Here is a 1,153,433-nt window from a genome sequence, read left to right on the forward strand (position 1 = left end):
TCAGGATAACATTTTTAAAAAGTTGGATCGCCTACAGTATTTTTTAAATTACTTTAAAATGAGTAAAATTTTTTTAATGCTTGGAATTGAAACAGTCCTTATGATTATGACACGAGCATAAATATTTACTCAAGGTATACATTATCTCAACACACAATTTTAATTTTTTTTGTCTAAATATCCTCCAAATATTATTGCTTCCCAAATACGAAAACATTGCATTTGGAGTTCCCCAAACCACAATTGTTAATATTTTTCCACGTATTTCTTATCATAGATAATATTTTGAAACCTTAAACTGCGACCAAAGTAACCAAGACCTAAACAAACCCTTTTCATAAACAATAATAAATTGTCACCAATTTAGCAAAAGTTTTTTGCCCCAAACCATGGGAAAGATTTGTCCACTCGTCGTGGCACGAGCCAACCGTCTAAAGATCACCAAACTGTGGCAAATCTTCCAACACTGCGCACCGATAAGCCCACAATAATTATTCCACCAAGTGATAGAATAAAAATCATCGATAAATCTGTCTGGCGCACGCGGAATTTATTATATAATTAGTCAGCGAGTCTCAAGGCCTAGCGCGGAAAGCTTCACCATATACCCAGTGTCCCAAAAAAAATCACTCGGTATCGAAATCTCGAGCCAAAGTCCGGCATTATTCCCATTATGTTTATTATGATTATTATCAGATGCAGATGTTACCAGTTTTCGAAATTCCGGATTCACCCAATTAGAGCACAGTCGTGCGCTTATCGGGGGTCAGGGGTCCCAGCCATCGCGGGCAAAAAAGGGGTTTTCGTAATGACACTCCCCCGCAGTGAGGCCGCGATCACGGACTTGCCAAATGCTTATCATTCGAGAAAAAATGGCCGACAGTTGGGGGGCTATAAGAAGGGGCGATGGCGACGGAACAGTCACTCTTGTCAGTTTGGTGACACAGTGATCTTACTTATTTACTCAACCAGTCTGACACATAGTCAAAAAAGTGAGTGCCCTTCTATTTTTTCACATTTTCATCTCATTTTTGCGCATCTTCAAGTAAGTCAATAGTGGTTTATTTCAAAATTTTGCAACATTTTGTGTGACTTTTACAATTCTTTTTTTACAATTTTTTTTACAATTTACAATTTTTTGTTTTGTGTCTAATCTTAAATTTTTGTTAAGTTAAACTCGCATTAGTCACCTAGTCTTGCATTGTTTTTTGGCTTTTATCCCCTTATTTTTTTTTAATGGAAATTCAAAATACTTACATTTTTTTGTGCCAGTGTTAGTATTTGTTTAGTTTTTTTAATGTTTTGTTTGGTTTTTGTATTGAAATTGAAATTCAAAATATTATATACATTTTTTGGCAAATTTTAATAACTTTTGATTTTTTTAATTTAAACTTGAAATTCTTTATTTATTTAGAATTTGAAAAGTCATCTTTGCGTGTTTACCACCTGGGAACAAGTTCTCACCTACTTACCATTTCCTCATGGCCATCTCAGTTCATTAAATGACCGGTTAAAAATCTTCCATTTTGTCGTGACTTATGATAAGAAATTTCAAAATGGTTACCCCATTCTTATCACTAATACAAAATTCTGAATTGCAAAACTTCTAATCATCAAATTTTTTTAATCGAATAGTTCCATTTAATTTTTACATTCAGATAAAAGAAATTCTTTAAAATTATTGTTGCTAATACAAGTATTAATTTTATCTTACCGTCTGCTGGAAAAATTGTATCAAGACATGTGTGCGAGATAAGTTCCTATTTAAACAGAGATTGCAAAGGTTTTTCTTAGTAGTTCGAACAGAATTGAGACAAACGGTTCAAATCAATGGAAAAATAGTGCCGGTTTTTCGAATTTTAAAGTGAGTTCTATTTAAAAAAAAAACAATTGTAAAAAATTACACTTGCTGTTTATAAACGTTTTTTCTGGTTTATTTTTGGTTTCAAAAAAATTAAATAAACATTTTTAATAAAAACACAAATTTGAGCAAAATAGAAAAAAATGCATTCATGCAAAAAATTAGCAAATTTCGCCAACTAAAAATATTTTCCCTTACAGCCACCATCGCAATGGCCACTTTGGGACTTTTGGTTAAAACCGAGTTGAAAAAACCCTCAATTTCCGCAATCGCACTCAACCGCAGCAACTACCACACTTTGAAGAAGTACCAAAAATGCTACAAACTCCTGGGAATCTACAAAGACGACAAGGAGCTCAGAACCTCGCAAATTGCAACCGTTGGCCACCGGGAAGCCGCTCCAGAGCCCCGTAACGAATTCTCCGAGATCGCAGGCGCTTTGAAACTTTTCATCAACGCTAACAAGAAATCTCGCCGCGAGGAGAAAGAAAATTACAAGGTTTGTAACCACTTCAAAAAATTTGGACAAAGTCTAACAATTTGTTTGTTTAGAACCCTCTCCAGATCAAAAAGAAGCAATTCCCCAAGATCCGCGCAACTCAGGCCGCCGAGAACGTGGTGAAGCACCGCGTGTCCAAAATCTCAGCCGAGAAGAACGAGCAGAACGACAACAGCATGTTCTTGCCGTTTTCGAAGAAGAAGTTTGGCTTGGAACGCACTGTTGAAGAGATGATCCAGGAGTCGATTTCCAAGGGCGAGTTCAAGAACCTGCCCGGCTTCGGGAAGCCGCTGCCTGACAACGACATCAGGAACCCCTACGTGGACTTTGTGACCCATCGCTTGAACGAGGTTTTGATCGATAACGGGTGCACGCCCAAGTGGATCACGCTCCAGAAGGAGATCCGGGAGGAGATCCAGACCCTGAAGGAGTCGCTGGCGAAGGCCAGGGCCAGGTTCGGGCCCTACCCTCTGGACAAGCAGGAGAGCGCGCAGTGGGAGCAGGCTGTGCTCGACTTCCAGAAGACCACCGAGCAAGTCAACAAGAAAATCCGCAACTTCAATCTGTTGGTGCCCATTATTGAGAAGCAGATGTTCCAAGTGGATTTGAAGAGGCAGGCCGAGAAGGTGCTGCTCAATGGCAAGTTCAGGAAGCCGGTGGTGGAGCCGGTGCAGAGGCAGAGATCTGACATTTTCGATTTTCTCGACGTTTTGTTTAAGTAAGCTAGTTTAGTGTGTTTCGAAGGGTACTTAATGGAATTATTTGGTATCAATTGATTTTCGATTTAATTGGTACCATTTAATTCCATTTCGGAATTTTCGAAATGTTCATGTGATAATACTTGTGTATTATTAGTTAATTTTCTCTTAGAAAAATTGTTTTTGTTTCGACAAAATTGTATAAAACGTTTCAAGACTTGGCATTTTTTTACAAAAAGTGCACAAGCTTTCGGTCTGGTTTTTTAAATATTTATTTTTGTATTATTTTTTAAAGTTATTTATGCTGTGGTATGTAAGATATCCGCGATGATTCTTTCGTTCTCACGAAACTCTTGCCTGTATTTTATCAAATACACTTTATTTGTAACGTTCTTGCCTTGGAAAAATAAAGAAAAAGTAAATTAACACTGCTTTCTATTCTCTACCCGAAACCCCAACACGACTTAAAGCAACACGAAAAAATAAAAAAAAACACGAAAAAATAATAAAAAGAAACACAAAGAAAAAATAAATAAAGACTCTACTAAAGTGTAAGCGATAAATTTTCAAAATTAAAAAAAACATCAATTTTTAATCTAGTAGTGTTTAATTTATTGTGTTTAATGCTCAAGTTTCTTCATGGAATAGTTAGTTATACTAATGAAGTTCACTCCAAATCTTTTTTTTTATATTAAAGTTATTAAAAGAGCCAAATATGCAATTAAACTCAAAAAATTTGTAATAACATCAACTCAACTCAACTAAAACCTCTATCTTAAAATGTAAAACTGAAAACTTTTAAAGTCAAGTTCCGCAAAAATTATGGCATTTTTTTCATTAAATCTGTTAAAAACTTAAAAAAAAATAAAACGAGTACAATTTAAAATTTCAAAAGCCATTTTATTATTGCAGTTCTACAAAAACTATAATAAGAATCTCAAAAAATTAATGTTTAAACCCAGATCCTTTTTCATTTATTAACTTTTGTCATAACCAAAAAAAAAAAAACAATTTTCTCCTCACCCCACAACCGCAATACCATAATAAGTAAGAGTAAAAAAATAACACTCGATATTAAAAAAACATATAAAAATCGACTGCAGCGTAAGCAGTTATAGTTTTATAAATTTTTTGTAAAAAATAATCTTCAATTTTTAATCCTAGTGTGGTTATTTTGTGTTTAAAACTCAAGTTTTTTTTGCGAAAAAGTTTTACAAAAATAGAGTAACACTTTAACTAATCAATTTTGCAATAATTTTGTTTTATATAATTCTTGTATTCGTTTTCTCTAGTACTTTAGTTGGAAAGTCAATTTCAAAATTTGAAATTAAATATAAACTTAAAACAGTAACAACTTAGTCTTTAATTGAAAATAAGATCTCTCTCTCTTAAAATACAAAATCGAAATTTTTTAATCTCAAATCCCACAAGATTGTGTAATTTTTTTTATTAAATCTGTCAAAAACTTAAAAAAAACGAGTAAATTGAAACTTGAAACATAGTTGCACTTTTTCTAAAACTACAATACGCAGTAACAGCCATAAATTTAGAATATAATCATTCTAATCTCAAAAAATTAATGTTCAAACCCGAATCCTTTTTCATTTATTAACTTTTGTCATAACCAAAAAAAAAACAATTCTCTCCTCATTCCACAACCCCAAGACCATAATAAGTAAGAGCAAAAAACTAACAATCAATATTAAAAAAACATATAAAAATCGACTACAGCGTAAGCCATTATAGTTTAATATATTTTTTGCAAAAAATAATCTTCATTTTTTAATCCATGTGTGGTTATTTTGTGTTTAAAACTCAAGTTTTTTTATGAAAAAGTTTTACAAAAATAGAGTATCACTTTAACTAATCAATTTTTCAATCAATTTGTACTCGTTTTTGTATTATTTTGTTTTATATAATTCTTGTATTCGTTTTTTTGAAGTACTTCAAAAAGTCAATTAAAATATTTACAGTAACAACTTAGTCTTTAATTAAAAGTAAGATCTCTCTCTTAAAATACGAAATTAAAAATTTTTAATATCAAATCCCACAAGATTGTGGCATTTTTTTTAAATCTGTCAAAAACTTAAAAAAAACGGGGAAATTGAAACTTGAAACATAGTTGCACTTTTTCTAAAACTACAATATGCAGTAAAAGCCATTAATTTAGAACCTAATCATTCAAATCTCAAAAAATTGATGTCCAAACCCGAATCAATTATTTATTCATTAACTTTTGTCATAAACAATTTTCTCCTTACTCTACAACCCCAACATAACTAAGAGCATAACAAAAAAAATTAAACAAAAAACACAACAATCAGTAAAAGAAATAAATACAAAAATCGACTACAGAGTAACCGATAACTTTTCTACATTTTTCGAAAAAAGTAATCAACCTAATAGTGGTTATTTTGTGTTTAGTATTCAAGTTTTTTAATAAAAAAAGTTATACATAAATTGTGTATCAGTTTAACTAATTATTTTTTTTTTAATCTTTGTACTCCTTTTTGGAGTTTTGTAATTAAAATTAAATCAAAACATTACACATCATTAAACAGAGTAATAGTTACTAATTTATACTCTTTTATTAAAATAAGATGTCTCTCTTCAAATACAACATTGATTAAAAAAAACTAAAATACGCAGTACTAACAGCAATTAATTCGATACTTAATAATCAATACCTAATCACAAAAATCTTAAAAAAACTGATATTAAAACCCAAATCTAATTATATTTTTTCCATTAAATTTTCTCATAAACAACGAAATTAAACGAAAATTAGGAACAATAAACCTTAACAAACCCAAAAAACTTAAATCTGTTACTCTTGACTGCATTTTTTCTTATTTAAATAAATAATAAGTTTCAGTAGCTAGGCTATTAATACTGTCAATAAAATAAAGATTAATTGCAAGAATTTTCATGAATACAATTCATTTTTTTTGTAAAATTTTATGTTTATCTTCACTTTTAGATTTCCGAATGACCTGACATTTCCTGGGTTTAGTACGTACAAAAAAGTATGTCTATGTTTTCATTAAATTTTGACACTAGTCCAAAATATTCCGAATTTTAAATATTTAAATTTGCAATTTTTATTTATTTTTGTAAGCTGCTTTAACCTTAAAATAAATCTGTTATTATTGTTACGCATAAAATTTATAGAATTTCACCCCATTTTGCTTGAAATTAATTTATTGGTTCATTAGATTAATTATTTTCCTCAACAAATATTTTTGTTTTTGTGTTTTCCTGTGTATTTCCGCAGAGCAATAACAATTTTCAATTAGATACCTAAATTCCCATTGCCAGGTCAGTGTCTTATCACACAAATCGGAAATAAATTCCGTAGTAAACAACAATTAATTAAAACTTTATGTAAAAAAAATCTCATAATGTTTCCACAAAAGAAATGTTTCCATCACGGGAAATTCATTAATAACAATTAACTGCGAGATTACGGGGCTAAAGTCTCCAGACTGCATCGTAGTGTTATTGTTAATTAAATAAATAAACAATTTTTAAATATTTTAACAAACTTTAAACCGGTGGTGTGAATATTCGCATTATCAAATTTCCGCTAAAATTGGGTACAAATTTTGTCCTCCTGAAACGCAATATATTACGAGATAGCCACTAATTAGTAGTTTAACAATGATTTTTGACCCCGGCATTACTCAATTAATTAAAAAATTGCAATAGTTTCTAACATTCTAGAACTCGTATCTTTTGCGATGATTTTTTATAAGAAATCGTTGATTCCATTTCATCATCACAAGTCCAAAGTTTGGCATGATTTACATGTTATAAAACAGATGACAAATCGTTATCACTGTCTAGCTGATAACAGCGAGACAAAAGTTTCCGATCTCTCCAGACGACGTGGCACCAAAAATAAACCACTTAAACTCACCTTTATTGTCTACCATTCTCTGTACATTCGTCATAAAATACAGCGATTTTTACATTTATTTTTTTATTCTACAGTAATTATACGGAAAGTAAGCACGAAGATTTACCATCAGACTTCCAAATCCAGTCTTAAAGAGTGCAAATAAATTAGAAATTATCGTGGTCAATGTACGAGATATTCATTCTGTTGAGAAGATTCTCAGCTGCGTTTTTTATTTTCTCGTCCTGAGCCCCGATTAGAAGAACGGCGCCTTGTTTCAAAACGGTGGCCAAAGGCGAGAGCTTTTCAGACGATAGACTACTCAAAAGCTCGAGACATGCCTCCATTGTCTCGATCCGAGTCGTCTTGTACGCCTCAGAGTCCTAAAAAATCGAAATTCATTCCAAAGCGCCAACTCAAAAAACTGAGGTTCAAACCCGGGTCAGGCCAACTTTTTTCAGGTCAAAATTTATATAAATGTAATCTAGTGTTTATTTTTAAATGATGTGAGTGCTAAAATACGATTGCTACTCAATTTCAAATAAAGAAATAGCTTAAAAAAACAAAAAATTACATAATACATAAAACCTTAATTTAATATTAAAGTAAATAAGATTTAAACATTTTCTCTTGATTACACATAATAATATTGTAAATAACGAAACTGAAACAAAAAATTAAAGATTAATTCTACAGTAAACACTCAAAAAATTAAGGTTTAAACTCGAGTCTGGTTATTTTTTTTACAATTTCTACAAGAAATGTTAAAATAGATAGTAAAAAACTTGAACACTTATAATGACATTCAATTTCAAACAAAAATATATAATTTCAAATAAGATCTTAATTTAGTGTTAAAGTGAGTAAGATTTCGATATTTTACTATACCTAATACAGTGGAACCTCTATAAGTCGAAGTATAAAAGTCATAAAAAAATCAGGATATCGAGGTTTCAAGATATAGAATATTGCTTTTTATATCCCTGTAATGTGTTATTTACAAAATACATACAATGTAAGTACATAAAAAACCATAAAAGTTATTAAAGATTTATCACAAAGCGACAATGAAAAAAATTAACAGTTGTTGTTCTCTCTAATAATGAGGGACGCCATTTTTAATTGTGAAATATAATCAAACAATAAATTAGTCTTTGCAGTTTACTTTAGACACTTTTTTTTATATAATTTTCGCTTCTTATACTCCAGATGGAGCAATCAATTCTTCTTTTAATACCAATTTGGCAATTTCCATAATTCCCATTAATCACAACGAAGACGCTTCGCTTCAGAAAGCATTTCTCTTTACCTTGTTCATAATTTTATAATGTAATTTTCACAATTTTAACATCCGCAGTGTTTGTGAGTTTTTTCAAGTTTACTGTTTTAATTTGTTCTTCAATATAAATTTATATAATCTAATCAGGTAAGATAACCTTCCCTATAATTTTTTCGTAACTAATTTAACTTTTATTAACTTTAAACGTAACACTGAGGATGAAACTGGTTTTGCAATAAACATTTTAACATTAAAAAATCGTGGCTCCTCTTGACAATATCAATATTTCACAATTCACAATTCAAAAAAATTGACGTTAGAACGCGGATCGGGTTATTTTTTTTAATTTCTTACCCAATTTCAGACAAAAAAATATTTTCCAAAAGTAAATAACTAAAAAGTACATAATATTGTAAATAACGAAATTAAAGATTTATTCAAAAACAACATCTCAAAAAACTGGGGTTCAAACCCCTGTCCGGCCAACTTTTTTTTTAAGTTTTGACCTACCTTAAAGATACTCATGGCCCTCTGTTGCTGAATTTCTGGCGGTATCGGTTGCGGCGGTGGCACATTAGCCACCATAAAAGGATTAATCCTCGGACTTGGCGTCTTTTTCTCAAAACTGTCACAACTCGTGATATTATCACTCGAAATGGTCGATTTACGCATTTGCAGCAACGTATTAGTGTCGTATTTAATTGAATTAAGCTCTACTTTATACTTGTCGTGGATCTGTTTCGTATATTTGGCCGCCATGTCATTCGTTTCGTCATCAGTCGATGAGACTTCCTTTGTCTTTTTCAAAATTGTCTCGTCAAGACTACAACTTTGACGCAGTTTCGGTTTTTCCGCCTCCTCTTCAGTTTTCACATTTGGCAAAATTTCCTTCTCCAAATAACCTTCCGAATCAGTGCTTGAACTCAAAGTGTCTTCTTCTTGCTTGAAATCTGCTAATTTGAAAGGTCGGGGTTTGTCGGCAATTTGGTCAAGATTATCACTAGAACTCTTCAATTCGTCTTCACTGTCTTGCACTGGGATGTTTATCGTTAGGTTGATGTAAGACTCGCATAAAAACTCCCACTTGTTTTGCAACCGTCGCAAAAATTGCTCAACGTAATCCAAATCACTAGAACACCTAACTTTACCATCCTTCCCCAACAATTCTTTCAAGTCTTTGGGTTTAATCGAATATTTTTCAATGCCATCAAGACACAACTCGATTAAAACAATCATTTGGACCACCTCCGAAGTGTTTGCCTGCGTGTACAAATTCGCCGCCTTGCTCAAATTCCCAACCTTCTGAGTCAAAAACTTCAAGCCGGGCCTGACATCAAACTGCTTCGCTCTGGCATTACTCACATCCAAACACTTCAACAGAATATCGACATGTTTGGCGTTAACATGCGTCAAAATCCCCCTCAAACTACACGAATTGATTTGCAAAATGTTCAAAATCGGCGTGATATGGTTCAAATTTTGCAAAAGCGCGCTGGAAATCGTCTGAACGAGCATTTGATGCGCCAAAATCCCAACCACCAAATTGCGAAATGGAACCCTCACTGTATACAAATCTGGGTTTAAAATCGAAGACATGTCAAGCGGATAGAGGAGAAAAACATAACTGCGATCATCAATCGTCATACTGGCATCACACTCGCACAACTTGTCGCACTTGAGACAGTTGCGTTGGCATTGCATGAGGAAAACTTGCTGGGCAAGCTCGTACAACCTCTCGTTTTCGGACACTGTGCTGTCTTTACGCGCTGCGACTTTAACTGTCGCCAAGTCGCCGTAAAAACTATCCGAGTTCTCTTTAAATGCGAGGGTTAGTTGGTGGAGAGGGTTAAGCGAGATGGTGCAAGCCCTGTGCAGGGCCACGACCAGAATTTCCCATTGCCCTCCAGTCAAAATCTTACCAGCACTTAAAATAACGTGACGGATGCAGGAAGTCCCTAACCGGGCTATGTTTTCGCTAGGTTGTGTTATACACTCGATTAGGATCAAGAGGAGTTGTTTGAGGGCCAAAGTAGCGGCTGGGTTTTCAACAAAAGGGCCGAAACCTTGCAAATGGTGCAAATAATCGACCACAAGCTCACTAGCTAAGCCACAACAGTGCTTGAAGTTTTGCCAGATTTCGCCCGGTTTTTGGATCTTGCTGTTCTGGCGCATCCAGTTTTGAACCATCGGGAGTAGCAAGTGATTTATGGAATATAACCCAAAGTTAACGCCCGGGTTATCGATCAAATCCCTCAAAAGTTTGAAGAGGGTTTCAACAACAAATGGTTGGTTTTTATGAGCTGACATGATAGAAGCTGAGGAGAGTCCTTCAAGGAGGATGTACCAAATTTTTAAAACGTTACTTTGCCGATCCATTTTGGCTAAAGTAATACCACTTGATTCGCACAATTCCAAATCGTGTCTGGTCCCCAAAATCGAGTAACTAATCGGGTCGTAAAGGTCTTGGTTGAAGTTAACAACTCTTCAATATTCTGGATGATTGGATCAACAACTTGCGGATCGGTGTCAATATTCATGCGATGTGTGACGTTAAAGGAGGGACATTTCGGCATGTTGTACATCATTGATAAGATGGCGACGCAATTTTGGAGGAGTTTGAGGCTTTCGATGCATAGATCAACCGGTCCGATGACCAGTTTTGAAGCAAAATCATCTCTATCCAAAAACGCCCCTTTCTTACTCTCTTGCTGTTTAACTTGCGACATTATTAGTCGAGAGAAAAATTCGAAAAATGTCCAAAAGTGCTTAATCGGGCTATGTTTTCACTAAATTGCGTTATGCACTCGATTAGTATTACAGGGAGTTATTTGAAGGCCAAAGTAGTAGCAGATGACGTATCTTTATCTCTAATAACAACAAGAGGAAAGTTTCCGATCTCTCGAGACAACGTGGTACCAAAATTAAACCACTTAAACTCACCTTTATTGTCTACCATTCTCTGTACATTCGTCATAAAATACAGCGATTTTTACATTTATTTTTTATTCTACAGTAATTATACGGAAAGTAAGCACGAAGATTTACCATCAGACTTCCAAATCCAGTCTTAAAGAGTGCAAATAAATTAGAAATTATCGTGGTCAATGTACGAGATATTCATTCTGTTGAGAAGATTCTCAGCTGCGTTTTTTATTTTCTCGTCCTGAGCCCCGATTAGAAGAACGGCGCCTTGTTTCAAAACGGTGGCCAAAGGCGAGAGCTTTTCAGACGATAGACTACTCAAAAGCTCGAGACATGCCTCCATTGTCTCGATCCGAGTCGTCTTGTACGCCTCAGAGTCCTAAAAAATCGAAATTCATTCCAAAGCGCCAACTCAAAAAACTGAGGTTCAAACCCGGGTCAGGCCAACTTTTTTCAGGTCAAAATTTATATAAATGTGATCGTGTTTATTTTTAAATGGCGTGAGTGCTATAATACGATTGCTACTTAATTTTTAATATAGAAATAGCTTAAAAAACAAAAAATTACATAATACATAAAACCTTAATTTAATATAGTAAATAATATTTGGACATTTTCTGTTAAGTACACATAATCATAACAAAACTGAAACAAAAAATTGAAGATTACTTCTAAAGCAAACACTCAAAAAAGGTTTAAACTCGAGTTTGGTCAACTTTTTTTACAATTTCTACAAGAATATCTTAAAATAGGTAGTAAAAAACTTGAAAACATGAATGCTATTCAGTTTCAAACAAAAATATATAATTTCAAATAAGTTCTTAATTTAGTGTTAAAAGTGAATAAGATTTCGATATTTTACTATACATAATACAGTGGAACCTCTATAAGTCGAAGTACCTGTTGTCATAAAAAAATCTGTATATAATATATCAAAGTTTCGAGATATTGAATATTACTTTTTATACCCATATGTTGTGTTATTTATAAAATACATACAATGTAAGTTCATAAATAAACATAAAAGTCATTAAAGATTTACCACAAAGAGACAAATAAAAAAAATTACAGTTGGTGTTTTCTGATAAAGATCGCCATTTTTAATTGTGAAATATAGTCACACCATAAATTAGTCCTTGCAGTTTACTCGAAACACTTTTTATTTAAATAATTTTCATTTCTTAAACGTCAGATGGAGCAATTAAATCTTCTTTCTTCTTTTAATACCAATTTCCATAATTCCCATTAATCACAATGAGAACGTCTCGCTTCACGAGACATTTCTCTTTAACTTGTTCATAATTTTATGATGTAACTTTCTTAGTTTTAACATCCGCAGTGTTTGTGAATTTTTGACAGTTCACTCTTTTAATTTGTTTTACAATAATAATTTATGCAAGCAGGTAAGATAATCTTTCTTTAAAATTTCTTTCGTAACTAATTTAGCTTTTATTCACTTTAAATGTAACACTGAGGATGAAGCTGGTTTTGCAATAAACATTTTAACATTTGAAAACCGTGGGTCTTATTGACATTATCAATATTTCACAATTCAAAAAATTGACGTACCAACGCGAATCGAGTTCTTTTTTTTAATTTCTTACCCAATTCCAGATAAAAAATATTTTCCAAAAATAAAAAACTCAAAAGTACCTGATACCGAAACTAAAGATTTATTCAAAAACAACATCTCAAAAAACTAGGGTTCAAACCCCTGTCTGGCCAACTTTTTTTTTAAGTTTTGACCTACCTTAAAGATACTCATGGCCCTCTGTTGCTGTATTTCGGGCGGTATCGGCTGTGGCGGTGGCACATTAGCCACCATAAAAGGATTAATCCTCGGACTTGGCGTCTTTTTCTCAAAACTGTCACAACTCGTAATATTATCACTCGAAATGGTCGATTTACGCATTTGAAGCAACGTATTAGTGTCGTATTTAATCGAATTAAGCTCAACTTTATACTTGTCGTGGATCTGTTTCGTATATTTGGCCGCCATGTCATTCGTTTCGTCATCAGTCGATGAGACTTCCTTTGTCTTTTTCAAAATTGTCTCGTCAAGACTACAACTTTGACGTAGTTTGGGTTTTTCTGCCTCATCTTCAGTTTTCACATTTGGCAAAACTTCCTTCTCCAAGTAACCTTCGGAATCAGTGCTTGAACTCAAAGTGTCTTCTTCTTGCTTGAAATCTGCTAATTTGAAAGGTCGGGGTTTGTCGGCAATTTGGTCAAGATTATCACTAGAACTCTTCAATTCGTCTTCACTGTCTTGCACTGGGATGTTTATCGTTAGGTTGATGTAAGATTCGCACAAAAACTCCCACTTGTTTTGCAACCGTCGCAAAAATTGCTCCACGTAGTCCAAATCACTAGAACACCTAACTTTACCATCCTTCCCCAACAATTCTTTCAAGTCTTTGGGTTTGATTGAATATTTCTCAATGCCATCAAGACACAACTCGATTAAAACAATGATTTGGACCACCTCTGAAGTGTTTGCCTGTGTGTACAAATTCGCCGCCTTGCTCAAATTCCCAACCTTCTGAGTCAAAAATTTCAAACCGGGCCTGACATCAAACTGCTTCGCTCTGGCATTACTCACATCCAAACACTTCAACAGAATATCGACATGTTTGGCGTTAACATGCGTCAAAATCCCCCTTAAACTGCACGAATTGATTTGCAAAATGTTCAAAATCGGCGTGATATGATTCAAATTTTGCAAAAGCGCGCTGGAAATCGTCTGAACGAGCATTTGATGCGCCAAAATCCCAACAACCAAATTGCGAAATGGAACCCGCACTGTATACAAATCGGGGTTCAAAATCGAAGACATGTCAAGCGGATAGAGGAGGAAAACATAACTGCGATCATCAATCGTCATACTGGCATCACACTCGCACAACTTGTCGCACTTGAGACAGTTGCGTTGGCATTGCATGAGGAAAACTTGCTGGGCAAGCTCGTACAACCTCTCGTTTTCGGACACTGTGCTGTCTTTACGCGCTGCGACTTTAACTGTCGCCAAGTCGCCGTAAAAACTATCCGAGTTCTCTTTAAATGCGAGAGTTAGTTGGTGGAGAGGGTTAAGCGAGATGGTGCAAGCCCTGTGTAGGGCCACGACCAGAATTTCCCATTGCCCTCCAGTCAAAATCTTACCAGCACTTAAAATAACGTGACGGATGCAGGAAGTCCCTAACCGGGCTATGTTTTCGCTAGGTTGTGTTATACACTCGATTAGGATCAAGAGGAGTTGTTTGAGGGCCAAAGTAGCGGCTGGGTTTTCAACAAAAGGGCCAAAACCTTGCAAATGGTGCAAATAATCGACCACAAGCTCGCTAGCTAAGCCACAACAGTGCTTGAAGTTTTGCCAGATTTCGCCCGGTTTTTGGATCTTGCTGTTCTGGCGCATCCAGTTTTGAACCATCGGGAGTAGCAAGTGATTTATGGAATATAACCCAAAGTTAACGCCCGGGTTATCAATCAAATCCCTTAAAAGTTTGAAGAGGGTTTCAACAACAAATGGTTGGTTTTTATGAGCTGACATGATAGAAGCTGAGGAGAGTCCTTCAAGGAGAATGTACCAGATTTTCAAAACGTTACTTTGCCGATCCATTTTGGCTAAAGTAATACCACTTGATTCGCACAATTCTAAGTCGTGTCTGGTCCCCAAAATCGAGTAACTAATCGGGTCGTAATGGTCTTGGTTGAAGTTAACAACTTCAATATTCTGGATGATTGGATCAACAACTTGCGGATCGGTGTCAATGTTCATGCGATGTGTGACGTTAAAGGAGGGACATTTCGGCATGTTGTACATCATTGATAAGATGGCGGCGCAATTTTGGAGGAGTTTGAGGCTTTCGATGCATAGATCAACCGGTCCGATGACCAGTTTTGAGGCAAAATCATCTTTATCCAAAAACGCCCCTTTCTTACTCTCTTGTTGTTTAACTTGCGGCTCGTTTTCCTCAAAATTGGCGTTTTTGATGTGTGACAAAAGACACAAAATGTAGTCCAAAGCCGCGTTCGCAAACACCAGCGTATTATCAGTCGAGAGGAAAATCCGGAACACGTCCAAAATCGCAGCTGCGTTATTTTTCGCATTGGTAACTCGTAAAGTCCCGAAAAGTGGCCTCCAACCCGAGCAGATCTCTGTCCTGTTGGCTTCCACGAACTCGCAAAGGCAGGACACGATTTGGTCTTGGACGTCCAAGTCGCACAGTTCCAGACAGAGGAGGTTTTCGAATGGTTTGATTAGGGCTTCGTTGAAGTGGAAGTGTGGCAGTTCGGCTTGTTCGTTTAATAGGGCGGTGACTGCGTCATGGATGCATTGGACTGCTTTTTTGGAGATTGTGCGGTCTTTGTGACACGCTGCTTGCATGAAATGGGGGCCGACGATCGACCAGACTTTCATGGTGTGGATTAAAGGGCGGCCGGAACGGATGCACTTGAGGGTTACTTCACCGATTCGGTGGAGGAGGAGAGTGGCTGGGGGTTTTTGCTGGGATTCGAGCTCTTTTTTCCACCATTTTTTCTGCTGGCGAGGGGTGTCCTCATAACGGGTAAAGAGCTGTGTAATAAAAAATATTTTTTCTGTGACCCAAGAACTAATATTTACACATTAAAACTAAAATTTAATCAGCATATGCTATTAAATTTCTTCAGAACCTCTCTACAAGTACTCTTTACAATCACAATTATTCAATTAATTAATTGTTTAAATCGCTGCACAAAAAATTGGTACTGTTATTGTTTGACGCTTATGTTTACTTTAAAAACACGTAAATAATCCAAAGTTACGAGTAAAATGTTTTTGTTTTTTCTTTTAAGACAAAAATTATACCAGTGGTTCATAGCTTTTTACCTGTGCTGACTTGACAGCTCTTTCTTAAGGATGCTTATAATAATAATAATAAAAGTTCAAACAACATTTACCAAACATTTACTAATTTTTTGTTATTCAAAATGCTAGTTCTTGCAATTTTAGACTTACAACAAAACAAATACTCTAAAATAAAATGTAAAAAACCAGGTTATACGAAAACAGCTAACAACTCATTTATTTATAAATAAATTAAACAATTTTTTGTGTCTTGTGTGTAGTGACGAAGTATAAAAACAAATTTAAAAAACAAGTAATTTGACGTTGTATTGTTGTACTACTTTTTTTTAATTTGAATTTATGCGTCCAATCACTACTTCGTTCTATTACAAGTACAGTAACGTGTGAAGAAATAATAGAATGTAAATATTAATTAGAAGAATAAACAAGACTTTTAGAAACTTCACCCTGTTCTCTTGTATGTTTGTGTATATCACATCTACGTGTGATTATCTGTTGCAATAAAGAATTTTTGTAATAAGAATTTTTTTCTATCTTGCGATATCTGGCACTAATTAAATTGGAATTGCCATATCATTAGAAAAACATACTTCTTAACAAGAGAGAATTTTATTTAAAAATGAGCTAAAGGCCGGTTTATATAAAGCTCAATTAAAATTTAATGCGTTGTGAAAAGCTAATTACGTAAATGTGAATATCTGATTGGTTCAATTTGGTCACCCGATTAGTTAATCACGTATTTAATATTGAATTTTAGAATAAATTAATGACGGTTGTATAAATAGACCCTGAATAGAACAAAATAAGGTGAAAAATTTGTTACAACTTTCTGCATCGATAAGAAAATTTTCAATAATCAATCCTGGGATTTCTGGAATATATCTGGAAAAAATAATAATTCTCTAAAAGAGCAAAAATAACTCAATGCAAACTATATTTTTTACACAAATTTAACAATTTACGTTAAAATAGTATAAGTTTAATTGATCGAAATATGCCGTAAAACTTAGAATTTAATTAAGAATTTGTTTTGTGATTTTCTGTATCGTTAAAAAAAATATGAAGTAAAATTTTATTTTGAAACAAATATCTGATACCACTTCAACCGAAAAAGGCAAATCATTTAAAAAGTCAGATAGTTGCGCAAAAACGGCAGTTACATGTAAAATTTAAATAATGTTTGATAATAATAAATTATTAATTGCTAATGACTTGTAAATGTGGTCTTTGAATTGTATTTTTTAGTCTTGATAAAGTGATCAATAAATAAAACCAAGAAACTAGTAGACAACACAGAGAGGAAATTCGTTACTGGTCCTCAATCCTCAATCCCAATTAGGAAACAATAAATAAAAACGAATTCTTTTTTAAAAAATCATTTAAATCGGTTACAAAAATAAGTTAAAAAATAAAACTTACAACTTTCATTAAAGAAAAAAAATCTCATTTTCCATAAAAAAATTCGGCAATTTCTAGCATGTATTCAACCTAAGAGATTCGAACGAAATATACCCCAAATATTAAACTTTTTTTTTGTTACGAAATAAAGTTAGTTAGCTGAAAAATACAGATTTTGAACTGTGTCGACAAGAAAATAAAAGTTTCTTTTAAATTAGACAAATTTTTATTTAACAAATCAATCGATACGTGGAACAAATTCAGAATAGAGTGATCAGTAATTTAAGTTCATTCGCAAAAAGCTCACGAATCACAGCATATAATTGGTCCAATTAGGTCACATGAGCAGTTAATCTGACATTTAATAGCAATGAACTTATTAATGTCGCTTTTGCAAACGGTGCTAAAGTCTATTAAAAAACCTCAGATTTTTTTGCAAAAATTAGAAAATATTTATTTTTTAATTTCGAAATAAAAAACAGGCAAAGAATGTAAATTTTAAAATCTCCTTTGTGCTTTTCTTGACCGATATAAGAAAATGCTCTTACAATCAACGTCTTTTCTTTAAAAGAATAATACAAATGTGTGATTTTTGCTTTTAACTCATTAAAGTAATGGCTTTACTTTTAAGGAGGTTTTTAAAACACGCGCGATTTTTCGAGCACGACGACGTAGTCGGAGTGCTCGAAATAAAGCAAGTGCTTTGAAGACTAGTTATGCACGAATAATTTACGTTATTTTTTTGTTGGTACACTTTGATATAATAAATACTATCATTATAATCATTAAAAAGTTGCCACTTATACTTCACGTTTCTTGGGTTACTAATGTTGCCATGGACACTTTATTTATACACGCTGCTGCGTGCTTTAAATAAGCAAAATAGATTACCAATAAAAAAATTACGCTAAAAAACGATTTCTCCTTATAATAATAATAATAATAATAATAATAATAATAATAATAATAATAATAATAATAATAATAATAATAATAATAATAATAATAATAATAATAATAATTCGTACAGCCATTGATCTCTTCCGAGATATCGGCACCGTCGTATCGAGCATGTTAACTTTGTTAGTTAACAAAATCATCAAGTTTATAATAGCAATGCTCTAATAAATATGATTTTAACTTAGATTTAAATTGTGTCAGCGAATTTAGCAAACGAATGTCCTGCGGCAAATTTCTGAAAATCTGAACAGACTTATAATAAACACCATTTTTAAAAAAAGAGGAGTTATTTTCTGGAATTCGGATGTCTTTACAGAACCTTGTAACTTTATTGAAACTTACATCATATTTGTCTTTATTTTTTTCAAAGAGATGCTCATTCTCTTTCACAAATACTGCGAGACTGTAGATATACATTGATGTTAGAGGTAGAATTTCAAGTGATTTAAAAAAGGGCTTACAACTCTCATGTGGTTTTTTGAAAAGCATGCATCGTATGATTCTTTTTTGCAACACAAAGGCTTCTTTTGAACTGGTAGAAGAGCCCCAAAATATTAATCCATACGAGAGAGTAGAGTGTACATACGCAAAATAAAACATTTTTAAAGTATCTATACTTACACTAGTGCGCAAGTTACGAATAATGTATGAATATTTGGCTAGTTTGCGACATACATAATTACTATGTGCGTTAAATTTTAAAGCTGTATCGATGTATAAGCCTAAAAACTTTACTTCATCGGCCAACGGAACAGATTTTGTACCAAGCTTAATATAGATACTGGATGACATTGGGCCATTTCTATATTGTACCACAAGAGTTTTGTTCATATTTAAGTCTAAAAACTGAGCCTCACAATATTTATACATTTTAGAAATTGCGTCCGAAGCTTCCGCAGAAGTAGTGTGTAGGTCTTTACCTATTGCTATACAAGATGTATCATCAGCAAATTGACAGGGTGAGTATTTATTTAAAGATTCTTTAAGATTGTTTACATAAAGAACGAATAGCAGCGGCCCCAATATGGATCCTTGAGGAACACCTTTTGAAATGGTTATTGGCTCAGACAACACATTCAAGATAGCGCCATTACTGTTATAAGTGAAACGAACTCTTTGAGACCTGTCGGATAAATAAGATCGGAAAAGTTCTAATGCAATGCCTCTGACACCAATATTGAACAACTTGGTTAATAATATTTCATGATCAAGTGTGTCAAATGCTTTAGTAAGGTCAAAATAAATACCGATGACTGATTCCCCACGATCTAAACAGTTTACAATATAATTTAATGTTTCAAAAATTGCAGAATTTGTAGAACGATCTTTAAGAAACCCATGCTGACAATTGGAGAGAAAGTTGTTGAATACGAGATAGTTGTAAAGACGATTGTACAATAACCTTTCAAACACCTTAGAAAACGCTGGTAAAAGAGATATAGGACGGTAGTTGTTGATATCTGCTCTGGATCCTTTACCTTTATAAACAGGAACCACAATAGCTTCCTTTAAAGATTGCGGAAATACGCCTGAACTAAAAGAGTTATTAATAAAATTTGCCAAAATCTCAGAAATGTTTTGATTAACATCTGCCAAAATATTATCAGATCCAGAAGCTTTCTTTTTTGATACACTTTTTATAATGGCTTCAACCTCTAGTTTGTTAGTTGAAAGAAGAAAAAAATTGGAAGAGCAAGATGTACTAAAAGTATTATTAAATTTATTCTTCAGTAAACTATCATCACTGACAATAAAGTGTCTATTAAACATATTTGCCAAAATTGTAGGATCTTTTGTTAAGACGCCAGAACTATTATGTAATTCTATATTACGAGTTTGTGTTGATGAAGAACTAGAAGATCTGATAATGTCCCAAGCCACTCTACTTTTATTGTTACCAGCCTCAATAATCCTTTTATCGTTATAATCAATCTTTGCCTTATTTATCAGTTGTCTATATTCTTAATTAATTAATTAATTGATAATCAAAAAACAATGTTTTTTATTGTTGAATATTTGTCGATAAAATGGGTGTAATTTAGATTTGCACGAACCTGTGTATGCGACGCCTTGCACAACTCCGTCAAGAAACTGCAAAGCCCTGGCAGAGACAACCTCAACGCAGCTGAATGAAACAACTCATCTGCTTTCTGCGACAAAACGCAGCAAACTTTCGCTGCATGAACTCCTCTCAAAATGCCCTGACTTTGGGCATTATGTGCCCCACTGCGTTCCACAATTTCGGCAATCGAGGCATCAGACGAATTCGTGGCGGCATACGAGGCATTATGCAGAAAACTGTAAACGTCCACGCTACAACCCAAACCTATTAAACAGAACCAAAATTAATTTGACAACGGCTTATACCAAGTCTCTTCGTCGTTACTGATATTGAAAGTCATGTTAAGTCTCTCACTGTTGGTGTAAGTGCTCGATGTCACGGTATTGTTTTGCGTGTTTTGGGCAACCATCAAGAGTTGAGTTGAGCCAGTTTTGCTAAAAAGGGCATGTTCGAGGTTGGCTACGGCCACGCAAGCGGAGAAGACATGTGGCCAACAGGCGGCACTGTGCGAGCCAAGGGCTAGCCCTTTGGATAAAAGGACGTCCAAAGAAAGGGCGTGGGAAGCAGGGAGTTTGGCGCCTTGTGGCTTACAGGAAGAAGCCGAAAGTAGCGATAAAATACTGCAGCTCCGGGATTGGAGTTTCAAAGTGTTACTCAAGCTTGCTGCCTGAAAAAAAGTCACTTGAAAAGTCTAAAAGCTTGATCGAGGGGTAAACCGCAGAGGAAATCGCTTACAAACTTTTAAAATCTATTAAAACCGGAGGAAATAAATAAAGATAAACCTACACATAGATTTAAAATTTTCTTCTAATTTCCTCTGGAAAACTGTAACTCGAATTAAGAGAAATCTGTAAGAAATAGTTAAATCACAAAAATCATTTTAAAAAATTAGTATAACTTTTGATGAACGCAAGAAAAAAAAATTAAAGAAATTCCGAAAAAATCAGTAAAAATAAAAAAAAATTCTTCATAGATATAGATAAATCTTTAAGAATACATAAAAATTAATCTGTTCATGGAGGCAGTTTTTACAATAGGCATTTATAAAAAAACAAATAAATACTGAAAACCAGTAAAGAGGAAAAGACTAAGGGTCAGTATCATAATTGACCATGATTTTTTTTAACACTGTCTTTCAGGACTTGCCAAATTTGTAGTTACTAAAAATTATCAAGTTGGTGATTTTATCCAAACTAAAAAAGTACCTAAGGGCCTTTTCAGTCAGTCAGGAGCACTAATAAAACTAATAAAAAAATTTCCTAGTATATCCAAGACTTGTAGTTGAGCTTGTAGTTAATCGACATTTTGAATAATAGTTATTTGTTTTTTTTTTTGTAAAATAACACTAATTAAATTTAACCATATTTTCTACATATTAAAATTTTCTTATCCCGGCGCATCCACCATTTGTCTCTATATATTTGTCTCTAACACATGAAATAATGAATTATTATAAACTTAATAATAATATATCTCCTTTTTTCTTTGTTTTAAATCGCACAAATTCAGTGATGTTCTTTTATTATTTGTATTTGTGCTCTTTTTTTCAGTAAAACAATTTCGCTTATTTACCCATCCTTTTAGAAAAACAATCTCATACTCATACTAATGTAGCTTATTTATCAAATAAATTGTATTATACTATAAACATGATGGATGCGATATCATATATTCTCTGGAAATCTCAAACTTTAGTAAAGAAAAATGATGAAACTATTAGGAAATTCAAGGAACCATAAAAAAAATAAAGTCAAGAAAAATCTGCAAAAACCAAAAGAAATCGAAATAAAGCTTTATAGATAAATCTTGACTGATGAATAAATAATTAATCTATAACCAGATATACCTCTAAAAATCTTTGTCAACTCTAATTAAAAAAAATCAGCAGTGATAATTTAAACAACGAAAATCATTTTAATTGTCCCATAACATACTGTATGCGTCTGTATAATTGTATATGTATTGTAACAAATTCGATATATTTTTTGCTAATTTACTAATCCGTCGGTCAAGCAACAGTTATTGTCTCAGCTTTGCCAATAAATTTAATGTTAAATATTCATCTTTTCTTGTTACTTATTTTTGTATTATCTATGTATTTTATATTGTTATTTAAAATTATTCTGTTTGTGTTAAAATTATATTTTGTAATTATCCAATATAAACATTTTTGTCTGTTGGAAAATAAAATTACTTTTATTTAAACAATTAATGGAGCTCCTGAGAAAATCAGGAACAAATAAAAAAAATTAAAACAAGTCAAAAAAAATAAGTTAAAAGTAGACGAAATTAAAAAAATTTTTTTTAGATAAGTCTTTAAAGTAAAGATAAATTTATAGATAGATTTAAGGTTTCTCTAGCTTTATTTATGAGAAATTTGAAGTAAATATTTTAAATCACATTAGGAATCATTTGGAAAAAAGTTAGTGTAACTTTTAAGAAAGTCAGAGAAAAAAATTTATTAAATTTTAAAATTAAATTTTAGAATGCAACGTGTTTTTAACAATACCCCTATTGTGTAGTTGAGATAAGTATAAATGTCTAGAAAGATATACATAAATATTTCTTCTGAAAATCTCTAACACTAAGCGAAATCTGGAGTGAATTCACGAAAATCTTTTTGAACAATAGGTGCAATTTTTGTGAAAAGCAAAAGAAAATCATTAAGAAATACAAAGAGTGAAACAAGGCAAAACAAAACCAAAGGAAATCAAAAGAAATTTTTACAGATAAACCTTTATGATAGATAAAGACTAGTCTTATATACTAGTCTAGTTCTGACTTCCTCAAGACATCTGTAACTTTAATTAAAAGAAATATGTATGTAGGTAACATTTTGAATATTTAGTGCAACTGTATTGTAGAAATCGAGAGAAAAACATGAAGAAAACCAAAAAATAAAACAAGAAAAATCAATAAAAGATATTTTTTCTGAAAACTTCTAGCTCTAATGAAAAGAAATCTGCAAATAATTTTGAAGTCATCAAAATTATTTTGAAATGTTAGTGTGATCTTGAAAACATTAAGAAAAAATCTTGAGAAAATCCAACAAAATCAAAAATAATTTGTTAAAACCAAAAAAATCAAAAAAAAAACAAAATGTCTAAAAATAGATAAATAAAAACAAATCTATAGATGAATTTAAATATTTCTTCTGAATATCTTTAGAAAATTCTAATTCAAATTAGAAGAAATCTGCAGTGAATACATAAATCAAGGAAATCATTTTGAAAACAAAAGTAATATGAACTTCTCTTCAAACTGGTAGACGTTATGTTTTTTCAACCCTTTGGCTAAAAATTTAAAATGCAAGCAAACAAGTTTAAATATTTTGTTACAAAAAAAAGTACAGCGTTGGGCAAAAATATAGAACCAAGCGTTTTGTGCCTAAACTATGTGCCTTACGAAAAAAACAATTAGTACATCATCAAGTACTCTAAAAATGTAATCATTTTTCAGAAATAATTTTTTTCGAAATTCCTTAAGTCTTCGAGTTATTAATTTTTTTTTAAATGGCACCCCACATCGGCGATTTTTTTGGTTAAAGACCATGCTCTAGAAATTACTTCTAATTCAATAATATTGTATTTAAACCAGTGGTTCTCTGAAAATAAATTATTAAAGTTGCATTCCGAGCCCGTTACGAAGGTTTTTCGAACTTGGTCGAAGTGGTGGTATTCAGAAAACCGTCGTAATAAGCTCGGAATGCGGCTTTAATAATCTATAAAAAAAACACAAAAACAAAATTATTGAATTAGAAGTAATTTTTAGAGCATAAACTTTTAACAAAATAATCGCCGTGGTAAAGTTACATTAAAAAAAATTTTTTTGAATAACAAAAAAGAATTTCGAAAAAATTTATTCTTGAAAAATGTTCACATTTTTGAAGGAGTTGATGATGTACTATTTATTTTTTTTGTAAGGAACATAGTTTAGCCACAAAACGCTTGGTTCCATACTTTTGTCTAACACAGTATATCCATATTTTTACAATGACATTTTTGAACATTTTTTCAAAAAAAAAACTCAAAAAAAAATCGCGGAAATCAAAAAAATAGAACCAAAAAATCAGGTACTGCGGTTTTCCCCCCGATTTTATAAATAAATACCTTATGGAGGCCCTCAAGACACGCCGTAATGATATCATCCCTTATCCTTTGCCGATGCTTCTGCCGCGCCCTTCTCGCCACCAACCGACTCAGAGCCGAAGTCCCCGAAAAAGTGCTTTTCTCGCCCAATGGCGCCCCTAAAACCGAAACCACGGAAGCCCAACAACACGTCAAAACCCTCCGTGAGAGCTTAACTCCTGCCTCAACTTCAGGACTACTCTCCGGGCTTCCATGGACTTTTTGCAACTTCTGCCAATCGGAAAGTAACTGTGACGGACATAAACCACCAACATCTGTCAATAAATTGACCAAAGCTGGCTGTTGGGGCGCTTTGGGGTCATACCCAGCCGTCAGAAGCAACGATTTGGCCAAAACATTTTGGTAAAGTTCGCATAACCAAGTCGCCGAAACGTAGACCAAAACCCCACTGCCATGAATCTCCTCCACAAACTGGGCCTCCGTGATGGGGACGTTGTTGCCCCCATCATGGTTGCCCCCTTGTATCAGCTTCAAGTCGAGCAAAAGGGCCGAATACGTGGCTAAATAAACACCATCGGCGTTCATAATCGTTGAAATTTCGTAGCTTTGGGCCGAGTTGTGTTGGCAACACTTGGAGGCGAATTCTTGCAAAACTTCGTCGACTTGAATGGACGATCTTAGTGATAAAAGGTTTGGGAGAAGTATGTTTTGTAAGGTTTTGACGAAATGGCGGGCGTTGTGACGTTCCACGTCGGTATTGCACTCTTCTAGACCACTTCGGCCCAAGTTGAGCGATTTTGGAAGTTTGTGCAATTTTTGGAGTTGATGGTTGGTTAAAAAACTGTCATCGTCCATTATACTGTCCTCTGATTGGCTCCCGTATTCTTCGGGGCCTTCGGTTGCGCCGGAACAATCCGATTCAGAGCCCCCTTCAATGTCGGGGACGTTGCCCTCAATCCCGCTACTGTCGGAGTCGCTTTGGCATTTCAAATTTGCAACCACGTCCCTGATAATAATAATAATGATAACAACGTAATAAATGCAATTAAAGGCGCAACCACAACACCTAGAAAAACTACGTCCCGTAATAAAAATTCAATAAATGATTAAAGTTTTCTAAAAATTCGACGTTTACTTCCTTGCTTTAATTAAAAAAGTGAAACAATAGTATATTACAAAACAAGTTTCATTATACCATTCTTGAAGCACGGATTCAAGTTTCAGTAACGAGTACCGTAGTTACAAGTTATTTTAAAGAATGAGTGCTTCAAGCTCATTTAAAAATAATTTTTTAATACTATTTTTGTAATTTCCCCTTTTTTTAACGTTTTAAAATTAAAACTCTGTTACACATACAAGTAAAGAAAAGTTGTTCGTTATCTTTGAGTCATGTATTAGTTAAATGAGTGCGTAGCACAAATTTTAAGTAGGAATCACATTCATTTATATTTTATTATTGCCAGAAATAAGGTAACAAAAATATCGTTTTACATTTATAACATTTATTTACTCTCATCCATCATGTTTTAAAAATGTTGTTCGTTATCAAAATTGGTGGATGCGCCGGGATATTTGATAAAATAATACATAAATTAAATTTTCTTTTTTTATCTCCAATTCGTTTCGTACATGAAAACAGCAATTTTTTGCAATACTTTTGATTCAGCTTGTATTTATTAGAAGTATAAAAAATTGTAGACAACTTCTGAAAAAAATTACATGCAGAGAAAAAAATAGAATTTTTAATAACAAACGCTGATAATAATTTATGTGTAATTATTATGCATTTATTTATAACATTATATCTAAGGTGTAGTCTGTGATTAAGCTTTAAAACTCAAAATTTTAGTAAAAATTAAAATTTTTAAAAGCGTTTTCTTTTTGTCATTTCCACCAAAAAATCCCTATTCTATACTTTATCTAAATTCCATTTACATATTTATAAGAAAATATTTATTTCAAACAATTAATAATAATTATAATTAATTTATAATTAAAATAAATTAATTATAAAATTTTAACATTATTTCGATTTATATAATTATTTACTAGTACGTTGTATACCAATTATATTGCAATATGAAATTAAATTGATTCATGAACGTTTGATTTAGTCTGTAGACAAATTCTTAAAAAATTACATGCAGAGACAAAAAAAAATAACAAGCGCTGATAATAACTTATGTGTAATTATTATACATTTTAATTATACTTTTAGTTAGATGTTTAGTGTTTATACCACGTGTTTTACAAGCTTTAAAACTCAAAATTTTAGTAAAAATTAAAATATTTAATAGCGTTTTTTTTAACCACTTGTTATTTTCATCAACAAATCCATATACTATTCTTTATCCATATTTCATTTACATATTTATAAGAAAATATAAATTCTAAACCATAACAATTACATTCTGTAACAAGTTTGGAATAAAGCATATTTCACACGAGTGTAAGTTAAAGTGTGAGTAAAAGTGTTGCACACTATACTTTCTTTACACCTGTAGATAAATTAATTCTGAATTTTTAACATTATTTCGATTTACTTTATTCTTTACTAGTACATAGAATACTAATAATATTGCAATATGAAACTAAGTATAACCTTTTTTATTAATTTTTATTAAGTAACATTTGAAAAACTTGAAAATCACGTCATAAATGTCAGTGTGATGTCACAATATAACACTTACTTACTGTCATCCATCATTTTTTAAAATGTTGTGCGTTATCAAAATTGGTGGATGCGCCGGGATATTAGTTTTAAATTAATAATAAATTAATTTATTTTATTTTCATCTCTAATTCGTTTTGTAAATAAAAACATCTACCACCTTAAGGATTTTTTTAGAAAATAATTCAAAAAATTTTTGCAATACTTTTGAATCATTCTGTATTTATTTATTAAGAATGTAAAAAATTGTAGACAAATTTAAAAAAAAACATGCAGAGAAAGAAGAAAAAAGAGATTTTAATAACAAAAGTTGATAATAATATACATGTAATTATTATACGTTTAAATTACACTTTTAGCTAGATTTTTAGCAGACTTACCCCGTATTTATAACATGATTTATAAGCTTTAAAACTTAAATTAGTAGTAAAAATTAAGATTTTTAAAGGCACACTTGCCACCAAAAAATTCTTATTCCATACTTTACCATATTTCATGTACATATTTATAAAAAAATATTTATTTCAAACGATACCTAGCAGCAGTATATTCTGTAACAAATTTGAAATGAGACATATGTTTAAACACTATACTGTTTCTACACCTGTAGAGAAATTAATTATAAATTTTTAACATAATTTCGATTTATTTTATTCTTCACTAGAACATTGTATACTAATAATATTGCAATATGAAACTAAGTATAACCTTTTTTATTAATTTTTATTAAGTTTTACATTTAAAAAACTAAAAAATCACGTCATAAATGTTGGTATGATGTCAAAATACAACACTTACTTATTGTCATTTATCATTTTTTAAAATGTTCGTAATCAAAATTGGTGGATGCGCCGGGATATTTGTTTTGAATAATAAAAAAATTTAATTTTGTTTTCATCTCCAATTTGTTTTGTACATAAAATCTACTGCTCTGAGGATGTTTTTTTTATAAAATAATCCATACATTTTTTTGCAATACATATTTCTAATTCAGTCTATATTTATTACGAGTTTAAAAAATTAGACAAATTCTGAAAAAAATTGCAAGCAGAAAAAAAAGAGTTTTTAAGAACAAACGCTGATAATAATTTATGTGTAATTATTACGCAATTTAATTACGCTTTAAGCTAGATTTTTAGCAGACTTACCCCGTATTAAAATTTTTTTAAGGCGTTTTCTTTTTAAACACTTGCCATTTTCTTTTTTTGTTAATTTTTATTAAGTTTTACATTTAAAAACTTAAAAATCTCGTCATAAATGTCGGTATGATGTAAAAATATAACACTTATTTACTATTATACATCATTTTTTAAAGTGTCGTTCGATATCAAAATTGGTGGATGCGCCGAGATATTCGTTTTAAATAACACGTAAATATATTTAATTTATTTTTATCTCCAATTCGTTTCGTACATAAAATCTACCACTCTGGGGATTTTTTTGCAAAATGAATTTTTTGCAATACTTTTGAACTTTTGAACAAAAAAATTTATTTCGTATCTAAAACCACCATTGGACGTAAAATGATCGAAAAATTGTTAAAAAAATGTCTTCTAGAAGACTATCTATTTTCTACTTATTTTCCGAAAAACTATTATTAATTAATGTGTTTTTAATAATTGCTCCAGAAAAATGCATGCCGCACAATTTTTTTAAAAAGACCTATACAATTGAAATCGGGAAAATTGGAGGAAATCAAGGAAAAAACGTACATGTAAAAAAATCAAAACAAAAAAATTTCGAGTGCGGTTATTTTCAAAGCACTTTTTCTAGGTGACGCGTTTTGAATTGCACTTAGTAATAATAATAACACTACCGGTAGGGCTTCGGAAGCCTTGCCAACGACTGATACGTCAAAGGTCCAGTATAGTCAGCCTGTTCCAAAGTCACATATCTCGAATTTGCAATTTCTGCACCCTCTTGATTGAGCCCCTCGCCCCTACAAAGCGCCTCAAGTGACCCTAAAAGCGCCCCCACACACTCAACACTCGCCAAAAGTACATTCGTGTCGCTACATTGTGACGACTCCTCAATCGAATCCATAATTCTAAAAAAAAAATTTCATCTTTGTTTTACCTCACAAAAATTGAAGTAATTACAGTCGGATTATAGCCATATCGTCCCCCGCATGTCTATGAATAGCCCCACTAAGTAGCAAAAGATCAGCGAGACGCCCTGGCGACCTTAACAGTTCACGGGCGGCCCTTAAAGGTTCAAGTCTTTTGAGTGGACTCGGGAGAAGGAGCATACGATGGAAAAGGGCTTCAAGGACAGGACGAAGGGCACGTTCACGACCAACAAGACGCACGACTTGGATACCGATACTGTAGATGATTTTGCTCTGATTGGTGGTGAGGGAATGCCCAGTTGGGTCACCCGGAGCACCCAGAAGGGACAAAAGGGCGGGACAAAAGCGTTGCCAAAGGAAAGTGGTGAAGTGGATGTTAGAATGAACGGTGTGTGGAAGGGTGTTGACAAGGGTTAGGAGACACTCAAGGAGAAAAATCGTAAGATCGGCCGATTTTGGTTGCCTGAAATCGCAACTAGAAAAAAAACAAAACAAAATTTCCCCAACTCCTTACGTTTTGGCCTCTTCTAGTCTGCTGCACAAGTATTGCATAACAGGAATTGCTTCGTTAAAACACGCAACTGCCGACGTTTTCGTGTACACCATCTCGGCACTGCTGCCTGAATTTTTGTGCTTTTGCTGCTGTTGTAAGATTTCTTGGCACTCTTCGTCCAAGAAGGTGCAAAAGGCGGTCAGAGTTTGGCTCGCTGCGGCTTGAGCAGCTGCTCGGACAGGTTGTGTACCGTTTTCGTAGGCCTCTCCACATCGTGTTATCAGAAGCATGACCAAACGGCCGTTCAAGGCCCAGCTTGCTGAACATGCCAGGTTTAGGACTACGCGCAAGATGTGGACTTGTGTGTCCTCGCATTGTGTTAGCATAGAAGATGTAGCGAGGAGTAACTGCGCGGGGAGCCAGAGAGAATCATCTTCTGGTTCAGTGCCCGATTGGAAGCGCTCGTCCCTCACTATTTTCTACAAAATACCCAACATAGAGACTTTTGTCAGTTCAAACGTTCAAACGTGATTGTACGTTTTGAAAGATTTTAAAAAAAAATTAAGTATATTGAGTTTCTAATCTAATGATAAGACTGATGTAACAAAAAAAATATTTTTATCTTTTTTGGTCTGTACTAGCTTTATGTAAAATAAGTGAGTTTGTGTCATTTCTGCTCTTCATTGGTAACTTTTCGGTCCGTTTAAGTAAATTAGAATCCCTTTATTCTATTGACTGGTCTTTTTTAATTAATTATAATGATATCGAAAAAGCATGTTCCCTGTTTTATGACACACTAAACAACATCTTTGCATTACATGTGCCGAAGTACTCATCTCAAAAAAACGGCAAATATCACTATCCTCCATGGTTTAATGGTGAGATTATCAACTGTCTCCGTAAGAAGAAAACTAAAAGGGATGATATTCTTAACCTCTTCAAACACTATCGTTCTTGCTCCAAATCACTAATATCCTCTGCCCACAAAACGTATATCCGTGTAACTCAAGAATCTTTAACAAACAACCCTAAAAATTTCTGGAAATTTGTTCAACAAAAGAAAAGTGCAACCAGGATCCCAGGTCTTATGAAGTACAATAATCAAGAATTACATGACCCGCTCTCCATAGTCAATGCTTTCAGTAACTATTTCAGTAGTGTGTATATTCAGTCCCAGCAGACTGTAAACAAAAACGATGCTTCCTCACTGATTAATAACATCACGGTCTCTATAGATAACATTACTGAAGAAGAAATTTTCCAAGCGTTAGTACGGTCAAAAGATTCGTTTACCTCTGGTGTTGATGGCATTCCAAGTTTCCTCGTCAAAGACTGTGCTCATATTTTTGTCAAACCTCTTTTTTATTTATTCAATCTTATTGTTAAAACCTCTACTTTTCCTGCAGTTTGGAAAAAATCTATTATTTGCCCGGTATTTAAAAAAGGTGATATTTCTGATGTTCATAACTATAGACCCATCGCACTGCTATCTAACTTTGCCAAAATTTTTGAGACTGTATTATACAGAAGAATTTACCCAAACATCAAACACATTATAACGCCTACTCAGCATGGTTTTATGGAGAAACGGTCTACCGTGACAAATTTGTTACATTTCACTCAAGGTGTCGCTGTTGAGCTAGATGTAAATGGGCAAGTCGACGTAGTGTACACGGACTTTCAGAAGGCGTTTGACCAAATGGATTATTTTATACTTCTCGATAAATTACGGCACATAGGTTTCAGTAGCTTCCTACTTGATCTCTTAACTTCCTATCTTGTTAATCGTGAACACTTTGTTAGATACAGGAACTGTTTATCTTCTAGCTTCGTACCAACTTCCGGAGTGCCGCAAGGCTCAAATTTAGGTCCTTTACTTTTTCTATTATTTATAAACGATATTACTGCAGCAGTAACTTGTAACAGTCTTCTATTTGCTGATGACCTTAAGCTTTATAATATCATAAAAACCGGTAATGATTGTCAAGTCTTGCAGAATAACATCAACAATCTCCTCCAGTGGTGCGAAGCTAATAGGCTAAACCTAAATATATAACAAACTTTTATTTGTGAATCATATTACAAATATTGTTAATAGCGCGTATAAAACTTTAGGATTTATTTATCGCAACTGTAGAGAGTTTACTAATTTAAGAGCCATAAAAGTCTTATTTTTTGCCCTTGTACGCTCCAAGTTAAATTATTGTGCAATTATTTGGTCACCTATATATGCCACACACATAAATAGTATTGAATCAGTCCAAAGAAAATTTTTGAAACTGCTATGGTATATTTCTTTTAAAAATTACCCCGATAGGGGATGTGACCAACTAGTGCTTTTAAGGACATTTAATATCAATTCTCTAGAAATTAGGAGAATTATCTCAAGTATTGCATTTTTACATAAATTACTAAACAACAAGATTGACTGTATTGCTCTTGTTAATAAGATAATTTTTCTGGTTCCTAGAATTAACTCACGTCATCCCATGACTTTTTACAGTTGCAGTTGTAATACGAATGTTCTATTAAAATCACCTTTATATGTAATGTGTAGTAATTTTAACAAAATTAGCAGTATTTGTGATATTCATTTTCATTCATTTAATTACATTAAAAATCATATAATTAGTTACTTTAGTGGCTAGGTAAAATTTAATTTTAGTTCTTGTTTCTTAATTTAATATTATAGTATTATTATTAGTTTGTTTTAGTTTATTTAAATTATTAGTTCTTGCATGCAGCACGATCATTAAGTTTAAGTTTATTTTCTGTAATTGGGTGTTTCACCTGTTGAAAATAAATATTATTAAAAAAAAAAAATTAGGTGAGAAACGCGTTTTCACGAAGAAATACAAATTATACCAAAAGGTTTTTAAAAATTTTGATCTAGTCATCCATGACAGTTACGCTAGCAGTGAAACATATTGCGTAACTAACTTCAGCATCGCCTTATCTGTTCAAATTGTTCACCGAAGAACATAACATTTTTTCTCTTATAGGTTTAATAATGTTATTCCATAGATACGAGTAGAGGTAGTCTACCTTTTTTGTTGGTAATATTTTAAGCCTTCTTTTTAATATCTGAACCCTGTATTATAAACACTATTTTAAAACACGCTTTCCCTAGCAACGTATTTTAAATTCAAATGTTGCAACAAAAAAAAACTATAATAACACTCATACGAAAATGCTTAAAGTTCTTAGGTGTATAATGATGCAACTCGCATACGCTCGTTGCATAACAACAGCCCTCGAACTTTAAGCTTGTGTTTTAGCACTCGAATTATTAATAACTACATATATCTTAATCTGTAGAATAAAGTGAGCATCACTCATAGATAATGTACAACTTTTCTTTACTTGTATAATAAACTAATAAAGTTAGAATCTTAATTCCGAGTTAAAATAACTGTCATGGATAACTAGATCAAAATTTTAGAAAATCCCACGGTACTTTTAGTGTTCTTTATTGACTATGGATAAGTTATTACACTTTCTGAAGAAAGAAACTGACTTGAATGACTTTTCCAAAATTGTTATTTTTTCATTATTTATTACCAATTGTTTTACATTATAACTTATTTACATTAAATTTTAATATAAAATTTCATTAAACGCGCCACTGTCCTGATGTCATCTCACTACATACTTACACAGTGTGATTTTTAAAAAGAGCAGACGCTGTAGAATTTTTATTAATAGTTCGATTTCCAAAATTAATAATATTGAAAAAAAATAGTCAAAGTTAATAAAACTTAGTTGCTGTATGGATAATAAAATAATAAGACTATAAAACCTATTCTCCAATAAAATTATTAAAATTTAATAACCGTTAAGTGTAGTGTCGTTACTATTTCAATAACCCATAAAAAATTTAGATTTGGGATTTTAACAATTGTTAAATTTTTGCAGCTCTTTAAACAAGTTACAGAATTTTTAATAAAAACTGGCAATAATAATTGCCTGAAATAAATTAGAATCTAATTTACAGTACGCTAATGCTTTTTTTGTTGATGGTTGAATAGAATAGAACAATTACATTTTTTAGCAACTTTTCGAAAATTAATTGTTTCTTCTTCAGGCCTCAAATTCTTTATTCTTATTCTTAAAAAAGTAAGTTTGCCTTTGCTCGTCGCATTTCTAATCTCAGCTGTGCCTTAACTAGAAACATCGATACTTTTTAACTCATAAGAAAAATCGAATATCCCAAACAAATTTAACCAAACTTTTGATGCGCTTTTTAAAAAAAATGCCTTTATTTAAACAATAATTTTAGAAAATATGTTGTCCTACGCTTAAAACAGATTCTACAATTATCAAAATTTTACATTCTTATTTTTTTTCTACTTTATTTTTGGCTTTATATAGATTTAAAAGAATTATAGTAGCCGCACTTTCTCACTCTTTTCTAGGTATTGTATCTCATTTTCATTTAGCTCTATCCGAAGAGGTATAGTTACCTGCTTATATAAACTAAATACGCTAAACTAAATACTCATTTTTTTAAAATTAAATTCTAAAAGAATACAAAAAATATAACTGTTTAATAGAAATCCACAAATAATGAACTTGAAAGATCACAGTTTTAGCTACTGTTTACAGTTCTGCATTACAGAATTATATTAATTTATAACAATTATTTTTTAATATCAAAAAAATCTAAATTAACAGTTGTTCTACATGTACTCGTACATGAAAAAGCATGACTTTATTTTTCCGTGTCGAGAGTATTCAAGAAAGGGACGGAAAAAAGATAGCAAAGTACTCTTCAAATCAATAAAAATTCAGCTGAAAATATAAACTTTTACGGGATAAAAACGTTTTTTATTTTTATGTTCTACTCAAAATAGCCGGAGCTGAAGATGCAGTGACATCTTAACAGCTAACAACAGACAACGTACTTTTTTTCGATTTATGCGATTCAAAAACTTCCAACAAAACAGAAAATCAGTGAGCGAATGTGTGTACACTATTTTTATAAAATCCTCAAGAATAAAGTTGAATATATAGGGTGTTTTACACAGCTGCACCTAATGTGCGCAGCCAAATATACAAAAGTCACAAAATACTAGATTCAAATAATACACATTAAATTATTTATTTTTGGAAACCCATACAGGTTTTTAGAAACAATTCTTGTGTTCTATCAAGAGTCACAATGAACATGATTCTAATCTATTTATTTTACTCTCTATCTAACTAAAAATGTTGTAATTTTTTGAAGAGGTGAACAAAGAAGAGATGACTATCTGTGTGACTATCTAATTTTTCACAATTTGTAATCGAGTTCGAATCGGAATACAAATATATGAAATGTATAATTGTGCCAAGAATAAAAGGAGAAGACACAAAAAATACAAAAAAAATTTTTACGTCATTTACGATGGTGCCGAACATTTTACACTAGTTCCAACAGTCAAAAAGTTATTTTACATTTATTTGAATGGTTAAAGCTCTGAAGCTTCTATGAGTTATACTCCCAATTTAAAATCAGAATGTTTAGACCAAAAATACACCATGACATTCACGAAGGGTAAACCGCAGAAGAAATCAAAAAAAAATCTTGAGCAATCAATCAAATCACAGAAAATCATTTAAAAAAATTGGCAAAAATCTTAGAAATCAGACCAAATCCCGTAGAAATTTTAAAAAATCTGGTATACAAAATTTAGGATACGGTTTACTCCTCAGACATTTAGAACATTTCTAAAATCGTCATCTTACACTAAATTTGAGGCCTAGAACCTTAATTTTGGCTCAAACAACTTCGATTAGCGATTATTTTGGCGACTTGTTGCGCCAGTGTCATCACTTACATTGAGTCCTGTCAGGGCCAGCGACACAAGTTTGCTCTTTTTGCTTTCGAGGGCCAATTTCAGAGGAATAAAGCAGGCGGTTCGTAGCTCGTGGCTGGGGCTGCGGAGGAGGTTGTTCTGGTTGCATAGCAGATCTGAAATGGTTTGGTGGAAGTTTGTGGTGCGTTTGATTCGGGGACTTACCGTGGGCTTCTTGTGCGCTCTGTTTTAAATTCGACAATTTCGTTCCCGTCGATTCTTTAACAATATTGAGGAGTAAATCTTCCATTGTGTGGTGATTAAGCGGCTAACATATTGCGGATTGATGACTGGTTGTTGTGACTGAGCATGTCTGGGCAAAATCAATACTTGCCTGAGTTGGGGATCAACAAGTGGATTTAACGAAATGTTTAGAACGGAATGGAAATACGTGATAGTGAATGACGCAGTTTTCATATCCTGTGATAAGGCAAACAGAAATTTTTATTTGGTTTGTACTTTGCAGGCGATTCAGTCTCAGTAGACTGAAAACCATTGGATATGAAATAAAAAAACTAAAAAAATTTTTTTTTCGAAAAAAGATTTCATTTAAAAGATGCACTAAAAAGCAAAAAATAATATTTTTCTATAAAAGGAGAATGTTTTTGCTTGCGAATTAGGATTTTAAAATTTATAAAAGTTTTGGTAACTGTGCTCAGTTTAAAAAAGTAATTCTGTAATGCCGTATTGTTATAACTTATGACCGTCCCCAAAACTTTTATAAATTTAAAAATCCTAATTTATAAGCAAAAATCTTTTCCTCTGATAGAAAAACATTATTTTTTGCTTTTTAGTGCATCTTTTAAATAAAAGATTTTTTCTAAAAAAACATTTTTTTTATTTATTGCTTTTTAGACTCCACTTATTCTAAACGTCATTTTCTCTAGAATTTAGTTTCATCGTATTATTTAACACCATTATTTTGCTGATTTGTGCAAACTTGTTTAGTGGTATGTGATAGAAGAATATATTTCACAATGACCAACATACCGTTAATGTTGGTATAAGTTACGATATGTACACATCGAAAACCCATTTGTAAAGATAACCTAAAACTCTTAAACCCCATTTAACCCCTCTAGGGGGTATTTAACTAAATAGTTTTGCATTGTCACGCAGATTAAGTAAGAATGCAAAATTTAAATTTTTTGGAACAACGGGAACCCTTTCAAATTTGGCTCCGGAAATATGAAAACAGACATACAGACCACAGAGTAAGTTAAATAAAAGCTTTTAATATTAACGATAAAATTTTAAGAGAGTGGCCATAACTATCAAGTAGCCAAAATTTGGAATATTCTTTCTTCTTATGAAAAGTTCTGAAAGTCAACTAAGAAAGTAAAACCATTTCTTCTTTTGCTATTATCATGTAACTTTGGCATTCTTTGCAAGAGGATTGTATGAGGTAATAGGAAAATAAAACAAGTCGCAAAAAATTATTAGCTATTTATTTTGAATCCACGAAATAAGCCCACATGCAAAATGTGCAGAAGAAAAGTGCTCACACGGAAAAAAGCTCACACCGAAAATACTCACACGGAAAAAACCCACACAGAAATAAGCCCACGTAGAGATAAACGCACATAGAAAAAATTTTACATGGAAACAACTCCACATTGGAAAAAGCCCACACAGAATAAAACCCAAAAAAAAACTCATATGAAAAATACCCACAAGTAGAAAACTCACGGAAAAATTAACTCACTAAAAAAAAAACAATCTCTGTGATCCTGGAGAGATTTATAAAATTATAATTATTCGGATAAAAATAAAAATATTTTAGTATTTTAGAATCAGTTTTTGCTATAATCCTATACAAAAATGAGCTTTTTAAATTAAGATAACCAATAATTTTTTTTTAGACAAAGACAACTCAATTTTATTTGCTGTATTTTTTTGTTTTACTTACAAATTTAAAGTTATATAAATTTATCTTAAACCTAGACTGAGTGATCTCTCCGCATTTGTCATTCCTTTTTACAATAATTTTTTGTATTGTTATTCTCGCAAATTATGAATATCAAATTATCCCCTATGTTAAGGAATAATTTAGCAAAAATTTGAAGTTGGGTAGGGAATAGCAAAACGCATCGTAAAGTAAAATTCTTGTATATCGAAAAATCAAAGTTTTCACAAAAAATTGTTTTGGTCCCAAATTTTAAGAACCGCTAAAGCGGAATGATAAAAATTAGCTTCTTATTTCGCTCAAAAAATATAGACTTTAAGATGGAGGCACCTTGAGAACGTTAAATGATAAAATGTCAGCTGCATCACCCCGAAAATATTACAATCGACTCATTTGAAACGTTTTTGTTTTTTTTTTTCAAAATATTTAAGTTTTTGAGAAAATTGCTGCGATATTCGAGTTGCTATACCCGGCTGTAGTAAACACAGGTACTGTTCTAACAATGATCATTTTAACAGAATTTAGATAATTGATGCAATCTCTATACGAAAGCGAAAACAAAACAAAATGATGCCGACAAGACAAGATTATCCCTCTTTTTTACGATTCTGTAGGTCCTAGAATGTTGAATTTATAGTGTATCATTTAAGTAAACAAAAAAAGTAGAGTGAATTTGAAAAATATGGCATAAAATATTTTTTACTACTTTGATTTCACAAAGTGTTCATTGTGAAATTGAAAATAGTTTCACAAAGCGAACTTTTGTGCAACTCCTAAGAGTTGTATTGGCAGTGGGGGTCATCAGTCATCAGTCGTTTATTGATAAAGCCCGAATAATTAACAAAATTAAGAGGAAATAGTTTGAACAGATTGTAATAAATTAAATTAAACAAAAACAAACAAAATAGTATATTACATTCGTTTTATAAGACTTAATTGTGGCACTCATTCTATTGAAGTACTGCTTCGTCATGCCTTACAAACAATATACTATTTTTTAGTGAGTTATAATAGTAGAATAAGACAAAAAAGAGTTTATTAATGAATAGGAGCTAGTGGGGAAACGTAATAACTTATTCTTTCTATGTGTTTTTCTACGTGAGTTTTTATCCGTTTAGGCCTTTTACCATGTGAGATTTTTTTCGACGTGAGTTTTTTTTGTGGGCATTTTTCCGTATAAGCTTTTTTTCTCTGTGGGTGTTTATATTTTCCTGTGCGCATTTTTCGTCTGGTTTTTTCTAGTCAGGTCAGGTCAGGTCATATACAATTTTTTTTACTAGTCAATATACTATTTTTTAGTGAGTTATGACAGTAGAATAGGACAAAAAAGAGGTTATTAATGAATAGGAGCTAGTGGGGAAACGTAATAACTTATTCTTTCTATGCGGTTTTTTTTGATACGTAGGTATTTTAAGGGTGAGCTTTTTTTTCTATGTGAGTTTTTATCCGTTTGGGCTTTTTTGGGTGTGGGTTTTTTTTCATGTGGAGTTTTTTCTTTGTGGGCATTATTCTGTGTGGGCTTTTTTCCATGTGTGATTTTTTTTGAAGTGAGTTTTTTTCGTCTGGTTTTTTCTAGTCAGGTCAGGTCAGGTCATATACATTTATTTTACTAGTCAATATACTATTTTTTAGTCAGTTATGATAGTAGAATAAAACAAAAAAGAGGTTATTAATGAATAGGAGCTAGTGGGGAAACGTAATAACTTATTCTTTCTGTGTTTTTTTTTTGATATTTGGATATAACTGTGAGCTTTTTTTTTCTACATGAGTTTTTATCCGTTTAGGTTTTTTACCATGTGACATTTTTTTCGACGTGAGTTTTTTTTGTGGGCATTTTTCCGTGTAAGCTTTTTTTCTCTGTGGGTGTTTATATTTTCCTGTGCGCATTTTTCGTCTGGTTTTTTTTAGTCAGGTCAGGTCAGGTCATATACAATTTTTTTTTACTAGTCAATATACTATTTTTTAGTGAGTTATGACAGTAAAATAGGACAAAAAAGAGGTTATTAATGAATAGGAGCTAGTGGGGAAACGTAATAACTTATTCTTTCTATGCGGTTTTTTTTGATACGTAGGTATTTTAAGGGTGAGCTTTTTTTTCTACGTGAGTTTTTATCCGTTTGGGCTTTTTTGGGTGTGGGTTTTTTTCATGTGGAGTTTTTTCTTTGTGGGCATTATTCTCTGTGGGCTTTTTTCCATGTGTGATTTTTTTTGACGTGAGTTTTTTTTCATCTGGTTTTTTCTAGTCAGGTCAGGTCAGGTCAGGTCATATACATTTATTTTACTAGTCAATATACTATTTTTTAGTCAGTTATGACAGTAGAATAAAACAAAAAAGAGGTTATTAATGAGTAGGAGCTAGTGGGGAAACGTAATAACTTATTCTTTCTATGCGGTTTTTTTGATACGTAGGTATTTTAAGTGTGAGCTTTTTTTTTCTACGTGAGTTTTTATCCGTTTGGGCTTTTTTCGGTGTGGGTTTCTTTTCATGTGTGATTTTTTTTGACCTGAGTTTTTTTGTGGGGTAAGCTTTTTTCTCTGTGGGTGTTTATATTTTCCTGTGTGTGTTTTTTCTCAAGAACCACATTCAAAATGGTATTCCTGGTTGCCTGCCATCGGGCGCTTGTCGCGCTAGCTCTCCACCTGTCCGTGGCGTCGCCACTGTCGCACTTTCATTTCACGTGACAGACAGTTCTATTTGTGTTTCACCAACTTCAGTCTGGCACAACATACGATCCGAAGGTTGCATTGTAAATTCGCCAAGTTCTCCCTCAAACCCTCAAAAATTCACAAAACAGCCGTCCCTCAACCCTCCTCTCGAGTGTGCAGTGCTAGTGAGTGCGCTTCAACCATGTTTCCCCCGCTGGAACCCCTCAAACAGGCAGTTGTTATGTGATTTCGGTAGGCAAACACTTCATTGTCCCATGTTTACGCAATTAATCGCGAGCATTTGATGAATTTTCGCACCTGAACGACAGTTCGCCCACTGTCATTCTGTGGTATGCCAAACGTCAAGAGTGACGTCAAAATCACCGCCCCCGCTCCTCACACTTTGAAAAAAATAATGTAAATCTCTGTAAATATCTCGCTCGCGAGCTTAAAAACAACACGAAGAGGATTTTGACCAATTGGTGACACTTGGAAGTGGAGAAAGGTGTTTCGAACTGACGCACTTTCGGTGCTAGGGACCGACGGCCTATTTTTGGATTATCCTACTGTTTTTCTGCTTTAACTCAATCAAAAGCCTTGACCCCGAGGGCGATTTCCTGTAGTGACGCTACAGTCGTACCAACCCATCAGTCGGTGGTGGCAGCAATGGGAAAAATTTGTTTACCCAGTTGGACCTGACAAGTGGTGCCTATGGCCACTCTGATGGAATATTTACGAAGAGGTCGATGACTGTAACATGACTCCGGGCTGCCAAAATTCCGCTTTAATTGTTTTGAAGAAGTTTTGAGTAATTGGAACGTTGGCAGTGATTTTGCGGTAACTGGACCGAAATGGTGCATCTGTTTGGAAAAAAATCAAAAGAGGTGTCAACACCTAAGTGATTAGAGGTGTGAATGTCACCCAGACGGTGGCATATTTGAAATTCCGTCCGTTTCTAATAATATATTTCGGCTTCTTCGGAAAAACCGATCGATCGAATAGGTGGCTTGGCCAGTGTTGGCAATTAGCAAAAACAAAAATAGAATGTACCTACATTATTTTCGTGTTTACCGATTAAAAATACACATTTTACGTAACAGCCAGTGATTGATTCGACGAGCTAAACCACCAAAACGTAAAATATTGTTTTTTTTTTTTGGGAAATTATCGATAAGTTCATTGACCATAAGGAAAAATTGCGCAACGATATTTTGAATGGCTCACTTTTCTTAATAATAGGATATTTTTGGATTAATCACAAGGTGGCGAGTGCTTGCCAATATCACACCACCTGTTTGCACTTGAAGGTATTGCCAACAATACAACATTAATTTTTTATTGGCTTTCGGTGGCAAAAAGTTTTGCGAAAACCACAAGACTTTGTAAACAAGTCTGACGGAGGTAGAGGCGATTTTGTTTTAAATACATACATGTTGTCTACCACAGAAATTCACAAAATTTTGACATTACAGGTAGCTGTGACAATGATTTTTGACTGTTTTTTTGGCACAATATTTTATAGTTACCCAGTACATACATATTTTTAAACTGCCATTTCATACCTCTTAGGTATAGTAGAAATCACACAAAATTAAAAAAATATTTCAATGCATTACTGGAATCTTTAGATTTTCTATGTTCTATGTTGAAGATTTTATTTATTTAGTGTTCAGTTTTAAAAAATCCATGTCCATAAGCAGTTCCATGGAAATACCAATGTTCAACAAAATAAAATCTTCATAGAGCTACCTACTACATATTTGTAAAATAGATTCGCTTTAAACAATTAAAAAAATACGTATTTTTTATCAACATCACTTTGTCGTAAATTATTTCAATAGTCAACAAAAGTCGATAAAACCTGGTTTACAACATAATTATATCGCTTTGCTTAATCACCTTTTAAAAACAAACTTTATTTTCTAAAATTATTTAAAAATAAAATAAAGTAGACTTGTTTTCCAAATCTGTGCATATGTAGCTGTTTTAAAAATACTTATATGCTGAAAGAGTTTCATAAAGTTCTAGTGCTAATAACAGATATTTATACTACCACACGGCACACAGTACGCATTTGGGAGTAGAAAAAAACGATGAAATCTTATTTTTTCACTATTTTTTATAATTTGCCCCTTTTTGTAATTTTTTAACAAAAATTGTTATTTTAATTGATTTAGAGATTTTTGTGACAATTGCTAATGTCTTAATTTTGAAAGTGAAAAATTGATTAAAATTTTTGTTTTATCCAAATTCTGTTAAAAAGAATGAAGGTAAACTTTCATCACCGCCCTCTGAAATTTGTGAAATTAGCTAAAATACGATCCCAAATTTGCTTCTTGCCAACCTAAAAATTTTCGTATAATGTTACATCAAATAATGACCATCATCGAACTTGATGACGTTACGTACTTTAATAAGCATATTGAAGTATCAAAATGGCGGCAAATTACAAAGAATCTGTTTTGAATTGCTCCACATACTCAGGGTTTTCAAAAAACGGTTAAAAGAAATACTTATAATTATTTATGAAATAAGGAAGAAAGTAGTTTTTTGTCTAAGAGGAAAAATGTTTTACATAATGTTTGATCACTGCACCGTTCGGATTTTAATGAACTCTAAACAACTGAAATATGTACAGCAGTTTCATTTCCTTTGTGTCCACTTCCTAGGATAATTTAAGTGTAATTCACTACAGTAAGTCGCTCTATTGTATCCGTTTAAAGAGCGACTTCACCGGCGAAATTTTAGTAATTTACACTGGGGAGTGGACGTTAAGTAATTGCACAGCTTTTATATGTATTATTTTGAATTGAAGACATATTATAGGTTTAGTAAAATGCACAGTGTACGTCTGTTCAGCTGATTATTTTTGACATTTCTAAAACTTACAAAATTGGCGCGGGAATACTTTGTTTAATTTTTGATTACCGAGGAGCCGCTAACTCTGGAATTAGTTGTACAAATTTTTGGAATTTAATCGCAATGCTTGGAATTACTTAAATTATCTTTGGAATTTATTGAGTTACTGGAATTATTTGGTAACTACTGGAATTCTTTTGGGAATTAGTATGAAATTACGTTGAATTATTTGGTAGAACTATTGGAATTAATTTGAATTTGCAGGAGTAATTTTGGAATTTCGACGGAATTTTTAGAATTAGAATTAATTGAAGGTAGACTCTTTTTCCAAGTTAACGGCCTCTTGGTTTGTATTGTTTGTATTGTATTTCAGCGTATTTTTTGATCTGATTTCTGAAACGTGAAACGTGAAACGTCAAGAGAAATAACCCATTAAACACAACACGAACTATTTCTAATAAGCAGCTAAATAAAAAAAATATTTAATTAAAGATTACTTAAGTAATTATACAACGACTTTTGAACATTGATCGTTTACACGGGATTACTGTTAAAGATTGTGTGTTGGCAACACTAAGTTATTGACATTCCTGCCAGTTTGTTATTCGGAAGTAAAATTACCGTTGGGGGCGCCACTGAGCCAGGTCGAAAACAGTAGCCATAAATGGCGGGAAAATGTTTATTCGGATATTTTGAGCGTTATACGAATTTTGGGGCTTCACAATTATTACATTGCCTATGCGGAATGATTATTGCATCTTTGATGCCAGAAACCTATGTTGGCAAATGAGAGATGACGAGGAAAACACGAATAACGAATGACGGTTTGGTTCACTTTCTTTATTGGAAAATTATTACAAAGACATTGAAAAGCCTACCTTTTGGCATAATTTAGGTTTAAATGTATCAGCAGTTGTTAATCTTTATTGTAGTTTTGTAGATTTACCGCAGCATTTCATGATTTTTTCAGTGGAAAATTCTAACCTAAAATTCATAACACTTCACTAATTTATTGGTTTCTTGAGCCAAACTTTGTGTTCGCTGTGATCCATTACTTATAATCTTTAATTAGACAACTGTTTGATAATACTTTGTAATCAAAATTTAAATATTTTTCACTTTTTATCCACTTTCAAGTTCCAACAATAAACACTTTATACCACGAAAAACTACAGAACCAAAGTCAACGCTAGTATTTACCACCACGTACTTTTAAAGTAATTCTTTCTATTGTAAGTAATTAACACTATACACGCAAAATTGTTGAACAATTCATTAAATGTCAGTTAAATGTGGCATTACGAAAATTTCTTTACTGTTTTCGACATAGTTCAAAAGTCATCACCAGAGGGCGTCTAGTTAATTTTATTTCCGAATACAGAATGAGTTTAAAATAACATTCATAAAAATGTGAATAAAATTCATATCTTTGTTACGACTTATTTTTCAAAATAATAAAAAAATTCCGAACAGGCCGATTTTGTTTTTATAAATACTATACTACACTTTGACATTATTTCAAACTAGTTTAATTTAATTTCATTTAAAATATGTTTAAATTCAAAATTAATTAAAAAAAATAATGAATTTTTTTCTAACAAAAAATTTTTGAATAACACTCATGCGAAAACGCTTAAAGTTCTCGGGTGTCTATACCGACAGCCCTCCAACTTAAAGCTTGTATTTTCGCACTCGCATTATTAATAACTACAATTGGCAAGCGACATTTTTGTTTACTGTTTTTGTAGTACCCTTCTTTATCTTACAAGTAAGTATAAAAAAATCAAAAAAGAGTAAAATAAAATAAAAAGGTTACAAGTAATTTTACCCAAGGTGCTTTATTTTTCTATTCTGGCTTTATTTTATGGGAAATGTTGATTTCATTTATTGTTTTTTTTTGTTTAGGTTTCGTAATAAGGGTTTTCATGCTAATTATATATTATAAATTATAAAAGAAAGCGATAACAAAAAGATAAAGATGATGAGCATAACTCTAATTGTTAATGGTCAGGTGTTTTTGTTTAAGTTCATTAATAATGTTATTAACTGTTCTTTCTTACTCTCGTGTTTGTGTTTTCATATCCAACGTGTCAATAGGAAAAATTCTGTATGCTTCAAAGATCCTTTATCGAAATCAAGACAACATAAGTATTCTTTCGTAATGTTAATGTACTCAAATTATAATTTGTTACACAAACATTTCGATATATTCAATATGCCATTAAGTAGTTTTATTAATAAAATTAAGTCCATATTATGTAGACTGCTATAATAATTTCAATTTGCGTTTTGTATTGTTAATTTTTGTAATGAGTGATGTACTTTGTAAATCTTTATATTCATTATACGGGGTGAGTCTAAATTCCATCGTAATCGTGAACTGGAGTATCTTCAATATGTGTATAAACCAAAACTGTAGTTCAAAATTGCAAACACGTAAAGTAAAATTTTCCTTAATTCCATCCCTAACGCGACGCTTGTGAAGGTTCTGATGACCGCAAAAACACTTTAAAAAGAGAGGTACTACTGTCCTTCTTGAATGGAATAACGCAAAACCGCTTTAAATGAATAAAAACGAGTGAAACGCCAAGTTAAGCAAAAACTCCAAATAAACAATATTCTTTGCATTTACGTTTACAAAAATTGTTCACACAGTCCGGCTTGATTTCTTATAAGCGACTTAGTGCAACGTTGCAACCCTTGCTCTGAAAGACCTGAAGCTGATGAGTTAATTGCCGGGTACTTGTTGACGGAATTTTTCCACAGCCTCAAGAAGACGACGTTCGAGGCCCTTATTCACATTTCACGCTTATTCCACACAAAACAAACCGAAACAAAACAGGTCGCGCCGGACATTTTTCGCGGAACAATGTGTGAATCCTTAAAACAACACCATCTGCAATTCCGTAACACTGGACCATATCGGTCATTTCAGGATTTGTGTGATTTTTCATGATCATGAACCGCGGACTCACAAATCAAAGCCGAACTAACAACAAAATAATCTGCACCGCAGTAGGGGCGCACCGGCGATAACACAAGTTTTTGCATCTTTTTTGCGTTGCACGCGATAAGTTTTTCATTTCTCGATTCTTTTACATGTAGTTACCAGTGGCGTACTCATCTTTTGTGCTTAAACTTTACATAACATTTTTGCTCTCATGTGGAAAATGGAATTTACGTGATGTTGCGAAATAGTCTGAAGATTCTCCAGTTTACAGAGTATGAAGGAATTTAGACTCACCCTGTATTCATTATGATCCTCTAATTCGGAAATAAAATTAACTAGACGCCCTCTGGTGATGACTTTTGAACTATGTCGAAAACAGTAACGAATTATAAGTAATTCCACATTTAATTGACATCTAATAAATTGTTTAACAATTTTGCGTGTATAGTGTTAATTACTTACATTAGAAAGAATCACTTTAAAAGTACGTGGTGGTAAATACTAGCGTTGACTTTGGTTCTGTAGTTTTTCTAGTATAAAGTGTTTACTGTTGGAACTTGAAAGTGGATAAAAAGTGAAAAAGATTTAAATTTTCATTACAAAGTGTTACCAAACAGTTGTCTAATTAAAGAATGTAAGTAATGGATCACAGCGAATACAAAGTTGGGCTCAAGAAACCAATAAATTAGTGAAGTTTGTAAATTTTAGGTTAGAATTTTTCCACTGATAAAATCATGAAATACTTCGATAAGTCAACAAAACTACAATTAAGATTAACAACTGCTAATACACTTAAACGTAAATTATGCCAAAAGGTAGGCTTTTCAATGTCTTTGTAATAATTTTTCAATAATGAAAGTGATCCAAAAAGTCATCGTTATTCGTGTTTTCCTCGTCATCTCTAATTTCTCAACATTCGTTTCTTCCACCAAAGATACAATAGTCATTCCGCATTGGCAATGTAATAATTGTGAAGTCTCAAAATTCGTGCAACGCTCAAAATATCCGAATAAACATTTTCTCGCCATTTATGGTTACTGTTTTCGACCTAGCTCAGTGGCGCCCCCAACGGTAACTTTACTTCCGAATTGGAATACTGGAATTTTGTTGGATCAAAAAACCTATTATTATTCTTAAAAGAAATTACCAAATTTTTAATTTAATTTAATCCCAGATATGCCAAATTATGATTTCAAATTTGGTACCAACCTGACGACAAAAAGCATCCTTTAGTAGTTACCCGGTAGTAATTTAAAACGCGTATTTATTGTTGAGAGTTTAGAAAATTGAGGTGTGTTATTTCTTGCAGCTACCCCATAATGGCCGGCCATGTTTGGCAGAAGGAGACGCAGGTCGTCCACCATCCGTGTGATGCAGCTATTCCATGAACTAAAACAGCAATTTCCCACCGTTCCCGACCACGTCGTAAACGCCTGTATCGCCTCCTACACCCACTCAAACTCCCCTCACAAAGACGCCACCATCCGGGAGTTGCTGGAAGCTGCCGCCCAAAACCAAGAGCCGATGGGCCGTTCTCCTCCAACATCTCAACCCTCACCAACTCCCTCCCAGCACCCTCCACCAGCAACCAGCGAACGAACCGAAATGAACGCGAGTGCAGGTGACATAAATCAAAATGTAGTCAAATACGTTAAAAAGCACGAATCGGTGAGTGTGTGCCCGGAATCGAAAAGTCAATTCTTCGTCAAAAGACCGGACACTTTGGAACTCCAACCGTCGGGAAAATGCAAAGACGTTCACAAACTCTTAAACTCGGAACATGTGAGTGATAATAAGCCGCCACGGTCCCCAAAAAGGGGCACCCGGAGGACTCCTGAGGCGAAAAGACTGCAAGATGAAGGCAAGAAGGAAACAGCGTCGACTCCAACCCAAACCACCGACACTCTCCTTGGAGGGAACAGTGTCAACCTCTCCCTCAACGTTAACGTGGACGTCCTCCCGAGCCCCACCCGTCGCAAATCCGTCCTCCAAGTCACCCCACAACAGCCCTGGTTAGAGGAGCCCCTCAGTCCAAGGAGTTACACAAGTGTTAATCTAACTCTGCGGCCACCTTCGTCCGAACCCCAAGCCCCCATAGACATAACCTCTCAAAACTCGAGTCTGACTTACTCCACCCGTAGTTATGACTCGCAAAAGGGGCTCCAGAGCCGGCTTCAGATCACTGTAGGGCCTGGGGGTGGGAGCGTTTCTTCAACAAGGGCGAGGCCGAGGAGTAGTTACCACCCAGAGCAAGCTGTGGAGGAGGTGGTACCGTACAGGGCCGGCTCTTTGACTAATCTTGCGGCAAGCAGTGAACGTAAGTACTCAATGAGCTAAAGTTTGTTCTTTTATGAAACAATTGCAATATGGCAAAATTTTGCCAAAACTTTTAGTTTTGTTTGGAGTTGTATTTGAGGTTGCGTAAGCAAAATTTATAACAAAAGGCAAGAAATAGCCATGTAAAAATACAACAACAGGGAAATGGGATTTTATTTATTCGTTTTACGTTGCCAACTTGATAACCTAATAGAATCACCATATTAAAGACAAACAGCTGATACATTCATTTATTGCTTAAAACACTAATAACAAAAACCACTTTGCATCAAGTTGTGTTTAGAATTTTATTGTTCTAGATTATTCTTCTCTGATTCTTTTCTAGATCTCAAAGCTGGATTCTTGTTATGATTATTTTAGAAATCCATCTTTAAATTCGTTCTTTTGTAGATTTGGTAAACTGTATACAAAATTATTTTACATTCTCCAAATTTTCTTTTAGATCCCATACAAAGACTTTTTCCAGATTATTTTTATTGTTTCTATAGATTTTTTTACTTTTCTAAAGCCATTTCTAAAATTTGGACTCTTTAGATTATTATATAAATCTGTCTTTAGATTGTTTTTTTTCTAGATTCTTTCAAATTATTTTGTAGATTGTGGTCAAAATTCTTTTACATTCTTCAAATTCTCTTTTATTTCCACTTTGCGTATTCTCAAAAATCAGTAGTTTTGTTTAGAATTTTTCCAAAGTGTTTTTTAGCATCATAGTTCTTTTACTCTTCAAAAAACTTGAATGAAAATTATCGTAAAAACTTGTTTAATTTAGTTGAAACAAAAGATTTCACAATGATTTTTATTTAAGTTTAATTATGGATCAACTTTAATAGAACAGCTGAAATTTATCAATGAAACGCCTCTTTAGATGTTTCTTTATTTGTGTTCTAAAGTTCTTCCTAGTTCTGATTCCTGATTCATAATTCATAAACTATTTACAAGTGATTTTCTTGTCACTTATGTACTTTTGTATAGTAAAATAATGTAAATAATAAACTTGTAATTTTTATTAAACTAGTCCCCGATGATGGTTCTTTATAATTATTTTCGAGACTCTACTCAAAATTATTATTTAAACTTTTTTTCTTAATTTTTCCAGTCTCAAAATTTTCTTTTAGATCTTAGATATTTTCAAAATTTTTCCCAAGAGTTTTTCTTCTTTTCTCTACATTTTTCATAAGATTCTTCGCTGAATCTTCTTTAAAACCGTCAGTAGATCAGAAATCTGGGCTCTTTAAAATATCATATGAATTCACCTTTACTTTTATAAAAAAATTCTAGATTCTGTTTTAGAATAATTTTGTAGATTGTATTCAATATTATTTTAAAACACTTTTTCTACATTCTCGAAATTCTCTTTTAGATTCCATTCTGCACTTTTTTTAATTCTTTCGATAAGTTCGGTTATAATTTTTCCAGATTATTTTTTGCATTATTTTTGTACTCTCTAGATTTTTCTTACGATTCTTCTCTGATATTTTCCTAAAGCCCTTTCTTAATCTGAAGTCTAGATTATTCTTTGGATTATGTTATGTTATAAACCTTTAGATTCTTTTAAATACTTCTCTAGGTGCTTCTTTACATTTATAATTATGTAAACTCAAATAAAAATTCTCCTATAAACACTTCTTCTTCATTTTCCAAATTTTCTTTTTGCATAATTTCCAAATACTTTCAATAACCTCGTCGAAAAATTGTCTAGAATATTTTTTCCTCTATATTTTTTCTTGGGATTCTTCTCTGACCCTTTTCTAAAGCCTTTTTTAGATTTCAAATGTGGATTCTTCTTCAGATTGTTTTATAAATCCACTTTTGTTTTTTAGATTCTTCTTTAGAATAATTTTCTAGATTGTAGTCAAAGACTTTTTTACATTCTCCAAGTTCTCTTTATGATTTCACTTTACGTATCCTCAAAAATTTTCGAGAGTTTCATTTTGAATTTATACATAGTGTTCTTTAGCAAAGTTTCTTTACTCTTCACTAGATTTTTCTTAAGATGCTTCTCTGCTTTTGTTCTAAAGTCGTTTCTAGTTCTGAAATCTGGACTCTTCTTTCCATTTCTTTCGATTATTTTATAAATCCATCTCCAGGTTCTTGGGTAAATTCTTCTCCACATGGTTTTTTCAGTTATTTTTGAGACAACTCGAAATTATTAGATACTATATTTTTTCTACATTCTCCAAATTCCCTTTCTTTATTATTTTCAATTATGTCTTAGATTGTTTCCGTACTTTTCTTCATTTTTGATAAAATTCTTCTCTGATTCTTTTCTAAACCCGTTCTCATTTTTAGATTTAGATTAGATTATTTTGTAGACTGCACTCAAAATTATTATATAAACACTTATACAATTCTCTTTTAGATCCTAGTCTGTCCTTTTCCACAATTTTCAAAATTTTTTGAATAGTTTGGAATTTTTCTACATTATTCTTAGCATTGTTTTTTACCAAACTTAACATTCTAAAAACAAAGTTGACTAATTATTTACTTAATTTTAGCAAAATAATTGGATTAACAATTCTTTACATGATTGTAGAATTCACCACATTTTCAAATAACCCCAAACTGATTTAAACGTTTTTAAAATAGCATTCTTAGAATCCACCAGAATTCCGAAAAATTCACCATGTTGGCAACATAACAACACTTTGACAATTGTTTCAAAAAAAGAATGAACTTTATCTGCCTACAGACTTGAAATCGGATTTAATTTTGCGTTTTTAATAATCGTAATTATTTAGTTAACAACACCGGTCCTCAGCTGACGCGCGATCAGTCATAAATTTTGGCTAGAAGTTGAAGGAAATGCTGAACGCGTTATTAATGTAACAAATCGCAGTAAACATGATTCATGGAGAAACGGTACTTCACAGGTATCTCTGCGGTTTACAAATCAGGTGTTTGCAAAGTGGCAACTATAAATAGGACGCCCACGGGAATAGAGAGGGCGTTATTTTGGACGAAACAAGGACGAAATTTCACTAATTATAGCACGGGTTTATTACGCGGAAATAAATGGAAATTGACGCTTAATTACAAGAAAGATGCGAAATTTATTTTTGTATCTAGTTATAACCGGTTTTCTTATTTTCCATTATCACTTATCAAAACACCTGTGCTCTCAACAAATCTATGCTAACCACGTGATCGGAATATGGCCGTTCGATTTATCAACATGACCTTGACTTCTCTTATCATTTTTTCTTGATTTTTGTTTCGTGTTTTTGCAAAATTATTTAACTATTGTTACAATGCAATTAAACAAACGAAGGTTTGTCGCGTCATACACGGAAAAAATGCCAAATGCTTTGATAAGATGATTCTATATTTAGGCACATTTCGGCAAATTCAGTGATGGCACTCGAAGAGATAAAGCAAATACTTGCTTGTTCGTTAAATAAATATATTTTTTAATCTAAAGGGCCATGGTTTAACAAACCATCTTAAGACAAATAAATTTAATATAAAAAAAAATCGACAATCCATAGTTGACGTTATCAATGCTAACGAAATAGGAAAAACATAACCAAAATATTAAATTTGACATTTTGAAGTGTCAAAATTTGACATATTTGACAAATATTTCAAATAATAGAAGACTGAAAAATAAGGAAAATTTATAATTAATCAAAATTAATTTGTAATTAATCAAAGACTGATTATTTACTATTTACAAAATTTCACTGCTAATTGTCAAATGTGACAATACAAGGTATGAAATATTACAAATTATTATTCAAACCAATACCGAAATTGCTTAGAACAATTCAAAATATTCTTGCATCAAGATCAAAGTAACAAACAACCTTTTGACAAATCCTGAAAAAATCCACAAACCAGTGGCGTTACATTTTGGTAAAATTGGTGATGATTTTTTTGGAAAAAAAATCCCTAGACATTGACGCCAACCCTGATGCGTATTTTTGCACCGACCCGTTACAGTCGACCTTTTTGTTGATAAAAACACAATCGTCGAAATTTTTTCGCTTGAAATAAAATGTTTTCTGTCGTCATATTTTTTAATCTAAAGGGCCATGGTTTAACAAGCCATCTTAAGACAAATTAATTTAATATGAAAAAAAAACGACAATCTATAATTGACATTACCAATGCTAACGAAATAGGAAAAAACATAACCAAAATTTTAAATTTGACATTTTTGATGTGTCAAGATTTGACGTATTTGACAAATATTTCAAATAATGCAAGACTGAAAAATAACGAAAATTTATAATCAATCAAAATTAATTTGTAATGAATCAAAAACTGATTATTTACTATTTACAAAATTTCATTGCTATTTGTCAAATGTGACAATATAAGGTATGAAATATTACAAATTATTATTCAAACCAATACCGAAGAAGCATTTTTTAAATAAAATTGCTTAGAACAGTTCAAAATATTCTTTCATCAAGATCAAAGTAACAAACAACGATTTAACGAATCTTAAAAAAATCCACAAGCCAGTGACGTTACATTTTGGGAAAATTGGTGATGATTTTTTTGGAAAAAAAATCCCTAGACATTGACGCCAACCGTGATGCGTATTTTTGCACCGAACTGTAAAAGTCGACCTTTTCATTGATAAAAACACAATCGTCGAAATTTTTTCGCTCGAAATAAACAGTTTTCGGTCGTCATAATTTTTAATCTAAAGGGCCATGGTTTAACAAACAATCTTAAGACAAATAAATTTAGTAAGAAAAAAAATCGACAATCCATAGTTGACATTACCAACGCTAACGAAATAGGAAAAACATAATCAAAAATTTAAATTTGACATTTTGAAGTGTCAAAATTTGACATATTTGACAAATATTTCAAATAATGAAAGACTGTAAAATAATGGAAATTTATAATTAATCAAAAACTGATTATTTACTAATTACAAAATTTCACTGCTAATTGTCAAATATGACAATATAAGGTATGAAATATTAAAAAATATTATTCAAACCAATACCGAAGAAGCATTTTTTTAAATCAAATTGCTTAGAACAATTCAAAATATTCTTGCAACAAGATCAAAGTAACAAACAACGATTTGACAAATCCTGAAAAAATCCACCAGCCAGTGGCGTTACATTTTGGGAAAGTTGGTGATGATTTTTTTGGAAAAAAATATACCTAGACATTGACGCCAACTGTGATGCGTATTTTTGCACCGACCCGTAACAGTCGACCTTTTCGTTGAAAAAACACAATCGTCGAAATTTTTTCGCTTGAAATAAACAGTTCTCTGTCATATTTTGTAATCTAAAGGGCCATGGTTTAACAAACCATCTTAAGAAAAATAAATTTAATAAGAAAAAAAACGACAATCCATAGTTAATATTACCAATGCTAACGAAATAGAAAAAGTATAACCAAAATTTTAAATTTGACATTTTGAAGTGTCATAATTTGACATATTTGACAAATATTTCAAATAATGAAAAACTGAAAAATAACGAAAGTTTATAATTAATCAAAATTAATTTGTAATTAATCAAAAACTGATTATTTGCTATTAACAAAATTTCACTGCTAATTGTCAAATGTGACAATATAAGGTATGAAATATTAAAAATTATTATTCAAACCAATACCGAAGAAGCATTTTTTAAATCAAATTGCTTAGAACAATCCAAAATATTCTTGCAACAAGATCAAAGTAATAAACAACGCTTTGACAAATCCTGAAAAAATCCACAAGCCAGTGGCGTTACATTTTGGAAAAGTTGATGATTTTTTTGGAAAAAACAATATCCCTAGACACTGACGCCAACCGTGATGCGTATTTTTGCACCGACCCGTAACAGTCGACCTTTTCGTTGATAAAAACACAATCGTCGAAATTTTTTCGCTCGAAATAAACAGTTTTCTGTCGTCATTAAATGTATCAATGTCACGTTGAATACGTCGTCGATTTTTTTACCACCTGTTGATTTTTTTGGCATAGTGTCGACAAGGTCGATAAGGACGGGAATTAAGGTTGAATTTTTTTTTAGATTTTTGAGAAATTTTTTCACCAGTTGTAGTTCCGGAAAATCGAAAAGAAAATATTTGGAAATGCGTCACTTTGTCGCCTTGAAAATCGGTAGCTTTCGACACTAAGTGACCAATAGATATATTAAATAACAGTATGAATCATTGGCTAATGTTTTATTCATGTGTTTAGGTTCACCAAAGGTTCATTGGAATTACTTTCAAATGACAAGACTGGCGCAAATCATGTTAATTAAGTCACAGATTTTATTTTGTTTACGTTTTAATTGTTTTGATTGGTTAGTTTGAGTCAATTGAGACTTTCACTTTCTTGCACGAAAATTCTATGAAATTCTATTGTCAATGATATACTGGCGCTCTTGCGATAACATGAATTCTTAAATTATTTTTCAATAATAATTATTAGTAATTAAAGACAGAAAACAGAATATGTATAATTGGTTGCATAACATGTTGCCTTCCTTTTTAGCTGTTTTTAAGTGTTTAAAAATTAATTTTGCGGTAAATAAAGCTTAACACAGATTATACAAAAAGTAAATTCGTCGTTTAAGTACCCTAGTGGCCTTCTAAACGTCACAAATAATCTTACCTTGGCTGTAAGTCGTAAACATCCAACAATAATAGAACGAGTTGAAATTTTATATAAAAAAATGATTTTTTTCTTTTATCAGACACATTCTTATCAACTTCCGAATTGTACAAATTAAACGTCGCGAAATCATAAAATTACGACCGTAAACAAAAATTACTCACTGTATTTTCTAAACAGATTTTCCTCAGTTTCACGATGGGTGTGTTACTCTGTTTAAGATTGCGCTTAATTATTTGAATTGTTTTAGCCCCCGTGATATTAAAACAACAGGCCCGAATCGATCGTCTCAAAATCGAGTTAAGAACCGAAAAAGCCAAGCTCGAAGTGATGCAAAAAGAAGTGATCGATTTGGAGGGCCGTAACCGCCCCCTTGCCATCCAGCCCACTGATGCAGAGGTGGAGAAACAACTGCGACGGGAAATCAAGCATTTGCAGTATCAGTGCGAGCAGCTAGCTCTCGAAGTGGACAAAAGTACGTTTTTTTATTATTTATTTAATAAACTAATTTGGTAATCGATCCTGTTTGGAGCACGAACGAGCAATAGCGAATGAGTGCCTTTAACGAATATAACGAATTACATCTTTACTGTGAATTAAATGCAATAAAAACGATGGGAATTCGGTAATAGGGAGCAGTTTATGTATACTTGATGACTTTGAAGAGGTATTAGCTGTTTCAAAACTATAAAAACGCCAAAGTCGCATTTTACCGAATTATTTTTTTAATAAGATTGATAAAAATATAAAATAGTTATTAATGATTAGATCTCTCATTAAAACTATAAATTACATTAGCTATTATTTTCTTAATTTTGAGACGAAATGCGAGGTGGCGTTTTTATAGTTTTGAAACAGCTACTAGTTGACAAATTTTTATAATAGTTTTTGAGACAGAACCCCATGTGGAACGAATTAAATTTTTACGTCAAAATAACAAAAAAAAAGTTAAAAAAAAAGAATGTATTAATGACGTGCATAAATGCTTGCTTTTTTAGACATAATCATTCGTTAGAATTTAAATACAGGGTGATGAACCAAAGTTATATTTTTTTAATGGAATACCCTACATATTTTCTCATAATTAGATTCTACGCAAAAAATAATGTAACTTTATATAAATTATTATGAGTCTATCTTTTTTCGTTTCGGAATTATTCAACTTTTCGTTATAAAAAAAAAACAATTTTTGAAAAATTATTGAAGTCGACTATGAATATTTTTCAGCAAATTTGCAAAAGAAAAAAATCAAAATTCCTTGTAGTTTTAGCAAAATAATCGACTTTTAGTTAAAGCACTCAGATAATGTACAGAGTGTGCCAAAACGCAATAAGTTGAATAACTCATTTTTTTTTTCAAATGGAACACCATGTATTTTTTTTCATGTATCAATAGCATTTTTAATAAGCTTTCTAACGGTATGGGCTTTGCATTGCAACAAAAAATAATTTTTTAAAGTTTTAAAAAAAATATTTTATTACAAGAAAAATTGTTATTCTAGAATCTGATAAGTCGAATGGTAATTTATTTTTTGATATGTACTAATGTGACTAATTACTTTAGTAATTTAATTATTACTGGATACATAAATGAATTTTACTCATCAAGAATTAATGATACAATTACTAAAAATTGAAAAAAAAACACTTTAAGGAAATTTTTAATTTACTGTACAAACTGCATATCGTTAAAAAGCTTAGAAACAATGCCATCGATACGTGTAAAAAATACTTGATGTTCCATTTGAAAAAAATGAGTTATTCAACTATTTACGTTTTGGCACACCCTGTATATTATCTGCGTGTTTCAAGTACAAGTCGACTATTTGCTAAAACTACAAGATATTCTGAATTTTTCTGTTGCAAATTTGCCGGAAAATATTCGTAGGCGACTTCGCAGTGATTTTTTAAAAATACGCCTTTTTTATAATTAAATTTGAATAATTCCGAAACGAAAAGAGATAGACCCATAATAGTTTATATAAAGTTACATTATTTTTTTGCGTAGAATCCAATTATGCAAAAATATGTAAGGTGTTCTATTTAAAAAAATGTAACTTTGGTTCACCACCCTGTACACAACACCCTGTGTATAATAAAAATATTTTTATTTTGTGGACTTTAAGTCGGTCTATCGGATAATAAAAACGGCATGGCAATATTTTAAATAATAAAAAAGTTATAGACCGATTACGCACCCCTGAGTCACCCTGTATAATTAGTTTATTTTACGATATTTCTAAAAACTATGTAATAATCTAATAATCGCAGAGAACTCAGCGTTTGCTACTAAATACTTTGTATTTGATAAAAAAAATCAAGAATACAGGGTGATTATTTTAGAGCCTGCATTATAAACTTTTTAACTTCTAATGTAGCTATTAGCTAGGACAAGTAAGTACCAACAACTAAATTTTACTCAGTTTGAGAAGATAAATACAAAAATGTGTGGTGACTATTAAAATTTTCAACGTTGGCGCCAATTTCTCATCGTTCCGGAAGTTCAGCCATTTTGAAAATAATTTAGTTGAACTCAGGGATCGTATACAAAATTTTAACGCTCTAGCTATGTTAGAAGTTAATGTTGTATATAAAGGAATTGATTTATTTGTTTTTGTTGTTGCAGATAGTGATTTGCAGGAGGATTTCTACCATAACATTTACACGGGTCAGAGGGGCCCTCTGAACGTAGAAGGGCGCCGCTTCACCCAACCAAATGCGTTTCAAGACAACGAAGGTCCGAAATGGAATTGTCACTTGTGTACATTCCTTAATCATCCAGACTTGGATAAATGTGAACAGTGCGAAATGCCGAGGATATTACATGGTAAAAGTCCCTCAAATCCGAATATTAATTACCAAAATCCTACTAATTACAATCTTGTGCCTTCCTATAGTCTTCCGAATTTTCACGAAATGAGTAGAGGACCGGTTGTGGTCAACAGACCAATCGGTTTTCTCCTCAATGAAAATAATGATATCACAAGGCCTAATTGACTGGCTGTGATTGTACTTTTTCAACTGTGATAGTTTGAAAAATTGTTATTTTAGTACCTTATGTATGTTTGTTGAAGCAATAAAGTTATTGTATTGTTCTAATTTTTCGTGTTTTTTATTTATAGTTTCTGCAGCTCCAGGTGATAATATTCACATTCATGTAACTCCAAGACTATCTAGACGTAAGATATTTCTTGTTGTGTGATTTTTTACTAGAGCTTTAACATGCATGTGCACTGTGCGGTGTGTGCATAAACTAATCGCAAGGTAAGTGTGGTTTCTATTTTAGCGCCTTTTGCTAACTACAATTTTTTTACATAAAGTTTGACGTTTTGTGAGTGTTTTCGCGCCTAATACGCCATTGGAGTACATACTTGTATTTCAGTATTAAAACGAAATTATGTGAATGACCTGTAATAGTTATCGTTCCTTATTGCATGTAGTAAAAAAAAATAAAATTTTAAACTACTGTTATGCAATGCTTTCTTTTATCAAAAATCAAAAACTTTCTAAATCAAGGTTTAAAGAAAGAATGCAAAATTATTTTTTTTTTAATTAACAATACGGATACATAAAGATTAGGATATGAAACGACGTACAAGTAAAACGTTCCCATCTTTAATAGCTCCTTTAATATCGCCAGAGAGCGTGCTTGTTCCAAGAAAAAAAAAGGGTAAAACATGGCAAACAAAAAAATATCAACACAGGCAGATAGAGCATTAAATTCTCAATAGTTAGACATTTAGACATAAACATAGTTCAAAAATTTTACCATAAACTACAGGGTGTCAATTGTGAGTTTTCTCTGTTTTTTTTTAAATATGCAACCAATAATACTGAGTCCAGCTGAATCCTTAAAAAATTCAAAATTAATCCACGATTACATTGTTCTGAGTATTTTCAAATCTATCTTGACACTTTGCTAAAATTTCATTAGGGACTATTATTATTTAAAAGATAAAAAAACAGTGTTTATTCAATTAATGTTTTTAAACATCAAACATAATTTCCAAATGAGAAGTGCAATTAGTATTTTTGGTTGCATCTTAGGACATGTTAGAAATAACCCACTATTGACTCACTCTGTATATTTAAATATATTTCAAACTTTTACCAATTTGCACTCTGCTCATGTTTTTCAAAATGCTGCGAATACGCTTACAGACACAAAAAAATGTTAGGAAAAAAGTTGTAGAGAATTAAATTTTCTATAAAAAAAATTTCCAGTTTAGGTATAAATTAACTTTCTGTTACTTTGAAACTCTTTGGAGCCTAAACCGTTGACGACAGATATATTAACATATTTCTTGTATCTTTAATTCTAAGTCTTAACTTCCTTTATTAACAATAAAAAAATATTTATGGGCTTATTTAAAATTCTTAAGTAATTGGAGGAAATAGTTCAAAAAATGTTTATTATATTGGTGTGAATGTTTTTAATCGTGACTGTACGTAGAATTTCGGTAAAATACTAAAAGAAAATTACGAGGAAAATTATTATGTAACAGTATGCACGTCATTAAATTTACATTTCCAACTTTCCAACATAAACACCAACTTTTAGGGTGCCAATTTTATTTTTACGCTTAATAAACGTGGAAATGTTTTTCCGTCAGGTCTGGTCAAAGTCTGTTTCTTGTTTGTGTTACCACAGAAACGAAAACAAAGTCACTAAACTGTTGTATTTTTTGCAGGTGTTGTACACTCTTGGGTTTTATAATAGGATCAGGTAATTAAGAGAATGACGAACTGCTATTTTTTTATTTTCTTTACAAATTTGTTGTCAAACAAATAATTGCTCATTTAAATACACAATGTGTAAATGATTAGGCAACCTTTTGTTAAGTTTGTGAATGTACATATATTTTATTGTAAATTAAGACAAAAAAGTGCTTATTTTGATAGAACTGAATTTATTAAACCGCAGTCCCTCTCTCCAGGTTCTGTTTAATTTCAGCCGTGTGTTCCCCGTAAAACCGATCCAACTTCTTGTTAAACTTGGCGTTTCTCTCGTTGATATAATCAATATCAGCATCGTCATTATGAGTCCTCCTCCTCGAATATTTGTTCCTCTTTGCGATTTGATTTTCGAGATTCTTCACCATGTTGTCAATAGCCTCAGGCCTGTCCTGATGCAGCCCGTGGATAATGACATGGGGGCCCCCATAGAACGCCTCCCCGTACTTCTCCTTCTCCTCCTGGTACTTCTCCATGTCCTTGGGCCCCATGCTCCTCACCAGGCGGTTGTACTGCCGGAACGTCGCCGCCTCAAAATCTGAGAAGCCTTGGTCTGGATTCTTCTTTTTCTTCTTCTTTTCGATCTTCTCAGCGTCCACTGCTGAAATATCAAGAAGCTTGTTCCTGTCATAGTCTTCGCCATTCTGTGCGGCCTCTTCTCGCGCTTTCTGATCGTTTAAAATCCATTCTGCGCGTTTCTTACGCGACTCCCAATTGGCAGGCAGCTTATTACGGGCGTCTTCAGCAACGACTTCCTGGTGGTTGTGCGTTCGCGCTTCGTTACGTAAAGTGTGCAAGTTGCGGAGGCGCTTCATACGCTCACGCTGCCGTTCGGCAAAACTGAGGGGCTTGTCTTCGGTGGTGCTCATCGTGAACGACACAAAAACAAATTGGGGCACTTTTAGGTTAGCTGTCACTGTGACAGCTGGATGTTGGAGGCGGAGTGTTCATTAGATCGAATTGTATTACTGGTTGTCTACAGTTAAAATAAAATTGAACCATTAATTAACATTGTCCACACTCTACAGTATCTATTGTCCACGTTATCACAAGCCATAATTACTGGTACACCAAATAAAAAACCAGGCAAACTTTTCCCAATTCAAAGTGACTGCCGAACAGTATTTTTTTTAATATTTTTGCAATTTTTTTACTTCAGGAACTTTTAGTTTTGTATTTGAAGTACTATTTGCAATACTTTTTATCAGTTTTCACTTTTATTTTTCTGCTTAACACTCATTTTATGAGTATGTTTCTCTTAAGTAGCAGATAAAATGAGTGTTAAGTAGACTAATAAATTGTAAGATTTTTTGGCTTTTATGGTAATTAAAGAAAACACAAAGCTGGTTTAATTAATTGTAGGTCAAAAAATTTGAAATTACGATCTTTTCCAACTAAATTTCTGTCTCAATGTTGGTGAAGGTGATACATCTGCTGAACTAATATTTGGTTGTGCCAAAAAACACGGTTCAGTGGTTACTTTCACGCGCAGTTTTTAAAATACCAGGTCCGACCATCTTATCGGCCATCTAAGAAAATGGCGATTTCTTAATTAAATAATTAAATTAAATAAACGGCGCCCATATCAGCTGGTGGTGATGATTTTTTTTAGATCAGTTGCTGGCGAATTTTTAGATTTTGCCTTCCTTCAAAAGTTTTAAATAAAAAGACGAGTTGTAGCGATTTGTTTATGTAATAAACATCATCAGAAAAAAAAAACATACATATAAAAATGCTTTATAACCACGATCGATTAGGTACTAACCTTTTTACTCGTCCAAGTTTTTAGAAGTGAACATTAAAAGAGATGAAATTAACCTAAATTAATTCTGCATAAATTTAAAATATCAACAAAATTGGGACTTACAATAACTTAACAACAACAATACATGCATACACCACCGAGTCTCTACACCAAATGAAAAGGTCTTAGTTCAAAAAATATACGTGGTGATGAGTGGAACATATCTTTGTGCAAAATGAACAAATTAAAAAGTGAAAAAACATTATTCTAAATTTTTACCATTGCATTTTTAACAATTTTCAAAATAATGTATACAATAATGCAAATTAATACTTTATTTAGATATGATTAAAGTTAAAAAAGTTATAATGAGGTAATATTCAAGTTACAATATAATTTAAAAACATGACAAAGCATGTTAAAAATATAATGATCATAATGTTACTCGAATTACTTTTTCGTAATAAGAAATTTGTGAATTTTACTAAGTCAGTCACTAAGTCAGTTTCTGATTTGAAATTTACAGCAATAATTTTATTTTTTTGGATATGAATCATTTCGGAAGTAAAATTTTTTTGTAATGTATTTCTTTATCAAGAGTTTTAATTCCATCAAAGTCAAATTCGTGTTTTGTTTTTTTAACATGTTTAGCGAAGACTGTGAGGTTAGTTCTACATTGTAACTTATACTCTCTTCAATCATATTGTTTTTTTTTATTATATTTTTTAATTTTTGTTTAGTTTTTTTAATACAAATTAAATCACACGATTTACAACAAATTGGGTAAATCACGTTATTTTTTAGAAGTTTTGGGATTTTAGGGATTCATGAATTAAACAATTTATTTTATTTATTTCTGACCAATGGGTTATTAATTAATTTACATTATTTAAAGGATAGTGAATTTGTTATTGAAGTTGTGGAATCAGAATTATTATAATTTAACAAATATGTGTGTTAATTTTACCACGTAATAAAACTGTACAGAAACAAGAACTTTTATATATAACATTTTGAAAAAGTGTTATTTATTATTTTTACTGGTTTTTGTGTAAACGAACCAGTCAGTGATTAATAATTAGTTTGTATTCATAGCAACAATTTTCATTGTTATTTTAAAATGTTCAACTTGTCCGTTACAATATGTTATCTTTTCAAAAATTTAAGTAACTTGGTGAAACTTTTATTTGCTGAGCTATGTTACCATAAAACATGTATTTCTGGTACACCCTCTATAAAATTTTGTTGACTAAATTAAGTGGATAATTATTACTTTTTGCAATATATTTGAAATTTTCTGGAAGAAATTAATATTCTAAGTCACTTAAATTATTAACTTTAATTTTTCGAGTTTCTAGAAGTCTCATTTTTTGCTGAGGCGGGTGATTCGAACTAAAATTTAAAATACATAAAGAAGATGTTGGTTTTAATGTGCCAATTAGTTTTAATATTGTATTTATTTAATATAAAAAATGTAATATAAATGGTTTGATTTAATTTTTGAAATAAGAAATAAGTAAAAATTACTGATATGTGGATTTTTTTGGAAAACCTGATATTATACAGAAAACACCAAATTAGTAAAAGATGACAAAAATATTGTAAACACCAAAAATCAAGTCGGCCTGTGTTATTTAACCCACCGAATAAAAATTTATAATTCTGATACCAAAGTTCATAAAATCACAAAACTACTAATAAAAATCGAAAATGTTTCTTATTAATGTTTGGTAAGGTGTGTAAAATTTCAAGAATTTTATTTCATTAAAAATTTCCACGGATGTGCGATATGGTTGCCGGACCCGGTACATTAAAATTTGACATTAGTACATGAATACTTTTTGTTTATGTTAAATTTTACTCTATTAGCTAAGTTTATAATAATTTTACATTAGAAAAAAATTAAAAATTTACCCCAAAAAAAGAATTTTTATAGTTAAAAAATACGATCTCATCACATTTTTTGCCAATTATTGTTATCTAATTTCTAATCATTTCCACTCCACGTAATCCAATAAAGTAGATAACATCCCCGAAATTGCTATAAATAGTGAACTCATCACAAGCTCTTTCAGTATTAAATAACTGTGATTGCAAAATGCAAAAAATAATCATTTTGTGTGCTTTACTGCCATTATCATGGTCAAATCCCAACGTTACGCTTCTTATCAATCAAATTAATTCCCAACAATCATCATGGACTGCCAGGATTAACCCTTTTGACGACATCGAGTCCCGCTTGGGATTTTTGGGGATTCACCCAGATCCAAATTTCCAACTAGAAGTTTTAGAGTGGGAAGAGCCCCGAACCGTAATCCCTGCAACTTTCGATGCTCGTGAATATTGGCCCCAATGTAAAGACGTAATCGGGAATATTCGCAATCAGGGAAAATGTGGCTCATGTTGGGTAAGTCCCCGAATTTTTTTTTCGAAAAAAAAAATGTATATGATTCAGGCGTTTGCTGCGGCCGAAGTCATGTCAGACCGACTGTGCGTAGCAACGAACGGTTCAGTCAAATTTGAATTTTCGCCCGAAGATCTTATCAATTGTTGCGAAACTTGTGGAAAGAAATGTAAAGGGGGTTACTCATACTACGCTTGGAAGTATTATACATCGACAGGACTCGTATCTGGGGGTGACTACAACACGTCAAGGGTGAGTTGTCTATTGGCAATTGGGGGAATCACCCTAAAATTTAATTCAGGGATGCCAACCCTACTCGAAGTCGAATTTCAACGACGGTGTTTCACCTGAGTGTAGCAAAACTTGTCAAAACACCAAATACCCCACATCGTACCTCAATGACAGACATTTTGGTGATGGCACTTATTATATTCTCAAAAATGTGACAACTATCCAACAGGAAATTTTACTGAGAGGGGGCCCAGTCATGGCCGGCTTCGATGTCTATGAAGATTTCAAATTATACCGAGAAGGTGACTTGATCATAATATATTTTTTATTTCTTGAAATTTCTCTTTTCAGGTGTTTATGTTCACACGTCTGGCGCTTTGCTTGGTAGCCATGCGGTCAAAATAATTGGGTGGGGGACGGAGAATGGATGGGCCTATTGGTTGGTTGCAAATTCGTGGGGGAAAGACTGGGGCGCGTTAGGGGGTGTTTTCAAAATCCGAAGAGGGACGAATGAATGTAAGATTGAACAGTCGATCATAACCGGACATGTGCGGAAAGATGAGAAAAGCAGCACAAGCACTACTCCAGTGCCAGGTTCTGGAGTAAGGGTTGTAGGGTCCGGAGTTGGGGCTGTTCTCGCCATGGTGCTGTTTTATTTGTTGAAATTTTAATAAAAGTGAAGTGACCACATTCGATGAACCACTATTTGGTCGTGTAGAATTTTTTTATTTTATTTTGTAATTATGTTATTCTACTTTTTTTATAAATAAATTATTATTTTTACAAAGCGTTTATTTAATTTCTGTAACAACAAACATACGGGTATCAAATTTCAAATACCTAATTATTTATCAATGACACTTGACACTTATCTGTATCTGGAGAAACAATTAAAATGATCTCACTTGAAAATGATATTCTGATCAGTGAATGATCATATAAAGCAAGTTTTATTAAGTCAGATTGGATGCATCAAAATTACAGTTTATTTCATCATATTTCATAAAGTTCTAACAACGGAAGACTATAAATTGAATCACACGTTTTACAACAAATTGGGTAAATCACATTATTTTTTTCTAACTTAGAAGTTTTGATTTTAATTTGCTAAAGATTTGACTTCATGTTTTTTTGTTATTCATAGAAGATTTAGGGATCCATAGATTTAGGGATTCAAGAATTAAACAATTTCTTTTATTTATTTCTGACCAATGGGTTATTAATTAATTTACATTATTTAAAAGATAGTGAATTTGTTTTGAAGTTGTAGAATCAAAATTATTATAATTTAACAAATATGTGTGTTAATTTTACCACGTAATAAAACTGTGCAGGTACAAGAACTTTTTTATATAACATTTTGAAAAAGTCTTATTTATTATTTTTATTGTTTTTTTCCTTTTTTGTGTAAACGAACCAGTCAGTGATTAATAATTAGTTTGTATTCATAGCAACAATTTTCATTGTTATTTTAAAATGTTCAAATTGTCCGTTACAATATGTTATCTTTTCTAAAATTTAAGTAACTTGGTGAAACTTTTATTTGTTGAGCTACGTTACCATAACACATGTATTTCTGGTACACCCTCTATAAAATTTTGTTGACTAAGTTAAGTGAATGATTATTACTGTTTGCAATATATTTTAAATTTTCTGGAAGAAATTAATATTCTAAGTCACTTAACTTATTAACTATAATTTTTCGAAATTCTAGAAGTCTCATTTTTTGCTGAGGCTAGTGATTCGAACAAAAATAAAACAAAGGAAGACTATAAAAAATAGTACGGTAAAGTAAAAATGAGGGCGCTTCGAGCGTTATACCGTATTGGCGCCAAATCGTTTTAAATTAATTTAAATCCAAACAACTTACTAATTACCTGGAAAAAAATGCAGAAATGTTGAATTTTGCACTCTTAACAGACTGAGAAAATCAGACGACTAAAATTTTCACAAAAAATATGGGAAAAAAATTATTTAAATTTTAAAAATTGCGCTTTGTCCCATATTTGTCAAAACACTGCAAATACAGTTAATGATGCAAGAAAAGTGTTAGGAAGAAATTTGTCTCTATCATCAACGGTGCTTAAGTAAAGAAAAGTTAATTTATACTTAACCTGTAAACGATAGAAATATGGTCTCGCCCACTTTTTTGTAAAAATTTAAAACATTATTCTTGCATCTGTAATCGTATTCTCAGCGTTTTGAAAAATATGAGACTGAGTACAAATTTGTAAAAGTTTGTTTTTTTAAGTATAGTTTACGATAAAATTTTTGCACTATGTTTATATCTTTCTATTGGAAACCAATAGTAACCAAATGTATTTTTTTGCCCTGTGGTAACTGTTTTACAACTAGAACCATAGAACTACATCAACGGAACTATCTAGAACAGGAACATTTTATTTGTATGTCGTTTTACATCCTAACCTTTAGCTGTCCGTAGTTAAAACCAATTACTTTTAACAAAAACTAAGTTGCCGTCATTATACACAGTGGGGCAAAAGTAATCTCATAGTTTGATTGTGCGATAATTTTTACAAATGGGGTCAAATCTCATTGTGCTTTAATACTTATGTTATCAAAAAGTAGAGAATCTGTTGTCAATAAGCAATAGGTACACACCTGAAGAACGCTATTTTCAATTTTGCAACCTTGCAAGTATTGAAAGGCAACATTGAGATTGAAAAAAAAATCACCAATTTGAAGTCAGATATTTAGCGAGAAACATTTCAAAATGCTGTAAAACGAGTTCATATGTGCTCGAACTGTGGAGGTGGTCATCGTTTTTTCAACATAACGCCATCAATTGTACACCTTTTTATAATCTTTCTGAGAAAACAGAACCCATTTATTTTTATTTTTAACAAAATTGTAGCCAATTTATATTGTGACATTAGTTTTTGGCAAAAAGTAATTACAGTTTTAACGTTTTTATCTCCTCTTGCAAGCCGTTTTGTTAGTTTTGTTTCTGGACCACAATAATTAGGACCAGGAATTTGAAGTTCAATGGATAGCTTGTTTATCACTGAATTTAGAACAACTCGGCCACTATGTATATCTCTTTATAATTGTGCTTATTCCACAGCAAAACCTAAGGATTTAGAAAATATGAAACTAGATAATTTTATTGAAAATTCAGTTAAAGAAAGTAAAAAAAATATTTCAAGTTTGCTTGGAACAGATTTGTATATTGAATATTTAGAAATTTTTGATGAAGAAACGAGAATCTGATCATAGGACTGGCATAAGACACGACAGCATTGCAGAGAAATTTTGGATTGGTTCATCTCGTGTAATATGTTGCATAAAAAAATTCTCCATAGAATTTGTGCAAAATGTTTTCTTGAAGAATAAAAAGTCTCATTATGAAGACATCTAATTTGTACTTATCACAGTAATAATTGATAATCTATGTTAAAGTAAAATTAAGTTAAATAAACTATTTTTGCAAAGCCACTGAATTATTGTTGTTTATCAGTAGGTTGTAGGTAAATTTAAGAGCTTTCCATATTCAAACAATTCTCAACGTTTGATAATGTAGATTTATGTAGTTCCAAGGACTGGATAAATAAAACAGGATCAGGATCGCGACTGAAAGACAGGGCAATAAAATTACAAAATTATTTGTTGTAAGTACTAAAATTATTAATTGTCCATTTTTTCCTGATCCTGATGATGTTCAATAAGAAAAAAAAACAAATCCACTAATCGATTGAATCAACTGTTTTATTTATGCTGTCCCTGGAATTGGATTAATCTACATAATAATTATTTCAAGCTAGTAATAACTTTTCAATAATAAGTATTTTATATTTATGTTGCTTATGTACTTATTAGAAACGTTTCATATTTCTTCAAATTGTTACGTTTGTTAATTAAAAAACTTAATAATGCACAAAAGTTCTAAATACTACAAGAATTTTTGCATAATCCAAATCACCTGGTTTTTTATTTCGAGTTATGGCTCTAGACCCTCTGGGAGCTGGCGCATACGTTTTACGTGTAAACTGTTTTCACTGTTTTTAGCCGCAAATTTAGACTTGAAGAGTTTCTTGACATTTGCAGTGTTTCTTTATGAGTAAATGTAGGTCGAAGAGTCATTTTTGATTGAAATAAATGCCTAGATATTTTTTTATTAAATAAAATGTCTGTTAATGAAGTTGATACGAATTTTTGATAACGGTGCATTGTATTGAGAATTTAAAAAAACCATTTTATAGGAAATTTAAAAATACAGACTTGAGATATTTTAGATTTTTGTTAACTGTTCTTAATTGTTAGATATAAAGCAAAAATTAAATTGTAAGTAGGCAACTTTTAATGCATCCTTCTTCGAATGCGTAGCTAGCTGGAAGAAGATTTATGACGGGTTTAGGACGCACCGCTGGAGGTAACCACCATTGGGGTGACCCACAAGATAATAATTTTATTGCATTTGTTCAAGACAGAGAAATGTATCGGCACAAATAGGAATTTTAGCGATTTCTCTAATAGTGGTATAAAATTAAAGCACATGATTTCGGAATTAATTTTTTTTAACAAAATAATTAGGTACCTATAGATTTGCATTACGTTTTTTTTGTAGACACTGCTATCAACGTATCTTATGAGATTTTGAAATACGAGTAATCACGCTCGCTATTTTTTTGAATACTTTTAACAATAAAATTATTCCTGTTTTAAAAAAATATAAAAAAAGATGATTAAAACTTTGGTTGTGCTTAGCTTCGTTCTGCACAGGTTTTGTAATAGAACACTGAGCTCCCTCACCACGACAAGGTGTCAACCCACTGAGGAAGTTTTTTTTTACTTTTATTGTTCAAATTAAAAATTATAATTATTATTAAAATGCTTATCATCATATTATGTATTTATGTAAAAATCTCTAAAACTAAACTTGAAATATTATTTACAAATCCTTTTTTATTATGCTGCGTAATGGTAAATTGCGACTATGTCTTGAATCAATTATTTCTGGTAACATGGCATTCATATAAAAATTTTCAAGACAATCTATCATTCTTCCGTTCCAATATTTACTATCGTCTTTCTCAATAATACAATATTTTAAATCTGTAGAGGTGTACACTATAAAATAACAAGTTTGGCGATTAGTAATGTGGAGCTGACCTTGTACTTGATACATGTAATTATCTTTTTCTTTTAAAACTATTTTACTATCATCTTGAGAATCTATTTCTAAGTATTTAATCAATTTTTGTTCTATGGCAGTTTTAATATTTGTGTTTCTTGCGCTAAATGGACATTTAATTTCAACAATAGCATTTGAACCCATTAACCCATCTGGTGTTGCACCTAAAAATTTTTTTTCTTTATCAACAAAAAAGCCGCATGAATCTACCTTTATACCTGTGATCTGTTCAAACTTCTCCTTTGCTTTCTCTTCATTATCAATTCCCCACTGTAGTGGTTCGGGTAATTTTTTAAATTTAGATAATCCCACACGATACAAGATATCTTTTACAGCATTCGCTGTATTGGTCGTACATTTCATATTAATAATTCTTCCGAAATTACTAGCCGTTAATCTATTCTTTCTTTCTTTATCCCACTGCTCATTATTACGTTGACCAATTGTTAACAAAGGAATTTTTAAAATATCGCAAGCAGTCAAATCAGGTATTACTGTACCTTGATCGTAGAGGAAGAAACTAGTGGAAAGAGCATAAGCAAGAAGCCGTTTTTACACACAAACACCTTTTATGGCCCTTTTGAAAATGGGTGCAGAAGCTTTCTCTTCAGTGCAAATTTTGAACCAGTGGCGTAGTTCATAAAATATTATATTTTTGGAAGGAACACAGAATATTTCTGTGATTCTATTGACATTTGGTTTTAGTACTACGATTTTAACATTTTTTAAAAGAAAAAAAAACTTAACGGCATAAAAAAATTAAACCAGTGTTTAACAACTTGTCGTAATATGAGGTAACTTTTTATTATCATTAGAATTTTTTTAACTTCTGATGTAGCTAGCAATGGCTTTGCAATTTTGAATGTCTTATTTCAACTAGAATTATGAAAAAATTATTGTTTTAGTTAAATCTTAATCTGAAATGGAATTCATAAGATAAACAAGATGCTTTCAATGCTCCCAAAAATCTGCGCTCTCATCACATTATGCCATGACTTGTTATCTGATTTCCAATAATTTTCGCACCACGTAATCCATTAAGCTAGATAACAGTACCGAAATTGCTATAAATATAGTGCAATCAGTGCCAGCCTCCTCAGAATTAAATAAATGTGATTACACCATGCAAAAATTACTTCTTTTATGTGCTTTATTACCATTATCATGGACAAAACCCAACGCTTCTCTTATCAATCAGATTAATTCCCAACAATCAGCATGGACAGCCGGGATTAACCCTTTTGACGACATCGAGTCCCGCTTGGGATTTCTGGGGATTCACCCAGATCCAAATTTCAAACCAGAAATTAAAGAACCACAAGCGACCCAAAACGTAATACCTGAAACCTTCGACGCTCGGGAATACTGGCCCGAATGTGCAGACATAATCGGCAATATTCGTAATCAGGGAAAATGTAGCTCGTCTTGGGTAAGTCCCCTATTTTTTTATGGAAAAAATTATGTATGCTATTCAGGCGTTTGCTGCTGCCGAAGTCATGTCAGACCGATTGTGCATAGCAACGAACGGTAAAGTCAAAATTCAGCTGTCGCCCGAAGATCTTATCGACTGTTGTCATTATTGTGGCAATCAATGTAAAGGGGGTTACACATATTACGCTTGGAACTATTTCATGTTAACAGGCCTCGTGTCTGGGGGTGATTACAACACATCGACGGTGAGTTGTCTATTGTTAGTTTAGTTGAGGGAATCACCCTAAAATTTAATTCAGGGATGCCAACCTTATTCGGAGTTGAATTACTACAGAATCACTCCTCCGTGCAACACAACTTGTCAAAACGACAAATACCCCATACCATACGTCAGTGATAAACATTTCGGTGACAGCATTTACTATATTCCCCAAAATGAGACTGCTATCCAAAACGAAATTTTATCCGGGGGTGGTCCAGTCGTAGCCGCCTTCGATGTCTATGGAGATTTTAAGATATACCGAGACGGTGAGCAGCATGACACAATTTTGGAGGGTGATTTTGAGACGCGTTTTTCTTTTTAGGTGTTTATATTTACACATCTGGTGCTCTATTTGGTCGCACTGCTGTTAAAATCATTGGGTGGGGGACGGAGAATGGGTGGGCCTATTGGTTGGCGGCGAATTCGTGGGGGAAAGACTGGGGCGCGTTGGGGGGATTTTTCAAAATCCGAAGAGGGACGAATGAATGCGGGTTTGAAGAGTCGATCATAGCCGGACAAGTGAGGGAAGGTGGTAGTACAAGTCCTACACCTGTTACTTTTACAGCAACTGTCACACCGCCTACTACGCCAGGTTCAGGGGTTAGGGTGGCAGGGTGCGGAATCGGGCTTGTTCTGTCCATGATGCTGTTTTATTTGTTAAAGTTTTAATGATAGTGAAGTGACCACATTCATAAAACTTCTATTATTTAGTTATGTAGATAATCGAATTTTTTACGGTGCCTAACTATTGTGTATTTTGTAACAATTTTTTATATAAATAAAATATTATTTCTACGAAGAACTTAATTAATTTTTGTTAACTATTTTGAACCTATATTCTATAATAAAAGACACGTGTCAAGTACCTAATTATCTCTCAATTAGTACTTGATTTTTATCTTTATCTCCAAATAGCAGTTGCCCACGGCTTCGCACGCATGTTCACAACCATTTTGAAACACAGAAAAACAATGCAAAACTTAGTATAATAAAAAGTAGAATCACATAATTTTATTGTGAACTTTAAAACCGTGACCCAATGCGAACACTAGTAAATTTTGCAAACAAACTCACTTCCTGTTGTGGGTGTAATTTTCAAAAATCCCGAAAAACATTTTCTTTCTTTTCAACCGCAAGTCCATATGCCAATTTTCTTGGATATAACTTCAAAAATGAAGGATTTTTGCGTTTAACTACAATGGGGGTGGAATTCATAAAAATGCTGAAATATACGTCTCTTCTTTTTTAATCGACTAAGATTTTAATTGATATGTATAACTTCAACAATAAAGAATTTTTTATATGAATAACTTCAACAATGAGCAATTTTTTTGTTTAACCTCCATGGAGTGAAATTTTTAACAAACATGAAACAAGGGTTTTTTATTTTTAGACAAACGCTCAAATACTAATGTTCTTGGTTATAACTTCGAAAATGACAGTTTTTTGTTTTCAACCCTCTTGGGGATGAAACTTCTTAAATCCAAAAACACGTCTTCTTTCATTTTTAATCGAAAGATCAAATACCATTTTTATGAATATATATAGCTTCAAAATAATAACGATTTTTTATGTTTAACTCTCTTTGAGAATGAAATTTCTAAAAATAATAAAATACTTGTTTCTTTATTTTTCACCGAATGCCCAAATTCTAATTTTTATAGATATCAGTTAAAAAATTACGGATTTTGATATTTAACCCCTTTAGGGGGTAGAAATTCTAAATATTCTTAAACACAAATTTTTCATCATTAACCGAAAACTCAAGTACTAATTGTATAAAATTACGGATTTTTATACAAATTCCAACCCCTGTTCAACCCTTTTGGGGTTAGTATTTCCAACTAAAACAGTGTTTCTGAAAGCCCAAATACCAACTCTAATTAATGTAAATTCAAAAGTTACGAATTTTTATACAAATTTTATTATGCCATTTAATCCATTTAGGGGTTGATTTTTCAAAAAATTTGAAACACGTTTTTTTTGTAACCGAAAGCCCAATTACTAATTTTCAAGAATATAACATTAATAAACGACGGATTTTAACACTCCATTTAACGATCTTAGGAGGTGATTTTCCAAAAATCCTTTCTTAGTACATGCCCACGTTATAAAAGCTACCTATTGTAAAAATTTTAGGTTCCTATACTTAGTCATTTAGGCTGTGCGTTGTCAGTCAGGACAAGCAATTTTATACATATACAGGATCGTTAAAAAGGATGGATACAGTTAAATATTATAAAAACTATTCATAAAAACTATGCTCAAAAGTATATTAAATTTATCGTTTCAGATGTTTATTAAATTTCTATCTCCATTTGTCCATCAGATACAAGGCTAACTTGATTTTTTATAAATTGCAACAAGAGTCAAATTAACTATTTTTGAAACGAATATTTTTTCTGAGGTCCATGATATAACACATGCATACCTCAAAATTATTTATTTATATTAACCAAAAAATAAGTAAAAGTTTATAATAATTGTTAAAATAACACTTTTAACAGAAAAAGAACACGTCTTAATTAAAAAAATTTAAACACGAAATACTACAAAAGACATAAACTTAGTTTTACTATTCCAGAAAATTTTTGAATTTTAATTTTTTTAATTTTTAATAAAAGTAAAAGTGAGTATTATGTTACACCACTGAATAAAAAAAATGCTCTTTTCGAAAAGGTTAAATTTGACTCATTGTGCCATTAAAAAATTCAAGTTAGCCTTGTATTTTCAAAATAATTGACGATAAAAATTTGAAAAAGCTCTCAGATGATAGAATTTAAACACTTTTAACTGTTTCCCAAATTTTAAGGTTCTCTGTTAAAGAGTTCTGAAAATATTTAACTGTATCCCTACTTTTTAGCGACCTGTATATATAGATATCGATATTAAATAAGTGTTTATGTTAATACAGGGTGTCTCTCACATCTTTATGAGGCCAATGCCTAACGTACGAACCCAGCCATATAAAAATCACAAAACACTAGATACAAAAAATACACATTTAATTATTATTTCATGTTTGGAAACCCATGACAGTAGTATTGTCACACAAATCACTCAGCCTTGCAGCAAAAACACAGTAACCAACATTTTTTTAATGAGTTTTTTACATATTTTGCCTAATTTGTAAGTTTAGATTCATTTAAAAACACATTAGCAATTATTATTTGTCTTATTTAACAAACAAAATTGTTTTTTCCAATTGTTTTCTAATTGTTTAAGTAAAAATACTTCATATGGGTGTAAAAAACTATATTTTCTAATTTGATTCTCACAAAAATACACTCACTAAGTAATATAACTTTTAATCGAACTTTTAGTTGTTATAGTTAGTTAGATTTGTCATTATATCTCTGTCTTGGATTACTGCATAAATTTATCTCGTAAATAATAATATTTGTACTATTGTAATTAATTAATTGCTTTTGTACTGAAAATGGCTTGAAATTGTAGGTATTTAGTTTAGTTTAAGTAGTAGCATTTAGCATTTAAGTAGTAGTATTGAGCAATATTTGTAAAAATTGAACCAATGAAAAAGACAGCATATGACAATTTTTTCACGTTTTTCACGTTGTTTTAGATACACGTACGTAATATACATGACATAAATTGCCCATAAAAACCGTTATTTTTAAGTTAAGCAATATGGGTAAAAAATAAGTCATTCCAAGAGGCTGTTTAAATAGTAAGTTATATTTGGGTCCAGTAAAAAAATTACTAAAAATTAAATACTGCGTTTTAGCTTGAGACAGTCGATATTAATCTTTAATTAACCATAAAAACGTTGCAATTTTTTGAAAGAGTGAACAAATTACGGATATCTAAAGGTTGGGATATGAAACGAAGTAGGAACAAATAAACTGTTCCCGTCCCCGATAGTTCCGTTAATGTCGCCAGAGAGCGTAGTTGTTCCATTAGTGTCTTAAGTTTTCAAAGCAATGAATTAAAAAAAATGTTTTTGTTATAACGGCACATAACAAACAACACATAACAAACAAGAAAATAAAGGCAGATAGGATATTAAATTCTCAACAGCCAGACAAAAACATAATGCAAAAATTTTATCGAAAACTATATTAAAAAAACATTCAAACATTTACCAATTCGCACACTGCCTCAGATTTCTCAAAACGCTGCGAATACGGTTATAGATACAAGAAAACTGTTAGGAAAAAAGTTTTAGAGAATTAAATTTGCTACAAAAAAGTCCGCGAAACCGTATCCCTATCTTAAACTATTTAAGCCTTAAAGTTGTTCAAAGACGTTCAAGCAACAGATTTGCCTCAGTATTGGAAAAGTAATTTATACTTAAATTGTGTCGCAGACGTTTTGTTGCATCTTTAGCCGTACTCACAGTCATAAAAACGAACGAAGCGCAAATTTTAAATTTTAAATAATTTTTTTCTCAAATTTCTTATGAAAATTTTATTAGTCGTGACTTTTTATCAGTTTGTTAAGAGTGCAAAGTTCAACATTTCCAAATTTTTTTCAAGTAGTTACTACCCAATATTTCAAAATCTGTAATCGAGTATGGAAATAATTATGTTTCATTTTAAAGTTTTATTATGCTTATCAGCCATAATCTGCAATCACTTGTATTACACCAGTGGATAAATTGTTCCAGGAATAGCAGTGGTCTAACAAAAAATTACATTTAATTTCACCACGTTTCAAAAATTTCCAATAAAAACAATTAAAAAAAAACAAAGAAGTGGCCACATTCCCAAAACTTTTATCTCATCATGTCATAACTCATAATATTGTGCAAAAGACAAAAATGTCTTATTACGTAAAAGTTTTGAGAAAATCGTGGTCGAAGTAACATCTGCAGTGAACTCATTTTTCTGATTTAGTTAGGTCATATTTTTACTAAGTAAATTATTTTTGCAAAATCTTTTCGAACGTTTTGGTGTGAAAATCATCTTACTTAATTTTTTCGGTAAACCTTCTTAACTTTTATCAAGTAGGTATGACATTGGCATCACCCTCCAAAAAATATCTTCACATGAGATTAAACTTCAAAAACCTATATTTTTATCTAACTTCCTTAGTTCCTCGAAATAAAAAGTCGCAATAACACCTCTCAGACGTACTGATAACGACTCAAACATCTCTATAAAACTAGAATCATTCCAAAATCTGTTAGTAATCTTCTGATAACAAAATGCGTAAAATAATAATTCTCTTTGCTTTAACACTACCATTTTCATGGTCAAAACCCAGCACTCCCTCCCTCCAACCCCAACTCATCCAAGAGATAAACTCGCGCCAAACATCCTGGAAAGCTGGTACTAACTCCCTTGACATCAAATCCCGACTGGGTTTTCTGGGACTTCACCCAGATCCCGACTACAAAATTCAAACCAAACACCACAAAATCGCCAAATCAATTCCTGAAAGCTTCGATGCTCGTGAAAAATGGCCCGAGTGTAAGGACGTCATCGGGAAGATTCGGGATCAGGGAACCTGTGGTTCGTGTTGGGTAAGTCCCCGAAAAATGGTAGAAAAAAATAATGAGTGAAATACATCAGGCGTTTGCTTCCACTGAGGTCATGACCGACCGGTTATGTATCGGGACTAAAGGTGAAACAAAATTTGTGTTTTCCCCCGAAAATCTTCTCACTTGTTGTGAAGATTGTCGGCTTGAGTGTGTTGGGGGTTATACAGCAAAAGCATGGGATTATTACATCAATGAAGGGATTGTATCTGGCGGAGATTACAACTCAAGTGAGGTAAGCTATTTTACAACCATTGGGGGAATTACATGCCAGGGTTCAGGGTTGCCAACCATACTCCAAAGCATCTTTCCAATACGCAGTCGCGTCCAAATGTGTCAAGGCTTGTCAAAATGACAAATATGACGTGAAATACGACGATGATAAGCATTACGGTGACAGTTTTTACACACTTGAGACAAATGTCACCCAAATTCAGACGGAGATTTTGACAAATGGGCCAGTTATGGCCACGTTTAACGTTTTTGAAGATATTATATACTACAAAAGCGGTATACAACTGTCAAATGTGTCTATTCTTAGCTGATTATTTTTTTCCAATTCCAGGCGTTTATTATCACGTGAGCGGTGATTGCACGACATGTTGTTAAAGTTATAGGGTGGGGGACAGAAGAAGGCGTTCCCTATTGGCTGATTGCTAATTCGTGGGGTACGTGGTGGGGGGACTTAGGGGGATTTATTAAAATAAAGAGGGGGACCAATGAATGCGCGATTGAACAGGAGATGGCAGCTGGGAACGTCCACATTGGAGGTAGAGAAACGACAACTAAAGCTCCCAGTTCGGGGGGCAGGATTAAAGGGGCGGAGTTTGGGGTTGTTCTAATAGCGACTATTTTATTTCGTCATATTGCAATAAAACCTTGGTAGATTTAAGGTTTTGTGTCAAACAGTTCAATAAAAATAAGGAATAAAAATAGCCAAAATGTTTTTACGAGTTTCATTTTGTACTATTGAGAAAAATTGTTATCAAGTAATTGACTAGAGCACCATGTAACCTCATAAAAAATTATTAACTCAAAAAACTCAACGATTTTTGGTTAGAATACTTAGCTTTTGTTTAAGGTATCACAAAAAATTTTAATGTGTTTGTTTGAATTACGAAGATGGTTGATGCTACAACTTTTAAAAGTTCCACTCAAAGATGTCCCCCTGATAATAAAAACTGATCTGTCTTGGACTTTTCAAATTTTTTCTTTTTTTTTCTGAGATATTCCAGGTGGATCGTTTTTAAAAAAAACACTTTGTATGTACAACAATATTATGTCTCTTTTCAAAGTTGTGCTTATCAATAATTTATTACATGGAATTATTTTATTACATCAAAGTGAATAAATCGTTCTAAGAGTAGGAATGGTCACGTAAAACAATTACCCTTTATATCACAACATTTCCTAGATTTATAATACAACCAATTTCAACTAAAAGCAAAGAAGTGGCCACATTTATGGAACTTTGATTTCGTCGTAACATTGTGCAAGTGATAAAGGTCTCATTACGTAAAAGACGAGGTACAAGTTTTGAAGAAATCGTAGTAGAAATGATACATCCGCTGAGCTTGTTTTTGTGATTTGTTTAGGTTAAATTGTTACCAAGTAAATTATTTTTGCAAAGCTCAATTGAACATTATTTTACCCACTTAATTTTTTCGGTTAAAATTCTAGACTTTTGTCAAGTGTGACAAATACGTGGGATTAAAATGATTTATTTTAATGCAACTTCTTTATTTACTCAACATTAATCCAATAACTAATCTCAAACGTGTGACGTATGTTTGTGCGGATCATGTTAGTAGATTTAAGCCATAATTTTTTGAGTTTTTTTTTCAATTTATGATTTTATCAGTGGAAGCCATTTATGCCATGAGACCGAAAATATTCTGAATTAGAGCAAGCTGTGCCTGCGGATCTTTAGGCACATTTTGGCTTTTGATTTTACACAGCATAAGATGTGGCTAAAGTTACACTTCACTTTCAAAATTTGCTCTAATTCAATATATTTTCGATCTCACGATATTAACCAGTATAGGTATTAGGTGTTTCAAAACTATAAAATCGCCAACGTCGCATATTACGAAATTATTTTTTTATAAAATTGATAAAAATGTAAAATCGTTGTTAATGATTAGATCTCTCATTAAAACTATAAATTACATTAGCTAGTATTTTTTTAAAGTGTCTGAATAATTAATTATACAGGGTGTATTAGAAATACGTATCTTAATTTTAACAGGTTACAGAATTCAACAAATAAAACATCTTTTCTATTTGTAATTTTTCAAAAAAAATTGCAAATTTATTTAAAATTTAGGAAAAAGAAAAACGTGTACGCCTATGGGTACAAAAAGAAAAAAGACGAACAATTTTCGTTGTGATAGAAACGAACAATTTAAACAATTTAAAACAACAATGAAAATTGTTGCTATGAACACAAACAAATTATTAAACACTGACCCGCTCGTTTGCACTAAAAAAAGGAGGAAAACAGTGAAAATAATAATTAAAAATTTTGCAAAGTGTTATATAGAAAAGTTGTTGTACTTGATGAGTTTTCTTTAGAATTAACACGCGTATTTCTGATACACCATGTATATTCCATTTCAGTTCATGGGTGATTAGAAGAATGTTGCAACAGCGCATTAGAATTTCTTGGAGTGAAATTGAGCACAAATTGAGAGTTTCTGGTGGCTTTTCTTACCTCAAAACGTGTCGCTGGACATTAGAATAAATCTTTTTTTACAGAAACTCTCAATTTGTGCTTTATTTTTCACTCCGGAAAATTAAAATGCGCTGTTGCAATTCTACTATGAACTGAGATGGGATATAACAGCTTATTTTGATAGAAAATGCGACGTTGGTGTTTTGATAGTTTTGAAACAGCTTGCTTATATGTTATGAAAAGATTCTCGTACTATATTTTATGGGAGGTTGTGTTTGAAAGAGCTCTTTGGGACTGTTAGAAAGTAACCAATTTCATGTATAGACTTTATGACTTATCATAAATTTTCCATTACAGAACGGGTTAAAACTATATATAAAAAAACAAATAGTGATAACAACTCATCTCTATAAAACTGCATTCATTCCAAAATCTGCTAGTAATCATCTTTTGATAACAAAATGCATAAGATAACATTTCTCTGTGCTTTAACACTACCATTATCATGGTCAAAACCCAACACTTCATCCCTCCAAGTCATCCAGGAGATAAACTCGGAACAAATATCCTGGAAAGCTGAGACTAACTGCCTTGACATCAAATCCCGACTCGGTTTTCTGGGACTTCACCCAGATCCCAACTACAAGATTCAAACCAAACAACACAAAATCAGCAGAATTATTTCAATTCCTGAAAGTTTCGATGCTCGTGAAAAATGGCCCGAGTGTAAGGATGTCATAGGGAAGATTCGGAATCAGGGAAATTGCGGCTCGTGTTGGGTAAGTTCCCAAAAAATGCTAGGAAAAAATGATGAGTGTAATTCAGGCGTTTGCTTCGACCGAGGTCATGACCGACCGGTTATGTATCTCAAGTAAAGGTAAAATAAAATTTGTGTTTTCTCCTGAAAATCTGCTCACTTGTTGTAAAGATTGTGGTTGTGGGTGTAAAGGGGGTTATATAAAAAATGCATGGGATTATTACATCAATGAAGGGATTGCATCTGGTGGTGATTACAACTCAAGTGAGGTGAGCTAGTGAACAGTTGGATGCAATAAAAATGAAAAATGTCATAGCATGAAAATGTCAGTTTTTATATTTTTCCATAGTTTGAACATATGACTTTTTCTAACAACATATCACTTTTATAAAAACCATTGTGGTGCAAATTAGAGTTCCTGTTTTGGAGTAATAAAGGAACTCCAGAACAAATGACTTATCTGTTACCATGGCAACTCATATAAAACTCAATGCAAAGGGTACGCAATTTGCACCACAATGGTTTTTATGAAAGTGAACCGAATATAAAAGATTAAATTATAACTGACAATTAATCAGAACTTAACAAATTTAACGCAGTCATCAAATTACCTGAGACGGTAATTTTCATCAGGATCTTAAAATAACAGCATTCCAGCTTAATCCAGTGCACTTCACTGTGCCATTAGAGCAAAAATTGTTTGAATGCGACAGTTGTCAATTTGATAAGTAAGATCTGCGCCGATCTAAAGAAAATTCAATTTTCCGTTTTTATTGCATCCAACTGTATGTACTTTCATAAACTGGGGGAATTACATGCCAGGGTTTAGGGTTGCCAACCATACTCCGAATCATCTTTCCAATACGCAGAAGCGTCCGAATGTGTCAAAGCATGTCAAAATGACAAATATGACGTGAATTACGACGATGATAAGCATTACGGTGACAGTTTTTACACACTTGAGACAAATGTCGCTCAAATTCAGATGGAGATTTTGACAAATGGGCCAGTTATGGCTTACTATAACGTTTTTGAAGATTTTGCTTGCCACAAAAGCGGTATATAACTGTCAATGTGGTCCATTCTTGGTTGATTTTTTATTTCCAGGCGTTTATTATTACAAAAGCGGCAAATTCGTAGGAAGACATAGTGTTAAAGTTATAGGGTGGGGAACAGAAGAAGGGATTCCCTATTGGCTGATTGCTAATTCGTGGGGGTCGGAGTGGGGGGAGCTAGGGGGATTTTTTAAAATGCGGAGAGGGACCAATGAATGTTGGATTGAACAGGAGATGACCGCGGGGAAGGTCCACATTGAAGGTAACGAGAGGACTGAGGAAATGACAACCAATGCGACAAGTAAAGCTCCCAGTTCAGGGTTCAGGACAAAAGGGCCAGAGTTTAGGGGTGTCCTAATAGCGACTATTTTACTTTGTCAGATTTCAATAAAATGTTGCTTGTTTTGATGTTTTGTGTCAAGTCAAACAGTTCAATGAAATTAAGTACTAATTAAAATATCCAGGATATTTTTACGTGTTTCATGTTGCACTTTTATCACTATAATATTGAATAATAAAAAAACAGGTAATACAAACATTTTAATTGCAATCAAATTTTAATCGCGATTAACTTAACATTAATCAATGCATTTTAAATAGCAACTAATAGCACCGGTTTACAAAAGCGTCATTAATTTAACTCGTAATTAAATGCGTGATTAACTGATCAAGTGACTGAAAGTCAGGTTCAAAGCGAATAAAAATTTAATTTTGGATAAAACTCAATTAAGTTACCATTTAGTTTGCATTGACTACGCGGAATTAATCCCGAATAAAAATTTAATTGCAATTAAACGCGTTCTAAAAACGGCACTAGATATTTAAAATAAACAGATGTTAAAAATGAATGCAAATGCATTTTTATTACTTTCCCCCACGGCCCCACGGATGATTTACAAGTGTGGTTAGGTAGGAGCACTCGAATGAGGGCGGTTTATGGAGACAAAATTTTTAACTATTCTGAGTGTAATTTATAATTACAAACTCTCTTTGAAAATCCAGAAAACCCCACAACTTATCTGCTTATCGCTTAGCAGAAGGTACTTGCTTATACATAGATTATTTGTACACTTCCACTACTTTCTGATAGGGCCTTCGATTGTAAAAAAATCATGTTCGGACAAACATCCCTTGGGACCTTAACGAATTTTTAAAGATTCTTTAAAATTTCCCGATTTCGCAAACATTATCTTTAAAAATTTATTACAGTATTCAGAATCACCCTCGAAAGGCGAATCAGTTATTACAGAAAAGGAGGAAAATAGTAAAAATAATGTATAAGAATTTTGCAAAATGTTTTTATAGAAAAGTTGTTGTACTTTATGTTTTATTATGTGGTAAACTTTATTTTGTGGTAAACACGCCTTTTATAAACGATTAAACACCGTTTTTCATAAAAATGTTTGACACAAGTTCATTTTTACCCTATATACATTTCAAAAAATCTCACTGAAGTTTATGTCGTTGACTCAAGGAATATTTGTCTGCCTTTAAACATATTCAATAATAATTAATAACGCTCTAAAAGATCAGAAACGGCCACAAAATCCATAAATGTGAAAATTTTGGCGTTTCCAGATGATAACATAACCCTACTTTTAAAACCGAATTTTCTGGAGACTTACAACTAACACAATTTGTGGCCATACTACTAATTTTCGCACCAAAATATCACATCACCGGCTCGTTTGCACAAATGAAAGGAGGAAAATAGTGAAAATAATGAATAAAAATTTTGCATAATGCTTTTATAGAAAAGTTGTTGTACTTTTGTTTTATTATGTGCTAAACTTAACACACCTCTACATGCCCTATATAAAAGATTAGACACCCTTTTTCATCAAAACATTTAACACAAGAAGTTCATTTTTGCCCTTTATACATTTCAATAAATCACACTAAAGTTTATGTGGTTGACTCAAAGGTAGATTTATCTGCCCATAACATATACAATAATAATTAATAACGCTCTAAAAGAGCAGAAAAGCACACGAAATCCATTAAAGTTAAAATTTAACACTTTAGAAGAGCATAACCCTACTTTCCGAACTTTTGTCTCTATGTGGTAATAGCACATAAATTTTTGATGCAAGGTAGATATTTCTGCTTTAAATATCCTATCATAACGTTCAGAAAGAGCAGAAATGGAGACAAAATTCATAAAAGTGTAAATTTTGACATTTCCAGGTAACAACATAACCCTAATTTTCAAACCTAGCGAATTTTCAACAAAACAAAACAAACAAACAATTTGTGACTATACGCATTGCGATACCACTAATTTTTGCACCAAAATTTTACATTGCCAGTTTCTGTTTAAATAAAAACATGCATTTTTATTTTTCCATTAACTGCATGCGATATTTTTATAATTTTAGACGATTATAGACAAATACATTTGTCATAATTAATTTTTCTAGATCAATACTGTTCTATTTTGAATAATTCTGTGTGTGAATGTTTATAAATTTGACGGATTGTGCCAGTGAATATTTCTGTTGATGACCTGTTTTAGACTTGTGTGACGTCACATCCATGACGTGTACCGAGGTTAGGTGTGCGTCGCAGTAGGCGAGAGCGCCGCAGTCGACAGCGAGCAGTGGTACGGGTCAGATGGGGAGCGCGAAGCGGTTTATTTAAATTATTGTGCCGTTTCGTTTAATTTATTCAGTTTGTTACTTGCCGCTGTCGCGAACGGACGTGTGCTCAAGCAAATTTAAATTTTCTGTTTTGAATTTTAAATTCGGTGTTCGCGGATAGTGTGTGTGTGTGTGTTAGTGCCAATGGAATGGTCTTTAAGGAGGAAACAGTCCCGATTAAAGGGTAAGTTTGCTGTTAATTTATTTTCATTGTCTTGCTACAAACGGTAGCAGACGTGCGTTTTAATTTTTTAAATGCGGTGTTAAAAAGTCATAGTTTGAGTGGCACGTTTTAAATACAGTAACTATAAATAAAATAAAACACTCAAACAGTTTATTGCCACGTACTGATTTTGACTTTAATTTCAATCGATGAAAGTGGTTTGCTCAAAATTTAATGCAAATAAAGCTTTTTTTTGGTTTCATTTTTATTATATTTTTTTATGCTACAAACGGTAGCCAACGTGGAAGCGATACGCAGGTACGTCCATTTTATTTTTGTGTCGTATTTATTTATTTCACAAACCAATAATTCCTTAAAATTTAATTGCAATCATAATGTTGTGTACACCGGCTCTAAATGCGGTGTTGAAAAGTCATAGTTTGAGTGACAAGTTTTAAATACAGTAACTATAAATAAAATAAAACACTCAAATAATTTATTGCCACGTATTAATTTTGTCTTTAATTTCAATGAATGAAAGTGGCTTGCTCAAAATTTAATGCAAATAAAGCTTTTTTTTTGGTTTCATTTTTATAAAATTTTCTTTTATGCTACAAACGGTAGCCAACGTGGAAGCGATACGGAGGTAGGTCCATTTTATTTTGTGTCGTATTTTTTTATTTCACAATTTCCTTAAAATTTAATTGCAATTACAATGTTGTGTAGACCGGCTCTAAATGCAGTGTTGAAAAGTAATAGTTTGAGTGACAAGTTTTAAATACAGTAACTATAAATAAAATAAAACACTCAAACAATTTATTGCCACGTACTGATTTTGTTTTTAATTTCAATCGATGAAAGTGGCTTTCTCAAAATTTAATGCAAATAAAGCTTTTTTTTTTTGGTTTCATTTTTATAAAATTTTCTTTTATGCTACAAACGGTAGCCAACGTGGAAGCGATACGAAGGTAGGTCCATTTTATTTTGTGTCGTATTTTTTTATTTCACAATTTCCTTAAAATTTAATTGCAATCATAATGTTGTGTACACCGGCTCTAAATGCGGTGTTGAAAAGTCATAGTTTGAGTGACAAGTTTTAAATACAGTAACTATAAATAAAATAAAACACTCAAATAATTTATTGCCACGTATTAATTTTGTCTTTAATTTCAATCGATGAAAGTGGCTTGCTCAAAATTTAATGCAAATAAAGCTTTTTTTTTGGTTTCATTTTTATAAAATTGTCTTTTATGCTACAAACGGTAGCCAACGTGGAAGCGATACGGAGGTAGGTCCATTTTATTTTGTGTCGTATTTTTTTATTTCACAATTTCCTTAAAATTTAATTGCAATTACAATGTTGTGTACACCGGCTCTAAATGCGTTGTTGAAAAGTCATAGTTTGAGTGACTACATTTTAAATACAGTAACTATAAATAAAATAAAACACTCAAATAATTTATTGCCACGTATTAATTTTGTCTTTAATTTCAATCGATGAAAGTGGCTTGCTCAAAATTTAATGCAAATAAAGCTTTTTTTTTGGTTTCATTTTTATAAAATTTTCTTTTATGCTACAAACGGTAGCCAACGTGGAAGCGATACGGAGGTAGGTCCATTTTATTTTGTGTCGTATTTTTTTATTTCACAATTTCCTTAAAATTTAATTGCAATCATAATGTTGTGTACACCGGCTCTAAATGCGGTGTTGAAAAGTCATAGTTTGAGTGACAAGTTTTAAATACAGTAACTATAAATAAAATAAAACACTCAAATAATTTATTGCCACGTATTAATTTTGTCTTTAATTTCAATCGATGAAAGTGGCTTGCTCAAAATTTAATGCAAATAAAGCTTTTTTTTTGGTTTCATTTTTATAAAATTTTCTTTTATGCTACAAACGGTAGCCAACGTGGAAGCGATACGGAGGTAGGTCCATTTTATTTTGTGTCGTATTTTTTTATTTCACAATTTCCTTAAAATTTAATTGCAATCATAATGTTGTGTACACCGGCTCTAAATGCGGTGTTGAAAAGTCATAGTTTGAGTGACAAGTTTTAAATACAGTAACTATAAATAAAATAAAACACTCAAATAATTTATTGCCACGTATTAATTTTGTCTTTAATTTCAATCGATGAAAGTGGCTTGCTCAAAATTTAATGCAAATAAAGCTTTTTTTTTTGGTTTCATTTTTATAAAATTTTCTTTTATGCTACAAACGGTAGCCAACGTGGAAGCGATACGGAGGTAGGTCCATTTTATTTTGTGTCGTATTTTTTTATTTCACAATTTCCTTAAAATTTAATTGCAATTACAATGTTGTGTACACCGGCTCTAAATGCGTTGTTGAAAAGTCATAGTTTGAGTGACTACATTTTAAATACAGTAACTATAAATAAAATAAAACACTCAAATAATTTATTGCCACGTATTAATTTTGTCTTTAATTTCAATCGATGAAAGTGGCTTGCTCAAAATTTAATGCAAATAAAGCTTTTTTTTTGGTTTCATTTTTATAAAATTTTCTTTTATGCTACAAACGGTAGCCAACGTGGAAGCGATACGGAGGTAGGTCCATTTTATTTTGTGTCGTATTTTTTTATTTCACAATTTCCTTAAAATTTAATTGCAATTACAATGTTGTGTACACCGGCTCTAAATGCGTTGTTGAAAAGTCATAGTTTGAGTGACTACATTTTAAATACAGTAACTATAAATAAAATAAAACACTCAAATAATTTATTGCCACGTATTAATTTTGTCTTTAATTTCAATCGATGAAAGTGGCTTGCTCAAAATTTAATGCAAATAAAGCTTTTTTTTTGGTTTCATTTTTATAAAATTTTCTTTTATGCTACAAACGGTAGCCAACGTGGAAGCGATACGGAGGTAGGTCCATTTTATTTTGTGTCGTATTTTTTTATTTCACAATTTCCTTAAAATTTAATTGCAATCATAATGTTGTGTACACCGGCTCTAAATGCGGTGTTGAAAAGTCATAGTTTGAGTGACAAGTTTTAAATACAGTAACTATAAATAAAATAAAACACTCAAATAATTTATTGCCACGTATTAATTTTGTCTTTAATTTCAATCGATGAAAGTGGCTTGCTCAAAATTTAATGCAAATAAAGCTTTTTTTTTTGGTTTCATTTTTATAAAATTTTCTTTTATGCTACAAACGGTAGCCAACGTGGAAGCGATACGGAGGTAGGTCCATTTTATTTTGTGTCGTATTTTTTTATTTCACAATTTCCTTAAAATTTAATTGCAATCATAATGTTGTGTACACCGGCTCTAAATGCGGTGTTGAAAAGTCATAGTTTGAGTGACAAGTTTTAAATACAGTAACTATAAATAAAATAAAACACTCAAATAATTTATTGCCACGTATTAATTTTGTCTTTAATTTCAATGAATGATTGTGGCTTGCTCAAAATTTAATGCAAATAAAGCTTTTTTTTTGGTTTCATTTTTATAAAATTTTCTTTTATGCTACAAACGGTAGCCAACGTGGAAGCGATACGGAGGTAGGTCCATTTTATTTTGTGTCGTATTTTTTTATTTCACAATTTCCTTAAAATTTAATTGCAATTACAATGTTGTGTACACCGGCTCTAAATGCGGTGTTGAAAAGTCATAGTTTGAGTGACAAGTTTTAAATACAGTAACTATAAATAAAATAAAACACTCAAATAATTTATTGCCACGTATTAATTTTGTCTTTAATTTCAATGAATGATTGTGGCTTGCTCAAAATTTAATGCAAATAAAGCTTTTTTTTTGGTTTCATTTTTATAAAATTTTCTTTTATGCTACAAACGGTAGCCAACGTGGAAGCGATACGGAGGTAGGTCCATTTTATTTTGTGTCGTATTTTTTTATTTCACAATTTCCTTAAAATTTAATTGCAATCATAATGTTGTGTACACCGGCTCTAAATGCGGTGTTGAAAAGTCATAGTTTGAGTGACAAGTTTTAAATACAGTAACTATAAATAAAATAAAACACTCAAATAATTTATTGCCACGTATTAATTTTGTCTTTAATTTCAATCGATGAAAGTGGCTTGCTCAAAATTTAATGCAAATAAAGCTTTTTTTTTGGTTTCATTTTTATAAAATTTTCTTTTATGCTACAAACGGTAGCCAACGTGGAAGCGATACGGAGGTAGGTCCATTTTATTTTGTGTCGTATTTTTTTATTTCACAATTTCCTTAAAATTTAATTGCAATTACAATGTTGTGTACACCGGCTCTAAATGCGTTGTTGAAAAGTCATAGTTTGAGTGACTACATTTTAAATACAGTAACTATAAATAAAATAAAACACTCAAATAATTTATTGCCACGTATTAATTTTGTCTTTAATTTCAATCGATGAAAGTGGCTTGCTCAAAATTTAATGCAAATAAAGCTTTTTTTTTGGTTTCATTTTTATAAAATTTTCTTTTATGCTACAAACGGTAGCCAACGTGGAAGCGATACGGAGGTAGGTCCATTTTATTTTGTGTCGTATTTTTTTATTTCACAATTTCCTTAAAATTTAATTGCAATCATAATGTTGTGTACACCGGCTCTAAATGCGGTGTTGAAAAGTCATAGTTTGAGTGACTACATTTTAAATACAGTAACTATAAATAAAATAAAACACTCAAATAATTTATTGCCACGTATTAATTTTGTCTTTAATTTCAATCGATGAAAGTGGCTTGCTCAAAATTTAATGCAAATAAAGCTTTTTTTTTGGTTTCATTTTTATAAAATTTTCTTTTATGCTACAAACGGTAGCCAACGTGGAAGCGATACGGAGGTAGGTCCATTTTATTTTGTGTCGTATTTTTTTATTTCACAATTTCCTTAAAATTTAATTGCAATCATAATGTTGTGTACACCGGCTCTAAATGCGGTGTTGAAAAGTCATAGTTTGAGTGACTACATTTTAAATACAGTAACTATAAATAAAATAAAACACTCAAACAATTTATTGCCACGTACTGATTTTGTCTTTAATTTCAATCGATGAAAGTGGCTTCCTCAAAATTTAATGCAAATAAAGCTTTTTTTTTTGGTTTCATTTTTATAAAATTTTCTTTTATGCTACAAACGGTAGCCAACGTGGAAGCGATACGGAGGTAGGTCCATTTTATTTTGTGTCGTATTTTTTTATTTCACAATTTCCTTAAAATTTAATTGCAATTACAATGTTGTGTACACCGGCTCTAAATGCGGTGTTGAAAAGTCATAGTTTGAGTGACAAGTTTTAAATACAGTAACTATAAATAAAATAAAACACTCAAATAATTTATTGCCACGTATTAATTTTGTCTTTAATTTCAATGAATGATTGTGGCTTGCTCAAAATTTAATGCAAATAAAGCTTTTTTTTTGGTTTCATTTTTATAAAATTTTCTTTTATGCTACAAACGGTAGCCAACGTGGAAGCGATACGGAGGTAGGTCCATTTTATTTTGTGTCGTATTTTTTTATTTCACAATTTCCTTAAAATTTAATTGCAATTACAATGTTGTGTACACCGGCTCTAAATGCGGTGTTGAAAAGTCATAGTTTGAGTGACAAGTTTTAAATACAGTAACTATAAATAAAATAAAACACTCAAATAATTTATTGCCACGTATTAATTTTGTCTTTAATTTCAATGAATGATTGTGGCTTGCTCAAAATTTAATGCAAATAAAGCTTTTTTTTTGGTTTCATTTTTATAAAATTTTCTTTTATGCTACAAACGGTAGCCAACGTGGAAGCGATACGGAGGTAGGTCCATTTTATTTTGTGTCGTATTTTTTTATTTCACAATTTCCTTAAAATTTAATTGCAATCATAATGTTGTGTACACCGGCTCTAAATGCGGTGTTGAAAAGTCATAGTTTGAGTGACTACATTTTAAATACAGTAACTATAAATAAAATAAAACACTCAAATAATTTATTGCCACGTATTAATTTTGTCTTTAATTTCACTGAATGAAAGTGGCTTGCTCAAAATTTAATGCAAATAAAGCTTTTTTTTTGGTTTCATTTTTATAAAATTTTCTTTTATGCTACAAACGGTAGCCAACGTGGAAGCGATACGGAGGTAGGTCCATTTTATTTTGTGTCGTATTTTTTTATTTCACAATTTCCTTAAAATTTAATTGCAATCATAATGTTGTGTACACCGGCTCTAAATGCGTTGTTGAAAAGTCATAGTTTGAGTGACTACATTTTAAATACAGTAACTATAAATAAAATAAAACACTCAAATAATTTATTGCCACGTATTAATTTTGTCTTTAATTTCAATCGATGAAAGTGGCTTGCTCAAAATTTAATGCAAATAAAGCTTTTTTTTTGGTTTCATTTTTATAAAATTTTCTTTTATGCTACAAACGGTAGCCAACGTGGAAGCGATACGGAGGTAGGTCCATTTTATTTTGTGTCGTATTTTTTTATTTCACAATTTCCTTAAAATTTAATTGCAATTACAATGTTGTGTACACCGGCTCTAAATGCGGTGTTGAAAAGTCATAGTTTGAGTGACTACATTTTAAATACAGTAACTATAAATAAAATAAAACACTCAAATAATTTATTGCCACGTATTAATTTTGTCTTTAATTTCAATCGATGAAAGTGGCTTGCTCAAAATTTAATGCAAATAAAGCTTTTTTTTTGGTTTCATTTTTATAAAATTTTCTTTTATGCTACAAACGGTAGCCAACGTGGAAGCGATACGGAGGTAGGTCCATTTTATTTTGTGTCGTATTTTTTTATTTCACAATTTCCTTAAAATTTAATTGCAATCATAATGTTGTGTACACCGGCTCTAAATGCGGTGTTGAAAAGTCATAGTTTGAGTGACAAGTTTTAAATACAGTAACTATAAATAAAATAAAACACTCAAATAATTTATTGCCACGTATTAATTTTGTCTTTAATTTCAATGAATGAAAGTGGCTTGCTCAAAATTTAATGCAAATAAAGCTTTTTTTTTGGTTTCATTTTTATAAAATTTTCTTTTATGCTACAAACGGTAGCCAACGTGGAAGCGATACGGAGGTAGGTCCATTTTATTTTGTGTCGTATTTTTTTATTTCACAATTTCCTTAAAATTTAATTGCAATTACAATGTTGTGTACACCGGCTCTAAATGCGGTGTTGAAAAGTCATAGTTTGAGTGACAAGTTTTAAATACAGTAACTATAAATAAAATAAAACACTCAAATAATTTATTGCCACGTATTAATTTTGTCTTTAATTTCAATGAATGATTGTGGCTTGCTCAAAATTTAATGCAAATAAAGCTTTTTTTTTGGTTTCATTTTTATAAAATTTTCTTTTATGCTACAAACGGTAGCCAACGTGGAAGCGATACGGAGGTAGGTCCATTTTATTTTGTGTCGTATTTTTTTATTTCACAATTTCCTTAAAATTTAATTGCAATTACAATGTTGTGTACACCGGCTCTAAATGCGGTGTTGAAAAGTCATAGTTTGAGTGACAAGTTTTAAATACAGTAACTATAAATAAAATAAAACACTCAAATAATTTATTGCCACGTATTAATTTTGTCTTTAATTTCAATGAATGAAAGTGGCTTGCTCAAAATTTAATGCAAATAAAGCTTTTTTTTTGGTTTCATTTTTATAAAATTTTCTTTTATGCTACAAACGGTAGCCAACGTGGAAGCGATACGGAGGTAGGTCCATTTTATTTTGTGTCGTATTTTTTTATTTCACAATTTCCTTAAAATTTAATTGCAATCATAATGTTGTGTACACCGGCTCTAAATGCGGTGTTGAAAAGTCATAGTTTGAGTGACTACATTTTAAATACAGTAACTATAAATAAAATAAAACACTCAAATAATTTATTGCCACGTATTAATTTTGTCTTTAATTTCAATCGATGAAAGTGGCTTGCTCAAAATTTAATGCAAATAAAGCTTTTTTTTTGGTTTCATTTTTATAAAATTTTCTTTTATGCTACAAACGGTAGCCAACGTGGAAGCGATACGGAGGTAGGTCCATTTTATTTTGTGTCGTATTTTTTTATTTCACAATTTCCTTAAAATTTAATTGCAATTACAATGTTGTGTACACCGGCTCTAAATGCGGTGTTGAAAAGTCATAGTTTGAGTGACTACATTTTAAATACAGTAACTATAAATAAAATAAAACACTCAAATAATTTATTGCCACGTATTAATTTTGTCTTTAATTTCAATCGATGAAAGTGGCTTGCTCAAAATTTAATGCAAATAAAGCTTTTTTTTTGGTTTCATTTTTATAAAATTTTCTTTTATGCTACAAACGGTAGCCAACGTGGAAGCGATACGGAGGTAGGTCCATTTTATTTTGTGTCGTATTTTTTTATTTCACAATTTCCTTAAAATTTAATTGCAATTACAATGTTGTGTACACCGGCTCTAAATGCGGTGTTGAAAAGTCATAGTTTGAGTGACTACATTTTAAATACAGTAACTATAAATAAAATAAAACACTCAAATAATTTATTGCCACGTATTAATTTTGTCTTTAATTTCACTGAATGAAAGTGGCTTGCTCAAAATTTAATGCAAATAAAGCTTTTTTTTTGGTTTCATTTTTATAAAATTTTCTTTTATGCTACAAACGGTAGCCAACGTGGAAGCGATACGGAGGTAGGTCCATTTTATTTTGTGTCGTATTTTTTTATTTCACAATTTCCTTAAAATTTAATTGCAATCATAATGTTGTGTACACCGGCTCTAAATGCGGTGTTGAAAAGTCATAGTTTGAGTGACTACATTTTAAATACAGTAACTATAAATAAAATAAAACACTCAAATAATTTATTGCCACGTATTAATTTTGTCTTTAATTTCAATCGATGAAAGTGGCTTGCTCAAAATTTAATGCAAATAAAGCTTTTTTTTTGGTTTCATTTTTATAAAATTTTCTTTTATGCTACAAACGGTAGCCAACGTGGAAGCGATACGGAGGTAGGTCCATTTTATTTTGTGTCGTATTTTTTTATTTCACAATTTCCTTAAAATTTAATTGCAATCATAATGTTGTGTACACCGGCTCTAAATGCGGTGTTGAAAAGTCATAGTTTGAGTGACAAGTTTTAAATACAGTAACTATAAATAAAATAAAACACTCAAATAATTTATTGCCACGTATTAATTTTGTCTTTAATTTCAATGAATGAAAGTGGCTTGCTCAAAATTTAATGCAAATAAAGCTTTTTTTTTGGTTTCATTTTTATAAAATTTTCTTTTATGCTACAAACGGTAGCCAACGTGGAAGCGATACGGAGGTAGGTCCATTTTATTTTGTGTCGTATTTTTTTATTTCACAATTTCCTTAAAATTTAATTGCAATCATAATGTTGTGTACACCGGCTCTAAATGCGGTGTTGAAAAGTCATAGTTTGAGTGACTACATTTTAAATACAGTAACTATAAATAAAATAAAACACTCAAATAATTTATTGCCACGTATTAATTTTGTCTTTAATTTCAATCGATGAAAGTGGCTTGCTCAAAATTTAATGCAAATAAAGCTTTTTTTTTGGTTTCATTTTTATAAAATTTTCTTTTATGCTACAAACGGTAGCCAACGTGGAAGCGATACGGAGGTAGGTCCATTTTGTTTTGTGTCGTATTTTTTTATTTCACAATTTCCTTAAAATTTAATTGCAATCATAATGTTGTGTACACCGGCTCTAAATGCGGTGTTGAAAAGTCATAGTTTGAGTGACAAGTTTTAAATACAGTAACTATAAATAAAATAAAACACTCAAATAATTTATTGCCACGTATTAATTTTGTCTTTAATTTCAATGAATGATTGTGGCTTGCTCAAAATTTAATGCAAATAAAGCTTTTTTTTTGGTTTCATTTTTATAAAATTTTCTTTTATGCTACAAACGGTAGCCAACGTGGAAGCGATACGGAGGTAGGTCCATTTTATTTTGTGTCGTATTTTTTTATTTCACAATTTCCTTAAAATTTAATTGCAATCATAATGTTGTGTACACCGGCTCTAAATGCGGTGTTGAAAAGTCATAGTTTGAGTGACTACATTTTAAATACAGTAACTATAAATAAAATAAAACACTCAAATAATTTATTGCCACGTATTAATTTTGTCTTTAATTTCAATCGATGAAAGTGGCTTGCTCAAAATTTAATGCAAATAAAGCTTTTTTTTTGGTTTCATTTTTATAAAATTTTCTTTTATGCTACAAACGGTAGCCAACGTGGAAGCGATACGGAGGTAGGTCCATTTTATTTTGTGTCGTATTTTTTTATTTCACAATTTCCTTAAAATTTAATTGCAATCATAATGTTGTGTACACCGGCTCTAAATGCGGTGTTGAAAAGTCATAGTTTGAGTGACAAGTTTTAAATACAGTAACTATAAATAAAATAAAACACTCAAATAATTTATTGCCACGTATTAATTTTGTCTTTAATTTCAATGAATGAAAGTGGCTTGCTCAAAATTTAATGCAAATAAAGCTTTTTTTTTGGTTTCATTTTTATAAAATTTTCTTTTATGCTACAAACGGTAGCCAACGTGGAAGCGATACGGAGGTAGGTCCATTTTATTTTGTGTCGTATTTTTTTATTTCACAATTTCCTTAAAATTTAATTGCAATTACAATGTTGTGTAGACCGGCTCTAAATGCAGTGTTGAAAAGTAATAGTTTGAGTGACAAGTTTTAAATACAGTAACTATAAATAAAATAAAACACTCAAACAATTTATTGCCACGTACTGATTTTGTTTTTAATTTCAATCGATGAAAGTGGCTTTCTCAAAATTTAATGCAAATAAACCTTTTTTTTTTTGGTTTCATTTTTATAAAATTTTCTTTTATGCTACAAACGGTAGCCAACGTGGAAGCGATACGGAGGTAGGTCCATTTTATTTTGTGTCGTATTTTTTTATTTCACAATTTCCTTAAAATTTAATTGCAATTACAATGTTGTGTACACCGGCTCTAAATGCGGTGTTGAAAAGTCATAGTTTGAGTGACTACATTTTAAATACAGTAACTATAAATAAAATAAAACACTCAAATAATTTATTGCCACGTATTAATTTTGTCTTTAATTTCAATCGATGAAAGTGGCTTGCTCAAAATTTAATGCAAATAAAGCTTTTTTTTTGGTTTCATTTTTATAAAATTTTCTTTTATGCTACAAACGGTAGCCAACGTGGAAGCGATACGGAGGTAGGTCCATTTTATTTTGTGTCGTATTTTTTTATTTCACAATTTCCTTAAAATTTAATTGCAATCATAATGTTGTGTACACCGGCTCTAAATGCGTTGTTGAAAAGTCATAGTTTGAGTGACTACATTTTAAATACAGTAACTATAAATAAAATAAAACACTCAAATAATTTATTGCCACGTATTAATTTTGTCTTTAATTTCAATCGATGAAAGTGGCTTGCTCAAAATTTAATGCAAATAAAGCTTTTTTTTTGGTTTCATTTTTATAAAATTTTCTTTTATGCTACAAACGGTAGCCAACGTGGAAGCGATACGGAGGTAGGTCCATTTTATTTTGTGTCGTATTTTTTTATTTCACAATTTCCTTAAAATTTAATTGCAATTACAATGTTGTGTACACCGGCTCTAAATGCGGTGTTGAAAAGTCATAGTTTGAGTGACTACATTTTAAATACAGTAACTATAAATAAAATAAAACACTCAAATAATTTATTGCCACGTATTAATTTTGTCTTTAATTTCAATCGATGAAAGTGGCTTGCTCAAAATTTAATGCAAATAAAGCTTTTTTTTTGGTTTCATTTTTATAAAATTTTCTTTTATGCTACAAACGGTAGCCAACGTGGAAGCGATACGGAGGTAGGTCCATTTTATTTTGTGTCGTATTTTTTTATTTCACAATTTCCTTAAAATTTAATTGCAATTACAATGTTGTGTACACCGGCTCTAAATGCGTTGTTGAAAAGTCATAGTTTGAGTGACTACATTTTAAATACAGTAACTATAAATAAAATAAAACACTCAAATAATTTATTGCCACGTATTAATTTTGTCTTTAATTTCAATCGATGAAAGTGGCTTGCTCAAAATTTAATGCAAATAAAGCTTTTTTTTTGGTTTCATTTTTATAAAATTTTCTTTTATGCTACAAACGGTAGCCAACGTGGAAGCGATACGGAGGTAGGTCCATTTTATTTTGTGTCGTATTTTTTTATTTCACAATTTCCTTAAAATTTAATTGCAATCATAATGTTGTGTACACCGGCTCTAAATGCGGTGTTGAAAAGTCATAGTTTGAGTGACAAGTTTTAAATACAGTAACTATAAATAAAATAAAACACTCAAATAATTTATTGCCACGTATTAATTTTGTCTTTAATTTCAATCGATGAAAGTGGCTTGCTCAAAATTTAATGCAAATAAAGCTTTTTTTTTGGTTTCATTTTTATAAAATTTTCTTTTATGCTACAAACGGTAGCCAACGTGGAAGCGATACGGAGGTAGGTCCATTTTATTTTGTGTCGTATTTTTTTATTTCACAATTTCCTTAAAATTTAATTGCAATTACAATGTTGTGTACACCGGCTCTAAATGCGTTGTTGAAAAGTCATAGTTTGAGTGACAAGTTTTAAATACAGTAACTATAAATAAAATAAAACACTCAAATAATTTATTGCCACGTATTAATTTTGTCTTTAATTTCAATCGATGAAAGTGGCTTGCTCAAAATTTAATGCAAATAAAGCTTTTTTTTTGGTTTCATTTTTATAAAATCTTCTTTTATGCTACAAACGGTAGCCAACGTGGAAGCGATACGGAGGTAGGTCCATTTTATTTTGTGTCGTATTTTTTTATTTCACAATTTCCTTAAAATTTAATTGCAATCATAATGTTGTGTACACCGGCTCTAAATGCGGTGTTGAAAAGTCATAGTTTGAGTGACTACATTTTAAATACAGTAACTATAAATAAAATAAAACACTCAAATAATTTATTGCCACGTATTAATTTTGTCTTTAATTTCAATCGATGAAAGTGGCTTGCTCAAAATTTAATGCAAATAAAGCTTTTTTTTTTGGTTTCATTTTTATAAAATTTTCTTTTATGCTACAAACGGTAGCCAACGTGGAAGCGATACGGAGGTAGGTCCATTTTATTTTGTGTCGTATTTTTTTATTTCACAATTTCCTTAAAATTTAATTGCAATTACAATGTTGTGTACACCGGCTCTAAATGCGTTGTTGAAAAGTCATAGTTTGAGTGACTACATTTTAAATACAGTAACTATAAATAAAATAAAACACTCAAATAATTTATTGCCACGTATTAATTTTGTCTTTAATTTCAATGAATGATTGTGGCTTGCTCAAAATTTAATGCAAATAAAGCTTTTTTTTTGGTTTCATTTTTATAAAATTTTCTTTTATGCTACAAACGGTAGCCAACGTGGAAGCGATACGGAGGTAGGTCCATTTTATTTTGTGTCGTATTTTTTTATTTCACAATTTCCTTAAAATTTAATTGCAATCATAATGTTGTGTACACCGGCTCTAAATGCGGTGTTGAAAAGTCATAGTTTGAGTGACTACATTTTAAATACAGTAACTATAAATAAAATAAAACACTCAAATAATTTATTGCCACGTATTAATTTTGTCTTTAATTTCAATGAATGAAAGTGGCTTGCTCAAAATTTAATGCAAATAAAGCTTTTTTTTTTGTTTCATTTTTATAAAATTTTCTTTTATGCTACAAACGGTAGCCAACGTGGAAGCGATACGGAGGTAGGTCCATTTTATTTTGTGTCGTATTTTTTTATTTCACAATTTCCTTAAAATTTAATTGCAATCATAATGTTGTGTACACCGGCTCTAAATGCGTTGTTGAAAAGTCATAGTTTGAGTGACTACATTTTAAATACAGTAACTATAAATAAAATAAAACACTCAAATAATTTATTGCCACGTATTAATTTTGTCTTTAATTTCAATCGATGAAAGTGGCTTGCTCAAAATTTAATGCAAATAAAGCTTTTTTTTTGGTTTCATTTTTATAAAATTTTCTTTTATGCTACAAACGGTAGCCAACGTGGAAGCGATACGGAGGTAGGTCCATTTTATTTTGTGTCGTATTTTTTTATTTCACAATTTCCTTAAAATTTAATTGCAATCATAATGTTGTGTACACCGGCTCTAAATGCGTTGTTGAAAAGTCATAGTTTGAGTGACTACATTTTAAATACAGTAACTATAAATAAAATAAAACACTCAAATAATTTATTGCCACGTATTAATTTTGTCTTTAATTTCAATCGATGAAAGTGGCTTGCTCAAAATTTAATGCAAATAAAGCTTTTTTTTTGGTTTCATTTTTATAAAATTTTCTTTTATGCTACAAACGGTAGCCAACGTGGAAGCGATACGGAGGTAGGTCCATTTTATTTTGTGTCGTATTTTTTTATTTCACAATTTCCTTAAAATTTAATTGCAATCATAATGTTGTGTACACCGGCTCTAAATGCGTTGTTGAAAAGTCATAGTTTGAGTGACTACATTTTAAATACAGTAACTATAAATAAAATAAAACACTCAAATAATTTATTGCCACGTATTAATTTTGTCTTTAATTTCAATCGATGAAAGTGGCTTGCTCAAAATTTAATGCAAATAAAGCTTTTTTTTTGGTTTCATTTTTATAAAATTTTCTTTTATGCTACAAACGGTAGCCAACGTGGAAGCGATACGGAGGTAGGTCCATTTTATTTTGTGTCGTATTTTTTTATTTCACAATTTCCTTAAAATTTAATTGCAATCATAATGTTGTGTACACCGGCTCTAAATGCGTTGTTGAAAAGTCATAGTTTGAGTGACTACATTTTAAATACAGTAACTATAAATAAAATAAAACACTCAAATAATTTATTGCCACGTATTAATTTTGTCTTTAATTTCAATCGATGAAAGTGGCTTGCTCAAAATTTAATGCAAATAAAGCTTTTTTTTTTGGTTTCATTTTTATAAAATTTTCTTTTATGCTACAAACGGTAGCCAACGTGGAAGCGATACGGAGGTAGGTCCATTTTATTTTGTGTCGTATTTTTTTATTTCACAATTTCCTTAAAATTTAATTGCAATTACAATGTTGTGTACACCGGCTCTAAATGCGGTGTTGAAAAGTCATAGTTTGAGTGACAAGTTTTAAATACAGTAACTATAAATAAAATAAAACACTCAAATAATTTATTGCCACGTATTAATTTTGTCTTTAATTTCAATGAATGATTGTGGCTTGCTCAAAATTTAATGCAAATAAAGCTTTTTTTTTGGTTTCATTTTTATAAAATTTTCTTTTATGCTACAAACGGTAGCCAACGTGGAAGCGATACGGAGGTAGGTCCATTTTATTTTGTGTCGTATTTTTTTATTTCACAATTTCCTTAAAATTTAATTGCAATCATAATGTTGTGTACACCGGCTCTAAATGCGGTGTTGAAAAGTCATAGTTTGAGTGACTACATTTTAAATACAGTAACTATAAATAAAATAAAACACTCAAATAATTTATTGCCACGTATTAATTTTGTCTTTAATTTCAATGAATGAAAGTGGCTTGCTCAAAATTTAATGCAAATAAAGCTTTTTTTTTTGTTTCATTTTTATAAAATTTTCTTTTATGCTACAAACGGTAGCCAACGTGGAAGCGATACGGAGGTAGGTCCATTTTATTTTGTGTCGTATTTTTTTATTTCACAATTTCCTTAAAATTTAATTGCAATCATAATGTTGTGTACACCGGCTCTAAATGCGTTGTTGAAAAGTCATAGTTTGAGTGACTACATTTTAAATACAGTAACTATAAATAAAATAAAACACTCAAATAATTTATTGCCACGTATTAATTTTGTCTTTAATTTCAATCGATGAAAGTGGCTTGCTCAAAATTTAATGCAAATAAAGCTTTTTTTTTGGTTTCATTTTTATAAAATTTTCTTTTATGCTACAAACGGTAGCCAACGTGGAAGCGATACGGAGGTAGGTCCATTTTATTTTGTGTCGTATTTTTTTATTTCACAATTTCCTTAAAATTTAATTGCAATCATAATGTTGTGTACACCGGCTCTAAATGCGTTGTTGAAAAGTCATAGTTTGAGTGACTACATTTTAAATACAGTAACTATAAATAAAATAAAACACTCAAATAATTTATTGCCACGTATTAATTTTGTCTTTAATTTCAATCGATGAAAGTGGCTTGCTCAAAATTTAATGCAAATAAAGCTTTTTTTTTGGTTTCATTTTTATAAAATTTTCTTTTATGCTACAAACGGTAGCCAACGTGGAAGCGATACGGAGGTAGGTCCATTTTATTTTGTGTCGTATTTTTTTATTTCACAATTTCCTTAAAATTTAATTGCAATTACAATGTTGTGTACACCGGCTCTAAATGCGGTGTTGAAAAGTCATAGTTTGAGTGACTACATTTTAAATACAGTAACTATAAATAAAATAAAACACTCAAATAATTTATTGCCACGTATTAATTTTGTCTTTAATTTCAATCGATGAAAGTGGCTTGCTCAAAATTTAATGCAAATAAAGCTTTTTTTTTGGTTTCATTTTTATAAAATTTTCTTTTATGCTACAAACGGTAGCCAACGTGGAAGCGATACGGAGGTAGGTCCATTTTATTTTGTGTCGTATTTTTTTATTTCACAATTTCCTTAAAATTTAATTGCAATCATAATGTTGTGTACACCGGCTCTAAATGCGGTGTTGAAAAGTCATAGTTTGAGTGACTACATTTTAAATACAGTAACTATAAATAAAATAAAACACTCAAATAATTTATTGCCACGTATTAATTTTGTCTTTAATTTCAATGAATGATTGTGGCTTGCTCAAAATTTAATGCAAATAAAGCTTTTTTTTTGGTTTCATTTTTATAAAATTTTCTTTTATGCTACAAACGGTAGCCAACGTGGAAGCGATACGGAGGTAGGTCCATTTTATTTTGTGTCGTATTTTTTTATTTCACAATTTCCTTAAAATTTAATTGCAATCATAATGTTGTGTACACCGGCTCTAAATGCGGTGTTGAAAAGTCATAGTTTGAGTGACTACATTTTAAATACAGTAACTATAAATAAAATAAAACACTCAAATAATTTATTGCCACGTATTAATTTTGTCTTTAATTTCAATGAATGAAAGTGGCTTGCTCAAAATTTAATGCAAATAAAGCTTTTTTTTTGGTTTCATTTTTATAAAATTTTCTTTTATGCTACAAACGGTAGCCAACGTGGAAGCGATACGGAGGTAGGTCCATTTTATTTTGTGTCGTATTTTTTTATTTCACAATTTCCTTAAAATTTAATTGCAATCATAATGTTGTGTACACCGGCTCTAAATGCGTTGTTGAAAAGTCATAGTTTGAGTGACTACATTTTAAATACAGTAACTATAAATAAAATAAAACACTCAAATAATTTATTGCCACGTATTAATTTTGTCTTTAATTTCAATCGATGAAAGTGGCTTGCTCAAAATTTAATGCAAATAAAGCTTTTTTTTTGGTTTCATTTTTATAAAATTTTCTTTTATGCTACAAACGGTAGCCAACGTGGAAGCGATACGGAGGTAGGTCCATTTTATTTTGTGTCGTATTTTTTTATTTCACAATTTCCTTAAAATTTAATTGCAATCATAATGTTGTGTACACCGGCTCTAAATGCGGTGTTGAAAAGTCATAGTTTGAGTGACTACATTTTAAATACAGTAACTATAAATAAAATAAAACACTCAAACAATTTATTGCCACGTATTAATTTTGTCTTTAATTTCAATGAATGAAAGTGGCTTGCTCAAAATTTAATGCAAATAAAGCTTTTTTTTTGGTTTCATTTTTATAAAATTTTCTTTTATGCTACAAACGGTAGCCAACGTGGAAGCGATACGGAGGTAGGTCCATTTTATTTTGTGTCGTATTTTTTTATTTCACAATTTCCTTAAAATTTAATTGCAATTACAATGTTGTGTAGACCGGCTCTAAATGCGGTGTTGAAAAGTCATAGTTTGAGTGACTACATTTTAAATACAGTAACTATAAATAAAATAAAACACTCAAACAATTTATTGCCACGTACTGATTTTGTCTTTAATTTCAATCGATGAAAGTGGCTTTCTCAAAATTTAATGCAAATAAAGCTTTTTTTTTTGGTTTCATTTTTATAAAATTTTCTTTTATGCTACAAACGGTAGCCAACGTGGAAGCGATACGGAGGTAGGTCCATTTTATTTTGTGTCGTATTTTTTTATTTCACAATTTCCTTAAAATTTAATTGCAATCATAATGTTGTGTACACCGGCTCTAAATGCGGTGTTGACAAGTCATAGTTTGAGTGACTACATTTTAAATACAGTAACTATAAATAAAATAAAACACTCAAACAATTTATTGCCACGTACTGATTTTGTCTTTAATTTCAATCGATGAAAGTGGCTTGCTCAAAATTTAACGCAAATAAAGCTTTTTTTTTGGTTTCATTTTTATTATATTTTTTTTATGCTACAAACGGTAGCCAACGTGGAAGCGATATGGAGGTAGGTCCATTTTATTTTGTGTCGTATTTTTTTATTTCACAAATCAATAATTCCTTAAAATTTAATTGCAATCATAATGTGTACACCGGCTCTAAATGCGGTGTTGAAAGGTGAAATTTTAAGTGACACATTCTAAATACAATAACTATAAATAAAATCAAACACTCAAATAATTTATTGCCACGTATTAATTTTGTCTTTAATTTCATTTGATTATTTAATGCAAATAAAGCTTTTTTATTGGTGTTGTTTTTAATTTTTTTTAATGCTACAAACAGTAGCCAACGCAGAAGCCATATGAAGAAAGGTAGGTGCATTTATCTACTGAGGTATTGAAATTAATATTTTGAGTGCCACATATTGAAACGTATTGTGTATTCGTTATTTTGTACAATATTGATAAACGTCGCTTGTTGTAACTTTCATGCAAATAAAGATTTTTTATTGGTGTTGTTTTTAATTTATTTTTGTTGTTTTGCTACAAACAGTAGCCAACGCAGAAGCTATACGAAGGTAGGTGTATTGTATTTTTGTGTTGTATTTTTTTTATTTCACAAACCAATAATTCCTAATATTCCCTTCATTTTCCAATAATCATTGTTTACCTCATCCTTATATACTATTTTCCTGGCAAGAATGCTCTAAACCTACACGTGGTTCTTGCTGGACAAATTAGTTAATAATATATTAAGTATTGCTGATTGTTTTTTACAGCCGTAAAATTGTGTCGCTTGTTGTAATATTCATGCAAATAAAAATTTTTTTTATGATGTTTTTAATTTTTTTTGAATGTTTTGCTACAAACAGTAGCCAACGCAGAAGCCATATGAAGGTAGATGCATATTTTTTCTATTTAACTTGTGAGGTGTTGAATTTAATTGTTTGAGTGCCATATATTGTAACGTATTGTGTATTCTTTAATTTGTATAACATTGATAATAATCGCTTGTTGTAACTTTCATGCAAATAAAGATTTTTTATAGGTTGTTTTATTAATTTATTTCTAACATCTTGCTACAAACAGTAGCCAACGTAGAAGCCATGAAGGTAAGTGCATTTTATTTAACGCCAAGTGAAAAATATTTGATTTATGTGTCGTATTTTTTTATTTCACAAACCAATAGTTCCTTTATTCCCTTTTATTTTCTAATAATCTTTGTTTACCTCATCCTCATCCTTATTTCCTTTTTTCCTGGCAAGAATGCTCTAAACCTCCACGTGGTTCTTGCTGGACAAATTAGTAATTAATTTGACCAATTAGAGCAATCCTTAAATACGAATTTTTTAACGCAGTTTGCAAAATTTTATAAAAATAAAAAAATTCGTTAAGGTCCCAAAGGGTGTTTGTCCGGCCATGATTTTTTGTACAGTCGAAGGCCCTATCGGAGGGCTTAATCTCCTGCAAAAATAAAGAAAATTGCAGGATATAGAAGGGGTGAAAAAAAATAAAGTTTGCGAAATCAGGAAATCTTAAAGAATCTTTAAAAATTCATTAAGGTCCCAAGGGGTGTTTGCCCAAACATGATTGTTTTACAGTCGAAAGCCCTATCAAAGGGCTTAATCTCCTGCAAAAATAAAGAAAATTGCAGAATACAAAGGGGGTGAAAAAAACAGCTTATTGATGTTTTCATGAACTTGGCTGTAGAAGACGCAGCGATTGTCTGGTCGACTGTAATATTCATTTTTGGTTCTGTCTTCACCGACATAAAAATTCGACTGAACCGTCATTCGATTCCTGGTGCACCCATTTTTAAGGTTATGTTCAACATTCAAACAAACAACAATTTAACTGCTTGGCCCTTTGATGTAACAAAAAATGAGTGCAAATTGTGACCGCCAAACGGCGGCCAAGAAACTACTGCAAGGTAAAGGCAGAGACACCACCGAACAGCGAATAAATCGTCGCCAAGTAAGTCTAGTTTTTAGCCCCCAAACACTAAACAAAAATTCCAGCGTCTTGTTCAACACTTTAAATCGCTACGAATTGAAACCATTGACCGGTTCAGAAAAATGAGTCACGACGACCTAACATACGAGATTCTAAACGAAATGAAAAAGTGTATTTTATCAACTTTAGACACGAAAGAATTGCTTGATGCGGAAGAAATGACGCAGATTATGGACGATTTACATAAGGAAATGATTGTGCTCGAGATTGAACAACACGAGAAAGACACTAGTGATGAAATTGATTCGATTACTAATAGCTTAATGTCAAAGTGTTGCCTTTGTGGCGATCTTGTTGTGCAAAGTAACATTTGTGATGCGTGTGTGGAGGAACTCAACTCATAGAAAAAAGCTTTATTTTCTTAATTAATAATAAGTACAAGTTAATTTAAGACCGCCTCATTGTCAACATTGTGTTAATTTCCCAAATAATCCTCCTCAAGTGATCAATCACATCCTTTAATTGTTTGTTTTTCAAAATCACTTGCTCCATGACCTCCTTGCACTCCTCACAAGCCAAGCGATAGGCCTCCGAATTCTTCTTCTCATCGTGTTTGGGGTCGTGCTCATCTTTGAAAGGAATCAAACTTTCGATATGTGTATATTCCATGCCTTGAAGTTGGCAATTTTCGTTACACTTCTCGTAAATGAGTCGCAATCGCTTGAAAAGCACTCGAATCGTGCGGAGCTGCTCCTGGACTTTGGCTTTCTTCTCATTACTTGCGTTCGACGACTGCGGGGTTCCGTTAGGGGGCTGTATTGTCTTCAAAGTCTGGAACACCTCCTGGGTCCTGCTCACAATATCCTGGACTGTCTCCTGCCCGATCCGGCACAAGGAGGCTGTGTTAAATTCCTTTGATTGCTGCTGTTGTTGCTGTTGGGCTTGGATTTGGGGCGCTGGGGCCACGGCGCCCCCTTGTTGCACCATTTGCGCTTGGTTGGCTTGCATGGCGTGATGTTGCAAATTATTTGAAAATTCTGAAACACTGGGCTAAGATTTGGTTTGAATTTTGGTTTTTGTACCCATGGAGCCCTGCTGCATCTGCATGTTGCCCCCTTGGTGTTGGGCTATTTGATTCGCCGGATTCATGGCGTATTGTTGGTTGAGTTGGCCCATAATTTGGCTGTTTGGCATTGTTGGGTTGTTTAAGGTTGAGGCCATTTGGGACATCATGGGGTTGTTCATCTGGTTGCCCATATGGACGGGTAATTGGTTTTGCATGGTAGTGCCCATCTGACTTTGCATTGTCGACGCGAATTGGTTCCTGAGAGCGGTTTGTTGCGAGTTGTTCAAGCCTTGCATGAAGTGGTGCTGCGGTGCCGACATTTTACACGAATTTAAAGCCTTTTCGGGTCACTGACACAATCACATAACCTCAAAGTTGAAGAAATTTAACACCAAACGATTAAAGCACGAATAGCCGTTCAAATTTATTTTGATGGAAATAAAAGGGCGATTGAAGGAATTGTGGATAGAAAAACGAGTGAATTAAGTGCATTCAACTACACAATTGACTAATTTTTGCACAATTTATTTGTTTACGTGTCAACAGTTCTAGAAATCCGATAACGTCGAAGTCGTGACTTCTTAAAGTGTTTCGTTGAATCATTTTGAACTTAATCATGGAATTCAGGCAACGAAGATTATTGTTAACAACTTATTAAGAACCAATTTTCATTCGAGAGTACTTTCTTCATGTTGCAAAAAAATTGTCGACAACAAACCGAACATTTGCCTTAGTTTTTGGTGATAATACAGCAACTTATCACTAAATGTATAACAGTTAAAGTGTTTTTGATCCGTTTCGAACAGTATTTTGTGTTTATTTGATAGAACTTGATACTAAACGCAAAATTAACTAACCTTAGCGTCCTGTCGGTTTCCTAGCGGTTTTCAGCAGTTTTAGAAGTTCGTTTATGATGTCATCTCGTCACATTTTCAATAAAACTTTGATTTCAGTCATTATGGCACTAAACTACGCGAAAACACCGTTTTTACAACCCGCAAAACCGAAAAACTAAAGGACGCTTCAAAATAAGCCGAACACAAACGCATTATGTCAAGTCAAAGCATCTCATTGGTTGGGTTGTCGGTCATGTTTCAAATTAACCCAATCAAAAGTCGAGCGTCCGGAACTACTAAATGCGGGCGATTTGAATTTGATATCAATATTTCACGGTTTTAGCTCGTAATTTAGGCGAATTTCAAGTCCGATGAATGAAGATAGAAAATTAATAAAGGAATTGCCATTTTCCTGTTTAACTATGTATATTTTCAGTTGCATTATCGTCTTATTTTTTAACTTTACTTAACATCTGCTGTTGAAACTAATATTTAAAAACAGGGTGTAACGAAAAGATGGGAACAACAGGGATTCAGAGATTCCCCAGCTCAAAATAAAGCGATTTAGCGTAACTTACCTCTAAACCAAGTTGCGCCGTTTAAAAGTTAGAGGGCGTCAAAGTTCAAAAATTATTTTCGATTTCCTTTAATAACTTTTTAATTGAATAATCGATTTCAATGAAATTTGATACAAGCAATTTGTCGTTAAAACCACATGTTTTGATGCTTTTGCTTTTGTTTTTCTTGATTGTAAAGTACTTACCAATCAACTATATCCCATTTCATTTGATAGTAGAATTTTTTGACCGCACATTTGAATTTTTTGGAGTGAAATAAACCACAAATTGCGAGTTTCTGTATAAACAAAAAAGTCTGTATTAAGCTGAATCCCAGCGACAAATTTTGAGCCAAGAAAACCTACCAGAAACTCCAAAAAATTCAAATGTGTTAACACCCCTACGCTTATACAGCCCCACTCCTTCACTCCCTTCTCGAGTGGGGTGTAGTTTTGGGTAGTTTTAAGTTAAACTTAAGTTTTAAGTTTTTGGGTAGTTTTTAACAATTTTTGCAACTTATAAAATTTTTGTATCGGCCTTGGTTTTGGAGCAAAAAAATAATTTATGTTGACGTATTAAAATTTCAGACGTTCGGCCATTTATTATTATTGGTTTTTAAATTATTATTTTTTATTTTTATTTTAGTTCCTTTATGTACATATACGTTACGCAACAATAGTATAATTGGTTATTAATTTAAACCAAAAAAGGCATTTTTTCACAAAAATGTGAATTCATAAAAATCGTAGGATTTTTTTCCCCAACACAACTAATTAAAATGTTCACTATGGTTATGAAAAAATTAATAACGACAATTGTAATAGGTGAAATAATAATTAAATAATTAAATCCATTTTTAAAACCAAAAATAATAATTGACGAACGTCCGAAATGTTGACATTTCTAGATAAATATTTTTTTATTCCAAAATCAAGGTCGATACAAAAATTGTTAAAAATAAAGGGTCTTTCGAATAAAAAAAGAATTAGACCACTCAGATAACGTATAACAAAAATATGTCCCAAAATGTGTTCAACTGATCCAGAAATACTGAGTCTGTTGGCAACAGATTTGAAAGTATTTGTGCAACTGAATTTGATTTTTCTTGACAATTATTTGACGTACAACCCCACAAGAATGTTAAATTGTTGTTAAATGGAAGCGTACTCCATTGTTATCCTTAAAAATTTAAGACCAGTGTTGCCAACAGACTCACTATTTCTGAATCAGTCTGTACTTTACAGTAATAAAAAACCAAAAGAAATAGCACCAAAACATGTGGTTTTGATGACAAATTGCTTTCATCAAAATCGATTATTCCGTTTAAAGTTTACTAAAAAAAAATAAATTAAAAAAACTTTTCTACCCTCTAACTTTTAGAGGTATATAACTTTGTATAGAGGTAAGTTGGGCTAAATTGCTCTATTTTGAGCTGAGGAGTCTCTTGTTCCCTGTTATCCCCATCTTTTTGTTGCACCGTATAAAAGTTAGAGGGCGCCAAAGTTCAAAAATTCAAAAAAATATTTTCAATTTTCTTTAACAACTTGTTAATGGAATAACCTATCAATGAAATTTGATACCATTTTCCATCAAAATCACATGTTTTGGTGCTATTTTTTTGTTTTTCTGTTATTGTAAAGCCGCTCCCTATCAACTCTTGGACACATTTTTAGACAAATTTTTGTTATAAGTGATCCGACTTCTTAATTTATTTGAAAAACCCATTTTTTTGGATCAAATATTATAACTTGTATCGGCCTCGGTATTGGACTAAAATACGAGGAGTATATTAAAAAACATATTTGAAGCACGAATTTTTATACTATTTTTTTAAATTATTCTAAAATTTTGCGACGGTTATATGATATATGAATTAGCCTGTACACTAATTAAACAAATACTTTCATTTATTAAACTTAGTAGTTTTTAAGTAGGTACTACTATTTTAGTCAGAGTAGGGGGCGCAGTATTTGGGACCTGCACATGGGCGGCCAGTTGGCTTTGCTCGGCCCTGTGTGAAGTCCCCAATTAAAAGCAGTTATTTCAATTAAATTATCGAAAATTGTATCTCACATTTTAGAATTAATTACAATAACTCCAAAAACACAACGTAGTCGACAAGGTCATTCTTATGTCATCATCGTAATTACTGGGGCGGAAGCTCAAAATTGGAATAAATTTTCTCTTTTGTTTGTGCGAAGGTTTGGCGAAGGTCACACGCACCCAACGCACCAATTCCGGGTTCAGATGTAACCCGTAGGTCGAACATTTGTAATAAAATAATACCAAAAAATAATATATGTTTAATAATATTTTTACAAGTTTTTGTACATCAAATGTGCAAGTCTAATAAATCGGGGAAACCTTTAATGTCACAGTGGCGCCCGCGTGTCCAGTCCGGAGGCCAAGTTTCCGGAAAAACAGTTTTGAGCGTTTGCACCAAATCAATACTCATCTCGATTTTTGTGCATCTGTCTTACAATAACATACTTTTAAATGGTTGAAAATAAATATTTCATGGCAAGTTGTGGATCGATTATTTCAAACTAGCCGTGCGATAGTTACTAGCAAAACTGCGACGCTTGCCAGAACTTTGGGTTTTTCCCCCGAATTGCAACCACTTTGGCCACACTCGTAACACGTCACACTTTTCACTGGAACTGCATCAGGTCCAGCTGTGGCCGCATGTGCCTCAAAGTTTGTTTTCAAGTCGGTGCAGCCATTTTTAGGCACACAACCTTTCATTTCGATGGGTAGTTTCCCTAATTTCATTGTAAAGTTACTCAGATCGTGACCAAAAAATACAACCTGTGTCCACAACTAGTTTATAACAAGCGAATTCGAAATCCCTTTTGTGAACTATGCGACGATTTGACTCTGGATTTCCGTAAAGTATGTCCAAATTCTCGTCACAATCTTCGAGTTTGTATTTGAAAAAACCGGGGACTTTTGGGCCATTTTCGTCATTGGACCAACACTCGAAACCAAAACCTGTGGGAAAGTTGGGGAAAAGTGCGATTGTAATAACAAGGAGTGAAACAGAGAGCTTCATGTTAGATCAATCACTATAGAGAGACTGAAGTAGGACAAATATAAATAGGTAGGGATTTAATATTGGATGAGGATGAAAAAGTGGGGGTTAATTAACATATTTTTATTTAAACTACTGAAACAAGCAACGTCGAAATTAAAATAAAAACGCAAAACGCCTCTTTTGGCGCACCCACATTACACCTATCTTCATAACATTCGTAGCAATTAAAATCGTCATAATTACCCAACCTGTAATTGTTTTCCCTCATATAATTTACAGCATTTTTCGCCAAATTGCACCCACCACGGGGAACACACCCTCTAATTGCAGTTCGTTTGCTTCCTAGAAAAATAATATTATTACCGCCACGTAATATTTTTCCGGATTACATCGTCACTAAAGTGACCGAAATAGACCACAAGCTATGGGCGCGCATATTGTTGGTTGCATATCGTTTCAATTTAGCTTAAAATACGCTGCCTAGATGATTTTCTTATGGAAAAATTTAAAATCGACAGTATTTTATCGAATGTCTCCAAAACTCCAAAACAGATTTGGGATCCCCAGACAATTTCACGTAGAATGAGCATACTTTTGACCTTAAATTTTGGTTATTGTAATCTTGATGTTTTTTTATTGGTAGATAAGTAAATAAAATTTTTCTAAGTTGCTTTATTTGAATTATTTGCACAATTTTCACTCCATTGTGATAAAATTTGTTCAGAACTAGATAACTAACTATAGTTAAAAGTGTTAGAAGTTGTTTTAGATAAATCATTTTCTATTTTTTTTTTTTTGGTAGAATAAAAAAATAGGTTGACCGTATTTCGTCTAAATATTTCGAAAACTACAAATCGTAGAACAAAATGGATACAGATATGGGAATTACAGACAATTTTATACCAGATAGACATACTTTGAACTAAATTTTTGGGTATTGTAATTTTGATGATTTTTTATTAGCAGATATGTCAGTAAATAATTGTTTTTTTAAAGTTTTTTATTTGAATTACATATTTTCACCCTTTGATTGGATTGCCATGAATTTTGGTTTAAAAATAAATAATTAAATTTAATCAAAAGCGCTAAGAGTCATTTTAGATATATCAATTTCTATTTTTATGTTACTTGTTATGTAGACTGGAAAAATTTAAAACGACTGTATTTACCGATTAATTTCTTCAAAACTATGAATCTTGCAACAAAAGTGTGGACAGATTCGTATTCCACACACAATTTTACGTCATATAGGCTTATTTTTGACCTAAGTTTTTGATTATTATAATCTTGATCATTTTTTTTGTTGGCAGATAATTACCTAAATAAAAATTTTGACCAAGTTGTTTTATTTGGTTTATTTGCATAATTTTTACCCAATTACGACAAAAATTATTTGTTGTAGAATGAAAAAATTTAAATCAAATTCTTACAGTTTAATTGTTTCAAAACTGCAAATCCTAAATTAAATATGAGAACAGTTTTTTTATTGGTATATAAGTAAACACAAATTTTGACTAAGTTATTTTATTTGGATTGTTTGTACAATTTTGATCCCATTGACAAACTTTTGCTCAGAATTAGATAACTAATAATTATAGTTAAAAGTACTGCAAGTTATTTTAATCAGTTTATATTTTTTTTTAATTTCTAGTAGAATGAAAAATTTTAAATAGGCCGTATTTTATCTAAAATCACCAAAATTACAAATCGTAGAACAAAAATAGTTAATCAAAATTAATTTAATCAATTTTTGTTTTGTTTTATTTTTGTTATAGAATGGAAAAATTTAAATCAACCGTGTATTCATTGTCTAGTTTTTCCAAAACTACGTAACTCTCAGACAGTTTCACGTCAATTAGGCATACTTTCAGGCACAATTTTTGATAAAATTGTAATCATGTAATCTTGATTTTTTGTTCAGAATTAAATAACTAACTATAGTTAAAAGTGCTAGAAGTCATTCTAGATAGATCAATTTCTTTTTTTTATCTTTGGTAGAATTAAAAAATCTAAATTGGTAGTATTTCGTCAAATTTTTTTGCGAATTCTTAGACAATTTTAGGTCAAACAGGCATAACCTTGATTTAAATTTTTGGGTACTGTAAACTTGATAATTTTTATTAGCACATAAATAAATAAATAAATAGAAATTTGAAACAAGTTTTTTTTCGGATTACACCTTTTCGCCCTGTGCCATAAACTTTTGAATTCAAATAAATAACTAAATTTAATTAAAAGTGCTACATGTCGTTTATATACAGATTAATTTGTATTTTTTTTATTTATAGTAATTGAAATTATCGTTTAATTTCTCGAAAACTACGTACCCTATTTCAAAAATGGGGTCAGATTTAAATTCCTCAGAAAATTTCACGTCAAATACACACACTTTTCACTTAAATTTTTGGTTATTGTAATTTTGATAACTTTTTTTATTGGTAGATATTAGCTGTTTCAAAACTATAAAAACGCCAACGTTGCATTTTCTCTCAAAACTACCAAAAATAATTTGGTAAAATGCGACGTTGGCGTTTTTATAGTTTTGAAATAGCCACTAAGTAAGTAAAATTTTTGCCCAATCTTTATTTTTATTTTATTCGCATTATTTGCACAATTTTTACTCGATTACCACAAAACTAAATAAAGTAATGCTACAATTTGTTTTAAGTAAATTAATAGTTATGTTTTTTTTATCTTTGGTAGAGCGGAAAAACTGAAATCTATACTGTTCGGAAACAGATAATTTTAAGTTAAATTACGACTTTTAATTTTTCTTTGATAAAGGTCGAAAATAACGTTATTGTGATTTCGTTTCTATATTTAGCTCGTTTTATAAGTGAGAAACAATATTTTTTCGCGAAATTTCCTCAAACAACCATAAAATCAAAAACGAATTCATTTTTGTCTTTTTCGACGACCCAGTAACTTAAATATTTTTCACATTTTCCTTCGATTTTAGCGCAAACACGAATAACTATTTCATAAATTAATTAACTCACCTGAAGGTGTAACAATTTTATAACAACTGTATTCAAGATTTTGCGCAAGTTTTAAAGTTGACTTGCCCCTCCATTGCATTATTAAAAGTCTCTTAAAATTGGTATCACAATTTTGTACATTTGTCCTGAACTGGCCCCCTCTTAATCCCACGAGATTGGTTGAGTAGCAAACGAGACAAAAACCTGTATTAAAAATTTGAGAAAAATCGTTACTTTGGGCGATTTTTACCGGTTTGAGTTTGAAGTGCCAAAAGGAGCAAAAGAAAGAGTTTCATTTCTGATCTAACTACGAAACTGTTTGATTTCACTCTAAAACAGACGTTAAATGCTTTGGGTTTATAAATTCCCAACGCAAAATATTTAGATTGCGATTGTGGTATTTTTAGGATCTTAAAATAGCGCTTAAAATTGAATTTACCGCCAATAACACAAATTTACAAAAAAATTTTTTTCTTTTACCACGAGGTAATTTATACTACTGATTTTGTTTTCCGCTTACTCACTGATAACTAAAATATATGTCACATTGGCAATCACGTCTATTTTCTTAATATATTCACTAAAAGTTTTGAAAATTTAATTCTGGTGTCTACTTTTCGTTATTTTCGTTATTTCTGTGATAAGCTACTTATTGTTAGTTTTTTTTGTTGGTAAAACTGTAAGCCTTCTTTTTAATATCAGAACCCTAGATTATAAACACTATTTTAAAACACGTTTCCCATAGCAACGTGTTTTCACTATTTTAAAACACGCTTCCCGTAGCAACGTGTTTTAAATTATAATGTTCCAACAAAACTAATTTTGAATAACACTCATACGAAGACGCTTAAAGTTTTTGGGTGTCTATAGGTATGAAACTCGCCTACGCTCGTTGCATAACGTCAGTCCTCGAACTTTAAGCTTGTGTTTTCGCTCTCGTATTATGAATAACAATAACATATCATCAAGTGAATTTAGATTAAGCCCAAACAATTTTTGTTTTATTTGTGGTACAATTATTCTAATAAAATCTGGGAAACTTAAGCGATCAAGTGGCAAATTTAAAGTCTTATGAAAAGAGGTATATCAAGGTTTTTGGGATAAAAATATGTCAGCCAATTACTGCTGGTTACAATAAGAGAAACTGACACTAATCAGTACAAAAAATGAAACAATCTATGTCATTTTTAATTAAAAGTTTTAAATCAATCTTTTTTGTGGTGTCTGGCATTCGTTACTGACGTGATTAATATTTTGTTAAATATTTTATTTGCCTTAAAAAATCATCAGATGAATGTAAATTAAGCCCAAACAACTTCTTTTATGTTTGTGTTTAAATTATTCTAACGAAACCTAGGAAGCGATGATTATGGTGAATGTTTCCATCAAAATTTAAAGTCTTCTGAAGAGAGTTATTAAGGTTTTTGGGTTAAAAAGGTGTTTTTCGTTCAATATTAGTTTCAGGGCCCCGCCACTCCGAGTGTCAGGGGTGTCCCGGCAAGTCAGAAGGGCAGCAAAAAAAATTCTCAAAAATTTATTTTGATTATTTGTGTTTATGATACGGAAACGTGCCAAAAAGTTGAAAAAAATTTACCTATTTAATGATTTCACTTTATCAAAAAAACCGAGTAATTACTCCAAATGCGTGTTTAAAAGCGCTCCAAAAAATCATACAAAATTTTTAATCTATTTCAACGAAATTTTTAATATTTTTTAAGGAAATTTCCTAAAATAATCTGAATTATTGCATTATTGCTTTAAACATAATACTATAAATATTTTTGACTCAATTAGGTGATTTTTTGGTTTATTTTTATGAAAATTTCGCAAAAAATTGTGTTTACGGGTAAAAAACTTTCAAAATATAAAATTTCCGTTAAAACTGAGTTTTTAAGCTTAAAACGTGAAAACGTGTTCAAGCCACCAATAAGGCAAAAATAACACCACTTTCAGTCCAATTCTATCATTGTTTGACGAAATTTTTCGCGTTTTAAATAAAAAACGTGCTAATATAACAGAAAACATCTAAAATCAAATAATTTTCGATCCAGTAATATAATGATTTTACCACTTTATTTAGCGAAATTTTGCAACGATTTTACCACGATAAACGGTCGAACTAATTGCTTAATTTTAACAATTTTTGGTTATTTTTTTGTGATTTATTTGGCTGATTTTTGAAAAATTTTGCAAAATAATTGCTTGAGATAGCAAAATATTTTGTAAAATTTAGTGAGGAATTATGTAACTTTTCAATATTTACTGAGTATGCAAAAAAGCAAAATTTTTAACTGGAATACGAAAACTTGCACTTTTCCACACTTACATTAATTATTGATTTTGACAATTCGAAATTTCTTAACCGATTTTGCAAAATCTTCTGTTTATCTCATCAGGAAAACTGATTTTTACTATTGATGACGTGTTTTTTTATCTCGGTTTTCTCTCACCAATAAAATAAAAAACATTTACGGTTCATATTTTGCTACACAAGAAGCTATGCTCCTCTATGTTCATTTTTATCAAAATTCCTCAAAATAGTCGCGTTTTTTGTTAAACAACGGTTAAAAAAGCAAAAATATTGAAATTTTTAACTCATACTTAAAAAACTTTTCGTTCTGTTTTAACAAAACCTCGCTAAAGAGGTCCAAGAAAGCAAAAATAACACCATTTGCGACATTATTCTGCGATTTGTCGGCGTATTTTTAATTAAATTTGGCAAAATATGTGCGTTTAATTCTGATTATTTCTGGCTTAAAAATAAGGAAAAGTCATATAATTTTTAGCAAATTTAGTGCCTTTCCGCTCTGTTCTAACAAAGTTTCGCCAAAAAAAAAAGAGTTTCAATGGTCGAAAAAGACACAAATAGCACCATTTTTGACCCAACTCTAGAGTTTTAAGCAATTTTGACTCAATTCAATTGGGTAAAAAGTGAAGTTGGCGTTTTTATTGTTTTGGAACAGCTAGTATAGCTAGGTTTCAAAAAATGGCGGCAAAATGTACCGGGTGCTCAAAATAGTAAAAAAATCATTGTATTAAAGTTATTAATAAATAACTAATAAAAAAAAAAGTTATATGGCAACGTTGTCTAAAAGTCGTGATCGCAACAGAACTTGATCAACAATAAAAATAAATTATTTTTGAAACGTTTCCTAGGAAATAATTGCCAGTGTTGGCACATCTACAAACTGTGATTATTTTGATAAATTTTAATTTTTTTGAATTAAAAAAACTGCCAAAGTCTGTTAGTAAATTTAAAATAATTATTCATCGTGTAGTTAGGGAACGATTACTTAGTGCAAAACATAAAAATCTTAAAAAATAATGAAAACTGAAGAAGTTAACAAAATAAATTTGCAGCTCCAGATTTTTTTAAATATGGCTTTAAGATTTTTCCCGTGATCTACATACACATGCTTCTCCAACAACGTACCACTGAGTTGGTGCGCCAGTTTTTGAGCACCCTGTATAATGCACCCGGGCGCTGTCCTGACTAGTCTATATTAAGATAAGTGAAAGAAAAAGCTCTGTAACAATTTTTATGTTGCAAAAAGTGTCAAACACTTTATAATGAATATTTAAATATTTTGACGTCCTATTTTTTTTTTAAATTATTCTACCAATACACATCTACTGGTGAAAAACGTTGTAAACTAGTGTAATCGATTGACGTCTTTAAATAATTTTTTTGGTTTTATCAGGTTTTGTTAGGAGGCAGGTGCCAAAATTTTTCACAAATGGGGTTAAAGTTTGCAATTGTCATTCTCCTTCTGCTGCCTATTTTTGCAATCGGTAGTAAAAAAATGTAGCCTTTCGTAATTTTGGCCGAGTTTCTTGTAGTTTCCTCCCTTGTTTGCATGGAATCGGGGACAATAACGGGAAAAGTCCAAGCCAAAGAATGCGATGTGTCCAATCTCCACACTTTAGATGTTAACATTACGATTGATATCCAAGACGAATCAAACATCACCATGTCTTACTACGACAATCTTGACACAAAAAATGAAGCAGCCGCAAAAAAGGTGGAATTTCGGTGTTTCATAACCTCGGCCTCAAGAGGTTGTGGTGAATTTGTTGCAAAAAGGTGATTTTCTCGCAATTTTTTAGAGAAAAGACTGAGCGAAATGCGGGGTTGCACCAAGAAAGGCGGCTGCGAAACGATAAAAAGGCGGCTAATGCGAGCGCACTTAGAGAACATCATGTGTAAGGAGTGCAGTATGAACATGTGTAATTCGGCGAAAAAGCTGCTTATTTTCGCCCCTTTACTGTGTATCGCTGGACGCTTATTTTAAATAAACACGAAACATCGAACAACTAATATTTATTCACACCAACGATTTATTACAACAGTTTGAACAGTGAAACTGACGGCAACAAAAGCGAAACGAAAGCGAGAAGTTGCAACTTTGGGGCGGAATTGCACAGACTGCCCTCGCATTCGTAGCATTTCGCCTCCCCGGTGAAGGGCAGCATGGTCTTGAGGGCCCCCTCCATGAGGCCGCAGCCCCCTTTCGGGAGACATCCCTTCACAATGGCCGTTTTGTCTACCGGAAGTTAGTTAAATTTAAGGGAATGAGAAAAAGCACAAATTACCTTCGCCTTGGACCACAAACTTGAAGCAGGTCACGTCAAGTTTGGACAAATCGAATCTGCGTTCGAATTTTTTCAAACTTTGGGTGCAGTCCTGTGGGGAATGTTCCGAGACGCCTCGAGCCAAAGCTTCCAAATTTGTGGAGTAGCATTCCATGCAAATTGCTGTGTTTTTTTTTTTGGGAAAAATTAATAAAACACTTGTTCAACCAGTTGTTCACTTACAATTTTCGATGGAAATGAGTGCGATGAGTGAGAAAATGAAAAATTTCATTTTGCGTGCTTTGTGACGAGCGGTCCGGAGGCGACTGAGTCTGTTATGGAATTGTCTACTCGCCCATGTTGTTCTAGTGCGCAATATACATAATTAAAGCAATTTAAGATGAATGAAATTCGTCTAATTTTAATCACCACATCAGCGCTTTCGAATGTTGCCAAAGGCCTCGAGTTTGGTAGAAAAAAAATTTGATGTGTTTATTACAATCAGTGAGATCTCAAACGTTTGTTTTCGGAAACTAATCGCTAATAATTAATCGGATTGGCCAAGGTTAAGCCAAATGTTATTGATGCAGTTTTGCAAACAACAACACATCGTGTCAGAAACTTCGGAAATGCGTTGTACAACTGCCAAAAATCGGAAAAAACGCCGTGACGGTCTTAAATTTGGAAAAGGTTCAATTTTAAAATAGAGCTTACGGAATGGAAATCGATTTATCAATTTTTGTGGACTTGATTGTAAATTCCGGATGAAAACCGGAAAATTCCGGTTTTGGAGATATTGATGGCAATCGCTGCATTCTCGGCGACTATGCGCTTTGCAGATGCGAGCTTTTCATCAGATCAAGAGCTTTCTTGCTAAGTTGGACTTCTCAATGTTATAAAAATTTGGAAAGGTGTAGATGTTAAAAAAAACTGAAACTTTTTTACAACAATTAAAAAAACATCGATGATTGGTTGGATTAAAATTCATTTCTGTTCTCATTTTTTGTGTTTGTTGTGAGACCAAAATAAATACGTAGGAGCTCTATTTCATGTAACATTATCACATACCGTAGCTCTGGGAAACGTGCTGATATGTGTTTCTTAGACGATAAGCACTAGGTCAGAAAAGCGCTGAATTCAATAAATAAATGAAAAACGCAAATAACAAAAATTAAAAGAAAGAAAGACAGAAAGATAAAGCCCCTTGTGTAGTCAGCGACAATTTTCTTGTTTTCTTTTATTTTGTTTGAATTTTATTTCAGTTTTCAGTTCGCTGAAAGTTTGTATTTTTACAATATCTTAAAAACCAATAATCACACAGACTTTTTTGTTTACTATCAAGTACTTTATTCAGTCAGAACCAAAAGTAACGCACGAAATTCATGTCTTTATTGTTATGTAATTTTTCAAAAAAATCCTCCAACAAATTGATTTTATTTTTTTTAATTGTACATCTTGACATATTAATGAAGTCATTCATTTTGAGTAATCAGTCATTTTTAATTTTTTGCTAATTTTTAATTACCGTTTAAGGTCGTACGCATGGTGATCTTACCAGCAAGAATAAAAAAATTTAAAAACGAAAAAATAATAAAATAAAAAAGTTAAATGTTTCTTTTGAAATGTTATACTTACAAAAAGTCTTTTCTTCTTGTTCTTACTTTATTTTATGAGGTAATTGTTTTTTTGTGTTTAGGTTTCATATTAAATATTTTCATGTTTATTATTTACAAATACCTACAAATATTATACAGGGTATTTCACGTAATTTTACGACCTGTAATATGCAATCAACAATACGAAGTCGATTACAAATTTAAAAAAAATGGATAGTTTTCTCTAGCTTGTTCACCCCTTCAAAAAATTGCAACATTTTTAGTTATTTGGTGATTAAATTAGAAAGACTAAAATCATATTCACTCCGTTTCTTGTTAGAACAGTGGAACACATAAAAATTGTTTCAGAAAAAAATAACAATATATGAATATTAATAAAGCAGTGATTAGTTTGATAACGACTGTCATGAGTTTCCAAAAACAAAATAATTAAATGTGTATTTTTCGTATCAAGTATTTGGTGACTCTTGCATAATTATACATTTAGCTGAGTACATTAGACGCAGGCCTCGTAAAGTTGTGTGAAACACCCTGTACCTATAAGACAATAGCCCCTTATAAAATAAAACAAGAAAAAAAAGGTAAAGTTTTTCGTGTTTAGTTATTAATAATTAATTAATAATTAATGTCAATGTTAATTAATTAATAATTTTGTTAAATTAATTATTTTTATTTTTTAAATTTTTATTTTTTTTTATTAAGAAAAAAATAAAGATGTGTACTATTTAAAGCTGTAAACAAAAACCTAAGTTGGCTTTTGAAAAAAATTAAAAATTTTACTATAACGTCAAAATGTAGCGTTTAAAAAATTTAAATCGACCTGTTCAAAAATTTTTTAAAAAATAAATAAAGATGTTACTTAATAAAGATAATAAAGGTGTGTTACTTTTGATTCAGTCTGTATTTTTCACTATGCAAAAGTTTTTTCATAATTTTTATACAAATCGTTTTATAAGTATAACTAAAATAAATTATTTCTTATGTCTTTTTTTCTAAAACATGATTCTTAAATTTTATTTTATGCAAAAAAACACTCAAAAAAGTGTTGCTATCTACAGAAATAATTCAATATCCTTGTAAAGATTAAAAATTTAAATAAACATAATTTTTTAAAATAAAATGGTATTGAAACTACACAGGGTGAGTCTATTAAAAATAATATTTTTACTTTACAAAGGTATCTCAAAAACTATTAATTGCACAGAATTCAGTGTTTGTTACTCGTATTTATGTTTCCTCTATACAAATTTTTTCAGAAATTTTCTATAATTCCTGATAATTAAAGATTAATTAATTTTGCATTTCTTATTTCTTTATTTCTTATCCCATCTTTGAAAATGCGATGCTTAAATGTTTTGCGATAAGAATCCGTAAAAAAATAACAATATTCCCAAAAAATAGCTGATTAACTAAACATTAAAAATTCAAATAATTATAATTTTGGTGCTAGCAAAATACTTGAAGGAAAACGTTGACTTTTTGAAAAATATCTTTAGCAGACTCGGCTCGTACATGTAATTACGAGTATTTCACCAAAGAAGTGAGATCTTTTAGGGAATAACAGGGAATTTTTTACTCAAAGCTTAGGGACATTTAATAACATGGCAACGCTGATTTGAATAATAAAAATGAGACTCACACTGTTAAAAGTTTTAACTTTTAATTTATCAACACAATCAATCAATCAACACGATTGCTATCATTTATTCAAATGAATGTTCATATCAAGTCACCTATGAAATGTAAATATCATGTTTACATTGTGAATACTGTCAAAAGTCATATATTTGTCAAAATAAGGCTAAAAGGCTTGAAACCTAAAAACGACAGAAAACGCAATTAAAAAAAATTACGAAAATATAAGACTAACCCTAGACTTTGAAAGAACTTTGGGTGAACACTGCAAAAAAATGAGAAGAAAGCTTAAAATGTGACACATGTTTTTCCAAAATTTTGGAACTGTACTAAAATTTCTGTTGTATTTTGTACTTTATTTTACATTAACATTTAAAAATTTTCATGCTTTCATTCTAAGGTTTGCCAAGGCAGTGCATATGTCAGTTGAATAGGTAATAGTCACAATGAATTTTAATTCCATAGTCGACTTGATGATTGATGAACAACCATTCTTGAACAGTCTGTATAAGTTCCACAATAAAGTTACACAACTTAGTGACGTCACGGTCAATTAAACTCGCCAAATATATCGGATCGAATGCGTAAATATTGACAGTTTTTTTCCCGAAATAACCACAGAAAAATCGGAAATAGTTTATTTTTTCGAAATATTCAAGCAATACGTATTACATAAGTATTTATAAAAAATAAAAGAGCGATGATATATCCAGACGAACTAATTTTAGCAACTTTGTTGCAGTTGTTTCCTTCACACTCGAAACATTTCGTGTCTTCGGCCAAGTGAATTATTCGATTTTCCATCATTTTGAAGCCGTTGATTAAAGATTGTTTCAAAATGTCGCAATGTCCACTCGGAATACAACCTTTAATGTCCACTGAATTGCCATGAGGGTCTTAAATTAAAAAAAATGTAAACACAATACATGTCTAAAAAATCGAAAAAACCTGTGCCAACTATTTTGAAACAACTGATTTCCTGATCCTCCGGTAGGGGAATCCCAACTGGCAATATTCCCCTCCCTTGTTCGCGACAGTTTTTTATCTGATGTGTCCGATTGAAAACCTCACTAATTGGACTGATGTAAATCTCCGAAATGTAACAATAAGTTGCCGACGCTAAAAGCAATAAAATTCGATTTTTTTGTGGAAATAGCAATAATTATTACCTCGCTCGATTGAAACAAAAACGAGAAAATAGAGCAAAACCCCGTTCCGCATTCTTGTGGGTGTTTGAGTCGACAGTTTACGCACAACTGAGATTCCGAGAGCGAATTTTCATTTTGTGTCAACATTTTCTCAAACTTGGGCTTAATTAGGACGACCAACAATGATGGGTATTGATCGTGTCAATGGGCAAGGCTTTATAAACACAGCTTTAAAAATACATTTGATGGAATTCAGGGAGGAGACGTGGGATTGATTTATTGTAATCTGTTCCACTCATGGGTGCGTTAATAGGCAATTTTCATATTTCGACTTAAAAAAAACATCAATTATTTATTTGTTAATTTATCAGAAATTGTTTATAGAAAAAGTGTATAACTGGTTATCTACATTACTTTAAAATTTTGTCATGTTTTCAAATTAAGTTGGCAAGATTTGTGAAATTCGAACGTCACACCTTTAGGCAGTGCTGCCAACCTAGTCATAGTTTCTCAATTTTTAGTGCTTTTTACTCAAACACAACTATTAGCTGTTTCAAAACTATAAAAACGCCGACGTCGCACTTATTCATGCACTTAAAAAAATAATAGCTAATGTAATTTATACTTTCATTGAGAGATCTAATAATATTTATTTTACAAATTATCAATATTCTTTTAAAAAAAATCAGAAAAATTTTGAATTATTTTGACTAAATTCCTCAAACAAAAAGCATTTCGCTCTGTAAAATGTGCTAAAATACTCAACTTACTTATTTTAATTAATTTCGATTCAGCGAAAGCTTGCAAAAAGACTGAATATTTAAAATAGTGTTTATACACTTGACAAAAGCAAAAGTAATACCTCTTTCAAAATAATTTAGTAATTATTTAGCTTATTTTTGTCGAAATTTAAAAAAAAATAATTGCTCATGTAGGTAAATAAACGGCCAGCTGAAAAAAAAACGATTTATTTTGTTTTTTTATCTGGTTCAGGATTTTTTTGTTCCGTTCAAAAACTGACCTAATCGCTCAAAGATGCCAAAAACAATATCATGTTCAAACTAATTTAGCGATTTTTCGGTTTACTTTTAAGGAAATTAGGTACACATAACTAAACTGACAAATTTTATAATTTAAAAAAATTGCAAAGTAACATTATTAGAATTTAATTTTCGTGTATGACAGCATCTCGTTGGTTTAATTAATTCACGTGATCTGTTAGTCACGCAATGAATTGCATATTAAATAAATTATGAGCGCCTCTATAAACGTACGTTTAGGTCAAAAAATTACTTATTGCACAAAAATGGGAACAATAAGTATTAGCTGTTTTAAAAATATAAAAACGTCAACGTCGCATTTTACCAAATTATTTTTGTAAATAAGGTTGATATAAAAAAAAACATTAATGATTAAATCTCTTATCGAAAATATTGATTACATTAGCTATTATTTTCTTGAAGTGCATACATAATTTATAAGAGCTAATTTTGAGAGAAAATGCGACGTTGGCGTTTTTATAGTTTTGAAACAGCTAATACATCATTTTTAAATTACTTTGGTGGTTTCTTGTCTTTTTTCTTGAACAAAATTTTCTAAAACATCAGTTTTTTGTACTAAATCGTACTAAAACCCTCAGAATATAAAAAGGGAAAGTCATATTGATCTAATTACTAATTTTTTGTCGGTTTTTACAAATTAAACTATATTTTCGACAAAGTTAAGTTTTGTTTTCGATATATGTATTTTGGACATGTTATGTTTTGTAAAATATTTTCGAGTCGAACTGTAAAAAACGTTCTGAAATGCTTCAAGAAAAACCTAATTCTTAGTTTTTTGATAAAATAACATAGTTTTTAATTTTGAAAAATGTTTAAATATTCGAAATTCCGTTATTTTTTGACTAACTTGGCAATTTCTTTGCATTATTTTTGACAAAACTTTGGAAAATTGTGTTTCTCGCTCCAAAACATGTTAATAAAGCAATAAAAAAATAACATAACGATTTTGTGGTCCAACTTTAACGCAAACACCCACTGAGATTCGGAAAAAAATTGTGGAAAATGTAGAAAAAATTGAATCTTATTTAGTTCAAAAGAGTAATAAGACTACAATAACGATCTAAAGAAGAAAAAAAACTAAATTTTCCACCAAATTTAATTTTGGTTTTTCGGAAAATACATAAACTAATTTATAAATTATATGTTATTTATATTTATATTTTTATACATTTTATATTTATAAATTTTAATTTTGCATCTGACTATAAAAAACTTGCAGAAACGCTCCAAAAGGAAAAAAATCAAATAATAAAAAAAAAATTAAAAATGGCCAAAATTACATTATTTTCAGATTAACTTTCTCACTCCAAAATATGTATAAATAAATAATAAATTTCGTAAAGAATTCGGCTTTAACGCTATAGCTCTAAAAAAGTCGAAAAAAACTAAACCTTCTATTAAATTAAATTAAGCTCTAAGTGCTACGACAACAATCGAAAAGAAAAGAAACAACCTACATTTTCGACATGCTTTAGTTATTTTTGGTATGTTTTGAATGAAGTTTCGTAAAATAAATTCGCGTCTGACTGAAAAAATATGTCGAAATGCTCCAGAAAAAAGAAAAAAATCACGTAATTCTTGATAATTGTGTTTCTGGCTCTAGAAACGTTAAAATAAAACTAACTTAGCAAATTTTTTTGCAATAATTTGGAGTTTTAAGAGTCGAAAAATTAAAGGAAAAAATCGATAATTCGATAATACAAGCAGTAATTGAGCCAAGAATTTTTCAGATGGCACCACTGTTCATAATTGTCATACGTAGGACCCAGTTCGGTACTGCCAACTTAATTTCAAAGTCACACGTAATTATGATCAGAATACAAAACTGTGGTTAAAAATCAAACTTAGGATTACAAAAATGCCCCCAAATGTTTCCCTCGACGCTCCATTGCAGTTATTTCCCTCACATTCGACACACTTGACCGGAAATTGCGACAATTTCGCGTATTTAGACTTCAACACAACACATCCATTTCTCAAAAAGCAACCTTTAAGCACCACTTCGCCAAAATCTAGCAAAAAACAATAAAGAACAACCAAACAATTGAGAGAATTACCACCTTTGTGCACAAATAAGCTGAAACAATGCAAATCATTTTCAGGGATTTGTTCAGTCGGTGCTGAATTATTTTGACTCCTTTGAACTTGATTGATGTATTCGAGGCAGTCTAATTCGAGTTGAATGTTCGGTGTTTGGCCCAAAAGTGCGGATTTTAGGTTTGTTATGTTAGACGAGTAACATGTTAAAGCCAGGACTGAAAGCTTCACATTATTTTATTGTTAGATAAGTGTGAAAAATTACCGTTTTTGGTGAGCGTGAGATAGATAAGTGCCACGATTAGAGCCATCATTTTCACTGAGGTAAAATCATGTCATCTGTTCGGTTTATTTCAAACAATAATTGATTTAATTAATTAGACGCGATAAAGATTATCGCGCGAGATTGCCCGAGTTAATAATGGTTATGAGCTATGAGTTTATATTAAAGGTGGCTAATTTACACGTCGGGTATTAATAGAAATCGCCGTTTTATAAAAAGAAACTTTATTTTAAAAACAATGAAAAAACTACAACGTAAAGCTCTAGCCTACTCTTCGTAACATCAAAAGCCTCCGCTACAAAATATATAGTGTATAGAGAAGTATACATTATTAACATGTCTAAAAGAACCTCAAGTACTTCATAGAAAAATAGTCCACTTATGAGCAACTTAGTTTTATAGTATAATTTGTAGTAACATACATTTTTAATATATAGTTTTGGTAACTAAATTACATCCACAACATTGATTTACAACATGAAAAGCACAGCAGCAAGGACAACCCCCACGAGGCTATATCCAGAGAATTTCGCTGCAGAATTACACTTGTCGCTGTTACAAGTGAAGCAGTCCATATCTTCAATGTCTCCCTCAATGTTCGAAAAGAAGCTCAACGTTTTGGCGACTGCTCTGCAAGCGCCCCCTAGGTTTGGCATACATCCACGAGCAACGTACTCACTGCCGTCTTTGGCTGGAAAAGGTTTGGGTCTTAGCTACAGTTGGCAGAAATTAAATATCCCCACCTTTTGCAACAAGCTTGACACACTCCTTGGGGATCCACCCGGAGAGGATGCCAGACTCGTCGTCACAGTTTACGGAGTTGTAGGTGAAGCTGGCGAGACCGTAGTTGCAGAATTTGCTCTCGCTGGAGTCGCATTTGTAGCAAGTCAAAGCCAAAGCTAGAACATAATTATTTTCAAAATTAGATTTTTGCGCTACCTGGTGGTCAATTCTGAAATCGCTCTTTTGCGATTAAGAGAGAATTTTAAATGTTATGTAACGTTGATATTCTGTGCACTATTCATTGTTCTATTAAATTAATGTTTGAAAAATTTCGAAAAATCAAGATAATCGCTACACATTTTGAAAATGTTTTTTTAGTCATAGACAATTCTGAAAAAGCTTTTATTACTACGAAAATCAAGAAAATTGTTTCACAGGATGGTACTAGAGTTCCTTTATTGGAACTCTAGATGATACAAGAACAAAAAAAAATTTGTGTTGCCAAAGAATTTTAAGAAAAAAAAAATAAGGCCTTAAGGTGTGACTGTTAGTTTACTGTTTTTCAGTTGAAAGAAGACCTTCTGAAAAGGTTTGTTTCCTGAAAAAAATCAAAACAATCCCTACACAGGATAACAAAAAAATAAGATATTATTATTACTCATTTTATTATCTTATTAAAGAATTTTGAGAGAAATCAAAAAAATCATAAAGGCTCTAAGAAGTGATTGTCGGTTCTCTTTTTTTTACAGTCAAAAGTATTTCTGATAAGCTTGATTTTCTGCAAAAATCAAGAAAATTCCTACCAGGATAACACAAAAAAATAAGTTTGTGTTATCAATGTATTTTGAGAAGACCAGAAAATTCATTAAGGCCGTAAGGAGTGATTGTAGGTTTACAATTTTTCTGCATCAAAAGTCCTGATAAGTTTCGTGTTCTGCAACAATCAAGAAAATTGCTACACAGGATAACAAATAAAAAAATAAGTTTGTGTAACCAATTATTCTGAAAAAACAAGAAAATTAAATTAGTTAATTAAGGCCCTAAAGAGCGATTGTTGGTTCACATTTTTATACAGTCAAAAAAAAAGTTAACAAAAAAAAATAAGTTTGTGTTATGAAAGAATTTTGAAAAAACAAGAAAATTCCTTAAAGTCCTAGGGAGTGATTTTCAGTTCACTACTTTTTTACGGTCAAAAGTCCTTTTGATAAGCTTGGTTTTCTGCAAAAATAAAAAAAATTCCTACACAGGATAACACAAAAAAAAATAAGATTGTGTTATCAATGTATTTTAAGAAGTCAAGAAAATTCATTAAGGCCCTAAGAAGTGATTGTAGGTTTACAATTTTTTTGCAGTCAAAAGTCTTGGAAAGCTTTGTGTTCTGCAAAAATCAAGAAAATTGCTACGCAGGATACAAATAAAAAAAATAAGTTTGTGTAATCAATTATTTTGAAAAAACAAGAAAATTAAATTAGTTAATTAAGGCCCTAAAGAGTGATTGTTGGTTCACATTTTTTATACAGTCGAAAGGCTTTTGTTTTCTGCAAAAAACATGTAAATCACTACATACATGATGAAACAAAAAAAAATAAGTTTGTGTTATGAAAGAATTTTGAGAAAACAAGAAAATTCCTTAAAGTCCTAGGGAGTGATTTTCAGTTCACTACTTTTTTACGGTCAAAAGTCCTTTTGATAAGCTTGGTTTTCTGCAAAAATAAAAAAAATTCCTACACAGGATAACACAAAAAAAAATAAGTTTGTGTTATGAAAGAATTTTGAGAAAACAAGAAAATTCCTTAAAGTCCTAGGGAGTGATTATCAACTTCACTACTTTTTTACAGTCGAAAGTCCTTCTGATAAGCTTGATTTTCTGCAAAAAATCAAAAAAACTCCTACACAGGATAACACAAAAAAATAAGTTTGTGTTATTAATGTATTTTGAGAAGACAAGAAAATTCATTAAGGCCCCCAAAGAGTAATTGTGGGTTTATTATTTTTTTACAGTCGAAAGACCTTTTGATAAGCTTTATTTTTTGCAAAAATCAAGAAATTGCTCCATAGGATGACATAAAAAAATAAGTTTGTGTTATCAAAATATTTTGAGAAAACAGAACAATTTATTAAGGCTCTAAGGAGTGATTGTCGGATCGTTATTTTTTTTTACAGTCAAAAGTCCTTTTGATAAGCACTGTTTTTTGTAAAAATAAAAAAACTCGCTACACAGGATGACACACAGAAAAAGTTATTATTATTATGTTATTATTATTAAAGGATTTTGAGAAAATAAAAACAAAATATTAACGCCCTAAGGAGTCATTGTTAGTTCACTATTTTTTACAGTCGAAAGTCTTTCTGGCCAAGCTTTGCTTTCCGCAAAAAGCAAGAAAATCGCTACACAGGATGACACATAAAAAACTAATTTTGTATTATTGAAGTATTTTGAGAAAACAAAAAAATATTTAGGCCCTAAGAAGTGATTGTTGGTTCACTATTTTTTACAGTCAAAAGTCATTTTCACAAACTTTATTTTGTGTAAAAATCAAGAAAATCGTTACACAGGATAATACACAAAAAAGTGAGTTTTTATTTTTAAAGTATTTTGAGAAAACAAAAAAATTCATTGAGAACCCTAAAGAGTGATTGTGGGCCTACTATTTTTTTTACAGTCGAAAGTCCTTTTGATAAGCTTTGTTTTCTACAAAAATCAAGAAATCGCTACATAGGATAACATAAAAAATAAGTTTGTGTTATCAAAGTATTTTGAGAAAATAGAACAATTTATTAAGGCTCGGAAGAGTGATTGTCGGACCGTTATTTTTTTACAGTCGGAAGTCCTTCTGATATACATTGTTTTCGAAAAAAATCAAAAAAATTGCGACACAGGATAACACACAAACATTAAGGGCCAGTTTATAAAAGCATCATTAATTTAATCTGCAATTAAATGCGTGATTAACTGATCACGTGACCAAATTAAACCGATTTGTTTAGTCCATTTGCGATGTTAACTTCTAACAGCGCAATTAACTTTAATTGAGCTTTCGATACAGTCCTAAAAGTTTATTATCAATGTTGTTATCAAAGTATTTAAAAAAAATAAAAAAATGTACATATTAAAGAGTGATTGTGTTCACTATTTTTGTGCATTCAAAAGATAAGCTTTGTTTTCTGAAAAAAATCAAAAAAATCGCTATACAGAATAACACACAAAAATAATATGTTTGTGTAGGGAAAGTATTTTGGGAAAACAAAAAAATTAATTAAAAACCTAAAGAGTGATTGTCGCTTCACTGTTCTTTTACAGTCGAAAGCCCTTTTGAAAAACTTTGTTTTTTGGGAATATCAGGCAAATCGCAACACGAAATCACACTTGAAAAAATAAAGAAAATATGCCCAAATATGCTAATGTAAAAAAAATTGAATGACTGACATTACGTTGGCAGCAATAACAAATAAGTGTCAAAATTGCCACCTCACAGTGTCGCCAATTCAGTTTGAGTCACAGCTCACTTTGACGGGAACGAAAGCATAATACGCGCTATCAGTCGTGACGTCACCTCCCCACTCTTATTACGGTAGGTCAGTTGCTCAAAGCTAAACAACCAGTCTTTTACATGTGGTGTAATACGTTTTTCGGTTTTTTGGTTGTGTTTGTGCGTTAATAACGTGTCAAATAGCTGCAGCGGGTGTAATTTGTGCCACTAGAGACTTTAATTTAATTTAGAAGTGACTTTTTGTGAAAATACGAACTTTATAAAAGAATACAGGGAACCACGTTGTCGGTGAGAAAGTGAGTAAGCTTTAATTATACTTTGAGAAACTATTATATTTATGCATTTTAGTGGCAGAAAAGCACATTGTTAAGTTTCACTTTATTGCGAAATTTTTTGGGGACGGTAATCGCTTTTTAGTTCGGGGAGAAAATGCTTTTACCAGCGGTCACGTCACCAAATTTAGGTTTGATGGCACAGTACAACCGATGAGAATTTCTGCAGAAGTTCTACCGAGCATGAAAAAGCTAAATTATACTGTGGAGGTTTGTATTTATTTAACTGTTAGACATTTCTTCTACAAAGTGTGTTTTAGATTTCATATGACCTAGAAGAAGGGGTTAAGACGGCACATTGTACCTGCCCAAGGGGCAACGTGGCTTGCCATCATATGGCTGCAGCATTATATTATGCTCATTATAATGTAAGTGCTACTGACATTGAGTGTCAGTGGAGTGCCCCATCAAAAACAACACCACAAACAGAAGTCATTAAGTTAGCTGATGTTTACAAGCCGAAATTATCAAACTATACGGCACTGTCTAGGTCCTCTACTGAGGACGAAATTATTCAGTTCCGTGCCGAAATAGGCGTCACGAATGTGGTGGGCTTCACTTGGCTCCTAAGACCAGAAGCAAGTGAAGAAGCCAGAAAAATTATTGCAGATATCGAAGAAATTCTACAAAGCTTAGAATACGTGCAGGCCATAGACAAACAAAAGTTTCTTTTGGAGAAGTGCAGAATAGATGAGGCACGCATTAAACTGGTTGAGGCGTGCACTCGGGGCCAACATGTTAACGAAAATTGGCATGTAGCAAGGAAACATCGTTTAACGGCCAGCAGGTTTGGCATGGTACTATCTGCTTGCAGTAGACGAAGATTCCCACCCTCTTTATTTAAAAATTTGGCGGAAGGCTATTCGCTTGACAGGGTTGCTGCTGTGCAGTGGGGTAAGACCCACGAGAAGACAGCGCTCAGAGAATTTGAAGAAGCGACGAATCTTAAAGTCCAAGAGACGGGATTTTGGTAGGTCGAAAATAATTAACACGTATAACTTAGATGAATAATGTAATATTACTTTTTTTTGTAGGTTGGAAGAATCAGGCTTTTTGGGAGCAAGTCCTGATGGATTAGTGGAAGAAGATGGGATTCTCGAAATTAAATGCCCATATAAATATAGGGACACTGACAGTTTGTCTGAAGCCCTGAAGGATAAAAAATATTTTTATTGGAGGGATGAAAATGAGGACATTAATCTTAACAGCAATCACAATTATTACCACCAAGTACAGGGGCAAATGCACATCACTGGTCGAAGTATCTGCTACTTTGTCGTGTGGACACCAAAGTGCACAGAGATATTTCAAATTGAAAAAGATCCGGGGTGGTCAGAAAATATCAATATTTTAAAAGAATTTTATCTTGACCAATATATTTCCTTTATTTCACAATAATAAACTGTATATAAATAGATGGTTTTTATTTTACATTATTTTAATCATCACAATCCTGAAACAATTCTGCTACCTCTTTAATTAATGGAAATTGGAGGTTTGTTAAAGCGGCAGTCGCTTTAAAAACAATATCTCCATAGTGGCACAAAGACTCTGGCAAAAAATTTAAAATATGATAACATTTTAATCGGCGTATTGCCCTTTCGACGTGTATTCTTGCACGTGCAATATTTTCGGTACACTTAACTTGCTCTGGTGTAAATTGGACATTTGATAAAAAAGGTGGAATATTCAAAGTGACCCCTGGTGGCAGAATATTTTGGATCAAAAATCCCTTATCGGCTAAAATCATATCTCCAGTTTTTAACATGTCGATTATTCCACAATTTAAAACAACTTTTTGATCAGAAGTTGATCCCACGTATAAATCACTTACAAATGTGATGACACCATTGGGTGCAACTCCAATTAGCCCTTTGAAAGTATTATGATGTTTGTAAGTACTATATGTTAATTTCTGTGTTGACATAGACTTACGTGATACCACAGTGAAAATTTCGGTACAATCTAGAACTGCTCTACAATTAGTAAAATTGCTAAAACATGTTGGCAAGCAAGATTTATTTTTTTCGCGCGAAGGCATTGTCGTCATAAACTGTTTATATAAAATTTCATATATTACATGGACAAATGTTAAAATAATATTAGAAACTGTGCTTTGGGCAACCCCAAAGCGTTGCGCCAAATCAAGTTGAGGGAAATTGAGTCGTAATTTTACTAGGGTTAAAAAGAGTTGGTCAATTCTAGTTAACTTTTGGACTGTCCATTTGTGGTAATATTTTATGTCCAACTTTTCGATTAAGTGAAACAATGCTTCGAAAATCTGGCTATTGGGAAGACCGGTATATAAAACAATGAGTTTGTCATTTCCTTGAACATTTTCATAGCAAAATCGTACTGTCAGATATTGTATTTTTGCTTTAAGTTCAGCATTTTCCTTTTTGAGAAAATACATTTCTGCTTCAAGAGCCGCATGTGACACCAAGGGTGCTTGCACACCCATAGATTCTAACGGAGCATCTTGAATTATATCTGCTGGTGCTGCAACTACGGCTGTAGACGTCGATGGCACTTCCTCTAAATTCATTGTCGATGGTACTGTTTCTTCCGGTATATCAACACTATTCAAATGATCAAATTGTAAATCAATTTAAAACTAGGATTCACTTTTTACCTTAATGATTCAGCGGAACTAGAACAAGAAGGGAGTCCTTGTTTTTTCATCTTTTTTTTTTCTGGAGATTCCACTTGAAAATAGGCTCTTTTTGCGATATTGTGCAAAAATAATTCAGGACCATTTTCCTTTCTTCCATCCCGAAAATGGCAGCTGCAAACGTAGGCTCCTGGTCCGGGTTCTACATCTCTTCTACATTTAACAATGAAACAAGCAATTAAAAATTAATATCAAAACATCTATTAAAAATTACCTCAACAATTTTTTCCATAGTGCTCGTTCTTTTCCCGACTTAGGAAAACTAAAAAAATGGCATTTATCGCGAGTACTATAGTGTTTGCAATCTGGAGCCCAACACATTCCCATAGTTGTGATGTAAAAACCTACTACACATGAACTATCAAAGTATCGCAACAAAATATTATTCACAAATCATACCTAATGATGTACCACAAAAATGAGATAATGTCTTGGAAAAACAGAATTTTAAAAATTCAAGAACACGAAGATATGGAGAACGATCGGAAAAAACACGATAACAAAAGACACTCACGAAAGAAGCACAGAACTCACAACCCGTACTACTTTCAACCATGTATGTGCCTGAACCCTCTACCCTCGTATACCTGCTATTCATCCCTCGTGATGGGGGAGGGGGACAGAAAACAACCCGTTTATTGGGGTTGCGCCGGTTGCACCCCATGAATTCGTCATTCAGAAGAAATCCAATGTCATTAGTGTGGCAAACCATTTTTCCCTCAGTTTTAAAAGGCCACATAATAATTTACATCAATATGATGTCCAAATTAAGAAAAACTGAATTTTGAAGTTTGAAAAAAGTTAGGTTAGAAAAGGATTTATGTGTTCAACTTACAGAAATATTAGCTCAGTTGCTAAAATCTTTAAGAAACGACATTGCATTTTTCATAGCTATCATTTCTCTGTAAAAGTAATGTTCCTACACTTCTAGCATTAAAGAAATACGAAAAACTTTTAAATGCCCATAAGAAAAGCATTGAAAATGGCGATTGTTTAGCTTTAAGGTGCTGACCTACCTCAAATGTCTACGTCACACTGATAGCGCGTATATTCAATGTGAATAAACTTCTTTTTTATAAAGACACTATTATTAGGTTATCGATTTGATAAGTTGAGTGAACCGGAGAATCGATAAGTTATTGTCCGATGTGGTCACTTTTATTTATTTACGAACACCTAATTCAGGAGGTGTTGCGGTAATGCGTGACTAATGAGGTAATGAAATTGAGTCAGGGATTTGGTTACATTTGACCTCGACTTCTCCTGGAAATTCTTTTTATTACTGCTGATAAATTATAACTAATAAATGTTGACCACTTGCAAATGTTTAGTCTGCGATTAAAAATTACCGACTCTTTGCAGAGGAGTATCACATGCACCGGCAACTTTTTTCAAATCCCTACATAAAAAAATCCAGTTTTATTTCTTAGTAAATGAGGTAAAATTAGACAAAAACCCTTGTTTCGAAAATATTCAAGGTCAGATTAAAATGCAAACGTTTCTTATCCGACAATGGCTACCATATAAAACCTAGTTTATACTTACTTAGACCATGTACAAAGTCTACATAGAGCGGGAAAATCGAACAAATTTTTATATATACAATGCTAATGTAAAATGTAAAAATAAGTCGTGTCAAGGTTGCATTAAATCACGAATTTCGCGAGTCCCACAATTTAATTCGTTTTATTGTTGCAAGACCAAGCAAAAGAATTTAACAAGTTTTTTATTGTTTACATCCCCTCAATACGCGCTATCAGTGTGACGTAGACATTTGAGGTAGGTCAGCACCTTAAAGCTAAACAATCGCCATTTTCAATGCTTTTCTTATGGGCATTTAAAAGTTTTTCGTATTTCTTTAATGCTAGAAGTGTAGGAACATTACTTTTACAGAGAAATGATAGCTATGAAAAATGCAATGTCGTTTCTTAAAGATTTTAGCAACTGAGCTAATATTTCTGTAAGTTGAACACATAAATCCTTTTCTAACCTAACTTTTTTCAAACTTCAAAATTCAGTTTTTCTTAATTTGGACATCATATTGATGTAAATTATTATGTGGCCTTTTAAAACTGAGGGAAAAATGGTTTGCCACACTAATGACATTGGATTTCTTCTGAATGACGAATTCATGGGGTGCAACCGGCGCAACCCCAATAAACGGGTTGTTTTCTGTCCCCCTCCCCCATCACGAGGGATGAATAGCAGGTATACGAGGGTAGAGGGTTCAGGCACATACATGGTTGAAAGTAGTACGGGTTGTGAGTTCTGTGCTTCTTTCGTGAGTGTCTTTTGTTATCGTGTTTTTTCCGATCGTTCTCCATATCTTCGTGTTCTTGAATTTTTAAAATTCTGTTTTTCCAAGACATTATCTCATTTTTGTGGTACATCATTAGGTATGATTTGTGAATAATATTTTGTTGCGATACTTTGATAGTTCATGTGTAGTAGGTTTTTACATCACAACTATGGGAATGTGTTGGGCTCCAGATTGCAAACACTATAGTACTCGCGATAAATGCCATTTTTTTAGTTTTCCTAAGTCGGGAAAAGAACGAGCACTATGGAAAAAATTGTTGAGGTAATTTTTAATAGATGTTTTGATATTAATTTTTAATTGCTTGTTTCATTGTTAAATGTAGAAGAGATGTAGAACCCGGACCAGGAGCCTACGTTTGCAGCTGCCATTTTCGGGATGGAAGAAAGGAAAATGGTCCTGAATTATTTTTGCACAATATCGCAAAAAGAGCCTATTTTCAAGTGGAATCTCCAGAAAAAAAAAAGATGAAAAAACAAGGACTCCCTTCTTGTTCTAGTTCCGCTGAATCATTAAGGTAAAAAGTGAATCCTAGTTTTAAATTGATTTACAATTTGATCATTTGAATAGTGTTGATATACCGGAAGAAACAGTACCATCGACAATGAATTTAGAGGAAGTGCCATCGACGTCTACAGCCGTAGTTGCAGCACCAGCAGATATAATTCAAGATGCTCCGTTAGAATCTATGGGTGTGCAAGCACCCTTGGTGTCACATGCGGCTCTTGAAGCAGAAATGTATTTTCTCAAAAAGGAAAATGCTGAACTTAAAGCAAAAATACAATATCTGACAGTACGATTTTGCTATGAAAATGTTCAAGGAAATGACAAACTCATTGTTTTATATACCGGTCTTCCCAATAGCCAGATTTTCGAAGCATTGTTTCACTTAATCGAAAAGTTGGACATAAAATATTACCACAAATGGACAGTCCAAAAGTTAACTAGAATTGACCAACTCTTTTTAACCCTAGTAAAATTACGACTCAATTTCCCTCAACTTGATTTGGCGCAACGCTTTGGGGTTGCCCAAAGCACAGTTTCTAATATTATTTTAACATTTGTCCATGTAATATATGAAATTTTATATAAACAGTTTATGACGACAATGCCTTCGCGCGAAAAAAATAAATCTTGCTTGCCAACATGTTTTAGCAATTTTACTAATTGTAGAGCAGTTCTAGATTGTACCGAAATTTTCACTGTGGTATCACGTAAGTCTATGTCAACACAGAAATTAACATATAGTACTTACAAACATCATAATACTTTCAAAGGGCTAATTGGAGTTGCACCCAATGGTGTCATCACATTTGTAAGTGATTTATACGTGGGATCAACTTCTGATCAAAAAGTTGTTTTAAATTGTGGAATAATCGACATGTTAAAAACTGGAGATATGATTTTAGCCGATAAGGGATTTTTGATCCAAAATATTCTGCCACCAGGGGTCACTTTGAATATTCCACCTTTTTTATCAAATGTCCAATTTACACCAGAGCAAGTTAAGTGTACCGAAAATATTGCACGTGCAAGAATACACGTCGAAAGGGCAATACGCCGATTAAAATGTTATCATATTTTAAATTTTTTGCCAGAGTCTTTGTGCCACTATGGAGATATTGTTTTTAAAGCGACTGCCGCTTTAACAAACCTCCAATTTCCATTAATTAAAGAGGTAGCAGAATTGTTTCAGGATTGTGATGATTAAAATAATGTAAAATAAAAACCATCTATTTATATACAGTTTATTATTGTGAAATAAAGGAAATATATTGGTCAAGATAAAATTCTTTTAAAATATTGATATTTTCTGACCACCCCGGATCTTTTTCAATTTGAAATATCTCTGTGCACTTTGGTGTCCACACGACAAAGTAGCAGATACTTCGACCAGTGATGTGCATTTGCCCCTGTACTTGGTGGTAATAATTGTGATTGCTGTTAAGATTAATGTCCTCATTTTCATCCCTCCAATAAAAATATTTTTTATCCTTCAGGGCTTCAGACAAACTGTCAGTGTCCCTATATTTATATGGGCATTTAATTTCGAGAATCCCATCTTCTTCCACTAATCCATCAGGACTTGCTCCCAAAAAGCCTGATTCTTCCAACCTACAAAAAAAAGTAATATTACATTATTCATCTAAGTTATACGTGTTAATTATTTTCGACCTACCAAAATCCCGTCTCTTGGACTTTAAGATTCGTCGCTTCTTCAAATTCTCTGAGCGCTGTCTTCTCGTGGGTCTTACCCCACTGCACAGCAGCAACCCTGTCAAGCGAATAGCCTTCCGCCAAATTTTTAAATAAAGAGGGTGGGAATCTTCGTCTACTGCAAGCAGATAGTACCATGCCAAACCTGCTGGCCGTTAAACGATGTTTCCTTGCTACATGCCAATTTTCGTTAACATGTTGGCCCCGAGTGCACGCCTCAACCAGTTTAATGCGTGCCTCATCTATTCTGCACTTCTCCAAAAGAAACTTTTGTTTGTCTATGGCCTGCACGTATTCTAAGCTTTGTAGAATTTCTTCGATATCTGCAATAATTTTTCTGGCTTCTTCACTTGCTTCTGGTCTTAGGAGCCAAGTGAAGCCCACCACATTCGTGACGCCTATTTCGGCACGGAACTGAATAATTTCGTCCTCAGTAGAGGACCTAGACAGTGCCGTATAGTTTGATAATTTCGGCTTGTAAACATCAGCTAACTTAATGACTTCTGTTTGTGGTGTTGTTTTTGATGGGGCACTCCACTGACACTCAATGTCAGTAGCACTTACATTATAATGAGCATAATATAATGCTGCAGCCATATGATGGCAAGCCACGTTGCCCCTTGGGCAGGTACAATGTGCCGTCTTAACCCCTTCTTCTAGGTCATATGAAATCTAAAACACACTTTGTAGAAGAAATGTCTAACAGTTAAATAAATACAAACCTCCACAGTATAATTTAGCTTTTTCATGCTCGGTAGAACTTCTGCAGAAATTCTCATCGGTTGTACTGTGCCATCAAACCTAAATTTGGTGACGTGACCGCTGGTAAAAGCATTTTCTCCCCGAACTAAAAAGCGATTACCGTCCCCAAAAAATTTCGCAATAAAGTGAAACTTAACAATGTGCTTTTCTGCCACTAAAATGCATAAATATAATAGTTTCTCAAAGTATAATTAAAGCTTACTCACTTTCTCACCGACAACGTGGTTCCCTGTATTCTTTTATAAAGTTCGTATTTTCACAAAAAGTCACTTCTAAATTAAATTAAAGTCTCTAGTGGCACAAATTACACCCGCTGCAGCTATTTGACACGTTATTAACGCACAAACACAACCAAAAAACCGAAAAACGTATTACACCACATGTAAAAGACTGGTTGTTTAGCTTTGAGCAACTGACCTACCGTAATAAGAGTGGGGAGGTGACGTCACGACTGATAGCGCGTATTGACTCGGTGCAATGTTTGTTAAATATAAACATGAGTCACTGAGCCAGCCATTTTATAGCTTTAGTAAATAAAACGGCATTAGCAATATTTTTTATCAATTTTCCCAGAATATGAAAATTCAGTTAGCACGGATACACCCACTAACAAGATTACATAATAATCGGGCCCCAATTGACTACAATAAAAATCTGAATAAATGTTTTTAGCGGTGTTTTTGCGGTCAATTGATTAATTAATGACAAAAAATTCACCTGAGCTGATGATTAGCAGGAAAGCAAACGCTTGCAAGGTTCTAGCTCCCATGATGGTCCTAAAAACGAAAATATCGGCCAAGCAAACCACTACACTAGAGAATACACCAGTTGAATGGCAAAATACGACGAAGAATGAAGAGACTAGGGCACCCCACCAAAAGCGAGAGTGTTAAAGGAGGCCATTGGTTAAGAGGCAAATGTGTGAGGGGAGCTATTCGTGCTGTTGACTCATTGAGACTGACAGCATTTTTGCCAACTATTTCGTATAAATAAAGTCAAGTTTAATTTAAAAAATTGAGCGACCACACAATTTTTGGCATTTTTTTTTGGAGGAAACGGACGACAAATGCAGGGTGTGTGGTCGCTTTAGGTGCTGCGAATCAATATCTGGGGCTGTTGATGGAGCCAGAAGGGCGTCAGTGAGACTGGAGGGTTGGGGGATGAAGGGAATTGCACATGACCTAAATAATTTAATCGCACCTATATTTACTAAAGCGAATTTTTTGAGGTCATCTGGTGGCAAAAAAAACACTCAGATTCGTCCGGAGATTACGAAATTGTAACTAATTGTTTCCTTTGTCTACGTCAAACCTGTTTTGCCCATTTTTTTCTGGTTTTTAGAAGATCAACAATAAACAATAAAGTATTGTTTTTTATTTTGGACATATTTCATCACCCCGCCACTGACACCCAAAAATTTTGAGTTTTATAAACGTTTTACGAAGGTAGTTCTAATTTGTAGATTATTTGCTGTCTGAAATAGTCATGTCTACAGTCATATGCTCATAAAGTTTTAATAGATCATCTTATGTATTTCTTAAAAATAAATAATAAAACTATTTTTAAGTTACACAGCTTCAAATGTATCACATTTGTTTAAATTTTGTCTTTTAAAACTTTTTAGTTTTATCATATTATGTATTGACAGCCAATTCTTCTCATCAAAATCATAAATTCTAAAGATAGTTTTATATTAGGTACAATTATAGTTGGCAGCCATCTTTAAAACTTTTTGCTACGCATAACTAAAAGTTAGGATACGAAACGACGTACAAATGAAACGTTCCCGTCTTCGATAGTTCCGTTAATGTCGCTAGAGAGCGCAGTTGTCACATTATCGTCTAAGTTTTCAGAAAAAATGATTGTAATTGTATAACGGTTAACGTATAGCACATAAATAAAATAAAGGCAGATAAAGCATTAAATTCTCAATAGTAAGACATAAACATAATGCAAAAATTTTACCGTAAACTATTATTTCAAAAAAATTCAAACTTGTACCAACTTGCACACTGTCCTATATTTTTCAAAACCCTGTAAATACGGTTACGGATACAAGAAAAATGTTGAAAAGAAAGTTGTAGAGAACTAAAAGTCCTACAAAAAAGTTCAGGACACAATCTTCCTATCTTCTACCGTTTAGGCCTCAAAGTGGCTCAAGCTACAGATTTGCTTAATTTTACCGGTGGTCAAGTGTTGGAGAGTTAATTTATACCTAAACCCTTGGAGATAAAAATACGCTGTTGCGGACTTTTTTGTAGAATATTTAATCCTCTACAACTTTTTTCCTTACCCTTGTTTCATATCTTCAACTGTGTTTGCAGAATTTGTAAAAATATAAGTCGCATATTTACTAAAACGATGTGAATACGGGTGAAGATACATAAAAAAGTGTAAGGAACAAAGTTGTAGAGAATTAACTTTCCTGTAAAAAAGTCAGTGACACTATCATTCTATCATCAAAGGTTTAAGTATTAATTAACTCTCCGTTAGTTACCACCGGTAAATTGAACCGAAAACTTTGCTTGAGCGTTTTTCACCGTCTTTGGGACCTAAACCATTGAAGATAAATATATGGTATCTCCGATTTTAAAGAAAATTAATTCTCTAGAACTTCCTTCTTAACATTTTTGTTGAATCATTAACCGTGTTCGCCGCGATTTAAAAAAGACGAGACGAAGTACAAATTTTAAATAATCTTTTTCTCATGTTTCTCATAAATTTTTTCGCATTTTTTTCAAGTAATTAATGAATTGGTTGTATTTAATTAAATATTAATTAAAACGATTTGGCGCCGAGAAGGTATAACACTCGAAGCGCCCTCATTTTTGCTTCAGCGTACTATTTTTTGAGTTCAGAAAATCTTGCCATTTTGTATCTTGTCTCCTCTCCTAACTTATAATCCTCCGTACTTTTCACTCTCAGACAATCTTGTCTGGTCAGTAAATATTATAAAACTATTAGTACTTTTTTAGTTATTAATAAAATTTATTTATTGTAAAAAACACATATTTTCATCACCAAAACTCATTATGCAGTTATATATTTTTCACTTTCACTGATGAATAAAAACGATTATTCTAAGCCATTTACTTACTTAAACAATAAACCAACTCCGTTTTGAACACGAAGCTAATTGTTAGATTGTAAAGTTATAATTTTTGGCGGAAAACGTTTAGGTAAATGGAAAGCTTATATAATATAAAACTATGTCTAAAAACTAAATGGTTTTAAAAAGGTTCTGTATAGTTTATCTAAATACTTATAGTTTTTATTAAGTTAAAGTGAGCTCAGTTTTGACCTAGCTGGATCAGTCTAGCAGCTAATTCATATGAATTTTATACCTTACCTTAAAACTAATGAAAATTAAAAAATTTTTTGTGTTTGCTTCATCCACACTCAAAATAATTAGCAGCGTTGTAGAGCTCTATTAATAAGGCTTCTAATTATAAAAGAAAAATCATATCATTCCATTCAACAAATTCCTGATGACGTCATAGCGCCACCATATTGGACGCCATAACTGATTCAGTTACGTCAAATTTGAACTCAATTGAAATGCTAAGTTATCCGTTTAAACATTTTTTTATTTTTGAAAAATAAAAGAAATATGAATTTAATACGTCACTTTTTGATGATTTAAAAAAATACGTGTTTGATTCATCCGTATTCAAAATAGGTAGCACAATTGTAAAGACCTATAAGTAGGGCTTCCACTCATACAAGAAAAATGATGCCGTTCCGTTTAAAAAATTCTGTGATGGCGTCATAACGCAGCCATATTGGCCGCCATGACTAACCCCGTCACGTCAAATTTGAACTAAGTTACATGTTTTTTACTTTTGAAAAATTAAAGAACTGTGTTTTTATGCGTTACCTGCTTTAAATTCACTCTGTATGTATGAATATGTAAGAATGCTTATTCGGAAATAAAATTAACTAGACGCCCTCTGGTGATGACTTTTGAACTATGTCGAAAACAGTAAAGAAATTTTCGTAATGCCACATTTAACTGACATTTAATGAATTGTTCAACAATTTTGCGTGTATAGTGTTAATTACTTACAATAGAAAGAATTACTTTAAAAGTACGTGGTGGTAAATACTAGCGTTGACTTTGGTTTTGTAGTTTTTCGTGGTATAAAGTGTTTATTGTAGGAACTTGAAAGTGGATAAAATGTGAAAAATATTTAAATTTTGATTACAAAGTGTTATCAAACAGTTGTCTAATTAAAGATTATAAGTAATGGATCACAGCGAACACAAAGTTTGGCTCAAGAAACCAATAAATTAGTGAAGTGTTATGAATTTTAGGTTAGAATTTTCCACTGAAAAAATCATGAAATGCTGCGGTAAATCTACAAAACTACAATAAAGATTAACAACTGCTGATACATTTAAACGTAAATTATACCAAAAGGTAGGCTATTCAATGTCTTTGTAATAATTTTCCAATAAAGAAAGTGAACCAAACAGTCATTCGTTATTCGTCTTTTCCTCGTCATCTCTCATTTGTCAACATAAGTTTCTTGCATCAAAGATGCAATAATCATTCCGCATAGGCAATGTAATAATTGTGAAGTCCCAAAATTCGTACAACGCTCAAAATATCCGAATAAACATTTTCCCGCCATTTATGGTTACTGTTTTCGACCTAGCTCAGTGGCGCCCCCAACGGTAATTTTACTTCCGAATAGTATTATGCTTCGAGAAATATACCTACATTTCTTATAACAGTATTTAAAATTTAAACGTATACTTTATAACATTATAACGAAATTATACATTTATCTTTATTACAACTCTCATAAAATCTTTTCCAATCCCGATGCTCTAACATCAGATTTTATAAGACTTTTTGAGCATGTCTTAAAACAATTTTAAAATCAGCTTAGTTCCTAGAGTAGGGTTGACAAACTCCTGAAGAATGGGCCTTTTTTGGTCTCAAGTTTCAAGACACTCTTGTAATTTCTAAAGAGTTTAAAGAACTATTCTTATACCATTCTTCCAATAAAACCATAAAACTTAACTTGTTACGTGGGCAGTCACTGGAGTATAAACAAAATCCGTGACGTCAGGTGTAATTAAAAGATTTGTAAGACCTTTGTTATTTGTATCTTTTCAAAATATTTGTTTTTATGTTTTTGTAAAGTGGGTACAGCGATGACATCATCGTTAAAAATTTATTAGTCCCTCGCTACTAAGTACACAAAAATGAGACACACTAAACCAAGATCCCAGCTAAATCCCGTTCTACTCTGGCCGTTGCATTCGTGCCTTCTGCAAGTTTGGCAGTGGTAAAAGTCGAAAAGCGATACATTTTTAATTTTCCTGCCCATCCGTTGTTGAAAGTAGTCACAGGCATTTTTATAGTACGCAAACCTTTCGAACATACACGACTGGAACGTCAAATTTCTCAGTTCCTGATCTGCAATTAATAAGCAATAGCCATAAAATACCCATTAACACGCTGTAAATACATGATACGAAATTCTTCCCATCGTCGTAAATCCCATTATGGTCCTTGTAGCCGTAAACCACTTTAATGCAAAGTTTTTTGACGTTCCGCTCGGAAAGGGCTGGACCGAACAGGTGGTAAATGTCGTAATTGGTGAGAAAATTGGGCTCTCGGAAGTATTCGAGCATTGATTGCTCGCGGTTTACCTTAAATGTGTCACAATTCATTTTTTTCGGAGTGTCCGATCTGTCGTTTGCATCGCAATTTTCGAAAAAGTCCGCACAGAAGTAACAAGTGCGCACCGAATTTACTGCAAAAGTGGGTCAAAATGGGGGCCAAAAAGTTTGCAAATCACCTGAAATGCGAAATATAACCAAAACCAAAAAAAGTAGTTGAGGGATCATGTTTCACGTGTCATTTTTGATTAATTAATCAATCAAAATTCAAACCAGATTATTTATTGAATTACATAAAGCAAAAATATAAAGCTAAAAAAGCCAAACATCATTTGTACATTTGTTCCAGAATTGCATAAATCTTCCTTGCAAGTAAAACAGTCATCTACGATGAATCCATATAATTCACGGTTTTCTTTATAGGCAGTACAATAGTCATATTGACTTCTCATAATACATTGACGGCCGACGAAAGCTTGGCCCGTCTCATTATCTAAAAAAAAATATTTAATTTCGAATTTTGGCCCAAGTCTATTGAATTACGATGCTCCTTATAGGCAACACATTCATACGTTGTGTTTTCCTGGTAGCCTATCCCAGTACAATTTGTGATTGGAATTGATGTCTTGTTGATGGGGCTGTAGCAGTCGATGTTTTTTAATGCGGAGCATTCGTAACACTGCAAGGCCCCAGCTAGACAAAAAAAAGTAAAATTGTGTTAATCCATGTTTAACACATTAACAATTATTTCAAATTTGAATACAATTTCCGCGAAAATTAAAACTACTTTTTGTCATGAATACGGATATCTAAAGGTTAGGATACGAAAAAACGTACAAATAAAACCTTCCCATCCTTAATAGTTCTGTTAATGTCGTCAGAGGGAGCAGTTGTTTTATTACCGTTTAAGTTTTGAGAGCAATGAATTTGGAAAAATGGTTGTGTTTGTATAACATAGCAAACAAAAAAGTACTGACAGATAGAGCATTAAATTCACAATAGTAAAATATAAACGTAATGCACTTGTCAATTTGCACTTGTCCCATATTTTCAAAACGCTGCGAATACGGTTACAGATGCAAGAAAAATGTTCGAAAGAATGTTGTAGAGAATTAAACTTCCTACAAAAAAGTCTACGAGGCCATGTGCCTATCTTCAACCACTTGGAACCCAAAATCGTTTAAATATGTTCAAGCGACGAATTTGCTTCATTTTCCCGGTCGTCAAGTATTTTAAAGTTAATTTATACTTAAACCGTTTAAGATAGAAGTATGGTGTCGTAGACTTTTTTGTAAAAAATTTAATTCTCTACAGATTTGTTCCTTAAACTTTTTTTATATCTTCAACCATATTTCTAAAGTTTGTAAAAATATAAGGTGGAACGCAAATTGATAACTAATAGCGATAATTCCTTGTGCACCGTCGCATATTTATCAAAACGCTGGGAATACGGTTAAAGATATAGAAAAAGTGTAAGAACAAAGTTGTAGAGAATAAAATTTCCTATAAAAAAGTTTGCGACACCATATTTCTGTCTTCCACACTTTAGGTATAAATTAACTTTCCGTTGCTTGACCATCAGTAAAATAAAACAAATCCGTCGCTTCAACGCTTTTGAACTTTTTGAGGCCTAAACTTTTAACGATAGAGATACGGTCTCGCAGACTTTAAAAAAAAATAATTTTCTACAAATTTTTTCCTAACATTTTTCTTGTGTCTTTAACCGCATTCACAGCGGCTTAAAAAATATGGAACGAAGCGCAAATTTTAAACAATATTTTTTCTCATGTTTCCTATGAAAATTTTTGTCGTCAGATTTTGTCAGTCTGTTAAACGTGCAAACTGCAAAGCTCGACATTTCTGCATCTTTTTACACACAGCTCAAAGCGCCCTCATTTTTACTCCGCCGAACTATTTTTTTTTTTTGGGGTTCAGAAAATGTGATTTTGTATCTTGTTTCGTCTCCTAACTTATAGTTCTCTGTAGTCATGAAATAAAAAAACAGTGTTAACTCTTTGTTAGTAATGAAATAAAAAAACAGTATTAACCCTTCGTTAGTGCGGTGGGTTATAGCACCCTAAAAACTTTATGTGATGTTCACTACCTTCGGCAGAGTTTGGGTTCCAATCTGAAAATGTAGCGGTTAACTATAGAATGTGAAAGTTGTTCCCGATCACAGAGTTGCGATTTTTTGGTTGTGATTATGTTTTTATAGAGTTTTTCAATTTGATGGCTTCATCTTTATACTCCCATGACATTTTGTTTGTAATTTTTTATCAAAAACAGAATTTTTTTATTATTTTTTTTTGAACGAAAGAATAGATACTCGTAAAAAGAGGTTTTTATGAAGTATCTGTAGCATTTGATCTTTACAACTTATTTTTAATGTTTTGGAGGTAATAAGTAAATTCATTGACCTATACAAATAATAAAATCTTTAAACAATCATATGTCATACCCCACCTCACTCAACTCGTCACAATTTCCCAGCATACTAGAATAAAAAAATAAAAAAGAAACTTACTCAAGGAAATAACTGAGCACAGAAGTACCACAACACCTGTTTTAAGCATTTTGCAGCTGATATCTGAACTATTTTTTGGAGTTCTTCTTTTATTATAGGAATAATCAGTAATCAGTAATGAGTAAACATGAATCATTTATTTTCGTCATTTGGGCCATAAACCGATTGCAATATTGATCTAATGAGGTCAGGAAATGAGTGAAATGGGTGTGCAATACACTGCTCAACAATTGAAGTGGATATTGAGAGAAATTCTAAATTTTGGTAATTCATTGTATATTAAATAACAAAAAACAGTCACAATAAATAAATTAATACTCATTCACACACATAATTAAAAACTGAAAAAAACTGTCCGTGAAAAACCAGAACTAGAAGTAAAACAAAAAAAGGATAAAACCTAACGAAACTTAAAAGTCCTCAAAGTCAACTTTTACACCGTCCCTACAAAAACCAAGTACCGTGTAGGTCCTCCCCTGACCTTAGCAGGGCTCTTACTCGATTGGAGAGACTCATTATTAAATTATTAATAAAATTTTGAGGTATCGCCCCCCAAATTTCTTGCAATCCATTAGCCAGTTCTTGTAACGTTTCAGGAGACTGCTGGAGCTGGTTTAAACACCTAGACATTTCGGCCCAACCATGTTCAATGCAGTTCATGTCAGGCGAACAGGGTGGCCACTCCATTCGTGTAATGCAATGCGCTTATTCAAAATTCTGGCGCGATGAGGGCGGGCATAATAATAATAATAATAATAATTCGTACAGCCATTGATCTCTTCCGAGATATCGGCACCGTCATATCGAGCATGTTAACTTTGTTAGTTAACAAAATCATCAAGTTTATAATAACAATGCTCTAATAAATATGATTTCAACTTAGATTTAAATTGTGTCAGCGAATTTAGCAAACGAATGTCCTGCGGCAAATTTCTGAAAATCTGAACAGACTTATAATAAACACCATTTTTAAAAAAAGAGGAGTTATGTTCTGGAATTCGGATGTCTTTACAGAACCTTGTAACTTTATTAAAACTTACATCATATTTGTCTTTATTTTTTTCAAAGAGATGCTCATTCTCTTTCATAAATACTGCGAGACTGTAGATATACATTGATGTTAGAGGTAGAATTCCAAGTGATTTAAAAAAGGGCTTACAACTCTCATGTGGTTTTTTGAAAAGCATGCATCGTATGATTCTTTTTTGCAACACAAAGGCTTCTTTTGAACTGGTAGAAGAGCCCCAAAATATTAATCCATACGAGAGAGTAGAGTGTACATACGCAAAATAAAACATTTTTAAAGTATCTATACTTACACTAGTGCGCAAGTTACGAATAATGTATGAATATTTGGCTAGTTTGCGACATACATAATTACTATGTGCGTTAAATTTTAAAGCTTTATCGATGTATAAGCCTAAAAACTTTACTTCATCGGCCAACGGAACAGATTTTGTACCAAGCTTAATATAGATACTGGATGACATTGGGCCATTTCTATATTGTACCACAAGAGTTTTGTTCATATTTAATTCTAAAAACTGAGCCTCACAATATTTATACATTTTAGAAATTGCGTCCGAAGCTTCCGCAGAAGTAGTGTGTAGGTCTTTACCTATTGTTATACAAGATGTATCATCAGCAAATTGACAAGGTGAGTATTTATTTAAAAATTCTTTAAGATTGTTTACCTAAAGAATGAATAGCAGCGGCCCCAATATGGATCCTTGAGGAACACCTTTTGAAATGGTTTTTGGCTCGGACAACACATTCAAGATAGCGCCATTACTGTTATAAGTGAAACGAACTCTTTGAGACCTGTCGGATAAATAAGATCGGAAAAGTTCTAATGCAATGCCTCTGACACCAATATTGATCAACTTGCTTAATAATATTTCATGATCAAGTGTGTCAAATGCTTTCGTAAGGTCAAAATAAATACCGATGACTGATTCCCATGATCTAAACAGTTTACAATATAATTTAATGTTTCAAAAATTGTAGAATTTGTAGAACGATTATCATCAATAAACACGAATCTTTCGCCTATTGCACCAAAAAATGGCACAATTATCGGCTCTATCACTCTGTCTCGATAGCGGACAGCAGTCATTGTTTTATTAATTAAGACCAATTGGTCTGTGCGGAAATTAAAACATATGCCTCCCCATACGCAAAGTGACCCGCCACCAAAAAGAGTGGTTGGAGCCATCACATTTGCATTGCACCGTTGTCCTCTTTCCCTCCACACTTTTTAGCATTTTGGCTAAGAGGACAACGATATAATGAAAATGTGATGGCTCCAACCACTCTTTTTGGTGGCGGGTCACTTTGCGTATGGGGAGGCATATGTTTTAATGGCCGCACAGACCAATTGGTCTTAATTAATTAATTATTCTCTTAATTCTAAGCATAAACTGCATCGAACATGTTTGGGCCGAAATGCTAGGTGTTTAAACCAGCCCCAGCAGCCTCCTGAAACGTTACAAGAACTGGCTAATGGATTGCAAGAAATTTGGGGGGCGATACCTCTAGATTTTACTAATAATTTAATAATGAGTCATAGACTACATAGACTGCCCAATTTAAAAATTGGCGCCTTTCACCCACTCCCCAACCAATGTTACGTCACTGTGCTGTCACAACCAGTCATAGCCGTAGATGTTTACCCTTTGTTGAAAAAAGCATTCCAAAATGGGTGACAACAGTGTTGTTTACTGGTACTCCAGCCTTGAGAAACACTTGTGTGGTTATTGCAAAAATCCGAAAGGAAATGTGTCTCACGGTATTCACATTAATTTTGCAAATAAATCACAGTTTTTGGTATTTAATTGCGTAATTTGCAGGAATGTGGGCAAAAATCCTCTCAGTTGAAGACTACCAAAATTTGATCGATCGGGGGTGGAGACGGTCGGGAAGTTACTGCTACAAGCCTCTAATGAACGAGATATGTTGCCCCATGTACACCATTAAGTGTGTTAATTATTAATTTGCAAAACAGATTTTTTGTAAAATTGTGAGGTTATGTCACTTGCCAAATTTCAGATGCGATGCTTTGAATTTCCAATTATCCAAATCCCAGAAGAAAGTGATTAAAAAGTTCAATAAATTCCTCAAGGACGGAGTTTTGAACAAAAATACGAACCCGCAAGAGTGTCAGGACAATATTTCTGAATTTGTGCATAGAGAGGTCCCCACTCATGTATTAGATAAAGAAGTTGTGATAAATAGTGACTTAAATTGTGAGAAAGATGAACAAGATTCTAGTCAAGTTGCAGCCCCCAGTGTGTCTCAGGTCCAAGAAGCTGTGCCCAGTACCAGTTCTATGCCTAAAAGTGGGCTGGGGGCGGACCCTACTAAACCCCCTTGCAAAAAAGCAAAAATACTTCGATTGGAAAGGAAGAAGGAAAAGTTGCAGAAAAAGGGAATTGTCTTTGAGAAGAAACCAGCCACAAATGAGCAAAAAACCCTCGAAGAATTTTTAAATGACACGGCCCCTGACAGCAAACACAAAATCAAGGTAGGCTAGCCCATTTTGACCAACCCCTAACAATGAAATTTACCATGCTTTCAAATAAATTTCGGATTTAAGTTGGCTGCATTGACTAAGAAATTTAAATGTCACACTTAAATTTGATATAAAACCTATATCACTAGAAAGCTCATCAAAAATGCGAAAATAAATATATACTGTTCCATTTAAAACTTTGTGCTAAAAGCGAGTTGGTTAGTTTGTAAACTACATTTTGCGTTACGAAAAATTTTGTATAATTTCTTTTTTGATGTTGAAAATCTACAGCGTATCCATGCTGCATTTTATTCACAATTCGAAAAAAAAATAAAAATATTATTTGTAATTAAACATTTTATTCTATCGAATAAAATCCATACATCTATTTTTATGTTTATAAACCATGTTCCCAAATCCAGATTAATTTTTTTTAAATTTTACAGATTTAAATATGTCTAACAATGCTGCACATGCTGCTATTTCACTTATATCCTTGATCTTTTTATTTTCTTTTAAAAACACCTTTTTTATGATAAATTTGAATTATCATTAGATTTTTTTCTTTCTCTTCGTACCATATCAATTGGTGCAGCTAAATGTTTTAGTTTTTCTTCTAATGTTCTATCGTAGTACGTTTTTTCTTTTTCCACACATGGTGTTATTCCAATTCCCTGAACCACTTTTGTTAAAAATTCTGCTGATCTTAGACCCAACGTCTTTCTTCAATAATGCAATAGTAATTTATTTTTACTGTAAGTTTAAACTGAGAATCTCTTTATATTTATTGATTTCTTATTGAAGCCACATTCCTGTTTGAAAAGAACATAAACCCGTTTATAAAATTTTTATAAAAAACTATTTTTGATCTTTTAAAATTAGTTCTAGTTTAATATCTACCACAATCACGTAATCATCAAGTAAAAAAATTATAGATGAGACTGTAAGAAGTCTCAGGATTAAAAAATATGTGCTATGTATTTAAAGATTTAATTATGTATTATGAAAAAATAAAATACTTGTGTTAAAAGGGGACAGTATCATAAAAAATGTACACAAAAAATGAATGGAAATTTAATTGTCAACCCTGGTTCAAGGAAAAAGACAGCAATTATTTTAGATTATAATGATATAGATAAAGCAAATAGACTAAAAATTAAGTAATACCTTAAATGAACACGTAAATACTGATCTTAAAACAAAAAGCTATTAACGGTACTAAACCCTTAAATTAAAATACAAACAGAATTAACAATTTAGTACATTTTTACAGAACGTTTAAACGAAACACGAGCAATTTATAAAAAAATATATACTTACATTAATAAAGAACATTGTTAAATAATTTTATCTTTTATTTTACTTTTATTATGACAGAATGCATGGCCTGGACTAAATAATTTACTACACACTTGTAGCAAAACAGAGCTATAGGAAATGTTATTCAATTTAAAATTTAAGTAAAAATCGTAAAAATTGTACAATAGCGAGCAAAAAATTTCGGACACTTTTGTCATTTCAATGTCAAAAAGGATAGGGAACAACACACGTTTATGTCAGTGAGATTTCAAAGGTGTCCGAAATTTTTTGCTCGCCACTGTACTTCTAAGAAACGCAGCAGTATTAGAAGACGGGTAACTCAGTTAAAACCTTCTGAGTTATGGTCACACGTAGGTGTAGGGATCTGTAAAAGTTATTTGCTGATGATTAAGTTTCAGGCCCGACCTTTTTCATACAGAGTTTCGTTATTTGTAATATTGTTAACGTATTTGTTATTTATAATGTATGCAATCCATAAAACACACTAAATGCAAACGTAGCGCTAGCGCCATCTTCCGGCAAATAGTGACAAGAGAACGCGTCGATGCCATTTGACTTCAGTTTAAAACAAATAGAGTGCCTGCACCATCCTATTACCATCACGCTCTAGACTATAAAACTCCGTTTTACCATGAATTAATTAATCAGTTGATAAAATGCCATTTTACGATGGAATAATAGTTTATTTTCACAAATTCTCCAAAACAAAAAATTACAACAATTGCGACATTTATTTGAAAACTTGGTATTCCCTAACTTGCTTAGAATAGTTATTCTTTTCTCAGCTTGTGTTGATAAATACGAGCCGCCGTAGCGCCGAGTGGGAAAATTTGAAAAAGCTCGAATTCGAGTTGTACAAAAAGTACCAAACATGCGTTCATAACGACCCCCCTGGCAAGTGCACAATGGAGGGTTTCCAAAGATTTTTGATAAATTCGCCTCTTCAGGTACCACAAAACATGCGTATTACAAAAGCAGAGTAAAAGAATAACTGTTAAGTGTGCCCCCAAAATAAACATAATTTGCAAATTAATCACAGATAACACTCGAGCAAATCCACGAAAAGCACAAATATTTTCACCTGACTGCCAGTTTGTTTGCAAAGTATCAAATGGCGGTGCATAATGAGCCTCCCGGCGATTGCGACGAGGATCAGTATCTGAATTTTTTAATTGATACACCTTTACAGGTATGTTTTACTCTGTTTTTGGGGCTGGAAGGTGGACGTTGGGCTGATTTTTGGGTTTCAGAATGTCAGGTTTTCGAGGGACTCAGAGCTGGGCTTTGGGTCGTTTCATCAACTTTATTGGTTGGATGATAAATTGATAGCAGTGGGGGTTATTGATATTTTACCGAAATGTATCAGTGCTGTGTATTTTTTTTACGACCCGGATTACAGGGACTTGACTTTGGGGACGTATGGATCATTACGGTAAATAATTAACAGTTAATTTAGCTTTGTAAAAAAATTATTTCAGTGAGGTTGAGTTTGCGAGAACTCTGCATCGCATAATCCCGTCGATTGACTCGTATTATATGGGTTTTTATATTCACTCCTGTCCCAAAATGAGATATAAAGGGAAACTGAGTCCTTCCTATCTACTTTGTCCCGAAACTTATCGCTGGATATCTATCGAGAAAAGTGTAGCAAAACTCGAAGCTAGTAAATATTCAAGGTTAGATAATAACGAGGCTGTGGATGAAAATTCGTGTACGTCAAGGGATGTCGATGAAATTAAGATTTTGTGCAACAGAAAGCTCGTCCAATTTAAACAATACAAGAGGAAGTTTGGAGGTCACGATATGTTTGACACAATCGGGCGTCTAATTGGGAAGAAATGTGCAAAGTCGATCATTTTTATCGCTGATAATTGAGCGAAAAGTGTTTATTTTTTAATAAATGTGCTTAAGAACAATGTGTTGTGTAATTTCATGAAATTATCATTATCATGATACCCAATCGAATTTTAATTTAAACAAAATTGAGCAATTGGTTAAATTGCTCTGAGATCGCCTACATGTCTTTTGTTGATTTTATCTAAAAAAAAATAAAACAATTAAATGTTCTTTCTAACCGATCGATTTTTGTTTTTTATTATTTAAATATGAAATTATAGCCAGTTTTTTCGTCGAAGTTGTAATTTTTAAGAAAAACGCGTTAAATGTTGAGAAATAGGATTTTGTTTTTTTTTGCAAATGACTAATTATTACGACGAAATTTTGAATAAGATTCAACTGAAGAAGATAAAAACGTAATCAGCGTCCAAAAATTAACAAATGGATTTTAAGCGAAAATATTTTTTCGAAAAATCTTGCACTTTGACTAGAGACCTGTTTCATAAAAATGACAACATGATCACTAAATGTGACAAGTTTCTATTTACATTATACAGGGTGAGTCAATAGTGGGTTATTTCTGACATGTCCTAAGATGCAACTAAAAATACTAATTGCACTTAACATTTGGATACTTGGTTTAATTTTTAAAACATTAATTGAATCAATATTGGGTTTTTATCTTTTTAATAATAATAGACCTTAAAGAAAGTTTAGCCAAACTGTCAAGGCAAACTTGATAATACTCAGAACATTGTAATCTTAATTTTTTTAATGGTTATCGATCCGGTCAGCTGCATATTCAAAGAAATTTATTAATAACCTACTATTGACTCACCCTGTATTACTATACAAAAGTATATTATACAAAAAGTCAACTTTTTAATTTTCAGTATCAAAGCCATTGGTAACTTATTTTACCTTAACAGAAATTGAAAATATCGTTCGTTCTATACCACTAGGGGCACTAGGTTCTTGTTAAAATCTTCTGCGATGAAAAGAACGCAAAGAAAATGAAACTGTTTAATTTCTTTACCGAGATTTTATGCTTTTTAGTGTTATTCTAAAACGATGTTTTGAAAAAAAATTCGTAACAAAACTGTTACTATATTCAAAATTACATTTATTAAAATTTGTAATTTTTACTTAATCATTTTTTGGGGCTAGTGATATCTTTGTATGCATATTTTGTACAAAATAACATGTATTAGTGACATTTTATGCAGCTAGTTTGTAATAATTAATTACTTAATTATAAAGTGGAGTGTTTAGTCGTAGATTAATTATAATTAATTATAACGTGTTTAATAGGAAACGCCGAATCCTGTGTGATTAGTTATTTACCGATTACTTGTTAGTCATATATTACACTGATCTACAAAAATAACTTTTTTCTCATTATTACGGGTGATTATTATTGGCAATAACAAAAATTATGTATTACATAAACTTTTTTCTAATAGATTTTTTATAATAAATCGTTGATCTTACTAAAACTATAACCTTCAATGTAATGATTGCGACAATAATTTACTGCAAATGTTTAATTCAAACACTAAAAATCAAAACAAAAATCTCACTACCTACTTGCATATTAATAATACCATTTTTCTTTGTAATCTTCTTCCGAGTCTTCTTCTTTTCATATTTTCTATTGAAATTTCAACCAAAAAAAAAAATGCTATCATGCTTCTGACGATCTTACTTATTCTCAGTTACTTCCTGTTGTATCCTCTCTAATCTACGTGTAATTTTTAAATTATACCTTGAAACTTTTCTTCATGTTCACCGATACTCGCTAAAATTTTCAGTAAAGAAATCTAAGTGAAAGTAAAAAAGTAAGTTCTCAGTTCTTTTATCTTATATCTATCCATGAGCTGAAATCGTTTTTATAGTACATAGTTTTATAGCATATTTTATAGTTTTATAGTATAGTACTAGGTACAGATGCGATTCAAATAGATTAAAGTAGAGTAAATTAGTGACGAAACGCAAGAAATATTGAGTTTTGGGGAAAAACATAAAAAGTCTTTTTTATTTAAATCTTTTATTTGAGGATTTCGCTGCAGACTACTATTATTAGTTTTTGACATATATTAGCTAGTTTCAAAACTATGTAAACGCCAACGTCGCATTTTCTCTTAAAATTAGTTGTTATAAATTATTTATGCACTTCGAAAGATTAATAGCTAATGTAATTTTAACTTTTAATGAGAGATCTATTCTACATTTTTAACAACCTTATTTAAAACAAAAATTTGCTAAAATGCGACGTTGCCGTTAACATAGTTTTGAAACAGCTAATAGTAAAAATGTACCTATTTCTAGCAAACTCACCCCGTATTACACTTGTTCTTTAATTTATTATTTAAAGGTAGCATCTAATGATAAGTACAATTATTAGTATTTTAGAAAATTTCAAAATTAAGTGTACACCACAATTGTTTCAACTTTAAAGCCCTAGGGACTCAAAAAATTGATCGAGATGGAAAAATCGATTTGTTTTAAAATTTAATCAGAGAGGAATCAGGTCTAGTCTTTTTTTATTTTGGGTCGAAGTTTTAGTTTCCAAAAAAACGTATTTTAAATGTAAAGTTTGAGATGTGGATACAGAAAACCATTACATATTTAACAATTGCCTGCGAAATAAACTATACTGTATTTTTTTTCACTGCATAGAAATGAGATGCGCCATAGATGGGTGTTTAGCCAACAATTTAAATATTTAAACCGATCATTGATGCAGAAATGACAAAATGGGTGACCTATACTTATACTGCATTGTCAAGGTTATTGGAATAACTTAGTTACCCTATCAAAATCTTTAAACATAATTAATTAACAAAACGAGTCATGGTGTTACATAACAAAAATAAATTTTAAAATTTCAAATTTCCGCACTTTTTGCACTCTAATAATTCAAGTTGAAGGTGAGTTACGTAAGAAAACATCGCATGTGGGAAAATTTGGGTAACAATTACGTGATTTAATCCATTTATAAAGTCGTGAAAAAATATCTTTATTATTAGATAAAATACTGTCACAACTCACTTAAATAAATAAAATTAAACTTTGGTATTTTCATCAGCCTCGCCAACTTTGACTGTAATCTCACTTGCGTTGTCGAAAGCCGGATTTTGGATCCCCATTTTTTGGTTTTCTTTGGGCGTGTTCCAAGTCTGAATTTCCGCACTTCCAAAAACGCAAAACACTAGACCACAAACTATGTAAACCAAGGCACCGATGCAGAAAATAATGTGCCACTCGCTCATTCCGTTCTAGAATAAACAAAAAATCAATTGTGTTTTTCTGAAAATTGGATCATACATTTTTAGCGGTAAGTTGGCCCACAATTATCGGTGAGATAAATCCGGTGGTGCTCCCAACGCAGTTTGCGATTCCATACAGGGTTCCGGCGTAATTCGGCGCCAGATCTTGCGAATTTTGCAAATTTGTTAACGTCGAAGCCCCGTTGGAACCCAGCGATAGGGTGAGGAGCACTATTGACCAGGTGATGTCACAGCCGGTCAGGTTTAGCACCAGGAGGAGCCCCCCGGGGATGATGTGTGCTATTTTTTAACACTGTTTTACCCCAAAGTCTTTATAATGGGAGGTTGGCTGGTAACGCTTAGCCAATAGCAGCATAATGGCCGCGAACTACGTCATCCAGTATGCTGGTTAAAAGCTTTCAAGACACAAGAACTAAATTGTTCATTAACGCTTATTTATTTTTTGTGATTACAAATTAATGAATAAATAAATACAGACATATTTTATTGGTCGAAAACGAAAAAAATAGATAAATCAAAATTTCACAAATACCTACAGTCACGATCAAAAAGAATGACACCCCCAAAACCGCATCCACTAATCTTTTCGATGTGATACAGTTAATGGAAACGTTTGGCTATTTTATAAACTAAAAGATTTTAGTCGAACTTTAATTATCAAGCCTGTTTGTACGGATCATTCTTTTTGATCGCGACTGTACCTACATTTGTTCCTTTGTAAAATTTTTGCATTTTCTTGTTCTGTTTTCTGTCGGCACCACTTTCCGAAACTTTATAAACTTGATGACAGCATTTTTTTAGTATATTAGTGGATATTGAGGTCTTTAAAACATGCGCGATTTTTCGAGCACGACGGCGTAATTAGAGTAATTAGAGTTTTTACCTTGTATGAATACGCCAATTTATAGTAATTAATCAAGTTGAAGAATCAAATTTCGAACTTTTAGATACATTTAAAATTTAGAATACATTTTTCCTCTAAGTTTGCACTAATTCATCAAATCAATCACGAAGAAAAAAACCGCCTACTCTAAGTATATAAATTCAAATGATCGTACGGTATTTAATTTACTTCTCTGTACACATAATTATTTTTGGTAGAATTTTTCTAAAATTCCTTACAAAAAGTGTTAATTGATTTTGTTTTATTTTAAAACAAATGCCTAAATGTTTGGGTTTTGGAGGCTAGCGACAATTTTTTACGTATCTTTTGAACAAAACAACATTTAAACAATGTTTTAAAAGGAGGAAGAAATATTTTTGTAGCAACTTGATTACTTAACTAATTATTGAATTTATAATTATTCGAAGGAAATGTAGATTATTTTTGAAAAAATTCACATGCATCAAGAGAATAGAGTATTTAACAGCAACCGCTGCGCTGTTTTCTGTGCCCGCTGCGCTGTTTTCTGTGCAACTTATTATTAATTTTTAGCTGGTTCATTATTATCGAGTAAGCAGTAAAACAATAATATTTAATTATGTTTTATTGTAATTTAGTAAATTATGTAAAGTAACTCAGTCAGTCGGCCATCGAATTTTGAATTTTTTTACTTGAATTTTATCCTTTTTTTTCTTCAAAAGTTTAGTCGATTAAAAATGAAAATAACGAACTATAATTCCGTTTTTTGCGATTTCTTAAAAAATTCTAAGATAGATCTTGACAAGAGACTCTATAAAAATCAATGTTCTTTTGATTGCCACTGAAAATACAGAAAAATTATTCCATTTGAAAAATCTGCTACAACTATTTTTTGAACATTATTTTCAAAAAATCATAGTACCCTTGCAATTTTACAATTGACAATCCTAAAGATTTCAGAAGACCCCTTGAATCTTTGGTTATCAAATGAAAAAAGAATTGTTCACTTATTCCAAATGGTTCAAGAGCTGTGATAGTATTTTGAATGAACTCATGCAAATGAAAATTTGTACAAAAGATTGCCATTCGTCAAAAAGTGTGACAGATAAGAACTAACAACCCTCTAACAACTAACGTGCATTTTATTCAGTTGAAAAATAGGTAGTAACTATTTAAAAAATTTTACATCCTACAAAATTTAAGTTGTTTTTTGCGTAAATAGATTTGAAAAATAAAATATTTATATCTTTTTCTCATTTTCGTTTTGTAACTGGACCCAGACTCAATAATATTAATAATCAACCAATTAGCTATTATGGATTACTACTAAAATTATCAGTACGTCTTAGCCGCTTGTTTATAAATTATTTATATTTTTGTACAAAAATTAATACACAACTGAAATCTGAGAATAGTAACTCCGTTAAAGTCATCACCGTCCCAGCATACTGGGTGACGTCACACTGGTAGCGCTCTGTAATACCGATACTGTTACCAAGTAACCTCCCATTAAAGATTTTGGTTTTCCTACGGAAAACTATAAGTTAGGCGACGAAACGAGATACAAAATCGCAGGATTTTGTGAAAAAAAATAGTACGGTAGCGTAAAAATGAGAGTGCTTCGAGCGTTATACCGTCTCGGCGTGTTCCTTACTTTTTTTATCTTCAACCGTATTCCCAGCGTTTTGTAAATATGCGACGATGCGCAAAGAATTATCGCTTAGAATTATCAATTTGTGTTCCAACTTATATTTTTGCAAATACTTTTGAAGATACAAAAAAAGTATAAGGAACGAAGTTGTAGAGAATTAAATTTTCTACAAAAAACTCCGCGACACTATATTTCTATCTTCAACGGGTTTTTGTAGAAAATTTTATTCTCTACAACTTTCTTCCTAGCATTTTTCTTGCATCTGTAACTGTATTCGCAGCGTTTTGAAAAATATGGGGCAGAGTGCAAATTGGTAAAAGTTTGAATTTTTTTAATATAGTTTCCGACAAAGTTTTTACTCTTTTTATCTCTTACTATTGGGAAGTTAATGCCCTATCTGCTTGTATTTTTTTGTTTGCTATGTGTTAACCGTTAAACAAATACAACCATTTTTTCAAATTCATAACTCTGAATATTTAGACGGTAATGAAACAGCGCTCTCTAGCGACATTAACGGAACTATCGAGGCCGGGGACGTTTTATTTGTATATCGTTTCATGTCCTAACCTTTAGATCTCCGTAGTTTTACCTAAATTTTTAACTTACAAAATAGGATAAATCCTTTCCGGACTATTATAGTCGATAGGAGTTTCCTCTGTCTGATAAAATCGCCAATAAGTCCAAAAATAAAACCAAAAATGAGTCGTGCCAAATAGGGCAGTGCTGCCAAAATCCCGGTATGCCCCAAATTGAACCCCAGGACGGTTGAGAGAAATTTCGGGCCGGCAGTCATCAAAAAATACAGCCCCCATAAATTACCAAAGTGTAGCACAATCAAAGACCAGACTGGTATTGACAGGAAAATGTTACGATAAGGGGGCAAACTCTTAGTTCGCTTAACAGAATCGCCTAAACTTTTCACTATATAAATTTTCTCCTCTTCACTTATCCTTGGATGCCCCTCCGGCCGATCGGCCACCAAAACAATCCACAAAATGCACCACAGTAGCACCAACCCTCCGTTAATAAAAAACGACCACGACCACCCCAAAGCCTCGATAATGGCCCCCAGAAGGGGCCACGTGGCCACTGTACCGAAAGTCCCACCCAGCAGGGCCCCAATAAACTTGCCTTTTTCCTCCGGAGGGGCCCACCGAGACACCAGGCAATGCAAGCACGGGTAAACAACCCCCTGGAAGGAATCTCTCCAATTTTTTTGTCGTAATTTTTTGTGGACTAACCCCACACAATCCGGTCAAAAAGCGGGACAAAATCAACGAAATGTAGCTCCAGGAGGCCATCAAAGGGCCCAAAAGAGTCAAAAAACCGCTGGCTAAAGTTGCGATCATGACAGTTCGAGTCGGGCCGAATTTTTCGGCCAGGACTCCGCCAGGGATGCATGTGATGGTGTAGCCCCAGAAGTAGGAGCCTAGGATGAGGCTTTGCACGTTTGAGTCCCAATCGTAGCGAGTGCCGTACTAAAAGTTTGATTTATTGAACACCGGTATAGTACAGTCACGATAAAAAAATGACACTCTTTAAGCTGATGGTACAAATCTTACATACTACGGAACAAATTCGTCAAATTACTCAAATCGATAAAAAAGTTTATGAAGTAAAAAATTCTTCAACTTATTTTTAAAACTTTTCTGTCCAACTGTCCATACTCAGATGTGTAATTTGGCAAAGCATTGTAGGCTTTTATAGCTCTACAGGATGTTCCGTCTAAACCCCACATTAGAAGTATTGGTAGTTCTAATAATGATAATCATTTGAAAATTTGTATACAGTCATAATTTAGCGATTTTAATTTTTTTGGATTTGCATCTTCAAGTTCAAAAATCGATAAATCTGTCATTTTTTAAAATTTGGAAATATTTTTTAGCTCACTTGAAAGAAAAAGCCTAGATCTTTCCTTTGGTATTTTCAAATTTCTAAAAAAGAATAACAAACCCCAATTGTTTAAAGTTAAGTTTTCAGAACATTAAGCACTCTTAACTCAATTTTTTCAAATGAAATGCCACAAGTTTTATTTCAATAAATAGTAGAGGATTTAATTCTGCATCGATCTGTATACTTATGTTTAATATATCTGTATACTACGAGTATGTAAAAATAGCTATGGTTAGTAAGAAATTTTCTACCATGTCAAAAAAAAAACAACATAACTTGAAAATTATCACAAATAGGTATAGGGAATGCTAATACAGATCGATGCAGAAAAAAATTCTCCTTCATCTAGTAAAATAAAAATTGAGACATCCCATTTGAAAAAATTAAGTTATGTGTACTTGAAGTTGTCCAAACTTAACTTTAAAATTTTTGGGTTTGTTAACTTCTTTTCCAATTCTGAACACACTGGAGAACTGATATAGGCTTTTTCTTTTAATTCTCCAAATATACTTTCGAAATCTGTTAAACTGAGAAAGTTACCGATTTTTTAAGTGACAGGTGCAAATCCAAAAATTAAAAAAAAAAAATTATTATCTCGAAAACTGTTGAACTTAGGTATAGGAAAAGCTGATAAAAACTTCATTAAAATAACTCAACTAATCCAAAAGCGCTGTGAAAAACAGCTTTTCATTTAAAAGAAAAAAGTTGATAGCAACTTCCGGTATAACCGGAAGTGCCGCCATCTTAAAAATATTTTCATTGAGCAGAATACAACGGATTATGGCTGACTACCAACTTTCAAATAAATACTTTAAGTACTTTCAGTATTTCTAATGTGGGGTTTAGACGGCACAGGCTGTATACACGTATTAGCTGTTTCAAAACTATACAAATGCCAACGTCCGATTTTACTGAATTATTTTTTACATAGAGATAAAAACGTTAATGATCTTTCATTGAAACTATATATTACATTACCTATTATTTTTTAAGAGCATGATTAATTTATAACAACTAACTTTTAGAGAAAATGCGGCATTTCTATAGTTTTGAAACAGCTAATACTTGCCCCCTTTTCAATTTGTGACGATGAACAGGAGGGTATTTGGAGTTTATACGCAAATCGGGCGACAAAATCGCTATTATTAAAACTATCGCAGTTTCTTTCAAAAAGCTCTTTATTTTTATGAACAAACAAGCAAAGATGGTTTTGAAACCTAACGTACTGTAGTTTACAACAAAAACTGTTCTATAATTGTTCTTGAACCTTACGTGAAAATTGCTTAAAAAATCGTTGAGTGGAGTCAAAAATTGTGTTATTTGTGATTTTCTCGACTACTGAAACACTTCAAAACACCGTTTTTGGTCGAAATTGTATATTATTTCTTCTTATTTTCAAGCGTTTTAGCATGTGTTTAACTATTTCGCCAAATTTAGTCAAAAATACGCCGAAAATAGCAGAATTATGTTAAAAATAGTGTTATTTTTTCTTTCTCCAATCACATAAACGAGATTTTGTTAAAAGGGAATGGATAAGTTACCAATTTTTGAGCTTAAAATTTCAATATTTTTCTCTTTTTCAAACGTTGTTTAATCAGAAACGCGACTATTTTGGGCAATTTCGTTCAAATAACCGCAGAAGTCAATATAGCTTTTTGTGCCAGCCTTCTAAATGTGAGAATTTTTTTATCGAGGCTAAGACATGATAAAAAACACGTTATGAACAGGAAAAATCTATTTTCCTGACGAGTTAAACACAAGATTTTTCAAAAGTCTGTGAGAAATTTTACATTACTTCAGTTAGGAAAATTTGCTTTTTTCCAGACGCAAATAAAAATGAAAAGTTAAAAAATTCCCCACCAAATTTTATAAAATGCTTTGCTACCTCAAGGGTTTTACCTCGGTTTATAGAAACGCAATTATTATTTTGCAAAATTTCTCTAAAATTAACCAAAAAAATAACTAAATTAATTGAATCGAAAAGTAAATTATTTTGATTTTTGGGATATCTTGGCCCATGCTCATTCAAAAACGCAGGTGTTTTCATAAACAACCAAAAATTTTAAAATTATTCAAAAATAAAGCAACTTTTACATTTTAGACCGTTTATCTATTAGATACATTTATTTGCACAATTTTGCTGAAAAAAAAACAATAAATTGTTGGATCGGAAATACATTTTGTAATTTTCCATTAACATATTTTCCATATTAACAGTTTTTCATACAAAACGCAATTATATAATTATTTATAAAGCAAAATTTCGTCAAAAATTATTTAAAAAATCAGAACTGGATAGAAAATGGTTTATTTTTGCCTTTTGTACATTAAAGTTTTTGTAAAAGTGTAAAAAATCACAGAACTGTATCGAAAATGGCATTGTATATTTTAAAAGTATTTTTATCCGAAGACGCATTTTTTGCAAAATGTCCATAAAAATAGACCAAAAAATCGCCTAGCTGGTTCGAAAATATTGTTACTTTTCTATTTAAGAGCGATAATTCTCAGACAATAATCGATTATTTTACAAAATTTTCTAAAAAATTATTAAAAATTTCGTTGTAACGGATTGAAAATTTTTGCCTTTTTCGATATTTTCTCTTGCCAAAACACTGTTACAGGTAGCTCAGGCTCACACATTGTGCTTTTTCAGTTATGCTTTTTTAGGAATTTGAATAGACGATTATGAAACAATTTTTCAATTATCTTAAAAACAAATGGAAAGAGGGAAACAAATCTTATAGTTGCACGCATCTGTTTTACTTCCTTTATTTATACATTGGAACAACTTTTGCATGTTTAAGTTGATCCGGAAAGCACCCAGAAGCAAAAATGCATTTGCAGATTCTGCTAAAGATGTTGAAATTTGCTTATTAGCGGCAAAAATTAAAAAAACTTCATCTTCGGATCGGTAATTTCCAAATAAAATGAGAGAATTTGTTCCGTAGTATCAGAGAGTGACAAAAATTAATTATTGAAAATTTCAAATGAATCGTGTAAGAAAAACTGGGGACAAGAAAGACAGTTTATTTGTTTATAAAGATAATACTTTGTTGCTGCAGTATCTTTGTTTTTGTGTTACAACTAATTTGTTGTATTCTAAATTTTTTTACTTGTGTTGCTGTCTTTAGCAAAGTATTATCCTTTTTTGTGTGTGCGAATTTCCACGATTTGGACTTACATCAGGTGCGGATGTTTGGGCTTGGTATGTTTCATTTCCGGAGTTTTCGCGGTTGATTCGGGCACATTCCGGTTCCGAAGTGTTTGAATTTGCACTGGTGGGCTCCACCATGGCTATGAGGTTTATCGAAATGTTGACTCGCATCGTGTAAGATACAAAACACGCCGTGAATAGCATTATGCCAATCACGAAGCGTGTTGAGAGTAAACCTACAGTTTAAAGTTTTTTCCATTTATTTCTCAAGTTAAAATACGCACCTTTTGGACAAGTGATGGTCATCTTGATCGCATAATTTAACGGGAAGAATTTCTTGTAAGTTTGCTTAACGAGGTGCGAATTGTTTTTCTAAATATTGCTTTGGCGAAATTCAGGACAATTTTGTCACGGCTGAAATTGCGAAAATCGATTTTTTGAACTGTGTCCTCGAAGTCATTAAAAATGTATAAGTATTACTTTGTAATCAGCATAATTACCTATACTTAACGACATCCTCGCCAAAACATTCATTCAAAGCGGCAAACTTTACATAAATCAAAATCACAAAACCGATTTATGATTGCGATAACAAATATTGCATTTTATTCGCGCAAAGTTTTTTGGCCAATTTTTTGTTTGAATAATCCGCTTACCTTGAATTGATACTGTTTAAATAAAGTCAACCGTCGTGGATCTTTCTGGATGATTTTCGCACACAAATTCAACTTTCACAGTCGCGAAAACTGAGTGAAGTACTTACCTACCGTTAGTAGCTATGCCACCTCTACTACCTTACCGATAAAAATAATAGGAAGCACATGCAAGTAATTTTGTTATTTTATTGTTGATTCCGAATAGTTTTTATCTTTGTTGTTGGCAAAAGAATTATAACTGGATTTACATTTAAATGCGCGTCATTCCTGCCTAATTAATTTATTTTATTGTCCGTCATTAGCGTTAGTAAGCCAAAAACGAAAAAGTGGCTTTCAGTTGATAAAAATAAAGTTATTAAATATTTGTGCCAGTGCAGTAATGCCAGCACTTTTCGCCCTATTTTTGTTTAATTGTTAATGTAAATTATCTGCAAAATATCCATACCATAATACCGTATTAATCATCTTATCCGATGAAATTACAGCAAACTTTTCCTTTTGCAAAGTTGTTCAAATTTTGTACGAAATCAGTATTTTCGGAGACAGTTTGCAAAAAATCAATCTATGGTCTTGGTTTGATATTGTTTACAAATCCATAAATATTCTTATCGTTTTATGACAATAATTTGAGCAGGGTATGAAACATAATTTCGATGATTTCTAATCCCAACGATCAATAATTTTTATTTTGCGCTGTGTTTGCAATTTTTCTTATAATCAAATTGTTGGACGTGGAATTTTCCACAATAGAAAAGCGAAAGTCATTAAAATAATTGCATTCCTTTCTGTTTATCGAACGGTCCAGAATTTGTAACTATCATTAATTCGAGTGCATCATCCTTGTGAAATTTTAGGCATTCTGTTGTATTTAATTATCTTATTAACTGATTAATAAGAAAAGTGGCCCCAAAGTAAGTCAGACCAATAAATGGTATTTTGTTTTTTGCTTGGCCGGACAAATTCGCGCAATATTTCTGATTCAGTTTCAAAATTTGTAAACAATAATTGGTAATAATTTTGAAACAATGAGTTGTAAATTCCAACACCGTGTAGTAATAAGCATGTACCTAATAATTAATTGACATTATCATTGATTAGCAATCAGGCCAGAAAATATTGCATATAAGATTAAAATATAAGATAAAGTATATCCAAACAGAAAAACATCTTTTATATTTAGTTCTTAGTTTTTGAAATAATTGCAAAAAACGGATTTTAGCTCATTATTTTCATTTTTAATCGAATATACTTTTGAAAAATACGATAAAGTTGTGCTATTAATTAAAAGAAATGTTCGAATTGTCCACCATTTTCATTCAAGAAGTTCAAAAATTCAATGACAGACTGAAATACTTTACATAATATACTAAGCTATAATAAACCATAATTAAATATTATTGTTTTAGTGCGCTTATTTGGCAATAAACCAGCGAAAAACTTAATAAAATGTTGAAGTTTGTCGATTGTTTACCATTGTGCTAGGCCTACTTGATCAACGATGAAAATTACAAAGTAAAATCTTTTTTTTGTAATTAATTCAAAAACTATTAGAGATAGGTATAGAAGGATGTATTCTAATTTAGGTCCCAAAAGAATCACTCTGTAGTTATTTTACATACCTTTTTTTAGTACGTGAAATAATTTGATTTTTCTACAGAAGTCGTTTTTGGAAAATGAAAGTTTTCTAATAAATCGACATTTATTTGTAATTTTCTCTAAAGGAAAGCACGTCTATAAAATTTCTTTGGAACATAAATATGCAACTTTTTTTGTAATTTAACAATCAGATCGATTATGTGAATTATGTAAGGAATTTCATACAATAATCATACTTCCACTTCTGTGAAACTGATTTTTTCTTTGAACTTTGGTAATTTTTTTAAATCAATTGTAGGAGTAAGTGGTGAACTATTAGACACATTTGATCTAATTAATTTAACTGATTTTTTCCATGACATTTGTGTCAAAAAAGAAATTAATCTTTTAAAATCGTTTTTTGTAGTAAACTTGAGGATAAAATCAACTCTTCAAATAACGAAGTGCAATTGATAAAAATTACACCAGAAGCGCCATTTACCCCATTTTTCTTTAAAAAAGGAGTTGAAAAGGAGATGTAAGGAGTCGGAAAGAAACAAAGTACTTATGAAATAATATGTTTATTTAAAAATGCTTTACCTATACATGACACCCTAACTATCTTATTAAAAAAGATCAAGTGAACATAAATAACTTTAATCGGATGTTGGGAAGATATGATGAAACAATACACATGAGAAATTGCTGCGATAACTCTACCACTCTTGTTGACTCATAGCTCTGGCTTGAGCTCTCACTCTTTTCTCATATTCCAAACGGTTTTGACTAAAAAATGCTTATTAATATCGCGAGTTTAATAAAACGTAGTCAGAGTGCTCTGCAAATTTTTAGTACCATCAACCATACTACGCAATTTTCTTATTTTAAATTGGGACCCATATTTTTCTTTTCATAATATGGTGTAACATGTTAACAATTTGCGTTGCATCTTATATTTTGCGAACGTGAATACGGCTGAAGATACAAAACGTAAAGAACAAAGATGTAGAAAATTAATTTTTTTTTACAAAAAAGTCTACGACACCATATTTCTATCTTCAACGGTTTAGATATAAATTAACTTTCCGGTACTTGACCACTGGTAAAATAAAACAAATTCGTTGCTTGAGCGTCTTTGGAGCCTAAATGGTTGGAGATAGGAATATGCTCTTCCAGACTTTTTTGTAGAAAATTTAATCCTCTACAACTTTCTTCGTAACATTTTTCGTGGTAATTTTTTACTTTAACTACTTCTGGATTTTCAAGCTGAAACTTACGCCAAACGATTCCTCTGAGTGCCCTGATGACCGTACACTATGAATTTTCTTGTGCAAATTGAAAATAACATTAGAAAAACAATTTTTATTTTCACTCACTTTTCACTTGAATCGCCATTTTTGTTGACTTTGAGGGTTACAACGTTTGCCACCAGGGTGTGCATGCGTTGCGTGTGCTTGTTTCTGATTGGTTATTATTGTTTGGCTTCAACAGGTAAGAATCGCACCTGCGTGTTTGTTATGATTGTAACACCTTCGGGTATTCCCAGAATGAATTTAAATGACGTATTATACCTTTTTCATTAAAAAGTAGGTGTATTTTTTCATATTTTGCAATTTGAATTTATGTCTCTGTGCTCTGATTCGCTGATTGACGGAAGTGGGAGATGCGTAGTTGCATTTCCGCATGTCCCTTCATGCATTTCACCATCACTATTTTACTTGCTGATGGTGAAGAAGGTAGTTTTTGTGCCAGTGCAATTGTTTTTCTTTGTTATTCAAGAAATTACAATTTTCAGTTTTCAATTCGAAAAAAATGGATCCAGAGGCAGCGGCTTGTGAGTATGCGTATGCGAATCATTGTACAACTTGTTCTTTAAAAGTTGATACATTTTTTAACATCATGGCGGACCAACAACGCCTTTTGAATTTTTTCATTCGTCATCATGTTTTTCCTTGCCACATTCAGTGCCCCAAGTGCAACTCACGTTTGGAAATGCACGATTTCGTTTTCAGGTGCCAAAAATTCAACAAAAAAAACAAACGGAAATGCAATTTTTTTTCTTCGGTTTTCAAGGACACCTTTTTCGAACATTCCCATTTAACTTTACCACAAGTAGCAAAATTGGTGCACTTGTATTTGTTTCAAAACAATCCAAGGTGTCGTTTCATTTCAAATGAAATGGAAATTAGTTCTCGAACACTGGTTGACTGGTTTTCTTTTATTAGGGAAGTTTTCATTTTCTGGTCTGTTCAACATTCTGAGGTTCTTGGTGGTGAAGGCAAAACTGTTGAGATTGACGAAACCAAAATTGGCAAGCGGAAATACAACAGGGGCCGATACCTGGAGGGCCAATGGGTGTTTGGCGGAATTGAGCGTGAAACGAAACGCTCTTTCTTTGTGGCAATTCCAGATCGCACATCAGAAACTCTCCTTTCCATCATCAAGGAAAGAATTCTCCCTGGGACGACAATTATGAGTGATTGTTGGAGAGCTTATGATTGTCTGTCTCAAGAACATTATCACCACCTCACAGTCAACCATTCCCTCAATTTCGTTGACCCAAACACCGGTGCACACACTCAAAACATCGAAAGATGTTGGGTGGAAGTGCGAAGAAAAATGCCGCGGGCAGGCCGTAGCAAAGATCATTACGAAGGCTACTTGGCCGAAGCACTTTTCCTGTGGACCTACTCAGATCATCGAGAGCGTCTACATCATTTCTGGACCGCGGCATCACAGCTTTACCCCGGAATTCCCCATTGTTAATTTTTTCATTTTTTTTTACCACATTTTGCACTTGGGGCTAGCCATTTGTACCGATTATTTTCAGCTTTTGAGGCTGTATTTCATTCTGGTATTTTGCATATCTTTCATTATACTTTTTTGGTACTAACATACCTACCAATAATAACACACCTAGACCTTTCCCTCCCGGTGAGAGCGTTGCCGCCTCTTCGTGGTCTCACTAGACATACATTTCATGGGGTCGTGAAGAAATTCATAGTGCACATTTAATAAAGATTCAATAAAAACCATTATTCCACGTTTCGAGTTCTACATTTTCGAGTTCAATCGTTCGTGGGGTATGTTTATTTTTAGTTCGCTGGGGCGAAGCCCCAGCCTACGGGTTATCATCTGTAGGCGCCGTGCTTGATTTGTAGTTGCATTTACGGTTAATATCATTTATTAGCGAGTGTTAACAAAATTTGAGTGTAACATTTTTTTAACTATCAGGTGTATAATTCGACCCCATGTTATGTATGACCAAATGGCAACACAATTAAAATTCTCTCAAGGTCATATTTTCAATCGGCACAATTTTAAAGGAAAAATTTTAAAAAAATTTTTAGGTCAAGGTCATTCAAGGTCGAATTTTTCAAAAACGGGGCATTTGCACAAACTTTCAAGGTCATATCTTTGATCTAGAGGCTTTTTAAAGCAAAATGCAAAAAAAAAATTTTCAAAAATCCAGAAGTAGCTAAAGTAAAAATTTACCAACAATTTTTTTAAATTCATTGCTCTGAAAACCTGATGCTAATCAAAGCCAGTAGATATACTAAAGTAGCGACACGGACCTTGACAGGGCAACAATAACGATTATACACTCTACAGATGGCTCCACCATCAAAATTCAAAAACGTACGTCAAAAATGTCAAGATTTTTTCACGTTTGAAAAATTGGTGAATCAGAACAATGAATTCGGTGATCGTCTTTAATTTCACCCTGGTTATTACAGTTTATGTGTACAGATACCATGAAACCTTCAAACTTGTGCTTCACTCACGTAAAAGTAAATCAGATCGTCCCTAAATTCAACTGAACATTGCAATGAGAAAGGCTTTTAGAATGCGCAGAATACAGCAACTCTTATGGACATTTCGAAGAAGGTGCTGGCGCTTCAACAGTGAATTCATTCCTTAAAAGAATTTGAACTTTGTATTTAACGAAAAAGCCAAAAACACGTTTCAAAATAATAGTTGTTTGATTTAAAAAAATTGTGATACTTACATTTCTAATTTTAATAAACTCCTCTCTAAGTGTTTTTACAGTTTATCGTATGTAATTACTCCAAGATTTTAAATTGGTCGATTTATTTTTTTTTAATTAAATTTAATTTTTTCCCTCAACACTATTAACAACTGCTATGAAACCAAGACATTTTTCGCAATAAGAATAGAAAATGTTTTCAATATTACCCGAGAGGTAAACCGCAGAGGAAATCAGTGTACAAAATTGAGTAAATCAAGAAATTTTAAGGAAATCACTTTAAAAATTTAGGGAAAAATCAGAAGGAATCATGATTAAATTACAGGTGTACAAAATTTGGGGTACGGTTTACACCTCGATATTACCTAAGAAATAGAAATAATACAACCTGAATTTCTCTTTATTATTTAAATGTTGCATACCATAGTTGCTGTAAATAAGTGGCTATAAAAAGTCCACCAAACTTCGATGCGCTACAATTCCCAGATTTAGATGCATTAAATTTTGTGAAACGAAGGTCAGTGTAAGCAGAGCGGTCTTAAATTCTTTCCCATTAGGACAGAATCTAATAATTTAGAAGAATTTTCAAGGAAGTATTGTTTAAATCTACCTGAAATACTTATTGAAAATTTGGTATCTTAGAAATTTCTCTTTCAAGTTGGTACCTAACACTTTATGTTTCTGAAACAATTTTTGTTTGAATGAGTTTCCAGTATTCTCACACAGACGTGCTTCGTAATGTGGACGACTTTGAACAGTCTGGAGGCCCTTTTGTTTAATGTTTTTGGTGTCGATTTATTATTTACGTGATTTAAGCACAGGTTTGAAAGTTCCATGAAATCTGTTCATAACCAATAACCACAGTAAAACTACAGATGAACGCCAGAATCACTGTGCTCTTTACCAATTTTTCAAAAGTGAGAGAATCTTGACAGTTTTGACGTATGTTCAAAATTACTGACAATTTGGCGAACCTTTAAAATTACAGCGTTATTACAAAAAATGTCGAGCCTTGGAAAACTAAACTGCCTGTTTAAATACATTCTCGATTTAAATCTATCATCTAATGTGACCTTTAACGAATATCTCTTTAGAGCATCCCCTTTAGCAATTTCATTTAGTGAAGATTAAACGTAGAAACAGAGACAAAACGCACTTACTAAGGCTTTTCAAGGCTACGCATTTTATGTAAATAATGCGGTATATGTCGAATTTCGATAGTTGCGCCCTCTCTAGAGTATATAATCGTTATTGTTGCCCTGTCAAGGTCCGTGTCGCTACTTTAGTATATCTACTGGCTTTGATGCTAATGGATCAACTGCGCCCTCTGGTGACATTAACGGAACTATCGAGGACAATAACGCTTTATTTGTACTAATTTGTATTTCGTATCCTAACCTTTAGATGTCCGTAGTGTAACCTTGTCCATTTATTGTCTTAGTGCCTTTTCTTTACGAAACTAAGTTTTCATTTTCATGGATTACTAGATACGAAATTTCCTTGATCACGTGATCACAATATCCACAGCACTCTTGACTACGTCAAATGTAAACACCCCGTAAAAAAACCACTTACCAGTAGATTGTGTAGGCCTCTGCTTGTGCTGGATCTTTAACATTGGGTTCATTCAACAAGTCCTGAATTCCGAGTAAAATCTGCTTAATAGTAATCGCCGGTCTCCAATCTTTCTCCTCGTCTAACAACGACAAACACACCGTACCTGACGGATACACATTTGGATGGAACAACGGTGGTTCAAATTTACATTTTGGGGGAATGCTTGGGTACTCATCTTTGAACAACATGCGTAATTTGTAATTTCCACCCTCCCATGGCGTCTACACAACAATGCGATAACCCAACAATTACTAAACAATGCAACAAACTTACCCCTTTTTTACCAGGAATTGAGCACTCCCAGTTCATTAGATTTAGAGAGCCATCTGGGTTTTTCGACGGTCGGGCCACAAATCCCTGCGGAGAAATGGATTACATGAGGGCAATTTTGTAAGGAATTACTCACAAAAGGATGTTCTTTGCGCCAAGCTTTGCGTTCTTCGGCGAGACGAGCGGGAGCAATTCCAGACATCCTAGAACTAAAAATCAGGCTCTACCTCAAAATTATCGCACGAAATGACCAAAACGTACTCTAAAAGTGGGCACTGGGGTATTTAATGGGGCCTTATTCAAACTCTAAAGGAAAATTTAACGGGCTTCGGTGCTTTCTTGACAGTTGACAGACAAAAACTGGGAAAACAGGTAGGGGAATTCGCGCAGACGCGACTTGTGTTGGCCACCCTGTCGCCGATTATTTGTTCCAGAACAATTTATTTATTCAAACTTTTCGTGTATGATTTTAAACAAATTTAACGAATACAAAAACCCGGATTTGTGTAATAATTATTTGGCGGCAAAAACATTGGCGCGAATTTGATTAGTTCGACGTCACTTGCTGCAAATCAACTTTTGCCTGGATCTTGGCATTTTCTTGGTCAAAATCCTCCTGAATGAGTTTCAAGGCTGCAAAAAATTAATAATTAGGTTCAATAAACCGTAAAATACAAGGTGGCTCAAAATTGACGATTTCGGAGTTCAGAACACTAAAGAGAAATTAATTCAGTAGTTCAAATACAGAAAAAAATAAAGATTCGGGGCTTTCCCATAAAGATACATTGGTTTGAGGGTGCACTTTAAATTGCGTTTTCTTCAAATACAGGCTAAAGGTTTCAGTGCTTATTGTTATTTATGGTAAACTACAGGCTGTTCCGTCTAAACCTTACTTTAGAAGTATTGAAAGCTCTAATAAAGAAATTTTTTAAAAGTTGGTAGTCAATCATAATCCGTTAAGTTCTGCCAATGAAAATATTTTCAAGATGGCAGCATTTCCGGTTATACCGGAAGTCGCTGTTAACTTTCTTATTTTAAATGAAAAGCTATGTTTTTCACTGCGTTTTTGGATTAGTTGAGTTATTTTAAGAGTTTTCCCTATACCTAAAATTTACCGTTTTTAGGATATTTAAGATTTTTTGAAAATTTTTGGATTTGCACCTGTCACTTAAAAAATTGGTAACTCGGTTAGTTTAGCGATTTGGAAATCATATTAGGAGAATTAAAAAAGAAGGCCTTTATCTGTTCTTTGGTGTGTTTAAAATTGAAAATGAAGTTAATAAACCCAAAAATTTTAAGGTTAAGTTTGGACAATTTCAGGTACCTATAACTTAATTATTTGTTATTCTTTTTTAGAAATTTGAAAACGCCAAAGGAAAGTTCTAGGCTTCCTCTTTTAAATAAGCTGAAAAAGATTTAAAATCTTTTAAAAGTGGTAGAGTTATCAGTTTTTGAACTGGAAGGTGCAAATCCAAAAAAAAATTAAAAACATTTTGTAATATTTTGTAAACGAATAAATTTAGGTTTAGTGAGAGCTTATGAAAAGAACCTTAAAATAACTCTAGTAATTCAAAAACGCATTAAAAAATATAGCTTTCCGTTTAAAATGAGGAACATGATAGTGACTTCTGATATAACCGGAAGTGCTACCATTTTGAAAATATTTTTATTAAGCAGGACCTAAAAGGTTATGGTTGTACACAAATTTTCAGATAACTATCATTAGAACTCCCAATACTTCTAATGTAGGGTTTAGACGGAACAACCTGTGTAATAGTTTATTTACACTTACATTATTTTTCACATTGAATCGAATTATCCAAAAATATATAGGATGTCCTATTTAAAAAAACATAACTTTGGTTCACAACTATGTATACAACACACCGTGTATAATAAAAATATTTTTAGTTTGTCGATCTATCTCATAATAAAAATGGCATGGTAATATTTCAAGTAATAAAACAGTTATACACCAAATACGCACCCCTAGGTCACGCTGTATTTGTAGAAAATGTATTTTTTGGGGAAGCCCCGAACCTTTATTTTTTCCCAGATTGTGTTTCTTCACAATGCTCTAAACTCGCCAATTTTGAGACTCCCTGTATACCTACCTTGTTGCAAGTCCAAAATGTCCATGTCTTGTTTCTGGATCAAGCGGAGTCGCTCTTGGAACTTTTCGGCCAATTTTTTTCGCTTGTAATCGCCCTCGATCTCTAGTTTCGTTCGAGGTACTCTGAATTTGACGCAGCAACAAATCAGGATCACTGCAATTAATAATTATAGGGTTTGAGTGATTCGGTAATTTTTACTTACTGATAGCAGTGAGGCCTGAGAAGCAAAAAAACATAACGTGCCAATTTCGGAAACCGTTAAAAGCCGCTTTTTCGATCCAGGGATCGTTGGTATCGTTCGGATTGGCATAAAACGTGGCCATGATTGGGGTAATTGAAACGAGGGGTGGTTTGAGCCGCTCCTTAACACGCCTAGTTGTGAGATTAATTAACACTTGGAATAATCGAACGCGAGTTGGTTTTTTCGAGAAAAATTGGGCAAAAACGCCCCACCCGCACCCAGTGTTGGGCAAAATCGAATTAATAATTGCAATTAACTATGTAATTCGAAATTATAACTACAAAACTTTGTAACAGTAGGCTATTACAGTAGGTAATCGCAATTTCTCAATGTAATCGATTAATGTGTAATTAATGACAGGATATTCTAATTTCATAGTAATCTGCTAAGTTATCTTCAAAAATTGTAGACGTTTAAGCTGTTATTCAATTTTGTCTTTTTTTTACTTTGTTACAATTATTAAAAAAAGATTAAATACGAAAAATAGGTCTAACGTAGTATTAACGACCGATTTAGACTTAATTTCTTTGTTGTTCACTGTCTGATTTTTATTGGCGTCGATCACAACACTACAGTATGTACAATTAAGTATATTATATTAAGTATATATTAATATACAATTATGTATATTAAGTATGATGTACATTAAGTATCAAGAACGGTAAGGACATTTTACCGATCGAAGACAATTGTTTGGAGGAGGTGCGTAGCAACTTAAATACAAACATGTTTTTTAAATTGAACACTCAAAATTTTATTGTATTTCGGGACATATTTTTTTACAAAAACACGCTTTAAAAAATGTGATGTAATGTACATTACACATTTACATATGGGCTATTGCCCAGGGCGGCAAAATTTTAAGGGCCGCAAAAATATTACATATAATCAAAATAAATAAATGGCTAGTAACTAAACGGTTTAAAATTTTTAGATGAATTTATTACATTTTTAGTTTTCGTCGTAGGTAATATTTTCTTAATTCACAAGTTTTTAATTGTTTGGTTAATCAGTTTTTAGTCGTAGCCTGAGTAGTACAGAATACAGAAAAATATCTTTGAAAAAAGTCAACAATAATGCTGTAATTACCTATGAAAAAAAGTTGTAAAACTGGCTACGTTTGTTGAAAAACAAAATAGTACAATGTGTTTTGAAATGATTATCATCTAGTCGTCTGTGAATTTCTCATGTAAAATCTGAAAATGCCGCTTCATAGAACTAATGATAGGCATTTAGATATCGAAATTAACATTCTCCATTTATTAAGTCTCGAATTCGAAAATAAGCTTCAATAATAAAAATGTTTTCTTGCACAGTGTAATAATTTAGTTGCATTTTAATGAAATTTTTTAAAGAAATTAATTGAATTTCACAGCTGACAGATTTGACTTTTATTGACAGCGGATTTAATTGAGTAGAGCGGCACATTTTTTTATATGTAAGTACACCAATTTCAAAGTTAACTAGATGAGAATCATTTAAAAACACATTTTATGTTAGAAAACAAATTTCCAAAGTACGGCAGGGGTGGCAATGGACCTAAATACGCCACTGTGCCTACAGGTACCATTAAAGTTATTATTTTCTGAAAATTTTACTTTTCGACCACTGAAAAAACAATCTTCAATAATTTTTTTCATGTGTACAGTTAAATTTTTTTTGAGTAATCAGAAGAGACAGTGAGACATTTAAGTGTTACTTAGAAAGTCAATTTAATAAAGTCTTTAACTGAATGAAAAATAAAAAAATACGGTGTTTCATTTTAAATTTTGAAGTTTTTTATCTTGCAACAAACCTCTTTATTTTATTACCTTCATGATTGCAGTGAGCTAAAAAAATCGGTGCAAATTAAATGCACAGTATTTTATTTAAACGATAAGTATTTTTGATCAGTAAAAATAATAAATGCACAGTAAATAATAGCGTATATTAAATTAAATTTTAAATACTGATCATTTATTATTTTTTAATGATCAAAATCGAATTTATTATTGATCGCTTTATTACTACCCAAAAAAATATAACTTTTCTTTTTAAACTGGTTCTATTTTCTAAGATAGTTTTTATGTAATATGTAATAATTTTCTAAAAAGCGTATTTTCATCAAAAAAATTCAGAAACTGAACAGTATTGACCAATAACAATTTAGAATTAAAATTTAAAAACATCATTCTTAAAGGATACATCAAAAAATGCAGTAAAATATTGGGTGTTGCATTTAAAAACATAATGTTTTTTTAAACGCCACACTACATTTTTTAGTATTGTAGATTGTATACTTGAAAATAATTTTAGGTGAGGTAGGGAATTAGGGTTTTTGTAAAAGAATATTCATTTTTCAATTATTTTAAGGTCAATAATGGATTTCTCCAACTCGCTGTGACATTCTGTATTACAGATTACAGCTAATCAAAAATGATTACAAATTGTAATTGAATACCAAGTAATTAGATTGCTTTTATATTAATCTGTAATTAGATTATAACTTTGCCCGCCCTGGAATAGTGTTAGTTTTTGCGGCCAGCTGTGTGTTGTTGCGTGTTTTGAATTTGGCGGTTTGGGGTCGCGCCCGGTCGAACATAGCCGAATGTTTCCGAAGTGTCAGAAACGAACCGCTCACACTGCGGCAAGTCTCCTGTAACCTTTTTAATTTTCTTCTGGAACTGTAATAAACCAATGTCCGCGATGTTTTGCTCATGATAATAATGAATCTAGCCATACCAAGAAGTGTTTTAGTGGTGTTTGATCGTCTAGATTGTTTGTGAGTGTTGTTAAAATAAACGTTCAAACTGGCGACCGACAGTGATAGCAAGTCAAACATGGCTTCTTCGGCGAGAATTATCCAAAGTAATTCCGCCTGGTTTCAGAAGAAAATCAATTTGAGGCCGCAGCACAGGGGCGTACATCTGGTCACTGAGGAGATCCTCAGGCAGGTGCCCGAACTGTCGCAGTTCGCCATGGGCCTCTGTCATGTACAGAGTAAGTGGCAATGTCAAACTGTCAAATTCGATGGTAAGGTTATTTCGTATTTTGGTTGCAGTCTTGCATACCAGCGCCAGTCTGGCCCTCAACGAGAGTTGGGACCCGGACGTCAGAGACGACATGGAGATGATGTTGAACAAGATTGTGCCTGAGGGGCTGCCCTATAGGCATTCGTGCGAGGGCCCCGATGACATGGTGAGTGCCAAGGGAAAACCTGACCACAAGGGCCCCCCAAACGTCCTCCACTTTGTCAAGCTATTACTCAAAAGTGTTATTGCTCATCACAGGTTGCCCGAATTCTTAATGGAAAGAGTAAAACCTTGACCCAATTTCCTAACTTTTCGAAGATAATAATTAATGTGAAAACAATAAATGCAATTTTAACATAGTTGCCAACTTGGCAAATAAACAAACTTATTAACAAGGTTTTACCAAATAAAAAAGGACGTTACAGTTTATGTATTCTGAATTAAAATAATAAGAAAATTGTTATCTAATCTATAAAAATAACACTTTTAGAAGAAAAAAATAATGCTGAAAGTGCTAAAAACATTACCTTAACTCACTTTTGTTACTTTACAAATCTCATATGTGTTCATTTACTGATTTTGTTTTCTTATTAATAAACAATGATTATAAACTTTACTCTTATGAGTCAATACTACACATTAAATCACTCTTTGAGAAAAGAACGAAACTTTGTTTGTTAAATTAATTGCGTTAAAAAATCGATGATTTTGAAAATTCCAGACAGGTTTTTATTAATGCTGACATTTTTTGCAGTTTTATAAAAAATTAATGACGTTGAATTAATAGTTTAACAAGGTTTGTTTCTTTTAAGTAAAGTATACCTGTAATTTATTAATTAGTTATTACATGATTTACTCGTAACGGGAGAAATAATTTTGCTTGATTTTTTTCTTTATTTATACGTAATTGCAATAATTTCTCACCTGTTTAATTATCTTTAATTTTTTTATTATAATAGTATATTATACAAGATTTATAAGACGTTCTATTGTGGTACGAATGGTTTTGGAGCACGACGAATGAGTGCCACAATTAAGTGTTATGAAACGAGTGTAATATACTATTTTTTATACTTTCTATTTTTGTTGTCTGTTTTTGTTTAGTTTAACGTACCTATATCTGTTCAAACAATTTCTTATTCATTGTGTTAATTATTCAGGCTTTATCAATAAACGACTTGACGCTGTTGACAGATCACACACTAGATTATAGTGATGACTGATGACGCCCAGGTCAGCACTGCTAATACAACTCCTAAAAATTTACTAAAAGGAGTTGCACAAAAGTTCTCTTTGTGAAATTACTTTCATTTTCACAATTTGTAAGACCAAAGTAGAAAAAGATATGTTTCGGAGTTCAGCATTGAGAAGTTTTTGAATGCTTGTGAAAAATTTGAAATTATTTAATATGTTCGATTATTCGTTTATTTTACAACAAACATACTACATATTTATTAGTTAAGGAATAAATTTGTGTTTTAAAGATTAAATAAATTACAAAAACCGTGTATTTTTGGAATTAATTAAATAATTAATAATAACTAACACAAATATTTAGCGATTTTTTTTGTAATTTGGAATTTCGGAGTACTTTTTATAAAACTCGCCGGATTTATGTTGAAAAATCACTAGATCGGATGCAAGATTTATAATTTTTTTGTCAAACAAATTTTTTAATGGAAACATATTTATTTAACCTTAAAATATGTCGAAAAATCACCAAATTAATTTAAAAATCAAACAATTGTGGCATTTTTTAGTGTTTAAGCACGATATGAAGTGAAAATGCTGTGATTTTAACGATAAAACATAGATTTTAATAAAAAATTCTGTCTTTTTTTTAACATAATTTTTAACTGAGAAGAACTTTCTAACGAGATTTTATTGAAAATAAATTGAAAAATTAGCAAATTCGTTCAAAAATTAAACAGTTTTAACGTTAGCTGAGTGATTAAGCACGTTTTTGAGATAAAAATTCAGTTTAAAACTAAATTATTATGCTTTTTGAGCTTATTATTAGCACATGTTTCAGTCTAAATGTAATTATTTAGCGCAATTTTGTTAAAAGTAAATCGAAAGAATTTTAAATTAGTTCAAAAATGAAAGTAATTTAAAAAAAACACTAAATTGAGCTGACAGTTGTTATTCTGCTTTTTCAAGCATATCATTACCACATATTTCAGCCACACCGCAATTATTTAACGAAATATTTTCAAAAATAAATTAAAAAATTACCAAATTAGTTTAAAAATAAAGCAATTTTTGCGTTCTTTGATGGATTTAGTATATTTTTGAGATGAAAATGCAGTAATTTTTCAAAAAGTAACTACATTGGTTTAGAAATTACATTATTCTGATTGATTCGAGAACATTGACACATTTTTGAGCTGAAAAATTACCAAATGAATTTAAAAATAATTTGCAGTTTTTGCGTTTTTTGAACGTTTGAGATTAAAATGTAGTATTAAAACAAAACCCTATAAGTTCGATGAAAGTATTTTTTTTTTCGAGCATATTTTCGAAAAATCACTACATTAGCATTTTGCATTTTCAAAGTGTTTTAATTTTAATTTAAAAAAAATACTAAATACAATTATTTCGCAAAATGTCGACATAATTATGCATATTTGCCGAATTGGGTCGAAAGTGCTTTTTTCGAGCACTTGATCAAGTTTTGGAACCAAAAACGGTGATGAGAAATCACTAAAATAGTGAAAAATAACATTATGTTTCCAATTTTCTAGCATGTGCAGATAGAATGGTAATTTTCAGAAATTTCGTCAAAGACTCGACCAAATATAGAATTATTTTGGCTGACGTAAAACATGTTCTCTTACAGTTATAAATTGATTTAATTCGTATTTTCAAAATAAACTGTTTTATTTTGATTGGACATCACGTTACTAATAAATTATTTGTTGAAGTTTGTTTTTTAATTTTGTAGTTGTCTTTATTCTTACTCTTCATCAATCAAGATACTTGCTCACCGTCGATTCAGCTAAATACTAAACATCACAGATTTTTATACATCTAATTTAAATAGTTAAAAAAATTGTATTGTTTATTATAATTATGTGTACGTATTTTGCAATTTTTTCTGTAAATTTTTTTCGTTATGGAGTTATGGCTAATGATAATTTTGTAGTACCTACTACTAATTGAAAAAAAACTGCAATATTTATTCTTATTGATTTTGTAAAGTTTTACAGTTATTCTCACTTTTTTGGAATGAATTTCATTGACCTTCTTATATTGAAATAAATCGCGTTAAATCGCCTGCAAAATTCGCAGCGAATCGTATAAACACGTCTATAACTTTGCACTGATTTTAACTGGATTCTAAGTTTCTCAAGCTGTAATTTTTTTGCAGCCGGCACACGTGAAGGCATGCTTCCTGGGCTCATCGTTGACCATTCCGATAACCGAGGGCAAATTGAATTTAGGGACGTGGCAAGGCGTCTGGCTGTGCGAACACAGGGACCACGCGGGCTCACGTAAACTGCTCATTACCTTGAACGGGTGTCTGCGCGACGCCACCTGCACTCCTCTGTCTCCCGTCAGCCCAATGGCCAGCACGAGCAGTTAGGGAAAACACTCGGGTCATTCATTGTCCAAACATTGAATGACTCGAGTGCCTCACAAACTCAACAAACTATTACCAACAAATATTAATTGAAAAATCACCAAAAAAATAACAAACAAACAAACAAATAACTAAACTTCAAGCTACGAGCTAGTGTCACGCACAGACTTAAAAAATATTAAAATTAAACGACAATATGTACATAGTTGTACATTGTATATTACGGTATGTCCTCTCGGTTTTTAATAGGCGGTTGCGTAATTGTTTTAGGTGCTGTGCGTTCAGTTTTTTTATATATATATTTTTAACAAAGTTGATTTGTGCAAACCGATTTGGGAGTGTCGTTGGTGAGTCTCCATTGTTCCTTCTGTTTTTTATTGTAATAAGAAAAAACGAGTTTGTTGACCGTCAAGGTGGCGACGATTCGTACCGGAAGCGCCGCACAATGGACGCAACACACGGCAGAAACAACCCGCCTTAAACCCTAAAACGAAACTACCGCCACAACCCTTCTACCGCCATGGCCCACTCACTACGATTTCCGCTTCGTTATACAGGGTGTCTCAGCTAAGACTTTCGAACCTGATATCTCAGATATTTGTCAACGGATTTTTATGAAATTTAAAATGCACATATTTTAGAAGACAAAGTTTAAAATCCAATTAATGCAACAACGCAATCTTTAAAACGTAATTTTACATGCCTTTTTAAAATGTTAAGTCTTTTAAGACTTATATTAAAAAAATTATCGTCAGTGAAAAATGCTATAAGAAAAAAATCGTTCGTGGAAGACGTCTGTTTCGCGAGAAAAATGAGCAACAAATTGTTAAACGTGGGTACAGATGCAGAAGTGTAGATCTCTGTGAGACAAATGAGCACTACCATTGAATTTTGGTCAATCCTACTCGCAGAAACGTAACTGTCACGCAAGGGACATTTCACAATTATCTCTCACCCATACAAAGTTAAAAAACAATATTTGTGACTTACTTTTGGTACTGGATGCTTTAATTCTTTCAAAAACGACTAAAAAACTGAACAACAACTGAAAAATTCTAGACACTTAAACATTCAGGACTTTGGAAATGTTTCGTACACTGCTGATTGGATTCTCTTCAAAAGCTTGAATTACAGCCCCAACTATTGCTTCATTTCCAGTGACGTGTTTTGTCCTTATTGACGATTCTTTGAACTTTAAATTTCGTAAATAACATTTCTCAAAAAGTCCAACGACACATTCCATAGACGAATATTGATTCTTTTTTCAACAATACAGAAATTTCAGCCACTGTTGTTGGTTTTTAAAGTAATTTCACCAAATTAAAACAATTTTACTTTTCTGAAAGCGCGCACACTTTTGAGAGTTTTTTTCAGTGGTACACAAAATGCCGCATAGAAATGCTTCATCACTTGTTTCAAAAGGTGACTGCCCAAATTACTATCAAAATTTGGATTAAGTTTTTAACAACAAAATTTAATTTTTTTTTTGGATCAGCCGAGCAATTTGGTTAATTTTTTGTGGCCATTTATTTTTCGGGGTTTAATGATCCAACGGTAATTTGGCTTAATTTTAAATAAAAGAAATGTGTTTTAAAATCTCATTTTTTAACTTGAGGTCAATTGAAAGACCACCTCCTAAAATATGTGCATTCTAAATTACATACCAATCCGTTGACAAATAACTGAGATATTAAGCTCGAAACTTTTAGGTGAGACACCCTGTATTACCTACCAAAATTTTATTAAAGCTCTCAGCTTCGCTTGGGCTTCACGCTGCAAAATTATACTTACCGCACGTATAATGTATGCCTCGACCATTTTAATTTTTTTATTAAATAACAGTACATAATTTTTTTAAGTTTAAAAAAAAATAAATAAATGAAGCAGAATTCGGGGTGGGTGGCCGTGGTACCGTTCTGTGACAATAAAAGAAACCGTCGTTTGTTTCCGGTACGAATCGACGTCGTTCCTTCGTCTAAGTGTACATAATAACATTACGGGTTGTAAATAATGTGTGTTGTTACGGACTGATGCTGTCTGTCTTCCTCCCTTTAGCAATATCCATTTAGTCTTCTCCCTCGTCCCCATCCTCTCACTTTAATTTTTCGTTGATTATAATACAACAATCGGCATACAACGACAGTTTTTTTTGGTTTTGCGTTCGCTACTGTGACATAACAGGGTACGTAAATTGATAGTTCCGCGACAAACGCGCCCTCTGGATGGTCGTCCGTTCACTTTCAATGTGGCACGTTGTTATTTACACGATTTTTTCTCGGCTGAGGCGAAATTCAACAAATCGTGGCTTACATTATTAAAAATCACATTCCTTTAGGCATTGAGTGCATCCTATGACAGCATTCGTTTTGTTTTTTAGATTTTATTTTGATACGCTGGGCTATTTACACGCGAAATTGCGTATAAGCACAAAACGGCGTGTGGTTGCGTGTAAGTGGCCACGTCATTTTGAATATATTGTTTTTATGATTATTGTTTTTTTTTCGATCCTTTCATTCCTGCAACTAGTCAACCAAATGTCTCACTAGTGTAGATAGAAGAACACTAAAGAAAAATAACAAGAAAATGCAAATTGTTGAGATATTGTTTAAAAGAGAAACTTTTTGAATTTAGCTAGATTTTTAGGGATGTAATAAGGGGAGAACGTGCGCCGGGGACGCAATTTTCGTTTGGTAGATTCGACATATCAACAGAAACGTCCATGCAATAATGTTTGTTTTTCGGTAACACAGTGTATTTTCCGGCCAGTTTGTTTGGAGCGTCCCCCTCGTCGATTTTCCTCGATTGTTACCGAGATTTCGGCAAAAATACGGCTCGATTTGCGCAATAAAACCGCTTCGAAACTCCAGGATTTTGCTTTTTGTTGTATAAAAAGAGTTGAGTTGTACCCATCCGTCCTAATCGTGTAAGTATTAAATTGTGAACGTGTGGCAGAGTGAATTAACGCCTATACGATAACATAGCTGTATTTTTGCCTTTTCGTCTATTTAAAAAGCTCGACTCTGATCGAATTATAAAATTGAAAAAAGTTGGGTTTATAAATAGTTCACTGCCACTATATGCAACTTGTAAATAATTTCGTTCGTTTGTTTTCAAATTATTTGATTAGTGTTTTACTTTGCTCACAGATTTGATAAACTAAAACGACCTAAATTCCTAAAATTGTAAATAAAATTTAATAGAGTTAAGGATATACAGAGAATTTAATAAAGATAATTGCATATCACGATATGAAAATGCCCCATTTTCCCACTCCTTTGTTCCCGCCGACCCGACCCTTGTATAAACTCTTATACGAGATATATTTTCATAATGTGTGCAATTAAATGACTAATATTTTGAAAAATATACGAAAATCTGTGAGTAAATCAAAATATACTGATCTGATGTACGTACTGAGTACCAATTTGAAGGTGTGGAAGATTTTAAATCTGTAGGGTTGGCTGCATTGCAGCCGATCTCGCATTCTATATTGTACCTAGGCGCATAATTTGCATAAATGAAATAAATATAAATATTCACAAAGTGCCAACGGACTCATTTCACCCACACTTTTTTACAGCCATTTCAGGAATAATGCAATAATGTGACACCGAATTTTTTTGTTGGAGAGGATAATCATTTAAGTTGAAAATTTACATACATTGCCTTGTAGGCGATAACATAAACACTGTTAACAACTGATCCTACAACTGTTAAATAATTTTCCAAGTGTTTTTCTAGTTTCAGGATGTTTAGAAAATGGAAATCGGTGAGTAAATTGCTTAGTAATACTACTTTTTTGTTTTCGTAATTTTTGCTGTCCCGTCCGTTATCTTATTTCTTAAAACATGAAGCAAGAATTTTTAATTTCCAGTGTCTTATTTTTATATTTTAAAGTCTACAGGGTGTTCTATCTAAACTCCACATAAGGGTAGTTCCAATAATGATAGTCATCTGAAAATTTGTATAAAACCATAATTTCTTAGGTCCTGCTTAATAAAAATATTTTCAAGATGGTGACACTTCCGGTTATACCGGAAGTCGCTATGAACTTCCTTATTTTAAATAGAAAGCTATATTTTTTAATGCGTTTTTGGATTACTAGTTACTTTAAGTTAGTTTTCATAAGTTTTTCCTGTACCTAAATTTAGCCGTTTACAAAATATTTAGGGTTTTTTAAAATTTTGATAATCTTTTTGAGCTCATCTGAAAGAGGAAGCTTAAATCTTTCTTTGGGTGCTTTTAAATTTCTAAAGAAAGATAACAAGCCCCAAATTTTTAAAGTTAAGTTTACAGAGTTTAAGCACCCATAGCTTAATTTTTTAAAATGAAATGCTACAAGTTTTATTTCATTAAATCGTTGAGAATTTAATTCTGCATCGATCTGTATTAGCATTCCCTATACTTATGTTTAATAATTTTCAAGTTACAATAACTTTTTGTTAGGATTGAGAAATTAATTATATCATAGGCCTTTTCTCATAGGTTGCCATGAAAACGAGAGAAAAAATGTGAGAAATTAAAGTTTTTCAAACCGCCATTCAATGAATTTATTTTGTTTTCAAAGGACGGATAACATAATTTTGAACAGAGTTTGTCGTTTGTTTAATCAGAAATATTTTTATGGCAAATTATGCAAAAATAGCTGTGGAAATTTTTTACAATGTCAAAAAAACCAAAATAGCTTGCAAATTATCACAGATAGATATAGGGAATGCTAATACAGATCAGAAAAAATTCTACTCCATCTTGTAAAATAAAAATTGGGTCATCTCATTAAAAAAAAATGAAGTTGTGGGTACTTGAAGTTGTTCAAACTTAACCTTAAAATTTTTTGGGTTTATTAATTTCTTTTCCGGTTTTGAGCACACTGGAGACCAGATATAGGCTTTCTCTTTTAATTCTCCAAATACGATTTCGAAATCTCTAACCGGAAGCGCCGCCATCTTGAAAATATTTTCATTAAGCAGAACTCAACGGATTATGACTGAGTACCAACTTTCAAATAAATATCTTTATTAGAACTCTCCATACTCTTAATGTAACATCCCCTGTATAATAATTAAAACCTATCTGTATAATTTTTTTGTCCCGTCCGTCATGTGACAACAAAATGTAAATTAATCAGAAGTCGTTACACATTGCCTTATTCTTCGGTTTCGTGGTTTCAAAACTTTCAATTGTTGGAATTAGTGCCTTTTAAATGAACAGAATTTTAACGATTATTCAACGATAAAAATGTGTCCCGTCCGTCATCAATTTGTATTTTTTTTCCTGCTCATGTTTCAAATTTTACAAATGTAGCTCCAATTGCTTCTAAAGATACTGTTCGTAAAAACTGAAAGTAAAATTTAAAAATTTGTGCAGTGTCCCGTCCGTTAAAATTAAATGGCTGTTTACCAAAAAATTACTCCAATTTTTATTAGTAGCTGTTACACACAAAACTAAGCCTAAACGACGTAACACAAGTGTTAATCAATTTGTATCAGGTTCGTCGATTTTATGAGGACCTGGACCTTCGTTCACCTTCTCTCTCACTGTCTTGTACGTGGCTCGCATCTCGTCAAGAGCCTTGCCAAGGCCTGTCTTGATCTGGTTGAATTCTTGAGATACTAAGGATAATTTACCGAGAAGGAAGTTCAGGTTCTCATCGACTTCGGTGATGCGGCTTGTGATTGTACCCACCTAAGAAAATTACTAATTGAAAAAAAAACGTAACTAATAACAAAAATAATTAGTCGTTAATTAGCACTGCAGCTGAGTAATGCACATTTATGTCTGAAATCCTATCTATTAGATAATTACACTGGTCGCGAGCCGCATTTTAATTAAATTCGCATTCTTCAAGTTCCCTGTTTTTGTTGTTCATTACGAGGAAATGCGATAAAAGACAATACTAAACACAGAAAAGTACTTTAAAAAAAATTGCAAACTTGTCGTTTTCACATAGCCTTGACCTTGCCTGTTATCGCCCGAATTGATGAACGTTTGAAATAAGGAAAGACGATTTGTTTACATTAAGGGGGCGATAAGATGTGTTGCACTTTCATTCAAATCAAAATATTTTTATTTGTGGAAAAAATTATCAGCACGTGTGGTCAATGAATTAACACAAACATGTGGGTGCTGTATCAAGGATTAATCATGATGAAAATTAATGTTTTAGTAATTAACACAAGAATTTGAGAAAAGATGTGTTTATGCCAATAATAACAAATTTCGTGGCGATAACCTAATAAATTTGTTCTTTTAGTTGTTTGTAAATATTTTTTATTTATGTCTGAAACTACTATAAATCACAGCAAATTTAAAAATTTATTGCTGATTGAAACATTTGCGCAATGTCGGAATAAATAAGTGTCATCCGTGAAAATAGATCGTTTATTATCGTAAAATAATGAATTTTATTTTTCATAAACACTTATGGCACGAGCTGGAGTTGAAATAATGGTACTATAGATTATGTTATTAGGTGTAAAAGTGACACTTTATATGGCGAAACTGAACAAATAGTTCACGTGAGACACAAGGTATCATTTTCTCTTCGAATAACATAATCTATTACCTGTTATTTCAACTACAGTACGTGTCATAAGTTCATAAGACTCATAAGTGTCTTTGAAATAAAAGAAAAAGATGTGGTGATAACCCACTTAATTTGTTTTTTTAGTTATCTGTAATATTTTTATTTATGTCCCAAATTAAATTAAGTTTGCATTGTAACATTTTTTGATTAAAAAATTTTTTGGGTTCAAATTTTGTACAAATTTATTCAATAATTTTCAAATTTTTTTAATTTTATTTTCTTTTTTGACTTTCTTTGTTTTATTTTTTTTTTAATTTTTTATGGTATATTTTTGTTCTTGATTCATATTATAAGCGGCAATTGTTTTTTATATTTTTTTGTGAAATTAGCACGAAAACATTTGATATGACAGCAATGGCGGATTAGGGGTGGTTCCAGGGAGCCAGGACCCCCTCCAAACTTCACTTTTAATTTTTCAATAAATGATATAGAAACCTAATGACAAAATGTGTTTTACATAACATTTTTTAGTTGCACATTTATTAATAAGTTATTACTTTAATAAAATGTTGTAGGAATAAATTGTATTTTATATTCAGAAGTTCTTTTTACGTCCAGAAATTTTTAATACTTGAACTTATACAGGGTCGCTAAAAAGTATGGATACAGCGAAATATTTTCAGAACGGTTTAACACAGCACCTTGAAATTTAGGGAAAAGTTAAAAAGTGTTCAAATTCTACCATATGACATCTTTTTCAATTTTCTACTATCATTTATTCTGAAAATACAAGGCTAACTTGATTTTTTTTTCAAAGACACAAATGGTCAAATTTAATAATTTTTAAAAGAGCATTTTTTTCAGTTCTGTTATGTAACACCACCTTTATTTTTATTAGAAGGTAAAAAATAAAAATTAAAAAATTTAATTCTGAATTTCTGGAAAAGTAAAACTAAGTTAGATTTAAAAATGCTGTGATGTACATTAGCCAAAAATTAAACTTGTGTACAATAATTAGTTTAACAGTGCTACATTTAAGTCAAAGTGAGCTCATAGAAAGCCAAGAAATCAATGGAAATCATTTTGAACTTCTTTTGTAGCATAAAAATCATGTTTTTCGTGTTTAACATATTTTATTATTAAAACGTGTTTTTTTAGTTAAAACTGTTATTGTAACAATTTTTATTAAGTTTTACTTATTTTTTGGACAAAGTTCAAGCGGCAAAGAGCTAACGAGAGATAAAGACAAGATTTCCAAGACTAACGGAATTTTACATTTTTCAAATTTTTTTTAGTTCGATAATATTTTTTAAAGTTTATATTAAATTAAGGTATGCATGTGTTACACTATAGAACTCAGAAAAAATGCTCATCTTAAAAATATTAAATTTGACCCTTCTTGCCATTAAAAAAAATCAAGTTAGCCTTGTATCCTAAGAAAAAAAAAGAGATAGAAAGCATATACCAAATTTCAATAAGTTTTGATAAACAGTTTTTTTAATGTATTTAACTGTATCTATACTTTTAGCAAATCTGTATTCCTGTATACTTAAAAAACTGTAAGTGTTATTGTCAATGCATAAGATCCAATTATTTTAAAAACTTAGCAAAATCTACTAGTAAAAAAACATAATTAACTATTAGCTGTTTCAAAATTATGCAAACGCCGTCACATTTTCTATCAATTAGGTGTTATAAATTATTTATACACTTCAAAAAATTAATAGCTTATGTAATTAATAGTTTCACTGAAAGAAATAATTATTAAAATAAATAACTATTTTACATTTTTATCAACCTTCTCTAAAAAAATATTTTGGAAAAATGCAACGTTGGCGTTTACATAGTTTTGAAACAGCTAATATGTATACCCAAAAATGCAGAAAATATAGAGTGATTTATTAAAATATATATATATATATATATATATATATATATATATATATATATATATATATATATATAAATCACTCTATATTTTCTGCATTTTTGGGTATACATATTAGCTGTTTCATATATATATATATACCTAAACATGCATGGTAACGTTATTTGGGCTTAAATTTTGCACAAATTTATTTAAATATTTTAATATACCGACAGTAAAAGTTTCAGGCCCGGTTTATAGAAAGCTTTGTTAAAATTTAATTCGTTGTTAAAAGTTAACAACACGAATGGTCCAATCAAATTTGTTCAATTTGGTCACGTGATCAGTTAATTACTCATTTAGTTCAAGATTAACTTAATGACGCTTCTATAAACCGACTCTCAGTCAATAGCTTAACCTTCACCATTTTAAAAAAAATTAGGAAGGGCCCCCTCCAAAATTAATTTATGGATCCACCCCTGAATTGGCACGTGCTAGAGTTGAAGTAATTAATATTAGATTATAAAATTAGGAGTAAAACCGACACGTTTTTTCAAATACTTCATGTATTATTTTTACTCTGATGAATAACATATTACTATTTTATTCCCAAAAGAGATTTCCACATCGCTATTACAGCCATTCCTGGAATAATACAACCTGACATCGTAATTTTCAAAATAATTTTACTATGTAAAGTTGCGGTTTATAATTAACGTACTTTCCGACAAACAAAAAAGAAATTAATCAGAAGTTGTTACATATTGCCTTTTTCTTCGGTTTCGTTTCGTGGTTTCAAAACTTTCAATAAGTTCCACCTTTTACTTCAAAAGTAATTGTTGGAATTAGTGCATTTTAAATAATTATATAAAGATTGTTATAAAAACAAAAAATAAAATCCAAAAATTTGTGCAAAGTGTCCGCTAAAACAGAATGGCTGGTAACGACTTTAACTCACTTTTACAATTTTTTCTATTCGGTATTTCAGCAAAAAACGACGATTTTTAAAACTCTTACAAGTCTTAAACATACATAACGTCAGATGTCTTTAACACTATAATTTGTAAAGTTTTTCTCTAAAATCTAGTAAATAGTAAACGACCGCTTCTTATTTGTGTGAGATATTATTGGTAAAATATTAAAAATGGATAATTGCTCGGTAAATTGGTAAAAAATGCGTAGACATAAAAGTAGAACCTTTAATAAAACTGCCACGTTTCCCAACGATTTTTCGTTGTATGACATTATTTTGTTAACTTTGGCAAAATGTATTGTTTGATCTAATTAGGGCTCAACGACCTGTGTGTATAATTTTTCATCTTGAAAATGATTGTTTGTTATTTCTCGTGGCTATAATTAGAGAATTAAACAGTGCGATTTGAGTGCATCCCGTTGGTTGAAACTTAAAAAAACTTACTTTTCCCTTCATGTTGTCCATGACATTGAGCGATCCGTTCACATACTGATCCGTCTGGTTCTGCAGCCTGTTGAGGGTGTCCGTGCTCGCACTCATCTGCTGGTGCATGATCCCAATCTGCCTCCACACTTGGTCAATCTCATGCCCGATTTTCGCCGTCAGATTGGCCAAAGCGCCCGTTTCCTCGTCCAAAACGGACATTTCAAACGTGTCAAACCTCTCACTAATCGCATCGTTCACATCCTTCGAACTCGCTTTGATCAGCTGTTGCATCTCTGCAATGATCTGGTGAACCCCATACTCCACCCTTCGTTTCGTGTCCAAAACACTGTCAGCCGTCTGCATCATCACCGCCTCCACCTTCCCCAAATTCTCGATTTCCGAGCGAAGATTCTGCGAGCTGGAGGCGAACTTCTGCGAGAGTTTGTCCATGTTTCCGGTGATGGTGTCCATGGACTTGGCGATATCCTGGTGGTTGGTGGCGATGTCGTCACGGAGGGTTTGTCCGTCCTTGAGGGTGGTGTTCTGGAGGGTTTCCAGGTCGGTCAGTTTGGGCAAATGGTCGAGTTTGGAGAGAATCTGCTCAACTGATGATTTCTGCACCTCGAGGGCTGAAATTCAGTTAATACACATTTCAATGTTAGGGTTTTCCAATCACCTTGGAGGAAATTCGAATGCCAGTCGCTCTGGTCCTTGAAGTTGCCCGGAACGGCAGGGATCCGGTTGTTGTACTCCGCCAGTTTGTTCTCGTATTTTTCCAGAAGTTGCTCGCTTGAGTTTAACTGGCGTTTGACTTTTTCGAGGTTTTCCGATGATTTGGTGTTCAGGTCTCGCGTATTTTTGTTTTCTTCTTTCATTTTGTTCAAGTCTTTTTCCATCGATTTGATGGTTTCGGTGACTTCGTCGATTTTTCTGCCGAGGTCTTTTTGGAGCTTGTCTAGGTCGGCTTTGGTGATGGTGCCCAGGGGGTCCGATTTGGTTTGTAAGTTGGTCAACTGCAATTTATTAATTACTGGGTGGCTTATTTATTTTTTGTTTGAAATGGAAATTTCATAATTTATACAGATTTGGAACAGTTATAAACAGAGGATTATTTATGGCAAAATGTTTTGATTAAAGTTTATGAACTTCATGAACAGACGGCAATAACCTTGTTTTTGTGTTTTGTATGTTTTTGCGTCTCTCAGAATCAATATTTTTTACGATGTGCTCATATTTGAAAAATCTACTAATTTTTTATGATTCATTTGAACGCGAATTTGTAGTTTACAAGTCGTAATTTTTATAGACTTCCTTTTTTTTTACTGTTTTTACAAGAGTTAGATGTACCGCCAGCAAAAAAATGGGTAAATCGTTGGACTTTACTTGAACAATTATCGACTTCCAGACTTTATAAAAATTTAAAATATAAAAATAAACGTCTGAAAATTACAAGTAAATTAACTAGGAAAACGGATTGTAATTTCGTAAGTCATTTGATTGAATTAGATTATTTAACAGTAAACACTTTTAGCAATAATTATTTACAACCGCACAATCACAATAAGAAAATGTGAACAAGACCATTCAGTGAAAAAGTTTTTTCCGAAACTAAAGAGTTTTCTTTCGAATGCAAATGGGGATTTTTTTCTTTATGCATGTGAATTTTTTCAAAATTTTTCTATAATTCCTTTTAATAAATTGAAATTATACTAATTAATACTCAATCTTTGAAATACAATACATTTTTGAAATATTTCTAATAATGAAACAAACTATGTTTAAATGCTATTTTGAGTAAAATAATCATTTACTATTAAGAAGTAATAAGAATAAAAGTAAATTAACTTTTATTTTTTAGGTTTGGTTTACTTTTTTGCAAAATAAATAAAAGAGACATGTATTAAAGTCTTGAAAGAATTTTTTTATTTTATTAAAAAAGCAGTTTATTTAATGAATGTTTTTTTGCATTTTCGCCTTTTTCGTGTGATTTTGATGAGTCTTTTTTCTTTGCTACCTCGTATCGGAGATCAAAAGTTTCTTGCTTACATGCAAAATTTTATAAATCCGCTAGAAAAATGTTATAATTTGCATAAAATTATTTATAAAATCTCTTAATTTATACTTTTAATCCGTTATTTCTTTCAGAAACCAATTAAGTAAATGCTTGAAAATTTTCATAAATGTAGTCAATTGTATAGACTCTTCAAAAATGCAACTATTTAAACTGTGAAAGAATTTTTTTAAAATTTTTGAAGGTTTCCAAAAAAAGTTGTCAAAAGCTGCCCCACCCTACCCTACATTTTGACGTAACTGTGACATTTGTGGGGTCATTTTTATTATTTTTTAAATTACAACCGTTCTTGTTGTTCACTGTTTCAGATGTTTATCTGAACACATCTTTATTTATATGGTAATAAGAAAAAAAACATTAGAACTAAAATAAAAATTTTAAATGTAAATTTAATAGAATCAAAAAAAATGGTGACACTAAATATGATATATGATAATAAGAAAAAAAACATTAAAACTAAAATAAATTTAAATATAAATTTAATAAAATCAAAAAAATGTTGACAAATAAACACAATAGACTTTTTCTATTTATTCATATCTTATTTTATAATGGGAAATTGTTTTTTATATGTTTTTTAATAATAATTTAATTTTAATAAAAACACTTAGGGCCGGTTTACAGAAAGCAAAATTAAGATTTAATTCAGAATTAAACTCATTCGGATTAAGTAGCCATTAAAATACATTGCCAAGTGCTAAGTTAATCTCAAATAAAAATTTTGATTGCAATTAAATAAAATTGCAATTAAACACGAAAAAATTAAAACTTTTTAACTTTTTCTATTTTATTTTCTGTTTTTTTGTATTTGTTTTTTGATGTATTTTTTCCAGTTTTTTATTTTTACCCGAAAAATATCGGTTGACATTTAAAAAATTTAAAATGTCATTACTCAATAACGAATGACGTCATAAAATGTAGCATTTTAAAAAATTAGATCGATTTTTTTGAAAAATTCTTCATTACAGTGATATGAATTTTAGGCATTACTTTTGGTTCAGTGTGTGTTGTAATATTTTACAACATACAAAAATTGAATAATTGTATACTAACAAAAACAATATTTAATAGTTAAAAAAATAATTTAACTATTTTGTAACTCAACTCATAATGTTATTTTGTTTATTAAGACGATTACCAATTTAACAAAATTTGCTATAGAGATTATTTGGTTACTTAGTGATTTTTATAAGTTTGGAAGTCGGTAAAAGAACTCGTTTGTTATTGGTCCTGGATTTACAGTCACGATCAAAAAGAATGACACCCCTAAAACCGTAGTTTGGCTAGTTTATAAACGAGCTGAATATTGTGTAAACTATCTGGACAGTTTGTAAACTAACCCATTTGTTGAAATTAATGAGCTAAAAGATTTTTGGCGGAATTTTGCTGTCCAGCCCGGTTGGTATTGGTATCATTCTTTTTGATGGTGACTGTACTTATTATCTACTTTAAATAAATAACAAGGAAGATGGTTTTTGCACTTTTTGTTTTGTTTAGAATCACCGCAACCGCAGCTTTGTTCAGATATTATGCTCGATTACAAAACAATCTTCGTAAACCATTGGAATTCGATTATGAGTTGATATTACAGCAAATGCAAATAATAATTACGCATGTGGGAGAATTTTAATTAGATATAAAAAGTGACACTTTTAGTAGTGCAAACGGGTCGTCTTAAAAGATGAATTTTGTAAGAATCGTATTCGGAAATAAAATTACCGTTGGGGGCGCCACTGAGCTAGGTCGAAAACAGTAACCATAAATGGCGGGAAAATGTTTATTCGGATATTTTGAGCGTTGTACGAATTTTGAGGCTTCACAATTATTACATTGCCTATGCGGAATGATTATTGCATCTTTGATGCAAGAAACTTATGTTGACTAATGAGAGATGACGAGGAAAACACGAATAACGAATGACTGTTTGGTTCACTTTCTTTATTGGAAAATTATTACAAAGACATTGAAAAGCCTACCTTTTGGCATAATTTACGTTTAAATGTATCAGCAATTGTTAATCTTTATTGTAGTTTTGTAGATTTACCGCAGCATTTCATGATTTTTTCAGTGGAAAATTCTAACCTAAAATTCATAACACTTCACTAATTTATTGGTTTCTTGAGCCAAACTTTGTGTTCGCTGTGATCCATTACTTATAATCTTTAATTAGACAACTGTTTGATAACACTTTGTAATCAAAATTTAAATATTTTTCACTTTTTATCCACTTTCAAGTTCCAACAATAAACACTTTATACCACGAAAAACTACAGAACCAAAGTCAACGCTAGTATTTACCACCACGTACTTTTAAAGTAATTCTTTCTATTGTAAGTAATTAACACTATACACGCAAAATTGTTGAACAATTCATTAAATGTCAGTTAAATGTGGCATTACGAAAATTTCTTTACTGTTTTCGACATAGTTCAAAAGTCATCACCAGAGGGCGTCTAGTTAATTTTATTTCCGAATTAAATTGCTAATTGTTGTTTTTTTTATTGAACCTGTGATATGCAATAATATCATACTGGTGTCGCATCTAATGATCCAAAATTGGCATTTTGATAAAAATTACAAATTTTTTAGCAGTTTGGCAAAAACAGTGAATTTGATGTTCTTTGTTGTTTTCCAAAATAAATAAATTTTCGATTTATGTCCTACCTTGTCGATGATATCGCTCTTTAGCTTCTCCACAATGATGGGTAGATTCTTTTGAATGTCCTCCACAGTGTCGAAGGTCTTCTGCAGCTGAATCCTCTCCCGATCATCCTTCATCAAAATCGTCTCGACAGCCGCCAGTCTCTGATCTAATCTATTAATCGTCCCTTTAAAGGGCTCCAAAAGCTTGATTCTTTTATCAATTGAGATCAACCCTTTTTTCAATTGTTCCCCGAGCACCCGTTCCCGGTACTCATGCCTTTCCAATTTGTCCTCCGTAGCCCGCACAACATTAACCACTTGAAGGATGGCATCACGGATGTCTTCGTTCCTAAAAAAAAGCATAAAATCTCGGCTTTATCGCCCCATAAACCCACATAAATCATCAAAGTGCATCTTGTGTGCAGTCCAGATGCGAATGGAATATATAAATAAACCCAAGTTCGTTTACCCCCCAAGTGGCGACACTCTTTCGAGTGAAAATTAAGTGATTACGAGCCGACTTATTACAATTTTCCCCATCAAAACCTATTTTTGATACTCACGTGACTGTGCTCCTTCCAGCAGCTGCCGCTGGCCCGGAAGTGGCGGCAAAAATACCGAAAATTAATAGAACAAACGGACGCATCGTCCTAAAAACACAAACACCACAAATCAATTAATGCGAGAACAAATTTAATTATTTCGCGATAAGTTCTGTATCTATGACCCGACCATTCGACCTTTCCACCAAGGCTGATTTACTCTTTCTTCCTAGAAGCGAGATGAGGGTTGGGGTCCGCTCTTTCGGACCCAACTATTAACACTAACAGCCAGATGGCTGCAAATTATGGTGGCGCCCGGGATTTTTTACAAAATTAATTAGTTTGTTTCAAGCGGCGACTTGAAGGAGCGGTTTTTTCCACAGTAATTGAAACTGATGAGCTTTTATAAATCGTTTTTTTTTTTCGTTTCGAAGATTGGGATTGAGTGCAAATTGACTCACCTGTGGATCGGGCCACTCGCGGAAGAAGTGTGTTCTTCTTGTTGCCTTGTCGAAGGGCACAAGAAGACTGATCGGTGCAATTATTCAAAAATAGTACAAAACCACCCTTCAATCACCGCGCTTTGGCCATCTATACGCCAGCATTAGCGAGGTCGAGATTTGTTACAGTTTTCTATAATAAATTGTAAACTGCGTTTAAAAAAAGAACCCGGAATTATTTCTGTGCTTTTAATTAAAATTGTCAAAGTCCGTCTTTCTTATTCTGGAAATGATAAATTTTTGTAGATAGCAATTTGTGAACTTTTTATCTTTTCTACTGCTTCTATTTGGAGTCAAGTTTTCCTTACAGGTTCCTACGCAGGCTACAGTTTTCTTTTTTTTTTGAGCAGTTTTATTTGTTAAAGAATAGTAATAAAGCGATCAGTAATGAAAATAAATTCGATTTTGGTCAGTAGTACAAAATAATAAATAATGAGTATTCAATTAATTTTTGTACAATAAAATCTAGAAGTGATTGGTATATTATTTTGCTCGGTAAAAAAAAATAAACTTAAGTAAAGCACGCTCAGAATATTTTATTAAAATTTGTTCAGTATAAAGTGTCCAGTAAAAAAATCGACTATTCACAGTAGGGGTATTTCACGCGAAGCGGCCAACAATAAAAATTTGACGTCTTGAAATTCGGTCATATTCGGGATAATTGTTCACCTAGAAAGCATGATTGTAAATACATAATGATTTTTTGTATGACACTTGTTTGTGAAAATATTGACTTCTAAAAATTTGACAAAATATGAGACACAGAGTTTTTGGAAGATTTTATTTAAAAAACTAATGCATACCAAAATATTTAAAATAGTGTACTATATACAAAATTCTCTGTTCTTTTTTATTCTGAAATCAGATTTGGAATTTAAAATTTTTTTCGTGTAGAAAACCGAAAGTGAAGTTTTAAAACCAAATTTTAGTAACTAAGACCATTTTTTTAAATTTAGACTCAATACAATCAGCTTATTATAACATTTATTGAAACCATCTATTTTAAATCATCTTTTTATTAATATTTTACTGAACAAGACAGTAATTCAGTTTTCAATGTTTGAGACGAAGACGAAAATGCAGCATCTAAAGACGACTCTGAAGACTTCTGTGACCCCCATGTCTCCCCCTTTCTCCTCTAATGAAGTGTCAGACCCAATAAATTCAGTTTATTGTCAGTTTTTTAAAACACAAGACATTCTCTTTTGAAGCACATTTTTTTAACTGATTATTTCTTTCCACCCTATAACTCGCTTATGGTTAGTCCTCCAAGAAAAATGCATGTAACCGTTTCGTAGGAAATTTTATCAGCTTTAATTTTGGTAGGAAGAGAAAAATTGATAGGAGTAACAATTTCTGAAATATAAGCAAAAATCCAAAAAAGAGTGCTTTAACCTCCTCCCTTTCTTCGAGCTCGCCCCCCATGATTGAGGACTTTTGATATATGTCTATCCAAGTCTAAAGGAAGCTTTTAAAAAAAAAACTCCAACTCTCTAAGAATTTTTTCTACCAATTTGTCTAATTTGACTCGGCTAGAAGGCAAAAAACCGACGTAAAATTTAAGCACAAAAGATGAGTTCGCCACTGGTAACTACATTTAAAAGCATCGAGAAATTAAAAACTTATCGCGTCCAACGCAAAAAAGGCGCAAAAACTTGTGTTATCGCCGGTGAGCCGTATTACGTGCAGTGCAGATTAGTGTGTTCTTGGTTCGGCTTTCATGTGTGTGTCAGTGGATCATTATCATGAAAAGCCAAACAAATCCTGCAATAACCGATATGATTCTGTGTTACGGAAGTGCAGATGGACTTTGTGAACAATTTTTAGAATTGTAAGTAGAAAGAGTATTTTTTATTTTGTTTTTGTATTTTATTTTTTGCTTAACTTGTCGTTTCACTTGTTTTTAGCCATTTAAACCATTTTTGCGATATTTTTGAGAGTAGTAACTCTCTTTTTAAAGCGTTTTGCGGCTATTCATGATCTGATTATCACAAGCGTCGCGTTAGGGATGGAATTAAGGGAAATTTGATTTTATGCGTTAGCAATTTTAAATTAAGTTTCTGGTTTCTACACATGTTGGAGACTCCAGTTCACAGAGTATGATGGAATTTTTCGGCAAAGTTGTTTTAAGTGGAGGGTTTGTCTTGATTTATGTCGTAAATTTCCGTGATTTTTGTATATTTTTTCGTTTTTAATAATAAATAAAATCTTAGTTTTAACTAACAGTTAAACTAATCACAATATCTTTATTCATTTCACATTTGTGCGTAGTTTATCAGAAACAGTACAGAGAAATTATATTACTGTTGTAATTAACAACAATTAAAATATAAAAGAGAGTCTGAGGTATTGAGACACAAATTTACTTATTAACTTCAAGTTTTAAGTTCTACTGTTCATAATTCCAGTTCATCCCAACTGAGTTTCGTTAAATTTATATTAAATAAATTAAATTTATAATTTGATATAATTATAACTTAAATAAAATAATTTATATTATATTAATAATAATTAATAAGTAAGTAATAATAATTAATTTTAATTTAACAACTATTAACAACGAAAATCTTTATTATCGTTGATCACAAAAAAATTTCGCATAAAGGAAAATTTGCCACCTTTTAGTTTATTATTTTTTTTCTGTTCTCGTCCCTTTTACCTATTTGAAAACGAAAGTAAATGCGCAGATTGACAACAGAAGAAAATTTCGTAGAAAACTGGTCATAATAAAATATTAACCGTCTAATTTTTTAGGATTTCTAGTTTTTGCTAGTAAAATTATACTGATAACACAACTAATTACTCTTTCTTTTTTGAAACAGACATTGTTAGTTCCAGTAGCTCATACATTTGTCGATTTTCAGTAATAATATTAATGTATTTACTGTGCATTTAAACAACAAAACGTTTGTTTAGTTATCACATTACACACGAGGTGTCATTAAAATTAAGAAAACAAAAAAAGAAACAAAACAATTCGAATTAACAAAAATCACTTTATTAACTTAAAGTTAACTAAAGAAGTACACAGATTTTAAAACTTGTGTTATATCAAAATCGCCCGTCTTTGGTAACTTCCTTAGCACCTTATTTAGCTTCGTTTTGGTCAAATCTGATATAGATCCATCTCCGATAAGATCGCTGAAATAACAACAAAAAATTAAACTCTAGAAACCATGACAAAAACTTGACTTACTCATTTCGAAAACTGTACTTTTCGGTCAAAAACATCGAGAGATTCTCTAAAATTGGCAATGAATGAAGTGCGACAAATTGTTCCCTACATATCTGTAAAAAACAACACTTTATAAAAATTCTAACTAAATAAAAAAAACTCACTTTATTCATAATATCTACAGTCGAAGGATGCGTCCAGTAACAATCATGAACCGAAACAAACGTAATCCCCGCTCGTTCGCAAAACAGCGACGTGAGCATCATATGACTAGAATCGAGCGAATGTATAAAATTGGGCGGAAAGGCATTTTTTTGTTTCATCACATTTGGTTTCCTACAACCGATCTACAACCAACTGTTCACCCCACCTCACACTTAAACTTACTCAAACTCGTCCATATGGTACGGCTTGTAGACCAAAGACGTCCCTAGATTTTTATACCTAATGTATGGCTGCACAATGGGCAACCCCATGGGAGTCACCCATTCGACGTGCTGCCCACTCATAGAAATCAAGCGGGCACAGTCCGTAAACCAGTCTTGAATCTCCCTCGTCGACGTAAACATCGACCTCAACGAGTCAAAAGTCCGTCCAGTGAGGTAGGAAGAAGCCGCCCAGACCAAATCCTTCGGGAAATCGTCAATATCCTTCAACTGCCTCGCGATTTGCAACCTGGCCCCGTACTTCGTCACCCCATAAACCGTGGTCATTATGGTCTGCTTGATCACTTTGCGCTTAACGAACCCATGGAGCGCCTTCGCGACTTCCACCCCATTGGCCGCGTCCACGAGCCGCTGCTGCTCCACCAGCGCCACCACGGCGCTGTACACGTCCTGGGGCACCTCCGACGGGCACAAATTCACGCTGTACGCCCCTGCGCTGTCCCGCCCCAAGGCCGCGTAGTGTTGCAGGCCGTTGCAGCTGCCGTCTTGGTGCACCGGGAAGTGGGAGCGGTACGTCTCGGGGTTCCCCGAACGCGTCGCTTTGGCGATTTCGATGCAGCAGGCGAGGGTTTGCCACGGCTCCTCTGATTCCGCCCACCATTGGCGGCCAGTGAGGGGGCTGTCGGCGGAATCGAGGATGTCGTCCATGATGGTGTCAGCGTATGCTAACCGATCGGTTATCGAGTCGCGTTTTTTTAAACCGGTGAGGTTGATTAAGTGGAGTTTGAGCCAGTTGAGGCCGTCGGGGCCTAGAGGGCGTGATTCGGCGAAAACTAGCATTGAACGTGCCAAGTCCGAACCGAGGTGGTTCAAGTGAGGGGGGACGGGGTAGACGCGGCCCCGGAAGTCCATGTTGTGGGGGAGCCAGAATATGTCCGACCGGAACTGGAAAACAAAAAGTTTTATTAAAAATTTGCCACTTTTTACCCCCAATGCAAAATTTAGTGTAATGTTCGAATATGGGATTTTTGAAAAGGAGTGAAATTAAAAAATAATTGTGTTCTGGAACAGGTTCTTTTTTGAGTTTTTACCTCGGTTTTTACTGAAGGTAATAAGAAAAGACCGTGAGTGTCGATCGGTTATAGCTTATAACTTATAACAATTCAAGTCATTTGACAAACACAAATAACATAATACATCATAGTCAAACTGCTTGACCAAATGAAACAAAGGAAAACATGAAAATTGTTAAACGCTTAATTGATATGATAATTTATTTGTGACCTAGGAGCCATTTCATCAAACTTTTTTCACTTTTCAGATTCTAAAGTGTGAAAAATCTTTATTTATTTTTCGAGCACGACGGCGTAGCCGGAGTGCTCCAAATAGAGCAAGTGTTTTAAAGACCAGCTATCCACGAATACTTTACGTAATTTTTTTTGTAACTTTAAAATCATAAACACTGATATTAATATTACAAAAATTTGAAATAATGTAATGTGGGATCAGTATACCTTTCGTTGTGATGGAATTAATGGAGTGTTATACTCAAAAGTAAAAGTTTTTGGAAATTGCAGATTCTGAAAGTAGACACAAAATGATGTCTAGTACAATCGGTCTGAGTTATTTTAAATCGGTACTTTTTTAGTATTAATAGAAAATTTGCGCTGTGACGTAAGGAATGTCTCGACTAATGATTCGTCAGTTTTTCGCTGCATCCAATTAACGCTACGGCCTACGTTTGGGCTGGTAAACGTCAAATACAAATGTCTAAACCGTGCGTTGTCGATTGTGTGTTGTGTGCTAATATTTTGCAGGAGTTTGTTTTGGTAAAATGACTGTTCCTGCAGCACATCTGAAGTCGTATGTAAAACAACAGAGGCAGAAATAAACAAAAGACGTACGTCTTTGAAGCTATCTTTGTTGGCAAATTTTCTATCTCAAGTTCTGTGACTGGCTGATTTAAAAAGGAACATTGCTGACGTCAGGCTAGGAATTTTCACCTTTTCAATTATTTACCTCAAAAACGGTTAAGCTTTGGTTAAAATAAAAAAATATGGGTCGCCTATTTTGTTGTTGGCTATCCATATAAAAATTTTCATTTTTTAGTATAACACTCCATTGGCTTTATAATAAAAAATAATTAAAAAATTGCCATTTATCTTCACTTTTCTTGGGTTACTGATGTTACCAAGGGCTCTTTAAAAAGACGTGTTTTTGAAAGTTGGATTTATACACGCTGCTGCGTGCTTTTATAAATAAGCAAAATATATTACCAATAAAAAAACATTTTTTCTATTTTTCAGGTTAGTGAATGGCTTAGTTTTTTATTAAACCATGTACAGTATACCTTTAGCTTGGGAATTTTTCACATTCTATCATTTTTCCCAATGTTTTGCTGTATAAAATAACGGAATCCTATTTGCTCAAAATATGCCAGAAGAGTACAATTGTAACAGAGATTCTACCTTTTAAGGGTTTGAATTATTTCACTACATTTTCAAACAAGCTTTCTATTTCGAAACAAAAATGACTGTAGTATAATAGTACAGGAAGGATCCGAATTAAGGTCATCCGGGACCGATTTTCTTACCGGATGAAACTTATTTTTTATTTAATATAATATCCAGAGGAATGTATCGCTAATGGTTTGCCTAAAGAAATATGCCCAAGACTATGATTAAGGGGGATAAAAAGTCAAATTTTAGCCTTTTTTCGCAGGGATTTACAGCCGTTTCAAGTAACATTTTTTAAACTGACTTACAGGATACCTTCTTCTACTCAGGCTGTAGGACAGAAAGTCGTTTAAAATGCGGGAACTCCTTTATTTAATTCAGAAAAAAAATCAGAAAATTGAAAAAAAATAAAATAAAAAAATCTAGTACTTTTTTTTCACATTAACAGTAAGAATTATTTTCTATTCCTAAGTGTCCCCAACATGGCCAAAAGTATTTTGTTTTCCCTTTAACACTTATAGTTGATGGAAAATAATTTTCAAAGAGTACTGGATGATTTTAGTTTTTTTCAATTTTCGAAATTATTTTCTGAATTAAATTAAGCAGTTGCCGCGTTTTAAAAAACTTTCTCCCCTACAGCCCGAGTAGAAAAATGTATCCTGTAAGTCAGTTTAAAAAATATTACTTAAAACGGCTGTAAATCACTGCGAAAAATGGCTAAAATTTGACTCTTTTTATCCCCCTTAATCATAGTCTTGGCTATAAACCCATTCGCGATACATTCCTTTGGATATTATATTTGATAAAAAATAAGTTTCATCCGGTAAGCAGATCGGTAAAAATTGTAAAGAAAAAATTGCAAAGTTGTGACATAGGCAGCAAGAATTTTTATTTAGAGGTCACAGAACTCAAAATTATGTAAATCAAGTTTTATCCAATATCAAAGAATAATTATGAATGACAAAAAATAAATAACAGGTTTAAACGAAAAATTTTAATACGTACAAAAATGGCAGAGCGCTTTCGAGAAACATGTCTTATATCAGTGCCAAAGTATGAATTCATTAGACGTATTACATTTTTTTATTCGTCTTTCGTCATACATATAAAAAAATTCAAAGAACTGCTTGCTGTTTCAAAATTAAAGAAAAAAAAAGGGTAACACCGCACTTAGATTTTTTGGAGTCAAATAGGTCACAAATTAAGACTTTCTTTCTTTCCGTGTTAAATAGGAATCCAGTGACAAATTTAGTGTCAAAAAAACCCACTAATTAAAAGAGAAAACCATTTGTAAAAAGTGACAGTTGTTTCTGAAGTTTTGAAACAGATTATAGTAAAAATTCCTAAGGCCCGGTTTTTGCAAGAAGCATTAGATTTCAATGGTCTAGCAAAAACTAAGCAACATGGTTAATTAATAGAATGTTTTAATATTGCAAAATTGGAGAACGTAGATTTTTTTAACACTTATTCGGGTTATCACCATTTTTTATTAAAGCGACAAAAAGAAGAATTTAAGATAGACTGTAACTCTAATCTTCAATAGAAACTTTATACAACAGATAACACGAACGCTGTTTTAAATTTTAGAGATGAATAACTGGTAGAACGAGAATCTAAAAATCCTGCGCTAAGCTTTAGGTTTGAATGTTAAATAATTGAATGTTTTAATTTTTTACTAGAACGAACAACAAAGTGTTTCGATATATTGTATCGCAAACAAAGAATTAGATAAATCGTTTATAATCATTTTCTTTGACTTATTATTCGGCTGAACAAACTTTACTTCATAATGTACTAACATATGTTTATACCAAATATGATAAGCTAGAAACTGAATTAAAAGCTTTAATTTCAACATTTCACAAACAAAAATAAAACTTAAAAGATATGATGTTGTTTATATTTTCTAATTCACTACAAACCAATGTAGCAGAAATTTACAAGCAGTTATAATTTTTTTTTTCATTACTTTACAACTACGGAAAAATGTTTTTCTGAACTTAAACAATAAACACTAGTCGTATTGTAAGCAATTTCACAAGTCATAACACTGAAATAATTTATCCATGGTTTCAACAGAAAAAGTCTTTGTGAACAAAATCGAAGATTTTATTAACTTTTTATTAACTTTACGTCACAAAAAAGAGAGAAAAATTGATAACTTGTATAAATAAATTTAAATTTAATGCTTGTATGATTTTTTTAAATTAGAATAACGTTACATTTTACTTTTAGCTTTGTTCTTTTGTTATTCAATTTATCGAATATTTGTATTTTATTTATTTTACTCGCATTATTTTATTTTTAAACCACAAACAATTTTATCAAAAATTGCCCAACAAGAGTGAATAACCTTCAACCAAACGCTGGTAATTATCCGAATACTCACATGATTGGCCAGTGATAACCTGTACAAACAATCGCACCACAGCGAATACATCTCCGCCTTCTTCCTCCTATACTGCAACTTCTGCCTAAACAACTTAAACTTCTGAGCCTTATCCATATCATTCGTGATCGCCTGTGGCCTAGCCAACGCCGTTGGCGGTTCCGGCACATCCAACTTCGCCGAGCCCCCATTATTAAAAACCTCCAAAATCACATCCAAAACATCGGTATTAACCTTCCATGCCACTGCCGCCAGCTGATTCAGTGCATCCAAAGGCGGATACAACTGCTGAACCTCACTCTGATACAAGCGTTGCTTCTGCGACGTGGCCTGCGGCGGCAACCGCACAACCTCACACGGAACAATCAAATACCCGCCGTTGTCCACACACGTCCAGGGAACAGGCGGGCAAAACATCGGCAGCTCATTCGCCGGAAACGTCAACGTCTCCGGCATCGACGCCCGGAACAGCCGCGCCAACACCGGATGCGGCTTCACCTCCTCCTTCAGGACGCGCCCCTGCGTCCGGAACACGGTGTAAAACGCCGGGTGGTTGTTCTTATGCTTGATGTTGGCCTTCATGGCGTTGACGTCCACTTTCAAGTCGTGCATCACGATCTTGTACAGGAATTTGCCGATGGTTTGGAGGGTGGAGGGCGACCAAGTGCGGTGGTCCATGGTTAGGGTGGCCCCAGTGCCCTTCATGCTGTACTCGAACCACTGCCACTGCTGCCGGGGGTTCACGTGGTGGACTGTCTCGGGTAAAACCCCCAGTTCTTCGTGCTGGTGGGCGTAACTTTGGCAATACCGCGAGTGAATTGACTGGACCTTGTCCAAGACACCGGTCTTCTGCTTACGCAAGATCTTGTACCTTGCGTACACCTTGCTCCCCAAATCGCGGTACAACTGGTTCACTGTCGGACTGTAGGTTTCGGAACCCTCGGCAATTTGCTTCGCTTCGTTCACCAGGATCGTGACAAAGTCCTTAAGGGGGATGCTCCGCATGTAGATTTCGGGGTTCAGGGGGCTCTTCTGGGCCGCCAAGGCGCTCAAGTCGCGGTTGAAAGCCTTGGCAGCGGTCTCCTCCCAGTCTCTGATGTGCTGGTTCATTATCTCGCGATACTTTGTCACTTCGTCTGAGACTTTGCCACGATTTTCGATACTTTTGACGACGATTTGACCGGTTTTTTCCAACTCGAGTTGTTTGGCAACCGCTGATTGCATAAAACCGGGGGTGAAGAGCCCAGTTTCGTCAATCAAACGGCCCTCCTCAGGCAATTCCAGTTGACTATCGTGGTTCAAGCTATTGACCAGTTCATTGTCATACTGAACAATTGGTTCCGCATATTTTGGACGATAAGACGGGTCAAATTTTTGCATCGTTGCCAAAACAACGGCCCGCTCGTCGTTGAGAAAAGTCCCTTCGTTCAGCATCCGATCGAAGGTGAAACCGTTAGTCACGGCCTCCTTTGCATAAATCCGAATTTGTTTGAGGTAGTGGTCGTGGAAATTGGCCCGTCCGTAACACTCCAATATTGCAATATAACTCTGCAAGTTCAGCTTGACGTTCTCTTTGCGTACCATCGCTAGCACTTCCTCGAGTCGCGACGTTTCGCCCTTGGCGGCGAACCCCTTCAGTACCGCGTTGTAAACCTTGATGCTTTTCATTGTGGCGAAAGTCAAATCCTTGCCTCTGGTGGCCCTCTGATTGTGGAAGATGAGGGCGTTTAGGCCCCGATTGGGCGTTTGCAAGGTGGAGCACATCTCCAAGTACGAGCCTAGTGTTTTGACTGATATTTCGTAACGCGCTTTTTTGCTCAAATTTATTTTGGGTGCGGGGTCGCTGACCTCGCTTATCTCTGGCGGTTCGTCGATGATTTCGGGTTGGAGGAAGTCGATTTTGGGGATTGTGTCGAGTAATTCCTCGACTGGGGGTTGGGGTTGTTCCGGGGGCTGGGGGATGTCGGTGATTGTGACAACGCGTTCCTTCTCATTGGGGGTTTCCTCGGCGGCGATGGGGTCGATCACCGCCAGGTTGTTGTAGGTGTGTTCCTGGACGTGTTGGTTGTCTTTGGTCAGGTCTTTGAGTTTGTGGAGCTCGCTGAGGTTGAGGTTGGTCGAGGCGAGGAGTTTGAGGTCGTTCCAGGTTAATTTCTTGATTGAGGTTTTTTGTTGTTTGGCGTTTGTCTCAGTCACTGTGAATTGGACGTGTTGGGAAATTGCGTAGTTAATTCACCCAACTTACCAACAAGTAGGTCATAATACGATTTCTTCGACTTCGATCTTTTGCGTATCTTTTTAGGCGCTAAGTTCGGGTTAGTGTTAGTCGATTGATTACGAGCACATGCTGGAACGATATTTTGTACAAAACTGTGGCATTATTTAATTAAAGCATACCAATACAGTAGTTATTTAGCTGTGTGTTGAGGAGGCCACCCCCGTCCCTAACCTTAAAATTTACATTTTCACTGTTAAAACCCGATGACAAATTTGTCAGCTTTCGGAAAGATGAAATTCGCGTGTTGAATAATCGATACATGTTTGACGAGTCGTTATTTCATGTTAAAATCGGTAGAAAAGTGTAAAAAACGTTCGAATTTGACATTCACGTGCTTATAAGAACCGCAACCATCACAATTACATAAGTTTAGTAGCGAAGATGGCTGCGAGAGGACGCGTTTACAGGAAACTGTATTTCAAAAATTAATCAAATTCGAAAAAAAGACGTTAAATGTTGTGATTTGTTTTATAAATTTTTAATTATTTATTATCACATATAATTTGACCCTTTTTTAACAAATTAATATTAAAATTTAACAAGACACTTAATACGCGCTATCAGTCGTGACGTCACCTCCCCACTCTTATTACGGTAGGTCAGTTGCTCAAAGCTAAACAACCAGTCTTTTACATGTGGTGTAATACGTTTTTCGGTTTTTTGGTTGTGTTTGTGCGTTAATAACGTGTCAAATAGCTGCAGCGGGTGTAATTTGTGCCACTAGAGACTTTAATTTAATTTAGAAGTGACTTTTTGTGAAAATACGAACTTTATAAAAGAATACAGGGAACCACGTTGTCGGTGAGAAAGTGAGTAAGCTTTAATTATACTTTGAGAAACTATTATATTTATGCATTTTAGTGGCAGAAAAGCACATTGTTAAGTTTCACTTTATTGCGAAATTTTTTGGGGACGGTAATCGCTTTTTAGTTCGGGGAGAAAATGCTTTTACCAGCGGTCACGTCACCAAATTTAGGTTTGATGGCACAGTACAACCGATGAGAATTTCTGCAGAAGTTCTACCGAGCATGAAAAAGCTAAATTATACTGTGGAGGTTTGTATTTATTTAACTGTTAGACATTTCTTCTACAAAGTGTGTTTTAGATTTCATATGACCTAGAAGAAGGGGTTAAGACGGCACATTGTACCTGCCCAAGGGGCAACGTGGCTTGCCATCATATGGCTGCAGCATTATATTATGCTCATTATAATGTAAGTGCTACTGACATTGAGTGTCAGTGGAGTGCCCCATCAAAAACAACACCACAAACAGAAGTCATTAAGTTAGCTGATGTTTACAAGCCGAAATTATCAAACTATACGGCACTGTCTAGGTCCTCTACTGAGGACGAAATTATTCAGTTCCGTGCCGAAATAGGCGTCACGAATGTGGTGGGCTTCACTTGGCTCCTAAGACCAGAAGCAAGTGAAGAAGCCAGAAAAATTATTGCAGATATCGAAGAAATTCTACAAAGCTTAGAATACGTGCAGGCCATAGACAAACAAAAGTTTCTTTTGGAGAAGTGCAGAATAGATGAGGCACGCATTAAACTGGTTGAGGCGTGCACTCGGGGCCAACATGTTAACGAAAATTGGCATGTAGCAAGGAAACATCGTTTAACGGCCAGCAGGTTTGGCATGGTACTATCTGCTTGCAGTAGACGAAGATTCCCACCCTCTTTATTTAAAAATTTGGCGGAAGGCTATTCGCTTGACAGGGTTGCTGCTGTGCAGTGGGGTAAGACGCGCTATCAGTGTGACGTAGACATTTGAGGTAGGTCAGCACCTTAAAGCTAAACAATCGCCATTTTCAATGCTTTTCTTATGGGCATTTAAAAGTTTTTCGTATTTCTTTAATGCTAGAAGTGTAGGAACATTACTTTTACAGAGAAATGATAGCTATGAAAAATGCAATGTCGTTTCTTAAAGATTTTAGCAACTGAGCTAATATTTCTGTAAGTTGAACACATAAATCCTTTTCTAACCTAACTTTTTTCAAACTTCAAAATTCAGTTTTTCTTAATTTGGACATCATATTGATGTAAATTATTATGTGGCCTTTTAAAACTGAGGGAAAAATGGTTTGCCACACTAATGACATTGGATTTCTTCTGAATGACGAATTCATGGGGTGCAACCGGCGCAACCCCAATAAACGGGTTGTTTTCTGTCCCCCTCCCCCATCACGAGGGATGAATAGCAGGTATACGAGGGTAGAGGGTTCAGGCACATACATGGTTGAAAGTAGTACGGGTTGTGAGTTCTGTGCTTCTTTCGTGAGTGTCTTTTGTTATCGTGTTTTTTCCGATCGTTCTCCATATCTTCGTGTTCTTGAATTTTTAAAATTCTGTTTTTCCAAGACATTATCTCATTTTTGTGGTACATCATTAGGTATGATTTGTGAATAATATTTTGTTGCGATACTTTGATAGTTCATGTGTAGTAGGTTTTTACATCACAACTATGGGAATGTGTTGGGCTCCAGATTGCAAACACTATAGTACTCGCGATAAATGCCATTTTTTTAGTTTTCCTAAGTCGGGAAAAGAACGAGCACTATGGAAAAAATTGTTGAGGTAATTTTTAATAGATGTTTTGATATTAATTTTTAATTGCTTGTTTCATTGTTAAATGTAGAAGAGATGTAGAACCCGGACCAGGAGCCTACGTTTGCAGCTGCCATTTTCGGGATGGAAGAAAGGAAAATGGTCCTGAATTATTTTTGCACAATATCGCAAAAAGAGCCTATTTTCAAGTGGAATCTCCAGAAAAAAAAAAGATGAAAAAACAAGGACTCCCTTCTTGTTCTAGTTCCGCTGAATCATTAAGGTAAAAAGTGAATCCTAGTTTTAAATTGATTTACAATTTGATCATTTGAATAGTGTTGATATACCGGAAGAAACAGTACCATCGACAATGAATTTAGAGGAAGTGCCATCGACGTCTACAGCCGTAGTTGCAGCACCAGCAGATATAATTCAAGATGCTCCGTTAGAATCTATGGGTGTGCAAGCACCCTTGGTGTCACATGCGGCTCTTGAAGCAGAAATGTATTTTCTCAAAAAGGAAAATGCTGAACTTAAAGCAAAAATACAATATCTGACAGTACGATTTTGCTATGAAAATGTTCAAGGAAATGACAAACTCATTGTTTTATATACCGGTCTTCCCAATAGCCAGATTTTCGAAGCATTGTTTCACTTAATCGAAAAGTTGGACATAAAATATTACCACAAATGGACAGTCCAAAAGTTAACTAGAATTGACCAACTCTTTTTAACCCTAGTAAAATTACGACTCAATTTCCCTCAACTTGATTTGGCGCAACGCTTTGGGGTTGCCCAAAGCACAGTTTCTAATATTATTTTAACATTTGTCCATGTAATATATGAAATTTTATATAAACAGTTTATGACGACAATGCCTTCGCGCGAAAAAAATAAATCTTGCTTGCCAACATGTTTTAGCAATTTTACTAATTGTAGAGCAGTTCTAGATTGTACCGAAATTTTCACTGTGGTATCACGTAAGTCTATGTCAACACAGAAATTAACATATAGTACTTACAAACATCATAATACTTTCAAAGGGCTAATTGGAGTTGCACCCAATGGTGTCATCACATTTGTAAGTGATTTATACGTGGGATCAACTTCTGATCAAAAAGTTGTTTTAAATTGTGGAATAATCGACATGTTAAAAACTGGAGATATGATTTTAGCCGATAAGGGATTTTTGATCCAAAATATTCTGCCACCAGGGGTCACTTTGAATATTCCACCTTTTTTATCAAATGTCCAATTTACACCAGAGCAAGTTAAGTGTACCGAAAATATTGCACGTGCAAGAATACACGTCGAAAGGGCAATACGCCGATTAAAATGTTATCATATTTTAAATTTTTTGCCAGAGTCTTTGTGCCACTATGGAGATATTGTTTTTAAAGCGACTGCCGCTTTAACAAACCTCCAATTTCCATTAATTAAAGAGGTAGCAGAATTGTTTCAGGATTGTGATGATTAAAATAATGTAAAATAAAAACCATCTATTTATATACAGTTTATTATTGTGAAATAAAGGAAATATATTGGTCAAGATAAAATTCTTTTAAAATATTGATATTTTCTGACCACCCCGGATCTTTTTCAATTTGAAATATCTCTGTGCACTTTGGTGTCCACACGACAAAGTAGCAGATACTTCGACCAGTGATGTGCATTTGCCCCTGTACTTGGTGGTAATAATTGTGATTGCTGTTAAGATTAATGTCCTCATTTTCATCCCTCCAATAAAAATATTTTTTATCCTTCAGGGCTTCAGACAAACTGTCAGTGTCCCTATATTTATATGGGCATTTAATTTCGAGAATCCCATCTTCTTCCACTAATCCATCAGGACTTGCTCCCAAAAAGCCTGATTCTTCCAACCTACAAAAAAAAGTAATATTACATTATTCATCTAAGTTATACGTGTTAATTATTTTCGACCTACCAAAATCCCGTCTCTTGGACTTTAAGATTCGTCGCTTCTTCAAATTCTCTGAGCGCTGTCTTCTCGTGGGTCTTACCCCACTGCACAGCAGCAACCCTGTCAAGCGAATAGCCTTCCGCCAAATTTTTAAATAAAGAGGGTGGGAATCTTCGTCTACTGCAAGCAGATAGTACCATGCCAAACCTGCTGGCCGTTAAACGATGTTTCCTTGCTACATGCCAATTTTCGTTAACATGTTGGCCCCGAGTGCACGCCTCAACCAGTTTAATGCGTGCCTCATCTATTCTGCACTTCTCCAAAAGAAACTTTTGTTTGTCTATGGCCTGCACGTATTCTAAGCTTTGTAGAATTTCTTCGATATCTGCAATAATTTTTCTGGCTTCTTCACTTGCTTCTGGTCTTAGGAGCCAAGTGAAGCCCACCACATTCGTGACGCCTATTTCGGCACGGAACTGAATAATTTCGTCCTCAGTAGAGGACCTAGACAGTGCCGTATAGTTTGATAATTTCGGCTTGTAAACATCAGCTAACTTAATGACTTCTGTTTGTGGTGTTGTTTTTGATGGGGCACTCCACTGACACTCAATGTCAGTAGCACTTACATTATAATGAGCATAATATAATGCTGCAGCCATATGATGGCAAGCCACGTTGCCCCTTGGGCAGGTACAATGTGCCGTCTTAACCCCTTCTTCTAGGTCATATGAAATCTAAAACACACTTTGTAGAAGAAATGTCTAACAGTTAAATAAATACAAACCTCCACAGTATAATTTAGCTTTTTCATGCTCGGTAGAACTTCTGCAGAAATTCTCATCGGTTGTACTGTGCCATCAAACCTAAATTTGGTGACGTGACCGCTGGTAAAAGCATTTTCTCCCCGAACTAAAAAGCGATTACCGTCCCCAAAAAATTTCGCAATAAAGTGAAACTTAACAATGTGCTTTTCTGCCACTAAAATGCATAAATATAATAGTTTCTCAAAGTATAATTAAAGCTTACTCACTTTCTCACCGACAACGTGGTTCCCTGTATTCTTTTATAAAGTTCGTATTTTCACAAAAAGTCACTTCTAAATTAAATTAAAGTCTCTAGTGGCACAAATTACACCCGCTGCAGCTATTTGACACGTTATTAACGCACAAACACAACCAAAAAACCGAAAAACGTATTACACCACATGTAAAAGACTGGTTGTTTAGCTTTGAGCAACTGACCTACCGTAATAAGAGTGGGGAGGTGACGTCACGACTGATAGCGCGTATAAAGGTTTTATTTGAGTTTTACGTAATTATTTTGATTTTTGGTTCATATTTTGATGTAGTAACATATTGGGAAACGTGTGGTAAGTATTAAATTAATAGAGGTTTCTATAATTTTATATAAGTAATTATTTTTTTATAAGTATATTTTTATTTATTTTACAAAATATTATCACTTATTAGCTATAACAGAATAGCAATTGCGCAATAGCTCTACATAAAAACAAATCCAGCTATTATATCAAATTTATAACAAATTTGATATTGTTATATTTTTTAAAAATTCAAGACGATAGTCCAACTGATGTAAAGGTCATAAATTATGTTTTTTATTTGAAATTCTAAAATTTATTTAGTGTTTCCACTACGCCATATCACGCCATATTCGTTGTTATTTATCAAATACTATAACATATCCAAAGTTTATAGGTATAAGTTACGTCTCACCCTGTAAATATTTTTACGTTTCTTTAAACTTTAGTTTTATTCAATTATATGCATTTTTTTATTTTACACTGGCTGCTCAAATACCGGCACATTAACTCAGTGAAGTATGTGTAGATTACGGGAAAAATCTTGAAAAAATTCTAATCATATTTTAAAAGATCTTAAGCTACAAGCTTACTTTGTTAACTTTTTCAGTTTTTACATACTTGGATTAATGGTTCATCTGTGGTTTTTATTATTTTTTAATATAATCATTCACTGACACAATGCTGATAAATAATTATTATTAAATTTACTCAAACTGTTACTGTTTTTTGAGTTTAAAAAAATAAAAATTCAATAAAAAATTTCCTAGGAAATTGTTTCAAAAATAGTTTATTTTTATTGTTCATCAAATTCTATTGCGATCACTATAGTTAAACAATGTTGCCACATATCATTGAATTAAAAAATCATAACTATCATACATAGATTTTTTTTATTATTTTTACCTTTCTATGTAAGAAATTTTCTGCCACATACCACTGAGATGGTGTGCCAGTTTTTGTTATTTCCAAATACATTTTATTTTATTTTGTTGAACTTTTTGTTGTTAATTTGTAATATTCGTTGCTATTTTTGCCGCATAATACATATTTATATCGAGGAAAGTGTTTTCCTGCCCTGCGATAACCACATTTGTCATGCATTTTGTCGCTAGTTTATCATTTTCTGAAGAGCTAATAAAACACACCTAAGATTAATTAAATTTAAACCTTTTCCTTGGATTTTTGCGCATTATTCAGCGGTTGTTCACTCAATTAATTCTTATAAACTGGCAACTTATTTCTAACTATGTGCTTATTTATTAATTTTTTTTTCTATTTTTTTCTACAATCACAAAATTCTGTTTCGTTTAGAAGTCTACCAGATAATTATTTCTATAGCATTATTTTTGTGTACTCTTCTTTAGATCATTTTATTAAAAATTTGTAATAAATTCTTTTCTAGCCGCTTGTTTAAAATAGTTTTCTAAACTTATCTATTCAAGATTATTTTCTAAACACTTCTTCAACAATTTTTCTACAATTTCCAAATTCTCCTTTGGTAGGTAAAGTAACCATTTGGTTTCATCCTTTATATTTATACAAATGTCATTAAAATTTGTAGATATTTATACCATGGATATACACGTTCCAGATTTTTAAACAGAATAAATACCATGTGATCATTCGAATTTGTAATTAGAGTAGGCTTTATCAGCTTTTAAATTTTGATGAAAAGGCCGATTGTATTAAATTAATCAAGTTAAAAGAACAAATAACTATGTTTTGAACGGTAATATCAATATATATTTTTCCCTCAGTTTGTACTGGTATTAATTAGTTATTGATGTTATCGGCAATAAATTTTTTAAATATTTGAAAGGTGTTCCGGTATTTAATCTAGTTTGGTAAATTTATTATCACATAAACGATTGCCTCAACAGGATATAAACTGACTTTTGTCATTTTATTAGGCTTTTTTATAATAATTATGTTCTTTAACTGTATCAATAATATTTAAGCAGACTTTTATGATTTTTTATGATCGGATGTCACAGATTAAAGTTTTACTTTTCAGCCACAGAGTAAAAGTTCTATTTTTGTGCTTAACATTTTTGCTTTTACCAGAAGCAAAAAAACGGTCGTGTTCTTTTATGGGAAAAGAACATTTTAATAATTGTATAGAAATATAAAAATGTGTATTTTATGTGATAGTTCTGCAAAATAAACGTCCAGCTTCGTCCCTAAAGTATTAGTTTTACTCCTACTCCTAATTATAATGTCACTACTAATGAAGTCTCAATTTTTAATAACTCATTTTTGAATTAAAATTTTTTATTTTTATCATTTTTTTATCAGCACTTTCTGAAAAAAGTAGTCTAATATGTATTGCAAAAAGTATTTTTGATCCATTTACAGCAGAAAAAAATTAATAAATTTGTTTTGAAATGCAGTTTGTTGAAATGTTGCTTTATTTCCATCGTTTTTGTGCTTTTATCCTCGTTCTTCGGCTTGAGGCTAAAGAAAGTCTCGCATTAGTCACCCAATAGCCATCAATTAATTGCATTGCATCTGTTCCAAGTCGAAGGTCAAACTGTTTTTCTGCCAATAATATTTCACAAGGAGAGACAATAGGTTTCCGAAAAGGATAAACAAGGTTAGGAATGTTTGCTCCGATTTTTTCAAGGCGGAGAAACTCTGCATAATCTCCCGCAAAACGTTTGATTAGAGCCAAGGTCGTCGAGATTTCTCGCCTGAAGGTCGCAGGCAGCGACCATAAACTTAAAGTAAAAATGGAGTGCTTCATTAAAAATTTTAATTCATGATAATAAGCTCGTATTTACAAATTATTTTGGCACATTCTATACCTCTAGGATTATTCTTTCCATTTATTATTACGTTAGAAACAACATATGATACAAAAGTTTAGGGAATTTTAGCACCTAATCTACCATCCTAACAATGCCAAAACCCTTTTTAACGACAAAACAATCACAATTAGTAATAACAATTATAAATAATGACAGTTTATATGGCAGTATCTTCGAGTTAATCATTTCCTATAGTTGCTATTTCGGACTTCGATGACTACGGGGCTTCCCCCGCTGTATCTCCGCTCGGTCTCGTAGAACTTCACGCTGGGATCCCCCCGATAGTGGCTTTTGGTGACCGACTTCGTCTCGCTTGACTCGATCGTCTCCATGCTTCGCCCGTTTTTCGCCGGGATTGTCTTCTTGCTGTAGCTCTTCACCGTGTTGGTGACGCTGGGTCTGAGGGGGTCGTCGTTTCGGGTGGTGGTGTGGTACGTTTCGGAGTAGTCGGTGCTGGAGTTGCTCCCTCTCCTGAGGATGGACTGGGGCTCCCTCAGGCGCGTCGGGGGCTCGTAGATGTCCCCATTGTACTTGTTCTTGTGGTGGTTTTTGATTGGGGTGCTGTAGATCACAGAGTCTGGCTCGTCCTCGTGCAAAGTTTTAAACAATTCCGGCGCTCGATCCTTGAGACTTTTCATGAACACTCGTTTATTATCACTGGTGTTGTCACTGGTGCCGTTTCTTACAAAACGGTTCGTGTACACACTGTCTTCCTGGAGGTCCTTCTGGCTGCGACTAAGGCTGGAAACAAAGGACCGGTGAAATTATTATAATTTAACCAAATAATAAAAAAATGGAAAAAAATATCTAACATGCAATTCATTCTACTCTTTTAAGGAATCCCTTTAGTTATTACTTAAGGATTGGCATATGTTGAGGTTTTATTTTATGTTTTTCTATTTTCCCCTATCAAGCATTACGCTGTATTATTGTATATTTTCAACAAAAGCTCTAATAAACAAATATTATTATTATTATCCGATTCTTAAAAAAATCAGGAAAACACTTGACAGATATCTTTTCACAGAAGAATATCAAATGTATTTCAAAAAAGGTAGGTATATTTATCAGCACAAAGCATAATAATAACAATTACAAATAAAGCTTACTGATTTTCTAAGGATTTTTTTTAAATACGTTTGATGCGTTCTGAAATACAATTGGAAAAGCAGGTGTAGTCTAGTCATAATTATCTGGCACATAATTTTCACAACTTTTACACTCCACTCCAGGCAAGAATTCATCATTACTGACATGGTTGTCAACTAATGATGTTGAAAAAAACTCGTCCGCCAACAAAGTAAATTCTTTAGTGAATTATTATTTATTGTATTGTTACTACAATATTAAAATAAGTTTCGTTATTAGTGAAACATTTCCTAACAATATTTACATATTTTTAAAAGAACTGATTTCTGAATTTCGACATTAAAATTTGAATTATTTTAAAAGTTCAAGATCTAGCCTGGAGATCTACTTTTAAATTTTTTGGTTCATTGGCATTCCATTTGCAGAAGTAATGATTGTTGATAAGATAATATAATAATAACTATTTTATAATATTAAGTGTGCAAAGCAAGGGTTTTTAAAGCTTGAAAAAGTTAATTTTTTTATCTTGACCGTAATGTCAAAATAAAAACTACATTCGAAAGCTCAGAAAAACAGTTTTGCGAACGTATTATAAACAAGGTTTTTTCTACAATTGCAGTGTTTTAAACTGCAAACTAATTATTAATAGATATTACGACATTTCGAAATTTTGATATTACAGTGCGCAAAGTAAAATAAAAATACAAAAAAACTTTGTGAACTGGGATTAGTGGGTAAATACGTGTTTGTCGGTCAATAATTGAAGAAAAAATTAAATACCACACAGCTGTTACAATTTAAATACAAATTTTTTATAAAACTTTATAATCAAAATTAATTAATTAAAAAATCTATTAAAATAATGTCGCTCGCCTCAAAAAAATTAAAAAACAAAAAATTGAAAGAAACGTTATTTTAGGACTAGCAGTAATTTTTTCAAATATTTTTTTTGCAACAACATTTTACTTTTGCTAAAAATTGACGGTTTTGCGCAACAGACGTCTAACAAAATAATAGCTGTCACCTAAAAGAAAAAAATGGCAGAGTGATGTAATAGCCAAAAAATTGATTTAATTGGTTAAATGTGAACCACGTGGTTTAAAACTGAAAGTGTTTATTGATTTTTAGAAACAAAAAAAATATTCACTAGGATTTAAAAAAAAACAATTTTTTCTGGTATAATTCAGCAGATTCAGAAAACATTGACCCTCCTTTTCCCGAGATAAAGAAAGCTTCTCAAAAAATAATTTTGGGAATGTTTACAAGAACGAACAAATAATGTTAATAAATTAACATATTAATTAATATTAATTTGTCCATTTAAGAAACCCAAATCAGGAACAACAAAACTACAAAGTGTTCTAGAATGATTGTTTCTATTAGTTTACCTTAATTTTATTTTTAAATGATACTTCTGGTTCCTGATACTGACAGGTGATATTTTTTAAATTCCAAATTTGAAAATTTCCAGTTTATGTTATTTGCCTCAGGAACTTCAAACTTTATTCAGTTGCAATGTTGCAAACCCTTGAAAAGGTAAGAAAAAAAAAGAAAAAAAACGCTTTCAATTCTGTTGCCAACAGTCACAGGCATTCTGGATCACATTGTATTAAAATCTTCACAAGATTTTTCAAATTTAATTGTGTTTACATTTCATTATAAAACTATTAACTAATTTAGCTTCAAACCTAAATGTCTGAAGCCTAAGTATGTATACACTATTACTGAAGGTTTCAATATTTCCTTCATCTTTAGTCAAAAAAATTAAATTTTTGAAATTTATCGTTTGTCTACTTCAAATGACATACCATAATATCTAAACAATAAATTAAAATGTAATAAATTTTGTTGTTTTTCTCTTGCAAATGAAATTTCATACACTAGTTTACATCTTATCAGTGGCCTCAAATTTTTTTGGTATTGTTAACAATTTTTTTTATCACCTCTAGTAACCCATATTAGCATTTTTAAGTCGTTTACTTCTGTGTTGTTGAGGAACTGTTAGAGGCTTTCAAAATTTCCAAAAGATTTTTTCTAGCAGCCTAATTTTTGCGATCTAGGGAACTCATCTTAGCATTTTAAGCACTTTTTATGAATTCAAAAAAGGAAACACGAGGTGATGGCCAACTTCGCAAGTTTTCAACAGTATACAGGGTCAAAAATTAGCACACCAACTTAGTGGGATATGATAGAGAAATGCTTAATCAACAAAAAAAAATTTTGAAACAGTTTCGTAGAAAATAAAAGGTACCCACTGCTGGCACATCTACAAATTTTGGTTTTTTGATTATTTTTAATTTTTTTAAATTTAAAAATTGCTAGGGACTGATAGTAAATTCAAAAATAATTCATCATTGTGTTAGCAACGATTGTTTATTATTGGTTCACATTCATAAAAATGACTTTCTAGCGTAAATAAATTAAGTCGGTCTTTAAATGAGCTAATGTTTCTAGTAATTTATAGTGAGAAATTTGTCAGAATTGACATTATCTACAAAAATAGGTAAGAAGCGCCGAAAGTTTTTAAAATCTGTCAATTATTCACTTAATTCAAAGGTGTGAAGTTGTGAATCTGGTCCAAAATCAAGGTATCAAGACTAATACCTTGTTTTCATAAAAAAATAACCAGTTCATTTCAGTTCTTTACTGCGCTTGTGCCAGCTGTCACATTTTGAAAGCGAATTAGTACTGCCAATCGGTACACTAAAAAACTGTTGGCATGGCGTACCAACCTAACAACTCTACAGGTGGTTGTTATCCATGTGAAAATACAGTAGTGTGAAACATAAAAACATAAAAAATAGTGAAAAATTAAGAAGTTAACAAACTAAAATTTGTAGCTCCAGATTTTTTTAAATATGACTTTAATCTTTTAATCTTTTCCTGTAATCTACATTTGCTTCTAAACAACGTACCACTGACTTGGGGCGCCAATTTTTAAACAGCCTGTGTAGAATAAACTGTTAAATCTGCAGACCAAAAAATGAAATTTTTTAAACCCCTGATAATTCAATTAACTTATAACTCTTCTATTATTATTAATTATATAGAAAACCACAAAGAATTGAATGAAACAACCTTAAAATCCCAGTTTCATTTGAATTTATTTAAGGGAGAGCCGAAAAGAGTTTCAATTTTGTACAAAGGAAAAATCTCCAAACTATTTACGTCCAAAATAAAATGAGTAGCTACCTATTAATATTTTTGCCCACCGTAAAAATATCCAGTTTTAAGTGTTTTTTTTTGTACCAAAAGGATAAAAAAATATCCAAGTGTCTATATTAAGTAAAATTTAAGCTTTAAAAGTAATACACTGCTAACTGTACCATTATATTTTGACCACAAATATAATGGACATTCAGCACTTTTTTACACAGCTATCTATTACATCCACCCCTCCGCAGATACTGTCGATACTCAGACATGTTCCTAGACCTAGATGAATATCTTTAGGGTTGCCAGTTTTTACTTTGCGTTATTTTACTTTCTGTAGGCATATATTTTTAACTTTTATTTTTTATTTTTGTTGTTATTATTTAATTTAATGAGGGTGTAAAGTTAACTAACCTGGAAATCAATCCAGGACTTTTGAGCCCGACTGGGTTCTCCTCCAGCCGATTGAGATGGGGGTTGCTGGTGTACATCCCCGGCTTGCGGTAATCGTTGGCGTGGACGTTCAAACTTTTGCTGCGTGAGAGATTCGATTTGTATGTCCTGGCTGGCTTGGCGGGGCCCAGAGGTGGGCCAAGGGTGCGCGACACAGTGTTGATGATGGAGACGTTGATCGTGCTGTTGGACTTGTTGTTCTTCTCCAGACGGGTCGGGGGCTCGTGGTGGCGGGACAGGTGACGCGGGAGCGTCTGCGAGTTGCGCTCGTGGGGGGCTGGCGCGTTCAGAAGGCGACTGGTGGATTTACTGAAGCGGCCCAGGGTACTCTGGGACCTGGAATGGTTGGGACAGTTTAGACATCGGCTTATATGGGGCATGCCCACGCCGCGGACACGGCATTGCCTTAAAAAACGGGCGTGGGAGAGTGGCGTACGGCATGGGATGAAAGGACATTCGAGCGAAAACAAACACGGAGCTTCCTTATTTGCACCAGGAATTTTAAATGTCAAGTCTGGTCGTTTCATTAACCCAAATGTGTGGAACTCGATGAATATTTATTTCTTTTTTCTTCTCGTTAAGAACAATTGTTACGAACAAGGAAAACTAGGAAATTTACAATCTACATTCTTGAAAACACGACATGTTTTATTTTCTGCGAACGTAAATTGAGTAGAAATTGCTTGGTTTCATACTTTTGCCAAACTTACGAGTATATTACAATTTTTTTTGATGTATTATTTACGGAATGAGTCTGCTAAAAATATTTTTCACCACATTACATAATGCGTACTTAACTGGTCACGTGACCAAATTGAACTAATTTGATTGGTCCATTCGCGTTGTTAACTTTTAACAACGAATTAAATTTTAACAAAGCATTTTATAAACCGGCCCTGAGTCTCAGAATGTAATAGTCAAACAGAAATCAGCGTTTGTCACTGAGTTTGTACATTTGTTTGCAATAAAAACGAAAAATATTCCAGCTTGAAAATAGTGTCAGAGTTTTATATTTTTCCATGGTTTGAACATGCTTTTTTCTAAAAGGTTAAGTTAGAACCTGTGTTCGAACTGATAATGAATCAGAACTTGGCAAATTTAATGTAGTCATCAAATTACCTGAGCCAGTAGTTTTTATCAGTGTCCTAAGATTCCAGCCTAATCCAGTGCATATCACTGTTCCCTTACAGCAAAAATTATGTGCCAGTTGTCAAACTGTTTCAATCTACTTTATATTTTTCTCGATGTATATGAATTTTTTTAGAAGTTTTCTCGCCTTCTTTATAATTAATTAAGAATATTAATATGAAAGTATTAATTAATGGAAATTTTATTATTTCAAGTGTTATTCTAAATCAACAAAACTTAATTGATGTTATGAGCAAAAAATTCTTGATTAAATTGTTGCTATGGTCAAAATAACATTTCTTTGAATTTTTATTTTTTAATTAACTATGTTTGAGACTAGAAAAATTTTTTACGGATTTTTTGCACCAAACAACATTTAAGCATCGTTTAAGAAATAATAAATCTAAAAAAAACCACATGCAGAGTGACAAATATAAAAAAGTGTCAGAAAATTGTTGCTAGGGACAAAATTACATTTATTTGAATTTTTATTTTTTAATCAACTATGTTTGAAACAAAAAAAAAATTTACGGATTTTTTGCACTAAACAACATTTGAGCATCGCTTTTTAAAATAATAATTCTGAGAAAAATCACATGCAGAGTGAAAATATAAAAAAGTATCAGAAAATTGTTGTTAGGGACAAAATTACATTTATTTGAGTTTTTATTTTTAATTAACTATGTTTGAGACTAGAATTTTTTTTTTGGATTTTTTGCACTAAACAACATTTAAGCATCGCTTAAAAATTAATAATTCTGAAAAAAATCACATGCAGAGTGACAAATATAAAAAAGTGTCAGAAAATTGTTGCTAGGGACAAAATTACATTTATTTGAATTTTTATTTTTTAATTAACTATGTTTGAGACTAGAAACATTTTTTACGGATTTTTTGCACTAAACAACATTTAAGCATCGTTTAAGAAATAATAAATCTTAAAAAAAATCACATGCAGAGTGACAAATATAAAAAAGTATCAGAAAATTATTGCTAGGGTCAAAATTACATTTATTTGAATTTTTATTTTTTAATTAACTATGTTTGAAACAAAAAATTTTTTTACGGATTTTTTGCACTAAACAACATCTGAGCATCGCTTTTTAAAATAATAATTCTGAAAAAAATCACATGCAGAGTGAAATATAAAAAAGTATCAGAAAATTGTTGCTAGGGACAAAATTACATTTATTTGAGTTTTTATTTTTAATTAACTATGTTTGAGACTAGAATTTTTTTACGGATTTTTTGCACTAAACAACATTTAAGCATCGCTTAAGAAATAATAATTCTGAAAAAAATCACATGCAGAGAGACAAATATAAAAAAGTATCAGAAAATTGTTGCTAGAGACAAAATTACATTTATTTGAATTTTTATTTTTTAATTAACTATGTTTGAGACTAGAAATTTTTCTTACGGATTTTTTGCACTAAACAACGTTTAAGCATCGCTTAAGAAAAGATAATTCTAACAATTCTAAAAAGTATTAGAAAGTACAAGGTGTATTAAAATGGTTCTCATTTAGCTAACTTTAATTCAATTGCTTACATGTAAAAAAATGTGCCACTCTGCTCAATTGAATCCGCTGTCAATAAATGTCAAAATTGTCAGTTGTGACACTCACATATTGTCAATTACATAATTACATTTCACAAATTAGTAAAAAGCAACTATTCCGAATTAGAGACTCAATAAATGAAAGAATGGCAATATTCGATGTCTGAATGCCTGTCGTTAGTTCTATAAAGCGGCATTTCTGAATTCAGATTAGAAAATCATTCTCACACACCTTGTATTTAGTAGCCAACACGATATTCTGTGCAATTATTAGTTTTTAAGAATGGACAAACTATACTTTTAGTAGACTCACCCTGTAAATAATTAAATAACGTGTCTGCTTGAGTGAGAACGTTTTTTTTTGAAAATCATGTTTTGCGTTAATTTTTTGACATAAAAGACAAAGGGGTACCAAAAGTCATTAAATTGTTCGTTTCAAGCGTTTTGGCACATTTTTCATGAAATAACGCGAGTAATTTTACATTAAAAATAATCGTAAAAAATAGGTAATAGGTGGTACTAGTAAATTTACAGAAGGTAATCTACGATGAAATCGTTAATATCAGTTCAATTAACCTCGATTCAAACTAATAAAATACCACAAAAATAAATTTTTATTCGGAAATTCGGAAGTTATTGCGCCTATAAATATTAAACATTCAGTTTGTATTAAATGAGTTTCTTATCAGTAAAACTTAAACTCACAAACCTTAGAGAAAGAGTTCAAGATTGACAGAAATTCTTGATCGTTGTTCCTTGAGTAGGGAAATTGTCAATTCAACTCTTGTCTTAGTATTACAAGACCGTTTCTTCATTATCGTGAAACACTACCAGAAAGCATAATGTTCCTTTGCTTTGTAATGAAACCTAGGAGATATTCGCAGATTTTATTAAAACGATGCAAAATAGTTTGACAAAAAATGCTATAAACCACATTTTTCGGCTTATTTTTGAGCAAGAAACGCTCTTATTTTAATTAGGTTATGTAAAGAATTCTAAAAAAATTACTTTAACGAGTTTTTTTTAAATGATTTTCTTAAACTGAGTTTTTATTGATATAAAAATCCCGAAAGCGACATCGAATTTTTGGGCGTATTTCGTTCAGCTGAACTTATTTTTCAACGAGAGTTGCTCTTATTAAAAAAATATGTTTAAACAAAAATATTCGTTCAAATGACTCTGTTGGCTTTGTTTGCTAAACCTAGCTTTTTTTAATATATCGTTTAAAATTTTATTGAATACATAAAAGAAATCATTATTTTTTATTATTCATTTTCGCTTTATTGAATTTACTTTTTATGTATACAGGAGGTAATTCAAAAGTAGAGATAAAAACATCCAACTAAGTTGAAAGTTCATATGACAAAAAATTACTCAGCTTTTTTCACAATTTGTTACAGATTTTTAAGTTAAAATTTTTTGACACTTCAGATCACTTTTTAGTTAGCGAACAAGTAATGGAATAAATTTGACAATGTTGGAAACAAAAGAGCAACAGTTAAAACGGTTGCTAAGGAAATAAGAATAATTAAAGACTAAGTTGCTTGAAAAAGAATCACTGACACTTTTGAATCACTCATACAGTGTGTGTATGTATAATGTTTTATTTTTTCGATTATTAAGTAAGGTACAATTAGACGTAATGACATTTTTCTCTTATTAAAATATCCGAAATCCCAATGGAAGCACTTTTCCAAGCTCATTTGCTCAAGTTTTAGGAAGAGAAATCACACTCGTAAGCTTTCAGTGGAATTTTTTATTAGATACTTTATAATGATTCCCTACGACAAGAAAATATCTTTTATTGCCATATCTTGTGGTTGTTGATTTGGTGGGTGTTGGTGAGCTAAGGTGTAGGTATCTCTAATTATAATTTAAAAAATGTGTAGATAAAAAATAAAACTGTGCCAAGTGACAAATACACAGTCATCGTTTACATATTAGGCATGACCACATGCATAAAAACCAGGCCAGTCCTCAGGTTTGCAAATAATACCGTATTTCCGTAGGTTTTGTCAAGAAACGAATTTTCAACTTAACGGGTTTAAGCTGCACCTCGAGAAATTATTCCTTCGTTTTTGCTTCGTCAGTTTATTTAATAAAAAGGAAAAGTGAAGCCTGGGATTTTATTTTCTCAATAAAAAAATCTACAATGAAATTGATATTTTATGTGAAAAAGTATTTAGAACAATGATTAGAACAGTGAGAAAAGCTACTGACGATTTTCCCAAGTTGAAATCAGCCGCAGTTTCTCTCCGCCAGGAAATCAACGTCATGATTTTAAAACTCTTAGCGATAAACATCGTAAATGTTGTTAATTTACAGAGGATGAGACGTCTGTAGAAATAATAATTTTGTAATAGTCTGGACAAAATTGGCCAATTACATGTTATTAAGATGGACCAGTCTTCCGCCCACTGCAAAATTGACCATTCATTATTTCAAAACACGTAACAGAACATTTTTAATAAATCTTAAACGACGTTATGAGCCAGTGGTATGACCTCCAAAAAATATTTTCAGCAACCACGATGATCAAGAGCGGCTTTTCAAGTCGGCGAAGGCAATATTAGCATATCGCATATTTTTCTAATGCTTTTCTCGGTATATTATGCTGTTTTTACGTGACTCATAGATTATTCATTCCATCGGTAAACTTGAATCGTGAGGTGGGAGACGATCTTCTTGAAATTCTGACAAATACAAGTTCGCGGCCGTGTCATTCATATCAAGCGAAAATTGGCGGCCTTTTATGGTATTCGAACAATTCGCCATAAAATGTTTTCCCACCATAATTAGCAATTTAAAAACAACTTTGTGTCAAATGATAGCGCTGATTACAATAAAGAAAACCGTTTTTCCATAGCTGCTCTCTAACTCAAGTTAATTCGATTTAAAGTTGGGTTTAGCGAGCTTTTAGTTCAATTTTAAGATCAAATAGTTTTCGACACTAATAACAATTCATCCAATGTGACACATTCAGTGAAATTCGAGACAAAATAAAAAAAATGTCGACTTGATTTCGATTATTATTGATAATTTAATTGATTATGACGTCATATTCCTAATTTTTCATTGCAGGAAATTTTGAAAAGGATCTATGACACAAAATGAATTAATATTCTTAATTTTATAGTTAAAACCAAGGCTTGTCATACTTTTTGTCGTGATGTTACCGATTGAACAATTTCCGGTACCTTGAGCTTTTATCGGGCAATAACTCCGGGATTATTAATCATAACTCCATTAAGTTCGTTAACGTTTGAAACGTTTTTCAGTTATCTATCTTTTAAAAACAAGGTCATTATTTTGCGAAAATTGCTAATATAAGCAAAATAGATAAATATTTTATGTGTTGATAACTCGAAAACTCCCAAGAATTTGACGGTTTTTTCGACGTCAATCCATCCCCGGGATCATTTTACAAAGGTTTGTATCCAAAAATAGTTCCACTTTTTCGGAGAGATTTTTCACAATAAAAAAAATCAAAAAATCAATTTAAATCTATCCTATCTCATAGATTTTGTGCTTTTTACGACAGAATATTTTTTTTGTCCTATATGGCTTTTTAGTTTTACCGTAATCAGGTTTTGAAATTTTTTTTTAAGATATCACCTTAAAACTGAAAAGTTTTTTTCCAATAGATTCACCGTAATCAATGTTTAAAAAATGAAAAATAGTCAAAATTTCAAGTCGTTTTTTGCATTTTTCTTGAAATAGGCTTAAAGCAAAAAATGCATCACAACACGCTTTAAATTATCTATACCTCCTAATGAAACCCAGAGCCGCTCCGGAGGCATTTTTATATTTTCATTAAAAAAATACAAAACTTAAAAAAAAAACAAAAACTCTTAAGAGCAAGACGGTTTGTTCGATAGTTCATTTTCCGTACTATAAGTACTAGTTTTTTACAAAAATTCAAAAATCATTTTTTTTAAACTTTAAAAATATGCACTTTTCTTATGTCTATACAAAAAGTGCAAAAAAATCAATTGGGTGATTTTCAAATGTTGGTTTAAACGTAAAATACGTAAATTCATCTTTGAATTTTTGTTTTAATTTCTTATTTTTAGGAAACTATAGAATGATCTTTTGGATAATCAGATGTATCTAAATAGTCGGAATTGTTTTTCAAAAATTTATAAAATTTAAAATAAATTTTAATCTCATACTTTTATGAAACTATCTGTATCTTCATAAAAAAGTGTCGTGTTTTCATTAAATTCTTTTTTAATTACATTGTTGTACGTTCACAGTTTCGGTAAATCTAATACATTTTGCCCCATCTAAAATAGTTTATTATCCAATACTTTTTAATTTTTAATTTTTTAATTTTTCCAAAAAATGCATGATTTTTGAAAAAAAAATTAACTTACTTGTTGAGAGCTACTGTGTGGCTTATGGTAGTTTATCAGCAGTTAATTTTTTCGTTAAACAAATTGGACATAGTGGCGCATGAATATGTTTTCAAAATCTTTCAAAATTTTGCATGTTCATTTGTAACCTATTTTGGGCCAATTTTTTTCGTCTTATTTGTAAAATTTAATAACAAAACACAAATTGAAATAAAATAATTACAGAGTGGACCAAGAAGGCAATTTACCTTTGCCGTTTTGTCAATGATATTTTAAAGTGCATGCTAATTTTTATCATTCTAGTTCAGTGGTTCTCAAAATTTGGGACCATTACATCCCAGAAATATTTTTCCAAATCCTTTTTTGTCTTTTGTTGTTGTGAATTAAATTTTACATGCATGCTATTATGAAATTTGACTGTGTAAATTTTCATAAAAACAAACAAATATACAAAAAGATTTCATGAATAGAAAAGTCACCGATACTTAAAAAACAAAATAACTATACCAAATTTTCGAAAAAAATTAAAATTTGGCTAATCATGTAATATAATTATTTAATTGGGTCGAAAATTTAGTGAGAGCTAGAAACTTAATATAGTTATTTTGGAAAATTTCGTCAAAAATAATCCAATAAAAGAGTTATCTTTATAAAAGCCCTAAAATCGTAAAAATCTTGATGCCTTCAAGATTTGATACTTTTTTGTGATTGTGTCAACGGTCATTTTCTCTAGCAGTTGTGTGACAAGACAATGTTCATGAAAGAGTTATAAATAAACTCAATGCCGCCAAGTTGTTTTTTTGAAACAATGTTTAAAACTTTCTTTTTATTGATTTTCCAGCTTTGACAAAAACAACAAATTTTGATAGTACTGTGCAATTTCTTCCAAAATAAATACTTAATAGGAAAAAATTTACTTATGAAACTGTCATGACGATATCCCCTCCAGTGACCAAAATTTTTGGAAACACTGTCTGTGTTCTTGTATAATGTTTGAAGTATTATCGGGGTCACCCTGTACAATGTGATAAATTCGAGAGCAGCTAAAGAGCTCTATTAGCTATTGCATCAGCGTTAATTTATGTCATGTTACGTATGTTTTCAACTGCTTCTCATTATATAACTCTCGATCGATAAAATCAATGTAAGCACTCCAACTTTGGCCAAAACAACATCACTGCTGCATCACTTGAAACTTTTCAGAGCGGCCGATTTGGTAACCGTTTTCGTAATTCGCTCGCGTCCACATAGAATCGGTACCACCTGTGTCTTTTACCATCTTGTCCGCGTAATAAAATATCACTTTCACACCTCAAATTGTGCGCTTTTCAGCATCAATGTTGTTTGCACTAACCGCCTTTCACGTGATCAATCGCACAAACACGCCTACTTATTGATGCAAATTCAATAGAATTTATGGTCGTTTTCCTTAATGAAACCACCTTGCGACGCAATACTTAATTACTCCTCACCTGTGCTCCTCTTCTTTCCTCTTGGAGCTGCCTCTGGCCGGCTTCACCCCGTCGTACTTGTTCTCCCTGCCGTAGATGCTGCCCCCGAAGGGGTCCTCCCCCAGGTAGTACCTCTGCACCGGCTGCTTGCTCTCGACGCCGTTGTGGTGGATGTTGTTGTCGATCACGTGGCCCTTTTGGTACGAGGGGCTGGGGGACCTCTTCGTCCTGTGCCTGGTCTTGCGTTCGGTGCTCGCCGATCGAATTTTCCCGACTAGTTTCCGGATGGACTGGCCTATGATGTTGCCGCTTTTGGCCTTGGGGGGGTCCGGGGCGAAGCGCGTTTTCTGCATGGCCTTCTTCTCGTTGACCGGCGGCGAGTAGTCCGGTGGAGGCTCCATCGCGTTCGCGTATCGACTGTCTTGCTGGTGTCGACGCTCGGAAACCCGTTTGCGCTGTGGGGGCGTCGGAGTGATCTCCCGGATGGGGGAGACGCGGACTGGAGGAGGCACCAGCATGGGCGAGCTGCTGCTGCGGTAGTCGGGGATGGGGGACCGGCGTGGGGGCGTGTACGTCACGGGCTCGTGCACGTAGATCGGGGTGTCCTGGTGGTGGTAGGAGGGCATGGGATGGCGCTCCGACCACTGACTGATACCTTTACATACGTTTTGTTAAGGTTGAACGCCACTGGCATGGTTTAGGAACCATATTCGGAAATAAAATTAACTAATCGCCCTCTGGTGATGACTTTTGAACTACATGTATGTCGAAAACAGTAAAGAAATTTTGGTAATGCCACATTTAACTGACATTTAATGAATTGTTCAACAATTTTGCGTGTATAGTGTTAATTACTTACAATAGAAAGAATTACTTTAAAAGTACGTGGTGGTAAATACTAGCGTTGACTTTGGTTCTGTAGTTTTTCGTGGTATAAAGTGTTTATTGTTGGAACTTGAAAGTGGATAAAAAGTGAAAAATATTTAAATTTTGATTACAAAGTGTTATCAAGCAGTTGTCTAATTAAAGATTATAAGTAATGGATCACAGCGAACACAAAGTTTAGCTCAAGAAACCAATAAATTAGTGAAGTGTTATGAATTTTAGGTTAGAATTTTCCACTGAAAAAATCATGAAATGCTGCGGTAAATCTACAAAACTACAATAAAGATTAACAACTGCTGATACATTTAAACGTAAATTATGCCAAAAGGTAGGCTTTTCAATGTCTTTGTAATAATTTTCCAATAAAAAAAGTGAACCAAACAGTCATTCGTTATTCGTGTTTTCCTCGTCATCTCTCATTTGTCAACATAAGTTTCTTGCATCAAAGATGCAATAACCATTCCGCATAGGCAATGTAATAATTGTGAAGCCCCAAAATTTGTACAACGTTCAAAATATCCGAATAAACATTTTCCCGTCATTTATGGTTACTGTTTTCAACCCAGCTCAGTGGCGCCCCCAACGGTAATTTTACTTCCGAATAAGGCCCGTTATTTCAATAGCGAGTTAGATACAGGTTGCTCAAAAACTGGCGCACCAACTCAGTGGTACGTTATTGAGAAGCAAGTGCAAATTACGGGAAAAATGTTGAAAAAATTCCTAAAGTTATATTTTAAAAAATGTGGAGCTACAAACTTATTGTGTTAACTTCTTTAGTTTTCATTATTTTTTAATGTTTTTATGTTTCATACCAGGTAATCGTTCCGTAACAAAACGATGAATAATTATTTTTAAATTTACTCTCAGATTTTAGCATTTTTTTTAGTTTAAAAAAATTAAAATTCATCCAAAAAATCACAATCTGTAGATGTGCCAACACTGGAAATTATTTCCTAGGAAACCGTTTCAAAAATAATTTATTGTTATTGTTGCTCAAATTCTATTGCGATCATGACTGTTAGACAACGTTAATACAAAGAATTTTTTTACTATTTTTACCATTATATGTAACCACTTCTCTACCACACACCATTGAGTTGGTGCGCCAGTGAGCACGCTGTATAAAGTCAAAAAAAATATTTCCAACTTGGAAATGACCTGACTCGTGAGTTAACTTAGATTTTTTTCTAAATCAGACCTAAAATACGAATTAAGATAGAGTTAAACTAAATTATGTCAAGTGTCAAAAGCGGTAGAAGAATTCTAATTCAGAATATGGGCTTGGATGATGTGAATGCCTATAGTGACCATGACGACATTTCTAGTTGGAAATATGTTTAATACGAGAACGTGTGAAGCACTTTGGAAAGTGGGATCTTTTCTCAATATTTCTTATACCGTTAAATCTATATCAGTAGATCTTTGGATTTTGAAAGAACCTCTATCAGTTCGCTCTGTATTTTTTGTTATCGATTACACAAGCCGACATGAAACTTTTGTTTTAATTTTATTTTTGTACTATATTTTATGTGTCCTGAATTCAGTAGTTTACAATTTCTCTCTACTAGTTTTTCAACACAAATAAAAAAAGTTTATTTTTCGACACTGTCAAAATTTACGGTTTTTCTCTTGTGTAAGGAAGTTTTGACAACTGTTTGGCATTTCTCAGTACAAAACGTCAAATTATTTTTAACAAATTTAAAGCAATTTTAAGCCTTGCTGAGTCTATTTCGAAGAATAAAATGTTGTATTCAACTCGTTTTTGTGTAAATCGATTCATTTATTTCGCCTCGTTTTCACTCGTGGTTTAAAAATCCACTCGTGAAATAAAGCGTCCGATTTACACTCAAACTCATTAAATAAATAACTATTATTATAAATTTTTTAAATTATTATTATTTTAAACTGTTCCAAACATTTTGGCGTATTTAGGTCCATTGTCGCCCAAAGCTACTTGATTTTGGTCGCCCCTGCCTATGATAACATTTTCTTCAAAAGAAAAAAAAATGGTTAATACAGAAAATAAGAAAAAAATTACAAACCCCGAAAATGGACAATTTGTATTGACAGAGTGACATTTTTTGTGGTACTTTGAGAATTTTTAGCACTTAATCCTTTTGAACCTCATATAAACACCCTTCAAAATTTTAAATGTTAGGAATATTGGCGTTTTAATATACACTGTCCCACAACAAATAAATTCTATAGATTTTCAAGAATAATAAAAACAAAATCAGTAGATAAATGTGGATCTGCTTTTATCTTAATTTTTTTTTGTCAACTGTTTCTCTCTAATAAAATTCTGTAATACCCTTAATTTTTTTTAATCAATTTATTTGAGAAATAGCTATGGAGAGTTCTCTAAAATATTCTCAAGTTCTCTAAAAAGTTGAAAAAGTTCTTTGTAATGTCACCCAATATGCACCAAGTTTTTCTTCGTCTCCTTAAGGTATCTAGTAAAAAATCACCCAGTATTATTTAAAAAGTTTGTGTTTTTTAAAAAACGTAGCAATTTTTTCAACTTTTTTCAAGCGCAATTTCCTGTATTGTGTATTATTGTGTACCTATTACTCAGCGAGTTGGTAAAGTCCATTAGTCACCTCTAATATCTTCTAAGTAATCAGCGAAAGACGCTTAACTGTTACTGTTTTTAAATAGACAATAGGTCTTTTAGATGCAAAAATAAAAAATAGAGTGTTCCATTTAAAATTTTTAAGTTATTTAATTTTTAACAATCCTCCTAATTTTTTTATTTTCTTGATCGAGGTGAGCTAAAAAAATACATTCTCAAAGTTTGAATATTCTACTTTAAAATGGTAAAGATCCCACTTTTCTAGAAGTCTTAGTTTTTGAGTAATAAATTTTTAAAGTAAAAAATGCAAAAATATGGGTGTTCCATTAAAAAAAACATAAGTTTTGATTGAGTAAATTTTAACAAAAATAAATAAATAAACAAAAAGATTTTATGAATGGAGAAGTCACCGCTAATTAAAAGACACATAATAAATATACGTAATTTCGTCTTCGAAAAAATCATTAGTTTTAAAAGCTGCATAAAAAATGCAAAAAATATAGGTGTTACCATTTAAAAAAACATAAGTTTGTATTATAGCTTATTTCAGAAACAGCCTGTATATTTGAAAATAATTTTTAAGTGAGTATCTGCGGCTTAGGAAAATAAAATTATTATTTTTTCAACGTTTAGAAGTGGGACACCTTGTATAAATATGCCACTGCAATCAGCCATCATATGCACATTTCACAGACAAGTTGTAACTAACAAGAGATGGTAAAATTAATAGAAAAAGCGCAGACTGGTTTTATTTAATTTTTCGAAATCAGTAAAAATTACTAAGTTGATTTTTTCGAAAACCTGATGTAATACAGAAAAACGAGTGGTAGTTTTGTAAAAAATTAGTAAATTAGTAAAAAAATACAATAATATTGTAGACACCAAAAATCATGTCGGTCTGTGTTTATTACTAGTCATCAGGTAGCACTTGCTTCTCAACTTCTCAAAGTTTGCTTCCGCCACTTTTGACATTAACTTCTTATGTTGTTCTGACATAATATTAATATTTGGATACTGTGTAACAATTTGTCTAATCGTAACACGCGCTATTTGAAACATTTTTAGTACCAAACTGCTAACAGGTGCGAACGTAACAGCATTTGTCGTTAACTTGAAATTAATTAAAAGTTAGGAAATCCGAAAAAAGTAATTGAAAGAGCCCTAATTATTTAACTACAAGTTAATATTAAGTTTAAGTTGACTCAGAGTTATTTGACCTTAAAGTTAACTCACTATTGAAATAGCAGGCCTTAGTAACATTTAAAAATGCAAATGAAAAATCTCAAAAAAAGTCCTGAGGTAATTTTAAAGTTTCCACTTTAAAATTCAGAGGTCAGTTTGCATCTCATTTATTTTTCTATAAAAAAATATGTTGAAATCTCTTGAAAAAAATATCGTAACTTCCTGAAGGTCTTAGCGGATTGAAAAATTCCATTATTGTCCTTTAAAGAGTGTTAAAAAGTTAAAAAGTTTTCACTTTAAAATTCAGAGGTCAGTTTGCATCTCATTTATTTTGCTATAAAAAAAAATATGTTGAAATCTCTTGAAAAAAATATCGTAACTTCCTGAAGGTCTTAGCGGATTGAAAAATTCCATTATTGTCCTTTAAAGAGTGTTAAAAAGTTAAAAAGTTTTCACTTTAAAATTAAGAGGTCAGTTTGCATCTCATTTATTTTGCTATAAAAAAAAATATGTTGAAATCTCTTGAAAAAAATATCTTCCTGAAGGTCTTAGCGGTTTGAAAAATTCCATTATTGTCCTTTTAAGAGTGTTTTAAAAATAAAATAATTAAGCTGTTTAACGCGTTAAAACTTGGTTACAAATATTTAAAAGGAGGTAAGAACTGGTCCTTGATTGAGGCAATGTTTTAATCTAAAACCAGCACCCAATTGAAGCTAAAAAAATATTTTGTTAATTATTTTTCTTAAAAATTGTGCATTCGTACGGGCGCTTGGACAGGATGCCCATTATAGTTAGTTCTATATTAAATAATGATGATGGGTGCGGTGCTTACCTTTGTAGTAGTCGGAGTGATGTGTGGGGCGGTCGCGCTCGGGCTCCACCGGACTGTACACTCGCGGAGTGTTGTTTATCGTTGTGATGTATTTCTGAGGTGGTGGTTCGGCTCGACTCGGCTGCGATTTGATTGTGACATTAAAGAAACTTGTTTTCGGTGGCTGTTCTTCGTCGTCTATGACGGAATTCGAAGACCTTGATTCGCTCCCGAAATGGTGCTCTAACCATTTCGATGTTTCCACTTTTCGCGTTTCTTCCTCTTGGTCGAAATCGAGCGGTTTTCGGGTCAGGGCGTCTTTGCGGTCCAATGGGGAAACACCGTTCTCCAGACCTGTAATCGGGACTAGTGGTTCTTTAAACCAAACCCATTTATTTCCGATCTCTGGTTGGGATTTTAAAATTTAGTTGGGAGCAGGACATATCACCCCTACTGACTGCGCCAATTAAAAGCAAACATTTTCAGAGTGCAATTTGATTAGCTACTATATTTTGCCTACTCAGAGAGAGGCATCGCCATTAATTTATCTTCAGGCGAATTAATTTTTTTAATGTTTTCTTCAGAAAATAACATAACGTTTTTTCCTTTCGAGGGAAGAATAACGGGATATTTGTAAGTTAGAAAATCATATTTTCTGATGGGGTCAGCGAAAAAAACTTTGATATACTGAGCATGCACCCACAGGAATAATAGTGGGTGTAGAAATGTAGAACATTGAAATCATAACTTTTTTATAAAAATTTGCAAATAACAGAGTCCGGTTATAACAAACCGATTTGTAACGAATTCTAACTACAACTACATTTTAAGCATGGAATTTTTGGAGAATATGATGGTGATACAGCAGCAACAAAAGTGTTAACTGATGAACACTTGAATCAGTGACTGAACGAAAATGTTTACCTATACAGGATGATTTAAAAGTGTTGGACAATTTTTAGGGAAGTTATAAAGAACATCAAACTGAACTAAAAGTTCCTATAATAAAAAATTCATTGAATCTTCTTTCACGAGATATAGATCTTTTTGTTTTTTTTTGGTACTTCAGATCATATTTTTTTGACTTTAATTAGCGGAAACGACAACTCTTGCAACATTAAACAGATAATTGTTGAAAAAAAACACCAATTAGTGTCTTATGATGTACAAAATATTTTAAAAACTCACAAGTAAATTAAATTCGACATCATAGAAAACAAAAGAGCAACCATTATTAAGATTTAAATTGAAATTTAAAAATAAAGTAGCCTAAAAAAATCTAACTTCATTTTGTGCGTAAGTGAACGTCTTTTATCACCATTCGAAAGTCAATTTGTCCGTTATTTTTGTATTCCTTCTGTACTGCACCTTCTGTACTGAATAGCTCCAAAAAATGACCGGATTAAGTTGAATAGTACAGTTCCAGAGGATATTTGGAGCAGTTTTTATGTTTTTAAAAGTTATGTAAACTTTTACTTTTCTAACAAATATATTCAAACCAAAATGCCTAACCGATCTGACTGCGTAGATCTCTGTTCTGAAGCATAAGTTAGTGTATCTACTCGTAACTATTAATCTTTCGCAAAGAATTTATATTATTTTTTACAACACTTTGTTATTTCATCTTATTGCACATGTAAATTACAAAAAAAAACTCAAAGGGATTGAGTAAAAAAAAGGAAGAATTGCAACGTTTCGTTTATTTAATAAACATCATCAGACTTTTTACTTGTATGATGACGCTTATTATATAAAATAAACGAAACGTTGCAACACTTCTTCTCCTACTAAATCTCTTCATCAAATCTTATTACAATCAATTAGCCTATGGACATCAAAAACATTCTCAACCTGAAAAATAACTACTGAAACCACACTTTGTTCTTCGGATATAGCGAACTTATTTTGCTACATTTTCTGGGTTAGTTATAACCTGACACAACTTCCTTATTTCTTCGACGTTGTTTACTTTAAAATTACTTTATTACGAATAACGTGCTTTTTAAACATAATGTTTGTTGTGACGTTTTTTATTTTGATGACGACTTTTTTATATAAGTTTAATTTCTGTTTTTCTTTGTAATAAGCTTTAATATAAGCTTTCTCGATTTTTTTCACTTCTTATTTGCGCTATTTTTACTGAACCTGACCTGACCTGACACGTAAGTCTTTATCTTATACACTAATATCATTTATTTTTCTAAATGCAAATTTAGCTATTTTCAGTTTACAAAGATAAAAAAATGAATTCTTAAAAAAAACAGCTGGAACAAATCAAACCACGTATTTCTAAGATTACTGTTAATTAAATTGATTTTATGTATTTAGGACGGGTCGCAATTTTCGTTAAAAAAGTAAGATAAGTGGAATGAACTATTGTCAAAAAATCAAAACTTCAAAAAAACAAATTGTTCTGCAAATTCCTATATCGACAAAGAATCTTTGAAATAAGATCAATTTTTTTAACTTTGCTTATTTTTGATATCGGCACTATTTCAACAAAAAACGACAGCTTATTTTTTAATAATTCCTTGTTGTACAAAAACTGAATCTAAATAAATTAAAATAAAGACAATAAGCTGAAATTAGTTAAATTTAGGTGGAACATTTTTGCAAATCTTTGTATACCGGGTGCTCAAAAACCGGCGCACCAACTCAATGGTGTGTGGCAGAGAATTGCTTGAATATAAAGGTAAAACTAAATAAATAAATAAAAAAATTCCTAGGAAATAATTCCCAGTGTTGGCATATCTATAAATGATTTTTCTGATAAATTTTAATTTTTCAAATTCAAAAAACTGCTAAAATCTAATAGTAAATTTAAAAATAATGTTAGAGAACGATTACTTAGTGCGAAACAAAAAACATTAAAAAATATTGAACACTGAAGAAGTTAACAAAATATGTATTAGGAATTTTTTCAAGATTTTCCCTGTAATCTACAGATGCTTCTCAACAACGTACCACTAAGTTAGTACAAACCTTGTAGTACGAAAAGTGTTTGTTAAACAATTCTGCAATAATAAATAACTTTATTCAAAGGAAATATGCCGAAAATCACAAGCTTATAACTTACAACTTATAAATCGTCCAATATGTAACAATAATTTAACACAAAAAAGTCACATAAAAATAATTAATTAATTAAATCAAAAATTTACAAGCTTTTCCACAAATTATGTTTTTTATAAAAAATCGATTCATACTTGAGAATACAGAAAAAATGTAAATTTTAAAATCGAGGTACTTTTGTGATACAGTAAAACCTCTCAATAACGGACATCGATGGGGAATTTTTAATTGTCCGTTGTGGAGAGATGTCCACTAATGGGAGGTAGGTTTTGTTACGTTCCTACAAAAATGTCCGCTGTGAAGAGATGTCCCTTATTCGGAGGTGTCCATTAAGGGAGATTTCTCGGTACTATCTATTCTGCCGTGCTAAGCAAGAACGTCGTAACTGACTTTTTTGTCAAATTTGAGATAACACAAAATCTGAGATCAATAGTGCAATAACTTTGATTCTAAATAACTTTAATAGATATTATCCAAAAATTAATAAGACGAAATACGTAAATAAAATTGACGTATGTGGGGTTTGTGCAATATTACTTAGCAAGAAAGTCGTAACTATAAAATGTATATGAAACCCACTCATTAATGAATCAAAAATTGTATATTTTCTAAAATTAATCAAAAACATTAGGTACCACCAAGTTTGGTTGATTACCAAGTCGAATTACAATTAAAAAAACAAAAAAAAGTGTATGACTTTGACGATTTTGTCAATTCGGTTGGAAGGACGGGTACAAGAACTAAAATTAAACAAATGAAAATTGAAAACTTTTTCAAATGGCAAGACTACAGTTCACAGTACAAATTGACCAAAATTATTAATCGACCTTACCTAAGCGACATGGTTAACGTTACGTTTGAACGAGGAAAAAAAACATGAAATATAAATGCAGTTTTGATAGTGACTTTATAGAGTTAAATTTCCTAACATCAATAACATCATATTCAAAAAACCCACTCAAAAACACACAACAAATGGCATAGATACAGAAAGAAAACAGGAACTCTTAAAAAAATTTAAAAATATTCTATCAGAAAACCGATTGATTTTTTGGCAAAATTTGCTTTTATTTCAAAAGTATCGTACGCTAGGTGTAATTTCTTGGGTACATTTTTTTATAAATTTCCTGTTGTTACGTATTATTTCATTTGTTTAAAGCCGTTAATAAATATTTTTGTAGTTACGACTTTTTTACTTAGTTACTTTTACTTAATTAAAAAAATAAATAAAAAAATTAAACGTCGTATGTGGAATAACAGCGATTTGGCAAAATAATGGATACAATTGCATACATATTTCCTTTTTACAAATAAATTGTTAGGTTGACTTCAATATTCCATGTTACTAGCATTTAAAATAACAGTGCACTCTGAAAATGTAGAAAACAAGACATAACTCAAGATTCATATAAAATCAGTTACGACGTTCTTGCTTAGCACGGCAGTATTGATAGCTAAGCAACTATTTTATGAAGACAATACGCCAAAATCAGCCAAACTTTCGAAAGATCCGAGGAACATAAAATTAAGAAGTGATAGTCGTCTAAACTATTTTTTATTGTCTTTATTTGCTTTTTTCGGTTTGTTTAAAAGTGCCTTCCAAATTTATTTATTTATTTTTCCCTAGGCCCTCCCTTGCCTTAAAAATTTTTCCTTTGTCGAATTTCGCTTTGACTACCTGGGTGTCTCATTTGCCTTATTTTTATCTGTTTTAAATAAGTAGATGTGATCAAATAAAGCTCTTCCAAGGAGATAAAGTTTCCTAAAAATATAAAAAAGTGCTCTTACCCCTGTATCTGTGCGGTTGTCGGTTGTTGGCCCTCCTCCTCGCCCTGGCACTCAACGAATCGAAATCGGGCTCATCGTCATCATCTCCATGCCTTTCAACCTCCATGGTCTCGGTCCGGAAGCGCATTTCGTGCCCGATTTTAACACCGTCAGCTAGGTAATCCACATCTTCCTGATCGCGTGTTTTCAGATACCTTTGCGAATTCTCCTTGTAGAAATCTTGTTCGGGCGCGTCTTCGGGCAATTCGTCGTCTTTGATCTCTTCGTGTTCGGTGGTTCTTTGCGTCTCGGTCACGATTTTACCGTCAGGTAGTACCGAGCTCAGTTCACGCGTGTTTTCCGTATCTGTCACTTTGTTGCTCTTTGACGACTCGTGGACGATTCGAGGGCCGGTAGAAACCACCGAAACGCCGTTTTTCGTCGTACGGAGGACGTCGCGGAGATCCTTTTTTCCGGTTTTTACAGCTGAGAGGAAATCCTGTCGACAATGTAGGAAAATGCATCAGGAAATGACGGACGTTGGCAAGGTTGGTTGGGACGCGACCTTGCAATCGCTTATAAAGAGTTTTCCGGACGCGTTTTTCTGGGTCAGCGGTGAAAATGCAACGGAGAAAGTACCAGTGATGGATGGAAACAAGATATCGGGGCCTTTGAAGTTTCGAAAAACCGGGTTTTGGCGTTTTTTGCACTATGACGAGTAAATAAATCTCGTAGCGAATACAATGCGATCGGTTAAAATGCACTACGACAAGCTGTTTTCGAGATGTAATTAGAATTATTGGGAAATCGACCCGGAACTGGCGGTACTTCATGTAAAATAAATTTCGCAAAACGTTTTAACTTAGAACGTTATTTTTTTATTTTTTGGAAACAAAACATAACAACATTTTGGGCTATTTTGGTATACGTAAGTAATATGCTCCGATAAATTGGTTTTGACGTCGAAAAATTAAAATAACTTGCCAAAAAAATTCTGGATCATTAGAAAGATCCAACAAGTTCAAAAAACCTTTTTTATTTTTTTAATCTATTGGTGATTTTTTTATTCTATCTGTGAAAAAATGAAAATTTACCACTGGACGTCATTAAATAAAACTCAATCTGAACTCTATTTATTTAGAATCATTTCATTTATTTGTATGAAAAATGTTGATATTGCAAAATAGATATTTAATAATGTATTTTTTTATTATGTTGATTTCAGGGAATGGCGGTTCGCGACAAAATTTTTATTTTCATTTATTTTACTTTGATTTCTTTGCCAAAAATCCGATAAATTATAAACAAATTATATTACTTTAAACAATTTCAAACGATTCAGATTGTTTCTGAGCTAGAAACTCTCACTTATTTTGAAATTTTGTCGAAAGAAGCAAAAAAAAAACACTAACTTATGTGATGACGACGTTATTTTATCCAATTTGGCGTGCTTTAGTTTTTTTTTTGATCCAGAACTCACTTATTTCTTCAGCACAATCCGAAAAGTTAAAAATGCTACCTGAATTTATTATTTGTAAATATATACCAACAATGTTTTGTGATACAAAAGATGAGGTATTTTCTAGGTGAGAGGAACTCTTGCAGAAAAACATATTAATTTTACAGCGGCAAAACTACAATATGTATTTAGTTTCATCTAAAATTTGTAAAAGATAATTAACTCGTTTATAGCCTTTCTCTTTGCGTGTCGTAAATTTTTTTTAGTTTTTTACAATACCTATTATTTGTTTTTTTGCTTTGTTTGTTTTTGCACTGGAATTTATTACAATGTACCTCCATATGAAGTAATGTCGGAACGAATAAAAAAATTCACTCGTATCTTAACTTCCCAGATTTCATTACCTAATTTTTTTACAATAATTTTTGACAACAATTAAAATTTTCAACTTCCTAAAAATCCAGTCTCTGATAATAAGAAATTAACAGTGCTTTTGGACAATAGGTGTCCAATATAAGGGATTACGTACGAAAATTTGAAAACTAAAGAGAGAAAAATGCATGTTTTTGAGGGGTTTGAAAAATAAAACACGATTTTTTCCATTTTTTTTCAAAAAACTTTGGATCAACAAAAATATTTCCACATTTTATACTCGCGTGTTGTTATTTAAAATGTTACGATAAGTTATATCTCTTAAAAATAATGTATTTCAAGGGAGATTTCAACGGTGGGTCAAGCTGCAGACTTTGATCCAAGAAATTTTTGTGATACTAAGATAAGAAATTAAATAAAAGTGATTTCCAACAATACCACACAAAGGAGGATACGTAAAAAAAATCGGAGTAGTAGAGAGAAAAGTGCATAAAAAATGAAAAAAATTTCAGTCGAGTCTGAAAAAAACGTTTTTTCCACTGTTTTTTTTAAACTTTAAAGCTCCACATCTCACGTGTTGTTATTTAAAACATTATGTCAAGTTTTATCAATTTAATAGAAAACATTTCAACGGAGACTTCAATAGTGGGTCAAGCCACAAACTTTGATCCATAAAATTTATTAAGACACTAACTGATATACTACGATAAGAAAAAATTAAAAGTGCTTTCGAACAATACTCAACATCAGGGGTTACGTACGAAAATTTCGGAGTTATAGAAAAAACTGTGCATGAAAGATTTTTTGACCGAGTTTCAAAAAAAAAAACCGATTTTTTCCACTTTTTTTCGAAAAAAATTGGATCAGTAAAAATTTCTCTACATTCTGCAATCACGTGTTGTTATTTAAAGTATAATGTCAAGTTTTATCAATTAAAAAGTAAGCATTTTAACGGAGACTTCAATAGTGGGTCAAGTCACAAACTTTGATCCATGAAATTTATTAAGATACCAAATGATAAACTAAGATAAGAAATTAATATTCAACACACGGAGTTACGTACGTACGAAAATTTCGGAGTTAAAGAGAGACAAGTACATGAATGATTTATTTTTGGTCGAGTTTGAAAAAACCGATTTTTTCCACTTTTTTTTCTAGGAATTTGGATCAGCAAAAATTTCTCCACATTTGACACTCGCGTGTTGTTATTTAAAATATATCAAGTTCTATCAATTAAAAAGAAAGCATTTGAACGGAGATTTCAACGCTGGGTCAAGCCACAGACTTTGCCCCATGAAATTTACTTTAAACAAACGATTAAAATCACAATCATTTCTCGTTTTTGCGTGTTACATAACACCGTTTTTTCCCCAAATCTCATCAAACTGCATAGTCACCTGGCACCTACCTTCACGAAAATTTATCACCGATCATCTCTCTCATTAAGGTTTCACTGAATTTAGGCCAATTACGTAACCGAAAACATATGTAGGATATCGATATATTGGCGCACTTTCTCCCCTATGGGACTTGGAGCGGCTTCCTGGCGGAAACTTATGCAAAAACCCACAAAACGACGTGCACCGCAAGGCTCTCCCAACGGCCCGATTCTAAGCGCAGGGAGTGACGCAAAGGCGCGCTCGGGGCCCGATTCTGTTCGACGTCCTTGACGGACAAGTGTGCGATTTCGTCACAGTCGACGCGGATCACGTTTAATAAAAGCGACTTTTGCCGTTTTCCAAGCTACTAACCGAATAATGACAATAATGCCAGTTCTCTTTCGTTTGATAACAACACTTGACGTAATAATCCAATTCAAACAACTTCGTGAAAGTAATAGTAATTCTAACAATGCGACGACCCGGAGTTTGCTGTTAAATGTCAAAGTTTGAAATGAGGCGATTAGGCCCGATTTTGGCCCTTTTAGCGGCACAAAGGACGTACTTTCACAAATACCACGGCACTTATCACTCGATTAGCACTTGGTGTCTTTGTTGCTGGTTTCAAGTCTTCGGCGGTGAACGGTTGTCTGACTGGTCGTGGAGGCCCCGTCTTCTCTCTGCCCCCCTCGAGCACAGGGACGAACTCGATGGCCATCGCTCTTAACCGCCGCGCGCAAGAAGGGCACTTGGAGGTAGCGAATTTTTCAATTTTTTGGCCCAAGACCGAAATTATTTATTTTTTAAATCAGCGATAATATTGGTATTGGTACGAAAAAATCGCAAGGTAGTACGTCCTGGACCAGTAACCTATCACGCCTTGACATTTCTTACCTCATCGGTGATGTCTCCGAAGTGCTGAACGTCTTCCGTTTCCTTAACCTCTTCGGTTTCCTCGCGTGAGATGACTCGCTTCTCCTTAACCTCGCGGACGACCCCTTCGGGGTTGGGCACCGCCACCCATTTGGACCCATCGCTGGGCACCTCGGGGGTGCCCTCCACGGCCTTGGAGGGGCCATCGGGTTCGTCGTCGCCCAGTTTGCGTAACTAAATTTCAATTAATTAAATTGTAAAATAATAAAAATGAGGGCTTACTTCAGTCTGGTGGTGTTCTTGCGTTTCGGTGTCTTCAGTGGTGTTGGTGGTGACCATGGGTCCGGAGTCTTCGACGACTTCGCCATCTTCGAGGACCACTTGGCGTTTGACTCGCGTCTCGATTTGTTTGGTGTTGATTACTTCCGTTTTCTTTTTGCTCACCCATTCCTCTGTTTTGGAGTTAGTCAGTGGAAAGTTGCGTACGGCAAGGCCGTGATCAAGGATTTGAGAGACTAATGCATTTACTTTTCCGAGTTTGTTTCAGTTAAAACCGTTTTTGCACGTTTTATAAAAAGACGTTTCCGTTTGGAGAAACCAGGTCAAGGTTACAGTACATACGTTGTCAGCAACTATACTATAAAGTATATAAAGTTTCATGTCTTTTATGTCTATAAAGTATACAAAGTTTATAAATATTGTCCAAATACTTAATTCTTTTTGGATAGATTGTTAAATTACGAGCAAATTTGATTTTTTTTGAGACAGAAACTGACCTATTTTGCTAGATTTTGTAGAAATAATTAGGTACTTTAGATATTTCAACCTTTCTTGGGCCAGAGACTCACTTATGTAAACTATCAAGGGGTTACGTTGAAACAAGCCGAAAAGTTAAAAAACATTGAAACGTTTTGATTTTTTTTGCCGAATTTGTTGAATTATGAAGAAATTGTACGTATTATTTTATACGATTTCGAAAAATTTAGTGTTTCTAACACATCCTTTTTGACAAAATTTGTCGAAAGTAGCGAAAAACACACCAACCTATCTGTTAGTGGCTATACAGGGTGTATCAGAAATACGTGTCTTAATTTCAACAGGTAACAGAGTTCAACAAATAGAACATTTTTCTATTTGTAATTTTCCAATAAAAAATTCGAAATTTTTTTTGAAAGGATAAAGATAACATACTGAAACGTGTACCCGCCAATGGGAATAAAAATAAAAGAGCCGAATTATTTTCGTTGTGAGAGAAACGGACAATTTAAACAATTTAAAACAGCAATGACAATTGTTACTATGAATACAAACTAATTAATAAACACTGACCGGCTCGTTTGCACAAAAGAAAGGAGGAAAACAATGAAAATTATAAATAGGAATCTTGCAAAATGTTATATTGAAAAGTTGTTGTATTTGAGGAGTTTTATTACGTGTTAAAATTACCACACGTGTTTCTGATACACCCTGTATTTCAGGTAATTCTAAGTAATTTGTTAGCCTTTCTTGGGCCAGAAACTCACTTATCTAAAATTAAACTGCTACAAAAAAATTCAGAAAATCTAACTAAATACTTTAACATCACACAATAAAGAAATACAAGATTAATTACTGATTTGATTTAATTAAGTTCCAATGCTCGAAAAGTGATGGCATTTGTTTGATGTTAAAGCAATTAGACTTTCTTAACTTTTGTGAAGCAAAAGATAAGCATACAGAGTACTCAAAAACAGGCTCAGCAAGTCAATGGCACATTGTTGAGAAGCATGTAAGATTACGGAAAAAATCTTAAAAAATTCCTAAAAACTCAAAAAAAATTCACACTAAATAAATAATAATTAATCGTTCCCTAATATAATGATGACTATTATTTTTTAATTTCCCCTCTGCAGTTTTTTTTTAATAAAAACAAAATTCATCAAAAAATCAAAATTTGTAGATATACTAACACTGGATATTTTTTTCTAGAAAACGGTTTCAAAAATAATTCATTTTTATTGTTGATCAAATTCTATTCCGATCACGATTGTTAGACAATGTTAGATATTTTTATCAGTAACTTTAATATACAGGAGGAGTTTAAAGTAACGCATAAAATTGATATTTTTGTGATAGATAATATTTCAAAAAAATCGTCAGACAGGTCGATTTTATTTTTGTCTCGTACATATTGACACCAAGGTAACAATTCTGACGCCATTGATTTTTGAGTAATAACGCCATTTTCAATTTTTTTGATGATGGCGACCTTTTTGTTTCCTGTTTTAGATAGCCTACTCCTGTATCTTTCTCGTAAGCATAAAAAATGATAAAATGAATTTTTTAAAATCAAAAAAGAAGACAATAAAGTAAGAATGTTAAAAAAGTTATTGATAATTATACATAAAAGGCAATGGTTTTTTTGCTTTTATTGAAAAATTCTCCACATTCAAAGTTATTTTTAAAAAACGAGGCCTCCTTGAATATCTTAGAAAATCAAATAAAAATAAAAAATCCCAGGATAGGGCATCAATTTTTATTTTGAGGGGGACACCTTCTAGTGTACTTTTGTGTACTTGTGTACGTTTTCAAAATTGTAAATTGCAAGACACTTTTTTGATACCCCCAAATAAAAGGTATTTGACCAGAAATTCGGCTGTGTTTTTTGTAAATTTCGGTAATTTTTTGTAAAGTTATATGGTGCTTAATTAATTGACAATTTACTGTTCAAAAATAGTTTTTCATCAATAAGGCGACTATGGAATAATATAAGTAAAACCAAAAATTCAAAATAAAATCGATAATATCGATAACAATGAAATGCACACAAAATGATTTATCTTTCTGTCTTACTTTGTGAGGAATGAAGAGTGTTGTTTTTATATTTTTTTAATAATTGACATGATAATAATTATATCAAAATGAGCATCAGCATGAATCCTAAATAACTACAAAAAAAATATCTCGGGTGACTATAAATGATTCTGTCAGATATTGACACTACTGAGTTATTGGCATTCCTGCTAGTTTATTACATGATGCCGTTTATTTTTTACAGAAGACGACAAGAATAAAAAGATAACGGTAATTCTGTGTAATTATCGTATATTTTACCTATATATTTTTGTGTTTGGTAGAAAAATATACCTGTTTGTGAAGTTTTTCAGAAAATAACCGCTAACAAAGTTTGCGTTGCTTCAAACTCATCCTGTATAAAAATATCATTCGGAAATATAACACTTAGGACCAGTTTATAGAAGCGTCATTAATTTAATTCGCAATTAAACGTGACCAAATTTAACAAATGTGGTTGGTCCATTTGTTTAATTTTAACTTTTAACAACGCATTAAATTTTAACAAAACTTTCTATAAACTTAACTAACGTGATTTCAACTAAGTCACTGTCGTCAAATGCAGACCAACAAATAAAACTAATTTTAATTTCGAACGAGTGGATTGTTTTTGAATCAGAAACTGATTTATTGCAAACTACACAGGTGAAAATTATACAGAAATATAAAAATTTCAAAATAAAATAATAAAATTTACATTCTACATCCAAATCATATTAATTTTTATGCATTTATTTGTTTATTATCTACATTATTTCTAAATTACATTACTTCAACCAATTTTAAGTGATTGGGCTTTTATGAAAAAAAATTACCCAATATTAACTGATTATGTTGATATTTAGTCAGAGAGTGCTGATTTAAAAAATTAATATCTTTACTACAGTAAGTGACAACGTATATTTTGTAACCTTGTCCTACTTTATGTCCTATTTTTTTTGTGAGGATGATTCTAGGTATTCTATTTCTGATACTACAGTGCAAAAGAGCAAATCTTTTAAAAATGTGTTGTTTCCAATGTTATTCCAACGTTCTAGTGAATGGACAATTTTGACTCATTATTGTTATACAATTTTTACTCAATTTCTACTCCCTATAATTTAGACCACTTTTTTGTATTTTGTTTATTTCCTAATTTGTATAAAAAAGATTCTTTGATCGTTAAACCTATATCAAGTTTAATGTTCTTACAATTTAAGCAAAATATAGATACAGGTTGTCAAAAGTATGAGCTAGACAAGAAAATATTTTTGAGTTACTAGTTATTAAACTACTAAGTTATTAAACTTACTAGTTATTAAAAAATGCTAATGAACTTAAACTATTGACGAAATTGTCAAACGAGGTCAATTTTTTTTTGAGAAATAAATTAGCAAACAATACCAAATTGTTTTTGTCCACTTTTTTCATGAATTTATCTTCAATGGGAACCGTTTGTGGATTTTTAAGAAAAACAAAAGTAATAACAAAATTGTGAGAGAAAAATAGGTGATAGAATCATTGAAGAAAGCACTTCAGAAACACCTTACTCTAATCGCTCAAAAATATCAATGAAAAGGATATATAATCGATTTTTTATAATCAACTGTCAAAGACCCGTCAGGTTGGCATTATCACAAATAGTAATTTTTTTAATTAAGGTTGGTGTAATTTTTTACTTGGCCAATTCAATTTCTAAATTTTTCAAGTTGTCTCCAATTTAAAATACGTACAACATTTAGTTATTTTAGACCACCTTTAGACTTACATTAGCGATTAACATTAACGTCTAGTTTTCAAAAATGTCAAATACAGAGTACAGCCAGTTTCAAAAGTGGTTGGACATGAACTTTTAGGGTGATATAGTCTGGTCTTTATCAGAATTTTGACACTGACAGTTGATTATATAAAAAAATGAACTATAGGTAATGATCCTACAGGAGGCGGTCAATACGAAATTTAAGAAAAAAAAGTGAAACAAGCCGATTTTTTGCACAAATCACCCGATCACGGCCTTCTTGGCGACTTACCTTCTTTGGTGGTGGCATAGGTCTCCCCCGGCTCAACCTGCGCGTAAAAAATCCCCGGTTCAATAAAAATCCTCGAGCAATAAGTGACTTTTTTATGTGATGGAATTTGTGAACGACCACTCGGGTCGTCAACAAAAACTATAACCACCATTCATAGCACTGGACAATCTTGAAGTGTTTAACGCTCCCGTTGCTCGAAAACCAATAAAAGGTGGCGCTGCTGCTCTCCAACCTTCAGCCGATTAAAATTGTAAACATCCGGCGATTGAATCGATTCGAAAGCGTTTATCGAACATAAATTAAACCTCCGTTTCGGTTTTATTCCTGGCGTGTTTATGAACAATTACGACTCGGGCGGTCGCAGGTGATTAAACACTAGCCAATTGCGTAACGATTCGCACCACACGCACCCATCTCGAGCCCGCAAACAAAATAATGAAAATTTTTCGATTTTGCACACAGTCCGAGGCGACTCGATTAGCCAACGGTGGGAAGGCTAAAATAATCCCAAAACCTTCGAATTAATTGCAATTAAAGTCGGCTTTGCGGCACGGTTGCCGAACGCGGACGCCACTGCACTAAACAAACCATTGAGAATTAAATTGCAACCTGTGTACTATTACCACCACGTTCCAACTTTACGGAATATTCACTCTCACACATTATTACATCATGGTATTGTTCCACCTGCAGTGCTTTAATCCCGTCCCAGTTGACCGCACCTCCACTGTTTACATGCCCTCGGATTTATTTTCCGAAAATATCAATTAAAAGGGTTGACATTTGGTGGTGGGTGCGGTTGGAATGCACTTTCAGTTCGCTCTATCCTGAATTTTGAAAGCAGCTAGCGTGAGAACAATGAAGATAGGAATCGGAGGAGGCAGTGACGTTCGTTGTGCACTTCCAAAATTAATTAACCAATTCAATTAATTGAATTAGGCCCATAAATGGTGAGGAAACGGAGCTAAGTGGCCGCCGACTTTCATTAAGTAATTTATTTGTTGTGTAATTCATTTACTTATCAAAGTACGAGGTTAACTCACGTTCTACACAGTGCAATAATTTATTTTTACGTGAATGGAAATAATCAAAATGTGGGTTAGTGATTTACCATTTTTTCGAAAATTTATTAAACCCGCCTCTAGCGTAATTGCATTGCCCAAGTTGGTGGTAATCAACACCGATAATGATGAAGATGTAACAGCATTTAGCGGCTTACATTCTAATTCAATTATGGGAGTCATTTTACGCGAAAATTAATCATTGATGAACTCTAACCCAAATAAAAAACAAAGTATACAACACGTAACGTAATATTCCGGCGCATTATTCTAAATAACGCGTTCATGATGAGCTTGTTAGAAAATATCATAACTTGTGGGTTTACCAGTGCTGACATTTAACTATTTGCTTGTTCAGGGCTTGTTTATTTATTTGCTTGGAAATGGGAAAAATTGTTAGAAAATTTCTCAAAGTGTTGTTATTATTAGGTACTACGAGAAAATAGTAATGTGATGCCATTACGTATGCACCTACTTTCAATAATAATAGCAAAGTTATTATTGAGAATATTATGTATGCATTTGTTTTGCGTTTCCGGTCTGCATTTCTCCGCACATAACTGTGTTTTCGTTACGTTCTATTCCAGTTTTCCTTAATAAAGCTATAAAGATAATTAGCAAGGTTGCGAAGTGGCATTAAACGACGTTTTACTTTCGTATACAGTATGGTCCAAAAATACAAGCATAATCGTTTGAAAATAGTTGATTTTTAACGGTTTATTCCTTCTTAGAAACTATTCTATTCTATTCTATTGATGAGAGACTTTTTTTTAATTATTTTCAGAGCATTTTCAGAAGTAATCCTGAACTAGTTTTCAGTTTAAAAAATTTAACAAATTATAAATCAAAAGCCTGATAAAGTAAGAAATTTTGAAACTGAAATGCTGAATTACGTATACAAGGTATATCATGAAAAACTAGGAAATCAATGAACTGAAGAACGAAGATTCTAAGAAACTAGAGAACTGAAACATTGAGAAACTAACCGACTGAAATAGTGAGTAACTAAATGACTGAAAAGCGGTGACAAGAAAAATGTACTAAACTGAAAAGCTGAAGTACTGATGAAAAAAAACGGAAATCTAAAAAATGAAACACAGAAATTGAAAAGCTATAAAATTTAAATGTATGGAAATTAATATAACTGTTTCATAGCTGATATTACAATTAATTAGGACACTGAGAAACTAAGGGGTAGAAAGTCTGCGTTATTAAGACATTGAGAAATTAATAACAGAAAAAAAAAGATTTGGCATACGTTTTTTGGTAGATTCAGATGATTTAATCCAAAACATTTGTAACCCAAGTCAAATTAGATTACATGAAGAAAAATCTGCTGTTAAAATACAAACGAGCACGCAAATGTGACTGCTACTTAAGTTAATTTTGAGAGATTACTGCAACGCTGATCAAAAGACTAACAGTTTTTTTTTAATGTTAAAAATGTTTCATGTTGGCCCCAAAACTGTTTTAAAACTTTCAATAATACGTTTGTTGCATTTTGATGATAGAAATCGGACAAAATTCGAGTCTTTTTTGAATGACTTCAATGCAAAATTAGACGCGAAACTGTGGGTTCACTTTTTGTGTGTTTTTGAGAAAAACTAGAGCTGATATAGGTAAACACTTTCTTTACCTTGATCTAAGTAGCTTTTTGAATTTTTGTCACCCAAAATTGGCACAATTGTACGAATTCGTCCAAAAATTTAGTTTATTTGAGAGACCTTAATGCAAAACTAGACGCGAAACTTTTATTTAATTTTGTGGAATTTTGAAAAAAATTAAGTTGAGATGAACAGACCATTGCTCTAAACGTAAAATAGAGAAAAAAGGACAAAACTCGAACAAAAATCGAGGTTTTTTTAAAAGATTTTATTGCAAAACTAAACTCGTAGGCGTTAGTTAGATTTTTTTGCGATTTTGAAGGAAAATGATGCTGAAGTAAACAGTTTCATGATCTAATTGTCTTCTTAGGACGTTATCTAGAATTTTCAAGACACTAAAAACCAGTACAATTCCCAGAATTTGTCAAAAAAATCTGGTTTCTTTGAGAGACTTTAATGCAAAACAAGACGCGAAACAAATTTTTGTGTAATTTTGAAAAAAAAAATAAGTTGAAGTGTACAGATTCTTGCTTAAAGCATTACGTCAGTTATTTTGTCTTGTATTTTCGTTAAAAAATTGGCAAAAACTAGGATAAAATACGAATTGCTTTGAGAGATTTTAATGCAAAACTAGACTTGGAGCCGTTAGTTAGTTCTTTGGGCATTGTATTCAATTTTCGAAACTAAAAATCGGCACAATTGCAAGAATTCGCCAAACAATGTAGTTTTTTTGAAAGACTTGAATGCAAAACTAGACGCGAAACTGTTATTTAATGTTTTTGTAGAATTTAGAAAAAAAATGAAATTGAAGTGAAAAAATGGTTGCTCTGATCCTTTGCGTCAGTAATTATCTTAAATTTTCATAAATAAAAGTAGGCAAACTTGAAAAAAATCGGACAAAAATCGACTTACTTTGAGAGAATTCAATGGAGAACTAAACTAACTACGGTTTTGAGAAAAATTGAAGCGGAAGTAAACATTTTCTTGCTCTAAACGTTTTCCTTAGTCACTTTTTTGAATTTTCGTCACGTAAAATTGGCACAATTGCAAGAATAAGTTCAGCAGTCTAGTTTCTTTGAAAGACTTTAATGCAAAATCAGACGCGTAACTTAATGCATTTTTTGTACAATTTTGAAAAAAGTAAAGTTGAAGTGAATAATTTGTTGCTCTAATTGTCTACATCAGTCATTGGCTTGAATTTAATAAAAGCGTGCAAACTTCCAAAAAATTATGTTACTTTCAGCGATTTTAATGAAAAACTAAAGTCGAAGCCGTTCAGCGATTTTGAGTAAATTTAAAGCATTGTCCTTGAAATTAGTCATTGTCTTAAATTTTCGTCCAAAAATCTTCATTCTTGGAGAGACTTTAACGCAAAACCAGACACGAAAGTGTTATTTAATTTTTTGTACACTTTTGGAAGAGATAAAGTTAAAGTAAACAAATTTTTGCTCTCATTCATTGTCTTGAATTTTTGTTAATAACAATGGGTAAACTTTCAAAAAATCAGGCAAAAAAAAGTTACTTTAGAAGATTTCAATGCAACATAAAACTCAAAACTGTTAGTTATTGTATTGATTTTATTGATGGTTAAATTTAAAAAAATACTTTGAATTATGAGAATTAATTTAAAACTACAAAAATTAATTTAAAATTACGACGGATTAGAATTACAATCTACAATGTGTTCAAAAATGGTTGTTCATCAAGTCGACTATGGAATTTAAATTCAATATGCCGCTTCCTCCAAATGTCCACTGTAGTTTCTGAGTATTGTCATCTCTCTTAAATCTTTTGAATTAGCATTTATTTCCTAGGTGACTTGATAAACAACAATTTCGGAACAGTATGTATATAAGATACTTGGTAGATAAATATTTTTCAGTTAAGGAAGTTATTTGAAAGCGTTTAAAATTTTTCATTTTAGTCTGTTTATTAATTATTATTCAGTAAAGTCAAACGCTTGAAAAGACATCAACGCGCAATCAAGACAGAAACCAACTCAAGTTTACAAATTGCTTTGACATTCATGTTTTATTGTAATACTAAAATTAACGTATCGTAAAATAATTGTCTTTTGCACTCATTAGTGTGAAAGTAACCAAACACAAAAATATTTGTCCAGATTTTTTTTAATAAAAAACCAACTTAACACTTTAATTTATGGTCAGTGCGACGTTTCCCAGGCAAAAAATCCCAACACATAAATTCAGAACTCGAATTTTATTCCAAAAATAACTCAGGTAAACGCGCCTCTACCTCGTGAAGAAATTTTTGAACAGTTTTAAAAACATTAAGGGCGTTTGTTGACCCCGCCACCCAAGGCCCGAATGATTTAGTGCCATAACCGCCAAATCGATTCAATTCGCTTATGATCGTGCAAAATTGCGTTACGCTATTGACGTTCCAAGATGATAAAGGTCACAAAGGTGCGCCGATGAAAGTTAACCGGTGTATAATTGGTTGTCTACCAACACTCAACATTGCCCGGACTTACCAGCTCCAGGCCTTCCGGTGGTCCGGCCTCATACCGCCGGACCGTGGTCAGTCTATGGTCCGTTGGCAGGAGACTTGCAACTTCCGTCATCTCCTGCAACAAGACAATGGCGATTAAATCATATCGAACAAGTGTAAAGTCGATGAAAGCCATCACAATGCGCTATTGTTACATATTCTCCAGTTGTGGCGTAACGGTGTTGTGCGGCTTCCCACGGTGTAACACAATTTTGGGAAAACAAGGATTTCCTAACTGCCAGCACGTTTGAATGTCAAGTTTTGCAACCGAAGGAATGTGCTTTCGCAAAAACAATAGATTGGCAAAATGTGTGACAGGTGGCTTGGGCCTTGACCCGCTATTTTGAGACGCAGATTAATTAAAAATTAAATATGGCACGCGCCTTAAACGAACCGATTGTTTGTTTTCTTCGCGGAAATGGGTGTTCACGTCATTTGTTGGCTGTTTTGTCACAAAGACTTCCGAGAACTGTTAGCAATCGGAATTATATGCTAATTTGTTTTGTCTCAATTTTCGTAATATTTTTTGCGATTTTCTTACGATTGATGGAAAGTTTTCCACTGGTTTTGCTTTCAGCACACTTCCGTTCATACCGAAAACGAAATTAATTAATTATGATAATTGTAAACGGTTGATAAAAATGGCCTGGATGTTTGAAAGCTGAATCACCTGGTTGGTGTATTATTTATATTGAATTTATTAATGCTAATGGTGGACTATTTTGGCGGTGTTTTTTTCCACATTGTATTAAATAACTTAAATAACTATTAATCAGCTGTTACCAAATAAGTAATTTATTTACATCTAAAAAAAAAAACAACGGAAAGCATCAGAAAATGTGTTAAACATTGGAGACTTCAACGGTGCATCAAGACACAAACTCTGGTACATTTTAAGACAATAAATTAGGGTAAACCTGGGCGAAATGAACTTTGGAACTTAAAATAAGATGACCAGCGATCCTAATTTAGCCAAGACAGGTTTAGGTTTTTACCGTTTCGTCTTGTTTGTTTTACGTTTATGTCTTAATTTGTCTCCATTTTAAGATTCTAAATTAACTTTACCCAAATGGACAATCTGATTTGCCTGGAATTTTACAAAGACTTTGTAGAGAACAACGGTAATTCAAAAATATGCATTTCTATTGCAAATACATATAGTCCACTGAAATTCTATAATTTTCTAGGTAGTACACGATCCTTTATAATTTGGTTCGACAACGTGCTAAACAGCTCAGAAGAAAGTGGTATATTTAACTTAGTTTGCTGATTTTTCACTCTTGGTTAACAAAATCTCACCAAAAAACTTAGTTTTTACTGTAAATGTTTATTTAAGAGCTTGTAGTATATAAGGCACTTTTTTATCCAGTTCAACGAAAATTTTGGTATTTTTTAATAATCATTAATTTAATACCTAACTGAAAAATATGTATATGATCACTAGCTCCGATTATAGGTACTCTTAAAAAGTAAAACTTACAATATTTTCGTTCCAATTCGACGACTTTTCACTCTATTTTATTTTATTTTTATTATGCATAATGTCATTTTCAGTTCGGCTTTTCCGCAAAAACCGAGTTTTTTAGCTCAAAAATATGTTAAAGCGCCATTAAAAGGCAAAAATACCACCATTTTCGAACCAATTTAATGATTTTTTTGATACATAATGTTTGATAAAATTTTATTGAATATTTGCGTTTTCGGATGAAAAACGTGCTACATAATAATAATGCGGGAATTCTAAAATCATATTATTTGCAATCCAGTTTATTGATATTTCACACCCTAGTCTAGCAAAATTTTGCAAAAATGCTTTGTTTTTGAAATAATTTTGAAATTGTGTGGTTAATTTTTGGAAAAATATTACTAAACATCAATAATTGTATGTGTTTTCAAAATATCCGAAAAGGCTAATTACAAAATATTTTTCTGTTCAAGTGAGTGATTTTTCGGCTGAGAAATTCCTCAAAATAATCGTTCTTCTGGTTAAACTACCCTCTAAAAAGCAAACATATTTTTCAAGCAGTCCAAAAAAGCAAAAATAACACCATTATGGACACACTTCTCCGTTTTTTCGGCAGTTTTTGAAGAAATAATTGCGTTTCTGATTTTTGGCTAATTTTTTGCCTGATTCAATGATTTTTCATTACATTGTAACAATATTTTGCCAAAAAAGTTTTGACATAGGGATCTTTAAGTGCTCAAGAAGAGCAAAAATAACACCATTTCGACTCAAACCGGTGGCTTTTTGGGTAATGACTAATATTTGACGAAATGTTACTGAATAATTGCTTTCTTGGATGAAAATAATGGTAATAATATAACAGAATCCAAAAATGGTAAAATAATACTATTTTCAATCCAAATTATTGATTTTTCAGTCCGGTTTAGCAAAATTTCACTAGCGTTTTAGCTTAATAACGTGTTCAAAAAGTACAAAACTGCTTTATTTTTTAACTAATTTCAAAATTTTTCGGTTAATTTTTGACGAAATTGTATAAATCACCTTTTCGATTGAACATTGAAACGTTTGCGCTTGTAACGTTTTGAGTTTTCGGCTTATTTTAGACGGAGATTTCTTAAAATAATCGCCTTTTTGGTTAAACTAAGGTCGAAGAAGGAAAAAAATACTGAAATATTCGACTTATATAAATTTTCTAAGTATCTAACAAGTTTTCGTTATATTTTAACTAAATCTAAGGGCCTCTATAGGTTGACTAAGAGGTCAAAAAAGCAAAAATAACTCCATCTTCGATACAATTCTGCGATTAATTGGCCATTTTTGACGAAAAAATGATTGCGTGTCTGATTTCTGGCTTAAACGCACTTTGACATGTTAAAGAGCTCAAAAAAGGCAAAAAACACCATTTTGACACAATTCGGTGGTATTTTGGATAATTTTTGATAAAATTCTGCTGAATAATTGCGATTTTAGACAAAAAAACGTGCAAATATAATGCAAAAAATGTTAAAATCATATCATTTTCGACCTACTTTATTGATTTTTCAGCCTGCCTTATTGACAAAATTTCACTAAACAACTACATTTCCGATTCAAAGTGTGCTAAAAACTCCGAAAAATCCGAAAAGACAATTTATTTGAGTGAATTTTTGATCTTTCAGAAATTTTTCGAAATAATAATTGTCTACGCTCAAAATATTTTGAGTTTTCGGACTATTTTGGACAAAATTCGTCAACAAATCGCTTTTCTGGTTGAAGTATGGTTGAAAAAGGAAAAAATTATTGAAATTTTTGTTCTGTAATTTAGTATACAGTAACTTTTTTAGTATTCTAACAAAATCTAAGATCCTGTAAATGCCTCAAGAAAATATTGCTTAAGCCGTTAAAAAAGCCAAAACAGCACCATTTTTAACACAATCCAGCCATTTTTCGGCGTATTTTTTTACTAAATTTGATAATTGTGTTTCAGATTTTTGACTGAACAACACATGCTAAAGTGCCAGAAACCAATGGAACTAATAGAATGTATTAACAAACTTAATTATCGTAATTTTCGTTCCGTTCTAACAAAATTTCGACAAAAAAACTGTTTTTTGCCATGTGTAAGAGCTCGAAAAAGGAAAAAATAACATCATTTGACTATTTTCGACGATTTTTTGGACAATTTTGACATAAATTGCAAATAAAAAATCCAGTACAAATCTACTGCTACAATACAGTAAAAAACAAAGTTTTTGGCTATTTCTGTAAATAAGTATATGAGCAAAATGTCTTTATTCCTTGAATTATAGAGCACATGAGAAAAATTAGATGTATAGTTTCGTGTCAAAATTAATAGTAGACAGCTTATACCTTGCGGTATGTGATTACTGCCCCTAGATTCGCTTCACTTGCCGAAGAAAATGATATATACTTCTGTTTGACTGATATCTAGGTAGATTACGAATATAACTGTTTAATATATTTTTTTATTATTGCATACTTAGTGTTTATGGATACACGGTGAACTGAATTATTAAAAAGCTTCATCTAAACTATTAAAAATATACGCGTGATTTTTTTTTAAATACTTTATAGTTTATTTTATTAAATTAAAGGTTTTATTGATCTAAAGACAGGTTTTTATTTTTTACTGTATCTTAAAGTTACGTTCTGAATGTACAACTAAACACGAGAGTTTTTTGAACTTAACCGGAATTGATTGGAATTATTAAAATTATCTTTAGAATTTATGGAATTACAGGAATTTTTTTTCGATTTTTTTTGTACAAAAAACCCAAGTCCAAATAAAAAGACGACTTTATTTGCCTTCATTACCTTTATTTACATCATCTATCATTACTGTTTTTCTTGCCATTTAGTTAAAGTTGGGGATGACACTTTGCCTTAAGTGTCGATATTTTTTTAATAAAAGCTTAATGGTTTCAAAATCTGAAAAGACATTCAAAAAGTAGATTTTATAAAAAATAATACAATCACTTGCAAACTTAATGTAGGTAACACGGTTTGTTCGTAAATAGTTGCCAACTACTTTTTTGGGAAAAAAACTAGCAGTTTGTTTAAAGTCACGTAGGTACAATTTCTTTTATTCATTATTAATAATTTTAGTTTTAATTATTAATTATTATAATTTTATACCATTTTAAACTAAATAAGCAGCAAGTTATGCAGACTGACGACTCAGATGATTGTAATTGCAGGTAGTTGAAAAAGGCAAGTACGTATAATTTATTCGTCTAGTCATCCGTGTAGCTATGTGACGAGTAATATTTAATATTAGTATTTATTGCAAATAAACGTGGACAAAAACTCGAAGCAAAATAATTAAGTGATTAAAGCACCACGCGATCAAAATGCCCTGCGACTGAAATTAAGTTGGCAACATTGTCACAGGCCACCTTGATCGAATTATAGAACGAACGTGTTAAATTATCATAACAAGATCTTAATTTCCTAATGATTTTTAAAACCAGCCACAATATGTAATTGGGTGTTAGCACAAGCACATAATTCACTGATTTATAATTTCGATATGTGCAAATGTATGCCCGCTTTTAATTTCTATCTCGGTTTCAAAACAATGTGGTATGTGTTGCGTTATTACACCAGCAGGAAATTTTTTCGACACTGTGTGAGCTATAACAATTTGTTACGTCCTACAAAGTTGCTAAAAAATTAGCGGGATTATTTACGACCCAAATATTTCGCAAAGGTACAAAAACGCGAATTCGCATTCAGTGCTTTATTTGCCTCATTGGTATTGGCGACGTTGCTCAAGCAGTCGTGTGAGATAAAGAATCACACTTTATGTCATTACGTGATGATTTGATCACAGCTCAAAATTTTCATACTGCATATATTAAGCGGAATGTCACTGTTGCTTTATTCATTGCTGCTTGCGCAACTTCTATTTCGAAAATGATGTGTTATGGTTTATTTCTGGGAAGTCATCACTTCATTTTCGAAATAAAGTTCATTGACCACCAAAACTAAAAATACTTAACTTTAACATCCTGCTCAAGGTCAAGCCCCGAAGAAGTCAATAAAACAAATTTTGACGAAACTAAGTTTTAGTCAATGAAACAAAAAAATAAACAAGTTTATTATCACATGCATGAGAATCACTAAACCAGTCTGTACTTTAAGAATTAATTTATTTTGTCGTTCCTATTATACTACTTTAATTCAGTCGTTATTAAATAATCCTCATTTGTTGCTAATTATTGTTATTAAACAAAAATGATTGATATATTTTTGAGTGAACTGGCAGAGGAGAGGTCAAATTTCATTTTCAGGGTCACTTATTAAAACCCAACGTGAGAAAGTAATTTTCTTAATGAAATTATTCTTAAATAAGCAGTTGCCAAACATGTCTAAAAACGGACATTTTTGATCATTGTTTTTGATTATGATTGCCGAAACTGAGTCATTATGTAATTGATCGTGCGATCAGGGCCGGACTGGACGCGGGCCCAAAAATGTTTTCAACTAGTTTGTATGTTGATTAAATTTAAATTTCGGTTTGTTTGGCACGAAAAAGGAAAAACCGATGTCGTAAACTTGGTTTTCAGCTCAAAAACGTGCTCCAAAGGTTAAGAAAGACAGTTTTTTCAAGGTAATTACGGGAGTTCTCGTCGATTTTTGGCGAAATTTGACGAAATGATTGCGATTTGGACTTCAAAACGTACAAAAACAATCAAAAAAAGTAAACTAATTAGTGTTTTTGTGATTTATCTAATTGAGAATTTATTATACGATAGACCATGTGACGAAATCCATGAATAATTCGACAAGAATCTCGCAATACAAAAGAGATAAGATTTAAAGATGTACGATGTACGATTGGCTTAAGGTAATCCTAGTTAAAATTTTTAATAAAAGCCTAAATGTTTGAAAATATGAAAACCTGAAAAAGTGACTCGAAATGGGCACAAAATTAAAATTTGCACATACATATTTTTGACCATAATAGAATACAGATAGGTATTGTAGTAACGATTTCTTTGTACACCATAAAGTTTTACAACAGATAATGGTGTTAAGATAAGAAACCCTTGCAATAAGACAAGGGTGACCCAAAAATATTTACGGTACCGATCGGTTCGTCTGAAAGACTACAGCCTGTCTGCAATAAATCACATAATAAGCTTGCCTTAGTGATAAGCTTGATGGGGTAATCATAATAAAAATTTAATAGTGTACAAAGAAACGTTGCTACAATAATTTTAAATGATCAAAATTCCGTATTTTGAAAAAAATTGATCTGAAAACCAGAAAATTGGAATAAACTGGAACTAAAACATCCAGGAAATTGCCATTTACCTATTTGTAGTGTTAAATCTAAAAAAAATATATAGGTTAATAGTTACGTTCTGAATGCACAACTAAACACGAGAGTTCGTTTAGCTCTGGAACTAGTAGTACAAATTTTTAGAATTCAATCGGAATTTCTTGGAATTATTAAAATTATCTTTAGAATTTATGGAATTACGGAAATTCTTTTTCGTTTTTTTTTGTAGAAAAAAAAACAAGTAAAAAAATTGATCAGAAAACTGGAAAATTTAAGTAAACTGGAATTAAAACATCGGGGAAATTGACATTTATCTATTTGTAGTGTTAAATCCGAATAAAATATACAGGAAAATAGTTAAAATTTTTATTAAAAGCCTGAATATTTGGAAATATAAAAAATTGAAAAAGAGACTCCAAATGGTCTAAATTCGCAACATTAACTTGTACATACATATTGTGGACAATTGAATACAGATAGCCATTTTTAAATTATAAAAATTCCGCATTTTGAAAAAAATATTGATCTGAAAACCGGAAAAATTAAATAAACTGGAATTAAAACATCAGAGAGATTAACATTTATCTATTTGTAGTGTTAAATCTGAAAAAAATATACAAGTAAATAGTTAAATTTTTTATTAAAAGCCTGAATATTTGAAAATTTAAAAAACTGAAAAAAAGACTCCAAATGGTTTAAATTTGCAAAATTAACTTGTACATACATATTGTTGACAATAGAATACATATAACCACTTTTAAATTACAAAAATTCCGTATTTTAAAAAAATATTGATCTGAAAACCGAAAAAATTGGAATAAACTGGGATTAAAACATCAGAGAGATTGACATTTAACTATTTGTAATGTTAAATCTGAAAGATATATTAGGGTGAATACTTAGATTTTTATTAAAAGCCTGAACCTGAAAAAATGACTTGAAATCGTCCAAATTTGAAAAATGAAAACGTGTACACACATATTTTGACTATTGAATATACCAACACAGATATGTACTTTTAAATTACCAAAATTTCGTATTTTGAAAAGAATTTGAACTGAAAACCGGAAAAAATAGAATAAACTAGATGAAAAACATCAGAGAGATTGACATTTAACTATTTGTAATATTAAATTTGAATGATATAATAAGGTGAATAGTTAAAATTTTTATTAGAAGCCTGAATATTTGAAAATATAAAAACCTGAAAAAATGACTCCAAATGGTCCAAATTTGCAAAATTAAAACTAATTTAACTTAAAACTTGCATACTATTTTTAACAATAGAATACAGATAGCCACTTTTAAATTACAAAAATATCGTATTTTGAAAAAAAAAAGATCTAAAAACTGGAAAAGTTAGAATAAACTGGAACTAAAACATCAGAGAGATTGGCATTTATCTATTTGTAGTGTTCAATCTGATAAATATACACAAATGATGTTATAGAAAACTGAAATTTTAAAATATTAAAAAATAAGTAGCATTTTTTGGAATTTTTGATCAAAAGTAAGTTTAAAACCTGAAAGCATCATAATCAAAAAACTGCAACATACTTGTAATTTAAAATCACATGTAAATATTTTCGAATTCCTGAAAATTATGTTTGGTAACTTTTAAAACTTAGCTGAACGCTGAAAACCTGAAAAATCCGAATATACTGACTAAAATTAATAAATCAACAAAAATGTCAACAACTGTAGATAGCTTGAAATATAGAAAACCTGCAATGTTTGGAAACTGTTTGTAAGAAATCCTGAAAACTTTATTGAGCAAATATTTTGACAACACAATATTTATTAAATCCAAATAAAAACTGTGTTTTTAATTACCAAAAAATTGTCAAAATCAGGACATTATTAATAACAAAACTACAGTGTACATATAATAATATATTGACTTAAAAACCGATAAACAACTTGTTAGTATTTTCATAATTGCTAAATATCTACCTGAAATACTCAATTTTCTAAATGAATTGCACTGTTTTCTGCACAAATATTATTGTAAAAATAGATGCAAGCTAAACTAAAATTAAATTTTCCAACGGACTAAAGCAGCTATTATAGTTAAAAGAATTAAATAGTAAGTTACATTTCGTTTTTGGGTCAGAATCTTACAATTATGAATTTAAAACAAAACAAAAAAGCAAAAATCTAAACCTGTTCTGAGAGTTTGGCACTTTACATTATTATTATGTATTATGCGTGGGACATTTCTTTTTTAAATTTTAAGTCTAAAGTCTTCCTTTGTAAATATTTTTTATCTTATTTTGTCTTGATACCAAGCTTGATATATTCTTGTGAGAAATAGTTTTCTAGTGAAAAGAAAACAAATTGGACGTTTTCTCGTAAATTTTTATTAAAACATTAAAATTAAAATTAAAATAATTATTTGGCTATCTTCAGTCTTAAGTAGCAAGCAACACTTTTTGTATTAACTACCATTGGGTTTTTTTCACAATTTTGCAAAACGAGGCAAAGAATCTTCGTTTCATTAGCATTTTTTTGAAGATTAAATGCCGGTTTCCGGTTTTAACGATCAATTTCGCCTGAATTTTTAAGCGCGCGTCTGGTTGCTGCTAGATCTAATCGCTTTGGGGCCCAGTTTTACTTTTTTCTCTTTCAACTAATTTACTGTCGTCTAGACGAACCCTCGCTCTTAAATTATGCAACTGAGCTATCAATAGTAAAAACCGTAATAGTTCCCAGAGGCTTTAATTGGATGTTTAAGTATGATAAGTGTCCGATATTAAATCGCAGACAAACTAGGCATACTCGTTTCTCTCGTGGTATCCTTTTATAGACAGTCAAGGAGTCAAGCGAGGACCTTAACAGATCAACTCTCGCATGACTCATCGACTACCATCATTTTTATCATCAGGTTGCAATAAAACGTACTCATTCAAAAATTTGGCCGATTTTCGCACCCTGATGTTGGCATAACTGAACTGCCGGTTATGCAAATTGGTCAACGAACTGCTAATTGAATCCATCAACACTTTTGGGCATTGAACTGACCTTCGATTCGAAAAAATCGGACCTTGTGTTGGCATTGTTTACCCAAAAGGGACACTTGACCGAAATTGTTACAATGTCGCATTGTTGTTACCACGGACGTGCTCAGAAAACAAACGCGATCCTGTGAGAAATCTTGCCTTGAGCAGGGCCGGATTACGCCGTGGGAGCCCCTCATCTGCACAGGTGTCCCAGCGATTTAAAAAAAACACTAGTGACCTCTAAATGTAAAAAACTTAATCTTTTGTGTTACAAGTAAATTATATGCAAGTATACACTAAATATTGTTTCCATTTGTACATAATGTTTTTAAGAATTAAATTGTTATTGGTCCATTTTGTTTATAGAAACAATAAAAAAATAATTATTATATAAAAACTAATAATCCTAGAAAAATAAGACTTTCACCGCTTTAAAGAAGAAAGTTTAAACTTTAGGGATGTATCTTTCTAAGACACTACATTCAAGGACATAAAAATATCAAGAAGTTTGTGACAAGTTGAACAACTTAAAAATTTTAAATACAACCCTCAATTTTTTATTTTCGTATCTAATAGTTATTTTTGTAATTTGGCGCAATTTTAATGCTTTAATAGGCATCCTAAAGCACTCAACGTCATAAAGTGCGATGTCATAATAGTCATTATTTAACAAAATATTTTACGAAAATTTTTAGGTTGGCAATAAGCAAATTCGGAATTGTATTTTTGCGAATTCCATAAATTTCTGGGGGCGTTCATGCAAGAGTAGCTTCATTGTCACACAAACTCTTGTTTTTTGACAAAACTTTAATAAAACAAAAATTTTAAATTAATTTTTCACTTTCAAAATTGAGATATTACCATTACTGTCACAAAAATCCTTAAATCGACTAAAATAACAATTTAAAAAACGGCAAAAAAGGGCAAATTACAAAAAATAGTATAAAAAACTCGTTTCAAAGCACTAATTATTTCATTTCATTATGAATTTGTGCTTTAAGACTGGTCTTATGAAACTTGTTTTTTAATATACTATTATTTGACGAGTTTGTGTAAATCGGACGTTTCATTTTACGATTGGATCATCATCCTCGGGGTGAAATAAATAAACCGATTTATACGAAAACGAGTTGAATACAACATTTTATTCTTTGAATTCAAGACTCAACAAGGCCTAAAATTGCTTTAAATCTGTAAAAATTAATCTGACGTTTCCTATTGAAAAAACCAAACATTTGTCAAAACTGTTTGACACAGGAAAAAAACAGAAATTTTGACAGTGTCGAAGAAAAAAAGTCTTTTAAATTATCTCTCTAAAAACATTATAACAGTTAAGTGTCTCTTTTGATTACTCAAAAGATATTTAACTTGAAATATAAAAAAAATTAACTATTGTTTCACTAGACTAATAAAAGTGAAATATTCAGCTAATAATAGTAATATATCTTTTTAGTTATAGTAAAACCTCTCAACAACGGACATCAATGGGAAATTGTCCGTTGTGAAGAGATGTCCGTTATTCGGAGGTGTCCATTAAGGGAGGTTTCACTGTATTATCTTTAGGCATTTGAAACTTTATGTTTTTATGTAGACACTTTTATAGTCTTTGAAAAGCACAAGTAGGTAGGTGTTAACTGGTTATTCTGTTTGACTTTTTCAAGTAAGTCAAGTTTTAACAAACTTCCTGATTTTTTAACGTTGCTAATTGCAATGCGCTAAACAATTGGTAAAGATTTAAGTTTCAACTTTAGCCTTTAAAATCGTGGAAGTCCCACTTCTCTAGGATGTTTTGTTTTTGTGAAATACGTTTTTTAAAATAGCGTGTTTTCGTCAAAATAATTATTTCAAAAACTATCGACTAATACAAATTTAGAGCTAGATCATCAGTATTAAAAACTACGTCCAAAAATGCAATAAAATTTAGGGTGCTTCCAGGGTCGGATCCAGAAATTAATTTTAGGGAAGGGGTCAAAAATTTTAAAATGATGAAGCTTTTAAATGAAACTTTTATAGTCAGTATGTTAAAATACTCAAATAAATTTGTAGAAAAATTAAGCCCAAAAAAACTTTTTATCAAAAAAATGTTACAAACGCAAATTTATATTTTTTTAATAAAACACCGTATATCTATATACCTACTTGTTAATCGTAGTGTTTTTTTAATAGTAGTAAATTTTCCTAAGTTTTTGAAATATTGAGATGACAAATATGACCGCAAGAAATTTTTGGTTATTTAGGGCAGGGAGTAATTAAAATTTATATTTTTCGCGACGTTTCGATTTTTTATTTTACCCTGATGAAGATTTAATATAAAATCGAAAAGTCGCCAAAAATATAAACTTTAATTACTCCCCGTCTTAAATAACTAAAAATCTTTTCCGTTTTTTTGTTATTAGTTAGTTCTCATTGGCAAAAACAACATACTCTTCTCAATAATTAAAAAAAACTACAACATAAATTACACTAAAACATAATTAGGTACAATAAAAAAATTTGGACGTAAAAAGAACTCCTTAGCAACTTGTTTTACTTTTCGAGAGTCTTCGTATAACATTTTATTAAAAGGTAATAATTTATTTTCAATAAACCTATTACTTAAAAAATACTATTTTCTGGCAACGTTTCTATTTTAATTTAATTTTCTTCAGGCCGTCAATTGTTTTTTATAAACAGATTGAAGACGAAAGACCAAATAGGTACCATTAAACATAAATGAACACAAACACACTACAAATGAATAACGTATTTATTAATTTATTAATAAATGTGCATTAAAAAGACTTATAATAATTTTACTTAAAAAATCTTTGTTCATTAAGCTTTTATATTATTTATATTAAAATTGACTGTGGAAAAGGGGGAGGGAAGGCATGTACCACCTACCTAATTAATACCGACAGAAAGTAGTTTGACAGTGTACTAAAATTCAAAGCTCTAGCTAAAAGTTTCATTGTATTATCAATAAAAGCATAACTTTTGAACTTGAAATATAAGTTTGCTTTAATTTTTTGTAAAGGTTTTCGCGCTGTTATTTCAAATAATGTAGTACATCATGATCTATCAGTTACAATACTTTAGGGTTCTTCTTTCTACCAATACAAAATCATTTTTAACTTTACGCTTTGTTCTGTAATCGCATTTTTGTTTCGTTTCAAGTTATTTAATTTTTTATTGTTATATTACTTCTTCTTTTTATTTTTAATGATCGCTTAGTACTAATTTTAAGTTGTAAGTCACATAGTATGTAGAGAGATTTAGTGTTATTTTTTAGTTTTTAATATTAATATTTTTAATATTCAAAAGTATTGACTTAAGACTATTTGCAATAACTGCATACCTTATTAATTTGCAATCATTGTGACAAAATATCTTCAGTTAAAAGTTATAGTGGATGTTTTACACATTTTATTGGATGGTACACAACCAAAATTCCGGCATATAATTTTTCTATTGATTTAAAATTAACGAAAAAAATAATTAAGGTGTCAAAAATATCACACTAGCACAGCATATTTTTTTCTTAATCAAGTACTCTCTTCCAAATTTGCCAAAAAACAAAAAGTTGTACTATATAAGCTACTTTCCCACCTACGGCTTTTGCAAAGAAAAAATTAATTTTCCAACATTTAAAGGTCAATAATGGACTTTTTCGAATCGCTGTTACACCCTTGTATTTTTTCATGTCTTCCTTCCTCAAGGTCGCGCGACATATGTGCGTCATGCAGCTTCAAGATCCCGAAAATTGATCATTTTACATTCCTGCGCTAGCATTCAAGTCACCGCGCCCGCCCTTGACCGACATTTTCCACACCGCCCTTTTCCACCATCAAAAACCCTACTTACGTTTAATATTCCCGCTTTTTGGGTAAAACCACCATGACTGTCACTGCACACGAATCACAGCGCGACTATCGTTCCTGCAAGAGCAGAGATACGTTTCCTGCGAGTGTCGCAGCGTGTTTGAGCCTCGCCTTGTGCCTACAGATCACCTTGCGAGGCGCGTAGGAGTCGCAGATTGCGGCTATCAATGGTACAAACACGCTGCTTAGCAGGAACTAATTTTGGCGGAATTTCGCATCGGCCGCAGGAAAAGGATGTGCCGTATTAAACCCGGAAATTATGAACATTATGCAACCAGTTTTGCACAATTACGGCCCAAATATTCGAAAGCCTTGACAGTGCCTTTCCTGGCGTCTGTCCCAATAAGTCCAATCCGCCTCTACGGTCAGAATTCTTGAGCGGTTGCGTCAATTGTGTGGGTTTCAATACACGGCAAGTGTTATTGTAGGAATATCAAACCAGAGCATTAAACAACGGTTAATTCATACTCGCTTTTTTATTATACGAACATCAAAAATAACAATTATATCATACACAGTCTTGGCTGAGACATGGTCACTGATGGCGCCCTCTACTTTGTTTTCCGAATTGAATCAATTTGTTCAGCTGTGGCCGTCGTCAATTTGCGCAGTTTGAAATTCGTCAAAATCAAACACAGAATATTAACAACATAGGTGGAAACGCAAACAATACAAAAGTCATACAGTTTGAAATAGAGGATGTAGGCGAAATAAAGTGACGTAAGATTTGCTAAAAAAATTGACCAATACGAAAGTCGGGTGATGATTGGGGAATTTGATTGAGCTAGAAAAAGAAAAGTAGGCGTTAATTATTGGTTTCGACATTTGCGCATAAATAATCACCTAGCGTCGCCGTTAGGCTGTAAAATAAAATTCCTAACAGGCTGTTAGGTTTGTAAAATATCGAGTCCTTGGAGACGAGGCCCAGTCCTTTGCCATACCTGAAAACAGAGGGTTTTAATGAAAATTTCTTATGTGCCAGGATGACCATATCATAACACTTTTAAATTTCCTGCTATATCACAGGAAAGTGATTTTGGAATTGGCCACCAGAGAGCGCAAAAGCTTAGTCGCGAATTATAGTCATTTTGAAAATATGGACAAACACAATTTTTTTTCTTGAAAATGAATGAAATATTAGTAAAGTCGAAATCATTTGAATTTGAATAAGGGTATAGGGTATATGATAAATGTATGCAGACTGAACCAAAAGTAACGCATACAATTAATCTTTGTTATTCGTCATTTTCAAAAAAAACTCGAACAGGTAGGTCGATGATTTTTTGCAACGTCATTAGTTTTTGCACTACGATGTCATGATATTTTTAATTATAATTATTGTTTCTAATAGTATACTTCTTTATCTTTTTGGTAAATACTATAAAAAATTCAATAAAAAAGAAGAAAATAAAATAATAAAACAATAGCCCAGGATAAAATAAGAAAAGAACAAAAATATAACTATAGTCTTTTGTGTTTATTTGTTATTATGTTTTTTTACTTTAAGAAGTTTATTTTTCTTAATTTTAAACTTTATCTCTTCAATTTTTTCTTATTACCTACCAGAAAAATAAAAATGTAAAAATGTGTGCTATCTAAAACATTGAACAAAAATGTCGATTGTCATTTAAAAAAATTACAAAGGACGTCTCATAGCATTTTAAAAAACAAAATCGATTAGTTCAATTATTTTTAATGATGAGAACAAAAATATACATTTGCGCTATTTTTGGTTCCGTCTATATGCAGGCTGATTCTTTTAGACATTAGAAACTTTTTAGCCTCTAACATGTTATAGATCTTTAAAATTTTGTGTACGATCCAAATCGACCATTTTGACTTCAACTAAATTATTTTCAAAATGGCTGAACTTCTGGAACCTTGAGAAATTATGGTGTCAGCTTTAAAATTTTAAAAAGTAACCACCTATTTATAAAAAAAACTTTTGAATGCCTTTTAAAACTGAAAAAAATGTACCCTAGTTGTTAGTACTTATCTAGTTTTTAACGTATGTCTTTTTTTATGAACATTTTCATTTGCAGGGGTTCGTTCAAAATATAGCTCTTGAACTTTTGCAATTAATGAATATTTTTTTTTGCATTTGATAACCAAAAGTTCGAAGGCTACTATTAGGAAGGCTAAAATTGCAAGGCTACTATGATTTTTTGAAAATAATAAGCCAAAATTGATTTTAACATAGTTTTTTCCTAAGGAATGACCCTGTTTTTTCAAAGTTAATCAAAAGAACATCGATTTTTATGGAAATTTTTTAAATAATCGTATAAAACGAAATTTTAGCTCATTATTTTTCATTTTAAATCGAGTAATCTTAAAAAAATACAACAAAATTGTGCTATTAATTAAAAAAAAATCGATTTGTCCACCATTTTCATCTTCGCAACGGGTTCAGATGCTGTGATACTTTAGATAAACCACTGCAAAAAAAAATTAACGAAAAAAATTGTTATACGTCAAAAACTATGACAACTAGATAACTAAAATATTCCTAGGATTAAAAAGGTGAATTAATTAAAAAATGCAATAAAAATGTATGGTCACTAATAAAAATTTCAAAGTTGACACCAATTTCTCATAATTCCGGAAGCTGAGCCATTTTGAAAATAAATTAGTTAAACTCAAAATGATCGATTTGAATTTAAAAAGAAAAAGCAGAAAAAAGGCTCTTCTTAAGGACTTGACTCTTCTTGTCATTAAAAAAAATCAAGTTAGCCTTGTATCCTAGAACAAGTGGAGAACAAATTTGTTAAACAATATATTTTAATTTTGTCATTGTGTGACCAAAAGTCAGTGTTCGTGCCATGTCATCTTCAAGCAAGACCTATCAATATTTCAGCCTGATGATGATTTAATTAAAATCGAAACGTCGCTAAAAATATAAAGTTTAATTACATCCCTGCCCTAAACAACCAAAAGCAATTTCTTACGTCCTAATTTAACAGAATATTCCAAATTTCAATAAGTTTTGACGAATAGTTTTTATTTTATACTATTATTTAACTGTTTAGCGAGCCTGTATATTAAATGTAACTATGTATTCAGTTTATTATTATTATTATTATTATTATTATTATTATTATTAATATTAGATGTGTCTGTAGTATGTACTATCTATTATTTTAATAATCACGTTTAATACTATTGTTAATTAAAATTGTAAAACTACGCCATAATGGTGTAGATGGAGTACAAATTAATTTGGTCAACCCTGCCTGAAAAACAAGTGAGTGCGCCATGGCGCGCCATCTGCCGGCCTGGGGCGCAACTACTTATCAATCCCTGTAAATTATTGTGGTGTCATCTTTGTAAATAAACAACTTGACTCATTAATTATTAAAAAACAAACTTACTCAGACTTGAACGCTTTGGAACAACTCATGTGTTCACTAATATCGCACATGGCCACATATTTGCTGTCATTCTCGACTTGCAATTCCACAATGTAGGCATAAATCGATAAACCTAAACCGAGAATGCAGAAAAAACTAATCGCATAATTGTAGAACGGAGTGGAAACCATCGCGAAAAACACAAATTGCAAAGTTTGTGCGCCGGCTTGAAATTAATGGTCGAAGCGGTGGTTGGGGTTACAGCTGATTGGCTGCAGGGGTGCCACTTGACGGATTCGGTTTTTCCTTTGTAGAATTTCCTACAAGGGTTACTGACATTTTTTCGGTCGCCCGTATTTGTGAATGAGCTCGAGCAGATGGTTGCCGCGGGGGGCGGTGCACCCCAGCCAGTGTGACAAAAGGCCATTGTCCGTGCTGGTGGTTTCGGCGCCGTTGCGTTGGCAGCGCCGCTGGTTCGGTGGTGGTCCGCGAGGGCGCGCTGGTGCGTCGCGACATTTTACATTGTATTGACTGGCCGTGTCGTGTCCGTTGTAAATATTGTTTATTGTTGACAAATCGGTGTTTGTGTGATTCCCGGTGTATGGTGTTGTTGGTGTGTGGTGTTGGTGAGGGCGCGCGATGTGCCTGGGGCCGCCCCGGTGATGGGCTAAGCCGCCAGTCCGCCATAGCTCCAGGTGGTGCTGCTGCTGGTAGTCAATGGTCGCTATGTGGGCGAATCGCCGCCGCCACCGTCGGAACGGCAGCAATGTCTGAGTCATGGATGTGGAGGTGAAGCAGCGAAACAGACGCAGAAGACGCGCCCAGCGCATGCAGGCCCAAAGGGAGGGCAAGGCCGACCGTCGCGATGGACCAGACAGTGGAGACGACGACGAGAACGTCGTCAGAGAGAAGCCCCAACGGCCGCACAACCGGCGCAAGAAGAACAAAGAGCCGCTCGTCGAGGAGGACATCGTCGAGGGGTTCTCCATCCTGCAGTTCCGCTCCTACGAGGACCTGGAAGTAAGTCACAAAATGGCTCGATGCGGCTTATCTCCACGGTTTCTTGCATAATTTACCTGTCAGCAGAAATGTTAATCACCGGCTATTGTGTGGATATCAAGTTTGGTTTTAAAAGCAAATTGAATCGAACTGACAAGCCAACAACTTGGTCTACGATCAATGCGGGATAGCCGTTTCAAATATCTATCACAAAGAACGTTTCAATCATTTAGGTTTCCTCATCAAATGTCAGGAGTTTACGGGGACTCGAGTTTTCTTCAGTTTCTTACGCAATTGGGGTTATCGGTGTTAAAAATGAGGAAGTATGGGACAGTTTTATTTTCAAACGTACCTACACTCAACTGTGTCAAATGAAAGTCTGCTTTATTAGAGTTATTCATGTGTTTCACCTGTTCCCATCATGTGTTTTAAAATCTACTATCTTCAATTAAACCACAAATACAGGGTCATTATAAGAAATGAAGCATCCTAGTTGCTTCTGATTTGAACCATTATCTGTCTAATGTTTCAGGTCATGGAGGTTATAATTTTGTCAAGGAACTTTCGATTTAGTTATGTCGAAAACCAAATTATTGCATTCCAAGTCACAGTTATGAATTACTTTACGTAATACACTGTTTGCTACAGTGGGCTGTACCTATTTTTTGTTTTGTCTTTGTTAGATCAAATTAAATTCTGTTTCACACTTTTGGAAGAAATGACAATAGCGCCCATTAAAAGAGAAAATAATTATGAAAAGTGACAGTTTATGCTAAAGGTTTGAAACATAAAATACCCACTTAATGTTAAAACAACTTATTGTTGATTTAAGAAATGTTGATAATTATTTTGAAACTAATTGTAAAGAGTAGGGTTTATTTTTACTTGAGAAACATAACCCGTTTACAACAAACGTAATCAGTAGCTTACACTAATTTGTTACAGTTTATCTAAAGAAAACCTTGAGGAGCTTTCATTCCTTATTAACTCAGAAAGGTACAACTTTGATTTTACACAATGTTAACTGAATAGGTAAAACTTTTATCAAATCATGACATACAATAAACAGACCACAAAGAGGAAAACTATAAAGCTAAAATAGTCTGTCGGGAAATAAAGAGAAAAAAGAAACAGACTTTTTAGTTCAAATTTTTCTTGATAAAACTTTTTAGTACTAAGTTAGTAATTATTAATTTGATTTAATTAAAATAAACTGAATGGATCAAACGGTTTCTGAATGTCTGGGTGGCGTACAAATAAAGGTACCTATAATTTTTTTTCGCAATTTTGATAGAGAGTGTTAACTAAAGTATTTTGCCATTCTTAAGAGGCATTTTATGCGGTTTTGAAACGCTTAAAATAATCAAAGCAGTAAAATTCTTTCAAGGAAAGACAGTGCTTTCTTTATCTTACAGACATGAATCCAAAATGTTTCGGTTTTGTCGATTTACAATTTTAATCCTTTATGCGGACAGTATGCCATGCGCGCGAGAAAAACATATTTTCTGGACCAAAACAAACCGAGTGTACGAAATTTACAAAGAAATGGGAAATAAGAAGATTTAATAAACAGCAAATATTGTTAAAAATAAAGGTGAATTGGTGTAGAAATGGCATGGATGTTTAAACGTTTGTGAAAAGCTAAGTTTTTTCAAAGAGTGATGATAGTTAAGGAGTTTGCTGAAACATTAAAAAATTAAATTTTGAAAGCACCTGAAATGGGGTGGCTAGGAAATTTTAAATTCGTCATTATATAAATTTTGAGTACATTTTTGCGATTGTTATATGCGATTGTTGATAAATAAACAAATTTTTTTTAAGAAAAAAAAAGTATCATACTACCAATTATTTAATAATTTAATTTAGTTTGCGTCTATTAGTTCTCTTAAGAGGACACCTCCATTAAGCGGACAAAAAATGTGTCACCGTCGGTGTCCTCTTATTGAAGATTTCTCTGTAATTAACAATGAGAATAGTTTGTTTTGAGTGATTGGACTTGAAACGAAATTATGAGTGAAAACGGTTTTTTTTTCAATGTTGAACTTGGCAGTTTTTTTGCCAGACATTCCTTACTTTTACACCTTTTCCTTACACCTTTTTCGCAGAAAAGGTGTATCAATTTTTATTTTTTATTTGGAATTAGGAAATTTTTGTTGAAATAAAGGAAAGAGCGTAACCGGCGCCTCATATGCATTTTCATAAAATTTGAAATCTATTTTTAGAGTCTCTAAACAAACTGGGAACAGCATATTTGCTAATTAAAAATTTGAACTAGAAAATACCTTTTTAATGCTAAATTAACTCTTGTTGATTTAAGACATGTTGATAAATATTTTGAAGCTAATTGTAAAGAGAAGGATTTATTTTTATTTACTTTGAGGAAAAACTTTTATAACCCGTTTACAACGTATGTCATCAGTAGCTTACATTAATTTGTTAAAGTTTAACTAAATAGAACCTTGAGGAATTTTCCTTTCTTGTGAACTCAAAAAGTAGCATTTGATGTTGTTTGAGACAGTAAAAATGATTAGTAAAGAAGACAGTGCCAAAATGTTGAATTAATTGTTATTGGTTTACCCTATTTACTGTCCAGGCACGAAACCAACAGAAAACCTTTGAGAAATATCAATTTAATTTGGTGGTGGTATAGTTTAAAACAAAAAAACTGTTTCTTATTAATACCAGTAGCTAAATTTTGCTCTGTAATTTATCAATGAAAACGGTTTGTTTTGAGTATTGAACTTGAAAGTTTTTGTAGCGAAATCATGAATGAAAACGATTTCTTTTCAATGCTGAACTTTTTTTGACAAAAACACAGCGATTACTTACTTTTTCGCAAGAAAGGTGTTTACCCGATAATGGCCATTGATTCATTCCAAGTATTTTGTTTTAATTTCGAAACACCGTTTATTTCATGGTTAAAAGGAAACAATCTCGCTAAATTAAGGATGAATTTGCGCCGGTTAATTTCCAAGTTGAGTTAATTAAATGTTTATGAAGCATTTGTTGACCATAATTAATGAAACCTTTTACGATTTATGCTCAACCCCCAAGTGTGTAAATAAATTTGTAACTAAAGCTTCAACGTCTTAAATTTAAAATATTAAATCCTTAGTTAAGTGGCACCCATAAATTTTACCTCGTAGTCGCAATAAAAGTCTGTTAGGTCGTAAATAAAGGTACTATTCACGAAATTACCGCAAATAATTATTTTACAGTTGTATTACATTTGGAAATCAATTGCTGGTTGTAAGTGGGGTCTGTAAATTACATTGGGGTTTTAAAACGTCGACCATTTTATGATGCCTCAGGTAGGTGCCCGGTTTTTCCCGCTTTTATCTAGGTTTTGCAACGGCGATAAAAACGGAAAGTGGAGTGGTATACAATAGTTGGATTAAATTTTTACCGCTGCGGATAAAATTACTATTAATAAAACAATGAGATTGTTTGTAATAATATTTTGAAAGTTGAGCTGTTTGACGATGCTAATCGTTTTACTATGTTTCAAATTAAAACATTGTACATTTTTCTATTTTTGTAGAAACAGTTCGTGTCTCGCTTTTATCAGATCGTGGAGAACAAATTTCACCCTAACCGAATTAATTGCCAGCAAATAACTCAACGGTGTAGTTTGAAACAAACATGTTGACAGTATTTCCGAGTTTGTCGTCCCGGATTATGAATTTTCACGAAATCCGGTGACAGGAATAGGAAAATTTCAAGCACGAATTCCCCAAACCTTTACATCACTATTAAAGCTACACCGTAATTTGTGTAGGGGAAATTCGATTTTTGACGAGACAGCACAACCCCAATCGATCCCCAGCCAACTCAGGGCTCTTTCCCAGATGGGGTGTTGAAATCGTGTTTATGTTACGGAGATTTCTTGAAAAACTTAGAACCTCTGGCGTATTTACGACCACTTTGCCTCATGTATTGTTTTTTTGCGGTCGTTAAAGCGTGCATAATGGCTTTTGTGCGATTGTTGGTTTTGGATTTGTTGCGGCACAATCAATTTGTTCGTTACGTAACCGGTTTACACGAATCCTCCGGCCTTTTAAATATTGCAAATAACGTTATTTTGACATAAATCGAATCGGGAGTTATTTATAGTGCGAGCGGTACACGCGACTGAAATTTTCGAACGATAATTGTCACGCGAAAAACGAAAATTTCACTGAAGAACGGTGCGCGTCTTTGGACATTGAACTCTCCTTTCACTCTTCTTATGGTGGCCGGTTTAGTGATGATGACGACCAGCGACTACTTCAGCAGCAGAGCACGCGATGTCTTTTTTCCACAGCAACTGACATAACCGGAAAAGGGGTTGCATTAAGCGCTGACACTTGTGCAAACGGACAGGTCTCGAGGGGCGAATGTCGGTCACAAAGTTCTGGTGTGGTTTTTTGGTCAATTGTTTGCCAAAATCGATACCCAATCGGTTCGCTTTGCCAAACGTTCCATTAGAGAAATTTATTTGCGAAATTATCGGTTATGTAATGAAAATCTGTGAGCGTCATTAATTTTCTTTGACTTATCTTTTATTTAGATCATGAAATTGTAATTCTCGCGAGTCATAAATTCATATTCGCTTAATCCGATTATAAGTCGGTGATTCCATAAACATAATTAAATTTACAATAAATTTGAATTCTTATATGGCTTTTCGAAAAGCTTTTAGTCTTTAATTAATTTCGGTTTTTTGTGTTGGAACTCGTGTAAATATATGTGTTTTAGCTCATTAAAAATGCGATCCGAATAATTTGCGAAAACGCGAATTTTAATTTTATGGCGAATTTAAATTCGCACATTATGCAAAATTTTGCCATTATGAAGACATTTTGCTGCTTTTGACATTGGATGACTAATAATGTAACAAAACTTGTTGGAATCAATTGGCTTGATTTCTTTTTACCAGGCAGTGGTCTGTTAAATTCGTCGTTAATGAATTCGCGTTGTTATCGACATTTCGATCGGTGATTATCTCATAATTGGATGATTGATCGTGACGATAAACAATCAGAGTTAGGTAAACATTACATCCAAATCAAATATTTTGATTGAACATCATCGTTCGCGTTCCCATTGAGCGAACGAGTGATTTTATCTGTCGATAAGAGGGTTATATTTTTAATTCCGGCCGGTTTTTTTTATTATTTTGGCGGATACAGCGACATGCACTCGTAGCGACTATTTCTATCAATAAATCATTCGGCGTTTTCCAGTCTCGATACGTATCGATTCGGCTCGTGTTTAATTGAATGTTTCACGGTAATATTTAACTTGTCCCCGGGTGATTTAGATAGGCGTTATATTAGCATATGTATAAATTCCGAGATAAAATTGGAAATAATTATAGATTTTATTTGCTTAATAAATGTAAATACTATGTTGTTATGCCACGTTGTCAGGTAATGAATATTTTTAATGTGTGTAATTAAGTTTTTCCTTCTTTCGGTATTGCAGCTTGCATTTTGCTCTTGTTGTTGCATCGGTGAACACATTTATTCCAAAGGATAAGAAACGTCGCCAGGCTCTCAAGTTGCGTTCTCACGTTGTGATAATTTTATGCTTCCTATTCACTGATTGTAAACGTCATTGTCCATGTTTACGGCTTTTTCAAACGTTTTAATCGTACGCTTGTTTAATTAACTGTATATTAGGGAGCGGAAATGCGGTGCAATTTTTAATAGATTCTTTTATTTGCATGAAATTAGTTTCCAAGTGGTTGGCCGTGACAAACGAAAGGCGATTCTTTTTCAAATCAAATTAATATTAATCGTCAATAAGCAGGTCATGTGCTTGATAGGAATCAATTTTTCATATCTTATTACAGATGAATCATTATAATAATTTCAGTGTTGCAAAAGCAGTTACACTTGGAAGAACATAACACAAACAAGTAGTAGTTTCATTGTGACATGTAGCATTAATGGTGTCGTGGGTATTCCTTAACTTCTGATACGAGTCGAGTGTTTGAATAATAACTTCACTCTAAGTGTTTAGTAGCACTTGGGTTTGTTGTGCATCTACCCAAATGCTGTTAAAAGTTTCAAACAAAATGATCGATCGAAGCCAAGATGGCTGGCCTTTTTAAGCCATTTTGTCACTTTTACGTCTGTCCCCTTCATCAAATCCGAAAACGAAAAGTCATTATTCTAGAATACACTACATACAGGATGCTCAAAAACTGGTGCACCAACTCAGTGGTACGTTGTTGAGAAGCATGTGTAGATCACGGGAAAAATCTTGAAAAAATTCCTAAAGTCATACAGTGCGACCTCAATAATCCGAACTAATTAAAACCAGGATGATCCGAATTAATAAATAATACGGATTACAGAAGCGGAACAATTTTATAATAAAAAAAACAAAATACATGTTTTTTAACTCAAAAAATATCTAAGAAAAGAAAATTGAATTATTTTCTAAAGAAATTACTAATTTTCATTTGCTTAATTAATTTTTGATTAATTATGAAAGCAGTTTCTTTTAGTGTTTGGAGCACTAGAACATCGTGTAATGCAATGTTAAGGTGGTATGTCTTCTTTTTGGAGGCATTTTCAATGAACCTAAAAGCAGTTCTTGCTTCTGGTAGCGAAAACATCTCACACTGGACGAATGTATGTGCGCTTTTAGAAGTTCGGGGAACCACTTGTTTTGATTTTAATGTTTTTTACCAAGAATTTTTTACAAAACAAGACATCTGATTCATTCTAAACGCAGGTCCGAATTATCAAGTACTCTGAAATCCGGATTACAAAGTACACAATGCAATTAAAATGCTTGTCCGGTTTACTGAAGAATCCGATTTATTAAAGGTACGGATTATCGAGGTCGCACTGTATTTTGAAAAATCTGGAGCTATAAATTTATTTTGTTAACTTCTTCAGTTTTTATTATTTTTTAATGTTTTTATGTTTCACACTAAGTAATCGTTCCCTAACACAACGATGAATAATTATTTTTACATTTCCCATCAGACTTTAGCAGTTTTTTTAAATTAAAAAAAATAAATTCATCAAAAAAATTACAGTTTGTAGATGTGCCAACACTGGGAATTATTTCCTAGGAAACCGTTTAAAAAATAATTTATTTTTATTGTTGATCCAATTCTATTACATTCACGACTGTTAGACAACGTTGCCACATATCATTTATTTAAAATTCGCCGTTTATCAATAACTTGAATACAAAGAATTTTTTTACTATTTTTACCTTTATGTGTAACCAGTTCTCTACCACACACCATTGAGTTGGTGCGCCAATTTTTGAGCACGCTGTATAATAAGTACAGTTGAACCTTGAAGAGTCGAGCTTTCGATAACTCGAATTTTTTGTTAACACAAATAACTGAATTTTGTAGCAGAAAAAATGTCGATTTGTTGAATTTTCGAACCCTTTTGATGATCTTTACATCTTAGAAGATGCCTTTACAGGTCGAATTTTTTCCCCACCATTCATACTTTAAGTTTAGCTATAATTTTTTCACGTATTTTTTGCATCAGATTACATTTAGGCAACTCAGAAATTATAAATATTTTTTGAAGCCTGTTATGTAATGTCAAATTGCTTTTTAGCTTATTAAACATACTCCTATTCGAGTTAATGAAGTTTGACTGTAATAACAATTTTTATCTAGGATTATATGTAATAATAATGTACACCTTATATAATATTTGCACTTTAGAACTCTAATGATACCCTTTATTCCCAGAGGGAATAATGAATGTTGAGGGAATAATTTCCGCGTGTAGGCCAACAAGGAAATACTACTTGAATCATAGTTTTTGTATCAATAATCACAAATAAAATGACTATTTAAGCAAAAATTTGTAAAAAAAAGTTAATTGTATCTATTTTTTGTGATGAAAATTAATCAAGAATAAGTTTTCTTACACAGCGTAAAGTTTTATAGTTTTGTGTAATCAAAATCAGGCAAATGTATTCTCGGAAGATGTATTGTTGGTTTATTTAAACGTTTTATTAAAATAAAATTGTAACAAAATTGTGTTTTTTTAAACTTACATTGTGGTCATGGATAAAGTATAGTATACAACTCGGGCTATTATTCTCACAGATGCTTACATCACTCGCCCGCTTTGAACGCTCGTATTGCAAACTTCCTCTTTCAGAATAATAGATAATAATCATTATGGCTTCGATATAATAATATATAATATACATTTTTTTATATAAGGTTGATATTAGTTAAACAAGCTCATTCTTAAAAATATAAATTTTACAAAAAAGTACGGTGATCACTTTGTTTTCCAGTTATTATAACAAATTGAGAAAATGTAACCAAATCACTTTGTTATATCAGAGGTTTGCTATAGTAGTAAGAGGTAAAATAATAGTTATTTATTTAACGAGTTTGTAAATCGGACGTTTTATTTCACAAGTGGATTATCAAACCACGAGTGAAAACGAGTTAAATACACAGTGTTATTCTTCAAAGTACACTCAACAAAGCTTAAACAGTTGTCAAAACTATCTTACACAAGAAAAATACGGAAATTTTCAGTGTCGAAAAATAAAAAAGTTTTTTTTTAGCAGTTATTTTTACTTTACATATGACGAAATAAATTAGAATTATAAAAAAAAACATGAATCTTTAACGAAATACTAATGCATAATAAACTGTGTCAGTGTGATAGTTGTGTGATAGTGATAGCAAATACAGGGTGTCTTACGTAATTTTAGGAGGCCTGTGCCTGTAAAAAGCAATCAACAATACATATTCCGATGCAAACTCGATTACAAATTTTGAAAAAAATTGGATGACTTGCTTTAATTTGTTCACCCTTTTAAAAAATTGCAACGTTTTTAGTTAGTTAGTGATTCAAACAGATTATTACATTATTAGAATCATATTCTATTCCGTCTCTTGATATAATACGACATGATAATTGTTTCTACCAAAAAAGCAATTTCTGACTATTAATGAAACAGTGATTAGTTTGACTACTGTCATGGTTTTCCAAAAATTAAATAGTTTTTTGTACCTAGTTTTTTGTTACTTTTGTATGGTATTTAGATGCGTAGACTCCGTAAAGATGAGTGAAACATCCTGTATTTTAAAGAGTGATAGTGGACATCAATAGAATATGTACTCGTATTTATAATTTTTTTAATATGCTTTGAGTTTTGTTCTGTGCATAAATATAAATATGCTTTGCTTTAAACTTTACAAAATTTTGAACAAATAAGATAAAATTTTTCAAAAACAGTCACAAAATAACGAGTTTTTGTATATAGAAATTATAAAAATGTAAAAATTTGCATCGATTTTTTTTGGCGAAGACCTTATTGAATTTCATTCCTTCAAATGTCACTGAGTATTAGTAGCCATGTAAACTTTGAAATAAAGTACTCAAAAGACGCAAACCTTTTTGATATTGCTTTTTTTGACGATTTTTTATATCAAAAAATAGCTAAAAACATTTGGAGATGGTAAGTCCATTTGCTTTGACCTCAATTCGGAAGTAAAATTACCGTTGTAAAATCCCCTGTGAATAAATGACAAATCTGTCGGTTGTGAAATTCAATTAATTTCTTAATTCGGAAATAAAATTACCGTTGGGGGCGCCACTGAGCTAGGTCGAAAACAGTAACCATAAATGGCGGGAAAATGTTTATTCGGATATTTTGAGCGTTGTACGAATTTTGGGGCTTCACAATTATTACATTGCCTATGCGGAATGATTATTGCATCTTTGATGCAAGAAACTTATGTTGCCAAATGAGAGATGACGAGGAAAACACGAATAACGAATGACTGTTTGGTTCACTTTCTTTATTGGAAAATTATTACAAAGACATTGAAAAGCCTACCTTTTGGCATAATTTACGTTTAAATGTATCAGCAGTTGTTAATCTTGTAGTTTTGTAGATTTACCGCAGCATTTCATGATTTTTTCAGTGGAAAATTCTAACCTAAAATTCATAACACTTTCACTAATTTATTGGTTTCTTGAGCCAAACTTTGTGTTCGCTGTGATCCATTACTTATAATCTTTAATTAGACAACTGTTTGATAACACTTTGTAATCAAAATTTAAATATTTTTCACTTTTTATCCACTTTCAAGTTCCAACAATAAACACTTTATACCACGAAAAACTACAGAACCAAAGTCAACGCTAGTATTTACCACCACGTACTTTTAAAGTAATTCTTTCTATTGTAAGTAATTAACACTATACACGCAAAATTGTTGAACAATTCATTAAATGTCAGTTAAATGTGGCATTACGAAAATTTCTTTACTGTTTTCGACATAGTTCAAAAGTCATCACCAGAGGGCGTCTAGTTAATTTTATTTCCGAATACAATGAGTTTGTTTGTATCTCATTTTAAGTCAAATCTAGTTTATTAGATAGAAAAGTTTATATTAGTGGGTTCGCTGTAATCGGACTCTACTGTACGTTATTTGATAATCTTTTACAATAATTATTGCGAATTTTACTGTATTTGTTTTCTTGATAATTTTTCAACTTTAGTAATGTTTAAACCGAATTTATTTTTCTCATTGTTTTGCGCTGGGCCGTCACTCCTGTGACAGCACAACAGGAAAAAAACTCTCTTGTTCATGCTATTACACAGCCGTTAAGCGGCAGCTTACGTGTTGTTTTGCGTGCGTTTTTTATTGTTTTCTTTGGTATCGGAACGTTTGGGTTTGTTTTACCTGTTTCCGGATACCTACACAAGTCCGGTATGTGTTCAATCCGCCGTCGTTTGTGGGAACGGTCCCGGAGTACTCTGCGTGTCATGTTACATATTTCGCGACGGTGGGCCGGTTCCATAGGCCGTGCACCTCACTGGAAGCTCGGCAGGAATCCGGCTCCGTCGTATAGAGAGTAGCCTCACTGACCTTGGTAGACGTGGTACCGGCAGAAGCGGTACCTTTGCCGGGCTATTGACCGCACTACAGCCCAGCTGACTATTAAGGGTACTAAAGACATTCCGAATTTTGCTCCAAACTAGAATCACCAAACACCGAAATAATAATATTGCTAAACCTTCTTTTAAAAATTTTATGAAAACAGAATTTTCCACTTGGGTTGCGCTCGATAACATTCTATTTTCTCGTCTTATAAAAAAGACCATTTATTTCTCGGTAAAACTTTGTCGTTTGAAGGTTTATTAACACGAATCGATAGCAGCCACACAGTCGTGAATAAATTATTATGTGCTCATGTAATTTTAAATGAAAGGTTAGGCTGAAGAATAATTTTCTAATGGATTTGTGTATTTGCTATTAATGGCATGCGACGTAATGCTTTAACAAATGGATAACAATTTGCGTTGAAGACTACTTTTTGATTGTGAGTGATTAACACATGGCAGGCTACACGTCCTCTAACAACATAATATTACAGCTAAACCACTGGTCTTTATTACATTCATTTTCTGTACCGTTCTATTAAAAAGACATAAACCGACATACAGTAGTCTAAACTGCTACACAAAAATATTTTATCGTTTATAAGTTATTCGAACGCAACAGCACTATATTTGCAGATTGTTGTTATCGATGTCATTAGCAGTGAGTGCTCACTGCTCATCGAGTAAGTGAAACGACACAGAAGTTAATCTATGCAAATAGCGAGCGTCACTGGCAGATCGTTGACTTATTTTTATAGTCACAGTTATAGGAATTGCAGTATGTTATTTTCGATGGCGTAAGGCCAAATGTAATGAAAATGTCTAGGTCCGGTAGTGTTTTTGAAATAGTATTAATATCCCGGCGCATCCGCCATTTTTCGTCTAACACGAACTTTTCATTTTCGTTTCAGCTCGTCCTGAAAATAAGCAGCAAAGAGAACATAAAGCGTTTGTCGGACATCGAAAGGCCACGTCTCGAACCTAAGACGCACATAACACATCACATCTCGGCACACAACAACCACGTAAGTATTTTCCTGTTCCGTTCGTTCGATAATACCTGGCATGGAAAAAGCTTTTCAAAACATACCGACTGCGAAAGAAAATCCACCACTCTTCGTTCACTTACTTAACGTCGTTCCGAGTTTCCGACAGATGTCAGTGCCTCACAATCCGTTACAAATCTCACCGACGACCTAGGACATAAAGAGACGGAAGGATAACGTCATGAATAAACTACGACGCCTAATAAAAATGTTCAAACTTGGGATAAAATATCCTCGTGCTAATTAACAACGAGCAGTGTCACGTTTTACGAATTATTGAATGAGAGGGGTTTTTTGTAGCCTATTACACGCTTTAAATCGCCGATCAATGCGGGAATAATTATCCAATTCGTCGACAAATTTGTAATTTATTTTTAGAACGCATCAATCACTTTAATTATTTCATTTTCTCGCTCGCTGTTTTTTCGTCGTGTTTTTTTTACAATCAAAGACTTCATTAGCACGCCATTTGATCGCCGTAATGACCCTTCGTCTGTTATTACAGCCAAGATTGCGTAAGTAATTCAAGTCTTTTCGTTGTTAATGACGAAATAATCGCCTCAAATTGCCGAGACAAACTTCGATTCGGTCGTTTTTTACGTCGGAGACAACGTCGACAGTATGTTCGTATCCATAATTAGTATTTTTTGGATTTTGGAGCAAAATACAGGTTGGGAACGTGCACGACTTTAGGGCTCGTTCTTTATTATGTCGTCGGAAAGGTGGCAATTTGTGTTTTGAGTCCAAGTATTACGGCGATTGAGTTTCTCCTTGTGACAATAAATTTCGAGTAATTGATGACAACTGTCCACTATTGCAGTTTATGGCTCAATGAGAGCTTAACTCGAGTAACTTTTTTTCACGATTCTGCATTTATTTACGAAATTCTTCTTTTTCAGCATCTGCTCGATTATCTTTGTCGTTTTTATCATCAACATCCTCTTTTTAATGGTTTCTAAAAAAGGAAATCGCCGTTTAATGACGGAATTAATTGACTTGTGTATACCACGTTCACGATATATTATTATTTTCTCGTGTCATGTCAACATTAAATAATACAGATACCATTAGAGTTATTAGGGAAATTAAAATAATAAGAGGGCGTGTCTGAGGTCTGTGTAATTTACTCTTTGGATAATGCATCTCCCTGTTTTATGTGTGTGTATGTATGTGTTTGTTCAGCACGGTAATTGAGTAATTAGCCTTAATTAGCTTGACACTGCCACTTTTCTGTTACATTATTCGAGTGGTTTTTGCCACATCCTGTATCAATTGGAAAATTGGAACAAAATTGATAATTTTTGAGGGTGTCCTAGTAAGTGAAAATATTTTTTTGCCGATCTCGTCAAGAAATATCCCACGAAAGTAGGTCATTTCTTTCCTCATTTTCCTCCTTTGGGTGAAAAACGATATTTTGTGATAAAGCTGTCGAGAAAATTATATGTACAGGGTGCTCAAGTTTTGTGGCCCAGGCAAAAATAAATTAATAGTCTAAACCAGTAGTTCCTTTTTCACCTTGCGAACCCTTTCTAACCTTCGACAGAAATTAGCGAACCTTTGTGCAGCTTTAAAAAGCTAACAAAATTTGATAGGACATTTATTTTTTTTCTTGCTCATTTTGAACTGAATGAATGTTAATGAATACATATTTAAAAGAAAAACGAATAATTTAATACTTACTTTTTAGATTTTTTTTATTTTAAAATTAGGAACAAATTACAGTAAATACTTTTACATGGGACGTTTTTTAAATAGCCATGTTAAATTGTTTTAACGTTGGCTCCTATAGCTAATTCATTCGGAGGAATTTTAGTAAAAGAAATTTAGTCCAGTGTTATTTTTAATTGAAATGTAAATGTAAAAAATTCTATATAAAAATATAGATAGGAAATCACAGAAATAGGGACAAAATCGGTATTAGATAACAGTTTTTGTTGTAAATGTTAAGACAAAAAGTGCAGTTAACACTGCAATTTTCTGTTTTTAACAAGAAAGTAACGAAAATGCAAAATAATTATGTGAGACAGAAAACAATTAAACGAAAGAATAATAAAGTGCCAATTTTATTTTTAAACCAAGTCTAAAGAAGAATTTAAAACTTGCTCTAACTTCAAGCCAATTTCAGTTTAAATAAACTATTGAAAACTGATATAACATATTATTATTGTTTCCTTCGACAAATAAGTTTTATTTGCAGTAAAAGCGTTTTTTTTTCATTAAAATTTTTGTACCAAAAGCTAATTTTTGTTTATAATATTATAATACAATATTGTCTGTTCCTATAAACATTGAGTTCAATAAACATTGAGTTCTGTTTTCATAGACACAAAGCGGTAATAAGTATAATTAATTTTTTAAAGAAATTTTTTGGGACAAAAACATTAAACAAAATAATTTATGGACCACAGAGAGAATGATCTACTGCTAATTTTGTCTGTTAAATTTAATATTTTTTAATTTTTTACGTTAGTCATTTATAAAATTCTGCCATTACAATACTTTTTTTGGCGAACCCTCTTTACACACATCGCGAACCACCGTTTGGGAAACACTGGTCTAAACGATAGGGAATTAATTACGCTATCATTTGCTACTTTGGTATTGTTTGAAATTTTTAAGGTTTTGCTGTGAGACAAGTTATTGGCGGATGATATGTGGTAAAATTTCTTTAATTTTAATATTTTAATTGTTAAAATTAAATTATGCGAAAGTTGATAACTTTTGAGTAATTAGCGTTTAATACTGAAGAATTAAAAGCTCCAATAATTTATGGCAGGCTTTGTAGTAATTGGTGATCAGGTCAGAATTTTTTAACAATAGAAAAAGCTTCGCAATGATGATTACAACCTTTCTGTGTTAAAGCGGTCGATTGTCAAGGATTTCCGACCTCATCACCAAATATCACAAAGCCTATTATAAATTATTAGAGCTTTAAGATCTCTTATATTAAAATATTAATTAGTACTCAAAAGCTATCAACTTTTACATACTTCTATTTTAGCAATTACTGCTCTAAAAATTAGAGGATGAATTTTACCAAATTGAAAATGCGAAAATAACTTTAAAAAATGTCTTACAGCAATACTTTAAAAATTTTGAACAAAAACAAAGTATCATATAGTAGCGTAATTAATTTCCTACTGTTTAGACTTTAGAGTATTCATGTATTTTTTTTGCTTGACTCAAAATATTTTTTATTGGTAATTTATTATTTAAAGCACACATCAGCGTGTTTAAATCTAACTTAAAAAAACGCGCGTTTTTTAAAGTGTCCATAGCAACATCAATAACCCAAGAAACGTAAAGATAAATGGCAACTTTTTGATGATTTTTTATTATAATGACAATCAATATCATGACAACGAAAGGTATACTGATCTCACATTACATTATTTCCAATTTTTGTAATATTAATATCTGTATTTATGATTTTAATAAAAAAGTATTCATGAAAACTGGTCTTTAGAACACTTGCTCTATTTCGTGCACTCCGGCTACGCCGTAGTGCTCGAAAAATCGCGCGTGTTTTAAAGTCTTCAATATCTACTTATATTTTATAGTAGTTTAGTATACTATATTTTTGCCTCGGATATAAAACTTTGAACAGCCTGTATAGCACTGGAGAAAAGCGTCTTTTTTTCCTCTTCCGCTTCGCGTCGGACATTAATTCTTCTTGGGGAAAGAATGTGTTTCCCTCTTTGGTATACAAATAGCTTTTTTTCCAGGGGTTGTCTTTGACCCAAGACCCGGCCACAAGCGACGACAGTGGACGGGCATCTGAACGTTTGACGGGTTCTTCAGTGGCGCCACGTGATGCGGACAGTTCTAGGGACCGTCTCAGTGACGTAGGTTTTCACAAAGTGATCAAATTCCTAGTTTAACGATTTTTTTCTTTTTCCAACAGGCCAGCAGTCGATGCAGTTCAGGAAAAGGATATATCGTAAGTATTTTTGCTAAGTGGTGGTGGTTTTTTCTCTCGACTGAAACGAAAAGAACCGATTGACTTTTTGTTTCGTTTCTGACGCATCTTTGTATACCCTTTGCCCGGTTGTTATACTAATGGATTTCTTTTTCTGTTTTTGCAGTGTGATAGCGAAGGCGAAGACGATAAGGTGAGTCTTTTTCCCTCCAGAGTAATGTTCAATTTGTTTTACCGAAAAAAAGATAGAAAAAATGACAAAGTGGTAGTTGAGCGTTTCGCCGGCTCGGCTAGGAAAACTCTCTCGGGCATATAAATAAATCTATTGATTTATAGTCGGCGTACGCTAGTCTGTCTGAAATATTTATGAATTTTTTCGTTGTTGTTGTGAACACGTCGCCGATAAGTTGGCCTGTAATTTTTTCGATTCCGGTGCAAGTGCGAATTACGAATTCCGCATTGGTCGTTGTATTTTCGGAGTCCGGTCGCGTCCGGAATGGCCGCCCGGAGTCGTATAATCGAATTCGTTACAATGTGTGGTGGATTTTGCTGAGGAGACGACGACCGCAGCAGAGAGAGGATGAAGAGACACGAAGGGAAAAAAAGAAAGGCATTAAAACGTTCAGCTCAGTCGATATCCACGTAATTCCAATAAATTTTATTGGTACGAAAACGTGGCTGGAAATTTACTTTTACGACGCGAGAAGGATGTGAAATGAGGATGTGAGGGAGAGTCGTTTCGAGGACGACCCTAAACGACTACACGAACAACACTGATCGGAGGGCGCGTCTTGAATTTTCAGGACGACAGCGACCATAAAAACGAAACGAAAGCAGGGCTCGCAGGGGCTGCGAGGGTGGCGAGCGGCCCACCGACGGATTTTTACACATGCGGCTGTTTTAAACAAATTCGTGATGATTTTTATGATAATCGTTTCCTCAAATCAGTGGCGGGCACGTCGTAAAAGCGTCGCCGATGGCATTCTCCATTTTTATTCCTTTTTATGTGTGTCTTGGAGAAGCAGTCTAATAAAGATTAAAACTTGTCATTACATCGGTTTTATCGTCTGTTTATGGTTCGAAGTTATTTTTGCGAGCGTCGACTTATAAGGGAAACAAATTTGCGGCTGTGATAAATTTTTCGGAGTCTTTGCCTGTTTCCAATTATTTGCATGTTTGGTTAAATAAGCGGTTTTATTAACTATTGATTTTTGAGTGATTTCAATTTGTGTTACACGCTGTTATTATTTTAATGTTCGCTTTGATTGGCTGTCTGACCGCTTTTATTCCCCTGAAACATGTGTTTGCGGTTAAGTAACATATTGGAAAGCTGCTTTGTGATGATGATTCAAACTGTTACTTAATCGCTTGCATTTTGTTGGAATTTCTATTGAATTTGAGAAAAAACCGGTCGAGTGTCGAAATAAATTTTGCTTATCTGTGCCGCATTTCGTTTTTTGTTCTTCGTTCTCTGAAAATTCACACGACCGCGCTAAACGTTCGGCGCGTATTAATTATCATAAATATTTGTGAAAGTGTTAATTATACGTGTAGATAAATGCCAACGTTTTATTAACATGTGATAAACGGATATTTGTCGTTATTAGCATCTGATAAATTATTATCTGTTACGCAAACACTTGGCATAAATAGATTCCGTACATTGTTCAGATTGTGTACCTCTCTCCCACGTTTTGTAACGCTAATTTGTCTATTTGTCTTTCTGTGTGATCATTTTTTCAGCGCCGAGTGGCACTTTAAATAAACACCGCCAGAACGGAAGAAATTTATTTTTAACGCACATCCTGTGTCACATTTTTTAAGTTTGCTGAAATAGGGAACGCCGGGGATTACATGACGTAATTCTCTTAAATGTTTTCATTTTTTTGAATTCGTTTTTATGGTCGTGATTAAATTTTTTCTCTCTGTCTGTCTCCTGGCATTAAAATCCGCCCTTGCCGCATCGATATGCAAAATAGTCTTGAGGGGGCTCCCGATTTGCATTAATACGCCTGAATTATACATTTAAGTGAATGTTTTCTGGCGTGTTCGCGAATGGAACACGCTCAATCCCCATTATGCAAAACGAGAAATGCTCAAGAACGAGTCGAGAAATCGCGTTTTTCCTCCCTCGTTAATTTATTTCAGATTCCCGTGGATTTTACGACTCCATTCATACGTCAATGGACGGCTAATTGCCCTTTCTTTTCGGTCACGACGGAACGCATGCACGTATGTAGCGTATTTTTTTCTCGAGATAAAGTTTATTAAGGGGTTTACGACTAGCCCGCGGTCATTTATTGAATAAGTCCCTGGGCCGTAAAGACGCATAACGAGCGTCGTTCATTACCTCTGTGCGTATTATATTTACGACGGTCGGCGTATAAATCCGGCGTTTAGGCCGGATTGTCGTAAAAAAGCTCGCAAACTCCCGGAATTTGTGAAAAGCGCCGCGAAAAATATTTATAACGCTGCTGGTGGTACACAAAGGGCTGGCCTAATTGAAAATTGATGAGTGGGCAGAGATAGCTAGGGCTTCGGACTTCGTTTGCATATTAAAGAGGGCTTTTAAATATTTAAGGGAGGCTTCTATAGTCGCAACAAGACGAATTAAATACGCCCACACCAGAGGGACACCTTATCGATGTTGTTCATCTAGTTGGGAGTCGAGTGTACCAAGCCTAATGGCCATGTTACATAATTTGTTACAACAAAAGACCATTATTTGCATACAATGGTCGCTTTTATTTATCTATTTATTTTCATTCGTGTAAACGTGCAGCCGATGAGTGCGCGCGGTAGTCGTCACAATGAGAATAAATTATTAGTGGAAAAACGAAGCGTTTACGCCACTGACTAAATCGACCACTGTCAATCGACTTGTCATTTATAAGCCAGATGTGCCGATTTATATATTTTGTGAGTGGATTTTCGTGTCGGATTGAATTAAAACGAGGAGATATCGATAATAATATGTCAATTGAATCGGTATAATCATTTTGTTAATGATCTGTGAATCATTCATTGTCAAATTTAATTTAATGCAATTATCTTCAGTTATTGCGTTGTCACGCTTGTTGCTTTTTCAGATTACCACGTATAAAATATTGCCAATTTATGGTTGTTTTTCAACTGTCACTTTAAAGATTACGGCAAATCGGCACACTCTATTCACTAATTATTGTGTAGAACTAAAGCAAAAAAAAACGATTTGAGAAATGAGTTAATAATAATGTTAAGCTTTTTCATTTGATTTCACACTTGACTGAACAAACGCAAGTCATCGCGCGGTTTCTACCAAAATTGTCACAGAATAGGTTAAAAAATCCATTTTAAATTTTGGAAAAATAACAGATTTTTATTGTTTTCAGTTATGCTTCATAATTCGCGAGATTAGATTTCTAAATGTCTAGACAGGGCTAATTTTTGCTTACTCCTAAATAAAAAAGGAGTATTTTATTATACGAGCTTTATTTAATTGTCACACGAAAGAGTTTAGGGCACGACGAGTCCGCGCGGAGTGCTTTAAAGGATTAAGTGCGTTAATAAGTCTTATAAAATACAATAAAGTCCTATTTCATTTTTTTTAACGATAAAATTGAAAAAAATGGTATTTAGGAAGGTTTGTTAGTACATTATAGTTAATAGCATTTCCATTGATTATTATTTATTAAAACGATTGAAAATGATAACTATGCCACTTTTTAATCGTCAGATAATTGGAAATCAAAAATTAAAGTAGAGGGCGAATGGAAATGAAATAACTGACAAAATGCCATCTCCAAACTTATACAAAGTGTAATATTAGAACTAATAAATGTTTGCCACTGAATACTGAATTTTAAAAAATGAAGACTTTGTACAAATTTTTAGATTTTATATTCAATTTTTATGAACAGTAGGGACTTTATAGGGACTTATTACCAATCACAATTTTTACAACCGACGGTTGAGACCACATTTGTAAAATTTAAAATACGACCAGAAAAAAGAAATACAAATTGATGACGGACGGGACACAAAAAAGACCTCACATTTTTATTGTTGAACAATCGTTAAAAAATTGTTAATTTGAAAAACTCTAATTCCAACAACTATTTTTAAAATAAAAGGTGGAAAACGCGAAACCGAAGAACAAGGCAATGTGTAACAACGTCTGATTAATTTTTCTTTTAATATTCACATGACGGACGGGACAACAAATCTTGTGTATGAAAATTACTCCCAAAAAATTATTCATACTGGGTTTATTTATTAAAGACTTTAACAATATCAAAATTAGACAATGGAAATTAAAAATTCTGGACTTGTTTCACAACGTAAGAAATAAGAACAACTTTTATATGTATGTTTGCAATAACGGACGGGACAGTAAAAAAGTAATATTACTAATTAATTTACTTACCAATTTTCATTTTCTAAACTACTAGAAACTATAAAAATACTTTAAAAATTATTCAACAGTTGTAGTACGTCAGCTGTCAACAATATTTTATGTTACGCCTACAAGGCAATGTATGTAAATTTTAGAACCCAATGAATTACTTCAATTTAAATGATTATCCTCTCCCATTTTAAATTCACAACAAAAAAACTCTTTTGTGTTCTTATTAGAAGCGCAAAATTTAAAAAATTTAATAGTCAAATTTGTATTACAAAATGGAAAATGTCAGAATTCGCACTGATGAGAATGAAGTCAATAGTTAGTTTGTCTGACTTTTTCTCTTGTTTGCAATTTATTGTGTGTGTTTGATTTGATAATAAATTTTCAATTTGAGTGTTGAAAATCTGTTAAATGACAGTGATGAAATAGTGTTTTATTGTGTCAAATAAGCTATTTTAAGAGGTTTTGCAACATTTGCTTTCCTCGTTCATAGACGCTAGTTGATGTTAATTCGAACTTTTAGAACTTCGTATATTAAAAAAAATGTGTTTGTCGTGTGTTAATTTTTGACAATGAATATGGTAACCGGTTGAGTTATTTTTGTCACTTTAATCATTTACCAATTGATTTGAGAGCTTTCGCGTAATTTAATCGGAAAGCTATTGCAAAATAATGTAGATGGAACGGAAGAGGTGGTTCTAACATCGTCGACCTCCAAGTCGGAATCCGTTCCGGAAGCGAGCCAATTATTGTCGGATGGGAGGTCCTCGTTGGAATTCCACGTAAAGCAGGATAAACATGGAGCTTTGGTTTTTTCAGCCACTGACCTGAAAGCTCAATTCTGAAAAAAACCCAAACACGCGAGTGGCCTTGTTCCTTTGTTAAAACGGCGTTGGTTTTATTTATGGCCGATTTTTCCTGTCAGGAACGTCCCGATTCGATTTTTTCCCTTGAATTGTGTTTCCTGAAAAATGGTAATGGATGTCTTCTCGTCCGGGTGAAAATTGTGAGCGCAAGCGCCGCCGCTTTCCAACCCAGTCCGACATGGTTCTCGCTCAGTGTGAGGTGAAATCTCCTGCAGAGAGTACCGCGTTCCTGCTGCACGACGACCCAATTCGCTCTCTCTCCCATCAAGTCCCAAAAAAGACCCAAACGCGGCCTGGAATCCTGCTTTTTGCGGTGGTGACTCCGACTAGGATTTTTCCGGGTGTTTTGTGCGTGTGTGTGGTGGACGTTATAAGGGGGTTTAGTGGTACGGAAATAATTTAATAGATCGTAAATGTCGATAGTGTTATGGCTACTTTACGGTGGAGGCTATAAATCGGCCGGATTTGAATGTGTGCAATAAAAGCCCCGTTTGGAAAATTGTGAATTTGGGGTGGGGCGTGATGACGTTGATTTTTTTGGCGGGATGCCCGGATCTTTTTGCTCTTGTCGTGTTGTTTTACAAGGGAACACGCGATATGTCATAAGCTATTTCTAACGTTGCTCGTAAATAAGTGTATACTGCATATTTTAGCCGGGGACGGGTTTTTGCTGCCCCATTATCTATTTAAGTTTTATGCATCCGGCTCTAATTATTATTCAGCAGCGCCGTTTTCCGTAAAATTTATTGGATGTTTGTTGACTAGAAAAACCCATGAATATTTATCAACCCAACATAAATATATATTATTATCAGATTCCATTTGCATGTTTATTTTACATTTAATTCTAGTATGAAGAAATTATAATTAATCATATGCGATCATTAGGCGGTAATATATTTGTCGGGATTTAATTGGTAGTTAATTTCAGTTTTTTTGAACATCGTGTTTTCTTCCAGCAAATGTCAATTCCATTCTATTATAGATGCTTTGACTTCATTAATCTAAATTGATCTGTCACGGGAAGAATCAATCACCGACTTTGCTATTATACTCAAGATCTTTGCTTTGATTAGTTGACGTTTGAAATACTCGAGATGGCAGTACGTCAACTTTCGAGAGACTATCTCAAGTTTGCTCAAACGATAACAGCGATTTAAACGGCATCTATTACCCTACAGTTTTCAGTGATGAGGATCATTCTTTAAAAAAAATATTTGGATTGATTTTTGATTGTTGAAAAAAGGATTTGTTTGAACTAAAACCAGAAGTCAGCTCGTAATGAGCATCAGCTGTCACCAGTTGTCGGATTAACATGTTAACAAATCTGTTACATATTTACATATTATCTTGTCGAGTCGTTTTTCCACCAGATTTGATAAATGTTGTTGTTTTTTCCTAGTGATAGTACAATTTGTTCGACTTTCATTTTCACAGCGCCACATACCAAAATACAAGTTTTTTTTCACAGTTCTTACATAATAAATCACAGTCTAATTTTATAACTAGTCAGTGTTTTTTTCGCTCATTTTCGGTCGTTCACAATCCATCATTTTTAACGTGTTACTGTCATTCCTGGTAATTGCACCTGTCAATAGCTATCGCTCATTGATTTCAGCAAACTTTGGTGGCACATATCGATAATAAACGAGACATCAGTATTGTTAAATTGACAGACCGCCAACCAACATCCATTTCAACACTGTCAATTACTTAATTCGGGACGACGTTCGTGTATGATTTATACGCGACACGGTCGATTGTCTGGTAAATTTTTCATTTTGGTGGTTGGTACGTGATCACGTACTTCCCCGGCCGGCCGTCGTAAAATTAATCAAATCCCACAAAGAAAGGCAAAATAATTCGGATTTCACCAAGACTACAGAAGCTGAATTATAGAATGGCAACGTGCGGTTTGTAACCGTCAATTTGTACCCCACAATTCGCTGCGATAAACCTGTGTTTAGCGAAAATTACGAAAACATCATAAAAGCCGGCACAATACGTCCAAACTGGAATTAGCATTTTGGAAAGTACAAGTTTTCGAAACACTCGATGACTATATTCGATGTAATTACGTCGTTAAGACGAAACTTGGCCCACAATCACGATCGGAGAATAAAACTAAAAGCCGCAATTACTCGCGGAATTCGCCATTGTTAATAATTAATAATCGACTTAATGACCACTCGTAAATTTTCAAAAGGAGATTTGTTTATAAACACGCAGACGGCGCAAATTAATTTGTTGCCGAAATTATTGCCCGATAACGATTCGTAAAAAGGGAACATAAATAAATAACAAAATTTATGCGAAAAAGCGGAAAGAACAATAGCTATAAAGTGTGGAATAATTGGAGTAAATGAAGGCAAAATTATGAACAATAAAACTGCACATGCACACACACATTTTTAGCTTTATCGTCGGGGTTATTTCCAACCAAGTTAATTTGATTTTGATTGTTATTACAGGATAAAATGCGGCTATTTATAATTATCATCCGTCGACAGAGCAGATTTAAATCATCTGGAGGCGGGCTGTGGAGATATTTTATTGTTTTACAGCGTCTGTGAAGTTTAGTTGAGACTATAAACTCTCAAATTTAGAAGTCTGAAGTGGAACATTTGGCAAATTAAAGGGGGGGCAGCATTTTGATAATTTTTAGTACCTTAACAAGTCGCGAATCTGACAGGATTTGCTCACGTCCACTATTTTTAAAAACTTTTATTTAACTTGCTTTGTTGTCTGTCTCGTGGGTTTCATATTTTCCGAGCCAAATTTGAGAGGGTTCCTGTTGTCCGAACGAACTGAAATCTTGCATACTTACGTAATCTGGTGACAATTCAATTTTATGTAGTTAATTATCCCCTAAAGGGGTTAAATGTAGTGTTAAAGTTTTAGGTTGTGTTAAAAAGGAATGTTCGATTCGTACATAGCGCATATTATGTCAACATATACGGTATGTTGGACATTACAACGTCACGTTATGTGTGTAAAAAGCTCACTGTTCACTCATAGAACTGTATTAATATCTAATCACTTTCATTACGTTTTGTTAAAAAGAAATGTTGCTATTTTTTTTAATTCATTTTGAATGACAGACACTTAACACAGGTCAGAATGTGCTGTCAAATGCTAACAGCTGTTTTCTACCACTTAGTGCTAAACAAGTGCACAAATCAGTAAATCAGTAAAATAATGGTGTTACAACGCAGTGAAGCTGCAACATAGAGTAAAAGACGATTAGAATAAGTAAATACTTAAAAGCAAAAAATATAAAGTATGTAAAAATTGCTTTTTAAAAAAAGCTTTCATTCAAAAAATGAAAAATACTTAAAAGCAAAAAATACAGGGGTGCTCAAAAAGTGGCGCACCAACTGAGTGGTACGTTATTGAAAAGCAACAGCAGATTACGGGAAAAATGTTGAAAAAATTCCTAAAGTCATATTTTAAGAAATCTGGAGCTACAAACTTATTGTGTTAACTTCTTTAGTTTATATTATTTTTTTATGTTTTTATGTTTCATACGAGGTAATCGTTCCGTAACAAAACGATGAATAATTATTTTTAAATTTACTCTGAGACTTTAACAGTTTTTTTAATTTAAAAAAATTAAAATTCATCCAAAAAATCACAATTCGTGGATGTGCCAACACTGGGAATTATTTCCTGGGAAACCTCTTCAAAAATAATTTATTTTTATTGTTGCTCAAATTCTATTGCGATCATGACTGTTAGACAACGTTGCCACATATCATTTATCTAAAATCCGTTATTTATCATTAACTTTAATACAAAGAATTTTTTTACTATTTTTACCTTTATATGTAACGAGTTTTCTACCACACACCATTGAGTTGGTGCGCCAGTTTTTGAGCACGCTGTATAAAGTATATAAAAATTGCTTTTTAAAAAAAGCTGTCATTCAAAAAATGCACTTAAAAAAGAAAAAATAAGGTTTTTGAGAGGGTTCCTGTTTGAATGAACTGAAATCTTGCATACTTACGTAATCTGCGAGACAATGCAATTCTATGTAGTCAATTATCCAGTAAAGGGGTTAAATTGAGTGTTAATGTTTTAGGTTGGGTTAAAAAGGGATATACGATTTGTACATACCGCATCTTATACCAACATACACGGTCAGTTGGACATTGTAACGTCACGGTATGTGTGTAAAAATCGCACTGTTCATCATAGAAATTTTTAATATCTAATTATTTTCATTACGTTTTGTTACAAAAAAATTTTGCTAATTCTTTCTAAATAAAAAATAAAACAATTAAAATTATAAAAAAATAAAAATAAAATAATGGTCTTACAACGCAGTGAAACTGCAACTCGGAAAAAAGACGATTAAAATAAGTAAATACTTGAAAGGAAAAAAATGCACTAAAAAAGAAAAAAATAGGGTTTTTGAGAGGGTTACTGTTGTCCGAATGAACTGAAATCTTGCATACTTACGTAATCTAAATGGAGTGTAAAGTTTTAGGTTTGGTTAAAAAAATAGGTTTTTCTATCAGAGGAGAATATTTTTGTTTACAGGTTAGGATTTTAAAATTTATAAAAGCTGTGGGAATAGTTATAAATTACTTTGTTTAGGTGACCAGTTCTAAAGCTTTTATAAATTTTTGAAAACCTAAATTGTAAGCAAAAAAAATCTTTTTCGCATATTTTTTTTGCTAAAGCTTGTTCTTGAGTTTTTGTGAATTCCACATTCGCCGTGTTGTAAGTTCTCATTACCGGGTCTTGTGAACAACCCCGCAGCTTAATAAAATTTTACGGCATGCCATGATCTTGAGCACTTGGCAATTACCGCGATTTTCGAACGTGAATGCTCCGTTTGCCGTTAAATTGAATGTTTACGGTGTTGCTCGTTTCACAATAAAAAGGGTGGTTGGTGGTCACTCTCATAATAAAAGCGTGAAAATGGTCGCGAGTGTGACGCGTGGGCCCCCTGTCGAGGAGGACAATCTCTCTATACACTACCAGTTCTTATTATCATAATAATGATGGGCACGGTCGAGTAGGTGAATACTTCTCACAATGGCCAGTGATGTTTACTCATCTCCTCGAATGCTCGCCGAGCACAAAGAAAAACGTGCCGTGCCTATCATGTCGTGGTTTGTTAAACACCGGTCGTACACGGTATTAAATAAATAACAGTTCGTATACCGACAGAGCCGAGTAAATAATGGCTTTTTATAAGGGGATTAAGTCGTAAGTGTCGTCGAGATTAGCGTGGGACTGAGAAATTATTCCGGTGAATCTATAGCCTCCATCGTGATGCCAAAGCACATACTTCGTTGACAAACACATGGGTTGTTCCAATAAAAGAAACGCAGGTATTGGGGATAAAAACTGGGTTTGGATAGCTGTAGGGACTTCCCAGCGAAACAATCAAACTAAGTTTTTTAATTGCTATTTATTTTACTTGTTAGCTTTTTTGCTCGTTTCCTCATCATTTTCACTTCTTGTTGGCGGCAAATTAACAGTTCTTAAGCTGTTACTAATTATTAAATATAAAATTAGTTGACTTTTGAGCTATAAAATCGTCATTTTCTCACTTGTGGAGATGTTGATTTTTTTCATTATTGTGAGCGTAAAAATCAGTCACTAATTGACTACAATTGAATGAGCCAAAACGTTTTAGATTTTTATGTGTTTATTCAGTGGTTATTTTTACATGTTATTGTCTAGTTGTTTAACGGCGGTTGACTTTGGTTAAGTAAAAACACGACAAATAAAAAATACCTATTTACACTTCCATTTGTGTGGTAATTATAGTGATTAATTTTTCGTAATTTTAACTTTTCACACCTCTTGTCGTATTAAGCGCGAAACGTATAATCATGTCGAAAGTCGGAAAGTACTCGACTAAGTAAAGGTTAGGATGTGAATCGATTTACAAATAAAACGTTCCCGTTCTCGATAGTTTCTTTAATGTCGCCAGAGAGCGCTGTTGTTCCATTAGTGTCAAGTTTTCAGAGCAATGAGTTTGAAGAAATGATTGTATTTGTATCACGGATAACTCATAGTAAACAAAAAAATACAGGCTCATAGAGCATTAAATTCTCAATAGTCTGACATAAACATAATGGAAAAATTTTATCGTAAACTATGTTTTAAAAAATTTGAAACTGTTACCAATTTGCACTCTGCCCCATATTTTTCAAAACGCTGCGAATACGGTCACAGATGCATGGAAAACGTAAGGAAAAAAGTTGTAGAGAATTAAATTTCCTACAAAAAAGTCCGCGAGACCATATTCTTATCCTCAACCATTTAGGCCCCAAAGTAGTTCAAAAGACGCTGAAGCGACGGATTTGCCTCATTTTGACGGTGGTCAAGTATTGGAAAGTAAGTTTATACCTAAACTGTTGAAGATGGAAATATGGTGTCGCGGACTTTTTTGTAGAAAATTTAATTCTCTACAACCTTATATATTTACGCTTTTTTATATCTTCAACCGTATTCGCAACGTTCGCAAAAATATAAGGTGGAAAGCAAATTAATAATTCTATGTGGTAATTCTTTGCGCACGTCGCATATTTATCAAAACGCTGGGAATACGGTTGAAGATACAAAAAAAGTGTAAGGAACAAAGTTGCAGAGAATTAAATTTTCTATAAAAATTCTGCGACACCATATTCCTATCTTTTAGAGTTTAGGTATAAATGACCTTCCCCATTACTTGACCGCCGTCTTTGTCTCCATCTTTGAACGTCTTTGGGGCCTAAACCGTCTACGACAGAGATATGTTTGTCTCACAGACTTTTTTAAGGGAAATTAATTTTCTAAAAAACATTTTTTTGTATCTTTTTTTAAATTTTAAATATTTCTTTTCCTCATGTTTTTTATGAAAATGTTAGTTATAATCCTCCGTATACTTGACGTAGCTGTTCGCATAATGTGAATTAAATATTTATTGGAATGACCCATAAGTCTTGATGAGTTTTGATTTTGAACGCAACGGAACCATTTCAGAGAATAAAAAAACTCTATCGCGTTGATTTAAATCGAGTGTTGCTTATGGGCCGGTGAGGTCCTCCAACCCGCCGCCATAGCTATCATAGTGAGGCTCCAGGAGGAGGAAGAGCATCAGGACGATGTGGTCAAAGAAACGACCGAGAGCAAGGAGAAAGAGGGTCATCAGGAGACAGTCGACACACCTCTAACTTCACCCTCTGACGACATACCAGTACAGGTATGCCGAAACGGCCTCAATGCTTGTAAATGTAAACATTTTAAAAGGTTTAATTAACGATCACATAAATTACAAGACGGTCATAAAATCGCCTTTGATGACGCTTTTCACCTTGGATCTGTGTTTGTGATGTGTGCGTGCGGTGTACGAGTATGTCGAATTTTACACCTGTTATACACCGTTATAACGAGGTGAAAGTGTCTTTTATCGACGATTATAATGAGAGATCCGTATCTAAAACGAGCAGCTGGCGGGTAATTAACGCTTAATTAGCGAAGGACCGGGCCTCCAGGGGTTCGATTCGGACCGAGGCGAGGGCTCGAGCCAAAAGACGAGGTTCATAACATTTCAGAATTCACTCTTTATGATTAAAAAATGCGCATTGAGTTCGTCTTTGCAAATTTCACCTTCATCATTATCTACGTGTTGAATAATTAAATTATACAATCTGAGTTATTTTGTTTTGAAGGGGCGACCCAGGCTTTCAGTTTTCATAATTGGAACTAATTAGTTGCTTGAGAAATAATTAGTTACTTTTTATTTTTATAGATGGCGCGATAGGTAGAAATCGAAATAAAATATTTCACTTTTTAGAAAATTTGGCTTGGCAAATTTCTGATAATTGTTCGTGACATTTCGTTTTCTTTCCAATAATATTGTTGTCAAACATTGTCATATTTGACATTTTATCAATAAACGCAACCTGAATGCAATTCGAGCTGTTTTGAAGCTCCATTTGGGTTGGAAATGGGAAAATGACAACTTTATTTCCAAAGATAGAAAAATAAAAGTTATAACAGGAGAAAAACTTTTTAATGAAAAGGTACCTATTCTTCTAAAAATACATGTAGACCGTGCCTACAAAAATAAAGTGGAAGTGAGCGATGAGATGAAATGTAATCGCAAACTATAGTAAAATGCTATAGTGTTTTGTGTAGTGGTTTTTTCGGAATAATATTTTTTATGCTGTTTGAATAAGAAAATCAGATTTCAAAATGTGTGCGGTATAAATTAAAATAATTGCCAAATAAGCATTCGTTTATATCATCGAGAATTCAAGAAAACAATGTTCATCGATTTTAATTTTTACAGAAAATTATTTATGTTTGCTAATAGTAATAGACGACATGGCAGTAGAAGAGGCTCTAATTACTTTTCTATATTTGCGGATAACATACTTGGCTTACATTATAAAGGAAACACAAAGTGATTCAAAAATTGCAAATCACTTACTTTATTTTGTTATCCAAGATTTATCTACCAAGTACATAATACACGTTAGTTATCATTTTCAAGGACAGTTAAATAACCAAAGACTTCTGCAGGCTATCAATGAGTATTGTGGCTTATTTTATTGTTATAAGAACTGTTGGGATAGTCAACGAAGCAACACACCACTTTTTAAAAGTATTGGTAATGGAATTGTTTAAAATATAATTTTTCTTATACGTTTCTTCCGAATTTAAATTATTCTTCAGTTTTGACCATTGACATTTAGTACAAAACACTAGTAATATTTTTTTTTACGTGACATGGTACCTTCAGAAACGTTTACGATTTACGAAAAAATTTAATTTTGACTAAAAAGCATTCCTATCCATCGAATTTTGAAAAAATTGCGGCGTATTTACACAGAGCAAATATTTTCTCCAGCCGTTGCATCTGTTCTAAAATACCCAAACATATATGACGGTATATAATAGGATATTTTTAGTATCTAAATTTGTCAAATACATGGAACTATATGTAATAAAAAGAAACAGCAGGCAGAGGGATAAACCGCACCCCAAATTTTGTACACCAGATTTCCTTTAATTTATTCATGATTTCCTTTGATTTTCCCTGATTTCCACGAGATTCCCCCTATTTTAATTAATTTTTTCCCATGATGTCTTCAAAATTTTCTCTGGTTTCTTCAGTTTTGTTAAATCGAACTTCAAGTTTTATACAGTTGGTTACAATAGAAACGGCAAATGACATATTAATTTATATTTTTTATATTTATATTTATATTTTTTCTACTTCGGTTTCACAAATTGTTCATTGGGCTGGAAGTCGTCACTGTAATTTAGTGTGTGATCCGTCAACAGCGTCAAGTCGTTTATTCATTAAGCCCGAATAAATAACAAAATTAAGAGGAGACAGTTTGAACAGATTTTAATAAGTTAACTTAACAAAAACAAACGAAAAAAATTGTAAGTAGAAAAAATAGTATATTAAAGACAATTAAACACTTAATTGTGGCACTCATTCTATTGGAGCACTCCGACTTCTTCGTCGTGCTCCAAAACCATTCGAATCACAATAGAACGTCTTATATTGTTTTTTTCTCAAAGGTTAAGCTAGACATTCTGACAATCAGAACTTGAGAAAGGACTCATCTGGATCAAATTATTTATTGTAAAGATAATTTGTCAGTTATGTAATAAAATAATTTTCCAACAACTAATGTGATAAGTTGACAAGAATTCTCAACCGGAAACCATTGTAGCGTTGTCAGTGCCACTTGTGCCACTTAAATTTTGGACGCGGTATATTTGAAAGCTACTGTCATATCAGTTTTTCTAAGTATTATTTTTTCTTTGTTATTGCGAAGATCGTGCCCATTTTGTGCATGCATATTTACAATGACGTTTTGCATAAATCTTGTATTTTATCTCCCGATCCGTGAAGTATCTTGCGTTTTGTTTGTTGTTGATGACTATTTTTTGAAATTTCTATGAAAGTATGAACACATGTTATGACAACCACCAAGAGCCTCCTCAAGTAAAAATAAACATGTAATTCATACAATAGATTTGTTGTACATTTATTTTTGCTTTGTTTGATGAGTATAAACATCCTTGAATCCTGTTTAGTGACACTTTTGTGTAAGCAAGCTGCGCCAACACCTTGTGAATCTGCAATGTTCATACCCCACTCTAAACCTTTTTATAAATTCATTATTCCAGGAAGAATATGTATGATGCGGCGTCCGTATTTTGCTGGTGTGTAGGCTGCATCTTCCGGTGGATTATCGATTGCGGCGCGTTTTTAATTGCGCGCTTGGCTCTTGCACCAGCAGCAGCATCACAGTCGCTTCTTCTCTATATCCTCTTGATTAGCAAATAATTTTTTGCGTTTATGAAAATAGCCAGCGCTTGCGGCCACCAATTTCCTCCAAATCAATTTGGAAATCAATCAATTTTTTCAGTTATTTTTAAAAATGTGGTGTGTTACTTTTATTGTTATTACTTGGCGTTTAAATGGTGTAGCTATTATTTAACGTCATAATCGAATCCGGGTGCTGTTTAACCGCGACCGACAGGCGATCATCCATCATGATCGCAGGGATTCCGCCGCAACATCAAAAGAGATTCTCCCGTTGCCGCCACACGAGCGAAAGACGGCCGTTTCGTATTGATTTGCTCCCCTACCCCATCCACGGTCTTTGTGTGGCGGCGGCGGTGGCGGCGGCCGCGACGGTGCAGTTATTTCCGATCAACAAAAAAAACGCTATCGGGAAATTAATTGGCACAAATAAACATTTCTTGTCCTCGCGTGTGGAGGAAGAACGCAAGCCGAAGGGTTTATTATTGTAAACGACACGACATAAAAACTAAGCTATATGGTTACGGGCCTTCTGTTTTATTCATGAGACCGCTGGAAGGAATGATAGTGCGCACGGGGGTTGCAAATATGTTGCTTCACGTAAAAAATACACATTATTGAACTGTCAAACAACATGGTTTTTATGAGCTGTAAATTTGTAATAACAGTAGTTTGGCGGATGTTGGAAAATAAACTGTGGATTGGTTGAAAAAAACGTTTAGTGCGATAAATGTAACATTCCGTGGCTGTGATTGAAACTTTCGGAGGTTGGTCTTCGAGCACCACTTTGGTACGTTTCAGGATTAGTCGCTTCCGTTGGTCTTCCGGTCTTGGCATTCTCATCGATTTCCGACTTTGGTGAAATTGTTTAGATCAAAATTTTACGCTGGAATAAAGATGAGGAAATATCCTGCAATCATTCTTTCATGAATCGTCTTGGGAATTTTCATGAATTGTTTAGCGAATATTTTTCGTTTCTTTTGCGCGGAAGTTTATGACATTTTTATGTTTAAAGTTTTTATTTAGTTGTTTTCGGTAAAGAAAGCAACACGAACCGGCAGCGGAACGAAACAAAGGATGATAGTCTTTGAGATATGAAAAACTGTCAGCGAAACACATGAAGTTTTAACGCAACAATAAAGCGCCGTTTTTTGCAACAATAAAGTTTCATTATTGGGATGAATCCACTTGTGCACGAGAGGTGTTAATGAAGAGTCGTGATAAAGTGCGTGAGCTGTGCTGATGGTGGCACGCATATAGGTGCGAAACGTCGCCTTGGGTGGATTCTCCGGGGTGCAATTACCGAGCTTGTTAAAGCGTTTGCAACCGAGTTTGCAATTAATACGCCACCATCCGCACCTTAATGATTCATTAAAACACAATTAAGTACGAGTCGGGGCATCTCCACTGCAATGGAGGGTGGAAGGATTGGGGATGATTAGGGTTATCGGGTGCGCGGTTAAGGAAATCTCCTTAACGGACCAAAGCGGCTTCGTTCCATCACTTGCCGTAATTAGCGACCTGATTAAGACGAGTGTATGGGGTTGGACGGCGTCTTTTATTGTTAATCCGAATCCATTTATTATTATTAATGGAGACGGGCGTCAACTCGGAAGGATAATTAAAGTTAATGCTGTTGCCGGATTGACGATACAATCAAAACGAACGGAGATTTAATTGCAGAGGTAATTTCGGGAGACCGGAGCAAATAAGTTTGTTACACGAGTTGGAGGATAACATGGAAATTGTCAGGGTTAGGGATAAGTGGAAGAGTGGATTTAGTGTGTCGCTATTTGCTGATTTAATAAGAACTGAAGGTAGAGGAATACTAGACGCCGAAATAATCATTGCTTCACTTCATGCTACACAGTTCACATTCTCGATAGGTTTCACAAAAGAGCGCAGTTGTACCGAACAAAATGTAAGAAGGAAAGTTGTAGCGAATTTTTTTATATCCATAGATGCTCAAGTGACGAATACGTTTTATTTTTACCATTATTCAAGAATCTGAAAATTGATTTAACCTTTTTACCTAAACCATTGTGGATATAAAGTGATATCGTGGACATTCTTGTCCGAAATTTAATTTTATGCAACTTTGTTTGTATCTTCAACTGTATCTGTATTTCAAAAGTATTACACGCAAATTGTTTATGTTTTTTTTAGATATTGGAACTAATGCAGACGAAACTAAAGCAACCGTAATTTTCTGTGTGGTACATACTTTCAAATATTTTTTATATTCCCAAATTATTTTGAAATAATAAATACAAACTGAATGTGTTATTCTGATTGCTTGTTTTTAGGGATTTATTAAATATTGAAGTTATATAATTGTCCAAAATTTGTAAATTCCAATGAGTAGACAAGTAAAATTAATATTTAATTAATTTAATAACACAATATTGTAATGGCAATTTTACCTACCGATATGTCAATTTTACATAGTAATTTATCAAATCTACAGATTAATTAGTCGCTTTGACATGAACTTGATGATTTTTTTTCTTTTAAATCTACAGAATCCGATAAAATTTTAAACAAACCGCGGATGTAAGTATGTTATCTCAGCCTAAGATGTCTTAAAATCGTCGTACACAAGCTTACGGAATTCAAGCTGACATCTGCGGCTGTAATAACATTTCTTATATCCTTGAGTATGTTAATAGCTATTGTAGGCAAAGATTGAGTTCGAGTTTTTTATTCAGTTAACTTAATTTTTTATTTAAATTTTTATTTGGCAAATATTTATTGTAATTACGGAAAATACGATCATACGAAGGTAGGGGAATTTTTAAAGCAGGCGATATTGTAGCAACGTTTTCTTTGAACACCATCAGATTTTTATTATGATTACCCCAAACCGCATGGATCTTTCAAGCTAATCACTCAGGCAAGCTTATTGTGTGATTTATTGCAGACAGGCTGTAGTCTTTCAGACAAACCGGTCGATATCATAAATATTTTCGGGGCGCTTATCTTAAACCTCATTATCTGTTGTAAAACTTTATGGTGTACAAAGAAAACGTTGCTACAATACCTACTTTAGTTTTTTATATTGGAGCTGAAACGGCAAAGTAACAGTTTTAAATTAAAAACTTAACAGTACATCATTTTCAAACATAAATATGAAGAAAGGTGAATTTAAAATAATAAGAATTATGACCAACTACCATTTGCTTACCGCCTGATATTTATCAACTGCTGCGAATACGGTTGAAGATAAAAAAGTTAAAGAGAATTAAATTTTCTCCAAAAATGTTTTCTTCAAAGATATCGACGGGTAAAATGCGTCTTAAATTTTGTACACCAGATTTCTTCACAATTTCTTTTGACGTTCTTAAGATTCCTGAATTCATCAGGATTTACTCCGATTTTTTAAAATGATTTCCCGTAATGTACTTATTTCAATTGATTTCCTTAATTTTATACACCGATTTCCTCTGCGGTTTGCCCCTCGGTTTAAATTAATTTCCAGATACTTGATCAAGTATTCATCATTTGAGCGTCTTTAAACTTCTTTGGAGCCTTGAGATATGGGGTGTACAAGTTTGAAAAAAATGCTAGAATAGTCAATTTTAGTTTAAATTTTTTAAGTTTTAAAATTTTTTAGTTTAAAAATTTTATCTTAGTTTCAAAGTTATTTTGCTCTTGAGCCCAGAGTGACCCATTATTTTGAAGCTGCTTTCATTGTCTATGCAACCATATACTTTTTTTCAATTTTGAAAGATTTGTTGTTGAGAATTTTTAAGTTTTAAGTCTCATTAAAATTTTCAAAATTGTCAGTCTAAAATGCTCTCGCTTACATTTATGTAAGGTATGAATAGACTCAGAAATGCTATCTTATCTGATTGTACCATTTTTTGGAAATTGGGGGTGGACATTTTACCAATACATTAGTTAAAATTATTTGTTTTTTCATAACTACTTTTATTCCTCTCACAGCAATGTAGTCAATGTTCTCTAAAAGAAATCGTTTAAAACTGAAAAAAAAACATAGTATTTGCTATTTAAATTTTTTAAAGGGGTGTGTTTGTTACTTTAAAGTAACAACATTGGTGCAATTATTATTACTGAATTCTTTCATGGCAAAAAACGTTTAAAATTTGAACGAGAGGCTTTAAGATTAATAATTTTCAAAATATCAATGATCATAAATCAATTTCGTGATTCTCGACAATAAATCGGTCAAAATTGAAAAAGTACATGGTTGCGTAAACAATGAAACTAGCTTCAAAAAGATGTCACTCGACCCATTTTGCCATTTAAATTTTTTGAATGGGTAGGTCTGGGCGTCAGAGGGATACATAAAAAACTTTGAAACTAAGATAAAATTTGGTCCTCTTTTAAACAAAAAATTAAACCATTTTTTCCAAACTTGGACGAGATTAGAGATTCCAGGAAGTGCAAATTTTAGACACTCTGTATGGTCTCGCGGACATTTTTAAAGGAAATTTATTGTCTTCAACTATGTTCCAAACATTATGGTATTCGCAGGATTTGGAAAATATGGAACAGAGCCCAAATTTTTTATTTTAAATTTTTTTTTGTCGTGAAAATTCTAGTTTTTTTCAGCCCAACATTTCTTATTTTTTTCAAAGCAGTTGGTAAATTGATTGAATTTAAATTAATTTAAAGACATTTAGAATGCATTACATTATAATACATAGTTAGTAACTCTCGAAGCGTTTTTATTTTTACATTGTTGGAACTGTTGGAAGTACTGTATTTTTTTATAGACGATTTCGCCATATTTACATCTCGTTGTGCCACGAAAAATATTTTTAACGAAAAGAAGTTGATAAGATTTTGTTCGAAATTTACTTCGCTACTCGCTACTTGGCGAAATAACAAAATTGTTTTTTTATTAGTAGGTACTAATGAGTTAGCGCATCACAAACGTTAAAATTTTGTTACATTATAAGCTTCTTACTCGATTTCGTACTGGCTAGATTAATTGACATCGATGACGTTAGTACTTAAAAACCAAAAACTTAAAAAATCAAATTCAGTTGAAGGGGGCAATTTAAAAATAAAAATTTACTTGTTTGAGTACTTTTGTCAATATCCAATATTTTCGGTTTTAATCAGATTATTCCATAATTTTGCCGCTCATAAAAGTTTTGGATTTGATCCTGATTTGATATTTATTTTATATTTATATTTGATATTTGTTTGATATTTATTTTATAAATGTTGTGGTATGTTTTATTAAAAAAAAGCCAAAATTAGACTAGTGGGAGGTGCGCACTCTAAAGAAATCATTAAAAATCCCTAAAGTGTGTGTCACTAGGGAAATATCGACTTATAAGGGAAGCAGACCTCCATCTGCTCAGATTCAGTTGAATTTCCTTCCGAACATCTTAAGGGCTTAACATCTGGGACCTCTTCCAGGTGATGAAAAAGTCGACGAAACTTCTTTCGCGACTTCACCTGTTAATATTGTTATCTAATAAATTTTTCTTTCTAATCACACCTTTGTTTAATTTAACAAACCTCATTTATCCGCTGTCTAAAACTCGTCGGAAAGGCACTCTTATGTGATGTAGATACGGATAACACATCCGGACAGTTTTTTTTCCAACTTTTAGGCAAAAAAGTTGATGTCGCCTAGTCTAAGAAAGTTGAAAGTAAAATAAAGCAAGTAAAGAAAAAACACATTACAACATAATAACTTGTACAATGAATGAAATCAAAAATGTGGTAATTGTGTTTCAGGGCTCCGACGCCAGCTCGGTGATATTCGCCTCGACGCCGGCGTCCAGGAAGCGGGAGTTCCCCGGCGCGCTACCGCCTAGTTTACCATTGAGCAATGGCACGAGTAATTCCCCAGTCCCCGCTCCCACTCCCCCAAACCTTCCCGTACCGTCTCCGGCCCCCGCCCAGCAACCGCCGTTGCATCCAGCGAGCAGTACCGCCGCTCCTGGAGGCAACGCCACCAAGCAGCCGCCGCTCGGTGATGTCCCCGCGCCACCACCAGCTAGTGTTCCAGTCAGCGTGCCGCCGGTGACGATGCCGCAGCCGGCGGCCGCCCCCATCGCCCATCATCCCGATTCGACGACCGGCGCCGCCACGCATGCAATGAGGACGGACAGTCCGGCGGTGGCAACTTCTGCCAATGTTCCGGTGGCGCCCGGAGCCGGCCAGTACCACCATCCGTCGTATCAGCCGTTGTATGCCCCCTATGCGGTGCACACGCCGGTGCCGCCGCCGAGTAGTACCACCACGACGACGGTGCCGGCGACGACGGCCACCACGGCGGCGGTTAAAGCGCCGTCGCCGCGAGGGCATAGCCCCAACAGGGAACGGGAGAGTTACAGGTGAGGAAAATTGGTTTAGTGCATACCAAGGTCAATCAGCTGTCATGGAAAGGAGTAGCAAATGGAGGCCTTGATGAGTGGCTTTGAGGCTGCATTTAGCCTGTAATTTGCTACTTTGTGAACGACAAGGTGTTATCAAGTTTTAATAGAGATTCATTTCCACGATTCTCGGTAACACATCGAGATTGCAGATTTCTTCGAAGAAATTGTACAGTAATTATTATGTGCCACATTTAAATAAAATACACCTAGCTGATGATTAAAGATAAAACAAATATAAATTTAATGTTTGTAAACACACAAGTTTGTGTTACTCATGCTAAAGTGCGTGAGTTGTGCTTAAAACTGTTGATCTGATAAAACAAGTCGTCCATCATCAGAGTTGAAATTTTGGTTATTTTGTTTGTTTATATGGAGGAAACATGCGAAAAATAAAAGTCGTCCACATTTTATTCCTTAAAGAATTTGTAATCTCCATAAAGATTAATACACTTTTGAATTCTCTGTATTAAACGACCAGTTTTTGAGCAATTTTTGAAATTATTCGAACAAATTTTTCGTTGCACACACAGCATCAAGGTTTTCGGGAACATCATTCGATTTTTCCCTCATGAAGTTGGTCATTAAGCAAATTTGGGTCACACTTGAATTTAATTTACCACCGATATACAGTCGTTTTTGATGGTAGTTCGTCGCCAAAAGTCGCATCAAGTTCATTGTAGCGAAACGAAGATTTTCCGGGTTTTGAGTTAGTAAATGATAACTTTGAAATAAATTAAAACAGTTTGTTCTAGTTAATTATGTACTACACGTTTTGAGTTATAAATTATGAAATTAAAAAAGTGATAGTGTAACGATGATGATAAATATAAAAAAGAAAAAAAATTAAAGAAAATTAAAAAAAAATCCCAAATAAAAATTAAATCAAATACATTTGCACTTTTTAAGATAATCAGATGGTTCATTTTTACAAAAAAAATTAAATATTTATGTGGGACGTAAATGGACGCAACTACTATTTAATTTAAATTAATACTAATAACACGCTCTACAACATACCTAAAAATGAAGTGAGTCATTTTTGGTCATTTTGAGAAATTTTGGATTTGAAGTGTATTGTACGAGTTTGTAATTGGTTTTCTGAAATAGAACCTACAGAAAGAACTAAAGGCTAATATAATTTTTTTTGTCAATTAAGTGTCTGAAGAATACATATTTATTAATAACATTATCATTATTCATTACCTTAGTAGAAACAGAACGCTTTATGTTACAACTGTGTGAAGAAGTGAATCATAATTTTAGTAGTACTAGTAATTTTTAGCACTCAATTTTTTACCTAAAATGAGAGTTTGTGACAGCAATTTGTACACTAAACATTCGATTTGCTAAATTTTATTTTATTTTATTATGGTATGTGCGAGAATTTGTACACTGAAATTAAATTATATTAAAATAATTAAATGAAACTGTGTTAAAAATTATTGATTTCAAGTTAAAATAATTCCCCTCGGAAAATTGGAAAAAATCATCGCTCAAAACTGTTACGAGTTAACTGAATTTTTGACCGAATTAAATTTTTGAAATCATTGAAAATCACATCTTAAGGACAAAACATTCTGAATAAGTTTATTTACTTAGTTTATTTATAAAAAAAATTAATTTTATGATACAGACGTTGGTTTTCAGATAGAAGCAACAGGAACGACCATTCTCGAAATATAAAAGACAACCTACATAAAAACAATAAAAAATTTTATTTTTTTTTATTTCTTATTTGTTGCATTTTCCAGTTCTTGAATTTTTTGATGTTAAAAATTGCAAATTTAAAGTTGTTTTCAAAGTAAAATACTACTAGTTATAATGGGTCACAGAAAATTGTAATACAACTTTATTTTTTAGTTGTATACAAAATTAGTAACATTTCTGAAAAAATCTACAATGGTTCTCCGAATTCAGTATTTTTTTTTTGAATTCTTATTCTTAAGTAAACAATTGCTTTTATAAGAGTTGGTTTTTTTGTTATCATTTTACATTAGTGTTATCTAAATACATTGAAAATCTTTGCTTGATGGCGTTTTCAAGACGAAATCAGGAGGGTATTTGAACTCATGATAACCCAAATCCCTTTTCTATGTTTATAATAATAAAAGTATTTGACTTTTGTTGTAATCTGGACCGAGTGTCTACAATAATAAGAAAAGCTGTTCTTGATTTACATCTAGGAGGTTTTCCAGTAAAAGCTTCATAAAGTTATAAATGTGAGTTAATGACCAATTATTTTAAAACGTTATGTTCCTACATTTTCTGTAAGTCTTCCAATCATCTCTAGCAAACAGCTTTTAGACTGTATACTTTTCGTAAATACACGTAATTGGTAAAAAATGCCAGTTTCCGAAGTAAATTCTTCTTAACGATACGTACACATCAAAATAGTCTAGGACACGATTATTTTTTGATAATAAAATCTGCTAAAAGTTTTGTTTTTTAATAAAGCACTTGCAGAACATACACTATGATTAAATTCGTATTCTGATCAAAAAATTGTCTTTAAACAGTTTCCAACAAAAAATCATTTCTATTCTTAGTAACATTTTTTTTCTCAACAAAATTATATGCAGTAGTTTCGAACTAAACATTTTAAAAATGTGATCATTTTTCAAGACTAACTTTTTTCAAAATTCCATTAAGTTTTCAAGTTATTGAGAAAAAAATTTTTTTTCAAATGGCACCCTAATACGGCGATTTTTTTGGTAAAAGGTTATGCTCTAAAAATAACTTTTACTTCAATAAAATTTATTTTAAGCCAGTGGTTTTTTTTAAAGAAATTTTTAAATTACGAAGATTTTTCTAATTTAGCCGAAGTGTCTGTATCCATGGATGTTTTTAATTCATTAATTTGATTCGTCAAATTTTTCGCAAATATAAACATCCCTGAATGCGACGACTTCGACCAAGTTCGAAAAACCTTCGTAACAAACTTGGACCGCAACTTTAATAATTTATTTAAGAAAAATCACTGGCTTAAAATTAATTTTATTAAAGTAGAAAATTTTTTTTCCAAAAAAATCGATGTAGTAGGGTGCCATTTCAATAAAAAAAATTTTTGAATAACTCGAAAACTAAAAGAAATTTCGAAAAATGTTATTGTTGCAAAATGTTCGCATTTTTAAAGTAATTGATGATGTACTAATTAGTTTTTTTGTAAGGTACATAGTTTATTAGGCACAAGGCTTGGTTCCATACTTGCCCAACGCTGTATGTATCGTTTTTTCGCAATCCCTTACAACTTGTAACGATTTCTTATAACTTTATAACAGTTTTGTTATTTTTGATGTGGCTTTAAATTATTGTGCTAATGAAACATAAAAAAGCTTCTTAATGAAAAATTGTATTATGTACTCATGCAAAAGCGCGTGAGTTGAATGTGGAATTGTCGGAGTGATAAAAATCAGCTCATAATCAGGAAAGATAAAAAAAATTGAAAAATTACCACGACACCTTTTGACGAATTTTAATATTTCTTTGAAAGTATGTTAAATAATTCGCTTTGTGTATTACATTTGATCATTTTTTTTCTTCTTCAGTAGCAACGTCAGCAGTCTCAGTAGAGGCAGCGTGACGCCTCTGAGCTGCCCGCCCCCCACCACAGTGTCTTCTAGTCTAGCCATGAGCAAACCTTGGACGGGACCTACCCCGCAACTGAGTCCGGCCCCTCCTCGGCCGACGCCGCCTCTACATTCGTCTTTCCCGCCTCCGATGTTTACGGCACCTTTACCACCGGTGTCGAGGGCAAGTCCGTTAACGTCGGCGGTACAACCACCAAATCCAAATCCATTTTCGGCAGAAAGTTTGTTCCAAACAAGTCAGTTCCACTTTCATTTTACCGCAAAAAATACAAAAATATTTTTCCAGACCAAGCCGATATGCTCCGGAGAGAGCTGGATAACAGATTCCTGGCGTCGCAGGATCGCAGCTTGGGGGTGGCGCCCCCACCGTACTTAAGAACCGAAATGCACCAGCATCAGCACCACCACACACATGTGCATCAGCACACGACGTCGCTGTTGCCGCCCCCGGCCGCCTCCTCGCTGTTCCCGTCGCCGCTGGTAAGTTTCGAAGAAAAAAGTTACCGATTTGGTCTATTGTCAGTTTTTTAATATTAAATAAAAGTTGCACAAAAATATAGACCGAATCGGTATTTTCGAAGTTGTACCAAACTACCAGCAAATTTTTTCGAGAAATTGCGATTTATTTTAAAAATCTGTTTTCGATTAGACCGTGTCACCAATGGAACGCCTAGCGAGACGAACCGGCAGCAGTGTGAGTATAAGTTTTTGAACTGAGTTTCTTGTGTATAATGTGACGTTTGCCGGCAATTTTGCAAAAAATTTGCAGGTTAAACAAGTTATATTATTACATTTTGGTTGTAATGTTTTTATTTGATTTTTGTTGGTTTTTAGTTCAAAGATATACCGAAAATCGGCGGAGTCGAGTCACCGTTTTACCGACAAAACATCGGTATGCCGAATTATCCTGGATACACCCCTGGATTAATTCATCCGGGCCTGACGGCGGGTCCGACGCCGTTTGTGCCCCCGAATCACCTGCCAACGTTTCAACCAAAGGTATTTTCAGGCACTGTCTCCGTATGCCATCATGCATAATTGTGCTAAACGACACATTTCGAAAGTTGAAATTGGAAATAAAGTCAACAAACTACAGTACAATCTCTATAATCCGTATTGTAACGGGGTTTCCGGATTAGCGATTTGTTTTTTAATTGAAACGAAGGACCAACCAATTAAAAAGTACGGAAAAAAATTAAATCATCTTTTTTCCCCAATTGGAAAATAGTTTAACTTTTGTCTGTTTCGAGCTTTTAGCACAATGTTTTCATATTTTTCAGCTACATACGTCCAGAATAAGCCGAAAAAACACTAAATTAGTTCGAAGTTGAACTGAAAACTTTCGCGAGATTTCGCTAAATAAGGTCTAAATTTGCTCAAAATTGTGCATAAAATTTGCCTTTTTTGAGCAATTTAGCATTAATTTATCAGAAACGCAACTATTTTTGAGGAATTTAATCGAAAATGCTACTATTTTTGCCTATTTAAATACAGTTGCGTTGGTAATGTTTCTTCGAGCAATTAAAACAGAAACGTAATTTCGAGGAATTCCGTAAAAATAATAACAATAACAATTGCTTGATTGTTTAAAAAAATTGTGTTTTTGTTTTTCAGCAAGTCATAGGTCCGCGAGATTTTGTTAAACTCGGTCAAAAATGTCTGTTTAATTCTTTTTTTACTCATTCGAAAATTTTAGGAATAATGCTGAAGAACAAACACTAAATAAATTCAAAATTCAACTGAATACTCAGTTTTTGGGCGAAACCTTGCTTAATTGTGCCTAAATCACATCAGTTTTATTTTATTTTTGAGAGTTTTAGTACATTTTACTGCTAATAACAGAATTATTTCGAAAAACTGTGTCAAAAATAAGCCGAAAGTCAAAAAATGATGTTCGCTTATTATAAACTTTGCTAAAAATTATCTTATTTTGAGGGTTTTAGTTACAATTTCGAAGAAGTTTGTCTAAAATTAACCCAAAAATTTGGAAAAAAGGGCGTTATATTTACTTTTTTGAAAACGTAACACATTTGAAAAATCACATAATCCTTCATTTTGTATAGGATCTAGAATATTTTGCAATAAAAAATCGACTATTTTCAGGAATTTTGTGAAAGATGAGTCGAAAAATTACTTCATTATGCCAAAAGTGGTGTAATTTATTGCTTTTTTGAGATTCTGGGCTAAACTCTATTAGGTTAAATATTATATTACTTATTGTTGTCCTTTTTTCAACTGTATTCGTTGAAAATAAGCCGACACATCGTTAAATTAAGTGTAAAAATTTCTAGAACATAAATCTAGTCGAAAGATTACTAAATTTGGTCGAAAATTAAAGCATTTTTGGCGTTTTTTTTTAACACTTAAGCAACATTTTTTAGTTAATCACTCAATTTTTTTGTAAATTTCTTGCAAAATAAGCTAATTATTTCAAATTGAACTTAAAACCAGGCTAAATTATTTTTAAAATGCCTCATATTTATCGTTTTTGAACGTTTTAGTGCATTTTTCAATCAGAAGTTCAATTATTGGGCGGAATCTCGTCGAAAATGATGTTATTTTTGTCTGTCTGCTTTAATATTTTTACCTTTTTCGAGAATTTAAGTAAGCCTGGAATGTAACATACAGGAATTTCGTTATAAATAAAACCGAACAATGGAGCTTGAGTATGTGAAAAATAGTTGTGTTTTTTTTTGCAAATATCAACATGTTTTTGTCTAAAATGTTAGGTTTTTGATAAGATTCCCCTTAAACAGACCAAAAAAATGAATTGTGTTGAAAATAATATTATCTTTACTTTCCTCAAGCGTTGTAGCACGTTTTTCAATTACAGGTTCAGTTAAACATTTATGAAATTTCCTCTAAAATATGCCGAAATTGATTCGAACTTGAACTCTAAAATAAATTTCTAAATACAGTCAAAAATGTCAAAATTTTTGTAATTTTTTGGAAGTTTCTAGTACGTTTTCCAGCTAAAAACCCAGTTATTTTGCCAATTTCGTCTGAAATAAGTTGAAAATTATTTTAATTATTTCCAAAATGTTGTAATTTATTGCCTTTTTTAACCTTTTTAAGTACGGTTTTAAACAGAAAAACTTTTTTTTTATAAAAAAATCTCTGATTTAGTTAAAAAATACTACCGTGTTTTTTCCATTTTGAATATACAAAAATTTGGAGTACTAAAATTGTAACTGTTGGAAGTGAGCAATTAAGCTTAACACTTCTGCGACATTTCTGATTTCCCAAAAAAGTTTGAAATTGCGAGTAGGTTGATAATACACAATTTTTGAGCGTTTTTTTCATTTTTCGATCAGAAACGCGATTATTTTGAGTAATTTTCACAAAAAAACTTAAAGTTACGAATTGGGTTTGAAATGGTGTTTTATTTATTTGGGGGCTGTTATTTTAGTAAATACGTTTTATTTGGGCATTTCGTACTTTGTTCAGCTAAAAAAAAATAAGTTTGAATTGAAGAGATTGCACTGTAATACATTAAAATAATGCTTAATGTTAAATGTACTAACGCAAATGTAATAAAAAATGTTTTGGTGTTTGTTATGCTTACCCTTTACAGTTTTGTGGGATTCCCAAGTAAATGTAAATAGTAAAAAATGTAAAAAGTAAAACGATATAAAAAAGTGTGTCGTAGAGCGCTGTCATCATGCTTGCGGCATGCCAATGTGCACTAACAGGGCATGCCTTGCCACCCCTAACGCTTTTCTTTGTCCACAGTCGATGCCCACAGACCCGACCAAACCAAAACCAATGGTACGTACGCTTTAAAACGCGCTTTTATGCCCCTCATTATCATTTCGCCCTTCCACAGTTTACGATTTGTTTCATTATGAAACGGTCAATTTTTTTCAGAAAACCGGCAAATGGAATGCAATGCACGTCAGAGTGGCCTGGGAAATTTACCACCACCAGCAGAAAAGCGGCGAGGCGAAGGGTGGCGGTGCCGCCGCCAAATCCGAGCTTTTAAGGCCTCCATCACATCTTTTTTCACCGAGTGTTCACGCGGGCCGCCCCCACGATATCCCGTTCCCGCCGTCGCTGGCGTCGCATCGGCCCCCAGGCTTCGAGCAGCCGCATCCCAGCTCTCTGTTTACGCCGCCTCCAAGTCATTTAGGGAAGTCGCCGTTTGCCGGCAGCACCATGTCGCCCTTCACGAGGTATTTTTTTTCGACTTTTTTTATGAATACCGAAAAATACTCACTCGGAAAAAACCCTGATAGAAATAAGCCCACTTAGAAAACAACGCACTGAAAAAACCTCACATGTAAACAACCCCACATAGAAAAAAAACACAATAAAAAAACTCACATGAATAAAAGCCCAACTGTCAATGAGTCCATAAGAAAAAAAACACACAGAAAAATTAACTCACTAGAAAAAAAAATACGCAATGGTGTATACGGCTTCGCACGCATGTCCACAAGTATTTTGAAACATAAAAAAACAATGCAAAACTTAGTATAACAAAAAGTAGAAACACATAATTTTATTGTGAACTTTAAAACCGTGACCTAATGCGAGCCCGAGTAATTTTGCTTTTTTTTCATAATTGCAAAGAAACCCTCTTGTGGATGTAATTTTCAAAAATTTTGAAACACATTTTCTTTCTTTTTACCCGTAAGTCCATATGCCAATTCTCTTGAATATAACTTCAAAAATGAAGGAATTTTGCGTTTAACTCATTTGGGGGTGGGATTTCTAAAAATGCTGAAATATACGCCTCTTCCTTTTTAGCGGCATGTCTAAGATATTATTAATTGAATGTACAATTTCAACAAAAATAAAGATTTTTTTATTTTATTTTTTGTATAACTTAACAATAAAGGATTTTTTTGTACCATTTTTTATGAATATAGCTTCAAAATAATGACGATTTGTTATGTTTAACCGTCTTTGGGGATGGAATTTCTAAAAATAATAAAATACATGTTTATTTATTTTTCACCGAATATCAGTTAAAAAATTACGGATTTTGATATTTAACCCTTTTGGGGGTGGAATTTAAAAAATAATCATAAAACACATATTTTTTTTACCGACTGCCCAAATACCAATTTTCATAAATATAAGTTCAAAAATGATAGATTTTTATATTTAACCCCCTCAGGGGTAGAAATTCCAAAAAACACAAGTTTTTCATCTTTAACCGAAAGCTCATATACCATGGATACAAGTTAAAAATTACACGGATTTTTATACAAATTCCAACCCTTGTTAACCCCCTTGGGGTTAGTATTTTTAACTAATACAGTAACTGAAAGCCCAAATACCAACTTTAATTAATGTAAATTCAAAAATTACGAATCCTTATACAAATTTTAACCGTATTAGGGGTTCATTTTTCGAAAATTTTGAATCACGTTTTTTTTTCTTTTTTAACCGAAAGCCCAAATACTAATTTTCACTTTAAAAATGACAGATTTTTATTGAAATTTTAACACCCCACAGGGGGTGATTTTCCAAAAATCTTGAAACACATCTTTTTTAACTAAAAGCCTAAATACTAATTTTCAAGGATGTAAGTTTAAAAATGACGGATTTTCTAAATTTTAATTCTAAATTCAACTCTCCATTTAACCTCTTTAGGGGTTGATTTTCAAAAAATCCTGAAACAGGTTTTCTTTTTTTTTAACCGAAAGCCCAAATTCTAATTTTCAAGAATATAACTTTAAAAAATGACGGTGTTTTAGTCAAATTTTAACACTTCATTTAACCCCCTTAGGGAGAGATTTTCCAAAAATCCTACGTTACATGCCTACGTTATAAAAGCTACCTATTGTGAAAATTTCAGGTCTCTATACTTAGCAGTTTAAGCTGTGCCTTGATAGGTCATCAGCCAGGACAAGCAATTTTATAGTACATAAGATAATTATTTGGATAAGAATAAAAAAAAACAATTTTACTTCTGATTTTTTGTATTTTCTGCTCAAAAATTATGTGGGCTTTTTCGGTGTGATATGTGGGATTTTTTTATTATCTGCTTCTTTACTTGTGAGCTTTTGTCCTTGTGGTTTGTTTTCCATGTGAGTTTTTTTTTGACGTGGGCTTTTTTCTTTTTTTTATTATAAACACTTACATAAAAAAATTGGTGCTGTAGATATGGAAGTGGGTTTGGATCGACATCGACGACGTCTCCGTTTGGTGTTTCACCGTTTAGTAGTACAAGAGATTTGGCTTTAGGTCCGTTGCATGATCCATGGCGGGGATTGCAAAGGACTGTTCCGAATTTCCCACCGAGTGTTAATGCTTTACCGCCAACTTTGCCGGGTTTACCGCCGCCAACACCGTGGAATATTAAGCCTGATCCAATACTTGAACAACGCGAAAGGGAGGCGAGAGAACGAGAGGAAAGAGAACGGGAGAGATTGAGGAGGGAACGAGAAGAAAGGGAGAGGAGGGAGAGAGAAGAGAAGCAGAGACGGCTTGAGCAACAGGTATTTTGACACAGCGCTATCTGTAATTCCCCCAAAATGTAAACTATTATAATTTTGTATACGAAAGTTAATTTTCAACGCAGTTATTCGAGTCAAACTTTAGCTGAAAAATAAAAAAATTGGGACAATTTTTAACTCAAAACCCATTTTTTTTTCCTTAAATTTAGGCCAAAATGTTTTGGCACGTGTTCCAATTTTTTCGGGAAACTGTGGTCAAAATCATCACATTAGTTCAAGGAATTATATTTACCTCTTTCGAGTATTTTTCAGTCAGAAGCTCAATTTTTTTTTTATTTTTTCAAAAATAAAATTGCATTTACTTTTCTCAAGTATCTTTTTTTATCCTCTAGCGATAATAAAACTAAATTGAGTCTAAGTTAGGAAAATGTCTTTGATTTTACCATTATTTTTCAGCTGAATGCGCAATTATTTTGTGAACTTTTGTCCAAAATACATAATAACAAATCACCAAATTAGTATAAAAATTGCAAAACTTGACGAAACCGCTAAATTGGGTAAAAAGGGCACTACGCTTACTTGTTTTTTTCAGGTGTTTTAGTACCTTTTTCAATCAGAAACGCAATTATTTCGAGCTGTTTGGTTAAAAGTAAGCCGAAAAGTCAGTGAATTTGAACTTTTTGTGAGAAAGTTTAGAAAATTTTTAAAACCGGACATAATAATCTCTATTTGAGGAGAAAATGACAGTATGTCTTTATTTATCGAACGTTTTAGTACGTTTTACAGCCAGTAACGAGATTATTTACAGGAATTTTATCAAAATTAAGTCAAAATTGTAAACTAAAAAATATATCGAAAATTCTAGAATTGTTCGTCCAGGGGCCCGTTTCATAAAAATTACAAGTTGATTTTTACAAGTAGTGACAAATTTACTAGTTACATAAGATTACTTACTAAACAAAAAGTATACAAGTGACAAGTAAATCACTTGTAAAAAGTTCTATGAAATATGCCCCAGGACTCAAACATAACAATTTTTAAAATAAAGTTCTGAATACTAAACGTATAAATGTGGTAGTAATAAAAAAACAATGAATAAGAAACAAAAATAAAAAATTAAAAATCTGAAATTGGTAAGGTCAGGTCAGGTCAGGTCAATGTGACAGTAACTCACTGAAATAGGAAAAAAAATTACAATTTCTTTTATTGTTTTAGCACTTTTATGACCCTTCGTTTCTCATTTGCGACAAAGACAAAAAATCTTTCAAATAATTCTAAAATGTGCGCTAGTGGAGCCTCTAAATAGTCTACAAGTAAAGTGTTTGTGTGTTTTCTATTCACAAAATCATAAAATTTAATTGAATTTAATATAAAGCGACATCAAATTTTTGTGAAAATCCAGATAATTTTCCCTGGTTCTACACAACTACTAATAGTAATTTTTAAAGTAAAGTTGTGACTTATGAGTACTGTTTATGTAAATATAAAAACTAAATAAATATAAAGGTCGGTTTTTAGAAGTATCATTAATTCGCCGTTAAATGAGTATTTAATCACGTGACCAAATTGAACCAATCAGATGCTCGCATTCTTGAAATTATTTAAAAAATGTGAATTGAAATTTCGACTTCAAAAAGAGAAGAAATTATGTAAAGCAACTGAAATTTAAAAAAAATAATTAAAAGATAAGAAAAATAATTTAAAGTGGCAAGTATCATTAGAAGAATTAATTTAAGGTTTGTTTTTGTAATGTTATCAAAAATTCGAAAATAAAAGCTTCCATAACCTACAGTATACTTGAGTGTAGAGAGACTCAAGAACTCACTTTTTGATATTGAAATTGATTATTTCAAATATGGATTGTCCGTATAGGTATAGTATTTCCAGCGAGACATTAGATTTTTTAAATATCTTGGAAACATTAAAATCACTAATCACTATATCTACTAGCAAGGTGTTTAGTGTGGGCTGTTACGTTGGTAACATTGTTTTTGTTTAACTCCGATTTTAAAGTGATAATAATCATTTGTAGTTTAGTGTTCTAGTAAAAATTATTTGTTAGTAGTGAATTTATTTTTGATTATTTGAAGACATTAATAGGAGGAGCCTTTTAAGATTTACAGTTCTTTTAAACTAAATGCAAATATTTTAGTAGATTATTAAATACGTGCTTAATCCTAAACATTTTGGCCCTTAAAAACGTAAAATAAAGAATTTTAAAGGAAAAATTAAAATTTGGCCAAGTGCTACAAGTGCGGAGTGTAACTTGTTTTTCATTAATTTCTGGCTGGAAATACTATCCCTCCATAGTAGGTACACATAGTAAAACATTAAAGAATAAAAGTTACAAAGGATTAATACAAAACTATATCATGATTTAAAAAAAAAACCAAGAAATACAATAGAACAGAAATTAAATTGTCCTTGTTATATTTTTGATCGTGGAAGAAGTAGAAACCATTACTATTTATTTATTTGTTTGTTTATTTCTATTACATTTTTCGTTTCTGTTGTTAATAAAAATGCACTGCGAGCTTAAAAATTCCTGGATTGCATTTGAAATTATTTAAAAAAAGTAATTGGTCACAATTTAAAAAGTTTTAAATGCATTTCGCTAAAACAAAAAGAAAAAAACCTGAATAGGAAACAAAAATAAAAAATTAATTTGAAATTTTTGTTTAATTTTTGCAGCAGCAGCAGGAGCGTGAGCGTCGAGAAAAAGAACGTCGCGAGCTCGAACGCCGCGAGATGGAGCGAGAGCGCGAACGTGAGCGTGAACGCGAGCGTGAGCGCCTCCTCCACCAACAACGATTGGCCGAATCTGCAAAACTGGCACCTCCTGTCATCCGTGACCGCTCCCCCCTCCGAAACGGCCAACCAGACCCCGATATCCGCGTGAAGGAGGAGCCTCGATCGAAAGAAGAGGAACTATTGGCCCGCACCGACCACCGCTACCACCCCTTCCTACGCCACCCGCCTCTCCAACCACCACGGATGCTCCCACACGGCCTATCTCACTACGCACCGCCTCCACCGCCCCCGCCCTCCAGCCACTGGCCGCCAACGACCGACCCCTTCTATCGGTACGATTCCCTACGGTACAACCCCCTAGTAGTGGATGCGATGAGGGCCGAGGAAGAAAGGGCCAAGTTGTTCGGGGCGTATGGCGCGCAGTTACGGAAAGACCCGAGTTTAATGCATTTGAGACCACCCCCGCCGCCGCCCCCGACGGCACAACATCATAAAATTAGTGTGACGCCCCCGACGGACTTGCATAAGAAGGAGGAGACGCGATAGCAAATGCCGTGTGATACGAGTAGTTAAGAGACTTGAAGGATGGATCATTTTCTAAAAACGATCGCTTTGGTGATATTATAGTATTGTTTGTGTCTTGGTTTACTTTTAGAAAGTGGTCCATTGTTACGATTTTTTTTTATTTATTTATTTCGACAATTGTACTATATTTAAAATGTTTTGGAGAAATTATATCGTAGGGATCCTTCATGACCAGACCGACACATTGAGTAGTAATTCGAGGGATGGCGGCGAGGAACAGTTTTTTCCAGTTGGCAACGGTGAATAACTACAAGTTTAAATTGGCAACAATGACTGAAAGGCAACTGTTTAATTTAACAATTTAATAGTCATTTGTTATTTATTCGGGCGGACGCTGGTTAGCTTATGCCACTATCATTGTTACCAATTATATCGGGTGACTATTAATGATTGTGATTTTTGTGGTCAAGTTGGTTACAAATTTGATAACTAAATTTGACAACCTTGACTATCTAATTTATTTGTCAAAATTTTATACTCAATTGTCATCCACTTCCAACCTACGATCATTGACATGGCCGTCAGATGAAACAGCTCCTCCATTCAACAAGCTAACAGGGAGGCCAATAACTCAATGCTGCCAATAGATTTTTTTTGCCTAAATCACCCGGTAGTAAAATATGTTTGTTTTTAACGGAAATTATGTATGGGTGACATCGTTTTTAGTTTTTTTTGTGTTCGAAAGTTATATTTTTGTTGGTCTTTACCAGGTAACTAGTACTGGGAAACCATTGAAGAGTGTGACAGGTTGGTAACAAAATTGAAATCATAGTTTAACAATGTTGACTATCAATTTTAAATCTCAAAGTGTTATCACAGACAAAGAATATAACAAACTATTGTCTCTTTTTAATCTTTGGGAACAAGTGTCAATTATCATAATTATTTTTTTCTTCAAATTGGTGCGTTTTTATTGGCTCTAACTTTGTTGTTGGGAGTCAGTTTAACACAGAATTAACTCTTGATTTGTGATCTACCGGGTGCTCAAAAACTGGCGTACCAACTCAATGGTACGTCCTAGAAAAGTGCTTACCCATAAAAGTAAAAATAGTTACTAGTAATACAAGGGCGAAAATACCCGAGAACTTTTAGCGTTTTTGTTTGAGAGTTATTCAAATTTTTTTTATTAGAACATTTTAATTTAAAACACGTTACTATGGAAAGCGTGTTTTAAAATAATGAAAACATTAATTTAAAATTTAAACGTGTTTTAAAATAGTGTATAATTTAGGATTCAGATATTAAAAAGAAGGCTTAAAATGTTACCAACAAAAAAAATATTTGTGTTATAGTAATTGATAAACAACGAATTTTAAAATGATTACAATCGTGATCGCAGTAGAATTTGAGGAAAAATAGGTTTCCTAGTTTTCTAGGAAATAGTATCCATTGTTGGCACTTTTACAAATTATGATTTTTTTATGAATTTTAATCCTTTTAAATCCAAAAGCTACTAAAGTCTAAAATAAATTAAAAAATAATTATTGATCAGGAAACAATTACTTAGTGTGAAATATACATAAAAAAATAATGAAAACTGAAGTAGTTAACAAAATAAGTTTGTAGCTCTAGGTTTTTTAATATATGGTTTTAGGAATTCTTTCAAGATTTTTTTCTGTACTCTACACAAACATCTCAATATCGTACTACTGAGTTGGTACGCCAATTTTTGAGCACTCTGTATTGCCCAATGTTTCCAGCTGTCTTGAGAACTGAAATAAAACATAACATCTGTTTCAAAACTATAAAAACAACTATCACTTTCAAAAATTGGCTTCCTCTTTTAATTAGTGGGTTTTCTTGCCACCAAATTTATCACTAGAGTCAATTAAACACAAAAACACAGAAAGTTTTAATATGTAACCTATTTGACCCAAAAACGTAAGTGCGCTCTTGTCAATATTTTTTTTTAAATTGAAACAGCAAATAGCTTGATCTCTTGCTGTCAATAACACAATTTTTATAGTCACCCGGTGGAAAAAATACAAAAAACTTATCAGAATTAACGTTACAGTGGTAAAATTGATGATCTGGTGAATTAGTGTTTTTAAAGTTAGTTATGAATTAGATTTAATGTTCCATCAAAAGATGGGTCAGTAGAAAGCATTTATTTTTCAATCATCTGCAATGTTTGCAACGTTGGTAATTCTTCTTATTATCACAGTTACTACTACAATTCACATCTACCAACTGTACCACCAACTCAACAAAAGTAAAGACTGAAGGTTAGCAAACATTTATTTCATGCATAGTTCTTTGTTTTTTGCGAAGGTAAAAATTTGTTATTTTTGGTAAAAAACTTAGTTATTGTGTGCTTATAACTGGTGATTTTTTTCGATTAGTGGACCATAAAGTCTTAGTTTGGCAACATTTCACAAGGCAAGCTAATCAATCGTAAGTCTGTGTTCCATCTTTTCACTATCCATGTTGCCAACTTAATTTCAAAATCATAGGCCACTTACCAAGCACAAAAATGGGATATTTTCCGCACTTGACTCAATTATATTAGGTGTCTCAGTTATTTATCAGCACCTATTACACATCTATTTACAATTATTAGCTGTTTCAAAACTATAAAAACTCCAACATTGCATTTTACCGAATTATTTTTTTAAATATGGTTGATAAAATTGTAAAATAATTATTAGTGATTAGAGCTCTCATTGAAAGTATAAATTACATAAGCTACAATTTTTTGGAAGTGCATGAATAATAATTTATAACGTTTTTATAGCGTTTTTTATAGTTTAGAAACAGCTAATGTAGTAAAATATGACGTTTTTATTTAACCTTACAAAGGAAAAAAATTGAAATAAAAAAAAAGAATTTTTGCGATTTAAAAAATTATAGTTCGTTCCTGAAATAACAACAATACGGGGATCGGATCAACCCTATTTAAAAAAATAATTTGGTCAAATGCGACGTTGGCGTTTAAATAATTTTGAAACAGCTAATATATTTCCTAGAAATTTATTTTGAAATCTCAATACTATGAAATTGATGAAAATATAAATAAACATAATATTGTATAAACAAACTATCTGTAAACAATTAAACTGACCAGAAATCACGTACGAATTTTCTACAATTATCAGGGTGTGGTTAAAACTTGATTCACCGATTAATTAAGTAATTGGCTTTTATAGTTATAAATAATATGAGTGTGAAAACACAAGTTTAAACTTCGAGGGCTGTCGTTATGCTTCGAGCGTATGCGAGTGCATACCTAGACCCGAGAACTTTTAAGTGTTATTCAAAAATTTTGTTGTAACATTTTAATTTAAAACACTTGCTACCGGGAACGTGTTTTAAAATAATGTTTATAATCTAGGATTCAGATAAAAAGAAGGCTTAAAATGTTACTAACAAAAAAGACTTTAACTCAGGGAATGTGAATTGATTCCTGTTGTGTTAGTGTCCCGGACTTGGAGACAATTGTTCCTCGCCGAGATCCCTCTCCATTCATGATCTCATTATAATAGCATAATCAAAAAATTAATACGGGGGCTATCGTTCCTAGAAATATTTTTGCAGTGGTTTTGTATGTATAATGTGTAGGTTTTATGCATATAAACAGCCGTCAGCATCCCTAAATGCACTCATTCTTTGTGAGTGAAACCGCCTGAAGCTTGGCTTTTTTGGTGGATAAGCAACTTTATCCATTGAAAAGGCCGTGGCCTGAAATATTGTAAATAAAATTTTAAGAGGAAGAGAGTAACAGCTTGTGGACGTAAGCCAAGATGTTTGTTTTGATTATTTATTTGTGTACATTGTTAAGTAATTTATTTAAGACTGATGACTTTTCATCGTTTTGCATAGCTCATTTTATTTATACATAATTAATTTGTAAGATCAAGCAGTTATTTATTTTTCGTTTCGTGTTTGATGGGGGCTGATGATTTTATTGACGCAATAAGAAAATTTTGACACTTGAGGGCCCCCATTGTGCGTGCCACTGTACTCGGTAGCTTTCGATTTGTTTTAATCTGTTAATACTCAGTGCCAAAATTCGTTTTGTTTTTGTATATAGAGTATCATGTGGACCAATTTTGCGTTTTCAAGCCGGTACTTTGGCACGTAATGATCGGTTTTATTAAACAGGGGTGGCGTGATTGACCCCGCATTCGTGACGAGGTAGCTTGTAACATAATTAAGTCATAATCGCGTGTAGATACCCGCCTTGTCATTTCGATATAATGTAGATAAATCACTGTGCTCTATTTAATGTTTGTTAGGAGAAAAAACAATTTTTTATGTGTACGATTCTGAAAGAATCGAGTGATGTAATATATAATAAATATTGTTTCTATGATATTAGAAACATTAGTCATAAAAAAATCATTCTATATTGCCCCTTAAGCCCCGTCTCTCGATAATTTTATAGTTTTCCGGAAAAATGCAAACAAAGCAAAGATTGAAAAAAAAATTCATAACGTGAAATGCTTTAAAAATCTCAACGCTAATCGATTTCCTACATCATTTTGCATAGGATTACATCAAAATAGTTCCACTTTTTCAAGTAGTTCTGCCGAAATGGACGTTTAAAAAGAAAGTGTGCGAATATTTCAACATATTTTTGATATTCATCGGGCAATAACTCCGAAACTGTTGGACGTGACCCCATTAAGTTTATTATCGTCAGAAAACCCTATTAGGACTTTATTTTTCTCAAAAAAAATCCTTGTTCTCTGATTAATATTTTACGAGGAAACAAGTGCAAAAATTGAAACAAAATATAACTTAAAAATTATTGAGAATTTTGCGATTTTCTCAACGCCAATCGATTTCCTAAATCATTTTACATAGGTTTACATAAAAATAGTTTCACTTTTTTAGTTTTAACATAATCGACGTTTGAAAAGTTAGTATGAATATTTCAGCATGTTTTTGATATTCATTGGGCAATAACTCCAGAACTATTCGAAGTAACGCTATTAAGTTAATTATCATTAAAGCCTTTTTTGCACTTTATGTTTCTCAAAAAAATCATTGTTCTCTGATTAATAGTTTTCGAGAAAATATCGAATAAAAACAGAATTTCAAAAAAATTATAACTTAAAAACTATTGAGAATGTGACAATTTTCACGACGCCAATCGATTTCCCGAAGTGTTTTACACAGGCTTATATTAAAATAGTTCCACTTTTTAAAATAGTTTTGCTGTAATCGACGTTTGAAAAGTGAGCGTGTGAATATTTCAACATGTTTTTGACATTCATTGGGCAATAACTTCAAAACTATTGCACTTAACGATATGAAGTTAATTATCATTAGAAAGCCCTTTTTGCACTTTATTTTTCTCAAAAAATCATTGTTTCCCTATTAATAGTTTTTGAGAAAATTTCGAATAAAAACAAAAATTGAAAAAAATATAACTTAAGAACTTTTGAGAATTTGGCAATTTCCTCGACTCCAATCGATTTCCCAAAGTATTTTATACAGGTTTACATTAAAATAGTTCCACTTTTTTAAATAGTTTTGTCGTAATCGACGTTTGAAAAGTGAGTGTGTAAATATTTCAATATGTTTTTGACATTTATTGAGCAATAACTTCAAAACTATTGCACGTAACGCTATGAAGTTAATTATCATTAGAAAGCCCTTTTTGCACTTTATTTTTCTCAAAAAAGATCATTGTTCTCTGATTAACAGTTTTCGAGAAAATTTCAAATAAAAACAAAAATTGAAAAAAATTATAACTTAAAAACTATTGAGAATTTGACAATTTTCTCGACGCCAATCGATTTCCCAGATAATTTTACATAGGTTTGCATTAAAATAGTTCCACTTTTGAAAATAGTTTTGTCGTAATCGACGTTTGAAAAGTCAGTGTGTAAATATTTCAACATGATTTTGACATTCATTGGGCAATAACTTCAAAACTATTGCACGTAACGCTATGAAGTTAATTATCATTAGAAAGCCCTTTTTGCACTTTATTTTTCTCAAAAAAAAATCATTGTTCCCCTATTAATATTTTACTAAACATTTCAACCAAAACAAAATAAAATAAAATGAGTAACTTAAAAGCTATTGTGAATTTAGCAATTTTCTCGACGCCAGTCGATTTCTGGAAGTATTTTACACAGGTTTACATTAAAATAGTTCCACTTTTATAAATAGTTTCAATATTTCAACATGTTTTTCATCCTCTGTCAAAAATATGGGATTATTAGACGTAACTCTATTAAGTTTATTATTGTTAGAAAGCTCTATTAGTACTTTATTCTTCTGAAAAAAGATCATTGTTCCCCTATTAAAATTTTACAAGAAAGTTGCAAACATCGAAAAAACAAATAACTTAAAAATTATTGAGTATTTGGCGATTTTCTGACTTCCCAGATCATTTTACATAAGTTTACATTAAAATAGTTCCACTTTTTCGAATAGTTTTGCCGTGATCGACGTTTGAAAGGTGTGTGAATATTTCAGCATGTTTTTGACATTCATTGGGCAATAACTCCAGAACTATTGGACGGAACGCTATTAAGTTAATTACCATTAAAAAGCCCTTTTTTGCACTTTATTTTTCTCAAAAAGATCATTGTTCTCTGATTAAGTTTTCTAGAAATTTTCGAACAAAAACAAAAATTGAAAAAAAATATAACTTAAAAGCTATTGAGAATTTGGCAATTTTCTCAACGCCAATCGATTTCCCGAAGTATTTTACACAGATTTACATTTAAATAGTTTTGCCGTAATCGACGTTTGAAAAGCGAGTGTGAATATTTCAACGTGTTTTTGGACATTCATTCATAACTCCACTTTATTTTTCTCTATATTTGTTCTCCGATTATTTTTCGGTGAAATATAATTACAAACATGTCACTGCGTTTTTAAAATCGCATAATTCCGATGAAATAAGACATTTATGGAAGAAAAATACAATATCCCCCTTAAGTCACTTGATCCCCTGCCTCTCGTGCCTTAACATTTCGAAAACTTGGAAAAACAAAACAAATCGAGTCGACGTGTATATTTTAAACCTTATTTACAGTTTTATTCTTACAATTATTTTCTACTTCCTGTACCACATTTGTAGGGCATTGTACCGTTTGACTTTCTTCTGAAGCTGCAAAACCCCATAAAGGAGGGCCTCAGCAGTTGGGGGGCACCCTGGCACGTAAATATCGACGGGAATAATCCTGTCACAGCCCCTGAAACAACCCTTCAAAACCAATCCACCTCTAGCCCCCTTACCCACCTAACCACCGAATACGAGTAATGGTAATAGCCCCCACCATTTGCACAACTGCCCATTGAAATCACCCATCTGGGTTCGGGCATTTGGTCGTAGACTTTTCGCAAAGCTGGGGCCATTTTATTCGTTAAAGTTCCTGCAATAATAATAACGTCTGCTTGTCGTGGGGAGGCTCTGAAAACGACTCCGTATCTGTCCATGTCGTATCTGGGGGCTGCGATGTGCATCATTTCGACGGCACAACACGCTAAACCGAACGTCAAAGGCCACATTGAGCTTTTGCGGCCCCAATTCAGGAGGTCGTCGAGACGGGCTAAGGAATATTCGGCCAAGTTGCTAGTTTTCTGAAAGGGGGAGTAGGGTCGGGGGGCTACTTCTGTGGATTGGTTTCGGACGGGTTGTGCGAAGGTGCCAAGGATGCGGAGGTTAGGGGCGAGGGTGTCTTTAATGGGGGTTAATGCTGAACGCAACATCTGAAAAGTTTGAGGTTAGGGTGTTCTTTGCTGATTTGTAATGCCAGAAATTTGACTGGGCCTTACAGTTAATGGTAAAAAGTGGTTTTTACCTTGGTTTAGTCAAGTACGAGCAATGTTTTTGTTAAATTTGACTGTTTTACGTAACACGGAAATTTTGACGTTTGTGGTGGTTGACAAAATGTCAATGTGACAGTTGTCTCATTTTAATAAAATAATGACGATTTGCCTCCGTTTTTGTTAAAGAAGGCGAAACCATTGTAAAGATCGTGATAAGTTGCTTCGCTTTGTAAAAAATGTATTTTCTCCAGTCATTTACAATAGTCGCGTTAGTGTATTCTGTGTTGCCTAAATCGGGAGTATTGCGCTATCTAGTGGAGAATTTAGAAACAATCTTTTCCCAAATCGGAATTTAAAATTAAGACCCTACTATGTGACCCAAGTTCAAATCCGGGTCAGGGGTACAGTTTTTTTTTCATTTTTTGAATCAATTCAAGGTCTAACGGGTACAGTCTTATGTATTTGGACAATTTGATCGAGACTGTACATACAAACATAACTTCTAAAGTCAGTGCAATTTAATTTCATGACCAGCAAATGCTATCAACTGCCACAAAATTTCTAATTTTTTTTATAAAAAAGAGATTTTCCATGTCGCTAAAAGTTAAGGAAATAAGTGTGACTGTCTTCAGAAATAAAAACAGCTAATGCTGAATACACACATTCATTTGCTAAATTTTAGTTATTTATTATTTCAAGAAATTAAATTTAAATAATTTATTTAATAAGCTCATTAATTTATATTAATACAATGTGTGTTAAAATGATTCTCATCTAGTCATCAGGCATTTAGACATCGAATATTACTAGTCCCCATTTATAAATAAATTTATAATAAAAGTGTTTTCTTTGCACAGTGTAACAATTTAGTTGCATTTTATCGAAATTAAAAAAATATATTTGAATTGAATTGAATTGAACTGACAGATTTGACATTTATTGATTCAATTGAGCAGAGCGGCACATTTTTTTACATGTAACCAATTTCAAAGTTAACTAGATGAGAATAAAATCACATTGTATAATCAGTTAATTTCATTGTACTTTTATATAGGAAATCAATATTATATGTAGAAAAGCTAGTAACTCAACCAATACTATAATGAGTTCAAATGATGTAACTTCAAAAATGTAATAATTTGAGCACTTGGTCACTTTTTGTGCATTCAACAGCAACAATTAATCATTTAAAATTTTACGGTTTGGATTAGTTTAGCAATCGTCTGATCGTCAATTTCTGCCTAATTCAGAAAAAAAAAGTGCGACTTCAATCAATAAACTTTTATTACTGTGAAAGGTACAAAAGTAAAATACTTTCATTATCACAATTAACAAAATTATGTTCCGTCCGTGTACAGCCCATCAGAATGATTTGAACCATCATATCAAGGAAAACATCCAATAAACATCAACATTTTAAGCAACCAGGACAGGATATGTTCAAATTAAACTGAAGGAAACAACAACACAAAACAAAAAAATTAATGCCCGCCATTCTGAATTTTAATCTTCTTTTTATGTGGCTCGTTACTAACTTCATCTTTCATTAAAAACGGCACTTTGTGCTCAAGCAACATATTGGAATCAGGTGGCAAACCCAGACACGCTTTCATCACGTTCTCAATACATGCCCTCTGTCTGAAAAGAGCATTGACGATAGGAGTGTTGTGAGGCACCAAAGGTGCCTTGCATAAGTAACTCAAAAGCGAGAGAACACTGTGGAAACCCACAAACTCTCGGTCGCCTTGTCCTTGTTTCTTGAGATGAATCCTCGAGCACAACTCGGCCAAAATTATCAGATCTAGGATAATAGGGGTGGCCAAAAGCGAATCCTCGCAAGTGTTGTGCACCACAATGGTGTTGAGACCTCCCATCATTATTTCAGAAGTGTACTCGTCCATCGCACGCTTAGAGTCGCCTAAAAATTATAACATACAAATATATATTGCATATTATATATTCTACAGGGTTATTCACATAAGACTCCCAAACTGAGTAAGTAAAAAAAAGAAAGACAAAATATAGATTATATAGCTAATAGGATTCCAATTTTCAAATTTAGAATCTGTTTTGTAAAATGTATTTCGTGATACATTGTTACAATTTTGTGAATAACCCTGTATACAATATGTTTATACAGGCTGATTCCTTTAGGGCCTACATTAGAAACTTTTTAACCTCTAATATAGCTACAGATTTAAAATTTTGTATACGATCCAAATCTACCATTCTGATTTCAACTAAATTATTTTCTAAATTCCGGAAGAAATTGGCGCCAACTTTAAAATTTAAAATAGTAACCACCTATTTTTATTACATTTTTGAATTCGCCTCTTGAAATTGAGTAAAATATATTCTAGTTGTTAGTACTTATCTGCCATAGTTTTTGACATATGTCAATTTTTTTATACAAATTTTTATTTGCAGGGGTTTATTTAAAATATCACAGCTCGTGAATTGTTTACATTAGGTGAAATTTTTTTTTGCATTTGATAACCAAAGACTCGAAAAGTCCTCTGAAATCTTTAGGATTGTCAACTGTCAAATTGCAAGGCTACCATGATTTTTTGAAAATGATGATTAAAAAATTCTTATAAAACAGTTTTTATAATGGAATGACCTTGTTTTTTCAATGGCAATCAAAACAACATCAATTTCTGTGCAAACATTTATTAACATCATTTATATCTATCTCTTACAGTTTTTGAAATAATCACACAAAACTGACTTTGGCTCGTTACTTTCATTCTTAATTAAGTAAACTTTCAAAAACATATGATAAAATTATGCCATTAATTAAAAGAAATGTTCAATTTGTTCAGAATTTTCATTCAAGAAGTTCAAAATTCGATGTTGGACTGACTGAGTTACTTTACATAATTCACTAAGTTATAATAAACCATAATTAAATATTATTGTTCTACTGCTTATTCGATAATGAACGAGTTAAAAATTAAAAAAAAATTGTAGTTTTACAATTGTTGACCATTTTGCAAGGTCTACTTGATTAACTACGAAAATTACGAAATAAAATCCGTTTTTTGTGATTTTTTTCAAAAACTGTAAGAGATAGGTATACAATGTATTGATAAAAGTCACCTTAAATATCGATTGCCGTTAAGAAAATAGGGTCGTTTCATTTGAAAAAACTGAGTTATAGCAGTTTTTTTAACACCATATTGAAAAAATCATACTAGCCATGAATTTTGAAAATTGATTATTTTGAAAATTTTATACAACCCTTGAAACCTTCGGTTATCGAACGCAAAAAAAAGATTCGCTTACCGTAAAGGGCTCAAGGGCTGTGATATTTTAGATAAACCCTTACAAATAAAAATTTTAACAAAAAAATTGACATAATTATGTCAAAAAAAATAACAGATAAGTACCAACACCTTGGGTAAATTTTACTCAGCTTGAGAAGGGGAATTCAAATATGGAATAAAAATGTGTGGTTACTATTTAAAATTTCAAACTTGGCGCCATTTTTTTGTAGTTTCGTAAGCTCAGCCATTTTGAAAATAATTTAGTTGAGATCAGAATAGTCGATTTGGATCGTATACAAAATTTTAAAGCTGTAGCTATATTAGAAGTTGGAAAGTTTCTAATGTAGGCCCTAAAAGAATCACCCTGTATATCATAAACTTACCGACATATGGGACGTACTTAATGACAACCACATGATCGGGTTTTTCCCCCGGTTTGTACAGAATGTCGTTAGAATCGACCATATCGTCAACAACGTTACTTTTCGATATCTGTTTAAAAAATTGTTGACGCAATTAAACAAAACAAGTAACAATAATTTACCTCCTTGGAGCGGAATTGTTTGGGCGCGGACAAATTCTTCCCATCATTATTCCCTAAATGATTATAGCTTACAATACTGGTCGGTTTAATCCCTGCACTGACCAAAAAGTCGACCAAAACGCTCTTAATTTTGGTCTGTCCTGATTTGAAATCATCTCCAGCGATAAAAACGTTATTTTTTTCTGCCATTTCGATGATTCCCGGTACGAAGGTGTTTTGTGGGGAGCCGTTGATGTAAGTACATTTCATGGAAATGGCAGCGTAAGCAAATAGTGTTGATGGAGAGATTTCTGGATGGTTTGAGGAAATTGCCAATTTGAGATTAGCGTAAGTATCGTTTATTCCGTCTACGATTTCAGTGAAACGTTCAGTGTTTGCTGTCCATAGGATTATGACTTTGTCAACGTTTGTTTTCTTTTTGAAATTCTCGATGTCTTGGCAGATTTTCTGCACTTGTTCGAGTTTGGTTCCTTTGATGATGTTGTCGGCGCGAGATGCCTGCAAATTAATATCGCTTATTCACAAATACTTATTTGTACAATAAACGATCAGTTTAGTGAATTTAATACAAGGCATGACGCGATAATACAAAGTTGGACGAATACCTACTAAGCTAATTAGTCCTCTTTTAGAAAATCAATAGAAGGTAAATTAGGTTTCAAAATTATTTAAATGTCTGTAACTAGAGGGGGAATAATATCGACCAGAGAATTAAATAATTATTTCTAGACATTTATAATGAAAATCAGTTATTTCATTCCACAATTTTCGCGATGTATCTAAACTGCGCAAATATAAGTAAATATACAGGATGACCCAGGGGTGCGTAATCGGTCTATAACATTTTTTTTATTTGAAATATTGCCATGCTGTTTTTATTATCTGATAGATCGACTTAAAGTCCACAAAATAAGAATATTTTTATTATACACAGGGTGTTGTATACAGGTGGTGTATATTTTCTTAATGGCAGACCCTTATACAGGGTGCTCAAAAAATGGCGCACCAACTCAATGGAGTGTGGTAAAGAATTGCTTACATATAAAGGTAAAAATAGTAAAAAAATTCTTTGCATTAAAGTTATTGATAAACAACGAATTTTAAATATATGATATGTGGCAACATTGTCTAACAGTCGTGATCGCAATAAAATTTGAGCAACAATAAAAATAAATTATTTTTCAAACGGTTTCCTAGGAAATAGTTCCCAGCGTTGCCACATCTACAAACTGTGATTTTTTTGATGAATTTTAATTTTTTAAATTAAAAAAACTGCTAAAGTCTTATGGGAAATTTAAAAATAGTTATTCATCGTTATGTTAGGGAACGATTACTTAGTGTGAAACATAGAAACATTAAAAAATAATGAAAACTGAAGAAGTTAACAAAATAAGTTTGTAGCTCCAGATTTTTTTAAATATGACTTTAGGAATTTTTTCGAGATTTTTCCCGTGATCTACACATGCTTCTCAACAACGTACCACTGAGTTGGTGCGCCATTTTTTGAGCATCCTGTATATTTCTGCATAATTAGACTTTACGCAAAAAATAATGTAATTTTATATAAGCTATTATTAATTATTTAAATTTTCGATAAAAAAGACCAATATTTAAAAAATCACTGCGAAGTCGCCTATGAATATTTTCCGAAAAATTTACAGCAGAAAAACTCTGAATACGCTGTAGTTTTAGCAATAGTCGACTTTTACTTGAAACACGCAGATAATGTACAGGTGTGCCCAAATCACAAAAAGTTGAATAATTCATTTTTTTCAAGTGGAACACCATGTATTTCTTTACACGTATAGACACCACTGTTCTATATTGCCAATACTTCATTATGAAACCGTTTATCAACTATTTCAACAGCGAGAGGTTAGTGCTGGAAATCAGTTAATTGTGCCATAAATTTCTGTGCGCCGGTCGCTAAAATTTTTATAGCACTCGTCGTACAAGTGAATAGAATGTTGAAAAATAATAACGAGATAGTGTTCATTGTTATTAACATAGAGCTAACATTATGTAGTTTTTATTTATCATGCTTTTTGTTCGATATATTTTGTACTTGTTACATTAATCCAAAAATCTAAAAAATTTCTACAAGTCCTAACATGAGTCACTTGAAAAATGGATGAAAAATGGGCACAGATGTGCAGACGCAATGATAGGACATAAAATCAAAAATGTTTTTCTGTATCCTTTGTTGTGCATATAAAACCTAAAAGGACTTTGAAATTTGTTTTCAGAGTTATTTTTAATTTGATAGAAAATGTTATTTTTATACGAAAAAAACTGTTATGTTGTTTTAGGAAGTTTCTTATGTTTATTTTTTATTTTATATTATTATTATATTATTCACTTGGTATGCTAATATGAGAAGTCTTATAAAGCATAATGTCTCATATTGGGAAATCTTTTCTTAAACATGCAAATTTCACATATTCGACAAAATCAGACTTATAAACTAAACTAATATTTCTACTATTAATAAATTTGTCAACAACAAAAATTTTTAAATAAAAATAAAATGTTCTTGATTGTGGAAAATTATCAATCTACTTGCGTTATAAAAATAAAAATAAAAAATATTTTAACACATTGCAATTAAACGTTAAGGTTGAACTTAACCAAAGATTGTTGCTTCATCACTACTTTAATTTTTTTTTGAAATGGAAATGAATATTTTCGATTGGTAAAAGTCGTTCGTGGCATGTGAAAAGACAGTCGCGATTCTTGTAATACAAATAGTGTTTTAAATCTCGGTGTTATTAAACTTTTTGGGTGCCCTTTAGACATTTTTTTGACTCAAAATCAAAGTGCAAATACCCACCACTACTTCTTTCTTAAATTAACGCTTAAAACACTTTTGCAAGTATAAAGGTAAGAATTTTAATCCGTAAAATAAAAAATAAATAATTGCTATTGTATTCAATTTTTTTCTTTCTGTTTGTCCTTCTTTTTTCGGAGTTTTTGCAACCACCCTTATTTTTTCCTCAATTTTATGGGACTGCTGTAATCACTTGTCGAATTTTTTGTTCCTCTCAGTTAATTTCTGGTATATATCTATTTTTTGGACAATTTTTTGTATAACTTATGTAATATTTTTTTCGCTTTGTTGACGAATTTTCTTCATCCCTCCAAGGGAAGCAATAATAAAGTTTAATTACCGACCAACAGATGCAACATACTTTCTCCGACTTCTTAAAAAGTTAGGAATATGTTTATGAAAAAAAGCATTAAAATCGAACATTGATAATTCGAACCATCGATAACTCGCGAATCCCGTAGCACAAAAGCCGCAAAATTCTGATATTTATTATTCGATAACTCAAACAGTTGACCTTCAGTAAGTCAAATTTTTTGATATATTTTATTTTGACGATCCCTAGATTGCAATTTGCCTTTCTAATAAGTCGGACTTTATCCTCTATGACTTTGAGTCCAACGACAACTTTGTACGTGCCTATTTTTATTTACTTACAACTTACAAATATGTATAGGTACCTAATAAAATAAATTATGTAATAAAAAATAATACGAGTATCAAATTAATTTTTCTGTTGAAGAATATGTATTTTTGGTATTTTGCTTATTAAGAAATATTAGAAAAATTACTCATCAAAACTTAATGAAATTTGGTGAATGGTTAAAAGTATTTAAATTATGTTCAAATGTTTATCAAATTTCTATCTCCATTTGTTCTGAGGATACAAGGTTAACTTGATTTTTTTGTGATGTACTCGTAACACATGCATAATTCCTTATTTAAAAAAATTGAACTGATGAAATTTTGTTAGCTTCGGAAACGTTGTCTGTATCTAACGTCAGCTCTTCTCTGCCAGAACTTTTACTAAAAAACTAATGAAAGTCAACAACAATTGTTGAAATAGCACTTTTTAACTAAAAAAACACATTTTGATAAAAAAATATTTTACCCATACTCCAAAGGAATACCAAGGGAATTATAGATTACAGCGGACAATTTTATTCAAGGTTATTAACACCTAACAATTCCCGTGATAGATAAATATTTTTTTCAACCGTACCCTAATGAACATTTTACTTTCATAATATTCATGCGGGAAAGTACCATTTTACCGGACTAGTCCGCTCGGTAATTTTTCCCGGACTAGTCCGGTAAAAACGGGACAATGAAGTTGGAAATTTAGGAATTTATTTATTATAAATATTAGATGTACGATTTGTACCGAAATGTTACATAAAGAATGAGGTATTGCAACTGCAGTCGTGTTTTTAACATTATTAATAAAGTTAGACGCTCCTTCGAGATGAATAAATCCTCATCAAGGTTACAAAAAAAATGTTGTACGCATTACGTCCGGAATGTGATCTACTGCTACTCGCTCTGGTATTACTTACTCGTCCAGTAAAATCTCACTTTCCGGACTCGATACGTAAAATTCTACTATTTCTTAGTAAAATAAATTTCTACAAAAATTAAATTTATGACATTTTTAACATTTTTTATAAAAAAAAACTGAAAAAATACGTTTAGTTTTAGTTCTGGTAAAGTCTGAACAATGCAGAAGAAGGAATAAGAGACAATATTTGACTACAATTCGGAAGTAAAATTACCGTTGGGGGCGCCACTAAGCTAGGTCGAAAACAGTAACCATAAATGGCGGGAAAATGTTTATTCGGATATTTTGAGCGTTGTACGAATTTTGGGGCTTCACAATTATTACATTGCCTATGCGGAATGATTATGGCATCTTTGATGCAAGAAACTTATGTTGACAAATGAGAGATGACGAGGAAAACACGAATAACGAATGACTGTTTGGTTCACTTTCTTTATTGGAAAATTATTACAAAGACATTGAAAAGCCTACCTTTTGGCATAATTTACGTTTAAATGTATCAGCAGTTGTTAATCTTTATTGTAGTTTTGTAGATTTACCGCAGCATTTCATGATTTTTTCAGTGGAAAATTCTAACCTAAAATTCATAACACTTCACTAATTTATTGGTTTCTTGAGCCAAACTTTGTGTTCGCTGTGATCCATTACTTATAATCTTTAATTAGACAACTGTTTGATAACACTTTGTAATCAAAATTTAAATATTTTTCACTTTTTATCCACTTTCAAGTTCCAACAATAAACACTTTATACCATGAAAAACTACAGAACCAAAGTCAACGCTAGTATTTACCACCACGTACTTTTAAAGTAATTCTTTCTATTGTAAGTAATTAACACTATACACGCAAAATTGTTGAACAATTCATTAAATGTCAGTTAAATGTGGCATTACCAAAAATTTCTTTACTGTTTTCGACATAGTTCAAAAGTCATTACCAGAGGGCGTCTAGTTAATTTTATTTCCGAATAGATATGAAGAAATAAACTCTATTACCTTACTACATATTTGCATTCGAATCTTTTTTTCAGGTAATTTTTAATACACGAATTTTCAGTTATTTCAGTATTCTAGTTTTCGAAGTTTGACTGAATATAAATATTTCTACTCATTCTTGCGTAGTTTAATACGAGTATAGATCTTTTTTTATAATCCATACAAAGTATTTTTTAGCCTGTGACATAATAACGATTCTATGCCACGTAATAAAGGTCAAGTTCACTATTTAAATATTTGTCAATATAAATTATTCATTAATTTCAATGATACAAAAAGCACACTCATTTAATATATTTTGCGGAAACATTTCAAACATTTTCCGACTGGAAAAAGGCTATAATATCGCCCGCAACCATTTATTGAAAAAATACCCAAAAATCTTAAAATAATACTCTGACGCAATATTTATGTTTCTAATAATAATAAAGATAGTCTAGTTTATTTACTAAAAAAAGCCAGAGTCGGCACACTTTGAACTATGTATAAAAACCAGCGAAAACCTACCATGCTAACAAATTGGTCAATAAAACTAATTAATATTTTACGATAATATAAAGCCAAACCTGATTTGCTGCAATGAAATCCTGGTCGTAGATCGACGGCCGCGGCTTCAAAGCTGCCATTTTCGCCTTGAGCTGCTGCTGCAGCCCTGGCTCCAAAACCTGCGCCCTTTCCATCGCTTCGGCCAAATTGGCCGAACTGATATCCCACCCATCAATCACCAAATCGTCGGGATGTACCGTTGGCAACAACTTGCCCAATGGTACGTAGACATCGCCACCCAATCTAACCGTGCTAGCCTGGGTAACAGACCCATACCAATTCGCCTTCTGGACTCCCTTCTTCGTCTGCCAAGACAAACCCTCCTTGTTGGCCAAAACGGCCGCAGTAAAAGTACTCCCGTTGTTCCCGCCCCAGCCCACTAGCATCACCCCCACACGGGGGACTTTGCTCTCGGTCCGTATCACCAGATGTTCGGTGACGGGGGTGACCTAGAAACCACGTGCTTTACCGTCACATTTGCCCACCATCTGATGAGCGAAATATTCTGGAAAATTGTTCCAGAATATCAGCTGTTGAAGGGGGTATTGATTTTCCAGCCAAGCCGGTCGGAAAATTCCACCGACTTGACGCGCTTACGCCGATTTTTTCTTATCACAAACTTTGGGCTCTATACCTACCTCAATTTTGTTCCCCCTTTTTTCCGCTTTGGTGTATAAATAGTCATAATTCGTTTCGATGTAATTGTCACAGTATTTCACTTTGGGGCTGTTGACAACAATTTCCATTTTTTTGACTTTTTATTTGCGCTTAGCCAACGAAAATTTCAACTGGAACAGAAAAGACGCAAATTTGTAGCGCACAACTTCCACAAACGGAAACAACGTTGTTTGAACGACTACTGAACTTGAACGCGAGCTTGATATCACACAGCGCTTCATGGAATATGTTCCCGGGAACGGCGGCGCAGTTATTTTCGAAATTATCGACTCATTTTTGGTCAATAATATCGAAAACTTAGCTTTAAGCGACTCATTCAGTTTATTTTGTTGTTGGCCGTTTTTAAATGCCGAATTAAAAATATAAAAAAATACAATGTGTGCCGCGGTTTTACTTTACCGTACAAGTGCAAAAAATACCACTTTACGATACTCATTTGACCATTATATCTAGTTAACTTTGAAACTGGTTTACATGTAAAACAATTTTTGCCGCTCTGCTCAATTGAGTTCTCTGTCAGTAAATGTCAAAACTGTCAGTTGTGAAATTTACAAATTAATTAAATTCTTTTAAGAATTTTGTTAAAATGCAACTAAATTGTTACACTTTATAAAAAGACACTTTTATTGTCGAAGCTTAATAAATGTAGAATGGTAATATTCAGTGTCTAAATGCCTGTCACTAATTCTATAAAGCGGCATTTCTGATGGAAATGAAATGAGGAAGTTTCCAATTTTTCAAAATGTTATTATTTATTTTCAACATAATAGTACTCAAATCAAGAAATTGAATGCAAAAAAAATTAATTCGATCGCTTTAAAAATAACAAAAATATACGCTTTTTTGTCTGCCGGTTTGACAGCAGTCCCTCTTTGAGCCTGATGACGTCACATGGCATAAACTATTCATTTACTCACTACTGTTCCTTTCGGCATTGTATTAAGATCTCTGGATAATTTTATTGACTTAAAAAAATAAATTTTGAAAGAAAATGTTATTTGTGATGATTGAAGTAAATTGTTTAAGTAGATACTGTAATAAATTACTAATAACTAATAATAATCCAAATTACTAATCACACAAAAATCAGCGTTTGCGATTTTTTTTGCTTTATTTCTTTCTGTATGCCTTAATAATAAATATTAATTAATGAGAAATATTTTCATTAATAAAATATTATTTTATTTATATTATAAATAATAAATATAATAAATAATAAAAATAATAAATAATATATATTAAAATTAAAAATATTAACGAATGGAATTTTTTATGATTTCTAGAACAAGCGATGCTTGCAAAATGTTTTGTGCAAAAAATATGTAAAAAAATAAGTGTTCTACAAATGACTTCTTACTAAAGATATCAGCTCTTGCATAAACAGAAATACAATTTCTTTATTTGTCAATGCTTTTGAAGATACGTTCGATGAATAAGTAGATGTGGTTTATAATTATAAACCTATAGTTTTCAAAGATATGAAATTACGATTTTCTTGTTTTTTAAAGTTGTAATGTTCTCATTTTTTGAAATCAAACGTTTTTATAACGTGAGATCTCTAAATTTTATTTATTTTATTTGGGCTAATAGTTAAACATTCATAAAAGATATAGGAGTGCAATAGCTAAATGGAAAAAATTGATGAACAGCGAAGTAATTTTTGAAACATGTAAATTTTAACCAGATACAGCCCCTCAAAGAATCGAATTTTCCACAGACGGCAGAGGGCAGCTGAGTCAATTGTGCCGCGTGACGTCACACCTAGCGCGATCTGTCAAAATTCGAACTTTAAGGTCTCATAACTTTTTATTTTTGCGAATATAAAAAAATGAAAAGTACAATTATGAAGACTAATAATGGTAATAATTAAAAAAAAATGGAAACTTCCTCATTCACAGACGACTAGACGAGAATCATTTAAAAACACATTGTATGGTAGCGCTCAGCTCCGTTTGCGTGTGCGTCATCTGACATTTCTGTCACTACGTTTACATAGCAGGGGCATAGCGGTGACGAACTATCAAATATTTTTTGAGGTTACGAAGTGTTTAAATTATGAGTTGTTACAAAAAGTACAGTTTCACAAAACAAGAACTAATAAACGCAGAATCAAAAACCTAACGAAACGCAAATCACAAAACAATAAACGAACAGAAAACACTTGCGATTAACACCGATAACACTTTCGACAACCATGCGACGACGTCTATAATTTACTGTCAATGTCAGTTTGACAAATTCGTGACACTTGACGGTGTTGTCGAAGTGCACATGTAAATTAATGTTCAAGGTTACCACCCTTAGATAGCCCTTAGCTGTTTAAATTTGCATTGTTTTTGATAATTTTTTATAGCTTTGTGTTGGTAATGAAAAAAATGAATTGATGACGCACACGCAAATCGAGCTGACCGCCACTATATATTTATAGTAGATAAAAAGCAAAACTGGGAAAATACCAGTATACGTATTTTCATGTTTTCTGTAAACTAAATATGCATGAATGTGCTGATCACTTGTAAATCGGTAACCGTAAACTGTATCAGTCTATGCAAGGTGTAATTTCAAAGTTTATTTGTTGAAAAACAAATAGTTATAAGAAAATTTACCTTATTCATTCAATGTTGCTTGTTCAGCGAGCAGATTACGTAAAAAAATCTAATGAACTATAAACACCCTCAATACATTTAAATAATAAAATTTTATTAAAAGAAAAAATAATAAAATAAATAGGACGAGGGCGGGCACCTATATCCCGTCCAGAATAAATAATGAATTCGCAAGGGTTTTCTGAAAGAGGGGGACAGCGGGCATAAATCAATACTCTGCCCCCCTTTTGTAGAAAGGGCGCAGTCACAAGTTAAAAGCTGTGTGGGTAACACGCTACTAAACCGAAAAGAAAATTCATCGGAAAATTGCATCAAACGACTTATCTGCCAAGGTAAAAATAAAAAACAAATTCTTTTTATTTAAATTTAAATTTTTATCAACATTGGAACGATTCAAACATTTCTAAACTTATTGCTTGGTTGACAGTTAAATGCAACAGCGTCACCTGGGTTTTTTCGTTTTAGTTATTATTGTTTAATTATTTTAAACAATAACTTAGTCATTTTCCGATAACGGTTGCCTCGACTAAAACCCAGGCCAGAGTTACGTAATAAAGCAGCCCATTTTCTAAAGTATGGTGTTTAGTTTATGTTTTTACGTTAAAACAAGCGTTATCACCACAGCTGATGCGTTGAAAATGCTCAAAAATTGCACTCAACGCACTTCAAGGACGCGTCGATAAAGTCCAAGTTCCCCTGTTCCGGGTGTAAGCTCCCACGTCGATTAGGACAGGGCTGGCCTTTGCACAGGGCCGTCTCATGGCAATTTTGTATTCGATTAAATTTCACCCACAAAAATATTTTTGTTGCAGATGAAGTCGAGCGTCCAGTTTGCGCCAAACAAGCACTTGGAGAACATCAGTAAAATGTTTAGGAAATTATACAATGATGAACAACTCGCCGACGTGACATTGTGTTGTAAAGACGGCACAATCAAAGCCCACAAACTTATTCTCGCTACGAGTAGTCCGTATTTCCATCGAATTTTCACGGAAAATCAGCGAGAGCATCCAATTCTCATAATGCACGGTATCTCTTATCAGAACCTACACGATCTCATTGAATTAATTTACAAAGGCAATGTCGATGTTCTTCCTGAAGCGTTAAATCCATTGTATGAACTAGCGGGAGAGTTTCAATTGGCTGGAATATCGGGAGTGCTAAGAGATGAAAATGATAAATATTCCGACCTAATGGTAGGGAAAAAAACCTAAATTTATTTCGATCTTTTATTGAATTTTCGTAGAATGGAAGCCACGGACGTGACACTCGATACAAAGGGCTGAAACGAGTCGCTGTCGACTATAAGGACCCAGAGCCAAAAATTGAAAGTCCCTCAATTTCTCCCAAAAAAGGTACGGAATTAATTTCACAATAAAACGTAAACTTAAATAAATGAATAATAAATAAAAAAACTATTTGTACTCGTAAGTTTAATAAGTCTATACTAAAGCAACGAAAATACGACACACATTTGTACATTTCTAAGAATTTATAATTATTATTATTTATTTAAATTCTGCGTTTATTGTTTTTACTATGCATAATTATCTAGCGTTTTCTATGTTAAAAGCTTTCATTTAATTTGCTTTGTTGTCTGTTTGTCTGTTTTTTTATTTTTGGAACCAAATTTGAAAGCGTTCCTGTTGTCCGAATGAATTGCAATTTTGCATACTTACGTAATCTGCGTGACAATGCAATCTTACATAGTTTATTACCCTTAAGGGGGTTAAATGGGGTGTTAAAGTTTAAGATTATATTAAAAAGGGATTTTCGATTTGTCATACACGGTATGTTGTGCATTATGTCGTCACGGTATGTGTGTAAAAAGCACATAGTTCATTCACTTACAGAAATATATTAACACCTAATCATTTTCATTACGTTTTGTTACAAACAAATGTCGTTAATTTCTTTAAATTCATTTATCTTGGACGATAAACACAGATCAGAGTTTGGAATGTGCTGTCAAAGGCTGTTTTCTACCACAAAAAAAAAACAAATAAAGAGTATCTAGTTAAATAAATCGCAATTTTGAGAATTTTTGAGCGAAATTTTTTAAAATAAAATCAGTTCCTAGTTTAAAAATGAGCTCTGAATCATTCTAAAGTGGCACATAACAGATAATGTTATTGTTTTATTATTTTTCTTATTTAGTATGTTTTGTTAATTTTTTTCTTTTAAAATACTCCCTATTTAAAAAAAGTAGCAATATTCAAAAATATCGTAACTTAACTAAACTGGTTTGATGGGTATTTTAGCTTGTTTCGATAAAATATCCCAGTTTCTGGCTTAAAATTGTCTAAAATAATGTTATTCTCTCCTATTTCAATGAGTTTTTGAAAAAAATTCCATTGAATTCAGCGGCTCATTTTCTCTATTATACCAACTTTCAACGAGATCTGACATTTTAAAATTTTTTGCAAAAAATTAACATATGCAATTTCTATAGTGGAAAATTTTATTCAACAAAAAAATTCATAACCCGAAAACTAAAAGTCGTAGAGCAATGTGGTTTGTTCCATTGAATTCAGCGGCTCATTTTCTGTATTAAACCAACTATTAATAAGATCTAAACTTTTAAAGTTTTTTGCTAAAAATTAACATAGGTAATTTATTTCTATAGTGAAAAATTTTATTCAACAAAAAAATTCGTAACTCAAAAACTAAAAGCCGTATAGCAATGCGGTTTGTTCCATTGAATTCAGTGGCTCATTTTCTGAATTATACCAACTTTTAACGAGATCTGACATTTTAAAATTTTTTGCAAAAAATTAACATAGGCAATTTCTACAGTGGAAAATTTTATTTAACAAAAAAATTCATAACTCAAAAACTAAAAGTCGTAGAGCAATTCGGTTTATTCCATTGAATTCAGCGGCTCATTTTCTGTATTATACCAACTTTTCACGGGATTTAAAATTTTGATTTTTTTTGCTAAAATTTCCAGAGTAAAACACCTTCAAGAAAGTGAAATTTTTTTTTTGAAAACTCGTTCTATCATAGTTTTTTGCACTTATATATGCCTTAACAACCTCCTAGAGTTGTTAAAAGTAGAAAAAAAATGAATTGCTTCGATTTTTAGAGTTTTGATTTTTGCAATTTTTGTCGCAATTTGGGTCGATTCTGGGTACCCGGAACATTTGTCAAGCAGTAACTCCGGAACTATTAGAGATAACCCTATGAAGTGTATTATCGTTAGAAAGCTCTTTTGATAATCTATTTTTTTCAAAAAAGATATTTGTTCTCCGACTAATAGTTTTCGAGAAAATTTCTATTGAGAATTTGGAATTTTTTTTGATGCCAATCATTTTGCATAGGTGAGGATTAAAACAGTTCCACTTTTTCGAATAGTTTAGTCGTAATTGAGAAAATAAAAAAGAATTAAAAAAAGTTAACACCCCCCCTAAAAAATGGTCAATTTTAAAAGTGACCCAAAATCAAATAAAACTGATCTTATCTTATAGATTTCGATGTGCTCTTTTCTCCTAGCTCTTTTAGTTTGGCCGTAATCGGCGATTGAAAATTGGAAATTTTTTGCGAAATATCGCCTTAAGTCCTATGCCATTTTGTAGAGTTTTTTTATCCCGGTTCTCCTGGATTTTTCCGATTTTCGCAAACTCTAACTCTAACTAACTCTAGTTTCGCTGTAATTGGCGGTTAAAAATAAAAAAAATTAAAATGACAACCTTTTTTTGCGTTTTTCTCGGAAACTGTAAAACTTAGAGCAACAAACAAAAAATCATATGATAAAGCTTAATTTTGTCTATTTTTTCGATTAAACCCTGTGCCGCTCCGGGCAACGGTTCCGGCTACAGAGGCGATTAAAGTTTTACACAAAAAAAATTCATAAAAAAAAACTAAAAGTCGTAGAGCAATGCGGTTTATAATGGAATTAGTGTGAAGTCTAATAAATGATTTTATTTAGTCAAATTTTATGCAGTTTTATGCAAAACTTATTGAGTTAATTGAGAAAATTTTGATTTCCTGAGTCAGAATGACCTAAACCACGCAGAATATAAAAGTTATTCCTACTCGTATTAAATTTGTTACGTACTTTGTTTTGATGTTTTTATATTTCTGACTTATTTCGACAAAATCTATTGAAAAATGTTAATTTCTTGTTCAATAAAGAGCTAAAGCACTCAACAACAACGTAACTCAGACCCTGTTGTTACTTATACTGTTGGTATTTATAAATTTTTATCTCTTTTATTATTATTTACGTTTGTTTTGTTTTACCTATTTTTTTCTTTTTAAAAACTTAATCTAGTTTCGACAAAATAATATCGCTCAGTAAAGTTTCTAACAGTTTCACTCTTTTTTTAGATTTTTATGTGTCTTTATTCTTCATTTTTTTCTTTTTGAACATTTTGGCTTTCTACAATGGAATCTCTTAAAATACGTAAATTTCTTGCTCAAAAACACTGAAATACTCCACTAGCTTGGTAATTTTTCTAACTTACCTTGAGAAAATCTCAAATATAAAGGGGTTCGGACTCAAAATGGCATCAAATTACGTAATTTTCTCGAACTTCAATGCGTTTTCAGCGAAAAAATTAATTAATGACAAATCAAGGAAGTGCACGTACGAGTTAAACTGAATTTTTGTTTTTTTTAAACGAAATTTCTTGAAATATTTGAATTTCTGGTCCAAAAATAAAGAGCTAAAAATAAGGGATAACATAATTAAGATCCTATTTGATGATTTTTTCAGCTCTCAAAATTAAAGAGTTTGGAACAAAAGGTAGTTTTTTTTGAAATTCAAATTTTTTTATTCCACTTATTTTTCTTTTTGAAAACTTCAGCTTGTTTCAACGCTATTTCTTAAAAAGTGTGAATTTCTGTATCAAAAAAGATCCAAAACATTCAGAAACAACGTAACCTAGACCTTATTTAGTAATTTTAGTAAATCTTTCAAGACAAAATAATGAATGAAATCTTTTGAAATACAACGAAGAAAAAACAAATTCACTAATTTTTAGCCGAAATACAGACTTCTGACGACTCGATACAAATTTGCACCCACTCCCCTTCACCTGACGTAGCCACCGAATGCGAGGTAATCTCCAGTTCTGTGCCCACAATAAAATAATCGAAATTTTCGTTAGGAACCTTCTCCAGAGAAACCATCCGAAGAAGCGCCAAAATTGAGCGCTTGGGCTAAGAAACAACGCAAATTCAAATGTGACCTTTGCCCTAGCAGTTTCAAACGTTCATCACATTTAACCCGCCACCAGCTTGTCCACACTGGAGAAAGACCCTTTGCTTGCGACCAATGCGATAAAGCTTTCTCAAGACACGACAAACTCAAACACCACATTCGAAAAACACACGAACAGGACTACGAAGCTGATTATAACATGGAGTTATCATCACATGGAATCCTCGCATCTTCATCCCCATCACCTCCACTACCTTTCGTAATTTCGCACGTTCGAAGTGAGGCCGATGACGAAGCCTCCTCTCCTCCAAATCCGCCAAAAAGGCCAAGAGGCAGACCAAGAAAATACCCCGTTGTTGAAAAACCTTTGATTAAACGAGGACGGGGAAGGCCACGTTTGAATCCAACTCGGCCAACGGGAAATGGGGAAAATTACGATATAACTAATTTACCATATGGGGATTTGGAGTATTTAACTATGCCGTTACAAGAGTCAGTTATGATAGAGCCATACGTTGAAATTAAAACCGAAAAAGATGAGACGGGAGGATCAAATGAAAAGAAAGATACAGTGAAAGATGAGGAGGAACCTGGGCGAGTTAGTCCCACAAATTTGAAGGTCCTAGAAAATCGAATTGCGAAAATTGGGGAGTGTACAATTTCGGTAGCGAACCATTAATGCCATTAAAACCAAATATTAGGATTAGTTCACTAGAGTTACTCAAACTGTCACACTATTAACTATTAATTATGTACAAAATTACAAATAAAACTGTTTAGAAGTGGAATTGGGATTGTTTATTCAATTTGCCACCTCAGTTTAAAGCAAAAAATAAAAAACATATTTAACTGTCTCAAGTTATCTCACGCGAACGTAAATAACTCTTAATAAGCAGTACATTACAAACTAAACTGTGGAAATATAATAAATTTATGTTTTGATGAAGTCGTTTTATTAAGTTTTGTTATGAAATGCTAATAATACCAGCCATTAGAAGTGATAAATGTTTTTTTAATTTTACCGCCTTTGCACTTCGTGGAAAAAGTGGGTCATTTAAAATCTTTTTTGTAGTGGTTACATATATCTATAGGATAAGATATGAAACGACGCACAGTCTCGATCAAAAAGAATGACACCCCTATACCAACCGGGCCAGATAGCAAAAATGCGACTAAAATGTTTTAGGTCATAAATTTCAACAAACAGTTTAGTTATCAAACTGTCCAGCTAGTTTACACAATATCCAGTTAGTTTATGAACTAGCCAAACATACACATTAACCTTAAAATTAAGCTCTGGTTTAAAAGGAAATTTATTATTATTATAATGATAATTATTGTTTTTACTATTATTATTATTATAATTAGTAACGTTACTATTATTATTATTATTATTAGTAATTTTATTACTTTTACTACTATTATTACTATTATTATTATTACTAAATACCGATCATAGCTTTTCTATAGTGAATGTTAATATACCAGTTTAGACGAAAGTGCTTAACATTAGACAATTTCTTGCCTAAAAACTGTAAAATGGCTTACATTGGCTGGAAACACAGTTTACAGATGATTCTAACGCATAGAAATGAGAAAAGGCTCATATAACACACAAAATAGGCTTTATTCTTGCTTAACCGTATCATATCGAAAAGATTTGTAGCTGCGGTTTTAAAGGTGTCATTCTTTTTTATTGTAACTGTACAAATAAAACGTTCCCATCCTTGATAATTCCGTTAATGTCGCCAGAGAGCGCAGTTATTTCAATACCAACAAGTTTTTAAAGCAATGAAATTCAAAAAATAGTTGTATTTGTATAACCCTTAACATAGCAAACAAATAAATGTAGACAGATAGAGCTTTAAATTTTCAGTAGTATGACATAAACATAATGCAAAAATTTTATTGTAAACTATAATTATTTTTTTTTAAAGCTTTTACCCTCGCTTTTACCAATTTGCACTCTACCCCTTATTTCAAAACGCTGCGATTACGGTTACAAATGTAAGAAAAATGTTAGGAAAAAAGTTGTAGAGAATTAAATTTCCTATAAAAAAGTCCGTGACTTTATATTTCGATAAATTAACTTACCGTTAGTTAACCACCGGTTAAATAAAAAAATTCGTCTTCGAACGTCGTTAGGGCCTAAACCGTTGACGATAGAGACATGGTCTCGTGTTTTTTTTTAAAGAAATTTTATTCTCTACAAATTTCTTCCTAACATTTTTCTTGTATCTTTAATGGTATTCGCAGCGTTTGAAAAATACGAAACAAAGAGCAAATTATAAATTTTAAATATTTTTTTCTCATGTTTCTTATGAAAATTTTAGTCGTCAGTTTTTCTCAGTCTGTTAAAAGTGCAAAGCTCCATATTTTTGCATTTTTTTCCCAATTATTAGTGAATTTGTTGAATTTAAATTAATCTAAAACGAATTGGCGCCGAGACCGTATGACACTTGAAGCGCCCTCATTTTTGCTTTGCCGAACTATTTTTTTGGGTTCAGAAAATCCTGCGTTTTGTATCCCGTTTCGTGTCCTAAGTTATAGTTCTCCGTAGTAACTACTCCGTACTATTACTATTTATACCAACATACAAAACTAAAACTTTATTCAAGGACGCCAACCATTTATTACTTCACTACTTTACATAGCTATTTATGAATAGACAACGACAGATAATATTAAACTTTATGAAAATTATTTTGACTGGTTAGTCACTTTTATAACATTTCTATGACGAAAATGTTGACCAATTAATTGACTTATCACGAGCTAATTTAAATTTTGTTTTTACAATATTGGCGACACTGTATCTTGTATTAATTTGTGCTCTTTTAAAGAACCAAGATTCTTTAATTACATATTAATAGAACGTGCGCACCTATGAAAATTTCCGGAAATTAAAATAAGGATGTGACGTGTGACGTAATTCGCACATGAATAAACAAGAAGGCGTCGATAACCTCAAATATCGAGGCAATTTTTGAAACTTTAACGCCTCTGTCCACAATTAAAATAACTAAAACACAAAAATCACTCACCAGTTTCACTGCTAAAGAACGATTTGCTAAAAATTACACGTTTGCAAATTACAATTGACGCACCCGCTTCGAACCAGAAATTTGAATAGTAAAATAAGTTGGCAACCCGAATTTTACAAAAAAATAAGTTGGCAACAGGAAAAATATTTTTTGACAATTAGTGGGTGTACACATAACCTCAGTCTGCCACGTGAGGTTATTTTTTCGCCTAAAATAGAATAAATCCTGAAAATGACTCGATTTGCACGTGCAAAGGGTTCGAAAGCGTCCAACGAGCGAGTTCCCGAAGATGCCACGTCCTGGAGTGAGATGAAAAATCAATTATTGGAAAAAAATCAAGAAATTGAAGCAAGTAAAAAAAGACAAGAAGCGGACAAACAGCGCGAAAGTAACTATAAGGCTTTCCTGCAACAAGTTGAAAACGACGTAGTGAAAAATAGTAAATGGGCGGAGTTCCCCCAAACAGACAATAAACCCAAAAAGAAGAAAAAACTCAAAATTGTGGAAGAAAAGAGCGGAATCAAGCGTAAAGCTGACGCCCCCCTTGAAGAAACTAGCAAAAAAGTCAAGAAATTCGTCGAATGTGAAACAAACGATGTAACCACCACACCTGTAAAAAAATTCAAGAAGAAAAACGCTCCAAATATTTTGGCGAAAAAAGGCGGCAAGCCTAAAGTGAAAAAAACATTAAAAAAGGGACAATTAATTGAAGAAAAAGAGAAATTAGCCGAAGGTGATGTCAGTTGTGAAACTAATGCTCCAAAACCTTCACCAACAATTAATAACAACGAAACAGAACCTGTGAAAAAATTCAAGAAAAAAAACACTCCAAACATTTTAGCGAAAAAAGGCGGCAAACCTAAGGCGAAACAACCCGTGAAAAGGGAACCACTAACCGAAGAAGATCGCAAGAAAATTGAGAAGAAAGAAAAGCGTCAACGTCAGCTTGAGAAAAAGAAACTAAACCAACCACAAACCCCCAACTTGAAGAAAGCCAAACCTAGAGACAACGAAAAACACGAACGACGTAAGAAACCCCAAAACAGCATGATAATAAACGGAAAAGAAGTGCCAATAGCTTACGTCGACGGCTTCCCTATTAAAAAAGAAGACGCGGAGCGAATCCGCCAATTACGCCAACAAATGATCAGCAAAGGTTTACCCAGAAGTGAAATTAAAATCGCCCTGAAACTAGAACGAAGAAAAGCTGAAAAAGCATTCGCTCGAGAAAAGAAGAAAGTGTGTTTCAATTGCCGAAAATCCGGTCACAACTTATCCGAATGTCCAGAATTGGGTAAAGAAATAGCTGAGTCGTCAGGGACGGGAATTTGTTTCAAGTGTGGGTCAACTGAACACACGCATTTTGAGTGTAAAGTAGTGAGGGGGCAAGAATTTAAATTTGCGCAGTGTTTTATCTGCCACGAGCAGGGTCATATCGCAAGACAGTGTCCTGATAACGCAAGGGGGTTGTATCCGAAGGGAGGGGCCTGCAAGGTGTGCGGGGACGTGACCCACTTGAAAAAAGATTGTCCAAAGTACCAGATCCAACAACAACAGCTTCAAGATAATCTGCAAATTGAAACTATCAGCAGTAGTGATAATCCAGATAATTTGAGTAAAAGTGACGAAAATAGCAGAATTGTAACTAATCGACCGAATAAAATTATTAAATTTTGCTTTTGTCTCATTTAAACCTCATTTCCTTAAAAAAAACACAATATCGGCAAATATAATACCAAGAAAAAAATATTGCTTTCGTTGGTGAAAAGTTTTTCGCTTAATTAGAGGGAAATTTTGCAAAATAACTAAATTTCTTGCTCACAAAACGAATCAAATCACTATAAACAAGCCGAATACGTGTCAATTTTAATTTTTTTGGCGAAATTTCACAAATAAATAAGTTTCTTGCTTAAAAATATGATGAATCTAATAAAAAAGCTGAAAAATGTCATTTTGGGCGAACTCCAGCAAAAGAGTGTAAAATAGGTAAATTTTCGGTTGAAAAACGTGCTAAAAAGTAAAAAAAAACAAAACTAATATTTGAGCACAAAAACGCAAAAATATGCTTCAACATCTGAAAAACACATTTTTAGTTTTTTACTTATAAAGGAGCTAAATCTAACAAAACAGATCAAATTTAAAATCGTTTTCGAGATTCTTTTGAATTTTTTAGTGTCAATTCCACAAAATAATTAAGTTTTTCCAATTAATAAAAAGCACATTTCATATCTAAAACAACAGTTAAATCAAAAGGATGATTAAGATGAATAAATTAATATTTACTACTCACACTGCTATCGACAACATGTATAACTAAGTAAAAAAATAAACAATTCAATAAATTCCAATTTTCAATAAAGCAGTATTGTTTATATTTTAATTTATTTAGGGTCGGTTTACAGAAAGCGAATTAAAATTTAATTCGGGATTAAACTAATTCCAATTCTTAAGTTGCTATTTACTTTGCATTGACAAACGCCGAATTAATTACAAATTAAAATATTTACTTAATTAAAAATGTGCATTTTATTAACAGTAATTAAAATTATAATAGAAAAAAATACACGTAAATAAGGAAATTTTATCGGCTTTGCCTCGTGCTGCTAAGTATATTTTTTCGTAGATAAAATTCTCCTTTATTATTATAAAATTTGCGAATTCCAAGTTCAGAACGTTATAGAAAGCGTTGTTCACTGGTCCGAATGTAGAAACAAAATCAAGTTTGGGGCTTTCCCAGAAAGATACATTGATTTGAAGGTGCACTTCAGGTGCACTTTGATTTACGTTTTACTTCAATGCAAGCAAAAATTTTCAATGCTATTTATGGTGTAGGTGATGAAAAATAATAATGTAAAACAATTTCTCGAAAAATTTGCTTTGTTTTGCAGTAAAAAAATCGTAAATTTTCGTAATGTTTCTTAAAAATCAGACGAAAACTATCAATAATTAAGATTTTTTTTGCTTCAAAATAAAGCTAATTTTTAATAAATTGTTTTACATTATTATTCTCCATAATCATCCATACCATAAATCGCAATAAACACTGAAACTTTTAGCTTGCATTTGGAGAAAACACAATTCAAAAAGTGATTTTCAAACCAGTGTATCTCTGAGGGGAAGTCCAAAATCTTATTTTTTTTTCTATATTTTGACTACAGAAGTCAATCTCTACAATGCTCTTAACTTGGAATACGTCAATTCTGAGACACCTTGTATAACAAAAAATCTAAAGTAAAGTCATTTTCCACCTCTATTTGAGATTGTTGGCCTGTTCTGAAAAGTATGTGATATAAATGTTTTTCTTTTATAAAACGTGCTCAAAAGGCTCTATAAAAGCAGAAGAAGTGTAATTTTCTATTTTAGTTGTGACTACTTTATATTTTGGTTTATTAAAAATGACGAGAGAAAACTGATTGTTCGATATTTTTAAAATCACATAAATAATAATAATAATAAATAAATATGAAATAATAAAAAAGTAGTGTCTCACTTATATTTTGTCTAAATCAAATGTATGCCCTATGTAGGTATAACATATGGTTCAAAAAATTGTCGTGTCAACTTTCAAAAGAACCCTCCGCTAAACTCGATAAACGTATATAAATTAATTCGGATTTTTAATTTTTTGTCTCGCTTTTGTTTCTAATGTTAACGTATTAAATTTGTTGTCGAATTTGTTACTTCGCTAAATGTTTTTGTACACTATAAGATACAAACTGGCGACTTGTTCAACTTGTTCTGTTTAATATTACAAGGGCTGGTTTCCGCTAAACCACGAAGCAACTGGATAGATTTAATTAATTTAATGTTTGGAAATTGATGACAAAAGTTGTCAAACTAATCACAGCTTCATTAATAATCATAAATTGCTGTTTTTCGGTAACAATTATCATGAGTGTTTTAGTAAAAGACGGAATGAGTATGATTTTAGTCTATCTATCTTATTCACAAACTACTAAAATCGTCGCAATTTTTTTAAAGGGTGAACAAACTAGAGAAAACTATTCAGTTTTTCAAAAACTGTATGCGAGTTTGTAACGTAGTATTTTGGTGATATTGTGTGAAATACCTTGTATACCGTAAAAAAACTTAAACAAGTTTAGAACTTTTAACAATGTCTTTTATCGCTATCAAAAGATGGTCCAAGATTATTTATTTTTCTTTTTGTTGTAAGTTTTTCTTCTGACGAAATTAGGTACTTTAATTAAGTGTTTTAACAAAATTACACTAAACAGGTAAAAAGGTCGTCAATTTCGATCTAATTTAGTAATTTTTTCTCAAAACTTTGCAAAATAATTAAGTTTCTTCAATTTTTTCCTAAAAATAATTAACAAAGGAAAAGTACAAGCAAATTATTCAAACAAAGCTCGGAAAGAAAGTTAAAATTTTCATCTAAAAGAAAAATCTAAAAGTAGATATCGTGATTTTCGACTTTCAAGCATAATTTGTTCGATAATTTCCAATATAATTTTAACACTTCTTTAAGAAACATCATAACTCAAATGAACTTGTAAAATATTAAGTAACTTTTTAATTACTTAAGTATAAATAGGTTTTCGCAAATACAAACAAAGTCTGACAAAATATTTATTTTTCAACTTCAACTACAAATTTTTACGCGAAAATTTTGCAAAATAACGAATAGCAAAATTTTTATTGAAAAATGTTTATGCGTCTAAATTAAAAAAATTGTCGACTGATTTTGGTAAGGTATTTTCTGATTTTTTTCAATTCCTTGCCTCGTTTTATAATAATATAATATAATAATAATAATAATAATAATAATAATAATAATAATAATAATAATAATAATAATAATAATAATAATAATAATAATAATAATAACAATAATAATAATAAAATTTATTTCCAGACTTATTAGTCTAAAGTGGACAAGTAACAATACAATATACCAAAAAAGAACAAAATTGAGACGATTAAATTATACAAAACATTATAAATTACAAAAAAAATATTCTAGAAGCATTACCTTTACAGTTTTAGTTTGGAAATTATTGAAGAAAATATCTAAATCTATTGTAATATTATTATATAATTTAAAACATTTAAAAAGTGGAAAATTCAGATGATGAAAGGTATTAGGGGTGGAAAAATAAAATGTAAGAGGATTTCGGTTGTTAGCTCTAGGTACTACAATGTTCATTTGATCCAGAAGATCAGAGCTGATAATATCACCACATAAAAGTTTTTGCAGAAAAATAATACATAGAACATTTTTCCTTTTTAAATTTTTGAACCCACGAGTGGATCTGACTGATCTGAGTCACGTGGACGCGAATATAATTAGTCTATTCTGTCTATTCCATTATTTTTAGTACATTGTGACCCGTTAAAATGGTAGAAGCTAACAGTTTCTACCAAGTGGCTAAAAATGAAATTTTCGGCAGGTAAAAAAATTCGATTCGTTTTCCGCGAAAATAAGAAAATTCCAGATTTATCGTCGCGTCCAAAAACATCAAACAAGGCCAGTTAATCCTCAAAGAAAACCCCGTGCTTTTGTGCCCCCAAGTCGGGGGCCCCATCATTTGCTTCAACTGTTGTGCCCAACTCAAGAAACTGTTCTTTTGCCCCGACTGTCGCATCGCAGTGCTGTGTAACCCCAATTGCAAAAGTAATTTATTTTTTTATTATCAAAATTAACAAATCAGAATCCAATTTTAGACCAATTTCACAACTTACAAGAATGCACAGCTCTCAAAAGCCTGCCAATCAATCACGATGATGTTTTATCGAATCCGGAAATTGTGACACCCTTACGGTGCCTCCTGTGGCGGCAATTTAATAAAAATCAACTGGAAAATTTTCTACAACTTGAAGCACATTTAAATTTCCGACGAGATTCACAAATCTGGCGTCGAAATCGCGTCAATATCGAGGACGTTCTCTTCAAGTTAAAAATACTTGACGAGAGTGATTTGAAGGAGGAAGTGGTGCAAAAAATTTGCGGTATTCTTGATATCAATACTTTTGATGTCCGACAACCGCAACGAAACCGATTAGGGTTTAATCAGGCGGAAAATTTGAGAGGGTTGTACTTAAGGGCAGCCCTCATGGCTCATGATTGTGTCGCAAATACACATTTGGCCGTTGATGACGACTTTGTCTTGTATGTGCATGCCGCTGTTGATATTCCGGAAGGGAGTCCCATTTATTTTAATTATACAGATGTTCTTCAGGTTTGTATTTATTAATTAACTTACTTATGATGCCAATTTCGGCAAGACTATGAAAACAGTTATTTATTAATAAATTAATCTGTTAAAGAAGGTTATTAATAATCCATATCAGTTAAAGCACACACGAGCGAAAGCGAGTGAGTGTCTTTTAATAGTTGCGATTATTAAATAACAAATGAGTTGATTACAACATTTTTTATTGACCGCAAGCTTTTTTTCTGGAAATATTTGGAGTTAAAACAAAATCGAAACCAGTTTCATTTTTGACTTCATAGTTTCAACTTTGACATTAAAATTTACTGTGAATTAAAAAAAGAGTAAATTCGGAAATAGGGTACAATTTATGTATATTTGCTAACCTGAAAGATGTAAATAATGAAATGTGAAGCATTCTACAGACTCAGAAGCCCCATAAAGCAGTAATTAAATTTTTCAACATCAAAATTACAAAAAGACAAATATACTCATTCTAATATAAAATCATTCAATAATATTGACATTAGCAAACAGTCAACGAAAATAGTATATTAATATACCAGTTTTATATTGTGGCATAAATGGTTTTAGAGCACGACGAAAGAGTGCTCCAAAAAAATGAGTGCCACAATTAAATCTTATAAAATGAGTGTAATATACTATTTTTTTTATTCTACATTTTTGTTGTTTGTTTTTGTTTAATTTAACTTTTGAAAATCTCTTCAAACTATTTCGTCTTAATTTTGTTAATTATTCGGGCTTTATCAATAAACGACTTGACGCTGTAGACAGATCACACTAAGCCCAGCACTGCCAGTACAACTTCTAAAAATTTACTATAAGCAGTTGCACAAAAATTCTCTTTATGAAACTACTTTTAGTTTCATAATGATCATTTTATGAAACCAAAGTAGAAAATATATTTTTGGAATTATACAGGGTCGTTAAAAAGTGTGGATGCAGTTAAATATTATAAAAACTATTCATCAAAACTTATTGAAATTTGGTATGTGCTTAAAAGTATAGAAATTTCAGATGTACACCAAATTTCTATCGCCATTTATTGTGATGATTTTTTTTAATAGCAAAAAAGGTAAATTTAATACATTAAAAAAAACATTTTTTCTGAGTTCTATGATATAACACATGCATACGTTAATATTATCAAAACTTAAAAAAAAATATCAAACTGATAAAATTTTGAAAAATGTAAAATTTTATTAGCATTGGAAATGTTGTCTTTATCCCTTTTTAGCTCTTTGCTGCTTGAATTTTGACCAAAAAATTAGTACAAATTATTAATAATTGTTAAAATAACACTAACTGAAAAAGAACACATTTAATAAAAAATAATAATAAAAATAAAAGCTTAAATACAAAATACGTCATTTTCATTGACATCTTAGCTTTTTGTCGCGGTAATCAACCATAGGAATGTCTGTAAGTTCAGTTTTACTTAAATATGTAGCATTGCTGAACTAATTATTAACTTATGGCTCATATAGAAGTCACAGATCGCTAATAACAATATTTTCAAAGCTAATTTAGTTTTACTTTTCCAGAAATTCAGAAATAAGTTTTTGAATTTTAATTTTTATTACTTTCTAATAAAAATAAAAGTACATTCGGTCCACTTTCATAAAAACCATTGTGGTGCAAATATCGTACTCTTGGCATTAACTTTTATAGGATTTGTCATGGTAACAGCTTAGTTATTTGCACCACAATGGTTTTTATCAAAGTGAACCGAAAGTAGGATATGTTACACCAATGAATGCAGAAAATAATGCGCTTTTAAAAATTATTATTTAATAAAATATTTCATTTTTCTAATTTTGTCAATTTTGGGAAAGCTATGTATGGAAAAATATGTTTTTTTGAGCTTTTATGAACGTAAAACGTCCCAGGGACTCGATCGGCATTATTGAGTCAACAGTTTTGCAAATATCAATAAATGTTAATTTTTCTAATTTCGTCAATTTCAGCAAAGCTATGACACAAAATTTATATTTCTTAAGCTTTACGAACGTAAAATATTCCGCAGAACTAAATGATGGTGCCGACAAATAATTTTTTTCCATTTTTTTCCTAATTTTGTCAATTACGATGAGTCTAAAATAAAATTCATATACAGGGTGCTCAAAAACTGGCGCACCAACTCAGTGGTACGTTATTGAGAAGCAAGTGCAGATTACGGGAAAAATGTTGAAAAAATTCCTAAAGTCATATTTTTACAATTCTGGAGCTACAAACTTATTGTGCTAACTTCTTTAGTTTTTATTATTTTTTTATGTTTTTATGTTTTGTACCAAGTAATCGTTCCGTAACAAAACGATGAATAAGTATTTTTAAATTTATTATTAAGATTTTAGCAGTTTTTTTAATTTAAAAAAATTAAAATTCATCCAAAAAATCACAATGTGTAGAGGTGCCAACACTGGGAATTATTTCCTAGGAAACCGTTTGAAAAATAATTTATTTTTATTCTTGCTCAAATTCTATTGCGATCACGACTGTTAGACAACGTTGCCACATATCATTTATTTAAAATCCATTATTTATCAATAACTTTAATACAAATAATTTTCTTACTATTTTTACCTTTATATGTAACCAGTTCTCTATCACACACCATTGAGTTGGTGCGCCAGTTTTTGAGCACGCTGTATTTTAAGATTTATTACTGTAAAATGTCCCAGGAAATCGATAGACTCTGAGAAAACTATCAATATCACTGACAGTTGTGAACATATAGACGATGATTTTAGATAAAATAACAATGTGTTATTTTTTAATAAACTCGTTTTAACTTCGACAAATGTCATTAAAATTTAATTATATATTATATATAAGATAAAAGGTGGACATTCGATATTAATGTGCAATTTATGTCTACTTGCTTTGAAAGAATAAGTGAGTAATTAATTGTAAAGCTTTAGAAAGACTCGTCAAAACCTTCATAAAGCAAGAATTAAATTTTTAAAGGTCACAATTACAAAAAGACGTCAATAAATGTATACTTTTTTAATATTAATAAACGGTCAATGAAAAAATATTTTTGTAAACTATACGTACGTACGTAAAATGTTTTAAGGAATAGAATGGTGTCGAGAAGACAGCTAAGTCTCTGAAAGTTAGGAAATATCGACAAAAATCGATACATACTTTTTATTTTATTTTTCTAATTTTGTCAATTTCAGTAAGGCTACACGAGCCAAAATGTTTTATTTTTTAGCTTTACGAACTTAAAATGTTTCGGAAAACTGACCGGTGTCAAAGAAACCACAAAATTGTTAACAATTTTGCAAATATTATAACCAATGTTAATTTTTTAACTTCATTTTTTTAATTTCGTCAATTTCGATGAGACTATGATGCAAAATTTATATTTTTTAAGTTTAACGAATGTAAAATGTTCCAAGAAATTGGATTCAGAATCTTAAATTCGTCGACAGTTTTTAACATTTAGCGACTATATCCCACTTCAGTTCATAGTAGAATTTTGCAACCGTCCATTTGAATTTTTTTTAGTGAAATAAAGTTCAAATTGAAAGTTTCTGTATAAGAAAAAAATTATGTGGTAAAATAAATTCCAGCGACAAATTTTGAGCCCAGGAACTCTCAAATTTACTCTGAAAAATACAAATGAGTTATTGTAAAATACCTATAATTTTTCCCGATTATTTCAATACAATATTAAATAATTTTTTTTACTAATTAATTCGTTTCTCAACTGGATATAAAATTGACAATTGTTACAGAAATACCAAAAAACCTTGTTTTTTAGGGTAACGATGAGCGAAAACGCCGATTACTCAACGCCAAACACTTCGAATGCCAATGTTCGAGATGTCGCGATTCCACCGAATTCGGCACCGAAATGAGTTCCTTAAAATGCCCTAGATGCCACAAGGGCCTTCTACGTCCAAACCCTTGGCAGTGTTCATCATGCCAACGCATTTTCCACGACTCTCTCATTAAAATGACAGTCACAGAATGCCGACGACGAATCGATGAATTCGGTAAAATCGCAACAATTTCCCTTACACCCCTTTGTCAAAATCATATTTCCACAGAAACTCCCACCATTGAAAATTTGGAAAAATTCCTGAAAAAACTAAGCTTCACGTTCCACCCCCAACACTACTTGGTTTTAGAAGTGGAGCAAAACTTGGTCCGTCTCTACTCACAAGCCGCCCCAAGTACGAAAAACTTGAACCGAAAAATCGAACTCTGCATCAAACTTTTGGACATTTTCCAAAAAATCGAGCCCGGGATTTCACGAATTCAGGCCATTGCCATGTACGAACTCCATTCAGCTGTGGCAAATTTGGCCCAAAAGTGCTACAATAATAGGGAGTTTGGGATTGAAGAGTTTGTCAAAAAGTTACTAACAGCTGAAAACATTTTGAAAAATTCGATCAAGTACCTCCTCTACGAACCCATGAAGAGTCCTGAAGGACGACTCGCACAGAACGCTCTCTCAGAGCTGAAAATGTTGCGTTTGTCGATTAATAACATCCAACTGGGGGAGAAAAAGAAAGAGACCAGAAAACCCAAGAAGAAAAAATAGTTTTTATTACTACAGTGTTACAATAAATCACGCAGTTTGTATAAGTAGATCAAAATTTTGCACCAAATTCTCCAGCGATTGTTTCGCAACAATCGCCAATTCCCCCTCGACTGAGTTCGGTGGTTCCAACTTCAAAATCTCCACCGACTTTTCAAGAAGTCCAACACCATCCTGCATTTTCTTGCGAAAGTCTTCTCGGGTGATTAACCCCGACTTGTATTCATTTCGCGCGAGTGAAATTAAAGGGGCGTGAAGCTCATACAGTGTGATTCCCCGGAGTTTCGAAAGTCCAGGTTCCACCACGTCCAAAACTTCCAATAACTGATAACACAACTCGACTTTATGCTCCTGTAACAAATCCGGTAATTCATGAATGGTGTAACCAGGAGCTCGTCCGTATAATTGCGTCAAGTCGACTCTGAGTATCGTCATGTAGGCGTTTTTCGGGTAAAAAACCGAACGATATTTCCTGAAAATAGCTTCGCGTTGCTCGATTCCTTCAGCTCCTGAAACCATCTGAATGGCTTCTATTTCACTCTGGACTATTCTGTAGACTTTTTTCACCGAACTTGCATTCGTTTTGAACTCACAGTGAGTGCAATTCCAGTCGCAGGAATCGCTCAAAGGATCACTGCTCAGAAGTATCCCATTGTCGCATTTGCTACACTTTAAGGTGCTTAAGTGTGTCCTTAGCTCGGTTTTATCACCACATCTTTTACAACGACAGTCCAAATTTTTGTTTTCTTTCAAAAAATCGCGCCGAATTAAAGTGGGCCAAAGTGGATAAACGTAGTTATAGAATAATTCCTGGTTTTCGGAAATGTTAACAGACGCTCTGAGTGTGATTTTAAAATCCTCAGGAGTCACAGTTTGAAAGAGATTTGTGACACAATTGTGGGAAATTTGTGATAATTTAGGGTACAAACAACGAGTCAAATAACCCGAAGGAGCTCTCACTTCTATCGCATTCAAGTCAAGGATCCCACAAACGGTGTGAATTAAATCGTCACAAAATTGATCCATTTTGCACACAATTCGTACAAAATCCACTACATTAACGATGTTTTTGCGAATTTTCAACCCCTTGACTTTCTCCGACCACCGTTTGGGTTTTGAACGGAAAAATCGAACTCTGCATCAACTTTTGGACATTTTCCAAAAAATCAAGTCCGGGATTTCACGAATTCAGGCCATTGCCATGTACGAACTCCATTCAGCTGTGGCAAGTTTGGCCCAAAAGTGCTACAATAATAGGGAATTTGGGATTGAAGAATTTGTCAAAAAGTTACTAACAGCTGAAAACTTTTTGAAAAATTCGATCAAGTACCTTCTGTATGAACCCATGAAGAGTCCTGAAGGACGACTGGCACAGAACGCTCTCTCAGAACTGAAAATGTTGCGTTTGTCAATTAACAACATCCAACTGGGGGAGAAAAAGAAAGAGACCAGAAAAGCCAAGAAGAAAAAATAGTTTTTATTACTACAGTGTTACAATAAATCACGCAGTTTGTATGAGTAGATCAAAATTTTGCACCAAATTCTCCAGCGATTGTTTCGCAACAATCGCCAATTCCCCCTCGACTGAGTTCGGCGGTTCCAACTTCAAAATCTCCACCGACTTTTCAAGAAGTCCAACAGCATCCTGCATTTTCTTGCGAAAGTCTTCTCGGGTGATTAACCCCGACTTGTATTCATTCCGAGCGAGTGAAATTAAAGGAGCGTGAAGCTCATACAGTGTGATTCCCCGGAGTTTCGAAAGCCCAGGTTCTACGACGTCCAAAACTTCCAATAACTGATAACACAACTCGACTTTATGCTCCTGTAACAAATCCGGTAATTCATGAATGGTGTAACCAGGAGCTCGTCCGTATAATTGCGTCAAGTCGACTCTGAGTATCGTCATGTAGGCGTTTTTCGGGTGAAAAACCGAACGATATTTCCTGAAAATAGCTTCGCGTTGCTCGATTCCTTCAGCCCCTGAAACCATCTGAATGGCTTCTATTTCACTCTGAACTATTCTGTAGACTTTTTTTACCGAACTTGCGTTGGTTTTGAACTCACAGTGAGTACAATTCCAGTCGCAGGAATCGCTCAAGGGATCACTACTCAAAAGTATCCCGTTGTCGCATTTGCTACACTTCAAGGTGCTTAAGTGTGTCCTTAGCTCTGTTTTATCACCACATCTTTTACAACGACAGTCCAGATTTTTATTTTCTTTCAAAAAATCGCGCCGGATTAAAGTCGGCCAAAGTGGATAAACGTAGTTATAGAATAGTTCCTGGTTTTCGGAAATGTTAACAGACGCTCTGAGTGTGATTTTAAAATCCTCAGGGGTCACAGTTTGAAAGAGATTTGTGACACAATTGTGGGAAATTTGTGATAATTTCGGGTACAAACAACGAATCAAATAACCCGAAGGAGCTCTCACTTCTATCGCATTCAAGTCAAGGATCCCACAAACGGTGTGAATTAAATCGTCACAAAATTGATCCATTTTGCACACATTTCGTACAAAATCCACGACATTATCGTTGTTTTTGCGAATTTTCAACCCTTCGATTTCTTCCAACCACCGTTTGGGGTCTTTCTCCTTCGCTAGGAGCATCCGAAGTGGTGTTATCCCCTCGTACTGCAAACAAACATCGTACGGATCGTCCACATCGTTAAATTTGACCCGATTCTTGGCAAAAATTTCGCACTCATTGTCCTTGTGACTGGACAAGGATTCGCATTCGGGGCCACAAACCGGCCAAGAGCACTTCGAACACGCTGTTTTTGAGTCGACACATTCGAAACAACCAAGACACAAAACGGGTGATCCTGAATTAATCGGTTATTGTTTTTTCAAATTTGAGGAAAAAACGTACCTGGTTTTGGGCCGTAAACAAAAGGGGTTTCGGTGAGGATTATTTCACCGGATTTGATAAGACGATTTGCCACAACATGACGGTCTTGATCGGTTTGTTTGATAGTAAACGGGTTGGTCGTCATGTCTTGAACCGACTGTTGTGTACTTTTGTGCAGTTATTTAAAAAATCATTAGCGCTGAATTTAGCAGCACTGGATAAATAAAGGTCGGGACGTTGTTTTTTTGGCTCTGTTCCAACTCCAACAGTGAAGACTTTATCGTTTCAAAAATAGACCAAGAGCTATTTCGGATGTTTTGTTTATTAGAAAATTGCAATTAAAAAGTTGGATTCTAATTTTTTCTGCAATTGTGTTAATTTCGACGAAACTGAGGGACAAAACTGATATATTTTTAAGCTATTCCTAAGTAAACTGTTCCGAGGAATCGATCGACATTGAGAAAATTTTAAAACCTCCTGTTGTTTTGAATATGTGACAAATATTATTTAATTCGATTTTCCAACTTTGTCACTTTAAGCCAAACAAAAGAAAGAACAGAACGTACATTTTTTTAACCGTGTGTATGTGAAATGTTCCAAGAAATCTACAGGCGTTGACGAAACTTCAAAATTTCCTATCACTGTGAAGATATAATAAAAAAGCCTATATTAAAGAAGAAAAAATACGAGGAGGCGAAGTCTGGCTACTTAACCTCTATCAAAACAAAACAAAACATAAACTATGAAATATAAACTCGAAAATAACTAAAACCAGTATATAAATGCAAAGAAAAATACATTACAAGAATAAACAGAAAATAATATAGTTTTTTTAAGTAATATGAAATAGAAATATGTTGGCATTCTCAATAATATTGAAGAAAATAATAAAATAATAATACAAAATAGGGAACCAAAAACAAAAACAGCAAAAGAACAAGAACTAAAATAATAAGTATTTTATTTTTGTGTTTTAAATAAGTTATTAAATTTAATAAGATATTAAATCTTTTCGGCTACAAGTGTGTAAAATGTTCCAGAAAATAAATTTTTGCGTTTTTGAACTTTTCTTACTGCCAATCAATTTCCTAGATCTGTACTACACACAGATATATCGTTGAATATTTATACAGCGTATTAGGGAATGGTTTAGCAAAAATTAAAAGGTAAATAGAGAATGACAAGATAAATTGATTAAGAAAAATTTATGTAAATCAAGAATGCATATTTTTCATAAAAAATTGTTCTGAAATTAAAGTCCCAAACCTTGAGAACCGCTGAACTAGAATTATAAAAATTTGCGTAAATTTTAGTATTATTGACAAAACAGCAGAAGAAATTAATTTAATATTTATTTAATAAAATTTAATATTTAATAAGAAATTAATTTAATTAATTTTAAATAATTTTAAGAAAAAAAAAATTTTTTTTGCCAAGACCGGAACTCAAACCTCCCACACAAATGAACATGTTAGTTACAATTTTTTAAAAAATCACAAAACGCCCATGCGCTACCATTTTCATTTTGTTTAATAAAAAAAAATAATTGCTAATAAACTACCATAAGCCACACACTGGCTCTCTCCATGTGAGTTAATAAAAATTTCTAAAAAAAGTATGCACTTTTTGGAAAAATGATACAAGGGTTTTAACACGTCTGATCATGACAAATTCACATACGAAATAAATAGCCATTTCCTAATACCATGTATAATCATGAATTGTTTTATTTTTATTGTTCTAATTTTGTAATTTTTGACGATACTATAGAAATTGTTTAGATTTTTTGAGATTTATGTATGTATCGAGGAATTAATTGGTAGCATGAAAACTACAAAATCGACGCCAATTCTAAAGATATCAATTTTTTTAATTTATTTTTGTCAGTTTTGGATTAAAAGTTATATTCGTATTTTTCAGTTCTATGTATAAAATGTTCCGAGGAATCATTTGGCATTGGAATACCGTACTCTGTTGAAGATATTAACAAATATTTACTTTTTAATTTAAATTTTAAAACTTTCTTAATTTCGGTAAAACTATGTGACATAATTTACATTTTTTTGACAAACGTGTATGTTTAATAAATTAATAATGTAATAGCTGCAAGAAACCAAACATGGTCGTTTAAAAAACCTCAAAATCGCCAATCTTTGTAAAGATATCTATAAATATTTAGTTTTTTTTTTAAATTTATTTTATAATTTTGTGAATTTGTGCCAGACTTTTGAACAGAACAGAACTAATATCTTAGTACAAAATCGCCGACACTTTTGAAAATATCAATATTCATTTAATTTTGTAACATATTTTTTAACACAAACAATTGTGACAAAAAAAACTGCAAAATCGTCGCAAGTTTTGGAGATATCCACAAATTTTTCTATAATTTTTAATTAAATTTTAATAATTTTGTCAGTTTTGGTAAAACAATGACCAATGACGAGTATTATTTTTTTGAACTCTATGTGCAAGATGTTCCGTGTGAACGCTTGGCGTTGAGAAATTGCAATATCGTCGATAGTTTTGATGATATTTATTTATTTTTTAATTACATTTTTACTAATTTCGGTGCGGTTGTAGGAAAAAAATTCTGTTTTTAAGATATTTATTGTAGGGAAAATGTTCTGAGGAATCAATGGACATCGAGAGAAACTGCAGTCGCTGATGCAATAAATAATTATATTTCGTATAATTTTTGTCAATTTATTTTATTTTACATTTATTTATGTAAAATGTTTAACGCAACCAATTCATTTATTAATTTGATTTATTCTTTCTTATTTAGTCAATCAAAAAAACTATTTACTTGAGTTAGTAAACCAGGTATTTTACGCCATTTAATCTTTCATAAGTTAATACTAAGTTTACGAGAAATGCTAAAAGAATTCCACTAACAAAATCAATAACCCAACTTGGTAAACAAGATTTGCATCTATTGCCCCATAAATCAACGACACTCAACCATTATTAAACTGCAACCAATAACAGGAAAAAACCCGAACAAAAATAAAACACAAACACTTCACGACAAATTTATTAAAAACAACAACAACAAATAAATAAATTATGCAGTCTCTATCAACAACTCAAAATTCTGCTTCAACCCCTCGTAGGCCTGTTGCGCCACCAACCCCAACTGCCCCTCATTCGAATTAGGCACCTCAATCTTCAAAATCTCCACCGCCTTGCCCAAAATCTCCACAGCCTCCTCCATCTTCTTCCTGAACTGTTCCTTATCAATCATCCCCGAAGTGTACTGATTCCTGGCAAGGATCAACAACGGCGCATGCAACTCGTACAACGTAACGCCTCTAATCCTCGAATGTCCTGGCTCGACAACATCCAAAACCTCCAAAAGTTGATTACAAAGCTCCACTTTGCGTTCCAACAACAAATCGGGCAAATCCTCAACAGTGTAACCCTCAGCCCTGCCGTAAAGTTGCGACAAGGAGGTTCGCAGAATGGTCATGTAGGCATTCTTCGGATGAAACACCGATCTGTACTTCCTAAAAATAGCCTCGCGTTGTTCGATCCCTTCAGGCCCCGAAAGCATCTCCACGGCGTCTATTTCGGTCTGGACCGCTTCGTAGACCTTTCGGACGGCGATTGCACTGGTTTTGAACTCGCAATGGGTGCATTTCCACTCGCAGGTGAAGCTGAGAGGGTCAGTGCTTACGATGACCCCATTGTCGCATTTGTTGCACTTGAGGGTGCCCAAGTGCGTCCCTAGCTCGGTCTTGTCCTTGCACCTGTCGCACATGCATTCGAAATACTTGCTCTCTTTCAAAAACTCGCGCCGGACGAGAGTCGGCCAAAGCGAGTAAGTGTAACTACTGAACAATTCGCCACTTTCCGGAACTTCCACCGAGGCGGAAACGCTGACTTGAAAAGTGTCACAGTCGACGGAATGGTGCACGTTTGAGACGCAATTATGCGACAAAATCGCCAACTTCGGGAACAAACACCTGATTAGGTAACCAGAACTGGCCCTTGCCTCGAACGCGTTGATTTCCAAAATACCACAAACGGTGTGAATTAACTCGTCCGCGAAGCGGTCCAACTTACACGGCCCTTTGAGGTAGTCGACAATATTCACTTGATTGAACTCCCAAATGGGCTTGGTCTTGCGGACGTCGTTGTGGCTTTCCATCGCCTCGATCTCCTCCTGCCAGCGTTTCGGGTCTTTTTCCTTCATCAGGAGCACCCTCAGGGGCGTGATGCACTCATATTGGAGACACACGTTTGTCGGGTCTTCGACCGCCTGGAATTTCACTCCAGCGGAGGCGAAAACACCGCATTCAAAGTCTCGATGGCTCGGCTTCGCCTCGCACTCAGGGCCACACACCGACCAGGAACAGTGCGAACACAAAACTGTACAATCGACGGGTGCGAAGCACCCCAGACACAAGGGAGGTGAATCTGAATTACTCACTTAGTACCAAAGTTGTCACAAAAACCAAAAACTTACCCGATTTTGGTCCATAAGCAAATGGAGTTTCGGTGAAAATTAATTCGCCGGGTTTAAGCGCCCGACTTGCCACGGCAAATCGGCCCACTTTTTCGTTCCTTTTGATAGTAAACAAGTCGCTCATTTTTGCACTGAATTGTTCGCTCGGCGCGGCTTAAATATAAACACCGGTGGAGTTCGAGAGAATTCTCGGTTAATCTATTGGCAAGGTGCCCACGGTTACAACAAACACAATCTTAAGTAATTGTTCATCGAAGTTGTTGTCAGTAGGGCGAAGATGGATGAGGTGTTGAAACCTATCAAAATTTTGACCGCTGTCGCGGGTCTAGACGGGGCCAGGACCAAAATCCGGTTTTTACAATTTGCAATAATTTCGATTATTGTAGTTTGTTCGGTTATCACAAGACAAATAGTTAGGTCGGTTCATGACACTACAGGGTTTGTTATACAAACGGTTGAGTCGGTTTGTTACAATTTTCGCATTCCTGTAACACTTTGTTGTCTGGTTATGGCGTGCAAAAATGCACACCGGATTGAAGATTTTATATCAACGGCTCGAATTCTAGACAAGAAATTTAGAAATATGGGATTTGATGTTGATTATAGTACGGGAAGACGACAAAGCCGCATTTTTGTGGGGGTTTTAGTTGGCAAAATTGTATTACAACAGATGCCCTTTTATTTTCTAGGTAAGATTTTTTTATACTACGAGTAGCGAGGATTGACCAAAATTTTGGCAAAATTTCGCTGTCTTTTAAGCATCGACAATGGGTTCGAGATATTTTTTTGTTGGAGCAAGTACGAAAAATCCATACGTTATTTTTTTTCGGTGAATAAACGAGTGAGAAACGTGTTTAAAATGTTGGAATTTTATTTGTTGTCTTTCACAAGCCGATTACGGCGAAACTGGACGACACCTTTGTAATCGGCGGGTCAGAATCTATCAAATGAAATAGGGTTTAAGAGATTTTGGTTTTATTTCTCGATTTTTTTATTTTGTTTATTACTTATATTTGTAAAACTATTTGACAGTGTTAAGAAAGTAATGTAATTATTTATCAGTGGCATATTTACACATGTGGACTAAATAGGTTATAGTCTAGGACGGTAGAATTTTAAAGGCGGTAAAAATATCATTACTTCGATAAATACCTAGTAGGTAAATAGACGGGTTTCTTTTTGTTTCAACTGATCAAATTTTTACTCGTATTTTTTACTTCGTAAATTCTTAAATGTTTGGTTGATGAGTTTTAAAAAGATTTTTAGTAGATTCATTTCACATTTTAAAAAATACCCCATGAGTAATAGTAGAAAAATCCTGAGTAGTACTCAATTTAAAAAATGTCTTAGAAAAAAAATGGCTACGTTTTTTGAATAACAAAAACGTTTTAACAGATACCTCAGAAAATAAAGGAGACATATGTGCACGTTTGCTCTTAATATAATGTGTTTTTAAATGATTCTCATCTAGTTAACTTTGAAATTGGTTTACATGTAAAAAAATGTGCCGATCTGCTCAATTGAATTCTCTGACAAGAAATGTCAAAACTGTCAGTTGTGAAATTCACAAATTGTCAATTAATTTCCTTTGAAAATTTCGTTAACATGCAACAAAATTCTTATACTATGCAAAAAAACACTTTTATTGTTGAAGCTTATTTCCAAATTGGAAATAATAAATGGAGAATGGTAATATTCGGTGTCTAAATACATACCTGTCATTAATTCCATAAAGCGGCATTTCTGTTTTACATGGGAAATTCACAGACGACTAGATGAGAATCATTTAAAAACACATTGTATTAACATTACAAATAGCTTCTTCAGGTTTTTATCTTTTTATCTTACATTTGATGAGAACTTAAAAACAATTAAAAATATTACCGAATTTTAAAGAAAATCAGTTGATAAAGAGAATGAAGTTAAAAATAGATAAATATTTACTGATTTGTTTTTATTACATTTCAATGCTCGAAAAATTATAGAATTTATTTAATGTTAAAACAATTAGACTTCTTTAACTGTTGTGGAGCTGTGTTAGGTATATTAAAACACCAATATCTGTAATATTTTTCGAGCAGTCTATGCAGTTTAGCTAAGTTGAACAACCGTCCCGATTTAGACAGGACATGTTTAGGTTTTTATAGTATTGTCCTGATTTATATTCATGTCCTGTTTTTCCCGATTTTGATACAGATTTAAGTTAGGTACTACGAGAAAAACTAGGATTCCAGATTTTCTGACTTTTTTTGAATAAAAATCCCGGAAATTTTTGATGTTTCGAGAAATTTACACCCTTAAATAAACATAAATTAGGTAATTTATTTTTTAAAAACAAAAAAAAAATTTCCGAATTTTACAGATTACGAGAAAAGCCAATCGTTTTCCGTCATTTTTACGATTTCTAAACCCGTTTTTTTTGGTCGTAAAAGAGGCCAAATTTTCCAGATATTCATCTTGCTTCAAAAAATCTCGACTAGAAACCTTACAGCTAACTCAGGCTGTAAAAATCTTGGTCGCTTGAAAAAGTTCATTAAATACAACAAACAATAAAAACATTAAATTTTAGTAAAATTTGGATAGATTTTCATAAGATTTTTGCAAAAGAATATGTTATGGAGACAGTGGCGGAACTAGCTCCTAATTTTTGGGTGGGCACATAGGTGGGTAATAAATATTCTAATATTTTACCCTTAACGACACTGTGCAGATTTCAATTAATTTTGCATGTTGGCAAACTAATAAACCGATCAAAAAATGATATACTAAATTAAAAAAAAAAATCTGCAGCCGCATGAAAAATAATATTAAATGCGTTTTCTATGAAACTTTTTATTTTATCGTTTAGAGTTGTACCAGTTTTGTACCTTCCAGCAAAAATTTTCTCGCTTAGAAACGATTAAACTCAAAATGCGTACTTACATCCCTAATTTTTTTCGAGCAGTTTAGTTTTTCACTCAACATTTTAATATATTTGTACCTACAGATTGAATCCTCATTCGCTTATAATACTCTATTAATTTTCATCAGTTTGTAGTAGATGTATTTAAAACTAGTAATTTCTTATAAATATTAAATAATAAGTTAGATTAGATTATAATTACTCATAATTCCTCTATTTTGATTAGAAGAATTTTTTAGCCCCCCCCCCTAGTTTCGCCACTGTATGGAGAGGTAGATTAGCGGTACCAAAAATAACAACAACCATAAAGCTTTTCTTCATGTTTTACGTCACTATTTGACATTCTGCAATATTGTTATTATCAATATCCTGATTTTGAATTTATTGAAGTTGGTCACCTTAAGTTTAGCAGTTCATTTGAGGGGTACTTCTTATAGAAGGGTTAAGTTCTACAAATTTCCAAAGTACGACGAAAATAAGTCTCCCTGTTCTTTTTTGGGTTTGCAAAGTTTTCCCGATTTTCTGAATTAACCAATAAATGTATTTTTTGATGAAATGTTGGGGGCGGCCAAAAATTAAATATCTTGGGGCGGTAATGAACCTATAAATATGTTTTCAAGTTATCACCACAAAGAGATTATTTTTGTTTCGCTGTTAGCGTGAGGACAATAATTCTTTTTTTAAAGAACAAAATTAACTTTCCAATGGTAAAGAACTAATGAACATAGGCGAATATGGCCAATACTTCCAAAGTTATTGGCGGATACTTACACTAAAAATCGATTAAAATCTCGACAAAAATCGAAAAAATCAAAAACTTTTTTTACACTTTCTAAAAGTCCCAGAGGCATAAAAAATGTACAAAATGTTCCTAGACCGTCTGTTTTTAATTCTCAAGTTGGGATTTTTTTTATTTAAACTAACAGAACTTATAAATCTCCAATTAACAATATTTTTAAGGTACAACGTGGAGTTTGGTAGACCTTCTCGACTTCATCGTTTACAACCTCCCCGCATATCTAATTTACGTGTGTTCGATTCACTGGATTTCAAACATTGCGATAATTCGCCTCCAGTTCAAAACCCTCAACAAAATTCTCAAAATATTGCGTTACCAACAACCCTGGCTCACCGAAACTTATCGTTTGCGCAAAAAGAAATCAATATCTGGCAGAATTTTGATTCGTGAATGTGGCACATTTTACGACACTTTGTGCATCCAAAGTGGAAAAATAAACGATGCATTTGCCGCCCAAATCCTACTCTTCATTGCAATGTTGCTTTTGTTGATAATTTTCGATTCATTTCAAACTTGTCGGATGATTCAGAATTTAACACAATTTGATTGTGGAACTGTTATTTACAATATTATGTATTTTGAGACCTTGATGGAGCTGGTTTTGACGTGTATTTCAATCGAGTTCGAAGCGGCCCGATTTGCCGATAATTTGCACAAAATCAATAATGACGAAATTGAAGATGTGGTCAATTTATTGATTCTGCAGAGTTATCACCAAAGGGTTCAGTTCTCAATCTGCGGTATCTTCACTCTTGGTGGAAAATTTATTTATTCGGTAACTTACAACACGAATTTTCAAGTCAGCTAATCATGATTTGCAGATATTTGGCGCACTGACCACTTTTCTTATCATGTTGCTACAATTTGAAATGTAATTGTAATAAAATTAATATTTGTTTTTGTGGGCGAAAGCGTTATGGTGCGCTACCGAACAACCACAAAACATTTTTTCAATGACCAACTTTCCATCCGATCGGAAGAAAATGAAAGTTACTTTTTACTCAATTGTTAAAATATATAAAGAATTCTCACTTAAATTCTGTCAACACACTTCAATCTCAACTGTACCAAAATGAATTACAAAATCTTTAACGTTTTCGCTGTTTTATTTGCCCTCGTTGCTGCAGCTCTGGCGGCCGTTGTCCCGGTGGAAAATGGTAAGTCGGCATTTGATTAAGTCTTAGAAAATTAAATTTTTTAAATTAAATTTCCAGTTGCCGAAGCTAGTGATTATCGTTTGAAAAGAGACCATGGACACGGAGTAACCGGACCAGTGCACACTTATGTGAAAACAGACAAGCATGCCAACTTTAAATGGGGTGTCAAGCACCACGTAGGACACCATTACGCCGGTCGTCGCTAAAAATCATATTTTTGTCCCCCTTTTGTACTTGTAAATAAAATACGTTTAAAATCGACCATACTTTATTTCCGGTAACTTACAATTAATAATAATAATAATAATAGGCCTGTATTAAGGAAAAATAAAATATAAAAATAAATAAATATACAAACTCTGTAGGGGCGAAGTCTAGTCAAAGATTATTCAACTGAACCCCCCAAAAAAAAGAAATATAAAAATATATATAGAGTGACCCAGGGGTGTGTAATCGGTCTATAACTTTTTTGGTAATTGAAATACTGCTATACTGTTTTTATTATCCGATAAATTGACTTAAAATCCACAAACTAAAAATATTTTTATTATGCACAGGGTGGTGAACCCAAGTTATATTTTTTTAAATAGAACACCCTATATATTTTTGCATAGTTGGAATCTACGTGTAACTTTATATAAACTATTATGGGTCTATCTTCTGTCGTTTTGGAATTATTCAATTTTTCGTTATAAAAAAGACCAATTTTTAAAAAATTACTGCAAAGTCGCCTATGAATATTTTCCGGTAAATTTGCAACAGAAAAATTAGGAATACCTTGTAGATTTAGCAAATAGATGACTATTAATTAAAGCACACCGCTAATATACAGTGTGTCAAAATGCAAAAAGTTGAATAACTCATTTTTTTTTCAAATGAAACACTCTGTATTGTTTTTATGTATTGGTAGAATTTTTGATAAGCTTTCAGACGGTATAAGGTTTGTATAGCAAATTTAGAACATTTTTCGAGATTTTTCAAAAAAATATTTTTATTACAAGAAAATTAGTTATCCTAGAATCTGATAAGTCAAAAGGTAATTTATTTTTGATATGTACTAATGTGACTAATTACATTAGTAATCTAATTATTACTTGATACATAAATGAATTTTGTTCATCAAACAATAATAATAAAACAAATAAAAAAAGAATTTTTTTTTAATTTTTAGAAAAATTTCACATTTGCTATACAAACTACATATCATTAGAAAGCTTATAAAAAATGCTATCGATACATGTAAAAAAATACATGGTGTTCCATTTGAAAAAATGAGTTATTTAACTTTTGGCGTTTTGGCACATCCTGTACATTATCTGCATGTTTCAAGTCACAGTCGACTGTTGCTAAAACTACAAAATATTCTGAGTTTTTTTGTTGCAAAATTTTCGGAAAATATTCATAGGTGACTTTGCAGTGATTTTTCAAAAATTGTTTTTTTTTAAAACGAAAAGTTGAATAATTCCAAAACAAAAAAGATAGACCAATAGTACTTTAAATAAAGTTACATTATTTTTTTGTGCTGAATGCAATTATGTAGAAATATATAGGGTATTCCATTTAAAAAAATGTAACTTTGGTTCACCACCCTGTGTACAATAAAAATATCTTTTATTTGTGGACTCTAAGTCGATCTATCGGATAGTAAAAACCGCATGGCAATATTTCAAATAATAAAAAAGTTATAGACCAATTACGCACCTTTGGGTCAGCCTGTATATAAAAAAAAATTAAATCTCTTCCAAAGGAACACCCCACACTTATTATTATTATTATAGTGTTAATTTCTATTCCAAGTGTTGTAATTTCTATTAAAGTGTAAAAGATTAGGAACAATACAACCTGGTGATGTCTTGTAAAAAGGCCGGTTACGGCGACACCTAGCACCGTCGTAATCAGCGCTTGTAAATAAAACTCGTTTGAAATCGACAAAACTTTATTTCGGTAACTTAGAATTAAATCACAATCAGGGTCGCCCTTCTAACTTCTTCTTATCGGCGAAAGTTTCGCCGGAACACCCCGAGCTGATAAAAGTTTGCGGGATGTCTTTGCCGAAGTAAACTTTGTTGTTTTGCGACAAGGACTCGTACTTTTTCAGTTCGATGTATTCCGGCGTGTACAACAATTTATTAACTTCAGCTTGTTGTTTCATTCGGTAGAATTCAGCATCTGCGTGACTTTTCTGCCTTGCTAAATGCATTTCGTCTTCGATTTGAGCAATTCGTTGCAATGACTCTTTCTCCATAATTTTTTGCTGATATTGGATTTTTGCAACTTGCGCTTCTTTTTCAGCTTCAATCACAGCTCGTTTTCGTTCAGTTTCGGCATCTTTTTCAACGACTTTTTGATGTTGCGTCGCGATCAACAATTTGGTCTTTTCGCCTTCCATCAATTCGTAGTTTTTGCGAATGACTTCGGGGATCTTTGGTTTTGTTACGCGGACGGCTTGGATGGTGAGGCCAGGGGCCATTTCAAGCAAATCGCGCTGGAGGGCTTGTTTGAGGTTCTCGTCGATTTGGTCGAACAAATCGATGTAAACCTCGTGTAGGGTGTGAATACTGCAAAATTGATTCAACTCGTGGTGGATTTTGTTGAAGATTAGGGTCTTGTCGTAGTCGGCAGTGTAGTTTCGGACAATATCCATAACTGCAATTTTTTTTGTTTATTGAAAAAATAAAATAGAGAAAGAGCTACCGCTATTGGCATTTAAATGATTAACAACTTCTATTCTATCGAAATAAATCATAACACCGCCGCTGGTGCCGCAAGGGACATTCTTGACTTCGTCAGTCTGAAGAGTAACCTAAACAAATATGTAAGTTGTAGCAAAGTATAAACGCGACGGGACGGAAACCAAGATGCCCTAATTATATTCTCGCAACTAAAACACGTCTTTTATTTAATGAAAATCAATGATAAAAATTACAATTTTTATAAACAAGTCATGTTAAACATACGCCCCGTACATACCAAATTGCTAAATAAAGTAAAATTAAAAAAATTAAACGTTCGTCACTATCTTCTTGCAGGAATTCTTGAGACCAATCTATTCCTTGGAACATATTAGTGCATTACAGAGGCCTAGCTCAAAATATATATTGTCGGTGGAAAAGAGGACAGGGTAATGTGCATAGTTATTGGCCAGTTAAGCAAAAATCTAAATCTGAAAAATCATAACCACCTTTAAAATGAAGATATAGATAATTCGATGCGCGATTCGAAACTGAAGATCGAGATTGTACAAGATCCTAATTATTATACAACGTTATAAACTTTACTATTATTTTTTTTATAGTATTTTTATTTATTAACTGTAAGAAATTCACTTAGAAGTAGACCAAAATACGTACAACAAAAGAGAGTAGTTTGTGCTTTATATCATGAGCACGTGAGTTTAAAATTTTTTATTGATGAACTCATAATGCCCCTGTCAAATAATTGAGCACCTTACCGTACATAGGTAACAAATTGAAAAAAGCAGATTATTCTATACAGTGCGTTAGCATTTGTTCAACTATAATTTTTAGCGTGTGATAATTTCTCCAATTAGCTTAGTATGTCTTACAAATTTTTGTAAGGAAAAATGTAGGGATACGGGAGAAAAGGAGAGAATTTATTTTGTTACTTATAAAATAAAATAAAAATAAAGAGAAATATTCATCAACATCTTTAGAATTGTCGCGGTGATCTTGCGGCTTCCTCATCGCCAATCGATTGATCGAAACATTTTACATTTGTAATATTCAATAGAAAAAATTTTTCAAGATATTTGTTGGTAGTTATTATTACTCTTATAAATGTACTGTCTCCATTTTTGGCACGGATATCAGTCATAACCGTTATTATAACTTATATTAGTTATATTACTTTCCTGAACGTTAACGTTTCCATGCAATTGTTTCTAATGTATTGACATGTTTTTTTTATTATTGAACGTAACATTAATACTAATAATAGTGTTATGTGAAGTTCAGCGAAATAATATCTTCACTATAGAATATTAGAGATCTAAGAACAGAGCCGGATTATAGTTGTGAGAGCCCCTGGGCTAGAAACGGCGCCCTCTTCTAAAATTTTTTACTAATCATTAATTTTAGATAATTTATTAAACTTTATAGTTTTTTAACTAAGGTAAACACATATAGAACAGTACCTACATAACTTAATAAAATTAAAAAAATACATACATATAAATAACGAACGAAAAAAACATAACAAAGTCTCCCTTACTTACTATAAGATGTATGACTCCTATTAAGTCCTATTACACAAAACTAAATAGGTTTAAAAGTGTGTCCTTTTAACCAACTGATTGCAGTTTTACCGCTCCGTACAATTTTTTAATACGCACTCTATTTTTTTAAGATAAATGTAAAACTTTCAAGCAATTCATACGAGTTAATAAAAAAAATAAGTAGGTATACCATTTTGTTCTTATACGTCTTCAAGTGCTGCAAATATTGGTTTATGTAAAAAATATGTTAAAAAATGTCGCTAACCTCAACATTTAATTTATTAAACAAAAATAAACATTCAAATAAACATAACTTTGAGACCAGCAAGCATCGTTTCTTTATTGGTATACTAGAAATTACAAAATCCCGATTCAATAATTATTTTAATTAATATATTAACTATTATTAAAATAATTTTCATTAATTAATTTTAATTATGAGGAATAGTAGAAAAATTCTAAATAAGGTATAAAAAAAACAATAATTTAATAGCAAGCACTGATTTATGCGTGATTAATATATGATTATGAATTTTTGAGATAGGGACAGTAAAAAATATTTAAGGAGACTCACCTTGTATATTGTATAGAATTCAGAAACATTCTTTCTTTCCTCAACCCAATCACTCACAAGCTTTTATTATCCAAATTTTGTTTTTGTATTGATTTTGAATAAGTTTTTATTAACTTAAACTCGAAAAAAAACATTTAGTTAGGGTATTTATGTATCAATAACTTGATATATACTATTATTTTTATTTTTATCAAGCACATTGAAATCATTGGGAACGGCCACGTCTGTAAAAAAGACGCCCCAACTTTTCATATTTTTATTTTTAATTTGTTAAAAAAATGTTCAATTTGTTTTCAGTGGCGCCCCATTTTGGCTGGCGCCCTTAGGCTTATAGCCTAGTTAGCCTAATGGGTAATCCGGCCCTGTCTAAGAACTCTAGTAAAGCACTGATATAATTGTTTTAATAGTGAACATATGGTTAACACTGCTTGTTTTATGATCATATAACATTATGTTCTGTAATTCATAGATCACAACTATCACTTGCAACAAAAAATAATTCGTGAAGTGAAATGTGTGTCAAATCATATTCAGTTTGAAAAAGCAATCGTGCATACAACAGTTTCTTTTCTTTTGATAGTTTTATAAATCCAAAATGTACATCGGCAGAAAAGGATAAAACAAATTTTTCATGTTTCAACGTGTAGTGTCTTTATTTCTACCGATGTATATTTTGTATGTGTTATTATGTAAGTGGTATTTTTTGCGAAAATATAATTAGGCATCTCCTTCTAGTTTTTTCTTTTACCTGAACCGATTTGTATATTGTCAGCAAGGGTATCATCATATGATACCCTGGTGAGCTTGTTACAGGCAAAAGTGCGCCTCCCTGAAAAATATTAAAAACAATATTGACAAATCAATAGAATAATATAATACATACCCTAAAATACACCCCAACATGTCCCTCTTCTATCCGATGCAAGGAATAATTAAAAATGATAAAAAGAGTTGATAACACAGTTCCAATTATTAAATGTTCAGTCAAGTGTGACATTTTTATGCAAATAAAGCAATCGACTGGTTAAATATTAATATGAACACATCATCTAATAACACTTATCGGAAATCTTTAATTTCTACTTGGGACATTTTTGAGGTTATGTAAGTTGAGAAAGAACAACCGGGAAAACTACACTCCACCAAGCACAAACACAATATTGATTCTGAACACATACTTGAGTGAACACTAGAAAATAAATAACAAAAAATCAAATTTTTTCACAAAAAATTGAATTTTTACAAAATGAATCCACATCCACTTTTTGCTTCACTGTCGCAGAATTGGAGTTTCTTACGTTCAAAGTCACGCGTGGTTGGGGCCTATTTTATTTTAAAGAAATAGGCACAAGATAACAAAAAGTTCAAAATTTTTTCCTGATAAATAAATTATTTAACCACGCACTTGCGCATTTGGTGTGATAATCAGCTGTCGCGCAACGCGCATGCGCACTGAAACACCAATTAATCGAAGTGCGTTTTATTTCATAATTTTGCAATAAAACCCCGAATAATTCCTCGAATCGTGCAGCGATGTGTTAAATCACAATTTAGCTCAATTTAGGAAAAAATCTATTCAAGCAATGGACTTAGCGCCCGACCAAGACATTGTTATGGAACGCCAAGGAAGGTAAACAAAGCAATTTCCGCATTACAAATTCCCACAACAATGTGAAATTCCAGTTGTTTATTGCTGCGCTGTGACAGTCAAAACTCCCTCGATGAAAGCTCCCAGAAACAACTGCCGCGGTCTGGGGGCAAAGACAAGCCACCCTATCGCAACTACCACCACACACAGAGGGCCTTTGACGCTATGAATCTCCTGAGAAAGTAAGGGTGATTGGTCAAGTGTCGTCACTTAGGGGGCTGTTTCAGACAAAGACTGCTGTGCGACGTGATTTTGGTCGCAGACACCGTTGAAATACCCGCTCATAAGATGGTCCTAGCCGCTTGCTCTCCCTATTTTTACGCCATGTTTACAAGCTTTGAGGAGAGCAAACAAGACAGGATTGTTTTGCAGGAAGTGGACCATCAAGCTTTGCAAATTTTGGTCGAATATGTTTACACCAGCGAAGTACAAGTCACTGAGGATAACGTACAAGTGTTGCTACCAGCCGCGAATTTGTTACAATTGACTGATGTTAGGGATGCTTGTTGCGAATTTTTACAGGTGCAGTTGCACCCAACTAACTGTTTAGGGATTAGGGCGTTTGCTGATCTACACGGCTGTTTGGAGCTGCTGGCTCATGCCGAATCATACATTGAGCAACATTTTATGTGGGTATGAGGGCAAGGTTTGATAAAATATTCATTTTTGGTTTTAGTGAGGTTGTTGAGTGTGAAGAGTTCCTAACGTTGTCGCATCAGCAAGTTTCTAAGCTAATTTGCAGTGATAGACTTACCGTACCTTCGGAAGAACAGGTGAGTCGGGCGCCTGGAACAAGTGAGGTTACGTAATACTTTTTTTGGATTAATTACACAAATAAGTGATTTATTTTTCACTATCTGAGACAAAGAGTGTCGGAATTACCACACGAGTTGTACTGAAGGGAAAATGCGATTTTAAGGACTTTGCACAAGTTTGTTGGAAAAACTAGACCAGCCAACTTAATTCAAATGTTAACAGGGCAGCCACATATGGCGCATAAAATTCCTTTGTGGGAAATTTCCAAAAATCGCAAGATTTTAATACAATTAAATGCACAATGGTATTAACTACTTTCGGAACAGGTGGCCGAAATTTATAATTTTGCAATTTTTAAACGATTTTCGATTACATGGCGAAATTTTCAGTGACAATGGATGAATGGAAGCACCAGTGTCACGCAAAAAAATTAAAGATATTGAGTTTCTAGTGTACTAAAATAACGAATAAAGTATTAATTACCTTTGGGGTGGTTTTTTTGAATGTTAAAATAGTCTTAGTTTTGCTAGTTTCTTTTAAAAATCGAGAAGAAGCACAAATCGCACATTTTGCAAAATGAAATCAAGGAGGCAGATAACAGGGCTGCCACACATGTTATAAAATTTCTTTCCGTGAATTTTGAAAAATTATTTTTTATTGTAATTATAGGATTAACTGAATTAATTATTTTGGGAACATTGATTTATGATAATTTTGCTGTTTTTAATAAACGATCTGCGCTGTAAATTTGGAAATTTTGAGTGACCATTGGGCCACCAATACCACTATCACGCAAAAAAAGTGATGAATTAATTAATTACGAGTTACTAAATGAGGGATGAAGTAAATTAATTATCTTTGGAGTGACTTCTGAATGATCATCACTCTAAATTCTATCATTTTTCAACAAATATCACCAAGAAAACACAAACTCACAATTTGCAAAATTAAATCGAAGTGGCGAAGAACAGTGCTGCCACACATTATGTACAAAATTGTTTTTTTGAATTTGGAAAAACGAAAAACTGTACTAAAATTACAAATAAAGCATTAATTACTTTGGGGTGGTTTTTCCGAAGGTTAATTGATCTTAGATTTGCTATTTTTCAACAAACAACGTGACGAAAACAGAAATCCACAACTTGCAAAATTAAATCGCAGTGGCGTAGGTCAGTGCTGCCACACATTATGAGCATTAAAGTTCTCTTGTTTGAAATTTCGAGAAATTGCAAGAATAAAAAACTTTGGAATAATATCTCGAATTTTAATTTGTCATAATTTTGCAGTTTTAAACGATTTCGAAGGCCATTTCATTTTTTTCTATAGCAGATGTTAAACTATTTCTTTAGCATTTTTTAAAGGAGATAAAGTAACACTAACCGCAATGGTAGATAAAATGTTTAAAATTTATTTTATTCAACTGTATTCAATTCAAATAAATACTAATTTAAAGGATTAACGAATTAACAATATTTTTTTTTCTTAAACTTGAAGTCCTGCTATAAAATAATGTATTACACATGACGATAAAGATTATTTCAACAATCTCTTTATCATCTTGTATAATAAATAAGAGCTTTTAACGAACTTTCGGCTGTAACTTACTAAAAAACATTATAACCGGTGAAAACGACTGAAAACTTAATTACAGTGTGAATTTGATAGTTGTTCGAATAGTTTATGATAGGAGAGCTCAGAAAAATTAAAGTTCTTTTTTCTAAAGTTTACATGACTCTTAGGCGGTGATTAGTGGAAATAAAATTCGATGGTATCTTTGGAAAACATCAATGTTTTTTTTTTACATTTTTATATTCTTTTTTATGAAAGGAGTTATTTTCTGTGGTTGTTTCTGTTAACTAAGCTCAGAGAACAGATTTGTTTAAAATTTTCGTTGGTATCAAATTTATTCGCCGACCAAAATTCTATATTTTAAAAACTATAAATATTTAGATAAAGCAAGTGAAGTTATTTTTCATTATTTTCACAACATTATAATTCACACTCACGCAGTATACTTATTACTGTTTCACAAAGGTTTCATGTTTTTTTTACAATAGATACTTATTTATTTCGTCTTTTCATACGTAAAGTAACAGTAACTGCTAATAAGACACATTTTTTAGTTTACCGTTTTTAGCGAACTTTTTTATACATGAAGTACTTGTTTCCTTCATTTTCCGCCCTGGGGAGGAAATAACGTACTTTCATGGAATATTATTTTAGAAAGTGAAAAACAATACTTTCTGATAAAGGCGTCGAAAAAATCACTCTTCCTCAGATGATTATTTTTTCATCATTTTTTGAAACCTCAAATAATACGGTTCAAAGGAAAAAAAATTGTACGAACTTGTAAGAACTAACAACTTTAAAAAACTAAATTCAGTGAACACGTTTTTAATAAATTGCGTTTGATTTTAATTTTTACGATAAACTGTTTTTTGTTTTCTGGTTACGTTTAAAGCTAATTGAATTCACTTTTAAGACAAATCGATTTTAACGAGATTTACAGTAAAGTTATAAGTTATAATATACACATAAAACGGTTTTTTAATTTATAGTTTTTGTAATAATACGGGCAGTTTTATTGTTTGTTTGCAATTATTTAAGCTTTAAATAGTCGTATGGAGCTTCAAAACTGCACATTTTTATAAAAAAAAAACGCTAAAGCAATCAGAAAGGGGTTCGTTAATTCCCGTAATTCGCATCGTTTATTTGCGGTGTCGCCTCATTCCAAGTTTCCCTTTCGGTTTCCAGGTGTTCGAATGCGTAATTGCTTGGGTTCAGCACGATTTGGATGCACGCCACAAGCATTTAGCCTCTTTAATGGAGCACGTGCGTCTCCCCCTCATGTCGCAAGAATACCTGATGCAACGCGTCGAAGAGGAGCCTCTCCTCAAAGCCGATTTGCAATGCAAAGACTACATAATCGAAGCTCTGAAATATCACCTTTTGAAAGGCGACAACAAAACGACGTTCCGAACCCCTCGAACCAAACCACGACAACCCGTCGGCCTCCCCAAAGTCCTCCTCGTCGTCGGCGGTCAAGCACCCAAAGCGATCCGAAGTGTGGAGTGTTACGATTTCAAAGAGGAGAAATGGTAATATTCACCAGTACACTCATATAAGCCTCTAAATAATGTTGTTGGGGATAAGTTACTGCAGAGTATTTAAAAACGTTTAGGCAGAGTTTTTCGTTTTAACTCCCGACAAGGTGTCAAAAAACCAAAAATACTTAAAGTGTTTTTTTGAATATTATTCAATATCGGAAAGAGCTAAAAAATGTTTTAACAAAATATGTAAATTATACAGTTTTACGTAAAAATGTTTTTTGACTTTTTTTGGAATTATTTGGTGGTTAAATTTAAAGGGTTGATGTATGTATCTACAATTTTGAAAAATCATCAGAAACACTTAATTAGTATATAAAAGTTTCTGGTTAATTTGATTTTGGAGGTCGTTTTTTTGAATTTGAATTGCTTTTTATTAAAAAGAATGGTAATCGTATGTCTTATTTATTACTTAGGTCTAATAATACTCTCATCCTTATATGAGTATTTTTGTCCTCAAATTTTTGCGAAATTTTAGAAATGAAGTAATAATTGGCGTAAACATGCTGAGTCTCATTTAAGAAATTATAATTACATATTAAAAAAATGTCTGTGTATCATTATTCTTTCAAAAAATTGTGAAAATGGAGATAACAGTCTTGTTTGGTCTGTAATTTCCGGTATATATTTAAATACGGATTTAATGATCAGGAAAAATTTCATACATTAATGAATTGACATGTTCCTGAGATTTTTTCATTTAGGGTTTTAGCTGCTTCAGTGCTTTCATGAATTTCTACTTGTATAGCAATGACTGACATTTCATTAGTAGCTAAATTATAATAGAAACTTAATTTTTTTATTATAAATAAAATTAATAGCGACGTTTGCAAAATAAATATTAAATCGAAAAATCGAAGCCATATTATTTTTTCCGTTAACGTCATTTACAATCTGCCACATAGTTTTAATTTTGTTAAATTTACTTTGTAAACTTATTTTTGTTTGATAATATGTTTTTTGATTTATTTTATTTTATTATCGTATTGTTTTTATGTCATTATTATTATTATTACGCCGAGGCAGTCAAGATTTTTTGATTTTAAGCAATAGATGGTTAATATATCTTTATTTTTTTTAATTTGTTTTGAGTTCTTATTAAGCGAAAACATTCATCATATACGTTGTCCCTGCGAGTTGTCCGTTGTTGACCTTTAAATAATTCAAAATTAAGTATACAGGGTCGCTAAAAAGTATGGATACAGTTAAATATTTTCAGAACAGTTTAACAGAAAACTTTGAAATTTGGGAAACAGTTAAAAGTATTTAAATTCTATCATCTGAGAGCTTTTTCAAATTTTTATCGTCATTTATTTTAAAAATATAAGGCTGACTTGTTTGTTTTTTTAATGGCATGAAGGGTCAAATTAAATCATTTTTAAAAGAGCATTTTTTTCTGAATTCCGTGATGTAACATAATACCATACTTTTATTAAAAGATAAAAAATTAAAAATTCAAAAATTTTCTGGAATAGTAAAACTAAGTTAGCTTTGAAAATCTGTTATTAGCGATATTTGTTACTTGTATATTAGCCAAAAATTAAACTTAGGTGCAATAATTAGTTTAATAGTGGCACATTTAAGTAAAACTAAGCGAAAAAATTCTTATGTTGGTTTATCAGGAGACAGAAAGCCAAGAAGTTAGTGGAAATCAGTTTAAATATCTTTTGTGCCATAAAAATCAAGTATTTCGTGTTTAAAGTTTCTTAATTAAAACGTGTTCTTTTGCAGTTAAAACTGTTATTTTAACATTTATTTTTAACTCTTACCTATTTTTTGGTTAATGAGCTAACAATAGATAAAGACAAAATTTTCAAGGCTACTAACATTTTACATTTTTCAAAATTCTCGAATTTTTTTCAAGTTTCGATTAAATGAAGGTATGCATATGTTACACCATAGAACTCAAAAAAATGCTCTTTTCAAAAATATTAAATTTGACCCTTGTTGCTATTTAAAAAAAATCAAGTTAGCCTTGTGGCCGAAGAACAAATGGAGGTAGAAATTTAATAAACATAAAATGATAGAATTTATATACTCTTAAGTATATACCAAATTTCAATAAGTTTTGATGAATAGTTTTTATAATATTTAACTGTATCCACAATTTTTAGCGACCCTGTATATTTTTCAGAAGGTGTAGATACAACTCCTTGTATCACTTAAAATTATTTTTAAATATACAGGGTGTTTAACGCATTAGTTAAGTTTGTGGAAAGTTGAATAATTTGACAAAGTTAAATGAAAAATGAGACACTTTTTTGTTTTTGCTTCAAAAAGGTCATTAAATTGTCTACCTAAGAACAAAGTTTTAAATGCCTAGAGATAAAAAAGATATTATTGACTTTAGTTAATTTCAGCAACAACGCACATTATTGATGAGCATTTGTTCCAATTTTTTGGAAGTTTATACGGCGATTTAAAGATTAACTGAAATAAATTACGAATAAAGTACTAATAATTAATGTTTAAAGTTAAATATCTTTTGGATAATGTGAAGAGACACTTAATAACTGTTAATGTTTTTAGAGGAAACAATTTAAAAATTTTTTAAATGTAAAAATAAGAAATACGGTGTTTCATTTAAAATTGCATCAAACTTTTTTATTTTTTTATCTTCTTGACTTCAGTGAGCTAAAAAAAATATATTTTTGAAGTTTGAACTTTCTTCTTTAAAGTAGTGAAAGTCCTTCTTTTCTAAGATTTTAGTTTTTAAAATTCTTTTTAATGAATGTTTTTATTACGAAATTCAAATTATTTTAAAATTCAAAATTCATAACTCAAAAACTAAAAGTCCTGGAGCAATGCGGTTTGTTACATTGAATTCAGCGGCTCATTTTCTGTATTATACCAAATTTCAACGAGATCTGACATTTTAAAATTTTTTGCTAAAAATTAAGATAGGCAATTTCTATAGTTGAAAATTTTATTCAACAAAAAAATTCCTAACCCGAAAACTAAAAGTCGTAGAGCAATGCGGTTTGTTCCAATGAATTCAGCGGCTCATTTTCTGTATTACACCAAGTTTCAATGAAATCTGACATTTTAAAATTTTTTGCTGAAAATTAAGATAGGCAATTTCTAGTGGCTAATTTTATTCAACAAAAAAATTCATAACTCGAAAACTAAAAGTCGTAGAGCAATGCGGTTTATTCCATTAAATTCAGCGGCTTATTTTCTGTATTATACCAAGTTTCAACGAAATCTGACATTTTAAAATTTTTTGATAAAAATTAAGATATGCAATTTCTATAGTGGAAAATTTTATTCAACAAAAAAATTCATAACCCGAAAACTAAAAGTCGTAGAGCAATGCGGTTTGTTCCAATGAATTCAGCGGCTCATTTTCTGTATTACACCAAGTTTCAATGAAATCTGACATTTCAAAATTTTTTGCTGAAAATTAAGATAGGCAATTTCTATAGTGGAAAATTTTATTCAACAAAAAATTCCTAACCCGAAAACTAAAAGTCGTAGAGCAATGCGGTTTGTTCCAATGAATTCAGCGGCTCATTTTCTGTATTACACCAAGTTTCAATGAAATCTGACATTTTAAAATTTTTTGATAAAAATTAAGATATGCAATTTCTATAGTGGAAAATTTTATTCAACAAAAAAATTCATAACTCGAAAACTAAAAGTCGTAGAGGAATGCGGTTTGTTCCAATGAATTCAGCGGCTCATTTTCTGTATTACTATACCAATTTTTCACGAGATTTAAAATTTTCACTTTTTTAAATTATTTTTTAATTATTTAAAAATCATGAATAATAATTAAAAACATCAGTGTTAAAAGCTACATCTAAAAATGCAAAAAAAATATGTGATTCTATTTAAATAAACATAAGTTTGTATTGTTGCTAATTTTGGAAAAATTCTGTGTAGATTTTTTCTAATGATCAAAGGTCAATAATGAACTTCTAACTTGCTGGAACAGCCTATATGGCTGAGTAAATATTTATTTTTGTGAAGCAATCCCATTGTCTGTTAGCTTCTTTCTGATTCAGAAAATCGTCTTTTCAACTTTTTCCCGGGAGTTGAAACTTTTTAAATAATTTACAGTAAACTTTTCTTCAACATTTTGATTTAAAACTTTATCTGAATGGACGAAGCACGGTGTAACACAGCTAATTTTTAATACCAGGTACCAAGTGGCCGAGATGCCAACAAGGCGCTGCCGAGCCGGCTTGGCAGTCCTCCACGGCAAAGTGTACGCCGTTGGCGGGTTCAACGGCTCGCTCCGCGTCCGAACGGTCGATGTTTACGACGCAGCTTTAGACCAGTGGAACACTTGCGACCACATGGAAGCCCGCCGTTCGACTCTAGGTGTTGCGGTTTTAGGTAATTGTATTTATGCAGTCGGGGGTTTTGACGGCTCGACTGGCCTAAACACCGCCGAAATGTACGACCCCACAACGGCCAAATGGCGCTCCATCGCCCCCATGTCCACCCGCAGGAGCAGCGTGGGGGTCGGGGTGCTCTACGGCATCTTGTACGCTGTGGGGGGCTACGACGGCGCCTCGCGCCAGTGCCTCAGCTCCGTCGAGTGCTACACCCCCGAGATCGACTGCTGGACTTCCGTGCCCGACATGGGGTGCCGCCGGAGCGGGGCCGGCGTGGGGGTCCTGGAGGGGGTGCTGTACGCCGTGGGGGGGCACGACGGCCCCCAGGTCCGCAAGTCCGTGGAGGCGTACGATCCCGTCAAGAGGTTGTGGACGGCAGTTAGTGATATGACGTTCTGCCGACGCAATGCTGGGGTTGTTGCGCTCAATGGGTTGTTGTATGTTGTTGGGGGCGACGACGGGTGCAGTAATCTCTCGTCGGTTGAGGTGTACAACCCCAAGACTGACACCTGGACGCTGTTGCCGAGCTGCATGGGGATTGGACGAAGCTATGCAGGCGTGGCGATCATTGATAAGCCGATTTGAAAGTCGCCTCATGCTGGCAACAGGGTCAATAGCGCCACTGCGACGTCGACAAGGTAGGGAAATTTTCTAGTTTTACTTTACGCTAATTACGAGTGATTTTGATTTTAATATGCTAATTAACAGCGAGTTCGATGTGTATGGAGGATTAACAAAAAATCGCGATTTAGGTCTAATTAGTAAATCTAATTAACACTAGCTGCGTAATTTGCACGCTTTAATTATATTGGAACGTCTGGAACTTTGTAAATGTTTGCTAGACACCAGTATAATCGAAATCCACTAAACTTGCTATGATTGTTTTACCGGCATTTAGATTTATTGAAAAATCTTCAATTATTTTATTACTCTTGCTAGTTCTCAATGCGAGAATTTCGTTTTTAAATTATGAAGCGAATTTAACTGTTTTTAAAACTGCTGAAATGTTTTGCAGTTTTTTGTTTATTTTTAAACCAATATAGCTAATTGAGTAAAGCTTGTTTTTTAGTAATGGCTTTGGCCACATTCTTAAATTTTTGTCGCAAGTTTGGTTTTAATGAAATGAAATTGTTGTTTGAGACTGAATAAAAACTGTAAAAAAACAAAATACAGAACGTAACTCTCAATTCATCTTTGTTTTCTTGTCAATAAATTTTTTTTCGGAAAATAATTAAAATAAAAAGAATGATTGGAACTCAAATCTTCGCGGATCCACGATATTATTAAGTCGAAACCGAATGCCCGAGCATCACGCTACTTGTTCATAAAAAACAATTGGCAGTTTGTATTAGATGATTTAAATAAAGTACGAATTGTTGCCAGATAATTGTATTTTTGATAATAAATAGTGCAAAAACAAAAGGCTGTTCTTTATTCTGAAACTTAAACAAAATGGACGAAAACACAATAGAAAAGATATTATTAATTTTATTTATTTTTTTTTCTTAAGCGAACATTTCTTTAACCGACTGTTTTACTGGCATATTAGTGTCTCCTGAAGAGAAATTTCACTGTACCCATAAATAAACAAAAAACCAAGTTTAAAAAATTGAGAATTTTGGAAAATACTCAAATCGTAAGATATTAGATATAAATAATATGTACCACAAAAGTTACAAAATTACTAATAAAGGACAATAATAATAAACTTTAAAAACAAACTATCAACGAATATGAAGACAATTTTTAAAAAATTCTTGAAAGAAGTGTAAATAGAAAAAATCTAGATAAGAAATTGTAGAATGATTTAATAAATAATTTGCAAAAATTTTTCCAGGAGAAATCTATAAAAAGAAAAAAGTTATGAAATATCAGACTCATTTTCAAAGATACGCCTATCTAGATAAGAAAGTACTTTAAGAATATAAAAAAGAATTTAAAAAAATATTTCAATATTCATAGGAAAATCTAAAAAAAATAGAACATGGTCTAATTACAAAATGTGAATGAAACTCTTGAAAACAAGCTTTGAAGAATCTATCTCTAGAATTTAAAGAAAAAATTTGGGAAGTAGAGCAGAGTACATTTGAAAACAAACCTTAAGCAGAAGAATCTAGAGAAAAAGTTGTAGAAGAATCTTTTTCAGGTCGTACGTGTGTCAAGGTAGCAAAAAAGACTTTCAATACTGTATTCAACAAAAACACTTTCCGGTTTATGCAATCTATAAACAATCTAGAGAAAAGTCTCTACGGAGTGGTCCACAACTGCCTTTCCAGAGGCAACGTAATAGTGGCAGATGCAATATGGATACCAAAAATATTCTTCGTTTGGTAGATAATAGGGGTTTTAAAGTGACCAATTCCAGAAATTCTTGCTTATTTCTAGTGCTGACAAGTAAAAGCGTTACTAAATAAAATGTAATTTAAGTGCACAGTTTTCGAATCCGTTTCTGTGTATGTCTTTAAAAAAATTAGACAAAAACCTAATTAAGGAAAGAAAGAACCCAAAGACAAATTTAGAGAATAACCTACTTAGGGAAAAGTCTTATTTTGTTTGCACTTGATTGGAATTGCAAAAGGTGTGGCAATTCCAACAAAAGACAGAAAATTATTATTTTTAAGTACTCAAATAAACATGTGCAAATTCCGATAGCACAGAAAATGCAGTGTTGCAGGGTCCAATAAGTAAGATAAAACTGTATTTGATTTAATTATTCTTTTGATGAAGTAATATCAGTAATTACCAAAATAATCAGTTTTCCGCAAAGGTGCAGACAAAAAATTAATGTAGTATGAAAATTAGATAACAATTAAAAAAACAGCATTAATTTAAACAATGATCACATTGTCTGTACAAATGGTAAACGAACTCGTAACACCGTTTTCGAAAATATTGGACACCTAATAACAATAGTAATTTGGAATTCGTAACAAAAGAAGTCTCTACCTCATTGTACGATAAGTAGTACGATTAGAAAAAGTCCGGGAAGACTACCGACTTATGAGTTATGAGGTTATGACTTTATGACACGCATTTTTAAACTAAAATTTGTAACGAAAAGCAGCCGACAAAGCACTCCTTCTGCTCGATGGAGTGTAAACAAATTCAAATTTTGCCCAAGAAAACGATTTGATTTTTAAGACATACACAAAAGACTAAATAAGGAAAATTATTGTCTGTGCTTTTTGTGAGTCAAATCAAAGTTGCACTGAGCGTACGTGGAAAAGTAGTCATATTTATTGTCGATTCTAAGGTTGACCGTACGCGTTAAAGAAAATTAATAATAAAATCAGATTAAAGAATGCCTTATGCATTTAAATTTGTTAATTGACAAATAATTTGGATTTGAAGACGATTTAGTCTCGGTTAACTTGCAATCCTAAACTAATAGTGCTGGTTGGAATCTAAGTAATGAGTAGTAAGCGTATTAAGACGTTCAGAACGGAAACGCGTTCGCTGCACAGCTTCCAAGATAGAGGCCGGAGTGACGTCATGATTGCTAAATTAGTGTTTATCTCAATAACTAAGACAGCTATCGAAAAACAGTTTTCGACAATTATTTTCTATTACACTGACTTTTTAAATTCAGACAACCTGAGACCTCACAGGGCTTAAATATTCTAAGCAATGAGTGAGATTGGGATATGCGTGGCTCGAAATGAAAAACTATTAGAAATTATTTGCAAAAGTATGGAATGATTTACGTATTTGTAACTACGTATTTGTGATTTTTGTGATGTTCTCATAAGAACTAAGCAATCGAGAATTCTAGTTTCGTTTGTAACTTTGAAAAAAAGGTCCTCTCTCCACAAGCAGAAAGTGCTAATATCAAGAGAATTCTAAGAGCAACAGCAATAATACATAGTGGAAAATGCTGATACTGATTAAGACCTGATAACACTAAATAAAAAACCTGAATTTTAAAATAATTTTTAGAATCTGCTACTGGTTTGTTCTCATTTCCAAAACCAAATTGCTTTGTTTTATTTTCTTGGCTTCATAATTTTGTCGATTAACTGAATGTTTGAGAAACGTTTTTACTTAATTTTGTAAAAGGTCTAAACAAGTTATGTTTACTAAAATATTTTTCTAAAACTTTACTCAAGTGTACTTTAAATAAAGAAATAGAATGGCATACCAAAAAACTATTGGAGATACAAATTTGTAACTACAGTTGATGAACCACGAAAAAATTACACATGGGTCTTTTTTCTGTGTTTTTGTGATTTTTCTGGTTTTTTGCGATTTAAAACTTTTTTTTCGTCTACATTTATTCCGTCAGTGTGTTGAGAACGAATTTGGCGATTAGTTATAATTAATATTCATTTTACTCCATTTTTCGTCATAAATAAATTTATAAAACGAAAAGTTCTGACAATAATTGAGAGATATGAAATTATAAGGAAATTATAAAAGGGAACAGTCGAAGAGGTTGACATAAATTTAACTATGAGAGAACTAAAAACGTAAATACATCTGAAGCCGTTTAAAAGCGCTCGAAAAAAATAATTCTTAGAAAAATCAGAGATTTTGTTCTAAATTTTTTAAAGGAAAACATTAAACTGAGTAAATATTTTCCCGTTATCAATTAGTTTATTGTTCACAGTATATTATTATTGCTTTCTTGTATTAATTACATAATAAACAGCTTAACAAAAAATAAATTCGAATGAGTGAACTACCTCCATTTTATGAAATTCTCTGTTTTTTTTTAGTTTTCATAATGGAGATTATTCTGATTATTTATAATAATTTATAAATTTTGTGTTCTCAAAGAAAAAGTCGGCTGTATTCATCAATTCCTTTGATTGCATTCAGGCGCTTAATTTCGAGAACAAGAACGCATTCGTGAAATAAATTGTGTCACAAGAAATAATTATTGTTGAATTATTGTTTATGTTTATTTTAATTTTTTTATTTTGTTATTTTTTTTACTAGTACTGGGTGCGCAACCTTATCGCGCACTCAAGAAAATCGCGACTTCTAATGAAATAAAAATCCTGAAATTTTACACACCAGCCTGTAATTGATAAGGACCATTCTCGATTTTTATTAATTTTTTTTGTTAATAAATAAAGTCGTAGCAGTTTTGTGAGTTTTTGGGCACTAACTGTTAATTTAACTACAAAGTTTTTAGACCAAATGAATCCTTACCTGCTAGCCCATCGAACGCTGGTATCAGAATTATAAATTTTTACTTGGTTGGTGAAATAATCGGTCTTTTTAATTTAGACGCAAACTAGACGCGTGATTTATTAGGGGATGGTAGAATTTGCCAACAAAGGGATCAGTTACCTGTAGCCGACCTTTTTGAAGCCCCTTATTTACAGTCTTGCAATAAAACTGATGCCTGCATTGAAATATCCCAACGATATCTTTTACAATCTTACCCCAATTACAGTTCACATTGTCACCTAAATTTACGACGCCACAAGTAGCAACACATATATAAAAATAATTCTTAAAGTTAAAATGTAAAAGTGCGTTTATTCAAAATCTGTTTGGTATTTTTTTCGCTAATTCCGTAAACAATTATCTGAAATGAATACGCGTGGTTTAGTATAAAATTTAGAATTTGATTTTTTGGTCGAAAATTACTTTTTTTTAATTGTCATTTTTATCTGCAAGTGAAAAATTACCAAAAAATTAGGGGAGATACCCTTCGAACGTACAGTCAGGCGTGTAAAATGCAATGTTTCAGCAAAAACTTTATCTGTTTCTTGAGATTATTCAAAAAATGTAACATGTAGATGCATATCCCTTCAAAATCATTTTAATTGACGTTGAGAGAAAGAAGTCATTCATCATACGAATTTGTCTTCCGCGCATGGTTTATTAAAACTCAAACTGACTTCTTCAAATTATACCTTAGAAGTGTTCTTAGAACGTTGTTTTCAAATCATTCGTAGTCAAGAATGCAAATGATTGTTCACTTTTTGGGAAGGTTGCTACAGTTCTGATTTTCTTAGACCAAATTTTCGAAAAAAATTTTGAGAAGGCGAATTCAAAAAATTCAAATTGTTTTAAAATTGATTAAATTCATTGGATGTTAAAAAGTTTTAAATGGTTTTGCAATCTCAATTCATGTATTTCTTCTTTATTATTATCTGCAGTTTATAGCCACGAATTTTCAAAAACAATAAACACAGTTTGTGTTTTATATCCCATTTTAGTTCATTGTAGAATTTTGTAATAACGCATTTGCATTTTTTGGAGTTTCAGGTGGGTTTTTTTGGCTCAAAATTTGTCGCTGAGATTTAACTTAACACAGAGAGCTCTTTTTTATACAGAAACTGACAATTTGTGCTTTATTTCACTCCAAAAAATTCAAATGCGTTATCAAAAAATTCTACTATGAAATGAAATGGGACTTATTTATTCATTTTTTTAATTGAAGTTGTGAACCAATATCGAGTTTTTTATGAATTTTTATGCCTTGACTTTAGAAAAAATACATACATCGTTTTTTAGATATACTTCTGTTCGTTGAAAAAGCGTACAAGAGGAAAAAACCAATTGGAATTGCATTTTTTGCAGGAAATTGCATTTACTCTATGTAAAATTGTTTTCGCTTAAAGCTATTGTTTTTCGAGTTATAATAAGATAGATTATTATTAAAAAAAATATAAAAACAAAAGTAAATAAAAAAATTAGTATAAAAAAGTAAAAATTTGAATTTTTGCCATTTCATAAATAAAACCAAAGAAGAAATGGTCAAAATCAGTTAAAACCGTAACATAATAATACACTTATTTATTTGATAATATATACAGAGTTACACAAATAAGAATGTGAATTCTTACATTACAGTTCACATTGTCACCTAAATTTACGACGCCACAAGTAGCAACTCATAAATAAAAATAATTTTTAAAGTTAAAATGTAAAAGTGCGTTTATTCAAAATCTGTTTGGTATTTTTTTCGCTAATTCCGTAAACAATTATCTGAAATGAATACGCGTGGTTTAGTATAAAATTTATAATTTGATTTTTTGGTCGAAAATTACTTTTTTTTAATTGTCATTTTTATCTGCAAGTGAAAAATTACCAAAAACTTAGGGGAGATACCATTCGAACGTACAGTCAGGCGTGTAAAATGTAATATTTTTTTATTTAGGTAAATCTACAATAACTGCTATAAATGAAACAGTTTCTGCGTTATATGATTCATTAAATAATAAGCAACAAACAGTTGGGCTTTTTTATGATCTGATGAAAGCTTTTGACTCTGTGAATCACGGTATTTTGTTAGAAAAGCTGCACCATTGTGGTATTCGTGGAATTTCAAATAATTGGATTAAAACTTATTTACATAAAAGAAGACAAGTTGTTGCTCTGAATGATCATATGTCCGAATCAGCGTATGTTGAATTGGGTATGCCGCAGGGATCGGTTTTGGGTCCCATTCTTTTTTTTATTTTTATTAATGATTTACCACCTTTGTTAGTTACAAATGCAAAATCTAATAAATTAATTATTTATGTAGATGACACAAACGCAATATTAACTAACAAGAATCATGAAGACTTAGTTGAATGTGGAAATTACGTGTCTACAACTATAAATAACTGGTGTTTGAAAAATGGGCTGGTATTAAATCTGAAGAAAACCTATTTGGTTAAATTTTTGCCTAAAATTGTGACGCCTGATTACAGTGTTCTAATTAAACTATGTGGAATGTCAATAAAAAATGTAAATGAAATTAATTTTCTTGGGATAACGTTGGACTCTAAATTAACATGGGAAAGTCATATAAATAAATTGTGTAATAAGTTAAGTGTGATTTGTTTTTTAATAAGGAATTTAAAGCTCACTGTGTCTGGTGACCCTCTTAAAGTGTTATATTTTGGGCTTGTCCAGTCTGTACTTACTTATGGAATTATTTTTTGGGGGTCCAGCAGCTTTTTGAATAATCTATTTGTAGTACAAAAACGTATTCTAAGATGTATGGATAGTTCGGAGGCAGTAGCTCACTGTCGTCCTATCTTTCGAAAACTTGGTATTATGACCCTCCCATCTTTATATATATTTCACTTACTTTTGTTTATTCGACAACATGTAAGCACTCTTAATAAACGAAGCGATATTCACGCGTACGATACAAGGACAAGAAACCACATTGAGTTGTCACATTCTAGGTTGGCTATTGGTCAACATGATCCTACATATGCTGGAATCAAATTGTACAACAACTTGGAACAAAAAATTAAGGAATCTAAGTCTTTTAATATATTTCGCAGTCGCCTGTCATTCTTCCTACAAGACAAAGCTTTCTATAGTATTGAGGAATACCTCAATTATTCCAAATTCCCTACAAATTTGTAGAATTTCATATATTGACGAGTCCGATTATTTAATTAGAAATTGCGATTTTCTTAGGTGTGCGATAAGGTTGCGCACCTAGTACATAATGAGGCTTACTATAGCCGCTACGACGTGACTTAAAGCTTCTCACTATGAACATACAATCATCCTCAATTTTTTTCGAAAGCTTCTCAGAACAACATTTGTGTGCAGATACGCAAACTGCGACGAGAACAGCAACGCGGAGGGCGCCGTCGGCTACGACCACCAGCCGAACATCTACGAGACCATCGACCCGAACGCCAGCAGCCAAGAGGCCGAAAACATCTACGAAACAATCGAGGACATCCGGCAGAAAGTTGCAATTCCGCCGCCACCGCCGCCTCCACCCCTCGACGACGCCGTGAACCCCGACCTCCCCAGCTGCAGCACCTACGGGCGCATCGGCAACGCATATGGCCGCATCGACATCATCGGCCACGGAATCGGCCGCATCGAGCGCCACCTGTCGTCGTCCTGCGGCAGCATCAACAGCAACCACTACGCGCTGGAGAGCATCTACGGCACGAGCAGCACGGACGCCACGGGCCGCATTAGCAAGGTCTCAGTGCAGTGGCTGCTGGCCAATAAGTGGCTGCCCTTGTGGATCGCCAACACTGAGACCGGGAGGGATTACAGGATCATCGATTTTCTCCTGGCGCAAAGGGCCGATAGTGAGGACTCTCAGGGGGATCAGGAGCCGCCGAATGAGCAAGGGCCGTCGCAGTCTTAGTTATGTCGTGGTTGGCGCTCATTCAAACCAAAACTTTGTTAATAATCATTGACGTAACTGTTGCTAGTTTATACTTCTTTATTCTAGTGTTTGCTGTTTTTCTGTTTAAAAGGGGCGACTATAAAAGACAAAATGCGTATTTAAAAGGCCCTTATAATAGGTGACTAAATTGTTCTATTTTTTTATTTTTTATGATGTCTCATGTGATATAATCTAGGTTGACTTATGATGGAATGAAAAATAATATGACGTTTAGTTTTCGCATCATCATTGTTGTGATTTCAGTATTTGGGTGATTTTTTATATGTTATGGTAGAATCTCTATTTTATTAATCTCTGTAGGTGTAGTCGGAATTTCAAAAACAATAAATGATGTTGAAGACAATTTGCTTTTTATTTATTTATCCCAATTTGTTTTTCTGAATTTGTTCAAAAAATAGTGCTTTCCAGTAGAGTATGTCGTTAAATCATAAAATAAATCGTCCCAAAAATGACCGAAATAGTCCACGACGTATAATGTTGGTTGCCTACGATAAATGTTTCCAGCTTGGGAAATTTTTCACAATTTTGAGATTATTCGAAAACATGGTTTTGGAAATCTTTATATTTAGACATTATTCCAAATATTTGGTTAAAACAATAATGTAGGGATACTGCGAAAAAGATCTATTATTAGGATGTTTATAAGTCTTCCACACTTCAGTGCTGATATGGTCATGTGAAAAGATTGTTTCATCTAATAAATGATATAAAAAATAAAAAAGGAGTTGTATGAAATTACATACATACTATACTGGCTTATTCATTTAAGACAGGTAAAAAGTGCAGCGCACAATACCTTTTATAAAGCTAACTGGATTCTTGCTTGCATTGTTGTCAAACATAGATTACTCCTAGAATGTTGATAGGTCGAAAATGCGTAATAAAATTAGGCTGCAAAAATTTCAATAAAAAAACTGTTTTTGTGTTGTTAGTAAGTGATTAAAATTAATTTTTCTATTAATTATCCGGAATTGTCATTTAATCTATGACGAAAATTGCTATAAAAAAATCTCAAACTTTTTCTTAAAGAAATTAACTATTCTGTTATTGCTCGCGAGAACAAATGCTTTAATATCAAAATGTGAATAAACAATCTACGTCACATTTTCTCGGGATTTTGATGCACATCAAAATACGCCTAAGGACAAAAAATCATAGACGTTAAATTATATGGGTGTCTCATTTAAAGGTAAAAAAGCACACCATACAAGTAAAGAATTTACAAATTGATGAAGATCTATGGTGAAGATGTTCTTCACGTTCTTCAGATACTTAATAAAATTACCTACATTTTTTTAATTTGAGGTAAATTAGAGAGAGGGAAGAGGTCTTAAGTGGCTGCAGATAGACTTGAATCACCTGGTATATTCTTAAGTGGAATAGTAAAATCGATTTTATTTTGTGACGACATTTGTCAAAACGTTGACAGTTTACGTTTTTTTGAATTAATGTCTAATTTCAACTTTTTTATGAAAACAAAAAATTGGGACTGAATACTAAACTGAAACACCCAATATATAAACAAGATTATTGAGTTAGGAGTCATTTTTAAGCATAATTTTTTACCACAAAAAATTCTCGTACTATTGCGGTTTCAAAATGATAAAAACGCCAACGTCGCATTTTACTAAATAATTTTTTTAAATAAGTTTGATAAAAATGTAAAATAGCTATTAACGATTAAGTTTCTCATTGAGGTATAAATTACATTAGTTATTATTTTTTTGAAGTGCATAAATAATTTATAACAACTAATTTCGAGAGAAAATGCGACGTTGGCATTTTTATAATTTTGAAACAGCTAATAGTATAGGTATATTTAAAAAACATTTTTTAGATAACTCTAAAACTAATAGGAATTTCGAAAAAATTTAATTTTAAAAATAATCTTATTTTTAAAGTAGTTGATAATGTACTAATTAGTTTTTTTTAGGGTAGATAGTTAAGGCACAAAGCGCTTGATGCTATATTGCAAAACTTTGTGTGTATAAAAAATTAAATTACTTGATTTCATCAGATTTTTACAAATTTGAAAAAATTATTCCCGGCGCATCCACCATTTTTGAATTGCGTAGTTTATTAATTAGATTAATATTTCAGCAAACACTTTATCTGTTTCTTGAGATTATTCAAAAAATGTAACATGTAGATGCATATCCCTTCAAAATCATTTTAATTGACATTGAGAGAAAGAAGTCATTCATCATACGAATTTGTCTTCCGCGCATGGTTTATTAAAACTCAAACTGACTTCTTCAAATTATACCTCAGAAGTGTTCTTAGAACGTTGTTCATATCATTCGTAGTCAAAAATGTAAATGATTGTTCACTTTTTGCGAAGGTTGCTACAGTTCTGATTTTCTTAGACCAAATTTTCGAAAAAAATTTTGAGAAGGCGAATTCAAAAAATTCAAATTGTTTTAAAATTGATTAAATTCATTGGATGTTAAAAAGTTTTAAATGGTTTTGCAATCTCAATTCATGTATTTCTTCTTTATTATTATCTGCAGTTTATAGCCACGAATTTTCAAAAACAATAAACACAGTTTGTGTTTTATATCCCATTTCAGTTCATTGTAGAATTTTGTAATAACGCATTTGCATTTTTTGGAGTTTCAGGTGGGTTTTTTTGGCTCAAAATGTGTCGCTGAGATTTAACTTGACACAGAGAACTCTTTTTTATACAGAAACTGACAATTTGTGCTTTATTTCACTCAAAAAAATTCAAATGCGTTGTCAAAAAATTCTACTATGAAATGAAATGGGATTTATTTATTCATTTTTTTTAATTGAAGTTGTGAACCAATATCGAGTTTTTTATGAATTTTAATGCCTTGAGTTTATAAAAAATACATACATCGTTTTTTAGGTATACTTCTGTTCGTTGAAAAAGCGTACAAGAGGAAAAAACCAATTGGAATTGCATTTTTTTCAGGAAATTGCATTTACTCTATGTAAAATTGTTTTCGCTTAAAGCTATTGTTTTTCGAGTTATAATAAGATAGATTATTATTAAAAAAATATAAAAACAAAAGTACATAAAAAAATTAGTATAAAAAAGTAAAAATTTGAATTTTTGCCATTTCATAAATAAAACCAAAGAAAAAATGGTCAAAATCAGTTAAAACCGTAACATAATAATACACTTATTTATTTGATAATATATACAGAGTTACACAAATAAGAATGTGAACTTGATCTGGTAAAAATAAAACACGAGGTATATGTTCCGACTCTAAACTTGAAAACAAATCATAAATTTAAATAGATGACATAACAAGAATCCAGCCAGCTTTATAAGTCTTATATGAATAACCCTGTAATTATCTTCTGTTACCGTTTGGTGAAACCGTGCGTAAAATTGTTATAAATAAATTACCAAGTCGGAAACTTGCTAATGCAGTGTTCATTACAATTTTTCAGTTCTCTCCGCTTTAGCCATTTCCAAAAACTTGATTATGCAAATGTGATTACCACACACATTGTCCTTACCGCAAAACAAGTCGTTAAAAGTGAATTTTGTTTAACATTTTTTAACCAAATATTGACCAAACTCGAGTTCGGTTAACACGATAATTGTTTGCTTAAACTTTTTCTTGCCTGGGAAATTCAAGTTTGATTCAAATATTTGCATTGTTCGTGTTTTTGAGGCAATAAATTAGGAGTGAATAGTGATAGTTTGTTGTTTTTCTGCTGTGATGAGACAGGACATAATTTATCTATCTCTCTGATCTAATCCGAAATCGGGAACAATTTCAGCAGCACAATAATAGAACCGATTTATTCGTTTTTTATTTATGCGTTAAGCATATGCCGATGATTTATCCGCCGTCCCCTATCTAAATTCGTTTAGATTTAAAAAAAGGGAGGAAGAGAAGATTATCTCCGGAACGATGAAATACCGCCGCAGTACGCATTTACAATATTATCTGGCATGGAGGGATATTTATGTCTCCGATCACACAATGAGGCAAGAAACGAGAGAGCACCGGAAATAGGTAAACCGGATACTATACCGCCGGAATCCGGGAAAAGGGTAATAGGTCAGCCGGGTGGGTCAATCGTCGATGGAATTATACATAAGTCCGGGGCCCTGTTAACTATTTACGACCCGGAACAACGCACGATTTTTTATGCTTGTGCTAAGATATCATTAACAAAGTTACGCCCGGGATTAATCAAGCTCGAGCCCTTTAATCAACTAATTAAATTCGCGCGCAGCAAGTGGCAAAAAATTAAGGGATTCGTTAGATAGTTATTGGAGGCAAAACAACGTTGACTCGGCCGCAAGTAAACAAAATTCGCTCGAATGCATTTGAAGTATAATTCCAAAACTAATAACAAGTTTATTGGTCCATTACCCATTCGCTATCTAGTGCACAGCTTGAAACTTTTCCAAAAACAACACAAAGCGATCCGAGCTACTCCTTCAGATGCATCGTAATTCGGAATTTTAGAATAGAATAAATCGGAACAATAAGTTCCCTTAAAATATCAATCCGAGGTAGAAAACAGCGGTTTCTTGTTTAAAGTTCAAGCGAGTTCTGAGCGATTTTTTCCCGGTTTCTGCTCCGGATTGAAATAGAGCGTTCCTGCATGTGTGTATCGAATTTCACGTCCCGATGAAGGATGAACGCAAAAAATGCAAGGGATTCGAGCAATCGATGCCGTCTCGGGGAATTATTTAATTTTCGCTTGTTTCGCCCTAATTTCGGCATAATTAGCACGCAGCTAAGTGAGGGAAGTTTTGTGGGTGTCGTAACCCTAAATGGGTAAAAACTTGGATTTTGCTCACCCTAGCGTGTCATGTTGAGCAAAGTTTGAGGGTCGGGAGATGTCAAAATTTTTTGCTTTTTACAAATTAACGAATTAGTAAAAGGAAAACAGTCATGGCTTGGAGTTCTTTTGTGACAAGGGAAATAATCCTGCAATGACACACTTGGGTCAAAGGACGTAATTTAAGTTGAGCTATAACTACTCCCGAGAGCTGGCAAGTTAATAGCAATGAAGCGAGTTGATGATTTCTAAATGGATGACGGCCGCATAACGTAAACGTTTATCATATCGTTCCTACAAGAGGTTTAATCCTTTGCCTAGTTTAAAAAAAATTAAATAAAGTCATCAACTGGTTGTACACAAGTGACAAAGACAATGCAGTAAAGTTTAATTATTTAAAAGAACAAGTAGAGTCACTATAACGTAAACATATCTGTTACCATTAACAGAACCATGTGAAGCTTTCGACATCAATGTATTGCAATGGCGTGCCATCTGTTGTGCTTAAAATGATAGTTTTGATTGATTCAAACATTTATTGCTATTGCACGTCAAACAAATAAAGTTATTCCAGTTTGCTAAATGCCAATGACGCCTCTGGTTATATTAGTTAAACAAAATTGCTGCAAGTCGAGTGGATTGTTTTGTCAAAATTAAAAAAAAAATCGGGGTGATGTAGTTATTGAGGTAGTTCAACAACTAAAGCTAAACAAACACTGGCTCTTATGAGCGTTTATGGAAAAATTATCTCCAAAACTAAGACTCTTAGGACAAAAGTGGAGACAGATTTGGAATTCTCAGACATTTTTACACCAAATAGTTATTGCCACGAAATGTTACTGAGACATAGATAAATAATTAACAATTAAAAAGTGTTACAATAAATCGTTTCAACAAATCAATTTTTTTTAAATTTTTGGTAAAATGGCATTTTCACGGATCGATTTTAATTGTTTAATTAACAAAACCAATAAAAATTATCGTAAGAACTTTAGTTCTAGCTAAGTTTGTCAAGTTTTCAACGATCAGTTGCAATAAAGTTTTGTTGATCAACTTTAAATGAACAACTAAAATCGATCTGTGAGAACAGTTTTCATAATATGGAAATATTTAAATCGACCGTATTTCGTTAAACATCTCCAAAATTTTCCATCATAGAACAAAAATAAAGACATATTTAGAATTCTCAGACAATTCAAAATAAAATAGGCATACCTTTGGATTTAATTTTTGGTTGTTGTAATCCTCATGATTTTTAAAAATTTTTATTATAAGTAAATCAAAATTTTGACGACATTGTTTTATTGCACAATGTTGACTTGATTGTCAAAAAAATTTGCTTAGAAATAAATTATTAACTAGCAAAAATCGTTTTAGATTACTTCAATTTTTTTATTTTTTAAAATTATGGAATAATTGAAATCAATTGATCATATCTCGGTTAATATCTCCATAACTACGGATCTTAGAAAAAAACGCATTCCTCAGACAGTTTTACGTTAATTAGGCGTACTTTTTACATACATTTTTGGTTGTTGTAATCTTGATAATTTTTTTCATTGACAGAACAGTAAATAAAAATTTGGACCACATTGTTTTATTTAAATTATTTGCACAATTTTGACACAATTGCTACACAATTTTGCTTAAAAATACATAGTTTATTAGCATAAAGCTAAGAAGTCGTTTTAAATCTTTTTTTTTTTAATTTTTGGTAGAATGGAAAAGTTGAAATCGAGAGTCTTTTATTTAGTTTCTTAAAAAAATACAAATCCTAGGACAAAAATAGAGACAGATTTTAAATTCTCAAACAATTCTACGTCACATAGGCATACCTTTGATTAAAATATTAGTTAATTTTTTTTATTGCCAAATAAGTAAAGAAAAATTTTGACCAGTTCTTATATTGGAATTATTTGCACAATTTTGCTCCAAAATAACAATTAACCAATAAACACTACATCAAGTCGCTTTAAACAATTTCGATTTTTTTAAATTTTTGGTTAAATGTGAAATTTGAAATCGATCCCATTTCATATAATTTCTTTAAACTCAGAACAAAACTAAGAACAGGTTTTAATTCGACATACAATATTACGTCAAACAGGTATAATTTTGACTTAAATTTTTGGTTATTGTATGTGAACTTTGTATGTAATTTCCTTATTGTCAATTAAATAAATAAATAAATAAATAATTTTGACCATGGTGTTTTATTCGGATAATTTACACAATTTCGATATCAATTGCCATAAAAGTTTGCTCAGAGATAGGTTTTTAACAGTTTAAAGTGCTACAAGTAGTTGAAGATCATTTTTTTTTTGTTTGGTTGAACAGCCATTTCATTTTGACGGATGAGACACTGCACAAATTTTTGTATTTTATTTTCAGTTTTTATAAACAGTATAAATAAAAGTGAAATTTTCACATTTGTAAAACTTAAAATACGACTAGGAAAAAGAACATAAGAGACCTAAAATTTTTATTGTTGAAAAATTGTTATAAAAATTTGATAATTTAAAAGGCAATCATTTCAACAATTATATTCGAAGTAAAAAATGGAACGTGTTAAAGCTTTTGAAACCACAAAACCAAAAAATAATGCTAAAAGCAATGACTCCTGATTAATTTAGTTTTTGTTTGCACATGACGGACGGGACAAAAAAAACTTGTGTTCTAAAAACTTATTCAGATAGGTTTGAATTGTGAAAGACTTTAACAATATCAAAATTTGACAATGGTAGTAAAAAAATTTTAGTTTAATTTAACAATGTAGGCGATAGGAACAACATTCTTATGTTTGCACTAACGGACAGAGCAGCAAAAGTTATAAAGATAAAAAAGTAATGTTAGTAATCAATTTACTTGCCGATTTTTATTCTCTAGCCTACCACACACTAGAAAAAACACTTTTGAACAAAAGAGTAGCGAGGGGCGGATCCAGAAATTAATTTGGGGAGGGGAAGCTTTCCAAAAAATTTTATAATAGTGACACTATTGAATAAATTTAAATAAAAATTTAAATTTTTGTACTCGTACAAAATTTAAGCCCAAAAAATGTTATAATGCAAATTTATATATTTTTTGTATAAAACACCCTATATTTTGTGCAGTTTTTGATATACGTACTTGTTAATCATAATGTTTTTTACTAGTAGATTTTCCTTTGAAATAATAAGTTCTCATTGTCAAAAACAACACGTCTTTTTAATAAGTAAAAAAACTACAACATAACATAATATAACAGGCAATATCAATTTACGTACAGTTAAGTAAAAAAAAATTATGGACGTAAAAAGAACTTCTAAGTAACTTCTTTGTATTAGTTTTCGAGAATCTTCCAATAATATTTTATTAAGTGACAATAATTTATTTTCATTACAAGGAAAGGTATTTCGTGTTTTTTGGACTCATTCAAAAAATACAATCTTCTGGCAACGTCTCGATTTTAATTTAATCTTCTTTAGGCCGGCAATTCTTTTTTATGAACGGATTAAAGAATATTCAATTAGAATCGAAACGTTGTATTTTTTTGATGATACTTCTTATATTTTCCTTAAAATTTACTTTACTTTCCTTATTAATTTATTTATAAGTGTGAATTAAAAAAAACTTTAATGTGATTATTTAAAAAAACGTTTGTTACTTAGGCTTTTATATTATTAAAAAATTAAAATTGGTGTATGGGGGGGGGGCATGGTCACCTGGATCCGCCCTTGAGAGTAGAACAGAACAAAAATGGATAGAGATTTAAAACTGTTACGTTTACGTTGAATTACCTTAATTTCTCTTTAAGAAAGCAAAAAGTTTCCAAAAAAAAATCAATAATAACTAATAACGTTATTGTAATTTTTCTTTCTTTATCTAGTTTTATAAGTAAGACACAGTTTTTTTGTAAATTTTCCTAAAATATTATATCTGTCTTTCGCAAATGTTAAACATATTTTTTTAACTTATCTAGCGAAATTTTGCTCGAAAGTAGCCCGAAAATCGAAAATGAATTTATTTTCAACTTTTTCGAGCACTGTAGAATTTTTTCAGTTTTTTGTTTTTCTCTCAGTTTTGACTAAAAGATCAGTGGAATCGTTTTAAAGCATCAAAAAAATCAAAAACGTATGACAAAAATACTGTTTGTTTCAAGTAACCATTCCTACTGACTGCTCCAATTAACATTTTAAAAAGCAAGTCTGCTTAAATTATTGAACTCTGAAAATACAAAGTGTTCCAGGTGAGAATTTGGGTATTATTTCGGTGTAGGAAGCATAATTTGGGCATTTTGCCTCCAGTCGTCAGAATCGCGCTCGGATCTCGTCTATATCCATTCTGACCGGAATAAAATAATCATTTCTAAATCGGTCACGAACTTTATTCCTTTACGACACAACATTACTCGAAGAATAAAGCGAAATAATGGCGAGCTAGACCCATCCCCGAGTCCCAATTCAAAAACATATGCGGCCATTCGCTATAAATTTTTCAAATAGTCGACGAAAACGTAATTGTTACGTCCACAATCAAAAGCAAATTGCCTGTGTACCGCTGTGGCCGAAGAAAAATGGATGGATTTTTGCCCCAATTGCATTGTGTGCGATTCGAAGGCAAAAATGTTGTTGTTGGCGATTTATATAATGATGTTATTAAGGCATTAGCCGGTTTTGTTTCCAGCAATCGGGGGAATTAAGAGCGACACGCAATGTGGCCATTTTTCAGGAGACTAATCAAAAAATACTTAGTTTCTATTTTTTGCCCAACAAAAACCGGTTTAGTGTTGGCTTTCAAGGTATTGAAGTTTCCCAATTTTGGCGCTAGCGAATGAGATTTCTTTCAAACACCCGAACCGTCTGAACTGCAGCATAAATTCCGCGTCAGTGGTCATATTACAATAGATTAGGACAAGCCTTTATTACTGACAAACTCCAATTCAAAGCAAAGTGTCCGCTTTCGGATCGGCAGACATCCGAGAGCAGCTCGTTGAAAAATCGCCGGCTGATAAGTGTTGTTACCGCATCTGTAATTATTGTTTCTCCTCATCCCTTTTGAGTAATTTACAAGTTTGAGTACTCTCGAGGCCTAATCCAGACAAAAACCCGCAATTTATTTCCGGGATAAAGTTGTGCGTGTGGGACAAAAGTGCCGATTCGTCAGATTATAACTGCAATTAGGAGTCCGGAGAATCCTTTGATTGATCCTTTCTCCTTACAAATGCGTCGCTTTTAGAACGGAGTTTTCCTAGGAGCCCCGGAATGGGAAAAAACACGACGTGAAAATTGAGAGAAGACGAGCCTCCTAAGTGATACAGTCACGCGAACCCAAAAACCATCTGCCTGATGTCCGGCAATTTTCGAAACTGTTCTTTCATCGAAGAGAATGATAGATGAAGCTGAGGATGGGTAATTTACTTGCGGGATTAAGTTGGAAAAAGCCCAATTGAATTATCAGCAGGGGAGGAAATGCGCGCATTTGACTAATTGGGGGCTTGCGTGACGAAATCTCTTATACAGCTTTAAGCTAATTATAATTCGCAATAAACTGACTACATTTCAGATTACAAACGTGTTTAAATAAATATTTCAAGTTGCAAAGTTTTCATTGCGATTTCGTGTTTCCAATACGTTTTATGTGTCTTGTCATGCCAATATTGCACGTTCTTTTTGTGCTTCAGTTTATTACTCACTTCAAATATATTGGCACTTGCCAATTGTTTCCATACGTTTCAAATATTCTCTATTCTTTAGAAATAAAATGGCACAAAATTGCAAATATATAGTTTTTTCTTATTTAACTATTTACTACACACGAGAAATTTCTTCAATAAACCAAAACATATAACCAATTGAATAAAAAATAGAATTGTGTTATTCTTGCCTTTTGAGAGTTTAAGCATTTTTTTTCGAAGGTTTCACTAAACCAAATAAAATTAAATTAACCAAATAATTGTTCTGAGCATAATATTATTAAAGATTGCATGATGCTTTACATTGTTTTGTTATAACGGTAACCCATTTTTTATGCTGAAATTAAATTCAGTTTTAAACTAATTTAAGTAGCCTTTTATTTTGCACTGTTATATGTCAAATTAATCCAGAATTAAATGCAATTAAATGACAAAATGGTCGTTATGAGACAACTTTTACAGCTGTTATTGTCATTTATGTCATAATTATAATGCTAAGGCGAACCAAAAGTCAAAGCGACAGCCGAGTTTTTACAATCAAATGATTTTATTTTAGATTGTTTTCGTATCACAAAAAAAACAACGCTAGCACATATCGAAAAAGAACTATTTGTTCCGATTTTTAGATTTTGTATTTTTGTATGTGAGATATTTATCACTTTTATCAGTGGCATTCTATCTCATTCTATTTTCTATTTTTTATTCTTTCTTCTCTACTACATTTAATTTATTTCTATTTAATTCTCAAAAATCGACGAAATTTACACAAGGAGAGTTTCAAATAGATACAGATTTTTTTCTTTTATTTAATTGTTATATTTAAACATTGTGGAGTTTTACACTTGAAACGTGTGTACATATTATGATTTTGAGTTTTATTGTAAATGGGACTTAAATGAAAAAATGCGATTAACTGGCAAGAATTTCAATCCAAGTTCTGGTGTGGAAGTCGTTTGCTTATAGAAATGTTACGCTTTGTTATTGGTCAATTCCCGTGTCTAAATTATTTAGTTAATCAATTTAAGTTTTTCTAAAGCTCTGTACGTAAATTAAACATTATAAGGATATACAGGGTGTTTCACATAATTTTAGGTGGTCTGCGCCTGTAAAATGCCATATTCTAGTACGAACTCGATTACAAATTGTGAAAAATTGGATAGTCTTTTCTAGTTTGTTCACACCTTCAAAACATTATAACATTTTTAGTTAGTTAGTGATTAAGATAAATAGATTAGAATCATATCCGCGCCGTCTCTTGATAGAACACATAATAATTGTTTGACAAAAACATAAATTTATGTCAATGAAACAGTCAGTAATCTGACAACTACTGTCATGGGTTTCCAAAAATTAATTAATTAAATGTGTATTTTTTGTATCCAGTATTTTGTGACTTTTGTATATTTGAGTGCAAACATTAGGCGCAAGCGTCATTACGTTATGTGAAACACCCTGTATTATTCTTTGTGTTTGAAAAAATAAAATATTAAATAAAGATTTTGATTGTTCTACAATCTCAAATGTAAAAATTTAAAACTATTTTATTCTCTATTTTATTATGTATCCTATTTTTTGTTAAGCGACGATTTTTGAGAAATTTACAAAAATAGAGATTCTTTTTTTATTTCTTTATTTACTGTTTTATTTGGTCTTTATTTTGGCGAATTTTAACCCAAGCTACTTAATTTAACCTAGTATAAAAACAAAATATAATGTACTAAACAAAAAATTAAAACAAAACAAGAAAATGAAAAAAAAAGAAAGTGATAAAGAAACAAAAGATTTTTTATATGCTGTGTACCTACTTAAAATTGTGAGAGAAAAAAACTTTAACTATTTTGCGAAAACTGTTAGAAACTGGCTAGGAAGCAAATTAAACTGCGCGTATAATTTTTTATTAACAGAGATTGCATTGTAAGTAAAAAATCTTTGAAACATTGTTAAATGAACGTGACAATAAAGACAATAAATAAGATCTTAAGTTTGAGATATGAACATTAAATCTACACTATAATAAGTTTTCACGAAAATAAGATGGTGTTGAAACTGATAAAAAAGATTTAAAACGTCTAACTTAAGTCAACTAAGGGATACCTAGTTTAGAAAAAATGTGACAATATTTTTTAGTTTAAGGGACAATATACAGAATCTTTTGCAAGGTAGTGAATATATTTTAACCATAGATTGAGCAATGATATTAAATGAACCCATATTTTTTATATCTTTTTCCACAAAAAAATATTTTTTTTTGTGGAATTATTAGCCACCAAAGTTTCCCCAAAAATACACAATATAATTTTTATTTCTAATATTACTTACCCAATTTTTATAAAATTGGGTATACAGACGTTATTTTAAACACTAACTTAAGTGTGTAAATTGTAAGCTTGAAGGGCAGTGTTAAAGGGGCTACCGGAACCCCCTTTACATAAACTGTAGCATAAATTAATTTAGTTTTGGTACTAATAGAATTAGAAAGCCTATTTCATTTAGAAACTTTCTGCTTCTTATAATTTTTTTGTAAATTCTACTGTTTTCGAGTGAAATAATAAAATGTAAAAACACTAAATTTTTCGGTCTCAGTAATTACCGAGATGTAGATTTGACGTTTTTTTAACGTTACAACGGTTGATATAAAGAAATATGTTGAAATTTACAACGTTGTTATGTGGTTGTATGATTTCGTTTTTTTAACGTTTATGTTACGTAGTTTAAGAACCGTCTGCATACTTTTTCCCAAACTTTTAGCGTTTAAAGTATGTTTGTTTTAACATAAAGTTGTATTTACATAGAAAACGTAAAAGTCTCTAACGTTATTAATAATAATCGTATTTACTAACGTTTGCTTTAAACATATAATTAGCGTTTCAAAAAAATTTAATTTGGTTTTTATATTGTCTTACGTTAATACATATTGGTTAACCTTTTAACTGAGCGTTATATTAATGTCGTGAAACGAAATGCCAATAAGCCTAACTAATTAATTGTATAGAAAACGTAGAATACATAGTAAATAATGAGTAGTATAGAAATTACTCTTGCATCTATTTTTGACAATTATTACGAAAAGTAAAAACTGAGATAAAAAAATTGTAATAAGCTTTTAAATACAGCTTCATCAAATATTATCGACTTTTAGGAAAATAGGAAAGAGTGCAGTGCTGGTTTATACTTTTACATTCGTTAAATAAATAACTAGTTTAAAACGTAGCTTGTTGACGTTGATTATTGGTTTTCTAGTATCCATAATTTTACGTTACATTCTTGTGTTGCAAGATTGTTTAAATAGTTACTAAAAAAACGTTAATGTTTTACGTTACAAATAACTTTATTCCCGTGGACACTTTTACGTTGATAAAAAACGTTTTTGCAACCTAATTAACGTTTCTTTCTTTACGTTAGTATGCTTACTGGGCATTTATTGTGCATTTGTAAAACCTAATTGGCAATGAACAAAACTACCAGCTTTCACATTTATCTGTATTCGTCAAACATAAGTTTTATTCGATTAATTGAGCGCCTATATTTTGTTAATGCTTAAACACTCAAACAGCGTTTCATAATCGTCTTTGCTGGTCATTGAACCGCGGTGTCAACAAGGCAAAAACTTTTTACTCCATTGGCAAGTAGGTGGAGGTTTAAAACGCTTCTTTTACAATTTGTGTTTAACAAAAAAAAGGGAACATTTAAAGTACTTATCACATAAAAGAGATCAGAGACGTAATATATTTAGCATTTCTTTTTGTAGAATTTGTTTGCTGGCTTTAAATTCTTGCAACGGTGTTTACAAACCTCTTGTTTTGCGAGTTGAAAAATGTTGAGATAATTTTGAGAGATATTGATGGCGACGCTAATTATCCCCGGCTTAGTTTTAAAAATCTCGGCGGCTTTTAACGCAGAACGGCTTTAAGTCTTGGATTTATTTCTTGGCACGTAATTCAGCCGACATATTTATTTAACGAGAAGAGATTTAAAGCGGCATCGAACATATATTTTGCATTATAGTAACTAGCGCGTCCGATAATTTAGTGTAGTAAAAAGCTGGAAGAATCCCGTCTCCCCTTCTGTTTAACAAGCTCGTCGGCGGAATCTTTGTTTGATATGAAAACTGGGATATATCCCGGTGATGGCAACACAAATACTCACTTCCGGAACTGTATGTGTTGTCTGTAATAAGTGTGCGACCGGGCTAAGTAATCCGAAGAGAGAGGCATTATCGAAATGAGGGTTGTTGACAGAGAACTAACTCAGCTCGGTTTACGTTGGCGTTTGTTCAATATCTAATTTAATGTACATTAACTTAATATCGGGCGTTGAGTGGTTGCCTGAGCCGGCGGCGCGAGTTGCGAAACCCAAGTAGGCCCCCGGTAAGTGCTGCCCTGTGCAAGGGAGCCACCCCTTCGATATGGACCGACTCGGATAACTCACTTTGCGACCGCGGTCTAACCGAATCAAGCGACCGATTGTGACATCTATAACGAACCAATTAACGCGACACAAGACCTAAACATTCATTCACATTTTTCCATTATTCAAAACTTATTTACTTATTTACGTAATCAGTTAAGAAAAGACCAAATATTTGCCAAAACGCAGTACCGAAACTAGGTATAGGCGAAGTAGGCCTCTGCCTAGGGGCGCAGCCTCAGGGGGCGCCAAACTAGCAATACTTTTGTTTTCCAAATTCCAACTAAACAAAAATTTGTGCAATCTTATAAACAATTATTTTGCAGAAGCGTTTGTTTTGGACAACTCATTTTGTAAAATTATATCTTGTACGTGACTTTCTTTGTTTAGTTGTTAATCAGTTTCAGTTCTGATAGTTCTTCAATAAGAGATTAAGTAATTTTTGCTGGTTAAGCTACTCATATACTACAAGAATTAGTTCAGTTTGCAAAATGGCTCACGGTCTTTTGAGTCGTGTCATTGAGTCTTTAGTGGTTGTGTTAAATTTAAGTTTCAAGTGAACTAGAAAAATTGGCTTAAAAATGTCAAACCAAATAAAAAACCGTCAGGGCCGTATTCCAAAAAAATTCTAAAATGCAGACAATTAGAGCGAGCTAGGGGTGCCAGGTTTTTACAAAATTTTGTTCAAGCCGAGTCTGATGATTACTGGATGAACCCAGTAAGATAATTTATATTAAAAAGACTATAGAGGTGAGTTTTATTTTTGTTTCTGTACCAGTAAGAAGGCATCTTGCGAAAAAATTGTTTCGAAATTAAAACAAACTGATAATTAAAAATTAAAATAAGGTCGTCAATAGCATGAGGACATCTGTCAGGTTTAAGCATTGTAAACAAAGTTAAGTTGAAATTATGATGAAAAATAATAAATGAGTTTGCAAGGTGAAAGCAAGAAAGGTTTCTTTTAAAAATTTCAATATTTGAATTAAATTTGGCGGGTTCCCTCAATATTATTATTGAATTGTTACATATAATCTTCTTTTTTTATTATTTTTGTCTTTATATTCAGCTATATGCACTTAGACTAAATCTCAAATAGAAAATTAAGTGTGTACCTATTGTTTAAATAATTTTAAGTATGCCTTTATAAATTGAGACCGGGACCATTCTCTTTTTTTTCAGGTTTTCATAGTCTATAATTTTTGGGTTTTTATATCTAACAGAAATTATAATGTAGCAATCTAGTATTAAGAAAATTATGCTTATGGGCGCCAAACTGAAAACTCGCCTACAGTCAATTAGTAAATACCTGGTTTCGGCATTGCCAAAACGAGTGAGCGCTGCGAACAAGTTTTGCACATTATGCGAGTTAAACAATGATAGGCTTTTTATTATCTACATACTATTTTACAACACTATTTTAAAGGTGTCAATTTCACACAAACAGGCCCGAGCCAAGCCGGTGCACAATGTGTGATGGCACACGGACGGCCGCTTACAGGGGTGGCCGCCGACCTGCCACCTTTCGCAAAATCAAAATTAAAATGAAAGTAAAAAATTAAAATAATTATAAAGAAATGGTCTTGCTGTTACAGCGTTTTTTTCCTTTTGTAAACATATTTTACCATTAAAAGTTTGTTTTTTTTGATAAACATTCAACAATAATTATTTCTTGTGACACAATTTATTTCACAAATGCGTCCATGTTCTTAAATTAAGCGCCTGAATGCAGTCAAAGGGATTATTGAATACAGCCGGACTTTTCTTTGGGAACACAAAATTGATAAAGTACTATAAATAATCAGAATAATCTCCACTATGTAAACTAAAAAAACAGAGGTTTTCATAAAACAAGAGGCAGTTCACTCATTCAAATTAATTTTTTTGTTAAACTGTTTATTATACTTATTTAATACAACAATGCAATAATAATATACTATGAACAATGAACTAATTGGTAACAGGAAAATATTTACCTAGTTTAATCTTTTCTTTTAAAATTTTAAAATTTAGAGCAAAATCTCTGATTTTTTTCAGAATTATTTTTTTTCGAGCGCTTTTAAACGGCTTCAGATGTATTTACGTTTTTAGTTCTCTCATAGTTAAAGTTATGTCAACCTCTTCGACTGTTCCCTTTTATAATTTCCTTATAAATTCATATCTCTCAATTATTGTCAGAACTTTTCGTTTTGATAATTTATTTATGACGAAAAATTAGTAAAATGAATACTAATTATCACTAATCGCCAAATTTGTTCTCAACACATTGAAGGAATAAATGTATGCAAAAATAAAAGTTCTAAATCGCAAAAAATCAGAAAAATCAAAAGTACACAGAAAAAAGACCCATGTGTAATTTTTTCGTGGTTCATTCAACTGTAGTTACAAATTTGTATCTCCAATAGTGTTTTGGTATGCCATTCTGTTTCTTTATTTAAAGTAAGTTTTAGTAAAATGTCCAACTATAAACATAACAACGGGTTTAGACCTTTTACAAAATTAAGTAGAAACGTTTCTCAAACATTCAGTTAATCGAAAAAATTTGGAAGCTAAGGAAAAAAAACAAAGTAAATTGGTTTTGGATATGAAAACAAACCAGTAGCAGATTCTAAAAATTATCTTAAAATTCACGTCTTATTAGGTCTCAGTCAGTATCAGCATTTTTCACTATGTATTATTATTATTACTATTGCTCTTAGAATTCTCTTGATATTAGCACTTTCTGCTAGTGGAGAGAGAACCTTTACAGAAAAACTATCAAAAATTATCTGAGACGATGTCCCAAAATTGATGTAATAATTTTCCTAATTTTCTACTACTGCAGTGGAAAGAGAAATATCTAGTGTTCTAGAATAAATTTTAGAAAAAAAATTTGCCTAAAGTAAAGTAAGGTAAATTTATTGAATAAATTATATAAATATTAGGTATGTAAAAACTCAACAGCTAATGTACCTGCACAAAACTGAAAATTATTATTACGAATAGTTTTATTTTTGTATAAATATACTATTTCAAAATATTAAAAAAAAACAGTTGTTTTTTCATTTATTTAACTTAGTAATTTTTAACTACTATTTTAGTCAGAGTTAGGGACGCAATACTTGAGACCTGCACACGAGCGGACAATTGGCTTGGCTCGGCCCTGCACACAAATTAGTAGACCCAAAAGTTGACAATTTCATTTATCTGTCAAAAAACCGTCCGTTATTATAACGCATGTTTCTAACGTACATAGTTGTTTGCTTTTATCAAGTATGTTGCTATTTTGGATTGTTTGTTTTTCTCTGAAAGGAGAGCTTAGAAGCAAGACAACTGGTAGGTTGAAACAAACGTAACAAACTTTACAGCCTGCTTTAACAAATAGCCATTTACAGTAAAATCTCTTTTAAAGGACACCTCCTATAAGCGGACTTCTCTAACAAGCGGACATTTTTGTTGACCGCATTTTGAGCTATTGTATTTTAAATGGTTTTGGTTTTAAGCAGACTCTCTAATAAACGGACGCGGAGAATGCAATTCGGATTCTCTTTTTTAAGCGGACACTATGTGATAAACGCATGTGTTATTAGTGTTATTACGTAGTTATTATTATGACAATCCGTAAGAAAAATTAGGGAATCAAATAAGCAGATACCTACATGTTTTATTTATTTTATTCCTTAAAAGAGGTTAAAGTTATGTGTAGATATGTGCTTTATTAAATTTATTGCACTAGTTCTTATTTGTGGCGTCTACACAAATTGGTCAGTACGTCATTTCATTCTTTTATACAGCGTTACTATGGCAAATAAAACTAAAAAGCGTATGTTAACATTAAAAAAATCATAAATTTTAGATTGATTTACCTAAAACATACCAAGTATACAAAATTTTAACAGAGAAGTTTGACATAGTAGAAATAAAGAGTTGGTATTTAAGTACATTTCTGACGAATTTTTGGGAAAACAAGAAACAAGATATTTAATAGCATATTTTGAAAAAAAATACTATTTTTTTCCAAAAAAAGTTTATAAGTATTGTTGTTGTACCAATACTTATAATCATGCTGCTACCTATTTTACAATTTTTTTAGTTTGATTCTATGTAGAAATTACTAATTTTTTAAGAGGACATTTCCATTAACCGGACAAAAACCTGTCATCGTCGGTGTCCGCTTATAGGAGATTTCACTGTATTTTTAAACCTTAACCTACTGCTGAATCAGTTACCAATACAATGCAAATTGCAGATAAAATTTTAAATGCTGTTCATCAATTTTTTTTTTTTCATTAGTTATGTAGGGAAAATAGTGAACAAAACTCGCTGAAAGGTGTCTATCACGCACTTTCCACACTCGTTATTATACTATTTTCTAATTTCGGGGTAAATAACTATAATTACGTAATGAATTTCATTACATCACCAGTTGAGTAATAACTAATAGGTGACAGTACATCACGTCAAAATTAGTCGTAAAATCTGACATTTGGCAACTGGGTTAGGAAAGAGTTATTTCATATTTGTGTTTCAACTTTTGAAAATATGTGAGCGCCGCCCGCACTGCTCAAAACTTTTAATGAATTAGGTATTTCAATTAAATAACAGACATGTCAGAAGTGTATTCCCAAGCTGAAAGCATTAGCACACCCTACCAACACTTTTTTGCTCAGATGTGTAGGTTGTTATGAGATAGTTTTAAATTTTCACAAACAAGATAAAAGAACAAACAAATTGGTTAATATTCCAGTTTTGTTTCATTTTTTCGAGAATAAAAATTCTCTGATATTTTAATTATGTATTATTAACAAAAGTTAATTACAATTTATATTCGTATTTTGAGGAAGCTACAAAATCCACAATGACTTATTTGCAATAACTTACGAATTCATACATATTTCTTTTAATTCTAATTAATTTCAATTAATTTTTTCTGTCTGTTTCTGACATGAGGGTATAAGCAATCGCATTTTTTCAGTTTCTAGTAACACTGAAATTTATATTTAATATGTATATTAAAAGAGAAGCAAAAAAGCTTTAGAACATGAAATATGTAGATAATATGATAAGGTGGAATTAAAGATAAATATTTTGTGAATAAAAATTGATAAAAGTAGCTCGGATAGTTTAGAAGAAATGTGACAATACTTTTTTAGCTGAGAGCGTTAAGAGGTTAAAGGCACTGGTGTCAATTTATTTATATTGAAAAGAGCTTTAACAAAAAAAACTTATGTGACATTTTTTAAAGACGTACGGTTTTCGAAAAAAACGTGCTTTACTTAACCACCGATTTTAATTCTGAAGTAAAAACATTTTTCTTCTATTTGTTCTGTTTTCTGTATTTTATCTTCTACAGTGTATTTTGTTTTTTGCTCTGTTTTCTGCTCTTTTTTTATTTGTCTTTTCTTTCTTATATTTTACATTTTCTTCATTTTATATCTTCTATTTTCTGTTCTATGCTCTATTCTTTATCCGAAATTGGATATTGGCAAGTATTTTTCTGTTCTTAATTATTTATCGAAGCAGTTTGCTAAATTCTATATAATTTGTCTTCTTTCTAACTTTTGTCTATATTTTCTGTCTTTTTTCTTTCCTCTTCTTGATTTGCGATTTGCGGATCGCTGTTTTCTTTCTTCATTCCTCTTCGGTTTTACTTCTTTCTTCGTTGTTCAGTTTTCTTGTCTTCTATTCTTTATTTTTCTTCAAATCCTACTGCAGTAATCCTCTCTGTCTTTTTTATTTACTATTTACTTTCTATTTTTTGTGCCCTCTCATCGTTTCTGCCTTTCTTTCTCTTTTCCCTCAGTCATGAGAAAAAAGCATTTTTAGAGATAGGTCTTATACAGTGAGATTCAAAAGTGTCGGACTAACTCTCGTATGGTGATAAGCTAATAAAGGATGTTCAGTAAAGCTTTTTCTCCATTTTTTTATTTATTTTTCTTATAAATCGTTTGTTTTAATTGTTGTTCTTGTATTTACACTGATGTCAAATTTAATTTATTGTTTGATTAGAAAGTTTATTAAATGTTTATAACACTATGGACCGTATATAAAAGCGTCGTCAATTTAGACTGCAATTAAATGCGTGACTAACTAATCATGTGATCAAATTGAACTACTTTTATTGGTCCATTCGGATTAACTTTTAACTATGAATTAAATTTTAATAGAGCTTTCTATAAAACGATAACATATTGGTTATTTTTTTTAAAAGATAACTGTTCAATCTTGTAAGATTAGTCGCTTCCGGTATGTAAATAAAAAAAAAATAGATCTAAAAATCTAACTTTGAAAGTCCATATCTCAAAAACTGAGCCACAAACAAATTTTTGTATTAAGAACTCTTAACTCAGTTTGATATCTTTTATCACTACACAAGAAATGGAATTTTTGAATCACTCTGAGTAAACCTTTCTAAGAATTTGTTACCCACTATAAAAATTCAGTTCCCAAAATCTTACAGCGTTTTCTTAAGATATCTTTAAAATAATATTTTTTCAAAGAATTACTTGCTCTTAAGATATTTTTATTTGGACCCAAAAAAAAATTATCTACTCGTATACTACTTGTATACTTTGGATGGTATTCATAATAAAAATTGATAAAAACGCCTTTCTGCTACTGTTTTTGTATTACCATTTTTTAAAAGACATGGATGCTTGGTAAACTTGGTATAAAAGAAGAATATGTGTGAGAACTGAGAATTGCCCTTTTAACAACATCTGAGTCCAAATAGAAAAAAAACATAAAATAGTAGTGGCGATATTTGGCAACAGAGATTTTTTGGTGTACTTGTTTAAATTTTTTCATTACATTTGTCTTATAAAATCACTATTTTTTTAATTTGATACTGACATTTCATTTGTTCCGGTTTGCAAACTAATTTTTTAAAATAAGAGTTTAAATAAACAACAAATAGTATGTGGTATAAAGCTTTCCGAAATGTAAGTTAATAAAACAATTTAGAAATAATTTTCTGAAAGTTGTTATTAGCCAAAACAGTAACGTCTAGAAATAAAAAAAAATAAAAACAATAATGTGAATTTTTTTATTACGACAGTGCAATAATAATAACAACCTAAGTCAAAAATAAGTATATAAAACACAAGTCAAAATTTGTAAAAGTCCGGAACAGTAAAACTAAAAAACAACTTTGTTATTAGAATAGTTGAAACCGTTTTTTTGTGGCTGCTCTCAAACACAAAATATTTCTATTTAAAAAATTGGGATTAGAGAGCATTTAGTTCAATCTTAAGATCATATAGTTTTGAATTTTGTATGTGAGACTAAAACAATTCGTTAAAAGTGACAACTTCTGTTAGGTGTTTCTGAGCTGTTCAAAACAAGATGTTGAACAGAAAGAAGAAGAAAGAATTAGTTTTTAATTTTGTAATTTTGTAAGACAAAAATGTCTAAAGGTTTAGATTAGTTTTCTTATTTTTTATGGCAAGAAATTTTGAAAAGAAACTACTGACATTAATTGAATCATATTTCCAATTTCCGCGAAACCACTTCGACTTCTCCTTGTTATAAATTATGTAGTTATATATTTTTTTTGAAATTTAAAAAATGTGAGGAGCGTTGGGGTATCGCCCGGTGTGTGAAGATGGATGATGTTGGCGTCCGAAACGTCGGTCTTGTGACATGTGCCCGATAAGCGGGCAAAGCCGCGATAGGAGCGATACACGTTGCGATAACCGCTGTCACATGCACAAGCTCGACCCGCTTTAATTGCCCGGAGTATTTATATGTCGAGGGATTTCGTGATTTGATGTTGTAAACATTGAATAAGCTCCCGTTACGTCGCACATTGCGCTTGTATGACAATTCTATATACGAAACAATTAAGCGGCCCCCATGAGTACGCAAATGTTGTTGTTTTAGCTAAAGAATTTAGCAGAATCCGGTTCCATTTGACCATCGATCGGAATGCATGGGGACGTAATTAATATTAGCGCAAAATAGAATAACACGACTGGAATTTGCGTAATTATAAATTACGCCGTTGCTTTAAAATACAACACCAACAGGATATTTATACCCTGGTTTACATTAAATTGGTATTTACTCACCTGAAAATATAACACTACCTACAAAAGCAAAAAAGCAATTTATTAACCAATTAAATTATAAATACAGTTGGTATAAGGCTCGTAGTTTTACTAGAAACACCCCATGTGTCGTCACTTTATTTTAAATAAATTATTTTAAATGAAATTCTCTTCTTGGTTTTGAATTAATTAAATTAAATTATTTTCGCCAACAAGTTGCTAATCAATGAATCAGTTAATTTTTCATAACTTTAGTGTCGCTCTTCATGTTTGGCAAGCAGAAAACACAACTTTGACAAATGACAAACTTGAGAACAAACGAGAAATGCTCTTGCTGTTAAACTTGTTGGAATAATTTATCACCAAACATAAAGCACCAAAGGAGAGTAATTATCGCTTATATTTAGCAAAGAGGTCCTTTATTTTTATTTATTAAATCCGCGTTTAAATAACTGTGAACTCAAGAAAATTAATAAACTACTTGTGCAAAACAATTCTTAACAAAAGTTAATTTTCTCAAATGAGATGAATGAGATTTGAACAGTTTCATAAAAAGTCGCAACTTATTTGGAAGACGTTTTTCAATTTTTTACAATTTTTTGTGCTTTCTAATTTATTTCATGTAAAAAATTATGTTTGTAAGCGTATTAAGGCAAGCAGACTTGAACAAATTACGAAATAACGAAAACACTTGATGAAAAATTACGGCTCTTATTTAATAACAATTAGGGAAGAAATAGACATTTTTCGTGCTATAGAAAATATAACAGTAAAAAATAATACAGGCTATAAATAAAATAAATACATTAATTTTAACTGGTAATAGAACTCCTCAAGACCAACCATTTTTTCTAATAACTTTTTTTCAAAACGTTTTAGTTTTTGAGTTATATTATTTTAAAATCTTACACAATTTTCTTACATGCTACTGGAAGCAAAGTTACCTAGTCGACAAGATTATCGTATTTCGGTTCACTTTGATAAAAACCATTGTGGTGCAAATGACTAAGCTGTTACCATGACAACTTATATAAAATATAAAAATATAATGCCAAGGGAACGCTATTTGCACCACAATGGTTTTTATGAAAGTGAGCCGAATATAATTTTTATGAAAGGCTCGTTAATTTTTAGGAAAGAAAATGGTTTTAAAAAATGCGATTTTGACAAAATGGTACATAGAAAAATTGTTTGTCTTGATGAGTTCTACTACTGCTTAAAATTAATGTACTTATTTCGTTTACATCCTGTATAATAATATCTAATTTGGCAATTTTTCATCTAATTTTAGAGAAAAATTTGAAAAAAAAATAGTTTTCACCTCAACTAAGTTCGAAGAAGGCTAAAAAAAACATTTATTTTACTATTACTGAGTGGTTTTTCATTGTATGTTAATGAAATTGTGCGAAATAATTGCGTCTCTGGCTGAAAGTTATTTGTTGTAAAAAGTTCTTGTACAACAAATTAATCTCTTGTTGAAAAAATCAAAATTTTACTTTCTTTTAGCAAAAATTTTTTAAAATGAACTTTGTTTAAAAATTGGAAATACACAGAATTTACACAATTTTTGGTGAAACAGTTTATTTTTTACTTAATTGTAAGAAATAATTTCATTATTCGCTGCAAACTAAACCAAATTATCGGAAAAGAAATTATTCAACTAAATATACTTTGTTTCTCAAAAGAAACTGAAAGTATAACTTTAAAGACGTATTTATTTGCTTCAAAAACATAAAAGTTAAACATTTTTTGACAAAACGTTCTATTTTTGCTCAAAACGTTCCAAATCGCGCGAAATTAGGTAGAATAATATTAAACTGGATCAAATTTCGTGATTTTTCAGCCACTGTTAGTAAAACTAATTGAAAAAGTTTTCTTTTGACCTCAGAAATATGCTTAAAAGATAAAAATAACAATTTTCCATGGAGGGAGAAACTTGTGGTGGATGCATAAATGAGAAACCGGAATTTTTCTATCAAACGAGAATATAATGTTTTCTTACATTCCCAAATATTTTAGAAATTTTAGAATTCTAAACTGAAAGCAAAAATATTTTTCTTTGATAGAAAACCATTATTTTTTAGTACATTTTTTATATATTTTTAATTTTTTGCTTTGAGTCTTTAGTTATTGTAATCGTATTTTTCTTTGAGTCGCAGTTTTACTGCGATATAACACCATTATTTTGCTGATTTGTACACTTGATTGGCGGTATGTGGTAGAAAAAATAGCAACATTTCTTTGCAACAGAGTAATAAAAATAATTAGGTTTTAATATATATTTCTATAAGGTAGTTAAACAGTGCGCTTTTTACACATGTACCGTGACGTCATAATGTCCAACATACCGTGTACACTGACCATGTATACTGGTATAAGATACGGTATGTACAAATCGAAAATCCCTTTTTAACCTACGCTTGAACTTTAATACCTTTTTAAAGGATAATTAACTATATAGAATTGCATTGTCACAGAGATTACGTAAGTATGCAAAATTTCAATCCATTCGGACAACACAGAAACTCTCTCAAATTTAGATGGGAAAATATGGAACAGACAGACAGACAACAAAGCAAGTTAAATAAAAGCATTTAAAAATAAGCTAAATAGAGCAAAATTAAATATTCTTATTTAATAACAATTAGTAAAAGATTCACATTTTTTGTGCTATAGAAAATATAACAGTAAAAAATAGTATAATAATACCTAGTTTTGTAATTTTTTATCCAATTTTATTTAAAAACTCAGAATTAACCCAATTTTTGGTGGAACGAGTTATTTTTTTACAAAATTGTAAGCGATAATTCCTTTATTTGCTGTAAATTGAACCAAAACTATTGGATTGTAAATTTAAACACGCGTTCGTTTGCATGAAAAACAAAAAAATAAAACATTTTTTGACCAGACGTTCGTAGTTTTTGATTTATTTTTGAGAACAGTTTGTGTAGAAACGCATCAATTCACGCTATATAAAGTAAAGCAAAATCGCATTTTCAAGCAGCTTACATGTGTATGCAAAATTTTAATTCACTCGGACAACAGAAACCCTCTAAAATTTGGCTCGGAAGATATGACAGACAGACAAGAAAGCAAGTTAAATAAAACTTTGATAAAATCTTTTAAAAATGAGCCAATTAAAAAAAATTAAATTAATTTGGCTCTAGTGGTTTTTTAGATAGAAAGCTTGAAAAGGTAAAGATCATTTTGCACAAAAATTACCTAAAGTGAGTAAAATATCGTTAATTTCGACCTTCTTGTGAATCTTAGCCGGTGTTGACCAAAAATTAAGTTTTTTTGACCTTTTCCTAAGGTGTCGAAATGTCGTGACAAATTTTCTATAAAAATATCAGATATCTCAAAATTAGTTTATGATCTCTGATGATTTATGACAAGGAATGGTCATTTTTATTTTGTGTGACTGTACATCTTTTTTGTGAAAATCAAAATTGTGCGCGCTGCGGGTTCATATCTAATATTAACTCATGTGGTGTGTGTTTTCATTTTGTGCAAAATGCATGAGCCCGAAAGCCCCCAAAATTAGTTTGGTGCAAATCAAAAGGCCGGCCCAAATCCTCCCTTCAAACATTCATGTGAGTTTGTTCAAATGAAATCCTTCCAATCTCTTGTTCTGAAGCGTGTGCTTGAGAAAGTTAGCATGTCCTTGACAGCCCCCTTGCAAATCTCCGGAAAAAATAAATAAGGATCGCAATAATGGCACGAGGTGTCGATATTGGCCTCCACAAGGAGCGAATATTAAAGTATAGCAAGTGGTGTCGGAAACTCGTCCTGTTTATATTGCCTGCGAAATATTTCGCTCGATTCACATATCCACGATGTGATCATCCCTCGATAGATAGGGCACTTCATATGTCTTCTTCCGGCAAGTAATCGTCGACTGCCGGATAATAAACCTTAAAAATCCGTGTATAAGGGGCGCATTTTTTATTACCCGTCGACGTGCATGTTTCGACTATATTGCCAGTAAGGATTTTAATTAAGGACGAATCGCGGGATTAAATTTTTAATAAAAAGAGAACAAATAGACAGATTTTTTAGCGAGATTCCTTATTTTGGATATTTAATTATACAATTTACTCCAGAGGCGGCTCGTGGGTTCAAAATGTTTTATCATAGTTTATTCGAATTAATTAATTAATTAATTAAGGTACTGTCATAGACAAAAGTACTGCTGTCATATGTTTTTGACACTGGCTTTAAAAAGTTGTTGGTCAAATTAGGATAAATGTCAAAAAATGGTCAGATTTTAAAAAGCATCAATCTCAAATGGTGACAGTTTATAACATAAAGCTTAACTTAAATAATCCAATATATCAATTTTTGACAAACTAAATAATTATACCTTTTCAAATTTTACTTCTGAAAATATCAGACTAATTTCCGAAAGTATCAAATGTATTACCTCTGGTATAATAGGATATGATGATACGAGTTTTATAAGACGCATTTTGTCGCACGTACGGATTTAGAGCACGACGAGCGCAGCGAGGAGTGCCACAATAGAGTAAATGCAACAAAATGCCTTAGCTTATAAACGAGATATTATACAGTATTTTTTCTACTTCGCACTTTTTGTACCAAGATGTTTTGCAATGTAAAATGAAAATTGGCCTAAAGATAATGAGACTCAAATTACTTACTTTCACTGAGAAAAAGAGAAAGAAAATCTATTGTATTTACAAATAACTCTATGTAAAGCACAAATGATACTGCCTGAAATACAATTGACTAATCTGAAATCGGTCGAAGACAATAAAAATGAAAACAAATCGGGTTAAGTTGGAGTAGCTTCGACTAAACTTGCCCATAATAAAGACTTTTTTTTCTTCTTCTTCTTCTTCTTCTCCTTCTTATTATTATTATTATTATTACTACTACTATTATTATTATTATTATTATTATTATTATTACTATTATTATTATTATTACTACTACTATTATTATTATTATTATTATTATTATTATTATTATTATTATTATTATTATTATTATTATTATTATTATTATTATTATTATTATTGTTATATTATAATATCAATAGTTGTCTATTGAAACTAAAAACATTAATTTCTTTGATATCCAAACTACATCTTTTTCAACTGTAAGTGCAATTTAGAAGAGATGAATTGTATTTACAATGATTAATTTCTGAAATACAATAGACTGTTCTGAATCGAGTACACCAAACTTCGGCTAATATTTCAAAAATTGTTAGGTGTAGTGAGTTAAAGATAAAGACAGTTTTGAAATTTTCCGTAAGAAAAACTTACATCTGAGTTGGGTCAATTCTCAACTTAGTCGAAAAGAACTATACTTAGAAATGTTTGGTTTTTGCTAAAATAAATTTTGATCAGTTTCTTAAACTTTGACTAATATCTTAAGAATTATCGCCCTTAGACCCGGTTTCTGGCACGATAAAGCTTCAGTTAAATTTTGTTACTCTGTTCGTTGCTAAGGTAGTGCGAATCTAATCGGCATCGCTGTTTTAACAGTGGTTTAAATTTAACTCTGTTTCCAAAAACTAATTCTTAGTCAAAAAATAGACTAGATTCAGTTGCAACTCAAAGTGTAATTAATGTTACATAATTGCATTTCGGAAAAAAATGTATTGAGAACGAAACAAAATGTAATATTTTTTATTTTTCAATTAAGTTTGGCGGAATCTTGCGAGAAATTGAGTTTCTCCAAAACTATATTATTTTCAATAAAATTAAACCTTATGACACTGTCAATAAATAAGATAATGTTGAAAAAATTTGTCCAACTTAAAAAAATAAAACTTAACAATTTTAAAGGTCAATAAGATATTTTACTAACTTCCTGGTCTCACTTTACATGTAAACAAAATCAAGGACCAAGAAACGATGATTGCTTTGTGATAATAAATTAAGTTGCATATGGTTTGAAAACTAATTAGATCTGAATCTTTGTGAGAAACGTTTTTAAGAATAGTTATATGAACTGCTACTACATTTGGCAGATAAAAATTATTGTATTTATTAATATTTTTTACATTATACTTTGAGAACTATATTAAATTTAAATTACTTTTTCAAGTAAATTTAGCTCCAAATGCTCGCCTAAACCAACAAGAAGTCGATCAAAATTTCGGTTTTAGCTCAAAACGTGTACAAAACAAAAGTGGAGGTTTAATGTTTTCAGGCCAGTTTAGCAAAAGTTCATTTTAAAAGTGTATCCAACAATGTAAATATTTCGACGAAATCTAGACAAAAAATCACGTTTTTACCTTAAGATTGTCCAGAAAGTCTGAAAAACTGATTGAATTCATTAGTAAAAGTTGTGTAATCCGATTTAGCAAAATCATGCATTAGATTAGCTAGTTATTTGATAATTTTAATTTTAACTGATAAATTAAAAAAAACGCAGTAGTTTCGGACCAGGGACAGAGGCCCCACTATTGCTCCTGGACCTCTTCGAGCCTTGGAACATCATTTTTTATATTTTTGACACTTCTGTGCCACAAACGAATGATGAGCAAATGAGGACCTATATCTTTTACTCTTTTACGTTGATAGGATTCCTCCAAAAACATTAAAGCCGTTTGCCAAATACAATACTTACGTGCCACACGTCCCCTGAAACAGTTGCTACAGACTTTTTATTGAAAATTCATTGAATTTTTTGATAGCACTATTTTCAAAGTGTCAACTGTCAAACTTCAAAAGAGCGCGCGCATGCGCACTATTTATCAAGCTGGGTTATCAACGTTTTTCGAGCATTTGCCACTAAAAAAAATAAAATAATTTCAAGTCAGTGTTTCTTATTTGTTTCCCCTGTGTCCCAATTTTGTGGCTTTTTATCTACCAGAGCAGATCCTTCAGCGATACGTCAAACTCGTCAAAGAAAGACTGAGCATATGAATGAGATACGACAAAGAGAGACTCATCTTTTTATGAATTAACGTAATGCACGTAAGACCTATTGTAACATTTGTAAGCATTTTGATTGGGCCGTTTGAGGTCGGCCATTAAAATGCGGAGAAAACCAATCACTATCGATTTTTTGATTCATTCAAAAATTATGTTTCTGGATATGATTGGTCCATTAGAAGACGGCCATTAAAATTTGCTTAGAAACCAATCACTGAAAAGTTTTTGATTCATTCAACAATTTGACTAATTTAAATTTAAAAGCAAGTCAGTTATAAAAGTTACTTTGACTCTTACCTTTGCCAAAAAAGTATACTAAATATTTTTACCAGTTTTGCAAACTTTGATTAATATCTTAAGAACTAGTGTCCGTCGACAAAAAATAACAACAGTTTTAAAATCTTTGAATAAGTTTGAATATGAAAAGCTAAGCTAATTACAATTTTAATAAAAAATTTATCGCAGGCCTTACTCTAACCAACCTTTATTTTAAAGAAATAAACTCAAAAAATGTTAACTGATGAAAAATAAAAACAGTTTTAGAATTCTCAGCTAGTTTCCGTAAGAGAAACTCACATTTGAGTTGATACGATTTTTTATTTTTGTATAAAGAATTTTTTTTGAGAAACTAAATTTTTATCAGTACCTCAAGCTTCGACTGTTATCGTAAGAACTGTCGTCTGTACACGAAAATGAAAAAAGTTTCAAAATCCTTGAATAATTTTAAATACGTTTATCTGCAGTACCGTCTCGAAAACTATTAGCTGTAGACAAAAAACGAAAACAGTTTCAAATTCTTTGAATAATTGTAAATATGAAAAGTTGCAGTAAATTGTTTTACACAATCTATAAAAAATTTCTATAAAAAATTTAAAAGTACTCATCTCTTAGTACTACAAATGATAATGTAGATTTTAGGATTATATCTTGAGAAATTAAACTTTGACCGATATTTAAAAAACTTTTAGTTGTAGATAAAAAATAGAGACTGATTCAGAATCTCCAGACAATTTCTCGTATGAAAAACTTATATTTAAGTTAGTTAGACTTCTACCTTTAAAAAAAAGATATTTTCTGAAGTGTTTGGTTTTTGCCAAATAAAATTTTTCCCAGTTTATTCAAACATTGATTGATATCTTAAGAACTATTACTCGTTGACAAAAAATTAAAATTGTTCTAAAATCCTTGAATAATTTTAAATATAAAAAACTAATCAGTTGTCTGGACTATGAAATTTAAGAAAAATATCTCAGCTCTTACTCTAACTCATCTACATTATCTTGAAGAATAACACGTCAATTTTCCGTAAAATAACTTACAATTGAGTTGATATGATTCCTAACTGTGTCAAAAAAATATATATATTTTGAAAAGTGTTTGATTTTTGACAAACAAAATTTGTACCAATTTCTCAAACTTTGACTAATATTTTAAGGATTATTTCTCGTAGACAAAAAATGAAAATAAATTCAGAATCGTTGAACGATGCTGCACATGTATGAAACAATTAAACAATTAAAAGTAGGTATTAGATGTTTCAAAACTATAAAAACGCCAACGCTGCAAGATTGATAAAATTGCAGACAGAATAGTTAGTATTGATTAGATCTCTCATTGAAAGTATAAATTATATTAGTTTTTTTTTGAAGTGCATAAATAATTCATAACAGCTAATTTTGAGATAAAATACTACGTTGGTTTTTTATATAATTTTGATACAGCCTATATTCATCTTATTTTTCCAACTAATCATTTTCTAGAGACCTATATCTCACAGTGTTAAAAATTGTTAGCTGTATTTGAAAAACAATTAGTTTGGAAATTGTGATACAAGATTCTGTAAGAAAAAGTTTAATTTCAATTATAGTTTAATTCTCTAATTTGCTTAGATTGTTGGGATTTTGGCAAACAAAATTTTAATCACTTCTTGTAACTTTTTGATTGATATTTTAAGAACTATGGTCCATGGATAAAAAACGAGACCAGTTTTAGAATCCTTGAACAATTTTGCTTATAAAAAGTTAGAATATCAATTGCCTGAATCATTGTACTTATAATAAAGTTATTCATTTTTACCCCAACAAATCTAACCGATGTATCTCTGAAACTATTAGCTGTAGATGAAAAGTAAAGACAGATTCGAAAAGTTTCGAAGTTCGCGAAGAATTTTCCGTTTAAAAAAAATCAAACTCAAAAAAGTTAAAATATCTTATTTCAGTTCATAGTAGAATTTTGCAACAGCGCATTTGCATTTTTTTGAATAAAATGGGACACAAATTAACAGTTTCTGGTGGGTTTTCTTAGCTCAAAGAATATAGCTGGGATTTAGTTTAACATCAAATTTTTTTCTTATACAAAAACTTTCAAATTGTTTTTTATTTTTTACTCAAGAAAAATCAAATGCGGTGTTGCAGTTTGACTATGAAATGGAATGGGATATATGCATATGTCTCGAAATGTGTGACAAAAAACGAAATCAGGTTCAGAATTCTTGAATAATTTTGCATATGAAAGTTTGAGTATCAATTGTTTGAATTGTCGAACCTCAGAAAAAAAATAAAAATATTCATTTCTTGTTTCTAAGAAAAATTTACATTTAACTTGGTTTGATTTCCAACTCAGAAATATTTGGTGTTAGATAAACTAAATTTTTACCAGTTCCGCCACTGATTTACTGAGAAAAAAGGTAAGTCAAGCTCACAGAACAAACAGTGAAAAAAATTAATCCTGAATTCTGGTGTAGCCGTTTTTTAGTCAAACTAATTGCGAAAATTTGTCTTTCGTTTCAATTTCGCCATCTCAGAGCCATCGATAATTTTTGCGCGTCTAAGTTGAGAATATCGATCAGCCGGTATTTAATATTCGTCGTATCTGTCTGCCCTCTCAATACAGAGCGGGATTCCAGTCGAGATTTATGACGGAAAGCGGAAACACGAATATTATTGGGATCCATTCCGCTGTGAAAATACCCTTTTTATTCTAGTCTCGAATTTAAATACACATGACCGTGGAGATATCGATCAACGTTGCCCCCTGCTTGATAGCAAAACAATCTTCTTTGCTTGATAATTCAATTTTGCTCCCAGTGGCGTACCGGTTAATTAAAGTTTGTCAATTCTTGGGGCGTTGCGAAGAAAAATTCCCGCCACTCCCGGCGTCAGCAAGGATTAATTTGAAAGCTTCTTCCCGTTAAAAATTAAATTCGCGGCGCCATTGTGAAAATTGCGGTTTTCAACGCAATTGACGTGGGTTGTAATGCACGTGTTCAAAGAATAAAACCTTGACAGCCCTTATAAAAATGTTTTAAGAGTAAAATATCGTCGGTGTTATTTTTCTTTGTGGGCTCGTATTTTCGTTTTCTTATAGAAAATTTTACAAAAGCGGCTCCACGCACGCTTTCCAGGCCCGGACAATAATTTCGTAATGAAACAGTTTTAAAAAGTGATGTTTCCAAACAGAGAATTTATTTTATTGGAGGCAACTGCACGTCTTCGGCGGGCTTCCGCCGGATATTAAACGGGCTGCGAGTATTCGTGTTATTTCAGTTTACACCGCAATGTTTGGCTAAGCGATAGACTGGAAGCATCTGTTTTTGCTCTCAAGACTTGAGACCGATGACACATATCTGTCACAGGAATTAGGACGAATTATATGCGTCAACAAGATAAAGAGGTAAATCCGAAGCTTTATTCGCACTGACGTTCCATTTTTATTACAGATATGAGAAAAAATCTTGACAAAACTGTACAAATTCATAACTACAATCATAACAAATTGGTTGCAACAGCCTTTTTTGCCTCGAGCCACTTTTAATTAAATAATTAATTACGTTTAATAAAGTAGACACATTGCAAATAATTAAAACAACACGAGAATTTATGCACACATAATAACACAAACATGGCGATTAAAGTAATAAAAATAATAATAAACACGATTTATTAATTAATTATTGCGTCATTATCGTATCGTTGTGCCGTGTTTTTTGTTGATTTAGTTTTAATAAGCTGCAAAAGTCGGTGATCGTTTTTGTTGAGATTAAAAGTCCACATTATTTTGCTTTACATTTACACACTGTCCAAATTATATACTTAGAAGTATTTAAAAAAATAGAACAAAACTTATGCACTATCCCGGCGCATCCACCAAAATTTAATTTTTTAATTAAATTAATTTTAAGTGTGTTACAGGAGTATTTAGCTACTTAAATTGACACAAAAACTCTGAAAATATTGGTAATTGTGTCTAAATAAATTATACCAATAATAATAATACAACAAACACTTTTTCAAGATTTCTTACCAAACTTGTTCTCTTATCTTTTCCACACTCAACTTAAAGTTTGCTTGTTTTTTTACAAAATGTAATTGTTATTTAATAATAAATAAATAATAATAAATAATAAAAATTTGGTTTACATACTGCAATTTGAAAATTAAACCAAACTAACTGAAAGATAATAGATGCTGTCAATTTAGATCTTACCGCCTTTACAGTGAAATTTTCTCAGAAAAGTAATTATAATGTGCAATTAACTAACAAACTTCAAATTTTAATCATATTTTAATCATATTCACACCTTAAATTAATTCCCTTGAATATTTTCTTTGTAAAAATAAACAAGTAGGAATTAAAATGGCATTACAAAGATGAGCAATTTTTGCGAAATCTAAAAGATCTTTTTGTTCAAGAACTTTTGATCGATATGTGTAGTATCATTTAGATTTTTTCCGTAAAAATTTATCAAATAGGTAAGCCTCACTTTTCTGACAAACAACTTCCAAATTCAATTCGACATGTGAAAGAATCCTCTTCACTTTTTTTAATTTGAGCTTAATCTGTCAACAAACATGTAATATTTTTAGATATTTTTTTTGCCAGACTGAAGAGGGCAAAATGATTTTGTCGGAACTAAGTTCTGCTTGACCACCTTTTGGATAATGATAAAAGAGTTCCAACTGAGTTATAAATTCCTGTGCCAATAAAAATTTAAGCTTTTTTCAGATATATGGCACTTCAGATAATGTTTTTTTTTAATTTAGTTAGCAGAAACGGCAGATCCAGCAATTTATTAGCTCGTATTTGAGCAAAATTTCTTCAAAAATAAGCCAAAATACATACTAATTAAGACGTGTTTGAAATTTTATTTTTAGTTTCTTGTGAGAAACAGTGAAAAATTACTTAGTTAAGTCGAATAAATCATTATTTTTTTCTTCTTGCTAGTTTGGATCTGGTTTACAGCCAGTAAAAAAATGACTACCATAATTCTGTAATAAATTGACCAAAATTTTACTGAGAATTGCGTGAATTCAGCGTTCATCACACTTATAAACAGGTTTTTGAAAAAAAAAGTTAAGGTCTTTTTAAAAAAACTTTGTTCAGAAATTCATTTATTTTACATAGACTTTTGACAATCAATTTTTGTTAAAAATAATGTTATTTCTGCCTTTCTTAGGCATTTAAGCACGTTTTAGAGCTAAAATCCAACTTTTTTCTGAGATTTTGACAAGCTTCGGATACAAATGCAAATACAAAATTATGTTATTTTCTCCTTTTTTGAATGCTTTTTTCAGGAAAACACTTATGTTGCACAATTTTCTAAAGAATTGGCTGAAAAGTCAGTCAATTATAGAGTAAAATATATGTTTTATTTTAGCCTTCTTCTATTCTTGTTGAAGTAAAAATTAATTGCTTTTCTAAAAATTTTTCTAACATTGTATCTGAATTAGATTACAATTGATATCTTGATTTTTTAGGTTGAGACTGATTTATTAATTATTTTGCAGCAACTTGTCAAAACACACCTGAAAATCACAAAAAAAATTGAAACTGATAATACTTTTTTCTGATTTAGATCGTTTTTGAGCAATTTGAATTTGAGTCAGAATTTGAGCAAAAGTTTTCAGTTTAGAAATGGCGCTAAAACAAATCGAATAATTACTAAATTAAATCGGAAGTAACATAATTATTGCTTATTTTAAGGACTTTCTTTAAGAAGCGTCATTAATTTAATTCGCAATCACATGACCAAATTGAACAAATGTGATTGGTCTATTAGCGCTGTTAACTTTTAACAACGAATTAAGTTTTAAAAAAGCTTTCTGTAAACCTGCCCTAAGTATTTATAGGAAGTTAGAAAATTTTTAGTTAAACCAAACTGAAGAATCAACAAAATTAGGCCAAAATAAACTGTTTTTGGTTAATACGCTTCTATAAGCGTCGTTAAGTTAATCTGCAATTAAATGCGTGATTAACTGATCACGTCACTAAATTGAACAAATTTGTGTGTTCCATTCGCGTTATTAACTATTAACAACGAATATAATTTTAACAAAGCTTTCTATAAACCGGCCCTAAATTTTTTCTATAAAAAAATGCTAAAACTGACTGAAAAATCACCCATGAATTTTATCTTAATTGAGCCAATTTACTTCGTTTTTGAAGCTAAAACTTATTTGTTTTATGAAATCTTGTCAAAACACGTCTTAATCACAAAAATTAAACGATTTTGATGTTACATTGTTTCACTTGATTTCGTTTGTCAATTAAGAATAAACTAAAAACAGATAAAATTTGTTCGAAAAAGAAGTTATGACTACTTTTTTTAAACATTTAACTACGTTTTCAGGCTTTTTACCTAAAACTGAAAAATCAACCAATCGTTCAGTAATTCAAAAATAAAAATAATCTTTTTCTATTTTTGAATTTTTTAGTTTTAAAACAGCGCAAGATTATTTTTTGCTAACAATTGTCGAGAAGAAGTTAAAAGTTGTTCAATCTTCCATTTTGTTCACTAATACTAAACTGTTTGTTTATAAATTATTTATGGTAAATTTAAATACTACTCTAACACGCTTATGTAAACGGTTTTGCTGTTAGTTTCCGAATTAAATTTTTTAATCCAAACCTTTGATTGACCCGCAGCCATTAGTTTTCAGAAAAATGTATAAAAAATTGAAAAAAAACAAGTATTTAATAGTTTTGAAAAATAGTAGTAATTATTTTTTTGATTTATGCTTTATGGCATTAAAATGCGTGGAAGGAGCGCATTTTCCGCTTGACTCCGTCGCTGTCCCGAAGCCACATAAGAGAATTTAATCGAAAGCGTGCTCAGCAAGCCCTTGCTTGTTTGTTGATAAAATATCCAAGCCCACACTATTTGTATTAAACCGGCAAGGAAATTCTTAATTAAAACACGGTTTTTTCATTTTGTGTGGGAAAAGGCGCATGTTGGCAATGAGATTAAGACGCATGTAAGATAATATTTCGTGCGGGTTATTGTGACGTGGGTTAAGCCCTGCAGGTTCGATGGAGTGGATTAGTGCTCTGGTACTTCGTCGAATTGATCCGAATGCGAGCCGTCAGCCAAATGGCTTATTTATACGGTAGATTTGCCGTTAAATGCCCTGTGTCTGTATCGTATTTATGTGTGTACGTCTCTATATAGCAACTCTATTCGCCACTGTCTGCCCTGATAAATTACACTTTAAACATGGACCATAGCAGCCTGCAAATTACGTCTATAAATCAATGTAAATATTTTAAATTTCCGAGGAACCCTTGGACTGTGTGTGCACAGGGTCGGATTTGACTGATGGCCAACACTACGGGCGATGGATGGCCTAATTATTAAATTTTTTCTCCCTCGGCATACATCAAGCGCGGATTGCGCTTTTTCCGAAAAACGATTTTATTATTTGTATTTGCATTCGCGCGCCATATTTTAATTAACACCGAAAATATTTCGATCAGATTTAATTGGGTTAATTGGACACTTTATTATTAATTATTGCTATTTTAATCGAGTTTTGAACAAAGACACGATATAGCAGCGTAAAAAATAAAATATTACGCCCGCATTTTATGTACATACTTAAACTATATGAAAAAACTGTGTGTTGTAATAACACAATGCGGTATTTTTGACGCATAACATTGTCAGGATTTAACAAACACGCCGAAATCATAAATGAAGTCATAAAATGATTACCCGCGTTTAAAAATCCATTGTTTACTGCTAGTTAATAATAACAGAAATTGCAAATGTTCCAACTCTGGATTCTCATAAAATATTACGTGGATAATCTCGCTCTGACTTTTTCATTGGGTTTGTAGTTTGGCCAAAAACGTGTCATCAAAATTAAAGCTGATAATTTATTGGAGTATGTCTTAAATTTTCAAAAACAGTATCTGATTTGTAAAATCTGATTTATATTTTCGTGTATTTGAACTTCTGGGTTTTTTTACTTTAAAGTGAACGGTTAAAAATATAAAATATTATCGTAATGACTCGAATTTTTATGCTGAATTTTAGTGGATCTTTTGAGGACGTATTGTATAATGAATTCACCGAGGAACTTACATCAGTCTTTTGAACAACAGGAAATCAAATCTAAAATAATCAATATTAATAATGACAACTATAAATTTTATTTGAGCTTGTGTTGCAAAATAAAAATAATTGAACCAATGATAAATAAAAGGTTTCAAAACGACAGAAAAGTAAAATGCATACTAATGCAGCAGAACAAGAACCATCCAATATGAAATTAATCGAATCATTCCCATTTAAATTATTTTTTTGTTATAACTTAATACTTTTAATTTTATTTTTGTTGTCATGTAATTAATTACGCTTAAAGTTAGCGAAAGCGATATTTCCACAAATTTGTTATAAGAGTTTTAGGCATTAACGACTAACAATTTCAACTTCAGCCAAAATGAATGAATTTTCTAATAGTGGACAGGTGTATCTTATTAGATAATAATTTTATAATGTTCATAAAGCACCAATTATTTTCAAGTTTTCAAATTTTTTTGAATTAAAACATAAAATAAGTGTAAAACACTTGGGAAAATGACTATTAAAAATACTGTCATTAATTTGTAGTTTTTAGTCGTCAATCTAAATTTATTCTACCTATTTATTCTGTCGTTCGTTACTATTTTTGACAGTTCAATGCAATTTCTGATATGGCAAATCTGTTCCGAAAACTTCATCCGGTTTTGAGTTTATTTACTCACGAAAGCGACAATGTTTTTACTTTGAAAGTAAAATGTTTCCTAGTCAGTTTAAACTAAACTTTCAAGATGATGGACTTTTAGGACCGATTTATAGAAGCGTCATTAATTTAATTTGCAGTTAAATGATTAACTGATTTTGACCAGATTGTGATTAACTGATCTTGTGACCTGATTGAACAAATGTGATTGATTTTATGGCGTTATTAACTCTTAACAGCGAATTAAATATTAACAATTAAATTTTAATTCGTTGTTAAAAGTTAACAACGCGAATTGACCGATCAAATTGTTTACATTTGGTCACGTGATCAGTTAATCACGCATTTAATTGCGGATTAAATTAGTGACGCTTCTATAACCCGGTTCTTAGTGTTGTTGCAAAAATAAAATTTTGACAAACGTATCTCGGATTTTTATAAAAGTAGAGTATTTGGTGACCACATATGTTATAATGATTTCGCACATTTAGGAAAACGTGTCAAATTATTTAATTTTTTTTTTAATTCTGTGAGAACACTTTTTCAAACATTTACTACCGAAATCTACGGTTTTTTGCGTTTTAAGAAAACGATGCTACTTTTTCTTGTAAGACTAACTAGAAATTTTTTGTAAGGTTGGTTTACATTAAATAAATGTTTTGCAAGTTTAGCAAAAAAGAATTTTGATTAACAGCGTCAAAAGTGCAAAAATTAAACTTTGAGAAAATGCAAGTTTAAAAGCACACGCTTTCAGTTTTAATAAACATTTGTTTGCAGCATACATATTTTTAAATATGTTAGAGCTTTCGGCAATATAATTTACTGTAAGACTGTTGAGCATATTGATTCTAGTACAATTTGTATTAAATTTTTATGTCTCATTTCTTTGTACTTATACTTATACAATTATAGTATAGTATAGTAGCTTATAGTGATTTCACTTTTTAAATCTATTAACATAAAACTTTGTGAAGTTTTATGTTTTCTAGATTAAAATTTACAGTTTTTTTACTCTCTAAAAAGATGTTCTGTGTATTTTATTATACGAAATCTGAATTATCATTACGTAGTCAATCTTTATTGCTTTAATAATTTGGCCAAAAAAGTGTCATCAAAATTAAAGCTAATAATTTATCCAAAGTTTTTAAAAAATTCAATCTCATTTGTAAAATATGATTTATATTTTTGTATATTTGAACCCTCTAGCTCATTCTACTTAAAAGTGAAAGGAAAAAATATAAATTACCATCGCAAAATATAAAATACCATATACAATATTTCAAGAGTGATTGTATAGTAACGAATTTTTATGGTGGATTTTGTTGGATTCTCTGAAGACGAATTTTATAATGAAGTTTTTTGTACGACAGCAAATCATGTTAAAAACAGTCAATATCCGTTACGAATTAACGATTAAGCATATTAAAGTTAACTAAAAACAATTTAATACGGGGTCAGAAGTATTTTATTTTCTTTATAATACATTTTGTTAACAAAAAATAATAAGAGCACCAATTTTTTGTATGTAGAATTTTTTTCTGAATTATAACTTAAAATTGCTGTGAACAGTTGAAGAAAGTGGCTAATAGTGTTGTTAATTTGTGTTTTTTTGTTGTTATTCTATACTATTTTGTGTTTTTTTCTTGTTGTTAGTTTGAATTTTTTTGCTGTTCTGTTGTATCCTTTTGCCATTCTTTATCATTTTAGCATTTTTTGCAGTGCAATGCAATTTTTAAAGAGGAAAATCTGTTCTTTTCTTTAAATCACACAGTTCTTGTCCTCGTCCGGTTTTGAGTTTATTTACTCTCGAAAGAGACAGCGTTTTCACTTTGGAAGTAACACTGGAATGTCTTGTAGTCAATTTATACGAAATTTTTAAGTTGATGACTTTTACTGTTGTAGCAAAAATAAAATTTCTGAAACGTATGTTGGGTTGTCTTAAAAGTAGATCATTTGTTGACCACTTATTTTATAATAATTTCACTCATTTAAAAAATGTGCCAAAATTTTTTTTACATCAAATTTTGTGATAATACTCTTCCAAACCGTTAAGAGTTTGTTCAGAATGGCATCATTCAAAACGAAAAAAAAAACAATAATTACGGCTGCTAAAAAATAAAGATCAAGTACTGAACGTCTAAACGTCTATCAACATACAAGAGTAAGTCTGACACTTTTGAATCACCCTCTATAATAATTAGACCATGAGTAACTTATTCGGAAATTGAATCTGACGATTGTAAAATACCTTTAAGACTTGCAATTTTTACTAAAATTATAAAGAAAAAACTAGTGTATAATTTATTGGGGCACTAGCTACTCGTTTGAAGATGTAAATCTCGGTGATTACATCATATAAACCAAACCAGCATCATTTCAATTAAACCTCTTACGTATTTTCTTGCATCAATTTAAAAAAAACCTTTTAAATGAGAGCAGCTTCCTTTAAAGTTTTTCAAGTTGTTTCATCTTTTCAATCAGTGAATGAATAAGTACACCATGAGTGGCAAACATTGCATGTTTCACACGGGTTTACGGCTGCATACGTTGGAAATTAGCCCTTTCGTGTTCATGTTAAATTCCACTTCCATTCTAGTCCACTTGTGTGGTATTTTCATTGTAAACTGAGACATTTCAATGCGATTTGTCACCCTCACATAATGACAAAGCCAAAGTAACTCATTTCAAACGGTAATTTTGCATAACTTCGACTACTTTTTTCAAATAAAGGATAAAAAATAGGTTAATTGAACGTTAACAAATTTAACACCAGTTTTTCCTGTTTCCAGCATAGATAAGAATATTTTGTTATTATTAAATATGCCTAGTTTATTTATCAAGTTATTTAACAATATTTTTGCAATTTTTCAAAAACGCGTTGAACTAAACACAATAAGCGATAACAGGCCTCAATTGAATAGAATTAAAATAATTTTGATCAATTAATTAGAGAAATCAAAGATACTAAATATCCTAAGAATAAAAAAAATCAGCAAAAATGTTTTTTTATATAATTTTAGGTTGAACTAAAATTAAAATATTCTTAAGGCCATTAAGACCTAACTGCACTAGTTCGGATTATGGATAACGCTTAACAAAGCGAGGCTTACAGATGTAAGTGAAGTTTAAAAAAATGGAGCTGCATATAAAAGTATATATTTATGGTTTAGACAGAAATGCAATCGTAATAATTTCAAACCAAAACTTCAATTTCGAAGACGAGAAGCATTGCCCGAGAATTTTCATCTTGAGCTACTATCTATTTACATCGCAACATTTTGAATAGGTGAAGTTGAGAATGGGATAAATTAAATGCACTACGCAACAATTTGAAACAATACGCTACAAAATTATCTAAAAAACAGTGTGATCGAAGACGCTCAAAAGTCCACACCAGTTTTAAAGTAACAAAATAAAAGAAGCAATTACACATTATTTAGAATTCGAGTAGAAAAAAAAGAAGTTAATGTTGGAAGAATTCAAATTTATTAAAAACTTTTTGAAATTGATATACAATTGAAAGAATTAAGTTGAGTTAAGTTGAAAAGTCAGTTCAGAGCTGCTATAGACGTTTATTTAATTAACTGATAAATCGTGCTTTTGTGTTCAACAATATTATTTAACAAAAAAATAGTAAAAAGCATTAAACAATTAAAGATTCATAATTTAGGACGATAATTATTATTTCGAAGTTCAATAACTTTATTGTTATGTGGTACTGCAAAAATTTAACCATTTTCTGTTTTTATCTCATCTTCATCTCTCATGCTATCATCCAATCCAGGTTCTCTTGTGCTTTCATCTCTATTTTTAGCAATATTACATAAAAATTGCTGTTGCAATAATTACTACCAAAATATTCTCAATTTTTAAGCGGCAGCAAGAACGAGAAATTATAAATAATTCTGATGGAGTTATTATCATGTACAATTAAATGACAACCCACATATTTATATTTCAGGTAATATAAAAATAATAAAAAAATATATAAATTAAAAAAAAATATTGACAATTTACCATAATGGCATATTTTTTGTTCATGACTTATTTTACAAACTGCAATTGTTTTTTATATTTTTTTAAATTAGCATAAAAACATTTAATAATATGACCTGTTAATCTATATAATATACTTAATTAATAAACTATGAATGTCTAAATAAACCAGAAAAAAATTACAAATCAAACACTAACTGAATGATTGTAATCTATTTTACTGAAAAGTTTTACATCTGTAATTTGTGATAAAGGTCCGATTTTAAGATTTCTAATTAGAAAGTATCACAAAAAATTTAAAATTCTGAGATTTCGAGCTCGTAAAGTCGTAAATGTTTTTTCAAATTTTTGTTCTATTTTTTGTTTCAGTTTTAGGTTTTCTCTCATTTTACATAATTTTTATTAGGTATTCGATTTTATAGACTTTTTTGTTCGTTTCGCATTATAGTAAATCACAAAATTCAATCAACTTCAACATCATATATCTAAAAGATTGCGAGTGTTCAATTAATAAGATAATAAAATTAAATACCTAAACCCGAAATAAAAAATTAAATCAGTCAAACACAATTAAATTAAAAGTCAAACAATTCGAACCGAAAAAAGTGCATTCAATATCCATACAAGTAAAAAAAAAAAACAAAAAAAAAGCAAGACATAGAAAGTTATAAAAGTATTATTTAAAAAGTTTTATCTTTCTGTTCTTGTTTATGTTATACGAGTAAATGATTGTTTTTTGTTAATTTTTTTGTGTTTAAAAGTCATTCTAAATGATTTTATACCAATTATACAAAAAATATATAAATACCAAGTGCCGCTTTTAATAAATAAATAAGTCAAGAACAATAAGAGAGACTTTTATGTTTAATTGTCAATATTTTTGTTTTATTATTTTTCTTATTTTAATTAAATGTTTTTGAAACATTTTTTGTTATAAAGACAAAAATGGGTACTTTTCGAAACAGTAAACAAAAATGTCGGTTGTCATGTAAAAATGATGTCAGAACCAAAAACAAATGACGTCATAAATATCATTACGGTGTCAAAATGTAGCATTAAAAAATTAAGTCGACCTGTTCAAGCATTTTTTTTAAATGACGAATAACGAAATTATTAATTTTGTGCGTTTCTTTTAGTTCAGTCGGTATACACTGCAAAAAAGTAATTCTATGTTGGCAAACCTTAGAATTAGTGTTTTTACTATACAATGCCGAAGATGTATTTAATTTTATTTCATTAAAAATGTTTTTTGAAGGAATCTAACTAATTTTTTCACTATAACATAATTTCTTATTAATCCGTTTTCAAATTGTGCATTTAAAATTTTAAACGGCTTGTTTGATGTTAAGCGCTAGGCAACTAAGGTACGGTTTAGTTTAAACCAAGCTTTAGACAATTATAAGCTGCACTTATTTATTACTGTGCAGTTTAATTGACACACTTAAGCGGAGCTTATATTTTAACATATTTGCTGCCAAGGCAAATTTTGCAAAATTGTTTCTTATTCCAACGCTCACTTTACATTTGTAGAACTATTTTTCGAAGGTGGATGTAAGTTTAAGTATGATTAAGGGCACGCCAAAACAGACACATTAGCGGACACATCTAAAGGAGCGGACACATGCGTTTTTTTATGTATGTAATATTGTGTCCGCTTGGCGCAGTACTACATTATATCGATAATGCTTTATCAAGTTAACACGCCAAAGCGGACACTCCAGGCGGTCACTTGATTTTACAAGCAAAGAAGAGCTCCAGCGCCAAACTATAACTAAGATATGATTCATAGTATGCCACAGCGGACAATAGTGTGTGATATTAGGAAAAAATATATGTTTGCTTGGTGTAAAGAGGCAAACTATCTGGCGGACACCGGTGTCCGCTGTAGCGCAACAAAAGTACTGAGCGGACACCAGTGTCCGCTGTGGCGCAATGAAAGTACTGAGCGGACATCGGTTAAGCCACACCGGTGCAGTTAGGTCTAAGTGATACCAAGATAACGTGTTCGACTTTGGATGAATTTAGTGTTGTTTCTGTAGGTGGAGAGAAATTTTGCAAAAATTCATTAATGTAGTGCTTGTCTTGTGTCGAATTCCGCCGTGAAAAGTGTTGATCCGGCCGTTCTCATTTAAATTAATGCAACAATAAGGAAAAACAGGCGTTCGCCCCGTTCTAATTAATTTTTTACGGTAAGACGAAGACTTGTGACAGCTCAAACAGTTCCTCTCTTAGTTTAATAATTAAAGCCTTTTGTTCGGGCGTAAGATTTGAAAGGGTTTAGTGTAAAGCTTCAGACTAGGTAAAGACGGTGAAGGCTCAGGTAAAACGAAGGACACAAGTTTTAGTCCATACACATACACACACACTAAAACACTCGTTAAGGATTAATATCATAATGCTTGTTTCTGGACGGAGTTTATTTAATACAGCTTGCGCCCGTAGTCATGGCTACTTAACTCATCTGAAACTTATATAAATAATAATCCTTCTCCCCATCGTGGTTCGAACGTGAATTAATGAATAGAAAATGAAAAGGGAAAACAAGAATTTAACCCGGCGATGCCGCAACGCCGTATAACAATGCAAATTCGGGCGCTGTGTTATCTAGAATTAATATTACATTTCCGGCATCAGTCGCTCAAAAAATTAACAGCAACTAAACTATGTTCGTTTTTATTTTAGTAAATATTCATTACTGGGTAAAACCCACAGCATAAAAAAGAAACTTTGTGCATGAATATCAGCTTCTTTATTACAAACTTCACTGTTCCCCTTAATAATAATTAACCTCAGGCTGGAATGTCGAGGGCGGTGGGTTGAGATATTTAAAAAAAGACGATAACACGGTCTTCGTTTCGGAGCTATTCGTGTTATGTTGGAAACGCGCACAAAATTATATAAGAAAAAACGATAATATCGTAGACAGATATTAATGGGAATTCTTTATGATATTAGTAATGATAGCAATTTGTAACGCGATTTCTGCCCTTGTCTCACCATCTTATTGAACAGATTAGCAAATAAATCATTAACTGGGAGATAAGACGAGGAAATAACTATTGCAATCATTTATTCAGGTCGAGTGTTAAGCTCAACATTTGCATACTCGTCTTTAATTGATCAGAAAAATAAAATAAATTAAAATTTTATCTTTTGTTTCTTTCAAATTGTTGATCCAAAAGTCTTTAATTTTATCTAATAAAGTAAAATACAATGAAACTGAAAATTCAGTTTCTTTATACAAACAAGTTCAGCACACAAATAAATGTTGCAATAACTTTAACAATAACAACAATCCTTTATTAAGAAAACAAAAAACAAAAAAAATTGATATCATGAAAAACTAAATATATGAAGAAAATGAAATTGTATCGTAATGAGGAAAATCAAAAATTAACTAAATTTTTGTCGAGTTTGCAAATATTTTTAGGGAGTAAAAAAACTATAAATTTCTAAAGCTGTAAGTATTGTAAGTACACTAAAAATTTAATACAAATTGTATTGTACTGAATTCAAAAATAGTTATAAATTTTACTCAGCAGTGTTGCAGTTAATTAGAATTGCTGAAAGCGCAAAAATACCTCAGCTGCAAAGTCAGCTTAAAGTTGTGCGCTGTTAAAGAAGTTAAAACAAGTCATCTAGTTTTATCCGAACCTTAGTAGTTTTTGAGAAATATAAGGTACGATCTCCAACGTTTATAAGGCTAAAAATCGGTTGTTTGTTCGAGAAAAAAAGTTTCAATTTTCTTTTAATATATTTGTTATGTGGGTTGTGGCTGTTTTTACTAATTATAATTCAATTTAGCGAAAGTACTGTTATAGATTTTTAAAAACTAACTCCAGAAATTATAGTTCTTTACATTTTTTCTTGGCAAAGTTGAATTTGAGTTAATTCATCGACCAAAAGCAAGGCAAGTTGAGTTGTTTTGAATTCTTTTGAGTTCTACTTTTACTTTTTACTTTCACTTTTTTAAAATAAATGCAGAATTACTAAATTTATCCGTATTCACACTTATTTTTCAGCAGTTTTTTTCAAATGCTTTGTCTAGCATTATGGTCTATTCAATTTTTCTGATATGAATTCTATTATTACCACATTACAAGAAACCTGATTTTATTAAACTTTCCTAACATGCAATTTTTAAGTTTTTTTTTAATATCGAATTAAATTTGTTGTGTTAAGAACGGAAATATTTAACACCCTTCTTTTCTAAATTTTTTAAATAAATTGTATCCTGCATCCTGCAGACGTGTTTAACATTTTAAATTTAAAATAATAACATGTTTTTTAATTTTTTATTAGTATTTCGTTTAAAAGCATTACATCAATTTTTTTGAATTCTATAATTATTTTATTTTACATCTAAGTGTATATCTAAAAATTTTTTGTTTCTTATGCTTCCAATATTTTAGCTTTTTAGATTCTTGATTTACCAACAGTATTTCATATTATTAATTTACTCAATTTTTCAGTTTTCTGTGGTTTTACTTTTAATGTTCTTACATTGCAGTTTCATAGTTTTTTAATTAACACTCTTTCAGTCAGTTAGTATGCAGAATTCTAATCTTACTGTTTTTTAGTTTTTTTATGTTTCAGGTTTTAAGTTTTTTAGCTTTTTAGTCTTTTAATGTATTAATTTTTTTATTAAGGATCTAATGTTTCAATTTATTAATGTTTTTCTTTTCCATTTCTTAAATACATTCAGTTTTTTATTTCTTCCGAATTTTAGTCTCAATATTTTTTTAGTTTTCTGTATTTTCAGTTAAAGTTTCTTTGTCAGCATTTGAACTTGTAATTTTTAAAAGTATGCTTACTTTAATTCTACAGGGTGATTCAAAAGTGTAGGAGAAACTCTCGTGTGGTTATATACTGATAAAGGGCATTCAGTTAAGCACAAAAATGAAGTCAAATGTTTTCAAGCAACCTTTTTTTATATATTTTTTAATTAGTTTTTTTAGCAACGGTATCAAATGTTTCTCTTATTTATTTTCTAGGAAGTTGAATTTAATTTATTGTCGAAGTTTTTAAATTGTTTTCAACATTATTAGACATTAATTGTTTTTTTTTTAACAAGTGTTTGTTCAATGTTGCAAGAACTGTCGTTTCCGCTAACTAAAGTCAAAAAATATAATCCGAAGCATTAAAAAGTTAACTTAAAAATTTAACTTTGAAGAAGCTATATCTTGTGAAAAAAGACTCAAACAGTTTTTGTCATTAGAACTTTTAATTCATTTTGATGTCGAGAGATTGTATGTTTTTTTTAATCACCCTGTATATTAAATTATTTTTATATTTTAAACAATCTTTGTACTTTATAAGTACAATAATAATGTATAATCCTTAATTTATGAATAAAAATTAATTTACGTAAAAGTGTCAAAATTGCAGTTTTCGCAAAGTATTAAATTTTTGATTTTAAAAATTTACTTATTTTAATTATTGTAATTGTAATTATTAATTTTTCCAAACCGACAGTGTAGATTTTAATCAGTTGTGTCAAAACCCTACATTTCTAAGATTCTTACCTCTGTGGAATAAATAAAAAAAGGGTTTTTGTCAAAAAAATCAAATTATTTTAAAAACTGTAGAAATTCGTTTATTTTACTCGCATGTAAGGCGAAATATCTGTACTGTGATAAAGATCTGCTCTGAAACCAGTTTACTGGTGTCTCATTTGTTTCAGGAACGAGTATTTGATCAATAAAAATACCCTACTTGTTTACGTACAAGACGATTGAAGCATTTGTCATTGAATATCAGACGTTCAAAAGTGAATAAAAAAATAGTTTTATATTGTGTAAATTTCGGCCAAACCATCTATAATTTCGCTGTTTTCTAAGAAAATCTCAATTTTTTATTACGCTTGGGTTCAAAAATAGTATTATTTAGGGACACATTTGTAAAATGTATCCACGAAGCATACGTAAAAGAAGTGAAAGTCTGGGAAAATGTTGATTGAAGCCGTATGTGTTGGATGCAAACGTCTAATCAGTTGTGGTATAAATAGCCATTATTTGTGTTGCTTTTTTGCGAAATTTATGGTCCATTGTGCGCAAAATCTTCTAATCACACGGTGTAACGCTGACGGTTTTATTGACGCAGCCTTGGGCCAGTAATTACAAAGATCCAGTTGGGCATGAATCGAGCCGAAGCAATAAAATCAAAAACGACAGATGGAATGAACCGAAACTTTCAATAGGACTCGAATTTTTTCACCACACATCACCGTCCAAATGGGGCGCGTTTAAGCGCGAATTAGTCAAAGTGTGGATAATCACGTCGAAAATTGTCAAATTACAAACTTTCACGCCGGAAATTACAACGCCCATAGACACGCGAAGAAAATTCGGGAGTTTTCCCGAAAGAAAACGCGTGTGTATAGTTGGGATAATATGACATAGTGCTCTCAGGTGGGCCTACGGTCTGGTATAATATGGCATGTCGTTGGCACTCCAGTGCGCCCTTACATCCTGTTAATGGGAATATATGCATTAAGTTTTCAGGACCTCTCCCTAAATTTATAATGACTAAATCCAACAACTTTGTAAAAGCCAACTTTAAATTGCTCCAGACATGCACTGGTTTTACCATTATTATCGCAGCTCGAGGACAGACTGCGGCTCTAATATCACAATACAAGCAATTAACGCGGTTTGATTCGGACGGTTTCATCCCCAGCCATTGTCAACATTGGGCCCTCTTTGCATCCTCAATATTTGCACACACGAAACCACAATTTTTACACTTTCGAGTGCTTTAAATTACTGCCCGGCATCACTACTTTTATTTCACTTGATTATATTTACTTTAGAAAAATGGAACGCACGCTTTAAACCAAATCTCCAATTAAATGGATTTCGGGTAAAGAGATGATCAGCAGTAGGAATTAACAAACTCTACCAGAGCCGGACTGCTCCACACAGTGGGGCGAAAACATGTTACACTGAAATGAGAAACACGGAGACGAAATCAGTTCTTGCAATCCTAGTGAGTTAGTAAAGCACATTATGGACCCTTAAATTAACAATTTAATAATTTGTAAACAAAATTAAATAAATAAATAAGTAAATTCAAAAATTAGTTTTTAAATATACGTGCAGATCTGACATGGGTTACAGTACAAACTTAAGTATATTTTCTTTAAATAAAATACCCTATATTTTTTCATTCTTGCACATGGCGTTTTAACCTTAACTTTTTTTATGAACAATTCTGATCAGTTTCATAAATCATTTAATTTTTCTGGTGAAAACAGTGTTCTTTATTACACAAAAAATGAAAATACTAGAGAAATAAGTATTTCACCGCTTAAATAAAACAAGAAAGTTTAAACTTAAACCTGTACTAATTCTTTAGCCATTGCAATTAGAAACGTCAAAAAATTCTATAGAGGTTATTACATTTTTTCTAAAAAACATAAAGTTTCAAATATCTAAATTTAATAGGCAAAAAGTTATTTGCCTTACATATAATTACATCATATTATATGTTGAGTTATTTTATTGTAATAAATTATAGTACATAGGCGTAACATGAAACTTATTATTAGCTGAACACACAAACAGTTAAAAAATATACAGCGTTAGACAAAAGTATGGAACAAAGCATTTTGTGCCTAAACATTGTTGCTTCCGAAAAAATTAATTAGTACATCATAAACTACTTTAAAAATGTGATTATTTTTTAAGAATACATTTTTTCGATTTTTTTTTATTGAGTTATTAATTTTTTTTTATTTTCAAGTGGCACCCTACTACGGCGATTTTTTTGGTAAAAGATTATGCTTTAACAATTACTTCTAATTCAATAATTTTGTTTGTGGACCAATGTTTTTTTTTTAATAAATTATTAAAGTTGCGTTCCGAGCTCATTATACGGTTTTCCGAACATTCATATATACAACTACTTCGGCCAAGTCAAAAAACTTTTGTAACGAGCTCGGAATGCAACTTTAATAATTTATTTTCAGAGAACCACTGGTTTAAATACAATATTACTAAATTAAAAGTAATTTCTAGTGCATAGTCTTTCACCAAAAAAAAGCCGTGGTGGAGTGTCATGTGAAAAAATAACTCGAAAACTAAAAAAAATTTCGAAAAATTATATTCTTGAAAAATGATCACATTTTTAAATTACTTGATGATGGACTAGATGTTTTTTTCGTAAGGCACATAGTTTAGGTACAAAACGCTTGATTCTATACTTTTACCCAACGCTATATAAATTAGAAAAGCACAATAACTTACAAATTGTAAGTATTAATAATACGGGTGCGAAAACACAATCCGAAAATTGTGTTATTCAAATTTTTTTGTTGGAACATTTTAATTTAAAACAAGTTGCTATGGAAAGCGTGTTTTAAAATATTGAAAACATTAATTTAAAACACGTTGCTATGGGAAGCGTGTTTTAAAATAGTGAAAACAGGTTGCTATGGGAGACGTGTTTAAAAATAATGTTAAAAATAAAGGTGTTTTTTGTTGGTAACAGTTTAAGCTTTCTACCTAAATCCTAGAATATAAACACGATTTTAAAACACGTTTCCGATAGAACGCTTAAAGTTCAAGGATGTCCATGTATGCAACTCGCATACGCTCGTTGCATAACGACAGCCCTCAAACTTTAAACTTGTGTTTTCGCACTCGTATTATCGTATTAATAATTATTTATATGCAAAAACAACAAATAGGATCTTCGTTTTGAAAATGTTAAATTACTCAACTTTAAAAAAAATTATACAGTTTTTTATTTCTTGACTGCAACTCTTCAAAAAATGTTGAGCATTTAAGGTTTATGCAAATATTAAAGCACAGATTTTCTTTTTTTAAACTCACTCAAAAATGAAAAACACCAGTATAAAAATCTACATCAAAGAATACAAAAAATATAAGGTTGAGAAGCAGAGAGTTTGTAAAGACGTGAACAAAATAAAATATACCATTTTCTTTTCGTTGGTGTAACTTAACTTCACATAAATGGGAATTAAGTACGTAAAAAAATTTATCCAAACCCAAGATTTTTATTTATTGTTCCTTGCTGTTTGTACTTTTTTTAAAATATTGAAGAAGAAACTTTTAGTGATTTTGATAAAATTGCTAATGTGAACCATAATCGCTTTGACTAGTTTAGATTTTTTTATAAATTGTCAATTGTTAACAGCAACGTCCACTTTAACCTCTAAAAATTCGTCAAAAAATGCAATGTAAACGAAATTTTGGTTTTTTGAGTGTTTTATTCTCAAGATTAGATGGTCTTAGTAGGTGTTTCTTTAGGGAATCAAATTCGGTGTTATCTCCGGCAACAAATATCATACAAAATTTGTACTTTTTTATATTCTTTTTAATGTGAAGTTACTTGTTTCTATGGCTGTTTTTGCTAATTTTAGCCTAATTTCTTTAAGGAAATGTAATAGGTTTTGAAGAACTGACATCAAACATTACATTTCTTTACAATTTTCGTTGTTGAAGTCTAAGGTAGCTACGAAAATTTATTCTCCTAATAAAAGACCATATAATTCAGTAACTATAAACATGCATAGGAGAAGTTGAGCTATAGTGACATTTTGAGCTTTACTATTATTACTGAATTATGTAGAATCTTCAAATTCACAAAAATATAGTACTAATTTATTTAGATATTTTAACATTAAAATTTAATGGTGAATAATGGACTATAACAACTCGATAGATTATTTATTCTCTACAGTCTTTCTACTGAATAATTACTAGTCAAAAAGAAAGTAGTAACACTGAAAGGAGTACCGCATCAAATTTTAATTTTTCTTTGAGTAACAGATTATGTTGCATTATTTTATTATTTATTTATTTATTATTTATTATTATTTTATTGATTGTAGAAATTTAGTTATAATAATATTTTATTTTATGTATTGAAAAGTCAAAATGTACTTTTTGATGATTTTAATGGTTTTAGAATACATAAAAAGTCGAATTTCTCGCTACTTAATCAATGCCTATATTCACTTCAACGTGTTTTTTTTCGTAAAGCTTTTGTATGTAGGAATAGTAGGAGAAACAGCCAGTTTTAATCAAACAATTTGCGAAAAATGATCTAAAAATCTACAGAGTGTTTCACGTAATTTTACGAGACCTGCGCCTGTAAAATGCTATCAACAATACATTTTCCAATACGAACTCGATAAATTTTTTTTAAAAATTTGATAATCTTTCCTAGGTAGTTTACTCCTTCAAAAAATGCAAAGTTTTTATTGTTGGGGATTATGTCAGATATATTAGAATTATATTCATTCCACCTCGCGATAGAACACATAAATTTAAGACTATTAATAAAACAGTGGTTAGTTTAACAACTTCTGCCATGGGTTTCCAAGTATTAAATAATTAAATGTGTTTTTTGTGCCTAGTTTTTTGTGACATTTTTGTATTTAGGCGCAGGACTCGTAAAGTTGTGTGAAACACTTTGTATATTATGTACTCATAATATTTTACACTTTCTGCTTTAAGTAAACAGTTTATCTAATGTTTTGAGCCGATGTCGTGCTTTGGTCCTTTCAAGGTGCCTGCGTCGTTAATTTGAATAGCGCCAGCAAAAAACACTCGCTCATACTTAATTCATAAACATGTTCGTTGATCTCTCCTCCATCTCGTCCATTAAAACCAATTATTGGCTTGTGTTTCCGTTCAGACACTTGTTGATTTTTTGTGTATCTGTATTTTGCGGAAAACAGCGTTTTATTATCATCCCCCAGTGATAATCCCCAAGTGTTATTTTTCGGCACGCATTACAACTAAAGCATCGAGGGATTATTATGGAAAAATGAATGCGACGTCTCGTTTCGGTAAACAGGTGTTAAGTGGCGCCCTATTGTGCGGCTTAATGGATCAGGGAGCACACCTCAAGGAGCGGCCCATGTCCCTCCACTGTTCTTTCTTTCAATAAATTTATTCGACGAGTCATTTGCTGGCGTCCAGAGTAATGCATTGCCGGAATTCAGCGGTGTCTCACTGTCCTCTCACCGACTACACGGTTCTGCACTCGAACGCTGCCATTACTCTTCACTCTTTAGATGACAAAAGATGTCTCCATTATGAGCTCCCGGCGCGACAAACGCGCCCAAATCGCGAAAATATGCAACGTATTACAACTTATAAGCTCACCATTGCACTCAAAATAATAATATCAACGCTCAAAAGGAGTTTTTTCTCTTATATCTCGAAAACGGAAAGTGCCACGATCAAAGTAGTTAAATAGGATCAAAGTTTATAAAATTTTCTACAAGACGATGTTTTCAATCTATTCGTAGCTCAATTAGTTTTTGAGATATCCGTCGACAATATCACACTTTGGACCGAGTTTGCTTAAATCTTAAATTTATAGTAAAAATATGTGTAGAAGAAGGTGCCAGGCGTTAAATTTTTTTATGAAATAACTATTATAATAGGCCCATCTAAACCCCACATTAGAAGTAGTAGTCATCCGAAAAAAGCCACGGTTTATGTGTGGCTCACTATTTTAAGCATTTTTTTTCTAAACTATCGTAAATGTAATGTAGTTTTTCGGCATATAATCTTGTTATAATACCATTTGTTTTAACACTTTTGACTAAATTTTTAGTCATTATAACAAAGGGAAGAAGCTAATCTCCACACGCAAACTGTGGTGAACTAACCCATACAACCATAATCCCGTCTATTTAATAAAAATGCTTGACGACACTTCTTATTATACCAGAAGTAGAAAACTATGTTTTTATTGCATTTTTTAATTATTTGGGTTATTTTATAAAAGATTGTATCAGCTTTCCCTACACCAACATTCAACAAAATTTATTTTTTAAATATCTATGGTTTTTGTTAAAAATTTTTGCATTTTAAAAATTAAAAACTCTGCGATTTTTAAAAACCTTAAAAGCGTTGTTGGTTTATTTGAAAGAGAGGGTTTACATCTGTTCTTTTCAAGGTTCTAAAAAAAGTAAGCAAACACTAAATTTTTGACAGTAAGTTTGCAGAATTTCAAATTTTAATAACTCAAAATTTCACGCTACAATTTTAATTTTACTAATTAGTGGCAAAAAATTTAATTCTGCATTGATCTGTATTAACATTTTCTATACTTATGTTTAATAGTTTTCAAGTTATTGAAAGTTTTTGTTGGCATTGAAAAATTCATTAGCCATAGCTCTTTTCGCATACCTAGGTTGCAATAGAATCGTCAGTAAAATATAAAAATTTATAGTTTTTTAAATCTAAATTTAATAAATTTATATTATGTTTTAATGAAAAGGAAAGCAAAAATTGGACAGAACTTATTGTTTATTTAATAAAAAAATAAAAAAAATATATAATTTACATAAACTCTTTATAAATTAAAAATTGGGGCATTCAATTTCAAAAAATTGACTTTTAAGTTACAAGTATGTAGCAGAAAAGTGGTCCAAACTTAACCGTAAGATTTTGAAGTTTGTAAACTTTCTTTAATGTTAAACACACGACTGAAGAAAAAAATATAGGCTTTCTCTTTTGATTGTCCAAATGCAATTTTGATATCTCTAAAAATGGCACAGTTACCGATTTTTTAAATAAAAAGTGCAAGTCCAAAATTAAAAAAATAAACTAAAAAATTTAAAAACTGATAACTATGGGTATACGAAGTGGTTTCTATTGAAATAACTAGCGTAATTCCAAACTTTTTTCATTTGAAATAAAAAAGTTTAAATCGATTTACGGTATAACCCAAAGTGCCGTGATGTTAAAAATATTGTAATTAAATTACAAAAGCTAACAGGTTTTGCCTGTGATTTTCAGAGAAATATAATTATCAGAACTTCCAATACTTTAAATAAACACAAAGTATAGCAATTTAATCATTTCTAAGAACAAAACGAAAACAAAAAACGAAATGATGTAAACTTTTTTATTGCAAAAAATAGATTGATAAATTAATTGGCACATCTACAACTCTAGTTATAACAACTTATAATGATTACCTGAAATATTAATACTGAAACTGAAAACTGAAATTGAAAAAATTAGATAAGTTTGTAAAAACTTATAAATGACATTAATAACTATTTTTTTAATGTAATTTACCAATAAAGAAATTGAATGGCAAGTTATGTATAAGGACATATTATTGTATTTTTATTCAAAATTAATTTTTGATTGGATTGGAAATAGAATATGAAGAAATAGTGTGTGACCTAATATTAAAGATATACAATACTAATTTTTTTGGAGTTTTGGAATTGTGAGTTGTTTAGATGTTAAATAAAAAAACACAATTCTGTGTCAAAATTCGCGAATAATCACTGGAAAGATAAATCTTTGAGGCGTACAGTAATCACGAATTAGCACATTTCTGAATATTTTACGCAATTAAAAGAGAATAATATTTTGTTAATTTAGTACCCATTTTACGTTTATTTATTTACACTGTAATAAAAAATAAAATAAAAAACATAACTCTGCAAAAATACTTGTATACTAATCCACAGTTAAAATAAATCAATAGCAAACATGTTTTTAGTGCAGAACTATAATGTCGATATAGTTTTATGACTATTTTAGTGTTTTTTTTTTATAATATGAAAGACCTAGTTTCAGAGTGTGCAGTTTCCATTTTTCAAGAACATTAAGATCGATGGCGCTTCTGATGCAATTTTTATCACGAAACTTGGAAACCGTACAAATACCTAATTAATAATTAAAACAAAATGTTCAGCCTTCAAGGTATAGGTATTAAATACAAGTAAATTAAATTTGCAAAGCGAACAAAATTAGTTTGACATGTAAGCTGACGTCATATGTTTTTGTGAAGCTTTTTGTCGTTTTTTATTTTATTTACTTTTCTGTGGCAAATTAATAATCATAATAATAATATAATTAATTTTTAATAGACTTACAAACAAACTTTCCAACAAATTGTACAATTTTCAAGAACCTTTTGCAAATATGTAATCACAAACAAATCGAAATATTAAAGATCTAATACTTGAAACATTTATTAAAGATAAAAAACACAGATCTAAAGATTGTTGAAATATTGAAATTTAAGAAAAATATTGAAGAAAAAGTGTAAATACGATAAGAGATTTTCAAAATTATTTTGCTAAAACTTCAAACAGCTGTCAGAATTAAACAGAGTGAAATAAAGCTTAGCAAATAGATCCATGCAATAAGTTTAACATGTAGGTCAGAAACCAGAGAAAAAGAATTTAACAAAAATAGCTTCGGTTCGCAAAGATTGATCAATTGTTGCAAAGATTTTTTAATTACAATGATAAGAAACGATAGTTGTCGATATTTAGTGACTTTTCTGTCAGAATTAGACTTGAGAAAATTTAAATATAACTCAAAAAAATAGGTCTTAGATTAGGAAGATTTTAGGTATCTCAGTATTTCTTAGTTCCTCCATGTTTTGGATTCGGTTTTTAGATTTTTCAGTTTTTTTGTAGTTTCACTGTCCTATAATTATTTTTTTTCCTAACTTTTTAATATTCTACATTTTTTTATTTTCTTTTTCTTTATGTCACGTACTTGAACAGAATTTTAATCTCATTGTTATTTAGGTTTTTTGTTCCAGTTTTTTTATTTACTCAGTCTTTGGCTTTTCACTAGTATATTCTTTTTATTTAGAACATTAGTAATTAGTAATTTATTTTAGTTTTATACTTTTTTTTTAGTTTTAATAACATTGTTTTTAGTATTCCATTCTCACAGCTTTTAGTTTTTGTGTTTTAACTCAATAGTTGCTCAGTGTTAAAGTTACTTACTTAGAATATCAGTTTTCGAATTTTTAATTTTTTTTTTCAAGTGGAAATACTAATTTCATATAAATTTTTTCTTTTCATACTGAAAACTTACTAGCCCTTGTAAAACGTAGCTTCCAAATTTATTTTTGACACAATTTTTGTAGCATTTGGAAGCTAAGTTATTTATCGATTTTGTTGATTTAATCATGTACGTCTAGTTCTTCGCTTATCACTTAAATGAACTGAAATAGAAAAACTTTGGTAGAAAATATTGTGAGGCACGCGTTTAAAATGTAAAACCACGTAAATATTTTTCATGCGTGAGAGACTAGCCAGCATTTGTCGAATTCGTCGCCATCTCTCAGCATTTGCGTCCGCGTCCTTAAAAAAATTATGTAAATATGAGTTCTGAAATCGCATGATAAAATATTCGTGAACGCCTCCGGCTCGTATTTTAGTGTGTATGCGTATCGGCCGGTCGATGTATGCCGACTCCTATTTGGAACCTTCTCGTTTTAATAAATAAACAGCACTTACATCCCTTAAATATTTACTTGACATCACGTAATATTCCAGCGATTAAAAGTATTCAAATTTAAAGCTTTCAATTTGCAATTCATAAACGAGTTTAATTGCTTCGTTATATGACGATTTTGTCAACTTATATATATCTAGTTATTTATTTAAAGGGAGCGACATTAACGGCATGTCTTTTTACGCTCCAGGGCGTTTTGAAGGACTAACTAGCCCGGCGCTAATTCCAACTAAAATTGGAAAAGCTGGCAAGCGCCTGAATTAGTAATGATCGATGATGAAGTCGCATAAAACTAGATAGCACTCGCTGGAAATACACCTTTTTGCCACTCAAAATTAATTGCTCTACTCGCAATCAGAGCCGTATCTACGAATTTTTAAATTTCAAACACTTTTCTCATTCTTTTGGACAATATAGTTTAAATTTTAACAGTTTTTATCTTAAAACACTTTTCTCTTTCCTTTCAACAAAATTTATTAAGTTTTAACAATTGCTAAAAATGGTGGATGCGCCGGGATAGGGTACAGTGGCACTTTTAAATTTCTTTCTGTTTTGGTTTTGCCAAAAAAAGATTCAAATTGTTACTACAATCACTTTATAATCAGGAGCAGGTTTTATTTTGTGAACACTTGTTTTCAATGAACAGTGCGGAAATATTAGAACCACTAAATTAAGTAAATAGCCATGCCTTTAAAGGTTGATCCCAATAATGTAAAACGAGTTTTAAGAGTTTTAAATTTTATGAATCAAAATCTAAATAAAATTTTCTTGTGTTTAAAAGCAGTGGTTTGAATTTGAATGTAAGCAAATGTTCATCAATTTGCATTGTACTGCCTTAAAAATGCAATATTTCAATTACAATATGTGAATCACTGATGCTTTGCAGCCTTAACTAGGCTTTTGTTATTTGTTATTCATGTTTAGATTATTTTGGTTTTATTTATAAATTAAAACAATTTCGATATATACCGCAAAAAAATGAAGGAATTTTGTTGGCTGCCTGTAGACTAAACATATAACATTTTTTGTCAGTGTTTACTTATAAAATATTTGTTACTGTTTTACCTCCCTATCTCCAAAAATTATTTCGTTCAAGAAAATGATGCCATTAAGTCTCTGTGCATAGTATTGCTAATTTCTCAATACTAACCGAATTTTAGGAAACATCTTTAACTTGCAATTTTAAAGGCTTTTCTTAAAGTTATAAACTAGTAAAAACTGTTTTGTTAAAAATGTAAATATTTGACAATTTTTTTTTAATTCTTAAATTAACTACGTTTTAAACATCCTAAAGTTGTGTTTAACCGTTTTAATTGCAAATGGGTTGTTTTTTATTATTTTTTATTAGTATTTAATTTAAAAAAATAATACATCAGATTTTAGAATTTAATAGTTTTTTAATTTTAAATCTAGAAATTTTTTGTTTCTTAGACTCTTAATGTTTCAAACTCAGAATTTCACAGTTTTAAATTTCTCAGTAGCATTTTGTTTTTCATTTTTTTGTGGTTTTACTATCTTATAATTATTTTTTTTTTCAATTTCTTAATGTTATTACTTTGCAGTTATACAATTTTTTAATTTCTCACTTTTTAAGTCACTTAATTTATCAGAAGTGTAATATCACTGTGCTTTGGTTTTAGTTGAATTTCAGCTTTTCAGTTTCTAAGTTTTTAAATTTTTACTCTCTTAGATCCGGTTTAGAGAAAGCTTTGTTAAAATTTAATTCGCTGTTAAAAGTTAACGACAGAAATGGACCAATCAAATTGCTTCAATTTGGTCATTTGATCAGTTAATCACGTTTTTAATTTCGAATTAAATTAATGATACTTCTATAATCCGACCCCAGTTTTATAATTTTTTTAGTCACGTAGTTTTTCAAAATTTTAATCTTAGTTTTTTAGTTTTTTTTGTGTTTCAGCTTATTATTTTTTAGCGTTCAAGTTACTTTAGTTTTTGATTATTTTAATTTTCTTGTTTTTAACTGGAAATACTAGTTAGTTATATTGAATACTTACGAGCCTTTGATAAAACACTGAATTATTTTAGTCAAGCCACTTTAAATATTCTTACACTTTTTGGTTGAAACGTGTTTAAAATTTTCAAGCTATGTTTCAAGCCAAGAAAATAAAAAGTATGTCACTTTAAAAAATGACTTCAGTACCCATTTTGAAGACTTAGCAAATAGCGTAAATTTCAAATTGAAGGCCTGAGACTTGTTGAAGCTATTGAACTCGAAATAAAGTGTAAATTTTTCTAAAAGTTCTTCAAGAGTTGTGAAAAAATTAGTGACAGACTAAAGGCAAAGTGCACAAAAAATTCTGTATATAAAAATTTCCTGAAAATTGAATTGAAGTTACAGTGTACCTTTTCTAAAGGACATCTCTAAATAACGGACATCTTTTTACAGCGGACATTTTTATAAGAACGTAACAAAACTTATATTAAAATTTCCACCTCCCATTAGCGGACACTTCTCCACAACGGACAATTAAAGCTTTCCCATCGGAGTTTCTTGTTGAGAAGTTTTACTGTAATTAAATGAAAAAATATTAGTAAAACAGAAGTGCCTAATTTTAGTACTTTAGTACTAGGTATTTTAATAACGTTTTTGTTTTTTTTGCAATGGAATTTATTGCAAGAAATAAAAATATACCGCAAGTGATCAGATTTATAATTTCTTAATTTTTTATTTTAACATCTAAATAAAGTTTTTAACTTTTAAAAAGTCCGGTCTCTATGTCATTACCTAAGTGTAATCATCCCTCTCCTACAATACAAGAAAGTTAACAAACTTATACCGTTTGGTGAACACTTTTCACAATAATAAAATAAAGAAATTTTTGTAATTTATAGTTTTTGCCAAAACTGTTTTCGCCTCTTTTTGTTGATTTCTTATTAGTTTATTTTCTGTTTTTTTATTTAGTTGGTAGTTTCTCCAATTTTAGTTCTAGTAAGTTGCAATTTTCGTACATTTTATTTTTTCACAGAGTTATTTATTTCTTTAATTATTTTTGTTAAATTGGTTTAAATTGCAATTGCTAGACTTCGTCTCCCGAGATGGACTAACGACAATAAATAAAATTTTTGAATAAAATACTTTAAGTTTTAAATTTTTTAAAATTGGTGGATGCGCCGGGATAAAACGCAGTACCACATAGTTTTTGATTTTTTATTGTTTCAACAAAAGTTTAACAAATTTTTTTTATTTGTATCGGGCAAACAAAAAACAAATTGTTACTGTAAAACACCTTGCAATCAAGAACAAGTAATATCTGATGTTCCACAAGACTTAGTTTTGGGACCACTTCTATTTTTAATTTACAGCGCAGAAATAATAAAACCAGTAAATTATGTAAATAACGATGCTTTTAAAGATGACACGCAGCTATATTATCATTTTGATCCTAACGAAGTAAAACGAACTTGCTGCAGTTTTATTCCATCTAAAAGAATTGCTTTGAATTTAAACGCGAGCAAATGTTGATCAATTTCCGATTACAGAAAAAAACACAAATAAACTAAAAAATAAATCTCACAATAAGTGTGAAATAGTAGCTTTAGGAGAAAGTATTGTTTTAAAGTTTGTTTAAAAATGGTGGATGCGCCGGGATAGTGCACAGTCCATAAAAGTTGAGCTACATTTAAGTAATAATTTTAGTTTTGCAGAATTTCTGCTAGTTTTATGCTCGTTTGCTTGGCCCAAAAGTATCCGCCGTTATGAAATATTTAATTTATCTTCCATCAAGCACGCAAATGAGCACCGAACGGACACGGCTCCAATATTGACGTTGCAAACAACACAAACCTTGAAATATAAATGAGGCATCGGATGCAGAATTAAAGTATGGCCGGCTTGAATAGTAAAAACCGTTCGTTCGTAATGTGCATAAGTTATACTAGACGTGGCCCTAAGTTGATCGTGGAAGTTAAGCGGCTTATATCGTAAGTTTGCTGACAAGCAATTTATGTAAATTTCTGGAGAAAACCCTGTTCAAATTTAATTACAACATTACACTACTACTTAATAACTATTAAGAGGCTGCTGATACGTCGATTAGACTCGCGGAACTGAAACAAATCAACGAGTAATTAGCGGCAAACCTGGTCCCCGGTGACGGCCCAACATGCAAACTCCGTGTCATTTGTTTGGGATGCAAATGGCCAGTAAATGGTGCGGATGTGTTAATGAACGAAACCAGGAGTAATTAATATTAATATACAGGAGGTTCAATTAATTCAAATTAATCGACGCGGTCGACAATTCGGACTCCGACGAATCAATTTAAATGGTAAACAAGAAAGCAGCCGCGGGGATAATAACCATTAAGTGAGTCGACTTTGACAAGAAGTCAGCATCTCGGGGACTAGTCAGCATTATCAGGGGCATTATTGTGTAAAGTTGTTGCGCCGTCAGCGTTATTATTAACGAAAGTTTCAGTTAGGTAAGGGTCCGGACCTGGATATTAAATCCCAGCTCGTTGGGAGAGGCTCAACTGGGATTCTACAACGAGAAAAGTCGAATTTCCCGCCCTTAGCAAATTACATTCTTTAATGCACTTGTTTGATCGGTAGAGCTTTTACGACACTGGTTATAATAAAAGTGTTCGGCGTTTGAATGCCATCGAGACTCTAATAATAAAGATTATCATTCGACTCGGTTTACTTTGAAATGATCAGGTTTTAACCAGCTCGTAACGTTTTTTACCCTTATCTGCGTTTACAGATGGAAAGACACATTGATGCAAGTCGTATTTTTTTAATGTTTGTATCAGTTTTCGGTCGAGGAACCGTTTTGTTATGCTAACATGATCACAGAAATGAGATTAATTAGACAGCAGAGGTAAGAAGTGATATAGGTAAGCCCTGAATTTCTAAGCAGCAGTAAATTAAGGCAAACTGTTAATTATTAACAATATGTTTAGCTAAGTAGAAGTTTTCCAACGGATTTAACCCCATTTACAGTCTAGTTTCGAGATTCTGAATAAAAAACGTGCTATTTTCTCTTATATTACATTTTTATCACTTTAATATTTTTCCTGAATGTGATCTTTGTGTCGTTGCTGCCCGTAATTGAATTTCTGTCATTTCAACAAAACAACGTTATTACTACTACATGTCTCAAATCAAAAGGTTGGAATTTTCAACAGACATTAAATGATTTCTGGCATAGAAAGGTAAGCTTGGTAATAATGCTCTTAAAGCTAAGCTTGATGTGGTGGTTACCTATTAGAATATACAAAAATTAAAAAAAACAATTATTCACATTAAAAAAAATAAAAACAAGTTTAGTGCCATTGTGATGGAAAAAGTCAAAGTCTTCGAAAAAAAAATGTGACCAAACTTTTCTCAATTTTTCAAAAATATCTTTAATCCGAATAAATTATTGCGTGTAGTTCTCAGAAAAATCGATTTTTCGAATTTCCAAATTATTTTAGATTTTTTTAAATTAAAATTAATTAAAATAAAAATATACGCTTGAATTAATCGTCTTTTCACAAGTCTAGATTTAACGAATTAATTCTAGTTTTGTGTAACCATATTTTCAGTAAAAATAATCTGACTTATTAAACGTTATTGCAAATATCAGTTCTTATGGCTTTTAATATTAAGAACGATAATTATGAATAAATATTTATTAAATCAATCAAAAATATAAAATAATACTTTAATAATATATTATTATACAAGTTTAATAAGACGTTCTATTGTGGCACGAATGATTTTGGAGCACGACGAATAAGTGCCACAATTAAGTCTTATACAACGAGTGTAATACACTGTTTTTTTACTTTTTATTTTTATTTTTATTGTTCGTTTTTGTTTAGTTTAACTTATCAAAATCTGTTCAAACTATTTCTACTTAATTTTGTTATTTATTCGGGCTTTATCAATAAACGACTTGATGCTGTTGACAGATCACACAGTAAATCACAGTGACGACTGATGACTCCCAGCCCAGCACTACCAATATAACTCCTGAAAATTCACTAAAAGGAGTTGCACAAAAGTTCGCTTTGTGAAACTACTTTCAGTTTCAAAATGAACATTTTTTGAAACCAAAGCAGGAAAAATGCAAAATAGAATAACACAAACCACTAAATACAAAAAATACATATTAAATTATTTCATTTGTGGAAACAATAGTTGGTATACGATTAAATTTTTTGAACGAGTGAACAAACTAGAAATGTTTATCTAATTTGTTTTCAAATTGTTAATTATTTTACAGACGCAGGTCTCGTAAAACTTTGTGAAACAACTTGTAGTAATTATGCATCATCTTAATTCTATTTTTTTAGGAAGATTTTTTAAACAAAATTGGTTTTTGTCAGTTACATAGTAATTTTTTAAACCTTAAATATCTCAGGAATTAATAGAAAAAATTGAAAATTTCGAAGCAGGTCAATTTTTAGTGGCAGACTTTTAAAATTTGTAGTTTGATCCTTTTCGTGATAATGAGGTATTCAAAAATGAATGGTCTTTTTCAATCCTAGAATTAATTAATTAATTTTAGTTTTCATCAAATCTTCAATAAAAATAATGTAATTTAAAACAATTTTGTTCATCCGATTTTTTGGAGTTTTATTATGAATAATAATTTTCAAAAAAAAAAATAATAATAATACTAGAAAATATCAAAACGCGACTACACAGAGGAAGCAAAGATTAATTTACTTACCTGAACGGATTAGTAAAAAGTAGGATATATAATACAGTTATACAAAAACCGGGTTCTGATGTTAACGTAAATGTAATAAATAACAATGAATATACACAAAGTTAATATACAAAAGGCGCAATAACTTAGTGATACGTTGTTGTGTTCTATGATGTACAGTTTACGACAAAAATCTTAAAAAAAAAATTCAGATATATTTTAAAAAATCTAGATTTACAAAATTATTTTGTTACCTTCATTAATTTTTATTGTTTTTATGTTTCACGCTAAATACTCGTTTGCAAATACAATGACGAATAATTTTTTTAAATTTATTATCAGCCCCTACAGTTTTTTGAATTAAAAAAAATATAAACTAGCAAAAAACTAAAATTTGTAGATTTGCCAACACTTAATACCACTGTTATTTCCTAAAAAATTTTATCAGGAATAATTGATTTTTATTGTTTATCAAATTCTATTATGATAACAATTTTTAGACAACGTTGCCACATATCATTTCGTTATTTATCGATAACTTTACACGGATTTTTTCCAGTGTGTATTTCTACATTTCTTTACCACATAGCGTTGAGTTGAACAGCTTGTATAGTGTATAATAAATTTATACTCAATGAATTAAATAAATAAATAAATAATAAACAAATAAAGTCAATAATAATAATAATAATAATAATAATAATAATAATAATAACAATAATAACAATAATAATAATAATAATAATAATAATAATAATAATAATAATAATAATAATAATAATAATAATAATAATAATAATAATAATAATAATAATAATAATAACAAATCTTTCAATCGTTGCAACGCGTTGTATTAAAAATACTATTTTTTTTCATTGTTCAAATTAAAAAAGCTTTCTTTGAACCATAATTCAATATACATATTTGTTTTTTATGCTGCAAAAAGCTCAGGTTTTAAACTTTTTTATCTTTGCTTTTACACTGCAAAGTTTTTTTATTTCATCATCACTTAATAAATTCAAGGACATTCATAAATTCTATAGTCAGAAATAATTTCTACAGGGTGTCACAAAATTGACGAGCATCGTAAAAAATTATTTTAGTAATGCAAATATAGAAAAAAAATATTTAGAGCTTCCTCATAAAGATACACTGGTGTGAAGATCAGTTTATAAATTGCGTTTTCTTTAAATGTAGACTAAAAAATTTTGTGTTCATTGTTATTTATGGTGGAGATGATTGTGAAGAATCATAATGTAAAACAGATTCTTGAAAAATTAACTTTATTTTGAAGTTTAAAAATATTAAAATTTTTGTAATATTTTGTCTCATTTTTTTAAGAAAAATTACAACTTTTTGTAATTTTACTCCAAAATAAAACTAATTTTTTGAGAAATTGTTTCACCCTATTATTCTCCATAAATAAAAACAAACACTGAATTTTTCTGCCTACGTTTGAAGAAAACTCAATTCAATGTGCACCTGAAGTGTACCTTCAAACCAATAGTGAATATTTTTGTGGGAAGGCTCTTATTAATTTTTATTTTGCTTCTATATTGGACTAGTGAGGTGATTCTACACAGTGTTCTGAACTCAGAATTCGCCAATTTTGAGACACGCTGTACATTTATTCAGATTCCTGCGCAAAATTGTATTATTTTATTTCAAATCACATTCAAGAATATGCACATACAATAAAAAAGTACGTTTCTATGAAAAAATTGGAGTTTTGCAAAAAACTTTATTTGGGTTATAACTTATAACAAAGAAAAAAGACATAAGGATAAGCCTTCAGGGTCACCAGAAAAAAAATTGCAAAAATCTAATAAACTTTTTTATCCATAAATAAATAATTACTGAAAAAATTATAGGTTATACAGCGTGCTCAAAAACTGGCGGTGGTAGAGAACTGGTTACATATAAAGGTAAAAATAGTAAAAAAATTCTTTGTATTAAAGTTATTGATAAATAACGGATTTTAGATAAATGATACGTGGCAACGTTGTCTAACAGTCATGATTGCAATAGAATTTGAGCAACAATAAAAATAAATTATTTTTGAAACGGTTTCCTAGGAAATATTTCCCAGTGTTGGCACATCTACACATTATGATTTTTTGGATGAATTTTAACTTTTTTAAATTAAAAAAACTGCTAAAATCTTATAATAAATTTTAAAATAATTATTCATCGTTTTGTTACGGAACGATTACCTGGTATGAAACATATAAATATAAAAAAATAACGAAAACTAAAGAAGTTAACACAATAAGTTTGTAGCTCCAGATTTTTTAAAATATAACTTTAGGATTTTTTTCAACATTTTTCCCGTAATCTGCACTTGCTTCTCAATAACGTACCACTGAGTTGGTGCGCCAGTTTTTGAGCACCCTGTACATAATTTTAACTTTGGAGTTGTTTCAAAGAAGACAACTCAGTCAATGGTCCATACATTTTTTCGGTTACTTATTGTATTGAAGATTTCTTTGTGAAAAAAGATCGAATTTTGTTTGAAATCATTGGTGAATTTCTTGTCATCTTTGGAGAAAAATCATAACACGCGTGCCATCGGTGTATCCTCGCGAATTAAATGATTTGTTCGTTCGTGATCGCATTTGCATCGAGCATAAAAACGCAAGAACAGAATGGGATTGTCGTGTAATGCGTGCTGGAATTTTGAAAGTAGCAGCATGTCCATGAATAATTTACCATTTACCGGTTCCATTCCGGCGCTCGTCCGTCGCGACACTCTCCTCTCGACTCCAGAGAATAATGATTTTCAAATTTTAATGAAATGGATGTTAAATTTTTTGTGTAGGGGCTACATAAAGATGGCACGTTTCTGCTCTATAGAAGAATAATTCCTTTCCCGCTCTCTGGCCTGCCACGCTTCAAAGACGATTCACTTTGTATTTTCCGAGACATGACGGCTCATTCGACAAATTAAATTGTTTGCGCAAGGGACGCAACTCATTATCCTATTAACGAATTTTCCCCGGCGAGAAATAATCGCACCCACTGCCAATCGCTGATTTATCGGACGTTTCCTTTTGGATTTCGCCGAGAAAAGATATCACGGGAGCGATAAAACACCCCTTTTATTAATTCGCGAAACGAGCAAAAAAATTGGAATGTTTGAATTATGTTTTAATGCATAAAATCAGTGCCTTATTTATATCGCTCTCAATCGCAAGATTTACATCTTTTGTTTCACATTTTTCCTGTCTAAACTTTTGTTCACGGCGTCATACCGATTCGATAAAGTAGTTCGGAAGTTAGAATCGACGTACACTAATTTGACAATTCACAAGCGGAAAACGTCCGTTCCTCTCGGCCTAGCAAAGAAATAGCTTTCGGATCGCAGCTGAGGCAAAATCAGTTTTGAGTATTTGTAAACAATTAAGTTTCTGAAAGGCTTTCTATTGATTTCTAAATGCACTCGAAGTGCTTGTCTAGCGGTATTTCCGTCGAGAAAGATGCGATGCAACTCCATTTCGAATGCAATTACATTTTTTACGCACTGGACACACAACAGCAATTTCTAGTATGGTTAACTTGAGCTTTTTATTAAAAATATACTCAATGTCATAAAAATTGCAACACCAAGAAGAAATTTGCAATTTTTGACGAAACTTGACACAAATGGTCGACTACTGACGAGTAATAAATGATAAAAGTTTTAACGATTTTAAACAAGTGGTAAGGACGTTTTTAACATTTAAGTTTTTTTGTAAGCAAAAGCTATTCTTTCAATTTTTTGCTTTTCTGACTATCTTTTTATGTGTGTATTTTTTAATTCGTTTAGTTTTAAGTGTTCTAAAAGCGCAAGTAGACATGGAGACCACAAAACTAAAATTACTAACAATTTAAGCAGTTTTTGGACTACAAATAGGGGTTTTTCATTTAGAGAAATTGCTAGTCGTTTGAATAGAAATCGAAGTACCATTAAACAATGTTATCAGTCATAGACTGGAGAAGGCCCAGGACAGCGCAAAAAAATCATACTTAAAAAAACAAAAATGCTTGTCTTCGGAGTATGGCTATAATTTAATTACAAGAAAAATTTTTGCCCAATGGGTGAGTTTAAAGGTCGTCTTCTATCACTTCAGACAGTTTACCATCGAAATTGGTTATTTGGACTGTTTCCTGTTGGATTTACTTGGTATGGGAGGAATGGGCAAAAATGCATATCAAAGCCTGACCCATCAAACCTTTATTTCGAAACACAAAGTATTTGAATCATAATGTGGTCAATGTATACAGTGTGTAGTTTCTCCTGAGGGTGACCACTTTGTGGTTGAAACACGTTGTCCTTCCAAATAAAAGTTTTGGTATGTCAGGTTTAAGCTGTGTTTTTGCTTATTCCTGCCACATCTAGGAAATCCAACAAGAAGTAGTCCAAATAACCTAATTCAATAGTAAACAGTCAGAAGTGAAGTACGACGACCTTCGAACTCAACCATTGGTCAAAAATTTTTCTTGTACTTGGATTATTGCCATCCGAAGATGACCATTTTGGACTTCATTTGTTTTTTTTAAGTCTGTTTTTTCTTCTGCTTTGTACTGAACCTTCTCTAATCAATGACTAATAACATTACATAATGGTACTTAGATTACGATTTAAACAAATAGCAATTTCTCCTAAATGAAAAAACCTCTATTTGTAGCCCACAAATTGTGCTTCTTCAAAATTTGTTTAATCAGGTTAATTTCTTTTTTGTCGAATTGTTGGCACATTTCCGTTTTTATAACACTTAAAACTAAACGAATTAAAAAAAATCACTTCAAAAGTTGTCAGAAACGCAAAAAATTGGAAGAACAACACTTGGTGGATAAAGAATTTAAGTGTTAAAAACTCCTTTACTACTTGATTAAAAACGTTTAAATTTTAATCATTTAATACCCGCTAATTGTCTAATGTTAGTGCCAAGTTTCATCAAAAAACTTTCAATTCCTTTTTGGTGTTACAATTTTTATGACACTGAGTATAACTGCAAACAGAGATTTGAAAAAGTCCATTATTGTCCTTTCACGATAGCTGTAGATCCTAAACTCCTGACTCACCTGAAATTATTTTCAAGCATACAGGGTGTTTCCAAAATTACTTACAATACAAATTTTATTTAAAAGTTTATTTAAATACAACAGTAAATATTTTTTTACATTTTTGGATGTAGCTTTAGCTTTTAACACTGATGTTTTAAGCTAAATTAGTATTAGTAGATTCTTTTTGACAAAAACACGCTTTTTTAGGACACGAAACGACGTACAAATAAAGCGTTTCCATTCTCAAAAATTTTGTTATTGTCGCCAGAGAGCGCAATTGTTACATTAAGTCTAAGATTTCAGAGCATGCATTAGAAACAATGGTTGTAGTTGTATAACAATTAACACATAGCAAACAAGAAAAATACACACAGATAGAGCATTAAATTCTCAATAGTAAGACATAAACATAATTCTGAAATTGTACATTTAAAAAAGTTTTAAACTTTCAACCAATTGCGCTCATAAGAGCTGTCGAAGAGAATTAAATTTCCTACAAAAAAGTTTACCAAGGCGATATATTCTTATTTTTAACCATTTAGGCTAAAATGTCGTTCTAAGTCGCTCAAGCGACGGATTTGCCTTATTTTGATGGTGGTCAAGTATTAGAAAGTTAATTTATTCTTAAACCGTTGAATACAGAATTGTGGAGTTGCGGATTTTTTCTAGAAAATTAAATTTTTTGTAACCTTGTTTATTACACGGTTTATTACACGCAGCGTTCGTAAAAATATAAGGTGGAAAGCAAATTTAAAAATCTAAGCGATTATTCTTTGCGCACTGCCACATATTTATCAAAACGCTGGGAATGCGGTTGAAGATACAAAAAAAAAAGAAAAAAGTTGTAAACAATTCAGTTTCTTTTAAAGAAGCACGTGACACTATATTTTTATGTTTTACAGTTTAGGTATAAATTAACTTTTGACTAAACGTAACGAATCTGTCGCATTAGCGATTTTGAACGTCTTTTGTGCCTAAACTGTTGACTAGAAAAAGATGTTTTTTTTAAAGTACAAGATAAAACTATGTTATTTGTGAATTTAAAAAAAAAATAATTTTTTTGAATTAAATAAAAAGAAAACAAAAAGCCTTGCGACCCCAATTTTTTATACAGACTGATCCAGAAATACTGAGTCTGTTGGCAACACATTTGAAAGTGTTTGTGCTTGTAATTTACAACATTGCAACCGAATTCGATTTTTCTTGACAATTATTTGACGTACAACCCCACAAGAATGTTAAATTGTTGTTAACTGGAAGCGTATTCCATTAGTATCCTTAAAAATTTAAGTCCAGTGTTGCCAACAGACTCAGTATTTCTGGATCGGTCTGTATATTGTAGAGAAAGGTTTTTTTTATGATCTCCTACAAAAATGAAGGTCATTGCTGCATGCAATCCAAACGGCGCATGGTTTAATCTAATTGATTCTATACACATTTTTTTCTAACATTTTCCTTAAATCTGTATCCGTATTCGCAGCGTCGTAAAAAGTATTGTACGAAGCACAAATTATAAATTTTAAATAATCCTTTACTTACGATTTTTATAAAAATTTTAGTCGAAATTTTTTCTCAGTCTGTAGGTTATTATTTATGCATTTTTTTTTTCAAAGTAATTAGTGTATTGGTTAGATTTAAATTATGTTAAAACGATTTGGCGCCGAAACGATTTAACGCTCGAAACGCCCACATTTTAATTCTGCCGTGCTACTTCTTTCATTTCAAAAAATTCTTCAGTTTTGTATCTTGTTTCCTTAAGTTGTACTACTCCGTAGATTTTACGTAGTTTTTGAAATAATTTAATTATTTTGATAAATTTTTGAACCTAAAAGGCTCTCTAAAAATATTGACAGTTAAGTGCCTCTTCTAATTACTTAAAATTTATTTAACTTTAAATAGTAGTTTTTGTGTAATAAAGAAAACGTGTTTTGCGTTCAACAATGCAGTAAAATTTAAGATGTTTTATTTAGAAAAACATAAGTTTGTATTGTAGCTTATTTCTGAAACAAGTGAAACATTCTGTATATTTGAAAATTTTAGTTGAAGCAGAGAGTTAGAATCGACGGCTTTTGTAAAAAAGTTTTCAACTTTTACAACTCGCTGGGACACCTGTATTTTTTAAGAAAATAGAAATACAGTGCAAACAGCAAAACATGAATAATTAAAATTAAAAAAAAAACAATGAATAATGAAATTCTCTAAGTAACCAAATACTCTGGAGTTTATAGTGTTGTAGTTTTCCACACCCGCTGCAATGTCATGAGCACCTGTTTGAAGTCGTTAATGATACAGTAGGTGTGCAAAGTAATAAACCTGTTAAACCCATTGTACTGTTTTCCTAATAAACAATTAAATTCTACTGGATAATTACTTCCCCCACCGTTAAACTTATTTCGTGTGCAAATTCTTAAAACCTTCTCTGTTGACTTTTTTTAGAATAATTAAATATTAACATCTTATTACAGAGCGGCCACCAAGACTTTGTTGATTATTTGTTTCGATTTTTTCCAACTGCATTCAAATACTTTTTTATGTCGTAAACATGAAAATGATACTTGTGTGATGATGATAACCGTAAATATTTTGATGGCGGTCGTAAAAAATATGACCACATAAAATAATCGTTTTAGTTTATTATAATTCACTGTAATTAGATTTTTGCCAAATAAACGGATGATTGTTTAACTATTCATTAACATAAACCTGTTTCTGTGTGCCTTATGGGTTTAAATTTTCCTTTTACAGCCCAGCTCCGAAGTTTCCATTGAACTAATAATGTCTTTGGTCTGTCAGGAATTCCCTCTTGGCTCACACAATTATTATCCTAAACACAGAAACCAAAATTCGCTTCGGTCGCTCAAGTTCAGGCTGCTCTGGGAAAATTGATACATATTAACACTTTACGAGTAGATATACAGGGTGTCTCAACAATTTAAAAAAGTCCATTACTAATATTTTTTACAGAAGCCGTAAATACTATCCCTCTAAATATACAAAAAAAATTGTAACGTAGCTAGAAAACAAACTTCTTAAGTTTTTTCAATCAAACACTTTCAATATTGCATATTTTGATATAGCTTTTAACACTTATGTTTCTAAACTCAATTGTTATTGGCCTATTGTGCTTAGTTTTTGCAGTTTTTTTTTTTAGAAAATACATTTAAAAATAGTATATTAAAAAGGAGGTTTTATAAGACCAGTCTTGAGGCACGACGTAATTTTAAAATTTATAAAATTAGCTTTTGAAGTCGAATATTTTTTAGTTATTATTTTTACTTATTAGAAGCCAAAACAAAACAAAAAAATTTTTTAGAAAAAATGCTTAAGCCACTGACACACTGAAGACAATACTGGGATCAAAAATTAAATAAAAATAAAAAATTTATGAAAGCAAATAGAAAATAGTAAAAAAAAGTCAAACAAAACTCAAGAGCAAATGAGGAAATGGATGTAAGCAGATAAGAAAAATGAAACTAAAATGAAACTAAATATTATGCTATACTATATAATAACTTTCTAAAGTAGTACAACAATCAGCAGAAAAAACTAATCTACACTATACAGCGTGATTCTTAAATAGACGGATAAACTTCTACTCATGGTGGTATGAAGTGAATACATCCTGGAAAAGATAGAAAAAAATTCATAGAATTACCATTTTCGAAATAGAAATATTTAAATTTATGTTGGAGATCAAGCGTACGCCACTGATATGCTCCTAAATAGTATTAGCACAGTTAGTAGAAGGCATGAAATTTATTTGATTACAATGTACTTGATTATCTCTGTGTATTACCGATATTTATGATAAAAACGAGTACATTTTGTTCTAATACAACAAATTTAAACTCACAAGCGTCGTAAGTGGCACGGATTAAGGGATTTCTACAAATGAAAAAAAAAAGATACAAGACAAAACAACTGCAATACTAAAATTAAAAATAAAACAAGAATTATAGTTATCAATAATACGAGTGCAAAAACACAAGTTTAAAGTTCGAGGGATGTCGCATACCTAGACACCCGAGAACTTTTTTTTGCATAAGTGTTTTTGCATAAGTGTTATTCAAATTTTGTTTGTTGGAATATTTTAATTTAAAACACGTTGCTTTAAAATATTGAAAACTCGTTGCTATGTGAAACGCCAACGGAGTATAAAATGACAAACTAATGAGGTTTAAGAGATTTAAAAAAGGAAACAACTAATCTCGTGAATTTTTGAACAATTTTTCTACAACTATTTACTCCCTGGGCGCACCAAACATTATTTACAAGTATATAGGATGTTTCCATAATTAGATACAATACAAACTTATATTTTTTTTTAATGAAACACTGTACTTTATTACATTTTAGCATGTAGATTTTGACACTGATGTTTTTATTGTTTATTTTTTATTATTTGTCGCTTTTGCTTAGTTTTTTAAATAATTTGTTTTTTTTTTCTGACTAAAACAAACACTTTTTAAAAAAGTTTATTACAACAAAACAAAGAATACAAGAAAAGTAAGACTGACACCACTTTAAAGAAGAAAGTTCACACTTAAAGCATATACTCTTTTAGCTCACTGCTATCGAAAAGTTAAAAAAATAAAAATTTTAAATAAAACACTATTCTCATAAAAAAAACATTAAATTGTGTCTCTACAATCATTAAGAGTTTAATGTCTCTTACTGATTACTCAAAAGATATTTAACTTTAAATATTGATAAACGATTAACTATTGATTCAGTAGTTAAAAAGTGAAATTGTCAGATACCTAACTCAAAGTTACCGTTAGATCTTTAGCGCCATTTTAATATTTATGGCAAATTTCCAGCTGAAGGTATTTATTAAAAATCAATCGCGTGGTGAAAGAACTTGAACATGAAAAAATTCAATAGGTTATGGTGTTTATTAAGATGCATTATGTAGTGTACGTCCTAACCTGTAATTTAAACATTTTAGTTTAAAAGGAAAAGGTATCTAATTGGTTGAATTTCTACACAAAATATGAATACAGGGCGTGACGAAAAGCTGGTGACAAAAAAGTAAATTAGTTCGTTGTTTTCGGATGTCCAAGTAGGTCTTTTTGTGCCGCTGTGGAGCATTTTATAATTCACTAAATTGTAGTTGGTTAGTTATAACTTTGATGTATATACTCGTGCATCCTCCTCTAATATGGAAAATTTTAATTAACATGACGATGTAGTCTACCCCAAAATATTAAATTGTAGAATTCGACTTTGTAATTTGTTTTTATCATTAGTATTATACGAATTTGTTGAAAAGTTTTTGCTTGTTACTGTTCGTACTTAATTATTAAACCCAGAATGACTTATCAAAAATAAATCATTATTTCATTACATTACTATTAGTGGAAACATTTCCAGTATTGATTGACATTTGCGCCATGTTCTGTCTATCATTATCAAATTTAACAACTAGCGTCGTCAATCTTGACTTTAAAGTCAACAAACTGCCCCAAATTGAGTAATCCTCGGAGTTGGAGTCTCTTTCAGCGAAAGAAAAGGGAATAAAAGCATCGGTTTGACCATCGAACTTCTCGCCAAGTTAAAATTTCCTAAAAGTTCGCATTGTTATTCATTTAAAATTTCGTGAATCCTCCAATTAAATCAATTTGACGGGGCGCTAACTCAATTCCAGTCCCAACAACAATAATTATTTATCAACGAGTGTATTAGAATTTCATTAAAGCTAGCAGAAAGTGTTTAATTATTCGAGGACGTCGTATTGGAAAAAATCCAATTCGAAAGTCCGATAATTGGCTATTGCTTTGAACCGAGGGCTCTATTAGTTGAATCTTATAATTACGTTGTTCGCAGGATTACGCTCCGAAATTACGCAACAAACGGCCATAATTAGCCAGCAACTGGAGGATAATTTGCATTTTACTAGCCTAAAACTTTCAAAATGAACACCGCCAAACAACCGCTTCCAAACCAAAACAAATGTTTTGAGCAAGACGCAGAAATATACATATGCTTTGAGAACTAAGTGTTCAAGATATTAGGATAATTGCAATTACGTGTTACAAACTTAAAACTTGCCTCGCGAGAAACTGATATCTGTGGAATTTAATTTAATAGTAATTTTAAAGCTGCGCCGAGTTAAACCTAGAATAACAAAGTTACACCTTCTGCAAAATAAAACACCACTGTACAGCTTTACGAGAGGTGCAGAGACATTCGAGAAAATATTTAATTTCTTTCACAACTGCGAGACAAAATATAACAAACTGAAGAGATTATCGGTTGTAATTTTGTTTATTACTTCAGTCTTTTTTTTATTTTATACAACAAGAATTTAAATATAGCATAAATCGCAAAAGGGATTAAAACTAAAATAATAAAGACGACAGAATAAAGTAGAACAAAAAACAGAAAGAGAAAAAAGTACAATAACAGGTAAAACAAAATAAAAATACAAATATAAAATAAATAAATATAGAAAAACATTAAACAAAGCATAAACCCCTGTAAAGTGTCATACCCAAAAAGAAACAAAAAAACGAAGAAAATAGTATAAAATGTTCAAAAATGTGACAAAGAATTTATAAGAAAATGATTAGAAGAAACTGAACTTATAAAAAATAAAATGAAATGTTAAAAAAAAACAAAAAATAGTAAGAAGAAAAAATAAAATAGTGGAATAAAATATTTAAACAAAACTGAAGATGTTGTGCAAAGTGAAGAAACGGATCTAAGAAAGAATAAAACTAAACATGGAATTAGATATAAAAGTATACTAAAGTAGTGAAACAATCGAAAAAACCGAAAAAAAAACAAATTAATAACTGACGAAGAAATCACAAAATTGTAAATATAACAGCAAAAAATTAAGAAAGTGGTGAACGCGAAAACAGAGTAAAGAAGATGAAATAATGATGTTTAAGAGATTTGAGAGAGAAAACTATTACCTTTTATGAAATAATCATAAAAAAACAAGGACTAGTTTTAAAAATAAAAACACGTAAACAAAATGGAAGAATGTAATAAAATGTTCAAATATATGTACTACATTTGCCAAAAAAGAAATTTAAAAAAATCCTTGGCCATCATTTCATTGACAAAAATTATAAAATCAAAATTATAATAAATAGTTATTTAAAGGAAGAAAAGAAATGTGTAGTAAAGCGACTGAAGATTTAGAGGTATCAAAGCAGTAAATAACAAAAAACAAGAATGACTAAGATTAATTTAGTAAAAGAAAAAACTGAATACAAAAGAGTGAACTACATTAAGTGAAGAAATAATTAAAAGAAATAACAATAACAAAAAATAACAACAACACTAAAATTAAAAAAAACACAATTTGTATAATAAATAATAAAAACTACATAAAAAAGAAACTAATTTAGTTTAAAAAACCTATGAAAAGTGTAAACGTATGTAGGTGCTATTGATATCAACTACTTTATATCTCTCTCTATACATGTGAATTTTTTCGTTTTTTTTTACAATTCCTACAAAATAAAAAACCATCCTACAATTTTACAAAAAGTGCAGGGACACAGAAGTTGAGCTGCAAAACACAAAATATAACAAACTGAAGAAAAAAGGTAAAAACATTAATACAATAATAATATTAATCAGTAAAAAAAATACAAGTACATCGAAATTATTTGTTTTCATTATGTTTATTACATCAGTCCGTTTTTGTTTTATTCCAACAAGTACATAAAAAACAAATTACAGAAAGGATTAAAACTAAAATAATAAAAGATAAAAAATAGGGGATAAAAAAATTAAACTGAAAATAAAAAAATTACAGTAATAAGTAAAACAAAAGGTACAATAATAGTTATAAAATGAATAAATAGAAAAAAAATTAAACAATGTATAAAACTCTAAATATGGAGTAACAATAGAAAAAATTAATACTGCCAACCCAAAAGAATGCAAATAAAAAAGAAGAAAGTGAAATAAAATAGATAGAAATGTAATAAAGTATTAAAAAAATAAAAAAATAGCAAGAAACAAAAATAATGTAACAAGAATAAAAGTAGTGAGAATAAAGCTAAACATGAAATATAAAAACTTACTAAAGTAGTAAAACAACAGGCAGAACAGAAAAAGCAGGGTAATAATTAGAAAAAACACAAAATTGTAAATAACAGAAAAATTAAAATTAAAACAAGAAATAAAGGAATTAGTGAAAGCGAGAACAAAGTATGAAACGATAAATTAATGTGTTTTAAAAGATTTAAAAGACGAAACTACTTGCTTTAATAAAAGACTAAAAGAAATAAAACTCGTTTTAGGAAGAAACAAGCAACAAAATTAAAAAATGTAATAAAATGCTCCAAAAACCTGCTGCTAAAATATTTAAGAATAAATCCTGACGACAATATTGGAATGGAAACAAGAATAAAAAGTTTTGAATGAAAATTATAGAAATAAGTAGTAAATTGACTGAAGATGTAAAGTAAATTAGAAAGAGATATCAAAACAGTAAACAACAAAAAAAATAACTAAGATTAACTTAATTAAAAAAAAATGAACAGAAAGGGTTGAAGTGAAGTTAAGTAAAGAAATAATACATTTTTCCAATAAATAACAATAACACTAAAATTAATAAATAGTTAAGAAAGTAGTAAATGCAAAAACAGAACTAAAAAGGTGAAGTAATGATAATTAAAAAGAAAATTATAAAAAGTGTAAACATACAACGTATTATTGCACTATCAAATATTGTCTTATGCAAGTGAATTTTTTCATTTTTTCTGTAATGCCGTATAATTAAAATTTATTAATGAATTACTTAATTCATTTAAATTCGCTGTACAAAAATATTAATCGTTAGGAGATATTTCTTTCTGACGTTCAAATTTTTTCTTCTTTCAAACGTGAGTAAAGTAATTAGTTTTAATGGTTATCAACATAGTGTTACATATAATAGTTGCGCAAATATTGCTATTTTGCAATTTTTACTCGATTTTTTGTGTTCGTGATAGCGGAATAACTCTTTCATCTTTAAAAGCATAAATGCAACAACTGGGCCATTAGCAGCATGCAGTGAATAAGAGCTTGATAATTATGTAGGTACACTGCACTAATGTAAAAGTGAGATTAAACAATTAGGCAAACAGAAAGCTTTTACAACGCTGTTTATTCTTCCTTAGACTCTCACAACTATCTCAAATTTTTCTCTTGTCTCCTGTTTCGACTCCGAACATTTTAATAAGTGGCGTAAAAACTAAACAAATTGAAAAATGCTGCGTTTGCTGCCACCTGAGATCGAAAAATGCTCCATCGTAGCAGTCGTAAAACATTCCTGATGAAGAAAAAAGCTATTAATTTCCTCAACGCTGGCAGAACGCCATGTTGTAAAGCGGCGTTGCAGCGTCACATGAATCCTTTAAAATGTTTTGATTTAGGAGCTTTAAAGAAAACTGTAATATGAACGATTTTAATCGCAAGTTCAGGGAATTGGAGGATTGAAAAAGTGCGCCTCGGGGTCCCGTCCGCGAAACTTTAATACTCCCTCAAAATTCTATTTTGAGGACAAATAAAAAACTTTCCTTATTTTGCTCGTATGTTCGGATTTGAGTAAATACACTAAAGCGTTGCTCTTTTTCGATAATCGCCAAGTTTCTAGTTTCTTTTCCAAGATAAATCAAAGAGTTTAAGAGCGTAATTTATTCAGCACACAACCGCACACTTCATATTTTTCGTCGCCAAACGAGGAATATCTCTATTTATGATACGCTCATTTTTATTCATAAGGACAGGGATATTCACTTCGATAACAGATAAGCCAGCGAAATCCCGACGTTGGGACGACAAAAATCGATTGGGGATTTTAATTTAAGAGGGCCCCCGGATTTTATTCAAATCTTGCGACAAAACACACTATTTTATTATAAAATCGGGCCGAACTCGGGAAAACTCCAAGAAGTTTGCCAATTAAAGGGAAATTAAAGTTATTTATGAGTCCCGGGACCACGCGAGAACGCTACTCACAACAGGACCGCAACCAGAACGTTTCACACCCACTTTTTCAACGGTAATAGACTGCGCTTCTTTAACACCCTCGATGGTCGTTCTTCCTGATTAAATGAAATGTGGCTCTTGCGGCAGCGCTTTAACACCACAACCCAAAAATCGATGCCCTTTCTTTCAACAACCGACAAAAATTTCAAACTCGTTAGCTCATTCTAAAACTATCATTGCGATTAGAACCTGGATTTTAGGATTCTTGTTTTTTGCATAAAAATGAAATGACACCAAAATATGTGGCTCTGATAGCAGTTAAAAACATAATAAAACATAAATAAAATAAATAAAAATAATTTTTGAACTTTGACGGTCTCTTAAAAAAATCTCTGGTTACTTTTTGTATCCATTGTTTCTTCCCATCCTGTGGCTGTACAGTAGAACCTCTGTAAATCGAAGTACCTGTTGCCACAAAAAATCCGAGGTATAGAAGCTGTCCCACAAACGAACGCGAATATTGTAACAATAAACTAACAATTAAAAACTAATTAATTAAATTTTTTTATTTTTGAAAAAAAAATTTTTTTTTGATTTATTGCTCTTAAAAAATAACCCTAAAGAAAGATATTTATTTTTATATCTTGAAAAATATTTAAGCAATTTTTATGAAATTTGTATTGGTATTTATATACTATACTGTCACCTTAGAAAGTTTTTATAGATTTTCTAACAGTTTTTTGTGTTTTTCTTATAATTTCTAAGACTCAGGTCATAAAAATATAGACAAATTAATAGCACGAGGATGCTATTAATTAAGACAAAACTTGGCTACAGGGGCATTTTTGGTTTTTGCTTGAGCAAAACGGTTTGTTTAGGCAAGTTCTTTGGTTGTAAGTTATTGTAAATATCGATTTTTTGTGAAACATTTTCTTAAAAAACTATTTATCAACGAGAATTTTAACCTGTTTCACTGTATTCAGCGTATGATACATCAAGTAAACGATTTTTGAACCGTTTTTGGAATCTAAAATTTACCGAAAATTTGAGATTTAAAAAAAGAATGTTTTGTGTACTTAACTTTGCTGACGTTTTCGATTTTCCGTTAAATTAAAACACTGTCTAGTTGCAATCCTTACATAAATTTCAAACTCAACTTCCCGCAACTCATCTGTCCTGCATAATTCTCAGTTTTAGTAAACTATTCATTCTCGTGATAAGTAGCTGACGCTAGCAAACTTGTGGCTGAATAATGTGATCTGACCTTAAGACTTTAAGTTTATTACAAAACAAGCAAGTTGAGAAAGAATGGTTGACTTCGCTTGCCAACGTAAATATTTGAACAGACTCTTCACTAGAACTTTTTCCTTTATTGAAAAGGTTGACGATATAATTTGGCTTTTTGTTACTAATTACAAACAAGCACACATTTAAAACCATTTGTAGGAACGGCTTTTTTACAATTTTTTTGAGCCCAAAATCATATTTGCATTTCCGTATCTTAGAAACTAAAATATCTATTCGAAAAAGAAACATTCCTTAACCATGAGTACTTCCTGCACAAAGAGATTGAGTTATCTGTCTTTGTTACATTTTACAAAAAAATTAAACTAATTATAGCGAACTTCTGGCAATAAGGTACTGTTTTTCAAGCATCTAAAATCTTTCCATTAGCTCAATGTACAACAGCGAACCCGCTTATAACTAACTTCCGGATACAACTAACTAAATTTAACTTAAAATGTGACGTAATTTTTTGTTTATAACGAACTTTTTACGGAATTTTAAGGACAATGTTGGGGTTGACAAAGACAAAGGAGCAAAAAAATCGTTAACTGATGAATAGATTATTGAATTACTAACAAAAAGTATTTTAACCAATAAAAACGTGTGTTTTTAGTTAACTTAGTTTTTCCAAACTTTTACGACTTTTACTAATTTTTGAGATTTAGAGGGTGTAACCTCCACTTTAGCGACTAAAAATGCCTCAAAAAACGCAATATCAACTAAGTTTGCGTCTTTTGATATCATTTTTTTCTAAGTTTACATGACTAATAGGCGGTGACATTTGAGCAAATAAAATTCAGTAGTATCTTCACCACAAAAAATCATCTTTTCTACTTTTTTATAATTTTTTTGAGAAGTCTTTTTTTCTGTGGCTAATTTTGCTAATTTTAACTCAATTTAAAGAACTAAGCTCAGAGATAAGATTAATTTAAAATTTTTGTTGGTTCCAAATTTTACAATGTGTTTAAAAATGGTTGTTCATCAAGTTGACTATAGAATTCGAATTCAATGGGCCGATTAGTCTAAATAGCTTATTGTAATTTTATTGTCAAATAGTTTTTTGCTCACTTTTTTGCATTTTTCGGCATTGTTGTTTCAAGTGTAAGGTTTGTCTTAATTTGCGTTTTGTATTTCTGTGATTTTTGTTGATGTGTATTCTTTCATTTTGGGATTCCAAGTCTTTATTTTGATGGATTTGTCAGTTTGACGGCATTTACAATTTAAATTAAGCGGGACATTACGTTCAAATTTCATAGGTGACTTGATGAACAACCATTTTTGAACACATTGTATAAATATTTGAATAATGCAAGTTGAGTTATTTTTACTTTTTTGAGCTCTAATATCACCCGTTACAATATTTGCACACTTGTAAAATTTATACAGTAAATATAGGGTGAAACTTTTAGAAACTTTTCAATTTTTAATATACCAATTTTGTATACGATCCAAATGGACCATTCAACAAAATTATTTTTCAAATGGCTGAGCATACGGAACTACAAAAATTGGTGCCAAGTTTGAAATTTTGAAATTTGAAATACTCAAGCTGACTAAAATTTATGTACTTAACAGTCACAGTTTTCGACATCTGTCAAATTTTTGTTAAAATTTTCATTTGCAAGGGTTTATCTAAAATAATACAACTTTTGAATCTTTCGTGATAAGTGAATAATTTTCTTTGTATTTTATAACTGAAGGTTTGAAGAGTCTTCTAAGATTTTTAGAATTGTCAACTGTCAAAATTCATGGCTAGTATGATTTTTTTAAATAACTTCTATAAATCAGTTTTGTTTAATTTTTTTAACGGCAATTGAAAGAACATTGATATATTTACGGTAACTTTTATCAGTACGTCCTACTATATCTATCTCTTACGGTTTTTGAAAAAAATCACAAAAGACTGATTTTACTTCCTAATTTTCGTAGTTATCAAGTAGACCTTGCAAAATGGTCAACAATTGTCAAACTACAATATTTTTTTTAATTTTTAGCTGGTTTATTATAGAATAAGCAGTAAAACAATAATATTTAATGACGGTTTATTGTAAGTTAGTAAATTATGTACAGTAACTGACATCGAATTTTAAACTTTTTGAATGAAAACAGTGAACAAATCAAACATTTTTTTAATTAATAGCACAATTTTTTTGTATTTTTCAAAAATTTACTTGATTAAAAATGAAAATATAACGAGGTAAAATGCAGTTTTTTGCGATTATTTCAAAAACTGTAAGAGATAGATATAGATGTTAATATCAGTCTGCATTAAAATTGATGTTTTTTTAATTGTCATTGAAAAAACAGGATTATTACATTTGAAAAAACTGTTTTTTAATTATTTATTAATTATTATTTTCAAAAAATTATAGTAGCTTTGCAATTTGAGAAGATTTGAGAAGACCCTTCAAACATTGGGCTATCAAATGCAAAAAGAATTATTTACCTATTGTAAAGTGTAATAATTTCAAGTAAACCTCTGCAAATGAAAATTTGTATAAGAAAATTGACATACGTCAAAAAATATAACAGATAAGTACTAACAAATAAAGTACATTTTACTCAGTTTGAGAAGGTAAATTAAAAAATGCATTAAAAATAGTTGGTTACTATTAAAAATTTTAAAGTTAGCGCGAATTTCTCGTACTTCCGAAAATTTAGCCACTTTGGAAATAATTAAGTTGAACTCAGAATGGTCGATTTAAATTGTATGTAAAATATTAAAGCATATTAAAGCTCTAGCAAAAGTGTCTAATGTAGGCCCGAAAAAAATCAGCCTGTACACTATATATTTCTGTTTTCCAAAAATTTCATGTGTTTTTTTTCTACAATAGATACTTATTGATTTCGTCTTATTTCATGTTTCACTTTATTTAATTTATCTTGTAAGCAACTTCGGATATAACGAACTGATTTTGCTGCATTTTCGGTGTTTGTTATAATCGTATTCCACTGACCACTGTATTACAATTTTATTATGCGTGATATTTTTGTGAGCAAAAATCCGGCATTTGCTGAGAAAGATCGCATCGAGGTGCGTATGTGTCGTAAAAATAATTAAAAGAGCGTCCGGTTTTTGTCGGTCGAGTCACGCAATAAGGTGTCCGTCAATAAGTCTGAGGGATGTTCTCTTCGTCGTCGAGATTCCCCGTCACGTCCATGCAGGAGGTGATAGAGCTTCTGACATGAGTTATTGCCCGACTCCAGCAGCTCTGCCACTTGCAGACATGCATCATCCAGCTAGGGGTTAATATCGTGGCCCTTACCCCTCACGTCCTGTCGACAACATCGGCTACAAGGGCAAAAACCACCCGCCATTTGCTGACCTTTTGTTACGCACTTAAAAAATCGATGCGAGTTAATTATTGGTAGAATCACGGCGTTCGCGTCATTATTTCAAATTCGCATCAATTTGCCTGTTTTAGGGAAATATTGACGGAGCCATCGATCTTGGATTCGTGCGAGCACCTTAGGTGGTATCAGAGTGCGTGAAAAATTGCTCATTATTACGCAGGTTGACAGAGTATCGCTTTCACCAAAAGTGACACCGAATTTGTGTTTAAAATGATACCGTTGTGCCACATTTTCATAAAAAATATGGAAAAAAACTTGCACATAAAATGCAATTTTAAAGTTTATATTCTTGTTTTGTGATAAAAACATTGTTGCATATGAACAATAATATCGTAATAAAGTACATCTAATGGCTCTTTTCGCAATAAATTATTTGTCACATTTTATGACATTCATATTTCAAAAACTCCATTCGTCGGTGTTGTAACGGTAATATTTATACAAGTCCTAGATTTTTAATGTAGACAAATAAAATGTGTTCACATTTTAATGTTTGTTACAAACGTATTCATTTAGCAGGTGCCACATTTGTCGCTTTGCGTCAAAATATTTTCACATTTTTACCAACACAGAAGCTTATTAGTTATTGTTATTATTAGTTGATTCAAAACTATAAAAACGCCAACGTCGCATTTTACAGAATTATTTCTTTAAATAAGCAGAAATATGGTGTCCCAACTGTTTTGATGAAAATTTAATACTCTACAACTTTGTTCTGTGTATCTTCAACCGTATTCACAACGTTCGCAAAAATTTAAGGTGGAACACAAATTCATAATTAAACAGTCAAACGAGAACTTACCGAAGTTCGACTATAATTGTCCTAGCAGCCTCATCCGAAGAGATAACTTACAGGTAGTTTCACTTGTATCTAGGAATGACCACAAATTTTAAAGAACTCTGCGTTACCGACTCCTACTGGGCTCTATCCAATCCTCTGCTGCTAATGTCATTAAGTTGGAAGAACAAGTCACAACCGACCTATATACGGGGTTTCAAATTTGGGATGGGTGGGAGTTATCTCTTCGGATGAGGCTGCTAGGACAATTATAGTCGAACTTCGGTAAGTTCTCGTTTGACTGTTTAATTGTCCAGCGCAGCCTCATCCTCAAGATAACTTACAGGTAGAAGTTTAAAGAGAAAGGTTGTGACAACGTAGAAAAGGGGCTCAATAACATCAAAAATCTATTTGAGCGTCTACATTGTAAAATTAAAGATAAACAAAACATATATTCTTTTAATAACGAAAAGGAAAAAAGGCACATGACTCATTGCATAATTGCCTTGGCAAAATCGGTCTCTGCAGCTAGAGGCAGATTGTAGGTTTTGGCAAAAGTTTGTGACTTTTCGGACCAACCTGCAGTCTTATGGATTACATCCAATGAAATGCCTTTGCGTAAAGCTGCAGATGATGACGCATGTCTAGTTGAATGAGCTGAGAAAATACTAGTATTAATTCCAGCCATAGATAATGTTGTTTTTATCCATTTACTTAATGTTTGTTTATTAGCTGCTTTATGAGGTGATTTTATTGTCAGGAACAGAGAGTCAACATCTTTACGAATCTGAGCAGTCCTCTGGATATAGTCTGATAAGGTTAGAGCAGCACAAACTCCAGGTTGTTCGTTAAAGAAAAGGGATTTGAAGGCACGGTTCGTTTTTTGTCACTAAAGACGTTTTAATGTTTTCTGTTATTCGGATCTGAATTTTGGTATCCATCTTAAGAATATTTGATAATTTAATCAAGGATAGTGTTTGAACACGATGTCCAGTGATCAGTGCTAACAGCGTGATCAATTTGTACGTGAGTTTTTGCAATGACAGGTTGGTATTAGGAAACAAGTTATTCAAAAAATCTAAGACCTTACTGGGATCCCAAGTAAACTCGTATTTGCGACGTACCGGGCGAAGTCGCGCTATCCCCTTCAAAAATCGTTTTATGTAAATATTAGTTCCAATATCAGGAATGATTAAAGATAAAGCTGAGCGATGGGAATTAAACGTCCCATAACTATAATTTTTTGAGGTAAATATGTCCTGCAAAAATTGTAGTACCTCATTGGAAGTAGCAGTATAAGGACATAGATTGAACTTTGAACAGAAAAGCCACCAGCTGCTGTATGTGCAGTCATACTGCTTTAAAGTCCCGGTCGACAAAGACTGCAACATTATGGGGATTGATTGTTCGGGTATTTTTCTTCTGAGAAAAACTTCCCTGACAAAAGTGCGGCAACCAGGGTAAGCCTCAGAGGGTGTTGTTCGTAACTATAAGGTGAATAAAGTAGGTGAGGATTTGCTTCTAAATTTAAAGGGGCTTGAACCAGCAATTTAGATAGTGAGGGATACCACGGCTGCGATGGCCATTTGGGAACAATTACTATCCCCACTGCTTTATCACATATGATTTTGTTTAAAACTCTTAAAATGAGACTGAATGGCGGAAAAGCATAAAAGTAATAATCACTCCAAGAAATAGTAAACGAATCAGTTGCAATAGATCCAGGATCGCGTTTCCAAGACACATATGTGTCACATTTGGTGTTATAAAAGGAAGCAAATAGATCAATTTCAGGTTGACGAAATTTATTTACCACTTTGGCAAATGCCTCTTGTGATAGTGACCACTCTGTTTCTACAGACAACTTTCGAGATTCCTTGTCTGCTATATTATTACATTCTGAACGAATGTACGAGGCGTGTAACCATAAGTTACGATGTTCGCACCACTGCCAAATGTCACGAGCAAGAGAACTTAATTTTGGATATTGTACACTACCCATTTTATTTATATACGACAAAGCTGTAGTGTTGTCAGTACGAATAAGAATATTCAGATTCGAACAATTTCTCGCAAAACATCTTAGTCCATGAAAGATTGCTAAAGTTCTAAAAAATTAATATGTTCCCGCTGTAAGTCCATTGGCCAGTTGCCACTAGCAGATGTGCCCTTACAGTGTGCTCCCCACCCTGTCAAAGAACTATCCGTAAATATTTCTAAATGAAATTCATCATTCCATATTCTATTCTTAGATGAAGGAATCGTGTTAGTCCACCAATCGAGATCCTTCAAAGACTGGATGGAAAGCTGCATATATGATTCATAGTTGCCCTTAGAGTTGCTTAAGGCAAGGAATTTATCCCGTTCGAGATGTTTGGTGTATAACCAGCCATATGTCACTGCCGGACAAGCAGATGTTAAAGTACCTAAAAGTTGGGCCATTTTCCTAATTTTTAATTTCTTACAAACTTTAATCTGTAAAATTGTCTGTAAAATAGCTTGCTTCTTGTCATGCGGTAATTCTACTGTTAGTTCACTTGAGTTAAACAAAAAACCTAGAAATTTGCAATTTGTGTTTGGAATTATGCAACTTTTATCTTCATTAATAATGAATCCTAAAGATTTTAGTAAAGATAATACCAGGTGAGTATTTCTTAGACCAACTTTATAGTTTTCTGATAAAATTAAAAAATCGTCTAAATAGCTCACACAAAAAACTCCCTCCATACGTAACCAGTTTACAACTGGTTTGATAATTTTTGTGAAAACATAGGGAGCAATCGACAATCCAAAGGGCATGCAAACAAACTCAAATAGGTGATTTCTAAATTCAAACCTAAGATATTTCCTAGAGTTTTCGTCAATAGAAATAGGAAAATAAGCATTTTTCAAATCAATGGATGTCATAACCCAGTTCTTTTTTACGAGTTTGGTAACTGTTCGCATATCCTCCATCTTAAAATGGGGAGGATGCAGGTGTTTATTTAAATTTTTTAAATTCAAGATACAGCGGTTCTTGCCATTCGAATTTTTGACCAAGAAATAATTTGATATAAATTGGTCAGTGCAAAGGTGACACTTACGAATCACGCCTTCACCTAAAAGCGCATCTATGGAAACCTACATTGCATCCATTTCCTCCTTGTTTAATTTCGCAGGAGATGGTGCTCGATTCTGAATTGGCTTGATTACAAAATGGATTTTAAAAGATTTAACCCATTCAAGAACTTTGTGATTATTAGTGATTTTTCGCCATTCAGTCCTGAAGTATGACAATCTACCTGCTATTACCTCTAACGTTTGTTGAGGCGTGAGGGACTGCCACTTCGGTAATTGTTGTAACTCTGATACGGTCGAGGATCTCGCCCTTTTTGTTTCAGGTCCCTCGTTGACCGAAACGAGCTCCTCGAGTTTAAAGACCTGGAGGTGGATGGGTAGGTAATTAGTTGTTCCTCCCCCCCCTCTTTTTTGACTGATTTTAGGGGTTTTTACTATTAATTTATCTGGTACCGCTTTGAGGTCCTGACTTGACTTTTGTAAAGTCTTTGCAGATTTAATGCGTTTAATTTAAGGATTTAAGTCCTCTCCAAACAGAAAGTAACCTGGTGTATCTTTCTGGATTATGTCCTTCATAGACTTATTAAGATTTTGAGCAATGTTGGCTCTTCTAGATCGGGACATATTAAAGAAAAGATCTGTCAAAATTTTTCCGGAGTCTATCAATAATTTCAATAATTCCTCATTTCGGGAACCACTCTCCTTCAGAAGAGGGGTCAAAGCTTCACCTAGTGAGGTGAGACCCACGCCCAATTGAAATTGACCTAAACGTTGATACTTACCCTTCTTGATTTGTATATCGACTAATGCAGGTAGAATTTCTGGGTTAATTTCTGGTGCTTTGAGTAATTCGCAATTGATTGGTGTTTGGTATTTCCCCAATAATGCTGTTTTTACCTGAGCATCCAAACCTCGTGTGAGGTTATAGTTCCAACGCACAGTTAGTGCTTCATGAAGGTGAATCTCCTCAGATTTTTCTGATGGGTCATCCCCTAACAAGGCTAAAACCTCTTTTTCGAGGTCGGGTTCCAAGCAAACAAGTACATCAGCGGTGTCAGGCTCGCCACCGTTGGTTGGCAGAGAAATAGGGGTCGGGCATCGAGAAAATGTGCCGCGATCAAACCCTTCTGACTCCTTGCTGCTGTGAAGAGGACTTGTTCTTTCCCCACGTTCATGTGTATGACGTGGAGAAAGAGATGTGGAACGACTACGCCTGGTGTGATGTTTCCGGGCGTGTCGAGATTTGCGGACTTTCCGTTCCAAATGGCGTAAACGCCTTTCGAGGTCGGATTTGTCTCGATGGCTTCGTCTATGAGCGTCCGTGCTGGAGACAGAACTAGATCGAGAGGAAGATCTGTGCGATTTTCCCATTTTTACACTATGAGTGCATAACGTGATCTAACCTCCAAATTTTTTCAGTACCGATATCTATAAACCGAGTACTTACTGCAACCTAAATGTCTATGACTGTAAAAATAGACCTAAAGCAATTAGGAGAGTAAGAAATTGAACGATATTTTACCTTTTATAAGGGGAAACCGAACGAAAATTAGCAAGGCGTGGTCAATTTCCAAGCACAAGGAAACGAATGACATTAGCAGCAGAGGATTGGATAGAGCCCAGTAGGAGTCGGTAACGCAGAGTTCTTTAAAATTTGTGGTCATTCCTAGATACAAGTGAAACTACCTGTAAGTTATCTTGAGGATGAGGCTGCGCTGGACAATTAATTCTAAGTGATAATTCCTTGCACATCGTCGCATTTTTATCAAAATGTTGGGAATACGGTTGAAGATACAAATAAAATGGAAAGAACAATAAACTTGTAGAGAATTCAATTTTCTATAAAATTCTATCGATAACTCTACAGGTTGTTCGTTCTAAAATCACATTAGAAGTATTAGGAGTTCTAATGACGATAATGATCTGAAAATTTGTATACAACCATAAGGTGTTAGACCCTGTTGAATAAAAATATTTTTCAACTTCTTAACGAAAATCATTAAACAGTCATGGCAGACAACTTGAGACAACACTTTGCATATACTTTTGGACATTTTTTGTAATACGCATTTGTTCACGTTCACTAAGTACCAAAATATTTGATGAAAATAAATTTTTAAGTGCTTTTATAAATAATAATAATAATAATAATAATAATAATAATAATAATAATAATAATAATAATAAAAGGTAAAACACTTTCCACTACTGGTTTGCAAAAATGGTGGATGCGCCGGGAAAATGTTACAAAAATTAACAATACCAAAAGAATTACAAAAATATTTTTCTACTTCGGTTTCGTACTGAGGTCATTACGATACGTGATTTGTGTATCGTACTAACCAACGGAGTGCTATAATAATTACACTAAAAACCAGGGTAATTTAGTTGGATAATGTTGACAACCTAGTTTTTTAACAATTATTTGAGGGAACTGTCACTGTCAATCGGCATCTGTTTTAAGTACATAATTTTATCAAATTAATTAAATACGAATCTTTAGAGGCTTTTGTACCATCTTTTATATGTAATCTCTTTAAACACTTTTTGTGTAATGTACAAACATAACTTCAAAAGCCAGTACAAGTAAGTAATTTGAGATCTCATTATCTTCAAACCAATTTTAAAATTTTAAGTATTTGCCATAAAAGTCCGTATTTGATAAAGATTACATTGCAAAACGTCTTGGACACTTTCAGAATACATTTGGACAAATAACCTAATGACAGTCCAAATTATTAATTTCATTTCACTGTCTGCGCGCAAATGTTTGTCAATTGCCATAAAATTTCCTAAATTTCAAAATTACTTTTTTTGATACAAAAAGTGCGAAGTAGAGAAAATACTGTATGATATCTTGTTTATAAGGCATTTTGTCACACTTACTTTGTTATGGTATTCCTCGCTGTGCTAGTCCTAAATTCGTGCGTGCGACAAAATGCATCTTATAAAACTCGTAACATAATATATTATTTTTATCGCCAATCGTCAATAGGTGCATGCATTATCATAGCAATTTTCGGAAGTAAACAATTATTTTATTATACTGTACAAATAAAGTATTTTACGTGTCGTATTTGTCCAGTATTACAAATATTTATTTATAATAATAATAAACAACAGTAATCGCGATTATTTATAATTGAATTTATATTCTCATGTCATGTTGTTGACGTTTGTTTCGTGTGTTGTCGTTTTCGGTTCATCATGTTCATAGAAAATTATAGGAGAAGATAATCAATGCACACCGCCTGAAATTCAGTAGAAGTTGCTAGAGACGTCTTTAGAAATGCTACGGTTGACGATAAAATTTAGTATGCACCACGTCAGTAAAGTGTCTTTTATTCGTCTGTTATTCGCTTCGTTCGCTTTACTCGCTGGGTTCATAATCTCAGACTCGTTGGATAAAATATCACTTTACTGACTTGGTACATAAATAACTATTACTGCGTTTTTAGATAACTCAAGTTCTTTTAAGGGGATTTTTATTTTATTTATTTATGTTTTTTTATAACACCTAAATTTAGCCGTTTTCGAAATATTTAGTACAACAAAAATGGTGGCATTTTATTTAAAAATTTTGAGTTATTGGTGATTAAAAAAAACAAAGAAAAGATTTTCTTTTTTAAATAAGCTAAAAAAATCAAAACTTTTGAAATTAAAGATGTAAATCTAAAAATTTTCAAAAAAACCTTAAAGTTGTTTAAAATAACTCGGGTAATCCAAAAATGCAGTAAAAACATTGCTTTCTATTTAAAATAAAAAAGTTGATAACGACTTCCAGTATAACCAAAAATGTCACCATGTTGGAAATATTTTCATTGATCAGGACCTAACAGATTACGATTGTGTACCAATTATCAGATGACTATTATTATTAGAACACTTAATAGTTGTAATGTGGAGTTTAGACAGAACAGCAATATCGTCGTAATTTTCAGTGCTCTCTTTTTAAAAATATAGGTTATTAAAAAAATAGGTTATCAAAAGAAGCTTTTATCAGGTGGATACAATTAATAATTTTAAGGTGGTTAACCAGTTAACGCTTTGAGTAACGAAGATCGTCCATAATCTCTGTACAAGTTCCAAAGAAAAAAAATTTTTTTAATTAATATACACTATCGGACAAAAGTAAGGCAACATGTTGAAAAATATACAAATATTGGTATTTTAAATTTTAAGAGTTGGTATTTACCTTCAATTTAATTTTATAATAAATGTTTAAAGATATTCTTATTCGTGTTGAAAATGGATAGCCTATGGGTAATTATTATGACATACTACTAGCTTGAAATATAAAAAAGCCCGATATTAATGCGACAAAAGTAAGGCAACATTGTCAGAAAATATTTACAACTCAAATTTTATTTGATTCAACATTTACATAACACTACCCAACACTAAAGTTTAAATAAATAGAACGAAAAATTCAACAATTTATGGCATAGCCGTTATTAAGTATAATTTTTTGGCACCGTCTGCGCATTGAAGAAATTAATTTTTGAATAACATTTTCATCCAGATTTGACCACCCTTCCTTGATTTTATCTGTCAAAGATTGCTTGTTGGGAAATCTTTGTATCCGGATTCGTCGCTCTACCTCTTCCCATAAGTTCTCAATTGGGTTGAGGTCTGGTGATTGGGCAGGCCATTGCAAAACATGAATATTATTATTTTGGAACCACTCACTGACCAATGCAGAAGTGTGCTTGGGGTCGTTATCTTGGTGAAAGATAAAACGAAGAGGCATTTCCCATTCTGCATACGGCAGCATTACATCTTGGAGTATGTCCCTATAGATGAACCAATCCATATTACCCTCAATAAAGCTCAACGGACCCACACCATTCCACGAAAAACACCCCCACAGAAAAACGCTACCATGACCATGTTTAACAGTGGGTATAACATACTTGGGATTGAATCGTGTATTGATTGGCCGTCTCACACGTTTCATTCCATCCGAATTAAATAATTTGTATCGAGTTTCGTCACTAAACAGAACTTTCCTCCAATCTTGCACTGTCCAATTCAAATGTTCTCTTGCAAATTGAAGTCTGGCGCGTCTATTTCTTTCGGAAATCAAAGTTTTTTAGCAGGACGTCTACTAAAAAGCTTTGCTGCAACCAGTCTTCTTTGAATTGTTCGTGTACTAACTCTTACTTCCGGTATTTCCGCTATAATTTTAGATGCAGATTTCCATGGATCGTTTTCCGAAATTCTTTTAATGTGTCTGTCCATGTTTATAGTAGTTTTTCGTAGTCTTCCCGATTTTGGATTATTGTTTAAATGTCCTCTTTCGTTGTAGCGAATAATTATTTTAGACACGTTGTATCTAGGCAGTTGAAATCTTCTTGCAATATCCGCTTGTTTTTCATTGTTTAAGAAAGCATCTATCACTCTTTCTTTCAACTCTTTACCAATTGGTGTACCCGTTGGCATAGCTCTTGTTGCACAAGACGAACTGTTAATATTGGCCTAACAAATTTTTCATTATAACAACATTTTTTGAAAAAAATCTAAATGTTGCCTTACTTTTGTCGTCTTAAAATAATCCTTTTTTACACTACAAGTCAACAAAGCGGTTATTTTCAACCTTAATAAATAATTACTTGACATTAATGACAGTAGCTTCCTTTGATTCTTTTAATAATACCATAGTTTGACCGATCATAATTTATTTACATTAGATAGACATTAATTTCTATATTTTTCAAAATGTTGCCTTACTTTTGTCCGATAGTGTAATTAACATTTCAGTTTGAAAAGTTTCTGTTTAAAAACGTGTCAATTTAATTTTTCCAGTGTAGGATTTTTAGTTTCCAGGTTATAAATTTATTTAGTAAAAAACTAAAAATGGTACTATGTATAATAGCCAGGACTAATCTTACCCGGAGCGACTCCGAGTTTTGACTATTCGAAAAATAATTTAAAGTGCATTCCAATGTTTTTTTATATTTGCTCTAGCTTGCAAAGCTTTCGAAGAAAACGCAAAAAACATACGCTATTTTTATTTTTTGACAGCAAAACTACAAGAACAAGGACAAAACGTCCAATGCCACCGAATCTCTAAATCTATCGGACACAATAGGTTTAAATCGAATTTTTTACATTTTTAATGACTTCTGTAAAAAATGAAATTTTCATTAGTTAACTTTGGCGAAACTAGAAGTCGCAGTATAAAAAATAATTTATTTGCTACTTCAAAAATTTATTGACAGAATTTGGAATTAAAAGTAATTAGGCGCCCTCTGGTGATAACTTTAAACTATGTCGAAAACAGTAATAAAATTTTGATTGACATTTAAGAAATAATTTAACAATTTGGCATGTCTAGTGTTAATTACTTACATAGAAAGAATCACACAAAGTATGTGGTGGTAAATACTAGCGTTGTCTGTGGTTCTGCGGTTTTTCGTGGTATAAATTACTTATTGTTGGAATTTGCATGTGAATAAAAAGTGAAAAAGATTTAAGTTTTAATAAAATGTTATTAAACAGTTGTGTAATTTAAGACTATATGTAATGGATCACAGCGAACACGTGTTGGACTCAAGAAACCAATAAATTGGTGAAGTGCGTGAATTTTAGTTTAGAATTTTTTCACTAAAAAAAAACATGAAATACTTTGTTAAATTTATAAAACTACAATTAAGATTAACAACTTCTGATATAAATTGTTCCAAAAGAGAGGCTTTTTAATGTCTTTGTAATTTGTAAAGATGTAATTTGTAAAGAAAGTGAACCAAACACTCATTCGTTATTCTTGTTTTCCTCGTCATCTCTAATTTGTCAACATTAGTTTCTTGCACCAAAGATACAATAGTCATTCCGCGTAAGCAATGTAATAATTGTGAAGCTTCAAAATTCGTACAACGCTCAAAATATCCGAATAACCATTTTTCCGTCATTTACAGTTACTGTTTTCAACCTAGCTAAGTGGCGCCCCTAACGGTATTTTATTTACGAATAAGTTAAATCAAATTTGAGACATGATTAAAATAGGACACTTTGTAGAAGTGTTTGAATTTCCGTTTAATTTTTTGATTTGTCAGTTACTGCAGTAATTAAGTAAGCACTGTAAAATGATCCGGAAAATTAAAAAGTGGCGAAAAAAAAGAGGGAATTTGTAAAAAAAGTAAGTTATTGACAGATACACTTTTATTATAAGAGATTTATTACAATTCTGTAAAGGAAAAAACTAAGGAGATTTCTCTGAAATTTCATTCAGTAGCTATACACTTTTTAGCCAATAATAATTAGGCCTTATTAAACTTCTTAAGTTACAACTAAACTGTCATTTTATGATTTATTTATTCTAACAATTTTCTCAAAACTATAAATCGTAGGCCAACAATCTTTATTTAAATTGAAACAATTTTAAATTGCTTTCCAACGATACGAAACTGAATGAGAATATAGATAATAATTTTGTAGATATTTGCTTCACCCAAAAAAACATTAAACCCTCAGTAAAATTTGTAAAAAGCGGAATCCTTAAAATGGAACCAATTGATTTTTTGCGTTTCTAAGTGTTCTCAAGAAGTTTTTCGGAAATTTACCACGGGTAACGAATTAAAAAATATTCCAAAAACGGTCGCTTCTCTTTAAATCGAGAAAATCACCACCGAAACACACCGAAACGTTTACAACAAATGAAGCGCTTTTTTGCACCGTTGTTGGGTCGAATTGTTCGAAATTTCATTAATTTATTGGAACAAAATGTCGTTATGCCCTCTCAGTATAATAATCCCGAGTCGATATCTTTTATTAGGTGGTTCGGGGCTCAAATCGATTCAAATTGTTCATATTTGAAACCAACGCTTTCGCCCCTATCTACGTTTCCATCAAATTAATTTATAAACCCCTTGTTTCCAAGGGTTGTTCAATATGGTTTTGCTAACACGAATTAAACGCCTTGAACTTTTCTCCTTCGCAATTTATTGTTGCCACAATAATTACTGGCGGAAAGCTATGAAATTTCAATGGGGCCAATACCATAAAGCACGGCGGTTGCAATTAGCACCCTCGTCGCCCTTTCTTAAATACGGGCCATTATTCTGGAGAGTTTTTCATTGTTTAGCTAAAACCACCGAAAATTATACATTTTTTCGTCTTCTTCTCTTCAGTCTGCCTGTCTCACTATATTGGCCGTAATTGATTGCATTCAGCTCTCTCTTAAAAAGATCCATTGTGACTGTCCTTTTGTCTCTTTTACTCGAGTAAGTGAGCTTTTCCGGCCTTTTTTCCACGTTTTTTGTTTCTCGATTGGTTTCCTCGCGAACCGACAATTCTATCTTAAACAAATGAATCCATCCAATAACTCTGTGAAAAAATGGCAGAGAATCGCAAATGTTTCGTGAAATCCATCATTCCGTCTTTTTTCCCCTTGTTTACAACTCATCCGGGTCATTTTATTGTTGTAGTTAATGATGTGTTAATGTAAATGTCATATTTTATAATTTTTTCTATATTATTCGCTTCCGTTGCCGGTTTTGTGAAACCGTTATGAGTCCATTATAAAGTTGTTATCTCATTTTAATGGGAGGACGGACGGCCTGGAAAAGCGCCAAGATCGTTGCGCTATAGACTTTTTTATTACCCTAAGGCCCTCGTCCATTTGCCTCAGATCGAAAAGTGGCCGCAAAATGCACTTTTTGTATTTATTCTCTTTTAACCATAAACTCGATGTTTAGTTTGTGAGGATTTTTAGGAAGTTAAAAACCTTATTTAGATGTCAAAAATTGTTGTACAAAAAAATAAAAATACAATAAACTCCATTATCAAAATAAGCAAACAAATAACACGAACTACGAACAAAAACTTATCTAAAAAAATATCTATTACACAAAAAAAACTATAAAGAAGTTAATTAACTGTTGAACTTAAATATGTTGAACTCATTGAACAGAAGTACACATTAGCTTTTCAAAACTATAAAATCGCCAAAGTCGCAGTTTTTATCAAAATTAGCTGTTTAAAAAAATAGTTATTGTAATTTATACTTTCAATAAAAGATCTAATCATTAAGAACTATTTTACAATTTTATCAATCTCTTTTAGAAATAATTTGATAAAATGCAACGTTGGCGATTTTATATACATAGTTTTGAAACAGCTGATATTAGGCACCTCAGCATTATTAATATTTTTTCATTCAATTAATATTTTTATTTTCAGTAAACATTTATTTTTTGAAATTTTTTTGCATAAAATGTTACTAACTTATTTTTTCATAACTCTTAAAGCACATTTTAGAAAAATTTACACGTTATTTACGAGTTTAATTGTTTCAACAAGTGACAGGTCCACTGTCTAATAATGTTGTACTCGTGAATATTTAGAAGAAATAAATTGAAACATGACTAAAAAACCAATACAAGAAACTGAAAAAATCCAATAAAAGACTGAAAAGCTAAAAAAGTTAAAAACTGGTACAGACATAGTTATGAATAATACGAATGGGAAAATAGTGGCTTAAAGTTCAAGGGCAGTCGTTAAACATTTATGTTATTCATTTTTTTTTGATGGAACATTTTAATGTAAAATACGTTGCTATAAACAAAAAAAAATGATAAACAGCAAAAAACTATAGAAATGCAAAGTAAAAACGTTAGAAATCGGAAAAATAAACAACAAAAAATTTAAAAGTTGAGGAAATCAAATTGAAATGTGGAAAATTAAGAAACTAAAAACTGAAATACTGAAAATAGCTTAAAACACAAAGAAACTGAGATTGAAAGTCTGACACCTTGAAAACATAAAAAATAACAACTTTGTTAGAAAATGAATAACTTGAAAAAGTTAATTAGTTAATTTTGTTTTTGCTGCTTAAAAATCGTTACATTGTGTAAATATAAATATAACTCATAAATTTGCAAATTACAAGTTAATAACTAAAAAAAGTATAAAGATTATTGATAAAATTTCGTACAAATTTTGTGAGAGAATCATGTGAAACAAAACAATTGAGCTTTTGCTGAAAATCTTGCGAAATGTTTGACTTTAAACACGACGTAATTGAGAGAATCAATCTTTATCAAAAACAAATTGATCCACAAATTATTCACGATTTTTGAACGCAAATGTAAAGGAAAACTTTAAATTTTCTTAGAAAACAACAAAATTCCAGATGATTTGGCATTTACAAGATAATCAAACAACAATTTTTTGCTTAATTCTAATCGCCTTATGATTGGTCTGTTTTACAGTTGGGAGTGCAATTATATCCCTCTGTATCCAATGAAAAACGCTTCAATCGTCTTGCGATTTTTTGTGCACCAGATAAACAAGTAGGAAGTGATTTTTATATTTTTATTGGTCATTTACTTGTTTCTGGAACAAATGCGACACCAGTGAACCGGTTTTAGGGACGGTTTTTATTGTAAAATGAGATTTCGCTATAGATGTGAATAAAATAATCTACCTTTTTTAATTATATTTAAAATAAATGGCGAACACTGTAATTTTGACTCTTTTGTGAAAAAAAATTTTTTACTCCAAAATTAAGGCCAATACAAAAATTTTATAAAATACAAAAATTGTTTAAAATCAAGAAATAATTTATAGAATTAGAGTTTGCATATTTTTTAAAATTAAAAGTTCAATCACTGACAAAATAACTTTAACATTAAGAAAGTAAAAACAAAAAATGTAGACAATAACGAATCTGAAATTTTGAAAAACTAAGGGACTGAAAAACCGAAAAAATTATAGAACTGGTAAAGAAAAACACTAATAAATTAAAACATTAGATTCTAAATGATAAACCAATTCACTAGAGACCGGATTATAGAAGCCTCATTAATTTAATCTGCAATTAAATGCGTGATTAAATTTGATTGGTCCAACGAATTACATTTTAACAAAGCTTTCTATAAACCGGCCTAAGAGATTGAAACTTGAAACCTGAAATACAAATTCTAACAGTAAAATTGTAATTCTGTTGATGTAAGAAACTGAAAGAGTGATAATTGTAAAACTATGAAACTGCTAAGTAAGAACAATAATAAGAGAAGATAGTAAAACCAGTAAAACCACCAAAAACTGAAAAACTGAGAAAATGAATAAATGAATTATGAGAAAATTAAAAAACTAAAAATCTGAAATACTGGAAGCCTAAGAAACAAAAAAATCTTTATGTGTAAAATAAAATAACTATAAAATTAAAAATATTGATGTATTAATGATTTTAAACTACATACTAATAAAAAAATTGAAAAAACAAATGTTTTATTTTAAATTACTACTTTAGAAATGAGGAAAAATAGAAAGTGTGTCAAATATTTCAATTTTTAACAAATCAAATTTATTTTGAGTTTTAAGAAAAGTCCTTAAAAATTGCGTGTTGGTTTAGTTTCCTAAAATTCAGTCTCTATTGACGACTAATTTAAAAAAATATAAGAGTTGACTAAACTGCATAATAATCTAGAACTGCAGTTTCAAGTAAAATGGTTAATTTGTCGTGGAATTAATTAGGAAAACTTAAAATAAGATAGTGCAGAGTAAATGACACATCCAGTGTTGTTTTTAGTCTGTGAGCGTCGTGAAACTTCTGAAATTAAATGGAACAATGCGGCAAAATGTCGCAGTACGTGTCTGTACGAAGTCATTAAAACATTTTTAAACTTACCTTTAGGGCCACTCGGGATCGTTTCGTTAATCCGTTCCGCTAATAGTGGAAATTTTGCGCAGTAACGTGGTCAGAGTGTTGTGCATTTCATTGGCATCAGTAACACTATTGTGGGGAGATGTAGGCTTAAGTACGTGCCAAATTAAAAGATAATATTTTCTTTGTTTAGTGGCAGCAAACAAACAAAAAGTTCGGGAAGAAAATTAGAAGGTATAGGGAGGAAGACGAGAGATAGCAGAATTAAATTTGTCATAACTGTAGATTTTGTCTGGAAATTTGTGCAGAGATGAAAATCTCTATCAACTTTTATTGTCGCAGAATACTGAATGACTCTTCTGTGACGACACTCGATTGCTCCCGGGAGGCTTGCAGGAAAATGGCCGAGGGCCCGAAGACCCACCCCTCCGACGAAAACTCCAAACATGAGCCAACTTATTTACGGGGATTTTTAGCTCGGACTTGTGCGCTTTTTTCATAAAATGAAACGCCAAATCATTTGTGAAATTTTATATAAACTTGCTCAAATTTCGGGATTTTTTACAGGCTCTGTCACAGGTTGTGTGCCTTTATAATCAATCTGATGAAAACTTTAGATCTCTTCAGATGCTTTAGTTGAGTATCAATGAAATAAAAATTGCACCCATTTTTGGAGGTTTCCGAGCGAAAAACATGTATTTCATTGGGTAAAAGAAACAGAAACTTTATTCTGTAAGTTATTGGGTAAATTTTAAAATAAAAAAACAGTGGGTTGAAATAACGTATTCTAAAGCAAGTTACTTAATTATTTACGAATCAGTTTCATCAACTCTTCTGTCAAATCAGGTCTAGAGATAACACTATAGACTACAATATAAAACTATAAAATTTACATTATACACTATAAAATTAAATAAACATTCAATATTCTTTCATTTATTTTTATTATTTATGTTTATGTTACTTTTTTCTTTTTTCTCTAAGTCTCTTAAGAAAAGAAGATTATTGGTTTAAAATATGAGCTAAATCATTTGGAATTGGAGGGAATAATGTTTTTTTTTGACTTAATTTTCGAAAAAGTCAACAACAGTTATAATTGCTGGAACGTCTGGCATAACATGATTTGCTCCAAATTTAAAAAAGTATTAGTTGGTATTGAACAATTCATTGAAAATACGAAAGAAATTCATTAATTAATAACAAAATTATACCAGATCTCAGTAAGCACACAGACGTAGATCTAACAACGGTTGATATAATGTTATACGTTAAAATTTACAAGTTTGTTATTTGGGTGTATAATTATGTTTTCTTTTAACGTTTCTATTACGTAGTTTAAAAACCATCGTCATTCTTTTTACCAATTTTTAACGTTTAAAGTACGTCCGAGCTTAAAGTTATATTTACGTAAGAAAAGTAAAAGAACTTTATATATTTATATATTCTGCGTTTTTTATACAATTAATTAGTCATGTTTATTTATATTTTTAATTGAACCTTATATTAATGTCGTGGCACGAAATAAAATAAACGTGAATAATTAGTTGTTTAAAAAACGCAGAATACATAATAATAATAATAATAATAATAATAATAATAATAATAATAATAATCCGTTTTTATTAAATACAACTTGGGAGACGAAGCTGCTATAGGAACTTAACCCCCTTAACAGCTAAAAACTAAATAAACAGAGGAATAAATAAATAAATAAATATATAAAAAAATAAAATCTACAAAAATTGTTCTATAACTAAGAAAAACCTAAAGGAAAATAACACAAAATAAAGCAAGAAGAAAATATAAAAAAGCAAAAGGACTTCCGGAGAAAAAGTAAAAGATGATAGTTGTAGCAAATAACTACTATAGTTATAGCTATATTTGCTTCTATTTTTGACAATCATTATAAAATATAAAAACTAATGAAAAAAATTAAAAAAAATTAGAAAATATCAGTTTAAAACAGCTTTTTTATGTAATATCGACTTTTAATAAAGTAGGAAAAAGTGTACATGTAAAGTTTTACTTAAAAGATAACAAGTTTTCAAATATTGCTCAATAACCATCAGAAATAGCAAGTTATTTAAAATAGTGTTTTTGAGGCTGATTGTAGGATTATTAAAAGCAAATAAAATAAGATTCACCCAAAAATGTTTCGTATCATGAAAGGTTTCATGTTAAGTAAAAAAATTGTTTTTCTTAAAATGTACAAAAGAAAATACTGAAAACAACTTAATCGTCCTATAGATGTGATGCTTTTTTATAACAAAATAAAATTATTTGAATAAAAACAGCCTTTTTAAAACATTGCTTGATAACATTGATTACTGGTTTCATATTTTCTATAAATTTACATTATAGGTATTCTTGCGCTACAAAATCGTTCAAATAGTTACTAGAAAAAAACGTTAATGTTTTACGTTTTAAATAACGTTATTTCTATTAACATTTTTGCGTTGATTCTACGATAAAGATAACGTTTTTCAACCTAATTAACTTTTTTTACGTTATTTTTACGTTAGTGTGCTTATAATTATTTACATAAAAAAATTCTGTTTTTTTTTAGTTCAGTATTTAAGATTAAAAGCAAGTGTATTCATACAAATAAATACGATTTTTTTGTAATTTGCCGTCATTTCAATGATTTAATAGATATATTAAAGCACGCAGTGTCATTATTTGACCAAACCTTTTACGAAAATTTTTAGATTGGCAGGAAATAAATGCACGACCGTATTTTTGTCAATTTCATAAATTTCTAAAAACGTTCATTCATTATCATCTGTACTCATGTTTATTAGCAGAATTTGAATAAAACAATAATTTTAAAAATTTTTTACTTTCAAAATTGAGATATTACCAATCGTCAAAAATATCCCTAAATTGATTAAAATAATAATTTTTAGTTAAAAACGGTAATCCAAAACTGTGGTCTTATGAAACTTGTGTTTTAATATACTATTAATCCATTGTAAACGATAAAATAGTATTTTATCTAGTGTTTACTAAAATGAAATTTTATCGTCTAAAGATATATGGCTTACAGCTGTTGTGTTTCTGTTTTTAACGTTTTTGTATTGTTAAATTTTTTGCTTTAGAACGACGCCAAAAATCACAAAATTTTGATTAAATAGTAATATTTTAGGGCCGGTTTATAGAAAGCTTAATTAAAGTTTAATCCGTTGTTAAAAGTTAATTTTGTCAATGAGAGCATCTGGTTGGTACAATTTGAACACGTGATCACACTTTCAATAGCACACTGGCTCAAAAATAATCTAAATCGTTTTATATATAAAATAACAGAATCATTGATCGGCTAGAAACATGTATCTAAGTTTTCCTGGTTTCTTTAGTTAAGTATTTGCGATAAACGGAGTGTTTTATTTGAATACATATTTTTTACTTGTTGTTCATCTCTTCTGTTAAGTATATTGCGTATTTTCATAACAATTCTGGTGAAATTTCTGTGCAAATACTCCTTGTTGTTGTTTTATTTTATAAATGTAGCTGGTTTAATGTCGTGTCAGTGCGTTGAACTTTCTTTTTTAAAAGTAGATGTAGGTTTAATGTTCAAAGGTTCAGATAGCGAAATATCGCCTGCAATTCATAAAGTTTGATCAAAGTTGTTAGTGTCGAGAAGGTGATAAATACTGATTAAGAAGTCTGAAATGTCACAAGGTTTCATTTATTACGACTCAATTTATACATTTTAACTTCAGATGCCGAGAAATTGCAGATTCTGCTTTAATACATTATAATGACAAAGTCGTGTAGATTTAATCTATAAAGGAACGAAATGTTTGTTTTACGACAATCTGTCAATGATTTATAAAGAGAAATGTTACCCGACGTTACATGTTTCATTTAGGTTTAAACTTGACGTTGCGCTAAATTAAATGTTCGATACTAAGTAAATAAAGTTTTTTTATTTAACATTTGTAATATGTATGCGGTATTGAATGGCATTGTGTTCAGTGAACGGAAATTGAAAATGCATTGTGGAAAATCTGCAATAATCCGCACTGAAAACCAAATTTAGCCAAGTTGGCAGTTGCAATACTTAAAAAAAAACATAAACTCGGGGTGGTGCGAAAAGGGAAAAGCTCATTTCTTCTAAAGACGTTCATTTCCCGGCGAATTTCCCGCATGTATCTTGGCTGTAGTTTTCGACAAGTCTCATCATTTTCCCATTCCAATTAAAATGGTGAAGCGCTAGAAATTTAATTGGGAATGTATAGCGCGCAGCTTTGGGGTGTTTTGAGTGAACATTTGTTTTGTGTCAACAGTTTTGCTGGATGATATGTGCGCAATCCCCGTTGGACCGAGGAATGGTTTGTTTGATCGGCTTCGGCTCTTCTCTCCGGATTTACATCGATTCCTAGAGTACGCCCCTCATTTATCATCGATATTCCGGGGGTCCTTTGGTCGCAGTAATTATTTTCGTGGAGATGACGGGGCAGTTTATTAACGGATACGCCCACGCCAACTCGCGCCAATTTACACGTTTGCCCGATTTTGCCTCCAATTCAGTTTTTTCACTCTTGTTCCACTTTTATTTCATTTATTTTTGACTTTTTTTATAATTCTTATTGTTTTAATCTAAGGAAAAATTATTTCCACTGTATACAACCTCTCAATTTTGAAATAAATAAGAAACAACAACACGTTGCGACTTTGAGATTAATTTGGCAACTTTGGTTAAAAACAATAAGACGGTTAAAAAAAATATTTTTTTGTGATAGAAATAAACAAGGAAAACAAGAAGAACAAGGAAAATAATAAATAAGAATTTTACTAAATGTTATATAGAAAAGTTGTTGTACTTGATAAGTTTCATTTCGTGGAAAAATTAACACACTTATTTCTGATTCACCCTGTATACCTAATATACCTAACTTTTTTCGGCAGTTTACTTTGTTTTTATTCATATTTTATTTTCTTATTGGTTTTAACATTTCTTTAACATTTAGTGTTAATAAAAAGTGAAATAAAAAAAGTAGAGATACAAAAGAAAGAAATCGAAAAAGTTAAATAAATTTAAAAAAAATATCTAACCGAATTCCTGAGATAAACCGCAAAAACATATTTTTTTCTTTAAACGTTCGACTGCGGGCAGTAAAAAATTTTTTGAATTTACAGGGTGCCAAACTACTTTATACAACAATGTTTTTAAATCAATAAAGTTTAAAAACACAATATGGTTAATAAAATAAAAGAACACTTCAAAATTACGAAAATATAGTTCTTAAGAAAGTTCCAACAAAATTCTTGAACGAAAAATCGGCTTATTTTTAGATAGTAAGAACAATAGAAATCACCATATTCGTAAAACAATAATATGCAAAAAAAATTTTTACAAAGAACTCATCCTGCTTGGGAACAAATTTGTAAAAATGTGTGAAGGTAACGTACGAGCAATAATCAAAAGAACAAAAAGAACTTTGAGAGCTTTTTAAATCTTTCGAAACAATACAGTAAGTTTAAACTAGATGAAAAGCACGTTGCCAGGAATCTTTCTTTCGGAACAATACAGTAACTTCAAAATTGATGAAAAGCACGTTGCCAAGAATTTTTATCATAAACATATTACACTTCAGTCTTTCTCAAACAAATGCACTAAAAATTTTTGGGATACTACTTAGTCACAATGTGACCCAAAGCAGAAGTTTTTAGTAAACATTGAAAAATCTTTTCAACGTAGAATGGCTGCGGAAGAGGATTGAAAATGTAATGATGGAGATAATACAGAAAATTAATTAATGGAGGAGGTTAAAGTTATAGGGCCGGTTTAGAGAAAGCTTTGATAAAATTTAGTTCGTTGTTAAAAGTTGGCAACGCGAATGAACCACTCAAATTTTTTAATTTTGGTCACGTGATCAGCTAATCACGCATTTAGTTGCAGATTAACTTTATTAACTAAATGCTTAAAAAAATAATTTCATTTTTGAGATGAACTTATCCGTTTTAACTTGTTATTAAACTAAAGGCAGCGTTTTTCAAATTTATTCATTGATTACAGACTTCAACAGTACTTGTTCTTTTTTTATTTGTCTTTTTTTTTACTGCCATTTTAAATAAAAATTGCGTGGTTCGATTCATTTTACAGTTGTAATCAATTCGCAAAAAAGCGGAATAACATTGTGGTTTCAAAATTTTCAAAATTCCTAACAAAACATTTGTTTAAATAACATTTAAGATGATGTCTGTCAAATGCAATGACCACCATGTGCTAAAAGTAGACAATTCAAAATGTAATACATATTAAATAGGTTGGAAAGAGAGTTTTACCCGTTTTATGTGCAACAGATCAAAAAGACTTTTAAAGCAGATTGTAGTAATAGGACAAGTTATATACCTTTTGAAAACTTATTTTAATAATATTCATTTGACGTATAACGTTTTGATTATAATTTCTGTTAATGTGACAACTTGACCAAAAAACCTGAAAAAAACTTCAATTCTCATTTTTCACAAGTTCACACAGACGCATTATGTAACACAAGCAAGTTGTAACTTATGTGCTACATTAGACTGGAAATCTGTAGACAAAACCAATTGCAGATTTTTGTACAGTACAGAAAGTTTCTGTAGTAGATAGTAGTTATTCCAAGATTTCACCTAAAACAGCACATTTTTGATTTTTTTTTGGTGTCATTAGGAACTTGTGCATTTTAGACTGCTTCCACGAAGCCAAATTGTCGTCGGTTGTCTTTTGTGATCAACTCAACCACGTACGAAAATTTTAATTGCACAAAAAGTCAACACGGCTCATGCTCTCTTCCATCAGGACCAAAAAAAACACGAAATTAAGGTTAAACTATATTGGGCTCACCATCCACGCGACTCAGCGAATGCACTAATTTGAAAATTAATTTTTAAGAAAAATTATAAACAAAATCGTTATTTACAATTGAATCTTTTTCCTAGGTTAACTTATTACCTCACAGAATAGTTCTGATATCCATTTAAATATTTGTAACCAAGTTATCACGGTAAATAGCGTAATAACTTTAATGCTTTTATGGATAAACCTAAGGTTCAAATGGTTTAAAAAAATACAGTATTATAAAACGCATAAAAAAATATCAAGAAACATTGTACTATTTTTTAATAAGAAAGTAAAATGACTAAAAATTGAGGGTTTTTTAATTTTATTTATAAATATAAACATTTTTTTTCAAATTTATGTATATTGTTGCTAAGGTCCTCAACCTTAAAATTGCTCTATGACAAGTAGATTTGATCTGGGTATCCGACCATTTATCAAACCGTGTTGAAGATAGCTTCATAGTACTGATTTTTTTTTAGTTGAAAATTAAAACTTAAGCAATTGTAGCTAATAGTTTGACAGTTATATTTTTTTGGGTGTCCTGAAGCAACTAAAACTTGACTTATTTATATTCGAAACAGAGAACAAAAATAATTTTTACCTGTAATCACCTAAAAATCGGTTAAAACTTGTTTCGGCGCTTAAAGATCACAGAGAGTAACACTGATTTGACGATATCATACGAAAAATCGTTCGCTTAATAGGATTCAAATTACGAACTGTAACTTCAAGCGTGTCTCTAGCCAAATCTATAATCTAATTGACTCCGGGTTTTCGCTATACGACAGATAATTCTGTGAAACTTAAGCTTTTCCAAGTGTTTCCAGGCGAAAAAAGAAGTGAAAAAATCCTGAGAACCAAGTAAAATGATAAAGAATTTAAGAAGTTATAAGTTATTTGTTTGTATTCTGCGTTCGCAAAGAGAATCTTTAATAAATAAGAAACGTAGTTATAAGAGACCTCTGTAGTATATTATAACCGTCTCCGTAAACCTCCCTTTGTCGTCGTCTTTTTGCGTTTCGATCTCTCGTTTTTGATTAAGGTCCAACAAACGTGCGATTACCTCTCCCGTTGCGAACTTTAACGGACAGATCCATCACTGTAATGAACGTGCACAACAATATATAAGAACGATGGACGACACGGAAATTGGGGCCGCGTTGCAACGGCTAATGGGAGCGAAAAAACGCCTGCCAAATAGAAAAGCGACGTGTGGTTTCCCACGGGACGGACGACGCACACACAAACCACCAAACGCTACGATAATTATGTGAAATCAATTCCAGACCTAGGACACGCCGCAGACAACATCCGTTTTGCTAGTTTGACGTGCAATCGCGAGTTTTTACCATCGATACAGCCATTCATGTCAAATGCGGGCATTGAGTCATTTCGGCTGGAAAGCGGTGACATTTTTATACCCTTATCGCCCAACTAGAGCTTTTAGTTGCGGAGAAATCGACCGAAAATTGCTGTTTATGGTTTGATTTCGAAATTGTTTTGGTAGCAGGCAGATAAAAATATGAACAGTTTTAAAACTGATTGGCTGCCTAGTGCATATGTCCTTGGCCAATTGTACAATAAGGCGCATTATAAAAAGCCTAGTCATATTGTAAACGCCTGGGCAAATTAAAAATGAATGAATAAATGCAGAGTCTTTATAGTGCGACTAAAAATTTTAGGCGTATTATAAAACGCCTAACAAGTTTTCGTCTTAATGTAAAATGATTTTTATGTTGTCCACTTAGAAAATGACTGATTACATTTAGTCGTTTTGTAAAAGAATGAAAAAAAACATCAAACATTTTATAAAATTCCACCTTCTATTGTAGTTACTAGTTAGATAGTAGTTTAATAAAAAAACAGTAAAATTGCACCCCAAATTTAAATTTATTTGTTGACAAAAATCTTTTTATATCTCTAGGACTATAAACATTCTGATAAGGCAAGTTGTTATTTTTACTTATTTTAAGTTCGACTATTACTGATATCACGCTCTGAAATACCTACTTCCACAACTATCAATTCACCCTGTAGTATTTTGATTTTGAAGTTAATTTTTTGTCTATACTTATCAGTTATCACCTAATTTTTTTTAGTTCTTTATACTACAACCCGTTATTAATGAAGACATTGCTTTTTGTGTCTTCTACCATTTTAAAACGATAATATATATTATAAATTTAATATTCAAAGCATAAATTTTAGTAGTACTGAATTGCGCATTATAATACGCCTAAATAATGCAGGTTCGTTTCTGTCGTATTGTAAAAGAACGATGGGTATTTTACAATAAGACGAAAACTGGTTAGGCGTTTTATAATACACCTAAAATTTTCAGTCGCATTATAAAAACCCGACATTTACTCATTTATTTACAATTTGCCCAGTCGTTTCCAATTTGAATAGGCTTTTTATAATACGCCTAATTTTACTATTAGCCTACGACACATACATTATGACACATTAATAGAACAAACATTAAAATAAAAATTATAAATTTTCTTACAAGCTCATTAATAAAACAGGTAAAATAGTGTGCTAACAGTTATTTAATTAACAAGATTATTTATTAATCGATGATAATCGCTGATTACTGAATAAATGGTACTTAAAGACACAACTGAGCAATTAAAAAAAGTTCAAATTTGAATTGTATATTTGGTTACTTATAAATCACATAACTAAAAAATAAAATAGTAAAATATTAAAAATAAAAATTGATGGTTGATAAATTAAGCTCGGTGAAATGAAGGCGCTGTGTAGTGTGTAGGCTTAGTTGAGGCCCTAGGGTCTTCCAATAGCGTGTCCGGCCCTGCCCCTTTATAACCAATTTCATCAAGAGATAAGTGAAACCTCGGCGTTGTAGTACTTTTAAGGGTGGCATTCCATTTACTGTATATTTTGTGGTTGTTTGTAATAGAAACTTATTTGTAATCTCAAACAGGGTATAGTTGTTTTCGAAAGCAGCTTTCAGCCTGTTTGAAAATTCGTTGTAATGTCTGCTCTAATGTCACATTATAGATATAACACCGATTGCAGTTACTTTTTTTATCGTCAAATCACGCCCAAAACTTTTTTTACAACTCCCAAAAAAGTTAGTGACGTTTCATTGGTTGGTTTATCAGTGTCAAAATTTACGTTTCTACAATGATTTAATAGAAGATACTATTTTTAAAAAATTGCAAAGCAATAGAATTCCTGCACAAATTCAAGTGTTTTTTTCAAATAACTTCCGAAACGACAGAAAATTGGCGCCAGTTTGTAGTTTCGTAAATTCAGCTATTTTAAAAATAATAACTTAATTAATAATAATAACTGGATTAACCCTACTTTCAGGTTTTGTATCGATATAACAAAACAATAGTTTTATTTTTCGATGGCAATAAAAATAAAATTTTTCAAAAAAAACTTACTTACCGAAAGCAAAATTACTATTTGGTTGATTTTTCGGTTTGGTTTGATAAAAATTTTGCAAATATTTTTGTTTCTGACTAAAGAACAAGCTAAACAATCAATTGGTTTAGTTTAGTGATACTACTAAACTTAAAATTCGTAAACATGATTATCGACTACATGTTGAGGTTTTTTGTCATGTTTTAATGGAATTTCAAACAATTTTTTTTTATTCTTAGATGTATTTTTATAATTTCTTGCAAAATAAATCGGTCTCAATTGAAGAAAGATGAAATACCTACCATTGTTGCGATTAGATTATTAATTAAAATTTAGACCTAATGCGATGATTTTTTTTTCTGCTTACGTAAATTTTTTGAAAAAATAACTAGCTTTTACTTCAAAAAGATTTAATGAAGGCTAAAATAACATCAATTTTAATACAATAGAGGTGACTTTTCTCCTTGTTTTTTACAAAATTTTGCGAAGTAATTGCATTTCTGCAATTCTGTTTTATGTTTGTATTCTGATTTGTCCCAAACGTTCCAGTTAACTTAAAATTGTTAATTAAACAAAGAATAAAACAAAGTTTTCAGATAACGAAAAAAACGTCCACTTTGCTTCGATTTCTCGATACTTTTTTTGGTATCTAATAAGGCCATATTTTCCAAAAATTTTTGCTTTAAAAAGAAAAAAAATCTCAACCATAAACAGAATTAAAAAATCTTTTGATCGCTTAAAATATTTAGTTAAACTCAAGTTACAATAAACAAATTACAAATTTTGTAAAAAGCAAAAAATGTGTTACGCAGAGATAGATTAGACAGATGTTTAGCGGTGACTCAAACATCAACATCCAACAGGCTTTTCTTTATGCTTGTTTTATGTCAATATTTTACCCTTTGTATTTTTGATATTATTATAATATGTGACATTTCGGTCAGTTTTAACCAAAAGTTTGAAAAATTTTTTAGATATAAAAACGTTTTATAAAGAATTTGTGATTTTTCAGCCTCTTCTAGTAAAATCCTAGAAAAAACTAAAATTTTAGCAAAAACTTGCTTAAATCTACTTAATAAATGTTAAAAAACGCACAAATGACATTACTTTTCACCAAAATTTATTGTTGTAAAAAGGATGATCTAATTTCCACCCATTTTATGAAAATTTTCTAAAGACAATAACAAAAGCAGAATTTATACAATAATTCTCAATATAATTTGGTGAAATTTTAATGTTTTTTCAAAATTTTGAGAAATAATTTTTTACTGGCTGTAAACCGTATTGAAACACTTGGAAAAAAACAAATGTCTTGTTCGAATAAACTTAGTGATTTTTTACTTTACTTTACTTTTTTGTAGAGTTCGTCACAAAAAACTACAAACACGTGTTCACTGGTTTGGAAAATATAAAAATAACAATTTTTGACTGTTAACAAATGTTAATAACAATCTTTGACTAAATTTTATAGTTTTTCTGCTTTTTGAAGGCATTTAAAATTTAAGTGCATTCTTAATCGCACAAAATATCATCAATTTGGATGAAGTCTCGCTGTTTTATAAGCAATTTTAGCAAAATTATAAGAAGAACTTTTGTTTTTGCTTCAAAAAATGTACTTAAACTTCAGAACAACACAAAAATACTAGCATTTCTGTTCTATTCTGATGATTTCACAGGGTATTTTTAACAAACTTTTACAAAAAAATATGGTAAGACACTTGAAAAAAACAAGAATTACTATGTAGTACTAGACTTATATTGGTGTTTTTGGTCTTCTGTCATTTTCATTTTGAGTAACTGTGTATTGTTAGTTAAAAATTTTTTTATGTTGACCTGAAAATAACTATTCTGTATTGATTTAATCAGTTATATGAGAATATCAACACGTTTTATAATTTATTCTAATCTCAAACATTTGGAGACTGATCTTTAGTAGAATCCGACTTCAAAGGCAGACAGTTAAGGTTTTTTATATTTTTAATTCGCTTACGATTAGGTGGCGTTACTGACATAATAAAACACAGCACAATATACCAAATGAATTATTTGTTACAAAAATAGTTTAATTTATAGAAAATGAACAACGTTTAAAACACAGCGCCGGGAGCCCTGCAGATAAGAAAAATTGATTCGGATTTTGCAACCCGATGGAGAATATAAGTATCAAACTTCTAATACTCATGCAGTGCATAAAAGAAAAATACGTCGGTTTCATATTGTTCCATAGAAATTCATGCTAGAGACAGCGCTTCAACGTAATAACTAATCAAACGTAAGCGTTTTGAAGCTGTTGATTGCTTTGGTGGTTTTTCTCCCTCATCAAAGTACAAACTCGTGCGAAATCTATTTGCAACACATACGAAAACACTTGAATGTAGCGAGGTCAAGACCAAAGTTAAACTGTTTAATTCTATTAAGCACGATCTAATATTGGTCCATAGAATAGCGCTTTGAAGTCCAGCAATGTCCACTAAGATGCAATTAATAACAGTTAGAGATCTTATTAAAACTAGTAACTTAACTAAAGTTGCAGTAAGCTTCAATTTTTACTCATTAGACGCGAAACGAAATTAATTCAAGCTTAAAGCCCTGACTTTGACCTGCCACTAATTTATGTATATCCAATATTAATATTAAATTAACTCTAGCGCCTGACGAGTTATAGTTCAATGAAGTTGGAGCGTAAAAGTAAGCGCAATGATTGTGCAAGGATAAAATATTCTCTTTATGGCATCTTCGGAGTCTTTGCCAAACTAATTAAAATGCAACACTTTTCTACACTGTAATATATAAGCTGTTTAAAAGTCAATGTACTCGAGGAACTAAACTAAGGTAGCAAATTTTCTTCGACGCTGAATAAACAAAGCAGTTTTGCATATACTTAATTGCCTCCACAATTCGCTCGGAATAAAGACGAGTCGCACCTTTGCTAATTTAAATTTTTTAGCGACTCATCTTAAATCTGTATCTGTCTAAAGCAATAATAAATTATAACAGAGTCAACACTTTCTAAGAAGTCAAAAAAAATGGAAAATTTTGATTTCGTTCCAGAGAGTTGATAAAATCCATTATTGATCTTTAATAAATAATAAAAAAATTATATTTTTTTCAAAAACCGTAAACACAAACTCTTTGCACCTAAATTATTTTCAAATAAACAGAGCGTTCAGAAATGAGTTATAATATTAACTCTTTTTTTAAGTGGAACACTCTACATTTTTTTGTATTTTTGGACGTAGCTTTTGATTTAATTTGTTCTAACCTTAAGATGTTTGTAAATTTTGATTGTTAAATTCGTTTCGCACATTAAACTATGTTTTGTCCTGAAATTGTACCTAAGTATGTCATAAAACCAATCAACTTAAATAATTAAGTTTATTTTCGTACTGAGAGACTTTATTAGTTTTTTGCATTCAATATTATCTTTGTATTTCTCTACCTATCCTACCAAAGAGATTTCTTCTTTTGAAAGTGTTTTTTTAATTTGGCGCTTTAATGATAAAGTTGGCTTTAAAATTTTTAAAATCACAAATCACATAAAGAACTGTACTCAAAAAACATATATAAATCTCATAAAGCTGTATCTTCATAGACATATTTTACCTAACAATATTAAGATTACATTAACTGAATCCCTAGTTCTAAGTCACTTCAATTATCTCGACATAGTATATGGACCCTGCCTGGACTGCTTCTGTCACTCTTGCTTATTAATCAATGTCCCTCCCCCCTATTTATATCGTAAATTATGATATCGTACCCATATTCACAATTTTAACCTAAGACACAAGGATCTCATATCATTACCATTATATTAAACATCAATATTTCGCCGGGGTTTTGTTTATAATATCTACTTATTCTACAATGAAGTTCCTGTGACATTAAAAGATTCTAAAATCAGCAATTGTAAACATAATTACAAATGTTTCCTATAAAATGATTTTTCTATTTTTTTTTGTGTTTTTTTCCTCACTATAATTTTGTTAAATAGTATTAGATATATTTTTATTATTATATTTTTTATTTTACTTCAATCTTATTGTCTATTTTTATTTTTGCTATTTTTTATTTATTTTCTGAGCCAAAACCTTGATCAGCTTTCTTGCCTTTTGGTCCAATTTGAGGTAGGAACAACTTGTAGAAAATTTTAATTTTGTTATTGTATTTTTTTTCTTGTTGTAACTAATTGTTTTACTGCGACAAATAAATTATTATTATTATTATTATTATTAAATATGTAATGCAAGCTTACTCAAACAAATAAAAATAGCAAATTTTCTTAAAGCTACTTTAACTAAAGTTGACACATTTTTTCTTTTATGAAACTGAATAACTTTCAAGTCGGTTTAAAAAAAATCTTAATTTTTAAATATAGTTTAATGAAAGAAAAAAGAAAAAAACTTTAAGAAACTTTAAAGTAAGTATTATAAAACTAGGTTTCAGAGAAACAATTTTAAAGTCTTTTAGATGCAAAAACAAAAAAACAAAATTATGTCTTTTTAGTTTGAACTTAACTTCTTTGTTAGAGTAGTGAAAATGTTATTTATTTTTGTAGGTAAAAGGTGATTTTCTTAAAAGCGTGTTTCCATTAAAAAATAAAATTATTTCAAAAATTAAGTAAAGTCGATTAAAAGCAATTTAACTTAAAAAATATAAAAAAAGCAAACAAATATTGAGTGTTCCATTACTGTAGCTACTTTCGGAAACAGCCTAGTATATGAAAAAATACTTTTAGATGAGTTAAGGAGTTACTTTTTTGAACTTTTGTAAAAAAAACAATATTTTTGATAACATAGTTAGAACCACTGATACTGACTTATTTACTGCATTGATATTACACACGTTTTTGAAAACATTTAATAAAATAATATCATTACTTTATGCTACACTTAAGTTTCTGTGTTTTGAGAAAAATAGCTTAAAATTCTTCATCAATTATTTGAATGAGAGGTGCCTAATGTCTCAATTTAATAATTTATAGATATTCTTTGGAAAAGTTACACCAGAGGTATCCCACGGTTCCGTCTTAAAGCCCTTACTGTACAGTCACGATTAAAAAGAATGACACCTTTACCAACCGAGCCATATAGCAAATGTCCGATTAAAATCTTTAAAATAAGTTTCAACAAATCCTTTAGTTTACAAACTGTCCCGATAGTTTACACAGTATTCAGCTAGTTTATAAACAAGCCAAACGTCTACATTAACCATCATATCGAAAAGATTTGTGGCTGCGGTTTTAAGAGAGTCATTCTTTTTTACTGTGACTGTACTTTTTATATATTTTTGACAGAAAATTCTGTTCAATTATTCATCCATTTATACATTTATGCATTTGCTGATGACACTCAAGTTGAGTACTCTTTTAGGCACTATGCGGTCATTATGTTTAAACTCCGATAGTGAAGGTATTCAAAGTTATTCGTTTAGACTACTCTAGACAATTTGAAACCAAACGTTGAAAAGTGCCCCCTTTTAATTTTCGGGCCTAAATTAAATGACACTGATTTTTCATATAATGTCTTTATTGCGTATTTCGGTTTACAGTCCTACTAATTCGATATTCTACAGTACATAGTTATACAGGATGACTCAATAGTAGGTTATTTCTGACATGTCTTAAAATGCAACCAAAAATACTAATTACACTTACCACTCGGAACTTCCTTTAATTTTTAAAAGCATTTAATTGAATCAACATTGTTTTTTATATTTTAAATAATGATTCTGGCATTTTAGCAAAACTGTCAAGACAAAGTTGACAATGCCCACAACAATGTACTCGTAAATTAATTTTGATTTTTTTAACGACTACTCACCTGGTCAGCTGAAACCAGTATTATTGATTGCATATCCTGTATGTTGCACCCGTCACTTTTTTCGTGTGACATTGATCTCAATATACATTTTGAAAAACCAAATTAAAAATTATTAAATTATAAAATTAATGTGCGTTGTTTGATCAAGAATCACATTTCTTTTGAAATTTTTTTTTTATAAATTAATGTGTCACTCTTTTTACCATTGTTTTGGCTCTAGTTACAAAAGTTGCAAATTACAAATTATTTAAAAATTATTTAAAAAACAGATTAAGTTAAAATATTAATTACCTTAGTAATTGTTTTTTTGCTGTTTTTTTTGATTTTTATTTTTTACTTTTCTTCAATATTATTAAAAATGCATACTTTTCTTTTCATATTACTTTAAAAACTTATATTAGGTAGGTATTTCCTATTTAATCTTGTTGTGTATTTTTTCTTTGCATTTATTCTAGTTTTACTTATATTTTGAATTTATATTCTATAGTTTATGTTTTGTTTGATTTTGAGTTTGTCTTTACAATTTTTTAACAAAGGTTTTTTATTTATTATTATTATTATTATTATTATTATTATTATTATTATTATTATTATTATTATTATTATTATTATTATTTTTAGTTGTTGGACACCCTGTAAATTTTGCAGTCTAGCGCATATTGTCGGCTAAAGTGGTGGAGGCATTCATTAAGCGAATCCGTGCGAGGGGCCAGAGTTTATGATTGCGACCGCAATTCGGTCGAAAGAAGCCTCTCGTCATTATTTTCATCAAAATTGTGCCAGTGAGGGACGTAAACTTGGCCCTTCGCATAAACATACTCCCCCAATTAATTAGCAACGTAGGGACTGATATGTAATAATGAGCTAGCTGGAATAAAATCATTACATGGCGTTTTTGTGATGCAAATGAAGACTTAAGCGGCAGTTATGCGAAATGAGTCGGGGGCGCTCCGCATTTAATGGAAACGTTTATTTAGATAGCCCCAAATAACCAAAGACTTTGCCGAGATTTTAATAATTTGTCCCGAAACGTCGTATCACCTGAAACACCGACTCGAGCCCGAGTTTCTCCAATTTAATCTTAATCCTCATCAACATTACAGTAAACTTTTTCAATATAAATTCTCCGGTGAGACAGCGGATTCGATACGGGCCGAAATTTCAATCGGGAATGGGGGAGACGGTGCCGTCTGTTTAATTCAATTGGGATTTTTGAATTAATACCGAGACGTGGCACATATTTTTATTTTTGGGTCGATTTGTCGCCGAAGATTAGCATTAGAGCTGGAGGGGTGGCGTAATCGAAACGGGAGTGGAGGCAGTTAAGTCTAAGTAAGTTGATTTGGTAGCGATATCGTTCCCCGGAATGCTCGGACCGACCGAGCGAATCCGGTTATCTATCAGGATGATTGCTCCCTCTAACTGGCTATCACCCAACAAAAATTTACGAACGATGTTGCCTCTTTCGCGTCGCTGCTCCTGTAAATAATCTTCTTCGCGTCGTCTTTTTAACCTTCGATCTTTGATGGAAAACCGACAAATGCCGGATTGGAAACCCGACGCGATGACACGACGCTCAAAATTGCAAACTAATTTTGTAAACGTCTGACACAGATCTGGGGATTTTTTACTGTGGGCTCAAAAGTAGGTGAAAAGCTAATAGAAAATTCACAAAGCAAGTTTTATGTGTCTTTGGCCTTAAAATCTATGCCGTTTTGCAGAGTTTTTTAAACCAGTTCTAATGATGCTTGACATTTTTCGCTAACATCAATAGTTTCACCGTAATCGGCATTTGAAAAGTGAAAATTGGTTTAAATTATACAGTAAAGATTAATTTTGATGAACATTAGAGTTCCTACGGAACTTTTTGTAGCACATTGACATAAACTTTTTAAAATTGAACATAGGATAACACAATCTGTTTATAATTTATAAATGAATGCAGGACTGTAGTAGGTATTAAAAGTTTGCCGCTTCTTTCCAGAAAAAAACAAATAATGTTAGTATATGAAAAATTTGGTTTTACTGGTTGCCTGAGTAGATAAAAATTGGTATTTTTCAGAAATTTCATAGAATTAAAATAATCAAATGTGTCAAATTCAAATTCCAGAACTACCTGATATTCTACACTTTTTTATAAACAGTTCGGACAATAATTAATAGTGCCTATGTGTAACGTAATGTTCAGTGAAATAAAATCTTCACTGTATATCTTTTCGTAAAAATCAAGAGCCTTCAGGGCAACAAATCCATTTTTTTATTGAAGAATTCAGAACTCAAAAACATTTTTCCATGTCTAGATATTTTTAATTGTAACCGTCTCCAAAAAATTCAAAATACGTGTTGTAGATTTGTATTTAGTCTTTGTAAATATGATTAAATTTCAAATAAAATAAATAAGCTTGGCTGGCTGAAAATAAATAATATTTATTCATAAAATTTTACTGACCTTATCTATAAAATACTTAAGAATACTTAAGGAAGAAAACTGTGTTTAGAAAGAGTCTTCATGTGAAACCTTTAAAATTACGTCACACTTCTACTCTGTTGGTGTTACCGAGTTTCCATACAGCCATGTCGCGGAGATGTTTTACATGCGGTCACTCTTTATAATAATCTGCCAAAAGAAGTTGAGTCGTATTGGGTGAGCAAATTTCCTGCTTTTTAAAAAAATTCTATTCCCTTGTACAACAAAATTATTAGTGTTAAAGTACCTTTATTATTTTCGATAATGTAATCTCTTTTTCGCACTTCTCTGTCATTATTTTTTTCTTCTTGTTCGAATTTAGATTAATTTATTGTTATTATTAATATTATTATTATTAAAACTAAAAGTCCTACAGCAAAACGGTTTGTTTCAGCAAATTCTATGGTTTATATTACGTATTTTCCTAGTTGTTGGTAAAACTTAAATGTCTTAAACATGTTTTTTTAGATTACTTTGACAAAACTAAACTATTAGACGTAACTACATATCCCATTGTCTTTTTGAAAAAAAAATTTCGTCCGCCGTGTAATAATTTCCGAGAAAATTGCTAACAACCATAAATTCATGTTTTGGGTATTAGCAGCATTCATGTTCCTTCAAGAATTAAACAAAATATTCATATTTATTAACCTTCTTTAGAGTTTTTTTAGTATTTTCTAAAGGTTTTTCTATATTGCAGAAGCAGAAAAACTTTGATTCTGTCCTTATAAGTAATCTAAATGAATTTTTCACAATGTAATGCTCTAGTTCTAAACGATCGGTCATTTACTTTAATGTTACATATTTTATTGTTGAAAATTACTTGTAGGTGTAACTATTAGGACACACTTATCTTAATACAATAACATTAAATATCTACAAGGCAAGTATGTAAAATTTATAACGATTACCAAATGAGTTCCTTTATCTAAATTAGGCTTTTTAAATTAAAAATTAAATTAAAATCACTCATTATTACATAATACGTACATCTTTTTTTTTAAAGAGTTTCAGTTTCTATTGCATTCACTCCCGTTGAACGAAACAAAGGGTTCACAGCTTCCAGCATCATATTCTTTCTTAATTTCTTCTCAGCTCGATTTTAAGAAAACGTAGATGTGAAATAGACGATTTAGGCAAACTACCCTGGGGAGTTTATGCATAAACAGAAATTTTCTTATAACTTTAGCCTACAACAAAATTTTAACAAAACTTTTTAAATTCCTTTTTCACGAACACTTTCTCTATCTCTATGCACATACGCCATCCCTTTTGTAGTTTCATAATATCTTTTTTATAGAAGTTTTTTTGTCTAGTGTGTAGCCAATTGTGTTACTAGAAATTCTCAATCAAAAAATTAAATTGAAAGTTTTTCAATTTAATATAACGTGTAATGAAACATGAATCTGGTATTTAACTTCAGAATCTAAAAAAAGTTTACTACGCCCTATTTTACCAAAGACGATAAAAGTCAGAGTCGTGGTTTCAAGTGGAAAAAACATGGCTCTTGTTTTGAGATGAAAGATCCAGGGAGTTATATCCACGATTTTTTTGAAAGACAAACGTCCACGTCGATAACCCTTACTATTTTCCATTGATATCTGAAAAATTAAGCTCTCATTTCGACAAAAAACGGGATCTTTCAGTAAGAAGTGTAATTTTGTTGCAAGAAATTGCCTGACCATACAAAGCCCATTTGACCACAAAAATCCTGGAAAAATTGCACTGAAAAATTTTTCCGTATCCTCCTTATATCCCTTATTGTCACATTGTAATTTTTATATTTATTTTTGAACCACTTATAGAGGCACTCGAGAACGTTGGAGTACAATGAGATTCAAAATTTTGCGCATAACTGACTTAGACATTCGGCCAAAAAACTATTGTAAGAAGATACTATAAAACTATCAAAGGGACGATTTTAATGCATAGAGGTAGAGTAAAAGTTTGTAAAAAAGTAGTTTAAAAAAATTTGCTAAAATAAATTTCAATAAAAAGTTATTAACAAGTTTCGGTTCATATGTAAACTCCCCTCGTAGAAAAAATACCATATTTACTTAGATACAATTAATTAATTAAATCACGAACAATCTTAATTAAAGTTTTCTGACGTGGACCCGTAACGTTTTCCTTGAGTAGGGTGTATATTGTGATACATTTTTCTCGGTACTAAAGTCGTATTTTGTTGTTTCCCCCTTTAATTATCTGATAGTACAATTAAAAACTACAATATTGCAACTCCACCTCATTTTCTTTAATAAATTTTTGAAGTAGTAGTTTATATTTTGTAATAATTACAAAAGGTACTTGCTTACAAGCAATGTAGCAGTTTTTTTTGTGCATTCACCCATTTATAGTACATATTTTTTTTAATTCAAAGATAGTACGCGCAATGCTACAACAAATCTCCTGATTTGACTTTTATCAAGTTCACTCATTTCAGCAGTTACTTTAAGATCTTCAAAATTTGAATACAGAACAGTATTACCCTTGTTGAATCTTCCCTATTCTATTCCCATTTTTGAAGAAGGGGATAACAGATTTTTTCTTCCATCATTGTCAACAATAGCTTGTGATTAATTTGTAACCTATCAATACATGAGTACTTAAAACTCCACGCACATTTTCCCAAATAATTTACAAATAAGGTTAAAAATTGGAAGAATTTTAAGTTTCTTTATCAGCAACAAATTTTGAGTTATTATATAAATATTTGACTAAGGTTTTAAATACTTATAGGAGATATGGTCTTTACGATTCGTTTGATTGTCTAGTCTGGAACAGATTGAAGTTTTATTTCCGCTTCAGTTTCGATAACATAATGGTTGTATCTTACAAATAGCAACGCTTCCTTTGCCTTTGTAAGCCCATAGCAAAAGCAAAATGAGAAACCCTTTACTGTTAGTCTCTTTTCGTAAAATATATGTCCTAAACTTGGAAAAAAATTAAAATTGTTATTTAAGAAGAGACATATTCTGCTTAATACACGTTACACGTTAGGAGAGATAAAAGTTTCTTCACAAAAATCGCTTATAATTTTCTTCTTTTTTGTTTTTTTTTTCCTCATAATGTCATAATCATTTTAGAAGCAAACATCAGCTGTTTAGACGAAATACTTTGTCTTCATTCTACAATCTTAAGTATTTTGTCATTGAAGACTTTTACTAAATGACTTTGGTTCTGTAGATCTAAGCTTATATTCACTTAAGCTTATAGGGTTATTTATAATAAATAAAATCCGTACCACATGATTAGTTATTTTTTATTCCAACCCGGGTTTCGGCCTTATTGTAAAATCATCTTCAGGGGTTACAAAAAGTACAAAAACATAAAAATTCTCATTACTTACTTTTTGTAGCCCTGAAGATGACCTTGCAATAGGGTCGAAACCTGGGTTGGAATAAAATAACTCATCGTGTGGCACGGATTTTATTTATTGTAATCCTATAGTTTTTAAATAGTTTTATAGAATTTTATAAAAAAATTTGGACATATAGACTTTGCAATCACTTTTGATTAGATTTTATAAAGAAAAGACCAATTTCAATTTTTTCTCAAGCAAAGTTTGTAACTGTCTGATTTATGAAAAAGGTGTCACATTTGTTTTGTAGATGCCCATTTTTCCTAACGTATTCGTAGTTTAACAATACAATACAATATGTAAAACATATTCTTTTTTAGTTTGACAATATCGAAACTAAACATAAAATAATATAGCTTATATCGCTTTAATTTATGTGAAAAAAAAAATAATAAGAAGATGAAAACAAAGTATAAGTGTTAGGGTCTCACCACTGCTCTTTAGATAGATGATTTCCACTTATATTAAATTATATTTCAGATTGAAAGTATCATCCAAAAAAGTAACTAAACCATAGCAATTAAAGAATATCAAATTGAAGTATTCCTCTGTTTATTAAAAATTCGTACAATGTTAGTTGTAACTAACGTTAGCAGTTAATTTTTAAATACTTTTTAATACGTGTAATATTAACATTAAAGATTCAAAAGGATCTGCTACCTTAAACCTTGGACCACTATGAAATTGTTAGTTTCAGCTTAGTTTTAGTATTTTAAGTGTTTAAAAAATACAATTTTCCACATAAGCAACTTGTATGTAGCGCAAGTGTATGTGAAAAATTGCAAAAATAAATAATTTTTTAAATTTTATTTAATCTCTTTATTGACTGATAACAATTAGTTACAAACCAAATTTAAATGTCACTTATTGTAAAAAAAACGTCGCTTCTATCTCCACGGTAGCGCTACCAACCTAATAAATGTCTCTAGGAGTTATTGCAAAGTAAAAAACGCCGCAGTGCAGGAAACGCTTAAGAGAAATTGCTATTTAAAAATTATGAATACAAAAGTATTTGTAATAGCATTGCAAAAACAACGTAAAATCTGACCAGAAAAAAGAAAACATTTATTGTATTTTAATAATAATAATAATAATAATAACAATAATAATAATAATAATAATAATAATAATAATAATAATAATAATAATAATAATAATAATAATAAATATATTTATCTATATCAGTGACATGTACATTAATGTGTGATATAAGTCAAGGAAAGGAAGAGTATACAAATTTTAATTACAAAAATATATTGATATCAAAGTCGTTTAAGCAATATTGACGAATTTTTGTTTAACTATTTTTTGAAACAGTGCAAATTTAGTTGTTTGACTTGGAATACTATTATTATGTAAAGAGGAATTAGGATTTGTTTAATTTTGCCTAATTTTAATGTAACTTTTAAAACGTTGTTGTGTTTTTCTATAATTTAATAGTTAAACAATCTTTGTTACTGTCTGAAATCACCAATGCGTAGTACTTTTAATTGTTGTCATTGTCCGTCAGCTATTCGTTAATTCGTTTTAATACATGTGAGGTCAGGTACTCAAAATGTAGAAAAAAAGCTCCTGCATCATGCGGTATTTCCCACCGCAGATTGGCCAAATGTGTTTACTTTTTACGACGTTCCTCGTCGCGGAAATAAACCTTCCAGTTGCAAAATAACGACTTCGACGCCATAAAAAAACCCGTATCCAACTTGACAGTACAATAAAACTGACCCATCATCAAATAATACAGAAAACGAAACTAAAGAAAGAAAAAAAAGGAGAAATCCTCGAAACATCACGTTTAAGCTTATGACATTTAACCTATTGGGAAATTTAGCTGCAAGAAGGACGAGTTGGTCTTATCGGGCGATTCTTTGTTTTCCCTCACGTCATGACAATCAAACGCGTAAAGCAAACAGTTTCCAACCCCTTTAGTTAAACATCGTATTGGAAATGACCGGAAAATCGAGATAAACAAGGACATTGGACGGATGTTACTGCTGGACACGATGGAACTGATAGCTGGTTAATTGGTTAAATATCTGATCCCAAACACTAATCAAACAAAAATCCATTACTACACCGTTGCACTTATCTATGTACATACTTACCTTGTTTGGAAAAACAACTGGACAGAGCAATTTACTATTATTATTATTTAGTCTGTTTCGTTTTGGATTTGTGTGGAGCTTGCAAAAGTCGTCGCTTTGCAGCTGTTAAAAAGCTATGAATATTTAACTTTTCTACATGAGAAGTCTCGAGAGAACGTCACAAGTGGTTATAAACTCCAGGTATTTTTAATCTGAACTAAAAGTCGAATGTAAACATGACAATCATTTCTTTCTTTTATATTATTTGAACACGAATTATGTTTCCCAGTCCTGGAATTCTTAAAACGCTCCTTGGAGAATTTTTATTTCCATTGCTTGTACATAATTTAAATACACTAGTGACCTAAAAAAACTCCTCGCATTTTAGACTTATTAAACCTACATCTAAATTTGCCTCTTTGAACTAATCCATTATTGCATTATTGCGAATTTATAGACAGTTGAAAGCGTAATGAGAGGCGTTTCGTCTTGTTGAAGTTACAAATCCATAACTAAATTTACCTTCTGCCAATGCGGCACGTCGTAATCCGGCATTAAATTTGTGCATTATTAATACAAGAGTAACCGATTTTGGCGCGGCTTAAACTATTATAAACTACGGGAAACGCGTTTATTTGAAGAAAAGTACAAGAAAAGTCTTCAAATAAAGAACTATTTTATCAAACAGTAAATATATAAATGAGTGTGTTTTAAATTTAAACTAACTTAAACCAACTTTTTAGACAAAGTGGATGATATTACGAAGCAAAAGCTCAACTCTCAGCAGTTATTTTTGATAGTTTTTGCTTCCTATTTTAATCTTTACTTTGGAAAGATGCATAATATTTGTATTTAGGTTTTTTCTTTTTACATGTTACAGTATATTTTAAAAGTATTAATTAATTAATTAATCAACTATAATAGTTCAAGATGCAAAAATGGTGGAGGAGCCGGGCAAATACATTTTCTAAGTTAAAAAATTGTGGATATATAAAAAGCTGAAAAAATTAAAACTCAGGTAGACATAACGTTAAAAAATTAAATGATTAATTTATCCAAAGAAATGTATAGTGCAAAAATAGTGGCGCCGCAGAAACAATACCTTCAATTATTCTTTAATTTTTTTAAAGATATAAGATTTAAAAAAAAAATTAACGTAGAAAGTGGTAAAAGAAGTAAAAGCATTAAACTAAACAATTAATTTATCCAAATAAATGCAACGTACAAAAATGGTGTAGGTGTCCGACAAAAATTAGCGTAGTCTATTTTTCTAAAAATATAAAATTTAAGAAATAATTTTCACATAGAAAGAACTGAAAATAGGTCAGCAGTGCGCAAGAGAAATTAGATAATTATTTTTTGTTCAAATAATATAAAATGTACAAAAGTACATAAATGGTGTAACCGCCGTAAAAAAATTAACTTCAGTTTTTTTGAAGACATTTATTTAACAGAATGTGGACTTATAAATGTTAGAAATAGGTAAAAGAAAAAGTAAAGAATGAATCAAAAATGCATTAGCAAAGTTAAATAATTAATTTGTATCCAAATAAATGCACAGTGCATAAATGGTAGAAACTCTGGACTTAAATTAGCTTAAACTTTATTGAAAACACTTATAAATTAAAAAAAAACTTACTACGAGATGAAAAAAGAAATGCAAAGTTAACAAATGATTTAGAAACGCATAAGAAAAATTAAATAATAAATCTATCCAAATAATGGCAAAATACAAAAACGGTGGAGTTGCAAAAAAAATTTGCATCTATTTTTCTAAGGATATAATTTAAAAAAAAAATTGGACATAGAGCTGAAAATAGGTAAAAATTAGTCAGCATAAAAAAATTATATAATCACTTTGTATTAAAATAATTGCAAAATGCAAAATTGTGTAATTACCGGACCAAAATTAGCTCCAATTTTTTAAAAGATATAATATTTTTAGAAAAATGTAAACATATAAAGGTTAGAAATAGGTAAAATAAATGTAAAAAATAGATCAGAAGTGTATAAGCAAAGTTAAATAATTAATTAATATCCAAATAAATGTAAAGTGCAAAAATGGTGGAGACGCCAGGCAAGTAACAGCTTAAATAATTTTTGGTGCCATAGAATTTTACAAGATTGTGACTATGCAATTGCAATTGCACAGGGGCAATATCAGCTTCATTTTTTTAAAACTTATAAAATTTAAAAACAATCTGCAACTATAAAGTGGTGAAAAAAAAATAACAAATAATTCAAAACTGCATAAACCAAATAAAATGAGTACAAAAATGGTGAATGAACCAGACAGAAATTAACTAAAATTTTTTGAAGATATAAAAAAAAATGTAGACATAGAAAAGGCAGAAAGTAGGTAAAAACTAAGAAGTGCATAAGCAAAACTAATTAATTTTTATGAAAATATTTGCAAAGTGTAAAAATTAGTGTGGAAGCGCCGGGCAAATATTAGCTTCAATATAATGAACATATAAGACCGGTTTATAGAAGCGTCAATAATTTAATTTGCAATTAAATGCGTAATTAACTGATCACGTGACCAATTTGAACAAATGTGTTAACTTTTAACAACGAATAATATTTTAAAAAAGCTCTATAAGCCGGCCCCAAAGATTTTAAAGTAAATGTGGATATCGAAAAGGCCAAAAATAGGTGAAACAAGGTTACAATAATGATGGATGTGCAAAAGTAAATATTTAATTAGATAATTTACCCAAATTATTTAAAGCGTAAAAATGGTGGATGCGCCGGGCAAAAAAAAACGGATTTATGTGCACTCAAAACATGAAATAATAGAAAAAATATAAATAATAGTTTTCTCAGCTTTTATGAAAAAATTTTGTCAGTCCTTACTTCAAATCACTAATTTAAATTCAAAAAAGCTGTACCTTTGTCAAGTCAGTATATAAAATAATTTGTTGCACTTTGTTTAGATTGCAACCAATTATCAGCAAAACGTATAGCTACATGTCACAAGTATTTCGCTAACAATGAAATAAGAATTAATAAATTTTAAATATTTTTTTCAGCAAATCAAAATATACCTGTCACAAACACTGATTTTTTTAGTTTGTAATTCGAGTCAAAAACATAGTTCGCATTTTTTGTGTTATCTACAATGTAAGAGTGCAGTTATTGTAAAAAAATCTTACATTCTAGAATACAAAGTTTGTAAATTTTTGCGAAGTTTATGTAGCTAACAACTACGAAAACATTGAAATTTGAAATAAAATATACTAAAAGTTTGCTAGGTACATTTTATTTAAGTATCTACACTACACTGAATGTTCAAATTTTAGAAATTTCACTTAAATTATATAGACAAAATAAAATACACTTTACTCTGATTGAAACCATAACAATTACCAAACTTAAAATATGTTGGTAGCTATTGAGTTTATATTATTTTTTAGATTGAAAAAACAATACTGGCGGCATTAAGTAAAAGTGTAAGTGAAAAATAAATTTGCTTACCTTTCATGCACCAAATGTGTGAATGTGTAAACTGCTAAATCGAAAATTTCGGTTATAATTCGTGATGAAGGCAGCGTTCTTTGTGAGTGAAGTCCTTGCCGTTTAAACTCCGATTTGTCCTCGTGTTTCCAAACAGTTTAAAAGGGCACGTCGCCGCCTCTCTTCAATAAATAACAACCGAGAACGTCTCTTAAACGCCGCGAATTGTTTCGATAACATAGATCAAACAAGTCAACAAACTTAAAATAGGATCCTCTTTCCAGTGCTGTTGCACAAAGTGGTCCCACTTTTCGATATTTCCCCACCCGGCCGTTTCGCTCCTCAGATTTATTATTTCAATTTCGCGCCCGATAAACATCCCCAGGCAATAAAAAAGCACAAAACCTCTTCGTGACTCGTATATTAACATCTTTAATATAATACAATAATTTTCATAAACATCATCATCACAAATAGATTTTATTTTTGGTAGTTTAGTGTATTTGGCCTTAATTAGCTTTCTTGTTTTTATCCTTAACACTTAGTTAATTGAGTTTAGGTTTACGTCTTCGAATTGAGTGGTTTAGCCTAAGAGTTTACATTGTGTGTGTGTGTAAAATACGTGCTGTACAATTCCACCATGTGTGCAAAAATAATGAGCGTTCGCACGAGTCCGGCCCTGTGGCGCGTGCCAAAACTTCGTTGTGGATGAGATAAATCCGTCGCCAGGGCCGGGCTATTAATTTTCTTTCGGGTCATTACGTCGTGCAAACATTATTAAAATGATTTATTCAGTACATTTACATGAAGTAACTACTTGAACATAATACTTATAGGATTATTGCCAAGTGTGGTATTCAAGTATGTACATATATCTACTATTATTTACATCGTTGGAAATTTAGGATCACATTATTTAACAAAGATTTGTGGAGCAACCTAAATTACGGCCCTGCGGCCTGGCATGGGGGGAGGAAATATGGATGGGGTGGGAGGCGCTGAGCTTAACTCGACGATGGTGGAAAGGATGTTTATGGTAATGAAGGGGAACAAAAACGGCCAGTCCGAGCCGCAAAACGTAATCTTAGAGATGTGGAAAAAATTATACAGGATGTCTCAAATTGCTGAGCTGGAAATACGTTCCGAATAATTTATTTCGACTAAAGGGTTTTGATTTATCTCACCGTGATTCAACAGAAAGGAGAAAGCGGACCGATATTTCTTCGCACAAAAACTCAACACCTATAAAAATATTTTCGAGATATTTATGGCAGTTTGAAAGCGATTACACTCCATTCAACTTGCAAAGATTTATTTATCTTTCTGTTGACACATCGCTCAAATGAAGCGCAATTCATTTTAAAGTCTTACTTCTTAAAAACAACCATTTCACGTAAAAAATAACCTCAACTGAGTGCCTTACTTTTAACCCGCATTTTAGATATCGATGAAATTGTTAGACTAGCAAATTTGGGTCAAAGTAGAGAGCAAATTTTTTTATTGGTTGGTTACAGTGTTATTAACAATTTTGAATCGAAAGATTGTTTTCACAGAACAAAAAATCAGTTCCATTTCTATGCGTTTATCATTGTAAAAAATTAGTTAGATTTAATTTAATTAAATAAATTAAAATTGATTATTCAATTCACAGTTTATGCTCCTTAATTTAACCATTATTTTTTACCCAAAAATTTCGTACAAAGGAGTGAGAGTTCTAAAAGTTTACCAAATTTGCAATTTCTAATTCAGAAGTTAAAAGATAAATTATAATAAGAAGCAAATAATTATAAAAGTTGCGTCAGTTTAATTGTCTCTTATAATTTGAGGAACTAACGTTAAGAGCCGGTTTATAGAATCCTAAATTAAAGTTAATTGCGTTGTTAAAAGTTAACAACGCGAATGGACCAACCAGACTGTTTCAATTTGGTCACGTGATCAGTTAATCACGCATTTAATTGCGAATTAAATTAATGACGCTTTGTAAGTTTTTGTTACCCATTTTAATCCTCAAAGAATTACTAAATTACAAACAGAGTCATCAAAATAATCTAGTGACGTAGTTATTGCAAGATACTTTCACAAAAATTAAAGGCTAAAAGCACTTTTTCAACAAAGCGTTAATTGAAAATAAAGCAATATATAACACAAATTAAAAAAATACTGTAATAATAGTCTCAGTCGATTCGTAATTACAGTCAAAAGTCCATTTTTCTCCAACGCTTGTTCCTTAGATTATTTTGAAGTATTTATTATTTGAAATCAAATAAAATCTTCCTCACTATAAGACAGCATTTAACCGACCATTTAATATACAAATTGAATCTTTTAAAATTTTGTTTTGTTGTGCAGCCTTAAGACATATTTAAGAACTAGTTGATTCTGCGAAAAATATTTTTTGTTGTATCTCAAAATTTAATAATCAGACGGTATTTAGCATTTGCTACTTAATACTTAATTTATTTCTCTTTCAGAATTTTTCTCCAATTTCCTATAACAAATGTTAATATTAAAATATTATTATTAATAAAATATCAATTGATCGATATCATTAAGGATTAAAATTATTTTTAGTGCTTTATTTTAAAATAATAAATATTTAATTAAATTATTGTACAAAAAATACGTCAAAAAATGTAACCCTAGGATTACGTAGGTATATTTGAGTTTTAAATTTGTATTTAATTATACCCATACAGCATGAGTCTGAATTCCCCAGCCTGTATTTGTTTTTTTTTAAATAAACCACATTTTTGCAAAAAGCAATATTTAAAACTATTTTGTTTTAAATGTTGGACTTATTAATTAATTAATCAATTAATTAATAATAATTATAAAAAACTTTAGATTAGGGGTAAAATAAGACGCTAAATGCTGTGTGATTATTAATTTTTAAATTACACTAAAAATATAAATATTTATTAAATTTTATTTTATAATAAAGAAAAACAAGTGCCGTCATGAATTTTAAAAGAATGTCAAAGTGTACTATTTATAAAAATAAAAGGATTAAAAAGGATTTTTTAAAAAAGAAGCCATATAACAAAAAAATGTGTTCGTTAATTTAATTAATACGTACTTTGTAAAGCTAACTATTTTTTTGTTGAAAACCTTTTAAGCCTTTTTTTAATATCCTAAATTATAAACATTATTTTAAAACACGTTTCCAATAGCAAGGTGCTTTCACTATTTTAAAACACGCTTCCCATAGCAACGTGTTTTAAATTAAAATGTACCAACAAAATACATTGAATAACACGCATACGCTCGTTGCAACAACAGCCCTAGATCTTTAAACTTGTGTTTTCGCACTCGTATCATTAATAAATATTATCTTCCCATTTCAATCCTTGTTTTAATAATAATAATTAATAAAATTACCAAAATTCCATAATTAAAATTTGCTATTCTCTTATAATATTTCAATACTGCAGTTGGTAGTATTGGGAATATTTATTTAAATAATTTTAGATTTTTATTTTATAAATAAATTTTCTACCAAAACACGGATTAATAAAATAAAATAAAATTACTACAGTGCAATTTTTTTAGAATAGACAGTTTATTTGTCTGTCCGGTAATTTAACCAAAACATTAATCAAATACCACAGTGTCTGTTTAACTAATCTGTTTTGTTCAGCATTAATAGGTCTGTTAGAAAGTTACTTAATTTCAAACATTTTTTAACAAACTGTAGTTTAACTCGTATTTGTTTATTCATGTTGTGTTACTTACAGAGTAAAAGTGCTAATTTTAGAAATATTTGCGAAAAAATTTAAGATTTATATTTAGTTATCATGAACTATACAAAAAAAGTAAATCAAAATCAGGAACAAAAATATCAGTGGACGTTTTTATTTTTTGCAATTGTGCCAATTTTGAAAATATTTACTTAAAAAAGTTAGTTTTTTTACTAAAACAAAGATTAAATTTGGAGAAAACGCGATATAACCGAGAAGCTTACAGTTTTTGCTTCTCAATTTAATTCTTGTTATAACACATTTTACCAAATTGTGTGTCAAAATTTTGAAAATCCTTATAACACAGCCCATTTAATATCACTGTTTAATAATGGTTATTTTTTTAATTACACCACCCTGTATGTGGACACTGTATTTCCAAAATATGCACCGAGAACGCAATACTTACAGTAAGTTATATTATTTTGTTGTTTTTTTATTTTTAATCAAATTCTTGAAAGGCTTGAGAATACAAACAAGATTACAATTAAAAAAAATATGTTAGTTTGCAAGTTTGAAACTGTTTTAATTAAATTTGTTCCACAGCCACATTTCACTCGAACTGATTGAAGCAAGTCAGCAATTTGAGACATCCCTCGTCCGATATGAAACACAGAGGGTCCTAAACATAACACTTCGATAAAAATCTACGTGAAAACGCATCACAACCATCCTGAACAATAGAAAAGTCTAATAACAACCATGACTTCGTTAAAAAAACATTGAGCTAAACAAAACCAAAGTGTTTTCGAGTCCCGTATCACATTATTATCATAAAATCGAAAAACGTTTGGTCTAATCATAAATAGTGCCTACAGAGGATCGGTGATATGATTTCCATCATTAAAAAACACAGACACATCGTAAAAAATGAAGAAAGTCCCTAAACAAAAAACCCACCTCACCTTACCAACTCATCAACACCACCGCGCCGCCACCACGAACAACACCACTGAAGCCACCCTGTGCGCCACCTTGGAGCCCCCCGAGTACGGCGAGTGCAATTTCTGGTTGTTGACGATCTGGTTCTGGTCCAGAACCATGGTGGTTTTGGTGGTGGCCAAAGGTGGGGCGACTGCTTGGTTTATGCCGTCGATGGAGGATTCGCAGGTGATTTCCAGAGGGGTTCTGGCCCGGTTTTGGGCGATCTTCTTGTCCAGGTGGAGGGATAATATGCTGATTGTGCTTTTGAGATGGATTCGGTCGTTTGATGGCTTTGTGGGAGAGGAACTCAGTTCCTGGATGAGCTTGCCGGAAACGGGCTGCTTGTTCACGTACCAGGTCAGGGCAGGTTTAGGGTCGCCATAACCGGAAGTGCATTTGGCCCGGAGCTCGTCGCCGAGGAGGTAGCTCTCCTGCAGGTGCTCGATTTTGGGCCGCTCTTCGGGAATTGCTGAAAATAAAAATTAAATTTTTTGTAATTTAAAATTGTAAAATACCGTCTTGCAGAAAATTTTTTCAGCTTTAATTTTTAGTTCAGTCACATAAAGTCTTTAAATCAAAACGTTTTAATTCCGAGAAAAGGTTCAAAAAACCAAAATAATGTGTAAAAGATAGGAAACAATTTAAATAAAAATTGTAAAGCATATAAAATTTTATATCATGTTTTCTTGACTTTTTTGACATTTTTTGTTAATGAACAGAGTGTAGGGTAGGATGATATACAGAAAAATTTACAAAAACCTGAAATTAGACAAATTTTGCGTTTACATACTTGTGTCTTCCTTATAAATAGAGCTCAAAACTTATTTTTGCGAAAGATTTCTCAATGAATGCACATTTTAATGTAATTGCTCAATGCTGAATTTTGATTAAAAAAAAACTTAAAAAAATATACATTTTTTTTGTAACATGGCATATTTTTTATTACAATTACAATTTACGAACATGATGCAAAGAATTTTTCTCCTAAAGCGTGGTCAAACATTTCAAAATTTTGCCACTTTTTTGACTTTTTGATTTTTTACTATTATCTACTGAACTAAACAGCGAGTTAAACCATTGAAAAGTAGTATGATGATAACTGATAAGTATGTACAGTCAACAAAGTGAAAATGATGCTTCAAAAAACCATTCCTGCTGTGGATGCCGAACTTTCTAACCGCAACTAACGTAGTTTCAAAATAAGTTTGTTTAGGAACTACTTTACAGAAATCAAAATAATAATTTAATTCAGTATTCAGCTATTCAGCTTAATTCAAATTAAGTTGGCACTTATTGATACACATTGAAAAAAGTCAAGTTAATTAAATAAAAATGTTGAGTTTTTTTAATAAAAAAAATTACGATTTCATAAAGAAAATTATGCACTACAAAACTTTATATATAAAATTAATCAATATAATTTTTGTACGAAATAGGCTTTCTCTATTTTAAGTTTGATTAAGGCGTCATTTTTACTTTGATCGACTGTACTAGCTGCTTTAAAACTATAGAAAAATTGGCAAAAATTGACAATGAATGCACATTTTAATGTAATTACTCAATGCTGAATTTTGGTTAAAAGAATTTAAAAAAAATACATTTTTCTTGTAACGTGGCATATTTGTTATTACAATTTACAAATATGCTGCAAAGAATTTTTCCCTCTAAAGCGGGTCAAATATTGCGAAGACTAAAAATGGCAAACATTAAAAAAGCTAATTAATCTGATCGAAAATAGATTAAAATTTTGTCACTTTTTGACTTATTAAATAAGTACCACAGTGCAGACAAGTGTTCTTTTGATTTTTTAATATTATATACTGAAATAAACAGCGAGTTAGAGCATTGAAAAGTAGTGGGATGATAATACTGATAAGTATGTACAGTCAAACAAAGTGAAAATGATGCTTCAATAAACCATTTTTGCTGTGGATGTCGAACTTTCTAACCGCAACCAACTTAGTTTCAAAATAAGTTTCTTTAGGAATTACTTTACAGAAATCAAAATAAAAATTTAATTCAGTATTGAGCTAATTGAAATTAAGTTGGCATTTATTGATAAACATTGATACAAGTCAAGTTAATTAAATAAAGAACTTGAGTTTTTTTAATAAAATAATTACGATTTCATAAAGAAAATTGTGCATTAAAAAATTTTTCATATAAAATTAATCAATATAATTTTTGTTTGAAATAGGCTTTCTCTATTTTATGTTTGAGGCGTCATTTTTACTTTGATCGACTGTACTAGCTGTTTCAAAACTATCGAAAAATCGGTAACAAAGCATCTACATTTTTTAGAGTCAAAAAGATCACAAATTAAAACTTTTTGTGTTTCTGGGTAATTCTGTGTTAAATTAGACCCTAGTTACAAATTTAGTGCCAAAAAAACTTCATTCATGAATTTTCAAGGTTTTTTATTTACTAATTAATTTATTAACTTTTATTTTATCCAATAACAAATTTATAAACAAACGCCACTATTCTAAATGACAAAACAGTTTACTTCGAGTAAACAGCTGAGTAATCAAAAACATTTATCTTAAAAAAATCAATAATATGAATTTTTAATATTCGTAGCTTTATCAAATATTTATGAACTTTTTTATGCTTTTACAACTCTTTAGTGTTCTTAGAAATGCGAAAAAATTCAGTTGCTTCGATTTTTTGATGTTTGAATTTTTGGATTTTTTTCGATTTTCGAGACTCGGAAAATTAGTTGGGCAATAACTTCGTAACTATTAGAGGTAACCTTGCAAAGTTTATTATTTTTTTAATTATCTATTTAAAAAAACATTGTTCTCCTACTAATCCATTTCGAAAAAATTAGAAACAAATGTAAAAAAGTGTAGATTTTAGCGTTTTTTCGATAACTGAAAGACTTAATGCAAAAATGCATCAAAATTATGTTTTCGTGATAACCTAGAACCGCTCTAAGTATTTTTTTTTTCTAAAAATATTCATAACTCCAAAACGAAAAGTGGTTGAGTAAAACGGTTTCATCTAACGAATTTTACTATTCATTTTACGTCTTAGTACCAGCTTTCACACAATTAAAAATTTTTGAAATTTCTTGCCTACTTGGCTTTTTAGAAATAAGATTATAAAAATTGTGACGTACTAATAATAATCAGTTCATTTCGTTAATGTTGTCTACATTTCCAAAAAAATTATAACTAACACTGTTGATTTAGCAATTTCCAAAAAACTTTTTAAACATCTAGCCTTAAAGATTTGTGACAAATTTTGGCTTCAATGACAATAATTTAATAGTTTGTAAATTTTAGATGTCCCATTTTTTACGATCACCCATAGCTGGATTTATACCAAATAGTATAAAAGATGTTTTAGCAATACAGAAGCTGTTTCAGTTAATAAGTAAAAAATAAAATGTGCCATAAGTTTTCTAGTAAATTAAAAAAACTTAAATTTTTAAGTTTTTTCAATTTACTGAGAAATGTATTAACTCAATTCAACTCAATAGAATTTTAATTATTAACAAATAATTTTTTATAATATACATACGTATTAAAGACAAAAAAAATATTCTTTTCTCGTATATTCACTTAAAAAGCCAAAAAAGTGACACAAAAAAACTATATTACAAAATTTTAATCCGTTTCACATTATTTATTGCCGTGAGAATAATTAGTATTTTAATTGTTTACCATTTTTAGCCCTTGAAATATTTGCGAGAGCGGTAATCAGGCTTCAGAGAGAAATACGCTGTGATTTCACCTATGGGGCATTTTGCTGGTGAGTGTTAGAAATATCGAAATTATTCTTGCAACAAAAACTTATGTAAACTTTAGTTTTATTTTATCTTGTCTATGTAAGACTTTATCTTTTAAAATATAAAATTTTTTTGCATCTCAAAAATTTAACGTTACCAGAAAATGCAATTTTTTTGGTTTTTCTTTTCAAAACTCAGCTTTGTATGTCTATAACTAAGTATAAATCTGCATTTATTGAAAAATCGTTTACAAGAAAAATTATAAAAATATTTGTCCAATTTTAGGTTTTTGTAACCGATTTTTTCAACCGCTTCTCGGTGATTGAAAAAAAAATCTTTAACTAAACGATTTTATACATATACTTTATACTTCACAATCAATAACTTATATCAAAAATGAAAGCTTATCCCCAACATTTTGATTAAGGTAAAAGCTTATTTGCTTGACTATAAGGAAAAAACCGTAGCTAGGTATAATCATAAAACATTGAACATAGCAGTTATCACCGTTATTATTATGATAATCGCGTCATCGCCATTTGGTTGTTCTATATTTAGAACATGCAGTAAATCAATGTGGTGCGAAAATAATCCAATCGAATATTAATGAAAAATATATTTTGTTAATTTTTAATTGCTAGCGCCAATATAAACTATCGAAAATCTGGTTTAGCTTATTGAAAACCCATACAATTACCGGCAACAGTTTGTAAAAACTAATCATTTTCGTATCAATATCGGAAAAATAAAAACCAATCCCTTGGAAAGCATTTTATCTCCGATTTATTATCACCGCTGAAGCGTTATCTAAATTTATTGCTTCAATTCCCATGCAGTGTCAAAAGAGCGATGGAAAAAATCGTCCCAATTAGAACAACATAACACACTAAAAGGTAAGTCAATATTTTAGTACAATTAGTGAGGCAAAGAACGAAAAAGCAGAACCAACAATAATTAATTATAGATTCAAATCCTTTTTTATTTCGGTCAATAATGAATTTGAATGGCGTGAATGTTTTATGTTCTTGTTCTATTAAATGGTCGCTTTTGTGTAATGATAATGGAGAAGGGCGACAGAACGCGATAAATAAAATGACATTTATATTCCAAATTGGACGGATTTTGATTCAACAATAACGATAAAGAGGAAATAATCGTGGCGGATTCATGTTGGTTAACAAATAATAAATTTTCGCGGACATGGACGTGTCAAACAACCCGAAAAAAATATTACACGAACTTTTTATTGTGTATAACTGATGATAACAACCAATATCCATTAATAATTAGGCTAAGTATTTTGTTTATTATTTACGACCTAATTATTTATCTTGTAATTAATTGCCCTATCCATTATTGAACTAACATTACGGGTTAATTTATAGTTCAATATGATATGTATTCAGTTTTTCAGACCACATTAAATAAATATACAGCGCCAAGCACTTTGCATTTCTAACAACCTCAAGTATTTTCCTTCAAAAATAAAGACAAAGGTTTTTAAAGGGCCATTTCAAGATGTGTATAAACATACAATACTGAAAATTGCACTGAATTTTGCACGACTCTAGAAGTATACCTAACATAAATGTGAAAAAGTAGATTATACTTCCGAATGAAAGACTCTGTTACAACTCTCACAGGAATTCAGTGTTCAAATAAATTTTTTTCTTACTGCTTGTACTTTATTTGAAATAAATTCAAGCTAAATTACTCCACGTTAGCGTTTTTGCCTCGTTTTTTTAAGCAAAATTCCTCCCAATCCCCCGTTAAACCAATATTCTTAACATAAACAAATTTGTGTACTTTGTTTTTGTTTTTAGAATACTACATTTTTAACGTAATTTAGGGCAAGTATTAGCTGTCTCAAAACTATAAAAACGCCAACGTCGCATTTTAACGAATTATTTTTTTAAATAACATTGATAAAATTGTAAAATAGTTATTAATGTTTTAGATCTGTAGAACTATAAATTAGGTTAGCTATTAATTGTTTCAAGTGCAAAAATAACTAATTTCGAGAGAAAATGCAACGTTGGGGTTTTTTATAGTTTTGAGTCAACTAATAGTTTTAAAATACCAAGTAACAATCAGCTTTACATCTGAAAAAAGGATTAATGTGACAAATATTTATTTAGCTCTTGGGATATTTCACGCGAACCCTTAATAGCAATTTTTACGAATATTTTTTAAAATGTGACAATTTTAGTAGATACAAATTATACACAGTGATCCGGAGGTGTGTAATCGGTCCATAACTTTTTGCTATTTGAAATACTGTCTACAAATTAATAATATTTTTATTGTACACAAAATGTTGTATACAGAGTTATAATTTTAAGTTTTTTTGTAATAGAATATCTTAAACATTTTTGCATAATTAGATTCTATCTAAAAATATAATAACACTTTGTATAAACTATTATAGACCTATCACTTTTTGTTTCGTTATAAAAAAAAACACTTTTGAAAAATCACTGCAAGATCACCTGTTAGTATGTGTCGATAAATTAAAGTATACTAGAATACCTTCTAGTAAATATTTATTTTTTTGTTAAAGTATTAGTATGCAAATAATGTATAGGATGTGTAAAAACACCAAATGTTCAATAACTTTTTTTTCAAATAGAATATCCTGTATTTGTTTTCACGTACAATAGCATTTTTTAAGCTTTCTAATGGTACAGGTTTTATTAGCAAATTTAAAATATTTTTCGAGAGTTTCCAAAAAATGTATTTTTTTACAAAAAAAATTCGTTAGCCTAGAACATAGTAAGTCAAATAAAAATTTATTTTTGGATATGTAGGTAGTAATGTGACTAATTACATTACATTAAATTACATTAGTATTTAATCTAACCTAAGAGCTTAGTGAATGAAGGGCCTATGTAACATTTTTTTGGAAATTGAATTTTTACAAATTTGAACTATTATTAAGACTATAATTAATCATCGGTGAAAGACAACATGTTACTAAATATTTCCAAAGAAAAAGTATCAAAGAATTGATTTTTCGAATTCTTTAATTCAACCATGTTATTATTTTTATTATCATCATTAGTTCATTATTTTTGTAATGTGCTTGATTTTTACCCAATAAAACAATTTTCTCTTATTCAGAATAAGTTTTAAACATTTGACTGAGTACAAACTTACAAAGACACTTTTGCCAGGTCTTTTTTAAACAATTTTTATTCTTCTGGAAAATTATTTTCTTCTTCTTATTATTTTCTTTTATTTATTCTTCTGTTTCTAACAAACTTTGTTTTCTCATCTTATTCTACTTCTGTCAGCATTATCTGGACATTTATAATTAAGTTATAATCTGTTTCTGTCAGGTATTAACACGAGTGCTTTTTTGTTTTTCTAAACTGGCTTATTAGCTAGTAATTTTTTTCAAATCCGGTTTAAAGAAAGATGAACTAAAATTTAATTTTTTGTTAAAAGTTGATTTGCCATTATGTTCTTGTCTTTGAGCATCTGATTTGTTCAATTTTAGCTACGTGATTAGTTAATGTAACATTTCTTTTAGAAACCAACCTTCAAACTATCAGTCCATAAAACGAAAGATAAAATACATAATTTTTTATAATCCTTGAAAACCACAGAAAGCGACTCGTTTTCATCGTACAGTTTATTATTTCATCGTAAACGATAAAATAGTATTTTATCTACCATCCACTTCATGAAGAAATGCGAAATTCTATCATCTAGGCTCACAACGTCACAATTTTTTAAGTTTATAATTATTATCAATCAAAATAACACAGTTATTTACTCTAATACTGGAGGATGGTATAAAAATTTGTATTGTACATGACCATAACATTCACCAATATCTTCTTAAGGACTCACAAAGCTAAAATAAAAGTTTATCTTTTTGTGTAATAAATAACCATTTGACGCTGAATCTTCAACATTTATTTTCTGTGATTATTTTAAACATTCTGTTTTCTGTGAATGATTGAAAGCTAATCCAGTTGAAAGTTAAATCACAATTACTAGTTTTCTTTAACATCAAAATTTCTTTTGCGCGAGTATTTTTTTGGAGTTTTGTTTGCAACATTAAACTCTTCAGTTTTTTAGAAAAATTTTGAGGATATATTGAAAATTTTAAAATGTTTTGTCTTGCCACTGTTATAGTACGGACTGTTTACAAAAGAGTTTAGGATCTCAGGTGGTCTTGGAATTAGAATTCTCTGCATTTAATTATTTTATTTCTATAAAATTTCTGAAAAGTACCAATTTTTATCTACTCAGACAACCAGTAGAATCACATTTTTCATATACTAACATTGTTCGTTTCTTCTTGAAAAAAGCGGCAAACTGTCAATACCTACTACGATCCTACATTCATTTATAGACAGATTGTATATTATATTATAAGTGATAGAAATGCATCATTATATGCGAGTGAGAATTTTGACCCACGAATGCGCTTGCGCACGTTTGGGACACTTCTCACGAGTTTTATAATGGCATTTCGATCACGTGTGATATACGACGTTTTATCTTACAGGTGCACTGTAAAAAAATCCAAAAAAATCAATCAGTTTTCGTAATGACCTGTGTTGCTATAGTTATGAAATAAACAGTCTCGTTGTTTGCCCCAATTTTCCCCAGATTTACTCACTCGTGAGTAGAACTGACAGCTTTATCTCACTTGTGAGAGAAATTTGAAAATCGAAAACAACGGTATAATGTACATTATCAAAAACTAAAAAACTGCACCTGTACGCTAAAAATTATTATTGGGAATTTATTCCAATATAAAATAAGAACTTAAAAAATCGTACGTTTATTTCAATCACGTACAATTTTTTGTGTGTATCTGTCTTTTTTTACCGGAAAAATTAAATAATAGCCAGTGTTGTAAAAGTATAATTAATCGATCAGGTAATCAATTTTTAATAGATTCCTTAAACTCTCTCTTTTGTAACAAAATGTATTTTGTGATTAATTAATAGGGTTGTTCCTTTTTTCGACTCTGTGTATCTTTGTTTAAGCTTGAGTGGTTTAATTAGGCTTCAAAACTCATTGTTTGAAAAACAAAGTGTTCCAATTTGGTGCTTCAATATTATAAAAAATAATTTAATTACTTTCGATTGTGAGCTGGATGTAAGAATAATTCGCACAGCGTCCAATATTAATCACATCTGTAAGTTCTCAGAATAAATAATTCAAATCGAATTAAGAATATAGTTACACAGCGCGTGAATGGGTAAACTCGTTGGTAAATAATTAATTAATGGGACTGAAACAGTCGAGTGTGTTTTGTTACAGGTATGTTTGAAATGGGCCAAAGGCATTCGAAGCGTCCTAAAATCCTCCCGTCCCAGCCAGAAGTAACCGAAATCTTTGAACTGAACGACAACCAGAGCGAGCTGGATAACAGCAGCGAAGTCGAGATATTTCCAGTCGAATTAAAGAATATGATGGATGCTTTGGAATCTATTGAACGTACCATCGAATCCATGACTATGTCTCAAATCGATCTCTACTACGCTACTTTGAAAGACGACTTGCACAATCATTGGCAAAAAGCTTACGACTTCATGGACCACGGCAACGAGGCCGCCAAGAAAAAGAAGATCGAAGTGATTGATCGGGCGAGGAGAACGCTAAAACGACTCAACGAGAAAGTTCTAATAAAACGCCAAGTTGTGTATTATTAATAAATTGAATAAAACGTATCTCTAGTTCCGGCCCAGTTGTGAATCCATTCGCCGTCGATATTAATTTCTAATTAAACGTCAATTACTTTGATGAGGGTTAGTGAAAATTTCCTGGGGATATTAACAGAAATAAATAAGTTTTATATGGAACTTAATGAAGCAAGTTTCAATTATGTTCTTGTTTGCAACAAGAAACTATAATCCGGGAATCGCGCACGTAGGTACAAGCTGGAACACATCCAATCTAAATTACCGCATACGCCAGGATTCCCCGGCTTGAACATGCCCCACCCCATTTCTATTATCATCCTTGTAATTGTTTTGACATATTTTTCGCGGGCTCGAACGCCCCATGCCAAAGCAAAACCCGCAGAAATTTGCTGCGGCACTGAATCATCAATATCAACTCTTAAACTACAGTCCCTAGATCTTGAATTTTCTTTTCGTACAGTAGAACCCCCATTATCCAGCTCCGTTATGGGCAAAGCCAAACCAGGTAATTAAAATTTAATTGAAATGACAAATGTTTTAGCTCTGAATTAAATACTAATGATTTTATTTTTGAAAAAAATAATTGGGAATAATGACTTCTAAGAATCTAATACACATGGTTCTTTTTGAAAAATAGATAAAAAGACAAAAAAAAACAGTTTACGTAAGTAATAATTGAAATTTTTTTAATAGAGTATGTTATTGTTGTCATTCTAATTTAATCAAATATTTATTTATGACTTAATAACTTCAAAAGGTAAAGGTTTTAGTCGTGGGTTTTTCAGAAACGGGTTTATTGAAGCTTTCAACAAACTTTTCAACTTTTACTTTGCATTTTCAAATTATTTTATTCGCAAATGCACAAAAGTGACAACCTTTTTAACTGAATATTACAAGTAAAAGTTTTAATTTTTAGCCACAAATTAAACATTTAATTTTTGTTTCAAAGCACCAATTTTTACCAGTATATGTCATACTAAGACGAATAAAAAGCGAATTATCAATTTATTTTAATAACTACGTTTTTGGATAAAATATTACGTTAATATGATGCGATTTTCTAAAATTTTGATCTAGTTATCCATGACAGTTACGTTAACCCGACGTCCATTACTGAAATAAGGTCTCAACAAATTTTTTTATGTTCTTTGGTAAACAATTTGGACATATTGACAGATAAAGCGATGCTGAAGTTATTTACGCAATATATTTTACTGCTGTCATGGATAACTATATCAAAATTTTAAAAAATCGTGAAACGAAAATAGTTCGGCACTGGAACACATGAGCGGGTATACGTTTTAGTACGTTATATTTTCCAAATTTTAGGTAAGTTTGCAAAATTTTTATAAAAAAATTACAAATAGAAAAAATGTTTTATTTGTTGAGCTCTGCTACCTGTTAAAATTAACATACGTATTTCTGATACACCATGTACATGTTATTCGAAGTGAAAGTAGTTTATGCAGCTGAATTATTTGACTTACTTTGCATGGCAGAATAAACGTCTAATTTCGCTAAATAAAGTATTACTTATATACCTAACATAATCTACTACTAGTTGCAGAGTTTTAATTCATTTTGTGATACGACTTAGTAATAGGCAAAAGTAGGTATAAATCGAAGCCTTTCGCTCTCAATTTTTTAAATTAAACATACATGTTTCGATCTTTAATTTTGTGGCCATCTTCAGGATTCAGTTACAAGTCGCACTTTCTTTTTCTATTCATCATCTTTTTTTGAGTTACGAAGTTATATAATTAGTAATTTTTGTCTGTCTTTATCTCAAATTCTTTCTGTATAAAATAAAAATCTGTGTTACTTATAATCGGTACTGAATTTTAAGCCAAAGAGTTTTCTTATTTAGTATACAGACTGAAAAAGCAACGCACAAAATTCCATCTTTGTTATAAGTAATTTTTCACAAAATTCATAAGACAATTTTTTATAAACGCTACTTTTCAAAACCTTTGCAACATTTCTATCGTCATTAAATCGTCATTAAAAGTAATGAGGTCCTTTTTACAAAAAAATTAAGTAAAAAAACAAAAACTAATAGTTATTGATAACTATTCAAAAAGTTTCATCTTTTTGTTGTTATCTTATTTTATAAAAAACGATGGTTTTTAATTAAGTGTTTTTATGCTAATAATCATTTAGAAACATATACAAAACAATTACCACTTATAAATTAAAGCAAGAACAAAATGAACTCTCTTGTGTGTAATTATCATTAAACAATTTTTTTTAATTTCTTTATTTTGTATTTTTATTATTATTATTATTATAATAATTATTAACTATTAAAAAAATGTTGGAGATCATGAAAGAAGTGGACAGTGGGATGAAAAAGAAAAAGATAGCTGAAAAATATGAAATTCCGTCGAGTACATTATCTAGAATTATTAAAAACAGAGCGTCAACGGTACAGTTTGCTCAGGAAATTGGAAATTCTGCCAATATGACAACTGATATTGTTTATAATTCACTAAATAAAAGCGAGCGATTTTATGAAACCAATTGTATCAAAAAAACTGTACGTCAAAATCTGATCACAAGTTATATGCATTGAGAAAGAAAATATATATGTATGTTCATACAAATCTGTAATAATGTTCATTTCTAATAAAAATATATTTTCCGTTTCTGTAATTCGAAATTTCTCTAATTCGAACAAATATTCGTTCCCCTTGACGATTCGAGTTAAAGAAGTTCGACTGTATTATTATTATTATTCGGAAATAAAATTAACTAGACGCCCTCTGGTGATGACTTTTGAACTATGTCGAAAACAGTAACGAAATTTTCGTAATTCCACATTTAATTGACATTTAATAAATTGTTCAACAATTTTGCGTGTATAGTGTTAATTACTTACAATAGAAAGAATTACTTTAAAAGTACGTGGTGGTAAATACTAGCGTTGACTTTGGTTCTGTAGTTTTTCGTGGTATAAAGTGTTTATTGTTGGAACTTGAAAGTGGATAAAAAGTGAAAAATATTTAAATTTTGATTACAAAGTGTTATCAAACAGTTGTGTAATTAAAGATTATAAGTAATGGATCACAGCGAACACAAAGTTTGGCTTAAGAAACCAATAAATTAGTGAAGTGTTATAAATTTTAGGTTAGAATTTTCCACTGAAAAAATCATGAAATGCTGCGGTAAATCTACAAAACTACAATAAAGATTAACAACTGCTGATACATTTAAACGTAAATTATGCCAAAAGGTAGGCTTCTCAATGTCTTTGTAATAATTTTCCAATAAAGAAAATGAACCAAACAGTCATTCGTTATTCGTGTTTTCCTCGTCATCTCTCATTTGTCAACATAAGTTTCTTGCATCAAAGATGCAATAATCATTCCGCATAGGCAATGTAATAATTGTGAAACCCCAAAATTCGTACAACGCTCAAAATATCCGAATAAACACTTTTCCCGCCATTTATGGTTACTGTTTTCGACCTAGCTCAGTGGCGCCCCCAACGGTTATTTTACTTCCGAATTATTGTTAACAAAGAATTACAGATTTTATACATTTTCAAAAAAAAATTGTTTAACTTTTGTGTTGAATACAACAGTTTACAGTTTCAGTTTTGATGAATATAATTAGAAGAATTTTTTAAATGTGCTGAACTTATGCCTAATTTTTCATATTATTATTTTTAGTAAAGTAAAGAAAAATTTTCACAAACCAAAATGTAATAAAATACTAATAACAATGTAATAATTTTTCCATCCGACGTTATTTGTTTCACATTTTTGAAAAAATAACAAGAAATAAAAATCACGTCATTACCAGAGGGAAAACAAAGAATTTCAGATTTTATACATTTCCAAAAAAAAATTGTTCAACTTTTGTGTATACGTATACAGGATGGTCACCGATATGGGCAGCCGGGAGACCAAAGTGTAGTTTTCAAAATTATTTTATTTGTTCTATTTTATTTTGTTTTATTTTTACAGTGCAGCTTATAACATAGGTTTTTTTTAATGGTACTCTTTGTATACATTATACATATCTAAATTTGCACTTTTTTGGTCTTTACAAATCCATTTAGTTTTTGCAATTTGCTTTAACCGTTCAGAAGTTATTTATTATTTTTTTACAATCTAGATCGTCTTCTGGTACATAATTAAAAAATCACAATGCACTTGGTTTTCGGACAATCAAGTTGGGACTTTGCTCGTGTGTAATCAACTGTCTGAGGTACCTCAGACAGTTGATTACCTTTGGTCACAAATTACCTTTTAGTGACAAAATTATACATTTGTATTGTAGCATCATCTTGCTGCGACATATTTATTTTGGTAAACTTAATTCGAAAAACCATAATATGTTTTTTTTTAATAGCTCTCTCTTCAATTTTATGACTGAGTGTTATTCAGCACTTCATTTTACATCTTTTCTGCCACCTAAGTTTTTTCTTAACAGTTGATAGTTTGGGAAATAATTCAGTTTTTGTGAAAAATGCACAGAAAATAGCGCGCCGTGAAAAATATTAACTTCTGACATACTGACCTCAAAGTGGCATTTGTTGTAATAAGTGTTGATTTTCTTATCAAAATAAATATTTGGCGTAAAAATCCACCATACAGATCTAATCAAGATACAAAATTTAATTTTGACAAAGAATTATTAAATAAAAATGAAAGAAACAAAGTCACGACCACACAAAATATTAAATAAATAAATAAAAATCACATTTTGCCCGGAGAACTGAAGCTGGCGTCTTTTTATCCTTTTAGTATTTTTTCACGTAACTTCTACGTAAAGCACTTAAGTACTTAATAATTTATTCGCCCCATTCTGGCGATATCCCTAAGACTAATATCACTTTTTGCTATTTTAAGCTTCGGGAAGTTCGCTAGACGTTTGCAAAACAAGATTACCGTTTGTAAGTAATAAGAAGATCAAAACTACAACCAGAGCCACGTCGTGATTTAGTTCCATATAAAAAATCTCACCTGCAACGGTAACATTATGCGTCTGCGAGGCAAGTCTAAACGCTGGCGCTTCGCTCGAAACTTCGCATCGATAAGCCCCTGAACTCTGCGGTCTAGACAACTCTTTCAGCAAGAGATCGCATCCTTCGGGCATGCACCTGCTGTTTTGTCTATCAACATGCACCCCATCTACGGGGAACTGAGTGATACTGACGGCTGCAGCTGGGGTGTAACGAAAGAATTCGTGGTCGTCTTTGTACCATTTGACGGCATAGAGCTCCTCGCCCCCCATGTCGAACCTGCAGTGGAGTTCCATGTCTCGGCGAGGGTCTTGCAGGGCGGGGGCTGTCATGTTGGTGAGGCGCAGTCCCAAGCAGTTATCCACTGAAAAAAAAATCATTTTAGAGATATTCCTTCCGATTTTTAAATATATATAATATATAAAAACTGCTACTTGGGCATCGTTAACTGGAACAGAAAGCTTAAATCTCTTCATTCATGTTTTCGAGTTTTTAAAGAAGTTATCCAACCCCAAATTTTTAAGAATATATTAAAGATAACGCATTTTTTTTACAAGAACAGAGAACAGATTTTAATTCTATATCGATCTGTGTTAACTATTCAAATAAAACTACATATTAGCTGATTCAAAAATATAAAAACACCAACGTCGCATTTTCTCTCAAAATTAGTTGTTGTAAATTATTTATGCACTTCAAAAACAATAATAGCTAAGGTAATTTATAAAGAGATCTAATCAATAATAACTATTTTACAATTTTATCAATCTTATAAAAAAATAATTTGGTAAGATGGAACGTTGGCTTTTTAATTGATTTGAAACAATAAACTAATAATACTTAGTTTTCAAGTTATGTATAGTAACATTTTGTTTACAATGAGAAATTTATTAGCAATAGACCTAAGTCTTTCCGCTCAGAAAAAAAGAAAAAAAATCAGATATTTTAAAGTTTATAATATAAGTTCAATGTATTTATTTTTTTTTGGCGAAAAGTACAACTAAAGTTTAAATTTTGAACAAAATTTGTTCGTTTTTTCAAAATTGTTATTTGGTAAACTATGGAAAAATAACTATAGCTAGTAATGAATTTACCGCAGTAAAAAATAAAAAAGTAAAAAAGAAGAAGAAGTAAAAAAGTTCAAGATTTTCACACATATCATACAAACTAATGCAGAAATAAATTCTTTTCTATTTAGTAAAATAACCGATGCATTTTATTCGGATGTTCTGCAAAATTAACCATATTAAAATTTGGAATTTTTTAAACTTTTATTGAATTTTTTATTTTTTAAATTATTTTTTTTAATTACCCAATATTGTAATTTATAACTGTTTCTAAAGTTTGTTGAAGTGAATATAATTATACCTGGGGGTTAACTTCTCAAAGCCGCTATATGTCATTTTAAGTTTTTGTTTTTTTGTTTTGTTTTGTTTTGTAAGTTTGACCACATTTTAATAATAAATTTGATATTATCGTTCTGTAAGATATATTAGATTATTCTAAGTTGGTATACAGGTGGTCCAGCCTAGCGCCCGTCTGCTGTTATTAAAGTTAAGGTTTTGTTATTTTGTAGATGTTATTTATACTCTAGGACACAATTCAGAAAATTATTTTAGGTTATACAAAAATAGTATGACGTCATAATAATAATTTTTTTAAATGGCATGCTATTTTTTTTGTGCTCATTATGAAATATTTTTAGCTACTTACATGTCCCTAAAGTTTTTTTTTTTAATCGGATCAGAAATTACTGTTAAAAAAATAAAAAGACATTATTATTACCTAAATGTTAAACAAGGTCTAACAGACTTATTAAGTGAGTTTGATTGATTTGAATTACTACAGGATGTTTACAATTTACTTAAAAAAATTAATATTGAAAGCCGTTTATTTTGCTTATTTTAAATGGCAACCCTTGTTTAGCTGAGCTGGACCAGCCTGTATACTATATATCCTCCTCCAAGTTTTTCTAGTTTGTACTTGAAGACTAAATTCAGGTCTTAGCCCCCTCATTGAAGGATAAACATTTTTTAACTATGCGTGCTGAATACTGATCACTTTGTAAAATGAAACTGAAAAAATAAAAATTTGAAATAATTTTTTATTTTGTATTTTTTTAAATGTTTGCAAACTTTGTAATTATTATTTGTAAGTCTGTATTTCTTGTTCGTATAAAAAATTCTATCTGTAAATCTGTATAAATTTTTAAATAGTACGACTGTCTGAAGAAATGGCATGATTTCCTGCTTCATTATTTAATGTTTTAATCATTATGATTATATCTATTGAAGGAAATTTTTCTTTACTAATTAAAATTAAATATGTACCAATTTTATTCCTCTTTTATATTGTTCAATATATCTAAAAAGTAGGGAAAAAATAAAATTATATTTAGCCCAGATAATCGATGAACTTTAATTTAATATAAATGTTTTGTGCATATTCATTTAGAGTGAATTATACTTAGTTATTATTTTTGATATTTTCTTAGCTGCAACCAAAAATACTAATTACTACTAAATACTGTTCGATAACAATAAGCTAATAATATAGTTTACAATAAATTTTTAGCAAAACTACCTAAACACAATTGACAATAATACTCAGAACAATGCAATAGTAGTTTAATTTTGTGAATTTTTAATAAAATAATTAATGATCCACAAAGCTGAAACTAGTAATACTGGTTGCATTTAAAACATTTTTTAGAATAAACCCCTAACTGACTCCCCTTGTTACCTGCAGTTGGTAGTTACAAAAATGTTGATTCAAATTAAAATTTCTTTGTTATTAATTCCTTCTGAAACGTTTTACTTTTTACTATTTATCGATCAAAATCGCTTTTTTGCAAAATAAATGTTTGCGTATCGTAATATCTTTATTGTCTTTAGATATTTAATTCAAATTTATTTTAAGAAAACAAGTGTAGAGTAAAAAAATTGTCGTAAAAGTGTTTAACGTTTTCACTCCATTGTAGTTGCTTGTGTTAAGAATTTGTAAAAAAAGGTTTCAATGACATCCTAATTTATACTTCACTTATTTTTTTAATTTTTTAAAACGTAACAACTTAACTAGTTTGAATTAAAAATGTTTACCAAAGTAACAGTGTTGCTACCCGTCTACATTACGAGAAAATTACAATTATATATTTTACGAAGTACGACGCTTGATATCCAGACCATTACATTCTTGACATCGGTTATTTTCAAATTTTTTATGACTTGTTTATTTGCGATTAAAGAACAATTTTTCTAGAACAAATTACCAATCAAAATCGTTTTTGAAAATATGTATATAACAAAATATATTTTTCTGTGTGTATTATTTTTATTCTACATTAATCGTGCTCTGTACAAAGAATTTGAAAAGTATCCCATATAAACTTTTAGCATTTATTTGTTATGTATTTCCTGAAACTATATAAACATAAATAAATTCTTTCTGTAATTTTTGATTTTTATTTTTCTATTACTGCATATTCTGTTACAAAGACTTATAATAGTTATTTGTATTCCTACTGTCTCAAATGAAGGTAGATTCAATTTTAAAAATCTTAACGAAGTACGACGTTTATCAATCTACTTTTCTAGCCTAACTTTTTCAGATGAATATAATACAACATAACGGACTAGTACTTATTTTCTAAGTATTTTTAAAGCCTTAGCGTTCGATAATATAAAATGAAATATTGCTAAACCTTAGAAATAACATTGTAACGATAGTAACGTATTACTTTTTGTCAGTAAAAAACTGCTCATTTTAATTTAAAAAAATTTTTCATTAAATAGTGATATGCCGATAGAATTATAAAATTGATGTTTATTCTTTTACCTGTATACACGGTCCCTTATAGGGCTGAGCAAAATAATCGATTAATCGCGTTTATTAATCGACTAGCCGATTAAACGCTTGGTCAAAATAATCGATAATCGAATCGATTACCAAAATCATAATCGTCCAGCCTGAAAGGGTTGCGAGGTTGATTTCACAAACCTCAAATATGTCAATAAATACGCCACTTGATGTAAATATAATTATTAGATAAATTCAAATTCTGTAAAATTAATAAATAGCAATAAATAAATGCCTTTCTCGTGTCGCATAAATATGTGAATTTATCCATTCACAGCGCCATGAAATAATTGTAATATTTGATCCGAAAACAGGAATATAAATAAACCGTTGCAGAAATAACAAGCCGGGTTTATTATTATTTAAAACAAAATGTGGGAATGTCGCTCAAAAGCCAGTCGACTCCCATGTGACTAATAACAGTTTTCGCTATTAAAAATTAATAGTCAACAATGAAAACGTTGCCCTGTGGCAATAATCGTTCGTTCGATTGAACGTATCGGTAAAAATAAAACACCTGACAGTTATGACACTTTTTCCTCCGTTCCTTAAAATTGCTAATTGGTCCCCAGACATCCGTTTTCCGGTCGTGTGTGAGTGTGTGTTTTTATCGCTCGTAACAAATGGCTCCGGAAGTTGTTCCTGACGCGAACCTTTCGCAAATTTGCAATCCTTCCATCGAGTTAATTAGAGCAATAAAACAGGATATCGGTCCTGTGTTAAGACGACGTCGTGTCCTTCGAGATAAAAGCGATCTTATATATAGAGGACGAATCGTTCCTTTAGGAATAACACGAGTAAGCAATTTGTCTCTTGGTCAAACTCCAACGGTTACAATCCGCTTATCATATTATAAATGGGGAAACGGAAACGGGAATCAAATTCTTGCTCTGGTGGCGCACCATAATAATTCCGGATCACATTTTTATCTAGTTTGGAACAATGTTCGAAAAACGAACAAATGGAAATCGAGACTTGCAGACTTTATGTACAAAGTGCTTCAGAACTAGTCCATTTTGAGGGAATTGTTAATTTCAAAGTTTTTACTCCGATCGGAAGTTTTAACGACGGATTTGTTTTATTTCAGGGCGTTTGATTGTCTTGACTTGTGATACGACCCACAACGTCAATTTATCGACTCCTCTGACAACGATTTTTACCACGAAAACACTAAACTGAATATTAATTCCGTTTCAAACAATGCAAACCAAACAAGCAAATGGTATTGTTTCAAAAATGAAATGTTGATATTTTGTAGGTGTTATTTTTATTTATACCCTAGAACACATTTCAGTAAATAGTTTTGATTATAGAGAGTGTCCCAAAAAAGTGTGACGTCATAATAATACATTTATAATGGCATGCCCATTGGGATGCCTTTTTAACTATTTAATTTAAATTAGTTTACGGATTACTGTTAAAAAAAACAAAAACAGTCAAATTTACACTTTAAGTTTTAAAAATTGATAAAAAAACACAAACAGTGCTTCTTTGATAATAATAACACTATTACTCAGTGCGTGTTGAACCAGATCTAACGAACTTATTAGTTAAATTTGATTTGTCAAACTTTTTAAATTTTAGAACTTTTTTTATTGCTTACTTAATTCAAATGAAAGCCTCTGTTTACTTTTATAAGCAAAGTTATTTGTTAAAAATCTTAACCATGTTCGACTAATCAAAAATATTTTCCTGCAATTTTTTCTAGAAAATAAATAACCTCAACAAAATATTAAAATTACAACTTTACTAATAACTGAGCTGAGGTAGAAGGGAGATGGGCTAGACCACTCTATATAGTTCTGGTTATACAGGGTGACCCAGGGGTGCGTAATCGGTCTATAACATTTTTATTATTTGAAATATTGCCATGCCGTTTTTACTATCCGATAAATCAACTTAAAGTCCACAAATTAAAAATATTTTTATTTTACATAGGGTCTTGTATACAGGCTAGTGAACCAAAGTTACATTTTTTAAATAAAACTCCTTATATATTTTTTCATAATTAGATTCTACGCAAAAAAATAATGTAACTTTATATAAATCATAATAGGTCTATCTCTTTTCGTTTCGAAATTATTCAACTTTTCGTTATGAAAAATACCAATTTTTGGAAAATCACTGCGAAGTCGCCAATAAATATTTTCTGAAAAACTTTTCAACTTTTACTTCAAACATGCAAATAATGTACAGGGTGTGCCAAAACCAAGAAGTTGAATAATTTTTTTTTTAATAGAACACCATGTATTTCTTTACACGTATCGAAAGCATTTTTCATAAGCTTCCTAATGATATGCGGTATGTGTAGCAAATTTAAAATATTTCTCAAAGTTCAAAAAAAAATTTTCTTTATTTTAATAATAAAATTCTGGATGAACAAAATTCATTTATGTACCAAGTAATAATACTAATAGATTCAATATTTTACTAATAGATTACTAATGTAACTAGTCACATTACTACATATTAAAAAATGAATTACCATTTGACTTATCAGGTTCTAGGATAACAAAATTTTTTGTAATAATTTGATTTTTTTTAAATCTCAAAGACTATTTTACGTGAAAAAAATACGTAGTGTTCCATTTGAAAAAAATGCGTTATTCAACTTTTTGCGTTTTGGCACACTATGTATATATTATCTGCGTGCTTTAACTAAAAGTCATCTATTTGCTAAAACAATTTATTTGATTTTTTGTTGCAAATTTACAAAAAATTATTCAAAGGCGACTTCACAGTGATTTTTAAAAAATTGATCTTATTTAGAACGAACAGTTTAATAATTCCAAAACAAAAAAAATAGACCCATAATAGTTTATACAAACTGTTTTTAAAATTTGGTAATTTTAAGAACTCAAAAATGGTGGATGCGCCGGGAAAATAGGTTTATTTTGGGTACTAATAAACTGCTTGGTAAATAACAGTCATTCTCTAAGACCTAACTGCACCGGTTCGGTTTATAAAAAACGCCTAACAAAACTAGGTTTAAAGATATAAGTGTAGTTTAAATGAGTTGAACTGCACAGTGACATTTTTTATCTGTTACTTAATTTAATCTGCCAAATGTCTATTAATTAGTTGCAAGCAATTTACTAATACGAGAAAATGTTGCAAATTTTCTTTTTGTTTTGCTATCAAGAGTAAAATAATGAAAATAGTGAGTACTTATTTAAGTTTTTAATATTGAGTCAATTTTAAATTTAATAAAAAAAACTTTTGCTGCACGGATGACTGAAACCAAAAACAGTCAAATGTGTTTATATATAGTAACCAACAAAATATAAGTTGCAAACGTAATAATTTTTTAGACCAAGAAGAAAAACAGCTTATACCACACCAACCCATGATTTAAAAAAAACAAAAAACTTTAAATTATTTAGAATTCGAGAAAAAGAAAATAAAATTCTAGCTAATGTTGGATGAACACAAATTGATAGAAAAATGTGTGGAATTAGATATTCAGTTGAAAGAATTGGAATTAAAAAAAACAATTTATTACTACTATACACGTTTTTTTATTTATTGAAAAATTTTTGCTTTTGTGTTCAACAATGTTATATAATAAAAAAAATTAAAAACAATTAAAAGAAGGTCCATAATTTAGCGCGATAATTATTATTTCAAAAATCAACAGCTTTATTGTTATATGGCTAAAATTTGACGATTTTCGGTCTATTTATCTCATCTTCATCACTCATGCCAGTATCCAACCCAGGTTTTCCTTCCACATTTGTATGTATCTTAAAAATATTTTAAAATCTTATACCGTTAGAAAGCTTATCAAAAATGCTATCAATACGTGAAAAAAATACGTAATGTTCCATTTGAAAAAAATGCGTTATTCAACTTTTTGCGTTTTAGCACACTCTGTACATTATCTGCGTCCTTTACCTAAAAGTCATCTATCTACTAAAACTACAAGGTATTCTGATTTTTTTTGTTGAAAATTTGCCGGAAAATATTCACAAGCGATACTTTAGTGATTTTTCAAAAATTGGTCTTTTTTATAACGAAAAGTTAAATAATTCCAAAACAAAAAAAGATAGACTTATAATAATTTACATGAAGTTACATTATTTTTTTGCGTAGAATTTAATTATGCAAAAATTTATAGTGTTCCATTTAAAAAATGTAACTTTGGTTCACCACCCTGTATACAACACCCCGTGCAAAATAAAATTATTTTTAGTATGTGAATTTTAGAACAATCTATCGGATAATTAAAACAGCATAGCAATATTTCAATTACCAAAAAACTTATAGACCGATTACACACTCTTGGGTCACGCTGTATTTAATTGCAGAAATTTCCAATTTGCTATAAAAGAATCTAAGACAAGTATAATTCAACTGTAAGATAATAGAGCTCCTAAATAAGAAATTAATGGTTTTTGCGATTTATTTCTCAATATAGCTTCAATCGTTTCCATTTAATTAAACACTGATACAATTCTTTTGTTGTTTCATCCAAACCGTACACGTAAAAGATGAAACAGTCAATTCCGACGACCTAATTCGATTCCAATTATGGCCAGGACTCCAAAACGTTGACAAATCATAATAATTATTGACCGAAGCTCCCATCCCCTCTTTTGATCTGCTTTCACAATAGACTTAACTAGATATTACTCGTTTTATTTTAATTATTTTCAGTCAGATAAACAGGACAACAATTAAAACCGTTACTATTTAACCACACACATTGCCAAAATACCAAAAATAAATATTTACAACCAGTCACTCAAACTAATTCATTTCGTTTGTACCATATCCTCACTCGCTGTGTAATAAAATCAAACCGTTGTAAGTGTCAATTACTAAATTTTTAACGATGCACATTTTTTCTCATTTCAGCGTCCACCCTTGTTCTCGAGCAAATGTTTTTGGTCAACATGAATTTTTATTTTCGCCAGGGTTAATGTTTCATTCCGGCGAGCTTTTGTGCAACCCCTCATAATATTTTAACACTATTTCGACGTTGCGCCAGTTGGGACACCTAATGTTCATTTAAAATTAATGTAGTTGGTGAAAAAAAACCCACACAAACCTAAACAAAACAAGGCTTTTCCTTTACACAGCAGCGCCGGTTTTAGACTCAAATTGATTTTTATTCACAAGTGCATTATTATAAAATGACTTGCTCGCCGAATTCGGGGCATTGTTTCAGGTTTTGAATTCGTTTCAGCGACCAAATAGAGATTGTTTCAGGGCAATTGACATCTAACGGGTGTCGCTAAAAATTATTTATTTTATAAAAATGTTCAATCTAAAATTAGTCAGTAATTGGGCGAATTACAATTATTAATTATTATTGTTGTTTTGAGCTATACTTCAGCTGAAGTCCAATAACTGTGTAGCCAAAATAAAGTTTTAAACAGATGCATATTTATAAGCCTAAATATTTAGTTAAATTATTATAAAATTATTACAGGTATACGAGTGTCTATTATGTCAACTTTTAAAAAGTAGTATTTTTTTTAAAGTTTGTTTACAATTCAAGAAAAATAAATGTTTGATTTGAGAATTCGGACGAGGTACATAAAATTTTGTTTGTTAAGCACAACCGAGGACAATCAGTTTTGTTGTGTAAGTTTATAAAGAAGTGTTTCTGCTGCAGATTAATATCTAGTTTCAAGACAGAAAGATTAGATCTGTTTAATAATGTTTCTTGAGAACAACCACTTGCCCAAAACTTTAAAAAAATTCTTTGAACATTTCCTCACTTTTTCTGAAATGTAATGTAAATATTAGCTGTTTCAAAACTATGAAAACGCCAGCGTTGCATTTTCGCTCAAAATTAGCTATTATAAATTATTCATGTAGTTCAGAAAAATAATAGCTTATGTAATTTATACTTTCACAAAGAGATCTAATCATTATTATCTGTGCTACAATTTTATCAATCTTATTCAAAAAAATAGTGCGACGTTTTTATAGTTTTGAAACAGCTTATAGATGACCACACAACTAACGCATAGTCCAAATAATACAATAATTTAGAGTTTTCACTTGTAAATGCAGAAGCATTTCTTTTAATAAAACCTAATATTTTAAAAGCTTTTGATATTATTATTGTGATAAGAAAACGTTAACTTTGCACGAAAATAATTATATTCAAGAGCCAAAGGTTTATTCGAATATTGCATTATAAAACATTTTGACAGATTGAGACTTGACTCATTTTTCATTTACCGTTCCAGAAGTTTAACAATGTTGTATTGTGAAACATTTAGACAACAGAGCTTTTTATCCATCTTTTTAATATTATGTGCACAAGGAAGACAAAATATGCCAAAAGAGATCACAATATCATTAATTATAAACAATACAAAAAGAAAAAAAAGTTAAAGGAGAAACGTGTTGGACTTAAACTTATTAACTTATTAAGAAAAGCATATTTTTTTAATTAAATAAAAAATTTCTATAACAGATTTGGAAAAATCAAAATATTAAAATTAACGCTATTGAAGACTAGAAAAGTCTTTATAGAAAAGTTTTGGCAAAATACTACTGAGAGAAACAGGAAAAAATTGTCACAGCAGACACAAAACTATGTTGTTTGGCACATAAAGACAATTTTTATTTCTGAACATACCCCTTATTTGCTATGTTTAATTAGCTAACAATACGCTAATATTTGAAAAGACTTTGAACTGATTCAAATAGTTTGACATCAGATAATTATTTATTTGTTTTTAAAATTTTGTAATTTTAAATACCCAAAAATGGTGGATGCGCCGGGAAAATTAGTTTATTTATTTTAGATGCCAATAAATTGCTAGATAAATAATAGTCATTTCCTAAGTATAATATTGTAAATGCTAGGTAAAATAATACAAATGTTAGGTACTAATCTATTTTTAAATAAGATTTGCTATACAAAAAATTCTTTTAAAACGCTATACCTACCAGGGTATTTAACACCAACTTGCTAAGCTAAATATTTAATATACTATAAACATAGATAAAAACAATTCTTGACGTGAAGATCCAATTAACATCCAACTCCTCAAAAAAATAAAGTTTTTTTTTAAAGAGATCGCATGAACAAACCCAGTGGCGTATTTAGTAAGGAAAAGTGAAAAGTGTAGTTGTTCCTTTTATTAGACAAAAGAATTTGTATTGATAGATTTTTTTCTTAAATAGTATAAATAATCTTTAGTACCTAATATTTTTTTATAGCAGATGTTGAACTATTACTTTAACAACTCTCTTGTGAAGGTAGAGTAACACTTTAATTGCAAGAGTAGATAATAGTTAGTTTATAAACTATATAATTAATAAACGAAACTGTTGATAGCGGGTGAGTGCCTTTAACAATTGAGTTTATTAACCGCCCACTAATAAACGAGTTTATTACAATATTTTTTCGTTGACCGTAAACTCTTTTTGTGACAAAATTAAAAATTAATGACAAAATACCTTCATCCTTTGTTGGTCCTCAAGATAGATCATTTTTAGATTTTTCAATACTTTCCATTCACTTTTTCCACAAAGACTATCAGAAGAAAATAACGTTAGGTCCATACATTTTCGATTTCACGTAAAAATCACGTTTGCTACAAAAATATACCTACAATTGAAATGTGTGATGTTAGTCGTCATTGTTTTTTATTTATATGACTATAACCAGTTGTTTATATCAAAATATCATCATAACGTCAGAATTCCAAAAACACTTACTTAATGAAAAAAAGTTTATTAATAACATCCTCTTTTAAAATAATTTTTTTTTAATTTCGAAATTAATAAACCGTCAACGAAAAATATTATTTTGTTCAATTAAATTTACAGTTTTTCACATATTAATTTGAATAGTTAACAAAAATTTTTTCTCTTAAACTTTAGGTTCTACCATAAAAAAAGTTATATTATTCACGTCGATATAGATTGTTTATCTATCCATGAAATAAGTTTACTCGTAACGTTATCGCTATTAAACTTAGCCTTTTCATGCGTAGATAAAAAATCTTTTTATCCTCTTGTACATCTAATACTTGTACATCACTTAGCGATTATTATTTTTACCTAGTGTTTAATTTTTTTCCATTTATTTTGAATTTACTGTATTAAATGTTCTAATTAAATATTCTAATTAACAAAATTTAACAAATAATATTAAGCGGGTTGCAAAAGCATATCATTTAGCTAATTAAATGTTTGTAGATTGCAGGCATGGTCATCTAAGAATTTAATGAAGCCCTAAAAAGGCTGCGTTAACTGCTTATTTTCACTCTTCATGAACATTGATAACAATTTTGTGAGGACGAACAAAATCCTTAAACAAGTTTTTCCACATTTCTAAGCCTGATTGTATAGAATTTTGCGTATTTTGAAAATGTCGTAAAGGTGCTTAAATTGTGCCAAGTGTCGAGTAACATGTTTATTATAATAAGATTTCGAGAAATGCAGAAACTTAATACTTGGTTCCGAGTGAGTCAAAGCTAGTTGCTTGCATCAAAGGAATCGAAAGGTTAGCGCAAAAATTCCACATAATTACGTTGTGATAGTTTTATTTCAACTTCAGGGCGAAAATATCTCTCACTATTTTATTGATTTTGGTGTTCCGCAGCGTCAATCCGTCATTTATCCGGTGAAAAACCGGCTTCGAGTTAATTGTGACTTCCGGATCGGTTTTTATTAAAGTTCGCCCTTCGATTTAATGACGGACTTTATCCTTGAAGAGGCAAAAAATTAATCTCGGCGGCTCGCAAGTAAAGTTGTAAAATGGCACAGGGTTGGACCGGTTGCAAAAACAGAGCAATCAGACGACAACAAATTAACAATTCGAGGCCGCCTCGGGCTTGATTAAAAGTACCAGCTTTGTGCTAAGAATAAATAAATTATTGTCAATCGGATTCGGTCCTGATGAAGCGTCCTCGTTAGGTCGGGTTTATGGTCGCGTTTATTAAACGACGTGGACCTCCGGCTGTGTCCTTAAAACGCGCCAATAATGGACGAGATTATAGGGAAACTGTCGTCTTGATGATGTGCCAACGACACACCCTTGCCGGACAGGTTCTTAAAGGGAAAATTCGCTAGGGATTTACCGAATTTCAACTCGAACAACAACGCCGTGCAAACTCGATTTTGAGGGCGACAATCTACTCAAATTTGATACAATCTCAAAGCGAATTTTAAATTTGAGGCGCTAGGGGAAGAGAATCGATATTCCGGTAATTAACACCAATTTCAACTAATAATAATTCAGAATCTTGTACATTGGTCATAATTTGAATTAGGGTCCAGTTTAACTACTACATCTAAATAATCTATAGGATAATCATTGGGCGATACTTTCACAGAAAAAAAAACATATATTACAAAAATTAAAAAAAACAATTCAAACCGTTTACAATCAAAGGTAATTTTGTCATATTTTTTTTCCAATAATTTTGTCATAAGTTCTCCGATCTCTCTTTAGGATTTAGGACTTCTAGTAGCATGCTCTAGTAATAGGTACTTTATTTATATTATTATTATTTTTATTATTGAAGCAAATACTGAAATCATTAAATGTAAATCAGGTGCGTTGGTAAAGCAAATCTTGGTGATATCAATGACTCATTATCTAAGGCTGATTGGTCTTTTCTAAAATGTGTCACTGATTTAGATATTTTCTGATAAAATGCAGCGTGTTAGGGAATGGTTTAGCAAACATTTAAAAGTAGATAGAAAATGACAGGACAAATCGATTAAGTAAAATTTATGTAAATCAAAAGTACATAATTTTCCCAAAAAATTGTTCTGAATGTCCCAAGTTTTTTGAACCGCTGAATAAGACTCATAAAAATTATCGTAAATTTTAAGATCATTGACAAAACAGCAGAGAAAATTAACTTGTTGGTGTTTTGTTATTAAATTTTCCAAAAAAAAAACATATTTTTTTGCCAAGACCGGGATTCAAACCTCCCACACAAATGAACATTTTAGCTACAATTTTGAAAAACTCTCAAAACGCCCATGCGACATCATTTCTATTTTGTTCAACAAAAAAATTAACTGCTAATAAATTACCACAAGCTAGACAGTGGCTCTCAACAAGTGGGTTAATAAAAATTTCTGAAGAAAGTACGCACTTTTAGGAAAAATTATACAAGAATTTTTAATTCGTCTGATCATGACAAATTCACATACGAATATACAGGCTGCTCAAAAACTGGCGCACCAACTCAGTGGTACGTTATTGAGAAGCAAGTGCAAATTACTGAAAAAATGTTGAAAAAATTCCCAAAAAAAATCTGGAGCTACAAACTTATTGTGTTAACTTCTTTAGTTTTCATTATTTTTTTATGTTTTTGTTTCATACCAGGTAATCGTCCCGTAACAAAACAATGAATAATTATTTTTAAATTTACTAGAAGATTTTAGCAGTTTTTTTAATTTAAAAAAATTAAAATTCATCCAAAAAATCACAATGTGTAGATGTGCCAACACTGGGAATTATTTCCTAAGAAACCGTTTCAAAAATAATTTATTTTTATTGTTGATCCAATTCTATTACATTCACGACTGTTAGACAACGTTGCCACATATCATTTATCTAAAATCTGTTATTTATCAATAACTTTAATACAAAGAATTTTTTAACTATTTTTACCTTTATATGTAACCAGTTCTCTACCATACATCATTGAGTTGGTGCGCCAGTTTTTGAGCACGCTGTGTAAGCCATTTCCTAACACCCTGTATATGTAATTTTTGATGTGCGGTTTTCTATAGCTTCGAAAGTTTCACGCACTTCTATCCAGAGGATTCTTAAAAACTGCAAATTTCATAACCACTTCGAATATTTAGTTAAATAATTAATACTGTAATTTTCAACAAAAAGGTAAAATGTTACACTATATAAGAAAATAACCTTTATTGTGAAAAAGTTTTGATAGACTTTAAGAAGACATCATAATTTTAATAAAGTGAGTTCAAATGTTATAAACATGGGTGGACTGTTTCGCTGGGTCATCCTGTATATTTAAACCTCTGCGACCTCAAAATAAATTGGAAATTAAAATTGCTCTCTTTGCTCTTTGTTATTACTACGATGTATTCATACAAACACAGTTGTAGTGATTTATAGTCAAATCGAAATGGAAATAATATTTTCCTATCCAAACATACATAAAAATGTAAAAACAGTCTGAACCCAAAGAAATGTACAATATTCATATTTTTGTTATTAGTCATTAAAAAAATATCGAATAGATCATTTATTTTTTTAACATTTAACACTATAGGACATTTATGACATCATCTTTAATATTTTTAAATGAGAATCGACAATTTTGTTCACTATCTTAGATAGTATAGTATTTATCTTTTTTATCGTTCTGGTAATACAATTTAAAAAATTAAAAAATACAATAAAAAATTTTAAAAATGAACTTAATAAAATAGAACAATTAAATTAAACACAAAAAGGCTTTATTTTAGAAGACCCAATTGTTGATTATGTATTTTTTAAAATAATTAAAATAAAAACATTTAATATAAAAAATAAACAAAAGACAATTATAAAATAAACCATGTTCAGAAAAATAAAGCTCTTTAAATAAGACTTTCAATAACTTTCTTAATTGATTTTTAATCTTTTTTTATTTTTATACCTACCAGAAAGATAATAAAGTGTACTAAAACTGTAATTAAAAATGTCAATTGACATTTAAATAAATTAAAAATAATGTAATCACTCCACAACGAATAATGATATAAATGCCAAAATATATTAGCTGTTTCAAAACTATAAAAATGTTATAAATTATTCGTGCACTTCAAAAAATAATAGCTAATGTAATCTATACTTTTAATGAGAGATCTAATCATTAATAACGATTCTAAAATTTTATAAATTTTATAAAAAAAATAATTTGGTAAAATGCGACGTTGGCGTTTTTATAGTTGTGAAAGAGCAATTAGCATTCAAAAAATGTTAAAACGACTTGTTCGAGTTTTTTTTTAATAATTCATAACAAAAATGTAAATTTTAAGTGTTTCTTTTAGTTTTGGTATAATGAAGATTAAGTATTTTTTATACACACTGTTCCAAAATATTTGTTTTTTAAGTTACTTAATATGAAATTTGAACGTAATGTGCTTAATTTAAATTGTCGCCGTCAAAGTGACAGAACTGTCAAAATAACACAAAAAGGCTTTGAGTCTATAAACGAAAAAATACACAATAAAAAAAGATTACGGAAATACAAACTACAAATCAATACAAATCCTACATTTCAAACAACTTTGCTCAAAAATGCAAAAAAAATAAATAAAAAGCTAATACAAGGATTTAACAGAAATGACAGAACTGAGAAACTACAACAGTCATTTGAACGAAGCGGCACATTGAATTTCAATTTAATAGTCGACTTTATAAACAAACATTTTTGAATACATAGTACAACAGATTTTAATAAAAATCAACAAAATACTTGAAAAGTATACATATCGGACTAATTTGCTCTTAAATTTTTTTTAACTCTGATACTGATTTAACAATATCTAACAGCATATTATAACATTTCACTGCTCCATACAGACAACTTATTTCATTTATTTTAAGTCTGTGAATTGGTAAACTAAAATAATTTACAAGCCACAGATCATTTAGCATAAATTGACCTCCCAAGAATCAGCGAACCACAATTCGTAAAAAAATTCTGTGTTTTTATTTTTAACCCCAAAAAATTATTCCATATCTTACAACTGATTAAAAGAGTGTATTATGTACAACTTTTAATTTGTCTAAATTAAAAAAGTTTTGTAAAACAGCGTTTATTGCGTGAGTTTTTGTTAATATATTCATTGGAATTCAGTTTTTTGTTAATATTAATTCCTGAAAAGTTTGTGTAATTTGTTGAAGATAGCTTAAGTTTTGTCAAATCTTCAAGATACATGTATTATTTTTGTATTAAAGTCTTGCCGACATCTTCTACTTCTTTGCATTATTTTTGTCTGTGTTATTATGAACGTTTGGATGTTCCTCATAATTAACCAACTCTGCATTCTTGTATTATTAAGATACTAAAAAAACGTTGACAAAATATTGGTCTTTAATTTACATTTATAATAAAAAATCTGTTATGAATTTCTAATATTATGCATCCTGATTGCAAAAGTTACTCTTACACATATTGCAAATGGTTTTGTTACTAAAGTTCTAAGCAATTTCATATCATCTAACATCTAGTAACTATTATCTTTTAAAGAACGTTCAGATAATATTGTAATTTTAGCTTTGAATTTTATTGAAATATCTAATGTTCTTTGCTCTATAAAAAGTTAAAAGCATAAGTGAACTGTATAGAATTTAAGCTGTGTGCTGATGTTTCATACAATTCTTTTACTCTAATTGTCAACCATTAGCTAAAAACTGCGGCTTCTCCTGATGTATTTAAATCATCTTCTGTAATGCCAACTTACAAATAGCGAACCTGGGTAGTAATTTCAGCAAGTAATTTGAAGCGCTTCGTTGTTAAAATATATTCAAGATAAGTTGTAGCTCTGAACATAGTTCCTTCGTTCATCTTTTTAAATCTGTATTACCGAAGTTTTTCGCTAATAATTATTTACAAATTTAATTCAGTTGTAATCTCAAAATAATTAGCTAGCTTTCCCGGCGCATCCACCATTTTTGTATTGATGAAACAACTTATTTTAAAAACATATTACCAAATTGTATTAAAATTGGGTGTATTCATACGTTCTATTCATAACAACTCTGTTAAATAAAAAAGTAATATAAATATTTACAGATTTAATCCAATTGTAATCTCAATTTAGGTAACCCGGCGCATCCACCATTTTTACGTTGTTAAAATACAGTCGTATTGTAAAAAACGGTTTATTAAATTGTATTGAAATTTGATCCATGGCTGAATCCATACGTTTTAGCAAGTCTGTGTAATAAAAAAGATAAATATTTTTGCCGCATCCATCATTAAATCGGGCCAAAGCCGGATGCGGAAGTCACAATTAACTGTGTTGTGTTTTTTCTTGAAAATCTCGACATTTTTATAAATCAGACGATGTCGGAAACGGAAATACGCAAACAACCGACATTTGTTTCACCTAATGTAATACGGAAGTGATCGATTTTTGATCGGTTCGTTCATCCGAGACGCTGTTTCAACGGCAAAAAATCTAGCGTTAAATTTCGTTGTGATTTTATTCAAATTTGGTCCACGTGAGAATGCAGCGGAATGCATTGGCCTTTATCGATTTTGGGCCGAGATTTATGTGAACATTTGCTTAAACCGTGTCCTGAAAGTCGTGCGTGAAACCAATAGCGAAAGCTCATGCGAAATACATTTTCGTATTCAGACCGGATAAAGCTTTGAAAAGACACGCTTCTTTAGGAGAAACAGTGAAACGTCTTATTTATTTTTGCGGCTGTTTTGCCAGCAATATGAAAAGGTCGAGTGCGTGCGAAAATTTATAGCAACATGTTTCGTCGACAATTGAGAAATCATCGAGTTTAATATCTGCGAGGGAAAATAGTGCAATTTCTCACCGAGCTGAGCAAAGCAGAGTAGTTTGAATAAGCAGCCATTCCAGGAATAATGCACCCTGACACCGATATTTTCAAAATAAATTTAGTATGTAAAGGTTTTCAATGTTTTTCGGGTTTCTTGCAGTTTAAAAATGAAAATCGGTAAGTTAATTACTTAGTTATACTACTTTTTTATCTTCGTAAATTTTTATAATTAAAACCTGTCTGAATTAATTTTTTGGAGTTATTTTTATATAATACAAATTTTTTTGTCCCGTCCGTCATGTGTAAACAAAAAATAAGTTAATGAGAACGCTGCCTTGGTTTTCACTTTTGTGTTTTCAAAAGTTTCAACAAGTTCCAATTTCTATTTCAAAAATAATTGTTGTAATTAGTGCCTTTTGAATAAGTGCCTTTTAAAGATTGATAAAAATGTAAGTCATTTTTGTATCCCGTCCGTCATCAATTTAAATTTATTTTTTCTACTGGTATTTTAAATTTTAAAAATGTGGCTTTAGTTGTACATTACAAACAATTTGAATGATACTAAGTTCCTATAAAGAAAAATTCATTTCTATTGATACTATTCATAAAAACTGAAAATAAAATCTAAATATTTGTGCAGTATCCCGTCTGTTAAAATGAAACATTTTCCGAATAACAATAACGTGATAAAACATGAATTCTTATTTTATTTTGATTAAGTTATCATTGCGAATTGATTCCTTTTTTTTTCATGCTGCTTGTTATGCTGACTTCTGCCGCAATTTTTTTACCGTAGAAATAATTTCCAAAAACTATCAGTATTTATTGTTATCGGTGTAATATTTCATCATTAAAGACTTAGACAGCGAAAAGATCACTTTGCTATCGATTGCCCAAAAAATGTTTTAAATCAAAATAATTAATATCTCTCAAATCTCATTGCTACAAGTTATAATCAAAAATGTGATCATTTTATACGTAGTTATTATTTCTTAATGATGCAAAATTTATTGTGGAAAAAACAAAATAAAACAAAAATGTAGTAATCATCTAATTGTATTTCAAATATCAAGTAAAGACATCAATACTTTTAATTGTTTTAATTATTAATCACACAAGAGATTTTTATTAACATTTGTGTTTATTACATCTTTAAAAAATGGTATAACCAAAATATATAAGTTATCAATGAACGTTTGAGTAATTCATTTATGAAAATACCCTGATTAAAATTTTGACCATTACTGCAAATAAAGTTTATTGTAAATTATTAACAACACCTAACACTACCAAAATAATTTAAAACCAAAAGTTTCCAGTTTTTTTCAAATTGATAAATATTTATAACTTTAATTAAAAAAACAAATACAAAATAAACAAAATTTTAAGTTCGTTGCGACGTTTCGACACTTTAAGAAATCGAGAAAATTGTTGGTTTGTTTGCAAATTTAATTTATTACTTTGTCAATGCACAATAATTTGAAGTCAATTTACAGAACATTTTTTTCTAGATTAACTTGACATTTATCAAAGCATTTTAAATGGCAACTTAATGTCAAATCAATATAATTCAAAATTAAGTTTTAATTCCACTTTCTGTAAAGCAAACCGACTCTTAATGCCCTATTACAACAAACAAACACAGCAATTTTGATTTCATTTTATTTAGAATATCTTTTCCAATTAATAACTTATTTAAGTAATTAAACTGTATTTTATATCTGTCTAATTTTTATAAGTGGTAAATTTCAAAAAAGCAAACCCATCAAAAAAAATTTTTTTTTTAATTTAATTACAACAAATTTTTTGGAAATATAAAATGATAGCTTCAAGCCACTTTTTTGCTTTGAGATTTTCGAACTCAATCGACTCTTACTTAATTAATAACTACCAGCATTTTTTTCTTCCTGAAATAATCAATTGGTCTACATTAAAACCTTATATTTTAAGAAAAGATAATTATCATAATTTTGCAAAATTAAATAAATCTTTAATTTTGTTCGTTAATTATGCCGTCGTGAAACAAATCTAATAGTTATTAATTTCCACAGTCTAATTTTAATATTGTGATTTATAATTAAAACCTGTCTGAATAAATTTTTAGAGCTATTTTCATGCACAAATTTTTTTGTCCCGTCCGACATGCGTAAACAGAAAGTAAATTAATCTCCTTACATGTTGTCTTGTTCTTTGGTTTCGTGGTTACAAAAGTTTAAACATGGTCCACCATTTTCTTCACAAATAATTGTTGGAATTAGTGTCTTTGTGAAGTTTTTTAGTGTCCCGTCCGTCATCAAGTTGTATTTCTTTTTTCTGCTCATATTTAAAATTTTATAAATGTGGCTACAATTGTTGGTAGCAAACAGTTTTACTGGTACTTCCTAAAGTAAGTCCCTATAAATAAAAATTGATTTTTACTTTTGATTCTGTTCATAAAAACTGAAAATAAGATCTAAAATTAGTGCCAAATGTTAAATTGGAATGGCTGTAAGAAAACTGTAGAGAGTCTCAAGTTTAACGCTCACTTTTATTGTTGACTTTCAAGTAATTAAATTTCGCTCCACTCTAGCCATTATCTGCAAAGTGCAGAGAATTTTCATAATTTGTTAAAACAATGAAACATTTTTTCGCTTTTGAAATTTGGGTCGAAATGAAATTCCCTTTCTCGGGCGGCGGTGGGAAAGCGCCAGGGTTGGGGCTCCCTCAAAATTGCTTCCTTGTATTTTTCACGTTGAAATTAAATAAAAATTGCTCCAATTTTTCATTTCACCGTATCCGAATTGATTCATCATATCTGAAAGAGCTCGGAAAATGTGACAGTAATCAGCAAAGAAATTATTACAAATCCTGACAGGAAAATTTACATGATTTCATTGGCCCGACTTCTGGCTTCTTTTGAAACGAGCCAGAACTTCGAGACGGCCAACGAGAAAAGGAGAGAAATTAATTGTGGCGGAATTGATCCTCGCCGATGGATTGATTCTTATAGAAAAATACCGCGTTACTGTTCCATTTATGAACATCACGTTGCAGGTTTAGGTGGGAAAAAGTGGGAAAAGCTGCAATATTAGATTACTGTCTGACAGAAGTTATAAATTGTGCTTCTGAAATGTTTCAACTTTTCAAAGATTGCCGGCCGCCACTACATACAAACCTGTTGGGAATTCTTTTTCATCGAGCTGGATAGACGACTTTCCCGATAAATTATTTTCTAAATCGCCATCAACCGGAAAACTTACACATAACCGCGATAAAAGTCTAGTTTGTTCTACGTCACAGAACACCAACATCAATCATAATAACAACCTTCGACCACAGTTTAACGCCCATGTTCTTTTTGCAGCTTCGCAAAAAGCCAAACTTTCACATTTTTTATTTGATTAAAAAAGCATTAGCAAATTTCAACCGAACCTCCCGTGTACACACAAAATTTCAACACAGAGTAATTCTATTATTTTATTTAATAAACCCGTGTTATTAAAATGAGTTGCGTTTTAATTATAGCAATTTACTAAATAACTATGCTGAGATTAATTGCGGCTTATGAGTGCCCGTTCAATATTAAACTAATTCACCAATAGTTAGAATATTTTTTCTATTAAACACATTATAATTCCTGGAATAAATACGTTATTGAAACGGCATTTGCCTCAGAGTGCAAAAGTTTGGAGCATAACATTTAGCTACACCTGAAGATATCTGCGAAACTCTAATAACCAACTGCTACTGTATTCCGGGATACGTTTATGCAAGCTTCCAACTTTTAAAGTGTGTCGATGAACTACATAATCAATGAAACCAATCCCTTCGAAACTTATTTGAGAAAACTCTCCTGCGTTCAATATGGTTGACAGGTAACGTCACGGTTACCACCGTTACAGATGAAAGCTGAAAACTATATATTTCAGGCAGTGACACAAAATTGTTTATCGAAAAAAAAATCTCAAAGATTTGAATCTTTTTTCGATTTTTTATCAAAAGCTTTGAAAGATAGACACAATTTATAAGATAGTATCTCGATATCGGCTAAAACCATCTAAAATGGCCGGCGTTTAGGCTGCCCTCAAAGACCTTCCGAGATTAGATCGTGTTTTATGAGATTGTAGTTGCAGAAACCAACGTTAAAAACGAGCAAGAAAGTGGAGACTTTCTTTATGATATCGCATTTCTACCATTCCAACTCTCGGCGCAAAACTCAAACACAAAATTAAAATATCTGATTAGCAGAAGAAAATTATAATAATTTTTAACTTACAGACACGAATTGAAATTTGGAAGACAATGTGCAAAAATTGTGGATGTCTGATATAATTTTGTCTTAACAAATGTTTATTTTATAAAGTAAACCCTTCTTACCATTATTGTTTGTATTATTTTTTGATTAAGTTTTTTTATAATAATAAAAACCGAATTGATTTTGTTTGTTATTAGGGACTGATTGCAAAGAAGAAAAGCAATAAAATAGTGTTTTTGTTAAAAATTTGCTGTTTTTTATTGTCAGCTTCTTCAGGACACAATTTTTTACATTTTTCTACATTGTGATTTCAGGCTTATTAGAATAACAAGAATTATCAAACATTACGTTACAGGGGGTGTGTATACTAAAAGTATATTTTTACTATATCTCAGATGATTACACAAAAATTAGGCTAATAATTATTTAATTAATTATTTAATAAACTAGTTTGTTAATAAAAACGATTGATGAACGAAACTGTTTAGAGCACGACCGAGCGAAAGTAGGTAAGTGACTTTAATAGTTGTATTTATTAATCGCCCATTAACAAACTAATTTATTACAATATATTTTCTTTGACCGTAAACACATTTTTGTGACAAAACTATCAATTAATTACAAATCAAAACCAATTTCGAGGTAGATTATTTTTAAATTTTTCAACATTTTCCATTCTTAAATTTGAACAATTAAAAATATTAATAATATTATCATAAATAACCAAAAATAGTTATGAATTATTAAAATATATTATGTTAGTCGTCATTGGCTTTTTATTTGTATAAGAATAACTGGTTGTTTACATCAAAATATCTTCAAAACGTCATATTCTCAAAAACAGTTACATAATGAAAAAGAGTGTAGTAACGATGACCAAGTCACTTCAGAACTTTAAACGTTTACTTATGAATGTTACTTAATTTTATTTTTGTTGGAACATTTTAATTTAAACATTTTAATTTTAAATTATAGGAAGCCTATTTTAAAATAGTGTTTGGAATATAAGACACAGATAATAAAAAGTAGGTTTAAAATGTTACCAACAATAAAATACTATTAAGTACATCCTTTATATATTACTCTAAGTATTCTTGTTAATTTTTTCAGAATTATTCTTCAATTCTTTATAATTAAAATTACAATTAGTTAATACTAATATTAAGTAGCTCCAAGAAATTATTATTTTGTGTGTTCTTTGAAAAACATTTTCTCAAATTGTTTTTATGCAAAAAATCCTTTAAACAAATGTCACTAGTTTTAAAAAATAACTAAATTAAATACAAATTTAACACTCAAACATATCATTTTGATTCTAGAAAGAATTTTGTTAAAAGCTTTTTTGTTTGAAACACTATTTAAGTTGTTTTAGAAATAATAAAATTTCGATTTATATTGATATCCACTTTAATGATATTAATATTATTAATGAATTAACTGTAATTATTATAAGAAAAAGTAAAAAATTCAAACTCATAAAGAAAGATATAAAGCATTTAACAGTAAACGCTGATTTCTGTATAGCTATTATTTATTTAACAGACACACTCCGTATATAAAAATAATTATAAATAGTCACAAACATCTACAAAAATGCTAGACACATATTTTTAACCCATTTTGTTGGAATAATGTTATATGTAGCAGAGGTTGCGTGTGTAAAATATGTCTTACGCTACATGGATTTAAACAATTAATTAATTAAAAGCCGGTTTAACATTGAAAATGTCTTAGATTATTGTTTTATTATTTATAAAAATTTAACTAAAATGGCCTGTGTTAAAATAATATGTTGCTAGCGCTGGCTTTCTTTTTTTGTTTTGTATTACAGACATTTTTGTTTTGTTTGATCTCATTTTTCATTGTAAATCTTTTTTCTAATTGGTAATTAAAAGTTTACTCTACTTAATGTTAGACACTTTATTTGTGTTTTGAATTTTATTTTATAGTTATACTGTATTTAAAACCAACGCATATTGTAACAAAAAATCTGCGTTTTTTAGCATATTTAGCATTAAAACATATTTGTTTTATTGTTGTTTTTAGGGAAGAAAGTTTTAATATTCCTTTCAGTGTAATTATTTGGTCCTAAAACTGGATGATTTTTTCTATAATATTTTGTTCATAGAATTTTCATCACTAAGGTAGACAACTGAAAAAAAAGTTGTGAATGATAATTGTTGTTATCGTCACTATTTTTAATGACTAGTGTGTCTAAAAATAAAATTTTATTGCCATTTTCTATTTCAATGTGATAACAGTGAAAAAAATTTCAAGTTAAGCTAAAATTGTGTATGCACATTCTTAAATATAAAAAAAGCTATTAATTATTTTTCCAAACATTTTTTCACTACATTATTTATAGAGCTACCGCTCATAGAAGTTTTTTCCTTTTGTATATTATTTTCTTCTTAAACGTGAACTAACTACTAAATTGTCTCCCCATTATCCAGATTTTGATAATTTTAATTTTGAGTAAAGAATTAGCGCTTCTCGTCTTAGGAACATCGTTTATTAAACTGATATGCATAACAAATATCAACATACAGTTGACCATTTTTCTTAGATAAGATTGTAAATCAATTTCTTCAAAATGTTGGTGAAATACGACTTAACATAAGACTTGAAAGAACTGTTGATGTTTGATTTACTTGGATTCAATAGTTAAAAGTTTTAAGATTTTGGTCAAAAATTTTAATAGTTAGAAGTAAGTGAGTCAGTAGAACTCGAACTTATTATAGGTCTCATAGTTATTGTTTTCATACATAACTGTAGTTTCGTTTGGTTAGAGTTGCTTTTCTTCAATCTTTTTGCTTTGTCGTTTGACACGAATTCAGTTATTTGTACTTTGTCGGTCAATTTGTTGGTTTTAGTTGATATCTTGTTTGTGGGATCACTTTTCCGTTCTTCGTACTTTTCTTTTAGCGTCCATTTTACTTTTCTTTTATATTCTTCTTTATACTTGTCTACAGTGTTGTTTCCTTTATGACACTTGTTAACGATGATTAAGTTCTTCTAAGAATTCTAAGAATTTTTTCAGATTTTTATTTGATGACGTCTTTTTGTGTTTTTCTTCTTCTTCTGTTTCTTCTTCTTTTTCTAATTAGTGGTCATGCTGATCTCTAGATCCTTAACATGTTAATAGCTAATTGAGCTTCTTTACTTTGTTTTATTGTTGGTAACATTTTAAGCCTTTTTTTAATATCTGACTTCGAGATTATAAACACTATTTTAAAACACGTTTCCGATAGCAACGTATTTTCACTATTTTAAAACACGCTTCCCATAGCAACGTGTTTTAAATTAAAAAATTCCAACAACAAAAAATTTGAATAACACTTATGCGAAAACGCTTAAAGTTCTCGGATGTCTAGGTATGTAACTCGCATATGCTCGTTGCATAACGACAGCCCTCAAACTTTAAGCTTGTGTTTTTGCACTCGTATTATTAATAGCTATTTGAAGAACTTAGATTTAATATAGGTTTTTTATATTCTAATATAATATTTCTTAATATTTTAAATTTTAATATAATATAGATTTAATATAGTTTTTACATACATATTATTGTAACAAATCGTGTTTTTAACAAATCTTAACAAATAACAAAAATGGGCGAAACGTCGACAAAAAAAAAAATCAACAATAATTATTACAAAAAAACCGAATTGTTTGGTGTTAAATCACAAAGAAGTGGGTTTCACTTTATTTAAGAATTAGTCCTCGGTTCGGGCTTTTGTCGTCGGATGATGGATTGTCCGAAAAAGGAATCAGTGGTATCCCCGGCACCTTTCCGTCCAAATTAAGAGATTATTCCGGTGGGTTTGTGGCGGATCCGTTTGAACAAAGAGCGGCCGCTTTGGGCCTCGGTGCCGTTGACAAGCCGATTCGAAGCCCCTGGCCATGTAAACAATAGGTGCCTATCATGGTCCGTATTGTGAACGGTTAATTTATATCGATTTGCCTCCGCCGCTCCAAAAATCCAACATTGCACTATTAGCACGCACGAGCGACACCTCATTAGACACGGCCCTGTATTATGCACAGACCAGTAATTAAATTCGATTAAGCGCAAAGCGAAAATATCGAATTTGCGCACTCGATCGAACTTTTAACACAATTTTGACCGATCTCCGTTTTCTACTTGTTTGTTTTTAATTCGGGGACGGACTACAAGCCAATTAGCGAAGGGCGCTCTTGTTACAGCCGGGAGCTGAACATGGGAGATACTGAAACTATTTTTGTGGATTACAGGATAATGGCTTCTGACCACGTTTTACATTCGTCAGAGACAACTTTGGGATAATTCAATCTTCGTATTATGGGAGTTGCAACAGTGCAGATTTTCACTTCATTAGTGGAAAGGTTGCTGCGGGTTCATGTAGCACTTTTTTAATTTTATTTGATTCAGTTTACAGGAAAAAGTTATTTGCTATACATGTTTGGCAAATAAGGCATTTTATGTAAAACCAAAATATAATAATTTTATAATTAATTTTTTTTTATTTTTACCGATACATTTACAATCCTCTTTTTATAAATCATTAACAAATACTACATATGTTTCCATGCTTAGGACAAAGTCATCAAAACCTTGTGATCAAAAAATCTTCTAGAAATTTAACTAAGACAGATTCTCATATTTTGACTCTTTATTGTAACTCAAAGTGGGGTCCATAGCATAAAGTAATATTGTAGGTCAAGTCAGCTCAGAACATAAAAAAAATCAAAAAAAGAGCAAAAATGAAATGTGTCTCAACACATTAATACACAGATTACATAGAAAAATTATATGTGCTAATATAATTTCAAAGTCTTTTCCAAAAAGAGAAAAATCCGTCATACCTTGATTCAGTCACCGTTGGAGTTCTAAGGAACACTTTATTAAAGAAAAAAATTAAAAAAAAACAAAAACTGTTATAAATATGAGAAAGTGGCATTTAAAAAAAAGATTTCTTTAAAAAAAAGTTTTAATAGGTAAGTATAACAAAAAGAAATTTAGTTTTTGTGAAGTTCAAAATCAGACAAAAATATAGTAAGGTGTATCTCAAAGTGCTATTTCTATTTATTTTTCAATTTATTTTATTATTTATTTTTGAAATATAAAAATTTGCTGTTCATATGATTCAGACCAATCTCCTTGGAGTCAAAATGCCTTCATAAACTTTTGTATAAATCAAAACATAAAATTTTTGTTATTCAATAACCGAAAAAATGTATTGCGTTTTTTAGAGGGCTAATCTAATCTAGTTCTACGAGAAATTGACTTAAAACTTACTTTTTCCTCTTTTTAATTGATGTTTTTGTTTAATTTACCACTTTATGTTTCTTCGCTGATTCTTTTCTAAAGCTGTTGCAAAGTCTAATAAACTTTCTCTTAGATTATTATCCAACTTTAGATTTGATTATAAAGCTTTTTCAATATTCCGTGTATGAACTACTTTGTATATTTTACCCATTTTTGTTTAACTCTTTTTTCATTTTCCATTTTTTTTTCAAATTTAATCACTATGCGTTTTCTCAAAATTCTTCTCTAGTTTAGATTACTTAAATTACGGCATTGTCTCTGTAGTCTTCTTTAAATTTTTTGAAATTCTTCTCTGTTTTTTTAAACTATCGCTAGATCAAATGTTTCTTCACAATTAGGAGTTCTAGATTTTATTTTCTATTATTTTTTTCTAATTTTCTGTATTTGAATCTACTCTGCGTTTTTTCAAAATTCTTTTATAGTTTTAAAATGACATTTTTGCACTTGAGAAATTTACCGGAAAAAATTGTTGGTTGTTTAGAGCAGGGATATTAATAATGACTATGTCACCTTCAAGCAAAACCTATCAACACGGAAGCCTGATGATGATTTAATTAAAATCGAAACGTCGCTACCAATATAAAGCTTATTTGCATCCCAGTCATAAACAACCAACAACAATTTTTTCCGTTTTTTTATGGTTTTGATTAGAATTTTTCCAGATTAACCTTTAGCATCTTTTTGTACTCTTCTATAGGTTTTTCATTAGATAAATTTCCCTAATTCTTTTCTGAAACCATCTGTTGAGCTGAATTCTTTATTCTTTTTTAGTTTATTATTTTATAAATCCATCGTAAGATTACATTATAAATTATTTTTAGATTTTTTTTTTTTAATTACTTGATGGAACTCATTTCCAGGCTTTTCTTAAGAAAAGATTCTTTTCTGAAGTCGTCTGTTGAACAGAATTTTTTAATCTTTTTTAAATCCATTGTATGAGTCCTTTATAAACCCTTCTTAGGATTCTTCTCTTGAATTATTGTTAAAATTCTTACAGATTATTCTTTAGCATGGTTTCTGTACTCTTCTCTAGATTTCTCCTAAAATTTATCTCTGGTCTGTAGATCAGATGCCTCTTTACAATGATCTTCTAAAATCCAAATTCTTCTCAAAATTATGTTTTTTTTATAAGTACTTTTATTCTAGAATTTTCAAATTCTCTTATAGATTCAACTCTAAGTTTTTTCAAAAATTTTTGGCATTCCCTACATTTTCTTTTATATCTCCATTTATGTCTTCTTTTTTATTCTCATTTAAAATTTTTCCATATGTTTTTAGCATTGTTTTAATACTCTTTTCTAGATTTTATACTCTCTCTAAATTTTCTTGTAGATTTTGCGTCTTTTTAAATTGCGTCTATAAATTTGTCTAGAAGTTTTCTAGATTGTTCTTTAACATTTTTTTTTGGAATAGAAGCGTCCATTTAATCCATTAATCCATAATTAAATACTCGGCTCATCACTCATCACTTAATTAAAAATAACTAATCAAATGCTCTTATTTACAAAATTAACTTCCAGCAAATACTTTTTAATAGTTTTGAACATCCTAAAAACAAAACTGACCAATTTTAAAAATGGATTTCCTCCCACATTATCTATATACATAGTTATCAACAAAGTATGTAATTGAATTAATATTCTTTGTAACTTCTTTAAATAACCAGGTTTTTTAATAATTTCACAGATGCCTAAGAATTTTCCTTTTGGAACTTTTTTTAAAGAGGAAATCAAAAAAAGAACGAAAATAGTAAGCATGTTATTGTTCTCGTTACACAGCCAATGTAATCAAAATCATTTGTAGTCAACAGTTTTATCAAAATTTTAATTTTATGTAATTCGAAAACCAAAAAACCCTTCAAAATCTGTAACCAGGTCGTTTAATCAAAATGGGATGCACTGAACATTTTATGTCGGTTATACTATGTTTTTTTCAGCCTTGTTAGAAGAAAATAAAAAAGCTAAAAAGTTAAGAAAAAAACAAACAATTACAAAAAAAATAGTATTGTAATGTGACTAAAAAAATTCTAAAAAAAAATAATTAAATGCTATTTTTTTATAAATATATTCATTGACAAAATCTTAAGTCTTTATGTCAACATAATTAGAAATACCCTTAGACATAAATGTTATGCAACAAAATAAAATGTTATTATTTTATTTGGTAATTGAAGAATATCAAAAATTGTAACTTTATTCAACAATATTCAAACCCGATTCTTGTCATTTCACTCAGTTATACAATTATTTAGTTAGGATATTATTAAAATAATTATGTAAGAAGCACCTTATGCAACGTTGTGTAATCACAAAATAAATTGATTTTATAATGGAACTTATTAGATATTTGCAACCTTTCATCTGCAGCACTGCTTTGACTTAAAATAGTCTAGTGCACAGACAACCTTAATTAACCTAAACTTAAAATCAAAGAAAAAACAAGCAAACCCGTTCGAAAGCCGTATTTTTTATTTAAAGTTGACAACTTGTTATCATGTTTTTTAAAACTCAACTCATACTTCTCCAACAAAACAAATAAAGCACCTGCCTGTAATGACATGTAAACTTGGATGAGAAAATACTGGTTAAAATTCTGCAAACGATCTGCATTCGCCATCTCCCTCCGCATTGTTTCTGAGAAAAATAATGGACTGTGATTAAGAAGAGTAATAAGGAGAGAGCTTAGCAAAAATCTCGCTGGTTTAGAGTTAATCAATTTTTAAATTAACTCAGAGTTTAACACACAATTCCGTTATTTAACATGTATGGTATTTACTTATTTAATTCTAAATCCAGGAGTCCGTGTCATTACGACCAGGTTTGCTCAGTAAACACTATTATAGTAGCGAATAAATTTGCAATTTAAAGCATAAATTGACAAGTGTGGGGGTTTAAATAGGATAATATTTGGTGTACATATCTCGAGACGAATTTGGGTTTCTAATGCAGCGCAAACAAGGCGTTTTTGACCAGGAATTTAACGTTCAATAAATAACGTGAAGGATGGCAGTCCGTTCGAATTACTAAATAATATTGAAAATAATCCAGTGTGTCAGACTGCTCGTCCCGGGATAATTGCATTTAATAACCCTTTTCGCTCCCTCTGGTCTATGATTGGATTCCGGGGTTTTGCAGCGAGAGCAGACAATGGAGGCTTTTATCTATTCCGGCATCCCATTATGGCATTTTTTTCGTAATGAGGACGGAGCTAGAAACGATGTATTTGTTTGAGTCAAGTCAAGGTGAGCGATCCCCGAGGGACGCCTCCTCTAATATTACACAATAATCGTTTCAGATTCGGTTCGGCTACATGACACGAATTTTCCCGTATAATGAAATGAAAAATTCAAACGATTAATATTAATAAAAAAGTTCGCCGGAGCTGTTGGGAAACAAAGCGACCAACTTTCAACGGTGCATAAAAATTACGGCTCAATGCATTAAAAGTTTTAGGGCTGTTTTTTATATTGTTATGATTTAAGCAGTCATGGAAGTTAATTTATACACTTGGAAGTTTCTGCGCTCTGCCGGTTTTGGCGTGACGAGTTTTTTTTTTTTTTTTTGAAAATACTATTCACCTTTACACACGTTTTGCTGGTGGTTGTGTCTTAACATAACAAGGCAAACATTTTGTTGGGATCATAAACAATGCCGGTTTGTTTTCTAATTTAGAATCAACTCATTTTCTACAATGATTCGGTTTCCTCAAAACACCTCAAGCCATAAAAACTCCGTTTCGACTTAATTAAAACAAAAAATTACCAAATACCCGCCACAGGGGTTTAATTAATTTACGGCAAGCAATATTTTTATTAGCTAACAGCGTGCACATCCAATACATACAGGGGGTCACAATGTTGGAAAATTATTCTTCTTTTTTACAAAAGCCATAAATACTGACTTCCTGACTACGGATATCTAAAGGTTAGGATAGGAAACGACGAACACATAAAATGTTCCCACGATAGTTCCATTAATGTCGCCAGAAGGCGCAGTTGTTCCATTAGAGCAATGAATTAAAAAACAGGTTGTATTAGTATAATTGTTAGCACTAGACAAACAAACAAAATTTTCAATAGTAAGAAGCAAAAATTTTATCGTAAACTATAATTAAAAAAATTACAAACTCTTGACAACTTGCATTCTACCTTATAATTTTCAAAATTCTGCAAATACGATTACAGATACAAGAAAAGACTTGAAATAAAGTTGTAGAAAATTAAATTTACTACAAAAAATCTGCGAAATCATATCTTTACTTTAACCATTTAGACACCAAAGTCGTCCAAAATCGCTGAAGCGACGAATTTGTTTTATTTTACCTGTGGTTAAGTATCGGAAAATTAATTTCTATCTAAACCAATAAAGACTGAAATATAGTGCCACAAACTTTTTGTATAAAATTTAATTCTCTGTAACTTTGTTCCTTAGACTTTTTTGTATCTTTTACCGTATTCGCTGCCTTCGCAAAAATATAAGATGGAACACAAACTAATAATTCTAAGAGATAATTTTTTGCGACTATTGCATATTTATCAAAACGCTGGAAATACGGTTAAGATGCAAAAAAAAGTAAGGAATAAAATTGTAAAGAATTTAATTTTCTATGGAAAAGTTCGAGATACAGTAATTACTAGATCCTGAATCCAATACGTTTTCTAAGCGTTTATCCAGCAAGAACTCAATTATTGCGCAAAATTTCTTAAAAAGTGAGCCAATACATCACAAAATTATGTCAAAAATGACTTTATTTTTGCAATTCCTGAAAATGCAATAATCGTCTACAGTATACTAGCCTACCGGTAAAATAATACGACCTAAACCGTTGAAGACAAAGTTATAGTCTTAGAAACTTTTGTAAAAAAAATATTTTCTACAAATTTTTTCTTAACCTTTCTCTTGTATCTTTAACCGTGTTTGCAGCATTTTGAAAAATGTAAAACGAAGCGCATATTTTGATACTTTTTTCAAGTTTCTCATAAAAATTTTAGTCGCCAGTTTTTCTAAATCTGTTAAGAATACAAAGCTCAACATTTTGACATTTTTTTTAAAGTAAAATTAGTAAATCGGTTAAACTTATATTAATTTAAAACGATTTTATTCTTCCGTAAAATTTTTTTGGGTTCAGAAAATCCTGCGGTTTCGTTTCATCTTTTAAGTTATAACGTAATCTTCTGTACTACTGACTTATTTAAAATTATTTTCAGTTATAAAGGCTGTTTCCGAAATTAGCTACAATACAAAATTAAGTATTCCCCAAATAAAACACTCTATATTTTTTGCCTTTTTGAATAAAACTTTTAACTTGTAACACTGATATTTGTAAGCTAATTTGTTATTGGGCGATTTTACTTAGTTTTAAAAAAAAATAATTTTTTGATAAATCATATTTTTTTTTAATGAAGAAAGCTCAAACTTTTAAGATATATTTTTTTAGCTCACTTCAGTCAAGAAATTTGTTGCAAGTTAAATAACTTAAATTTTTTAAAGAAAACTCCCTATTTTCTTTTTGCATCCTAAAGCCATTTAAATTGCCTCTCTAAAAGCATTAACAGTTAAGTCTCTCCTCTGATTATTTAAAAGGTATTTAACTTAAAACATTATAAAATTATTAACTATTATTTGTTTCAGTAGTTGAAAAATGAAATTTTTAGTCAATAATAAGTTGACAAAATTACTTTTAAAGCCAAATACTTTTCAGTTGGTAACGTTTTTGAAATATTATGTTTTTAGATGGATATTTTAATAATCTTTGAAAAGCATAAACAAAAAATAGAGTGTTCTATAAATATTTTAACGGTTTTCAGGTTATTAAACATTAAACAAATTGTTTATTTTTTGAAGTTCCTAAATGTAATGTACTAAACAGTTGGTACGGATTTAACTTTAAACTTTTCTCTTTAAATTGGTGAAAGTCCTTCTTAGTTTTTGTGTAATAAATATTTAAAAAAGCGTACTTTAGTCAAAAAATCAAGTATTCAATTAAAAAAAAGATTTGTAATTTATCTCATTTTTAAAACATCTTGTATAACTAAAAATAATTTAAGGAAATGCAAGGTGTTACTATTTACGGCTTTTGTAAAAAATTGTTAATATTTGAATTAGATTAGTTTACAACGTTTTTTACCAATAGATGAAACCAATGTGTATCGATAGAATAACTAACCATAAGTCAGCTGATACTAAAGTCAAAAATAAATAGGACATCAAGTTCTTTAAATATTTATTATAAAGTACCAGTTTTGACAATTTTTGCAACATTCAAAAATGTTATAAACTGCTTTTTCTTTTTCTTTTTTTTTTCAGGGTCAGTTTATCTTAATGTAGACTAGTAGTAAATTAGTAATATATTTTTTACCAAAAACCTTAATACCTCTCCTCATAATATTTTAAATCTTGAGGGAAACATTCATTGCTTAAGACTCCTAGGTTTTATTGGAATACTTTCAACTTAGAAAATGTTGTGCTTAAATTACATTCACCTAATAATATTTTAAAGCAAATAAAAGATTTAACAGTTTTTGTTAGTCAAGTCAATAACGAATGCCAAAGGCACTACTAAAAATTGATTTAAAACTTTTAAACATTTAAAAATGACACAGATTCTTTTTTTCCACTGATTTGTGTCACTTTTCCTTATTGTAACCAGCAGTAATCGACTAGCATATTTTTATTCCAAAAACCTTGGTTCCTTTTTCCATAAGACTTTAAATCTTGATGGAAACATTTACCAATTTCATTGTTTAAGTTTCCCAGGTTTTATTAGGATGATTTTACTACAAACAAAACAAAAGTTGTTTGAGCATAATCTACATTCACTTGACGACATTTTAAAGCAAACAAAATGTTTAGCAATTAGTTTATCACAGAAACAACGAATGCCAAACTAGACACGAGAATCAAAATTTCAAAACTTAAGGTGATAGATAAATGTAACATATAAATATTTTAGTTATCAGTGAGTAAACGAAAAAAAAATCAGTATAAATTACCTCTAGGTAAAACAATAATGGACTGTATTAATTCGTTGGGACACCTGTGTGCGCTAATGATATGAATACAATTTTTGCGTAAACAATAATTATTGTAAAGAAAATCAATATTTAAATCCAGTGGTCATTTATATTGAATTGTTTGATTTTCGGGGCGAAATCAACCCCATTAATAATTCAAATAGAAAAGCGCGATATTATTAGCACCATTAGTTGCGAAGTGTGGCAAAATGAAGCGTAAAGCGTCGAATTTTCCGGTTAATTTTGTCGAGCCATTTGAGTGTTTTTACCTTTTGCCTTTTATATAATGCAACCGTAAACATCGTTCCGGTGGTATTTGGCGGAATGTTCCCTCTACATGTTGTTTGTAGATATTAAATCGAGCGATGCCAAGAATTTCAGTATTATATTCTTGATTTGTTGAAAATGTCTTGTTTCGAATGAAAAAAACTCCGGCTTGTTTGTATTGGGCCGAGAGTTGGCCTACGCCCTTTGGTAAATCTGTCAGAGAGGACTAACGGGGACCAGAACGTGCGGATTAACGGCAACGATAGCCCCTTTGTTCCGAATATGTTTAGGCAGGCGCTGAAAGAGGTTATAATAAAATGCAAAACAACGTTTTGTGCTTTCTCTATTCGCTACTTCGCGTATACAGAGAAAAGGGATGATGAAGGATAACGTGCCGGTTTATGCCGAGCACAAATAGCAAAATGAATTATTTTACATATTTTAGGCGCTTTTTGCCCTTATTTTCAATTACATTTTATTTCGGACCAACGTCCGCAAAAAGCACAGAAATCCACTTTTAAAAAACAACAAAGTAGGTAGCTAAATGTCATTTTTTTTAAATTTGATATTTAACCTTTTTAATTTACTTTTCTTTACAAAATAGGTTATCGTTCATGTTGTTAAAAATGTACTCGAATGTCTCTGCTAAAAACAATATTATAAAAAAATTTCCTCTAAATTAAAAATATGAACTACCGACTAGTATTTAAATACAATAAAAAAACTAAACTAAAAAGCGTAAATTAACAGCTATTCAATTGATATATGCAGTCTGTGTCAATATTTTCAAAAAATACAAATACCTACTGTAAACAGTAAATACATTGTGCCAATACTCTATTTTGGCATTTAACTGACTACTAATCTACAATATTATACATTAAAATATTTTTATAATTCTTTTCGTATTGTTAATTTTTATAACATTTTCCCGGCGCATCCACCATTTTTTTAAACACTAAAGAAAAGTGTTGTACCTTGAGAAATTTTTTTTATACAAAATTTTTCCTTATCTTTAAAAAAAATTAACCCAATTTCTTTAATAAAGGCCTATTATTATGATTATTATTATTATTATTATTATTATTATTATTATTATTATTATTATTATTATTACTATTATTATTATTATTATTAGTATTATTATTAATTGTTGTAAAGGCACTTAAAAATTTATCTTCATCAAATATTTTGATATTTAGTGAACGTGAATAAATGCGTATTACAAAAAATGTCCAAAGATACATCCAAAGTGCTGTCTCAAGGTATTTGCCATGAATGATAAAAATTAATGTTGTATTTATTTATTCATACCTAAAGAAAAACACAAAAAAAGTTAAATCAATTTTCCTGTCACCCCAACAAAATTCTTTAAATTCTCAAGAAAAGCAAAAACTTCTTAATTGCAAATAGTCCAACAAGGTACAACAAGGTCTTGTACCTTAAGGCAACGCAAAATGCACATTGAGACAACAAAATAAATAAATAAGATTGCCCAAAATGTAGAAAACTATTTATGGCAACCTACATATTAAAACATATAAAGTCGACTGGAAAACAAAATTAGCGCGTTCAATGTTCTTAGCCTCCTAATAAATGTTGTGTTTGGTAATTGTCTCACATTTCTTTGCAAATCTCTTCTACAACTTTATTTTCAATGCCATTTTTTGAATGATCTGTTATAAAAACACTTATAAATTCATATTCATCAAATATTTTGGTACTTAGTGAACGTGAAAAATGCCTATTACACAAAATGTCCAAAGGTGCTGTCTCAAGATATTTGCCATAAATGATTTTTATTAATAACTTTTTCTTGATTAGATAATATAGTTTTTTGATATTTGTAATAAAATAACAACAAATTGCATATTTCAATTTTTACAAAACTTCTGTTCTAATCCTAAACACACACAGACGTAGGTCGATAAAAGTAAAATCGTTGCAGTTAAAACACAAAATATTACCGATCTCAGGTTTACTTCGTCGAATCGTCGCAGCAACAGAGATAGAACACTAAATCTACTTTTGAAAATATATTAGAAAATTTTTGCTCTACAACCATAGATGACACCTTTTACCCATTATGTTTCAAGATACATGCGTCCCAAGATACAACACTCTCCCCTCTTGTTTTAAAATCTTATACAAAGATATTCTTTGCTGTATCTCCAATGATAACCATTACTAAAGGGCAATTTATAAGCAACTCATTGATTATCAAAAAAAAACGACCTACTGTAAACAGTAAAAACATCAATACACTATTGTTGGAATTCAACAACTACATATCTACAATATTTTCAACATTAATGTATTTTTGCAATTATTTTTGTATTGTTAATTTTTATATTATTTGCTCGGCGCATACACCATTTTTATAAAGCAATGTTATTTTGAAGTACATATTATACAATGATATTCTTTACTATATCTCCAGTGGTAATCATTACTAGATAGCAAATTATAAGCAACTCTTAGATTATAAAAAAAATAATTATTTTGAAAAAAAAATGATAAAGTCTTTATTGTACAAGTTCTTGTACCCGTATAATATAATTTGTGTGTATCTAATAAATCTAACAAATGTACAGAACTTTTAAGAAATAAAAATACAGAAAATATATATGTATATTTAGTTTCATTTTTAAAACACTTACTTAATTAACAAAAACAAACACATTAGAACAAAAAATGAACGTTCAAAAACTATAATAAACATTTAAACAACACGTTAATTTATGAAAAATGTAAGAAAACATAACAACAAACCAATAAAGCTATTTCAAAATGGTTAAAATTGTAAAAAAAACATTAGCTACACATAACAGAGTAATCGTATCTTTTCTGATAATACATGAGTTTTACGTTTTAAATATTTTAATATCCTCCAAAAATATAGAAAAAATAAAAATATAAAATTATTCCTTATAATTACTAAAATCTCACATTTCAAAATAAATCACTAAACCTCATAATCAGTACACATTTTATTATACAATGCGTTCAAAAATAGTATTTCATCAAGTCGACTATGGAATTTAAATTCAATGTGCCGCTTTGTTCAAATGATTTTTGTAGTTTCAGTACTCTCATATCTGTCAAATCATGGAATTAACTTTTTACTATTTTTTTGCATTTTTAGGCAAAATTGTTTTAAATGTAGGGTTTGTTGTAATTTGTGTTTTATATTTCCGTGGTTTTTGTTGTTGTGTATTTTCTTAATTCAGATTCGAAGCCCTTTTACATTATTTTGACGATTTGTCACTCTAACGGCATTTACAATTTAAACTAAGCGGCACATTACGTTCAAATTTCAAAGGTGACCTGATGAACGACCGTTTTTGGACACATTGTACTTGGCAATATAAACTTGCAAAACTAAAATAATTGTTATCCAGAAACCACACAGAAATGAGCGTTTCCTGATAAATATACTGTTAAATGCTAATAATTGTTATTCTAAAACAAAAAATATTACGTGTGGTTTTAAAATTTGTATTTATTTAATTATTTTTTGAAGCTAAGGATAATTTTTTAAACTTTACAGAATAATGTTTACGCAGTTCTGTATTTTTCTAGTAACTTAAGATTAAGGTTACTAATTAATTTTATTAATTTATTTATATTACAAAAAATTTAAATTTCTGGAAAAAAATTTACCGGACTAATCCGTTGTAAACAAAAAATTATTTTTTTTTTCAATATCTTACTTTCATACAGAAATTGTCACAATACTTATGCTTTAGCGCTCACGCTTATGTTACATCTACAGTCTAAATCACTTTCATCAATTCAAAATTTACGAAAAATTGTAAACATGAATGATGTTCATAAGTTGACTGATTGCTAAAGTAATACAAATTACAGCAAAAACGTACCGCAGGTTTTAAAACAATCATCTGTTTAGTAAAAGTGAAATTTACACTTGCAAAAAAAAACGTTGTATGCACCACGTCCAAAAAAAACTTATGCTCTAAGTTACTAAAATATTCGCTTACGTATCAAGTAAAATTTTAGTTTACGTACTTGATACGTAATAGTAATTAATAATCTTTAATTTGCCCGGCGCCTCCACCATTTTTGAATCAACAATGGAGTGTTATACTAAAAAATGAAAATTTTTATACGGATAGCCAACAACAAAATAGGCTACCCATATTTTTTTATTTTAACCAAAGCTCAACCGTTTTGGAGAAAAATAATTGAAAAGGTGAAAATTCCTGGCCTGCAGCAATGTTCCTTTTTGAATCAGCCAGTCACAGAACTTGAGATAGAAAACTGGGCCAACAAAGATAGCTTGAAAGACGTACGTTTTTTCTTAAGTTCTGCCTCTGTTGTTTTACATACGACTTCAGATGTGCTGCAGGAGCAGTCATTTTACCAAAACACAAACTCCTGCAAAATATTAGCACACAACACAGTCACAATCGACAACGCACGGTTTTGACATTTGTATTTGACGTTTACCAACCCAAACGTAGGTCGTAATGCTAATTGTATGCAGCGAAAGACTGACCAATCATTAGTCGAGACATTGCTTACGTCACAGCGCGAATTTTCTATTATTACTAAAAAAGTACCGATTTAAAATAACTCAGACCGATTGTACTAGACATCATTTTGTGTCTACTTTCAGAATCTGCATTTTACAAAAACTTTTACTTTTGAGTATAACACTCCATTATTTTTAATATCTGTTAGCTATTCTTCTAATATTTAGAATCGGTTTGTAGAAGCTTCATTAGTGTAAACCGCAATTAAATGCGTGATTGGCTAATCACGTGACCAAGTAGAAACAATTTCATTGGTCTATTCGCGTTGTTAACTTTTAATAACAAATTAAAATTTATTGAAGCTTTTCATAAACTTGATATGTTTGCCCGGCGCCTCCACCATTTTAAACTTTAAACGTAATTATTCCACAACAAAATTAATATTTTTTAGCAAAATAACAAGACGCCAGACCATTCCTTTGACAACGCAAACACAGCCATAACAAATAAAAACAAGTCTAGGTTAACAGTAGTGTTTGTTACGAAACGTTATTACCATTTCTATTGTTGAATAAATACACTTTCATAAGGAAAATATTCGCATTTCTGCCAACACATTAATTTCCATACACTTCAATAAATTTAAGCCGTGGAAGCGACTTTTATCGAATTGATTTGTTTATATATACTTGACATAAGCTCGAATCGCGTGTCATTGCCAGCTGTAGTCGTCAATAATGAAGTTTCAAAAGCAACCGTTGATAATCTTATTAAAAAGGAAAAAATCCGATTTAAAAACGCGTCGCGTGTTGGATATTGAATTGCTAACCTTGAAACGAGAAGAATATGTTCTCACGAAGCCGATTAATAATTTATGTGTTTGTTTGAGAAAGATATTGTCTAATACGGGCGATTATCACGGCCTTGACCCCTGCGAAAGTACGCGTTAAATAATTTATCGACGTCAAAATACCCCAAATCGGTCCCTGATGATGTATTCCCGGTGTTTTATTTGGCGAAATGGTGAATTACGTCGGTGTTTTTGTATAAAGCAGTGAAAAGTAGTCATGTCGAATGGCAGGATGTTGGAATAACGAATGTTGGGTGGCCATCAAAAGGTCGCCGAATAAATCTGTTTGTCGTCCGTAATGAACAGAATAATGAATAGGTGCCAACATATATCTTGATATCGGAATTATTTATGGCGAAGGGAGCTTCAGGCTTTTACTATCCGCGACATTATATCAAAACTATTGTTTGCTGAAATCGTCCGACGATTTATCGCGGTGCCAACGTTAATTCTTCGACTATGGATACAACGCCCTCACGATCACGCTTAATCGCGCTACAGAAAAATATCCAAGGAGGGAAAAACTTTACACACTAGAATGATTTATCGCGGATTCGGTTCACTACATTAAAAAATAACCAAAGTTAAAGAAGACACCGCGAGAGACACGGCCATAAAAAATGGTGAGTTTGTAATAGTTTTTATTAACTTTATTTTAAAATGCAGCAAAACGTTCGTCTAATTCGTTAAGTTTAAGTTATAGTGAGGATACTTGAACTTAATGACTGCATAGAATTCACTTAATTGTTGTTAAGTAGGGTTTAGTCGCACAATGTGCTCATCAACTATCCAATCTCGCCAAAACGAAACACGTTTCCTTAGTTCACTGAAGCAGAGAATTACACAAATTTGGGCGATCGAGTTTTAGTATGAAAAAATCTTTCAAAAATATTACATAATTAATTTCAGAACTTTGATGAAACCGCAAACGAGCAAATGCGATTAACACCGAAAATAAGGAGAGACAGCTCACTTTAATTACGATATGCCCAAAGAAAGAAAAACAAAGTATGGAAAGAATCGTAAATTTTAATCACAACAAATTTATTTCATTCAAAAACTTCAAATGAAAATTTTTTATAAATAAATAACAATGATTTTTCTAACTCAAATGGCAATCTAATTATCAACTTAAAATCGATACCAAAATGTTCCACCACGTCACATTTTGAACCATGTATTTTATGGAGTATTTTTCTTAATAGGACAACAGTTCGCTTTCTGTGGAGCCTACGTACACGTTATGACTTTTTAACATATTTTTTTAGTTTATTACAAAAACGGAACAAAGATAATTCTCTCTCCATTGTCAAGTTACACGGTTTTAAAATAAAGCACTTTTTAACAAATTATGGAATTAAGCACTTAATGAGCGCTTTTGTGCAGTATTTTTTTTTTAATTTTGTAAACCAATAAATCGCTTGTATAATATTTTACGCAAGCAGTTAAAGGCAGGGAAAGTATGTACATTTTGGATTCTGCACTATTTCACATAATTGCTATACGAGATTTCTAATTTGGTCTATAACATAATAAAAAGTGAAAGCATTTCTATGATCACAAAAAAAACAGTAGGCAGCTGTATGAGTTTAATAAATAAAAAAATTTTTCCGAAATAAGATAAATACTATAGTGCCACCAAAGTTTGAAGTTTTTTCTCAGAATCAATCCAAAGAATATAAATATATATCTGTTGTGATAAATATTTGGAAAAAAGTTGTAATAAGGGTAGATTTATTGATGTACAGACTGAACCAAAAGTATTGCACAAAATAGAGAACTTTGTTTATTAATTGATATCATGATATTAATATTGATGACATTTTTAAAAAAATCCTTGAACAAGATGGTTTATTGAATTTTTTTAAATGCAACGTTTTCACAACATCATGACATTTTTGAGGTCATTCGTTTTTGAGTAATAACTTAATTTTTATTTTTTTAAATGACAACTGCCATTTTTTATTAGTACGCATTTTTATCTTTTATAAAAACCTTTGTCTTTTTGTTCTCGCCTTATTTTATAAAAAATGATTTTACAAATGTTTTTGTTTTTAGGTGCCGTAGTGTTTTCATGCTAATTATGCAAAAAAAAATAAAAATCAATTATAGGTTAGAAAATAAAAAAATCCATTATTCTTAATTGGTAGTTTATTTGTGTTTTATTTAATTTTTTTTTATTTGTAATTTCGTTTATTTTATTACCAGAAAGATAAAGATGTGTATTATTTAAAACAATAAACAAAAATTTAGGTTTTCGTTTAAAAATTAAGAATGACGTTAAAACTCAAAAACAAATCACATCATAATTGTCACTATAATGTCAAAGTGTAGTATTAAAAAAATTAAATATTTTTTTTTTTTGAAAAATGCTCAAAAGTAAAGATATAAATTCTCTGCGTTACTTTTGGTTAAAAGTATGTATAGTGTATTCCAAGATTAAGATTAGGCTTTACAGAAAAAGAAAAACACCCGTATTATTAAAATTAGTAGGTTTGTTTTCTTTTGTAATTTTTTAATTTTTATAGTTGTACTTAAATTTTTTTATATAATTTTATTTATCTCTCACTGAAACATTCCATCATTTATTAAATCTGCCAATTATTCAAAACAATGTGAAAATAAGGCATTTAAAAAAATAAAATCGACCTTATCGATTTTTTTTTAATTACTAATATGAGTTTTGTGCGGCACTTTTACTTCAGTCTGTAAAGCGTTTTTTTAGAATAGGTTCTACAAAACAAGAACAGCACTTGTATTATCAAATTTAGTAGAATTTGTTTCATATTATCTTCTTTTGTAATTGCTTAATTTTTAAAATTTTAAAGTACTTAATTTTTTTAAATACTTTTATCTACGATCATCAAATAATATAACCATTACTGTTGTGAAAGTTCCACTGTAAATTTTCATTTTATCCATCGACAAATTAAAAGAAGTCTCTGATTGGTTTTCACCCATGGGTAAAATTGACAGAATTTTTTATCCATTGGGATTGGGACCAATCAAAATTGAAAATATTGGAATTTTATCTTTTCCACCACTTTTATGTTGGCAATTGTGTGCCGTAACCGCAGCAATATAACCAAACAAGCCAAATCAGCTGACAACAAAAACAAACAGCTAATTATTTAGTCGGAACTAGTAGTGAAATCTGTGATTGTTCAAGCAGTTTTTTGTGACAGAAAGTTATTTAAAATGTTGGAAGAAGAGAATGAAATGACCTGCACGCCACCTGACATTCGCAATATCGCAACGAGTGCAATAGAAAATCTTCTACCACAAAAATCGCGGCACAAATATGAGTGTGTTTATGAAAGGTTTAAAAATTTTTTTTTTTTTTGGTTATTTGATCGTAGATAAAGTATAGTATTATACTCGCAAGTAAAGGTTTTTATCCACTCAAATGATTACATGCACTCGCCTTCGGCTCGTGCAGCAAACTTCATTTTTGTGGATAAAAACCTTCTTTACTTGCTCGTGTAATAATATACTATTATTCTTTGATAATGTCAAAATGTACGGTTTTTCTAATCTGTAAGGAAAGTTTTGACAACTGTTTGGCATTTTTCAATACGAAACGTCAGATTATTTTTAACAAATTTGAAGCAATTTTAAGCCTAAGTTGAAGAATAAAATGTTGTATTCAACTCGTTTTCCTGTAAATCGGTTCATTTATTTCATCTCGTGGATGATAAACCTATCGTTATTACTCGACCTTTAAAAATCCACTTGTGAAATAAAGCATCCGAATAACACTCAAAATCGTCGAATAAACAACTATTAATTTTGTCTCACTCGAAAATTTCGAGATTTACTAAATCGGACAGTTACTCAAGACAACGTCAGTATGTAGCATTTCAAAATTTTGTGCGTTACTTTGGGTTCAGTATGTATAGTTTTTCTCTATAGAAAAAGAACAGCACACGTATTATAAAAAATATTTTTATACAATTTTTGTAATTTCCTAATTCTTATAGTTTCACTTAAGTGTTTTGTATTTGATTTTTTGTCTCACTGCAACATTCCAACATTTGCTACATCTGCCAATTATGCAAGATAATACTTTCAAAAGTACTCTCAAAATCTAGACATGATAGAAAGGTTTAGTTGATGTTTTCCCGTTTAACTCAGAAAGGGTGGATTTTATAATCGTCAAAAAAATCCGATAAGTTACTCGTAGTAGTATAATTATTATGGTCACAATTGTAAACACAATGTATGTTTCAAAATTTATTTACCAGTACATGTCAGTTTATTGCAGTTATAAAAAAGTGTTTCAATTTGTCGCAATAGAAATGGTTTGCACACCAACACAAAATTTCGAAGATGTGTTTAGTGGGCGCATAATAAAATTTTCCGAGCCGATCGTTTCGACAAATTGTGAATTATTGATCGGACTTGTAATAAAAATTGATTAGTCTTGTGTAGCGCCATTTTGCGCCCTTAAATTCGCACAGCCCGAAGCGCTCCAAATGCAGTTCCTTCCCGTTGCATCCCAATTTTCCGTCACGTAATTGTGTTTCGAGCAAAGTTTTGATGAACGTTCGCTCCTCCATGTGTATAGAAAAATTGCATTTTCACTTTTCGCATTGTCATGTAAATCGCGCTTGAGAAAAAACCAACAAATCAACTCTCCAAAGTGTTACCTAATATTTGCAGGGCCGCAATCAGGCAAACAACGGTCGTCCCAAACATCTTGAACTTTGCGATTAACTAATTCGAACACTAGTAACAATTTTATTACATCGGCGTTTTTGCCCGGATCGCTTTATTAAACTCCGGGCTGCGGTTCATATTTAATGCAAAAGGTAACCGCCACTCCCACTTTTTTTCTCTCGGTTGAAAAACCCCGGAAGAATGTTGTTGACACCCGGAAATGGCAAGTCTGGCGACGAGCTTGCGACTTTTAATCGGCTTTCGAAGCGTTTTATTCCAGATGCGTGTGCGTTAGCGATGTGGTGGGCGTGTCCGTGGAGGCAAGGAGTGTTAGTGTCTGGAGTCCGGTCGGGTCCGGGTTCCGGGCGATACTGAACTCCGGTCTCTCGCTCTTTGCGCGTCGAGATGCGTCGTGTCGCGATGATGATCGGCTATCCCGCTAGGTTTCTCGGCAATAATACACTTGTAAATTGAGAGTGTATTTATATTCAGTTTACGGACCGGAGCGTCGCTGGCTCCGGCGACACCAACCCGGACTCTGATCGCTGACTTGGAGGGTTAATTACAGAATGCCGGAGAGGTGATTCCGTGATTCCGGGGTTTTACGCTGCTACTTTTAATTTCTTTTGAATTTACGCAGAGACGGTTTATTGTAATTGCTCCGGAACCGATTAGCTCGAGGTAATTTACTCGACTAGTACGAGATTATTTCCATTAAATGTTTACGACCGGAGTTTGCTCGATTCGCCAAAAACGCACAAGGGATCCAACGGATACGGACCCTTAATCTCAAAAATAAGACTTGTTTGACTACGATTTTGTAAATTCATTTAAAAATTTTTATCTTGAGAGAGATGTTAGTACATTATAAGAGCGATTATGTGAACCACAAATAACCAGAGTTGTTTACAAAACCGATAAAGTTCACTCAATCGAATTTAGTTTATTACGTAATTAATTCAAAAAACAATAACACGTAAACAACCAACTAACTCGTATAACAGCAAAATATTTAGTCAAAATATTTTTTTTTAATAATTGCTGAAAACCAGAATTTTCTCTGAATCAAAACGTTAAAAACTGAGACATGTTTTTCACTCCAAATTAAAATTATATCGAACGCTTACTCGCCTTCGGCTGCAGTTACATTTTTTGGTTCTACCTTATTAAAACCTATGCCATTTTCTTCGACTGTACTGGCTCTGTTTTTATATTCCAATCTATAATATGTTGCTGCGGTATTTCAACCTACAAATACTATCTAACGCGTTTACCTTTTTCTATACAGATTTTTATTGAACAGAATGTTACATCTTTATTAATTTCGTTACACGATGTAGTTTCCTCAACAGTTTTATCAATGTCAAACTTCTTATATTTTTCTTTTAAACACTCAGCGAGAGATCTTTTTCCAACAAATCCTCCTTAAAATCCACATTGTTTTCTAAAAATTTTTTAATGGCATCACCTTATAAAAAAGATTAACCGCAGCAACTATTAAATTACAATTTTTAGAAATTTCTAAAATCGAATGGTCAACGCAATAAATCTAAGAAGACAAAACATTGAATATAATAATTTTTTGTCGTTTACTTAACAAGGATGGTTCATACAGGAAAAGTCCATTATTGACCTTTAAATGTTAGAAAATTATTTTTTTACGAAAGCCGTACATACTAAGCCCCAGACTCACTTAAAATTATTTTCAAGAATACAGGGTGTTTCTAGAATTAGCTAGAACACAAACTTATGTTTTTTTTAAATGGAACAACCTATATTTTATTACATTTTTAGATGTAGCTTTTAACACAAATGTTTTTAGGCAAAATTGTTATTGGTCGATTTTACTTTGATTTTGAAATAATTTAATTTTTTCGACAAAACACGCTTTTTTAAAAAATCAATACATAAAAGCTAAGAATATCAGAAACGTAGAGTTTTCACCACTTTAAAGAAGAAAATTCAGACTTTAAGGATGTATTGTTTTCATTAGTTTAATCAAGAAGAAAAAAAATGAAGAGGTTTGTTGCAAGATGAATAACTTAAAAATTTTAAATGGAACACCCAATTTTTTATTTTTACATCTAAGAGACTTTTAAATTATCTTTCTAAAAACATGAACACTTAAGTGTCTTTTGTTGATTACTCAAATGATATTTAACATTAAACATTGAAAAATTTATTAACTTTTATTTCATTAGTCAAAAAGTGAAATTTTCTGCTAGTAATAACTTTTTTGTTACTTTTAGGCCATTATTTGTCATTTATTACAGTGAAATAACTAAAATTTTAATTAATGGCAAATTTTTAAATTCCCATATAAACTCCAACGAATGGTCTGTGAAGGAGTTGTTATGGATATGATATGGTTTACTTTGATAACAACAATGCTCATAAATAGTGTACATTGTTGTTGAAGTTAACTTTTAAAGTAAAATATCTTTTTAGTTATTAACTTTAGGAATTTTAAGCTTTATGTGTTTAGATAGAAAATTTAATAATTTTTGAGAAACAAGAATTAAAAATAGTTGTTCCATTTAAGTTTTTCAAGTTATTCAACTTTTAATAAACGTCTTAATTTTTCTATGTTTCTAAATTTAATACGCTAAAAAATTAGAACCGATTTAAGTTTGAACTTTTCCCTTTAAAATGGTAACAGTCTTACTTCTCTACGATTCTCCGTTTTTCTGTAAGAAATTTATAAATAAAACGTGTTTACGTTGAATCGACCAATACATTGAGATTAAAATCATCAGTATTAAAAGCTACGTCCAAAAATGCAATAAAATTTAGGGTGTTCCAGTTGAAAAAACATAACTTTAGTGTTTTTTGTTATCGGAACAACCTGTATAGATACCGCAATATTTTAGAAACATGCATCTGAAACGCAGCTATAAACCCAAGAAAAAGAAAAATCAATATCTTTTATAATAAATAAGTTATGGAGCTTTCTCTGATCGTTGGGACAGCCTGTATACATTTACTTATGCAAGCTTATTACTGTACATTATCTCTAAAACAGAATCTATTGATAGAAACAAACTGCATAAGTACAATGTTTTGAGCAAAAATAAGTTTGTTGTTTCTCTCTACAAAAATTGAAAAAAAAACGTTTATAAATTAAAGTTTATGCATAACACATATTTTTAAGTTAGCAATATATTTAAAGTGAGCACAAAATTGATACATGTTTAAAGTTTTTTGTCAGTTTTAGTTTCAAGAATGACTTTTTTTCAACTTCATCATATGCGGCAGGTACAACTAAGTATACACACCTTATATTTACTTACTTTTTGATTCATTCATAATTATTTTGTATTTTGAGCACTTTCATGCTAAAACTGTTTTTTTTTAAAGAAGTTTAGCCGAGATGACAGAACTACACAAAAGTAAATGAAAACCAGTATAATGTAAAAAAGAAAAACAAAGAAAAATAGACAGCAAGTAAAAAAAGAACAAATTCATGATGATAAATTTTTAATACTTAATCATTATCCTTATATCCTTATACAAAGATAAACCTACTAAAAAAATATTTTAACTATATGAAAGTTAAAAACAAATAATCGCACAAAATTCAGCGTTTGCTTTTAAATACTTTGTATTTTTCTTTACGCCCGCATATTTTTTCAAATTTTTTATACAATTCCCTATAAGAAAAGATAGTTAATTAATGAATTAATTAAATAGCTCCAAAAATTGTGATTTTTTTATGTCATATAAAAACAAGCAGTGCTTAAATGTTTTTTTATTATAAAAATCAGTAAAACCAATGTCACTAACCCTAAAAAATTATTAATTTAATAAAACTTAAAAATTTACATAAACTTAATTTTTGTGTCAAAAAAATTTATAAGAACTTGTTGCTCCAAAACATCATTTAAGCAGCGTAGTTTTAGAATAACACTCAAAGTAATAAATTTCGATTAATTACTATTTCCATATTTTTTATTTTATTGATTATTAGCAAAAACTGAATTCGGTGCGACTATTATATTTTGAGGTTTACCGAAAAATATTTTCAGTAGACTCACCACGTACTTGATGCTGCCCTATGTCGACTTGAACTTGCGAAATCATGAATTTTAACTTCTCTGCCAAATATTGTAAATGCAGATTGCATTATGAGAAAACGATCGCTAAGACCTAGATAAATTAAATTGTGGTAGAGACAGGAAATTACTTAATCTTAAGTTTGAGTTATGAATATTATTACATTTGTATCATAGTTTTTCACGTTGTTAAAGATATTTTGTAAACAAAAACTGATGAGAAGCATTTAAAAACGAAGTTTAACTTTAGCCAACCATGTTCGAACAGATACTCGTACAACAACAGGTATTTTGTATTTTCTGTATATATATTGAGTAAATTTGTTTAAATTTAACTAAAGTTATATTGCCACATAAAGATTTAAAGCAACGTAATACTTTTTCAGCAGAGTTGCTAAATGTTCCTTTAACGGCAGGTTTTCTTTAAAAAACACACCTAATTTTTTTATCACATATCCAGTAGCAAAAGTTGATTAGAAACTAAAATTTGAAGTTGTTTTGTTAAACTATCCCTTAAAGTTTTAAATTATGACCTGATGAGTAAATATAAATAAATCAGTGTCAAATAAGTGTATCACACACTTGACTTAATCAAAAGAAAATTAAAATTATATTTTTTTTCAAAGTACAAATTAATTCTTTGACGTAATTCTTTGAAAGTATTTTTTAATGTTTCAAGTGTTTAATTAAAAACTTAGTTTAGAACGAGTTTCTAATGGGAAACCTGTACAACCTCTAATCACAACATACTGGTTATCAATTTACAATAAAGGTGCGGGTTGCTAATAATCGGACCACTGTTAAATTTCTAATTAAACCAGACTGTTGACAGTGAAAAGCAATTATTAGTTATTGCTTTATATACATTATTGCTTTATATACGCAGTGGAACGCATTTAATTAACACACACGTGCACACACCCATGTTTAAAAATTTTCAAAAACCAAAAACAAAAATTTTCTTTTTTTTAGTAACTGATTTAAGTTAGGTACAATAAATAAATGTCAAGCTTCTGCACGTACGTAACAGAATAGCATAATTGGACACGTGTTGATTTGGTATTTAATGTCATTAAATCAGTGCACAATTCACATTAGGCAAATTAACTTTTGTTACAAAAATCTATTTGTTTGTATTAAACAGTGGCCAACCGCATTAAATACGATCCCAATCTGAAACACAATTAACCCAAAAGCGGCCGCACTGGGACAACAGTTTTAACGCCAATTTTTTTCTTTTTTAATTAGCCCGAATATCTCACACGTACCTTTATCCACACAGTTTGACAGGTTAAAAAAAAACACTTTTTATTTTACATAAATACTCATATTAAATGTTCATAAACAAATACACAATTTTTAAATACTTGAACAGAACTAGGTATTAAACATAAAATTAAAGACAAACTGTTTTTTTTTCGCTTCAATAAAATGTAAAACGCTTTCATATTTATTTTTCTTACAACATCAAAATTGATTTTAAAAAGTTGTCTAAACATTTATAAAGTTGGACGTGTAAGAGAAGTTATTTGGCATAGCAATAAAAATACAGTGGAACTCGGTTATAACGAACACCCAACGGACTTCAGAATTATAACCAATCGTCGTCCTTATAGAGTAATTTTCAAGAAAAAAATGTTCTAAAGTTGGAAATTAATACAGAAAATAAAGTATGTACTATTTTATATAAAGATATATTACTACATTTGGTATACATTCTATATTTATTTACTTAAAATTTACTATTCCGAGGTACGTATCACTTTTGGAATTTTTTTGCAATACTGAGTGATTCAAAAGTACCGAGCAAATTTGACAATAAATTAAATTCGATATCGTAGAAAACAAAAGAGCAAAAGTCGATACGGTTGCTAAAGAAAACCAATTAAAAAATATGTCAGAATTAAGTTGCTTTAAAAAAATCTGACTTCATTGTTGTGCTTAACTGAACGTCTTTTATCACCATACGAGAGTTTGTCCGTCACTTTTGAATCACCCTATACAGGCTAAATAGAAAGTTAAAGTGTACGATCTAAAATTATTTTGCCATATACAAGGTGTTTTATTTTTACAGTGCAGCCTTTGTTATAGTTTTTTTTAATGACACTCCCTGTATATTTGTACATATTTAAATTTGCGCTTTTTTAGGCTTTACAAATCAGTTTAGTTTTTGCAATTTACTTTAACCGTTTAGAAATTATTTATGTTTTTCTAAAATTTAAGGCGTCTGCAAGCATATTATTAAAAAATCGCAGTGCCCTTGGTTTTTGAGATATCAAGTTGGGACTTTGTCTGTAGGTGAAAAAAATGTCTAAGGTATTTTTTGGTGACAAGACCATACATTTGCATTGTAGGATCGCCTTGCTGTGACACATTCATTTTGGTAAATTTTAAAAAACTAAAATTTGTTTTTTTTTTAAATAGCACCCCCTGTATTTTATTACTAATTATTATTCAGCGTCTCATTTTTTATCTTTTTTACCTCTCTAGTTTTTTTCTAAAAGTTAATAGTTAAGGAAATAATTCGGTTTTTTTGAAAAATGCACACAGAATCTCTTAGATACTAATGTAGCGTGCTATGAAAAACAATACGTTTTGACATAGTAACGTCAAAATGGCATTTATAGTACGTAACATTTGACTTTATTGTGAAAATAAATTTTTCGCGTAAAATCCATACCTAGAAATCTCATCCAGACATAAATTTTAATAAAATTTTGACAAGACATAATTAAATCAAAATGACAGAAATTTACAATGGAGAAATAAGGGAATAAAAAAACGAGGTATAACAAATCAACAGCGATAACATATTATTTGCAGTTACAAAACTGTTTAAAATGACGGCATTATTAAACAATAAAGTAATACATTGGTCAATTTTTTTTAACAATTCAGCGCTTCTAATGTGGCATATGGTAGCGCTCAGCTCCGTTTGCGTGTGCGTCATCTGACATTTCTGTCACTACGTTTACATAGCAGGGGCATAGCGGTGACAAACTATCAAATATTTTTTGAGGTTACGAAGTGTTAAAATTATGAGTTGTTACAAAAAATACAGATTCACAAAACAAGAACTAATAAACGCAGAATCAAAAACCTAACGAAACGCAAATCACAAAACACAATAAACGAACGGAAAATACTTGCGATTAACACCGATAACACTTTCGACAACCATGCGATGACGTCTATAATTTACTGTCAATGTCAGTTTGACAAATTCGTGACACTTGATGGTGTTGTCGAAGTGCATATGTAAATTAATGTTCAAGGATACCACCCTTAGATACCCCTTAGTTGTTTAAATTTGCATTGTTTTTGATAATTTTTTTACAGCTTTGTGTTGGTAATGAAAAAATGAAATTGATGACGCACACGCAAACCGAGCTGACCGCCACTATAAAAAATTACTTTGTTAATTCTTTCTTGCATATTTTATCTTGTTATGCCGTCTTTTTTTTATTTAATGATTACTTGTCAAAATTAAAATTTATATCTAGATGAGATGTGTATGCAATTTACAGAAAAAAATTATTTTCACAACACAATCAAAACGTTACGTACAAAAAACGCCAGTTTGATGTTGTTATGTCAGAATGTATTGTTTTACATGGCACACTACGTTGGTATCCAAAGAATTTTATGTGCATTTTTCAAAAAAACGAGTTATCTCCAAAACTATCAACTTTTGGAAAAAAATTAAAGAGGTAAAAAAGATGTAAAATGAGATGAAAAATAATACTCAGTAATAAAATACAGAGAGTGCTATTTGAAAAAATCAAGTTATGGTTCTTCAAAGTCTACAAAATGAATGTGACACAGCATGATAATGCTAAAATCCAAATAAACAGTTTTACCGTCGAAAGATACCCCCGACAGTTGTTTAAACATAGACAAAATCCCAACTCAATATCTTAAAAACCAAGCGCACTGCGATTTTTTAATTATGTGCCTGCAGACGCACAAAATTGTAGAAAAAATTAACTAACTTCTGAATCGTAAAAGCAAATTGCAAAAACTAAACCAATTTATAAAGCCTAAACAATGCACATTTAAATATGTACAAATATACAAGGGATGCTATTTAAAAAACTATAATAAGAGCTGCACTGTAAAAATGAAACACCCTGTATAGAGCAAAATAATTTTAGAACGTGCACTTTGACTTCTCATTTGCAGTGCCGTTTGATTCATTTCTATATCTCTGATAGTGTAGGTGCAATCGACCACGCCCTTATCAATGACTCACCCTGTATATTCCTAAAACGTAACATAAGTGCGCATGTGTACGTTATAACCGAGTCGTTGACCGCTTTTTTGTCTAGATTGTAAGCGAAATTCGTTTGTTCCAAAAAACCGAACCAATTTGTTACCATAATATTAGACTTTAAAACTGGACTTTCAATTTTGTTCGTTATAGCCGAGCGTTCGTTAAAAGCCGGGTTCATTATAACCGAGTTCCACTGTACAACGATTTACCAAATAACTCGATTACGAAAATTTTATTTTTAAGAATGGCTGAATGATTTTGGTCATTCTCAAATTACTTTAAATTTCGAGTATGAAAAAAAGAAAAAAACGTACGAAATCCTATAAAATCATACCATACAAAGTTTATTTAGTCATTTCTTAAAATACTTTTCATTAAAATATTAAGTTAAATGGACAGTGGCTTAAAACACAAATAAAATGCCATAACAATTGTAAATTAATTACACAGTCCTTCCTCTGACAAGCCGGCTTCGCTATATTTTCCTTATTTGTGAACGAAATGTATAAAACGGAGAAAAAAACAAGAATTTAACAGAAGTAATGCTGCTTCTAACGATATGTCTACAATGTCTGGAATAAAAGCGAGTTAGTTATTTAAGTCAGGATAAATATGAATTTATGCCTGGCTCGAGTTACGTTTAGTGTAATTTTTTCCCAAAAATTGTCCAAGTAACCGAGTTAGACGAAATTTTGTGTTAATGTTCTTGCACTTATAATTAGCGAATTAAAATTAGGCCTCGATTTCGGATCGTTTGTATGTCGAGAGAGCCTTAGGCAAGTGCAGACTGCGAAATGAAGCCGTTTGGCGAATCGTATGATTATCCCTAACCTCGTGGAGCGTGCTTAATTTTTGTTTAAAATTACAAACTCTTCACCCTATCTCTTTTTATTATTCGCCACAACAATTTCTATTACTTTATTACAAGAATTTCAATGAGAAAATTACAGCACGACTTTTTCATCATTGTGTGAGACTCGAACAAATAATACAATATTACGCAGTAAATAATTCTGATATTATACATCCATTTCGGTCGTTGGGTTAGTGTCCTGGAACTGAGTTAACTGCGTATTCTGTTTCCACAGTCTACTCGTCTTCTCCATTACGTTTTCAACCCGCGGCTGAATGTAACTACATTAAACTGATAGCGTATTTACATTTGGTATCTTTTGCATAATTTTAATTTACTTCAGCCCGTCATTTGCATAGATTTGGGGACGCCGGGTGCCCGCCTCGTGCCCATAACTGACGCTCTTATAGCGCTCACCTGAAGACGTCCACAGTTTACACGAAATACCTGTTTATTTATTTTTCGCCCATTTTTTAATCAACACACAATGATTTATTTCGATTTATTGTTGGAGAGCTGTAGACAACATGTATTTATTTTTTTGTTATTTTGGATGTAAGTACAGTGAGTCAAAAATAAAATGTCGTGTTTTTTGGAGTAGGTAATGGTTGCGTACTTTACTTCGAAAAACACCTATATGTCAAAGTAATAATCATTAAATCATACCTCAAAAATAAGCAAAATAACTAACGTTTTTTATAAAGAAAAGCGTACTAAAACGCAGAATTAAAAAAATAACAACGCAATTTTACTTCTAATTATATCACACACGATTTCCAAATATTTTGCAAAAAAACGTAAATTTTTAGTCAAAAAAATGTTATATTCAACTGAAATGAGTAATTTTACAAAATTGTGTTTTTTGCTTACAAATGTCTTTAAATAACACTCAAAAAAAGCAAAAAATCTTAACATAAGTTACTGGTTTAATATTTTTCAGAAATTTAAAAACAGTTGCTTGTATAACAATCCGACAACTTTCTAAAACGCACAAGAAATGCAAAATCATGCTACTTTCGGCACAATTTACCAATATTTCGCAAAAATATAAGTCTTTTTTTGTACACTATATTTTTTTGGTATAGCACGCATTTATTAGAATTACACAGTGAATTAAAAATATTATATTGTGGTTTTCGAACTAAAGATCACAGTTTAAATACAGTGTTTCAATTTTAGGCTAAAATGTGAGCACAGAGCAGTTAAAAAATAAAATTTTTCGAGTGCTGATTTTTCTTTGTTTGTTGGTGTTATTCCTGTAGTTTTACTACTAAAGAAAATTTTTTGCGGTAAAAAACAACAAAGTATTTGAGAAAATTGAACATGAATTAAACTATATTCTCTAAATTAACATATGTAATATTACATTTTGAGAAACACTGTGCTACCAAATGAAAAGCATGCTAAAGCCCTCTAGAACTGCAAAATAATGTTAATGTTACCACAATTTAGTAATTTTTTGGCTCAGTTTAACAGAATTTCATTATAAGAACAGCTTTAAGATATGCTTAAATTGCAGCATTTTTGACATAATTTTGTGATTTCTTGGCTTATTTTGCGAAATTTCGAAAAATAATTCAGTCAAAAGTTCGCCCACTTTATTTTTTTGTTGGTAACATTTTATGCCTTCTTTTTAATCTCTTAATCCCAGATTAAAGTAGTATATTAAAAATTCGAAAACAAACAGTAGGCGAGCAACGTGTTTTTACTATTTTAAAACACGCTCTCCGTAGCAAAGTGTTTTAAATTAAAATGTTCCAACAAAAAATTTTATAAGACTCATACGCAACGCTTAAATTTCTCGGGTGTCTAGGTATGTAGCTCGCATACGCTCGTTGCATAAAGACAATCGAACTTTAAGCTTGTGTTTTCGCTCTCGTATTATTAATAACTATTATCTACTTTTTTATAAAAAATTATTACATTTTTTTTTCATCTTGTTTTTGAAGAATTGTATATTACCTACTTTATTATTTTTGTATAAACAATCAGTCAAAAATATAATGTCGTGTTTCGCGAAATGAAAACTGCACTCTAGAGCACAGTGTTACAATTTTAGGCTAGAATTACATTACATTCTAAGTTTAAAATTGCAAATTGCATTTTGGACTCCGAAAAACTCGACATTGTATTTTTGACCAACTGTACCACCTCAAAGGATTTAAAATTAACTTTTTAAAAAATAAGCAAAATCATTCACTAAAAAACTAAGATATTTCCGATTGAAAGAAAGTTAGAAATCGCTTAAAAAAACTTGAGTTTTAATCTCAAAACGTTATTAAGCTCTCGAAAAAACTAAAATAATATCATAATTTAAAAACCGCTGCGTAACTAACTAGCTGTACTGGGTGCTAAACAGTTCTAGAAAGACTTAATAAAGTAATAACTAAATAAAATAAATAAACAAAACAAAATTAGAGATACTTCAACTCAACTTAGTGATCTTGTGGTCGGATTTAACAAAATTAAAACGAAAAAGTTTTCAGTTCAAAAACGTACTTAAACACTTATATGACAGAAAAATTCACCGATTTTTACCTAGTTTAATAAATTCTCGCTATATTTGTAAGAACTTTGAAAAAAACAAAAGATAAAACATAAAAATTTACAAAATTCAAAATCTTCAAATAGTCACTAGAAATCATATTAAAAAAATTGTGAAAATTTTGAGAAAATCAGAAAAAAATCGTAGGAAATAAAAGAAAAGCATAAAGAAATTCCAAGAAATCTTGAGAAAATTTGATTTATACAAATTTTGAAATCAGGTTTAATTCTTGTGAAAATACAATATAAATGTGCTAAAGTCACAAAAATGCCAAACGTAAAACGTAAAAATTTGCAAAATTACAGAAAATAGTCACTGGAAAATTTTAGAAAATAAAACAAGCATAAAGAAATTCCAAAAAATCTTGAGGAAATCTGATATACAAATTTTGAGATAATGTTTAATTCTTGGAGAAATACGATATAAACGTGCTAAAGTCTCAAAAATGCCAAAAAAAACTGATAAACTTAAGGATTCTGTCCCTATTTAGCAACACTTTACCAAAATTGACTGATATTTTTTTTAATTATAAGTATTAATTACACATTTTTGAACTCATTTTTTGAACTCTTGAAAGTTTGTACACTTTGTGAAAAATATAATGTCATGTGAAATTCAGAATACAGTGTTTTAGATTTAAGCTGAAATGTGAGCAGACCCGAAGAAATTTACAAATAGTGGACGTCATTTTATTCTTAACATTGAAACACATTATTTTGGCTTGCATTCTTTACTATTTACTCAAAAAAAAACAATAACAAACATTAATGTTTCTGGTTGAAAAACGTACTATATTTTACTAAAAAACGCTTTAAACCAGGAAAATAACTTTATATTCGGACAAGTAATAATTGTCTGGTCGGTTTAAAAAATTATACAATTTTAGCCATAATTAATTGACTTTTCGACACATTTTTGAAAAATTTGTGATATTGTGCAAAACCTTCAATTCTTTTTTAATTAGATATTAGAACAAAATATTTCGTTGATTTATTTTTGGCACTATTGCCCTTCAAAACGAGAAGTTAATGCAAGCAAGCACTCACCGGCTATGAGTATCTTCGTCGTTTCAGCCATAAATAAATTTTATTATTTTATATTGCAGTTGTAAGATGATACTTGTGAAATATCATGCATAGCTGTCGTAAATGTTATTTTGCATTTAATAGAGTTCGACGCATATTGTTTGCATGTAAATAAGTTTAGCGCACGTAGGTATATTAAGTGCAAAATTTCGCTCTTTGTAATCTACACCTATCGCATTGCATTTCTCGAGTATGTTGTTACTTTTTTTAACCAAACTTCGTAAGTTAATTCGGCTCGGTGTGCGCCGTTTTCTGGGCTTGTTTGTCCCACTCCACCTAGGATTCAGTAATCGGATTAGTTGGAATTTTTCGAGTCTAAACGTGCCGGTTTCGGGGGTAGTTTTGGGCGCTTTCTGAGCCACCCCGGACTTTACGCAACTCATCGATGAGAACGATGTTCCGGGTCATATAACGCGGATTTAATGATTGCAGTAATGGACCGTAAAAATACACTTAACCCTGTCGGGTGTACGTGCAAAACATCCCCGGCACGTAGTGCAGAGACGTGCACGAACAAAAGTTTGCCTCCAGAAGGTCTTCCAGAAAAATAATATCCAGCAGCAGAGTCTATAATTCATTTGTGGGATAATTGACGTGCAACTGAGGTGTAGTCCGGGATAATTTAATTCGTTATGTTTCGGAAAAGTTGAGTAAAGATGAGCAGGAAACGTGACAGGAGGTTAGTGATTTTCGTTTAATCTCATTAATTTTCATTCTCTATTATACTTTGTTGTTTACAGGGGGCTTTTTATCGGGATGGATTCCAGGCATTCCGCTCTCGCGCGTACATTATCCCACTTATCATTCCGCGTTCGAGTTTTAGACGCTTTCGGTTAATTATTACACCTACGGAATATAATTATACACAACATGCTTATATCAACGTGGCAAGAATCCTATTTTCAACTTATTTCAGTATTACTTTGCAAGGTTAGGCCCCTCCCAAGATAATTCAATTAACTCACAAAGATCCCAATTACTAAACTTCCAAAAACAAAAAAAAAACATTATTCAACTATTTTTCTAAATCACTTAAAAATGCTTCTAATTGTAAAAAGCTAATATACGCTATTTATTCGCATAAGAGCCATTTTTGCAAAATTTATTAGAGGTAAAAAAATTGATATTTCCTATTGACAGAAAGCGTTACAGGCACTTACACACAAGAAATGTTATTCTCTTAATAAAATAAGAGCTAAAAACTACGAGCAAATAAACTATAACATAAAAAGTGTTTGTGGAATTAATTTCAAAGAAAAAAAAAAACAAAAATTTGTATCGGATTTAGAAGAAACATCTGAGAAAATTTATATTTTGTCATGAAATACTGTGTAAAACAATTTTTATCAACCTTATGGCAACAAGAATGACCAAAACGCCTTACCGCCCCAAATTTTGGTACAAATTTCGAACTTAAAGAAGAAATGCAATGAACTGCACTCCTAAAGAAGCTTTATCTTCCAAAATTTTTAGGGAGTTTGAGTTTGTATCTATAAATTTTGAGCATATTTATTTAAATATTTTAGCAGTAAATGGTTTTAATGGACCAACTTAGTGGAACATCTTGTATAAATTCCATTGTTATCTATATTTTTTCTGTTCTTATAATTTTATTTAATTTAATTCTAAAACCGTTCAAACTATAGTATTTTCCGTAGAAGTTAACGGACTGGTGTAAATTTATAGTTATTAATAATACGAGTGCGAAAATACAAGCTTAAAGTCGAGGGCTGTCGTTATGCAACGAACGTATGCGAGTTGCATACCTAGACACCCTACAACCCTAGACACCCGACAACTTTAAGCATTTTCGCATAAGTGTTATTAAAATTTTTTTTGATGGAACATTTTAACTTAAAACACGTTGCTATGAGAAGCGTGTTTTAAAATAGTGGAAACATAAATTTAAAACACGTTGCTATAAGAAGCGTATTTTAAAACAGTGTTTATAATCTAAGATTAAGATATTAAAAAAAGGCTTAAAATGTTACCACAAAAAATATTTTTACAAAAAATTATGGCTAAAACTTCAGTTTATAAACGCTCTTTTGGTATTATAATAATTACATTACATATTTTTTAATTTAATGAAATCATAATAATTAAACTAACAGATGTTATATAAACCAACTCTATTAAAATTTTAACTTTGTTCGTATTAAAAGTACTAAATAATTTTGATAATAAATGCATGATTTGTTAAATATTTCTTTCTTTTATTTTATTATAAAAAATACTGCAAATAGCCGTACTAATTTTAAACGTCTAAACTGTATATAAACTAAAGAGTGATTGATTTTTTTGCCAAATAATAACAATTTGTTAAAGAAATTTAGATTTAGTAAAACTTTTTTAATTAGCGAGATATTGAAACCTATTTTCTAATCTGTTACAATTTAGAGGCTGTTAACTGTTAAACGTTGTTGCTATAGTCTTCTAGACTTAATTTTAACGTGTGTTAAATTTAAACAGCCTTTTAAAAGTTACTGAATAGACAGACCTCACTCCATAATAAAAACATTACTAAATTCAAGATTGTCATTATTTCGATCAAGTTTGGCTATTCTTTATGTGACAACTAAAAAATAGCTATATGACCAATAAATAGTAAAATGATAAGAGTAAACGAAATTAAACTTGTTTCTTTACAGGAAAACCTAATCCGATAAATTTGAAAAAAATTAAATAACTAACTTAAATTCGAGTAACTTTAAACTGTTCTTTTAAAGTTTATGATGTTTCTTTTAAATTTTTGTTGCTTTTTCTTAATTTATCAGATTCGCTCCACAAACAAAAATTTTACTTAGTTTGCATTTGTACTCCTTATTGATTATAACCGATATCATAACGTTTTCATTGTCACAACCGAATGTCGAATTAGAAGTAGAACACTATAACTAAAAAACTGTTACGAGAATTTTTTCGGTGTTCGTTTATTATTTAGCCGCTCAGAGTGATGTGTACTTTACAATTCATTATTTTCGAAATTATTTAAAAAAAGCTCAGTTGCCGTGATAATGTTCAATAGTAAACGAGACTAGTCGACTAGAAACAATTTTGTCTTATTAACCTGACCCTGTAATTGGTTCAAGTTCTTTATTTATTATTTATTATTTATTATTGATTATTTATTGTTTATTATTTATTATTTATTATTTATTATTTATTATTTATTATTTATTATTTATTATTTATTATTTATTATTTATTATTTATTATTTATTATTTATTATTTATTATTTATTATTTATTATTTATTATTTATTGTAAACTTTTTTTGTGTACAATTAGTTTAAGAACGTAAGTTATTTCACAACAGGTCCGAAAAGCATGTAATAACAGCCAAATTGATTCACTCTTGTTGAAACATAAACAAAAAGGCAAAACCTTTTTTTCTCTTTACTCTTTTCCCATTATTTAAAAAATAATAATAATGAATTGAAACAAAATCTAGGTAAATTACAATTTTTGTGGGCCTCATCTGAAAATATCGTTTTACACTTTCCAAAATTGAAAGTAAGTTATTTATTGCTTTATTTTCCTCCTAGGGAGAAAATAACGAACTACTCTTTTATTATTGTTTGTCTTTTACTTTTACTCTGTTAGTGCAAAATTAACAGTCGATTCCATATACTTTTGGAGTGTGGACTTTAAAACTGAAGTCAAAATTTGGCTATCAGCTCGAGTTTCAATTTTGTACTTAGAAAAAATCCAAAAAGTGCTAACATTAGTTACCTACATCTCAAAAACTAGGTGGGAAACATTCAACAACTCAAATACAAATCGGAGACAACAAACAGGTAAGTAAGTGACTGAAAGATTTTTTTTAAGGAAACAATTACTTAAGTTACCTAGATCTCAAAAACTAGAGCTGATAGAAAAATTTATTTGCAGTTTTAAAATCAGCTTCCAACAGTTACTTAACAATAACAGCAAAATTTAAGACAACAGAGGTACCAACCCATCAGCAAAATAAATAAAATATCACAAAAAAATTTTGTTTAAAATATTTGTTACAAAAAATATTGTGCTTGTTTATGAAGCAATATCCTACATTGATACTTCATGCAGCACTCGCTACGCTCGTGCAGCAAACAAAGTGTATAATAAGCTGTACGCACTGAGTCCAACAGTTCATTCTGTCATATCTGGATTATCTTCAGATGCTGAATTGTGGTCTCCAATTGGAGAGCCCGAGAGAAGAAATATTTTTCTCCCTTATTTCCCACTCTTAGCTTAGTTGGGAGATGCTTTACAAACACTATTTTCATATAAATACTTATGATATACTAATGTTTAGTTATACAGTGTCTTGTAGACGCCAAACTTCAAAAGCTAGTAACTCGCTTACTGTTAGTCCTACAACAATAAGGCTAAAACCATTTTCTAGGAAATTTTATCAATTTTAATTTTGGTAAGGAGATAAAAATTGATAGAAGTAATAGTTTCCGAGATATAAGCAAAAAACAAAAAAAGACAGCTTAAGCCCTCTCCCCCTCCTCGAGCTCGCCCACCACCTTCGGGAACTTTTGATATATGTCTACCCAAGTGTAAAGAAAGCTTTTAAAAAAATTCCAACTCTCTAAGAATTTTTTACACCGATCGCCTTATTTTTATCAAATTTGACTGGGCTATTACGTACATAACTATTTTAATTGTATGGCCGTTCAATAAATCATTGAAGTATTGAAGATCAATGGTACCAAAATTTTGACTGCGATGTCATAAGCTCGTTTGCCATGCCAGCCTTTTGGCTTAACTTTCTGGTCGTAACTCCCTTAAATAATTAACAAATTCTTAGTTTAGTTAGAAATCCTGGCTGCGCCAGTGCTTGTTTGTCCAAATTGAAGTTAAACGCTTTCAATCTCCGTCTTGGTCTATTTGTATCTCGCCTAGTTTGTGACTCCATCTCCTATTCATCGTCGTGTCGGTTTATTATAATCTCGGCGATTTACGAGCGTCATGTTTACAACCAAGTATCATTAAGCAACATTTATCGCTCGTATAACAATAAAATTTCCCTAATCGCCAATGGTTGAAATTCATCAAAAGGGCTAATTTCGCGCACGCGGTCATTTTTCAGAGCGTGTTTAATTTTTTCTCCTCTGGTTTTTCGTCGTCGTAAGCAGCTTAACTTCTAGCGACAAACCAGGAGACACGAATTACCGGTGCGTCGCAGCAGGCGCTAGCAAAACGGCTTAATGTATGAATAATACGAACAATTAATCCAGCTCAGAGTTATTCATTTCCCCTTGTCGTTGTTCATCCTTCAAGATGAGTTTAATAGCAACGACACGAATAAGAGCTAAAATACACATCAGGCAAACCCGGGGCCCAATCGAATTAAACTGATCCACACACCTGCCCGACTCTACTTACGATAAATTATTCATTATTTCGGATAAATACGATTCCGAATACAAAGCGATCAATTATCTTAACTATTTAATTAATTACAAGCGAACAATGGCAGAGCGCTTAAGACGCCGGTGTCTAATCGCAGACATCAATTCGGACGGGAAATCTCTTTTTGAGTCGTGTCTGGGCTTGTCGCCGGGGTATTCTTTTTGATTTAGCAGTCAGAGTGTTGTGGACCCATTTATATTGATGTTGGATGGTCCGTGGTTGTTTATGGAGACTGGGGGACACGAGACCGCACTTGAGTGCGCCATTACGCCCGCTCTGTGATCACAATAGATGTGACACATCATCAACTACAGTGTCACAGGACCATACACGACCCTGTTCCTTCGACCACTGCAAGGATCAAGCCATCAACGGTCCGTAAAAACGTCACCCGACGACGATACAAACATGATGATGGCCAGAGAACGCCATACGCATTGCAAAAGGACGGCGACCTTTGCATCTCTGATGGGAAAAAAACGAATTCCAGACCCCTATTGTTTTAAACCACATAAAAAATTAACAATTGAACGGAAAATGTTATGATAAACGTTCGTCGAACTGATTTTAATTCAACTCTTCCGTTTACCAGGAATGAATTGTTGAATTTTGTGGTTTGTTTAACTAGCAAAAATTTGAAAATAATTTTGTGTTCGAATGGGTGAAGCTTGTTGCATACCCAAGCACGATGTATAGGGTAACCAGAAAAAACCCACACAGAATAGAACTCACACAAAATAAAACCCACTAAGAAAAAAGCCCACGTCGAAAAAGCCTCTCATAGAAAAAATTCACAAGAAAAAAAGTGCGCATTAAAAAGAACTCACATAGAAAGAAATCTACGCTGAAAAAATGCCCGATTTGTGTGTTTTTATCACATGGGAGAAAGCTCACACAGAAAAATATTCACTTACCAAAAAGCACTCATACAAAAAACCCACAGAGAAAGAAAATCAGTATTCGGAAGTAAAATTACCGTTGGGAGCGCCACTGAGCTAGGTTGAAAACAGTAACCATAAATGGCGGGAAAATGTTTATTCGGATATTTTGAGCGTTGTACAAATTTTGAGGCTTCACAATTATTACATTACTAATGCGGAATGACTATTGTATCTTTGGTGGAAGAAACGAATGTTGACAAATTAGAGATGACGAGGAAAACACGAATAACGAAGGACTGTTTGGTTTACTTTCTTTATTGGAAAATTATTACAAAGACATTGAAAAGCCTACCTTTTGGCATAATTTACGTTTAAATGTATCAGCAGTTGTTAATCTTTATTGTAGTTTTGTAGATTTACCGCAGCATTTCATGATTTTTTCAGTGGAAAATTCTAACCTAAAATTCATAACACTTCACTAATTTATTGGTTTCTTGAGCCAAACTTTGTGTTCGCTGTGATCCATTGCTTATAATCTTTAATTAGACAACTGTTTGATAACACTTTGTAATCAAAATTTAAATATTTTTCACTTTTTATCCACTTTCAAGTTCCAACAATAAACACTTTATACCACGAAAAACTACAGAACCAAAGTCAACGCTAGTACGTACTTTTAAAGTAATTCTTATTGTAAGTAATTAACACTATTCGGAAGTAAAATTACCGTTGGGGGCGCCACTGAGCTAGGTCGAAAACAGTAACCATAAATGGCGGGAAAATGTTTATTCGGATATTTTGAGCGTTGTTCGAATTTTGGGGTTTCACAATTATTGCATTGTCTATGAGGAATGATTATTGTATCTTTGATGCAAGAAACTTATGTTGACAAATGAGAGATGACGAGGAAAACACGAATAACGAATGACTGTTTGGTTCACTTTCTTTATTGGAAAATTATTATAAAGACATTGAAAAGCCTACCTTTTGGCATAATTTACGTTAAAATGTATCAGCAGTTGTTAATCTTTATTGTAGTTTTGTAGATTTACCGCAGCATTTCATGATTTTTTCAGTGGAAAATTCTAACCTAAAATTCACACACTTCACTAATTTATTGGTTTCTTGAGCCAAACCTTGTGTTCGCTGTGATCCATTACTTATAATCTTTAATTAGACAACTGTTTGATAACACTTTGTAATCAAAATTTAAATTCACTTTTTATCCACTTTCAAGTTCCAACAATAAACACTTTATACCACGAAAAACTACAGAACCAAAGTCAACGCTAGTATTTACCACCACGTACTTTTAAAGTGATTCTTTACTATACACACTATACACGCAAAATTGTTGAACAATTCATTAAATGTCAGTTAAATGTGGAATTACGAAATAGTATATTATTACACGAGCAAGTAAAGAAGGTTTTTATCCACAAAAATGAAGTTTGCTGCACGAGCCGAAGGCGAGTGCATGTAATCATTTGAGTGGATAAAAACCTTTACTTGCGAGTATAATACTATACTTTATCTACGATCAAATAACCAAAAAAAAAAAAAATTTTTTAAACCTTTCATAAACACACTCATATTTGTGCCGCGATTTTTGTGGTAGAAGATTTTCTATTGCACTCGTTGCGATATTGCGAATGTCAGGTGGCGTGCAGGTCATTTCATTCTCTTCTTCCAACATTTTAAATAACTTTCTGTCACAAAAAACTGCTTGAACAATCACAGATTTCACTACTAGTTCCGACTAAAATTAGCTGTTTGTTTTTGTTGTCAGCTGATTTGGCTTGTTTGGTTATATTGCTGCGGTTACGGCACACAATTGCCAACATAAAAGTGGTGGAAAAGATAAAATTCCAATATTTTCAATTTTGATTGGTCCCAATCCCAATGGATAAAAAATTCTGTCAATTTTACCCATGGGTGAAAACCAATCAGAGACTTCTTTTAATTTGTCGATGGATAAAATGAAAATTTACAGTGGAACTTTCACAACAGTAATGGTTATATTATTCGATGATCGTAGATAAATTTCTTTACTGTTTTCGACATAGTTCAAAAGTCATCACCAGAGGGCGTCTAGTTAATTTTATTTCTGAATACACGCAAAATTGTTGAACAATTCATTAAATGTCAGTTGATGTCAGTTAAATGTGGCATTGGGAAAATTTCTTTACTGTTTTCGACATAATTCAAAAGTCATCACCAGAGGGCGTCTAGTTAATTTTATTTCCGAATAGGCTGTATTGATGTACAATCACAATCAAAAAGAATGACACCCCCTAAAACCGCAGCTACAAATCTTTTCAATGTGATACGGTTAATGTGTATGTTTGGCTAACATATAAACTAGCTGGACCGATTAAACTGTTTGTTAAAATTTATAACTTAAAAGATTTTAGTCGAACTTTTGCTAGACAGTCCGGTTGGTAGGTAGAGGTGTCATTCTTTTTGATCATGACTGTACGTTTCCCCTTTAGTTTCTATTCGTTGGTAAACTCTTTTATTGTCTTCCTCCACTTTAAAGGTAACATTTTCTGTTAATTTACAATTTAGAAAAATCAACACCAGACTAGTATTACCCACAGTCTGCTACCCTTTTACCTTTTAAGCCAGTTTTTAAATTTTAAAATATTGTCAATTTATAATATAGGTAACTTTTCAACCTTTTATCACCTGTTGCTAAGGTCGCTGAAGATTGTTTAACTAATTAAATCCAAACTAGCCCACATTTTAATTTTTTTATCCCGATTAAATCGCCGTAGTTATTATAATAATTTCCATGTTAAAAATAAAATTAAGTTGACATTGTCCAAAAAATTTTTGCACCAAATCAAAAACTTTCTAAATATTTAACAGATGCGGGTGGCGCTTAGGAAGTGACAAATGATAAGAATTAAAAATTCAGAAGTTCAGTCTTTTAACTACTTCAAATCGCATTTTATTGTTGGTATGTTGTATAGTTTCTGAGGTAATTTAGGTAATAATTTTTTTTGGAAAAAGTAGATAGGATGCTATTTAACATTATAATGCTAGGGACGGCGGCCCGAAGACACATAAAATCTTATATGTACATTCCTTACTTTCGGTTTCACCAACGATAAATAAATCGTCCCTAAACTTAAATGAGCTTTTTTTAATATGTACGTAGCAAATTTCTATTTACACCAAAGCTCCAAATCTCATAATAAAATCAAACATTGTTTAAAATTATTTATTAAGTAATCCTAATCAACAAGTATTATAAAATTTTGGATATTAGTTATTTATTATTCGACAAGTTTACACACAAACTTGTCGAATAATAAATAACCAATATCCAAAATTACATATAGGCGCATTACATTACAATACAGACGCTTTATTTCACGTGGATTTTTAAAAACTAGTTGAATACAACCTTTTTTCTTTGAATTAGACAAATTAAAGTTAAAAAATTAACAAAGCCTAAAATTGCCTTAAATGTGTTAAAAATCATCTGTCGCTTCCTATTGAAAAATACCAAACAATTGTTAAAACTTCCTTACACAGGAGATAAAAAATCGTAAATTTTTAAATTGATAACAAATAAAAAAAATTACAAATCAAACAAATAAGAGCATTACGCTATATTACAAAGTACATATCACGTTAAAAAACAAAAAATAACAATTCAATAAAAAAAATAATTGAAAATTAACTCGCCTTGCTTTTAAATTTGCAAAATTACTAATAGATAATACTACGGTCACATAATTCTAATAAATCAATTGTTTTGAGAATGATCTCTCGCTAGAAGTAGGTAAAGTTTAAAAAATTCCAAGAGAAATTGTTGATAAATTTTGAAAAACTGACAATAAATTGTTGGCTGTTAAAAACTGCAATGTATCAAAAGTAGTAGAGTGATTTTTAAAGCTCGGCTTTTTTCTAAATGTTTAAGGTTTTAATCTCTTCTAAGAATTTCTCTATCTGACACCTAACAGAAAATAATGTAAAAACACGTATGTAATTAAAAAAATAGGATCATTTCAAAAAGAGCCAATCTCAATAACTTTTAAGTTTGGGCAAAAACAGGTCGATTAGGATCGCGAGAGGAAAGTTCAAAACGAACATTAGTTACATTTTAGATTTCATTCCTTAATCGCTAGCCATCCCTACTTTAAAATTTTAAATAGCACCTCTTACTTTTTCTCTTACTTACTTACTTAAATTTTCGGAAAGGGAAAACATTTGCATATCCAACTGTCAAAGAAAGAAAAAAAATTGTCGATTCGTTTTTTTAGTTAAGGATGGCTATTTTTTGAAATTCTTAATCGCAGTAGCCCATAATTTGAAGACTATTTAATTTTTATAAAAAAAAATTTTGATTAGGGATACAGTAAGAGAGTTTAAAACCAACATTAGTAACATTTTAATTTTCATCCCTTAGTCGCTAACCACTCTTAAATACGTAAATTTTTCCCCTTTCCGAAAATGTTTGAAAAATTAGGAAATACCATTTAAAATTTTAAATTACCTAGCGATTACAGAATGAAACCTAAAATTTAAGTAAAATATTGGTTTTGAACTTCCCCATCGCGATCCTAATCTACCTGTTTTTGCTTGTAAATAAATTTGCTCATTGTCAAAAGTTATTGAGACTGGCTCCTCTTTAAATGAAAGCCCTGTATACAATTGTTTGAAAACGGTTTAAAAACGTCGCCCTTTGGAAAAGCCACCTTTGTGAATCCCACAACATGAAAAACCGTACAACACGGGTATGCCGTCAGATATAGCATATTTCCTATCTATTTACGTTATTAAATAATAAATTGTTTCACCAAACTTGTTAGTAATCAAGTTATCGATTATGAGTTTATCCACGACATCAAAGCTTGTTTTTTTCCTGTGAGTAATTTTCTGGAGCATTTTTTCCGTGGGAATTCTTTCTTTTTTTGACACCCTTTGACAAAATGTATAACATGAGTGTAGAAGAGCTTTTAAACTCGTTTAAAATTATTCGAATACTCTGTGAATTCTGACAGCATGAAAAGACTTCGTTTTCAAAATGTTAAGTGTAACAAAGTTTTAAAATGTTTAAAATGTTTATAACATAATTTCGAGAAGCGTCAAAAAAATAAATCTAAAGAAGCATCTGGAGAAGATTTTACAAAAAATCTAAAAATAAGATCTTAAGAGAAAATATAGAAAAAATTACAAAAACGACGCTAAAAAATAAACTGCAAAAATTCTACATAAATCTATCGAAAAATTTTGAAAAGATGAAAAACAGCAGTTAGAGAATTTGAAGAATGTTTCTGTATTTATTTTTTACATTTATAAAACCGATTTTTTTAGGGCTTACTCTGAGACGCGCCGAGCGAAGCGAGTGCTTCAATAGCAGCTACAAAGCAATAAACCATTTTAGATAATTGCCTATTATATACTTACATGGCACGATCAAACAACTTGTAAACTCCAATTACGGTTTAGGTCAAATTAGAATCACTTGAAACTTTCCAGGAAAGGACAAATTGGGTCAGGACAAGTTAACACGTTCAAATCTGTCCAAATCAATTGTTTCTGATTAAAACACTTTGAAAATTCACTGAAAGCATAATAAAAAAGTTGCTGATGCAGAGAACAAAAGAAAGGATTAATTTTGTTAAAACAGTAAGTGTTGACAGAATTTTAATAAGCTGCGCTGTTACCTATTTCAGTAATTATAAAGTGAATTATGCATGAAGGGTTTTATTGGCAAGCGGAATCGATAAATGCTGCCAGAAGACAATTCGCACCTACAAAAGGCCTCGAAATTCAATAAGATGATTTAGGGGTTCGTTATCCTGACACTTTTTTTAAAAATTGCTTTTGTATTACGTTGTAGGGGTATTTATGCAACTTTTCATAAAATACTGAAACTAGAGACTGGCTTTCGAGTGTTTGAAGCCATTTAGCGTGCGCATAATTCATCACGAGAGCCGATTCCGGCCGCAAAGTAACGCACAAACAGTGTAAATTCTCATTTCGCAGAATAAACTTAATGAAGTTGGATTAAGTAACAATTTTCATTATGGAGCTTTGTCGCATAATTGGTTTAATATCAGCGAGAGGAGCCGTCGATTACAATTTATTAAAATGAATCAAATAAAGTGGTCGCTCGATCACGGCACGTTGTTTGCATGGAAATTAGTCGACGCTTGCATAAAAATTCATTCCCATGTCTATTATTTTTTGCGAAGGATTTAATGAACAAAGACGAGTTGAAAACGGAAATCGTTCGATGCTAATTCGGTTTATGTCTTAGTTGACGGCAATTAGTGTCCTCAACGAGGCGACACGCGAATTATCGCCTCCACAGCACCTTTTTCAACCGAGTTGGAAAAGTAACTTAATGAAGAGGGTGGTTAAATAAAGCAAAGTTTATTTGCTTCAGTTTGCTGCTTTATAATTGTGCCCAATTATTGCTCAAATGTGTGAAGATACGGAGCTTTAATTTTATTCATGTTCCCCAAAAACGTAAAAGTTGGATGATTCCTGAAACTTTATCAGTTCCATCTAACCCCGAATTAAGCTCATTCGTGAAATTAACTCCACGGTTTAAAACTAACATCACGCTATCCTAAGATAAGTTTCAAAGTAACCGTAAAATCATTACCGATGAGAAAAATGTTTTATTAATCTCTTGTTTATTTCAAGTGCGAAATCACGTTTCAGGTGTCCGATGATGTATAATAGAAATTGCACGCTTTAAACGAGCGTTTTTCTCGGCAGGTCTACAAGTTTACGTTCAGTGCACGATTCTTTAGAAACGTTTCCGAGTGTTTTGACGACGGTAAGAGGATTCGAGCAATCCACATTAAACTTTTCTGCTCTCGTATGCACGAGAATTTTACAGAGTACAGAGTTATAAAAGCCGGAGTCATCTTTTGTGACGTACTTGAAGGTAAGAAGATTGTGCGATTTTTAGGATGCGTTTAATGTTCTTGGATGACCTGGGGCTACTTCCGATCTCATTTCCTAAATGTCATCGGACTGATGGAAGCGGACGGAACGCTGCGGTTACTTTTACCGACCGTTTTGTTATATATTTAAAAGTATAACGATATAACATCGACTCGATTTTGGCTTATTTACAAACGTCCGAAAATAATTTTCCTGGTTTTAGCTTTTGAAAAGCTGTAGTTGAACTTGTGTTATAGATTCATAATCCTGAGTTCGTGTTAACTTATTAATTATATGTTGTGATTTTTTTGTACTTAATTTACAGTATTAAAATTTTAATTTTTATTAAAAATATTTTGTGGTTCAGTTTATTTCTAGTTAAATACTTTAGCCAATATGACCCAGAAGTTGAACTGAATAAAACCGAAACTGCAACCAGATTAAAAAATAGTATAGTTTAGTGTTGAAAATTAGAAAATTAAAAAAAAATTATAAACAACAGAATTTGATTCATCTGAAACTTTGTTAATCTACACTTCATTTTCTCACTCATTTTTCAAAAAACTTTGAAATGTTTTGTGTAAAAAAACAATATTTGGGCGTTTATGGTAGTTCTACAGGGTGTTCGTTTTTTGAGCTCCACCATGGGGATCTCAGTTATTATAAGAGATACGAGGTCGGTTAAACTAGGGTAAAGTTGTACGTTTTTATGCTGAACAATTATTTGAAAGAAAATTTGATGTGACATTTTTATTTCTTGAATTATTGAGAAAAATCAAAATTTTGTAATTTACGCTTTTATTTTTTTAAACTAAAAGTACTAGACGTTTTTGAGTAGAAATCAACTCACACAGTTTTAATAAAAATTTGAACAGTTGTGTAAATTGAAAATAAAATGATTGAATACATCCTATTTTATCAAATTTTCAATCTATTGTTTGAACCAAAATTTGACTATGTTATGGTTCTCTATTTTTTTTATTTCCAATTTAGAGTCAGTTTCTCCAACCTCAGTTAAATTTATTACTCCCGGTTTTTTGAAAGATTTATCGATATATAACTTTAGTCGGTTGGATAGTTGCGAAGGTAGAGATAATTTGATTAGTGTTTCTATAGAAATTGTGACACCGATAGAATTTATCTACTGGTAACTCGTTCAAGAAACCGGAGATTAGTTAAATAAATTCACAGATTATTATAATCATAGTAACGATTGTTTTAAACTGTTTTTAAATTTAACTAACGCTGGTAAAACCGATTCATATTAGATTAAGAAACAAACTAATCAACTATTCAAGGTAAACTTTTAAGAAAAACTACTGTCGTTGTGCCCGTTGTACCTTTTAACAAACATTATAATGGTTTATTATCTTTTTTTTGCTAAATTTGTGAATATTCTACTACAAAAATACTGTTTTTTGTGAAGTAAAAAATGTTTAACTTCTCAGAAACTGGTTTTTATAAAATTCGAATCTGATCACAGTATTAAGAAAAAAGTTTACTGTTTAAGCTTAAAGTGTCTAAATTTAAAAAATGTTGTGAATACCTTCTTGAAATAATCCCAAGTATTTTTTAATTTAAAAATTTGTTAATTTTCACTTGGTCGGCAAGAACTGCATTGTTTTAAGCTTCAGAATTATAAACCAAAATTTGACTACTCTATAAGGTTTTTTGTTTTAGAATCTGGAATTTAGACCATCGGAAGTTAATGTTTAAAATTTAATTAATTCAAAACTGTTTGCTAAAGAAGTAGATTTCTGTTACTCTTAGCTAGAAAGTATCTGATTTCTAATCCGGAATTCTCTTATATCATGCTTTACACAAGAATCCCTAGTTTCAAGAGAAAACAACGCACACAGTTTTCAAGAAAATCCAAAATTATTAAATTGTATTTTATATTAAATTAAATATGATCTGAAAAAATTGCATTTTATAAAATTTCCGATCTATTGTATAAACCAAAATTTGACTATGTTAAAATTTTATATTTTTTGTTTTCATTTTAGGTTATCAAAATTTATATTTATAGTCTACATTTTTTATTATTCTGACCAAGAAAGTTCTCGATAAGTATATAAAAAATTGAATTAAAAAAGCTCAGTTTTAAAAATCAAAAAGTGCAACGGTTCTGTGCTCTTTTGTTGCTAAATTTATGAACATTTTTGTAAAATAATTTTTCATGTCAAACAAATCTGATGAGTTGATCTCAAAATCGTGAAAAATGTTTAATGATTAATTGATTAAGCTTAGAATAAAACCAGTTTTCAGTTACATTAGATTCAGTTTACTGAAAGCGCAATTAAAATTTAATTTAAGCTTAAGCTAATTCGAATCAAATTGCCATTTAATTAGAAAACGTCAAATTAACAGCGAGTTAAATTTTTATCGTAAATAAATCGTTTTTTAAACTGGCCCTAAAGTAGTATCAAATTTTGCAAATTGTTGAACACCATTCTGAAATAATTTAAAATTTAAAATTTCGGATTTAAACATATCACAAATTAATACGTAAAAAATAATACCTAAATTCCACAAAGTAATACTTAAAAAAATTTCTTAATTTCTTTCTAACTTACTCACACAATTTTCAAAATAATTTGAAATTAAACTGTAGTAAACTGAAAATGAGGAAAAAAATGCATTCTCCTAAGTTTCAAATCTATGAACTAATATTTAATTATGTTTTTCTATGGTTCCCACTTTTTGGATTTGCAATTTCGAAAATCAAAATTTTAGCGTTTAATTTATAGTCTTCGAATCAAAAATTTGAGAAGTAATTAATTTTTCACAGAATTGTATTCTGTCACCCTGTTCTAGAAATCATAATCCTTATACCAAGGCCGCAATCAATAATTTTAGTTTGATCCTCACACATTTTTCAAAAAAATTTAAAATGTTTTGTTACGTAACTAAATTTAAATTTCAGATAAATTGCCATGTAAAAACAAGTTGAATCATCCGCCCAAAATATTTCCAATTTTCTTGAAAACTGTTTGAGATAAAAAAGAGAATCAAGTGGAAATATTTGATTCTGATATCCATTTTTTAAATAGAAGTGAATTTTTAAAATAATTTTTCAACCAAAAACCAACCATTGAATTAATAACCAAAAAGACCTAAGCGTCATATTTTTAAGTAGAAGACTAATTTTGGAAATTCAAAAAACAACCACACAGTCGTGAAAATGCGATTTTCCAGGTAATTTTTCATGTATGCGAAACACCATATTTTTCTTGAAAACTGTGTGAGGAAATCAAGTGGAAATTGTTTATTCTCACGTAGGATGGCATGAAAAGAAAGTAATATAATTTGAATTTTCAAAATCTGCATTGTGACATAGGTTACTTACGGTCCCAGTCACTGACATGCCCCTGAAATCATTTTCTGTTAGAAACACTCACTGTTTTACTTTTTGTAATTTTCTGAAACAAGTTTCACAACTTTAGAACTTTCAGTCATTTTCAGTTGCCCACTGGGCGCACAAACAAGCAAATCGCTCAGAAATTAATTGCTGTGCTAACATTCAAACCACACAAACCCAGAATGCATTTATTTATCCTTAAAAAACTACGAATAATGATCGCTTTGAATTGAATTGAGTCTTGAGTGGGTTGAACCGAAGTGATAATTTAATGGTAAAGGGTGTCGAGGGAAATGCGACATCCGTAAAAATTTCCTCTATCTTTTCCGGCTCGAGCCAGCACCTGGCTACGCCCTTATCGGCGTTGTCAGGTGCGTTGGTGTCCTCTGCGGTTTTTCCTCTCGAGCGTACAAGACGAGATCAAAAAAGAAACAAAACTAACGAGATACGTTTATCCGTTTATATGGCGTCTTATCTCTGCGCCCTCGCCGTATTCTCATTGTTTGTGTATATGTACCCACTATGGATAAAAGATCGCAATCTTATAAAAGTTTGATGTGCCATGTTTTAGACTATGTTATATCAGCTGGTCCGGCTTTACGACGTTTTTAATGAATGTTTTATTTTCGATGACTCTTTGAACTTCACTCCGCCGCAAATAAATTATTAATTTCTGCAACTATTTCCGTCCCCCCAGTTTCTTTGCGATCGATCGGAAAAAAGGGATGACGTTGCAGGTGCGGATTAGCCCTTATCGGCAAAGACAAGGCCCACTTCCTAATCATCGCGTTAATACACAAAAGTGCCACTGTTTACACGCCCGACTTGCCAAACTTTCATATTTTGTTGACAATGGCTTTAAGCTTGAACTTTTTTTAAGCTACTTTAACGAACCGATTTAAATTTTAAATTGTGTGCTCTCTCACTACCGAAGAAGATGCGGGCTTTTAGTTCTTCCCTCCTCACTTTTAATGCATGAGTTTAAAATTCTGTTATCCTGACGCAAATATACTACCGAAAGCTCCCAACCCTGACGCAGTTTTCTTCATCGAAAACTCCCATACAAATCCTGCATGATGCTTTTTATGCACAGCAAGACTCAAATTAGCGAATTTTCTAAATGCCTAAAACGGAATTTCGTCTGGTTCGGCTTTTATTAATATTTCTGTAGTGGGTTCATACAAAAGTACATTTAAATTCTTGATTAATTAAACTAGGAAAGCGGCTTAATGAACGCCTTGTTGATATTATCTTTAAAAATGTTTCTCAGTTTTTCTCTTCATCTTCCTAAATTAACTGACACTGACTTATTAGTAACTTAAAATATTCCTTTTTGTGTTTTTACAGGCGAGGAGGAATTTTAATAAAAGCAAATGCTTCCTTGAATATCGTTTCGGTGTTTATGCAAATACAAACCTTTTATCTCAGTAAATAAGGCCAAGTAACGCATTATTAAAACAACATCATCATATTTATTGTCTTCATTAACGCGTTTCTTTATTTCCATTCCATTCAATACGTACATACCAAGGGAATTTCATTAAATGACAAACTTTTTGCTTAAGGAAATTGCACAAGTTTATTTAAGAAAATCTAAATTGTTGTGTAGCGAAATACATAATATCAACTATCAACTACAATTATTTTATGTACATTAAAAATGTTCTTTGATTTTGGATTTTCAACTTGAAAACCAAAATTTATATTTTTTGTGATATGTATTTTTCTAAGTTCTATTCACTTTTCTCTCTTTGTCAGCTGATTTGGTTTGCTCATTCTGACTTAACAAAGCCATTATGTCAAAAATTAAACATGAAAATTTTAATCTACCTCCGACTGTTTTTCAAAAAAATTAAAATTTTCTTTCAGTTAACTTAGAAAAACATTTTTGCTACTTTCAATTTAAGAAAATAAAGATTTTACCGTTTTGTGTTTTTTCGTATAGTTCTGGTCACAGACTCAAAAATATTGAAAGATTGAAATATTTTTATTTTGTGAAACAATTTTTGAGACAATTCGAAATATTTTTCAAACAATAACAATTTTACATGAGAGAAGACTGTAAAGAAATTCATCAAATTAAATTTCACGGTTTGTAAGAAAATTGATATTATGATATGATTTTCGAACAAGCAAATAACTCAAAAAAAATACTCTTTTATGTTTTTAGAAGTGAGGAGGAACTGGTATTTTAATAAGAGCTAATTCTTTCAGTAGTTATGCAAACACAAAATCTTTGTCTCACTAAATAAAGACAAGTGTCGTATTATTACAACAAAAACATCATACTAATTTTTTAAATAACTAACTTTAAAAAAAAAATTGTACAGTTTTGCAGCTGACCTAGAAACGCCTTTTTTTTCGAAAAAAAATTATACAGATCTTTTTCTTTTAAAGTTTTTATTTAAAGTCCAACAAATGTATAGAACAAGTCATTCTTTGTCCAAATTATTTACTTCTCTAAAAAAACAAGTAGTAGGTACATTATCAAGTCTATTAAAAACTTTATTATAATTAATTAATCAACAATCTTTTTTTAATTTTAAACTTGAAAAAACATAAATTTCACAGTTTTTTAATAGATTGCAACCGTTTTATTTAATTTCAAAATTCAAATTCAAAACAAATAATTTCCACTTGATTTTCCCACAGTTTTCAAGAAAAATATAAAGGTTTTGTATGCAACGTGATTCAAATAGCTAAAAATTTTTAACAATTTTTTTTGAGATGGAAGCTACTAAATTTGAAGTACAAAAACAAAGAACCATTTACCCAGTCAAATTTTGGTATACGTATTTGAAATTTAAAAAAAATACTGATCATTTACTGAAAAATACTGATCATTTTCAGTTAATATAATTATAAAAACAAAACTTAGTTGAGTATTTTTTTGAACAACCTATTTCCTTGTATTCATATAAAAAATTTCTTAGAATGTGCCTCATTGTCAGACCTATTGTTTAAAAAAAATCACATCGTTAACTTGCATAGAAAAAACTTATGGATTTTGCACGCACCCCTGGGTGATGTGGGAAATTAAATAAAGATTAATTAATTTTCAAACATAATACAGTATAGTTCGAATCCTGATAGCTGTAATTACACAAGGTGAGTGAAGGAAAGGATTATTTTTGCTGCCTCTTAATAACTAATAATCACACAGAAACCAGTATTTATTTTTATCTGTAAATACAATTTTTTTCAGATTTTTTTATCCTTTCTTAGAATTAAAATTAATGAATTAAGAATATTAATATTAATAAAATTAGTTAATTTGTTAATCAGTTCAACGATCCAAAGGACAGGTTTATAGAAACTTTTGTTGTTAAAATTTAATTCGCTGTTAAAAGTTAACAACGCGAATACACCAATCAAACTGCTTCAATTTGGTCACATGACCAGGTAATCACGTATTTAATTGCGAATTATTTTAATGACTCTTCTATACACCGGCATTAAAAATCAACGATGCTTAAATGATGTTTTCGAGCAAAAAATTCTTATAAAATTTTTGTTAGCTCCAAATTTACGTTTATTTGAATTTTTAATTCTTACTTAATTGATTATTTTTTGGGACAAAAGGTTTTTTTTAAGGTTTCTATTACAAAACAATATTTAAGCATCGCTGGTTCTCAAATGACACAAAAAATATTAACAATTTTTTGTAGCTACTTGGTACATAGTAATTAATTAATTTTAATTTAAAGGAATTGTAGAAAAATTCTGAAAAAATTCACAGACAGAGAAAAATACAAAGGTTTTAATAACAAGCGCTGAATTCTGTGCGATTATTAGATTTTGAGTTATAGTAAAAATGTACATTTAGTAATTACACCGAGTAGTTTAATTCTAGAACAAAATTCTTCGATTTCGACTCAAAGAGACCCAAAATGCCTACACATGTAAACTATTTCTACTTGTTTCTTGTATTCATGTTGTAAATGGCACATTTTTTTTAATATTTGTTTGAATATAGCAAAAAATATTAAACTTCTGACAAGTTACAAGTAGAAGGCGGTTTGTCAAGGTAAAAATAAAACACACTGGTTAAGTAATTTTTTTATTTATTTTTTTGCAATATATTTAAGCAAATATGTAAAAAGAATCAAAGAAACAGATGATCCAAGTATACAAGGTGATTCAAAAGCACCGGGCAATCTCTCGGGTGCTGATAAAGAACATCAAACTAAATTAAAAGTTCTTATCACCAAAATTCTTTGAGTCTTCTTTCACGAGATATAGCTCTTCAAAGTTATATTTTTAAGTTAAGTTTTTGGTGCTTCAGATCATATTTTTTGGACTTTAATTAGCGGAAACGACAGCTCTTGAATCATTAAACAAATATCTGTTGAAAAATTTAACAATTAATGTCTTATGATGTACAAAACAATTTAAAAACTTGCAAATTCGACTATAAATTAAATTCGATATCATAGGAAACAAATGAGCAAAAATCAAGACCGTTGCAAAGGAATCAAAATTAAGTTGTTTGAAAAAAATCTGACTTAATTTTTGTGCTTAACTGAACGTCTTTTAACACCAAGCGAGTTTGTTCGTCATTTTTTAATCAGCCTGTATGTGAGCATTTTGACGTTTCATTGGAAAAACTGGCGAAATTGAAGATAATGCCCCATAATCGTTTTATTATTCGTATATCTGGGATTATAGCCGGAAAGCCTCACCAATTAACGTAAACAATCCCCAATAAAAATATTTTCCGTCCATAAACGCGATTTTTATCGTCACCTCTCCGCGAAATAGATACATAACCGAGTCGTCTGGGCAATTAGATAGCAGGAAGTCTGTGTTTTTCCTGCTGTTTCTGAGGTTTACCGGGATTGCTCCTGAGCCGGATGAACAGTGACAGTAACGAATCGCCGTGATGCAGATAGTCGGCGAGAAAAAAGCGCTCGTTTATTATCCGAGCAATAAAAATTGAATTTGGAAAGGGGAATATTGGTAGTGTTTCGTCATTTCGGTCGATGAGCTGAGGCAAGCATCCAACGATAAAGCGAGCCGTCGTTGTTGCAATAAAACGAAATAAGGGTTGGAGCCTCTTTGTTGGGTACGATCGTCGTGTTTCTTGACTCGATTGGGAAACTTTGAATACCAGCCCGTCATAGTTTCGCTGCTACTGAACTGAACAAACTGCTACCCTTGCAGACACTGTCTCTCTTTGACTGTAATCGGATAATTCGTATACAGTTAATTTACTTTGTCTTGGTTTATAAAAGGATTAACCGAAAACAACCGACTCTGTTGAACGACACTGCCATTACACTGTCTAATTACAAGCCGGTGCAAAGATTAATAATTATGGAACGATCGGAATCAACGAATGAAAGAACGCAGGAATTTAATATGTTGTGATTCATCAAGTCACAAATTCCGCTCTCTAATTACTCATAATTCAGTTTTAATCAAGTGATGCAGGCGATTCTGTAAAAATAAGTAAAAAACCGTTTGCCATTCACCGAATGGAATAAAAATAAACGAATGCGCTATTGAAGACAATAAATACAATGATGTTTTAATTATTTAATAAGACAAAAGGTTTGTATTTGCATAAACACACAAACGATATTTTAGAAGCATCTGCTTTTATTAATATTCCTCCTTGCTTGGAAAAATACAAAAAAATTAATTAATTCCTAAGTTGTGTAGAAATCAGATCAAAAGATCGGTTGATATTTATTAATAATTATTGTGAAGTTTTTTCTACTGTAAAAAAATCAAATTATGTAAGTAACTCTTCTCAGAAATATTTCCAATTTTTGACATTTTAGCATTGAGTCTTTCTGTCAGTACTTAGTTAATACTTAGTACTTAGTTAATTTGTGATTTTTGAAACAAAATATGGTAAAAAAAAAATTTATGTGAACTCAATGGCAGTAATTATTTAACATAAAAAATCAAAAAACATATTGAACGAAACAAAACAATGTTCAAAACATATTTTTGTATAAATTGAACTTAAAGTAGTTTTTGAAAACAACATAGTACTTAGCTCTCGTTCAAAAAAAGATTTGCCAAACAAAAAATTTTTTAAATTAGGTACAAACTTTTAACTTTACAAGAAACTTTTTAAATAAAACCATGGAGGTATGATAACAAACCAAATTGTTATTTAAGAAGACGTGGCACTAATTCACCACTTAATTATTAAAAAAGAATTTTCTTGCATAAATTATTTTTTTAGGTCGATTGTCGATTGTTGTTGTCGAAATCGAACAAAATCAACTTATAGAGGATGTTCCATTTAAACCCCACATTAGAATTATTGGTTCTAATGAGATTTTATCAGCTGTCTCCATACCCAAATTTAGGTATTTTTTAAATATTTGAGGTTTTTTGAAAATTTTTAGATTTGCATCTTTAGCTTTGCCCTTGACAAAAATCAAAATTTTTGCCGTTTTTTGGGATTTCGAAGTCCTTTTTGGCTTATTTAAAAGAAAGAGAATAGATCTTTTCTTTAGTGTTTTCGAATTTCTAAAAAAGTCAGCAAACACCAAATTTTTAAGATTAACTTTGCAGAACTGCAAACACCCATTACTCAAAATTTTCAAATAAAATGCCACAATTTTCATTTCACCAAATGCTAGAGAATTGAGTTCTGAATCGATCTGTATTAACATTCCCTATACTTATGTGTTACACGAACTTTTTGTTAGCCTAGACAAATTCATTAGCTATAGTTCTTTTCGCATGTGTTCAATAAACTTATTTTATTTTAACGGAAAGGAAAAAAATGTAAACAGGATTTGTCGTTTATTTATTTATTTATTTATTTATTTGTTAAACTGTGCTAAAACATCTGTTGCTAAGAAGGAATCAAACATAATTTGAAAATTATAACAGTGCTAATACAGATCGTTGCAAAATTAAATTTTCTTCCACCTTGTACAATAAAAATTGGGAGATTGTATTTGAGAAGTTGTCCAAAAATAACGTTAAGATTTTGGAGTTTTGGAATAATTTTTATCCAGTTTTAAACACACTGAAGGAAAGATATAGACATTGTTTTTTATTGTCCAAATACATTTTCTGGAATTCTAAAAATAGCACAATTACCGACTGTTGAAGTGAAAGGTGCAAATCCAAAAAATCCTGACTATTTTGAAAACGGCTAAATTTAGGCACAGGAAAAGCTGATGAAAATCTCCTTCAAAGAATTCGGATAACTAATCCATAAATTTAGTAAAAAACATATCTTTTTACTTAAAATAAGAAAGTTGATACCGATTTACGGTGTAAGTGGAAGTGCCGTTATGTTAAAAATATCTTCATTTAACACGACTCAACAAGTTATGGTTGTACAGGAATTTTCAGATAAATATCATAATCAAAACTTTTATACCTATAGTGTGGGTTTAAGACGGAACATATCTTGGTGATGAGTTTCATTGATAAAATAAATTTATTCCATCGTTTAAGCTAAAATTGCTTTTTAGACACTGCATTTCATGATAAAATGAATTTTTATCGTCTAGTCTACTAAAATAAAGTTCACAACTATTGTTTATCTACTGACTGTTTATAAAAGAGTATAGGATTTCAGGTGGTTCTGGAATTTGAATTTGCCATATTTAGTTATTTTATTTTTATGAAACTCCTGAAAAGTACCAATTTTTATCTATCCAGACCTCCAGTAAAACCATTTTTTTCATATACTAACAATGTTCGTTTTTTCTTGAAAGAAGCGTCAATCTTTTAATACCTACTAAGATCCCACATTAATTTACAGACACATATTTTTGACGTTTCTTCATTGTACAATTTTTTTACTTTTATATTTAGATACAAAAAGAGTAATTAATTTCTGAATTGTTAGAAATCAGATCAAACGATCGATTGATATTTAGTAAAAATTGTTGTAAAGTTTCTTCCACTGTAAACAAAATCATACATTATGTAACTAACTCTTCTCAAAAATATTTACAATTTTCGACATTTTGGGATTAAGTCTTTCTGTCAATACTTAGTTCTGTGACCAGAATCGATGAAATTTGTGTTTCTTGAAACAAAATATAGTAAAAAAATAAACTTAAGTAAACTAAATGGCAGTAATTATTTAAGTAAAGACAGTCGTTTTTGTTAAAAATAAGCTTAGAAGAAAAAATATGCCAAAAAATACAAATTTGGAAACTTGGAACTTGTTTTTTTTATTTAGGGATTGACAAAAAATATTTTACGTAAACCAAATTTCAAGAAAAACTCAGTTTTAAAAAACAGATTGTTGTGCTTAAATAAGATTATCAAATATTTATTCAACAACATCTAAAAAATCAAAAAAAATATTGAACAAAACAAATCAATATTGAAATAATATTTTTTAAAAACTGAACTGAGAGTAGTTTTTGAAAACAATGTAGCACCTAACTCACGTTTGAAAACATTTTTGCCAAACGACAAATTTTTTAAATTAAGTACAACTTTTTTTAATTTTTTTAACTTTACGAGAAATCTTTTAAACAAACCAAGTTGTTATTTAAAAAACGGACCCTACATGTGGCACTAATTGACCAAAAAAAGGCTAATTATTCAAAGAAGAAACTTCTTGCATAAATTAAACCTTTATTTAGGTCTCGATTCTCAATTGTTGTTGAAAAGTAAGCTCAATCGAACTAAATAAGACAACTTATACAGATTATTCCGATTAAACCCCACATTAGAATTATTGGGACTTCTAATAATAGTTTTTATCAGCTTTTATCAGTTGTTTTTGAAATATTTGAAGTTTTTTGAAAATTTTTGAATTTGCATCTTTGACAAAAATCGATATCTTTGCTGTTAATTTTGAATTTTTTTTCGGTATATTTGATAGAGAAGGATTAGATCTTTTCTTTGGTGTTTTGAAATCTCTAAAAAAGTTAGCAAACCCCAAATTTTTGAGATTAAGTTTGCAGAACTTCAAACACCCATAACTCAAAGTTTTTAAATGAAATGAAAAATGTTGTTTTTTGTAAAACTGTGATAAAACATCTGTTGCTAATAAGGAATAATACTTAATTTGAAAATTATAAAAATAGATTCTAATACAAAGAAAATTAAATTTTTTTCCACCTTGTGAAATAAAAATTGGGGCAATACATTTGAAAAAAATTACTTGTAGTTTGTTGAAGTTGTCGAAAAATAACGTTAAGATTTTGGAGTTTTGGAGTCAATTTTTTTCCAGTTTTGAACACACTGAAGGAAAGATATAGACTTTCTTTTATAATTGCCCAAATACGATTTCCGAAATTCTAAAAATCTACTGTGGGTTGAGAAGGAACATCTTGTAGTATAGAACATATTTTTGTGATAAGTTTAATTGGTAAAATAAATTTATTTCACCGTTAAAGGTAAAATTGTCTTTTAGACACTGCACTTCATGATAAAATGAATTTTTATCGTTTAGTCTACTAAAATAAAGTTCACAACTGTTGTTGTTTATGTACAGACTGTTTATAAAAGAGTGTAGGATTTCAGGTAGTTCTGGAATTTGAATTTGCCATATTTAGTTATTTTATTTCTATGAAATTTCTAAAAAGTACAAATTTTTATCTACCCAGACAACCAGTAAAACCATTTTTTTTATATACTAACAATGTTTGTTTTTTTTTCTTGAAAGAAGCGTCAATCTTCTAATACAAACTAAGATCCCAGATTCATTTATTGACACTTTATATTTTCGACGTTTCTTCATTGTTCAATTTTTTGACGTATATAACAATCAAAATAACTCAGTAACCCTCAGTTTCTAAAACGATTTACCGTTAGATAAATTTTATAGATTGAATAGTATCTAAGGTAGACATGACCTGATTGGTGTTTCTATAGAAATTATGGAACTGATAAAATTTATCTAACAATAACTCGGCCTAGAAACCGGGGATGATTCAGTCGAAATAATGGATGGTGGAATAAAATTTTGTATTGTACACGACGATAAAATTCACCATTATCTTCTCAAGTGTTTCAGGTTCTCGACCTACGCTGAGATAAAATCTATCTTGTATATAAAACATAACTGTTCTCTTAAGAAATCTACTTATCTCCAAATAAATAATTCGTCGCTGCGATTTCCGCCTTAAACTTAACGAAACAAATAATTAGACCACGGAACTTCTGGTTTAAAAAATTGTACAAAATGTTACGTTAGATTTGGCAAAATTAACACTTGTGTTATAGATTTTAGGTGGGTAAATATTTGGCGTTTTCGCGCGACGCGAAATGGCACTAATTCAAATCGTGATGACTGTTAGCAATGGTCAATAACAACAAAGGTTTCAGTTTGTAAATGGATTTAATGGAATGCGTATCAAATCTAATTAAATCAATTACTTTGATTAAGCTCTAATAAATAGAGTAGAAATGCATTAATATTTCTGCTACAAGTTGTATAAATTTCCCAAATTTCAGCTTCACGAGTTGATGCAAATGGCCATTTCATTTATTTATCAACCGGGTCCAAAATGTCTCAATTACTCAGCAGTGCTAAAACGCCAACCTTAAATTGACCCGCTTCGGATTTAATAAAGTTTCATTAAACGAATCCCAGTCGTGCAAAATTTATTCGAATTCGAAATGTCTGCAGTTTATTAATCGCATTCATACGACATGGAGGAATAACTCTGACCGGAATCGAAAAATAATTAAACGTCCTTTAATCCCGTCGTAGACTGAATAACCGGCAAACGAGTCGTCTGTTTACAAAGTGATGACCTCTTAGATAAAAGCCCGGACCCAAATAAAACTATAAAAACGTCAATGAGGATCGCCTAACGAGAGGGCGAAAAAGCAACATTTTAATCTCTAATTATCCGCTTCTGGCATAATGACGGTACTTTTCCGCTTTGAGTAAAACAATAAATAAACACGGGACCGGCCCGTTTATCCCGAACAAAGGATATTTAAGGAGGAGGAAGTGCATTCTGTTGTGGGTGTTAAGTGGTACTTGATCTTCTGGCATGCATAATAACAGTGCAGGTCCGGACATACAGCGATCCCAACTTTCAAAGTCATTTAAAGTAGGATAGTCGTCAAGCGGAGGAACAAGCCGCCGGAAAACGGAAATGGAACACTTGAGAAAGATAAAATCCGGCTAGAGATAGATTTCCAGCGCTAACGAAAGACTGATACGTCTATTCACGCACTTGCACCACAAACGCACACGTACAGTCTGCACTGATGAATCAATAAACTTCGGGGATTGGCTTCGGCATATGAATTTGATATGGTTAATGAAAAAGTAGACGAACTGAGAGAAAAGGGATAGCTTTTCTTTTTCAAGACAAAGAGTTGTGAAATAATTTGATTCTTGACCAAGATTCCTCATTTTCGGGGCTCGGAAATGCCATTTTCTGGACTCCCCAAATTTTCAAAAAACAATAAATTGAGTAAACATTATATGACAAAAAGGATGGAACTCGACCATTTAGAGACACAAGGAAAATCAATGTTAAATTTGCTCCCAAATAAGTCAAAGACATGTTTTTTATCGCGGAAAATTCTCCGCACTGAGACGGTTTTTAATTTTGTAATATACACATACAGGGTGATTTTTTTAGGGCCTACATTAGAAACTTTTTAATTTCTAATGCAGCTAGAGCTTGAAATATTGTAAACCGGGTGCTCAAAAACCGGCGTGGCGCACCAAAGCACTGGTACGTATTATCTGTTTCAAAACTATAAAAACGCCAACGTCGCATTTTACCGAATTATTTTTTTTAGATAAGATTGATAAAATTGTAAAGTACTTATTAATGGTTAGATCTCTCGTTAAAAGTATAAACTGCATTAGCAATTAGTTTTTTAAAGTGCATGAATAATTTACAACAGCTAATTTTGAGAGAAAAATGCGACGTTGGCGTTTTTACAGATTTGAAACAGCTAATATGTGATAAAAAAATGCTTACATACCCGTGCAGAAATAAATATAGTAAAAAAAATCCTCGTATTTAAGTTAAAGGCATTGGCAACTTATATTATGTAATTTATGTTTCAACGGAAATTTAAAATATTGTTCATTCTATAGCAGTAGGTACTTTTCAAAATTTTCTACGATGAAAAATAAGCGACATAATCGCTCCGAAAGAAAGAAATCGTAACATCACAACCGCCTCTCATCATAGAATCCCGATATTTGAACATTATTCAAACATCTGTCACAAAATCGAAAATTAACTACTTTTTCGACTAATTTTTTTTCTAAATTTTGTCTTGACTTCGCGAAAACATCGAGGAATTTTGACAAATTTTGAAAAACTCTGTCCGTGTCAGTTAAAAGTCAAAAACCATTTGATCTCAATATTGGACCAAATACTCGAAAGGCGGTTATGACGTCATAATTTCAACTTTAAATGGAAATAACTTGAGCTAGAGAGCAGATACAGAGAAACGGTTTTCACTACTGTAATAAGTGTTTTCAGTACAATCTTTTGGTCTTTCTCTTTCGCTCATACCGCGACTTTCTTCTTATCTACAAAATCAGTAGCTTACAATGGTTACACATCACTCGTAACTCTGTAAACATCACAAAGATCAAATTTCGAACCATTGCTATTTCTTCTATACATTGATGATTTTAAACACGTTATTACCAACTCAAATTTCCTTCTTTAAACCGACGATCTTAAACTAGTCAACCCAATGAACTTTCTGGATGACTGCCTACAACTAGAAGAAGACCTTGGATTAAATAACTTTACTAAATACTAACTTAAAAAATTGTCTTTGAAATGCTATATTTCGTGAAAAAAAACTCAAACAATTTTTTGTCATAGAAGCTTTGAATTCAGTTTAATGTCCTTGATTAGCACCCGAGATATTGTCCAGTACTATATATTATAAATTATATATTATATATTATATATTATATATTATATATTATATATTATATATTATATATTATATATTATATATTATATATTATATATTATATATTATATATTATATATTATATATTATACCGGGTCAGGTCAGGTCAGGTCAGGTCCGGGTGCTCAAAAACCGGCGCACCAACTCAATGGAGTGTGGTGAAGAATTGCTTACATACAGGGTTATTCATATTTGTGCGACAAAAAATGAACCTCAAAAAGGACCTATAAAATGATGCTAATTGAGATTATAAGTCGTGTCCTATCGAAACTGATAAGAATTTTACAGCCCTGGGAAGTAGGGGTATGGAAAGACGTTTTTGCACCATAACTTTGGAATCATTTGACCAAATATTACAAAACTTGGTAGACTTACTAAAGAGAACATGCCATTTAATCTGGTAATTATGAAAACCGGATACATCCATCCAGTTTCCGGTTGCAGCATTTCCGGGTCACATTTTTTGTGTTTTTCTAATTTTTTGCCCTCTTAACACTACTTTTTTATTGCCTAAATCGATAGAGTAATCAATTGCGAATAAAAAAGGTATAACCTTTTACACCGCTAAAAGGCACCATTTAATAGTTATTTTAATTTAAACAGAGGCATGCACTTGACCAAAATCGAAAAAGTATAAATTTTGAGCAGACGATATCCGTAGCAACGAAAGTGCATCTGCACTCAAAGCGCTGTCAACTCCTGTCAGACACTTGTCAACTTTAACTTTGGACAATTTGGGGCTCTAAATTGAAAATATTTAATAAAAGGGTTTAGTTCAGTCTCTTAATCTAACCTACAAAAAATTTAAACCAATCTGGTAGCATTTTTCATTGATTAATTCACCGAAAATTCACAAAAAAAGTCTTAGTCGGTACCTGATTATTTGTTCTATTCGGTACGTTTATTACACCAAATTCCGAATAAAGACATTAAGATTCTTAAAAGTGCACCCCTACTATGTGGGTGCATCTACTCGCTTCAAGTGACTTTGTAATTTTTCAGTCTATTACATTTTTGAATTAGCTGTTTACTCACTTTTTTTGCAGTTCGGAAAAGTTGTTTCAAGTGTAACTTTGCTTTTTTAAAAAACTTTTTTCGGGTTATTTTAAAGAAAAGATTTTGATCTTTTTTTGGCGTTTTCAGATTACTAAAAAAAGTTAGCTAACCCCAAATTTTTAAGATAGGTTTGCAAAAAAAACACCAATAACTTAAATTTTCCAAATAAAATGCCACCATTTTTTTCACTAAAGGTCGGTTTACAGAAGCGTCATTAATCAGCAATTAAATGCACGATTAACTGATCACGTGACCAAATTGAACAAGTTTGGTTGGTCCATTCGCGTTTTTAACTTTTAACACCGCATTAAATTTTAACATAACTTTTTATAAACTGGCCCAACTAAATAATAAACTTGAAAATAATCACAGTTAGGTATAGACTATAGAAAATGGTAAGACGAATAGATCGTTGAAGAATTAAATTTTCTTTCACCTAATTAAAAAAAAATTTGAGCATTTATAGCTTATAAATAGACTTATAGCTTGTAGAAGATTTTGGAGTTAGTAAACTTCTTTTCAACATTAAACAGACTGATGGAAAGATATAGGCTTTCTTTTTTTCATCCAAAAATTTTCAAAAAACCCTAAATACATTGGAAACGGCTAATTTTAGGTATAGAAAAAGTTAATAAAAATCCCCTTGAAATAACTCGAATTACCTAAAAACGTAGTAAAGAACATTAATATCAACTTTCGGTATAATAAGAAGTGCCGCAATGTTAAAAATATTTTTATCAAACATGGAGGTTATGGCTGTGCCCTAATTTTCGGAGAAGTATTATTATCAGAATTTTCGATAATTCTAATGTGCGGTTAAACGGAACAGCCTAATTTATGATATTTTTTCACATTACAAAAGATTTTAAAATAAGCAGCGTCAAAGTTATAATTTAGATGAACGTTTTATAAGAAATTTGAAGTATGAATGTCGTCTCTTGGAAAAATGGCGTTCGCCTTAACGCCTTTTTGAAGCCCTCCGATCGATCATTTTGTTTGAAATTCTTTCAGCGCTCGGCGATGATCTCGAAAAATTCCTTCATGCGGTTACATCCGGTCAGGTCCGGCTTCCGTTCGCTGAACTAAAAAAAGTCCGCTCCGTTCTCTCCCGAATTTATTTAATTTGGCGGTTCTGCGTCCGGTTTTAACTGTAAATTACAGCAATTAGCGCCGGTCTTGATTGGTTTTCTCGTCGTCCAGATCGACCAGCTGAGCTCACTTCTGGCCTTTTCGAATTCAGACGGACACGACTAGGGGTGTCCGACTCGGCCACTGGTGAAAAGAAAACGTCGGAAACAGGAAATGGAACCGCCAGATAAAATAGTGAAGAGGGCCGGACCTGATGGAAACACACTCGCTGCTAAAAGGCACACAATGATATATTATCGGAACGAATAAATACAACTTTCTAATTGGGAGGACCACAAATAAACGAAACTACGGTGAAATAAAATCTGACAGGAATGCAATAACGTCCACTCGAGCTGAATCTAAGTCAATTGAGGCAAAGTTTCGCTCTTAAATAGCTTCCAGAATCATTAAATCACGACGAAAGGGCTCCAAATTGAGACCGTTAGACCGAAATTCTGTAAATATTTCACGACGGGAAAGTTTGGAGGCCGTTTTTTTAATTAGTTGCCACATCTCTGCGTCCAACAGATAAAAAACTCAGAGGCACTTACTACAATTTACACATTCAAAAACTGACTTATGCGAACAATAAATCTGTAATGCACACATGGGGCATAATGTATATTCAATTTAGGATAAGCACTTTGAATTCTGGAGGCTACAAATTTAAAACTTAATAAGAATAATGTGACAGATCGTTACAGAAACGTGAAAAGAATGCAAAGTCAATTCAGTTAAAAGCTAATTTCGTGAGTGTCTACAATTTATTATTACAACAATTCAAAATTATTAAGGATTTTTATCACCTCATTCATCTTCAATTTGTACTATTACACAGAGGCAAAAGTATGGAAACAAGCATTTTGTGCCTATGTACCTTACGAAAAAGCTAATTAGTACATTGCCAAATACTTTAAAAACGTAATAATTTTTCATTAATAAATTTTTACGATATTTGTTATAGTTTTCGAGTTATTTAAAAAATAGTAGTATATTATACAAGTTAAGAAAAGTTGTTCATTATCTGTGAATGATAGACGAGCAGATAATGCCAACTTTTCGTCACGATTATAATACAACGTTTTCTCTTATAGGTAGAGAAATTTTTGTTAAATTGCATCCATGGATGTTTTTATTCAAGTAATTTTATTATTTGTCAAATTTTTCGCGAAAAAAACATCATGGATATAACCACAACGGTCCAATTAAAAAAATCTTTGTAATGTGCTCGGATTGTTTTTAGTTTAATTTTTTTTAGTTGTAGGGTACCATTTAAAAAAAAATTAAAAAATTACCAAAAATTAAATTAAATTTCAAAAAAATATTTTCAAAAAAATCACATTTTTAGGTACTTGATAATGTACTAATTAGTTTTTTCGTAAGGTACATAGCACAAAACACTTGGTTCCCTACTGTTGCTTAACTCTGAATATTAAAACAAGATGTTTTAATAATGTATTAAATCTATCCTTTCACGCCTCAAGTAATAATGTTTCCTACAAAAAGTTAAGTGTTTAGAAGTTTATACTCCAAAAACAAAAAATTAGAATCACGACTTAACCACAATGTTAAAAAAAAGGGCATTATTGAGAATGGTGTTTTTTAGAGTTTTGTTTTTGAGAACAGAAACTATGTATTTTTAAACTTCAAACATTTTGAGATGGTACTAACAAAATTAAGACTGTTGCTTCCTATCCTTACATATTTTGTTTTACTTTTACTTTTTTCAGATTTCCTTTTAGTTCAATTCCTTGATAAATGTTAATAAATCTTCATAGTCTGTAGTTCGGAAATAAGGTAAGTTAGGCAAGATGTATTAAGTTTTTGAAATATTTTGAAAAGAAAAAACAATACTATTTTTAGACTTCGTTTTATTTCACCGTTGGCCTAATAATATTAAACCTTCCAAGTTTGAAAACAAAACATTATTTCTTTTTCACTTAAAATTTTAAAATAATAATAAAAAAATTAATATTACTTATTGGTTAATTTTTTATATGTTTATTTTTTTTATATTTCCTTATATTTTAGATCTTCAAAAAAAAAGATCTTCAAATTTGCAACTAAGAAGAAATTATAGCAACACGAAGATAAAGAATTTTGCTTAAATCTTACCCCATTTCAGTCGATTTCAGTTTACCCAAAAACCTCAAAATTTTCACAGCTTATATCTTACCTTTAATTTTTTGGTATTGCAAAAAAGAAGGTTTTCCGAGAGGCCATTAACTTAGAAATTTATTATAAATTACTGAATTTTCTTCTTTTTTTCAATTATTTTTAAAATTATTAAATACTAAACTTACTTAGAACTATCGGAATTACAAGAATTACTTGTAGTTAGGAATTATTGAAATTAATCTGGAATTACAATGAATTATTGCATTGTAACTACTAAAATGATGAAGTTGTTTTTTTTGGAATTACTGGAATAATTTTTAAATTACTGGAAGTATTTGAATTATTTTCGTAATTTTTCGAGAAAACCCGAAATGTAAATTATTTTTACATTCTTAAAACTATCAAAAATGTACCTTAAAATCAACCACAGGTTCTTTACGTGGAAGGAATTTTAATGCAAGTAATTTACGACTGATGATTTGGTTAATCCATGATATTATAAAGAAGAGAACTTGTAAACACAAGGTATTCACTTGCAAACTCAACCCTTCATGGCAACAACCCTTCAGAGATCTCAGAAATTATTTATTTTTGAAAAATTAACGACACAAGAATGCAAAACACTTTATTGAATAATGTGTTCAAAAATGGTTGTTAAGAGTAGGCAATTCCAATTCAATGTGCCGCTTCTTCGAAATGACTATATCTCTGCCAAATTTTTGAATTAGATTTTCACTCATTTTTTGAATTTTCTAGTAAAGTTGTTTCAAATTTTGATATATGTTTTATATTTCCGTGATTATTGTTGTTGTGTATTTTTTCGTTTTTAGATTTAAAGTCTCTCTACATTCTTTTGACGGATCTGTCACGTTGACGGCATTCACAATTTAAATTAAGCGGCACATTACGTTCAAATTTCATAGGTGGCTTGATGAACAACCATTTTTGAACAGTGGGTGTAGAAAAATTATTTTTTATTGAACCTATTATAAACAGATTAAATTTTTAAAAAATGCAGTATTACATAAATAAAATTGTAATCGATACCACATATCAGAAAATACTAAAGTGAAGCAGGATTAAAAAGTCTACAAAGAATGCCAAGTTTTAGCAACACGTGTCAATATTGTAGGCTGATGAATATTTAACAAGAAATCGAAACATCACAAAAATATAAATTTTAATTGCTGCTTGTCCTAAACGACCTCCAAATCTTGTCCGGTCATATTTTTAAGAGCATAAATGTCATTTCAAAATTCTATTTTAAACTAAATTGTTTATTAATCACCCGTAATTAGAGATTTAGAAAAAAAAATTTGAATTACCTACTAGAATTTCCGTGTATTTTCCGTTTTTATAATTGCAATTAGTTTAATTTTTTTCAAGTTAACAATTTCAGGAAATGAAGATTATTGCTTCATGTCGGCCTGTTCAGGCTGTTATGTCTTCTGATTTTCTTAAAAAACTACATCACGAATACAGAAAATTTGATATACCTAATAAAAATGACTTTCAACAATGTGCCTTCAATCCTTATGTTTCGAATGTTTCTTCTTTGTCATCGTTGTCAAAAAAATATTTTTTAGAAGAATACTAGACAAAAGCGCTGATTTCTCATAAAACCAAATGACTACTAAAAGTTTAAAAATCTAAAGCCAACTATTTGGTAGTAGTGACATCTGTAAACTTGAACAATTTAACTTTGAAGTTTGAACTTCAAACGAAGTAAACTACAAAGCAATCACATGCGATAACAAGGATAAAAAACTTTAGTTTCTGGTTTGTAAGAATCTTTAACAATTAAAATGTTTCAAATATTTCGGTTGGTCTTTGGTCATTTTTATACCAAAACACTCTTTTCTACGCAGTGGGTTAAATTTTTATTTTATTGTACTAGTGTGAAAATCTTATTGTGTTCTGTTTGCAGTGTGCTTTCTATCAAAGTCAGCCATAACTCCCTATACAAGACATTGTCCTAATCCTGGCTTAATCTTCTCAACTTGAATTCGCTTAATGCGTGTTCGTTGCTGATTTATTTCCTCTCCAGCATCTTTTTAAGCAATGTTTCTGTTTCATCAACCGGCGACTGCTTTCTTTATTTATTAAAACCCGAAATATCGATTTCGGGGGCAAAAAATTCTTTAAAAGCTTTCAGAAGCCCATTGTGTGTATTTTAATAATTAGAGCGAACCGCCAGGTTTGCGAATTTCAAGTAAATAATTCGATTAGCATCGATCCGAAGAAGCTTTTTATTAATTAACGGATATTAGTTGAGTCGAGGTAATGATAGGAATTTGTGCAAACAATGCTCGCCATCCGCAGCCGTCTTGCGAATTACTTATTGCCATTCATAACCAACACCCTCAGGAACACACAACACGGGTAAACGCAATAAGCGGTCCTGATAATGCCACTTAATACACGACGAATGCTAAATTTAATTTCTACCACCTCTGGTTTTCGTACAGACAACGACGACAAGAAGGGGAATTATTCCGATACGAGTCTGCGGTGAGTTTGTGCAGGAGCGCTGCACTCGCACAAAGGCTCCGCAGGATTTGCTCGTTTTGCGGCTTAAAAGGCAAAAATTCCCGTAATCAAATTCTGTTCCGTGTTTCCCCGAATTGTGTGGAAAAATCCTTCAGCGCGCTGAAAACGGTTAACCGCGTGTCCGTCGTGCTGCCATCATATAAACACGTCTGGTGTTATGTGGCACTTGATCGTTTTATTTGAGAATTTATTCGCACGAATCCTCGAGGGAAATTTATAATGCATGCTACGGTTTTGTCATCTTATATACAGTGCCTCGCCGAGCAAATTCCGACTTTGTATATATCAGCGCTATTATTTATACCACAGGAAATTTACTCGGAACAAACGGAAAACTCGTCCCATCCTTCTCAATATTTCCGTCCGATTAATTAGACATCAAGAGCATGTCCCTTCCGTGCTTGAAATTGCAAGATTTCCGCATCTACATAAGCCGAGGAAAATCAAACCTAATTAGTTCTTTTCCGTTTTTGGAATTCAATTTAACTTTACAAAGAGTCAAAGCGATCACACAACAATCCCTCCAATAATTAATAAATTCCAGATTTTGACGAGATCCGATCGAAGGGGTTATGCAATTTACTAAATTATTTCAGCAACTTAAATTGCACCAATTATAACTTTACAAACTGAAATTTTGTAAACATTTTCGTTCTGATAAATTCAAAGGTAATATCCTGAGGATAGTTATAAACGTCTTCCAAAATGAGAATGAAGAGTAATTAACCGTTTTATGTGTTTTATCTTTACAGCAGGCGTTCCTAATTACTTCATAATTATGTAGCAAAATAGCACAAAAAGTAAAAATAATAAGGCTCGCAACAAATTATTATTACATTGTATTTGATTTCTTAGCGTAAATGAAAGCAAAAGTAATCATTTCTCCACTGTTTACAGTTATCAGAATTATTAGCTTTGTTCGCGGACGATTTTTAGAACTAATCCTGAACTACTCCAGGATTTATTTAAAACGCATGTGCGGTTCAGAATCAGTTACGGATTTTCGTCCAACGCGAACGATAATTTATCGTTATTAAGTGCACAGTAAATGTTAGAAAGTTAGAAATGAGTTATTCAAAAAACCTTGATACGAAAAGTTATAAATTGTAGAAAACAAACTATTTTTAAATTTATAAACGTTATTTTATAAGATACTAGGATGGATCCAATTACAGGGACAAGAAATAAAACAAAATTGCTTTGGTCGACTAGTTTCGTTCTAATTCGCACATCATCAGGTCTTAAGGCAGTGAATTACATGATTTAAAAAGTTTAAAAATTGAAACGGACATGTCACTATGGTGGCAAGGCAAGACAATTTTTAAACGTTTTATATTACGTAATTAATAATAATAATAATAATAATAATAATAATAATAATAATAATAATAATATTTATTTTATTTTCAACAGGTGAAACACCCAATTACAGAAAATAAACTTAAACTTAATGATCGTGCTGCAAGCAAAAACTAATAATTTAAATAAACTAAAACAAACTAATAATAATACTATAATAATAAATTAAGAAACAAGAACTAAAATTAAATTTTACCTAGCCACTAAAGTAACTAATTATATGATTTTTAATGTAATTAAATGAATGAAAATGAATATCACAACTACTGCTAATTTTGTTAAAATTACTACACATTACATATAAAGGTGATTTTAATAGAACATTCGTATTACAACTGCAACTGTAAAAAGTCATGGGATGCCGTGAGTTAATTCTAGGAACCAGAAAAATTATCTTATTAACAAAAGTCAATCTTGTTGTTTAGTAATTTATGTAAAAATGCAATACTTGAGATAATTCTCCTAACTTCTAGAGAATTGATATTAAATGTCCTTAAAAGCACTAGTTGGTCACATCCCCTATCGGGGTAATTTTTTAAAGAAATATACCATAGCAGTTTCAAAAATTTTCTTTGGACTGATTCAATACTATTTATGTGTGTGGCATATATAGGTGACCAAATAATTGCACAATATTCTAACTTGGAGCGTACAAGGGCAAAAAATAAGACTTTTAAGGCTCTTAAATTAGTAAACTCTCTACAGTTGCGATAAATAAATCCTAAAGTTTTATACGCGCTATTAATAATATTTGTAATATGATTCACAAATAAAAGTTTGTTATCAAAGGTAACTCCTAGATCATTAAATGTGTCTGTTCTTTGTAAAATGTGACCACTAACATTATAACTATACATGATCGGAATGTTCCTATTTGTGTAAGACATAATAAAGCATTTAGATATATGTATTTAGGTTTAGCCTATTAGCTTCGCACCACTGGAGGAGATTGTTGATGTTATTCTGCAAGACTTGACAATCATTACCGGTTTTTATGATATTATAAAGCTTAAGGTCATCAGCAAATAGAAGACTGTTACAAGTTACTGCTGCAGTAATATCGTTTATAAATAATAGAAAAAGTAAAAGACCTAAATTTGAGCCTTGCGGCACTCCGGAAGTTGGTACGAAGCTAGAAGATAAACAGTTCCTGTATCTAACAAAGTGTTCACCATTAACAAGATAGGAAGTTAAGAGATCAAGCAGGAAGCTACTGAAACCTATGTGCCGTAATTTATCGAGAAGTATAAAATAATCCATTTGGTCAAACGCCTTCTGAAAGTCCGTGTACACTACGTCGACTTGCCCATTTACATCTAGCTCCACAGCGACATCTTGAGTGAAATGTAACAAATTTGTCACGGTAGACCGTTTCTCCATAAAACCATGCTGAGTAGGCGTTATAATGTGTTTGATGTTTGGGTAAATTCTTCTGTATAATATAGTCTCAAAAATTTTGGCAAAGTTAGATAGCAGTGCGATGGGTCTATAGTTATGAACATCAGAAATATCACCTTTTTTAAATACCGGGCAAACAGATTTTTTCCAAACTGCAGGAAAAGTAGAGGTTTTAACAATAAGATTGAATAAATAAAAAAGAGGTTTGACAAAAATATGAGCACAGTCTTTGACGAGGAAACTTGGAATGCCATCAACACCAGAGGTAAACGAATCTTTTGACCGTACTAACGCTTGGAAAATTTCTTCTTCAGTAATGTTATCTATAGAGACCGTGATGTTATTAATCGGTGAGGAAGCATCGTTTTTGTTTACAGTCTGCTTGGACTGATTATACACACTACTGAAATAGTTACTGAAAGCATTGACTATGGAGAGCGGGTCATGTAATTCTTGATTATTGTACTTCATAAGACCTGGGATCCTGGTTGCACTTTTCTTTTGTTGAACAAATTTCCAGAAATTTTTAGGGTTGTTTGTTAAAGATTCTTGAGTTACACGGATATGCGTTTTGTGGGCAGAGAATATTAGTGATTTGGAGCAAGAACAATAGTGTTTGAAGAGGTTAAGAATATCATCCCTTTTAGTTTTTTTGTACTTCTTGAAGAAAAAATTCTTCTTACGGAGACAGTTGATAACCTCACCATTAATTTATTAATATTTATTACTAATACATTCTTTAAGTCCTCATAATGTTGGAATTAGGACGAAACTAATCAACCAAAACAATTTTAGTTTATTTTTTGTTCCTGTAACTGAATCCATCAAAAATTTCCCAGGAAGTAACTTCGTCAAAAAAAAGTTATTTTATAAATAATTTCGAAGGTATTAAATGAATCTCGGTAACTAAAACAGACTATTTCTTTACTGTGATTCAAACCCATTTTCAACCTCAAAAAGCTCTAAAGGCACGATGGTAACAGACAAAACCGCTTTCGTCAACTGCACAAGTCTAGAACTAAAAATCGTACGTTGAGTCCGAGGATCGTTTGGACTGGTTCTGAACCGATCCGGGACAAAAGATTCTTTACCACGATCGCCGGACTGTTACTAATAAAAGTTCGGTATTTTTTCACCGCGAACGCTATCAGATGAACTTTGCATGCGATTGATGCCTAAACTAGTTCAGGATCGCTACCGCGAACAAAGCTATTAGTTTTTGTTTTTATAATTAAATTAAAAACAATTAGGATCGCCCTATCTTATAAAGAGGTTGACTAACAATTGTATGAAAGCAATGCCATTCTCATTATAAATGCCTAAAGCACTGGTCAGATAAAATACATCAATAGTTCAATACAGTAAGAGACAACCCTCTTTGGACACACAAAGTTGAGCTTTATACGTGTATACGAACCAAATGTCCTGGAGTTTTTAAAACAGGGACATTCTTTAAGTAGGTAACATTACAAAATGGTAGGATACATCTGACTGATATAAACAAGAACACAATAATATAAAAATATATTATAATTTTAACCTTTTGTAACCAGTAAAAAGCTTTAAAAGAATGTACTACCGGACAAAGACATGTTTGAGCATGTATTTTTGAAGATTACTTGTCACATAACAATGTCTTAGATTATGTGATAAGAGGGGAATGACAACACAGAATTACAGTCAATGATTGTGTTGGAGTAACGTAATGAATATCGCTAATTGTATTACAACGATTATCTCCCATATACACTATCGGACAAAAGTAAGGCAACATGTTGAAAAATATACAAATATTGGTATTTTAAATTTTAAGAGTTGGTATTTACCTTCAATTTAATTTTATAATAAATGTCTAAAGATATTCTTATTCGTGTTGAAAATGGATAGCCTATGGGTAATTATTATGACATACTACTAGCTTGAAATATAAAAAAGCCAAATATTAATGCGACAAAAGTAAGGCAACATTGTCAGAAAATATTTTCAACTCAAATTTTATTTGATTCTACATTTACATAACACTACCCAACACTAAAGTTTAAATAAATAGAACGAAAAATTCAATAATTTATGGCATAGCCGTTATTAAGTATAATTTTTTGGCACCGTCTGGGCATTGAAGAAATTAATTTTTGAATAACATTTTCATCCAGATTTGACCACACTTCCTTGATTTTATTTATCAAAGATTGCTTGTTGGGAAATTTTTGTATCCGGATTCGTCGCTCTACCTCTTCCCATAAGTTCTCAATTGGGTTGAGGTCTGGTGATTGGGCAGGCCATTGCAAAACATGAATATTATTATTTTGGAACCACTCACTGACCAATGCAGAAGTGTGTTTGGGGTCGTTATCTTGCTGAAAGATAAAACGAAGAGGCATTTCCCATTCTGCATACGGCAGCATTACATCTTGGAGTATGTCCTTATAGATGAACCGATCCATATTACCCTCAATAAAGCTCAACGGACCCACACTATTCCACGAAAAACACCCCCACAGAAAAACGCTACCATGACCATTGATTGGCCGTCTCACACGTTTCATTCCATCCGAATTAAATAATTTGTATTGAGTTTCGTCACTAAACAGAACTTTCCTCCAATCTTGCATTGTCCAATTCAAATGTTCTCTTGCAAATTGAAGTCTGGCGCGTCTATTTCTTTCGGAAATCAAAGGTTTTTTAGCAGGACGTCTACTAAAAAGCTTTGCTGCAACCAGTCTTCTTTGAATTGTTCGTGTACTAACTCCTACTTCCGGTATTTCCGCTATAATTTTAGATGCAGATTTCCATGGATCGTTTTCCGAAATTCTTTTAATGCGTCTGTCCATGTTTATAGTGGTTTTTTGTGGTCTTTCCGATTTTGGATTATTGTTTAAATGTCCTCTTTCGTTGTAGCGAATAATTATTTTAGACACGCTGTATCTAGGCAGTTGAAATCTTCTTGCAATATCCGCTTGTTTTTCATTGTTTAAGAAAGCATCTATCACTCTTTCTTTCAACTCTTTACCAATTGGTGTACCCGTTGGCATGGCTCTTGTTGCACAAGACGAACTGTTAATATTGGCCTAACAAATTTTTCATTATAACAACATTTTTTGAAAAAAATCTAAATGTTGCCTTACTTTTGTCGTCTTAAAATAATCCTTTTTTACACCACAAGTCAACAAAGCGGTTTTTTTCAACCTTAATAAATAATTACTTGACATTAATGACAGTAACTTCCTTTGATTCTTTTAATAATACCATAGTTTGCCCGATCATAATTTATTTACATTAGATAGACATTAATTTCTATATTTTTCAAAATGTTGCCTTACTTTTGTCCGATAGTGTATGTATTTGACTGAACAGCAAAGTGCATAACCTCACCTATCAGTAATTTTGTACATTTTGATGTGGAGATTATTGTTCAAGCAATTATGAATTATATATAGAGCCCACGGTTTACGTGAAAGTAAGCTTTCGTATATTTTCTTTGTGTTTTTTGTTTTTTCTTGTGTGCAGAGTTAAATTTTTTATTTTCATATAAAATTCAAACCATATCTACGAAAGCAGAAAGCTTAATATTATCATATTCATATAATATAATATAATATAATACAGGGTGCTCAAAAACTGGCGCACCAACTCAGTGGTACGTTGTTGAGAAGCAAGTGTAGATCACGGGAAAAATCTTAAAAAAAATTCTAATGTTATATTTTAAAAAATTTGGAACAACAAACTTATTTTGCTAACTTCCTCAATTTTTATTATTTTTTAATGTTTCTATGTTTCGCACTAAGTAATTATTCCTTAACAAACGATGAATAATTATTTTTAAATTTACTATTAGATCTTAGCAGTTTTTTTAATTTAAAAAAAAATTAAATTCATCAAAAAATCACAGTTTGTAGATGTGGCAACGCTGGGAACTATTTCCTAGGAAACCGTTTCAAAAATAATTTATTTTTATTGTTGATTAAATTCTATTGCGATCACGACTGTTAGGCAACGTTGCCACATATCATTTATTTAAAATTCGTTATTTATCAATAACTTTAACACAAAGAATTTTTTTACTATTTTTACCTTTATGTGTAAGCAATTCTCTACCACACTTCGTTGAGTTGGTGCGCAGATTTTTGAGCACCCGGTATAATATAATATAATATTCATATAATATTTCATATTGTCGTGGCACTTTTATTTATAAAAATAATCTAAAATAGCCATTAAGTACAAGCTGTATACACTATTTTTTCTACGAATTGACTGGTCATAATAAAAAATATATTTTTTTTCAACATATCAGATTTATTTTTAAATGGCAATTACTGTCAAACGCCCAATAATTGATACGATATTGGACTCAAGTGGTCCCGTGGTTGTCATAACGAATTCTGATTGGCCTTAGTCTTATGAGGTAATGAAGAATTTGTATATCTTGTTGAATATTATGGAAGACTACAAGTCACAAACATGACAAACCAATTAATGAATGTAATTAGAAAACCATATATTTTTCAACAAGAAATAATAATAATAATAAATAATAATCAAGTTTTTCATGACAGTTACTTTAACTCAATGTCCATTACGGAAATAAGATTCCAACATACATTTTTTATGTTCTTGGTGAAAATTTTGGACATATTGGCATATAAAGTGATGCTAAAGTTATTTAAGCAATAGGTTTTTTTGCTGGCGTAACTGTCATGGATAACTAGATCAAAATTTTTAGAAATTGCTTGGTAATAATAATAATAATAATAATAATAATAATAATAATAATAATAATAATAATAAAGATAATAATAATAACAATTTGACATTACATTTAGTATGCTGCAAAATTTTTTTTTGTTTATTTACATTTTTTTATATCTTAATTAAGCACATAATTCCTTCTATTGAAGAAAGCGGATAGTCATTTGAAATAAAATGAAATCTATAAAAAAAGTTTTTCGTCATTTTTTCTGTATTTTCAATGCTCCTGAGTACATTTTTGGTTTATACTGAAAAGTTTTATGTAAAACAGTGTAGTTTCTTAGCATCCACTTCCTAGTTAAATTTCTGAAATTTCGCTGGTGTAAGTCGTTCTTTAAATGGGCAGAATTGTTCAAAGAGCGACTTACATCAGTAAATTACACCTAAATAACACTAGAAAATGGACGCAAAAGAGATGAAACTGGTGTACCGTGTGACAAATAGTAATTAATTTTAAAAAAAATACGTAATGAAATTGATTAGGTATTATAATATATTTCCCAATGACCAACATACCGTTAATGTTGGTATAAGTTACGGTATGTACACATCGAAAACCCATTTGTAAATATAACCTAAAACTTCAAAACTTCATTTAACCCCTTTATTGGGTATCTAACAACATAGGATTGCACTGTCACGCAGAATAAATAAGTATGCAAAATTTTAATTTATTGGAACAACGGGAACCCTTTCAAATTTGGCTTCAAAAATATGAAACAGACAGACAGACAACAAAGCAAGTTAAATAAAAGCTTTTAAAAAATAATTGAGTTCAAGTAGATAATCAATAAATAATTTTCAGGAAATAAAAATTTTATGGTTTTTGAAATAATAATACCCCTTGTAAATCGTTTTTAGATTTTAATAGCCTATAAAAATAAGTTTATTGTTAAAGTATTCGTGAATTAATGGTTTGTTCAGTTATTTAGCACTAAAAAAGTATTTCAGTTGGATATTTTTGTGCGTGATTTTCTGCATTTGTGTCGCATATCAAGTTGAAAAAGTTGTTCTGGATCTGCTGTACTTTGCGTATGTCAATATTTATTCATTTCGGGTTGAAACACCCCTCTTTTTTGTTTGCTCTCACTGAAATTGATGTTTGTTTTTGCCACGTGACGTATATACAAAACGTCTTTTGTTCCTTATTCATTTTTTGCATCTTCAACACGCCTCAATTTAACTGTCGTTAATTTACATGCGATATGAGCGCCAGACATTGCCAAGTTATGTGTCTTTTTATGGTCCGGAAGCCTTTTCAGCACATTAAACAGTGAGTGGCGCGCCAGACCACCACCCCTCGGACTAATATAATAACGCAAAGTGTATACACCCTAAGCAATCCGGCAATGATTTATGAAACGACGCAACTAGACCATGTGTGCAACTTGCAACTTGTGAAATTTTTAAGCCAGAGGAAGACAAAATTGGGGAGGATTTATAATCTGGATTTTATGGGCCCGGAGGGTGAATTTTACAACTGGTATTATCGAGAAAAGGAACACAAGAATTGGGTTTTAATTTTTAATGCCGGCTTGTCATCTTGTCGAATGAACTATTATTTTTTGATAAAAGCTGCTCTTGACGAGCAGGCAATTCGATTAATTTTCAGTAATCGGAAAAATGGGTGCGTGGAATCGTAAAATATGTGCTACAAAGTAAATAAAATGATAATTAACTGGAATTGACGAGGGAGGTCAGCAAATGTTTTCAGTAAACAGCAAAATTCAATTTTAATTTCATTTTTCAAATCAGACGCCACTTTGTAAATACCCCACTGTGATTTGCAATCAATTTTGCTTTCAGAAGTGGGCTTCATTTAACAAACACAACCCTTGATGTTTTAAAAATATCTGTTATTATCGCTAGTTTACAACGCTCTTTTACCAATACATTAAATCAGTCCTTGGAAGGGACAAATAAAATGTTGTTTTGGATCTAAATAAGGATTTTTCAGTTCAGTATAGAAGAAAATAAAAACGATATAAAATAACAGGCATTACATTACGCCATATTTTTGGCACATTTTTTTGACGTACTTCATTACATTTGTGGTTGAAAAATAATCTGAAACCGAAAAAAAGCAAGATTTTTTATTTTTTAAATAATTTGTCAAATTTATTGAAAGCGTGAGCATACTTCATTATTTACAACAAAACAAACGTAATTAATGTAAGTATTTAATAGAAATATGAAAGTAAATTTTAATCCCGGCGCATCCACCATTTGCGCATTTTACACAAAGTAATTTTCAGCGTAATGTGGTAATTATTCGATCCAGTTTTAAAAAAATACTCCCAAATAATTTAAGTTTTTAGTTCAAAAACCGACCTAAAACTAAAAGGCAAAGATAACAATATTTTTTTGCTAAAGGTAAATGTATCATTTTGAAAAATTTTCGGCGTATTTTTTTACGAACTGTTCGGAATAATTACACTAGTTTACAATGTTTTTTACCAGTAAATAAAACCAATGTCTATCGGAAAATAATTAACCATAATTGATGCTATTCCCTGACTTCTGTTACTATGTTGGAGCTCTATTACTGCAATAATTGCAGATGTTATTTAAATTCGTATTCCATAAACTCTGTTACCCTGTGTTAACAACATTTCTAGAGTAACATTCTCTGTTAAATCACAGCGGCAAAAGTCTCACCATAAACTAACAGTGACAACGACAGATTGTGAATTTTTGCGATATTTTATCAAATTAAGAAGAAATTATATTAAAAAAGTGGGTAGAACTAGAAGCTTAAAATGACGCATACAATTCTACCTTTAAATGAAGAAAACAAAGAAAAAATCAACTGGTATAATCCACAATGTTGCAAAGGTAATCTGTGGCAATTCTAAGTGGCAATGAACACAACTTAAAATTCGTTAGGAATCCAAATTTGTATAAATTAAAAATTAAAAAATAACACTGCGTACTCTTCATTTTGGTTACTTTGTTCAGTGAAAATAAAACAAAGATTTTTAAATGTGTATTATTTTTTTCAAAACATATTTTTTGTCTTTCAATAATTCTCTTTCTTCCAAATTGTTTCTCCTTCTAGTTTTGCTTAAAAGATCTTCCCAGCTCATAATTGAATTCAATTCAGTTTCCTAATCCGACAAGAGATCTCAAAAAGAATGTCCCATAACAAAAAATGTGATTTTTTTCCAATAAACAAGGATACGAGTATTATTTGACCAGATCTGCATTCGTCTTTAGCATTCGCTTTTCTTGAAATTTTAGTAAAACTTTTTGCGACACCAAGCTCGAATTGATAATTTTATCAAAACTTCTTGACATTTTTGAACAAATGCGAACACTGTTACCCTTATTTTAACAGCTGTAACTTTTACAGTAATAGAGTAATAACATAGTAACAGAAGTTAGAGAATAGCAACAACAGTTAAAGAATCGCAAATCAGACAGCTCTGTTAAATGGTGTCATAACAGAGCACTGTCGCTAACATTCTATAAACGTAACAGAATAACAGAGATTTCACTGCATTTTCTTTGACACTATCAGGATCAGTTTAGCTTAATGTAAACTTAAAAAAATTAGGATAATTAAAACACAAACATAGAAAAAGTAGTTAGTGCGTATTTACATTGATTTGATAATATTTTAAAATAAATAAAATATGTAACACGTCAATAACGAATGCCAAAGACACCACAAAAAATATTAATTTAAATAACACATATTGAATCTTTTTTTGCACTCATTTTTTCTTATTGTAATCAGCAGTATTCGGCTAACATACTTTTACCCCAAAAACCTTGGTTTATCTCTTTTCATAAAACTTTAATTCTTGATGAAAACGTTTACAATTTGACCGCATAAGTTTCCCAGGTTTTATTAGAATAATTTTACTAGAAACAAAACAAAAGTTGTTTGGGCTTAATCTACTTTCACTTGACGATATTTTAAAGCAAATACAAGGTTTAACAATTAGTTTATCACAAAAACAACGAATGGCAAATTAGACACCAGGAACAAATTTTTAGTGAATATATTAAAAAACTAGACATGATAGAAAAATGTGATATACAGAGTGTTCCGTCTAAACCCCACATTAGAGGTATTGAAAGTTCTAATGAAGATATTCATCTGAAAATTGGTACCCAGTCATAATCCGTTGATTATATTTTCAAGATGGCAGCATTTCCGGTTATACCGGAAGTCGCTATTAATTTTCTTATTTTAAATGAAAAACTATGTTTTTCACTGCGTTTTTGGATTAGTTGAGTTATTTTAAGATAGTTTTTATTGGCTGTCCCTATACCTAAATTTAACCGTTTTTAAGATATTTACAATTGATTAAAAAATTTTTTATTTGCACCTGTCATTTAAATATATGGTAACTCGCTTAGTTTCAGAAATTTCGAAATTATATTTGGAGAATTAAAAGAGAAAGCCTATATCTGTTCTTCAGTGTTTGCAAATTTGAAAATGAAGTTAATAAACCCAAAAATTTGAAGGTTAAGTTTGGGCAATTTCAAGTACCCATAACTTATTTTTTTCAAATAAGATGTCCAAATTTTTATTTTACTAAATGGAAGAGAATTTTGTTCTACATCGATCAATATTAGTATTACCTATACCAATCTGTGATAATTTTCAAGTTTTTTCATTCGGTTCCATGACAAAATATGAGAATAAACCTATGGCTAATGAATTTCTCAAACCCAACAAAAAGTTATGGTAACGTGAAAACTATTAAACATAAGTATAGAGAATGTTAATACAGATCGATGCAGAATTAAATACTCTACCAATTAGTGAAATAAAACTTTTAGTATTTCATTTGAAAAAAATTAGTTATGGTTGCCTAAAGCTCAGCAAACTTAACTTTAAAAATTTAGAGTTTGTTTTTCATTCTTAGAAATTTGAAACACCAGAAGAAAGATCTAAACTTACTCTTTCAAATGAGCTAAAAAATATTTCCAAATCTTTAAAAATGGCAAAGTTATCGTTTTTGGAAGGTACATTCAAAAAGAAAAATTAGAAACCGTAAATATTTCGTAAACGGTTAAATTTAGATATAGGGAAAGTTTATGAAAACTACCTTAAAATAACCCTGGTTACTCAAAAACGCATAAATAAGGTTTCCATTTAAAATAAGTAAGTTGATAGCGACTTCTGGTATAACCGGAAGTATCACCATTTTGGAAATATTTTCAAAATGATTATGATTGTATAAAATTTTTTAGATTACTATCATTACAATTACCGATACTTTTAATGTAGAGTTTAGACAAAACACTCTGTATTTTAGTTATCAGTGAGTAAGAAAAAAAAACAAAATTGGTATAAATTATTTCTTGGTAAAAAAAATTGTAAACTAACGAATTTAGAGAGCAGTGAAAAAGGCGTACTAATAACGTTGTCTCTTGTAACAATAAAATATTTTCGTTAGCCGAGTTTAGAATGTCTTGTGTTGAGATAAAACACTTGCTGTTAAGATAGCGAACGTCACGCGGATATCTCAACTGCGAAATCTTTTAACTCGAACAATAATAATTATTCTTTTTGTTACTTTTAATGGAATAATAATTATCTGTTATCTGTTTGTCTCCCCTTTCTGGAATTGGAGCAAGTTTGCGTCGCCCGAATGAATTGGACGAAAAGAGGGTTAATTTAAAGTTTAAGAAGCAGTGAAACATTATTAAAAATGATTGGAATGCCAGTAAAAAGGGAGCAAAACACTTATGGGTCTATAAAATCGTAAACAACGCCATGAATATGCAAATCGCTCATTGCTGACTCAACGGATAAGAAAGAGACGGTGGATTTATATCGAGAGTCGGATCATCCGCTTTGGCGGTATTAGTATAATCTGTTAGTCGCAGAACAACCGCTAACTCACTGGAGATATGTGCACGTACGACTAAGCATAACATTGCATTGAATATTTAGCTGAGTCTTATCTTTACAAGAACACTTAAATCAAAAAGAATCGACGGCTCTTCCCGGCCATTCATTTGGAGCTTTTGAAAAATCACTCCGATTATCGTCGACTATTGTATGAGGGATGCTTGAACTCTGCACCGAGGTCGAGAGAAAAAGTATTGTTTTGCAAAATGACAAATCGCAAAACAAATTTAACGTGTGTTGGAGGTGACAAGTTCTCGCGAACAATACAAAAACATTTGCTTTGATCGTTATATAATAATATATCGTTCGCTCTAATGGGCGCTCAAAGTTTCGCCACTTTGCGAATTAAAATCTGTTCTGTTTACGTTGTCAATTTTTTCGAATGGACAACTTGTGAAATCGGTTTTGTTTCCAAACCAATAATGAGGAGTTGACGCGACTTTTGGAACTTTCAAGTTGTTTGGCAGATTCTTGCCAATAAGGAGCTCATCAATATTATATAACAACTTAAGAGTTTCTGGACCACACTTCAGCGAAGAAAACAAAATTTATTTTTAGTCACATAAAAACGTTTTTTTTTTCTAACGAATTGTCTAACGAAATGTTGATCAGTTTTAAATATAACTTATTTCGATTTTTTAAGTTATTATTTTAACATCGTGATTTTGATTTATCAAATTCTAAAAAGCCAAATTTACTCTTTTTTCTACAGTTTTCTATCTGTTATCTAGTTCCTAAAATGCCTCTAAATAAAAATTTCGCGTGTTTTTTACTATAATTTTACTTTTTCACATAAACTTTAAAATTATCTGATTTCATGTTGAATCCTCATTTAATCTTGAATTTGAAGATTGAAGAATTCCTGCAACCCTACAACCGCACATTTTAATTTCTAATAGGTATTCTAATCACATTGATCGATCCCAAAACTACTTAAAACAAAACAAAGACTAACATTCCAAGTTCAAATATCTTATCCCTTAAACTACAAATTTACCTCAAGAATTTAAATCTGAAGAAGGATCTTAATATAATGTCATTAACCGATCACATGATCAAATTAAACTAATCAAATGCTCTCATTCACGAAATTAATTTTTAACATCCTATTAAATTAATTGAGCTTTCTGTAAACCGGCCCATGTTGTTTTAATTTTAGTGTTTCTATACCAATTGCTAGAGTTCTAAATTTACGATAAAAAACTCCAGGTTCTTAAATTTTACGGTTCTACAAAGTTTTAGAAAAAAGTCGCTAAAATGTTTTGATTTTCTGTTTACAATATTCAAAGTTCACAGTTTTTGGTTTCAAAAAAAAAATTAAACTAATATTTAAATTTTAATTTGAATTCTACAATATCGGTTTTAAGATCATCCAGACAATCTGCAAAATGCCTAGCACTTGAAACTTCACATACAATTTTTTTTTGTATCTGTTATCATTAGAAATCCCCAAAGAGTAATTAATGTTACATAATTGCATTTCTGGAAAAAGAATGTATTGAGAAGGAAACAAAATGTAATATTTTTATTTTTCAATTCAGCTTAGCGGAATCTTGCGAAAAATTGAGTTTCCCTCAAACTCAATATTTTATATTCAATAAAATTAAACCTTATGCCATTGGTAATGAATAAGATAATGTTGAAACAATTTGACAACTTAAAAAATGAAACCTCGACCAGCCACCCTTTGTATACCTCTACAATATTTGTTTACAATTTTTGTATTACAATTTTAAAGGTCAATAAGATATTTTACTAACTTCCTGATCTCACTTTACCAGTCAACAAAATCAAAAACCAAGAAACTAACGATGAGTGCTTTGTAAGAATAATAAATTAAGTTACAATATGGTTTGAAAACTAATTAGATCTGAATATTTGTGAAAAACGTTTTTAAAAATAGTTATATGAACTGTTACTACATTTGGCAGACAAAAATTATTGTATTTAATAATAATAATAGTTCTATATTAAATTTAGATGACTTTTTTAAGTAAATTTAGCTCCAAATGCTCGCCTAAATCAACACGAAGTCAATCAAAATTGTGGTTTTATCTCAAAACGTGTACAAAACATAAATGGAGATTTAATTTTTTCAGGGCAGTTTCAGCAAAAGTTTATTTTAAAAGTGTATCCAGCAATGTAAATATTTCAACGAAATCTTGGCAAACAATCATGTTTTTACCTTAAAATTGTCCAGAAAGTCAGAAGAACTGATAGAATTCTCCGATTTAGCAAAATCATTAGGTCAGCAAGTTATTTGATAAATTTAATTCTAACTGAAAAATCCAAAAAACCTAGTGGTTTCGGGCCAGTGACAGAGACCCCACTATTCCTCCTGAACCTCTTCGAGCCTTGGAACCACATTTTTTTATATTTTTGACACTTCTGTGCCTCAAATAAAATTTTATGATTGAGCAAATGAGGACCTATCCCTTTTACCCTTTTACATTGGTAGAATTCTTCCAAAAAACACTAAAGCCGTTTGTACTTACATGCCACTTATCCTCTGAAACAGTTTCTGTAGACTTTTCATTAAAAATTCATTAAATTTTTCGATAGCATCATTTTCAAAGTGTCAGTTGTCAAACCTCAAAAGAGCGCGCGCATGCGCACTGTTTATCAAGCCGGGTTACCAAAGTTTTTTGATTTCGTGCATTCACCAGTCAATCATTTTTCAATAATAAAAGAATTTCAAGTCAGTGTATTTGTTTCCTCTGTGTCCCAATTTTGTGGCTTTTTATCTACCAGAGCAGATCCTTGAGCGATACGTCAAACTTGTCAAAGAACGACTGAACTTATGAATGAGATACGACAAAGACAGACTCATCTTTTTATGAATTAACGTAAGGCACATAAGAAACTATTGTAATATTTGTAAGCATTTTGATTGGGCCGTTTGAGGTCTGCCATTAAAATGCGGAGAAAACCAATCACTATCGATTTTTTGATTCATTCAAAAATTATGTTTCGGGATATGATTGGTCCATTTGAAGACGGCCATTAAAATTTGGTTAGAAACCAATCACTGAAAATTTTTGAATTCATTCAATAATTTAATACAAATGATTAATTAAATTTTGAAAGCAACTCAGTCATTAAACCAAGTAAGTTTGTTTCAAAACAAAGGAAATGCCAACATCGGATTTTTCCAAATATTTTTTTTAAATAATGTTAATAAAATTGTTAAATAGTTAAAGAGTTGTCTTTGCAGCTATAAATTACATTAGTTAAAAAATGCGGTATTGCCATTTCTATTGAATTGTAATGTATATTAAGATTTAAAAAACAGGTAATCAATTTAAAGACGCTTTATAAATTACCAAGTCAAAGTTTGTGTCGGTACACATTTTGATTGATTTTTAACAAAATTAAAATTATAATTATGGTAAATAAACTCCTAGTAGCCACTTATCCCTAGATCTTTATTTTTTACCATAAAAAAGCAGCAATCCTAGTTCAAAATAGCACCACTTACATAATTTGTGATTTTTTTTTCAGTTCTTCCAAAAATATGAAATGCTTTTTTTACATTACGTGAATAGTATTAATTTGTTATGTGCTAAAAAAATAGATTTTTAAATAAAGTAAATAAATTGTTTTATCCTATTAGCGTGAAATTTGGGATTTCCGTCAAGTTTAGTTTTATCTCATTTTTTCTAAAAATAATAAACATTTCACAACCGAAGCCTTTAATATTTTCATAAAAAAATGTTTTATAATAATATGCTGCGATTCCACAGAAAATAGCAAATAGAACGTTTCTGTTTAACAATAAATTTCAACGTGATAAAATGTAAGAATGGTTGTTTGAGTTGGTAACAGAGTAAATAAAATTTAGTATTGCCAACTCCAACAATCATTTAGACAAAAATTTTTTTAGTGCTTATGATTTTTGTAACCCGGCGCCTCCACCAAATCTCGTTACTTTTAGTAATTATATTTGTATAAAAAGGGGATTTCAAATGCACATTTCAGTAAAGTACTAAATAGATTATTTTGTACTACGAGCCTGAGATTGGCAATTCCTTCAAGTTTTGTTTTATCTCATTTTTTCCAAGAATAATAAATGTTTCATAACTAATATTTAAACGCGCTTTTAGAAAAAAAATTGTATTAGAACAATGTACTACAATTTTACAAAAAAAAAGTTTCTGTTTAAAGGCATTGGCAACTTAAAAAAAAACTTATTTGTATTAAATAATAGTATTGAAAGCGGTTTCAGTTATAACAAATATAAACGGTCAAAACTGTTTTTCATTATCTGCTCTCTTACTCAAGTTATTTCGACTTAAAGTTGGTATCATGACGTCATAACCGCTCTTCGAACACGTGGTCTAATTTTAAAATCAATATTCTTTTATTTTATAAGTGACACTAACAACGTTTGTAAAAACTTAAAAAAAATCTCAGGTAAAAAAGCAAAGTTCAGGAGAAAATTTAGAACAAAAAGAAGTAGTGAAAGTGGTTGATTTTTAAATTTGTGGAATTCTGTGATGAGCGGCAGTTATGACATCACGATTTTTTCTTTTAAAGCGATTATATCGCTTATTTTTTATTGAAAAAATTTTTTAAAAGGATGTTTTTGCTGTTTCAAAGCTATAAAAACGCCAACATCGCATTTTACAAAATTATTAAAAAAAAATTGAAAACGTTGTAAAATTGTTATTAATGATTAGATCTTTCATTAAAACTTTAAATAACATTAATTATTATTTTTTTAAAGTGCATGAATAATTTATAACAGGTAATTTTGAGAGAAAATGCGACGTTGGCGTTTTTATAGTTTTGAAAGAGCTAATAATTATTATTATATTATTATTATATATTTATTATTAGTAATATAAAATAAACGATATTTTAGATTTTCCTATATATATACTCGTATGACAGAAAAAGAGGACAATAATACATTGTATATAGAAGAAATCACAAAATTTTTATGGTAGATAGCCAAATTTTAGCTTCTGGCGATTTTCGTAAAAACATAAAACAGATAAAATAAGTTGCTAATGCCTTTACGCCCAAATTTCAGGGATGTGTGAGTTGGCAGCACAGTAAATAAACTTTAATATTGTCAACTCTATCTATTATTTAAACAAAAACAAAATGTGTAAACTTGTAAACTAGCTACGCCGTTGACTACTTTAACAAAAAACGTGTTTTAACTAAAATAGCGGCTAGTTTTAAAACTAACCAAAATTCTTGGCTAATTTATTTGAAAGATTGAATGGAAATATATATTCAGATTTTAATAATTGCAAGTCCAAGTTGCCAGAAGATTGGTAAGTTGGTTCAGTTAGTTTTTAATAAACCCGAACTTGAAATAAAAAATAAAATGATTTCATAATCTCAGTTTATTTACTAAGTTTGGCAGCAAGATGATTAGTTATTCAACTAACTAAGAAATTAATTATTTTGTGTTACGATAAAATATGGTTTTCATATTAGCCAAAATGCCTTGAATAATCTTTAACCTATTCAGCTATTTTATCTTTTACATTAGCCAAGATTCTTGGCTGGTTTGTAAAACTGTGTGTGTGTTATCTGTGAAAATAGCCAATGGTTTAGCTAGTTTACAAATACAAACTAATCAGCTAGTTTGAAAACTAGCCAAGTTTACAAATTAGCCGTAACATTTATAAGTTTTATCTTGCTTCACCCGGCGCCTCCACCAAATTTCGTTTATTTCCGTAATGCAAAATTTTAATACAAAACATTGTGTAATAGTAAAATATTGTCGTAAAAAGCCAAATATGAGCAGCCCACGAAATTTATGTTTCATGAAATATGGAACAAACCGCATTAATAAATAAATAATTTGATGTTGTTCACAAGTTCGGCGCTTGTCAAACACGATATGTTTAAATAATTGCCGTCAACAATAAAGGCCAATGTACGCATAAGCCCAATCCAGTTGCATGTATCGCAATTAATTGGATATTGATTAAGCAAACATTTATAATAGAACATGAACGCCCATGAGACGCAACAACAATACCCTTTTATTTCAAGTTAAAAGCATAAATTCACATCCGGGCGTCTCCACTTTATCGCGTAAGCTCCCGATTTAATATAAAACGTTTTATTGTCGACATTATCTGATTTAGTGTGAGTGGTAAATGCGTTTTTAAAATGCACCACATGGGCCGATAAAAGCGGTGTCTATCTTATTTTTGTATTATTGCGCGACTACATCCATATATCAGACACAGGCCCATTCTGTGGATATCTTTGCCGTACTCACGTTCATCAATGATGTTGATAGGTGGAACACGCACACGTTCCGGGCCGCACCGCGCCCGGAGCGCCGTGAATTTCCGGGTAGCGTTAGATTGCTCCTTCGTGATTCTGACACTTCATTCCGGGACCTGCCGGGAAGAAAATGGAACACGGGGGAGATAATTTGCCCCGGTTTGGGAAATTTACGTGATTTTTATCATTGAATGCGGCTATTAGCTAGCCAAAATAGAGGAAAACACTACAGTTAGTTGGGAATCGAGACACGAAAGTTGAATTTTTTACGTGTTGGAAATATTGGACGCTTTGGTTAGATTACAGAATGGATTCATCGAACACTGTCAGTGTACATTATTGCAGATTATTATAATTGATGATAATTCGTGTATTAATGTATTGTGTGTGGAATGATATAGGTCAAATTGGCGATGATTGGGTGAACGCTGACACAGGGACGGATTTAACACACGTGGTTGTGTCACATCAAGTCATAATCAATCTCTACATTAATGTAATGTACACGCTTCGGCAGCATCCATTCACAATAACTGATGATAATGAATTACGCCACTTGAATTTTAATAAATTTGCGTTTAATCTAATCTTGAAAACGCGCATTCTTTAAACATTCAATCGGGTGCTTTATCTAAATAAGAAATCAACTTCCACTTTTCACCTGTTTAAATTTTTTTGATTAACACATCGTGAAATCGGCTCATATCTCAAAAAACTCTTTAATGTACTTGTTGTAAAAATCCTAAGTAATCTTAGGATAATTTTTAATGCCTTTTAGTTTCTTCAAACTTAAACAAACGTAAATTTCCACAGAATATAGAAATTTTTCATGCAAACTGAGTTTGACTTGAAAAACTTTAATTTAAATTTTGGATTTCGACTTAGCTACAAGTATTTTAATAGGTAGTGCCTATAAATACAAGGTAAGTTTCCTTAAAACACAGGGTGTTTCACATAATTTTACGAGGCCTGTGCCTGTAAAATACCACTATCAATACATATTCCGATACGAACCCGGTTACAAATTTTGACAAATTGGATAGTCTTCTCTAGTTTGTTCACCCCTTCAAAAAAATACGTTTTTGGTTAGTTAGTAAATAACATTAATTAATTAAAACCATATTCTCTTGATAGAACACATGATAATTGTTTGTGAAAATCAGAAATTTATGACTATTTGTGACTATTAAAGAAACAATCATTAATCTGACAACTACTGTCATGGGTTTCCAAAAATTAAATAACTAAATGTGTATTTTTTGTATCTAGTATTTTGTGACCTTCGGTGGATACATTAGGCACAAGTCTCGTAAAGTTATGTGAAACACCCTGTTTATTTTTATATGTCTCTATATTACGGAGGACTACAGCTAGGAGACAAAACTAAGTACAAATTCGTTGTACAATTTTTTTTAAATTTATTGCACTAAAAACTTAGACGGTAATAGAACAACTGTATTCCCTGACGACATTAATTATTATTATTAATATTATTATTAAGGACAGGAACGTTTTATTTGTAAGTCGTTTCACATCCTTATTTTTAGATATCCGTATTCTACAATATATGCATCTGATTTGTTTCAGAGTTCTACTACAATTCATTCTAATTAAAATAAATTGATATTATTTCTTATGTGAATTTAGAACAAACGATGTTTAAGTGTTGTTTACGATCTGAGGTTTCAAAGTCAATTTAGTTTGTATTAATGACGACAAAGAAACAGAAATGCAGTTAGTTTTATTAAATCACTTGTGTGTTGTACTTTTGCCTGGCATCAGTCATTGAGTTTTAAGTGAATAACCCTATATATTATTGTAATAATTATCGAATTCTAGAATTCTAAATTTTATTTCTGAAACTCTAGTTCCAACAATTTTACGTTTCTACAAAATTCTACATTTATTTGTTTTGCTTTTATGTTTGAAAGTTCAAAATTTTTGGTTTAAATCGTTCAATAAGATTTTAATTTGGATTCGGTTTTAAGACTTTTACAACACTATCCAGACAGTTTTACAAAATGCCCAGCATTTGAGGCTTCACACGTATTTTTTGTACTATGATTAGAAATATCTTACTTGAAAAAGACAACATAATTTAATATTTGTGGTTTTTCGATTTATTTTAGCAAAAGTGCTGCATGTTGAGTTAGCTTTAGGTCTCGAAGAAAACAGTAATTAAATTATTGAACTGCCAAAGAATGATATATTGTTAAAAAAATTGTACAACCTAAAAAATCAAGCCTCAGTACACCAGAAATATTTGTTTCTAATTTATCCATACATTTACGTGGTTAAATGGTTAAAAATTTCTACCCTAAGGTAATTTTTTTGTCTTTTAATTACCTCAAACAATTTTCCTGAATATTGAAAATTTTTCACGCAAGCTTTTATTTTCCTAAACTCCAATTCAAAAAATTAAAATTTATGCTTCATTCTTCAGTCAGGTACTAGTGTTTAATTAGGACAGCCCAAAATTTAATAACTTTTTTAAAGAAATCGTTAAAAATCAATCAGATGCCTTGCATGTGAATATTTTTAGAATTTTTCTACAGATTCTTATAATTAAAATTAATTTATTAATTAATTATGGTTGAAAAAAAATATTTTTTAATTACTTTTAATAGCATTTTGAAACAAACAATGTCTAATTTTTGTTTTGTACAATAATTGCGCAAAAAATGTCGATAATAACCCAAAAAAAAATTATTAATTGATCAGTAAAAATAATAAATGCACAGTAAAAATAATAAATTTACAGTAAAAATAATAAACGCACAGTAAAAATAATAAATGCACAGTAGAAACAATAATTGCACAGTAAAAATAATATATGCACAGTAAAAATGAAAGATGCAAAGTAAAAATAATAAATACACATTAAATAATAGCATCTCAAAACTAGAAAGTGTAGAATTCCACATTTCGAGTTTTACATTTTTGAATTTAATGGTTATTTAATTTAATTTAATTTATATTGTGCAAAATAAATCTAGATACTGTGCACATACGATGTTTTTTCAGGGCAAATTTGAATAAAATACTATACGTAGTTTACTTGTCATTTAAATTTTTTACTGTGCAAAAATTAATTAACTACTGATCATTTATTATTTTTTACTGATCAAAATCGAATTTATTACTGAACGCGTTATTACTACCCATTAAAAATTTGGTTTATTGTGTAGCTACACTAAATTGTAATAAAATTTTCAATTTGCTGGTAATTTAAATTTCAAAGTAAATTAATTGCAATAACAAATATTTAATTACTATTAAAACTAGTATGAATTAAACTGCCATTTACTCAAATTAATAGCTAATTAGAATGTGGATACAATTAATAATTAAATGTGAACTACATAACGGGGCGATTTTCAAGACTTGCATATAATTTATTTAAGCATCATTTGTTTCAGAATAACGTTTAAAATAATTAAAAAAAATTATTCAAAATTCTCAAAAAATTCTTATGTATAAAGAAAATTACAAAGTATTTAACAGCACACCCTCATTTATGAGTAATTATTGGTATTCGAGAATAGTTTTAGAATAAAAATATACTTTTCACTTTTAAACAAAAAGTGCTACAATAAGGCAGTTTGAATTATTTCTAAGCGATCTGGCTTGATTTCAGGCAAATTTGATTTTTTAACCTAACCGGATTTTCAGGCCATGTTTCGTTAAAAATGATAATTTTTACATTATTCTCAAATCTAATTAAATTATTTAAAGAACGACTTTAAAAAACCAAACTAGAACCCTTTGATATTTTCAATAAACTAGTTTTTATTTATTTAAAAGTGTATGATCAGAAATATGTTGAACACATCGCGTAAAAATATTGATGATGCCAATTCTAAGGTCAGAAGTTTAACAATTAGAAAAGTAATTTATTAGATAAACAAATTTTCTTCGCTATGATGCAAGCAGATATTTACTGTTTCGATTAAAACTAGAGATAGGTAATTTTGAGAAAATTAAACTCAAATTAAATCAAGGCTTTGGCTAATGCGTTTTTAAGGTTTCAGGTGCTTTACGATAAAGTGAATAATTTATGTGTTAAATTGTTTACAATAATAAATAATTTAAGTGCAAGATAATTAGCATTTTTCCGCCGCTTCTTTAATTTGATTTTCCCCGTTGGCCATGAAGAGATTATCCGCGTATCCTTTGAACCGTTGGTCGAATTAATTTCCCAAATAAACTCAAGCGAAAAACATCATTTTATGGTCTCTTAACCCCTTTAATTGGTTTAAAAAACCGTAAAGTTGACCTCAGCTGACAGTTCCGCCACTCATCCAAATGTATCGTTTACTCTGTCGAGAAGTTTATCCCAACTTCCCGAATCTGAATCTTAATTCCCAACTTCCAATTGCAGAGGACTAACAGGCTCCGGAGTTGTGCTTTGTTGAAAGATATGGCAAAGTCCTTTTATGAGCCTCTCTCTGATTTAATGGCCCGCGATAAGCACCCGAATTGGCAAACAAGGGGGCGCCACGTGACAGGTGATTCGAAATTGTCTGTTCGGCGAACTGAAACCAAAATAATGACTTGGGTCAAATCGAAAAATGCGAAACCGGTCTCTAATAAAAATCAATGCGCACCAACGGGATCCAACACTCTTCACCGGAGAAGAGTTTGCGCGTTTTCAACAATAAAACGTTCAACAACTCGACTCAGTTTGTGTTTAGTTTTTGTTATGGCATCATTAATTACCACGTGAGCCTGGTTTGCCCGAAAATGCGCCGGATTTTCCTCTTTTGCTTTCTCCTGATGGAAGGCCACTCCTTCCCTCGCGATCTATATGGTAATTAATTAATCTTAAAATCGCACCGTGTTTATTCGAAATTTCGAGCCGACCTTGGCGATTTTGACACTGACATTCTCAACGCACCGTTAGTTCATTTCATTCGTAATTTTTCACGTAAACATTACTAATGATGACGGTACAAGGCCTAATTACCAAAAGAAACATCAAAACAAGACTCGAATCTAAGAAGAAGATCTCTTTATTGTTTACACGCCGTTAATCACTGAACTTTATGACCTGCGCTACCAACTCTGATAATTATTTTTGATAAGTTCAATTACGGGAATTTCACAGATTATTTTAACTCGGAACGTCGCGGGAAAAACGCGTAATGAGCGGCTTCCTCAAAACTACAAACTTATCATTTTCTAGCGACGATTTCTCAGAAACGCTACATGATACATTAAAATCTTTTTACATAAAAATTTCAAAATTTTGATCAGTAGGTCAGTCTCAGTCTAAGCTTTTAGCACCAATGAAAGAAAAAAGGTGAGTAAAAGTAACGCATAAAATTCATGTTTTTAATACTCCTCTTTTTTCACAAAAATTCTCCATTTTTTTCTAGAAATGCTACATTTTGTCATTATTTTACATCATTTTTAATTAATTAATTTCCGTTTTTTGTTTTTGATACTATGCATATACATTTTTTCATCTTTCTGGTGAATAAAAAAAATAAAAATACTATTAAACAACAAAGTTATGTTTTTTTATTTTGCTGTATTCAGATTTCACGTTAAGTGTTTTGTTATGGTAACTATTAAGAAAAATTATAGAAATAATCACACCTTAGAAAATAACACCAGAACGAGAAAATAATAAAGTCCTTTGTGTGTAAATTATCACTTTTTTTCATTTTTTGCAGGAAATATAAAGGACTGGACTATTAAAAATAATAAGAAAAAAATTGATTGTCGCTTAAAACGGCGTCATTTCTCAAACACCTACAACGTCAAAATTTTGGAATATTGCCAAAATGTATTATTTAAAAAAATAAAATCGATCTATTTAAGGATTTTTTTGAAAGATGAGCTATAACAATAATATGATTTTTATGCATTATTTTAAACTCACCCTGTCCTATATACAGAGTGAATCAATTATGGGTTTGGGTTATTACTTTATGAGAATATTGTCAACTTTGTCTTGACAGTTATGATAAAATTTCATTATGAATTACTATTATTATTTAAAAGATAAAAAAACTAATCTTGAATGGTTATCAAATCAAATAATGAAATTTCAAAAGTATTATTGCAACGTTTAACTTGTACACCATTAAATTTTATAATAAACCGCGAGAACCATTTAAGTTAATCACTGCTGTAACACTTTATGGTGTACATACAAAGAAAACGTTGCTATAATAACTCATAAACGCTTATAATTACTTAATTCACCCTGTATTTTATGATACTTAAAAAGTCGAAGACTTTGAGGACGTTATCCATAAATACTACTCAAAAATAAACTTATATAAAGTTTAAACTAACTTTATTCAAAAACTAGAGATTCTATGGCAATTTTTTTAATTTTTTCCTATTTTTCAAATACTCATCACCTAAATATGGCACTATACTTTAATATAATTCATGCTTCAAGTTTATAAGGCAATTTATCAAAGTTTCAGTTTCCCTAAAAATGTTAAATTTTCAAAAGTTTATAAGCCAAAAACAAGAAAAAATGTAACTTTAATTTTTTGATATTTATTAAAAATTGCGCTTAAACAATAAAGACTGAAAATGGTATTTTTTTCGAGTTATATTTCAGGTTCTCCAAAAATGTTAGATCTTGTGGAGTCTACAAGGTGATTCTATTTAAAATATCTTTCGCTATATCTAATGGTCGCACTGAATTTTGCATTCGTTATTATTAAATGCTTAAAGTCTTTCTATGCATGTGAATTTTTTTACAATTCTTCTACCCTTTCTTATTAATAATATTAACATCAATAAAAGTGAAAGTATGAAAATATTAATTAATCTAAATTTTAAGATTTCTAGTCTTACATTCTAAAAAAACGCTGATCAAATGATGTTTTCAAGCAAAAGAAACAAGCGATTTTTTTCAGGATTTTTATTACAAAACAACATTTACGCATCGCTTGTTCTCAGATGACATAAGAAATAACATTTTTTGCTGCTCTTAATTAATTTTAATTATAAAAAATTGTAGAAAGATTCTGAAAAAGGCATTTAAATGAAAATACAAAGTCTTTAACAGCAAGCGCTGAATTCGATGTGATTAGTTTTTGAAATACACATCCTGTTTAAGACACACTTCGTTTCTTTACAATTCTTAAAAAAAACGGGTTGTCTTTTGTATGGAAAGTGATTTTATTTAAAAAAGTCGAGACAAATCTACATTCTCAACTGTATTTTAAAAAATGCCAACTGTGCTTCAGAAAGAGACCTTTGTAAATCGGAAATCACAATTTGAAATTTATACGGGGTGTTAGGGAATGGTTGAGCAATATTTTGTATGTGAATTTGTCATGATTAGAAGAGTTAATAACCCTTATATCATTTTTCAAAAAAGTGCATACTTTCTTCAAAAATTTTTATTAACCCATCTGTTGAGAGCCACTGTGTGGTTTTTGGTAGTTTATTAGGAGTTAATTTTTTCTTTAAACAAAGTGGTCATAGTGGCGTATGGACGTTTTGAAAATTTTTTAAAATTGTGTGGGAGGTTCGAACCCCAGTTCTGGCATAAATTTCTTTGTTTTTTTTTCTGGAAAATTTGATAACAAAACAAAGTGAAATAGAATAATTACGGTATGGATAAAGAACTTAATTTACCTCTGCTGTTTGGCAATAATATTAAAATTTACGCTAATTTTTATAATTCCAGTTCAGCGGCTCTCAAAATTTGGGACTTTAATTTCAGATCGATTTTTTAGGAAAACTATGCACTTTCAATTTGCATAAATTTTATTTAATCAATTTGTTTTGTCATTCTCTATCTTAAAATGTTTGCTAAACCATTCCCTAACACGCTGTATATTTCAATTTAGATATCAGAAAACGGTTACGTATAAAGTTATTCGTTTATTATTTACGAGTATCAAACTACACCTTGTTCAACTGTATTTCAGATAACGTCAATTGATATTCAGATTAGCAACAAGTATTTCTGAAAATGTTAATACAATTTCAAATTTGTAAATTTGATTTGAGAAACGATTTTTTAGTTAAAAATTATTCTTAAAAAATGGCTTCAATAATATTGTATTTAAACCAATGTTCTTTTTTTTGAGTAAATTATTAAAGTTACGTTCCGAGCTCATCACAAAGATTTAGCAAACTTTTGTCCGAAAAATTTTATTCTTCAAATATGGTCACATTTTTAATGGACTTTTGATAATGTAGTAGGAGGTACTACAGCTTTTTCAACTGTATTTCAGAAAGGGTAAAGTTTATTTCAGAAAATGTTAGCTGTAATTCAGATTGGTAAACTGTATTTCATAAAGCATTAAACGGGGTGTTCAATGCTATAACGAAATAAGTCCTATTTTAGACATCTTGAGAAAAATATTGCAACGTATGTAATAAAATTCTCTCCTTCAAATGTAATAATTGTGAAAACTTGTGATCCTTTGTTCAGTGCAGTAATGAGATAAGTCCATCAATAATTTTTTCTCTACAAGTCTACAAATTAATTTAAATGTGAAGTAATATAAAAAATTATAAATTTACATCTGACATTTCATTTTACGTATTTTCTATAAATTTGAAGACAATATTGTTACTAACGGGAAGTTCGTGACAATATTTTTTGAGAAGTGTTTTTTTAAACAAAAATGTTAAAATAGTAATTCCGGCTCTTGTGTTTTTATTTAAAAACAACAACTAAAAAATTATATAACATTTACGTTACTCTTAGAGACTACTGTAAAAATTTCATTAATTTATGCCCATTTCCTGATTAAGAAAGTACAAAAAAATAAAAACTTTTAAGGGCATTCTGAAATACAATTGCCAACTTCAGAATTACAAAAAATGTTTTCTTAAAATACTAATCTGAAATTCGATTGACATTTTCTTGACGTTATCTGAAATACAGTTAAAAAAGGTGTAATAATCTTTTTCGTAAAATAAATATTCAGTTTAGGCAAAAAAGTGTGGTTCACACTTTAGCCCAAGCCTGTATGTCACCAGCACACATAATAATGTAATAGTGTGAATCTTTTTTACTTTCTTGTGAATTTACTAATCTGAATTACAATTTAACACTTTCTGAATTTCTGATATTGATTTGTTTGATTTTTAACCACAACTAGAAAAGGTGTAGCTGTTAGTAATAGATAATAAATTAATGGGCACCTTATACAAGCTGCTATTGGGCCTTTTAGTTTAAAATTTCCGTGTTTTCGCTGAACATTTATATATTTTCAGCAGGTTCCAAGTGTCACAACTCCAACACCGCTGGCCAGTGTGTCACCATCACAAACTGCTCCCCGGCCCTAGAAGCGGTCAAAGAGCAAGGCTCCCACAACCTTAAACGTTGCGGATTTGAGGGATTCACCGAAATCGTGTGTTGCCCCAACGACTTGCGCCACGCGACAAGCGAAAAACCCCCGAAGGACGACGCCACCGACGATGAGAAAAAACCCGAAATAAGGGGCCCAGACATTGGCAGAAAAAGCCAAAAAGCGTGCGACAAATACTCAAAAAATGTACCAATTGCCCTCTCCTACCACATAGTAGGCGGCGAAAATGCCGAAAAGGGGGAATTCCCCCACATGGCAGCTTTGGGGTTTTATGTCAAGGAGGATAAAGTGTACCGGTTTGATTGCGGGGGCACTTTAATATCGAATTACTACATTGTGACAGCGGCGCATTGTATTATTACGGTGCAAGGCAATGAATTGAAGATTGCAAGATTGGGGGTTATTGAAATTCCGGACTCGATACAGGAACCAGACTCGAAACTTGACTATAATGTCGTCAATGTTACGGTTCATAAAGAGTATAAGTGGAAGGAGAAGTTTAACGATATTGCGTTAGTGAAATTAGAGAGGAAAGTCACTTTTACTGAAGGCATCAGACCTGCGTGTTTATATACGAGATCGGACGATCCCGAAAGATTGTTTGTTACAGGCTGGGGCTCGGTCAGTTTAGGTGAGTTCGAACCGTTCTGAACCGTTGGGAACTGCCTTAGAACGGTTATTTTTTTATATTGCACAAATTCAGTCGAGTTCTGAACGGTTCAGTCTGTGCTACGGATTACTATAGCTTAGGATACGAAACTCTGATGAGTCGCCAGAGGTGCCTCACCGTTTAAGTTTTTAAAGCAGCGAAATTAAAAAAAAATGTATTTAAATAACGGTTAGCGTAAGGCAAACAAAAAATACAGGCAGATAGTGTGTTAAATTTTCAATAGTGCAAGATAAAATTAATGTACAAATTATATTGTAAACTATGTTTAAAAAATTCAAATATTTACAAATTTGCATTCTGCTCCAAATTTTTTAAAACGCTGCGCACTCGATTATTATGGTTACGATAGAAAAAAAATTTAAGAAGAAAGTTGTAGAGAATTAAATTTCCCACAAAAAGTTTGGAGTCATTCAAGCAATGAATTTGTTTCATTTTACAGAAAATTAATTTCAACTTAAAGCGTTGAAAATAGAAATTTTTTGTAGGAAACTTAGTTTTCTACACCTTTGTTTCTTATTGTTTTTTTTGTATTTTCTGTATTCTCAAAAGTATAACGCTGAACGCAAATTGATAATTGCCTCCTAAATATAGGATGTAAGCGAAATAAGTACATTAACTTTAACCAGTGGTAGAACAAGACAAACACTTTTTCAATGCACCATTTTTTCAAAATCGCATTTTAAAAATCATTTTCTTTCCTATAAATTTTTTGAAATGCTCCAACAAAGAAAAGTAATAATAAATAATAGTTGCAACCAACGGTAACCGATTCATTGTCGACTAGGTAACTTTGCTTCCAGTGGTGTGTAAAAAAATTTTGAAAGCATTTAAAATAATTTTAACTCAAAAACTTAAACGTTTAAACAAAAGTTATTAAATTGTTGGTCTTGACGAGTTGTATTACCAATTAAAATTAATGTACTTATTTCATTTACAGGCTGTATACTTAAAAAAATAACAAAAAAGTTATAATGTAATGAAAGTAAAATTGAATTTTAAAAAAGCATTATTTATTAAATCTAAAGTTTGGATTTTTAACTTTAGTTATTTTTGTTTTGTTTGTGAAGTTGATTTAAAATATTATCTACATAACAAATACATTTGAGTTAAAAAAATCCAGTACTGCTTCAGTTAGACTCTCACCAAGGATTTGACAACCAATTACCTAATAATAACAAATTAAAGTATTCTTTTTGTTGTAATTACTTATACTTAATAGAAAGCCGATTTCTATTTTCCAATAAGGTGGTAGAATAAAAAGCATCTGAGGGTTACGTAATAAACTTTTTACAAAAAGTCCTAAAGCTATATATAGCCAAATTTTGTTCCAATTAATGCACTTACTTATTTATTCTTTTTTAATATTTGAGTATATACTCGTAAAAGACAATTTTGAAAAATTCCACTTGCTGTGAAATCTATAGGCGATCACGCATAGACGGTGACATGGTTTTTGTCCGGTTAATGGGTGTGTCCTCTTAAGAGAAATAATAATTTATACATATAAACAAACTAAAATTAATTTATCAAAAAGGTAGTAGCATTATACTACTATTTTGTACAAGTCTTATTAACAATTTTTCAGAAAAAAAATTTTTTTCTTCAAAATTCACTACATTTTCTTCACCAACACTCCCAGATTTAGTACAGACTGAGTACAAAAAACTTAAGTAACTCATTTACACGTAAGTAAAAAAATTAAGTACTTAAAATTTATATTGTGACAAATTCAAAATTTTTATAATTACCCTTCAGATACCTTTTAAAACTTTGATTTTCCAATATCTTACTGCTAACTCTTTAGTTTTTATCCTGACAATTGATTCGAAAAGCAGAATATTTTTATTATGCGTTTCTATAAACTAGTTTTAAGTTAATTAATCAATATTTTCAATCCTTTAATTTTCGAAAAAACTTCGCTTGTTTCAAACGTTTCTAGTTTCATGCCAATTTATCTTCATTTTTAACAATATTTGCTGATTGGGTTTTTCCTATTTCTTTCTTTGCTAAAATATCGTAAGTACACTTAGTTTGTTTTAGATCAACAAACCCACAATTTAAGACTTTCTTTCCTTATTGTTGACATATGCTTTTTGAGTTTTATTTGCTAACTAAGATAACGCTGTATAATAAAGAATGAAATAATTAACTAACGAATACATATAGACACCGCAGAACTTTTAATGCAAATAACAACTAATGCAATAAATAAACACATAACTTCAAAACCTCTTCTGAGGTCTAATCCAATCAGTTTAACAATGATACAAAACATGTACTTCCCGCTTACGTGATTCCCCGTATTTTATGACGGATAACGACCAAATAACTATTAACAAATAATAGCACACCCGCGTATAACATGCTGTCCGCTTAAACGAGAGATTGAGAGATTTTGTCCGCGTCCGTTTATTGGAGAGTCCGCTTAAAAGAGAAGCAAGGCCATTTAAAATATCTACATTAGCTCAAAACGGGGCCAACAAAATTGACCGTTAGACACAAGGGGTCGGTAATAGGTTGTAGGAAGTGTCCGTTAATAGAGATTTTACTATACTCACAAGCAGATGGATAAAGATTTATTTCGAATGTCTTAACTTCAGTAATACTAAAAAAAATGGGTATTCAATATTTTATAATACAGTAAAAACCGAACTCCTTCGGTTTACCTTTAATATACACAATGGCTATAATAAACTTTGTGTATTTCAAAATAGAAAAATACAAATTAGAAAAATATATTTCAAAGAGTTACTGCTTCAGTATCTTTCTACAAATTGATGAAAATTTTTTTGTCCATACTTTTTAATGTTTGGTTCGGATTACAGAATACAGACGTTCAGATTATAAAGTAGTTTGAATAATAGAGGGTTCGGATTATCCATACATTACTGTAGTTAAAAAAATTATTTTGGTAGTAAAGATATATTTGGAGGTGGCTCTAACGAAAGATTACCTATGGAGCTTAATAAAGTTAATAAAGTGAACGACATTTTAATTTCATCTGCATGAATTGCAATGGAAAAGTTAGGGATTTAAATTAAGAACTTAATAGTTAATAATAAATTGTCTGAGGTAAAGTTATCAAAAATAATATAAAAAAAATTACAATTACCTATTACTATAACGGATGAAGTTGTAGGAAATTAAATTTCCTATAAAAAAGTCTGGACACCATATTTCAAACTTCTACAGTTTAGGTATAAATTTCTTTTTTAATTCTTGACCAGTGATAAAATGAAGCATATCTAAACGTCTTTGAGGCTTAACTGATACACTTCTCTAATTAAACTTATTCATTCTCAGGTGGAGAGAGAAGTACAATTCTACAGAAGGCGATCCTCAGCCCAGTCCCCGTCCAAGAATGCAACAGCACATACGTGAACAGAACTAACAGAAAAATAATCACAACACAAATTTGTGCCTCTGATAGCAGAAGTGATGCCTGTCAGGGTGACTCAGGAGGGCCTCTACAAACCCAGGGCAATAGAAGTCTCTGGACTATTGTTGGAGTCACCTCGTATGGAATTGGTTGTGGTAGCAGATACCCAGGGATTTATACAAGAATTAGCAGCTACGTGGACTGGATTGAGGAGAAAGTTTGGCCATAAAACAACGACTTGTGCCAGTAATTGACACTATTGTGATATTTAATACAGACGACTTGAACAGATTTTTACAAATGAGTCCGACCCAGACGTTCAGGCACCTGTATTTGCCATTTTTATCCTGAAATAGTAATTTTCTAAGCTATATTTTATTTATTATTGTATGCAAACTAATAAATTTTGAAAAAAAGGTGTTTCTTTTTCGTAACATTTTGAATATTAAAGTGGGAAAGTGTCGACAACGTGACGCCGATAAAGTGACCATTGCCAGAATTTTTCAATGAAACGACTTTAGCAAAAAATTTATGCTACCCTAAAACACGTCTCCGCTAGCCCCTTTTTTATTTTACAAATTTGTATTTTTAATTTGCCCTAAGGGATAAAAAAACATGCTTTGTTTAATGTGCTAGTGATTTAGTATGGTCAGGTTGTCAAAGTTTTCCCCCATGTCAGATTCGCGTAAAAAAGGATGTTATTGTTACTGTGATAGTTTTACATAAACAACAACGAATTACGTGTTAATTGCATCAGCAAGAGGGCAAGAACCCACAAACATGTATTCCAATAACATTGTGACCGAAAGCGGTAAATAATTCAAACGTTTCCTCAACATAACCTCAAAACGCTGTTGAAGGTGATACTTTTATCCCGGCTTCGCAAAGACCTGACGGAACGTGGCGTAAAGCACGGAGGGTGAAAGAGGGTTACGTGCCCCAGGAAGAGGTGCCGTTGTATGAAAGCAAAGGCAAACAGTTTATGAACAGAAACACCAAACCAGAACCGGTCAAGTTATCAAGTGGCGAAACGGCACAGCGCCCTATCCCTGGACTTTTCATAATTGAAGATAAGGAAAAGAAGCAGGGGAAAAAGAAGAATAAAAATAGTAATTTCTCGTTGAGTGTTTCTGCAAGAGTTAATATTTTTTTTGCAGAAGTGGAAGAGGTGACAAAGCAGTTGCAACAAGTCACAGTTAGCGAAAAAGTCGAGGTTGTACAAACAGACCCGGCGAAAAAATTGAAGAACTTGAAAAAGAGGTTACGGGAGGTGGAAGCACTGGAGGAGAAACTGAAGAACGGTTTAATACCAAAACCAGAACCTGAACAATTGACAAAAATACAAAGGAAAAATGACCTGCTGCTGCAAATCCGGGAGTTGGAAAAGCAAATTGGATAAGAGACTTAAGTACAAACTGTTTTTATGAATGTAAACGGGCGTTTATTTCTAAATAGTATCTCACTGCCCACAGAACACTAACCATTTTATGCCATATGCTCCCAATTCATTTCTGGTTGGCAATACTGAAGTTAATTGGGAGCATGATGCCTGTGCAATAGGGCCCCAAATGGTTGCAAATTTATCCACTGTGATAGATTTCAGTTTTAAATAAAAATCAATGTCACTTTTAAAATTTATTTCTACCACAAGTCACATGAAGTTTTCGCGCCACAATTGAACGTTTTTTGAAAGTCTTCGTTGGATAAAATGTGTTGGATTCGCTGGGAAACAGGGGCGTGTTCGTCTCCTGTGAAAATGTCAGTGTCTTCCGAAATCTCGCACCAAACCTTAAAACAAATTTTTATTGGGGCTTGGATTATATAACGAGATACAAAGTCGCCTGAAAAAATATAGTATAGCAAAGCAAATTTCACCAGTTCACTATATCACCTTATTGGTTTTAAATTAAAAAAAAAACATTAATTAAATTTGGATTTAATAAAAAAACAATTAAAATTTTAATAATAATAATAATAATAATAATAATAATAATAATGTAATTGTGTAAAAAACTGTAAACAATTATTATCAGTGGTTATCATTATCTTATTCAGTGACTAATGCAAATAACTATGGTGAACTTGTTTTCAAATAACAGAAGTGTGAATCACAATGAATTCTAACAATAATTTTCTCACAAGTCTATTAAAAATTGTGATTCTGACTTACTTTTCTTTTCACTAGTTCCTTTATTAATTTCTTTGAAAAAAAGATGTTTTGGCAAAATGAAAGACTAGGATTTGCGATTTATTGCAGGCCTATTAAATTTTCGTCTAAATGTGAAACTTTCGAAATAACCATAAAAGGGTTATTATTATTACTTCTAAAGAAAAACAGATTTCTCAGTTAGTATTTTCTAAAGGGTGTGTCGTTTTAAATAACATTGAAATCCCATCGTATTCACCATTTATGGTTGATGGCAAAGTTATAAATATGTACACTCATAACTGTTAAGTCAGAGTTGTTATTTGTGTAAATGTACCCCTAAAGATATGAATAAATTAGAAATGATAAATGATTTAGAGTTAGTAAATAAATTTTTAAAATTTGGACTTTCAATAAATTGGACATAATGAAGCCTACAAAAGGCGTAACTGAAGAAAAAAAAAGTAACATTGAAAAAAGAAAAAAAAACAGTTCAAGAGCAGCTTTTGACGTAAGTTGGAATCCTTGTAGAACAATTGGTTCACGGTAGAGGTACCCCCTACATCAAATACTGGAAACGTTGGAAGCAAGTTTTCCCAAAATTTTAATAAAGTTTCTAAAATAACTGATTTTAATGAAACCATTAGAAAAAATTTTATATTGTTTTGACGAAAAAAGTGGAAAAAATATATGAAAAATTTCAAAATTTTGTTGAAGATAATGTAAAACTCTGTGTCAGCATGATAATAATTAAATATTTACTTCTTCATATGGGTATACTCCAGAAGAAGCCCAAGAATGTCGGAACAAATATTATGGATACATTAGAGAACATCATACAAGGAAAACATCAAGAATAAACACGAATCTGAATTTGAAAATTTGAATTTGTTGAGTAACGAATAAAGAATGGTCAAACAAAAAAACTGTGTTTTTTTCCAAGCTCTGTCAAAAATTGATTGAAGATACTGAAGAAAATGAATAAATATGGATAGCAAAAAAAAGTGAAACTGGTGAATTAGATGAAGATTACTTAAAAGAGGAAGAAGAAAAATAAATATTAGCTGTTTCAAAACTATAAAATTGATTAAATTGTAAAATAGTTATTAGTAATTAGATAGACCTCTCATGGAAAGTATAAATTATATTAACTATTATTTTTATGAAGTGCATGAATAATTTATAACATCTAATTTTGAAAGAAAATGCGATGATGGTGTTGTAAATATATAAATAATAAATGACTATCTACTTACACCGAACTTTTTTATATTTCTGAATACTCAGTATAGATAACTTTGTGCAAAATTTTAGAAAGACCATGTTAAAAAACATTTCAAAAGAAACGAAGTGAGAAAACGGATCTAGTATTTGACACTGATCACAGAGTATTTACTAAATATTAAAAAATAATTTGAGAAATAAAATTATAGCAAACATTTTACCGGACATAATAATAATAATAATAATAAATAGTCTTTATTATGGACGAAGTTTGGACAAGGCTACTTCAACTTAACCCAAACAAAAAAATACCAGAATATAAAATAATTATAATCATGCTTAAACATTAAAAAATAAATGTAATAAACAAAATCAAAACAAGAAAAGAAAATGAAAATAAAAGAGGAAAGTGAATATTAATAGTAAAAGAAAAATACACTGCGCACAAAAATTATCGCGACACGGGTGATTTCCTTAAATGATTTTTAGAAACAAAAAAATATTTTATTGCTTTTTGAAGTTCAATAAAATTTGAAATAAAACGCCAAATATTTATATAGGTAGTAGAGATAAGGTGTTGCTGAGGATAACAGAATTTTGTGAACAAAGAAATATTTGAAAACGTCTAACTCAAGCCAACCAAGTTCGCATAGTTTAGAAGAAACGTGAGACAATATTTTTTTAGCATTAAACCTGCAACACGTATTTTGTATTTTTTGGAGTCTGTATTACGTGACTTTGTCGAGACAAGGATTGTATATGTATAATAAAGCAGTAGTAAATGAAGGGTAGAATAATAACAAAAATTTATTAACAACTATTATCAATAATTCGTTTTGGCATTTGTTGTACCGCTATGTGTATGTGTACTGTTAAAGATAATTAAGTTTTTGTTTTCACAATACACCAAGAATTGACTGCAGTTTTAATATTAAATGCTTTATCTATAAACTACATAATATCACTTGTACCACATCATTTTGGTCGCATAGACTTTTATTTCAAACCACAGTGTGTCGTTTCGTACCCTAATCTATAGTAACTCGTAATTATTGTGCCTCAAACGTACACTTACCTGAGCAAAGCTGATAAAAAACTGCCCATTTTTCCGCCCAGGACTTCGTTTTTTGAACGCATTTATGCTAATTTTTAACCCGTTTGAATCGGCGATTGTTTCGCCAATTGTGTGACTACCATTAAAGCACGAAATTCGATTTTTGTAAAGCTTTAAGTCCCGATCTGGCAACCACTTCCTGATTTTTCCACTTGGGTCAGCTAAAATACCTGCTGGATCCAAAGAGTGCGAAATTTCGTGGCCAATGAGCGAACCTAAAGCCCCAAAATTCGAAATTTCCTCTCTTTTGTATTGGTAGAACGGCGCTTCTAACATTCCTAAAGGAATAACTACAAAAAATATTGATTTTGGCGCAGTTGTGACTCACAAATTGAATTTTGGAGGACGCTGTAATAGGCGTTCACGTCGAACGGGCTTGAGGGCCACCTAAAAAAATTATGATTCGAAATTCTTCAATGTGTTTTTAAATGATTGTCATCTAGTTAACTTTGAAGTTGGTTTACATGTAAAAAAATTGTGCCGCTCTGCTCAAATGAATTCTCTGTTAATAAACGTCAAAACTGTCAGTTGTGAAATTTACAAATTGTCAGTTAAAATCAAGTCAAGAAAACCCTTTTATTGTCGAAGCTTATTTCTGAATTGAAGACAATACATAAAGAATGGTTCTATTCGGTGTCTAAATGCCTGTTATTAACTCTATAAAGCGGCATTTCTGATTTTACATGGGAAATACACAGACAACTAGATGAGAATCATTTAAAAACACATTGTATTTTTTTACGTACAGTGTTTGTGGTTTTTGCTCAGCTAAACGGGCCAAACTGTGCGATGTTTTGAATTGTTTCAATGCAAGCGTATTTATGAAATGATTATCGGTCATTTTTACCTGAAATTTTTTAATTTCAATCAGAATTTATTAAATAATAAAATTAAATACAAACTTTGCCGTAATGTCTTTTAAGAGCGTGGAAATTCCAAGAAGGGTACCCCAAGTGCAACTTAATATTTTTAATTTTCTCAACAAGTACCGATTTCCCTTCGTTGCTCAACCAATCACATTGCAACAAAATCTGGACGAATTCGCTTTTGATTGATTCAACCATTGATTTAACATCGGGGAAAATTCGGGGATTGACGAATAATTTTAAATATTTGGGGACCAACAAAGGGCTAAAGTGTGCAATAACTTTGTCCAGACATTCAAATTCACGCGACAAATCTTCCTGGACCCCTAGAATCGCTTGGTCGATCAAAAAATTTAAGTTTCTCAAATAACGATCAGTGTCTCGGGATAAGTCCTTAATGACCGACCACATCAAATAATTCCGTGCAACCCTGTTCCCCACTTGACTGACTAGAAGGAACAGTTTTTTCAAATAATTGTAATTCTTGACTATCACAGTCGTATTCGGGGCTATAATTGAAAAGCTCCCGAAAATGTAGTCGAGAAATTTGATCCAATCAATTGAAAATTTCTGCGACAATTTTTCAACAGTTGTGCGTTCATTTCTCGCGTCGTTGTTTCGCGCAGTCGCTAAGTACATTTCAAATTTGATGATTTCTCTAATTTGGTCCTTATTTATGCGTTTTTTGCCCCCAGATAAATGATTCACGGTCTCATAGATCCACTTTTCGTACGCTTCCAGTTCGGTTTTGTACTCAAAACCGGTCAAAATATACTCGGGGAAAATCAAATTCCCCGGTTCGACGTAAATGGCATAACTTTTCGGGTCCTTGTAGTCCAAATCGACGTGGATTTTCAAAATTGGGTGAATCCCCAAAATTCGAGTAACCACAGCCAGTTGTTGGAACCACTCATTGTCGTCCCGTTTATTCGCAATTAACGACCAACCACCTAAATTATCAATGAAGGTTTTTAATTCGTTCAAGTGGTCTTTAGTGTTAAGGCAGGAGCGGTAAAAAAATTGTGGTTGGGTTAAGAAGGAGTCGTGACGAGTTAAAATTTGGGATAATCGACGTTTGATTTTGTGATTAACGGCCATCCAGGGGTTCCATACGGGTTCAAATGTCGGTTTTTTGGCCTGTTTGGTCCAAGTGTTGCAGGCGTAGGCGTAAAAGTTGGAGCAGGGGGAAATTGACTCATCTATGGAAGTATAAAAAAATTAATATTTACGAAATTTTGCTTTTTACTAGCAATCATGCGCATTTTTCCTTCAGATACGCCTAAAATAATAAAATAATACCAAAAAAAAGTCGCTGAACTGCCTTGAACATAGTGTTATTTTTTATATTTTGAAGACGATTAAGGCACAAATTGTTTCTTCTTGTTTTCAAGGACGTTGTTCAATTGAATATCAGGAACGTGATTATTCCAAGTTTTATAAAAAAATACGGCGAAAAATCGCCAAATTGTGTCGAAAATTGTGCAATTTTTACTTTTTGTATGCGCTTTTTTTCACACTTCTACCGTTTTAACGTGTTCATTCGCCAGAATCGCGATTATATTTTAACTAAGGAATTTTGTTCAAAATAACATTTAGTTTGGTCTTTCTAAGGGGTTTTACTTTAATTTTCAAAAACGTAATTAGTATTTTAAAAAACAAAAACAAAAAACACAAAATTTTCAATTGAAAAGTTTATTATATTGTATTAAATAAATTATTAATCCGGTGAATATTTGAAGTTTTTCGTCCAAACAAGCATTTATTTGCGAAATTCCTAGAAAATCGCCGGATATTCTTACTCTTTTTTTTTCAGAAGCTTTACAAAATACCTAAAGATATTTTTCGTGTTTTTTTTTCACTTTTTTATATGAAGCAGGTATTGTGTGCCAAACCATAACCAGTTAGTTTTTACATCTCCGTTTTTTTCCCTCCTTTGAATCGGAGATTTTTTAATTTTTTATCAAATCGTCTTTAGACAAATAGTCGTCCAAAATCATGTATTTTCCACTAAAGTAGGACTTAAATCGTTTCTTTGATAAGTGATTCTAGGTTTCCGACGAGCTTTTACATTTTTCAGATAGAAATCTTCTAATACTTTATTTACTTATGAAATTTTATTTATTTATTTATTTTTTAACGAGCAGAATATCTTTGCCAAAAGCAGTGAGGGAAGCGAACAAGTTTTGCAAATTTTGCGAGTTAATCAGTAATAGGCTCGTAATAAAGTATTAAATTAATTCATTTCAACAAAAATACTGCTTTGTTTGTCGTCTTCAGCCTATATAAAACGATTCTAGCTTTTGTCCAACAAGTTTTGCCATTTTTAAAGCAATAAGGAATCTTTCGAAATCACGTGTTTTCGACTAAACTGATGCTAAAATGATCGTTTCCGAGTCAAATAGGTTTTTGAAGGCGAGTTAATATTTTTGAGCAAAAAATTTTCTCGAATTAAATAATTTCAACAAAATTGATGATGGAATTGTCTTTTTCAGACAGAACCTAGAGCGATTTTATCTTTTTGAAAGCGTATTTTGTCGGTTTTAGTCAGAAATTGTCCAAAATCAGATAATTTTAACAAAACTGATGATTTAGTCGTTGCATTTTTGACCAATATGAAGAGATCTTAAGTTTTCAATAGCAAATTTTGACATTTTCGAACAAGAAATGTTGTTGAAATCAATTAATTTCAACAAAGTGGTGCATAAATTGTAGTGTTTGGAGCGGAAATGAGGCGATTTCACGTTTTCGAGAGCGAATTTAGACATTTTGAAGCAAGGAATGCTCTGAAGTCAACTGATTTTAACAAAGTTGGTGTTTAATTGAGGGTTTTCCGCCGCTATTTAAAACAGTTTAAGCATTTCTGCAGCGAGTTTTATTGTTTTAGGACAGGGAATTGTTGAAGCATGTGTTTTCCACTTAACTAGTGCTTAAATTGTTGATTTCTTCGATAGAAATGATCGAAAATCATTTCAACAAAATTGATAAAGGAATTATTATTTTTTGCAGACAGCCTAAAGCGATTTTATTTTTTTGTCAGCGAGTTTTAGTGTTTATGTAAGGAACCTTCCGAAATCAAGTGTTTTCAACTAAACTGGTGTTTAAATTAGTTTTTTTTTGTCTCAGAATAAAACAACTAGGTTTTCGATAGCGAGTTTTGATATTTTTGAGCAAGGAAGCATCTCAGTTCAACTAATTTCAACAAAATTGATAATTGAATCGTCTTTTTCAGGCACTGTAAAACGATTTTTTTTATTCTTCTTTTTTATTTTCTCTTTGCATTTATTCTACTTTTAGTTATTTTTGGGTTTATATTTCATTGTTTTGTATTGATTGTGAGAAAGGTTAAGTAGAATAGCATTAGGTCGACTTCGCCTCTACACATTTTTTCTTTAGTAAAGGCTTACTATCATCATTATTTTATTTTTTGAACTCGTGTTCTGTCGTTTTTAAGCAATGATTTATCCACAATAAAGTATTGCTTCAACAGGTTCTCGACAAGTTCTGACGTTTTTTACGCATGGAATCAAATACATTTAGAAATTTGTAAAAAAATGTTTTAATTGTCGTTTTCGGTCAATATAAAGTGAATTTAGCTTTTATACAGCGTATTTTGTCGTTTTTAAGCAAGAAATCGCAAAAATCAATTGATACAATTTTTGAAAACGTCGAAATGATTAGTCAACGCTAATTTAAAAACTTATAATAATATATTGTATTACAGAAAACTCTCTAACCCTTTTATACAGAAGATCCATTGGTTTGAAAGAGAACTTTGAATTGCGTTTATTTAAAGAAAAGCCAAAATTTTCATTGGTTTTTTTATGGTGGAAATGATTGAAAAAAAAAAAATAATGTAAAATAATTTCTCTTTATTTATTTATTTTAGAAATAAAGGAAAAACATCTGCTCTTGAATAAAAAATGAAGTTTAACGTACCTGTAAGGAAAATCCGTTACAAAAAATGAGATTAAGTTGTGAGTGAAAAAACCAAAAGTAAATAAAGCTAATCTTTTAGATTTGATTAAAAACAATATCTAACAAACTGTTGTAATAGTTGGTTCAGGTTAATAAATAAAACAAGTTTGTGTACCAGATAATTTTTTTCCATTACGGCCGAAAATGACAGAAAAACCTAAATACCTGAATAATTCCGCGTTTTGGGAAAGAGCGGCAACTTGCTGGCGTTCCGCACGTCAATAATTAGCACAAGTGTGGCAAAAACCAGCAGACTTTTCGCCAGCATTTCACTCAACTAACCAGTTTATTAACCTTTAGCTTATCTAAGCAGACAAAATGTAGGAGGCGGCGGAAAATCGGTCAAATTATCTAAACACTACTTCTGGATGAAATCGCTTTAATAACACTAACAACTTTAATCAAAAGTCCATGCATAAAAATTACACCTACAACATTAATCTAGAAAAAAATCACTGCCATCTACTCTTCTTTCGTGTGGAGGCGGGGGGCGGAGCTTGTGGAACCGGGTCAGAACTTGCTGTAAACTAATCACAAAGAGATTTGCCAAAATTTTAATATCAAATAAAAACTAACCTGATTCATGTATTGGGCTTTGAAAGCCGCTTTCATCGCCGATAAGCGATCAGTGGCCGGCCCTCGAGACTGGCTGTGTGATTCCCCCACGAAAGTCTTCGAAGCCCCTCCCACTTTCTCCTTGAAGCCCAGCCCAACCCCGCCCACGTTCGGGTTACCACCTTTACTCTTATATCGCTGTTTCCTGTACCATGAACTTTGCAATGCCAAGTCTAGCACTTCCTGAGGTACGTCTTGATGCGCCGCTTCCAAGTTTTTAACAATATGGCCCACAAATTCCTTATCTTTGGGCGTGATTAACGTGTAGGCGGTGCCTTGATTGCCGGCACGCCCCGTTCGACCAATCCGGTGCGTGTGCGTGTCAATATCACGTGCTATGTCGTAATTAACCACCGTACGGATGTGGGGGATGTCTAGACCGCGGGCCGCAACGTCCGTGGCCACCAATAAGCTACATTCTTTTTTCTTGAATGCGGTTATAACCTTGTTACGCTCGGCCTGCTCTATATCACCGTGGAGTAACAAACATTCGAATTCTTTGACTTTTAAATCGTTGGCCAATTGTTCGGCATCAACTTTCTTCGTGACAAACACCAACACCGAACCAGCGGATAACAACTCGACCAAATTATTCACCAACCAATCCCTCTTCAACTGTTGGTTTTCCATCAAAAGAACCCTCTGAGTCACATCCTCGTTAGCCTGCCCTGTAATTAGGGTTGCCAGATATCAAAATATTTTACAAAAAATATATGAAAATGCCTACATTGTGTCGAAAGTTAACATAAGTGAAGATTTTATTTTGTTGTACATTAGGGCTTCTTATAGAACTGTTTGCAATGCAGTGACATGAATTTTTTTAAAGTGAACATAGGATTAAGAGTGTTGTGCTATGTTCAGTAAAATAAAAACCTCAGTGCATAAATGAAAACAACTATATAAAACAAGAATAAGAAATAAGAACGATAAAAAAAACATAGGCAAAATTATAAAAATATTTTGTTGTGGCAAAAATGCTCGAACAGGTGGAAACCCGTAATTTTCGAAATAGCAATATCAAAAGAATAAATGTTACATAACGATATTTTCGAAAATAAAACTTCAAAAGTGGTACATACATTTTAATACCAAAAAACAAAGAAAATTCAATAATTAACAAAAAAACGTCAATTCTTCATCTAAATACAATTTTCAAAGTGCAGTGATAATACTTCTGAAGCTTTTCTTGTACAGTCCAGAAATTGTTTGTAATGTACACCCTGTTCTAAGTCTTATGGCCGAAACAAGAATAAATAATATTTTTTTGTAACATTTTAAGTATCTGAATCCTAGATTATAAACACTATCTTAAAACACGCTTCCCATAGCAATGTTTCAACAAAAAAATTTAGTAACACTCATACGAAAACGCTTAAAGTTCTCGGGTGTCTAGGTATACAACTCGCATTCGCTCGTTGCATAACGACAGCCTTCAAGATTAAAGCTTGTGTTTTCGCACTCGTATTATTACCTATTCTAGTCGTGTAAAAAAATAAATTAATAGACTAATCGATAGAAAAATAATTAGGCTACAAATTGATGCTTTGGTATTGTTCAATTTTTTAAGGTTTAGTTATGAGACACTAAAAAACAATTTTTCAAAAAACATTTTTGAAGTTATGGCATGAACAACTTCCATATTAATACTTTTTAAATCCGCTAAATCTAGTTGTCTAATTAAAAAAAAACGAAACAGACTAGTTTCTCTTTTAAACTAAACAAAATAATATACAAATGTTTTGCCACAAGAAGATACTTTATAAACTTTGTTAAAATAAAAAAAATAAGCAATTCCTTTCGAAATTAATTCTAGAATCCATTTATAATTTTTATATTCCATTTTAAAAATATATTTTTAATTCCAATTTTAAAAATACGAGTATTAGGCAAACATGCCTTTTAAAAAACTACATAGCATAGTTGGAACATCAGTTTGATCACTTTTATGGAAAAGTTTTATTGTCTTGTTCAGCAAATCAATATCGTCAAGGAGTTGATCCATATTCAATCATAACTCTTCATTATCTGGACAAACTTCTGGAATTGCTATTCCATCACGGTAACGTAATTAAATAACTTATTAAATTTGCAAAAAAATAAACGAACGAAACGTAATAGAAAGTAGCAGTACGTTTTTTGAGAGTAAAGATGTAAACATTTGAATTTGTAATAATTTATTAAAGTAGACTTCATTAGTGTTATATGAAAACGCTGAAGTACATTTTTCAAAAACACCTATTCTAATCAATTTGAATTTTTTATACAAAAAGTGAGAGCAACAACTAAAAAAGTACATTTTTCTTCAAATAGTGTTACACTGGATTTCATATAAAAGTTTAGCAAATAAATACATAGATGGTACCATGGTAGAAGGTATTGATAAAGAGAATGGTTTAGAGAACCAAGATATTTTGAAGAAAAAGAAAACGCAAATGCTGCTAAGTTAGAAAAACTTAGAAACTTTACTAGACTCTAAAAATTATTAATTACCATTTAACGTTGTTTTTATTATTTTATTTTTATTTACAATTCCGGAAGCTTCATCTTTTTGGTGTTGTCAATATACCGCAATTTTTTAACTTATTTTTTTAGTAACTCCACTATAACCTTCGTTTTTTTCCTGTATTTTTGCTATAATTGCGAAATCCAAATCTTTGCTTTTTCTCCCCGTATCCATTTATTATTGCCTGCACGTATTTTTATGCCTGTTTTTCAAATTGTCGAATTTGGTTTTAACCTGCTGTAAATTTCCTTGAAATGAGTTTTTTAATCAATTTATTTTTAAATAAATTTTATCAGTCCATAAATATTTCTACGAGCAATAAAATCACTTTCTCTTTGAAAAAACTGCTTCCAAGATTCCTTTTCTGCTTGGTCTACATTATATTCTGGCATGCATTTACAATACAATAATCAACAGCAAAACTGTTGACGATAGAAATATGATCTCTTAAAGAAAATTTAATTTTCTACAACTTTCTTCCTAAAGCTTTTCTTGTATCTTTAACTAAATCCGAGACAAGGCGCACATTTTAAACTAAAAAAACTTTTCTCTCATGTTCCCAATAAAAATTTTAGTCGTCACTTTTTCTCAGTCTATTAGGAGTGCAAAGCTCAACATTTGTGTATTTTTTTAAGTAATTAGAGAACTGGTTGGATTTAAATTAAGTTAAAACCGAGAGGTATATATTGCTTTAAGCGCCCTCATTTTTGCTCCGCCCTACTATTTTTTTGGATTCAGAAAATCTTGCAATTTTGTACCTAGTTTCGTCTTCTAAGCTATAGTTTTCCGTAGTCGGAGCAACTTTATTGCCAATCCTAATACATTCGGAGTTACAAATCGACATAATTTATTATCTAATGATCCCTTAGCTAAAATAATGGCGCTGCATGAAATGTAGTAACTTAATAAGTTAACGGACGTTTCAATGTTTCCATTAAATTAAATGTCCAATAAGTTAGTGTGTGGTATTTAAAAATACCGAATTGCCGGATTGCAAAAATCACAATATTTTACTATTATTTTGAAATAGCGAAATGCAGAAAATTTTGCTTCTATAAGTAGTTTAAGAACATAGGGGGTCATTCACGAAACTCGATAACGCTCGGTAGTGTCAGATAACTTGCAATCGTCGTTAAAGTAATTCACGAAAAAGTTGCAAATTACTATCCATAGCAACCGTTAGCACTCGTTAAAGTAATTCATCAAAACTTGCAAACACTTGCAAATGTCAGATAAGCATTTGTATTTTGCGGAACCTCGTTCCCTGCCGCAAAGTAATTGCAAGTTGAATTTTTCATCAACTTTTTACTTGATTGCAAGTAAAAGGAACTTGAAAATAAATCTACTACTTTAATTTTGAGTGGAATAATGGTTTTTGCTAAATTTGTAGCTGAAATATTAGGGTGCAATATTTTAATAATAGCTTTTATTTTAAATTTGGACTGATCGGGTAGATGGGTGGTTTCTTCAATGTTTGATAAAAAATGCTACAAGTGTTTCAGGGACTCGGTCAGTAGTCACAAAAAATCGTTAACTGAAGAATAACGTATAATCAAAATTTTGTTACGAGTATACATATTTTATTCTAAATTTAAATACATTGTATACGGTGGTAGTTTAGATTATCTCTAAAAAAAGTAACTGTCTCGTTCATTTTATTTTCATCACAGTCACAACCACCAATATAATAACATAATTTCTTCTGTCGATGTAACCCTTTTGTGAAACTTCCAAAAGGAGACACCACAGGATCATACGTTATACGTTTCAAGACCTGTGAAATTCGAACGGCCTTTCATGACGTGTGTACGTTCCGTTCCTTAAACTAGATAAAAAAAATAGTTACAAACAGCTTCTTTCTATTTTTCTAGTCAATACCTCGGTCCCAATGGCTGAAATAATTGGATTCTCTTTGGCCTTTTGAGGTTTTCACCATTACTTTTAACATATTTTGATAACAAATTTAATTTTCGTTTTGACAATTTGCTAATTGACATTTAGATTTGCAATGGATTTGCAATTCAGCTTGAGTTGTTATAAACAACTCCTTAACTATCCGGTAAAGTAACGATAGCTTGCAATTTTTTTGTGAATTAGGTTGCAAATATCTCGATAAGCCTCGGTAACGGAATTGCAAGTTGCAGTTATAGTAACGATTTGCAGATAAGTTTCGTGAATGACCCCCATAGAAGATAGATTTTCGTTAAATATAGAAGGATTGGAAACCCTACCTGTAATCCCTTGTGAAATCCTCACAGGATCATTCAGCGCATCCTTCGCCAACTTCTCAATCCTTTTCCGAAACGTCGCACTAAACAGCAACGTTTGCCGATCAGGTCTCACATGGTTACAAACCGACCTAACCTGTGGCTCAAACCCCAGTTCAAACATCCGATCGGCTTCATCCAGCACCAAAAACGTCACCCTTTGCAAGTTCGTAGCGCCCCCTTTCACATGATCTATAATCCTCCCAGGAGTGGCAACAACAATATCAGCCCCCTCTTTCAACGCCAGACTTTGCTCCCACTTCGACCCGCCTCCATACGCACAAACCACCGTCAAATCGTAAACACGGGCAAATTTTTTCGCCTCGTTGTATATCTGAATGGCCAATTCTCGTGTGGGGGCGAGTATTAAAGCCGCTGGGCCTTCGCCTGCCGTGACTGGGGGCTGCGTCGACACGTGTTTAAGCAGTGGCCATAAAAAAGCAGCGGTTTTACCGCTTCCAGTCTGGGCGATGCCCAAAACATCGCGCCCTTGAAGGGCACAAGGAACAGCTTGTGCTTGAATTGGAGTGGGCGAGGTGTACTCAGCTTTAATTATGGCTTTGAGGAGTTTATCGTCAAAGTTGAAATGGGCAAAGGACGAGACGGGTTTAGGTGGGTGTGTGCCTGAAACGGTGATGTCGAAAGTTTTGCGCAATTCGGCCACTTGTTTGTTTGATAAACTCGCGATTTCTGGGTGTTCGTTGTAGAAGTTTTTCTCGAAGGGTTTGTATTCGATTGTTGAGTGGTCGATGGGGGGCAAAGGGTCGATTATTTTTTTCTTATCTGGGGGGATAGGGTTACCGTCTTCGTCATATTCTAGGTCTAATTCTTCCTCAACTGGGGCTAACCCCGCGTTCGGATTCTCTTCCATATACCTATAATATTGACAATTAGATATGTAGTTTTTTTTCATTTATTAGTTCTGTAAATCCCAATATTATATTCACTTATGAAAACAAATCTGTCAAAAAATCTTTTTTTAAGATATTTTACTAATTAGAACTAATAACCTTTATACTTTCAATGTTTATAGGAAACTACTACTACAGATGAGTATTGTAGCAACGTTTTCTTTGTACACCATTAAATTTTAATTAAGATTACCCCAAAGATAATCACTCAAGTAAGCTTACTGTGTTATTTATTGCAGACGAACCCATCGGCATCGTAAATATTTTGGAGTCACCCTTGTCAAAACATCTTATGTGAGGGTTTGCTTATCTTAAACACCATTGTCAGTTGTAAAACTTTATGGTGTACAGAGAAAACATTGAATTATAAATTGGTTTCACTCAACTGCTTTTTCTAGCGCCCTTTTTCTTTATCACTCCTTCAAAAAGGAGTTAAACATTATCAAATATCTGTGGTTTTCCTCACGATACAATTAAAAAACATTGTTCAAATAGTCAAACATAAGTTCACTTTTAATTTAACCCATACAACTCCAATTAATAGTTATTTATATACCAAGGGAAATATAAGGGTGTTAATGACCACGGGCAATAAATTTGCTATCCAAAGGGCCGTTAGCCTCGAGGGACCGTACGTTAACCAAGATTAACACCTAATGTTTCCGGTAAAAGATAAATAATTAATTTATTTCTTACGAAAATAAATTTCCACTAAAAAATAAATTTTTCTCATTTTTAAAAGTACTGACAATTGTTTTTTTTATAAAAAATATCTCTTTACAAAAATTATTTCAAAAAGTAAAATCTCGGATGAAATGAAACAACAAACAAAAAAGTCTCTTTGGGTTCCGGCAAAGTGTTACTCTCTTTATGGTTACCCAAACTAATAAGTAATACGATAATAACATTTCACAATATTTTTGGTCAATTTTTTTCAATTTACAAAAAGATACAAACAATTTAACATAACCATAGTCAAATCTGATCACAATCTTTCTGCTTCTCTGATACATAATAAAGATCCTCAACATGAATGTCCTGGGAGTGTATTCTACAATTTCCAGCGGTGCATCTTAATGCACAAATATCAATTTTTGTAATCTTGAAATGTGTGTGCATCAAATTTCCCTCAAAAATCATACGAGTTCATGTCGGGCAACTTTATAAGTTGCATTAAAATTAATGGTTGATACTAGGTAATTATGTTAAATTAACTAAATTAATTACTTATGTTTAATTAAGAAAATTAAGAAATATTTGTTTCTTGAACAACTTGAAAGACAGCAGTCAAGAAAACATTTTTTTGGAGCCAAATCCATCTTCACAATTAAGCGATTAAATTTTCAAAAAAAAACATTTTCTTTTAACGAAAAATTTAGCTGAATATGTAATAAGTATTTCGGAACCTTTTATGCAACAGCAAACTCGTTCTACTGCAATGAATATACGCATTAAGGTAAATTGGCATTTACTGAACTGACAGGTGTATTCAACAATGTTTAGGTTTTAATTCAGCAATATTTTATGGGTGTATCACAAAGCTCAGTATCGAGCAATAGCCGAAGAAACATTGGCTTTGAATCAATCCCAAATTTTTAACGAATGGGATAAATTTCCTAGAAATTTGGAGTAGTTAGATGTTATTCGTAATGAGTGAGTTTTAATTTTAATAGCCTTAAGGCTAGTTCAAACGTATTCGTCTTATGGCGTTTTCAATGTAAAAGAATTCTGGCTATAATTAGGTCATTCGAAAAGATATCAACATCGTTTCAAAACTCAATGTATTTTAGAAATGATATTTACAAAATGGCCATTAGAAAATTTTAAAAAATCTAGTGCTTAATAAATTATGGCTATTTAAATAAACAAGATTTCGGACTAATACACGTATAAAGACACTAAGACTTCAAAATGAAAAACTCACCGGCCAATCGATAGAGATTTTTATTTTAAACCGCTTGGTATTTTTTTTTCTGTTACTAAAAATAAGCTTATTATCGCGAAAATTTTAATTCATTGGAAGCACAAAATTTCTTGGGCTATGATTCATAGCAGTTGACTAGACAAATCCGCAGAAAAATTTACAAGTGACTAATTTTTTTTTTTTTGAAAAGGTTTAATAGCAAATTTTGTTTTTCTGGAATTATTAGATGCATCGACTGCACAATGTAGCCATAGTTCCACCAAAATAATAATAATAATAATAACAACTAATGAACCCAATCCAGAAAATATTTAGGTATGTTAGAAGGAAAATTATCATTCTACTAATGTTCAACGTAATACTTTTCATTATGAAATTGTCAATATAAAATTTAGTTTTATGTTTTCTCTTTTGCCATTCAAAATTTTCTAAAAAAGGGCATAAACTTAGGCGTATTGTACGTGTTAAAATTGTGGTAAGTCTTGCTTACATACTTCCAGTATCTGAGTATTTTTGGCACTATTTTCTCTAGGCCTTTAAGCTGAAACTATTTTGCCTTTTTATCTATTAAAATTATGTTATTAATTATTATTGTGGGTTTTGATATTTAATTACCTATAATACGATTCTTCAACGTCTTCCTCCTCCAAATCGTTCCTAACCCCAGTCGGTTGCGACGAACTGCCCGGTTTCTCCGACTTCATCTGTTTTTCAATCCCTGCCATGTAGGCATCTAAAGGATCATCATCATCGTTTGGCACCTCTTGTTTCTTGGTTTCGACACGCGTGGGGCTGCCGGGGGCAGGTATGTACGCGAGATCTGGCACAGTTTCTTCCTCATCGTCCTCAAAATACTCATCCTCGGTGGCAGCCCGTTTGCGGCTACCGCCCCAAGCAGCAGATAAGGCATTCTGACTTATCGCATTCATAGTGGAATAGCCCTGCTTGCTTACGCCACTCATGGGGGGCGGCGGCACGGCATTATGCCGCTTTTGGTTCATTTGGAAACCAGAGTAGTTGAAGCCACTCATGATTGAGGTTATGGAACTCCCACACACACAAAAACACTAGTTCGGCCCCTGAATGGCAACCATACTGTTTTGTGAAAATGTTGTTTGATTTTTTATGCACTTATAAAGTTAGAAGCGACGCACAATTTGCAAAAACAACAATTTTTTTCACCAGAAGCACAAATGTCAAACAAGTTGACAATCAAAGCTGCCATCATTGTCAATACGGAAGTGAAAGTCACTAAAATACGCATCACATAAATATACAAGGTGTCACAAAAAGAAAAAGAAACAGGGACAAAAAAAAGAACCAGATTTGCTAGGAAAAAATGGATAATAGTAAGAAGGCCCCTATTGAACACAGCTACTTTTTTAAGGAAAACACCCCGATTTTCAAGAAAGGCAGAAAAAATCGTGAAAACATTCGTTTTCAATAGTCCAGTCAAATTAGACAAATCGGTGGAGTTTTTTTTTTAAAAACTTCCTTTTCACTTGGGTAGATATATTTTATCAAAAGTTTCCGAGGTTGGGGGGCGAGCTCGAGGAGGGGGAGGGAGTTAAAGCAGTCTTTTATTGTTTTTTTGCTTATATCTCGGAAACTGTTACTCCTATCAATTTTTATCTTCTTGCCAAAATTAAAGCTGATAGCATTTCCTACAAAAAAGTTATTTGCATTTTTCTTGTGCGACTAACTATAAGCGAGTTATAGGTCTGGAAAGAAATAATCATTTAAAAAAAATGCTTTAAAAGAAAATGTCTTGTGATTTGAAAAACTGACAATAAACTGAATTTATTGGGTCCAACACTTCATTAGAGTCGAAAGGGGGAGACATGGGGGTCACAGAAGTCTTCAGAGTCGTCTTTAGATGCTGCATTTTCGTCTTCGTCTCCAACATTGAAAACTGAATTACAGTCTTATTCAGTAAATATTAATAAATAGATGATTTAATGTAGATGTTATGAATAAATCTGATAATACACTGTATGAATTGAGTCCAACAGTTCATCTGGATCATCTTCAGATGCTGAATTGTGGACTTCAACTGAAGAGCCCGAGGGAAAAAAGTTTTTTCTCCCTTATTTCCTACTCTTAGCTTAGTTGGGAGACGCTTTACACACACTATTTCCATGTAAAGACTTATTATATACTAATGTTTAGTTATAGTGTCATGTGAACACCAAACTTCAAAAGCTAGTAGCTCGCTTACGATTAATCCTACAACAATAAGGCTAGGACCATTTTGTAGGAAATTTTATTAACTTTCATTTTGGTAAGAAGATAAAAATTGCTAGACTGACCGTTTCCGAGATATAGGCAAAAAAACAAAAAAAGACAACTTTAGCCTCCTCCCCCTCCACGAGCTCGCCCCCCAACCTCGGGGACTTTTAATATATGTCTACCCAATTTTTAAAAAAATCCATCTAGGAATTTTTTCCACCGGTCACAGATTAGAGGTTAGGTCCCTGACAGTCAGCTGATCACTGACAGCTGTCAGTGTCACTTGACAAAGATAAATAAATAATATGGAAAATCCCTTACAACTTCGTAATGAAAGCCAGCTCATGCAGGTCGAATTCACCTCGTTCCAACCCCGGATGTACCGCTGTTGTTGCCGTCGTCGGGTAAGCCTGACATTCTTAGAATTTTGCTAAAATGAGTAAAAGTTCCCGTTGCAGCGCGAGAACAACCCCCTGTTCCGGGCCGTCCTGTCCGACAACTTAGCCGAACTGCAAACCCTAGTCGAGTCTGGCCACCGCGTCAACACCAAAAATGCCAAAGGCTGCTCGCTCCTTAACTTCGCAATGCGCCGAAAACGAGTAGAAATTTTCGATTATTTGCTAAGTCTCGATCAAATTGACGTGGATTACCGCGACCGGATGCACCAAAGCCCGCTTTTGTACCTCGCAGGAGTGTGTTTCGACGAATATTTCGCCCTAGAATTGCTTAAAAAAGGGGCCGATGTTAATCTGACCGATGATTCTGGGTTCAGTTTTTTGCACCTAGCTGCGCGGGCATATTGCGACGATAATTTAAGGGTGGGTCAGCTGGTCATAGACAAGGGGGCCGATGTCGACCTGCGGGGGCACTACGGGGTGACTCCGCTGTACGCAGCCTGCGAGGAAGGTAATTTTGACTGGGTGTCCATGCTGTTGTATTATGGGGCGGACCCCATGGTCCCCACCCATCGGAAAATACTGCCAGTGGCTGTGGTGGCGTCAAATGCGAACCAGGACGAGGAGCAACAAACCCTCCTCCAGGAAATTATTTTTAATCACACCTTCGACAACGATAAAATTTGTTTAAGTCTTCCCACTTTAACAGCTGCCATGACCTTAAGTTCGGACCTTTTTGTAAAAATTCTTGATAAAGCTTCAAGTGTTGAGTATGATTTGTCCGATTTGCAACATTTGGTCACTTCGCTGATTCATGTGAAAGCGCAACACTTGGAATTGTTTATGCAAAATTTCGGATTTATTATTAAAGACATGATCGATAATTTCCCTCCGTTGGAGGTCTTGATTAAAATTTCGCTTGACTGTGAAATGTCGGGGTTGAGGGACATAGTCCAGGTGTTCCTGGATAGCGAATACTGTGCTGAATTTGTGCAGTCTTGTGACCCGACTTTACCCGCAATTTCCCGCTTGATTCAAGAATTTACAATCGAAGAGGAAGAAAAGTTCACTCAAATGGTTTGCCTTATGCTTACTTACGGTCTTGGCGTTACGTCCACCGACTTGGACGCGGTGTACAATCAATACGGTTACTGTGAGCTCTTTAAATTGTTACTACACATGGCCGTTACCTTAACTAATAACTGTAACAACGTGCACTCAATCGCTGCGTTATATTACAATCCTAACTTGTCTCTTGATGACTTTCTAAACGATTTTTCGATAAACTCGCATTTGTTACACTTTTACAATCACCGCAAATTAAAGGAAATTTGTTTAGATGTGATAGAAGATGGCGAAAAACTGCCAGAGTTACCACAAGTACCTTATTTACTAGAATTGAGCCGAAATGCAGCTCGAAATTTCATAGTCAGTAAATTCAAAATTAGGAATTGTAGCCAATTCTACACAGTGTTGAGATGGCTTCCGATTGGCGAAATGAACAAAAAAATTATCGCTCTAGAGAAGAAAATTTACGAGTAGGATTGTTACGAAATGTGCCTTCGAAAATGTGATCTCTGATTGTTTTAATTGCGCAACAAAGTGTTTGCTTGTTTTACTTTACAGTGTAATATTTTCCTGTAACTTGGAATAATAAATTATTCAAAGTAACATTCTTTGTTTTTTTTATCAAGTGATCGACTTGGCAGGAGTAACACAACCGGCGTTACCTTTAATTAATTAAAAGAACATATTACTTTTTCCAGTTTTCTTTACGCTTTGTTATTGTTTTTGAAGAATTCCGTTAAATTTATTGTTACGTGTGTTGAACAACAAGGAAAGTTTTTATAAATAATAAATAAATATTATTTTTGCTAAAAACTGCTATTTTTTTGTAGACAGATTAAAAAAATTAACGATATTTTTTTATTAAGGTGCAAAAGCTATTTCTAAAACCCGTCTTCTACACTAAAATCATTATATTTTCAATAATGATTATGCGGTGTGGAATTTTTAACTGGAATAGGCGATTTTTGTAAAAATTCTTGAAACAGGTCACTTTTTATTTTTTCTTGTCCACTATTTGGTTCATATGGTTTTTGTTAATCTGCTGTCAGAAATGCACAACCACCTCTAATTTTTTTTTCAAATATAATATATTTATTTAGGCACCCCTCTGTATGAATTTTCAAAACAAAAGCCACACAAGCTTTATTGCAAATTTTGTTTAAAATGTTTTTTTTATCTTAAACCATTTGCAACGAGATTTTTAAGATAATAATTATTACTACTGTTACTCATTATTAGTAAAAAAAATATTCAAACGTGGCGCTTTTTCGTGGTAGTAGCGCAATTGAGCATCAGAGGCGCTAGATGCTTGTGTCAGTGATTCTAGGGAATTTTCATTTTTTATCTTAACCATAACTGTTTTGTGGTTGACATTGTCGTGTAATTGTTTTTGTTTCTTTTTTAATTTGCACAAAATCACAGACTGGGACCAAAGAATTGGGAGAAAAAATGCCAACTCAACTCGGCAACGACAACAGCCACGAAATTCGGGCGAAAATTGCCTACAATGGTGAAGTTTTGATCACCTACATTGATCAAAGCATTACCTTCGAGGAATTACTGCAAGAAGTCGTAGTAATTTGTCGGTTTGCACCGAACCAGCTCTTTACAATGAAGTGGGTTGATGAGGAGGGCGACCCATGTATTATTTCGACCCAAATGGAGCTCGACGAGGCTCTGCGTCTTTACGAAGTGAACCGTGACAACGAAGTCACCATACACGGTAAGTGCAGGAGTTTGGTCAAAGTTTTTGAAATTGTTAGACTTTATAAGATTGGAAACTGCTACTTGTTAGTTATTTGTTCATTTTGAGGAATTTTAATGGCTTGAGTGCTGCTCTACTTGTGCTGCTTGTCTTCAGTGGTATTAGTCACCCAGTAGATGGATAATGAGTAATGTTATCCATGAGTTGAAATTGGTCATGCATTAAAGTGAAACTGGTACAATAATGAGAAACTTTTTATCAGGAAACTGGTTTAAATGACTCTAAGTCGACCTATAGGTGTTAAATTATTATTATTAATGCTTCATTAAACTTTTTATCTTTTTGTTACAATTGTTGTGGTTTCAGAACAATAAGTTAACAATTAAAATTTAAACATTATTATGTCAAACACTTATTTAAATCTAAACTGTACTCGCGATGACGAAGTTCTTACCAGATTTTTTTATAATAAGTATTCAGTTTTTGAGATTTGGTTCAATTTTTGCAAAAAAATTAACTAATTGAAAAAATTAAAGAGAATTTTTTTTTGCATAACTCATTCAAAGTTTAGAAACTCATTCAAAAACAGAAAACCATGAAATAGTGAAATTTGTCTTTCTTTTTTTAAAACTCAGTTTAGGTAAACCGTTTCAAACTTTCTTGAAAACTTAATACTTTTAACTAGTTATTAAAATTGTTTAAAACAATAACTTGCCTAAGCGTACATAACATCTCTTGACTCAAAGATATTGTGTCAAAAAATTTACAATCTGAATAATAATTTCTTCTAAATTGTTTGTTATTGTTATTAAATTACTCACACAATTTTTCAACCATATTACATATTTTTTTTATAGGAAAAAACATTTTTAATTACTAGTTTATAATTAAACATATTAGCTGTTTCAAATCTATAAAAACGCCAACGTCGCATTTTCTCTCAAAATTAGCTGTTGTAAATTATTCATGCACTTCAAAAAAATAATAACTAATGTAATTTATGCTTTCAATAAGAGATCTAATGATTGATATCATGATAACTGTTTTACAATTTTATCAATCTTATTTAAAAAAATAATTCGGTAAAATGCGACGGCGTTTTTATAATTTTGAAACAGCTAATATCTCATAATTACAAATTTAAAATTATGTAAAATTGCCAAAACTTAATAAAATCAAACGGCAAATTGTGGAATTATATTCAAATACACGATAACAAATGCTGAAATTTGCATTTACTTGAAACATGAAAAAACATTTTTAAGTCAAGCTTGTTTTCACAAAGAATGTTTCATGTTCAAATGAATATTATAAACATAAAATTATGTCAGTATTATGAATCTGTAGATAATTACTAATTAACTTAGGTGTTAATTATTGATTAATTTTTGACTATTTATTCGTACTAGTTTTTGGTAGTATTAGAAACAGTCGCAATAGATAAAATAAGCACATAGTTGGCAGAAAACTAAACATCTTGTTCGTGTTTGGCAAAAAAACCTTGGATTTAAGCTGTGTTTTTTTAATTTTTTGATTTTTAATTAATTTTATTTTAATTGTAATTGAAAATGTTTAGATGAAATCAGGTATAAATTATTGATTCTCATGTAAAATGATATGGAAATTATAGTTTTTTATTGATTTGAATTTTAGCATTCACTTTTTAAGATTGAAGTTAATTTTCAGGACAGGTTGGCCAATAAACAACAAATGAATTGTTATAATTTTATTCTAATACAAGAAGCATAAAGGTACAAATTTAACTTAAATGTAACCATATTGTAATATTCTTAGTTTTGATGGTACTAGGCTGATTTTTGGTTAAGTTGAGTAACTTAACTACTAAAAAATGTGTCTTGTAAATTGGGCTGTAAAGTTTTTTTCTTTTAGAGCATAATAATGATATCTTTCACAAGCATGTAATAAAATTAATGCGGTCGTAAAATAACCTTCTGAAAGAATCAAAAATAGTTTGTTCAAAAAATAGAAAAAAAGCTGGTTTTTTTTTCATTTTGAAATTTAGTTTTTGACATTTCGGTCCATGTGTAGGTCAGGTTGTCCAAAAAATTATTTGCCTGGAAATTTGCTCATATTTTAATAATACACGAATCATGAAGGTTCAAATTTTGGTTTTCGATTTCTGAAATTTTGAAAAGTTTAGAGGAATTTCTAATTTTATTGCTCGAAAATCATTTGAGACGTGTCTGAGAGAAATTGCGAGAGTTGACGAGTCGTCTACAATTGCGTAAGTGTTGCGACACAAAATCAGAATGAAGGACTAGAAAACGTGGTTGAAAAACATACATTTACAACAGAAAACACATTTTAAAAAGATTCGACAGAATTCCATCAAAGAAATTGCAAAGAATTTCTGTCGGAATGTAAACAATGTACCATTGAAAACAAGCGTTCGTTGTAAACGAAGTTCGTATGTTTGCATTAACCAAATTTATTTGTTACTAAAATACAATATATTCAAATATGGTTGTTCATTAAGTCACCTATGAAATTTGAACGTAATGTGATGAATTGTGTTTGCCGTTAAAGTGATAGATCCGTCAAAATAATGCAAAAGGGCTTCGAATCAAAAAATGAAAGAATACACAACAACAAAAATCACGGAAATATAAAACACAAATCAAAATAAACCCTACATTTGAAACAACTTTGCCGAAAAATGCAAAAAAATACGTAAAAAGCTAATTCAAAGATTTGACAGAGAAACTACAAAAGTCATTTAGACAAAGCGGCACATTGAAATTAAATTCCATAGTCAACTTGATGAACAATCATTTTTTAACACATTGTATATGGCTTTAAAACGGGATTTTCAATGTTGTTCGTTATATCCGCGCTTTCATTATAAACCGGGTTCGTTGTAACCGAGTTTCACTGTATTTTAAAAACTAAGCAAAATCGATCAATAACAATTTAGCTTGAAAAACATTATTGTTAAAAGCTACATCAAAAAATGCAAAAATATAGGGTGTTTCATTAAAAAAAACTAACTTCAAACTGTCAGAATTCTACCCATGGTAATATCAAATGAGTACATGCTGGGAAAAATGGTAACATTCTTTTCATAACTGTTTTTGCGGTATTTTTTTAAAGTTATGTTGGAGATAAAACGTACGCCACTGATAGTACAGTTAATTAGTGTTAGTACAGTTAGTGGAAAGCATGATAATCGTTTGAAGACAATGGTATTGATCAGAGCTCAGTTTTTTCCAATACAACTAACTTAAACTCATGAGCGCCATAAGTGACACTGATTAAGGGGTTTCTACCCCTACGAAATAAAAACGTGAATATGGTACAGATCGTCTCTACGTATCCTTGGAAAGCTGTGATAAAATTTGGCGGTCTATTAATGAATCACCCTGTATTTGAAAATAATTTTAGGTGCGTCTGGGGGTTAGTATCCACGGCTTTTATAAAAAAATCTAACATTTAAGAGTCAATGATGAAAATTTTCAATTCGCTGTATGTGGTCAAATGCATAGAAAACACCACAAATTTTTTGCTTCTATTTTCTAAGCATACCTAATATTTTTACATAGATCTTAAAATAACCCTTCTGTGAAGGAATTCAAAGAAAAAAATGAGAGAACAGTAACGTTCGCACAAGTCGATTAATAATTGAGACAAGTCCCAAACCTATAATTCCTTTATCATGATTTTTATCACGCCTAAGCCACCTATGTGCGGCATCTCCAACTGCCCAAAACGCTCCGGCCCTTCGTCGGTATCGATTCAAAGGCGCCACCGTAGTTGTCCCCGGCCTGACGTCTGCGTGATTGCCAAATCGGCGCCGTCTCGCCATCCCTTCATCTATCGCGGCGTCGCGACGTCCAACGCACCGGCAACGCTGCCACACACGTCCCCCGTCGTTAGTTTTCAGTACCTGTCCGCTTATTCGCAAACCCCTCTTCCGTAAATTAATTTCGAACAAAAAATCAACGAACGATTCACTCAGGTGGCGTCGCGACGCTTTCCCCCTTATTTAACCCCGTAGTAGGTGAGTGTTTTTTAGGCGGGTCGTAGTTGATTTAATAATTAATTGCGTCGTCATTTGAGCCCCCTTGTGATATGCGTCTTTAAACCGTCGCTGGCGTCATGGCTTGGGGTTATTGGAGCGCTACGACAGTGTCGGACCGCGGCCGCAGCCCCCGAAGGAACCAGAATGGCACCGTCAACAACCACCAGCAAAGCTTGCCCGTCAGTATCGAAGATCGCCCCTCGGTGTCTCAAACGTACGCTGGGGCCCCCGTCAATTCCAACAATAACACGACGACGTCGTCGTCCAGCGGCCAATTGCAAGGCGAGTTCGAGGAAGTGGCGGCGTTTTCGAGGCGGCCCTCGTTGGATTTGTCGCTGGTTGGGCCGCAAGGTGCCCTGGCGGGGATCTTGTGTGCTGCTCATAGTAGTAAACAGGGAGGGACGTTGTCTGCGGGTAACACTTTGACGAGGGTCGGGAGTAAACATACGGCGGTGGAGTATGCAGTTCCACATCATCTCTACCACCACCACCCGACTTACATAGAATACCATCATAAGCAGTTGTCCTTTTCGGACGATGATAGCAGCTCGGAGCCCGGATATGCCACAGGTTTGTCGGTGTGGCATGAAAAAATTCATTTGCTTTTGTTGCACCCCCGATCCGGGTCAAACACGCGTCCGGCAACGAATTTCGCTTAAAAGGGTGCGATTTCAGTAGTGCTCTAATGTTACATTTATTAGCCGATCGTAAATATCCAACGAATAAAATCGCTGAAATTGATTTTGCGAAACGAAACGTGTGCACAATAGTCTATAAATTTCTTATCATAATTATTATAAACCAAACGTTCAGAGTTAATCGTTTTTTATTTTACGTGTTTTGTAATGTCGTTGCTCTTGCTTGACTTTCTATTATTGCAACATTTTAATGGAATAAATGAGCTTTTTAAATGCATATTGTCTCCAAGCTTTCAATATAATATCACGCTTTGTTATTCTTTGGCGTGTCTTCACATCAGGCTATTGTTGGCTGGTAATGAAAAAAAATCACTTCTAAACATTACAATTGCATTTTAATAAAATAAATATTTGTTGTAATGGAAAATGTGTTGTTTATCTAAGTCATTTAGTTGTTTCGGTATCCAATGTTAAATGGGCTAATGCTACAAAAGTATTATCATCTGATTTTCTTTTGTAGCTTAATTATTATTTATTTACGTATCTAGTCGTTTTTTTATTTAAATTTTTTGTAAATCCTTTGACGGAATTGAACCAAAGTCATTAATCATTATTCATTATGCATGGATTACGATTCTGTAATTAGAACTTTCTTACCAAGTAACTAACCTCTGTTTAAAAATCAGCGTTTAAAAAAAGGTTTCTTTGTCAAAGGTGCCTACTGCTTAACTTTTTAATAATTCAAATCGTAAATGTATTTTTAGAGGTTCAAACTTAAGACACATAGTAGTTTATTATACAGGGTGCTCAAAAACCGGCGCACCAACTCTGGTATATGGTAGAAAAAAGCGTACGTAAAAAAGGAAAAATAGTTAAAAATATGTGTATTAAAGTTACCGAATAACGAATTTTAAATAAATGACAACAAGGCTTAAAATTGCTTTAAATCTATTAAAAAATAATCTGACGTTTCTTTTTGAGAACTACCAAACAGTTGTCAAAACTTACACAGGAGGAAAAACCAGACATTTTGACAGTGTCGAGGAATAAAAATAATTATTCATCATGTGTTCTGGATAGATTATTTAATGCAAAACATAAAAACATTAAAAAAATAATGAAAACTGAAGAAGTTAACAAAATAGGTTTGTCGATCCAATTTTACTTTTTTAATTTAAGATTTGTTCTATTTTCCATTTGTTGGTACCCCAGTTTTTGAGCGTCCTGTACAAGTAAAGAAAAGTTGCCCATTATTTGTGAATGATTTCACAGATAGTGCCATTTTTTCTTTACGTGTAGGAGAATAATGCAACGTTTTCTCTTATAGGTACATTGATAAATTTTTTTAATTAATTTTCCACCAATAAGAATAAAAAAATCACCAAATGTTTATTATATTATATCGTAATTAAAACTTAGTCATAGTCCCTCAAATATTTTTTTTCGGATTTTAAAAATCAAACATTGAACCTTCTGTTTCTTTTATGAGAAATCATAGATTACAATTTTTATTTGGTTTGTTTATAGAAAAGATGCGTATTATATTATGACTTAATAGTTCCTAACATGAGACACGGTTTTTTTTAGAAGTTAACGTTTTTTCAAAAAAAGGCGCCACTGACCTATATTACCAATAATGCATTGTGAAATCCTATGTCAACAGAGAGGTGGTAGTACTGGAAATTTAAGTAGAAATTTTGGTTTTTTTAGCATTTTCGGATTAAGAAACAAATTTTTGGTAAATTCAGATTTAAATTATTGATTATGATGTAGAATGGAATTTAGTGTTTGATATATCTGTCAAAAAAAACTTATCTGATAATTAATCGTGAATGGATTGTACTATAATAGAAGTACAAAGTGTCTATAAATGAATGTGGGATCGTAATAGGTATTAAAAGTTTGCCGTTTTTTTCAAGAAAAAACAAACAATGTTTGTATATGATAAAATTAGTTTTACTGGTTGGAAAAAATTTTCAGAGTACAAGATTTTTTTTCAATTTTCAGAATTTTTTTCTGAATTAAATAAAACAATGACTGCATTTTAAAAGACTTTTTTCTCTAGAGCCCGAGTGGAAGAATGTTTCCAGTAAAATATTTTTAAAAATGTTTCATAAAACGGTTGTAAATAACTGCGGAAAATGGCTAAAATTTAACTATTTTTTGCTCCCTTAATCATAGTTTTGAACATATTTTTAGGCAACCCATTCGCAATATATTTCTTTGCATATTATATTTGATAAAAAATAAGTTTCATCCGGTAAACAGATGGGTCCAGGACGATCTTAATTCGTACCTGAGACTATTAGCACATCTAAAAATTTCTATTTTTTGATGAAATCAATTTTTTTTTAATTTAAGAAACTGCTAAAGATTGATATTAAATTTAAAAATAATTACTTATCACTGTGTTAAAGAACATTTAATGTGAATCACAAAAATATCAAAAAATAATGAAAATTGAAGAAGTTAACAAAATAAATTTGTAGCTTCATATTTTTTAAAAAACGTACCATTGAATCGGTGCGCCAGTTTTTGAGCACCCTTTAAAACCCTTGATAAGGATGTCACAAAACTAAAATAATAAATAAAATAGTGATACATAAAAATATATAACGTATAAAAACAGTTTTACATTCGACATAACCAAAATCTCCAGATGAGCATAACGACACAATTTATATTTTCTCCTGAGGATGACCACATTGCGGTTAAAACATGTTGTGTTAGAAAAAAAGTTTAGTGTGTCGGGTATAAAACTGAATTTTTGTTAATCGCCAAGAAAATCCAACAGAAGTTCATAATATAAAAACATAAATAAATAATTAAATAACATAATAACATATAAATAGTAATAAATGAAATAATACTTAATGAGCATTCTTAGGCATCTTCCTGACTATCGAAAACAACGCGGTTTAACCCAAAAATCTGCCTCTGGCCTTTTGAGGAATTTATTCTACTTCAACGACTTTTCGAAAATTATTAGAAACTTTATGGAACAAACGCCAGAATTTTTTGGCAAAAAATACCTACGCTTATCTGCAAAAATAATTGTATCATAAAATACACGAGCAGTTCCCCTATTTTCGCAAAATACAATGTAATTTTTAAAGATACTATAAAAAGAGCCATAAAGTTATTTTTCAAAGTATAATGATATCTTTCACAAGCTGTGACGCGGTCTGCACATAATGAAACCACTGGGGTCGTAAAATAACCCTCTGAGAAATATTTGACCATATCATTTCAAAGTGAGGAAATAAACGACTTCTTAACTGATTCTTGAGGTATTATATTCAACTCGATTACGATTTATGCAAAAAATACAAAATGTTTTTGTAAATATTATGCACTCATGCCAATCTCTTCGCTTTATCGTAGATTTAATTTAAGATTACGCGTCACCGCGCCGTCGATTAAGGGTCGCAATTAGGCAGTAAAGCTCCCCCTCTTCCACAATTTCCGTTTTTTGAGCGTCCTTCTCTCGATTATCCGCAATTATAGATTTTCTAATCAGGAAACAAAAGCTCCGGCTTCCGAACAAGCACCTGTCTGTTGATTTCCCGAATCCGGGAAAAACCACCACAAGTTATCGGCCGTTTGACCTCAATCTTGAGACAATCGATACGGCCATATGGCGAATTTTCAACTTTTATGCCGCGATATTAACATTAATAACGAATTCCATTCAGAACTTCCTCCCACCGAAATTCAAACAACGTTATCGCATTTGTCCGAGATAATCGTTTATCTATAGTTTCACCTGAAATAGTAACGTGCGTGTTGTGAAGATGGGTCGCGTTACGTGAATTTTAACATGGGGGACGGTAAACCCTGGTGGGGCAATTTTAAAATATGGAAAGGGATGTCCGATGCTGCGATTCTCTACTCCCTTCATCCGACTTTGAGCTATGACGCGTCCTCGGTTTTAGCGGCCGCGTTCCCCGGAGGTTCGTCACAAAACACGAATTTATTTATTTTTTTCATTATTGGCCAGAGGGGTGATTTGCAACCCCTCGAACGTGGTGTCACCAATTGGGCGAATTTTAGTTATTTTGTTGTGCTACCTGACTCGCTCTACTGATTAGTTTTATCTTATCTATTGGCTAATTCTCGCCGATTCGATTTTACTCCAATTATTCGACAATCATGGAAGAGACTAATTATTTATTTGAGTCTATTTTGTCCACAGTTTTCCCGAATGTGCCGCCACAGCCCGGAATGCCCTGTCAAGGGGAGGACAGTAAGTATTATTCGTAATTATAGCGGGGGTGGTGTTACAAGTTCGCCAACACAAAAAATATGTTGGCAACGCCTACGGTTAATTCGTTTTATTACAAAGGCGCGATTTTCAAACATTATCTCGATGTTACTGATAATTTTTTGTCAGTGTTTCTCGATTTGAAAATGGCGTTTGCGAAATAACAATGCTACGAATCTTGCAATACATTTTGATATGTAAACGGCACCATAAGGCAAAATTTGGTATAAAAAAACCTTGCTTTATGTGGTTTTGAACCGATTACTCTTTTCAGGGAGTATTTACAGGAGGGGTGCTCGTCGTTGGAGGAAACTTTACCGTGTCAATGGACACATCTTTCAGGCCAAACGTTTCAATCGAGTAAGTTGAATATTTGGTCAAAACTATAGGAAAAATAATTAATTGTTTAGAGAGCCTTTTGTGCATTTTGCAATGACCGGATTTGGGGTTTGGGGCGACAAGGTTTCAAGTGCATTCAATGCAAGCTCCTCGTCCATAAAAAATGCCACAAACTAGTACAAATCCCCTGTACAGTCGACCTAGTTGAACAGTCTATCAGAGAAGAACACAACGGGGAATCGCCTTTAGTAACAGTAACCTCCAATAGTGAAATTATATCGGAAATACGCGACAGGGAGTACCCCGAACCGCCACCAGATGTGACAGGTAAAAAGTTACTTTTTGCCCCATTTCTACCAAAATTAGGCTACGAGAAACTACAGAATTTGGATATTTTTTACTGAAACATAACCTCACTTTTTTGTTAGTTTTTCCGTAATTGCATAATTTTGTTTTGCAGATTTTTTCTACAATTGGGTTTCAAGTATTATTGAATTGCCAAAAATGGGGGACAAGTGGCGAAATTTTGGCTTTTTTGAGTTTATTATGAACACAACATAACCTCACTTTTTAGTTGCAATTTTTTCATACTTTTTATGAATAATTATTAATTATTTTTATTAATAAGAAAAAGTGACAAAGTCAGCTATTTCTAAAATTTGTTATAATAACTTGTAGACCATCATTAATTTCATTAGTTTCGCGGTCATTGCTCCACAAGGGAGTACCTAACAAGTTAGGCTACATCAAGAAAATAATTGTAGGGACATGAAAGGGAATTTTGTTCAGACTGAACGAGGGAGGTCTAATGAGATACTGTTAAATCAGCTTATTAGTAATAAAGTATGATTGTAGCCTCTAGGTGGTTGGTTACACACCGACACTATCGTATCAGATGTTAGGGAAAATAGAGAAATTTTAAAAAATTATGTTGTATAGCTTCAAGGTTAGCAAGGTTATTAGATGGGGTTCCAAATCAAATTGGCATACTCTAATTCAGACCTAATTAGCGCATTAAAGAATAAAATTAGTACATCCATTTTGATGAAATCTACAGCGTTGTAGAGAATCATTTCACTAGTCCAAATGCAGAAACAAATTAAAGATTTGGTGCTTTTCCGCAAAGATACATTGGTTTGGAGGCGCACTTCAGGTGCACTTAGAATTTTTCAGAGTGAAAAATAAAACACAAATTGACAGTTTCTGTAAAAGAAAAGAATTATGTGTTAAACTAAATCGTTTTGAACTAAGATAAGCCAATAGAAACTCTCAATTTGTGATGTATTTCACTCCAAAAAATTTAAATGCGCTGTTGCAAAATTTTACTATGAGCTGATATTTATGGTGTAGATGATTATGAAAAATAATAATGTAAAACAATTTTTCGAAAAATTTGCTGAATTTTGAAGTAAAATAATCTTAAATCTTCGTAATTTTTCTTAAAAATCAAACGGAAATTACCAAAATTAAGGATCTTCAAAGCAGTGTATTTTTGTGGGGAAGCCCCCAATCTTAATTTTTTTTCTACGTTTGGACTACTGAAGTAATTTTCTACAATATTCTGAACTCAGAATTCGCCACTTTTGAGACACTCTGTATAAATGAAACCTAACATCTCATAGGATTTATAAAATCTGTTGTCTGACAGATTTGTTTCTTTACGGAAGCAAGTCATAACATAACATTTATCTGTATTTAGACTTAAACTATTATTTTCCGCTTATTCATTGAGTTGTATTAAATCATTAAACATTCGTAATCAGGTATATCTACAGGGAATTTCCAAGAACAGTTTTAAGTCATCCACAAATAGTAATTTTTCTAGGGAAATAACATTCGTAATGCATCCAAATTAATTAAAAATAAGGGTGCGACTAGACGGTGAAAAAGAGTCAAACGTGAAATTATTTTATGAGATAGGTATGATGTCAGTAAATCATTTAATGAAAATCCTACTTTAGACGTCTATTTGCTTGTTGCAGTCTTATAGTTTTAGAAACATATTGACTAAAACAAGCTAAATTTGTGGTGGTCGATTTTATTTCAGTAAAAGGGTCTTATATTGGTGTAATATAACATTTTTGTTATATTTGTTTGAAGATTATACTAAATGTTTAATTATGAGGTTAAACAACTTATAGAGGTTCTGTGAAGATGTATACACGTTAATTATGTCACTAGGTATGTCTTTAGCTTCAGAAATTAAAGAATTTCTGATTTTTTTAGAGCTTGCAATGGTTGCAGTATATTCATACAGACCCAGAGGTGCGTGCACGCTCTATAACGTTTTTTCTATTCAAGCTATCAATTTATTTTTTTTAAACGATAGGTCTTACAATAAGACACGTTCTAAAAATATTTTAGTCTGCATACAGTGTATTTCAAAATAAAATACCTAACTAAGTTCTGTTTTTTTTTAATGGAAATCTCAATTTTTTATAATTTTTTTTTGAAATCGTGACTAAAATGTCGATATCATGTACTCGGGTTTTATAGAATTAACTGTTATAGTTTTTAACTTACGTCATTTTTACAAATAGACCCCACAAACCTTATATCTTCTAAAAGCTCTTAAAAATGCCATGCAGTGGTGCAAGAAAATATATAGTGTTGCGTTTGAAAAAATCGAGTTATTGTAATTTGTAGTTTATCATTTTTAGAAAATCGTAGTAGGCGCTGGAATATCGACGCAATTTTCACAGATAAATTGACATAAGTTAGAACCTATTCGGAAGTAAAATTACCGTTGGGGGCGCCACTGAGCTAGGTCGAAAACAGTAACCATAAATGGCGGGAAAACGTTTATTCGGATATTTTGAGCGTTGTACGAATTTTGGGGCTTCACAATTATTACATTACCTATGCGGAATGATTATTGCATCTTTGAAGCAAGAAACTTATGTTGACAAATGAGAGATGACGAGGAAAACACGAATAACGAATGATTGTTTGGTTCACTTTCTTTATTGGAAAATTATTACAAAGACATTGAAAAGCCTACCTTTTGGCATAATTTACGTTTAAGTGTATTCTAGAAGTTGTTAATCTTAATTGTAGTTTTGTTGATTTACCGCAGCATTTCATGATTTTTTCAGTGGAAAATTCTAACCTAAAATTCATAACACTTCACTAATTTATTGGTTTCTTGAGCCAAACTTTGTGTTCGCTGTGATCCATTACTTATAATCTTTAATTAGACAACTGTTTGATAACACTTTGTAATTAAAATTTAAATATTTTTCACTTTATATCCACTTTCAAGTTCCAACAATAAACACTTTATACCACGAAAAACTATAGAACCAAAGTCAACGCTAGTATTTACCACCACGTACTTTTAAAGTAATTCTTTCTATTGTAAGTAATTAACACTATACACGCAAAATTGTTGAACAATTCGTTAAATGTCAGTTAAATGTGGCATTACGAAAATTTCTTTACTGTTTTCGACATAGTCCAAAGGCATTACCAGAGGGCGTCTAGTTAATTTTATTTCCGAATAACAGACACGTTTATAAAACCGGACACGTTACATTGACAATTTAGTCGCAATTTTAAAAATGTAACAAAAAATTGTGGTTTCCATCAAAAAAACAGAACTTAGTTGGGTATTTTATTTTGGAACACTGTATACAGATAAAAATATTTTTAATATTTAATATTTTTTAACCTATCGTTAAAAAAATCAAATTGATAGCTTGCATAGAAAAAAGGTTATGGAGCATACATGCATTCCTGGGTCACCCTGTATGTATGAAAAAGCGTAACATGTACGTAAAACTGTTCTTTTACACTTGTAGGCAACTGAGCCTTGGGGTTAGCTGATATAAAACACTATTAAAAAATAGACCTTTAAAATTTATATTGCCTGGAATTCGTGAACGACATCGCTTGATTTCTTGAACTTTGAATAGCGTGAATGTATTCGTATTTTGAAGAAGTTTTGGTGATAATGGTATTGTTAAGAGAATGTTAGTTCTTGAATTTATTATAGAAAAACGGTGTTTTAATTTTTAATTAAAAACGACTTCAAGTGAGATCTTTATTAAACTAGATTGGATAAGAGTTCTGTTTATTAGTGAATGTTCAACTTGCTTTTTATATTTTTGGCGTCTTTCAAGATATTGAGAACGTATGAATCATCCTTAAGAATAATTTTGATTGGTCTGCAGCTTGCATTATTGAAACGACTTAACCTGTGAACATTTTGAATGTCTTCAGTGTTATTGTTATGATCAACAATATTTAATGATATTGAAATGATTTTTTTTCTTCTTTGATTTCTCTTCTTTTATTCAGGTACATTAAATATGTTTAATGTTGGGTTTAGGTGAGTCTGTGGCCGTGGAGGACCCCAACCGGCAGTCGGACGAGCTGGAGGTGGGCTCTCAGCGTCAGTACTCGTTGAACGACTTCGAATTGATCCGAGTGATCGGTCGAGGCTCGTACGCCAAAGTCCTGATGGTTGAGTTGAAGAAAACCAAGCGTATTTACGCAATGAAAGTGATTAAGAAGGCTTTAGTGACCGACGATGAGGATATCGATTGGGTGCAGACCGAAAAACACGTCTTCGAAACGGCCTCAAATCATCCGTTTTTGGTCGGATTGCATTCCTGCTTCCAAACACCGTCTAGGTTGTTTTTCGTTATTGAGTTTGTCCGTGGTGGCGATTTGATGTTTCATATGCAAAGACAGCGGCGTTTGCCCGAGGAGCATGCGCGCTTTTACGCCGCCGAGATATCATTAGCGTTGAATTTTTTGCATTGTAAAGGGATTATTTACCGCGATTTGAAACTAGATAATGTGTTGTTGGATCATGAAGGACACATTAAATTGACTGATTATGGAATGTGTAAAGAGGGGATTAGGCCCGGTGATACCACTTCGACGTTTTGTGGAACGCCTAATTATATAGCCCCTGAGATATTGCGTGGAGAGGATTATGGATTCTCAGTCGATTGGTGGGCTTTAGGGGTGTTGTTGTATGAAATGTTGGCGGGAAGGTCACCGTTTGATATTGCGGGAGCGTCAGAAAATCCCGATCAAAATACTGAAGATTACCTGTTTCAAGTTATTTTGGAAAAAACTATTCGGATTCCAAGATCATTGAGCGTCAAAGCGGCCAACGTACTTAAAGGCTTCCTCAATAAAAACCCAGCGGATAGACTCGGATGCACAAGTCATGACTCCTTCGTCGAAATCACCAGTCATCCCTTTTTCAAGAGTATTGATTGGGACATGGTAGGTTTTTATTACATTACACCCTGTTTTCAATTAAATTTCTGATCAAAGTGGCCTGCGTATTTGAAATATTTATTTGGCAACATTGACACAATTTGAAGTAGAGTTCCTATATCCAATAAAGGAACTCTAATTTGAAGTATTCTCGCGTAAAAAAAACTTTGGCGATTTTTTGAATTCTTGTAATGAGATTTTTGAAACAGGTTTAAATACTCAAAAAATAAAAAGGAAAACATTCTAAGAAATAATTGCGTTTTCGGTGTTAAAGCATGTTATAATCCGTAAATAAAATAAAAATTACCCTCACTTTCTATCTAGTTTAATATTTTTGCACCAGAATCCTGGTTTAAAAAATGCGACTGTAACATCATTTTCGACATAAATCGGTAATTTTTTGCGGCGAAATTTTTCGCTTCGCAGCATTGACACTTTGTGATTTTTTTGGTGAATTTAGCGAAAGTTTTTAATGTAAAAGTTTTTACCTCAAAAACTTGTTTAAGTTTTCGGAAAAGACAAAAGTGACACCAAATTTGACATAATTTGGTAATATTTCTACAAATTTTTGAAGTATTTTGTACAAAAATTATGTTAATACATTTAAAAGCAACAATAATACATTATAATTTTTGACCATATTTAGATATTTAGGGTTTATATTCTTATACGTGATTAACTGATCAAATTGAATTTAACAACGAATTAAATTTTAATGGTGCTTTTTTTCAAAAATATTTATTATGGTCTAATTTACTGACATTTCACACCAGTTAATCGAGATTGCATAAAAATTGGACTTTTGCCTTAAAAACACCGATAGAAGCGAAATATAGTGATTTAACGCTTTATTTTTGCTGAATTAGTTAAGATTTTGGTTGAAAAACGCATAAAAAATCTGAAAACTACTTTTTGTCTGTCTCGCGGAAAAACTGTCTTCACATTAAAATGGTAATACACAATTTTTGATGAAATTTGCGGATTTTTTTAAATTACTTTGGACGAAACCTCGTGAAATAATAACGCTAGAAGAAAGTCTAAGCAGTATCGTTTTTCACGAAATTTGGTGATTTTTCGCTCCAAGCCGTGTCTTTTGCGTAAAAGTAGTCGAAAAGGTTATGAAATTTGTCGATTTTGGAATATTTTTTGGCGAAATTTCAGTAAGCAATAATTGTGATTTAGTTGAAAGTATTGAAAAAATGGATTTTTAGTTTAAATATGGACTTAAACGCTAAAAAACAACAAAATAGACCATTTTTAGTATACTTTGCTGATTTTTTGTCTTGTTTTTGAAAAAACTCTTTTGTGTTTTTGGCGTAGAAGCATGTGAAAACGCACATAAGAGACAAAAATTACCGTCACTTTGAGGTAATTGGGGCTTTACTTCAAAAATGGCAAAATTCGGCGATTCTTCGAATTATTTTTGGCATAAAATAACCGCGTTTCTGGCTGAAGAACACTTGGAAGTAGAATAAATTGTCTTATTTTTGATTTATTTAAGTTTTTTTCTCGATTCGGTTTGGTAAAATTTCACAAAAAATAATGACCTCATTAGTTAAAAACATGTGTAAATGCTTAATAAAGGACAATAATAATTTCACTTTTGACGTAATTTGATTACCTTACGACTTTGTCGATTTAATTACGCTTCAGGCTGAAGTATGAAAAAACGTTTGAAAAGTTGAAAAACTTTTGATCTAATTTAAGAATTTTTTTATTTAATTTAGAAATTTTTGGGAAGTTTTATCAAAAACTCGCTGGAAAAATTATGAACGAGATTTCTGAAAAATACTGAAATGCAAGGAGTAAGTAAAAAGTAATACATTTGCCGACAAAAATTGGTAATTGTATGGCTTACTTCGCAAAAACTGAGTCTTATGTAAAAAAAATTAGAAAAAGTAAAAACGATTATTAGATTTGACAATTTTTCAAATTATTTTCGACACAAAACAATCACATTTCTGGCTAAAGAACACTTGGAAATAAAAAAAATTACACCTTATTTTTGACATAGTAGGTTGTGGTTTTTCGGTCAGATTAATTTTACGAAAAAACTTTTTTAACTCTAAAACTTAATGCTAGGAAAAGATAATTTTTGATACAATTTGCTGATTTTATGGCAATTTTTTTCGAGTTAATTACTTTGGACAGTTCTATTAAAATTTCGCGGAAAAAAAACTGTCGAACATATCGTACATATAGAGGTAAAAATTATTAATATTAAATCATTTTTAATAAAAATGAGTTAAATGTGGTTACTCATGTTTTCATTTGTTTTCTTTTTCATAGTAAATTTACAAAAACAATATGGTGAAAGAATAATATTTAATATTTATCTAGAAATAACTTCTTGAATTATTTTGGATTGTTTATATCAATTAATTATAATTATTTTGTTCATATTACAAAAAGATGAAAATGTTAGTTAATGATTTTTACTGCTAAACCCACGATATTTTGACCAAACTGCCGTTTTTTTTTAATTACGTTGAACGAAATTTGTGAAATAATAACGTTCCTAGCTGAAAAATATACTGAGACGTCTGAAAGAATAAAAATACACTGATGGAAAAAAGTTAGGGATGTTAATTGAATTTAAAAAATCTGCAAGAACAAGAAAAATAATACAATTTATGCTTTTTTTACGAAGCCTTTTGTATTGTTTAAGTTGTACTGGTTTTATATCCTCCAGTAGAAATTATACCTTAGAAAGGTAAATCTTAAAATGAAGATCAATCTATTAAAATGCCAATATCACTAACGTTTTGCGATCAGTTTACTTATTTATTATTTTATTCTATTTTTGAGTGCGATTTTCAGCCTCGAAGCGTTTATATTCGACCAAGTTTGATGATTTTTTCTTTTTTTTGGGGGTAATTAACTACATAGAATTGCTTTTTCACGTATATATGCAAAATTCCAGTTCGTTTGGATAACAGGAACACTCTCGGGACATATGAAACAGCTAACAAAGCAAATTAAATAGGCATTAAAAAAATACAAACTAATAGGGTTATGTGGACATAATTTACGACAAGAAATGCAATTTTCTTCAAACAATTTGTGTGAGAACCCACTTTGATTGGAAATTGGCTGTATGCATAAGTAAATATTTTAATTAAAAGTTGAAACATCGAGGATTAGTTCCGCCGTTTCTCCCCGAAACTGCGGACATTTTAAAAAACTTCGACCGCCATTTTACCAGCGAAAGTCTTGCATTCACACCAAGTGACCCGTAAGTCGTAGCTAATTGGCTTTTTATTATAGCTAGAGCAAAAGCAAATCACTCCTCCGTACCGCCCCCGGCTAGATTCCGACCGAGACCTGGCCAATTTCCCTCCAGAATTTACCGACGAACCCGTACATCTCACCCCCGACGATGCGTAAGCATCTGCTTTGAAATCGTAAAATCCACCAATAAAATGCATGTTTTAGGCACGTGATCGAGAAGATCGACCAATCGGAGTTCGAGGGCTTTGAATATGTGAATCCCCTGTTGATGTCTTTGGAGGATTGCGTGTGACATAACGTCAGTTGCGCTCTACACCCCAATAATTTACCTCCTCCCCCTCTCCACCGCCACCCCCCACCCATGTTTCCGCCGCCTCCGCCCCCTCCCGAAATCGACGATTACGACGACGCGAGGTTTTTGCAAGTCGACATGAGGCCAAGTAAGTCGATCTTGCAAAATATTTTCTGCCTTCCTCTCAATTGAAAATTGCACTTTATTATATAAAACCGCTATTCGTTGGTTCTTCCATTGATAAAATAATGCGAGTGTGGGGAAATTGCGAATTTTCCCTCACCGCCTTTCTGTTACCTAGCACAGAACGCAGTAGGTGTTGACGCCTCTAAAAACAAATCAATATTGTTGCAAACATTAAACAATATACTAGAAAAATTGCCAACGAAGCTTTATAATAATAACCATAGGGAAATTTTCTGCACTCTGACTTGATAGTTGTAAATACATTAAAAAAATTGATGGGAGAATAGGTACGTTGGAATTGATTGTTTTTTTCTATGTTCGATTTATTATTGTTAATGTTTCGAGAAAAGTTTTTTTAATGTTTTTATCTTCTGATGTTCTTTTAGTTAACGACGATTCCGTTGACTCTTGCACACATTTCTCTATCGTATTATTGAATTTAGTATTAAAAAATTGAAACAAATCATTGACTGATGTCGTCACAGCAAAACATTCGTGATTGTTACTAGAATTTTGTATAATATATACAGATTGAGAATGACTATATAAACATTTAGAGTAGCTACAAAGAATATATCTCGCTTTACAAACAATTTATTATAGTCATTGGTATTCCTTCCATTTATTATTTTTAAGGAGACAGTGTTAAGTATTAATTTATATCAATTAAAGTATTATTTTCTACATTCCGCAATACTTTGGGAACTACAAACAACTATGTTAGCATTATGTTTTCTAGATTCCGTATCAATATTTGTATGATTTAATAAAGAACTAAACCAGAACATTCTTGTTATAAATGTAATCCTTCCATTTTATTCATTCGATCAATTTCCTTACTCATCACCTTACAGATTTGACTAAAACTAGTGTCGTTGAATAAATTTGTTTTTTTTGTGTATTTTTCCAGAATTTAATTGCATTTCTAGTTTAAGCACATGCTAAAACGCTTGAATATGGCAAAAACAGCTTACCTTTGATGTAATTTTTGGATCAATTTAGCATAACCTTGCTGAAAAACATGAAAAATTTTTGGATTCACTTTTAACATCTCGGTGAATAATTGCATTTGAAATTTGTTTACTCAAAACAGTCAATACGTTTTTTACTGCTCGAAAAAGAAAATAATTTTTTTAATTGTTCTAGCAGTAATAACAGATTTTTACTTCAACTGCCTGAAATTTAATGAATGTTGAAATTTGATTGTTTAGGGATTTTTAGGTTTATTTTTATGAAATGTAGCGAAGTAATTGCATTTCTGGCTTCTAAACGTGCAAAAATGGGGCAAAAAGCGCATAACCTCTGATGTAATTTCTAAATTTTTGCGCCGAAATCACGCGGTAAAAATTATTCTAGCTCAAAAATAACAGAATTTTTTTTGGATTTTTTTAACGAAATCTTATGGAATCTGACTAAAAACCTGTTACAAAACTTGACAAAAATTATATAGCTTTTGACTTAACTTAGTGAAAAAAATATTACGTTTTTCACAAAAGCACGTGTTTGATTTCTCAAAAAGGCAAAAGTAGCATCTTTTTTGAGTAAGTTCTTTATTGATTCTTAATCTTATTAAAATACGGGCAAAATGGCCATTTAATTTATAATTACGATATAAATTCGTATTTTTTGGGCCGTTTTAGCGAAATCACAAGGAAAAAATGAGTGTTTAAGTACATGGTTAATTTTTTTACAAAATCTGACAGTTCGTGAAATTATTAACAATTATCTTGTGGAAGCACGGAGTTTTGGATTAAAAAACCTTGCCACAAGATTTGGAAAAATTGTTTGGCAAAAAATTGTGTTTTTCACACAAAAGCGTCTTCCAGTCGGTGCTTAAAGAAGACAAAAATAACATCATTTTTGACATAATTATAGAAATTTAATATACACTGCTCAACAATTGAAGTGGATATTGAGAGAAATTCTAAATTTTGGTAATTCATTGTATATTAAATAACAAAAAACAATAACAAAAAATAAATTTATACTCGTTCACACTCAAAATTAAAAACTGAAGAAAATTGTCCGTAAAAAACCAGCACTAGAAGTAAAACACAAAATCGAATAAAACGTAACGAAACTTAAAAGTTCTTAAATTTAAATTTTACATCATCCCTACAAAAACCTTGTACCGTGCAGAACCTCTCCTGGCTGTTAGCAGGGCTCTTACTCAATTGGAGAGATTCATTATCAAATTGTTCATAAAATCTTGAGGTATCAACTCCCAAATTCCTTGCAATGCATTAGCCAGCTCTTGTAAAGTGTCAGGAGACTGCTGGAGCTGGTTTAAATGCCTAGACATTTCGGCCCAAACATGTTCGATGCAGTTCATGTCAGGCGAACAGGGTGGCCACTCCATTCGTGTAATGCCATGGTGTCCTATGCGCTCATTCACAAATCTGGCGCGACGAGGGCGGGCATTATTGTCAATAAAGACGAATCTTTCGCCTATTGCACCAAAAAATGACACAATTATCAGCTCTATCACTCTGTCTCGATAGCGGACAGCAGTCATTGTTTTATTAATTAAGACCACTAGGTCTGTGCGGCCATTAAAACATATGCCTCCCCATACGCACACTGATCCGCCACCAAAAAGAGTGGTTGGATTTTCATTATACCGTTGTTCTCTTAGCCAAAATGCTAAAAAGTGTGGAAGGAAAGAGGACAACGGTACAATGCACATGTGATGGCTTCAACCACTCTTTTTGGTGGCGGATTATTGTGCGTATGGGGAGGCATATGTTTTAATGGCCGCACAGACCTATTGGTCTTGATTAATGAAGCAATGACTGCTGAGCGTTCTCGAGATAGAGTAATAGAGCCGATAATTGTACAATTTTTGGGTGCAATAGGCGAAAGATTCGTCTTTATTGATGATAATGCCCGCCCTCATCGCGCCAGAATTTTGAATAAGCGCATAGAACATCATGGCATTACACGAATGGAGTGGCCACCCTGTTCGCCTGACATGAACTGCATTGAACATGTTTGGGCCGAAATGTCTAGATGTTTAAACCAGCTCCAGCAGCCTCTTGAAACGTTACAAGAACTGGCTAATGGATTGTAAGAAATTTGGGATCGATACCTTAAGATTTTATTAATAATTTAATAATGAGTCTCTTCAATCGAGTAAGAGCCCTGCTAAGAGCCAGGGGAGGACCTACACGGTACTAGGTTTTTGTAGGGACGGTGTAAAATTTGACTTTGAGAACTTTAAAGTTTCGTTAGGTTTTATTCATTTTTTGTTTTACTTCTATTTCTGGTTTTTCACGGACAATTTTTTTCAGTTTTTAATTTTGAGTGTGAACGAGTATAAATTTATTTATTGTGACTGTTTTTTGTTATTTAATATACAATGAATTACCAAAATTTAGAATTTCTCTCAATATCCACTTCAATTGTTGAGCAGTGTAGTTCTTCCATTTATCATTTATTAACCGTGTACAGATTTTTAATACAACTGAGCTTTAACTGAAATAATTGTGTTCAGGTGTTGAATTTTGCAAATTGGTTTAGTGATTTTTGTATTTTTTTAATGAAATTTCGCAAATTAATTGTTTTCTAAAAGAAAAGTAAATAATATTAGGCGTGATTCAAAAATTGCGGCATTTTTTGGAATTATTTTTAACGATATCTTGTGTTTTTGGCAAAAAAACTGCTATACAACTCGAAAGAGTATTGTTTGGTGTGATTTGGCAAAATTAATTAATTCATTAATTTGAATATTATTTTTCTACATTCAGTAATAGTTTGCGAACTACAGGCAATTGCGTTTTTATTATTGTTTTTTTGATCTCACAATTTCATGTCAATTAAAAAAATGTTGCTACAAATGAAAAACCTTTTTTTTTTGGTGTTAATTCTGTCTATTTCCTTAAATAACTCAAAGCACAATTTAATATAATGTTATGTATGGAAAAGTAGTGGATGTAACAGTTTTCTAAATGTTGTGAACACGTATACGTAACACATTTGTATTAAAATTTTTGTCGAACGTATTTTATTACAAAAATCGAAATCTTTTTTTATTAGAGTTCGAAAAGAGGCACTGTCTCACTTGAAGTTGAACACTTATAAAATAATTTCAGGCATTCAATAAACAAAAAGTTGTCTGAAGTGGCGTTACAATAAATAGGGTTTCGATATTTTTGAAGTCTATTGTTTATGAGAGCAGTTTATTGTAAACACGTGGTAAACACTTGGTTTCTTTAGTTGACCACCGACTATTTACTTGTTAAAAAGGCCAGAAAGTTTTTTTTTTCTTTTGAAATGGAGAATTTTTGAAAAATATAAATGCTATGTTGCTAAGCATAAATGCTTTGTTACTGGACTCTAGAAAAGTGTTTTTCTTTACGTAAATCTCCAATAAAATGCCAAAAATTTTGATTTATTAAAAATCAACTAATCAATTAAAATATGTTCTCTGCTTTTTCACAAAATGACACTCAAGGCTTGGCTGCAAGCAAGCAATTTGCAAAACTAATTCTAATTCTTTTTTTTGTTCAGCCCTAGTTTTTAATAAAGTACTAAAAAAATGTTATAAATGAAAGCCACTTTTTTTTCGCCTTAACTCGTTGCAGGACGGCATTATATAAATAAAAACTCAGCCTTTCCGTTCATTTATTTATCACAATTATTATGACTGTAATAATTAAGAGTAAGATATTGTAATTGCTATTAAGATTTCTTTTGCTTGGACTTTAATTTTTAATAAAGGACTAAATGAAGACACTCATAAATAAAAAACCGTTCATTTCGTAATTAATTTATTTAATTATTACAATTATGACTAGATCAGGTCAAAAAAAAAACAAGTTTAATCCACTTTAGCCTTCACACTTCTCATATATTCCCGAACCGGCGCCGACTTAAAAATCAAAACTGACAATACGGACCCTATAGTCGCCCCAATCCAGTACACAACTAAATGTTCGACGAAAGTATTGCCCTCACAACCAAGTTTCAACGAAGTCGCCAACGCTGGATTGTAATATCCTCCAGAGAAATTGAAAGCTAAAAAAATATTCATTTTCCCTCTTAAAACTCCTTTAAAGAAATGTCAGTCTTCAGACGCACGAAAGTGCCCGAAAACTATTTCAATTTTAGCCGCTTAATGCTCTTATCCAGCTCATTTAAACCACTGGATAAGTCTCAATCGGCTATTATGCAACGTTTGCTCAGATAAGATAATTATGTTTACTCACCTGCGACCACCATCATGGTGGCAAAAAACGCATCCAACACGTTCGCAAATTTGACTTGAGTATCGCTCAAAAACTTCGACGCCAATCGGCAAAGACACGTCCCTGTCGCTTCAACAACAGCCCCCACAAGCATGTGCACTTGCAAATCGGCCATGCAATCCTCGAACGCTTTACTGCGATGGGTTTCAACCAATTCCATCGCCCATAAAATTTGCACGTAACGAAACGTGACCAAAGCGCCCAAAATCTGCGAGAAAATCAACAACGCAGCATTGCTCACATCCTGAGACCCTTCCAGGATTTCTTCGATGGGGCTGTAGGGACACGCGGTTGCCGTGTCCCAACTCGAACTCCACCATATCGTTAAAACGAAGAGGTAAAAAGCGTAGGCCCAAATGCCCCAATTGTCCGCAACTATTATCACACAATTGATTATTTTTTTGTTAGTTTGTTATTTTTTTTAAATTATTTGTTGTTGAAGTTCTTAATCGTGCAGCGATTGGCGCTGGACAATCCTTACATTCAACGTTAATTTTGGCCTAAATACTCAGGGCCGGAATCAGAGGCGATTCGGGCCCAGTCTGGTAGGCCCACACAACTGAACCCACTTACCGATAATTAATTCGAAACAAGCGGCGCACAATTCCAAAGTTGCGATGAATTCCAAAATCATGCGTTTGAAAAGGCTGTCGTTTAGCACCAAGTTGACCACTTTTCGAGTTAGGGCCGCTAAAGCGAGTGCTAGGATTATGTAAGTGGTTGAGATAACTAAAGGATGGATTCCGAATATGTTCCGACGTTTGCTGGAAGAGATAAGTTATCGCAAGACGCGAGAATAACCGACTTTTGAGCGCCAAATCTCACCTATAGCCCACCAGACCCATCCGTTTAAAAAATCGGGACACCCTTCGGGCTAAACTAGCCGCCATGGTTTTATTTTTTTCACTTTAATTATTAATTTATTCACTTGGGCATTGTTAAAGGTCGCGCGATTTCGTTCACTATGTAATAAAATAATCAAAGGCAAGCGGTGTTATAATTAGTATTTTCTAGGCTTGTGGTCTAATTTTAAACCATACGCACACAGATGCCACCAAAAAAACGTTCAAGAGGACATAAAAATTGTCACTAGCATGTGTGCGGTCTGTACGGGAGCGAAATACAGCAAGACCTTGGTTATTCAAATTACCATTTGTTGCGTCAATTGTAATTAGAGTTTGTTGTACTGTCTATCGAAGGCGTACGATTTCAAAAATACCACTTGTGGGCTAGTTTTGGTTATTTTGAGTAAGAGAAATCAAAAATACAAAGTAAAACTTTGGGGAAATACGTTTCTAATTTACTTTTTTAGGTCATTTTGTCCGATTTGGCTAATTTTCTGCAATCATAAGTATTACCGCTCTTATTTTATGTACAAATGCATAAAAGTCTTAATCTGATTTGATTAACATTCACCTCAATGTTGAATTTAAATGTTGAAAGTTGAAGTTGTGTCGAAACCGGAGCTTGGCTGATCTAATAAATAAATCGATACAAAAATGTGATAAAACAAGGTCTAAGACTTTGTGGTTTTGTACTTATTTCGTTCGACTATACGTAATTTTCAATGAGAATTTTAAATTTTTAAACAGGGTTACTAACGTTTTTGTTTTCACAAAAAATTTAGTTTGTTTATGACAATTTCAAAAACAGGCATTTACTTTTACTTTGTAATTTTCGTTTTTTTCGTTCGGCAACTAAACTTACTCGTAAAAAGAAAATATTCAGCTTGCTTGTGTAATAATAATGCTTTGGAAAATTTTGGCGTGTTGCATTTAATCTGGTTTGTTGAAAGAGTTGTTTATATCTTTGTTAAATGTTCTATTCTTCTGTTCTTCTATTTTTAAATAGAAGTTTTCACTATTTTCAAAGATTTTTTGAATCTAATGTAATCACTCCTAAACTTAATTTTTCAGCCTGTTTTGCTCGAATTATCTTATTTTTTAATGCTTTTACTTAAGTTCATGATACTTGCGGTATTTGAATGATTTGACAAATAAAAATTTGGCTTCATAAGTTATTTATCGACCAAAAATATCTTTATAGTTTATTTTATAGTTTTAGTTTATTTTGTTCGGTTAAACTTTTCAACGAGAAGTGGCCTTTATAAAAAAATGGGTTCAACTTATTATGCAATAATTCTTTAAAAAATTTTGTTTTTTATACAAGGTGTTAACAAATGGCTTAGCAATATTTTGTATGTGAATTTGTCATAAATTAGACTAGTTATAAACCCTTACATAATTTGTTCATGTAAAGAACATATCTACTTTCTTCAAAAATTTTTATTAATTCACCTGTTGCCACTGTATGGTAGTTATGGTAGTTTATTAGCAGTTAATTTTTTCCTTAAACAAAATGGACATACTAGCGCATGAACGTTTTGAATTTTTTTTAAATAGTGTTACTAGCATGAACATTTGTGTGGGAGGTTCGAATCTCTATTCTGGCATAGATTTCTTTTGCTTTTTTTTGTAAAATGTAATAACAAAACACGATTTGAAATAGAAGAATTATGGAGTGAACCAAGAAGTTAACTTACCTTGTGGATAATTTCATAATTTACGCTACAGTGACTCTTATTTGCAAAAAATCTTCAATTTCTTCATAAAAATTTCACTTATTTGCTTTTATTTGAGTTCATTCAATGTGTTAGGAATTGTGTTATAAAATGAATTCCTTCACTTTTTCCAAAAATAGATATTTATGGTTTTTAAAAACTCCATATTTTCCAAATGAAAGCACAAAATCAACTTAGAGAAACGATAAATTGAACAAAATTTGAAATAGAAGCAACAGGAAATGGAGAGATAATACTATTTACTTTGAATTTCTCTCAATCTGCTCTTCTTGCATGTGTCTTCAATTGTGTAATTTTTTTAAGAGCTTAAAACTCAGTTTTTTACGAGATTTTACTAAATCGGATCGAAAACTCACTAGAATGAAAAAAAAGTTACCTTATCTGAATGTTTAAGCACATTATTCATTCAGAAACGGAACTATTTTTTTTTAATTTCAGAAAAAATAAATCTAAATTTTAAAGGTCTCAAAGTACCTAGATCGAAAATGAAACAATAAAAACGTATTTTGCTATTAAAGCGTAATGGTTTTCAAAGAGAAAGTCTAAAATTCGCTGGATTTCGTTGAAAATGTTGTTATTTATGTGTTTTTTGAATGTTTAGATACGTTTTTCTGTAAAATATTAATCATTTCTAAATTTTATCAAGAATTACAACGTACGCAAAAAATTGTTGAGTTGAAATACATTCTTAAGCTTAGGAAACACAATTTTTAGAAAAATTGTGCTAAACATGACCGAAAAATCACTTATTCTTCTGATTTGTTTGATTTATTGATATCTTGACAACTGTCGCTATTTTTTTAAATAAAAACTTAGCTGTTTGTTAATCCAAGTATTTTACCGGAGTTTTTTGAATCGATGCATAAAGTCGTTGCAAAGTGATTCTAAATTTACATTTTTATCTTGTTTTTGTTTGATTTAATAGCTTAAGTGTGGCTTACAAATTCCAAAAACATGCGTTTGCTCGATTTCAGTTAACTTCGGTGTAACTAAGAAATAAGAAACCAAATCCCTTCTTTTTTTTCGTCAAAAATACATTTTCAACTTAAAAAATTCCATATTTTCCAAATGAAATCGATGTTGTCAGATTTGAGAAATAAGGGAAATAGTTAAAAGGCATTGGAGAGAGATTAACTTTAAATTTTTTGCCCCAGCCTTCATTTGCACTTTATCTCTGTAAATAAATCGCTAACTTGAAATAAAACCATCATTTTACTTATTTTTTGCCGGTTTTATTTTCTTCCTTTGTCTCACTTTAATTAAACCAAAAATAATCTCAAATAGAAAAAGCCCAAATCCACAAATATACCCCAAAACCAAAACCAAAAACGCGCCTTGAAGATGATGCATCGTCAGTGCTTTAACAAACCCACCTTCACCATGCTTTTTCCTATGCAAAACATTCGTGTACCTCCTTGCCATAGCACTTGGTAACCCATGCGTTGTCATTAAATTAATAACTTTATTGAATCGCGACAAAAAGGGGAAACCCCTATTAGTGACCATAACCACCGAATAGGTAAAAATCCGATCCTCAAGAACAAAAACCTTGGGTCTGCCTCTACTATCGGTCACCAAAGGATCATTTTTCGATAGCAAATAGTCAAGGAACACATAATTCACAATACTCGCCGTGTCACGATCATCACCAACACTAGTCAACCAAATGTAAAGCGACTCATTGACTTGGAATATGTCATAAATCTGCACGGCTTTTTCGTCGTCTGTGACGTTAAAAATGTCGTGGTAGACGGGTAAACCCCCGATATCCCAATTCTGGGCCAAAATGCCCTCAATCGAGTCGACTTGAGGCTCACGTTGAGGCAACGTGAGGTAATTGATGAGCGAACTGGTGTAAACCGCTGCGTTAATTATGCTGAAAAAGTTCAGTGCGATGAAAATGATCCGCGAAAAGTCGGAACGCGGTTGCCGATCCACCGCAGTTACTATCATAACTTGGAAGGTTGCGAGCAAATCGTTCCCGAATTTTTTGTAATGTTTGTTTTCGTTTCGCGAAAGCGAAGTCACTTTTAACAAAAGGGCGCACACGAAGACAAGCCCCAGGCAAAGTATCCACAGGTACCAACTGAAAATAACGGTAAGGACGCGCCATTTGGGCACATACTGGGCTATTGGCACTATCCACACCAACCCTGATAAATAATAAGCGTCCGTGTTGGAAAAATCGTGGATATATTCAGGCGCGACGTAAAAATTGCCAATACCAACGGCTGAGTTTTGGTAGACTTGACCCAAGCCTTTGGTCCACTCACCCTCTTCTTTCACCCCCCAGGAGTCCTCCCCTGTTATAGTCACGTTGAAGGTGATGTTAAGCGTTTGTCCGATTTGTTTCAAAAGTGCGATTTCGAATCCTTCATTTTCGTTGATGACAAACGGTTCGAGTTGATTTGCCACGACTTCCAAAGTACAGTTATTAAAAGGTGTGAGAGACTTGCGTTTGTAGAAATTCGAATTGAATTTGACTTCACCCCGAGTGCAATAATCCACAATCACAATTTTGTGGTTTTTTAAACAGTGGTGTTGGGCTTTTAGCGAAAAATCCATCGAATAGACAATGAAATGTTTCAAATTGCTTGGGATCAAAACTGCGGCTTCGGTTATCGAGTTTTGCCAAAATTGCTCCAAAATATGTTGGGCCTTTGTCTTGTAATTATTCCCAAGACCCGAGTAATAAACTAAGAATAAAGCCCGAGGGTTGTAGGTGTTCAGTTCCGTCAAAACTTGCAATTTCGTGTCAAAATTATTGATAGAATCAACCACTAGGAGGTAGAAACGTGGCAAAATAGTCGTCTCGCAGTCGCTTCGCTCATCATCAATCACTTCAATATTAAAAACGAGCAAATTATTTAATATTTTGATTATGTTTTTCTGGATTTGGTGGCCGGGCGAAGTCATGTTGTTTGTGGTCATGATTGTTAGCAGTCGGACGTCCAAGTTGAAATAATTTTTGTAAAATTGTTTCGTTGCGATTTTCTCCAAGCAGTTCAGGGCGTAGTTTTCGTGGATGGGGCCTTTGGGGTTGAGGAGAGGTCGGCTCATTGTGATTACGGTAGCAGTGAGTATTATGTAATTGTTCATGATGTTGTGTCGTTCACTACTACAATGTTTGGCATGCATTTATTTACAAGATTCGTGTTGTTTGCGTGTTATCGGATGGTGATTTCTGGTGATAGATAGCTGAACATGAATAACATTTTAAGTGATGTGTTGAGGTTCACGAAATCGTGGCGAGTGGGTGTTGATAGGAAAAAGCGAGTGATTTTGATGATATAATTGCGTTTTTTCTACAAATTTTCCAATATCGGTGTTGTGTTGATTAAATTCTCTGACGATATTTGAATTGACTCGTGTCTAGGTCGACTTAAGATTATTTTTTTAACTATTTAACCATAGAATAGTATATTAAAAAAACGAGTATTACAAATACCTCTATTTATAAAAGGGTGTAAAATCCCAAGTGGTTCTGGAATTTGAGTTTGCCGCATTTTATTATTTTAATTCTATATAATTTCTGAAAAATACCAATTTTTATGTATTCAGGCAACCAGTAAAACCCAATTTTTCATTTACTAACATTGTTCGTTTTTTCTTGAAAGAAGCGGCTAACTTTTAATACCAACTACGATGCTACATTCATTTATAGACAGACTGTACCTTCGTTGTGTTAATAATGTGAGGTTGTAACACGTGTTTTATACATTATTGTCATTTTAAATCGTAGTTTTTATTCGATTCTTATGTGAATTGTCTAGTAACTTTACATTGAATGATTTAAATTGGTCTCTTCCCTGGTGGCAAATAAAAAAATTGAAGGCACCAGGTGTTTTTTCACTTTGTAGCAGTGTTGGGCAAGATATAATCTAATTAATAATTAATTACAATTAACCTGTAATTTGTAATTCGATTACTTTGTAACAGATTACTTAAGTAATTTTAGTAACTAATTAAAATACAGATGAATCTAAGTACAGAGTAATCTAATTACAACGTACTCTGATTACTTTATTCAGGTTATTACCTTATTTCTGGTTGTAAAAAGCGGGGTAAAAATATCATTTTTGATCTAATGTAGGTACAGTCGTAATAAAAAGGAATGAGACCCCTACCAACCGAGCCGGATAGCAACAGTAAATTTCAACAAGCAGGTTAATTTACAAACTGTATAGCTTGTTTACACAATATCCAGCTAGTTTTAAACTTGCCAAACGTACTGGATGCGGTTTTAGGGGTGTCACTTTTTTGATCGTGACTGTATGTACAGTGTGGTAGTAGGCTGGTGAAGTCACTCTACTCATTTGTTTTAATGACAAGGCCTTAAAAGATGATGGTCTATGTAACAGTAGAGTATACGAATTAGGGACGTCCTGCACCTGTCTGCTTACGGGATAAAATTTACTTTTTATCAAATATAATATTCAATATATAATATTGCGAAAGGGGTTTCATAAAAAAAATGTTCAAGTCTAATGGAGCTAAAAAGTGTGGAATTTTAGCCATTTTCCTCAGTGTTTTAAGTAATATTTTTGAAACTAATTTTCAGGATACATTCTTCTACTCGGGTTGAGAGAAAGTCTCTTAAAATGCGGTCATCGCTTTATTTAATTCGGAAAAAAAAATAATAACTGAAGAAAATCTAGTGCTCTAGGAAAATTATTTTCTATCAACAATAAGTGTTAATGGGAAAATATAATACTTTTGGGTATGTAGTGGACTCTTGGGAATAATAATGTATCCTGTAAATGATTTGCAAAAATGTTACCTTAAATGGCTGTAAAAAACTTTTTTTTCAGTTTTCAGGATTTTTTTCTGAATTCAATAATGCACTGACCACATTTTAAAAGACTTTTTGCACTACACCCTAAGTATATAAATAATCATAGTTTTGAACATATTTTTTTAGGCAATCCATTCGCGATACATTCATTTGCATATTAAAAAATAAGTTTCATCCGATAAGCAGTGGGTCCCTGAAAGCAATAAATCAGTGAAACGTCTTTTTTTATTTTTGACCTGTCTAGACTGTCCCGAAAAACAAACATAAATAATAAATAATTATTTTCTGAACCCTAAACAGCAGAACAGAAACTAACTAAAGGGATAACTGCTGTGCTATCTACCTTTCCTGGGAGACTTTTTGTTAATATTAATATACCCTAAAACAGAACAGAATCTTACAAATTTTAATTGTTACTTATGCAATTTAGAGAATCATTTTTTCCGCAAACGAAACGACATTGAACTGACATCTCGTGTTTAAGGCAAAGATCGGTTTTATGTTTGATGTTTTTTATCAGAACTAACGTAAACGAGTGTAAAACAATTTTTTTTAGCCTAATTGTATACGTAACTCAGATTAATTTTCAGAGATAATTTATTTAAAAATAAACGACGATTTAAATAAAAAATAATTCATAAACAAAATTATCACTAGGAATAATAAGGTCAAGACCTTTTCTTTGAGAAAACTTGAGATGGGTTCAAAATCGAAACGCCCAATTCAAAGTCTAGGGTGACGATAGTGATAATATTAATATTTTTTTTGTAAAAAAAACAAAACTGTATAAATACATCTTCTGAGAAGTAAAATTGCAAACGTAAGCAACATCTTATCTTCCAAAACATCCTGGTTTCCGCCACAATATTTTTATCAGGGAATAACAATAATGAATCATTTTTATTACCATGTTTATTTCACAATTACAGTCTGTTTTATTGTCTTATAGTTGTGTAAACTAAAAAACTAATGGAAAATATCCTCAATGGTACAAAGAAAAAGGATGAAAGAACGCTAATTGCCCTTAATTTTGACCATTTATTACAATAATGAATGAATAATCATAAAAATACACAGTACATTTAAATAATCGTGGGTCTTACATCTAGACTAGTCTTCTTCTCAATGGATCCGACCCCACTTAAGCCGAATCTTTGCTCGAGATGTACTTGATCAAATCAACAACTCGGCTCGAATACCCATACTCGTTATCGTACCAAGAGATCAACTTGACAAAAGTCGGACTGAGTTGAATTCCAGCCTTGGCATCGAAAATCGACGAGTGCGTATCCCCGACAAAATCGCACGAAACGACCTCTTCCTCCGTGTACCCCAAAATCCCCTTCAAAGGCCCCTCAGCAGCAGCCTTGATCTTCGCCTTGATATCATCATACGTCGCCGGTTTGCCCAAACGCACCGTCAAATCCACAACGGAAACGTTCGGCACGGGAACCCTGAACGCCATCCCGGTCAACTTCCCGTTCAAAGCCGGGATAACTTTGCCAACGGCCTTGGCAGCCCCTGTGGCAGCTGGGATGATATTCTGCCCAGCCCCACGACCATCACGCCACAATTTCCCCGACGGACCATCGACGGTTTTTTGCGTGGCAGTGGTGGCGTGAACTGTGGTCATCAACCCCTCCACAATCTCGAAATTGTCATGGATGACTTTAGCCAAAGGGGCGAGACAATTAGTGGTGCAGGAAGCGTTAGAAATGACTTTGGCTGAAGGGTCGTAGGCGTCCAAATTCACGCCGCAGACGTACATGGGGGCGTCGGCCGACGGCGCCGAAATGATGACCTTCTTAGCGCCCCCTTCAATGTGAGCGGAGGCTTTTTCAATGGTGGTGAAGACACCGGTGGACTCGACCACGTAATCAGCCCCCACTTTGCCCCAAGGGATGGATTTGGGGTCGCGTTCGCAGAAAACGCTGATTTTGTTACCGTTCACGACCAGGAAGCCACCCTCAGCTTTGACTTCGCCCTTGAAGCGGCCGTGTGTCGAGTCATACTTGAACAGATAGACCATGTAGTCAAGCCCGATGAAGGGGTCGTTGACGGCCACCACGTTGGCCCCACGTTCCAGAGACGCCCGAAGGACCAGACGGCCAATGCGCCCAAAACCGTTGATACCAATTTTAGCCATTTTCGCTGAAACAGGAAGGGAAAATTTGGTAAAAACAAGCCATCGCCGGCAAGGTCATTGGGGTCAAAAAAATTTAGAATTTCAATCAAAACGCGACAGGTTAATTTTGCATTGATTGAACGAGATACGTGACAGGCCATACGGTTTAAAATACGATCCAAATTCCATAAAAACTGCTCCCAGTAGGGCTGAATGAATTCGAGAAAAGCAACGACAAGATCGCGTACATTGTTCAAATTCACATTATTCAAGCTCATCGCAGCTATGGGATTAAGGGTAAAAGGGGGAAATGATTCAATTTACTTACTTACGATTTAAACTGTGATTTTAACACGACCACCAACTAGACCGAAATGTCATTTGAAGGGCAAATGCGACGTTTAAAAATCGAACGCCCTGGTCATGTGACCACAGCGCGTGCGCAGTGGCTGCGCCGTTGGGATTTTTTGATTAAGAATTACCAAAACGGGGGGGGAATAATTCAAACAAATTCAATTTTTATTATTTATTTATTTAAAAATTACAATTAAATTACGCAATATTATGAAATTAATTGTCATAAAAAAATACAGACTTGATTCCCCGAATACACGCATGATGGCACGTAACATCCTTGTTTTTGGGGTAGGTTAGTTAATTGAAGCCAAATAAACACGTAATAAATTTTTTGTCTTTTTTATGCTTTAAACATCAGGGCAGGTTTATTTTGTGTAATATTCAAGAAAAAAAGTACAACAACGATTGATCTTGTGAGCAGTGTCGAGAGAGAAATGAAAAAACATTCGAAAATTATGTCACTTTCAATTTCCGGTCAATTATTTGAACAAAATTTCGCACGAAAAGTGAGTTTCCTATTAAAAAAAAAAAAAAAACGCGCTTTACATTTGAAGAAGGGAAAAAATATTTTTGAGGAATAATTTTGTAAAAAATTGTATAAAAGTAAAACTACAGAAACAGATCAAAGTAAGTTAATATTAATTATTAATAACTTATTTTCCACCTATACGTAAAATTGTCAGACGATGATTCAAAATCCGTTTCTATTCTAGGAATCGTAGTGTTGGAGAATTAGATGAAATTAGTATACCTAGTCTACTTTATTTTTCCAATCGAGTAAAATAAAAAAATCAAAAAATATAAATTTATCTAAAACTCATATTCCGTTTACTACTTATTCCTAAACAATTAAATTGTGTAGCAATCGACTCAAAATAATTGTTCAAATTATCCGAAAGAAACAGCTTTGTCAATATGTTTATTTATCAAAATAAATATACCAATAATAAAAAAACATCGATATCACACTAACCGAAAATTAATGTCAAAAGTAAGCCTTTGTGACGTAAAATTGTCTTATGATTCTAAAACAGTCTCAATTTTTGTTCTACGCTTTAAATTTGAAAATATTAGATTAAAAATGGTCATTTTCGTTTTTAATTTTTCCAATCGACCTACTAAAAATAAAGGAAATTATAAAAAAAAATGTACATTTATCTACAACGACTTGTTTATCACAGTTACTTATCTATTTCTGAGCTCAGTTTTGTCGAAATTGTGGGAATAATGCGAATAAAGGACCTTTGGCAGAATTTTTACTTAGAAACCTGCCAGTAAAAATAATATCAAAGTTAGAATAACCGAAACTTATAACAAAAGTACGCATGTCTATTAATGGAAAATTGTCTGAGGATTCCAAATCGACCTTTTTGCTCTACAGTTCGTAGTTATGGAGATACTACTCGGAGACAAAATACAGCGTGTTAGGAAATGATTTAGCAAAAATTTAAAGGTAGACAGAGATTGGTAAATCGAAGCGATTAAACAAAATTTATGTTAAGCAAAAATGGATAGTTTTCCCAAAAAATCAGTCTTAAATTAGTCCCAAATTTTGAGAACCGCTGAAATACAATTATAAAAATTAGCATAAATTTTAAAATTATTGATAAAACTACAGAGGTAAATTAACTTGCTGGTCGACTACATTATTCTTATATTTCAATTTGTTTTGTTATAAAATTTTACAAAAAAAAACTATTTTTTTTGCTAGGACCGGGATTCGAACTTCCTACACAAGTGAACATGTTATCTACAATTTTGAAAAATTTCTCATCATAACAAATTCACTTACTAAATATTGCTAAACTATTCCCTAACACCCTGTATAGTTCATTTTATTTTTTCCAATCTATGAAAATTAAATAAAATTGTAAAAAAATATAAATTGATCTCATACGACTTTGCTAATTAATTGACTATTTCTGGGCAAAATTTTGTGGCAATCGAGTCAAAATTATGCGAATAATCCGAATAAAAGAACTTTGGTACCATTTTTACTTAGAAGCGTACCAGTAAAAAAATATCGAAATCAAAATAATTGAAAACTTAACAAAAGTATGCATGCATATTAACGGAAAATGGACTGAGAATTCCAAATCTATCGCCTTTTTTGCTCTACGATTCGTAGTTTCGGAAATATTAGACGAAATATCCAAAATCTCAAAAATAAATGAAATTATAAAAAAATATAAATTGATCTTAAACGACTTGTAGCTTTTTTGTTAGTTAATCATATATTTTTGGGTAAAATTTTGTGTCAATAAAGTTAAAATTTCCAAAAATTAAATAATTAAATGTGTATTTATGTATCTAGCGTTTTGTGACTTTTGTAAAGTTATGTAAAACACCCTATATTTCTGGCAAAGCCCATCAAAATACTGAAGTGTTTGTTTAGCTTCAATTATTACTGACCTACCTCAATAGTGATAGCGCATATAAGAGGATTATTTTTTAAGACTAGCACAGCCTTTGGCTCATGTTTACAACACAATTTTATTGTTTATATGCTCGCTGCAATTTCCTAATGCGTTGTAGAAGAATCTGTCCCACGTCCTTAATGTCCCCATTTTCATCCTTATCTGGAAAAATCCAGTCAACAAAAAATACTAATTTTTCCCGCAAATTTTACCGTCGTAGAAAATCAATTCGCAAAAATCGGTACAGTTTTCGTGTTCTTTCAACACCTTCTGCAACGTTAAGTAAAACTGCAAAACAATATCATTCTTGTGCTTCGCGTAGTAGCCTAAAATTATTAAAATTATTACTTAATTACTTCGATTTTTCAACATACTTGAATGGGCGCCGTTACAGCCCACCACATCTTTGAACGTTTTCAAGGGTGTGGCATATTCAGCCGCCACATATTTGTATTGTTTGCGACCATTTTCAGATTCGGATTTGATTTTGTAAACTGAGTTTTTGTAGACGCGGTTTTGTACACCCGCCACTGTCATTACCTTTTCCTCAAGCGACTGAAATTTTTATTTATCCACTTGAATCAAGAGTATAATAAATAACTCACAGAGCTCTCTTCAATGCTTGGCGACTTGTCGGTTTTTAAGCTAGTTGAGCAATAAAGCGACTTTGGTATTAGAATAAACAACTTGTAAAACTCGAGTTTTACGTGGTGTCGGTCCTCGTAATCCTTCATAAGCTCTTCGAGGTGCTTCTCTGAAGTGCCCGTGTGGGGGATTATCAATTTGAGGTAACCGTGGAAGAACGAATGGGCCATTCCTGAACCGTAGTCCAGCCCTGGGCAATTTTCGATCCAGAGGGAGTCGTACAAAGGGCCACTTTGCTTCAATTATTTGATGATTTATTAAATTATCACATTTGCGGTCTTACCACTTTGAGGTTTTTCTGTATAAAAAATACACACGCTAGTGACGACAACATGGAGATTGGGCCCATTTCGTACCACAAAACGTGCGGTAATTTATTGTACTGGGTGTAAATTACGTACGCAAAAAATGTAAAAATAGAATAGACAATATAAACTATGTTTGGAAAATAAAAAATGTCTCTAAGGAAAGTTACAAAACTGTTCCCGTAACGTGTTCCCAAATGTTTGTATTCTTCAACACCATGCAAAAAACGAGAAATCAACTCGAATATAAACAAAAGTAGCGATGGTATCGACAAAATAACTACAATAAATTATAAAAGGACAAGGATTGATAATACAGTGGAGTCCGGTTATAACGAACTTCCGGCTATAAGGTACTAATATTTTTCAAGCACCGAAAATCTTTCCATAAGCTCAACCACTTATAACGAACTAGATTTGACTCAAAATGTGATGCAATTTTCCGTCTTAACGAACTTTATGTCGGGGTTGATAATAAAACAGCAAGAGAAGTGTTAACTTATGAACAGTTTCTTGAATTACTAACTGAAAATGTGTGTTTTTAAACCTAATCACAGTGTAAATTTGATAGTTGTGTAAATATTTTATGATAGCTTAAAAAAGTCAAAATAAATCAACTTGCCTTATCCCAACTTTTACTACTTCTTGAGATATACAGGGTGTCCAGCTCACGTCCCGTCTTCTATACCTCAGTTATTATTAATGTTGAAGTTTTGATATTTAGTAGATGGTATTTACACTGTAGGACACATGTCAGGAAAATATTTTTGACTATACAGAGTGTCCCTAAAAAAGCATGACGTCATAGTCATAATTTTTTAATGGCAAGCTATTAGTTTTTTGTGCTCATCGTGATACCTTTTTAGCTTCTTGCATGTTCCTATTTTTTTTTTCAAATCCGTTCAGGGATTACTGTTAAAAAAAATAAAACCAAAAAAATTGGTGCTTGTTTGAAGACATTTTTACTACATAAGTGTTAAACAAGATCGAACAGATTTATTAAGTGAGTTTGATTGATTTGAATTACTACAGGGTGTTTACAATTTATTTCCAAACTTTTTAATTTTTAGAGCCTTTAATTTATTTATTTATACCATTCGGTGAGGAATATTCATCATAACCACATGTTTTGGAACTGTTTCTTTTGCTTTTCTATAATTATGAAGTACTTACTTGTCAAGTACTGAACACATTTTAGGACATATTTTTGTTATACGTTATCTGAATGGTGTAGTTCTCTTTTTTATTCAAAAGACCCTTTATTTCTAAACACTTTTTGTACCTTATAAAATTTTTGTATCGGCTTTGGTTTTGGAATAAAAATATTTATTTATTGTATGTGTTTTAGAAAGCCTTTTATCCAGGCTGAAATTTTATTTTTTTTTCACGCATGAATAGAAATATAATATTGTTGAGTCTAATTCGAAGAATAAAATGTTGTATTCAACTCGTTTTCATGTAAATCAGTTAATTTATTTCACCTCGTTTTCACTCGTGAAATAAAACGTTTGATTTACACTCAAACCGTTAAATAAATAACTATTATGTCAGTAGTGGATTAAAGGTCACTTTATATGCTTCTTAAGTGTGGATAAAATTCCAAATATAATGTGATTGTGGATAAAATAATTTAAGTAGAAAAGTGAACATTTCAGACGATTATCAATTATTATTATTATTGGTTTTAAAAATGTATTTAATTAATTCATTTAAACATGAACTATTACTTATTATAACCGTAGTTAATAATTTTTCTGCGATGACAGTCTTGATTTTAATTAGTTGTGTTGAATAAAAATCTAACGATTTTTAGAAATTCACAATTTTGTAAAATAATGCATTTTAGTTTAAATTAATAACTATTACATTAGTGTTGTTTAACATACACGTTTATAAAGAAACTAAATTTAAAACAATAAAAAACAATTTAAAAACTGATAATAATAAATGGGCGAACGTCTAAAATTTTGATGTCGACTTAATTATTTTTTTTACCCCAAAACAAGGCCACTACAAAACTTTTATAAGTTACTAAACTTGTAAAAAAAAGCAGTTTCGAAAAAAAAAAAAAGAATTACACCACTGGAATAACGTATAACAAAAATATTGCTAAAAATGTGTTAAATCAACATTGGTGAATACTTTACCAACAAGAAAAAAACAAAAGCAACAGTATCAAAACATATGGTTTTAATGGCAAATTACTTTGACCAAATTTCATTGAAATCAAATATTCCGTTAAAAAGTTATTAATGAAAATCGATTTTTTTTTAACTTTGGCGCACTCTAACTTTCAAACAGTGCAGTTGTGGAATATCTGGTTCCCCTGTTGTCCATATCTCTTTGTTACGCCCTGTATAATTCACACATTCGCAAGGGATTCATGTTTTTTTTACAACAGATATTTATTCATTTCGTCTTATTTCATATGTAAAGTAAAAATAACTGCTATAATGAAACTTTTTTTAATTTACCGCTTATAGCAAACCTCGTATATGTATAACGAATTATTTGAGTTCGTTATAACTGGACACCACTGTAATAATAGATACTCACAAACTGTGCCAATAAAATTCAGTAAGTTGTTTTGATTGCAAAGATAAGTCACTAGAAATGTAACAAATGTGAAAATAATACGAAAAGTGTGTGTATTGTTACCGGTAAAGAACATAAAGCTTGCACAATAGAACAGTGTTTCACTTAAGCCGGCCCTTGTCTTAGGTAGGGACTTTCGCACATTTCGCTTAGGCCGGCCCTGTTCAAAACAATCAGTTAATTAAATTGACACCAAAAAACTTACGGCTCTAGACGAGGCATTGTTTTCGGAATTATTCATGATTGTTTAGGATTAATACGTTCTAAGCTACATTAAAAATATCGCAAGCACAACTGATAAATGCGGCGATGCCACGTGTTGCACAACACTTGCGTTTTTGCCGCTTTCCGACTCTCTTCCACCACCAAAACTGTACCAAGTCCAATTCTGGTTCAAGTTTAAGCCATTATCAAGAACAAACAACAAATCAGTTACGTAATTCGAATTTTTAACAAAAAAATGATTGGCAACGTTGCCAAACAAATGTCAAGTTTTGTGATAAGCCTGTCAAAATTATGGACGATGCCTCGAGACGCCGTGAGGCCAGAAGACGCAAAATTTTAGAAAACTCGCAAAACCGCCTCAATAGGATCACAGGGATTGAGCAAAAGTCGCCAACAAGTCGGTAAATTTTGGGTCGAAAGTGAGGTTACATTGTTGACGTTTCAGAGCTCCCTGAATTGCAAAGTCACGATTTTGAGGCAGATAATAGCCCCAGTTGCGTTAGCAATAATGTGAATATCGGTGAGGTGAAGCCCCGAACTGAAGTGAAACCACCAAAGCAATACCGGGCTGTTGTGTTGGCCGCATTGGCATTTTTCGTAAATTTTTTGCTACTTTTGGACGCACTTGTGTTAAAACTTGACCCGAAATCGACCCATTTTAACAAGATATTCGTCCCGTTTTTGCTATATGAAGCGACTCAATTTTTCACAAGTCGGAACGCTAGATCTGACAAGAGCTTCGTCTACTTGCTGTTAATTGCTAAAATTGCAAACGCTAAAAACAATCACCTTGTTACTGTAATTAAACAACTTGAACTGGTCGCGAGTATTGTGCAGGATTTGATGATTTATTTTTTTGTTTTTGTGTGTTGTCATTACTTTAGGTTTGTTTTGGTGCCTAGTTGACTTGTCTCGGAGTGTACGCAAGTGCCTTAATTAAGGGTTAGGTATTTATTTGATGAAATAAAACAAAGTAACAGCAAAATCAACGCTTAAAAAAATCGAGAAATTTTTTAAGAATCCCATCCTTTTTGCCATTACTCGGACTACAATCCGCCGAACTAAACTGAGATTCTTTTACTGTGCCTTCACCTAAGCAGGCGGGGGGCGACGGTGGAAGACACGCGAGTCCCTATTTCTTCCTCGAGGGGGCTGTCGGGTTTAGTGTGCTTTGGCGGACTAGGTCTTCATTCCCTTCTTCAATCATCTTCATTTCCCACTTACTCAAGTCTTGTTCGTACTGTTTTTTCGCTTTTTCGGCCGCTTCTACATATTTTGATTTCTCGTCAGGGGATAACTCGGCCCACTCGCCTTTCAATTCCTTCATTAATTGGGGGTATTTTTTATTCGAAACTTTGGCTTGTTCCATTAAATACAACATGTAGGGCCCTACGGGTTTCTTTGGTTTATCGTTTTCGCGCACTTTTTTCTTCTTCTCTCTCTTGATTTTCGATTTCTTCACCTCTTTGTTGTACTCCTTCAAAGCCATTTTCTGCTCAGTTGTGAGACTCTCAGTGTAGCGTAAATACTGGTCCGCGTATTCCTCCATCTCGTTTTTGTAGTCATTCTCGTATTTGGCTTTGAGGGAAGGATCCACTGTTTTCCAGTCTGCAGCTAACTGGCTTACAACTTGAGTGACTTTCAAATTGGGGTTTTGTTTAAGTAATGCTGGTCTGTGGTCTTGAATGAACTTAAAGTAAGGCGTGAGCGGTTTTTTCGGCTTATTTGGTATTTTCAATTCTTTCAACTTGTCTGCAGCTTTGCGACTAACCCCCGACGCTTGGTTAAGTTGTAAACTAAAAACTTGAGTAATAAATAGTCACAAACACGCCAATTAATACCTATTGTTAAGTAATAAACGACAGTGCGCTAAACTGGACGAAAAGAAAAGTCGAGCCATTGCGCCCTAAACTTAAAATTTGGCAAAAAGTCTATTAAAATTTTAGGTTAACAAACACACTTAACTTAAGCCGCCATTTGTCACACTAGTGCTGCCAACACGCGACAAAATCACTATACTTTTATCAACAATTTTGAATTTTTTTATTATTATGATTAAATAGGAACAACAATCACTTTCATTACGTTAGTTTTGGTCACAATTAATTTTAATATCGACGGTTTGATAAAGTAGCAAATTTCTATTGGTTGACGTTGCTGTCACGTCGTCTCAAAATGGTGATTTGAAGTGAAATTTTTGATTTATGTTCATCCTTTTGCAACGAATTGTTGAAACATATGGTGAGTACCGTGCAACTCCTTATTTTCCGCATTATTTTTCGGCCGTTTGGTTGCAACGTGTTAATTGTTTGATTTGAAAATTTTTGACATAACCTCAAATTTTTGGCCAGATTTTTCGTCCGTAATTGCTAAAAATAGGGTTGTTGTCGTGTGATAACTCGCTTTATAAATAGGTGCAAACGCACCGATCGCACTTTGCGTAAGAATGGGCTATTTTGGGTTTTCCTTAGTTTAGGTTAAGTGTGTCACAATGTCATGGCCATGGGGGTCATTAGACCTGGTATTTATAAACGAAAGTAAATAGTCGTTTGTTGACCGTTGTCGATGTCGGGCCGCGGTGTAATTTTTTCCGAAAAATTCTAATTCGACTCATTGTCTCCACACATTTAGAGCGCAACGCTCAAGAGGATGCACCAAGAGAAAGTTTTCACAAATCCCATAATTGTGTTTCACCTGTCATCGTCACTTTTCCACTAGTGTGTCCCTCATCACCAGCATGGCCTTGAAGACTGAAAATAAAAAATTCGAATTCGTCGCGAAAAATCTCCTCGCTGGGGGTGAGTCGAACTAATCAATTTTTGGAAAATTTTCGAATTGTGAATTAGGGATCGCCGGCATGGTGTCGAAAACCACGGTCGCCCCCTTGGACCGCATCAAAATCCTGCTCCAGGCGCATAACAAGCACCATGAATGTCACGGGGTTTTTTCGGGGCTGCGCCACATTATCAAGACTGAATCACCGTGGGCGATGTATAAGGGAAATGGGGCACAAATGCTGAGGATTTTTCCGTATGCTGCGACGCAATTTACGTCGTTTGAAATTTACAAGAGATATTTGGATGGGGTTTTTGGGAGTACGTCCCATATTGATAAGTTTATAGCGGGAGCAGGGGCAGGATTAACGGCCGTCACCTTGACCTATCCGTTGGACACGATCCGAGCGCGATTGGCTTTCCAGGTTAGTAAAATTGAGAAAATTCAATCGACAGTGATTTCACTAAAACGATTGTGAAATCGCGATAATTGCCTTTATTAATTATTGTGTCGTGGTGAGCGGTGTTTGAAACGATCAGTTTTGCAATACTTGTTGCAAGAAATAATGGATTTGCTTAATTGGCCTGTGAAGATTCGTCTGGACGAAGTGAAAAGTTTTAAAGAATTAATTAAGCAATTGTGGAATTGGCGATACAAAAGTGCTTATCAGTGTTTGAAATTAACGTAAACGACTAGTAATCAAATTTACGGTTTTTCGCAACATGGAAAAGGCGTGATTTTTGTCTGTTCTTTTGCCATTGTCAAAAGTTAAAAGAAAATTGTTTAAAGTATTATTGCGCTAATAATAATACGGTAGAATTAATTGCAGTAATAGCCTGCAATTAGTGTATTCCTACGTGAAAGCTTATTGTTAATTATAAAGACCGTTAATTAAGTTTGTCACGACATGACCGTTTGAAATAAAAAAGAAATAAATCTGTATAAATATTTGCAACAAATGCGCATCGAATTTGGGTAAATTCTTGAGGTGAAATTTTGAATTTAGGACAATTCATACCCGAAGCTTTGAACGCATTTGGAGGCGAATGAATAAATTTGTTGACACCAAAATGAGCTTCAGTGGTCTAGTTTCTAAACAATTTTCGGTATGAGTTATTTTTTATACCGTTTTCTTTTTGTAAAATATTATTTGCAACAAGTGGTAAGTGTGTCAGACGACGCTTCAGGGTTTATGAGTTCATAGTTCAGAGAAAAGTTAAAACACTTAACCAAACGTGAAATAATAAATGATGCAACTAATGTGTTTTTTAGATAAAGACTACTTGAGAAACTTTGCAGTTTTTGTGAAAAGAATTGTTTCGACTTCCGTTTATAACATAATTACATAATTAAAAAAATAATCATTTAATAACTATCCCTTCTAGGTCAAAACAGTTTATGTAAATAAATCTTGGACCCGATTTACAAAACGTTTAATTGCAATCAATTTCGTGATTAGCTTGGCATTATCTTGTCAATGCAATCAATCTAAATGCGGTTTAATCTGAATTAGTGAGACTAATAAAATCTAGTTCTCAAATTTACAAAATATGCAGTAGTTCAGAGAGGAATTATTGTAATTTGGCATAGATCTAGCGACGTACAAAACAATGTTTTTATTTGGATGAATAAATTTTTCAAATAAAAAATTGTACAGTACATTAAAAAACAAGAAAAATATCAGCATCTCACAAATGATAATTTTAGGTGTGTGTTTTTTTTTAAAGGTTTAGTTTAGTTTTTTGTAATTATGTTACCTATAAAAAATTACAAAATTTTATGTAATAACAAGTGAAAGTAATAAGTAATAACAAGTCGAAAGTTTTTTATCATTATTATCATTTTATCAATCATTCTGTATACACTTAAGTACGAAAACAGGTTTTTTGTTTTTGTCTTTTTTACAATCATATTTAACAAAATATTATTCCAGTTAATTCCGATTTTGCTTCCTAAATTTTGTAATATAGTAAATTTTTTACACCGTATTCAGATAGTACATATAGGAAAATTTAATAGCAGTTTATTGATTACAAAAAAATTAATTGATCCATGTTATTGGTGTTAATAAATAGCTTTTGCTATTCAATACTTTATATATTTTTTTTCGTGGCATGTATTTTTTCACTACTCCTTACAATTAAAATAAATAAATTATTGTTAGGTCTCAGCAAAAAATATTCTTTTTTATATCATTTTAGAACAAGCGATACTAAAATATTTTGTCATTGGCAAAAAATTCAAGTAAAAGTAAATTTTCGATTTTTTTTAATATTTCATATTCATCAGAAGCTAAAACTTGGTTGACCATTATCAAAGCTTCTAGTTTCTTCTATGTATTATTGTCTGTTTTTTCTGACGTACGAATATATACATACAGGGTGTATATATTCAAGTTTTAGTGCCAGTCAAAAAGTAATTACTTCTAGATGCCCAAAAGAAAAAAAAATATATCGCAAACCACAGCTTCTAATAACACGCTTCAATATAATGATTTAATATTATCCCAAATTTGCAAAAAAAATTTCTTGTGCATTTTCAAAAATGCAAAAGACTGAATAATTTTTTTATCAAATTAATGCAATCTTTCTTTCATATTTAAATTCCTCCTAATTTTTCAGTGAGAATTTCAAAACTGAAATAATAAAAGCCCAAAGCGTTTGAGAAATTTAATTTTAAGATCAGATATTTTTTTTATTTTAGTCATCTTTAAGAAAAGGTGCTTAATTCACAAAAAATTGTACCGCCATTACTTGTCAGGTCAGGTCAGGTCTTGTCAGACTAATAATAATTTTGATTTGTCATTTAAAAAATTGTCTTCAATACTCCTTTTCCAAAATATTTCCAAAATTTTGAAAAAATGTACATGCATACAGAAGAAAGTAAAGTATTTAATAGCAAGTGCTAATTTTTATACACCTAGTAGATTTGAGATGCGACAGTAAAAAATATTGAAATAACATTTATGCCCTTGAAAATATGACCGGAAAGCCAACAAATCTTTTCCGATAAAAAATATTTTTAGAGGGCTCACAACTCTAAACTACTTTTATAACTGCAATAAATTTACCTGTTCCGGTTAATTTCAATGAGTTTCACAAAGAAACAAATGAAAATTGCGTATATCACGTCTAGAATTTGAGTTATGGTATAATAAATTAAAGTAGCCCTAGGTAAAGTTTTAGTAAAAGTGTATTATTTTCAGTAATTGACAGATTACGTACATACTGCAGTAAGACAAAATTTAATTACATATAATGAATGCAAAAGGTAAAACATAAACAAAACCCCAAAGCAAAACTATAAGAATTATTCTTATAGTTTTGCTATAAGAAGTTAGAATAATATTCCGACACTCGCTCACTGTTCTCAACAATTTATATATAATTTTTATAGTTTTGAAACAGCTAATATACTACTATTATAAAATTATAAGATCAAGGAAAAAAATCTTTTATTTTTACTTTATCTCAAAAATGTTCCTTAAGGTACGTTTTTCGTTGTTCTATTTTAAGGCTTAAATAATAAAATTAAAGCTCATAAATGGCAGGATATTTCTATCCCCATACTCACAACATCGCAGTTGCTTATTTTGAGGTGAAACAATAACAGAACCCTTCTGATAAAAGGGCATAGAAAAAACGTTGAGTGTTAACAAAAGTAGCGATTGAAAAATCTTTTAATTCCAGCAGTTAATTATAGCGCGTATTCTGTAACTTTTTTAACGAGCTGTTAGAATTTAACATTGGTTAAAATCGCAAATCTAGGAATTTTATTGATTATTCCTATAGCAACAATGATTAACTAACTGCTTTTCAATTTTAACGGTTTCATTACAGAATACGCTTAAGTTTGGGGAACATCGTCATACCAGAACGCTATTTTTGGCTCATTTATTAGTATAGTTATTTTGAACTTTGTTGTTGATAAAATCCAAATTAATTACTCGAAAATGAATTAGAAACAAAATTGATGTGTTAAAACTTTTTTTAGAATAATTAAACTAAATAATTCCGTCAATTAAAAAAACATTCTTGGGCCATTTTGAAAATTAGATAAAATAATTTAAAATCTTAGCGATTTTAGATCAGATTGACACCCAAAAAGTTGTCAACGAATGTTCTAGGCATTTATCACAGTGTGAAAACCGTCAAATAATTGCGCAACTTTGTGTAAATTTGCGCGTTTCTACGAAGCAATTTTCTGCAGATTAGTGGCGAGCACGTATACACCGGCATCGCCCACGCCGCCACCACCATCTTCAAAGAAGAAGGTGGTACTCGTGCCCTGTACCGTGGCTTCGTCCCCACCCTCATGGGCATGGTCCCCTACGCAGGTCTCTCCTTCTACTGCTTCGAATACCTGAAGTACGGTTGCATGAAATACCTGCCAAAGCTCACGTGCAACCCATGCGAGAAAAACACCGGAGGTTTGGTCTTGGCCATGCCAGCGAAACTGATCTGTGGGGGGCTAGCAGGGGCGGTGGCCCAAAGTGTCAGTTACCCCCTGGATGTGACCAGGAGGCGCATGCAACTGGCCCTTATGAACCCCCATACGGAGAAATTCGCAAAGGGGATGCTCAACACTTTGCGATTGATTTACAACGAGAATGGGGTTTTGAAGGGGTGGTACAGAGGGATGTCGATTAATTATTTGCGGGCTATTCCGATGGTGGCGGTCTCGTTCACGACGTACGAGACGTGTAAGCAGGTTTTGAATCTGGATACGGGGTTGCAAGTCAAGTAGCGACAATCTAGTTTAAATATCTCTCTATTTTACTAAACGATTTTGATATTGTACGACACATTCCGACAATTGTTATTAATGATTATTTATTATTTTAGCGGTTATGATGCGAGAAAGTTTAGATAATACGTACTAAAATATTTATTTAGATTACAATTTTAAAGCAGCTTTACTGAATTATTGTTGTTATTGTTTGAAGTTACCACAGTACAAACTGAAAATTATTTATTCCTGAAAATAAAGACATACATGCAATAGTGGCGTATTATTTTGAAATACCCTTTTCCAAAATGATGCGCATCTGGGAGAAAACGGGGGTGCGGTCGATGAACGTGTTAGGTCACCTTGCCGTCAGTGAGTGATAAAACTTCGCTCCAAACTCACGCAACTTTTGAAAGAAGATTTTGCCGACTTGACGTCTTTCAACTTGACAGTTTTTGTAAGTATGTTGTAGTTTAATTGTGCCGTGCGGCATAAAGTGAGTATAAAAATGTTCCGTTTTTTAAATTGTTTGCTATTCTTTTAGTTGTAGTCGCGTCGGAATTTTACTTTCCAAATATTAATTTAATATTTTTGTTACATCGTTTCTTTTGTATGAAAATAACCGATGCTTTTCTTCCTTATTAAATTCTTGTTTGTCTATTTTGATTTGTTTATTTTATCGATGGTAAAATCCCGCCAAATGTTTTTCTATTCTTATAATGGCGTGACTGCCATAACGTGTGATAATAATTTTTTCTAGGTTTGGGGAAAAATGGAAGCTGTACCGGCAAAAGGCGGCTACTGTGGTCGTAAGTTTTTTTATTTTGGATTTTATGCACAAATGAAAATGTTTATCAAAAAATTCCATTTTTGTTATGCAGTTTTGAGCTTTTTGTTGTTTACGTGCTTGATTCAGAAAATCTAGTACCAGCGACGATATAAATTCATGAAATTTATTAAAATAAAAAAATATTTAAGGTAGGGTAATTGGAATAAAACAGAATTCGCGTATAGTTACATAATTCATCTTGTGAGAAATTATAATGATAAGAATGTTTATTATTTATTCATTGTACAAGGTAAGTTTGTTAAAAGTGTATTTTCAGAACTAATAATCACACAGAAATCAGCGTTTGCGAATACTTTGTTTTTTATGCAACTGATTTTTTTCAAAAATTAATCAAAATTAATGAGTTCATTAAGTCGTGTCGACTTCTATTTGACACCTCTGTCTACCATACCAGCTTTAACGAATCATAATATCAATTATTTCAAGGACGGAAAATAAAATGTCTTGTCTTAAACAAACGATGCTTAGGTGGGCTTAAATTATTTTGGTCAAAAAAAACAAAAATTGGCATTAGCCCCTAAAAATAATTAATAACTAAAATCACAAATTTATACAAAGGTAATTTTGGGGCTAGTGACAATTTTTCTTTTGTATTTTTATACAAAATATCATTTAAATCTTAGCACTAGAAATAATAAAATTTCGATTAGTTCATACCATATTTTCATGTGTTCTGAACTTTATTAATTATATTTGTTTTACTACTTAATTTAATTAATTCGTTAAATGGTGTACTGTACTTTAATGATGTTCATTATGATTTCTTTTTTTACAAAATTTCGCAAATCACATTTCACATTTCTCACTATAAAAGTGTTATAAAAGAATGCTTGAGAAGCGAAAACATTTGACTTAATTTTGTGATTTTTAGATCTGTTTTAGCAGAATAATCTCATGAAAACAACTAAGAATTTTATTTAAAACGTGACAAAACTCTAAAAGGGGCTACAAGTTTTGGCTTAATTTTAATATGCTTTTAAAAAAATTTTAGAAAATACTTCTTGATTTTTTAAACAATCTGTAATCGAAAATTTTGTTCAGAAATGTGTTCAAACGCTCAAAAAAGCCAACTCATTACTTTTGTTTTAATTTTATGAGTTTTACATTATACTTGTTACAATTGTACAATGTGTTCAAAAATGGTTGTTGATCAAGTCACCTATGAAATTTGAACGTAATGTGCCGCTTAATTTAATTGTGAATGCCGTCAAAGTGACAGATCCGTCAGGATAATACAAAACGACTTCGAATCTATAAACGAAAGAATACACAACAAGAAAAATCATGGAAAAATAAAAACAAATCAACTCCATATACATGAAACAACTTTGCCAATAAATCTAAAAAAGTGAGTAAAAAGTTAATTCAAAGATGAAACTACAATAGTCATTTGAACGAAGCGGCACATTAAATTTGAATTCCATAGTCGACCTGATAAATAACCATTTTTGAATACATTGTAGAAAAATTCTAAAAAAAATTCCATAAAACTATTATTTAGTTATTTATTATACAACACGATAAAATTTTTGAAATCTTTGAAAGCTTGAGAAAATAATGGTGAATTTTATTGTCGTGTACAATACAAAATTTTATTTCATTTTCCATTATTTCGAGTGAAGTACTATAAACGTCATAAAAGTCTAGAATGAAAACAAACGTAAAAACACAAATGGTTGTGAACTAGGGTTGTGAACTTTATTTCTTTAGACGATAAAATTTCATTTTACTATGAAGTAAACAGTGGATAAAATACGATTTTATCCTTGACGATGTAATAAAAAGTATTTAATTAATAATAACAATCGGATGTGTGATTATTATAAATATTAGTTTTTAGAATACAATGAAAAATAAAAAAATACTTTTAACAGGCTGATCTTCTTGTATAAATCAGAAGACGTTAGTGTTTTACAAAATTACAAAATTAAAATATACATTGTAATGTAGCTAAGAAAGTATTATATTTTTTATAATGATTCGCTTTGATATGTTCTTAATTTAAGAGAATTCGTAGTGACTGAATTAAAGAAAATAAATAAATACAACCAATTTGTTTATTAAATTTCAATTCAAATTTCCATCAGTTTTGTCAGACGACTGTTTTTATTTCAATAAATGAATTTTTCCAAATAACAACGGTATGTTACTACCATTTGAGAAAAAAAAAATTGGTTTGAAGTGTGTTTGTTTCAATTGTATCAGAAATAAGTAACACAGAAAGTCGAAGGCCCTCTGTATACTGAATTTTGATTTCTTTCTGAATCTATACTCATATAGATTCCAGTGGTTAAATCAAGGAAAAAATCAATAAAACATTGTTTGGATACAACAAATTTGTGCTGATAAAAGATTACTAAATTTTAATTTATTACTTTCCAAACATACATGCCTAGTGTTTCAGATAAGAATTTTTGTTGTTATTGTTGTTGTTTTTCCAGACCACTGTATTTACAATAACAACTTTTATATTCAAGATCAAAAGCAATCTTTTATTTCATTAAATATATTTTAAGAATGAAAAATTTTGGTTAATTTAGAAGTGTTGTTAAAATGATTCAGTTCGATTAAAATTAGACAAAGTCCTCAGACACCCTGTAAAATGATTTAAAAAAAGCAATTTTCTCGTGTTTTTTAACTTTAATTAAGGGTTTTTAGTTGCAAAAATTCTTATTAAATTATTCGTAGCAAAATGCAAGGCCCGCTACATCCTGGCCATCATGAGCTCCGTGTGCATGGGCCTCACCTACGGCCTCAAAGTGAGTCTCCATGTCGCAATCGTCGCAATGGTGAACACCAGTGCCTTAATTAAAGAACACAATGGTGCTCACCATTCACCTTCCAAATGTGATTTTGACAACACTGGCAAAAACGTAACAAAACACGTCGAAGACGGACCTTTCCTCTGGAATAACGAAATTCAAGGGCTATTACTAGGATCATATTTTTTCGGATACATGGTGTCCCTACTTCCCGGCGGACGCCTCTCCGAACTAGTCAGCGCAAAATGGGTTTTATTTTTCGCAATTGCAAGTAATGTTGTTGCAATGTTTTTAAGCCCAATTTTATCGAAATTGCACTATGGGGGACTTCTGGCAATGAGGATAATTCAGGGGATAGGGGGTGGAGTCACGTTTCCGGCAAATCATGTGATGATATCGCAATGGTCGCCCCCACTTGAAAGAAGTATTATGAGTAGTATTGTGTACGCGGGGACTTCTTTAGGCACTCTTGTAAGTTAAGATTAAGTAGAAACTACGGAGGACTATAGGCTAGGAGACGAAACGTACCCCAAAAATATAGTACGGCAGAGTAAAAATGAGGGCACTTCGAGCTTTTTAAATTAATTTATATTCAACCAAATACTAATTATTTGAAAAAAAATACATAAATGTTGAGCTTTGATTCTTAATAGATTGAGAAAAACTGACCACTAAAATTTTTAGAACAAACATAAGAAAACAATTCTACAGGGTGATCCAGCCCAGCTCCCATCTTCTGTAGCTCAGTTATTAGTAAATTTTGATTTCTGATATTTCGTATAAGTTATTTAAAATAAAAATAATCATATTTTTGTTTATACATAATCATCATAATAATATTTTTTAATGGTAAGCTATTATTTTTTCAGCTCAGTAGGATCTTACAGGTTCTTACAATTATGTCCCTAAAGTTTTTTTTTCAAATCGGTTCAGGGATTCTTAAAAAAAACAAATACAAACCAAAAATATCAGTTCTGCACCTTTAGTTTTTTAAATGAATACAAATAAAAACACATTCTGTTATTTGCTGAAATGACTAGTCGAACATGGCTTATGTTTTTGGAAAATAACTCCAAACGTGTTAGGATTTACGTTAGTGTTGTAATAGGAAAAAATGTTCCTTATTAAATTCTGCATTGTTCGATAACAAAATAAACAAGGGTTGTCATTTGAAATAAGCAAAATAAAGGACAAGACTATAAGATTTAAAAAGTTTATAAGTAAATTATAACAAAACCGTTATTACTTGACAGGTAAAATTTTGCAACACATAAAGGGCACACAGGGAGATAGTCCTTTTTACCACCACTTATTCAACAAGAGTGACAAGGTTTTTTTGAACGGAATATGAAAAAAATAAAATTGTTAACTAAGAACTAAATGAAAAATTTTGTCTATTCGTTTCTTAAACTATTTGGTGATAATTGATAAAGAATGACAAAGAAAAGTCCAATCACTGACAGTGTTCACAATTAATTGACGTTATTGCTATTATGTTTACAAAATACCTTAAAAAGATAGACCAGTTTTGATGACGATTTTTTTTATTTATTTATTTTGTTACGGTCACCTAATAAGCAATGCACTTTAACAAATCTTTATCTCTTTAATTTGATATTAACGCAGAACAATTTTTATAATTAAAGCATTAAATAATTAAAAATATATTTTCGTTATTAAGATAAAACATCAAATTATTTTTTACACACTTTACGCGATAAAGTTATTTTTTATTAGTTAAGGCGGTTTACAAAACCTTTAATTGTAACTAAATTTTAATTCACGAGTAAATGGTAACTTACTCTGAATTAATTCTAACGCTGAATTAAATTTTAACCCGTTTTCTCAACAGACTAATTATTATATATTTTTATTTTATATAATTATTTTACGATTTTAATATCACTGATTCCTAAAATCAATTAATGAATCCATGTCGAGAAAACATTCGAAGGAATGCTTGAATGAAATTTATGACTTAAAAGTTTATTGCTAAAAGTGTGAGCTCAGCGCCTTGCTACCCGGGCCGATTTAAAGGGGTGACATTCTTTATGATCGTGACTGTACATTAATTTCACTTTACTCATTTGAACAAAGTTTAGCTACGTTATTTTAAAACTTAATAAAACCCTGATAACGGAATCTTCATTTTTGTCAAAACATTATTTAACGTATCTATCAGATGCTTTTTGTACCACCTTATTGGCAAAAAGGAAACAGCTTTCTTAAATACATAGTTATAGCAAAATGAGTAACTAGAGCAAGAAACAGCACAGCATCTCGAGAATAAAATACTTTCGTAATAACTGTTCATTTGTAAATCGTATTTTTGATTCTTTCTCGGCGCATCCACCATTTTTAATAAATTTTTATAGGGAATAATTTTTTAACTAGATTTTTTTTATGTAAAATTTTAAATGAAAATGAGAAAACTACATTTAAAGAAAGAATCCAAATTTTATATTAAAATTTTAGAATAAAAATACAATTTTAAAATATAATTTTACTTTCTTTACATTATAAATATATAAATATTTATTTGTGAAAGTGGGACGAATGCGTCCATTTTAAAAAAGAGTACGAATACGAATGTAAAAAATTATATGCAATTATTAATTTGCGTTATGCGTTGTATTTTTGATATGCAGAGAATACTGTTGAAGATACAAAAAGTATCAGGAACAAAGTTATAGAGAATTAAATTTGCTATAAAAAAACTCAGAAAAATTTTATCTTCAACGGTGTACGTTTAAATTAATTTTCCAGCTTTGGAACCTAAACGGTTAAAGATAGAGATAAGGTCTCGCGGATTTTTTGTAGGAAATTTAATTTTATAATCTCTACTACTTTCTTCTTAACATTTTTCTTGTATCTGTAATCGTTTCTGCAGCATTTTGAAAAAGATGGGACAAAGTGCGAATTAGTAAAAGTTATTGAGGATTTAATGCTTTGTCTGCCTGTATTTTTGATTTCCTTGTGTTAACCGTTTATTAAAATTATACCTTTTTTTAAATCGTTGCTCTGAAAACTTATAAAGCTGCGCTCTGGCGACATTAACGGACGGGGATATTTTATTTGACATCGTTTCGTATCCTAATCTATAATAATCCGTTCTATAAACGAAGACTTAATAATGTCTTGCAGATTTTTATGTTGATTTCGGGCCTCATAGCGGACGCCTTGGGCTGGGAGGCTGTTTTTTACATAGAGGGTGGGTTTTCAACAATTTGGCTCATTTTATGGGTTTGGTTAATCGCCGATTCGCCCAAAAAACAGACACTTATCACGCAGGAAGAACGCGATTACATCGTATCGAGGCTTGAGAATGAAACAGGAAGCGCGGTAGGCAATTTTTTTAAATTTGTGTTAACAAATTAACAATTTATTTAGGAGCGCGCCCCTTTTCCCTGGCGGGCTGTGTTTACTTCGATGCCCTTTTGGGCGATTTTCGTAGCACATGTTTGCAGCAATTGGGGCTTTTATCTGCTCCTAATCGAACTACCGACCTATTTGAAGCAAGTGCTCGATTTTGATATTGGCTCAAATGCGGTCTACACCTCGATTCCCTTCTTCACGATGTGGGTTTTCAGTTTGATTCTTTCGAAGATTTTGGATACTTTGAGAGAGAAGAGGAAGATTACGACCACTTTTGCGAGGAAATTGGCCACTTTGATTGCAAGTGTAATTCCGATGGTTTGTTTTATCGCTTTGTGTTTTGTGGAATGTCAAAGACAATTAGCCGTGGCTTTGATGACTATTGCGATCACAGCAGATGGAGCGATGTTTTCCGGCTTTTTGTCGAATCATATTGATATTGCGCCCAATTATGCTGGGACTTTAGTGGCTTTGACGAATACAATTGCAACAATTCCGGGATTTGTGGTGCCGATTATCGTCGGACAATTGACACATGCTGATGTAAGAAAATCAGTTGAGATGATTAGTTCCAAAGTGTATAATTTCCAGCTCTATTAACTTTACTTGAAATGAAAAAAAGCTTTATTTAGCAAAGCAATTTGTTTTCAAAATTTAAATACAGAGTTAGGCAAAAGTATGGAACCAAGCGTTTTGTGGTGTCTTTTGTACCTTTTTTTTTGAAATTAATTTTAGTTTTAGAGTTATTAATTTTTTTTACCAATGGCACTTTTCTACGGCAATTTTTTTGGTAAAATATTATGCTCTAAAAATGATTTCTAACTCAATAATATTGTTTTTGAACCAGTGTTTTTTTAATACATTATTATAATTGCGATCTGAACTGATTACGAAAATTTTTTGAACTTGGTCGAAGTTTATAAACCTCTATGGATGTTTACGTTTGCGAAAAATTTAACTAATCAAATTACTCGAATAAAACATCCAATACAAGCTCTTCGGCCAAATTCGGAAAATCGTTTAATTTAATTTATTAAATAACACACGTTCAAATAGTATATTATTATACGAGTTTTATAAGACGTTCTATTGTGGCAAGAATGGTTTTGGAGCACAACGAAAGAGTGCCACAATTAAATTTTATAAAACGAGTGTAACATACTATTTTTTTTACTTTCTATCAAAAAAAAATGTCTCAAAAACTATAAGAAATTTCCACAAAAAAAAATTCTTAAAAAGTAATCACATTTTTAAAGTAGTTGATGTAGTATAATTAGTTTATTTCGTAAGGTATAACATTATGAAGGCACAAAACGCTTGATTCCATACTTTTGTCCAACTCTGTATGTACTATGTAGTTAACTTGACGTTAATATTTAAAAGTTTTTGATAAATTCAAAAATACAAAATATGTTTCTTTTGCAAAATGTATTGCACTGTTTTCAAACTAAAAGTGCTGTAATTTAAGAAAAAATATATGTGGTTGTAAATTAACTTTAGTTTTAACAAAAGTATAACAAAAAATGAGCTTCCATAAAAACACATCAGTTCAGATTTTCTAAACGAATTTTGCTAGCTTCATAAATTTAGCTTCGCTCTTTTTTTAATGGTTGGTAATGGTCAGAAGAAACGACAAACAAAGTATTTGAACAGCTAATTAAAATTGTAATTTTGCACTATTGTGTATTTTTGTTTTTGTTGCAGTTATTGCTTATTTACTCTCATTATTTTTGCAATTTTTCCGTTTATAAATGAATCAAAACATTTTTCAAATTCGTAGCGACGTTGCGACACTATTTGAGAGGTCAAAAAAATAATTTGTTAGATTGAACATTTACTTAATTATTCGATTTACGCAAAATAAGTTTGAATGTGCGAAAAAAAATTGCCGTATAAACATGTAAATAAATAAACACATTAAAACACGAATCCTATTTTAATTTTTCTGGGATATCTACTGTTTTAACTAATGAATAAAATTAAAGATTAATTAAATTCTTCGACGGTTTTTTTGAGTTTTTCTTGTCAATTTTTGCGAAATAATTACATTTCTGCATAAAAAACGTGCTCTTAAACCACAAAAATTGAAAAATGTTTTGACCCAATTTTTAGGTGAGATAAACACAAAAATATGTTTAAAAGCTCAAAAATAACTCCTTTTCCTATCAAATTTTGTCATTTTTCAGTTTATTCTTGGCGTAATTTCCTTCAAAAACAAACGAAACGTAACATGAATTTTATATTATTTTTTTGATTTTGAGGCGTGTTTTGGAAAAATCTTACAAAATAAATGAGTTGCACGTTCAAAAACAAACTTAAGAGATCGAAATAATGTAAAATTAATATATCACTTTTCGCTCAAATTTGGTGTTTTTTCACATAATGTGTTAAATACTCAAAAAAGAACAAAAAGTACAGTTATTTCGGCTTAATTTTGCAAATTCTCCGGTTTGGTTTGAATAAAATTTTGCGAAATATTTCCGTTTTTGGCTGAAAAATGTGCTAAACGCCCAAAAAGGCAGCAATTTTGTGACCAAATGTTGTGGTTTATCTGGTTATTTTGAAAAAATTGCGAAAAAAACTAACAACAATTTCTATTTGTTTCGTGATTTTTAGGTACAATTTTCGAAAAAAAATCACTGCCAAGTCGCGTATGAATAATTTTCGACAAATTTCCAACAGGAAAACTTAGAATATCTTGTAGTAGATAATGTACAGGATGTGCAAAACGCAGGAAGTTGTTTAACTATTTTTTTAATGAAACACCTGTCTGTTTTTACATAAAGATAGCTTTAAAGTTTCTTGGAATTAAAAAAAATGGAAATTGTACACTTTGGAACTAGGCCCCATAATTAATTTGTGAAACTAAAAAAATATAAATCCCCAATTTTAGCCTAGTGTTAATTCATGGAGGAAGGTGTTTTACATCACCATAGGACTCTATGTGCTTGAAATCGTGGTGTATACGATATGGGGGTCCGGGGAAGTACAGGAGTGGAATCAAGGAACGAAACCAAAAGAAGAACAACCTCTTACAGAAAAATAAATTTTACTTCTTTTTAAATTTTTGCATTTTACGCTTATTCCTATTTTTATCCCCTTTCAGCCTCTTAACAGTGAGGGGCTGATAATTAATTTTACTAACAGGAGACGCCTCTACACTCGTATCTAACTCAATATAAACAACACTTTCCACAACCTTATGTGGTTCTGGGGGCACAAAAGCCCGTTTTCGCAACTTTCGTTTCAAATGATAATTCTTCGCGGGTTCTTCATCCTCAGAGTCACTAACAACACAAACACTGTTATTGGAGGAATCACTAATTGTAATAGTGTCTAGTCTCCTGTGATAGTGAATGTGGTTTTGGGGCACTGGATAATTTTCATAAATATTGCAAATAGTTTGTTGAATCAGCCCCAAGCCCGAATCGGGTTTAACCCCCCGCTTGAAAGCGACCGCAGCCCCACTTACCCCACAGTGAACTTTGAAAAACGGGCGCATCGTAACAGCCACCAAAACTGGGACATTGTACAACACCGCTTGGTCCACAATGTGTTGCACTAGGAGACGGGGCTGCACATCACTGTCCACCAAAACACAAGCTGCCGAACGGTCTTCCAAACATTTTGACACGTCATTGATGCCAAAAACGATACTTTTTCGATCCGAATCACTAACTAACAAGGGGGCCAAGGGCGGTTTCGGGTAATTTTCTCGGAATTTCTTGCGTTCTTCTCTCGGAATTGCCTTAATATCCTTGTACGGGATGTTAACTTTGTCATGTTTGAGTCTCGGGAGGAATTTTCGGAGAGCTTCTCTCAAATTAAAGTTGTCTTCAGAATTGAGCACAGGCCTGAAAAAGTGGGGTTAAGTCGAATAGTTTCAGACAGACCTCACCAGTAGTTTTGGTAGGGCTTTGCTAAAACGTTTTTAATAACTTCCGCTTTCTTCTTTTTTTTAGCCGACAAGGTTTTCTGTAGGTCCTTTTTACTAATGGTAGGTGTTGCCATTGCGAGGACAATAGTTAGGTTATGTTGGAGTAAGTCGCATTCCAAAGAAAACAAGCTTTCTAAAAAACTAAAACTTTATTTACACTTACTATTTGAATTTGTACATAAGTTCACTTGAAACTTTGGGCGGCCAAAACAATTAATTATTTAAAATTGAATCAAAACCATGTAGGTTGGCGACAATTAGACATTGGCAAACCTGTCAGTGACACAAAAACCAAAATGGCCGTTTTGTTCAAATTATTTTATCCGTTTAAGTTTGCAAAAATACGTGGGTCCGTAATTTTGGGGTAAGTGCGGCACGACTAAATGTCCATATTTCATGATTTTCTTATTGGCTAGTTTAAAGACGCTTTTTGTTTGCCGGAGCGCGGGCGCTAAATCCCTGCAACAAAAACTCAACTCGTGTAATCAATTTGTTACAACTTACGCCACCACAACTTCAATTTTTGTTTCTTCCCATATTCTCTTCAAAGTCATGTGCACCACACCGTCGTTTTGAATGGGGCTAAGTGAACACGTTGAATACACCACAACTCCCCCTTTCTTGACTAATTTCAAAGCGTTGAATAGCAAATCGCACTGGGTTTCGGGCAATTTTAGTCTTTCTTTGACCCGTGATGGTTTGAAAATGTTATTGTCGTTTTCTTTAACGGAGTGACGGTCTGTGGTACACGGGACGTCGACCTTGAAACGGCCAAATTATTTTTAATAATAATTGAACGATGACTACGGATTACTATAGCTTAGGATACGAAAAGATGTACTAATAAAACGTCTCCATGCACGATAGTTGCGTTAATGTACCTAGAGTTCCTTTATTGGGAGAGTTGAGACACTGAATGTCAAACCGAGCCAATTTTGTATTATGTGGATTAGGTATATATTTCTATCCTTTTTTATTAAAATTTTTGTTAGTAACTTATGTCAGAGGTTTATGTCGAAAATAATTTCAAGGTTATAATTTTTGTCAAATGCATAAAATGACATAATTTGACGTCAAATTTAACCAGGGACGTAGAAAACGTAGAAATTTTGGGATTACTATTTAAAAAAAGAAAATAATTAAATACCTACTACCTACTTCACATTTCTGAAATTTTTCGATATTTATTTTATTATTAAATACATAACTTAAAACATACTTCAATGCTTTTCTTGCAGTCACAATTTTTAGTTAAACATCTCGTCCCAAAAATTGGTCATCAAGAACCCTTCATATTTCCTGTCGTCTTTTTACATATTCTAAAAAATGATATTGAAGGTGTTCACGTATGAAAAACGTAACAAAATCGTGAATTCTCAATAACTTTATATGTAATTTGAAACAGAATCTAAAATTCACGTAGATGCTAAAGGCGGCCAAGCAGCGACAGGTTCAACTTTCCTAAAAATTAGAACCAATTTTGGGTTCAAGTACCTACGTATTTTATAAATGCATAGACAGATTCCCAAAATCTCATAGATTTTGTACATAACATTATTTAGACAATCCACTTTTCCAAATGCTTGTTAATAATAAACGTAAAACTTGGCTGGAAAGGTTCAATTTCTCTCTCTTTCATCGATGATTACCATTTCTTAAAGTTAAGAAAAAAATGTTTGTGATGAAGAGTTTAGACGTAAAATTCTTGTACTTGCAAAGAAATGTCTTTTAAAATTTGGAGTTCATATAATAAACAGTGAATTGACGACAACTGCCAGTCTAAACCATTTCTAAACGCAGTTAGTCGAAACATTTTTTGACAAATTTATTTGACTTTTCGCCAAATTTCAAGCGTAACACCACTGATTTCTATCCCAATTTGTTTTTTTACACATTCCAACCGACGTAAATAAAACAAAATTTCAAAAATTGACATTCAGTGTCCCAACTCTCCCAATATAGGAACTCTAAATGTACCCAGATAGCGCAGTTGTTGCACTACCGTCTATAAGTGGGTGCAAAAAATTACAGGCATGTGGAGCTTTAAATTTTCAATAGTCACAGAAAAATAATGGAAAAATTGGATCGTAAACTATTAGCTGTTTCAAAACTATAAAAACGGCAGACATAGGGGAATCCATCACTATTTTCAACCGTTCCGTTTCATTTTACCGGTGAATAAGATTCGGAAAATTCATTTAAACTTAAACCGTTGAAGATTTCGGATTTTTTTTTTATAGAAAATTTAAATCTCTACAACTTTGTTCTTACTTTTTGTATCTTTGACCTTATATTCTTCGCATTCTTAAAAATATAACGTGGAACGCAAATTGATAATGGTTTATAACTTTTTGCAGTGATACTCGTATTATTTTTAAAAATTCAATTATGATTATGTATCTTTGTAGTCTTTTCTATATTTATTGAAGTGACAGAAAGTTAAATTACATTTTAAAATCGTATTTTTTATTAAATCTAAAATTTGGATTTTCTTTAATTTTAGTTGTTTCTTTGTTTTGTTTTGTTATTATCAAAAACCATCTGAGACTGTAAATAACTTTTTGACAAAAACGAAGATTTCCGTTATCAGGGTTTTGATAACTCTTAAATTTATATAACCAAATTTTATTCCAATGAGCAAAGTGATTATTTGATTAAGTTTTCAAAAATTAATTCCACTTTCTCACAAGCAGAGGGATAAAGGTTTACATAGAATGCTTTAACTTTGTAGAATAGAAGAATACATAAGTAAACAAACATCTTAGTTTACAGTCAGCCAAGTCTGTTAATGTCAGTATTTCTAAAAAATATGAATACTAAATATTTTATAACAGTTTATTTTCGGGGTAGTAAATAGTTTTAAACGAAAGAATATGGAGCTTAACTTAAGAGAAATTACAAATGTAGACAATATTTAAGTTGTATCTGCAAGAATTGCAATGGAAAAGTAAGAGTTTTAAATTAAAAACTTTATGCATAGTCAGAGATAAAAATAGTGCAAACACTTTATCGGAAACATTATAAAAAAATTACTATTACCAATTCCAAAGTTGTGCACCGTCTCATGTTTATCAGAACACTGAACTATGGTACGAAATACTGATCTGTGATCAATTTTCTTTTTAAAAAATACGTACTTCTCAACTTATTTAATATTTTACATTTTTGATATTTTAAGTAATGATGTCATCGACATTTTTTTAATAGTAGGTACCCCTTAATTTTTTATCCATTTCGATAGTTCGATAGAACTCTCATTGTCGAAATGGCAATTAATTAAAATTAATTAAAAATAGCCTAAACAAAGCTAAAAAAACAAAATCTTAAATAAACAAAAACAAACAAAATTCTAATTTGTAAGAAAAAAAGTCGATTCTTTATTTATGAAATATTTTCGAAGTGCCTTTCCTAACCTCTTGACAATAAATATACCTGTGGACAAATTTTTCTTGTATAATTCAGATATTCATCGTAATGGACATTTTCCAATTTAGTTGAATATTGTATATACTTTTTTATTTAATTTAGTCGAGTCTTTACGCCAAAACAAAACATTTACCGTTTTAATAAAATTTTCCAAAATTTCGGCACTATCTAATATTTTTGAGATTGATTTACAGGATTCTTACATTCTTCTACTCGTGCTATAGGGAAAAAAGTCTTTTAAAATGCGGTCACTGCTTTGTTTAATTCAGAAAATAATTTTGAAAACTGAAGAAAAATCTAAAATGTTTATTAATAATACGAGTGTAAAAACACAAGCGTAAAGTTCGAGGGCTGTCGTTATCCAACGAGCGTATGCGAGTTGCATACCATTTTAATTTAAAACACGTTGCTATGGGAAACGTGTTTTAAAATAGTGTTTATAATATAGGATTCAGATATTAAAAAGAAGGCTTAAAATATTACCAACAAGAAAAAAATCTAATCATCTTTGAAAATGATTTCCCATGAACAATAACTAACTGTTAAAGGGAAAATAAAATACTTTTGGTCATATAGGGATACAGAATAGTGCTTATTGTTGATGTGTAATACTAGATTTTTGTAGTTATACAAATTTAATTTAAATTTAAAACAATTTAAAACAAGAAGAGCATTATGTGTTAATTTTAGCATCAGGAAAAAGTCAAAATTTGGGGTTTTGCGCACGCATTTAAGCATTTGGTACCACAGTGCGTAAGGAACAAAGTCTTCAACGGTTTAAGTACAAGTTAATTATCCGTTACTTGACCAGTGGCAAAATGAAACTAAAACGTCGCTTGAACATCTTTAAACGTCTTTGTTTTTGAGAAGTTTTTTAAAAGAATTTGAATTCTCAACAATTTTCTTCGTAACATTTTTCTTGTATCTTTAACTTCGTATGTGACGAAGCACAAATTTTAAATAATTTTTTCTCATGTTTCTCATGAAAATTTTAGTTGTCTGTTTTGTTCAGTCTATTAAGAATGCAAAATTCAACATTTCTGTATTTTTTTGCAAGTAATTAGTGAATTGGTTGAATTTAAATTTAAACGAACTCCGAGATCGTGCGATTTACATCACGTTTCGTATCCTAATCTACAGTCCTCATAACATACCAAAACCCGGTCGAAATTTTCTTGCGGGAACGACCTGCCGTCAAAATTCGTTATCATAAGTTTCCCCGGTTGCAGCCACCTTTCGTTCAAATCGTAAAGAAATTGTTTAGCCACTTTATAAACCCGATTAGTCCTAGACATTGAAACATCATTTGCTATAATCCGATTGGGGTACAAAGTCTGTATTGCTAGTAGAGTCTTGCCTCCGGGGGCTGCACACAAGTCCAAAATCGTGTTTCCGGGACGTATATCCAGGGCCAAAACGGGCAAAACCGAGCCCCCATCCATCATATAATAATCCAAGACTCCCGTTGACCCGCTCGGCGAAGGCTCAAAATCGCTGCGATTCCCCTCCTCAAAGCAATAAACGTTCAAGTGCTCCGGGAAATGCAAATCAAACTCTTCCTCAATAAACACCTCAAAATTCTCGTTTTTGTAAAACTTGTAATGCGTTGATTCGGGAATAAAATCCTCCTTGCCCTTGATTTTTGTGGCTGGGACGAATTCGTGCAGGATTTCCCCCGAGAGGGCATTTTTACTATCAATAATTCGTCGATGGTCGAGCTCAGCATCGTCCAAACTCGCTTGAAGAGAGGCATTTTTAGGCTCATTGGCCCTCGATTCCAGCTCTCGGTCGATTCTACGAACCTCTCTTAACACTTTCTGTTTTTCCTGAACCGTTCGGCGCTCTTTTGAGTATTGTTTTTCGAGCTTAAACAACGTCCGAACGTTCAAAGCCCCTTGTAGCTCAAGCCTGGCCATTGTGGCCTCACAATCCGAGTAATTGTTAACAACGGCCACATACTTCTGCTTGCCCAGGAGCCCCTCTCGGATTGAGTCCCAACTTTTGTCGAAAACTTGCCGGTAGAAGTCGTCAAAGTGAGCTAGGGCTTTGTCAGTTGGGTGGATTTTTTTACGCACAACTGACTAGTTTTTCAATTAATTGGGGGTTGTCTCATTTAAGTGACTTACCCAGTGGTCGGGGGCATGTTTGTGCCTCACAATTTGTTTAAAAAGCCGCAACATTGCACTCTAACCTCACTATTGGTTGTCGTTGTCATGTGTCGAGTGACAGCGCGCCAAATTTGAAATTTGATTTGGATTCAAACCCAATTAAGTGCGATAAATTGTGTCGGAATTTGAATTGGCGTAAATATGATGATCTCATTTCGTCTCTGGCCGCAAATAAATTGGGTTCAAGTGCGCATATGTGGATAAGTTGGCATTCGGCCCTTGCCCGCACTGTTTCATATTTAATAAAAGTGTCATCGGTTGATTGGCAAAGACGCAGTTTTCGAGCGGCGATTTAAGGGGTTTTGGTGCGCAAATCGCCGAAAAAGTCAAATATTAATTGCCCAGTTCGGAGTTAGTGCCGTTTGTGCGTCCTCTTCTAACTCACTTGTGTGTGCAGTGGGCGCATGTCTGTGCTCACTTGTTAATTCCCGGGGTTGTACAAAATCCAAGGGTGAGTATTGATTCTAATGTTACAGTTTGAAAACAGATTTCAATAATTAGTGGTGGGTTTTTCTCCCTAACGATTGATTTTGTTTGTTAGTTACGTAACTGGAAATGTTTCAGTTCGAGCTTTTGCGGAAAATACAGACTGTGTGAGAAAATGGATGTGTTTGGTCGAAAATGGATTTTGGGGGGGAATTGTCGAAACAAGGGCTGGATACTGTAAGGGCCCTCCACCAGACTGTTGTCGCTTTGAGGCAAGCTTTAGAGCAAAGTCGGACTGAAATATTAGAACTGAAAACGAAAAGTTTCCCAATTGAATCGGTCGAACAAACCTTGAAAACACTAGCACTCGAGAATCACGTTTTGAAAACGCAGCTCGTTGATCAAGCTCAAAAACCAGTATTAGAGAAAAAGGATGACAATCGTAAGTTGAAAAAACGAAAATTTGAGGCAAAAATTTGCGTGAAATCGACGTCACAGTCACTCGAAAGTCTCCTAGTTTTAAAATCACCAACCAGCAAAAAACTAACTGTTTCGAAAACGGTCAGTTTCTCCAACCTGTCTCGACCAGAAATGAATAATAACGAAACCCAAGAACAGAATGACGTAGAACAGGAGCAAGAGCAAGATCAGGACCAAGAAGTGGACGATATTGAACTGATCTTCACCACAGATGAGACGAAAGATTCGGATTTCAAAGAACAACTAGTGTCTATCGAAGCTGGCGATTCTTCCTTACTCCAATGCCCGGATTTGGACCAGAATTTGGATATTTCCGATCGAGAACTGGACGATGACGTGTTCAACGATAATCCCGAAGTTGATTTCCGACGTGAAAATTCGCAACTGTACAATTCCAAGTCGGACAATTCGATTAATCAAGAGAAAAGTTTCAAGAGTTGTTACTCGTATCAAGATTCCAGTTTTGAGAATAAGTCTTTAGAGAAAGACGAGAGTTTTGATCGGTTTGAGGAACGTGTTAGGATTGTGGAAACGGATATTTCGAAATGTGGGATTCAGGAGGTGGAGTATGGGGGGCTGAGGCGAAACACGTGTCCCAATCCGCTGCAATATCGGCCTCTTTTGCACCGGTAAGAATTTGGGATGTTTGCAGTTTTTTACTTTTTGTTTTAAAACAGATCTCTCTCATTGAAACTATAATTAATTACATTAGCTATTAATTTATTGAAGTGCGTGAATAATTTACAACTAATTTTAAGATAAAATGCGACGTTAACATTTCCATAGTTTTGAAACAGAGAGTAGTAATTTAAAATTAACTCGATTCATTAATTTTTTTGTTATTACTAATCAAGTAATCATTCATAAGAGGCGGATTAAATTGAATGATTGGAGTCTTTGACGATAAAAAAATAGATGAGGAAATTATATTTTTGAAAAATTTTCAGTTTTAAAGTCAACGTTTCAAGAAAAATAAATTATAAAAAAATACGATAAACTGAAATAATCGAAAAGTATTTGTGTCTGTATAATTTTTTTGTACCTTTTGTCTAAAATTTTTTTGTTGATAGTGTCGCTTTGTTTTTTTTTTCAATTTTCAAAACATTTTAACATTGAAAAAAAATTTTCAATTAATGTCGAATGTACGTGACATCGTTATTGTTAATTCTTTTTATACTGTTTACAAAAAATTAAAAAAACTTAAAAAAAAATTAAAATTTTCGTTTACATAAGAGCAAATGTTTATACTGCAAGCGATGGAAGTTTAATGAAAGCGCTTCTATTTAATGCTTTATTTTTTATTTTTAACTTTTAAATTTAATACAATTTTGATAAAATTTGTTCTGCTTTTTTATTGAAAAGTTTCCATCCATAAAAAACTTGCAGAATTTTTAGTAAATAAGACTGTAATTTCGTTATTAACACTAAAGTATTTAGAAAAAAAGTCAGCTTCTAACATGTTCGTCTTCGAAATTGTAACTTTTACCTACTTAGAACTTTAACTGAATTTTGTTTATCAGGAGCGATTTTTGATTAGTATGCTAAGAATTACATATCATTAGATAAACAACACAAGTTGCATTCTAATTTTTTCAAGATGCATTAGAAAATTTGCTATTTGAACAATAATTAACAATCCATTTGGTGAAAAGAATTGTCATATTTGATATAAAAGTGAGTTGCTCTCTGATGTATAATGATTTAGTTCTACTTTTGAAAATAACTGTTAAAGAACTAAATCCAAAGATATAATTAGTCAGTCTAAACTACCTTTAATTTGAAGAATATACTTACTGATCATTTAAGCAACGACTAGAGTACCTATTTAATTGTTTTCTCGTAGTCGTACTAAGTACTAGTGATTGATTTATTTGCTGATATGAAATTCAAGGTTAATCACTTAAAATCTTTATTTTCATTACATTTTATTAGTCACAGAAGTTTATTTTCTTGATTGTAAGAGTTAATTAATTACTTAATAAAATACTAAAGATCTTTTTAACTCTTAACACAATTAATAATAAATAAGAGTTAAACGGACCTTTGTTGTTTTATTAAGCATTTTATTGGTGAATTAAGTTGCGGCTATACAGAGTGAGTCTAATTCTAAAAGTATATTTTTACAACATCTTTGTGGTTTTTTCTATGCCTTCAAATTTTTTCAGAATCTTTCTAAAACTCGTTATAATTAGCTGCAAAAAAATGTTCATGTCATCTGAGTAGAAGCGATGCTTAAATGTTGTTTTGTGATGTTTTGTAAAATTAAGTATAGTTAATTAATAAACTTGTAATAAATTACGAATTCAAAGAAACTTAATTTTAAACGTAATCGTTTAAGCATCATTATTTTGGAATAACAATGGAAACCATAAAATTTAAATGAATTAATGTTTTCATATTTTTAATTTTATTGATATTAATATTAATTAATTAATTTTAATTATAAGGAACGTTAGAAAAATTCTGAAAAATTCTTATATTAGTATTTAAAATGTCAAGTTAATCGCGATTAAAATTTAATTTCTATTAAAATGTTCTGTAAACCGGCTCTTAATCTCTCATTGTAGCTATAAATTATATTATCTATTAATTGTTTGGAGTGCACGAATAATTCATAACAGCTAATTTGGAAGAAAAAATGCGACGTTGGTGTTTTCATAGTTTTGAAACAGCTAATACATGGAAAAAACAATAAGTATACTTTTAATAACTAAGACAAATCGGTGCGACTATTACTTTTTGAGATGTAGTGAAAGATTCTTTTAGTAAACTCACCTCATTTAATCAAATGGATTTGACGAAAGCACAAATATGGTGGATGCGCCGGTCTAACGCAAGATTTTTTTTTTTTTATTAATAAAATTTTATTAATTTTTTTATTAAATTTGATCTGGTTTTATATACAAAAAACTATATAATGTAGCACAAGTAAGGTTTTATTTACAAAAAAGCGTACACATAGTATTATTACTAAGTTGAAAAACTTTTTATATAGGTTTTCAGATAGCAAAAGTTAAAAGATTTATAATATGACAATTTAGCCTTGGTTAGCTCACTACCTCACCACTTGTGCAATCTTCTAAAACAGCATTATTTAATTTCAGGATTCTTACTTTAACACAGAAGAATTTTTTAAGTAAAAACGACTGAAATAATTTGAAAATGTTTTTTTGTAAAATTCGATGAGGATTTTTCGAACTTTTTTTTTTGAAAAGTTGCAGTTTTCATTTCCCGATGAAAATTGTTTTTTTACATTCTGACGTAAACTTAGAAAGTAATTAAAGCATCAAGTTGATGTGTATCTAGGACGCTATAATCTTTACTATATTTTACGCAAACAGAAGTATGTATTTTTTGACAAGTGGCAAAATTTAAAATTAAATAATTAGGAGGATCTTTTTTGTTGGGGCTGCTTTTAACGTGTACTTACCGATTTTTGAAATTTTTTGGAGGTTTAACTCGTCTTTGTTATTAATAAAACAGAGCTGACAACTTTAATAATAATAAAAATTCTTCACAATTATTTTGCATTTGTGCTCTTTGTAGGGAGGCCTTGTCGAAAGGCTCCCGCAAGACTCGCCCGATCTTGGCGCACTCGAACGCAATCCGCAAAGACTCCGGTGCCCAAACGGACATTTCAGCTCTGCCTGGCTCATCGTGGCTCTCCGAGAGCAACTTAGCGAACAAAGTATGTCAATTTTTAAGCCCTTTCCTCCTCACATCTCACATTTTTTAGACAAGAGGAGGTGAAAATTTCCCAACGTTACCATCAAAATTCCCCTTGCCTGGCTCTAGACTACGCCTATCGGAAAAAACAGTCGAAGCTCGCCGAGTTTTACTTTCCGATATAGGTTTTACCAGCATGGTGCCAGAGCTGTCTAGATCAGCCGATCATTTATGCCCTGGCAACCTCAAACCACCAGTTACTTATGGCCAGTTTTTGAAAACTAGCGATTTTCATTCGCCGGGATTTACAGTAAGTTTGTGCAACTTTGGGGTAAAAAAATGTAGCAATTGATTTAGTCCCAGAAATTTACTTGGACGACCACCACGGCAACTCCAAGTGAAGGTAGCTACTCTCAGTCCCGGTATAATAGTCTCTATCCCTTAGCCTCACCTCCTATACCTTCCCGTCGGTGCTCCGCCCCTGTTTCTCCCTCACGTCGAGCCATCCTCAGACCTACTCCATCTAAAGTTAGGTTTGCCAACGGTTCCTTACCCGAATTACGAGGCGATTGGACCATGACTTTGGATAGTGGCGATTCCACGGATAGTCTAGTAGAAGAAGCGGAAAATTACTTAAGACGGTCGATTGACTGTATTGTGACCACAAGGGATTATGGGTAAAGATTTTTTTTTAATTATTTTACATAATTTTACAAAAGCTGAGCTTTCGGGCTAATGAAATATTCCTATAGCACTTATTATACACAAAGCATTCTATAAGTTCCACCGTCTGCTAAAAAATAAATACGTGCTTTAAGAACTAAATGTTCGGACTATTCTATTTGTAGAAGAAATCAAAAACTTAAAACATTTTTTTTAGTAAAAGTTGGAAAACAGTGAAAATTATAGATAAGAATTTTGCAAAGCGTTATATAGAAAAGTTGTTGTATTTAATGAGTTTTATTACGTGGTAAAATTAACATACGTATTTTTGATACAGCCTGTATATGTATTTGCCCGAACATTTAATTGTTTTGTTTGGGTAATTAACTCCCGCAATAAAAAACATAAAAAAGCAGGCGGTAAAACTTGAAACACCTTATTCAATATTAAAAAACTTTCTAGAAATGATGGTAATAAGAAAAGTGTGCCTCGCCGCGCCTCAGCCCCCGAACCCTCAGGAGACAACGTCCCACCTCAAGGTTGGCAACCGTTTCTCCCACGAGTCCCACGTGACCTCAAACCAGACCATTGGGTCAAGGTTATAACTCCTGAAGGGCGGGTCAGAGGAGGCCGCGTCCGCTATATTGGACCTGTAGTATCCCAAAACGACCAATTTGTCGGCGTACAGTTGGGCACCCCTGATGGTCATTCTGATGGTACTTTTAGTACCAGAAGGTATTTCCAATGCGAGCCTTACCATGGTATTTTTGTACCGTTTAAGAAAGTAATCATGGGTTGGAGGCCATAATAGCGGGATCATTTGTTTCTTCATGTGCCATATGTTATTGTTTAAGCAATATAATATTGATTGAAATTAGGCCAATTTGTGTTCAATTGGGTTTATTATTGGAGACTCCAATCGCTTCCTATGACCACAGACTTCGTGATCACAGACGGCGCCTTCCCATCACATTAAAAATGTTTCGCCTCGGTTTATAGAAAATAATAATTCTTCCGTGGGAGGAAAAAACCTACTCTGCACTTTTAAATCAGGAAGCAAAATGTTATTTCCTGTAAAATGAGGCGAAAAAATTATATATATGTCACGGGGACAAAGTAAATTTTCTTTCTTGTACAATTACAGGAAATTTTAAACGTTGTTCTCTTCATATACAGACTGAACTAAAAGTAACGCACAATATTCATAACATTGTTATTGGTCATTTTTCAAAAAAATCTTCTAACAGATCAATTTAATGTTACATTTTGACTTCATGTACCTAGTCACATTTATGATATCATTAGTTTTTAAGTTGTGATTACATTAATATTTCTTATTTTTTTTAAATAACATTATTATTATTATTATCTTTTTGTTTTTGACTTATTTTATAGGCGGCAATTGTTTTTTATATCTTTTATATAATAAGAATATAAAAAATATATATAATATATAATAAAATCAACAGTAAGACATAATAAATATGAAAAAAATAAATAAAAACAATCGTCTTTTTTACACCAAAAGACAAAACTTTTTGTGTAAAACTTTCAATGACTGTAATAATTCTTTTATTTTATTTTCTTCTTTTTTTAATTTATTTTACTTTATTTTTTATACTTACTTACCAGAAAGATAAAAGTGTGTTCCATCTAAAACACTAGTTAAAATTGTCAGATGGCATTTAAAAAAAATAAAAATGACGTCATTACTCAATAACCAATGACGTTAGAAAATTGACCTTTTCGAGAATTTTTAAAAAATGGGTTATTAAGAAGATATAAATTGTGTACGTTACTTTTGGTTCAGTCTGCAGAAATATCTATTTTTTGTAATTCTGGGGGTGAAGGGAAGCTTCCTTCGTTGATCAAGGGGGCTGTGCCTACGACTAATGAAAAGACAGAGATGTGCCTTCGTCCTCATTTTATGGCTTAATTGAAATGGTTCAAACGAGGAATTGTGTCGTTCTCTTTCAGCTGTTACTTATTTAAACTATAGTCGAGTGTATTCTATGCAAGAATCGTAGTAATTAATCGGCACAGTAGCCGACTTGATCGACAGTTCAGTCGAATATTTATATAACTGTTAACTCCTAAATTAGATATATTGTGTTTTATTTAAGACCAAGAGAGAGGCGGCCTAAATTGTTGAACTGTTAAAATGTGAAAAGGGTCAATTTTCGTATCTTTATCGCCGTTATAGCATCAGTATTACGACAAATGGTGTACAGGGCAGAGTAATAAATGAATAAACATATCTATGTCAATAGTCTTTTATTTTTTTGGTAAAGTAAGAAAAGAGTGTAAAAATAACAGTTGCAATAAATACAGAGGAAGAGAGAAGAAGAAGAAGAAAAAGAAAGGAGAAATGAAGGAAGAGAAAGAAAACGTAATAACAAAATTAATGTCCATGTCCGTGCACCGGGAAATCGGCGTACCACCCAAACGACCCGTGCTCCCCCTTGTGGGCCCCAAAGTCGACGGAGTCGTGGTGGTGGTGCCCCCCGGCTTGTCGTTGCGCCCTCAGCACGCTCTCGGCCTGGTCTTCGGTGGGGCTCGCCATGGCGAATGTCGCAACAATGCCCAAAACCAACAGTGCTACCAACTGAAATTAATTATAACCAACTTAATCCACAAATTTATTTTGCACTTACCAGTTTCATCTTTGCGGCTTAACTGATCTGAATGTGCCGTTTGTTGTGAAATTTCTATTTATATTAATAAGTCGTACTTTCACCGCTACCGCAAAAAGCCAATTTTAATCGAAATGTATGCGTTGAGTGATCAAGTGTGAAACAGTTTTTTCGGCCTGGGACGATATTGTTCAATGATTTTAGAAAATGTCGCTTTGTTTTGCGACAAATGGCCTAGAAAATTCACCAGAGGTTGTTAACCCGGAATTTACGCTTTCTTTCAAAGTGCGCGCCTAGCGCCAAGTGGTCCAGTGGTGTTAGTGACAAACGCAAACTCACCAAACTTTCTTTCCATCCGTAAGTTGTCGGAAAACGTAACAAAATGGTGAGTTTGACGATTTTTTACTTAATCTTACTGTTTTTCCTCACGAAAACTACGATTTCGTTAGTTTAGGTGCATAATTAGTGTCCGAAATTGTAGTTTAGTGTGGAAATTAGCCGAGATATTGAAACAGCCAACATAACCTCAATTGCAACGCATGGTTTTAGACTTGCAAGCGACGCAATGGGGGCCGCTCGAAACACGGGCGTGGCCACGTGAAGCCCGTCCGTTGCACCAACTGTGCCCGATGTGTCCCCAAAGACAAGGCGATCAAGAAGTTTGTTATTCGTAACATTGTTGAAGCCGCTGCTGTGAGGGACATCACCGAAGCTTCGGTCTATTCTCGTATGTTTTTCCCCCAACTTTTTATTTTTTTAATCAAGGGTTTGTAGAATATGTCCTTCCGAAACTGTACGCGAAGTTGCACTACTGTGTCTCGTGTGCCATCCACAGTAAAGTTGTGCGTAACAGGAGCAAGAAGGACCGTAGAATCCGTGTGCCCCCACAACGCAACTTCCCTGGACGTGACAATGCGCGGGCGCAGCCCCCACAGCGAAAATAATCGTGTTATTTCTAATAAACGGGAAAAATAATCACGACTTGTTTATTTCTCCTCACTGACACAATATACATAAATTAATAAATTATTGCAAAAACGCTCAGGTAACTGTGCTCTCATTTAGCTGTGTTGTTAGCCCTGTCCGGGCTTTGATCGAACGGTTTTTTCGACTCTGAAAATCCTTGTTTGGTTTTGCCAAATGAGTTAGGGCCCGATGACGTGGGGGTGTCCCTGCAAGCTTAATTGAGCCCCATGTCGCCAAAATCTATACCCACCGTCCAATATTCCGCATCCTCATTCGGGCCTCTGGGGGCATCTCCTCGGGTTCCTCGTCACTCTCTTGGTTAAAAGCTGCGGCTATGGTCAGTTTGGGCTTCGCAGTTTGCTTTTGTGAGCTGAGTTTCATTTGGATTCCCATCGTTTTGAGGCGTTTTTTCGCGTCAAGTGCCACGTTTTCCGGGCGGCGGTGTGGTGACCTGGATCTGTCTCGGTCTTTGCCTAACAAACACTGACAAATTTCAAAATTTAATTGGAACGCTGAGACAGTTATTGAAAAAGTGAGGTTATGTCAGCTGTGACAGTTTACCGTGATCGTTGAATTTGTCCCCTTTTTTGTCGCTCATCGTCACACTGAAACTGTTACTTCACCACACTTTCACGGATTTCTCCTCTTTTCATTCAAAAAACGCATTTTGTGGGACCGTGCGCGATTTGGGGATTTTACATAACCGAGTGACAGGCGGGAAGTACCGGCGCCAAAACCAAATGTCAAATTTCTAGTTCAATCATTTTCCAAATCATAGTGTTTTTAGCTTAAATAATATGTTACTTTTACGAAATTTTATCCTTATTCTAGTCGCGACACTGGTTAGTTGCCACATTGAACCGCTTGTTCTAGTCCATGGGGGCGCAGACGTTGTTCAGAATCTAAGGGTGGAGAAGCGCAAAGAAGGGGTGAAAAACGCGGCAATGGGGGGCTATAAGATACTAAAAAAGGGCGGAAACGTCGTAGATGCGGTTGAGGAAGCTGTCAGAATTTTGGAAGAGGATGTTAATTTTAACGCTGGTGCTGATTTTACCATTTCCCTTCGTTTTTTCTCATTTTTCGCAGGTTACGGCTCTTCGTTAAACAGCGAGGGTGAAATTGAAATGGATGCATGTATTATGGTCGGCTCAAATTTGACTTCTGGGGGAGTCACTGTTGTTAAAAACGTGGCTCATCCTATTAGGTGATAATCTCTGTTATTTTTTTTTATTTTAATTATAAAAGAAAAATAAAAAGTTTGGCGCGTCTTGTTATGGAAAAATCGCCTCATTTTCTCCTCGCCGGCGAAGGGGCGAAGAAATTCGCCAAAGAGAATAATGTCCCTCTGATTCCGCTGGCTTCTCTAATGGCCGAACATACGAAAGAAGAACTCGAGGAGTACCGAAAAAATCAACGTAAACGAGAGTTGGAAATTGGCGGTTGTGGCGGCGTGGGGGCTATCGCTGTCGACGCTCAAGGGCGCGTCGCGGCGGCGTCGTCCACTGGGGGAAGACTTGCAAGGGCGCCAGGACGCTGCAGCGACAGTGCCATTGTAGGTGCTGGACTTTACGCTGATAATGATGTAGGCGCTGCAGTAGTGACAGGTTTGGAGTTTGCTATTAAACTAAACTATTCGAACTTTGTAATACATTAGCGATTTCGAGGTAAAAAACGACTCAAGATTAAGGCACTGGAATTGTTACAATAAACTATATACATTTTAAAAAATTACAAAACTCCAAGTTACTGTGGAAGACTTAAGTCAACTTGGCGTCAAGAAAAAAATCCTTTTTCTTTTCCTACTACTCACATATTGTCTTTATTACGAAAACCATAAAGGTAAAGGTAGTCGGAATTCTCTTAGGCCCTTTTCTCAGTTTTTTCTCAGAATTAAAAGTTGTGTATTTACGTTAAAAACCACATTTATTGGGCAAACCTTTACAGAAAAAGAAGTTTTTAACTTTATCCAGAAGAAAGATATGATGATGTAAACTAAAAATTTGACCAATTTTAAGTTTTAAAAATTGCCAGAATTACAAATTATCAGAAAATTTTGCATAAAAGTAAGTGCTCAGTAGACGAGTTTGTTTTTGAGGTAGTACAGTCACGATCACAAAGAATGTCACCTCTATAATCCGGCCTGGAAAGCAAGGGGCTAAGTGCAAACCACAGCAATAAATGTTTAAGGTTATAAATGTCGAAAATTTTTTATCTAGCATTTCTGATATTGATAATGATATTGAAATCGTATAATTTATATATTTTATTACAGTCGGTGTACAGAAAACGAGAAAAATTTAATTTAGCGTTAAAGTATTTCAAAGTAAGTTACAACCATACTTTGTATTGACAAAAGTCAAATTAGGCGCGAATTAAAATTTGAAAATTTGCTAATCAAAGGTTCTGTAAACTAAATTATTATTCAATTAGAAAAGTAAAACCTTTCTTAATAAGTTAGGACATTAAATAATTTCTCATTTAATTTGAAAAATACAGTTTTAATCATTTTGAGTAAATTAATTACACTTATTAATTGACACGATAAAATATTGTTGACGTTAAAGTAAAAACACGAAATCATGCTTTGGCACCGATGAATCTTCTGAAGGAATGCTTACTGACGTTTATGATCCAAAAAAATTCTTGCTGCGGTTTGAGTTCAGCCCCTTGCTAGCCGGCTGGGTTTATAGCGGTGACATTCTTTACGATCGTAACTGTACGTGCTCTCCAACTATAGTCCGGGACATTTCTATATGAGATACGTCATAGGGCATACGTTGACGCGAGACTATATAGAGCACAAAAACTAGATAAGAGCTCAAATTTAGGGAACTTGGTTGTTTGATGTGTTTGACAGATTACAAATGTAAACAATAATAAAAATTTAAATATTTCTTTATTGTAGTAAAGTACAGCAAAATGTACCAACTAGAACACTTAAAAACAAATGGAGAAACTTTCAAATGCTTTGAAGTACCGTTGCTGGATTACTGTTGAGGTTATGTTTGACCTTGGTATGACTGTCAGGTTTAAAGTTGAAATTTGCATTAAAAAGGCCATAAAAGCCTCTAAGTGCCTTTTAGGGTAGTCTTCGTCATGTTCCAATTGCATGCCCCCTCTCTGCCACATCAGTAAAATTTGCCACAAAAGTTTTAAAAAACGACTTTAAACAACAAAAAAGGCCCTATTTTCATTAACAATGAGACATATCTCGCTGCATGCGGCACGACATAGGCCTCATAGGTCAATCTCATTGTGAGTGGTTTTCGCTGAGATCACTTTGAGAGGGTTTCACTCAGACTGACGTTGGCGGAAGGCTAAAACATGCCTCGCGACAAGTCTTTGCACCAACATTCGAAAACGCTGTCAATGGCTTAAAATGATAAACTGTGTCAGTTTTTTTTGTGTCTTTGAGGATTAGTCTGAGTCCTGTCGCGCCGCATGTAGCGAAGCAGATCTCATTGTGAATGGGTTCTTTAAGAAACAGTTTCAATGTACACCACAAGACATACACTGAGACGGCCTCATGCCTCATAACATGGCTTGTAATTGACAGCGTTTTATAGAATGATTTGGAATCATAATGCAGAGATTGTTGCGAGACAGGCAGGCAGGTCTCAAGCCTACTGCAGAAGTCGCTCTCAGTGAGTCCATGTCTTAGAGATGCAAGACCAATTTAGACCATTTACAGCGAGATTGGTGTCCGAGACCTACGTCATGCAGGAAGCCAAACTTCATCGTGAATGGACCCTTTTCAATGGGGGTGTGCTTTTTGAATAAATTTGAAATGGCCTTTTTGAAAAAAGCAGTTGTCTCTCTTTTATTCATCTATTCAACACGTTTGTATTCGATGCACTTACACCAATTTCATTATCAGTGTCTTGATTATCAGGCAAGGGCGAAGTGGAATTGGGGGCAACCCAGAAATAAAAACACTTTAATTTCCTTTATTAGTAGGCTATATTTTTTATACAAGAAACTACTCTCAGATAGAGACGTACAAAAATGTAAAACACAGTAAAATCAGAAAGCGCTTCTTGTTATAAAGCCCTTATTATGTTTTTCGACGATGGCTGAGACTTTGTGACGTATTTGTTAAACGTAAGTTTTCAAATACCCCATGGCAGTGCAAAGGAGTTATATTAACAATTTTACGGGATTATTTTTAACTTTACACCCACTCTGCTTGAAACAAGAGTGGCTGCCAGGAAATAACGAACAAAGTGGACCCAAAAGGCTTCAGCTGCAAATTATAAACACTATCTGTGATTTTTTAAATAAATTTTTTAATAATTAATAAAAAACATGACAATATTAAGCTTTTCGATTTCGTTTGGTTTGAATTTTATATGAAAATAGAAAAGTTAACCCTCTACACCAGAAAAGACAAAAAACATAAAGAAAGTATCTGTAAATGTCGTGAACTTACTTTGAAGTAAACAGGGCTCTCCATCTATAACTCATAATTACTTGAACCGCAATTCCCATCATCAAAATGTGCAAAACTGCGATAAGTGAGGTTATGCAGTGATGCACTTTCTTTTCCAGTTTTTCACACAAAATATATCACAAATTGCACAAATCGTACAACCAGCGATAGTCAGTACTGTCAGTACTTCACAGCAGCTTTCTCCATCACAATCACTGACTGCAATTCTGTATTGTGCCATTCCCGTCTCATCATATAATCTGAGTAGTTGTTATATGACAAGTAATGTTTCTACCTTCAAAAATACTTGCGTAAATATGTTATTATCCCGTTAGTACATACTTTTAAAGCAGCCACTGGTTATATAGATTAAAATTATAACATTTCCTTTGTTATTGTGTTATTGTTTACATCAGTCAGCTGTTTACTGTCATTTTCTAATGCTACCAATTTAAAAAATGTCCCTGTTATTAAAGCTCAAGGACCATAGAATGAGAGAGAGAACATTTTTTGTTCACACAGACGCTGAATACACGTATAAATGTCAGAAAATTCAAATTTTTTATGTCCAAATAGAAATGTCCCGGGCTGTATTTATATAACCCATATCTGCGAATGTGCGACACTGAATTGAAGCGAGCGCGCGCTTATATCAATTAGACTGAATTTTTTTTTCATATGTTTGCAGAATAATTTTTTTTTGCATTTTTGATTCCTTGATGTAAAAACCAGCCTATATGATTTCTTGGTCAAATGTTTTTTTTTTCTTTTTTATTGGACAAATAAATTAAATAATAGAAAAAAAATCCCTAGCGGGATTGGATATCAGTGCAGGGGAATATATTTATTTCATATATTTTTTTCTGTCTTAAAAGAAATTACGAGTTAACGATTGACAATTACAAGTTAAAACAAAAGCCACTTTATTCCTAACAGCCTACTTCAGGGCCAAAAGTAGTTTATTTTCTACTTATCAGTCATTGTTGAAGGGAAATTTAAAGAACACAATTTTTTTTCAGTTTTTATGATTTTTTCTGAATTAAATAAAGCACTGATAGCATTTTAAAACACGTTTTTCGCTATAGCTCTAGTAGTAGCTTCTTAGATAAGTTCGCTCTTGACCACAGTTTACATTTAAATCTTACAAAATCTCATCTTTCCAATAAAGTATTTCGTATCTATACGATAAAATCAAGTTCTATAGTCACATAGTATGAAAGACGTAGAAGAGGATTCATAATATGGCTCATTGCACAAGTTTTTTTGATTTTTTTATTTCTAATGTCGCTCAAGATTATAATAGCATACTTCATACATCGACACTTCTGGAATTAAATCTATATAATCAAGTCTGCAATGTTTGAGAAATTATTTTGTGGACAACAGAAAAGGTGATAGGATAGGATACTCTTTTAGTTGTTTTGTACTTGTTTTATTATGTTTATTTTTTATCTGTTCTCTCTTCTTCATTTCATGTATTTTTTTTTTTATGTAAGGCTTGAATGGAAGAGCAAATTTGTTTGTTAAATCCATTATTATTGTTATCATCGATCAACAATAAAGTACTTAATCAATGTTATTATTCTAGGAACGGGTGAAAGCATCGCCCGTTATGTGTTGGCGCATGAAATAATTAATTTAATGTCGAGGGGGTTTGATGCGGGGGTTGCGACCAGAAATGCAGTCAAAGGGATAACGGAGAGATTTCATCAACCAACTGGTTTGTGTGACTGTTTGGTGATTTTGTTAGTGTTATAGCGTGATTTTAGGAGCTATCACCGTCTCCAAAAACGGTCAAGTCGGGATCAGCTTTACGACCGATAAGATGGCATGGGCCTACCAAGTGCGAGATGACGTTCATTACGGTCTAGACGACTACGATCATTTCAGCGAAAAAATAAAACTCTAGCATAAACAAGCAATAAACGCGATTTTTATTTATTTATTATTCAAATCAATATCATTGCTTTCATGTCGTAATACACGGAATTACAGTTAACTAAACCAGTTCTCCTCAGATTTCTTCCCGAGACCTTGCCTACTGCTCTTAAGACTCACAATTTGTAGTGCCATGGAATCTTTCGTTCTAATTTTAGTTATATCACTGTTTGCAGAGATTAGGTCAGTCGCTTTATCTAAACGATAAGATTTTTATTTAAATATCAATTCGAAATTTTTAAGGTGTAAAATGGAGCCGATTGTCCTCGTCCACGGTGGTGCAGGTGATATTCCCGATTCCAGGGTTTCCCTCAAAATCACAGGAGTGAAAAAAGCCGCATCTTTGGGTTACAAAGTTTTGAAAAATGGCGGGAGCGTTGTCGAGGCTGTGGAAGAAGCTGTCAAGTCGATGGAAGATGACGAAGCTTTTAATGCCGGTAATAGTTGGTTTTGTACTTTTGTAGCGTACTAGACAACCAAAATTCAACACAATAAAAATTTAAAGGATTCAACAAGAATCACAGGAAATGCGAATTATTGGGTAAACCACAGAATCAAAATTTTTTATAAGCATTTTTTAATTGCTAAGTAAAAACGACTTGGGTACATTTTTACAATGTTTGTTATTTCGTCTTGGCCTAGATATAATATAAGAAAATAATTCTGTGTTAAACTAAATCCCCGCGACACACTTCGAGTTAAGAAAACCCACCAGAAACTCTCAATTTGTGCTCCATTTCATTAAAAAAAAAATGTAAATGCGCTGTTGCAAATATGAACTGAAATGGGATATACGTTAGTAGAGAAATGCTTACATAGTACGATAAAAATAATAGAAAAAAATCTATATTATGTCGTATTAAAATTACTGATAAATAACGAATTTTTTCTCATAATCTACACATGCTTCTCAACAACTTATCAGTGAGTTGGTGCTTCAGATTTTAAGCACCCTCTATTTCTGCTCGGACTACTAAAGTTTAATAAATAATTTGTATTTCTAACATTTTTGAAAGAATTACGAAAATAACTCGGGTGATACTTTTTTAATTGAAATCACTTTTAGGACCAGCGAGTATAGAAAACTCAATTAAAATTAAATTACCTAGCTGATTAAAGTTAATTTTAATTAATTAATTAATCTGGCATTTTATTGCATTTAATAATAATTAACACAATCCAAAACAAGAAAAAAAAATTTCGTAATATGCACCTACTTTAGTACTAGTATTTGAACTCCTTAGGTATTTAGAGTTTTTTGAAAACTTTAGGATTTAAAAAGCGGCATATTTCAGTATGTTTAAAATTGGAAAGTTATACAAATTCCAAAAATGTTAAAATTAAGTATGCATAACTGCAAATACTCATAGCTCAATTTTTTCGAATGCACCGATTTTTATTTCATTTTACTCTTTTCATGGCGTTAAGAGGTATATATATTACACCTATGGTTAAACAGTTTTTCAGTGCCAAGAAAAAGTTAGCCAGTAAAGACACCAACGTTGATAAAACGTTGTAAAATAGTTTTAACCAATCGTCCAAGAAAATGACGGAATTTTCTACGAACTACGTGGTAGTAGGTAACGTGAAAAAAACCTAGACAATAACGTTTTTTGAACGTTATTTGAGCTATAATTTTTCATTCAACGTTTATTTAACGTTACTTAAGTTTACCTAAACGTTAATAATACGTAAATGTGAGTCAGTGTTAAAACTTTTTTAATTTACGTTTTTTATTCAATGTTTGTGTAACATAAAATAATGTTATGTCCACGTTGTACTAACGTCTCGCAATCGCCGAAGCAAGTTGCAAAACATTTTAAAAACGTATTTTGTGTGACATCAATCCTAACGTTTTTTTGACGTAGTCTATAAACTCCAAGCTGAATTTTTCGACCTTCTAATTAAGACGATTATTTTTTTTTACATACATTATATGAACAAAGCTGAAAAGTGTGGTAAAAGTGTCATAAAAGTCAAATTAACTTACCATTCTCAGCAGTCTATGCCATTATTTTATACATAAAATGGTCATGCTATTAAAACCTCACCTCTCCTATATTTAGAAATAATCACTACTTACCAGAGGGAAAATATTTAAAAATCATTGCTGATGTTGACAGATTTGCACTATTCCTGTAATGTTCATGAGTGTTTTAATTAATTAAAAAAAATATTCAAATCGATTAGTGGTGTCTTAAGGTAGAAAGTATTAATTTGTACAAAAATTTTTATTAGAAAAAAAACACACAATCCAGTAACAAAGAATAAATAAGTATTCTAGAAAAATAGTAAAAAATAAAGATTCTAACAAAAAAAATCTTCTAAAAAACAATCAACAAAAAGGCAAAAAATGCTAAAAGGTAATGACTAATAACTATAGTATCTACAGTACAACTTAGATAGTCCGGACAGACATTTTCACCCACCGGCCATCGGTTATTAGAAAGTTTTCCGGATTAGCGAAGTGTTTTTTCTTTAATTTATGCATGTAACGAAAGAATTAGTATTTTTATTCAAAATATTTTTCTACAGTTAAGTATCTCTACAGTTGGATAGCTATAACGATTAGAACAGATTTTTTAATTTCTTCTATTAAATCTTCATCAAATGTTAGCTTTTAGAGCCGGTTTATAGAATGCTTCATTAAATTTTAATTCGTTGTTAATTTGGTCACGCATTTAATTGCAGATTAAATTAATGATGTTTCTGTAAACCGGCTGTTATTCTTCTAAATTTTAATATCTTTACTTTACTTTATCATCATTATCATATCAATCTGCTTTGATATTTTAAATCAAGTTCTGATATCCATAGGCTGTAGTAGATAATAATTTTAAATTTGGATCATTTATTCTCCTTCAATACGAAGCAACCGAGCATTATCTATTAACGTCTTTTGTTGCCTTTAGCTTGTTGAAAAAAAACCTGCATTCGGAGATCAACAGTCATTTAGATTTTCAGAAGGATTTCTTAAAGTATTCTTGCAGAATTAAACATAAAACAATAAACAAATAGCAAATAATACCTAGAAAACCAATGCTTAAATTTTGTTCAAACTTTGTAGAAGTAAAAATCCAAAGATTCCGAACTATAATGGAGTGTTCGAATTACTGTCGAAGTTTTACGCTGTTTTACCTACTAACCTTAAGTATAGGGAATACAAATCGGTGCATTTAGTGAAATAAAATAGAAGCATTTCATTAAAAAAAAGTGAGTTATCGGCGTTTGTTAACCTTTTTTGAAAAATACACAAACACCAAAAGAAAGGTCGAATAGTTCTTTATCAAATGCCCAAAAACAATTTCAAAAACTTGTTTTACTAGCATTACGATTAATTAATAATATTTTAATATGTTTATTTTAATTTTATTTTAATTGATTAATATTTATAATAAGGATATGGGTCCGTTTTGAATCTGGACGGCGACGTGGAAATGGACGCCTCCATCATGCTTGGTTCAAACCTCCTCTCCGGGGGCGTAACCGTCGTCAAAGACATCGCCCACCCCATTTCCCTGGCCCGCCTTGTCATGGAAAAAACGCCCCACTTTCTCCTCGCCGGAGCTGGGGCCAACCGCTTTGCCAAAGAACAAGGCGTTCCCTCCGTCCCCCCCGGCAGTCTAGTTTCAAAATACGCAAAAGAAGCGTTGGAACACTTCATGAAATACGGCGATAACGGCACCGAAATGAGTGGTGTGGGAGAGGTGGGGACAGTTGGGGCGGTGGCAATCGATTCGAAAGGACGATTGGCTGCGGCCACCTCCACGGGCGGGATCACCGGCAAAATGGCGGGGCGAAGTAGCGATACCTGTATCATTGGGAGTGGCACTTATGCTGACGATAACGTGGGGGCTGTCTCAACAACTGGACATGGGGAAAGTATCGCCAGATTTTGTCTCGCCCATGCCATTATCTACGAAATGAGGAATGGGTCAAGTGCCAGTGAGGCCACGGCTAAGGCATTGAAGGAAATGAAGGGGCGGTTGCCCAACACTGCTGGGGCTATCACCATTTCGAAGAGTGGGGAGTTGGGGATTGATTTTACGAGTAGGAGAATGGCGTGGGCATACCAGGTCAAGGACGAGATGCATTTTGGCATCGAACACGGGCAACACACCAAAGAAAAGGTTTAATTGTTAAAACAATCTACTTGTATTGTATTTAGACTAGAAATAAAAATTGTTTAAAATTTACCGCCAGTTTAATTCGGGCGCCGCTAGGGGGCGCGAAATCACCCCAAATTATTAATAAAGACGGCAGAAAAATTTAGGAAATCGCCGTTGGCCACAGATTACGTTATTATTAAAGAAAATTGGGATCAAACATTGAGAGGTGAAGGGAAAGTCGTGAATTTTCGCCACTTGCGTCACAAATTTGGTGATTTTGGTTTTGTGGGGTTGGTGCCTCTACTTTGGTGTGGTGGCGTCGCCATTTTGTGTCGTCAAATTGAGTCCGTTGTTGTTTGAAGGAATTTGGTGAATTCGGTGAGAAAAAAAGGCACGATGACGGCCCACGACCAAATGCGGGCAATGCTGGACCAGCTGATGGGCACTGGGCGCAACGGTGAGTGTTTCTGGGTGGAAAACCTGGCATCGATTTTCTCCTTTTGGTGGCCGTTAATTATGCACATATTGCAGGTGAAACGACAAAGTACCAAGTGAAATTTAACGACTCAAAGGTGTGCAAGTCGTTCTTGCTTGGCTGCTGCCCCCATGAGATTCTCACGTCAACGGTAAGCGAGTTTTTGATTCCGAAATCTCGAAAAAACCGTTGAGTTCGGCACAGTTTTAGCGAGCCTTTTTTTCATTGATTTGATTGATCGGTCAACTAATTTTCGCACTGTATTTTCAGAAACTTCAATTTTCTATATAATGATGAGGAAATAGGTGTTAGTTTTGTATGTAAGTACTATGACGTACGTATAAAATTAAGAATTTATTAGGTTAATGTTTGGGAACTTGCGGCGGCAATTTGGTCGAGAGACCGATTTCCGCGCCAGTTTCGCGTTTTTGGTAAGTAAGGGGGTTATAGTACAAGCTGCATGTACTACATACAAAACCGTTAATTAAGGATATAGTGAGTATTTAAAAAAACGAAACGAAAAAATGTAAATTTGCTCAAGACCGATGCTGGCTTTTTCGTGAGTATTTTAACACTTTTGGATCTTAGCCGATCTAATCATCAAAATTGGTGCGTTTATTGATTTTTAACGGATTTTCGGGCTACGCTTTAGGAATTAATTTTCATAAAGGAAATTGCCATAATTGTAAGTTCATTTCTATTTATTTTATAAAAGTCATTGGGCCTATCCACAATCCCAATTCTTTACGAATTATTCAAACACTAGACACGAATTGCGATTGTTGAAACGTGTGCCCCCTTATTGTGTAGAATACCATTTTTGGAGATGTGATAGTTGTTGTTTAATGTCAAAATCAACAAAACTGAATTTTCTCCATCGAATAGGAAATTTAGTCGTTTTATAGTGCCACCAAAAGACTAATTTTGTTTGTTAATAGCGCATGGACTTGGGGGAATGCCCGAGAATCCATGATTTGGCTTTGAGGGCCGACTTTGAGAAGGCCCAACAAACCAAGGATTATTTCTACGATTTGGACGTAAGTATTCACTACACAATGGGTGATATTCATAAAAAATATAACTTAAAAGTAATTTATAAAATTTAAGTACTATAATTACGTACTATAATTTTGTTGTAATGAAGTAAGTAAATTGTGTAGCAAAAGAAATAGTTTCTCCTCGTCTTTAACTAAGAGAACTTGCCATACGCGGATTTTTCTGTTGATTTTCGGTCAATTTCGGGAGGTATTGGGTGACATCGGCCTTATAAACAATCTAATGTTATTTCAAAAATTTCGCGTGAAAACATTTTGGAAACGTTCCAAAAAGATTAATAACTTGAAACCTACTCGCAGAAAGTTTTCACTAATTACATGATATGCTACGCAGAATTTCATGTGTAGAAAAGCATTGTTTGAAAATTTTTGCAATCTAAAACACTGGGAATTTATCGACAACAAACAATATGTACTTAAGGTTTAACTGTTTATTTTATTTCATCATATCAAAAGCAAAACTACAAATACTAACCAAATGTGCGTTTAATTATATATAAGACTGCAAAAACCTAGAGTTCCCAATAAAGGAACTCTACAAAAACCCAAAGTCAATAATTTGAGTCATAGTTTCGTCTGCAGATACGATAACTTTTCAATTTTTCAAAAGAAAAGAAAACGCAAAAACTATCGTACCTGGACAACGTTTTACATATTTGGTTTTCTCAGACGATTTTACTGCCATCTCCGATCCAATATTATTTAAAAAATTACAGCTAGGGGTACTAAACTTCCTAAAAAGATTTAACTCGCAAACTATTGGTCCTGGGTAATAATGTTTGGCATATTAAAATTTTTCTAACGATTCGTCGATTTCTGGGCATTTTGGGTGATTCCAAGTCTACAAAAAGATTTATCATTTCGAAAATTTTGCCCGGATAAGTTTGTAAAATGATTGTAACTTGAAAATTCCTTGTCACAGAGTATTTATCTTCGCAATTTCATGCTAGAAAATCGCTATTTTATAGTTTAGCGAATTCGAATGACCTTCCGTTATTCAACGAATTCGCAACAGATTGTCTGTCTTGTTACATTAAAATGAAATGTGAAGAGTTTGTAAATTGCTGATTATTATTGTTTATACTGCTTGAAAATATGTAAGAATTTAGCATCAGTTACATAATAAATTAGGGACACAAAGAAAATCTTAGAAATGTTTCTTTTAACAAAACTTTAATGCATCTTTAGAACCTTTAGTAAAGACGAATCTCTGAGCTGATCTGTAACTGAAACATTCAAACTTGGAATAAGTAAGTAAAAAACTACCGCAAATTTATTACACATAAATTTATAAAATTATTTACATTTCATTTATTATTATGTCGCTAATTATTTATGTCGTTAATTATTTTTTTGTATCGGTTGTACCATAAAACATAAGTAACTTCATCTTTCTGTTCTGTTTGTCCCTTCCATGGTGCTAAGACTTAATAAAATTTTTACCATTCTCTTGGCATTTTTGGGTAAAAGAAGCCCTAAACTTGGTGTTTACGAATATTAGCATGTGTTCATGTTTGATTAACAAGCGTTTTTTTACCACCATTGCTATGCTTGTAATATGCTTTACAGAGTCCTAAGAACTCAAAAAAAAATTCTGCCCAAGCACGAATATCTGTCCTTGTTAATGGTATGCGGTGGCGATTTTAAATTTTTATTGATGCCAGAGGAGGAGATACACTGTACTAGTAATCATTTTTGGTTTTAATTGATACATCCATCATTCATGCATTTTTTTCAGAATATTTTTGTATTGTTTAAAATTGCTTTAAAAGAAAAAAAAATTGTTGAAATCTTATTCTCGAGTAAAAATGATCATTCTTAAACTTCTAGTACCATCTTTCTAAGTAGTTATTTTATTTTTGATATTTAATTCAACATCCAAAAAATGAAATATTGCAAAACTTTTGAATCTACGAAATTTTCTACCCATCTTTGTGATTCATTTTAACGGTTTTTATAAATATTATCAGTAGAAAAGGAACTTAGTACCAGTCCAACTATTTGCACCCTACAGTTGTAAAATTTTAAATACGAACACGAAAAACACAAATTGATAGCGAATAGGACATAAAGAAGACTTTACATTTTATTGTTAAATATTATGTTAATTTAAAATGCACTAATTCCTACAATTATTCTCGAAACCGAGGAATAATGCAGTGTGCATTGATTTACGATTAATTTACTTTTTGTTTATACATGATGGATGGGACACTACCAGAAACTAAAAAACACTTCAGAAATTATTTACCAATTATAGTACGTCAGCTGTCAACAGTATTTTATATTATTGCCTACAAGGCAATGTATGTAAATGTTGGAATTCACTTTAAATAATTATCGTCTCATGTTTTAAATCCACAACAACAAAAAAACTTTTTTGTTGTAAAATACATCAAATACAAACTGAATCGTATATTTTGAAAGAAACTTTGCATTATTAAATTTATTTTGAAAATTACGGTGTCAGGTTGCATTATTCCTGGAATCGCTGAATTAAAATTAAATTAAATAAAAAATTATTTAATAGTCAACCTAAATTCTGTGCAATTATTTATTTCTGAGATACGTATAGTAAAAATATAGTACTTCATTAGTAGTCTCACTTTGTATGGTCGTCATAAGGATAAGCATCTCCTTTTGACATTTGGATTCAAGTGTTCACTTTTAGGTTGAAGTGATACTTTTAACTATTAAATACTAATATTTGTAAGTATGTTTATAAGTATTAAAAAAACTGATAATTACAAATTTTTATGAATATCACCCAATACCCAATAAAATATAAAACCAGTGATAAAAAATTCCTGAAGGCAATGGAACATCTGCAAGCTTTTATCACCGATTGCGACCGTCGCACCGAGGCCGCCAAGCAACGCCTCGCCGAAACCCAAGAAGAACTATCGGCTGAAGTGGCCGTTAAAGCGAACAGCGTGCACGAATTGGCGGAACAAATCGGTCAAAAGCTCGCCAAAGCCGAGCAACTCGGCGAAGAGGGTTTTGTCGACGAAAGCATGAAACTCATGGAGGAAGTGGACGAATTGAGAAAGCGTAAATTGGAAGCCGAGCAAGAGTATCGCAATTCAATGCCGGCAAGCAGCTACCAACAACAGAAATTACGAGTTTGCGAAGTTTGTTCCGCTTATCTCGGCATACATGATAACGATCGACGTCTCGCTGATCATTTCGGCGGGAAATTACATCTTGGGTTTATTAAGATTCGGGAAAAGTTGGCCGAACTTGAGGTAAGGATATTGTGTTTTATGTACAGCTTGTACAGTCACCTAAATTGAAAATGACGCAACCAAACCCTGTCATATTCAAAAATCATCAGAGACATTTCGTTATTTATCCTTTGAAATGATTGACGATTTTTGGTTGGAGATGGTTGATTAAAAAACATGACAAATGAAACAATTTTTCACGGCCTCTTCGATAAATACATAATATTTATATATAATATAAATATATACATGCAATTTTTAAATTCCCCGCAAAAAATAAATTAGTTTGCATATTTCATTCACCAAATTAGATTGAAGTTGATGTTCCACTGGATTTAATGCATTTTTGAATCAGATACTCATTTATTTTACAAGGTTAGGTCAGAGAACGTCTAAAATTAATAAAAATATATTCTAAATTGGTGGTATTTGAATCGCTCTGGTTTATTTTTGTGCGAGATTACATCAAAAATAAAAGAAGAAAAAAGTTATTAGTAAAAATTATGTTATCCTCCCCTCCCCTCTCAAGCCCCGTAACTGGAAAATTACAAAATTAGGTCGAATTGATTAAATTTCGTTTATTTTGTTTGATTTTGAACACGTCAATAATTTTAGAAACATTTTCAAACAAACTTTGGTCAGAAGGTTGTTAAACTTAGTTTTTTGCACGATTTCACTAGAGGAGACCGAAAAAGCACCAAATTAAGTATAGCACTACACAATTCTTGTTTTTTGAGTGTTTTAGCACATTCTCCAGACAGAAATTGCAAAACTTCGTTAAAGTTAGCCGTAAAATCACCAAAACAATTAATTTATTTAGATTATTTCTCTCGATTTAATGCATTTGGACTTTATTTTGCAAGATCATTCTTAAGCTATGTTAACTGGATTAAGCTCTGTTTTGTATGAAATTTTTTGTGGTCAAAAATATGTTATTTGTGTATTTTTGGAAACACGTGTTTGCAAGATATATCTTCAGTTTCTTGCAAGAAATCGATTGAAAAATCATTTTTAGTCAAATAACATTCATTTTCCTTTTCCATATGTTTTGATATAGTTTTAAGGAATTATTTCTTAACATTTTCAAATAAAACAGCAAACAAAATTTCAACAAGTTAGACCCCATTGTTAATTCGAGGTTTTCGAATTTTTAAACAGGTTTTTGAGATAAAAACGGTGTTTTTTTAAGAAAAATTTTGATTATTAGGTTATTTTTACCAGCTTTCGTCGAGAGATCTATCTATTGTTCAAGAACAATAAATTTTAGTTAAATAGTACTGCTATTTCTGCGTTTCCCAAGAATTCAAGCACTTTTTAGAGCTAAGGTATCATTTTTTCTGAAGATTTCGATGAATTTAAATTCAAAATTATCTTGTTTTTGTCTTTTTTTAGCATTATTTAGCAGGATATTCTTATTTAGAATAGAAACTAAGAACAAATCGAAAAGTTTCCCAGTTATACTAAAGTGGGTGTTATTTTAGTTTTCTTCGAGTTTTGTTGAAGCAAAAAAAGTTCTTTTCGAAAATTTTAGGTAAAATTGGGGAAAAAAATATCTAATTAGATCGAAATTGATGTTAATTGTCTTTTTTAGATCGACTTTACAAAAGAACTCGTTAAAACACAACAAAAAATTACAAAATAAATGGAAATTGATGTTAGTGTCTCTCGATTTAGCTCATTTTGGAGCAAAATTACTTCAAAATAAGCCGAAAAACCGTAACATTCGGTCTGAAATCATGTTCCGTTTTTGAGTTAAAAATATTAGGTTTAGAGATGTCGCTAAAGAAAACCAAAAAATCACCAACTTTTGGCTTTTTACACTTTAGTGCTTTATTTAAAAAAAAATGGGCATAAGTGGCTGTAAAAACATCAAATTTGATCGAATTAATGTTAATCTTATTTTATTTCAGTCATTTTCAAGTCTTGAACCTGAAACTTATTTATTCTATTAAATGCTCCCAGAAATCACAATAAATCACATAAAGTGATCATAATAAGATTAAAATATTTTGCCTGTTTCAGGCAATTTCTTTTGTTTTTAAGCGAAATTTCGTCAAGATAGGCTGAAAAATGTCAAAATGTCGACCAGAAAAAGGTTTTTTTTTTCTCAAGCTTCTAAACACGTTTTTGAGTTTCTTAACTAAATAAATCGTGCATAAAGCTCATCTAATTGGCCAAAACTCAAAAAAAATTTAAATTTTTCAGTATTAATTGACCTGCTTTAAGTATAAATTAAATTTAGAAAGTAAATTCACTCCAAACTCAATAATAAATCGACATTTTTTCATTATTCTTTCTTCACATTAGATTAAAATTAACCATTTGGAGACTAGAAACGTCGCAACGAATTAAAAATAAATATTTTAATGCCATCTTTAACGTAGTCAATATCAACCACTTTAAGGAGTTTTAAGTAATTTCAAAATATTTTATACTTTTATATATTGTAGAAAAACGCCGAGAAACGGAAGGAGGAAAAGCGCAAGTCCTCCCGTGACAGAGACCGGGACGATCGGGAAGATAGATACAGGGAGAGACACCGCGAGCAGTATGTCGGGGGGCGCGAACTGGACAGACGCTCCAAAAGACACCGTTCCAGATCCTGGGACCGCAAAGAAAGGGAAAAGAATGACAGGGATCGGGATAACAGGTCTCGATCGCATCGCTCCAGATCCAGGAGTCGGGAACGGCGCTCACACTCGCGCCACTCAAGTTCCAGCGATAAGAGAAGGGACCGCGACCGGGATTAAATTGTTTCGAGTAATATATTTTTGTAATATATTATTTTAGTGCAAAGTAGTTGTAAGTTGTGGTTCACTGGAAGATGTCATTGGAAAAAATAATGTTTTGCTCTTTAATTATTATTGAAATTAGTCAATAAAGTTTACAAGTGGAACTAAGCGTTTTTAAATGATTTCGGGAGCTCGCCTGTCGCTTTTCGTCTGTGATCGCATCCGTTTGATGGAAAGGCGCTCCCGCGTTGCTTTTTCAAGTCTCCGCCTGATTTTTTCAGCCGTTTCTTCTGATGGTTTATAATCTTCGACTATGCAACTACGGACCGAAGCTCTGATTTTCTCCAAACAATCGGCCAAGTTCAGTTGTTGTGACCGTGTCAAGTCGGAGCGGAATACAACGAAACCTTCTTTTGTAACCTTATTTTTAAACTGAAATCAACTTATTAAAATTTGTCCTGTTTTTTAATTTAACAAACCTTTTCCAACATTTTTGCCTTAATCTGGTCGTTGATCCAAGTGGCAGAATTTACATGAAACCTGATTTCTACCTTAGTGTTGACTTTGTTAACATTTTGGCCCCCAGGGCCCGTACTTCTACTGTAGGTAATATCAAGCTGGTCTATAGGCACATAACCAGTGAATTTGTCACCTTCATTGGGGGGCTTCGAAGGGGTTGTCAATTTTAACGAACTGTTCGGATATAAGTTTTGCAACGAAATGGAACTCTTGTACGCCGAAGTTGCATACAGACGGGGCCCTTGAACTACGAATTTCGCTAATTTCTGGCAAAATTGACTCATTTTTGCCACCGATAAGTGAGGTTATGTTGCAACAGGTCTGCCAACCAACGGCGAAAAAACATGCAAAAATCTATTTTTAAAGCGTTCCATAATTAGATTTTCGATTTATTTGCATTCATGGGGCTGCATTAACACAATGCCATCGTTTTAATTATTTGTAATTGCGTTTGGGGGTAATTGGGTGGCGCCATAACCTCACTTTTGATTCACACGCGAGGGCCTGTAATATGTATGTTTGACGATTTTCCTTATCAAATGTAATTAAAATGACTGCACGGTTCTTAAACAAACAATGTGGTCGACGGCTTTCATTCGGTTCATTCGACGACGCATAATCCTCGGCCTAATTCTCACCGTTTCGTTACTTTACTGCATACTGAGCTATGTGAGCAAGGTGGGTCTGTCTCTATGTTTCCATTGCCAGGACTTGAGAGTATGCTTTAGGGCGACTTTCTGGACACGGACGAGGTGGTGCCCATCCGCCGCACCCAGCCCTTCATCTGGCGCACCCTCCAGCAGCACAACGCGTCCAGCGACCCCGAAACATGCCGCAATTCCATTCAAGGCAAAGTGCTGATAGTTGACGATCGGGGCTTCGTGTGCCCCCGACACGAAATCCTGCATTCGGGGTGTTGCAACGACACGCCCCAGACCAGCCCCCAGTATTCCTGCGACACGTGCAAGGGCAACAATTGCTGCGCCATTTACGAATTTTGCATATCCTGCTGCCTGCACCCTGATAAAGTAATAGCGCCCCTCAATTAAGCAAATTAATTACACTTCGTTACAGAAAGAAATGTTGGAAAATTTACTGGGGAAAGCAACTGAGCAAAACAACGTCCTGTTTGCGTCAGTCACTGACCATTTCGAGTTGTGTTTAGCTAAATGTCGGACCAATTCGCAGAGTGTGCAACACGAGAATTCGTACAAGGACCCCAAAGCGAAGCACTGCTACGGGGAGTTGGCCCCTGGCACACACAGCGTTGAGAATGAAGTTTAGTTGTACTAATCCACTTTGGCTTCGTATTATTTGTGATAACTATTATGATTAATAAAGATTTTATTTCCATTAGACGAGAGCGTTTGATTCCATTATTTTATTTCAAATAAAGATACATTCAACCTTAACTAATATAATACAAGTTCAGAAACTAACCTAAGTCGAATAATCTAATTACCTTAAGTATAAATAGCATAAATCTCGGTTTTACTAGAGTTCCTTTATTGGGAGAGTTGGGACACTGAACGTCAAACCGAGCCAATTTTGTATTATGTGGATAAGGTATATATTTCTATCTTTTTTTATTAAAAATTTTGTTAGTAACTTATGTCATAGGTTTATGTTGAAAATAATTTCAAGGTTATAATTTTTGTCAAATGCATAAAATGACATAATTTTACGTCAAATTTAACCAAGGACGTAGGAAACGTAGAAATTTTGGGATTACTACTTAAAAAATGAAAATTATTGAATACCTCCCAATATTAATGTCCACATTTCTGAAATTTTTCAATATTTATTTTAATATTAAATACATAACTTAAAACATACTTCAATGCTAAAAATGCTTTTCTTTTAGTCACGATTTTTAGTTAAACATCCCGTCCCAAAAATTGTTTAACTTTCCCAAAAATGAGAACCAATTTTGGTTTCAAGTACCTACGTATTTTGTAAATGCATAGACAAATTTCCAAAATCTCATAGATTTTGTACATAACATTATTTAGACAATCCACTTTTCCAAATGCTTGTTAATAATAAACGTAAAATTTGGCAGAAAAGGTTCAATTTCTCTCTCTTTTATCGACGATTACCATTTCTTAAAGTTAAGGAAAAAATGTTTATGATGACGAGTTTAGACGTAAAATTCTTGTACTTACAAAGAAATCTCTTTTAAAATTTGGAGTTCATATAAAAAAAACAGTGAATTGACGACAACTGCCAGTCTAAACCATTTCTAAACGCAGTTAGTCGACGAAAAATGGAAACATTTTTTGACAAATTTATTTGACTTTTCGCCAAATTTCAAGTGTAACACCACTGATTTCTATCCCAATTTGTTTTTTACACATTCCAACCGACGTATATGAAACAAAATTTTGGAAATTGACATTAAGTGTCCCAACTCTCCCAATATAGGAACTCTAGGTTTTACAATGAAATCACCCAACAACGTTACAATACATACGTCATACAATTAATAATTATGTTTGAGTTTAGGAATTGACACGCAAGTGTGAAACAAACGACCATGACAATAATTGTACTATTTTCTTGTCTAGAATAAAAATAAATAATTTCCCATTACAAAAAATATAATTACTTCTTAGTCAGAGAAGGTAACATTGAACAAATTTAAAGATCTGCAGGTGGTGGTGGTGGTGGTGATCCTGACACCGTCTTAACATTTTTACTCTTCCTGACATTTTGGACTTGTCCCGGGGGGCTGTAAGGAGTCCTAGAGCTGAAAACAGTTACATCAAGACCATGTCAAAAAATGTGGACAAAAATGAGTTACAATATGAAAAGCACTACTGTTAAAGAAGAAAGAAACCGACTTACTTTGTGACAATTCGCGAATTCTTATTTACATTCTAATACTGAAGTGAATACCTGTAAGACACCAAAATCCCATGAATTTTAAAATAAAACCAGTGATAAATGATTGATGGTTGATGATGATTAGTTGAGGGGTCATTTTCTACAAAAGCGACCTATTGATTCCCAAAAAATTTAAACAGATCGAAACAACACATTTCGAAAAAGTTTGCGTAAAGTCCTGAATAGAAAGCACTCATTATGGGCAATTTCGAATAGATTTTTAAAAAATCTCAAATAACAATGAAAATTCGTTTCAAATTCAAAAAACATAAAGTAAATGGTAAAATTTGTTCGATGGTGAAATTTATTCCCTTTTTTTTCAGCTATAACCTGAAATTAGGACTTAAGTTAAGATTTTATTTCACTTATACAATTTAGCTTCACAAGAATTGTTCTGTAGCTTAAAAACTGCCATTATAATTCGGCTAGTTATCTTTTAAATATACATCTCAAATAAAAAATTCAAAAATTCAATTAATCTGTTTGAAGGAATTTGAAACTAGATCATTTATATTCTCCTTTTTTATTAAATTAAAATTATTAAAAAGTATGGTTTCTTTAACAAGTATCAGCTTAATGGTATAAAGTATTCCATTTCTGCGAACTAAATTCAAGAAAACATGATCTAAAATGATAAAAAATTAGCTCAAAAATCTAACTTTTAAAAAATATATCTCATGAAAAGGAACTTTTAGCTCTGATAGATCTCTTTTATTACTATCCAAGAGATGGCCTGATACTTTCGAACCACCTTGTACAAATCTTTTGTTTTACTTATAACTTACTTTGGTATATCGACAAGAAATAAGGTAAGTTATAATTTTATGTAAAATATACAAATAATAAAATAATATATACAATATACATACAAAAACTTTCTGTAATACATTTGATACTTTCTGAAATTAATCTAATACATTTACTTCATAGTTTTTTCTTCCCTTTCTTATTTTCAGTTCGAGTTTCGTACTAGCATTATTTTTGACCATTTTCCGTTTGTTTTTTTTTAGTTTTTTAAATTAGTGTAATAAATCTTTTATACGATACTGTACTCAGATTTTCAGGAAAGAAATCTAAGTATCCAAAAAATAATTTCTTAGACATGTTAAATAACATATCCCAGCTTCTAGCATAATTTCCTGGTAATTCTTATTTTTTTTATTTCTATCAGCTCAGGTCAAAACACAACAAATATTGTATTTTGAGAAATGTGTAGACCTTCATATTCGCAATATTTTTATGTGACGGAGGATTTAGTTGCACATCAGTGTGATCATATCAAGTAGTTTTTTAAAAGGGAATTTCAAAAACTCAAGAATGTTTCTAATTTGCTCAATTTTAGCGAAATATTTTGCTGTTATGAACTATGTAACTACGTAAAACAAAGAATCAATCGGAAAGGAAAAATCCGAAAAATCAGAGTAATTTCGATGTCACTAACGTTAGTATATTTTGCCTACTTTTAATTGCCTATAGTACTTGAAAGTACACCCTTAATTTCTTGTACTTGATTCAGTAAACCAAGCACTGAAATACTAAGATAATAAATAATATAAATAATAATAATAATATAAATAAATAATAATGAATTAATAAGAAAAAAATTGGTAACCAGAATATTTTTAGTTTAACCATCAACTGAAATACCGGGCCTATGTTTGGTAAACAGAGGTGTTATTTTCCAATTTTTAACACAAACTCACAAAGCTTAAAAATCTGCACGTACAGATCAATTTAATAATTTTTTTTTTTGAAAAATAAAAAATGATAATTAGTGACTCGAGACTTTAATTTCGATTTCACCATACTCATGCCATCTAGTGGTGAAACAAAATATTAAACATTTCTGTATCAACCATTTAGTTCGAATTATGAAAACTGTGGACGTAAGTCGCCCCCTTAAAGAATTTGTTCAATCTTGTCATTTAAATAAAATTGTCAAATCATAGGCAACAAAAATTCAATATTGGTTTTCGCTAAAATCAAAGTCTTGTAATTTTTTTGGATCAAATCAATAAGCCGCTATTGTCGAAATTCACCGAAAATTTTGCTGACCTACCTAGCCGACGCCTGTGGCACAGTTAACGGCGACGATCTTATACTTCTACGAGGCGAGACCATTGGGGTTGACTGTCTTTGCCGACGTCTACTACATGCGTACATTTAACACAACATTGAAACGAGGAAAAGTGCATCAAAGCGAGTGAACCAGCACCTTGTGCTACTAAATAACCAACAAAAAAATTTACCTAGGCCCTCCAGTGATCGCCAGCATGCCTCCTGGAGCCCCATACCCATGTCGGTTTCGCACAGACCCCGAACAAATCCTGGGAATCTCCGAACGACTCCTAGTCTTAGTCTCCCACTCTTTATTAAAATCCTCGGCCTCTTCCTCGTCCAAATTGATAAAATCCTGCCTTTCCTCACGGTCCCCAGTGTGCATATTCTGCTCCTTTTCTATGATGTGGGCCCGTTCGCCGATGTGGTGCCCGATGGCCATTTTCTTGGTCCCTGACCGTGTGTCAGTGACTGTCTTTTGGGTCTCTTTAATACCCCCAGGAGCTGTGCGCGTGCTCGACGTGGCTTTGTACACCTGGGGGCGGCCGTCGGGCCCCGAAGACATGCTAACCACGGTGCTGGAACTGTAACTGTGCGCCCCCAGGGAGTCCAACGAGCCGCTCAACAGCCGGTTGAAATTTGGCATAATTGGCATTGAAAAAGGCATAAGAGAGTTGCTCATGCGGTGACCGCGATCGAAATCACCGAAACCCATCGAAAAAGGGTCCGAGAAGAAGGAATTCATCATTGTGTTCATTTGGCGCATCATATTCATGTGAGATCTGGGAATTAAAATGAAAATTTTCGTTCAGATTTCTAGAACAGCATGGCGGATTGTTTATGGGGTTTTGGCGGCGATTTGCACGGCGCGACTGACGGAAACTCACCCGAAAAACGGATCCTCCTCAATATCGCCCATTAATGAGCCGAAGAGAGACATTTTCTGAAAGGTTTTAACACTTTTCTCAACAATAATTCACAAAACACTTTGCTAATGAACGACACTAGTGACACTTGGCGCGGGGAATGAAACGGCCGCCAGGCGGCGCTGCGGCGTTCGGAAAATCAAAGCCAGTAGATATACTAAAGTAGCGACACGGACCTTGACAGGGCAACAATAACGATTATACACTCTACAGATGGCTCCACTATCAAAATTCAAAAACGTACGTCAAAAATGTCAAGATTTTTTCACGTTTGAAAAATTGGTGAATCAGAACAATAAATTCGGTGATCGTCTATAATTTCACCCTGGTTATTACAGTTTATGTGTACAGATACCATGAAACCTTCAAACTTGTGCTTCACTCACGTAAAAATAAATCAGATCGTCCCTAAATTCAACTGAACATTGCAATGAGAAAGGCTTTTAGAATGCGCAGAATACAGCAACTCTTATGGACATTTCGAAGAAGGTGCTGGCGCTTCAACAGTGAATTCATTCCTTAAAAGAATTTGAACTTTGTATTTAACGAAAAAGCCAAAAACACGTTTCAAAATAATAATTGTTTGATTTAAAAAAATTGTGATACTTACATTTCTAATTTTAATAAACTCCTCTCTAAGTGTTTTTACAGTTTATCGTATTTAATTACTCCAAGATTTTAAATTGGTCGATTTATTTTTTTTTAATTAAATTTAATTTTTTCCCTCAACACTATTAACAACTGCTATGAAACCAAGACATTTTTCGCAATAATAAAAGTAAGTGTTTTCAATATTACCCGAGAGGTAAACCGCAGAGGAAATCAGTGTACAAAATTGAGTAAATCAAGAAATTTTAAGGAAATCACTTTAAAAATTTAGGGAAAAATCAGAAGGAATCATGATTAAATCACAGGTGTACAAAATTTGGGGTACGGTTTACACCTCGATATTACTTAAGAAATAGAAATAATACAACCTGAATTTCTCTTTATTATTTAAATTTTGTATAACATAGTTGCTGTAAATAAGTGGCTATAAAAAGTCCACCAAACTTCGATGCGCTACAATTCCCAGATTTAGATGCATTAAATTTTCTGAAACGAAGGTCAGTGTAAGCAGAGCGGTCTTAAATTCTTTCCCATTAGGGCGGAATCTAATAATTTAGAATGAATTTTCAAGGACGTATTGTTTAAATCTACCTGAAATACTTAATGAAAATTTGGTATCTTAGAAATTTCTCTTTGAAGTTGATACCTACCACTTTACATTTCTTAATCAAATTTTGTTTGAATGAGTTTCTAGTATTATTACACAGACGTGCTTCGTAATGTGGACGACTTTGAACAGTCTGGAGGCTCCTTTGTTTAATGTTTTTGGTGTCGATTTATTATTTACGTGATTGAAGCACAGGTTTGAAAGTTCCATGGAATCTGTTCATAACCAATAACCACAGTAAAACTACAGATGAACACCAGAATCATTGTACTCTTTACCAATTTTTCAAAAGTGAGAGAATCTTGACAGTTTTGACGTATGTTCAAAATTACTGACAATTTGACGAACCTTTAAAATTACAGCGTTATTACAAAAAATGTCGAGCCTTGGAAAACTAAACTGCTTGTTTAAATACATTCTCAATTTAAATCTATCATCTAATGTGACCTTTAACGAATATCTCTTTAGAGCATCCCCTTTAGCAATTTCATTTAGTGAAGATTAAACGTAGAAACAGAGACAAAACGCACTTACTAAGGCTTTTCAAGGCTAGGCATTTTATGTAAATAATGCGGTATATGTCGAATTTCGATAGTTGCGCCCTCTCTAGAGTATATAATCGTTATTGTTGCCCTGTCAAGGTCCGTGTCGCTACTTTAGTATATCTACTGGCTTTGCGGAAAATCACCGATTTATGCGTTATTGCAACTTTCCGCAACAATTAAACTAATTTACACGGTAAAGTAAACAATGGAAAATGCAATTAAGGCGCAAACGGGCAATAAACAGGCAGTTTCAATTGATTTCGTACAAAGTGGGCCACGTCGGTAAACCAGTCTCCGTCACTACCGGTTTAGATTTTGTTGTGCAAAAAATCCCTAGATATTGCCCTGGAATTTGAAATTGTTGATAAGTTTATTGAGTTTTGTGATTACAGCAACTACAGAGGACTACAACTCTATGTTTTCAATATTTATAGCCCTCTGTCTTTTTCTGAAAGAAACATCAATTTATTAACATTTTTTTGTAGTTTCTCTACATTTTTTCTAAGATTTTTTCAGTTTTTTTATTCTTGACAGAACTTATTTGTATACTTTCCCATTAGTATATTTTTATATATTTTTGGGGTTTGAGTTGATTAGCTTTATTTGTTATGTTATTTTTCTTATCAATAAAGGATTAAGTTATTATTCTTACAAAAATTCAGACTTGTAGAAAGCATTATAATTTACAAGTCTTACACTAATAGACCTAGAAAAATTTTCACAATACAGTGAAATCTGTCTATCTTTAAAGTCTAAAATATAAAATTCTAACTCTGCGTATTTCACTGCTGGGAAAGTGAAAGAATGTGTAAAATATGACATTTCTTGTTGATGCCTTTTATTCTTCTTTAGATTTAGAAAAATAGAGTTATGGTGTACTTGAGATTTTTTAAATCTGAGAAATATATTTGAAAATTTTAAATAAATTTTAAATTTAAACTTATAATGTTAATTATTTTCTGTGCTATTTTTAAAGAAGAAGCTGTAAATTCAATTTTTTTTTAATCTGCTATGATTTGTATTAATTATATCCAACACCTGTGTTTAATAGTTTTCAAGTTAATTTAATTTTAATTTCGGAATATCACGTGCAGAAAAGCTTGTGGAAACATAAAAATTAAAATTAAAAATTTCTAAATACAGAAACAACTGAAAAAATGCCTAGACTCAAGAAAAATCCTTATAATAAGTTTGTGCCATATATTACCTCAAATTGGAATTAATTTGGGTTACAAATGTAATCTTTTCACTTAAAATAAACACGTTCACACAATTCTAATCAAATCACAGATATCAAATTTTAAATTTTTTGAAACATCGATAAAACAGAATCCTGCGTTACCGACCAGTCTTTCCAATTAAAAATTCCCAAAATTTGATTAATTTGTCTAAAATCGTATCGCTAATTTAATTATTCGCTTTACCACCTTACGTTAGTGTCTCATAAATTTTATTGCCCCTTGATAACAACTAAACCAATGAAAAAATAAGTTCGGTTAGGTCGTGTTGACGTGTTCCTGTCATCTGATTGTCAGTCGTAAAATAAGTTAAGCCACGTTGGATGTCTTCCCGTGTGTTTTACGTTAAATAAGTGCTTAACCATGAAAGTGAAAGACGTGGAGCGCACCGCCAACGTAGCGTGGTCCCCCAAGAATCAGAGCCCCATTTTGTTAGCAGCCGGGACAGCCGCCCAACAGCTCGACGCCTCCTTCAGCACCAATGCCACCTTGGAGATCTATTCCCTCAACTTGGGGGAGTTGGGTCCCGATATGGTGCTCAAGGCTGCGACCCCGAGCGAGCACCGCTTTCATAAAATCATCTGGGGGGCTTACGAGAGTCATGGGACCATCGTGGGTGGGTGTGATGGGGGCCTGATCCAGATTTACAGCGCTTCCAAGTTGATGAATGGGGAGAATGGGCTGATTTGTCGGCAGAATAAGCACACAGGGCCTGTGCATGCGCTTGACTTTAACCCCTTTCAGCAGAATTTGTTCGCAACGGGGGCCGGGGATTCCGAGATTTTTATCTGGGATTTGAATAACACCAACACGCCCATGAGTCCTGGTAAGTTGGGCTGGGTTTTGGGTGTGTTTTAATTGGGGTTTGAAGGGTCCAAGTCGCAGCCGCTGGAGGACGTTCTGGCGATTTCGTGGAATAGGCAAGTGCAGCATATTTTAGCGTCGACTTTTGCCTCCAAGTGTGTCATTTGGGATTTGAGGAAGAACGAACCGATTATTAAATTAACGGACACTGTCTCGAGGGTTAGGTGGAAAATGATTGCATGGCATCCGGAAGTGGCCACGCAGTTGTGTTTAGCTTCTGGTAAGAAAAATCGCTATTTTTGCGATGTTTTGTAATAAGGCTTGGTGATTGAAATTGAATTACAAAAAATTAGCTAATCACATACCATAAAAATTGTACAATTTATTGATGGCTTTTCGGTCTATTTTTGGTGGAATTCTTCAAAATATATTTGCGTTTCTGTTTATAAAAAGAAGCTAAAACAATCATCGATACTTGCAATAATTAATTCATTTTTGACCTAATTTAGGGAGTTTTGGATTGAATTGGCAAAATATTGCTATCAAAAAACGAGTTTTAAGTTGCTAAAAAATGCAAATGTGGAAAATTCAATAGTTTTATTTTTTTTATGAAAAAAAAAAAGTTCAAATCATGTGAAAAAAATACAGTAATATGAATGCGTTACCTACTATCCCCCAAAAATTCTTAAAAAAAATGGTAGTACAGTTTTTAAATAAAAATATAAAATGGTCAAAAAATAGGGGTTTATTTTATTTTATTTTTAAAAGACACTATCAATTGTTTCAAAATTTATATATGTTGTTGCTAAGGTCATCATAAGGTTACGGTATTTTTTTTTATAATTTTTGATCTACGAATACCACCTTAAACTCTCAAAAAAGACAATATTAATTATAATATTTTTTTCCAGTGACTTTATCGAAAATGCGAGCGAAAATGGCTCTAACTTAAAAGCCTGCTCAAGCTTTTGATAACACTATTTTGATTTGGTTTAGTTTTTTTCGGCTCATTTTGTAGAATTTTTTTAAATACTAATTACATTTTTGGCTAAAAACAATTCGAACATGGCAGTGAGCTGACCTAATTTAGTAATTAATTTTTGACCACATTAAGGAAATAAATACAGTTAATAATTGCTTGTGAGAAAAGCAAAAATTAATATCTGTTTTGCCGTAAAGTTTTGAATTTAATTAGTTTTTGGTTTGTTTTTGCCGATTTTCTTTTAGGCATTTCCAAAAATAATGTAATTTTGGATTTAATTTTGTTATGATGTAACTTTGGGGCTGATTTATTTAATATTAAGGTCTTCAAAAAAAATATAAAAACATGTATAGACGTTCGGGAATGCAAAAATGGTGTTATTTTTATCTAATTCATCAATTTCTTAGCTTATTTTTGACGAGATTTTGCGAAATAGTTTTAAAAAACTGCTTAAACACTTGGAAAAACGTAAGACTATTTTTATTTTTGAAATAATTCATCTTTCGATGTCGAAGTGATCATATACTTGAATTCTTGAAAAGATGCCAAAAAGTTTGGCAAAAGGCAAAACTATTATTATTTTCGACCAAATTTTGCTCTTTTAATTCTAGATTACTTGAAAGAGACAAAAATAATGTCATTTTGAATCTGATTAAGGATTTTCCTGTCCAGTTTAGCGGAGAATGAGTTTTTTTGGTTTAAAACCGTGCTTAAGCACTGAAAAATGACAAACATAATTACATTATTTTTTATCTAATTTGGTTATTTTACGCTTTATTTTTGTAATTTTTTTGACGTAATTTCGTTTCTGCTTGAAAAACGTTCTAAAACTTAAAAAACATGAGGTAATTAATTGTTTGATCTTGTTTTAAGAAATCTCGCAAAATAACTTTAGTTTTCAGCACAAAAACCGGCTTAAATGTTCGAATGAGGAAGAAATATTGGAATTTTAGACTGAATTGGTTATTTTTGGGCTTATATTTTGGAAACTTTCGGCAAAATAATTTCGTTTTTTACCAATAAACATACTAAAATTAAGTAAAATATATGTAATTTTGACCTATTTTAGTAATTTTTCGATGAAGGTTTAACGAAATTACGCTGAATTTTTAGCTCATAATTGATACATTTTTCGAACTTTTTTTATGTTTTGGCTTATTTTGAGGGATTTTTTCGAAATAATTGTAACTTTGAATCTTTAACCCAGAAAGGTAGAAGTAACACCACTTTTAACGTAATTTATCGATTTTTTTTTCAATTATTTGGATGAAATTTTTCGGAATAAATGTGTTTATGGTTGAAAAACTTTCTAAAACTCCAGAAAAAGCAAAGAACAAATAGCTTTTTTAACGTAATTTAGTGATTATTTTATCCAGTTTTGAAAATTACGGTTTTCAGCTCAGAAACCGACTTTAACGTTTGACGAAGGAAGAAAAAGTGCTCCAATTTGGTCATTTTTTAGCAAAATAATTTTGTTTCTTACCAAAAACTTGTTAAAACGTTTTAAAAATCAGAGTTATTATTTTGATTTAATTTACAAATTTTTGATGAGGGTTTAACGATCTGCTTAATTTTTAGCATAATAATTTTCTTACATACTCGAAAAAGCAAAAAATAATACGTTTTTGGAACTTTTCTCGTGATGTTTTGCTTTCGTTTTGACGAAATTCTTGGAGATAATAGAAAATCTCATTCTTAATTGACCCAAAAAGGTAAAAGTAACATAATTTTTGAAGGAATTTATTGATTTTATTTTAATTATTTTGATAAAATTCTCCAAAATAATTGCAATTTTGGCTGAACAACGTGCCAGAACATTTTAAAGTGGCAAGAATAAATTGTACAATTTTTAATTGAGTATAAAAAATTTGATTTGGTTTAGTAAAATCTCACGAAGATCTGATTTAAAAAATGCCTTTACTCGCTTGAAAATTACGAAAGTTATACAATTTTTGAACTAATTTCATGGTTTTACAACCTACTTTTGGCGAATTTTTCTGCACTAGTAGCATTTTTGGCTGAAAAATGCTTGATAAAGGCAAAAATAACATCATTTTTGACCTAATTTGGTGATTTTTCGAACGAATTTTTTCATTTTAAACTTGTACTTCAAGTTCTAAAAAACAAATTATAATTATTACAACAGTCCCTTATCCAACAAAACAGCGTGAATTTGTTATAATTTTTATACATTTTTCAGAGGAGGATCACTCTCCCATTATCCAATTATGGGACCTCCGTTTTGCCACATCCCCCCTTAAAACACTCGAGAATCACCAAAGAGGCGTATTATCAGTGGCGTGGTGTGCCGATGATCCCGATTTATTAGTCAGTTGTGGTAAAGATAATCGTATTATTGCCTGGAATCCAAATTCAAATGAACCAAACGGAGAGGTTCTCTCCGAAATTGCAAAAACGAATCAATGGAATTTTGATGTACAGTGGTGTCCTAGAAATCCAGCCATTATTGCATGTCCCAGTTTTGATGGACATGTTTCTGTTTATTCTTTAATGGGGGGCAAGACCCAACAGATACAAACCACGAATAAAATTGCTGATAGTTTTCCGGGAATGGATGGATATGTTCAAGCTCCTGTTCTACAGCAAAGCTCGGCACCAGTCAGTGTGGATTTAAGTAGACCACCAAAGTGGCTTAAGAGACCAGTTGGAGCCAGATTTGGGGTAGGTAAATCTTATTTTTTATTTTGAAATTATTTTTTTTTAATTTCTAAAGAAAACTACAACTATTTTTTTTCTTAAAAACGAAAAAAAGCACAAATTAAGCGAAAGTCGTTTGTTTCTCTACTCGCCGCTAACTACTTTCAAATTATTCGAATTATTTTACTTTATAAGGGAATTAATTAACATAATACAAAATTTTCAATTTCGTATGTAAATGAAAGTGGTTTAAAACTTCATATTTTATTTTGATACATTTTAGAAATATGTGTTACATTTTTCTTCTATTTTTTTCTATGCTTTTTAAAAAGTGGGCAAATCGTATGGAATGTGAATAGATAAGTTCAAATTTGGCAAAGAATAGTGTTATTTTTTCGAAATTTAGAATAGGGAATAAGCAAATAAAATATCTGTTCAAAGCAAAAAAACTATTATTTTCAACATAGTTTTATTATTTTTTAAACTATTTTTGGCTCATTTTTTACGAAACAATTGCTTTTTCTACTGTTAAATGATTTTTTGATCCGGTTTGTAAAAGGCACGATAACATAATTTTTTAATTCATTTGGTGATTTTTCCGATTTTTTTATGAGGTTCTTCGAAATTGATGAAGCAACTATTTGTTTTTATTTTTACGAAATAATTGTGTTTTCTATTGTGACGTTTACTAAAGTGTTGAAAAAAAGCAAATAATGTAATTTCTGTTGTGATTTAGGAAATGTTTTTGTTATTCGGCTTTAGTATTATCTGATTGAATTTTTGGTTGTAAAGGTTCTAAAGATACGAAAACTCAAAAATAAGTTAGTTTGTAACTTATTTGTCCTTATAAACAATCTCGTGTAAAGACAGAATTTTTAATAAATGCTTGAAAAACTACATTTTTTAACATGATTTAGTGATTTTTCACACTATTTTAGACCTAATTACATTCTTTTTCGGTATATTTTACATGAAATACTTGCGTTTCGTGCTGTGAAATGTACTAAATCGTTCGAAAAAATTACATTTCTGATCTAATATAGTGACTGTTGAGATTATTTTTAATAAAATTCTTTGAAACGAGTGAAAAAACTGTTTTGTAGACAATGCATGAACAAGATTTTAGTTTAAAAACGGAGTTACACATTCAAAACATTAAAAAAAAAACTACTATTTTCAACATTTTTTTTTACACAATTTTTGATCTAATTAAATACCTTATTTTTTGGTTACGGTTTTTTTACTAAATAATAGCATTTCCTTTGGTCAAAAGTACTGAAGTGATTCGAAAAAGGCAAATAATTTCATTATTGATCTAATTTAATATCATTTTGTATCTAATTACATTATTTTTATGATTTATTTGCGTTTTTTGCTATGAGGCGTACATACTAAAACGCCCCGAAAAGGCAATGTCATGTTCTGACATAATTTGGTGTTATTTTATTTAATTTTTTAAATGCCTCGAAAAACTGAGTCTTTGTAAACAATTTCGTAAATAAAAACGAGTTCTTATGGAGTTCAAAAACGTGTCTAAGCGTTTGAAAACTGCAAAATATTAGTATTTTCAAAATAATTTAAAAATTTTTGAGCTTATTTTTTGAAATATTGGTCGAAATAGATCACTATTATTTTCTGTATGTTTTTTTATTAATTTTGAATGATACTTTGGGAAATAATTGAGGGAAAAAGACAACAATAATAATCTCATTTCGACAAAATTGAGTGATGTTTTTGGTCTGGTTTAGTGAGTTTTTAGTTCATAAACTTGCTTGAAACTGCAGAAAAATCTAAAATAACAACAGTTAAGACTTAATTGTATAATTTTTACGCTTACGCTTTGTACGGTTGAGCGAAATCTATCGACAAAAGTATTTTTTTTAAGTAAAATATACCCAAACACTAAAAATCTCCGAAATACAGAATTTTGTATCTAATTACATTATTTTTACGATTGATTTGCGTTTTTTTTGCTGTGAGGTATACATACTAAAACGCCCCGAAAAGGCAATGTCATGTTCTGATATAATTTGGTGTTATTTTATTTAATTTTTTAAATGCCTCGAAAAACTGAGTCTTTGTAAACAATTTCGTGAAAAAAAAACGAGTTCTTATGGAGTTCAAAAACCTTGTTTCAGCGTTTGAAAACTGCAAAATATTATTATTTTCAACATAATTTAAAAATTTTTGAGCTTATTTTTCGGAATGTTGGTCGAAATAGATCACTATTATTTTTAGTATGTTTTTTTATTTATTTTAAATGATAGTTTGGGAAATAATTGAGCGAAAAAGACAACAATAATAATCTCATTTCGACAAAGTTGAGTGATTTTTAGCTCATAAACTTGATTGAAACTGTAAAACAATGTAAAATATCACAACTTAGGACTTAATTGTATCATTTTTATGCTTGCGCTTTGTGCGGTTGAGCGAAATCTTGCGACAAAAAATTTTTTTAAGTAAAATATGCTCACTAAAAATCACCGAAAGAATTATTTTTTTTTGACAAATTGTTTAAACAGATTTTTTGGATTAATTTGTTTCAAAAATGACAGAATTGTATGTAATAAAACGACTTAAAAAATTAGTTTGTAAAAGAAAGGACAGCTTTAGTGTAGTCAACAGCGGCTTTTTTATTATTCTCGAAATTCTTTAAATTCTTTTGAAAAATTAGGGTATTTTCGACGTAAAATAATCTACAATCTCATTTTATGAAAAAAAAATTAGTCTGATATTGGTTAAGAATTTTCTTTGGATTTGTTTATACTATTTTAACAATTTTGCCGTGTTTTCTACAAATTAATAGCTTCATGTTTATTTCAGTTTGGTGGCAAATTAATTTCGTTCGATAACACTAAACCCGACGTTGATCAAATCAGCCACCGAACGGTTCAAATCAGTCAAGTTATAACCGAACCAGAGCTAGTCCAGAAATCAACCGAACTGGAACAAGCTCTCGAATACGGCAACTTCACTGAATACTGTTCCCGCAAAGCCGAAACCACAAACGATCAACACACCAAATACATTTGGCACTTTCTGCGTGCCAACTTCGAGGAAAACCCTCGCGCGGAACTATTGAATTTATTGGGCTATCGCATCGAAGACGTCAATAACAAACTCAACCAATTCGTCCACAAAAACAAAGTTGACGGAGTATCGGAACGTTTAGAGGACTTGGATCCATTTGACGCAATTGTCGATAATAAAACAGTGACAAAACCGTTCAAAATCAAAACTGGTGACGACACCGAAGGCTTAATCACTCAAGCGCTGCTTTTGGGGAACGTCGAAGCGGCGGTTGAGTTGTGTTTGGAGGCGAAGCGCTTCGCCGACGCTATCATTATTGCAATGACTGGGGGCTCGGATTTATTGGCTCGGACCCAACACGCGTACTTGGAGCAATGCGAGGGCTATGTTTCGTCGCTGATTTCGGCTTTGGTGTCCGAAGACTGGGCTTCTGTTATCAATAACTGCGACCTGAGCAGTTGGAAGGAGGCACTTGCGGCCACTCTGACGCACTCCACCGACGAGGCGTTGCCCCTTCTGTGCGAACAGCTCGGAAATCGCCTCAGCCACGGCGACGCCAAACTCAAACAAGACTCCCAGCTGTGCTACATCTGCGCTGGGAGTTTCGACAATCTGGTCAACTCCTGGAGCGGCAATGCGCAGAATTCCACCAGCGATTTGCAGGATTTGGTCGAGTTGGTGGTGTTTTTGCAAAAGGCGGTGGAAAGGCAAGGGCGGCAGGTGCAGATTTCGGGCGCTTTGGCCGATTTGCTGGGCAGGTATGCGTCGATTTTGGCCTCGCAGGGGAATTTGTCGACGGCGTTGAGTTACTTGGGGAGTTCGCAAGACGAGAAGGTTGCGGCGTTGAGGGAGCGCTTGTATATCAGTTTGGGGCAGAAGCCGGGGTATGGGGCGCAGAGACAGGCACAGAGTCGGAGGTCGAGTCAGAGACAGTCGTTTTCGAGTTATCCGAACATGGGGGCACAGTTTAATTCAGGACTGCCGAATGCAGCGGTTCCGGTGTCTCAGCCGTGGCAACCGCAGCCCCAAATGGGGGGTTTTAATCAACAACCACCGGCGAGGACGTTTTCGCCGGCGCCGCCGAGTCAGCCGACGAGGCCCCCAAGTGTGGGATCTAACCATGGTAAGTTTTTGATAAAAAAAATATTGTGCGATATCTCGCACACTTTTTCTTATTTTTGACGAAAATTTTGGAAATTATTGAAAAAAACTGAGTCGTTGGCCCAAAAAAACAAAATTAACACTATTTTTTACTAAATTTGCTCTTGTTTACCCAAAATAACACCATGTTTAGGTATTTTTTGGCTTATTTTTTGTGAAGTAATTGCGTTTCTCGCTGAAAAATGTTTTAAAAATAATGTCTAAAAATAAAATTTTTGACCTAATTCGTGGATATTTTGGTCTTGTTTTAATGAAGTTACATAAAAACGCTTAAATAATTTAATGTTGAAACTCATTTAGTGAATTTTTGAGTTATTTCGGTATTTTGGACAATATTTCGTGAAAGTATTGGCCTTTGCCTGTAAGACGTTCACAAAAGACAAAAATAATATAATTTGAAAGCATGCTTTACCAAAATCTTGCAAAAATTAATACAATTTTTGCTTAAAAACGTACTTAAACTATCAAGAAATTGAAATAACACTATTTTTGATCTAATTTATCTATTTTTCGAATACTTGTTTTCGAAATTTATTGAACTAATTGCGTTTTCTTCTATGAAAAGTAGTGATAATGCAGAAATGTTTTTTTATAATTGCGTTTCTGACTGAAAAAGGTTGTAAAACTTTGAAAAATAAAAAATTAATATGATTATTTGGTTCACTTTTAACGAAATCTTCCGCTCGAACGTAAACTTTTAGTTGAAAAACCGCTTTAAACGTTTGATAAAGAATTAATTGGTTATTTTTCTGGCTCTTGGTTTTGACTAGCTTTGCAAAAGAATTCGTTTTTTACCAAAAAAACTTATTAAAAGTTGCAAAAAAACAAAACTATTGTATTTTTGGTCCTTAATTTTAGCAATAATTTGCTCCACAATGTGCGCATTTGCTGATCTTTTAACTTATTTTTAACAAAATTTTTCGAAATTATTGAAACAACTGAAGCTTTTGCCCGAAAAAATGATATGAAGCACTTTATTTTTATCAAATTCGTTTTTTTTTAATTGTGCTTAAGTTTTTCAAAATTTCGATACAACAACCATATCTGACCTAATCAGATTATTTTTCGGTTTACTTTTTCTGAAATATAACTGCGTTCCATTCCATGAAATGTACAGTAACGCTTGGAAAATGTAAAAAAAATTTCACTGAATTGTTGGCTTACACTACATAAATGTCAACAGTAACCTTATTTTCGAATTCATCTATTGAATTTTTGACTTATTTGGGACGATATGACTAAAATATGCTGAAAATATACTATTTTAACCAAATTGGGTGATTTTTCAGCTTGTTTTATGGATATCTCGTCAATCTTGTCATTAAATTTTTCACAGAATTTGTAACTTTTTTCTTACGGTTCTAGCGAAATTTCGTTGAATTCCCAGTCCACAATGAGTTTACACACTCGAAATAACAAAAATACTCGTAACACAATTTTAACGTTTAATTAATTCATTGATTTCTTGGCTTATTTTGGCAAGGATGCTGAAAATTAGTAGAAAAACTTAGCCTTTAGTAATTAGTTTAGGATAAAATAGACAACATTCAATACTGCTTATAAACAAATATGCACTAACTTTCAAAAAGTGTAAGGAAATTTCTCCAATATTGAAAAAAAAACAATATTTGGTTTAAAATCATTTTCAAACAAATTAGATTATTTATCGGCCTATTTTTTACGAAATAGTAATTACATTTTTGCTATGAGCTGTACTAAAATGCTCGAAAAAGTCTAAGTAATGTCATTTATGATTTACATCCTAGTGTAATTTATTAATTTCAGTAAATTACAATTTGGTGATTTTTTGCTCGGTTTTTAAAAGACTCTCATTAAATTGTTACCTAAAAAAAAGTGCTTACATGAAGTATAAAAAATAACACAATCATTTTAAAATACTCTTAGAGATTTCGTGTCATATTTTTGACGAAATTCTTCGAAATTTTTGGAAAACAAGAAGTTTTAGTGTCAAAAATGTCAATTTTTAAATTTTAATACATGTCACATTTGCTATAGTTTTGCCAACTTTATTTCAAAGTTTTAGAAAAAACTTCGAAAAAAGTAAGAATGAAAGAAATATTAAAAAAAGAAGAGATTTTGTCTTGGATTCACAAAAACTAATATTGTAAATTGTACCGATATGCCAAGTTAAAAAAATCTGACTTCTTTACAATACAATTTTTTAATTCAAATTTTGTTAAATATTTTTGCGCTATAAATCTTTCAGTAAGTGGTACAATATACTCATTAAAATACACTCATCTTATGGCATCTGCTTGCACATTAACTTCTCGAAATTTTAAAAACTGCATACTACTAAACATACCTGTTAAGCACTGGAAAAGTACACAACAAGCACTAATCACTGAAGGTAGTCCTATATTTCGGAAATTTTACTCAAGGAAATGTTGATTTTTGTTTTAGTAATAAATAACAATAATTTTATGTGGGGTCCGTTTGCGACAATTGCAAGTGACAAACTAAAGAAAATTAAACGAAATTAATTTTGACGGACCATCATCATATGATGGCCGATTAATTTACTTTTGTGCAACCGGGCATATGTATTTCATCTTTCGAAAAACTCGAAAAATATGTAATACATAATAAAAGAACACAAAAATAATATTTTTACTGCGTCGAAGATGGTATTTAGGACAAGAAAGAAAGTAAAAATTTTAAATTTGTCATGACGTTTCGATACTTTATTGTATCATCTTCAGGCGAGCACGCAAGGACGTTAACACAAAATGTCAAAAAATAATTACACAATATCCTGTAGGGGCAGTTTTGTTCAAAATTGCAAGAATTAATTCAAAAGGTTTTTCGAATAAGTAATAAAATAACACTTTGGGAGAGATTGTCAAAAATTCGAAGCCTACGATATTAAATTTGTAAAATGACTAGACAAATTCAAATTCGACAGAAAAATGCTCGATTTTTTCGAAATTTGAAATTAGGGATGGCCCAATCCTAGTTTAAGTATTTTACTAAAGTAACATATTTTTCTAATATCGTCAATTTAAATTTAAAAAACTCTTTCAGGTGGTTCTGGCACGGGCTTGCCTTCGCGTAAATACGTTCTGGACCCCTCTGTAACCTCCAACCCCTACGGAGCGCCTACGAGGAACATGTACGCCCCCCAACCTGTCTCCAACTTCCAGAACAATAACTATGGGGCCCCATCACCAATAACACCCTTGGTTCCTTCCAATAATAATTACGTACCCAATCCTGTACCAATGGTACCCAATCCACCACTCAATCCCACTCCTTTGGTACCAAATATCCAACCACCGCCGCCTATGACGAGCGAGATGGGCCAACCTGCCACAGAAAAATACTTTCCTTCTAGTGCCCCCGGCTGGAACGATCCACCTCCACTAAACAAACCATTGAGACCACAGGTAATAATAGTTAAGAATTTTTCAATTCAAGTCTATAATTTTTCTCTTGAAAGTGTTACGGTGATAATGTTGAAATGTCAGCAGTGCATGCTGGGACGAAATTATGGAAACCAAAGGTATTGTGTTGGGTGGCCAAAAATGTGTGATTTGATTGTTTTTTTTGCGCTTTTTATACCGCAGTTTTTTGACGGTAAAGAAGCTTTCGTTCTACAGGGCTATTCCTATTTATGTAACAATATTTGAATGACAGGATAATCTCTCGAAAACATGCAAAAAACATTAGTTTAAACCTAATTATTGGTAATTCATAATTAAACTTCACAGATTCTCAATAGAGACACTTATTCACAAAAGAGCAAGACGTAGGTATTTACTAACTTGTCTTATTATAATAGTTTTTTAAATTACATTTAACTGCACTGTCTATTTGCACTATGTTATAATGAAGACAGTTACTTTTAACTCAGTTATGATTAAATTTTGGTAAAATGAAATTACTACAAGGGCTCCCACTGCTGCCAGTGTTGCCAAGTGTATCACATGCATATTCTCAAACGAGCTGACGAAAAATTACCATAATTTTCTACGTTAAAAGAGAAATTGATATAAAAAATATATAAATGTAAAAAAACAGTTTTCTTTAGAATTTTTTCAGATTATTCTTTTGCATTGTCTTTGTACTCTTTTCTAAATTTTTCTGATTCATTTCTAAAACCGTCTGTAGGTCTAAAATCTAGACTCATCTTCCAAATTGTTTTATAAATCTCTTTTTAGAGTTATTTATAGATTCTTGTCTAAATTTTTTTTTTTGGAATTATTTTGTAGTCTGTACTCAAAACTCGTTTAAAAAAACTATAAAATAATAAAATTTAAAATAAAATAAAACACTATAAACAATTATAATAACTATTTACACTTTTTCTACATTTTTCAAATTTTGTTTTAGATTCTACTCTTCGTCTATTCAAAATTATTTTATAATTTCGTTTAGAATTTTTGTCATTGATCTGGAGATTCATTAATTCTTTTTTATTAGCTGTTCAAAATAAAATAAAATAAATACATAAAATAAAAACGCCAATGTTTCATTTTCTTTCAAAATTAGCTGTTATATATTAATTATGCATTTCAAATAAATAATAGCTGATGTATTTTATAATTTTTAAGTAGATTTAAAAAACTATCATTAAAAATCATTTTACAATCATTAAAAACTTTTTTACAGTTTTATCAATCTTATTTAATAAAATAATACGGAAATAGAATTTTTATTGTTTTGAAACAGCTAATAGTAGTCTTTATATCTGAAATTTAGACTTCTTTAGAATACACTATTTTATATTTTTTTCCTTTTACCCAAAGATAATTTACACTGATTTTGTTTTCTGTTTATTAATTACTCACATATGTCACATAATTATGTCTATCACGTAATTTTTTTTTATATACTCATCATAAGTTTTGAAAGTTGGTTCTTGATGTCTAGTTTGGCATTCATTATTTCTTTGATGAACTGATGGTTAAACATTTTATTTGCTTTTAAATGTATTCCATCTACGTTTAAACTCTTATAAAGAGAGGTATCAAGGTGTTTGGAATAAAAATACAGTTTACGGTGAACGACTACCGTATTTCACTGTTTTTATCTAAACCTAAATTTATTTATTTTCACAAAGCACCAACGAATTTGAAATATTTATGTTTGCTTGCTACAAGAGTCTACACATGTCTTTGCTCTTGGTTGACTTTGGGTTTGGGTGTAAAAAATGAATTACTATGCATTTTTTATTCAAAATACAAAAAATACAAAAAAGATTACATATTTTAGAACAAGGGGATGTCGGCGCGGTTTGTGTAAAGATTGTCGTCGATACACAACAAATACATGAAGGTGAAATACAGAGCCAAGGAGCTGAAAAAGTGCCAAAGATCATGACTGTCGTAAAAGTCCGCAAAAATGCACTGTTTGTTGAGTTGGCGAGACTGAGCTGGGCTTTCCTACAAAAAAAAAAACTCTATTTTTGGTAATTATTCTAACCCAAAAACCCACCGTCCATTTTGAGGCCTCGGCAAAGAAAAATACCCCAGCTAGCACCCAAGTCACCAATGCCAGAAACCCATAAATAATTGCTTGAGCACAAATTTTTTCGCTACAAGTACATTCTCGAACACTCTAAAAAATGGCAATTAACGATAAAAAATTTCAATTTATTGAACAACCGTGCACTTGATCTTCATGCAGGTGTACACCACTGTGTATAGAAACGCGTTTCCTGCCAGAATTTGTAAAATAAAGGTTGCAAAATCGATTGTTTTTGTGTGGTAAAACAAAATTAGTCCCAAACCGTACAGTAAGATATTGACTGTTATTGCAAGAAGGAGTAACCACCAACGATGCGTGTTTGGCGATTGGATGGGTCTTGGGACTTCCGAATTTCGAAGACAACAGCGGCGCAAAAAGTTGCGAGCAGTTCCAAAGTGGTAAATGTTCAAAGATGCGTAAATCAACAAAACTAGATAGGCGATTGTTACGAAAACAATGAACACGGGAGGGGCCTTGAACACTATACCAATCGTGCCTAAAATGTGACCATTATTAGTGAAAAAATATACTTTTTAAGTTAATATGTCCTGCAACTTCAGGAATTCCAAAGAACTTAATAGTGTAAAGGGCCAAGTTAAGGTTAGTGCTTTACACCAAGACTCAATTTAAATTATTGTTCTGAACATAAACATTAAATATTCCATATCGAGTGCGATGAAGAGCTTGATTTATACACTCAAATGCGCGAAATTATCGAAAAAAATCGCGTAAATAAAGCAAGAATTATCGTTCGGAGACGTAATTTTACATTATTAATTTTACAATTTTTTTACCGCACAAAATCGTTGCTCCAAGTATGCTAAAGGTGGTGTAAGCCGTTGGTGTAACATCTGGGTGTCGGTTTTGGTACAACTTCACCAAACACAGCACAATCATAACATACATGAAACTGGTGTCTGGAAAACATTCATAGAGGAGTTACACACTCAATTTTTTACTGTACCGAATTGGAAGTTTGTTTCATTGGGACACAAATGGTAGCACCCCGACAATACACCTTCCATAATTAACGCAGCACCCATGGCGTAAAAAACACCATAATTAGCTGGTACTCCGGTCTAGAAGAGTACAATACGCATTTTTTCTACAAGTGTAAATACTCACAGTCAGTGGTGGCGAGTAAAAATGACGATAAAAAACATTGATGCTGAATACAATTCCCATCAGAATGTAGCCAATGTTTGAAAAAACATGATTAAAATCTGAAATAATCCAGAGCGGGTTAGCGCATCGGAAATTGTAGTAGCACAGGTCGAAATCTCCGGTTTGGATGAGAAATGATTGAAGTGTCACCACAAGTTGGATGACTGGAATTATGTAAAAAAGACCCACGTTTAAGATTTGCCACAAATAGTTCATTGAGCGTTTTTGGTTCTTTTGGGTATTTTGCGAAAAGTCAGCCACATTATTCGGAATTTGCTGGTTGTTTTCATCCCTCTCCTCATGAATCTCTTCTTCCGTTATCTCTTCTTTCGTTATCTCTTCTTCCGTTTTTTCATCTACATTTATTGCAATTTGTTCCGTATTTTCCGCAATTTTCTTTTTTCTGTATCTTTCGAAAACACAAAATATGGCGATTGCGACAAAGCTGAACAGGATAAAGCAAGCAAGAACGATAAAAACTGCCGGTATGTAGTGATTTTTGCTTTCTATATTTTCAGTTACTGTGAAATGCACAGTGGAGGATTGATTCTGGTTGGGGATAATTGGAAGGTCCTTTTTCTTACACACTTCATCTTCTACGACAGTAAACACAAGAAAGAATCCACCAGTGTAGTATTTTTTCTGAAATTATTTTTTCCTAAACGTTTTGCCTGTCTAGACTTACTCTAATCCTCATGCCGCCTTTTGTGAGAATCGTTTGGTGAAAACCTTGATAATTGATGAAATTATTTAAGTCCAAAACTGGGCACTGAAAAATTAAATACAGGGTGTCTCAGCTAATACTTTCGAGCCTGATATCTCAGATATTTGTCAACTGATTTTAATTAAATTTAAAATGCAGATATTTTAGAAGATAAAGATTAGAATCCAATTAATGCAACAGCTCAAGTCTTAAAAACGTAATTTTTACATGCCTTTTCAAAATGTTAAGCCTTTTAAGACTTCTATTAAAAATTGCTGTCAGAAAAAACTCGTTCGTGGAAGACGTCTGTTTTGCAAGAAAAATGAGAAACAAACTGTTAAACGTGGGTACAGACGCAAAAGCGTAGATCTCTATGAGACTAATGAGCACTACCATTGAATTTTGGTCAATCCTACTCGCAGAAACGTAACTGTCACGCAAGGGACATTTTACAATTATCTGTCACCCATACAAAGTTAAAAAACAATATTTTTGACTTACTTTTGGTACTGAATGCTTTAATTTTTTCAAAAAGGACTAAAAGACTGAACAACAACTGAAAAATTCTAAACACTTGAACATTCAGGACTTTGGAAATGTTTCGTACACTGCTGATTGGATTCTCTTCAAAAGCATGAATTACAGCCCCAACTATTGCTTCGGTTCCAGTGACGTGTTTTGTCCACAGGTACGCTTCCTGTGTCTTCAAATTATTAATGATTCTTTGAACTTTAAATTTCGTAAATAACATTTCACAAAAAGTCCGACGACACTTTCCATAGGCGAATATTGATTCCTTTTTCAACAACACAGAAAACTGTTGTTGGTTTTTAAAGTAATTTCACCAAATTAAAACAATTTTACTTTTCTGACAGCGCGCACACTTTTGACAGTTTTTTTCATTGGTACACAAAATGCCTCATAGAAATGCTTCATCAATTGTTTCAAGAGGTGACTGCCCAAATTACAACAAAATTTGGATTAAGTTTTTAACAACAAAAATTTTTTTTTTGGATCAGCCGAGCGATTTGGTTAATTTTTTGTGTGGCCATTTATTTTTTAGGGTTTAATGATCCAACGGTAATTTGGCTTAATTTTAAATAAAAGAAATGTGTTTTAAAAATCTCATTTTTTAACTTGAGGTCAATTGAAAGACCACCTTCTAAAATATGTGCATTCTAAATTTTATAACAATCCGTTGACAAATAACTGAGATATTAAGCTCGAAAGTCTTAGCTGAGACACCCTGTATAATCGTGACTTAAACCAAAGCATCACTTACTGTATGTTTCTGGACTGAAACCATGAGGCAGGTCTCATCGTCTGAATCAATTTCGATGGTAACAAGTGAGCTGTGACTTTGAGGCACATAGTCGTAGGAAAAATATCGAGGTTCGCTCGGTGATATTTCAATTGTGTGTCTTTTGCCGTTTACTAAATGAAAAAAACGCTCTTCTTCGACAATCATCGACAGTTTTGTGTTAGTGGGTGCCGAAGTCGATAAAGTAATGGTAAAATTTTGATTATGCGAGTCGCACAAGGTCCGGGAAGTGTGATAATAAACTTCAGATTGACTGAAAATGGAATAGGGTACCGACCATGACAAGGTGTCAATTCCCTGATTGACGACGATCAAAATTGGATTTTGAGGCGACGCAGAATCGCTCCAAGCCTTGATAGAGTACGGATTATTGTTGTTTTGGGGGTGATAGAGAAGTAAATATTTGATGTTGCTATTTAAGGTGAAATCCATCACTTGAGACACTCTCCCGAATTGTGGTACCATTACAATTTTGGGTTGTAAACACAGAACCAAAGGCACAATTGCCACAAAGAACCAACTTGTAGCCATGGTTGTGCTTTTTCGACTGGTTTATGTTAGAGTTCCTATATTATTTTCGACATGAACCTCTGACATAAGTTGCTAACAAAAATTTTATTAAAAAAGGATAGAAATATATACCATATCCACATAATACAAAATTGGCACTGTTTGACGTTCACTGTTCCAACTCTTCTAATAAAGGAACTCTAGTTTATGTGATGACTTCATGTGAATATGTGATCTCATAACGTGTGCTTTATCTTCGTGAAAGACGCATAACTGGCGAAATTGATATCTGTGTTTATCTTAGATTAAGTTTTTGGGCACGTTTCCGTTAAGTCACGGTTAGAAATTATTTATGCCATGGCCTCCTTGATGTATGGAGACAACTTCGTTGTTCAGGCCTGGCGCATCGATAAGCTTCAGCGGTTTTTTCGAAACCGTAGATGGCGCCCTATTTAGCGCACTGACGTTTATGTGACAAATAGCATTTGTGAGGTTAAATCCGAAAAAAAATTGAATTTAACAAGCACAATCAGCATAAGAGAAGGTGAAAAAGAGCCCACAATGTAATTGATAATTTCTAAATACAAAAACTCAAAAAAAATTATAAAGTAGTAGATTATTTTCGGGAGTTTGGTGATCCACGAGCGGTGCTTGAGAGTGAGCAGAGGTCCAGACAGGGACTTTGGAACGGACGGTTCAGAGACACTCTAGCAGAAGAACGTTGGATCGAGCTTTTTTAAACCATTTCATTTGAAAAAAAACGACTTTCTTTGTACATTTTACTAAAACTAAATTAACAATAGCAGGTTTTGAAAATACGTGTGTGCAAAATAGTTTCATTTGCCTAAACAATGTATTGCAAATATCTGCTGGTTAAAAGGTTGCAAATACCTTTGAGAAAACTTAAGCCATGTCTTAAAAATCACAGATTTGTAACGCATTCAACCTTAACCGTTGATAAAACCATAGAGTATGCATAATAAATGGAAGGTTCTTTGAAACATCGTTTTCTCTGCATCTGTGTCTGCGTACTAGTGCCGCAGGTTATGCTTAAAATACTTATAAACGATGAACAATCAATTCACCTTAAAATAATTTGTATATCTTCTGAAGCTGAAAATAAAAAATCCTAATGATCGAAAAATGATTTCCTGCAAAAGTTACACTATCCAAACGTTCATTCAGGGCATAACTTTAGAATTATCCTCACATTTTCAACGTATTTCACAATGCACACTTACATCTTTCAAATTTATTAGTCTTTAACCTCAAAAATGGTATTTGTCAAATAAACGTCAGTCCGCTAAATGCAGCGCCAGTGGAGAATCAGCCGAACTTAACGATGCGCCAGGCCTGAACAACGAAGTTGTCTCCATACATCAAGGAGGCCATGATTTATGCACTTAAAAAAATAATGGCTAATGTAATTTATACATTCGGTAAAATGCGACGTTGTCGTTTTTATAGTTTTCAAACAGCTATTATTAATAGGCAACGATCAATCGTTCCAAACAAGTGTTATCATTAAAAAATGAGCTTATTGCTTCTGATTTTGGTCTTTTTTATTTTTATATTTTGTACCTTTGTGTGAAAATCATTATTCTTGGTGTCTTTGTTTTACGATTTTTTTGTAAAATAAAATTAGGCGGTTTAGACATTCTTTTATAAATCCATTTTCAAATTTCCATTTATAAATTCTTCTCTAGAGTCTTCTTTTGGAAATATTTTGTAGATTGGATTCTTCTATAGTTTCGTTTAGAATTTTTCTACAGGGTGATTCAAAAGTGTCAGACAAACCCTCGTATGCTCAAGCAACGTTTTTTATTTTTTTTTACTGGTAATTTATTTTACATATTTAATGTACACAGCAGCGTATAAATTCAACTTTCAAAAACGCGCGTTTTTTTTAAGTGTTCATGGCAACACCAATAATCCAAGTAACGTGAAGATAAATAGCTTTTTAATGATTTTTAATTATAATGACAATTAATTCCATGATAACGAGAGGTATACTGATCTAACGTTACATTATTTCCTATCAATAAAAAAAACGTAAAGTATTCGTGGATAACTGGTCTTTAAAATACCTGCTCTATATCCACTTATATTTTAATATACTATTTTAATTTGTTTTCTTTAGCAACGGTATTGATTGTTGCTCTTTTGTTTCGAATTATGTCGAATTTAATTTATTGGCGAATTTACAAGTTTTTTAATTGTTTTACACATTATTAGAAATTAATTGTTGACTTTTTTCAACAGATATTTATTTAATGTTGCAAGACCTGTCGTTTCCGCCAACTAAAGTCAAAAAAATATAATCTGAATTATCAAAAAATCAACCTAAAAAATTAACTTTGAAGACTTGTATCTCGTGAATAAAGGCTCAAATAGTTGTTTGTCATAGGAACTTTTAATTTAGTTTGGTGTTCTTTTTCAGCACCTGAGAGATTGTACGATAATTTTAGAATTCACTATGTTTTTGAATAACCTCCAAGAGATCTAAAACTTCTCCAAATGTTAGATTTCACAAAAAACACGAAATATTCCCCAAATTGGCAACATAGGCTCTTGATTCCAAAATATTATATGTTATGTCAGATCAATAATATTGTGTGTTAGAATTTTCATCTAGTCGTCTGTGAATTTGTCATGTAAAATCAGCAAATGCCACTTTATGAAATTAATGGCAGGCATTTTGACATCAAATATTACCATTCTCCATTTATTAAGTTTCCAATTCGGAAATAAGATTAAAAGTGTTTTTTGCACATGGTAACAATTTAGTTGCATTTTAACGAAATTAAAAAAAATAATTGAATTTTATCACAACTTACATATTTGACATTTATTGACAGAGGATTCAATTGAGCAAAGCGACACAAATTTTTTTACATGTTAACCAATTTTAAAGTTAACTAGATGAGAATCATTTAAAAACACATTGTATTTTTTTAATATGGGTTTGTGAAAAAGGAAAAATTTAAACATAATTGTTTCAGAATTCAAAAATAGTGCAAAATAATAAACAACGAATTGAATGTTATTTAAAAAAATAATGTAATGTCTTATGTTAGGAGGATGAAGTGCTGTCAGCGGTATTAGTGCAAAAACACTTCTATTGCAAAGGATATTGTTTACTTAAAATTCATACTTTTTGGTTTTGGTTTCGTAGAAGCCTCAGTTTAAATTAAAGTAGCAACTTAAAGAGACTTTAGCAATAAAAATGAGCATTAAAGGAGCAAAATCCGGAATAAAAATCTTACTTGGAAAAGCGGTAACTGAAAACTTGAGTCGATTTGTCAGGTTTTTGTCAAAATATGTATGCTTCTAAGCAACTGTACCAATTTTATAATATTTGCTCAAGTCATTTCAAAATGATTGTGCAAAAACCCCTAATCAGTAGAAAGTAATATTTCGTTTTTTTTGAGGTTCAAATTTTGATGCATAAATACTACTAACCTTGTAGATCACGGAAGTGTCATACAACAAATAACCATAAATTGTGATTTTTCAGCCCAAACCAGAGGCATCCGTCCCATCTCAACCCATAACGCACCCATTGTATGGGTCGGCGCCCACCAACAACGGTTACGGAACCGAACCACAAATGTTCCAACCACAGCCAACTAATAATTTTGCCCCACCTAACAATTTCACACCGCCTACTACGTTCAATCCGACTGGTTTTAAGTCAAATGCGGTCAATTTTAACCAGGTCCAAAACCAAACTCCTGTGGTTCCAGAGAAACCACAACCAATTCAAAAACCACCAATTCCCGAAGAACACATACACATGCAAACCGTTTTTGACGAGTTGAAATATCAGTGCAGTTGTGCGGCTAATAATCCGGTATTTTATTTAACACAACAATTTGAAGTTGTTTTAATCGCATTTTTTATAGCAAACCAAGCGAAAATTGGAGGATGTTGGCCGAAAGTTAGAGTCGTTGTATGATTTGTTAAGGGAACAGAAACTGTCACCCAACACTTTAGGAGCGTTACATCAAATGGTACAGTTGGTGCAAAACGGAGATTATACAGGAGGACTGAATTTACACACTCAGCTAGTGTCAGGGCCTGATTTCGCTCAAATTGCCAGTTTTATGCCCGGGCTTAAAGTTTTGTTACAGTGCGCTTTACAATTGCAAGTTTATTTAAGATAAGGTCTAACCATGTATTATTTTGTTTTAGATGTTTATTTTTTTCTATTGATAGTTGGATATAATCAAATATATAAGCTGGCGCTTTTTTAAATAAAATATAACAAATGCAAGTTGGTGTTTTATTTCAAAGTGGCGCTCTGTTTTAAATAAATTGGAGTTTTTGCTTGATGGGTTGGTATTGCGGTTGGTCACAACCTGTCAGTTTGACAAGCAAGATGGTGGAAGAAACTTTAAATAATATAAACAAACCAAAGGTAGGAATTAACCAATTAACACAGCCATTCGCCGGTTTTAAACAATTAATTGCAGCTCAAAGCGGTTAATTACAATAAACCCAAGTCGGTGTATTCGTGGACGGTGGTAGACGTACAAAAGTGGCTCCGGAGGCACTGCACCGACTACTATGCCCTTTATGTCGATAAATTCATCCAAAATGATGTAACAGGACGCACATTATTGCGAATAAATGATAATTCTTTGCTCCGACTGGGGATAACGGATGTGGACCACCGTGAGGCAATTTGGCGCGAAATTTTAAAACTCCGGTTAAAAACCGACATAATGGAAATTCGGGACTTGCAGCGGCGCAACACAAACAATATGTTTTATGAATACTCAATAGCTTGACTTTATTGTAATTCTATACAAATAAATTAAATAAATAATTAACGGAATGTTATTGGAATGAAACGAACAAATTATTTACTGCTGCTGTTGCTGTTGTCATCATTGTGAATCCCACTGTCGTCGTTCTCATCCTCACTCACAATGTACTTCTTCAGCCCCTCACTCAGCAGAGTCTTCAAAATTTTACTATCCTTCAAAAGGTCAATATCACAACTACTTTGCCTCTTTCGGCTGTTATTTTTCTCGTTTTCTGTCATATCTTCGGTCGGAAATGCAAATCGATGGAACAAATTTCCAATAAATGGGCCCATTGCCAGTAATTGGGAACCAACAAAGCGCTCAAATTCGAGCCTCTGTTTTTCCAGTTCCAGGCGTTGGCGCTCGATGTCCAGATTCTCCTTTTGGACCTCGAGAAGCTCCTTCAGGACTTGATTAACGTCTGGAATTAAGGTTGGTAAGCTTGTTTTTTGTCAAGTTTGTACTTTTTAATTTTATCACAAAATGTCAATTGAAAAATAAATTTATTTCGAATGAACCCTCGTTTTCTCTTCTAATAAATTAGTTTAAACATATTAGCGATTATAGAATTTGTACAAATTATTAAAAACTTCATGATAAAAAAAATCAAGGCCCAGTTTCTGGAAACATACAGGATGTCCCAGATTTATGTAGGAGCCGCAAACTACAAATTTACGTGTGAAATCTGATGGCATTGTTGACAAAAAATGTCTAGGCTCAAATAGTTTTTGAGTTATAAACGTTATAAGTTGACCAATTACAAGAGCTCTTACCATACCTTGTAACTCAATATTTTATCACATATTATCACGTATTAGATCTAGCACAAAATTATGTGGTTCACAGCTTCTACACCTAATATGGAACAGCCTGTATTTAACTAAAAGTCTTTTAAATCAGAAAAAAATGCCACAGTCAAGTATGGCTTCCATTTAAAAAATACAACTTTGTATTAGTATAAGTATTATAATAATTAAATAAATCGTTGAAACAAATTGGTGGCTGTTTTAAAATGTATCTTTAATAATAAAAACATATACATTTTCTAATATTTCGCCAGAAGGTGTTTTTTTTTTGATAAGTTGAAAACAAATGACGATTGCGGAATGAGGTTTGACCAAAATTATTTTCTCAAAAAAAAACAAACTCAAGAATGTATCACATTTTTTCTAAACTCATAAATTCATAATTTATTAAATCCATTGGTGCATCAAAAAATTGCAACGTTGGCGTTTTTATCGCTTTTTAACAGTTCATATTATATAGGTGGTATCACTTTTATTAATTCACTATCAAATCATTTATATTAGTCATCCTTTTAAATATTAAAGACCGGTTTATGACCAAACTGAACCAATTGATTGGTCTATTCGTGTTGTTAACTTTTAACAACGAATTAAATTTTAACAAAGCATTTATAGAAAGCTAACTAATTTTAACAACATATTGTCTCTTCTACAATTAAATAGACAATTAAAGATTTAATTTCCGAGCTTACCTGAATCATTTTTTATTCCACCTGGACTTTTTGCGTCTTTCTTGTCCGGGTTTGCGTTTGGTTGAACACCATTGAGGATTAACAGTGGGAATGGAATCGATGGGATTGAAGTTTGTTTATTTTGGGCTCCGTTTTGTTGATTTTGCAAAGGAATGGTAAGGTTTGGTAAAATTTTGGGCAAGTTTCGGTTCGGTACCGATTTGTTGTCCGGTTTTTTCCCGTCTTTGCTTGGGGCTGGAGTCAGCGGAGGCAGTTGTACTTGTTCTTCTTCATATTCCGACCTGAAAACACCAAATTAAAGATTAGACGAGCTTGAATAAACCAATTTACATTTTTTGAGTTGTTGGTTCACTTGCGCAGTATATTTTTTGTGAATTTTGATTCATACACACAAGTGCAGACTGGGTGGAGCTTAGAATTACTTAGAGCCGCTGTGGCTACGGTTGAAGATACAAAAAAGTGTAAGGAACGAAGTTGTAGAGAATTAAATTTTCTACAAAAATGTTCGCGACACCTTATTTCTATCATCAAAGGTTTAGATATAAATTAACTTTCCAGTACTTGACCATCGGCAAAATTAAGCAAATCCGTCGCTTGAGCGTATTTAAACGACTTTGGGGCCTAAATTGTTGAAGATATGAATATGGTCTCGCAAACTTTTTGTAGGAAATTTAATTCTCTACAACTTTCTTCTAAATATTTTTCTTACATCTGCAACCGTATTTGCAGCGTTTTGAAAAGTATGGGGCAGAGTGCAAATTGATAAATGTCTGAAATTTTTTAAAATATAGTTTACGATAAAATTTTTGCATTATGATTATCTCTTACTATTGAGAATTTGATGCTCTGTTTGTATTTTTTTTGTATTTCTTTGCTATGTGTTAATCATGTTAATGGAACAACTGCGCCCTCTGGTGACATTAACGGAACTATCGAGAACGGGGACGTTTTATTTGTACGTCGTTTCATATCCTAACCTTTAGATATCCGTAGAACTAAATAATTGAGTAATAATTTAATGTAATTGTTTGAAATTGGAAAAGTTTTGACTCACCCTCCCATGCTGTTGGTGGTGTAGGACTCCATATCATCGTTAATATCGATATCGTCAATCTCCTGCTTGATGTCCTCGCAGCGAGGCCCCTCGAAGACATTATCCTTGTACAAACTCTCCTTCTTCTGGTTCTGTTTGCTCAGAATCCTGTCCATGGCTTTGTAGTGTGGCCAATCTGGATCGACAGTCCCAATTCCAGATCCCGATTGGACTGTCCTCTTGATTCTGTGATAGAGGCACTTGAGATTTCTTATCCTTGTTTTGATCTCATCGGGCGTTCTGTAAAAACCACGTTGTTGCATGTTGGCAGCCAAAAGACGCATTACTGGTTCTTTTCGATGGGTCAAGTAGAGTTTGTTTTGTATTTGGGGACTGCCCCACAATTGTATTAACAATTTCGTTTCGTCCTCGCGGAAATTCGTTGTACGCTTCTTTTGAAGCGAACGAAAACTTTGCGTCTCCATCTAAAGAAAAAGAGAAAAAAACACCACGACCAGTTAGCGGATGATGCGCAAAAACCAAATTTTTCAAAACCGTCGCAAAAAATTTAGAATGGTGACAAAGTTTGGCAAATAACTACGAGGGAAAACACTAAAGCTCATTCCAAATTTTTTGGTCTAACCGGCTGTTTTCTCTTTCCGTTAGTTGCGAAATAACGTTTTTGGCAATGGGTTACGAAAAGCGTTATTTCATGTGGGTTATTAATATAAGATGTCGCATCTGACTGGATAAAAAAGCAACACAAAATTCACTTTACAAAGCATACTTAATACCTGGTCAGGCGCGTAGTCTTAGGTGAATAACCCTGTATAAAACAACAACGAAATGTATACTTTGAAAAATGTAATTTGTGTCGCATTTTTCAAAATCAGATAAAGAAAGTTATTAAAAAAGTAGGTGATTTACAAAAAAGACACAAGAAAGTGAGGTGCCATTAACAGTTCGAAGCTATTTGCAAAATATTCATAGAAAAATTCATAAATAAAAATGTTAATCTTTGCAAAAAAAGCACAAAATCAGTTTTTCCGAAAAGTAATTAGAAAAGATCAAACAAAAACCTGATAAAGACCTGTAGTCAAACAAACATTAAAACTGTAAAAATTTTGAAAATAAAATCAATCTAAACTCGAAAAAAAACGACACAAAAATTGTCAATCTTGGCAATAAGAACTACCGAAACGCTCATCTCAAATTTTGGAACTTAGGGAAAAAACTAAAGCGAAAAACAGACACAACCAAAATGCTAAAATGCACTCTTGACAATGCTCTATTTTACAGAAATATAATTGGTTCTTTACAAGAAGGTGCACTAAAACTAAACAAAAAATATGAATTATAATTATTATTCAAGTCAACTATTTGTAACAGAAAAAAGTTATTGTTATTTTTTTCTACCATTCTTTCGTTACATTTAAAGTTGTGTTGTGTCCAATGGCAATGTAACATGTAACATGTATTAGCTGTTTCAATACTATAAAAACGCTAACGTCGCATTTTACAGAATTATTTTTCTAAATAATATTGATAAAATTGTAAAATAGTAATTAATTATTAGCTCTCTTCATTGAAACTATAAGATATATTAGCTATTTTTTTTAAAGTGCATGAATAATTTTAACTGAAAATGCGACGTTACCGTTTTTATAGTTTTAAAACATCTAATACCTATCTCTAACTTTAGTAAATTGTTCCTTTGCTCTTTTGTTTTCATTTCTAATTTTTATACTTTTTTACAATATTATTACATACTTATTTTTTACATACATATTACTTTTAAAATTATTTACTGCAATAATTTTTTCTTATTAATCTCTAGTATTTTCTGTCTGCGTGTCTTCAATTTTTAGTTACTTCTGAGTTTATATTTTATAGTTTGTTCTGTTTTTTAATTTTGTATTTGTTTTTTTTGTGAGGTTTCCCAGGGAACATTACCTAGACGGTGGTGTTAGAAGGTATGGTGCTCCAACTCCCTTCATTTGTTTTAAACTGGAACGAACTGACGAGGTCGGGAACCATTTCATACAATGGCCATTAGATAGCGCTTTTTGAATTTGATGTAAAGGTATCCTTATTACCGATCACATTATGAACTTCAAAAATGCTTCAAATTTGATTTCAGTGACAGTAGCATTTTGGCAGATAAGATTCAATTTACATTTATTACCGGTCTTTAACTGAGTGACGGGCACATCAAACTGATATTTTGTGATGGTTTGTGTTTTCAGTGGTACTTGTGTATGTAAAATTTTTGCAAAAAGTGGCTCCCAAAGACAAGTTCACACATTTACATACCTAAGAGACTCACACCCAACTGTAATTAATTAAAAGACTGATTTTGCTAATTGTGTATTATACTTTTCATCTGTAGTTTTGATTAAAAATATTAATAACTTTATTAATTACTGTCATTTCTTATGTTATGCGGAATTTCAGTTAAAATCATTGAAACAAGGCTGGTTCCTACATCCAAATGGGTTTGATTACAAAGTTTACTCGATGGTAATGATAGTTCAATGAATGATAGTTCAAAATCATTTTGTCTATGGTGTTAAGCGATATAATTACCTTGTTGTTTTTGGCGTTGCTGTATTCTAACACTTTCGAAAACTCAAGTGCAACTACCGTTTGTACAGACATCAATCACCTTATAATGCGTTCACAGTTGTTTTCGGGCCTCCGATATGAATTTATTTATGTTTATGATAGCTGATGCCTCTACTCAAGAGATTATTATAGTGAAACCATTTTACTGCTAAATAAATCAATTTCCCTTTAAAGACCATACTTGTGATTCATTAACTAATATAATTCCTGGCACAGGTTTGTAGATAGTCGTAAACACCGTAAACAGCCTTAGACCACAGACTTTAATATGATGTGTCATTATGACGTAAATTTGAAAAATAGTCAAAAATTTGTAGAACAGCTCCATCTGCTGAACAATGTTCAAAAAAGTTCCCGACCTTGCCATGTTGCTAGCATTGCGTTCAGTTGACATTTTTATATGGGGAATTAAAGGGAGTTGTGACACCATATATCATACATCATCACCTAGACTTCACCTTCTCAGTTGTTCTTTTCCTTAATAATGAAGTCATTTGTTTCTAGTTATTAGATTGCCTTGAGTGTTTGACAACAGTCTGACATTTAAGTAAAAAAACGTAAATCAAACATTTGGAAAAAAAATCGTATTTTTTTAAATATGATCGGTCGGATTCTAAAAAATAACGTATGCAGCTCGCATTTATTTATCAATAAGACAATTAAGGCCCAAAAAATTACGACACAAGCCGTAGACGAGTGTCGTAACGCATACGACTGCTGGTTACATGAACTACTTTTATGGTGTGAACTCCCTTGGTTTAAAATATGAAAAAAAAAAATTAAAAGACGAATTCTTTTTCAGTAGCAAAGTGGTGTCAAAGCTAAAAACGTTTAATAATGAATTTCTTTACCAGAAATTTTAAAAAGTAATTGTAATTTATTGTACAATTATTTGTATCTGTATGTATTATTTTGTTTTTTATTATTCTATATAACCTTCTAATTATAAAACTGGCTGTAGAAATTGATAAACTGATGTAAATTAAAAAATATTTTACTGAAACGTTACTGTTTACTTGTTTGTTGTAATGTAACAATATTTATTATTTATTTTTTTATTTAATTAATTTAATTATATCATAATTATTAAAATATAGTTTGGTTTATGTTATGTAAACTGACTTACAAAATCGTAACCTTATTTAATTACCAATTATTACTAACTAATTTTTTAAACTTCTTCAGTTTTCATTCTGTTTATTTTTTATGTTTCTTTTTTTTGGATCGTTCGTGACAGCCTGTATGAAAACATCTCTCTACCATCCACCATTAAGTTGGTGTGCCAGTTTTGGGGCACCCGGTATAATTCCGATAAACTTTTATACATTTAATAACAGCTAACGAAAAAACGTTAGTATCATAAAATAAAAAAAAGTTTTTGAAGCAAAAGTTCACTGCATTTTTTTTTATTTATTATAAGTATTATTTATACCTCGTCCGTTATGATTAGCATTAGCATTAAACCCTAGTTGTAAGTTTAACTATCTATTCAAAAGACATGTACTGCTAAAGTGAGAGGATGTTGGTAAACCTTAAAGTTACTATTCTGGAAGTTAGAAAAAATATTTAAATAACTGACATAACACTATTGCACCAACTGAATCGATAATACCTATTGCGAAGTGTCAAATAAAGCTGTCAGTACCAAAGCTGTCAACAAACAGTCGTATCATTTAAACACAAAATTCAGTATTACCAACCCAAAAACATTTTTGACTTCGACCTTTTTGTTCATTCTACATTTGGAATATTCAGGACGTTTAAAAAAATAGGTCGATTATTTGCGCTCTACAGTTGCAAAGTTAAAGTTTTAAACAGCAAAAATGTAGGAGAAGCTTCCAAATCGATTATTAGTCGTATGAACGTAAACAAGTAAAATAGTAATGTAAAGAGTAACCTTAAATTTATCTTGGCAAAAATTTCAATTCTTTACCCGGCAAGTAAAAAAAAATTTTCAATACGTTATTATCGGTGGTGGGGGCTTCGTCTGGAAGACCCACCAATCACAAAAAACACGGAAGGTCAAACGAGTCCAGGATCTATAATTCTCAAATGAGGAAAAATAGGAAAATTGATAGACTGGTTAAGTGTCATTAGTGACATTCTTCATCTTGGTGTTTTTATAGCACAATAAATAGAATCTAAACTACTGTTTCGTTGTGTACTGACCGTTTAATCCTCGGTGAAGATTCCCGCCAAAAAACGCCACTAATTATCACTCGGACTGAGCATCGCACTGAGCACGAGTTGTCTAAATGAGTAGCGCCGTCTTCGATTTGTGCCTTTTTGTCGCTGATTTGATTTTGTTAAGCTGCTGATGGCTTAAATAGAGTGACGTCGTGTTAACTGAGTAGGTAAGGGCGGCGAGGGAACTCAACCACCCTACTGAAGTAGGATCGATACTTGGATTCGCACAAGCGCAATTCGCTTGACACTTAAGTACAAGGCAAAGGGGGTAAAAACAAGGATTAGGTTTTTGCTACAAAGGATCGAGAGAGATGGTGAAATTCGGTTCTTTTTCATGCGGAAAATACAGCGGCAGATGCGGATCTAACGGTTTTCTGGGGACAGGTATTGAAATTGGGAAGGACACGAGCCGGCTCTGTTCGCTCGCAAGAAGGGGAGGCCCGGTAACGTGTTTTGTGGAGATATAATAAGAAGCACGAAGAAAAGGATCGATCGTTTCACGTTGTGGATAAAAATATAAAATTCTACACCAAACACCTACAAACACAATTGATTTTTTAAATTCGGTTTTTGTTTAAATGGTTACAATGGCGAAAATGCTTTAAAAAATTGTGACATGTGGTTGCATAGCATTTGTTAATTGTTTGCACCTAGTTAAATAGATTCTTATAGTGGCGGTCAGCTCGATTTGCGTGTGCGTCATCAATTTCATTTTTTCATTACCAACACAAAGCTATAAAAAATTATCAAAAACAATGCAAATTTAAACAGCTAAGGGCTATCTAAGGGTGGTATCCTTGAACATTAATTTACATGTGCAGTTCGACAACACCGTCAAGTGTCACGAATTTGTCAACCTGACATTGACAGTAAATTATAGACGTCGTTGCATGGTTGTCGAAAGTGTTATCGGTGTTAATCGCAAGTATTTTCTGTTCGTTTATTGTGTTTTGTGATTTGCGTTTCGTTAGGTTTTTGATTCTGCGTTTATTAGTTCTTGTTTTGTGAATCTGTATTTTTTGTAACAACTCATAATTTAAACACTTCGTAACCTCAAAAAATATTTGATAGTTTGTCACCGCTATGCCCCTGCTATGTAAACGTAGTGAGAGAAATGTCAGATGACGCACACGCAAACGGAGCTGAGCGCTACCGTATTATTTTTGTTCAAAGGAAATTAAAATTATTGAAAAATCGTTTGAATTTACAAGAAAACCTACTGACTGCGCCAAAATAAATCAACTTCATATATGTCAGGACTTACAATATTGTTCAAATTTCACACGGATTCAAAAATTATTCGAAAGTAAAAGACTCTCTAGGTTCTAATTTAGATTGAATGCGATTTTTTTATAGGGTGTTGAATATAATACAATTTTTATGCTTTTATACTAAGCAAACAATTTTTGTTTCTATACTACTTATTTACGTATCACGTATTTGAGAAGCTTGTTTTTTTGTTTAATGCGAGCAAAGTATTCTTTTAAACTTCTGCTAAAAGCAATTACTTAAAACCGTGTCGTATTGCTCATTGCATAAGTTATAAACTCATAAAATTGGGTACCACCTCGGGTAGTACCACTGATTTATCACTTCTTCTTTTGTTAAGAACTGTCTTATATTCGAATTAGGGATGAAGTGATAAAATGTTTGTGATTATGATAAATGTTTTTTTCCCAAGAGTAAAAAAATGATTTTTCCCTCTTAAATAAAAGCCCTGAACTACCTAGAATTACTCCAGTTTCCTTACTTGAGGCATAATATAAGAAATTCAGGTAATAGGTACTTATGTTTGTATTTTCCAGGTACCTACCTAAGGTAAGTTACGTTATATTGTTATATACAGAGTGAGTCAATAGTGGGGGTTACTTTTAACATGCGCTAAAATGCAACTAAATATACTAATCGCACAAATTACTTGGATACTTCGTTTGATTTTTAAAACCATTAATTGAACAACACTGACTTTTTATCTTTTAAATAATAATAATCAATAATGAAAAGAGAAATTTAATACTATCCAGATCAATGTAATCGTGAATTAAACTAAATTTTTTTGACGTTTATCGAACTGGTCAGCTGGAATCAGTATTATTGGTTGCATAGGTAGATGTTCATAGAAATTAAGAAATAACTCGCTATTAACACTCACTATTAACTTATCCTGTATTTACCTATAATGGTTTACTTAAAATAAAATAAAAACAACAACTCGCAAACTTTCTGGATTGGATAGGAACTTGTAAAAAAATGCTAAAAATTAAGTAAAAAGTGATTGTGTTTAAGTAAATATTTTAGGCAGAGTTCTAGGTAATTTAATGTTGTGTACTTTTACAAATTCTCGTATCTAGAATTGGGACAAAGATTTATAGAATCAAAGTAGGTAATATTCTTTGTAAATAAAAACAATAGGTATATTTTGTTTTTATGTTTCACACGTTGTATTATTGTGTTAAACTGGTTTTTCTTTTTTTTTCGATATTCAAGAAATTATTATTAATATTATTAACCTACCGTTTTAAGTAAATTCTTATTTAAGGGATTTGTTGTACAAATTTTAATATTGATAACCTTAATCGAAATTATTAGTATTACAGAGTGTGATTCAAAAAATTCAAAAGAAGTTTAGTTTCTTTTTTATATTTATACTTAAGAACTTATCTTAATATATAAAGAACTTATATTAAGAACTCTCTTCTTTATATTAAGAAAAATGTTATGAAATATAACAGTTATAAAGAATTTCATGACCATGACACAATGGGGAACAAACATATTGTAACTTTGCACAACTAGATCTCTAGAGTAAAGAGTTGTACCTGATATGACGCAATTAATTTTTTCAATGTTTTACATTTTTTAATCAAAATTAAAAAGTTTTTGGAAGCGAATTGTTTGTACAACTCGGATGAGTTTCTTAAATGTAATTTTAATAGTTTGTGAATATGTATTTATGTATCTTTTGTGACTTGTTATTTATTTTTCTGTTCATTTAGTTCCTAGTTGTTAAGAGGGTTAAGTTCGAATAGCAATTGCTCATTATTATTATTATTATTATTATTATTATTATTATTATTATTATTATTATTATTATTATTATTATTATTATTATTATTATTATATTTTTTGTTTTAATTTTTAAAAAATTGTTATTTTTTTAGCAACTATATTAATTTGCAAATTTGCAAGTGTATTACTTGCTGTTTCAAACCTATTTATACATATACATTTTTTGGGGTCAAATAGAGCGACATTAGAGAGTTTTAGAAAAACGTTTTAGGTCCTTTAACGTACGTTTTTAAATTAGACTTTTATCAAGACGTAAAAGCTTTTACGCCAAACGAACGTAAAAAAAAACAGATTATGGTATGATTAGAGGAATACTTTGCTTCTGATTTCTTTTATTGCAGATTATAACAAAGAACTACTTTTAAAAGTGTTAACTCGTCCTCCTTTTTAAATCAAAGTTTAAAAAATTTTCAGATTTTTTATAACGTTTCACGTACTATAATGTAATACGTCTTTTCAATAACGTTTACGTGAACGTTAAGATTTTCTGTTTCTTCAGTAACGAGCGAATAACGTACGTTATTAATAAACGTACGACTCGCTAAAACTTTCTATTAACGAAACTATCGAAGACGGGAACGTTTTATTTGTACTTTGTTTTATACCACTACTGAATTAATTAATTAAGTAGTAATTTACAGGCTTATTTTGTAACTTATAACGATATCGCTATTTAACGAGTATCGGAATAATAACGATTTTTGTTATAAAAGCTATTTTGTATCTGATTATCGATCGAATAATAACGAGAACGTTATTTCTTCATTCGTTAAAATAACGTTAGGCTGTCAACGAGTAGATATCATAACGATTTTTACTCCTGGAGCTATATCACAATAAAAAATAATAACAAAAAGAGTTTTACTTCAAGAAAAAGGCTCGGTTGTTTAATCGTATCTCGAAACACATTGTTTATTAAAAATTAAATGATAAATATAATAATAGCACACACTTTTACTGGAAGGTATATCTATTGAAAATTCACGTTTTTCCTCTAAACACACCACTCCTAATTTACGAACACCAGACAGCCCTGAGACAACTAAGTTCTCAGTAAGTTGTAGAAGTTTTTTTTCTAAATTGTTAAGCGGTTTCCCAGCTTCGCCATATCTTATTTGGTTCATATTGTATTGAATTTGGTACTCAACCTTTCTTTTGCACCAAACATTTCCAAAATGTGAAATCTGTTCGGGTAAGACCACCAGAAATATTTAACTTTTGACATAATTATTTGAGTCGCATTAGTTTGTGTTGGTCTAATAATAAAAAAAGATAAATACCAAACTGTGCTTTCGTGGTTTTTTCGTCGAGTTTCTTTAACGAATTGAGCATTTTGACAGTAAATTGGCGAGTTTGTCATTTTTGTAAAAAATAAATATTGTTACTAGGGAAATTATTTAAAAATGTACTATCCATTTTAAATTTTTTTGACTGTGTCGTTATGTTTTAGATAGTTATGGAAAAATATCGATAACAGTTACAAAATCACCTTTTTCTCAAAAATCGTTATCTGATAAATATTCTCACATAACGATTCTGGTTAAATAACGATCTCGATAAAATAACGATAAAGTTACAAAATAAGCCCGTTAATGTACTAAGGCGCTGCAGACATTTTTTTATTTCTTGTCATTTTGAAACAAACGATATTAAGATTTTAGATGTTTAAAATAAATAATTTAAAAATTTTGTCAAAATCTAATTTTGACGTAAAGCAATGAAAATTAGTAGTTACGAAATGAATTTCGTTACGTAACTCGTTAACGGTCGAGACTAACTGATTTCTGTTTTTTTTTTTAAATAAAATTGTGGTAATTTTTCATTTTACAACGGAATGTTTCTCTTTATTGTAGTTGTAATTTGTAGCTATGCATTTTTGAAACTAATTTTAACTATGCAACACTGAGAAATAACTTGGCGTTCATCACTGGCAAGCATCCTAATCTCTATCATTCCTGTCCCATGTTCCCATTCTGTCACTCAATAAAAAACAAACAATTAAAAAACTATTTATTTATACTAAAACCTCCCTAAAATCTTCTCCCAATCCCTAATCTTAACCAACGCATCCTTGGCCGCAACCCCCATCATCCCTTCAGGCGAACTCTCGGGTTCGTATCCCAAAATCACACTCGCTTCTTCCAAACATTTCAAAACCTTCTTCAATTTGCTCCTTAGCTCACTCTTAGTGCAATGACGCTCAAACTGCCTCGTCAGGAGTACCATCAAAGGCGCATGCATCTCATACAGGGTGACTCCACGTAGTCGCGTAAAACCGGGCTCTATGACGTTGAAAACTTTGATAATTTCCTCGCAAATCTCCAGTTTTCGGGTTAGGACTTCATCGCTGAGCTCATCGATTAGAAACCCGTTGATGCGACCGTAGAGTTGGCTAAGGGAGAGCTTCACACTGAGGTTGATGTAGTGAGTCGGGTGGAGCACGTTTCGGTACTTCTTTAGAAAAGTTTCCATTGTTATAACATCATTACAGTCGATGTTGTCAACTTCTTGGGTTATTTTGTCTAGGAGGAGTTGCATTGACTTTGCGCTGATTTTATAACCTGGACATTTGTTGTAATTGGAACAAGTCCAGTCAGCTTCGGGGTCCAAAGGGTTGGACGAGAGTACGAACCCGTCCTTGCATTTAGGGCAAATTAGGGCGCTTGTGAAGGTGCCAAGTTCCGTAGGGTCGCTACAACGTCGACACTGACACTCGAAGAACTTGTTTTCTAGTAGGTGTTCCCGTCTTTTTAGGGTACTTTGCAACGTGTAGGCATAACTTAAAGTTATCATTTCGCCAGGTTCTATCCTAGTCGAGGCCCGAACTGTTAACCTGAAGGTACTTTCTTCGTCAATGTGATTCGTGTTAGGGACACAATCGTGTGACATTAGGAAGGCAGAAGGGTACAGCCCTCGGATGTTGACTCCTTGTTGCCCAATTTCGAACGAATTGACTTCCAAAATGCCGCAAACACTGTGAATTTCCTCTTGTGAGTATTCCCTCAAACCCCAATCAATGCGAATCTTGTCGACAACTGTTCTCTGATTGGTTTGCCATAACTCTGGAATGTTTCGTCGAATCTCATTGTGAGTTTCCATCGTCATCAAGTGTTGGTAACTCCTAGCATCTGTTTCTTTGAGTAGAAGACACCTTAGAGGTACTATCGCGTTGAAATTCGGGCGCATTTCTTCAAAATTATCATAGTTGAGAAACTTTGACGATTTGGTGGCTTTGAGCACCGCACATTCGACTTGACTGTGGCCAAATCTCTTCCCGAGTCCTTTACATTTGGGCGAACACAATGGCCAACCACAAGTGCACCTAAAAAATTAACTGTAATTTTGATACAAATTATACTGGCTGGTTTCGTCTAAACTTCCTATTAAAAGTATTGGGAGTTCTGATAATCAGAGTCATCTGAAAATTTGTATACAACCATAATCTGTTAGGTCCTGTTCAAAAAAAATATATTGAAAACAGCGGTACGTCCTATTATACCTATTATAATATATACCGGGTGCTCAAAAATTGGGGCACCAACTCAATGGTGTGTGGAAGAGAATTACTTACATATAGGTAAAAACAGTAAAAAATTATTTTTTTTAAAGTTATTGATAAATAACGAATTTTAAATAAATGATATGTGGTAACGTTGTCTAACAGTCGTATATAATTGCAGTAGAACTTGATCAACAATAAAAAAAATAATTTTGAAACGGTTTCCTAGGAAATAATTTCCAGTGTTGGCACATCTACAAACTGTGATTTTTTTTATGAATGTCATTGTTTTTAATTCAAAAAACTGACAAAGTCTGATAGGAAATTAAAAAATAACTATTCATCGTTTTGTTAGGAAACTATTACTTAGTGCGAAACATAAAAACAATAAAAAATAATGAAAACTGAAAAAGTTAACAAAATAAGTTTTTAGCTCCAAATTTTTTAAAATATGACTCTTTTAATTTAAATAATAATAATAATAATAATAATAATAATAATAATAATAACAATAAATAATTAATGATGCATTTACTGTCCAACAGAAAATGATCCAATAATAAGACAAACGTAAAATATAAAATATAAAAATAAAAATAAGATAAAAAAGATGAAAATAAATATGATTAAAAACATAAGCCGAACAAAAGCATAATGACGTTAGAAACAGACAAGTTACAATTAAAAAAAATATTGACACTTGAAATATTTAGACGACTTCAAAGAATACTGGAATTCGAAATGTGGGGAGGTAAAAGTAAAGTAGAAAAAAATACGAAAATGCAGGCAACTTAAGAAAGACGGCAAGTTTAGCTGTCTTTTTACTAAATCAACAATAAAAGTTAAAGCGTTTAGTTCCTGCCTGATTTTGAGTAAGTTTAAATTGAAATTTTGCAGAAGTTGTGAATGGTCAAAATTTAGTCTATGGCCAAGGTTACATATGGAGATTACGAATGAAAGCGAAGAATTAAAAACATCACCATGATTTTTAAACACTTGTCTTTAAATTTTCTTGAATTTTGGGGCAATCATGGAAATTCTTGACTTCAAGAAACATTTTCGATCATCCGCTTCAACGGGTATTCCGCTAACAATTTTCTTATTTTAAACACAGGGAGGGTCAATTTTCACGACCCACAGCAAACTCGATAAATCACCATAATTTCAAAAAACAATAATTTTTTATTGCTGAAACGTTAATTAAGGACAGAACATTTTGATTTAAGCAACCGGATAGTTTAAGAATATCTGGGTCTATTTTTCGTAATTCTTGCTGCTAAGTTACAAATTTAATTAAAATAGATCCATTGTTATTAATCCAGTCTATAGGAACTCTAATCCAGTCGTCTCTAGAACTTTTAAAAGAGCTTATTCCAAATGTGGCGGCGAACTACCATTAGCAAAAATGACTGAATTTTAGCATTAAATATTATTACGTTTACTACTGAAAAAGAAATTGCTCAGAGGCGTCGTAATAAAATGCCTTTTAAACCCACTGTTAGTCTTTAAAAAAAATGTAATAAAATACATAAGATGAAGAATAATGAATAAATTATTAATAACAATAGTAATATTTCTATGTATCTTCGTTCTCAAAATTTATTAAAATGACAACTAAGGGGCTGACTTTGAGTTTGGTCACAAAGTTGCGCAACCAACGGCAGTTCTAGATTTATAACATTTCATATTTGCGCCGGTTGTAAGTCAACTTAAAATCAGTTCCTAAGTAAATTTTAGAGAAAAAAATGCACGCCCATGTGTTTCAATATCTTAAATACCAGATATGGAACAAACTCTACAAAGTCAGTGATTTTTTAAAGTTTTTGAATTTAAACAGACTGTCAGATAAACCACAAGGGTTTTTGTTAAACGATTTCTAAACAAGAGTCCTCCCAATCACAAAGTTATTCACATCCAAAACTTTGCCGGTCAGGAAAAAATTGATGGTGACTTTAGGAAAATACACAATGTTTACAGGAACTTTACGATTTGCTTAAATTACGGTTATAATTACGATTTGCTTTTCGTGCTAATGTGGGTTTTAACTTGACGGTGTTCTACTCTATCACAGCTTTAGAAGTGTTTTTATCGATGGATGGTGCACAAATCTGCAGACCTACATGTCTTCCGATTTAAAGTCTGTGGATTTTTCTTTTAATTATGTAAACAATGTTGTATACGGACAGAGAAACAACCTGGAGGTCGCGTTCAAGAAATTTTGAATATAATTAAGCACAATAATTGTTTAATATAGTTCTAATTTAATGTAAAAACTTGGAACTGGTAAATAAATATTTTACAATAAATGTTAAAACTGCTCCTACTTTGTTGTAGTCTACTGATATCTTCGAATTAAGCTTCGCTTTCAATTTTCTCTCATCTTCTGTTTGACAGAATAGCAAAATTTTGAATAAAACCTCTCGTTTATTTAATGAGAAATGAAATGATTCTTTACCAAATTCTGCAAAAATAGCTGTGACTAGTAAGGAATTTTGAGCAATGTTGAGCAAAGAAAACCAACATAACTTGAAAATTATCACAGATAGGTAAATATAGGGAATGCTAACACAGATGCAGAATTAAATTCTCTTAATTGGGGCTTTCAATTTCAAAAATTTGAGTTATACTAGGTAATGAAAGTTGTTCAAATATAATGTGGAGATTTTCGAGTTTGTATTTTTCCCAATTTTGAATACACTGAAGGAAAGATACAGCCGTTCTTTTTTGATAATCCAAATACGATTTTTAAAACTCTAAAATTACCGATTTGTGAAGTAAAAGAAATTTTCAAAAAACCCAAAATATTTGGAAAACGCTTCAATTTGGGCATTTGGAAAACTTATGAAAATCTTCCTAAAATAACTTGGATAATCCATAAACGCAATAAAAACTTATTTTTTATTAAGAAAATTGATACCAACTTCCATTATAACCGAAAGTGCCACCATGTTAAAAGTATTTTTACTGAACAGGACCTACAGGGATATGGCTGTGCGCCAATTTTCAGAGAAATATCGTTATCAGAACTTACAATATTTTCAATGTGCGGTTTAAACGGGACACTTACTTGGTGCAAAAACTCGATTCGAGAGTTTTGTAGCACCCCAAACATTGCACTTTGCAGCCGGTGCAAGGACCAATAACAAGGGGTGCTTCGCTCAGGATAACATCGCCAGGTTTTAGGTTTTTCCGCGAAACCATGTATCTAGAGCAGATTAATTGTTATTAAGTAAACTTCGATAAATTCAGGTGAGAGATACAGTTTAGAATATAAATTTTCGGGAGTAAACTCGATTGGAATTGTGAAATCGGGTGATGACGCACTGTGTACTAATAACAGTTTTCCAGAAGTAATCTGTTTGTTGACAACTATTTTTTTGAGAATTGGGTTTCTAGTACTTGTGTACCTTTTAAATTAAAGGAAGTCCTGTTTCGTGTGTTTATCAGTCTGCTCGCTTTGATTTTGTAAAAATTGCAAACAAACCGAACGGTTTGGTCGCTTCCTTGTTTTTGCACTTCGAATGAAAATCATATTTTTGTCGCATTATTTTAATTTTTTTTAATTGCAAAGTCTTGAACCACATTTTTAATAAAGGCCACATTTAATTTAGTTTTGAATTCCACTTTTGAAGAGGTTTAAAAATTTGAAAAAATTACAAGAACACAGCAAAGGAAGAACAAAAAACATAAGTAACTACTTCCAAATTTGCGAGTTTTTTCATAATTTAGAATTGCAAAAAATACAAAATTACAATTTTTAATGGTAGAAAAGTTTTAAATATAGAACATAAAATAATGAATTAGTTATTATTCTTTCACATTTGTTCTTTTTTTCTTTATCTTTATTTTTTATGAAGCATAATTTTTAAACAAATACCATCTTCCAGAAAAAAAATTGTTAGATTTTGTGAGCTCAAAATAATTATACTTCAGGAATTGGGAAAAAAAATAAAGAACAAAAAAAAGATGAAGAAAAATAGAACAAATGTTAAAAAATAGTAACTAATTAGTTTTTTATGTTCAGTATTTAAAACTTTTCTACCGTTAAAAATTGTACTTTTGTATTTTTTGCAATTCTAAATTTTGAAAAAACTCGTAAATTTGGAAGAAATTTGTTCAGAAATTATTACACATTAAGAATTACACATCACCATCTACCCTCTCAGAAGACGATCATGTTGATTTGTAAATTTTTTACGTACATAATTTTAATGGGGAATTAAATACATTAATGAGGAAAAATTGTGGCATTAATTCTTAAATGTACAATTAAAGTGAGGATGAAAGTGAATCGATTTTTATATGCAAATTTTTTCGATTAGTAGACAAGTTGTAATAATTTTGAATCGTGTGCAAGGTTCAATTTTAGCCTCTTATTTAAAATAGTGCCAACTTTTGTCATTCCGCCCATTTGTTTCGACAGATGTGAGTTTCTGAGTAAATAAACATAAAATTTTGCTATTTGTTGGATTTTTTGCACATGCTTTCAATGTCGAAAGGTCGAACATAAAACGGTTTTACGAGTTACCTGCCCATGACTTTGGACGTTTTGACCTCGAAGATCGGGCCATCATCAGTGACATCGAAGCCTTCTTCGAAATTTTCGGACGATGTGGTCGATTGTGACTGCGAGCGTCTTGCGGATTTTCCCTTCTGATTAAAAAATGTGTTTTTTTTCTAAATTGATTTTTGAAAAAGCGGACTTACTTTTCTTCGCGAATGTTTACTCATGTTGTTGTCAGAACTTGTCACCGAAATTTGGTTGTAACGGAGTGGCCGTTTATTTTAGTCAACTCATCTAACTCGACTAGTCTCTTGTGGGAGGAATTATTGTGGACGCTGCTAAAGTTATTTTTAACTAAGTCTTCTTTATTTCTGGATAGTGTTGCCAAACGAATGACAATAAAAGCGGAAATTGTTTACGCGATCTCTGGAGAAGAAACAATCCACTTGTTATGAAAATATAATGAAAATATAATGAAGTTTTACTTTTACAATGTTTGGAACGTAAACAATAGCAGGACTCGTAAAATTTGGAAATTTTGCAATCTATTGTTGTTTTTAGGTTTGTGAGATCAAGGTTGGGGCCCAAGTTTACGGCAAATCTTTAAATAACACAAGAGAATCCGTGAACAAAGCAGAAAATAAAAAATCAATCAGTCTTGATCAAATTTTTGAGTTAAGTGGGTACACAATTGGTTGTTTTACATGATATTAATTTATTAGACCAGTTTATGACAATTTATTTATTTATTTAAGGATTTTATTAGAAATTTTGTTTATTTATCCTTGGCAAGCCATGCAGCTTTAGCATGATGTAGAACAGCTTGTAACTTAATTTCATTTTTTTAATCTATCATTTTAGTTACATTTTATAAAAACTCATTATTTACGACAATCATGTAAAACTGATATAACTTTATTTTTTAACATTGTCAAAATTAATGGTTTTTTTCTTGTGTAAGAGAGTTTTGAGAACTGTTTGGCATTTCTCAGTACGAAACGTCAGATTATTTCTAACAAATTTAAAACAATTTTAAGCCTTGTTGAGTCTAATTCGAAGAATAAAATGTTGTATTGACCTCGTTTTCGTGTAAATCGGTTCATTTATTTCTCCTCGTGTTATCACTCGACTTTTAAAACTCCATTTAGCAATAAAGCGTTCGATTTACACTAAAACTTGGTAAATAAATAACTATTGTCATACTTATTCTACTTACTTTAAATTAAAAAAGTTCAAATCTGTAAAAGTTTGATTGTTTATAAAGTAGCTGGATTTCGCAGATTTTTTGTGTTTTGAAAGAAAACGTATTATTCAGCTACTCAGAAGTTATTCAATTGTTTTTGTATTTCCTCAATAAAAATCGATAATTTTTTCCGTTATGGAAAATGAAAAGAACTTTTTTACCATCTAAAATCTGAATAGTTGTCACAAATAATGGTTTGGCCCATAAACAAAATTTTTAAAAAACTTTTTGTGGTATTAGAGCGACTCCAAGGAAGAGCAAAGATAGAAAATAGCTAGAAATGAAAAGAATAAAAAAAAAGACTTGAGCTAAAGGTTAGAAAAGATAGCTTTAGAAAATAAAAGAGTTATAAAGAATAGAGCTAAAAAAGAAACAAAAGGTAGAGAAAACAAGAGTCAAAAAAAGAACAGCAAAGCGAAAAAAAGTGCCTTAATAAAAAAAATCTACAAAATAGAAAAGTTAAAAAACAAGAACAAGAGAACAAAACTAAAAAAGGATAGAGTTAGAGAAGAGGAAAGCTAGAAGAATACAAACACGAAGAAAAGAATATTTTAAGAATAGAAGAGTTTGAAATTAAAAAAAGTTGAAAAAAGATTCAAAGAAGAGAAGAACAGTGCTAAAGAAAAAAGCTATAAAAGTAAAAAGTTAAAGAAAAAGGAGAACGGAACAATTAAAAAAAAAGCTGTAGAAAAAGAGGAGCGTTACAGAAAAAAATAGCAGAAAAAAATGGGTAAGGTCGTGAGCTCGTGAAAAGAGATGTTAGAAAACTAGAGAAGAGAAGAGCTAGAGAAAAGAAGGACATGACATGGGAAATGATATAAAAGGTAACAGTTAAAAAGTAAAAGAATTAAAGAAAAGAAAGGAAGACTAGAGCTAAAGGGAAAATGTTAGATTTAGGATATAGAAGAGTTATAAAAGAATAGAACTAAAAAAGAAAAAAAAGTAGAAAACAAGAGTCAAAAAAGCGAAAAGCAAAGCTTAAAAAAGAGCCAAAATTGAAAAATATCTACAGAATAGAAAAGTTAAAGAACAGAAAAACAGACCTAAGAAAAGAAGGAGTTAGAGAACAGAAAAGCTAGAAGAACAAAAACACGAAGAAGAAAACAGTTTAAGAAGAAAGCTTGAAATAAAAATATAAATAAAAGTAGAAAAAAAGATTCAAAGAAGGGAAGAACAGAGCTAAAAGAAGCTATAAAAGTAAAAAGTTAAAGAAAAAAGAGAGCAGAACTATAAAAAGAATGAGCTAGAGAAAATAATCGTTTGAGAAAAGGAACTATAGAAGAAACTAAAAAAAAAAGAGTTAGAGAAAAAATAGAGCAAGAAAAAAGAATAAAGTATCTTAAAAAAAGAGAAGTTACAGATCTAAAGAAAAAAAATGCTTGAGATGGGAAACGTTATAAAAGGTAACAGTTAAAATGTGAAAGAATTAAAGAAGAGAAGAGAAAACCAGAGTTAAAAGAAAAAAGAAGATGGTTATAAAAGAATAGAACTGTAAAAGGTAAAGACAACAAGAGTCAAAAAAGGCGGAAGCTAAGAAGCTAAACAAAAAGCCAAAATTAAAAAAAATACAGAAAAGAAACGTTAAAGAACAGAAGAGCAGGACTAAAAGAAGATAGAGATAGAGAAAAGAGACGCTCGAATAATTAAGATCTAGAAACAAAAATGGTGGTGTAAAAAAAAACAGAGAAATGAATAGTTCAAGAAGAGTAGAACTAGAAATGATAAAAGTAAAAAAAACTTAAAAAAGACTTTTTTTTCAGCAGAACTATAAATAATAGATTTAAAAAAAATGTTAAAGAAAAACAATGTGTAGGACTATAAAAATAGAGAGTTCGAGAAAAAAATCGCTAGAGAAAAGAAACTAGTATACATAGAAACTAAAAAAGAGAAGACTTAGGAAAAAGAATAGCAAGGCCAGAAGAAAAGAATGGCGGAACCTTAACAAAGTTAACAAAGAAAAAAACAGTGAGCTAAAGAAAAATAGCTAAAAACCAAAAAGGCTACAGAAAAGGGTAGTTAAAGAAAAAAAGGGGTGTATGTACTAAACAAAGAAGCTAACGAAGAGTGGAGCCAAAAAAAATAAAGATGAGAACCGCTTGAGTTAGAAGAAAGGAACTAGAAAGAGAAAAGCAAGCAAAATTCGCAACAAAAAAGACAAAATAAAAATATATGAGCTGGGAAAGAGAACAACGGAGTTAGAAAAGAAACGAGACGAGCTTGAGAAGAATTTAGGCAAAAATTTGAAAAAAAAAAAAATTAAAAAAAAATAGAAATAAAAAAGGAAAAAGAGAAGAAGGGAGTTAAAAAAAAGAAAAACTATAGAAAGAAAAGCTATAGAACAATATATCTAAAGAAAAGAATAGTAAAGCTAAGAAAAAAGAAGTTTGAGAGAACTACGACCTAGAATTAGAATGTCATCGAAAATTGTCTGTGGAATTGAAATTTGTCTTTGTTTTTGTTTTATGACTACGACAAATTTAAAGACAACTCCGATTTTTTCTCTTCGATTTTTTACTATTAAGGTCGTATCTAGGTCATTTTTTTTTGTTAGACCCATTGTAAAATGAACTTTTTACTCTTGCTGTTCCTAGTTACGTTGTTACGACGGATAGTTGTAAAATTGTGAACAAAAAATCTAGTCACAATTTATCCACAGTTTGTAAATTTGCAATTGGATTTCAAACCTGTATTTATTTTTGCTCTCCGATTGATATTTTCCGAACGATTGACAACTGTTTCGTCTCAACTTGTTTGTCATTTTCCTAATAAATCAAGCATGATTCACTGCCGTAAATATTTATTAACACATGAGGTGCGATCTTCCAACTTTGTCACACTTCCTTTGTCTATTTAAATCTATTCGGGCTAGTAGTAGTTTATTTATAGTAGCGGCAAGTCGGTTGAATTGCAGTTCTGTGTGTTTCAATTGCAAAGCGTGGGCTTGTGAGTTGCGTCTAATTTTTTATTATTGTTTGTTTGGATTGCATTCAAAAATCCGCAATGGATCCGACCAATCGATGCGAAGTGTGCGAAAAGCCGGCCTTGCACAAGTGCGGGAAATGCCACAATGCCCATTACTGCGACAAAAAGCATCAGAGGGAGCATTGGAAGCAACACAAAAGTGTTTGCCAACCGTTCAAGGTGAGGCCATTCCACCAAGCGAACTTAATTTAATTGTGGACAGATATGCGAGGATGCGGTGTTGGGGCGCCACTTGGTGGCCACTCGCGCCCTTAAACCGGGGGAGGTGGTCATCCAGGAAGCGCCCCTCATTTGGGGCCCGTCGTACAACTCGATCCCCGTGTGTCTGGGGTGCGGGAAAGCGGTCGACGAGACGTGCAGCAGGCCGTGCCAGAAGTGTGGATGGCCGGTTTGTAGCGACCTTTGCGAAAAATCGCCCTCGCACATACCAGAGTGTCGCTACACGAGCCAAAGGGGCGAGAAAATCACCGTGAAAATATTCGGGGTTCCGCACCCCATTTACAAATGTATAACAGTACTTAGGTGCTTGTACCAGAAGCAGTTCTTGCCCAAAAACTGGAAAAAGTTGGAAACTTTACAAAACCACTTGGAGGAACACAAATCGACAACGAACTACGAAAGCGATCGAGTGACCATTGCCGAATTTATTCGCCGATTTTTCAAGTTATCGGCAACTTTCTCCGAAGAAGACATCATGAAAGTGCATGGTAGTACCTTGGTAGGGACACACTTTTTGGGAAAAGGGCCAAAAGTACCAGATTTTTCAGGTCAATGGACACGAAGTACCTCTAACTGAGCCCTTCCACGTGGCCATATATTCAAGTGCTTCGATGCTGGAACACAGCTGTGGTCCCAACTGCACCAAGAGCTTCACAAAGCAAGGACACATCGTAATTTCCGCTGCCAAAAGCATACAAGAAGGGGACCATTTGAGTATTTGTTACAGCGACCCCTTGTGGGGTACTCCAAGTCGGAGGTACTTCCTCCATGAGACAAAGTTCTTCTGGTGCCACTGCGAACGGTGTGAGGACCCTTCTGAGTTCGGTACTAACTTTAGTGCAATCAAGTGTTCAACCAAGTAATGATTTTTTTAAATTTCTTTCGCTTGATTTGGTTTTGTAGGTCTTGTGGTGGGTACCTCCTGCCAGCCACGTTCACAGAGTTGCAAAAACTTCCAGATTGGGTTTGTGATAAATGTGATAAGACCATGTCGTTTTATTCGGTTCATGATATTCTGGAACGGATCGGTCGGGATCTGTTTGATTTAGACAAGAGTAGCATTGAAGATTGTAAGGATTTTTTAAACACCCATCAAGATCTTTTACACGAAAATCACTACTACTGTACTGAAGTTAAATACACCCTGTCCCAACTGATCGGGCAGAGACTGATTCTTGTAATTTCCGATGAGGACTTGTCTTTGAAATTGCAATACTGCAACAGTTTAGAAAAGTTGCTGAAAATTATTGCACCGGCTGAGAAGAGAGCTTTGGGGTTAATTTTGTTTGAGAAGTATGTAGCTTTAACGGAAATTGCGAGACGAGCAGGGCCACAAAAAATCACCGACTTGGAGGTTTGTATTTGGTGCTTTAATAAATTTATGTTTGTTTTTTTTTGGTTTCAGGAGGCGAAAAAAATTCTTTTGGAAACGATTGAATTGCTCAAAAATGAGCCTGATGTTCTTCCTGAGGGTAAAATATGTAAACAAGCCGTTCAGAAATTGAAAGATATTGATACAGCTTTACAAACGCTTAAAAGTAAAGAAGACGTAAAGTGAACCAAATTATTTGTTTAAAGTTTGTTATGTTTAGTTGTTTATAAAAATTTATAAAAATGTAAAACAAAGGCGAAATAAAGAATTAAGAAAATGCCAATATTGTGTTAATTTTTGCCATAAAATTTAAAGATCAGTTTTAAATAAACTGTATTTCGTCTATTTATTATTTTATGAATTAGAACTGATCCAGTTTCAATTACGTTCATTGGTCATGAGCCAAAATTTGTATAAACAATGAGTTAATGAAGACGAAAATTATACGCAGTATCGATGCTTTTTAAGCTAATTTATTTTTTTATTATGTGTTGCATTTTTGAAACAATAAGTTTATAAAAAATCTGAGAATATAAAATTTTCTGATGTTTACAGGTATTTGTTAAATAACTTCTTTGATTAACAATTAGACAAACTATAATAATATCTAACATTTTCTTGGGTTTTAATATTTTGTTATTCAGAGTTATATTATATATTATAGAGTTATATTATATATATTCAGAGAGAGCTATTGTGAGTCATTTAGTGAGAATAAGAAAATATACTTTTGAAAACGATCAAAACGCTCATGTTCTTCACAAGTGATTAATAGGCGAGGGTCGTGCAAAAGTACAGAACCAAGCGTTTTTTTGTTAACTACTTTACAAAAAAAAAATAATTTGTATATTTTGAATTGCATTACAATTGTGATTATTTTGAGAAAGTATTTTTTTTTAATTTCTTTTAGTTTTCAGTTTATGTATGTTTTTTTCAAAAACAGTCTTTATAATGAGCTCAGAACGCAACTTTAATAATTTATTAAAAAATCATTGGTTTAAAGACATTATGATTGTACCAGAAGTAATTTTTAGAGTAGTTTTTAAGCAAAAAATTGTGCCAGAAATTTTAGAACAAAAATTGTTCTTAGTAATGACTACATTTTTAGAAGACTTTGGCTAGGTCTATACAATCAGTTCAAAAAGCGAACTTATAACGTTTATAAGTAATAGAAAAGAAATGAAAGAAGAAGCCTAATATTTTTTTCAAAATTTGTAACATTATTTAGTTGTGTGTATGTAGTAATTTTTATAGAAAATAAAATGGAAACAAAGAAAAAATAAATAACTACACAAATGACAAAACAAGAATTATCAGTTGAGGAATTCTGCATACTTTATAAGATTTTTGTAATAAAACTAAAAATAAAAAAATAAAAATATGTCGTTGATTTTCCATTGTTTAATGAGAGAATTTATAAAAATCAATTGTCAAATAAACTGTTTCGGCTGTATTTATAATCGCATTATTTCATGCATAAGAATTGATTTAAATTCAATTTCGGTTATCGGATGATTTGTACAAAAAATTATTTTGATAAAACAAAAATTAGACGCTATTTAAAAAAACCATAGTTTTGAAAATACTATTGAAAATATAAAGTTTTCTAGTATTTCGTAGGTATTTGGATATCTATTACTTTATTGCATCGTCAACGGTAAACTGGCATTTTATCCATTGATTACTTTATGGTACACGAAATTTTGTCGTCTAAAGAACCTTTCTTGTTGTACTGTTTCGACGTTTTTTTCATTGTTAAATTTTTTGACGTTAATAATTTTCAATCAAAATAACTTAGGATATCGATAGGTAATATAATTGAAATAATGGAGGATGCAAAAAAATGTTGTATTGTACACGACGATAAAATTCACTATTATCTTCTCAAGCGTTTCAATCTGGAGGTGAAGGCCGCTCTCGAAGATAAAATCAAATTCTATCGTCTTGTTTATACAGAGACGAGCAAAAAATTTCGGGCACCTTTGACATACGCTGACATAAACGTGAGTAATTTCCTATTCTTTTTGACAATGAAATAACAAAAATGCTAGAAATTTTTTGCTCTTTTCTATTTTTTAATTTAAAATTGTTATTATTTAACATAATCTCAGTTAAATATTTAGTTTTGTAGTTGGTTTTTTCGAAATTTTTAAGGCTCAAATCGGGGCTCTAACTGAGAAAACAATCTCTTAGAATTAATTTTGTTTAAAAATACGTGCCTGTTACAGAAACTGCGAAATAATAAAAGGTGTGCAGTTTCTTAGCGTCCTTTGTGTGAATTTATAAAATTTCGCTGGTGTAAGTTGATTTTTAAACGCCCAAAATTATTACATTATCTAGGAAGTCGACGCAGGGAAATGAAACTTGTGTAGACAATTTTATATTTTCATATTTGTCTCAGATATTCAGATATTCTCTTGTATTAAGAATGTAATTATTTAATTATTTGTGAGGAAAAGAATAACCTTAGGTTTATTTTTGAACAATTTAACTGTTTACAAATCTATGTTTTATGTTTTATGGTTCTTGTAAAATGTAAACAAAACGAAAAAACAAAAAGAATTTTAAAAAATATATAGGTACAGTTCTAAAGTTTTCACAGTATTAGTAAACTTTATTTTTGTAAAGTTTATGCAGAAAATAGAGATAGATGTACTTTTACGAACGTTTAGTTAGGAAAAGAAAAAAAAATATTAACAGGAATTCTCAGTAAAGGCACTCTGTATACTCTTTACTATTTTTGTAGTATCGCTTTCTTCGTATAAGTTGTTGATTTTTGAATGTTTAATGTGAGAATTTTCTCAGATTTGCGCCACAAAACATAAAAATCAATTTTTAAATAAACTATTTCGACTATTTATTATTTCATGCATTAAAACTGATCCGGCTTTAATTTCGACTGTTGGGAAAGTGCCAGAATTTCTGTAAACAATAACTTTGAGTAATTTGCCTAAAAAATTAAAATGTTTATACAAAATGTGATTTTTTTAGTGGTTTGCTTTAATCACTGGTACGAGTATTTTCGTAAACAAGCATTGAACTGATAACAATTTTTAAACCGCAAATTCAGATATAAACATAATATCACTTGTATTTGTTGTCTTGTTAGTTGTACAAAATGAAAACATTTCTCCTCCTCTTTGGTGTGGTCTCTTTGTTGGGTTATTCAACAGGTTTCTGGTCAAATGTCCAGTTTCGTGATTGTATTATTATCCGGAATTTTTAAGGCATTGAAAACTACTTAGGCACCGAAATCCAGAAATGCCTCAACTGTATTTGCCATGCCAGAACTGGATGTTACAGCCGGTTTAACTGTGCAAATTATTCAATCGATTTCGATTACTGGAAAACAGCCGGAAGTCCAAACGTTGAGGAAGAAGACGATGAATTGGAAGACAACGAACGGTTCACCAAATGTATGAAAAACGAAAACTGTATTCTGACCACACTTGACAAATATGCCGAAAATATTGGACACATTGTATGATCACATTTCGTTAAAAAAATTGCCACAATAGATTTTTGTTTGCAGGATTGTAACTGTGACCAAAAATTCGACTGCAGAGACAGACTTGCTATTCATTTGCTTGGAGACAAATGTACTAACCCGAAATTTATGAAACGATACCTGAGAAGGTTTAATAATTGCGCCAGAAAATTGGGTGTTACAACAATGTTTGATGAGGAAAATTACGATGGTTGTGAACCTGAAGTTTTTTGATTTAATTTTATTCGATAATCTTTCGCATATCAGTGTGACCTTTAATAAAGTTTGCAATATTTTCTTCATTTGCAGTTTACGTCTTGAGTGTTTGGTACCAAAATGAAAACTGTCTTTGCTTTTTGTGTTCTATTCTTCACATATTGCGATGGTACATTATTGTTAATTAAATAGTGTGATCAAAATTTTTGACGCATTTTCAAGGAATCAAAAACTACATGGGCTCAGACCTGCAAAGCTGTCTCAACTGTCTTTGCCATGCCCGAACAGGTTGTTTCAGTCGTTTCAACTGCGCTAGTTATTCCATTAGTTTCGACTACTGGAAAACAGCCAATAGTCCAACTGTTGACTCCACAGACGCGCCTGAAGCGGAAGCAAGTTTCAAAAAATGCATGAAAAATGAGAACTGCATTCTGGCAACGCTTGACCAATATGTCGATTCCATGGGACACATGGTAAAACAATTTTTTGTTTAATAATTATTTTCTCATTTTTGTAGGACTGCAACTGCGACGGACAATTTGACTGTAAAGACAGATTCGCAATTCATTTGCATGGAGCTAATTGTACCAATCCTAAATTTCCGGATAACTATGTAGCGAGATTTAACAATTGTGCCAAAAATTTGAAAGTGAAAGCTATGGTTGCGGAGGAAGGATTTGAAGGCTGCATTCCTGAGGTTTTTTAATAAATAAATGTATTACCTATTGGTTTTACTCAATAAAAAGGAACGCATACGCAAATTATTTGTTTATTGATATTGAAATTGTGCAATTTATTGACTAATTTTCCTACATATTATTATTATGTAAACACACATGACCTAGGATATATTTATTAATTTTTTCATTCAAATCGTATCATCCTTGTAAGATTAAAAATACAGATTTCTAACATTACTTTTCTCAAATAATGATGGAGGGCGCAGCGGGATAAAAAGTATATCTGGTTGCCGTCAGCAATTGCCGTATTTCGACCTTGCCGTTACAGCAAAAACTCATTAAATGTTAATTAATTAACAATTATATTTTAAAGTTTGAGAAAATTGAATATTTAGTGGAATTAGAATTAACTTTTTTCGTTACGTAATGGTGAAGGAATAAAATTAATTTTTTTATTTATAATATAAACAAAATAAATAGTAAATTCTGCAAAAAAACGCAAAATTTGAAAAATATCTTATTTTGTACAAGGTGAAAACTTAGTTTTCTTCAAAAAAAGCACAATTCTTAGCTAAATACGTAATTAAATATTTAGTAGAAAAGCTGGCCAAAAATGTACAGTAAAAATTGCTATTTTGAGTCTTATAAAAAACTTATTTTTTTTCTCAAAGTTTTTAAAACCGTGTCAAGGTCAAGAAATTAATCAAAATTATAGTATTTTGCTTGTTTTACTAGATTCGAAAAGCTTTTCGTTGACAAAATTAGCCAAAAATACTATACAGCGTGTTTTGCTGCATCTTTACATTTTACATTTTACATTTACATTTTATTATTATACTTAAAAAATGATACATTTTACAAAAAATAAAAAAAAATACATGAGACAAATAAAATCTAATACCAAAGCTAATTTAATTAATTTGATATACAAGTTTTATAAATCATTTTTATAAAAATGTCAGTGATTACAGGAAACCTTTAACAATGTTCTGTAACGTCACATTTTCCACAGTTATTTAAAAAAGCGACGACATGCCAAATTTTATAAAGATAAATGATATAATTTAAATTTTTGGAACATCTTTTGGAGGCTAATAATTACATAAAAAAAGTTTTTAGGAAAAAAAATGTTTGTTCTATAGTTAGCTTAATATATTATCTGCACTTTTTCGTAAAATACCCTCTATAACTTTGTTGAAAGTGAAACGAAAATTTTAAGCTGAGTTTAAGCTAAAACACAACTTGTTCTTTTTAACTTAATACTTTACAATATTGAAAAAAAGTTGAAAAAAGGTAAGACTTCTTTTACTTTTTGTTTGAAAGATTTAAAATTAAAAATATTAATTAATTTGAATTTTATGATTTCTAATGTGATTCCACGTAAAACAAATTACGCTAAAATGTTTCCAGTAAAAAATTATGAGATGACATTTATGCTTTTGAAAAGTATAACCGAAAAAATGTTTAGTTAATTAGGGCAGAGACTACATAAAATTTATATTTTTGTGACGTTTTGATTTTATATTAAATCTTCATTAGGTTGTAACGTCTTACTTGAAGTTGACTTGACACAAACACTTTGTTTGTTAGAATTTTTAATTTTTTTTTAATTAGCATTAGTAACGTTTTTTTACGAACATTTTGCACAAAAAAAAACATTTACACACGGCTTAATCTAAAATATACAAGGTATTCAAAAACTGGCGCTCTAATTCAGTGATTCATTGTTGAAAAGCATGTGTAGATTATAGGAAAAATCATGAAAAATTTCCTAGAGACATATTTTTAAAAATCTGGAACTACAAACTTATTTTGTTAACTTTTTGAATTTTTGTGATTTTTTAAAAAATCACAATTTGTAGGTCTTTCCTAAGAAACCGTTTCAAACATAATTTATTTTCATTGTTGATCAAATTTTATTGCGATCACGACTGTTAGACTTAAGTCTATATAAATACTTAACTTTAATACAAATAGATATTTTTATACAGGGTGATAGGGAATGGCTTAGCAATATTTCGTATGTGAATTTGTCATGATCAGGGAAATTAAAACTATTATATCATTTTTGCAATAAGTACATACTTTCTTATTACATTGTGTGGCTTATGGTAGTTTATTAGCGATTAGTTTTTTCATTAAACAAAATGGAGATGGGCGTTTTGAAAATTTTTCAAAATTGTAGCTAACATATTTGTTTGTGTGGGAGGTTCGAATTTCGGTTCTGTCAAAAAAAATTAATAATTTATTAATTTTATTAATTTAACTTCAGAACGATTTTTTAAAAAACTATGCAATTTTGATTGTCATAAATTATGTTTAATCGATTTGTCTTGCCATTCTTTATCTACCTTTAAGTTTTTACTAAACCATTTCTTAACACGCTGTATCTGTCAACAATTCTCTACCACACACACTCGGTACAAGGAATAATTTTATTTGCAGCAATTTAATTAAGATTAATTAATTGTAATTATACGGAATTGTGGACAAATTCTTAAAAAATTTACATGCATCGTGAAAAATATGAAGTGTTTAATTGCAAGCGCTGAATGTTTTGTGATTATTACTTTTTGAAATATAGTAAAAATACACTTTTAGTAGACTCATCTTGCATAATAAATAATAATAATTAATATCAGTATTTAGATAAATAATAATGATATTACTGATAAATATCGATTATTCAAAAACGTTTCTAGTTACATTAAAAGCGCACAAAAAAGCAAAATAAAAATTGCATGGTTGGAGAAACAAATTGCAATTGAATATATATAATAATTTTTTGATTTTTTGTTTAGATACGGTCAAAAATAACATACAATTTAAAATCATTATTTACAAACACTGAACAAGAAAGTATGTCAAAATTTCAATAATTAATTTAATATAAAAAAATAACTTTTTAAAATGCAACATACAATAAACACACTCTCACGTATGTCGTGTTGCATTTCATCTTTGTAAGGCTTATCATCTTATGTGACAAACTCAATAAATGGGGTTCATCTGTAATGAAGATACGAGTATTAGAGCTTAAAACCCTTAGACTTGCACACGTTTAATGCTTTTAACATCAAAGTAATGCGTTTTTCATCTTGTGGTGACCAAATCTAATCGAACAAATTTTCTGATGGCTCGACTTCAAACGTGCATTGAGAGACCAAAAATAAGAAGAATTTCCTGAATGCTTTAGACGAAAAATATCGCATTTATCAAAATAAATGCACCTGAATTACTCAACTTTGAATGCACCTTTTACATATTTATAAAACGCTAGACAAATGGTTGTTTACGCGAACGGACGTTTGAATCAACAGAAATTGAAAGAGCAAATGTTGCATTTACTTATACAAAATAAATAAGTCAAAGCGAGCGGAATTAAATAACATGTACAAATTTCCGATGCAAACCAAAATAAACTTAAAACTAAATTAAAAACTATCAGAAGCATTAATTAATTATAATTTCGTTTAATTAAATTACATGTTGTGAAGTAACATTGGGTCAAATGGACTCTGAATAAGTTCTCTCCACATGCTTAATTAGGATCCCAACGCAAAAATTAATCAATTTTGCTCAATCAGAAATGCGCCACGTTGCCGAAAAACCATAAATCACAACTCAGTGACCCATAAAAAAATATTTATTCGGTTTTGATTTTTCTTCGGGCAAAGCGCCGTAATTAGCTTTTTACTCCTAGTTTAATAAATAATTAAAGCGCAGTTGATGAATTTTCAAAGTTTTATCTTGTTAACTCGTCATTTGCTTTCCTCTGAAGTTTATTTAATTACAAGTGGAGCTTGAACCTTCGGTCAATTTCGCCAAACAAGACAGTCTCTTCTCTGTGACTTATGGTCCATTAAGCTCGAAGCTCGTTTACTTGAGCATTCATAACGAGGGTTTGCGACACCTGAAGACGGAGAAAAGCTATGAACCGGTATTAAATTATGCCCCACGTAATAATGAGAGTAATTAGGACACTTTGCGCCCCATTTCTTGAATAATCCGGTCCTGGAAGCTGAGCGAGTTAATCTACAATACGTGCGCCTAGACTCCTTTGTGTTTAATTGTAAACAATCCAAAGCCTAGGCGAGTGCGGTTGCGAAACTCGGGGGATTTACCCATTTGTATACATGAAGAAGCGAATTCAAGCGGTAATAACCAAAAATTGGGCCCTCATTGCAAACCGCAGGTGCTCTCGTTTAAAATCGGATATAATTAATTCCAAAATTCTGCAACAAGCAGAAAAAATGTGGAGAACGGAGATTTTACACAGTAGATAAGTTAATTATTTACGTAATATTGATGGTAAAACCACCTGTGGTTCTCACAGTTTATTTATTAAAAATAATACTACTTTAAACATTTTTAATTTATGTGAGGAACAAAACCAATTAACCGACAGGAAAAACACTGAATAACACCAAGGACGACATAAATTTCATGCTTTTCTTGGACAGTGCAGTGACTTAGCCAGGGTCCTATCACTATTTTTTAATTAATTAATTCGAACCAAAAATCACTAAATTGGGCCAATGATTACGACAAACTTTTTATACATGATTAAAAGTGTTCGAATCCAAGTCCGAACAAGTACCTACACATCAAAGTTAAATAAATAATTAAAAACATTAAATAATATATAATAAAAATGATAATTTTTACGTGAAAATTTTTATCTTTTCTTAATACCTTATTTGAGCGATTGTTTTTTTAATTTTTTTTTTAAATATCTAGCATGAAAACTCATGCTAAGAGACTTATTTTAAAAAAAATAAAAAACGATAATTTTTTTGTTTTATTTTATTTTTTTATTCTTCAACACTGTCAAAATTTCGGATTTTTCTCTTGTGTAAGACAGTTTTGACAACTGTTTGGCATTTCTCAATATGAAACGTCAGATTATTTTTAACAGATTTTAAGCAATTTTAAGCGTTGTTGAGTCTAATTCGAAGAATAAAATGTTGTATTCAACTTGTTTTCGTGTAAATCGGTTCATTTATTTCACCTCGTGGATGGTAAACTCCTCGTTATCACTCGAGGTTTAAAAAACCACTCGTGAAATAAAACGTCAGATTTACATTTAAACTCGTCGAATAAATAACGATTATTTATTTTACTTTGTTTTTTGAATTTTTTATATTTACCAGAAAATAAGGAGTAAACTATCAAAAACCGTAAAAAAATAACGTCATTTTTCAAAAACTAGTCATATCTTACATTTGAAATAATGTTAAAGTGTAGTATACTATTTATATAAGGTGTTAGGGAATGGCTTAGCAACATGATCAGATGAGTTAAAAACTTACATCATTTTCCCAAAAAGTGCGTACTTTCTTCAGAAATTTTTATTAACCCAACTGTTGAGAACCACTGTGTGGCTTAGGGTAGTTTATTAGCAGTTAATTTTTTTATTAAACAAAATGAAGATAGTGGCGTATGGGCATTTTGAAAAATTTTCGAAAATGAGACTAACATGTTCATTTGTGTGAGAACTTCGCATCCCGGTCCTGGCAAAAAAAATGTTTTTTTTTCGTAAAATTTAATAATAAAACACAAACTGAAATAGAAGAATAACGTAGTGGACCAAGATATTAATTTATTTTTGCTGTTTTGTCAGTAACATTAAAATTTAAGCTAATTTTTAAAATTTTAGTTTAGCGGTTCTCAAAATTTGAAACTTTAATTTTGGAACAATTTTTTGGGAAAGTTGCATTTTTGATTTACATAAATTTTTAATAGATTTGTTTTGCCATTCTCTATCTTCCTCTACATTTTTGCTAAACCATTCCCTATCACGCTGTTTAAATAAATTCAACCTTTTTGTTTTTGTTTATGTTTAAAAAATAATTTATAACAAAGCTATGAATTTAATTCCTTACTTTTTAAACCCACACACATTTAAAAAGAATGTGCATTTTTATTGTTTATTTAAGAAAAAAAGTTTATTCGATAATATAGACAACCTCTACAAATAATTGGTCAGATTGTAGAAATTTTACAGTATAAACAGATTACAGACTGAATCAAAAGTAACGCACAAAATTCATATCTTTGTTATAAGTTATTTTGCAAAAAATTTTCGAACAGGTCTATTTTGTTTTTTAAGTGGTACATTTTGTCACCATAATGACATTTTTGTTAGCTGGTTTAGATTGTACACATCTTTATCTTTCTGATAATAAAAAAATGAAAAATTAAAATTTAAAATTAAAAGAAATAAAATAAAAAAATATTCACAATTAAACATAATAGGTTTTATTTTTTTGTTGTCGACTTATTTTATAAGCGGCAAATGGTTTTTATATAATTAGCATAAAAACTTTATACTAATATGACATTTTATATGACACCTGAAACTAAAAAAAAATAATAAAAAAAATTAAAATTTAAAATAAAGCAATAACGAAAAGGAATAGCTTTTTGTGTTATACTCTCAATAACTTTTATAACTTTTTTATTTAACTTCCTTGTTTTTTTATTTTTTGCTTTATTTTTTAAATTGTTTTATACCTACCAGAAAAATAAAAATGTATAAAAATGTATACTACCTAAAATACTAATCAAAAATGAGTTTTCATTTAAAAAAAATAAAAAGATATCATTACTCAAAACCGATTTACGTCAGAAATGTCATTATACTTATTATGGTGTCAAAATAAAGCATTTAATAAAATAAAATCGACCAGTTCGAAATTTTGTTGAAAAATGACACATAAGAAAAAGATATTAATTTGTGTCTTACTTTTGGTCCAGTCTTTTTTTCAGCACTTTTTTCAGCCAATAAAACGCGATTGTTTTGTAAAATTTCGTCAAAAGTAAACAAAATATTTTAAATTTTTTTACAATTTTGCTTGTTTATAAAACAGAAATAGAAAATTAAAGTAAGTCAAAATTAAATTCTTTGCTGAATTTTTGCATTTTATTTTGACTAGCACATTTATAACCAGAAATGCAATTAGTTCGTCAAAAATAACAAATTGAAAAATCGTCCCATGGTGTCTGTATTTGTATTAATCGTGTGTTTTCAATTTGAAAAGCAGTTATTTGTAAAGTTTTATTAATAATTACGCAAGAAATTGTCGAATTTTTAAATATAATTTTGAGTTAAAAAAATTTTCGAAAGTTTAGGAGCAAAAACGACATTATTTTTCTACTTTCTAGCGTTTTAGCACGTATTTCAAGCAAAACCGCAATTATTTTAAGTAAATTGCGTCAAAAGTAAGCCGAAAAGTCATAAACTGCTTCAAAAATTACATTATTTTGCAAATTATTTGAACGTTATTGCGTCAAGCAATTTTTTTACTAACATTTTACTGTTAGTTTTTCTTGTTCTTGACTTGGTTTTGTTAAGAATTAATAGAAAGGGATCAAAATTCCTTGCCAAGGAATCTTGAAATTTTGATTTTATCTGTAAGGTTTGTAAGTTCTGGTTTTATTCATGTTTGTTGCTAAAAAAGCCAATTAACAGAAACTGAATTTAATAATTAACTTTTAACGTAAGAATAAATATTTATTTTTGTAAAACCTTATAATTTGAATTGATAATATTTTATACTTTACCTCGATATTCACTTTCTGCACTTTGTTCTTTCGGTTTATTTTGATAAGGATTCTAGACGATATTAAAGACGACAAAATTGTCCATTTAACGACAATGAAAAAAATTCCGACGTGACAATATATAAAGAACAGAACAGTATATATATCATTTTAACGATAACCAAGAACAAACACAAGAAATAAAATTTTATTAGAATTTCATAAATGTTCTACCTGGGGGGATTTAGGTAAATTTATTGTGTTAATATTTTTGTTTTGTGATCTAGAAAATTGAAATTTATTGTTAGTATTTACGTGCAATTGTTTAAGTTTAGTTTAAGTTGAGTGTTTTTAAAGGTTCTGAAAATCAATCCAAGCTCAATAAAAGTGTCAAGTTCGTCCCTGGCCGATAGTTTTTATAAAAATTGTGTGAGCAAGTGAGAATTTTTAAAAATGCTTCCGCAATTAAAACCGTCGTCATAAATAGTCAAAGTGACCGCAAATTCACCCAACGCGGATGTTTACCAATCGTGTAATCGAAAAAATTAATTTCATGTATGCCACACTTAAATATCCGTGCAATAAATAGACCTTGGAACGAAAAAATTACATGTTTTCGGCTTGGAACAGATTTTGAATAAATTTTTATAATTAAAAGTGTTCGTTAAAAGTCATATTTCTACTTGAGATGCTTCGCTGTTTCTAATTAGCAATAACCTTGGACCTGGGACGGTGTAATTGATATTATGTAACATAATTCACGGAAAAAAGCACAAAATACTATTTCGTGCATTTAATCAATTTTTGTTTTAATTAACTGTTCACTAGAACATCAAAGTGGATCGTTCTGTGTTATTTCGCAAATAATCACATGTGAAATCGTCGAAATGTCCGTCCAGACCGCGATTCATATCTTGCAAATAAACAATTAAAAGACCTCGGACCCTCACAAACACCCCTAGTATTATGCGAGGTTCCTTTATTGCGAATTATCGCGACACTCTAATTAAAACAATAAACAATGTCTTTAGTGTCACGCAGCCTCGTTGCCTTACCCTGATGAAGTGGGTAATGGACGACGAAGGAAAAAACGTCACATCAAAGAGGAAAATGGCCAAGTTGGGGATTGCGGCCCTTTGTCGCAACGGTTTATACCAATCACGGCTCGTTAACGAGCAATACCGTGCTCATAAATAAATGGTCAAGTCATCGATTTATTAATTAATTAACTCGTTAACATGTTTTACAAACAGCTCTTGAGATCAAAATTCTAAATAGTTGATATAAATTACTGTGGAGTATTTAAAAACGTTGAATCAAAGACATTTTTCAATCCCCACGATCTTTATTTTAAAACATAGAATTGAGGATCGGTTTATGAAAGCTTTATTAATTTAATACGCAATTAAATGCGTGATTAACTAAACATGTGGCCAAATAAAGCCACTCAAATGCTCTGATTCATAAAATTAACTTTAACAGCGCATTAACTTCTAATTTAAATTAATTTAATATTTTTGTTCGTAATTTGCCACACTGCAACTGAATTTTTCATGACAATAGTTTGACAAACAACCCTACAAGATTATTGAGTTGTTAACTGGAAGCGTACTCTATAAAGTATTCTTTAAAATTTAAATGTAGTGTTGCCAACTGGATTAGTCTATATTTTAAATGGCAACTTAATTAGAATTATTTGGTTTAATTCTTAGTTAAATTCACGTGATCAAACAAAAGTAATTTGGTTCGTCCAATCGCGTTGTTAAATTTTAATAAATAATTAAATTTTAACAATGTTTTCTATAAGTCGGGCTGTAGGATCAGTTTACAGAAAGCGAAATTAAGATTTAAATCAAAATTAAACTAATTCGAATTAAGTTGCCATTTAAAATGCATTGACAAACGTCAAGTTAATCGCTATCAGAATTTAATTGCAATTAAAATGTTCTGTAAACCGGCGATAAGGGTCGGTTTATAGAAGCGTCACTAATTTAATTTGCAATTAAATGCGTGATTAACTGATCACGTGACCAAATTGAACACATTTCATTGGCCAGTTTGCGTTGTTAAATTTTAACAACGAATTAAAATTTAATGAAACTTTCTATAAACAGACACTTAGGTCCGGTTTATAGAAAGCTTCATCAAATTTTAATTCGTTGTTAAAAGTTAACAACGCGAATCAAATTGGCTTAATTTCGTCACGTGATCCGTTAATCACATATTTAATTGCGAATTAAATTAATGACACTTCTATAAACCGGTCCTTAAAGTTTTGAGGTTCAAAACCGGCGCACCAATTCAATAGTGTGTGGTAGAGAATTGGTTGTATGAAGGTAAAAATGGTAAAAAAAATTCTAAAATTATTGATAAGTAACGAATTTTTGATAAAAATATGTGGCAACTTTGTCTAATAGTCGTTATCGCAATAGAATTTGATGAATAATAAAGATAATTATTTTTGAAACGGTTTCCTAGGAAATAATTCCCAATGTTGGCACATCTACAAAAAAATCTACAAAAGTTTTAATTTTTTAAAATTCAAAATAAAAGTAAATTTAATTAGTAATTATTTATCATTGTTTCAGGAAACAATTAATTAGTGTGAAACATAAAAACAATAAAAAATAATGATAACTCCAGAAGTTAACAAATTAAGCTAGTAGCTCCAGATTTTTTAAAATATGATTTTGAAAATATTTAGAAAATTTTTCTCGAATTTACACATGCTTCTCAACAAGGTACCACTGAGTTAATGCTCCAGTTTTTTAGCACCCTGTATTGTAAACGTAGTCGAAAAGTGACGTACTTTGATTCTGAAATTCTAATTTTTTTTTTCATTTTTGAAAGTTTTGAAAGTTTTTTAAAGAGAAATTGATGAGGAGCGCTAGATTTCCGGACTTACGATTTTTTGTTAAAAGGAAAATTTCTGTTTTCATTTAGTTGAAACACATTTGAAACTAAACATTTATTATAAATAATTTTAAAGCTTAAATACTTCAGTTTATTGCATAAATATTAATAAAAGTTCCTTTTCTTTTCTTAAATAAGCATTTGAAGACATATCTAGATTCAAGATATTCTTCCATACGAAGAAAAGTTAAATTTTTTAATAGAAAAAAAATATTTTCTTATTTCTAAAAAAATCAATTTCTTATTTCTTAAATAAGCATTTAGAAACATATCTAGATTCAAGATATACTTACTTCCGGAGAAAAGTTAAATTTTTTTAATAGAAACATATTTTATTTTGGAGATTTTATTAATCTGAAACTAAAAAATTCTGTAAACTTTGATTTATAATAGAAATCTCAAGTTTTAGAAACGCAAATTTAGAAATATTAGTAGGCAGATTCAAGGTTTTTCTTTACAATAAAAATTTATTTTAAGTGAGATTTTAACGTATTCAGAATTCAAAATTATGTAAATCTTGTGAATTCAAATAATTTTACATAGTTTTAGTTAGGTTTTTGAAACAGAAATTCAGAAAGATATTATTATTCAGATTTAGAATTTTTCGTTACAATAAAGAAATATTTTTTTAGTTGAAAAGCATTCGGCCCTGAACATTTTGTAAATGGAAGACTTAATAATTTCAGTTTATTTTAGAAATATTAACTTTCCCAAATAGGTATTCTGAATGATAAGTCTCTACATTTAAGATTTTTGTATTTGAAAATTATTTGAAGCTCGTCATTTTCATAAATATGAAACTAATTTTTTTCAGTACTATTCCACTTTATTGCAAAATCTCTAAAATAAAAATTTAGAAATATTGCCAGATTTAAGACTGTTCGTTGAAATAAAGATCTATTTTTTTTTAGTTGAACATTTTATAAATTTAAAAATTAAAATTTTAGTTTATTTAAAAAACACATTAAATAAGTTTCTCAAATAAACAATTAGAAACATTATAATATCTAGATTCAGGATACTTCCTTACAAGAGAAAATATAATGCGATTTCCACTTTGGGCGCACGTATTTAATTTAAATTGCAATACTTGGTGAATGTAACAGATATCGAAATGATTCTTGCACCTAAAACTAATTTGATTTATTATTAGTTTACTTTCATCTCGGTTATGTAGAGTCTATCTTATGGTAAAATTAAAAAGTCCTAACATCTTGAAAATTTCACTACACAAACCTGACACGTTTTCTTTTAATTTTATCTAGAAGAAAGACATGTAGATGTAAATCCAAATTTACAGTTCAACCTGTTTCGTCTAAATCCCACATTAGAAGTATTGAGAGTTTTTTTAAATAATGATAGTCATCTAAAAATTTGTTTACAACTACAGTCCGTAAGGTCCTGTTTAACGAAAATATTTTCAACAAGGCGGCACTTCCGGTTAAAGTCGCTGTTAAATTTCTTGTTTCTAATGGAAAAGAATATTTTTACTGCATTTGTAAGTTACCCAAAAAGTTATTTCATAGATTTAGGGTAGATTTTACAATCATTAGATAACTTTATCCTGGAGATAAATTTTGAAAAATACAATTGTAACCACGATAATTATATCACAAATAACTTATCCGGGGTTTATCTAACGATAGTAAAACCCTTAATCGTTTTTGAAATATTTAGTTTTTTTGGAAAAAAAATTAATAGCACCTTTTACTTCAAAAATCGATTTTTTGCCACTTAAAAAAATTAAAATATATTTTGACTCTTTGAAGAAGTAGGTTTAGGTCTTTGCTTCTGTGTTTTCAAATATGGAAAAAATAGTTAACAAACTTCAAATTGTTAAGGTTAGGTTTATAGAACTTCAAACACCCATAAATCAAAATTTGCAAATAATATGCCACAATTTATATTTCGTTAAATGAGAGAGAACTTAATTCTGCATCGACCTGTATTAACATTTATATTTAATAGTTTTACAAAGTTATACAAACATTTTGTTGGCACATAAAAATTCATTAGCCATTAACCTTATCTCATTGGTTTTAATAACCTGTGAGAAAAAACCAATGGTTAATGGAACGTGACAAAAGTATAAGAAATCAAAGCTTTTCAAATCTAAATTCAATAAATTTACGTTGTTTTAGCGGAAAAGATTGCAAAATTTTGAAAAGAACTTGTCGATTATTCAGTTTATTCAATGTTTCGTTGTTAAACTCAGTAAGAAAATTTTTACAATGTCAAAAAACAAACATAACGTGAAAATTATCACAGATAGGTATAGACAATGCTAAAAGAGCGATGTAGAAAAAAAATTCTTCTCCATCTAGTAAAATAAAAATTGGGACATCCCATTCGAAATAATTAAGTTATGGGTACTTGAAGTTGTCCAAACTTAACCTTAAATTTTTTGCGTTTATTTACTTTTGTTCCAATTTTGAACACACTGGTGTACAGATATAGGCTTTTTCTTTTAATTTTCCAAATATGATTTCAAAATCTCTAAAACCAAGAGAATTGCCGATTTTTTAAGTGACAGGTGCAAATGCAAAAATTTTCAATAAATCTTTAATATCTCGAAAACCGTTAAACTTGGGTATAGAAAGAGCTGATAAAAACGGCCTTAAAATAACAAATCTAATCCAAAAACGCAGTGAAAAACCTAGCTTTCTACATGGAATAAACTGTCTAAAATTTGTCTAGTACGTTTTTTCTAATAAATAATGATTTATTTTTGTTAGCATTAATATTTATGACATTACGAATACTAACTAAAGAATATTTTCTTTAACAATATTAATAAATTTTTTGATACAAATTAAATACTTCTGTACATAATTTCTAGTGTTTAAAAATGTTATACATTACGCATTAATACCTAGTTGGCAGGTTTTATTAATAGTCAACTTAAGGTATATTAAAATGTAACAGAATATTTTTATTAGATTATTTTATTACCATTTAATAAACTTTGCGACTATCCTTAATTTTAATGAAAATTTTACTAATGTGTATTATTTTTTTTATAAATTGTAATAGATTTTTTCTCTGTGTATTTAAAATAAGAAAGTTGATAATGATTTCCGGTATAACCGGAAGTGCCACCATCTTGAAAATATTTTCATTGAGCAGAATTCAATAGAGTATCGCTGAGTACAGACTTTCAAATAAATATCTTTATCAGAATTTTCAATATTTCCAATGAGGGGTTTAGACTAAACAGGCTATAAAACTGTCGTAACTCTATTTACTGAAATATTGTGCTTTACAATTTTTATTTAGGCCCATTTTTTGCATTAATAAAACCTACATTAAACTTATTTTTTACCAATTTTGAAAAATCTTAAAAAACATTTTATTTTCAAAAATTCAGAAACGTTTTTGAAATAAAAAATTCAACACTTTTCTTCAAACAAGTCTCGCTTTGTTTGTGTAAAAACTGGCACAAGTTCAAAATCAGGTGTTGAAACAGCTTCATTACAATGGATATTGTTTAGGAATGTGTCTAATAAGTATCGACATTCCTTGTCACCGCTTCTCTCCATCATCTTCTTACGAAAGCATCGTCCAGCGTCCTGTCAGAAATCTCCGCAATTGTGTCATACATGTCATGGACAAGGATAATGTCACACTCGACCAAGTCTTTGAATGAAGTCGTTGTGTCATTTCAATTCTCTTTCTGTTCTATTTAGTCGATGAAGTAATGCGGAATGCGTCCAAATAAAGGGCGCCGATTTAATGAAATCGAAATGAAACGCACAATCGGCGAAAGTGAAGAACTCTGAACGAACCACTCGTGTGTTAAACGAATCATCGAATTCTATCACGGTCAACACACACTTTCTACTGGAGTATTATCGCAGCCGATAAAATACAAGACGAATTGCTGTGAAATGATCAATTAACAATGCGAACACGCGGCCGATAGCTCTCCTTTGTAATTAGCGAGCCAGGGCCGGAATGAATAAATACTGCGAGATTAATATGTCATGGTTTTCCAGCGCAAGGTTGCAACGTTTTGTGACATGATGTTCAATTAGGATGCAAAATGCGAGCAGATGGACGAATTTACATTTATTTTCGGAAAACCGACCAACTACTGCACCCACAAATCATTAAAGTCAAAGGTTTTAACCATTTCGCCCTGTAATAGTTTAATAAAAAATATTGATATTTGGACAATGAATTATTGTTTGTTCACTAATTATTCAATTTTGTGAAATCGGGACAATAAAGCAGTACAACTCACCTTGGAAATTATTGTTTTGTTTACTCATAAGTAGCTATTAATAATTAATTATTATTGCAATGTGCTACACGTTTACTACATGTTTCAGTCCGAGATTAATGTACTTCATTAAATTAAAATGAGGAAATACAAAATATTTTACTCAAATATGTGAAAATACCAGATTAGTTATAGAAAAAATGTGGTATTTTATGTAGTGTTTAGTTATTTTTGCTAATCAAACATTAATTAAAAAAAAAGAATTAAAAACTTAAAATTGTCATAGTTTTGTTTACCTTTAATTGAATCTTGTTTTTAAATTTTGTGTTTCTTAAAGAAAGGTCGTTCGTTCTTAGATTTCTTCAAAAATATTTGATTTAAATTGCTTAGCCATAAGATTTTTGGTAATTTAATCAAACCGATGTAGAAGATCGCAATTTTTTATGTCACTTTCAGTAAAACTATTCTACAAAATTAAAATACTAGACTTTTACTATGTAAAATGTTCTGGAATGTCGATTGGCACCAAAAACATCGACACACAGGAATTATATTTGCCTTGCTTAGTTTAATGATTTTTTCAACAAATTATTACTATTATTAGTCAAGTTATTGACAGATATTCGACTAAAATTACCGAAACTTCTTCAAAAACGGACGACCAGTTGCCATTTTTTGCACTTTTAAGCTTCCTAGGTATATACAAAAGTGCACTAAACGTTTTATTAGATCGAGTTTGAAGAAAACTAAATTCTTAAGTTTTCCATCAAAAATATTTAAAAATTCTCTATTGGCTTTAAATCTTTAAAACGTTTGAAATCGTTTTCCAGAAGTAAAATCATGCTCTAAAATATTTACAACAAAGAGTTTTCAAAATCACGTTTAAAACATAAGCACCTACTTGTATAATTGAAAATTGTGCAAATAATATTAAACGAGAGAAAGAAAAAAATCAAAAAAAGTTTTTCAAAACTGATTTAAAAAACTGACAATTATTATGATTATAATAACTACAGTGTTTTTCATCTGAGACTTCAAGGGTAAACAATGCAACACAAAACACAGATTATAAATTTAATTGGATTCTTAGTATGATGTCATAATTAGTTAATCTACTTAGATTTATGATTTAATTTTGACATTTAGAATCATGACTTATGCTTTGAAAAGTTGCATTTTTTTCGAATAAGGATCGAAATTTTATCTGAATAACCCTATATATGATCGCACATTTTGAAAATGCAAATAATGATAAAATAAATTAAGTTACAATTTGCTAGTAAATAAATATTAATATTGTTTTATTAATATTGTTATGTTGGTAATATAAAATTAACTTTTTTTATTTATAGCACCTAGGGCTGGTTTATAAAAGCGTCATTTTAATCCGCAACTAATAGGCAGATTAACTGATGATATGACCAAATTGTACCAATCTGATGCTCACATTTTTTAACCACGTACTAAATTTTGATCAAGCTTTGAGCTTTCAATCGGTTTTTTTGGATTAATATACAGTAATAAGCGGACAAGTCCTTTAAAAAAAACTAAGCTCAAAATGTTAAAAATAAATACTAAATTTTTATCTTCTCTTGAAAAACATATATTAACCGAGTAACGAAAATACTTACACTAAAATAACATCTTTCCCTACGATTTAAAATTACACTGATGGTGTAATAAAATGTGAAAGTTTTTGTATTTATTTTATAATGTTAAAATAATTTTAAAATATACATTTTTTGTGTTACATAGTGTTATAGAAGCTACAATAAAAATGTTGAATGAAAAATACAGCTAGTGGTCTATTTTTAGTATACATGGTTTAGCAAAAATTTAATGGCCTAACGGATCGATTAGGTAAAACTTGTGTAAATCAAAAATGCACACTTTACCTAAAAATTGTTCTGAAATTAGTATCTCAAATTTTGAGAACCGTTGAGCTTAATTGGAATGATAAAACTTAGCGTAAATATGATTATTATTGACAAATCGGCAAAGGCAAATTATTTTTTTGATTCACTCCGTACATTTTTTATTTTAACTTGTGTTTTGTTTTTAAATTTTACAAAAAAAATGTTAGAATCTTGATTCGAACCTCCCATAAAATTGAACATGCTGGCAACACAATTAAAAAGTTGTCAAAACGTCTATGCTCCAATACCCATTTTGTTACAAAAATAAAAAAATAAATAATTTCTAAAAAACTACCATAAAACAAACTGTGGTTCTTAACAGGTGTGTTAATAAAAAAATTTGAAGAAATTACGTACTTTTTAGAAAAATGATGTAAGAATTTTTAACTCGTTTGATCATGATAAATTTATATACAAAATTTTGTTAAGCCATTCCTTAACACCCTGTATATCTCAAAAACTTAATTACACAAAATTCATCGTTTGCAATGAAGTAATAAGTATTTTTTTTTCTATGCATCATGTGAACTAATTCAAAATTTTCTTCCCATTCTTTATCACTATAAAAATTTATTGTTTTGAGCAGTTTTTTTAATATCCCTAAACCCCAAAATTAAAATAATTTAAAAATTGTAATCAACGTAATTTTGGGGCTTATAACATTTTTTTTATGAATGTTTAAGCATCGTTTGTTTTTGAATGATACAAATAATCATAAAATTTTTAATAACATATGTTTTTAATTTTATGAATATGTATTAATATTTTGAATAAATTAATATCTGTTATAAATAATTTTAAAACAGTTCTAAAAAGTTCATAGGTGTGGAGAAATAAATACGACCATAACTTTTTGAGATATGTTGAAGGATATACTTAGCAGACTCACCTTGTGTATAAAATACAGTAGTAATAATAATAATAATAATAATAATAATATAATATAATATAATAATAATATAACAATAAATGCGACGTTAACGTTTTTATAGTTTTTAAACAGCTAATAATCACTTTTAAAGAAACGATGTTTAGAAAATGAAATCTTGTGCAAAAAATAATTAAAAAAGTTGTTACTAGACTAAAATTAGTGGTATTTCTAAGTTTTTAATAATTTTATTATTTTAATATTATTTTCTTTTAGCACACAACAAAAAGAAATAATACTTTTTTGCGGCGACTTACTCGTAACATTTATTGTCTAATTTAAGTTGTCATAAAAAATGTAGGAAAACGCTGAAAAAATTCACATACGTACTTATGGAAAAAATTGAGTATTTAATAAAAAGCCCAGAATTAAATGTGATTATTAGTATTTTAGATACAATAAGCTTTTAGTTTTGTTTATTTTTACTTTATTTGCAAATTGTTCAATAATAATCATTAGTCATGGAACAATGATTTTTTCTGTTGAAGGTAGAAAATTAAAAGTCCTTTACAAGGATAGTAAATTTGATAGGGTTACGATTAATAGCCCGGAGTTATTAGGAGATATCCGCTCCAGGTACCAGAAAATGACTTAAAAAGAAAAAAAAACGAATACTACACTATAAATGGGAGCAAATGACGTTTTTTCACTTTTAAGAGTTCTATAGATAAAAAAGTGCCTAAAATCTTCATGTTTTTGGAATATTAATTTGCCTTGAATTTTTTATTTTAACATTAACAGAAAGAGAGATCAGATCTTCAGTTTAACTGCAATTTAACCATAAATTGAAGAAAATTTCTCTATTTAAAAAAGTATACCTAATTATGTATGAAAAACATACTGGCTGTAAAATTATTTTCTTCTTTAATAATAATAAGTCAAACAAAATCGAAGTTGGTAGCCGGAGGCTTGAAACTCGCCGTTGCAAGGATAATTAATACAAATTTTAACTGTTTTAATTATGCCAAAACACACTTGGCTGGAAATATTTGTAATTATTAAAAAAAACGTCAAATTAAATTATTAATGAGTCGACCCAGCCAGTGCATCAAGTTGCAGCATCTCGCCGTCTCGCAACAGGTATCCGGATCGATTTTTCGCATCCTGCCGAAAAAATCCTGCTAATTGTATTCCTGCAGGACCTCCGTTGCATCCAATAAACACGACGCAGCCGATCCTAGCCGAACGTTTGCCCACTATTATTGTTGACATGGAGAGCTTGATCTCGAGTCAGTCTTCGCCGCGTCCTTCCAGTTGGCGCTCCGACGGACTACGGCGTCGCGACGCTCTCTATTACGTACCATAATCGCCACCTGGAATTTTTCCTCAACACCTGTGCGTTAAAATTAATGTTGGTGTGTTTGCAAGAGACTATCTAGAGGAAACGCCGTGTCTAGTTGAAGGTAAGCAACACTTACTGAGGTTTTTTTGCAAACATTAGGTGTGTTCGCGACTTGCTCAGGTTAAATTTTAATTGACAATTTTGCGTTGGAAAAAATTGATTCCTCACTCTTTACCCCAATTTGTCGATAAGTCGGATCGGTGCATAATTACACCAACAGGCATTAAAAACACATTTAAAACAACTTTATAGTCTGGCGAGATTTCGCAAGCTATTAAGATAAAGATTTAACGCCTTCAAACTTCCCCAAGATTTTTTTTTAATCTCGGGAGCATCCAAACATTGCCACTTGTCCCCTGTTTAATTAAAGTGTGGACGCAGTGGTGTTTGAAGTCAACGCAAAATATTGACAACTGGTGGGAAAGACATTATATAACCCTTTCAGTGGAATGAAGTTCTTATGTCAACATTTGGTGGCGACCTTTCACTTTACTTATCCTCGCTGACATTGTAACCGATTCGAAACTAAATCAGAGCAGCGATTTTTAGCGAAAATAGCAAATTTTTATTGGAAAGGATCTGCATTTTAATTTCAGTTTCCTCCAGCTAACGTTATTATGTTAATGCTGTCGCAAGTATTGGAGCCGAACTTCAAACACGGTACACATTTCAAATCAAAGCTTTAAAATATGACATACATAATTTATAGAATATTCAAAGACCAACTTTTGTTCTGTTCGTTTAATATGCTACTTAACATCGATAAAATTTGTGTTGGTGTTGTAGAGCCATGGCAACCCTGCGTAAACGCATCGATAATTATACAGTGTGTTTAGTGTTTACATTTATTTTCTAATTATTCTGAAAATTGTCCCTGAACGTAACTTTGGAAAAGCAGGATTTGCACTTTATAGCTTAATTAAAATACAATAAAAGAACTTTTATGTATAACAAGAAAAACTTTTTATTGTTGGCATTATCGGTTTAGTGTGGTTGTTATGAGGCAATAAACGCATGTCGAGTGTCATTTCTGAAGCTAAGGACTTGGATTAGGTGGTAGCAACTATAAAATTGGGAAAAACTGTTTCAATTAATCTGATTCATGCAGTATTACAGCCGCTAAAAATTCTATTCGCAAATGTGGCAATGAAAACCACTTAAAAATGCATGAAGGAAAGATAGAAGGAGGATAAAAGTAAAAAAACGTGAAAATATTGAATTTTTTCTATGATGCCAAATGAATGTTTCAACAGTCCAGTAATAGATAAAAATTTGGTATTTTGTCTGATGCACAAACTAGCAACAAAATATGATTAAAGTGACAATTTCCTGGAAAAAAAATGGTGAATTTGGTGCTTGTGAGAAAACTGAAAAGCTAAAAAACAAAAACAGGAATACAAAACTAATAAAACTAAAAAATAGTAAGATTAAAATTTTGTGTATGAAACTGCAAAGTAAGAACATTATAAGATAGAATAGTAAAATCTCGAAAATCTTAAAAATTGAGGAAGTTTGAGAAACAAAAAATCTTTAGATGTAAAATAAAATAATTATGAAAATGAAAAATTTGATGTAATGAATTTAAACTAAATACTAATAAAAAAATAAAAATTATTTAATTTTGAATTAAGAAATTGTACGGTGTTTAAAACTCATTTAGGATACAACAATTCAATTTAGGAATTTAGGAAAAATAAAAAGAGTGTCAAAGATTTCTATTTTTAAAAAAACTAAATTTATTTCTAATTTTAAGAAAAACCCTTAAACTATGCTTGTTGGAAAATTTCTTAAAATCCAGTCTCTAGTAATTTCTTAAAAAAATGTTAAGCTTAATTCTAAAGCTGTACGACATTACCTACTAGAATTTTTTCAAAAAACATAAAATAATATTCTACATTCGTCTCAAGCAAAAAAATGCGAGGACTGATTGTTCAACAGCACCTTAAAAACATGAAAATTCCGGACAAGACTGTTATTTATTGTATTATATTATATTTTCAAATATTGAAAATTTTTCAGAAACAAGTTACAATGCAGAGTGTCTTGTGGCCCAAGTAAAAATAAATCATTTTAGTTGAAAAGAAGTTAACTAATAGCGTAAACGATAGAGAATTGAACACAGCACCGTAAATACCAATTTTAAATAAAAAAAGGTAATCGCTTGTACAAAGTGTTTTTAAATGATTTTCATCCAGTCGTCTGTGAATTTCTCATGTGAAATCAGAAAATGGCGTTTCATAGAACTAATGATAGGCATTTAGACTCGAATATTTCTTTTCTCTATTTTATTAAGTCTCGAATTTGGAAATAAGCTTCAATAATAAAAGTGTAAAAGTACGTTTTAAAAAAAAGTTTTTAAAGAAATTAATTGAATTTTACAACTGACAGATTTTACATTTATTGACAAAGGATTCAATTAAGTAGAGCAACACAATTTTTTTAAATGTAAACCAATTACAAAGTTAACTAGATGAGAATCATTTAAAAACACATTGTGTAATATGTTAATATAATGAACAAATCAATAACAATTTGACTAAATTTTAAATTATTAATTGCGGTTACAATTTTATTTTATTTGATTACAATTAAATTACGTTTTTCATTGCAATATAGGAAACTAACTTGCTTTATGACCTACTAGGATTCTGTTTAGAAAAATGTGTGGACTAAAATTTTTATAGTTATGTAATAAAAATTGATATTGTCTTGTTATAAATCAATAATTTACAATACTTTTAACTTGTTTCTAGAGATTGTTACATAAAAACAGCACGTCCTAGAAATTATTGATAAAAGAACTGAAGCTCGATTTTCGGAAAATACCTAAAATTGCAAACTCCTATTTCCTTTCTCTATTAAAATTAAACAATTTTAGTCCAGTAGTGACAATCTTTTGCAATAATTAAGAAAAATAAGATAAGCTATTTTTTATAATAAGTATATTTTCTCAATCAAGACTATGGATATCCAAAGGTTAGGAAGTGAAACTACGTATTAATACAACATTCTCGTTCTCGATAGTTCGGTTAGTGTCGCCAGAGACCGCAGAAGTTCCACTACTTTCTAAGTTTTCAAAACATTGAATTTGAAAAAATGATTGTATTTTTATAGCGGTTATCAGTGTTATCACACACTTATCAAAAAAAATACAGGCAGACAGAGCATTAAATTCTCAATAGTAAGACATACACATGAGATGCAAAAAATTTTTTTTTTTTTAACTTTTACTAATTTGCACTTTACCCCATATTTTTCAAAACGCTGCGAATATGGTTACAGCTGCAAGAAAAATGTTAAGAAGAAAGTTGTAGAGAATTAAATTTCTTATAAAAAAGTTTGCGAGACCATATATCTATCTTCAACCATCTAGGCCCCAAAGTCCCCATTTTGCCGGTGGTGAAGTATTGGAAAGTTAATTTATACCTAAACCGTTGAAGGTAGAAATATACTGTCGCGGACTTTTTTGTAGAAAATTTAATTCTCTATAACTTTGTGTCTTACACTTTTTCTAAACGCTGGGAATAGGGTTGAAACCAAAAAAAGTATAAGAAACGATGTTCTAGAGAATTAAATTTACTATAAAAAGGTCTGCGACATCATATTTTTATGTTTTCCAGTTTAGATATAAATTAACTTTCCGTTACTTGAGTTGTTAAAATGAACCAAATGCGTCTTTGAATATATTTGGGACCTAAACCGTTGATGATAGAGACACGGTCTCGGGTACTTTTTTATACAAAATTTAATTCTCTATGAATTTCTTCCTAACGTTTTTGTTGTATCTTTAACCGTATTTCCAGCGTCTTAAAAAATACAGGAGCAAATTTTAAATAATTATTTTCTAATGTTTCTTATGAAAATTGTCGACACGGGTCTCAATTAAAATCTCATTTTTTCTTTTAATTTAATGGGAAATGACGTCATATTTGCTTTTTTGAGCACTTTAGTACCCAAAAAATTTCCAAAAATCATAAAAAATTGTTGCTTTCTTTGTCAATCAATGTAATAGCCTTAGAATAGAAAGAGAATTCAGATTTTTCATTGTAGTCGTACTGAAGTTAATGTAGAGCAGTTCCCCACTTGCATATTTACGACAAAAGCAATGATTTTTGATGTTTATTTGAAACTTGGAGCATAAAGCGCATACTTGTAGGAGAGTCATTTTAGTGAGAAAAATCCGAAACGACAGTCTTTACTCGCTTCCAGTTTTCGCAATTGCCATTTATGCAGGTAGAAGCAAGAAACTTGCTTCGATGTCTTGAGATAAAGTGGCGACGAAAGCTCGTCAATTTTCCGTTTGCATACGGATGAGCTTTTCAGCAAGCTCTCATTCTTTTAATATTCATAAGGCGGTTAAAGCCTAGTTATCTAGTTCATAAAGTCAATCAATGTGAGGATACGTGCCTTAAATTGAAAAAAAATTCAGCATGTTTGACGTGACAACTTCATCCCAACCCTCTTAACGTTGCTGAAAACCGTATTGTCATGCAAATTCGTTCGAGTGTCGTTGCTGAATGTATAGAACAACGTGTTTTCAGCACGTAACAATGGCCCCAAGCAGACTCGGGGAAAATAACCTCCTGGTTTGTTTTCCACCTGGGGAAATGGACGAATTATTTAATTATTTACTAATTTGTGCGCAGTTGCGGACGCTTGATCGATTTAACTTAGTGAAACACGTGTAAAATTTTCAGAAACTTGAGCATTTCAGGGTTTCAGGTTTCCGGAAAAAATGCAAAATATTTAGTGCACAAACAATTACTTTCAACAAAACAATCATGCAAATGATAATAAAATAAACAACAACAATAAATACCTAAGTAATTATGTTTCATCACACGATTCCTCTCATTCTTGGACAATTAGTTATTCTTTATACTTTTCTAGTAAAATATGCATTAGTTGTTTACAGTATTATTAATTTTTTTTTTTAAAGATTTATTCTCCCCCTCTGTACCTTTATCATAAAAACCAAATGAAGGCAGAATAAACACAAATGCATTTTATAGTTGATGTAATAAACTAATGAGACACTTTTAATTTATTTAATTAATTAGTGTTTTACTTTTTAATTTAATTAATTAATTTATTGCCTAAGAGACACACAGAATGTAGACATTTCAGAATTATTAAATTAAAAATATGTAGTTCAACGTTAACTAAACTTTGCTTTAGAAAAAATTTGTTTGGTAAAAAAAGTTGTAAGTCCTGTTAAATTATAAGTTTTTTTCTACATTTCATATTTATTGATTTGTATATCTGTATTACCTCGTTGCTCGAAGTCAATGGATTTTAAAGTTTTTAATTATTGATTGATGTATTTTTGTGAGAGATATTTTGCATAGAGAAAAAATTATTTTAGAGAAAAAAACCTAATATTTTTTGTACAATAATTGGTTGATTTTTCAGCCAACTTTATAAATATTTAAAAAATGGACAAATTAAATCAATTTCCAGTGTGATTTTAAACAAATTTTATAAAATAAATACGTTATTTACTACAAAGCATAATGAGACCCTCAAAAAAACAAATAGTATAACGGAATAATTTTTTTCTTTTATTTGGTCGTTTCTTGGTCTGTTTCAGAAAAAAATTAGAAAAACGTGAAAGAAATATGTTTTCTTTGTAATTTTTTATTTAATTTTTATTTTATCCAACATTTTAAGTTTTTGTTTTTTCGTTTAATTTATTTCTGAGACCTTCTGTATTTATGTAGTAAATTAAAAAAGCTGTTAAATTAGTGACTAACTGCTAAATTGATTTCATTATTTTATGGTTACAGTTTTAAATAAGAATAAAAAGTAACTTTACCTACTTTACTTTGTTGCATAAAACTTAAGAAACTTAAAAATTGTTTTTCTTTTCTAAATGCTTGGCACATCTCTGCTTTGCAGTATAACAATCAATTTTTGCTTGATCTATTATGTGAGATATTTTAATAAGGAAAAAAATTTTTGGTAAAAAGGGTCAAATAATATTTTTTAATTAATTTTAAATTTTTTGTGGTTTGTTCCACTTCGGTCTTTTCCTCTTCTCTTCTTTCCTTAAAAATAGAATAAAAGAGGAGGTAAATGAAGTTCAAATGCAATTTCAAGTTTGTTTTATTGCAACTATGTAAAGTAAAGCTTTTTTAAAAAATTACAGAATATACAGGGTGGCCCAACCCAGCTCCCGTCTTTTGTAGCTCAGTTATTATTAATTTTGGATTTATGATTTTTTGTGAATGTTATTTATATTCTAGGATGCATTTTAGCAAGGTATTCTTAATTATACAGAATGCCTCAAAAAAGTATAACGTCATCGTAATAATTTTTTGATTTTTTTTAATTCAAAAGCATTTTTTCCGTTTAATTTTTTTCTTTTCTTGTTAAAGAATTCTTTCTTGTTGCTTTTGTTTTTAAGAGTTTGGCAATAGTTTTTCTTTTTAGATTTTGGTTAAATTAAGTAATTCCCGAATGAATTTTTATTTAATTCCTATATTGTTTTATTTTTATTTTTTTTAATTAATTGTGAATTTGAAGTTGAATAACTTAAAGTTAGACTTCGCGTCCTCATCTTTTGGATATTTTTAAATTTTTATCTATTATTAAATACTAGGTATTTTTTTGACGATATTTCGTGGCGAAACAAGCTATATAAAGTGAAATAAATAAAGTAACATTAATTTTGTGGCCGAAAATAAACAAACTAAATAAATAGATAATCGAAAATAACTTTAATTTATTTTTAATCAAATGATTTTTTAACAAGTTTTAACAATTGTTTGTTAAAACCTATTTGTAAAAATAGCTTTATTTTAAGACTAACTTAGGTACAAACAGCAAATTTTCGGCTTGTTTTAAGATGATGATACTAAAACACTCGGAAAGGTAAAAACATAGTATTTTTCGACTTAATTTGCATGTGTTTCGGCTTATTTTTGACAAAATTTCGCTCAAAAAGGAGCTAAGTTAAGTGACACAGACGAAATATCGTTAATTTCCATTTACTTTTGTAAGTTGACAATCTAAAATAACTAAGTCTTTTTAGAATTAAAAATAAAAGGATGTGAGCAAATAACATGGTAATGCAACATTAGATATTTATACCTAATTTCATAACTTTTTTGACAATTTTTGAAACACACTTGAAGACTTAAAAAAGACAGAAAAAAACATTCTTAGTCTCATTTGGTGAACCTTTAGCTTGCTTTTACCGAATCTATTATTTACACATTTACTACATAGATGAATAACTGAAAAATCAAATATCTAATTCGGGGAAATAGTCTATTTCTAAAAAAAAATTGTTTGGTTTCTTTTACAGTTTTTCCTTAAATAAGTGAACAGATTTGATGAAATTTCACCAGCCATTGAACTGAGACAGACAAAGATGCGTGCGATTATTGCGATTCAATGTCAATTTCAATGTTGATTGAAGGTTGGCGAAAGCTCCAGGTCCGCCCTAAGGGGGCCTGGGTTTCTCCACTAATGTTGTAAACACTAGTTGAGAAAGAACACTTTTTGCGTTTTGTAATTTGCGGTTAGTTGTGGAAACGTTCAGCTCCTGGCCTAAAAATTTAATAATAATGTTGGTTTAATTCGTGTTTTTTTCATTTAGTTGTTCCCCTATACGTGGATACTTTCGGAGGTAATAATTTTAATCGTTGCTCTTCCTTGCATTAAACTTTGCTCGTTTCGTCGAACTTCCAAAATTAAAATTAATTCCAGTCGGGGAAAAAAGAGCAATTCGCGTAAGAAGACAATTATCACGAAGGAAGGAAAGTTCCAGGAGAACATCCTTGAAGGAAATGATCGCAGGTGCATTTGACATGTTTGTGTGCTTGTTGATCAAGATGAAGTAATAATTGCAAAAATTCAAGGTCGACTATTGTAATAATTACATAAATTTCTTTGTGGATTTCGCCGTCACCTTGATTTTTAAAAGTTGTCGCCTTGGAGGCCCAAATCCAAGTCCAACGAACCGGAAATGAAATTTGGAAATTGACAATTTTTAATCAACTCCACAGTTTTATTTCAGATAAAATAAAGTTTCGACATTGACTGATGGACTCCTCCAACTTTTCGACACAAAAACGCGTGTTTGCATGCTGTATAAAAGTTTGCAACTCGGATTACTAAAAATTTGGTGGCTGAATAGATGTGCACATATTTCACGGTCAAAATCATTGTGCATGATTGATACACTTAACGAGATAACAGCCAATTGTTGCCGATAATTGCTGCTAAAGTAGTGAGCAGCAAACAAAAGATGCAATTAAATTTATTACATCAATCGTTTTGCTACTCGTGTTTACTTCAATCTAAAAATGTTTTGAAATTGTACTAAGATAAATGAAATTATCTAGCGACTCTAATGCACTAAACGGATTAACATGTTGCTTTTAACATAGATGATGCTTTTAAACTCTCTGCAAATATGGCTTAATTTAGTTAGCATTAGAATATCCGACAATTTTGATAAGTTGTTAAGCTCGTTCCACTTTAGTTTAATCAATTCTGGTTTTTTATTTAATTGTCAGGAAGTTAATGTAGTTCTCCACTTGAATATTTAAATTTTTAGTTGAAATTTTAAATATTATTACAATAGAATCAACTTGAAATTGCATTTTTGTGCCAAAACAATCTGAACTAAGTCGAAAATGACGTTATATTTGTCTGCTTTTTTTCGAACGCTGTAGTTCATTTTACAGTCATAAACGGAATTTTTTCTCGAGACAAATCGAAAAATGATAATAATAATTACCTTGTTAGACTCTTGTACACTTTTAAATCTGGCGAATATATTTTTTGTGTTGGCAACACTATCATAGTTAATCAGTAGAGACCAGATTTTTGGGAGGTGTCAGAAAGATTGTAAGAAACAAAATTGGGATTGAGTCTTAAAATTTGGTAATTTAGGGGATATTTTTTATTAATTGCTACAGCAGGAAAAATAAAAACATAATTTTATTGCAATAAATTCAATTAGGCACAAAAACAAACAAAACAAAATACGTTTTGAAAAAAAAACATAAAATATTTTATTACACAAAGAAGTTAATTAATCGTTGAACCTAAATACGTATTGTTTCAAATTTGTTGTTGTAAAATTACTAGTTCATTTTTCTGGAAGAATTTATTTCAAGTGAAAAAATAAACTCGCTGTATGAAGATACAAACGAGTACTAAAACCAGGCACTTTTGCGTTACCAATATTTTTTCGTTTCATTAACATTTTTATTTTCAGTGAGTTTTTATATTAAATTTCTTTTATACAGTGTGCCTTAGTTTCCAATAATTAATTTTTCCATAATTCTGCTTACTAAAATTACAAATTTAGTCATTTTTTAGAGTGACTTAGCTAAAATAATGTTTTGTTTTTGTAAGGGTTTGTTAATATTCTAAATTAAAAGATAGTGTAACCTTAAAAAATAATTTAATATGCAACTAGTAGAAAAAACTAAAAAGTAGAAAAATCAGAAATTCAAAAACTGATTTTCTTAGTACGTAACTTAAACGCTGGGAAACTAGAAAGCTGAAGTAATACTGAAAAATCGAGGGAAAAATTAAAAAAATTGAGATTGAAATTATGGAAAAGTGACTGAAAAAACTATAGAAGTGAAAAAAAGAAGCATTAATAAAGTCAAACACATTTTGATTAAAAAACCAACAAACTAAGTGACTTAAAAACTTAGAAATTGAAATACAAAAAAAAAACTAGAAAACAATGACACTGAAATTGTGTAGAACTAAGCGAATGAAAGAGTGAGAAATTAAGAAACTATAAAAATACAAATTAAGAAGGTTAAGAAATTAGAAAAAAAATGTGGTGTTGTATTTGGACAGAGAAGCATTTCGCTGTACTTTACGTTTTGGGAAAAGTGGTTTACCTACAAACCTAACAAACTTTACAGAAAAGTTTTTGGTACTTACATTAATTTTTGTATAGGTATTACATGAAAATTGGGGACTCAAAAGCCTGATATAACTCTATCATTTAGTAGTTTAGTTTTGTTGTAATTTAGTAAGACTGTCATTTTTTTATACATTTATCCATTTTTAGTTTACATAATAAATAAACTATTTTTAAAAAGCTATTTTAAAATGTTTTATTATTTTTTCTTTGCTTGTGAATTTTTTCAAATTATTTCTACAATTTCTTAGTATAGTAATTATTATTGAAAATATTAATAAGTATTAATAAAATTAAAAATATGAAAATATTAATTGAGCAAACTGACAATCTAAAACAAACGATGCTTAAATGATGTTACGTGCAAATATTTTAGAAAGAAATTATTACGAATATTTTCTATTTGTTTTGCCAACTTATTCAGACCCTCCGCTTTTTCTTGGAGTAGGAAGCAGGTACTGTCACGATCAAAAGGAATGACACACCCAAAACTGCAGCCACAAATCATTTCAATATGTTACTGTGAATTATACATTTGGGTAATTTATAAACTAACTCGATAGTTTGTAAGGTAACTGGAGAGTTTGTTGAAATTTTGACCCAAAAGATTTAAGTCAAGCTTTTACTATCCGGCCTATTTGGTAGATATGTCAATCTTTTTGATCGTGACTGTACTTGGGCTTCCCTTACAGTTTCAACATATTCCTAGAGAATCTTATGTATTTCAGAGAATTTAATTGCACAAATTTGAATTCAAGGCTATTTCACATTGCATTTGCTTTCTGCTGAGCTTTCTCAATCTTTCAGTCTACAATCTACATAACACCTAAAATAATACAAAAATGAAATATCTTCTTTTCAAAAAAGTGTTACGTGGGCACAAATTCTAATTCTTTAATAAACTGAATTCCATTTTTTGATTTAAAATTGGATTACAAAAATCGCCAAAAACGGAAAAATTATTTTCATTATACTTGTTTTTCTCGCACACTTGATTTAACTCTGCCGCCCTCTTTAGCCTTAAATGGCAAAATTTGATGTATTGTTTTTCTAAAATACACTAAAAAAAATATACCATTTTAAATTAAGAAAGTTAAAAATAACTTTACGACATTTAGGCTACTACTTTTCCAATTCATTTTAAAAATTTAGGACAAATAAAAATTGTGTCAAATGTTTTTAACAAATCAGATTTTTTTCGAGTTTAAAGAAAAATTGCGGTTAGGGAAGTTCCCTAAATTCAGGTCTTTATTAATCACTTAATCAGGTATGAAAATACCACATTTGCGATGAGCAGTGTCCTGGTTTGTCTTATTTGTCCAATATCGTTGGGCATCTCTATTGTAAGGCTTTGTTCTATTAAGTCTCGTCCCTTGATATCTATCTTTTCATCTCTATTGTGTCCATTTCGTAGCGTCTTTGTTGCCTCACTTTTATCATAATCGGGTTTTAATGCTCCTCAATAGCGAAACTGATCGAGTTTCGTCTCCTGATAGTTGAATTATTGCAACAAAGGGTGGATTTAATAAATTGTAAATTAACAAACCGACCTTGATGATAAGTTTCGAAACAAAGCAATAACCTTATTAAACTCTAGGAAGTCCTCATAAAAGCAAGACGATCAAAATTCATTTCACCTTGAAGATACGATCAGTTGATGTAATAATCACGAGATCACAGCTTCTTGAAAAAAAACCGACCTGGACCAAGACCCGATTTATCCTCTCGCCTGTTTCGTTCGCAGGAGCGTAAACCGGAAACTGTCGTTGCGAAAGCGCCAATTTCCTAAAAGAATCGATTTTTTGCCAAACCGCGTCGAATCCAATTATGTGCATGATTCAGTTCAAGGTGTAGCGATGCAAATTTGTATTGTGTGGTTTTCAAGAGCATGTCTTCCACACCTTTGCTAATTAATTTTTCTAGAGGAGAGGTTCGAAACCTTGACAGTTGCAACATCGACCTTGCTCTTCCATACGGTCCTCATGAGATCACCTTTTTGCATCCATCGTGAACTGGATTATGCAAACAGATCGAGGCGTAAAAATTGTGTAAACAATACTTTCGATTTTTCGTTTTTTGGCAGCCTTGGGACGTGGGGCCGAAACCGCAATTGCATGGTTTTGTTTATTAGACTTTCAACAAAACAGATGGTAAAAGTCAGGAGTAATTTAGACCAAGGAATAAATGAGCCAGAGATGGTGCTTGTGATAAAATTGTTAAATTGCACGCGATAGGTAAAGAATAATAAATGGTAGATTACTTATGGTTTCAATTTACTTTGCGTGTGGATTTTTTCAACTCTTCATTAAGATGTTAATTAACCTGAATCAGGGTCACGAGAACGCTAATGTGTTTAAAATATTGTTTGATTTTCGGTAATTTATCAGATGTCGAGGCTACCACCTAGGCATTAACACCACCTTCAAGTAAATATAAACTGTATGTAATAACGTGAAAAATAAACATTTAAGATGAGACCTTGTCTCATTTCAAAATTTATTTACCAAATTTGCATATCTCTCCAAAACTACACAATTATCATAAACAGCACGACAAGTTGTATTTTTTCAACCACATGCAGAGCAAAACTACAGAAAGTTTTCTTATAAATATTTGAAATAATTTAAGTTTTCTATAAGGGACAAAAAATAAATTGAAGAAAAAAATCGCAACAAGTCTGAAACACAAAAATTGTAGTATTTTTGTATTTAAACAAAATGTAAATCGACAAAATGCATTACTTTTTGTCGATTGAGCAATATTTTTAAGACTTTACTATTGAATGAGAAATATGTTGCAAAATGTAGAAAATTGCAAAATTAAGTCGATTGTGTTGGCGTCTTTCGACCAGAAATTCACTAAATTTAAAAGATTCTGATAACACAATGCAAATATTGGGTTTTTCATGCAAACGTACTAAATTCAAATGTATCATTTGAAATCTGTCTATAGAGAAACATATTTCAACCATAAATTTACAAAACTTTAAAGGTTTTGCAAAAATAAAGCAGAAAACTAAAGTGGGTCAAAGTGTATCATTTGAGAGCGATTTTCACTAAATTAAAAAAAATCAAATCAAATCTAATGTGTGCATCTATGTTTTCATAGATTTCACTATGGCTGGCGCATTTTCAAAGATTTTGAAAAAAACTAATTAGAATGTTTCTAAATTAACGGAAATGTATAAGATACTTTCCATGAATTTAGGATTTCATTTTTTATTTTATTTTATTTATTTTATTTTTGCCAATGTAAAGCAGAAAATCGAATGCCGTAGTTTTTATTTTATTTTATTTTTATGTATTTTCAGTAAAAGACTGGCTCACACTGGCCCACACTAAAGTAGAAGTATTTTGACAAAAAGAAAGAAAATCATGAAATAAAGTTCGAAATTTACTTTTTGAGCTTGTTTTAATAGATCTAGAATGTTTTAATGGGAAATTCAAATGTATGTATCGCTAAATAAGGTTTATTTATTTTTTTTAAATAATTTTAATTTATTAACTAACTATTATTAATAAGGCCTTATAAATTTTTGGGTATTTTTTGAATCAAAACAAGCAGGTCTAAAAAGTATTATGTGTTTTTTTTTAATGAAAAACCTCTTTACTAAATTTGAAAAATGTAGAAGATTACAAAATTAAGTCGGAACCGATTTTGTGAAAAATCTATGAAATGTATGAGTTTCTTACTATCTAGGAACATTCAACAAAAAAATTTAAAAATTTGATTTTGCCAAAGCACAATGTAGAATTGTTGACGTATAGGTCTGCAATTTCTTATTTGCTATAATAATAATTCACAATTGTAACTCACTAAATTAAAAGAAAATTCCAAAAGTAAATCGGTTATGTAGAATTGTTTGATTTTTTAAAGATTTTTAGAGAATTTTCCGACCAGAAATTTATTAGTATTATTACTAGTAAATCTAAAATAACTCATTTTTGCTTTGTTATTAGGCGGTTTAGAATTTTTTTGTATTTTTAATAATAATAATAATAATAATAATAATATTTCTTAGATAATTATAATCAAAGTAATTGTCTGTCAAGTTTTTCTCATACTTTTGCCGGGTCAAGATAATAATAATAATAATAATAATAATAATCCGTTTTTATTAGAATAGCAAGTACAACTTCGGAGGCGAAGACTAGCAGTTGCTATTCGAACTTAACCCCCTTGACAACTAATAACTAAATGATTAGAAAAATAAATAAATAAATAAATAAATAAAAGAAGTTATAATTACAAAAATTGAGTGTACTAAAACTAAAAAAAACTTAAAGGAAAATAACAGAAAATAAAATAAGAAGAAAATAACAAAAAGCAAAAGGAATTTCTGAGGAAAAATTAAAGATTAGAAAAATATGCTTATTGCGAAAATTGTTCATGAGAGTTTTTCTTGAAACAAATGACAGGAATTGTATAACTTTATTGTATTGTAAGAGAGTGATCTTTCAAATATTGCTGTTTTAAACTTTTGTAATGAGCAATATTACGTACAGAAACTTGATGGTAACTTTTATTTATTTTTATTTATTTATTTGACGGAAGAAATTGTTTTTAGTTGTTTAGGGCAGGAAGTAATTAAACAAACGAGTGTCACCTTCAAGCAAGACGTATCAATATTGCAACCTGATGATGATTTAATTAAAATTGAGTTTAATTACTCCCTACCCTAAACAACCAAAAACAATTTCTTTCAAGAGTACAAATCTCACAACGGCACAAATGTCATATCAAAATTTATTTATTTGTTTTCGAAAACTATTGAAGGAAGAATTTGAAATAAAATCAAAAACAATCCATATAATTATAAACAATAAATAAATAAAACAAAAAACAATAAATTCTGAAATTCTAAATTTGAGTTAGGAATACTAAATCTACATAATAGTTTTTTTTAATTTCATCTTACCTCAAAATCTTTAAGAAATTATAACTTTCAGCTAACATCTAAGATATACAGGGTGAGTTTGAAGAAACGCATAAAATGTATATTTTTATTATGAGTTCTTTTTCAAAAAAATTTTCCAACAGGTCCAGTTAATTTTTGTAAATGCTAGGTACATTTTGCCATCATAGCAAAATTTAAGACGTAATTGGTTTCTGGAAAATGAGGTGATTTTTTAAATAACAAGTTTGGTAAGTTTAAAAAAAATAAAAAATAAATGTAAAAAATTAAAAAAATGAAGAAAACAATTAAAAAACTTATTGATAATTACTCACAAAACAGTTTATGTTAGTGTTTTTGCGGTTTTGTCTTTTTTTATAAGGGGCATTGTTTATTACAATTTTTTTGAAACAATTAACATGAAAACATTTAATATAGCAGAATAAAATAAAAAAACAATCACTCTTTATACCAAATAAAGTATATCAACAGAAAGCTAAGGTCTTCTGTGTAACGTTGTGAATGAGTTTTATGCTTTCTTACTTTATTTTCTTCTTTATTATTTTATTTATATACTTCAGTGTATAATACTATCAAAATCAGAAAAAATGTTCATTTTTACATAACAAAATAAGAAATTACATTATTTGTTAAAAAGCAATGATGCTGTGTAGTCAAAATGTAGCGTTTATAAAATAAAATCGACCTGGTCGGGGATTTTTTTAAATGAGGCACACAACGAAAATAGAATTTTATGCGTTACTTTAAACTAACTTTGTACAAATCGTGTAATTCTTTAGTGTTATTTTTTCTCAATAGCCATGAATCACAGAGAAATATTTTTTTGTAATAAAACTGTGCTTTCTTAAGTTGCTGGTTGTGCTGAAAGTCTATCAAAAAATGTCTGATCCAGCTTTTAATGAAATAAAAGTTTAAAGTTGGAACAGACATGAAGTGCGAAATTAATTTCAGGGAATTCCAGTGCAAAAAATTAATGAAAAAAGTTTCATCTTGAATCCTTGATATACATATTAAGTTTCAGTTTTTCTACGTGTAATTTATGGAAATTAAAATTTTTATTAAAAACGGAATTACAATCTCTGAAAGCCTGTCTTCGGGCGTCATTTAATCAGATTGAAGCCCTAAAATGTCATTAATAGGTTTATCGCAGGCCGCAGAATCTGTAAAATTTCATTAAACATCACGTGCCTGTGATTCTTTGTTGAAATTCCATAAATTTGCCAATAAAGTTGACGAGACCACTCTCCTCTAGCAAAGTTTTCTTCCATTCCCAACAAAAGAGCTACACCCAGCTCAAGCCTTGACTTTCTTTTGTGTTCTTCGACTCCTGCATCATTTTAATTGGTCTCAGTGAGACCACCTCTTCGCTTCTTTACAACCAAGCCTAGAAGAGTCCCTCGTTTCGGTTCACTTGCACCGCTGATTGCTCCTAATTGAATTTGCCCGCGTTAGATGACACAACAATCAAATGGCTAAATTAACTGATCAACGCCACTTATTTTTAATAAACAGCCAGATAAATAAAGGGACGAAAATTTGTGCTGAAGTTGACATTAGAGGAGCTCTCACGAAATCGAGAGATTCTTCGGAAGGACTAGAACACTCCTACTTTCGCATTCTTCAGCGGTCACGAACAGATATAAACCGAATAATGCATTATTGAATTACTGTAACAATAAAAACTGATTGAATGTTTAATTGCTCGAAACAATATCAGCAAAATGGGACCAGACATGCTAACACCGTTTTCATTTTAAAAGGAAAGTTGATTATTTTCAATTTTCCCTTTGTCCGCGATGAGGCAATTAATTAAATCGATAACGGGCAACAAGGACTAGACCCACTTGCGGTTTTTTGCACTTCGAGGAGCATTAAATGCTTCAGATTTTATTTAATACGATAAACTTGCAACTGCAGTTTGGACGTTCTAATTTTAGAATTGAAGAAGCGAATTAAACTTTAACGACATTCTTATTTTTCAACATGACGGGGATAATCTTGTTTTCGTTTAATTGTTTGTCGTAAAACCGTATTTCCTGAGATTCTTATTTACATCTTAAATAAAACGGATTTTCGTAAAATATTCTATTAAGTACCCACTAAAATAGTGAATTGGACATAAATGTAAGATTAGGTTATTTTTTTTAATACAAGCGAGTGTGCATATTTGAAGGGCTTTGGGCGGGTTTATAGAAAATTTTGTTAAAATTTAATTCGTTGTTAAAAGTTAACAACGCGAATAACCCAATCAAGTTTGTTCAATTTGGTCACGTGGTCAGTTAATCACGCATTAATTCCAGATTAACTTAATGACGCTTCTATAAACACATTCTGGTTAAATATTAGGTTAAAATATTATGTTAAAATGAGTTATCTGCAGATCCAGAATGAGTGAATATCCAAGAAATTATTCGAGAATTATTTTTCTTATTATAAAGATTTGTAATAAAAGGTAGATAAAGTTTTTTTAAGTTTCACTTAAATGTCTTTTTCGAATATTTTAGCGCTGTACCGATAAACACGAAGACAGTGTCATCAAGATATATTACACATGGATCGGAGACAATATAACGAGAAACAGTCAGAAGGTTCTCAAAAAAATGCCAGCAGATTTTTGTTGATTGAAACTTTACTAAAAATATGAAAAGAAAAAAATTACAAACTATATGAAACCAGTTAGATTTTATTCCAATGGTTTTTTAGAGTTTTGGAAAATCTTTATAACATTTGTTGCAAAGTATTATCGCAATGATTAAATTCACAGTTATAGTTTTAAGTAAAATGAACGATCTACAGGATAATACAAAAGTGTTGGCCAAACTCTTGTATGGTCATAAAAGACGTTCAGTTAAGCAAAAATGAAGGTTTTTTTTCCAAGCAGTTTTTTAAAATATTTTTTAAAATTTGTTTTTCTTAACAACGGTATCGATTGTTGCTCTTCTGTTTTTGTTCATTTTTTTGTGTTTAGGTGTCATATTAAGTATTTTTATGCTGATTATACAAAAAAAAATCTAAAATAAGTCAAGAACAAAAAGATGAAGCCAATTATATTTAATGGTCAGTATTTTTTATTTTTTACATTTATTATTTTTTATTTCATTTTTTTAATTGTTTACCAGAAAGATAATGATGTGTCCAATCTGAAACTATAAACAAAAATTTTGGTTGTTAATAAAAAAAATTAAGAATAATGTTACAACTCAAAAACGAATAATATCAGAAATGTCACTATGGTGTTAAAAAACCTGTTTGGGGATTTTTAATGACTAATAACAAAGATATAAATTTTTCACATTGGGTTCAGTTTGTATAAAAAATCTGTTAGGAAAAAGTAGGTATATTATGTGACACATAATTTTTGTTATTAAATTTCGACTCAAAAGCATTAATAATAATAATAAGGAGGAAGTTGTTTTTTGCAGATCAGTGTATCAGTTAATCACAGAAAAATCAACGTTGTTACTTTTAAATATTTTTTTTCTATTTGTATTTTATATATTTTTATATTATATTTTATTTTTTTCTCATATGCTTGTGATTTTTTTAGAATTTACCTACAATGCCTAATAATTAAAATTAATTAATAAATGAATTAGGTATTTCTTATATCATTTAAAAACAAGTGATGTTTAAATGTTTTGTACAAAAAATATGTAGAAAAATTTAACATATTCTTAATCAAATAAAAATTAAGAATTTAAATACGAGTAGCTAATCATACTTTGGGGTATAGCAACCATTTTCTATGTATTTTTTGTTTAAAATACCATTTAAACAAAGCTTGTTGTAAAAAGATCCTTAAGGATTCCTAAAATTTTGATTACTGCTGAATATTTTTATATTTCAAATTAATTATTAAATACAAGGAATTGTAGAAAAAATTAGATATGTACATATACAAATATTTGTATAAATATATTTTTATCCGCAAACTTTTTTTTACATTTTTACTTAAAACAGTTAATAAACGTTTACCAGTCTACTTGACCTGACCTGACTAAACCGAACAAGGAGGGGTCATTTACTGTGTTACTATAAGAAGAATATGAAGAGACGGTTTATAAGGTTTTGAAGATCGATGTTTTTTTGTGAAATACCATAATGCAAAGTGCGTCAAAATGATGGTCATTGGTTACTCAACTCTCAGTTGTTGTTAATGTATCTAAATAAATATGGTATTGCGAATTATAAAAAATATGTAATTCAGCATAAAAGTGACTGTATGTGTGAGTGCGAAAACACCCGAGAATTTTAAGCGTTTTCGCATAAGTGTTATTCAATTTTTTTTAATGGAACATTTTAATTTAAAATTTAATGTTGCTATGGGTAGCGTGTTTTAAAATAGTGAAAACATTAATTTAAAACACGTTGCTATGGGAAATGTGTTTTAAAATAGTGAAAACACGTTGTTATTGGAAACGTGTTTTAAAATATTTTAATCAAGGATTCAGATACTAAAAAGAAGGCTTAAAATGTTACCAAGGAAAAAATATATAAAAAAGACATTTCAAATTTGAGAATTAATTTTTCAAAAGCAATTTTTAAGTTTTTCTCTACGTTTTTCAAAAAATATTTTAAATTTATTACTATTTATACAAATAACTTTGGAATTGGCCGTTACGTTTTGCTCAAAATTGTCAATTTAACCAAATTCCAATATCTCAGCTTATGACTGAAACATTGAAACAGTTTCAGCACATTGATTTGTTAAAAAAGCTTCATTTCATTATACGGTTGAAAACAATCAGCTCCAACCAAGCGTTCAACCTTTAATTTCGCTGAAATTAAATTAATTTACGATCGTTTCCAATTCTTTCTTCTTGGCTTTTTGAATGGAAAACAGCTAAACACAAAGCAAACCAAACGCGAAGTATGAATCGATTTTCCCCTGTCTGCTGGTTGAAAAGCCATTGGTGTTTACAAAGACGATATCCCTAGGGACCGAACCCCTGTCCAGCAGAGTGCGGTGATAATTTTCGAATTGTCGGAGAAACCAAGAAAATTAAAATATGTCGTCTGCTGTGCGCCATTTTGCTACAAATTTTCTTATACAACGATGGCAATATGGCGCAGAATGGCCATTAGCAATGCAAATCTAGTCGGATCACGTGGCAATAGTCCGTGTTACACGTAATGAATAATTCCGAGGTTCAAGTGAAGCAGTAATTGAAAAAAAATGTGCCCGACTTTCAGGTGAAATAATACATGGATAAAAAAGAAGCATTTACTTTAGGTTTCTGAGTAATTGTTTGTCTAAACTTCAAATCTCACATCGTCATATAAATTTCTAATGTACTTAATGGAGATTGGAGAAGTTCCTAATTCAAGACGAGAAAAACAACAAGAACAGTCTCCTTTAATATTTAATACTGAATTGAGTTTTTTAAAAAATTGTCACCATCAATTGTTAAGAGCATTTGCTTCAGATATTATTGATTTAAAAAAATTTCAATGTCTCAAATGCCATAGTTAGTTCTAAGTTCTAAGGCTGTGAATTAATTTTGGGGATGTAGACTTGCACGTAAAATTTTAATTTTGAAAGTTGTAGGTACTAGATATGTTTACTAAGTACTACCAATATATTTTTAAATTAATTTAATTGAAGAAGATTTAATAAAAAATCGTAGCGTTTAATTACTCCCTGCCCTAAATAACCAATAATCTTTTCTGGTCATAATGACAATTATAAGGATACTGGGGAAGAATTAGTTAACTTTGTTTTTAGAATGTTAAGTTTTGTAGTAGAGACTCGGTGCTCTAGAACGCACTTATAATAATAAAATTTTAACGAGAGTAGAATCTGAAAGTAAATGTAGAAGAATGTAGAAAAAAGATTAGACAAAGTGTTTATAACAAAACTTTAAATAAAAAATGATTGAAAAAATGCTGAAGAATTTATTTTAAGGTCGTTTTATAAAATTCGTAATACTATTTTCAGATTTTAGACTTAGAGATGATTTTAAAAAAATTAGAAAAGAATATTTAGAAAATGTAGAAAATTAAACACTGCTGAAAAATAATCTGGAAGAATTCTCAACGAAAATAGAGACAAATATTTGAAACTACGCAGAGTAGATGGTTATAGAAAATTTGGAGATTGTATGTAGAAATAATTATAAAAAAAAATTGAGTACAGTTTAGAAGTACTCTTCTTCTAGTCTTCTAGAGAAGCACCTAGAGAAGAATTTAAAAATTTAAAGACGGATTTATACAATTTTGATTTAGAAACAGCTTTGGAAAAGAATTTAAGAAGAATTTTAAGAAAAATTTAGAAAAAAATACAAACACGATATTAAAAAAAAACAGTAGACGAAACCATGGGAGAGTTTTAAAAACACTCAGAGTGGAATTAGAAAGAGCATAATGTGTATGTAGAATGTTGGAGAAGTGTTTATTAAACAAATTTAACTAGAGCCTAGAAAATAATTATAAAAAAGAATCTTTAGAAGAATAAAAGAACTTGGAGATGAATTTATTAACTAATTTAAATAAGAGTCTCAATTTCAAATCTAGAAACGGCTTTAGAAAAGAATCAGAGTGGGATTTATTAAGAACAATTTAAAAAATAGAGTAGAGAAATATGGCCAACTAATAATCTGAAAGGATTTAAAACTATAAAACTATAGAGTAATTCCAAAACAAAGCAATACTTATAGCATCTAAAAGACAAATTGGAGAATGTAAAAAATATAGAAGCGTTAATAAAAGAATTTTGTGTGGAGCCAAGAAAATAACTGCAAAGAAGCATCTGGAGAAGAATTTATAAAAGAGTCCAAATATAAAATAATTTAAAGATAAATTCGGTTTCAAAGTTTAGAAACTACTATAGAAATGAATCGTAAGAAAGATCTAGAAATGGGTACAGAAAAATAATATTGAAAAATACAAAATCTGAAAAAAATAAGAAAAAACTCAGTAGCTTTTTGTAGATAGCGCATCGAAAGAATTTTGTATTTGTAGAAAAAAATGTAGAAGTGTTTATAATTTTTTTTAAGTAGAACTTAAAACAAAATAGTTGATGAAAAGAAGATACATGCAGATATATGGATTTATAAAATAATAACAGGCAACCAAAAGAAGAATCCAGATTTCAGATACAGATACAGTTTTAGAAAAGAATCAGAGAAGAATATAGGTCACGAGAAATGTAGGCAGAAGTCGAGAAACGATGCTTGAGAATAATTTAGAAAAATTGTAAACGAAATTAGGGAGGAATTTTGAAAAGACGAAGAGGAGAATATAAGAAAATTTTGATTTTGTTAATATAAGTATGTATTATTTTTTTTTACTTAACTTTGTTGTTTTTTGTACTTTTGTTTTGTGCAATAAATAAATAGCTATGGTACAAACCATTTCAGTTCTTAATAGAATTTGGCAACTGCGCGTTTGCATTTTTTCTGTATAAAAAAAGAATTCTGTGTTAAAGTAAATCCCAACGACAAATTTTGAGCCAAGAAACTCCACCAATTTAAAGAGAAAATTAATTTTTAAAAATAATATTTGTTGTTAAGATATAGAAACGGTCGCCCGAATGAATTGAAATTTTGCATACTTACGTAATCTGCGTAACAATGCAATTTAATATTTTTTTTAAATTCTTTTTGCTAGTGTCTCTCAAAGCAACACTCAGAAAGAAATATTCAGCCAGAAATGTATACAATTTCTCAAATTAAATAATATTTGATGTTTCTAACAATTTATCGACAAGTTTTTAATTGTTCCAAAATTTAGATAATTTAGGTCTTTTAGACAAATTTACATTAATAACAATTTATTTCTTACTTAAGACTTTAATTTTTTTAATTAACACAGCCTGTGGATTGAAGCGTTAAAAGTCAAGCGTTTAGCAGAGTCAATTTTTTGAAGTATTTGCTTAACTTTATGCTTAAATTTATGTCCTTATTTTATTAATACGTGGTTAAGAAATTACTTAATAAATCGTAAGTAGACGTAAATGTTTATTTTTATTAATATGCTCCAATGTGTCAGATTAAAACCAAACAATCGGCTTTCTTGGGATTATTCAGGAACACGTACTGAAAGACGAAACGGTTAATTAATTCGGGTTTCAGGTGGTCTAATGGAGATAACGCCTGAAATTTCATGGACGGGCACGTTTTTTATTCACTGCCGTAATTAAAAGGTTGTATTTGATGGCGGTTTACCCCAAACTTTTCAAAACTTGCCTGAACTCAAAAATTAATATTTGGGTACTAATGGACCGTTCTTCTCCCAAACGTCCGCTTTCAATAAGATGAAAAAAATATGCGTTCGGGGCGATTTTTCGCCACAACATATGCCGACAAACATTTCTCCGTTTCATATTGACGTTCTCCCTTTTGTCCGTTTCGTTCGGCGAAAAACTGACTTTTAACAAATCTCCTAATAGAAACTTTCACGGAATATTTCAAGTGCTGAAAAATATATACAGTACGGCCGTACGATTGACCTGAACCAAGGATAACTTCTTGGAGAACTTCTTGGATTTATAGCTTGCAGCGTTTTGCAGGAATTTCAGCTGGAATCAGGTCTGCGATCGCGATTTGCATAAAACAACAAAGCAGAGCAATTTTGACATTCAATCACAGCCTTGAATTGTTAATAATAATAACACAGACCAGGTGTGAAGTCAGCAAGAATAAATTTTTCCACGGCGAGGTCTGAGGGACCCTAAAACTGATTAAACTTTCTGTTTGTGTTTAAAGACTCATACAAGCACAAACTCACTTTACTGCAACCACAGCGCAAATAACTCGGGATGAAAATACGAGTCGAATCTGAAGTGTCGGTAATTGCAAATGTAAATCTACAAGTTCAAGCTGTTGCTTGTCAACTTTCATCAATTTTTGACTAGTTAGTCCAAATGCTTAATTAATAATTAGCAGCGGATTATTCAATGGTGATTACGAAACGTTTAGACCAGCTTATGAATGTAGATAGCTTTCATTACACTATCAATAATCCAAACTGGTCCAAATTCTCTTTTTGATACCGATTTGCGATTAGTTATGCACATCGAATGTCGCAGCAGCCCCTGGGGCTACAACTCAATAGTACCTACCACAAGGATTACGCATTGCCCCTTGACACACTTTTCGTACAAATAAGGATTTTTTTATCAAAGCAATGACCCACGCATTTATATGCAAACAGAGTCAGACGTCGTGATTAATTGTTGATAAACAACGTTCCTTACCTTAAATGAGATTGGCGCGGAAACGTCGAATTTTTTTCGTCATCGCCAGAGGTCGTCGATTTTGTTTACATCATCGGAAGGAAATTAATTGGTTTCGTTTAGTCCGATAAACATCGAAATTGGTGTTAAATTACGTTTGAATCGATCGCGGGAGCTTGTTTTTACAACCAAACTAAGCTTAGAGTAAATGCCCGATTTTATGCCTCGTTTTTAAGCTCCCGAGCTACGATCTTCATTTTTGGTTTCATATTTTTCATAGGATGTGTTTCAAAATCGGCTTAATTTAACAGCCAATTAATATTATAAATAATTCTTTATTTTAAATTATTATTTATTTTGAAATGTAGTTCTATTTTTTTTCGTTAATTTGCATTTTTTATATTTACTATTTATTTCCTGTTATTGAGTCCTGGTATTAACTTAGTTTGAGAGAAAAGAAATATTTCCAAATGTTTCCAAATTCGTAATATTTGAAAGAATACCTACCTATCTTTTGTTTTTGTTGAATTGATGAGAAAATTCATTTTTTTATATTTTTTATTTTATTTTATTTTTTTTAGTGTGTGGTTCTTTAACTATACAACTTAAGGGCTGGGTTACAGAACGTTTATAGATAAAATTTACTTCTAATTTTAAACATGTGTCACAATAATGAAAATAATAGTAAGTAATTATAAAAATTATTTTACAATTACATTTTGGATAAAAGTGACCTAGATTACAATGAAAACAATTATTATAAACTTTTTTACTAATTTAAGCAAAAATATTTTTTTGTGTTTTCATAGGTAACTAAGTGTTTCTTGAAATTAACTGTTTAGATCACGCAACTTTTAATGTTTAAATATTATTGTAATACTACCCTAAAGTATGTGCATGTGATACATATTTCAAATTTGAAGTTAGGTAATTACCTATTAAATGGTGCAAAAAATAATTGAAAAAAAAACAATTTTGGCATATGTCGTTATAAGAGTAAATTGATAATTTTATCCAATAGATTATTTCAATTCATTTAAGAATACACAGGGTGTCTTAATTTTAATATGGGACAGAACTCAATAAATAAAACTTTTTTTTTGTAATTTTTCAATAAAAAAATTGCAAATTTACTTAAAATTTGGGAAAAAATAATATACTGAAACGTGTACACGCCTACGAGTACAAAAATAAAATTGCCGACCTATTTTCTTTGTGATAGAAACGGAAGAATTAAACAATTTAAAACAACAATGAAAATTGTTGCTATGAATACAAACTAATTAAACACTGACCGGCTCGTTTGCACAAAGGAAAGGATGAAAACAGTGAAAATTATAAAAAAGAATTTTGCAAAATGTTATACAGGGTGCTCAAAAACTGGCGCACCAACTCATGAGAAGCATGTGTAGATCACGGGAAAAATCTTGAAAAAATTCCTGAAGTCATATTTAAAAAAATCTGGAGCTACAAACTTATTTTGTTAACTTCTTCAGTTTTCATTATTTTTTAATGTATTTATGTTTCACACTAGTAATCGTTCCCTAATACAACGATGAATAACTATTTTTAAATTTCCTATCAGACTTTATCAGTTTTTTTTAATTTAAAAATATTCGAATTTATCAAAAAAATCACAGTTTGTAGATGTGCCAACGCTGGGAATTATTTCCTAGGAAACCGTTTGAAAAATAATTTATTTTTATTGTTGATCAACTTCTATTGCGATCACGACTGTTAGACAACGTTGCCACATATCACAAAATTCGTTATTTATTAATAACTTTAATGCAAAGACTTTTTTTACTATTTTTACCTTTTTATGTAAGCAGTTCTTTACCACACTCCATTGAGTTGGTGCGCCGGTTTTTGAGCACCCGGTATAGAAAAGTTGTATTTGATGAGTTTTATTACGTGGCAAAATTAACACACGTATTTCTGATACACCCTGTATGTGGTTTGTTATTCTTTTTTTAATAAAAAAGTTACAAGAGTGCGGCGAATATCAAACTGAAACACTCGGAATATAGGGTTATTCACTTGACTTGACCTGACCTGATAATATATAAGAATGCAGCACAAATTACACATTAGAAAGCATAAGTTTTGATTTTATGTTTAAAAATCAAATCATAAATACAAGCGATCATATACTTTTGTCATCTGTAACATTTAGAAAGAGTACTCTTATGTCCCGATTTCTTGTAATCGAAATTATTTTCAATAAATGAATAAACAGGAATGATATTATTTTTCGGTGAGTCTATGTTTTTATTATTAATGATGTTTAGGACCAAAAATTTAGTTACCTTTATAAAATGTATTATTGCTTTTTTTACCGGGTTAGGAATTTTAAATGAATAACCCTGTACACGTTTTTTTAATATAACACAAATACAACTACAGTCGAACTTCGGTAACTCGCAGTTGTCAGCAGAACACTGAGTTATAAGCAAAATAAAAGAAACATAATACGAGTAGTACGATATGTTTTAATGAGCAGTATAATGAGAAATACATATTTTGCAACGAACAAAGTAAAGTGCACAGCAAAAATTATTTTTTCTTATTTTTTATGTCAGACAAAAGATGTTGTTTTGTAAAAAATGCGTAAAAAATTGTTACTAGTCTTAAAATGTAAATACCTGACGGGGAAAAATTCGATTTAAAGTGACAAGAAATTCAACTTATTGATGTTCGACTGTAACAAATAACAGAATTTGGCATCTTTCAAGCTAGGAAAAAATAATTCAGGTTAAAAAAATTTGAGTCATCTGAGGTTCGACTAGTTAGAGTTCGCCTGTTTTAGTAAATATTATTATGAAAATATATTTTTTTAACATTATTTTTATTGAATGAGGTCTTTTGCCATGCTGGTTAAATAATTAATTTGTAATATGTACACATTCAATAAAAAATTTTATTAGTTAAAAACTTTTTAAAATACCTGGTAAATAAAATTCACTATAAAACATGAAAATGATTTCATGTTCTATTTTTTTCTATTAAACTAAGTTGTGTCCCCACTACAATATCTTTTATAATGCACAAACAATAACTTTTTTGTTCCAAATGGTTGATCTTGCACAAGACAGTAATAATCAAAATTTTGTTTAATTATGGTGCTTTTTCTTGTGAATTACATAATGTTATAATTTTTGCAAATAGAGCTTTCTTAGGAGTGCAGTTCCTTGCATTAAATGAACACTTAATTTCAATAATACTCTCTTTGTCCAATTTTTTATTTAGAATTGAAACAAATATCTCATATTTTTCAAATTTAGCGTCTCTTCATTTTCCTGCCTCTGGAAACCTCCCAGAATTACATGGAATAAAAACGATTTCCATTTTTCGCCTGTTAGTTTTTTCAATAAATTTGCAAATTTTTATAGAATTCTAAGCGGTAAGGCGTCTTGCCATGAGGTTTATAAACGTCTTTTAGTATTTTGTGATAATGTACAATTTTTTTTCAAGCTCCGATTAAAATTTTTGTTTTTTTTCTTCACAATGTCCGTTTTATCAAAGTCTTTATCAGGTTTTTTTGTGGCAATCCGATTTTAAGGTTTTATTAATTAAGAAAACCAGGATTACTTTTTCCCAGATCTCAAAAATAATAGTGTATTGACTAAAATAAAAATCAAAATTCTGTATTTCTCAGTACGAAATTTTTATTTTACATTTTTTATTACAGTATAAAAAACCCTGTCAATCAATTTTTTTATTCATTTGCGAGTTATTTCTTAAATTGTTTAACTTAGATTTTCCTACAGTCGTATCCCTCTTGAATTAAAATGTATTCAAGACGTCCTCCTTTTATGCGCTTCCCCATTAGTCATAGAATCTGCTTCAAGATATATACGGCTAATAGTGTGTTTAAATCTCCCCAGCGAGTCGATTTAGGAGATTTAGTTTTGATGGATGGCCGACTAGGGCGATTTCCCTAATGGGAATTGAGTCGAATACGGCCCTGTGTCGCGGTTTGCCTTTTTTCCACTCTATCGATTCCGCATCTAGCAATTTTGCAGGTGAAATTGGTAAGAAAACCGTGAAATTGAAAACATCAAAAGTGAATTTACTAGTATTTCCACCCCCTTGCAATATTCCTAAAAAAAACCAAAACATTTTGACTCATTATTTTTAATTTTAATGGAGAACACATCAAATGCTAGCAAATGTAATAAAGCGCAAGCAGAATTATAAGGGCGGTGTGGTGGCTTTTGTTGGCGTAATTAATGGGGTTTGTTGCGGTAACACGGTGCAATTTTTGTCCAAGATAAAGGCGAAAGTTGGCCGTTTCTTTCATTCTTTTGTTTTAGGGATAACTCCCTGATATTGACCGCCTACTTATACACCAGACTTACAAAAGGGTGGCATTTTCCGGGCTGCACAATCTTAACTCCCTATAAAACAAACATGACAAAATCAATTTTTTTGAGTTATTATTTAATTTAATTTTATTGAATAAGTACAATGCGCAGTTTAGTGCAATATTTGTTTAATAATTAATATCCAAAGGTACTTTAATCATTTAAATTAATGTGACCTACTATCACTTTCGTACCTATTGACAGTAGTGTCATTACAACAAATCCGAGTATGTTTGTGGTGATATTTCGGTGAGTCGAATTATTTAGCAGTATTTTCATTATGTATTTGTGGACAAAAGGGCAAAACCCATTCAATGGCAACACTTTTCATTTCGCTCGTGTTTTAAATTTTCAAACCATGCAATTCAGTTCCGTTTCTTAAATTTTTCAAGTCGTTGGAGTGGATTTTGTATTGTCTGTGGCCTCTCCAGTGCGGTTAAAAGCTCTCCTTTTAAAGCACGACTATAAATTATTATACCTGCAACAAGAACACTCGTTCCCAGACCGGCTTACACACAATGTTTGTTTCATCCCTTTTTTATGACATGTTTACAAGGATCGCACTACAACCACCGCCGACTAAAAATCCACCCTCGATAAGTTTAAAGTTACGAGATAATGAGGGAATAAAGTGAATTTAGGGACTATCGTGTTGCTTAGTTGAACGAGAGTTCGGCAGCTTTTTCAACTACCCTTAATTAGCTTGCAACGCGTAATTAAGGGACGCTTTTTTAATTAGACCTAATGACTACGTTTAACGGTAGTTTGCATTTGCATATTTTTTATTCCGCAACGGCATTCCGCAGGTCGATGCCTTGATTTACCCTGCTGGTGGCAATTTTTATCTCGCGATGAGTTGTTGACCTTAACTGAGCACGTGTGTTGATGTTTAACGCGTTTTAAATGGATCAAGCAAGTTTTCAAAGTTATATAAACACAAAAATCAATAAAAGCTAAAATATGTAAACACCACTCAAATATTCAGCAAGTTTCATTATCTGGTCAGTCACCCATTCGGGTCGAGAGCAGTCATCAAATAATTATAGCTATATTTCAAACAGAAACCGTATGGAGAATTGGGTAAAAAAATCAATATTTTCTAGTATTTTGGCACATTTATCAATGAGAAATAAAGCGAAAAGTTGACAAATTGAGTCGACAATCTTTTTCTTTAGTATTCATTAAGGGACTAAACAATTTTAAGTTGAAAACTTTGTCTTCTCAAGAAATTTTGTTAAATTGGAATTAGTAAGTTGGAAAATTATTCCATTTTTTTAAGGTGATCTGGGGGCTTCCCAGGGGCAATTGACCGAGGTCCTGCAGATTTCTTTTAACCTTTTTAAATGCTAAAATTTTCCCAAAAATTGTGAATTAAACTATGACTGTTTGTGGAGAAGGGGTGGCTGATTATTTTTTTCTAGTTGGACAAATTGTTAATATAATATTTGATCTATTGGCAGTCACAAGGTTTAATTAATTTGTTTGAAAATTATGTTTTTTGCTTGGACCAAAAAATCACAAAATTTTGTGTTATCTTTTTTCAGGTCAACAAAAAATGCAATTGTCGAAATTTTTTTGAAAATAAATTAAAAAATTGCTGAAATGAAGCGGAAATGTTGTACGTTGTGTTGTTTTCGGAAATTTATATTTAATTATTTTGAGAAATTTTATAAAATTTTGTAAAAAATCGCCGAATTTAACTTGTTTTTTGTCTTCTTCGGGAGCTATTAGTAAAAGCTATTTTTTACCGAGCTATTTTGTTAAACCGAAACAAAAAATTTGGTCAAAGTTAATTTTAGTTTCCTTCTTTTTGAGTATATTATTCACCAGATTGGAAAAATGAATGTTCCATTCTTTTTACTGTACTTATTGGAAACTAGCTTGAAGATTAGTGAAGATTTTAAAGTTGTGCAAATAAGTATTAAAAGTAGTTTTATGTAGAAACTAAACCAAAGAATCAGTGAATTATTCGTAGATTCAAAAAAGTGTAATTTATTTCTTTAAAATTAAAGCACATGTTTAAACTCAAAACATAGTTTTATCGGACGTTATATTTAACGAAACATCATTGAAAATGTTCTTAATTTTCCCTAATGATTCGTTTGAGCACTTTTTTCAGTCAGTTACTCAATTTGTTTTCGTAATTTTGACATCATAACTAACTTACTGTTGCTAAAGCACATTTTTAAGTTGAAAAATCATTTTTTTTTAAAGATTTTGTTGAACTTGGACTAACAAGATAAGGGGGGAGCTGAGGATTGTTTTTTCAATTTTGACAAATTCTTTGAACATTATCTTACACAATGCTGTGTTATAGAGGGTTTATTTTATTTGAAATTGATATAATTTTGGCTTTTTTCTAAAATCTAAGATAATTTTTTAACTTTAAAGGCAATTTGTAGCTAATTTTCGCTAAGCTGGATGGAAATATCAGAAAAAAAATTATGTTGTTTTTTTCAATTACATTTTTCAATTTGCAATGCAATTATCTGTAGACATTTAGTCGAAAAAATGTTTTAGCCTTGCCTTGTTCAAGCGTATAAGTATGTTTGTCACCTTGATTCTCAATCATTTTGTATAATTTTGACAAAAATTACTTCAAAAAATTACTGGACTGGACCTATTGTGGTATTCTTTTTGCCTTCGTCGAATCAAAAACTATAATTTTTTACTAAGAGAATCACTAATTAGTTTGTTTTCTTCTAATTGCGAGTATTTTAGAAAAATTATCACCTAAAACATGTATGTCTCGAATGTTACAAAAATATTGTGATATACCGAACGTTTAAGAACATTTTTCAGCTAAGCACTTAATTAATTTTCGTAATTTCGTCAAAACTTCTCCCAAATTTTATCGTAAGTCGTTTTTTTTTCTTCTGACTGAAACATTGGAAAGTACTTTTGAGAGAAAAATTCAGTTTTCTCAAGAGATTTTGTTAAGTTGGGACCCGAAAGTTGGTAAAATATTTCATTGACCTTTAGATGTTAAAATATTTAAAGGAAATGTATACGAAAATAGTAAATAAATATTTCAGTATGTTTGTGGATAAAGGGTTTATGTTTTTCAACAAATGGCTTGACTAATATTTTTGTATCACAATTTTTAGTTTGATAAAAAATGGTGTATACTAATTTTTAAGTTTCAAACATAATTTTTACTGGAGTTATACACTACATAATCTTACTCACATTCTTCAAAAAATGGCATTATTTGTAAAAAAAAATGTCTAAATTAAGCTGAAAAATGTTAATTTTGTTTTGTTCGGGCGTTTAAGTAGCTTTTCAGTCGGAAACACAATTGTTTTGCAAATTTTAATTCAAAATTACTCAATTTGAAGCTCACTTTAAGTAAAAGTCGTTTTTTTGTTTTCTGTAAGAATAATAAACACGTTTTTGAGCTAAAAACTAACTTTCTGAACGAAAAATCACTAGATTTTGTTGAACCATCAAACAGAAAAATTATTAAATTGGGTCAAAAATAATATATTACAGGTTTTATCAAATTAGAAACACAGAGGTGAAGAACATGGACTGCAATTATGTATTTGATAATGTTTCGTATAAATGCGTAAAATCTAGGAATTAGGACGAAATGATTTTTAGTTTTGCCGTCCACCGTTTTACCTTTATCGACTGTTTAAGCGCGTTTTTCGGCAAAGCAATCAATTATTTTTTATAATTTCGGAAAAATTTTTGTTTTTTTTGGAATCCCAATGCATAGTTTTGGCTACGTTTTGATTCATAAATTATTTCTTCGAGAGATTTTGTTAAAATGTTAAAATAACATTATTAATCTTTTTTTATGCGTTTTAGCATCGTTGTAATTGATTTGAACATTTTTTTTATTATTCTATTAATTATTCACTAAGTTATCTCACCCATATTCTGGCTTTCGCAACGCAAATGATGAGTAAGAAAATATTTATTTAGATTTTATTTTCGAAATTAAAAAAAATTGTACATGATGTATTGAGCACTCGTACTTTTCAGACTCGTCTCTTATTATCCGTTAAAGGAGAGCTGCATACGCTATTTTTTCTACGATCCTCTAAACAATTTACAAGTTACAATTACAATTTTTTTGAAAATGTTAAATTAATTTTTAAATAGTTGCTGCGAACTTACATACTCCTTGGTCAGAAATTTTCTTCGTGGTCACACTGCATTCCCATTGGTACCAAGTCTGTATCTTAATGAAAAATTTGTGTTTTTTGAGTTTTATTAAAGTAGATACAGGTAACAAACATTTCACCAATCAGTTAAAGTATGAGAGTAATAAATATTTTTTTCAAAGTGTCAGATTTATTTATGTCAAGCTATTGTCAGACGCTTAAGGCAATGTAATAGGTGCTGTCATATTGCATTCCCATTGGTCACAAGTTGTCACGTGGTTGTTACACTGCGTCCGATTGGTCACTATAACTTGTAATCTTATGAATAGTTATTTAACGAATTTGAGTGTAAATCGGACGTTTTATTTCACGAATTAACTATCACTCGTGATATTATATCGACAAGGTGAAATAAATGAACCGATTTACACAAAAACGAGTTAAATACAACATTTTATTCTTCAAATTAGACTCAACAAAGATTAAAATTTCTTTAAATCTGTTAAAAAATCTGAACAGTTGTCAAAACTGTCTTACACAGGAAAAAAACCGGAAATTTTGACAGTGTTGAAGAATAAATTATATTTTAACGAATATGTACCATTAAAAAGTACGCAAACTTTTAACGAAGCAATTAAGGTATGGGACTAAATAAACATAAATTTGGGTCAGTTTGTGCGACTTTCGTCACGTCCGAAATCAAGTGAGCCTCGACGTGGCTCCATTACGCTAAAAAGTCTCCGTTTCCGGTTTTTTGCCGGAAAAGCGCCCGAAACAGCATCCCTTGGACCTTAACATTCCTCTATCGCCTTATGAAAAATCGAAGCGTCTCCCGTTCAGTTATTCCCGGAATTCCGGTCATAAACAATCCGGAGTGGTTAGCATTACTCCGCTGTTAAGTCTTGACGTTGCGGTGACTTGTAATTAAGTCGCTCGGTTAATGTTAACGCACCCCATATAACATATTTCACCCCCCGCCTTGCGTATGTAAGACCTCCTCGTTATCGAAGCCCATATTTCACGAGCGACTAGAGGGCCATTCAGTGGCCGATCCTTAAAGTAATTCAGTCTTGCGACCTGATATCTGGCCATAAATCAGGACGATTTCGACACGCAACACGCGGACATCCAATCGCATTATGGACTAGGTCGAGGGGTGAGGGTTATGAGGATGTTTCATTCGAGCTTCAGGTGCCAAAAAAATCCAGATAATAATTGCATTTTTATTTTGTTTCAGGACATTTTCCAAAAAAATTTGCTGGATTTTTGGGCAACACGATTAACGGCATTATCACTGGACTTTACGGGTAAGAAATGTTTTTTTTTGGATAATACCTACTTCTTAAAATAAATAAATACAAAATTCGTTTCAATTATTTGTAACACACTTAGAACACTTAAAAGAAATACCAAAAACTTCAAGCTTGGGTTACTATGTTTTAATTTATTAAAATTTAGTTAAGGATTTTACATTAATTTACAAAATCGTTGAATTTCAGTTTCAACAATTAGAAAAAATTTAGCAATGAAATGGGAGAAAAATATTTTATAGAAATGCTAAAATAAATAGAAATTCTGTACAATAATTGTGATAGTGTTTGTTTCTAGAATATTGCTTTATTTTTTATTTCTGCTTACAGAATTAAATTTTTGATGAAATACGAGACAGTTCTTGAGAATCTCTAAAAATGAAACCGAACATTGTTTTAATTTATTGTTTAAAATTTAACTTACGAGACAGTTCTTGAAAATCTCTAAAAATAAAACCGAACATTGTTTTAATTTATTGTTTAAAATTTATCTTATTTTTAACAGATCTTTTAAATTACATTTTCTGTTAAAATAATTATAGACTGTTGACTAATACGAGTAATTCTTTTTTAGAATAGTTGTTTTTTTTCTAATTACAGAATTATTTTTAACTTGAAATATGAGACAATTTTTTTAAAATCTATAATAAAGACACAACAGTGTGCTCAAACTGATAGTAAACTGTGTTACAACTCACCTTTAAAATAAGTTATTTACTGAGTTTAAAGGTGCCTTAAAGATTAATTGTTTTTTTTAATAGTTACCCAAAAGCATTTAAATTTGCAAGTAGGTCAGTAAAAAGTTTTTTTGTTGTTTTTTTAATGATTTTGTTAAAAAATTGATAACATAGTTATAAACTGCATTTTAAATATCTGGTTTTAAAATTGTTTCATTTTTGCTTTTTATAATGAAATTATGTTTTTTTATTCTCTTTTCTATTTGAAACATAAATTTATTTTGAATATTCTTCTAATTTTTAAAAACAGTTGAAAGAGAAAGAGTTGAATTTACAAAAGAAATTAAAACAGAAAAAGGAAAAGCAAAACAAACGAAGCTTCTCCAAATGAATATAAATTAGGCTTTTTAAATAAAATTTTACTTGGTTAATTATGAAATGTTTTCTTTTGCTTTCTGATTTAATAGAGAATATTGAAATATAGAGAAAAATTGTGAAAATTGTGTATGAGTAAAACTTATAAAATAAGTCCAAACGAAAAAAACGCACAAGAAAAAAAGCAACACAGAAATAAATCTACATAGAAAATAAAACACACTGAAAAAAAACCTCACAGGAAAATAATTCCACTTAGAAAAAAAGAGGATCTTTAATAAACCTAAACAGAGTTAGATTATATTAAACTTTAATCAAAAATTGTAGTACTTACTTATTAAAATTGTGTACAAGGAAAACAAAGCACAGTACCTCTATTTTCTTCTATTACCAAATAAGTCAAATTACAAAGAGAAAGATATTTGTTAAAATATTTGTTAAATTTGTTATAGACATTTTTAAATAATTCCATAGAATTTTAAAAATATTAGTTATTACAAATCGTCTTTTGTACTTAAGATACCTGTGTTTAGAATTGCGTTTTTTTGTTTTTTCCAAATATACAAGGTGAGTCCACTAAATCTCAAAAACTTAGCATCACATACAAATTACCGCTTGGTAATAAATATTTTATATTCTTCTCTATGCATATAATTTTTTTTAGATGTTATAATAAATGTAAATTAATTAAAAATATCAATATTAATAAAATAAAAGGTAAATAGAAATATATTAACGAGTCGAAATATTTGATTTCTACTTTAAATTCTAATTCATATGATGGTTGGCAAATATTTTTTGTAAAGAATACATATAAAATTATTTGTTAGTTACAAAATTATGTTTATTTAAGTTTTTAATAATTATTTTATTTTTGTTTTGGACCTAGCGACATTGTTCTTACGTATTTATTGCACAAAACAACATTAGGTATCGTTTGTTTTAGAATGATTTAGGAAATAATATTTTTTAATTATAATGAGCTGTAGAAAAAAATTCACATGCTAGACAAAAATATAAAAAAATATTTAACAACAAACACTGATATCTGAGTATAATTGAAATTAATATGCAACTATGACATTTGAATTTTCAAACAGGTAAAATTAATGAGATTAGAGGCCAGAAAACGAATTAAAATTGAATTTGATATTAAACTAACTCGAATTAAGTTGTCATTTATTTTGCATTACTAAACGTCAAATTAAGCGCGGATTAAAATATAATTGCATAGTTAAATTTTCTATAAGCCGTGTCTAACACTCGATCAACTCGAGTGTTAACAGTCAGAACTAAAAAGTTTCCAACAATAAACTGTACTTTGCTAAGTTTATAAACGGCACAAAAATCAAAAAGAAAAATGAGTAAAGTTTATTTGAAAATTCATATAAACTATTGAATAAAAAAAAGATATGGAGGGCTGTTTAAGCGCCAATCTGAGTTTTTTTTTTAACGAAAACATAAACATTAGCGCGTTTTTTTGTGATTTCAATACTCTGGATGCAAATTCTTTGTATTTTTTAGTGATTTAAGGCTGGAAAAAAAATTTACATATCTCGTCTCATATACGAGGAACTCGGCGCCGCATTGTCCCAACTTTGTTTTCGCCGGTTTAATTTCGATGCGATTGTGGTAAAATTTACTGGCATTTTACAGATTTGCAACGTGAAAAGCGATAAATCAGGTTGCAATTATTTCGCTCGTTAGGATCGGAAAACCGTTATCAGAAGACCAAGCGGGTCTGTTTTGATTTTGGCAATTTGTTGTAGAATAATTGTAATAATTAGTAGTAGCATAATTTATCAGTGGAAAAACCACGAGTTTGTTAAATTTAACGAGGAAATTTATGGGAGAGCGCAAGGTATTGATTATTCGGCGCAAATTGCAACCATGCATTCTATCACGGCGTAAATCGCCCAAAAAATCAACAAAGACATTATCGCCGGTAATTAATAATAATTAACGGTTTTTTTAAACAAACAACGCAATCAGTTTACCGAAACGCAAACAAGTCAACAATCGCGGTTTAGTCAATTATGGATTTCCATTAGTACTGTTGATTATGTTGAATGCAACAAACAAATTATTATTTAACGTTGGTCTGTTTGCACAAAAATTAAATTGTGAATACTTTTTGTAAAAAAAATTAACGACAATTGCAATAGGACCAGCTTTTTTAAAAAGTTTTAGATAAGAAGACGAATTGCAACGTCTCGGTTATATAGTAAACTTCCTCAGGCTCTAAAAACATATATGTTAAAAATACAATACAACCACAATTAATTACTAACCTTTTTACTCGTTTAAATTCTTGGAAGTAAACTTTTAAGGAAGGTATTAATCTGAATGAATTTGGAATTAATTTAAAAGACAAAATTGAGACTTACGATAACACTGAATAAATCTTAGTTAAAAAAAATTTAGTAGGGAAGTCGGAAAATATGCTAAATGACCAAATAAAAAATTGCAAAAATTGAAAAAACATTTGGTAATTTAAATTTCTGAAAATATCATTTTTATGTATTTAATTAACTTCCAAGAATTTGAACCATCACATTTTTACCAATAAATAATGGCTAAGATAATACAAATTGCAACTGCAATTATTACAAGACAACCAGAACACTGATATTACAATTAGATATAATTAATGTTTAAGAGGTTATTATTAATATCCAGGTCAAATTTTTAACTAATTAAAAAAAATTATTACTTTTTTGTAATAAGGGATTTGTATATTTTACTAAGTATACCAGTATATGATTTGGAATAATTAATAACAAGATTTATATTTTTCTGGATATGAATACTTTTGGAGGTAAGTTTTTTTTGTAATATATTTTTTCGTCAAGAGTTTCAACACCATTAAAGTCAGATTCGTGTTTTTTTTAACATGATTACTGATTAGCTAAGGCTGTCAGATTAGTTTTACATTGTAAGTTATACTCTCTATAATTATATTGTTGTTTTTTTTATCCTATTCTTAAACTTTTGTTTACTGTGTCTAATATAAATTTGGTTAACACGTTTTACGACTAATTGGATAAAGTACATAACTTTTTTCTAATTAGGTTTTGATTTTAATTTTGTAAAAAATTGATTTAATGTTATATTTTATCGAAGACTAAGGACCGGTTTATAGAAGCGTAATTAATTTAATCCGCAATTAAATGCGTGATCAACTAATCATGTGATCAAACTGAACCAATTTGATTGGCCAATTCGCGTTGTTAATTTTTAATAACGAATTAACATTTAATGAAGCTTTTAATAAACCGGCCCTAATTTTAGGGAATCATGAGTTAAACAATGTTTCATTTTTTTTTTTTGGTTAAAAGATAGTAAATTTGGTTTTGAAGTTTTGGAATCAGAATTATTGCTATTTAACATACTGGGTTGGTTGGTGTGTTATCATTAAATAAAATTTTGTTGACTAAACTAAGTAGAAAAGTATTTGTTTAGATTATATTTGATGGTAGTGAGATTTTTGGGAAAAAATTCTGTATTACTTTACTTATCAACTTTAACTTTTTAAAAGATTTTATAAGACTTATTTTTTGCTGAAGATGGTGAATCGAATAAAAATTTATAATACATAAGGATGACGTTGGTTTAATGTGTCAATTTTTAATATCATTTTAAAGAGACCTAACATAACATCAAGATACGGAATTACATTGTTAGTAAATAGTAGGTAGCAAATATTAAATAGTAAAAGTAAATTCTGTTCAACATTCATGCATTTGAGGATGAGACTTAATTAATTGATCTCAACATTCATTTTGAAAAATCTAAATTAAAAATTGTCGAAAGTGTAAAATTACTGCGTTTGCGTCTACTTTATCAAAATCGTAATATAATTAACTTTAACTTAAGAAAAAACTTTGTGAAATACTTGTATTACCTAATATAAATTACAGTCTCACTCTTTTTTACTCTTGTTTTGACTCTAGTTACAAAAATTGTTTACAAAAAATTCAAAATAATTGTTGTAGATTTATTTGCAAACTTAGAAAATATGATCCCATTTCTCTTAAAATTCATGAATTAAATTGGTTAAAACTTTATTATCATTTTAAATGTTTGATGGCAGATATGGTTCACTTTATTTTGTCTACCTCAACCCTTTATTACCTTAAGCAAAAACTTGTGCATCGTAGATCTCTGCACAATGTAATTCCACGTCATGTCTGCCGGCTGTCGATGCCCTGTATTCGTACGGCCTTGTTTCTTAGATCTTTTACCTATAATGCTGTTGTCATTTAAAATAATATCGGGAACTATTTGAAGTCGAAGCCAGTAAATTTATTTAAAAAACAAATAATGTTAAATTTTTTATTACTTCAATAATTATTCTTTTGTTGTTTTGTTTTCATTTTGTATCTTTATTTTTATTATTATTATTTTTTACATTTTTTCAATATATTTTTTCTTTTCGTATTATTTAAAGATTATATTATTTCCTAGTATTAATATTATATTATGTTTTTTTCGTATTTCTAGTTTTGGTTTTTCGGTTTATTTTGAAAAATTTATGTTTTTGTTTTGTTTTGTGAGAGGTTTAGTAGAGTAGCATTAGCTAGATTTTGCCTCTTCACATTCTTTTCTTGAATAAAGGCTTTTATTAATATTATTATTATTATTATTATTATTATTATTATTATTATTATTATTAATTATTATTATTATTATTAAATTGTAAATTGTAAATTTGGATAATAAGTGTTATATTTATTTAATATAAAGTCTTGCTTACCAAACGGAATACAGATTAGTAAATCACCTACATAAGTAAACTTAAAGGGAAAACCAAAATTAAACTTTTTAACGATGGCACACACCAAGTCATGTATCGCCAAATTTGCTAAAGTGGTTGATAAAGGTAATAAAGAAGTATCATTGACAATTAATTTATTTTAGTATTATAAGTTTGACCTACAATAACACTACAATACTCGACTCTTTATCAGCTTTAGACACACAAGAATCAATTTTTGATTAAAAAGTTTAGTTTTAACGTAGGATTATCGATAAAATTTTGTTTACCTGAATCCAGTTTATTCTTTTTTGTTTGCTCATTTTGTACAAAGAAAGTAACACGTTTTACTCATCTCTACTTATTTTTTTTAACTAAGATTTTTTCAGTTAGTGTTAATCTTAAATTAATTTAAAATTAATTCATATTAATGTTTACTTCCAAGAATTTGAACGTGTAAAAAAGCTAATAATTAATTGTGATTATATTGCATTTTTAGCCTGATGGTGTTTATTATATAAACGAAACGTTGCAACTCATTTCTTTTTTTTAAATCTTTTGAGCAGGTTGGTCCAATCGTCGTTAAATGTTATTACAAAAATTAAATTTGGTTTATAGGGGAAGGAATCTGTCACTTATCTGGGGTTTGAAGGGCCAACAATGCCCTCTCATGTTTTATTGTCTGCTTTATTGCCTTTTTCACACGGCCGCCTCCTGATGACTTTCATGAAAATTAATTTCGACTCTGTTCGTGAGCCAAATTGTTAGAGAAGATTTATTTTTTATACCCGTGTAATTCCAGGCGGCGTCCTTAACACGTCAAGAAGCGCCTCTCTTATTTGACTTTATTAATTGCAAACTTGGATAAAAATCCCGCTTCCAATTATTGTTGTTGCGACAATATGAAGGTTTCCTTCATTCTTTTCTTCCCGGCGTAATTTAGTGCAGAGCGCACTTTTTTAATGGAACAAAGCAATCTAAATTTAATATGATTTCAAAGTTTTGACAAATTACATTCGAGCTAAATAAAAATGAGCTTCGCGAAGCGCACGCTCATTTAACAAACACGAAGTTAGAGGGTGGTAATCCCAAGGTTCGAACTAACATCAATTTCGATTAGCAACCATCGATTGGGATTATTTCTGGGTGATGGCCCACCTTTCGTCACGTTCCGCTGCTTTGATTTAACGAGGAGCGAGAGCCAAGTTCATCAGTCAAAAAATTAGAGAGATTACGGAAATTTTTTTAACAATTTCGGTGATTCACACCAATATTTTGCATGTTTACGTCCATTCTCGCGGCAATAAATCATCTTAAAGTGCTGTACTTGAAACGTAATTAACGGAAAATCTCATATTATCCCAGTTGGTAAACTCTCGCTTGACCTTAAATGTTAAAATTTTTAGGAATAATAGATATTGGAAGACAAATTAGGAAAATAAGATTACACAGAAAATTGCTTGGTAGGGGAAGGAAGCTTAAACCCGAAGCAACGGGTTTCGTTTTTAAAACTATCTTTAGAGGCATAATAGTTTTGTACAAGAATTAGTCGGGAATAAAAATAAAATAAAAATAAAAACAATTAAAAGAGTAATGGGTAAAGCTGTTCAATAATTCATGTACTTCCTCAATTTTTTTTAAATGAAGCTTCGGTAATATTTATGGCCATCCTTAGGATTACAAGAACATAATTACTTTGTGTAAAATAAATTAATTTATTTACATTAAGGTGCACGTACACTTTATTTTTCTTCGCCACCATTTGCGAAAATTTAACTTTTTTTATATTTAATTAGATTTTTATAGTTTTATAGTTTTAGTTTTTCATATTTAATAAGAGCCTGAAGATAGTCATAATTAAATGTTTAAAATTAAATAATAATAGTTAACAAAACATTATCGTGTAAATGACGTCAGAAATACGTGTATAAATATTAACTGACAGACAGTAAATAACAACAGATCAATTTCTGAATGATTTACAACCATTTTGATTACAAGTGGGGGTTGAAGGATAGACGTAGAAAAGGTTTAATTGACACTTTAACTTAAACTCAATACTTTTTCATGATTAATTGATGCATTTTTATACGTGTTATTGTTTAAGTTATAAATTTCCAGTGACTGAAAAGCTAATAGTAGATCATTCATAGTATGTTCTAAAACTTGAAAACTTACATTTATGTCTAGATCATGTAAGTTATTCTTGACATGATTGAGAAAATGTTGGTGTCTATTATCCGGTTTATTTAAATTCGATAGATGTTCCTTGTTTTGAAAGTTCTAAACGTTTTACCAACATAGTAAGCATTACATTCTTTACATTTTAGTGAATATACTCCTGATAAATCAAGTTTTTGTTTTTTATCTTCATTATTTAAAAGTTTTTTATTTAAATTATCAGTAGAATTAAATGAAATTAAATTATGTAATTCTTTGATTCTTTTTAATATCCTGACAATAGTCAAAGATGCTTTTTCAATAAAAGGTAGGCTAATAGATTTTTTGTTGTTTTCTTAAACTTTAGTTTGTGGGTGTTTAGAATTTCTTTATTTTTGTTTTTTTTATTAATTATTCTATTTATTGTTTCCCTATAATATTTATTGGTTATTGCGATGTCTTAAATAATTAGTTTTGCTTTTTCATGTTTTTTTTTATCTAAGAGGAAAGGGAAAGATCACACATCCTGTATTGGTGTTTTTATGGAAAATACCGAAATTATATGTATTGTTGTTTCTGGTAATTGTAAGGTCAAGAAAATTTAATTGATTGTTGTTATTTTGTTATTCAAAGGAAATTATGAATTTTGATCTATTGTAATAATTAAATTTAATAAATCGTTAAGTATCATTTGATAAAAGTATGATGTCGTATTCAAAATTATTTGTGAAAATATCAGCTTAACACAATAATTAAAAGAGTTTCAGAATTAAATATTTTTTAGTTACCGTTTCTTAAGTGAATGTCAATACAAAGGAATGACTTTGTTAAAAAAATGATGTATTTATGAATTTCTTAATGCACTCAAAAGAGTGTTGTTATTTTGTTGTTTAAAAATGTAATTCCTGCTTTATAGAGTTTCACTCTTAAAAAACGCTTTACAGTTTATCAGCTACTTCTTTACAGTCAGCATATGTACCTAAATTGTACACTGAATTGTGAGTTGAGGTACAATTACGGTGGCTCCTAGCGCCCCGTTTTTTTATACAATTTAAACAAAACACTAGCGACACTTGAAAAAATGCAAAATTTACGTCTCACCTACTAATTAATTTCTACGAATAAACTATTTGTTTGTGTATTAAACAGTATCGATTATTAATAATTATTCATAAGAAAATTAGTTTATTAATTATTATTATTTATTATTAGTTTAAGGGCGGTTTATAGAAGCGTCATTAATTTAATCCATAATGATCACGTGACCAAATTGAATCTATTTGCAAATTATATAATATAATAATTAAATCTGCAGTCATTTAATTATTTTTGTTTTTCTGAGTTTATTGAAATGATTGTTTTGTTTTATTTGTTATTCGGAATTATTAGGTCTCTAAAGAGACAACAAAAAACGAAACTGGTATGGCTTGAATAATTAGTTTAACAAACATATAAGCACTCATTTCAAAAAAATATCAAAAATTTAAAAAACAAAATTAACGACTAGTGACGAGAAAAAATATATGTACCAAAAATGTTTATTGTAATGCATATAATATGCAATAAAAAATTGCTTAAACTGGCAGCAGAATATGTACTAAAGTTTGTCATATGCTGGGATAATGAAATAAATCACTTGAATAAAAAACTTGATACTACCGAAGGACTCAAATAAATGTCTTTCTTTCCATTTAAAACGTTAGTAATCAATATTAAAACAGTAAAGCTTTAATTTTGTTCTCAACTGATCTCATAGTACTTTTAATTTTTTTCTTACTGCTTCTGATAGTTACTTTTATTCTCAACATCTTTTAACTGTTTAATAGGTAACTTAGTAAAGGTGTAGGGTTGGAAAAAATTTGATAAAATTTTTCAAAGGTAAGATAGCCCAGTAATGATACTGATAAGTTGTGGAAGAAATTGTAGAGAAATATGAAGATTATATGAAGAACTAACAAAAAAAGTTGAATTTGAGAATGGTGAAGATACATTTTAAGATCCGTAAGATAACGCCGGATTTATTTGGAGAAGGTTATGGTCCTGACGAACTTGAAGCAAATGTCTGTAGTTCAGAAAATTTTTACAGTAAGGAAGTAGACTCTAATGAATTTAAGGATATAGGTAGCAAAAAGAAAGTCGATAAATGGAATGACTTTGTTTTGTAAGAAAAAACTTAAAGTATTAAAGTTATAAATATTTTAAGAACTTGCCAATTGAAAGAAAAAAATTAATTGTCTAAAATGGCGCTAAGATAATCTTAATGCTGCATATTGGCAGAATTGTCTTGGAGTTACGTTAAGCAAATAAGTAAAATCACTGAAATGGAGTTAAAGTCTGAAAGTGGAATTTTTGATCTTTGAGTTTTTGCAAAATTGTGAAACAGTGATTCGGGAGAAAAGTTTGCTAGAACTTCGCTAAATGTATTTGTTATTTATGTATATTAAAGATAGAAACTTGAAGAGGTAAGTTTTGTAACAATATTTTAAATTGTAAGTGGGTACTGATAGTGGACTCGCTAGATGATGAGGTGATTACCGATAATACTGTTATTTTGTTTACGATAAAGGCATCCCTAATGTAGTGTAAGTAGCAAATTACTAAACTTCCACATAACAAGCACTGAAAACTGTATTATATTTCAGAAAATAGTCTAGAAATTAAATTAAAATTCCGCTACATCTCATAACCAGCCTTGGATTCATTGATAATAAATTATAGCCAAGTTATTTAATAATTTAAGATGGAATTCATTAATTTCTCTGCACCATGTATTAAATACGATGTCGTATCGCCAGTACGAGAGCGAACCAAGTGAATTTATTTCCTTCACGCGAATTGTATTTTGATTAGCAACAATTAATTCTAATTTTATACACCATATTACACGTATTGGAAGTTCTAATAATAATATGCTTCGGAAAAAGTCGGTAGCAACGTCTCTAATAAACAGCAAGCTAAGTTTTCTGGTGCGTTTTTCCGATCAACCATTTTCCAAATACTTTGCACGTTTTAAAGGTTTTGCGTCACGAAATCAAGAGATTGAAATGTTTGTGACCGTTAAAATATTAACAGAGTTTGTGGCAAAATATTTAACAGGTCTATAAACCCGATACCAGTGAATGCAGTTTTATAACAAAGCATTTTTACTAAAAAAAAACAAAAATTTATTCAGGTTAGAGAACAAATTTGCACTAAATTAATTAACTCTAGAATGAAAAAATAATTGAATTAAGTTTCGTACGCTTGCAGGTTGCTAGTTTATGCTAAAACAGCTTTTGATCAATGAAATAAAGCTTTTTATAGAAAATTTAATTGTATGTGACTGTGCTTTTTGCTTTGTAGCTGGCAGGCTTTCGAAGCGTTGAAAAATTAATGTGGTATAGCGCAACTTTTCATCAACATTAAAATTGAATTTTTTCGGTTTTCGTATCACTAATAAAAATTACATTAAAAATGTTTATCAGACGAAGTGTTTTGAAACAAAATTTCGAGTTTAGTTATTGACTATAACTCTAGATTAGCTCGTGAGCGATGAGGGCTAATCTGTCCAAGCTGGAGTCTTTATTTGCTGATCAATGTCTTCCAGAGACCGAATCCCGTCGTCTTTATACAGATTCAAGCGAGCAGTTATCGGATTAGGCCTTTCCCACGTCGGATTATCCACTTCTTTTGTATTAACGCCCTTCGACCTGTTGGCAAAAAACGCTCCACTTTTCCAGACATAAATCGTGTCGTTGCATCTAAGCGATTTCAAAGTCGCACATACACAAATATATTTCATACGAATGCGACGACAGAGATGACATTTTTTGTTATGTTGGCACAGAGGGTGGCAGAGATAATGCGTTATTTGCACGGCTGCAGACTGAGTGCAAGATGGATGTCACCAGAGGAAAAATGTAATATAATGAGAATGTTGGCTATAAAGCAGGCCGGACAATGGATGAATTTTCATTTTATGTAGAATTAGTAAGACGTGTGAGAGACATATGAAAGGGAGGTGTGAAAAATTGCACCAAAGGGGGATTATGAAACGTGGGAACCGAAATGTGCAAAATCAAACCGATTCAAGCATCATCAACTAGCTCGCATTTCTAACTCAAACATTTTTTACTTTATTTATTTTGAACTGTATCTCATTTCTGCAGACAGTAGAATTTGGTAAATAGGTTTTTGTGTTTAACAAAAATTGTGTTGGCACTCTTTGTCATTTTTTCAATCTTAGTCGTCAGCAATGACGTTTTTTATGTTCTGTCAAATTGAGAGAGATCGAATTTTTAAATAAACAAAAAGGCATGCCACTAGGATTATTGAATTGAGTTAAATTTCTAGATTTTGTAGAAAGATAGTTTTTATAACTTTTTATAGTTATTAATAATTGTGCAAAATTACAAGTTTAAAGTTGGAAGGCTATCTTTATGCAACGAGCGTATGCGAGTTACATGCCTAGAGAACTTGAAGTGTTTTCGAATGAGTGTTATTCAATTTTTTCGGAAATATTAATTTAAAACACGTTGCTATGGGGAGCGTGTTTTAAAGCAGTGAAAACACGTTGTTATTGGAAACGTGTATTAAAATAGTGTTTATAATCTAGGATTCAGATATTAAAAAGAAGGTTTAAAATGTTACCAATAAAAAATAAATCTAAAAAAGAGTTTGAAACTGAAATTGTTTAGTTTTGTTGAATCGGATTGAAGTTGGTCGAATATGCTTGTATGTATAGTACAGTGTGTTTTTAAATGATTCTCATCTAGACTTAAAAATGGAGAATGTTAATATTCCGTGTCTAAATGCCTGTCATTAATTCTATAAAGCGGCATTTCTGATTTTACATGGGAAATTCACAGACGACTAGATGAGATACATTTAAAAACACATTGTACATTAAAATGACTGTAGTTTATAAAAAACAAAAACGGCAAACTGTTCTATGGAGGACAGTGCTCTTTTTGAACACTATGTCTTGGTCAAAAAATGACAATAAAGTACCTGCTACTTTTTGAAATTTTGTTGCATTTTATGGTAAATACCAACCTAATGTATAAAAATTTAATCCTAAAATACCTAAAACATTACATTATTCTTTCGGGAAATATAATTTTAAGCAGTAAACAACAGTGATTCTGTGACTGATTTTTTTTGACTGAGAAAATATATAAAGATAACTGACAATGAAACAGTACATAAAACATAAAGCGGGTAGTAAATAAAAAAGACAAAAGGGATGTCGAAAGTAAGTGTTATAAAAATTGTTAATGAAAGAGTAGAAGACTGAAAAGGAAGTGAAAATAAGATTATCGTGATCACACCAAGAACAGGAAAAAAGAGAAAAAACAGAAAATAAAGAAGGCAAATGACGAAAGTTATTGAAAACTCTTCAGTAGAGTAGAGTAGAAGGTAGAAAAAGAATAGAGAACTTGTCAATAGCTATCTGATTTCTGATAGGGAATAGAGAAAAGTATAGAAGATAGAAAATATACAGCGTGTTTCAAAATTGACAAATTCCTAGTTCAGAACGTTGTAGATAATTACTTCAGTAGTTTATATAGAAAAAAAAATAAAGATTTAGGTTTCCCTACAAGGAGATATTGATTTGGAGATTACACTTTGAATAGCATTCTCTTCAAATGCAGACTAAAAGTTTCAGTGATCATTGTTGTTTATGGTGTAGATGATTGTGGAGAATAATAATGTAAAACAATCTTTTAAAAAGTTTGCTTTAATTTGGAGAAAAAAAAATCTTAATTTGCCATTTCATTTTTAAGGAAAATACAAAAATTTAAGATTTTTTTACTCCAAAATAAAGCTACTTTTTTGAAAAATTGTTTTACATTATTATTCTCCACACCTATCTACAACAAAAATAATCGTAAACACTGAAAATTTTAGTCTGCATTTGAAGAAAACCCAATACAAAATGCATCTGAAGTGCACCTTCAAACCAATGTATTTTGGTATCGTGGGGAAGCTTCGAATCTTGACATTGTTTCTTTATTTGAACTACTGAAATAGTTCTCTATAACGCTCTGAATTCATAATTCAACAATTTTGAGACACTCTGTATATAATACGAAAGAGAATACAGGAAAACTAGAAACCGAGAGAGGGTAAGAAATTGACTACGGAAGAAGAAGGTAGAAAGTAGATTTTACTTCTCAAAGTTTTCGTGGAGATTAAAAATTAGAAAAAAATGTAAGCGACGAGCTTACAGTTGATTACGTTTTTTATTAATTCTCTAGCTTCATGAAAACTTTGAGGAATAAACCTTAAAACGAAATTAATTAACTTCAGTTATTTCAATAGAAAATACAGCAAATCAAAAAAAAATGTTTAGCGCATAAATCAATAGAAACTTTTTGTCTTATTTTAAACCTAAAGTATCATTCTCAGTTTAATAATTTTCATTGTTTTTTTATTGTTGGTAATTATTTTATATCGTTTTTGTTTGTTTTAAATTATTATTTATCATATTATGTTGTATGGTAGGTATATCTCTGCAATAGTGCAAACTTTTAAAATATTAATATATATCTAATAATTAATTAACTACTTTCTGGTCTTTGGTTTACTATATTTCGTCACTTTATATCAGCGGTTTGTAAGCTTCAAGGAACTTTGTTGTGCAGGAAAGTTAGAGGACTGTGTTTTCTTTTTTGAAGTACAATCGTAACAGGGTGTATTTGTTTCTTCCAACTAAAGACTTTCAAAATAAGCTCAAGTATTGCTCAGATTTTTACAGTTTGTTTATACACTGTGTAGTGTACTCTTCAATACTTGAGCTGGTTTTATTTTTAGATAATTGGGATAATTCGATGAAAGCGCGCACTTCCTTGCTGAAAAATAATGAAATAAAGCGAAACACCTCTGTTCCTTCCATTTCCTGCAATATTTTAATTAGACGTGAGCTTGTCAGGACTGCGAGTTTAAAATTTCAAAGTTCAACAACAGCAGCAGTAGCGAGGGTTGAAACGCAGCAATATCACCCAGTGAATTTCTACACCATTCCAAACGCTAACTGCTTGTCTTATTCACCCCTTTCATCATGTTAAAACGTCTAACAAGAAAGATGTCAAGATGATGGCGTACTTAACCCTGGCACGTTAACGTTCGAATCTCATTATGCAAACGGGTTGAAACACAAAAATATAAAAACAGCACTTATCACGTCAATTGACTCGTCCAATTGCCACTTTTTGCCCAACGAATGGAACAAGTCATGTGGAGTTATTGTTTCGAATGCGCTTCCGCTTATCAGGAGGACGCATGAGGGTTGACCGGATGCTACACTCAGATAAATTGGGATGTTTAGGGACCATTTTTTTAAATGAAGGTGAATGACACGTTTGAACAAACCTGACCAGAAAAATAGAAACAATCGGAGGTTGTTGACTCGTTACCAATTTGGACACAGTTTATTACATTCCAACCGATTTAAAATACAATGTGTATAGCTCATAGCAAGCATTTCAGGAAACCACTAAAAATATAATAACAAATCTATCAATTTTTTAACAAATTTATCAACACAAAACCGTTTGGTAAAATTGGCAATATTGTCAATACTTGAGTGTTTGTTTTTGCCGTTTTTAATTTTAGGGACGTAGTTACAGTTGTAATTTATTTACTTTGTTGTCTGATCAATTTTTAATTTAATTTAATTTTTTAGTAAACAGCTATTTTATTTTAACTTACGGGACATTTAGCACAAATTTTCTGATTTTATTTTCAGTAATTAATAATTATGAACAGTTTCAGTACTTAGAAGTTATTTTTTGTTATAGACACTTAGTACCAGCCAAATTGTTTGCAACCTCAATTCCATAGTTTTAAAATTTAAAATACAAGCAGGAAAAAAAAACAAATTGATGACGGACGGGACACAAAAAAGACCTCACATTTTTATCGTTGAACAATCGTTATAAAATTCTGTTTATTTAAAAAATTCCAAAAACTATTTCTGAAATAAAAGGTGGAATGTATTGAAACTTTTGAGACTTTAAAATCGAAGAATAAGGCAATGTGTCTTTTTTATATAACATTTTTCAAATTTTTGTTTATTATATTCACTGTTTTCTTTTTTTTTGTGAAAACGAGACGACCAGTGTTCACAGCAACTGTTTTTATTGTTGTTTTAAATTGTTAAAACTGTCTATTTCTAATAGTTTGGTACTTTTATTTTTGTACCCATAGGCGGGTACATGTTTCAGTGTGTTATCTTTTCCATGTTTGAGTAAGTTGTAGAAACTTTTATTAAAAAATTACAATTAAAAGACGTTTTATTTGTTGAGCTCTGTTGCCTGTTAAAATTAATACACGTATTTCTCATGCACCCTGTATATGACGGACAGGACAAAAAAATCTTGTGTGTGAAAATAGCTCTAAAAAGTTTATTCAAACTGGTTTTAATTATTAAAGACGTTCAGAATATCAAAATTTGACTACGAAAATAAAAAAAATTGTTTTTATTTAACAACGTAAGAAATAAGAACAACATTTACGAGTATATGTTTGTAATAACGGACTGGACAACAAAATTTTTGTAGATAAAAAAAGTGACATTACTAAACAATTTATTTACCGATTTCCATTTTCTAAACTACCAGAAACTAGAAAAACACTACAAAATTCAACAGTTGTTGTAATAGGCAAGTTGTCCATAGTATTTGATGTTATTCTTAAAAGGCACTGTATGTAATTTTTAGAATTAATTTAAATAATAATAATAATAATAATAATAATAATAATAATTTATTCGTTCATCTTAATATAAATATAAATATAAACATATCAAGTTAAACAGATAACAAAAAGGAGAAAAATTACATAAAAAAGGTATAAAATTACTAATAGAGAGACAGCTAGATCGCAAGGGAACTAGATAAACATTTATTTATACTATAATAACATTCATTTATAAGGTACCTTTTAATAACAGTTTTAAAAGCATTCAATTTAAGAGACTTTGTGTTTTTGTAAATGATTATCCTCTCCCAAAAACCCTTTTGTTGCAAATTTGAAATAAGAAATATATAAAAAAATTAAAAAAAGTTGTTTTTATTGTTTTTGAGAAAAAAGCTTTTATTTAAAAGATGCACTAAAAAGTAAAAAACTATGCTTTTCTATCAGAGTAGAATATTTTTGCTTACAAATTAGGATTTAAAATTTATAAAAGCTTTGATAGAAAAACATTATTTAAAACATTATTTTTTAATGCATCTTTTAAATAAAAGCTTTTTTCCTAAAAAAACATTTTTTTTTGTTTATTGCTTTTTAGTCTTTACTTATTCTAAACGTCTTATTCTCTGAGATTTAGTTTCACCGTATTATTGTAACCCCATTATTTTGCTGATTTGTGCAAACTTGTTTAGTGGTATGTGATAAAAAAGCTGTTAGCATTGAAAGCACATCCTAACCTCTATTCAGTGTCTATACTCTATCGGCCGAAATCAATTAATTAAAAAAAATTGCGACATCTGTTTGTAACGGAACGTAATGAAAATGATTAGGTATTAATATATTTTTCAATGAACAACATACCGTTAATGTTAGTATAAGTTACAGTATGTACACATCGAAAACCTATTTGTAAACATAAAACTTCAAAATTTCATTTAACCCTTTTAGGGGGTATTTAACTACATTGTCACACAGATTACGTAAGTATGCAAAATTTCAATTCATTGGGACAACAGGAACCCTTTTAAATTTGGCTCCAAAAATATGAAACAGACAGACAGACAACAAAGCAAGTTAAATAAAAGCTTTTAAAAAATAGGTTGTATTATTCCTGGAATGGCTGGGATGTCGAAATTACAATTTTGAAATTTTATTGTTGATGATTATTATAAATAATTTTTAGTTTCGTTGACGTTGAACAGAAGAGGAACTTGTTTTCTCTCTTGGTTCAATCACCAATTAAAAATATTTTAAGGAAGTAAGAAAAATTTGTCTACTTTTCTATTTAATATTGCTAAAAATAATTGAAAGGGAATTTTTTTATCATTTTTTAAGGTTCCATGTGCTGTAGTGTTTTGAAGAGCTAATGCGCCAATTTATATACACCCAGTATTTGTGATGAGTTTAGTCTAAAAACCCAACTGTTTGCGTTTATTGAAATCATATTTCCCAATCTGCCTTAACAAAACCCGATTTGCTTAAAATTGAAACTTTTTAAAACAAACTATTCTAAACTTCATTTCACCTCATACATAAATAATCAGATAAAAGTCTGCAAGCTACTAACGAAATCTCTTCTGCGGGTTTGTGAGTAAACTATACGCTTTGTTTATGAAAGATAGAATAATCCTCAGCTTGCATTAAAGTTTCTTCACTTTTAGAATCCTGTCATGAATAAAATAATTGTGGGACGTAAAAAAAAGGGATCCGGATTTGACATATTTCCGAGATGTTCGTTCTGTTTATTTTTCTGACCAGAAGGACACAAAGGTTGCATACAAATTTTAAACGCCTTCGGGGACGTATCAACAGATGTCCTGGAGCAAGTCCGGGATTTATCCGGAGCTCTTCTGACAGGCGAAAATGAGTAATAGACGCGATTTATTTAAATTTTGTCCAAGCTGAAACGTCGCTGTTTCCCACCGAATTAGTTTGTGTTTATATTAGGGAACATCAACAGATGGCTGTTTGACAATCAGCCGCGAAATTCCGATTAATTCCCAAATGGAAGCGGTGCTGTCGTTGGCTTTTATTCAAGAATTAAAGGAAGCGGTTCGTTCTTTTTGTTTCGTTTCGCTGCGATGCAAATCAGTGTTTGTTGATTTTGTGGAGAGAATAGTCGGTAATCGTCCTTGTGGTGGTCCAAGCACGAAGCTTTCTCATCGCGTTCAGTTGACCGATCGAAAGCTCGCCAAACAATCAGATTTAGTTCATAATTACAGTTAATTCCGAGAAATTTAGTGCACTGCACATTCACAACCGCAAGCTTGTTAGTGATAGAGAGTTATTTAACTTTTGAGTACTGCGGACGCAATCAATAGGCAATTTCGAGTTACGAGACGACCTATAAACTAACACGGAAATTGGCTGATTTAACTTAACATCCAATTCTTGTTTTGAGAACATTTATTGGCACATAACGTGTCCAACTATTTTTTCTCTATTTTAGTTCTTCATGAATATTTTTTTAAAGAAATTCGGACAAAATTAAACTTTTGCGCAAGGCTTTTTTGGTTGTTTTTTAGAACAAAATAGAATTCTTTTTATTAGCACCAGAACTTACATACGAATACATTATAAATAATAATTATATTTCTACCAACTCAGTGGTGTGTGGTAGAGAATTACTTGAACATAAGGGAAAAATAGTAAAAAGATTCTTTATATTAAAGTTATTGATAAATAACGAATTTTAAATAATGTGGCAACGGTGTCTCACAGTCATGATCGCAATAGAATTTGATCAACAATAAAAATAAATTATTTTTGAAGTGATTTCTTAGGAAATAATTTACAGTATTAGCACATCTATAAATTGTAATTTCTTTATGAATTTTAATTTTCTTAAATAAAAAAACTTTTAAAGTTTGATAGAAAATTAAAAAATAATCATTTATCGTTTTGTTAGGGAACGAATGTGAAACATGAAAACATTAAAAAATAATGAAAACTGAAGAAGTTAACAAAATAAATATGACTTTAGAAATTTTACAGGATTATACAATCTGTAGTAGGTGTTAAAAGTTTGCCGCTTCTTTCCAGAAAAAACGAACAATGTTAGTATATGAAAAATTTGGTTTTACTGGTTGCCTGAGTAGATAAAAATTGGTACTTTTCAGAAATGCCATAGAAATAAAATAATTGAATGTGGCAAATTCAAATTCCAGAACCACCTGAGATCCTACACTCTTTTAGAAACAGTCCGTATAACTTTAGAAGATTTTTTTCCATAATTTACACACGCTTCTCAACAAGGTACATTGAATTTGTGCGCCAGTTTTTGAGAGCTTCTCATAATTTTACGAGGCCTGCGCCTGTAAAATGACACCAACAATACATATTCTAAAACGAACTCGATTACAAATTTTTAAAAATTGGATAGTCTTCTCTAGTTTGTTCATCTCTTCGAAAAATTACAACGTTTTTAGTTAGTTAGTGATTAAGATAAGTAGATCAGAATCATATTCATGCCGTCTTTTGACAGAACATATGATAATTGTTTGTGAAAAACATAAACTTATGACTATTAATGAATCAGTCATTAGTCTTATAACTACTGTCGTGGGTTTCCAGAGATTAAATAAGTAATTAAATGTGTATTTTTTGCATCTAGTGTTTTGTGACTTTTGTATATTTGGGTGCAAACATTTGGCGCAAGCCTCGTAAAGTTATGTGAAACACTCTGTACACAAAAAATATAATAACAGAAAAGATTTGTGAAATGTTTATTTAACAAATTTTTACAAAAATTAACAAAGATAATACGTTTTTAACTTACATGATATTCTTGAAGAGTATATGGTTCTAAATCAATTAGAAATGTTCGCATTTGGCCTTTAATTGTTTTTAACACTGATATTGCTTTGATATTATCTAGCACAACTCATTTTATTTATTTTGAGTCTAAGAAAAAGGAGGTTAAAGTTTTAGATTCTGATTTTATGCACATAAATTTTTGAAATTTTACCAAATCGTTTAGCGTAAATTTTGCAAGAGCCAACCATAATTCGTATTTTTTCTATATTTTAAATAATGCATCGACTTTTGGAGCTTGTTTGTGTAATATTCAACTTTTCAGTTTCATTTCAAGTTTTGAGAACTCTTATTTAATTTTTAATTTAATTTATCATTAATCTCAATTCTTAAAAGGTTGGGTTTTGTGTCGAGTTTTGTGAGATTTTTTAGGATAGAAGATAGTATTATTTTTTGTTTTTATTTATTAAGGGTACTATGTTCTAGGTTATTTATAACAACGTTTAAGTACTTTATTTTATTAGATTATCTAATTTTGTTTCAATGTAAACGTTTGTAATTCACAGAACTAATTTGTATTTTCTTTATTCTTTAGTAAACAAAAGGTCGGAACTTTTGGTTTAGTAACTAAGGGATTGGATACTTATTACGTCTCTCTATAATTTTTTTGAATTTTAATAAAATGAGTTTTGTTTGTCAGATATGATTTAATCCAGTTATTCTAATTAATTTAATACAATTTTAATCCCTGCAGTGAGATCAAAAGCTTTAGACAAATCTAAAAAGCATACTATTGAAATTTTTCTTTTCAAGTCAGTTAATTTTATGTTGGATGAAGTTAAATATATTAGTTTTTGTTGATTAATTTTTGATATAATCATGCCAGCAGTTAGAAAATAAATCACATTTATTAAAAAACTTAATTAAATTAAATTGCATTAGTCTGCAACGAAATCCTTCAAATAATATTACTACGAACATGAAGATTTAAAAGTGCTTTTTTCATTTTTTTGCTACCACGATTTTTTTAATGATTTTCCTGATTTCTCAAGATTTAATATTACTTTTGTTCCATTATTCCATTAATGCCACTTTAATCAATTTGAATCGTACATCTGTACATACCTACATGTAAAAAGGATTTCAGTTGATGGGAAGTTTAAAATGCTGAAAACTGCCAGGAAATTATCCGAAAACTTATTTCGCTTTATAAAGATCTGAAATATGCGACATATCCTTTTATAAATTAGTTTTTTGACTTTTATTTAGATTTCTTTGCCGAAAATCCTAGCGCAGTACCGATAAACGTGTAGAAAAGCTTCATCCAGATATATTACACATTGATGAGAGACGATACCACCGGTTGGTTGAAACTTTAATGGAAATTATGAAAAAGAAAAAAACTACAATATCAAATGCTATTAATCTGCAGTTAGTTTTATTTTTTTAATGATTTTTTGTACTTTGAAATGAATTATAACATTTGTTGTAGATTATTGGCGCAACCATTAAATTTGCAGTTATGCTTTTAAGTAAAATCAATAATTATATATTTAAAAAATCTATTACAAAAAAGTTTATCTGGTACATAATTTTTGTTCTTATGTTTCGATACAGAAACATCAAATTTATAGGTAAATTATAATAATCACGCATTATAGGTATTATGAGTAACATGTAGCAAAAGCTTTTAGTATAACTATCTATTTCTTTATGGTAAAATGTCGATTACTTGTATCTTTTATTTTGTATTTTATTACGAGTACAATGTGTTCAAAAATGATTGGTTATCAAGTTGACTATGGAATTCGCCGCTTCGTCCAAATGACTGTTGTTTCTCTGTCAAATCTTTGGATAAGGGATTAGCTTTTAACTCACTTTTTTTGGCAAAGTTGTTTCAAGTGTAAGGATTATCTTGTTTGGTGTTTTATATTTTTGTGATTTTTGTTATTGGGTATACTTTCGTTGGATTTAAAACCTTTATGCATTATTTTGACGGTTCTATCACTCACTTTGACAGCATTCACAATTTAAATTAAGCGGCTCATTACGGTCGAATGTCATAGGTGACTTGATGAACAACCATTTTTGAACACATTGTACTTGTAATAATAAAAGATACACTATTTTAACAGAGTTTGTGACTCAAATTTTTTATTTTTTATTTGATAGAGATTTGATAGAGACAAACAAACTTTAGACTAAATTGTTTATAAAATTGTTTAGTTTATAAAACCTAATTTTTAATCAGCAGTTTTTAATAAGTTATTATTGAGTGCAAAAGCGCAACTTGTGAATAATTTTTAAGTGAGCTTTTGCAAGCTGCACCAACTAGTTTAGTTAAATTTTTAAAATATTAATTTTTATGTTATTCTAAAATTAAAGCTCCAATTTCCTCGCGCTTGTTAAAGTTTGCTACAACTTGTAAACTGCCTTACGAAAAGCAATTAAGTAGTTGAAAGTTCGTTGAGACACCTAGATTTTCATATTAAATTAATAATTTCATTCCACTGTGTGCAAAAAATCGCACACAAACTTTATCTCTTTTGTGTGAGTTGAGTTTATTTGAATGACTTGTCTATCTCTGGATAATTATTTCGTTTAAGAGGCGCTTGAGAGATTTCGTTGGGGTCAAAAGCTGACAATTTTACCAGCGTCAACAACAACGTATCCATTGTTCTCCCCAAAATAGCGTCGCATCTTACCCTAAGCCCTTTTAGTAAACATTGTCGCTCTCTCAAACAAACGAGGCCTAAACTGGGTTACAAAAAATGACGTTGATCGAGTTCTTTCACAAACACCCGATAATAATTAACAATGGGGTGTTTAATTACACACAAAGCCGTTATTAGCGCTGCTGCTTTTATAAATTCCAATCTAATTAGCCTGGAATTATTCAATTCGGGCCACGCTGTATATCTTGCTGGAATAAATTTGTAAATCTCTCCCCTTCTTTATCCAATAAAATTCGTCCGAAATGAACGCATTTATCAAAATTACTATGAATGGTATCGTTCTGACAACGGGAATAAAGCAAGCGATATCATCTATTCGAAATAACGTTTCTTGTATTCGAGACGCGTGTGCGTTGCTTTTCAATTTCTGTATTTACGAATCCACTGGCTTGAAGTTGATTGATGAGAGGCGGTTTCAAGTGCATTACCATCGACGTGCACCTAATTGAAAACTAAAACCAAATCAAAAATTTACAACATAGTTAAAGTCAAATTTCTGGTACAAAGTTGGACCCCAAACTACTAATTTATAGGGTAATGGATTTTGCAGGCTAAAACCGGAGATTATTAGCACGCATTATTCATCCGGTTTTCACTCTTATAGTCACCTGGGGGTAAAGATGACCGCTGGTGTAATTACATGTTGTCTTGCAATTAAAAGCGTAATAAAATTGGATTGCGGGTTTTTACAGGGGCGACCAAGAGGTCAACTTTTGACCCTTTGTTATTTTATAACGCATTTGTTATAAAGTGGATTCGAATAAAAAACTGACTTTGTAATTTTTTTCGTCTTTTAGCTATTTATTTAATGAACCTTTAAAATTCTTGGTAGAGGCGAATCTGTGGGTTTATTTGAATAAATAGGTACAAATTTATGAAAGAAGTAACTACAATTATTTATTATACATTAATTATTTTATATACATATTAATTTACAGTTTATTTGGTTTAACATTACTGAAAGTTAACCAAAAAAATTTAAAGATTTATGTTGGGTGTTTTGATAGAGAGTGCATTTAAAAAAAAAACATAAAAAAGCTCTGTTAAGGTATTAGTATTTCATATTTTTTAAGTTGCATAATTAAATATCGTTTATCCAAATCTAAAATGATAAAAATTTCTTTTTACATTGGTTGCTGCTAATTTCAGATTTAGTTGAGATGTCTTCTGACATCTCCAATTTAACACTGTTTTATTATTTTTTATGCCCAATTGCATAAAAAACATTGCTTTGCATTTAACTGCCATTTGCTATTTAACGAACGACTAATGAAAGAGGTAAAAAATTGGAGTTTCAGATGTCATTGGTTAAATTACGAATACGCTATTATTACGAACTTATCCCCAGGTTTTCGTTCAAATTACCGCACAGTAACACTGTTAGCCAATTTGGCAGATAATGTTTTCAAATCATCTGATAAAAGACTAGCAATAAACATGATAGTTCTACTAAATTTTGGAAAGTTTTCCTAATTTTCTTCCCACCTACAAAATTGTTAACAACAAGTAGCACACAAGTAAAAGCTCTTGAGCTCCTGTGGTGAAACTAAATGAAAATAACTGTTCAGTTTTATATTTTGCAACTAAAAATTATTAGAACATTTTTAAAGAGTAATGTTAATATTTATAAGTATTTATCTTAATAAAAAATACAAAATAAAACGTTTTTGAAAAAATATCTATAAAGCCTAGGATTACTATAAAAACACATGTTATTATCAAAAATGTTTTATCTCTTTGAAACTAGTATACAGGCTGATTCTTTTAGGGCCAACATTAGATTTTGACGTGCCACTTTTTTCAGCATATTTTTATTTAAAAGATCGCAGTTTTTGAATCTGTTTTAATTAGTAAATAATAATTCAAAAGTTTGAAGGGTTTTCTGAAATCTTCAGGACTGTCAATTGTCAAATTGCAAGGCTAGTATGATTTTTTTCAAATAATCTCAAAATTATTATAACACAGTTTTTTTTAATGACAATCAAAACAACATAGATTTTTATGGATACTTTTATCAACATCTTTTATATACCTGTTTCCAAGAAAAAAGATATCGCGGTAGGCTATGATTGTGTAAAATGACCTTTACGTTTTGTAACTAGAAATGATAAAGTTACGTTTACGTTTGATTGTCAAAACTCAAAACGTCAAACAAAATTTAAGGTTACTCTAGAAGAAGCAACGTCACAGTGCTTGAAGAACACGAAAACCATAAAAAACGCTTTGATTTTTAAATTAAAAATTAAATTCAAAACAAAAGTGACACATCTTTTGACAGTTTTGACACATCTAGTTGGAAAACAAATACTAATTATTGATATGTGAAGATATTAAAAATATCAGTGCAACCAACTTAAATTCAAATTTCCACAGCCTACTGGAATATCATTTAATTTGAAAAAGAGTAAAACTATCTCTTACAGTTTTTGAAATATTGGCCAAAAAACTGAATTTTAGCTTATTATTTTCACTTTTAATCGAGTAAATTTGCAACAAGTTCAACAAAGTTGAGCTATTAATTAAAAAAAAGTTTTTGGCTACCATTTTAATTTAAGAAGTTCAAAATATAATGGCAGACTGACTGAGTTGCTTTACATAATTCAATAAGTTATAATTAACTATAATTAAATCTTATTGTTTCACTGCTTAAACAATAATGAACTACCTAAGAATTAAACAAAATGTTGAACTTTGACAAAATTGTTGACTTTTTTGCAAAGGCTACTTGATTAACAATGAAAATTACAAAGTAAAATGCGTTTGTTGTGTTTACTATTTCCAAAATAGTAAGACATACGTATAGGACGTGTTGATAAAAAGTCAGTGGATGTTTTTCCGATTGCCGTTAAAAAATAGCGTTGCTTTATTAAAAAATGAATTAGAGCAATTTTTTGATAACCATTTTAAAAAATCGTACTGACCTTGATTATTGACATTAGACATTTTTGAAAATTCTAGAAAGTTCTTCGAATGTAAAGAAAATATTTACTTATTGCTAAGGGTTAAAGGGCTGTGATAATTTAAATAACCGTTTGTAAATGTAAATTGTACCAAAAAAATTGATAGTTGTCAGAAATTATAACAGTTAATAAGTACCATCAATTTGGGCATAATTTGCGTAAATTGTACTCAGTTTGAGAAGGTAAATTCAAAAATTCATTAAAAATGTATGGTAATTATTTAATTATCTATTAAAATTATTAATTAAATTTATTTTTCGTAATCCTGAAAACTCAGCCATTTTGAAAATAATTTAGTTGACTTCAGAATGATCGATTTTGATTGTAAACAGAATTTTAAAGCTCTAGTTATATTAAAGGTTTAAAAGTTTCTAATGTTGCTCCTAAAATAATAACCCTGTATGCAGAAAATTTTTTTTTAGTATTTTTATTATATAGTATTTTAATACGTGAAGTATTTTACGATTGGTACGGGTATACAACTCAATATGCAAAACACAAGTTTTACACTAAATAAAAAAAGTTAAGTTTTGTGCAATATTATTTCATTATGATTTTTGTATGATGTTGGCTGGCCTATTTTTTTGAGATTTCTAACCAAGAAATTCAAGCTTTTTCTTATTCTCACGTGGAGTAATTAATAACGACACAAGCCGCGTCTAATACCTGGGGCTTTCAATTCCCGGTTGCCAAAGTTGGCGGCACTGTTGCCAGTTTTGTGGATACCCGGAAGCGTCACTGTAACTATCTGCAAACAGAGCGTCGCAATCCATACATCTATTGTAGCATATCCTGGAGCTCGACCGGTGAGAGTTTTATTTACAAATCAAAACTTTGATGAGAGGCCGTAGGGGCGGAAAAACACAAAGCCTGTGTTTATTGAAACGGTTCAATTAGCAAACATTCGCTCGAAATTTACATAAAATATTGTCGAATCTCCCAATTATATTTTCAATATGTTCAACACAACAACGGCTTCATTTTGTACCGAATAAATTTTGACATGCAATTTTGTATCGCCGGTTCACGGCAGGTGTGCTTGAATGGTAAATAAAGCGCTGGAGGGTGGGGATTACCATAAAAACTGCATCAGACACGATGCTAATAATTGGCGGAGATTTTCTCGCCCGGCGCATCCACCATTTTTCGCGCGGAGCCAAACGTAATTTCGCAGCGAGGATATTTTATACCATCAAATAACAAACGGAATTTTGCAGAACTGCGCCAAAACCACCTCAGCGATCCGGCGATTTATTTATATTGATGCCCGAAAACAAATTTTCGGGAGAAAAAATTTAAAAAATTCAAGTAATTTAAAAAATGAATAGTTTGCTAAAAAATTCAATTAATAGAAATAGTAAAAAAATTAAAACTCGAACTAAAAGCTTTATCTGCATTTTTTAAAAAAAAAGCGTGGTACTTGTTGAAGTAAATTATTATAATTTTTTGCACTGTTTTAGTCAACAAACGAGGATACGTAAAAATTTTCTTAGGAAGGATATATACAGCGTGGTAGGGAATGGTTTAGCAAAAATTTAAATTTTGACTATGCATATAAATATATGGAATTTTTGAAAATTATAATGTAATTTTGGGAAAAAGAAGGAAAGTCAGTTTATTACTTATCTCTTCTTGCACCGAAGTTTTTATTTGCTAAAAAATACTTACTAATTATAAAAACAAATGTGCATTAGCATCTCCGGATTTATTTAATTTTTTTCAATTTTTATAATTTTTTTTATGATGGAGCTGAAATGTGAAGCTTTTTCTCTAACTTCAGATGAACATTTTGTTTACATTTACTAAGGTTTTTTACTTTGGAGGTCATCGTACTGCAAATTTCGACAATTTTATTTTCTGTATTGGTCGTTTGTTGTGTTTTATTTATGGCTTCTTTATTGTTTGTTCTGTACAGTGTGCAAGTTTTTATACCTACTTTCATACAATTTGCACATCTAGCTCACGACTTTAAAGAATTGTTTAAATCATGATTTTTTTTCGTTAAACTTAATTAATTGATGACTGTTATTGTAAGCGGGTTGTAATGTTTTTAATTTTAATAAAAAATTTTTTTTATAATAAATATATAATATATAATAAAGTAATAATAATAATAATAATATATAATAAAATTATTTATAAGTGTGATGTAATTACACGTGTTAATCCTGCTTTCGTTGCTGAACCATTTCTATAAATAAATAATTTTGTTCTCAAATTTTTCGTAATGTAAAACCTGAAATAACATACTTGAATTTTGCATCGACCTGTTCTGAAACAAATTATGTTACCGACAGACGTTTATTATGTGCACATTCTCAAAGAAAAATTAATGAAATAAAAACCAGCAATTCTTTTAGCCATTATTCTCTTTATGAGCTATAATTTTAATTGCAGCATTTTATATCCATAATAATTAACTCGCCGTAAAAAAGTTTGTCACCCTAAAGCGACAAAAAGCTCTTTCAAACTTTAAGCTCGCCAACTTTTCTTCAGTTAAAAACGTTTTATAAATAAGATATGAGGTTACATAAAAACAAAAAAAAATGTCGTGAAACTAAAATTTTAATTAGGTTGTTGTGATAAAAGGATTTATTTAAATGAAATGTTTTTTGTGAGCTTTTGAATAAAATAATCAGATGGAAAAACTCAAAGAGAACTTTATTTTAAAACAACAGATTCAGAGGGCTCATAAATATGGAAAGTTAATTAAAATTTTAGTACAGAATAGTTTCATTCACTCATTTTGCATTGAATTATAATGTGAATGTAATTAAATTGGGTGTAGTTAAATTGTTGGTTAACTCTTTATCCCGGCGCATCCACCATATTTGCAAATTTGAATGTAGATTTTTGGTCAATTGTTTTAGCAAACTGCCGATACATGACTTAGGGTGCACTTGTGTAAAAATGTTTAGTTTTATTTTGTTTTTATGTTTACTTATTTAGATAATTTACTTACCTGTATTCTGTTTGATAAACAATATTTTAAGTTAATTGAGAATTCATTCAGATTAATTCCTTTGTTTAATTAATTGTGGTTATATTGTATTTTTTTGTATATTTTTTATTCTGATTTTCAATTTGTGTTGTTTCAGGAGTGGCCAGTCGCCATGTTTCCGTCGGTGTTGGTGTTCGCAGCCGCCTTAGGCCTGATTTCCGGTAAGTCCAACTAAATTATTCCGGTCTGGATTTAAATAGTTGACGGACGTGGTGACAAATTCCGGATCGTAGTGGACCGGAAACTTTATTTGTCCTCGAGGCGGATGCAGATTAGTGGTAACATCAGGCTTAGTTGTGTGACAATAGAAGTGTGAAAATAACAGGTGGAACCCAAAATAGCCTCAAGGGAATCTTTGCCGTGTTATTTACTCAAACAAATTAAGTAAGAACGCAAATCGAAAATAAATATTGACAAGGAAGCGGAAGGTTTTAATTTTGCTGCGACGAATTCAAAATAAACAGTGCAGGCTGCATCTTTCAGATTTTCCTCTGATTACGGTGAAATATTCAGAGCACATCCGCTCCCGGAACTTGCTTCTATCTCAGGTGAGATAATTCAGCATAATCCGGGTCCCTTCTGCTCTATAACTCCGGAGCGAGATCAGTTAAGCACCTTTGGACTGCATTAATAAATTCTTTAAGACTTATAACTATTATTTATTTAATTAACGCTTGAATTTTTTATCTCAATTTATTCCGTATTCCAAACATTTTCTCCGATACCGGCAGGAAGGCAAGTGTTTTACGAGTTTTTTATTTGCTGATCCTTAAAGTTGCGAACTTTGTTTAAGTCTAGATTAAAAGTTACAAGGCTTTAAAGAGTACAATCGTGAATTTCAATTTTTAGCGAAAAAAATTCTTTCTTTTCTTGATTTATCCACTTAATGAATTTTACATTTAACTTATTGTTTTTCAAAACTGTACTTAACTTCATGTTGCCGTTTCAGTATAAATTCACCTGTTTCAAAGAATAATCTCCGATGTGTAGTATCAAATAAGGCAATTATTGTAGTAGAGAATTGGGGACAATTTTTGTTAAACTTTCGTTTGACTATTTCTTTGCTTTTAATTTATTTTTTCTTTGTTTTTGTTTCATTTGTCATGCTTATCTTTAGTTTAATGTTTTTTATTGTGTTACTTCTGTTTTACTATTTTATTGTATTTATTTTACAAGACTTTACATCTTCTATGCTCGTTTCATTTGTGTTTTTTTCTAATTTATTTCATATTTATACCATACATAGTCTATTTAACATTAACTGAATTTTTATTAATAATTTCAATTTTTATTGAAAAAAAATTTTCTTTTTTTGATCTATTTACTTAAGGAATTTTTTACGCTTAACTGATTGTTTTCTGATTGATTTCAACTTTATGTCGTTATTTTAGAAAATTTGTCTGTGTTGAAAATAATTTACAACGTGTGGAGTTAAAGAAGTTAATTATTGAGAATTGTGGTCTTTCTGTTAAAATTTTGCTTTAAGTATCTCCTTTTTCTTCTTGTATGCATACTTTGTTTTTAATTTATTTTGTTTTTGTTTCTGTTTTATTGTCATTTTTATCTTAAGTTTTTAATCTTTTTTGATTGTGTTGCTTCTGTTTTACTATTTTATTGTATTTATATATTCTACAAAACCCTTGATTTTGTATGACTGTTTAATTTTTTGTTATTTTTTCTAATTTATTTTATATTTATACTAAACATTATTAAACAACATTACCTTATATAAATTTTATATTTGACCTATCGATTTTCAGAAATGACTTAACATTATATTGCCGTTTCAGTTTAAATTTGCCTACTTTGATGAATAATTATTATTAACGATGTGTAGTTTCAAGGACGTTACTTCTGAAGAATTATTGTCTATTTCTGTTAAATTTTTACTTTAACTAGTATTTTTTTGTATGCATATATTGTTTTACTTTTATTTTATTTTTATTTCTGTTTTATTTTTATGTTTGTCTTCAGTTTAATGTTTTTTTTTGTTGAGTTACTTTTTTTGTTTTACCGTTTTATTGTACATATTTATTATTATAAGACTTCGGATTTTTTATCTTGGTTTATTTTTTTTTTCTTGTATGCATACATTGTTTTCAAATTATTCAAATTGTTTTCAAATTATTATTTATATTTTTATTTCATTTTCATGTTTATTATTTATTTTTGATTGTGTTTCTTTTGTTTTTACCATTTTTTTTATTTATCATATAAAATTCTAGATTTTCTGTGCCCGTTTCATTTTATATCTTTTTTTTTTTCTAATTTATTTTATATTTATACCATACAGAGTCTATTCAACATCTTTATTAGTAATTTAAATTTTATCGAAAAAAACTTTCTCCTCTTGATTTATTCACTTAATGAATTTTACATTTGACTCATTGTTTTTCTAAAGTAAATTCAACTTTATATCGCCGTTTCAGTATAAATTTGCTCGCCTTGATGAATAATAATTTAGGACTTGTAGTGACAAAGAAGTTAGTTGTATTTGTTGAGAATTATGGTCTGTTTTTGTTAAACTTTCGCTTTAATTCTTTCTTTTCTTTTTTGCATAATTTGTTTTAAATTTGTTTTGTCTCTACTTCTGTTTTATTATTATACTTATTTTCAGTTTGATATTTGTTGATTGTGTTACTACTGTTTAACCACTTTATTTTATTTATTTTAGATATAGATTTTCTATGCTCGTTTCATTTTGTTCTTTTTTTCTAATTTAATTTTTTATATAACCGAATGGTTATTAATAATTGTAATTTTATCGAAAAAAACTTAATGAATTTTACATTTGACTCATTGGTTTTCTGAACTGAACTCGCCTTTTTATTGCCGTTTCAGTATAAATTTGCTCGTTGTGAAGAATAATTTACGACGTGTAATGTCAAAGAAGTAATTGTAGAGAAACGATAACGTTCGACGTACGATAATTGATTATGACAGGCAAGAATCTGTGATCAATTGAACGCTTCAATGGACCGATTCTTTGATAAATTTTATCAAAGTTTTCTTAAAATTGATTGAAGTTGACTACTTTTTACTTGTTTTACTAAATAATTAGTAGGAACAAAGGGGTAATAGCACTGTATAAAACGGAAGAATAATGCTATCTGCAAAAAGTGAGGCCAGAGCGTAGCACATGTAAAATCTGGCAAAAAAGTGGAATGAGATTCAAAGCTTCCGGGTGTATGAATTAATTATCCATAAAACATAACATGAGGGCACATCTGCTAAATTCCGTAAAAATTCAGTCGCTCGCATAGAATTTTGGGCACTAATCTAAATGATTCATTGTTTAACAAACGAGTTCCTTAATTTCAAGTTGAAGATTAATCAAGACGGGGTAGAATAAGCCCGCAACTAATTCTATCGCAACGAGATGGCGGTGTTAGTAATTAGAGTGGTAGGGGGAGGTGGTGTCACACATACCGGTTTAATTAGATGGGTTACTGCTTTTATCACATTTATTCGAACAAGTTTCGAAACGTCAAAAGCTGCTCTCTCATCGATCCGGACCTTTAAATATGCATGGAATAAATTATTTGCTCGTTATTTGTATGGACCTTAAAGCGACCTTCATTGTTTTTTTTTTCGAACATTGTTCCCGCATCATGGGCTTAAATGTCCCACGAAACTTTCCAAATGCAAACAAATTGTTGTGAAGTTTGATCAAATAGTGTGAAGTAATTATTGCAGAGAGGAAGTTTTAATCATTTATCATTTCCCTGTTTCGGAGTTTCTGTTATTCAAGTTTCAAACTTTTGATGCTTTATTTTGCCAAAAAACCGTTCGACACGTGTTTCCCGTATTATAATTTCAACAGTTTTGTTTAAAATTTCGCACAGTAAATCAGGAATCCGATAAAGTTGGACGTGCAAGCTTGTAATGAGAAATCTATTTCAGTTTGAATAAGATGTAAATATTTTTCCACTTTGTGACGCGTTGGAAAATCGAAGCGTTTCATCCAAATAATAAACTTTTAATTGCAACCTTAATTCAACTCGGATCTGCTATTAGTTCCATCATTTAATAAAGTTGACAGGATTGATCGTTTCAGGACAACTTTGCAGCTTTACCAACAAAAACACTACAATTTTAGAAACTCGTTTCGTAAATAATCCACGTCGTGTATTATTTATTATCATCTGTTATATCTATATTTTTTCCGGACAGGTTACGTGTCATAAATTAGGATTGCGTCGTGACGTATCCATCGCGTCGCGACGCCATCCATTCCAGTTACAAATGCACCTGAAATCTACAGGGTCCCGACTAACATTTGCAAACAAAAAACTCTATTATACTTATTTATTTTTCTTCTATTAAACGGCATTGAATTTGACTTTTATTGTCTATTCTCTATTTTTCTTTTAATTTTGAGAAAAAAATTTTTGATACTTTTATTTTTTGTTTCTGCAGTCTACTAAAAGAAGTTTTTATTTTCTTATTATATCACAAAAAGTAATAATTACGCAGGATTTAGTGTTTGCTATAAAATACTTTGTATTTTTTTTCTATTCTGATTTTTTCAAATTTTTATACCATTGTTTATAATTGAAATGAATGAAAGAATGAATTAGTTAATTACTGTAGCTAGAAAAATTGTTACTTCATGTGTCATCCGAGAAGAAGCTATGCTTAAATGTTTTCATAAAACTTTAAGTAATTAGTATTTTAATTAATAAAAACAAAAAAAATACAGAGTAATCTATTGAAAACGCTCTATTTGGTGCATCTATTAGTTTTTGAGATAACATATTGTGAAACCTACTGTAGCAGACTTACCCCTTATGATAAACGAGTATTTATCTATTAGATATTTTTTTATTTTTTTAATTGTAACATTTTTTATGTCATTTTGTTTATGTATCTTTGTTTGTGTTACTTCTATCTGATATACAATTTTTTTTTTACAAGACTTTCTTTACACATATATTTTTACAATTTTCAAATGTTGTGTGTTTGTTTTAGTAAATTAACCAAATTATTATTTTACGTTATAAAAACCTACTTTTTGTGTTTATTAGTTTCTAAGGGGAATTCATATTTAACCCTACAGAGCGTTTTAAGTCTAAAGTTTAAACAAACAACATGCAGTTGTAGTTTCATTAAATTATTATGCGCTAATTAAATTTTTGTTAGTAATTTTTTGTTAAAAGTCTGTAACAAATTCTATTTTTGTTCTTCTATATTCGGTTTGTTTTACATTTAAACTATTATTATTTTATTTGTAGTTTGTTTTTTTTTTCTTTTTGTGTTATTGTTATGATTGTCTACATTTTAAATTTCTTTGGTTTTGTATTACCTACTACATTTTTTTTATTTTAATTTTGTTTTCATCTTGTTGTAATTTTTTGTTCATGCTATTTCGTAGTATTATTCTTAAATGTCTATTCTTATTTTATCTAATTGGAATATGGCTTTTTCGTTTTCTTTATTATTTTAATTGGTAAATAAAAAACTTTATTGGAAATTATATAAGTATTTTTATTTTAGTTTAATTAAGCAGTTGTGAATTTGACATTGGGATATTTTTAAAAATTATAGATTGGAAGAGTGTTTTTATGATTTTTTGCACAAAAACAATATTTACGCATTGTTTGTTCTAAAATACTATAACACACAATAATCTTTGTAGCGACTTAATAGTAATTAAATCATTATTTAAGTAATTATTAGGAAATTTTAAAATAATTCTAAAAAATATAAATAAAAAAGTACAAGCATTTCATAGAAAACGCTGTATTTTGTCTGATTATTATTAGTAGTTTTTGAGTTACAGTAAAAAATTCTTTCAATAGACTCATCTTCTATATTTTAATACAACAGTATTGTCACTAACTTTCTTTTATTTAATATATTTCTTTTCTGTTGCATATTTTATATTCTGTATTTAAACTACAGTGCAATTTTCATACATTTATTTATTAATTTCTATTTCTATTTATTTTTGTGTCTATTTATTATTTAATTACCTATTTTTGTTATTGGAGTTAAGTAATTGCTAGAGTTGTAATTACAATTCAAATAAAGCTGGTTTATTATTATTATTATTACTTTTATAGTATTTATTTTATTTGTTTTTTAATTTTTTTTAGACATTTATTATATATTGTTATGTTTTATGTTAAATTATTATTAATTTTAGATTTCTTTTTTTATTTACCTCAACTTAGGCTTCTGCTTATCATTTGATTTATTTCTACTAAACTTTTGCTTTCTTTTCTTGATTGAATGCATACTTTGTTTTTACTTTATTTTAATGTTTTTTTTATTGTGGTACTTTTGTTTTACCAATTTATTTTATTTATCGTACAAGACTTTAGATTTCCCATGCCCGTCTAATTTTTTTTCTAATTTATATTTATACCATACAGAGTGTATCAACTAAAACGTTAAAACAATTGACAATTTTGAATTTTCACTGTATACTGCTCATTCTCCATGACTTGAATCTTTATTATTGATAATTTTAATCTGCGCAATTTTTGTTTTTTTCTGATTTTTTTATTCTATATGTTGTTAATTTTTACTTTGTTTTTGTGGAGTTTCTCAAAACTTTGTACTACATATTACTTTTGACTTTAATTTATATTAGTTCTTTAATTTAAGTTTTATGTTCTAATTAATTCACATTTATGTTTTGTTTCTTTTTAGTTTCATTTTTATCACTTTATTTTTAGCAAAAATGGTGTTGAATAAAAAACAGTATTAGAAAAAGCATTTCTTTATTTTAGTATTTTTAAGCAACATTGAATTTGGCAATAGGATATTTGTGGTATTCTGAAAAATCGTAGAATGGAAGAGTATTGTGCCAGTAGTTGTTAATTGCGTCAACGATGGCATCTATGGCACCTCCAACAAGATCTTCCATCACCTCCAAAATCAAGTCTTTCATCAATTTTGTGATCAGTTTGGTCAAACAGTTGAGAAGTCGACGATTGCGTGTCCAGTAAATTTAAATGTAATTTTTCTATGTAAAAAAAACATTTTTTTATAAATTTTTATAAACAGAATCCAGAAACTTACCCAGAATCAGTAATGCTGAAATCTTCCAAAGTCAAAGCTTTGTTTTTGAAATCGAACTCAAGTTCCAAATTCATGCCAAGATCAGTCACACTGCCCTCAAGTCCTCCAATGGGCCCCAGATTCATGATTTTTGCACTGTAGTCATATGTGAACTAGACAATTTTATTAGATTATTACACTTTATCGAAATTAAAACTCCATTCTTACTCCAAGTTGGTCAAAACCAAATCCAACCGCAATAGTGGCTGTTTGAGCGAGTAGATCATAGTTGTACGTGGCATCGTCAGTACGATGGAGTGACGAAAAACCCAGCAATTTGCCATTAGTTAAGTCCAGCTCTCCATGGTAGGTTATAATCAGGGTCTATAATGATATTTAAAAAAAATCAAGAAGATTATTTTTTACATCTTACATAATTGAATCCTGCATGCATGTCTTTGAGAGGTAATGGATCGAAGTTTTTGGCAATAAACCCATCAACAATGCTAAATAATTTATCGATGCAAGCATTTACGTTGTCATCGGTACTATCACCAGGTCTACCATTTGAAAAACTGTTTCAGAAACAAATAAACAAACAAAATTCAAATACCTACTGGCTGGGTTTGCAGATGTCGATAATATCTTTCCATTCTTCGTCGGAAATTGTGATGGGTTTGTTAGAGAGTTGTTTTTTGATATTTGGGATATTTCTGAAGATGATTTCTTCAAAGGCAACATCGACTTCGTTGTTCGGAGATGGATAAGCGCAAATGCAGACCACCAAGAAAGCTGCAATGATTACTTTTCTCATCTTGGTTGATTTATTTGATATTCTTGTAAGGGGATTGTTTTTGGTTTGGTGAAGTACTGGCAGTGGTGTGTATATATAGGAGGTCTTATCATCCGTCGTACTATTTGATTAATTAAAAACCCAAATTAATTAAAATTATTAGATTGTTGGAGCGATAAAACGAGTAATTTTCATTAAGTGTGACATTTTGTAAGGAAAACAGAGTACTTACATGTCTCCAATCTTATCATGAAATCAACTTAATGTTAATTAAAAATTAAAACCATGAAGCTACTTTTGGCTAGATCTGAAGAGCACCTAGTATTTGGAATGTTTATAAATAGAATGTGTGATAATATTGTAACTCAAGTGAGAACAGCATCATAATGTAAAAAAATACAAAAATAAATTGGGAGAGAAATGAGAAAGTAAGGTAAACTTGCAGTGCAGTTGAAATATACAGAGTGAGTCTGTTAAAAGTTTTTTTGTTATATTTCAAAAACGTTTTGGAGATGGTGGAGCATAGGCGTTTTGAGAATTTTTCAAAATTGTGCTTAACATGTTCATTTGTGTTGGAAGTTCGAATACCGGTCTTGACAAAAAAAAGGTTTTTTTTCGTTAAATTTATAACAAAACACAAAGTGAAGTAGAAGTATAACGTAGTAGACCAAGAAGTTAATTTACCTTTGTTGTTTTGTCAATAGTATTAAAATTTATACTAATTTCTATATAATTCTAGTTCAGCGGTTCTTTAATTTCAGAACGATTTTTTGGGAAAACTAGGCATTTTTGGTTTACATAAATTTTGCTTAATCTATTTGTTTTGCTATTTTCTTTTTTTTTTAAATTTTTGCTAAATCATTCCCTACTTGCTGTATACTTAAGTTTTCTGTCTGTAAAGGTAAATGCGTTTTTTAATATATTTTTCTTCTTTTTTCTATTAAATAATTAATTAATTTTTGTAGTTATCGACTTTATTACGTATTTATTCCACAAAACAATATTTACGCATCGCTTGTTTTAAAATACTATAAAAAATAGGTACTAGTTTTTACAGGGACTTAACAGTAATCCAATAATTAATTAATTACAAGTAATTAATTTAATTGTAAGAAATTGTGGATAAATTTTGAAAAAATTGTAAAATATAAAGTACGAGTATTTCATGGCGAACACTGATTTTTTCTGATCATTAGTTTTTGAATTAATAGTAAAAAATACTGTTACTAGACTGACCTTATATATTCTAACAATAGTCTTATCTTTTTTAATTTTATTTAATATATATAACAAAGAGATTTTGTACATTTTATTTAATTTATTTGTCTACTTATCTATTTATCTATTAATTTATTTTATTTTCGTTAGTGATTTTAATTTTAAATAGCAATTGCTAGACAAACTTCGCCTTCCGAGTTGTACTTAAAATCCTTAAATTCTTATAAAATTTGTTTTAATTGTTTTTCAATATTTTTTAGACATTTATAATGATTTTTTATGTAGTTTTATGTTTAATTTGCTGCTTTTTTATTATATCTATGTCCGTGAAACTTTTGCTTTAGGTTTTTTTTCTTTCTTCTATGCCTTGCCACGGAGACTAAATCATTGGGTGAAGACATGGAGCCATTGCTTAATAAAATATCCAATAAATTATTGAAAATGAAGCTCATTGATTATACTTTAACCTTATTTTAACTTGTATATTCTAAATGTGTGTCACAATTTTTTAAATACCTATTTACATGTAAAAAATTTCATAAAATCATCATTACTTGATTTTAGCAACTAAAGATATGCATACTTTGTTTTTAATTTATTTCGCATTTACTGTTGTTCCAGTGTCATGTTTATCTTTATTTTAAAGTTTTTTAAATGTGTTATTTTTATTTTACAATTATTTCATTCTGTTGATTTTACAACATAGATTTTCTATGCCCTTTTTATTTTTATTTTTAAATTCATATTAACACCGTACAGAGTTTGTCAACTATAACATTTAAACAGTTGGCAACTATGAATTTAAATTTTATACTGTCTATTCTTTATTAATTAAATCGTTATCATTAGTAATTTTTTTAAGATCTTCTCAAACATTAATTTAATACTCACTGTGCGTGTTTTCTGTATTTTTCAATTTTTTTTTTTTATTTTTTGTTTTTGTGTTGTCTTTTTTTGTACTAGTAACACATTTTGGCTTTATTAGGTGTTAGGTCCTTAATTTATCTTTTACTATTTACACACTTATTGTGGTTTATGTATTCTTAATTTTAGTCTTCATGTTCTTATTTAAAAAAATTAATTAATGTTTTCTTTCTTTATCTTCTAAACCAGTTCTATTTTATTTTTTTTGGTTTTATATTTATCTCTTTAGTTTTATGAATAAAAAACTGTGTTGGAAATAGAGTTTTGTATTTTATTTTACTTAAGCGACATTAAATTTGACAATGGGATATTTGTGGTATTCTGAGACGTCATAGAGTAGAGGAGTTTTGTGCCAGTAGTTGTTAATTGCGTCAATAAGTGCATCTATGGCACCTCCAACAACATCTTCCATCACTTCCAAAATCAAGCCTTTCATTAATTTTGTGATCAGTTTGGTCAAACAGTTGAGCAGCCAGTCGACGATTGCGTGTCCAGTGAATTTAAACGTAATATTTCTGTAGGAAAAATCAATTTTTTACAAATTTTTATAAACAAAAACCCAGAAACTTACCCAGAATTAGTGATGCTGAAATCTTTCAAAGTCAAAGCCTTGTTTTTGAAATCGAACCCAACTTCTAGATTCATTGCAAGATCGGTCACACTGCCCTCAAGTCCTCCTTTGGGCCCCAGGTTCATAATTTTTGCACTGTAGTCATAGGTAAACTACGAAATTTTATTAAGTTTTACACTTTATGGGAAATAAAACTTGATTCTTACTCCAAGTTGGTCAAAACCGAATCCTACTCCAACAGTTGCAGTTAGGTTGAAAATATTAAAGTCGAACTTTGCATCGTCAGTACGATGTAGTGTCGAAAAACCCAGCAATTTACCATTGGTCAGATCCAGCTCTCCATGGTAGGTTATAATCAGGGTCTGTAATGATATTTTTAATTTGTCAATAATTTTTTTCTCAAAACCTACGTAATTGAATCCTGCATGCATGTCTTTGAGAGGCAATGGATCGAAATTTTGGGCAATAAATCCATCAACAATGCTAAACAATTTATCGATGCAAGCATTTACGTTGTCTTGGATACCATCACTAGGTCTACCATCAAAAAATTGTTACAGAAACAAATAAAAACACAATTCAAATACTTACTGGCTGGGTTTGCAGATGTCGATAATATCTTTCCATTCTTCGTCGGAAATTGTGATGGGTTTGTTGGAGAGTTGTTTTCTGATATTTGGGATATTTCTGAAGATGATTTCTTCAAAGGCAACATCGACTTCCTTGTTCGGAGATGGATAAGCGCAAACACAGACTACCAAGAAAGCTGCAAGGATTACTTTTCTCATCTTGGATGATTTCGTTGATATTGTAGTAAGACGACTGTTTTTGATTTTGTGAAGAACTGGCAGTAGTGCGTAATATATATATAGGGGGTCTCTTATCATTAGTTGTACTACTTCATTAATCAAAAATCAAAATTAATTAAAATTATTATATTGTTTGAGCGATAATATGATTAATTTTCATTCAGTGTGACATTTTCGTTAAGAAAAGAGAGTACTACTTAAATGTTTCTAATCTTATCTTGAAATCAACTTTTTAATTAAGAAATGAAAACGAGATGATCTACTGTTATTTGAAATGTTTATATATAGAACATTTGATATTACGAAAAGAAAATAATAAATAATAATTTGAAGAATAGTTAAAGTATAGAATATTGTACAAAACAGCGAAACATATAATAAAAAATGAACAAAAAAGCAAAAATGTTTAATAAAGCAAGAAAAGTATTTTTCTCTAAATTCTAATTGGAACAAAATTAACTAAATAAGAAAAATAAAGAATTAAAAATTATTAGACAAGATGAGAAGAAGAGGAGAAGAGATAAAATAGAGACAGAACAAGTAATAAAAGAAAAAACAATGCCACAAAAGTATAGAAATAAAAACAAACAAATAATAGTAATAATCACAAAAATAACATTGATTATAAAAACCGAGAAAATTTTTTACATTCTTAGATAACTATTTTTGGGTTTTTCTATTTTGGTATCAATTTTATATTTTCGCAAGTTTACCTTTTTACTTTTTTTATGTTTAACTTGCACATTTTATAGCCGATTTAAAGTAAATCTAAAGAAAAACATGTGAAACGGAAGTGAAAAAGACGAAAAACTAAAATCAAAAATGCTTAGAGAAGAAGATAAGTTGAAATAATATACAATGAGTTTAAAACTAAGTAAAAATACTACTTAAAAAAATTGACGGAAGAAAGAAAATCAAGAAACACAATTTTGTTACTATTCTTAAATTCTTATTTTTATGATTTTGAGGGCAATTTTATGTTTTCTTAAGTTGCTACTTTCAAATAGACAATAATTGTTCATCTTTATGTTTACATTATTACTTGGAAAATTTGTAAACTTATAAAACCATATAGATATCAATATTATTAGAGTGGGAATAAGTTAAAGAAGAGATAATGATTTCCTCTGAAAATTTGGTCAATATTTTTAGGATTCTTAAGACGAGCCTTGTTACTTTAGTTATTTTTTTTTGTTGGTAATATTTTAAGGTGTTTTTTTAATATCTAGATCTTAGATTATAAACACCATTTTAAAACGCGTTTCCGATAGCAACGTGTTTTCACTATTTTAAATCACGCTTCCCATAGCAACGTGTTTTAAGTTAAAATCTTTTAACACTTATACAAAAACGCTTAAAGTTCGAAGGCTGTCATTATGCAACGAGCGTATGCGAGTGTTTTCGCACTCGGCTTATTAATAACTATAATTTAATTATTTAAATAGAAAGCTATGTTTTTTATTGCGTTCTTTTCAAACTCGAGTAATTCTAAGAAAGTTGTTATTTATTTTTCATACATAATTTATTCGGCTTTCGAGGTATTTACATTTTATATTTTTTTAAATCGTTAAAAATCAATAATGTTTTCTTTATTATTATATTTAATAAGTTTAAAATCAAATTTGGGTAACTGAAAAAAATTTAGATTTTTTCTTTATAATTTAAAAGAACTAGAAGTTAATTCTGACGCTTTAATTTATTGATATGTTTATTTTTTTTTATTGAATAAAGGACACGCCCTGCTCAAAATTAAATAAATATAAATAATATTTCCTAATATTCATCTGAAAAACTTTAATATCCCATATTATTTTTTTGTAATAAAAAAGTTAAGATAACTTGAAATTTATTATTTGTTAAACATAGATCAATGCTGAATTAAGTTCTCTTTCATCTAGTGAAATAAAAATTGGAGCATTTCATTTATGAAAATTATGATTAGATATTTAAAGTTTTCTGAACGTAACCTAGATAACATTCTAGGAAATTCAGAAATACCAAAGAAAGGTCTTAAGCTTTCTTTTTCAAATGTCTAATTATTTAAAAGAATAAAGTTACTGATTTTGGAACGAGAATCCAAATCCAGAAAATAAAGTGTAAGTACCTCGTAAACGGCTGAAGTTATTAAGTATAGAGAAAGCTGATGAAAAGGGTGATTTTTTAAGAACAATTGTAATAATCTAAAAACGTAGTTTACTATCTAAAATAACGAAGTTATTTACGGGTGAGTACAAACTTTCAGCAAATATCTTTATATGAAATCACAACACTTCTAATTTGGGGTTCAGACAGAACACACTGTACGATCAAGGAGTTTATAGCTCCGAAATTCAACTTGTAATTTATCAAATATCGATTTTTGTACCAAAATATCTGAGATAAGAATTAATTCGCAGGCCATACGTCAGTTTCACCCCTGAAAAGTTTTTCTATATGATCCTTCGGGCGTTTATTATCTTCGAAAACTCAAAGAACCGTCTGGAGAATCTCATAAAAACTTATATTATGGAGGAAAAGTCGCGCGAAAAATCAAATTTTCATGGACAATTTGCGATTCTCGAATCAATCGTAAAAGGAAAAACCCCATCTAATCTTTATTTGAACTTGCCTCATGTCATCAGCCAGATCAAATATTTAAACGACCGACTTTCCACCTGCTTGTATTAATTTATTTAAAAGTCACCCTTGCACCCTGATCTGAATAGGATTAGTTTTTCGTATCGTCGGAAATTTATGATCCGGAGGGGTTGCAAGACGTCGATTAATAGCCGAACATTGAAAGATGAGGTGTCTACAACATTACAACCCCTGCTGAGACAGATTAGATCCCAGACTCTACCCCACCTAGTCTTCTTGTCTAATTACAATTAAAAAGGGGTAATTAAGGCCGGCACTTATTATTCCAACGACCACAACGTAATTGATGTCGGAAAAAAATTCATAAAAGCTGCACAACTCTTCGAAGATCATAAAGTTGTTTCAGTTAAGCTCGAAAGCGCCAAAAGAATTAAAATATGAAAATGTATGAGGAGAGCAAGCGCCGACTGGATTAATGTAATACGGTGCGTTGAAAGTCGATTTGTGAAGGGAATTTTACTTCAGTCGGTTATTATTCCACTCGAATTACCTCAAGAAGCTCAAAAGTGCGCGCCATTGTCTTCACTAACTTAACTAGCTTTGAGATTTTAACTTCAAGTAAAAAATTATTATCTAACTGGTATAAGTTTACGTAACGTAACAAGCTTTCACGACTAATTATTTTCCTTCCATTAACTACCGAACTTTGTTAAACTATCAAGAGAAAAGATCATCTGTTTCATTTAAAATATTACCACAATTACTCACATTTTATCCAAAAAAGTTTATCAATAATAATTTATGATCACACAGCTTGGTTCAAATGAGATTTAAATCGTTAAAATAGGTCTAAAATATAAGAATGTTCTTTCAACACTTTTTTTATCTACAGCAGTGTTTTTTCAAAAAAATTGCCTAAACGTAGTACAAAATTGGTAAACTAAAATGTAAGATTTTCTGTTCATTTAGGAAGTTTTTTTAACGTTGAAACTTAGAAAATTTGAAAAATTTAACATAAACTAGTAAAAAAACCTTTGGACGAATGACGAATGTAGTATTGTGTATCTACGAGTATTACTTGGTGTGAATCTAGGAACGTTTTTTAGGACCGGTTTATAGAAGCGTCATTAATTTAATTTGCAATTAAATGCGTTAAATTAACTGGTCACGTGACCAAAATGAATATATGTGATTGGTCCATTCGCGTCGTTAACTTTTAACAACGAATTAAATTTTAACAAAGTTTTGTATAAAGCGGCCCTTAGTGAAAAAATTACCACACTAGAAAAAACTTTTATTAAACACATTTTTGTTTCTATTATTTTTCAGCAAAAAATTGATTATTAATTTTTAAAGATGGTCAAAAGTTAAAATAGAGAGTTTGAACCTAATTTGCCAACAAGTTTTCACTTAGTTTTAAGAAATTCTTAAACAATTTTCAAACACATATAGAGTCTATTATTCTACTATAATTTAGTATAGTATAGTATTATTCTATAGTCGTTTCGTTTTGGGAATAAACTATCTATTTAGAACTTGGAGTTCAGAAAATTTATTGTTATGATTTTTTTTAATAACTTGCAATGCCATTTTTTTAGTCGAAAATTATACTAATCGGAAACGTCAATCCCAAGTCAACAGTTCGATTGTTAAAACTATTTACAAAAATCCGCAAAATACAAATAAGGGTTAAGTTTTTGGTGTGGATCGACATTTTTTCACTTCCATTTCATTACAGTGATAGCTAAAGTATGGAACCAAGAAGCGTTTTGTAACTACTTTAAAAATTATAATTTTTTCAAGAACAATATTTTTCGAAATTTATTTTAGTTTTCGGGTTATTCAAAAAAAAAAAATTTAATAGCACTCTACTATAACTTTTTTGGTAAAAGATTATGTTCTAAAAATGACTTCTAATAGAATTTCATAGCTTTCTCGCTGAAAAATAACATTCTAAATTAAAAGAAAAAACTAAAATTTTGCGAGAATTTGCCTAAACAAAATGAAAATTTGCTCGCAAATTCGGTTTGAATGTTTCTATGATCATTTTTTATTTTACTAAATTTGAAGTATTTTGCCAAAACAAAGCAAAAAATCGAATGCGATATTTTTTTTTTTAATTTAGGAACACTTTACAATGGAACGTTAAAGCAGAAGTATGTATTTTGACAAAAATACAGAAAACAAACAACAACAAAAAAGACAGAAAGGTAACGTATGAGAAAAAAGTAAAAAAATCTCTAAATTAAATCAAGACAAGGAATAATAAAACATTATAAATTACGAGGAAAAATACTGTAAAAGTCAAACTATGAAAAAAAAATGGAGAAGTTAGATGACTTAAGGCAAAAATAAAATGTAACAGAATTTCGATTGTTTACTCTAGTTACTATAATGCTAACTTGATCCAAAAGATAACAGCTGATAATCTCACCACATAAAAGTTTTTTAAAGAATGAACACAAGAAAAATTCTTCTACAAAATAAAGTACTTTCACTTACGTTATTCAGAAAATCACTTTGGTTACAAAGCCATACAGGATATTTATGATAAATTTTGAAATAAACATAAGTGTTTAGTAAATTTCCTAAAAGCATTTTCTAACGGATTTACATAGAAAAATGTATTATTTTTTGTGATTTTTTTTATAAAAAGACTACTAAATTATTGTACTGGTGTTTCATATATGATGAAATTGTTAAAGCAACTCAAAAGTGCATTATTTGCTGTGAATTTGGCAGTATTTTTCAGTGAAAAATTTACTAAGTTAGGGGAAAATTTGAAAAATAAGTGATAAGACAATTTAATAGATTTATTAGAGCATTTTTTAATACTATATGGGAAACTGATTTAAAAAAACAAATTAAAATAGGAGTAGCTCATTTTTTATTTGATGTTAAGTCTTTGTGGGATTATCATACTTTTGTTTTTTTACTAATCACAAAGATATTTCTTAAATGTGATTTTTCTTCATGAACTCATTGCCCTAAAATCTGTATGTAATTCTTATTATTATTCATTTGAATTTTTTCCCTGCTTTTGCGAATTAGCTATAACTGCTATAACTGATACAAGAGATCACATAATGAAAATTTTGTTGTTATTTGGCGATTTGATTTTTTTTCAAATTTTCAAATATCTAAACTAGTGTTCTAATTCAACTACTTTTTCCTTTAGAAAATATGCAAGTTGACATTGACTATAAGCATTAAACCCAAAAGATAAACTCTTTGTATTTTTTCGAGTTTTTGCTTTGAAGGACCAACTGCTTAATAAATTAAAGCGTGTTTCTTACTTTAGTTGTAACCCTCTGTAGAATTGTTTCAGTTCGTGAAACGTGGCTTATTTAATTACGTGGCAATTTTTGAAACAAAATTCGTTTTGAATGTAACAATTTACACTCCCGTTGACAACCATTGCACTCATAGTTCATTTACGAGGAACAAAGCGCACACTTGAGTGTTCCCTCGATCCTTATTGCATCGTAAGTTATAACCGGAATGCATTTTATGCACACTAGAAAGCGCAACCTGCCATTATTATAACCAGCAATGGAATCTTGGCAGCTTTAACCGGAAATGCTGAATCTTCTATTGGATCGATGCTGTAATATGCAGATCGGTATGTCATAACCGCCATAGTTGGTTATGGCACATATGCAATTATCCTGTTATAAATTAACCATCGTCGCTGCTACCAGACGGGCATTAGATTAACATAATTGCCAAAGGACGTTTCACCTGTAACTGATCTATTCGAGGACTTTCGAAACTAATTTGTCGATTTGTTTTTCTAAAACAGTTTAAGTGGTGGAAACCCTACGTCGAGATAAATCTCGTAATTAAACTATTTCATTAAAAAATCAGTCTGATCAATAACTGTGTCAAAGATTGTAAAAGATAACATACTTATTTATTTTGATAAAAATTTCCAATGTTTACTACGTCTAATGAAATTAATTAATGACTTCATCGGTACCTCAAAAGCACTCAAAACTCCAATTAAAAATACCTGCTTCATTCAAGTACTTACTTCATAGTAGTTTCAAATTATACAAGTACTTTTTTCTACTTATATGTACAAAACTATATAATTTAATGGCTAAGGTTTTTTTAATGTGTGTACAACTGCTCAAACAGCCAATAAAGTTTACAAAAAAATAATAATTATTATACAAAAAATTTTACGTTGGTGCATAAAATAACACCAAAAATCACATTTTTTTTATTCATGCAGATTTTAATATTTTTGAGGATATCTGTTTATTTATTTATTTATTTTGATGTGTTAACAAAATAAATTTTGCATACCTACTTATTACATTTGTGTTGTGTTAAATAGGCCACAAGGGTACTTTTGATTAAAACTAATATTTGATAGCCGATTTTGTTCGATTTAAGCTTACTTTTCAACAAAAAACTCTCTTTTAACCAAAAAATTTAATTTATGCCAAAAATTGTAGACTTGAAAATGAATTAGTTCTATGCAGCATTTTTGTAATTACTGGACTTTCAATTTATTTTTGAATAAAAACGAGGGTTATTTTTAAGGAAATCTTTCTTTTTCTTGTCGACACAAGAATGTATTTTTTGGCATATCTCGTTTGACTATTTTATTTTGTAACAAAAAGTGCCCTCAATAGAGATGAGAAGTAAAATTTATAAAAAAATTTGCTTTGAAATGACGCAAGATTATTTAATAGAAAATCTTCTTGTTTTAAGCAATGCAGAATATTATTTTTCCAGTTTAGGCTCGAACTTAATTTTCATACAACAATCTGGTTTTTTAAATTTTTTGACTTAATTTGTTCGGTTTAACGAATGTTTCATGAGGATCGCTCCTATTAAAAAAATTGTACTCATAATTGTCTACAGGGCAAGGACTTATCAGGTAACACTGAAAAAAATCACATGACTATTGAATATTTCTTCTTGTTTTAAGCAATGTAGAAAGTTGTAAAAATATGCTCTAGTTAAGTTAAATCTTTCACATTATTTTGTTCGACTTTAACTCCCTTTCAGTGGAGATCGCTCTTGAAAATAAAAATTAGTATGAGCACAACAGTCTGGTTTTTTAATTACTTGTCATTTTTTATTGAATTAGTGATAAAAAACTCTTCGACGACATAGAAAATAATAGATTAAGTTTTAATTGCATTTTAGGCAATAATGTCTTCGATTTTTTACCTTATTTGTTAACGACGATTTCTACTCTATTTCTATTTCTATTTCTATTTCTATTTCTATTTCTATTTCTATTTCTATTTCTATTTCTATTTCTATTTCTATTTCTATTTCTATTTCTATTTCTATTTCTATTTCTATTTCTATTTCTATTTCTATTTCTATTTCTATTTCTATTTCTATTTCTATTTCTATTTCTATTTCTATTTCTATTTCTATTTCTATTTCTATTTCTATTTCTATTTCTATTTCTATTTCTATTTCTATTTCTATTTCTATTTCTATTTCTATTTCTATTTCTATTTCTATTTCTATTTCTATTTCTATTTCTATTTCTATTTCTATTTCTATTTCTATTTCTATTTCTATTTCTATTTCTATTTCTATTTCTATTTCTATTTCTATTTCTATTTCTATTTCTATTTCTATTTCTATTTCTATTTCTATTTCTATTTCTATTTCTATTTCTATTTCTATTTCTATTTCTATTTTCAACGAATGAAGCAAGATTTCTTATACATAATTTTCAATATTCAAAACCATAAGAAGGGCTCAAATATGCTAACTTTTATTACCTTTTTGTCAAATAAAGTATTTTTCTTTCAAATTTTATTTCCATTTCTCTACTTTATCTCAACACAACACTTGATACCAGGTAATAAAAATACGAGTTTTCTAATGACCTTTATTCAAATATTTGTAAGTAACTTAAAATCGAATAAATCTCTTTCCCAGCTCAGAATAACACAATTATTTTCGAGTCGTAATAAGTAGCTTGGTGGCCTGATGGCCGAAATCCGGGCTTTCCGGTGAGTACTCCACGATTACAAAGGTCGGGCAGGTCTAATGTAGGTGAAGAGTGGTGTATGTACTCGTATCTTCCGATTTATCCGGATTAATCTATTCAAAAGGCAGGCAGAAGCTTACCGGAGCTTTCCGTAGCCGCTAACGAGTAGAGGATTTAGCTCGTCGCGATGTTTTTAAGCCCGAACCGTATTTATTACGACCCCCGACTGGAAACTAACATGCACTAAAAGCGGCCGGTTTTAACCGACTCCGAGCAAAATTTATGCAAGCCGCCACTTTGCGGCCGGACCTTTTCCCCTAAGGTCTTGCAATTATTCGATAAAAAAACAAGGGTAGGACCTGCATTGTTCCCCAAATAATCGATGGGTGGCCAGACAAATTGTTACTAAGGCCCTCGGCTTATCACAACTGTTCTAGTGTTTAGTTATCGACTGGAATGGCGCTCATTTACTTAACTCCTTGATTATCCCGGAGCTTAGTTCCGGGTTTAGGAAAAATAGAGGGGGAAAGTCCGGGACCGGAGTATATGTCAAAAGCGACAGCTGTCAAACCTTCATTAAGGGGCAATCAACAGCCGGAATTATTATTATGATTGAGTGACGAAAATCAGTTGGCAAACCTGCAAATATTTGGTCCATTTTTATTGTAATTAGTTTTTATTGTTCTTGAATAAATGATGAAATAATAGAACTGATATAGTTGTGACATAGTAGCGTTAAATTTTATCCCCGGAATTAATTTTCCGGCTGTAAAATGGTTTTAATGGCGAGTATAAAACTTGGAAATTATTTTTACAAGTGAATTTATCATGCGGCGCAATTTGAAATGGTGTACAATAATTTTATTTAATATTTATGACTCATACGCTTTAATTAAATTTCGTTTTGTTTTTTTTTTGCTTGCAGGCAGAAAACTTGCTTGCGCAGCAGAAAAACTTGACCTTAGACTTTTGTTCCAAATTATTACCTATATTACAACGCACTGAATAATTCATGGGCAATCACAACGAGCTAAATAATTTAGCGTTTCATTTTTTCGTCAAGTCTTTCTCCAACTTTGGCCATTGGATGCAGGTTTTGTTTCTTTTGCAAGTGACATGTTTCGATTATTTCGGCCCATCACCGGAAACTACCGGAAAGAGCAATGCTCCGTTTCCGGGCGAGTATGTTTGAATGTGGTCCCGCAACTGCAACAAGTGTCGTTTGATTTTATTGAACGTCGTTTTCTCGGACTTAAATTGGAAAACGACGATGGTAACGATCGCGACATGCCGAGATTATGGCTTGATTTGAATAGAAACAGCAACGTATATGCTAAAACGACACATCATTGTATAATTAGTTGCATAGTTTTGTCGTAATTTTCACGAATTAGAGTGTACAAACGTACCGGATTTTCACCGGAAGCGCGCATGCAGAATTCAAACCGCTACGTTGTTTGATTTAGGTATGGAACAATACAGGAGAGTATTACCCGGATTGTTGGGTAGTGAGTAATTTATGGCGTCCCGGAAACAATGGACTTACATTTCAATACCACGGATTTGGATACGACACAAAAATTAATTCTTCAACTCCAAAAGTCTCAAATTAAGGAGCAGCTGAACAATTTGATAATAGTTATTAGCAGGAAAAGCATTTCCTGAAATATAGAAGAAAATTGATGCAAACCCTAGCATTATTGTGCTAACAAATTAAATTTTTCTATGGAAAATGATAATGCCCAAATAAGGAATAAATATTTTATTTTATTTTGATTTCAACATTAAAACAGGGTCCTACATTCAAATTAATTTATTCTCTCATTTAGAAAATTTGGTGTTTGATTATTTAAGAAGTTTTTGCATAAGTCTAAAGAGGAATATTAGTGCAAGTTGTATTCTTCACATACGAGTATGTAAGGATGGTAAATCAAATATTAGCAAAAACAATTTATGTCTGAAACCCCTGTAAGAGTTTCTACCTTTAGTTTTTACCTTGTCTTTTGGTTTCAGAAAAGGAATATAATTTAAATGGTTTACAGTAGCGCAATACAAAACCCAAAATTTTGACAGAAGGAATGGGTGAATTTATGTTTTGTAAAAGAAAACTTCAAATAAAATAAAACACCTCGATCAATTGCCGTGTTCCGAAACTGATTGTATATTTTTTTCTTGGCAATTTAATAATCTTACATTTTTAAATATAGTGAAACTTCCATTAACGGATATCTCCGAATAACGGACACCTCTTTACAACGGATATTTTTGTAGAAACGTAAGAAAACCTATATTAAAATTTTCACTTCCCATCAACGGACATCTCTCCACAGCGGACATCCAAAGGTTCCCCATCGGTGTACGTTGAGAGGTTTTATTGTATTAATTAATTTATTTATTTAATACACTCCAATTTTGAATCAACTGAAAAAACTAACAAAGGGCCTATAATTAACGACTATATTAGTTTTCTGAAACGCATCATTCTTTAGCATTAGAATGAAAATACGCAGAAGTGGAATCATTAACGCCTTAATACAGTCCTTAACCAAAAAGGCCTGTACCTACTACCTGTATTACGCCTGGCAAAGAGTACGTCTGAGTAAATTTGGAAAAATACTGGTAAAATGATCACAAAAGGTAAAAGCAAAAAACAATGCAAAGTTGGTCAAAAAAAAACATTTTTAACAACGTAGACCTCAAAACTTAAGAACACCACCTTGTAGAAATAATAAGGGAAAACCCTTCTTGTCTTGTCTCATTTAGAAAATGTGCTTAGTTATTTCAAGAGGTTTTCGTAAAGATTTTATTGATTTTGAATGAATTATTTTCAATATTATGTGTTGTATAGCAAAGAGCCCTACGGCCAAATAAATTTATTTGCTGATTTAGAAAACTTAGCGGTTGGTTATTTATGAGGTTTTTGTACAGTTTTTATTGATTTTAAATAAATTATTTTGTTATATTATAATAATAATAATAAAATAATAATAATAATAAGTTTATTGTCGGAAGATATTGAAATACATCGACTTGTCAGTAAGATAAAAATATAATGATAACACACACACACACTTTATAGATTGGGCCACATTATATTTATCTACTTTAAAACATGGAAAAATATTCATTAATACTTTATAGGCTGCACTCAGTTAACATATTTATTATTTTAGTTTTAAATGTTTTGAGAGGAAGATGTTGATCTTTTAGATTTTGAGGTAGAGAGTTATAAAGCCATATTAAAAGCTTACTCTACTTTTTTCGTATTGCAAATACTGCTGTGGGCAACCTATTGCAAACTTCATAAACATGGGGTGCTCACGATAGTTTGTTGTCTAAAAATAGTCCAAGAAATTTTATGTGTTCAATTTATTTGAGTTGCGACTGAAGTTCAAATACTTTTGTAACTGTTTTTGTTTTATTTAGGGCTAATTTATTGGCTGCAAACCACTCATCTGCATCTCTAATCATTTTTTCCTTAATCGGTACCACGTTCTTCGTCTTGTTTATAGGAATACCTATGACGTATCATCAGCATACATTATTGTTAGGATGCTCTTGTTCATAGAATTTTCTAAGTCATTTATATAAACTAGAAAGAACAGGACCCAGTATGGACCTCTGAGGTACCCCGTATTTTATATGTCCTGCTTTACTTAGTGATGCGTTGATTTTCACGTATTGTTGTCGATCTTCCAAATAGGATCTAAACAGTTTTAGACATGTTCCCCTTACTCCATAGCAAAATTTTTTCGTGATCAACGCAGTCAAATACAGAGCTAAGGTCCGTGAATACACCTACATATGTTTGTTTATTTTCAAATGCTTTTGAATATCTTTAACTTTGATAGCAAAGAGTACCTACTACCTTCGAATAATTATTTTAATTTATTTGCTCATTTGGAAAATTTGTTGTGTGCTGTCTTAAGGGTTCTTATATAGATCTTATATAATTTTTATAGATTTTAGACAGACATCATATTTTAAGGAAACTAGCCATTAATCAAGTAATGTTTTTGTGTTTATGTAAGGGTCGTAATCTTACGTGAATGAGCCTGTATCCGGGGAATATTTTTTAATAATAAAAACAGAGGGCGAATCTGCGTTTTAAATGTAGCACATATTGCCGGCAAGATGGATGGTTCACGTGCGCGTTTCAGCAGTGTTACCAGCATAACGTCACCCATAAATATTCCCCCGAGCTCGGGTATTTAATACCGCCGCCGCAATGATATGTAGACACCACCCCCGTCAGCTATCTTGATTCAGCATTACAAATTTACGCAGTGGAGATTGCGCTGGGGGGCTCGTGTAATTGCCATTTAAAGGGCAAATTTATTTAATCAAAAAATGAGCCGAGACACGAACCGCTTTTCGAAGCTGGTGGATGATAATTTATCTACACTACTTTTTAAAATGGTGTATTGTTTGGGTATAAATGGGGCTGTTATTTCGATTTATGGCTTTCGAGTTCTGAAGATTAAGGAGGTCGTCTTGAGTTTAGCGAACTAACAAAAATGATAATCGCGAGATTGTCTTAGTTTTGGTTAAACCACCAACTTGTGAAAACTTCCAGAACAAATTGCACTTCCAGGGATGATAACAACACTTTATGGATAAAAGATTCCTCAACAAAATCAACAAGCTGAATCGTTTGACGCAAAAAGTTGGTTATTCCCCGCGGTCACTTTAATTTTACACGACTCGTATTTTTAAATACGACCAAGCGCTCCTCTGGGCTTTCTGCCGCTCCCAACCCGCACTAGAGCAATGATAATTAAAGCCCCTTTTTCTTTAATCGCTCTTTTACACGAAGCCAAAGCAAATTACGGCCCGTTTGATCGGTATTTTATTAAACTAAGAGCAATCAGTCGTTCGTCTAATTGTGTGCCGAGTCCCATTATTAATTATCCGTCGCCGGAACGCTCTTTAATTAAATGGTACCAGGTGGAATCAACAGAATTTTTATCGAGAGATTTATTCGACAAGACGTGCTCAATTCTTAATTTCACTTGTCGTGGCGACTAATACGATCTGTTTAATTTGTGGCCTCGCCGAGTGAAAAACCCTGTTCGAATCAATCCTCGCTACGTGGACGCTTTAATTTGCTTTGTGCGAACGTCGATCGCCCTCAAAAAATTTCAAACACTGCTCACAAGCCTCGAATACTTCATCTAATTAAACTAGTTCTGCTTTGCCACGTATGAACACAATGACGATTAATTCAGCATTCGTGGAATTAGACGTTTGTATGTAGGTAATCAACGTATGTAACAGAGTCTTGGGAGGTTTCACTGGAAATACTAAAAAGGGGAACTGATTTTCTAAACAAATAATTAGAAAATAAAGTAATTTTAACTTCTTCAAAACACTTTTTTTGACTTGCTACAATTTTCTATTGTGTACCTGTTATAGTAAGGCCCTCTTAGAACCTCTGTTTTGTGGTTTTGGGTTTTAAGAATCATAATATCGAAAATTGAACTGAATATGCCTAGAATTTGTGAACTTTATCTTAAGAACCTTTTATTTAGACAGTATTAAAGTTAGACAAACGTATTTTTCAAAAGGTATTTAAATTTTAGAACATACAGTGTGTATCAGAAGTACATATCTTAATTTTAACAGGTAACTGAGCTAACAATTAAAACATCTTTACTATTTAAAATTTTTCAATAAAAAATTCGCGAATTTACTTAAAATTTGGAAAAAGATAACAGACTGAAACGTGGACCCGCCTATGAGTACAAAAATAAAAGAGCCGAACGATTTTCGTTGTATTAGAAATAGAGAATTTAAACAATTTAAAACAACAATGAAAATTGTTGCTATGGATACAAACTAGTTATTAAACACCGGCTCGTTTGCACAAAAGGAAGGAAGAAACAGTGGAAATTATAAATAAGAATATTTCAAAAATATATAGAAAAGTAGTTGTATTTGATGAGTTTTATTACGTGTTAAAATTAACACACGTATTTCTGATACACTCTGTATATAAATTTTACAATACTAAAATCCAATTCAAGACTTTGGTTCTAAAAATGTTGTTCACAAATATTCCAGTACTTCCTTCAACCACTTTATAAATCATTCTTGATATTAATATTTGTTGAGTGTTTTTATTCCAATTTTTCAAGTGTATTTAAACTTTTATACTATTGTCGTACTGTATAATATACTGAATTTTGTAATTTTGTGATTAACAAGTTCCAAATGTACCAACATCTGATCAGAACAAATAAATTTACATATTTGAGCGTAGGACTCTCCGTTATATTGCTAAATTAAAAAGGGTTTCTTGTGTCTTTTTATGTCTAGTTTTAGGATAACGCTCTTCAAGCTTGTCTATCGAACTGTCACGAGTGTTAAGAACTTCACGTTTTAAAAATATTGTTTCTACATGGGGTGGTCCGCAAAACTCTAAATCTAAAGTTGATAAAGGAAATACCTCTTATATTGTGTTTTACCAAACAAATTCTCCATACTAAAGCATAAAAAATTGGTCGACTGCCCTCTAGTTGTTTCAAAAATTATTTTTTATTTCCTTAAATGAGTCATTCATTTTGATGCTAGTGATTATAATGAATAAACAAATTCGAAAGAAGTTACAGTTATGTCACCACAGTTATTACTATCAATAAAGTTTATGAAGCTTAGAACAGAAGAATCGAATTCTGTCATAGAAAAAAAGTACGAGAGAGGGTTATTACAATTCGAATAAAATTGTAAGTGATATACTGATATGCTATTTTTTGGATAGAAGAAAAATACAATGTAGCTTAAATACAAGGTGAGTAGTTGTGGATTATTTCAGATTTTTTTTAATATGCAATTAATAATACTGGAATAATACTGATTCCAGCTGACCAGATCAGTAATCGTTAAAAAATTTTGAAATTAATCCATGATTACTTTGTTCTGGGTGTTTGTCTTGACAGTTTTGCTAAAATTTTATTATGGACTATTATTATTTAAAAGATTAAAAAATTGAAAAAATCTAGTCCTCTATAAAAATTATTTTCCATTAACATTAAGACTTAAAGGAAAAATAAAATACTTTTGGCCATGTAGTAGACTTTTGAAATTATAGAATGATTCTTATTGTTGATGGGAATTTTTTTTTAAAGAAAACAAAATTTTAGCAGATTTTTTCAGTTTTCAGATTTTCTTTTTAAATTAAATAAAGAAGTTACCGCATTTTAAAAAACTTTATTCCCTACAGCCCGAGTAGAAGAATGTATCCTGTAAAGCAGTTTCAAAAATATAATTTTAAACGGCTTTAAAATACTAACGAAAATGGTTAAAATTGACTCTTTTTAGATCCCTTAATTATAGTCTTGAGTATTTTTTTAGGCGAGCCATTCTTTTGGAAATTATCTTTGATAAAAATAAGTTTCATCCGGTAAGCAGATGGGTCCAGGACAACCCTAATTTGGATCTTAGACTATTAATTAAAAATATAAAACATTTTTGATTGTAATATGCATTTTTACCCATACTTCTTTTTCAAATTTGAAATTAATTGTATCCAAGTATAAGTACGGCCTACCTTAGAGTACACACATATTCCGATACTCCTAAAAAGGATTTTTTTAAACAGTATTTATGTTAGTTTTTGTTGAGTGTTTTTATTCCAATTTTTCTGCTCTCTTCAGACTCTTCTACTAACGTTGTTTGGTATATTACTGTTTTTTGTGTTTACCAAATTCCAAATCTGTTGATTTTTAAAATGATCTTTGTAAAGTCTTATGCCGCCAACAAACCAACACTCGATATCAGAGCGAATAAATTTATTTGAGCGTAGGACTCCTCCGATTCTATTGAAAAACTAAAAAGGGATTGTCCCTGATTTTTTATGTGTAGTTATAGGAAGATGCTCCCCAAGTTCGTTCCTCATACTAAACAGTCTTGAAATTTTGGATTTGGAAAATATTGTTCACGCGTATTTCTTGAAATTAATGCTTGTTTAGTGTTTTTATTCCATTTTTTTGGTTTCTTTTTAACTCTTCTGCTATTGTTGCGCTGTATAATAATGTATTTTGTGTTTACCAAACTCCAAAATTATCGGCTTTACAATGATCTCTGTAAACTTTTATTCTGCCAACAAGCTAACATCTGGTATAAGAGCGAAAAAAATATTTGAGCGTAGGACCCTCCGCTAGATTGATAAATTAAAAAGGGTTTTCCCGTATTTTTTCGCTAGTCTTAGGGCTAGGGTCTTAGGCTCTCCAAACTCGTCTCTCAAACTACCACAAGTATAGTTGCCACTTCTTGACGTGCGCATTTGATTATGTTGAAATTTTTGACGTTCCAACCTGACGCGGAACTCATCGCCTTTCCGGAAATGAAAGCGCGTCCTTACAAGAACAAGACAAATGGAAAAGCGTAACTGTAACTGTAAATACTATTATTATGATGAATGTCCTCCGTTGACAGGTCCATAAAGTGAAAAGTAGGAGTGTTTAGAAACGGGGGAAAGATACAAATGGTCGGGCACGTCATAAATTTTTATGAAGCTTTTTTCGGGATATAATAAGGATATTTATTCATTTTTCTTTTTCTCAGGCTGCGTATGTGTTGTTTCAGGATTGCCCTCGATGCGAGACAGTCTGACTAATCCCGTTCACGTCTACGAAGGCGACGATGCTCTTATTACGTGCGTGGTTAGGGATATTGGGGAGAACACCATCATGTGGAAGAAGGAGGACAGGGAGCGGCACAGCACCAGGGTATTGACGGCGGGGGATAAGAGGGTGACGGCTGATAAGAGATTCGCCGTCTTGCACGATTCATGTAAGCATTTCTTCGACTAAGTAAGTGGGCAAATCCAATATCCTCAATTTAAGGGAACGTTGTTTGCATTAGTCTCGATCCTTGCCCGTTGTGCAAATACTCAAATTGATTTAATTTGCTATTTGTGCATCGAATATTGAACGACTCCCTGGTTCTCCACTGCGAGAATTGTATTAAAATCTTTTATACGAAATTTTCTCCCTGAAAAATTCTCCTAGTTGCAACGCAACCGGATATTGAATTTTCTATATGAATACAAATTTCCATTTATTTTACATTGTGTATGCTCACATGACGTCACTTTTTTTAAATTGGTTTCCAGAATCCACCATTCAAGGGGCGATAGTGGATATTGTCTCATTTAATTTTCATGGAGACAAGACGCCTTGAAACATCAACGACATTATTACACAAGTCCGGAAATTTATTGATTTATACCCACCTTTTCACCGAAACTTGAAACCTATATTTTTATACGAGCCAATTACCCTAAAAGATTCCTGCACTTCCAACTTTACAAGTATCGAATTTATATTTACGAGAGCTGGGAAAACTTTAAAGGGTCAATTATGGACTAACGTGCAGCGGTGTCAAGTCTGCCAAATTGCAATGAACTCTGATTTGCACAATAAATACCTAATAAATATGAAGTTACAGATTATGTTTCCTTTACTCGTGTTTTCAGGATTATAGTAAGCGAATTTATGATCGATTGATTTCTGGAGAATCCGGTCAATTTTCCGGGACTATACAGCGCAATCCGTTGCGATGTCTTACTTTTCGTCCAAATTCAATCGTTTTAATCCCGGGAATCAATTTGCGGGTTATAAATTTCCGATTGAGCTTTCTTCGCTGAAGTTTCAAATAATTGAGTGTCGCAATTGGAGCTTTTCAAAAGGGGCTCAGTTATTGCTTTCTACCACTAAAAAGAGTAACACTTGTATGTTTCTAATTCTTTTCAATAAGAACCAACATTTTGCATTTTACGACCCTAGTCACCGAGTTTTATTAAAACCGCTTGCTAGAAATAACACACTTTAAACTTTTTCCCGGTGAAACTCGCGTCGTTATATTTTCGCGAAATTAAATAATGTCCGGGATTGGTTTTTGCCAAGGAAGGAAGCGAGAATGGAAAAGACGGAAACATCGAACCAAAAAATATTCAATAAGTTAAGGAAGACACGATCATTTATAAGATCATTTAATGCGAGTAAATCGAACGCAATATAAATTCCTCGGCGATTGGAATTCACTGCGCTTATGAAGCGCCATATTACTGAAAGTTTTCAAATAAAAGGACGCTGCGTAACGACATTAAGGGACGTTCGGCCCATATTGACTTCAAGACTCCGCCAAATCCCGATCTATCAACTCTCTAACTAGCACTTGGTCGTGCTCCACTGATTTTTTAATTGCTTGATTTTACTACTCGTGGCACGAATTAACTGGAAGTTTCGTGATTTGGATAATTATGCCTCCTCCCTCATTTACCAATGCAATTTGATCCACCACTAACACAGGGTGGGTCATAATCTGACACACTGTGAAAAAGCAAATCAATTCCCCTATTATGGGTGGCTGTAGCGCGAATATTGGGCCATTCCCTCAACTAATACACCGCCATTTCAATAAAACTGCGTTACCTCGCCGCCATTTTGATTTTATGACCTCGTAAAATTTTAACAGCACCACAGGTGAGTCGTTTATGAATCAAAAGGCGGGCCACCTAGCTAATTGCACAATTTTAAGAAGTGATGATGAGTTTGTGTTGGTATTGTTTTTGTCCCATTTCTATACCGATCGCTTCTATATACTGCCATATACTGTTTTATGGTCCCTTAAAGAAAGATCCCCTTCATTTCCAAGTCAAACGAAACACATTCTCGCAAATATATAAACATTAGATTTTGTTACAGCCGCTTCGTCGGATGAAACCTCCGACGTGCCTTCAGGAGGAGACGTTTGGGTCCTGGTTATAAAAAATGCTAAACCATCCGATTCGGGAGTATACGTGTGTGAAGTGAATAGTAATCCCATTGTTAGGAGTTTTCATAAATTAAGTGGTTGGTTGTGTCTCGAACTCTTATGCAATTTACCAGTTTTGGTGTTTTTCTAGTACTGTCGAAAGCACTGCTACCGCCGAGTAACACAACGGATGCCTCGCAGTACGAAGACCAGAAGCAACAGTTCAGTAGTAAAGCTCACAACTATACCGACTGTTGCATTGCGAAAAATGTTTCGTCCAACTGTCTAGGGTTTTGCAACATTCAGAGCATTCTGGAAGGTAAATTTCCTATTTTCAAGTAAAACAAAAATCGAATTGTTTTTGCAACAATGATGAATTCAACATACTGGTTGATAAAACTGATGTATATGGAAACCTTTATATTTTTTTGTTACTTTTTAAAGTTTCCAAACAACATTGGAATAATTCTGAATAGAGCGAATAAATTTATTTGAGCGTAGGACTCTCGGTTACTTAGACTCGATATTACCATTGCAAGTTAACTTTTGGATTGTTGGTTAATTCTGGGTTAAAATGATTGATAATTACATATAGTTACTGGTGGAGTTTGAATCAAAGTGTGTGTTAAATTAACTTATCCAGTAAAGATTTTATTTGCTGAACATTGGTGTTTCTATGGAACAGTTTGCGATACATTATTGACTTGGACTTTTTAAAACTGAACATAGGATAATACAAGTAATAGTGTTACGTAATGTTTAGCGAAATACCATATAAAACACAAAATCTAAAAACTCTAATAATGGATTAATGTTAATTTTTTAAGATGGAACTAGAGAAATAGTGTTATGTGTGTTATGTGATGTTCAGTAAAATAAAAACCTCAGTATATATACACACCGAGCCAGAAATACTGTGCCTGTTGGCAATACTGAATTAATGTTTTATACTCAGAACGTCCGAAGAGGAGCGTTCAAGCAAGCGCGTGAACGCAAAATTTGAATTTGGATTTTTAAGAAAAGTAATAAACAAAATGCTTTCTTTACCATTGTATGTTGTTTCTAAATTCAGTCACTACCTCGCAGGTCAGTTTGTATTTCATTTTAAGTATTTGTAACCGAATTTAAACGGGTTAAAAAGTCTATTTAATTTTTTGTTCTATTAAAAAAACTGTAAGTTCAAATTGCTTGAAAAAATATGGTGACTTTCTGCGGACCTTAGTAACAATATACATAAATTTGAAAAAAATTGTTAGTGTCATTTAAAAATAAAATGAAAAAAAACTCAATTTTTAGCCATTTTATTTTTTCTATTAAAAAATGGTACTATGTTTTTTGATAATTTTTTGTATAGGTCTTGTATATCACTTACTTGTAGTACTATATTTTTTCATGCCATTTGAACTCTAGGTTTTTCCATAAAAACATTAAGATTATTACGCTGTTTTCCCCGTTATAACTTGGTTACAAATATTTAAATCGAGATAAGAACTGATCTGCTAGGTAATAAGTGAACCTAGGAACATCATCCAATTGTAAAAAAAAACGATTTTGTATATTATTTTTCTTAAAACTTGAGTTTTAAATTAGTGCATTCGCACGCCCGCCTGGACGGTGAGCCCAGGATACAATGGAGTACCCTTCCAGTTAACAACAGTTCAACACTCTTGTGAGGGTGTACGTCGAATAATGGTCAATAAAAATCGAATCCAGTTTCAAATTACAAATAAAAATACCTTCAAATTGGTGCCAACTATACTTTAATTAAATATCCGTTAATAGCTTAGCACATTTAGTATGAATAAGCAAGTACTTATAATTTTCAACAAAGAATGGCATGTCTTTACTTAATATAAGGACAAATTCTCTACCAAAATTATTCTTTATTTTTAGACTAATAAAATAATTTGTATACTTTGTAAAATCATTGTCTTTTTCTTTTGATTTGTTGATCTTCAATTTTTAAATTACGTTCAATAATTTTTCTTCTTCTGAAGTCTAAATTTTAACGTTTTATTAATTAATTGTTCATTTATATTTATAATTTTCAAATAAGCAAGTTTTCTCCTGTTCACCTGGTCTACACTTGCGAACTTCTCATAGTTCCATCTTTCGCACTTTTCAAGCTACTTTAGCAGCAAACGTATTTTTCTCTTATAAACTGCTACTTGACCCAACAGTAGTATTTATGTCTTATTTATTTGTGATTCCACAATCTGATTTTTTAATTGTTTTTATTCTAATTTCTTGAACTTTAAAAACCTTTGGCCCAGAAAAACCTTATAGCTTTATGGGTTATGGCGATCACACGAGTGGTTCTGCTGCCTATTTTAGATTTTTTTTGCTAGCCTTACATTTTTTATATTAGCGTATTTTTTTTTAAATCATAGACGTACACGCACTACTTACTCTTTGGAATTGAACATTTCTTCAATTTTCTGCCAAGCCTATTCTTGATTTTGTATTTCCTGTCGAAAATGTTCAAATGCAGAAATTTTGATGTTTTACTATTATGAAATAATTGAGGCGTTGAAATATTAAAAGGTCTAAGTGCCATTTTCTCTTAAAATGAGTTTGTGTCATAAAAAGTGTCATGGGGAATAATTTTAATCATCAACTGTGACAAACTTGTGTTGAGTTGCGTTGCTTGTAAGTGCCACTATATGTTAAACAAGTTTTCTTTGAATAACTATTTGTTTTTATTTTAATATTTTGGTACTTAGCCCCTTTGATATTTCAACGCTTCAGTTTGCTAATTACCTGAAGTTAGTAAACTGTTATCATTGCATTGGAACCTACAGTCAGTTTTGTAACCTTAAAGGAAACTTGCAATAGAAATACGTGATCTTAAATGATTCAAACGAAAGCTGCCAGAAGAGTGAATAAATTTATTTGGGCGTAGGACTCCCAATCAGCTAATTTTGGTTTACAATCAAAACTTGCTTAAATCTCATCAGATTTTATCTTCAACTACATTTTTTTCTTGGTAGATACACAAAATTTTATGTAATTTAGGTAGTACTGGCCAAGATCCTGAAAACTGCGAGTCAGATTTTCCCTCAATTGTGCGATGCATGGCAGACGGACGCAATCACGTCCCTTGCTGCATCCAGGAGAGAGTACCAGACATATGCCAGGATGTGTGTCGCGGCGAATACACTGCAATTACCGACAACATCAAAACACACTTTTCTTGTTCTGCTTACACCGAACAAACTTTAGCTTGCATCGTTGAAGGCATAGGTATTTTTCCCCAACTGTCTCTCACTACTTGAGATAATAACACAAAAAATTGTAGAACTCCTCCCCAGCCCGCCACAAAACGTGGAAGTGGAAGCCTTGACTGAAAAATCCCTGAAAGTATCCTGGACCCCTTCCTTATCAAACTCCGAAACCGTCACAAACTACGTAATCAACGTCACATCGCTCCGCGCATTTGACGAACACTTAATCGAGACAACTTCCACCCCTAAACCCCCGATGAGCAGTCACACCGTCCAGGTGAAAGTCCCCCCAAGTGAAAACACCACAACTTTGAACAATTTGAACCCATTCACAATGTACGAAGTGACCGTAACCGCTGTCAACATCCACGGCTCCAGCCTCCCTAGCTACACCGTTCGCTCCCTAACTCTCACCCCTGGCAAAATGAAGACCACCAAAGTGGGCGAAGCCCCCCAGCTCCCCGATATCAAAACTTGCTGTGCAAAGAAAGGAATCGCTCATAAAACTTGCATCAACAAACTTTGTGATCCGGCTTTGGCCGACACTGCAGAGATTACCGATTTGATGATTTGCGCTCCGTGGGCCACCGACACTTTCAGCTGTTTGACCAATGGACTTGACCACACTCCCTGTTGCAAAGCGAGGGGTTTGCCCGAACTGTGCCAACAGTTATGCACCGGGAATGTCTCCAGTATCGATTTCAACTACTTCAAGTGTTTGAGGTACATGGGGGAGTACACGAATTGTCTCCTTCAAGGCTATGGCGTTTTGCCCAGTGCTCCCACTCAAGTGCATATCACTAACATTGAGACTGAGTTTGCGATTTTGCATTGGTCGGCGCCCAAAACTCTAGGAGATACCGTACTACATTACAATGTCCATTATAGAAGTGTTGCCACCTTTGATAATGAGTATAAAGCGATTCCGAAAGTTCACAGTCCGTTTATTTTGGAAGATTTGGAGAGTGATACCGATTATGAGGTTTATGTGGAGGCTGTCAACACCCATGGGGTTGGGATGCCGAGCAGTCGGATCACGTTCCGGACAGAAAGCAAGGTAAATATTCTCAGTGTCATAAAAATTGCAACACCAAGAAGAAATACGAATTTTTTGATGAAACTGGGCACAAATTTTAGACTATTAGCAGGTATTAAATGATTAAAATTTGAACGTTTTTTGCTTATATCTCGAAAACTGTTACTCCTATCAATTTTCATCTTTTCACCAAAATTAAAGCTCATAAAATTTTCTACAAAATAGTTATTTCCATACAGTTTATTAAAAGATTTATTTAAAATATGTATATTAAATCAATTATTTATTAATATTTTACTGAACAAACATGTAATTTAGTTTTTAATGTTTGAGACGAAGACGAAAATGCAGCATCCAAAGACGATTCTGAAGACTTCAGTGACTTCCATGTCTCCTCCTTTCTTCTATAATAAAGTGTTGGAGCCAATTAATTTAGTTTATTGACAGTTTTTTAAATTACAAAATATTTTCTTTTGAAGCAAGTTTTTTTGAAAGATTATTTATATCCAACCCTATAATTTGCTTATGGTTAGTTCTACAAGAAAAATGCATATAACCATTTTATAGAAAATTTTATCAGCTTTAATTTTGGTAAAAAGATAAAATTTGATAAGAGTAGCAGTTTTCGAGATATAAGCAAAAAACAAAAAAAAATCTGTAATCTTAATTATTTAATCAAGTGGTAAAGGAGTTTTTAACACTTAAACTCTTTTTACCAGCAAGTGTTGTTCTTCCAATTTTTTGCTTTTCTGGCAATTTTTAAAGTGATTTTTTTGTGAATTTGTTTGGTTTCAAGTGTTATAAAAACGAAAATATGCCTAGAGTACGACAAAAAAGAAATTACCAACAATTAAACAAACTTTAAAGAAGCACAATTTTTGGGAAACAAATAGGTGTTTTTTTATTTAGAGAAATTGCTATTTGTTTGAATAGAAATCCAAGTACCATTTTGCGATGTTATCAGTCATTGATTAGAGAAGGTTCAGGACAAAGCAGAAGAGAAAGCAGACGTAGAAAAAACAAATGAAATCCAAAATGGTCATTTTCGGATTATGGCAATAATTCAAGCCCAAGAAAAATTTCTGAGCAATGGTTGAGTTCGAAGGTCGTCATAATTCACTTCTGACTGTTTACTATCGAATTAGGTTATTTGGACTGCTTTTTGTTGGATTTCCTAGGCATGGGAGGAATTACCAAAAACACAGCTTAAACCTGACAGGCCAAAACTTTTATTTGGTAAGACACTATGTTTCAACCACAAAGTGGTCATCCTCAGGTGAGAATATACAAGGTGTCTCAAAATTGACGCCCGTGCGAAAGGAATTTTACTCAGGAGGTTAATACAAATCGAAAGTTAAGAGTAAAAAAAATTCCAATTGTCTTTAGTTTTCGAGTTATTGATTATTGTTATTATTGTTAAAATTCTTTGGATTACTTTGTCTAGTGAGGAGTATTATTAATTTCATTCGGTTTTGTATGTTTAAAATGATACGATATTACTACATTATTACATTTGAGATTTTGTCGGTTGTTAAAAGCTCGGTTATAAGTTAATGGAGTGTATGATGGTAATGCCGCTGTAGAGGCTAGGGCATATGCGGAAAAGTTTCTAAATGGCATTGTAGCGATTTTTGCTTTTAATAAATTTGCTTTTAATAAAATTTAATGTTTAAATTTTAAATTTTACTTTCTTATTAATAACTTGATAACGAAGGACAATCGGACAATTTTCTACTGTTAACTTTAGATTCGTTTTAGTCTTCTGAAGCAAACCAAGTTAATCCAACAGGAAACAGTCTAAATAACCAATTTCGATGGTAAACAGCCCTAAGTGATAAAAAACAACCTTTAAACCCATCCATTAAGCAAAAATTTGTGTTGTAATTAAATTATGGCCATACTCCAAAGACGACCATTTTGGACTTTATTTGTTTTTTTAAAGCATGCTTTCTCTTTCGCGCTGTCCCGGGTCTTCTCCATTCTATGACTGATAACATTGCTTAATGGTACTTCGATTTCTATCCAAACGACTAGCAATTTCTCTAAATGAAAAACCCCTATTTGTAGTCCAAAAATCATGCCTCTTTCAAACTGCTTAAATTGTTAGTAATTATGGTTTTGTCGACTCCAGGCCTAATTGCGCTTTAGAACACTTAAACCTAAACGAATTTAAAAAAAAACACAGAAAAAGGTAGTCAGAAAAGCAAAAAATTGGAAGAACAACACTTGCTCGTAAAAAAACTTAAATGTTAAAAACTCTCTTACCACTTGATTACTAAAATCGTTGAAATTGTAATCATTTATTTCGCTAACAGTCGGCCATTTGTGCCAAGTTTTGTCAAAAAATTCAAATTTCTTCTTAGTGTTGCAATTTTTATGCCATCAAGTATATTTGTCTCAATTAATTAAACTAATAAAAATGGTGGATGCGCCGGGATAATTTTATTGGATATGGTGTTAAAAATGCAAAAATTGCTGTAGAGTTAAAGTTTTAGTCACTAATGTTGAATATATGTTTTTTGTGGTATATTTTAGATTGTCGAGGAAAAAATTGAAGAGGCTGCCGCGTACAACGTCACTGCATGTTGTGTGGAAGCCGATCTCAGCTCAGTATGCCTCCCCTTGTGCTCCTACAACGCCAACATGAGCGATATTAAACTCTTGGCGGGAGTGTGCGGTGCCGAATTCCATAAACTTCTCCGCTGTGGAGCTGGGGGTCGTAACCATGGTGGTTGCTGTAGCCGACGAGGAGTACCACCAGCGTGTCTTTCGCTTTGTTCTGGTGTTATTGTCGATTCACTACTAGTCACTGCTACAACTTGTGTGCCATATATTGGAAATATAGCTCAATGTTTCGAAGAAGGAACTGGACTTCTCCCTGGACCCATCTCCGAATTACATGCAACGGTGGTGGACGAACACTCGGTGTTGCTAGAATGGGAACCACCAGCTGAAGGAGTGAACGTCAGCGACTACGTGGTGCATTACCAAAAAGTGGACAACACGTCCATGCATGAAACGCTCTTAAAACTAGATAACGTGAGTAAATTTTTTTTTTTTTTAATTTTTCCTAACTTGAGTTTTAGCAAGTAAATGTGACTGGTACTACGACCACTCTCACGGGACTTGAACCCGAGTCAATGTACCACATTTTCGTGGTTTCACGCAACCAACATGGTACTTCTCTCCCATCGTCGATTATCGTGATCAAACTTGTAAAATCAGGTACTGAATCTAATATTTTTTCGTGCAATTAACGATTTTCCAAATAGATGGTCAGTGGGTCAAAGCTGTGACTTCACCTCCGCATTCCCTGGCCGTGGCTGCGCATAGCGCCACCTGGGTGACTATCTCGTGGCAACCCCCCGAATTCAGCCACCCCTCGGAGCAAATAACGTATCGAATTTACCATAAATCAACCGCTGAGGAGAATTTCCACGTTATAAATGTCACACTTACCTCGCACATGATCACAAATCTAAATCCCAACACGCAGTATATTATTTACGTTACGGCCATTACGGAAAAAGGGGCGAGTATGCCGTCGGAGACTTTGATTGCTTGGACGGATCCAGCATACCCGGCTTTTGTCGAAGTAAATAGAACATTTTGTGAGTTGGATAGAGTTGTAAAGTTTTTTTATAGCCGCCGACAGTACATCCGATCAATTTGGTGATTGAGGGAAGCAGTATGACGATCTTGTGCATCGCCATGGGGACACCGATGCCTACCATTTCGCTTTATATTTCGGGAAGGTTAGTGCGGCAGGAAACTACGAGGCATATGGTCACAGTGATTCACAACGTGACGAGGGACATGGACCAGATTTCGTGTTATGCTGACAATGGGTATGGCACGCCGATGCAAGCCTCAAGGAAAATCACAATCAGTCGTAAGTAATTCCTCTTAAATTTCATTATTTTAAATACAAATAACTTATTCACTTAGATTTATTATTTTTAATTAAACTTCAATTATATTTTATCTCTTCGTTAAAGATGTTTTCAGAAACTGAGCCTAAAACTTTTTATAAAGAGAACAAAAAAATTTATTTGAGCGTAGGACCTCTAAATTTACACTCAAAAAACCTGACTTATCTTTAACTTAGTTCTTTATTTTTTAAATTAATAAATGTCTAATACTAATACAGATGGTTGAATATAATCTAAAACCTGCAAAAATCAAATTATTATTTTACTCCTTTCGTCGAGCACTGGGGTACTTGTTTTTTTTAAGAATAAAATATTTTTTTGTTTTTCGAGTACCGACTTAAAAGAATATTGATAAAACGATAAAAAAAGTGTAAAAATGTATTTGAGCGTAGGACACTTCTAATTTCTAATTTTTTCATTTGCGCTTGGTTATTAGACCATTAAAAGAAAAAAGACTATTTAATCAACACATTCCTGAGTAACTGCACCACACAGTTAAAAGGACTAGTCGCATGGTCTTTTTCCATTCTCTTTTCAGCGGTTCTTTTTCACTTTCAACCCGTGTAACACTTAAATCTGAATGCAAATTACAAATTAATTTTTTTGTTAAACTTTTTAATACGGTCTAGCTCTTAATAGCAATACACCAAATTACCATTTGCCCACAACTCCTCCTCAGCAGTCACAGGTTCACACATATTGTTGAATAATCCCTTCGATGCTTTTATTTGTTTAATCTGAGAAAAAACATCCGAGAACAATTGTTTTCCGTTTGAGGGAATTTTTTGAACCGAGGTTATTGCACGTGCGTTTTTCGTATACTTGTTGAGAACACAATTTTACGTATACGACAAATGTTATCCATAAAAATAAAAATTATTAAAACATTGAAAACTTTACTACAATCATTTATTTGGAGAGCATTTTTCCAAAAAATTAAAGTATTTACTCCAAAGTAATAGAAAACGCTTATTCATACTAATTAAATGCTTTTAATTTTTCTTCAAGTATTTGCTTTTACTTTATACTCGTGCTTTATGTAAATGCTTCAACTATATTCCTACCACCTATAAGTCATGAGTACAAGTTAAATACCTGAGGAAATTTATCTTACTATTAATTAGAAATCTAGATTAGATAGTTTTTTTTTCAAACCCAGGTTTTTATTATTTATTATTTATTATAACTCTAGTTTCTATTAGTTGTTTCCATGGTATCTCCACTTTTTCAAAATACTGAAGACGGAATTTTTAGCAATATACTAGCGGAGAGCAATTTGCCATTAACAGTCCTCAGCTTTAGAAATGATTCCTATTTAACCAAATTGCTGATTTATTTAAAATTTCTTTGAAAAGTACTGTCAAATTTATAATTTCAGTTTGAAATCAGTTCTGATCAATTGAATTTTATCAAAAATTTGCTACAAGACCTGTCGCATTTTTTTTGTCCACAACTATAACTATTTACTTTTACCTCGTTTTTATAAATTATAATAAAAATAAATAATCCCAATATAGCCAGTTGAATTTAAGATAAAACCTACACCATTGAAAATATTATTTTACTTATTTTGTGGAGCACTGAAGCACAGTTTTTTTGAGAGCCGTCTTAACGTTTTAACGAGACAATAAAGAAAACGCAAAAATTTATTTGAGCGTAGGACACCCATGTTTGAATTTATAAAACTTTGATAATCTGTAACTTGATTTATTAAGAATTATAACAAGTAAAAATGATAATTATAGACGGTTGAATTTAACTCAAAACTTACTATAATTAAATTATTATTTTACTAGTTTTGTGAAGTATTGGAGCACAATTTTCCTTAAAAAAATAATAATTTTTTGTTTTTTGAGAAGCAAGTTAACGTTTTAAAATAAACCTGATATGAGCGAAACGGTAAAAAAGCACAAAAATTTATTTGAGACTAGGACACCAAAGTTTGAAGTCATAAAACCTTGTTAATCCCTAACCTGGTTTCTTACAATAAATTAAAATTATAATAAATAATATAATTATGGACGGTTCAATTTTAGATAAAACCTACAACAATCAATTATTATTTTACTCGTTTCTTGGAGCATTTGCATAGCAATTCGAGTTTCCCTTAAAAATTATCAAAAAAATCAAATTGTGTGTTTTTCGAGTGCCGATTTAACGTTTTAAACCCTTCAATATGTCACAACTTTTTAATTAAACGCTTGCAACAATGCAATAACCGTTTCAAAATGGAATTTTACTCGTCGCTAAATCGTAAATAATGACTGCGTTGCATTTTTCATTGAATTCGATTTATCACAGCTTGCACCTGAAATTCAAACAACAATTTTTTCCAAACAATAGATTATTGACTGTGTCCATCATCGTAATTCCTGTTCCAGACCCACCCCACATCCAGGCCAGTGGCATAACAATGGCAGCTCTGGGCGACTCGGTCACTTTGGAGTGTAAAGTGGACGCCCAACCTGAACCTAAGATGATTTTCTGGAAGAACCACCAAGAACGAACACCGGTGATCCAAGGCGGGAAATACGACATAAACACAATGCCGATGAAGGACGAGGAGGATAAATATGTAATGCATTTGACGATCAAACAGATCACAGATATGGACGTTGGTGATTATTTCTGTCACGCTGAAAATGCATTCGGTAGCGCAACTCAAGCCGTTTCGGTGCGAATTCGCAACGTTGCCGCAACACATAACGTAACGCAGTGTTGTATCGAACAGAACGTAACGTCGTCATGTATGGACGCCTGTTCCTTCTACCTAGATATGGACGCAGTGATTGATAAACCTGAATGTATCAACGATTTTGATAAGTTAATGAAATGCGCAGCTGATGGTTCCGACCACCGCAGTTGTTGCACCCAGTGGGGAGTTCCCCGACGTTGTCTCGACTGGTGCCGAGGAGAGCCGATTCTCAACAGCAAAATCTGCGTCCTTTCTTACACCAAACAAATCATGAGTTGTTTCCACGAAGGTCGCGAGAAATTGCCAGGACCTCCACAAAACGTACGAGTTGAAAACATCGACTCACATTCGGTTAACATCATCTGGGATCCCCCCATTAAGAACCCGCACACTGTCGAGTTGTACCGAGTGTTCTGGCGATTGGCTGACAGTCAAGGCAAGGGTGGACTGAAGGGTGATACCTCAGAAACGCATTTGAAAATCAGTGATTTGAAAGAAGGGGCAACGTATGAGTGTGTGATTAAAGCAGGGAATAGTAAAGGAACGTCGACTTTGACCGAACCGATCAAGTTTACAGTTGGGGAAAAGTATATTACTTCAGCGGCCAGTCATAGTGATGATAGTAGTCATGTGGGAGTTGCTGTTGCTGTTGTTTTGGCCCTTGTTGTAGTGGCGGCGATTGTGATAGCAGCGGTTTGGTTCATGAGGAGCAAGAAGATGTTGATTAAGAATTCGAATGGAGTGGCTTTCGAAAATCCCAGCTATTTGAGAGAGGTCAATATGGACCACATACAGGTAAAAATTTAGAATAAGTCCTAAAATGAAAATACAAAAAAAAGTTGGAAAGTACGACAAGAAATCAGAAATCTGATATATTTTTCTGATTTTGATACGATTACATTATTTTTGGTTGGTTTCTAATTGAAATTAAAGTGAAATTAATTAAGTTTGTTTTCGTAGAAGAGCTTTTTTAATTATCTATTTAAAAAAATTAGTTTTTAAGAAAATTATTACATGCAAAAATGAGTAAAATTGTAAATAACTTGAAAATTATTATAAATGTTGCAATTTTTCCGGCGCCAATCGATTTTCCTGGTTATTATACATAGCGAAAAAAAATATTTGAGCGTAGGACACTCGACCTTGTTGCGAGTTGTTGCGAACTTAGCAGAGGTTAAATAGATTTCTGTCAAAATGATTACATTTTTTTGAGTAGTTTTGCCGTTATTGAAAAAAAATAAAATCTAAACATAGTCATACCAAATGACCAGTTTTAGAAGTCATGTCTCAAAATCAGTTAAGCTCTCCTATCTTATAGAGATCTTAATGTTTTCTTTACGATAGAAAAAGAGTTTTTGTCCTAGACTTTATAGTTTGAAAATTGAAATTTTTTATTAGATTTTTTGAAAGACCTACGAACTTAGTTATCATCGAAAACTCGCTCCAACAACATTTTTTGCACTTTTCAATGCCTTAAGTAATAGACTCTTTAAAAGTGCAAAAAAAATCGTTAATTAGTTCGATTTTGAAATGTTTGATTGCAAGTCGAGATTTGGTCGATTTCCAGCATCAGTTATTAGGCAATAATCCTAAAGTTATTAGTCGTAATTCTTTTATATTTCCTATCATTAAAAGCCCTAAGGATTATGGTTATTTATCTTTTGGACTAAAATAACGTCTTACTTCGTATTTCTTAGATATTTTTAGGTAAAATCTCTAGAATTCTGGCAGCTTTTCGTTCTACATAAATCTATAGGAAATGACTGTTATTTAGCAAAATTACTTCTTCATGTAACACTCCTAAAGCTATAGAAAGTATTCCCAACAAGTTTTAGTCTAAATTTGCTTTATTTCTATATTTATTAGTGTGATGAATCTCAAATTTATGCCGTTCTTAAAAAAAAGAGTCTATATTTTAAAAAATAATCAAACAAAGAGCTTGTTAAAGCCCAGTTTTACAATTTTCTACATTGTTTTAATAATTTTGTGTTTATTTAACAAGAAATTTCATTTAAACTGGCACTTATCTGCTATTTTAGTAGTTTGTAAATGAATAAACTAAATAAATAAATAAATAACAAATAACAAAATATTTTGATTTTAGTGAGTATTTTCTAAAAAAGACTTCAAAAGAAAATGAAAAGAGAAATCTGACAACATTTTGACAAAAATTTTGTTAATTTCTCGTTAGGCAAAATTTTAGTTTCTACAAGTTCCTACTTCGACAGTCTTAAAAAAATTTCTTGAATTTAGTGTACATTGATACAGGGTGCTCAAAAACTGGTGCACCAACTAACTGGTACGCTATTGAGAAGCATGTGTAGATTACGGGAAAAATTTGAAGATTCCTAAAATCGTATTTCAAAAAATCTGATCCCCCAAAGTTAATTTGTTAACTTAAATTTTCAAATTTGCTACTGTAATTAAGCAAAATCTGTAGAATTTTAATTATTTATCTTTCAAAAAAAACACTTTCCTACGACTAAAACTTTTCGAAAAAAACTCCTATTACAAGCAAAAATACGTAAAATTTTTGGATGTTGACTTGAAAATTATTATGACTTGTTTGATTTTCTCGACATCAATCGATTCCTCAGATTATCTTAGAAAGTGACACCATCCAACAGAGCGAATCAATTTATTTGAGCGTAGGACCTTCGACAGTGTTACGAGTCGTTGCGAGTTTTGCAGAAATTAAATAGGTTTCCGTCAAAATTGTTACATTTTTTCGAATAATTTTGTCGTAGTTGACAAAAAAACATAGTCTGCACACCTCGCCCTACAAAATGACCGATTTTAAAAATCAATTGTCCCTCCTATGTGAGAGGAGTTTTAATGTCTTTTTTAAGAGTTTTTTTTTGCTTTTATAGTTTCGCCGTAATCGGCGTGTGAAAACTGAAATTTTCAAGGGTTTTTGAGAGAAAACTAAAAAAAAATTTTTTTTGAAACTCGTTCCAAGACTTTTCGGTGCCTTTTGAACCCCCAAGAGTCCCAAACAGTGCAGAAAACAACAATTATTTTCAATGTTGAATGATTTCAACTTACGTCGAGATTTTGTCCGATTTCCAACTGCAGTTGTCGGACAATAACTAAAAAAAATATTAGTTGCAATCCCACTAAATTTGGTATCGTTGGAAAACTCTTTTAATTATTTTTAAAAAAAGATCATTGTTTTCCTGATACTATTAGTTTTCGAGAAAATTGCTTGCATAAGCAAAAATAGGTAACATTGAAATATTAAAAATTAGGTAAAAAATAGATAACTTCAAAACTGTTATAAGTTTTGCGATTTTTCTCAACGCCAATCGATTTCGCCGATCATTTTACATAACGATACTTGCAACGGGAACCAAACTTTTGATTTTTGACCATTGAACAAATTTATTTGAACGTAGGACCCTCAAAATAAGCTGAGGCTTTGCAGTCACAAAACTGAAATAAATCTTCAATTTATTTATTGAGTAAGCATTTTAAGTTAAAAATAAAAAGAATATTCATAAACTCAATTCTACTTATCGAATAAAAAAATCTTAAAAAATATTTTTTTTATTTTTAAAAACTGTAAATAACAATTTATTTTAGGTGCCACAGGGGCAAAGTGACGGCCCCACCGTATCCAACGGGGCTGCCAACGGCATTTCGGTGTCGTCCGCCTCTGGAGTGCAAGGCTGGAAGAACGAAGCTCTTCACGTACCTGCAGCGACCGAAGTGAATCCGACTCTTTACGAAGAACTGAAATTGGGGCAGGATGGTGCCGGTTTCAAGCGACTTAAACCCTAGTATGAGGCTAGAGTAGGAGATGAGTCGAGATTTTAGGAAAAAATCGGTCACGTTATTGTGATATAGTAATAACAAAAATATAGTATTCGTACCACCGGAAAGGTATTTTACCTAAATACCTCATATAGTGTAATATTTTTCTCTCCTAGGTGATAAGGTTGTAAAATTGTGATTGAGATATATTTGGGACAGGGGGGAGACTAGATTATTGTTAGTGAAAATGATAAAAAAAGATGTAAAATAGAAAATTTTTGTAAATGCACTTGTAGATTGTAAATTAGTAAAAACAGTCCAAATATTTGTATTATTGATAGGTTAAGCTAATAATTGACTGAATGTTTTATGATGTAGTGGAAAACGTTCATCACGTGTGTGTTAATTTGAGTGATATTTGTTAACATTCCAGAATTTTGATTTTTGATCAAGGAACTTGGTCTTATTGCAAAATATCAATACCAGCACACAAATAATAAACATAGTAATTGTTAATTAAAATAATATAGCTTCTAGTCTTATGTAATATAACTGTTATGTAATAGAAATAAAGCCATGTTTCTTGATTGTAGGTGATTCTTAATGAGCGATGAATGAGGATTTAATATATAGATTAAAAAATACACGTATTGTGCCTTTCTCACTTTCTTGTAAGGAAATCTAATTTCAAAACAACATGTAGAGATTTTTAGATATTTCTTTGTACATAATTTTTAAAAATTTGTAAAATAATATGATGTCACAGATAGCAAAGGCAATAGAAATAAATACGAAAAACTGAAAACTGTTCCTTAATTTTCCGAACCTTCCTTACCATGTTAACCTAAGCTTAAAATTATGGTGGCAACACTGAATGAGGTAAAGACAGAAGACCATCTTTTCTATCTCCACCTAGATCTTTCTAAATCAATTTTTTCATATACTAACATTGTTCGTTTTTTCTTGAAAGAAGTGGCAAACTTTTAATACCTACTACGACCCCACATTCAAGTATAGGCAGCAATTGTAATTTAGTTTAGCCACTTTGATCGCTTGGCATTTAATAAAACAAACAAAAACTTCTTCTAAGTTCGTACCTTATCTTAGCAAAACAGTTTAAATTTAACATTTGCTCAGTAAAAAACGCAAAAAAATTTGCAGTACAAAAATATTCGATTTAGATTTGCATTATTTTACTTTTTGACAGAAGATTGTCGAATAAGTCGATTTACATTATTTCCAAGCAATGTGGCTCGTTTTTAAGCGAGAAATTCCAGGAAAGGTACTTAAAGAAATAAAACAATTGGTAAATCAGCGCTATTTTAGGTGTATCAAGTGCTTATTTTGAATAAATAATCCATAAAAATCACTAAACAAACATCAAAAGGATTTATTAGGAATTTGTTTAGATTTTAAAGAAAGAGTAAAAGAAAATTGACTTATTTTGACAAAACAACTGCCAAAATGAAACGATTTAAAAAAATTTGATCTAAAAGTTAAGGTTTTTAAATTACTTTGGCCCTCCTCTCTCAAAAACTTTTAATTATTTGCTACATGTTTCGGTTATTTGCTATGGCCATCTTCAGGAATTAAGTTACGACTTCAACGGATCGTAACTTAGAACTAAGAACTTAAAACCAACATATTTTTGGCCCATTTTTGGAATTCTCTGTGTTTGAGATAAATTTCTAAAAATTCTTTAAATTTTTTGAGAAAACATTCTATAAAGTTTTGACCAAAATTAGACAGAAAATTATTAAATTTGATGGAATAATATGCTATTTTACATACTCCGATCATTTTAGTCTATTTTTGATTTAAACACTTTGTTATTTTCGTAATTTTGCTAAATAAGTTTCGGTCGTTTGCTATGGCAATTTTCAGGTATTAAGTTCAACAACTCGTAACTTAGAACTGAGAACATAACATCAAGACATTTTTAGCCTGAGCTTTGAAGTCTGTACTATGTTTGAGGTGAATTCCTATAAATTCCTTAATTTTTTTAAGATATTTTGTTCAAAATTAGCCAAAAAATATTGAGTTTAATTGGAAATCTTATTATTTTGCATCTTCAATCATTTTATTGTATTGTTCATTTAAAATGTTATGTTATTTTCTTTACAACGGTTAAAAAATTACCAAATGATTTTTGTTGCATTTTTTTCACTAAAAAACGTGTTCAAAATTTAATTCATGAGTATTTTATTAAGTTCTTGATCTAAAAACTTTGTTTCGATCTAAAACAGTTTTGTATCGTTTGAACAATTTAGAACATATATTAGCAACAAAAAATTTTTTCCAAAAAAAACCGTGAAAAAAAAGAAAACTTGTCAAAATAACAATATGTTACCACTTTTCAAACATCTTTGCTCGTGGCTTAGTCAAGTATGCCATTATCTTTAAAAATTTTGTCAAAATTAAGCTAAAATATAACCAAATTATTTAAAAAAGTGTTGTTTTTTATCTTTAACTAATGATTTCCTATGTTCTTAAACCCAAACTTTGTTTTTTTAGTCATAACCGAAAAATTAGGAGATTAGATTGGAAGTAATATTTTTTGACCACACGTTTTTTTTACCAAAACATTTATTTTGCAAAATTTTGTAAAAAAAACAAGTTCGGTGAATAAGTATCGTGCTATTTTCGCATTTTGTCGGAAATTTATTATTATTTGATCTACGAACAAAACCTTTTCCCAAAATTGTTGTAATGACTTAAAAAGACTGAAAGGTTTCCCAATTCTGGTTTCCACACAGTTGCACGTTAAATATATTTCTTTTATATACAGGCTGTTCGCGAAGTAAGGCGTTTCTTTTAAATCGTCTTAATAAAATATTTTTAATATCGGAGATAATTTTTAATTTTTCTAAAATTTTGAGTTCGGTTTTGTCTACCTATCGCTTTGAGATGAGCGCGAACAAGGCATGCTAGCATCTGTTAAAAGAAACGCCTCAGCTTCGGGAACAGCCTGTATATAATTATTATTAAAGTTTTTTACTTTACTTTGCCAAAAGCTGCTGAATTGAGAGTTTGGAAATGAAACGCAATACTAAACTAATCAAAGTAACAAATTATCGATTTAATTAATCTGTTTTGTGTTTTTTTAAATGCAAATTTTACAAATTCCTGCTATATTTCTTAATTTTTATGAGTTTCTGACTGAAAAACTAAATATCATTTAGCTCGGCAAAGACAAATTAAAAAAGAATTAGGGGTAAAATAGAAAAACATACAAATTGCTCCAAATTAAAAAATATACAGCGTGCTCAAAAACCGGCGCACCAACTCAATGGTGTGTGGTAGAAAATTGCTTACATATAAAGGTAAAAATAGTAAAAAAATTCTTTGTATTAAAGTTATTGATAAATAACGTATTTTAGATAAATGTTATGTGGCAACGTTGTCTAACAGTCATGATCGCAATAGAATTTGAGCAACAATAAAAATAAATTATTTTTGAAACGGTTTCCTAGGAAATAATTCCCAGTGTTGGCACATCTACACATTGTGATTTTTTGGATGAATTTTAATTTCTTTAAATTAAAAAAACTGCTAAAATCTGATAGTAAATTTTAAAATAATTATTCATCGTTTTGTTACGGAACGATTACCTGATATGAAACATAAAAATATAAAAAAATTATGAAAACTAAAGAAGTTAACACAATAAGTTTGTAGCTCCTGATTTTTTAAAATATAACTTTAGGAATTTTTTCAACATTTTTCCCGTAATCTGCACTTGCTTCTCAATAACGTACCACTGAGTTGGTGCGCCAGTTTTTGAGCACCCTGTATATATTTTCAAAAATTATTCGATCACTCTAAATTTTTGGTAAACTTCAGAAATTTGTTGAAGATTTAGTACAATTATACTCTGAAACTACAATAAATATTCACAAAACGGTCTTTTACAAGTTGAGTAATCACCTCTATTATAGAGTGTCTCAAAATTCGGTCGTGTTCCGCCCCTGTAACCACCGTTCAACAGGTGTCCGACAATTTCCGGCTCTAGTCGAGGAAACTCGGACACGCATATTCTCCTAGACTAGGTATAGTATAGTCGGTGCATTTTCTTTCATCCAGTGATGCTTCGTCCGTTTGACATTTTACAAGTCGGCAACTTAACGGTGCTACAACGTGCGTGTTTCAACATCGGAGTATAGTGTTTTTTTTATTTGAAAACTGTGTTGGGGGAATCACGCTTCAAATAATTGTATGTCCCATTTTTTTCCAAAAAAAACTTGTTACAGTTAATTTTGAGTATTTCATCTTCCAGCAATTACGAGATGATTTCATAATGCGAGATGCCTCACACGATCTTACGGCCCCATCATCCCGTCAATGGCTATGCCCATCATTACACCCAGAATGGACATGTCAAAAATAATGGGCATGGTGGTGAGTAGACTTTTGTTGCACCTACGGAAGTCGTGACCCACTTTATGGTCGGTGCATTTCTTTTTTGATTTTTCTCCTCTTCACATGACGGTTAATTACCAACAATAGCGCGAGAGACAATAATGAACGGCTTGACTAATGAGGAGCGATGTATGATTGCGCCTTAATAAGCTTCGAAATTATTGGCATTTTTTAGACAATGTGGCAATTAGCTGCAAGTTCATGAATAATGCGCCCATGACCGCCAATTCAATTAACGCATACTTTGTGATGTAACAGAATCGAGAGTACAACTCTCGTCTTAAAATACAAGCTTAAAATTCAATTCTTAAATCTCGAATTTTTTGGATATTTTTCACAAAAACTTTTTTTTGAATATTTTAAAAACAAGTAGATAAAAGGTCCCTAAATGAAATAGCATTTCGCTAAATTAGTACAAAAAAACTATAAAATGGGCCAATGATCATAATTACTTATTTTACAATCCTCGTACATTACAGGAAACTTCTTAACCAAAAATACGTTTGTTTAATAGTTTAGTACAATATTCAAAAATTATAATGAATTATTTGCATTATGTTAAGTACATTTTTTATCTAGAAACGCAAAAGTTTATCCAAAATAAACACAAAAATCGTCGAATTGTTATTTTTCCGTTTATGCACATTGTTATTTTTTCAAAATTTTGTCAAAAATTACTCCAAAAATGCCTGTGAAATAATATTATTTTGCCATTATTTCGTTCTATTGAAGTATATTTTTAATCTGAAACCACATTTTTTTTAAATAAACAATTTTATTTTTTTGTATATGCACGTTTTTGATTTAAAATTTCATTTATTTTGCCTAAAAAATGTATTTTACCGCTTTTACGTCCTATTGAAACACATTTTTTATGTATAAATGCAAAAGTTGGTTCAAAATAAAATAGAAGTTGAGGAATTCAGTAGGAAACAATGTTATTTTTCTGTTTTTGCACGTTTTTAATTCAATTATTTTGGCAAAATAAATTAAAAATTGTCAAAGTGGACGGACAATGATGTTATCATTGACTTTTTCGAGGACTTAATACGAATAGAAACTTCGTTTCTGTTTATTTTTAAAACATGAATTACCTACTAATTTTTGAAATTTAAAAAATAAACCAAAAAATTGAGGAATTGAGTGAGAAATAACAATTATATTTTTCCTTTTATGCACAAAAAAGAATCACAAAAATTCAATTAATTATTTGGCGAAAATTTTGCTAGTCCCAAAAAAATTATTTACCGCTTTTGAGTTATATTGAAGCCCAATTTTTATCTAGAAATGCAAAACTTGGTCTAAAATAAACCGAAAAATTGTCGAACTGAAGAAGAAACAATGTTATTTTTCCATGTATGCATGGAAAAATATGCAACTTAACTCTTTTTTCCAAAAATTACCCAAAAAAATTATTTTGCTAATTTTGAGTATAATTGAAGGACATTTTTCATCCGGAAATGCAAAAGTTGGACAAAAAATCAACCAAAACATTGAGGAATTGCGTTAATTTTTCATTCATGCATATTTTTTATTTAAAAACTCAATAATTTTGCCAAAAAAATGCCAGTGAAATGAAATTATTTTGCAGCTTTTGCGTTTTGTCGAAGTATATTTTTCATCTAAAAACGCAATAGTTCATCCGAAATAAAAATCGTCAAACTCATTAGGAAATAATATTATTTTTCTGTTTATGCACGTTTTTGATCTGAAATCTCAAATATTTTACCAAAATTTTGTCACAAGTTCTCTAAAAAACTGTATTTTGCCCGCTTTAGCGTTTTATTAAAACACATTTTTCATATAGAAATGCAAAAGTTGGACCAAAATAAACCGAAAAAACGTTGAAATGAGTGAGAAACAATGTTATTTTTTAATTTATGCACATTTTTTATAAAAAAACTTAACTATTTTGCCAAAATTTTACCCTAAAATGTATTTTGCCACTTTTGAGTTTTATTGAAGCACATTTTTTAACCAGAAATGCAAAAGTTGGTCCAAACTAAACCAAAAAATTGAGGAATTGCGTTACTTTTCCATTTATGCATGCTTTTTATTTAAAAACTCAATAATATTGCCAAAAATTATCCAAAAAATGCTAGTGAAATTAAATTATTTTGCCGCTTTTGCATTTTGTTAAACTATATTTTTGATCTAGAAGCACAAAAGCTCATGCAACATAAACCGACAAGTCATCGAATTGAGTGGAAATGAGTGCCATTTTTTTGTTTCTGCGCGTTTTTTTTATATTAAAACTCAATTATTTTGCCAAAAATTACCAAAAAATTTATTTTACCGCTTGTGCGTTCTATTAAAGCACATTTTTCATTCAGAAACGAAAAAGTTGGTCCAAAATAAACCGAAAAGTCGTAGAGTTGAGTGAGAAACAGTATTCTTTTTCCATTTATGCACGTGTTTGATCTAAAAATTTAATTATATTTTGCCAGAATTTCGTCACAAATTATTCAAAAAATACCAACGAAATAAAATTATTTTGACTTTTCAGTTCTATTGAAGCACATTTTTTATCCAGAGGCACAAAAATTTGTCCTAAATAAACTGAAAAGTCGTCGAATTGAGTGGAACCATTGTTATTTTTCCGTTTAAAACCTTCTCCTAGAAATGTCTGTTTTCAACGACTCTGTGATTGGATTTTTCATATTTTTTTTTTATTTTGAAAGCAAAGCCATGTTGTGCTTTATCAGTAACTTACACAATGCGTCAAAGTTTCGACTCTAAATGTAAAAATTACAGAAACACTTAAAATCGTTTAAAATTACAATTCTGACATAGTTGTTATTACTGAATCCAATAAATATGTTTACAAAGTGTTTACGGTGTTATGTAATCACTATAAGCTACGACATTACAATAATAATAAATAACGCACACAAACACCTAGATTCTAATCGATGCGTCATTACACCACAAATAATAAGAAGCGATTTTTAGATGAAATCTCTAATAAATTGACTCCTTCGGGTGTATATCTCGAGTCAAGGGTATCAAAAGCACGACTAGAATTTATATAGTGCTAATAAAATGTACGAAAAAGCTGTTATAATAAATATTTATTACGGATGTTAGAAATGGACAAGGTTAGTATAACGGCAACTCTGCAGTGAAGAGATCTTCCGGTAATTTGAAGCTGCATATGTAAACAAAATCATAATAAAATTGCAAATTTAAAGGAGTTGCGGCGAAGGTCATTTGTAAGTTAAAATCTATGAAATCTGCTTAATTACTTCGAGTAATATTAGATACACACAATTTTTTCTATAAAAAGCTGGACACGAAATTACTTAGCATTATTTGGAAGTACTATTTGAGATTACCATAATTATCAGCAATTATTTCTAAATTGTTGGCATTTTTCTGGAACGATTTTCCCACTGCCTCCCAAAAGTGCCATATTTTGGCAAAAAAATTTGATTTGTTTAAAAATAGGCAAAGACAACAGTTTCTCCTTAAAAACAAGCAAAATCATTTGAGAATAGAGCTAAGATCACCCTATTTTCAACTAAAATTACTATTTTGGAACTTGTTTTACTAATATACCTTAATTTACAATGGTTTCTCTTTCTCACTTAAAAGGTATTATGCCGCTTGGAAACAGAAACACTTCATGGGCCATTAAATCTAAAAACCTAATCAAACCATGTCAAAATTTGTGCAATTAAATCATTAAAGACAAATCTGATCTTTTTCATGTTTTGTTTTAATTTGTATTAGGTTTTTTACTTTTTATGTAATAATTTTGAAAATAAGTTGTTCATATCCTTGAGGTTCAACTAAAAATAATAATAATAATAATAAAAATAATCTGGGTGTATCACCCTAACAAATTAAAAAAAAAATGGGTTGTAAGGTAAAATTTTTCAAAAAATATTTTGTATGTTATTTTGAAAAATTTTACTTTACAACCCTTTTTTTTATTTTGTTAGGGTGATACACCCAGATTATTTTTATAGATGAACCTCAAGGATATGAATAATTAGTTTTCAAAATTACGTTGAATTACCTACACTTATCGGAATTAATTTGTAATTAAAAGAACTAGCCTGAAAATAATATAATTATGATTATTATAAGAATTACTGGCATTTCGGTGGAATTTTTTAGAATTAATTGTTCACATATTATCATAATTATTGTCCCTTTCGGGACACTATTACACTCTATTAACTTACCTAATATTTATTATTTGTTTCCTTTTAACACAGTTAAATATTTACATTTGAAATTTGATTTCGTAATCTATAACATAATTTTATTATGTAATATGTACCTATAGTATAATTCAAATAACTTTCTGACGTTCAATTTTTACTCACTTACAACATTTTTGCAAATCAAATATGGAATTCACAAATTCATTTATACTTTTATTAACATGATTTTTAATTATAAAAACGTTTTATAAAATTTTTTTAAGTACTTTATTAAAATAGCAATTTTTGAAACAGAACTGGATTTCGCTAAACTATTTAATGAATGCGAGCCCACGCATCCAAACTATTTCGAATATGCAAATTCTGGCAACATTTCGGCCCTCAATCTTATTATGTCACATAATTTAATTTTTTTTCTCAACTGGAATTTTTTTCTAACAGGACCATCAAATTTGATTAATCTAATCAATTTTTCGGCGCCAACTTCACAGTCATTCGACAATCGATCATGATTAATATTTCAATTATTCCATAATGACGTTTGTAATCTTCTCATCTCTTACAATACAATCGGTGTCCTTGAAAGCACTTCTTCCGCTAGACAATATCGAGCTCAATTTTCGAATAAAAGCGATGGCCTTGACATCAATTTCGTTTGATGATCAAAAGCCACAAGTTCATTGACGTTTTCGGGAAAAAAACACGAAATTAATTGTTGATTATGTCAAAACGTGACGCTTTAAAGCCCTAAAACTTCATTAATAACTACAATATAAATAAACACGCGCTGTACAAGGCTGTTATTTAATAATAATAATAGGGAGCCAATAAATCATCGGGTTTGAAATTAAATTTCGGCTTACGAAATTTAATGTAATTATGATTTATGGTTGAAATAAATAACCAGCGCCAATTGTCAATGCAACCTAAATTCGTGTTTTGTTTTTCAGTTAATTAAAATTGCGTGAGATAAAATCGCTGCATTCGTTATCGTTTGACGTATCGTAAAATGCCTTTCTTGGCTAATTACTTGGGTAAGAGCCGATCGCTGTCCGTGGAAGCAATCCCAACAAATTTAACACTTTAATTGAACGCATTGTTCATTGATCCGAACTGCTCGAGCTTATTTTATGCGAGAAATTCTCGAAAAAAATGTCAACCTGGACAATTTCGATTTCGTCGACGGTGAGAGAAGGTTGTAAACCTTTATACTTGTACAGTTAATGCTTCCGTTACTTGTTTTTATGGTTTCTAGGAGTTTACCTAAACTCGAGTTGTCGTTTGATTAATACATTTCACGGAATGAGCAGATGTTTTTGCACGAATTTTCTGCTATTTCATCGATAATTTGCAAACTTTCTCTCTATTCGCTTCTGATTGTACAATGATTCTTATCGGGGCTTATAAAGGACGAATTTTTATTGTTGCGTTGTTGGAAACTTCAATGCTAGGAGATGCTATCGGAATAATTAACGACGCCATCCTATTCATATGTTAAATTGGATAAATTGCAAAAAGGAAGAGGAGCTTCACTGTTTAATTAAAAAATATTCTACTAAATGTAGCTGCTGCAAATTTGCTTAGGTGCGTGCGCTTATTATCGGAAGCTTCCCCAAAACCAATTGAAAATTGAAAATAAAATAAAATCATACCCAAAACAATGTTTACAAAAATTTTTTTTTTTGCATATTATTCAGTTTATGTGAACGTGTTATACCTATTAAGATTGTTTCATGAAACTTGAAATATCTTATGCCTTCCAAACGTTTGAACCTTAATGAAAATGCAAAGTATTTAAACTTAGATTTAAAACAAAAAGAAACACAAACAAATAGCAGCAAGTTGTGATTATAAAATTTCATTGTTTAAAATCAAAAGAAAAAGTGTTCAAAAAGTTCAAACTTTTTATAATTATATTATATATTATGAATATATTATATATTTCATAATTATTCATATTTGATTAGTTCCAGTTTACACTCTGTCTACAAGAAAATGGAAATAATACCAAAAAACAAAAACACTGTTTACCGACCTGCAAAATTTTGCTTTTATATTTTTTATTTATTTTTTAAATTACGACAAAACTATTCGAAAAAGTGAAACTATTTCGATTTTATCTTATGTAAAATAATCCCCAAATTCCCAATAGTTTCTAATTAGATTTTTTTTTAATTTTACCTCTTTTTGCTTTTATGAGCAATTTGTGAAAAAAAACTAGTAACTACTAGATTGAGAACTATAATCCTTTTTGAAATAGGTAGATAATTAAAAGGGCTTATTGGGAGTTACTGCATGACAAATATTTCAGGTACCGCAAAACGACAAAATTTCGACGAAAAATGGCGAAACTATAAGACTTAGAGCAAAACGATTTAAAAATGTTCGAAAAAGTGAAAATATTTTTATTTTACCTTATGTATAAGAATCTCTAAAATCGGCTGGTTTTAAGGAAATTGCCAAATTCCCAATTTTAAATTTAAATTTTTGTTATTTATTTTTTCTTTTTATTTATTTTTTTTATTATCTCAATTACGGCAAAACTGTTCAAAAAAGTAAAACGATTTTGATTTTACCTTATGTACAAGGATCTCTAAAAACGATTGGTTTTAAGAAAATTACCCAATTCCCAATAGTTTTGTAACTATATTTTTTTATATTTACCAATTTTTGCTTTTATGAGCAAATTGCAAGACAACTATTAGTTTTTTGAAAAAGATAGATAATCAAAAAATATTTTCAAAAATTATAAGCTTTATGGGGTTATCTTTAAAAAAATTTTTCTCAAAATTTTCAGTGTTTAGGAGAAAGTATTTACAATTTTTTTTTTTTCAAAAAAAAGGTGGAGGATTCAATTCTTTGTAAACCAGAAATTTATTCGTAAAAGATGTTTTATTTTTCCAAATACTTGAAAATGGATGGGCCCAAAGTTACCCCATTCGGCCTTGGAGTAACGTTGAAAAATAATAGAGTTAAATTTAGAGTAAAAAATTTAATTATTAAATTATTTAAGCATGACGAATTAATGAATTAACTAATTAAAAAATTAAAAAAATATTGGGTCTCAAATTATAATAAAATCTTTTGCATGCATAGTTTTAGCTCCGTTTAATAAGAACAGTATGATCATAATACATATAATTTATTCAAAGTGAACATTTGAACACGACAGAGAAATCTTTCTTATGACGAATGAAATAAATATGACGATAAAATTAAAAATATTCGGTTTAGAACTCAAAGAGTTAATTTTTCGTAAAAAGATTACTTTTTCATTTCGAATATCCAAATCTATAAAAATATCTCAAAGCAAGTTCTTTCAAAATTAACAAAACTGAAATGCATGTACAGTATTGAATTCTATATACACTAAGATTTTTTTGTGAAATAGTATAAAAAATAGCTTAACGCAAGTTTAATCAAAATTACAAATAACACGAGAATTTTTTTAACAAAATTCAATTCTGTAAATGTAAATTCTGTAAATTAGGACTTCTTTGAACCTTAGAATGTGTTATCTTTCTAAACACGTCTCCTCGTAATTCTTAAAAAAACTTTTGATTTTTTTGTGCAGACTTCTTTTCGTAAACTTTAGAATGTGGTTTTTTATCCAAACATTTTTTTTTCAAAATTCTTCAAAAAAAAACTTCAAAGTTTTTGTACAGTGTTTTATTAAACTTTTTTACGTAAACTAGTGCTAATAAGCAGTTCAAAGCAAGTGTTTTCAAAATTTTAAAAAAATGACACGAGATTTTTGCTTAGAGAATTCAGTATAGGTAAATTAAGACTTCTTTTCGTGAATTATAAAGGGTTAATGTATTGATGATGGTTGGCTTAAAAGTTACTCCGTGCGACCCTGGATGAATATTAAACAACAATACAGAGTTTAATTTACATTCAGTCAATACATTACATTAGCAAAAATTATTGGGTGTCAACTTAAAAAAAACTTACGATTTTACAATTTGATTACATAGTTCCAGCTAACACTCCTTATAATAAAGAACATATGAAAATTACACCAAATGATCTTTGGTAACATACAAAACTCTCTACTTCCCACCGTGCAAATTTTTACGTTTCTAATATTTTTCTATTTTTACTATAATATTAAAAAAATCGGAAAAAGAGAACCTAAGAAGCTTGGTTCTTGATGAATTAGGAACATAAAAACAGGGCCAAGTGACGCTAGTGCGGCCCTGTCTTGTTGAAAAACAAAACAGCACTTAATTCGCACTTATTAAGTGAGGTATATTTATGCAATGAATGAAAAATATATTAATAAATGATTTATGCATGGAGAAAAATGTGTATAACAGGAATCAATGCTACTTATACTTCTGAAAAAATCTTTAACATTTCCTGTTAGTTAAATCCAGTCGTATCAACTTGGCTACCTTCTGACACTTGCAATTTCATAAAGGTCAATCACCTAGAATTAGTTTCATTTGTAAACAAACACAAAATTCGTCCCAAACATCACCCAGATTTGTCGTAAAAACATTCCGCATTCTTTCGCCTTGTCATAGTTATTATTGATCTCTGTCCCAATCTGTTAATAACAAGTTAGTGATGATTTGTGGAGGTGATGGAATGAGCGAAGAAAAATCCCCGTAGGCGTCCAAACACTCTCCATTGTTATTACAGATGACGTCGCACTAATTCCACCACCCACAATAAATCGGCCAAATCGGTTCGTTGTGTCATCGACCGTTAAAGTCTCCGATTGAGAAAAACCAAACGGGAAAAATCGCCCGGAATCGCGAGATAATGCCTGGTATGCGCGCCTTTTCCATATTCGGCACAATTTATACGCGGAGACCTAGTTTCATGCCCTGTCACTCGCACCACAAACACAGAGGGAGAGTTTATTGTGGTGCCGAGCGCCGTAAACAAACAGTTGCGAAAATGGGTGCATTACAAGCCGTGCCTTTCTTCGGAAACCACTCGGAATGTCCGAGTTTTTGAAAAATCTTCAGTTCTCAAGGCCGAGATAATGAACCGGAAACGCTGCAATTGATAAAAGATTGGAGGAGACAATGGCCAGTGCACACGTGCCCTAAGTGCGTGCGAGGACTGTTTAATAACCAGTTTGTGTGTGTAATTATACATCGGACATATCCTCAAGGTTTCCCTTTTATCATTGACCACACTTATATGCAATGCTAGGTATATGAGCTCACCTATGCATGTTAAAAAATCCAGCTCGTTGTTGTTGTGTAACTTACACCCACTTGTAATCACGAATTTCTCATCGGAAGAATGTGCATTTTACGCAAACACACTGTAGATGGAATTGATGAGCGCACACACGTGTGACATTTATGCAGAACGCAGATGAGAAATATTATTGTAATTAAATAAATTGTCCGATAATTAGCGTTTTCCGCTCTTGGGAACGTTATCTAACGTTACTTCATTGCTATGGAGGCCTACGAGGGGCGGAACGAAATTTTGATTAGCACCCTTGGAAAAGCAGGCTTTTTAGAGACACTTATTCAAAGTTCAAATTTTATATTTTTATTTCAATCAAAATGAAATAAAATAATGAGGGTTGTCAAGAAGAAACATAAAAAAACAATGTAATAAAAGAGAGGTAGGTATTGGACAATTCTTATAGTACTTTGTTTTCACACAGACAAGGTGATTTTAGTCAAAGTGTTTTTGATATACAGGGTACCCCAGAAATATGGATACAGTTCAATTTTATAAAAACTATTCATTAAAACTGATTGAAATCTTAAATTCTATCATTTCAGATGTATATCAAATTTTTATCTCAATGTGTTCTGCGGACGCAAGGCTAACTTGATTTTTTTAATGACAAGAAGGGTTAAATTTATTATTTTAAAAAAGAGCATTTTTTCTGAATTTTGTTATTTAAAAAATTATCGAATAAATAAAATTTTGTTGGCCTTGAAAATTTCTAAAGTAAGCTCTTTACCCCTTGAACGTGTTAATTGTTAAAATAACTTTTTTAAATGAAAAAGAACACATATATAAATACACATAAATAAAAAAAATGTTTAGCTGCATCCATACTTATTAGAGACCCTGTACATAAAAAACTGCGATAAAATCGTTTACTAACAAATATATAATGAATAAATATATAACAAAAAACATCAGATATTAATTAAAAATGTATATATTAAAATATTCATTTTATGGTTCTTAGGAATATTCTCAAACAAACGATACTTAAAACAATGTTTTGGTCAAAAAAACCACAAAAAAATTGTTGCTAACCCTAACCCTAAAATTACGCTAACGTAAATTTTTTACTTTTGTTTTATTAATTATTGAGCTAACAAGATTTCACCAATTTTTTGTACAAAAGAACATTTAATTTAGAATTTAGAATAAGAAATAATATTTTTTGGTGCAGCGACTTATAATATAAATAGTTTATTACTTAAATCATTAATTTTAATTAATAGATGATGTAAAAAAAATCTGAAAAAAACACATGCTTAGAAAGAATATAATAGTATATTATACAATATGTTCCAAAATGATTGTTCATCAAGTCGACTATGGAATTCAAATTTAATGCGCCGCTTCTATACTAATTGTACTATGTGAGTACTGTCATCTCTGACACATCTTTGAAATAATTTTTTACTCACTTTATTTGCATTTTTCGCCAAAGTTGTTTCAAGTATAGGGTTTGGCTTGATTTGTGTTTTATATTTTCGTGACTCTTCTTGTTGTTGTTCTTCTTGTTCTTTAATTATTCTTTCGTTTTTAGATTCGAAGCCTTTTTGCATTGTTTTGACGCATCTGCCACTTTGTACTGTAAAAAAGTGGTACTGTCGATACATATGTCTTGTGAATCGATTATATATTCCTATATGGTTTGATAGAATCTATTGGATGACGTTCAATTTTGTTTTGCGATGATATTTATCACAAACTGTATATTATTCTGCACCACTTGATTATTTTGAACATTTTGACATTTTTTTATTTAATTATTTTGACATATTTTGAATGTACCTATCAGTATCACACCCCTTACTTTAGGGTGGTGTAATGATAATAGTGATTAATAATTGCGAGATCTAGTTAGTTACAAAAAAGACTTATTAGTAGCCTTTGAATACAATATTCATTGGCTTTATAAAATGCCAAAAAACGGCTTGTCATTTAATAGAAATTTGATTAAAAAATAGACATTTTTATGGCGAATGCCAAAAAATAATTTTTGTAAATAACTATATGAAAGTTTGTGTCATTTAGTTTTTTTATGTCCAAAATAAAGTAAAATTACGAGTGTGTGAAAATTCCAGCTAGTTTAGATTACAGGAACCTTCTCAAATTTTAGCTTTAAAAATAATTTCTGATTATTCGTTATTATTATGTAATAATGTAATATTGTAACACATCTTCAAAATTTGAAATACGTTCTATGTAATAAAATTATTCTACTATTTTCATAAAAGTAAAAAAGTTACAAGGGGACGAATATCAAACTGAAACAGTTGGTATACTTTTAGCATACTCGCCTTATACTAAAAAAAGAAATGTCAAAAAAAATAAGTGAACTTAAGTAGATAGTTGCTTCATAATGAAAATTAATTTTGCTTATATCGTACTGATCTTTACTAATTGTGAAGCCATCTATTTATAAACAAACCTACGTACATACATACATATGTTTTGGAGAGAAACATAATCTACTTACTTCTATAAAATTTCTAAATGCGTTTTAGTTATGAATTTTTTTATATATTATAAACTATTGCAGGATAAACAGGGTAATTTTTAACTTAGAATCACAAACTTAGAGAATAAGTTTTTGCCAAATAATAACGTTTTGTCAAAAGTTTTTTTGATACCGAGATATTTTTCGATTTTTTGATGTCATTTCTAGAAAAATTCTGGTTTCTTTTTTTCAAATCAATTGCATTATTTTGCATTTATTAATTGTGTAAATGTGTAAAAGGCGATTGGTTTAATTTTTCAAATGAAATACCTAACTAGAAACGTATTAATTTTGACGGCTGTTAGACTTGGAATCCCCTGTACACTTCAAGGCTTAGCAAATTTATTCGCGAGGTTGTTTGTCGATCCGTTTATTGGCAAGTTGTGAAGTAATGAATCAGCTTGCCGCTGTATAAAAATCTTGGGAATATTCCACGTTTTCTCCGTTATGGTCTTCATTCCTTTATCTAATCAAAGCCATGCTGTTCCAACGACTTAAATCACGTAACATGTGGATAATATGAGGAGTGAATTAATGATAATGACCTCAAACACTAATTTAGAGGTAATAGAGTTAAATATCTTGTACCATAACGGCTCCACTAATTTGGATACGCATTCAGAAAAGTTAGGCAGATTTTCAGCGACTTTAGCTCGTTGCGAACCTCTTTTCCCATGTCGTCTTCGCCAGTAAAACGTTTTCGCTTTGAAAAAACTCTAATTGCACGTTAGAATAATGGGCTAGTAAACCCTATAACGAAATTGCACAATAAAACTTCTAGTGTGAGATGAACTCGCTAGATACAGTGGGAAGTGTTGTTGCACACGTCTCGTCGTGGATTCTTCCGGAAAATCGGACATTGTCTAGAAAAACAGCGATATGATCAGATGTCAAACGGTCGATGATTTAATGGGCGTCCATAAACTACGATGAAATTAAATCGTTGCTCATTGAGCTATATGGTGCCATAAATATCGTTGCCGAAGGCGCGATTGTATCTGTTTAATTAACATCGGTGTTAAATTTGATCGGGGACGATTTATTGCCCGGGTTTGGATTTTTTCACTTCCTTGTTGTTATCTCTGGCACCGACAAATCGAAAGTTAAAAATTTTTACACGCACGGAAGCATGTTTGACACTTTATTGGACAGAAACACTGAAATTAATAGTTCCTCGACAATATCGTGATATGAAAGCGAATGTTAATCCAGTGAGTTATAGCCTTCAACCTAGCTAGAATTTTAATTATTTTAGTCAGCGATCTTAAAAATGACTATTTACAATTGCAAGTTATTTGGGCATTCAATATACAAAGTTACCAAAAGAGTAAAGCAAAACCCGGTATAACCAAAATTTTGTACACTAGATTTCTTTTGTCGTTTTTATTTCTTCTCAGTTCTCCTTGTTTTTTTGGATGATTTCAAAAACTTTCAAAAAGAACTATTTTTTTGTGGGTCACTATGGTATCAATTATTACAGTAAGAAAAATACCATGAGATCGAAATTGTTCTGAATTAGAGCAAGCTGTGCCTGCGGAACTTAAGCCACAATTTAGCCGTTTATTTATGGCCACGCTTTTGAAGTTATGTTGTCTTATGTTAGTTTGACACACTAAAATGTGGGTAAAGTTACACTTCACTTTTAAGGCTTGCTCTAATTGTGTACATTTTTGATCTCATGGTATTATTTATGAAAACGATGATTCTTTTAATGGTTTTGCCAAATTTGCCAACTTATGAAGACAAATCCTCACCATTTTTTGGTTTTTTCCTACTGTTCACTCTCGAAGTACATTTTTTGGATTGAATTAGGTAGTCAAAAATTTTGTAGATGAAAAACTATAAAAATGCCAACGTCGCAATTTCTTTCAAACTTAGCTGTTATAAATTATTCATGCTTTTTTTATGCTTTTCAAAAAAATAAATAGCTAATGTAATTTAAACTTTCAATAAGAGATTAATAACCATTTTACAGTTTTATCAATGTTATTAAAAAAATTATTTGGTAAAATGCGACGGCGTTTTTAGAGTTTTGAACCCCTAATAGTTTATTATAGACTAAACCAAAAGTGACGCACAAAATTCAAAAAATCCACAATTTTCAAAAAAATTCTTTTTTAATTGCCAAAAACTTGTTTTTATTTTTTATTTTCATTATATTGTTGTTACTTATTAGTTATCAGTTTTTGGAAAATCGTCAATAAATCTCAAATTTTCACGTTTTATTTGATTCGTAGCTGATTCATTTTACTTTTTTAAATGCTTTATTTTGATACTATAATGACATTTTTGACTTCATTTGTTTTTAAGTAAAACTTAAATTTAAATTTTAAACTTTTTTAAATGACAATTGACATGTTTAATAGTACACATTTTTATCATTCTGGTAAGTATAAATCAAAAAACCAAAAAATAATGCAAAAAAATTAAAAAAAAATAAAATAAAATAAAATAGTACTTTATTATACAAGTAAAGAAATGTTGTTCATTATGAGTGATGTGAAAGAAATCACGAGCAGATAATGCCAACTTTTCTTTATGTGTATAATACAACGTTTTCTCTTAGAGATCCATTGTGAAATTTTTTCACCAACAGAATAAAAAAATCACCAATAGAATAAAAAATCATCAAATAGAATAAAAAAATCACAAAATGGCTACTTTATGCTATTAGTAAAATAAAAATATAACTAAATCAAATAATGTGCTATAGTAATCACTTGTAGAATCACTACCTCTACTCGTATCTATGGAATAAGTACAACATTTTTAATACCTATAAGAGAAAAGTTATTAAAGTTATTGAGAGAATTATACAGAGCTTTATCTTTTCGTTCTTGCTTTATTGTGTAAGGGGTGAACGTTTTTTGTTATTTTTTTTGTGTTTATGAGTCATATTATGTGTTTTTATGTTAATTTATAAAAAAATATATAAAAAAACAATTGCGGCTTATAACACAAGATAAGAACAAAAAATAAAGCCCATTATGTTGAATCGTCATTTTTTTTTTATTTTCTTAAATTAATTTTTAATTGTTTGTTTACTTTTTTAATTTTTTCTTATTCCCAGAAAGATAAAGATTTGTACGAGTACTATCTGAAACAGTGAACGAAAATGTTGGTTGTCATTTAAAAAACGTATGTATGATGTAAAACTCAAGTTATTAAAGTTATTGAGAGAATTATACAAAGAGCTTTATCTTTTCATTCTTGCTTTATTGTGTAAGGGGCGAATGTTTTTTGTTATTTTTTTTGTATTTATGAGTCATATTATGTGTTTTTATGTTAATATATAAAAAATTTATAAAAAGCAATTGCCGCTTATAACACAAGTCAAGAACAAAAAGTAAAGCCCATTATGTTGAATTATCATTTTTTTATTTTATTAAATTTATTTTTAATTTTTTGTTTACATTTTTATTTTTTTGTCTTATTACCAGAAAGATAAAGATGTGTACGATTACTGTCTGAAACAGTGAACGAAAATGTTGGTTGTCATTTAAAAAACGTATGTATGACGTAAAACTCAAGTTATTAAAGTTATTGAGAGAATTATACAAAGAGCTTTATCTTTTCATTCTTGCTTTATTGTGTAAGGGGTGAATATTTTTTGTTATTTTTTTGTGTTTATTATGTGTTTCTATGTTGATTTAAAAAAAATATAAAAAACAATTGGTGTTTATAACACAAGTCAAGAACAAAAATTAAAGCCCATTATGATGAATTATCATTTTTTTATTTTATTAAATTTATTTTTTATTTTTATTCACTTTTTTCAGATGTGTACGAGTACTGTCTGAAACAGTGAACAAAAATGTTGGTTGTCATTTAAAAAAAATTATGAATGACGTAACAACTTAAAAACGAATGACATCAGAAATGTTACTATTATGTCAAAATGTAGCATTTAAAAAATAAAATTGACCAGTTTGAGGATTTTTTTGAAAAGTGTCTAATAATACTGGTATGAATTTTGTGCGTTACTTATACGTAAAGAAAACTTGTTCATTATCTGTGGGTGTTGAGTGCGTAACACCTTAATACAACGTTCTCAATTTAGACAAAATTAACCACCAACTTATTAATTTTTAGTAGTACCTAGTTCTGAAAGAAACTGTTAAAAAATTCATGGTTCTCGCGAAGTCGATATTTTCTGATATTGTAAATTTCAGACTTTTAATCTGTAAGCAAAAATATTCTTTTGTGGTAGAGAAACGTTATTTTTTACTTTTTGGTGCATCTTTTAGATACACAAAAGTTTTCTTTAAAACCAATTTTTGTATGTCTTTTATTATGCTGATAATATGTCTACAATATTCTGAAACAAATTTAATCATATGAAATACGAGAAGTACATTTCCTACTTTTTAAAATTAATCTGATATATTCTGAACCATAATTAGAAACGGTGTAGAATTAAGATAAGTTTATTGAAATTTACCCGTTTCTAAGTAAATTGGGTCCACGAAGGAACAAATAATCAGAAAAATATTAAGATTGTGTTATTTGTTTTTCAATTCCTCTAAACAAGATTCTAATTAAAGAATAGAAAATGACGAAAATAAAGAATAGGAACGCAGTCACGTCTATACCTACAACCGAATACTTTGAGCTACTTGCCTACACATTTCCACAAGCTGAAAATATCAGAAGTACTTTTGGGTGATTGAATGACTGCTTCTCTTGGGGCTGAAAAAGTGGCCTTAGCGCGTGTCGCATTTGCTGAACCTGATTGATCCCATCATCTCGGACTAATTACGGAAGTAGAAGAGAAAATCTCCATTATTGATGGTTTTGCGTTGCGCCTCGTGTTTTTCCCCTTTCGTCCAATACAATCGCAATATTTTATAGTTTTCAAAGAGTCAGTCGGCTTGATCAATAAATGATGGATAATAAATCATGAATACGTGCATCTTCATCTTGGTCGAGTTGCTTCCTTGCTGTCATATCAACAAGAAGAGGGAAAAAACCATCGCCCAACATTTGCGACTTAATTTGCATGGAATTAGAAGCAAGTGGCAGATTGGCTGATGGATGCTGTCATAATAAGGGACTCGACACTGGTTCAGATAAGAGCAAACACACGCAAAACTTATCGTGGGATAAATCGCCTCATTGACGACTTATCCGAAGCGGATCGATTGCACACACAAAAAACTAACTGTGTATGTGTGTGAAAGGCGGGGGCGTTGGACTCGGAGAAGCTCGAATCAAAGCTCGGTGATCTACCGGATTGACCACTGCAAATAAATTCAACGATTTGATGAATGAATTTCGTTCGTGACCTCACGCATCGCGACAACAATGACCTTTCTCTTCCACTAGCCTTGACACTGACCCGGCGTTTGTCATTGTGCTTAATTCTTTTGAATCTTTTAAGTCGTGGCACGTTTTCAGACAATTTACTCTCCGATTTACAAAAGCGAAAATACAGGGTGCATCAGAAATACGTCTCTCAATTGTCACAGCTAATAGAGCTCAACAAATAAACATTTTTTCTATTTGTAATTCTTCAATAGAAGTTTACTTAAAATTTGGAAAAGATAACATACTGAAACGTGTATCCGCCTATGGGTACAAAAATAAAAGATCCGAACGATTTTCGTGATGAATGAAACGGACAATTTAAACAATTTAAAACAATAATGAAAATTGTTCCTATAAATACAAACAAAACAGAAAATAATAAAGAAGAATTTCGCTAAATGTTTATTACGTTGCACACGTATTTTTGATACACTCTGTATATTTGGTATAGAACGAGGGGAACGTCACAATGTTAAATACATAGGTATACAAAAGAATACACAGGGCCTACATTAGAAACTTTTTAACTTCTAATGTAGCTAGGAATCTAGAGGTTTGAAATTTAGTATGCAACCTAAATCACCCATTCTCTGCATCAATTTGCAGGATAACATTTATCAGCATGTTCTATTCCCATCTCTTACAGTTTTAGAAATAATTGCCAAAAACTTGTTTTTGTTTTTTATTTTTACTGTTATTATTTATTAGTGACGTAGTTTTTGGAAAACCGTCAATAAGCGTCTTATTTTAGCATTTTAATTGATTCGTAGTTGATTCACTAATCAGTATCGACTAATTAGTTAATTACTAATTAGAATAATACTACTTAGTAATGAAAAAAACAAAAATACGTTTTTGGCAATTACTTCAAAAACTGTAAGAGGATATGTAAAAGTCACGATAAAGATCGTTGTATATTTTTTAAAAGTTATACCATCTTCAAAATTAACAATTGACAAACTTGAAATGCCTTAGAAGATTCGTCGAATCTTTCATTATTAGCAATCAAATGAAAAAATATTCACTTCTCGCAAATGAACCTCCTGTAAATAAAAATTTGGATAAAAAAAATTCTCAAAAACTATAACTTTAAATAACAACAACTTGAGTCCATTTTACTCGAATTTTAAAAAAATAAATTAACAAAATAATAATATAAATATGATTATGATTACCATTTAAAATTTTAAAGTTGACGGCAGTTTCTCGTAGTTTCGGAAATTCTGCGGTTTTGAAAATAATTTAGCTCTTTATGTAGATCATAATTTTTTTATATGTACTTACCAGAAAGACTAAGAACTATCAAACTTATTGAAAAAAGTGAGTAAGTCATAGCTTCCGGAATAATGTCAAAATATATAGCATTAAAATAAAAATAAAATCTACACGCTGTATCAGAAATACGTGTCTTAATTTTAACAAGTAACAAAACTCAACAAATCTTTTCTATTTGCAATTTTTCAATAAAAAATTCGCAAATTTACTTAAAATATTGAAAAAAATAAAAGATCCGAACTATTTTCGTTGTGATAGAAACAAACAAATTAAACAATTTAAAACAACATTAGAAATTGTTGCCAAGAATACAAACTAATTATTAAACACTGACCGGCTTGTTTGTACAAAAGAAAGGAGGAAAACAATGAAAATCATAAATAAGAAATTTGCAAAACGTTGTTTTATTTGATGAGTTGTATTACATGGTAAAACTAACACACGTATTTCTGATACACCCTGTTTATTATCCTGTTATAACACTGTTAAAATTTAAGGTAAACATGTTGTTGCTATTACAATAACCAATAAAATTTTGAACGTGTCTCAACGTGTGTTAAATTTGAACTGCCTCTAATAAGTTTCTACAGCGTGTTCGGTAATTCAACCGCCATCGCCATTGCTCTCACAAGATTCGGAAAAAACCTATTATCCAGCATTTGCATTTTTTATCATACCGTGAAAAATTAGAAAAATTTAAAATTACTTGTTCTGTTGTGTCAAGTAATCCGTTTATGAAAAATGTAAAAGTGTCACATCTACAACAGCAGGCAATGAAAATTCAGTGGCGAACAATTGTACAATATGTTTGATGTGAAAAGAATCTTAAAGAGTACGTACTAAAATTTTAGAAAAAATGCTCAAATCGGAATAGAAAAATTAAAATATTCTTGGATTTGAATAACATCAGCCTTTTCTAATTGAATTTTGTTGACGATATTAAAACAATTATTTAGAAACATCTACAAAAACTATCCAATTTTTTTTCGGTTGCACCTAATTCTTAAATGATCATTTGATTCACTAGATAGAGGTATACAGGGTGTATCAAAAATACTTTTAATTTTAACACATAATAAAACTCATCAAATACAAGAGCTTTTCTATATAACATTTTGCAAAATTCCTATTTATACTTTTGACTGTTTTCCCCCTTACTTTTGTGCAAACGACACGAATTTCTCATACACCCTGTAGATTGTTAACAATTATAAAAAATTTGCAGATAAGTGCAAAAAAATCAAGAAGAAGCAATGTAGTTTTTCGGCAAAATCATTCATCATTAAAGAACATTAAATAATAAAAACTGAAGAAGTTAACAAAAAAAATTAGCAGCTCCAGATTTATTAAATTATTAATTTAGGATTTTTCAAGACTTCCTATAATCTACACAATATACAACAAGGTACAGTCACTTTCGAAAACCATGGCACATCCCTTTAACCGCATCAACCACAAACCTTTTCGGTTAATGTGTACGTTTGGCTCGTTTATGAATTAGCTAGATATTGCGTCAGTTTGTAAACTAACCTGTTAGTTAAAATTTATGACCTAAAAGATTTTAGTCGGACTTTTGTTATTCAGTCGCTTTATTAGGAGTATCATGCTTTTTGTTCTTAACTGTACTACTGAGTTTTTTGAGCACTTTGTACAAATACAAAGTGTATCAGAAATTATTGTGCTAATTTTTCAATAAAAGTTTCGACAATTTACTGTACCAGTCTATAGATGCAAAAATAAAGGTACCGAACTATTTTTGTTGTGTCAGAAGCGGACAATTTGAACAATTTAAAACAATAATGAAAAATGTTGCTATGAATATAAACTAATTATTAAACACTGACTGGCTCGTTTACACAGAAAGTCTAGTTTACACAAAAGAAAAGAGAGAAACGGTGAAAATAATAAATAAGAATTTTGCAAAACGTTACATAGAACAGTTATTGTGCTTGATGAGTTTTATTACGTGGTAAAATAACACACGTGTTTCTGATACACCCGATAGAGTTTTACTATTCGAAATTAAGAAAAATAAGTGTTCTTATATTCTTGTAGTATATCTAAATACCAACAAATACCTTAATTACTGTTTAAAATTTCTAATAAGTATAATGTATTTCTAAATAGGTGTAGATAATTTGAAAAGTCTCGAAGCAGGTTGGGGTCAATCCCGATATTTCAAAAAATGACAGGTTACATATTAGTGCGGTTGTTCCGCATGTAAAACGTGCATTAAGGTCGATGTGAGGCACGTTCACACGTCGGCCGCAAGAAGTGTTGAATAAAAATGTGTCCTCAAGGCAGTGAGCAGTCCACCCTCGCGCAATCTCACGGTGACATTGATATTTATTTTAATTACGTGTGTCAGTCAAGAGGCAGGGCGTGTCGAAAGTATAGCACCACACTCTCTGCATATTTATGTTAATGAGCGCATTGTAAGTTGCAGTTTTGTATAAAAGTGCGTTCTTGCATTTTTACGGAATCGTCGACAAAGGGATCGCCGCGCGAGGTTGTCGTTCGCCGAAGAATAGGGTTTCATGATTTAGCAAAACGCTGAGAAGAGAACAAGAGAACCTCCTCTTCATCATCATCATCATCATCCTCCTCCTCGCGGAGGAAATTTGCCCGTGTGTGTGTGCATGGGGACAGTTATAAAAAGCGGAAACATTTCGAACGTGTATGCACTTTGCTAAAATATTATGACGGAGGCTGGAACATTAACATTGCACGGCCGACATATTTCTATCATTGCTTTGGCCGAGCAAAGAGAGCCGGCCGGATCAATTTAATGGTAATAGAGACGGGAACGTGTACTTCATAATTTAGATAACGTTATTGGATCATTTCTCTAGGACTTTAGCCGGTTTACGGACTTGTAACGGCCGGCCATACTTCAGCAAATAGCATAATCGCTAATAACGCAGATCATATCCGTTTCGAACGCACCGGACTCTCAGCTGGCCTCAAAACCAACGGTCAACAGCGGACAGCGCGACAAATCAATGCACAATTTCGAACAAATCGCAGACAATTTTATAACGAAAGAAATTTTTATCACCACTTCTAATCACGCTGTATAGCAAATAGACATGAAAATTATTGACAAATTTAAAAAAAGTTAATCATGAAACTTTTCTTAACTTAAAATGACTCAAGACTCATTTTTTCATATTTCTATAGTTTAAAGTTATGAGACTTTGTTAAATCATTTTTAATTCTGGGTATATTATTAAACAAAATTTTAGCATTCCGGCCTTGCTACTAAGTTTTCGAAAATTTTCAGCAACTTTTGGTTGCGTTTTGTTTTATTTTTTATCTAAACCATTATAGTAGCAACGTTTTCTTTGTACACCATTAAATTTTTATTACGATTACCCCAAACCGCAAAGACCCTTCAAGCGAATCACTCAGGCAAGCTGATTGCGTGATTTATTGTAGACAGGTTGTAGTCTTTCAGACGAATCGATCGGTATCGTAAATATTTTTGAGTCACCCTTGTCAAAACATATTAAACCCAATTATCTGTTGTAAAACTTTATGGTGTACAAAGAAAACGTTGCTATAATATAACTATTTAAGAAGTCTTATTATTGAAATATCTTTTTTTAAACAATGTTATAGGTTTAAACAAAATGACAGAGTGCTAAACGCAATTTGTTTTCTCATGTTGATTAAAAACACTATATTTTTGACTCTTCAGAAAATAATTGTTTATGAATGGTTATCTAGTTGACATCTCATTAATTTTTAATAACTGTGTTTAAAAACTTTATCTTTAGAATAATACATCGAAGTGAGTATGAGTATGTGGTCAAACAACATACAAAGTTTTCAAAAAATTCTGAAAAATTCAAGTATCAAAAATTGCAGAATAAATTCGAACTGAAAAACGTAAAAATTGAAAGTTCCAGGAATTTTTTAAACATCAGGTAGACAAATTTTAAATTATTAAAGATTAAAATTTCAAGTCAGACTAATTAATGATTCTAATACACATACATTTTTTTAATAAATTGAACTAATAATACAGACTGATCCAGAAATACTGAGTCTGTTCACAATACTGAATTTAAATTTTAAAGAGTCCGTTTCCAGTTGATAATAATTTAACAATCTTGTGGGGTTGTACCTACGTCAAAAATAATTGTCATGAAAAATCGAATCCGGTTGCAGTGTTGAAAATTATAAACAAAAATATTTTCAAAGCTGCGCCCCATAGACTTAGTTCTTCTGAATCAGTCTATATTTTTATCTATACGAGTATTATAATGAAAAGGATGTAGGAAAAAATCTACGAAGTTTTTAAAAATGCAAAAAAATTTAAATGATTGTGTAAAATGAAAACTACCTACAACAAATTTTGAAACCTGAAACACCTAAAATAAAATTAATTCAGAAAAACTCAAACGTTTAGGATTTCTAACTTTGGATCAATTTTGATGGCATCTTTTATTTTTTTCAAATACCATGTATTTTATTTTTTATTTTACTATACAACTTTCTAATGCTTAAAAAACGTTGACATACCAGGAAAAGTAGTATAAGAAATTTCAGCTCGAAAATATAGGAACTCAAAAGTCTAAGAACTTTTAAAACTTGAAACATTCAATTTACGAAAAAACTGAAACGTTTTAAAATTCTAAAGTTCAATTTAACTAAACATATGAAATATTATTAAATAGATAATTTGAACTTGACAATAAAAATTCAATTAATTAAATAATTTTCAAAAGCTTTCAAAATCATAGCTTCTCAATTCTCATCAATTAAATTGAAATTAATCAATTCCAATTTATTAAAACTTAATTTTTTTTATAAAATTCGATTCAACAATGAAAAGTTCGAAAATAATTTTTGAAATTTATAATTTTGGAAAATACAAGATGTGGGCCATTTTAGATGGCTTAGGTCTAAATACGGTCGTTACGGTGAAAATTGAAAACTTCAAATACATCTGAAACTAAAACCTGAACTACCAAACTAAAATAGACTATAAAAAAAACTGAAACATTTTCAAATATTGTAATCGTACTTAGATTTCAGTTTAGTAACACTTGAAAATCAAGTTAAATTAAATAAACACCAAAATTCGATTTTAAAATTCGGAAACTGGAAAAGAAAATTTCCAGTTCTACAAAATTCTAGAAAGTACCTACCAGAAAAGAGAAATAATCAAAAACTTTCAAAACCTGAAACACCTATAAACCCTTGATTTTGAACTGAAACCTTTTCAATCAAATTTTAATCTGTTTAAATCGAATTATTGAAAAAGCTGAAAAGCCTGAACCAAACGAAAATTGTATATTATATTATTACAGTGAAACGTCATTATTTATCAAACTGTATTTTTTTAATTTAATAATTCAATCTGTTGTAAAGCTAAAACACTAAATAGATACTAGAACGCGAGCCACAACCTATAATTTTTCACTATAAACAGTAATTAGTGGTTGTTGTGCCGTCCTTCAGATGTAAAAATCGCCTCGAGTCTGTGTTCTATTTAATATCAGAATAAAAGTAAATTCCCGTCAAATTCGTTAATTAATCGTGTTGGCAGGTTAGTTTTGTTCATGTTCCCATGCAACGCCTGCTCTGATTGTTTTTAAGGTCACGTGTACGTCTGAAAGAGTGTTAACTGTTATATTCTTGGCTTTATTTAATTATGGTATATGATTGTATTTTAATTAAAATTTTGCATTTCTTTGACTCAGTTTATTTATTGTTTTGCTCATCCTGACCTTATTATGACGAAACCGGTTCGCATCATCGCAATTTCCTCCATTCTGAATTATATGGCGACCACACAGCGAGTCCATCAATACATATTTTAAATAATATTATTAGAGGAGGAGAGAGCGTGTGGCAAATATGGATGTTGTTTTTGATTAAGCCGTACGGCAGGAGCGTATTTACAATGATGTTCTATTACAGTTGTCAGTAAATAATTATTTGAATTTGTCAAGTGTCTGGTGGATAAAACCCGAACCTTGCATAGTAATCCAAACGCGGTTTATAACACTGTCAGGACATTGTTGATGTTTTCATTTCGAAAACACCAGGAGCTCGGGGCACCTGATGTGATACGCCACTGATTTCAGCTCGATGCAACCGTTCAGATGCTGAATATTACTGTAATCTGGATGGTGGAATTTAATTTATCGATGAAGAGATAAAATCGAATGCGTAACTTGGCAAGGAAAATTGCTCATTTTTCAGTCCGGCAGAGTGAGACGGTTATTAACTTTCTGTTTTACATTCGCTAATGGGATCGATACAGAACACCACTTTAATTAGCGAATAACGGCGCTAATTTGGCCACTTTTTTAAAAGTTGCGATAGTGAACCGACTACCACTTCTTAAAGATTTAAAATATTTTTTGATCCTCTCAAAATATTCTATCATTTGCTCGTTTCTAGAGGATTTATTTTGGGGCCGAACTATTTTCGTTGTAAAAGAAACGGACAATTTTCACAATTTAAAACAACAATGAAAATTGTTGCTATGAATAGAAACTAATTATTAAATACTGAGCGGCTCGTTTGGACAAAAGAAAGGAGGAAAACAGTGAAAATAATAAATAAGAATTTTGCAAAATGTTATACAGAAAAGTTGTTGTATTTGATGAGTTTTATTACGTGGTAAAATTAACACACGTTTTTCTGGTACATCCTGTATTTTGTCAAGGACTCGTTACTATACGAATTATTTTTTGACAAATTGTTATTATGTACTTACTATTTTCCAAATTTTTGCAGTATACAAAGTTTGTCAATAAAGCTTTGCATTGGAAAGAATGTAGTAAATTGAAAACCAATAGAACCAATAGGAGCCTATAACTTTAATAGGTTTTATGTATTTTTTTTGAAAATATGTATTTTCTTAATGTTTCATCATTAGAAGACTTATTTTTTGACAAATCATCTATACAATTTTCCTAATTTTTGCAGAAAGGAAAGCTTATTCAAAGGACCTTCAACTGCAAAAAAGTAGTGAACTATCAATAACTTCTTCGGGCTTTAATATTGTTTTGTTTTTCAAAAATATTTTGTCAGTGGCACGTTTTTAGACGATTATTTTTGGCGAATCATTGGTACAATTTTCCCGATTTCTACGGAAGATTAAACTTATCCAAAGGGCTTTCCACTGCAAAGAAATAGTAAACCAACAATAACTTTTTAAGTTTAATAAGTTCTTTAGATTTCTTAAAATACTTGGTCATTGTTTTTAAACAAATTGTTTTTTGGTCAATCATTTGTCTAGCTTTCCTTATTTTTGTAGAAAGTAACGCTTATTCTTGTTTGCAAAAAAAAACATAATGAACCGACAAACACTCCTTAAAGTTTTAATAAATTTAGAGTTTTTTGAAAATATTTTGTCAATGGCTGGTAACTATACGGATTATTTTTTGACGATTTCCGATTTGTTGCAATAAACAAAGTTTATCAAAAGAGCTTTCGATTGCAAAAAATGTAGCAAACTGAAAACTAATTGTATGGGTTTTAATAAATTTTAAGTTTTTTTTTTTGAAAATACAATTATTAGAAGTCTGATTTTTGACGAATCATCCATACTTTTTTCCTAATTTATGCTGAAGATTTTACCTAAAAATCTTATTCAACTGCAAAGAAATAGTGACCGACCACCGACATTAACTTCTTAGAGGTTTATTAATTTTTTGTTTTTCGAAAATATTTTGTCAGTGGCTTGTTTTTAAAACCATTAATTTTTGGAGAATCATTCGTACGATTTTTCTGATTTCTACAGAAGACAAAGCTTGTCTAAAAGGCCTTTGATGGAAAAAAATAGTAAACCAACAATAACTTCTTAGGACTTTAGTGTTTTTTTGGTTTTTTCAATATCCTTATGTTTATCAGAACAATTTTCCTGATTATTGCAGAAAACAAAACTTAGCCAAACGACCTTTGATTGCAAAAAAAATAGTACACCGACAATTTAATTTTGGGGCTTTAATATTTTTTTTGTTTCTTTTGTACACATTTAAAGGCTATTGAACGGCACAAAAATACTAACCTAACAATAAGTTTTTCAGGCTTTAATAAATAAATTCTTTGATTTTTTCAAAATACTTTGTCCTTGTTTTTAAACATTGTTTTTTTGGCGAATTATTTGTCCAATTTCTTTATTTTTGCAGAAATCAAAGTTTTCGAAAAGACTTTCTTTTGTAAAAAAAATAGTTAACCGACATTTTTAATACATTTGCATTTTTTTGAAAATACGTTGTCAGTGGCATGTTATTTGGTAGGGTATACGAATTATTTTTTGACCAATCATGGGTACAACTTTCTCAATTTTTGCAGAAATCAAAGCTTATCCAAAGAATCTTCAACTGCAAAGAAAAATAGTAAACCGGCAATACCTTCTTAAGGTTTAAATTTTTTCTTTTTTTTGTAAAATTTTTCTGATTTTTACAAAAGACAAAGTTTATCCGAAGGGATAAAAATAGTGAACGGTCAATAACTTCTTAGAACTTGAATAAATTTTTCGATTTTCTCAAAAAATTTTATTTGCTCGTTTTTAGATGAATTATTTTTTGGCGAATTATCCTTACAATTGTCTAGATTTTTGCAGAAAACAACGGCTACCTGAAAACTTCGATTGCAAAATTGCAAAATAAACTGGCCCTCACTTGCTAGGCACTTAATAAATTTTTTGGTACTGGGCTAATTTTTTGGGCATTACGATTTCAAGTGAAATAGTAATTTTTTTAAAAGTTTGAAATTTGACGGCCGGTGACGAACAGCTAGCAATTTCCTCGTGTTGTGGGTAATTTGTAATATCATTGCAGAAGTAATGACACTTCACCGCAACTTCGCACAATACCATCCGCCGGTAAGTCTAATCACGAAGTGAAAGTAAAACGGTTAGAAATGCATTCCCATGCATACGTTTGCTCGCTCAAATTTGAATACAATTATAGCCGGAGATAACTGTTCCACTGACTTTTCTTAATCTTAAGCTCAACGGTTTCCGCCATTAGGTTAATTTAAATTAGAGCCGGATTTTTCACTTTTGGTTATTGTTCCAGGCATGAACGGTACCGGAAGACCGTGGATGAACGGACACGCTACGAAACCGGAGGACAAGCAGTCGACTTTATCGAGGTAATGATACAAATAGACTTAATGGCGGTGAAAAATTCCGCATGTTTCCGAATAGGGTTTCCGATTTTTTTTGACATTTTTTTGCTTGAAACACTGGAAGTTTTAAAATGATTTTAAAAAATTGTAAGCTTGTTTTAAATATTTACATACTTACCCATTTTTTCTAACAATATTAAATAAACTAAACTTTGAGTGTCTTCCTAATATAGTGAATTTATTTGTGTTGTAATTAAAAAGTAATTACTTTGAATATCCATTGAATGATTTTTTTATATTTTTTATGATGAAACACTATGTTTTTTCTTGTATTGAATAAAACTTTTAATAAAAAATAATTATACTTTTGCTTACTTTTTGAATTTTCTTTTTTTTTTCGAAGAAATCACATTTTTTTAGTTCATTTCACGAAAACCAAGAAAAGTAAAGAAATTGACATCTTATTGATTGAGTTGCATTCGAGCAGTTAAAAAAATACGGAAGGCTCTTAAAAGTTGAATACCTGAAAATGTTTAAAAAGAAAAGCCTCAAAAAGACTTTTTAAAAATACTGTATAGTTATTAATAATACGAGTGCGAAAACACAAGCATAAAGATTGAGGACTGTCGTTAGGCAACGAGCATATGCGAATTGCATACTTAGACACCCGAGAACTTTAATAAGAGTTTTCGCATAAGTGTTATTCAATTTTTTTGTTGGGACATTTTAATTTAAAACACGTTTCTATGGGATGCGTGTTTTAAAATAGTAAAAACGTTGCTATAGGATTCATAATAAATGAACCGAACATGTTTGGTTTATAGACACCTTACATGACCAATTAACCATGCAAATATCTTACATACAGGGTGTCCCAGCGATTTGAAAAAGACCATTATTGCCCTTTAAATGTTAGAAAATTAAACACTTTTTTTTATGAAAGCCACAGATACCCCTGTGTAATCCCCTGTCTCATCTAAAATTATTTGCAAACATTAACTAGAACATCCTACATCTTTTGCATTTTTTGATGTAGCTTTTAACACTGATGTTTTTAACTAATTTAATTGGTAGTTCGAATTACGGAATTCAAACGTTTGGATTATAGAAACAATTTTATACAATTGGGGTGTTCGGATTATAGAGTCGTTCAGACTATAGGGCTTTCGGATTATTCAAACATTACTGTATTTATACATGGTGCTATTTATTCCTGCTAAAAGGAAATTTTAATGCATTTCAAAAACGAATAATAAATTGCACATTAATGAGCGTTTACTGTTGAATAGTTTATATTTTTTAAATTGTTTTAAATTTCTTTAGGATCTTTCAAAATTATTACAGAAAAAATTATCGAATTTTACAGCAAATTTACAATACGTATTTAGTTTCTCCTAAAAATCTGCGAAAAAATTAATTGAATTGTTTATAGCCTTTCCTTTTGTGCTATAGAATTTGTAACGGTTTTATTTTGTTAAAATTTTACAATACGTATTTTATCTTTTATCCTGTTTTGTTTGTTTTCTAATGGAATTTATTGAAATACTTTTTTTAATTTTTTTCTACACTAGCAGTTAATAATAGATTTATCCAAATTACCATTATTGAATATCTAATTTCTTTTTTTTGACAACCTTTTTTAACAACTAATGAAGATTTCCTGTCTATTTAAAGTGTACCTATTATTGCTAAGATCAACATTTAAGGTTAAATATCTTTAACTTTTTAGGTATTTGAGAATTTCTTCAACTAATACAATTTTAAGTTTGAATCATCCTCTTTAACTTTGGTGAAACATTTTTTAGAATTTTTAGTTTTAGGAATATATTTTGATTTTTTTATTCAAAATTGACTAATAAAAGTTTAGGCCGAAATGAAAATGAAATAAAATACAGAGTGTTTTATTAAAAAAAACAACTCTAAATCACTCTCGGAATGTACTATACATTATCTTCCTTAAATTAATACTGGCAGAGAGTACCTAAAGTATCTTATAAAAACAAACTTAAAATTAAGGTTACATAAAGAATTCTTCCTATAAAGGAGATTTTTTAGGGCTGATTTATAATGAACTTTGTTAAAATTTAATTCGTTGTTAAAAGTTAACAACGCAAATAGACCAATTAAATTAATTGGTTTAATTTGGTCACGTGATCAGTTGATTACGCATTTAATTGCGGATTAAGTTAATGACGCTTTTATAAACCGGTCCCTAAGGTTTAAAATAAAAAATTAATGTTAGGTATAATCAGCTAAAATAAATTTTATAATCTACTTTGAGTATGTACTAACCAATAAAGCTTTTTACTAATTAGGTACAAAAAAATCAAGACCAATCGAATCTTAGAAAAAATACTGTATGCAGCTCACATTTAATAACTATTAAAACATTCTCGTACCTAGTCGTGCTGTCATTTATGTACTCATGTAAGAAATAAAGCAAAAAAAATCAAAAAGAAAAAAGTAAGATCAAAGTTTATTAATTTTTTTGTATTTAGGTGTCAGAGATTTCTATGCAAATTTTTCAAATGATTTATAAAAAACATAATTGCCACTTACAATCACACATCATGCTTAATTGACGATGTTCTTTTCATTTTATTAAATTAGTTTTTTTATTTCTTTTATTTTTTTTTATTTTTTTAATATTGATAGAAAAATTAAGATGTGTATTATCTAAAACAGGAAACAGAAATGTTGGTTGTCACTTAAAAAATATTGTAATCAACTCATTTGTTAATGGGCTATAAATCTCAACATATTAAAGGCACTTACTCGCTGTCACTCGTTCGTGCTTCCAACACCATCGATTATTAATCGACTTTATTAACAAATTAGTTTATTAGTTAATAACAATTAAAAATACAAGGACAAACAGAAAAACTCGTTCATTTTTTGTCGATTTTTCTTCTTGAATTTGGCCAGAGTTTGCAGGAAGTTTCGAGATTTGGGTAATGTGCTCCAGTCCGGCCCTGATTTTGCGGTACTTCCCCTAGGAAGCGAATGCCGTCACGTGTAAAATGCCTCGAAACGTGCGTTATGGGAATCGCGCGCGCTCAATCCCGAACCATCTGGAGCCCAGTTAATATCACATTATGGTTAAATTAGCTCCAATGATTGCCTCACGCTCAAACCATCTTTAATTATTTTCCAACTGGAATTTGATTGCAAGCAAGCGCTTTCGTACGTTTCCGGAAACGCAAAGATAATTTCACCAACGACCACTAATGGCGCTATTTTAAATTGATAGACTTGCATTCCTGACTTCCGCCCTTTGCGAATCGCAAAAGAAAAGCAACACCAGTGGCGTGCGATCCGGTCGTGACCACTTAATGATTAATTATTTGGTGGAATGATGAAAGTAAAGCGCAACTAGGCTAGAGGTGATCGCTATTTGCCATTAGGTCACGCCATATCGATGGGAAAACTTCACACCACACACTCTACTTTCGTACTTTTACACATGCTCAAATTGGATCACTAATACCCTAGATTTTTTTACTTCTAATTACGATGTTCACCAGCTTTCAACAATTTTTTCTTTGAATAAATTATATTTTTACTTATCACAAAATCACACTATTTCATCAAGTTTTTCAGAATTTTTCTAAGTCAATTGATATCAAAATGCACTATTTATTTTCTTTTGTTTTTTTTTATTTTTTTATTTTTATTTTTTCTTGTTTTCTGTGTTTTTTTTGTATTTGCAGATATATTTTTGACTTTGTTTTTAACTTTCAACAATAATTTAAAACAATAAAAAAAACGACAAAAAAACAGTTGTAGATATTATTATTTTTATTCTTTAGCCCACATATTATATGTATCATTTTCCCATTTTCACACAAATAAAGCTTCAAATTAATATTAATGTCTGTACAAAAGTTGTCAAACCAAAGATTTTAGAAAAATAATAAATTAATTAAAGAGGCAACAAAAGTCTGCGAACGAAATGTGTAACATCTGAAATTTTTCTGAAATTTTTTATTATTTCATAATAATACTTGAATTACTGAAGACTTTTGTTCACAGGAAACTGTGAATTTTACACGTTATCGGATGAATTATTCCTATATTGAGAGCTTTAGCTAAATAATAGCGCAGATTTATAATTTACAAAAACAATAAGTGATTGTGATTTTGACCCAATACCTTGTTCAAACCTAGCTTTTAACACTTTTTTCTTAAAAAAATAGTCTTATTTTTTATAATTCGGAATTATCGTCAATTTATTTCAAGGTTCACTATTGATTTTCTTCATTAGACCAGTGATTTACTTAATTGTTCATTTACATAGTTTTTTCTTGTTTTCTGTGTTTTTCTATGTTTACACGTACAGGATGAAGTCAGATATGGGTTAATATACAGACTGTTCTGTCTAAACCCCACATTAGAAGTATTGGGAGGTCTAGTAATGATAGATAGTCATCTGAAAATTTGCGTACAATATTTTCAAGATGGCAGCACTTCCCGTTGTAGCGGAAGTCGCTATCAACTTTCTTATTTTAAATGGAAAGCTATATTTTTCATGCGTTTTTAAATTACTAGAGTTATTTTAATGTAGTTTTTATAAGCTTTCCCTATACCTAAATTTAGCCGTTTACGAAATATTTATGGTTTTTAATTTTTTTTTTTTTTTTGGATTTGCACATTCCAGTTTAAAATCGATATCTCTGCCATTTTAAAAAATTTGGAAGTATTTTTCAGTTTATTTGAAAGAGGAAGCTTAGATCTTTGCTTTGGTGTTTTTAAATTTCTAAAAAAGGACAACAAACTCCAAATTTTTAAAGTTAAGTTTGCAGAACTTTAAGCACCCATAACTCATTTTTTTCAAATGAAATGCCAAAAGTTTTATATCACTAAATAGCAGAGGGTTCAATTCTACATCAATCTGTATTAACATTGCATATACTTATGTTTAATAGTTTTTAAGTTACAATAACTTTTTGTAGGGATTGAAAAATTCGTTAGCATTCGAATGAAAAAATGTGAGAAATTAATGTTTTTTAAACCAACATTCAATTAATTTATTGCATTTTTAGGGGATGTATAACACAATTTTGAAGAGAGTTTATCTTGTAAGTTTAATCAGAAATATTACCACAGATAGGTATAGGGAGTACTAATACAGATTGATGCAGAATAAAATTGCCCTCCATCCAGTAAAAATAAAATTGGCACAAACCATTCGAAAAAATTAAGTTATGGGTACTTGAAATTGTCCAAAATTAACCTTAATTTTTTTGGGTTCATTAACTTTATTTTCAATTTTGTTAGAATATTTATGTTGCTTCTACTCATAAGTATACGTAAATATTCAGACACAGAAGTGTCTGACAAATCGCATTTTCGAATTTGGAACACAAATGAAGTTTCAGAATCTGCACAAGTTTCAAGAACACTGAAAAATAAAAATTATATAAATATTTTCTATCGATTTCTTCAATTCATGCCATTTAGTGGTACAAAAGATCTGTAGTATATAATTGTCCAGGGTGTTTCCAGTTTAAGTGGTAGTCAAAAACTAAATACTTTCAGTTACCCAAAAAAAAAAAAATATTATAATAGAGTTTAATAGAGTTAATAGGGTTTCTATTAACTGTTTGAAAACTACAAAAACGCCAACGTCGCATTTGACCAAATTATTTTTTTAAGGGATTGATAAAATTGTAAAATCATCAATAATTTTGCATGATGTGGTTTTTGTTTTTGATTCGTCCGTGGTATTTAATGGATGAAGAGGTTAGGTTAAAATTGAAGAAATCCGGATTTATTTAACAATTTTATTTCAAGTCGACGTTTTGAGTATGAATTCAATTATTTTGTTGTTAAAAGTTTAAATGGTCAACTTTTATTAATTCTAATAAAAATAACTTTTTGAGTCATGATTAAGAGTAAATTCATAGTCGAAACGTCGACTTGAAATAAAATTGTTAAGTAAGTCCGGATTCTTCAATTTTAACTAAACCTCTTCATTCATAATCCATAATGATTAGATCTCTCATTGAAACTATAAATTACAATAGCTTTTATTTTTTGTAGTGCATAAATAATTATTTTATTACAGGTAATTTTAAGAGAAAATTAGCGTTTTTTTAGTTTTTGATTTAAGCGTTTTTTATAGTTTTGAAACAGCTAATAACAAACTTCAATTTGATGCTTCAATATTATTCCAAATTTTCATGGTATGAGCGTAAAATCGTTTTTCATAATAAAATTCTTCCTACTTTTTAAGTGATAATTTGTTCTGACGATCTTCTTTAAAGATATTATGAAAACAGTAAGCTTCCAAAGTTCAGTTTATGTAGACAACAGTTCTGTAAAATCTAGTAACAGAATGAAAGCGTATACAAGGTGGGTCTACTGAGAGTATTTTTTACTGTATCTTAAAAACAAATGACACAAAAAGCAGCGTTCTCTATTAAATGTTTTTCTCTGTGCATGTGCATTTTGCACTCCACTCCAACCGCAAAGGAAATTAGTGTATAAAATTAAGGAAATCAGAGGAAATCTTGAAAAAATCTGATGTATAAAATCTGGGATACGGTTTACCCATAACTTTTTTGAAAAAATTCACATGTAGACATTGGGAAAAAATTAAGTATATTTATTAATAGTAAACACCAATTGCTGCGACTCTTATTTTTGACAGTAAAAAGTATCTTTGGAAGACTCACCTTGTATATTAGAATTAATTCCAGTCTGACGAATATCTGAAAAAAGATTAACTAAAACCTTCAATTCAGTTTAATTAGATTATTTTATAAAAAAGAAAATCAGATAATAAGGTGTAATGAGCTTAGGAAGCTCTAAAGAACACTCTCACTAGAGAAAGTAGAATTGCTATCCAGAGGTTAATTGAGATTAGAAAATAAAATTACTGTCTTACGTGATATAAATACTGGAAGGTACATGCATATAATTTTCCATGTTTACATTATATCATGGCATTAAATTACTATTATTAGAAAATGATCGATTTCAAAACTATTTCACACAACACGAAATTATTCTATTTGTTTAAATGCTCGAAAAACTTTTTACAAAAATTTTATCTTTAAAACTGGGCTAAATGTATAAACATTTATAAAATGGTACGACTGGTCCCCGCCATCCAGTCCGCATCGCCCATGAACCCCATCCCCGGGCTCAGATCATCCTGCAGCCGGATCTGGACTTTTTTATAATACTCAATTTTCTGCTGCAAGCTGTGACACTCCTCTTCGACTTGCACAAGATTCGCTTGCATTTCGTAGCACCCTTTTTTGTAGTTATCGAATTTCTGCAAGTTATCCACACTTTTGTGCACTTTCGACTTGATGCTCTCAAACTCCTGATATTTCTCCCTGAGACGAGCTTTCAGTCCAGTCAAATGAAAGTCCAACTCTTGCGGAGACGTTATTAAATCACCATACTTTGTGATCAGGGGTAGAATCGAGCATTTTGCCTTCGTCCTGTGGAGGTTTTTGAATTTGGCCAAATCTCCAGCTGAGATGATGAGGAATGCGACAATACACAAAGCTACGGACGCTAGCACGGCTAAGAGATATAGAAAAAATGACATTTTGGAAATTTTGATTTGAGGTTTGGTAACAAAGCCAACTCGAGCATGCGGTAATAAATCAACGCACGTGTTCTGGATCATTTAATTCACGTGAAGTCAAAGTTTATCTGAAAATTTCAGGTAATAAATCACGATAAAAGTATCAGGGCGACTGTAATTATATGTGAGGTTAATTGAATACACGCAAAGACCACACCAGAGCCGCGAGAGAGAAAAATTCCAAAGATGCTTCCTGATTCTTATTATTAGTTGTAAACTACAAGAAGAGACTTAAACTGTAACTTCTTTATTTTTGACAATTATATTGTTTTATAACGGCTACAAATATTACGGCAACATAACTTTAACACCACCGTCCGTCTTAGAGATAATTCTTCATGTCCTTCATCTCCAACGCTTGAAGCTTGAACGCAACATGTCGCGTCCTGATTTGTTTTGTTTATATTGCCGAAATAAAGCAAGTAAAGGGCCAAAATGTATCAAGTGTGACAGGGTATTTCACCCTAAGTGTGTCGAAAGACTGAATATTGAAGTGATTGATGATGAACAAGTAATATGTTGTACTGGAATGGAAGAAAAATCGGACGATGTCCTTGAATTTCTAAAAAGTGAAGAGTTCTCTGAACTGGTAAGAGGAATTGTAACAAATGCAACTATGGGACTTCAAGATGAGATCCAAAAACTACGTAATGAAGTTGATGTATTGAAGTCATCTAATATAGATCTTATTAAGCTGCTCACTCTTTCTTCGGGAGTAGAGATAAGACCTAACCATACTCATACGTTAACGCAGGAAATTAAAATTCAACGATCTAGGGATGATGGTGGTTACAGCAACACCAACAGCAGTAAATTGAAGACAACTATACCTAGTAAAAATTTAACAACGAGGAGAGAACAGCAAAAAGATCTAATCGATGTAGGACCAAAAAAACTACGCGATAATAATTCAACAGTGAAGACAGCTGATTTCGATATAGAAAAAGTAGAAAGGGACAATGACCGCTCATCTAATGGCTGGATACAAGTACAGTCAAAAAGACGAATAAACAAAAAATGGTCCGGTGTGCGTGGTAAGGCTAACACAGAGAAATCTTCAGGTCTTACAGCAGCAAATAGGAAGGCATATATTTACGCTGGAAATTTCGAAAACTCAACTAAAGAAGAAGATGTTAAAGACTATTTAAGCAAAATATTCCCTAATGAGACTATTGAAGTAGAGAAACTTACTAGAAGAGATGATGCTAGGAGCATATCGTTTAAAATTATCACAGATCGTCGGCTTCTGGAACACCTGTACAATCCAGACAACTGGCCGGAAGATGTGTTGATTAAAAGATATCAGTTTTTTCCCAAAAAGCAGACTAACCTACACGAATCAGAAAGTATCTCCAGAGACAAATGAAGAACCTTGCATATTGTATCTGAATGTTCAGAGTTTCCTGCCGCATAAGGATCAGTTAGTTGTTCTAGTGAATCAAGTGAAGCCAAAACTACTAATATTAAGTGAAACAAGAGTGACAGAAGATACTTGACTTGATAAGGGTGAATTCCCTGATGCTTTAAAAACTAGTACGATAATTCCAATACCAAAAATTGCTAATACTTCAAAAGCTGAAGAATTTAGACCTATTAATACATTACCCACATTTGAAAAATTGATTGAAAGAGCAGTATATGAACAGTTAGTAGAATATTGTGATAAAAATAAATTACTGTTTACAAATCAGTCAGGTTTTAAAAAAAATCACTCTTGTGAATCAGCCCTGCAGTTAACTGTTACCAAATTTAAAAGAGAAATTGACGGTGGTAGATATGTGGTAGCAGTTTTTTTAGATCTTAAAAGAGCATTCGAAACTATCGATAGAAATATTTTATTAACTAAATTGCGGTGCTATGGTATTGGGGGTAATGTCATTAAATGGTTTGAAAGTTATCTAACAGACAGGAAACAAAAAGTTAAATATAATAACGTTTTGTCTGATGAAGTGTCTAGTGAATTTGGTGTACCACAAGGTAGCGTTCTTGGCCCTCTTTTATTTTTAATTTATCTTAATGACATTGTAAACTATTGTGATTGTGATTTTGTTAATTTGTTTGCCGATGACACATTGGTAGCATGCTATGACACTGATCTTGATAAATGTATTCAAAAAATGAACAAGGCTCTCGAAATACTTGAAAAATATTTTAACACAAATAAACTTAAAGTAAACGTGTCCAAAACTAAAGCTATAATTTTTACAACTAAATATAAATACAACCAAATTGATTTTGCTAACATTAATTTAAGCATATATAACATAACTGTAGAGTTTGTTAATAAATGTAAGTATTTAGGATTTTACCTAGATAGCTTGCTCGATTTGGAGAGTCATCTCGATTATGTTTGTAAAAAAATTAGGACGAAATTGTTTTTTTTCTTAAGAATATCTACGCATGTGTCAATGCAAACAAGAATTTTAATTTACAATTGTATTGTCCAACCACATTTTGATTATTGTGCCACACTTATGTACCTGCTACGGCCTAGTCATGTTGTACAACTGCAAAAGCTTCAGAATAGAGGAATGCGTATAATTTTAAGATGTAACCGCTTAACACCTATAAAATGTATGTTATCGGCCCTAATGTGGTTTTCTGTGATGCAACGACTGTATTATTCTACCATGATTTTTGTATATAAAATAATTAAGCTTGGAGTACCAGAGTATTTCAGTGAATATCTAATTTGCAGAAATAGTGTACACAATTACCAGACTAGGGATTCTTCCAAAATTAATGTTCAAAGTGTAAATTACCGACAAACAATGTTATCTTTATTTTTTAAGGGTATTAATAAATATAATAAGTTACCAAACAATATTAGAAATGCAGGTACTCTATCTATATTTAAATCAAAAATCAAAGATTATGTGAAGATAAATGTGCAATAAGTGTGACTTTTATCCACTAATGTAATTTTTTATTTTTTTTTAACTATTGTAACTAGGTTTCCTATTTAAATTAATAAATTCTTCTTCTTCTCCAACATACATCTCTGTTGTGGAAAATGCAAGTTTTGTTATGTTAGTGCAGCATAGAAAAAAAATAGATTTTATTCCATCTTATTCTTAATCTGTATTCGGTTCCATCTCTGCTTAATTTCTTTCTGGCTTCCATTGGTGTAGAAACTTTCGTTTTTGAAATTTTCATTTCTTGATAAAGCTTCACATAACTTCATTGACTGCACATAACATGGAATCTCCAAATTTTACAGGTCTTCAAAGTTTCGTTCTAGATATCTTATTTCTTGTCTTGTATTGTCATCTTTATGTATACCTAATATTATGAACTTTGAACTTAAAATAAAATCTTCTTGATGTTTACGTTCTGCGTACCTTCTTCTTGTCTTGAATCTTCTGCTACTTTTTCTTTAGAGGTTACTTTTTTATTACCTTTTCTTGAGGTGTCAGAGTAAAATTATTATTATCTATCAAGAGAATAGCCAGAAATGTTATCATCTTTGTCAAATAAATTTTCTATAGATGGTTTTATTTTCTTCTAGTAGTTTGAATTTTCGCAAAATAATCAACAAAGATTAATTTTTGCTGATTATGATTCCCTTTTTATAAGTTTTTCTTTTGGGATATGTTTGAATTTTTACATTCAAAAATTCTAAAGCCACTGAAATCTGATTTTCGTTCTGTCCAAATTTCTTCTGGAGTTTTGAGAACTGTTCATCGATGCCGAATTCCAAACTTTTTCAAAAATTTCTCCATTGGAGAACTTACATATTCGTTAGCGTTATCTGTGCGTAGACACTTTATTCTGTGGTCTGTTTTAATTTTTTCAAAAACTTTGACGTATTCTCTGAAAAATATAAATACAAAGGTCTTTCTTGTACGATCGTCAGTTAAAGTTACAAAATAACGCTTTTCGCCAATTTAATCGATTTTCATTGGACCACAAATAATACGTCACTATAAACTTCTGAGAAGAATCATTATTTATTGTTTTACTTTACAACAGATTTTACGAATATCGCTTTCCCATTTAATATTTCCCAATTTCATACTATGAACCATATTAACGAGCTTTTTATGTGACTTTTTTTCACTTATGAATAAAGAACCATTTCTTTCACATCTGCCAATTTATATACAGGATGAATCAATAGTAAGTTATTTCTGACGTGTCCTAAAATGTAGCCAATAATACTAATTATACTTACCACTTGAAACTTCGTTTAATTTATAATAATTTAAAGCTCCCCTTTAATCGACAACTCCGAATAACGGACACCTTTTCACAACTTGTACTGTACTTATACAGGGTGTCAGGAAATGACAATATTTTGTATGTGAATTTGTCACGAGTCATGATTAGACGAGTTAAAAACTTTTATATCATTTTTCCCAAAAGTTCATACGTTCAACAAAAATTTTATTAAGCCATCTGTTAAAAGCTGCTGTGATGGTAGTTTATTAGCAATTAGTTTAAAATAGTGTTGTTAGCATGTTTATATGTGGAGGAGATTCGAATCCCAGTTCTGGCATTAATTTTTTTTTGTTTTTTTTTTATAAAGTTTAACATAACACAAAACACAACCTGAAATAGAAGAATTACGAAGTGGACCAAGAAGTTAGAAGTTAATTAATCGCTACTGTTTTGTCAATAATATTAAAATTTACGCTTATTTCTACCATTATAATCTAGCGATTCTAAAATTTGGGACTTTAAGTTCAGAACGATCTCTTGGGAAATCTAGGCATTTTCTAGTTACACAAATTTTACTTAATTGATTTCTTTTACAAATCTCTATCTACCTCGAAATTAAAAAAAACATTTTTTTTTAATCCAAACTAACGCAAATTTTTCAAGAAATTGTTTTTCATTATTATTTTCCACAATCATCTACACCATAAATAACAGTATAGTGGCGGTCAGCTCGATTTGCGTGTGCGTCATCAATTTCATTTTTTCATTACCAACACAAAGCTATAAAAAATTATCAAAAACAATGCAAATTTAAACAGCTAAGGGCTATCTAAGGGTGGTATCCTTGAACATTAATTGACATGTGCACTTCGACAACACCGTCAAGTGTCACGAATTTGTCAAACTGACATTGACAGTAAATTATAGACGTCGTCGCGTGGTTGTCGAAAGTGTTATCGGTGTTAATCGCAAGTATTTTCTGTTCGTTTATTGTTTTGTGATTTGCGTTTCGTTAGGTTTTTGATTCTGCGTTTATTAGTTCTTGTTTTGTGAATCTGTATTTTTTGTAACAACTCATAATTTAAACACTTCGTAACCTCAAAAATTATTTGATAGTTTGTCACCGCTATGTCCCTGCTATGTAAACGTAGCGACAGAAATGTCAGATGACGCACACGCAAATGGAGCTGAGCGCTACCATATACATTGAAATTTTTATTCTGCATTTGAAGAAAGCGCAATTCAAAATGCATCTGAAGTGCACCTTCAAACAAATGTGTCTTTTTTTGGATAGCCCAGAATCTTTATTCCGATTCTATATTTAGACTAGTGAAGTGATTCTCGGAACGTTTGAACTTGGAATTCGCCAGTTTTGAGACACCCTGTATAATAACAAAAATATATTTTATAAATCATATAAACTTTATTGTAATAAAATTGTTAAATAAATCATTGAATCGTTAAATAAATGATATAATTCGGTCCAAAACTCTAAAAATCATTAAAAATACACTGTGTTTTTAAATAATTTTCATCTAGTTAACTTTGAAATTAGTTTACATGTAAAATAATTTAAACCGCTCTGCTCAATTGAATTCTCTGTCAATAACTGTCAAAACTGTCATTTGTGAAACTTCCAAATTGTCAATTAATTGATTTTAAAAATTTCGTTAAAATGGAACTAAATTGTTAAACACTTTTGTTGTCGAAGTTTATTTCTGAACTGGAGACTTAATAAAATGGAGAATTCGGTGTCTAAATGCCTGTCATTAATTCTATAAAGCGGCATTCCTGGTTTTACATGGGAAATTCACAGAAGACTAGATGAGAATCATTTAAAAACACATTGTATAACTATAGTTGCATATAACTCTCCATTAAAGTTTTAACAACAAAAATGTGCTATCATTGCTTGTGACAATCTTCTAACTATTTCCCGTTATATTATCGTCTCTCATCTGTGTGTAATATTCCTTGATATAACCTTGCTAAAATCTAAGTTATTAGAAGAAAACTCAAAACAATGAATTTTTGAAAGAACATATCGCATATTTCAGACCTTTATATGAAGAAAAAAAATTCTATACGCGATAGCAAAAAACTTAAAGCAGATTTTATTTCAAGGAGTGTTTCGTTGCTAGTGTAATGATTATTTCTTTAGCATATCGAATCAAAACTAAATTTCTATTGAAGATGCAACTGTTGAGAGACCTTGAAATTCTCAAATTGACTTCAGTCAATCCAAAACTTTTATTTCAGTTTTCAATTCACTAATTTGAAACCAGAAACAATTGTTACCGAAGCCTTTTTCTCCAGCTTTTCATCCCTTTTTGTTTCATCCACATAATCCAACAATTTACAATTACGCAACTAAATGCAATTTCCATTGCATACTTCCTTTAAGTTTTTCGAAAGATGCAGGAATATAACATGGACAATAATTTTCCCAGATATTGCACCACTGAACGGCAGCGCCACTCTTCCAACTACCAAGCAATCCGTCGAGCATGTCGCGAGAGAGGCTCCCTTTTCGAGGACCCGGATTTTCCGGCGGGCCCTCGCGCCCTCTACCACCACAAGAAGCCGTCCCTGCACCCGATCGTGTGGATGAGGCCCCACGTAAGTATGTTTAAATCACAGTTTTTCAAGCAAACCCACACGAAGCCGGCTTAAAATAATTTAGTGGCGTGCGCTTCAAACGCCATAAATAAGCAATTAAAGGGAAAAACTAGTCTCAAATTACATCGAACAAGCTGCGAAAACGGCCGTATATTACTGGTGACTATTTTAACGATTGCTCACCGCATAAAGTGACTCTAAGAGTGGTTTTTTCGATCGTATCTGATGATTTTTTAACGACTTAGAAGAGAAAGATTATCTGTGTACGGCAGCGACGAGTTTCAATTCCGACGATGCTATCGACAAAGTGGCCGTTTCCGACGTTTATTAAGGAAAAATAACGACAGACGCGCAGAATTCGCACTTGAGAAACTTAACGATCATCAAGGGATATTTTAATTGGGCGCTGAGGTCGCCTACGACACAGATTGTAACCACTTTGTGTGGACTTTATGGCCAAGATCTATCCAACACCAAATCTAAAACTGCATTTCAAAAATAATCTAAACCCAGATAGACAAAATAAAAACAAATTTATTTTCTAGGTTCTAATTGTTGGAAGATTTTGCGTTTTGTGTTGTCAATTACGGTAAATCTCTTCGACAAGACTGAAATATTTTGATTTTTTAGCAATCTATGGAAAATGTTCCGGGGTGCCGTTTGAAAGTCGAGTAAATCGCAAAGTGGGTTCCTATTTATCACACACCTTAAAAATTCTCGATCAACAACTGAAAATCGCCAAATATGGTTTTCTGGACGTTAGATTACGCTTTGCATTTGTGAGAAAAAGTCGTTGAGAAATTGACCCCTAAAATTTTGTCTAAATTTGGAAAAAAATGTTGAAATATATCAATTTTACCTTAAAGGGTGGCCAATTTTTTTTCTTAGTTTAAACTTATTTCTGCATATCTCTTGCGCTCAAAGCCACCCCTTTGAAAAATTTAGCAAGAGAAATCGAGTGGCTTATCGTTTGAAACACTTCTCATTGTTTATACAGGGTATCCGTTTTTCGAGCTCCATCATGGAGATCTCAAAGATACGAAGTCGGTTAGATTAAAGAGAAGTTGTGCATTTTTATGCTGAACAATTATCTCTTAGAAAATTTTATGAGTTATTTTTAGTCTCTGAATTATTGCGAAAAATCTAAATTTTGTAATTCTCGTTTTTATTTTTTTAAGTGAAAATTAAAAGAACTATACATTTTTAAGTAGGACATTCTTCAGGCACTTTTTTACACCAAATCTAAATTTGTGATGACCTTTTTCAAGGCGTTCTTGATGTCAAAGCTATAACACTTTAGTTTTTCTTATGGTCGCCATATTTGATATTTATATTTTTGAAAAGTCTTTTCATTTCGGATACAATGATGTATCACATGATATGATCGAATTTTACATGCTAATTAAAATTAACAAAAAAGCGTTTTGGCAAAGAGTGCTTTGGAAAAAACGTCAAAAATGTTGTTTAACAAACTAAATTTTGACAATTCTAATACATATGCGAGCATAATTTTTATAACTCTGTTTTGATTTGCTCTAATACTTTTATAATTTAAGTTATGTTTTTTTTTTTACTGAAAAACTAAAATGCCTCTAAGGCCGGCACCCTTATTCGAAACGCCTTTGGGTTTTTACCTTTAATAGATAATTTGAACCACATTCTAAAATTGATTATTTGTGCCTTATAGTTTTCAAAAATAACGCAAAAAAACTTTTGCAATTTTCTCTTTTTTTCATTCTTCGTAGGCCGATTACGGCAAATATTTTGATTTTATTTTTATAATTGTGTCAAAAATATATAAAATTTTGGAAGTTTTAAAATAAAATCTCGTAAAGATTTTGTTATTCTGTTTTTCAATACCGATTTCAGAGAGACAACTATTATCTATGTAAAATGGTAGAGGAAACCGATTGGCGTTAAAAAGACGGTAGTGCTATTCGTAATAGTTTTCAAGTTAACAAGTTGTCGGTGCTAATTTGAAAAATTTGGTTGTAGATGAAAGAACAAGTGATAAAGTTGTTTATACTAAGTGAATAGCAAATATGAATCCAAGCGAATTTGTCTAAACCTTATATTTTACAAAAAAAATAATTATTACATTATCAAGACTGACAAAAATGTGATCATCTGTAAAAAGTAAAATCTTTCAAAATTCTAAAATACCTAGTTTTCGAGTTTTGCAAATTTATTTTAATAGTAACCCACTATGACGATTTTCTTTTTTAAATATGGCACTACCTATACGTAAAGTTAACCGTAGAATTCGCCTAGAAAAACTATTTCGCTCTACAACTTTAAGCTTTATGAGCAGTGAATTTTTGTAGTTAAAAACTGAAAATATCTGTAATCGAAACCATTACCCAGAACTACTTTGGGTTTTGGCTTTTCGTCACTCGATAGATCATTTAAAGCATATTCTGATGTTTTTTCGATTTGTGTCCCACGTCTTACGACTACAGTTTCCGCAAAAAATATGCAGCATTGTTTACTTTTGGGACGCCGATTACGGCGAAACTATTGGTACTAGCGAAATAAGTCTGGTAGTTTCAAGATATAAGCGTATTTTGAGATTTTTTTAATCTATATCCTAAGTCTTACAGTTTTCGAGACAAATGCAAAACATGTGTAGCACTTAAGGCCGATTACGGAGAAATTATTGAAACTAGCGAAGTCCGGTGCCACAGAATTTTATAAAATGGCATTAGTTTCAAGATGATAATATCGTAAAAAAATATTTATTTTTCAAACGCCGATTACGACGAAACTAAAAACGTTAGGACGAAACCTTCATAAGAATTGTTGTTTATTCTTCATTTTTTTTAAATTTTATCCATCGTGACAAAATTATACCACAAAAGAGAGATATTGTCAACTTAGTGTATGTACAATGATCCAGGGAATTGAGTAGCGTCGAGAAAATGGTAAAATTGATGATAGTTTTCAAGGTATCAACGAATTTAAATTTCACTATTATCTACTTACGAGTATATTAGCAATTGTCTCGGTAGGTGGTAGAACAGTATTTTTTAAGATAGTTTATTGAATGAGCTTTCCAACGATAACAAACTTAAGGGCGTTACGAATAATATGTAGTTCCAAAGTTATTGGCATCTAAACGACCAAAAAATCGAAAAAATTAAATAGTAAAATCAAACAAATTGACGTTTCTTTCACGTTTAAAAACATAGAACAAAATAAAACTTATTAATTGTGGATCAACTTTTGCTCTACCATGACGCTTTTTTGCTTTTTTTTGCAGCTAAATACTTTGTGTAATTTTTCATAATCAGACGAGTTGAAAACCCTTATATCATTTTTCCAAAAAGTGAAATTTTTAGTAACCCACTTGTTGAGAGCCACGGTGTGACTTATGGCAGTTTATTAGCAGTTAATTTTTTCATTAAACAAAATGGAGATTGTGGCGCAGGGGCGTTTTGAGAATTTTTCAAAATTGCGGCTAACATATATTCATTTGTGTGGTCTTGTCTAAAAAAAAATTTGTTTTTTTTCGTAACCGTTACTGACAAAACACAAATTGAAATAGAGGAATAACATAATGGACTAAGAAGTTAATTTACCTCTGGCGTTTTGACAATAATATTAAAGTTTTATATTTCTAGTTCAGCGGTTGTCAAAATTTTAGTCTTTAACTTGAGAACGATTATTGGAAAAAAATAAAACTTTGTAATTTACGTTTTAATTTTTTATGCGAAAAGTAAAAAAACTAGACGTTTTAACTACGACATTCTTCAGATAAGTACATTTTTAAAATGAATCTAGATTTGCCATCACCTTTACAAAGGCATTCTTGATATCAGAGTTACAATACACAACTTTATTTTTTCATATCGACTCCAATTCGATATTTTCATTTGTGAAAAGTTTGATTACAACGATGTATCACATGATATGGTCAATCTTGCAGTTGATTAAAGTTGAAAAAAAAAAGAAAAACTACAAAGACACCTTTGGAAAATGGCCAAAAATTTTGTTTAACATACTAAATTTCGACAGTTTTATTAAATATGCGAACAGATTTTTTATAACTTTGTCTTCATTTGTTTTGCGAAGAATAAACTTCTAGCTTATCAAGTCAATTAGTTATTAATAAGTAGGTAAGCCTGACGCAGATGTGAACATTCTAGATTCAAATTCAGTTAAACTTCCAAAATCTAGTATGTTTAAGAACAAAATTGTTGGATTTTTTTCCAAAGCACTTTTTGCAAAAATTCTTTTTTCTCTATTTTGATTAGGATGTAAGATTCGATCATACCATGTGTTACATCGTTGAAATCAGAAAAAAAACTCTTCACAAATACAAAAAAAAGTAATCAAGAAGGCCTTGGAAAATATAATGACAGTCTAGATATTTTGGTTTTTGCTTGAAAAAATAAAAACAAAAATTAAAAATTTTCGCTTTTTTATTAATTCAAAAACTAAAAATAAAACATTAAATTTTCTGTCAGATAATTGTTCAGCATAAAAAACGCAGCTTTGCCCTAATTTAACCGACCTCGTATCTCCTATAATAACATGAGATCTCCATGGTGGAGTTAGAAAAACGGACATCCAGTGTTATAATAATTTCTGGGCTTTATCCTGTAAACTTTAACATGTGTAGAGAAAAAAAAAATAAAGACGAAATTCAAAAAAAACTTGTTTATTACTATTTGTCGGTACATGTACGGTTTTTGCGTTATTCGCGAAATACCATAAAACGGTACCTCGCAGGACCGGGAGCTTTAAGTATGTTTATCTCGTACCTAGTTCAAAACATCTACAACTCGTTCGTTGTCTGAACTATAATGAAACAACAGTTCGCAATGAGTTAAATTATCGTTTGTTTGCCGACAAGTCACCGTTCCTCGTCTAATTACGAAGCAATTAGTCCCGAAGTGGCACGCACATCTTGTTCTGTTGACCTCCAGCATGTTACAAGTGTCGCGTCCAACTTTGACCCGACATGATGACCAACTAACTCCTCGTTTGCAGGAAATGTGCCAGAGGCCGCGATTCATCAGCGACAACAACAACTCCGGAGAGATGCGATTCGCTGTCGAAGCCGGAGAATTGGGCGACCAATGGCTTTTGGCAGCTGTGGCCTCTCTGGCTCTAACACCTCGATTCCTGGACCGGATCGTGCCTCCGGATCAAGGATTCGACAACTCGCATAACTACTGCGGAGTTTTCAGGTACAGCGGCCTTTATCAGGCTGGCGCAAATACCTAATAAATCTAATTAAATAGCGAGGCGAGCGTTTGCATGCAGCTCTTCGAAGAAACACACAGAATATCATAAACAATCATTTTTTACAAATGATAAAATGCATGAAATTATCTAGATCGTTGCGCGCTTTAATTTGTTTAACAGGATTGAAATAACGATCGCGGGAGCTCGCGCGAACCAGTGGCGTGGACCTCGAAAGAGCAACGGGAAAGGGGCACAGTTAGACTAATTTAAGTCAAAAAAAAAAACAGAAATTAACCGTGTGAAAACCCACACCTTGAAGTGTTTCCCCAAAATAATTATACATAAAAGTACAAACGCGGAAAATTTGTGATTTATTGGTCAATAAACATTAACAATTTACGCCTTTATAGTTTATTATAAAAGCAACAAAATAACGTAGGAGGACGGCGACCAATGAATAGACGGATTAAAATTTTAAGAGTTATTGTGTATTAAAATATAGCGATGAGCACATTAATTTAAATAGTCATAAATATTTGAATGTTTCATAAAAAACGGCCATTACTGAACGCAGCATGTGAGCAAAAATTTTACTTTGTTTTGCATGATAAATGACGAAGTTGTGGTTTGACTCTGGGTTTAACGTAATTCAAAAAATTCCGTCTTATAACGTACTGAGTTAGAAACATGTTCAAACGTATTTTGTTAAAGAAAATTAAAATCACAAAAAAAGTTATAAAATACTTACTACTACTAATTAATATTACATTTATTTTACTGGCTGAAGGCTAAAGAACTTCAGTCGATGGCCTCTGGGAAGTCCCCAATGTTTTTAATTTTTTAATCTTCTCCATTTTTTGAATTTATAAATAGCAACCAAATTGTTAAGAAAAAGAATTATGACAGACTTAGGTTAAAGAACATGGACCTGAAAATCAATTTTGAAAAATTTTGACGTATTTTTTAATAATAGAATTACATGAAAAATTGCAACTGTTTGAAATTATTATCTATACTATTTGTTATATAATAAATACTAGTGAAAAAATCATTGAACTTTACTGAGCCTGCGTTTATGAGTTTAAATTTTAAATAAAATATGCTACTAACAAATAAAATCCGTAAATGCTTATACGAAAAATTTGTCGACAACATAAAAATTGCCAGAAAAAGTTGTCACTACCCACAAGGTTGTGGTAGAAATAAATAACCAATACATATCAAAAAAAATTATATTGAGAATGAATAGTAACTACGACAACTCTAAAAGTAATACATATTAATAATAAAAGCAAAGTACCTAATAAAAGAAATACCTGTAAGAACTACAAAACAACAAAAAGGAAAATAAAAAATATAATTTCAAGCTACTTTAAATTTTTTAAGTAATAACTTATGACTACCATTGGTACTATAATTGATACGCCAATTCATTGTTTGGAATTTATTCTTTTAACTTGTGGTGATAAGCTTTAAGAGTTCTTTTATAAGCCAAATCAAAAAAAGTTGAATGCAATGGTTTTATTTCGAAGGTAAGTACATTTTTTAAAATTCTTATAAAAATTTTACATAACATGTAGGTGATAATAGGGCAGTAGTTTGTGAGTAGTTTATTATCAGACTGTTTTGTCATGTTTTATTTTTATTAAGTACAGTTCATTAATTATAAGCTCTGATAACAATATTCTTCTGCTCGACAAAAATATTTTTAAGGTGGTGGCTCATCTGCTTATACAGGGTGTATGAGAAATACGTGTGTTATTTTTAAGCGGAAAAAGGGCGCACCAAAAAAATGTTTTTTTATTTGTAATTTTTCTGTAAATGTTTCGCTTTATTTAAAATATAAAGCAACAATTAAAATTGTTGCTATGCATGTAAAAACAATACAAACTAATTATTAAACGTTGACCGCCTCGTTTGTACAAAAAAGGAGGAAAACAATGAAAATAATAAATAAGAATTTTGCAAAATGTTATATAGAAAAGTTGTTGTACTTGATGAATTTTGTTACGTGGAAAAATTAGCTCACGTTTTTTTTGATACACCCAGTACAGGTAGAAATCAACTTTCTTATTTTCAATTAAATGCTGTTTTTACTCCAGTTTTGCTTTGTTTGATTTGTTTTAAAGAAGTTTTTGTCAGCTTTTTTATACTTAAATTTAGCTTTTTGTTGAAATATATTAAGGCTTCTTTGAATTCTTTTTGGATTTGCACCTTTTACAAGACTACAAAAATGAGTATAATTCTCCCAATTCTAAAGATTTTAAAGTGTTTTTGGGCAATCAAAAGAGAAAGTTTGTTGCTTTTTTCAGTGTGTTTAAAATTGAAAAAAATTGAACAAATTCCCAAATTTTAACTCAATTTTTCCAAAATGAAGGAGAATTTCATCTGCATCGATCTATAACTATGTGTAATATGTTTTATTTTTTGACATTGTAGTAAACTTGCCACAGCTGAAATAGTTAGTTAGTTACTTAGTTTATCAAAGAAACATTTTTTATAGAATAAATGACAAGTTCTGTTAAAAATTTTGTTATAATAAGACGTATTCTGTAATAAAATTGTTGAAATTTAAAGGTGAAAAGAGCTGTGGCTAAACAATTTTTCATTGTCAAAAAAAAGTTTTCATAACTTGAGAGCTGTTAATGAGAATGTTAGTACATACCATAAATCCATTATTAAATCAAAAAAGAAATCAAAATTCAGGCATTTCTTGACATTTTTTAAATTGAAAACACTATAGAAAATATCTAAACCTTCTCGATTAAATGCATCAAAAACGATTTCAAAATATTCAAAAACGCAGAGTTTCCACTTTTTGAATTAGAACGCAAAACCAAAAATTTTCAAAAACACTAAATACATATTTTGAAAATGGCCAAATTTGGATATTCATGATGAAAGTTTCTTCAGAATAACTCAAATAATCCCAAAACCCAATAAAAATATAAATTTCCAGTTGATAAATAATTTTCTTCTAATGTGTGGTTTAGGCGAAACATTAACTTCTGCTATGACATAAGGCAGACAAGAAACAGGTACCTACTTTAAGACAATATTTAAATTTAGTACACGAAAGATTCAAGTCCAAAATCGTCATTTTCCAAAAATCTTTAAAGACTTGTAGATCTTTTTTAAACTTAATCCTGCGATCATTTTTAGACATAACGCTCGGTATTCATTTTGCAATTCAATTTTGAATCCACCTGTATGTATAATTTCAAATCATCTCATATACTCATTACAAGTTAATGAGTCGTATGATTTCTCATTAATTGAACTAAATTGCAAGCTTTAAAATCTGGCGTCTGCCCATCATAATTATTCCATCAATCGTCACTTTCTCTTTACTTAATGAAGATCTAGTCGAAAAAAAAATCACCCACTTTACTTCCCCCACTAAGACTACGAATCCATCATTTCTATATTCTAACATAGGAAGCCTAAAAAATTGTGCTTTTTATAATGTTGTAAAAAATTGTTCGTATGACTATAACAAATTCATAAAACAACTGGGTACATGTAAAAATTTGAAGTATGCGTTCCAGAGTGCGCTTTAATTAGTGCAGAGTTCCATTGTTAGTTTTGATTTTTTGAAATCTCGCACACAATGCATAAATAATTCATAAGTTGACGTCCCGTGAGATACTGCAAGCCATGACAAATATATTAAGGCAAATTACCATTAAATCGACTACAAATAAACATTTAATTTGGTATTCAATGCGCTGCCAAGGACGGTTTCCGCTTGCGAATGGTCATCTCAGGAATGAATGAGGAGCTCAATCGTCAAAAGTGTGAGTGAATCCGGCCCTGGTTGTGTTTGAAGTCCTTCCTCCAAGGCTCAAGAAATAATAAGTCCGGGGTGGGTGTACGCGCTCATTGTGTTCACCATCTGGTAGGCGTTGAAATAATATCCAACCATTACCATTAAATTGAAAATCAATATTTATTTACTCGTTCATTGTGCGCAAAGTAACAATCGAATTTTATCTAAAAACGAGATGGCGCCGAATTGCGATGCTGCCCAAGGCCGTTTGGGATTTATTTAAGAAATGGTTGGGTGTTAATTTAGCATCAGCACCCCCGCATTTGTTGCTCAAGGCGGCTGAATGTCGTTCCTGATGTAATCCCCTGATAAATTCCGTTATTAACGACGCGATTTTGTAATTGCGCGGCAAACTAGAAACGACCAGGAGGAGGCGACTGTTTATCAATGATGATTGGTGCTCGTTTTTGACTTCTAATCTGATGGAAGTGTGTACGTCGTGAAAACTGATTGCAAAACGAACAATCTTAATCTCATTTGTACCGAGAACCGAGTTACCAACTGCGTTCTCACGGTCGCGTTTTTTCTTACACTTCAATTAAAAATCGACGATTCCAGAAACTAAATATTTCTTTTGAAGCTCAAGACGAGACGAACTCACTACAAACAGTTTTAAATGACGCTAAGTTGGTGAAATAATTTTAATTACAAGCAAATGCGGTCAAATACCAAAAAATGTAATTATCGTATGTACAAATAAATATTATTATTTTATTAAATACATACTATATTTAAATACATACAGAGTTATATACAAAGATTGAGAGCACTTATTATTTCTCATGGATAGGTTTCTGCGAAAAAGAATAATAGGAATAGTTTTAAAAAAAAAATTGAAATTAAGTCAGTTTATTCAGAGCGTTTGGAGTATGATATTTAATTTTATGTTTGAAGTGTTTTATTTACTTGAGCTGAATATATTACACTGAATGTTGAAATATCTACTTACAGGGTTAGTCAATAGTGGGTTACTTCTGACATGTCTGACATGCAACCAAAAATACTAATTGCACTTACCATTTAGATACTTCGTTTGATTTTTTACCGATTACCGATCTGATCAGGTAGAATCAGTATTATTTTAGCATTATTAGTTGCGTATTTATAAAAATTCAAGAAATAACTCACTATTGATTGACCCTGTATAATTAAAAAATATCTATAGTTAAATTTTAGTATGGAGTTTGAAAAGCCGAGTCAGGGGCGGATTACCCATTAGGCTACCTAGGCTATAGCCTAGGGGCGCCAGCGAATACAAATAAAAAAATTGTGTAACAATTTAAAAATAAAATTAAGTAAAACAAAAAACTTTTGAAAGTTGAGGCGCCCTTTTTCCATATGTGGATGTTTTCACTTCGACGTGTTTGATAAAAAATTAAATACCAAGTTACCGATATAGTTATGCATAAATACCCCAAAGCAGGCTTTGTTTCTTTTCTGGATATGAAATCACTTGAAATACATTTTTCTTTGCAGAGTATAAGCACAATAAGTGTCAAACGAAACTGACGAAATTACAGTTCTGTACAATAGTTTTCGAGTTTATAAATTAATAAAAACTTATACAAAATCAAAATGTGAATAATAAAAGCTTGTGAGGAAAGAAAGAAAATTAGTTTCTAAATCCTATACAATATTAATTATGGGGTAAGTTTTTTAAAAATATTTTGTACTACTTATACTTATCTAAAAAAAAAAAAAAAAAAAAAACTAATCACACCGAAATCAGTGTTTGTTATTAAATACTTAATTGTTTTTTCAATTCACTTGACTTTTATTAGAATTTTTGTACGATTTCTCATAATTGAAATTAATTAATTAAAAATAATTTAATAGTAGATACATTAATTTAAAAAAATACTAAAATATTCACGAATTGAAATTTGTAATTTCTAGTCTCATTCAATAAAACAAATGATGCTTAGTGTAGCTTGCTAGTCTCAGAATTAGGTTTATTTCAATTTTTTATATTTGTTTAATAATTAAATATTAAAGTTTTTAACATATTTTTTATACAACCCTATATTTAAGCATGACTTACCTAATTAAAAACGTATATGGACAAAATGGTATGCCTACTTATTTTTTTTATTAACTCGTACAATTTGCTCGAAAGTTTTACTTTTATCTTAAAAAAATTAAGAGTGCACATAAAAAAATTGTACGGAGCGGCAAAACTACAATCTACTACTCTGATATCAGTAGGTTAACAAAAATTTAAAAACCGTTAAAAAACTAAAAGGACACACTTTAAACCTATTTAGTTTTGTGTAATAAGAGTCGTACTTTGTTCAATTAAGAATTGTAATTTCTTGTATAAAATGTCGTAAAATTCGATTTATAGCAAGTAGGTAAGGAAGACTTTTTGTTTGTTTGTGATAAATCATATAAAATTAAACATTAGTAGAAGGGGTCGCCGTGTCAGATTAGCCTAGGGACTCCGACAACTATAATCCGGCCCTGAGCCGAGTATCTATATTATGTCAAAATATCTACACAGTGAATCGAACAGTAATTTCAGCATTTTGTAGATTTATAATTAAAAACATAAAATATAATATTAAATCAGAATGACTGCATTATTTTGTATCAATTTATCATCTAATATTAATATTAATATTAATAGTCTAATATTAAACGTAATATTAAGTGGTAGATGTTATCTATTATTATTTTTGATGTTTTCTAAAAAATTTTAAAAAATTTGCCCTGTATTAGGGTTTCACATAAGAATCTTGTTTATGAATTTATGATTATTATGTTTGTAAAAGAGCATAATTACCCACAAGATGAGATTAAAACAGCACATCTTTGTGCTGTCATTTTTATTTTTAAGAGTTGAAGCATTTTTTTACTGTTTTTGATAGGACGTTCTAATTAATTCTAATTGTATTATTCTAATTAATTCTAATTATTAAAATTACACAATATTGGTTTTATCTTTCTGTTCTTGTTTTATTTTGCAAATAGACATTGATTTTTTATTATTTAAATTTCATGTTAAATGTTGTCATGATAATACTAATTATAAAAAATGTAAAAATTAATCACCAATAATAAAATAAGGTAATAACCATTATCAGAAAGCTAATTTTTTTGTTTGTAATCGATAACTTTTATATTTTATTTCATTATTTTTTATACTTGTAAGATAAAGATAAAATTCTATCAAAAGCAGAATTAAACCTAACATTAACATAAAAAATTACATCATTACTCAAAAAACCATTGACGTCATAAGTTCTGGAACAATAGCAAAATGTAACATTTATAAATCAATTATTCTGTAGTAAATCTGTTGGATAATATTTAAGGATGTTAGATGTTCTTGCGATTGCAATAACCATTAACATTTCCAAATATGATATCTTAACCTCTGCTAAATTTTAACAGCCCTCTAAAATGTTATAGAATAAGCAAAATGTGAACCTGATGATAACAGCCTTTTCCAAATAAACTTTGTTAAAGATATTCAAACAATGATTAACTGTAAACATTGGCCACTGACAGAGAAATAATTATCACAAAAACTAAAAAAAGTAAATACGCCGCGAAATACCATAAATTATAATTTAAATATTTGAATACTGTGTCTCACGAGTAAATCCATAAATAAAGCATTATTAAAAATAATTTTTTCCCTGTTTTTTATTTTCCCTTCTAAAAACGTTAAAGAAACATTAGGTCGACGTCTGTGCAGATATCGACTGCATCTTTTCACATTTTATTATTTTACTTGAAATCTGTACATTTTACATAAAATTTACAAGAGACAAAAAAATCCCATATTGATTGGGCTTTCAAATTTTAAGATACGAGTACCAAAGCCAAATTAATTGTGCTACAAAATTATGATACAATTTATGTTAAGGGGGCCCCCTTAACAATGTTCTGCAACCTTTCAGAAACCGACTGCATGCCCGATTTAAAAAAAAAACTTGAATAAGCAGGTATTCTAAAAAATTAAAATACATACAATCGGAATTTTTAGGATAATTCCAAAAAAAAGACTTAAAAAAATTAAAACACAGATCATTTTAATTTATATAATTATATAATTAATAATCTATGGTTAAAATATTGGCGCTTTCTTGCGAGACATCTCGTTTAAATACCAACAAATTCCTTATTTACTTATTAAAAGTTAAAAAGAATGACTTTCAGTTCGGCTGAGGATTTTTTTTCAATCAAAATTTGTAAATCTAAATAGGTAGTGCTCATCAAAATAAAAAATCGGCCCTTGGACGGCGCTGCTGACCACAGCTCTCGGCTTTTCTCATAAATAAGTCAATTACTGCACCTGAAACATTCAACTGCGTGCCATCATTGGACAATGGTCCTTAGAACAAGTCTGACACACGGTAAAAATGATGAGATATCTGCCATTGTAGCAGTCCTCGGCTTAACTTGGGTCGTCCTGATGTCTAACTCAATCTCGTTTGTAATTCCAATGAGAAATAACTTGTGCTGTAGGTAATTGGCTCACTTTTATAAAATGTGCAGCGTTTATGGAATGGTTGGTACGCCGGGGGAAAAATCCACAAAGGAATCGGCAGCACGCCAGTGGCGCACCACCAACAATTATTCTCATTTTATTCAATCAAAATTTAAACCAGGTTCTCAAAAATCACTTTTCTGGTAAGAAATACCGAATATTACTTAGTAATACAACTGGCCAAGAGTTGCCAGGCTTGGAAAAATTTGATATTTTTCTTTATAAAAATTGGTGTACTAGCTGTAGCTAACTTAAGATTAAATTTTCTTATTTACAAAATAAATAAAGTATTTTCCTGAAATTAACTTCTCAGTGTCCAGTTGTCAATTATTTAACTAATGCAAGGTCAAATAATAAATTAAGTTAAAAATTAGTAGTTTTTGATTTTTTTCGAATGTTTTATTTAGCAAGAATCAGCTAGAAACTCAACAATTACTTCGCAGACATAGTAGCATTTCTGCTTTTTTCAGTTGCTGAAGCACCTTTTTGAAATAGAAACATGTTTTTTTCGATAACTTTCGAACTTATTTTGTTCGATTTATGTCGTATTTTTGAACTAAGGATTCTTAAGAGAAGATTATTTGTAAGTCGGCACTTGTATTAATCGAAAAAGTTTGAAAAAGTTAGATCGTTTCAGTAGCCAGACAAAATTTCACTAAAATAATGTCAAAAAATGATGCTACTTTTGCCTTCTTGGAGTATTCGAAGTGTTTTTTCCAAATTTTTTACATAATTGGATGAAAAATTTTAAGATTTAATTTATTGTGACTTGTTTAACTTGTTTGTTTCGTTTGATTTATTTCGTTGTTAGACGAGAGAATCCAGAAAGCCAGGTATTTATTTAGTAAGACTTTGTTAAATATCCCTAAAAACATAAAAATTAATCGAACTTGATATTATTTTACTTATTGCAGTCCATTAGCAATTTGTTCTTGAGCAAAAATTTGTCGAAAAATGTCCTTTTTTTCAAGCTCCAAAGCCAAGATTTATTCATATTTTTTAAATGAAACTTTTGCTATAAATCTATATAAGGCTGAAAATGTATCAAATACTCAGAAATGCAATGCTCGATTTCGTTGAACTGAAGCCAGAATAGTGATACCTGAATTATTTTTCCAAAAGCTTATGCTTTTGTTATTTTTAATTAGAGACTTTAAACATGCAAAAAAAAACATAAATTTGAATTGCTAAAATGAGTCTTTTTTCGAGTAAGTATATGTATTTTTTTCGAGTATATGTATTTTTTCAATAACTTGTTCTAAAGTTGTTTGAAAAATTATTACATTACGTCAAAATTTTATTATTCGTTTCGTTTTTGCATGAAAAAGTCATTGAGAGTATTAATTTATTTTAAAAGGATTTATTTTACAAGGCTTTATTGAAATATGCCTAGAATTATATCAAGATTAAATAAAATTGACGTTATTTCATTTATTACATGCGATTTATTGCTTGTTTTTGATCAAATATTTTGTCAAAAATAATCCAAAATAAAACCAAATTTTGTCAAAGAATGCATTATTTTCATGGTTTACAAAGCCTTTGAGCGGAGCTTTCAACTCAATTTCCTAATGAAATTATCGGTTTTTGTAAGAATTTGCTAAAACCAAAGGAAAAATCACCAAATTAAGTTTACAAATATCATCTTTCATCGTTTTTAAGCGTCTAGAGCCGGTTTACAGGAGCGTCATTAATCTAATTTGCAATCTAATGCGTGATTAACTGATCACGTGCCCAAACTGAAACAATTTCATTGGTCTATTCGCGTTGTTAACATTTAACAACGGATTAAAATTTAATGAAGCTTTCTATAAACCGGCTCTTATATAGCCAAAGATTAAAATTAAATTCGATTCATTAAATCTAATATTTTATTTTGTATTTCTTTCAATTAAGATTTTAAAAGAATAGATATGGTAGTGGTCCTATTTGTTTTACTCAACATAGATCGTTTTGAAGAAAATTTTATTCAAAATAAGCCGAAATCCTACAATATTTATTAAAAATAATGTTATTTTTGTTGTAATTTATACAAACTATCGGGATAGTGAGATATGGATAATCATATCTCATTACTTTTACGTGTTTGGACGTTTTTCATGATTCAATATGAATAATAAATTAAGTTAAAAATTAGTAGTTTTTGTTTTTTTTTTCGAATGTTTTAGCAAGTTTGTATCAGCTAGAAACTCAACAATTATTTTGCAGATATGAAAGCATTTTTGATTTTTTTGGTTGCTGAAGCACCTTTTTGAAATAGAAACGTGGTTATTTTTCGAAAACTTTTGAACTTATTTTGTTCGAAGAGAAGATTATTAAGTGTTTTTTCCAAATGTTTTACATAATTGGATAACAATTTTAAGATTTAATTTATTGTGACTTGTTTAACTTGTTTGTTTCGGTCGATTTATTTCGTTGTTAGACGAGAGAATCCAGGAAGTCAGGTATTTATTTAGTAAGACTTTGTTAAATATCCCTAAAAACATAAAAATTAATCGAACTTGACATTATTTTACTTATTGCGCACCATTTGCAGTTTGTTCTTGAGCAAAAATTTGTCGAAAAATGTCTCCGAAGCCAATATTTAATTATATTTTTGAAATGAAATTTCTGCTGTAAATCTAGATAAGGCTGAAAATTTATCAAATACTCAGAAATGCAATGATTTTGCTCGATTTCGTTGAACCGAAGCCAGAATAGTGATACCTGAATTATTTTTCGAAAAGCTTATGCCTTTGTTATTTTTAATTAGGGACTTCAAACATGCAAAAAAAACATAAATTTAAATTGAATTTAAAGCCGATTTTCTAAATTTAGTTAAAGTATTCAGATTTTCTGAGATTTGCGTATAACGGAACAGAAAATTGTCAAAATGAGTCTTTTTTCCGAGTATATGTATTTATTTCAAGTATATGTATTTTTTCAATAACTTTTTCTAAAGTTGGGTGAAAAATTATCACATTACGTCAAAATTTTATTATTCGTTTCGTTTTTGCATGAAAAAGTCATTGAGAGTAATAATTTATTTTAATAGGATTTATTTTACAATGTTTTATTGAAATATGCCTAGAATTAAATAAAAATTAAATAAAATTGACGTTATTTCATTTGTTTCATGCGATTTATTTCATGTTTTTGATCAAATATTTTGTCAAAGATAATCCAAAATAAATACAAATTTTGTCAAAAAATGCGTTATTTTCATAGTTGACAAAGCCTTTGAGCGGAGCTTTCAACTAACTTTCTAAATGAAGTTATCAGTTTTTGTAAGAATTTACTAAAACCAAAGAAAAAAATCACCAAATTAAGTTTACAAATATCATCTTTCATCGTTTTTAAGCGTTTAAAGCAGGTTTACAGAAGCGTCATTAATTTAATCTGCAATTAAATGCGTGATTAACTGATCACGTGCCGACGTCTATTCGCCTTGTTAACTTTTAACAACGGATTAAAATTTAATGAAACTTTCTGTAAACCGGCTCTTAATAAGTAACCAGCGATTAAAATTAAATTCAAATCATTAAATCTGATATTTTATTTTGTATTTCTTTCAATTAAGATTTTAAATGGTCCTATTTACTTTTACTCAAGATAGATCGTTTTGGAGAAAATTTTTTTCAAAATAAGACGAAATCCTACAATATTTATCAAAAACAATGTTATTTTTGTTGTAATTTATACAATCTATCAGGATAATGAGATATAGATAATCAGTAATCACATCACTTTTACGTGTTTGGACGTTTTTCATGATTCAGTATGAAAAATTATGATTTCTGAAAAGTTTGCTAAAATTAATTTTATTAAACTTACACTTGAGTTAAAAAATCGCAAAAACAATTGACCTACGTAAAAATTGTTTGACAATTATCCTTTTTTGCACTAAAGTACAAGTCAAAAATGGTGTTTTCAAGTTTTTGAGTAAAAAACTCAGTTCTATTTTATTCCAACTCTTATTTTAGGCTAAAGCTTAAATTTTTTATAAATATAAACAACGCAAACCTTTTACGGTTGCTGCAATTAATATCAAATCTTGGTGTCATCTAACAAATCTGGAAACACAAGAACTGGACCCAAACAAATCCAAATCAATGTTGCAAATACAAGAAAAGTTTGATTTAGCCCATTTTTTCCAGGTTTCGATTCTGGCACTTCGGCGAATGGAAGGACGTGATAGTGGACGACAAGCTCCCCACTTTCAAGGGGCGCCTCGTCCACTTGCACTGCTCCAACACCACGGAATTCTGGGCAGCTTTGCTCGAAAAAGCCTACGCCAAGTAACAATCCGTCCCGATTTGACCCCAATTGACTTCCCTTGGTTTCAGATTCTACGGCTGTTACGAGAATCTGGCGCAAGGTTCAACCACTCGCGCCCTCCAAGACCTGACCGGTGGCATCGTCCAAAGTTTCGGCCTCACTCATCAGGACCGCTTTTTGACATTTCAAGTGTTAAACAGCGCTGTTCCCAGATCTAGTCTACTGATTGCGACCGTCACTCAGGAAAAAGAGAACAAAAGACAGCTGAGGCTACGCAATGGGCTGATCACCCAGCACGCGTACAGTGTAACAGGGTTGGCCCGAGTGAGAGGGCCGCAGGGCGAAACACCGTTGGTAAGACTGAGAAACCCATGGGCGCGGGGGGAGTGGACGGGGGCGTGGAGTGAGCGGTCGTGGGAGTGGGACGGGCTGTCTACCAGGGACAAGGAGTTGCTGAGTGTGCGCGTAGCGAACGATGGGGAGTTCTGGATGTCGTTTGAGGACTTTTCCAAGCATTTCACGCAGTTGGATTTGGTCCATATTGGGCCTGATGATTGGATGATGGAAAGTGCCTTACATTCGAAGCAACCATGGAGGGCGGTTCTGGCCAGGAGGCGCTGGAGGGCGGGGTATAACGCTGGGGGCGGGCCCAGCTATGTTGACACGACGTCAATGAATCCACAATTTCATGTCCAAATTCCGAGGACTTCAAGCAATAAATGTCACGTTGTGGTGTCCATAACGCAAAGTTATGAAACTAGCGTTGCTGATAGCAAAAAGAAGAAGCCTCTCTATGCCATAGGGTTTGCCGTTTATGAAGTACCTCATTCGATGCAAAGGCTAACTCCTCACTTCGTTGCGGAACAAGTTAGTGTTTCAAAAATTGGAGGGGTGAACCGCAATTAACATTTTGCCTTGGTTTCCTCAAGATTTTTCCTAATTTCCGTAGGACTTTTTTTTATAAAAGTTTAACACTGTTGTGTTGTCCGTGCAAATATGTAATTTATTTTATCTCCACTAAGAAACAAAATCTAACTAAGCTCAACTTGAGCTATGGTGAGCTTTAAATTAAGTTAATATAACCAATTTTGCATATTCTTTGAGTACAACCTAAAATTAAAACTGGAGGTCCTACGTTTAAATAAATTTATTCGCTCTATTGAACAATATTTTAAAGCTTGGTATTTCCATTTTATGTTAACCTACAGTTACGAAATTGCCGGTTAATTTTGACTTAGAGTCTACTCGATATTGTTTAAACAATAAACACCAACATTTTTTATTCTCAACATTTCTTTTAACTTTCCAAACTTGGAGGTGATAAAAAATGTATAGCCGTGTTTTTTTTATAATATAATAATTTTTTATAATTGAAACCTTTTCCTAAGATTTCAAAAGGGTGCCGCAGCCACGAAATGAATCGAATTTATTTATTATTATTTATTTATGAGTTAGGTTCTCCAGCGATATGTTGTAGAGTCAATTCTCTATGTATTTTCAAAAACTGTTCATTTTTATGCAGTCAAAATCAAAAATTTCTGTTATAAACAATAATTTAATACAATATAAATCTAGAAATTTAACCTACATCCAAACAAATAAAGTAAAATTCCAGTAACAATTCATAAAAAACAGAACTTAGTAAACCTTACTACTTAGTCAAAAGTCAATATTAATGAGTAAAAACGAACTTTAAATCGAATAAATAAGATATTAACTAAAGGCTGTAAACACCAATGATTTATATTAGGTTTTATGAAACCAGAAAAAATAGCGAATTTTCGTTAAATGTTATCCACTCGTATTTGGACAAACTCTAAGTTGGTTTTTGATTTAATAATATTATAACTCATTAATATAACGTCTTACAGTCAGAAAAAAAACAAAATATTTCACAATATTTAGTTAAACACTAGTCGAAAAACCTCAGAATTATTCCAAAAATTGATGTTGTTTTTGTCCTTTTCTAAGTTTAACATGATTTTGAGGTAAAAATTATATTTGATTTTAGTTTTGCTAAAATTGGCTGATTGATAATAATGATACGAGTATATTGCTTGTTTTATTCTATTTCATCAAAAATAAACGGAAAATTCAAAAAATTTAATCAAAAATGGTGTTGGCATGTTTTCTTAAGCCATTAAGTAACTATTTGAACAACATTTTAAATTTTTTTGTAAAAAATCAATAAGGTAAGTTAATTTTTCTAATGTTTTATTATTATTACATTTCTTAACCAAAAACTCAACTATTTTACAATTATTCCATTAAAAACAAGCCGGAAATTACAGAATTATGCAATAAATATTGTATTTTTGCCTTTTTCAAACGTTTAAACACACTTTTGAAGTGAAAAATGTTTTTATTTCACAAAACTTCGTCAAAAACAAGTCGAAAATTACCAAATTTGGTGTTATTTTGGACTTTTTCAAATGGTTAAACAAGTTTTTTTAGCTAAAAACTCCGTTTCAGAACTATTACTTATTTTATAACTGTATTAGGTTGAACTGTATTAACTGTATCATATTTTTCAAATTTTTAGAGAAATTGTACGGAAGAGTAAACGGAAAATTAATATATTTACCTTTTTTTTCAAAATGTGCGAATTGTATATTTCAACATATAAATAAAATAAAATAAAAATGTAAAAAATTATTCAAAAATAAGGTTTAAAAAAAGGGTCTAGTCGTTAAATTTTTTCAAGAAAATTTAATTTTCCAGATCTCCGTTTGTTACATTTTTTTTGCATCTTTAAGCGTAATTGCTGAAAAATATTGCAAAATTTTTAAATTTTAATTTAAAAATGTACTTCAGGGGTTGAAAGAAGTAAATATTACAAAAATTTTCACCAAAATGTAGTTTTCGTCATATTTTTGACGCTCATTAACAAATCAAATCGAATGAAACAAACTTTAACAAACAAAAATATGATAAATATCAATTTTGATTTGTTTTAATGATTTATAAGCTTGTTTCGACAAGTCTAAAGTCTAAAAAGGTGTTTGAAACGACCGCAAAATGTAATGAAAGGTTATAAAAAATGGTTGCACAAAATTATAAAAATATTGTTTCAAAAGAAAACATCGCACAATAACATTATGTATTTAACGACAAGAAAGATTTTCCAAAGGAAAAATATGGAAACAAACGTCTAAAAATAATACAAATTAACAACAACAAAAAACAAACTAATGACAGTACTTTAAATAAAATTTAGGTAGGTACCATATATTTATTTTCAGTTACTTATAACAAAAATAAAATAAAATGCATATAATGTTTTAATAACTAATAAAGATTTCCAAAGGAAAATAAATAAAAACTATTTCCTGTAGTTTCTTCTAATTTCCCTGAATTCCACATTTTTGTAAACCGATTTCCTCTACGGTTCGCCCCTCGCAAAAACCAAACAATTTTAATAGTTTTGATCAATTCTAGAAACCTCTAGATGTCACTAACCACTCAATTGCCAGAGAAGTCGTAACTTTCTTTACTTTACCTCCTGGTGACTACATTGTAGTACCACAAACCAATATCCCCAACCTGGACGGCAAATTCCTTTTAAGAGTTTTTACGGACGAACAGAGCAACATTTGGGAAGTCAACGAAGATAACATGATTATAAGAAACATTTCGTCAGAACTGATGGAAGAAACAGGACCTGTTACGGTACTTATTCCATGCTAAATAAGTAAAATAAAATAACAAAAAATTGCAGCCCGAAGGCAAGTCAATTTTGTCAAAACTCCTCACAAAATTCCCCCCAGAAGTTGATGCTAGTCAGTTACAAAAAATTCTGAGGGCCCACTGGAAGTCGTACTTGTCCGAAAAACCGTCGTTGGAACTGTGCAAAAGCTTGATCATGTTGCGTGATTACAACATTAGTGGCCGCATTAACTTAATGGATATTCCCGTGTTGATGCATATGCTTCAATTTTGGAGAGTGAGTGATTTATTTTTTATTATTTTTTTTTGAATTGTTTATTGTTGATTTCAGTGCGCTTTCCAAAAATTCGAACGAGGTCACGGCAATGGTAAAACTTCAAGTTATCATCTTCGAGCTCTGTTATGGGAGGCCGGGTGTACTGTTAGCAATAAAGTTCTAGAATGTTTGGTGCTTAGGTTTGCCAAAAATCGGATTCTGACAACAGAGAATTACGTGATGGCCTTAGTACGCTTGCATTTAGCGCACGAACGGTACCATAACATTGATACGAAGATGAAGAGCAATCCTTTGTCTTTAGAAGAAGTAAGTTGTGGTTTTGCGTGTTGATTTTTATAACCCAATGATTACAGATGATCTTGATGACTATTTATTCATGATAGCTTTCCGGTGATGTGTCTAGAAGCCAAAGAATCTCTCCCTCCAGTCTGACTGTAAATAAAATGTGCAAATATTCCCTATTTATTTATAATTTAAGTACAATCGTGTAAACATGCAACTAATATATGTTTCTTTAGCGTGGAGACTTTTATTTTCACACTTTTGAGCAAAGTTTTTACCCTCTCAACAGTTCATAATTTGAAATTACCGCTCATGGCACTGCCATCTACTGCTACGTTAAGCGGGAAACTGAAACGTACAATTTACAAATCTTGCTTAAATACCTAAAAAACTTACGTTTAAAAAAACGACAAAAACAGCTTAGTAGATCATTAATTTTTTTAACAAAACCTTCATAAATATTACACACTTTGTTGTTTTCAAAGATTTGTTTAATAAAAATTTAATTAATTATTATAACACAGTTTTGGCCCAATTACCAATTCTCTAGTTTGAAATTACCGCTCAAAATGCAGTGCCATCTACTGTTACACTTAGCGGGAGATTTAAACCGACAGATTTCAAATCTTGCCTAAAAACTCATTATACTCACAACTAAATAAGAAAACAATGAATACAGCTTAAAAGATAATTAATATAAAATTATGATCCATTTTTCTTTACAAAAATCTGCATTTATTGTAAATTTGAAGCTAACAGATAAAAGTTGGTACTTTTTTTTAATTATACAGCGTGTTTTAAAAGTACAGTACAATCACTCGCAGAAACATCTCAAAAGGCAAACAAAAAATCTTTAAAAAAATTGAGGTAGATACGTCTCTTTAAAATTCCTACTTCCATTTTTTGTTAATCTGTAAGGTAGTTTTATGTTTTCATTTATGTTAAAACCAATGTACAACAATAAAAACTAAATAAAATATTAAAAATACTATTTATATCTCGTCAGAACACGTTGGTTTTTTAAGAAGAGGTAATATGGACAACAAATTTTTGTTGTCACTATGGATATTCAAGGAACAATAAAGAAACGCTAAAATTAGTCCAAGATTTTAAATTCTCGTAGTACCACAAGACTATGCGGCGGTGCCAAAATATGAAATATTTAAAGGTTGGTATCTTCAAAACCATATGTGTCGTAGAAATAAATTGGAGTTATGTTCCGTTTTTCTTATCACAAAACCTACCCTTTTTGTTGAAAATCGATCTACTGTCGTACTGGTAGATAATGCACAATTGTTTTAACACTTTAAACTAAAATTTGAACTTATAACAATAACCATATTCATTTGTGAGCCGTTTATAATAGATAACGTGCATTTTTTCTATTTTTAAAGATTTTAATTTGTAAAATTGTTTAATTATTACACTTTTGGGCTGTTTTTTTGTTCTGTTTATCAAGTTTCTAATTTGACATTACCGCTCAAAACACAGTGGCATCTACTACTCTTTTGTTACGTTTAGCGGAATATTTAAACTTACAATTTTCAAGTATTGCTTTCTAGTTGTGTAAATAACGAAAACAAAATAGTTGATAAACAGAATGAAATTATCCTCCTTTTATTCTTAACAAAAATCTGCATTTCATACTGATAGATAATATACAATTTTCTCTGATTCTTTGATTTAATTAAAAAAAAAATAATGAAAAGATCGCACTTTTGAGTTAAGTTTTTTGCCATATGATCAAGCTTCTAATTTGAAATTACCGCTCAAAATACAGTGCCAACTACTGTTAAAAGCATTGGCAACTTATTTTACCTGTTTTATGTTTTTATGGAAATTGAAAATATCATTTATTCTATACCTGTAGGTTCTTTTCAAAATTATAAATAAGCGAGATAATCGTTGAACCCTCTCAATCACCAAAAAGTTGACATATTTACACATATTTAAATTTTTTTCACACATCTTCCACAAAATTGTAAATGAACTAATTTTCTAATTTTTCGACTAATTTTTGTTTCGAATTCTGTTTTAACATCTGAGAAAATTTTGATAAACTGTGACAGTGTCACTTAAAAATCTAAAACTATTTCATCTTAACAGTGGATTGGCGGTTATGACGTCATAACTCCAACTTAAAATGGAAATAACTTTAGTTAGAGAGCAGATACAGAAAAACCGTTTTCACTACTGTAATAACTAGTGATAAGCGTTTTCAGCACTGTCATTGAAAACAAAGTTGTTTTTTAAATTGTCAATGTATTTAAGCATAGAAGGAAATTTGACGTAAAAATTTCAAATTTTGTCTAAAATAGCTAAATTTTAGATAGTAATCTTTTTTGGAGAAGTAGATAATTACAAGAGTTTTCCAATGATACCAAACTTAATGGGAATATCGTTAATACTTTCAGAGTAATTGACAAATAAACCGAAAATCTACTAAAATTTCAACAGTATTGTTTGGCGGTTATGACGTCATAATTTCAACCTTAAATGAAAATAACTTGAGTTAGAGAGTAGATACAGAATAACGGTTTTCACTACTGTAATAACTAGTGATAAACGGTTTCAGTACAGTCATTGAAAACAAAGTTGTTTTTTAAATTGCCAATGCCTTTAAGCTTAGAAGAAAATTTGACGTGAAAATTTCAAAATTTGTCTAAAATAGCAAAGTTTAAGATAGTAATCTTTTTTAGAAACATAAATAATTAAAACAGTTTTCCAATGATATCGAACTTAATGGGAATTTCGATACTACTTTCAGAGTAATTGGCAAATAAACCAAAAATCTAACAAAATTTCAAAAAATTTGAAAATATCGGAAACATCAAAAATACCTAAACTAAGTGCAGTCTTAGTCCAAGAGTTCTACAAAAGTGCAGAAACGTGATTTAATTTGGTTAAGACATTGCAGAAATGCGGAAAAACTTTTTTTAAACTTGCAAAATAAAATAAAAATCTTTATTCAAAATAAATATTACAAGTAAGTGTTTTCGTTGATTTCGCCTGGCGGCGCCAACGCAGTCCTCAACTTCTCCCAAAAAACCTTCTGCTTCTTCTCATCTTCATCCCACTGAAGATAGATCCTAGTTTTAAGCAAATACTTCAAAGTCGGTGTCATATATGTCTCATTGACCGGTCCTAACTTTATCAAAATCAAACTATCATCAACATATTGTCCATTCTCATCTTGAAAGAACAGGCGATGGTGTTCAGCAATCTGACTTTCCCAACGACACCACTGCGATTTGGCGTAGGAATTACTAATCAAAAGTAGTGTTTTGCGACTTTTAGCCACACTTTCGAGCACATTCTCCGAAATCATTGTCCCAACTTCAAAATCACGCTCATAAACGCAAAGCTTGATATAAGGAGGGTAGTTTTCGAGCATTGTGACCAAACGAATTACGAAATTTCGGTCCTCACTACTGTACGAAACAAACGCGTCATAGAGATAATTAACGTGACCCTGAGGTGTGTCACGATGTCTGATTTTGTGGTTTCGGCTCAAGTGGAGGCGGGTGAGGAAAAGCCAATATCTCAAGTGCCACCGAAAATAATACAATACCACAACAAAACTGGAGATCAACAAGAATACAAAAACTGTTGGCAATATGAAAATTAGTAAATTGTGACAGTCTGGCTTCTCACTCAGGAACTCTTTTATGGTTAAACCGGTTGTAGAATCAGGGAAGAAACACAAAGTGATTTCATTTTCAATCAGTTTCATGATTTTTGGATCATCCCATGCAAAACTGCAATCACAAGTGAAGGGATTTTCCGAAAGTTCTAAACTAAACAAACGATTTAAATCCCGTACCATGGCAGGAGTCAAATACGTTATTTTATTTCCCCCAAGATTCACATCCCTCAGGTGCGTATTTGTTGCAAAAATCGGCTCAAACCACGGCTTTATGTTATTCTGGGACAAATCAAGCGTTTGCAACTTGACTAGACCTTCAAAATTCGGTAAAATCATCAATTTGTTTCTCTCCAAACCTAAATGGACCAGATTTTTCAAACTTTTGAACGCATTTGTAACAAATTTTATGCCACAACCGCCCAAAAGAAGCACCTCCAAGTTGTCCAAACCGTCAAAAATACCACTTTCAAGGGTCAAGGGGTGGTTAACAACAAACGGGTTATTTTCAAGGTTTAGAAATACTAGTTTTGATAGGTTGCTAAAAGTGCCATTGGAAATTCGGTGAATTGTTGCACTTTTTAACCCTAAAATTCTCAAATTTTCAAGGCCGGTGAAACTCGAATTGTAAAGTGCTTGGATTATGTTGAAACTCAAGTCGAGTTGGAGGAGGTTTTTCATGTGGTTAAACTTCTCACCAAATAGGGAAAAATATGAGTGTTTGTTGTTCACATTTCCCGAGTTTTGTTTAACTTCAAAACATGATAATTTTTCAAGGAGAACACCATCCGGGATCGAATTTAACCTATTTCCGCTTAAAAGTAGCGTTTTTAAGTTTGGGAACCCAACAAACGCATTGCTAGTGATATTCAGAGCGAGGACCTCTTGCAAATCCAAAGTCTGTATTTTGGGCATCAAGGGAAAAGTGTCTGACTTAATCACTTCGAACTGGTTTTTTGCCAGTGATAAAAAACTGATGTTTGTTTTGGCGATCGCATCAAGTAATAGTCTCGAGTTATTTTTCTTTAAACCGATTGAGTACAAGTTGAGGGACTTTAGCGTCGTCCCGTCAAGCGCTTTGGCAAGACTTGAGATATTCAAGCTGTTTTCACCAAGCCTCAAAACCGTGAGATTCCTCAAATGTGTGAAAGCTTGAGCTTCGATGTTCTCTATTTGGCACAAAATCATGTTAAGTTCGTACAAATAACTATTTCCCAAAACAGCAAAATCACTGTTGTCGATTGTACTAAACTGGTTTTCGCTCAAATCCAATTTCCGCAATTTGGGTAAATTGACCAAAACCGGCGTGATTTGGGCCACTTTCGTGAAGGCATTTTTCACAAGTAGCAAGTGTCTGAGACTGGTTAAGCCATCGAAACACCCAGCTTCCAAAATTTTCAAATTTGCGTTGAAGGAAATGCAAAGTTTTTGTAATTTTTTCATGTGTAAGAAACTCCCCGCCAAAATTCGAGTCAAGTTGTAATTCCCTTCAATTGTCAGTGCTTCCAAGTGCGTTAAAATGGTCAAATCTCCCGGTTTAATTTCGGGAATTCGGGACGCCTTCAGCCAGAAAGTCTTGGTCGAGATTGTGATATTCCGCGGAAATGTTCGACAGTTGAGACGTCCGTAGCAAAACGAGTAACTGGCTGGAAATGCCCGACACTCGCAGCCACTAAACTCGTCTTCTCCGAGCAAAATCGAGCCGGTTTCGTTCACTTGGGTCATCGTAGGTTTTTGCCAAATGGGTGGACAGTAATTTTCAGAGCAAGTGGAGGCCAGGCATGCGAGTAATATGAAAATCCGCATCCTGAAACGATACAAATAAACATTCAGTGTTTTAATTTTATGGGCAATACAGAAGTACAAAACAAAAAAAAGGAATAATTTTTAACAAAAAAAAAATACACATCAACGTATTGACGTAATTTAAATTATCAACAGTTACCCTCATATTATTACGACACTCGCCTACGGCTCGTTATAATATGTAATAATAATAATAATAATACCTAATAATCAAATAAAAATAAACCTTTGCTGAAAAAAAAATTAAATATACAAATTATGTGAGGAGAAGTCTATCTGAAGGCTATACAACTCCAACACCAAAGTAATAAAAAAATACTTATACAGGGTGTCCCAGCGAGTTGGTAAAGTCTATTAGTCACTTATAAATGTTAGAAAAGTAATAACTTTGTTTTTTTAAGCCATGGATGCTAATCTCCAGCCTTACCTAAAATTATTTTTAAATATGCAGTGTGCTTCGGAAATGAGCTACAATAATACATACTTACATTTTTTTTTACATGAAACACCCTAAATTTTTTTGCACTTTTAGATGTAGCTTTTAAAAGCAATGATTTTGACCAAAACTTTTATTGTTTGACTTTGCATAATTCCTGAAATATTTTATTTTATTTTTTAAAAACAAGCTCTTTTTAAAAATGTGGAACTCAGAAACTGGGAGTCCTAGAAAAGTTGGACTTTCACCACTTTAAAGAAGAGAGTTCAAACTTAAATCCTGTATCAGTTGATTGGCACAATGCAATGAGGAACGTAAATAATTTAAGAAGTTTGTTAAAAGTTAAAAAACTTAAAAAAGTTAAATGGAACACCATATTTATTGTTTTTACTTCTCAAAGATAATTATCTGTCCAAAAACATAAAGTTTAGCAAATACCTAAAAATAATAATTACAAAGATATTTGAATTTAAAAAACAAAATGCAAATTAGCCTTGTTTTTTTTTTTCAAGCAAAATGTTGACAGCGTCAGTGCCATTATTAAAGTCGGATAGAAAATAATTTTTTTTTGTTGGTTACATTTTAAGTCTTTTTTTATATCTAAATGCTAGATTATAAACACTATTATTTTAAAACACGTTTCCTATAGCAACGAGTTTTCACTATTTTAAAACACGCGTCCCATAGCAACGTGTTTTAAATTAAAATGTTCCAACAAAAAAATTTCAATAATACTTATGCGAAAACGCTTAAAGTCCTCGGGTGCAACCTGCATACGCTTGTTTCATAACTACAGCCTTCGAACTTTAAGCTTGTGCTTTCGCACTCATATACAGGGTATATATGAAAGTATAAATACAGTTGAATACTTTCAAATCGGTTTAAATGAGATCCTTGAAATTTGGGGAACAGTTAAAAGTGTTTAAATTCTATCATCTGAAAGCTTTTTCAAATTTTTATCGTCATCTATTTTTAAAATACAAAGCTAATTTGATTTTTTTAATGACACGAAGAGTCAAATTTAATCATTAAAAAATTTTTTTTCGGAATTCAATGATGTAACATAATACCCACCTTTACTTTTAATAAAAAGTAAGAAAATTATAATTCAAAAATTTTCTGGAATAGTAAAAGTAAGTGAGCTTTGAAAACACTGTTATTAGCGATATCTCTCACTTGTATATTAGATAAAAATTAAACTTGGGTGCAATAATTATAGTTTAATAAAAGTACATTTAAGTAAAACTTTGCGAAAAAAATTTCCATGTTGCTTTATCATGGAGACAGAAAGCCAAAATTAGTGGAAATCATTTTGAACACCTCTTGAATCATAAAAATCAAGTATTTTGTGTTTAATTTTTTTTATTAAAAAAGGTTATTTTAACAATTATTTTTTAACTTTTACTTATTTTTGGTCTATTTTGAAATAGCAAAGAGCTAACGATAGATAAAGACAGCATTTCCAAGGCTAACAAAATTTTAGATTTATAAAAATTTTCTAATTTTTTTTGAGTTTCGATTAAATTAAGGTATGCATGTGTTATACCACAGAACACAGAAAAAAATGCTCTTCTCTTAAGTGCGCGATAAGATTGCCCCACCTAGTACTACTGTAGATGATGCTACTGTATATATTTTTGACAATATAGTCGATTTAACAAGAAAAAATTTCAAGGTCAAAAAGCCACTGTCATTGTCAAAATCATATGATGGCAGTACCTTTGCCCATGACAGCACCCAGTACCTTAGGATTACCGATCTTAGATAAACAATTGTCTTCAAACACCTCCTTACCGCTCTTGATAATTAATATATTATTTCTTTACTGAAATAATCTTGCAGTTTGAGAATTTTTGACAGCGTATTCCAATGCTTTTAATGTGTATTTTTTAATATAGGGCATAAGAGGCATGTCCCAAGTTAAAAAATATTCCTGTATGTATTATGCTGTGCATAATTATTTAAATACACTATTCTGAAAGTCAGGCCGAGGCTAGTTTTAGAGTTAGAAAAAGACAATACTCACTCATGAGTTAATAAATGGGTCCATTTCACTGCACTATCATCAATCACATCACTTTTATAGTTAGAATCCAAAGACAGTTCATTTAGCACTACATATTTTACGTCTATTCGCTAACGTGTACGTTAAACAAATAAGTTTCTCCTTCGAGTGGCAATCGGCCTCGTCTACCGTTGGAGATACCGCAAATTAATTAAATTTTATTTGAATTTGTTGTGTGGTTGGGTGGTTTTGTATGAAACTTATATGGATCGAGGCCGGATCTGGATAAAGAAGTTCGTCGTACCTACTTCCTATAACATTGGCTTAGGCTATAGCTTCATCGTGGACTGAATTTTAAGTTGGATATACCGAACAATGGGTTAGTTGAACAAAACTCGTTCCCCACTTACGTTCAAATTATTTTAGTTTAGTTTCAGCGACGCAAAAATATTTCAAATGTTAGATAGGTACGTTAAAATATGCGACATTTTATCTATTTGTCAAGAAAATAATAATCATCACAAATATTTAAACACATATTTCGCGTTGGCGACATTCTTGGAAATATCCATGTAGTGACATCCTGTTTCGAATGATAAACAATAATATGTGATACAAATCGCTCCGAAGATGACAACTTGCTTGACGAAACGGGTAAACGATTCAGAAAACGTTCGGTGTTTCAAGTAGCTAATGCTAAAATATGTTTCTCTATTATAAATTTTTACAAGATCTTTCCACAGTACTATGTCTATTTAAAAATTATGTAAAATTTGAAATATTACTGCGGAATATGCAGTAGTTCCCAGCTTTACGAACGATTTTAATAAGACGTTGTAAGTTTTTTACTTTTATGGTATTTTAACATTTTTGGTAAAATGTAACGTGTAAAAAAACGAGTTGAATCGAAAAAGTTGTATTTTATTTTCGAGCATTTACTATTTTTTCTATATGTAATTTTTCAATAAAACTTTCGCAGATTTACTTACTATTTTCGTTGTGGTAGAAACCAACTATTTAAACAATTGTTGCTATAAATATAAAAATAATACAAAGTAATTATTAAACATTGATCGTCTCGTTTGCACAAAAAAAAGGAGAAAAACAGAGAAAATATACTATAGGTGTTCACGTGGTAAAATTAACACCCCAAGGGTGCGTGCATGCTGCATAGGTAACTTTTTTCTATGTAACCTATCAGTTTGGATTTTTTTAAACGGTAGATCTTACAATAAGGCACATTCTAAAAATATTTTAATTTAAATACAGTGTGTTCCAAAATAAAATGCTCAACTAAGTTCTGTTTTTTCAAATAAAAATTCCAAATTTTTCTTACATTTTTGAAATCGTGACCAAATTGTCCATATAACGCATCCGCTTTCTTAGAAATATCTGTCATAGTTTTTGACTTATGTCATTTTGTGTGAAAATAGCGTCATGCATCGACCCACAAAAAATTCATAATTTCAGAACCATTCAAGATAACTCAACTAACTTTTTTCCACTGGATTTTCGAAGCTTCAGCGCATCATTTGCAATAAAAACGAACTCGGGTTCAATATTCCATCGCCTGCTACGATCTTCTGAAAATGACTAACTACAAAAAGCAATAACTCGATTTTTTTTAATGCAACACCCTATATTTAATTGCATCGTTTTTTGTCGTCATAGGGTTTATGGGGTCTAATTAGTCAAATTCAAAAATTTTTTGCGAAATAAAAAACATTGGTGGTTTTTTCGAAAGAAAAGGATTGAGTAGGCCGTTATCGTAAAATTTATCATTTATCATTCCCAAATTATTTTGAAATAAGTATCTTTTACCAAATTTTAAAGTTTAATAGAAGTTTTAATAGAAATACAAGTACATTACAAAGAAAACAATTTTATTAGACTTTATAAAACCAGGGAGGTAAGACGAACAGAAAACAATGTAAAAAAAAATGAAAATAAATATAAATATAAACAAATGCTTCAATAAGTCACCATCGTATTCTACACAAGCTGCCATTCTTCTAGTAAGTGAGCCCTTTCTCAAAAGTTTTACATCGTTTCTATGTGTCACACTTTCCAGTTTTTATAAAGACTACTAGAATTGTTTCCTTGTAACGTACACCTGTTTCTAATAAAATTTACAATTTGTTGAAAAATATTCTTTTAAGAATGATATAAACATATAGAATTTTATGACAACGGACTACTCGATCCTTTATTTTTTCGAAAAATCCTCCAATACTTTTTATTTTGCAAAAATATTACAAATTTTACAAATTAGACCCCACAAACCTTATACCGACAGAAAGCTCTTACAAAATGCCATTCAATGATGCAATAAAATATGGGGTGTTCCATTTGAAAAAATCGAGTTATTGCTATTTGCATTTTTAGAAAATCGTAATAGGCGATGTAATGTCCATTGCAAGTTCGTTTTCATTGTAGAAGATGCGCTAAAGCTTAAGAAAATGAATAGTAAAAAATTTGTTTAAGTTATTTTAAATGGTTCTGAAGTTATAAATTTTTCTGAAGGTCTTTACACAACGCTATTTTCACAAATAAATTGACATAAGTCAAAATCCATGACAGATAACTCTATTCGGAAGTAAAATTACCGTTGGGGGCGCCACTGAGCTAGGTTGAAAACAGTAACCATAAATGACGGGAAAATGTTTATTCGGATATTTTGAATGTTGTACAAATTTTGGGGCTTCACAATTATTACATTGCCTATGCGGAATGGTTATTGCATCTTTGATGCAAGAAACTTATGTTGACAAATGAGAGATGACGAGGAAAACACGAATAACGAATGACTGTTTGGTTCACTTTCTTTATTGGAAAATTATTACAAAGACATTGAAAAGCCTACCTTTTGGCATAATTTACGTTTAAATGTATCAGCAATTGTTAATCTTTATTGTAGTTTTGTAGATTTACCGCAGCATTTCATGATTTTTTCAGTGGAAAATTCTAACCTAAAATTCACTAATTTATTGGTTTCTTGAGCCAAACTTTGTGTTCGCTGTGATCCATTACTTATAATCTTTAATTAGACAACTGTTTGATAACACTTTGTAATCAAAATTTAAATATTTTTCACTTTTTATCCACTTTTAAGTTCCAACAATAAACACTTTATACCACGAAAAACTATAGAACCAAAGTCAACGCTAGTATTTACCACCACGTACTTTTAAAGTAATTCTTTCTATTGTAAGTAATTAACACTGTACACGCAAAATTGTTGAACAATTCATTAAATGTCAGTTAAATGTGGCATTACCAAAATTTCTTTACTGTTTTCGACATAGTTCAAAAATCATCACCAGAGGGCGATTAGTTAATTTTATTTCCGAATAAAACCATAAAACCGGGTGTGTTATACTGACACTTTAGTTACGATTTCAAAAATGTAACAAAAATTTGGGGTGTCAATTAAAAAAAAACATAACATAGTTAGGTATTTTATTTTAGAACAGCCCTATATACAAATTCGCCTTAACCTCATGAATTCTGGGATTCGAAATGATGTTAAAATAGATTGATATTTTGGAGCGTTCCGTTCATTAAAACATTTAAAACGATAAATTATATGCAGGTACTATGTACTATTTGCTTTTTGCCGAAAAAAACTGTCTTTTGTAAAAAAGGTAAAAAAGAGAGGCTGCTAAAGTTTCTCGAAAGTAAAATATTGAAACAAAATTAATTTAACACATTCATTCTTTGCACGATATAAAAAAATGTCGTTATGTTGATTGCCTAATGAATAGTGACATGGTTCGTCCATGTTGGCAAAACCGAACATAAATTGTACTTTGCTTTTAATTTTTAACCGGTCTAAAAGTTATTTTTTGTGCATAATCTGGTCTATTATAGGATTATTCACACAAGACTAAATTAAAATATACTGCACTGACCGTGGGTGAGCTTTGTAATTTCGAATTAATTGGAAATCAAAGCACAGAAAGTTAATTCAGTTGCATTTATTCAATAATTACAAAGACAAACCGTAACCATGTACTCAAACAAAATTTTCATCATCCTAATTTCAGAACTAGTCTTTAGGAAAATTGCAGTTTTGGTAAACACGAATTTTACTTTTTCTTTTTGCCGCTGTTGTGCAACCTACTTTGTTAAACCATAACTCCCCCAGAAATAAAAGCTTTGCGAATAAAGAAAAATATTTATTTGATCCAAAGTAACAAACTAGTAACAGAAAATAAACAATATCCTAAGCGGTTTATTAGAATCGGACAATTATTTGAAAACATTAACCTTAAAATTAATACCATTGTCCGTTTTAAATGCATCAATATTATGGAAAGTGCAATAATTTTTCACATTTTTAAAACAATTTCTACTATTTATTTCCATCTTCTTTGCGCAAAGTTTGCTGGCCACTAATCTAATACCTTCCGTAGAAGGATCTTGAATCTCAACTTCAAATTTGTACTGGTGTGGAAAGTAACCAATCGCTTGCACAGTAAAATAATAAGTGAATGACCCTTTTTTAAAGTTTAACAGAAAACAAAGTTTGTAAAATTTTATTACCCTGTAGTAGGTTGATCCTTCTTGAAACTTTTCTGAAATTACAGTATTATTTTCGTACAAATATTCAGGATGCTTGTTTTCTATGTGTTCCAGTATTTGTTTTTTTGTTCCTTTCCATAAGCAATTTAAGGTGGTTTGATTAAACGGACATAACAGATCACTCATTTCACACGAGTCGTTATGCTCATTGATTAGTTCACACTTTGAGGCAAAAGTACAACCGTTTCGTTTATACTTGCAAGGATAAGTTAGTAAACTAGCTAATCCATCAAGGCTAATATTTCTAGTGGGCGCTGATCTTTTGCAAGAGTTACAACCGTGATTTTCCCTACACTCTGAACAAACAACATTCGATTTTTCCGTACAGTAATGAATCGGTGGGACAGCGTAATTTGAACACTTTATACACTTCAAAAGCGTGAGCATTTTTTCATCAACTTTGGTGTTTTTTTGGTTAAGTTTCTTAATCATTAATTTCCCAACAGCCATACTAGTAACACACATTATTGCTTCAAGTCTAATTTCACCCATCTTGTAATTTGCTTCTAGACTTGAATCAAAATCACCTGACACCGTATTATTTTCGCCCTTAATTTCTAATCGGCATAAAAACTGTTGATTGCCTAGATCATGTTTGCTTCTGTACAATGCAAACTTCAATAATTTGCGTTCCAAATCGAAACTTCTTTTGAAAATCAACAGAACTTTTTCAAATTCTATCACATTCACAAAATTTCCGGAACCAGTCAAGCTCAACTCGAATTTGCCATTTTCAAGCACCAAATCAGAATGTTCATCCAGACAGTGGTGTAACAATTCAGTTCTTGGCCCTTGCCACTTGCACGCCACTGATTCGTCCAAAGGACAGGGAACTACCCGGAACTCGCAGTTGTCTTCATGTTCCGGTATTTCTCCAGGAGGGAATTTATCGCAACATCCTTGAGGTTGGTAACGGCATGGAAAGGCCACAAATTGGGCCAAAGCTTCGTAGGAGACGTTTCGAATCGAATTGTTCTTCGAAGGGCACCTTCCACATAACGTTTCTTCTTGGGTTAACATCACGGGGAAGTAAGACAAGTAGTTTTTGCACGAGGTGCATCTTACGTATATTTGGTTAATTGACTCGCTCGAAGATAAAGTGCGGAAATCCATTCTTTGAACGATATTAAGAAGAATAACAAAAACAATATTGTTGAAATACTTACATAAAATGCCAGATGAATGTTTTTAAAAAAAAACACAAAAGAAATGTAAACACGAGGAATTGTACGTAGTTTAATTTAATCACCAACCGATCTGCAGTCTAAAACTGAACTCAATGCAATTTCCTAAATTAAAAAAGTCCATCCTATGGAAAGAAATGTAACAGAGAGGGTATGATGATGAAGTTCTTACATAATGTGCCACAGATGTGTTGATGTTTTTTTTTAAATAATAGGTACACGTGGGGGAATCTGTTTTGCCAACACAAAAATAATCATGGTGAATGGTGAAATTCCCTAAGTTTGTTGACTAGACTAGTAGTTTTGGTTGACAAAAAAATTATACCTGCGTGCAGGTCTCAAATATTGCGCCCCTGATTAAAATAGTAGTTAAAAATTACTAAGATAAATAAATAAAAGCAACTGTTTATTTTTAAAATACTTTAAAATAGTGTATTTATACAAACATTATAAAGAATATCTCACCCCTGTAAACCCGCCCGGCTAGCAAGGGGATGAACTCAGACCGCAGCAATAAATCTTTCAGGTCTAACCACCAAAAAATATTCCTTCGAAGGTTTCATCGGCTTCAAAACACGATTTCGTACTGTTAGGTACCCTTTATACTGTCTTGCAACCAGTTTAGTGAAGATTAGTAGAGTCTAAAATGTTACTTCTGGGCCAGGACATTTGACGTCTTAAAAATCAAGGCAGAATCCTACAAATTTAGCTGTTTGCCCAAAAGCAAACAACCGAATAGGGCCTAAAACCTCTCAAAAATCATTAATTTTTATCCACCCCAAAAGTTGCCAAATATGTGTAGACCACCAAAGATTGGGCACACGAAAAAACCGTTAAAATCTCCCAAAATAATGGAAAATTATCTCAAGAACGCCCTAAAAAACTAACAAAATACCTTGTTTTTACGCACCCCAAAACGGCTTTTTACTTCTGGACCAGGACAATTGGCGTCTTAAAAATCAAGGTAGAATCTTACAAATTTGACTGTTTTCCCAAAAGTCAACAACTAAAAAAGGCCTAAGATCACTCAAAATGCATTAATTTTTATCCACCCCAAAAGTATTCAAATATGTGTAGACCACCAAAAATTGGGCACATGAAAAAACAGGGTAGATTTCTACAAATTTGTTGTTTTTCTAAAAGTAAACATAAGAAAAAGATCTAAAAAACTTACATTTTAGACACCCCAAAAATAGCTCTTCATTTCTGGACCAAGCCAATTGGCGCATGCAAAAATTGTTAAATCTCTAAATTTCACATACCTTAAAACAGCTTTTCATTTCTAGACCTAGCCTATTGGCGCATGGAAAAAATCAATGAAAAACAACTTAAAGCGACTTAAAATCCTCGACACTCCAAGTAAAATTACCTACTTTAAAAACCAGGAAAAACCTTTATAAATTCCCTAGTTTTTAGATACCCCAAAAATAGCTTTTCATTTCTGGACCAAGCCAATTGGTGCATGGCAAAGGTGAGACGCCAAATGTCCTGGCCCAGAAGTAACATTTTAGACTCTACTAAGATTGACTAAAATAAAATATGATAGAATAATGCAGTTGGGGACAGACAACGATTAACCTGCAGTAAAATGCAAAATAGAGTTTCCTCGGAAAAAGATGTTTTTCTACAATCGCTATCTAAGATAAATATTCGCGCTTCTAGTTAGCAACGCAAAATGCTTCATATAGGAATATGGAAGAACTGCAATGCTGTTTATTTCCTTTTGTGCAATTGCTTTTTTTTATTGTGCACAGTAAACATTATTATTATTAATTATTATTATTATTATTGTTATTATTATTATTATTATTATTATTATTATTATTATTATTATTATGTTCATCTTTTTAGTAACATCTACATTAGATAGATTAGAATCATATTCGTACCATTCGTTGATAGAATGGAAAAAAAATCGTGGTGAAATGATTAACTTTTGGCAGCCACTGTTGTAAGTTTTTAACAATTTAATACTTAGTATTAATTAAATAGACGGAGGGTTTATAAAAGAATGTAGGATCTCAGGTGGTTCTGGAATTTGAATTTGCGGCATTTAATTATTTTGTTTCTAAGAAATTTCTGAAAAGAATTAATTTTTATCTACTCAGGTAACCAGTAAAACCAAATTTTTCATTTACTAATATTGTTCGTTTTTTTCTAGAAAGAAGCGGCAAACTTTTAATACCAACTACGATCCTACATTCATTTATAGACATATTGTATATTTCTGTGTAGGTATTAGCTGTTTCAAATCTATAAAAAGGCCAACGTCGCTTTTATCTCAAAATTAACTGGTATAAATTATTCACGCACTTGAAGGAAATAATAGCTAATGTAATTTACAGTTTCAATGAGAGATCTATTCATTAATAACTATTTTACAATTTTATCAATCGTATTTAAGAATTTAATGTGATGAAATGCGACGTTGGTGTTTTTATGGTTTTGAAACAGCTAATAGTGTCTTGCGACTTTTGTACATTAAGCGCAGACCTCCTAATATGGTGTGAAACACGTATATGCGTTATCAATACACTACTTTTGAAATCCATAATCCAAGAACAAATAAGTGGTAAAGCTGTTTAAAAAAAAATAAGAAAAAAGCAAAGTATATAAAAATTGTATATTTGAACGAAATAACAAAAGCAAAAATAAGTCAATGTTTGTATTACTAAAGGATCTCCTTAACCATTAAGTGCTAGATGCTAGATTACTTGAAAACAGTTATCTTAAATTTAGTAATATTATTCCTTTCAAATGCATTAATGTCGTGAAAAGTGCAATAATTGTCCCTATTTACAAAATAATATCTACTACGTAAACTCATCTTCTTTTTACAAAGCTTGTTGGCTAATAATCTAATGCCTTTTCTAGAAGGATATTGAATTTCAATTTCAAATTTGTATTGGTGAGGAAGGAAACCAATTGCCTGCACGGTAAAATAAAGAATGGATGACTCTTTCCTAAAGTTTAACAGAAAACAAAGTTTGGGCAATTGAATTATCCTGTAGTAGGTTGTTTCTTCTTTAAGTTTCAGTGAAATTACACTGTTATTTTCAAACAAATACTCAGAGTGATTGTTTTCTATGTGTTCGAACACTTGTTTTTGTGTTCCTTTCCATAAGCATTTTAAGTTAGTTTGTTTAAACGGACATAACAAATCACTCATTTCACATGAGTCGTTATGCTTACTGATCTTCCCGCATATAGACGTAAAAGTACAACCGTTTCGTTTATACTTGCAAGGATAAGTTAGTAAACTTGCCATTCCATCAAGACTAAAATTTCTAGTAGGTTCTGATGTCTGACAAGAGACACAATCATGATCTACCTTACACTCAGAACATACAACGTTCGATTTTTCCGTGCAGTAGTAAATCGGTGGAATTGCGTAGTCCGAACATTTTATACACTTCAAAAGTGAGAGCATTTCTTCATCAACTTGTGAGTTTTTTTCTATAGATTTCTCGATAGTTAATTTCCCAACAGCTACATTGGTAACACATACTATTGGCTCAAGCTGAATTTTTGTCATATTGCAGTTTTCTTCAAAGCTTGAGTCAAAATCACATAACATCGTATTTTTTGCTCCCTTAATTTCTAATCGGCATGAAAAATGTTCATTTCCTAGATCATGTTTACTTCTGTACAGTACAAATTTCAATAGTTTGCGCTCAGAATGAAAATTTCTTTTGAAAATCAACAAAACATTTTCGTGTCCTAAGATATTCACAAAATTTTCGGAACATGTCAAGTCCAACTCAAATTCCCCATTTTCAAGCACCAAATCGGAATGTTCATCCAAACAGTGTTGTAACAATTCTGTTCTTGGTCCTTGCCATTCGCACGCCACTGATTCATCCAAAGGACAAGGAATTACCCGAAACTTACAGTTCTCCTCATGTCCGGGTATTTCCCCCGGAAGGAATTCATCGCAACATCCTTGAGGTTGGTAACGGCATGGAAAGGGCAAAAACTGGGCTAAAGCTTCAAATGAAAAGTTTCGAATTGAATTGTCCTTTGCAGGACACCTTCCACATAACGTTTCTTCTTGGGTTAACATCACGGGGAAGTAAGACAAGTAGTTTTTGCACGAGGTGCATCTTATTTGGTTAATGGAGTCGCTTGAAGACAAAGTGTGGAAGTCCATTCTTTGAAAATGTATTATGAAGGGCAACAGAAACTGTGTAAAGTTAAAAATGCTTACGTTATTAGCCAGTAGTGGTAGATGCAGCGACGTCTTATTTTAAGGAAATGAAAATAAGATACGGAATCAACGGAAATGCAATTGGTGGAATAATCATTGCCAATCCACCTGCTGGAATTCCCTAAATTGGGATGTCGGTCGTGCTTTTGGTTATTTAAGCTATAGAAAGTTGTTGTTAGGTTGGTAGCTAGGTCTAGTGCGGTGCTAATAATCTTTCTCTTATAAACCTCATTTTTTGTAAATTAATTGTCAGTGTCAAAAATTTTGGAATTATGTTGGAACCCTGCCACATTGACATAGACGACTAATTTTAAATGGAGTTGCCAACGTTGAAACAATTTGAAAATTGATTTTAATTCCGAATGGACTTTAGCAACCAGTAATTTTATATACGTGCTGATTCTTTTAGAGCCTATATTACAAACTTTTTAACTTCTAACATAGGTTGAGCTTTAAAATTTTGTACACGATTCAAATCGATCACTCTGAGTTAAAACTAAATTATTTTCAAGATGGCTGAACTTCCGGAACTACGAGAAATTGGCGACAACTTTGAAATTTTAAATGGTGACCACCTATTTTTATTGTGTTTCTGAATTCGCCTTTTGAAACTGAGTAAAATGTAAACCTAATTGTTAGTACTTATCTGTCTTAGTTTTTGAAATATGTCAAATGTTTTGATAAATTTTTTATTTGCAGAGGTTTATTTAAAACATCATAGCTCTTGAGTACTTTAAAATAAGTGAATAATTCTTTTTGCATTTGATAACCAAAGGCTCGAAGGGTCTTCTGAAATCTTTACGATTGTCAACTGTCAAATTGCAAGGCTACTATGATATTTTGAAAATGATAATTAAAAAACAATTATAGAACAGTTTTTTTAAATGGAATGACTTCAATGGCAATCAAAAGAACATCAATTTTTATGCAGACTTATTAACATCTTCTATATCTATCTCTTACAGTTTTTGAAATAATCTCAAAAAACCGAATTCAAGGTAATTATTTTCATTTTTAATCGAGTAACCTTTCAAAAAATACGATAAAATTGTACTAATGATTAACAGAAATTTTAAAACTGTCCCCCATTTTCACTCAAAAAGTTCAAAATTCGATGGCAAACTGACTGAGTTATTCACTAAGTTAGCATAAACCATAATTAAATATTAATGTTTTGCTGCTTATTTGATAATGAACCAGCTAAAAACTAAGTAAAGTGTCGAAGTTTGACAATTGTTGACCATTTTGCAAGGTCTACTTGATTAACTATAAAAATTACGAAGTAAAATCCGTTATTTGTGATTTTTTCAAAAACTGTAACAGGTAAGGTACAGGACGTGTTGATAAAAATCACCATGAATATTGTTCTTTCGATTGCCGTTAAGAAAATAGAGTCGATCCATTTGAAAAAACTGAATTATAGCCGATTTTATTTTTAATAACCATTTAAAAAAATCATACTAGCCTTGAATTTTGACAGTTGACAATTTTGAAAATTTTAGAAAACTTTTCGAAACTCCGATAATCGAATTAAAAAAAAATATATTCACTTCTCCTAAACGGTTCAAAGGCTGTGATAATTTAAATAAACCCTTGCAAATAAAAATTTTACCAAAAAAATTGACATATGTAAAACTAAGACAGATAAGTACCAACAATTTTAATAAATTTTACTCACTTTGAGAGAGTGAATTAAAAAATGTAATAAAAATGTTTAGTTACTCTTCAAAATTTTAAAGTTGGCGCCAATTTGTCGTGGTTCCGGAAGCTCAGAAATTTTGAAAATAATTTAGTTGAATTTCAAATAGTCGCTTTTAAAGCACTAGTTTTTTTTAAAGTTAAAAAGTCTCTAATGTAGGTCCTAAAAGAATCACCCTGTATAATCTGCCGATTTCTAAGTGTTAGTGAGTGTTAAACTATGCATGATCCCTAAAACGAGTGATTGTATTATTTTAAAAAGTAAAACGCGGTAATAATCTGTGGCTTTAATTAAAAAACAAATTTTTTTTAGATTCAAAAAAACACCTTCCGCCCGAATTTTATTACATGCCAAGACCGGTCTGTCCGAATATCGTTAAAATCGAAAAAGGTGTTCTTATTGTGGCGACACTGTAACGACAACTTAACCTAACTTTTGGCCTGTTTAATTTAATATTACAAACAAGTATCATCTTTCGTGAGAATGGCAGATGACTTAGAAAATGTAAGACCCATTTCATTTAGAATTACATTTCACCTACCACTCCTTTCAGATTCCCTCAATCACCGTCAAAGAACCGCTCGATTTAGTGAGGTTAAGTTTAGACGAACGTATTTATGTAAAAATGCGAAACGATCGAGAAATCCGGGGCAGACTCCACGTAAGTTGTCTAACAAAGTTCCATCCATCACAAACCGAAATTCCAGGCTTATGACCAACACATGAACATGATCCTGAGCGACGCCGAAGAGACCATAACCACGGTTGAAATCGATGAAGAAACATATGAAGAGGTTTACAGAACGACGAAACGTAATATTCCCATGCTTTTCGTCCGAGGTGACGGCGTGATCTTGGTCTCACCCCCAATGCGCACTTCGTAAATAAAACACATACGTTGACATGATGTTTATTTACCCATTAAATATCGTATTTTACAAAGATTTCCTGATAATTGGTTAAAATATTAAAAAGGAGTATTAGGATAGTACGAGTTAAATAATTCTCTATACAACTTAATTTATAAATAAAACGTTCATTACAATATGTACATCTCAACCCAAGTCAAAACCATCCACTGTAAACGCAATCTAATAAGCTTATCATGCAATGCCTCAATAATACTGGAAATTTGGCATATTGCTAAAGTTTGCTCGTTAAAAATTGAAAATTCGTTGCTTCAATACACTTGACTAGCCGTGCTAGCCTTCCTTCTATGTCACGCCGACGTTTCATTTTCGCCCCAACCCTCACTATCACACTCCGAATCGCTTCCTGAATCCGAATCGCTAAACTCGACTGCAACCCTCCGAGCTAAAATACTCGCAACATCGTGGAAACCGTTCCCTCTCTCCACCTCCTTCTGTTCAATCTTCTCCACCTTGCGCAACTTAATCCCATCTCGGATAGCTTTGAGTAAATCATTCCTGGGATCGACGATAGGCGGCGCCTGCTTTGGCCGATCTTTGACAGGTGTCAATTGCGGCGGCGACGCACTATTTATAATTTTCGCCAAATCGCCGTTAACCAATGGGGGACTAGTCGTCGGGCCGTTCAGTAACGGCATTGGTGGAGGTGGTGGCGGAGGCGGGGCTTGTGGAGTTTGTTGTTTGGGGGGCGAGGCTTGCTTAGGTATGGGCGGTGGTGGAGGTAAGTCTTGCACCGGTTCGGGAGGTGTGGCTTGATGCGGACTGTTTGAACGCGATTGGGTGGCGAGATGTGCGGGGATGCCGTTGGGCGGTGACATGGTCGTGTCGGGTGGTGGGGGCGGTGGTGGTAGGTTGTCGCGGCCGGAGAGGCTCCGCCCTCGCGTCGGGGTATTGGACGAGGGCGTGCTCGTGTTGCTAGGTGGTGCGGGTGGGGGCTGGCTTGGGCGGACTTTACCGCCTCGTGTGGGCGTGCCTCCTTGGTATAATGATTCGGAACTGAGTGGGCCTTGGCCATACTCCTCGTACGGGGGGTAAGTGGGGGAATGGAGACCGTCGGTGGTTTCCTGTTGGTACGAGCGTCGTATTTCGATTGAGTTCGGTCGTGGTGGGCGTGGTTCAATCATTTCTTCGGTTGGTAACATTTGTTGTTGTTGCTGGATGATGGGTTGTGGGGTGCGATAGATGGTGTTTTGTTGTGGCATGATGTATTCGCCGTGGCCTACGGCGATTTGCTTTTGTCTTTCGCGGGTGTTGTGTGGTTGACGGACGCGTTTTTTGTGGCGGTTTCCTTGGCCGCCTTCGGTTCGTGGTCGGTGTGGTTTCTTGCCACGGTCGTGCATCATACGTTCGGTGTCGTTGAGCATTTCTTGACGCCATAATTCGAAGAAGTAGTTCGGATCGGTGTAGAATTTCAGACCGTCTTTGCCGTCGTCACGGTAACAATTGAGTTTGTGGAGTGGGGGCGGTTTGTCACAGGAATGATACGTTTCCAACATGGCCGTTGGCATAGTCGCTCGGGAGAATATCTGGAAAAATTCAATTAATAGTTAACTAATACAATAGATATAACTATCAGAATGGTTACATTATAAAACAGCTTTTAGACAGCTAATGACTCTATCAATTTTTAAAGAATAAGTATGGTTGGCGGCATCTACTTCTTTAAATCTTTTAATTTAACTATAAGCGTAAAAAAATATATAGGCTGTTCGACCTAAACCCCATTGGGAGTTTTAATAATGATAGTCACTGAAAATTTGTAAAGAACCATAATCCATTAGGTCCTCATCAATGAAAATATTTTCAACATGGCGGCACTTCAGGTTATACCGGAAGTCGCTATCAACTTTCTTATTTAAAATGGGAGGCTATGTTTTTTTTTCTTGCATTTTTGGATTACTCGAGTTATTTTACGGAAGCTTTAATGAATGGGCTTTCCCTATACTAAAATTGAGTCATTTTCGAAATATTTGGGTTTTCTGAAAAATTTTTTATTTGCAATTTTGACTTCAAAAATCGATAACTCTTTGCCGTTTTCAAATTTCTAAAAAAGTCAGCAAACCCCACAACTTCTCACGAAAATGTATCAAATAATAGTAATTAATAGTTATTTAATCAACAATAATAGTAGCCAAATTATTCCAAAAGGAACGGATAATCAAACGAAAAAAATATTCAAATTTATATTTTATATCGATCTTTGAAGCACTTTTAACGCAAGTGGTAAAATTGTACTTTAAACCTTCACGACTTAACCTCATTGGATTTATTTTAAACTGATTAAATGTGACAGATTTTCCAGGGATAGATTCGAGTTTATACTTAAGTATGTTAAAAATATTAAAATCTCAAAAATATCTTTATCAAAGCACTATTTAGTGCGTACTGTTACGTTTCTAATTCGAATTCAAAACTTGTGGTGTTAAATATTTGCGATTATTTTTGTTTACCGCCGTTTTAAAAGCCGTTAATAACAGTTTTTATTAATTTGTATTAGTACATATTTCTAATTGTTACAAAAATAATGGTAAAGAACATTTTAAGGAAATTTTCCAACTCTCTCTAAATAAATAATACATTTTAAAAAAAAGACAGAAATATAATCTGTTTTTAAGTGATTTATTCAGTGGAATTCAGAAGATCCCTTATTAGAAACCTTTATCGTTATAGTTAGTCGCCGTAGTTAGTCTTTTTTATTAAAAAAAATATTGTAAGCAATTGTCGATTAAAATAATATTTTCTAGCCTTATGTAATAAAATTGTTATGTAACATAAAAACAGCCAAGTAGGTGATTCTTTATGTATGACGTATTGTGCTTTTCTTATTGTATTATAAGAAAATTTAATTTCAAAACAATCGAGATTTAGACATTTAAGCGAATAGTTCGTAAAATTGAATCTATTCAAAGAAACTAAGAAATTTCTTTTTTAAGCAAAGGGGCTACTTAAATTAACTTATGTTAAATTAACGCGTCTAAATTAACGCCACATTTTTAAACAAACAACCGTTGAAAAACACCTATTTTAAACAAATCACGTGCTTATAATAAGGTAAATTTAGATATTGCTAGCAATTTAGCTTGATACTTTTTTTAACAAAACAAATGGTTGAATAAGATAGTTCAAAGTATCAAATTTAGTGAATTATACTTCGAAAACACGCTCTGCATCTTTAGGTTTTCACTTTCCACGTTGTAGTATGCAATTTTTTGCGTCAGAATTTTGAGAGTTTCTCGTTAAAAAACATTAATAAATCTGTAGAAAAAAACAATGTTATATGTAACTATGCTTATTTCTACTTTGTTTTGACGAAATCTTTCGAATTAGTGAGTGATAAAGCTCGTTCAAGTCCAATTTTGTAGTTATTTTTCTTTTAACAAAATTTCTGTTCAAGATACCTAAACCCATAGAAAAAAAAAGATACTTCTTATCGATTTCTATGTAATTTTGAACTTTGTAAGTTGACAAGATTTCTAAAATTTTATTTTGTGAACGAAAATGCTCTAATTTTGAAATTTTTTGCGTTATGTTAATGGAATCCCTAGAATTTGAAGTTTCTCGTTAACGGGACGTACTGCAACATTTATGGAAAATAAATTACTCTAAATAAATATAAAAACAGGTGAAAATAAACTGTGTATGGTAGCGCTCAGCTCCGTTTGCGTGTGCGTCATCTGACATTTCTGTCACTACGTTTACATAGCAGGGGCATAGCGGTGACAAACTATCAAATATTTTTTGAGGTTACGAAGTGTTTAAACTATGAGTTGTTACAAAAAATACAGATTCACAAAACAAGAACTAATAAACACAGAATCAAAAACCTAACGAAACGCAAATCACAAAACACAATAAACGAACGGAAAATACTTGCGATTAACACCGATAACACTTTCGACAACCATACGACGACGTCTATAATTTACTGTCAATGTCAGTTTGACAAATTCGTGACACTTGACGGTGTTGTCGAAGTGCACATGTACATTAATGTTCAAGGATACCACCCTTAGATAGCCCTTAGCTGTTTAAATTTGCATTGTTTTTGATAATTTTTTATAGCTTTGTGTTGGTAATGAAAAAATGAGATTGATGACGCACACGCAAATCGAGGTGACCGCCACTATATAAGCCCAGTTTTTTCATTATTTCCTATGTCTTGACATAATTTCCCGTTAAATAAATTATTTTACTTTGACTTGGCAAATCTATTAACTTGTAAACCCACATTTGGAGTAAATTTTACAATTGTCTACTTGGTATTGGTGAAATTTCTTGAATTTAGAGCATTTCTTCGTAAACCAATTCATAAAACGAGTCCAATTTTGGATTCATGACCAAGAACAAAATTAATAGTCCACCATGAAACTTACTTGTTGATCGAAAGCCACCGTGCTCTTGAACGCCTTCCTCATGTGGATATCCTGCAAAGAGACCTCCTCGACGGTGCTGTCCAATTGTGTGACTTTGATAGCGAGTCTGTCGATTCTCGCTTGCAGTGAATTCGATCTGTCGTAGAGTTGTTGGGCATCTCTGGCCAATTCTCCGAATAAATCTTCGGCATGTTTTGAGAGTGAGGAAAGTTGTCGTACGGTATTCGCTAAAGTTCCGTTGGTGACGGCTTCCAATTCGGACACTAGAGGAAAATCCTCTGGAAGTGTGCCTCTGGCCACGTGGACCGGTTCGATCACCCTCTTTGGCAGAGGCATGGTTGTTTAGTGTTCACTAGAAACGAGAGATAAACATGATGGAAGGGTTTTGTGAGGTGCTGAATGCTAATGTCAAGATTCAATTGGAATGTTTCAAGTGCGATAAAATGATCAATTTACACAAATGAAAAGGTTACATAGAAAGAGATACTCACGATTTTGACCGTATTCGTAAAATCGAATCATTTTGTAAAAATTTTGAAACAATGTTACCATTTCGCGAACAGAAAATTACATTTTAATGAGAGTTTTTAGTTGAAAATAATCAATATTTTCACTTAAATTTATATCATCGGTGTTATCACTAAACTATGTCATTTCATTTATCTCTTGTTTACATTTTGCTGTAAGTAATTTTTCCTGTAGATATCTTTTTAGCAATTTCGGTCTTGGGTTGTCTGTTCAAATTACATTTCCCTATATAGACTAATGTTAAAATTTAGTAAAGGCCTGTATTTCAGTACAATGAAAAAAAATGACGTTAGAATAACGTCGCATTTCTTGGTTAAGCATATTTTTATTGAAAACCATTAATATAAAATATAAAAGGTGTGTGTGTAATTTTGGTAAAAAAAGGTGACAAAAGAATACAATGTAAGTTTAGCTTCCAATTTAATTTAATTTTAATTTTAATTCAAACTGTTTTTTTTTAAATGGGCACGTGGTCCCTACCTTAATTAATTTCTTACAATGTTAAGAAAAAATCGATATTTAAATTCAACCGCAACTTTATCGCTTAACTGTGGCAAACTGTAACAGTATATACGAGTTTTATAAGACGTCCTATTGTGACACGAATGGTTTTGGAGCACGACGAAGGAGTGTAATATACTATTTTTTCTACTTTCTATTTTTGTTGTTTGTTTTTTTTTTGTTGAATTTATCAAAATCTGTTCAAACTATTTCCTCTTAATGTTGTTAATTATTCAGGCTTTATCAATAAACGACTTGACGCTTTAGACAGATTACACACTAAATTACAGTTATGACTGATGACACCCAGTCCAGCACATCCAACAGAACTATCTACTAAAAGTAATTGCATAAAAGTTTTCTTTGTGAAACCACTTTCGGTTTCACAATGAACATTTTGTAAAACCATAATAGTAGTACTATTTTCAATCAGAAACGCATTTTTTAATGTGATTTCGTCAAAAATACACCGCAAAATTATTAAAATAAGTCAAAGTTTGTTACTTTTGCTTTTTTTCGAAAACTTTAGATTTTTGTTTTTTGGCAAAAAATTCATATTGTTTCAAAAGATTAGTTACTTAATCCGAAATAACTCTGAAAAACAATTATTAACGAAATTTTGTCAAAAATAAGCCAAAAGCCTTTAAAACACCTCAAAATTGGCATATCTTTCCAATATAAATCATGGAAATTAAAAAAAAAGAAAAAAATCGTCTTATTTTTGTTTTTTTGAGTTTTTAAAACGTTTGGAAACGTTTATTTTGCAAGGTTTTGCTGAAACCGGCCAAAAAACACAAAATTATCTTGAAAATGATTCCATTTTCACTTTTTTACGGCGTTTTTCACATAGAAATGCTTTATTTTGCAAAATTTCCAAAATAAAGCCAAAAAATCATTGATACAGTTCAAAATTAGTGTAATGTTTGTTTTTTTTAGCGTTTTGGATCTTTTTAGAGCAAGATTTAGATGAATCATATTAAAAAACGTAATGATTTTGCGCTAGAAACCAGAAAAATAATGAAACCAAATCGAAAATTTCGTTATATTTGTTTTGAAACGTTTCTAAATTTAGTTTTTTTTCAAAGATTTTGCTAAAGCGGGTCTAAACAATACAAATTTAAATCTAAAATGACTATTTTTGCAGATCGAAATCAGTGTTCGCATATTCTTTTAGCATGTTAGATCGTTTTTAAGCTAAACACTTAGCTTTTTTGTGAGATCTTGTCAATAGAAATCACAGACATTTGGAAATCAAGTCAAAAATTGTAATGGGTGCTTTGCTTTTAAAACGTTTCTAAATTCAGCTTTTCTAATGAAATGGGTCAAAAAATGAATAATTTAACTTGAAAATTACTTTTTTTGCTTTTTGGGATGTTTTTTATTGTGGAACGCATCAAATATGTCATAATTAGTGTTATTCTTGCTTTTTTAATCGTTTTATTACACAATAATTTGGTTGTCTATTTTATTTTTGTAAAAAAAATCGTCAAAAAATAAAATGTTAATGTTAATTTTTTCAGAAAAAATTTGGTTATAATCAATATTTAACGTAAGTTACAGAAGATTAGAAGATGTTCATAAAATTTTCAGGGCTCCCCTGACTACAGTTTCATTTAGACGCTTTCTAATAGATTAGATTTTGCAAAAATTTTGTGTATGGCTTTAATCCTTTAATCATACTTATTGGGACAAATAAATAAAAAAAGGGGTGTGGTATTATTTAATGAAAAATAATTTTGCAAAAATCGATTTTCAATTTCTTCTGTTGATTACATTCAAAACTTTTGGCAGTGTTTTGAAATCATTTAAATGCTCATAAAGAATATGAATCAATTGGTTGTTCCCTAGATGTGATAAAAACTTGTGTGACAAGACATGTGTGTAGAGTAGATATGAATATGGAACACCTAAATACACCTGAAAAATATTACAACCATGATTCATCAAAATACTATTAACACTTCAGACCTTGGGAGTATTATTCCTGTTTTAAGTATTTACACTAGATAAAGCAGTACATTTTTGAGAGAATTTCGACGTAAATTTTTATCAGGGAAGCCACTCCCTTAAGTTCTAAACTGAATAATATCCTAATTTTTGAGAAAATAGTTATTTAAAATTTAATTAGAAGAATATCACATTTCCATCGAAGGTCATCAATAATATGTCGTTATGCCGATATAAAAATACAGTATTTATAATAAAATAACCATTAAATGTAAAATGAATGATTTTTTGCAAATTAGTTAGAAAAAATTGCGTTTTTGACCTCGTTTTTTTGTTTTCAATTCATTTATTACAGAAACATCGATTTTTAACAATTCTCACTTTAGTAAACAATTATCATAACTGATTAGCGTGATTTAATTTTAAGTATTCCTTCACCTTTCCCAAATGTAGTAGACCTTTGTGTTATTGTTATTTTAGGGGTTGAAGGACGAAAAAATCAGTAACTATGACGACAACCAATCCAATTATTGGATTTCTCATTTCTAATAATAAGTGCCCTTTAAATTTTAACAGAATCACACGTGATTACATCAATTCCGTTTAAAAAATGCAATCGTTCACCAATTGAACTTTGAAACGCACCGCTACAGAAGTGAAAACTAAACCGTTTCAACATTTCTTGAAGAAAAAAGGTTAAATCTCTGTTTCCCGTTTTCGTCACCATATGTTACCGCTTTATGGAAATAAATAAATTAGTGCATGACGTGCGAAAGACATCTGTGAAGGTTATTAACCGCCAATTAATAAACTAAAGCGTGGCAGGAAGTGCCCCAAACTGGCTTCGCTCTCATCAATACTGTCTCCAACAAGGAAGTGAGTCATTAGGGGGCCACATACGCCCCATTTAACAAATATGAGCAAACACAAGCTGCAAGGTCAAGTCATTTGTCGCAATTACGCGAACAGACACCGCAAACGGCCAGATTTTGGGGCAATTTCTCGCAGAAAATGTCAAATAGAAAGGGGAAAGGCCAACTAGCAGGAGTCGAGATTTCCGCCCATTTCTTACCTCGGCATGGTCTGGGACACTCACTGGGGGGCGCAAACGTTGCCACACATGTTTTTGCACACACGACACTAATTGTTTCGTTAAAAACGGCGATAATTTAATAAATATCGCAGAAAATGGCGAAGCGGTACACCCAACAAACACGATTGAGCAGGACTGCCACACCCACGGAGCGAAAATCACCAACAGCAGCGGCGTCGCGTCAATCAATATTGCGGCCACTTTGGGGATAAAATAAATAAAATTGGGGCGTGCGAGGGAAAACCCTCATTTTAATACATTTTTGTGCGAATGAGGGTGTCATTGCTCGACACTTGATGTTTATTTGGGGGAATTACCAGTGGCGTGCGGAACGTACTGGGGATTTTTGTGTTGGCAACGTTATGTAATAAAAAACTGTTTTTCTTAAATTATTATATTTATAAAATAATAGTAATTTTTGTATTAAGTGCGCGAAATGAGTGTTTTTTTAATGGCGCCTGAGAATGTTATTTTAGTCGAGACCGCCAGGTCGAGACCTAAAAGACATTCGAAGGCGCCATTAAAACATGAATTTCGCCACGAAATACAAACAACGTTTTTTCTACAGCCTCCAGATGAAGAAAAAAGTAACAGAAATTAGTTGGAACAAAATGGTCTGATAAATCGAGTTGCTTGCATGGTTACGATGATAAATAAAAGTGATAGTTGCGAAAAATTTGTCACAATAGGTATTTTTGTTGAAGAAGTGTGATGGATTTTAGCAGCGAAAACGAAATAGATGCAATTGCAAGCGCGGCAGTGTCGAATCTTTTGCCTGCTAAATCAAGACCGCAGTACGAAAAAACGTATCTTCAGTTTCGGCAGTGGTGTTCTATGAAAAAGATTGATCAAGTAACGGAAAATGTTTTGTTGGCGTATTTGGAAGAAAAGTCTACCACCTTAAAGCCACCAACACTCTGGGCCCTTTATGCGATGTTGAAAGCCACCTTAAACGTTAAAGAGAATATCGATACACGTAAGTTTCCGAAGTTAGTGCCCTACCTGAAAAGCAAAAGCGTAGGTTACAGAAGCAAGAAGTCGCAAATTTTAGACAAAGAAGACATTAGCAAGTTTATTAATGAAGCAGATGACAAGATATATTTACTGATGAAGGTAAACTTATCATATTAGTGTAATACAAATCAAAACAACTCGTTTTATTTATAGACTGTGCTAATTTTGGGTATATCGGGAGCCCTTCGACGTGAAGAATTAGTTAAAATGAAGCTAACTGACATAGAAGATAAACAGTCTGTCTTAATTGTGAAGGTGCCTGATACAAAAACCCACTGCGAACGAATATTTACTGTTTCAAATTTAGAAAATATAGAAATTGTCAGAAAATATAGAGCTTTGCGGCCTCCACGGGCGACTAGTGACCGTTTATTTTTAAAGTATACCAACGGAAAATGTGTGAATCAAAATGTTGGAATTAACAAAATCGGAGAGATACCAAGTTTGATTGCAAAGTGGCTTAACAAAGACGAACCTAAAAAATATACTGGTCACTGCTTCAGAAGAAGCTCTGCCACTCTTTTGGCGAATGCTGGAGGTGATCTAATTTCAATTAAACGTCATGGGGGCTGGAGAAGCAGCACAGTGGCAGAAAGTTACATCGAGGACTCTTTGAATAATAAAATTGAAATTGCCAATAAAATTCAACCTTCTTCCTCCACAGAAGAAAACAAAATCACTCAACCTTCTACATCGGCTTCTTTTAATGGCGAAAATAACTTTCATTTACAAGCGTCTTCACTCAGGCCTCTGGGGATAAACGGGGGCACGTTTTCGTCATGCACATTTAATTTTCATATGTCAAAGTAAATATCTATTATTATTGTTTTGTAATATTGTTCTGTATAATTATAAAACCTTTAAAACTACCTCTCATTATCGATCCGTCTCTTCATTTCGGTTGCTGTTGATGTCTTTTCGTGTTACTAAAATTGTAACAGAAATAAGTTGGAACAAAATGATCTGAAAAATCGAGTTGCCTGCACAGTTAAAAAATATTATTTTTTCACTGTGAAACCGTGAAAAAATAATATTTTTTCACAGTGAAAAAACGTCAAACTTCGCGCATAGGTAACCATGCATAAATGTCACGATTTTTTGACGGCTGTAGAAAAAAATAAATAGACATTGCAAATGGTTAATAACATTGAGTAAAATATAAAACTATAAAACATTAATTAATTACTTGTTCCGGATAAAACAAACCCTGTTGTGTTTTGAACTGTAACATACAGGGTAGCAAACTTTTTTGAGTATTTTTGCTTTAGATTAGTATTTAAAAAACGCTATGCAATATGCAGCTTTACTTAAAAAAAGACACTTAACGTGCATACATCAACATCGACGCAACAGTCTATAGTACGGTTAATTTAATAACAAATTGCCTCTAGAAAAACAAAACTATTCTTAAGCATCACAATTCACAACGAATCCAGATTCATTTTCAATGATACAAGAAAGTTCTCTATTGAGTATTCGTCAAGTTACGATATCAATACTTGAATTGATACTGGGTTAGTATCAAATTTGACTTGTATGACTATACGAATCAAATTTCCAATATACTATACTATAATACAAAATTGCAACAATTTTACTAGAGATACATAGTATCAACTTATTGATTAATAATTATATTGACATGATAAAAACAGAGGGGTTGACACCACATTCCTTTGAAAGCGTTATTCCTACTTAGTAACTAGGATACGGATTCCGTCAAAGACAAAAGTATGGACATCGGCATATTTGGCAGATTTAGTGTCAGATTACTGTCAAGTTGACACTAAAATATCCATTTATGACAAGGAACATTTTCAAAGTCAAATAAATGTTCCTGTTCTTAATGATCTATTAGCGCCACCAGATGGCGAGTTGAACAATGAATTAAATAAAACAGTGAGAACAACTCAAACTAAAAAATCAGACAGGTAGAGCATTAAATTCACCATTGTAAGAGTAATGGTAATACAAAAAATATCGAAAATTACATTAAAAAAAGCACATCGCCTCATATTTTCAAAAAACTGCGAGTAGGGTTAAAGAAATAAGAAAATTTAAGAACATTAAAAAAATCCGCGAAAGCATGTTTTTGCCTTATATTAAACGAATTAGGTCGGTTTAGTTGTTCAAAAATTGGAAAATTAATTTAAGCCTAAACTGTTGAAGATAGTTATGGTGTTGCGTCGCAAATACTTTGCAGGAAATTTAATTCGCTACAACTTAGTTCGTTACACTTTTTAAAGCACTTATTAAATAATGTATGTCTATTAGAATTTTTTTTGACAATCACTTCATCAAGCACTTTTACAGTTTCTACCTAATTCGAATAAACTTTTGACGAATTATTCGAATTAATCGTATTTCTGAGTAAAAACTGACTGACCAAAAACGCTCAACAATTAATTTCACTCAAAAAAATCTGTTAAAACGCACGAAAAAAACATTGTTCAAAAATTGTTGAAACGTTGAAAAACTACAAAAATTATAATTTTCGATCGATATTGGTAATCAATAATCATTCGACAAATTTTCCCAAAATTTTGCAAAATAATTGCTTTTTTTAATCAAAAAGATACTAAAATTCTCAAAAACACATGTTTTTAGCCCAAATACGTGACCAAAATTAAAAAAAAACAAAACAACTCGTATTTTATCAATTAAAAAAACTTAATTTTCGCCCAAATTTCGTAATTTTTCGACTCAGAAACTGGGCAATTAGTTTAAAAAACATTCGATAAAAGCAAAAATTTCGTCTAACTTCTCAAATTTTAAGGAAATTCCTAGAATTAATTATTTTTCTGAGTAAACATCGAGTAAAAAAGTAGAATCGTTTTTTCCTTTTTTACTTAGTTTATTTACTCATTATCACAAGAATTGCAAAAACTGTACCATTTTCGACATATCTTAGTCAAAATTTTTCAAAATAATTTCTTTTTAGCAGATAAAAAGCTACAACTTTTGTAAAAGTTAAAAGTGTATCGCATTCGACTTGACTCGCGAAAAGATTAGTTTTCCATTCCAAAAAGTGTATTTAATTTTGTATACCTTTATTTGTTGCATTTTTTGTATCTTTAATATTGGACAGGACGCAAATTTTTTATATGTTTTCCTAACTCCGTTACCAAATTTTACATCTAATTATGACGTGATATACTGCCACTTATTACGTAGCTCACTGTCAGGTGTTTACTCTTAAAACAATAAAACCGTTGGAATTTTTTTTTAATTTACGACGGAATTAGAAAATAATTTGTTCGTAATACATTATGAAAAGCCTGTTAGTGTTTATTAACTATTTCAAAACTATAAAAACGCCAACGTCGCATTTTACCAAATAATTTTTTTATTCATAAGAATGTAAAATTGTTATTAATGATTAGATCTCTCGTTGAAAGTACAAATTACAATAGCTATTATTTTTTTGAAGTGTGTGAATAATTTATAACAGGTAATTTAGAGAGAAAATGTGATGTTGGAGTTTTTATAGTTTTGAAACAGCTAACAGCTTGCACAATTTGAAAAAATTGTTCGCTGCGCGCACTCGTTTTGGCAAACATTGTGCTCGTTAAACAAAATCGGTCTTTGCATAACTGACTACGTAAACAAGTATATTCTCATTATTAACGTATAAATTTTAATATTTTTTCTTAGCTTGTTAAGAATTTCATGCTCTACATTTCTGCATTTTTTCCACACAATTAGGAACTGACTGAAATTAAATAAATTCAAAACGTTATTCCCCACAAATTTTTGAGGACAGAAAGTCGTGTTATTTTGTCTCCTCGTAGATAAAAGTTCCTCTGTCTCCAACAGAATCTCGTATCTTAGTAATAACCTACTTAGTTTCTCTATCATTACTCTGAATTCTTCAATATGAAGTTATTTTGGACAATCTAAACTACACCTCATCGTAAATCCATTGCGTTTAGATAATAACTGACCAAACCTCGTATACGCTTAATCTCACATAAGCCCATAGAAGTATCCAATTAGGTTTTGGGAAACATTGATAAAATCGCCGCGCAAATCTTCTGCGGATTCGTCTCATCCGGATACATCCTCATCGCTTGTGTGACTTGTTCTTCGGGAAAAATCGCCGCTAGATGATAGTGCAATTTCCTGCGCGCATCCTCCTGCAGTGTAGGGGGCGGTGGTGGGCCCCCTTGCGACCACAACGGCGGCCAAACATTCAACTGCGGATCGGAACAACTCGACATTCTTTGCATATGTCGATGCGTGGGGGCTGCCGGGGGCCACGGCCTGTACGAATCCGGAGCTGACGCAATCCGCGTCACGTGCTGGTGCATGTCCCAGTTCATGTAAGGGGGCTGTGGGGCCACGTACCGCCGCACCAATCTCGGATCAGACGCCGGGTTTAGTGTCAGTTGTCTTTGGAGCTTCCGGTGGAGGTTCTCAGGTTGGGGGGGCGCAGCCCCCACATTATCCACACTGCGGCTTTTCGACACCACGACATGTTGCACTTCTTTGGGTGGGGGCACGTTGGAGCGGGTGCGCCCCAAGGGGGTTTTCCGGATGTCGCCTTCGCGCGCTTGGAGGTGTCTTTGTGCGTGTTCTGACAGCCGTTCGGTTACGCTTTTATGCGGGAAGGGGCCGCGTTCGGGGTGGTGGTACTTGCATTTGTTGCCGTATGTGCACTTTTTGGCGTAGGGACAAGGGGGCGGGGGGTCCCCTTTTTTGGGCTGCGTTCGGAGGAAGTTGTCTAGGGTGGGGCCGGAGCGCCCCAGGGGGTCGTCGGGGGGCATGAAGCGGTCGTTGACGAAGCTGTACATGAGAATGCGCTCTTCGACCACTTTGCGAAACTCGGCGCTTTCTTGGCAGAGGTCGCGGTAGTTGTCGTTGCTGACGACGATGCCGTCCACTTCGGCTGCCAGCCGGAGGATGTAGCGGTCGTCGTAGCAGACCATGCGTTTGCCGCCGACGAGACGCGATGGGGTGAATACGAGCAGTCTTTCTTTTTCCAGTTCGGCTAGAATGTCTTGGTCGCGGACGGGGTTGTCGGGACGGGGGGCTTCTTTGCGCCATTTCGGCACGAAGACGGTGATGTCTTTGTGGCCGCGTGATTTGAACCAATCCACGCAGATTTTTATGCCGCGGCATGAGAATATCTCCTTGTTGCCGTGGCTGCAACAAGAAAGCAAAATCTGTTTTACAGTTTGTTTGCAACACGAGCGCAGGGAGTGCTGCTTGAATTGCGAACAGGGGAAATTTTGTCCAAATAAATTTTAGTCCGGGAGCAAGCTCCCAAATTCAACTTTCAATTCAACAAGATTAAATTTTCTTCTAACGTGTCATATTTGTGTAATGGAATTTTCAAGATGGGATTTTTTTTTATTTTAAAAGATAGACCCTTACATACGCGAGATGAAATGATACCCATAGTTCATATAAGTTTTTGTTGCAAGAATCATTTCGATATCTGTAGTATTTACCAAGTTATTGCAATTCAAACTTCCTGCAATATACGCGCGATGTGAAGATCGCGGCATATCTCCCTTTCTAGTGACTACAGGACCACTGTACCAAGCTCGCTAGGTCAAGCGTCGCACAGTGTCGTTTGACTTCTCTTAGTTTTTATTTAATATTTTTTTCAATTACAATCATTTTAAGTGTCAAAAGCCGGTAAATAATAAAATCATCAATAATTTTTCAATTTTATGCAATTGGTTAAAATGACGCATTTTATTCCAAATTCAGCACATTCTTAACTTTTTTCGTTGTTTTTTTAACTATGTGACTATAACTCAAGAATGAGCTAAATTACTCAAAAATGCCTAGTCACATAAGTGCTTTTTAAATTTTTAAAGATTCTTCGTTCGATAACTTCTGTGAATACGTGAATTACGATACAAAGAATATTATTAAAGAATTTTCAATTTACCATCGAGCGATGACTGATTTATTAGTCAGAAAAAAAAGCAACTGCAGGTCTTCATTTTATTTTTAAAGTGGTTAGCTGCTGGACTTGAAAGGTCAGAAAAGAAATGACTAAAATGTGTAATTTTAACTAATTTCAAGGGATTTAGTTAGTAAGTAAACTGTTCTTTGACGTGAAAATCACTTGTTATTATATTATTTACCGTTTTTGACCTTTGAAATGTTTGTAATTGAAAAAAATTGACTAAAAACTAAAAAAAGTGGAACGACACAGCGTGACATTTCACCTAGCGAGCTTGGTCCAGTGGTCTTGTAGTCACTACAAAGGGAGATATGCCTTGATCTCTACCTCGCGCACATATTGCAGTGACTTTAAATTGGAATAACTTGGTAAGTATTACAGATATCGAAATGATTCTTGCAAAAAAAACTTATATGAACTATTGGCATCATTTGATCTCGCTTATTAAGGATCTATCTTTTAAAATAAAAAAATTCTCGCATCTCGAAAATTCCACTACACAAATATGACACGTTACAAGAAAATTGTAATTTTCTAACTTTTCCCTTGTAAAATATGAAGATGGTTTATATACGTTAGAATCTACATGTATTGAGGAATCTAGTGCAAAAAAATGAATTTTCTAGCTTTACTCAGAAGGAAAATATGACGATGTAAACACAAAATTTGTGCAATTTTAGTTTTTCAAGAATTTTAAAAAAAACGTCTTTTTCATAATGCAGGCAATTCCAAATCAAAAAGCAACCTACAGATTCGAATTTAACAGGAAATTCTACATAAGAATCGCTTTTCAGCAATCGTATGCAATCGAGTCCGGATCAACTTCTTAAATAAGCGACTTTTGAGATACCTGCTCCCGGACTATTTGGTATAATATTTATTGAAACTCAAAAACATTAAAATAAATATTTTCCATAAGTAATTATCACTATTATCAGATTATCATGTTTGTCTTATACACAAAAATTACTATGGTTAATGTAGGTATTCGAATTTTAAAAATATTCGAGATGCATAAATCACAACAATGTATGTATTTGTTGCCAGTTTGAATAAGGTGTCAATTAGATGATTGATTACCTAATTAGTTACCGATTAGTTGTAACATTAATTTATTCAATAAGAATTATTTGTCGATTAATCAAAACAGGTACTTCTAATCGATCACTATCCAAATAATCGATTATTTTTTAACTCGATTAAACGAGTACTCAAAATGGAAATCAACGAGACCTAATTGCAAAATAAACAACACTTTGGTGCGGGAAATGATTGTTTGCGAACGCCAAAGATAACCAGGAAATATTGGCTATTATAAACGCTATAAGTACAAAAAAAAACATGTAAATAATGTCATCGAAGGGCAAATTGATATAAGCCTTTTGGAAAGACATTTTATTACTTTATTAACCTTACTATGGAAAAAAGAATTGCCCAAAAGTTATTTGTACCATAAAACATAAAAAACAATGACAAAAAACACATTTGCTGTTTTTTTAACAACACGAGTTAAAAATGCGCAACAAAAGTAGCCTGCAAAAACAGTTACCACAAAAATTCAGGAATTTCATATAATTATAATTATGATAAAACGGCACACAGATCAAGTTACAAGCAACTGTGTCATTTTTTTTAATTGTAACAATGGCAAACAAGGTCATTTTCATCGGCTCTTTAAATTTTACGCTAATAAATAATTCGTTTGAAAAGAATGCCAAAAATTTCATTTATTACATCATTATTCAGAAAAATTACTAATATCCACACACTTTTCTGGTGTGTATAGTTAACTAAGCAAATGAGGAAAAAACTGTACTACAAGTAAACAGTTTACAAAATGCTCAAGATGTTCTACGATTTTTTTTAGAATATGTATTAGGTAAATTGCAAACGAGTAACAGATGCCGATGAAACGTAAATTGGCTGGTGTAACAACTGGAAAAATACGAATGAACGGTTATAGGCAGCTTCAATAATGGCAAAACCTCTAGCAATATGTATTTGTGTGATTTGACCAAAAAGTTGACGTTTTGTAAATATTTAGATGTATGTTTTAATTTGTTTGCATGCGAGCTTATTAAATTTTAAATGTCTAGGTAAATGAACCTTCACACTTTTTTAGAAATAGCACCTCATTCTAATTTTACATTTTCTTCTGTTTTGTCAAAAACAAAAGTACCACGTGTTACGTTTTTTGACCTACATCGGAAAATATAAAATGTAAAATTTCATCTTGACTTCTAGTCGGTTTTGGTTTTTCAAAATGTCAGAATTTTTATATTTCTGCAAGTATAGGTTTTGATTTTTGAAGTTTATAAAATTTTCAACTTATAATTTCACTTTACGTTTCTGTTAAAATTTATTAATTCAATTAATATGGTTTCTTCAAAATAAATTATTATTTTTTTTGGACAGAAGTTTTTCAGAATTACAAACACTATCCATTGATCACCCACTTAATTTCCAGTGCTTAGTTACGATTTAACCCCCCTTAAAAAAGTGTGTCAGGTTATAAACTTTTTTACTAAACAAATTTTTTTCGCGATTTTATGCAGTTTTGCCATTTTTCTAAGATTCTCTCTCGCTTGTGTTTGATGTCTTTGTAATTATAATTAATTAATTATAAAATAATTATTTTATACGAAACATATTAGTTGGTCTCAAAACTATAAAAACGCCAACGTCGCAATTTACCGATTTGTTTTTTTTTAATAAAACTGATTAAATTATAAAAAAAATATTAATGATTAGATCTCTAATTGAAACTATGAATTACATTAGCTATTAATTGTTTGAAGTGTATGAATAAATTTATAACAACTAATTTTGAGAAAATGCGACGTTGGCGTTTTTATAGTTTTGAAACAGCTAATATGTGTAGTGTGTGTTCTATTTTATTGTACTTTTAATAACAATAAAAAAATTCAATAAAAGATTTCTATTTCCGACTTGTAAAATTTAACCCATTTTATTAAGATAGATTAAAAGGCTGCACTGAAAACTCTTAATAATAATTTTAAAAATAAGAATAGGTGGTTTGAAACCAAAAAACCTGAAAAATTCAAGTGATAGGTGCACAAATCTGAAAAAACCGTTCACACCTTAAAATTTTGAATAGTCAGACACCTATCACTTGAGCTATAATTTTTCTCACAAAAAATCTTGAAACCTTTTCCAGATTATAATAGTTTAATTATAATTATTTATGGTCTATTTTTTTACAAACAATTGTCAGTGTCAAAATCGGGCATAAAAGTAGTTCACATCGTCTTAAAAGGAAAAATTGAGAAATTAGACTTACATTGACGTAATGTAATGTAAGTCTAATTTCTCAATTTTACAGGATTTTTAAATTTGTTTCATTTGATTCTAGAGATTTTTAATTTTAGTCATAATTTAGTTTAAATTTTTCAGTTAGTCTTTCCTTTCTTTCTTTCACAAATTTTCAAACTTGTGTACATTCCAATTTTGCAAAATTTTAATGTACCTGTTATTGGATTCAGAATAATATAAAGACTTTATAATTTACATCTAAAATTTTGTACATTAACAATAAATTTTCTGTAATTTGTTTGAACTAATCTCAAAGTTGATATAGTGCAAGTTTTTCCATTCTTCAGCTAAATTTAAAATTGAAACATTTTCGACTCTTTCCTCAAATGAAGTGGAACTAGCCACCCTTGTTATTTAATTGTTTCCTTGCTAAAAATTAGAGCATGGTGCTCTTTTTATGACTATGACTACTTCTAAACTGTCCCTGTTTTGCCTTTTTGTCTCTAAAATTTCACATTTAGAACATCAGACCGACGTTTAAGATAATTCCTACACACAGCGAATTGAACACAATTTACGTCGGATTGTTTTGTCAGAAAACTGTAGCTAACCTTTTCAAATTTTTTTAACAAAAAAATATATGCCCGTATGACACAACTCATTACAGTTAAAACCCCTTGAAAAAAAGCCTCGAATTATTTTTTAGATTTTGTTAAAAAAAATCAGAAATATTGGGTGGGCAACCTTATCGCGCACCCAAGAAAATCGCGACTTCTAATGAAATAAAAATCCTGAAATTTTACACACCAGTCTGTACATTGATAAGGACCATTCTCGATTTTTATTAAATTGTTTTGTTAATAAATAAAGTCGTAGCAGTTTTGTACGTTTTTGGGCACTAACTGTTAATTTAACTACAAAGTTTTTAGTCCAAATGAACCCATCGAACACTGGTATCAGAATTATAAATTTTTACTTGGTTGGTAAAATAATTGCTCTTTTTAATTTAGACGCAAACTAGACGCTTGATTTATTAGAAGATGGTATGATTTGTCAACAAAGGGATCAGTTACCAGTAGCCGACCTTTTTGAAGCCCCTTATGTACAGTCTTGCAATAAAACTGATGCCGGCATTGAAATATCCCAACGAAATCTTTTACAATCTTACCCCAATTACAGTTCACATTGTCACCTAAATTTACGACGCCACAACTCATAAATAAAAATAATTTTTAAAGTTAAAATGTAAAAGTGCTTTTAATTCAAAATCTTTTTCGCTAATTTCGTAAACAAATATACGCGTGGTTTATTATAAGGTTGCCTCACCTAGTACATCTTTAAAAAAAATTGCTTATCTTTATACAGACTGATCCAGAAATACTGAGTCTGTTGGCAACACTGGACTTAAATTTTTAAGGATACCAATGGAGTACGCTTCCAGTTAACAACAATTTAACATTCTTATGGGGTTGTACGTCAAATAATTGTCAAGAGAAATCGAATTCGGTTACAGTGTTGCAAATTACGAGCACAAATACTTTCAAATGTGTTGCCAACAGACTCAGTATTTCTGGATCAGTCTGTATTTTACATAGAAAGTCTATGTAAAAAAAATACTTTCAAATGTGTTGCCAACAGACTCAGTATTTCTGGATCAGTCTGTATTTTACATAGAAAGTCAAAGAAAATATTCAAGAGAAATAATCTAAGGTATTGTAAAATAATTTGAAGACTGTTAATCAATTACAGGTCCTGTACTTATAAGAGAAAATTTTACTGTAAAACTTATTTTATTAAATTTACCACGAATAATTATGCTAGTCTGCTTGTGTTTTATTAAAAAAAAACAGTAAACTAGGAAAGTTTCGTATTCATCGGCAAATACTTGCGATTTATCAATTCATTAAATTTTGCAATAGTACTATTAACCATGCCACTAATCTTAGGCCGGTCCTGGTCGCAGAATGTGAAAAAGTTAACCTTCTCACCTCATCGCAACATTGCTCCCATCGATAACAATCGGCCTCAGAGCCTGCCCTCCGGCCTGTTCCCCTTGGACATCGGTCACGTCCAGCGTACTCTCCGACGGACTGCTATCACAGGAGCCCCCTTTCTGCGCCCCCAACTTAATCAACTCCGCCAGCAGTTCGTTCTGCGCCGGCGACGGCCCCAATTTCTGTAGCGCCGCCTGCACCAGCTTCTCGGTGTAGCCGAGTTTCAGCGCAAACTCGACGCGCGCCGTGTAACCTGGTGAGGCGTCCGACGGCGTCGTTTCGACGTACTCGGCGTATTCGGCGGCAAGCGTGTCGCTGGCGGTCCGGGAGACATCCTGGTGGCGGCTAGGCGTCGGATCGGCTTCGTAGTCCGAATCGTAGCTGGAGTCTTCGCCGGCGACGGAACGCTGACATCCCTCGCCGCAAATGTCGTCTACATATTTCTGGAACAAAGGGTGAACTTTGGGTAAAGACGATGACGTCGGAATTGGCGCGTGCTTTGACGCACGAGGTCTTATCGGGACGCATTTAATAAATGTTCTGCGATTGATGATAATAAATAAGTGAAATTGGACCGAGAGGTGCTTTGTTAGTAAACAGGAATTCGAAACGAGGTCCAAAGCATCAAGCGCGCGGTTATCGGAATCGCAAAAATGATAGATAGTGGCTGAGCGATTAATTCTTTATCATCCAGTATTATAATTATTAGTTATTACATTACATTATTGTTAATGTAATTTTATTATTTTCATAGTGTTGGTATAAAAACTTTTATAGAAACGTTCAAACAGTAGTTAATGGTATATCTTCCATCTGATGAAATTCCTTTACCGTCTATTGTTTCTAATGTTAAAGAATTATCACTAGTTACCACATACCGGGCTATAACTTATCAACCTTTACATTTTCAAAATTATGAACCGGTTTATAGAAGCGTCATTAATTTAATCCACAATTAAATGCGTCGTTAACTGATCATGTGGCCAAATTAAAGCAATTTGGTTGGTCCACTCGCGTTGTTAACTTTTAACAACGAATTAAATTTTAACAGCGCTTTCTGAAAACCGGTCTTAGAGAGCTAAAATATCAATATTCTTCTAGCACGTTATTTCACCAGAATCGCAATTACTTTAAAGATTTTTTTCTTGTTTTGCATTTTTCAGGCGGTTTATCTCGTTTTTTTATAGAGATGTAATTTTTTCGAAATACCTCATCAAAAATCACCCGAAAAATCAACTGAATCGAAAACTATACCTACATTAACGACTTTTACCATGCTTTCACCCAGAAGGTCACCAAACATTAACTGAAACACCTTAAAATTATTATTCCAAAAATTGGGCAATTTTAAATATTTTATTACCTAATTAAAAGACGCAGTTTTAAATAAGACTGAAAAATCAATAAATTGAATCGAAAGCAATATGATTTTGATGCTTTTGCGTTACAAGTATTCAGCAAAGTTTAATCAAATTGGATTGTGAAAGGTCTTATTTTCGCTTTTCTTAAGAGCTTAATTAAAATTCACTTTGCAAAAATTTTTAAAATCACAAAACTTGATCGCAAATAACATTATTTCGATGTTATATTTGTAAAGTTTTTCTTCAAATAAAGTAATTGCTTTGAAAAATTTCAATAAAAATGTACCTACCGAAATGCCAAATTGAGTCAAAAATGTTAGTAGTTTTGTTTTTACGAGCGATCAAGCACATTTTTAGTCAGATAATCTGTTATTTCACGTTTCCTTTATACTTACAAACATCGTACAAAGTCGAAAAAAACCTTTTCGAGACTGAAACACGTTAAAACTCAATTTTTTAGTCAAAATTATGTTAGAACCGAATAATAATTCACTAAAGTAATTTAAAAATTATGTTATTTCTTCTTTATTTTCACATGCGTTTTCACACGCTATTCACCCAGAAATTAGAAATACACTTGTTTTGTTAAATTTAGTAAAAAAATTAGCCAAAAAATCGTCGTATTGTTTAGAAAATAGTGTCAATTTTGCTTTTTTGGAGTGCTTAAGCAAGAATTTGTTAAAATGGAACAAAAAGTTACTAAACCAAGTAAAAATATCAATATTTTGGGTTTTTTCAAACATCTTAGCACGTTATTATGGAATCACATCCTCTGGCTTCCGCTTTTTATATTTTGGAAGTTGTTAAGGCTAATATTGCAACTTTAGTCATTAATAAAGATTGTTTTATAATGACCTGTTACCAACTATTTGGACCAAAATTAAATGTCATTCAATTATCTACACTCAAACAAATTTGTTTCGTTCTGTAATGAGTACTGAAAATAAACCGAAAAGACAAAATAATAACAACTGTTTTGTCTTTTCGGGCGTTTTATCTCGTGTTTTTGAACGCATTGATTTCATAAAATTTCTCAAGAATCAGTAGAAAAAATCATTAAATTTAGTCAACAACTACATTAATTGTCGTTTGGGCTGTTTTGGTAGATTATTCAGTCCAAATAACAATGGTTTAGCAAAAGTTCCGCAAAACGTAAACAAAAATCTGCTAAATCAGAATGAAAAACCAATAAATTGTATCGAAAATAATGAGACTTTACCATGGTTACGTTATATTAACAACAATTCATCACAAACTCATCCAAAATTACCAAAAAATACCGAATTTCACGGAAAATAGTATTTATTTTTGCATTTTTAAGCTAAATAAAAAAACGCAGTTTGAAAAAAAGTTTTTTGACCAAAACCCTAATAACTGTGCAAAATATCGTCGAATTTAATCGAAAATATTATTGACTTTGCTTTTTACAGACCATCATGCACTATTTTCAGACAGGCAATCGATTATTTTATGAAACTTTCTCAAAAAATACCAAAAACAATTACATTGAAAACGAGCCTTTAAACACTTTTCTCGCGAGATTTTGTTAAACTGGAAAGAGAAAAAACAGCAAATTACTCCAAAATAGTTATTTTTATATTAAGTGCGCATAGAAAGTTAGTTTTTATCGAGACCTTTAAGTCGAGATAAAAGCTTCGAAAGCTCAAAAAACTAGCTTTGGGAACGTAATATAAACAACGTTTTTTCTACAATTGCAGTGTTGTATACCGCAAATCAATTATTATTATTATTATCTACTTTTTCTGACGTTTAGAAATTTTGACATTACAGTGCCCAAAACGCGCAAAATAAAAAACAATGTGTAAACAAATGCTTTGTGCACGAACTAATTATTTTCAAAATAAATTCCATTAAATTTCTTTCTCTAATTATTATTATTGTTATTATTCATAAATTTGGAGCCCTTATACCAAAAGATATCCTGAGGCAATTTTTTATCTGTTTTCTGGACCAATTTTAATACAATAAGACTATGCAAAAATAGTGTAAAAATTCACATACACTAACTGAAAATTATCAACTTTCTTATCTTCTGTCTATTCAATGTTACCAATATCATAAAAATAATGATAAAGTTCTCATTCCACCTTGTTACATGTTTCTAGTTAACATCGCACCAAATTATTTTTATTATGCCATGACTAACTTTTGCGACTTTTTGTTTAATTTTCTACACTAAAGAAAAAATTCAGGCAAAAACATCGAGCGTTAAAAAAGTTCCAAACCAACTCAATGGAGAGAAAAATTGAAAAATTTAAAAAATGAAAAAAATTACAATTTTTTATATGAATTTTTTAATTTACAACAGTACTATTAAATAAGTTTCTACAGACAAATATAAATTTGTATAAAAATATATATTTTTCTAATATTTATTTCCTTAATTTCATACTGTACAACCTCGACTACAAAAATTGTAAACACAGCTTACAAATTAGAAGGTTGCAAAGTCGAAGGCTAAAAAAATTCTCCAAATTGTTGAATAAAATTTTTATCAATGGTCATATTGCAAAATGTTGGCTCAAAGTTCGAAAAGCTAAAAATTTTTGATAAAAAAGTCCCTATATTAGATGATAATAAACTATTTGAAACTATCTAGATTTAAATGCATCAGCTGTTTCCAGTAGTAACTGCACAAGTAACGGTTTATTCATCTAATACGCACGTTCATCGTTAGCACTTAACCTATTTCTGTTATTTTTAGGCACAAAAATATTAGAAGAACAAAACAAGTACTTTTTTAATTTCTAGTTTTAGTCTATGATCTGCAAATAAAAAAGTCAGTTCCTACTCCTTGTGATTTGTGATCGAAGAACTAACATTTAACCTTAATGAGTTAACAGATTTCTTTGTTGATTAATTTATACCGAAAATGGGTTACGAGTCTAAAAATAGATTTTCCTTACGTAGATTAGCTTACAAAATGACAATTAAAATACCAAATTTGGTAAAATTATTCGGTTGAACAATTTAATCCAATTATGATTTTTTTGCATAAAATCCAACCTAGAATTCAAATTACCTGTCTAAAAATAACAAATTTTTTTTAACAATAATAATTAATGACGTAAACTCGCGTGTTCGCAAACATTATCTGCTACCAATTGTAATAAAACGAATAATTTAAAAAATTAATGACTCAACATAAAAAAACATCAATTGTGTCACTACTGTGTTAAAATTGTAAGATCCGGCTCCGACCTTATCAGTGTTCTGAAATAGGTCACCGAATAATTCTCACTCTATACATAAAATTGCTTAAAATCCGGGCACGAAATCACTTTTTACCTCGTCGACGACTGTCATATCTTGAAGATAACCGGAACTGACACCGAATCCATTCCGTTCACGTTGACGTCACTGCACTTATCACCGCATCCTGGTTCATCGCAACAACACACAAATAATAACAACAACAACAAGAGAGAGGATTCAAGAAGAAGAAGCACACAACACAAACTTTTTGAACAGGATCTTGTTACGTCGCCGTACGAAAACTAACTGAACTTGGATTTATAAAATCGAGAAATGAATGAAGCGTCGAACCGGATTTACATTCGGAACAGACGGAAAAGACAAGGTGAAAGGGAGAGGGAGACCTGAAGAAAGTACGAGAGAGGTGGACGATGCGATAATATAACGCGATGAGGATTTTTAGACTGGATCCGATTCTTGCGAAAGAATTCGACTTTCTTTCGATTAATCCCAGATTGGCTTCTGATTGTTATTAGAACAAAACCAGATGCTTTCAGAGCGTGTTTCCCGATTACGCTCTAAAATACCAAAGTTGGAATAAATCCATCACTCACTTCTACCAAAAAATGTGATTTTTGATTTATTCCACTGAAGATTCTGCTTATTATATAAGAGAGCTACAACTTTCTGCTAGAAATTTTGATCCGACGTTTATGATGAGGGCTAGTTTAAAGTTTTTCAAAAAAATATCACCCTTTAAGTATAAAATAAGACAAGAACGAAAGATAAAGCCTTTTGTGTATAGGTAATTAGCAATGGGTTTTTTTAACTTTTTATTTTATTTTTTTTTTTTAACTTTTTAATATTTAACTTTTTAAAAATTTAAACGGGTATATTACAATATTAAAAACAGTAAACAGAAATCTCAGTTGCCAGGTAAAAAAAAACTAATGACATGACAAATGTCATATAGTTGTACTGAGTGAAAAACAGTAGACACTATAGAATTTTTATTTATAATCCGATTTCAAAAATTTAAAATAATTATATGTCTTTTCTAATTAGTGTATTTTGGGCTATATTCAATTTTCTTATTTTAAATTAAAACGTACATTTTTCTTTTCATAATCTGGAAAACATTACTTTCTTGTTCTACTTTTACTAAAAAAAATCAATTTTGAAAAAATAGATAAAAGATGATAAAATCTAGTTGTACATATATCAAATAAAATTGTTATGTCAAAAAGCAGCAAATAAAAAAATATATTGCAGTATTTTTTCAAATGACTGAGAAGTTTCTATTTATTATGTAATAGAGCTACAACTTTCTACTAGAAATTTGTTACAAAGTAACTTTAAAGTTGAAAAAAACAATCGCTCTTTATAAAATAAGACAAAGAAAAGATAAAGCAATTTGTGTGTAATAAATTTTCTATAATATTTTAAACAATTTTTCTTTATTTTCTTTTTTTTAAACTTTATTTTTCTTAAACTTTTTTATCCAACTTATTAAAAAGGTAAGAGAATACCATCAAAAACTGTAAACAAAAATTTCGGTTGAAATTAAAAACGACATCATCACCCAAAAACCAATGGCGTTACAAATTGTCAAAAGTTACAAAAATGAAATCAACCTGTTCGAAAATTTTTCTGAAAAATGACGCTCCACAAACTTTAAATTGTATGCGTCTTTTAAGCTACTGTATAATAATAATAACTGTATCAAATTGACCAATATTACTTAAAAAGTAAGTTCATAAGTAATTGGAGGTTGCCCCAATTACCACAAATGAATAAAGTTCGTGATGCCAACGTAAAAAACTAATTTTGATAATTCAAAATAGAATTTACGGAGTGAGTCTACGGAAAGGATATTACTATATATCAAAAACTAAAAATATGTTTCTGAATGCCTTCGAATTTTTTCAGAATTTTTATACAATTTTTTAAAATTAAAATATTTTAATAAATTAATTATAATTAAGTAGCTGCAAAAATTGTTATTTCTTATGTCATCTGCAAACAAATGACGCTTAAATGTTGTTTTGTAATAAAAATCGTGAAAAAAGTGTCGGTAGTCCCAAAAAATAATTAATTAAGTAAAAACTAAAAATTAAAATATACGTAATTTTGAGGCTAGCAAAAGTTTTTATAAGAAATCTTGTCTCGAAAATAAGAAAAAACGTTGTTCCTGAGTAACTGTTCATATTTTTAATTTTATTAATATTGAGAAGTATTCTTAATTAATTTTAATTACAAGGTAGAGTAGAAAACTTCTAAAAAAATTCACATACCTACTTAAAGAAAACCATTATAGTATTTAATCACTGAATTCAGTGCGACTATTATTTTTAGAGATATAGTGAAAGATACCATTAATAGACTCACCCTGTACAATTCACCATTTACTTAAAGTAAGTCCAGAAGTAATTGGAAGTTGCTCGAATTATCACGAATGAATTTGTTAGTGGTGCGAACGTAAAAAAATAAATTTAACTAAAAAAATTCTTGGCCACTTTACACTTGGATAAAAAAAAATATACATCCTGTTTCATTGAATATTTGGCTAACCCACTGTATCACTTATAAATTAAACCATTGTGCTAAATTTTATTTTTAACCGGTCTACTTATCGGTGCACTAAATAAACTCAAACGGTTGCTAAATTGCCAAATTGTAATTCAATGGTCAAATTAAAATTGTTTGATCATTTCAAGGTTCACATGAATTGTTTAGCGCTTTCTCCCGTCTCCATATCCTTGTCACAAATCCCATTTTGTACACAAACCCGATGCATTATTTCAATAAGCAACAGTAAATATTTACATATTCCCCGCCTCGATTGACGTCAGCGACCTTATTTTTTCCCTGTTAAGTATTTTAAAAACCATTTGTTTTGGATGAAAGATGGGTCAATGCCGCAACAACAAAAAATGAAACATTTATTTCTTGTAAGTTATCCTGGTGGGATCTAAATCCTTTGTTCTAATTTTGTTTTTCTTCGCCCACTCGTTGCTATTTCCAGCGAATTACCTTTGATTGTGCTGACAGTGATTGCGAACAAATCTATCGTAATTATCATTGTGTGGATGTAGGCACTGAAGAATTTTTCTGATGTCATTGGCAAAAAATCCGCAATGCAATCGTCTTCAGCAGAGTTTGTAATAATTGCATAAATTATCTGTCTTTGTCCCAAAGGAAAATAAATTGTGGGTCCAAATTTGTCCTGCCAAAATGGATTGTCATTGTATTTAAATACCTGGAATGCTGTTCGTTTTGTAACCGCAAAAATTGTAAGTCTGGAATAAACCACTTGTGGTTTAGCAACCGCAATTCATCAACCAGTGAATTTTTTTATTGATTTTTATTTTATGTTATGATTAACTTTGACCAGACTTAAATACTCTAACTTCAAAACTACTTTATTTAGAATCATGCTGAATAAGTTTCTTGGTTATAGTTGAGGCAACATACAGGAACTAATTTTCCACTATTATTACAAAAATTGTATACCAACTAATGACAATGTAATAAATTTATTGTAATAAGTGTCGAGCTTTGATGTAAATAAATTGTCTCAATTACCTTTTATGAATTCTGAAATTGATAATGTGTTTGATAAAATTAATTGCTCAATAAAGTTGCTTGCATATTACAACTGATTTTTACGCAAAGAAAACCATTCACAATTTAATACTTCCTGTAAATTACTTGTTTAACTAACCAATTTAAATATTCCACGGCGAAACAACTGATTTGTTATTTTTTTCTACCGTTAAACCCGTGCCACGGTATTCCCAAAGGTATTTCCGAAAAAAAACGGTTACAAGTCTATTCATTTGCATCTCTAACTGTAGAGAATGCTAAATTATTAATACATTTAAGTCACGATCGATTTTTATGCGATCTAACATATTATGTTTCGTTTAAAACAAGAGAACATTTTTTTTAATCACAAAAACTACTGCAAAAAGCTTCGAATAGCATCACAGGGTTGGCCAAAATAAGGTGCCTTTAGTTAATAATTTTACCAATCAAAAATTAACATAAAGGTTCAAAGAAAATGTTTAAAGACTTTTTATACGACTCTTTGAGTATATTTGGGTGTTATAGTAAAAGCTGATTCAACTGAACGTTTGAGATTTTCAAAAAAAGACAAAAAATCGGTTTGCAGTTTTTGACATTCTAAAATCAGATATTCGACGATATTTTTGAAACAGGTAAAATTTGTTAGATAATCGAATTCCTTAAAAAAAATTACGCACAAAACCTTAACTTTGATTCATAATATCATAAAATCATACTTTTGATAATATTTTTCAAAATAAAGTAAACATTTGAGGTATAATAAAGACAAAAATTCCTCCAGTATTTTCAATTTTTAACGCATTAAGATCAGATTTTCGCCAACATTTAGAAACTATTAACCAAAGCTCAAAAATTCTTACAGCGTCAAATTACTCGGAAAATTTTACGTAAAAAAACGTTCAATTTGAATCTTTTACTTAACTCTATTTCGCACAAAATAATAAAACGCAAAGTTTTCCTGGTTTCATCGCTCAAAAAGTAATCAAATTATTGATGATATTTTACAATATGTTAAGAGTTGTTTAAATAATTCTTGCAAATTTAAAAAATCTGAGTTTTGAATACGATGTCAGAAACCTTAACGTTTAAATTTTTTTAAAAATTGCATTTTTTTTTTTCCAATTTTTGACGCGTGAAGATCGAATTTTCGACAATATTTTTTAAATTAATAATCAGAGCTTAAAAATTCTTGGAAAATCAGCTTCCTCAAAAAAATTATATAAGGAACCGTTGACTTCAAATCATTTAGTTAATTGTACTTTGTACAAATATTAATAAATCGCCAAGCTTATAAGTTGTATCCTACTAATAAGCAATTTTTATCTTAATATTTTTCAAAATGTTAGAGATATTTGTAATTCTTGTTTAAAGTCTTTAATTAAATTAATTCTTTAATTTAATATCAAAAACCTGTTTCATCGGAAGATTTGAGGTTTTCAAAAAAGATAAAATGCCGTATTTTCCATTTTTGGATTGGATGATTGACGATATTTTAAAATTACCAAAGTATAAAGATCGGATTTCTCGAAAAATTTCTCGTAAGAAAACGTTAAGTCTTAATCCTTTATTAGTTAATTCTGTTTTACATAATAGAACGCCAAGTTTTCTATAGTTTTATCCCTCAAAAAGTAAACAATTTTTTGATGATATTTTTCAAAATGTTAGAGATATTAAAGTAATCCTTGAAGATATAGATACTTTGAGTAAAGATGAGTGCGACAGCCAAAAACTTGTTTCGTCGTTTCAAAAACTGCCAAAAAGTCGTAAATTCGCCAGTATTTTTAAAACTGTTAATCACAGCTTAAAAATTCTTATAAGATAAGGTTCTCCGAAAAATTAATAAGAAAACGCAAAGTTCTCAAGCTCTATCCCAAAATGGTTATTTATTTAACGAATTTTAGTGTAAATCGGACGTTTTATTTCACGAGTAGGTTATTAAACCACGAGCGAAAACGAGTGGTTTATCATCCACGAGGTGAAATAAATGAATCGAGTTGAATACAACATTTTATTCTTCGAATTAGACACAACAAGGCTTAAAATAGCTTTAAATCTGTTAAAAAAATATAACGTTTCGTATTGAGAAATTCCAAACAGTTGACACGAGAAAAATTGGTCGTGGTCAAATTGGTTCCCCTTAATTTTTATAAATATAATTCTGTAAAAGGTGATAGTCGAATTGGTTCCCGGGTGATGGTCGAATTGGCTCCCGCATGAGCAGGTAGGTAAAAAGGATTAAGCCAACTATATGTTAATATTTTAGATTTAAAGCTTGTAAAAATGTTCAAATAATTATTTTCTTGGCACAAAATCCAACAACAAATTTCATTTATTCATGGCTAACTAGTTATTTAAAAAAAAGGAGAATGTAATTTTTTAAATCCAATGCTCTCCTGTAAATTTCGTAAAATGTTTCGTCAAGTAATGACTATTAAGACATCTCACATGATGACGTTGCGTTCGTTAATATGTCTATTAATACTATTAAAGCATCAAAATGGAGACAAATTACAAATATAATTTTAACATTTTTCGACATAGTACTCATTAAGTTCTATGCGCCTTCTCCATCGTTTTGGAAGTACTTGAATACTCGAAGAAATTTTTATCCACAGCCTTTAAATTGTTAAAATACGATTTGTTTTTGAACGTTTTGGAACTTGGAAATTTGTTCATATACTTACAAACGCCATTTCTGTTATCATAATACTTTAATCTGTTTATCTGACCTACCTGACCGACGGGAACCAATTCGACCATCCCCGGGAACCAATTCGACTATAATTAGAGAGGATTACAGAATTTGGGAACCAATTCGACTCGTCCCGAAAAAAAATCAGAAATTGTGACAGTGCCGAAGAATAAACAAACTTTTTTTCGTCGATTGAAATTCTTTGAATAAATTTGAGTGCAGCAATCAAAAACCTGATTCACCTGAACACTTGAGGTTTTCAAAAAATGATAATTTAGTTGTATTCCCAGTTTTTTGAAAATGTAAAATCGGATCTTCAACGATATTTTTTAAAATGTTGATCGCAAAAATTCTTGGAGGATAGGATTTCTCAAAAAATACTTCGTGAGAAAACGTAAAGTTCCAATCCTTTATTAGTTAATTCTATTTTGCACCAAATAATAAGATGTTATCACACAAAAAATAAGCACATTTTTGACGATATTTTCAAAAAGTTAGAGATATTAAGCTAATTCTTGTAGATTTAAATTTTTCGTTTTAATTTAAGTGCGACAATCAAAAACTTGTTTTATTTAAACGTTTCAGATTTTCAAAAAATGCCAAAAAGTTGACGAAACTGCTAACCACAGCCTAAAAATTCTTACAGGATCAGATCCTTCGAAAAATTTTAGACAATAATTAACAATAAAACGCAAAATTTCCAACTTTTGAAAATATTCACCAGTGTTTTTTGTAGACTTAAGATTTTTTGAATAGTTCAAGTGCGGCAGTCAAACATATGAGCCATCTGAACGCTTGAGATTTTCAAAAAACTACAATAATTTATATTTTCAATTTTTTGGCACAATAAAATCAGATCTTTGATGATATTTTTGAAACTGTTAATCGCTTAATTAAATGTATTTTGCACAGAAAATAATATATTTATACTCAATATTTTAAATCGAGAAATCGTCGCTCCAACAACCTAATCGAGAAACTAACTTAACCGTTCTACTTTCGAGCGTAAGTTTCGGTGATTACGTCTCCGTGTCATGGTCTGGTTTACGCATCCTCGTACGAAAGACATAAAAAGTTGAGTAGAGAGAAAAAAAGCAAAAAGGCGGTCGTTTCCATCCGTCTTGGAGCATCGTCACGAGTAGGTCACAAGCACCGTCCGTCCGTGGAGGTCCGGCGACTCTCTCGGCACGGTTCACCGACCCAAACGTTGCCGTGGCATACCCCACACGACCCGGATCTCCGCTTGACGTCACGAGGACACCGCTCGCTCTACTCCCGTCCACCTCGCCATAGCCATGGCTGGCTCCTCTACTTCTACTATAATAGCCTCTCAAAAGGTGCAAGAAGCTTATTTATGACACAGTGCATAATGCAGCGCGAAATTACCGTACTTTATTTATTACATAAACAAAGATTGAGTCATTCGAATACATTTTTCATTTCAATTTTCACTCATAAACAATTGGATTTTTTACTTTGCCTTGAAAATGTATAGGAATCTAGGATGCAAAATATTTATGTTTCTCTTACTTTACAAATATTTAACACTTTAACGTTTGTTGAAACGTCCAGAAGGTTAAAAACAACTCGGTAGAGTAAATTTTCATTGAGAAGATAAATTTACTTCCCAATACAAGTTCTACATTCATTCAGTAAAACTGTAGTATTGATTATTTCATTAAACATTTAAGTAAAGTATAAGAAAAAAAAATAGGCTATAAATGATTTTTCAACAGTTAACACAAATTTTTGAAAAATTTTTGTCGGCACTTTAACGTAAAAAGCAGCCATCAGAACAGTGATAACAGTTATTACTTATTATAACACGTTATAATTTCAAACCAGAACATCCATAAAAAATATGACTATTTTTGACTCTACATTTGCCTTTCGTTTCTAAAAAGATGTTACAGAAAATCTTAATTAGCTTTATTGGTAAAAATGTCCTTACATCATCTAAGAAATAATAAAAATGTTTAAAGGCAAAAATACCTAATCAAATTTTGTATGGGTTTCCGGTTTGAAGCTCCATATACCGTGTATATTTTACTGCATATATATTTTTATTAACAATACAGGGTGTATCAGAAATACGTCTTAACGTAACAGAACTCAAAAATCTGGAGCTACTAATTTTTAATTTTTTATTGATGAATAATTTTGCCGAGAAACTTCATTGCTTCTTCTTGTTTTTTTTTTCACTTTTCTGCATTTTTTTTATAATTGTTAAGAATCTACAGGCTGTATCAGAAATACGTGTCTTAATTTTAATAGGTAACAGAATTCAAGAAATAAAACGACTTTTCTATTAGTAATTTTTCTATAAAAAAAATCGCAAACTTACTTAAAATATGGAAAAAAATAACATACTGAAACGTGTCCCACTTATGAGTACAAAAATCAAAGGGCCGAACTATTTTCGTTGTGATAGAAACGTACAATTTAAACGATTTAAAACAACAATGAAAATTGTTGCTGTGAATACAAACTAAATATTAAACAATGACCGGCTCGTTTACACAAAAGAAAAGGGAAAAATAGTGAAAATTATAAATAAGAATTTTGGAAAACTTCATATAGAAAATTTGTTATTTGTTTATTTATTTTAATTAAGAAAAAAGCTAATTTCACAATTCACATAGTTTGGAATCGGGAGAAAATGATAAAAAAATGGTGCTACCACTTTAGATTAAAGTGAATATAATCGCCTACCTCTTATTTGTCCTCTTATTTGTCGGTAGATGGCGTTGCATTGCATTGACATTTTTTGACAGTTTATTGTGCTTCAGATATTTTAAATTTCCATTGTAATACTGATACATTTTAATTGCCTAAGAATGTTAACTAGGTTACCAGGTATGAATCAAGTCAAAAAAACTTCTTTTCAAGAGTTGTGTTGAATGTTTACAAATTGTGAGTTCCTCACGTTGTAAGAAATTTTCCACATTCTAGAAACTTTATTTTAAAAATATTCAATACCTCATACAAAGATACAATACAAAATCTATGTAACAAAAAGTAAAAAGAAAACTTTTTCGATAAGGTGTTCAGTTACATGACGCTTTCCTGATTTTTACAAAAAAAAATGTAAAGTAACACCTTCCCAAAATACTTGACAGGAAGTATTCTTTTTTTCAATTGTCATCCCGTGTAGCGATTTTCTTAATTGTTGCTGATAACTGAGCGTATCAAAAACGCCCAAGTCTGTATAAAAAAATAGTCAAACTAAAAACGTTAGCTAGGTACGAATCAAATCAAAAAAATTCTTTTCAAGAGTTTATTGAAGGCTGAACCAATTATGACGCATTCTAGAAACTAAATTTTAAAAATACTAAATACTTTATAGATGCAAAACAAAATTTATGTAACAAAAGTAAATATAAGAATTTTTCTATAAGGATTTCGACGTTTTCCTGACTTTTACAGGAATAAATAGTAAAATAGTTTCTCAAAATACCTTAGCAGCAAAAATATTGATTTTTTCAATTGTCATCCTGTGGTGCGATTTTCTTAAATGTTGCTAATAACAAAGTTTTTCAAAAGTTTTTCCAAAATAAGTTTATTTATAAGATAAGAGCCTTCGATTGTAAAAAATAGTGAACCGACAATCACTTATTATTTTTTTGTTCGTTTTCTCCAAATATCTTACAAACATTAATTGCAAAAAACAAAGCCTGTCAAAAGAGTTTTGTTCGAGTCCTAAAAATGGTAAACCGACACATTTGTTAAATTAAATCATAAAGCGCTTTAGTTAGAAATAGTTTTATTGGTGTCTAAAAAGTTTAGTAACAGTAAGAATTATCCCAGGCATATTTTTTTTATTTCAACCACAACACCTTTTTGAAAGTATTCGTCAGAAGAAAGAAAATACGTACCCAAGACTGAATTCACATTTTTGTGAGAAAACTACCAAAACTACCAAAAAACCTTAAAATTCTCATCAGAAACTGACAAGAACTTCCAAAACATGGCGCCACCTAGTGACCACTAATGAAGGAGGTACGCTAGGAAGTCAATTCCTTCTAAATGAAATTTTAGCTTCAAAACCATAAAAGTGAGTCACTTATTTACCATTATCTTTTGAAGTATAGAAGTTTTACCGTACTTCTTGCAGTAAAAGAGATAAAAATGCTAAAATTTGCAAAAAAAGGAAACTGTACCTATTTTGCGTGATTCTGTAACAGTATAACGCATTTTCTTGTTATTTTTTGTGATTCTAGCTTTAAAAAAATCGAATGTACACCATAATCCTTAACAGATTTTGCAATCTCCGATTGAACAAAAAATTTTCAGAATTTGTAATAACCGTCGCGTCGAGTGCATAATTTATACACTTTCTATCTTTAATTCAAATCATGCAATATGTATGAAATTACTGTTCTCCAATGTCAGCATTCACAATAGACAAAAATACTAGATTAAAGATCCTACATATCTTATTTCATTAATTAATTTCATATATTTTTTTTTCCATAGGTGTTGATCTAAGTTTAACTCTAGCAAATTACAGGCTATTAAACCAACATGTTTTTGCTTATCAACGATTATCCTAATGTTAATGTTTATTACGTGTAATCTAAACAAGTGCATTAATTATTTCCAACGTGGGTACGATATTCCGCAATTAAATGAATAATGGAGTGTTAACCGAAGAAAAATCCTCGACGTCACAAGAAAATTTCCAAACATGTCTTTCTTTCACTCAAATCTTCGTAATCCAATCTACCGGTGAAGGTTTCCGAAGAATCCAAAAGAATAATAATTATTTTTGATTTAATTTCAAGGTTTCACGACCTGCACGAACTCTCCGCGGAAAAATTCAATACACACTCAGTAACAAATCTGATCTATTTTTATCAAACGTGATAAACTCTACTTGAAAAAAATGAAAAAATCACACCCATTACGATGAAAATAAAACAAAAATAACACTCAATTAAATTTATCTTTTGCGTATGGTGATTTGGTGATAACATTTCCAATTTTAAATCCTAGTATTGCGAATAACGGATAATTAATTTTAATTGGTAAAATAAAATCCCATTGTGACGTTAGTGGAAAGTAAAACTACCGAAAAATGGTTCGTTATCTTGTTATGGAAATCGTTCAGATAAACGCTTGTATAAATTATATAAATAATTTAGTTATTATTGTCGACATTCCAACGGCGAAAACTGGAACAATAAATTCAGAATGACATCTCAATCCCAAAAGTAAATTAAAATTTGCTACTTTTAACAATCCGTTTCTATTTCTTTTTTTTTAGTCGATTTTTATTCAAAAAGTACATTTTTCAGTTGTTACCAGCAAAAATAGTAATGAATACATCTTCTATACCTCTTAATTTAGACGTGTGAGGCATTTACAACCGAAGAACATTGAATTAACCTCCGACATGATTAAGATAAATGATATCACATCGGCATTTCAAAGCAGTTCATAACTTATGTCTTACTGAAACTACCGATGTGGTAATTGCGGTTGTTCAAGACAAATTAGCCTTACAATACAATAAAATCAATCAAGAATGATTTGTATTCGATTGATTCGATAAAAAACCCATTTGGTAATTTTTCGTTCAGGAAGTATTGGAAATCATCGCATGCATACATAATCGATAACTTGTGTCAATCTTGACAAAGCAATTTCTCGTCCTCAATTTTGGGGGAAATACAGTTTGTGTTGATTTGATTTATTGGGAACTTTCACGAACGGAAGCAACATTAAGGAATCGTCAATCAATAAATATTCCATTAAGGTTGGAAAAATCACAAACAATAACCGTGAAATACGATCGAAAAAAGATTTTTTGCCTCGTTAAGGATGTCCGCGATATCTATTGTATTTCGCATAGATCAAGGTTTCTTCGTGTCTAGATTATGACATTGTTAACATTGAACAGAAGTGCAATTAAAAAAATTCGACAAGCTTCCGATTCCGGCTCAAAGGTTCATTGGGATTCTTCGAGACTTCGTCTGGGCGTACTTTCCCTGTGGTTCTTCGATGAATCTTAAAACGTGACTTTTCTACTAGAGAATTCGCCAAATGTATATTACATACAGGGTGTCCAAGCGAGTTGAAAAAGTACATTATTGACCTTTAAATAATAAAACATATTTTTTACAAATTCCTAAACTTATATTTTTTAAAAGTATACAAGGTGTTTTAGAAATGAGCTACAACACAACCTTATGTACAATGTGTTCAAAAATGGTTGTTCATCAAGTCGATTATGGAATTTAAAGTCAATGTGCCGCTTCGTCCAAATGACTATTGAAGTTTTTAAAAACTGTTATCTCTGTGAAATCATTGAATTAGTTTTTTATTCATTTTTTGCATTTTTCGGAAAAGTTGTTTCATGTGAAGGGTTTGTCTTGTTGTGTTTTATATTTCCGTGTTTTTTGTTGTTGTGTATTCTTTTATTTTTAGATTCGAAGCCTTTTTGCATTTTTTGAGAGCATTAACAATTTATTTAAGTGGCACATTACGTCTAAATTTCATAGGTGACTTGATAAACAACCATTTTTGAACAGGGTGTATTTTATTGCTTTTAATACTGATGATTTTAATCTAAACTTGAATATACAGTTTAAAATATAAAGAACACTGTTCTTCGATTTTAGCCAATAAATTGAGTACGTTATACTATAAAATTAAAGGACTTCCTGGAATTGTAATTCTAGAACGTTACGATATTTTTATTTTGAAAAAGTAAAGTCTGCAATAAGATATAGTCATAGCAAGTCCATTCATATTATAAAAAATGATTGTCAGAAGTTTGGTAGGAAAAATTAAAACCAATTTTTAATTCTTTAATAACCTTTCCGTTACTGTCTCTTCAGATTACCATAACTTTAATATAAGACATATATATTAGTGATTAAGTTATGCAAACACATAGCCCTCTTGTGCCAGGTGTTGCAATTTTTAATCACATTTCCTCCACAATTTAATAGAATGCTCTATTCTCATTTATTAAAACGAATGATTCCATTCCATCAAAGATTATTTTAACAATTTTATATTAAATTTAAATTTTAATACTGTTGATTTATTGTATGTAATTTTTTCTTTTTATTTGTCTTGTTTTTATCACATGAATTTGACGTAGTCACGATTAGAAAGAATGACATTTCTATATCAACCGGGCCCGATAGTAAAAGCCTGAGCAAAACCTTTTAAGTCATACTCTTCAGCAGGTTATTTTACAAACTATCCAGCTAGTTTATAAACTAGCCAAATTTACACATTAACTGTAACGATTTCGGGGTGTCAATCCTTTAGATCGTGACTGTACCAAGATGTATACTGTAAAAAGAATGTTCAAAAATTGGCGCACAAATGGGATATGGTAAAGAAATGCGTAGATATAAAGATAAAAATAGTTAAAAAACCTACGTACTAAAGTTATTAATAAATAACAAATTTTAAATAAATGATAGGTGGCAACGTTGTCTAACAATTGTGATCGCAACAGATTTTCATCAACAATAAAAATGAATTATTTCTAAAACGGTTTCCCAAGAAGTAATACCCAGTGTTGGCACATTTACAAAATTTAGATTTTTTGATAAATCACAATTTAATACATTCAAAGAACTACAAGGGACTGATAGTGAATTCAAAAATAATAATTAATCATAGTGTTAGGTTAGGAAACGATTATTTAGTGTGAAACAAAAACATAAAAAATAATGAAAACAGAAGAAATTAACACAATAAGTTTGCAGCTCTAGATTTTTTATTCAGGATTTTTCCCGTAATCAACACTTGCTTCGAAACAACGTATCAGTGAGTTGGTGCGCCAATTTTTAAACACCCCGTATATAGGTACCTGGCTGTTAATAAATTGAATTGAATTGGAATCTGTTTAGCGCACTGCAATTAGAAACGTAAAAAAAATAAGAAGCTTATCGAAAGTTAAATAACTTAAAAAAGTTAAATGGAGCACCCAATTTTATCAACCCTATTTAAAAAAATAATTCGGTAAATTGCGACGTTGGTGTTTTTATAGCTTTGAAACATCAAATATCCAAATTTAGAAGAGACACTTCTGAATAATTGTTAATGTTATTAAAGAGACAATTTAAAAATCTTTTAGATGCGAAAATAAACAACAGGCTGTTCCATTAAACAATAATTTTATGTTAAACGACTTGCAACAAACTTAATTTTTTTTTCTGATTTTTGTGAGTAAAAAAACTATACTTTCGGTTCACTTTGATAAAAACCATTGTGGTGCAAATGACTAACATGTTACCATGACAACTCACATAAAAGTTAATGTCAAGAGTACGCTATTTGCACCACAATGGTTTTTATGAAAATGAACCGAATATATGTATCCAACTTTTCTAGAATTCTTGGTTTTTGTGTATTATTTTTTTAAAAAGCGTGTGTTCATCAAAAAAATCAAAATAATTCAAAAACTAAGTGAAATCGACTAATAACAATTTAGCTTAAAACTTCAGTATCAAAAGCTACATCCAAAAATAAGGAGTTCCATAAAAAAAACTAGCTTGTATTGTAGTTAAGTTCGAGAACAGCCTGTACACTTGAAAATAATTTTAGGTGAGTCATGGGATTAATTAAAAGATTAATTTTCTAACATTCAAAGGTCAATAATGAACTTTTCCAACTCGGTGGGACACCCCTGTATTTATTTATTTATTTAAATCGTAATTATCTTGTCAGGAAAATTTGGTCGACCATGAAAAATTGAAGATTTCATTTGAAGCCATTAAATAAAAGCGAATATTTTGCTCGTAACGTTATTTGCATCTCCGGACAGCCCCCAAAAAGGGGCCCAAACCCGCCGACCAGGATGAAATTCAACCTTCGAATGTTCACCTTTCACCGCTCAAAAACGGCCATTATTCCGTCAAATCTGATGTAAAAAGTAAAAGTGTCCCCGTTCGGCGGGTCAGATCCGCGTTTCCCCCTGCCCCACATACCTGCAACCTGGTTATGAAGTCGGCGGCGCTGGGGGCGCGTTCGCATCCGCTGGGGGCCAACGAATGCACTTCGAAATCGACAAACTCGTCTTTGCTGTGGGCTTCTTCAAGTCGTGCCGCGAACAGCACCGAAATTCGGTCCAAATTCTCCAAGAGAAGGGGCGTACAAGTGCATTTTATTCTCACTGTGCCTAGAAATGTCGCTGCGGCCGTTGACATTTTCGCCAAAGCCCATGCTTGTTACATGCTGAACGCGCACGAACTTTTCATCCACTTTATTTCTATTAATAATTACGGGTTGAGACACGAACGCACTTTATTTATTTCGATTGACGGCTCGCGGACAGCTGACAGACGACATCTTGGAATTTGGTGTGGGTGGGCAGTGCTGCCAACAGCCAATGCACAAAGAAAAGCTCCAGGGATTTTGAAATTACGCGGTGTTTACGCAAGCGTCTGGAGAAAAAACACTATTAAGACCTTTCCAAGCCTGTACTTGTCTGCCTGTGTCTTAAATCGCATCCAAATGTTGTTAATTAAATTAACAAATTATTAATGAATTAACGTAAAAAGTGTTGTAGAAATTGTAAGCATTTTCATTGGTCATTTCTGGGCGGCCATCATAATAATGTCAGAAAACCAATCATTTCCGATTTTTTTATTCATTCAAAATTTAATTCATTGATGCAATTGGTTGATTTGAGATCGGCCATTAAAATAATGCAAAAAACCAATCAGTTCAGAGCTTTGATTCATTCAATAATATGGTGCAGTTAATTGATAATAATTAATTCTGTTTTTTTTTATTTCATGTATTATTATATTAATTTTTTAATGAGAAATCGTTTTATGAAAAAAACGTCATGCATTTTTAACGATATACTTCTAACATTTTATAAATGTACTTAGTTCTATTTAATTAGGAAAATTAGAAAAACAATATTTGTGGTTAAATACGTAAAATAAATAAAGCTGGGTGCCATAAGCGTCAAGCGTTCAACATTCGATACAAATATTACAAACAACAGTGTTTAAACTAGTGGTTTAAGCATAACTTTACTTTTACTCCTCTAAAGTGCAACCAGCAATACATAATAATATAAAGCTTATTCCAAATCTGGTGGCGAACTGACATTGTCAAAAATAACTGAATTTTGGCATTAAACACATGTTTACTATTAAAAAAAATTGCTTATACACGTCGTAATAAAATGATTTTCAAATGCACTGATAGTCTTAAAAAAATTATAATGAGAGACGTAAGATGAAGAATAATGAACAAATTATTAACAATAATAGTAATTTTTCTATGTATCTTCGTCCTCAAAATTTATTAATGTTAAAATGACAACTAAGTAAATTTTAGCGCAAAAAATTCACGCCTATGTATTTCATTATCTTAACCAAGTGAGTGCATTTCAAGAGACTTTTATGTCACTGTCAGGTCGCCACCAGATATGGAACTACCTCTACATGTTCTTTCGACTGCCGTTAAGAAAATAAAGTCGTTCTATTTGAAAAAACTGAGTCATAGCAGTTTTTTGAAAACCATTTTGAAAAAATCATACTAGGCATGAATTGTGACAGTTGACAATTATGTAAGTTCTAGAAGACTCTTCGAACCTTCGGTTATCGAATGCAGAAAAATTATTTATCACTGAGTCTGTTGGCAATACTGAATTTAAATTTTAAAAGATACCAATGGAGTGTTATTCCAGTTAACAACAATTCAATAATCTTGTGGAGTTTTACGTCAAATAAATGTTAAAAAAAATACTTTCAAATCTGTTGCCTATAAACACAGTATTTCTGGATGAGACTGTATATTTAAGGATTGCTCTAGTTGAAGCTATGAGTGCAATAATGGACCATCCCTCAATTTCCTTTATGATATATGTCAACGAAATAAAAATCCGTTGCTTGTCAAAGCAAGTTTTATTACAAGGCGGCAGTTTCAGTAAATTTCCTGTAACGTCATGTTATCATAGGTATTAAGATCAGTGGTATTTTGTAAATATATTTTTGTATTTAAATACAGGATGTACCAGAAATACGTGTGTTAATTTTACCACGTAATCAAACTCATCAAATACAATAACTTTTCTATACAACATTTTGCAAAATTCTTCATTATAATTTTCACTGTTTTCCTCCTTTCTTTTGTGCAAACGAGTCGGTCAGTGTTTAATAATTGGTTTGCATTCATAGCAACAATTGTCATTGTTGTTTTAAATTGTTTAAATTGTCCGTTTTCATCACAACAAAAATAATTCGGGTTTCTTATTTTTTAACCCATAGGCGGGTACACGTTTCAATATGTTATCTTTTCCCAAATTTTAGGTATATTTGGAAATTTTTTATTGAAAAATTACAAATAGAAAAGATGTTTTATTTGTTGAGCTCTGTTACCTGTTAAAATTAAGACACGTATTTCTGATACATCCTGTATATTTTAATATTTTAATTACTCAAATTGTTGGTGCTTACCTGTCATAGTTTTTGAAATAATATGTCAATTTTTTTGTTAAAATTTTTATTTACAAGGGTTTATCTAAGATATCACAGTCCTTGAACCCTTTGCGGTAAGTAAATAATTTTTTTGCATTTGATAACCGAAAGTTTGAAAAGACTTCTAAAACTTTCAAAATTGTCAACTGTTACAATTCATGGCTAGTATGATTTTTTCAAAATGGTTATCAAAAAACTGCTATAACTCAGTTTTTTTCAAATGGAACGACCCTATTTTCTTAGCGACAGTCTAATGAACATTGACATTTACGGCGACTTTTGTCAATACGTCCTATACCTATCTCTTTTTTGAAAAAAAATACAAAAAACAGATTTACTTCGTAATTTTCATATTTAAAAAGTAGACCTAGCAAAATGGTCAACAATTGCCAAACTTCCATATTTTATTTAGTTTTTAGCTGGTTCATTATCAAACAAGCAGTAAAACAATAATATTTAATTATGGTTTATTATATTTTATTGAATTATGTGAAGTAACTTAACACTCAGTCTGCCATCGAATTTTAAACTTTTTGGATGAAAATGATGAACATATCGAATATTTTTTTCATTAATAACACAATTTTATCGTATTCTTTGAAAGTTTACTTTACGATTTGGATCGTAAACAAAATCTTAAAGTTCTAGCTACATTAGAAGTTAAAAAGTTTCTAATTTAAGCCCTAAAAGAATCAGCCTGTTTACTACACACAAATGAATAGGGATATTTTGATTACTTTAACTGTTAGGTAAAACTATGATTTTATTTGTTATTAAAAGAATAAATTGCATCAAAGCATTACAAATGAATGCATTCTGCAACCACTAAAAAAAATATAATGCATAAAAAAACTTAACCCTAGACAGCGTATGTCTGCTAAGCAATATTCCTCTTCACTTGTGGGTAGTTTAGAAGACGCTAAATGTATTGCTAATAAAAGTCTGCATAAAAATTGATATTCCTTTGATTGTCATTGAGAAAAACAGGGTCATTCCATTTGAAAAAAACTGTTTTATATAATCATTTTTTAATCATTATATTAAAAAAAAATCATAGTAACCTTGTAATTTGACAGTTGACCATCCTGAAGATTTAAGAATACCCTTCGAAGCTGTGGCTATCAAATGCAGAAAGAATTATTCACCTGTAAAGGGTTTGCGAGCTGTGATATTTTCAATGAACTTCTGCAAATAAAAATTAGTATAAAAAATTGACATACGTCAAAAACTATGACAGAGAAGTACTAACAACTTAACAACTAGGATACATTTTACTCAATTTCAAATGGCGAATTCAAAAATGCAATAAAAATAGGTGGTTACTGTTTGAAATTTCAATGTTGGCGTCAAGTTCTCATAGTTCCGAAATTTCTGCCATTTTGAAAATAATTTAGTTAAACTCTCAGAATGGTCGATTTAAATTGTATACAAAATCTTAAAGTTCTAGCTATATTAGAAGTTAATATACTATTATAGCTATACAAACTTTTAAAACTTGTTCAAAAATGGTGGATGCGCCGGGATAACTTTTTACAAAACACTGTAAAAAATCTGTATTGTTAATTAGAAGTAGTTTTAAAAGTAAAAACAGTCCAGATGAAAAAATTAAAGTAAAGAGTTTTGGGTTAGTTACTTGTTAAATTTATTAATTAGTTAATTAATTATTTTGCTGTAAAAACCAATAAAATTTTAACTAATAGAAGTAAGTAAAGTTTGTCTTGCCAAACTGCTAGAAGCTGAGATCTACAGCATAAATTTTAATAAACATTCTTTAAAGGCATTGGCAACGCTAAAAACAACTTTGTCTTAAATGAGCATTTGGTCTAATATTAAGGTCAAATGGTTTTTGACTATTTAAGTTTCTCACATGTTTTCGCAAAGTTCAAGACAAAATTTTGAACAGAAATTAGTCGAAAAATTAGTTAATTTCTGGTTTTGTGGAAGCTGTGTGAAAAATGTTCAAATATCTGTCAAGTATTTGGTGAGTGAGAGGGATCAGTGATAAGAGGATTCTATGATGAGAGGCGGATGTTACGTCACGACTGCTTCTTTTCGAAGCGATATTTCGCTTACTTTTCAGCGCCGAAAATTTTGAAAAAACATAATAGTATAGAACAAACAATATTTTCAATTTTCGTTGAAACATAAAATAGGTAAAAAAGTTGCCAATACATTTAAATAAAATTGAATGTGTCCTCTACTTGGATGCATAATTTTTGAGTCTCTATCTTTCTATCATCAATGATATTTTAGTTACACTATAAAAGTAAAATTGTTTATTATCTCAAAACATTATTATTTAAAAGTAGATAACAAATTTATCTAAAATCTATGCTAAAGAGATATAATAAACAAGAAAAAAATAAGATTTATTGCTAAATATTTATTTGAAAAAATGCAGTTATATTAGTTGTTGGTAGAATAACAATGATGATTTATGCATTCCTAAATTTAATTGTTCTAAATACTTTAAATAAAAGTGGACCCAATAACAAACCTGATAAACCTCCTCCCACGTGAATGACAACAGGATGCAAAGTTTCTGCTTGTATATCTGCTAAGACTATGATTATTGTAATGACAATCAGCACATATGTTTCGCATTGTGAGTATAGTGAACGGTTAAAAAACAGATCAGTTACGTTTGCAATGAGAAGTCCGCACGCTGCTCCGGAGGCACCTAGAACCACACCCTCGGCAAAACACGTCGCCATTAAAACCCCAATAACCCCCGAAGTAATATATAAAAAGAGGATCTTGATTCTCTTGTGTCTCCGTTCAAGAAAAAACGCGGCAATCATTTGTATGACAATATTGCCTAGTAGATGACTCCAATCCTCGTGCAAAAACATATAGGTAATACATCTCCAGATTTCCGTGGGTTTATTCGAAATGAACATTAGTAACATTCGCATTTCTACATTTAGTCTCATAAGTAAAATAATCTATGGATCATTAAAAATACTTTTGAAAAGTTCTAATTCTAACTTACCTGCAAAACACTGATTAATAAAATGACGAAAGGAATGTCGCCCATTCTAAGTGCGGAAAAATTTTGCCAAATCGTTGCCATAGGCTTGTGAAATAATTGATTAGCTTTGAATGTGATTATTAAAACATTTAATCACTTACCGAATCGTGTTGATTTTGAGCATTAAACATATTGTGGCTTCTAGCTTACTCATTCTAATCAAATGACTATGTATCCTTTATCTTTTATGATAAATTATTAATTCTCAATGTGTATTATGTGTAATAGATATCTGATGTTTTAGTGATAATGAACTGCGGTCAAAATTTAAACAAGTAAGACCTAGAAGTAAGAGTAATTACTGTAATTATAAATAGATTTACTTACCATCGAGTTGTGTTAGCAACGAGTAAATAGAACTTACTGTCTTGTAAACAGACGACGTAAAGAGCAAGAGCTTCTCCGTTTTACACTCATGATTTTTCCATTTTACCTACTATTCTACTCTCATTTGCTTTCTCGAAAAACGTTGATAGGTTCAACCATGTCTCCAGGCCATTCGCTTCCATTCAGGAATAAAAGTTTCCATTCAATAGTCAGGAGTATGAATTGATCATATTCGCAATTTACCATGTCGTACAATTACCTACGATAAGAACCGCCTCATGTCGTTACAAAACCTTACAAAAACTATTTAGATAGTCCAAATGTCTCTTTATTATTTTGTAAATTTCTATAAGTTTTGAAAAAACTGATTGATGGAATAATGAAGAGTACTAATGTAAAGAAATTACAAAATTCCCTATATGCTCTAATGTGGCTTAATGATAATGATAAATACCGCTGACAGTAAGTTTCATTGTGTTTAATATACACAAAAAGCCGTCTAAATGCAAAAGTCACTCTTTGACAATGAGTTAGTTTTGAGATATTTGCGAAAATCTATTTTTGAAAGTTATAATGAGGTTTGGAGGACGTCTTTCTTTATGTGTCTTTATTATAACTGTAAAAATTGAACGCTATATGTTGTACAAATCGTAGTTCACAGATAAAATAGGAATTTAGATTTACAAAAAGCAAAGAGTGAGTTTTGCATCTGATTCATCTAAATAATTGTAATAATTTAAATACTTACTTAATTAAATCAAACCTAAATTAATTGAAACAATTAAGAAACGATTAAGCAGCAGATAGGGAATATGTTGAAACTAACTTTTTTTTTTAATTTTGAATTCAGCAATAACTGATGTAAGAAAATTCAAAAAGTCACATGATGCTATCTTACAGTTTTAATTGGTTCCAAAAGTAAAGGGTTAGTTTTGCAAATGAAGTGTCAAACCAAAGAGTGAGTTTTGCGCTAAACTCGAAACTTTTATATAGTTTTACACTATTAAAAAAAGTTTTGTAAAAAAACAATAAAATTATAAAATTGCTGTTCAAATTGTAAATATAAAAACGCCAGGAAACCATTTTTCAAATTTTTGTCAAAGAGTGAGTTTTGCATTTAGACGGCTCTAATCATTACCTACGATAATGACCGTCTCAAATCACTAACACCAGACCGAGTTATGAGATATGAGAATTAGGGTCAGTTTACAGAAAGCGAAATTAAGATTTAATTCAAAATTAAACTAATTCGAATAAAGTTGCCATTTAAAATGCACTGACAAAATAATGTCAAGTTAATTGCGATTAAAATTTAATTGCAATTAAAATGTTCTGTAAACCGGCCATTAATTGGTAGGTGATCATAACCAATGTGATCATTATTAAATAAATTTTTTTTAGTTTTAGTTTTTTAGTTTTCAAATTATTAAAAATTTTTTTTTTAAATATGCTTAAAATTTTGATCTAGTTATTCGCAATGAAACGAATTGCATACATAATTTCAGCATCGCTTTATCTGTCAACATGACTAAAATATCCATCGAAGAACATAAAAAAATTATATTGGAATCCTATTTCCGTAATGGACATCGGGTTAACATAACTATCATTAACAACTACATCAAAATTTTTGAAAATCGGATTTGAATTTAAATTCCAATAACACGTAACACTACTAACTTGTAAAACTCTTTTACAAGTTAGCACCTAGTAAAAATAAACTTTCTTGCTTAAAACTATAAATTATTGACGTTTACAAATGAGTAACAAATATTATTGGCTGTTTCAAAACTATAAAAACGCCAACGTCACATTTTCTCTCAAAATTAGCTGCTATAAATTATTTATGCACTTCAAAAAACTTATAGCTAAATGTACTTTACTCTTTTAATAAGAGATCATTAATAACTATTTTATCAATCTTATTTAAAAAAAAAACAATTCGCTAAAATGCGACTTAGGCGTTTTTATAGTTTTGAAACAGCTAATAATGATAATAATAAGTTTTATTGCCGTATGATATTGAAATACATCGACTTGTCAGTAAGATAAAAATATAATGATAACACACACACACACACACTCACACTGTATAGATTGGGCCATATTATATTTATTTACTTTAAAACATGGAAAAATATCCATTAATACTGTATAGGCTGCACTCAGTTAACGTATTTATTAATTTAGTTTTAAATGTTGTGAGAGGAAGATGTTGATCCTTTAGATTTTGAGATAGAGAGTTATAAAGCAGTATACTTAGATTGTCACATTTTGCTAAGCGAAAACGCGGATTAACAAGATTTGTTTTGGTTAATGTGTCATGACTATGCACGTCTGCCAAAGAGGGATAACTTGAGATATTTTTTTTAACACAGTAAACTTTATAAAATATAATAAGAGAAAATAGTGTCATAATTTTGTACTTTTTGAAATATGCTCTGCAACTAACATCACTACATATTTCGGCTATTGCTCTGACTGCAGCTTTCTGTAAAACAAGAATCTTAAGGAGATGAACGTAGACTGCGTCTCCCCACAATAAAATACTGTAATTTATTTGGGAATGAAACATGGCATAATATGCTGATAAAGCGGCATATTCGTTAACGTTTACTCTTATTTTTCGTATTGCAAATACTGCTGTGGACAACCTATTGCAAACTTCATAAACATGGGGTGCCCACGATAGTTTGTTGTCTAAAAATAGTCCAAGAAATTTTATGTGTTCAATTTGTTTAAGTTGCGACTGAAGTTCAAATACTTTTGTAACTGTTTTTGTTTTATTTAGGGCTAATTTATTGGCTGCAAAACACTCATCTGCATCTCAAATCATTTTTTCCTTAATCGGTATCACGTTTTTCGTCTTGTTTATAGGGATACCTATGACGTATCATCAGCATACATTATTGTTAGGATGTTCTTGTCATTTATATAAACTAGAAAGAGAATAGGACCCAGTATGGACCCCTGAGGTACCCCATATTTTATATGTCCTGTTTTACTTAGTGATGCGTTGATTTTCACGTATTGTTGTCGATCTTCCAAATAGGATCTAAACAGTTTTAGACATGTTCCCCTTACTCATAGCAAAATTTCGTGATCAACGCAGTCAAATACAGAGCTAAGGTCCGTGAATACACCTACATATGTTTGTTTATTTTCAAATGCTTTTTGAATATTTTTAATTAATGACAACATTGCATCGGTTGTGGTGTAGCCTTTTCTGAAACCAAACTGTTGCTGACTTAGATATTTATTTTTCTCTAAGAAGTTTACGAGCTGTTGGCTCATTACTGATTCTAATATTTTAGAAAATGCTGGCAATATTGATATTTGGCGGTAATTTTTAGATCATTTTCGTCTCCTTTCTTGTATATTGGTAAAACTCTACTAATTTTAAGTTTTGATGAAAATACACCTTAGCTCAGACAACAGTTTATAATATTTGTAATAATACTTAAAATAGGAGTAGCACTCACTTTAACTAAATGAATGCTTATACCATGTATATCTTCCGCCGTTTTGTTTTTAAGTTTATTTATTAATATACGGATGTCATCTTCAATGACGGGTTGGAAAAACACTGAAGCGTTGGTTTTGATATATTTTTTATTTAAGTAAGTATATAAGTAAGGTTCTTGGACCGCTGCTATTTTTGATTTTTATTAATGATTTGCCTCATGCGTATTCCAATGGTCATACGGTACTTTTTGCTGATGACAGTACTGTTATTAATAGAAGTAGCGATTTAACTTCTCTTAGCTTGGCTGATAAGGTGGCTCATGAGTCTGTTTCTAACTGGATCTCCTCTAATAAGCTTGTAATCAACACTGACAAAACTCAAACTGTTTTATGTTCGCTTAAACCTCTGGAAAACAGGGCTAAAGTTAAATTGTTAGGCATTATTATTGATTCGAAGATGACTTGAGATAGTCATGTTGATTATATTTTACATAAAGTTTCCAAACATCTGTTTTTGCTTCGTATGATGCGAATAGTCACTTCGGCTAACACATTACTTACTCTATATCACGCACATATTGAAAGTGTCATATCGTACGGTATTCTTATTTGGGGCCATTCATCACATGCTTCTGAGATTTTAGCTTTTCAACGTAAGTGTGTCCGACTGATAGCGGACCTTGGTTATTGTCGTGTTGCCTTTTCCTCTCTCAAAATTCTTACTATGCCATGCCTGTACATTCTGTAAAGTTTGATTTTTATAGATTCTCGCTTATCAAACTACGATATGGCAAACCATACTTACGGCACTAGAAACTATGAGTTATTACGATCTGCATTTTCCAGAATTAACAAATCAAGAGGTGTAGACTATTTTGGTGTCAAGTTTTTCAACTTACTCCCGGAGACAATAAAAAAGCTTATTGATTCGTGTTTTAAAAAGAAAATTAAAGCATTTCTTGTAAATAATGCGTTTTATAATTTTGATGAGTATGTTCGTCACTTGACATCTCATCATCAGGTATAGGTTCCGCTTTGACGAGTGTAAACATATTTATATGTAATAACACAATAAAGATGTTATTATTATTATTATTATTATTATTATTATTATTATTATTATTATTATTATTATTATTATTATTATTATTATTATTATTATTATTATTATTATTATTATTATTATTATTATTATTATTATTATTATTATTATTATTATTATTATTATTATAAAAATCATTATGTCCATTATTTAAATTTTTGATAATATTTTCCGGATTATGTAAAAAGAAATCATTAAAATTATCCGCATTAACATTTGTGGGAAGTTTTAATTGATTGGTAACACTTTAAGTTTCACTTTTGATGATAGACCATATTGTTTTTATACGATTGTCTAATACTAAAATTTTCTTTCCATAGAAGAATTTTTTTGCAGAGTTTAGCAACAGTAGATGTTTACTTTTATATTCCGTATATAGTTCTTTATTCTGTCTTGTGTGATATTATTTATACGCGTAGTAGATAAACATTAACTGTTCTTTAGATTTGTTTATATCAGGTGCTATCCATGATTGTATTTTATTGCGGTTTGTATTTTTATTTTTGAAGGTGTAGTTAAAGATGGTATTAAAACCATCCAAAAATATTTTAAAGAATTCGTTAAATTTGTCTTCTGCCGTTGTTAATTTTGACAGATTATCCCAGTTTATGGTTTCTAGATATTGAGTGAACGTTGTATAATTAAATCTGCTATAATTTCTCCTATATTCGTGTTTTACGTAAATGGGTTAATAAATGGTTTTAATTTTGTTTTGTCAATATTCTCCTCCACCCTGACGACTATGCTGACGACCTACAACCCGCCCTAGAAACGCATGTTATCCTTCAAAAGTCCGCGTTGAAAATGTCAGCCAACGTCAAGCATCCCTGCTGCACTACTTGTCCCACCGCCAATAATCCCGAATCCCAATCCCCGGTTTCCCCCGAACTCGACCCAAACTCCCAGCCCCCAGTCCCCAATCCTTTGAGACCCGTTCCATCGCCCCCAGCTCCATGTTACTTGCCGCAACCAGAAGATGCCATCCCTTCGATCCAGGAAGGCCAAATGGGACCCATCGGCCCATGGGCCACCGGACGAGTCGACTGGAGCCCTTTGGCTGGACTTACGGGCACCAGACCTGTGGTTGATAAGTATTCCATTGCACGTTATAGTGAAGGAGAGTGGCGGAAGCACAATAAAGATGTTTTGGAGATGTCGGCGAAAGAGCAGCATAAAATGAATTTGTATTAATTTTGGTAATTTCAGTGGTAAAAAATTGACTTTGTATCTCGTTTAGAGTTGACTGGAATGGGCGTCAATGTCTTCAACAAACTTCGGCCGATGTTGATAAAAACCAAGAAGACAACACTAAAAGACTACGTCAGAGGGAACAAGAACTGTTCCGTTGGAAATGCGAATTAGAGGCTGAGATCGAAGCAATTTCTGAAGAAATCACCTTGACTGAAGAGCAACGTTTTCGGCTTAAACAAGCCTCAAGGGTGCTCCAAATGCCCGAATCAATCTCTGGTGAATGTTTAGAGCGTAGAACTGGTCGTTTGGACACCGAACTCGTCCGAGACGAAGTCGAAGTTGAGCTCATCAAAGAATTGGCCCTCACTGCGGAAATTCGGGAAACCTTCACCAGGACCCTCAAAGACATCGAAGCGCAACTTCTCGAAGATAAAACAGCCAAACAACGGCTCGAGTATGACTGGAGCGACAAAACTGTGGCTCATGAGATCGAAGCGTTGAATATCTCCTTGACGAACACTTCGAACACGATGTTGTTTAAACCCGGAGCTGTGATTTTTCCGGAGGATCAGTCGACACCTGAATATTGGACGCATTTCACGGAAGAAACCTTGTCTGAAGCGAAGGCTACGAGGCAGAGATCGGAGAGGTTGAGGGCCACTCTGGACGCGATTTTGATCAATGCGGCGAGAGATTTGCGCTCGCAGGCAGATCGGGTGGAATTGGCACTGTCGCGGAGGGTTGCTTGTGTTGAGGAAATTTTGCAAAAGTTGGAACTCGAATTGAAGAAAGTGAGTTTAGAGAGATGATAAAAACTTGATAATTTTGTGTTTGTTCTACTAGATTTTGAGGGATTTGGCGGACGTCGAAATTCTCGTAATCGATTTGCAAAGTGCAATTCGACGAATGGATCTTCCGATGAAAAAGGCACAGACTCGTCTTGATAATCGATTGGGGCGTCCGAGAGTTGAAAATTGTCGTGATGCTCCACATATCGGGTATTTATTTATGTGTTTCAAATTTTAATTAAAACAATTTGTGTAGGATTATTGAAGAAGTGAAATTTATTAAAGAAAATATTGCTGCGCTTCAAGCTCAGTTAAAGCAAGCTCAAGAATCGCAAGCCCATTTAATTACAGCTCGAAATGATATTGAACGGGAAATCATGCTCAAACGGCAAACTGTGGAGATTGATAAAGGAAGGACACAATGGATTCGGTCACATTATCCGTCGGCAACAGCACTGTCAGGGTATTAAATAAATGTTGGAAAAATTTGACTTGTTTTTATTTAAATTGCTTTCACCTCTTCGTAAAACTTAAAAAATGTTAATAGTAATGAACTGATGAAAGAAATAACCGGCTGTAGGGTGTTCCTCAATAGTAAACAAGATAAAGTAAAATAAAATTATATAAATTTAATTGCTGATAAGTAATAAATGCACTTTTATGTATCTCTTCTGTCTTCTTTTATACTTCCCCATAATAAAATTTATTTCTTCTTGATCTGTTATACTCAAGTATTGTCTTAGTGATGGTAACATATATACAAGATGATTCATAAATATGTTGCCAAACGCTGGGGTCTTATAGCGGTTATCAAAATAAAAAAATTTGCTTATAAACCCCTAGTCGCAAATGAGCCGTTTTGCCTTTGGAGCCAAAACACTGAAGAGTATTCTGACATGGATTTGTTTATGGCGAAACAAGAAGCAACGCTAGAAAACCTGAGGCCTTTATACTGAGCACTTTCCAAATCATCAACATCCTTTTCGAAGCACATTTTTGTCAATAAACAATTTCCTAGGAGAGGAGAACCTATCGCAGTTGACCTGCATAAAGTTCGAATTTAGCCCCATTGCAGTTTTTCTTCTGAGGTTTTGACAAGTTCCTGATCTATGACACCCCTGTAGCCATACAGAGGCAAATCTTAAATAGAGGGATGACAACATATCTTTTCGTGCCGCAAGATCCGCTAATAGAAAATGGCACAGTTGGGCGTAGTCAGATTACAATGTAACTAAATTATTAATTCAATTACTGATTAATCTAATTTCATTGTAATCTGATTACTTTGTATTCAATTACATTGTAATTGCAATTACTTTTTTATTAGCTGTAACTAATAATTACGTATTAATTCAATTGAAAAGTATTGGATTATTTTGTAATTAATTACATTAAAACATTATTTTAGAAATCCATTTCCTGAGGAGGTTAAATGAGGTATTTAAGTTTGAATTCCAGAATATCCGTCATATACGCATACAGGCTGTTTAAAAAAAAACTGCCAAAGCACGAGCGTCAATTTTGAGACACTTAGTATATCATAAAACAGAGGTTAAAAATTACATAAAAATTTGTAATTGTTTTAAATTAGGTATCTTTATAAAAATTGGTGTTTGAGATTTCGGTAAAAAATAAAAAACGCATGTTTTAGACATTTTGGAAATTCCACCTCTACGGCGGTGCAAAATAAAAATTCGTCATTTTTTAAGTTAGATCCAACAAAATTGGTATCTAAGCTTTCCTGAATAGTCCCAATACCTCTTTTATGGTATATCTTTAAAAATATATTTAATAAAAAAGGAATTACTGTTATGTATAAATTAATTGAATAAAGTAATCAGATTACATTGTAATTAGATTATTCTGTAATTAATTACTCACATTACTTGAGTAATCTCTTACAAATTACAGGTTGATTGTAATTATCAATTATTAATTAGATTACATTTTGCCCAACACTGACCCCAATTATCTTATCCCCCAAAAAATTGACAGAATGGCGGTTCTTGCCAACAGTTGCATCTAAATCGAAAATTACTAAAAATTGCAATTAGAGGACATGTTGGGAGAAGTGTTTTGGTAGTTGCATATAACAAAAGCTTACAAGACGTAGAATTATTTCAAAACATAACTATAATATTTTAAATCAAATAATATAAATTTTTTATATAAAAAAATTAAAATAAATAAAAATTTATAAAAACGCCAACGTCGCAATTTACCGAATTATTTTTTTCAAGGCACTGGCAACTTAAAAAACAAAAACAAAATTTGTACCTAATCGAGTTCACATCGAAATATATATTATCGATTGCATCGTAAAATTATGTGAAACACCCTGTATTTGCTTGTAATTTGTAGGTAATCCACAAAATGCTGTATTATTTATTATAGTTGCCGCTCTACAGAGAAGCCGCACCTTAATTATGAAAATGGAGTGTTTTGCTGCATGGCCCTTAACGCACTTACAGGGTGATTCAAACTTAAAAATTTAAATTTGAAGAGCTAATCTCGTGAAAAAAGTCTCATACAATTTTTTCTCATAGGAACTTTTAATTTAGTTTGATGTCCTTTATCAGCACCCGAGAGATGGTCCGGTACTTTTAAATCATCCGGTATAAATACCTAAGATCGTGTCTTCAAAACATTTCCCTTAACAAATTAGTTGAGTCATAACATAAATCTGGAGAAATAATAGGTGCAGTTACGGATGTGTAAACTATGAGCAAATATGTAGCAAACTCAAACAAAATAGTTGTAAAGCAATCGTAGAAAATGACTGAAGTCGTGCAAAATATTCGGCGAATACCAAAATGTAAGTGAGAAATATAATATACAAATAAACGTTTGCGATATAAGTTTTTTTCTTTTGGGCTACTATTAGTTGTTTCAAAACTATGAAAACGCCAACGTAGTATTTTTTCTCAAAATAAACTGTTATAAATTATTCAAGCACTTCAAAAAAATTATAGCTAATATAATTTATCCTTTCAAGAAAGGATAACTACATATTTTACTATTTTATCAATCTCATTAAAAAAAAATAATTTGGTAAAATGCAACATTGGCGTTTTTATGGTTATGAAACAAATTATAGAAATATTTATTTTTTCACTGGCACTAAAACTTGAAACAGTCTGTACAAACTGTAATATTAACTTCAAAAATTAAAAATCTGTACTGAAAGATGTTTTAATTTTGTAAAAATCTTGTAACAAATTAATCTTATATGGTTCTTAAATAAATCGACAAAATTTTATCCTAGGTAAATACATACATGCAAGGAAACATAGTAAAATAATTCTCTGTGTAACCATTATTTAAATAGTGTAATAATTGTAAATAAAAATTGTAATAATGATAGATATCTGAAAATTTATATACAACTATAATCTTTTATTAGATCCTGCAAAATGAAAATATTGTCAAACATTTTTACACTTCCGGTTATACCGGAAGTCGCTATCAACTTTCCTATTTCAAACGGAAAGCTATGTATTTCACTGCGTGTGTGATTTCAAAACCATGCGGCATACAAAAAGTCTAAAAGCACCTTTGTGTTTATTTTAAAATTTTCTGTCACCATGTAAAAGAACTTTTAGTGCCCTTTTAGTGCCTAGGTGCTTTCAAATGTATTTTCAAATCGGTCACCAACCGAAACAGTCATTCTGGGTCACTTCGTATTTTATAATTTTGGTTTTGTATTATAAGGATCATTACAAGAATAACTGACATCTGAAAAAATGTGATTCTTATGTTATACTTATATAGGTATGTTATTTTATGTTCTAGGTTCGTACGAGTAGTTTCTTGGAAAATAACTTTAACTTTTTTCGTTACTTTTTGTTTTCACTGTTTCGCTGAAGGTAAATTAATATTGACTGCACTTTTTTTGTAATTTAATTAACATTCCAGATGTTTTATTTCGTAAAAATCTCGAAACATTATATTTCGAGCAGGGATCCCCATTAGTTACGAAGCAATTTGTTCAATCTTTAGCTTTTGCCAACACTTATACATTGTTTCCTCGCTACACAGTTTTGGAAACTGAGTTTAACAAAACCGAGGAAAATGTATACGTTAAAATCGATGACATTCGAACGACAACATTTCATCTCTACGAATCACGATTTCCAGATTTTCCGAATTACAAGATTTTCGTTTCAAATACGAGCGTGGTGATGATTGGAAAATGTAGGAAGGAGAACTCTTGTAATATATTAGAAGATTGCATTGAAGGAGTAAGTTTCAAAACTTGTTATTTGTAATATAAAATAATTTGTCATTGTAATAATAATTACATTGTATGATTATTCAGTATATTAAAAAACAAGGTTTTTGCCATTTTCAAACATAAATTGTTATTTTAGGGGTTTTAGGCATTTTTGTGACGATTTTGAAAGTGAAAAATTGATTTAAAATTTATGTTTTATCTAAATTCGGTCAAAAAACAGGTGTATAGATAATAATAAAGGTAATCTTGCAAAAACGCTCTTAGAATTTGTCAAAAATACAGTCGCAAATTTGCCTCCTGCCACCCTAAAAATTTTCGTAAAATGTTTCGTCAAATAATGACTATTATGATATCGCACTTTATAACGTTGAGTGCTTTAATATGTCTATTAATGCACCAAATTGGCGCCAAATTACAAAAAGCAGTGTAATTCACGTTTTATCCTGTTGACTTCATTTTTTCCATAATCAGTTGCAAATTTCCGGTTTGTTCTGTGGTTGTGGTCATTTAATTTAAATTTATGAATAATAGTGATGTTTTACACATTTATTGCATCACCAAATTTCAGAAAACGTATGATGTAAGGCTAAAATTGGTTTTCGATTCTAAATTCTTTGTAGGTAATTGAAGATGAAGAACATAATGAAAAGCAATCACCACTGCCAGACAATATTGTGTACATCTCTTGGAAAAAAACATCATCGACAATATTTCTTCTAGTTCAGTTTAAACAAAAAATAACAAGATGTGCCGATTTTAATAATCGTATTGACATCAAGAGAGTAGTTGTGCAAGGTGATAGGAAAAGAAATTTTGCTTATGCAAAATGTGAGTTTATTATTACAAAAGTTTTTCAGATTTTTAATATTTTTTTAAATTCTTACAAGAGGTTGTTTTAGTTCAGGTGACGACAACAGGTGAGGACATTCAACGACAATCAGAAAATTTTAGTTTGAAAAGAGGTGAATCCGTATATTTGCGAGCCTTGCAATCATACTATTGCGAAATGAAATTACTGTTAACTTGTGACAATGAAATTGTTTGCAGTAAAATAGTGCCACCTGATCAAGGGCCTCGTCTGGTATTTTATAAATATTTAAAAAAATATAATCTTCTACCCATCAGTATTTTTGTAGTCATTTTCAAATGATTTCTTTACCACTGGATGGAAAGTAATTGAACTATCATCAAAGAAACAAACAACATATAGCAACTGTAAGTTAGAAATTTTTGGATGTTACAATAAGACAAAACTTGTGAACACTGACAGACCTTGGACAGCAACATATCGTACGTATACTTACTGTTTTGTATTTCTTGTCAGTTTAGCGAATATGTATTTGATTCTGAAACATTTTATAACAATTTTTTTAGTATAGGCATTGAGTCACAAATTTATTTCCAACCTTATACTTATTAGTTTTTTATTGATTAGAACGTAATTAATTTTAATTAATTTATTTAATAAATTTATATTTATTATTTATAATATTATAATATTTATTTATTAAATATATTTAATTATTAATTTTTAGATGCCACCATTTCGACTTCGGTTAACAAAAAAAAAGAAACAAAGAACAATAGCAATCCATCAAATACAGAAGCGGAAAACTGTTCATGTGTTGGCTTAGTTTCATTGTATTTAGGCGTAAGTTTGTTTATTATTGCTGTAATCTATTAATTTCATGGTGTTGGTATAAAAAGTCAAAAACTGAAACAGTATTCCTCTTGCGTCCAATATTCCAGATAAAAAATATTTGAATTAAGAATTTCTATCGAGTATATCAAAAGTCGAAGAGAGGCACTGATAGAAAAATGTTAAAAAAAGAACTCCTTTTTTTTCAATTTGCATGATTTCTTTCTCATTTAAATAAAGCAGTCAAGCAATGATAGCATTTTAAAAAATTTCCCCCTTTTCACCCCGCCTAGAAGAATGTATACGATTTTTATTAGCGCCGTGGTATTCTCCCCTTATCCCATAAATTTACACCTCTCATTTTACCATTTAGACATTTTTTCAATTAATAATGATTTTAATTATCAATTTAATTAATTACAATTACTTATTTTTGTACTGTATTGTGTAGTGACTGTTAGCTAATTAATTATTTATGCTATGTATTTATTAGCTATATGTAACAATAGATCGAAAATGAACAGAATTAGAGCAAACCGTGCCTGCGGAATTTTAGCCATACACAGATAAAAACTTTCAAGAATTTATTCCTTGCTTAATGTAAATTGTTCCGAAGTGGTGTTTTTTTACCACTTAACATTGTAGAATGCTACTTTAACAAGTGAAAAAATAAATGGGGAGTGGAGATAATCAACAGGTATAGCAAAATTTCGGGAGAAGTTTGTCTAAGAATTTTTTAAATGTTTATTTGCTCACATAGAAACAGTATTTCTGTACACCTCTTTAGTCTCCTCACTCTCCTCTACTGTCTTTTGCAACATTATGTTTTGAATAGAAATATGGCTAAAGTTTAAAGTTACACTTCCCTTTCAAGACTTGTTATAGTTCAGTACATTTTCTATCTCATGATAAGTATTATTTGTAAATTATTCTTAACTAATTAATTGTACAATCTGTCTATAATAAATGAATGTAGGATCGTAAAAGGTATTAAAAGTTTGCCGCTTCTTTACACAAAAAACAAACAATGTTAGTATATGAAAAATTTGGTTGTACTAGTTACCTGAGTAGATAAAAGTTGGTACTTTTCAAAATAATTAAATGAGACAAATTCAAATTCCAGAACCACCTAAAATCCTACACTCTTTTATAAACAGTCCGTACAATAATATAGTTCCAATAAAAGGAATCAATTTATTATTTTGTAAATTGATGACTTAGTAAAAATTCTGAAACCTGAAACAAGTCAATTCATGTTTTTCCTTGCGCATCATTTGATGCATGTGATTTTTGTTTATTTGCTGTATGATTGGCACAGCCACCTTAAACTTTTTTTTCAAATGGAGATCACAACAAAAATTTAGAAATGCATGTTACAAACATTATGCTATTTGCCCGAAAAAGAACGGTGCAATAAATACTCTTCAACTTATAAAAAAAGTTTTTTTTATCACGTAGGCTTTGAAAACACGTATTCAAAAAACAAATAGTGCGTTGTATTGTTTTCAAAGTGCTCGTTCATATATATCATACAAGGTGTTTACAGTCATGGGACTGAAACTTAAAAAAGATGATATGAGTGATATAAGAATCCCAAAACGCTATAAAAAATAAAAATTTACATTACAACAAAAAAATCATTCAATTTTCAGTATTTGTTTGTGAACTGCTACTTCAACTACAACATTTACTATTAGCTTGTGCTTCGCCGTAAGTCCTAATCATGACAACGAATTTATTATTTCAGTAATAGTTGATCACACAGAGAACCAGCGGATTTAAATTCTGATTAAATTTAAAGTAAAGTCAAATGAAATTATGACAGTGTCAAAATTATAAAGTGAAGTTTTTCAATGTCGTGGTTACAGTATTCTTATTTGTTACAATTAAATTTTACTTTAACAAAAAATCATTTCATTGACCCTTAAACCCTGTACCAATAATTCGAAGTTAAATAACATTCTTAAAAATAACAATTCCCTGAGTTTTTTTTCGCAGTTACCTTATTTCTACACGGTTTTAGTACTAGGTAAAGTTTTGACTCCTAGACCGTAAACAGCCTGTATAATATAACATATATTTATCATTTGATATATACTATAACGTTATACATTTGAAAAAATATCAGAGATCAGAGGTGGCTGTGCAAATTGTGGGCATTAAAAAACAAAAATTGACCTGTTTTAGGATTTTTTACAAAAATCACAAATCAACAAAATAATGAAACTTTATTGGCCCTATACTGTATGCATGAATAAAATATCTATTGTCTATAAGAACTTCCAGTTTTGTAAATCTGTTCTAAAAGTCTTTACTCGTAACACAGAAATATATTTTTAACACAAACTGATAAATCTGTTTATTATTTAGTGCCCTGTACTGTAATTAAATCTAGTTTTAATTTAAAAAACACAATAGTAGAGATGACTACAAGATTACTTACCTCATATCTTATGACGTAATATTTTTCATCCCTTTACCCTAAAAGGTGATAAATCAATTGAACATAGGTTGATTACAGTGTAATGTCTACCTCAGTTGTAGGTATAAATGTAATATATTTTGCTAGGAATGGAAAGGTTATAAATAATACAAAACGTGTTGATGCAAATAATGTTTATATAATAATATAATATTAAATATGTAAGGGCATGCAAACTTGTTTAAATTTGATTTGGGTAGACAACTGTAAAAAAATGCCAAAAAGCTATTTTTTACTAAAAAATATAATTTTAATAAATTCCACATCTTTAGTAAAAATTTAGATAAAATCCTAATTAATTTGACGTAAATGAATGTCATGCCCAAATCACATCGAATGCATGTGATCATATTTTTACTACCTACAGATTTAGCTAGTGGAGAAATGTGGTATCAGCTTACATCTTCAAATGCAAATTTTAATTTCTCTAATATAGTAGTTATTTAAAATAAACACAAATTATTTGATATATATGTCGCAGCCACTTGGCGAAATTATTTCATGAAATGTCTACAGCGTTTCATGAAAAGTCCAGACTTTCCAGAATTTGTACCATTTTCCCCAGTAAATCATGAACTATCAAGCACCTAACAAGCAAAGCAAATATGCGTAAAAGAACAAACATGTGCAAGTACATAAGACAAAGTTTTATCTGCGACTATTTGTTCGTATCATTAACATTTTTTCATAAAAATCAAAATTACTTACATTCTTAAACAACTGTCAAAATAATTAGAAGTGCGTTATAGGCGCAGATAAACTCCATCCTATTTCTAATCTAATGGTTGTTTATTATAAGGTGATACCGCAATTGTTGGTTGATGCAGGAACATAGTTAGATTACGCATTTTTTGACGAACTGATAGCAATAGGTATGCAAAACTCTGTTTTCGTAAAATAGTAGGTAAATCATTTTTTTGCCAAATTAGTTGTTTTGATAAAAATTAAACATTAATTTTAATGCCATAATTTCGCTTTTTTTGTATCTACCTCCGTAACTATTTCCTGCCTCAAACCAATTCAAAAGATTACGTATTAAAATCTTGAAGACCATTACATGTTCAATATTGTCAAACAGTCTTCTGTGAAGTTTGTATTTATTGTGTTTGGTAACGGTTCATAATTTTTCAGCATTTGTTGCTGCAATTATTTATTATTTATAACGCAGATGTTGAAGAACACATTTTACATTAAATTGAAAAAACATAAAAAACGTGAAAAATATTGGTCAAAAATTAAATAAACATCTTTGATTTGAATAATAATTAATGACTGCATAATCTAAATACCAATCTTCCAAACAAAACACATCAGCGATATCACACTTATTTAAGCCTTTATACTAAACACACATACCACAGAAATTCTAAATGGGTGCATCTTTATCTAACTCTATATTTATTTAACTTCAAAAGCATGTTTAACATATAATTTTTTTGATCGATCAACTACGTGTCTATACAGGGTGTCTCAAAATTGGCGAATTCCGAGTTCAGAGCATTGTACACAATCACTTTAAAACTCCAAATGTAGGAAAAAAAAATTTGGAAAAAAAAATGATACATTGGTTCGAAGGTCACTGTTTGAATTAAGTTTTCTTATCTTTCGTTTTTTTTCTATATTTGAATACTGAAGTAATTCTCTACAATGCTCTGAGTTCGGAATCCGCCAATTTTGAGAGACCCTGTATATTTTCCAACAGCCGTGTTGTTTTTGCTGTAGTATGTGTTTGAACATTGTTTGTTAACTATTTGTAAGTTAAAAAAATGCGGTATACCTACAACGAATAACTAATAACTAGTAAGCAAGTAAAATTTAATTTTTCTCAACTAAGATAAAAAATAAAAAGAACATAATCATTTTTCCATTCTAGTCTAGACTTCGCATCGATAAAAATCCCACGCCTATAATAAAAAAATTACTTTTCCTAACTCCGGCACTCAAGAGTTTTTATGTTTGTTTTCCGATTTATACATTCATTTGAAAAGGTACTGAAAACGAATACATTTTACGTTATTTTGTAACTCACAGATTAAACATTTTAAGCAAAAACTACTTTTTTATTAATTTCTTTCTTTTTCTAACCTCGAGACCTTAGGCTGAAGTCCACGAATTATTTTTTGAGGAGAACGCCAGTAGCAATAGATAAAATTAAAGCCACGAAGCCAAAAATGCATGCTAACGTAATGCTGATCCAACATGAGCTTTCTTTTGTAATACATGTATTTCTTGATGTGGTCGTGTCTGACGGCAACAGAAAAGCGTCTGTCACTAATGTGACTGTTGAACTTTTTCTGGTTTGAGTTGATTCAGCTAAAAAATATTTAAGAACTAAATAAACTCAACAATGACATATGAATAAGTCTAGCGGAAAGTACTTGACGCAATGTCAAAGAAACATGAAAGCGAAAGCTGGTAATTCCCCGAAATTGGTTTGACAAACAATGTAGGTTAAGGGCCGGTTTATAGAAAACTTTGCTAAAATTTTATTCGTTGTTAAAAGTTAACAACGCGAATGGACCAATCAAATTGCTTCACTTTAATCACGTGACCAGTTAATTACGCATTTAATTGAAGATTAAATTAATGACGCTTTTATAAACCGGTCCTAAGAGTTTTACACAACGTTGCTAAATTTAATAATCTATTCATTGAATAATATACCTGTTGTTGTTGTTAGTGTTGTTGTTGTTGTTGGTGGTGGTGGTGGCGAAGTTCCTTTGGCTAAACCTGTAAAAATTTGAACTTGCATAATGTAAAACTGGACGCAAATACTGTATTACATTATAAAATGTATGTTTATGCTTATACTTACGATATGTTGCTCTCCAGAATTTAGTAACTTCAGATGGTAACAACTCGGTGTTATTATAACTTCCAAACATTTGTAACTTACAGTTGTTTCTTTGATTTCGTTTCTTCGGTGACATTTCAATTTCCTGCCATCCGTAGATAAAAAAGCTATTTGCAAACAACTACAAAATGCTAAAAGTTTTATAAATACTATCATTTATTCTGTACCAAATACCAAACGAGGTCCATTATCAGATCGTGCTATTTTATTGTCGATATCATCAAGACCACATTTTAACCGCAATGTCATTGAACAAATAGAACATTGCGAAATTCGTACATATACTGATTCATCTGGTCCCAAGCTAACATTTACTGGAAGTATTTCTTGGTTTTCGCCAGTTGCCGTCATCACGCTATCTGTGTTAAAACATTGAAAAACTATAATTTTAAAATAAAACTCAATTTTGAAGAAAAAAAGTTTTACTGTGCTAAAGTCCGTCCGAATTTTTTCGGATATCGCCATCTCTGCACTAATGTTATTAATAATGATAAATAATAATATTAACAATAATAAGTAACGACTCAAAAAACTTACGTTTTGTATAAGCAAATTGTAGTTTCTTATTGCTTTGCAAAACTACTCTGTGGATGTTCAAAGGCTTATTGAAGTCACTACATCTTTTTATTTTTTCTTTATATTGAACCAGAAGAAATAACCCCGAAAGTTTTTTTTTCCAAGAAAGATACACAATATCGTCAGATAATGGTGGGTGGTTGGCGTCGCTTTCAATAAACTACAAAGATACTGCACTGTGAAAATAAAATTTTAAAAAGCTGACGGAATTCTGAAGAACCGTCCCATGTTTTTGAAACTTACTGCGTCAGTGCACTCTCGTAACAGTTTACAAGAGTCATCTTTGTCACATTTTTTAATCGTCATCGTGGAGTTAAAAATGTTGATCTTGTAATTCGGAAAGGCTGGAAATTGTAATTCGTAAAGGAGAAAAGTTGTCTCGGAGATGTTTTCTGATTTAACATAAACATTTTCTTCAGTGTCGTTGAATTCAGATTCCAAGGCTGTGTAACGTGGATATAAAAAACACTTGTTTTCAAAAGAGTGCCCAACTTGTTCCGTGATTAGTGGTGATCCTTCATCGAAATATTTGGTTAGGAAATTTCCATTAAATGATCCACCTAAAATGTCTTTAATGTAAGAAGTTAAGTAAGATTTTAAACCACTACAATGCAGAACTCACTCAAAAGAAACCAAATTAAAACATTTTCTAATTTAATGTGCTTGCATATATTTGATTGCAGGCGAATAAATAATGTAACAGATTTTCCAAAAAGTTCTTCCCCAAAATACTTTACTGGTCCAAACAGTGCACGGTGTGCAATTTTTATATTCGTATAGATATCCAAAATTAGGAGGGGTAAGTAAAACCGACTCCTACATTTCCAAGCTTCAGTACAAGTAAGAAAAGGAACAAACTTGAAAATCTTCTCACCTAAAACTAATAAAAAATTCTTTTTTTTACGTGTTCGTCCTACAGGTAAAACGAAAATATAAGATGAATTTGAAAATTGTACATATTTTAAAGAGTGACAGTATAGCTCAAAAGAAGTCAAATAACCCAATTTGACTTAGCTGAATGTTTATAGTTTCTAAGATACAGTATTTAAGATTTTTTCAAAATTTTTGGATTTACACCTGTCACTTAAAGGCATTGGCAACTTATTTTACGTATAACAATGTGTTCAAAAATGGTTGTTCATCAAGTCACCGATGAAATGTGAACGTAATGTGCCGCTTAATTTAAATTGTGAATGCCGTCAAAGTGACAGATCCGTCAAAATGATGTAAAAAGGCTTCATCTAAAAACGAAAAATCACGGAAACATAAATTACAAATAAAGACAAACCCTACACTTGAAACAACAGTCGAAAATAGTCATTTGAACGAAGCGGCACACTGAATTTAAATTCCATAGTCGACTTGATTAACAATCATTTTAAAACAAATTGTATTTTATGTTTTAACATGGTTTTAACAAATATCGTCCGTTCTATACCATTAGGTTCTTTTCAACATTTTCAGGAATGAGAAATAAGCGAGATAAACGCTTTGAAAGTAGGAAATCGTAACGTAAAAACCGCCCCTCTTATCACTGAACTCTTTCAATCACCAAAAACTTGACAGATATTTGAACATTTTTTACACATCTTTAACAAAATTAAAAATTAACTACTTTTTCGACTAATTTCTGTTCCAAATTTTGTCTTGAACTTCGCGAATACATCTGAGAAATTTTGCTAAACTATGACAATGTCACTTAATTGTCAAAAACCATTTGATCTTAAAATATTGGATTGAATGCTCGAGACGGTTACGACACTATTATTTCAAATTTAAATCTAAATAACTTGAAATAGAGAGCAGAAACAGAGAAACGGTTTCCACTATTGTAATAAGCGTTTTCGGTATTATCGTTCAAGACAAAGTTGTTTTTTTAAGTTGCCAATGCCTTTAACAAATCGGTAACTCTTTTAGTTTTAGAGGTTTCGAAATTATATTTCAAGAATTAAAAGAGAAAGCCTATATCTGTTCTCCAGTGTGTTAAAAATTGGAAAATAAGTTAATGAAGAGAAATTGATTAAGTGAAAGAAATTCATATAACTAGGTGTATTACTCACCCCAAATCCAGGTACGTAATAAAAATCTAATTTCCCAATTTTTTGAGTCTATATGAGCTACTTTTATACACGATTTTGACACTGACAACTGTTTATAAAACAATAGACCATAACTAAATGAAATAATGTACCACTTGTAGAATAAAGGTGTACTACGTCTACTCGTATCTATGGCATAAGCAACATTATTACTACCTATAAGGGATTTTTTTTTTACTATTTTATAGTATACCTACTACATTCTAATTTCATCGATTAGTTTTTTCAAAAATGAAATGAACATTTGCATTACTCAAGTGAACAACAGTCGTGGAAAGAATTAAAGTTAGGTATATGTCATAGTTTTTAGGCGGTACTATAAAAATGTGATCGGTTTCCAAAAAAATTTTGTTTTTCGTTTTTGAGTTCAATTTTCAGCTCAATTTTTCTTAATAGCAACCTACCATAGAACAATTTTTCTTGGTCAAGACTGCAAACAGGGAATGGAGTGTTATACTCAAAAGTAAAAGTTTTTGGAAATTACAGATTCTGAAAGTAGACACAAAATGATGTCTAGTACAATCGATCTGAGTTATTTTAATTCGGTACTTTTTTAGTAATAATGGAAAATTTGCGCTGTGACGTAAGCAATGTCTCGACTAATGATTCGTCAGTTTTTCCCTGCATACAATTAACGCTACGACCTACGTTTGGGCTGGTAAACGTCAAATACAAACGTCAAAACCGTGCGTTGTCGATTGTGACTGTGTTGTGTGCTAATATTTTGCAGGAGTTTGTGTTTTGGTAAAATGACTGCTTCTGCAGCACATCTGAGGTTGTATGTAAAACAACAGAGGCAGAAATAAAGAAAAGACGTACGTCTTTCAAGCTATCTTTGTTGGCAAGTTTTTTATCTCTAGTTCTGTGCCTGGCTGATTCAAAAAGAAACATTGTTGACGTCTGGCCAGGAATTTTCACCTTTTCAATTATTTTTCTCTAAAACGATTGAGCTTTGGTTAAAATAAAAAAATATGGGTCGCCTATTTTGTTGTTGGCTATCCATATAAAAATTTTCATTTTTTAGACATTTAATTTTAATACTGGCTTGTCATTTAAGAAGAAAATATGCATAACACAAAATCAAAATAAAATTTCATCTTTAACATATATTTACGTTATTTCTAACCTAATATCTTTCACCAATTATTATTTTTTGAAGACAAGTGATTAGTTGAAACTGTCTACTTTAAACAATAATAAACTTTCATATTTCCATATTTTTTGTTTAGTCGGTATACGCAGGTTATACGTAACGTTTGTGAAAAAATGAAGCATGGAGACACTTCCGAAGATTATCTCAATGCTTTAAATAATTTATTCCAAATGAACGAAGATTGATTTTGATTAGTTTTACCTTTTGCTTTATTTATTTATTTCAATATACTCAGTGATATGTACGTTTTATTCTATAAAGTAAATTGAAATAAACATGTATATTCAGGTGGACAAGATGTAGGCAGATACTATGAAAATGAAAGATTAAAATATAAGCTTAGGTGTGATAATGTTTTCGGCGGTATTTAACATTTTAAATACTTACAGAAAACTGCCGACCAGCGGCATCCATCGATAAATTCATATTAAACCCCCGAAAATAATGATTTAATTCATAATTCCGCCTGCTTTTTTATACGTGAGGCGATAACGCCTCCGAACGACGGTCTTTTTAGTATAAATGAAGAGTATCGCCGGCGGTTGTTTCGCCAGTGCCAAATAAGAAAGCTAATAGCGATTTCCGGTATAACCGGAAACACATCACTCACACTCTTTACTTGTATAATAAACTACTAAATTTTATACCGTACTTTAATTTAAAATCAGCCTGTATATGACATATCGGTAAGTCGGGTGTCAATAATTATGATATTATCATTATTATTATTAATCAATTTATGCGTAAGTCGAGGCGTAGGTAGGTATTATGATTAAAATATAGCATATGATGTTTTTATAATTCCCCGCCATTTTGATGCTTTAATAGGCATTTTAAAGCATTCAACATTATCAAGTGTGATGTCAGAAATAGTCATTATTTGTTGGAATATTTTACAAAAATTTTTATTTTGCAATTTCACAAATTTCAAAGGGTGTTCTTGGAAGATTACCTTTATTATTTTTCGTACTCGTGTTTTGACAGAATTGGGATGAAATAGAGATTTTAAATCATATTTTCACTTTCAAAAATGAGACATTACCAACCGTTACAAAAATCCCTTAGTCGATTAAAATCAAGTTTTTGTTTAAAAAACGGCAAAAATGAAGCATATTACAAAAAATTCGTGCTTCAAGACTGGTCTTATGGAACTTGGTTTTTAATATAATATTCTAGTTTTATCTCTTTCTTTCTGATAAAATATAAATTACGCCTATCTTTTCCTGTTACAAGTAGAAGTATTTACTTTACTTTATTCAGAAACTGTAAGGTCCACTATCTTGCGGTGCGGTTCCCCTACCCTTGAAATTACTTAGGCGACAGATAACAGAATTTTTATTGATAAAGAAAAATAAAAAGCAACTGCTCTTTACAAAAACATTTTCGTATTTTTGATACAGACTGTATATTAATTAGCTGGTGCAAAACTATAAAATCACCAACGTCGCATTACACCGAATTATTGTTTTAAATAAAGTTGGTAAAATTGCAAAACAGTTATTAATCATTAGATCTCTCATTGAAACTATAAATTACATCATTTTCATTTGATAATAATTTTTTGAAGAGTATGAATAATTTACAACAACAAATTTTGAAGTAGTTGTAATCATGGACGTTTTTATCGTAAAAAATTTGAGTAATAAATAAAATAAATAAAAAATTACTCGAATAAAAACAACATCCATAAATACAATCACTTCGACCAAATTCGGAAAATCTTCGTAATGAGTCCAAAACGCAATTTTAATAATTTATTTACATTAAACACAAAACGACCGGTACCATACTTTTGCCCACGCTGTATAATCAATTTTTACTCTCTAACAATAGACAAAAATTGTCATTTCTGGACCGGGCATTGCAAAACTGTTATACCTCTAATTTACCTTCACATGTACAAAAAAAACTGAACAGGAAGGAAAAATCCAGATTTTTCATTGCTGCCAGTTTCACTACACATGTCGCATACAGCGACGCCGATAAGAACTGAAAACCGTTATTTTGTTTGGGTACCGGATCGAAATCAAAATTTTTCAAGGATCTAGAACCGGAACCATTATGGCAAAACTTTTATTTTATTTGGATCATCGTTTCAATTAGGAGATGAAGTAAAATTTTAGATATTGTTTTGATTACACTTATGTAGGATCCAAGGTGGATTATTTCTGACAGGTTAACTTCTAAGAACAAAAAATACTAATGTCCTTGCTAAGTGTATTATCACTTGAATATCTCGTTTAATTTTTGAAAACATTAATTGAATTAACATTAGGTTTTTATCTTTTAAATAATAATTAATTAATAATTAAACAATAATTAATAGTCTATTATGAAATTTTAGTAAAACTGTCAAAACAAATTTTACAATATCGATAACAATGTATCGTATGTATGTAATCGTAGATTTTTGAAATTTTTTAACGATTACTGAACTGATCAGCTGGAATCATTGTTATTGGTTGCATATTAATCTTTCATTTAAGCCACTAAACATAAGTTCTTAACGTCAGAAGTCAGTCTATTCTGTCGCTCCTGTATACAGACTGTTCCGTTATTATTGTTACAAATTTTAACTGGTGATAGAACATTCAATTTTAAGACAAAAATTTCCTATGAACATGTATCGGAAAATACTTCGTAAGGGAGCTACACGCCCTAAACAGGGTGCTTCTTTTAGTGAGTTTTTCTCAATATTTCAGAAACTATTTTAGATAAAATTGCAAAATTTAGTACAGTCAATAATCTTTATACGCCTAATCGAATTCGAGAATCAAATGTAGATATTTTTAATCAGGGGCGTCCTAAACTGGAGGGGTGTAGAGTAAAAACTACCCAAACTATTTTGGCTTAAGTTTTTTGACACTGTGACAAAATCATAGATCATAAATTTCATGGTTTCTTACATAAAAATGGTTTCTTTATTATATTAATTTATATTAAGAAAACCTCACTACAAGAAGCAGCCCTTTCAGGGGGTGTAGCTCCCTTACGAAGTAGTTTTCGATACATGTTTCTAAGAAACTTTTGTCTTAAAATTTAATGTTCTATCACTCGTTTAAATTTGTAACAATAAAAACGAAACATCCTGTATTTGCCTAAGAAACAGATAAAATTTGGGAAACAATAATCGCTTTGTTCGCAGTAGCGATCCTGAACTAGTTCAAACATCAATCGCAGCTAATACTTATTTTTAAATAACATTAAAAAAATATGAAATAGTTATTAACGATTAGCTCTCTCATTGAAAGTACAAAGTCTGTTGAAAAGAAACTAAATAAATAAAATGCATAAGGCATTTTTGACAAATGTTCGACATTTTTCAATACGAAACGTCAGATTATTCTTAATAGTATTTGTTCAAACTTAACTTTAAATTTTTTGGGTTTATTAAATTACTTTGAACACACTGGAAAACAAATAACTGCTTTCTCTTTTAATTCTCCAAATATGATTTCGAAATCTTTAAAACAAAGAAAGTTACCGATTTTTTAAGCAAAACCAAAATTTTTCAAGGAATCTTAAATATCCCGAAAACGGTTAAAGTCAGGTATAGGAAAAGCTGATAAAAACGGCCTTTAAATAACTCAACTAATCCAAAAACGCAGTGAAAAACAGCTTTTAAAATAAGAAAGTTGATACCAACTTCTGGTATAACCGGAAGTGCCGGCATCTTAAAAATATTTTTATTGAAAAGAACTCAACCGATTATGGTTGAGTACCAACTTCCAGATGAATATCTTTATTAGAACTTTCAGTACTTCTAATGTGGAGTTTAGACGGAACATAGTGTATATCCCATTTCAGTTCATAGTAGAATTTTGCAACAGTACATTTAAATTTTTCGAAGTGATATAAAGCACAAATTGAGAGTATCATAAGAAAAGAGTTCTGTGTTAAATTAAATACCAACGACAAATTTTGGGCCAAGAATTTTTTTGTCTTGATCAATAGGGTTTTATGTATAAGAAAAATAAAACACCCGCTTTATTTACATATCAAACTTTAATTTTTACCGAAATAATTACAAGCCTTAAATTAATCTAACTAGAACTGCTTCCTTGAGAAAATCGTCGGCACCCACGGTCTCGGTTTAGCTTCCTGTTCTTTTTTCTTCGCCCCTTGTGCCTCCAAAAGCTCCATCAACTTTTTCTGTTTCTCTCGAAATGCTTCAATCGGATCGTCATATTTGCTATAATACAGTAAAACCTCTCTAACATCTTCAATATTATTATCAACTATCGTCTTCAAAAAGATCGATAAATCAACCAAAGACAAGTCCTCATCAGCCCCTTCCCATCTCCTGACTTTCAAAAGATTCTCCGGATGGAACTGCACACTATTCGGATTCCAATCCACTACAATAACTTTACTCAAATCCCGGTTCAATTTGTCCAGACTTTTGACATGGTGCCCGCCTACGAAGTGCGTCGCGTCTCTCACCAGCTTGTACGAGATGAGGTTTTTGGGGTCCATGGCCTCAATCAGGGGAAAAACCGTCATTCCTTGCTCCGCCGTGTAGACAACAATTTCGAAATGTCCATGAAGAGACTCAAGAAAGTAATCTAAACCTGGCCTCTTCTTGAACCTCCAACCAGTGTTGTAAGTCCAATCGGGGTGCACCAGAACATCGGTCAGTTCCAAGACAAGAGTATATTTAGGTTGTAAATAGGGGTACTGAAGGGGGTCTGGCAATAACTTGTCCCTGGAGGGCTCCTTAATCAACCTCCTGTAATTATCCAACTCCCGGTACGTTCTCATTAAATACTGGCGCCACAGCGGCAAGTGCGACAAGTCGTCTTCGATCACGCGCCCCTCTCTGTCTCTTTCCGGAGCCCCCAAGACAAAAATCAAGTACGAACCCAAACACGTGAAAGACACTCCGAAGAAGATTAGTGTGAGTTTCATTGTTCGCCATGACGCCTCTCGCTGTTTTCTTGCTTCTTCTTCCTCCGAATTTGCTTTCTCGTTCGTTTCTTTGGCTATGAGACTACCGAGGGGCGACTTGACCGGCTGCTTTTTTGCATCTTCGGCGTAATTCCGATGTTGAATTATGACTAGTGGTGACTTGAACAGCACTCGGGGGCCGTTCCGTGTGAGAATTAGGGAGGTTTTGTGTCGAAATAAATTACTAAACACGTTCAAAGTTCTAAAAGTAGATCTGTACATTTTGAGGTTAGGATGCAACTGTCAAACACGTTGCGGTTCAAATCGTGGGGAAAAATTCCACCGGGGGTTTTGTTACATAAAATGATAAAAACCTGCACGATGGGACTTTGCACTGGGGCTACGGAACCATTTATAATTTTTTTGGCATGGTTGAATTAAACGAAATTGTGTTGGTAGCAGTGGCACGTAGTGTGTTTTTTGTCTTTTTGAATTGAATTCAATTAAAAAAAATTCAAAAATAGTCATTTTCGATGTATTTAATTTAATTTCCTGGAAAAAGCGACTAATTTGGAAAATTAAAAAAGACAAAATTGTTTATGTATACATTTTCCAAAAAAATCTCACTTGTGAAATGAGCTACAGACTGATCCAGAAATACTGAGTCTGTTGGCAACACATTTGGAAGTATTTGTACTCATAAATTGCAACATTGCAACCGAATTCGATTTTTTTTGACAATTATTTGACGTACAACCCTACAAGATTGTTGTTAACTAGAAGAGTACTCCATTGGTATCCTTAAAAATTTAAGTCCAGTGTTGCCAACAGACTCAGTATTTCTGGATCAGTCTGTAAATCTAAAGAAAGAGATCGGTATGTTATTTTCTATTTTCGACGTTTATTGTAAACTCTTCGACGATTTAAAATTTGTCTACCTTTTTGTAAGTAGATTTTATTTTTCTACCAAAAATAAATAAAAACATAAATATTAATCAAAAAGTTTGGAAATATATTGCAAACACCCTGTATAATTTAGATCAATCCAACTTGATTAGTGCATCTAGCCTCAGTTAGACCTTGTTTAAGACCTACATACTAATAAAGTCATCAAGAAAGCATCATTTCTTATTTATTATTAATTTTTTGCAATACCTACTGTTTTGTAAGTCATCGTTCACTGACAAATATCTTTCATTGTAATCGGCACTTTTTAGTCTGCTGTAAGTTTACATCGTTACCTTGCAGTAACATTTTACTTACAGTCCGTGGGCGGTAAGTAAATGTTACATACCAACGTATGTCACATGAAAATGTTTTCCTGAAATACGTCCTACAGCATAAATAACGCCTACAAAATATCAAAAGTCCAACTTTAATATTAAATGAGATATAGAAGACGAAGCTGTGCGGGATCACCATGTATACGTGATACGTACAGTCACGATTAAAAAGAATGACACCCCTAAAAGCGTAGCCACAAATCTTTTGATATGATATGGTTAATGTGTATGTTTGGCTAGTTTATAAACCAACTGCATATTGTGCAAATTACTTGGACAGTTTTGTAAACCAAGCTGTTTGTCCAAATTCATGATTTAAAAGATTTTAGTCGTACTTTGACTATCCGGTACGGTTGATAATGGTGTCATTCTTTTTAATCGTGTTTGTGTTAATAAAAAAAACATCAAGATCACAATAATCGAAAATTTATATTAAACGTAAAATTGTTTTAGGATCCCAAATTAGCCTTCACTTTTCTCTTACGATAAGTAGTTTTAGAGATATTAGATAAAATATGGTCGAGCCTGAGAGAAAGGGAAGCAATATGTTAAGGGTTCTTTTCGTTACGTATCGTCTTAAATTATTGTAGCAACATTTTGTTTGTACACCATAAAGTTTTACAACAGATAATGGTGTTTAGCATAAGCAACCCTCACAATAAGCTGTCTTGACAAGGGTGACCCGAAAATATTTACGATACCGATTAGTTCCTCTGAAAGAGTACAACTTGTCTGCAATAAATCACACAATAAGCTTGCCTCAGTGATTAGCTTGAAGGGTCCGTGCGGTTTGGGGTAATCATAATAAAAATTTAATGGTGTACAAAGAAAACGTTGCTATAGTGGCGGTCAGCTCGATTTGCGTGTGCGTCATCAATTTCATTTTTTCATTACCAACATAAAGCTATAAAAAATTATCAAAAATAATGCAAATTTAAACAGCTAAGGGCTATCTAAGGGTGGTATCCTTGAACATTAATTTACATGTGCACTTCGACAACACCGTCAAGTGCCACGAATTTGTCAAACTGACATTGACAGTAAATTATAGACGTCATCGCATGGTTGTCGAAAGTGTTATCGGTGTTAATCGCAAGTATTTTCTGTTCGTTTATTGTGTTTTGTGATTTGCGTTTCGTTAGGTTTTTGATTCTGCGTTTATTAGTTCTTGTTTTGTGAATCTGTATTTTTTGTAACAACTCATAATTTAAACACTTCGTAACCTCAAAAAATATTTGACAGTTTTTGACCGCTATGCCCCTGCTATGTAAACGTAGTGACAGAAATGTCAGATGACGCACACGCAAACGGAGCTGAGCGCTACCATACAATAATTTGACAATAGTTATCATTTATTGAAAAATATGTAATTTTAATTTGTCTCTAAAAAACAAGTTTATATTAGGCAAACACACAACTTAAAATTTTAAAATAATTTACGAGGATTTGTAAATAGCTCAACAAGTAAATTTTTCAATAGACCTTTTTTACATCATCTACAAAAATCCGCAAAAATAACACCTAACGTGTTTTTGAAAAATGTACTAATAATTTCCTTCTATGAAATTTACTTGAACTTAATTTATATAGAAATGGGAGCCAACATTTTTTTTGAGTTTCTCACCCAGACAAAAGCCAATGTTATTAGTTTAACAAACCAGTTTTTTTTAGTTTTTAATTTCTAGACATCAATATGATATAATTTCAAAAAAAACTAAACTCTAAAGGGTCAGAAAACGAATAAAACAACGAAATGAGTTCAATTACGTTTATTTATAAGTATATCTTTGCTTATAGGTTCGATGATTGTACCCATCTTGGTCGTAACCGCTGGTTTGATCAACCTCCTGTAGGCCGTTTCCGGTACAAAAGTGTTACTAATAGGTGCCCTCATGCTCGCCTCAAAATCCTTCACAGTTTTGAAAGGGAACGGAACTTCAGACACCATGTGTTCTTTAATTTTATTTTGCGCTTTCTCATTAATTATCAGGGTTCCTTTATTATCGTCCCTTCTAGGGACTTTTGGCGGCGCTTTGATTGTGAATCTTCGCTTTTTGCGCTTGTTTACTTTTATGTTGGTACCACCCCAACTGCCCCAACCTGGCAAACTCAGATCGATATCTTTCGGCTTGTCTCGGTCGACTTCGTCCTGTTTTTCTTTTGCGAATTCTTGGACGATATCGTCGTCTTCAAATGCTTCAGAAATGATTTCGCGTTGAGTTGGTTCTTCGTTATCTTCTGTTAAAATGTCGGGAATTGCAGTTGAGAGATTTGTTGGTTTGACTTTCATGTATTTGTCGGGGTCTATGTTTGACTCGTTTTGGGCCACTTCTTTAGTTGAGATGTTTTTTAGGTTTGACAAGGTTTCGTTATTTTGGGAGTTTTCGGCATCGGAATTCGTGTTTTCGATCAATTCTTCGTCAATTATTGGAATTTTCTTTTGGGGATTTAGAGTTAAATCGACTTTGTTATCAACTTTTTTCCTTTTAGGTTCTGTCTTCGTTTTGTCTTCTTTATTTATTTTATGTTTTAATTTCTTCACTCTTTTCAACATTGTTCTTTGAAGCTTTTTTTCTAATTTATTAAACATGTCTTCGACGTCTGTAGCATTATCAACAACACTAATTTCCCAGTCAGATGTTGATTTGGATTGTTTTAAATCTTCAGTTGAATTCTTTTTCTTCCCAACCTTTGATTGTTTTTTCTTTTTTGTTACTTTTTCTTCACTAATAGTCAAAGTTGCTTCAGGACTGTCTTCTTGAGATTGTTCTGTTTTTTCTTCTTCATCTTTATTCTTCTCCACCCGATATCCTTCGTCAATAGTCGAAGCTTCTTCTTCCAATTGTTTATTATTCTCCATCTGGATTTCTTCACTAACAGTCACATTTTCTTGAGCGTCTTCTTGTAATTGCCCAGTTTCTCCTTCTTTATTTTTCTCCATCCAATATTTCCGATAACCGCTGATAAAATCGGCAACATCTTTTCCTGGCTTGATTCCGTTCACCCATGGATTATCTTTATCAATCACTTCAGGAACTTTTTCTTCTTCTTTTGCTTCATCTTCATCAGAGTCGCTATTATTATTCTTTAATTTTTGCGTAAGCTCGCGACTTAATGTTAATTGTTGTGCTAAAACTTGCCGACTCTGTAAAAATATAAAAATAAGTTTTTTGACGATTTTGGGTTCAAAATAGTGCGAAAATTACCACTTTTCTAGACATATACTATTTGTGATAATTTTTATCTATAAAACGGGTTTTTTGGATTTTCGCAAAACCTCTGATTTTTTCTTAAACCTCTGAATCTCGATGCTGTCCTCAAAAGTTGCCTTACAAAAATTTCGATAAAAATCCAACTTTCTTACAAAAATGCCCATCACTTTTAAGTTTGTTGTTCTTGTGAGTATGAGTATTAAAAAATAACCTTGAAGTAGAATAGGTATTAAAGTTCCTGCACAAGAACATCCAAAAATAATATAAAATTTGCTTTTTTGGTGTGTTTGAGCACGTTTTTAAAAAAACTTTTTTTTAACAATATTTTTAAATTGAATATCTATAATTGAATATACTTGACCAAAAATGGTGTTCTTAAACGAACAATTCTGTTCTGTTTAAGTTTTTGCTGAAATACACAAAAAATCACCAAATTAAGAAAGTATTTACATTATTTTTGCCTTTCAGGCGGTTTTCAGTCAGATATGCAATTATTTCCCAATTTTTTTTTAGAAATGAGCCGAAAATGAACACAAACATGTATTTATTTTTGCATTTTTTAGTGTTTAAGCAATTCTTTAAGATAAAAGCTAATTTTTTTAATGAAAATATATTCGCGAACCCATTTTTGAAATCAAATACTCTTGTGTTATAAGATCTTGTAGTTACTAATAAAATAACACTTTTAAAATTGAGATACTGAATCAAATTTGATCAAAAAATTTCATAGAGTGTAACTTTGTTTTAACTAAAAAAATTTCAGCAAAAAGTCGGAAGTAAATATAATTTGTTATTTTTCCATAATTTAATCATATTGAAGTTTGCTAAACATAACACAATAAAAACTTTAATCCATCATGCGAATAGGCAGAGGTACATTTTCTTGAAAAAAATGGGTCTTTATTGAAAAAAATGTCAAGGTCATAATTACTATAAAAGACAAAAAAGAAGGGAATAAAGAAAAAAGATAAAAGAAAAATAAGAACAGTAAAAGAACAAAAAATAGCAAAAAAAGCAAAAAAAATTGAAAAACTTCACAGTTCATACAGGTACTAGTACTTAGTATTTTTTTATAATTAACTGTCAAAAAGTCATATACAGAAACGGCCATTGATGTTGAAAAAATATACAAGGATGCCACTTTATTTTAGATATTTTACAGTGGATGCACAATATCTTTCTGTCATCTCATCATCATCATTATATACTTTTATTTTATGCAACCAGCAATATACATGCGTACATTTTGTGACTTACTTCGGTCACTTTACACACGATTTCAGCAATGAAATGAATCTTTCTTACAACTTTACGGCCGATTACATAAAAATAACAAATTTATGCAAATAAAATCGTTAAAAAATACATTACCTCTTTGTCATATTTGGCTCTGACTTGCTGATTCCTCGCCCACTTCCCCGTACTTTTATGCCTCAAACTAAACCTCTCCTCAATCCTCGTCTTCTCAATCTCCTCCAATTTTTTGAGCGCCTCCTCTGGATTCGTTTTTTGCAACAGCTCAAACTCCTTCAACTGTTTCTTAATTTTTTCACGTTTCTGTATCCTGTGATACTTCTTGCTCTTGATTTTCCTCTGTCGACGCGCTTTGGCTTCTCTATACCCTTGATACGCCCTCAACTTTGCCGCTTCTTGCCGTCGAACCAACATTTCCTTCATTGTTAGTGGAAACTTCTCCTTCTCTAAATCAATATGATACTCCTCAACTGTGGGCTCAATCTTCTCCAATTCCTGTTGAAGGGCCGATTTCACGCGCCACATGCTAGTAAAATTCTTATTTTCTTTTTTCTCCAATTTATAATCATTGTCTAAGGGGAAGGACAAATTAGTCGCGACGCGATTTGCAGTGACTGTGGCCTCCCACCGGTCCAGTTCGAGGCGCGTCTTCTCATACGCAACACTTCGCCGGATACGGTTGGCTTGGGGCTTCTTCAAAGGCTTGGGGAGGGTGCGCGAGTGTCTCTGGATTTTTTTGACGTTTTCGCTGATTTTGAGCCGACTTTTTCGCGATTTTAACGTTTTGGCCAAGTCATTTAAGTGGACTGCACCTTTATGGCCGGTTATGGACTTCACCAAATTGAATTCGGAGATTTGGAGGGTCGGTTCGGTCCGGGAGGGCTTCTTGAGCTGTTGCGTCTTATTTAAACTTAGCACCTTCTGCACCAATTTGTCGTGCTTTGAGGCGTCTTCCTCGCTGTACAAATCCTCATAGTTATCACTCGCGTCACTGTCCATTTTATTGAATTATTTAAACAAATTAATACACGTGTATTTGGAGGTTATGTTCGTCGATTTGACGTTTGTGACGTGAAAATCACAATCGACCAACTTAAGTGTTGCACAGATTAATCTGTGGTATTGCTATGCTTCACACAGTAAACAAAGATAAATTGTTTTTGTCAACAATTTTGCAATAATTATCACAGTAGTGTTCATTTTTTGATTAAATTATTAACAATTAAAATTGTATTTCATAATTTAAGGGGACAACTTTGACTGCTTGACTGTAATTTTTTTAAAGCAAGTCAAAAATGGCGGTGTTTGGCCAAAAGTGAGGTTAGGTCAAAAAAAAACAAAAAGTTTTTGCAATGAGTGTGCCCCCAAATGCAGCCCCTCCGGAGCCCATCAACACCGAGTCCACTGGCTGGAAGATTTTTTCTGCTTTTATTCACGACACCCCTCTAAGTGTGCCCGAGGAAGACCTGTGGACTTACGTTTCTGACGAACTGAAGCTCGATACTCAAGGGATTCCGTACGAATGCAGGGAACAATTGCCTTTAATCTTAGTGGCGTTTATGAATATCTGGTCCGGGTGGCACTTTAAGACCGATTTTCGGGAGGGGAAGTTTCCCAAGGAGCATTATTACCATCGTTTCCACAAGTATATGAGACACAAATTGCACACAGCCATTCGGGGGCAGCTAGCTGTTGCTCTCAAAGCCGTAAAAGACCAGCAGCAGAGAACGGCTGCGCTAGTTCAGGCGGAGCCTGAGAATAAAATTGATTCGGATTTTTCGCCCTTCACTATTCACGTGCAGTGTCCGGCAAATATGTTGAATACTATTGTTTTCTCAAATGTTGGAGGTGAGTTGTTATTGTAAAAAAATCGTTTCTTGCTACTTTTTCATTATGTAGATGATATTGTGATGAAACAGCACCTTGGGGGCGAATGGGAGGAATTAACAACAACCCAACTTTTGAACTGGCCTCACGTTGAGGCGATTTTTCGTACGAAGGATATCTGTTTCGTGCGACGGCAACGCACTGAATATTTGCGTTATTTAAATTTCTTACCGCACGAATCGGTCAAACACTCAGAATCCGTCATTGACAACGTGGAAATTTTGCCGAATTACGGAAACCAAAGGCGGTGTTTCAGCTACAACTTCTTCAAGGCGTATTTTAACACTTATCTCGAATTTTTGGAGAAATTGGTAAGTTTGTACTAGAACGTAAAGAACGAAATAAAGTATGGAATAAAAAATATTCGGGAATTATGAATTTTTTTTGCTCAAAGGCTATATGATTTTCTGTTAAAGTTTGGAGATTAATTTGTGACTATTATGATCTAAAAAATATGACCCTCAAATAAATGACAAATTGTTTTTTGACCAGTAGTTTTTTTATTACACAAATGCGCTTCGAGCTTGCCACAAAGATTATTTGAACATTGCTTTAATTTATTTAATGTAATGCAAATCGCAGAGGTATAAATTCGAATAGAAAGAAAAATGAAAAATTTATACTTCACTTAATAAAAGAATGCCGTGTTTTTATTTTTGATGGAATTAATTTGAGTATCTGAGTTCCAGATTAATGAAAAAATGAAAACACCATCTAATTTAGTCATTTTGTAAATGAAACAAGTTTCATTTTCCTTAGACTTTAATTAACTTAATTAAGGACATAAATTTTTTTCGACATTTTTAACACATTTCAATTTTTTAAATGTTATTTTAAGTTCTTGTGAGTATTTTTATGTGACTTGTGCACAACGTGTAACATCTCGTTAGCACCAATAAAAAAAAATTTCCACAATTTTTTGTACATAGTCAAATTTAATTAATTAATTAATTAGTTGTAAGTCGCTGTATAAAAAATGTTTATTTTTTAAGTCATGGTATTTTGTGTAAAAAATATAAAAAAGTTGGTGCAGGTGACGGAAAAATTCCAATAACAATTGTGAGGCAAACGACATCGTTTGTAACATGGGATCGAAAATGTACTGAATTAGAGCTTGAAAGTCTTGAAAGTACGGTGTAATCTTAGCCACATCTTATGCTGTGTAAAAGCTACATAGACAACAGATCCTCAAAAATTCGGCCGTAAATAGCTAAAATTCGGCAGACACAGCTTGCTCTAATTCAGTACATTTTGTATCTCATGGTATTATAATGATGCTAAAAATAATAAAGTTTTGATTAATTAATAATGTAATATTTTTGGTTTTATTAATATTAATTTTTGTCATTGATCTAAATTTTTGTAATTAAGTAATACTTATACTAAGAATTTGCGTAAAAATTCTGAGATAATTTACATGCATAGAGACAAATATAAGATATTTAACAGCATACACTGATTTCTATCATTACTAGTTTTTAAGATACAGTAAAAAAGTGCTTTTAGTGGACTGACCTTGCTCTTGTAATGTTGCTAAAACTAACACAAACCACAGCACAAAGTTATGATAGATTTTTGATGCGATTCCTTAATTTTTCATTAAATTTTTTCATAAAAATAAAAATTTGTTCAATTTGTTATGGTTTGGGTTTCAAAGATTCAAAGTGAGATATTAGCCCTAAAACTGCAAAGTGCTCCCACAGTTTTTGCATAATTTTTCCTAATTTGATTTTTAAAAAATCACAGAATACAGCCTAATGAGGGTTGAACAATTTGTCATTGTTTAGGCATTTTTTGTATACCTATTTTTTTTTTAAATTCGTGTAAAAGAAAGTGGAGATGATTTATGATTTACTTCAATCACTGTTTCTAATTATAAATCAATGTCAAGTTTTCTAATTTTTTAATTCTAATTTGGGTAAAATCTAAAAAGTATGCAATTTTGTTAACCTGTTTTTAAATCTAATTACGCATGTACAGTAGAGTGGAAACTTAGATTTTTATAAATCTAAATATTATTTTGAAGACACGTTTTTATTAATTTTGAAAAAATGCGTACCTATGCAGATTGTGATAACTTTAAATAAATCTAAAAAAAAAATTAAAAGGACAAAACTCCGAGGATACCACATTTATTACAGTTTATTCCATACTTTATTTGGTGATTTTTTATTTCATGGAATAAATAGTTAAAGGGTATGGAATAAATTACACTTTTCTTTGTTGTTATGTAAAGTATGTACGTAAATTGGCTTTATATTTATTTTTCTTCGACTCTATCAAAATTTAGGGTTTCCTGTGAAAGGAATTTTTAAGCATTGTTTGGTATTTCTCACTACGAAACGTCAGATTATTTTCAACATATTCAAAGCAAGTTTAAGTTTTGAGTCTAATTCGCAGAATAAAATGTTGTATTTAACTCGTTTTCGTGTAAATCGGTTCATTTACTCTACCTCGTGGATGATAAACTACTCGTTTTCACTCGTGGTTTAAAAATACACTCGTAAAGTAAAGGTAGACCGAGAGGTAGATTTAAACTCAAACTCATAGAATAAATAACTATTATTTTTGGATTTTTAGCCTTCTTTTGTCTTTCCTGCCTTTTCTAAAAATATCAAAAAACCATTAATATTGCGCTAGTTTATGTATATGTTTTTCTTTTGAATTCTCGAGGTCGCTCCAGTAAAATTCAACGAGATCCAAGACATCCTCACTCAGTTCCTCGAGGACGTGAAATACATCAACGTGAATAACAGCATGGTGACCAACACTTCAGTCTCATTCAGATTATCTCCAGTGCCATTCATTCGCAATAAAAAATTAGTGAAAAACTCCGATAATAAACTAGACTCGAGGGTGGGATATTGTGAAATAATAACGCCACAAATTGAGTTGATTTTGGTGTATTGCAAGGCCGAACAGACGGATACGCCATATCTCAGTTTTGATTTCATCGAAGAACTGAAAAATTCGGACAAAACTGAGGCTGTCATTATGCCGTCCATAGTGTACAGGTGTACGTTTTGCAGTGTTCGATTTACTTCGCACGATTCGAAAAAAATGTTACTGCAGCATTTAAAAATTACACACAAGATGGAACAACAAGTTCGGTGTACTTACTGTAAGAAACATTTTAATGTGCCCAGTTTGGCGGCAAATCGGTGGTCACATAAGTGTCAGCCAAGTCAAAATAGTTCGGTTAGTCGTTCTAATAATGCGGTGTCAAGTACTTCAGGCACTTCAAGTGAGCAAACGAGTATTACAATTAATTAAAAAGTTATTGTTTGAAGGAAAAGAGAAATGTATTTTGTATTGTGTGATGATTTAGTCTTGGTTGATAATTTTGCCACTTCATTTTTTACTTCGGTTGTACTCATACAAGGTGAATCAGCAAAAAATATTTTTACTAATTTTTTACGTGTGTTTTTCCAAAACATATCTTTTAAGCTTCGTTAGAAATCTTCATATTTCGATCAATTAATAACTGTAGAAAAATTCACTTGCACAGAGAAACATATAAAGTACTTAATAGCACTTAATAGCAGCAATAGCACTTAATTCGGTGTAATCATTGTTTTTTTAGAAAAATGCTATTAGCAGACTCACCTGTATGCCACCAGGTTAATGTATTTATTATTTTTTAACTTGTATTTAAGTATAGTATTTGTTTAATTTTACACTTAGTCAAGAATAAGAACATCGAAGTAAGGATTTCACGTCATGCGTTTTTTTGTTATTTTCTATAGCTATTAATTTAGGTTCTGTTATTTAGAAATTTTCAATTTTGAAAATTATTTGTGTTATACAATGGCGAGCAAAAAATTTCGGGCACCTTTGACATTTCACTGACATAATCCTGTGTAATTCCCTATCCTTTTTGACAATGAAGTGACAAAAGTGCCCGAAATTTTTTGCTCGCCGTTATACGTGAATGATAATAAACAATTATGCATTTTTTACTGTGTGTTTTACCTGACTACCCCAACACAGCGTGTATTTTTCAAAAAAATTCTCGAACATGTCGATATTTTTGTACATTAATTGGTTTTCAAATGTCACTGTGATGTCAAAATGTATATTTTGATTTTCAAAATGAAACTTTGAAAGCGTAACTATGGCTTTTTTACATTCTTTGCCTGATCAATTTTTAACTTTCTGGAAATAAAAATTACCCTTTTGAAATATAATGTTGATAATAAAATTATTGTAAATAATTTCCAGTATCGTTGATGTGGAAGAGTAGACGAACTTGGTATCTTTCTATCACCGATTAAAATATAAAATATTTTTAAAATAAAAATAAAATAAAATTTCTTAAAATATTTTAAGAAATTAACAGAAAAAAATATCCATTTTACTTCTTAATACTGTTAAAAATAATTGAGAGGGATTTTTTATATTTTTTTTCTAGAGTTTGTTGGAACGTGCGCTACAGTAGCGTATTAAAGAGTCTTTGCGCTAATTTGCAACCTAGATACTTACGATATAATCCAAAAAGAATGCTTCGGTTGTTGGCATTTTTTGCAACCTTGGTTCTCTTCTTAAATTTCAACTGAGATGGGGTGCATTTTTCAAGTGAATTTTGTTCTAAATGCTCATCTGAATGTTACTGTAGCTTCAATACTGAATTTCTATTTTAGCTCAAAACGGTTAGAAAACAAAAAAGTGCAGCGTTTTTAAGACAATTCTGCGATGATTGATTTTTGACAAAATTAGAGATATACATTTATTGAAAAACTTACATAAACTCTGGAAAAACGCAAAACTAACACAATTTCGGGCAAAATTCGATGACTTTTTAATTGCGTGTCAGGATGAAGAATACCAATAAGACGCAAAAGTGGCAAAAGTTCATCTGGAAAATCTGTCCGAAAATGTGAGAGTCATTGAATAATGGCGTTTTTAACTAAAAGGTGCCCAGAAAGCTTGTAAAACGCAAAATCAAGCACAAAATAGTTTAAAATTATTAAGTACATTAATTTTTTAATCCGACATAGCTACATCATATTTCATCGAAAAAATCATGCATTAAGTCAGGCATAGGATAAAATTAATTATAACTGAAAAACTATCTCTCTTAGGCCCCTTATAGCCCCAATCTTTATATTTTTCGAAACCTCTGGGCCTCAAACAAAAGTTTACGTTTAAGCAAATGAACACCTATCCATTTTAAATTATAAAATAAAATATTTACGTTCCACACGTCTCTGAAACTGTTTTCGAAGACTTTTCGTTGATTTTGCGTGATTTTAGAGAATCATTTTCGAAATGTCAGTTGTCAACTAAACTTGCAAGGAGCCCGCGCATGCGCCTTGGTTTCAAAAGCGGATTATTTTGTCTTTTTTGTTTATTTCGAGTAGGATTTCGAGTCAAAATAAGAGAATTTCAATTTAGTATTCCTCATTTATTGATTTTCATCTACCAGCAGGTCCTTCAGCATCACATACAGTCGTCAAGGAACGACTGAAGATGCGAATGGGATACGACAAAGCAGACTCATGTTTTTATGAATTAACGTAAGGCTCGGAAGAAATTTTGTAAAATTTGTAAGCATTTTGATTGGGCTATTTGAGGTCGGCCATTAAAATTACGGAGAAAACCAATCACTATCGATTTTTCGGTTCATTCAAAAATTAAATTTTTGGATATGATTGGTTCATTTGAGGTCGGCCATTAAAATTAGCTGAAACACCAATTACCTTATCGGTTTTTCGATTGATTCAAAAATTATGTGTTTGGATATGATTGGTCTGTTTGAGGTCGGCCATTAAAAATAAGTGAGGAACCAATCACTATAAATTTTTGAATTCATTCATCATTTAATAAGAATGATTAATTTAAATGTGAAAGCAAGTCAGTAGGACCGTGTGATTAAATTAAATCAAATAATCAAGTAATCAAGTAATCAAGTAAATCAAGTAATAATGCAAAATAGATTCCTAGCAGATTTATCATTTATAATAAAACTTTATTACCTACATACCTGGTGCTTCATTGTTTGATTTTCAAGCAGAATTATAGCGATTAAAAGTAAAGATAAACTAATTGTTGCGACACCCAGGGTCACATTTTAATTCATTGCCGCCCGCTTCTGCCTCTGGCAACATTTCTTAAAAAAACAACTATTGGTTAATTGACAAAAAAAGGAAGCACTTAACCCTTTGTAATACAACTCACAGAAACCAGCCTTCAAACTTTAAATGATACCACCCCTCTTGTGACACCTCAGATGAACTGCTAAGTTGCATAAACTACCCAAAAAATGTTAGGGATATTGGTGTTTTAATATACATTGCTCAAGAACAGTCTAATTATTCTAAAATCAAACAAATTTCGAGTATATTAATTTTTGAGTATTGGAATCTTTTTACTTAATTTTACTTAATTACTTAATTCTGAAAAAGTTCTTTGTACTGTCACCATACATGCACTAAATTCTTAAATATCTCCTTTTTTCTAAGGTATCTATTAAAAAAACATCCTGTATTTATTTGAAAAATTTTTGTTTTTCAAAAAACGTAGCCATTTTTACACTTTTTTCTATAATAATATTACGTTGTCGACTTGTCACTGACTTTTTTCAAAGCCATATTTCTGTATTGGGTACTTAGACTTTTTTCCCATTATTAATCGTGCATTTTCTATAATATGAATTGAAACTTACAACTTACTAAAAACTTCTTAAAACTCATTATCAACCAAACAATTAAAATCTTATAAAGTGAAAAAATGAGACGAAAATAGAAAATCTCATCAACTGATTAAACAAAATGCAATCCGTCTGTTTAATAAAGATATTTATCTTCTATTGATTGGTCTGTTTTAAATAATTTTGTTGATATCAATAACTCTGTAGAATATTTTTATTCTCACATTTATTATATCCTAGATAACTTTATTACGATCAAATGTAAAAATGCGTCTAAAAATTTTCCTTCCTGGATTAACAAATCAACAAGATCTTTAATTGTAAAGAAGAAAATTGCTCACAAAAAATATAAGCGTAGTAGTCTGTTAAGTGATTATGAACAATTTTGTGTACTGAGACATAAATGTAAAAATGCCACAAAGAACTGTAAAAAACAATTCATTGATCAGGTAGAACAAAATATTATAACTAACAGTAGAGCATTTTGGTCATATGTTAAATCTAAAAATACTGTACAGGGTTATCCTAAAAAAATGCCGCTAAATAAAAATTCATGTGATTCTTCTAATGGTATTGTAAACCTTTTTGCCCATCATTTTGAATCTGTTTATCTTGATCAACCGAAGTTATCTGATTTAAATTTTTCTAAAAATGATCAAAATGCTGTATTTTTAAATAGCGTTGAAATTTCTGCTGATGTTATTTTTTCAAAATTGATACATCTAGATGACAACTATACAACCGGCCCTGATGGTATATCTCAAATGTTTTTAAAAAATTGTGCTTATGAATTGACATTGCCATTACAAATGCTGTTCAATAAATCTCTTGATCAGTCTCAATTTCCGGATATTTGGAAAATCTCATATATCAGACCTGTCTTTAAAAATGGTAGTCGTGTAAATATTTCCAACTATAGACCGATATGTACCCCATCGTATATATCAAAATTTTTGACTCTCCATTATGGCTGACATTATATCATTTTCTGTAAAACAATCTGTTATTGAAGAACAACATGGTTTTTTCAAGGGTCGCTCTACGATGACCAATCTTTTTCTGTTTACTGAATATATAACGTCAAATCTTGAAAATGGATTCCAAATTGATTGTATATATACTGATATGTCAAAAGCTTTTGATCGCATATTCCATTGAGTTATTAATATCAAAATTAGATAATTTAGGTTTTGGGGATCCAGTCCTTAGTTGGATTTATTCTTTTTTATCTAATCGTGTACAGTATGTAACTATAAATGGTGTTAAGTCTCGCGCAATTCACCCATCCACAGGTGTGCCTCAGGGGTCACATCTAGGCCCTATTCTTTTTTCTCTATATATAAATGATGTCAAAACAGCGATCGAAAGCTCTGAAATCCTTCTTTTTGCCGACGATGTAAAGATTTTTAAAGTTATTATAAATCCAAACGACTGTGATATATTACAACGTGATTTAAATAGTTTTTGTATGTGGTGTAAAAAAATTTTTTTAGAACTGAACATAAATAAATGTAAATCACTAAGATTTTCTAGAAAATTATATTACAATCTACCATCGTACTTTATATCAGGCAATCAACTTGAATGTGTCACTCATATTCGCGATTTAGGAGTTATTGTAGACAGCCAGTTAAGTTTTGACTATCATGTTAACCACATTTTGTCGAAAGCAAACAAAACATTAGGATTTATAATAAGACAGTGCTCTGATTTTTCAAGTTTGCGTGTTGTAATGTTATTATATAATTGTTATGTTCGTCCAATTTTGGAATACTGCACAATTATTTGGCAACCTTGTTATAATGTTCATATTAATCGAATTGAAAATGTTCAGAAAAAATTTGTTAAATTTGTATGTTACAAATTTAACATATTTTATGACAAAAATAATTATATAAACATTTTAAGTTATTTAGGACTATCCTTACTATCTTCTCGTAGAATATTTTATGACGCGTCGTTCGTATATCGTATATTGTCTGGTAATGTAAATTGTAATCCTATTCTTCCGCTATTTTCAATAAATATACCCGTTTGTAACGTTAGAGAGCCTAGAATGCTTGTAGTGCCTTACCACCGTACCAATTATGGGAAAAATTCTGTATCTTCTAGGCTGTCTAAAACATGCAACGTACTTTCTGGTAAATTAGATTTTATAGGTTTACCTAAAAATAGATTTCTAAAAGATTTAAATACTGTTATTGAACATAGTGAACTTAGCTCTTTTAATAATTAACACTTTATTTTATATTAACTGTATTGTACCTATCTGTGTTTGTATTTATCTTTGTATTTTATATATCACTTGTACTTGGCGTGGCCGTTAATAAACATTATTAATTAATAAAAAAAAATATTTTTGCCGCTTTTAAAATTCTGCCCACTAGACAGGATTTAGCCTATATACAGGTCGCTAAAAAGTATGGATACAGCTAAATATTTTCAGAACGTTTCAACAGAGAACGGTGAAATTTGAGAAACAGTTAAAAGCGTTTAAATTCTATCATCTGAGAGATTTTTAAATTTTTATAGTCATTTATTTTGAAAATACAAGGCTAAGTTATTTTTTCTTAAATGGCAGGAAGGGTCAGTGATGTAACATAATACCCATCTTTATTTTTACTAAATGGTAGAAAAAGGAAAATTCAAACATTTCTTGGGATAGAAAAACCGAGTTTGTTTTGAAAATACTGTTATTAGCAATATCTGTCATTTGTATATTAGCCAAAAATTAAAGTTGGGTGCAATAATTAGTTTAATAATAGTACATTTAAATAAAACTGAGCACATAAATTCTGATGTTGGTTTATCATTGAGACAGAAAGCCAAGAAGTTAGTGGAAATTATTTTGAACATCTTTTGTAACATAAAAATCAAGTATTTCGTGCTTAATCTTTTTTAGTTAAAACGTGTTCTTTTTCAGTTAACAAGTGTTATTTTAACAATTATTTTTAACTTTAACTTACATTTTGGTCAATGTTTAAACAGCAAAGAGCTAATGATAGACAAATACAATATTACATTTTTCAAAATTTTCGATATTTTTTTAAGTTTTGATTAAATTAAGGTATGCATGTGTTGTACCATAGAACTCAGAACAAAATGGTCTTCCCAAAAATATTAAAAAAATTTATTATTATTTAAAAGAAATCAAGTTAGCCTTGTATCTGAAGTACAAATGGAGATAGAAATTTAATAAACATCTGAAACAATAGAATTTATATGCTCTTAAGCATACACCAAATTTCATTTTGATGAATAGTTTTTGTAATATTTAACTGTATCCATACTTTTTAGCGACCCTGTATAAAGCCACTGAATGAAAAGAATAGTAAAGAAAGAATAGAAAGTAAAGAAAAGAATAGTAAAGTAAAAAAAAGTTGTTGACTTTGAAAAATACGTGACCCGGAGGAACCGGATTATTCTACTGTATTTGAGTATACAAAATAGTTCGTAATTACTAGTTAAAATAAAAAAAATGTGGTTAAAAATGATAATTTTCCGGAATCTGCGACACTCGACAACCCTCTTTTCTTATTCTTTTTCTCCCATTCCCCATCCGCGCTGTAACAATCCCCGTTTTATCGGAATCAATAACCATATTCACTTTTCGTCGAAATATACTGGCTTGCTACTTCCCCGAATAATTCCCATTGTTGGCAGAAATGTGCCATCGTAGATATCCATATTGGCAGCCCTGGAATGGCGTATTAAAAACTTCCCCAACTTGCAACAATTCGTCCCAGCAAGGTAGCTAGATTACTCATTTCTATTCACCTGTGCCCCAAAAGACGACACAATATTAATATTTCGCCGTGAGACCTTGTACACAATTGCAAGGGATTTCACAACAGAAGATAAATTCTAAACTAAATTAATTAAAACTTAAGCCTTGTTGTCTCGTATTTCTAGGGAAAGTTCAGAGACACTTGCAAACTTACAACTAGTAAGAGAATTAATAGCTGTTCTGTCATAATCAGACAGGTCGCGAGAGGGGGGAATTTCCTCGTTTTCCAATCGACAATCCGCAAAAATTTGATTAATCGCCGACTGAGTGATTAATCCTTAACTTGAAACAACTTTCGAAGTAATTAAAATAAATTGTAAAGACTTTCAAATCATGTTCTATTGTGATTTTGGCCGTCTCTTGTTTCCCACTAGACTGTTGACGCAATGAATGATTTCTGTTCGTGATTGTTTCGCTGGCAATAATTTGTCAACATAATGGCTCCAAGCGACATTTTATAACTCTCAAAATTAATATTTGCGGAATTAACACAAAAACATTCTCATTGGCCAATCGCCACACGTGACATATCTATGGCCATAGGAGGGGAAACCGAACAATCGACTACTACTAACATGGCTCCTAAAGGGAGGGAGACTTTTTCGTTTAGTTTTTTTTTAATTAATGAATTGATATTTACTTTATTTGATTGGCTAATCGCAACACGAGACGTCATGGCCACCAAAGAGGAAACGAAATAACTGACGACTAATCAACTTAGCCATTGGAGGGGGAGATCTGTTTTTTATTATTTTACTTGTGAATATATTTTCCAACATAACTCTCGAAGTAAATAGTTCTGATTGGTCAATGGCTAATTGCAACACGTGACCTCTATGGCCACTGAAGGGGAAATCAAACAATTGTAACTTTTCAACAACATGGCTCTTGGAGGGAGGGAAAAAATCTCTTTTTTTTGTTATAATTTTTGAAAATATGTTTGGTAACTTATAACTTGCAACAAATTAGTTTTTATCTTTTTGATTGGCCAATAGCAACACGCTACATCATGCCTACCAATGGGGAAACTAGCAAGGAGGATTAATTAAGATAGGAGGGAGGGATACAATTTTTTGTTCTATTTCTTGTAAATCTATTTTCTAATTTATAACTCTTAAAGTAAATTAGTTCTGACTAGGCAGTTACAAACACGTGACTTCATGGACACTAAAGGGAAAATCAAACAATTGATGACTAATCAACATGGCCCCTGGAGGGTGGGGAAAATTTGCATTTTGTTATGATTCTTTTACATATGATAACTTATAACTTGAAATAAATTAGTTATTATCTTTTTGATTGGCCAATAGCAACACGTGACATCACAAATAAATTAGCTCTGATTGACCAGTGGTTAATTACAAGTACGTAATTTTGTTGCCAAAGGGAAAATCAAACAATTTATGATTAATCAATATGGCTTCTGAAGGTAGGAAAAAGTTTGCCTTTTTGTTATAATTTTTGAAAATATGTTTGATCACGGAAAAATCAAAATAAATAATCAAATAAATTAGTTTTTTTTGTTGGTAACATTTTTAAGCCTTCTTTCACAATTTTAAAACACGTTGCCGATAGCAAAGTGTTTTCACTATTTTAAAACACGCGTCCCATAGCCACGTGTTTTAAATTAATATTTTCACTATTTTAAAACACGCTTCCCATAGCAACGTTAAATTAAAATGTTTCAACAAAAAAAATTGAACAACACTTATGCGAAAACGCTTAAAGTTCTCGGGTATCGCATACGCTCGTTGTATAACGACAGCCTTCGAACTTTAAGCTTGTGTTTTCGCACTCGTATTATTAATAACTATTTTGTAACAATTTTTGGAAATATGATTGAATCGTTTATTGCAGAAAGGGCCTAACTAATATTTTTACGTTTGCGAGTACAACTAGAAAATCCTTTTATTTTTTAATTTAAAGGTAACTAGTGACACTTTTTATTGTAAACTTAATGTCTTAGTGCCAATACATGTTATCATAACATAACTTGTGTCTTTTACAAATCTTATAAAGAAAAAATCAAAAAGAAAAACGTATACCTCAAAATGGTCAAAAATTTTACTCTGCAATG

At 31.4% G+C, this 1,153,433-nt stretch overlaps 86 protein-coding genes, 8 long non-coding RNA genes, 7 other non-coding genes and 1 pseudogene across 168 annotated transcripts; 49 read left to right on the forward strand and 53 right to left on the reverse strand.

Moving 5' to 3' along the window:
* Window positions 1-793: 793 nt before the first annotated feature.
* Window positions 794-3,484, forward strand: LOC135266502 (dnaJ homolog subfamily C member 28-like). 3 transcript variants are annotated; one of them, XM_064357397.1, is made up of 3 exons: window positions 794-992; window positions 2,062-2,360; window positions 2,414-3,484. In XM_064357397.1, exons 1-3 carry the CDS (start codon window positions 809-811, stop codon window positions 3,080-3,082), a joined length of 1,152 nt encoding a protein of 383 aa, XP_064213467.1. In that variant the 5' UTR covers window positions 794-808; the 3' UTR covers window positions 3,083-3,484. The 3 variants fall into 3 exon arrangements, with proteins under 3 accessions (XP_064213467.1, XP_064213468.1, XP_064213469.1); XM_064357398.1 differs by having other exon boundaries at window positions 927-1,045; XM_064357399.1 differs by lacking the exon at window positions 794-992 and adding an exon at window positions 1,718-1,864.
* Window positions 3,087-3,194, forward strand: Mir3861 (microRNA mir-3861). Its single transcript, NR_038706.1, has one exon. It is a non-coding gene; the product is annotated as a microRNA mir-3861 (primary transcript).
* Window positions 3,485-6,959: 3,475 nt separating the features above from the next.
* LOC135266580 (brefeldin A-inhibited guanine nucleotide-exchange protein 3-like) lies at window positions 6,960-11,015 on the reverse strand. The gene is made up of 2 exons (XM_064357631.1): window positions 8,746-11,015; window positions 6,960-7,339 (listed from the first exon to the last, which is right to left on the reverse strand). Exons 1-2 carry the CDS (start codon window positions 10,609-10,611, stop codon window positions 7,124-7,126), a joined length of 2,082 nt encoding a protein of 693 aa, XP_064213701.1. The 5' UTR covers window positions 10,612-11,015; the 3' UTR covers window positions 6,960-7,123.
* A 141-nt stretch (window positions 11,016-11,156) lies between these two features.
* LOC657429 (uncharacterized protein) lies at window positions 11,157-35,985 on the reverse strand. Its single transcript, XM_064357629.1, has 10 exons — window positions 35,746-35,985; window positions 35,563-35,696; window positions 29,765-30,222; window positions 29,282-29,713; window positions 28,999-29,229; window positions 24,533-25,517; window positions 20,729-21,090; window positions 20,416-20,674; window positions 12,908-15,730; window positions 11,157-11,536 (listed from the first exon to the last, which is right to left on the reverse strand). The coding sequence occupies exons 1-10, from the start codon at window positions 35,828-35,830 to the stop codon at window positions 11,321-11,323; spliced, it is 5,985 nt and encodes a 1,994-aa protein (XP_064213699.1). The 5' UTR covers window positions 35,831-35,985; the 3' UTR covers window positions 11,157-11,320.
* LOC107398419 (uncharacterized) lies at window positions 19,157-19,620 on the forward strand. Its single transcript, XR_001575271.2, has 2 exons — window positions 19,157-19,320; window positions 19,373-19,620. It is a non-coding gene; the product is annotated as an uncharacterized LOC107398419 (long non-coding RNA).
* Window positions 35,986-40,212: 4,227 nt separating the features above from the next.
* Tab2 (TAK1-associated binding protein 2) lies at window positions 40,213-59,740 on the forward strand. Of its 2 annotated transcripts, NM_001170846.1 has the most exon segments (6): window positions 40,213-40,384; window positions 47,251-48,258; window positions 55,106-55,330; window positions 57,481-57,681; window positions 57,977-58,033; window positions 59,546-59,740. In NM_001170846.1, coding segments are annotated over 5 exon segments (1,497 nt in total). In that variant the 5' UTR covers window positions 40,213-40,384; window positions 47,251-47,270; the 3' UTR covers window positions 59,572-59,740.
* On the reverse strand, window positions 59,598-60,536 carry LOC657280 (uncharacterized protein). The gene has a single exon (XM_963748.4). It carries the CDS (start codon window positions 60,455-60,457, stop codon window positions 59,768-59,770), a length of 690 nt encoding a protein of 229 aa, XP_968841.1. The 5' UTR covers window positions 60,458-60,536; the 3' UTR covers window positions 59,598-59,767.
* Window positions 60,537-63,392: 2,856 nt separating this feature from the next.
* LOC657203 (cathepsin B precursor) lies at window positions 63,393-64,754 on the forward strand. The gene is made up of 4 exons (XM_963674.5): window positions 63,393-63,739; window positions 63,788-63,988; window positions 64,038-64,269; window positions 64,319-64,754. The coding sequence occupies exons 1-4, from the start codon at window positions 63,431-63,433 to the stop codon at window positions 64,636-64,638; spliced, it is 1,062 nt and encodes a 353-aa protein (XP_968767.2). The 5' UTR covers window positions 63,393-63,430; the 3' UTR covers window positions 64,639-64,754.
* A 5,428-nt stretch (window positions 64,755-70,182) lies between these two features.
* Window positions 70,183-71,614, forward strand: LOC657117 (cathepsin B-like cysteine proteinase 4). Its single transcript, XM_963596.4, has 4 exons — window positions 70,183-70,548; window positions 70,595-70,795; window positions 70,850-71,078; window positions 71,135-71,614. The coding sequence occupies exons 1-4, from the start codon at window positions 70,243-70,245 to the stop codon at window positions 71,479-71,481; spliced, it is 1,083 nt and encodes a 360-aa protein (XP_968689.1). The 5' UTR covers window positions 70,183-70,242; the 3' UTR covers window positions 71,482-71,614.
* A 4,328-nt stretch (window positions 71,615-75,942) lies between these two features.
* Window positions 75,943-77,258, forward strand: LOC657038 (cathepsin B-like cysteine proteinase 4; annotated as a pseudogene).
* A 2,150-nt stretch (window positions 77,259-79,408) lies between these two features.
* On the forward strand, window positions 79,409-81,646 carry LOC656957 (cathepsin B-like cysteine proteinase 4). Of its 2 annotated transcripts, XM_008198245.3 has the most exons (5): window positions 79,409-79,765; window positions 79,812-79,863; window positions 79,915-80,012; window positions 80,573-80,801; window positions 80,851-81,646. In XM_008198245.3, the coding sequence occupies exons 1-5, from the start codon at window positions 79,448-79,450 to the stop codon at window positions 81,204-81,206; spliced, it is 1,053 nt and encodes a 350-aa protein (XP_008196467.2). In that variant the 5' UTR covers window positions 79,409-79,447; the 3' UTR covers window positions 81,207-81,646. The 2 variants fall into 2 exon arrangements, with proteins under 2 accessions (XP_008196467.2, XP_064213562.1); XM_064357492.1 differs by having other exon boundaries at window positions 79,410-79,765; window positions 79,812-80,012.
* Window positions 81,647-103,927: 22,281 nt separating this feature from the next.
* LOC103313866 (hypothetical protein) lies at window positions 103,928-104,550 on the forward strand. The gene is made up of 2 exons (XR_010334710.1): window positions 103,928-104,120; window positions 104,165-104,550. It is a non-coding gene; the product is annotated as a hypothetical protein (transcript).
* On the reverse strand, window positions 104,498-105,744 carry MED30 (Mediator complex subunit 30). The gene is made up of 2 exons (XM_963285.4): window positions 105,182-105,744; window positions 104,498-105,136 (listed from the first exon to the last, which is right to left on the reverse strand). The coding sequence occupies exons 1-2, from the start codon at window positions 105,483-105,485 to the stop codon at window positions 104,547-104,549; spliced, it is 894 nt and encodes a 297-aa protein (XP_968378.1). The 5' UTR covers window positions 105,486-105,744; the 3' UTR covers window positions 104,498-104,546.
* Window positions 105,745-108,846: 3,102 nt separating this feature from the next.
* Window positions 108,847-112,949, reverse strand: LOC103313865 (hypothetical protein). The gene is made up of 4 exons (XR_010334679.1): window positions 112,821-112,949; window positions 112,592-112,774; window positions 109,367-109,934; window positions 108,847-109,320 (listed from the first exon to the last, which is right to left on the reverse strand). It is a non-coding gene; the product is annotated as a hypothetical protein (transcript).
* A 3,301-nt stretch (window positions 112,950-116,250) lies between these two features.
* Window positions 116,251-117,372, forward strand: LOC107398418 (uncharacterized). The gene is made up of 3 exons (XR_010334666.1): window positions 116,251-116,362; window positions 116,411-116,629; window positions 116,678-117,372. It is a non-coding gene; the product is annotated as an uncharacterized LOC107398418 (transcript).
* On the reverse strand, window positions 116,877-117,569 carry LOC656616 (uncharacterized). The gene is made up of 3 exons (XM_971111.4): window positions 117,386-117,569; window positions 117,164-117,325; window positions 116,877-117,114 (listed from the first exon to the last, which is right to left on the reverse strand). Exons 1-3 carry the CDS (start codon window positions 117,432-117,434, stop codon window positions 116,912-116,914), a joined length of 414 nt encoding a protein of 137 aa, XP_976204.3. The 5' UTR covers window positions 117,435-117,569; the 3' UTR covers window positions 116,877-116,911.
* A 7,560-nt stretch (window positions 117,570-125,129) lies between these two features.
* On the reverse strand, window positions 125,130-138,315 carry LOC103312143 (uncharacterized). Its single transcript, XM_064357218.1, has 3 exons — window positions 138,153-138,315; window positions 125,666-125,821; window positions 125,130-125,613 (listed from the first exon to the last, which is right to left on the reverse strand). Exons 1-3 carry the CDS (start codon window positions 138,202-138,204, stop codon window positions 125,393-125,395), a joined length of 429 nt encoding a protein of 142 aa, XP_064213288.1. The 5' UTR covers window positions 138,205-138,315; the 3' UTR covers window positions 125,130-125,392.
* Window positions 129,146-130,883, forward strand: LOC135266462 (uncharacterized). Of its 2 annotated transcripts, none has more exons than XM_064357216.1 (4): window positions 129,146-129,432; window positions 129,485-129,678; window positions 129,729-130,438; window positions 130,503-130,883. In XM_064357216.1, coding segments are annotated over exons 1-4 (1,269 nt in total). In that variant the 5' UTR covers window positions 129,146-129,431; the 3' UTR covers window positions 130,867-130,883. The 2 variants fall into 2 exon arrangements, with proteins under 2 accessions (XP_064213286.1, XP_064213287.1); XM_064357217.1 differs by having other exon boundaries at window positions 129,491-129,678.
* On the reverse strand, window positions 130,828-133,885 carry LOC135266460 (uncharacterized). 4 transcript variants are annotated; one of them, XM_064357214.1, is made up of 5 exons: window positions 132,539-133,885; window positions 132,354-132,486; window positions 132,101-132,292; window positions 131,404-132,047; window positions 130,828-131,340 (listed from the first exon to the last, which is right to left on the reverse strand). In XM_064357214.1, exons 1-5 carry the CDS (start codon window positions 132,876-132,878, stop codon window positions 130,907-130,909), a joined length of 1,743 nt encoding a protein of 580 aa, XP_064213284.1. In that variant the 5' UTR covers window positions 132,879-133,885; the 3' UTR covers window positions 130,828-130,906. The 4 variants fall into 4 exon arrangements, 1 of the variants encoding a protein (XP_064213284.1); XR_010334516.1 differs by having other exon boundaries at window positions 130,828-132,047; window positions 132,354-132,916; window positions 132,975-133,885; XR_010334517.1 differs by having other exon boundaries at window positions 130,828-132,047; window positions 132,354-132,483.
* Window positions 133,879-136,198, forward strand: LOC135266461 (uncharacterized). Of its 3 annotated transcripts, XM_064357215.1 has the most exons (6): window positions 133,879-134,099; window positions 134,158-134,535; window positions 134,588-134,720; window positions 134,782-134,973; window positions 135,027-135,670; window positions 135,734-136,198. In XM_064357215.1, exons 2-6 carry the CDS (start codon window positions 134,196-134,198, stop codon window positions 136,165-136,167), a joined length of 1,743 nt encoding a protein of 580 aa, XP_064213285.1. In that variant the 5' UTR covers window positions 133,879-134,099; window positions 134,158-134,195; the 3' UTR covers window positions 136,168-136,198. The 3 variants fall into 3 exon arrangements, 1 of the variants encoding a protein (XP_064213285.1); XR_010334519.1 differs by having other exon boundaries at window positions 134,591-134,720; window positions 135,027-136,198; XR_010334520.1 differs by having other exon boundaries at window positions 134,158-134,347; window positions 134,591-134,720; window positions 135,027-136,198.
* LOC107397789 (uncharacterized) lies at window positions 136,191-137,906 on the reverse strand. Its single transcript, XM_015979269.2, has 4 exons — window positions 137,642-137,906; window positions 137,396-137,589; window positions 136,636-137,345; window positions 136,191-136,571 (listed from the first exon to the last, which is right to left on the reverse strand). Coding segments are annotated over exons 1-4 (1,269 nt in total). The 5' UTR covers window positions 137,643-137,906; the 3' UTR covers window positions 136,191-136,207.
* A 4,289-nt stretch (window positions 138,316-142,604) lies between the features above and the next one.
* On the reverse strand, window positions 142,605-145,739 carry LOC656531 (uncharacterized). Its single transcript, XM_008198339.3, has 5 exons — window positions 145,594-145,739; window positions 143,613-143,762; window positions 143,249-143,562; window positions 142,916-143,203; window positions 142,605-142,863 (listed from the first exon to the last, which is right to left on the reverse strand). The coding sequence occupies exons 3-5, from the start codon at window positions 143,295-143,297 to the stop codon at window positions 142,622-142,624; spliced, it is 579 nt and encodes a 192-aa protein (XP_008196561.1). The 5' UTR covers window positions 143,298-143,562; window positions 143,613-143,762; window positions 145,594-145,739; the 3' UTR covers window positions 142,605-142,621.
* Window positions 145,740-148,223: 2,484 nt separating this feature from the next.
* On the forward strand, window positions 148,224-152,340 carry Ate1 (Arginyltransferase 1). Of its 2 annotated transcripts, none has more exons than XM_962981.3 (6): window positions 148,224-148,381; window positions 148,443-148,569; window positions 148,642-149,116; window positions 151,210-151,371; window positions 151,675-151,856; window positions 151,903-152,340. In XM_962981.3, exons 1-6 carry the CDS (start codon window positions 148,291-148,293, stop codon window positions 152,297-152,299), a joined length of 1,434 nt encoding a protein of 477 aa, XP_968074.1. In that variant the 5' UTR covers window positions 148,224-148,290; the 3' UTR covers window positions 152,300-152,340. The 2 variants fall into 2 exon arrangements, with proteins under 2 accessions (XP_968074.1, XP_008196461.1); XM_008198239.3 differs by lacking the exon at window positions 151,210-151,371 and adding an exon at window positions 151,464-151,613.
* A 2,923-nt stretch (window positions 152,341-155,263) lies between these two features.
* LOC656366 (uncharacterized protein) lies at window positions 155,264-164,003 on the reverse strand. Of its 3 annotated transcripts, none has more exons than XM_008198238.3 (7): window positions 163,874-164,003; window positions 163,395-163,524; window positions 163,138-163,346; window positions 159,305-159,541; window positions 158,670-159,255; window positions 155,588-155,829; window positions 155,264-155,538 (listed from the first exon to the last, which is right to left on the reverse strand). In XM_008198238.3, exons 2-7 carry the CDS (start codon window positions 163,414-163,416, stop codon window positions 155,326-155,328), a joined length of 1,509 nt encoding a protein of 502 aa, XP_008196460.1. In that variant the 5' UTR covers window positions 163,417-163,524; window positions 163,874-164,003; the 3' UTR covers window positions 155,264-155,325. The 3 variants fall into 3 exon arrangements, with proteins under 3 accessions (XP_008196460.1, XP_008196458.1, XP_008196459.1); XM_008198236.3 differs by having other exon boundaries at window positions 163,767-163,916; XM_008198237.3 differs by lacking the exon at window positions 163,874-164,003 and adding an exon at window positions 163,611-163,753.
* A 1,903-nt stretch (window positions 164,004-165,906) lies between these two features.
* Window positions 165,907-171,625, reverse strand: lwr (lesswright). 2 transcript variants are annotated; one of them, XM_962825.5, is made up of 5 exons: window positions 171,478-171,625; window positions 171,353-171,425; window positions 171,220-171,303; window positions 170,905-171,167; window positions 165,907-166,127 (listed from the first exon to the last, which is right to left on the reverse strand). In XM_962825.5, exons 2-5 carry the CDS (start codon window positions 171,416-171,418, stop codon window positions 166,058-166,060), a joined length of 483 nt encoding a protein of 160 aa, XP_967918.1. In that variant the 5' UTR covers window positions 171,419-171,425; window positions 171,478-171,625; the 3' UTR covers window positions 165,907-166,057. The 2 variants fall into 2 exon arrangements, with proteins under 2 accessions (XP_967918.1, XP_015837909.1); XM_015982423.2 differs by having other exon boundaries at window positions 171,353-171,419; window positions 171,478-171,590.
* A 12-nt stretch (window positions 171,626-171,637) lies between these two features.
* Window positions 171,638-173,810, reverse strand: LOC100142395 (uncharacterized protein). The gene is made up of 3 exons (XM_001809304.4): window positions 173,533-173,810; window positions 173,331-173,483; window positions 171,638-171,849 (listed from the first exon to the last, which is right to left on the reverse strand). Exons 1-3 carry the CDS (start codon window positions 173,651-173,653, stop codon window positions 171,764-171,766), a joined length of 360 nt encoding a protein of 119 aa, XP_001809356.1. The 5' UTR covers window positions 173,654-173,810; the 3' UTR covers window positions 171,638-171,763.
* Window positions 173,811-176,179: 2,369 nt separating this feature from the next.
* LOC656116 (uncharacterized protein) lies at window positions 176,180-182,653 on the forward strand. Its single transcript, XM_962665.4, has 3 exons — window positions 176,180-176,550; window positions 176,612-176,748; window positions 179,953-182,653. The coding sequence occupies exons 1-3, from the start codon at window positions 176,391-176,393 to the stop codon at window positions 180,166-180,168; spliced, it is 513 nt and encodes a 170-aa protein (XP_967758.1). The 5' UTR covers window positions 176,180-176,390; the 3' UTR covers window positions 180,169-182,653.
* A 2,907-nt stretch (window positions 182,654-185,560) lies between these two features.
* Window positions 185,561-195,827, reverse strand: LOC656028 (uncharacterized protein). Of its 3 annotated transcripts, XM_064357256.1 has the most exons (6): window positions 195,675-195,827; window positions 195,235-195,321; window positions 194,693-195,020; window positions 190,634-190,970; window positions 189,976-190,586; window positions 185,561-185,850 (listed from the first exon to the last, which is right to left on the reverse strand). In XM_064357256.1, the coding sequence occupies exons 2-6, from the start codon at window positions 195,315-195,317 to the stop codon at window positions 185,641-185,643; spliced, it is 1,569 nt and encodes a 522-aa protein (XP_064213326.1). In that variant the 5' UTR covers window positions 195,318-195,321; window positions 195,675-195,827; the 3' UTR covers window positions 185,561-185,640. The 3 variants fall into 3 exon arrangements, with proteins under 3 accessions (XP_064213326.1, XP_064213327.1, XP_064213328.1); XM_064357257.1 differs by lacking the exon at window positions 195,675-195,827 and having other exon boundaries at window positions 195,235-195,391; XM_064357258.1 differs by lacking the exons at window positions 195,235-195,321; window positions 195,675-195,827 and adding an exon at window positions 195,067-195,085.
* A 2,862-nt stretch (window positions 195,828-198,689) lies between these two features.
* Window positions 198,690-206,779, reverse strand: PolrMT (RNA polymerase mitochondrial). The gene is made up of 7 exons (XM_962507.4): window positions 206,517-206,779; window positions 206,365-206,466; window positions 204,120-206,314; window positions 199,276-200,219; window positions 199,053-199,224; window positions 198,910-199,001; window positions 198,690-198,854 (listed from the first exon to the last, which is right to left on the reverse strand). Exons 1-7 carry the CDS (start codon window positions 206,656-206,658, stop codon window positions 198,725-198,727), a joined length of 3,777 nt encoding a protein of 1,258 aa, XP_967600.2. The 5' UTR covers window positions 206,659-206,779; the 3' UTR covers window positions 198,690-198,724.
* A 145-nt stretch (window positions 206,780-206,924) lies between these two features.
* Window positions 206,925-210,452, forward strand: LOC103314955 (uncharacterized). 7 transcript variants are annotated; one of them, XM_064357670.1, is made up of 8 exons: window positions 206,925-207,206; window positions 207,259-207,452; window positions 207,503-208,353; window positions 208,412-208,789; window positions 208,842-208,974; window positions 209,036-209,227; window positions 209,281-209,924; window positions 209,988-210,452. In XM_064357670.1, exons 4-8 carry the CDS (start codon window positions 208,450-208,452, stop codon window positions 210,419-210,421), a joined length of 1,743 nt encoding a protein of 580 aa, XP_064213740.1. In that variant the 5' UTR covers window positions 206,925-207,206; window positions 207,259-207,452; window positions 207,503-208,353; window positions 208,412-208,449; the 3' UTR covers window positions 210,422-210,452. The 7 variants fall into 7 exon arrangements, 1 of the variants encoding a protein (XP_064213740.1); XR_010334722.1 differs by having other exon boundaries at window positions 208,845-208,974; window positions 209,281-210,452; XR_010334725.1 differs by having other exon boundaries at window positions 208,412-208,601; window positions 208,845-208,974; window positions 209,281-210,452.
* On the reverse strand, window positions 210,445-212,175 carry LOC107398391 (uncharacterized). Its single transcript, XM_064357672.1, has 4 exons — window positions 211,896-212,175; window positions 211,650-211,843; window positions 210,890-211,599; window positions 210,445-210,825 (listed from the first exon to the last, which is right to left on the reverse strand). Coding segments are annotated over exons 1-4 (1,269 nt in total). The 5' UTR covers window positions 211,897-212,175; the 3' UTR covers window positions 210,445-210,461.
* Window positions 212,176-214,924: 2,749 nt separating this feature from the next.
* Window positions 214,925-266,322, reverse strand: chas (chascon). 2 transcript variants are annotated; one of them, XM_008203451.3, is made up of 10 exons: window positions 266,166-266,322; window positions 252,555-252,647; window positions 247,396-247,432; window positions 242,837-243,006; window positions 242,576-242,788; window positions 238,493-238,970; window positions 233,654-233,986; window positions 228,204-228,837; window positions 219,650-220,024; window positions 214,925-215,734 (listed from the first exon to the last, which is right to left on the reverse strand). In XM_008203451.3, the coding sequence occupies exons 2-10, from the start codon at window positions 252,642-252,644 to the stop codon at window positions 215,176-215,178; spliced, it is 2,889 nt and encodes a 962-aa protein (XP_008201673.1). In that variant the 5' UTR covers window positions 252,645-252,647; window positions 266,166-266,322; the 3' UTR covers window positions 214,925-215,175. The 2 variants fall into 2 exon arrangements, with proteins under 2 accessions (XP_008201673.1, XP_008201672.1); XM_008203450.3 differs by having other exon boundaries at window positions 233,654-233,998.
* On the forward strand, window positions 229,629-672,361 carry Pym (Partner of Y14 and Mago). Of its 2 annotated transcripts, XM_064357673.1 has the most exons (4): window positions 229,629-229,668; window positions 671,428-671,538; window positions 671,588-671,836; window positions 671,885-672,361. In XM_064357673.1, exons 2-4 carry the CDS (start codon window positions 671,508-671,510, stop codon window positions 672,124-672,126), a joined length of 522 nt encoding a protein of 173 aa, XP_064213743.1. In that variant the 5' UTR covers window positions 229,629-229,668; window positions 671,428-671,507; the 3' UTR covers window positions 672,127-672,361. The 2 variants fall into 2 exon arrangements, with proteins under 2 accessions (XP_064213743.1, XP_008196205.1); XM_008197983.3 differs by lacking the exon at window positions 229,629-229,668 and having other exon boundaries at window positions 671,373-671,538.
* Vkor (Vitamin-K epoxide reductase) lies at window positions 266,640-269,811 on the reverse strand. The gene is made up of 3 exons (XM_008203449.3): window positions 269,551-269,811; window positions 267,026-267,123; window positions 266,640-266,966 (listed from the first exon to the last, which is right to left on the reverse strand). Exons 1-3 carry the CDS (start codon window positions 269,718-269,720, stop codon window positions 266,734-266,736), a joined length of 501 nt encoding a protein of 166 aa, XP_008201671.1. The 5' UTR covers window positions 269,721-269,811; the 3' UTR covers window positions 266,640-266,733.
* Window positions 269,927-325,931, forward strand: tay (tay bridge). Of its 7 annotated transcripts, none has more exons than XM_064357669.1 (14): window positions 269,927-270,549; window positions 282,330-282,443; window positions 286,190-286,309; window positions 286,369-286,404; window positions 286,550-286,576; window positions 307,646-308,247; window positions 311,835-312,112; window positions 312,163-312,356; window positions 312,526-312,570; window positions 312,711-312,875; window positions 315,609-315,644; window positions 315,744-316,048; window positions 317,989-318,325; window positions 320,978-325,931. In XM_064357669.1, exons 1-14 carry the CDS (start codon window positions 270,307-270,309, stop codon window positions 321,578-321,580), a joined length of 3,105 nt encoding a protein of 1,034 aa, XP_064213739.1. In that variant the 5' UTR covers window positions 269,927-270,306; the 3' UTR covers window positions 321,581-325,931. The 7 variants fall into 7 exon arrangements, with proteins under 7 accessions (XP_064213739.1, XP_015837891.2, XP_008201670.2 ...); XM_008203445.3 differs by having other exon boundaries at window positions 269,930-270,549; window positions 311,838-312,112; window positions 320,975-325,931; XM_008203444.3 differs by having other exon boundaries at window positions 269,931-270,549; window positions 320,975-325,931.
* LOC655618 (NADH-quinone oxidoreductase subunit B 2) lies at window positions 328,581-329,545 on the reverse strand. Of its 2 annotated transcripts, none has more exons than XM_962178.4 (3): window positions 329,386-329,545; window positions 328,824-329,293; window positions 328,581-328,776 (listed from the first exon to the last, which is right to left on the reverse strand). In XM_962178.4, the coding sequence occupies exons 2-3, from the start codon at window positions 329,291-329,293 to the stop codon at window positions 328,638-328,640; spliced, it is 609 nt and encodes a 202-aa protein (XP_967271.2). In that variant the 5' UTR covers window positions 329,386-329,545; the 3' UTR covers window positions 328,581-328,637. The 2 variants fall into 2 exon arrangements, with proteins under 2 accessions (XP_967271.2, XP_008201665.2); XM_008203443.3 differs by having other exon boundaries at window positions 329,360-329,508.
* Inos (myo-inositol-1-phosphate synthase) lies at window positions 330,620-350,718 on the reverse strand. 2 transcript variants are annotated; one of them, XM_962093.5, is made up of 6 exons: window positions 350,581-350,718; window positions 339,727-339,876; window positions 339,109-339,537; window positions 333,164-333,661; window positions 333,003-333,111; window positions 330,620-331,271 (listed from the first exon to the last, which is right to left on the reverse strand). In XM_962093.5, the coding sequence occupies exons 2-6, from the start codon at window positions 339,832-339,834 to the stop codon at window positions 330,835-330,837; spliced, it is 1,581 nt and encodes a 526-aa protein (XP_967186.2). In that variant the 5' UTR covers window positions 339,835-339,876; window positions 350,581-350,718; the 3' UTR covers window positions 330,620-330,834. The 2 variants fall into 2 exon arrangements, with proteins under 2 accessions (XP_967186.2, XP_064213741.1); XM_064357671.1 differs by lacking the exon at window positions 350,581-350,718 and having other exon boundaries at window positions 339,727-339,985.
* Window positions 342,569-348,324, forward strand: LOC103315248 (hypothetical protein). The gene is made up of 5 exons (XM_008203442.3): window positions 342,569-342,704; window positions 343,185-343,568; window positions 343,619-343,727; window positions 347,358-347,434; window positions 347,484-348,324. Exons 2-5 carry the CDS (start codon window positions 343,185-343,187, stop codon window positions 348,213-348,215), a joined length of 1,302 nt encoding a protein of 433 aa, XP_008201664.2. The 5' UTR covers window positions 342,569-342,704; the 3' UTR covers window positions 348,216-348,324.
* Window positions 350,812-352,287, forward strand: LOC100142315 (hypothetical protein). The gene has a single exon (XM_008203453.3). The coding sequence runs from the start codon at window positions 350,812-350,814 to the stop codon at window positions 352,270-352,272; it is 1,461 nt and encodes a 486-aa protein (XP_008201675.2). The 3' UTR covers window positions 352,273-352,287.
* LOC655294 (SET domain-containing protein SmydA-8) lies at window positions 355,878-361,373 on the forward strand. Its single transcript, XM_961822.4, has 5 exons — window positions 355,878-355,988; window positions 356,034-356,212; window positions 356,263-356,777; window positions 360,541-360,775; window positions 360,830-361,373. Exons 1-5 carry the CDS (start codon window positions 355,936-355,938, stop codon window positions 361,324-361,326), a joined length of 1,479 nt encoding a protein of 492 aa, XP_966915.2. The 5' UTR covers window positions 355,878-355,935; the 3' UTR covers window positions 361,327-361,373.
* On the reverse strand, window positions 361,306-362,349 carry LOC655071 (uncharacterized). Its single transcript, XM_008203452.3, has one exon. It carries the CDS (start codon window positions 362,347-362,349, stop codon window positions 361,354-361,356), a length of 996 nt encoding a protein of 331 aa, XP_008201674.2. The 3' UTR covers window positions 361,306-361,353.
* Window positions 362,778-364,417, reverse strand: LOC654943 (SET domain-containing protein SmydA-8). Its single transcript, XM_961384.5, has 2 exons — window positions 364,194-364,417; window positions 362,778-364,146 (listed from the first exon to the last, which is right to left on the reverse strand). The coding sequence occupies exons 1-2, from the start codon at window positions 364,315-364,317 to the stop codon at window positions 362,825-362,827; spliced, it is 1,446 nt and encodes a 481-aa protein (XP_966477.2). The 5' UTR covers window positions 364,318-364,417; the 3' UTR covers window positions 362,778-362,824.
* Window positions 367,192-368,822, reverse strand: LOC654885 (SET domain-containing protein SmydA-8). The gene is made up of 2 exons (XM_961298.4): window positions 368,644-368,822; window positions 367,192-368,594 (listed from the first exon to the last, which is right to left on the reverse strand). The coding sequence occupies exons 1-2, from the start codon at window positions 368,765-368,767 to the stop codon at window positions 367,240-367,242; spliced, it is 1,479 nt and encodes a 492-aa protein (XP_966391.2). The 5' UTR covers window positions 368,768-368,822; the 3' UTR covers window positions 367,192-367,239.
* LOC135266506 (uncharacterized) lies at window positions 371,805-373,760 on the forward strand. Its single transcript, XR_010334604.1, has 3 exons — window positions 371,805-373,119; window positions 373,166-373,501; window positions 373,559-373,760. It is a non-coding gene; the product is annotated as an uncharacterized LOC135266506 (long non-coding RNA).
* LOC663297 (erlin-1) lies at window positions 375,420-379,701 on the reverse strand. Its single transcript, XM_969353.4, has 5 exons — window positions 379,553-379,701; window positions 379,193-379,498; window positions 379,058-379,138; window positions 376,196-376,304; window positions 375,420-376,147 (listed from the first exon to the last, which is right to left on the reverse strand). Exons 2-5 carry the CDS (start codon window positions 379,304-379,306, stop codon window positions 375,468-375,470), a joined length of 984 nt encoding a protein of 327 aa, XP_974446.1. The 5' UTR covers window positions 379,307-379,498; window positions 379,553-379,701; the 3' UTR covers window positions 375,420-375,467.
* On the forward strand, window positions 379,739-396,820 carry kel (kelch). Its single transcript, XM_015982401.2, has 7 exons — window positions 379,739-379,939; window positions 379,993-380,139; window positions 380,185-380,586; window positions 380,634-380,730; window positions 383,468-383,811; window positions 387,965-388,801; window positions 396,681-396,820. The coding sequence occupies exons 1-6, from the start codon at window positions 379,893-379,895 to the stop codon at window positions 388,746-388,748; spliced, it is 1,821 nt and encodes a 606-aa protein (XP_015837887.1). The 5' UTR covers window positions 379,739-379,892; the 3' UTR covers window positions 388,749-388,801; window positions 396,681-396,820.
* On the forward strand, window positions 380,737-381,197 carry LOC135266471 (uncharacterized). The gene is made up of 2 exons (XR_010334530.1): window positions 380,737-380,888; window positions 380,936-381,197. It is a non-coding gene; the product is annotated as an uncharacterized LOC135266471 (long non-coding RNA).
* On the reverse strand, window positions 482,787-487,163 carry LOC135266558 (uncharacterized). Of its 2 annotated transcripts, none has more exons than XR_010334667.1 (2): window positions 486,976-487,163; window positions 482,787-486,920 (listed from the first exon to the last, which is right to left on the reverse strand). It is a non-coding gene; the product is annotated as an uncharacterized LOC135266558 (long non-coding RNA). The 2 variants fall into 2 exon arrangements; XR_010334668.1 differs by having other exon boundaries at window positions 482,787-486,934.
* Window positions 524,883-589,110, reverse strand: LOC103313800 (uncharacterized). The gene is made up of 3 exons (XM_008197989.3): window positions 588,650-589,110; window positions 543,507-543,869; window positions 524,883-529,606 (listed from the first exon to the last, which is right to left on the reverse strand). The coding sequence occupies exons 1-3, from the start codon at window positions 588,696-588,698 to the stop codon at window positions 529,131-529,133; spliced, it is 888 nt and encodes a 295-aa protein (XP_008196211.1). The 5' UTR covers window positions 588,699-589,110; the 3' UTR covers window positions 524,883-529,130.
* On the forward strand, window positions 533,339-538,575 carry LOC103313799 (uncharacterized). The gene is made up of 2 exons (XR_010334572.1): window positions 533,339-533,763; window positions 538,154-538,575. It is a non-coding gene; the product is annotated as an uncharacterized LOC103313799 (transcript).
* Window positions 661,993-671,100, forward strand: LOC663186 (serine protease persephone). 2 transcript variants are annotated; one of them, XM_008197987.3, is made up of 3 exons: window positions 661,993-662,186; window positions 666,584-667,309; window positions 670,652-671,100. In XM_008197987.3, the coding sequence occupies exons 1-3, from the start codon at window positions 662,120-662,122 to the stop codon at window positions 670,954-670,956; spliced, it is 1,098 nt and encodes a 365-aa protein (XP_008196209.2). In that variant the 5' UTR covers window positions 661,993-662,119; the 3' UTR covers window positions 670,957-671,100. The 2 variants fall into 2 exon arrangements, with proteins under 2 accessions (XP_008196209.2, XP_974337.4); XM_969244.5 differs by having other exon boundaries at window positions 666,587-667,309.
* Window positions 672,350-680,351, reverse strand: LOC663134 (endothelin-converting enzyme 2). The gene is made up of 6 exons (XM_008197984.3): window positions 680,218-680,351; window positions 676,114-677,276; window positions 675,958-676,058; window positions 675,540-675,598; window positions 675,173-675,501; window positions 672,350-672,515 (listed from the first exon to the last, which is right to left on the reverse strand). The coding sequence occupies exons 1-6, from the start codon at window positions 680,318-680,320 to the stop codon at window positions 672,369-672,371; spliced, it is 1,902 nt and encodes a 633-aa protein (XP_008196206.1). The 5' UTR covers window positions 680,321-680,351; the 3' UTR covers window positions 672,350-672,368.
* Window positions 680,352-680,414: 63 nt separating this feature from the next.
* LOC663107 (uncharacterized protein) lies at window positions 680,415-689,520 on the reverse strand. The gene is made up of 4 exons (XM_008197985.3): window positions 688,888-689,520; window positions 685,402-686,312; window positions 680,629-681,335; window positions 680,415-680,579 (listed from the first exon to the last, which is right to left on the reverse strand). The coding sequence occupies exons 1-4, from the start codon at window positions 689,301-689,303 to the stop codon at window positions 680,505-680,507; spliced, it is 2,109 nt and encodes a 702-aa protein (XP_008196207.1). The 5' UTR covers window positions 689,304-689,520; the 3' UTR covers window positions 680,415-680,504.
* Window positions 689,521-690,721: 1,201 nt separating this feature from the next.
* On the forward strand, window positions 690,722-692,567 carry LOC103313798 (ankyrin-3). 2 transcript variants are annotated; one of them, XM_008197982.3, is made up of 2 exons: window positions 690,722-690,905; window positions 690,960-692,567. In XM_008197982.3, the coding sequence occupies exons 1-2, from the start codon at window positions 690,807-690,809 to the stop codon at window positions 692,436-692,438; spliced, it is 1,578 nt and encodes a 525-aa protein (XP_008196204.1). In that variant the 5' UTR covers window positions 690,722-690,806; the 3' UTR covers window positions 692,439-692,567. The 2 variants fall into 2 exon arrangements, with proteins under 2 accessions (XP_008196204.1, XP_008196203.1); XM_008197981.3 differs by having other exon boundaries at window positions 690,724-690,905; window positions 690,948-692,567.
* Window positions 692,568-693,306: 739 nt separating this feature from the next.
* On the forward strand, window positions 693,307-712,678 carry aPKC (atypical protein kinase C). 2 transcript variants are annotated; one of them, XM_064357323.1, is made up of 8 exons: window positions 697,488-697,687; window positions 697,747-698,278; window positions 702,542-702,592; window positions 702,885-702,970; window positions 703,021-703,276; window positions 707,280-708,190; window positions 711,452-711,567; window positions 711,620-712,678. In XM_064357323.1, exons 2-8 carry the CDS (start codon window positions 697,786-697,788, stop codon window positions 711,705-711,707), a joined length of 2,001 nt encoding a protein of 666 aa, XP_064213393.1. In that variant the 5' UTR covers window positions 697,488-697,687; window positions 697,747-697,785; the 3' UTR covers window positions 711,708-712,678. The 2 variants fall into 2 exon arrangements, with proteins under 2 accessions (XP_064213394.1, XP_064213393.1); XM_064357324.1 differs by lacking the exons at window positions 697,488-697,687; window positions 697,747-698,278 and adding an exon at window positions 693,307-693,687.
* A 3,967-nt stretch (window positions 712,679-716,645) lies between these two features.
* AQP (aquaporin) lies at window positions 716,646-718,281 on the reverse strand. The gene is made up of 4 exons (XM_008197980.3): window positions 717,965-718,281; window positions 717,713-717,903; window positions 717,101-717,514; window positions 716,646-716,909 (listed from the first exon to the last, which is right to left on the reverse strand). The coding sequence occupies exons 1-4, from the start codon at window positions 718,027-718,029 to the stop codon at window positions 716,713-716,715; spliced, it is 867 nt and encodes a 288-aa protein (XP_008196202.1). The 5' UTR covers window positions 718,030-718,281; the 3' UTR covers window positions 716,646-716,712.
* A 2,020-nt stretch (window positions 718,282-720,301) lies between these two features.
* LOC135266586 (uncharacterized) lies at window positions 720,302-723,032 on the reverse strand. Its single transcript, XM_064357651.1, has one exon. The coding sequence runs from the start codon at window positions 722,856-722,858 to the stop codon at window positions 720,933-720,935; it is 1,926 nt and encodes a 641-aa protein (XP_064213721.1). The 5' UTR covers window positions 722,859-723,032; the 3' UTR covers window positions 720,302-720,932.
* A 2,377-nt stretch (window positions 723,033-725,409) lies between these two features.
* On the reverse strand, window positions 725,410-727,101 carry LOC663023 (glyceraldehyde-3-phosphate dehydrogenase 2). Of its 2 annotated transcripts, none has more exons than XM_008197979.3 (2): window positions 726,969-727,101; window positions 725,410-726,666 (listed from the first exon to the last, which is right to left on the reverse strand). In XM_008197979.3, exon 2 carries the CDS (start codon window positions 726,659-726,661, stop codon window positions 725,657-725,659), a length of 1,005 nt encoding a protein of 334 aa, XP_008196201.1. In that variant the 5' UTR covers window positions 726,662-726,666; window positions 726,969-727,101; the 3' UTR covers window positions 725,410-725,656. The 2 variants fall into 2 exon arrangements, with proteins under 2 accessions (XP_008196201.1, XP_974181.1); XM_969088.4 differs by having other exon boundaries at window positions 726,973-727,088.
* Window positions 727,102-727,151: 50 nt separating this feature from the next.
* Window positions 727,152-733,600, reverse strand: Sting (sting). 2 transcript variants are annotated; one of them, XM_969067.4, is made up of 8 exons: window positions 733,165-733,600; window positions 733,023-733,119; window positions 732,921-732,971; window positions 730,343-730,644; window positions 730,020-730,295; window positions 729,789-729,969; window positions 729,627-729,740; window positions 727,152-729,576 (listed from the first exon to the last, which is right to left on the reverse strand). In XM_969067.4, the coding sequence occupies exons 1-8, from the start codon at window positions 733,198-733,200 to the stop codon at window positions 729,491-729,493; spliced, it is 1,143 nt and encodes a 380-aa protein (XP_974160.2). In that variant the 5' UTR covers window positions 733,201-733,600; the 3' UTR covers window positions 727,152-729,490. The 2 variants fall into 2 exon arrangements, with proteins under 2 accessions (XP_974160.2, XP_015837813.1); XM_015982327.2 differs by lacking the exons at window positions 733,023-733,119; window positions 733,165-733,600 and having other exon boundaries at window positions 730,343-730,441.
* A 520-nt stretch (window positions 733,601-734,120) lies between these two features.
* Window positions 734,121-735,233, reverse strand: TFAM (mitochondrial transcription factor A). The gene is made up of 2 exons (XM_969014.4): window positions 735,026-735,233; window positions 734,121-734,980 (listed from the first exon to the last, which is right to left on the reverse strand). The coding sequence occupies exons 1-2, from the start codon at window positions 735,082-735,084 to the stop codon at window positions 734,317-734,319; spliced, it is 723 nt and encodes a 240-aa protein (XP_974107.1). The 5' UTR covers window positions 735,085-735,233; the 3' UTR covers window positions 734,121-734,316.
* A 36-nt stretch (window positions 735,234-735,269) lies between these two features.
* On the forward strand, window positions 735,270-740,960 carry LOC662914 (solute carrier family 25 member 16). The gene is made up of 4 exons (XM_968986.4): window positions 735,270-735,425; window positions 735,816-735,982; window positions 736,031-736,383; window positions 740,169-740,960. The coding sequence occupies exons 2-4, from the start codon at window positions 735,922-735,924 to the stop codon at window positions 740,703-740,705; spliced, it is 951 nt and encodes a 316-aa protein (XP_974079.1). The 5' UTR covers window positions 735,270-735,425; window positions 735,816-735,921; the 3' UTR covers window positions 740,706-740,960.
* On the reverse strand, window positions 740,846-741,095 carry LOC135266588 (uncharacterized). Its single transcript, XR_010334717.1, has 2 exons — window positions 740,985-741,095; window positions 740,846-740,936 (listed from the first exon to the last, which is right to left on the reverse strand). It is a non-coding gene; the product is annotated as an uncharacterized LOC135266588 (long non-coding RNA).
* On the forward strand, window positions 741,093-750,738 carry MFS3 (Major Facilitator Superfamily Transporter 3). The gene is made up of 6 exons (XM_968960.4): window positions 741,093-741,183; window positions 741,448-741,496; window positions 744,226-744,770; window positions 747,444-747,641; window positions 747,690-748,217; window positions 750,568-750,738. Exons 2-6 carry the CDS (start codon window positions 741,460-741,462, stop codon window positions 750,718-750,720), a joined length of 1,461 nt encoding a protein of 486 aa, XP_974053.1. The 5' UTR covers window positions 741,093-741,183; window positions 741,448-741,459; the 3' UTR covers window positions 750,721-750,738.
* Window positions 750,707-751,704, reverse strand: LOC103313796 (hypothetical protein). The gene is made up of 2 exons (XM_008197977.3): window positions 751,573-751,704; window positions 750,707-751,528 (listed from the first exon to the last, which is right to left on the reverse strand). Exons 1-2 carry the CDS (start codon window positions 751,683-751,685, stop codon window positions 750,724-750,726), a joined length of 918 nt encoding a protein of 305 aa, XP_008196199.1. The 5' UTR covers window positions 751,686-751,704; the 3' UTR covers window positions 750,707-750,723.
* A 37-nt stretch (window positions 751,705-751,741) lies between these two features.
* On the reverse strand, window positions 751,742-757,355 carry l(2)10685 (lethal (2) 10685). Its single transcript, XM_968907.4, has 4 exons — window positions 757,164-757,355; window positions 756,192-757,118; window positions 752,116-752,372; window positions 751,742-752,070 (listed from the first exon to the last, which is right to left on the reverse strand). Exons 1-4 carry the CDS (start codon window positions 757,215-757,217, stop codon window positions 751,926-751,928), a joined length of 1,383 nt encoding a protein of 460 aa, XP_974000.1. The 5' UTR covers window positions 757,218-757,355; the 3' UTR covers window positions 751,742-751,925.
* A 97-nt stretch (window positions 757,356-757,452) lies between these two features.
* On the forward strand, window positions 757,453-764,707 carry LOC103313795 (hypothetical protein). 3 transcript variants are annotated; one of them, XM_015982326.2, is made up of 6 exons: window positions 757,453-757,656; window positions 757,747-758,740; window positions 761,658-761,799; window positions 761,848-762,087; window positions 762,135-762,454; window positions 762,903-764,707. In XM_015982326.2, exons 2-6 carry the CDS (start codon window positions 757,827-757,829, stop codon window positions 763,246-763,248), a joined length of 1,962 nt encoding a protein of 653 aa, XP_015837812.1. In that variant the 5' UTR covers window positions 757,453-757,656; window positions 757,747-757,826; the 3' UTR covers window positions 763,249-764,707. The 3 variants fall into 3 exon arrangements, with proteins under 3 accessions (XP_015837812.1, XP_008196196.1, XP_008196197.1); XM_008197974.3 differs by having other exon boundaries at window positions 757,770-758,740; XM_008197975.3 differs by having other exon boundaries at window positions 757,644-757,708; window positions 757,770-758,740.
* A 592-nt stretch (window positions 764,708-765,299) lies between these two features.
* On the forward strand, window positions 765,300-766,048 carry RpS26 (Ribosomal protein S26). Its single transcript, XM_968823.4, has 3 exons — window positions 765,300-765,458; window positions 765,623-765,800; window positions 765,848-766,048. The coding sequence occupies exons 1-3, from the start codon at window positions 765,456-765,458 to the stop codon at window positions 766,015-766,017; spliced, it is 351 nt and encodes a 116-aa protein (XP_973916.1). The 5' UTR covers window positions 765,300-765,455; the 3' UTR covers window positions 766,018-766,048.
* LOC662713 (PEST proteolytic signal-containing nuclear protein) lies at window positions 766,046-766,740 on the reverse strand. Its single transcript, XM_968796.3, has 3 exons — window positions 766,601-766,740; window positions 766,290-766,512; window positions 766,046-766,245 (listed from the first exon to the last, which is right to left on the reverse strand). The coding sequence occupies exons 1-3, from the start codon at window positions 766,635-766,637 to the stop codon at window positions 766,131-766,133; spliced, it is 375 nt and encodes a 124-aa protein (XP_973889.1). The 5' UTR covers window positions 766,638-766,740; the 3' UTR covers window positions 766,046-766,130.
* A 96-nt stretch (window positions 766,741-766,836) lies between these two features.
* On the forward strand, window positions 766,837-772,416 carry LOC662684 (isoaspartyl peptidase/L-asparaginase). The gene is made up of 5 exons (XM_008197971.3): window positions 766,837-767,080; window positions 767,126-767,243; window positions 767,297-767,643; window positions 772,057-772,188; window positions 772,238-772,416. Exons 1-5 carry the CDS (start codon window positions 766,837-766,839, stop codon window positions 772,375-772,377), a joined length of 981 nt encoding a protein of 326 aa, XP_008196193.1. The 3' UTR covers window positions 772,378-772,416.
* Window positions 769,585-771,050, reverse strand: LOC135266565 (uncharacterized). Its single transcript, XR_010334682.1, has 3 exons — window positions 770,811-771,050; window positions 770,469-770,763; window positions 769,585-770,282 (listed from the first exon to the last, which is right to left on the reverse strand). It is a non-coding gene; the product is annotated as an uncharacterized LOC135266565 (long non-coding RNA).
* Window positions 772,404-776,602, forward strand: LOC662650 (uncharacterized protein). The gene is made up of 3 exons (XM_968734.5): window positions 772,404-772,589; window positions 772,650-772,843; window positions 775,806-776,602. Exons 1-3 carry the CDS (start codon window positions 772,540-772,542, stop codon window positions 776,540-776,542), a joined length of 981 nt encoding a protein of 326 aa, XP_973827.2. The 5' UTR covers window positions 772,404-772,539; the 3' UTR covers window positions 776,543-776,602.
* Window positions 776,603-776,804: 202 nt separating this feature from the next.
* LOC662617 (uncharacterized protein) lies at window positions 776,805-784,165 on the forward strand. Of its 2 annotated transcripts, XM_015982329.2 has the most exons (6): window positions 776,955-776,972; window positions 777,047-777,141; window positions 777,261-777,310; window positions 777,929-778,027; window positions 780,859-781,290; window positions 783,720-784,165. In XM_015982329.2, exons 4-6 carry the CDS (start codon window positions 777,932-777,934, stop codon window positions 784,017-784,019), a joined length of 828 nt encoding a protein of 275 aa, XP_015837815.1. In that variant the 5' UTR covers window positions 776,955-776,972; window positions 777,047-777,141; window positions 777,261-777,310; window positions 777,929-777,931; the 3' UTR covers window positions 784,020-784,165. The 2 variants fall into 2 exon arrangements, with proteins under 2 accessions (XP_973796.1, XP_015837815.1); XM_968703.4 differs by lacking the exon at window positions 777,261-777,310 and having other exon boundaries at window positions 776,805-776,972.
* LOC662586 (uncharacterized protein) lies at window positions 784,110-784,804 on the reverse strand. The gene is made up of 2 exons (XM_968675.4): window positions 784,481-784,804; window positions 784,110-784,433 (listed from the first exon to the last, which is right to left on the reverse strand). Exons 1-2 carry the CDS (start codon window positions 784,802-784,804, stop codon window positions 784,176-784,178), a joined length of 582 nt encoding a protein of 193 aa, XP_973768.1. The 3' UTR covers window positions 784,110-784,175.
* A 253-nt stretch (window positions 784,805-785,057) lies between these two features.
* On the forward strand, window positions 785,058-785,878 carry LOC662557 (uncharacterized protein). Its single transcript, XM_968647.4, has 3 exons — window positions 785,058-785,198; window positions 785,249-785,548; window positions 785,595-785,878. Exons 1-3 carry the CDS (start codon window positions 785,097-785,099, stop codon window positions 785,802-785,804), a joined length of 612 nt encoding a protein of 203 aa, XP_973740.1. The 5' UTR covers window positions 785,058-785,096; the 3' UTR covers window positions 785,805-785,878.
* LOC135266587 (uncharacterized) lies at window positions 785,874-787,042 on the forward strand. The gene is made up of 2 exons (XR_010334716.1): window positions 785,874-786,008; window positions 786,954-787,042. It is a non-coding gene; the product is annotated as an uncharacterized LOC135266587 (long non-coding RNA).
* Mlf (Myelodysplasia/myeloid leukemia factor) lies at window positions 786,859-790,517 on the reverse strand. Of its 5 annotated transcripts, none has more exons than XM_064357652.1 (5): window positions 790,352-790,517; window positions 789,656-790,246; window positions 789,466-789,552; window positions 787,368-787,418; window positions 786,859-787,269 (listed from the first exon to the last, which is right to left on the reverse strand). In XM_064357652.1, exons 1-4 carry the CDS (start codon window positions 790,402-790,404, stop codon window positions 787,400-787,402), a joined length of 750 nt encoding a protein of 249 aa, XP_064213722.1. In that variant the 5' UTR covers window positions 790,405-790,517; the 3' UTR covers window positions 786,859-787,269; window positions 787,368-787,399. The 5 variants fall into 5 exon arrangements, with proteins under 5 accessions (XP_064213722.1, XP_008196191.1, XP_973705.2 ...); XM_008197969.3 differs by having other exon boundaries at window positions 789,466-789,555; window positions 790,352-790,516; XM_968612.5 differs by lacking the exon at window positions 787,368-787,418.
* Window positions 790,518-793,471: 2,954 nt separating this feature from the next.
* Window positions 793,472-815,488, forward strand: Sec31 (Secretory 31). Of its 2 annotated transcripts, XM_015982361.2 has the most exons (8): window positions 793,472-794,215; window positions 794,261-794,473; window positions 797,376-797,857; window positions 800,657-801,986; window positions 805,070-805,431; window positions 805,485-805,547; window positions 814,730-815,065; window positions 815,118-815,488. In XM_015982361.2, exons 1-8 carry the CDS (start codon window positions 793,753-793,755, stop codon window positions 815,376-815,378), a joined length of 3,510 nt encoding a protein of 1,169 aa, XP_015837847.2. In that variant the 5' UTR covers window positions 793,472-793,752; the 3' UTR covers window positions 815,379-815,488. The 2 variants fall into 2 exon arrangements, with proteins under 2 accessions (XP_015837847.2, XP_973673.2); XM_968580.5 differs by lacking the exon at window positions 805,485-805,547 and having other exon boundaries at window positions 793,474-794,215.
* Sirb (Sid-1-related B) lies at window positions 807,203-812,605 on the reverse strand. 7 transcript variants are annotated; one of them, XM_008197848.1, is made up of 10 exons: window positions 812,377-812,605; window positions 811,345-812,325; window positions 810,664-811,292; window positions 809,364-809,447; window positions 808,640-809,320; window positions 808,479-808,593; window positions 808,309-808,431; window positions 807,652-808,010; window positions 807,482-807,604; window positions 807,203-807,429 (listed from the first exon to the last, which is right to left on the reverse strand). In XM_008197848.1, exons 3-10 carry the CDS (start codon window positions 811,231-811,233, stop codon window positions 807,256-807,258), a joined length of 2,229 nt encoding a protein of 742 aa, XP_008196070.1. In that variant the 5' UTR covers window positions 811,234-811,292; window positions 811,345-812,325; window positions 812,377-812,605; the 3' UTR covers window positions 807,203-807,255.
* An 8-nt stretch (window positions 815,489-815,496) lies between the features above and the next one.
* ave (aveugle) lies at window positions 815,497-816,047 on the forward strand. The gene is made up of 2 exons (XM_968548.4): window positions 815,497-815,632; window positions 815,688-816,047. The coding sequence occupies exons 1-2, from the start codon at window positions 815,546-815,548 to the stop codon at window positions 816,003-816,005; spliced, it is 405 nt and encodes a 134-aa protein (XP_973641.2). The 5' UTR covers window positions 815,497-815,545; the 3' UTR covers window positions 816,006-816,047.
* LOC103313794 (uncharacterized protein) lies at window positions 815,982-823,752 on the reverse strand. Of its 2 annotated transcripts, none has more exons than XM_008197966.3 (4): window positions 823,349-823,752; window positions 818,576-819,039; window positions 817,522-817,802; window positions 815,982-816,444 (listed from the first exon to the last, which is right to left on the reverse strand). In XM_008197966.3, the coding sequence occupies exons 2-4, from the start codon at window positions 819,037-819,039 to the stop codon at window positions 816,077-816,079; spliced, it is 1,113 nt and encodes a 370-aa protein (XP_008196188.1). In that variant the 5' UTR covers window positions 823,349-823,752; the 3' UTR covers window positions 815,982-816,076. The 2 variants fall into 2 exon arrangements, with proteins under 2 accessions (XP_008196188.1, XP_008196189.1); XM_008197967.3 differs by having other exon boundaries at window positions 818,576-818,854; window positions 823,349-823,748.
* A 4,680-nt stretch (window positions 823,753-828,432) lies between these two features.
* Window positions 828,433-834,794, reverse strand: LOC662383 (SET domain-containing protein SmydA-8). The gene is made up of 4 exons (XM_008197863.3): window positions 834,642-834,794; window positions 834,463-834,587; window positions 833,002-833,139; window positions 828,433-829,757 (listed from the first exon to the last, which is right to left on the reverse strand). Exons 1-4 carry the CDS (start codon window positions 834,663-834,665, stop codon window positions 828,455-828,457), a joined length of 1,590 nt encoding a protein of 529 aa, XP_008196085.1. The 5' UTR covers window positions 834,666-834,794; the 3' UTR covers window positions 828,433-828,454.
* Window positions 834,795-838,537: 3,743 nt separating this feature from the next.
* On the forward strand, window positions 838,538-840,537 carry SmydA-1 (SET and MYND domain containing, arthropod-specific, member 1). Its single transcript, XM_008197862.3, has 5 exons — window positions 838,538-838,822; window positions 838,866-839,381; window positions 839,431-839,741; window positions 839,786-840,236; window positions 840,288-840,537. Exons 1-5 carry the CDS (start codon window positions 838,682-838,684, stop codon window positions 840,438-840,440), a joined length of 1,572 nt encoding a protein of 523 aa, XP_008196084.1. The 5' UTR covers window positions 838,538-838,681; the 3' UTR covers window positions 840,441-840,537.
* A 2,765-nt stretch (window positions 840,538-843,302) lies between these two features.
* On the forward strand, window positions 843,303-844,718 carry LOC103313792 (uncharacterized). The gene is made up of 5 exons (XM_008197964.2): window positions 843,303-843,427; window positions 843,482-843,735; window positions 843,787-844,126; window positions 844,180-844,430; window positions 844,475-844,718. Exons 3-5 carry the CDS (start codon window positions 844,078-844,080, stop codon window positions 844,661-844,663), a joined length of 489 nt encoding a protein of 162 aa, XP_008196186.2. The 5' UTR covers window positions 843,303-843,427; window positions 843,482-843,735; window positions 843,787-844,077; the 3' UTR covers window positions 844,664-844,718.
* An 18,658-nt stretch (window positions 844,719-863,376) lies between these two features.
* On the forward strand, window positions 863,377-972,447 carry LOC662235 (uncharacterized protein). The gene is made up of 14 exons (XM_008197963.3): window positions 863,377-863,564; window positions 897,208-897,277; window positions 926,471-926,534; window positions 954,831-955,037; window positions 956,954-957,100; window positions 957,154-957,321; window positions 960,018-960,245; window positions 960,301-961,283; window positions 963,798-964,301; window positions 964,349-964,487; window positions 964,535-964,857; window positions 964,908-965,154; window positions 967,576-968,684; window positions 971,472-972,447. Exons 3-14 carry the CDS (start codon window positions 926,486-926,488, stop codon window positions 971,667-971,669), a joined length of 4,302 nt encoding a protein of 1,433 aa, XP_008196185.2. The 5' UTR covers window positions 863,377-863,564; window positions 897,208-897,277; window positions 926,471-926,485; the 3' UTR covers window positions 971,670-972,447.
* On the reverse strand, window positions 933,085-934,243 carry LOC662311 (uncharacterized). Its single transcript, XM_968417.5, has 5 exons — window positions 933,999-934,243; window positions 933,815-933,941; window positions 933,610-933,765; window positions 933,403-933,554; window positions 933,085-933,346 (listed from the first exon to the last, which is right to left on the reverse strand). The coding sequence occupies exons 1-5, from the start codon at window positions 934,193-934,195 to the stop codon at window positions 933,292-933,294; spliced, it is 687 nt and encodes a 228-aa protein (XP_973510.1). The 5' UTR covers window positions 934,196-934,243; the 3' UTR covers window positions 933,085-933,291.
* LOC662271 (uncharacterized) lies at window positions 936,567-937,736 on the reverse strand. Its single transcript, XM_971324.4, has 5 exons — window positions 937,479-937,736; window positions 937,298-937,424; window positions 937,094-937,249; window positions 936,888-937,039; window positions 936,567-936,831 (listed from the first exon to the last, which is right to left on the reverse strand). The coding sequence occupies exons 1-5, from the start codon at window positions 937,673-937,675 to the stop codon at window positions 936,597-936,599; spliced, it is 867 nt and encodes a 288-aa protein (XP_976417.1). The 5' UTR covers window positions 937,676-937,736; the 3' UTR covers window positions 936,567-936,596.
* A 3,241-nt stretch (window positions 972,448-975,688) lies between the features above and the next one.
* On the forward strand, window positions 975,689-1,040,238 carry LOC662165 (calpain-9). Of its 2 annotated transcripts, XM_064357409.1 has the most exons (11): window positions 975,689-975,855; window positions 975,919-976,040; window positions 1,003,571-1,003,646; window positions 1,017,837-1,018,005; window positions 1,022,998-1,023,197; window positions 1,035,656-1,035,796; window positions 1,035,845-1,036,643; window positions 1,039,215-1,039,445; window positions 1,039,495-1,039,719; window positions 1,039,774-1,040,025; window positions 1,040,073-1,040,238. In XM_064357409.1, exons 2-11 carry the CDS (start codon window positions 975,947-975,949, stop codon window positions 1,040,097-1,040,099), a joined length of 2,214 nt encoding a protein of 737 aa, XP_064213479.1. In that variant the 5' UTR covers window positions 975,689-975,855; window positions 975,919-975,946; the 3' UTR covers window positions 1,040,100-1,040,238. The 2 variants fall into 2 exon arrangements, with proteins under 2 accessions (XP_064213479.1, XP_064213480.1); XM_064357410.1 differs by lacking the exons at window positions 975,689-975,855; window positions 975,919-976,040; window positions 1,003,571-1,003,646 and having other exon boundaries at window positions 1,017,885-1,018,009.
* Mir3874 (microRNA mir-3874) lies at window positions 992,952-993,093 on the forward strand. Its single transcript, NR_038728.1, has one exon. It is a non-coding gene; the product is annotated as a microRNA mir-3874 (primary transcript).
* On the forward strand, window positions 996,690-1,000,182 carry LOC107398422 (uncharacterized). Its single transcript, XR_001575275.2, has 3 exons — window positions 996,690-996,914; window positions 996,970-997,314; window positions 997,376-1,000,182. It is a non-coding gene; the product is annotated as an uncharacterized LOC107398422 (long non-coding RNA).
* A 2,713-nt stretch (window positions 1,040,239-1,042,951) lies between the features above and the next one.
* LOC662131 (toll-like receptor 2) lies at window positions 1,042,952-1,048,357 on the reverse strand. Of its 2 annotated transcripts, none has more exons than XM_064357429.1 (2): window positions 1,047,913-1,048,357; window positions 1,042,952-1,045,451 (listed from the first exon to the last, which is right to left on the reverse strand). In XM_064357429.1, the coding sequence occupies exon 2, from the start codon at window positions 1,045,448-1,045,450 to the stop codon at window positions 1,042,982-1,042,984; it is 2,469 nt and encodes an 822-aa protein (XP_064213499.1). In that variant the 5' UTR covers window position 1,045,451; window positions 1,047,913-1,048,357; the 3' UTR covers window positions 1,042,952-1,042,981. The 2 variants fall into 2 exon arrangements, with proteins under 2 accessions (XP_064213499.1, XP_064213500.1); XM_064357430.1 differs by lacking the exon at window positions 1,047,913-1,048,357 and adding an exon at window positions 1,047,681-1,047,699.
* Window positions 1,048,358-1,052,054: 3,697 nt separating this feature from the next.
* On the reverse strand, window positions 1,052,055-1,053,966 carry LOC103313791 (uncharacterized). 3 transcript variants are annotated; one of them, XM_015982387.2, is made up of 3 exons: window positions 1,053,832-1,053,966; window positions 1,053,642-1,053,784; window positions 1,052,055-1,053,589 (listed from the first exon to the last, which is right to left on the reverse strand). In XM_015982387.2, the coding sequence occupies exon 3, from the start codon at window positions 1,053,586-1,053,588 to the stop codon at window positions 1,052,143-1,052,145; it is 1,446 nt and encodes a 481-aa protein (XP_015837873.1). In that variant the 5' UTR covers window position 1,053,589; window positions 1,053,642-1,053,784; window positions 1,053,832-1,053,966; the 3' UTR covers window positions 1,052,055-1,052,142. The 3 variants fall into 3 exon arrangements, with proteins under 3 accessions (XP_015837873.1, XP_015837874.1, XP_015837875.1); XM_015982388.2 differs by having other exon boundaries at window positions 1,053,642-1,053,739; window positions 1,053,832-1,053,926; XM_015982389.2 differs by having other exon boundaries at window positions 1,053,642-1,053,745; window positions 1,053,832-1,053,882.
* Window positions 1,053,967-1,056,268: 2,302 nt separating this feature from the next.
* LOC103313760 (uncharacterized) lies at window positions 1,056,269-1,058,077 on the reverse strand. The gene is made up of 2 exons (XR_010334689.1): window positions 1,057,867-1,058,077; window positions 1,056,269-1,057,810 (listed from the first exon to the last, which is right to left on the reverse strand). It is a non-coding gene; the product is annotated as an uncharacterized LOC103313760 (transcript).
* Window positions 1,058,078-1,059,911: 1,834 nt separating this feature from the next.
* Window positions 1,059,912-1,060,467, forward strand: LSm3 (Like Sm 3). Its single transcript, XM_968181.4, has 3 exons — window positions 1,059,912-1,060,069; window positions 1,060,119-1,060,226; window positions 1,060,273-1,060,467. The coding sequence occupies exons 1-3, from the start codon at window positions 1,060,049-1,060,051 to the stop codon at window positions 1,060,447-1,060,449; spliced, it is 306 nt and encodes a 101-aa protein (XP_973274.1). The 5' UTR covers window positions 1,059,912-1,060,048; the 3' UTR covers window positions 1,060,450-1,060,467.
* SCAR lies at window positions 1,060,464-1,069,075 on the reverse strand. 2 transcript variants are annotated; one of them, XM_968148.5, is made up of 3 exons: window positions 1,068,916-1,069,075; window positions 1,064,868-1,065,219; window positions 1,060,464-1,062,020 (listed from the first exon to the last, which is right to left on the reverse strand). In XM_968148.5, the coding sequence occupies exons 2-3, from the start codon at window positions 1,065,201-1,065,203 to the stop codon at window positions 1,060,785-1,060,787; spliced, it is 1,572 nt and encodes a 523-aa protein (XP_973241.1). In that variant the 5' UTR covers window positions 1,065,204-1,065,219; window positions 1,068,916-1,069,075; the 3' UTR covers window positions 1,060,464-1,060,784. The 2 variants fall into 2 exon arrangements, with proteins under 2 accessions (XP_973241.1, XP_015837872.1); XM_015982386.2 differs by lacking the exon at window positions 1,068,916-1,069,075 and adding an exon at window positions 1,065,359-1,065,498.
* Window positions 1,069,076-1,069,218: 143 nt separating this feature from the next.
* Window positions 1,069,219-1,070,819, forward strand: LOC107398411 (uncharacterized). 3 transcript variants are annotated; one of them, XR_010334728.1, is made up of 3 exons: window positions 1,069,219-1,069,912; window positions 1,069,965-1,070,049; window positions 1,070,104-1,070,819. XR_010334728.1 is itself a non-coding variant. In XM_015982384.2 (3 exons), exons 1-3 carry the CDS (start codon window positions 1,069,648-1,069,650, stop codon window positions 1,070,758-1,070,760), a joined length of 1,014 nt encoding a protein of 337 aa, XP_015837870.1. In that variant the 5' UTR covers window positions 1,069,219-1,069,647; the 3' UTR covers window positions 1,070,761-1,070,819. The 3 variants fall into 3 exon arrangements, 2 of the variants coding, with proteins under 2 accessions (XP_015837870.1, XP_015837869.1); XM_015982384.2 differs by having other exon boundaries at window positions 1,069,958-1,070,049; XM_015982383.2 differs by having other exon boundaries at window positions 1,069,219-1,070,049.
* Window positions 1,070,820-1,071,239: 420 nt separating this feature from the next.
* LOC661984 (probable ribonuclease ZC3H12B) lies at window positions 1,071,240-1,101,334 on the reverse strand. Of its 3 annotated transcripts, none has more exons than XM_968112.4 (3): window positions 1,100,949-1,101,334; window positions 1,081,132-1,081,580; window positions 1,071,240-1,075,095 (listed from the first exon to the last, which is right to left on the reverse strand). In XM_968112.4, exons 1-3 carry the CDS (start codon window positions 1,101,165-1,101,167, stop codon window positions 1,073,943-1,073,945), a joined length of 1,821 nt encoding a protein of 606 aa, XP_973205.1. In that variant the 5' UTR covers window positions 1,101,168-1,101,334; the 3' UTR covers window positions 1,071,240-1,073,942. The 3 variants fall into 3 exon arrangements, with proteins under 3 accessions (XP_973205.1, XP_008196183.1, XP_015837927.1); XM_008197961.3 differs by lacking the exon at window positions 1,100,949-1,101,334 and adding an exon at window positions 1,085,808-1,086,095; XM_015982441.2 differs by lacking the exon at window positions 1,100,949-1,101,334 and adding an exon at window positions 1,082,396-1,082,428.
* A 10,758-nt stretch (window positions 1,101,335-1,112,092) lies between these two features.
* On the forward strand, window positions 1,112,093-1,113,851 carry Tektin-A (Tektin A). Its single transcript, XM_968071.5, has 4 exons — window positions 1,112,093-1,112,565; window positions 1,112,619-1,113,363; window positions 1,113,416-1,113,570; window positions 1,113,617-1,113,851. Exons 1-4 carry the CDS (start codon window positions 1,112,186-1,112,188, stop codon window positions 1,113,828-1,113,830), a joined length of 1,494 nt encoding a protein of 497 aa, XP_973164.1. The 5' UTR covers window positions 1,112,093-1,112,185; the 3' UTR covers window positions 1,113,831-1,113,851.
* Window positions 1,113,852-1,116,067: 2,216 nt separating this feature from the next.
* LOC103313790 (uncharacterized) lies at window positions 1,116,068-1,121,579 on the forward strand. Its single transcript, XM_008197960.3, has 7 exons — window positions 1,116,068-1,116,175; window positions 1,117,153-1,117,226; window positions 1,117,276-1,117,601; window positions 1,118,215-1,118,422; window positions 1,118,494-1,118,675; window positions 1,118,731-1,118,884; window positions 1,119,130-1,121,579. Coding segments are annotated over exons 1-7 (1,095 nt in total). The 5' UTR covers window positions 1,116,068-1,116,173; the 3' UTR covers window positions 1,119,279-1,121,579.
* Window positions 1,121,580-1,121,834: 255 nt separating this feature from the next.
* On the reverse strand, window positions 1,121,835-1,130,441 carry LOC103313789 (uncharacterized). 6 transcript variants are annotated; one of them, XR_010334582.1, is made up of 9 exons: window positions 1,130,287-1,130,441; window positions 1,125,768-1,126,025; window positions 1,125,389-1,125,714; window positions 1,125,107-1,125,305; window positions 1,124,744-1,124,928; window positions 1,124,531-1,124,690; window positions 1,124,380-1,124,445; window positions 1,123,801-1,124,028; window positions 1,121,835-1,123,706 (listed from the first exon to the last, which is right to left on the reverse strand). XR_010334582.1 is itself a non-coding variant. In XM_015982453.2 (7 exons), the coding sequence occupies exons 1-7, from the start codon at window positions 1,130,336-1,130,338 to the stop codon at window positions 1,123,829-1,123,831; spliced, it is 1,179 nt and encodes a 392-aa protein (XP_015837939.1). In that variant the 5' UTR covers window positions 1,130,339-1,130,391; the 3' UTR covers window positions 1,121,835-1,123,828. The 6 variants fall into 6 exon arrangements, 1 of the variants encoding a protein (XP_015837939.1); XR_010334581.1 differs by having other exon boundaries at window positions 1,121,835-1,124,028; window positions 1,125,389-1,125,705; XR_010334578.1 differs by having other exon boundaries at window positions 1,121,835-1,124,028.
* A 1,942-nt stretch (window positions 1,130,442-1,132,383) lies between these two features.
* Window positions 1,132,384-1,133,740, reverse strand: LOC661897 (mitochondrial import inner membrane translocase subunit TIM50-C). The gene has a single exon (XM_968028.4). It carries the CDS (start codon window positions 1,133,564-1,133,566, stop codon window positions 1,132,445-1,132,447), a length of 1,122 nt encoding a protein of 373 aa, XP_973121.1. The 5' UTR covers window positions 1,133,567-1,133,740; the 3' UTR covers window positions 1,132,384-1,132,444.
* A 2,581-nt stretch (window positions 1,133,741-1,136,321) lies between these two features.
* LOC661854 (uncharacterized protein) lies at window positions 1,136,322-1,140,155 on the reverse strand. Its single transcript, XM_967986.5, has 2 exons — window positions 1,139,151-1,140,155; window positions 1,136,322-1,137,712 (listed from the first exon to the last, which is right to left on the reverse strand). The coding sequence occupies exons 1-2, from the start codon at window positions 1,140,030-1,140,032 to the stop codon at window positions 1,136,327-1,136,329; spliced, it is 2,268 nt and encodes a 755-aa protein (XP_973079.1). The 5' UTR covers window positions 1,140,033-1,140,155; the 3' UTR covers window positions 1,136,322-1,136,326.
* Window positions 1,140,156-1,140,262: 107 nt separating this feature from the next.
* On the forward strand, window positions 1,140,263-1,144,879 carry LOC103313788 (uncharacterized). The gene is made up of 3 exons (XM_008197953.3): window positions 1,140,263-1,140,881; window positions 1,140,933-1,141,231; window positions 1,143,594-1,144,879. The coding sequence occupies exons 1-3, from the start codon at window positions 1,140,386-1,140,388 to the stop codon at window positions 1,144,191-1,144,193; spliced, it is 1,395 nt and encodes a 464-aa protein (XP_008196175.1). The 5' UTR covers window positions 1,140,263-1,140,385; the 3' UTR covers window positions 1,144,194-1,144,879.
* Window positions 1,144,880-1,153,433: the final 8,554 nt, after the last annotated feature.

Source organism: Tribolium castaneum, chromosome 6 (assembly GCF_031307605.1).
Source record: "Tribolium castaneum strain GA2 chromosome 6, icTriCast1.1, whole genome shotgun sequence".
NCBI lineage: Eukaryota > Metazoa > Arthropoda > Insecta > Coleoptera > Tenebrionidae > Tribolium > Tribolium castaneum.

Coding starts and splice junctions, on each gene's coding strand:
- LOC135266461 (XM_064357215.1), top strand. CDS start 134,196: ATGTGGCCTTTTAAAACTGAGGGAAAAATGGTTTGCCACACTAATGAC. Junction 134,974..135,026: donor AGTTCCGCTGAATCATTAAG/GTAAAAAGTGAA, acceptor TCATTTGAATAG/TGTTGATATACCGGAAGAAA. Junction 135,671..135,733: donor AATTTTCACTGTGGTATCAC/GTAAGTCTATGT, acceptor ATACTTTCAAAG/GGCTAATTGGAGTTGCACCC.
- LOC103313798 (XM_008197981.3), top strand. CDS start 690,807: ATGGAAAATCCCTTACAACTTCGTAATGAAAGCCAGCTCATGCAGGTC. Junction 690,906..690,947: donor GCTGTTGTTGCCGTCGTCGG/GTAAGCCTGACA, acceptor AATGAGTAAAAG/TTCCCGTTGCAGCGCGAGAA.
- LOC662586 (XM_968675.4), bottom strand. CDS start 784,804: ATGAGTCAATTTTGCCAGAAATTAGCGAAATTCGTAGTTCAAGGGCCC. Junction 784,434..784,480: donor AGGCAAAAATGTTGGAAAAG/GTTTGTTAAATT, acceptor AGTTGATTTCAG/TTTAAAAATAAGGTTACAAA.
- LOC656116 (XM_962665.4), top strand. CDS start 176,391: ATGGCTTCTTCGGCGAGAATTATCCAAAGTAATTCCGCCTGGTTTCAG. Junction 176,551..176,611: donor GGGCCTCTGTCATGTACAGA/GTAAGTGGCAAT, acceptor TTTTGGTTGCAG/TCTTGCATACCAGCGCCAGT. Junction 176,749..179,952: donor GCGAGGGCCCCGATGACATG/GTGAGTGCCAAG, acceptor ATTTTTTTGCAG/CCGGCACACGTGAAGGCATG.
- LOC103313791 (XM_015982387.2), bottom strand. CDS start 1,053,588: ATGGATTTCCGCACTTTATCTTCGAGCGAGTCAATTAACCAAATATAC.
- LOC135266502 (XM_064357397.1), top strand. CDS start 809: ATGACACTCCCCCGCAGTGAGGCCGCGATCACGGACTTGCCAAATGCT. Junction 993..2,061: donor TCTGACACATAGTCAAAAAA/GTGAGTGCCCTT, acceptor TTTCCCTTACAG/CCACCATCGCAATGGCCACT. Junction 2,361..2,413: donor AGGAGAAAGAAAATTACAAG/GTTTGTAACCAC, acceptor TTGTTTGTTTAG/AACCCTCTCCAGATCAAAAA.
- LOC656366 (XM_008198238.3), bottom strand. CDS start 163,416: ATGACCATCACTTGTCCAAAAG. Junction 163,347..163,394: donor GACCATCACTTGTCCAAAAG/GTGCGTATTTTA, acceptor TTTAAACTGTAG/GTTTACTCTCAACACGCTTC. Junction 159,256..159,304: donor TTTTGACCGGATTGTGTGGG/GTTAGTCCACAA, acceptor GATTCCTTCCAG/GGGGTTGTTTACCCGTGCTT.
- SmydA-1 (XM_008197862.3), top strand. CDS start 838,682: ATGGATCCGACCAATCGATGCGAAGTGTGCGAAAAGCCGGCCTTGCAC. Junction 838,823..838,865: donor GTGTTTGCCAACCGTTCAAG/GTGAGGCCATTC, acceptor AATTGTGGACAG/ATATGCGAGGATGCGGTGTT. Junction 839,382..839,430: donor AAGTGCATGGTAGTACCTTG/GTAGGGACACAC, acceptor CAGATTTTTCAG/GTCAATGGACACGAAGTACC.
- LOC103313800 (XM_008197989.3), bottom strand. CDS start 588,698: ATGTTTGGGACGACCGTTGTTTGCCTGATTGCGGCCCTGCAAATATTA. Junction 543,870..588,649: donor TGCGGCCCTGCAAATATTAG/GTAACACTTTGG, acceptor TTTTTTTTTCAG/TGGATAACTGCTTGGGACTG. Junction 529,607..543,506: donor GCATAATGTTACCGTTGCAG/GTGAGATTTTTT, acceptor TTTTATTTTCAG/CAATTCCCGAAGAGCGGCCC.
- LOC135266580 (XM_064357631.1), bottom strand. CDS start 10,611: ATGGATCGGCAAAGTAACGTTTTAAAAATTTGGTACATCCTCCTTGAA. Junction 7,340..8,745: donor GGGCCATGAGTATCTTTAAG/GTAGGTCAAAAC, acceptor TCGATTTTTTAG/GACTCTGAGGCGTACAAGAC.
- LOC656957 (XM_064357492.1), top strand. CDS start 79,448: ATGCATAAGATAACATTTCTCTGTGCTTTAACACTACCATTATCATGG. Junction 79,766..79,811: donor GAAATTGCGGCTCGTGTTGG/GTAAGTTCCCAA, acceptor AGTGTAATTCAG/GCGTTTGCTTCGACCGAGGT. Junction 80,802..80,850: donor TTTTGCTTGCCACAAAAGCG/GTATATAACTGT, acceptor TTTTATTTCCAG/GCGTTTATTATTACAAAAGC.
- LOC103312143 (XM_064357218.1), bottom strand. CDS start 138,204: ATGGGAGCTAGAACCTTGCAAGCGTTTGCTTTCCTGCTAATCATCAGC. Junction 125,822..138,152: donor CCTGCTAATCATCAGCTCAG/GTGAATTTTTTG, acceptor ATTATGTTCTAG/CTTTGGCTTTGACTTGCTAC. Junction 125,614..125,665: donor TGTCAAGCTTGTTGCAAAAG/GTGGGGATATTT, acceptor AACCTTTTCCAG/CCAAAGACGGCAGTGAGTAC.
- LOC662383 (XM_008197863.3), bottom strand. CDS start 834,665: ATGAGTAAACATTCGCGAAGAAAA. Junction 834,588..834,641: donor GTAAACATTCGCGAAGAAAA/GTAAGTCCGCTT, acceptor TTTTTTAATCAG/AAGGGAAAATCCGCAAGACG. Junction 829,758..833,001: donor GAATCGAGTTTTTGCACCAA/GTAAGTGTCCCG, acceptor TTAATTTTTTAG/GTGCACTTGTGGTTGGCCAT.
- Sec31 (XM_015982361.2), top strand. CDS start 793,753: ATGAAAGTGAAAGACGTGGAGCGCACCGCCAACGTAGCGTGGTCCCCC. Junction 801,987..805,069: donor AAGTGTGGGATCTAACCATG/GTAAGTTTTTGA, acceptor AAACTCTTTCAG/GTGGTTCTGGCACGGGCTTG. Junction 805,432..805,484: donor ACAAACCATTGAGACCACAG/GTAATAATAGTT, acceptor TTCTCTTGAAAG/TGTTACGGTGATAATGTTGA.
- MFS3 (XM_968960.4), top strand. CDS start 741,460: ATGGAAGCTGTACCGGCAAAAGGCGGCTACTGTGGTC. Junction 747,642..747,689: donor AGAATGAAACAGGAAGCGCG/GTAGGCAATTTT, acceptor CAATTTATTTAG/GAGCGCGCCCCTTTTCCCTG. Junction 748,218..750,567: donor GACAATTGACACATGCTGAT/GTAAGAAAATCA, acceptor CCCCAATTTTAG/CCTAGTGTTAATTCATGGAG.
- LOC103313788 (XM_008197953.3), top strand. CDS start 1,140,386: ATGAGTGTGCCCCCAAATGCAGCCCCTCCGGAGCCCATCAACACCGAG. Junction 1,140,882..1,140,932: donor TGTTTTCTCAAATGTTGGAG/GTGAGTTGTTAT, acceptor TTCATTATGTAG/ATGATATTGTGATGAAACAG. Junction 1,141,232..1,143,593: donor TCGAATTTTTGGAGAAATTG/GTAAGTTTGTAC, acceptor TGAATTCTCGAG/GTCGCTCCAGTAAAATTCAA.
- LOC663186 (XM_008197987.3), top strand. CDS start 662,120: ATGCGCCGGATTTTCCTCTTTTGCTTTCTCCTGATGGAAGGCCACTCC. Junction 662,187..666,583: donor CTTCCCTCGCGATCTATATG/GTAATTAATTAA, acceptor ATATATTTTCAG/CAGGTTCCAAGTGTCACAAC. Junction 667,310..670,651: donor CTGGGGCTCGGTCAGTTTAG/GTGAGTTCGAAC, acceptor ATTCATTCTCAG/GTGGAGAGAGAAGTACAATT.
- chas (XM_008203450.3), bottom strand. CDS start 252,644: ATGACGGAAGTTGCAAGTCTCCTGCCAACGGACCATAGACTGACCACG. Junction 243,007..247,395: donor CTATGCCACCACCAAAGAAG/GTAAGTCGCCAA, acceptor ACTCCAAAACAG/AGGAATGGGTGAGCAAAAAG. Junction 233,999..238,492: donor ACAACCGCACAGATACAGGG/GTAAGAGCACTT, acceptor AAGAACCACTAG/TCCCGATTACAGGTCTGGAG.
- kel (XM_015982401.2), top strand. CDS start 379,893: ATGGACTTAGCGCCCGACCAAGACATTGTTATGGAACGCCAAGGAAG. Junction 379,940..379,992: donor GTTATGGAACGCCAAGGAAG/GTAAACAAAGCA, acceptor GTGAAATTCCAG/TTGTTTATTGCTGCGCTGTG. Junction 383,812..387,964: donor GATTTCAAAGAGGAGAAATG/GTAATATTCACC, acceptor TTTTAATACCAG/GTACCAAGTGGCCGAGATGC.
- Vkor (XM_008203449.3), bottom strand. CDS start 269,720: ATGGTTTCCACTCCGTTCTACAATTATGCGATTAGTTTTTTCTGCATT. Junction 267,124..269,550: donor TCCAAAGCGTTCAAGTCTGA/GTAAGTTTGTTT, acceptor CTCTGTTTTCAG/GTATGGCAAAGGACTGGGCC. Junction 266,967..267,025: donor CAGCCTAACGGCGACGCTAG/GTGATTATTTAT, acceptor TTCTTTTTCTAG/CTCAATCAAATTCCCCAATC.
- LOC662557 (XM_968647.4), top strand. CDS start 785,097: ATGTGGTCGACGGCTTTCATTCGGTTCATTCGACGACGCATAATCCTC. Junction 785,199..785,248: donor TACTGAGCTATGTGAGCAAG/GTGGGTCTGTCT, acceptor AGTATGCTTTAG/GGCGACTTTCTGGACACGGA. Junction 785,549..785,594: donor GCTGCCTGCACCCTGATAAA/GTAATAGCGCCC, acceptor ACTTCGTTACAG/AAAGAAATGTTGGAAAATTT.
- LOC662311 (XM_968417.5), bottom strand. CDS start 934,195: ATGAGAAAAGTAATCATTGCAGCTTTCTTGGTGGTCTGCATTTGCGCT. Junction 933,766..933,814: donor TGCATGCAGGATTCAATTAT/GTAAGATGTAAA, acceptor ATATCATTATAG/ACCCTGATTATAACCTACCA. Junction 933,555..933,609: donor TTGGTTTTGACCAACTTGGA/GTAAGAATGGAG, acceptor AAAATTGTCTAG/TTCACATATGACTACAGTGC.
- LOC100142315 (XM_008203453.3), top strand. CDS start 350,812: ATGACTCGATTTGCACGTGCAAAGGGTTCGAAAGCGTCCAACGAGCGA.
- aPKC (XM_064357323.1), top strand. CDS start 697,786: ATGGCTTGGGGTTATTGGAGCGCTACGACAGTGTCGGACCGCGGCCGC. Junction 703,277..707,279: donor ACCGCCACCAGATGTGACAG/GTAAAAAGTTAC, acceptor TGTTGGGTTTAG/GTGAGTCTGTGGCCGTGGAG. Junction 708,191..711,451: donor AGAGTATTGATTGGGACATG/GTAGGTTTTTAT, acceptor TTTTTATTATAG/CTAGAGCAAAAGCAAATCAC.
- LOC662165 (XM_064357409.1), top strand. CDS start 975,947: ATGCCTCACACGATCTTACGGCCCCATCATCCCGTCAATGGCTATGCC. Junction 976,041..1,003,570: donor CAAAAATAATGGGCATGGTG/GTGAGTAGACTT, acceptor TTATTGTTCCAG/GCATGAACGGTACCGGAAGA. Junction 1,018,006..1,022,997: donor TCGTGTGGATGAGGCCCCAC/GTAAGTATGTTT, acceptor CCTCGTTTGCAG/GAAATGTGCCAGAGGCCGCG.
- LOC662713 (XM_968796.3), bottom strand. CDS start 766,637: ATGAGCGACAAAAAAGGGGACAAATTCAACGATCACG. Junction 766,513..766,600: donor GGACAAATTCAACGATCACG/GTAAACTGTCAC, acceptor AGTGTTTGTTAG/GCAAAGACCGAGACAGATCC. Junction 766,246..766,289: donor AGGATGCGGAATATTGGACG/GTGGGTATAGAT, acceptor TTAAGCTTGCAG/GGACACCCCCACGTCATCGG.
- LOC654885 (XM_961298.4), bottom strand. CDS start 368,767: ATGAGCGACTTGTTTACTATCAAAAGGAACGAAAAAGTGGGCCGATTT. Junction 368,595..368,643: donor TGCTTATGGACCAAAATCGG/GTAAGTTTTTGG, acceptor TGAGTAATTCAG/ATTCACCTCCCTTGTGTCTG.
- LOC662131 (XM_064357429.1), bottom strand. CDS start 1,045,450: ATGCGGATTTTCATATTACTCGCATGCCTGGCCTCCACTTGCTCTGAA.
- LOC103313790 (XM_008197960.3), top strand. Junction 1,117,227..1,117,275: donor TTTTCACTGTTTCGCTGAAG/GTAAATTAATAT, acceptor TTAACATTCCAG/ATGTTTTATTTCGTAAAAAT. Junction 1,118,885..1,119,129: donor ACCTTGGACAGCAACATATC/GTACGTATACTT, acceptor ATTAATTTTTAG/ATGCCACCATTTCGACTTCG.
- LOC657280 (XM_963748.4), bottom strand. CDS start 60,457: ATGAGCACCACCGAAGACAAGCCCCTCAGTTTTGCCGAACGGCAGCGT.
- Inos (XM_962093.5), bottom strand. CDS start 339,834: ATGGAAATTGTTGTCAACAGCCCCAAAGTGAAATACTGTGACAATTAC. Junction 339,538..339,726: donor AAAGGGGGAACAAAATTGAG/GTAGGTATAGAG, acceptor CGTGGTTTCTAG/GTCACCCCCGTCACCGAACA. Junction 331,272..333,002: donor TAAGTACGTCCCATATGTCG/GTAAGTTTATGA, acceptor TATAATTTTTAG/GCGACTCTAAGCGTGCGATG.
- LOC655294 (XM_961822.4), top strand. CDS start 355,936: ATGGTAGAAGCTAACAGTTTCTACCAAGTGGCTAAAAATGAAATTTTC. Junction 355,989..356,033: donor AAAAATGAAATTTTCGGCAG/GTAAAAAAATTC, acceptor AGAAAATTCCAG/ATTTATCGTCGCGTCCAAAA. Junction 360,776..360,829: donor ACGACGAATCGATGAATTCG/GTAAAATCGCAA, acceptor ATATTTCCACAG/AAACTCCCACCATTGAAAAT.
- Sirb (XM_008197848.1), bottom strand. CDS start 811,233: ATGGCTACAAGTTGGTTCTTTGTGGCAATTGTGCCTTTGGTTCTGTGT. Junction 808,011..808,308: donor TGGAGCAACGATTTTGTGCG/GTAAAAAAATTG, acceptor GTCACATTTTAG/GCACGATTGGTATAGTGTTC. Junction 807,605..807,651: donor GCATGAAGATCAAGTGCACG/GTTGTTCAATAA, acceptor GCCATTTTTTAG/AGTGTTCGAGAATGTACTTG.
- LOC656028 (XM_064357256.1), bottom strand. CDS start 195,317: ATGCGTCCGTTTGTTCTATTAATTTTCGGTATTTTTGCCGCCACTTCC. Junction 195,021..195,234: donor GCTGGAAGGAGCACAGTCAC/GTGAGTATCAAA, acceptor GCTTTTTTTTAG/GAACGAAGACATCCGTGATG. Junction 190,587..190,633: donor GCATTCGAATTTCCTCCAAG/GTGATTGGAAAA, acceptor ACTGAATTTCAG/CCCTCGAGGTGCAGAAATCA.
- LOC103313792 (XM_008197964.2), top strand. CDS start 844,078: ATGAAAACTGTCTTTGCTTTTTGTGTTCTATTCTTCACATATTGCGAT. Junction 844,127..844,179: donor ATTCTTCACATATTGCGATG/GTACATTATTGT, acceptor CGCATTTTCAAG/GAATCAAAAACTACATGGGC. Junction 844,431..844,474: donor TCGATTCCATGGGACACATG/GTAAAACAATTT, acceptor TCATTTTTGTAG/GACTGCAACTGCGACGGACA.
- LOC654943 (XM_961384.5), bottom strand. CDS start 364,317: ATGACGACCAACCCGTTTACTATCAAACAAACCGATCAAGACCGTCAT. Junction 364,147..364,193: donor TGTTTACGGCCCAAAACCAG/GTACGTTTTTTC, acceptor CGATTAATTCAG/GATCACCCGTTTTGTGTCTT.
- LOC662684 (XM_008197971.3), top strand. CDS start 766,837: ATGTTACTTTTACGAAATTTTATCCTTATTCTAGTCGCGACACTGGTT. Junction 767,244..767,296: donor AACGTGGCTCATCCTATTAG/GTGATAATCTCT, acceptor AAAAATAAAAAG/TTTGGCGCGTCTTGTTATGG. Junction 767,644..772,056: donor AGGCGCTGCAGTAGTGACAG/GTTTGGAGTTTG, acceptor TTATTATTCTAG/GAACGGGTGAAAGCATCGCC.
- Sting (XM_969067.4), bottom strand. CDS start 733,200: ATGAATAATTCCGAAAACAATGCCTCGTCTAGAGCC. Junction 733,120..733,164: donor ACAATGCCTCGTCTAGAGCC/GTAAGTTTTTTG, acceptor TGTTTTGAACAG/GGCCGGCCTAAGCGAAATGT. Junction 732,972..733,022: donor AAGCTTTATGTTCTTTACCG/GTAACAATACAC, acceptor TTACATTTCTAG/TGACTTATCTTTGCAATCAA.
- LOC663134 (XM_008197984.3), bottom strand. CDS start 680,320: ATGCTGGCGAAAAGTCTGCTGGTTTTTGCCACACTTGTGCTAATTATT. Junction 675,599..675,957: donor GAGCAAAAACCACAAACACT/GTACGTAAAAAA, acceptor TAATTTTTTTAG/GTGGCCCTCAAGCCCGTTCG. Junction 672,516..675,172: donor TTTTTATCAGCTTTGCTCAG/GTAAGTGTACGT, acceptor ATTTGTTTTAAG/GTTTGGTGCGAGATTTCGGA.
- Tektin-A (XM_968071.5), top strand. CDS start 1,112,186: ATGTCAGCCAACGTCAAGCATCCCTGCTGCACTACTTGTCCCACCGCC. Junction 1,113,364..1,113,415: donor TGGAACTCGAATTGAAGAAA/GTGAGTTTAGAG, acceptor TTGTTCTACTAG/ATTTTGAGGGATTTGGCGGA. Junction 1,113,571..1,113,616: donor CGTGATGCTCCACATATCGG/GTATTTATTTAT, acceptor CAATTTGTGTAG/GATTATTGAAGAAGTGAAAT.
- LOC655071 (XM_008203452.3), bottom strand. CDS start 362,349: ATGGATCAATTTTGTGACGATTTAATTCACACCGTTTGTGGGATCCTT.
- LOC135266462 (XM_064357216.1), top strand. Junction 129,679..129,728: donor AGCTAAATTATACTGTGGAG/GTTTGTATTTAT, acceptor AGTGTGTTTTAG/ATTTCATATGACCTAGAAGA. Junction 130,439..130,502: donor GTCCAAGAGACGGGATTTTG/GTAGGTCGAAAA, acceptor TTTTTTTTGTAG/GTTGGAAGAATCAGGCTTTT.
- LOC103313789 (XM_015982453.2), bottom strand. CDS start 1,130,338: ATGAAAAATCTGGATTTTTCCTTCCTGTTCAGTTTTTTTTGTACATGT. Junction 1,124,929..1,125,106: donor ACAATTTGCTTATACAAAAC/GTAAGTTTTTTG, acceptor GTTTTAACACAG/ATAGCGTGATGACGGCAACT. Junction 1,124,446..1,124,530: donor ATTCTGGAGAGCAACATATC/GTAAGTATAAGC, acceptor AAATTTTTACAG/GTTTAGCCAAAGGAACTTCG.
- TFAM (XM_969014.4), bottom strand. CDS start 735,084: ATGGCTCGACTTTTCTTTTCGTCCAGTTTAGCGCACTGTCGTTTATTA. Junction 734,981..735,025: donor CGTTTATTACTTAACAATAG/GTATTAATTGGC, acceptor TCAAGTTTTTAG/TTTACAACTTAACCAAGCGT.
- LOC663297 (XM_969353.4), bottom strand. CDS start 379,306: ATGTCACACTTGACTGAACATTTAATAATTGGAACTGTGTTATCAACT. Junction 379,139..379,192: donor ATGTTGGGGTGTATTTTAGG/GTATGTATTATA, acceptor AATATTTTTCAG/GGAGGCGCACTTTTGCCTGT. Junction 376,148..376,195: donor TCATTTAAATGCCAATAGCG/GTAGCTCTTTCT, acceptor AAAAAATTGCAG/TTATGGATATTGTCCGAAAC.
- LOC103313796 (XM_008197977.3), bottom strand. CDS start 751,685: ATGGCAACACCTACCATTAGTAAAAAGGACCTACAGAAAACCTTGTCG. Junction 751,529..751,572: donor AAGCCCTACCAAAACTACTG/GTGAGGTCTGTC, acceptor CCACTTTTTCAG/GCCTGTGCTCAATTCTGAAG.
- LOC103313794 (XM_008197966.3), bottom strand. CDS start 819,039: ATGGAGACGCAAAGTTTTCGTTCGCTTCAAAAGAAGCGTACAACGAAT. Junction 817,803..818,575: donor ACCACCAACAGCATGGGAGG/GTGAGTCAAAAC, acceptor TGGTGTTTTCAG/GTCGGAATATGAAGAAGAAC. Junction 816,445..817,521: donor TGGAATAAAAAATGATTCAG/GTAAGCTCGGAA, acceptor CCTTAATTCCAG/ACGTTAATCAAGTCCTGAAG.
- LOC103315248 (XM_008203442.3), top strand. CDS start 343,185: ATGAAGTCGAGCGTCCAGTTTGCGCCAAACAAGCACTTGGAGAACATC. Junction 343,569..343,618: donor ATAAATATTCCGACCTAATG/GTAGGGAAAAAA, acceptor GAATTTTCGTAG/AATGGAAGCCACGGACGTGA. Junction 347,435..347,483: donor ACGTAGCCACCGAATGCGAG/GTAATCTCCAGT, acceptor AATTTTCGTTAG/GAACCTTCTCCAGAGAAACC.
- LOC107398391 (XM_064357672.1), bottom strand. Junction 211,600..211,649: donor AGCTAAATTATACTGTGGAG/GTTTGTATTTAT, acceptor AGTGTGTTTTAG/ATTTCATATGACCTAGAAGA. Junction 210,826..210,889: donor GTCCAAGAGACGGGATTTTG/GTAGGTCGAAAA, acceptor TTTTTTTTGTAG/GTTGGAAGAATCAGGCTTTT.
- LSm3 (XM_968181.4), top strand. CDS start 1,060,049: ATGGCAGATGACTTAGAAAAT. Junction 1,060,070..1,060,118: donor TGGCAGATGACTTAGAAAAT/GTAAGACCCATT, acceptor CACTCCTTTCAG/ATTCCCTCAATCACCGTCAA. Junction 1,060,227..1,060,272: donor AAATCCGGGGCAGACTCCAC/GTAAGTTGTCTA, acceptor CCGAAATTCCAG/GCTTATGACCAACACATGAA.
- LOC657203 (XM_963674.5), top strand. CDS start 63,431: ATGCAAAAAATAATCATTTTGTGTGCTTTACTGCCATTATCATGGTCA. Junction 63,740..63,787: donor GAAAATGTGGCTCATGTTGG/GTAAGTCCCCGA, acceptor TATATGATTCAG/GCGTTTGCTGCGGCCGAAGT. Junction 63,989..64,037: donor GTGACTACAACACGTCAAGG/GTGAGTTGTCTA, acceptor AATTTAATTCAG/GGATGCCAACCCTACTCGAA.
- LOC655618 (XM_962178.4), bottom strand. CDS start 329,293: ATGTTGCGTTCAGCATTAACCCCCATTAAAGACACCCTCGCCCCTAAC. Junction 328,777..328,823: donor TACTCGTATTCGGTGGTTAG/GTGGGTAAGGGG, acceptor GGGTTGTTTCAG/GGGCTGTGACAGGATTATTC.
- Mlf (XM_968612.5), bottom strand. CDS start 790,404: ATGTCTCTCTTCGGCTCATTAATGGGCGATATTGAGGAGGATCCGTTT. Junction 790,247..790,351: donor GAGGAGGATCCGTTTTTCGG/GTGAGTTTCCGT, acceptor TTTAATTCCCAG/ATCTCACATGAATATGATGC. Junction 787,270..789,465: donor GTGCCACAGGCGTCGGCTAG/GTAGGTCAGCAA, acceptor AACTGTTTTCAG/CTCTAGGACTCCTTACAGCC.
- LOC661854 (XM_967986.5), bottom strand. CDS start 1,140,032: ATGGACAGTGACGCGAGTGATAACTATGAGGATTTGTACAGCGAGGAA. Junction 1,137,713..1,139,150: donor GAGCCAAATATGACAAAGAG/GTAATGTATTTT, acceptor ATATTTTTACAG/AGTCGGCAAGTTTTAGCACA.
- LOC661984 (XM_968112.4), bottom strand. CDS start 1,101,167: ATGTCAACGGCCGCAGCGACATTTCTAGGCACAGTGAGAATAAAATGC. Junction 1,081,581..1,100,948: donor ACTTCATAACCAGGTTGCAG/GTATGTGGGGCA, acceptor CCTTTGTTCCAG/AAATATGTAGACGACATTTG. Junction 1,075,096..1,081,131: donor GGGAGCAATGTTGCGATGAG/GTGAGAAGGTTA, acceptor TTCTTGTTGCAG/CCACGGCAACAAGGAGATAT.
- LOC657117 (XM_963596.4), top strand. CDS start 70,243: ATGCAAAAATTACTTCTTTTATGTGCTTTATTACCATTATCATGGACA. Junction 70,796..70,849: donor GTGATTACAACACATCGACG/GTGAGTTGTCTA, acceptor AATTTAATTCAG/GGATGCCAACCTTATTCGGA. Junction 71,079..71,134: donor TTTTAAGATATACCGAGACG/GTGAGCAGCATG, acceptor TTTTCTTTTTAG/GTGTTTATATTTACACATCT.
- LOC135266586 (XM_064357651.1), bottom strand. CDS start 722,858: ATGCATGCCAAACATTGTAGTAGTGAACGACACAACATCATGAACAAT.
- LOC656531 (XM_008198339.3), bottom strand. CDS start 143,297: ATGATCCCTCAACTACTTTTTTTGGTTTTGGTTATATTTCGCATTTCA. Junction 143,204..143,248: donor GGTTATATTTCGCATTTCAG/GTGATTTGCAAA, acceptor CCACTTTTGCAG/TAAATTCGGTGCGCACTTGT. Junction 142,864..142,915: donor TGGGAAGAATTTCGTATCAT/GTATTTACAGCG, acceptor TATTAATTGCAG/ATCAGGAACTGAGAAATTTG.
- Ate1 (XM_962981.3), top strand. CDS start 148,291: ATGGGTGACAACAGTGTTGTTTACTGGTACTCCAGCCTTGAGAAACAC. Junction 148,570..148,641: donor TGCCCCATGTACACCATTAA/GTGTGTTAATTA, acceptor GCCAAATTTCAG/ATGCGATGCTTTGAATTTCC. Junction 151,857..151,902: donor GGGACGTATGGATCATTACG/GTAAATAATTAA, acceptor AAATTATTTCAG/TGAGGTTGAGTTTGCGAGAA.
- LOC662235 (XM_008197963.3), top strand. CDS start 926,486: ATGTTTCCGTCGGTGTTGGTGTTCGCAGCCGCCTTAGGCCTGATTTCC. Junction 965,155..967,575: donor AAGGAAAATCACAATCAGTC/GTAAGTAATTCC, acceptor TTCCTGTTCCAG/ACCCACCCCACATCCAGGCC. Junction 968,685..971,471: donor TCAATATGGACCACATACAG/GTAAAAATTTAG, acceptor AATTTATTTTAG/GTGCCACAGGGGCAAAGTGA.
- LOC656616 (XM_971111.4), bottom strand. CDS start 117,434: ATGAAATTTTTCATTTTCTCACTCATCGCACTCATTTCCATCGAAAAT. Junction 117,326..117,385: donor ACTCATTTCCATCGAAAATT/GTAAGTGAACAA, acceptor AAAAAAACACAG/CAATTTGCATGGAATGCTAC. Junction 117,115..117,163: donor GTTTGTGGTCCAAGGCGAAG/GTAATTTGTGCT, acceptor AACTTCCGGTAG/ACAAAACGGCCATTGTGAAG.
- LOC663023 (XM_008197979.3), bottom strand. CDS start 726,661: ATGGCTAAAATTGGTATCAACGGTTTTGGGCGCATTGGCCGTCTGGTC.
- LOC135266460 (XM_064357214.1), bottom strand. CDS start 132,878: ATGTGGCCTTTTAAAACTGAGGGAAAAATGGTTTGCCACACTAATGAC. Junction 132,487..132,538: donor TTTTTGTGGTACATCATTAG/GTATGATTTGTG, acceptor GTTCATGTGTAG/TAGGTTTTTACATCACAACT. Junction 131,341..131,403: donor AATTTTCACTGTGGTATCAC/GTAAGTCTATGT, acceptor ATACTTTCAAAG/GGCTAATTGGAGTTGCACCC.
- Pym (XM_064357673.1), top strand. CDS start 671,508: ATGTATTCCAATAACATTGTGACCGAAAGCG. Junction 671,539..671,587: donor TAACATTGTGACCGAAAGCG/GTAAATAATTCA, acceptor ACGCTGTTGAAG/GTGATACTTTTATCCCGGCT. Junction 671,837..671,884: donor GAAAAAGAAGAATAAAAATA/GTAATTTCTCGT, acceptor TTTTTTTTGCAG/AAGTGGAAGAGGTGACAAAG.
- LOC663107 (XM_008197985.3), bottom strand. CDS start 689,303: ATGAGTGGCTTCAACTACTCTGGTTTCCAAATGAACCAAAAGCGGCAT. Junction 686,313..688,887: donor GTTGAAGAATCGTATTATAG/GTAATTAAATAT, acceptor TCAATATTATAG/GTATATGGAAGAGAATCCGA. Junction 680,580..680,628: donor AAGCCCAATACATGAATCAG/GTTAGTTTTTAT, acceptor CTTTGTGATTAG/TTTACAGCAAGTTCTGACCC.
- LOC657429 (XM_064357629.1), bottom strand. CDS start 35,830: ATGGAAGATTTACTCCTCAATATTGTTAAAGAATCGACGGGAACGAAA. Junction 29,230..29,281: donor GATATGGCTATAATCCGACT/GTAATTACTTCA, acceptor TTTTTTTTTTAG/AATTATGGATTCGATTGAGG. Junction 20,675..20,728: donor AGTAACGACGAAGAGACTTG/GTATAAGCCGTT, acceptor TTTGGGTTGTAG/CGTGGACGTTTACAGTTTTC.
- LOC103313795 (XM_015982326.2), top strand. CDS start 757,827: ATGGATTTTGGGGGGGAATTGTCGAAACAAGGGCTGGATACTGTAAGG. Junction 761,800..761,847: donor AGAGCAACTTAGCGAACAAA/GTATGTCAATTT, acceptor CACATTTTTTAG/ACAAGAGGAGGTGAAAATTT. Junction 762,455..762,902: donor GTGACCACAAGGGATTATGG/GTAAAGATTTTT, acceptor AAAACTTTCTAG/AAATGATGGTAATAAGAAAA.
- ave (XM_968548.4), top strand. CDS start 815,546: ATGGGTTGGTATTGCGGTTGGTCACAACCTGTCAGTTTGACAAGCAAG. Junction 815,633..815,687: donor ATAATATAAACAAACCAAAG/GTAGGAATTAAC, acceptor AATTAATTGCAG/CTCAAAGCGGTTAATTACAA.
- lwr (XM_962825.5), bottom strand. CDS start 171,418: ATGTCTGGAATTGCTCCCGCTCGTCTCGCCGAAGAACGCAAAGCTTGG. Junction 171,168..171,219: donor CAATTCCTGGTAAAAAAGGG/GTAAGTTTGTTG, acceptor ATTGTTGTGTAG/ACGCCATGGGAGGGTGGAAA. Junction 166,128..170,904: donor GAGGCCTACACAATCTACTG/GTAAGTGGTTTT, acceptor AGCATTTTTTAG/TCAAAACCGTTTGGAATATG.
- tay (XM_008203444.3), top strand. CDS start 270,307: ATGGATGTGGAGGTGAAGCAGCGAAACAGACGCAGAAGACGCGCCCAG. Junction 286,577..307,645: donor GCGAAGGCGAAGACGATAAG/GTGAGTCTTTTT, acceptor ATTGTGTTTCAG/GGCTCCGACGCCAGCTCGGT. Junction 308,248..311,834: donor AGGGAACGGGAGAGTTACAG/GTGAGGAAAATT, acceptor TTTCTTCTTCAG/TAGCAACGTCAGCAGTCTCA.
- PolrMT (XM_962507.4), bottom strand. CDS start 206,658: ATGTATCGATTATTCAACACGCGAATTTCATCTTTCCGAAAGCTGACA. Junction 206,315..206,364: donor GTATTATGACCTACTTGTTG/GTAAGTTGGGTG, acceptor TCCAATTCACAG/TGACTGAGACAAACGCCAAA. Junction 200,220..204,119: donor GGTTATCACTGGCCAATCAT/GTGAGTATTCGG, acceptor TTTGTTTTCCAG/TTCCGGTCGGACATATTCTG.
- AQP (XM_008197980.3), bottom strand. CDS start 718,029: ATGGCGGCTAGTTTAGCCCGAAGGGTGTCCCGATTTTTTAAACGGATG. Junction 717,515..717,712: donor TTGTTTCGAATTAATTATCG/GTAAGTGGGTTC, acceptor GTGTGATAATAG/TTGCGGACAATTGGGGCATT. Junction 716,910..717,100: donor CACCATGATGGTGGTCGCAG/GTGAGTAAACAT, acceptor ATATTTTTTTAG/CTTTCAATTTCTCTGGAGGA.
- LOC661897 (XM_968028.4), bottom strand. CDS start 1,133,566: ATGTACAGATCTACTTTTAGAACTTTGAACGTGTTTAGTAATTTATTT.
- LOC103314955 (XM_064357670.1), top strand. CDS start 208,450: ATGTGGCCTTTTAAAACTGAGGGAAAAATGGTTTGCCACACTAATGAC. Junction 209,228..209,280: donor AGTTCCGCTGAATCATTAAG/GTAAAAAGTGAA, acceptor TCATTTGAATAG/TGTTGATATACCGGAAGAAA. Junction 209,925..209,987: donor AATTTTCACTGTGGTATCAC/GTAAGTCTATGT, acceptor ATACTTTCAAAG/GGCTAATTGGAGTTGCACCC.
- MED30 (XM_963285.4), bottom strand. CDS start 105,485: ATGTCGGCACCGCAGCACCACTTCATGCAAGGCTTGAACAACTCGCAA. Junction 105,137..105,181: donor GATGCAGCAGGGCTCCATGG/GTACAAAAACCA, acceptor CCAGTGTTTCAG/AATTTTCAAATAATTTGCAA.
- LOC662650 (XM_968734.5), top strand. CDS start 772,540: ATGGAATCTTTCGTTCTAATTTTAGTTATATCACTGTTTGCAGAGATT. Junction 772,590..772,649: donor TCACTGTTTGCAGAGATTAG/GTCAGTCGCTTT, acceptor GAAATTTTTAAG/GTGTAAAATGGAGCCGATTG. Junction 772,844..775,805: donor TGACGAAGCTTTTAATGCCG/GTAATAGTTGGT, acceptor ATTTATAATAAG/GATATGGGTCCGTTTTGAAT.
- LOC100142395 (XM_001809304.4), bottom strand. CDS start 173,653: ATGGCCACGTTTTATGCCAATCCGAACGATACCAACGATCCCTGGATC. Junction 173,484..173,532: donor CTCAGGCCTCACTGCTATCA/GTAAGTAAAAAT, acceptor TATTAATTGCAG/TGATCCTGATTTGTTGCTGC. Junction 171,850..173,330: donor CATTTTGGACTTGCAACAAG/GTAGGTATACAG, acceptor AATTTTTTGCAG/CCTTGAAACTCATTCAGGAG.
- LOC662271 (XM_971324.4), bottom strand. CDS start 937,675: ATGAGAAAAGTAATCCTTGCAGCTTTCTTGGTAGTCTGTGTTTGCGCT. Junction 937,040..937,093: donor TCGGTTTTGACCAACTTGGA/GTAAGAATCAAG, acceptor AAAATTTCGTAG/TTTACCTATGACTACAGTGC. Junction 936,832..936,887: donor TTCAGCATCACTAATTCTGG/GTAAGTTTCTGG, acceptor TTTTTCCTACAG/AAATATTACGTTTAAATTCA.
- LOC662617 (XM_968703.4), top strand. CDS start 776,912: ATGACGGCCCACGACCAAATGCGGGCAATGCTGGACCAGCTGATGGGC. Junction 776,973..777,046: donor GATGGGCACTGGGCGCAACG/GTGAGTGTTTCT, acceptor CACATATTGCAG/GTGAAACGACAAAGTACCAA. Junction 778,028..780,858: donor ATTATTTCTACGATTTGGAC/GTAAGTATTCAC, acceptor AAATTCCTGAAG/GCAATGGAACATCTGCAAGC.
- LOC107398411 (XM_015982383.2), top strand. CDS start 1,069,648: ATGGATTTTAGCAGCGAAAACGAAATAGATGCAATTGCAAGCGCGGCA. Junction 1,070,050..1,070,103: donor AGATATATTTACTGATGAAG/GTAAACTTATCA, acceptor TTTTATTTATAG/ACTGTGCTAATTTTGGGTAT.
- LOC662914 (XM_968986.4), top strand. CDS start 735,922: ATGGCCTTGAAGACTGAAAATAAAAAATTCGAATTCGTCGCGAAAAAT. Junction 735,983..736,030: donor GAAAAATCTCCTCGCTGGGG/GTGAGTCGAACT, acceptor ATTGTGAATTAG/GGATCGCCGGCATGGTGTCG. Junction 736,384..740,168: donor GAGCGCGATTGGCTTTCCAG/GTTAGTAAAATT, acceptor AATTTTCTGCAG/ATTAGTGGCGAGCACGTATA.
- RpS26 (XM_968823.4), top strand. Junction 765,801..765,847: donor CGAAGCTTCGGTCTATTCTC/GTATGTTTTTCC, acceptor AAGGGTTTGTAG/AATATGTCCTTCCGAAACTG.
- LOC107397789 (XM_015979269.2), bottom strand. Junction 137,346..137,395: donor AGCTAAATTATACTGTGGAG/GTTTGTATTTAT, acceptor AGTGTGTTTTAG/ATTTCATATGACCTAGAAGA. Junction 136,572..136,635: donor GTCCAAGAGACGGGATTTTG/GTAGGTCGAAAA, acceptor TTTTTTTTGTAG/GTTGGAAGAATCAGGCTTTT.
- SCAR (XM_968148.5), bottom strand. CDS start 1,065,203: ATGCCTCTGCCAAAGAGGGTGATCGAACCGGTCCACGTGGCCAGAGGC. Junction 1,062,021..1,064,867: donor CGGTGGCTTTCGATCAACAA/GTAAGTTTCATG, acceptor GAATTTTTCCAG/ATATTCTCCCGAGCGACTAT.